Source organism: Bubalus kerabau, chromosome 3 (assembly GCF_029407905.1).
Source record: "Bubalus kerabau isolate K-KA32 ecotype Philippines breed swamp buffalo chromosome 3, PCC_UOA_SB_1v2, whole genome shotgun sequence".
NCBI lineage: Eukaryota > Metazoa > Chordata > Mammalia > Artiodactyla > Bovidae > Bubalus > Bubalus kerabau.
The window spans coordinates 8,306,441-9,377,620 of record NC_073626.1 but is presented as its reverse complement, the minus strand read 5'-3'; the positions used below and the strand labels follow the sequence as shown (position 1 = coordinate 9,377,620).

Below are 1,071,180 nucleotides of genomic sequence, written 5' to 3'. Positions count from 1 at the left end.
AGAGAAGCCTGGTGGGCTACAGTCCATGGGGTCACAGAGTCGAACAGGACTGAGCAACTAAGCACACACCCATTATACAACAGCAAATGATTCATCATTCTCTGAACTGCCGCTGCTGCTGCTAAGTCACTTCAGTAGTGTCCGACTCTGCAACCCCATAAACGGCAGCCCACCAGGCTTCTCTGTCCATGGGATTCTCCAGGGAAGAGTACTGGAGTGGGGTGCCATTGCCTTCTCCGCATTCTCTGAACAAACCAAGCTACTTCATGCTTACCTTGCAGTTGGACATGCTCTTGTACACAGTCCTCACTTGGAACTCCTATTTATAACTGAAAAACCCGCACCCAGGCTGACTTCCTCTCAAAGCCTTTCAAGCACCTTAATGTCCACCCCATCCCCACCCTGCTGCTGCTGCTAAGTCGCTTCAGTCGTGTCCGACTCTGTGCGACCCCAGCAGGCTCCCCTGTCCCTGGGATTCTCCAGGCAAGAACACTGGAGTGGGTTGCCATTTCCTTCTCCAATGCATGAAAGTGAAAAGTGAAAGTGAAGTTGCTCAGTCATGTTCGAGTCCTAGCGACCCCATGGACTGCAGCCTACCAGTCTCCCTCCTGCTACTGCTACTGCTAAGTTGCTCAGTCATGTCTGACTCTTTGCGAGCCCATGGACCACAGCCTACCAGGCTCTTCCGTCCATGGGATTTTCCAGGCGAGAGTACTGGAGTGGGTGCCAGGGCCTTCTCCCAGGCTCCTCCCTACTCATCTCTAATTGCACTCTCCTGTGAATCTTTTTCTGTGACTGTAGCTTCCGTGATGTGTAACAGTTTCTGTGCCAGTGGTCCCAACCAAGTTCTTATGAACTCCTTGAAGGAAGGTCCAGGCCTCTTCTTAATCACTGTATTTCTAATGTCTATCATAGACTAGATGTTTGATAAATAGTAAATTGAATAATCCCTCAATGATTAAATGATCAAATATTAAATGAATAATCCCTACATAAATTTTGCAGTATTTTCAATTTGCTTTTCCTTTTCTCTTGGAAGCATCTCCTAGCTTAAAAACAAGAAGACCAAAACATGAACAAAAAGTATGAAACGGAACCAAAAAAAGCTACAGGAACCAATGGCTTAGTAGGAAGAGGTTTACAAAGGATAGTTCTGAAATATCTGGGCCTTGGTCAGATAGAAATTACAAATTAAAAATATAGTCAGGCTTCCTCCACCAGTGTACTGGCTTCCACCACTGCTAACACCAGGGCAGTGTATATAGAATGCTCTTTTGAAAAGCTCAACAACAAACCTATTAGAAGGGAATGATGGTATATTATGTACAAAGAAGTGTTAACTGTTAGTTGCTCAGTCGTGTCCAACTCTTTGTGACCCCATGGACTGTAGCCCACCAGGCTCCTCTGTCCATGGGATTCTCCAGGCAAGAATGCTGGAGTGGGTTGCCATTCCCTTCTCCAGGGAATCTCCCCAACATAGGGATTGAACCCAGGTTTCTTGTGTCTCCTGCATTGCAAGCAGATGGCAACCCACGCCAGTACTCTTACCTGGAAAATCCCATGGACAGAGGAGCCTGGTAGGCTACAGTCCATGGGGTTGCAAAGGGTGAGACACGACTGAGCAACTTCACTTCACTTCACTTCTCTACCATCTGAGTCACCAGAGAAGCCCCATTTTACATACCAAAACTACATTATAAGTATTATGAGTCCCCTCCTACCCATGCAAAGGATCCTTGGCATTTATTAAAAGGTGTGACTTGCAAATGCAGCACAAACCTTTATGTCACCATGTGGCTTCTCCGAAAGCCAAGAGTGTGAGAATAAATACACTTTTGTAAGGGCCGGAAGTGATGTCACCCAGCTGCATAATCCCTGGGGAGCCCACCTGGTCTAAGGGAGTTAGATCTGTCGGACCTACCCACGCTGGGTACTGACAGCCACTCCCCACATCGGTCTCTGGTGCTTGCTGACAGCGGGCATCCCTGGGTCTGCGTTAGGTGGGGGGAGTTGAAGGGGGAGCTGTGTTCTCCCTACTTTACACAAAAGGTACTCTGAGCATAGACTTTGTAAGTCCCATGGGAAAAACTCCCTTCCAGGTTCCGTGTCTGGGGAAGCTTGGCGGACCCCGCAGGGTGTGTGTTTGTAACAGTGAGATGTGCTTCCGTGTATATGATGCTGAGAAGCAGCCCACCATCGTCTCTCCCTTTCCCCTTGGCTGTGCTCCGTTTTAGGCAGCTTTAGCCCACCGTCGTCTCTCCCTTTCCCCTCGGCTCTGCTCTGTTTTAGGCAGCTTTGTTTGATGCAGCTATATTAGCGTCATTCTTTTTTCTCTTCCTGATTTTCTACCTTGCTGCTCATTTTCTCTTCCATCCTTGCATGAGTTCTTATTGTAAGCTATCCCCGCCCCAAACTTGAGGTAAAGCAGTCAAACAGATAAACACTGAAAAGAAAATGTCCTAAACAAAGACAACTCTTGGGCTAACATTTTTGTACAATAAATTACCTGCATAGAGAGTGATTTTATTTTCCACCAAACCTTGCGCAACAATCAGAAATACCCACATTATACCCCTCTATTTCTGTCTTTGCCCAAATAGCAGAAACACAATCAGGAGAATCACTTTGTTTTAGACAATCTAATCACAAAGTTACCCAGTAACCAACCAAATGCATCAGACTTATGTTCAGGATCAAACAAAATAACAGGAACTGACTTCAGAAGTCCTGTGACTTCTCCTTCTAAACACGGTTACTACTGTTGCTTCCAAGTCCCCATCAACCATCAGCAGTTTGGATTCCAGCCCAGCAATCAAAAGATATTTTCAGACTTTCCAGTATTTGGCTCACCATCCACAAGACTGCCTCCCCTGCTGGTGGCTTGGTACTTAGATGCGCTGAGATTTCTTCTTCCCCAGGATGGCTATGAAACAGTTTCAGTTTCATGAGGAGCGAGGGCTTCGGGAAGAGTCGTCCCACACGGCCCCTGGAAATGAAACCTGAAACAGAAGGACGAACACAGCAAAGTTAAGAGCAAAATGAGCATTCTGCTTCAGCAAGTCAACTTTCTTAGTTACAGCCAGAATAAAATCCAGATTCTCACAGGAGTCTTAGGCATTTTGGAGCCCAGTTCTTTCATCGAGTTTCTGACAACGCCAAATGCAGACACTTCAGTATGGGTTGGCACCCTCATTCCCAAGGGAATTTTGGAAAGCAATTGCTTAGAATTTCAGTTCAGTTCCATCACTCTGTTGTGTCTGACCCTTTGCGACCCAATGGACTGCAACACTCCAGACTTCCCTGTCCTTTACTATCTCCCAGAGCTTGCTAAAATTCACGTCCATCAAGTCAGTGATGTTATTCAACTATCTCATCCTCTGTCGTCCCCTTCTCCTCCTGCCCTCAATCTTTCCCAGCATCAGGGTCTTTTCCAGTGAATCAGTTCTTTGCAACAGGTGGCCAAAGTATTGGAGTTTCAGCTTCAACATCAGTCCTTCCAATGAATATACAGGACTGATTTCCTTTAGGATGGACTGGTTGGATCTCCTTGCAGTCCAAGGGATTCTCAAGAGTCTTCTCCAACACCACACTTCAAAAGCATCAATTCTTCAGCACTCAGCTTTCTTTATATTCCAACTCTCACATCCATACATGACTACTGGAAAAACCATAGCTTTGACTAGACGGACCTTTGTTGGCTATGTAATGTCCCTGCTTTTTAATATGCTGTCTAGGTTGGTCATAACTTTCCTTCCAAGGAGTAAATGTCTTTTAATTTCATGGGTGCAGTCACCATCTGCAGTGATTTTGGAGCCCACAAAAATAAAGTCTGCCACTGTTTCCACTGTTTCCCCATCTATTTCCCATGAAGCAATGGGACTGGATGCCATGATCTTAGTTTTCTGAATGTTGCGTTTAGAATTTAGGTGCCTATAAATGAGAATTTTATTTTAAGGAGGAAGGAGAGACATGATTGTATTTTGTGACTGTTTTGCCAAACCCATAATTGTAAGTTTTATAAACTCTTATACAACTACATAAAAGCACCTTCACTGGTACTAAGGACAAGAGAAAATGAACCTCATACACCATGCAGACCATAAGGATTTTAACTGAGTCAGCTGGCTCATGCCAATCACTGAAATTCACAACTAGCCCTGACTTGTAGTTAAAAAGTAGGAAAAAGAGAAAGATTAAAGAAAGAAGAGGGAGAGAAAAGAGGAAAAACCAATGATTTCTGCTTCCTTCAAGGGAAAACACTTATGACAGGAGGAAACAAAGAAACCAACTAATTCTACTGTGTTATTAATAAATGAAAACCAGCTGAGCACGATTTAAAATTAAAAAAAAAAGCATCTGGTCATATTACTTATTCTTGATACAACACAGATCAAGAATGTTCCCTCTATGCCATGAATGGATGGCCCTGAGCAACTGGCATTTCTGATCCTTCTGCCTCCCCTCCCGCAGTCCCACCCCATCCCCACCACCCCCAGCACGAGGAAGGCTGCCCACTAGAAAGCTCCTCCCAGCACAGTCCCTTGAGGACTTACCAGGAAACACAGCTAGGCAGAGAGCACTCAGGGACTTCCCTCGACTTGCACCTGTTCTTTTGTGCGCCCCTATCCACATTCATCCTCCTCCCATTTACCAAAGCAAGCTGCACCTGACCTCACCCATCCCAAATCTTACATGGTGCCTCTTATCCCAGAATGTGAAAACTTAACCGGCTGCCAAACCAAGGGATGTTTGGAACACTGCTGTGGATCTGAGAAAACAAATGGTTTCTAAAGACTGGGTGATATATACAAACAGGGCCACTTCATTCTTGCTTCCAGTAAAACTGAAAGAGGGTCTTACAGAATTGCCAAACAGATCACTAAAGTCGATTCAGGAGGACTCTGGACATTTCAGCATATAAGATGGAAGGTGGTCCAAAATCTGAGTGGCCAGAACAAAATTCTTTCATGCCTGGGGTTTATGTGGCCCAGGTTTCTGAGTATTTTATGTATGGTATTGTTGTTGTTCATTGCCAAGTCGTGTCCAACTCGGCGACCCCATGGACTGCAGCCTGCCAGGCTTCCCTGTCCTTCACCATCTCCCAGAGCCTGCTCAAACTCATGTCCTTTGAGTCAGTGATGCCATCCAACCATCTGGTCCTCTGTTGTCCCCTTCTCCTCCTGCCTTCAATCTTTCCCAGCATCAGGGTCTTTTCCAATGAGTCAGCTGTTTGCATCAGGTGGCCGAAGGACTGGAGTTTCAGCTTTAGCATTAGTCCTTCCAATGAATATTCAGGACTGATTTCCTTTAACATGGACTAGTTTGATCCCCTGGCAGTCCAAGGGACTCTCAAGAGTCTTCTCCACACCACAGTTTGAAAGCATCAATTCTTTGGTGCTCTGCCTTCTTTATGGTCCAACTCTCACATCTGTACATGACTACTTAGTTTTTGCTTTTCTCTATAAAAAGAAAAAACTAAGAATTACAGTTGACATTGAAAAGGTAAGTGTTTAGCTTGGAAAATCTGGGCTGCCACCCCTCAGACCGGAAATAGAGACACAGATACTCAAAACACAATTCCCCCCGCCCCACTCCAGGACAAGCTGAACAGGGTCACAGCAGCTCCCTTCTTTGAGCGACCACTGCTTTGATGCTCACTAAAGAAGTCTGTCCTCTCAAATCACACACTATCAGACACTTCACTGTTGGAAATGACGGCAGGAAAGAATGAAAGACTCCCATGCCTGCAGGACCTCAATCACTTGGCCACAGAGAAGCAGCCTGACTTCCAGCCCAGGTGCGGAACTCCAGGCGAGGGGTGTCCGGGCCCAGTGTTTCACGTCCACCTCCAAGGTCACAGGACCCTGCAATCACATTGCAGCCAGAGTGGATCTAACCCCTCTCCACACACACACACATGCACACACACAGTCCTGCTAGCTGCTGAGTTGATCAAAAACGGCTTCACTGAAATTTCACCTAAACTCAACCCTCCTTCCACATCCTACAGTAACTCCATCTTTTCCTCTGTTTGGAACACGCAGCAGGGCTCTCTGGGGTCCCCTGCGCTGCGGTGAGTCAGGAAATTTGATCTTCATAGGATACAGGTTTGTTTCCCGTGACCACAGGCCTATTAGGACTGCAGCATCATGAACTCTAACGGTGCGCAGTACTCAGATGGATGTGTGTGTCTCTGTTAGTCACTCAGTCGTGTCCAGCTCTTTGCGACCCCGTGGACTGTAATGGTGCGCAGTACTCAGATGGATGTGTGTATGTCTCTGTTAGTCACTCAGTCGTGTCCAGCTCTTTGCGACCCCGTGGACTGTAAGTCGCCGGGCTCCTCTGTCCACGAGATTTCCCAGGCAGGGATACTGGAGTGGGCCGCCATTCCTTTCTCCAGGGGATCTTCGCAACCCGGGAATCGAACCCAGGTCTCCTGCATTACCAGGCAGATTCTTTACTGTCTGAGCCACCAGGGAACCCAGTGGACACTTGAACTAATTAAAAAACCTCATGCTCCATGCATCTACTAAGAGATGCACTTCCCATAGTTTGACTTTTATGGAATTATTAACCGACAACTACAGACGATAAATTACTGCAGTGATAATTCCATCTAGAGGAGCTTTTCCGTGGAACAATTTCTAAGTTTTAAGGACACTGAGAATAAATAATTCGTATACTTTGAAGCAGAAGTATAAAAGGATAGTCAACAAAATATTTTCAAGCATAAAAATACATTAGTAAAAATTTCTGTGGTAGAAATAGGATGGATGGGGATACAAGTTCAAAGAGAAAAAGAAAAAAATGTGAAGGTTCTCACTGTGAAAAACCCGCTTACACATTTGTTTTGTAAATAATGATGGTGGGTGTCAAGTTGCTGCGTCATTCAGATTCGACAGGATACAATTAAAACCAGGACAACAGCAGCTTTACTTTTAAATGTCGGTGTTCTATTTCTAGGGCTTCCTTGGTGGCTTAGTGGTAAAGAATCCACCTGCTAATGCAGGAGACTCAGGATAGACCTTTGGGCCAGGAAGATCCCCTGGAGGACGTAGCAACCCACTCCAGTGTTCCTGCCTGGAGAATCCCATGGACAGAGGAACCTAGTGGGCTACAGTCCATGGGGTCGCAGGAGTCAGACACGACTGAGCAACTAAACCACCACCACCAGGAGGATTAAGAGTATGATTTATGCAACAAAGGTGACCCCCAATATGCAGATTCCTACTCAAAGGCCTTTGGCTCTATCAAAAAAAAAAAAAGTAAATGAATGCCCATTTATGCTTTAAATGAAAATGAGATGCTTATGTGTCCTTTTTTTACTCTTCTTGCTTTAAGTGACTTTTTTGGTTAAGGGACAACTGGGGCCCCACTGCATGGACTAACAGGGTCCTACCAGCTACCTGATGATCTAGGCAGGCAGAGCACTGGCCTTCCCTATCAAATGCGGCCAACCGTAAATTACAAGTAACCTCTGCACCCTCCTGAGGAGTACAAACATAAACAAGAAACCATCCATGAAGCTGTTTTCTAGCTAAGAGTTCCTGAGAGTTCTAAACTCCGCCTGCAGGGCGCTGTCTCTGGGGACACGTCCCCCGCACACAGGTTACGTGCCCTCCACACACACTACTGACCACTTCCACCTCCTGGAGCCCCCCTCCCCGCCCCTCTCCACACACACTGGCTCCTTGCTGTCCCTTGGGCCTCCCGGGCTGTCTGCTACCTCGGGGCCTTTGCCCAGGTGGTCCTGGCACCTGGCAGGCTCTTGGCCCAGAGATCTCCTCAGTGAACTGCTCCTCCTCCTCTAGTGTTGTCAGACCTCTTCTCTCTGAAGCCCCCCACCACCCCATGGATCCCGCACCCGCCTGCTCCCCCTGCCCGCTTCTACCTCTGCTTTTTCCCACAGCCCGATCCCACCTCTCATGGGCCACACAATTTGCATTTATTATCTTATCGTTCACTGTTTGCCCTTTGCGGCTAGGAGGCCATCTTCACGTGGTAGGATTTTTATTTTGTTTACTAATATATCCTATCCCAAGCACTCAGAACAGTATCAGTAGTAAAGAATCTTCCTGCCAATGCAGGAGACACAGGTTCAATCCCTGGGTGGGGAAGATCCCTTGGAGAAGGAAATGGCAACCCACTCTAGTATTCTTGCCTGGAAAATTTCATAAACAGAGGAGCCTGAGCCTGGTGGGCGACAGTCCATGGGGTTGCAAAAGAGTTGGACACATCTGAGTCACTAAACAACAACAAAGTCTAGGACATAGTAGGTGCTAAATAAACACTTGTGGACTTGGACTAAATTCCAAAGTTTAGAGAAATGGAAAGCTGCACGACTGGGGGTTGCACGGCGTGGGGAGCCCACTGTCTTTGGAAGGCCTTGCACACCAGTCCCTTGGGTGCACTAATCCCATTTCTGCTTCAACAAATATACAGATCCTTGCATGCCAAAGACCCCTGGGGTTGAGAAACAGTCAAAACCCTGATGCCTAAATCCCCAAATACCTAGTCTAATGGTTTCTCAGAAAATCATCCAAGATAACCATCTGGGACAGGGGAAATGACAAAAAACAAAACAGGAACTAATTAACACCTTGAAAATATTAACACATTTCGATGGGAGGCAAATACCATGACTCTGTTTCTAAATTAGAATTGGGGCAAAGAATCCAAACAACTTGTGCAAGGTCGAAGGAGTCTTGCAAAATCCAAATTGAAAATGTAGGCAGAAATAAATAAATACATAAAATGTAGGCATCATTTCCTGCAACCTATTTAGGTAACAAAGAAATCAGGTGAAAAGGCAGTATTATTTCAATTTTCATTTTTGCTACTAACCTAGAGCTTGGGCTGGCAAAATGTTTTCTATAAAGAGTCAGAGACTTACTATTTCATCTTTGCAGGCCAGACAGTCTCTGCTGCAACTCATTACTTCCATTGTTTAAGTGCAAAAGCAGCCACAGACAATATAGGAACATGTGGCTGTGGCTGGGTGCCAATAAAACTTTATTTACAAAAATGTAGTGGGTGAGTTCGGAGAAGGCAAAGGCACCCCACTCCAGTACTCTTGCCTGGAAAATCCCATGGACAGAGGAGCCTGGTCAGCCACAGTCCACGACGTTGCAAAGAGTCGGACATGACTGAGCGACTTCACTTTCACTTTTCACTTTCATGCATTGGAGAAGGAAATGGCAACCCACTCCAGCGTTCTTGCCTGGAGAATCGCAGGGACGGCGGAGCCTGGTGGGCTGCCATCTGTGGGGTCGCACAGAGTTGGACACAACTGAAGCGACTTAGCAGCAGCAGTGGGTGAATTTGGCCTACAGGCAGTAATTTGCTGACCTCTGACCTAGGCTAGAGCTCAGCCAACATCCGTTACATGTGAGATGTGAGAAATTTCGGCCTTTGTTAAGACGCATGTTTAAACCAGCTTCTCAGTCACTCTGGGTTTGGTTCCCTGTTTGAAAACCCAAGTAGGATGAGAAGATGACCACCCACGCCTCTTCTAAATGTCAGCTTTGATGACGCCCAGATAAAAAGCATCGCTAGCTTCACTGGTCAGTTACACTCATCTGGGAAAATTCCCAGACGTGGTGGTACAGAGGGTCTTGGCTTCCGAAAAGGTCCACTGAGCATCTGTTGTGGGTCCTGCGGTTGGTGCTGTTCAGATCTGATCAAAGTCTCAGACCAGAAAGAGGCCTGTTTATTTGAACAGAGACACTGCAGGTTTTCAGGATGGGAAGCTGAAGAATTTTTGTTGAAGACGAGTAGCAGCTGAAGCAGGTTTGTGGTTTTGGGAGGCCCAACTTATGAAGTGATATCTTTACACTCCAAGAATTTCGTCTGAACTTGCAGGGAAAACTGCCAAGTTCATTATCCTTTCACGTGAAGAGTACACAATGGATGCATATCAGAATCACCCAGGAAGCGTATAAAAGAGGGGGCCCAGGCTATACCTCACACCAGTTACATCAGAATCTCCTGAGTGGTAGGTACCCAGTCATCAGATTTTAGAAAAAAAATTTTTTTAAGATTTTTTTTATGTGGATCATTCTTAAAGTCTTCATTGAATTTGTTACAATATTGCTTCTGTTATGTTCTGGTTTTATGGCCAAGAGGCATGTGTGATCTTAGCTCCCTGACCAGGGGTGGAACCCACACCCGCTGCACTGGAAGGCCAACTCTTAACCTCTGGACCACCAGGGAAGTTCCCAGTCATCAGATTTTTAAAAATACGTAGTTGAGGTAAAAGTCACTGACTTAAGTAATGACAAGATGCTTCAGTAACATTTTACATTTTACTTATTCATATTGATGTATTAGTTCATAGTCTACCTTATTCTGGAAAGGAAATTAGACTATTAAGAATATATAAACTACATTAAAAGGGAAGACAGAAAAGCAGGGGTGGAAAAAAAGCAAGCAAAACAAAGGAGATGTAAACTAGAGCCTAGACTGAGACAACATGTGAATATCCTACGATAATCTATACTTCCCACACAGATTTGCGGGGGCAGGATCAATATCATTAAATGGCCACAGGTACAAACATTCTTGGCAATAAGACCAGAGAGGATTTGCCCAGGGAGCCCCACGGAGAATGGTGGGTGACGGAGTTGTGTGTGGGTGTCTCCCTGGCTTGCGTGCTGAGTCTTCAGCTGACCGACATCTAAATGCCATTACTAAACTTAGCTTCAACGCATGAATAAAAGTAAAGTCTAAAGCATCAAAGAAGAACTTTCAAAATGTGAAAAACAAAAGCCCTTTGGCAAACTCCCTGTAAAAAGACATTACCTCAGTCTACAGTTAATGTGCTTTCTTCCATCAATCTACAACTAACATGTTGTTTTATTCCATCAAAGCAACTGCAGACCAAATAAGAAAACACAAACTCTGTGTTACAAAACCAGGACAGCAGGTAAAAATCTGCTTGGATGACCACGTCTAAACCTGCTCAGCGCTGTCCACCTCCCACCCTGGTAACCCCGTACCTGAATCTTTCGGTGGCCGGGGTGGTTTCCATGTTGAATTCGGCCACCGGCACGCCGCGGGCTGACACTTGGGGGGCAAACATGGCCGCGGGATAGACCACGGAGGAAGTCCCCACCTACCGAGCAACGAGACAGAAGCGGACAAGTGACCACACGGTGGAGAAGCAGCGTCTTTGCAGAAAACCTTACAGAAACTCAGACCAGTTTGTGGCTGCTGGTGTGAGGGAAGGTAAGCTGGGCGGGATAAATGGAGAATGTCTGGGGGACAAGAGGACAAGAGGGGTGGGGGAGGCTCCCCTTTGGCTGATCCCTAGAATTTAGGAAGGATTTTTTTCATGTTTAGTCACCAAGTCATGTCTGATTCTTTGCAACCCCATGGACTGTAGCCCTCCTGTCTCCTCTGTCCATGGAATTTCCCAGCAAGAACACTGGAGTGGGTTGCCATTTCCTTCTCCAGGGGATCTTCCCAACTCAGGGATCAAACCCACATCTCCTGCCTTGGCAGGCAGGTTCTTTACCACCAGTTACCTGGTATGAAAAACAGAGCTGAGCTCGTGGCAAGAGTGGCAAAGAAATGATCTGATCATCACCCAAATTAGTTTTAGTTGTTTCTGCTCTTTGAAAAGATCAGGGAAGGCCGTGACTTACCACTAGACACAGGTCACAGAGGGCCAGCTCTTTGTCCACCTCCTCCAGGATGGCAGGGTCCAGGTTTTCTCCAAACCACACCACGTGAGGTCGCAGCAGGCCCCCACATCCTGCCTCTTCACACCTGTAAGAGTGTCATCCTTAACTCACTCCCAAGACCTACTCTTGGGAAGGCCTGCCTAGGTGGATCGGGGGAAATCATAAAGTCTCTATTGTGTCTGGATGCACTGGGGTGATTTGTTGGTGAATGTGTCTCAGCCAACCTTGAGAGAGATAGCTTTCTCTTTCCCAGTTACTTCCTTCCACTCAGGCACAGCCGTGCTCACGGTTAGCTGGACCCAGGAGGACTACTGGACTCAGACTTGCCTTCAACACACAAACCACTTGCTAATGTCATCAATGACCTCCCTCATCTTCTCTCAAATTCACCTCTCTCTTGCCTTGTCGGTAGCCAAGTTCTCCTGTGTCAATTTCCCAAAATCTCTCATCTTTCACTAGCTACTACCCTAGGTCATCTCTAGTTAACCTATTTATTTACGTTCTAAAATAATCTCCCTCAAACTCCATTTTCATCATATTAATTGCCTAATCAAGTTTATTTTAGATCAAAACTTTAGAATTTAGTCATGAAAACTTACTCTTTTAGGTCAAAACTCTGATTTTAGTAATGAAAATCCTTATTAAGAAAAATTCAAAAGGTTAAGTAAACCAGGGAAATGTTAGCATAATTGCTCCTTAGGGAGTAATAATGTACTTTCACACATTCAGTGCTCTGAGTAGCTCTGCAGCAAAACAAGACGCTTCAAACTTGGTTCACTCTAGTGGTTCCATATTTATCTGGGCATGTGGCATCTTTTTTCTCCGAGTAGTGCCTATCAACATCACGTGGATCTACTGCCTTATGAAACACTTTGGGAAAGGCCTTTTTAAGGTCAAGTTTTGAAAAACTGACATAAAAATCTTTCCAGGGTTTTTTGCTATTGCTAATCTGCACAAATTTTGCTCGGTCCCATAACTTTACCTCTGTGAGACCTCCTACGGCCTCCATAGCCCTGGATTAGTAACACTGACGAGGAGGAGAAGGGGAGGAGGACAGTAGCTGAGGCTTCCTGACCAGTTAGGCCCGGGATGCCAGCCACTATGCTCCACACACGCCGGGGGAATGTCTACAACACAGCAGCTTCTGAAACGTTCCAGACCTCAAATGATCCCACCACAACACAGAGGAGAAAGGGACAGGCTACTTCTCTTAAGCCTGGTTTGGTTCACCCTTTGTCCTTTCACCCTTGACCTCATGGGTCAGGGCTGGTTTCTGCATTGGCATGTTTTCAGAGGCATCTCACCAAGTGAACTTAGATTTTGACTCGTACTAATTTTCTTTCTTTTTTTTTTTTCCAAACTGGAGCACCAAACACAGATCAAAGTCTTTTTACTCACCGGGGCAGTTTCTCCACTGGGATTCCGGCATCTTGAGTTTGGGGGTCTGGAGCCCTGAAGTAAATAATATGAGAAAAGGAAGAATGTCACTGGTGTCATCAAAGAACATAGAAATAAAATAACCCAGTAAGATTGTCTCTTTGCCTGGCCATGTATGGCACAAAACTCCTGATGAATACACACTGGCTTATAAGAGGATGAGGAGGGTAGACACAAACAATTGATTATCAGTGGTTGTACCTCAAGAGAAGGAAGATGTATGGGAGAGGGGGGTGTAATACTGTTGTGCTAAGGAGAGTTTCATGATTTGCATCATATATGTCACTGCAATTTCAATCACCTGCAATGATATTAGATTAATAAGTTACTTGTATAACTTATACCAATGGCTAGGTAGAATTTTTCTCAATATTTTGAGTCTACTCTTAATTTTTCCCCCAATTGTAATATTTACAATAGTAAATGTTCATCATAGACATGTTGGAAAGTTCAGAAAGATATAAAAAAGAAATCAAAATTGCCATACTACTACTGTCCCTGTTAATATGTTGTTGATTTTCTTCTGGACGTTTATCTACATACAGATACATCAACATGGTGAGGGTGGATGTGTGTTTAAATACAAAGTTGGGATCATAATGTATAGAGTTAGAGCCTGTTATTTTCACTTATTTTAACCTGTGAGCAAAATATTTCCCTTACAATACAGCTGTACTGTCTCTAGCTTTATGTCTCATAAATATCCATGGGAGTCATAGATAAATGTTCAATTTCTTCATGTTTATAGTCAACTGAAGAGACAAAACAACACATATTCCAGAGTGCAGTATAATTACCCTTTTCCTGATAAGGCTGGACAAATTGGACTCTTATAGTTCTCAGCCACAACTCCACAAGAGGTACATCGAGTTTTAAATAAGCTACCTGAAAAACACAAGTTGAACAAGACCGAAATTCAGTATAATCGGGAACAACTGACTCCACGTCTAAAAGAGTACAAAATGATTTAGTTTCTACACATCACTTTAACAAATGCACCCATCCCAGCTTTCATGGGAAACATCAAGGCATGTAGTGAGATGGAAAAAGCCAGAACACATGCCCTCCTGGACTTCGTAATCTGGAGCAGGGGCAGGAAATAAGTTACTGCATGACCAAGGAGCTCTCTGATCACCCCAGTGTTCAGGTGGAATTCAAATGTGCACCAGGGCAGAAGAAGCCAACCTAAACCTACGGGCAGGATTTACTGAGAACATGCCTGATAGAGGCTCAGTAGCTTGGGATATGTTTTACAAAATCTTAATTTTGACTTAGTAAAGCTTGAATCTTTTCTACAAAAGCAGCTCAATAAATAATCAACTAATAAATGAAGAAAATAATCATTAAAACTAGCAAAGACTTACTGAGCTTCACCCATAAAAGGTGACCTCAGTTCACCGCATGGTCACCGTGTGCCCAGTGTTGAGCAGGTCACACAGCCGGGGACACATGCTGGTCCATTCTCTCCAGGGCTCCTTCTTTGAGAAACCACCCCCTCCTCCGTCCCACGCCAAGCTGATGGAGCTGTCAGTCACGTTCCCCAAATACAAGCTGGGGCACAAGTTCCAGACTGGTCTAATTGTGGCATCCTGTCCTCCAGCAGGAGTGTTTGGTCTAAAAGGATAATGATGGTCAGGCCATCCAGAGATTTATTTTCTGAGGAGATGGTTAAACTGGAGGAAGGGAGCGTGGAGCCCCACTGGGTCACTGCTTCTGGAAATTCTGCGATTTGAAATGCATTTCTTTGGACTGATTTTTTGTAGAGTATTAAATGGCTTCTATGGATGGCTCAGCAGTAAAGAATTTACCTGCAGTGCAGGAGATGCAGCTTCAGTCCCTGGGTCAGGATGATCCCCTAGAGAGGGAAATGTCAACCCATTCCAGTATTCTTGCCTGGGAGAGCCCACAGCCAGAGGAGCCTGGCGGGCTACAGTCCAAACGGTAGCAAAGAGTTGGACACAACTAAGCGGCTCAACACAGCATCACAGACTATCAAATGCCCTTGGGAAGAAATTCTGGCATACCCATTTATGCTCTTGTGTGAACAAATTTATTTGATTTTCAGTGAGAAGAGGGAAGAGGCAGGTGTCAGTGAAAGCAGAGAAGGGAAACCAGAGGGACCCCAGACAAGCTCCTCGGTGTCACAGACCTGGTGGGCTCCCAAGAGGGAAGGTCACTAAGCTGGCAGCCCCCTTAAGGCTCCAGGGTGGAGGAGGAACACAGCCAGAGCAGACAGTGCCCATGGTGCGGGGTGGGGCAGGGACAGTAAATGGATCTCCCAGGGATGCCAGGCCTTCGCAGCCTGAATCCTGCTAGAGCCCCAGCCGTTCAATGGCCCAAACCTCCCGCTTCCCAGCGCCCAGTGGGGGCCATCTGGGAGCACAGGGCCCCCTCAACAGGACCCCCAGGGAGGGGAAAGCACGCAGGGATGCAGACCTGCATGGCCAGGTGGTCTGCACACCAGACCCCAGGGTCCTGGCACCATGCTGCTCTGACTCGGTGGACCCAGCTGGGCCCCAGCAGAACGTGTGTTTTCAAGTCTGGTTTCCCCTTCCCATGGAAGACTGAGGGCCTCTCACCATGGATTTCCAGAAGGTTCTTGGTGCCAGCCTTGCGGTGCAGCTCGTCGATGTTCTGGGTGATGACCACCACCTGTCGGCCCTGCCTGTGCAGCCGGGCCTGGCACTCAGCGATGGCCAGGTGCCCGGCGTTGGGCTCCTTGCTCTGCACCACCTCCCGCCGGTAGTGGTAGAACTCCCACACCTGGGACGGGTTCCGGGCGAAGGCCTGCGGGGTGGCCAGGTCCTGGGGGGCAGGCAGGAAGCGGGGGTCAGGGGGGAAAGAAGGGCTGATGCTCCGGAAGCCGGGCCATGGGGGCACTGGACTTGGGTGGGAGGACACTCCCGGGTGCCCTTGGCTGTGGGCAGGCAGGCACACAGTTCCGGGGGGGTGTCAAGGGAACACACCCATGTAGGTTCACATGGGCGGGGCCCAGGGCTCCTGAGGGGCCCTGGAGAAATTAGGTTTAATTTCCCCAGCAAAATCGTAACCTGTCCCATCTTCCACTCAGGTGAGCTACGAACATAGAGCAACACATGGGAAGGTAACTTAGGCTGGAAGCCACGTTTTCCTGGAGCTCCACGTGACATGACAGCGATCTCATTTATCCAGGAAGAAAAGTAAAATGCAAAACACTCAACTGAGCTATAATGGCCATAGTGGGAAAACTCGGTTTTTATAACTACAATTATAGGCACGCACATACAACTACACATTAAAAAAATAGTGTATACATTATAGTAATAGGATATATAAAATATACATTTTTAAAAGTACGATTCCTCCAAACTTCCCTGATGGTACAGTGGATAAGAATCCACCTGCCAATGCAAGGGACATGGGTTTGATCCCTGATGAGGGAACAAAGATCCCGCCTGTGCACAGCGCAGCCAAGATAAATAAATAAAAATAAATACTTGACAAAATAAAGTAAAAAAAAAAAAAAAAGAAATGTTATACACCTTGACTGCGGTGGCGGTTGTACCACTATATATACATCTGTCAAAACTCACTGAAATCGCTTAAAATTGGTGATTTTTATTGCATGTATATCTCAATAAAAATTGAATTTTAAAAACCCCATGCCCCCAGAGAACTTATATTCTAATGACTTTTGTACAAAGTTTTGAGCATCAAGGCCTAAGCCTTTAACAACTCAAGACTGGTTTTCATTTGGAAAGTCCACAGGAACTCTTAAAAAATGTGTAATTCTTAATTTCAACACGAATAGAGAAGTAATGAATTATGCTAACCAAAGTGTCCCGGTTCCACTTTGGTTACTAGAGGAAATCCAATTGTTATCTGAATAAGGATAATCAATACACGCCGAGAAAGAAAGAAAAGAGGTGGCTTTGCTGAGGTTTTAACCCTATGGACTTTGTGTCTATGCCAAAAAGAACAGGATAAAAGGGTCACAGTAAATTTCAAAACGTTCCCCTCTGATAGAGATTCTGAGTCAAACTGTTAAACGGCTTCATTCAGGAAGAGCCTTTCAGAGTTCTGGAAACATTACCAACCTGGGCTTTCCATTTTCTCCAGTAACCTCCTGCTCCTCTGAACGTTGGAACCCCACTCTCAGCACTGATGCCAGCCCCGGAAATGACGACTATGTGCTTGGCTTTTGCAAAACACTTCCGGAAGTCAGCCATATCTAAACAGAGGAAAATCTTGGTCAATCCAGTGTTTCATTTGGACATTTACGTCCCAGTTCAAATGCCTATATTTTGAAACTTGACCTTGCGTGAAATTATACTTTTAAGATAACCAAATAAAAATCTTCCCATGCAATGAAGATGGCCCTGTGCACCTAATGTGTGAGAGTACGGTGTCTGCAGAAAGGGGCGGGGGTATGGGGTGAACAGCCTGAGCTCTGAGCCCCACGCTGCCCACTCCCCACCCCCCACCATCTCCCACGAGTGGGATCCTATGTGAACCGCTGACCCTCTGCTGTCTGGGTCTCCTTAGCTGTTTCACGTGCACAAGCGTGCTTTCCTGAGAGAGTGGTGCTGCTGTGAGGATTAAAAAAGGCTTCCCAGGTGGTGCAGAGGTAGAGAACCTGCCTGCCATGCAGGAGACGCAAGAGGCGTGGGTTCAATCCCTGGGTTGGGAAGATCCCCTGGAGAAGGAAATGGCAGCCTGCTCCAGTCTTCTTGGCTGGGAAATCCCATGGACAGAGGAGCCTGGCGGGCTACAGTCCATGGGGTCGCAGAGTTGAAACTCACTGAGCGCGCGCGCACGCGCACACACACACACACACACACACACACACACACACATACACACACAATGAGTGGGAATGTATCTTCCTTCTTAAAAGTAAAAGCAAGCTTGTGTGGTGTGAGGGCTGACCTCAGGCCCACTGGACCCCAAAAGCTGTCCCTTCCTCCCCAAATTCACTTCCCTTGGAGGATCCTGCTAATTCCAGCTTCCCTCAGCATCACTACCAGGGTGAGGATGAGAGCCCCTCCCCATGAACAAATGCTCCGTCCCACTCTGGACACACTCTGCTTTACAGCTCAAGGGAGACTTGGTCTTTTTAACAAGACGGCCCCGGAGACCTGGGGTAACAGAAGGAGACTGAACGCACAGAATGACACGGCAGCAGGGAGTCGTGGTCACAGCCTGAAGCTTGCGCCCCAGGACACAAGGGCTGGCCCTCCATCTCCAGGCATCCTCCTGCCCAAGCTCAGACCCACAGGGGCGGCAGCTAGCCTTCCATGAGGGCTCCCTGTGTCCAGGCTCTGTGCCAAGCACTTGGGCATCACAAGGTGGCCTGAGCCAAATATCATCATCCCAGGATAAGGATGAAGAGCCAGATTGGGAACTGCCATTGTCTCTCCTGGCAGCGGAGACTGGGTCCTGGCACAGCCTGTGGCTCCCGCTGTCCTGGGCACTGCAGCTCTGCAGCCCTTGTGCGCGGGATAAGGAAAGGTTGTGTCCCAACCAGCCAGGCCTGAGTGGTTCACAGGCTGTGGGAGTCCCCCTCCACTCCCTGCGCCAGGAGAAGCCAGTGTGGACCAGCATTGCCTCTGGCTGGCCCAGACCACCCAGTCAGGGTCTGCCAGGCACAGGCCATCTTCCGGGTGCAGCCAATCCGTGCTAAGGCACTGAAGGTTTGAACAAGACCAGAAGCAGGTTACTCGGTTGATGGAGCGGGCTCTCTGGTCTCCCCGGGAGACAGTGGCGACCAAGGCTAACTAACTCCTGGACGAATCAAGAGCCCCTCAGACATGAAACCAGTGATGGAGAAAAGGAAGAGAGTGGGCTGCAGAGGGAGGTCATGTCACCGTGTATGAAAGACCTACTTGAACTTGGACGAGCCATTGTTAGGCAAATCTTGATTTGTGTGGAGATTGGAGACTTCAGTCCACAATACAGCTGGGAAAACAATCGGTTCCGGATGATCCAGAGAGGTGGCATCAGGTTTTCTGTGTTGCACTAACAATTGAGATGGACTTTAGAAAAATCACAAAACAAACAGAAACAATCAGAAAACACTCATATTTCTACAAATACACACACACACACACACACACACACACACACACATGGGCTTCCCAGGTGGCACTAGTGGTAAAGAACAGGCCGGCCAATTCAGGAGCTATAAAGAGGTGTGGGTTTGATCCCTGGGTCCGGAAGATCCCTAGAGGAGGGCACAGCAACCCACTCTAGTATTCTTGCCTGGAGAATCCCCATGGACAGAGGAGCCTGGTGGGCTGCAGTCCAGTGGGTCACAAAGAGTCAGCCACAACTGAAGCGACTTAGCATGTGTAAAAACATACACATATATATAAAAGAATAGCCTTAACAAAAATCTTCAGTAGCAATCTTCATGGTGTTCACACAAACACCATCTAAACCGGCTATTTACAAAGTGTACTCTTAAGTGTTTTGGATCATGGAAAAAGGAAGAGAGTTCCAGAAAAACATCTATTTCTGCTTTATTGACTATGCCAAAGCCTTTGACTCTGTGGATCACAATAAACTGTGGAAAATTCTGAAAGAGATGGGAATACCAAACCACCTGACCTGCCTCTTGAGAAACCTATATGCAGGTCAGGAAGCAACAGTTAGAACTGGACATGGAACAACAGACTGGTTCCAAATAGGAAAAGGAGCACGTCAAGGCTGTATATTGTCACCCTGCTTATTTAACTTCTATGCAGAGTACATCATGAGAAACACTGGGCTGGAAGAACCACAAGCTGGAATCAAGATTTCTGGGAGAAATATCAATAACCTCAGATATGCAGATGACACCACCCTTATGGCAGAAAGTGAACAGGAGCTAAAAAGCCTCTTGATGAAAGTGAAAGAGGAGAGTGAAAAAGTTGGCTTAAAGCTCAACATTCAGAAAACGAGATCATGGCATCTGGTCCCATCGCTTCATGGGAAATAGATGGGGAAACAGTGGAAACAGTGTCAGAGTTTATATTTTGGGGCTCCAAAATCACTGCAGATGGTGATTGCAGCCATGAAATTAAAAGACACTTACTCCTTGGAAGGAAAATTATGACCAACCTAGATAGCATATTCAAAAGCAGAGATATTACTTTGCGAACAAAGGTCCATCTAGTCAAGGCTATGGTTTTTCCAGTGGTCATGTATGGATGTGAGAGTTGGACTGTGAAGAAAGGTGAGCGCCGAAGAATTGATGCTTTTGAACTGTGGTGTTGGAGAAGACTCTTGAGAGTCCCTTGGACTGCAAGGAGATCCAACCAGTCCATTGTAAAGGAGATCAGTCCTGGGTGTTCTTTGGAAGGACTGATGCTAAAGCTGAAACTCCAATCCTTTGGCCACCTCATGCGAAGAGTTGACTCATTGGAAAAGACTCTGATGCTGGGAGGGATTGGGGGCAGGAGGAGAAGGGGACGACAGAGGATGAGATGGCTGGATGGCATCACTGACTCGATGGACGTGAGTTTGGGTGAACTCTGGGAGTTGGTGATGGACAGGGAGGCTTGGCGTGCTGCAATTTATGGGGTCGCAAAGAGTCGGACATGACTGAGCGACTGAACTGACTGACTGACTGACTGACTGACTCTCAAGTGCTCTGAGGTGCCTGGAACAGTGGTTTACAAAGTATGGTTCCCAGACCAGCATCATCCCAAGATCTCATCAGAAATGTAAAGTCATAGGCTCCACTCCAGACCCACTGAAACAGGAACTCTTCAGGCAGGGCCCCCATCTGTCTCCAGGTGATTTTGATGAACACTCAAGTTTGAGAACCACAGCCTTAGAGGTTTAGGAAGGAATTAGATGGGAGAATTCATTTGAAAAACAGGTTCTGATACTTTTAAAAAGATAGGAGAGCCATTGGCTTGACTTTGAGTCAAAATACAGTTTCTATGAGAATATAAATTCTAACTGAGAACTGAATGAGGCCAGAAAGGTATGTACCATAACAACAAATGGGATTAAGATGAGATCATGTCAAAGAAATCTGTGAGTCTTAAAGCACACTGACTAAATCTTTATCTATCCCTGAGGAGTTAGACAGGGATAATGGAGAAAGATAAAGACACAGAGAAAGGCAATATTCAGATCCATGACATCAAAAGGGTAACTGACATATCTGACTTTTACCTAGTGGAAGAACCCAAATTGTTGGAAGAATTCAGGATTAAAGGTCTGTAAGTATAGGAAAGGGAGAAGGCAATGGCACCCCACTCCAGTACTCTTGCCTGGAAAATCCCATGGATGGAGGAGCCTGGTGGGCTGCCGTCTATGAGGTCGCACAGAGTCGGACACGACTGAAGTGACTTAGCAGTAGCAGGTATAGGAAAAATAGAAAAATAACACATTTCCCAATATTTTACAATCCCTTTGGAGGACAACTTATCAAAAGTACAAATGCACTTTCCCTTTGACCTAGCAATCCTGTCTGGACATTTTTACAACAGTGAGACTTGCACACATCCAACATGACATATCTACAGGGTTGTTCTTTAGACTACTGTGATTAATAGGAAGAGACTAGAACAACCTACGTGACCATCTGCAGGGGATGAGTTCAATAAACAAGGACACATTCACAATGCACAGCATGGTTGCTGTAAAAAAAGAATGCATGTATGATTCTGCCTCTATGACATTCTAGAGTGCAAAGAGTACTTATTTGCATGTGTTTAAAAAAAAAAGGAAGAATTCCCAAGACATTAGTAACAAGAATGAGGATGAGAATCAGGATGTATGGAGACGAGAGCGGAAGCAAGGATTTTCAGTAGATGTGTTTCTGTGCTATGTGCATTGTCAGTGGTCTCCGGTGAAAGTCTAGGAACACACCTGCAGCTGAGCAAGTGCGAGGAGGGAGGAGCTCACGGTGAGGAGCTGCAGGCATATTGGTGACTTATTGGTGACGTTGGTGGTGGTGGCTTAGTTGATAAGTAGTGTGTCTCTTGCAACCCCATGGACTGTAGCCCGCCAGGCCCCCCTCTCTCCATGGGACTTCCTGGCAAGAATACTAGAGTGGGTTGCCATTTCCTCCTCCAGGGGATCTTTCCAACGTAGGGATTGAACCCGAATCTCCTGCATTGCAGGCAGATTCTTTACCAGGGAGTCACCAGGGAAGCCCATCTTGATGAAGTTAGGACTCAGAAAAGGATTTGGGCTTGTTTTGGGTCAGGCTAGGGAGAGTCATGGAAGGAGGCTCTGATCTATGCAGGATGTTGTCTGGGAAAAGTTTCCTTTTATTGGATATTTCAATGAACATGATCTAAAGAGGAGGGAGTGAAGTAAAGCTTGAGCTGGGATTGGTCAAGAGGCAACAGGCCCTCCTATTAGCCAGGATAGGAGGGTGTTTTGTCATTTTTGTGGTTTAGAGAAAGTTCGTATTTATATCTGGTTTCAGACCTAATTATGAAGTCTTATTTCTGTCCTGATTTATCATGATTACAGTGTAGCCTTGTTTGATGTTGATGTCTTGTGAAATTATTTACGTTCAAAAGACCTATCAGATAGTAGCAAGTCAAAAGCTAGAAGCAAAACAAAGGCCTATCAATTTATGAATGGATAAACAAACTGTGATTCATCCATAACAGATATAGCTCATCACTGGATGTATTTCATCCAGGGAAATACTATCCAGTCTTGTAGTTAAAAACTACAAATTTAGTTTAACTAAAAGTATAAGTTTTAGTTCTATAGTTAAAACTTAAAAAGGTACTAAAACGCTGGAGTATTTCAAACTGCTGCTGATTGCCAACTGGAAATTAGATAAAATTCTAAATTGTAATATTAAATAAAAAACATTTACAAGACAAAAAAATCACGAGTTTTTTTAATGAATGTGAGAATTGTTTTGCTAAATTTTCCATTCATTTACAAGATATTCTCCAAGTCTCTCAGTAAATGTGAAAACAAAGGAGAGGTTTAAAAAAAAAAAACGTAAAAAAATTTTTTTAAAAAATAAACACTGTTTCAGAACAGTGCCACCTGAAATTTATCTCCACGGTTTGCAAATGCTCAGAACAGAAGTCTATTTTCAATATGCTTTGTTGCTGCTGTTTAGTTGCTCAGTTGTGTCTGACTCTTTGCAACCCCGTGTATAGCCAGCCAGACTCCTCTGTCCATGGAATTCTCCAGCCAAGTACTGGAATGGGCTGCCATTTCCTTCTCCAAGCGATCTTCCCGACCCAGGGATACAGCCAGCGTCTCCCGCATTGGCAGGCAGATTCTTTACCACTGTGCCACCTGAGAAACATTTTCAAGATGCTGCTGCAAAGTATTCATCAGAAGAATCCTGTGTCAATATTTATGTGCTTTTCTGGGGGATCAGAGTGGGCAGTTCTAGCTGCCACAAACTCACAACCCAATTCAAACGCCAAAGCAAATACCCGGAGGGTAAGAAGGCCCCCACTGTGCCAGTCAGAGGAGGAAGACATCAGTTTATCTGGTCCAAAAGCCCTCAGGGTGAAAACTGCCCTGGGTAAAGCCTCCAATTATCCTGTCCCAATTTGACTTTCAGGTGGCAAGTAAGGCCTCAGGGAAGACAATAAACTCATTCATCGCAGTCATTGGGAGCTTTCTGAGTGCAGAATAGGTTTCCAAACACTGATATTAGTCTCGGTGAATGGCAATCCTCACTTAACCAGGCTTTTTTCGGAAACCTGAAACTCACCTACCCAATTAGAAAATCAGAAAAATGTCTCTATGTTCCCTGTTGAGAAAGGGGGCACCCCACCAATTCTTAAAAATACAGTAATACAATAAATGTAAGGTTATATGAGGAATTCGAGAGAAAAAGCATTTACAAAACATTAATTTAAAGTACATCGCGAGAGAACTACAAAAACTCCCACGGGTGTTCAATAAATACTTTTTGAACACCTATGAGCCAAAGAAATGCAAAGTATCAGGTCCAGCTATCAACACTTGGAGACTCACTTCCTCTCGCCAGTCCACCGCTCGCTCTTATCTAGGTCACCATCCCGCTCCACCTTGCTAAACCCAGCGGTCCACCTGGATCAGGTCCAGCCTCTGACCCCTTGATCACCTCTCGGGGAACCACTCGCTGCTCCCGGTTTTCCTCCTACCTCGCTGGATCGCCCACCCTCCCGGGGCTTCACCACTGCATCCCGCCTCGGATGTCCAACACAAGGCTCCCAGCTCACAGTCGAGCTTCAACTCTTGAACGTTCCCCAAAAGCCTTAGGTCGCCATCCTCCTTGGCCCCCACTTCTCCCTTCGGCTCACGTCTCACACCCACACAACCCGATAAACCCCAGCAACTGTGTCCCAACCCGGCCGCGCCTCCCACGCCCATCACCCGGTCCAGGCCGCCCCATGTGCCACCCGGCCTCTACTCAACGGGGACACCCTGCCCCGAGTGCCCCGGGCCACCCCCTCCTTCACGGCGGCCTACCAGGCCCACCCGCCCCGGGCGCCTGACTTTCCAACCTCGTTTCTGGTCCCCTCCCTCGCCTCTCCGGCCGCAGCTAAGACCCCCGCGCTGTGCCGGGAAGACCCCCGACCTCCGGCCTCCGCACGCGTGTCTGCCGGCGGGGTGGGGGGCTGCCAGCTGGATCCACCCGAAGAAAAGGGGTCCGCACCCCTTCCCTTCCTCGCCCTCCCCCTCCCCCCTCGCCCTCCCAGTTCCCCATCCCACCTCCCCTTTCCCCTTCTCCCCTTCCCCTTGACCCCTTCGCCTCCCCCAACCCTGACGGACCCCGGAACCGGCCGAAGCAATTGATCCGCGCATGCGCGCCGCGGTGGGCCGCACCCACCACCCCTCGCCCGCCCCGGGAGCCCCCCTCCACGGCGCCCACCCGGCCCCGCTGTGCTCGACCGCGACCCTCGGAGTCCATGGAGGCGGCGGAGAGCAAGGCCCGGCCCCGGCGCCCACGCACCTGTAGGAGGCGGGGACCGCGGCGGATCCCCGGCGCGGGGGCTGGACAACGAGCCTGGGGGCGGAGCGGCTCGAACCACCTGCTCGGGGCTGCAGCGGCCCCTACCGGAGGCCCACACCTGATCTGGCTCCCGAGCCCTGGAGGCCCTTCCCTGGGCCTGCTCTTTGCACAAGATTGTTTCTTTGCATTTCTTTCTTGGAGGGGGGCGGGGCGGCGGGGGAAGGGACGGGCTGTTGCTTAGTCTTTGTGAGCTTCCCAGACGTGTCGTGAAAGACGTATGAGCTGCTTTCTTCTTTGAGACTGCAGCTGGACCGCACTACTTGGCCACAGAGCATATGAAATATTGGGGCGGCTTTCCCCGAAACGCTATTTCCAATGAAGGTTAGCAGGGGTTCCCAGGCCTGCCCACCAATGACGAGCGCTGATGCTGAGATCCTTTCCCTGCGTCGGAAGGGACCAGTTTCCAGGCCTCGAGTACTCTGTGATCTCCGTTGCTCCCCGGGTCTAATCGCCCTTAAAAGCAGTCGTCTTTCTTTGTCTTTGATTCTGTCTTACCGCCAGAACTAATTTTCCGAGAATAGAATTGTTTCTGGACTGGCCAGAATCCTAAAGGGAGGTGGTCTGAGAACTTGGGTGCATAGAATGTGATGTTAGCATTTGTTTTTCCAACTCTGACCTCAACCACCCCCCTCAGTTTGACTGGAAGTCCTGCCCGCTTTGGGACTCCTCTTGCTCCGGCAGGTTATATCAGTCTCCGGGGGCCCTATGGGGTCCAAGAAAATTGGAGAAGGGTCTTATGTCTGGCTGCTACTTTTTCTGTAACATGTATATGGCACTTTGTACCAGACACCTCTAAGTCTTAACCAGTTAAAATCTTCCCCACCCAATAAAAGATATACAGTTATTCCCACTTTATAAATAGGGAAACTGAGGCACAAGGCGGTCAAGTAACTAGTCAAGATAGGCTGTTGAATAGCGCAGCTGGGGTTTGAGCCTAAATGCTTTGGCTCCAGCCACAAGGGTCTGCGCCACACTCTGTACTGCCTCTCATTGACGTGTTAACCTGCTTTTTGTGGTTTTGATGTTAGTCATCAGGTGTCAATCCTTGTCTTCATTCAGACACTGTGGGGAGGGAGGGCACACTGTTGGGGAAGCCCTGTGCCTGTCACTGCAACCTTCCATGGCACCACCCACAGGTTGGATCCCTTCTGGGACATCACATTCTATCAAGGCCCAGGGGTCACCATCCACAGCTACCCACTACATATCCCTTAAAAACCACATACCTTCTTCCAGGCTTAGAAAAGCTGACTCTTCTGCCAATATCAGGCTGCTTTCTCTTCTTGAAACATCAACCACTATCCTTTCCATCCTTAGAGCAACTCAAGCTTAATTTCTTGATGGTCTTGTCCTTCCAAACCAAAGGCCCTCTTTCCAGAATATTCATTTTTCGTTCCCTCAGTAGTAATGTTGCAGGGAAAAGTTATTTCTTACTCCATGCTGAGACTGTTTCTTTGATTTGCTTTTCGTTGCTTTTGTAATTGTAATTATACATAATGGCCTGCCTCAGAGAATCCTGCCCCTCTGCTACTGCTAAGTCACTTCAGTCATGTCCGACTCTGTGCGACCCCAGGGACGGCAGCCCACCAGACTCCCCCATCCCTGGGATTCTCCAGGCAAGAACAACTGGAGTGGGTTGCCATTTCCTTCTCCAATGCATGAAAGTGAAAAGTGAAAGTGAAGTCTCTCAGGCGTGTCTGACCCTCAGGGACCCCATGGACTGCAGCCCACCAGGCTCCTCCATCCATGGGATTTACTGTAAACTAAAGTGCCTTTGTTTGGAACCCTGTCCACCTGTAGACTGCAGGATGGAAGAAATTAACACATCCCCTGCCTGAGGTTTGCCATTCTAGGAGATATTTGCTAGATAAATGGCCTTTTTACTTTGTTCATGCCTCTCCCCTCATCTCTGATCCATAAAAATACCTGGCATCCAGACCGCATAAAGATGATCATTTTGAAACATTAGTCTACCATCTTCTTGGTCAGCTGAATAAAGTGGTAATTCCTTGCCTCAACACCTCCTCTCCAATCCATTGGCCTGTCGTGCAGCAGGCAGAGCAACCCTGGACCTGGTAACAGTAACTCCTTTCTCACCCTTCCAGTCTCAGCTCAGTCGTCACTTCCTCAAGGGGCCTTCTCTGACCCCATCTCCCCCTGCCTCCACTAGGTAGATTCCTTGTCCTGATGCAGGCTCGTAAAGCACCATAGCAGTTATCCCAATGAAGACTTCAAATGTATTTCTGTTCATTTGATTAAACTTTATCTGCCCACCGTGCTGTGAGTTTCCCTGAAGATGACCCTTTTGTCTTTGTGTGCTCACAGTGGAATTTCCAGTGATATTTCCCTCACGGTGCCTGATAGGAGATGCTCTATTTATGAATTCATTCAATATGTATTCAATAAAAGAATGAGCAACCTCACAGGAAAAGCAGCCCAGAAGTGAGAGGATAACAGCTTGGCTATCTTTACCAAAATGAAGGTAAAGCAAATAAATTTTCTTCCACGCTGCTTATGGGTCCCTAGCAGGACAAAACAATTAAAAAAATACAGAAACAAAAATGTTTATTAATAACTCACCCTATCTACAGAGGGTCTCCTGGCATAACCAGGTAAGAGATGTAAGAGTTTAGGAGCACATATACTGGGAGTTGGTACTGCCTCCTTCCTTTAGTGAAATGCAGACAGGCCAAGCTTTACCTCTGGAAAGACAGTCTCCCCCACCCTGACTTTTCCCATCCTCTTGGGGCCACTTGCTTTGCTGGCTGTCATGCTGCCCCTCGGGGTTGGACTGTCCTCTTTAAGCCTCTGATACAAATATAAACTTGGACATAAACCCCTAGGCTTGATGTCTTTCATTGATTGATTGATTTTGACATACTAGGAGAAGGCTAAAACTTTCTAAGGGAGAATAAGAAGAAAATAAGGATCAAGATCATAAAACTGCAAGAGACACAACACAATCCAGAAATGTGCAAAAGCCCAGCCCCACTCGGTTCTATTCTATTTCCCAGCTCCAACTTGTGTCCACGAGACCATGCCAAGGTAACATCATCGCCACATGGCCACGCCCAACAACTTGTTGGGTCCTTCTTGAAGGAAGGCAAGAGACCAAGGCCCTCTCTGCACAGCCCCTCAGGTTCTTTGGGTTCCAGTATGAGTTCTGAGTGGGTAGCCAACACCAAGTGTGATCCTGTCCTAAGAGGGATCCATGCACACAGCACTGTGGCTTGTGGCTTTTACCCCCTGCAGCCGGTCGGTGCGTCTGCACAGGATGTGAATGCATATATTACAGCAACCAAGCACACAACTCAGGCTGAAGAAGTAACATTGACAGGAGGAGCTGAACTGAGTGGTGGTGGACAAGAAATGGGGTGGCAGGTGTTTTCAGGCTCTGCAGTAAGGAACACAAGGTAATGAGACCAAGGCTGCATCAGATAGTTTGGAGCAATGAGAAGAACAGTCTTTCAGGGCTGGAAGGTGGGCTGTGGAGGAGCTCATACCTGTATTCATAACACCCGAGAGTCTCGCCCTTTCTTTTGATGTTTAAAACATCCAACGTATTGTTGGTTTTTTGGTGGGTGCAATAATTTTTATCTTTCTTAAAAAATTGAAAGAGTGACCACACTCATGCAAAGAGAATTTCCCCATTGTGTCTTTTCCTTTCCACCTTTATCTTAAGATATAACTCTCCTTTATGCCTCCATCCATCCTCAATTAGATGTCTGAATTCTCCATACTCATGAGTGCTTACTGCCGAATGGAAGGCTGTTTACACTTGTTGAGTAGGGGGAGGAGAGAGTTGAGTGGAGAAGGTCCATGCTTGAGGACCCGTCTCTTCTGAGACCTCTCCACATTGCTACTTAGCCTTCTGATTCATTCTTTGTATCACTTCTTCAGTTTTCAAAGTCTGGTGTAGGTGCCTCTGCCTGCCATGCCTCCGTCCTGTAGTCGTCCTTTGGGAAACCAAGTAGCTTTGCATTTTCGCCTTCTAGAGCAAAAGCAAACTCTACCTTGCACCAAAGCCTCTAAGGCAGGAGGATTCCCCCAACATTGGAATGGGGAACAGACGCTGAGTGGCCAGAAAGAATGACATGTCCGCTGTGACAGTGGGTACCATCTCTTTCAAGTGTTGTCTTAAACTGGCCTCTTTTGGTCTAGAGATTCGTCACATCCCAGTACAGGAAATTCTCCACATTTACTTCACAAGGGTTTCAGTTCAGTTCAGTCACTCAGTCGTGTCCGACTCTTTGCGACCCCACGAATCGCAGCACGCCAGGCCTCCCTGTCCATCACCAATTCCCGGAGTTCACTCAGACTCACATCCATCGAGTCAGTGATGCCATCCAGCCATCTCATCCTCTGCCGTCCCCTTCTCCTCCTGTCCCCAATCCCTCCCAGCATCAGAGTCTTTTCCAATGAGTCAACTCTTCGCATGAGGTGGCCAAAGTACTGGAGTTTCAGATTTAGCATCACAAGTGTTTACTACACGTCAAAACACTAAGATGCTTGACAAGATATTCACTTGTCTGCCCATCTCTTCTTCCACATGCTCCACTACAGTTTCTAGACAAACCTTTGTATGCTCCAAACCTGTTAGCATTTTCTGTTCTGACGTGTTTGAGAATAAAGGCTCTGCGTTCTACCTAAACAACCAAAAGCAATGAGGAGGCCCCAGACTGTGTGGCACAGAAAAAAGTCTTTGGGTCACGCCAGATCATTACAGAACAGCCACAGGGAAATATGTAGAAACAAAGTTTACAAGTGTCCATTACTTTGATCTAATTTCCCTTTGGCAAAAACTTTGTGGTGGAAAAGGGCTATCTTCTTTTGTTTAAATGTCACAGAACACCAAAATGGCACCTAAGTGGTTCATTTCCACTCTGGCAACTGGCTCTCGTGCTTAGCTTATGCTATCCGTGTATTACTGCGGAAGGGATTTTTATAGTCTTTTATACGTCCTAAGTGCTCTCCAATCATTAATAAGTTATTCCTTCCTGAATCTTCAGGTCAATGTTAACATCTTCCGTTTTAAGAGCAGCCACCTGGGTGTAGAGAGTAAGTGCCTGGCCCAAGGTCAGGGGGTGAGGCACTGTCAAACCTGGGACTGTGTAATTTAATAGAAAAAGAATCCAACACTATATCATTCATCAGAAGAAGGCTACACTTAACCCAGGCCACTCTAACAGTCAAAAGAGAGATAAATTAAGTGCTGAGCTGGTTTGTTTCAAAGCTTGCTTAGGGGAGTACCAGCCAGGGAAGGGTCACTTTGCTGTGATAGGACTTCTAAATCAATCCAGTTCAGCGCCTTGACCGCAGACACTAAAACTGTCACTTGTGATGGCTCTCCCCGTGTTTTTAGGTATTCACAGTCATGTTCTAAAAATGACCTTCTGAGGGATTGATGGAAGAGCTGATTTAGATCCAAGGTCACTAAAATTGATAATAAAAGAGGGAATTTTAGCTTTATGTAGTAGTCATTTCTTAAAGGCTATGGGTAGCTGATATTCTATTTATTTTTTCTTACTAGTAGGGTCAATTTAAAATATATTTGGCAAGAATACTGTACTGTTTTGTAGGACTTTTCAGCAAGGGAAGGTTAAAAGCACTAAAAGGAATGCTCAGGCGTTGCCAGGCAAAATCGATAGCTGCTTCTTCTGGGCTTCAGAATCAGAGAATTGCCTGTCTTCCAATTTTCCCTTCTTACATTCCTCTGAAAGGCCGAAGGAAAGCTCTAGAAGCAAATTCAAACTCAGTTTCCTTGACTTTTCAGAGATCCCTATAATTAAGCAATTGTGATTTAGTGAGAGAATCTAAGAAAACGGATTCATTCTTCAGTCTCAGTAGAAAAAGCTTCTGCCTGAACTAACTTCTTTGTTCACTCTTGCCTCTGTCCTCGCAGGTACCTATGGATTGTCTCAGCTCTTCACTGTGAGTTATTTGTGAAGCAGCATGAAGCAGTTTTTCTGGAGAAAGCAAGTATGTGGCTATTTGATCCCGAGAAGGTGGAAACAGAGTCTGATAAGTGAATCACGGGGACCAGGGGGCTGGAAGAGGGTAGTCAGGCAGACTCGGGTCACATGTCCTCCCATGGCCCAGAGAGGTAGATCAGCCCATCTGAGTCACATGTAGTAAATAAGAATGGAGGAGGGTGACCACCAGCAGAAAATTAAAACGCTATTAGAAATCAAAGGAGAATTAGATGCTCGGCAGACAAAAACAACAGGTGGCACTACAGAAATTCATTTTATATATGAGGAAAATAAGGCTCAGAATGTTTAAGAAACTTAGTTAAGGCCATGTAGGTAGTGGTTCATCCAGGCTTCAAACAGCTTTGGAATCAGACATGTTGGTTATGTGGTCTTGGTTAAGTTACTTAATTTTCTCTGAGCCTTGGTTTTTTCTTCTCTAAAGTGGAAATAATAATACATGTTTCATAAAATTAAATAACACATAAAGAATTTGTCAGGGCACTTTGTACACAGAAGGCTGGTGGTAATAATACTAGTTACAATGTTATTACAATATTATAATTTTGGCCTATCTTCAGAGCCCATAACAATCACAAAATATGAGTAAAGTTTGACAAGAGTCATTAGTGAACTTAGAAATGTATAAATACTAATGTTTTAGGATTCCAAGACTTTAAAAATAAAGGTTAGAAGTTTAATTAATTCTGATTGCATTCTTTCTCCTGTTTTCTTGTGACCATCTTCTGGTGAAAATATTGCATATCTTTTTCCTGATTTCACTTTGAAACCTTTTAAAAACTAGGATCTTACTGCTGTGTTTATAAGCAGCCATAACCCCAGAGTGAAGGCATCAACCTCTTTTTGGCTTCTGTTGGGGATTCCTTTCACCTGTGACCAAGATTTCTGCACAGTTTCTAAGCTCGTTCAGTCTGCCTAGGTGGCTCAGTGGTAAAGAATCTGCTTGCCAATGTTGGAAATGTGGGTTGGATCCCTGGGTCTGGAAGATTCCCTAGAGATGGAAATGGCAACCCACTCCAGTATTCTTGCCGGGGAAATTCCATGGACAGAGGAGCCTGGTGGGCTACGGTCCATGGGGTCACGAAGAGTTGGACATGACTGAGCGACTAAACAACAACAAGGTTTTGAAACATTAGAAAGAGAAACTTCTGATGATTTAAAATTCAAACCACATACCATCCGTTTTGAAGTAAAACATTGGATGTCAGTCAAGACACATCTTTTTTCCAATCTGTAGCTCTTTTATTGCAAAATAGTAGTGATAACCTCCACCATCTGACTGTGCTGTGCTGTGCTTAGTTGCTCAGTCGTGTCTGACTCTTTGTGACTGTAAGAAGTGTAGCCAAGCTTCCCTGTCCATGAGGATTCTCCAGGCAGGAATACTGGAGCGGGTTGCCATGCCTTCCTCCAGGGGATCTTCCCAATGCAGTGGTCAAACCCAGGTCTCCCACATTGCGGGTGGGTTCTTTACCATCTGAGCCACAAGGGAAGCCCATCTGACTACTCAAATATAAAGTGACACAGAGACAAAGCTTATGACATGATCATTTTTATTAGTATGATTTTTTTTCTTGAGGATATTTTAAGGACGGGGAATGCATGCCAGTCTCAGAATATATTTTAATCATTTTGAGAGTTACATAGAGTCATTAGGACACTCTTTACTATATCATCTTGCATCCATGACAAATATTTTCACTGCTTATGACAATGTTATTGTTGAAACTGGCTAAAATTCAATTTAATGCCAGCTTGTGAGCCAGACATCCTGGAATGTGAAGTCAAGTGGGCCTTAGGAAGCATCACTATGAACAAAGCTAGTGGAGGTGATGGAATTCCAGTTGAGCTATTTCAAATCCTAAAAGATCATGCTGTGAAAGTGCTGCACTCAATATGCCAGCACATTTGGAAAACTCAGCAGTGGCCACAGGACTGGAAAAGGTCAGTTTTCATTCCAATCCCATAGAAAGGCAAGGCCAGAGAATGCTCAAACTACCACACAATTGCACTTATCTCACATGCTAGTAAAGTAATGCTCAAAATTCTCCAAGTCAGGCTTCAGCAATACATGAACCGTGAACTTCCAGATGTTCAAGCTGGTTTTAGAAAAGGCAGAGGAACCAGAGATCAAATTGCCAACATCTGTTAGATCATGGAAAAAGCAAGAGAGTTCCAGAAAAACATCTACTTCTGCTTTATTGACTGCCAAAGCCTTTGACTGTGTAAATCACCACAAACTGTGGAAAATTCTTCAAGAGGTGGGAATACCAGACCACCTGACCTGCCTCTTGAGAAATCTGTATGCAGGTTAGGAAGCAACAGTTAGAACTGGACATGGAACAACAGACTAGTTCCAAATAGGAAAAGGAGTACGTCAAGGCTGTATATTGTCACCCTGCTTATTTAACTTCTATGCAGAGTACATCATGAGAAACACTGGGCTGGATGAAGCACAAGCTGGAATCAAGATTGCCGGAAGAAATATCAATAACCTCAGATATGCAGATGACACTACCCTTATGGCAGAAAGTGAAGAAGAACTAACGAGCCTCTTGAGGAAAGTGAAAGAGGAGAGTGAAAAAGTTGGCTTAAAGCTCAACATTCAGAAAATGAAGGTCATGGCATCTGATCCTAACACTTCATGGCAAATAGATTGGGAAACACTGGAAACAGTGGCTGACTTTGTTTTTCTGGGCTCTAAAATCACTGCAGATGGTGATTGCAGCCATGAAATTAAAAGACACTTACTGCTTGGAAGGAAAGATATGACCAACCTAGATAGCATATTCAAAAGCAGAGACATTACTTTGCCAACAAAGGTTCGTCTAGTCAGGGCTATGGTTTTTCTAGTGGTCATGTACGGATGTGAGAGTTGGACTGTGAAGAAAGCTGAGTCCCGAAGAATTGATGCTTTTGAACTGTGGTGTTGGAGAAGACTCTTCAGAGTCCCTTGGACTGCAAGGAGATCCAACCTGTCCACCCTAAAGGAGATCAATCCTGTGTGTTCCTTGGAAGGACTGATGTTGAAGCTGAAACTCCAATACTTTGGTCACCTGATGCAAAGAGCTGACTCATTTGAAAAGACCCTGATGCTGGGAAAGATTGAGGGCAGGAGGAGAAGGGGACGACAGAGGATGAGATGGCTGGATGGCATCACCAACTCGATGGACATGAGTTTGAGTGAACTCTGGGAGCTGGTGATAGACAGGGAGGCCTGGTATGCTGCCATCCATGGGGTCTCAAAGAGTCGGACACGACTGAGCGACTGAAGTGAATTGTGAGCCACAGTTAATGATTGTTCATGCCCAGCTTTCTTGGACTCGAGGGCTCAGCTCTGTCCCCAGGCAGCCCTGTTCCTTCTGGCCTTACATCTTTGACTTAGCCTGCAACTATGCCAGGGCGGAAAAGGTGCTTAAGGACCCACCACATCGCTGGGTGAGCCAAACTGCCAGTGAAAGTGCTAGCGGCTCTCAGCCCACCCCTGAGAGCTGTGGGGCAGGGGCGACCCAAGGACACAGACTTTTCTGTCTCAGCTTGGAGACTATGCTTCAAGAGGGCCGGGAGCTCCCAGAAGGAAGAGACGCAGAGATGCTACAAGGGGTTAAAAAAAAAAAAGTTATTAGCTCATTTAACTTGGACAAAGGAAGCCTGAGAACAGTTCTGATTCGTGATGTTAAATATCAGCTTTAACCCAGAAATATTTACCAAGAGCCCACCGCACAAGTGGGCTGGTGCTACTCACGAGGAATCCTTGCCTGAAACAATGTCCCGCTTGTTCTGTCTCCACTGAGGATGGAACAAAGGAAACGGACTGCGTGGAAGAAGAGTTTCAAAGTAGCTGTAATGGAGACTTTTTGACATCACATAATGCTGCTGCTGCTGCTAAGTCGCTTCAATCGTGTCCGACTCTGTGACCCCGTAGACGGGAGCCCACCGGGCTCCCCCATCCCTGAGATTCTCCAGGCAAGAACACTGGAGTGGGTTGCCATTTCCTTCTCCAATGCATGAAAGTGAAAAGTGAAAGTGAAGTCGCTCAGGCGTGTCTGACCCTCAGGGACCCCATGGACTGCAGCCTTCCAGGCTCCTCCATCCATGGAATTTTCCAGGCAAGAGTACTGGAGTGGGGTGCCATTGCCTTCTCTGGACATCACATAATGAGCGTCCATTAAACCCAAGCTGGCTTGCCAGGGGGATGGCAAAGCCCAAAGCATGCCTGGGGCTGGCTTGCACGAATCAGTTCTGGCTGGTTTGAGATGCGAAGTTTACAGCAATCAATTGTCCAAGTAAGGCTAGGGTTGAGATAGGATGGTGTTGTTTTCTCTCTGTGTTATTTTGAAACTTCATTTTTATAAATACTACCGAGAAACCTCTCAGAAGAGTTAAAAACAGGTTACTTGGAAAAAAGAGAAGTGAGTAGCTAAACTTTACATGAAGGATGTTACAATGGAAAACACCCAGAGGTTTAAATAAACATTTTCAAGTGTTATGAAAAAGGTATTCAAATGTTAAAGGAAATAGCAATCTGAGGACAATACTGAGACTATGACCAATGACAAAATATTTGCGGTCTAATTGTTCATTGCAATTGGTTAGAAAAACATTACAACCCCAATAGATAATTGGATTAAAAATTCATTAAAAAGGTTTATATCTGGCCAACAAATGAATGAAAAAAAAATTTTGACCTGATTCCTTATAAAGCAAAATTCAATATAAATAATGTACTATAAGTCAACTATAAAAATGTACAATGTACTATAAAAAATCAACTATTTTTTCAATAATAATTTCCATTGCTGATGAGAAATTAAGTAGCCCATTTGGACATCAAGGTGACTCTTATAGGCAAGAGCTCCTTTCAAAACATTTTTAGTAGTTTTATTTCCATTTTTGGAAGTCTATCCTTAAAAACATCTAAATCCAAAAATAGCTTTGCTCAAAGATATTCATTGCCTTATCCATAGTCACAAATAAAAGAAGTTCAACATTACCCATAACCACAAGAAACTGGACATAACCCAAATGTCCAATGGTAGGTGAATGTTTCGTAAACTGGGATATAGCAACTCATAATACTGGACAACAATGGAAAAGAAATTTTAAGTAGAGTTTTAATATGAAAAAGATCATGCTCAATGTTAAGTGGAAACAGTAGGATATACCTTGTTTGGCTGCTTGCTATGTGGTGAGTAACAGACTCAGTTTCTCATCCATAAAAGAGTAAGTAACAACAGTTATCTTCTTTATCAGGTTTTTGACTGTTAAGTGGAATTATGTACATAAAGTACTTAGCCAAGTGACTAGCAAATAGTAAATGCTCCATAAATTATAGTTTTTATTTTTTGAACACAAGATATAACCTTGGGTTTAAAGAGTCATCATCACAAGATTTTAAGCCAAAATCTAAGGTTAGAATGAAACCTGGAAAGAAATAGGTAAAAAGCAAGGGTTATCTCTGTAAGTATTCAATTATGGGTCAAATATAATTCAATTATTATTTTCTCTCCTTTTTACTTTTTTTGTATTTTGGAGTTCCTCCCCTTGGATATTGCTCCTACTTTTATAATGGATTAAAAAGCCAGTTTTTTAAAAAACTAATAATTTAGTAATGGAATATTACTCAGTCATAAAAAAGAATGTAATATTGCCATTAGCGGCAACATGGATGGACCTAGAGAATATTATACTAGGTGAAGCAAATCAGACAAAGACAAATATTATACACTATCACATGTATGTGGAATCTAAAAATAATACAAATGAATCTCTATACAAGACAGAAACAGGCTCACAGATATAGAAAACAAACTTCTGGTTACCAAAGGGGAAAGGGACAGGGGTGGGATAGACTGGGAGTATAGGATTAGCAGACACAAGTGAAGTGAAGTCAAGTCACTCAGTCATGTCCGACTCTTTGCAACCCCATGGACTGTAGCCTACAAGGCTCCTCTGTCCATGGGATTTTCCAGGCAAGAGTACAGGAGTGGGTTTCCATTTCCTTCTTCAGAGACACAGACACAAACTACCATATATAAAATAGATCAGCAACAAGGATTTACTGTGTAGCACAGGGAACTATATTCAACATCTTATAATATACAATGGAAAATATTCTAAAATATATATGTATATACCATGTATAACTGAATCTCTTTTGCTGGACACCTAAAGCGAATGCAATATTGTTAATCAACTATACTTCAAATAAATAAATAATTTAGTTTGTAATACTTTCCAGAAAGAAATACAGTAAGTCACTAAAACTCGGAGAGAATTTACAGACATTAAATTTGGCTTTACTGGACCAAAACTGCATGAATGGCCAATGAGAACATCAGGTTGCCATTGCCTCCCACCCAGCCCTGACTCCTCAGTCTCCCCATTTTTTTGTTGAGACCATGCTAGGCCACATCTGAAGCTAACCGGGTATCTATAAAACTGTCTACCCGGCTCCTCTTCTTATGTTTTGTTTCTTGCATTCTTTTCTCCAGCAATCAGAGAACTGCAAAGACAGATTTTCCATAAAGAGCCAAGTTTTTATACAACCAAAAGCCTGATTCATCTTGCTTGACTTAATGAATACCCGAATGGAGTTTTATTTTTAAATTCTCAAAAAACCCTGTTCTCTCTCCTTGAGTCAGCAATTAGTGGCTTAAAAAAAAAAAAAAAAAGTTTTTTCTATTCCTTAGGTTAAAAGTTAATCAAAGAACCTTCCAGCAGTTTTTTCCCTAGGGACATGGAAGTATGTAATTTGGATGGCTAAGTGTGCGTGTTCATTCTTTGGTAAATACACCAGCACGTGTGACACGTGGGTCCCTGGGGAGAGAAGGGAATGAGGGCTGGTTGTTGCAGAAGGAACGATGACCCCTGAATGCTAATGCTCTGGTATTCATTTCAGGGACAACTGTGAATAGGACTTGGGATAAATATCCTCAGATAACCTCCCGCAAATTTATACACATCTCATAACCAGAACTTCCCCAACCCGTGTGCTTCCTTCCTCTCCTGCTCTTTTAAAAGCTGTTTGATTAACAGCCACGTCACACCATCCCCACCTTCTGCTGCCAGCTCCCTCCCATCCCCATCCCTGGGCCCTGCAAAGAAAGAGTCTCTTCATGAGACGTGCAGCTGCATGGCTCCCAGGCAGGAAGGTGCAAGTCTGGCCTGAATGAGATGGATCGGGGCCCTCGGCACCCCCACCCCCAGCTCCTCAGGGCTGCTTTGTGAGGCTGGCCCTGCACTGGGGCTTTCCCAAAAAGGGGCTCAAGGCACAGCCAGGCCCTCACACATCCCTGAACTGAACATAAATGCTGTCTTATCTTGGCCGGTGTGTCCTTGGTCTGCTTGTGCGCTATAGAAGAAAGCGAAGAGGAAAGAATGCTTGCGTCTCTGCTGTGAACGTGGGTAATTGGGTAATGGGTCATGCTGAGATGTTAAAAATAAATGAATGTGCTCCCACTCCGGGCACAAGATGTCAGGCAGGAGTCTTGAGCTTTATTTTCTGGGGAAGCTGAAAGGAAAAGGTTTGCCCTAGAGCAGGATTTCTCAGCCTTGGCACCACGGACTCTTTGGACCAGATAATTCTTTGTGGTGGGAGACTTTCCCGGGCATGTAGGATGTTTAACAGCATCCCTGGCCTCTACCCATCCCAGTTGTCACAACCAAAAACGTCTCTAGACATTGCCAGCACCATCCCCTGGGTGCCACCAGGTTACCAGATAAAATAGAATGCCCAGTGAAATGTGAATTTCAGATAAATAATGCAGTATTTGGAACTGACTTATACTGACAAATTATTTGTTGTTTATCCCGAAGTTCACATTTGACTGGGCACCCTGTGTGTTTTATTCACTAAATCTGGCAACCCTCCCTGGGGAACAAAAATCAAGCCCAGTTGAAAACCACTGCCTTGAAGATACCAGCCACTGGAGGCATGATCTTGAGGCTTGGGGTTTTCATCAGGAACTGATTACTTGATCAATCTGGGCGCCTGAGAAGGAAATAGAAATCAATTACCACAGCACTCTGTTTACTATGTCAGAGGATAGGGGAGAATTCCACTCTTTCTTTTCAAGAAGTAGCATTAAAAACATCCCTACTTTCTTGCAAAATTAATTTCTCAGTAGAAGCAGGTTCCCAAAGAAACATGCACACAACTCACAGATTCTTGGGATTAACTGGTTCTCTCCCCTGCTTAGGTTGACAACAAGACTTTCTCTGCCCTCTTTCAACACTCAGCTGTCGATGTCATTGGCAACATCAACACAATGTTTTCTTAAACATAATTTTTGCCTGGATAACTGCCCTAAGGACCACAGTTTTGCTTGGATTTTTTTGTGTGTTTATTTTTGCTTTGCCAGTGAGTAGGTGTGGGGCCAGGGCCACCCACAGCCTTGCCTCTGGTGAGCGCTTCTGAAAAGTGCTGTGATGGATGATGTTCCGGATATCCTGTAGGAACATAATCACTCCAGGCTGGCATTCCTAGGGAACAAATATCACTCCCAGTTGAAAACCACTGCCTTGAAGATACCAGCAACTGGAGGCATAGTCTTGAGGCTTGGAGTTTTCATCGTGGAACTGATTACTTGATCAATCTGAGAGCCTGAGAAAGGAATAGAAATTAATTACCATGGCAATCTGTTTACTATCCTAGGGGGTAGGGGAGAATTCCACTCTTTTTTTCAAGAAGTAACGTTAAAGGCATCCCTACTTTCTTTACACAAGAGCCATACCATTCCTTGGGTAGTCTGTCCATCTACCCAAGGCACCAAGATTCTCTCCAATTGGAACCGAGTAGAAGAAACTGGGGAAAGACTGTCATTTATTTTAAAATTAACCTAACGAATTTGAATTTTAGGCTTAACTTGAAAGGGCAAAAATATTTGATTAATTCCTTTGAACTTGAATTTTAAAATTTTAGATTTCAACTTTGAGATTTTAACCTTCAGACTTCAGATCCATGGTGGACATTATGATAGGAGGAATGTGTTATTGGCATGTTTTTATCATTATGATACCGTTTGAGCTCATGATGGAACCTCTAATAGATGACATTGAATGACCGGACTGATGACTTAGGATGGGAACTAGACCAGGGAAAGGAGTTTTTAGCTTTCCAGAATCTTGGAGTTAATTGGAGAGGGGAACAGGAAATGAATCTAAGTTTTATGAGATTCTAGGTTCAAAATCTAGGTTTTTTGATACTTATATAATATGTGACTCTTTTTAGAAAAAGAACAAAATTGTGAATATGAAATTATACGTGAAAGTATATATGTATTTAGAATGAGAAAAGAAATCATAAAAAAATTATAATTTTAAAAAGCTTACAGGTACCTCAAATATCACAAATCCAGAAATCAACATTATTTTTAATCAGTTGCTTGATCCTATATATATATATAATTTTTTTTTTTTTGCTACCTACTCTTTGTTTTCTCCACAATGTTTTCTAATATTTTGTGTAGCAAGAACAGAAAAGTAATCCAGTCTTTCTTCTGGCATGGTTAATTAAATTTTCCTCAGTTGCACATTTTTCCTCAGCAGTGAAGCATCATTTGGAGATGTAGAGCTTGACCTTGAATTATATCTAAAAAGGAGAATGCTTTCTGCAGGAACTCGGTTTCCCAAAGAAAAAGGCAAAGGGATGACTTCTAGAGTCACCGATCTGATGAGTGACTGCTCCTCCCCTGAGGATGAATGGGTGAGGGGAGAAATGGAAAAATCCCTCCTCTTAGAACCAGAAAAAATGGCAGTGTAATGAACATTGTCCCCTACCTGCCTCAGCTTTTTATTCCTGTAACCTGGAGGGCTTAACCATTCAGTCTATGATCACAAAGAGTGGGGTTGGCCCCCTTCAAGGAGAAGACCCAACTGATCAGGGAAGACCCACTCCCACCTTCCTTCCAAACCAATCCCTCCTCTTCTGTAGCTCCTCTGAGCAATGCTAGTGAGCAGCCTTGATTTTGTCCTCAGAATAGTTTCCAAGTGGCTCAGAAGGGCAGAGGTGGACTGACCTTGAAGCTAACAAGATCTAAGCTCCAGGGTCCATAAGCTGTGCAGGTCTCTCTGGGGTCTCACATATTCTGTGGCGCCTGCAGTGGGATCTTTATTTGCCTTCTCAAAAACTAACAAAAATCTGGGCTTTGCATTACCCAAGGCATCTTTTTGCTTTGGGGAAATTGGAAGATGTTACAGAATTAATAGAAAGACAATGCTTCTGACATGCCAAGTAGGATTATGCTTCGAGATTTCAGCCCTGGGAAGCAGGCTAGGGTCTTAACGGTTGACTTTCTCAGGGCCTTTATCCACCACCCTCTCCCCTCATCCTATGTCTTCTTCCTGCTAAATTCCTAGTGCTTTCCTAGGTCCTGAGGTACCGGCTGGCACTCAGAGTGCAATTGCACATCAAAGGATACTATCAAGAGAAGGAAAAGACCACCCACAGAACGGGAGGAAATATTTGCAAATCATGTATCTGATAAGGGATGGACGTCAGAAGAATGTGTATAAATAATGTTCACAACACAAAAGCAAAAGCAAAAAGCGTGCAAATAACTCAGTTAAAAAACGGGCCAAGAGGGAATTCCTTGGCGGTCCAGGACCTTCCAATAAGGGAGTTTGGGTTCAGCTCCTGGTCAGGAGCTGAGATCCCACCTGCCTCAGAACCAAAAAACCAAAACATAAAACAGAAGCAGTGTTGTAACAAATTCAATACGGATTTTTAAAAAAATGGTTCACATCAAAAAATCTCTAAAAAAAAAAAATAGGCAAAAGACTCAAAAAGACCCTAAAGAAGATACAGAAATGGCCAATGAGCAATGAAAAGATGCTCAACATCATTAGCCATTAGGGAAACACAAATCAAAACTACAGTGAGACGTTACACCCATTGTGGTGACTATTACCAAAAAGCAAAATAACAAATCTTAGTACGGCGTGGCGCTATCAGAGCACTCACACAGTGCTGGTGGGAATGTGAAATGGTGCAGCCACTGGGGAAAACAAGTTTGCAGGTCTTCAAAGAGTTAAACACAGAATAATCACAGGACCCAGCAATTCCACTTCTGGGTAGATACCAAGAAAAAAAAAATGGAAAGAAGGGACTCAAATAGATATTATTATATCAATGTTCATTGGAGCATCATTCACAATATCCGAAAGATCAAAGCAAGTCAAGTGTTCATCCACAGAGGAATCAATAAATAGCACAGTGGTGTAAACATACCACGGAATAGTATTCATCCATAATTAGGAAATTCTGGCACATGCTACAGTTTGGATGAACCTTGAATATGTTATACTCAGCGAAACAAACCAGAAACACAAAGGACAAATACTGCCTGAATCCATCAATAGGAGTTATCCAGAACAGAGAAATTCCTAGAGACAGAAAGCCGAATACAGGTAATAAGGAGCTGAGGAAGAGGGCAACGGGAACTTGTTCCATGGATGTGGAGTTTCTGTCTGGTGATGATAAAGTTCTGGAGATGGACAGCAGTGATGATTTGACAACAATGTGAATGTACTTAATGCCAGAGACCTACCCACTTAAAATGGTTCAGTTCAGTTCAGTTCAGTCGCTCAGTCGTCTCCGACTCTTTGTGACCCCATGAATTGCAGTATGCCAGGCCTCCCTGTCCATCACCAACTCCCGGAGTTCACTCAGACTCACATCCTTCGAGTCAGTGATGCCATCCAGCCATCTCATCCTCTGTCGTCCCCTTCTCCTCCTGCCCCCAATCCCTCCCAGCATCAGAGTCTTTTCCAATGAGTCAACTCTTCACATGAGGTGGCCAAAGTACTGGAGTTTCAGCTTTAGCATCATTCCTTCCAAAGAAATCCCAGGACTGATCTCCTTCAGAATGGACCGGTTGGATCTCCTTGCAGTCCAAGGGACTCTCAAGAGTTTTCTCCAACACCACAGTTCAAAAGCATCAATTCTTCGGTGCTCGGCCTTCTTCACAGTCCAACTCTCACATCCATACATGACCACAGGAAAAACCATAGCCTTGACTAGACGGACCTTTGTTGGCAAAGTAATGTCTCTGCTTTTGAATATGCTATCTAGGTTGGTCATAACTTTCCTTCCAAGGAGTAAGTGTCTTTTAATTTCATGGCTGCAATCACCATCTGCAGTGATTTTGGAGCCCCAAAATATAAACTCTGACACTGTTTCCACTGTTTTCCCATCTATTTGCCATGAAGTGATGGGACCAGAAGCCATGATCTTCGTTTTCTGAATTTTGAGCTTTATGCCAACTTTTTCACTCTCCTCTTTCACTTTCATCAAGAGGCTTTTTAGTTCCTCTTCACTTTCTGCTATAAGGGTAGTGTCATCTGCATATCTGAGGTTATTGATATTTCTCTTGGCCATCTTGATTCCAGCTTGTACTTCTTCCAGCCCAGCGTTTCTCATGATGTACTCTGCATAGAAGTTAAATAAGCAGGGTGACAATATACAGTCTTGACGTACTCCTTTTCCTATTTGGAACCAGTCTGTTGTTCCATGTCCAGTTCTAACTGTTGCTTCCTGACCTGCATACAGATTTCTCAAGAGGCAGGTCAGGTGGCCTGGTATTCCCATCTCTTTCAGAATTTTCCACAGTTTATTGTGATCTACACAGTCAAAGGCTTCGGCATAGTCAATAAAGCAGAAATAGATGTTTTCTTGAACTCTCTTGCTTTTTCCATGATCCAGCGGATGTTGGCAATTTGATCTCTGGTTCCTCTGCCTTTTCTAAAACCCGCTTGAATGGTTAGTGGTAAATTTTATGTTATGTATGCATGCTAAGTCATTTCAGTCATGTCCGACTCTTTGCAACCCCATGAATTATAGCCCGTCAGGCTTCTCTGTCCAGGGGATTCTCCAGGCAAGAATACTGGAGTGGATAGCCATGCCCTCCTCCAGGGGATCTTCCCGGCCCAGGAATCAAACCAGCATCTCTTACGTCTCCCGAATTAGCAAGCAAGTTATTTACCCCTGAGCCATCTGGGAAGCCCATGTTATGTATATTATACCACAATTTAAAAATGAAAAATAAAAGATTCCGGAAGCCACCTGGAAACAAAAATCCAATCCTGTTGGTTCTATTTACACCTCTCTCAAGTAGATACCAGAGAAGGCAATGGCACCCCACACCAGTACTTTTGCCTGGAAAATCCTATGGACGGAGAAGCCTGGTAGGCTGCAGTCCATGGGGTCGCTAAGAGTCGGATACGACTGAGCAACTTGACTTTCACTTTTCACTTTCATGCATTGGAGAAGGAAATGGCAACCCACTCCAGTGTTCTTGCCTAGAGAATCCCAGGGACGGGGGAGCCTGGTGGGCTGCCGTCTATGGGGTCGCACAGAGTCGGACACGACTGAAGTGACTTAGCAGTAGCAGCAAGTAGATGTGCTTTTTCCTTCCTTAAGGCTGCTGGGAAAGTCCAGCTCCCCCTCGTGTTTACCTAGATTATTGTAGTAGCCTCCTTGTCTGTCGCCAGATGTTTATTCTTACTCTTTCTAATCTGCTCTCCAAGGAGCAGCCACTTCTCGTTTGTTGTTCAGTCGCTAAGTTGTGTCCGACTCTTTTGCAGCCCCATGGACTGTAGTCTGCCAGGCACCACTGTCCTTGGGATTTCCCAGGCAAGAATACTGAAGCGGGTTGCCAGAGGGGCCTTCAAAAGTATAAACCCAACTGGGTCAGCCCCCTGCCTACTAAGCCAGCACACGGGGGAAGGTTGGAGGATTTCAAGCAAAGGGGTACCATAACCACCTTTATACTGTTAAAAAACATTGGCTTCTGTGGCGGGGAAGCTGGATTTGTAAGAATTCAAGAGAAGAGGTTCTCAAACTTCAGGGTCACCAGCTGAAGGGCTTGTTAATACCCAGATAGCTGGGTCCCAGGGTTCTGATTCAGTAGGTCTGGTGTGGGGCATCCCAGGCTAGGGTGAGGAATCTGCATCTCTAATAAGCTCCCAGGTGATGCTCTGATCAAGTTGCTTCTGGTTGATTTCAAACCAGGGAACATACTTTGGTAGCCCCTGGCCTGGAGTGAACAAAGCAGGAGAACAAAGCTCTCTGTGGCCTGGCCCTTCTCTCCCTCAAAGAGACTGCTTATGGAAATTCTTCTATTTTCTTAGATGCCTCGTGTTCAGGACTTCATTCTCACAGTCCCATCTGCCTGGAACATTCTTCCTTTTCTTCCCTTTCCTTTCTCTCTGAACTCCCACTTTCTGCCTGGTTAACCATCATCCATCTTTCAAGAATCTGCTTATATAATGTGCTTTCTTTTTTTTTAAAGCAACTTTGAACTCTAATTCACATATTATCTAGTTCACTCACTTCACACACACAGTTCATCAGTTTTTAGTATAGTCACAGATATGTGCAACTATTACCACAGTCAATTTAATTTATTTAAGTAATTATTTTTTAACAGTAGAAGCATCCGTTTTACTGTATGACAATTACAAAATACAAAATAAAAGAATAAAAAACAAAAATTATTATCATAAAAGTCAGAATAATGACACTTCTGAGAAAGTATGAGACAGTGATCATAATGGATGCAAAGGAGTCCCTAAAGTCCTGATAATATTTCTTTCTTACTGAACTATAGTTGATTTACAATATGGCGTTAGTTTCAGATATATAGTACAGTGATTCAGTTATATATATACCTGAAATACATACAACCTATAAGGGAAAATGTTATAGCCTATTACCTATAGGTTATAAGTTATGACTTGTAAGGGAAAAAGATCTTCCCTGATAGCTCAGTTGGTAAAGAGTCTGCCTGCAATGCAGGAGATCCCCTGGAGAAGGGAAAGGCTACCCATTCCAGTATTCTGGCCTGGAGAATTCCATGGACTAGAGTCCATGGGGTCACAAAGAGTCAGACACGACTGAATGACTTTCTCTTTCACTATAAGGGAAAAGAATCAGAAAAAGAAATACATATTTATAAATATAAATATATATATAATAAAAATAAATATATATTTTTCTTTTTCAGATTCTTTTCCCTTATAGATTATAACAAAATATTGAGTATAGTTCCCTGTGCTATAGAATAGGTCCTTGTTTGTTATCTATTTTTATATATAGCAGTGTGTATATGTGAATCCCAAACTCCTAATTTATCCCTACCTCCTTCCTCTTTGGCAATCATAAGCATTTTTCTATGTCTGCGAGTCAGTTTTAGACTAAATAGAAATCTTGTACTCTTTAGCCACCTCCCTATCTCCCCTTCTTGCCCTCTAACCCCCAGTAGATCCAGGGAGGGGGGTCTGGTAATTTGCATTTCCCCTGGGTGATTCTGTTACACAGCAAGTTGAGATTCTCTATTTAAAATAGTCTGTGAAGGCAAGAACCACACTTGTCTTCCCAGTATTGTGTCCCTGCCCCCAGAAGGGCAGGGCAATGGTACTGTGCATGGATTAACAATCAATGAATTTTGTTGAATAAAGAAGTGATGCAATTTGACCAAGGTCACATAACCAGGAGATGAAATCTTAGAACCGTTGCGTTTTTGCCTTGTCTGGTTTATCGTGTGAGGTTGGTAAGACTATCCCAGTCCATTCAACAAGCATCTGTTGAGGAATTACTACCTACTCAGCATTTTTCAAAATTTGGCCAAATGTTCTAGCTTTGGTAATAATCTGTGAGGCATCCATGGATAGCTCTTAAAGATAATTAGAAGCACTTGGAGTCCAAAAAGAATTGGGGAAAACTGGACTTTATTAAACACCAGGGGGAGCTTTGTTAAGAAAGTACGGAATAGCAGACCACATTGAAGGGCAAGTCACCCCAGCATAAGGCACTTATTATTTTTAAGAATAAATTTGTTCAAAGTTGCCCATACTGAATTTTTTAATAGACAACCTTTTCCCCCACTAGACTTTATTATCAGGATATTTTCATTTCCTAGGCATAATAAAAATCACTTAAGATTGAAACAAGTTTTTAAAGAACACATTTATGGAAAAACAATTTTATAATTTCCTGAAATAATAAAATTCAGTTAATCACAAAACAAATGCATGGTAGCTAGGGCTACTTCCATTTTGCAGAATAGTTTCAAGTTCTAAAAGGGAAAAAGTGAAAGATGAAACAAACACACTGTTCTTCCAGAATTCTGAGTGGTTGTGTGGAGTTCAAGAATGTCTATGTCAAGAATTATTAGAACGGTGATGCTTTTCTGATAAATCTTTGAGAATGTTGGAAGTCTAATCTAAAAAAATATTAGGCACAGTAGAAGGAAACCACTCCTGTGAGTTTTATTAGCTTACTTTAGGGAAGGCGAAGGTTATCATTCTAGAGGAAATTGAGTTATGTGGAAGGGAGAACACACTTTTCATGGCCAAGTTCATCATCCACTCATAGAGCCTCATTACTAAGGAAAAGCCTTCCTCAGTCATCCAACTTGAATTCGACAACACTACTTTAGTAGAAGTTCACATTCTTCTGCTTTATTGGAAGTAGATCTAATTCTGGGAAAGTGCCAATACTTTGCAGATGTCCAACAAGCAGCAAATGAATATATGGAATCAGCCACAAGTTTTCTCTTGAACTTTCCAAGAGCTGTAACCATGTTCAAAGGTTCAAAACCGTGTTCAAAACCTACCTGTTTTGCATGAATTGGTTGCTACTAAAGCAAGAAATGGACATGAGTCTGGGTGACCTCCAGGAGTTGGTGATGGATAGGGAGGCCTAGAGTGCTGCGATTCATGGGGTTGCAAAGAGTCAGACACGACTGAGCGACTGATCTGATCTGATCTGAAAGCAAGAAAGATAATACAAAGCGAACACAAATTTAAAGCTACAAACGATGGACTTTCAGATCTAAGCCCAGTGTCCAGCCAGTCATTCTGGAAATATTACACTATTCGATAAGAAAGGTTATTCTTGAAAAATTTAACTGTAAGTTGTTAATTAAAACAGAGACTGAATGAATGGATGGATGGACTAAAGTGATTTTAGGCAGATTACTTAGCCCACCCATGCCTGTTCTCTGATTCTGAGCATGCAGATAGTAATAATACTTACCTTGCAAAGTTTCTGAGAGAGTTATGCATGCCCAGAGCTTTGCAGACATGTGGCAAATATTCACTGTTCAACAAACGTTCGTTATTATGTACATACACTTATTTCCTTTGATGTTCCTCTCCACAATCCTTTATCTGCAACTCCCCCACATGTCTGAAAACCCCAAATTTAGTGGTACAACCATGCCTGATGATGAAAGGCTGATCTGAGGCTTCTAGACCCATTTAGTGAAAATATTAATATGTTTTGCTGCTGCTACTATAATGTACATAAGTTTCTAAAATCTCGAAACTTCTCAATTCAAAGCTGCTTAGTCCCTCGAGGTTTCAAGTAAGTGACTATGAGCCTCAAACATGATGCTAACACAATTCAGAGAAAAACCAACCAACCTCTGATTCACAACCTGGCTTTGAATCCAGGATTGGTCATAACTTTGCATCCTCAGGACAGCTACTTGACTTCTTAAATCCTCAGTGGTTGGTGGATGGATAATTCCTTTTATTGCACAAGATGTGAAACTCCTCAAATTCCTGCACCTCCCCACTCCACCATGTATCTTTCTCTTTATTCATCCTCATGAACAACCCATTTTTAGAGACTGCTGCATGCCTGAGTTGTTCAAGGCCATCCTCCCCCTACACGCCTCACCAACTGAACCACAGGTGGATGGCATATGAGCCAAATGAGAAAGTTCTATGGAATTTCAAGAATTAAGAGAATGGTTCAGATGAAGGATCTGGGTTGATTTGTCAGTGTTTTTTTTTTTTTTTCTATTTGTCCTTCTCTGACCTTCTGCCATTAGCAATTGATGAGTTAACTTCCCAAAGGGCTGCTGAGCTACAGCATAATGCATAAGGGCATAAATGGTATAAATGCATAAAAGTATAAATGTCTAACAGTTTAAGGTGGTGCTGGTTTTAATTCACATATAAATTAGAAGGAGGAAAAAAAGTTTCACCTCCTATCATTATTAGCTACAGAAATCAGAAATAGAAAGTTGGAGGATGTGCAGGAGGCAAGATTCAAGATGGGTTCATTGCCAATCAACCAACCAACCAACAAGTTTGCCTGAGCTCCGTGTGTTCCACAGAAGCCAGTTCCCATCAGAGTTACAAGTGAGAGTTTAGTAGTGAGCTCCGGTATGTGCGAACAGAGGAGAGGGACATCTAATCCAGGTGGGGGTCCAGGGCTAGAAAAGTAGGCAAGAAGCCTTTCCAATAGAGGTCACCGTGAGCTGGGTCCCAAGGTTAAGTGGCAATGAACCACATGAGGGCCTGGGGCATACAAGACAGACATTCTCAGTTAAACACGAAACAACTAGATTGGGAGGGAGGGATGGCTTCTTCCAGGGATTGCAGAGCCTGAAATTCAAACCTTGGTTCCATTACTTCTTGACACAGGACCTTGAGAGGGGTAGGCGGGATCACGGCTCCCTAAAGACATCCCTGCTTAATATCTGTGTCCTGTGACTATGTTATCTTACCCGGCAAAAGGGACTTTGCAGATGTGATTAAGTTAAGGATCTTGAGACAGGAGATTATCCGGGATTATCCCGGGGTGCCCAATGTAATCACAAGGGTCCTTAGAAGGGGGAGCAGGAAATCAGAAAAGAGAGAAGGAAAGGTGATGATGGAAACACAGGTCAAGCAATAAGGTCAGGAAGCAAGGAACACCAGCAGCCTCTAAAAGGCAGAAGAGGTGAGAAAAAGCAGCACCTCTGGAAAAAACGCTCTGCTCCTGATGTCTTGATTTTAAAACTGATTTTGGACTTCTGTCCTCTAGAAGGGAGGGCAATGAATTTGTGTAGTTTAAACCACTAGGTTTGTGGTAGTGTATTACACAAACCAGTGTTTGATTAGCTCACCTATACCCTTAAGTTAAATAACATAACAGAAAGTGCTTAGAACACTGCCTTGCATGTGACAAATATTCAATGATTTTTTATCACACTAAAAGTTATTTTATTCAGTGTGAAATAAGGAGATACAGGAGCATTTTAACCAATAAAATGACATAAGCAGGTTCCTATTGTGCGTGCATGATCAGTTGCTTTAGACTCTTTGCAACCCCATGGACTATTGCCCATCAGGCTCCTCTGCCCATGGGATTCCCTAGACAAGAACAGTGGAGTGGGTTACTGTGCCTTTCTCCAGAGGATCTTCCTGACACAGGGATGGAACTCATGACTCCTCCAACTCCTGCATTGCAGGCTGATTCTTTACCGCTGAGCCACCATTGGGGAAGCCCAAGATTTGCATTGTAGGCAGATCCAATGGGACAATGTGAAGAATGGGTTCATGGAGTAGGTGGAGGAGAGGGAAGGTCAGTGGCTGGAGGTCCAGTTAGGAGGATACAACCATAACCCCAGCCAGTGCAAATAAGGTAATATCTAAGGCAGCCTTTCCTCACCCCTCTATCTTGTTACCCCATTTAATTCTGAAATGCTCTTTATATATTGTAATCAACACAGCTGGCTCCCAACCCAGAATTTGCTCCCCTACTCTTCCTTCCTGAAAAGAACCCGAATTTTGTTCCAATAGATCCTCCCACACATCCCTTTGGGGCAGAGACTCCCTCCTCTTTGATCTAAAGTTAATTCCATTCCTCTCTGCTAGTCTTGGTTCTGGAATAGGCTGGTGACCCAATTATAGCCAATGAGATATGAAGGAAGTTTAGAGGGTGGTGGTTCTAGTGAAGGGTCTCTCTCTCTCTGGAGTGTCACAGGAGAAGAGCCCTCTACTCCCTCTGGCTTTGGTAAAATCTGGATGTGATGCTTGGGGTTGCTAAAGTCATCTTGCTTCTGGCTTTAGGATAAAGCGAAACAAGGTGCTGGAGCAGAAAGATGGAAAAATCGCAGGTCCTTGATGACACTTTTGAACTGCCGATCCTAAGTCCCTGGAGACTTCTCCAGAACGGAAATTAAGCCAGTTTCTTATACCCAATAGACAAAAACAGTTTGACACACAGTCTGAGATGACTGTTTATATATTGATTACTGTCTCACCTGATAAGATGGCAAGCTTCTTAATGATGAAGTCCTTATGCCTGCAATCCCCTCCACTACCTCGATTGTGCTGGGCACATCATAGGTATACAATAAATATGTTTTATTTGACTTTTCAGTCAGACCCGGTGATTGTTGGACTATGAGATATTGGGGAAAGCAGTCCAAGATGACTTCTTGGTTTCAGGCCCATGTGACCAGGCCAAAAGCCCTGCCATGAATAGAGCAATACTGGAAATGGAGCAGCCCAGACTTCTGACACCACTGGGCATCTTTCTAGGGACTTTTTTGGCCTCTACCTCCACCACATCCCTGGCTGTTACCATGGATGCTTTGTGAAAACAGTAAGGGAAAATAGGTAGGACCCCCAAGACCAAAACAAAGAGACACGGCTTGGCTATTTACAGTCCCTTGTCCCTCCTTTCGCCACACCTGTACTTGGGACTTGAGTATGTTTCCGAATGGGTCTCGTCCTGACCTGCCATTTTGTAGAACCATCCTCCACTGGAGAGACGCTCTTATCAAAACTCATCAGGTTTCTGATCTTCCAGGTGCCATGGGAAAATCTAACAGGGGTAAGAAAACCTCCTTTTCCCACAATTTAAATAAAATCCATCTTCATCATCAAAAAAAGAGATACAATACAAAAACTCCCCTTCCAACCTGCCCTTTCCCATCACCACACAAAGGTTTCAAAGCAGTTGCCACTCAAGCTTTGAGATTCTGAAATCTCCAAAACAGCTGGACCAGGTACTGGGAGGGCCTTAGGGTCTGGCCCCAAGCACTCCCTCTAAAGTGGGTATTTTGAATTCAGGCCTTGGAGGTTGCTTTCTGCTTTGACGCTTGTTTCTCTCTCCGTTTTCCTGGTTATCAGGAGAAAGTGCCTCCTCTCCTCTTTCCCGGGTAACACTTAGAGCACTTCCCACCTTCCCCTCCCTCCCCTCCTTCTCACCAGGAATCCTTAGCAGACGCATGTGCCTTGCCCTGTCGCCTCTGTCCACAGAGGCAACCAGGGCCTGATGTCCCACGACGATGTAAACACAGCCAGTCTGGGAACTGATCTAGTCTCTGTTGCTTCCTTTCTCTTGAATTAAATTAAAAAAAAAAAAAAAAGTGAGAGAGAAACCAAGGGTTAAGAGACATGCGCAGAAAAGAAAAACAGCTCTTAAATGCTGCTTCGCTCATCCTTGAGAAGGTGGGGGAGACCGGGAAGAACGCTCCTTTGTTTAGGGGAAGCTAGGCTGGAAGACTCTGCTGAATGAACCCCGCGGGCCTGTCCTCGACAGAAGAAACACAGGCGATGGTGATGCTCCCTTTAATATTTGGTCCCCTTAAATAGGTGCGAGTTTTTGGCTGGGTTAAAGAGGCAGCCAACAGTCCCGGGGTGGGCGGGGGCCAGACGAGAGTGGGCGGGGCCAGGATGAGACGAATGGGCGGGGTCAGGACTAGACGAGTGGGTGACTGGCTGATGCTCCTCACCTGCGTCCCCCGCCCCTTCGTCTTCTGCCCTCCTCTGCCGTGTGGTTGGGGGCATCTACAGGGCAGCCTCACCGAGGCCCCTCTGTCCCGGGGATTCCTGAATTTTCTGCTAAGGGGAGACACCAGCAGGAGATGGAAGGGACCAGGCCGTCCCATGGGTGGCCGCAGCCCCCTCCCTGGCCCAGCGCTCCCTGCCTTCTGTTGACCCGGTCCCTCCACCATCAGCCTGCCAGTCCTAGAGGTGGTGACCGCTTCCGGCATTTGTTGTTTCCGGGGCCTCATCGCCCCACGCTGCTTCCTTTCATCCGCCTGCCCTTCTGTAAATAGTCCCTCCATTACATTTTTTTCAGCTGAACACTCTGGATTGTGCCATCTGTTTCCTGCCAGGTCCTGGCTGATACTGTCAATAAACCTTCTCTCCCTTAGGCTTAAAATAAGTAGGTGTCGCCTGTGTACCCAGAGTCAGTAGCTAACACCTGTAGCAACTGACTGCTTGTGGGCTGAATATTTGGCTGTGCACCCCCTGTCTGGCTCTGCCTTTCCTATACTTCCTATTTGGGTCATTATCTGCTGATTAGGTAAAATTGTAGGTAGCTATAGGATAATGTGGTATGGTGTTTGACCTTGGGCAATGATGCAACTCTTTGTGCCTCAGTTTCCCTCATTCCTAAAAATGGGTATAATAATAGCATTGTCTTATAGGGTTTTCATGAGAGTTAACTAAATTTAAGTGAGTATGGCACATACGATAGGGCACAGCACAGAGTAAGTGCTCAATAATTGGGAACTATTTTTATTACCTTATTAGAGAAAGGATTTTACTTGGAATTAAATCATGAGGTTTGAATTCCAGTTCTGTCACTAAGTGGGTGACTTTGAAATGACCACTTAAACTCCTCAAGTTCAAGTTTTGAGTTCAGAGCATGGGATTCACAAGAATTGCCTCACTCGATGGGAAAGGTTTTCGTAAATTTGAAAGAACTACACAGATATGAGGTAGCCTCACCACACGGTGGTAGAGGATTCCCTCTGTTATATGTGGGTCTTTGCTCTGATCCATGGGTTACCGTCTTTCTAGGAGTGTCTCTCCAGAGAAAAATGTGTATTTGTTCCCCATCCAGTACTTGTGGGAACATAGTTTTATCCAGGGCTTCCTGCTGCTGCTGCTGCTGCTGCTAAGTCGCTTCAGTCGTGTCCAACTCTGTGTGACCCCATAGACAGCAGCCCACCCGTCCCTGGGGTTCTCCAGGCAAGAACACTGGAGTGGGTTGCCATTTCCTTCTCCAATGCATGAAAGTGAAAAGTGAAAGTGAAGTCGCTCAGTCGTGTCCGACTCTTCGAGACCCCATGGACTGCAGCCTACCAGGCTCCTCCGTCCATGTGATTTTCCAGGCAGGAGTACTGGAGTGGGGTGCCATTGCCTTCTCCGTCAGGGCTTCCTAGGAGGCCCTAATGATAAAGAACCCACCTGCCAATGCAGGAGACCTAAGAGATGTGGGTTCGATCCCCACGTTGGGAAGATCCCCTGGAGGAGGGCTGGCAACACACTCCAGTATTCTTGCCTGGAGAATCCCATGGACAAAAGAGCCTGGTTGGCTATAGTCCATGGGGTTGCAAAGAGTCGGACATGAGTTATATCTAAGGAAGAGAAGAGAAAGGCAGGGTGATGGTTATGGAGGGAATCTGTAAGGGGTATGGTGGGGTGTGTGTGTGTGTGTGTGTGTGTGTGCGCATGTACTCTTGTGGTACTTTTTCTGTTTTTCGAGGAGCCATATTCTTCAGGAGCCCAAGGCCAGCTCTCCTTGGCTAAGACTGAGGATGTGTCTGGAAACCTGAGTGACTAGGAAGGAAAAGACCCAGAAAAGACATGAAATATTTGGCCATCAGGAGAGAGAGGGTGCAGTCTGGCTGGAATGGATCAGGCTACAGGGACCACTGCTGGTTCCCCAAGGGTCCAGCCCAGTGGAACCCTGAGACCCCATGGGAGCCTCAGGTGGTCACATGACACTGGAGTCTACACTTCCTCTTCTCTGGGCCTGTCTCTACCAACCAGTCCTGATTTTGGACTCTGCTTAGCAGATAGACCCTGGTGCTGGGAAAGACTGAAGGCAGGAGGAGGGGATGACAGAGGATGAGAGGGTTGGATGGCATCACCAACTCTATGGACATGAGTTTGAGTAAACTCCAGGAGTTGGTGATGGACAGGGAGGCCTGGCATGCTGCAGACTCTGGGGTTGCAAAGAGCTGGACATGACTGAGCGACTGAACTGAACTAGCAGATAGATCCTCCCCTCTTCTCCTCAGAGTGGTGCTTTCTTGGTCTCAGGCATTTCTGGTACAAAAGTGCAGAATGATAATGCTGTTACTTCGTCTGAGGTTGTCCCCCGACTGTGGGCCTGGACCACCTCCATGTAATATGTCCGGTGCTACTTGCTCTCGGTAGTTTCTGGAAAATCCTAGTAGCTCAGCGTCAGCAGAGCCTGCATGGCTCCCCTGTGACCTTGCCACTGCCTGTGGTTTTGCCTGAGGCCCGGCAAACTGCAGAGCTCACAGCCGGCCCTGCTGCCCTGACGCAAACGCTCCCCTGGCCGCAACCCAAAGGCTATTTCTGAGGCTCTCCCGGCATCTGTGTCCTGAGGGCTCATGTGCCAGCCATTGAAGGACCCGCATTTCTCCGTCTCCAGGCTCTGCTTCCCTCTCCCGTTGTCCTCTTTTTCTGGCAAATGCGCTCGTCTGTGACTTTGACTTGGTCGCCCTGCTGTGATGGGTGTTTCTCTGCCCGGACCTGGATATTTGTTGATGCTGTCAGACTGACCCACTCCTCCTTTGCAGAGGGTTTTGTTTTTGTTTATTCAGTTGGCAGAGACTCCCGCAGGCACTGGTGTCCTGTCTCCTCGCTTGTCACGCAGCCCTGTGAGTCTACAGTGTTTGGGCTTCTCTGGTCAGGCCTGGGAGACCCATGGTGCCCACGCCCCTCCCAGCAGCCCAGGTAGACTCACCTGGGACCTTGCGACATCTCAGGGGAAGCTTGACTTTCGCCTTGCCCAGCCCACACCTCTCAGCACAGATAAGGACAGTCAGAGGTCTGGAATTCAGGATTGAAACATCACATCAGGGCACCAGGTTGAAAAGGCTCTCGTTATCTGTCCAGATTTCCCACCAAACAACTTCCCTAAAAACGTGATTTCTACTTTCACTTAGAAATCATTTTGCTGAGTCCCGTCCCTTAAGCCTGCTTGGATCCCATTGATGAATTATTCAGGGAACAGAACAGATGGGAATTTCTTCCTTTCTGTCCACTTCAACAGGTTCTCTGACCTAGTTCTGCCTATACTGAAAAAAATATAATGAATTTTTTTGTTTGCATTTTCCAATATACAGTATGAGGTTTCTGAAAATGCCTATTCTTAAAGTATATTTATTATTAGGTGAAAAGGCTCCTGTTATTCTTCAAAAAAAAAAAAAGATCAAAGATCCTAAATACTTTGTTCTGGCGCTTTAAAAAAAAAAAAAACAGATGAAGCCACTTAGCATTCCTTAGCTGAAACAGATATATAGTCAGAGGAAGCAGGTTGCAAATATTTGCATTTATACACAATTTTAGTAGGAAGTATGTGGCTCAGCTGGTAAAGAATCTGCCAGCAATGCAGGAGAGCTGGGTTAGAACCCTAGGTTGGGAAGATCCCCTGGAGAAAGGGAAAGGCTACCCACTCCAGTATTCTGGCCTGGAGAATTCCATGGGTTGTATAGTCCATGGGGTCACAAAGAGTTGGACATGACTGAGCGACTTTAACTTCATTTTATTCTAAACTTTTCCAAAGTGTGAGAACTACAGAAGCATAACAACGATATTGAATACATTTCAAATTTGTAACAGGGATTTACATGATAATGTGGTACATTATCTAGATCATTAGAAGGCAAATCTGAAAAACCTTCTTCAGCTACTGGGCTTTTTCAGTTGCAGGAAACCCTGAATGACATGCTCTGCTGGAGACAGAGAATTTTTTTTGACAGCGTTCTACCCACCATGTGATATGATGATCATTTTAATGAACTCCATGTCCTTGAGTCATATCTTAATGAGAACTTGCTGGCTAAATACGAAAAAGGAAGCTACAGATTAGAGCTGGACAGAAGTACTTAAAGAATTTCATTATTAAAACATTCATCTTCCAAAGAATAAAGAGGGTGTGTGAATTCTTCCAGTCACTATTGGGTTGGGACTCAGTAGCCTCATGAATATTTCTTTTAAGTGGCTCGTGATAGAAAATTTCAGATAATAATATAATGAAATTCCACTTCTCCAGCACCTAGTTTCGACAGTTATCAACATTTTGCCAATCATATTTCATCTATCCTCCCTGGATTATTTTTTTAATTAAAAAAATTGCTTTCGAGTATTTTAAAGTAAACTCGTTAATATAAATGCTTGCATGATGATTAATTTTATGTGTCAGCTTAGATGGGTCACTGTATTAGTCTGCTAAGGCTACCATAAGAAAATACCAGAGTGGCTCAAACAGCAAAATTTATTCTCACAGTTGTGGAGGCTGAGTCCAAGATCAAGGTGCCAGCAACAGAGGTTTGATGCTGAGGCCTCTTTTCTTGGCTTGCAGGCAGCAACCATCCTCCTGTGTGCTCACGTGACCTCTCCTCTGTGTGCACTTCATAAGGCCTGTAATCCTATTGATCCAGGCTCCACCCTTAATTTAACCGTAATTACCTTCTACAGTCCCTATCTCCAAATCCAGTTATGTTGGGGGTTAGAGTTTCAACATATGAATTTGGAAGGTGGAGGATGGAGGACACAGTTCAGCTCCTAACAGCCACTGTACTCAGCACTTTGGTCAGATATTATTCCAGATGTTTCTGTGAATGTATTTTTCTAGACACAAATAGTATTTAAGTCTGCAGACTCAAAGTAAAGCAGATTGCCCTCCATAATGTAGACAGGCCTCATCCAATCAACTGAAGGCTTTAATAGAACAAAAACTGAATTAGAGCTCTTTGTTAAGCCCTGTGTTCTCATTTGGGGCTCAGACTATATGCTCATGTCTTAATAGAATATGGTGCATTGAATGGTCAGCTGGATTATTTGACAGTAGGCTTTGTTCCAATTCTCCTCACCCATTAAGCTTATGGGCATTTGCCTTCCTCTGTGGACCACTTTATAGGGAAGGGAGTACATTGACCAATAGACATGAATATTTCAATTCTCCAGGCAGTTGCATTACTGACAAAATTATATATAGGGATTTTGATTTATACATCTGTTTTCCATAACTTTGGTCAATGTGAGTCAATCCCCAGAATCTGATTGGCTGAATAAAATGAAAGAAACTGAATTGCTTGATATTCTCAGGTCAAACTCTGGATTAACAACTCCACCAAGATCCTGTCATTGAGGGAAGCCCTGCCTGCAAAGCCTGCCTACCTTTTTTCGAAGTAGCAAGTTATTTTTGTCCTCTTGGGAAGAGAACCTTTCACCATCAAGAACACTGAATGGAACATTAGCCTTGTTTTCTTTGATTCTAATCACTTTAACTTTTCCCCCTCAAAGGGCTCCGCTGTGTGTACTGTGCCTTGTGTTCTTCAACCTCATCGCCCCATGGTTCCACCTCAGAGACCCTGCCCTGCTGTTTCTTCAGTCTGGAGCCATCTACCACCTCAACACACCCGAACATAATTACCTTTTATTCATTTTTCAGATCTCAGCTCAATTATCACCTTCTCGGGGAAATCGTCCCCAGTCCTTAGACTAGGTGATATCCTTCTGTTATATGCTCTTATGGCACACAACACCTTTCTTCCCTAACACCTGTCACTGTTTGTAATTAAACACTTATTTGTATAATTATTAGATTAGTGTTGAGAGATAAGGACCACTTCTGTTGTGCTTACCTTTGCGTCTTCTGTGCCCATCACCGGCCCAGCACAACAGTAGGTGCTGATTACCGACATCAGTGACTAAATGAATGACTGATGTCTCCCCAGGAGAGGACAATGAACCCAACACTCTAGGAATCCAACACACTTGGGCGCATATGATGGGTAACCTGCTTCACCCAGACTCCTTTCCTCACCTGCAGCTCAGCATTCCTCAAACCTGGACCAAGGCCAGACATCTACTAACATCCTCAGATTCACCAGTTGGCTTAACCATGGAGTGTAACTCTTCATCCTGGGTTAGTCAGGGGCTGTAGGCTGGTGTGGAGTGTGTTCTCAGGGGTACCCCTCCTCATGCAGTCTTGTATTCACGCCATATTGGTCCTGGTTTCTGACCAACTTCCCTCCTTAAACTCCAGTTTTCTTCTGTGATGAGTTCAGTTCATTTCAGTTGCTCAGTCGTGTCCTACTCTTTGTGACCCCATGGACTGCAGCACGCCAGGCCTCCCTGTCCATCACCAACTCCCAGAGTTGTCCATTGAGTCAGTGATGCCATCCAGCCATCTCATCCTCTGTCATCCCCTCCTTCTCCTGCCTTCAACTCTTCCCAGCATCAGGGTCTTTTCAAAAAAAGCACTCTGTGATGAGTGCTCTGCCCCAAATGCCAGCCCCCTTGATGCTCTGCTTAGCGTCCATAGTTCTGTCCCTCTAGGAGACTGGCCCACTGTCACGGGACTGGCCCATTGTCAAATCTGTCATGTACTGGCTCTGTGACCTTGAACATGCCATATCAGCTCTCTGAGCCTTAGTATCCTTAATGAAAATATGGGCCAACAGCCTGGTCTTCTACAGTGCTAGAGGAAATAATTAGAAGAATACAGATAGCAATGCTTCCTCACCGAAAGTAAAGAAGAGAACCTTGCAAGTCTGGATTTGGGGAGAGCACCTGTAAAAAGGAGACACTTGAGGTGAGATGGGAAGGACAAATAGGAGTTTCTGAAAGATATAAGGTAGCAATGATGACAGATTAATTCATTTCAATGAATATTTTGGGGAGCAATTGCTATTTCTCCAGAATTGGGTTATTAGTTTGGAGAATGCAAAAAAGGCATAATATGCTCCTGACTTTGTGTTGCTGACGATTATGTTATGGTGACCACATATTCACACAGACCAGGGACTCTCAACCACAGTATTTTGTCCCTTAAGGAGAAAAATCTGGAGACATTTTTGCTTGTCATGCCTGGAGGAAAGAGATGTGCTTATTGGATCTACTGGGTAGAGGTCAAGGGTGCTGACAGACACCCTATACTGAGTTCACATCCTCGCAAAGGCTCTTAAACAATGGGCCATAAGGCTGGTTCGGGACACCTGGGGGTGGCTTCAAGGCTGAGGTGTGAGATGAATCTTGAAAAATAAGTTGGATTTTAAGAAGTGGAAACGTCTGTAGCCTCCACTTTGGCACCTAGTGATGTTTATCATTGTGTTTTGGATAATAGCTTTGGTGGGGTCAAACCAGGCACTCAACGCTATGAAGGTTTGTGGCAATGACTGATCTGGCAGTATAGGCTGGTTAACAGCACCCTTGACCTTACTGATCTTGGCAAGAAATTGCTTAAGGAACCTAAGGGGCACTGGCGAGTCCATTCTCTTACAGTCCTGCCAGAGAGTGAATTCCAAAAGCCCTGGGAAGAAAGACAGCTCTACTCTGAATAATCAAGTTGGCAGGGGACAGCCCAGTGGGCCTTGTAGTGTCCTTTGAAAAACTTCTTTGGTTTCCAACTTCATTTGTCTGTTTCTGCATGTCTTCCATATCAGGGAGAACAAAAACTCCAAACTCAGAAACTTTTTTTTAATCTTCAAATCTGCCCCACTTCTTGGTGGGGCTATGGCTGTATTGAAAATGTTTGCTTATTTGCTTAAGTTCATGGATGTGATATTGGTTTTGTATGGGGATCCTAGTATCTATTGGTTTTGCTTATTTGTGGGATTTTCCAGGCAATGATACTGGAATGGGTTGCCATTTCCTACTCCAGGGGATCTTCCCAACTGAGAGATGGAACCCAGGTCTCCCGTGTCTCCTGCCTTGCTGGCAGGTTCTTTACCCACGGAGCATTCAGGGAAGCCTGTTTTATTGAAAACCCCAGGTCAATATCAGGTCAGAAGCTGGCCAGCCCAGCTGTGGGTGATTTTGAGTGAGCAGCTGGAATTACTTTTCAGATATTTTGGCAACAGGGAAATCCCAAATGTATTTTGCCCCAAGCACTTTTACACTTATTTAAAAAAAAAACATTTGTAGTGTAGAAATAAATTTAATCTCTGAACACTTAATTACTTTAAACTTGACTCATTCAAATAGTGTTTATGCTTAAAAAGATGTTTTGTTCCAAGAAACCTGTAAGACATTAAAAATCCTACCCACTCTACTGTTGCCAGAAATAGAAAAAGCGTGACTGCCAAGATTAAATGAAACTTTACAACCACTTCGTAAAACTGTTTGGCATTATTTCACAAAATTGAACATTCATATAACCTATGACCCAGCAATTTATTCTTAGGTGTATACCTAACAGAAATCCCTGAAGTATATGCATTAAAAAGACATGTACCAGAGTGTTCAGATGAGCACAATTTCTAACAACTCCAAACTGTAAGCAGACCCAAATATCCATGAATAGTACCGTGAGCAGATAAATGGTTGTATAGTCATTTAATGGAATATTACACAGCAATCAAATGAATGAACTACACCCTGGGTAACTCTCCAAGACAACATATTCAATAAAGGAAGTCATACCAAAAAATACACACTATATTATTCCATTTATATAAAAAATTTTAAAACTAGCAAAACTAATCTTTGTTAGAGGTGAACTGTGGTTAGCTTTGGGGGGTGGGGGAGTGGTGATGGTGATAGAGAGGGTTAGCAGGGCCTTTCTGGGGTGCTGGTAACATTCTACTTATCAACCTGGCAGGTGTTACATAGACAAGAGTACCTTGGCTATGTTGAGGTACCCAAGAGTACCTCAGAGTACCTTGGGTAATGCACTACCCACTTTTGAGTAATGAACTTTTTAATAAGTTTTTTTTAAGTAAAAAATGCATTCTAAATCTCATAACTTTTAATATCTTACGAACACAATCTAAATCTAAGAAAATATATTCTTTTCCCCCAAATCTTATTCCCATTGCTTTACCTAATTAGAAGGGTAGTCTCCATTATAAGTAACTAAAGAGCTTCTTGATGAAAGTGAAAGAGGAGAGTGAAAAAGCTGGCCTAAAACTCAACATTCAAAAAACTAAGATCGTGGCATCCGGTCCCATCACTTCATGGCAAATAGATGGGGAAATAATGGAAACAGTGAGAGACTTTATTTTGGGAGGCTCCAAAATCACTGCAGATGGTGACCGTAGCCATGAAATTAAAAGACGCTTGCTCCTTGGAAGAAAAGTTATGACCAACCTAGACAGCATATTAAAAAGCAGAGACATTACTTTGCCAACAAAGGTCTGTCTAGTCAAAGCTATGGTTTTTGCAGTAGTCATATATAGATGTGAGAGTTGGACTATAAAGAAAGCTGAGCACCGAAGAATTGATGCTTTTGAACTGTGGTGTTGCAAAAGACTCTGGAGAGTCCCTTGGACTGAAAGGAGATCCAACCAGTCCATCTTAAAGGAAATCAGTCCTGACTATTCGTTGGAAGGACTGATACTGAAGCTGAAACTCCAATACTTTGGCCAGCTGATGCAAAGAATTGACTCATTGGAAAAGACCCTGTTGCTGGGAAAGATTGAAGGCAGGAGAAGGAGACAACAGAGGATGAGATGGTTAGATGGCATCACTGACTTGATGGGCATGAGTTTGAGCAGGCGCTGGGAGTTGGTGAAGGACAGGGAAGCCTGGCGTGGTGTAGTCCATGAGGTTGCAAAGAGTCGAACATGGCTGAGTGACTGAACTGAACTGAACTCCATTATAAAGTACATAACTTGTATATTTGAATCATTTGGAATACCTAGAACGGATATCAGTATAACATTTTAGGTTAGAATGAAAATAATCAGTTGGTCTTCTAATTATACAGTAGATAAAGAATCCCATAGGTCTCTTTACAGATAAACCACAGTTTTCTTATAATTCACTAAAAATTTCCATGTCTCTATTAGCTAAAGGAGAAGGCGATGGCACCCCACTCCAGTACTCTTGCCTGGAAAATCCCATGGACAGAGGAGCCTGGTAGGCTGCAGTCCATGGGGTCGCGAAGAGTCGGACACGACTGAGCGACTTCACTTTCTTTTCACTTTTATGCATTGGAGAAGGAAATGGCAAGCTACTCCAGTGTTCTTGCCTGGAGAATCCCAGGGACGGGGTGGGCCTCGTGGGCTGCCGTCTCTGGGGTCGCACAGAGTCGGACACGACTAAAGCGACTTAGCAGCAGCAGCAGCATTAGCTAAAAAGAAAAAAAGGAAAAATGTTTCACTTAAAGAGAGCTCAGCTCTTTTCTAGTGCAATATAGCTTTCTGAATCTTGAAACAATTTTGACATGGGATTGGAACTCAAGCATAGGAACAGAAAACTTTCAAGTATGCAAATGAGCAGGTCAGGAAGCAACAGTTAGAACTGGCATGGAACAACAGACTGGTTCCAAATAGGAAAAGGAGTACATCAAGGCTGTATATTATCACCCTGCTTATTTCACTTATATGCAGAGCACATCATGAGAAACGCTGGACTGGAAGAAGCACAAGCTGGAATCAAGATTGCTGGGAGAAATATCCATAACCTCAGATATGCAGATGACACCACCCTTATGGCAGAAAGTGAAGAGGAACTCAAAAGCCTCTTGATGAAAGTGAAAGTGGAGAGTGAAAAAGTTGGCTTAAAGCTCAACATTCAGAAAACGAAGATCATGGCTTCCGGTCCCATCACTTCATGGCAAATAGATGGGGAAACAGTGGAAACAGTGTCAGACTTTATGTTTTTGGGCTCCAAAATCACTGCAGATGGTGACTGCAGCCATGAAATTAAAAGACGCTTACTCCTTGGAAGGAAAGTTATGACCAACCTAGATAGCATATTCAAAAGCAGAGACATTACTTTGCAAACAAAGGTTCATCTAGTCAAGGCTATGGTTTTTCCAGTGGTCATGTATGGATTTGAGAGTTGGACTGTGAAGAAGGCTGAGTGCCGAAGAACTGATGCTTTTGAACTGTGGTGTTGGAGAAGACTCTTGAGAGTCCCTTGGACTGCAAGGAGATCCAACCAGTCCATTCTAAAGGAGATCAGCCCTGGGATTTCTTTGGAGGGAATGATGCTGAAGCTGACACTCCAGTACTTTGGCCACCTCATGCGAAGAGTTGACTCATTGGAAAAGACTCTGATGCTGGGAGGGATTGGGGGCAGGAGGAGAAGGGGACGACAGAGGATGAGATGGCTGGATGGCATCACTGACTCGATGGACGTAAGTGTGAGTGAACTCCGGGAGTTGGTGATGGACAGGGAGGCCTGGTGTGCTGCAATTCATGGGGTCGCAAAGAGTCAGACACGACTGAGAGACTGAACTGAGCTAAACTGAGCTACATGCTCCTGCTTAGAACTGTTTGAGTTCTTTTTGAAAAAAATTATTTTATTAAAGTATGGTTGATTTACAATGTTGTGTTAGTTTATTTGAGTTCTTGAAGGATTAAAACTACCCAAGTGTTCTTTTCAAAGCTCTATAGCATATCATGAATGTTAATGGGATTGGCATGGCATCCATTATGGGCATATTTGGATATTAGGTTTTCATGCAATGGATGTAACATTGTTCTCAGAGAAAAATGTGGTTGCCGAGTTTTGGAGGCAGTTTTCAAGGAGTGTTCTACTTTACAAAACCTACCCACAGGTATTATAAAGACCACGCTATAGTTAAAGGGAGTCACAGGGAATAAAAGAAAAGGCAGCCTCTGCCTTCTAGATCGGAGAAGGCAATGGCACCCCACTCCAGTACTCGTGCCTGGAAAATCCCATGGACAGAGGAGCCTGGTAGGCTGCAGTCCATGGGGTCTCGAAGAGTCGGACACGACTGAGCGACTTCACTTTCTTTTCACTTTTATGCATTAGAGAAGGAAATGGCAACCCACTCCAGTGTTCTGGCCTGGAGAATCCCAGGGATGGAGGTGCCTGGTGGGCTGCCGTCTATGGGGTCGCACAGAGTTGGACACGACTGAAGTGACTTAGCAGCAGCAGCAGCAGCCTTCTAGATCCTTCTAGATCCAGACTTGGACTGGTCTGTAGTTACACCCAAGTCTACTTACTTGTGTGGGCATTAAAAAAAAAAATTCTATTGGACCAGTTACTTTTCAGTTTCTCTTCTTTTCCCCTATGGCACAAGTACTTCTCCAACGGCCCAGGGCAGTACCTGACAGGCATTAACGGGCTCTTGGAATGAATGGGTACAAGATGACGAATACTATGCAAACTAGAGTGGGACCGTGGTCACTAACACATTCCTCACTTTTCAGAGGAGGCATCAGTGCGCCCTTGCTGATGGTGACAGGTGGAGAAGACTGCAGGTCCTTCTCCATCTTGTCCCCTCTTTCTTCCCCTCTGGCTGGTAAGATAGGGCTGCTCTTTGCTGCTCTGTGTTACAGAGCTTTGGGTAGGGAAGCTGATCTGAGAATTAGAGGCCATAACAGCAGCCTTCTTAAATCTTGTCACCGCACTGCCCACTTGTCCATGGTATAGCTGGCTTTTAAAATCTCTTACCTCCTCTTTCCATTCCCTAGGGCTCTACCTGAGCCTCTATTTCCAAAGCATGACGTTTAAGTTTCCTGAGAGGGAAACTTGTTGCCATCAGAGTCCCACGCTTGGGCTTCCCTGGTGGGCCAGTGGTTAAGAGTCTGCCTTTCGGAGGGACAACTTGGATTCTATTTGGAGGCTTCTTTGGGCTTGCCGGGTAGACATCACAAGCAACGCTCACCCTCCCAAGATGAAGAAATTTATGGACAAGATGTTATCATTGAAATTAAATGGTGGCAGACGTCCAAGGGATATTGTGGGGACTTGACCCTTTTATGAATCTTATGACGTATGAATGTGTGGAGATGGCAACTCATGGGCAACAGAACAGTAGTGGAATGGTGAATACGAGGAAATAGTATCATCATGTTAGAAGCCTTGGGACGAGTATGAACCATGACTGTGTTCCCCAGAGAAATCAGCTGCTTCCATGTGTCCCCTCTTCACATTTTACTATGAGAAAAATTGGGTCGTGTACATTTTCTTACTGAACTTTTTGTTAAATAAACTTTTGAAATAGAAAAAAAAAAAAAAGAAAGGGAATCTGTCTTGCAATGCAGGGGATATGGGTTCAATCCCTGGTCTGGAAAGATCCCACATGCCTCGGAGCAACTAAGCCCATGTGCCACAACTACTAAGCCCATGAGTTGCAAGTACTGAAACCTGAACGCCTAGGCCCCGTGCTCCGCAACAAGAGAAGCTGGCGCGCCACAGCTAGAGAGCAGCTCCTGCTCTCTGCAAGTGGAGAAAACCCTTGTGCAGAGCAGTGAAGACCCAGTGCAGCCGTAACAAGAAAAAGTCCCACACTCATATTGCTACTGAGAGTCCTAAATAAACACTGGGGTTTCTATTTGACAGCTTATCTATCTCCATTCTTGTGTGTGTTTTCTCCCCAGTGTTGGACAGGTCCTAAGAGGCTTCAGCAGCTCCTCTGAACTATTCTGCTGCTGCTGCTGCTAAGCTACTTCAGTCGTGTCCGACTCTGTGCGACCCCATAGACGGCAGCCCACAAGGCTCCCCCGTCCCTGGGATTCTCCAGGCAAGAACACTGGAGTGGGTTGCCATTTCCTTCTCCAATGCATGAAAGTGAAAAGCGAAAGTGAAGTCACTCAGTCGTGTCCGACTCTTAGCGACCCCATGGACTGCAGCCCACCAGGCTCCTCCGTCCATGGGATTTTCCAGGCAAGAGTACTGGAGTGGGCTGCCACTGCTGGTTCTCTTTACAACATTCAACAAAAATGTGACCTCATTTATGTTTCTGCAGTGTAAGCAAGAAGAGGCAGGTTACCTCCTCAGCACTCAGCCCAGGCAAGAGTCCTTTGCAAGTGGAAAATAACTGAAAATAAGAGTTATCCACAGAAGGAAGAACAGGTGAACGCCAACTCATTAACAATGAAACTGGCGCCGCTACTTCTGGAGCCTCTTGAGTAACAGGGTAATGCCACCACTGGGTAGACCCTTGCCTCCAGCCTAGGTGCCCAGCAGTCACTGGTTGACGAATCCTGCAGAGGTGGGTCGTGGTAACTTACACTGATGCCACCTTCGAGTCCTGGAGCATCCCATGACTTCATGAATGCAGGTCTCATTTCATAAAGGGGCCAGAATCTGGTTAACAGTTCTGGGTATCATCACAGAATATTTGAAATTAAAATATGTGGCTCCCAAGAAAAGAGGAAATTCTGTTCATATAAGGTGAAATAGGACCTGAGGACCACCCATATATATATGGCTTCCCTGGTGGCTTCTCTGGTGGCTCAGACGGAAAAGAATTTGCCTGCGGTTCAGAAAACTTGGGTTCTATTCCTAGGTGGGGAAGATCCCCTGCAGAAGGAAATGGCAACCCACTCCAATATTCTTACCTGGAGAATTCCATGGACAGAGGAGTCTGGTGGGCTACAGTCCATGGGGTCGCAAAGAATCAGACACGACTGAGTAAATAACACGTTTACATTCATATACATATTAATGGTATTCTTGGATTGATCCCTTGATTATTAGGTAGTGTCCTTCCTTGTCTCTTGTAATAGTCTTTATTTTAAAGTCTATTTTGTCTGACATGAGTATTGCTACTCTAGCTTTCTTGTGATTTCCAAAACAAGAGGATTGGTTTGTGCTTATGATATACTAGATATTAAATAATTCTGTTGTCATCCCTGGGTGAGTGAATGGCCTTGGTTTCTCTCTACTCCCGTTGTGCTTGAGTTGCATGACATGTCCTTTCTGCCATGATTGTCCCAGGCCACACTTTGTCCCTCTGTCTCTCTACCCAAGAACAAGCCTTGGGTCTCCCAGCCCTTCAGGCCATGTACCTACAGGGCCAGAGTCTACATTATGGTATCTCTGTCCAGATATGCATTGTTCAAGGGCTTGATTTTGGGGTTCTATGCTCACTCACTAAGTCGTATTCAACTCTTTGTGACCCCATGGACTGTAGCCCACAAGGGTTATCTGCTCATGAGATTTTCCTGGCAAGTATACTGGAGTGGGTTGCCATTTCCTTCTCCATGTTGCCTGTAGTTCAGCTGGTAAAGAATCCACCTGCAATGCAGGTTCGATTCCTGGGTTGGGAAGATACCCTAGAGAAGGGATGGGTTACCTACTCCAGTATTTTTGGGCTTCCCTACTCCAGTAGAATTGCCCGGCAAATTCCATGGACAGAGAAGCCTGGCAGGCTACATACAGTCCATGGGGTCACAAAGAGTCAGATACCACTGAGAAACTTTCTCTTTCTTTGATTAACAAATAGGAGAGAGAGGGACGTCCCTGGTGCTCCAGTGGTTAAGACTCCAGACTTCCATAAGCAGGGGGCGTGAGTTCGATCCCTGGTCAGGGAACTAAGATCCCACATGTTGCATGATGCAACCAAAAAGTAAAAAATTAAAAAAAAAAAAATAGGAAAGACTTATTTAAAATGGAGCATATATTGTTTTATGTGCTAACCCTTTAAACTAGAAACTGTTCCTAAAATTTGAGTTGCAAAGGCTACATCATTCTTTTCCCAATAGTATTTGCTTTCTGCCAGACTGTTACAAGGGTTATTTTTCTGGTGTGCTAATCTGCATATGTAAGCAGTGTGTTAATGATTTGGGATGATAAATAGTTTTCCTATGAACTTATTGATCTGTCTGGATAAAAGCACACTGCATTCTTTCTGTTTATTTATGGAGCAATTACACCACCTGCCCCCCATGCCTTCTCATGTTGACCGAGAGAGCAGAAAGTTACACAGAAGGGCATTATTCCAGAGAAATCATGGGTGTGAAGAAGCAAAGGGCCCTGAAGGTTTTTACACATCAAGAAGAAAAGTTCTGTATTTTTCCCTTAACCTTGTGATGCCTAGGCCCCTGGGCATTACTTGAAAGCCATTCCTACCCTTTAAAGCCATTTCCACCCTCCAAGAGACAGAGATTTGTTGATGGTGCTTTAAAGGGTGCCTGAGCTTCTCTTGCCTTGTTGAGAGACAAAAATAAGAAATCTGTTGTTTAATCACCTGAGTCAACTATGCTTTTTGGTATTTCAGAGCACTTGTAACTAATTAGACACGTTTAGTCACTTTCACTCACTTTTCAGGCTTCTTCCCTCAATGAGTTCACTTACTCAGAGTTGGACCTGGAGATGAAAGAAATTTCTGAGCGTGTGACCAGACCTGTTAGGTCATTGAAATGTTTACATTTTTTTCTTTTCTTTGTATTTTCCTTTTTTTCTTACATTTAAAATAGACAGTAAAAAGTAGCAGATTTCTTTTAACTTCATAGGTGATGTTTTCTTAAAAATATGTAGTTGAATGCACAACAATCTGAATGTATTTAATTCCATTGAATTGTATACTTAATGATGGAAATGGAAAATTTTATGTGCATTTTACCCCAATGAAGATGAAAAATATATATATTTGTAGTGCTACTATATATGCAATATTGTTTTGGCTTTTAAACATAACATTGTGCTATAATCATTTTTCCATGCCACTATATGATATAAGAACATTTTACTATCTATGTGGTTAATCTATTCACTCAACAAAAATTTCTTATGTATCAGTGAGGTACCAAGTACTGTTTTAGGTCATGAAAATATAGCAATAGATGAGACCACCAAGAGCCCTGGGCCCAAAGAGTTTATATTCCAGGCAGGAGAGTCACATAGTGGTCAAGAAAGCAAACTCCAGAAGACTGTGTAGTGGATGCATGGAATTAAGCACAGCAGTGTTGGAAAGCGGGCTTTCCCAAAGGCTCGGTGGTAAAGAATTCACCTGCAATTCAGGAGACACAGATGAGATGCGGGTTTGATCCAATTCAGGAATATCTCCTGGAGGAGGAAATGGCATCCCACTCCAGTATTCTCCCTGGGAAATCCCATGGACAGAGGAGCCTGGGGGGCTACAGTCCATGAGGCCGCAGAGTCAGATGCAACTGAACAAGGCCGTTCTTTTCTTTCTCTGATTACTTAACAGATCAGAGGTGTCAAGAGTGGGAGGTTTGGGCCTTCCTGGTGCTATTGTTAGTCACTAAGTAGTGTCTGACTCTTTGGCGACCCCACAGACTGTAGCCCGCCAGGCTCCTCTTTCCATGGGATTTCCCAGGCAAGAATACTGGAGTGGGTTGCCATTTCCTTCTCCAGAGGATCTTCCCAACCCCGGGATCAAACCTGCATCTCCTGCTTTGTAGGTGGATTCTTTACCACTGAGGCACCTGGACCAGGTGGCTCAGCGGTAAAGAATCAACCTGCCATTTCAGGAGACATGGGTTCGATCCCTGATCCAGGAGAATCCCGCAGGCCTCAGGGCAACTGGATTGGTGCACCACAACTATTGAACCTGCGTTCTAGAGGCCGGGAACCACCACTAATGAGCCCCTGAACCCTAGAGCCCGAGCTCTGCAATAAGAGAAGCCACGGCAGTGAGAAGCCCATGCAACTAACAAGGAGCTCCCGCTTGCTGAAACTAGAGAAAAGCCCTGGCAGCAATGAAGACCCAGCACGGCCAAAGGGAAATATAAATAAATAAAAAAATTATTTCTTAAAGAAGAGGGGGAGAGTCAGTCCTGTTAGGAGGGGACTGTGGGCTTCCTGGGGTGGACAGTCCTGTCCCTGCCCTGCTCCCCAGGAGCAGCAGCGCCATGGGGCACCTCACTCCTGGGCTGGATGGCAGCACTAACAAAGCCCTTCTCGGGGATCACTGGCTCTCTTTTAGGGGAACAGAAGAAAGACATCACCATCCTCTGTAGAGGCCCAAGGGCCCCATTGTCGGGGGCAAAATAGAGACTGTTTTATTTAACCGTAGTTACAGCCCACCCAGGCTTAGAGGTTCCAATGCTATGATTTGTAGAATCAGGGGGTTTTAGTCAAATGCTCGCCTTTATGACCACACTCAGGCAAATTACTTTTTTATGTAGTGGTTTCTTTATTTGTAATAATGGGGATAATTTTACTTATCTGAAAAAGCTCTGAGGAGTAAATGCATACAGCATGCTTAGTTTATGCCTCATATATAACAAACACCCAATAAACGGTAGCTATTAACAGTAACAGTAGGACTTCCCTGGTGGTCCAGTGACTAAGATTCTCTGCTTCCAAAGCAGGAGGCCTGGATTTGATCCCTGGTCAGGGCACTAGATCCCATATGCTACAGCTAAGACCTGGCACAGCCAAATGAATAAAAATAAATATTTAAAACAATAACAATTCTCCCTCCCCTGAACTGAAAGTATAATGGTGACTAGGCATTTTAAGAGTTTACTAATGAAGATAAGTTTGGGAAAAACTTTCACCATGACACATATTAGAACTGTTTAGAATTGCTCTAGAATCGTTGGCAGTCATAACTATGCTAGTTTTTCAACTTGGCAAAGCTCTATTTCCACCAAGTGCAAAAGGATTTCATTCCACAAATACTAAGATTCATAAGGATATTGAGTATTTATGGATAACTCAGCTAAAAATAACCAAAGCCTGTTTCTACTTTGTATCAAAGAAATTAACAGATTTAAATAGCAAGGCTTTCTCTTTTTCATCAAAGTATTTCCAAAATTGTGGAAGTGAATAAACCAAATTATTTACAGGAGCTTTGTAAGGGTAGAGAGATTAAGGTGGATGTCATCCTGTTTTCTGAAATTTCTGTAATGTGTGTAAGTGATTTTTATAATGAAAACTATTTAAACTTATCATTAAAACTAAACTAATATGATAAAAATTCCATTTCATAATCATGTGAGGGCTATGAATAAAAAATAAATCCTTTCTATTTTTATTTCTAAAAGAAGGTTTAGGATGCTCTGTTTGGAGTCACATGACAATCACGTGAAATGGGCCTCAAATCTTCACCCAAATGCAAACAGTAGAGGCTGGCAGGTAATCCACAGATTGAGGGGAAAGAAAATTCTAGGTCTATTTTCAGAACTATATTAAAATGTCAGGTTGTGCTGGGATTCAGGATCGAAGTGAGAGAGGATTTTGCGAGCAGATATGGAATAGCCAGAAGATGTTTTGGAGGGTATCATGGGTATAAGCACGGAGGTTCAAAGGTCAAAGGTCTGTGTTATCAGAAGCTCAGAATCGATGTGTGACCCTCCCAGCTCAGTACTGATCAAGCCTGCCGAGCTGGTGAGAAACAAACGTCCACCCAGCCTCTCCACTCTCCCAGGACAGGAAGTTGCCCCAACTGCTTCTCACGTACTTCTGCATCCAGTTAGCAAGGACGCCCCGGAGATTTCATTCCCTAAGGAAACGGCAACCCACTCCAGTATTCTTGTGTGGGAAATCCCATGGACAGAGGAACCAGGCAGGCTACAGTCCATGGGGTCACAAAGGAGTCAGACACGACTTAGTGACTAAACAACAATGGCTCAAAGTGCCTGTTTTATCACAGGCACCCGTGGCCGCATCTCCAGCCCCCTGCCTGCTGCCTTCAGTTAATCCCTTCCTTCACTCGCTGATGACTGCAGTGGTCTCCTTGCAGGGCTGTGATGAGTACAATCTACCCTCCACTACAGAGCCTTGAGCAACGGTTCTCAAATGCAATGTGACTGAGCACTGTCTGCTCGAAGTCTTTCAGTACTTCCGCATCACATCTTGGCCTCCTCCACACACCCTCCCATGTTGAGTTAGCTTGTTTTCCACCTCCCTCTGTCTGGAATCTCCTCCCCTCTTTCTTCTAGCTAACTCCAGCAAGTCTTTCAAAGCCTGGGTCCAGCCCACTCCCCTCTCTGCAAGTCTTCCAAGGCTTCCCAATCTGATTTCAAAGCCTTTCTCTGCTCCCAAGTGATCCTCTGCAGGCCCTACCTTGGCCCGGGTGGTTATATTGCCATGTAATTCATGTTCCCAATCAACAGGCCACCAGGGGCAGGAGCATCATGGTCCTCAGCCTTACTTCCCCAGGGCCTGAACCATTCTTGCACATGGCACTTGGCACAGTTCTAAAGGGTTTATAAATACGAATTTACACAATCCTCATAATAGTACATGGTTATTAGAAGAACCATGAGTAAACATTTGTCCAACAAATATATATTGTCCAGCAGAAGCCAGATACAAATTTTAGGCACTGGGGGATTCAGCAATGAACAAGACACACAAGCTTCTAATCTCAGTGAGTTTAATAGTCTATTGAGACAAATGGATGATAAACAGATAAACAGGGATCTAATACAATGCGAGGTGGTGAGAGGAGCTATAAAGTAAAATACAGCCAGACAAAGGGATGAAACGTGACAGAGGTCATCTTAGATAGGATGGTCAGGCAAGGCGACTGAGGAGGGGACATCTGAGACGAGGCCTGGGTAAAGTCAGTGAGTGGGCCATACGGATATGTGGCGGAGTGGGGGGTGTGCGTGGGCAGAGGCATGGTGAATTCAAAGGCCTCGGGGAAGAGGACAGGCTGTCTGTGGAGAGCACAGTGGGGCAGCAAGTGTGCTAGGGTGTCGGGTGTGGGGCAGAAACTGGCAGGAGACAAATGGGGCAGGGGGGTTGGTAGGTGAGTCCGGTAGAGCTTTTCAGGTCATCCTGAGGCCATGCGAGATGTTGAGGCCATGGGAGATGTTAAGCCTGGTGGGAAATGATCTGACTCATCTTTTAAAAGATCACTCTGGCTGCTAAGCGAAGCATAAAATGAGGAGCAAGAGTAGAAACAGGTAGAGCATTGAGGAGGCAGATGGCGTGGTCCAGGTAGTGATGATGAGGAGGAATCAGGTTTCCCATGATGGCAGAGGTGTGGTCAGACTCTGGAAGTGCTGTGCAAGAAGGGCAGACATGTGCTGATGCTTGGCTGTAGAGCGTATAAGAGAGGAGTCCTGAATGGTTCCAAGGCTTTTGGCCAACTGGTGGGCTGGCAGCGCCATTTGTCGAGATGGGGATAATTGAAGGAGCAATAGTTTGGGAGGTGGGTTGGAAACGAAGCCTTCTGTTTTAGACCGTAAGCTTGAGTTGCCGCCAGGATTCAGTTTTATCTTCTGTGAAATGGGGGTCGTGTTTATTTTACATGTTTCTTATGAGAATCAAATGTGATCATTTTCTTTTCATTTCATGTAGATGGAAGGTTTATTTTTATTCACATGGCAGCTAGGGATAGACTTCCCTTTAAAAGAACAGAATCACAACTCTTTTTTATTGGCTAGATATTGCTGCTCATGTACAAGCATCTCTCACATCACATCAAGGAACGATGTTGATAAAAGACCCACTCTCCACATTCATTTAACATTTATGTAGCACTAAGGACTTTATAAAACTAGCTCATATAATCCTCCCAAATCCTTAGCAGTCTATACCATGATTACTCCCATTTTACAGAATCTGGCCCAGAGAGGTGAATTCCTTTGCTTCATAGCTAATTAATAGCCCAGCCAAGTGCCAACCCCAGGTGCTCCAGTTCTGTTTCCAGCCCCAATGCCAAGCCCCATGTCCCCTGTTCCCTATAAGTGGTTCTATCTTTGATGAGTGACCTGGCCTCTGGGTACTGAGCTGCCAGGTCACTCAGTCTGTCTCCTGTCTAACCTCAATGCCTGCCTCCGTGGGCTGCCCCCCCACCTCCCCGGCATGCCTGCCTCTGTTCTTGGAAAACCTCTGCTCTCAAGAAGCCTGACAGTATTGATGGCCACACCGCTTTCTTCTCAGCCGCCCCAGCCCTGAGGCCTGCATGCATTTCTTCTAATGCCCTGAGGTCAGCCTCCTCCCTGCATTGTTACAAGCTTTTTTTTTTTTTTTTTTGGTATCCTGCTCTCTCCACTGCGCCCCGCCTCACTGCCAATTGTTACAAGCTGTTTTTAAAGCTTCCGAGTATTATGCTTTTCACTCATGCTTTCAGGCGGACCTTGTGCCACGTTGAGTGCTGAAGACGAAATTGACAGGATGCCCGACCTTTCCAGAGACTTTGAACTAGAGGCCAGGTCCCATGCCTTTCAGCTTGAGTCAACCCTCCTAGGACCAGGTGGGCGCAAAGCGGGCATTCAGTGAGCATTCATTCATTCATTTACCAAATGTTTATGGAGCGCTTACTACGAGCCAGGCAGGCCGAGTGAGGGGTGTCGAAGACAGGGCAGGAAACCATACACGCGCAGGGTCCCCACCGCTCGTGGGACGCGGGATCAGCCTCGGCCTGCCCGCCACGGCTATTCCACAAGGGCTCGGGGAGGCAGCTGAGGGTTGAGGTGGGGGGACAAGCGAGTGGAGGGCCCGGAAAGTGATGGTGAAAGAGCCAAAGCGCGAGGCGAGAGGCTGACGAGTCTTCTGGCCGAGCGACCCCCTCTTGTCTCCAAACCCAGAAGCGACATACACGTGCCGCAGCTGTTTCGGGGACCCCTTTCTCCACGGCGGGCCGCTGGCCCCCCTGGGAAGCAGAACTTTTCAAGACGAGACTGTCTGGGAGGCAGGTGGCTGGACCTTGCGTGCGCGGCCCGGAGAGGGTGGTGCACGATCAGAGGCCCTCTTGGAGAGGGGAACGCCCCCGGCTCGCCGCCCAAGCTCCGGAGCCGGGATTCCAACTCCAGGCCTGTGGTTTACCTGTTGTGCAACTTTGCGCGAGTCCCTGATTCTTTCCAGGACTCAGTTACATCATCGGTTTTATGGGTTTCCCTATAACTTTAGGGTTGGTGTGGGGATTAAGGGAGCATGCAAGGAGAGCTTGTCCAGCATCGTTCCCGGAGCGGAGGTGGTAATGACTCGCTGCTCACACCTGGCCACCTCCCCTGGCCTCCCCCCGAGGCCCCGGCGCCCTCTGCTCTCTTCCAAGGCACCGACGACTAGCCTGATGGGGCGCGCCCTGCCTCGATACACTTATTTTGGCTTGTTCGGGGCGGGGTTTGGGAACAGGCGAGGATAGGATGAAGGAGGTGGCGGAGGGTGAAGAAAGGGGAGATGAACGAAGCTGGAGGCGAGCGAGGCGGGGCCGGGGAGGAGCCGCGCGTGTGCTGGCCGGGGCGCAGCGCGCACCCCGGGCCCCGGCGGCGCGGGGGCGGGGGCGGCGCGCGGCGGCCAATGGCGAGCGGCGCTGTAGCGGGGGCGGGGCAGGCACCCCCAGGGCCCCGCCTCCCCCGGCCGCTGACAGCCAAACTCACCAACTCCGCCCTCGCGCCCGCGGGAGCCGGGAGCCCGGAGCCCGGCCTCGGCGGCCCGGCGAGCGAACATGGCAGCAGCATGAGAAGGCTGGCGCCGGGTAGTGGCCGCCGCCGCTCTGCCGTTCCGCATCAGCGCCCGGCGCCCTCCGAGCCTCCTACTTAGCCGGCCTCCCGGTGGCCGCCGGTTTATTTCCTTTGGAGCGGCGGGCAGCGAGGACTGGGACCCCTATCCCCCCGCATCCTGGCCGGTCGGGTTGAGGCTTGTGCGTGCGACTCGCCGGCTGCGGTAAACGACGCGCGCGGGGGAGAGAGCCGGTCCCGGCTGTGGCGGCGCGGGCGCGCGGGGATGAGCCGGCCATGGAGCGGCCTCGGCGAGGCGCACGCAACCGGCCCGCGCTGCCGAGGGGGAGCTGCCTGAGCCCGGGTTCCGCGGGGCTTCGGGGCCTTGGGCGCCCCGGCGGGGTGCCTGCCGCCGCCTCTGGGAAGGACCGGAGCCTCGCGTGGCGGACACTGCAGCGGTCAGCGTGCTGAGACGCCCGAGCCCGCTGCTCCTGCAGCTCGGTGCGTTCTTGGGCACCCGGGCGCCCTGCCCAGTGCACGGTGGCTGGCGCACCGCGGCGAGCCGGGTGCCAGACTGTCTAGAGGGGTGTGTGTGTGTGTTTGTGTGTGGTGTGTGCGCGCGCGTGTTTGAGCGGAGATCCCGAGCTAACGCCGAACCAGGCGGATCGGAGCAGCCATGCTTCCCGGGGTAGGCGTGTTCGGCACTAGCCTCACGGCCCGTGTCATCATCCCGCTGCTGAAAGACGAGGGCTTCGCGGTGAAGGCGCTGTGGGGCCGCACGCAGGAGGAAGCGGAGGAGCTGGCCAAGGAGATGAGCGTCCCCTTCTACACCAGCCGCATTGACGAAGTGCTGCTGCATCAGGACGTGGACTTGGTGTGCATCAACCTTCCGCCGCCCCTCACCAGGCAGATCGCCGTCAAGACTCTGGGTGAGCGACCCGTTCCCACCTCCTCCCAGCCCCTTCTCGCCTTCCCTCCCCCGCTGCTTTTCTCCCCCTCGCCCCCTCTTCATCCCGGAAGCTTACATGGCACCTACGGCGCCCCCGGGGACCCGAGATCCCACATCCCACTCGGAGCTTTCGCCTCCGTCATCCCTGGCCTTCCCCACACCTACGCTTCCCTCCTCCCTTCTGGCACCACTCGGGCGCGCTTTCCCACGTGCGTGGCGCTGAGGCTGGAGGAGGCGCGGGTTCCGGGGAAGTCGATCAGGCGGAGGAAATGCTTAGGACTGGGGATGAGCCGCTCGCAGGAAGACAAAACTAAGTCGCCAGCTGTGTGTGTAGCGCCCGAGTGTGTGTGTGTGTGCGTGCGCGCCTGCGAGAGGCGGGTGCGCGCCCAGGAACGGCTGAATAAAGGGCCGCACACGTGTCTCGGGTTTTCCTGCGGGCAATAGATTACCTGATTGTCAGCAGCTGTGGCGCCCTGCTAGGATAGTTTGTTTCTTTCTGCGGCGTTGTTAGTTTAGAGGGAGATTAGAGATGTGACAATCAGAGAATTATTTCCTCTTTGCGAGTATGGTGGGAGTGGTGGGATGGGGGTGGGGCGCGTATCTTTTAGGAAGTCTGGGAGTTACTTGATAAAACCAAAAAGACTTAACTTTCAGGTGCTGCTGCCCAATAACTGACTTCTGCGCTGTTTTGGAGTAGGATCTTAGTAATTTAGGGCTTCCCAGCTGGCTCAGTGGTAAAGAATCCACCTACCTATGCAGGAGACTTGGGTTCCATGGAGGAGGAAATGGCACCCCACTCCAGTATTCTTGCCTGGAAAATCCTTTGGACAGAGGACCCTGGTAGGATGCAGTCAGTTCGGTTCAGTCGCTCAGTCGTGTCCTGCTCTTTGCGACCCCATGGACTGCAGCACGCCAGGCCTCCCTGTCCATCACCAACTCTCCGAGCTTGCTCAAATTCACGTCCATCCAGTCGGTGATGCCATCCGACCATCTCATCCTCTGTTGTCCCCTTCTTCTCCCACCTTCAATCTTTCCCAGCATCAGGGTCTTTTCTAGTGAGTCAGTTCTTCGCATCAGGTGGCCAAATCCACTGGATGGCAAAAGAGTCGGACAGGACTTAGCGACTCAACAGTAACAGCTTAGTAATTTAGGGATGAATGAATGCAGTAGTTCCAGAGGCTGCCAGTGTCACGTGGGAACATGCAATGGTCCCTCCTTAATTCCTGGCAAGAGTCGTTCCAGGACCTGGTGACAGGCATGTTGGGGATGAGTTTAACAGCCATCACCGCCGGTTTCCCCTACCTAATCCAGGCAGACTGGACCATCTCCGAGCAGAGTATCAGAGTCCCTGCCATGCCCAGAGGAAGCAGTGCATGTTTTGTTGTCTATCAGCAGTTCTTATATGCACCTGGATGGTTGCTCACTCCTTTGTTGTTCAGTCGTGTCCGACTCTGTGCTCGCTCCTTAGGGCCTAAGAAAATGTCATTGCCCTCCCTTAAAAGTTGGAATTTTTGTTGGCCAGGAAAAGAGACGCAGCTTAGGGCTCAGGACGCCACGTTAGGGAAGAGTTGGAGGAGAAGCCCTGGGAAGGAGCGGAGACAGCATCCAGAGACCAGTGGGAATTTATGCAATCTTGGAAAGAATGTTTTATTTTTAAAAACAGGCATGGACTTAGGGTTGGTGACATGTACATATATTTTAATTCTATCCTTCCAGAACTATAATCAGATGTAGAACACGCTCTCCCTAGAAAACCACTTTTATCAGGCCATTCTTTTGTTGACTCAGATGGGACATCTGATAGGATATCTAAGGAGGCTGTCCACGGCTGTCAGTTTTCACATAAATTTTATTAAGCTTCTGACTTTTGTTGCCTGGTTTCTTTGGTTTTGAATGTAATGTCATAGGGTTCTGGCCAATATTTCTTTTCTGTTTGATCTAATATATATGTTGGGTAGCTAGCCTCTGTGCTCATGATGGAGCTGTGCATATTCAATAGATGATAACTGTCTTATAGCATAAATCTATAGGGCAATGCATATAAAACAGATCCGTCTTGAGCCCTGTCTCTGCTCAAGGGCTTATGACTGATCACATCAGAAAGACCTTGTTGTAACACTGTTCCCCTGCCCCCCCACCCCATGGCAGCTCAGCCCTGAAGGTCAGGCCCACAGAGCAACTGCAGAGCATGGCTCCTGGAGGGCAGCAGTTTGGGGAACAGGGATGTTCCGGTTTTCTGGCTTTGAGAAAAGTGGCACAGATGATACATTTCTGGATACTTCTTCTGTTCTTATTTTTAAAAATCCCTGTGATTTTTTTTTTCCTCAACAAGACAGAGATGGGTTACCTTTTCAGAACGAAGTGTCAGAGGCAAAAGAAATAGACTTGGTTTAATCATGCCTAAGGAATAGGGGTTTGTTCATATTTTCATGGTAAGTCTTGGCCATTTAAATTATTTAAAATTCCTGATTTCACAGGTAATCAGACCACCGGCTTTTGATTGTAGGCAATGTGGAGGCTCTGGATTTAGAGATGACTGGACTTGGGCTCATTCGAGGCTTCATCTTCACCGGAAAATCGCTAGACCTGACTCTTCTTTCCATTGTACCTGCGCATGCCCGATGGGCTGGTCATCTCGGCTTGCTGTGCTGTCACAGTTGGAGGCTGAACGCAAGCAGCACAGGAAGTGACAAACCCCAAACAGTTATGGGGCCGGCCTGGCCATTGAGGGTTTGCAGATATTAGTGTTTGCCTGGAATTGAAACAAGCCAAGCTTGGTTGGTCCTGGCCTCCTCTTGTCCTTCTTTGAGTTGCTTGCCCAGCAATGGCAAGAGATCTGTGCCCTCCATCCATACTGGTCAGAGGTGAGGGGCGGTGGCCAGGATGGAGACGCAAAACTTGTGATCGATTGAACCACAGCATCCTCCACTGATTTCCAAAAATTGGCCTGAAATCCCTACCTTAGTGAACTTAGCATTTCTCTGTTGGAGACATTTTTCTACAATGTATAATTTCTACAGTGTCTGGGGCACAGCGTCTGGGGCTGCCTCTTGTCACATGCCTACTATGTGCAATGGGGTAGGTGCGGTCTATGACATGTTTTGTTTCATGACGAAAATAATCCTCTAGGATGACTATTGGCCCTATTTTACAGACGAGGGTGGAGTCGAATTTTTCAAGGACATACAGCTAGAGATGTGAACCTACCGCTGTGCTTCCCCCACCTCCCTGGAAATAGTCATGCCTTCCTCTCCCATCCCCTGAATTTGCTCCTTTGCCTCACTTCCTGAGTGGCACCTTGTACCTCCATCAGGTGAGATGGTTGGCGTTATCCTTTATTTGTGTCTACCCCTCTGACGGAATCAGTTCCTAAATCTGGTTGATGCCGACTCCCCACTGTTCTCATGTCTGTTGCCTCGTCTACGTCATTGCTTCCCCCACAGAAGGAACTAGGCCCTTATCTCATCTGAATTAGGCTCCAGTCTGCCCACCTCCAGCCCTGCCTCTGTCCACCTTCCACACTGCTGCTGGAATTACCTTGAAGAGTTGCAAACCTGCTCATGTTACTGCTCCCCGCTTTCATCACTTCTAGGAAAAGCCCCAGCTTCTTGGCACAGCAGGCAAGACCTCGCCTCTGTCCAGCCTCATGTCCTGCTGGTGGTTCTGGAACCCCACGCCCTGCAACTAAACCAAACTGCAGGTGTTTCCTGGAAAGACCCTTTTTTGTTCCTGCATCCACACCTCTGTCAGGAACTCCCTTCTGCCTCGTGTATGTGATGGATGCCTGTTTTACCCTTCCAGGTTCAGCCCCAGTGGTACCTCCTCCTGAAATCCTGCGCCTTCCTCAATCTTGACCCAACCCCCAGTCCCCGAGTCTCAGCACCGTGTACCTCCATCTTTTCTTGCACTCACATTAAAGCATCTGTGTAAAAAGTAGATTTAATTCAGTTATTTTACGTAGGTTATATATTCAGATGGTACAAATTTCAAAAGCTCTAACACATTCAAAATAGTACACAATGAGGAGGAAGTGTCCCCTAGTCCCTGTCAACTGGTGGTAATCATGGTTATAAGTTTTTATGTCCCTTTTGAAGATTTTAAAAGTCTGTACTAGACTTCCCAGGTGGCTCAGTGGTAAAGAATCCACCTGCCAATGTAGAAGACACCAGTTCAGTCCCTGGGTGGGGAAGATCCCCTGGAGTAGGAAATGGCACCCCACTCCAGTATTCTTGCCTGGAAAATTCCAGGGACAGAGGAGCCTAGTGGGCCACAGTCCATGGAGTCGCAAAGAGTCAGACACGACTGAGCAACTGAGTGTGCACACACACATACAGGTGTATATGGAAAACTCAGAAGGTAAAAGTCCTGTTCTTCCTGCTTTTGGCTGCATGGCATTTCACTGTATGGATAAGCCAGAATTTATTTAAGCAGTTCCCCGTGACTCAACATTTCGGTTGTTTCCTACCTTTTGCTTATACAAATTTGTAATGAATAATCTAGCGCATAACGGCATTTTGCTTGCAGGCCAGTGTGCTCAAAGGATAAATCCATGGATTCTTTGTCAAAGGTGGTGATAATCTCTTTTATGTGTTTGCTTATTCTTCTATTTGCTACTTGTCTCCGCAGTTAGAATGTTAGTTCTTTGAGGTGGTAGGGCCTTTGTTTGCTTGACTCACCGGGTTGCCTTATCTCCCCTAGACAGTGCCAGGCACTGAGTCACATCATAGGCACGCTATAAATATTTCTTGATTGCCAAATGAATGCCTTTCATCGAATGAATGAATGCTCTGCTTATCAACAGGATGTGTCAGTAAATACAGAACATTTTTGTCCGGTGTGCAGTAGCCTGGTACCTTGCAAACATTAATTTGTGGTTGGGGATCTTGTCAAAATGCAGATTCCAGGGTGGGACCCAGATGCAAAATTTCCATCCAGCTCTCAGGTGGCACGGATGCTGGAGCAGCCAGACACAGAGGTGTGACGGTTCTCTGCCTTTGGGAAAACAAGGCGTCCCCCACCATGAGTTGTTAAGCTGGCAGGGGAGCTGTGTTAAAATACCGGTTGCCTTTATGTGTCACAAGACAACATCTGTTCTCATGGTCCCTGCCCCGATTTTTAGAGAAAACAGTGCAGGCTTCCTTGGGGAGGTCTCCCCCTGGGATGGATGCTGCTTTGAATAAGGCTGTAGGGTTTCATTGAGCCTTGAACTTGCTTCACTCTGATCTTGCCCCAACTTGTTTGGCATCATTAGCTGTGGACTGGGAGCACTGTGTCCTTTTCTGCCCTACTTCACAGTGTCAGCAAATTGCTCAAGGTTGAGGAGGGCTGCGGGGACAGGCCTGAGACAGCGGGGAGGAAACAGGGCCCCCTCGGTCACCGTTGCCACACGAGCAGAGATACGGCTGCAGATAACCACACGGTGTACTTGGAGTTGATAGTAACCGTTCTGAAACTCCAGCAAACCCTGCATTTCCTGTTCTTCCTTCAAGGTCTGTTCTCCGTCTATTCCTGTCTGAAGACTGTAGTAAAGGCAATTGCATTTTTCTCTGAGTGTCTGCCCCTGAGCACAGAGAGAAATTATTTCGGTCTATTGATTTGGTGTAGAGTTGAGAAAGCTCTGGGGCTTTATGTAAATGAAAGAAATGACTCTATTTACTGTTAGGAAAAGTCAAGCATCACCAGCCTCATTTCATCTAACTGAAATTAGGTTCAGGTGAATAATTGTTGATGGTATCTGGCTTTGCAAATGTACAGTTCTGCAGAAGTTTATTTTGGAGTGGGGAGAAGCCAAATGAAGAAGTTGGACATTTTGATACCTGAAACTGGGAAAGAACAACAACAACAAAAAAAAGTGAAAGTAAATAACGTGTTTTAAAGGTTTCACTGAGAAAGACATAGGCAATTAGTTCTCTGTTTTGATTCAAGGACATCCTGATCCATCAAAGAGCCTTATGATTTAAGATGTGGTGATACATAAAAGTAACCAATGTTGGGAAAGGTTGGCAGGTTACAACTGTGTGGCTTTGGCAGAGGTAACATCCTTTGTGAGCCTCAGTTTTTTCATCAATAAAATGGAGTTAAGGATACTATCATATACAGTTTAAATGTGGGAGGCAAGATAAAGACCTAGTCCATGCTCACTGCCCTCCCCCCCCCCCACACCCTGCTTTGTCTGCATCAGCTCAGTAAATGTTGGTTCTACCTCTCCCCAGTGTGGTCAGTAATTTAAACAGTCCCAAGTGGTATTTCTGGAGATACTTTCCCCTTCATTTTCTGATGAGATGACTCCTTCCTGCTAGATTCAGAAAGTAGAGTTTGAAGTTTCCTTATTTTAAAAAGGGAATGTGCGTAAACTAGGCTTCTGATGGCGTCCGTGCTGAAAATCCAGTCCTGGCTTCATAGATACGCGGTCTCCAAAGTGCTGATGGTGTGTTTCCAGGTGCTCACCATCCTCCGGGAAGATTTAGCATCACTTGTGGGAAGGATGCAGGGCACCTCATGGAGCTCGGGGCAGGGATGTTGCTGGGTCTCCGTAGGTACCTGGAACCCACGAACTCCCGGAATTTCACCATTTTGAGTTCTGCTTTTCTCCGCGCGTCGCCTCTATCAAGCATCTCTCTCTCAGGCAGCCTCCTCTGCCTCCTGCGCCCGTGTGGTGGGCGGAACACTGTCCACATGCAGCTCCCAAACAGAAAAATTACTTGTCTCGCCGCCTGGAAAGGGCAGTCCTCCCTGCCCCCAGGTGTTCCTGTTCCTGCCTGATGCTTTCTCATGACCCAGCCTTTTTGGAGGTTCTCTCACAATGTGGGAGATACATCACAAAATGCTGCAGGGACCAGTCTATTGCAGGGCAGAGGTGGAGGGATTAAGAGTGGTCATTCTGAGCCAGTCCACACTGCACACAGGTGCTGATTATAAGAACACAGACTTGGTTAAAGATTTTACAGCTGCGGATATTTCTTGATGATAGAGGTTCTTTATCTACTTTGTGAAATTACACGTTTGGCATTTTGGCACTGTTGCAAGGACCATGGTAAAACAGTAGAGAGAAAAACGTATACGGGGATCACATGATGCCAACCTTGTCATTATTACTACATTTAGGAATGCACATGGGTTTTAAGTAGGTAACGGGAGAGTAGATGAACATGACCATCTCCATGGAGTTTTATGTGGGTTTGCAGGTCTTTACGGAGCACCTGTTGCATGGTGTGTATCAGCAGAGGACCACCAGGAGGCAGAGACCCTTTGAGTTCAAGTATTAGCTTAAGGCCTCGAAGGAGTCAGGAAAGACTGAGGCCCCCGAGAAAGGAGCATTTCTGCTTTCAGACCGCTTTCCTACTGGAAATGGCAACATCAGCTCTTCTCCAGTTTCCAGCCTGCTGGCCTGTCCTATAAATTTTAGAACTTGCCAGTCCTCTTCATGGCATGAGCCAATTCCTTAAAATTAAACCTCGCTCTCTATTTATCCATATTCTATTGATCCTGTTTCTCTGGAGAATCCTGACAAGTACAGATTTCGTCTGGACCAAGGCCACCTGGCCAGGGGAGCTGGGCAAGGAGACGCCTGGCAGACCTGGCCAGGACTGTGGGTCTACAAAGACGAGGAGAAGCCGCTCTGGGGGACTCAGCTGATAGGTGTGGGCCCCTGGGGGCTACTCAGGTGATGCTAGTGGTAAAGAACCTGTTTGCTAATGCAGGGGACATAAAGGATGCAGGTTTGATCCCTGGGTCGGGAAGATTCCCTGGAGGACGGCATGGCAACCCACTCCAGTATTCTTGCCTGGAGAGTCCCAGGGACAGAGGAGCCTGGCGGGCTACAGTCCATAGGGTCACAAAGAGCTGGACACGACTGAAGAGACTCAGCACACACGCATTCACTGAGCCTTGCTCGGAAGCTGGAAGATGTTGGGTGGGTGTGGGGGAGTTCCTTTGTGTTTCGGGCTCAACCCAAAGAGAGTGCTGTGAAAAGACTTTCCTGCACTCCCACCTGGGAGTCTCATGGACCCCTCTCCCTGACAGCCCTCGACCTGTCAGCAGGGCTGTGGGGGAACTGGTCTCTCAGGTTTGGGCAAGTCTGGGATGCCTTGGGGTTTAGACTTTATTTAAAAAAATGTTTATTTATTTGGCTGCACTAGGTCTTGGTTGCATCATGCAGGATCCAGTTCCCCAGCCAGAGATCAAACCCAGGGCTCCCTGCATTGGGAGTGTGGAATCTTAGCCACTGGATCACCAGGAAAGCCTCTAGACTTTCCCTGAGAATTGTTAATGAGTATGAAAAATTGTGGAAAAGTAACTTTACATTAAATGATACGAATTGTTTTTTAAATTTCCAATTCCTGACTAGAATAGCCCTTAGGGTACTGAGATGCTCATATTAGTTAGCTTTAATATCCATAAACTGAAACTATCCAGTTTTGAAGCCCCAAATTAAGTTGGTTTGCAGCTTTAGCATTATTTAAAAAAAAAAGCAAAACAGCTTTACTGAGACATGCTTTATATTTAATCATAAATTCACCGTTGTAAGTGATTTTTAGTAAACATAGGTGCTTGTGAAACTATCACCACCAAAAGCTTCAAACACTTCCAACATCCCCCACATTTCCTCATGCTTGTTTTTGGCCAATCCCCCTTTCCCATCCCTAGCACCAGGCAACCACTGATCTGCTAACAGTTTGCCTTTCCTAGGAATTGCATATAAATGGAATCATATAAATGTAGTCTTTTAAGCCTGGCTTCTTTCACCTTGCATGTTTTTGGTATTCATCATTCTGTTGCATGTATCAGGAGTTCATTGTTTTTTCTAATTGCCGAATGATATTTTATTTTATACATAGAAAACATTTTGTTTTATCCATTCATCATTTGATGGGTATTTGTATTGGTTCTAGTTTTTAGCTATTATAAATAATGCTGCAATGAACATTTGCATACGAGTCTTTTACAGACCCATGTTTTCATTTCTTTTGACTAGATATCTAGGAGTGAAATTGATGGGTTACCTGGTGGCTCAGACAGTAAAGAATCTGCCTGCAATGCAGTAGACGTGGGTTCCACTCCTGGGTCAGAAATATGCCCCGGAGAAGGGAATGGCAACCCCCTCCAGTGTTCTTGCCCGGCAAATCCCATGGACAGAGGAACCTGAAGGGCTGCAGTCCATGGGGTCTCAAAGAGTCAGACACCACTGAGTGACCAGGCATGCATGCTTAGTACGTATATTTAACTTAAGAAACTGCCAAAGTATTTTCCAAAGTAGCTGCACTGTTTTATATTCCTACCAGCTATGTGGGAGAATTCTAATTTCCGTACATCATCACCAACACTTGATATTGTCAGTCTTTCCACTTGTTGCTGTTACAGTCAGTGCATAACGGTATCTCGTGATTTTTGATTTGCATTTTCCTAATGACTAATAATGTCTGGCACCTTTTCATGTGCTTATTAGTCAGTCATATATCTTCTTTGGTGAAATGTCTATTCAGATCTCTTGACCATTTTTAAATTGGGTTGTTTGTCATCTTATTATTGAGGTGGAAGCAATGGTTTTATGATTTTCTTGTTAACTTAGGGGTAGGTTTTGGGTTTTAAATGCTACTCTTTATTTTTGATTTTGAAACTAGATACAGCTGAACTAATTCTGCAACCCAAGTGAAATGAGCTTTGCCAAATATTCATTGAAATGGTTCATTATTTAAAACAGAGAGACAATCATGTGAGCAGATGCTGATGACGAGGGCTCCTGAGTTTCCCGGGGCCCTGATGGTACTCTAAACATCCTTTAAGGACCCTTCCCAATTCAAAGATTTTTTTTTTTTTTTTTGAGAGGTGCCCCAGGACCTTTCAATCATTTATTTTGCCCAGTGTCTGGAGAGAGAGTCCTTCCCCCTTCCCCATTTCTATTTAATAAATGCCTTTGAATGCCTGTAGGTGTGGTGAGCAATACTCTAGATAATAAGATACAATCTTTGTTCTTGAGAGAAGATAAGCTTTCGCAAGGACACAGAAATGCAACGAAGTATGTGATTAAGTACAGAACGAATCGTTACCCTGCAGCAGCAGGAAGTGTTTGCTTCAGGCCCTTGAGTAACCCCAAAATATCAGCACGGGATTAACGGCTGGCCACCTGGGTAGCTTGCCAGTGCCAGTCTATAAAGGGTGCTAGAAGAAAGGGGAAAAGCGGAGGAAGTGTTTGAAGAGGATTCTCTTCATAGAAAGTGTGGTGTGGGTGGAATGGGAGATGCAACAGTGAGACTTGGGAGGGACTTCCTCTCATCGGCGATGAAGTCCTGCTGTCTTCTAGAAGCGCTGGCCCCAGTTCACTGATGAGCTTTTGTTTGGCTGAGGGAGGAGCTTGAGTTTGAGGTTAGAGATCAAATGCACGGGGTGGTGAGAATAGACCACACTGGTCCCCAGTGCCCTTCCCCTTGGGCAGCCTGGGTCCCCAAGGAGGTGGCCTTGCAGATAATGGATGCTGCCTGAGAGCTGAGAACTGCAGATTATTCCTGAGGGTGAGATGGTTTGGAAGAACCTTTGGAGGAGGTGGGGCTTATACTGGACCAAGAAGAGGGTGTTAATTGCTCAGTTGTGTCTGACTCTTTGTGACCCCAAGGACTGTAGCCTGCCAGGCTTCTCTGTCTACGGGATTTCCCAGGCAAGAATGCTGGAGTGGGTTGCCATGCCCTCCTCCTTGGGTTCTTCCTGACCCAGGGATCAAACTGGGCCTCCTGCATTGCAGGCACATTCATTACCGTCTGATGTAAATAACTAAAAGGAAGTTGTAGAACGCTCCATGATGTAAAATCCTCTTCAAGGAACCTCTTCACTTGGCTCTGTAGCAGCACTCAAGCCTCTTCGCTTGGCTCTGTAGCAGCACTCTGGGAAAAATTGTTTCTTAAGTTAAATATACGAACTATGCATCTGAATCAATTGCCTCGGAGAAAGAGTGGTTTAAAAATGTCCAGAATTTAAAAAATTTTCTTACCTAGAATTAAATATACATATAGTCAGCAAGTCTTCCCCATGCACTGTCCGCAGTAAGTGCCTCTTGCCCTCGGATCCCAAATAGTGACAGTCAGGGATGATACAGCTCTGGGGGAGGCAGAGGAAGCAGCTTGGGGGGGCGTTGGGAAAAACCCCATTGAGAGAGACCCAAGGGGTCTTAAGGGGTGTGAAGCCCCCTTAAGGGGTGTGAAGCAGCTGGAAACCTTGTGAGGCCGGGTGCTCTCAGTGTGATGGGACTCTCTCTGTGATGGAGTGGGGCGGGGCCTTGCCGTGAGCGGGGGAGTGTCAGCAGAGGGGAAGATGGAGCTGGCTGAGCTTATCTTCTGGTTTTGTGCTTGTGTCGGATGGTGATGTCTTTCTTCTTCACTTTTTTTTTTTAGCTCTAACTTGCTTTAGTTTTTATTTTTTTTAATATATATAATTGGTATATAATTGCTGTTACAATGTTCTGTTAATTTTCTGCTGTACAACCATGTGAATCAGCTGTATGTACACGTCTATCCCTTCCCTCTTGACCTTCCCATCCCACCCATGCCGGTGATCACAGCACCAGGCTGAGCTCCCTGCACTGTATAGCAGCTTTGCACTAGCTGTGTGTTACACACATGGCAGGTAGTATAGATGTCAGTGTTCTTTCTGCCCCTTATGGTTAAGAGCTTCCCTGGTGGCTCAGATGGTAAACCATCTGCCTACAATGCAGGAGACCCGGCTTCAATCCCTGGCTCGGGAAGATCCCCTGGAGAAGGCAATGGCACCACACTCCAGTACTCTTGTCTGGAAAATCCCATGGATGGAGGAGCCTGGTGGGCTACAGTCCATGGGGCTGCAAAAGAGTCGGACATGACTGAGCGACTTCACTTTCTTTCTTTATGGCCCAAGGGGCGAGGCAGGCCTGGGGCTGTGAGTCACTGGGTGAGAAGGGATGAGTGATCTCCTTGGAGAAGGACACTTCAGTGCCTGAGAGGTGGACAGGTGTCACAGGCTGTCACCTGTCAGCCTTAGGAGGTGAGAACCTCCTATGACGACCTACAGAATGACCAGGCGGCAACTGCAGAGGAGCCGGCTGTCATGGGAGTTGATTTTGCGGAGCAGCCCCAGTGGTGGGATGCACCGTTAATTCTTGACTGGGGACCCAGGAGGTCCTTGCTCAGTGGGTGCACTGTCTGGCTAGGCTCTTAAAAGATGCCCAAATGTGAAACACTGTATATTCATTGCTCCGTTTCAAAAGGAAAAATTCTTTCCTTTTCCAAGTTTCTAAAAAAAATCGTTGAATCTGGTGTCATCCTGTAGAAATTAAAGTGAGGTATCGGAATGCTTTTGTCATCAGTGGAAAAGTTGACTAGTTTTTTAAGAGGCTGCCTGTCCTTCTGTGTGGGATTGAGTCTTGGCTTTTACTACATTTTACGTGGCTGGGGCTCCTGCACTTTTCTGAGCCTCCGTTTCTTTATCTGTAAAACAGAGATGATAAACATACCTAACTCAGAAGGTCGTAGACTTAAACAGGGATTTGTTTACAGTGGGTGCTCAAAAAGCATGGGAATCCTGCTTAATCAGGACTTAGGATGGTGAGTTAGTGTCCGTTCGTTCTTCCCTTGAGCCAGTCTTTATTGAGCACCAGCTGTATATCAGATGGGGCTTCCCTGCTGGCTTCAGATGGTAAAGAATCAGCCTGCAATGCAGAAGGCTCAGGTTTGATCCCTGGGTTGGGAAGATCCTCTGGAGAAGGGAATGGCTACTGGCTCCAGTATTCTTGCCTGGAGAATCCCAGAGCTTGGTGGGCTCAGTCTATGGCGTTGCAGAGAGTCAGACATGACTGAGCGACTAACACTGTATACCAGGCACTCTCCAGATCTTTGCATTACTGTAGTCCCTAATTATACATGGCTCTTTAACTTTGTATAAATTAAAACTAAATAAAATAAAGAATCCGGGTCCTCAGTTGCTGCAGCCACGTTTCAAGTGCTCAAAGGCCACCAGTGGCGGGATGCACCGCTGGAGGCTACTGTATTGGACAGTGCAGCGTAGAACATTTCCATCATTGTAGAAACTTCTGTTGGACTGGGAAATTTGGCTGTGAGCAAAGCAGTCATTTATTCTTGATCTGAACAGGGGTTTTTGAGAAATCCAAACTTTTGCATGTGTTTCCTTTTCTCCCAGGAATGAGGTGCTAATGATTAGTGGATGTTTAATGATGTGTAGGTACCACCTCCTCTATTTGTTAGTAAGGACCCTGTTATTAATAAGAAGTACTGGGGTAAGTCTCCTAAAATCTTCTTTAGAGGTCAGAAATGGGCAACCAGAAGTAAGTGACATAACTCCCAGCCTTGGGGGTCCTCTCAGGGACTTTGGGTGGCAGGTGTCCCCAGAGGAGGCTGAGTGACACCAGGGCAGGAATGCAGGTTCCCCTCACAGGAGACGCTTCCTGAAGCCTCTCAGCAACCCTCTGAGGTTTTTCTCGCCTTTGGCCAATGAAGAGCCCAAAGCAGAAAGAAGCAAAGGGACTTGGGAGTTTGCATCTAGTGGTTGGGGAAAGGGCAAGATTGATGGCCCTCGATCTCATGAGAACCCTGCGGGCCGGCCTGGGACTGGGTTGGGGAGCATCCTGCCTTCCCCCTCCACAGCCTCTGCTCTGCAGCTCTGGTGGGGACGTGGTTTCTGACTGTTCCTCCTCTCCCTGCTCCCTCTGTCCTATCTCCATGCAAGGGCAAAGGCTACACAAACGCTCAAGCAGATACGCCTCCACGAATAGGTAATTGCTATTTCGGTAATTTTTATTGCTTTCTTCCCCTTTCAAGTCCCATTAACTTTGTGAAAGCAATACCCATCTGTGTGAGCGTTCCTTAGGGAACCGGGACTGTGAAATTCCAACTAATTGGAGCTTGGAGGCAGCAGTGGGTGGCTTTGTGATGTCTCTTGACTCAAGTCAAGGGCGGCATCAGGATTTCAGATGACTTGTCGTTTAAATTTGTCATTGGCAGTGCCTCTCTTCTCCTACCTGACTATGAATAATCAAAAGTGGGTGGTAGGAAATTAGATTGTTTCCCTGCCCTTTTCCAGAGGCACTAGAGGAGAAAACAGGAGCTGTAAACATTTTGGGGGAAAATCCCCCCATGCCACACAGTCCTGTTTGTCTGAACTGTTCTCCTTCCAGCATCACCCACATGGGACGTTTGTTTACACGCACAGTGCAGTCTCAGAGAAGCCTGGGGAGAGGTTGAGAGCCCCTGGGGACATGGCCTGTCTGACTTCGTTGCACAGCCGCTCGCATCCACGGCGCAGAGGCAGCCCAGCTTTCCCCGGGAGGCCGAGGTAGCACAAGTGCCGCGCTTGTCTGTGGACCTGAGATGTAGGCGCAAGAGCCAGCCCCCGTGCAGTGGGCTGCCGTCCACAGCCTGCCCGCGTGCGAGTTCCATGGGGGATGTGTACCTGCCATCTGCTCTTCTCCTTTCCAGCCCCCATGACCCAGGATGATACCGAGAGATGCGCTCGACCCTGACAGGTCCTGCGGGGGCCAGGGGACTTGCAGCGGCCACACCCTCCCACAGGGGTGCCGCACGTGGGCATACACCAGCTTTCAAACTAGTTTATGCTGTATTCACTATCCATCTATTGGATGCCTAGAATGTGTACGGCCTTGTTCTAGGTCATGGAGGGCGTTGAGAAGAGGCCGAAGACATGTGAGATATGCTCGCTGTTCTGAAAAGAACATATAAGGACTTTTCTAAGAACGTCTAGACTCTATCTAGAACCTACCCTCCCCTTCTGGAACGAGAGGAGGAACTGACATTTTCTTTTATTGAAATTTAAAATGTTTTGTATTTTTTTTTAATTATGATAAAGTATGATAACAGATTTGCAGGAGACTTGGAAAATACAGGACAAAGTTACGTATGAGGAGCTAACATGTTCTCAAGTACTTTGGACCAGGTCCAGGGCACAAGCGTCACTTCATTCCCACCTTAAAACCAGGCTTTCCGGTCGGGCATGTAATGTCTCCGTCTTACAAGTGAGAAGTTGCACGGGAGAGAGCTTGAATATCATGCCTCGTTGACTTACCTAGGACTCATTTTTTTCCCCACACTTATCATCTAAAATAAGGAACTGACTTATAATTGATGTCAGGTCATAGTTTAATTGGCAGCAGCTTTTCTTTCTTGGTAATAATTAAAATCACCATTGGTCTTCACGGCAGTGTCTTCGAGTCCATGAAACAGGCTATTTTGTCAGGTTTCACCCAGCAGAGGAGAAGTGGAATCGCAATTCAGCGTGGGAGCGCCTGACTCCAAAGCTGGCGTATCTACCAACACAATATGCTGCCAAATCCACGTGCCGTATGCGCACAGGCCATAGGGCTTTCACGGACGAAGGATGAAAAGGGGGAAACGGTGACTAAATTGGAGCGCACGTCATCTGATTCCATCACTGGGGGGACAATAGCTGGGGAGCTGCAGGTGTTAAGCAGGATGCGGAGACCCTGAGAAATGCTGGTCTCATTGTCTTCCCTTCTCTCCTGGTTATTTTTTATTGTTTAAAGAGGACAGAAATAAATGCAAACTCTGGCGTAGACAAGATGCAAACAGGAGTGTGTGGTCCTCCGTCGGTTCCGCGTGCTCTGGGCTGAGGGCCATGTTTGCACCTGCATGGATCCCCTGGGGGTGTGACTAGGGCTCACAGTGGCCTCTGCTGTCCTCGAGAAGTCTGATAGGAGACTCGGGCCAGCTCCATCGCCTGCACGGCGGGATTCTGGGAAGCCCCCAAGTGCAGGCCTGTGTGTGTTTACCGTCGACACAGTGCCCTCTGGTCAGCACACTCAGGTATGAAACGAGGGCTGTCCGAGTCCACGGCTGACCTGGATTCAGCGCCAAGGACTCGGGGGCGGAGGGAGAAACCGACACTGCAGCTGCCACAGTTTGCAAGGCCTGGGCTTGGACTGCAAGGCCCCTGCCTGTTTAAACAATTCTGATGTCATGATGAGCGTAGACCAGGTCATTCTCCTGAGCAGCTGATGTGAAAAGCAGGGAGACAGGTGGGTGATTTGTTGTCTCCTGGGAGGCCGTGTGGAATGGTGGATGGAGACACTGATAGTCTTGGAGGGACCGATCCACTAACACCCAAGGGAAACTGAGTCTCAGAGGAGTTGAGCGGCTGGTTGCTAGTCTCACGGCTAATCGTTGACAGCTGAGTCAGGATGGAACTGGAGTCCCTAGAGGCTGTTCGTTTTACCTTATCAGACATTTAATCACTCCGCGCCTGTGTTTCTCCAACAATGAAAAAAAAATGGGAGATTGACTTCTGGTAAGCTCCCCGAAGGAAATAACTTCAAATAATAACTCTGCACGCACAATAGGGTTCAGAGAAGCCTTATTTGTGTCATGAAACACTAGGAACAAACATAAATGTCCCAAAGTAGGAGAGCAGTTAGGTAAATATAGTTGATTAAATACTAAATAGCCTTTGGAATTATGTATGGGAAGACTATAGCAGCATGGGGAATTTTTTTGATATAACCATAGGTAAAAGGATATGAAAATAATTGTATATGATGATGATAGCCTTGCTTAAAATACACACTGGCCCAGAAAATTAAAGCCTGGTAGGTAATCAGCCAAAATCCTAAGGATGGTTATTATGGGCCCATGGGATTGTGGATTTTTATTTCTTCTTTAAATTTTCAGTTTTTCAATGGTCTTAATAGAAAAAAATACATTGATTTTTTTTTTTTTCTCGCCCCAGAGGAAAGAGACCATAACACGGGGAAGATGTTTGGCTGAATTGACTCTCTAGTTCTTATATTCTGTGATCCTTAAAATCTGGGACAGTTGTCCCCAGGCATGTGCAGACGTTTGTGATGTGTAAAAACTAGTCCAGCATTGCCCAAAGGGGAGAGATGGTCTTCCAGGAAGTGGAAGTGGATTGTTGAGGGCCTAAGAGCTCTACTGTTGTTCAGGAAGGTAATCGGAAGTGACTGTGAATCTGGGGAGAAGCCACAGGCTCTCGGTTGTAGGGTGATTTCTTTGTAATTCTAACCTTGTGCAGCCAAAGCCCAAACACTGCGGGAAAGAGCTGGGGCAGCTCCGTCGTTTTCGTCTTCCTGCTGACCTGGCCCCGGAGTGGGAAGTGAAGCTCCTGTTGGCTTCAGCCTTCCAGAGAAACATAGAGGTGGTGCAGTGGAAATATTTCCAGTTTTCACTTCCCCTTTTCTTTGCAGAAGTCATGCCTTTTAGGCAAACCTGAGCTGGTGTAGCTGGTGCACAGCTTCAGAACCTTTGTTCTGGGAGCTTCATCAGGGTCTGTGGGAATCCCTTCCTGGGCTGTGGTTGGAGACGTGAGCAACCAGAGGGTGTTGGCCTGGGGGCCTGGACAGGTGATTCTTATCCCGACAGCACAACTAATTAGCTGTGACCTTAGGCAAGTGACGTCACCTCTCTAGACCTTTCATTACCTTCATGGTAAAATAAGACGCTGGAGTCAGTTTATTAAATTCCCACCTGCAACACTTGCGTTCTGACAACTCACTTTAAAAGCTTGGCCCTGACCGGACAAAGTGATCTGTATCTGTGTTAGTTGCTCAGTCATGTCCAACTCTTTGTGACCCCATGGACTGCAGCCCTTCAGGTTCCTCTGTCCATGGGATTTCCCAGGCAAGAATACTGGAGTGGGTTACCATTTCCTTCTCCAGGGGATCTTTCTGACCCAAGGTTCGAACCTGGGTCTCCTGCATTGCAGGCAGATTCTTTACCATCTGAGCCACCAGGGAAGCCCAGTGACTTCCTTGTGGAAGTGATCTGGGTCTGGTAGATATTTTTAAGTGCTGTTTTTATTCCTACTGTGGTCATGTGGTTGGTTACCCTGACCTGTTGTTGTTTTGTAATCTGTTAGACAAACACAGCTCTCTTTTTTACCAGGAAGATAAAGTCTCCCCTTTATCTGCAAAGGAGGAAATGTGTTCTGGGGGGCAAAGTGGCCTGACTGGTGTGGCTTAGTGGGAAGGCTATTTGCCTAGGTTTGTGTGTGTGCACGCGTGCGTGCCTGCCTGCCTGCCTGCCCGCCCGCCTGCCCACATGCATTGTGCCGTTAATGGTGTGGTTTTTTTTTTTTCCTTTAATACCACTGCTGAGAGCTCATCTGCAGGGGTGGCTGCCACTACCAACTGTCAAGCTAGTAATGCAGTGGGGTTTGGTATGATTTCTGAGCACAAATTTATCGATACAGTGGGTGTTTGGGGTTAGCTTTGTCTGCAGGTGCCTCATTAAGCAGATTGTCCTCCATGGCACTAAGAAAAGATGTAGTTTTGTGCAAGAAGAACTCTTGCATTGTCAGCAACAGATCAAAGACATATTCCATACTCCATCAAGCAGATTCATGTCTCTTCTCCAAAGACATATTCACTCCAGGTCAGAACTTGTTCGGGGGACAGCTTATAGGAGGTGGTGACGGAGAACGTCACCCTGTCACACGTGAGCAGTCGTCTGGATGCAGCCACTTTTCACAGGAGGGTCTTCCCGGGTTGGCGCCCGCTGCATATTAGGCACCCTTCCTAAAACATAAAGCATATGATGGGAGTGACCGGGCGGAAAACCTGGTGTAACTGATCATAACCCTGGCAGGGGAGTTAGTGGGCTTTACCTGTTAGCGTAAAGGTAAATGCAGAGAGGGTTTGAAAGGAAAAGAACTCTGTTTACTCCTCCCATCTTTTCTCCCTGTTATCTCCTACCTTCAGATGAAAAATCTGTGCCATGGTAACACTAAGCAGCACAATAATATCAGCTTGTGCCTTCCACAGGAATTACATAAGCAAATAAGCAGGGGCCAGGAGAAGATCAAGGCACCAGTAGAGGCGGGATCTGTGTCTACATAGGACGTTTTTGGGTCACCCTAGCCCACGGTGGCTCCTGTCTTTTCCAGCACTAATTTTACACCTGGTTTCAGTGTTTGACAGTCATTAAAAATGGGAAGGGTTCCTAAGATCCAGCCTAGACTGAGTGGTTCTTTGTGTTCACAGAACCTGTTCCTACTGGTTTGCTTTATAGAGGAGACGCTTGGTGTCATGACAGTGTTGTGTGTTGGATGACCTAGGTTTCGTTTAAAATTTGCTGAGAGTGCCTATGGATTTTTTCCCCTCTCTCCTTAACATTTTTAGGGACACAGGAAACTTTGGTGGGGTCCGACATTAACTCACTTTGTAGCTTGACCTTCTCTTCACTGGTCTCATTTTCTCTTATAAAATGAGGGGTTCATTTACAATGGTTCTCAAGCTTAGCCACACGGTAAGAACCCTTGGGAAGATTTTCAGCATCCTGATACCCAGCCTGCATCCCAGACCAATTACATCAGAATCTCTGAGGGTGGCAACTGAGTGTTGATATTTTCACAAGCTCCTTGGAGTTCAGGAGCTTTGTTCAGAAACAGTGCTTCTCAAACTTTAATGTGATATGAACCACCTGAGTATCTTTTCAAACTTTCAGATTCCAGTTCCCTAGGTCTGGGATGGGGATTATGCATTTCTTTTTCGTTTTTTTAAACTTTTCAAATTTGTTTATATTTATTTTTGGCTGTGCTGGATCTTCATTGCTGTGCTTGGGCTTTCTCTAGTTGCTGTGACTGGGGGCTACTTTTCAATGCAGGCTTCTTATTGAGGTGGCTTCTCTTGTTGCAGAGCACAGGCTCTAGGCTCATAGGCTTCAGGATTTGTGAGTCATAGGCTCTAGAACACTGTCTCAGTTCAATTCAGTTGCTCATTCGTGTCTGACTCTTTGCGACCCCATGGACTGCAGCACACCAGGCCAACTCCTGGAGTTTACTCAAATTCATGTCCATTGAGTCAATGATGCCATCCAGCCATCTCATCCTCTGTCGTCCCCTCCTCCTCCTGCCTTCAATCTTTCCCACCATCAGGGTATTTGAAATGAGTCAGTTCTTCGCATCAGGTGGCCAAAGTATTGGAGCTTCAGCTTCAACATCAGTCCTTCCAATGAACATTCAGGACTGATCTCCTTTAGGATGGACTGATTGGATCTCCTTGCCGTCCAAGGGACTCTCAAGAGTCTTCTCCAACACCACAGTTCAAAGGCAAGAGCGCTGGCTCAGTCACGTGCTTAGTTGCCCCTCAGCATGTGGAATCTTTCTGGATCAGAAATCGAACCCGTGTCCCCTGCATTAGCGGGTGTATTCTTATCCAGGGGACCACCAGGGAAACCTGGGAGTCTGCATTTCTAACAAGTTTCCAGAGGACGCTGATGCTGCCAGTTCGTGGACCAAACTTTGAATAACAAAATTCAGAACCTAAATCTTAATCATGGTACAAGGCACAAGAATTATGTTTGCAAAAATGTGGCACAAGGAATAGACTACAGAAACGAGCAAAGAAGCAGCAATCGTCTTGGCAGAAGAAATCGGGAGTTGCTGCACAGAGGAGGTGGCATTTGAGAGAAGAGAATGCCTTGAACCGTGAGGAGGCTTTCTTGGGATAGAATATGAGTGTATGTTGGTCTGAGAAACTTGTTTCTCTAGAGAAGCAAACAATAGGATGTGTGTTTGTGTGTATATGTGCAGTTGCCGCTTGAACATCATGGGGTTTAAGGATAAAACCTCTCCACAGAGTCAAAAAAATCTGCATATAACTTATAGTCGGCCCTCCATATCCACGGTTCCTCTGTATCTACAGTTTTGTCTGCATGGATTCAGCCAACAGTGGATTGTGTGGTACTGTAGTAGTGAGTATTGGGGAAAAAACACAAAAACTGCCTGTAAGTGGACTCACACAGTTCAAACCTGTAATGATCAGGGGTCAACTGTATGTGTGTATGTATTTATGTATGTGTGTATGTTCACATATGTATATATGAATGAGAGAGATTGATTTTAAGAAATTATCTTCTGCAGTTGTGGACACTGGCGAGTCTGAAACCTGCAGGGCTGGAGAGCAGGCTGGAGACCCAGAGAAGAGCCAATGTTGCAGTTCAAGTCTGAAGGCCACCTGCTGGCAGAATTCCCTCTTTTTAAGGGGAGATCAGTCTTTTTCTAGTAAAGGTCTTCAACTGATTAGAAAAGGCCCACCCACATTATGGAGAATATTGTGCTTTCCTCAGAGTCTGCTGATTTAAAATGTTAATCTCATCTAAAAAATACCTTCTCAGAAACGTTTAGAATAATGTTTGTTCAGATAACGGGGTGTCGTTTCCTAGCCAAGTTGATGCATAAAGTTCCCAGTAAGGGAAAGTGAGTCACCCAGTCGTGTCTGACTCTTGGTGGCCCATGGACTGTAGCCCTCCAGGCTCCTCTGTCCATGGGATTCTCCAGGCCAGAATAATGGAGTGGGTTGCCATTTCCATTCTCCAGAGGATCTTCCCAACCCAGGGATTGAACCCAGGTCTCCTACATTGTGGGCAGATTCTTTAACATCTGAGCCACCAGGGAAGTCCAATGAGGGAAAGGGTGTTCCAGTTTCTTTTGGCCTCTGGGGACAATAGAACTAACAGCTGAAGCAGGAAGAGTGCGTGGTCCAAGGCAGCAAGGGTGATTTCTGGGCATTTCTTCATCTTTACTCTGTTCGGCTCTAGATATAGCAGAGCCAGACTTCACAAGCCACAGAATCAGTGTTGGCCAGGCTGTGGGTCTGTCTGCCCAGCCTCCCCTCTGCCTCTGCCCGTGTGTGGGTCCTGGAGCCCAGACAAGTGTCTCGGTCCTTCCAGTTGCCTGGCTCTGTGCCCAGGGGTAATGAATTAACAGGGAAGAGCACACAGGGGAAACCAGGTGTGCAAGAAAACCCACGTATGACGCTATGGTGCAGACACTCGGCCTCACTCCCTCGTGATTTGAGTCATCCTGGAAGAAGGGAAGGTGAGCGGGGGCAAAGGCACACACACACACAGAGTATCTATAGGCCAGGAGCACGCTCTGGTGCAGAGGGTCTAAGTTTTTCTGACCCTGACAACAGAAAGAAATATGTTGTACATCATGGCCAAGTAGATACATAACTATGTTGTTCAGTTGCTCAGTCGTGTCCAACTCTTTGCGACCCCATGGACTGCAGCATGCCAGGCTTCCCTGTCCATCATCATCTCCTGGAGTTTACTCAAACTCATGTCCATCGAGTCAGTGATGCCATCCAACCATCTCGTCCTCTGTTGTCCCCTTAGATATGTAACTATAAATATATAGATATAGAGAACATGCATGTATGTGTCTCAACAAAGTGGAATCAAGTTGAAACAGTTTTATCCCATGACGCTTCCCCTTATGTCACTGGCACATGATATTTTCTATTCTCTGCTGTTTCATGAAGAAGAAAAGCTGGTCTGTCCCACTGACCCAGTTTTACAGCGCTCCATAGAGGCACCTGCAGTAAAAGTGAGACCGAAACCCGGGTGGAATGGAAAGAGCTTAGGGAGTCTTGTGACCCAAAGGGATGCCGTCCAGTAGAATTTCTGTGCTAATGGAAACATTACGTGCTGTCCCATGTGGCAGATGCTGGCCCCATGTAGCTTTTGAGCACGTCAGATGCAGCCAGTGCAAATGAGACACTGAATTTTACATTTTATTCCACTTTAATTAATTGAAATGAGAGTCTTCTCATGTAGCTGGTGGCTCTGGTGGTGGACAGCACAGATCTGGGGGACTGCCCTGCCCCTGCCTCTCACTAGCTCTGTAGCAGTGAGTCCTCATGATCACCGCGACCCCAGGACACCCACCCCCACAGGCTGGCCACCTGCACCTTTCTGGAGTCTGGTGGTTAGGAGAGGCCGGCTTGATGGGGGCACATGGTTAATTAAGTGCCCGGGGCGGTGTTACAGATAACATGCTTTGCATTTTTAAATGGTCCTTAAGAGACCTTTCCCTTCTTCCCTTTCAGTTGCTTGATTGCTCACCTGTGTGACTTGTTGGTTTGAAAAGAGAGATGCTTTCTGCTTAATGAAATCTTAGCCCATCTTCACCGACTTAGTGGCATTTGCGACCTGAACACAAGGTGCTTTTCTTTCATTGTTTGCTTGCTTGACTTTCTTCTTCCCAAACAGGTGTAATAGCCAAAGGAAGAGGCCAGTGGGAATTGGGAGGCAGAGGTTAACCAGAGGTTAACTGGGTTCTTTTGCTGTTGTTGTTGTATGTAGTTTGCAAAGCTGGTGATGACATTTGAGGTTTGGTGGACAGATTTTGTTTAAATTCTAGCAGTTAGAATTGGAAAACATCCATTACTCCACTAACCTCAGGGCTCTGATGGAAAAGATTAGGGGACCCAGGAAAGGATAGGGGAAGGGTGACTTCATCCTCACTCTCCAAAAAGTTCTGGTAATAAGAATCAACCTTGACTGAGCTGGGGTTTGACAGGATACATATGTCAGCTTATTTTACTTCACAGAAACCAGTTTCTTCTCAAGCAGGGCCTCACAGTTGACCAGACTGATGGTGAGTTGGGTGAGAAGCTGATGCCTGTTGCTTACTGTTGAACCCAGAAGTGAGCTGAGATGCTCTGCCAATTCATTTTGGCTCCAATGGGAGGGGTACAAAGAGGGATAGAAATTTAAGTGCTAGTTGCTCAGTCGTGTCTGACTCTCTGTGACCCTTTGGACTGTAGCCTGCCAGGCTCCTCTGGCCACGGGATTTCCTAGGCAAGAATCCTGGAGTGGATTGCCATTTTTTTCCTCCAGGAGATCTTACTGACTCAGGGATTGAACCCAGGTCTTCTGCATTGCAGGCCGATTCTTTACTGTGTGAGTCACCATGAGTATAGAAATTCTAGGAAGAGCCTTAACTAAGACATTCAAAAACTGGGGACAAAATAACCAGCCCCCGAGTTGGAATTATTGTAAATGGCCCAGGCCCCTAAGAGCTTTTATCTTATTTACTTGTTGATAAATAATATAAATAATGTTTGCATTTTTAAATGGTCCTTAAGAGACCATTTATACAGAGACTCTCTGTATAAATAATGTTAAGAGTTAGTCGCTCAGTTATGTCCAACTCTTTGCGATCCCGTGGACTATTGCCCACAAGGCTCCTCTGTCCATGGAATCCTCCAGGCAAGAATACTGGAGTGGATTGCCATGCCCTCCTCCAGGGGATCTTCCTGACCCTGGGATTGAACCTGGGTCTCCCCTGCTGCACGCAGATTCTTTACCATCTGAGCCACCAGGGTGTAGATAATGAGAGGAGTTTTAAACGGGTCCAATGATAGCAGTGAAGATGAACGATGTCAGAAGCCACTGCACAGAAATGCAGCCCTTTTTGTTAAAAGTACGTTTGTCATATGCCAGGCATCTCACTTAATTCTTAGCACTGCGTTTTGAAGAAATGACGGTTTTCATTTATAGATGGAGAAACAGAGGGGTTAAGTCACTTGCCCGATGTTACACAGCTAGGAATCGGCAGTCAGCACCTGGATCTGCTGTTGGGGCTTTAAGCTTCAGGCCCGACAGGCTGAAGGTGGCCCTGCTGTGTCCCAGAATTTTGGTGACTCATTGGTACACATGGATGCCCCGATGGTGTACAAGAGACGTCCTGGATGACCATCACTCCTGGAGCTGGGAAGACCGGTCCTCTGCTCGCTGGCTGTCTTGGTAGAGACAGCCCGGCTCCCATGTGTTTCTGAGAATAGCCGATTCTGGGGCGAGGTGGGGGTGATGGACTTCTCTCTAAAGTCAGAGAGAGGGAACGCATGGTGAAGAAGAGCGTGCACCCCATGCATACCAGATACGGTGGCGGGAGAGAGCCGCTGGCCCTCGCGGATTCAGCTGACAGGAAGCAACTGCCGAAGGAGGGCTGGCAGTTCGAGGGCAGAGTGGTACTGCCCTGCCCTGGAGGGTGGAAGGTGTGAGCTGACAGGGGATGGAAAAACAAGAGGGGGAGGCGGCCCTGGGTTGCTCACCGACCATGGCTGCGTTGGAGGAATCGCAGCTGTGGTGGCTGACTCAGGAGACCCAGGGCGCTTTCCACAGCCTCGTGGCGAGGGTCTGTGCAGGGCCATGCCTGTGACGGCAGGTGCTTCCTGCCCCCTCGGAACCGGGGTGTCCTCCCCCCTCCCCAGCGGCTCTGGCTTGGTGACACAAAGAGATACCAGCCTTTGGGGCGGGGGGCGGGGGGCGAAGGGGGCTGCCTGTCGTCATCATCATGGGAGCGGCACTGAAGGAGCCTTCCATGTACCTACAAGCTACTCAGCCAGCGGCTGCAAAGGAGACTCCGAGTGTGATGAGATGGAGCCCCTGCTTCCAAAGAACCAAGTTGGGAGATGAAAAATAGACTCTCTACAAAAACAAAGGGCTTCCCTCATAGCTCAGTCGGTTGAGTCTGCCGGCAATGCAGGAGACCTGGGTTGGATTCCTGGGTGGGGAAGATCCCCTGGAGAAGGAAATGGCAACCCACTCCAGTATTTTTGCCCCGGAAATCCCATGGACAGAGGAGCCTGGTGGGCTACAGTCCATGGGGTCGCAAGAGTCGGACACAACTGAGTGATTAAACCACTAAAACCATCACATACAAAAACAGGACAGAAAAAAAAAGAACAAGACTGAAACTCAGAGACAAAATTTGAACTTGCCCTTTGGCCCCTAACACGGCTCTTCTGAGTTGCCTCTCAGCTTCAAGCATGACAGGTTTAAGGGGACTCGCTGTGCCCGATGGAATTTGTGACTCCTGGTGTACCCCTGATGTCCCTGGAACCCGTAGATGTGGGTGGCATCAGTGTCCCCCATCCAGAGAGGCGGGAAATGAAACCTAAGGCAGATTCTGGGTGAATTCCCAGGACTGATAGAATTCCCATTTTCTTTCCAAAAACTCTTCATTCAACACTGGTCATCTGTGGCCTCTGGGGAGGCCCACTGGAATTGCTGAAGTTCAGCTCAGCAATAACTCAACAAAGGTTTATTTTGAATCTATTGGAAGCAAGGGAGTGGGGTCCCTGTCCTCCAAGAGCTTGCAGTCTCTTGGCTTCCAGGACGGGGTAGGCTGCTGGGAAGGAGAGAAGCCACCCCCATTTCAACCACTCACCTCAGTCCGAGCTCCAGGAATCTCCTCTGGAGCCTCTGCTGTTGCCTGGATAGAAAATGCTCCTTGCTTTTGACTGAAGGCCATTGCTAAAGGAGCCCCGCAAAAGCTCCAAGCTCACTTTTCTAGCGACAGCCACTTCCAAAGAACACACGTTGTAGAGTCCAGTTTAGAACTACGTTGAGGATGTCTTGCTGACCTTGAATTACAGCCAGCTGCAAGCATTTGAGATGGTTGCTGACAGTGGGAAATACCTGCTCTCCATCAATAATCAATAATGCTCCTGGCATAAGGGAAGTATCAAGTGTAGCGTCATCCAGGCTCTAGTCCCAGCTCCAGCATTCCCTGGGCTTGTGCCTTTTTCTTTTTCTGTGTTAGTTTTTCAGAGTGTTTCTGTGGATCTGTTGGGGGTGCACGAAGGACTTGTTAAAAGTGGAGACCCTTGGGACTTCCCTGGTGGTTCAGTGGTTAAGAATCTGCCTGCAAATGCAGTTGGAGTTCAGTTGCTCAGTTGTGTTGGACTCTTTGTGACCCCGTGGACTGCTGCACACCACGCTTCCCTGTCCTTCACCATCTCCCGGAGCTTGCTCAAACTCATGTCCATTGAGTCAGTGATGCCATCCAACCATCTCCTCCTCTGTCGTCCCCTTCTCCTGCCTTCAGTCTTTCCCAGCATCAGGGTCTTTTCCAATGAGTTGACTCTTCTCCTCAGGTGGCCAAAGTATTGGAACTTCAGCTTCAGCATCAGTCCTTCCAATGAATATTCAGGACTGATTTCTTTAAGCATTGTCTGGTTGGATCTCCTTGAAGTCCAAGGAACTCTCAAGAGTCTTCTCCAACACCACAGTTCAAAAGCATCAATTCTTTGGCTCTCAGCCTTCTTTATAGTCCAACCCTCACATCTATATGTGACTATTGGATAAAGCATAGCTTTGACTATACGGACCAATGTGCCAATACAGGGCACACATGTTTGATCCCTAGTCTGGGAAGATCCCATATGCCAAGGAGCCACTAAACCCGAGAGTCCCATGGTGGCTGTCTGAAAATGTCTCCAGAAGGCTGACCAGGCAGATGTTACACGGTGACCATCTGGGGGAGCAGGTGAGGCTGCCTGGGAGAGTCAGCATCCCTTCCCCGTGAGAGCAGGTTCCAGCAGACGGGTGGACAGACGCAGATGTGCAGAAAGGCCACGGGGCAGTTTGACCTCCTGTGCTCCTCCTGATCGAATGTGGTGCTTTGTGTGGGTGTCTGTGCTGAACGCCGGAGAAGGCAATGGCAACCCACTCCAGTACTCTCGCCTGGACAATCCCAGGGACGGCGGAGCCTGGTGGGCTGCCATCTATGGGGTCACACAGAGTCGGACTCGACTGAAGTGACGTAGCAGCAGCAGCTGTGGTGAACGCAGCTGAGACCTTTCCGCACAGGCTTCCCTGCTTCCGGCAGGAGGCGAGGGGGCCCAGGCAGGGCCTTGACGACGGGCCGTTAGCGGGACCTCTGGTTTGTCTTGTTAGGGCTGAAGGAGACCTCTTTGTCTTCAGTTTCAGAAATTTCCCGTCAATCTGTGGGGCAGTATTATGAGGGTTTTCTCTTGACAAATAACCTGTGTTATCATCTCTGGCATTTCTACAACCATTTTCAGTCCAGAGACAAGGTTGCTTTCCCTACCTGTGGCAGCCTCCCTGCCTGGGACGATTCTCCATGGCTTCTGTGAGCTGGGGCCACAGGAAACAAAACCCTGATGGGCGTCTGGAATTACCACGGTGATGTAGCGATAGGGACCTCTGAGAGAACCAACCCTCAGCGTAAAACTCAGTCTGGATGGAGGCAGAAACCTGACCACCATCTCGGGGTGTACTTGCTCATTGCCAAGCTTCCAGAATCCCTAAGGATGCTGGCAGGGGCAGGGGCCTGGGCGGAAGGCAGGCTGGGGTGGGTGTGTGTGTGTGCAGGACCCCAGTGTGATGGGTGCACATGCCCAGAGATGCCGATCAGGGAGCCTCAGATGACTAAACCCTAAACTCCACTGGGAGCCGCAGTATCGGATGGTATAAAATCTCACCCCAGTGCATGGATACTCTACTCGAGGTTTCACGTCGGGGTAGCAGATAGGAGTGGCAACCAGAGGATGAAGCCAGGTTCTGGGGTCTCCCCATCTCCCTCTTCCCCCAACTCTACTCTGGTGTCCCATGTGGGGGCCACCTCTGTCTCTGCCAGGCAACCCCCAGAGGGACCAGGAGGTGTTGGCATCTGTCCCCAACTGTCATTTGTCACCTCTGAATCACCACAGGCCGAGCTCCGTGGGAGGTGGAGAGTGAGGCAGTGTCTTATGCAGTGGCGAGGGAAGAGCTGCTTTGTGGCGGGGGGTGGGTGCGTGGGTGTGTACAACTACATGTGCTCATGGACGGGGTGGGTGTGGGTGAAGGGGTGAGTGTGCTATTGCTCATTCTGGGGAGCGACTGGGTAGCACAGAAATGTCTTTTCTTGGTTTGATTTTAGAAGAAGTAGTCACTGAGCGGCCAGGAAATAGGATTTAGGGACATGCCTGTGAACAAGAAACCCCACGAGCATCCTGTATCTGTCGCTCTCTGGTCCAGCATGCGTGCATCGTGGTGTCAGTAACTGTTACTGCAGGACAGTCTCTGAGAACGAGACGTCAGCCTTGCTGGCTCCAGCCTCGTTTTATTAGCTTGATGGGCTTCTATTAGCTTCCCGGACCTGCCCTACCAAGGCTCAGCTGGGCGGTGTAAACAACAGAACGTAATTTTCTCACAGGCCTTAGAGGCTGGAAGGCTGAGATCAAAGGTGCCGGCAGGGCTGGTTGCTTCCAGGGGCCCCGGGGAGCACCATTCCAGCTTTGTCCCCCAGCTTCTGGTGGGTTGCTGGCCATCTTTGTCATTCCTTGGCTTGGCGAGCATCCACCCATCTCCGCGTTCATGTTCAGCGGTGTTCTCCCTGCATGTGAGTCTGTGTCTAAATGTCCCCCTTTTGATCAGGACGCCAGTCATGTTGGACTAGGGCCCCATTCAGTTACCCCATTTTAACCTGATGGTCTGTGAAGACCTCCCTTCCCAATAAAGTCACCTTCATAGGTACAGGGTTGGGACTGTGTCTTTTGTGGGTGGGGGTGGACACAGGTCAGCCCATAACAGGGGCAAAAGGGGTTTTGTGCTCACCTTACAGGCGAGGCCATGGGAATGTGTGTTATAGAATTTGATAGCCTGTGATTGACAGCTGCCACTTGGTAGCTGTGTGTTCCTGAGCAAGTTATTGGAGTTATTGGCTTGCTTCCTTTTAGTAAATTGGGCGACTTAAAAAAAAAAATGGTTGATGGATCAGATAAGTTAATACACGTAAGGTTCTTTAAACAAGACTTGGCACATTTAGCTTTCACTAAATATAAGTTGCTTCTGCTATTACCTCTGCTATTCACTTGCTTGTTTTAAAGTTGCAAGCCTTTTGTGTTTTTGAAGATGTTTTCAAAAGGGTGAATTGAAAACGTTACAGATGTTAGCACCTGAATTTCTAGGTTCTCACATCTTCAGATGATGAAGTAATTGTCCCCTCCGGGGAATTTGCAAGCATCCATTGTGTTTTGAATACTGAAAAAAAGCTGTCTTTGAAACTAGGTTTATTCACTTAACAAACATTTATTCAAGCCTTGCTATGCGCAGAACAATTTGCTACGTGCTAAGGTGGGTAAAAACACGACTAAGATGCTATCTCTGGGTTTTAAGGAGCTTGTAGCCAGTGAGAGAGAGACGGAGCAAGGTAGTCAGGCGGGTGGAGGCCTTCTGCAGAGCACTGTGCCTGGATTAACCAGGTTATCCTCCCAGTGAGCTGATGAGGTGGATTCAGGGCTACGGTCCCTAATCCTCAATTCTGGGGAAAAAAACAAAACCAAAAACTCAACTCCAAAAATCGAATGTTTTCTTCTGTTGGTGTAAACTCTCTTGATTACAGTACCTGAGCTGAACGAGTGTGAAGCAATTCATTTATTTTCTCACATCATGTGCATATTTGCATGTTTCGCTGCAGGAAAGCATGGGGGTGATATGTAACTTCCAGCAAACACATCATATTACCTTTTTAAAATCTGGGAATCGGGGACCGCAGATTTTGGGAAAGGACTGGTGGGCCTGTACAGTCAGACATTTTACAGACAAGGAATGCAGAGGGTTGGTTAACTGTGTGGTCAGGTCTGAAAACTCCGAAGGGATGCAGTCTGTCTTCAGCCTGGCTCCAGCACCCTGAGCTGCGGACCAGGCCCGGGGAGGTGCTGAGGGTAGATGTCTCACCCGACGGGCCCAGCCATCCCTGCCCCTGGGTCTCCAGACGCCTTTCATCTGGACCGTTCCCACAGCCTTCCTTTATCATAGTGAAGGAGCGAAGTCTGGTCAGCTACCTGCATTCCTTAAGCCTGTGTTTCTTGCAGGTCCCAGAAACCAGCTCCAGGAGTGGATATAACGGGGCTGGGGTGGCAGAGCTGTGATTTGGGGATACGGTGTCTGCGGAGCCCCAGACGGAGGGGCCGTGGCTCAGCCTTGGGAAGGATTCCAGCCAGGGCCCTAGGGTCTCTGTCTCATTTCCCATCAGAGCTTCTTTTTTGACTGTTGCTTTTCCTGTTTCCCAGTCTGCACATTAGAAAGCAGCTGCCACCACCCAAACCTGCCTTTGCTGTTGTGGTTTAGTCACTCCGTTGTGTCAGACTCTTTTTTTGACTTCATGAACTGTAGCCCACCGGGCTCCTTGGTCCATGGAATTTCCCAGGCAAGCATACTGGAGTGGATTGCCATTTCCTTCTTCAGGGGATCGTCCTGACCCAGGAATCTAACCCATGTCTCCTGCATCTCCTGCATTGCAGGCAGATTCTTTACCACTGAGCCACCATGCAAGTCCAAACCTGCCTTTCTATTACCTCCTCGATTTAAGAGAGTAGCCAGGCAGAGCTAGGGTCTCCTTAGTCTTCCTCACATTCCCATGTGTCTGCTTCTCTTCTGTGAGTGAGAATGAAGAATTGAGGTTTTAAGAAAACAGCATATAGGTGCCCTCCTTCCAGGTGGGTTTGATCTGGGATGATTATCAATGACCTTGGGGGACCACCCCCTAACCTTGCTCCTTACTGCTCCAGTCTGGTGTTGCTGGTCCCGTTGCTAATTCACATTTCAGCTGCTTTGGGATGACAGTCCATTTGCTTGGGGCCAAGGGACGCTGCTTGGCCTTTGGCTGCCCTTGACCCCCAAGCTCCTGGCCTCAAGCCGAGGAACCCCTGGAGCTGTCAAACCACTGCCTGCCTGATAGCTGCTCGGAAGGCTCCACTGATGAAATCTCAGGACACTTGCAGGCGGGCCTCATGTGGATGGGGATGCACTGGGCTCGATGAGCTGCATGCCCCGTGTTCACCAGGACTGAGCTGCTAAGCAGCCCTCCCCAGGCCCCGTCACACAGCCAGGCCGCTCCCTGGGCCCAGCCCTCCACGTTGCTCATCTGTTTCTCATTTCTTCAGCCTGTGGGTCATGGCTGAAGGCCATGGATCAGGGCCTGCTCAGTGTCAGAGGCCGGGAGAGTCTGGCAGAAGAAGACAGGCTTTCAGAGGCAGGCTTATTCTGCGCACTTACCCTCCCTAAGGGTCCCTTTCCTCATCTGTATCCTGAGGGAAATGAAGCAGTGTTCTTTCAGGGCCCTTCTGGTTCTGAGAAATTTTGTGATGTCCATCAAGGACTCTGGCCAGAGCCGCCAAGGCTGCACAAAGAGTGACCATCACAGCTGATGGAGGGGAAGGCCTGTGTGTGGAAGCAGCCAGCCTGCTGGTGTGAACCACACTGACATCAAGGCGGGTGGGAACCTTAATAAGGAGGATACTGGGTTGCTGGGGTCTGGGATGCACGTCCCTTGGGCCGAGTCTTGGTTTACTCGCTGCACAGGCCTGAGTCTGCTCCACTGAGAAGGGCTGGGTTGGGAGATTGACCCTTGGCCGGCATCTGGGAGCTTGACTGGTAAACAGTTCCCTGTGCTGTTATAAAACCTTCCCTAAGAAGTAATCAGAGCCCACTGCCTGTTTGTGCAAACAGTGTAGTTTATACTGAACACCAGCTTGTTCCTGGAAGTCTGAGATGTTGGCACGTGCCAGGCAGAGGGTGCCTATGTGACCGGTCTCCAATAAAACCCTGGACACCGAGTCTCTGCTGGGTTTTCCTGCCTGTGGTCACAGTTGGCTGCTGGAGGAATCAAGGGCATCCCGTGTGGCTCCACTGGGAGAGGACTCTCGGAGGCTTGAGCCTGGTGTCCCCCAGACGTCACTCCACGTGCCTTTGCTTTTTGCTGGTTTTGCTTAGTACTCTTTCCCCGCAGCTGTGGGTATAACTATATGCTGAGTTCTGGGGATCTTCTACCAGTTCACCTCCTTCCAAGCCTGGGAGTGGCCTTGAGGAGTCCCGCACTCGTAGACTTTAAAGTGATTGAAAGCCAGTGAAGGCAAGCCCCACACGGCAGTGTCGTCCCCAGTGTTAACTCATGGCATCTAGGTTCCGGGTTCCTCTGCTTGCCCTAAGAGGAGCTTCAGGTAAGTTAAAATCACTGAACATTGCCTCCCTAGCACTGATGTCCCCACCATCCACATGGAGAATCTGGTCGTCGCCCTGTCCATGGAGAGGCCAGAGCACTTGTAGTCCAGGTGTAAAAAATCAGCTTGACTTTCCAGAATAAAGAGGGAATTTTCTGAAACAATTTGGCTGGCATGCCTGCTCATCAGGGCAACTCTGGCAGCAAGATTCTTTATCAAATAAGGTTATAGTTTCTCTGGAGCCAAGTCAGGAAAGCCAGTTAGTCTGATATAAGTGAGAAAAAATTTATGGATGGGGGAAAGATCATTGGAGAGGAAATGCAAGGTCTTAACCTTAACATATTTAGACTGTTTATGTGAACTTTGAATAGAAGCCACATGGCTTTTCCTGAATGCTGTAGGAAAGCATTCTGTTGAGAATAGAGTTCTCTTCTGGGGAGGTCACGTCTTACGCTCTTTGTGGCAAGAACCGTAAGTGGAGGAGAGTATGAACGCTTGTGTTTGGCTGTCATATCTTTCACGGGCCGTGAGAACCCAAGTCACAGATTTGTTTGTCTAAGCGTCTGTGTTTTCTGCTTGCAGTTGGCCTGGGTTGCCCGGGTGGTTGGGTATTTGGCTCCCTAAGGGCAGAAGATCACTCTACCACGTTTCATGTTCCAGCATTTAAAATTAGCCCCTGTGTCCAGAGCCCTTTTGGCTCTGTCTCTAGAGGCAGAGTTGGAAGTCAGCAGCTGCAGGCACAGAGCTGTCTCAGGAGGGACTCCAGGCCTCCAGCCCCTAGAGGGCAGTTACTAGAAGCATGGCCATCAGAGGCTGTTCTGAGAGCCTGTAAATCCCCTGACAGTTCAGTGGGGTGAGATGCTGCCTTTACCTACATGTGGCCTAAGCGTGTTTCTCCTTATCCTTCAAGAGCCGCTGCCAGGCCCTGAATCCTGCAAAAGGCTGCCGCAAATAACATGCGAGGAGTAGGCAGACCTTCTGCTCCTCATGGCTTTGGTGAGGAAGTCTGAGTGTTGCTATGGGATTTGGAAACTTTTGTTTTCTTTTCAGAATTGTTCACAAGATCCCTCTTTGGTAGAAGACCAATAAGAACACCCTTTCCTTGGGGCTAAAATGGCAGAAAAGAAGGGAACCCGCTGGCCAGTGCTTTTACCGAGCATCTCCTTTGAGTGGACAACTGGCTGCGTCACGTGCCTGCTGGGCTGGGCGACGGGCTCCCGGGAGACCAGTCTTCTCCTCTGCCTTCTAGGGCTTCCCTTTGGGCTGAGTGAGGGGGCAGCCTTTACCTGAGTGCAACGATTGGGCACTTGCAAAGCAAAAGTATCAATTAATAGAAAATACCTGTGTATGTGAACGCGTTCCCCTGAGTAGGATGGCTTGTAGCCAGAGTCAGGGGTGGCCAATTAGAAAAGTTGTTAAGAAAGACGTTTTTGAAGGAACCATTAAAACACACTTTTATTCAGAGGCATCTCCTCTTTCCTGCTAGGCCAGCTTCCTTTCCTGCCTCTGTTCAGTTCAGTTCAGGCACTCAGTTGTGTCCGACTCTTTGTGACCCCATGGACCGCAGCACGCCAGGCCTCCCTGTCCATCACCAACTCCCGGAGTTTACCCAAACTCATGTCCATTGAGTCAGTGATGCAATCCAACCCACTGTCGTCCCCTTCTCCCACCTTCAATCTTTCCCAGCATCAGGGTCTTTTCACATGAGTCAGTTCTTCGCATCAGGTGGCCAAAGTATTGGAATTTCAGCTTCAACATCAGTCCTTTCAATGGCTGTTCAGGACTGATTTCCTTTAGGATGTACTGGTTGAATCTCTTTGCAGTCCAAGGGACTCTCAAGAGTCTTCTCCAACACCACAGTTCAAATGCATCAATCCTTCGGCACCACAAGCCCCTTGGGCTCACACTCTTGAGACTTGGAAGTCACCCTAGGTATCTCTCTCCCTTATCCCCCCATATCCTACCAGTCACCCCAGAGTTTACTCTTCTGTGTGCTTCATTCATTGCTGCCAGTGCTGCTCCAGTTCAGGCCCTCAGCATCACTTCCCTGACTTTTTATTTAGAATTAATTTCAAGCTTACAGAAGAGCTACAGGAATAAGAAATAGTGCAAAGAACACTATTGATCTTTTACCCCAATTCATCTGCTGTTAACACTGATCACTTGTGTGTTCTTGCTTGTGCTCTTTGTCTACACACACACCCACGCCTCTTTTTCTCTTTTTAATCGTTTAAGGGTAAGTTGCATACATCATGGCCCTAACTTCCTAAATATTTCAGTATGTATTTCCTGAGAACTGGAGTGTTCTCTTCTGTAGCCACCACACATGGATCAACTTTGGTGACTTTAATCATTGATACAGTGCTTTCATCTGCCTCCCGTATTCCAGTTCTGCCAGGGGATCTGGTCATGTCTCCTGTTTCCCCCACTAAACTGGATCCAGCTGAGGGTCAGGCACTGCGTTTAGTTGTTATGTCTCTTTAGCCAATGTCAGTTGCAATGTCTGGAACATGGTCAAGCCTTTCTTGGCCTTTTGTGATATGGCATTTTAGAAGAATATGGTTTCTTCATCTTTAAAAAGAATGTCTCTTGTGTGGGGTTTGACTGGGTCTTCTCGTTGTTAAATTCAGGTTACACATTCTCAGTGGAATCACATCAGCAGATCTCTGTCCAGCATTGGTGGTCTTAGTTTTGATCACCAGGTAAATGTGAACCCTGTGCGTTTCTTTGAATAAGGCCGCCATACTCGCCTGGGTCCCTGGAGTGGTGCTGTGTTAAGCAATCGGACCTCACTCTGGTGTCCAGCCCGAGAGGCTTAGGAGGGGCAAGGATGGACGTGCAGACCATGCGACTCAGCCAGACGGACTGTGTCATGTGTGGCCTAAGGCTGCTGGTCTCTTAAAGATGAGACATGTCGTCGTTACATTGGTGCATCCTCTGGGCTGCAGCATTAGAGTGTTTCCTACTGAGTACATCTCTTGATTCTGCCGGAATAAGGGAGAAATGTTACCTTTCTTTGGAAAGCAAACTTGTTAGGGATAACAGAGATGGCAGACCCAGCGGTCATTCCTGATGGTTCTGTAGGCAGAGGAGCTTCAGACTGTGGTTTTGAGAGGATCGAACCCAGGCACTGCCAGGGAACATGATCTGCTTGTCTTGGCCTTTGAGAAAAATGTCAAAGGAGAGTTTTGTTTTCCTAAATCGTTTGAATTCTATGGCTATTCTGGCAGGGCAGGTGGGTTTGGAGCTTGGCCATCTTAAATTCAGGGCCTGGTACAAGTGCAGAGCATTACCATAGGGATCAAACAGGGGGTTGTGACCGGGCAGTCTTGAGATCTCATTGAGACGCATATTAGCTCCTTGAAATTCACATATGAATAAAGTGGTGTTCCATGAACCTCAGGAGATCTGGCCCTTTAGAGGGATGGAGTGACAAGAGCTTGGATGGCTGCCGGCTGTCTCTTCCACCAGAATTCTGCTTCCCTCCCCAGTCTCCCTCCATTTCGCCTTCTGCCAGAGGCTGAACGGCTTCTCTGCTGTGTTTAGTCCCCTCGCCGTGTGCAGAAGACAGGATGTCAGCACACTGCTGGTGAGATAAATGGGCTATTCCAGGAGGACTGTTGTTTGTGTTATTAACTTAGTGACCTTTGGGGGAGGGCCTCACTCAATAATTAGAGATTGCTTTCTATAGTGGAGCTGAGAAGATTCAAAGGTAAAGTCTTTGCCTAAAGTGTGAAATTGAAGAGAACTCTGAAACATTTGCCCCTTGGTCCTTGGAAACATGTGCGTCTGTGATGAGGGCTGAATTTCGTTTGAAAGACACCCATCGTTTACAGTGATCTCAGATTTGCTGTTTTCCAAGAAGCTTTTCACCAGAAGCCTCACTGGTTCAGAAAGAGGAGGTGGAAGCCTGTAGGATGTGGCGGCAACAGGCATGTCGGGTGGACACAGGAGGAGAGCAGACACCCACGCTGGTGCCCACGGACCGGCGGGGCTGGAGGGAGTCTCGGAGTGCTTCAGGAAACTTGGGCTTTGGGTTCTTAGGTAGCTTGAGGTCACAGCGGGTGGAAACCCACAATAGTTGGTGAGATAAACCTCCTGGCTTCTCAGCCCTGTGGAGTCCATGACACCATGGGCTTGGCTGGCTCCCCATGAACAGGGTGCAGCATATGAACCCAGGAACGGGCAGTACTGGTCTGGGCTACATCCCCAACTCACCTCCTCATCCAAGGAGCTGACATCAAATGTGTTTCTCTTCAACACTGAATGCACATTGCTGTCCTCACTCTGGAGGAGGAGGGCTTAACGCTAAACGCTTACCATGCAATGAAATAATATCAACACTGGCTGTCGTGGATCATGGAAGGACTTCCCTGTGATGGTCTGATTACTTTCTGAATAGCTGATGCAATCATCAGTGCATCAGGCCATATTCCACTCTTTATTCCTGTCTGTCTGAAAATCCAGAAGATTGCCGTGGTCCCCGTCGTCATATGGGGAAGATCTGTAGAGAGGAGAAGAGGAGAGAATGTTTTGAGAACAGGACGGACGGATGCTGGGACCGGTTTGGCAAAACTGAAGCTTCGTTAGAAGATGACATCAGCGCTTATTTTAAAGTATTTAAAGGGCTTTGCATTTTTTTAAAAAACGAAGTAGAGTTGTATGGGTAATAACCCAAGGACTGTTGACATAGAAAGCTGTTCTCTAATTTAATAGGAAACAGATCTGGTTTTGATTTTGGAAAACATTTGTTGGTAGAATTGCTTCCAGAAGACCAAGCCAGTCCGGGGATGGGAAGAAGTCTGAGCTCTTGGATTTCTAGAAATGAAGAGAGCTGCCCAGGGAGAGCTCTGAGAGCAGATGTCTGAAGACTGATTGATTCCAGTCTAGGAGGGAGGCATGGTTCACAGGGAACCCATGTTAATCCTTCAGTTGGAAGGCCCAAAGCTGGATGGAAGACCTGGGCAGCCTGGATGGGAAGAGTCGATCTTGTTTAGATTTCTTGTGACGATTATTATTGTTATACATAATGGTCTTCATTTCACCATGGGGGCTTCCCTGGTGACTCAGATGGTAAAGAATCTGCAATGCAGGAGACCCGGGTTCAATCCCTGGGTCAGGAAGATCCCCTGGAGAAGGAAATGGCTACCCACACCAGTATTCTTGCCTGGAGAATTACATGGACAGTGGAGCCTGATGGGCTACAGTCCATGGGGTCGCAAAGAGCTGGACACGACTGAGTGACAGACTCTTTCACCGTGGACAGTCATATAGGAAAACAGGCTCTAGAATCAGAGAGAATGGGGTTTGGATCCTTCCTCCTCCATTTACTTGCCCTGGTGCTGTGGTTCTCAGTCTTGACTGCATGTTAGAATTGCCTGGGTAGCTCTTAAAACTCTGGATACCCAAGGTACATCCTAGATCATAAATGGGCATGGAACACAGGCACAGATTTTTTTTTTTCAAGTATTCTTCTTCTCCCTGTCGTGGGTAGCCTTGCTGAGAACCATGGCTCAAATAAGACCATGGAGAAGTTTAGAGCTAAGTAGCTTTGTTTCCTTGCCTATGAAGTGGGGCTAACATTATCTAACATATATGGCTCCTGGGAAGATAAAGAGAGATAACACAGCCCCAGTGCCCAACATATCATTGGAGCTCAGTAAAGGACAACTTGTATCACTAGCTCAGCCATTCTGCTTGCCAAGAGTACTCTTGAGATGCCGATGTGACATTTCTCGAATCCATAGAGGAAGGCTCAGAATGACAGGTCTTGCATTTATTTGAGACAGGCAGGCGTCCTCTGAGCTGGCAGAGGTCTCTGGGGAGGGTTGAGCACTGGAGCCCCCTGGATTAGGTGTGCACAGGACAGCCGTACTTCCGTGGTCTGACTTGCTCAGACCTGCAGGCACACCAGCTCCATTTGAAATCACAGAAACCCATATTCTTCTTTTATTTCCCGTTGTTTATTTTCCCTCTTCTCTGCCTCGGCATCGCGATGACTGCTTAAAAACCAATCCTATGATGTGTTTGACCAGCGTCAGTCTCCAGAAGGCCAAATATGAGGCGAACATCTTAACCTCTTTAAGCGTCAGCTTCCTTAAGTGTGTCAGTCAGGCTGTGACTGTTAAACAGAGTTAAGCTCATACAAGGTTATAGTGCAATGACTGGAAGTAACTTTTTGAAAAAGTTGGAAATCGAGACTCCTTAGGGTGGATGTTCTGATGGGAGGGAGGGGTCCTCTTTGGAGAGGCGAAGGTGGCGGTGGTGGAGTTTGTAGCTATCCTGGAAGGTGATGAACTTAATACACAGGATAACTCTTTTCTGTTCTGCTCTTTGAAGAAAGATGCTCTGTACCAACCCACTCAGTCCATTTCATGACACACTATTGTGTTGTGCTCGGGTCTGGTTCTTCCAGAAAGTTCTGGGCAGAGAGCTGTTTTTAAGAAGCCCAGTGTCTGAGTTAGGGGCCCAGGGAAGCACCTGATTACATGTCTCGCCAAGCTTTTTGTATCAGCAGTACCTGAGTGACTCCAAGATCTTGGCCAGCAGGAAACACCCGCCTTTCTGCTTGCTAGGACCATGAACTCTATCCCTTGTAGTGTCTGAAACCTTCCTCATTTGCATCCCAGAGGCAGTTGGGCAGTTTTTGAAACATCAGCAAGCTAGCTGAATGTCCTGGTTGATGGTATGCGAAGGGACCAGCTCCTGAATGCAGCCACCCTTTCGTGTCGGGGCCGTGCAGCCCTTTGGGAGTGCAGCGCCTGCCATGGAGGGATCAGCTTTTCCCTACAGCCTTTTTGTCACTTCGCGGCCTAGGCCAGTGACTGGGAGGCGGGTTGTGGCCGGCCAGGGCCTCTCATTTTGCATGGAGATGCCCCTGCTTTTGTTTCTTTCCTGGAATGAACAGACCCTCCCTCCGCCTCAGTGCCTCCTGGGTCTTTCCTCCGTGTTTCATTTGTGAAGCACCCGTGAGCACTTCTTTGTAAGGTCACATCTGGGCTCATGTTCTTAGGATCTTGTCTGGGTTTCTACCGAGCTGGCATCCCACACTCTTTACCAACCCACTCGGTCCATTTCATGATGCCCTATAGTGTTGTGCTCGGGTCTCATTCTTCCAGAAAGTTCTGGGCAGAGAGCTGTTTCTAAGAAGCCCAGTGTCTGAGTGAGGGGCCTAGGGCAGCACCTGACTACATTTCTCACCAAGCTTTTTGTATCGGCAGTACCCGAGTGACTCCACCAGGGACCCTGGTGCTCATTAGAATGATTGTCTCCACATTTGGGATGATCGAGAAGATGGATGTCTTAATGTGGTGCTTGTGAGCCAGGTCAGGGAAAAAGCAGAGACGTGGACCTTGTGTATTAAGTAAATAATTGGAGAGTCCTCTGCTCCTGATGCTGGATGGCAGGGACCCTTTCAGCTCAGAGCTGTTGGAAGAGGCAGGCATAGACAGTGCAGATAATGGAGAGCAGGGCCCCTTTCCCTGCCCCAGGAGGAGGCCGGGGGATTCCCTCAGAGAAAGTTCTAGGTGCTTCTGTTGGCTATATAGAGAGAATTCTGCTGGTTAATCAGCTTCTTGATTTAAACACTTGAGTCTTTTTTTCCTTTTCCTTGAAGTGGTCTCACACGTACCGGGTGTGAAAGGCGGGGGAAAGAAGAAGCAGGCGCTGTCTCCCTGGGTGCCGGAGATCAGAAGGTGACAGGAACATGACAGTGTCAAGTTCACGTTTCCACCACTGGCCGCGGGCTCCCGCGGCACCTCCTCCCCCTCTGCTTTCGCATGCTCCCCACTTCCTCCCCAGCCCCCGGCTTTCACACCGCTCACTGATGAGTGTCACCCCGGACCGGGGCTCACCTTCTAGCCCAGGAAGCACTGAAACCAGAGCCAGGACGTTCAGCCAGGCTTGGGAGCTGGGGAAGGGACAAGCCGTCTACAGAGGCAGGGTGGGCTGGTTGCCTTCTAGCACTAAGAAGAAAAGGGAGTTCAGCGCTAAAACTTGGCTGGTAGCAAGGGCAGCCTGTTTCCACCTGGGTTTCCCGCCTGTTTGGTGCCCCCAGGATTCCCCGCCCTGTGCGTGTAAATGTCGATCGTGCTGCTGTAGGTTCGTGTGCTCCCAGACCTCTGCGCTCGGCCCGGCCGGAAGCTGTCACCAGCTTTCCACTGGGGACTGGTCATTGTTCTCTCTGGGCAGAGCTGAGCTCCAAGTGTCGTGGTCCTTTCCCAGGCTTGGGGGCTGCAGCGTCCTGAGGCTCATCTGGTGTCCAGAGATGGAGTGGTGCCCATCAAGGCCCCCAGCATCCCCAAGGTGCCTAGTCCAAGGGCTCCTGGCCCAGCAGGTGGTGGCACCTGCCTTCCTTTATTATCAAACGTGATGTGACATCTGTGAAATGCAAGTAGCTCATGCATGTGTCAACTGAGTGTCCCAAGGACATCAGAGGAGTTTGCTAAGGAACAGTACTTTTTGTGTCTGTTGGCGTATCGCTGATTAACGATGTTGTGATAGTTTCAGGTGAGCAGCGAAGGGACTGAGCCGTACGTATACATGTACCCATTCTCCCCCAGACTCCCCTCCCATCCAGGCTGCCCCGTAACACTGAGCAGAGTTCCACGAGCTGTACAGTAGGTCCTGTTGGTTATCCATTTTAAACATAGCAGCGTGTACTTGTCCATCCGAAACTCCCTACCTGTCCTTTCCCCTGTTTTTCCCCCGGCAACCACAAGTTCCTTCTCTAAGTCTGTCTCTTTCTGGAGAAACAGTACTTTTAAAAATCGCATTTTTAATCTTAATTCAGTCTGGTCTGTTCATCCCTTGAGCCTTGCAGTTTGTAATTTGGATTTTTTGCAGTTATCAGGTTTTCTGCATAAATGGCCAAAGCCGCCTCCTTCTACTTCCCAGGCCTGTTTTCTCTTCCAAGGCTTGAGGTTGTGGGAGACCCATGGCCTGGGTCCTGGGCGGCCCCCCAGAGTGTAATGTCAGGAGGATGAAGGCAAACTGGAGAAACTCCCTGTGCTGTGAACCCCTGCAGTGTGAGTGTGTTCTTTGGGTTCCCACATCACAGGACGTCAGGGCCCTTTCCAGCTTGCTGTGGTTTCAAACCCTGCTTTTCCAGGGTCTGCTCATCACCACAACTGCACAAAGTAAATATTCTCGTCCTGCTTTGCAGGGGAGAAACCTGAGGCCCAGAGAGGGTAAATAACCTGCCCTGAGACACGGAATAAAAAGAAATTGTTGAACTTAAACCCCAGCCCCTGGCACCAGTCTCCCCAAGAGACTCAGCCGCCATCCCCAGAGCAGGAGAAAGATCCAGAAAACTTGTTGCCTTCAGTGGAGGGCTCTCGGTCCCCCACTCAAGCTTACTTCCAGTCCCGTCAGGCTTGTCAGGTGGGGAGTGGTCCCTCCTGGGTCTGCCGTGCCCATCCACCCGGAGCTTTGGGGGCTCTCTCCTGCCTGCTCTGGGCTCTGGCTGTGACCTGCCCTCTTGCATGCCTGCAGGACATGAGCTGAATGTTCATTTAGCATCAAGAGGGGCAGTACGCAGCTTCCCATGCTCTAAAGGGGCAGACGGTGCCCCCGCGATCCTTGGCTGCTTCAGGAAGCCGGAGGAAAGGTGGCAGTCATTTTACTGGGAGCTGGCGGGTCTGTGTCTTGCCCCTAGTTGGAGCTTCCATGCCACCTGTCACGCAGAGAACACAGTAGGAGCTGGGGAGGAGAGATCCAGGGTCTGTGGGACCCTGAGCCCCGTCTGTGGCTGTTTCTGTGGCTTCCTGGTGGTCGTATCTCCTGTCTTGTAGGAGCAGGCAGGCCAGCCTGAGGCTTGCCTCTGTGTCGACTTCTTGGTCCGGAACCCTCATGCAGGAGGCAGGTGGGTGGGAGCCAGCCCGACTCAGCTGCCCCCCTCATCAGATGGCGCCCCTCAGACTCGGTGCCTATGCCCACAGCTGTGTGAGTGCGGTGGCCCAGACCCTTTTCCTCATTTCTGGGAAGGCGTGGTGAACACGGAGGTCTTTTTTATTTCAATTTCTAGAAGAGCCACACGGAGCCTCTTCCTGGTTGGCTTTCTGTTGGTAGGGGCCAGGGCGGGTGTGCTCAGGTCGGGTGTACTGGTCAGGAGGATGCATGGCGTGGAGATCTGCAAGCTTTCAGACCCAAATGAGGACTGCAGCCTAGTTTCTCTCTCTTGGAGCAGCCCCACAGGCTCACAATCTTCAGATGGTTTTTATGCATTTTGATTTTTCCCCCCAGATATTTTAAAATTGTGGTAAAATATGCATAATGTAAAAATTACCATCTTTACCGATTTAAGTGTACTGTTCAGTGGTATTCACTACATTCATAATGTTGTACAACCATTACCACCAGCCATCTCCAGAACTCTTTCATCTTGTAAACCTAAAGCTCAGTTCAGTTCAGTCACTCAGTCATGTCCAACCCTTTGCAACCCCGTGGACTGCAGCACGCCAGGCTTTCCTGTCCATCACCAACTCCCGCAGCTTGCTCAAAGTCATATTCATTGAGTTGGTGATGCCATCCAACCATCTCATCCTCTGTCGTCCCCTTCTCCTCCCACCTTCAATCTTTCCCAGCATCAGGGTCTTTTCCAGTGAGTCAGTTCTTCACATCAGGTGGCCAAAGTGTTGGAATTTCAGCTTCAGCATCAGTCCTTCCAATGAATATTCAGGGCTGATTTCCTTTAGGATGGACTGTTTTGATCTCCTTGCAGTTCAAGGGACTCTCAAGAGTCTTCTCCAACACCATAGTTGAAAAACATCAATTCTTTGGTGCTCAGCTTTCTTTATAGTCCAGCTCTCACATGTGTACATGAAAACCATAGAAACTGCTAGAAAAACCATAGCTTTGACTACACAGACCTTTGTTAACCAAGTAATGTCTCTTTTAATATGCTGTCTAGGTTATTAAACTAAAGGTCTGCCCCTAGTAAACAGTAACTCTCCATTTCCCTCTCTCTCCAGCCCCTGGCAACTACCAGTCTACTTTTTCTCTGGTTTTGCCTACTTTGAGCACCTCACATAAGTGGAGTTATATAACACTTGTGCTTTTGTGACAGGCTTACTTCACTTAGCAGGATGCCCTCCAGGCGCCTCCATGAGGGCAACTCATGCTTAGCATGTGTCAGAATTCCATCTCTTTTTCAGACTAAATAATATTTCAGTGTGTGTATGTGTGTATATCGCATTTTTTAATCTATTCAGCTGTTGATAGGTATGTAGCTTGCTTGTACGTGCGAAATCAGTCTGTACAAGGCACTTCAGTCGTGTCCGACTCTTTGCGACCCTATAGACCACAGCCCGCCAGGCTCCTCTGTCCATGGGATTCTCCAGGCAAGAATACTGGAGTGGGTTGCCATTTCCTTCTCCTGAAGAGCAACAGGTTGCTTGTACCTCTTATGAATAATGCTGCAGTGAAAGTCAATGCGCAAATACCTCTTCAAGACCTGGTTTTCCATAAATTTGACTGTATACCCAGAAGTGGGTCAGATGAGCTTCTGAGCCATTTTCTGCTCCTCTGAATCCTATATTACCTCAGGTCTGGTGGAACATGAGCCGTAGAGTCATGGCCAACGGTCTGGCCCCTGACACCAGACTGCCTGCATTTTAATCTTGGCCCTGTCTCTTATGAGTTTTGGGGCTTTTGGCAAGTGACTTAATCTTTCCAACCTCACTTTTCCCATCTGTAACATGATGACAATGCTAATATGTAACTCAGAGGGTTGTGAAGAGGATTGAATGTGTTAATAGGTATCAAGTCCCAAGAATGCTGCTTGGCCTGTGGTAAGTTATTTAAGTTTTAGAGCTGCTACATTATTGTTATTATGCTTGTTATTAATATTATAATCTTCATACGGGTGTGCTCACAGGTAGTTCCCTAGATTGGATGGTTACATCTAAAACATTTAAAAAAGAAAAACTTTGTAAAACTTCAAAATGCTGCACATATATAAAAGGAAGACATTTTTCTAATGCTCTCTGAATTAATCAGAGGTGATCACAATTTTCCAGCAGCTCAGTGTGTAAAGAATCCACTTGCAATGCAGGAGACCCAGGTTTGATCCCTGGGTCGGGAAATACCCGACCTAAGAAATGTCAACCCACTCCAGTATTCTTGCCTGGAAAATCCCATGGACAGAGGAGCCTGGTGGGCTACAGTCCATGGGGTTGCAAAAGAGTCGAGCATGACTTAGGGACTAAAAACAAAAAAGGATCACATTTCTTCTTTGTATTTCCTTCTATACATTTTCAAGACTGCTTTCAGCAGACCTGCTGTGAGGGGAATGGTGGCCCCTTAGACACCACTTTTTTGTGAGAATCACATTTGTTCCCATGCATGTGCTTCATCTAGGAGAATCTATATTTTAAACGGCATTAGATGTAGGGCAAATAGCCAGTTAAAGCAAGTTGTATGTAAACTAGTTCCTTGGGTAAAATCTCCAGTCATACTCGTTCACACAGATCGCCCTGTGAGCTGACTGTCCGGAACTGTCAAATCAGGGAACAGTCTTCCCACCAGAGCACCTCCTGTTTCCACCAAGAAGAAAATTCTTGCTAAGAACCCTTGGCCTCTGGTTCTCTGAAGCTTTCAGGAAAGCCTTTTGTTTAAACAAAGGAACCAGCCCACTGGTATCTGGGTGAACACCTGCTTCCTTCTGAGATGGAAATGATCTGAATCGAAAGGAAGGTGGCTTTCTTTTCTCTTTCTGTGTTCACATCCACCTGGAGCAGCGCGTGACTTCCTTGTGGAAGGTCGCGGTGTAGATCTGGACGTGTTGCTGCTTTTTGGGGAGCGTCTGCTTCTGTCCAGGGGAGCCATTTAAACTAAGTTCTGAGCCAGTAGGGAAGTGAGAGGATGAAGGGGGGTGTTTATTGGGTGGCTTCTGGGGTTGGAGCTGGGGAGGACATGGGGACTCTGTGATGTATCTTGGGGACACTGAGCATCACTTGCTAAACCTCAGCACCCTCCTCTGTGTTGGGGGGCGGTCTCTCCTGTCCCTTCTAGCTATGACATTCTCTGCTGTCTTTTACTCTTCAGAGCATCTCACCGGGTGGCATGAGTTCCATGGACCTCTGGTTCCACCTGGGCTTTTCACAGCATCACAAACCATAAAGATGAACTTAATGTTCTTTTTGTTGTCATTTCAACCTAAGGATTGAATCGCAGCCTTAAGTGCAGGAGGGCATGGTTAGTGAAAGTGGAGACTGTGCATGTGTGTCTGTGCACATTGTGCGTTCAGCTGTGTGCTTGTGTGTATGTTTGCCGGTGTGTGATTGGCATGTTGGTGAGTAGGTCTCTGTGTATGTGTGCACATGTTCCTGTGTGTATGTGCAGAGGCGACGGAGGAGGGTCCCAGCCAATCCCTAGTTTTCTGAAAGCCTATTGATTTGTGCCTTTCCTTCCTTGGGCAAGAATACTGGAGTAGGTAGCCATTCCCTTCTCCAGGGCGATCTTCCCAATCCAGGCATTGAACCCAGATCTCCCACATTGCAGGTGGACTATTTACCATCTGAACCACTAGGGAAGCCCATTTCTCCTCAAGGAAAGTATGCCTTATAATTTCAGATTTTGCCCCCTGATATTTCCCAGAGGAAGAAACCTGTCATTGATTGTCTCACTGCAGGTTGCTATGTCTGATTGGTTGACAGCCCTGGAGAAAGGCTATACTTACCCAGCAGACCTTCTGGACTCTCAGTGGAGACCCTCTGCAGACAGGAAGGGCTTCTGACCCAGTAACCTAAATAGTCACTCCTGTGATTTTCATCTCAGTGAAGGCACACATGCGTTAGATGCTAAAAATGCCGATTGAATTGTGGAATGATTTTTTTTTTTTTTATCTGCCTCTCAGAGGGAAGGCTAACAAAGACTGATAAGGCAGCAGCACAGGTAGAAGGGACAGAGCTTGTGGGTGGACAGCCTTTTGTGCACTTGCAAATCCAGGGATGGGGGAGGTAGGAGAAGATAGACGGGGCATCTCTGAAAACACAGATGCATAGACTGTCTCCTGCTGAAGGGTAATTGTCTAGTTTTCTTTTCCTTGGATTTTTATAGGCATGTGACTGCACCAATATGGGGAGGGAAAAGAAAGCTTAAAGTATTTATCCTACAGTGTACCACACTTTATTTACTCACAATAAGATGTTATATATATATATATATATATATATATATTCCTTATGGAGCACTTCCTGTGTGCCAGGCACTGGGCTAAGAACTTTTGTTTTTATAATTTTTGAAAAATGTTTCTTTTATATTAGTTAATGGGTGTTTTTATGTGTATTTGGTCATGTCCAACTCTTTAGACCCTATGGACTGTGGCCTGCTCGGCAACTCTGTCCATGGGATTCTTCAGGCAAGAATACTGGAGTGGGTTGCCATTCCCTTCTCCAGGGGATCTTCCCAACCCAGGGATTAAACCCATGTCTCCTTTGGTCAATGCAGGAGCATTCTCTACCAGGGAGTCACCTGGAAAGCCCTATTTTGAATTAGAGTATCATTGATCTACAATGTTGTGTTAGTTTCAGGAGTATAGCAGAGTGATTCAGTTAGACATAGATCGTATCTATTCTTTTTCACAAGCTTTCCCCATTTGAGTCATTACAGAATATTGAGCAGAGTTCGCTGTTGGGCTAAGAATTTTATGTGAGTTATCAGTCCTAGGTTGTTTCCAGCTTTTTTCTATTATAAATTGTACTTAGATGAATATCTAAGCAAAGAGCTTTTTGCCTGGTTTGTACATCCTGTTTGAGTGAATTCTTCTAAACGCAATTACTGGGCATGGAATTTAAAAAAACTACTCTTAAAACATACTGCTGTGTTGCTGTAGTGCCGTGTCACACTTCCACGTGGAGGAGGGTGGCCCCGTGCCTGCTTCCTCCTGAAGACTTGGAAAGTCAGCCCCTTTGTTGAAGGAGAGGTATGTCAGCCTGCTGTGTAAACTCCTAAAAGTTCAGATACCTGACCAAGTTTATTCCAGAGACTTAGAGCGGGCAGCTCTTTAACTCCATTTCTATGTGATACAAATCAGTGGCACGCGCTTCTCTGGTGGCCCAGTGGTTAAGAAGCTGCCTGCCAGTACAGGAGATGCGGGTTCAGTCCCTGGGTTGTGAAGATTCCCTGGAGAAGGAAATGCAACCTACTCCAGTATGCTTGCCTGGGAAAATCCCATGGACCGAGGTGTCTAGCGGGCTACAGTCCATGGGGTCACAAAGAGGGGACACCACTGAGTGACTGAGCACAGCCACGTTGGAACGAGAAAACACACACACCCTTGCTCTCACGGAGTTGGAATGTTGAGCCCCGGAGGCCCTGCCCCTCCGGGAAGTCAAGGTCCGATCTCACCCCCTTGGCCTCTCCCCCAGGCCTTGCAGCCGTGTTCCCTGTGGCTTGGTTGTGACCCTTCAGACGCAGGGCTGTGTGGACAGACGGAAGGGTCTTTATTCGGAAACAGGTCTATGAACCCAGAGGATCCAACTGGCCTTGGGTTCTCCAGTAAAAAATGGTCTTTTCTTCATCCAGACCTAGTTTTTTTTTTTTTTTTTAAAGATATGGATTCAGTTCCATGCAGGCCAATAAGTCTTCTGCATGCTGGTTGTTGTCACTGGAGACGAGACAGCGGACAGACCAAGTCCTGCCCACTTGGAGCTGAGAGCTGCCAGTGGGGGAGGAGGAACCCCGAAGGGCTGAATGCAGCCCCTCAGCTGGGATGGGTGCCTTGTCTGAGATCAGAGCGGGGAGGGGTCAGTGATGGGGCCGTGGGGATGCGGGTGGGGCTGGCTGCCTTGGGCCCTCTGACCCTCGAGTGGAGATCTGCAGGAAGCCAGACTGGCGACTGCCTGGGTACCTTCACAGGTTGGATGCCGCGGGTGGGGCACAGCCAGCACAGAGGGGTGGGAGCCAGTTTCAGATGCTCCGTGACAGGGGAGCCCAGGGGGGCAACAAGGGAGTGAGCAGTGGGGAGAGTCAGAGGAGGGGGGTCGGCTCTGGGGGAGGGAGGTACCGTGGACGCCCGGGAAGCCATGGCAAGGACTCAGATTCCGTGTTAGACGCCCTGCAAAGCCGCCGGAGGGTCAGGATGGTGACATGACCTGGTGCCCTGCTTCACGCCCTGGGTTAGCCGAGGGCAGGGGCGGAAGCAAGGAGAACGACCGCTCCTGCCACGGTCCTGGGGGCAGAGGATGGTGGCAGAGTGGGACGTGAGGAGTGGTCCCAGGCAGCACACCAAGGAGCGAGTTCAGACGTCACTTGCCTTCACTCCATCCCTCGGAGTAGACCTCCGGAAGCTTTCCCTCCCCGCCCCGGGGAAGAGCAGGAACTTCTAAAACTATCTGTTCCCTCTTTGGAATCATCATCTCCAAGCCTCAGCCACATCCCTTGCCTTTTGGAAGGATACCTTTCTCTCAAATTGTCACGAATCTTTCTTTCCAAGTTCTTTCTTCAACAGGAAATGCAGGAGAAGTCCAACATAGCAGCCCAGGCTTGAGTCTGAACCATCTGTCTGTTTCCCCCCATGCCAAGCCTTCTGCTGGATGGGAACTTAAGAAAACACCCCACAAAACCAGGAACCACCTGCCAGAGCTCCGTAACTATACAGTCCAGCCAGGAAACACACAACAGACAATCGTTGGGACGCATTTTGAATGCCCCGTGAGCTTCAGCACCTGTTGGGCTTCCTCCTAGGGCTCTGCATTATTGATGAGCTTAGTAGAAAGCGCTGAGAAACAGTTCCCGGTATTCAGGAAGATAATCATAGAACAGGGCTCAGGAAACCTTGCTGTTCTTTCCAGCTCTGCCAGATGTATGCCTTTCGAGCATCATCCTTGCCGGGTCTGCTCCTTCATCTTGAATAGGAGTCCTGGACAGCTTGGTTTCTAAGATACCTTTCGGCTTTAACATCTTTTGATTCCAAGGAAGCTTTGAATAAGAAACAAGAAGTGGTGGTGACTGATGAACCCAGTATTGTGGACTTTAGGAGAGAGAGTCCTTCCAGTGGTGGTATGGGTTTGAATTTAGGCAAACTTCTCTGTGCCACTTTTTAGGGCATCCACATTAATAATTTTCAAGATGTCAGGGGCTGCCTGACTTGGCTTATTCTGTTAAAGGAAGGATGAGCAAACTGAAGACAAGGGTTAAAAAAAAATTAAATTTCTTCTGTGCGAGGGGAATCATCCACATGGCTGCATATTCCACAGAAAGACCTAATTTGATCAGCTTTGTGTCAGTCAGACTCTGTGTCTGGGTTGGACTTCTGCATCTCAGAAGAGAAATTAATGAGACAGGGATAATTATCCACCAAGAAGTGACAGTTTCCTGCAGTTCCAGCCTTCATTTTTTTTAATTTTCTGTCCATTTCCCTATTTTCTTATTTATAGTCTTGCCTGTCTCCTGCAGTGGCTTTGGTGTAGATTTTAGAGTAGGTGAGTGGCTGGCTTCTAAAAATGACAGCCTTAGTCCAGGTCTGTGGCTGCCAGATCAGGGAAGCCCGATTGATGCCTTTCTCTCTCCTTGCCTACAAGTCAGACCATCCTGCCAGGCTCGAGAGGATGGGGGACCAAGGCATTTGTAGGAAGTCCCTTTCTCTTCTCCCCTTTTTTTCATTTCCTCATTGTGCCTGCTGCTTACTGTTGTGAAATTAACCTGTATGTTGACAAGTGTGGTCCACCTCTTCCCGAACGCATCCTTAATAAAATGAGTGTGTGTGTGCTCCACTGAGGATGGGTTATACTCTTTCAACTTAATCATCTCCCAGCAGGCTCCCAAACCAGACACATGTTATTGTTTCAACAATGATGTGGTGATGGATGGCATTATTCAAGCTGTGCTGGAAAGAACTCCATGTCCCAGGATTTCTTTACCTGCTGCATTTATGAGAAGCCGTCCCTGGGCTGACGGCTTTGCTGCTGTCTTGAGCTGACCTTGTCCTGGGTCTTTGTCTGACGGGCTGAGTAACGCTGTCTGTATCAGTGGCATCGCTGCATTGGTAACAGTGCTCGTACTTTGTGCCTCTAGGTTTGTCTCCTGGCTTTGTTCTTGGTTGTTGTTGATCAGTCATTAAATCATGTCCAACTCTTTGTGACCCCACGAAATGCAGCATGCCAGGCTCCCCTGTCCTTCGCTATCTCCCAGAGTTTGCTCAAATTCACATCCATTGAGTTGGTGATGCTATCTAACCATCTCATCCTCTGCTGCCCCCTTCTTCCTTTGCCTTCAATCTTTCCCAGCATCAGGGCCTTTTCTAATGAATTGGCTCTTTTCATGAGGTGGCCAAAGTATTGGAGCTTCAGCATCAGTCCTTTCAATGAATATTCAGGGGTTGATTTCCTTTAGAATTGATTGGTTTGATCTCCTTGCAGTCCAAGGCACTCTCAAGAGTCTTCTCTAGCACTACAGTTCGAAAGCATCAATCCTTTGGCACTCAGCCTTCTTTGTGGTCCAATTCTCACATCCATACATGACTACTGAAAAAACAATAGCTTTGACTACATGGACCTTGGTAGACTTGCCCTTGGAGCTGCCTTAAATCAGTTGGACTACTGGGCAGTTGTCAGGTTGTTTTGGAGACTATTTCTAGTCTCGGCCATCGGCAGTAGGAATACCCAGCATGGAGTCCTAGAGTACGCTGGAGTGCAGGGTGACCTAGCCATGCTTCTTATTGAACACATTATCCTTCAGAGTGTCATGTCTATAGTTGGTGCTTTATAAACAAGTTGACTAATTGAGTTAATCTTGTCCTTTGGTGAAATGACAATCGTGGAGATGATAATTACGATCGGGTAAGTAGTTGCAGAACTACTGCAGCGGCCGTGTCTGAGCTGGTTTCTCCCCTGGGCCCCATTCATCCTACCAGTGAAGCCTGACCGCTCTGGACTCCCACGTACATCTCCAGCCTGTCCACCTTTCTGTCCCCTAGTACCCATCATTGCCGTATTGCTTAGATAATGCACGTAAAACTCTTACTGCAAAGCCTGGCACATGTGGAGTACTCAATAATAGATAGATAGAAATGTTTGCTGTGAATAATTGAAGAAAGTATAATACAGCTATTAAAACCTTTCAGAGCCTTCCCATCGCCCTTAGGATCAGGACCAAACCTCCTCCTGAGGCCGACAGGTCTATCTGCTGCCCGCTCTCCCCCTTCACTTAGGGACCCTTTTCCTCCGTGATGACTTAACTTACTGGCCAGGTTGACCTTCTGTCATGCTTTGGACCCGCCAGGCTTCCACACGCCCCAGGACCACCCTGTGTGCTGTCCGTCCTCTCTCTCTTTTTCTCATCCTTAAGATTTTAGCTTAAATGTCACTTCAGCGAGGGCTTCCCTGGCCTTGCTACTGACAGTACGTCCCCTCTCATTACTCTCTGTCACAAACTGCGTTTGACTACTTCCCAGACCTTCCACGACCTGAAATGCCATCTCTTTCTGTTTACTTGTTTCTCGACTGACTCCCCAGCGAGACCCTAAGTTCCAGGAGGAAGGACAGGCACATGTTTGCCTGGCACATGGTTGATGCTAGACACACAGGGTCAGTGTTTGTCGAATGAATGAATGAATAGAAAACTGAACACTGAGCCTAATAAACGTACAGATAACGACGCGAATGATGGGGTAGGCGAGCAGCCTTCATGTGCCAGACGCTAAACTGCGTGCTTTGCGTTCATCATCTCGTTTAGCCCTTTCTGTGGTCCCAAACAGAGCTTTCTTTGCCTGCTGAGGAAGTGAACTGTCAAAGTCAACTTTCTCAGATAGTGAAGCCAAACCACGCAGGTTCTGGTCTGTTACTTAAAGCCACATCCTCCCTACTCCATTGTGGTCCCAGATGTGGGCAGATGCCCCACCTCGAGGGAAGATGAGGATGGGAAGGTGTCCCAGGTCTGCATCTGCCTGCAGGGCTGGACCACCCCTGGTGGCATCCAGGTGCGGAGAGCTTTGTGTAGTGTTCTGAGCTTGGGTGGCCAACACAAGGTGGGTGGAGGGGGTGGCCTGACTCCACCATGCTGCCTTCATGTCCAGAGAGAGAACGCCCTCCCACAGGGGGGATGTCAGGGATGAAGGTTCTCAGTGGGTGGAAGGGCAGGGCAGACAGGCTGCAAAGAAGGTCATGTTTCCCGTAAGCAGGCATGTGCTAGAGCGATCTCGTGAGGAGACACGTGTGTTCAGGTTCTGGGAAGAGTGGAAGAGGGTTGGAGGATCAACTCTTAACAGGACATGAGAAGGGAGGGTGTCTGGGTCCAGCCCCTGAGGCGTATTTTAAGTGTCCTTCCCAAGAAGGGCCACAGCACGGGGGAACAACCTAAATCCAGGCCATGAAGAGCGAGTCCTTGTAGTAGACAGGTGGGCTCCTTCCCTGCCGCTGGGTGTCCTGGGACATCATCCCAGTGCCCTTTCCCTTCAAGGCTGAGTCTGTTTCCTGCTTGGACACTGCAGCCGCTGGTCACCCGCGGGCACAGCAGGCGGCCTTCTGCTTCTAACCACGTGAGCTGGGGTGACAGTGGCCGACACGCTGAGTTACGGCCTTTTCCGGCTAACACCATATTCGTGGCATTCTAGGGCCTCTCCCTCCCTTGCCTTTTTATTAAAAAAAATGAAATGTAGTTAATTTACAATATTATGTTAGTTTCAGGTGTACGGCAAAGTGATTCAGTTATACATATATATTTATTCTTCTCCACTGTAGGTTATAGTAAGAGACTGAATATAGTTCCCTGTGCTATTCAGTAGGTCCTTGTTGTTTATTTGATACCTACTGGCGTGTATCTGTTAATCCCAAGCTCCCGGTTTATCCCTACCCGACTCCCTTTCCCCTCTGGTAACCCTGGTTTATCTTCTTGACTTGGTTTTCTATGTCTGTGAGTCTGTATCTGTTACATAAATAACCTCCCTCCCTTGTCTTGTTTAAAAATAAAATTCCTTGCTCTTACTGAATCTGCCTCCCACCTCAGACTGAATATCCTGATTGCTGGCATCAGCCGCGGGGCACCGTGTACAAGTCCAGGCCCATGGTCTTGACAGCTGACGTGTATCAGGCACTTCCTGCGTGCCAGGCCCTCTCCACGACCACCAGTGACGTGGATGCTGTTTATCCGTCTCCACGGACAGCTGGGGTTGTGGAGGCCCCAGGGATCCTGTGAGAAGGGCCTGAGGTCACGCACATAGCGAGTGGTGATTCTGGGGTTTCCTCTCAGACTCGCTTTCCCCGACCCCGTGCTGGGAAGGGTGTCTGGCCAGAGACAGCCGTGATCACCCTGGGCTGCCAAACACCCCTCCCACCCCGTTTCAGAGCAGCAGCTCGGCTGGTTGGCCTGTCCTGTCTCTGCTGGCTAGCTGTGTTTAGCTGGGTGGATATGCGGCGGGGCTGGCTGACTCGGGTGCTCTCCAAATTCTTAAGCACTGATGCCTGTGTCACGCGATCTGGGCCTCCATCCTGTGTGACCGCACTGCCATCTCCAGTCATTCCCAAATATGCACATGCCTTCTTCCCGTCCACAGGGCAAGATGCTAATGAACAGGGCCATGCTTTGTCTTTCTCTGCTGGTCTCCCCAGAGCCCCTGGCATATTAGGGCGTGCTTAGAAATGCTTCGGTGCCAGTTAGCCTGACCAGGGGACAGAGAAGACTCCTCTTAGGTGGAAGGCTTCTACAGGTAGACAAAAGTTGCATCGGACTGGTATTAACAAGTCCAGTGGTATTAACAAGTTTTGGGACTGGTATTAACAAGTCCTTCTCTGTTTGTAGAACAAATGTGGTTTGCTTTGGCAACTGTTAAGCAGAGGAAAACATCACCTGTAGAGCCCAGAACCTGATTTCTGGGATGTTTTAGGGGCTGATCCATCTCATGCCTTTTCTTTTTTTAATTAAAAAAAAAAAAAAAACTTATTTGGCCACACTGGGTCTTAGTTGTGGCATGTGAGATCTCATTCCCTGACTAGGGATGGAACCCTGGGCCCCTGCATTGGGAGCATGGAGTCTTAGCCACTGGACCACCAGGGAAGTCCCTCTTATACCTTTGCTACTGGCCTCTTTGTAGTCAGCATCTTTGTGCTGCATAATTCCCAAAGGCACTTCTGTTCTCAGTAATCTGTTCGAAAGACAGAGCCAAACTGAACTCTGAGATTGAACCTGGTTTGCTCAGCGGAGTCTTGGGGGCTGATCCTCCAGTTTGTTTGTTCGCTTCTGCAGTGGGTTGGTTCACCCACGTGGTTGTTTGAGGGGAGCGCAGGCTGTTGGACGGGCAGGGCGGTGGGAGCTGGTGTGGCCTTGATGGGAGGGGACAGTTGCATGCTTCAGAGCGGTGTTTTCCTTCCCACCCCCAGTTTGGCCAAAGAATGCTCAGACATTCTTTTCAGGTTGCCTCACCCTTGGCTTACTTTGGATAACGAGAGTAAAGAGCTGAATTCCGGCCATGTGGGAGCTCCTAGCGCTTCTGGACTCAATGCCTCTGTGGGTACTTCCATTAGAAAAGATTTTGATCATTTGTCTTGGACCAGACCTCTTCTTTTGATTATCCTTGGCTGACGAATGCATGGTTGTCACTCTTCATTGTCCTGGCAGATTCTGGCCAGGCTCATGTACCTTGATGGAAGGAGAGTGGAGACCACTGACAGCTAAACAGTCCCCAGCAAGCGGTGACCTACGCCCCCCGCCGCCTGTCCCCGGGAAGATTTGTGAGCCTGAACGTTTGCCTCTGGTTCCCTTCTCCAGCTGCCCAAGGGAGTGTGAAAGGGTCAGGGCACCGCAGGCAAACGCCCCACCAAACCATGTGGCTGGAAACCTATGAGAGAGGGAGAGCGTGCCAGGAGACAGCAGAACGTAGTCTCGGGGGCAGACTTTGGGGGGACGTGATGGCCAAGGCTAACGTGATGACAGAGCCTGGGGCGGGGCGGGGGGCCATCAGCCTGGGTGCGCTCGGTGCTCTGGTACAACTTCTTGCCCAGTTCAGATTTCCCTGGGCTTCTTGTGCCTACGGTGGCTGCCACTGAGGCTGCCAGGACTGACCAGTGCCCAGCAAACAGTGTGCTTGTCGTCATAGCAACTGTGTCACATCCCTCAGATGCTACACTCTCTGAGGCAGACAGGATCCCAAGGGCTTCTCAGATGCGGATTTGGTGGCGGCCTTGCTCGGAGGAGCCCCCTTCACCTCTTCACTGTTGCAACTTTCATGCTTCAAAGAAAGGAGGCAGACGTACTCAGATGTTGCGGGGCTCTGGGCTGTGTGAGCCCAGAAGAGGGGGTAGGATGAGGGGAGTGGAAAGCAGACACGTTCTCATTGATTGTGCATCCAAAGGCTGATTCTCTCACCCAAGGACTGGCACCACTGGGATAAGACTAATAAGAGGTGGGGAGGGGCCGAATGTTAAAAAGGCTTTATATCTGATATCACCAATCAGATGCAATGCTGGCTCTGCTCCCACGTGGGTTCACACGGGCTGAACATCAGTCTGCTAAAATAATGGTCAACCCTTGTGTGTCTTAGTTTGCCGGGGTCACCATGACAGAGTGCTGTAGATGGAGTTGCTTCAGCAACATTTATTTCCTCACGGTCTGACGGCTATAAATCTGAGATCAAGGTGTTGGCATGGTTGGTTTCTTCTGAGGCCTCTGCCCTTGGCTTGTAGACAGCCACCTTCTCCCTGTGTCTTCATGTGGACTTCCTTCTTTACACGTCTGTGTCCTAATCGCTCCATCTTTTAAGGGCACCAGCCATGCTGGGTTAGGGCCCACCCTTGTGACTAATTACCTCTTGAAAGACCCTGTCTTCAAGTGCAGTCACATTCTGAGTCCTGGGGGTGAGGACGTCCACATCTGAATTTGCAGGGACACAGTTTGACCCATAACACGCATTACGGGCTCCGTGATATTAGTGGTCTTTGTGGCCCTTCCTGGGTCCTGGAACTGTGCTCAGGACTCCTTGAGGACCTTCTCCTCTCATCCCTGCAATAGCTCTAAGGTAGCTATGAGTATTCGCCCCATTTTACAGAGGAGGAAACAAGGGCATGAAGAACTAGAGAACGCGGCAGAGCCAGAACTGGGCATCCTGGTTCTAAAGTCCGTATGCTGAGCATCTCTGTGCAGCCTCGGAAACAAAGGCTTAGCCCAGCTCTCTGACCAGAGGCTGTCGGGGGAAGTCTCACTTTAATTTGTTGGGAGAAGAAAACACCGAGATGCTCTTTCACCCGCAAGCGTGGTTCCTCCCGCAGCCTGGGAGGACAACCCTTTGTGCATGGGGCCATCTGCCGACCTTTCTGTGTGGCAGGAGGTCAGGGGAGAACCGGCAGCCGGGGTGTCTGTGCATCCTCAGCCCGTGGAGGACGAGGCGGGCCGACGGCCAGAGGCCAGCCCGGAGCTGCTGTTTTCACAGCTGACTTCTCTGGTCCTAGGCGTCCCTTTGCCTGGAACCTTCCCTCTGTTGCTCCTTGTTCCTTCTGGCAGGGCTGGGAGGCAAGGCCAGCGGCTGAGAGGGCTACAGGTGAGCTTGGCTGTTGGGAGGGTCCTAGCTGTGCCTGGTGAGAGCTTGAGGCCTTACTGTGCCAGAGGGTACGAGGCCCTGGTTACTTTGAAAGCATTTCCGCTGTCACCTTCAAGTCAAGGTGCTTTGAAGAAAGATGAGCGCTTAGTTGCCCAGACAGAGGGTGATGGGTGGGGTTGGGGGGTAGGTAAGGTTTTGGTTCTCAGTGTCAGGGCAGCCAGACATGTCTTTTCTTCCCACCGTTCTCTTCCTCCTTCGCTCTTTCTCTCCTTTTTCACCCAGACTGGTCAGACCTCCTCCAGTCTCTCCCGGGAGCCCCTGACACCAATCCTGAGCTTTCACACTATTCCCCACTTTCCTCCTGCCAGCATCCTCGGTGACCAGCACCCTCCCCTCCAGCTTCCTTGTTACTGTCAGAGTTTACCAGCACTGCGTACATGCTCCCTTCTTCAGAGGTCAGCTAATCCACCCAAATGCAGGGTGAACCACCCTGGGTATTAGAGCCTAGCCCTGGGGAACTGAATCCAGAGCGCGCCTCCCTTATCTCGACCGAAGGGATGTCTCCAGAATGTCAGGGCAAAGAGTTCAGACCTCTTAGGCCCTGGGATTTTACTTCCCTGAGTTACCTACCTTTTTAAAGAAGTCCCTGATGGCTCAGTGGGTAAAGAATCCGCCTGCAATGCAGGAGACACAGTTTCGATCCCTGGGTCAGGAAGATCCCCTGGAGGAGGAAATGGCAACTCACTCCAGCATTGTTGTGTGGAGAATCCCTTGGATAGAGGATCCTGGCAGACTGTAGTCCAAAGGGTCACAAAGAGTCGGACATGACTGAGTGACTAACCACACACCTGCCTTTCTGATGTCACTTGCCTCAGTTGGCCTTGGACACCCATCCTGCCTTCAGAATCCTGCCAGGCTCAAAACGTGAATCTTTTCAGGAACTCGGCAGGTTCTGTTTCATTTCAGTTTCTTTCTTATCTGTCGAGTTCCAGTACTGGAATCCTCTTTACTAAAGCTGCTGTATGGTAAACTCACTCTTAAGCTACTTCTTACCTAAAAATCTACCCCTCTTCCTACATAAAAACACTGGATAGCGGTCACGTAACTTAGTGATGGGTGTTTGATGGGACTCAGAGTTTCATTTTCCTCTTAGGGTTTTTCTGGGTTGTTGACAAAAACAAATTAATAAATATGTGCCATTGCTCCAAAAGGCTTTAGAAAAGCCCCTGATGCTGGGAAAGATTGAAGGCAAGAGGCAATAAAGTCATCCCCAGATGTCTCAGCCCAACGGAGGTGGACACTGAAGACGCTGAAGGTGAAGAGCCCGAGGTCTGTGCCGGCCTCATGCTGTCTGCCGTTGATGACATCTCTCGTTTGCTTGTGGCAGGATTTCATTCCGACCCACTGTCCTACTTCCCTTAATTTCCTGAGTTACTCTTCTGAGCTCCTTCTCGTGGCCGCCTTCTCTTTCCTCCCTGCCAGGTTCACATGGGCAGATTCTCACAGGCAAATATAAACCTTTACTGGAAGAAAAAGTAACAGTAGACAAAATACCTTCTCGTCACAATTAACAGTGGTTTTTCTTCTTTTTTTTATGTAAGCGAAATGTGCCCCTTATCAAACTTCTGCTTCAAACCAGAAGGAGAAACCAGAGGAAGCTGGCTTCGCTGCCCGAGATAAGGTGCTTGCTGTGTTGTGCAGCAGAAAATGTAATTAGGCACAAGCAGATGATGGGCCCTGCCTGCCTCCAGCCCAAGGAGGAAAGGCAGTTAACCTCCGCCTGCCTAACTGGGGCCCAAGGTCATGTTCAATTGTGTTCTGACCGGGCAGCTATTTCCCCAGCTGGAGAGTGAAACTGTCAGTTCAGAAACATTCTCTACCTGGAGACAAATGCTCCTGGGGGGCGCTTGGCGGCTCTCCCTTCTGTGGTGTCGGGTAGCGAAGGGCACGCTTCTCGCATACCTTTGCTGGATCACAGTTTATCTGGGATCGAAGCCAAGCACTCCATCCTTTGGGAGCTGACCCAAGAAGAGAGCTTCTGTGAACTTCTGCTCTCTGGTTGGGCAATCTTGGAGAGTCGGTTGGGAGGGTGTGAGGAGGGAGGGAGTCGAGTCAGAGTCACCCTATCTATTTCATCACCAGCCACGTTAGACAAAGGGTTTGTGTCTGCAGGTCTCTCCTGGTGGAGCTCAGTGACTCAGGAAAAGCTGTCTGACAAATCCTGTTGCAATAGCTTATCCTCTGAACCCCATTGGTTTCATCATAATTTTCCTCCAAATTAATGTCCCCCCAGTTTTCCTTTTGCTACATAGAGCCTCCTGGCTACACTGAAGGTATTTATACAAAACCCAACTTCTGCTTTGAGGAGGTTTTGATGCTAAGATAAGTCATCTGAACTTGGCCATCTTGGACAGTATTCTCAGCCATTGCAACACGGTGTTGCAAAGATACTCCAAAGAGAGGAGACAAACGGCTTTGTTTTTAATATGATTCTTTATTCAAGTGTTTAAGTCAGTCTGGCCAAGAAGTGCTGCTCTGTGTCCAGCCTGGAGTAAGCAGCGTATAGAGGGGGGTGGAGACAAAAGTAAGTGAGGGAAAAAGATGTATCTCTGCATCCTAGGAGCCTGTAATCTTGTCAGGGATGTGGGATTCTTCAGCAGTAAGAGAGGTAGGAAGAGCCAGAGGCTGGCTTCTCAGAATGAGAGCCAAATAGTGGCTGTATGAGGGTTCTCTGGAGAATCAGAACTGATTGGAGATAGATTTATATCTGTGTCTATACCCATCTATATCTCATAGTATGGTTTAAGTAGACAACGCCTTGTCTGTTTCCCCATTGACAGGATCACTTATTACACACCACTTTTATCTCCAGCTTCTGGAGATAAAAGCCGTGTCTCAGCCCATGGGTCTCAGCACATATTATAGGTGTAGCACAGACCCCTGGTTATTCCTTCCCTCCCCCAAGTCAGTTCTCTCCTTCTTCTCTAGTCACAGAACCATAAACTTTTAGCCGGACCCATGGTTGCCAAGAGTTAAAAAAGAGATGGCTCATAGGAGATTAGGATACACAATTACAGAGGCTGAGTCCCAAAGCTGCAGTCAGTAAGCTGGAAACCCAGCAGAGCCAATGATGTAGTTCCAGTCCAAGTCCAGTGTAAGTTCTAGTCTGAAAGCCAACAGGCTTGAGACTCAAGAAAAGCTGATATGTGAGTCCAAAGGCAGGGAATGACTGAGGTCTCAGCCCGGAGAGTCAGGCAGGAGGAGATCCCTCTTACCCAGCATTCAGACTGAGGACTTCAGTTCATTAGGTGAGGCCCACGCACATTAGGGAGGACAATCTACTTTGCCCAGTCCAGTTTAGAGGTTAATCTCATCCAGAAACACCCTCCCAGATACCTCAGAATAAACTTTGACCTCATGTCTGGGTGCTCTGTGGCCCAGTCAAGTTGACACATAAAATAACCATTGCTGTGGGGTTCTCTGTTTTAGGGGTATTGTCCTTTCTTTTCTTCAACAAATCTAAGCATGTAATTTTAGCTGCTGCTGCTGCTGCTGCTGCTGCTAAGCCATTTCAGTCCTGTCCGACTCTGTGCGACCCCATAGATGGCAGCCCACCGGGCTCCCCCGTCCCTGGGATTCTCCAGGCAAGAGTACTGGAGTCGGGTGACATTGCCTTCTCTGGTAATTTTAGCTACCATAACCCAGTTTTCCAAAATAACAGTTTGTTCTTACACAGCAGCCCCTCTGAAAGAGGTCTGATGTTCCACACTGCCTCTGTCTTTTTGCACCACCATCCCTGGGAGTTGTCTTTGGCTTCGTGGCCCAAGATGGCCTCACCTCTGTCAGTATTCACACAGGAAGGGGCGAGATGGAGAATTGCACCATGGGAAATTTACACTTTACTTCTACTCATATCCTGTTGGCTGGAACTTAGTCACATGGCCAAGTTCCAATTTAGTGCAAGGGATACTGGGAAACAGTTTTTATTCTTGGCAACAGAGGAGCCTGGCAGGCTACAGTCCATAGGGTCACAAAGAGTTGGACATGACTAAGCACTGCACACGGGTTTTGCTGAGACCCCTGCTTGGGGCTGGAGATAGACGGGTGAGTGAGATACAGTCCTGCCAGTGGTCAGTGGGGAGATGGAGCATGTTGTGTATTAAGTCCTACCACAGGGGTAGACCCAGGCAACCCAGCTAGAACATGGCAGTCGAAGAATGCTTCCTAGTGAGCTGCTGCATGTCATTTTAAAGGGCAATTGTGTTAGGCCTGATGGGTTGAGAGTCCATTTTCTTAAACCCCAATTTCAGATGGATGTGTATTTTTCCCTTCTTTGCCAGTCAGAAGTCTGAATTCAGAAGGTGAGGTTCAGATCTTGGCATGTCATGTCAAATGAGGGGATCAGAAATATTCCTGGAAGTGTGAATCAAAAAGAAGTAGGATTCCTTCCTTTTTCCATCTGTCTCTGTCTCCTTGCTGCCTCCCCTGACCCCCCGCATTGGTTTAGTCTGGGATGAGGGAGTTCTGCAGTCCCAGAAGGAATGCGGGGGTCCTCTCTGTGCAAGGGGGGCTCCTGCTGGCTTTGTGCAAGATGCCCTGTAAAGGGTTTCAAGGTGGGGGCTGGGGTAGGAGTGGTGGGAGTGAGAATTCTTACATAATGTGGTAAACAAACAGAAAGTGGACGTTTTGTTTTCCGTTAGCCAGGGAGGCATTTGTTTCCACTAGAAATGGGAGCAGACGTGAAAGCAATTAGTGTTAGTGGCTTTACTGTGATGTCCCTGGAGCCAGCACAATCCTGGGGCCAGATGTCTGTGTTTTCCTGATTCCTTGTTCAGAGAACATTCGTGAGTTATTTCCGCCCCTGCCCAGCCCACCTCCTGCCAAAAAGACCCAAAATATCACAGTTGGGAGAACATAATATTCCTTGAAGAGCAGAGGCAGAAGGGCTGCTTTTGGAGCTAGAGAAGGTACCTCAGAAGCTGGGGAGGGGAGGTAAGAATCAGTAGGAAGATCCTCACCCCCGGGCTGTTCAGGCCACTGCTGAGTGGGGCCCCAAGCTTGAAGCAGAGATGGATAATAGGAGTGGTGATCGCTCAGCCTCACCTATTCTTCTTTGCTTTTCTTTCGACCCTGTCCCGTCCACCCCCGACATGCATGGAGTTGTTGTTTGTTTAGTTGCTAAGTCATCTGTGACTCTTCAGTGACCCCGTGGACTATAGCCCACCAGGCTCCTCTGTCCATGGGATTTCCCAGGCAAGAATACTGGGGTGGGTTACCATTTCCCTTTCCAGGGGATCTTCCCAACCCAGGGATTGAACCCTGAGTTGGCAGGTGGATTTTTTGCCACTGGGTCACCTGGGAGTAAGGAGGATGGAAGTAGAAACCATAGCAGAAAAGAAAGCTCTGAATATCCTCTCTTCCCCTGTGCACTGGAATCATATGATCTCAGGTTCACTTCATCTCAAACTTCAACATGACCCTTGTCACCACCGTGACCACCAAAGACCCCGAATCTGCCACTTAAATAGTTTCTAATGTTGATGTTCTTTTCCTGTATAACCCCACTTCTTCCTTTAAGGTCTCACAGTGCATGGTTTGTCATTGGTTTTTCCAATTCGCAAGCCACTGACCATGTGTGGCTGCTGAGCACTTGAAATGAAGCCATTCCACATGAAGATGTACTATAAATGTAAAATACATACCAGATTTCAGGCACTTCATTTGGAAGAAGAATATAAAACATGTTTCTTTTAAACTTTTTTCATGAGACTATTAGAAAATTTATAATTCCACAAGTGGCTTGCACTTATAACTTGTGTGATACTTCCATTGGGACAGGGCTGGTCTGTGTTATCTTTTAAAATATTTTAGAAACATATTTTTAAGTTATTGAAAGTATTAGAACTTTAAAGTCTTCCAAAACTTTAAAAGATGAGGCTCTCCAGACATTTGTAAGAAGAAAGTTGGACAGTCACCAAAAATTTCTCTGCATTTGAGATGGAGCATAGAAACTTAATCACCCTGAAGGACCAGACAGTGATGTAAACAAGTGAGATATGCCTGAGGTTGTGCAATAAAGGAGGGCTTCCCAGTGGCGCAGTGGTAAAGACTCTCCCTGCCAATGCAGAGACGCAAGAGATATGGGTTCGATCCCTGGGTCGGGAAGATCCCCTGGAGAAGGAAATGGCACAACTCACTCCAGTATTCTTGCCTGGGAAATCCCATGGACAGAGGAGCCTGGTGGGCTACAGTCCATGGGGTTGCAAAGAGTCAGACACAGCTGAGCGTGCGCACACACATGCATTAAGGAATGGTGGGGCTTGTGGTTCACTGGGATGAGGTACCTCATGTGAAAACATCCAGACTCAAAAATTTTAAGTGCTGGTTGCTCCATAGGCAATGTCTTCAGGTAGAATTTGACTCAGAGGACTCCAGGATGCTATTCTTGGGGCCTTTGAAACAAACTGTTTTACACTACAGATTCCATCAAAATTACCCATTGTGGAGAATTCAAACCAAGTTTTGTAAATTGGAATTTCTTTTTTAAATCTTGAAGTGGCCTTTTACATTTTGCACCCAAGTCCACACGTACACTCAGTAGGTTACATGTTCTTGTACCAAGAACATGGCTGACAGTGAACTCACATGGCCTGAGTTCATGTTTTGGGAGATGCCAGTGTTGCCTCATATAGTTTTTTTTAACAACCCCATGAGGCTGATTGTATCTTCATTTTCAGTGAAATTCAGCCAAATTAAGCCATCTGCTTGGCCATAACAAGGAAGTGACAGAACCGAGGTTTAAGTCCATGGAGTTTGAATGCCATGGTCATATCCTGCTAACATAAGGGTTAGTTTTAGCTTTTATACTTAGGGCTTTGATTCATTTTGAGTTAATTTTTGCATGAGGTTAAAGTCCAACTTCATTCTTTTGGATAAGTATATCTAGTTTCAACATCACTTGTTGAAAAGACTGTTCTTTCCCCATTGAATGGTTTTGGCACCATTGTTGAAAACCAGTTAACCATAAGTGTGAGGGTTTATTTCTGAATTCTCAATTCCATTTCATTGATCTGTTTGTCTGTCTTCATGACAGTACCACACCATCATCATTACAATAGTCTTAAGTTTAAAATCAGTGTATATCTTCCAACTCTTTTTTTAAGATTGTTTTTGCTCTTCTGGGTGTATTTTCATATGAATTTTAGGATCGGCTTATAAATTTGTAAAAAAAAAAAAAGAGGGAGATTTTGATACAAATTGTGTTGAACCTGTACATCCGTTTGGGTAGTATTACATCTCAGTAATAATAGGTCTTCTGATCCATGAACATAGGATATCTTTCTAATTACATAAGTAATTTCTAATTTCTTTTAGTGGTTTTTTGTTTGTTTGTTTTCAGAGTACAAGTTTTACATTTCTTAAATGTATTTCTAAGTATTTTATCCTTTTTGATAATATTATTAAGACTTGTTTTCCTAATATAATATTCAGATCGTTCATTTTTCAGTAAAATTTTAACTATTTAAGTAGCATCCAAAGTACTGATATGACCGTCTACCTATAAATACCTAAGTTAGCATTCTGTTAGTTCCCTCCTTCCCTCACTTTCCAGTTAGCCACCAGGCCACTATTGGACTGATAATAATTAACAAGAATTGCTTGCTCTCATTTACTACACAACCCAGATTGACATTTCTTTGATTCTGTCCAGAACGTCTCCTCGTGGCTGGCCTTTTCAAATCAGGATTCAAACAAGTCCTCCCCTTAAGACTGGCAATCGTGTCTTTCAAGTTTCCTTCATTTTCTAATGGCTCCCCTTTTCTCTTTTTCTGGAATTGAGGATTTAAGTCTATCTAATTCACACAGTGAGTCTCTGACCTTATACAAAGCTAACATCTACAGTCAGATTGTTGTTGTTTAGTCACTTAGTCACGTCTGACTCTTTGTGACCCCATGGACTGTAGCCCACCAGGCTCCTCAGTCCATGGGAATTTCCCAGGCAAGAATACTGGAGCGGGTTACCATTTCCTTCTCTGGGGAATCTTCTCCACACAGGGATCAAACCTGCATCTCCTGCATTGGCAGGTAGATTCTTTTCCACTGAGCCACCAGGGAAGCCTAACATCTTCAGTCAAATAATCCTCATTAAATGGAACCAGAACCCTCCTGCTTCATTGCAGATAAAGAAATTTGAAACAGAATTATTTCCTCTGGCAGTAGGTCCATGGGTCTTCACAAGTGTGCGATGTTGTTGTTGGCTCTCCAAGCACCTGTTGAGAAATAATCCCTACTGAAGATACTGGACATACCACCATTGTTTCCTACCCCTCCCCCCATACTTGAGCAACAAAGACTAACTGTTCTAGGGGGTGATACAGAAGGCTTTCGCTCATCTCACTTTACTTATTAGGATAGAGAGTTAGATTCCCCTGCCCTGGGAAAGAGTTTCTTGCTCAGGGCCTCTTGTGTTCCCACTTTTCCTCCCTGGCCTCCAGTTACCAAATGTGGTTTTCTCTCTGTTCTTCCAAGTTTCTTGCCTTTTCTCATCATTTAAAATATTGGTCTAGAAGGGATTTCCCTGGTGGTCCAGTGGTTAAGAATCTGTCTTCTGATGCAGGGAAGGTGGGTTCAATCCCTGGTCCTCACGTGCTCCGTGGCGTGGCCAAAAAGTAAAAATTAAAATATTGATCTGGGAGTAAGACACAAGTCTGCATTTAGGGTCAAAGCAGGGCTCATAAGTGGAAAAATCCCTTAAGAGTATGGCATGTGGCTAAAAAAACAAAATCCTGCTTTTGTGTTTTTCCATTGGCAGCACTCCATTCTGACCAAATGTGTGTGCTTTTAATCATTGTATGTTGGTGGATTACTCCTGACTCATACCATTCCTGTGGGGGAGCCATTAAAATATTCCCCCATCCAGAGTAGTCAGGCACCAGTCCATCAGCACAGAAGCCACCTTGGAGTTTGGCTGTGGAGCTGCCAAGCCTTCCACTTGCTGGACCTTCGGAAGGTGGGAAAGGGTGTGGTTGGGGAGATACTCAGAAGGTGGGAAAGGCTACGGATGGGGAGATACTCAGAAATCTCAAGGCAGAGGCTAAATTTGCGTGACTATGTGCTCAGTCATGTCCGACTCTTTGAGACCCCATGGACTGAAGCCCGCCAGGCTCCTCTGTCCAGGGAATTATCCAGGCAAGAATACTGGAGTGGGTTGCCTGGGGATCTTTCTGACCCAAAGGTCAAACCCTTGTCTCCTGTGTCTCCTGCATTGGTAGGTGGATTCTTTACCACCACACTACTTGGGAAACCAACTGATAAATACATGTTTTAATTTTTTCCACCTCTAATTGGCTGTGTACTGGCAAAATATTGGCCCCGGCATCATGGCCACTTCTGTGTCCTAGCTTGCACTGTGTCTGTTGTAGAGCCTCCATTTTCTATCACGTCTTCACACTCTCTGCAGTAGATTAGGAGACCAGAGGTCTCTCCTCTGCATGAAAATCTGCATTCTCACGGTTTCATAGATGATAATGCCTTTAGGGTGAAACTCAGCTTCTTAGTGATAACTTGATTTTCTGTGTAGAGGATTTTAGAAGAAAGAGAAATGATGCCTTGGCCTACCCAACAGGGAAAATGCCGAAGACATCACACACACATCCTTCTCTTTGTCCCTCTCTGTTTCTCTCTTTACTTAATGGATGTGTGCTTTACATACAATAAAATGCATTCATCTTCAGTGTGTAGTTTGAGTTTTAATAAATGTATGTGCTTATGTAACACCACCCCAGTCTCAGAATATAGAATATTTCCATCACTCCAGAAAGCTTCAAGTGACCTTGGAGTCCATTTTCCACACTTCAGCCCCAGCCTAGTACCCATTGCTGTGCTTTCTGTCATGCCAGCTTACTTTGCCGATTGAACAGTCTCAGATAAATAGTCCTAGAGTGTGGACCCTTTTCCATCTAGCTTCTTCCACTCAGCCTAGTGTGTCTGACATTTCTCCATCTTTCTCCATGTCTCGGGAGCTCATTTGTTTTTTTTGCTGAGTGGATTCCATTTTATGGGTGTACCGCAATTTCTTTATCCATTCAGCCACTAATGGACATTGAGTCGTTTCCAGTTTGGGGCTTTTGTAAATAAAATTGCTATGAACGTTCATGTTCAGGTCTTTTGTGTTGCTAGATGGTTTTATTTCTCTTCGGTACATTCCTGGGACTGGAGTTGCTGGGCTTTAGGATTGATGTATGTTTTACATTCTTAAAAAATCTGCTTGCTTTCCAAAGTGCCTGTGTAGACCTTTTCTTTCAAATGCCTGGCATTATTACTCACTGGCTCATGCTTTGCGCTAGAAGAAATAAAGAGAATGAGCAGAGTCGACTAATGTCTGCCGCCTTTTTGTCAATGGAGAGATTTTTTAAAAAGACTCTGAGTCTCTGAATGCCCCTTGATGGTTCTTGTTCTGGGGCGCTGGTCTGAACTCTGGCTCCTCTGAACCCTGGCTGGCAGGAAAGTGAGAAGTTTCCATTAACTGAGAAGCTGAAGAGGGCTAATGTTTTATATAGATATATATGTGTATGTATATTTATATATATATGTATATATAAATGCATACATATATATAATGTATATTATATATAACACATAATATGTAATATTTAATATTATGTGTTATATATACTGTATATATTGGCGTTGGAGAAGACTCTTGAGAGTCCCTTGGACTGCAAGGAGATCCAACCAGTCCATTCTAAAGGAGATCAGCCCTGGGATTTCTTTGGAAGGAATGACGCTAAAGCTGAAACTCCAGTACTTTGGCCACCTCATGTGAAGAGTTAACTCATTGGAAAAGTGATGCTGGGAGGGATTGGGGGCAAGAGGAGAAGGGGACGACAGAGGATGAGATGGCTGGATGGCATCACTGACTCGATGGACATGAGTCTGAGTGAACTCCAGGAGTTGGTGATGGACAGGGAGGCCTGGCGTGCTGCGATTCATGGGGTCGCAAAGAGTCGGACACGACTGAACGACTGATCTGATCTGATATATACTATGTATAATAAATGTTATATCACATAATTTATAACAATATAGTAGCTAGCATAATACAGCTAGTGGCTGCCTACGCCAGGAGTCAAACACAGCTGTGAAGACTCTAGCGCTGGCAGGTTTTCCTAAACCCAGCTTCTCGGACTTTCTTTTGACATGTTTAAGAAAAGGGAATGCATCCTTAAGGAGACAGAGGGAGTATCTGGGGACATGGTTTCTAGGGAGACATTTCTTCTTCTAAAAATTAATACAAAATGTGTATTTGTTTCCACATGTCTGTGTTTATTTTGATATAAAATATACTTAATATAAAAATGTTCATACCCCACCTCCCCCCACAAACGGTGCAGTCAGAACGCTCCAGGTAGAGGCACATGGGCCAGTGTGTCCTGGCACGTCCCCTGCGGGAGCCGCATCTTCTCGCAATGCGTCCCGCTCAGGCTGAGTTGTGCTTTGGCCAAGTGTGTTTCCTGTTCCCCACCTGCTCTCCTGGTCTGCCTTGTGGCTTCTGACGGGGCGGATGGAGGTGAACGTTTGCCCTGCCAGGTGCTGTCAAGGCCCGCAGTCTCTCCCGGGTCCCCTCTGGGTTTTATCATCTGTTCTGCCTCCCAGCCTGCAAGCTATGGCAGGGGCTGCCCCGAGATGATGGAGGGCCTGGGAAGTGAGGAAGTGAAAGCAGGCAGTGGCAGGGCGGGTGAATTTCTCACAACGGGCTGGCTATCCTCCGGTGGAGAGCAGAGGGGCCTGAAGCCGGACGCCCCTCTTTCCCTTCGAGGCCGGCTTCTGCGGGGCCCACAGTCCCCAGTCACTGCTGGCTTCTCCCCTGGAGAATTATTCCTGGTCCGTGCCCTGAGCTGGTGACGTGATGGTTGCAGGCACCCTGGTCCTTGTCTCAGCGCTTTTCTCAGCGGGCCTCTCTGTGCTCTGAAGGTGGGTCTCCCAGTGGATCACTGCACACCTGTGATCACTGCCCGTCCAGAGCATTTCCCCTCCTCCTGGGAGGTAACTGTCCCTCCCTCTGACATGAAACATCGGGCGTGTGCTTCCTAAGGCTGCTGTAACAAAGAGTTCCAGGGACTCAAAACAATACAGAGTTACTCTCAGAAGTGAGACATCTGAATTCAAGGTGCTGACAGGGCTGCATTCCTTCTAGAAGCTTCAGGGAGAATCCTTTTTTCCAGCTTCTAAATGCTGCCTTGGTCGTATTCTTTGGTAATGACTTTCTCACATCCCTCTGACCTCTTGATTCTGTGACATGTCTCCTACCATGCATTCTGATCTCTTTCCTCCTATGGATAAGGACCCTATAATGACATGAGGCCCACCTGGATAATCCAAGCTAGTTTCCCATCTCTAGATTCTTACCATTGTCCCGTCTGTCAAGTCCCTTTTGCCATCCTATAAGAGAATGGTCATAGATGCTGGGGATTCAGATGTTGACCTTCAACCTATCACAACAGGAGACAGCATCTTTGGTACTAATTCCTGGGAAAGGCTATGTGTCCTGTAGGAGACCATGCTCCTGGTACACCCTGCAGACTTGCAGTGTGGCATGCACTTTGAGAGGAGTGTTTGAAAGCAGGTGGCCACTCAGACCGGAGTTGACATCCTGACCTGTGACCTCTTGCAGGTGAAATAGACTATCTCTGAGCCTCCACTTGCTCATCTGTAAAATGGAGGCAGTCACCTAACTTTGCAGGGAAAAGTAAAGATAAACATCTTTACTGTGGCCAGCAAACAGTAGGTGCTCAATAAAAGATGCCTAAAATCATTTGGAGAATTTCTAGTGAACTGCCTAGAACAGGGACCGATGCTGCTCCTCAGCTTGGTTTCCATGTTGAGGAGTTTCATAGGTATGTCCGTCTGTGGTTGTGAAAAACGTACCAAACATATAAATGCTGTTCCCCAGGCTCCCGAATTCTAAATCCACTTCTGCACGTTTGAAGCAGGCAGGCGATGGTGACACCCTAGGATGACCTTCCTGCGTTCCCCTTACTCACCCTAGGGTCAGCAGCTGGCACATTTAGTCCCAGAGTCAGATTTTTCTAGAATAAATGAACCCCAAGCTTGACCTGGAATTGTCCCACCGCACCCCCGCCCCACCACCACCCCATGCCCAGATCCCAAGGGATAACGCAAGCCGGAGAGGGCCCACCCCAGGGAAGGTCCCCAGCTTCCCTGCTTGTGACTGTGCCCTTGCTCAGCTGGGAGTGGCGCTGGCTGGTATTTACACCCAGAAGTTTCTTTTGGGGGAGCACAGCCTAGGGACCTCAGGATGGCTCCCCGCCGCGGTGGTGGCTTCTGGGTTCTTTGTCGCTCATTCATGAGTGAAGACCGGCAGCCGGGCACTTTCCACGACTTATCTTTATTTGCTCCTCGGGGTATTACTGCCTGCATTTTACTGATGAGGAAGCTAAACTCCTGGGAGGCTGATGCTCTTATCTGAGTTTGCACAGCCACTAAAGGGCAGGCCTGGCATCTGCCCAATGCCTAAGCCCGTCAAGCCTGTAACACCGCTTGCAACCTGAATTTCTGGATAACTCCTGAATCTCTTCTATTACAGGGAAGGAAAAACAAAATTCCTCTATCAGAGGCCAGGCCATGATATGTGAGTTTTATCAAGTGATTTATAGGCTCCTTATCGCATGCCCCGTGCCTCTTGGCAGAGGGCCATGCCCAAGGCCACGGCTGTGCCAACTGCTGGGTGAGTCCCTATTGAATCTCTCCTGACCCTCCTTCTGGAGCTTAGGCCCCCACCTCCATCCAAAGGATATTGAAAGGGTTATTTTTTTTTTTCCTTTTCAAACAAAAATCCTGATTTTATCTAGTCCTCTTAAAATTTGTGATGCACTTAAAATTCAAAGAGAACAAAAGCCAATACTCTGAGAAGCCGCCCTCCCATTTCCTGCCCACAGGCCCCCAGTGTTACTGGTCAGGGTTCCCTTCCAGAGATATTTTACATAAATACAAGCAAATATATATAGTTATCTATGTCTTTCTATATAGATGATATTATACCAGGCATATTTTTCTGCATCTTGTCCTTTTTGTATAACTTTCCATATCCTGCATGAAGAGCTGTCTCATTTTTATGTGAAATATAAAATTTACATAAAAATTGTGAAAAAGATCATGTTTAATGATAAAGTAAGTCTTTTAAAAATAGGCTACATGTTTATCAGTTAGCCAGCTAGCAAAATACCTATATATTATTCCTTTAAGAAACTGGCCAAGGAAATTCATGTACTATTTTGTAGAGTCCAAATTAATTGAGTAAGTAATGATGCCCACAACACGAAAAGGTTGTTTTGAATCAATTTTTTAAAAAAATTTGAAATTCAAGCAGCACAACTTGGTGCTTATTATTAAAAAGAAATGCTTTAGTAAGTTTTAGTGTCATTAGATTCCAGAGAAACAAGAGAGGGAGAAGATGGTGTTTGGGGGAGCCCCATTCTCCACCTGGATGGAGAGCTGTGATGCAGCTGTGTTCCCGCAGGGCTGCACAGGACTGGTCCATGGGGGCCTTTCCACAAGGAAAGGGTTGCTGAGCCAGGGAGTATGGGCACAGAAAGCCCGTGTTGCTTCTTTTCTTGACTGAAAAGCTCTCTGACTTCTGTTCCTATTGGTGGCTCAGACGGTAAGAATCTGCTTGCAATGTAGGAGACCTAGGTTCGATCCCTGGGTCAGGAAGATCCCTTGGAGAAGGAAATGGCAACCCACTCCAGTATTCTGGCCTGGAGAATCCCATGGACAGAGGAGCCTGGCAGGCTACAGTCCACAGGATCACAAAGAGTCAGACATGACTGAATGACGAACATGCTCACCATTTTATCTACTCACCCCCTCCCCAGTATGAAATGAGTCAATTATCTGAGAAAACCTGGGGCAAAGCGCACTGACCAATGTCCACGCAAACATTAATGGCTCATAGAAGTACTGAATCAGAGAAACCTTTTGCTGATGGAGAGGGTGATTGCAGCTTCTACTTATTGTGTGCGGTGCCTGGGTAACAGGGTGCTTAATGTTTTAAAACCATCAAAACAGATCCACACGGCAGCACACGGGATGAGGGGTGGTGACCGGCACACTGAACCTCTGCCAGGACAGTGGGCAGTGAGATCTAGGCTGGAGGTGAGGATGGAACACAGGGTTGAAACTGTTTTGTGTTTTTAACAAGCACTTCTTGCCCCTAGAATCCTTTTCTCTTGCTCAGCTCGGACATGAGGCTGAAGCCCCATCCCTCATTTTGTGGATGAGGAAGGAAATGCACAGGGGCTGGGGCTGGGGTCTGGGAACAGGATCCACATGAAGTCTCCACCCACTCCTGTCCCCCACCTCGTACCCACAGACACTGACTACTCACCCCTGACAGCAAGGTGTGTGTGGAAGGGGTCGCTGCCTGTGAAAGCCATCGGGCAGAGCAGCAGCAGGTGTTCGGCGAGAAGGGCTTTCTGGGGCTGGCACACTGGTGGGGGAGTGCGTGATAGCCCCCAAGCGTGGCTTCTGCCAGGTGAATGATGCTTCTGCTGGCTCTGGGTGGCAGGCGACAGCCCCGTGTCCCCCAAGGAGTACGAGGCTCCTCTGCAGTCTGGCTGGGGCCACTGCAAATCAGGTCTCCAGACAGTGGCCCTGGAACTGCTAATTCTCTCCAGCACAAAAACAATGCAAGTTTGTTTGTCTGAGCTTAAAAATGGGAATTGGGGTGAGATGGAGGTTCCCTGGACATCAACGTAATGACCTTTTTGGGCCTGGGAATAAAAGGAGGACAGAGGTCCATAAACACAAAGCTCTTGTTTGAAAAAATTAAAGGATAATTGCGCAAACTCACTACCCTAAGGTAACTGATAAGAGTAGAGGCTTATAAACTGCTGTTTGATGGAAATGGGGCATGAAAAAAAATCTAAAGGAGACGTCAGCTGCACAGATAGGGCAGAGATGACTAAGGAGGGAATAGTTCATGACTTTATTCTTGCATATTATTGTTTATTGTTATATTTGTTATTTATTATCATTCTGCTCTATGAGTGCTTTAACTTCACAGAGACCATTCTTCAGGCTTTAAGCCTTTGAAGAGCTGAGTGGCTCTTGTTTTAGACACGGTTCTTTCCCTGCCCCTCACCTATATGACTCTGCTTAATACAATTCTTCCCTCTTCTCTCACTCACCCCCAACAGAAATTGACCTGCTTTCAAAAGTCACTCGCCTATTCAATGAGCTAACAGGACAGTTCACAAGTTCTACTCAGAAGCCCCTTGATGACTATTTAAACTTAATACACCTAAAGGAAAGAAAAATTCTGTTATTTCCTTTTCCAGCCTGGCAGGAATGCATGATTGGAGACTTCTCTGAGCCCCATCCCGCTATCTTCCTGTCTCTAGTGCCAAGCAGGACTTAGCCACCCTTCCTTGTTGCAGAGTGATCGGTCTTAACAGAAGGTCCCCACCATCACCACTTGCCAGTTTTGTTGTTGTTCAGTCACTAAGTTGTGTCCAGCTCTTTGTGACCCTATGGACTGCAGCATGCCAGGCTTCCCTGTTCTTCACTATTTCCTGGTTTTGCTCAAACTCATGTCCATTGAGTCGGTGATACCATCCAACCATCTTCCTTCTCTGTCTCCTCCTTCTCCCGCCCTCAGTCTTTCCCAACATCAGGGTCTTTTCCAGTGAGTCAGCTCTTTGCATCAGGTGGCCAAAGTATTGGAGCTTCAGCTTCAACATCTGCCCTTCTAATGAATATTCAGGATTGATTTCCTTTAGGATTGACTGGTCTGATCTCCTTGCAGTCCAAGTTTTAAAGACCATTTAAAGAGAGTTCCATGCGCTCCAAGGGGGCATTTTTAGCTTGCTGATGTCATCCACAGTTAGTTAGGACCAGAATCCTGTGGGAGTGAGTGCCTGGGTGGGTCCTCTCCTGCTGGGCCTCTCTGGAGATGCTGGCACGGGCCTGAGATGAGAATGTCAGCCTCACCATGGGCCCACGCCTCCTCTGCTCTACCCCCACCCCCGCCTGTGAAGCGGCTGCAGCTGTTGCTAAGCAACCAGTTTATCTGTGCTGTCCTGGTCAGCAGATACAGAAGCAACTCCTGCTAGAGAGTTCCATCTGGGAGACACCCAGGCGCGGGAACGTGAACTCTGCTAATGCCCACCACCTCTGACCCTCCCCTCTGTGCTGAGAGCCCCTCCTTCCTAGAGGTGTGAGTTTGCCTTTGGAGACTGGAAAAAAAAAATGATCTAGATCATTGATGTGCTAATAGATTCAGCTTAATCTCAGAAGTTTAAAGTGATTTATACCTAAAGTTTATATCTTCATGTGTCTTCAAAACCCTTAAGAGGCAATTGATTGTATTACTCTGCATCAGAGAGTTCAGAAAATTGTGTTTATTCTCTAAGATCAAGAAGGTGCCATGCACGACTCTGCCCGCCCCAGCTGGTGGGACCAGCTTGAAATATCCATAGCCCCCATTTCACTGTGCTTCGCTGGACCTCTGTGGACCTTTAAGGGCTTCTTCAGGTCAAGTCCAGATTCTTCAGATTCAAACTTTTATGAGGATCAGGTACTAAAAAGTATATACAACAAGCCACTTCTATGCCAAGGAGAAACCAAAGTAGTGATAAGATGGCTTCTGCCTTTAAAGAACTTTTTTTTTTTTTTTCCTTTTTCAAACTTTAGACTTCTTATTTTGTATTTGGGTATAGGCGATTAATAATGTAGTGGTCATTTCAGGTGAACAGCAAAGGGACTCAGCCATGCATATGCGTGTATCCATTCTCCCCCAAGCCCCCCTCCCATCCAGGCTGCCACGTAATACTGAGCAGAGGTCCATGTGCTATCCAGTAGGTCCTTATTGGTTTTCCATTTTGAATATAGCAGAGAACTTCTAATCATGGGTTGAGGAGGGACTATACAGAATGCTCTAGAACAAAAGTTCCCCAACAACATTCTCCATTCATGGTGCCCTTAATGTGTCAGTAATTTTTTCATGGTGCTCCTAGATCTGGCAATTCCATTTAGTAAGTCCAAATAATAAGACAGATTTGTCCCAGATACTTGAAAAAAATGGCACCTAAATTGAAGGAATAAAAATATTTGCACTTCATTCTTAAATGATCAGATTCAGTTACACTGAGATGTGAGTGCATCAGGTACCACAGAGCTTCTCAAACCACAGAAGCAGCTAGAACACTGCACCCTCGTTTCCCAGTCTGCCCTGAGTTTTGGCTGATGTTTTTGATTGTTTGTTTGGCTTTTATCACCGCGACTGCTGAAAGCCAAGCTTCACAGAGGTGGGATGCCATCGAAAGGCAGATAGTGTAAATCAGGATTCAAACTGTGAACCTTCTGAGGAGTAGCTCCCGCAGCGTCCAACAGATGTCAAGTACCGTTATTATGTTTTCCTCAAAAATTAAAAATACACTGCCATGCCCCTGCAAGTTCAGTCTGGGACCGCTGGATACCTTGGGTCCCGAGACATTCAGGCTGGGAACTATGGTTCTAAAGCACAGACAGTAGTCGTGGAAACTGCAAGACCAGGCAGAGCCTGGGCACTTCCTCCCATTGCTTCCTCAGGAAGGCCCTCAATAAGTGTTCTTGGGTTAAATGAATAATTACATGAAAATCCATGACGACAACTGGATTCCTCTGCAGTCGTGTTTTACTGCCTATGAAGTTGGCTTTAGAGTTATAATGTACTTTTGTTTTTCCTTTTTTTTTCAGTTTATGAATTTTTTAATGTATTTTTTAATTGAAGGATCATTGCTTTACAATATTATGCTGGTTTCTGCCATGCATCAACATGAATCAGCCATAGGTATACATATGTCCCCTCCTTCTTGAAACTCCCTCCCGCTTCCCACCCCATCCCACCCTCTAGATTGTCAGAGAGCCCAGTTTGAGTCCTGAGTCATGCAGCCAGTTCCTGCTGGTTGTTTAATATGTGGTAGTGTGCGTGTTTCTGTGCTACTCGCTCCATTTGTCCCACCCTCCCCTCCCCCCCGCCCCCACCTGCCCCAGGCCCACAAGTCTGCTCTCTGTGTCTGTATCTCCTCTGCTGCCCTGAGAACAGGTTCATCAGTACCATCTTTCTAAATTCCATGTATATGCGCTGCTGCTGCTGCTAAGTCGCTTCAGTCGTGTCCGACTCTGCGTGACCCCATAGACAGCAGCCCACCAGGCTCCCCCATCCCTGGGATTCTCCAGGCAAGAACACTGGAGTGGGTTGCCATTTCCTTCTCCAATGCATGAAAGTGAAAAGTGAAAGTGAAGTTGCTCAGTCATGTCCGACTCTTCGCGACCCCATGGACTGCAGCCCACCAGGCTCCTCCGTCCATGGGGTTTTCCAGGCAAGAGTGCTGGAGTGGGGGTGCCACTGCCCTCTCCGTGCATATGCGCTAATATACGATATTTGTTTTTCACCTTCTGACTTACTTCACTCTGTATGTTAGGCTCTAGGTTCATCCACCTCATTAGAACTGACTCAACTGCATTCCTTCTTATGGCTGAGTAATATTCCAGTGTATGTATGTACCACAGCTTCTTTATCCATTCATCTGTCGATGGACATCTAAGTTGCTTCCATGTCCTAGCTATTGTAAATAGTGCTTCAATGAACATTGGGCTACACATGTCTTTTTCTGTTATACAGGGTATATGCCCTGTAAGTAATGGGATTGTTGGGTCATATGGTAGTTTTATTCCTAGTTTTTAAGGAATCTCCATACTGTCTTCCACAGTGGCTATATCAATTTACATTCCCACCAACAGTGCGAGAGGGTTCCCTTTTCTTTGCATCCTCTCCCAGCATTTATTGTTTGTAGATTTTTTGGTGATGGCCTTTCTGACAGGTGTGAGGTGATATCTCATGCAATGTACTTTTTCAAGATGAGTCACAGGCACGAGGAGGGAGCCAGAATATGGTTTGAATCCTGGCTTTACCACTTACTGGGGTGTGAATTTGGGCATCGACTCTTGAGGGTTTGGCTTTGTGGTTCGTGACACGGTGATGACAGTCACTCTCCAGGGCGTTGGGAGGAACTGACGAGCACAGCTCCACCTCACCAGGTGCTTTGTACCTTGTAATCCTTTCAATCAGTACGTGTAGTTGTTTCTATAGTCCTTCTTCCTGGGGTGGACAAGCAGACTTCAGTGTGATCAAGCATGACAAGCTTTTCTCAGGGTGAGGTGGGTGAGACTTGACTTGGAGGAGGGAAGGGAACAACCCACAGCTGTCTGCTCTCTAGAGGTCTTAACGACACCCTGCCCCACTGTGGAACAGAGCGAACCAAGCTTGGGTCTCTGTCCCTATTCTCTGTCTGCATCTGGCACATCTTTAGAGCTTCTGCTGTGTCTTAGCATCTGGGCACCCCCCCGCAGTCCAGTACAAGTCTGCTGAGTGGCCAGGTGTTCAGGAGCCCCAGGCTAGGCTTATTCCAGCTCTGTGCCCTGCAGAACCCTCTCTGGGGGTCAGTGAGAGTCCCTTCCACTCAGGAGCATCCACAGGATTATGGAGAGCCTTCAGAGCCTTTATCACCTGTACCCCCGCCTCCTTCAGGGTCTCACAGTAGAAGAGAGAGTATTAAGACTTGACTCAGCCCACTCTTTCTTCTGTAAAGTGGGGTTTCCACCTGACATCATCAGGCAGCCCACGAAACTTCTAGCTTATCAGGCTTTCAACTAGCATTGCTCAGGCAGACACAGACCCAGACGCACCCATTTGGAAGTTGCTGCCAACTAGGTTTTTGCCTTTAAAAGAGTCTGCATTGTTTACAAGTTGTTGCCAAAACAAAACAACAAGACCTCCAAAACTCTAAGACTCACCCTAGCCAGCACCTGGGCCTTTCGGCCATGGTTGGCTAAACCTGCTGAAACCTTCATGGGCTCAGTGCAGGGGGTTGTCGACTGGTCCAGAGATGAAAAATCGAACACTATCTCTTTAAGAGAAAAGGCTGGGGCAGGGAGGATGTGGCTGGCATCTGGGTTGCTCCAGGGTGGCCTGGATCTCTGTGCCCAATTAAAGGTGTTGTAAACTTTCCCCTGCCACCCTCACCCTCTCCAAGTCTTGCCCATTTCTAAGGTTCTGAGCTCTGTGGACAAGACCCTTATCCTAGTGATGATGGGAGCACAGATGCGTCCAAACATCAGCAGCAACCAAGGGTGAGGGGTGGTTCTCGGGAAAGAGGGGTTCTGATCCCCAGCCTAGATCACCGCTGAGCTTCAGTTATTTACAGGAGCAGCTGCTAAGGTGCTCAGCTGAATGTCTCACACTGGCTTTGCCTTTCCGTTTGCCTGTCCTTGCCTCCCTGGGCCTCACACATAGCCAGTAATGCCAGGGGTGTGCCCAGTGTCAAGTGAATCAGCACCCCAGCCGGTGCCTGTCGGCTCTGCCCTTTGTTTTCATTCACGAGAGCGCCCAGCATCCAGCCCCGGGATTCCAGGCAGAGAACGATGCAGCAGATTTGTTTTTTCAGGGGACACTTTTCTACTGCATCTCAGCAGTAACTTCATTCTTGAATTAGGTTTATTTCTTCCTGCAGACTTTCCTAAGTACTATTCATTTCCTATTCTCATCAGTCCTATCGAACTGGAAGGGCCAGATGATTGTTGTTGTTCAGTCACCAAGTCGTGTCCGACTCTTTATGACCCCATGGTCTGCAGCACGCCAGGCCTCCCCATCCCTCACCATCTCCCAAAGTTTGCCCAAGTTCATGGCCATTGAATTGGTGATGCCGTCCAACCATCTCATCATCTGTCACCCTCTTCTCCGTCTGCCTTCAACGGGGCCAGATATCTGCCGCATTTCAAGATGGTTTGCACATGGCATCAGGGGCAAAGCCAGACTTAGGACCCATTTTGACTTCAAGTCTTGGCACCTTACCCACCCCCTTTGCTGCCCTGTACTTATCTCCCTGCCCACCCCATCTCTTTGAATTTTTGTTGCTTTCAGAGCTGACATGGGCAGCTTTTATCTGGATGCGTTATTAAATTCAGCTGACATTTATGAGCACTTTTCATGTGTCAGGATAGTACCTATATGTCATTTCACACTTAAGGCAGCCTTGTGAAAAAGGCGTTATTATTCCAATTTCATAATAAGGGAACTGAGCTCACTCAGTGTCAGATGGCTTGGGTCACACCGTTCCAAATGCCAGAATCTGAACTTCAGTCTGCATCCCCTGACCCCCATTCCACTTCCTCACTCCAATAAATCACGTGGGATCTTGGGCTGCTTTATTTATAGACTCTCAGTGCTTCCTCTGCGCTGAAATCAATCTCAGAAAGAAGTCCAGAAAGCTTGTAAACCTGTTGTACTAGAGAAGCATGTTAACTGCCAACCACAGAAACTGCCTGGCTGATTTTATCAGAATGGAATTTTTCAAAAGGACGTTAATGCATCACAGAAATGTTCACGAGCTGGGGAGACAGCCTTGGAAAACAAGAAGAACAAAGACAGACTTTGGCAGCTGGAGTCGGGCCAGAGGACACAGAGGAGCCCCACCAATGTGGATGGACCTGGTTGCTCGCATTGATGCTGGCCCTGGGCTGCAGGGGCCATCATTGGTGTCACTGTCACTGCTTTGGAAGTTGAAGTTGCTGTCCCTCCTGCTGGCCTGGACTCTCCACACTTCAGCTTCTTTGGGTACCAGGCCCAGGTAGTGTCCCTGGCTGGCCAAACGCAAGTGTGCCTGTGCTTTTGCTGCAAAGGCTGCTGGGAAACAACCCCCGGCTTGGCTTCCATAATGGGAAGATGCTCTGCTTCCTGCCAAGACGCCCAAAGTGGGAAATTCCCACGTGGAGCAGGCTGATGTGGGTGCATGACAGCCCCTGAACGTCACAAATCTGTACCACTCCGCCCTAAACGCACACAAACACCCTAGTTCATTCTAGATTACTTCTCTGTTTCTAATCCTCACTACCCTCCCCACCTCTTGTCACAGACTTGGTCTAAGACCTGGAGAGTGCTTTGGGAAGTGGTTTGTTAATGATTATGCTGACCTGCTAGTTCTCAGCCCTGGCTCTGGATTGCCTTCTGGCTGTGGGAGGGGTTTCTTATCATCGTCTGGTCCCATGAGTAGAAACAGGAGCTCTTGAATTAAAGATGGCCGACTTGTTCCCTCTGCTTCTGGCTGAAGAGTGAGATCCATTGTTTCAGGGTATTGAGCTGCTTTCCTTTCCTGGGCAGCTTTCTGGCTATATTTATTGTTTATTTCTGGAGGTGTTTATTCCTCCAAGGATCTGTGTTCCTGGGCTTCACAGCATGGCGGGAGTGTGGCCCCACAGTGGTTTGGCTACTGCCTCTGTGTTTCTCAGGGCTGAAGTGTGTGGCAAGGCCCATTGCTGCCCAGTCCCTTCTGCCAAGATGTCAGGTGCCTGCGTGCAGAAGGCTGAGGCCCTTGAGGGCTTCCTTTGTTCAGTGTGGGAACCCAGTCACCACGTGGCCTGTTCCCTCAGCCTCTCTCCTCCTGATCATATTCCTTCAGTTGCTCTGCAAGTTCACTGCTGTCGACTAAAAAAAAATAAATAAATGTCCAACTCGAGAGTTGTGAGTTAAGCTTTGGGGCAAAATGAGGACTGCAGCCTGGGAGGCAGCATCTCAGAGAGCTCCGAGAGCCTGCTCCAAAGCGGCAGTGGGGGAAAGTCAATATATAAGGTTTTGGAGAAGGGGGAGTTCAATACCCTGAAGCACTCATTTTACAAAAGGGTTTCTGTCAGTCATGAGGGTCTGATGTCACCATGAAGGGATTTAGCGCTTCTCTAGACATGAGGAGATGCAAGGATTGAGATCACACATCCAACTATCTGAAGACCTGTGCTCTCAGATTCCCTGGAGCACCAGTGCTCCCCTCCACCCTGGACTCCCTCAGGGCTTGTCGAAGGTCAACAGCGATAGCAGCTGTTCAATCTCCGTAAAGGCAGATGGCAAATGCCTTTGTTGTTCAGTCGTTGGCAATGCTCTTGGTAAGTGCCACTTTGTAGTTGACACTGCCCAGGTGTATCTACCTGTCCAGGACGACAGTGGCTGTGGTCCCCCCAGGCGGAACCTCCAACCTGCCCCCTCCAAGCAGTAACTGGCTTCTGCCATCCCCCCATTGCCTTCCCTGATGGCTTCTCAGCTCTGTGCTGTGCTCTAGCTGGGCCCAGAGGGCTTGGGCTTCTTTTCTCAACCCACCTGGTGCTCTGAAGTTCAGTCCTATAAAGCTGCTCCCACCCTCCCATTAGTAGCAATTCCCAACATGGAAAATAGAAGACATAGAGCCTTGGGATCACAGAACTGAATTTGCAGGCAGACCAGCCGCCTTTCTATGGTCTTGGGCAATCCCTTTTAGCCTCGGTCCTCTATTCTGGACAAATGGGGATAATGATGCCCGTGTGATGCTTAACTGAGCTGACGGGAAGCCTGAGCACCTGGTGAGTTCATAACTGTTACAGCTCTCCTTTCCTTCCTTGTGCTTTTTCTGGCCCCCCAGAGGCCAAGTCTGCCACCTTCCTGGCACTGTTCCTATTACCGCTGTCTACAGGGAGCCCTGAATTGAGGACACCATCTCCGTGGTAATGAGCAGACTAATAATAGATTGTAAAAAGCCTAGAGTAGCTCACCAAGTCCTATTTGATGGAGTAAAAACTACTGCAAGAGCATAAAAGCAAAGGGAGGTCTGGAAGGAATGTGGGCACGTGTCTGAAGCCCTTTGCTTGGAAAATACTTGAGAATCTTTCTCGACTTGGGTCTTTCTCGGGCTCGCAGGCAAATGAAGGACCTGGGATGGGGACATTTGAGTATGACCTTTGCCCTGATCCGGGTGGACCTAATCTCATCATAGGAGTCCTTTAAGGACAGAGTTCCCTCTAGCTGGTGGCAGAAGGGGAAGCCAGAGAGATTCCAAGCGTGGGAAGAATTTCCTTCCACGTGATACTGTTCCTGGCCTGAAGATGGTGCCTCTAGAGGCTGCAAGGAAAGCAGCAGCGACCTCAGGCATGCAGCCCCAAGGAACTGAATTTGGCAGACAGTCTGAGCTGGGAAGCCTGTTCTTTCCAGGAGCAGCCTTGTGAAACCCTAAGTAGAGACCCAGCTGCGCCCGCCTGGACTTCTGATCTAGAAAACTGTGAGACAGTAAGTGGGTGCTGCTTTCCGCTGCCACGTGTGTGGTCGTTTTTAGGGCAGCAATAGAAAGCTAACATAGCCACGCTGTAGGGATTGGTAGGGACTGTGGCCTATTGCACGTGCATGACCACTGTTCAGCTCCAACTGCTTGTTGGTGTGCAGGAGACTCTGGGGGAAGAAATCCAGTGTTTCTGGATCTTTCTATCTTTAAAATAGTGTGAAGTATACTGTTTTTTTAAAGTAAAAAAACATCTGCTGGGTGAATATACCTATGATCCCTTCACTAAAGCATAACTCCTCTTAGATGGAAAACGTTTGCTACTTTTTTTTTCCTTTGAGAAGTTGCCTAGTTTAAAGTCTTGTCTTCCGTTCATATACATATTACATATACAGTGAGGACAGTATTTCTCTGAAGAGTGTTGACTTGCTGTCGACAATTAGGGATTGAGGTTTTGTTGGGGACTCGGGGGGAGGTGGCTTTGGGAGCTAACAGGCATGTCCCACGCTTTTGGGTGTGTGGAGAGAACTCCTGCTATAATTAGGAGGAGGAAGTACAGATTTCTTTATTTCTCTGCAGCTATCCTGATCGCCATTCTAAGCCCCATCTTTAGGGAGGAAGGTAGGAAGTAGAATGATAGTGAATCTGGTCATCTCACCCAACCTGATCACTTATATTTTCTTTTAAGTACCTTGGTCTCTTTACATGAGTCTGGTGGCCCAGTAGTTCAGCACTCTGCCCTTTGCTCGCCACTAACTGCAGAATGTGACTGCTTCTATGGTGAAAGTGAGGCTTAGGTAACTGGCTGTATTCCCTGGATCCAGATGGTGCCTCTGACTCCTGGCTTGTCCACGTGTGTGGTGGTGGTGGTGGTATAGGCCACCCCCCAGAATAATAACCACTGATGTGCGGTACATGTCATTTGGCTCTTTGGGACCAACACAGCAGGACCCATGGTCCTGGCCGTTTCCCTTTGTCCCCAGGTCCTGACCATTGCAGCCACTGCATCCAGCCCCAGACCTCTGTCCCCCCAGGGACCCTTTTACCACCTCCCTGCCCCCCTCACTTGGGTGTCTGCATGTGCCACCTCTAGGCAGGGAGGTTGGGAAACTTGCCTCTAGCCTAGAAGGTCTCTGGCTCCCACCTACCTACCTGCTGTTTCTAAACCTCTCCTCTTGGTCCCCTTGGGCTAGAAGTGGTGAGCTTTTCTTTTCTCTCCTGGGGATGTCCAGGCTGGAAGGAGCTAGAAGGAGCTGGCTAGAAACTTCCCAAGATTATCTCCTCAACCTGTATTAGCCATAGTATTGGTGTACATGTTCATGCTCAGTCCTGACTGAGACCGAACTGATTGTGTCTGACTCTTTGTGACCCCATGGACTGTAGCCTACCAGGCTCCTCTGTACAGGGATTTCCCAGGCAAGAATACTGGAGTGGGTTGCCATTTCCTTCTCCAAGGGATCTTCCCAACCTAGGGATTGAACCCCCATCTCCGGAGTCTCCTGCATTCTCAGACGGATTCTTTGCCACTGCACCACCTGGGAAGAGATGTGTGCAACTGACCAATGAAAGTGAAAGTCACTCGGTCATGTGCGACTCTGTGTGACCCCATGGACTATACAGTCCATGGAATTCTCCAGGCCAGAATACTGGAGCAGATAGCCATTCCCTTCTCCAGGGGATCTTCCCAACCCAGGGATTGAACCCACGTCTCCCACACTGCAGGCGGATTCTTTACCATGTGAGCCACCAAGGAAGCCCAAGAATACTGGAGTGGGTAGCCTAGTCCCTTCTCCAGTGGATCTTCCCAACCCAGGAATCAAACAGGGGTCTTCTGCATTGCAGGCGGATTCTTGACCAGCTGAGCTCCCAGGGGCCAATAAGGAAACCCCCAATTAGAAGTGTGTCAGGAGTGCTCTCCCTGTTGTGGATATTATAGGAGCTATAATTAGAATATACCATTGTATGCAAAACCATCTGGGAAAATCTAACCCCTGACGGGTTCCTGTGCAAGAGGAAGACTGACGACAAGCCAGAATAGTGGGGGAAAGTCCGTAAGAGGTTGGTGGAATGTGGGCTGGTCTGCAAGGGAAGGTTTTGTACAGAACAGCACTTGAACATCTAATTCAGTTCAGTATCAAGTCCCGTCCATATTAACCCACACTGACCTCCTTTCCTTGGCTTCCCCCCACTCTTTCAGAGCCCACTGACAGCATCCTTGACAAAAGGAGCTGAAGACGCATCACCCTGACCCATTTCCATCTCAGGTTTGAAATTAGAAGTTGCTGTGGGAGACTTTGCATCGTCACCCAGCTGGGCATTGGGCGCCCCTGGCACCCCCACCACTGTTTCCCAGTTTCTGGTGCTCCCCGCAGCCAGTTGCACCACCTCCTGGGAGCCCCCTCTGTGGTGCCCTGGGCATTGCCCCTCTGTGACAGGCACATTGGGCCAGCCAGAATGGGAGCACGTGTCTGGGGATCAGATCCCAGCTGTTCTCACCATTGAGTAGCGGTGCCGCAGGCAAGTAGCTTCCCCTTGCAGAGGCTCGGTTTTCGCATCCGTGAGGTGGGGACAATGTGCGTTTCTGCCTCGTGGGGTTGTGTCCATGAAAAAAAAAGGAAGGGTGTGTAAAATACGTAGCCTCTTCTGGCACAGAGCCAGTGTTCCGTGAATGGTGGAGGTTGCTGTTTTAAATTCTGTTGGGAGTATTGAGAATGCATCAGATTAGGGCTGTGAGTCAGGAAGTCGTTTGTCAGGAACTGTCATGGGGATTGAAGATGAAGGATTTAACCTCTCCAAGGAGGTTCTGCTCCCAATTTATATGGAGGAAGGCCCAGAGGGCAGAGTGGGGTTTAGATAGGTCATTTCTGCTGATATGCATTCTCAACGGAAAGAAAACGTGTGTGTGGGGTGAGGGGGAAGGAGATATGGCCATAGGATGGGAATAAGGAAGGAAGGGACTGAGCTGGACTAAGTGGAGTGTCCCAGTCAGAGGGTGGACCTGACCAAAGGCCCGTGTCTCTGGGTACAAGGAAGGTAGGATTTCAAGTAGCCCTGTCTGTTCAGATACCTAGTTCGGTTGAAACCAGAGATTTATCCTGATCTTTAAAAACTTTTTTCTTCACTATAAATGTTAGCTCTGCTTGATTTCCTTTGAATTAGAGACCCTTTTAAGACTCCACTGACCCTCTTATTCAGAAAATTTAACATCAGGATACACACAATTTTTTGTAAGTAGTCCAATTTTTGTGGTTTCTCAGACCCAGGTTAAACATATTTTATTTTTTTTAACAGTGAAAATCTTGTTTAATTCAAATTGCATCTCAAAAGAATTTTTTTTAAAAAACACTCTTATTTTAGACCATTTTCTAAATGAGACCCGAAGCTGCGGAACAAACAGGTGAACTCTTACATATGCTTCAGAACCCTGCCCAAATGTCCCCTCTCCAGCAGAGGTTTGTGTCATATCCAAGTCAGTTAGGTAGCCCCTCCTTCTGCTCTCATTGTTCATCCCTCTATTAGACCCTAGACTCTATTAGATCCCATAATCACTCATTTCCTGGTTTGTTTCTTCTTCTAAACTGTGAGCTCCTTTTCATCTTTTTTACTCTTTTTTTTGTGTGTGCCTAACACAGAAATATTAATGGAATGGAATATAAAGGAAGAGAATGAGTTCCCCATTGGAAATGCAGGGAAAGCCCTCTCTTATCTTGTGTGAAGGGGAGAGAGAACTAGGAAGCCATATCCTATGGGACTTCTCGTGGGGGCTCTGCCAGCCTGTAGGACCAGCATCCACTCTGTCTTTCAGAAGATTAGGGGCTGTCAACAGAAGTGGAATCACCAGGAAGAACTGGTGGAAAAGGAGCACTGGCCTCAAAGATCAGATAAGATAAGGGAGTGTGTGATTGGAAATGTGCTGGGAGAGAGGGTTGTTTTGAAGTTCCAGGCTGATTGTGCTAAAGAAGGGCTCTAAGTGGCCGGGTGGCAGCGATTCTCGGGGCATCCAGGGATAACCTACCTGATCCAGGGCAGGAGAGCACAGCTGCTCTGTGGACAGAAGAAAGCATGTGTCTTTCCCCAGAAGTGTCAATGGGGAACCCCTTACCCCACTCCTGGGGGCAGGGTCCCTGGGATGGAGTATCAGCTCCCATAAAAACTCTGGTCTCTGGTCTATGGGTTCACAGCCATAGTGTGGAGACCCTGGGCTTGGAGGGTGTGATGGCACAGCTGCCTGAATTCTACTTTAGGGTCCGTTGGTTGGAAACTCCTTCCCTGTGGCACTGAGTCTTCCCAGGGCGTGGATGTTTAGGATCAGTTACACAGCACACCTGGGGGCTTCCCAGGTGGCACTAGTGGTAAAGAATCCACCTTTGGATTCCATGCAAGGCAGGAGACGCAGGAGACTCGGGCTCGGTCCCTGATTCTGGAAGATTCCTTGGAGGAGGGCATGGCAACCCACTCCAGTATTCTTGTCTGGAGAATCCCATGGATAGGGAAGACTGGCCAGTTACAGTCCATAGGGTTGCAAAGAGTTGGCACGACTGAAGCGACTTAGCACACACGCACACAGCACACTCTCAGCAGAAAAACTCTCCGTCTCCCCACGAAGGACTTCAGGATGGTGGTAAAACTCCCGCAATGATTTCATGTAAAGGCTCCTAACAAAGAGCAGGCGTACTGCCTTGCACATGGTACCTTCACCTTCCAGAAATTTACCATCATCTCATTTTCTCCCCAGCTTTAGCTCCGTGACTTGGGTGAGAAGGCATTAATCTCACCACTTTAAGCACTGGGAGCTCTTGCTTTATTTGCTGACAAGGGGACCTTGAACTTGATAAAGTAAGTTGGTTCCAATCCAGAGGCTTCCAAAAGACCCAACTTAAGATCTTTGTCCTCATGGAAAGGGGCAGATGGTTTTCGTGGAGGTGGGTTAGGAAGACTTTCCCACAACATCCGGGCCGGTTGCTGTGTGTTTTCTGCCACCCACCAGAGTCACGTTGTACCCCCTGACAAATACAGCAAGGTTCTTAGACAGCTGCTTTTGGTCACAGGGCCCCATGTGGAGTGGGCTGAGCATGGGGCCCTGGTATTGCTGGAGGGAACAGCAGGGTGACCACCGACTGCCATCGTCATGAGTGTCAAGAAAGCTCCCGCTGTTCCTCTACATCACTTTGAGCACAAATGTTGTTGTTCAGTCGTGTCTGACTCTGTGACCTCATGGACTGCAGCCCACCAGGCTTCCCTGTCCTTCACCATCTCCTGGAGCTTGTTCAAACTCATGTCCATCGAGTCAGTGATGCCATCCAACCATCTCATCCTCTGTGACCCCCTTCTCCTGCCCTCACTCTTTCCCAGCATCAGGGTCTTTTTCAATGAGTTGGCTCATCACATCAGGTGGCCAAAGTATTGGAGCTTCAGCTTCAGCATCAGTCCTTCCAGTGAGTATTCAGGGTTGAAACTCTTCCGCTGCTCGGCAAATGTCTGGGGTTTGGCCAAGTACACAGTGGTTTTCCTTGGGCACTTGGGATTGTCCCCAGTCCATTTCACACCGCCTGTTTATTCGGAGTGGAATCAGGTCCATGTGTTTCAAGTCCCTTTGTTTGATTCTCTGCTGCATGATTTTTTTTTTATGTTTGTTTTTGTTGTGGTAAAGCTCAATATAAAACATATTATTTTAACCATATTTAACTGTACAGTTCATATTTAACTAAGTACATTCACATTATTGCACAACTCTCCTCATTATTCTCTCAAATTTTCCACTTTCTAAACCGAAACTCTGTCTCCAGTAAACACTGAGTCTTCATTCCCTCTCCCCACCCCTGGGGCCTCTGTCTGCTGCGTGATTTTTCCTAAGATTGTTTGAGGCCCTAAAGTTTTGGATGTTTTGCTTTAGAAGGACGCATCTCACCATAAGACAATAGGAACCCCAAACCTAAAGGAAGTGTGTGTGTGTGTGTGTGTGTGTGTGTTGCTCTCAGAGACGTGTGGATGCAGGGCTGTGGGGCCAGCCCTGCCGTCCTTCTGGTAAAGCTGTGTGCCCTGGAGTGCCAGGGCACAGGCTGTCCTCTTGAGGTTTACAAAGTGGAGACCAGGTGGGTGCTTTTCCTGTTAGGAGTCAGCCATGGCTGCCTTGGCGGCGGGCAGCCTTTGAGGGCAGGCAGCCCTCTGCCTTTCCCTGACCTCCTCAGTTCCTGTCTCCCTGGGAGAATCTACTTACTTTCACAGCAAAGGAAGGTCAGAGCCTTGGGCTTAGGGAGGTGCCTCTACTTATTATTTCCTTTCTAACACAAAATGGGGAAGGCTTTTCTCTCAAGAGCCCACCCCAGCACTTTCTCTGGGAGTGGCAAGAAAGTGAGGTGCTAAGTCATGAAAATCAGGAAGGCACCAGGGACCTACGGTATTTCCGGAGAACCAGACCCGAAGCCCAGGCTGACAAGGGTGATTTGGAGGGCAGGGACCTGTCTGCTTTCTTTGGGAAAAATCCCTACACAGTCAGTGGCATCTGACACACCAGACTGTGGGCTGTGCCACCCCTCTGCATAGATAACGCAGGCTCCCTTCACATGGCACATGATTCTGGGGGTGAGAGGAATGCTCTGCGCCACATGGATGCACACACACACACTACACAAACACACAAAGTATATGATGACTGCAAGTCCACGGTTAGAATGGTATTCTTTCAGCCTGTGTCCTCAATTCTTGTTAAACTGTTAAGGACATTGGAGTTTCAGGTTCTGGGCATTTTGGAAGGGCAGACTTTGATGGGGAAGAAAAGAAGGCCAAGAAAGCCTAAGGACTTTGAAGGCGGGGTCCCAGAGTGGACTTTTTAAAAGCCCCACCAAGAAGTAGAGTTGAGGAAAGATTGTGTAAAAGAGAAAAAATAAACTGTGCTTTATAGATATGTGAGGGGTCTGCTAGCTCTGAGTTAGGGGTTCCCTTGAAGTTGGAAGCAATATCTTGTTTTTTTAAACAATACATTAATCCAGAAAAGAGCGGATATATGTATACATATAGCTGATGCCCTTTGTACAATAGAAACTAACACAACTCTGTAAAGCAACTATAGTCCAATAAAAAGAGCCCAGTACATTATAAGGGTTTCCACAGGGCTTCCTGGGTAGCTTAGCTGGTAAAAAATCTGCCTGCAATGCAGGTTCAATCTCTGGGTCAGGATGATTCCCTGGAGAAGGGACTAGGCTACCCACTCCAGTATTCTTGGGCTTCCCTGGTGGCTCAGATGGTAAAGAATCCACCTGCAATGCAGGAGATCAGGGTTCAGTCCCTGGGTCGGAAAGATCCCCTGGAGGAGAGTGTGGCAACCCACTCCAATATTCTTGCCTGGAGAATCCCATGGGCAAAAGAGCCTGGTGGGCTATAGTCCATGGGGTCGCAAAGAGTCAGACACGACTAAGCAACTAAGCACAGCACAGGAGTTATCTTATAACTTACGATGGAGATACCTATCCTGCAGAACCCTAGGGGGCCATCCATGAGCTAGGGATGTGGGTACAGTTTTGTGAATTGATCTTATTGAGAAAGTACATAGCCATCACCAGGATCATGAAGTCTTGGGAAAATGGACAGGAAGACCTGGCAACGAAGCCTGAGCCTCCACAGCATCACAAGTTCAGGGTCGGTGGGGCTTCTCCCAGCTCTCTGGGCACAACCGGGGCAGGTCCGAGAGCTCTGGGACCTTGGCTTTGAAGGGCCCTTCTGCCATCACATGAAGTCTTTATGACTCCTTTGGCCCTAAAAAAACCTAATGTTTCTCTGACCATAAAAATACAAACTTAGAAAATGGTAGTGAAGAAAATAAAGATCAGTCTTGATGTATTAATTAATTAACCACCGTAAACATTTTGATGTATTCTCTTTTTTTTTTTGTCCTTTTAAGAGAGAGTTGAGATCATAGTATGTCTATGAATAGAGCCCTTTCACTTAACATGACCTCATAATCATCTTGCTTGTCATTAAAAAGTCTTTATGAGCATCGCTTTCAATGGTTGCACAATCTTCCATTATGCGGCTGTATTACAGCCTACTTACACATTCTTCTATCATTGGGCACTTGCATTGTTGTTAGCTTTTCACTTTAATAAATAATGCAGCGAGAGTCATCTTTGGGCAAGAAGCTGTTATCGCATTTTAGAAGATTTCTTTATGACAGATTCCTAGAAGTCTCTTCTGATTTTTGAAGATACAGTATTGTGTGCCAAGACGTTGCCAAGACCTATCTGTAAAGTGCGGACGTTGAAAAGGACGGTAGGCAGAGACATGGGGCCAGGCAGCAATGCTCACTGGTTTCCGGCACACATGTGCATGCCGCTCAAGTGCTGTGGGCATCGTGGAGACCTAAGAAATTAGAATGCCCAACCTTGTTCCTTGAGGAAGCTGCTGTCTCTTGTGGGACCACAATATACTTAAACAGGCAAAGGAAGAGATGCCTGTGTCTCAGAATCTTGGGAGACCCATGCATGCATTTTTCTGGAAAGGGAGTCAATAGCCTTCATCAGTATCTTTTCATCTACAGAGCCTCAAAGAATTACACATGAGTTGATTGCTTCGGGTATGTGGAGGGGAGTGGATTATTTTTCTCAATTTATGTTTTCTTTTACTATTTTATCTTATCATTCTTATAGTAGAAAAATCAGGTAAACTTCTTTTTTCATGTGTCATTAATATGACTGGTAGCTGAGAAGATGGCCATCGGGGATCCTGGTTTTGCAGACCATGAGGTAGGGTATAGGAGCGGCCACAGCCTGTACCCAACAGGTGTGAGGCAGATTTGGGCAACGTTTTGTCACCTGTACCTGTGTGGCCTACTAATCTGTTTACATAGAAATCGGCTCCTGCCAGCAGGAGTCCAGTGCCGATAGGATCATATTATCAGAACACGATGTCACACAAGTGCACAGGACTTTTGGTAACACAACCCAGTGTTTCCTTATCCCTCTGCTGGAGCCTCAGTCTTCACCTGGTTGCTCAGAGTTCAAGAAGCTTCTTACTGCTCATTCACAGTCATCAGGAAAGCCAGTCCAACTCGGCTAATGTAGAGGAGGCCAGGAGGTGGGGTTGGTGTATGGGCTCCATGCCTTTCACTCGGGGCCAGAATTTGATGTACACTTGGAGACTGACAGCCACCGATTGTATTTATTTTCTCCAACCTGTGCCGGGCACTTCCATTGCTCCGCTTGCTCTTCCAGTGGGAAAATGAGAGCCCCACGTGCCTATAGCCTTGCCCAGGCATTTCCACTGGACAGACACAGTCGTAGGTCTTCCACAGGACCCTCTTACCTCAGCTGGGGGGCAGTGTTCATGGATTTTGTCAAGTCAGGTTCCCATGGTCAAGACAACCGGATCTCATCGCGCCATCTCCCTTGTGGCCTGTCCCTTGTCTGTGGCTGGAGTGCTCCATAGTGGGGGTCTCTGTGCAGAACATGACTGCACAGCAGAGACCTCATAGGAGGCAAGGTGCCTTGTCTCAGAAGCTTCCCAATCTGGCTTGCTAACAAATCTGTATAATTTTTTAAATTATTACTTTGTTTTTTTGAGTCCCAGATGACTGTTTCTCCAGGTTCAGCTGAGTTTTTCTTCCCTGACCCTTGACTTTATCTTGGAGTAAATCCTCTTCTCCCTTCACTCTCCTAGCCTTTGATCCTTTGTCTTCTCTTGACCCAGAACAGCTTATGGATCTTACATACTCAGTATAGTCATGGTGCATGCACGCTAAGTCACTATAAGCATAATTCTTACTTGGTCTCAACTCCATTGTCAGAGGCGCCAACACCCCCAGTCTCCAGGGCTGAGTCACCGCCCATGTCTCAGATATAAGGAATATCCGCTCTTCCCATAAGGAACTGGAAAACATTAAACAAGCACATCTGTGACTGCTGCCAGCCCTAACCCATAATGCAAAATAAACAAGAAAACACACAAAACATAATCCTTTGTTGGTGGTTGTAGGGGAGACAGGTAAAAACTTAGACTTTTGAAGTATGCGATTAAGAAATTCTTCCTCATACTTTATCAGATTTACATTGGCCATGATTTCATCTTTATTCCAGTTCTGTCCAGATAAAAATACTATTCTCTTCACTACACATATTTTTAATAAAAATTATATTTTACAAATAAAAATATGTAAAACATTTCACATGTAAGATAACTTTTGACAAAATATATTTGATATGTAAAACCCATATTGTGTACTTTAATAGAACATTTTATATTTAAATATTTTAATTTTACAAATAAAACTATATATGAAATGTTACAGATTAATATAAATAAAATATTAAGTGAAACACCTGATATTGGCAAACATTTAAAAATATTTGTAAAATATAGGCTAGTTAAATGTATGAAAATAAATCTTAATATTTAAATCACTGTGATAGTTTAATACTAAAGTAATTTGACTTGAACATTTAAAGTAATGCTGAAATATATAGAATGTTATTTTTGTATAAATAAAAGGTGTAATAAGATGTTTTAAAATTGTAATAAGAGTAGTTAGTCATACAGAGAGGTCAACCCCTAGGGGGTTGGGATGGAGTGGGAGGTGGGAGGGAGGTTCAAGAGGGAGGGGACATATGTATACCTATGGCTGATTCATGTTGATATATGGCAGAAACCAACACAACTGCTGTAAAGCAATTCTCCGCCAATTAAAAATAATAAAAATTTTAAAAGATAAAATTTTTTAAAAGGATAATAGTAGTTGAGCTGGTAAAGAATCTGCCTGCAATGCAGGAGACCCCAGTTGGATTCCTGGGTGGGGAAGATCCCCAGTGATAGGCTACCCACTCCAGTATTCTTGGGCTTCCCTGGTGGCCCAGATGGTAAAGAATCCGCCTGCAATGCGGGAGACCTGGGCCCGATCCCTGGGTCAGGAAGATTCCCCTGGAGGAGAGGATGGCAACCCACTCCAGTATATTTGCCTGGAGAATTCCATGGATAGGGGAGCCTGGCGGGCTACAGTCCATAGGGTCGCAAAGAGCCAGACACGACTGGGCAACTAAGTGTGCACACACAATAGCAACTACCAAAAAAAAAAAAAAATAGTCCCATTGGCTTCCTGGTTCATGAACGGGGACTGGAGGTGGGGGGCGGGGTGGGGGGGGGGCGGCCACAGCGCCCCTGTCTGCCGCTCGGCGCCAGCGTCCTGATGTGCTGTTTGTCCTCCGCTTGCAGGCATCGGCAAGAACGTCATCTGCGACCGCGCGGCCACTCCGCTGGACGCCTTCCGCATGATGTCGGCCGCCCACTACTACCCGAAGCTCATGAGCGTCATGGGCAACGTGCTGCGCTTCCTGCCGGCCTTCGTGCGCATGAAGCAGCTCATCGAGGAGGGCTACGTGGGCGAGCTGCTGGTGTGCGAGGTGCAGGTGCACAGCGGCAGCCTGCTGGGCAAGAAGTACAACTGGAGCTGCGACGACCTGATGGGCGGCGGCGGGCTGCACTCGGTGGGCACCTACATCATCGACCTGCTGACCTTCCTCACCGGCCAGAAGGCCGTCAAGGTCCACGGGCTGCTCAAGACCTTTGTGAAGCAGACCGACCACATTAAGGGCATCCGCCAGATCACCAGCGACGACTTCTGCACCTTCCAGATGGTGCTGGAGGGTGGGGTGTGCTGTACCGTCACCCTCAACTTCAACGTGCCAGGCGAGTTCAAGCAGGACGTGACCGTGGTGGGCTCGGCCGGGCGCCTCCTGGCCGTGGGCACGGACCTGTACGGCCAGCGCAACAGCGCCCCGGAGCAGGAGCTGCTGGTGCAGGACGCCACGCCGGTCAGCAACTCCTTGCTGCCGGAGAAGGCCTTCAGCGACATCCCCTCGCCCTACCTGCGCGGCACCATCAAGATGATGCAGGCCGTGCGCCAAGCCTTCCAGGACCAGGACGATCGGCGCACGTGGGACGGCCGGCCGCTCACGATGGCTGCCACCTTCGACGACTGCCTGTATGCCCTGTGCGTGGTGGACACCATCAAACGGTCCAGCCAGACGGGCGAGTGGCAGAACATCGCGGTGATGACCGAGGAGCCCGAGCTGAGCCCCGCCTACCTGATCAGCGAGGCCATGCGGCGCAGCAGGATGTCCCTGTACTGCTAGCCCGGACTGGGGGAACCGGACTGGGGACCCGGCGTGACCCAGGCCTCCAGCCAGAGGATGGGGGTGGGGAACAGGCTGGGGGGTGGGGGTGGGGGGAAGGGAGAGGTAGCCTCGAGGAGTCTGGGGGCCGGGAAGTGGAAAGGGGCAGTGTGTGGGAATGGGGTCCGGGAGGCCGAGCCCCTTCCCGGATGAGGGGCCCCAGTCGAGACTGAGTTGGGAGGCTGCCTCTCCCTGCCCTTCAACTGTGAGCAGCCGGGAGGGATGGCTGGCCTCTGCACCACATCCATCGGGCCACCAGCCCCTGGCCCCCCCCCCCAACCCCGTCTTGGCCTTCTTTGCAAGCCAAATGCCCCTGTGCAATCAGGGCCCCTGAATCCAACAGGCGAGCGCAGCGGCAGGAGAAGGTGCATTGTTAGGTGGCCACGCCAGCCCCTTGGTCTGGGGAGAGGTGGGGATCGGTGGCTAAAGAGAAAGTTCTGATTCCAGGAAGCCACTTACAGGGTCTGCGGGGGATAAAGTACTTGGTAGCAAAGTATACAGCTTTCTTGAAGGTTGGGCCCCTGAAGCTGGAGGGAGGAGGTGTCTTCCTAATTGACTTATTGCCCTTTTCTTGGCCTGAGGCCAGGTCAAGGAGTGCCAGGAAGGGCCAGCCGAGAATCGCTTCCCTGGAGCCAAAAGGTGAGGGCAAGGGCACCGAAATAGACAAGGCGGAGAAGAAAATTTCCCTTTGGATGTGTCAGGATTAAAAGCCCACAAGGAGCCACCTTGTAACTATTTCCAGTGCAGTATTGACCGAGGAGACAGCAGGACGGAGGTGTAGGTCTGACCACAGGCTCCTGGGCTGTTGTCCAGGCCCCGGGGCAGCCGTGAACCCCAGGCTCGCAGGGGCAAGTCTCCAGCAGAAGGGAAAGTGAAACAGCCTTGCACCTGTCTCTCCTAGCAAGCTGGGGAAGGGCTCCTAGGAGAGTCCCCCGCTTTGTGGATTTTAAAAGGGAAGCCTTCAGGTTCACACAGATATAATCGTCTTCCCTTTGGGGGAGAAAAATGTCAGGGCTCTTTTCCTTAGTTTGGACCTTTGTTCTTATGCATCAAATAAGTGAAAACTTTTGACTAGGTATTAAAACAAAAGGACAATAAGGAACATTATCGTCAGTATTTCTAAATGGGGTTTAGAAGCCTTTGAGGTGTATACTTTGCTTAGGCTTGAGAAAGCTAATGTAGGAGAAAACATCTCCCTCCCCTGGTCTCCTATCCCTCTTATCTTAACGCCCTCTGCTTACTGAGCTTTTACAGGAGATGGCAAACTGCAGGCTTGGAGCAGGCGGTGCCAGAGGGAACAACCAGAGACAGACAGACAGACAGACACGTTTATAAATGCTCTCTACCGCCACTGTCACTAAAATCCCTCTTGGGAATTCAAACCTGGTCTTGAAAGAAAACTTAAGTCAAATACATTTTGAAAATGAGGACTTATCCTATTGTTTCCTTTTCTTAATTCTTCACCACACATAGGATGTTTGTTGAGGTTAACCGTTGAGAGGGTTACTTGTAAGTCTACGGAGTCTGTTCACAGTCACAGAAACCCTCTGTTGTCTTTGGCACACAAGTAACATTTGGAGTCTTTTCAGATGCGCTGCAGTGGAACTGAAAGGGAATTTAAGGGGCTGAGAGTGCACCCCAGGCTCTGAGCAGGCAAAGTCTCAAAATGAACTAACTGTCTGATCAGTTGCCCCTCCATCCTCATATCCTATGCATCCCAGGCTGACCCTGGGTGCAGTGGCACCAGGTCCAAACATTCCCTGGGAATGTTGGTATTCTCTAGCACAGAGGAGTAGGAATCATCTTCCTAGAAAGAATTTCCCTGCTTCCCGGGCCTTCCTGCCATGTGGGAAGGTTAGTCGGCTACAACTCTCCATCACATGATTTGTTCCTTCTCCATTGACAGAATCAGCATGCCAGCTTTTGTAGCTAACAGCTCAAAACTAGAAGTTCGGTAGCATGGAAGTCTTTCAGTGAGAGTTTGAGTGGAAAGCCATGCCATGGACTTTTGGGGTTCAGATTCTCCTAAATTCCTCTCTGGATAAATAGCTTTTGTAGAAGCTGAGTAGAAAGAATTTTTTTTTTTCTAGCTGGCCCAAAGGGTTTGGATCGAGGATGAAAAGCAAGGAAACCAGTGACCCTATGGGTCTCGTTTTTCTAAGTCATTTATAATCTAAGTAGGGCTGTTCCTGGGGGTTCAGTTTTATTTCTGTACTTTAAATACTTGGAAGTTCTTTTCCCCCCAAAGATCTCTGAGCTCTGTGATGAATATTTAGTGTCTAAAACAAAAATTCTCATTTGAGGCTGGGGTATATGGAAGAATATATATTCTTAAAAAGCATCATGAAAAATAGTACGTGTACCCAAATTTTTATCTACTGAAATGCATGTAATAGGTAGATGCAGGAACAGGTGGAAGAAAAGGCCTAGATGGTTCATTTTGTTAATAGAAAAGCTACAGTAAAGGGCTTCGTTAGTGCTCCTTTGACCCCAGTCCTGTCACTTGCAAAGACTTTATTAGGAGCCACAATATAAAGTTGAAATCTCCAGCTCTCAACAACATTCTCTAGGACTTTGTCCCAGCCCAGCACCCCCAGTAGTACCCTCAGGGGACTGGGTACCCTTGGCTGGATTGGAGCTTAGATGAAGCTTCTGGAGTCATCCAGCCCCTCTCTCTGCCTTGTTGAATGTGTTTCAAGGGTCCAGCATCATGGAGGCTCCGTTTCAGGGTCATCATAGTCCCCACTCGCCTGGTTTGTCCCCATCATTGTTTTGGGGGGCCTCTGATAACTGGATGTTTGGCTTGTGCCACTGCTGGCCTCAGAAGATGTTCCAGATTCTGAGAGGGTGTAAGGGGTGCTCACCTGGTGCCCACGACTGTTTGCGATTGCTTTGTGCTTATTTGGAAGGTTTGGGTTCTCTGAGTTTTCTCCTGGAAAGTTGGTGACCCCTGTCAACTCCCCCTATGACTCCTCTTCACCCCCCTGGGAGCTGTGTGGCAGGGGAACACAGGGCCTCCTCAGCCCATCTTGGGCCTCTCAGGGCAGTCTTGGCCAACTCCAGCTGAAGCATAAGTTCTCCAGGCCCTTTTTCCCTCTGCAGAGAGCCATCTCAGTCCACCCTGTGTGCCCACATTTCCTGATCATCTGCTGTGTTTAGGGTATTTTAAGTGTGGTGGTTTAGTCACTCAGTCGTATCTAACTTTTGCAACCCCACACACTGTAGCCTACCAGGTTCCTCTGTCCATGGGATTTTCCAAGCAAGAATACTGGAGTGGGTTGCCATTCCTTTCTCCAGGGGATCTTCCCGGCCCAGGGATTGAACCGGGGTCGCCTGCATTGCAGGTGGATTCTTTGCCAACTGAGCCAAGTACATCCTCTTACTTAATCCATAAAACCACCCTATAGTTTTGGGGATTGTTAGTCCCATTTTACACATGAGAAAATTGAGGCTGAGAGGATGAATCACCTGCCCAGGGTCACAAAACTGTGAAGTACAAGGGGGGGTCGCCTGAATCCAAAAACCTTCCTTCTCCTCCAAACGTCATGGCCTCCCACGAAGGAAGGTGTGCACCTCTGCAGTTCTTTGCCGGGCAAGAAAGCACTCTTTGTTGAACGCTGCTGGGGTCTGTGGGCCACAGTGATTCGACACTCTGCCCTGCGTGGGGCTCCCCTCTGCGGCTGTCAACACCTCCCCGTGGAGCCGGGTGTCACATTTGCTGTTCTGCCAGAAGTTTCCTTGTAGAGCTGCAAATAGAAGAGTTGATTTTTCTTCCTCTTCCAAACTGGAAATATCACTCAGCTTCTTTTAAAATTAACTTCCTAAGTTGATTCTGATGGCAGGCGATGCAGCCAACCTCAGAGCTGGAGATTTTTGAGAAGTTGTTAGCTGATTGTTACAACGGTGTGCTCTCGCTGGTCCTGATAACATAGGAAAATGTCTCTTCTCGGGGAGCGGGGCGTTGACAGTGCATCTGACTTGGATGTTAGCTGTGCGTGGCATTTGTACCTTTAGACTCTCTTAATTCTTGATCTTGTCTCATAGCCGCAGCTGTTGAATTGGACCTGTGGTCAAAGATGAGGTTTCTAATTGCATCGCTTTTATCCTGGTGGGTATGGCGGAATGGGGGAAATTCAGCATGGGTAAGGGTACCCTGGGGAGAAAGTAACTCCAGCTGCAGCTGAAGGGACTTCAGAGCCAATATATTCAGTAGTTCCTTTTGCATCCCCAAGAGGTTGTTGTCATTCAGTTGCTAAGTCATGTCCAACTCTTTGCAACCCCATGGACTGCAGCACACCAGGCATCCCTGTCCTTAGCTATCTCCCTAAGTTTGCTCAAACTCATGTCCATTGAGTTGATGATGCCATCCAATCATTTTGTCCTCAGGTCACCCACTTCTCCTTCTGCCCTCAGTCTTTCCCAGGATCAGGGTCTTATCCAATGAGTCAGCTCTTCACATCAGGTGGCTATAGTGTTGGAGCTTCAGCACCAGTCCTTCCAATGAATATTCAGGGTAGATTTCCTTTAGGATCAACTGGTTGATCTCCTTGCTGTCCAAGGGACTCCCAAGAGTCTTCTCTAGCACCCCCAGAGGCTAAGTAATGTAAAAAAAAAAAAAGGAACTGAATATGCCACTTCTCAGCCAGGACTGGGACCCCAGTTTTCTGACTCAGAGTCCCATCCTGCCTCCCGCAGCATTTCAGAGCTCTCAGGTGGGGAGAGGGAGGCCCACAACGGTGACGTGACTTGCCCGAGGTCCCAGGGCTCGTTGGTAGAAGAGTTGCAGTGAGAACTGGGGCCTTCAGCTGCCTGTATTCCCTGGGCTCTTAACCTGAATTCACTTAAAAAAATTATGTCTCAAATGTAGTCCGAAGACTAGCTGTTTAGAATTTCCCATTGTGACTGTAATGTGAACAATGGTCTAGAGTTTGTATTGTGTCTGGCGAGGATGGGGAATGTACATTCAGATGGTCACCTCTGAGATTGCCTGAGGCCCTCTCTCCTAGGCCCCGCCCCATGGGTCCAGATCTAGGCCTTGACCAGCTTAGGACTCCTCTTCCACCACCGTCTCTCCGTTTTCAGGCTTCCAAAGCCTGCACGTCACGGGCCAGAGACCACGACCCTGGAGAGTTTCTTTTTTTGAAATCAACTCTCAGAGCCCCGCACTTCAGTTCCCTTCTGGGGACAGCGAGACAGGTAATGTGACAGTGCTTCTCTGCAGCCCCCAGGCGCCTGCCCAGCCTGCCGCAGCCCCGGCAGAGAAGTGTGCAGGGCCGCGCCCCAGGTTTGAGGGGACAACCCTGAACTGGCCTTTGGGACTTCTCCCAAGAGGCGTGCAAACCTTCAGTGCTGCTCTCAGAGGCGACGGGCTCCGTGGTGTCGTCAGTTTGGAGGTGAAGTCAGTAAGCACCGCGGACCTGAGTGACCACACCAGTTTTAGCAGCAGAAGGCGGTGGCCTTCTGACTGTCTCTCTGCTACATCGCTGTTCCTATTTGCTGGAGCCCTTGAGAGGGCCACCCGAGCGTCTGGCTCTCAGTCAGGCTGCTACAGCCCTGCACTACTGAATACTCTTGAATCCGTTGCCCTCGTCTGTCCACGGCAATAGTGAGTAGAGGGATGACCAGACCATGTCACGTGTAGGGGCTCCGTGCTTGGCGTGGCAGCCAGGCTTGCCGGGGTGGTGTGAACAGGGTCCCCAGAGCAACCCTGGTGTCCGCGGTCTTTCCCCATCTGGGTCTCTGCTGTCCCCTGCAGCCATCACAAGGGCTATGTTGTTGTTGGCGGAGCCCTGAGGTTTCTCCCCATAAACCCGATGACTGCTTGGTAATTCTTGTCCGCGGCTGGGAAACAAAACCCAAGCTGGCGACCTAACCCGTTCCTTTGCTGCCCTTTTCTCTGTCCGGCGTCCAGCCGTGTTTAGTATTCTGGCTCTGTGCCTTGCCCAGGGGAGGCAGAAGTTTCTAGTGATTATGGCTTTCTGTTTGTTGCCTGGTGCTTTTACTGTGTTTTATTTTTTAACCAAAATTGCATCTGTTTGGTTGTCAGTGTTGAGTATGTATTTATTGTGTTTTACAAACATGAGTATATATATGTATGTATATGTATAAAAAACTTATCTATGAAAAGTCAAGGCATGTAAACTAGATATTTTAAAGAGCTATTTATCAAGGGGAAAAAAGATGTGTGTTATAAAGTAAACAGAGTCTATATTTTATATATAATGTAGATAGCAAAACATAGCTTATAAATTATAGAAGGTTTGGGTTTTCTTTTTTTATTATTAAAGCAAAAAAAAAAAAAAAAAAAGACAATGAATGCAACTGTTCTTAGTGTTTTACAAGCTGAACTGCTGTGGGTGGTGGCCTTCCCTCCCAGGCCCTCGGGTTGAACAGTCTGTGCTCTGAGCCTGATGCCTGTGTTATGTCTGCGATGCTCTGGGGGCCACGGCTTACCATCACCCCACCAGCTGGCATGTGCCACTTCAAATGTGGCTTCCTGCTGTCCTCCCCAATTGACGTTGGTGGGATAAAGGAATGGAAGTAGCAAATAAAGATTGAAGAGAAGATGTAACTCCAGCTGCTTTACTGTTTATTAGACCCGGGTCCTCTAGCTGATGAGCTAGGTTCCTGGTCGAATTGTGGGATGTGAAGCAAGAATGGGGGTGGGAATCACTGGGGTGTGGGGGTGTGTCTAGGTGGGGAGGCGGGGATCTGTTCTGGTGTCAGGACCCATGACGCTGAGCAGTGGAATCCACTCTGCTTTTTTGATGGTAGATGTATTGGAAGCTAGAACTGGAGCTAAATCCTGGTTCTAATTTTGAAAATGTGGACATGGAAGGGAAATAACCTGCCTAAAGCCACTCAGAGTGTGTGTGTGTGTGTGAGAAAGCCCAAACCAGGCAAACAAGATGACAACAGAGACCTTAGACTGGGGAGCAAATTTTAGGATTCTCTGGTATACCAAGATCTTAACACCTCCCACCAAGCTCTATAAGACACATTCAAACAGGCTCCGTTGACTCTTTACAAGAGCATCTTTGCTTTGTTCTTAGCAGCATTTAAGGGCCACCATTGTGGACTGAGGTCAGCCAAATCTGAGATTTGTGTGGATGAGGTCTCTCGTGGATAGGCTGGTCTTTCCACCCTCTACTGTCTTAGAGACACAGGTAATTCTTCCGGTCCATGCTTTCCCTTCATGTAAAAACAGGAAATAGGAAGAAATATACAGAAGCCGAGATCTCATTGTTCATTTCTTCATGAGCAGGTCATGATGTTAATGCATTCGGAACACAGCCCATCCATTAAGACAAAAAGGTGCCGCAAATGCCTGTGTTCACATGGATCCTGACGATACACGTGTAACATCTCATACTTCGGACAGTGCAGTAAGTCTGAGATCGGTTCTGAAGAAGGCAGTGAGAAGGGCTTCTTTATCAAAGTTGCAAGTGCCATGTGCCCAACTGTAAAATATTGTGCCGTGGGGTCCAGTTCTCCAGTTCTTCTAGCCACGTGACCTGGGAACCAGCCCCTGGTGAAAGACTCCACGCTCCTGAGCATTTATGTACGTTTTCAATCCAACAGCAGGTTGTTCCTTCACAGGTTTGGAATTTCTTTGTGATGCTGGTTTCTCTCAATATAAGCTTATTTCTTGTTACAGAAACGGGATTCTGCTGTGTCCTACTGAATCACAGGATGTGATCACAGTGCTTTCATAGTCTCTGGACTGTGGTTTAAAAAGAACAGTTGCAATTACATTGCAAGTCATTCAGGTTGTAGCTGATGGATCAAACAAAGAGCACTCTGTGTCCCCGTGTGCCTGTTGGCCTCCCCTCCCCCGCTGCCCCCCTCCTCCACACACTTTCTGTTTTTACCTCCTGCTTCTTTTGTGTATTTTTAGTGCCTGTTGTGACAAGTTTGTGTGATACAACCTGAAACACAGAATGGCTGCTACAATTGTTATGAGAATAAAATGCACATCTACCAAGTATGCAGAAGTTTGTATAGAAATGAAAAAATAACAATTCCAGCTCACTCTAAGTTGTAGGCTCCCATTTTATCATCCTGTGTGCATGCTAAGTCACTTCAGTTGTGTCCGACTCTGTGCAACCCTATGGACTACAGCCCTCCAGGCTCCTCTGTCCATGGGGATTCTCCAGGCAAGAATACTGGAGTGGGTTGCCATGCCCTCCTCCAGGGGATCCTTCTGACCCAGGGATTGAACCCACATCCCTTATGTCTCCTGCATTGGCAGGCGTGTTCTCTACCAGTAGCACCACCTGGGAAGCCCTTTATCAGCCCACACTTAACCTTAATCTTGCCTAAGCAGAAAAGATCCCTCTGCCTAGATAGATATTCCTAGCCATTGCCTACATGCTCTGGTCAGTAGCAGCGCCCCCTGCTGGAAGGTTGGCCAGGAAATGCAGGACTAGAAATGGAACCAGACACCACCTCATAGAGTTTGAGCCATGTCATGACCTATTAAGACAGCGTGACAGCTTACTTGAACCAAAACTTCGACAAAGAAGCTGATGCGAAACATTCAGAATTCTTTGGCTTGTTCATTCAAGCTCAGGTCTCCTTTTGAAGCCTATCTCTGAGTCTCCAGCTGCTGGTGAATTCCTGAGAGGTGACTTGCACTACGACAGCCTTTGCAGGTTTGCTGTGGTCCAAGCACAGCTCTCAGGATGAACTCACATCTAAGCTGGTGGTTGGACTTCCTCCAGAAACACCCCAATGAAGGGAGCACCTTTCTCTCCTAAAGTTACACAGATTGTGATCACCTGAGGTCCAACCAGACTCTCCCTTTTAGCCACAAGGGAGGATGAAGGACTAACTTTAGGAGCGACTTCTTGGGCAGTTACACATTCATTCCTTTCTTGATTGATGGTGTGTACACGGATGGGGCTCAATCTCAGAATTACTGTCTGGGGTGTACACGTTTGGAAGTCCCATTGTCTCTGACCCATTCATCATTGGCCATCAGCGCCTTGGAAGAAGAATGCCCTGGGGAGGAAGAACCCTAAGAGGGCTGTGAGCAGCTGCAGTGGATGTGGAGATGATGTCTACAAGCCCACGAGGCCCCAGGGAGTCCCCAGTCTGGCAATTTGCCCCCTAAAGTCACTACCTCCCTTTTAGAGTGCACTGAGAGGTCTAAATCAGGCAGAAGCCAGACCAAAGCTGTTTGAAGCTGCCTGGGGAATGGTGACTCACTCCAGACTCTTCAAAACCAGAGACCAAGCAGGCATAATAGCTGGTGAAACTACAGGCAGGGAAGCAAGGTCAGAGGCCCTGCTGTCTTTCCAGACCTTCTGAGGCAGCTTGTCGGGGACGCAGTGGCTAACAGGCGAGCCTGGAGCACTGGTCCATTTAATGGTGCTGAACTCAGGGATCTGCCTTGGCACTCAGGTTCTGCCATGAAGCAGAAGGAAGCCAGCCTGGGACAAGCAGGTCTGCGTAGGCTGTGAGATGCTAAAAAGCCTGGATCACTGAGGAAGCAAGGGGGTGGGGAGGTATGGGGAAAAAAGAGAAGGAACTGGGGTTATGGGATTGGCTGGGCAGCAGGGGGAATACAGGGCAGAAGCAAGAGTGGATACTGATGCCAAGGGTAAAAAGAGAGGAAGAGGGAAGAACCGGAGACAGGTCAGAGGCATGCATTTGAGATATGGAAAGTTCTGGAGATAAGTAAAGGGTACATGAGATATCTGAAACGTGGTTGCTCTGTGGCTGACAGGCCTGATCTGTGCTCTGAGAACAGCTTGGATGAGGAGGAGGACAGCAGATGAGAAAGCATGAGGGCGGAATTCTTACAGAACTTGGCAGCGTCCGGCTGATTCACTTCTGGAGCTGTGCACGGCGATCCAACAGTCAGCATTTGCTGGAACAATTTCCATACCCGCCTCTGTTAAGTGAGCACCAGACCCCAAATTCACCCTGCATCCCTTCCTCTGCTCATGTTGCTTCTCCTGTTTGCAATCCCCACACCCCCCGCCTCAAACCTGAAGTTGTCAAGGATTCACTAGTTGCCATTTCACCCTGTCCTTTGACACATTCAGGAATCTTCCAGATAGCCTTTTTTTCTGAACACACAGAATCTCACATCCCTCTTCAGCTTTCAGAGACCCTGCGCACCAGGCCATCGCTACAACCTGCTTTCTCCTCTCCCGCTGGAGCTTTTCTGACGACAGTCTCCCGAGGGAGCAGGCTTGGTCCAGCAGGACTGATAGCCGTCAGCTGCACCCAGCCCTGGCCTCTGCTGTTGTGAGCCCCACCTCAGTCCTCGGATCTGTCCCGGGTCTCGTCATGTGGACATCCAGGCAAAGACTGATTCCTTTCCCTCCTCCGGCTGTGTCTCAGCCCTTCCCAGCCTGCTCTCATTCCCCAGCTGGACTCTCTCTCTGTCCACTGAGCTCTCCCTTCATCCTTCAGTTGGGCCAGAGTCTTTGAACTTGGATAGAAAGAAAAAAAACCCAAACCAAATCAGCAAAATGCATCTTTATCTTCACTAACTCTAACTGAAACTTGGCATCTTCTTCAATTGTGGCATCAAATTCCAGTCGGATGAGCAGTGTCTGTGACTTTACCCCCACTAAGAATCACATATATCTTCAGATCTCATCATTGGATTTTGCAGATATTTTGAAATACCATGTATACTTGTCACTTCTCTAAAACTATGGAAATCATTAGACTATCACCAGATCTTTTAATTTATTAATAATACTTCAATAAAAAGCCCATACATTGGCCTATCACAAGTTTTAAAAATTGGGGGGATAACTATGACAATGTAATTTGTTACTTTGTAGCCATAGGTACCTTATTTTATACATTCAAAAACATTATTCCGGGGGTTAAACACATTATCCCAAAAAGGGATCCATCGGCTTCACCAGATTGCCAAAGATATGCAAGACACGAAAATGCTGAGAACTCCTGCATGTGGCAGAAATAGCCTTGGCATGACCCTTATTCTTAACTATAAATTTTTTCCATGGTTATTGAATATGATTTAAACAACACACAATTAATTGAAAAGAGATGCCTGAAATCTGAAGACCCCTTCTGGGTGTCCAAACCCTTGTCTTTAGGAAGTTCTTGCTTCAAAGCCCTGTTTCCCAAACAAAGCAGAGCATCAGAACCAGAAGGGTGCCCTGCACCAAAAACCACCTGAACTGATCTGGGGGCAGAAGAGATTTTTAAAAATGTGAATGACACAGGCATCTATTAAACAGCCCACTCTGTTCAAGGAGGTATTATACAATGAAAGTTAAAATCTGTTTCATCCCAGGCCCTCATTCCACTTTTTAGAGGTAACCCCCATTCACAGGGCTCCCCCAGTAGCTCAGTGGTAAAGAATCTGCCTGCCAATGCAGGGGACATGGGTTTGATCCCTGGGTCTGGAAGCTCCCCTGGAGAAGGAAATGGCAACCCTTGCCAGTAATCTTGCCTGGAGGATCCCATGGACAGAGGAGCCTGGCAGGCTACAGTCCACAGGTCTGCAGAAGAGTTAGTCACAACTTAGCAAGTAAACAACAACAACCCATTCACAATTTATACCTTTCCCTGAAATTATCCCAATACACACACCAATATTATGTGTGCTGTACACACGGTGGCATCTTGTTCTTTTTTTCTTAATGTATTTTTGACCTCTTTCCACAGTAGCCTGTATCATTGACTTCATTCTTTTTCATGGCTTTGTCGAAAAAATCTACATGAAAAATTCTAACTAAAAAATTTTAAGGCTCTGAAGACAGATGGTAATGGTTACATAATCATGCGAATTTCTGAGAACCACTGACCCACCCACTTAAAGATGGTACATTTTGTGTTTTGTTGGGGCTTCCCTGGTGGCTCAGTGGTAAAGTGTCCACCTGCCAATGCAAGGGACATGGGTTCAATCCCTGGGTCAGGAAGGTCGTGTGGAGGAGGAAATGGCTACCCGCTTCAGTATTCTTGCCTGAAAAAATCTCATGGAGAGAGGAGCCTGGGGTCCATGGGCTCACAAAGAGTCAGACATGCCTGAGTGACTGGGTACGGCATGTATATTTAACCACAATATATAAAAAGGTTAAGCTCTGCAGGTAATGTAGCCGCAGCCCCCCAGTTCCTCCCCAACCTCCCCTCAGGTCAGCTAGCTCGACATCTTGGAAACGCCTCCTCTTTTTTGCCTCTTTGCTGCCATCCAGAGTCCCCTTGTCCCTATTTCTTTTCAGAAACAAAAGCTCCCTTTTCCACAGGTGCCTGTTACCAGAGTGAAAGTGGATGAAAGTTTCTCTCCTAATCCTGTCAGAAGTCAGCAGACAGCTGGCATGGCCACGGACAGTCCAGGCTCTGGTGGGGACCGAATCCTTTTCAGCTCTGGAATGCCTTTCATCCTCCGTGTTGAAAGCTTTGCGGAAATGAGGCCAGGGCTTGTGAAACAATTCAAGCCTGGTCGCAAACAACCCCCAGAGTCTACGCTAATGCTTCCTCGTATTTTTTTTTCAGTGGCGTTTTGACATCCTTCACCCAGCTAAAGGGTTCGGAAAAAGCCTTTTCACGAGGAGCCTATTCAGATAAGTTCAGTTCAGTACAGTCACTCAGTCGTGTCCGACTCTTTGCGATCCCATGGACTGCAGCACACCAGGCTTCCCTGTCCTTCACCAACTCCCGGAGCTTGCTCAAATTCATGTCCATTGAGTCAGTGATGCCATCCAACCAACTCATCCTCTGTCGTCCCCTTCTCCTCTTGCCTTCAATCTTTCCCAGCATCAGGGTCTTTTCCAACGAGCCGGTTCTTCGCATCAGGTGGCCAAAGTATCAGAGTTTCAGCTTTAGCATCAGTCCTTCCAGTGAATATTCAGGACTGATTTCCTTTAGGATGGACTGGTTGGATCTTCTTCCAGTCCAAGGGACTCTGAAGAGTCTTCTCCAACACCACAGTTCAAAAGCATCAATTCTTCGGCACTCAGCTTTCTTTATAGTCCAACTCTCACATCCATACATGACTAATGCAAAAACCAGAGCCTTGACTAGATGGACCTTTGTTGGCAAAGTAATGTCTCTGCTTTTTAATATGCTGTCTAGGTTGGTCGTAGCTTTTCTTCCAAGGAGCAAGCGTCTTTTAATTTCATGGCTACAGTCACCATCTGCAGTGATTTTGGAGGCTCCCAAAATAATCTCTGTTTCATTGTTTCCCCATCTATTTGCCATGAAGTGATGGGACTGGATGCCATGATCTTAGTTTTACATGCCCTGAAATTCAGCACCATGTGGGGGATCTGTAGGGTTTAAGGCATTCCCATTGATCCGTGGACGCTGGAGCAGTTAAGATCAGAGGGAACAAGAGCTGGCCCAGAGCACAGCTTCATGGACCTGTCATTCCAGGCAGGTTCTCCCAGAGGGTCCGTCCATAGGTGTGACATCAAGTCCGTGGGAAGTGTTGCCTTGGCTACAGATGGGCGTAGGGTACCAAGGTACACAACTTATTTTAGTCACCTGGAGGAGTTACTGAGGCACCAAATTCTTGTCTCTCCCTGTGAAGGGATCCCTTAAACTCCCATTTTTATTGTAAAAGCCTCCGTGCCTCCTTCCCACATTCAGGTGGCCTGGCTCTGGGAGTTTGACCCAGCCTCATCAGTAGGTCCTACTGTGAGGTGACCCTAGTGAAGAGGAGGGTTTTCCCACTGCTCTGTCCCTCCCTGGAGGGCTTAACCGAGTTGCTGCAGACACCAGCATTTCAACATTTTGGAGAAGGAGGTTTTGGTTTGGTGAGGCATGGCCCTGAACATGTAAGTTCATTGGAGATGCTTTTCAATTTTCAACTCCCTACGTCATTACTAACACCTGCTTCTCTGGAAGGTCTCATTGGGCGTCACTCGACCCGACCACCCCCCAATGCCCTCAGCACTGCCTGTCCATCCGTTCATGAACTCTGTTCCATGTGCCCCCTCTATCAGACTTTTACCAGCTCACACGTCCTTTCTATGAGCCACTGTGGCCTCGCCTGGTCCGGGCAGAGATCATCTTCAAGACAGAGGATCCATGGAGCTGCAGAGGTCTGGCTGGAAGGCTGGCCCCATCCATGGTGTTTTCATCTCACTGATGCCTTTCCTCTGAGATCAGATGGTTCTCAGACCTCATTCTGTGACTGAGGTCCTGGCCATTACCCTACAAGGTGAAGTAAAGGAGTCAGGGCAAGCCCTACCGGAGGTCAAAAGACATCCTCCTGGCAAGCTGGGGTTTTTGAGATAAAGCCCTTGCTCCCGGTTGCTGGCTTGCCTGGGTGCCTGATAATAGACCATTTCTATCCATTTTAGGACTATCTCCTGAAAATTAAATAGTTCTAGGATGAGTTTCAAGAGACTTAATTTGCAGCTAAGGAAAGAAATATAAACAGCATTCGATTCTGCTTTGTATGTTCTGGGTTGCTAGTTGGCAGCATTTTTCTGCAGGACTCCTGAGAGATGATACCACCACGATGGGAGCTCTGTGATCATTTTTGTTGGGATTTTAAATCAGAACCACCCTGTCCGTGTCCTGTGCTCCCTGAGCCCACTCTAGGGGGTACAACAGACTCTCTCAGGCTGGGGAGAGTTTGCAAAGTTACCTGTAGGGCAGTGGTTCTCAAAGTGTATTCCCTGACTCAGCAGCATCACAGGGTGGGAGGGGAGCTTGTTAAAAACACAACTCCTCAGTCCCATCCCAAACCCTAGAAACACTGGGCCCGAGCCCAGCAAGCCCTCCAGGCCAGTGTGGGGGCATGCTCACTGCATTGCAGTCCTTGGTGACTCTTTGTTTTCCATTATCTCCATTAAGAATCATGGTTCTGGACAATGGGTCTCAGCCCTGGCTGCATCTTAGAATTACCTCCTGCCCTGCCCAACCCATCATCCCGAGGTTCTGATTTAACTCACCTGCCGGAGGACCCAATCACAGCTCTTCGAGTGATTCTAATGGCCAGCTGGGCCTCAAGAACCATTCCTGCTGTTCTCCTTGTAGATTTCAGCAGCCTTGTGGGTGACCACCTGTTTATTCCTCACGCCCTCCTCCCAGCACAGAAGGTATTTATTCCTTGTAATTCATTGTGATCACTCATCAGCCAAAGAGACAACAGGAGGTAAGACAGAGCATTGCCAGAAGGGGACGCTTGGATTTCTAAGCCCTACTCCACCTCACTTGCTGCTGGACTTCAGTAAAGTTAAATCATTTTGTCTTTCTAGGGCTCAGTTCCCTCGTCTCTCAAACTAGATTCAAAATTCCTTCCTTTCTTCAAGTCAGAGAGCTAGCTGATAGTCTCTTAAAGTCTTTCCCAGCTCCTCCTCCCCAAATTATCTTAGATTCTAAGAGCTTTTAAAAGGTTGGAATGGCTCTTCAGCATAGAATTGCTAATATTAATGTTTTGATTTTACTTCCTCCAGGATGACCCAACTCCAGATTGTGAGCTAGTCAATTTTGTGTTTTTGTAGTATTCACAAATATGAGTCAAGTCTAAAAGAACCTGTTACTCAAACAGGTGCCAAAAAGGAAGCACTACAGTGATTTGCATTCTTTCTTTGCCCTGTAGTGCTCCAGTGGGCACTCAGAAGTCCATCTGGAGGGCAGTCCACTTGCAGGTTCAGCCCAGTGCCCCCACGTTCATGGATCTCTGATTCTTTTCACTTCTCCTCAGCTGCTCACCTTTCCTCCTGACTCCTTCTCTCAACCTCCACTTTTTTTTCCTGACTCTGCACAAATGGTACAACAACCAGCCTGCGATGAATCTTCACTGGGCTCGTCCACCCCACCATGCTGATGTAAAAACTCCTGTACAAAAGAACAAACAGCAGAGTGAGCCAGGGAGAGAGTGTTTCCTGAGTCAGTTGCTTATTTATTTACTTATTTTGGTATGCTCACTTTCTTCTTCCCAGAAAACAAGGTGTTTTCTCTCTCCCTCTCACCCTCCATCCTGAACAGTGAGTGATGAGATTAGGAGGCTGAAGGAAGATGGGGAAATTGTTGCCAGGTGATACCAGTATATCAGCAGTACTATGTAAACAGTGGCAGAGCTGCACAAAACGGCCCTGGAGAAAGCCATCCGTGAGGGGGTGTCTGGTGCCGCTGCCTGCCAGGTGCTGGCATTGGCTGTCATCCACTGCAGGAACCGAGCTCTGTAGATGGCATGCACAGGGCAAGTGACCGTTCAGAAATGCTCACCGAAATCAGGAGAAGAAACCCTTTTGTGTTGTTGCAGCGTCCTGCCAGTGCTCTCTGCTAAGGACGCTCAGTATCATGCCAGAGAGCAAAATAAAAATGTTTACAGGGCTCAGCTCCATTGTCACAGAGCAGGCACTGAAAGGTGGATTTGGAGCTGAGAGGAGCTTCACTGACATCTCCAGACTTGTGACCAATCATCTACGTCACATTGCCGCTTGGATGTCTGAGAGACATCTCAGAATCACTAGGTCCAAAGTTGACCGGTGTCCAGATCCTCCTCCTAAGCCTCTACCTGCCCTCTTCCCCATTCTTGCCGGTGCTCAGGCTCAAACCTCCAAGTCATTGCTGACTCTCACTTCTTGCAAATAATATGACATGGATGGGTGTCTCTCTCTGCAAGTCCGGGCAAGTACTCCTGAGTCAAGGCAGAGCTGAGCATTTCCCCCCTTGATTTCCTTAAAGAAGGAAGACGTCTGCCAGTGAACAAAGGACATTGCGTTTTCTCCCTCTTCCCCTCTAACACACTCCATGGCTCCATTTAAAAGTGTTATGTCTGCCTTAACAAGCTCTTGTTTGTCTCTGTTTTTGTTTTCCTCTGAGAAATGCCACTTCTCCTAGAACTCTTCTCCCCCACATTCCTAGATAGCAACTTTTTGATGCTGAAGCTTGAAAGAGGCCAAGGGCTCTTCTTTCACCTGAAAAATCAAGTATTTTTCATGATAGGTGACTAGGAATAAATCAGTGTGAAACCTGGTTATTTCATGGATGTCTGGATCTTTTGCTGTATCAAATGTACGTGTGAAAGATGCTTCAGCAATACCTAAGGACAGGTGTTGAACAAAAAGATTCCACACGCCATGTTTCTTTATAATTGTGTGTTTTTCCTGGGTCATTATCAGAAGTGGGGAGGATGCTGTTCTTCATTAATAAGACTTAATAATAAAAGTTTTATTGAGCTTTTTCCTCCCCCCTTCTCTCCATCTTCATTATTCTCCTCCCTCCTCTACTTCTACCTCCTCCTTCTTCATTATATTTTAATCATGACCATCAGGGGCGCTGTTGGAGCATTTACCGGGATAACGCCTCCATGTTTTAACCCTTGTGCTGTGTGTTCATATCCCCGGGTAAAAGGAACAGATCTAAAATCCTACAGACTTTCATGCCTGTGTTATGAACTCCACTGCTCTCATGCCGTCTTTTGGCAAAGAACCATTTTTTAAAAAATTCCTATCTGTTGTGGACTTATGTCTTCTCAAATGCAATAAATATGAGTTATTAGATAATGAAATAAATATGAAATATAAAATTGAAATTAAAAAGACATAAATACAAGCCCTCAATTTTTATTATTAGATTCAATAGGCATAAAATGACTCTCTCCAACTGGTGTCAGTGTCTGAGGGTATGCTCTAAATTTCTGTACTTACTGGGTTGCAGACCATCACACAGTCCACAGACCAGCACTAGAAGATCAAAAACACCTGCAAGTTCCTCACCTTACCCTAAATCTAAACAGCTGACAAAAGCTATGCACCAAAGAGTGCACACACACACACACCCACAGGTTAACACAATGTAGGTTAAGTGTGTGGACTCTAGAGCCAGATAGCAACCATTTACAAGTTGCATCCACTTGAATTTATTTCCTATAAGATATGGAAGGTAATAACAACACCAATTGCTTCCTTTTTTAAAGATACTAGTTATTGGACATAGGATGCATACAGCTCTGAGAACATGAGGCACTCGATGCATTTAGCTATGATTCTTTTTACTTGAAGGAGTAAAGAGGTCTTTGTTGTCTTGCTCAACCTTTCCATCAACACAAAGATAGATCTGTGGTCTACCTGACAAGCGGGGGTCCATCTTGCCTTCCCCAGCCCCTGGAAAGCTAGACCTTGGTGGAAACCCAGCAGAATCCCAATAGCTGCTTAGGCATGAAGTTCCCCTCAGCTGAGTGAAAAGTATCCCAACCGCCTGCACTTGCTGCCCTCTGCTGTTTCTACTGAGAATTGCACTGAGCAGAGTTTTCACTGCAGAAGACGAGCAACACCTCACCCCGAGTGGGGGGGAGTTGTTCTTCTGTACCTCGTGCAGGATTTGATTGAATGTCCTAAAGTTTGTTCTTCATGGTGCCTTTAACCTCATAGCTTTGCATTTTCATATGGCATGCAGCCCACTCCAGTATTCTTGCCTGGAGAATCCCATGGACAGAGGAGCCTGGCGGGCTATAGTCCTTGGGGTTTCAAAGAGTTGGACAAGACTGAAGCGACTTAGCACGCACGCATAGAGTCTATAACTGCTTCTGGACTTTCCATCAAATGCAGACTTGTGTTGCCTCAAGCTCTGCCGATTTTTAAGCAAGTGTGACCAGTTGGCCAACCTGCTCCTGGCTGACTCCCTCATTTTGCTTCTTCATGCCCCTGCATCCCAGGTTCGCTCTCGAGGCCCAGGCTAGCTGTGGCCTCTCCGATCCTCTCAGCTGCTCTGCACCTCCAGAGAGAGGCCCTCCTGCCTCCAACTCTCTCCCTCTCCAGGTCTCTGACACCCATGGTTACCAAGTCTTTCTCATCTGGTCACCACTCCACCAGCCACACTTGGTCCCAGCTCTTGGACCGTCTCCATCTGACCCTTCCTGCCCTCAAGCCGTATCTCTTGTGACACCCACACAGCTACCTCAGGTGTTGAGTCCTGCCCCCAAGGCTACCTCTGAAGCTGACTTCTGAAGCTGACCCTTTGTACCCGCTGCCAAAGACCCCTGATCATTACAAACTTCCTGACCCCCAATTAGGCAAAGATGCCCACTCCCGCAAACATTCTATAGTGCCCGAACCAAACAATCACCTAACGCCAACCTTCCAGCAGGAATTTTCTTTGTCTTGAGGCTTTAAAACTTGGCTATTAACCCACGAAATCTGTCGACCCTCCTTGGTCCGTCGGGAGATCGGCTCAGTGTGCTCGCAGTGCCCACGTTCTCTCTGCTCTTTGTTCTTAATAAACTCACTCCCTTCTGAAATGCTCTGTATCTGGAAATTCTTTTCCAACCTGCGTTGGGACTGACTCAACGTTAGGCCAGCTCCCATTCTCCACAGACACACTGTCATTTCCTTTGTGGTTAGCGGGTACTGTTTTGTCAAAAATACCCTCATTTCTACAAAAATACTACTCAGCTCAAATGTCCTTCCACCCACGGTGTCTTTACCTACCGCGGCACGCAGCAGTGCTCAGTGCTTCGGCCTTTCTCCCATGCTACTCAGGCTGCCCTTATCAGACCATGGTTACTTGGGTAAATTTCTTCTTAAACTAGTTTTCTAACAAAACTTTTTGTTGAAATTTGGAGACTTAATCAAGAAAGTGATAAGATTAAAAATAATTTTGGGCCCTTTGCCTCCAACTGAGACACAGAACAAGGAGAACAGGTTTATCTCCCAGCCACGATCTTTTCTGACCATAGTGGTATGGAACTAGAAATCAATAACAAGAAGAAAACAGAAAAAAAAAAAGCGCACAGTTATATGGAAATTAAGCAACACACTCCTTAATAATCAATGAGTCAAAGAAGAACTCAAAAGGGAAATCAAGGAATATCTTGAAACACATGAAGATAAAAACAGCATACCAAAACCTATGAGATTCAGCAAAAGTAGTTCTAGTAAAGAAGTTTACACTGATGAAGGTCTACACTGAGAAAAAGAAAGATCTTAAATAAACAACCTAGTTTTACACCTAAGGGACTAGTGGGAAAAAAACACACACACACACACACACACCAAAAAACCAGACCAAATCCAAAGTTAACAGAAGAAAGGAAATAATAGAGATAAGAATAGAAATTAATGAAATGCTATGCTATGCTAAGTCACTTCAGTTGTGTCCGACCCTGTGTGACCCCATAGATGGCAGCCACCAGGCTCCCCTGTCCCTGGGATTCTCCAGGCAAGAACACTGGAGTGGGTTGCCATTTCCTTCTCCAATTAATGAAATAGAGACCAGAAAAACAGTAGAAAAGATCAATAAAACTAAGATCTATGTTTTTTTAAAGATAAAACTGCCAAAACTTTAGCTAGAATAACAGTAAAAGAGAAAAGACACAAATATTATAAAATCAGAAATGAAAGAGAATATTATGAACAATTATATGGCAACAAATTGGACAGCGTAGAAGAAATGAATTCCTAGAGGTATACAACCTACCAACCTACTGAAGCATAAAGAAAAAGAAAATCTGACTTTATGTGCCATCTTGACACAAAAGGGCCAAAGATTTACGCAAAATATAAAAGAAGGCAAAGGCCAAATAATCACCAGTGGTTAATAGATTCATTATTTGTTAAATGAACCCATAGCAATATCTGACCTCTGACCAGGGATTTCCATATACCAGGACAGTACTGGAAGTCTATAATCACATCTATGTAATAATATGCTACATTTTGACAGGTAAAGTAATATCCCCTCCCTCTAACAGAACAGTTCTGTATAGTTATATATCCAAAAAAAGGGTCATGAAACCACACCACCAGTGCCAAATGATGCAAGAATAAGATAGGCAAAAAAGAACAAAAAAAATAAAGTAGGCTTTGTGTGTGTGTTAGTTGCTCAGTCGTGTCCGACTCTGCGAGCCCATGGACTGTACCCACCAGGCTCCTCTGTCCATGGAATTCTCCAGGCAAGAATACTGGGGTGGGTTGCCATTTCCTACTCCAGGGGATCTTCCTGACCCAGGGATTGAACTCAGGTCTCCCGCATTGGCAGGTGGATTCTTTACTGTCTGAGCCACCAGTGAGGGAAAAGTAGACTTTATTAGAGGAAAATTTTACAAGTAGAAAATAGTGCAGCGTATGCAATTCTATTCCACAGTTTAGGTGAGGCTTAGAGGTGAACAGGCACTGTGGCCAAGATTGGAATCAAGCGAAGCGGGTGGGTGTGGGGAGCCGTGCCCTTAATTTTTCGCAGATTTATAGTGATGGGGTTGGGGTGAAGCACAGATCTGCTCTGACGCTAAGGGGAGCCCCCTGGTCAGATAGGGGAGCCTCCGGCCCCTTTAGCTGGTGTCTGCCTATGTGATTAGCTAACTCAGAACTGCTGAACAAATTCTCCACCCAATAGCCAAAATGAAGGCGAAAATGAGCCTCCAGAACCATCCAGATTTGTCCCTCTTCAGATGTTTTGGAGATGTAATTTGATTTGTCAATTACCTGAATTCATATGTTCCCCAATCATGCTTTAATGGACTTTTTTTTTTTTTACTATCTTAATGTTGGTTACTGCTCAAAATGAAGACAGTTGTCTTAGAGCTATAACCTCACTGGGTGTCCATTGCCTTAGCTCTTAAAAAAAAGGAGGGGCAGGTGGTTGAGGTTGATGGTAACTGATAATTACTGCCCTACCACAGGTGAATTTAAAATGATGTGATGCCGTTCCTGAACACTTTCTGCTGCTTCCATACCCTGAAGTCTTAACTCTCGGGCCCATCATATTGAATGGAACAGGCTGACCTCCAAGTCCCTTTTGATCTTGAAGCTGGATTGTTCTGTGCAATTATTTTCATTGTTTTAGTAAGAACAGTTAACCACCAGAGGGCAGTCAGGTTACAAGGCAGTAAGGGGTGAGGCTGGCAAGGGATACATTTAAATGAAGTGCACCTGTGACTTTTAAAATTCTTCCAATCCCACAAAATCTTACTGCGTTGCTTGTGAAGATTAAGATCAGTGCGGCAGAAGAAAGGAAGAGTGGAGGTGAGTGTGGGGAGCTTGAGATTCTGGTAATGGGTTTGCCATTTTGGGGTAGGGTGGTTGGCATGGGACTTTGGAGGGGACGTTTGATCAAAATTGAGGTGAGGGAACAGGCTGCTGTGGCTCTCTGGGGACACAGCATTTGCCCAAGGAAGAACGAATGCGAGAAGGTCCTGACACAGTAGGGCCCCCAGTATTCAATAGGGTAAGAGGAGGCAGATGCAGAGAAGACTGGTCTTTGCTCTGAGCCAAATGCGGACTAGCACAGGATACTGAGCAGAGGACGGTTGCTTTTAAAGGGTCACTCTGGCTGCCGGGTGAGAATAGCCTCCAAAAGACTTCGTTCCTATGTATGTGTATATGGTCAGTTGCTCAGTCATGTCTGACTGAGGCCCCATGGACTGTAGCCCACCAGGCTCCTGTGTCCATGAAATTTTCCAAGCAATTAGACGGGAGTGGGTTGCCGTTTCCTATTCTAGGGGATCTTCCCAACCTAGGGACTGAACCCGCGTCTCCTGCAGCTCCTGCCTCAGCAGGCGGATTCTTTACCACTAGCGCCACCTGGGAAACCCATACATTCCGCTTATCAGCAAACAGCACAGCAAATAGACTGTTCAAGGCTGCCAGGTTCTGTCACCATTTAACTAATAGCAGATGATTCCCAGGCACCGTGCCAAGCATCTTACACACCTTCTTATTTCATCCTTTCAATACCTCTATGATGTCATCACCACTGTCAGCTCAATTTTAAAGGTAAGAAAAAGAAGATTGTACAAGTTAGTGACAGGTCCAAGGTTCAGACGAAGTACACGGAATTCTTAAAAGCTAAGACTTGAAGGAGCAAAGCTCCTTCTACTTGCTAATGTGAAGAAGCACTGCCTAAGCAAGGCTTAGGACCCCAGAGCTGAAGAACTGAAGATGGTGATGGTGGAGGGTGGAGCATCAATGTTTGCATTCAATCATCACACGCTTCTTTAAAGTTCTGTGTAGCCCTTACACTACAAGCTGGCTGACCCTGTAACTGGACTGACTTTTGCGTTGATGATTTCTAAGATGCCCTCTAGAGCTTCTAATCTAATATTTTATCTAATCTTCCCTCCTAGCTGTAAGTAAAGAATCTTCCTGCAATGCAGGAGACCTGGGTTTGATTCCTGGGTCAGGAAGATTGCCTGGAGAAGGGAATGGCAACCCACTCCAGTATTCTTGCCTAGAGAATCCCATGGACAGAGGAGGCTGGTGGGCTACAGTCCATGGGGTTGCAAAGAGTCAGGCATGACTTAGCGACCAAACCACCTCTAGAGGTTGGCCCCTGTGTGTTCTGCTGTGTACATATTTGGGCTCTTAGGGAAGCAGCTCCCTTCATGGGACTGACTCCTCTTTAGTAGTAATGAAGTCGCTCAGTCGTGTCCAACTCTTTGCGACCCCATGGACTGTAGCCTACCAGGCTCCTCAGTCCATGGAATTTTCCAGGCAAGAGTACTGGAGTGGGTTGCCATTTCCTTCTCCAGGGGATCTTCCCAATCCAGGGATCGAACCCAGGTCTCCTGCATTGCAGGCAGACGCTTTACTGTCTGAGCCACCAGGGAAGCCTGACTCCTCTTTAGGTGGACTGAAATCATGGGTCAAATCTGTTTCACCTGTCTTCACTTTTCAAGGTCGTTTTAAGGCCTGTGCCTCCTCTGAGCATCACGTGGCCCAAATGATGACCTATTGGGGCCGGGCAGGCATGTGGTCCTTCGTGCATGCGCAAGACTGCCAGTGCGCGGCTGTTAGAGGTTCCGCTCTGCCAGCCGTCAGTATTGCGGTGGTCCCTGGGGCAGCGGTCACCCTGAGTCTCAGTCTACAGGACCAGTCCCCTGTTTAGGGGTCCTGAGGAGTCTGAGGGCCGGCTGGGTGCTGGGCACCTGGCTCCCTCAGAGATGACGGCTGGGCAGGGCCTGGGGACCTCGTCATGGGGGCACAATCAGCTGAAAGCTTCCCCCTTAGCTAAGCCTGGGGACTGGCAGGAGGACCCAGACTGGGTGCTAGACCAATGCTCCCAGGCAGGGTACACAACCGCGCTGGGACCCCCTCCTGTTAGCCAGGACCTGGACTTCAGAGGGCGAAAGTGGAGACTTGGGACCTTGAACAAGAAAAATGCAGGGTAATGATGCTGCTTTACTTACGGGTCTTGTTACCTTTAAAAGTGTTATACCTTTAGATAAAAAGTTGTAGGACAGGATAACTTTTGTTACCTACCTGATAGAGGTTTACAGGAACATCAAGACCTGACCTGCTTGGACAACTGCAGGAACAAAGGATCCTACATTAAGAAGTTTTCCACAACGAGCCGCGTCCCTCCCTCACCTTCCCTCTAAAAGCGCTTTTTAAGGTATGAGCCACCTGTCTCTTTGCATGCCCCTGCAATAAACCTTTCTCTGCTTCAAACACTACGATTTCTATATTGTCTGGCCTCACTGTGTACTGTTGGGCACACGGACTTGTGTTCTAACAGTAAGATGTTTGCCCGAGTTGTTTTGTAGGAACTTGGAGTCAGCTGTGTCTACTTTAAGCTGAGCTGGTTAAGACTGGATGGGACCACCGACCCTCCAACTGGGAATGTGTGAGTGTCTGCCCTGTGATCTTTTGAACGTGCAAAGGCTTATAGCTTAATTATACCTGGGCAGAATAACCGCCCCACACCTTTTCCCAATCACCTTTCCCTACTTTCCCCACGTCTCAGTCCACCTTGCCTCTTTATTTTTTAGCCCCCAGGCACCCCAAGCCTCTTGCTTTCAGGGAAGCAGTTTGAAACTGGTGCTCCCTCTCCCAGCTGCACACCTTGGTGTCTCAGCGTTTGGCTTGCTGAGTATTGAACAAAACAAACCTGGCTCAGTAACAGTTCCTCTCAAACCCAAACAGTTAAAAAACCCACTCAGCGGGTGCTGCTTACAGGGGTGTCCCGTAAACCAGTGCTGGACTGTGACAAGGTAAGCAGAGAAAGTGTTTATGAACTTTAATAGCTATATTAAAGAGTAATTTTGTCTGTGGAGTCTAAAACGTTGGCGTTAGTTTACCTCGTTTATTACCTTCATTTTTCATATAATTCACTTTTATAGTGTTTTATCTGAGAGCCAGAATATACAGACCGTGGTCCACCATATATAAAAGCAGAAGGAACCCACATCTGCCTAGAAAAACCAGCCCCTTAACTACAACAAACCTAGGAAGTCAGCCTAACTGGTAGCTTTCCTTACAAGCCAGGAAGCTTAACAATAACTACTGTTAACAACTGACCTGGGCTTGATTAATAACTTACAGCTTCCCTAATCTGTATCCTTGCTTTCAATTTAGTACTAAACAGGGAAAGCTGGTCGGTAAAGAATCTGCCTGCAGTACAGGAGACCCGGGTTTGATCCCTGGGTTGGGGAGAGCCCCTGGAGAAGGAAATGGCAACCCACTCCAGTATCCTTGCCTGGAAAATCTCATGGACAGAGGAGCCTGGTGGGCTGCAGTCCATGGGGTCGCAAAGAGTTGAGCACGACTGAGCGACTAACACTTATTTAGGGAAAGCCAGGCATGGCTAACGGGGGATCACACAGGAGGCCCGGCTTCTCATCTACTTGCAGCTCCCCCGTGCCTACAGCTTCCGACGAGAGCACACCTGGAGCCTTCCCCTTTTCCCACTATCAGCCTTTCCCCTCCTGCCTTTGTGTTTCTGCCAAAAGAGAAGCAGCAGTGGGGACGACTCTCTTGTACAGCAAATTCTCAGGAAGCTGCTTTGCACGTCTCATTTGGTGGGCCATTTTATTTCCAGATACAGGGAAGAAGGAAGTGACAACAAGGCAGGGGTCTGCCGCTGCAGACACATTAAGGAGCACCATCCTGGGGCTCTGCGATCACCTCCAGCGCAGGGTTGGAAAGAAGCATCCCCGGCACGCACCGACTGGCACAGCGGGAGGAAGGTAGACGCCAGATTCTCCGGACTAGAAATGAGTTGGGGGAGCAGGGGGGTGCCGGGGCGGGGAACGGTGTAGCGGGCGAGGGGCTTGAGCTATTAGTCGGACTTGCACCTGCTCTTTCCCGGGTCTAGGGCGCAGGCTACTGCCCTAAGGCGTAGGAGGAGCGGCGCGGTGCTCTCGGCGCATGCGCGCCCTCGGCACCGCCCCCTGACGCCGAGGTAACGTCACGTCCGGCGCGGCGGCGGCGATCTCGGCTCACGCGCACTCTCGGCACCGCCCCCTGACGTAGAGGTGACGTCACGCGCGGCGGCGGCGGCGGCGGCTGCGGGGGTTGGGGGTTTTGTCTCGCAGACGCAGGAGTTCCTGACGTCTCCCTCCGCTCGGCCCATCGGGGCCGGCCCCCTCAGGTCGCCGCTTGCCTGCCGGCCACTCAGCGGCCAGGCTTGGGTTCCGCGGCCTCCCCGGACCTCTTAAGTCTCAACCCGGGTGTGGTTTTCTACTCCTAGAGGTGAAGCATGTTAGGGAGAGTGGGACCCGGGGTCTTGGCCTAGGGTGTGTTTCTTTCATCTCCTGTCAGGTGGGCGCTCCTGGGCGGGAAGGAAACTTAAAAATTATTTCGTCCCGGAGGACGCGTTCGCTGTTGCATTGCAGTCGGAGGATGGGGGTCCTTAAATGGCAGGCACCGGATCGCCTTGCAGCTGTTTGGATGCTGCTTTTAAATAAATCCCACCTCGTATAGCGTTTTAATGCTTTGGAATTCTGCTCTTAAAAAACATTCATTTGATAATAAAAGCTCAGAACCATTTAGACTTCCTCAACTTGCGCGCATGCCAAGTTGCTTCAGCCTTGTCCGATTCTGTGCGACCTTGTGGCGTGTCGCCTGCCAGGTGATTCTCCAGGCAAGAACACTGGAGTGGGTTGCTGTTTCCCTCTGCAGGGGAGCTTCCCGACCCAGGGATCGAACCTTCGTCGCTTATATCTGCATTGGCAGGCGGGTTGGTTGGTTTGTTTAGTTTTTTTGAATAACCACTAGCGCCTCCTGGGAAGCCCAATTTAAACGAATTCTATTTTTTACTGTGCCCCAGGCGACTCAGTGGGTATCTTGTCAGTAAGGAAGAACTTGGCTGTCTAGCAATTCAACGCTCCCCTGGCCACATCTCAAAATTTCTAAAAACCTGAGGGTTATATTCTTTGCGCCAGTGCTTTAAGCATTTGGGTCGTGCAGTGTTACACGTTTTGAAAACTGTTACATCCACTCGGTTCTTAAAACACAAACCTAATTTGACCATTTCTTGATGACTTCAATCTACTGAAGGTTATTGTGGAAAAACCTGGAGACCCCTGGACTTTTTTAGTTCTAATGTCAGAATTTAAGTTATTTTGTCTCTAACTGTGGAATCGCGTGTCAACCAGGCTACATTCCTGCCCCTCTTCTGGTTTATAATTTGATGCTTAATCTGTTGTGGGTTTTGAATTTTGACAGTTACATTTGATAGAATTGTGTTTAAAAGAAAAGTGAGTAAGGAACTTAGGTTTTTCCTTTTTTTTTTTTTTTTTTACTCTTTTTATAACTTAAATTCTTGTTTTACAAAACACCCATTTTAGAAAACACAGCTAAGCCAAAGAAAATTAAAATCATCTGGAATCCTGCTGCCTGAAGATAACCACTGTTAACATTTCAGAATAGTTTAATTTTTTTAAGTACATACTATTTTTAAAACATAAACCAATTGTGTATATTTGGTAGTACACTTTGTGTGACATTTTGTCTGTCTTCCTATTTCACTTTTTTCTTTGAACATGTTTAATGGCTGCAGAATATACCGTTGTGCTAGGTTCTCTCCTAAGTCATGTAGGAATGCTAAGGCATGAACCTTGTGCCATCTATTTGAGCAGCTCGGGGGACTTCTGTTTCATATCTTGGTTTTGGGCCAAGATGCATAGGTGAGGTCATATTAGGGTTGTGTAAACAGGAAGGTTTAATATTGGGTCCTATGCAAGGGCAGACCATTTATCATAGTGTATCAGATTCATGGAAGAGTTGGAGAAAATCATGGAATTTTTCTCAATTCTTATTTTTTGTTTCTAGGCTCACTTTTTTTTACTCCCTATTCTGTCTCTCCAAGAATGAAACATGACTGAGGACTCCCAGAGAAACTTTCGTTCAGTATATTATGAAAAAGTGGGTTTTCGTGGAGTTGAAGAGAAGAAATCATTAGAAATTCTCCTAAAAGATGACCGTCTAGGTGAGTTTTATAAGTTAAACCTATTGGTTCTCAGTCATCCCAGATGTTCTGAAGTATTCACTTAAAAGATGTCCAAGGACTTGAGTCCCTCGCCTTTTGTTGGCTTCCCCGGTGGCTTGCATGGTAGTCCAGTGCTTAAGATTTTGCCTTCCAATGCACCGGTTGTGGGTTTGATCTGTAGTTTGCAGGGGTTAGGATTCCATGTGCCTTGTGGCCAAAAAACCAAAACGTTTAAAAAAAAAAAAAAACAGAAGCAATATTGTACCAAATTTAAGAAAGACTTAAAAAGTTAAAATTTCCAAAGGTATGTTACCTGCTGTATGTGTGTGTGTATATATATATATATATATATGTATATTTATTTTAGTAATAGAATGATAGGAGAATGGTATATTTTGGGAGGAGCTAAGGACTTTTCAAGTTTATACTTGACTGAGTCGGAGTCAGACCTTTTTGAAAGTCCTCTTAAGTTAGTAATATTTTTTCTCTTATTAGACCCATATATTTTCTTAATTTTTATAGGCGTCATCCTAGCTTCTGGGTAAATTTGTAGCAACCCTTGCCGTAATTTTCTTTTATGGAAATACTGAGACTGCATGATGGATTAACATTTTTATTTCTACTAAGCCAATCATAATAAGGTCTTTAATGTGTCTAATTAAAGTAGGATAAACTGAACCATAGTTAAAAATAGTAGTTTAAATGCATAGTGTTTTTAAAGTTTCAAAAACATTTCCCACCTGATCTTTGATCCTCACTATTCAGTCTGTGCTTTTTAAGTATTACAATTCTCACTTGACAAGTAGGGGAATTGAGGTCCAAGATGTGGTTGAATGTGGTTAATTGGTGAATATGGGAGTTTGCAGGCTGGCTGTGCTCCTTGCCAGTGATGTTAACTCAGTCCTGTCCCTTAATCTGGTCTGAGCTTCAGTTTCTGCATCTTTAAAACAATAACTGCCCAACAAGCTTGCGGTGTGCATAAATGAAGTAAGTTCTATAAATAGTAAATACCACTGAGGTTATGGTGAATGTAGTAATAAGTATGCAAAATACATCTCCTCCGCTGTGAAACACTGATTGTTTTTGAATAGCTAGTTGGAACACCTGGGCTGGAAATCAGTCTAGTGTTGCCTTTTCTGGATTTGCTGACTATTCAGCAACCTTCCTCCGAAGAGATGTCTTTACTCTAATTTCAGTTTTAAAAGATAAAATGCGTTTTTACGTATCATGATCAGCATGAAAAGCATCTAATTTTTTTTTTTTTTCCTTCCTCCAGATATCGAGAAACTTTGTACTTTCAGTCAGAGGTTCCCTCTCCCATCCATGTACCGTGCGTTGGTCTGGAAGGTGTTACTCGGTATGATTCCCAAGAGTTGGGAACTTTTATCTTCAAAAATGTCGAATTGATGGGGTCATTGGTATCTTATCAGTCAGAAAAAGAATTTTTTTAGGATGTTTACTGGGCACTAACCTCAGAGCCTGAATCCCCACTCACTCTGGAAACTCTGGAAGAAGGTGACTTCAGCACAGAGCCCTGAGCGTCACTCTGAGAGCATCAGGGCAGCAGTTCCCAGCCTTTTTGGGACCAGGGACTAGTTTCATGGTTCTTTCCACAGACTGGGGTAGGAGGCTGGCCTCTTGATGATTCGGGTACGTTACTTTTATTGTGCGCTTTATTTCTAATCCGATGCCGCCGCTGATCTGACAGGAGGTATGGGTCCACGGCCTGGAGGTTGGGGACCCCTGATATAGGGGCGTTAGAAGAGACAGGCAGACTTGTTTCCTTGAAACAAGTTATGGAAAGAGCACTGAGCTGGGAGAAAGGAGAACTAGTCTGAGCTTTACTGTCAACTGGGTCACCTTGAAGACACCAGTAGGCCTCTCTCTCTCTCTCTTTTTTTTTTTTGCATCTGTAAATAAGAATGTTGAGTTAATTAACTCTTAGGGTTGAGCTCTTGATTTGTTATTCTGTGACTTCCAGCTGCAGAGGTATCACTTCCTAATGAGTGCTATCAGAGTCAAAAAAGGAAGTGTTTGCTTTGAGAGTGTTTACTTTGTTGAAGCACAAATAACTTCCAATGAGGATGGCTGAGAGAGAAGGAAAAAATGACCTTGCTCAGTTTCTTGTGAAAGAAAAAGTATATTAGGTGCCTGAAGTGACTGGCAGCATCCCTTCTGAGCCAAGGATCCTTTTTTTTTCCTGTTATCTCTGAGACTGTTAACACCAAAAATACCCATCTATTACCACCCTCCTTTTCTTTCTTCAAAAAAAAAAATCCTGAAATTCCCTTGTGAGGCAAGTATTAATATTCCAATTTTACCGATGGGGGAAAAAGACTGAGGCTAAATAATTTTCCTGAGGCTTTTGTAGCCTGTAAATGGCAGAGCTCAGGTTTGTAGAAGCCTTTTGAAGTTAGGCTGGATTATAGACCTTGTTTTCTTTCCACAATGTACTGTATTTTCAGGACTTGAAAAATCCTTAGAACCAAGTCTGATTATGTAATGAGGAGGCAGTGAGGGAATGCATGCCATGCTAGAGACCACTGACTGCACGGTGCCTTTTCTGTTGTGTATCTTGGCCGTCTTTATACACTTAATTTCTAATAGGTCACTGTGCAGTTAAAATATAGAGAATTTGTGAAAAAGATCGCAGTTTTTCCCAGAGCATTTCTTAAATCTTAGTGTTTCTAGTATCCAGCGAAATAAATGCCTTCTAAGTACTCTTGCCTGGAAAAATCCCATGGACGGAGGAGCCTGGTAGGCTGCAGTCCATGGGGTTGCTAAGAGTTGGACACGACTGAGCGACTTCACTTTCACTTTTCACTTTCATGCATCGGAGAAGGAAATGGCAACCCACCCCAGTGTTCTTGCCTGGAGAGTCCCAGGGATGGTGGAGCCTGATGGGCTGCCGTCTGTGGGGCCTCACAGAGTCGGACACGACTGAAGCGACTTAGCAGCAGCAGCAGCAAGGGTGCCTTTTAGGTGGCAGTGCCTGTAGTGTTTATTTCTGCTGGGAAATAGTGTGTCTTATTAACCAATAATGCCTGTGGATTCATGTGAGATGGACAGTAATACTTTGCAACTGAGCGCCAAGGCCTGTTGGGCTGCTCATCAACTCTTTTTTCCTGGCTTGCTTTATTAGGTCAGTTCAGTTCAGTCACTCAGTTGTGTCCGACTCTTTGCAACCCCATGGACTGCAGCACGCCAGGCCTCCCTGTCCATCACCAACTCCCGGAGTTTACTCAAACTCATGTCCATTGAGTCGGTGATGCCATCCAAGCATCTCATCCTCTGTCGTCCCCTTCTTCTCCTGCCTTCAATCTTTCCCAGCATCAGGGTCTTTTCCAGTGAGTCAGCTCTTCGAATCAGGTGGCCAAAATACTGGAGTTTCAGCTTTAACATCAATCCTTCCAGTGAACACTCAGGACTGATCTCCTTTAGGATGGACTGGTTGGATCTCCTTGCAGTCCAAGGGACTCTCAAGAGGTTAAGTCTTCCTTATTCTTTAGTTATGGTGCATAGGTTTAGTTGCCCTGTGGCTTGTGGGATCTTAGTTCACTGACCAGGGATCAAACCCGCATTCCCTGCATTGGAAAGCGATTCTTAACCTCTGGACCACCAGGGATGTCCCATCTTCTTTGTTCCTGAGGTTAATGCACTGGAGATTTAGAGCTGCCATGCTGTGTTGGAGTTCTGGTTCTAACATTAAACTGGCACCAAGCTCATCCAAATTGTGTTTCCCAGAATGTTCTTTAGAATACTGGATCTGTAGCTGTTTGCAGCAAAAAGAGCTCCATGATCAAATATACTAGCTAACACTTACAATAGCTTAGTATGTGCTATGTACTGTGAGTGTTTTATGTATATTAATTTGTTTATTCATCATGACAACTGTGTGACATGGGTGTTACTCTTCCCATTCTTCGGGTGGAAAAAGTGAGGCACAGGAAGAGCAAGTAAGTTGCTGAGGCTCACCCAGCCAGTTCACTCGAGATTCACACCTGGGAACTTTGACTCTGGAGTTTGTGCTGCAAAACAGTTTCTTTAGGTTTAGTGAAGCCAGAATAAATAAAGATGTTTTTCTTTAGAGCAAAACTTAAAGCCTTAAATTCATTGTTGCCGCTTCACAAATCGGTTCAACTCTGGTACCCTTTTTATCATGGAGACCTCAAGGGCCCATGTTCTGTGGAGAACATTTGGGGAAATGCGTAACCATCCCATTTCCTGCCTCTGGCAGAGGAGGAGACAAGTGCCGGGAGAGACGTCTGAGAGAGTCTGGGTGTCCTAGTTGACTGAAGGCCCTTCCGCTGCTCTTTCCTCCATGTTTTCTCCATGCCTTTGTTTGTTCTTGCCCCAAAGTCTAAATGTATTAATGAATATAGAATGGCATTGAAATGTAAGGTCATTTCATCAGTGAAAATTGGAGGTTTTTGTTCTCGTAAAGGTAGGGTATTTTGTGACCAAGTTTTAGTTGTTGGCAAAGGAAAGGATTTGACCAGTTGGTGGTGGTTCTGAGATGAAGGGGGCTTGTTGTCAGCCAGGGCTGCCTTGAAACACCACAGACTGAGTGGCTTAAACAACAGTTTACATTCTCACAGTTGTGGAGGCTGGGAAGTCCAAGACCAAGGTGCTGGCTGATTTTGTTCCTGGTGAAGTGTCATCCCCTGGCTTGCAGGTGGCCATCTTCTTGCTATGTCTTTGCATGGCAGAGAGAAACAGCTCAGTTCAGTCACTCAGTCCTGTCCAACTCTTTGCAACCCCATGAACTGCAGCATGCCAGGCCTCCCTGTCCATCACCGACTCCTGGAGCTTACTCAAACGCATGTCCATGGAGTCAGTGATGCCATCCAACCATCTCATCCTCTGTGGTCCCCTTCTCCTCCTGCCTTCAGTCTTTCCCAGCATCAGGGTCTTTTCCAATGAGTCAACTCTTCGTGTGAGGTGGCCAAAGTATTGGAGTTTCAGCTTTAGCATCAGTCCTTCCAAAGAACACCCAGGACTGATCTCCTTTAGGATGGACTGGCTGGATCTCCTTGCAGTCCAAGGGACTCGCAAGAGTCTTCTCCAACACCACAGTTCAAAACCATCAATTCTTTGGCACTCAGCTTTCTTTATTGTCCAACTCTCACATCCATACATGACTGCTAGAAAAACCGTAGGTTTGACTAGATGGATCTTGTTGGCAGAATAATGTCTCTGCTTTTTGACAGAGAGCATGCTAATTCCTGTGTTCTTCATTTTCCTGTAAGGACACCAGCCCTATTGTATTAGGGCCTCACCTTGTGACCCCATTTAACCTTAATCATGTCCTAAAGGCCCTGCCTTTGGGGATGAGGGCTTCAGCATATGAACTGTGGGTGGAGGGGGACAATTAGCGGACAAGCACAGAAACTGGAGATAGGCTTCTAGGAGCTAAGGGTGGCCCCAGGATGACAATCGTAAACTTGAATTAAACTATACTAGTTATAGTAATGATTTATCTTGAATTTATGTGGCATATTTATTCAAAGGCTTTATGATGTCATTTCATGCAAAGATGGGCACAATAAAAGGCAGAAATGGTATGGACCTAACAGAAGCAGAAGATATAAGAAGAGGTAGCAAGAATACACAGAAGAACTATCCAAAAAAGATGTTCATGACCCAGATAACCATGATGGTGTGATCACTGACCTAGAGCCAGACATCCTCGGATGCGAAGTCAAGTGGGCCTTAGGAACCATCACTGCAAACAAAGCTAATGGAGGTGATGAAATTCCAGTTGAACTATTTCAAATCCTGAAAGATGATGCTGTGAAAGTACTGCACTTAATATGTCATCAAATTTGGAAAACTCAGCAGTGGCCACAGGATTGGAAAAAGTCAGTTTTAATTCCAATCCCAAAGAATGCTCAAACTACCACACAACGGCACTCATCTCACACGCTAGCAAAGTAATGCTCAAAATTCTCCAAGCCAGGCTTCAACAATATGTGAACCGAGAACTTCCAGATGTTTCAGCTGGATTTAGAAAAGGCAGAGAAACCCAGAGATCAAATTGCCAACATCCGTTAGATCATCGAAAAAGCAAGAGAGTTCCAGAAAAACATCTACTTCTGCTTTATTGACTATGCCAAAGCCTTTGACTGTGTGGATCACAACAAACTGTGGACAATTCTTCAAGAGATGGGAATACCAGACCACCTGCCCTGCCTCCTGAGAAATCTGTATGTAGATCAAGAAGGAACAGTTAGAACTGGACATGGAACAATAGACTGGTTCCAAATAGGAAAAGGAGTATGTCAAGGCTGTGTATTGTCACCCTGCTTATTTAATTTATATGCAGAGTACATCATGAGAAATACTGGGCTGGATGAAGCACAAGCTGGAATCAAGATTGCCGGTAGAAATACCAAGAACCTCAGATATACGGATGACACCACCCTTATGGCAGAAAGTGAAGAAGAACTAAAGAGCTTCTAGATGAAAGTGAAAGAGGTGAGTGAAAAAGTTGGCTTAAAACTCAGCATTCAGAAAACCAAGATCATGGCATCTGGTCCCATCACTTCATGGGAAATAGATGGGGAAACGATGGAAACAGTGAGACTTTATTTTTGGAGGCTCCAAAATCACTGCAGATAGTTACTGCAGCCATGAAATTAAAAGATGCTTGCTCCTTGGAAGAAAAGTTATGACCAACATAGACAACATATTAAAAAGCAGAGACGTTACTTTGTCAACAAAGGTCCGTCTAGTCAAGGCTATGGTTTTTCCAATGGTCATGTATGGATGTGAGAGTTGGACTATAAAGCTGAGCGCCGAAGAATTGATGCTTTTGAACTGTGGTGTTGGAGAAGACTCTTGAGAGTCCTTTGAACTGCAAGAAGATGAAACCAGTCAGTCCTAAAGAAAATCAGTCCTAAATATTCATTGGAAGGACTGATGCTGAAACTGAAACGCCAATACTTTGACCACCTGATGCAAAGAACTGACTGATTGGAAAAGGCCCTGTTGCTGGGAAAGATTGAAGGTGGGAGGAGAAGGGGACGACAGAGGATGAGATGGTTGAGTGGCATCACCAACTTGATGGACATGAGTTTGAGTAAGCTCTGGGAGTTGGTGATGGACAGGGAAGCCTGGCATTCTGCAGTCCGTGGGGTCGCATAGAGTCAGACTCAACTGAGTGACTGAACTGAATTGATGTCATTTCGTTTCTCATTGATTATCAGTGATGCAGTTGCCATCCAGATATTGATTATATTGATAGTTAAAATTTATTTTATAGAATAAATTTCTAAAACAATGTGTATAGTAACTAAATACTTGTGACTTCTACTCTAATTGTGGCAGGCAGCATCTCACAGGATTCTTTCATAGAGGAGGGGTTCAGATTGGTGCCTCTGTATTTTACTATCTTTATCCCCCCCCCACCCGGGTCTCTATAGGAATCTTGCCTCCGCACCATGAGTCCCACGCCCAGGTGATGATGTATCGCAAGGAGCAGTACTCTGATGTCCTTCACGCCTTGAAAGTCATCCGCTTCATCAGTGATGCCACCCCTCAGATTGAAGTCTATCTCTACATGCACCGGTTAGAGTCTGGGAAGTTGCCTCGAAGTCCCTCGTTTCCACTGGTCAGTGGTGCTTTTGTTTGACCCTTGGCTTGACTCTCGACTGCTCCGTTGGCCAGCCTTCGATCACGTCATGTTTTGCCTTTGAACCTTTCAGTGGCTCTTCTTTGTAGAATAAAAGCATAGCCCTGTACAATCTGACCCAGTATCCCTAATTTTTTAAAATTTTATTTTGAAGAAGTAATTTCAAATTTACAGAAAAGTTGCAAGATTACTACCAATAATTCCCATTTAACCTTTATCACAGTTCCCTAGTCATTAACATTTTACCACATTTGCTTTGTCATTTTTCCTATATATGTATACCTGTTTTCCCCCCAAAGTATTTGAGAATAAGATGTAAATGCGGCATCCCATTATTTCAGATTCTTGCAGTATATGCTTGCTAAAGATGAGAACACTTCCCTTGGTGACCGTAGTTCTGTCATCAACACCAAGAAGTTGACATTGATACAGTACTAACATCTAATCTTCACTCTATTTCCGCTTGACCAGTTGTCCCAATAATGCTCTTTATCATAAACAATAAAAGTCATGGTTCAGAACTTATCAGACTTTCAGCCACTAGTTTTACCATTTGTTGATGATTTTTAAAAAATTTCCTTATGTTTGAACTCTTCAATTCAAAATCATTTTAGATGTAGAGAAAACTTACATAAAGAAAGAGTAGTGTTCCCATTTACCTTCACCTAGCATCCTCAAATGTTAGGTCTCAGTTGTACTCTGGTTATTGTCAAAACCAGAAAGCTAACATTCATACGATGCTGTGAACTAATCTGTAGCTGTTTTGGAAATTTTGCTGACTCTCACACCAGTGTCCTTTTTCTGGCCCTCGATCCAATCCGGGATCCTGCATTACACTTATTCTTAGCTGCCTTTAGCCTGGATCAGTCCCTCAGTCTTCGTCTGTCTTTCATGACGTTGACAGTTTTGAAGAGTACTGGCCAGTAGTGTTTCTCATTTATTTCCTCCTGATGGAAGTCTAGTTGTGAATTTTTGGAAGGAAAACCACAGAAGTTGTGATACTGCTTTTGCTGCTTTGATCACTGGGTTAAGGCAATGTCTGGGAGGCTTCTCCTACATGGTTGCTTTTTTTCTCTTTGTAATTAATAAGTAACTTGTCAGGAGGTACTTTGAGGCTGTGTAAATATCAATCCTTAAATAGTTTTCACTCTGCTGATTGCCAAATGGTGACCTTCTGACTCCTTCATTCCTTCTGCATTTATTAGATGGCTTTTTGATAAGGAAGAGTTTTTCCTTCTCTTTTATCCATATGAATTTATAGATTTCTCTTTTATTCAGTGGCCTATGTCATTACTGCCACTATTTTGATGTTAAAGTTGTCCCAGATTGGGCTAGTGGGAGCCACTTCAGGCTGACTTCTGTGTCGTCTGGACAAGTTCCCATCATTTTGAGCACTTCCTCACTTTCTGGAACAAAAAGATACTCTAGGTTCATCTTACACTATTCCCCAAACCTGGAATAATCATCCTTTTATCTTTTTATTTTAATTTTTAAAAACTGTCATTAGAAACCAAGAACAGGGGGCTAGATGTGCTCATTGTGCTTGATGTGTCATTGCTTGCAGGCTCCCTCAGCAGACAGAGCTGGGAAATACACACACGCATGCTTATCACTGTATTAAACCTGTTAATGCTAATTAATGCTAGTTAATTAATGTTAGTTAATGCTAATACTGCCAGTAATCACAAGTTTATTCTCGCTGTCACCCTTTCTATACTTGCTGCTTCCTTCTCTGGCAGTTACAACGAAGCTAACGGAAACCTCTTATTTGTATTTATTTCTTTGCTCATTCCTCTGTCTGTAACCAACATGGTCAGCCACATCTTTGGCCCTAGCCTGCAGGCCCCAGAGGCCTTGTGGTCATTGACTGCCTCTTGGCCTCAGTTTCACAGGCTTGATCTTTGACAGACTGCTCGCTCTAGTTACTAGAATTGCTTATTGTTTATAAAGGGAAGAGAAGGGGAAAGTGGAGGAGGGCAGGCAAAGTAATGACTACAGCTCTTGGGTTTTGGCTGCAATTCACATAGGCATTTTAACTTTTGGCTGAAACAGAGTGAATTGTTATGAATAGGGATTTGTCTGCAAACTATGCTATTCTATATTTTTTCATGGTGGTTGTAGATTTCAACCTGCTAACAGCAGTGTGAAGCTTTGACTTATTCTTTCTCTCTTTAAAACATTTATTTTTATTTATTTGGCTATGCTGAGTCTTGGTTGTGGCATGTAGGATCTAGTTCCCCAACCAGGGATTGAACCCGGGCCCCTTGCATCAGAAGGAAGGAGTCTTAGCCAGTGGACTACCAGGGAAGTCCCTTTTTCTTTAATTTTTTGAGATTGCTGTGGGTCCCATGGACAGATCTTAGGTTTTTCACTTTTATAAAGTTTATCAAGAAAGAACATCCCAGGAAATAGTTGGAACCCTTGAGTGTCTTTAGATTTTATTTCTCATTGACAAAATGCAGTTAGTTGATGGTACTACACAAGTTCCCGAACTATGAAGTTAGGTTAGATTATCCATTAGCTCGAGGTCTAAATGTTTCCATTGGCCTTGGGCAGACACGCTGTCCCAAGTATTCATTTTGGGCGCGTGTCTCCTTGGCTTCCAAGCCCCAGTCAGCTGTATTTTTCTTATCTTTTAATAAGAGTGCGTAGCAGTGTTGTACCCACGGCTGGGAACATAGAAGCCAACTTCAGCTGAAGGGCGCTGGTCCTCCCAGCTGCGTCTCAGAGAAGCTGGGCGCAGCATTGAGCTGCTGGATTGAGGAGCACAGAGCCCAGGGCCAGGCGGGAGTCCACGAAAGGAGCCTTTCTGCTGCTCTTGACATGTGGAAAGTTAGTGGAAAGGAGGCCTAAAATGCAATTCTTCTATTAAAACAGGAAGTTTGATTTAACTTGGGACTTCTTAGAGGAGTAGAAAGAAACTTTTTCAATGTTAAAATCCTTTAGCTGTTAAATCCTAGATGAAAACGTAAAGCTTTTGGTATAAGGAGCAGTGATTGAAAACAGATTTTCCAAGTGGATTCCAGTTTTTATGAGACTTCTTTCGAAATTTTCTTGAAGGTTTACTTTCATGTTCTGAGTGTTGACAAAAGGCTTGAGAAATGCCATTCTTCTGATTCCTAAAATTCTGATTCTCGGAGCAGTTTTAGCTTTATAAGTGCTTAAAGATAGAGCAAAAATGTAAAGATCTGTATGAATGTTTTGAAATAAAGAAAATGCTTATTAGTCCTTTTGGGGTCATTTTTGCAAATTACCGTATTGACAATAATTGTCTCTAATTATTATTTGTGCTGTTTTATCACATCTGTTTGAAAGGAATTCTCTTCCAGCACTGAGAATACTTTTGGGTGGAGAGTCGTCCTTTGCTTCAGGTTTACATTGACTCTTTGGGCTTAATGTTAGAAGCTGGGAAATCTGTGAATGTTCAGCCTGAAGCCTGAGTGTTCAGAAGCAACACTGCCTCAGATTCCCTGGTTACTCTTCATCTCCCCTCAGTTGTCTTTTTAGTGATGGACTGGGTGCTTTTTGGTCCCACTTTGACTTATTTTGGCTCCTTCAGAATTTAGGGAGTAAGGCTTCATTTTTATTAAAGAATCCTCTGTTTTTCTCTCTTGCCTCCTTGAGTTGTTATTAATTTTTCAGGAGCCAGAAGATGAAGTATTTCTTGCCATCGCGAAGGCCATGGAAGAGATGGTGGAAGATAGTGTCGACTGTTACTGGATCACGCGATGCTTCGTGAACCAGCTGAATAGCAAGTACCGGGACACTCTGCCCCAGCTGGTGAGGGGTGACGTTATGGCTCTTGTGGGCTGGGGCTGAGCAGTGGTGGTGGGGGCCTCAGGAAATGCCTTTACCTCCTGGTGGCGCTACAGTTACGAGCGGACCCTCTGGTGGGGGTCAGCAGTAAGAGGCCAGGTAGTGAAGATCTCCAGCTTGTTGGGCCAGGCGGTCTCTGTGTGCCTGCTGCAGTCACACAGCTTTCCAGGCGGCTCAGTGGTAAAGAATCCACCTGCTGATGCAGGAGATGCAAGAGGCTCTGGTTCAGTCTCTGGCTTGGGAAGATCCCCTGGAGAAAGTGGTGGTCAACCCACTTCAGTAATTTTCCCTGGAAAATCCCGTGGACAGAGAAGCCTGGAGGGCTACATACAGTCCATGGGGTCACAGAGTCAGACACGACTGAGTGACCGAGTGTATACACACACACTGTTGTCACACAAAATAGTAACACATAAATGCTTGGTCATGGCTGGATTTGGCCACTGCAGGCTGTAGCTTGCCCACTCCAGCTCTATAGTATTCTCGATCTGATCTAGAATTATCACTCAGTACTAAGATTTAAGTTTGGCTGTATATAATGGGAAGCCCAAACAGTAGACGCTTTACTGTCTTCTCTCATGTAAGCAGAAGTCCGGGGCAAGGCAGCCCAGGGCTGGGCCGTCCCCGTCCTCCTGCTCTAGTGCTCCTAGGGGCGACCGTCCTCTCGGGATCATGTGATGGTGCTGGAGAGACAGCCCTACATCTGTGCTCGGGACAGGAAGGGAAGGTAGAGGAGGAAAAGTGCCAAGCCCGGCCAGCCTGCCTCCCTTTACAGACTTCCGTTCTGCATGACCGTTAGTGAGGAGGATGTCCCCACGTTGCCCTGGTCTGCAGGGGAGCCTGGGGAATGTGGTTGGTTGCTTTTGAGCCGGGCATGCTGTGGTCTCACATTGGAACAGGGACTCTGTTCCTGAGGAAGGAGAAGGGAGTGGACGTGAGCTGGGCAGCCGGTGGTCTGCCGCACTGACTGGGCAATCGGGAGAACCAGCACTTAGGTCATCCTCGTATCGGGTCCTTTGCCGTTCTCTCTCCTCAGCTTCCCCTCCCCACCTCCGCTGCCATTTCTCTTTTTATAAAAACGAGTCTTTTTTTCTTAAGTCATTTAACTGTCTCATTTAGAAATTCTGCTGAAAGCAGTAACCATGGTCCAGGGTGCAGGGTCAGGTGCGGGGCACAGGCTGGCTGTGCCCTGGGGAGCCCCGCAAACCCTGCGGCGGGCCAGACCCTTCAGCCCTCAGCTTCCCTGAGCCCTGAACAGGAGTGCTTTTTATGTGTTTCCATTAGGTAAAGTTCGATTCTTAGATTTTAAAACTTAACTTCACTTAATCTCAATAAAGCATGGCATTGGAGCATATGTGGATGGAATGTTAGCTGCCTAATTCAGTCAGGAGGTCCAAACTTGTACCGTGGTTTCATCAGCCTTTCTTAACATTGGAGTGAATGCAATCGCATAGTGATGGATTGTTTAAAAAATTCATTATTTTTAAGAACACAAGTAACAGATACATTCTGGGAGGATTAAATGATCCAAATGAATCCACAGTCGTCAGCCCGCCCGCATGCTTCCCCGTCCCCCACGTTCTAAGGTGCAAGCTCTGTCACCAGCTTGGTGTGTGTTCGTCTGGTCTTCATGCTGTGCCTGGACTTGCTCTAGTTGTGGCGAGCAGAGGCTCCTCTCTAGCTGTGGTGCTGGGGCGTCTCATCGTGGTGGCTTCTCTTGTTGTGGAGCGCAGGCTTCCGTGGTCGTGGCGCTTGGGCCCCATAGTGCTGGCTCAGCGGTTTTGTCACGAGCTCGGTTGCTCTGTGGCATGTGGAATCTTCGAGCACCAGGGATTGAACCTGTGTCCCCTGCCTTGGTGAGTGGATTCTTAGCCACTGAACCATCCAGAAGTCCCTTGTCTAAATCATTTTATGTGCATTAGAGTGGATGGGGGTGTGAGTGCATACCCGTGGACACGTGTGTGTGTGTGTGTGTGTGTGTGTATATGTCTTATACATATTTTTACATATATAATTTTTTTAATGTATTATACTGTTCATACGGCCCTATGATTCTGATTAAAACTTCACGTGGTGAAGTTTTTCCACGTCACTACACATGGGTGGTTTTCAACCCTGACTTCCTGTTAGTACCACCTGAGAGTTCTCAACAGTGACCAGAGCAGTGAAATCAGAGTCTCCCAGGGTGGGGCCTCAGAATTCTAATTTTTTAAAACTCAGTGATTCTGAAATGAGGTTAGGGTTGAGAGTCACTCATTTAGAACCACTTAAAAAATTCTCATGGGGTGGCAAAGAGTCAGACACAACTGAGCGACTGAACTGAACTGAAAAAGTTCTCATAGTCTTTATTGTTAAGAATTTGCCCTAATTTAGTGTAATGGTTCCATGATGACAGCCCTCTCCGTGTACGTGACATGTTCCCGTGTGTGTGTGTGTGTGTGCTTCTCTAGGGTGGGTTACCTATATGTTAAATGCTCTAACGCAACAGACATATTTAAATGTGTTAGCTACCAGGTTACTCACCCAGAAGTTGGACCAATTTTGCTTCCCCCACCAGTTTGAGATTTCCTGTTTTCCACCCTTTTGCCAATAATAGTATCAATCTCTTAAAATTTTGCCGACCTGATACTGAAATGGTAGCCTGTTTTAATTTTCATTGCCTTAATTTTGAGTGAGGCTAAGCAGCTCTGGAGATATGTTTATTGGGCATGTTTGTCTACCTTTCTATTTTGTTTGCATCTTTCCTTTTTGGGGAAGAATTATTGCTATATGCTGAATGTTTATGTAAATTAAATATTTTCTCTGCAAATATTTCTCGCTGTTGTATAGATATGAAGGTAATACTATTGGTCTTATCAGTATTTCTTTTTTTTCTCTTGTATCTTAGTTAGAAAGGCCTTTCTAACTCCAAGATTTTTGTTTTAGAAAGCTTCTAGCTTTTAAAAATTTTTGAACATTTAAAATTTTAGTACTTTAGCTGGTGAGGGGCTGAATCTTTGTGACTGGTATGAGATGCAGACATGACTCTGTTCCTTTTGTGGTGAACTGTGACGCAGTTTCAGCCAGCAAGCACCCCACTGCTCCCTTCCCCCTCCCTGCTCTGGTTAAGCTCTAACAGTTTCACACAGTGATGTTAATCAGTTCAGTTGCTCAGTCGTGTCTGACCCTCTGCGACCCCATGAACTGCAGCACTCCAGGCTTCCCTGTCCTTCACCATCTCCCAGAGTTTGCTTAAACTCATGTCCATTGAGTCAGTGATGCCATCCAACCATCTCCTCCTCTGTCGTCCCCTTCTCCTCCTGCCCTCAATCTTTCCCAGCATCAGGGTCTTTTCCAGTGAGTTGACTCTTCACATCAGGTGACCAAAGTATTGGACGTTCTGATGAATATTCAGGGTAGATTTCCTTTAGGACTGACTGGTTTGATCTCCTTGCAGTCCACGGGACTCTCAAGAGTCTTCCCCAACACCACAGTTCTGTATCACTCTCTAAAAACGTATTGATATATCATATGTCAATAATGTTTGTGTAAGAAAAGATGTATTGGTGATATCTCCAATCAATAATGGGTAAAGAAAAGAATTTTAGAACCAGCAAGATACTCAGTGTCCTTATGTCCCCTAAACCTTAATTTCATCATCATCAAAGGATTTTTCACAGGTACATTATTGTGTCTAGGACATAGTTTTTAATAGTTGCAAAAGTTCTTTTTAAAAGTTCAGAACGTATTAATATAAGAAAAGCTACATATCCTTTGTGTTGCTATTTCATGTAGCCATCAAGTGACTTAAAAAAACTTTTAATATTTTTTAAAAATTTATTTATTTGGCTGTGCAGGGTCTTTAGTTGTGGGGTAATGGGGTCTTTTAGAACTTTTTAGGAGATATTTTCATACCATTTTTTTTCCTGTCCTTATTTAGGTGGTTATATCCTTTTTCTCCTTAGTTTGTTAACGTTATTGCATTGTTGCTATACATAAATTTTCTTTCATTTCTTTTTTAAAAAATTGTTTGGCTGTGCCAGGCGTTGTGACATGTGTGATTCTAGTTCCCTGACCAGGGATTGAACCCTGGCCCCTTGCATTGGAAGTGCAGTCTTAGCTGCTGGACCATCATGGAAGTCCCAACTTAAATGCTTAAAGTCAGGTTTTTTAAAAAAAATCCTTTAGTTAAACCTTGTTAAATCTAGCTTAAAATTTTTGTTGCTGTAGTTGTATACTAGATCTCTTCTGCCCAGCTTTTTGTTAGTTTCTGAAATCTTGTCTGTCATCTTTTCACATTTTTGTGGTTTTTACCAAGTTTTTATCGCAAAGCATATGTTGTTTCATAATCCTAGGGAAATGTGCATGTGCTGCACAGTGATAGACTTTTGACATCCAAAGAATATTTCTGGCGATGACGCCTTTATGTTGTAGTGTTCTGATTTATAGGAGAGGAGAGCTTTTCTCTCCATCAAGCTTCTGGAAGGTCTTTTTGATGAGGCCCCTGATTGCCAATGAAAGTGGAGGCCAGCTTCAGTGGTGTGACGTGGGAAGCCTCTGTTAATCTCTCTTCAGATCAGACTGTCTTTAAGCCATCTCAGTCTTAACTGTGTTCAGTCATTAAAGCGTTTTTTTTTTTTTTTTCTTGCCATTGACACAATTTTTAAAAGCTGTCCTAAAGAGAGGGTTTTTTTTTCCTCAACACTATTAGCAGCCTCCTTCTAAGTTTAGTATAAATTCCTCAGTTAAATCTCTTTTGTCAGATTTTGCCTTTTGTTGAGGTGTGCTTTTTTGTCTTTTTTTTAAAAGATCTATTCATTTATGGCTGCGCCGGGTCTTGTTCCTGCACGCAGCTTTCACTAGCCGCAGTAAGCGGGGCCCGCTCTCCGCTGCGCTGTGCAGGTTCCACATTGTGGCGGCTTCTCTGGTTGCGGAGCACGGGCTCTAGGGTGCGTGGACTTCAGTAGTCACAGCACTCCGGCTCAGTCGTTGTGGTGCATGGGCTTAGTTGCCCCGTGGCATGTGGAATCTCCCCAGACCAGGGATCGAACCGTGTCCCCCGCATTAGCAAGTGAATTCTTTACCACTGAGCAACCAGGGAAGGCCACTTTATTTTCTTAAAGTAAGAACTGAAGGTCATGGAAATATTGGAAATAACCTAAATGTTTTACAGTAAAGTATAAAATCGGCTGCTTCCCAGGTGGCGCTAGTGGTAAAGAACCTGCCTGCCCATATGTGAGAAACATGAATTCAGTCCCTGGGCCGAGAAAATCCCCTGGAGGGAGGGCATGGCAACCCACTCCAGTATTCTTGCCTGGAAAATCCCATGGACAGAGGAGCCTGGTGGGCTACAGTCCATGGGGTCACAAGGAGTCAGACACAACTGAAGCAACTTAGCATACACACAAAAATATCACATCTACCATTTGCTGTGTCCTCAAAATTTCATGTAAATGTCATCTTCCACTAAAAGAAAAAAGCACACATGGATATGTATTTATACTCACCCTGTTAGATTTAGCACTAGCATCTGATACACATTTCTCTTCACCCTGCTTTTTTTTTTTAACCTGATACATGCTGGGGTTTCTTATGCCATGAGCAGTGTATAGGGACCTTCCTTATTCCTGTTCATGGCTGCATACCACTCCATCCTAGTTTCTTCAGCCCTTCCTTTAGTGTTGGCTGTTGGAGCTGTTTTCAGTCTTCTGCTGTTATACGGTGTTACAGGTGAAAAGCTTTGTGCATGTATCCTTTAGTGTATTTGGGGGATAGACTCTCTAGAAACAAATTGATGAGATCACATGTTACTAAGTAACACGTTACTTAGTAGGTCTTTTCCGATTCCCCTCTGCAGCACTCATACCACCCTTTGCATCCTCGTGACCGACAGCTGAGTACCTGTTTCCCTGTAGCCTCGCTGACCTGATGTGTTCTTGCCAGCCTGATAGGTGAGAAGAGATGCCTCAGGATAGTGTTAGGTTGCGTTTGTTTTGTTCTAGCCAGCTTGAGCATCTTTTTGTATGGGTTAGAGCCATTTGCATTTTCTTTTGTAGAGTTTTTGGATTTTTTCTTTTTTAGAAGCTCTTTATGTAGGGCTGTTGACCCTTTAAGCAGGATCAGATATTACTCTGTGGTCCTTTTTGCCTAGCCAAGTCGTGTCCCTGCTCATCGTGGGCCAGCTCAATCGTCAGCTCTCCTGGGAAGCTGGTTCTGGGTTAAGATTTCTGCCTGGATGTTCCCAGCGTCTCGTGCTCATTCCCATTGTAGCTTTATTGCAGTGTGTTGTCGTCAGCCCTTTGCAGGTCTGTCCCAACCAGGTTGGAAGCTCCTTGAAGGCAGGGATGCTGTCTTTACCTTTTACTCCCTTTCCTGTATGGAGCACAGTGTCTGGCTGCAGTGGACATTGTAAGGGTCATGAATTGCCTCTTTGGTGGAAGTAGAGGTGCAGATATTAGGTTGGCTGAAAAGTTTGGGTTTTTCCATAAGCCTGAACGAGCTTTTTGGCCAACCCAGTATTTAGTTAAAAACAACAAAATATTTGCATTTGCATGGGTGATACATTGATCTGGTTGTGTCCTTCTGGATGGAGAGTGCAGGCTTGAGGGCTTGACCTGTAGGGTCCATGCTTTGCCAGAGGACCCTGTAAGTACAGCAGTCCCATCTGGGAGCCAGCTCTGGTAGCTCCCAGTCTTCCAGTGTGGGCTGCTGTGGAACCTTCCGTGGGAGAGGCCTCCAAATGGGACCCCGGAGCTTTGTTCCCCTGTGTTCTTGCTGTCTGCCTGGAGTTCTCGTGCACATCTTGTTAGGGACAGCGCTTCTCCTCCGGACGCTCCTGTTGGCTGACCCTCCCTGCCAAGTGCAGTGTGCTCCATGGGGTCAGCGGGGGTGTGACCGGTGACTGCTGGGCCCTGTTCACCTCCTCTTTCCCTAGTTCCCTCTCTGCACCTAGTCCCGCCCTGTGTCTTTGGTCTTAGCCTGCTCCTTTCTGTGAACCTATAATCTGCCCTGGAGTAGCCAGCACGTGGACCTTTCTTGGCTCCCCAGATCAACTGAATTTTGCTCTGGACTTTTGTCTTAGGTTGTTGAATCTGCTTAGCGCAATTAGGACTAACCAGCGTGACTGAAGCAACTTAGCAGCAGCAGTAGCGTGACTTAACTGTTCCATTTAGCCAGAGACTGCCCCAGAAAAACTGTTCCATCCTGGACAGTTGGTTACTCTGGTTAGTGCTGACCTGGGAGACGGCAGCATCACCAGTGGCTTGAATGAATCTGAAGCTTTGTTTCCTACACTTCTTGCTTTCAGCACGTATACTTTTTCGTCATAGCCTGTAAGATATGGTAACATTAAGTCACAGGAAGTGAGTAATCTCTTCCCCTTTGATTATTAGCCAAAGGCTTTTGAACAATACTTGAATCTGGAAGATAGCCGACTGCTGAGTCACCTGAAGGCCTGCTGTGCAGTGTCCACACTTCCCTACGAGTTGTGGTTCAAGAAATGCTTTGCCGGGTGCTTGCCCGAGTCCAGCTTACAGAGGCAAGTGTTTCTTTCAAATATGACTGAATGCACAGAGTCAGAAAAGTCCCACTTTTGTTGTGTGGTTTTTTTTAATGTGATCATCTCAGAATATAAATTTGCTTTAGAACTATGTAGTCATCTGATGCTAACTTCTCCAGGAGCTGACATAGCAACTGGTGATTCTGCTTATTATATATACAATTAGAAGTGTTAGAAATATTGAGTATTAAAATAAATATAAAAAATGTTAGGATATACGGTTAGAGAAATTGAAGGCCCTCTGTTAGATGCTGTTGAATATTCACATCTGAAGTAGTCTCCAGGAGTATATATGGATGTGGACTTTTCCAGAAATGGAACAGATCCTGGAGAAAAATGTTTATTTCTTAGACCTTTTATGACATCATTAAACTAGCTGAAGGCTAGACTGGAGATTCAGACTCAGCTCTTCCATAATTTCAGATGTGTTACGGGTATTTTGGAGTCCTGTCCTGCTCCCTCCAGGACTTAACACTTGAGGAAGAAGGCACTACACACAGAGTATTATGGGACAGTGCTTAGTAAGCATAGTGAGAATGATACTGTAAGAGCTATTGAGGTTATCAGAACAATGATTTTAGAGTATATTTAATCTAGAGTATATTTAATAGCTCCTTAATTAAGGAATTTACTGGGAAATGAAACTGAATTTCGTATTTCATTCCCCTTTTTGTTCTTGTTCCTTAGTCTGTAATGGTTATCTTAGCATTACAGAATGTTAGTAAACTTGAAGCTTTGGTTTTTAGGAACTTCCTGCCCTAAAATGTCAATTTTGAGAGATTAATTGGAGGACGTCTTCCTGGAGGACCATGTCCTCATTAGCTCTTGTCTGAAGCTCATGCAGTCAGCCATCTGTCTCCACAGTTGCACATCTCTGGAGTCGGCCGATCCCAGATCCTGGGCTGTGTTGACACTTGTGGCTGGTCGAATCCTTGGTTATGGAATCTGTGGCTGCAGGGGGCTGACTGCACCACCTCACTTTATATGAGGGACTTGAGCCTCCCTGGATCTTGGTATGCACAGCAAGTGAGCCCATGAACCACTTCCCTGGGGATATTGAGGGATGATGGTACCTAAAAGAAAATGTAATTTGATTTAATTTTGAAACTTGAGCTGTTTAGGTGTAAACATCAACTTCCGACTTGTAATTTGATTACATCTTTCTTTCATAGGATTTGGGATAAAGTTGTAAGTGGATCCTGTAAGATACTAGTTTTTGTAGCTGTGGAAATTCTTTTAACCTTTAAAATAAAAGTAATGGCGCTGAACAGTGCAGAGAAGATAACGAAGTTTCTGGAAAACGTAAGTGTACTTTGCTTCACTTGAACTTTGAATCTAGAAAGGAATTCAGTTTACCAAGCCAGATTTTTCTATGGCATTAAATTATTTCAGAGACAATATAGTATATTTTTACATTGTAAGAAATGATTTTCCCCAGTATAAGTTTCAGCTTGGTCTGTGGATTATAGTCCACATCCTTTGGGGGTCACTGGTCTGAGCAGCAGGTCTGTCTCCATGAGTGTGTGTACCTGGGACCAGAGCGGCTACTAGGAGGCCGTCAGGAAACGAGGAGGTGAGATCTGTCACTTTAGGGCGAGCGAGGGATCCCTGTTAGTGGAAAAGGAACGTTTTTGTGGATTTTGCTCATAAGCCCTTTCATTTCTGTTCCTATATCTGGTGGAGTCCCAGCTGAATTTGTTAATGTGCTGAAGTGTAAACTTGAGCATGTTGAAAAAGGTCTGAATGAACCTGTTTTTCCCTATCTTTGTATCTCAGAATACCCTTAACCAGGCAAGAAGAGGTCAAAATAGACTTAGGCTTGACTGAATTTCCCTGGACCCCAAGTCTATTTTAATCAGTCAGTGTTAACAGCGGAACAGCGGCCTGGTAGATAAGTGCCCAGTGAGTGTGCGTCGGATCAGAGAGCCCTCTCGTTGTAATGAATAGTGGCACACACTGCCAGGGCCCCTGCTAAATACTTTTTTGTGAATTGCCTCCTGTAACCCTGTAAAGAGCCCTGTGAAGTGGGGCTATCATTTGCCCCATCTCAGATCTGGGGATCTGAACCCGGGGAGCTTAGGTAGCCTGCCCAGGGCTCCACAGGGAGTGGGCAGGGCAGGATCCGAACCCAGGTGGGTGACACCGCTCTCCTCACTGTGGCCGCGGTGCCACGTGGCCCATCTGGCAGCAGCCGCCTACGTGATCGCTTTCTGAAAAGCAGCAAAAACTCCGGTGGACACGAGTTTTATGCCACAGTGAATGAGAGAGAGGCTGAAGTCAGAATCATGCCTTTCAGAGCCTGGTCTGCTTGTTCACAGATCCCCCAGGACAGCTCGGACGCGATCGTGAGCAAGGCCATCGACTTATGGCACAAACACTGCGGGACCCCGGTCCACTCTGCCTGAACATTCCCGACGTTGTGGACAGCAGCCAGGCCTGCTCAGCGCCTTTTTTTCCCCCCTTGGGACGTGACCTACTGAATTGATAATGGGGTTCTTGCTTTGGTGCTCGAAGTGTAATTGTTTTTCCAGTAAAATTGCTTAAGATAATGTCACTGTGGAGTCACTGTGTTGTGGAATGGCATCTTCTGGTTACACAGAAATACAGGGCTCAACTCTGAATCGCATTTAGAAAAACATTTATGGAGGTGTAGTCAACTTACAATGTTGTGTTCATTTCTGCCGTATAGCAAAGTGATTCGGTTGTATATACATATGTATCCTTTCTCGTAATCTTTCCTTTATGATTTATCACACGATATTGAAGATAGTGCTACGCAATAGGACCTTCTTGTTCTGGATAGTAGTTTAAAAGGGTTGTTGGAAATAGCTCCCAGCTTGGAAAGCAGTTGAGTCAGGGTGGGTGGGTGCGCCAGTGAGCTGTGTGTAACCAGGCCTGCCCTGCCGCGCTTTAATTAGTACCAAGCTAGTTACTTGCTAAGGTCCATTTCTAGAACAAAGAACAACTTCCTTTTGTTGATGACTTTTGTTGTTGATGCAGTACCTGTCGAAATCTAAGCTGACTTTCTAAATCTTTTGAAATCTAAATCCACTTTCTGATACTTTTGCTAGATTGGTTTAAATAAAGGCCTTATTATGTTTTTTCCCCTCTTTGTGCCAGTTGGAATGAAATATTACTGAACATAAATGTGTCTGCATTTACCTGCTGAGAGAGGACTTGTTGATGCTTTGCTGAAACCATGCTTTCTCCTGATGGGTCATTAGATGTGGGGTGGGCGTCAGAGGACTCTGCCACCCCCGCAGGCACGGTGGAAAGGGCAGGTTCCGGTATATAGCTGGGTGGGCGTCAGAGAGGACTCTGCCATCCCCACAGGCACGGTGGAAAGGGCAGGCTCTGGTTAATAGCTTAACGCCTCCCCCACAGCCATGGTGTCCCCTGATGGTAACTTGTTGGTTGGACAGTTGCAGGCTTTGAGACGAGGCCCTTTGTCTGAGACTGACTCACTCAGCTGCCAGACCTGCAGGTACCCGAGTGGTGAGCTGCGTTCTCCACCCCCACAAGGAGGAGATGATGAAACTATGGGGCCATCACTCTGAGAGTTGAGTCCCTGCCTGACGTGTTCAGAGTGCACCAGAGTTGTTAAAACTGGGTGGCGGTTGTGACAGTAACATGTCCACGAGTATTTAATTTCTTTTCTTTTGAAGTTTTTATTTAGTATTGGGGTATAGCCAGTTAGTATTATGTTGTGACCATTGCAGGTGAACAGCAAAGGGCCCCAGCCATACATACACGTGTATCGACTCCCCGCAACCTCTCTCCCCTCCAGGCTGCCATGTAACGCTGAGCAGAGTTCCCTGTGCTCTACACTAGGTCCTTGTTGGTCATCCCGTTCACATATAGCAGTGTGTGCATGTCCATCCCAAATACCATACCTATCCCTTCCTCCGTCCTTACTCGCCTGGCAACCGTAAGTTCGTTTTATAAGTCCATGAGTCTCAAGAGTATTTAATTTTCTAAAAACACTCATAAGAAAACTTCTTACAGCAAAGTCTGCTTACAGCTAATACTTTACATTTATCCAGTGATCGCCTCTGCCCCTGAAGAACTTTGACTCCAGTAGGGGACGTGAGCAAAAGTGCGTGAGAAGGAGTTCCCGCCACCGTCGTCTGCTGTCCAGTGAGTGAACGTGGGGCTTGAGTGAAACCCACGGAAAAGTCATAGACACTTCACTTCTGTCTCATTCATGAGCCACGTACCATTACGAACCATATACGTTTGTACAACTTTTCGGTATAATAAAGATTATAAATAAAGTCCAGTGATATCAGTGAGTCCCGGCTCCAGAGAGGAGGAGGAGCAGTCTCCCCACAGGAGGGTGGTCAAGGTAAGTGCTCCTGCCGCCTCCCGCCGCCGCGCTGGGAGAAGGGGGCACAGGCCCCGCAGAGCAGGGGGGCGGCAGGGAAGAGGGTGCCTGGGGCTCCTGGGGAGGAGGGGTCTCCAGGGGCTGGGGTTCCTCTGCAAATTCTGGTGAGGGTCTCAACAAGTGGAAAGGGAAGACAACGGCCCTACTGCTAAGGGGTCAAAATTAAATGCTCTGCAAGTATATTCTGTCTAACCCTGTTTGGTAAAGCCTTGCCTGCTATATAGGGTGTCGTTCTGGGCTGTGGGGTTTTGTTTTTTTGAGTCAATCGGATTATCAGGAGTTTTCCTTACTAGAAAGCAAAACGGCTCCCTCTGGAAACAGCAGAGTTTAAGGCCGACTAGGGGGACACAGAGTCGGTGAGGATCCAACTTCCTTTTAATATCAGAATTTTATATTACTGAGAGCTCAGTATTTTGAAAATGTTTCTGTCTGCTGCGTCCTGTGAGCATCACAGCCCCCAATGAAAACACCCATTGAAAATATCCCTCTATTCCCTTTTTTCAAGACGTTTTGTCGAGATCGTGCAGAAACCTGGGGTTTTGGTTGTGACTAATACGTGGGGTTTTCCCTCTGCCTTGGAAAACCGGGATTTAACGTTATTACACTGAGTTCCTGCTTGGTCCCTCCTACAGTGTCGCCTGAACACCTGGAGGTATCCTCCAGGTCTGAGGAGGGGAACCACTGGGGTGGGTGTGTGTGGCTTTTGCCTGATGACAAGGGGAACTGACGGATGGTACCTATGCGGGCTTGTGTGTGTGTGTGTCTGAGACCACTTCAGGAAATGAGGTCAGGGTTCATGAGAATAAAGGGCTTTTTTTTGTTGTTGTTAACGGAAAGTTTGCCTGCAAACTGTCATAAACCCTCGAATCACATGGTGTGTAGAAGGAGCTCTGAGGCCTGCGTCCTTTTTCGCTCCAGGTGTGAGAAGCTGGCCTGGTCTTGAGTTGCTGAGTGTCCACTCTCGACTCTGGCCGGCCCAGTCATGTGGTCAGCAGGTCCCCCTGGGACTGTGGTTCGGTCCCCCCTCCTCCCCCCGGAAAGTGTGGGACGTGGAAGGACATTCATGCAGGCCGGAGGGTAACGATGGAGCCTACATGCCCAGGACTAGGTCCCAAGTGGCAGCCTCTGCGGGTGGGTGGGCACCACGAGGTCTGGGCAGGAGCGGGGAGGGGTGCCTCGGGGAGGGGCGGGGGGCGTGACAGCCCGCCAGAGGTCCCAGAGAAGTAATTTTTATCATCAGCTGGGTGTTCTGGAACTAGAAGGGCCAAAAGCCCCTTTTTTCTGCCTTGATGGGGAAGAGGGCGTTTATTGCAGCAGGACCTGGTGACTTTCCCTCCGGTGGATGGAACAAAGCCCTGTTCCTGCTTTAGAACCAGTGCCAAGTGAAACCGCCCTTGGCTGCTGGCCGGAGGCCAGCTGGAGGGGGTTGGTGAAGGCAGGGGCCAGGAGGGCAGAGGGGAGGAACTGTCCGGGAGGCCTGCAGGCCAGGGTGGGGCCGCGTCTCCGCCCCTTCCTCAGCAGACCCTCCCTTTCCTCTCTGGTCTGCCAGCCTTTCCTTCTGGAGGTTGTAGAGTGAGTGGACAGTTCGTCACTAGCTGAGGTGACAATTCCTCACTCCTGGGAGCTGGCCTTATTGCAGGGCCACCACCTGGGGTGGGGGTGGAAAATGTGTTTGAGAGGACATGGAAAAAAATCCTTCGAGAAGCTTGTCCTGACCAAAGAGAACTCCCAGTAGAATATCAGTGTTCTAGACCTCAAAATCACCCCTACAACGTAGGGATCACTTGGGAGTTTACCAGGAACTTATACACACATGCTCGGGCCTGCTGGAGCTCACGCTGACCTCTGACCTCCCGTTTGGACTCTTTGGTCATCTCTCCCATCACCCTTCTTTCCCTGGAGTGTTAACAAGGAGCAGCCGGGTGTTGCTGGAAAATGTTAGCACCTCTGCCTTAACCCCCTGCTGCCCTCTGGATTTAATGCCGAGAGGCTTGTGAGGGTGGCAGTGAGGAGGAGAGCTTTGGGTGGTTTGCTTCCCACTGTCAGAAGACAGCATCCTCACCTTCCATCTCTAACCCCCTTGTGTTCTGTGTGGTTCACTGGTTCTGTTTGTTCTCATTCGATCGTGAAGTCCATTTGAGCACCCTCCCAATTATGGCCCAAATACGAGCACCTTCCCAATTAGTGGCCCAGCTTAATTGCTGAGGAAGCCGTATCTGCTCCACTGGAGCTCGTAAGCCCACGGGAAAGACAAACATGGAACAATACATGTTTTGTCTTCTTTGTCTTGAGGCCCTCTCACTCCTGAGCTGCCACACAGGGTGGAGGTGGCCTGGGTTCGCCCAGAAGGTCCTGAGAAGTTACTCTGCGATGCATGGTTCTTCATTCCCTCCTCTTATCCGTAGACGAGGTAATGAGCCTTGGCAGGGATGGGTGTTGGGGAGGCTCTGAACCTCTGTCCCCAACTCATCAGTTCTGTGACCCAAGGAGACCACTCAGTCAGTGTCTGTATCCCCATCACCAAGCAGGAAAGTACTAGAATGGCTGAAGGCCTCACCTTGCTTGTGAGCATCAGATGAGTTTAATGTGAAAGCACTTCAAGAGGCACAGAGCTTTTTGACATTTTGAACAGCCTGGTTTATGACAGCGTGGCTCAGGTTCCGCTTCCGTCTGCATCAGCTCTGTGCTTCCAGGCCTGTCTCCGCTCTGCCCGCTCTGAAACGCGTCTTCTCGTCCGTGTCCTGGCTGCAGGTGTCTTTTCCTGCCTCTGAGCTTCTGTAGTCTTTCACGCGTGGTTGTTCAGAAGTCTTTGGTTAGGTCTCGAACTTAGATTCTGCTCCATGTGGTTTCTCTCTAAAAAGCTGGCTTCTTGCTTGCAAAAGGGCTGTGTTCCCTTCTGCCCATGTCTGCTTCACCTAGTAGAGTTCCTCACGGGTGTTTTCTCCCTGAGACCACGCTGTGTCCCCTCCCTCGAGTCCCCAGCAGCAGCAGGGCGTGCTGCTGTCCTTGTGGTCAGGAACAGTCTCCCCACTGCAGGGCTGCATCCTCCCATGTCTGTGATCCAGCTCAAGCACCCCCTCCCCCAGGAAGCCCTCCTGGCTCTCTGCCCCTTGGCTTCTGCCCCAGGCTTGTTTCCTTCCATGGTACCCTGTGCCCTTTTCAGCACATTTAATACATTGATTTATTATAACCTGTGTATATCCCACACTTAGCTTCCCTAGTGGCTCAGTTGGTAAAGAATACGTCTGTAATACAGGAGACTGCCTGCAGGAGACCCGGGTTCAATCCCTGTGTCAGGAAGATCCCCTGGAGATGGAAATGGCACCATACTCCAGTATTCTTGCCTGGAGAATCCCCGGACAGAGGAGCCTGCTGGGCTACAGTCTATGGGGTCGCAAGAGTCGGACAGGACTGAGCAGCTAAACCACTGCCACATATCCCACACTAGCCCGTGAGCCCCTGGAGGGTACGGATTGTGTCTTTTCTTTTCCTTTGGTGCCAAGCACATCTCAGCCTGCCTGGCCTTCCCCTGAGTGACCAGGTGAATACATGAATGCCTGGCTCCTCTGCTGACAAGTGACAGAATCTTGGTTCTGGAGCTAGCTCACTTAAGGGGACTTGATCACAAGGCACAGGGGTGAGGCCCAGAACCTGCTGGAGTGGGGCAGGGACCTGGGACGGGACTCCAGCACACACTGGCTATGTGTGTGCTCACTTCTCTCTCCGCAGTTGAGATTACTCTGGTGGAAGATGCCTCCCCCTGCGGTCCTAAGTGTGTGGTACCGTCCAGCCTTGGAGACAGGATCTTGGCCCTAGTTCATAAATCCCTGGGAAAGGGCCTGTCTCTGTCTTGGTTCTGGTGCTGGCTGTGGATCAGTCCTTTGTCACCAAGGAGACAGACTCATAGCCACCAGGAGCCTCGGATGTCCATGGCAGTGCAGGGCTTGTGAGTGAGGGACGCTGCCCAGGGCCACTGTGACAGGGAGACACTCCTTGGCAAGTCTGCTGACCGGGCTGTGTGCCCTGCAGTGGTGCCAGGAGTGTACAGGCACCTTCCACTGTGAGCTGAGTCTGAGCGGTCTTCCTTCACTTCTTACTGCTGGGTTCTGCCAACCAGTCTGAGGGTGGCATGGTCAGCCCTCCCAGATGAGGTGGGTAGATTGGTAATAACCCCACAGGCAGCTTTGGGAAATAATGTCTGGCATGGCCAGGTGTTTCCTTGGGAACATCTATTAAGTCTAATTCCGGAGGTCTGCAGGAAGTCGGCTTTGCCTGCCTCCTTCCCCTGCACCTGAGTCCAGTTGGGGTGGGTGGTGAGCGTGGCTGGCAGCAACTGTGTTTATTTGCCTCTGATTGCTCAGGAGGAGGTATGTGGTTCTTTGGAGCATCTAGCATCTGGGTCTCTGGACCCAGATGGGCTCTGGCCAGACCTGGCGGCCCTTGGATGAACCTGATAAAGTCAGGGTTGGTGGCTGCTAAGGCCGACTGACTTCAGGATCGGGGTCGGGGGAGGGGTATCGTGCTTAGACTTGAGGAATGCCAGCTGGAGGAAAGCCTGCCGGTCATCCGGTCGACTCCCATCCCTGATACGCAGATAAGAAAAGTGAGGTTCTGGGTGGTGACGGGGTGGTGGGGTGGGGAGGGGCGCATGTTATGCAAGGTCACCACTGGTAGCTGAGCAGCCTTTAAAAAGAAAGATCCCAGGCATCCGGGCTCCATCTCTGTCTAGAGTGTGCTCCACTGATGCAAGCTTCTCCCTCCTCCTAAACTCTGCCCCTGCCTGTCCTCTTAACACCCCTTCGGTGCCTTCCGGGTGGGCACCACGGGGCAGTCTCCTCCCATGCAACATGGTAGAGACAGCGGCCACCTTACAGAACTGTTCAGAGCAGTAAGTGCAGAAGGACGCACAGGCCCTCGCCTAGTGTCTGCACAGTAAGTGCTTACTAAATGATAGACGTTACTGCGTCACGACCATTAATAGTTAAAACGTGAGCTCTCGTTGGAGCGAGGTGACACTGTGACTCACAGTCTCACTAAACACTCAGCATCTTAGAGGCTATGCTTCCTGGGAAATGTTCTAGGAGATCAGAGGGCCCATTGCAAGATCTTTAAGTCATATGTTTGAGTGTGGCTTCTTAAACGTGCACGGGAACCCTCTGGGGCCCCTGTTAAAATCCCGATTCTGCTTTAGTAGCTCCGGGGTGGGGCTTGGGTCATGTGTTTCTAATATGCTCCATGATGATACTGGTCCTTGGGGACCAGAGCTTGAGTAGTAAGGACCCCAGGGAGTGTAGATTTCAGGTTGCAGCTAGTCCGAGGCCTAACCCTGCTCACTGAAGAAAGAAGCCACAGGCATGCTACCTGCCTGTGCCATTTCATCATTTTAGTCTGACTTCATTTCTAGGTGATGGGGATATTGCCAAAAGTTTATAAAGCACACGATCAAAATCTCAATATAATTAATTCATCAAAACCTGAATCTCAGTACTGAGATGCAGATTTCCTCTGAATAGTTCCCTCTCCTTGCTGGGTCAGAAGTGGTTTCACTCTAACCTTACCACAAATCAGTACCAAGAATAGCTCTGTGGCAGCCAACCAACCATATCCATCCTCCCCTTCCTTACTAACCAAACCTTAATTTCATTTGAGGCAGGAGTATATTAGTAACACTTCATTTCCCAGTCTCTTGGGCAGAGAGGAATGCACAATAAGATAGACAAAGTCATTAGTTAGGACTTACATAAAAGGTTTTTATTTAAAGCGGATTTAAAAGGTAACCTGTCTCAGCTGGCAGGTTACCTTTTCTTTTACTTCTGCCTGGAATACATAAATAATGACTGGCACTCCAGCAGCTATCTTGGAACATGAGGCAACCTCAAGGATGGAAGTCACATGGTGAGGATGATGGTGCAAAAAAAATAGAGCTGTGCCACATCTCTGGTGCCACAAGCCCTTTCCTGCTTTACTCCAGACTTCCTTTATGTTAAAAAACCAACCAAACAAAAAAACCCAGTTGTTTCTATGACTATTCGGCAGGTTTCTTATTGTGTGAAGGCTGCTGAACCCAATGTTAACCGACCCCACCAGAGCAGGTGCAGTTTAGCAGAGCAGTGCTGAGTTGCTTCAGTCATGTTCAACCCTTTGCTACCCCATGGACTGTAGCCCACCAGGCTCCTCTGTCCATGGGTATTCTCCAGGCAAGAATACTGGAGTGGGTTGCCATGCTCTCCTCTAGGGGATCTTCCTGACCCAGAGATCAAGCCCACATCTCTTATGTCTCCTGCATTGGCAGGCAGGTTTCTTTACCACTAGCGCCACCTGGGAAGTCCTTCGCAGGGCAGACATGTGTTTAAATCTGTCTACAGCTCTCATCCTGAGCACCCTTCATGGGATTCCCTAGTCATGTAGAGGCAAGGGAACTGGATTGAGGGTTAGAAACCCGGGGTGCTCAGCTTAGCTTTGCCATTTCCTAGTGGTTTGATCCTGTTCCTTCAACCTCAGTCCCCACACCTGTAAAATGGGATGACGGATTAGAGAGTCCAACTTAGTGCGAGGTGTGGAACTCATTCTGCTGGTGTTAGGGTAGAATGGGGCTCAAGGATGATGGGGAGGTTGCAGAGATGCTGGTGTGAGCAGCAAGAGGCCATGGGGGGTGAAGCTTGGAGACAGGCACCGATGCCCATTTCAGTGCTCCCATTAGAGGTGCCCCGAGGGTAGCAGAGCACCGCGGCTGCTTCTGGAACCAGAAGGGCTTGGACTCAGGGCTCGAGCAGCATCAGCGAGAGTCTGGTTTTGTTCACAGGAAGGGCGACAGCAGAAGTAGCTTTCAGCTGGGCCTTGAGAAGCCTGCCTCAGCCTTCCTCTGCCAGCTCATGACCCCTGAGCTGAGGCCTGCGAGGTGGCCCGGCAGCATCTCTGTGCCCCCACTGCTTTGCAGTTGAAACCCGGATGACTGCACCCCAGCTCCTAGCTTGGAGCAGCCGGATGGGCTGGGGGGTCAGCGGTCAGTGTGCGTTCTCTCTCCTGCTGCCTGGAACCTACAGGGAGGTGTTTCCAGCCACAGCACAGCTGTCCACTCCGCTTTCATCCGAATTGGAGCCCCTCTTTGCTGTGGATTTCTCTCAACCATCTTCCAGACCTGAAGCCAGCACTCTGTCTTCCCCATCCCGGTTCCCTAGTTCAGCACCTGCTCCGTGTCCACTCAGCGGGGCCAGCTGGTCCCGGGAGGGCACAGACCAGGTCCTGACAGTGAACGGAAACTATCAAAAGGCATCTTTTCTCCCAGCACGGAGAGCAGAGGTGCAAATAGGAGTGCTCAGGGGGAACCTCTCACTTCTGGGCCCTGGGGGCAGGGGGGTCCACTCCTCTGACCAGCTGCTGCTGCTGCTGCTAAGTCGCTTCAGTCATGTCCGACTCTGTGCAACCCCATAGACGGCAGCCCACCAGGCTCCCCTGTCCCTGGGATTCTCCAGGCAAGAACACTGCAGTGGGTTGCCATTTCCTTCTCCAATGCATGAAAAGTGAAAGTGAAGTCGCTCAGTCGTATCTGACTCTTAGCGACCCCAGGCACTGTAGCCTACCAGGCTCCTCCGTCCATGGGATTTTCCAGGCAAGAGTACTGGAGTGGGATGCCATGGTCTGAAATGCCTGCATTTCCTCACTGTGGCCTGTTCCTAGATTTTTTAATTTGATATGATTGAAATAAGGTCTGTCTGGGCGGATATGGTACTCATGGGTCAGTTCCCTTGATCTGGGATGAGAAAGGTAACCAGCACAGTATGTACTTAAAATCCCCTGCCCCTTTGTAAAACAATGTAATTGTAACTAAAGTGTTTAAGGGGACAGGGCTGTGTGCATGTGGGCATAGAAGGCAAGCAGGACAGGAAGGTATGGGACTCACAGCCAGTGTCCCCCATCCTAGCCCCAAGTCCCTTCTTCGGAAGCAGCTCAGACGTGAGTGTGGTGGTGCATGCATTTTCTGATGAAAGGGACACCACGGGGGTGAGTCCTGCCTGGCGTGGGGCTGTGATAACCAGGTTTGGGGGGGAGAACTGAGGAAGACCCAAGACATTTAACCTGTGATGAGGGGTATTTTTCCTCTGTTGCCCTGGCTGGGAGGGTCTGGAGCAGAGAGGTGAGGCGGGAGCTGGTGGAGGTGACAGGAAGCATGTAAATGCTGGCTTGGAACGGTGTCCCTGCCACCCAGCATCAAGGCAGCACATAGTGTGTGAACGAGGCCAGCCCCCAAGGCCTTTTTATCCTCTTTGTGTTGTGCGGGGAGTTTCTGAGATAATTAGCTCATGTGTAAAACATTTTTATTTGTGTAGCTGAAGAGACGGGCTTTCCCTCTCCTGGGTGGAGACGGCTGAATCACAGACCCTGTAAGGATGTACCCTCTTGGGGACCTGTGAGATGCCTGCTGGACAAGGTGTCAGTGACGACCATCCTGCTCCAGGCTGGTAGTATAAACAAACAGAAGGGAGTTTTCTCCCTCCCTTCCCTCATTTGGTCTTTGCTGTTTTTTTAATTTAACAACAACAGCAATGACATGGTATCACCATGTGGGAAACAGAACCTCTGAGATCATGAGATGCAAAGTCTATTTGGAGAAAAGCAACGGGCATGTGGAAGTCCAGCTCAGAGCAGCACGCGTCTTAGCTGGTTGTCACAGCCTGGGAGGAGAGTCGGTAAAATTCTGCTTTTGGGGTTTACTCTCCCTTTCTCTGCAAACAGGATTCAGGTGTTCGGTGTTAACCTGCGGTGTTGCCCCACGAATGGATGATCATGGCTTCCTATTATGAAATGAGAGCATTTTTTGATCAGTGGCACGTAAAGAGCTGAACCGTTTTCTTTAAAATCAAAACTGGCACACAGGAGAGGGCCTGGCTGCCCACCCATGAGTGATTTAAGGGTCCGATGTGTTCTTCCTCTGTGGAGCAGGCGGCACGCTGATCTTGTCCTGCCTTCCCCGCAGCTCAAGGTGGACCCGTGCTGTGCAGGTGCAGGGGCCTCATTCGATGTCAATTCCCTTGCAGGAAGTCATAAACGCTGGCTGACTGTCTCACCGGGGGAGGTCCCCACTGGTGGGCACGCAGGCAGTGCACAGCAGCAGGGAGGGAGGGGCCGCGTTAAGGAAACAGTGTCTCCCTACCTGGCGGCTGGGAGGCAGTTGCGTATCTTTCCTGGCCTGTGATGTCACCTGTGTCAGGGAACTGGGGTGATGGGATGGAAGCTGAGGAAGTGTGAACTCAGCAAAGTGGAGGCGAGGCGGTGTGTGCATTGGCCCAGCAGGGAGGGCGGGTGATGCTTTCGAGTCAAACACACTCGGCTTTGGAAGCCGCGAGGCATCGTGAGGATTAAATAAAACCGTATGTGAACAGGGAGCTGAGCTCGGTGATCTGTGACGACCTAGAGGGGAGGGATGGGGGTGGGAGGGAGGGGATATGCGTGTACCTATGGCTGATCCACACTGTTGTACAGCAGAAACTAACACAAGTTGTAAAGGAGTTATATCCCAATAAGATGATAACACACAAAATTGTGCATGAAAATTGTGCAATGTGGTGGAGCCAGAGGTGTAGTGAGTGTATTTGGGAGCTGAGGGAGGCGGCGGCAATCAGGAATCAAGCGCCCAGACAGTTGGAAACGAGGTACCACAGGGCACAACTCGTGCTGCACACGGCTTGTTGTTCTGTTGGTGCTTATGCGTGAGTCGTCTGGCTCCTCGTTATGGTTCTGCAGTCACCAAAGTGAGACCTCTCTTGGACTTCATTCAGGGAAGCTTCAGTCCACATCAACACCTGCCTCAAAGGTGAGTCACACAACCCATGGGGGTCAGCTCCCAGACCCCTAAGCAGAAGAACTGGCCACGCTGACTCCGAGGATGGTGGGCTGGAGATCAGGACTTTATTGCTAAGACAGCAGGCCCCTGCAGACGTCAGACAGGAGAGTGGTGCCCAGAAGCTCGTGTTTGGCCAGGGGGCTGGCATCAGGACTGCAGACCATGGCTGTGCACGCCCCGGCAGGTGAGGCCCTTAATCACAGAGCAGTGGAATAGCTTCTGGAACTAGTCAGCAGGTGTTCACGGTCCGCTGGAAGGTAATGCCATTCACTGAGAAAGGAAGGAACACAGGAGGACGTGGCCTGGGGCAGGGAGGGATGGGGTTTAGAAAGCAGGCAAACAGGAGTCTGGGACAAATGGAGTTAGAGGTGTTCTGAGATAGATGCCAAAAACAAGACCCGGAGCTGACTGTGGCTCACATCATGAACTCCTTATTACCAAATTCAGACTTAAATTGAAGAAAGTAGGGAAAACCACTAGACCACTCAGGTATGACCTAAATCAAATTCCTTATGATTATACAGTGGAAGTGACAAATAGATTTAAGGGCCTAGATCTGATAGATTGCCTGATTAACTATGGAATGAGGTTCGTGACATTGTACAGGAGACAGGGATCAAGACCATCCCCATGGAAAAGAAATGCAAAAAAGCAAAATGGCTGTCTGGGGAGGCCTTACAAATAGCTGTGAAAAGAAGAGAAGCAAAAAGCAGAGGAGAAAAGGAAAGATATAAGCATCTGAATGCAGAGTTCCAAAGAATAGCAAGAAGAGATAAGAAAGCCTTCCTCAGCGATCAATGCAAAGAAATAGAGGAAAACAATAGAATGGGAAAGACTAGAGATCTCTTCAAGAAAATTAGAACATTTCATGCAAAGATGGGCTCGATAAAGGACAGAAATGGTATGGACCTAACAGAAGCAGAAGATATTAAGAAGAGGTGGCAAGAATACACAGAAGAACTGGACAAAAAAGATCTTCATGGCCCAGATAATCATGATGGTGTGATCACTGACCTAGAGCCAGACATCCTGGAATGTGAAGTCAAGTGGGCCTTGGAAAGCATCACTATGAACAAAGCTAGTGGAGGTGATGGAATTTCAGTTGAGCTATTTCAAATCCTGAAAGATGATGCTGTGAAAGTGCTGCACTCACTATGCCAACAAATTTGGAAAACTCAGCAGTGGCCACAGGACTGGAAAAGGTCAGTTTTCATTCCAATCCCAAAGAAAGGCAATGCCAAAGAATGCTCAAACTACCACACAATTGCACTCATCTCATATGCTAGTAAAGTAATGCTCAAAATTCTCCAAGCCAGGCTTCAGCAATACGTGAACCGTGAACTTCCTGATGTTCAAGCTGGTTTTAGAAAAGGCAGAGGAACCAGAGATCAAATTGCCAACATCTGCTGGATCATGGAAAAAGCAAGAGAGTTCCAGAAAAACGTCTATTTCTGCTTTATCAGCTATGCCAAAGCCTTTGTGTGGATCACAGTAAACTGGAAAATTCTGAAAGAGATGGGAATACTAGACAACCTGACCTGCCTCTTGAGAAATCTGTATGCAAGTCAGGAAGCAACAGTTAGAACTGGACATAGAACAACAGACTGGTTCTGAATAGGAAAAGGAGTACGTCAAGGCTGTATATTGTCACCCTGCTTATTTAACTTCTATGCAGAGTACATCATGAGAAATGCTGGACTGGAAGAAACAGAAGCTGGAATCAAGATTGCCAGGAGAAATATCGGTAACCTCAGATATGCAGATGACACCACCCTTATGGCAGAAAGTGAAGAGGAACTCAAAAGCCTCTTGATGAAAGTGAAAGTGGAGAGTGAAAAGTTGGCTTAAAGCTCAACATTCAGAAATGAAGATCATGGCATCTGGTCCCATCACTTCATGGGAAATAGATGGGGAAACAGTGGAAACAGTGACAGACTTTATTTTTTTTGGGCTCTAAAATCACTGCGGATGGTGACTGCAGCCATGAAATTAAAAGACGCTTCCTCCTTGGAAGGAAAGTTATGACCAACCTAGATAGTATATTCAAAAGCAGAGACGTTACTTTGCCAACAAAGGTCTGTCTAGTCAAGGCTATGGTTTTTCCTGTGGTCATGTATGGATGTGAGAGTTGGACTGTGAAGAAGGCTGAGTGCTGAAGAATCGATGCCTTTGAACTGTGGTGTTGGAGAAGACTCTTGAGAGTCCCTTGGACTGCAAGGAGATCCAACCAGTCCATTCTGAAGGAGATTGGCCTTGGGTGTTCTTTGGAAGGAATGATGCTAAAGCTGAAACTCCAGTACTTCAGCCACCTCATGCAAAGAGTTGACTCATTGGAAAAGACTCTGATGCTGGGAGGGATTGGGGGCAGGAGGAGAAGGGGACGACAGAGGATGAGATGGCTGGATGGCATCACTGACTCAATGGACGTGAGTTTGAGTGAACTCCGGGGGTTGGTGATGGACAGGGAGGCCTGGCGTGCTGCAATTCATAGGGTCACAAAGAGCTGGACATGACTGAGCGACTGAACTGAACTGAGACAGATGCAAGCAGTGAAAGTGAAAGTCACTCGGTTGTGTCCAACTCTCTGTGACCTCATGGACTATACAGTCCATGGAATTCTCTAGGCCAGAATACTGGAGTGGAGTAGCCTTTCCCTTCTCCAGGGGATCTTCCCAACTTGCAGGTGGGTTCTTTACCAGCTGAGCCACAAGGGAAGCCCCATGTCAAGATTAGAGCTAGCATTTAAAGTTTTTGGTGCTCTGTGCTAAGTTGCTTCAGTCCTGTCTGACTCTGGGCAGCCCTATGGACTAGAGCCTGCCAGGTCCCTCTGTCCATGGCATTCTCCAGGCGAGTATACTGGAGTAGGTTGCTCTGCCCTCTTCCGGGGGACCTTCCTGGGTCTTTTACGTCTACCTGCCTTGGCAGAAACGTCTACCAGTTTCTTTACCACTGGTGTCCCCTGGGAAGCCCCTTGAAGTTTTTTTATGGAATATCAATTCATTGGAAGATTATATAAGATGAAAAAATTAAACTGTTCACGTAAGAAGGCTCACTGGAAAAGTAGAATGTAAGTGTAAGCACATTGGAATTAATAGTTTTGAAAAATAGAGATGGTAGAATTTGGTAGACAATGAACCCCCCTACTATACTACAAAGCTACAGTCATCAAGACAATGTGGTACTGGCACAGAAACAGATACAGACCAATGGAACAAGACAGAGAACCCAGAGATAAACCCATGCACCTATGGGTACCTTATTTTTGACAAAGGAGGCAAGAATATACAACAGGGCAGAGACAGCCTCTTCAATAAGTGGTGCTGGGAAAACTGGACAGCTACGTGCAAAGGAATGAAATTAGATCACTCATAATGCCATACGAAAAGATAAACTCAAAATGGATTAAAGACCTAAATGTAAGACCAGAAACTATTAAACTCTTAGAGGAGAACGTAGGCAGAACACTTGACAACATAAAGCAAGATCTTCTATGACCCACCTCCTAGAGTAATGGAAATAAAAACAAAAATAAACAAGTGGGACCTAATTAAAAGCTTTTGCACAGCAAAGGAAACTACAAACAAGGTGAAAAGACAGCCCTCAGAATGGGAGAAAATAATAGCAAGGGAAACAACTGACAAAGGATTAATTTCCAAATCATACAAGCAGCTTATACAACTTGATACCAGAAAAATAAACAACCCAATCAAAAAGTGGGAAAGGGACCTGAAGAGACATTTCTCCAGGGAAGACATACAGATGGCTAACAAGCACATGTAAAGATACTCAACATCACTCGTTATCAGAGAAATGCAAATCAAAACTACAATGAGATACCACCTCACACCAGTAAGAATGCTGCTGCTGCTGCTAAGTCACTTTAGTCGCGTCCGACTCTGTGCGACCCCCCAGACGGCCTCCTACCGGGCCCCTCTGTCCCTGGGATTCTCCAGGCAAGAACACTGGAGTGGGTTGCCATTTCCTTCTCCAATGCATGAAAGTGAAAAGTGAAAGTGAAGTCACTCAGTCGTGTCCAACTCTTAGCGACCCCATGGACTGCAGCCTACCAGGCTCTGCCATCCATGGGATTTTCCAGGCAAGAGTACTGGAGTGGGGTGCCATTGCCTTCTCCAGTAAGAATGGCCATCATCAAAAAGTCTACAAACAGTGCTGGAGAGGGTGTGGAGAAAAGGGAACACTCTTGCATTGCTGGTGGGAATATAAACTGATACAGCCACTATGGAACACGGTATGGAGACTCCTTAAAAAGCTAGGAATAGAACCACCATATGACCCAGCATTCCCACTCCTAGGCGTATACCCCGAGGAAATCAAACCTGAAAAGGACACGTGTACCCCAGTGTTCACTGCAGCAGTATTTACAATAGCCAGGACATGGAAGCAACCTAGATGTCCATCAGCAGATGAATATACAAAGAAGCTGTGGTGCATATATATGATGGAATACTAGTCAGCCATAAAAAGGAACACATCTGAATCTGTTCTAATGAGGTGGACGAAACTAGTGCCCATTATAAAGAATGAAGTAAGTCAGAAAGAGAAATATAAATACCGTATGCTGCTAAGTCGCTTCAGTCGTGTCCGACTCTGTGCGACCCCATAGATGGCAGCCCACCAGGCTCCCCCGTCCCTGGGATTCTCCAGGCAAGAACACTGGAGTAGGTTGCCATTTCCTTCTCCAACGCATGAAAGTGAAAAGTGAAAGGGAAGTTGCTCAGTCATGTCTGACTCTTAGCAACCCCATGGACTGCAGCCTATCAGGCTCCTCCATCCATGGGATTTTCCAGGCAAGAGTACTGGAGTAGGGTGCCATTGCCTTCTCCGAAATATCATATACTGACACATATATATATGGAATCTGAGAGATGGGGCTGATGAATTTATTTTCAGGGCAGCAATGGAGAAACAGAGAGAGCAGACCTATGGACAAGGTGGGAGGAGAGGAGAGAGAAGGGGAGATGTATGAAGAGAGTAATATAGAAATTTACAATACCATGTGTGAAACAGATAAGCAATGGGAATTTGCTGTATGACTCAGGGAACTCAAACAGGGGCTCTGTGACAGGCGGGGTGGGGAGGGAGGTGGGAAGGAGGGGACATGGGTGTACCTGCGGCTGATTCTTGTTGATGTATGACAGAAAACCACAAAATTCTGTAAAGCAATTATCCTTCAATTAAAAAAAAATCTGATGGGAAATTACAGATAATTGTTTTTTGGTAGGTTTGCTTAGTGTTAGAAATTTTACCTTATTTTGTAAGGAAGTCATAAACCACAGTTGCTAAATATAAAATCGTTTGAAATTTAAAATCTAAAGACTTTTTTCTTTTTATAGTCAAGAGACTCATGTCTTTGAAGATGGATTAACTTTTGGTACCTCTCAACCTCCCAGTCGCTCCTCTTCTCTCACCCCACTGGTAACTGCTGCTGCTAAGTCACTTTAGTCGTGTCCGACTCTGTGTGATCCCATAGATGGCAGCCCACCTAGTGTGCTTACTCACTTCTGTTAGCCTGTTCTCTATATCTGAGCCTGTTTGTGTTTTGTTATATATATATATATATATTTAAGATTTTACATTAAATCATAACATATATTTGTCTCTTATTTTATGTTACCTTTTGGGTCCATCCATCCATGTTGTTACAAATGGCAAAACTTCACTCTTTTTTATGGCTAAGTAATAGACTGAGGAGCCTGCTGGGCTGCAGTCCATGGAGTCGCTAAGCGTTGGACACGACTGAGCGACTTCACTTTCACTTTTCACTTTCATGCATTGGAGAAGGAAACGGCAACCCACTCCAGTGTTCTTGCCTGGAGAATCCCAGGGATGGGGGAGCCTGGTGGGCTGCCGTCTATGGGGTCACACAGAGTTGGACACGACTGAAGCGACTTAGCAGCAGCAGCAGCAGTAGTCTATTATATATGTATACATATATAAATATACATATATAATATAAGTATACATGTGTATATAAATATACACACATGTATGTATATACAAATATACATATATATACACATACATATACACACACATATTTACATATTATCTTTACCCATTCATGTATTGATGGGTATTTACATCGCTTCCATATCTTTGCTATTGTTAATGATGCTGCTGTGAACATTGATTGGGTTACATGGATCTTTTCAAATTGGCATTTTCATTTTCTTCATATAATTATTTCATATAATTTCATATATGATTTCAATTATTTTATATGATATCAATTATTCCATTTCAATCATAGAATAATTCCATTTCAATCATATAATTATTCAATCATATAATAATAATTATTCCATTTCAATCATATAATAATTTCATTTCAATCATATAATAATTTCAATTATTTCATATAATTCCCTACCTGGGAGTGGAATTGCTGTATCATATGGTAGTTACATTTTTAATTTTTTGAAGAACCTCCACACCACAACACAAAGTTATGGCATTTTTCCACAGTGGCTGCTGCTGCTGCTAAGTCGCTTCAGTTGTGTCCGACTCTGTGCGACCCCATAGATGGCAGCCCACCAGGCTCTCCTGTCCCTGGGATTCTCCAGGCAAGAACACCGGAGTTGGTACACCAATTTAAATTCCCACCAACCATGGACTAGGGTTCCCTTTCCTCTACATGCATGCCAACATTTGTTATTTGTGGCCTTTTTGATGATAGCCATTCTGATGTGTGTGAGGGGATATCTCATTGTGTTTTTTATTTGCATTTCTCTGAGGATTAGCAATGCTGAGCATCTTTTCTTGTGCCTGTTGGGCATTTGTATGTCTTATTTAGAAAAATGCCTATTCAGCTTGTTTGCTCATCTTTTACTCAGGTTGTTGCATTGATACTGAGCTGTATGGACTGTGTACATATTTTGGATATTAACCCTGTACCAGTCATATCATTTGCAAATGCCCTCTCCCATTCCTTGCTTAGGTTGCCTTTTGCTTTATCAGCGGTTTCCTTTGTTGTGTGAAAGCTTTTAAGCTTAATTGGGTCCCAGTGCTTTATCTTTGCTTTTGTTTCCTTTGCCGTAGGAGATAGATCCAAAAAATAATGCCCATTTTATATTAAAGAGTGTCATGCCTATGTTTTCTGCTAGTTTTACGGTTTCTGGTCTTACATTTAGGTTTTTTAATCGATTTTGAGTTTATTTTTGGAGGTAGTGTGAGAAAATGTTTTCATTTCATTCTTTTACATGCGGCCATCCTGTTTTCCCAGCACCGTTTACTGAAAGGACTGTCTTTTCCTTGTTGTATATTCTTGCCTCTTTTGTCAGAGATTGACCATAACGCATGGGTTTATTTCTGGGCTCTTTTCTGTGTCTGTTTTTGTGTCAGTCCCATGCTGTTTGGATTACTGTAGCTTTGTAGTATATCCTGAGATCAGGGAGTGTGGTACCTCAAGCTCTGTTGTTCTCTCTCAAGATTTCTTGGATTATTCAGGCTCTTTAATATTTTCATTCAAATTTCAGATTTTTTTCCAGTTCTGTGAAAACTGTCTTTGGTATTTTGATAATGATTGTATTTGATCTGTAGATTACCTTGGGTACTTTAATTATTTTAACAATGTACTTCCAGTCCATGAACACAGGATAATCTTTCCATCTGTTTGTGTTTTCAGTTTCTTTTTTCAGTGTTTTATGATTTTCCAAGTACATGGGTTTTACTTCCTTAGATCAGTTTATTACTAGGTATTTTATTCTTTTGGATGCAATGGTAGATTGGATTGTTGTCTCAATTTCTCTTTGATAGGTTGTTGTTAGTGTATATAAATTCAGAAGATTTCTGTATATTAATCTTGTACCTTGTAGCTTTACTGAATTCATTGATGAGTTGTAGTCATTTTTTGTTTTGGTGGCATCTTTAGGATTTTCTAACTATAGTGTCCTGTCATCTGCAAAACAGTTTTAGTGCTTCCTTTCCAATTTGGATTTCTTTTATCTTTATTGTCTGATTGCTTGGCTAGGACTTTCAATACTATGTTGAATAAAAATAGTCAGAGTGGGCATTCTTGTCTTATTACTGATCTTAGAGGAAATGCTTTCAGCTTTTTACTGTTGAGTATGATGTCAGCTGTGGATTTGTCATGTATATCCTTTATTATGTTGAGGTATGTTCCCTTTATACACACTTTGAGAGTTTTTAATAATAAATGGATGAAGAAGTAAATGGTGAATTTTATGCATCTATTGAGATCATATGATTTTTATTCAGTTTCTTGATTTTAGAATGAACAGTTTCCTGGTTGATTATAGGATCATCTATTGAGGTGATGATGTGGTTTTTATTCAGTTTTCTAAATTATTTTAGGATGTTGAACCATTCCTGCATTCTTGGGATTCTTGCAAATCCCACTTGATCATGATGTATGATCCTTTTAAGGTGTTATTGAATTAGTTTGCTAATATTTTGTTGAGAATTTTTTGCATCTGTGTTCATCAGTGATACTGGCCTTCATCAGGATACTGGCCTGTACTTTTCTTTTTTGTATGTGATATTTCTGGCTTTCATATTGGGATGATGCTGGCCTAATAGAATGAGTTCAGAAGCATTCTTTCCTCTGCAATATTTTGGAAAATTTGAGAAGAATAGGTGTTAATTTTTCTCTAGGTATTTGTAGAGTTATCTGTTCCTGGACTTTTGTTCACTGGGAGTTTATTACTCAATTTCATTTCTAATAATTGTTCTGTTCCTATTTTCTATTTCTTGTTCATTATTAGAGTGTGTATTTCTAGGAATTTGTCCATTTCTTCTAGGTTGTTTTATTGTCATGTAGTTGCTTGTAGTAATCTCTAATGAGCATTTGCATTTTTGTCATATAGGTTGTAACTAATCCTTTTTCATTTCCGATTGTATAAGTTTGGCTAAAGGTTTAGCCATTTTATCTTTTCAAAGAACCAGCTGTTAGTTTCATTGGTCTTGTCTGTTGTTTTTAGTCTCTATTGATTTCTGCTCTGATCTTTGATTTTTTCCCCTTCTACCAGCTTTGGGTTTTCTTTGTTCTTTTTCTGGTTCCTTTGTGTGTAAGGCTAGGTTGTTTGAGATTTTTGTTTCTTAAGGTAGAGGTGTATCACTATAAACTTCCCTCTTATAACTGCTTTTGCTGTATCCCATAGATTTTGGATTGCTATATTTTATGTTTTGATTTGTCTTGGTAATTTTATTTGATTTTTTTCAGTGATCCATTGTTTGGTAGCGTATTGTTTTAGACTCCACATATTTGTGGTTTTTTTTGCATTTTTTTTCTTGTAGTTGATTTATTTCATAACATTATGGTCAGAAAAAAATGTTTGATATGAATTTCATTTTTCTTAAATTTATTGAAACTTATTTTGTGGCCAAGCATGTCATCTATCCTGGAAAATGGTCCATGTGCATTTGAAAAAAATGTGTATTCTGCTGCCTTTGGATGGCATCTATAAAGTCTTACCTGTTTTAATGTGTCATTTAAGGCCAGTGTTTCCTTATTTTCTTCTAAAAATTTTTTTATTGGAATATAATTGCTTTACAATGTTGAGTTTCTGCTGTACAATGAAGTGAATCACTATATGTATACATGTATCCCCTCCCCCTTGGACCTCCCTCCCACCCTTCACCCTATCCCACCTATGCAGCTCATCACAGAACACCGAGCTGAACTTCCTCTGCTTTATAGCAGCTTCCACTATCTGACACGTGGTAGTGTATATATGTCAATCCTAATCTCCCAGTTCCTCCCACTCTCCCTTTCCCCTCCTGTCCACATTGTTCTCTATGTCTGCATTGGTATTCCTGCCTTGGAAACAGGCTCATCTGTACAGTTTTAGTAGATTCCACATATATACATTAATGTACAATATTTGTTATTCTCTTTGACTTACCTCACTCTGTATGACAGACTCTGGCTCCACCCACATCTCTACAAATGACCGTTTCATTTCTCTTAGTGGCTGAGTATTATTCCATTCTGCATCTGTGCCACATCTTCTTGATCCATTCCTCTGTGGATGGACATTTAGGTTGTTTCTGTGTCCTGGCTACTGTCAACAGTGCAGCAGTGAGTATTGGGGTCCATGTGTCCTTTTGAATTACGGTTTTCTCAGGGTATATGCCCAGAAGTGGGATTGCTGGGTCATATGGTAGTACTGTTTTTGTGCCAATACCATACTGTCTTGATTACTGTACCTTTGTAGTATGGTTTGAAGTTGGGGGTGCCTGATTACTCCAGATTACTGCTCTGATTTTTATGATTTCTTTCCTTCTACTAACTTTGGGTGGGTATGTATTGTATTTATTGCTATTCTTTTAATCATTTTGAGGCATTTTTGTAGTTCTTTGTTCCTTCTTTTCCCTTGTGATTTGATGATTATCTTTAGAGTTATGTTTGGATTCCTTTCTCTTCTGTGTGTATCTGTTACAGAGTTTTGGTTTTTGGTTACCATGTGGTTTATATATAGCAATCTATATGTATGTAATTAAGTTGCTGATCTCTTAATTTCAAATACAGTTTAACAACCCGGCATTTTTACTCCCCTCTCCCACATTTGCTGTTTTTTGCATCATGTTTTACAACTTTTGTGTCCCCTTAACTACTTATTGTAAATATAGATGATTTTACTACACTTCTTTTAATCTTCCTACTAGTTTTATATGCGGTTGATTCACTGCCTTTACTATAAGTCACTGCCTTTACCAATGAGTTTTTCCTTTCTTAATTTTCATGTTTTTAGGTGTGGCTTTTTCGTTTTTGCTTAGAGAAGTCCTTTAACATTTCATGTAAGGTTGGTAGGGTGGTGCTGAACTCTAATCTTTTCTGTGTAACTTTTGATCTCTCCATCAAATCTGAATAAAAGCCTTGCTGGGTAGAGTATTCTTGGTTATAGATTTTTTTCCCTTTCATCACTTAAAAAATATTATGCCACTCTCTTCTGGCATGCAGAGTTTTTGCTGAAAATTTAGCCGATAGCCACATGGGAATTCCCTTGTACATAACCTGTTTAATTCCTCTCCTTTTATATTCTCTAATTTTTGCTGTTTTAATTACAACATATCTTGATATGATCCTCTTTGGTTCCGTTTGGAACTCTTTGTGCTTTTTGAAGGTAAGAGGCGTTTCCTTTCCAGGTTAGGGAAGTTTTTAGTTATTATGTCTTCAAATATGTTCTCTGCCTGCCCCGCCCCCTTCCTTCTGTCATACAAATGTTAGCTTATTACTGACTGGGGGGATTTTTGCAGAAACTAATGGCTGTGGCCGGTGAGTTTTATTTTGGCTGGCCTCAAATTCTGTCGTCTCAGTGATGTTTTGTGGGTTGTTACATTTGACAGTTACACCTGGCACAGCTGGAAAGTCTTCTCCAGCACTGTGAGTTTTTTACTTTCTATATCAGAATCAATCAACTTTTTTGAAGCCCACCAGGCTCCTCTGTCCGTGGGATTTCCCAGGTAAGAATACTTGTGTGGGTTGCTATTTCCTTCTCCAGGGGTTCTTCCCAACACAGGGATTGAACCCACGTTAACTGCTTGGCAGGTGGATTCTTTGCCACTGAGCCACCTGGGAAGACCCTCTGGGGGTATGGGTCTTGACTAAACCAGACTCTGTCCCTCCTAACCATCTTGTGCTTCTTTCTTTATATTTTAGTTGTAGAAGATCTTTTCCTTTCGATTCCAGTCTTTCTCACCAATAGTGGCTCTGTAAAGAGCTATAATTTTTGGTGTGCCCATGGGAGGTGGTCAGGGTCTTCCTATTCCACCATTTGGCCAAGTCCTCAAGAGCTAACGTTTAGTAAGGCCTAACTCTTATGTCAGACACTGTGCTGAGCACTTTACACATTTTATTTAATCCTATCAGGCTTATAAAATAGGTGCCATCATTCCCATTTTAGAGATGAGAAAGCTGAGGCACAGTGAGATTAAGTAACTTGTCCGACGTTGCTCAACTGGTGAGTGCTGGAAGAGCCAGGGCTTCCGCCCAGGGCATCAGTTTGACCCCCACTGCTGCTTTGTGACACCTGGACCACCTGGGTCAGGAGCTCAGGGGGATCTGGGTTTTAACTGTAGCTATGGAGTCATCTGAGGCTGGGATAGCACTGAGGCCTGGGGAGCCAGCCAGGGAGCATTCCGGGTGTCAAACTTGTCCTTGGGTGAATAATCAGGAGTAAGTGCCTGCATCACTGAGGTGCCCTTGAACTTGGGGTGCTGTAGGGGACAACAGACTGTATCTGAGCATCACGGCTCAAAGCTCCAAGGCCCCTCCAGGGTCCTTGGCCCAGAGGAAGGGGGAAGCGGGACAGTGTAATATGGTTGAGAGCAACTTTAGGATGAGCCCCCATGAAGACACCTGAGCACGCAGGTCTCAGTGCCAAGCAGCCCCCCAGGAGCCCAGCTCCAGGCAGGGAGGCATGGCAGGTGTGGTGTCCAAGCTGTTCCCCAAGAGCCTTCCCCAGCAGGACTTATGCAGAGCTCACTGGTCCCCTCTAAGGACTAAGCGCTGTAAAAATTCAGGTAACCCGAATCTTAGCTGATGTCCTTAAGGACACTACAGGACCTGTAGAGTTCAGTGTCCCCACTTTCCACATGAGGATATCGAGGCCCAGAGAAATTAAGTGACTCGGCCAAAACTGTTCAGTTAGAGGTAATGGTGGGTGTTGGGGGCCAGAGTGAGGCACTCGGCCCGTTGCAAGGGTCATGAGGAAGGAGGCACGACATACGCAAAGGCGGGATCGAGCCTCAGGAGTCCCCCTGGAAATCCTCGAGCATCTACCCCCATAACCAGAGCCTGCCTACTTTACTACTTTGTGCTCTCACCTACACCTCTGACTTTACGGGGGGCTGTCCCCCACCACCTCTTTCGGAGAAGGAGTTAACTTAGAGCTCCAGTTAATAAAAAACTCCTGGGCGTGACAAGAGTGTTTTAACCTACAAACTCCTCTGAAGGTTCTCTAGCCTGCCTGACAGGCTTGTCCGGCCACATGTGATTGCTCACAGCCTCCCAACCGTGAGAGGCACGAGATGCTTTAAACCTTCTAAAAACAGGTTCCTTAGAAAAGTGAGAAAACCATTAGTATAAGTATAGTGGGCTGATTAGAAATTGTATTGGTGAAGGGTTTTTCATTTGTTGAGCCAATGTTTGTTGCTAAGTCTCCACATCCCCTGCCCTTACACACATTAATGAATATATAGAAGAAATAAGTATTAACCTTTGATATAAATCACGTTGACCTTAGGCTAAGTAAATTCTTTCCTTAACTAAAACCCACTACACCCTCACCCTATAGGAATGTAACTTTATTTGGGTGGCGTCTGTTTTGAGAATAATCACCCCTGGAAAAATAAGTGTCCTGGTTGACTGACCGCTGTCACAAGGAGAGGGTCATAAATTGTCAGCAGGCCCCCTGGCCAGAAGATGATGTAACACCCCTAAGACCTCTGTATACATTTGTATGAAGCACCTGACTTTGGTAAAAGTTGGGACTGCTGACCCCACGTGACTTTTGCATAACATCTCAGTGTATAAAAGTAGACCACGGAAAATAAAGAATTGGGATCAGTTCCTTGAAAGACTGGTCTCCCCATGTCTCTCTCTCTCTCAAATTCTGGTTGAGTCTCCATCTGGAGCACGGAACCCGCCATGCTTACTAATTATGCCTGGGCTTCTAAGATCCGACCAGGGAGGCCTCAGTGTCTCCTCTCCTTCGGGAGAACGGAAGGACGCCTGCAGCCTACGTAAGTGGTGCAAACTTCTTGTCTTTAAGTTTTATTGGTCTTCCGCGTAAACCAAGCTACTCAGCCTCTTTTCTCCACTGAATTTTCCTACTGAGCTATCCTCATTCTATTACTCTTTACATCTCTAATTAATATCTAATTGAAGCTATTGTATCCTGATCCGCGCCAACGCCGTCCCCGCTTTGAACTCCCTGGATCAGCCAGGGCTGGACCCCGGCAGGTGCGGCCATAATTTCTGTCCTATGATGACCAGAGGGTGGACACAGCAGGCCCTCTACCTATTGAGAATGTGTAGTCACGACCTTCTTTACTTCGTAAAGGGCCCTCTTCCTTCTGTCCTACAGGCCAAAGCTTGTTGGAGCTTTTCTTACTCTAGTCCTTTTGCTCCCCTAGGTAACTACCACCAAGTTCTGACTTGTTAAGATCAGAGAATTCTGGAGTGAGGAAAACAACAGAATGACAGAGAAGCTCTTGGCCTGCAGTCCTTTCTGTAGACCACTCAGCACCGCTGTCTGCCAGGGCCTTGGCGTTCCTCTTCCCACACAGGTGAGGGCTTGTCCAGACCCCTGCCATGATCCCGCTGACCTCCAGCAGGGCCTTGCCACTGCTGCTCAGCATAGAAACGAGCAGTGCCCCTGTTCCCCTGGCCCACTGAGGATGGAGGCTCCCAGGCAAAGGGAAGCTGGCTCCCTCTGGATGGATCTCTGAAGCCCTTGAAGTTGCTCAGAAGTGTGATGCCTAGGCCAGCGGCATCAGCATCTGCACTAGGAAAGGACACCCCAGTGATCCCTGGCAGTGGCACAGGGGGACGGCACCGTGCCAGGTCGTCTTCCCCAAACCACCTTCCTTTGTTAGCAGACCAAGGGCGCCTTTGGCGGTGTCAGCACCTAAAACGCAGCCGGCAAGCCCTGCAGCCCTTTGTGCTCCCCCAAAGCCTCCAGAAAGACACACTGGGACCAAAAGCTTAAGCGATAAAAGGCCTTGGCTTTTTTTACAGGATAAACACTCAGGCTGCTCAAGAAAGGAGATAGATGTATATACTCTCAAGAGCAAAGTCACCTGGGGCTTTTGCTTGGGGACAGTACTTTATCATTCCCAGATTACTAAAGGACAGAAAACTGGAAATACATTTAGATATTCTTTAAAAGATGTTTAGAAGAAAAAAAAAAAACTTTTGTGTGCTAGAACTTACCTAGAAAGTTCATTTATGTACGTGCAGCATTCCTTCCCTTCCCCAGCAGTACCAGCTACATGAGGTGGTTCTGTGTTTTCATAACTCTTGCTCTTTTGCTGATGAGCTGACCTACCACTCCCCCCAACCAATCTAATAAATTTTCGGTGGTTCCTGCTGGTTGTCAGTAAAAACACACAGGAGTCAAGGAAATGTTTTTTTTTTTTTTTTGGTTTGTTTTTAAAGAAACTGCATACATCATCAGAGACAAACAATAATTTAAATACCATGCAGTTTCTGTCTGTACAAAACCTAGGCCATAGAGCTCCAGTTTAATTTGTATTCTATTTACATTGTCTTCCTCATACAGCCGTCGTCTGTTAAAGCAGAACACGGGAGTGTGCTCCGGTACAAAGACAGACTATGTACAGACACCCGGGAAGCAACCAGAGGAAAGCAACCATGTGGGGGATCAACAGACAAATGGGAGGAAAAAGTCGTCTAAGGTGACCTTCGCCCACTGACTCTGCACAGGGGGGCCTGAAGTTCCATTCACCGAAGCACACAGCACAGGCTTCACTCGCCAAGTATAAATACACGTTCATAGGCAGGAGAAAAATAAGCTCGGAGGTTTTCATCACATCCACCGTCACATCGTTTGGTTTCTCTAACCTGACATAAAGGCTAAAGTTTTACAGAGCTTTGAGGGCCTTTGGGGAGGAATAGGTCAGCGATTTCCAAGAAGCAGGTAGGCCCATGGCAGTCTCCTCAGTCCTGGATAGGGTGGGGACCTCGGGCAGTGTTTGATTGATCAGAGGGAAACGTTTTGATTTGAGAAATCTCAGGTTGTTCTTGTGCTAATGCAAATGACACAAAGCTCAAACGGTAGCTTTTTCAGAAAAAGAGGCGCACTATAAACCAGCCAGCCTACCTTTTTCCCACCCCACCCCCACCATATCAAATTGTCATTTTGGAAAGAAACACATTTTTTTTCAGTTGTTTTCACAATGTGGCAAAAAGGAAATTTGGATAGATTTCTGTAAACACCTCAAGATTTCAAGAAAGGAAAGACAGCAGAAGGTCCATCCTGTGACCTACAGAGGTTGCTGAGCCGCTTCCAATGGGCTCGGGAGAGCCTAGCTTGGGGCAGTGACACGGGAGGGGCACCCTTCAATTTGTAGGGAGTTACTTCCGGAAAAAGCTACTCTGCAGGAGAAGCAGAAACTGTGTTCCGTTTCTTCCACATGCAAAGTGGCTGCAACAATGGGGCACTTTGGGTGGGAACCCGGAACCCCTGGCAGGCGGGCTGCAGGGAACTGGACTGAGGCATCATGTTCCCAAGAAACTGAAAGGCCTGGAACCCAGGCCAGCAGAGAAGCCCCTGGCCTGTGTGGGAGGCGTCCAGGCAGGGGAATGAGGTCCCTTAGGACTCGCTCTTGGGCCAGGAGAAGGCTGACCATCACAACACTAGAAGCCCAGGCTCAGACCCTGGCCAAGGTGGGCACCTCCAGGAAAACATGCCCACGTAGAGGAGTTACACGGAAGAGCCCCGTATCCTTCACCACACCATCTGCACATTCAAACGTCAGTAAGTCTTTTGGGAAGACACTGTTTACAGCCACGCTAAAATCCTGGCCACGTTTTCCCTGAACAATGCCTCTACCCACAGCGGTTAACTATCCGGATTCAACATTCAAAGAAGAGAGGAAGGGGGTGACGCGTCTTCCCAGGGCTGGGCGCCAGGCGCTGCAAGGAAAGCGTGTGCCAGCTTGGTACCGGCCGGCGGGCACCGCCTGGAACACCGCCGGAGCTCCCCTGCCAGGTGCATGGTGACACCGCCCCAGGGAGCCATGAGTGCCAGCGGAGAAGGAGCCTGCCCTCACCCATGGTGATGGCGGGGCAGCCCCAGGGTAATGTGATCCCATGCGGCTTGGGGTGGGAACTGGTTACCTCTTTTTTTTTTTTTTTTTTTTTTGGTGAAGGCTAAGCTGGCATCCTCCAAAAGCCTGGGCCTGTTTGGTAGGGCTTGAGCCATCACCGGGAGAGCTGGTGGACCAACCAAGATCACAGCAGGAGGCCAGGTGGAGCTTCACAGCCATAGCCCGGAGGGGAAGGAAACCGGAAGTAGCTCAGGTGGCCCCGTGCGGAGAGCGGTAGGGGTCTGGAGAGGTCCCCCCCGGCCACACCCTGTCACCGCTCTCCTGTGATCACAGGTGAGGAGGATGGACAGAGATCCGACCTCTGTCACCCTCACCAGCCTCCAGAGGGAGAGGAGGGATGCTCCCTGGAGAAGCAGGTACCTCCCGGTGGGCGGGGCCGGTGCCTGCCCCCACCCTGGGGCTTCTGCACGGACACCTACGGGCGCGGCCAGCCTGGAAGGGCCTCGGGTGGTTGTGGAGGACCTGCTGGGGGAAGCCAGCCGTTCAGGAATGGATCCTGGCCTGGTCCTCAACTCAGAGGCCATTAAGGGCCCGGCCACCCGGTCCCCAGCCCTGGGGTACACGCAGAGAGAATGAACATCAGCCAGGCGGCTGGTCACCCCAGCCTGGGTACCTTCCACAGCGGCCTTACGCTCGCACACGTGATGCCACTGAGACAGCAGAGGCTGCTGGCATGCGTAAGATCCCCCGAGACTCTGGGCTCGTCTAACGACAGCCTTCCCCTGCGACACCAGAGCTTCCTGGAGGGCAGCCGGCTTGGCCCGAGGGGACAGGACAGGCACTCGTGCCAGCCTTCCACACCTGGAGCGCACGCACTCTGAGGCCAGCCCAGTGACCACAGGCTCCCCGGGGAAGGGCTCTCCCCGTAGTTCACCGCGTGGGTGGTGCGGCCTCCTTCAGCAGCCTCCTCCTGATCGGGCGCCACCCCTGGGCCGCCTGCTTCTGCACAGTCGTCCCACGACAGATCCACCGGCTCGGTATTCTCTGGACTCAGGTGACAGACACTTGGGCGGTACAGGCTCGAGGGAGCCTCAGCGAACGTGGTACCTGCCGGCCAGAGGCCCAGGGCCGCTCTGAGCACGGGCAAGTCTTCGGTGCCCCCGGCCCGGGACGGGGCACGGTCCCTTATCCTGGGCAGCGCTGGCAGCTGAGCCGTAACCATCACGTTTTTGCAAACAGAATCCTGTGTTTCCTTTTCTTTTTCTTCTTTTTAAAAAAAGGCAGTTCATAAGATTTACATCATAATGGGGAAGTGAATAAATACCAGCACTTATGGTTCTTATAAATTTATGTTTTGAAGACAGCATAGCACTCAAGAGGAATTCGACTGTTAAGGTCGGTGAAACCTAGGAATACAAAACAACTCAGTCAAGACCCAGCGGCTGCCCATGGTGTTGGACCTGACAAGGCCAAGCTCTCCAGCCTCCATCCTTGTTTGTGATAGCCACAGGGAGGCTTAAATCTCCAACCAAAGGCAAATAAATCTCCACAGGACCCCTGGAGAACTTGAGGCCCATCCAGTGCACCCCTGGTTTTGGAGAAGTTTAATCTGGAGCTCCCAAGGGGGGCCGCAGCCCAGGTAAGGACTCAGCAGCAAGGCGGGGACCCCCAAGCTCCTGTCCTGGAGTCAGGCACTCAACGTTCAACCAAGGAGAGAGGCAGGAGGAAGGAGCTGACGGCCTGTCGCTAACCAGCCCCATGACCTTGTGTAAGCCCCTCCAATCTCTGTCTGCTTCAGTTTCACCAAGAAGCACCACACAGGACTGTCTGGGAAAAGGACACCGAACCGCAGGCGTGACCCCCACATCGGAGTACCACGAGGATCTGGTACCCTGGCCAGGTTTGGTCTCTGCTGTAATCAGCAACGACCTTTCCTCCTCAGCTTATGTTTTCATAAATACCCACTCCATCGTGGTCCGGCACTCAGCGGATCTTTAGGCTGCAGGCTCTGAGAAGCCTACATTCAGCCCAGACCTTGCACACACTCCTCTATTTTCAGTAACCACGGTGGAACCTGGATCCATCCATGTGGATCTTTCTTTTATCTTCCCCCCTCACCACACCCACCACTGCACAGCACTTGTCCTCCAGAAGTGGCGAGGATAGTTCAGTCCAGGGGTAAATATTATAATTTGAAGCGGGAAAGAAAAAAAAAAAGAAACCTCTTGACACTAACCTTGTTAAATGCCTACTCAATTCGTGAACTTCCATTTCAGTGCTTTTAAATTCATTCAGCTCCTTCCGAATGGCAGCCTAGAAGAAAGAGAAGCCCGTGGGTGTGCGGAGGAAGCAGACAGCTCACCTTCTATTTTATTCCTGAAAATGTCAGGAAACCTCTTCAACAAAGTCAGACAGGTGCGTAAAGTAGATTCTCGCCACTGGGAGAAACAGAGTCACCCTGAGATACTCTTTAAAAAGTGGAAGTGTTAGTTACTCGGTTGTGTCCAACTCTTTACACCCCTGTGGACTGTAGCCCACCAGGTTCCTCCTCGGTCCATGGGATTTTCCAGGTAGGAATACTGGAGTGGGTAACCATTCCCTTCTCCAGGGGATCTGCCTGACTTGGGGATCGAACCCGGGTCTCCTGCATTGCAGGCAGATTCTTTACCATCTGAGCCACCAGGGAAGCCTCTTTAGAACCTACAATCCCCTCCCCTCCAAATCTAAGATGCAAACAGTTTGATTTGGGGTTCTGCCTGGAGCTGTTCATCCGGGCAGCGAGAGGGCCCGTCCACCTGGCCCACATCCTGGGGTCCCTGGTGCACACTGAAAGGTCAGCCCCTGGTCTTGCTGCGGTGGATCTAAGCTCAGAATGCACAGTGACACCTCAGGATGGGTCCTTCCAGAGCTGGTGGGTCAGAATCCCCCAACCAAATTAAGGGAAGGAGAGCGGCCCGTCCCCGGAGCCTGCCCACCAGGCCATCTGCCTCCAGTGCCCACCCAGGCACCCCAGCTCTGCTCCCGGGCTCTGCGCAGGCTCTCAGCAGCGTGCTAGAGACCCAGCGCCTGGCTGCGAGGCCCGGGCATCCCTCCCCACCCCTCTTACTTTGTCGGCAGCGGTGAGGCGGGTCCAGGGCTTGTCGGCCCTGCGGTCATAGTCCTGAGCGTCGGCCACCTCCACGTAGTCGCTGAAGCGGATAAGGATCTTCCGTTCCCGAAGCTCCTCCACTGTGGGCCTCTGGCTGAGCTGCGGGAGAGAGAGACACAGATGCGGTCAACCAGCCACATTTTAGATCACTTGGTCCACCTGTGAGTGTACAGGTGAGAACCCGAGGGTCAGAGGCGCAGCTGATGCATCACACACCAGTGAGGGCAGGGTCCCGGGGACCCAGGGCTCCTGATTCCTGGACCTGGGGCTTCTCCAGACTCTGTGAAGGAGTTGACTGTCTCGTGAGCCGCCTCCAGGACTATTCAGACAAGCGGCCAGGCTGCTGAACAACACTGCAGCATGTCTCTCTGTGTGGGTGTGGTGGGTCTTCCCACATGTACCTGCCTTTCCCATCAGGCGAACCGAAACCTTACACAACAGGTTTGTATTATTTCTGGATTCGTGAACTGACCTGGTGTGTCAAATTTAGTGCTCTCTGCAAGATGGGTTTGTAATCTTTGTGTTTTAGACACAAAAAAGTACGTGCAAACTCTGGGGTGTGCAGGAATTAGGAGTATGTTGATTTATGCGATCATGGAGACCCTGCCCCTCACTAGCTCAGATGAAAGGTGCGCCCACAAAGGCAGAGCGAGGCCGTGCTGATGCCCAGGAAGACTTGGGACGGGTTCTCTAGAGAAGTCTGCGGTGAAGGAATGAAGCAACTGAGGCATTTCACCACCTCCCGTGTCACCTGCTGGCATCCTCCCTTTGTACTTTCACAACTCGAGGCCGACGTTTCTATTATCTCTTCCTGTCACTAGGTTTATTTCTTCTGGAGCAAACACAGTTGCTCTCTCTTTAGGATGCTGTCAATTCATGTTCAGCCAATGTTATTTAAAAGCAATTTTTCTCTAAGCCTTAGACTGTGTTTAATTCTATTAATAGAAGATGCAGTCAAATAGAATCTTAGCACAAAGGCCTATAAAACAAACACATGCAAGCAAATCCAAACCACCTCTGGCTGTTCTGACTCTATCTTATGCAGCTGCCATACACCTTAGGCTGGTGCCAGAATGTTCCAGCTTGCTACCAACTGGCCTACAATGGAAGAACATAATTAGATGACTGCCTGGCTGGCACCGAACAGAAAGAATGGTGACACTGACTGCCAGGCTCCAGATGGGACCCAAGCAGCCTGCTGCTACCCCTCAGCCAAGGGAGGAGAGCCCTGGGCATCACAGATGTGTGGGTGCGACTGGTCCCCGGTCTGGACACTGCAGCTCCCCCTCCGAGTGGCTCCTGTCTCTCCTGGTTTCCCAGGCATTTTGGTGTCGGCGGTGGCCTCTTGCAGGAAACCCAGAGGTTTCCCGGGCTCGATGGTCAGGGTTTGCTGTCAGCAAAAATGGGGGTCTATCCTGACTCAGAAATGAGTGCAGGGAGCTTCGTGGTGTCATTATAATACTAAGGGACATTTACCATAATATGCTCAGTTGTGTCCGACTCTTTGCAACCCCATGGACTGTAGCCCACCAGGCTCCTCTGACCATGGGATTCTCCGGGCAGAATACTGGAGTGGGTAGCCATGCCCTCCTCCAGGGGATCTCCCCGACCTAGAGATCTAACCGGGTCTCCTGCGTTGGCAGGCGGATTCTTTACCATCTGAGCCTTGAGTACTTCATTATCAAGGTAAATGCCTGTCTGCATTATAAAGACTCCTACTCACAGCCCCAGTTTGTTTCTAACCAGTAAGGTTTACCCTGGGGTGGCAGACAAACAGTACCGTTTGTTCAGTGTGCCATGCAAGCATGGAATTTCTAATTTAAATTTCTGGAAATCATGGGCTGGATTTTGCTCATAGCCTGTCTATGGTAGAGTCTGGAGTGAACAGAAATCTAGAGATTGGCTCTGAAGGTAAGGGACTCTTTTTCATGCCTGAATCTGATGGGGATGAGGAACTGGGCCCAGGTGCTACCAGGGAATGAGCGAGGAGGGCCCTGGGTTTTCCTGCTGGGAGAGTCTAACCAACCACCGGGATTCCGGCATGAGCAAGGGCTCACAAGCCTAGCCATGTGGGCTGAGGAGAGGCGCTTTTGGCTCACGACTGGCTCTCACCTTCCAGGTAAAGTGAACCCAGGTTACCTGCCTGGATGCTAAGGAAACAGTCTCTGCAGCCAGAGTTGGTTTTCCGGGAATGACGGGCTGCAGAGGTTGGCAGAATTATGTTTCCATCTACGGCAGCAAAAGTGTCAGTTGCAAACGCTCAACAAAAGGGTACACGTCAAGACCCGAATCCCACTACTAATACAACCTGACTGAGGTAAAGTTCTTCCCTGCCTGCCTTCCAGCCAGCCTCCCTCCCTTCTTCTCATCCATCCATCAGGCTAGCTAGCAATTTTTTGGAAGTGGGAAACAGGCACCTACTAAAAGATGAAGCAATGATTTTTTAGGTTCGTTTCAATTTGGCCGAAGAAAATGCCTGGTCTGTGGCGATCAGCATCCGCTACTGTGTTTTCTATTTCTCAGGTCTTGATGGAAGGATATGGAGGCAATGCTGGGGCTGAGGGAAGGTACGCCGGCCTGACCCTGCCCCCCGACCTCGGGCATCTGGTCTTGCTGCGATAAAGGCTCCTGAGGAGCAGAATGTGTCCAGGGCCAGGAGGTGGTACAGATTCCCTACCAGTTGCCAGGCCCCACACCTCTGTTCACAGAGCCAGATGTGAAAGCTACTTTTGGTCTCTCCCTTATAAAAAGCAGCCTAGCCCTTCCTTCAAGCTCATTATCTCTAATTCCCCGAGCCAGTCCCAGGGGATGGCAGATGCTGAAATTACAAGGCACTTTTCCTGGGAGAAGAGAGAGGTAACTGGGAGGAGGAAGAGGCATTTATCTTGAAGACTTGCAAGAACTATGGGTATTTGGGGACCCCACCCGCTCGTTCTCCCAGGGGAGATGGGTGTGGGAGGAAACCCTCTTCTCTCACCCCTTCCTGCCAAATTATGCAGTTAGTCAAGTTTTCCCCTGCAAGATCGTATACTTTTTTTTTTTTTCCAAAGAGAATTAACTTCATGTCCAAGTTTTTCCGTATTACTAGCTTTTAGCAAGAAACCCTCAAGTTTAGGAGAATTGGGGGTGGGTACCAGCCGTCAACTCCCATGAACGTTGCAAAAATCTGATTAAACGTTTGTTTCTGAAGGTCTAGACCTTTCTGTATCAGAAACATGGGGTCATTACCAGTCTCCTTTTGATACCCTCATCATTTCAAGGACCCACTTAGAACAATCTAATACACCTCCCCTGGTCCCCTTTGCTGCTCAGTCTCAGGAAACAGGGTGCCCTGCGTCCAAAGGCTAGGTGATCTTAAGGATGTAAGAACCAGACCTGGACCAGGGTGAGGGCACTTGGGTGAAGTGAGGGCCCGAGCTCTTGTTGTGGTTTCCCACCAGGGGACACCAGCTCGTCACCGGCTCTCAGGCCCTTGCTTATCTTACTCCTTTTAACTGGGATGGCCTTTGGCTTGTCACCAGATGTTTGGGGTGCTCTAAGGGGGAGAAAGCGTTGAGAAACAAATCATCACCTTAGTAACTGGTATGGTATTTCAGGATCTCTGAATTTCTTCTGTTGCATAAAATGTCCATGGAGAAAAACCATTAATAAAAACTTTAAAAATTAATTTTGATGTGCCTCTGAACTGTCTTTAAGCTTTGAGTATCTTTCTCTCAAGATGGTCACTGTAGGAGAGTGATTAAAAACACTCTAGTCAGACAGAATAAAGTGTTTTCTGTGCCATCAATTATTAAATTTCTCAACATCCCCCAAGAATAGCCTCAAATAAAGAGCTTCGTATCAAAGAGGTTACTCCAAATTAGATCTGCCTGTGGGTCTACACTGCATTGCCAAGCCATCTATTTTGGGGGTTTTTATGGAAAAATATATGAAAATTCTATCTTCCTGAATTTTATCTAAGTGCTTTTCAAACATCTCCATTAGTTTATCAATATATTTGACATTTTCCTAATTAATTGGATTTAGCATAATAAATAGTTCTTGGGTAGTAGGTCAGGAGCAGAATCAGGGGAGACAAGGAAAACGTGCATTTTCCAGGGTCATAGCAAATAACTGATACATTTTGAACTATTGATGTTGATAGTGAATTTCCAATTAAGAAATGGGATTACAGTGAATTTTTACCACAGAATATTTACTGTAACTGCAAATATAATACACCTGCCATCAAGTTGCTTGGAGGGGTAGGCCGCCGTCACAAAACGAAGCAACCTAGGATGTCACCAGCCACCAGGACCGAGGGTTGTGAAGCTGTGACCACTGGCCCCTGGAGAGTCGAGAGAGCCATGTGTCCTGACACCCGAGGAATGGAACCACTGACGTCACCTCCAACAGGCCAGGCAGCGGGCAAGGCCCACACCCGAGGGGCGGGCAGCCTCCTGTTCCAGCCCCGTTGGCACAGAGAACCCTCTCACCTTTCGAGTTAACCTCCTCTTGATCTCTCTCTTCTCCTCTTGTTCCTCTTGTTCATTCCGAGCTGAAAGAAACGAAGAAGCTTTAGGTTTTGGCTGCAGTGTCCCACAAGCATGTACTCTCTGAACCTCGGCAGGTTCTAGGCCAAGCAGCCCACAGTCTCAGGAGGAGAGTTCCCCGTCTGGACTGCAGCCACCCTTCTACTCCTGGGGACACTCTCCAAGTGCCCGCACTGCTTCAAACAGGTGAGCAGGTCGACCTTACTTTGCTTTCTTCATGTCACTCGGGATTCCGTCCGAGTCTGCAGGCAGAGATGCTGGATCAGGAGGTGGGTCCTGAAAGAGCGGGTGCTGCTCACAGTGACAGGCGCGTCCTCGGGGCGGGGAGGCGCCCTTCTCTGCACAAGACCTGGGCCTCGCTCAGCTCTGCCTCAGGCCTCACAGTGACCTAAGGGGTCTCATTGTGAGGTGGTCCGGGGCACCCAGTGCCCCGCCTGGAAGGAACAGAGGCCAGACCCCCACAGAAACAACACGAGGCGCGGCTGACGCCAAACACAGAGGCTGGATCTGCAAAACGCTCACTTTTCGCAAGCACTGATTCCATCAATTCTTTAACCCTTCCAAGAAGTCCACAGAGCACGTGGGAGGCCACAGTGTGGGGTACAACGGCCTGCATTTCGACTTTTAAGGAGCGTCTTAGAGCAGACTTGAGAGCTTAAACGTTCTCAGCGTAATATGGGGGGTGACTTAGCATTAGGTGTGTGCAGGTAAGAGGGTCTGGGGAAAGGAGCAGAGACGTGGCAGACAGAGAATGTGGGCACATCTAAGTAACCGGATGATGTGGGTACCTCACTTTCCTCCCAGGCCTTGGGATGGAAGGCCAGATCGCAGCCCAGTACTGTCTGACTCGAGGAAAACCATGAACGTCAGCCTGGGCCCAGTGCCCCTGCGTCTCGTCTACTGAATTGAGGATGACTTCAGACAGAGGCCACCACGGCGACTTGACTCTGGCACCATCTGCATCGGGAGGGCCCGTTTGAAAGCACTGATGTAAACGATGTTTCCATGACTCCACTGACTTATCATATCAGGACGCACTTGTCAGTCAGTGGTCTCAGTAGAGCCCAGATCTTTAAAAGTGTGACCCCCTAGTGCCTAGAAGTGGGGTTCCCCCGCCCCTCCTTGCCAGCAACCGCAACCCTCAGCCAATTCACACTGCAAGGGGCAACGCCTCCCACCAGGAGGAAGAAGGATGAGTCAGAGCATGACTCAGGCCCTCGTGCGACACCCCCCAGGGACACGGTGTGGCCACGCTGACCACCTGTGAGGATCAGGATCGTGAACGGGGCAGCGCCAGAAACGCCCACATCCGGCCCTTGGCTGAGGTCCCCAGGGGTCCCCGTGGTCCCAAACCCCACACCAGAGCGCCTTCCTTTGAATTGAAAGGTCCTCCCTCCCCTTCCAGAGTTCCTTTGAAAAATGTGAATTTCTTCAGGATTAAAAACCCATTCAACTAGTCAGCCATTACCACCTTTGTATGAACGAATCTCTCCAAGATAAACTGGGAGGCAGCCAGTTAGACCCAGAAGAAGGGTGTCCCCACCCCCACCACCGACAGTGCATTTGTGGATGGGAAGGAGGACAGACGGAACGGTCTAGAGTGGATGGTGAGTGCCCAGGAGGCAGCTGGAGGGCACTGGGTTAAAATGGACAGACTCACAGCGTATTAGATCCCGCAGCGGCCCAGGAGACCACCTAGGCTACTGCTCTTTGGCTTGGAAGTTGACAGACAGGCCCAAGGGAACTGAGGGGCGGGCTGCACACTCCAGGGCTAATATGTTAGACACACGGTCCAGCTCTTTCTCTTGCTCAAACACACCGCCTCTTCCCAATCCGATTTTGCTTGGGGGCCAGCCCTTACTGGTTACTTGCCTCGGACTCCACTTGGGGGCCTCCTCATCCTACAGGCCCCCTCCTGGGCCATGAAAGTCAGCACCCTGCCCTCTCATCTCCTACATGTGTTCCTGAGGTCCCTCTGGTGGGTGGGGGCCCCAACCTATCACCAGTGGCATCTAGACCTTTAGTTCAAAGCCATTTACAAACTCAGGGTCATGAATTCTCAGGCAGTGGGTACCAAGACAACCCCATTAGGCAAGTGGAAAAAGGGAGACCAGGAAAAGCCCTCGCGGTCATCACTGCCGCGGCCACCAGACCGCTCACTGTGTGCTCAGACGGGCCTGATGTCTCACTGGCTGCCCCCAGTGCAGCTAGTACCACCCACAGGGCCGGGCAGGCGGGGGCTCTCAAAGCTCCAGCACCACCCCTCCACCCCAGGCCGCCCACGCTGGTGGCCCACCTCCTGCAACCTTAGAGACATGCTGCCTCCTGTGACTGAAAGCCCAGATGATAATTCTCAGAATACACCATTTGAGGGTACCTTCTGATGCCACAAAACATTTTTTGTTTCACAATCACAATAGATTTTAAAAAAGAAAAAACCCTATTTCAGAAAACAAAGTTTCAGAACGTGGGAGAAAGCAAAGAACCAGCAGGAAAAATAAATCTCCTTTCCAAAAAGTTTTGAAAGTGCAAAATGATGACCCTGTTTGAATTTGGCCAATGGTCCTTCAGTTTGCAGCTATTCAAACAGGACACGACGGAAGAGGCCAGAGAATGAAAGGGAACCATGGGAGCAGCTGGGTGCTCTTTGCTCCCCTGAACCTGAGCCCACAGGCTTACGCAACACAAGCAACCACCTCTAGGACCCCAGCATCTTTCTGGAGGGTGAGAAGAAAGCAACTTGAGGACCTGCTCATCGTCTATCAGGGATCTGGGCAGATGAGACTTGGGAGCTGGTGCCTCTAGGGAGCCAGGTGAGCTGGGGACTCCCTGCCTTCTCTTTCCAAAACCTCTGCCCCCGCCGACAGAAGCACGCATCTTCTGAAACCTGAACAAGTCCCCAGAAGGGTTCAGCTTCTTCACAAGTAAGAGTTGGGTTAGGGACCGAGGTACAGTGTAACCCGCCAAAGCACAGTCCTTCGGCTGACCACCGAGGCGTGTGAGGCGGGTGGCGGGGCAGAGGAAGGAGCAAGCATGCTCACTGGATCTCTGAGTTTAGAAATCAGTGGCCACCTGTTTGTTCTTCCCTCTGATGCGGACGATTTTTAGCGGGTCAGGTATCAAGTGGGGACAGAAAGGGAGACACAGAAGCCAAAAGTTTCCCCAACCAGGGAAGTCATCTGAAAGAGTTCTCAATCTGTTTCAGCTCAAAGTAAACTCTGGAGAAACTCTGAAAGGCACCCCTGTGTTAGGAAGAACATAATCATATACGCAACCTCCTAGAGATCTGGGGAATAGATTAGGTGCCCTGAGGCCCGAGGAAGGTCAGGGCTCAAGGTGCCACCCTGGAGGGGTGAGGGAGTGGCCATAGCCGAGAGCAAGGGGCAGGATGTGGGCTCAGGTACAGCGCGCAGAGGGGATGCTCTGGGCCACACCCCACACCCCAACAACACAGCCTTCCCAGGGGAAACTCAACAGCCAGCCACACGACACTGACCAAGTCACAGGACCACAATGAGGAAGGCAAGAAAAGTAAAATCAAGAACATTTTTGTTTGGTTGTGGTGGAAATACCCAGTCACTCATGCAGAGGCCTCACGTGACTCGTGTGTGTGTGTGTGTGTGTGTGTGTGTGTGTGGTGTGTGTGTGCGCTTTGTAAAACTGCATAGCATATATTTCTCTTCTGGAGAGAGAAAGGGATGGGTGTGTGGGGAGAAAGGGTCTGAATTAAACTAAAAACATCTGTTGACCATCTAGAGGGCAGTGCTGATGAGAGTATCCTGCAATGAAGCAGAGAGGTTTTATTTTTCAACTATTGAATATCTCCCCCCCTAAATTGAGGAATGCTGGTTTGTGTCTGTGAGATGATTTCTTTTAGCATTTTTAAAACAAATATTTTAAGCACCACATAGATTTTCTCTACATACTCAAATTATCTCTGTGTCCTAAACCAAACAAGAAGCTCGTTCATTTTTTTTCTGTCCACAGATAAGAGTGACAGTGAGACTTTCTAGAAAGAGAGCTTCAGCAGCTACTCCAGCAGCTGGCTCTGGGAGGCCCAAGACGAGGCCAGAAAGGATTTCCACTGGGAAATGCTTTCTTAGACTTTCAACTGACTGCTCAGAGGGAGGGGGGATTTTATCAGCAGCAGCCAGCTGCAGCAGAAAGTCATATCCTCTGGTTCTAGTTTTCAAACGGCTATCTGCCCTATTCTAGCCATCAGTATCATATTTGCAGTTTTTAAGCCAATTTGGCTTTAAAGGCAACCCCAGCTCTCATTTAACAAGAAGTTATCTTGCTTGAACTTTCCAGCTTCTCTGACTCTGCAGCCCACTCAAGGGCAGGCTTTTTCTTGGAGACCCTGAGCTCCTCATGAACCAAGTGGATTCGAAGTTGCTTTCTCTGTGAGGAGGCTGTCTCGGGGGGTCTAACACACAGGGGTGAAGCCTCCAGTACCAGTGAGAGTCTCGATCCTTTCCACACAAACACATGGGAGAAGTCCAGTGGCTTGCTGTGATATACCATAACCAAAGCGATCATGAAACCTCAGCGTTTGCCACGGGCTCTGTCACTTACGTTTCAAAATGTTCCTCTGCTCCAGCTCCTCCGCAGTCGGCCTCTGGCTCAGTCGCCTGCGGAAAAAATCCAGGAAAAGTTTTTGGACCATGTCATAGCCTCCCTGGGTCATTAATCTCCCCGGCCGTCGCAGATGCAGGAGGCAGAGGCAGAGGCTGGGGTGCCTGTTCCATCCTGCGCTCTCAGAGACTGACGCTCACCACCAACGTCGCCTCAGTTCCTCAATTTCAAGCCCAGGAAAGCCACTCGATGTGATGTCACGTGGAGCTGACCCTCCTCCCTCCAGCGGCCCCTCCCCTGCCCTGCTCCCCCGGCCTCCAGGCCCGTGAACTCTCATCACAGAAGTCTCATTCTTTCGCTGGGGCCTCCTAACTTTGAGATCATGGCCTCTGCCTTTCTCCCCTGACCCTGAGGCTAGAGCTTGCCTCTTGCCATGTCTGTGCAGACTCAAAGTACAAAGAGGCTCATGGCCCCGGGGAGTCGGGAGAGAGCAAGTCTGTCTGCAGAGAACAATAGCTGGTCTTCTGGTCCCCACCCATCGCCACCAGAGCCTCATTAGACACGGGATGACAAATGAAGAGGAAAAGGGATGACACTTGGTGCCGGCATGTAATTTAGCCATAGCAAGTGAGGCATCACAGCCAGGATGTGAACTGGCTATGATGCAACAGCAGGGGGCGGGGTCGAGCAACAGGCGGGTACCACGCAGGACAGAGACTGGGAAGGACACCAGCGAGCAGACACTACATGTTGTTAGAGATGCTTTAGTGGATCTGACTCCAGAGGCAAGGGACACAAAAGCAAAACCAAGCGGGACTACCTCATCCTAGAAAGCTTCTGCACAGCCAAGGAAATCATCATCAAAACAAAAAGGCAACCTACTGAGAGGGAGAAGATAATTGCAGATCATATACCCGATAGGGGGTTAAAATCCAAAATATATCAAGATCTCATACACATCAACAACCAAAAAAACCAAACAACTTGATGAAAAAATGAGCAGAGGAGCTGAACAGATATTTTTCAAAGAAAACACAGGGATGGCCAGCAGGTGCATGAAAAGATGCTCAAATCAGTGGCTACCAGGGAAAGGCAAACGAGAACCACAGGGAGGTAACACCTCACACACGTCCGGATGGCTATCATCGGAGAGACCACACAAAGCACATGCTGGCAACCGTGTGGAGGAAAGGGGTGGTGGCACCCTGTTGGTGGGAATGTAAACCGGGGCAGCCGTTATGCCAAACAGTACGGAGATTCCTCAAAAAGTCAAGAATGGAACTACCATACGACCCAGCTGTTCCACTCATGGGTCTCTGAAGAACACGAAAACACAAACTCAAAAAGATATCTGAGCCCCTATGGTCTCTGCATTATTATTTACAGTAGCTAAGATATGGAGCCAACCTCAGCGTCCACTGATGGGCGACTGGATAAAGAAGATGTGGCGCATACACAGTGGAATATCATCCAACCATAAAAAGTATGAGACCCTGCATTCATGACATCATGAAGGCAGTATTCTAAGTGAAATGAGTCACACACACACTGTATGATTTCACTCCTATGTGGAATCTAAAAGACTCCCAAACAAATGAACACACACAGTAAAACAAAAACAAACAGATACAGAGATCAGAATAATGGTTACCGGGGGGAGGGGACTGGGGACGGGTAGAATGGGGAAAGGGGGTCAACTGCACTGTGACGGGTGGTCACTAGACTTGTGGTGGTGGTCGCTCTGCACTATATACAGATGTTGAATTATAATGCCGTTTGCCTGAAACTTACATTAAAAAAAAAAAAGAAAGAGGAGGACTACATGTCCAGATGAAGTTCCAGGAAAGATCACACAATGGGCTTCAGCATCACAGATATGTTGGTATTTTTGAGACTCTTGGAAACTATTTAACAACCCTGCAATTAATTATTCAGTTTTCTGCTTCCCTCATCAGGATGAGGTGTGTGTGAGATGAGAGCACTGTGGAAGGAGTCTGAGGCCCCCTGAGTCCTTCCAGTAGAACTAAGGGGTAGAAAACAGCGCTGTTCTAGCAGCAGAGGTCATAGTCCCTCCCGAAACATCAGCAACCGGCGTCTAGAGTTGGCAAGATGTTTACACCACGGGGGCTTCCCTGGTGGCTCAGGCAGTAAAGAATCCACCTGCAATGGAGGAGCCCTAGGTTCGATCCCTAGGTGGGGAAGAACCCCTGGAGAAGGGCATGGCAACCCACTCCAGTATTCTTGCCTGGAGAATTCCAGGGACAGAGGAGCCTGGCAGGCTACGCTCCATGGGGTCGCAAAGAGTCAGACATGACTGAGCGACTAACATTTTCACTTACATCTTGAACACTAAGAGCGACACAGATTCAAAATAAAGTCCATGGAGTTGCCAAGTATAACTGTTTTAAACCCAGTGCTCACTGACAGCTGATTCTATGATGCTCCAATATTATTGCCATATAGGCTGCACACAGGGAATGGGCCTCAATGCCAAAGAAAGGAGTTTTGATCGGATATCTGTCTTCAAGGTGCTTGGGAGGACCTTGGAGACAGCTGGAAATGGTTAATCCCAAAGAGTTCTCAAGTTTATAAGAACATTTTCGCATCTATTCTTCATTTTCTAAAACATCCCATGAAGGTATTATTTATCTGCACTGATAAGGGCCAGCTCCTCGAGGTTCTAAATTTGGACTCAACAGTCTTCCCGTCCTTTCTAAAACAGCATTCTCCAACTGCGGGGGGGAAGCTGAGATTACACAAGTGAGCACGTCGGTGTCATAGGGCTGGGATGTAACTCCTGACTCCACTTAGAATGAGCTTCTTAGAGGCTCTCCCTCACTTTTCTGTTTATCTCTCTGCCAAATACTAGTTTCTTTTGTAGGTACGCACAGCCATCTTTGTGGGACCGTTTTGGAAAACCAAGGTTTCACAGGAAGCTAGGATTTGGGGATAGTATGTTCTGAAGAAGCCCTTCCAGATTCAAGGTGGAGCTTGCACCTTAAAAGTGGGGGTCAGTGTTTTAGAATCTTACGCCCAGAAGTGTCTGCAGAAGGTTTGCTCACTGGCTTGTGCTACGCAGCCCATGGATCCCATGACCAGACGCCTTGCCTGGTTCTTTGCTGGCCATTCTGCTTTTGTTTTTCTTATGCATCATGTTTGGACGGGACGAAACAATGAGTGACTGAACTCTAACCAGAGAAAATTCTGCTATTAACTAGGCAGCCTTATCGTTAAATACACATGATTTCAAATGAGGCCCTCTATTTATATTTCATTTCTCTTGAAAGGGTCTGAGAATAATATCCAGGCTAATCACACACAGCTATAAAATGCAGCTAAGTCCTCCCAAAGGGCATGTGCTATAATCAGTTGTTTTGACTTTGAAAATGAGATTTGGTAGGAGAATGATATTGTGGCTTAATGACAAAGTGCTAAACAGCTCAGGAGTTAGGGGACCAGGGTTCTACTCCTGGCTCCGCACTGAACCCACCTGGACAAGGTAATGGACCCATTCAACTCTGTGTTTCTCCCTCTACAAACAATAGGAGTAACCGAATAAGCTAATGCTGACTTAACGCCTAAAATGTACAGGCAGGCTCTAAGAAGCACGCATACTAATTCATTTAATCTTCAGGTCAGCCCCTTGAGATAGCACCACCAGCATTTCCACTGTACAAAGCAGGAAACCGAGGCAGAGAGAGCTGCATAGCTTGCCCTGGCTGGGTGAGGGGATGAACGTTTCAGATTTGCAATATATCACACTGTTTGTTGTATAGAGAATGGGTTGGGAGATGCAAGAGGCAGTCTGAGTAGGAGCCCTGGAGGCTACTGCACGCCTGGTATTGGATGATGGGCACTTGGGCTAGGCTATGGAGGTGGATGTGCAAGCTCTTTAGGAGTCGAGTTGACAGACCACAGAGACACAGCGTCTGTGGACACTGGGGAAGAAGGAGGTATACTGCCTAGCTCTCAAGTTCCGTAACTTACACGGCTCGATGGATGGTTATGCCATTCACTGAGAAGGTGGGGAACACTGGAAGGAAACCGGGGCATTTGAGGATGGGGGGAAGGATGGAAGGGGACCATGAATCTGAGCTGAGACCTGTTGAGTCAGAATGATTGAGCAGCATCACAGTGGACGTGTCCACTAGGCAGCTGGGTCTACTGAGCTCGGCGGAGAGGAGAGGGTCAGGCCAGCGGCAGAAATTTCTGGCTAGTCTGCATAATAGATACTCTCTGAAGCCAGGGGAATGGGGAGAGCATAGCATGAGAAGAGGAGAGGGCCTGGGTTGAAGCCTTACGGAATTCCAATAATTTAATGCTCAGATGAAGGAAGACAAGCCTGCCAGGGAGTCTGAGGAGGGGCAATGCACAGACGCAGGATGCAAACTAGAAGCCTGGCACCGTGGAAGCAGAGGGAGGAGACGGGCATGGCCAACCGAGTGGCTGGCACGCCGAGAGGTCAGACGAGGCCGGAAGAGCCTGCCCTCGGGGCGGAGCCCCAGGGAAGCCACGAGCAAGCTCACCCAGAGCTCTTTCGGGGGCGGTGGGGACGGGAGCCAGGCTGCAGTGGGTGAGAAGAGCGGTGAGGAAATGGACCCAAGAGGCACGGGCGACTCTGCCACGAAGCCGGCTCTGAAGGGACCAGAGCTGGGAGGGGAAGCAGGCTCAGAGGAGGTTTATAGTTTCTAGTGACTAGAGACTGCCTGTGTTTAATGGAAAGAATCCAGGTTAAGAGGGAGTGGTGTTGACAGTGAGAAGCTAAGCATGTAAGGAGGGAGAAGGCTCTATGGACAGCGCAGGAGTCCGGGAAGGCAGGAAGGGCTGGGGTTTTAGGGGCAGAAAAGACCTTATCTTTCAGGTGGAGGAGGGACAGCTCTCCACTGTGGCAGCAGGATGTGGGAAGGAGTGGGACGTACGGAGGTTTGTATGTTTCGTATCAGAATTAAGGGCATTGCCAATTGACAGCTTTGACTTACGCTTTCAAGTTGGACTATAATAAGGATGACTCACAAGAGTTTAAAACATTACTTTTCCTTGAAAGGTTTGTCTTTGAACAGAGCCAAACTCACAAAGCAAAGGGATAAAGTCCTAGCTTCAGAATTCATCATCGGAATTTTAGGGGAGTCCCCCGGGCAGCCCACCATCTTTACCAAGTAAAGCACCCATCTGCTTGGTTCCTCTTAAGACCAAGCTTGTGTAGAAGTGTTGGTTAGTAGCAGAGCACAATTACTGTGCTAATGAAGAGGTCAATTTTATGAATAATCCCGAGGAGCTAATTTCAAGAAAAGCAGAGATGCCCTCTGAATGCACTGAGTCTCTTACACTAACCTCACCTTGAGAGTAGATTAAAGTAATTTTATCTGATTTTAGACTAATATTAAACTAAAATTCCTCCTGATATCTAGACATGACCCTTCATATGCTAGATGACACAGAAAAACTCCCATTTGGGAAGTTAAACTTTTATACAAAATGAATTATCCAAAAGTCAAACTTTAATGTCCTTTTCAGTGATCTATTTAATCAGCTCTATTATATAGGTGACCCTGGTTTATACAACATCTCTGAGCAGCGACATTGTTTCCACACCTCAGATGATTTCCTCTTTGCCATGGACCACAGCTTAGAGATCGCCACTTACCGTGAACTGAAAAATCACCAAAAGAAAGTGAAAGTGACTCAGTTGTGTCCGACTCTTTGCGACCCCATGGACTATACAGTCCATGGAATTCTCCAGGCCAGAATACTGGAGTGGGTAGCCTTTCCCTTCTCCAGGGGATCTTCCCAATTCAGGGATCGAACCCAGGTCTCTCGCATTGCAAGCAGATTCTTTACCAGCTGAGCCACAAGAGAAACCCACTTGAAAAACCACTGATTCCCATTTAAATGTCGCTTGCCATCCATTGCCATGTATGAGCCCTCTATTTTCCTTAAAAATATAAGAATGGATATTATTATTTTTTTATCAGTCTGAACAATTCCATCTTTATCACCAACCACAAGAGAAGAGCAAGCAAACTAACATTTTTCTGAGAAATAAACACACCCATCCCCAAACAAACGGCATTCGGTGTTGGCCTTGGAAGGAGGACACTGCCAGCAAAGTGGCGAGATGCTTTAATACATGCAGAGCAGCATGACAGCGTTCCCCAGAGCAGTGACACGGGCCTTGGAGGTTTGGCCGGTCTGACGCCATCGAGGGTTTGTTCTGCGTCCCAGAGCTAATGAGTTTTCCACAGGCTTTGGAACGGCAAGGTCACAGCTTTCATTAGTCTTTATAACCGCTTATTGTTCTGTGGGCCCTGATTTTAAAGCCTGGATTTCAAAAACTGTATCTGCATTTCAGGGCTGGTGGGGAGCTGAACTGACTTTGGTTTCTTTGCTGCATCTCAGCAGCGGAGGGAGGCAGCTGCCTTTTCAGACAGATGGAAAGAGAAAAGGGCAGAGGTGCTTGTGGAGAAGGACAGAAAGCAGGGCCCTCTTTCCTGAGGCAGGAAGGAAGAGATGGGGTTTCCCAACAGAGGCCCAAGATGGGACACAGGACAAGTGGAGACAGGCGTGGTGGGGCCAGGGGCAGGGGAGAAGCTCTGAATCCTGTCCCCTCGGAATCTATGTCTCTCGAAATCTTTCTCTAGCACTTGTCAGCGCCATGTGGGCTGGGGCATTTCTGTCTGGGGCCTGGTCATCACTCCGTCCCCAGTTCCTAGGCGAGGACGGAGAACATATTAGGTGCTCATGTAGTCATTATTAAACCCAGATTCGCCCACACATGCTCCTGATGACGTCGTCAACACTCACGGCTTCACTTAGCATCCACACGCCACTGACTCCAGACCCGACGTCCCTAACCAGGTTTCTGAGCTCCAGATCACCTTTTCAATTGCCATTTTAGATTCCTACAGGCCGTCAAAAGTAACAGGTCCCCAAAGAATTAATTTATCTTCCTCTTCTGGGCAGGTAGTTTTGCCAGCTGGATAAATTATTTTGTCCACCAATAAAATCCCCCCTCCCGCCACAGTGAGCTACCCAGGAAACTAGCAACTATCCCCTCTCTGCACTTCACCCTTGGTGGCCACTCAAGCCCCAAGTCCAAACCATCCCTCATCCCATCCCAGCACCGGCCCCTCCAGAAAGCAGGCCACCAGCATCCGTCTCATGCCGCCAGCCTGTCGAGAATGGCCTTTGTGAGGGGTAAATCTGATCACCCCACTCCCCGCGTGAAAGCTAGGCACGCCTTCCTGGAGTCTAAAGGAAGGACTCAGAACACGCAACGTCCCATAACGTTCTTTGTGATCTTGCCACTTGTGGAGAATCTCCCCCATCCTGTCCTTTAGACGTAACCGCCTCCTCTTGGCTCCTTCCAGATTTGCATGCCTTTCCTTATGTTTGAACATTCTTTCTCTTCCTCTTTGTCTGGCTAACTGGCAGTAATCCCCAAGACTGCAGCTTAAACCTCAAATGTCTCTTCCTCTGTTCACCAGCCTTTCGGTTAAGGTGCTTCCACGGCGTGTGACAATAGTCTTGTGTCTCCTGCTGTACCCTGGTACTGTGATTCTTCCATTTATGCCCACCTTGTCTCCTGCAGGCCAGGGCTGAAGCCTTGGGAGGCGGGACCACGTGCCCCACTCACCAGCTGGACTGCGTCATGAGAGTATAACCTCGAAGGGGCACAGAAGCCCCCACTCAGAAGGGTCCTGTGCTAGACAAGACAGATATAAGAATACAGACTTCTTCATCCACTCATTCATTCACAAAATACTGTGGGTCCTGATTCCCCCAATGCTCTGCTTTGGTGGGCCTCAATATACAACATACACAACGCTTGGTTACTCTTCAAAGCGAGGTGATGGATGCAAAGCTGGAGGTCGGCCCAGGATGCCTCTGCTCGTGCCTGCTCTGATGAGACACCTGCGTGACTCCAGGACCCACAGGGGTCTGTGCAGCTCACGCTCTTTTCCTGTTCCCCCCAAAGGGCCCCCGTCATCTGCGGCACATCAGCACCTCCCGGGGGGAGGCTGAAGGGCCTGGCTGACACAGAAGCTGAGAGGCAGGTGCCAAGCACCCCCGACCTCCTCTCTCTTCCTTCTCCAGGACCACAGCTATTTTCCTACCTCTCGGGGCCCCCTCTGAGCTCCTATTTCTGGAAAAAATCACAACTTGAGTTCAGATGAGATTTCATGCTGTTTAGAAACCTGGAGATGGAAACACAAAAACTCCCCAGGGAATCTCAAACGTTCAAGTGGAGGGGATTTCAGTCACCTGATTCTGCCAAGCCTTTTCTAATTCCCCCTTTGTTAAAAGTCTCATTTCCATAATGTTTCCTGATCTGTGACGCTACAATTTAAATGTATAGCTTCATTTTAAACCAATAGCTCTGTTGAATTAAAGACTAGTAAAGAATGTAGGTATTCTTATTAAATTATAAGTGCTTTCCTAAGGCTTGACAGTATTTCACAAAATACATACAGCTTCCACATCTACCTATCTTTTTCGATCTATCATATATATATATATATATATATATTTATTTATTTATTTATTTATTTATTTAGAGAGAAGAGAGAGGTGATGTGACAAAAACATGCTCCCCAACCCTGTCTTTTTTCTCCCAGCAGCATGGTAGATTTCAGGAATGTCTAACCACTTTGGATTTGCCTTTTTGCACTTTTTGAAAATCTATTTGCTAATTCAGAAAGAATCAGAAAAGACGGAGTTCTAATCATATATATGCATGTTCAGTCGCTCAGTCGTGTTCAACTCTGCCACTCCATGGACTGTAGCCCACCAGGCTCCTCTCTCTGTCCATGGGATTTCCCAGGCAAGAATACTGGAGTAGGTTGCCATTTCCTACTCCAGGGGATCTTCCCGACCCAGGGGCTGAACCCATGTCTCCTGTCTCCTGCACTGGCAGGCGGGCTCTCTACCACTGCACCACTTGGGAAGCCCAAGTTCTAATCAAGGAATGGGTTTATTTTTCTAGGAATGGATCTACCAAATGGGAAAGGCAAAGAGGAAAGAGAACGCAAAAACGGAATGCGATATGGTTGCTTCAACAGGCTTGACCTTGACCATACAGGAAATGAATATCAATGCTTTTCCTCATTTCTAGGCCTGATCTACACAATGGATTGGGAGATAGATCACTTGTAAGAAGAGACTATATATATCCCATCTAGTATGTTCCCCAAAACAGACCATGAGTTCATAGCACATGTCGACCATAGCATCCTCAGCTCCCAGCCTGGGGGACAGCAGGCCTGTCTTTTCTCTCGCTCTCGTGTGTGTGTTACACACACATACACATGTCCTGTTTTTTTTTATTTCCTTGCATTCTGTCCACATCAGATATTCAGCATACACACACATCACCCACACATGCCCCTTCACTTGGACGTGTGAGAGCGGAGGGAAATCACAGGATCACAGCGGCACCAGCCCACAGGCAGGGAGGTCCTCAACACCAGCAGGCCCCGGGGGAAACCTGGATGGAATCCACCAGCAGCTTTGCCCATGACTGCAGGTCTGTCACCGGAAGTGCCAGCAAAACCAGCTCCTGGGGCACAGAAGCGGCTCCCACGTCCATCCCAAGGGAACTGGCTGATGACGACCCTTCCCCTCAGGGAGGCATGATTTTCTCCTCCCAGCAGAGCCAGACCATGGCCAGCAGCCTGACCATCATGTCTTTAAAGAGAGCTAGCTGTACTTTCTGAGCTTGTCTGGAAGCAGAATTCTATACACGGCGGACAGAAACACTCACTCAGAGCCCTGAAAGCCATCCTTCCCAGCCAGACCAGTGTCCCCAGAGAAGCAGGTGGAAGGCTCTCAACCAGAGCCAACCACAGTACCCTCTCCAGAAGACAGACATTCCTGACGTTGTGTGTCTGTGTGTGTGCGTGTAGAATACAGATGTCTTTTCTTCATGCAGTAAGCGTTGTGTTTACATACGTCCTGCACATCCACAGTTCTGAAATCGGCTGGGACCATGGCCACAATATCCCTTCACACCTGCATGATGCTCGGTTCGGGTACCACCCTGTCACCTGTCCTGAGGCTAGCGATGGGTGAGGCCGGTCCGGCAGCCCAGGAGTCTGTGCTACTAGTTGACTTTCACTGGGGTCCCTCTCACTAGCCCCCAGCTCCTCCTGTGGGGCTTGGAGTTTAGCTACAACAGCGGAAACAAGAAGACACTCATCAGCCCTGTTGACACTGATGTCCAAACTAGGCCGGCCTGGCAGGGCATGTGGCCTTCCTTTCTTGAGGCCAACACCCATCTTCTGCTATAAAATGATTCCCTCTGAACCCTGTGTGGGGCCAGCCCTTCCACGCTGGCCACCAGTGGAGCGACATTGCTTTCGATGCTACCTGGGTGTCCTGGAAGTAGCTTTTCTCCTTGTTCCAGTAGAAAGTAGAACTTAAAAGAACGGACTTCATCCCTGGTATAATTTCTAGCATAATATGGTGCTTCAGGGGCTTCCCTTGTGGCTCAGCAGGTAAAGAATCCACCTGCAATGTGGGAGACCTGGGTTGGGAAGATCCCCTGGAGAAGGGAAAGGCTGCTCCACTCCAGTATTCTGGCCTGGAGAATTCCATAGACTGTATAGTCCATGCGGTCACAAAGAGTCGGACACAACTGACCGACTTTCACTTTCATGGTGCTTCAGACTTGGACAAGGTTGTATGAATTTACAGCTTCTTCATGGGAAACACCTGAGCATTCTGAGTGATGCTGTTGACTGTGGGGTGAGAATCAGATTTCACAGGCTGTGGCCCCAAATGGCTACTATGTGTGATTGAAAACTGTCAAGAGGGAGCACAACACGACAGAAATGAGATGGAATGACGCTCCGAGGACGCGGCAGGCTCCACCGCACTCAGCTCCCATGAACCTCAAGGAAGCACCTACCAGGTCACTCAAGACGGCGTGCCCAGGGCTTCCCTCGGATGCGACATTGCCTGGGCTGTGAGGGGTGGAATATGCAGATGGCAGACTCATTGGTTCAACCAAATTTGGGGAGGGCAGCTCTGCAGAGTCTCATTTTAATGAACCTGGCTCAACATCTTTCAAGAGGGAGCCTAATAAGTTATAACATGAAGATAAGCATCCCCCATGGCTCAGTGGTAAAGAATCCACCTGCCAATGCAGGAGACATGGGTCTGCTCCCTGGCCCAGGAAGATCCCCTGGAGAAGGAAATGGTAACTCCCTCTAGTATTCTTGCCTGGGAAATCCCATGAACAGAGTAGCCTGGTGGGCTACAGTCCACAGGGTCAAAAAGAGTAGGACACGACTCCAGAGACTAAACAACAACCACACAAGGAATCACCACTATCCAAAGCAGGGCTGCGCTCACTGCGGGCAGAATTCTCTCCAACATCCCGATTACCTGTCAGCACCCCGTGTTTATCCGTCTGCCTACTTTTTTTCCCCAAAGGCACTAACAAGGCTGCCCGTTTTGAAGAACTATTGTTTTAATGGTTCACTGGGCATAGAACATAAAATTTTCATGATCACACTTCCTAAAATAGAAGCGCATTCACTTGTATTTCAAAGGAATTGCCTTCAGAATCAGAGGGAAAAGTGATTTTCCAGGGTTTGGGTCTTTGGATGGTGATTTTTCCTGTTTATATTCTGTCAAAAATTACCATTTAGTTATTAGCATATATGCAATTTTCAAGGCTATTATAAAAAATCTTTGCATTCGAAACCAAGAAGAGGGAAATGGATATAATGAAGATAAATAAAATGAATTACTCTTATTAGCATTTTGCATGAGAGGGTTTTTTTTTTTTTTGCCAGTAAACAAAGACGGTGCGGGGACCCATGAAAAACTGGTATACTGCAAACATCTCAGTTGTAATCCGCTTCTGCTATTTAAATATTCAGGATTACGTGCCAGCACTAATAGGAGAGCTGCAGAAAAGTCACTGACAGCCAAACCGGAGGCCAGATTTGGTGGATGAGGCAGAAAGAGGGCTACACACCATGGAAATTATTCTGGAGACCAGAAATGCCAACTTCACCACTGAAGCAAAGAACAAAAAAATCTTCTTAAGTATAAATGACTAGAGCTTCATTTATCATCTGAATGCCAGAATCGCTAGAATAGACCAACCCCAAACTAAGGCATCAGATAGAGAGTCTTCTCAAGTGCCTGCTCAGCCTTCAAAGTTACTAATGAGACTTTCCCAGCTGTGAGTAACTATAAAGACAGGGACCTCTCTCTCACATGGGCACTTTATTTAAATGTTCCTTTAGCAACATGGGACAGACCAGGAAACGATGCCTGTGAAAGAAACCACCCGTGAGATAATTCAAGGATTCCTTACTCATGGGCTTTCTGATTTCTGAAGATGTTTCTTAAAGATTTAATCCAAAACTTTTGAGTCATTTCTCTTTCAGACAGGAATTGAGAAAATCAGTTAAGGCCTATGACTTGTTCTACTTTCCAACAAATAACTGGCTTGTTTCTTCCAGTGAGAAGTGAATTCATTTCTCCTCTTCCTGATGGTATTAATTTTAGCACTGGCTGGGGTCAGAGGTCTTGGTTTCAGATCCCAGTATAACCAGATAACTATGTGAACTTGGCTAGCAGCTTAATTTCTTCTCAGTTTCTGTAACTGTAAAATGAAGGATGTTAGAGGTGGTGATATGTGAATGTCCATGGCAGCTCTAAAGTGCTATAATTCTATATTTCTTCACATCCAGAAAATACAGTTGTGAAAGGAGTGAAGAAACTCACAAACAGGCTCCTTGTGATACAGGTACAAAGCCCATTGTGGGAAAAAAATGAGTCTTGTTCTGCTTATTGGACTAGGAGAAGTGATGGGTGTATTGACGATGCCGTCTTCCCTGGCTATGGAGATGCTGGAGCCATGGATTCTAGAAGCACGTGACGAATATATGGATAGAAGCTACCTGACCCATGTTAGGCTTTACTCCAGTGAAACATACACTTTTAATGGCTTAAACCACTGGAATTCAGGCTTTGTCTGTTAGGGCAGCTAGCATTACTTATTCTGAATAATAAGTCTAGCATAATACGGCATTCAACTTCACAATGAGAGAGAAGGGACTAGCATTCATTATCTACCACAGTGTGGAGAATTACTCATTTAGTGCTCCTAGATAACGGTGAGTGGAAAGTCAGTCTTACAGGGAGAGAAACTAAGGCTCGCCAGGAACCTGACTAGTTAAAAGATGGATGGAGCTGTCCCTCTCAGGCCTGGCTTCACAGTCTTTGATTGCTCTCTACTGCACCACTGCTTCCCAGACTGTGGTGTGCACCAGAACCAAGCTTGTTAAAAAGCAGATTTCTGGGCCCCATCCTCTGATTCAGAGTCTGGGTGGAACCTGAAAACCTGAATTTTACCAGGTGATGCTGGTGAGCCAGGGACCATGCTGTGGGAACCACGCACACTGCTTCTCACACTGCATCAGGTACCAGTGTCTTGAGAGCCAAACCTCAATGTCAAGTGTTTCAGGTCTTCCTACTCATTTCAGGGAAGCCCCAAGAATCCTGGAGTGGGTTGCCATTTCCTTCTCCAGGGGATCTTCCTGCCCAGGGATTGAACCTGAGTCTCCTGCATTGGCAGGCAGATTCTTTACCATCTGAGCCACCAAGGAAGCCCACTTATTATGGACAGAGCTAATGAAATGCAAGACAAAGCCCAGTTCAATCCAAGATGGAAGAACATCTCCTATTCCTTCTTCTTTCCATGGTTTATCTCTCCCGTGAGCACGTTTGCTCCAATGAGCCTGAGCCACTGGTTCAGGACTCCACCTTACCACACAATCCCCAATCACAGGCACCCACTGCTACACAAAAACCAAACTAAACTAAATGTTGCTCTCACCATGTTGGCTTAAAATAGAAGGTTCTGGATTTGGAAGGTGTGTTTCTCTTTACTGCTCACTATCTCTAAAGTTCACAGCTCCGTTTCCTCACCTACAAGAACAGAGTCCCAACTGCAGCCACGTTGGCAGGGTTGGGGAGAAGGTGGTCAGATGAAGTGCAGCTGGGAGAGCATTTTCTCAACAGCAAAGGCTCCAAAGTCTTAGACGATGTTATGTCAGGACCATCACCCCGAGGGGTCGTCTCTAAACATACATATCTCTTTCTTAGCCAAATATTCTGAGAAACAGGGTCTTTCTATCTGACACTGGCTAAGATGAACGACAAACAAGAATCATCATTGCAGATGACCCCAGTCACGAGCAGGAGGAAAACTCATGGAGAAGTAAAAGCCCTTCCTTTATCTAACTCTTCCGGGTGAAGAGAAACCTCTTAAAATGTGACCGTCAGCAGCCTATTTGAAATATCAACAAAATGCAAATGACACCACTCTAATGGCAGAAAGCGAAAAGGAACTAAAGAGCTTCTTGATAAAGGTGAAAGAGGAGAGTGAAAAAAGCTGGTTTAAAACTCAACATTCAAAAAACTAAGATCATGGCACCTGGTCTTATCACTTCATGGCAAATAGATGGAGAAAATGTGGAAACAGTGTCAGATTTAATTTTCTTGGGCTTCAAAATCAATGTGGATGGTGACTGCAGCCATGAAATTAAGACTCTTGCTCCTTGGAAGAATAGCTATGACAAACCTAGACAGTATATTAAAAAGCAGAGACATCACTTTGCTGACAAAGGTCCATACTATAGACAAAGCTACGGTTTTTCTGGTAGTCATGTATGGGTGTGAGAGCTGGACCATAAAGGCGGTTGAGTGTCAAAGAATTGATGCTTTTGAACTGTGGTGCTGGAGAAGACTCTTGAGAGTCCCTTGGACTGAGAGGAGATCAAACCAGTCAATCCTAAAGGAAATCAACCCTGAATATTCATTGGAAGGACTGATGCTGAAGCTGAAGCTCCAATCCTTTGGCCACCTGATGCAAAGAACTGACTCAATGGAAAAGACCCTGATGCTGGGAAAAATTGAGGGCAAGAGGAGAAGGGGATGACAGAAGATGGGATGGTTGGATGACATCACCAACTCAATGGACATGAATTTGAACAAACTCAGGGAAGTAATGAAGGACAGAGAAGCCTGGCGTGCTGCAGTTCCTGGGGTCGCGGAGTCGGACACGACTGAGCGACTGAACAACAACAAAGCAGGACGACTACTACTACTGAGTCCTACTCAGGACTCACGCATTCTCTGCTTGGTCTGCAGCTGAAGACAGCTGTATTCTTCCTGCCCCTCTATGCCCTGAATTTGAAAAGCCGCTAGAATAATCAGCCATTTAAAAAACATATTAAAAAAAAACAACAACCAGGGACTTCCCTGGTGGTGCAGTGGTTAAGACTCTGAGCTTCCAATGCAATGACTCACACCTTCCAATGTGCAGGTTCAAGCCCTGGTCGGGGAACTAAGATCCCACGTGGTGCATGGTGTGGCCAACACCACCCCCCACCCCCCCCACCACCCCCACAAAAAAAACAACAAAACAAACACAAAAACCCAAGACTCCCCATCCTCCAACGATGGCCACTTTAAAAAAAAAAAAAAAAACCCTCTGCAAGTTTTAAACACTGATTTGGATTCTATTTCTGCTGGACAAAAAGCAGCTCCTTGGTCCTACACACTTGCTGTATTGCTGGAAACTGCACAGGTGACCAGGGCAGCTGCGAGTCCTAAGTGCAGAGCACTGGAAGGGCCCTACAGACGTGGCTTTGTTCCTTGACATCCAGTGTGGAGCCTGCAAACTGACTCCTCCCCTACACACACACACACAGGCACACACAGGCACACTGTCAGGGCTCATCTCTGGCAACAGGATGGCAAGAACTCAGTCTTCACTGCATGTCTTAACAGCTGGAGGCTGAGACAAGAGGGCAAGGCTGCAGATGTCTCTGCAAGGCTCTGAGACACGTTCAGCAGCTGTGGGTCCCTGTGAGACCAGCTGGGACCTGCGACCCTGTAACCGAGCGCTTGCACTTACACCTGGACAAACATCTCCTCCAGCAACAGCATACAAAGAAACTATCAGGGACTAAAAGTAACTGCACGCATGCTCAGTTGGGGCAACTGTGAACAAGATGCAAAAGGGTCACAAATCAACCTCCATCTCAGAGGCGCTGGGAGCCCAAGCAGGATCCTGGGCGTGATCCCTGCACACAGGACCATCATGAGGGTAAGTAAACCACCTACATCATTCCTCTCGTCCAACCTACCCTCATCCCATTTAAGCAACCAGCTCGGCCCCACTTTGGCACCTGTTACTTGTTTTCGCTCCCGTGGGTGCAGCATGAGTCCCAGTAAAGCCTTGCCTGAGCCTCTCATCTGGCCTCTTAATCAGCTTCTATTGATTACAGAATTCAAGGACCCAAGTTGGCAATATTTATAATAGGTGTGGCTTCCCTGGTGGCTCAACTGGTAAAGAATGTGCCTGCAATGCGGGAGACCTGGGTTTGATCCCTGGGTTGGGAAGATCCCCTGGCAAAGGGAATGGCTACCCACTCCAGCATTCTGGCCTGGAGAATTCCATGGTCTATGGGGTTGCAAAGAGTCAGACAAGACAGAGTGACTTTCACTTTTCATGATGGGTGTGGCTCACGCCTCAATGCCACAACCTCTACCCACATGGTCCTGAAGTTTTATTCCACCTCCTCTCAACACACCTCACTTAAATCTTTCTCAGGACAATGTTTGAACCATTCATTGAAACAAACATAAAACCAATGTGTAGCTTCCCTTAACTTTCCATCGCCCGGTTGTGCTGTAGCCTTGACTCAACTCAGCACCTTTCAGAAGATGTCAGCCTTTCTGAAGGGCTTTTAGAGAAGATTTTCTACTTTGCACAGTGAGTTAATGGGAGGTGTCAAATGATCTGAAAGCAGCTGAGCTGCTCAAAGATTCCATGAGTTTGTTATGCAAATGCTGCAGGATTCAATAACTCCATTCCCATCATGTTTTGCCCAGATTTAGCTTATTCCAATTACTCAGTTGCAGCTTGGTGGCTGGTATCTAATTTCAGTTTTGTTTACAGGAGGGCTCAGAATCCACAGAAAAAGCCCACCAACCTGAGCCATTCCCACCCATGCATTGCAGATGTGAAGGCGAGCGGATATCCATGCCCTCTTCCCGCTCCCCTGTGGTCCCCTCTCCACTCTGTCCCTCATCACAGCCCAAGTGGTGAAGAGGAGGATGAGACTGCTGCTGCAAGGCTGCAAGGCCAGATGCATGAGGAAGCTCCTTCAAAACTTCACTCAAGTCTATTTTCCTCCCCTCTTTCTATCAAGTGATTCACAGGGATGTGTGTTTAGGGCACCCTCAAGTCAGCCAAAGTTGAACTGAATTCCTAGAGCCTTTGATTGTTATTCCTATTTTTAGAAAGTGTTTTTTTTTTTTTTTTTTTGCAGCAATTACCTGGTCTGGGAAGGTACCAGCTTACACTCGGCATCAGCCCTTAGGTCTGGGGGAGATGCCATTTTCCACCTTGGAACTAGACTCCTAATGCTGATTTTCCCAAACCGTAAACAGTATGCAAGCTCCAGTCAGAAGGCAGGATTTAATACTGCTTTTATTGCCTGTGCTACGAGTATGAAAAATGGATTTCAAGTTTCTCCCTTGAACATTATATGACGATTTAAAGCCGCACATAATCCTCTGTATATATTATTTTATATTCTGCCTGTAGTGTGAACTACTTAGGAGCATAAAATACAGATTTAGAATACTCTCTCTTTCTAGCATATTAAATTCTACATAAGAGAAAATAACACATTAGGTTTCATGGGAATGATCAGGACATTATTCCCCACCTCCCCTATCTCATTCCCCACGCCCCTGTCAGTGAAAATACAACAGCTTTTTAAGAGAGAGCAAGGATTTCGCTGGTGGTCCAGTGGCTAAGACTCCATGCTCCCAGTGCATCGGGCCTGGGTTCAATCCCTGCTTCAGGGAACCAGACCCCACATGCCACAACTAAAGATTCTGCAACGGAGATCAAAGATTCTGCACACTGCAACCAAGACCTGGGGCAGCCAAATAAATAAATAAAAGGAAATAGTAAAAAAAAAATTAAAAAAGAGAGAGAAAGAGAGAGATGACAATGGTAAGTACCAAGCAGGAGGCAAGAGGGAGAATTCTGGTAATTTTCAGAGGGGGCTCCTACATCTGATGCCCCGTGATGCATGGTACTGGATCTCAGGCCGTAGGCACAGATTCAAACTGTCAACAATGACCAGTGCTTTACCCTTAAATCCTTCTGATTCTGAGACTCATACACATTAAGGAAAAAAAGCAGCTACAGCTATTTCAACCAATTTCTTCATTCATCTTAACGTATTCTTCCACAGTCAATGACAAATATTCTGAAAACCAACTGACTACAAAGTCCTGAAAGAGAGAGAGCTGGGTCAAAAGGTTTTTTAGGGATACAGTATATTTCTTTAATGATTAATCCTCATAACCCCATTCAAATTAATTGAGATCCTAGAAGATGCTAATTCCCAGTTGCTACAGATTTGGAACAATGAACTAGTTCATAACTGGGAAAGGAGTACGTCAAGGTTGTATATTGCCACCCTGTTTATTTAACTTATATGCAGAGTACATCATGTGAAATGCCGGGCAGGATGAAGCACAAGCTGGAATCAAGATTGCTGGGAGAAATATCAATAACCTCAGATATGCAGATGACACCACCTCAATGGCAGAAAGGAAGAGGAACTAAAGAGCCTCTTGATGAGGGTGAAAGAAGAGAGTGAAAAAGTCTGGTTTAAAACTCAACATTCAAAAAGCTAAGATCACAGCATCCAGTCCTATCACTTCAAGGCAAAGAGATGGGCAAAAAATGGAAACAGACTATTTTCTTGGGCTCAAAAATCACTGTGGACAGTGTGGACTGCAGCTATGAAATTAAAAGACACTTGCTCCTTGGAAGAAAAGCTATGACAAAGCTAGACAGCATATTAAAAAGAAGTGAAAGTGAAAGTCACTCAGTCGAGTCTGACACTTTGCAACCTCATGGTCTATACAGTCCATGGAACTCTCCAGGCTAGAATACCGGAGTGGGTAGCCTTTCCCTTCTCCAGGGGATCTTCCCAACCCAGGGATTGAAGCCAGGTCTCCCACATTGTAGGCAGATTCTTTACCCAGCTGAGCCACAAGGGAAGCCCAAGAATACTGGAGTGGGTAGCCTATCCCTTCTCCAGCAGATCCTTCCGACGAATCGGGGTCTCCTGCATTGCAGGTGGATTCTTTACCAACTGAGCTATCAGGGAAGCCCATTAAAAAGCAGAGACATCACTTTACTGACAAAGGTCCGTCTAGTCAAAGCTATGGCTTTTTCCAGTAGTTATGTACGGATGTCAGATTTGGATCATAAAGAAGGCTGAGCACCAAAGAATTGATGCTTTTGAACTGTGGTGCTGCAGAAGATTCTTGAGAGTCCCTTGTACTGCAAGACCAAACCAGTCAATCCTAAAAGAGGTGAGTGAAAGTCGCTCAGTTGCATCCAACTCTTTGTGACCCCATGGACTAGACAGTCCATGACATTCTCCAGGCCAGAATACTGGAGTAGATAGCCTTTCCCTTCTCCAGGGGATCTTTCCAATCAAGGGATTACATCCAGGTCTCCTGCATTGCAGGTGGATTCTTTACCACTGAGCTATGAGGTAAGCCCATCCTCAAAGAAATCAGTCCTAAATCTTCATTGAAAGAACTGATGCTGAAGCTGAAGCACCAGTAGATTGGCCACCTGATTCGAAGAGCTAACTCATTGGAAAAGACTCTGATGCTGGGAAAGATTGAAGGCAGGAGAAGAAAGGAACAACAGAGGATGAGATGGTTGGATGGCATCTCTGATTCAATGGACATGAGTCTGTGCAAACTCTAGGACATAGCAAAGGACAGGGAGGCCTGGCATGCTGCAGTCATGGGGTTGGCAAGAGTTGGACATGACTGAGTGACTGAACAACACAGACACACACACACGTCCACATTTATCACACACTGAAGAATTCAATCTCATGTCATCAAAGTGTATAGTGCATGCCCATAGCATTTAGGACTATCCTGTAGACAGTAAAAACTATGATTTCCAGGTCAGAAATTAAATCCAGGGGCACAGGCTGAGACATGATACTGGGGCTAAATTTAATCCATGCTCAGTCTGTACAATGTTAAAAAAATTTGAAATTTTCATTTAAAAAAAAATTCAGATGTTTTTTCATAATATCAGATAAATGGTTCTTCATTTCTCCACAACAACCAGGGGCTGAAGCTGAAGAGTGGCAACCCCTTTTGATAAAGGGTGGACTTTTCATCTCACCCCAGTTTCCAGCACACCCTGATAATATTAGAACTGCCTGCTTTCCTTATGTTCAATACCTGCCTGGCTCTGGGCATGCATTTGAGTTTCTGGCCCCTTTTCTAGGTAGACACACTTGATGCTTCCCCAACTGGTATGGTTTGAATTGCATTTCCCCAAGATACAAATGCTGAGGTCCTGGGACTTCTCTAGTAGTCCAGTGGTTAAGATTCCACCCTGTAGTGCAGGGGACTCGGGTTCAATCCCTAGTCAGGGAACTAAGAGCCCACATGCTGTGTAGCAATTAAGTCCACAGGCTACAACTACAGAGCCCAAGCACTCTGGAGCCCAACTGTGCTGCAACTGCTGAACTACCGAGCCTACACACCACAACCAGAGACCGCAGGCTGCAGCTGGAGAGTCTGTGTGATGCAAGGAAAGATCCAGCACGAGGCAATGAAGATCCTGCATGCTGCGGCTGAGACCCAACACGGCCAGATAAATACACTGAAAACACAGCGTTGAGGTCCAGGTCCAATCTCCAACACCTCAGAGTGTGAGCTTATTTGGAGTCAGGGTCTTTTAAGAGGTAATCAAGTTAAAACAAGTTGATGAGGGTTAGGTCTGAATCTAAGATGACTGGTTTCCTTCTAAAAAGGCGAAATGTGGACAGACACACACAGCAAGGGAGAATGCTGATGGAAGATGAAGGCAGAGATCAGGATGATACATCTATAAGCCAAGGAAGGCTAAAGACTGTCTGTGAACCACCAGAACCAGGGAGGGGTCTGGAACAGATTCTCCCCCACAGCCCTTAGAAGGAACCAACCCTGCTGACACTCTGATTTCAGACATGTAGGCTCCAGACCGTGAGACCATACAGTTCTGATGGGTAAGCCACTCAGCCAGTGGTACTTTGTTACGGCGGCCCTAGAAAGTAAATACTCTCAGTGGCTGAAATAAAGTCAGTATCTCCTTTAATCATTGGGAAGAAGCATAGGTGAGTGGCCTGAATCACCAGCTACTCTGGTCTAGGAAAAGCACATCACAGGGAGAAACATCCTTTCCAAACCCAAGCAAGGTTTCCAAGGCTTCCCTAAAGGGATATTCCCTAACGGTGATATTTTAAGGGTGAAGAGATGTTTTAGGGGAACAAGTGTCAGAGAGGCAGATTGCTCAAATCTTCATTTATTCTTGAGGTTAATTTCGTGCCTACGTATACTGCAAGGCACCTCCCATTTTATTCTTCTTTCCAGGCTTTTTCTCCCCGTATATGATCCAAAGCTTGCAGAGGTGCTGGAGGGGACTGAGGAAGTGATCTCAGTTGGACAGCAATGGGCAGGTGGGTCTGAAAAGCTGGCTGTTCCCCAGAGGAGGCCCTGAGTAACTATGAACAGATCCTGTTTCAGAGTCTGAGCTCCTTTCTCTTAAAATCAGTAGTCCTTATACGAGGTACCTAGAACAGTCAAATTCACAGAGTCAGAAAGTACACTGGTAGACGCCCGGGGCAAGAGGGGAGGGGAGAATGGGGTATTCGTTTTTAAGGGGATCAGAGTTTCAGTTTAGGAGGGTGAAAAAGTCAGGAGATGGATGATGGAGAGAGTTATACAACAATGTGAATGTACTTAGTGCCAGTTAAATATGGTTAAAATAATATGTTATATACAAAGTGACTTGTACCATAATAAAAAAATTTTTTAAAAATAAGTAGTCTTGGTGACTTATGGAATGATTCACTTTCTAAAGTATGTTTCTGAAGCAAAACAATGACTCCTTCAGGCATCAAACTTCTATGTGGTCCCTCAAAATCCCGTTCCAATGGGCCCGAGAACCACCTTCTAGGTGGCAGACGAGGGGAAGTTTACTTCAGTCAATCAACGCTCCAAGCTGGGAAGTGAAGCAGGGCCAGATCAGCTGTCCTCTGGCTGATCAAGAGGTCACCCTCACTATGAACACGGAGAAGCATGGCTCCACGTCTCATTTTTTAAATTATGACTTTTTTTGGGGGGTGTGGAGTGAGGTAAGATGGATTTCAAATAAATAAAATGGAAGTATGTGGGCTGACTACTAATCTTAGGGGAGTAAAAAGCTTGGTAAATGAAGGGAACTAAAGGTGGACTGGATAGCCAAGATCACGCAGGCTGACCACGTCCTAGGGTTCAGGTTGAAGTGCCTAGACCAAGAGAGAAAGCAGTGGCACCGTGCATCTGGGGGCTCTGGAGGGGAGAGGGAGTGTCCTGAGGTCTCTACATTTCCACGGACTAGAGGTTCCTGGAGAAAAAAAGACCTGCTCATGTGGCTGTGAGACGGGACCCTCAGACCTGCGGATTTGAACCTTTTCAGTTCAGTTTAGTTCAGTCGCTCAGTCGTGTCCAACTCCCCATGAATCACAGCACGCCAGGCCTCCCTGTCCATCACCAACTCCCGGAGTTCACTCAAACTCACGTCCATCGAGTCGGTGACGCCATCCAGCCATCTCATCCTCTGTTGTCCCCTTTTCCTCCTGCCCCCAATCCCTCCCAGCATCAGAGACTTTTCCAATGAGTCAACTCTTTGCATGAGGTGGCCAAAGTACTGGAGTTTCAGCTTTAGCATCATTCCTTCTAGAGAAATCCTACAGCTGATCTCCTTCAGAATGGTCTGGTTGGATCTCCTTGCAGTCCAAGGACTCTCAAGAGTCTTCTCCAACACCACAGTTCAAAAGCATCAATTCTTCGGTGCTCAGCTTTCTTCACAGTCCAACTCTTACATCCATACATGACCACTGGAAAAACCATAGCCTTGACTAGACGGACCTTTGTTGGCAAAGTAATGTCTCTGAACCTTTTGGAGAACTCAATTTAATTTTTAAAGCACATACCCCCACATATGCTATTTCTTTATCTATAAGTTATGTATAAGTACTCCTGCATGATATATACGGAGAAGGCAATGGCACCCGACTCCAGTACTCTTGCCTGGAAAATCCCACGGACAGAGGAGCCTGGTAGGCTGTAGTCCATGGGGTCGCGAAGAGTCTGACACGACTGAGCGACTTCACTTTCCCTTTTCACTTTCATGCATTGGAGAAGGAAATGGCAACCCACTCCAGTGTTCTTGCCTGGAGAATCCCAGGGACAGGGGAGCCTGGTGGGCTGCCGTCTATGGGGTCGCACAGAGTCGGACACGACTGAAGTGACTTAGCAGCAGCATGGTATATATGTATAATACAGACACAACTGACTCAAAAGAAGAATGATGTAAAATAAATTTAGGTTCCAGCTCTATTTCATCTACCACATACCCCAGTGGATGGCCATGTTGTCCCCCTGGTTCTCTGCACCTGGCTCAAGTCTGTATACATAAGGCAGAGCAACACACACCCAGCTGACTGTGTTCACCTCTGAAGTGCAGCCCACACCTCTCAAATAACGGTTAGTTGAGATAGTTATTCATTATCAAAGCATTCAAATGACTGAGGTTTAGGAGAGTCTGCCCAATAGCATCAATGAGAAAACATTTTTAGAAGAACAGTATTTTTGCATTTTTAGGTAGAAACTCACATACAGATGTGAGAGTTGGACCATAAAGAAGGCTGAGTGCCAAAGAATTGATGCTTTTGAATTGTGGTGCTGGAGAAGACTCTAGAGAATCCCTTCAACTGCAAGGAGATCAAACCAGTCAATCCAAAGGAAATCATTCCTGAATATTCATTGGAAGGACTGAAGCTCCAGTGCTGTGGTCACCAGATGTGAAGAGACAACTCACTGGAAAAGACCCTGATGCTGGGAAAGACTGAGGGCAGGAGGAGAAGGGGACGACAGAGGATGAGATGGTTGGATGGCATCACCGACTCAATGGACATGAATTTGAGCAAGCTCTGGGAGACAGTGAAGGACTGGGCAGCCTGGCGGGCTGCAGTCCACCGGGTTGCAAAGAGTCACACATGACTTAGTGACTACACAACAGCCTTAACATTGGATATCATGTTATTTGTTTCTGCCCCCTTCTCCCAATTTGGGATTATTCTTAGAGTGCCACCTTATATTTTTATGCTATTAAAACTGTCAGGATAAAATTATGTTTTAAATCGTGCTCACTCCATGAGGACCGCAAACATGGCCACAGGCTTTTCAAAGAGAGTGAGATTTCGAGTGCACCTCAAACAGTCCAAGGGACCCCTGACCTACCTGGTGAGCTTGGTGCCAATCTGCTGCCGCAGCTCCAGTCGCTCCTCGTCTGTCTGCCGGGGAAGGATGTTCTTTTCTTCCAGCTCTCGCTTGGAGGGCCTGTTGCTGAGCTTGATGGCTAAGGAGTCCTTCCTGCACACCTTCATGGCCAGGGAGCCTGCAGGAGGGCAGAGATGAGTTAATAAAGCCATCGCCAACCTGGGCTCCGGGCTCCCCCAGAGTCAGCTGTGGCCCACAGGGTGCAAGACAGGGAGACGGATATAACAGCCCAACTCCTGAGGGTGGTCAAGACCTCAGTCAAAGGAGGAAAGTGACTGTATGTCACTTTCATGGTTTCTGCCATCAGCATGTCCTGTCTACCTCCCAGTGTGCTGAGCATGTGAGGAGCACATGGGCAACCTGTGACGGGATCTCTGCTTCCCCAGGAACTCCCCACCTGGTGGGAACATCACAAAGGAGGGTAGGACAGACTGTGGAGCATAAAACAGACCACGAAGAACGGAGGACGAGGGGCTGGCACGTGCAGGATAAATGAGACCTACAGGCAGCCGGCTGGAGTGCACCTGCCTGTATGAAGGCTCAGAGGTGATGTGTGATAAGCCAGGGAATCACAGGAGACAAGAGATCAGCTACAGCGGGGCTGGGGGTGCGGAACAAGGTAAGGCTGGGCAACGTGGGTCAGTGTGGGGTCGGAGGGAGAACAAATTCATGGAAAGGCAATATTCAGGCACTGCTTTTCAACACAGGAGGTTCTGAGCACCTTCCATCTGGAATAAATCCATGCTTCTCAGCCAGGAGAGATTTTTGCCCCCCAGGGGACATTTGGCCAAGTCTAGAGACATTTTTGGCTGTCAAACTGGGGTCTGGTGGAGAGGCTGCTACTGGCATCCAGTGGGTAGAGGCTATTCAACATCCTACGATGCACAGGGCAGCTGCCATGACAATCAGTCATCTGGCCCAAGACGTCACGAGTGCTGAGGTTGGGAAACCCTGGTATAAATGCTCCATCATCTGGGCAGAAAGTGATGGGCAGAGGCTGGACAACATGGGCCTTTGGCTGCCCCTCCATGGTTCTTTCCTCAATAGCAGGACTATTTCTAGTGCTCAAGTTTATTTTGCTACCTGAAGCCCAGTATGTGAGGCAAGAGGAAAGGCCTGGGAAGCACCAAGTTTGGGGGATCCCTTTGGATTCTGCATAGTAAGTGCTTGTCTTCTTTTTTCTGCTGCTGGTTTTAGAACATGGGCTTTGGAGTAAGGCCCAGGCAGCTTCAGCTCTCAGCGCTGCCTCTTAGCAGATGTGAAGCTCTGGGCTGCTTCATTTCCTTCCCTGCCCCCCACCCTCATAAAATGGGGCAGGAATTTATGCCCCTGGGGGTTGTGAGATGTAGATAAGAATGAAATCTTAGCCTATTGTCAGGCACACAGTAAAAGTTTGCTATTATTTAAGTTCATGCATTAAAGGTTGATCAAATATCAGTCAATATTCATTCAATTGAAACATTCATTTTTTGTAACCAGAATGACAGATTTTGAACTATGCTTTCTTCATTTTTTCCCTTGTTTCTTAGCATACTGAAAGACCTCAAAGAAGAAATTTAAATTCAGGCCTTCTGAAGTGGTTGAGGTATGCTTAAAAATGAATTTGTTCCATATACAACAGTTAGTGCTTTAGTGTATTCTGTATACTGGAATTGAATTTTAAAGTGCTTCCTTCTCTTCACCTTTTTTTTTTTTTTTGGATGGGGGTTTCCCTGGTGGCTCAGATGGCAAAGATGGCAAAGAATCCGCCTGCAATGCAGGAGGCCTGGGTTCCATCTCTGGGTTGAGAAGATCTCCTGGAGGAGGGCATGGCCCACTCCAGTATTCTTGCCTGGGGAATCCCCATGGACAGAGGAGCCTGGTGGGCCACAGTCCATGGGTCGCAAAGAGTCCGACACGACCGAGCAACTAAGCACAGAACCGCACATGGCATCCCACAGGAAGCAATCAGAGAAAGAACGAACATCTAAAGAGGTAAGAGATGGCAGCATGATGCTGCAGTTTCTAGAGTTCTGATGTTGTTCAGAAGATCGTCACCCTTTCATTTTACTCATGAAGAAATAATAACACTGGACCGCAGATTTGAATCCACAGAGGTGGGCAGCTCCTCGCTCCCGCCACGCCCCCACCATGCCCCCATCACCCGCCACGCCCCCGCCCCGGCCATGCCCCCCTGCGTCCGTCCCGCCCCGCCCCCAGCGCCCGCCACGCCCCGCCCCGGCCATGCCCCCCTGCGTCCGTCCCGCCCCGCCCCCAGCGCCCGCCACGCCCCGCCCCGGCCATGCCCCCCTGCGTCCGTCCCGCCCCGCCCCCTGCGCCCGTCCCGCCCCGCCCCCAGCGCCCGCCACGCCCCGCCCCGGCCATGCCCCCCTGCGTCCGTCCCGCCCCGCCCCCAGCGCCCGCCACGCCCCGCCCCGGCCATGCCCCCCTGCGTCCGTCCCGCCCCGCCCCCTGCGCCCGTCCCGCCCCGCCCCCAGCGCCCGCCACGCCCCGCCCCGGCCATGCCCCCCTGCGTCCGTCCCGCCCCGCCCCCAGCGCCCGCCACGCCCCGCCCCGGCCATGCCCCCCTGCGTCCGTCCCGCCCCGCCCCCAGCGCCCGCCACGCCCCGCCCCGCCCCCTGCGCCCGTCCCGCCCCGCCCCCAGCGCCCGCCACGCCCCCGCCCCGGCCATGCCCCCCTGCGTCCGTCCCGCCCCGCCCCCAGCGCCCGCCACGCCCCGCCCCGCCCCCTGCGCCCGTCCCGCCCCGCCCCCAGCGCCCGCCACGCCCCCGCCCCGGCCATGCCCCCCTGCGTCCGTCCCGCCCCGCCCCCTGCGTCCGTCCCGCCCCGCCCCCTGCGTCCGTCCCGCCCCGCCCCCAGCGCCCGCCACGCCCCTAGAGTTTAGAAGTACCTACTGGTATACAATGAACTGTCGTCATCCTCATCCTCTTCCTCCTCCTCCTCCTCTTCTCTTGTGTACAGGCAAGAAGAGTCTTCGTAGTCTGACTCATGAGGCACATTTTCTTTATTGTCATCACATTCAATCACAACAGTTGGCACTTGTCTGATTTCCGGAAGGCCCAGAGGTCCTGCTTTCGTGACACTGTCACCCGAGTGCAAACCAGAGCTGTGGTAAGAAGTAGAACAGGGGACCCGCTGCTCAGAGCTGTTTAAAAAGAAAGAAAAGAGGACATTCCTTCCGGCTAAGGTGTCGTATAAATGCATGGGAACCTGTTAAAACCCTGGCCGTCCTGCACTCGGAAGCAAAAGGTCTACGGGGCAATCCGGGTCCCATTCCTCACCTACAGCTCGACGTGCCGGGACAGCAGAGTGACCTGGTGGTGGCGGCATCCGCTCTCTTCTGATGGTGGGCAGACTGTTCACTTTTCTGAGCCTCAGTTTCCTTGGATGAAACTGGGTAAATCCTATCTTTTCAGCAGGTCTGGTGCATGTGTGCCCCACCGGCAGGGCCTCAGAGGAGCCCCACACTTGTTATTTCTAGAAAGGGCCCTCCAAGTGGTTTCTGGACATTGTCCATATCAGTCTGTTCTCCAGGACAGCTTTTGGAAACTCAGATGTGGCTATCTCAACTGTTAGAACCCTGAGTGTCTTCCTAGTCTACAAAACCAGTGCTCCAAGACTGATACAGAAAAGTTGTCAAAAATCCACACTGCAGGCTATACCAGTCATAGCAAAGAACTAAATGAACTGAAACGTGGCTTCTTATTACATCTTGCCTCCACCTCTGATGGCCAAGGGTAGGAAGGGAAAGACCTTCTGGAATGGTGTGGTCACTTAGAAGACCTGCTCTAAATGAAAGGTCTCACTGCCAGAGGAGAGGGAAAACCATTAGCCTGGAAGCAGCAGTTTAAACACAGCCTGACGTGCAATACCTCGTATCATCTGCCCCAGCCTCGTCCCCCTACCTGTCCCCACACAAGTCACCTCGTTCACATGCAACAATGCACTGCACACTCCTGGCCTGGGGTATGCTCCTATCTCACCTTCACCTTGCTAATTTCTGTCGACCTTTCAATACTCGTCTTGGGCAACACTTTGCACAGGTTCTCGGGAGATTCCACAATTTTGAGAACTGGGAACATCCATTTGCTTACTATTTGGGGAGGAGTTGCCCCTGCCAGCCAAGTGCTAGATACCTCCAGGGGCAGGGACTGTGCCCTCTTCACATCTGCAGCAGGTGCCTGGCACCGTGGCTGACAGTAAATGGGCACTCAGTCCATGCTGATTGTCTTTGCTGGGCTGGAATCCCTGACATTTAGGTGCATTTAAAATGGGTGATGAGTCATACTCAAAAGTATTAGTGAAGAGATCAGTCTTCAATTTTCAGGGAGTATTTTTAGTGTACTGCAGAGCTATACATGCCCCTGACCTGACTGGCACTTTTGGTAACGGCTTAACGACCGAGTCAAATATGTGGAAGAACTGAGGTAGAAAAGCAAAAAGCGAACATTTATTGAATGTGTCACCCCCTGTGCTGCAAACTTCCATATCCAGTATCTCATCACATTGTTAATAACAACCCTGCAGGAGAGGTGTCAGATATCCTCATTTTAATAAGCAGGAAATGGAGGCTCTGAGAGGGTAATTAACAAGCCCATGATGGCACAGGTGGTCAAGGAGCCAGTTAGAATTTGAACTTGCTCTGTTTCAATATGCTGTATCCAAACACTGAATTGTGATACTTGTAAGATTGTGTATTTTGGTTAAACACAAACCCTACTAACCATGCACACATATGCATTCAAGGTGGAGAAAACATCATGCTTTGTCAACAACACATGTACCAAGCAGGCATCGTGACTCTGTAAATGTTTTAGATGTTACTAACCAGGGTAAGTAATAGTGTCCCCGCTCCTTCACGGTCAGGTCACAGGGCATTGAGTTTAAAGGATACGTCTTAAACGCTGGGTTTAGAATGGTCAGGATGGGGAAAGGACTCGAATGTTTACCTACTGTCACAACGACCTTTGCACCAGAATGGCAGTGTTGAGAAGCTGTAATAGAGCCTCAAATCTTCACTATCCATTCCCCACCGCCTTCCCACCCGCCATGGTTGTGCAGCATGTGAGATCTTAGTTCCCTGACCAGGAATCAAACCCATGCCCCCTGCACTGGAAGCATGAAGTCTCAACCCCTGGACCACCAGGGAAGTACCAACTGTTCAGTTCTTTACAGAAAAAGTTTCCTGACCCCTGATCCAAATGAATATTTCTAACCTCTATCATAAGGGGACGACAGAGGATGAGATGGTTGGATAGCATCACTGACTCGATGTACATGAGTCTGAGCAAGCTCTGGGAGTTGGTGATGGACAGGGAAGCCTGGCGTGCTGCAGTCTGTGGGGTCACAAAGAGTCGGACATGACTGAGTGACTGAACTGAACTGATCATCCCTCACCCCTTAACTTTTCTGTGTGAGCTATATTTGAAGTCCACAAGTTTTATGTTGACTTCCCTCGTGGCTCAGACCCCGATGCTGGGAAAGACTGAAGACAGGAGGAGAAGGGGACGACAAAGGATGAGACGGTTGGATGGCATCACTGACTCAATGCACATGAATTTGAGCAAGCTCTGGGAGTTGGTGATGGACAGGGAAGCCTGGCATGCTACAGTCCATGGAGTCGCAAAGAGTCGGATAAGACTGAGCGACTGAACTGAACTGATGCTGAAGCTTCAATACTTTGGCCACCTGATGCGAAAAGCCAACTCACTGCAAAAGACAGTGATGCTGGGAAAGACTGAAGGCAAAAGGAGAAGGGGACGGCAGAGGATGAGATGGTTGGATAACACTGCCAACTCAATCGATGTGAATTTGAGCAAACTCCGGGAGATAGTGGAGGACAGAGGAGCCTGGTGGGCTATAGTCCATGGGGTCGCAGAGAGTTGGATGCGGCATAGTGACTGAACAAAAACAATAATAACAACAATTAAAACTTTTAAAAAGCTTGTCTTAAACTCCATTAAGGTACCACCAATGATGTGTGCATATATATATATATACACACACACACACACACACACATACACATATATACACACACCATATTTTGATTAAATGTGTTGGGCTCGACCAGAGTCTCTCAACCTTGGCGTGGCTGACCTTTTGGACTGGGTCCTTCTTTGTGGTAGGGGGTTGTCCTGTGTGTTGTAGGATGTTGAGCAGCAAACCTGGTCTCTACCCACTAGATGCTAGTGGCATCTCCTCTGGTGGTGACAACCCCGAGTATCATCAGATATTGACCAATGTCCTCTGGGGGGCAAAGCTGCCCATTTGGGAACTACTGGCCTAGAGTATAGGGCTTCCCTGGTGGCTCAGACAGTAAACAATCTCCTGCAATGCAGGAGAGCCAGGTTTGACCCCTGCGTCTAGAGTATGCAGACAGCTCTGCGACCTGCTGCATCCTCAGAGTTGTACCACGTGAGTCTCCTCTAATGCAGCCTGGGTATTAGTGCTCAGGAATCTGCAGTATTCGCTGAAGGGTGAACTGCTCAGATCCCTTGACCTGCTGTGTATCAGGCTGGCACTCTGGGGGAGGTACCAGCCCATCTGACATCGTGACAGTTCCGCTGAGCGCATTATCTCTGTTCCTGCTGTGGTCCCAAAGCAGTTACCCTGTTAACACAGGCGCTCTGAACCCGTCTGAGGGAAGCAGCTTGGCTTGTTATGTGGCCCAGATGGGTGAGTTACAAAATGACACTCCAGCAGCCTGAAAGAGTCACCACACCTTCCAGAGTACCTGTCAACGTCCCCGAGGCAAAGCTGACTCATGTAAGCAGATCTATTCTAGACCACTCAGGTCAACACTCTTTGGGGATTAAGCACTGAGTTTGCTCAGAAGTCAAACGGATCTCATTTTGAAATAGAAATGTGTATTTTAAGTGCTGCTGCTGCTAAGTTTGCTTTAGTCGTATCCGACTCTGTGCAGCCCCATAGACAGCAACCCACCAGGCTCCCCCGTCCCTGGGATTCTCCAAGCGAGAATACTGGAGTGGGTTGCCATTTCCTTCTCCAATGCATGAAAGTGAAAAGTGAAAGTGAAGTCGCTCTGTTGTGTCCGACCCTCAGCGACCCCATGGACTACAGCCTACCAGGCTCCTCCGTCCATGGGATTTTCCAGGCAGGAGTACTGGAGTGGGGTGCCATTGCCTTCTCCATTTTAAGTGCTAATGAAAGGTAAATGAAAAACACTTTTAAAATGTGTGCAGTATACTTATTTTCTCTAAAAGAATCATAATGGAAGTGATTTATGAGCAAGCTGGTTTGGTCAGACATTATACAGATTTTGGGCTTCCCCAGTGGCACAGATGGTAAAGAATCTGCCTGCAATGGGGGAGACCTGGGTTCGAACTCTGGGTGGGGAAGATCTGCTAGAGAAGGAATTGGTTACCCACTCCAGTATTCTTGCCTGGAGAATTCCATGGACAGAGGAGCCTGGCAGGCTACAGTCCATGGAATCGCACAGAATTGGACACAACTGGGCGACTAACACTTTATAGCAACTTTGATATACACAGAATGCTTTGTTCTTGTGGAATTCTCTCGTTTAACCTGAATTTACATTCCATGGTGATAACATGGTAAAGTCAAAGTGAAGTCGCTCAGTCGTGTCTGACTCTCTGTGACCCCATGGACTATAGCCTACCAGGCTCCTCTGTCCATGGGATTTTCCAGGCAAGAGTACTGGAGTGGATTGCCATTTCCTTCTCCAGGGGATCTTCCCAACCTAGGGATCGAACCCGGGTCTCCCGCATTGTAGACAGACGCTTTACCGTCTGAGCCACCAGGGAAGTCAACATGGTAAACACAGTATCATTAAAGTAGGTGAACACACACACAAGAAAAAAATCATCCCTGGGTTGTGTTCACTGTTTCTCCTCCAGGTGGGCGATTAGAAACTAACACTGGAGGTGACCATGGAGCCCTTCACCCTGACCTCATAGCGGGAGTCTCCCTAACTCTCCCTGGACCACTGCCTGTAACGGTGATGAGAGCTGATGCTTTCAATGCTCACACGGCACCAGCATAAATCCATGTAAGCCTCATAGCCACCCTGTGAGATCAGAATTACTGTTACACTCTCATTTTAGAGAGGGAACGTGAGGCCGCCAGGCACGGTCACAGTGAGAGGGGTGCAGGCATTACTGAACTCAGGCAGTAGGGCTCGTAGAGCCTGGTCTTGTACTGATGTCACCTGGGCAGCAGCAGAGCCCTACAATGGCTTCAAGATTTACTTTTTCCAGAACTTTCTCTCCTTCTCACCACCACCCACACAACTCTTTGCTGCTGTCAGACAGGTCTGAACATGACATTCCTCAATTAAAAGACCTTTCAAGGGTCTCATTGTCAACTGGACAAACCTCACCCTCTTTGGAATGGACGAGGAGGTGCCTTGCCATCTGCACCCCTCATTCCTTCCAATCTGATTTGTTATTGTTATTTACCATGCACCCCAATTTCCAGCCACAGAGGCCTTTTGGCTTCTGAAGCATACCGTCCGGTTCTAAATGTTGCTTCTTGATCGGTATACAGATTTCTCAGGAGGCAGGTCAGGTGGTCTGGTATTCCCATCTCTTTAAGAATTTCCCACAGTTTATTGTGATCCACACAGTGAAAGGCATTGGCATAATCAATAAAGAAGAGATAGCTGTTTTTCTGGAATTCTCTTGCTTTTTCTATTTTGTCAGTTAGAACGGGACATGGAACAATGGACTGGTTCTAAATTGAGAAAGGAGTATGTCAAGGCTGAATATTATCACCCTGCTTATTTAACTTACATGTAGAGTACATCATGTGAAATGCTGGGCTGGATGAAGCACAAACTGGAATCAAGATTGCTGGGAGAAATATCAATAATCTCAGATATGCAGATGACACCACCCTAATGGCAGAAAGGAAGAGGAACTAAAGAGCCTCTTGATGAAAGTGAAAGAGACTGAAAAAGTTGGCTTAAAGCTCAACATTCAAAAAACTAAGATCATGTCACCTGATCCCATCATTTCATGGCAAATAGATGGAGAAACAATGGAAACAGTGACAGACTTTATTTTCTTGGGCTCCAAAATCACTGCAGATGGTGACTGCAGCCATGAAATTAAAAGACGCTCCTTGGAAGAAAAGCTATGACCAACCTAGACAGCATATTCAAAAGCAGAGACATTACTTTGCCAACAAACGCCCATCTAGTCAAAGCTATGGTTTTTCCAGTAGTCATGTATGGATGTGAGAGTTCGACCATAAAGAAAGCTGAGCGCCAAAGAACTGATGCTTTTGAACTGTGGTGTAGGAGAAGACTCTTGAGAGTCCCTTGGTCTACAAGGAGAGCCAACCAATCAATTCTAAAGGAAATCAGTCCTGACTATTCATTGGAAGGACTGATGCTGTAGTTGAAGCTCCAATACTTTGGCCACCTGATGTGAAGAACTGACTCATTGGAAAAGACCCAGAAAATGGGAAAGGTTGAAGGTAGGAGGAGAAGGGGACGACAGAGGATGAGACGATTGGATGGCATCATCGACTTGATGGACATGAGTTTGAGCAAGATCTGGGAACTGATGAAGGGCAGGGAGGCCTGGTGAGCTGCAGTCCATGGGGTCACAAAGAGTCAGATAAGATTGAGCAACTGAACTGAACTGAAGCACACTTTGAGCTCTCCTGCCATCACTCCACCTCAGAACGAGCCCCTCAGAGTTTGGTTTCAGCAGCCCACCCAACCTCAGGGAGAGCCTTGATGCCATTCTTTTGAGCAGCCTTTCCTGATTTTTCAGTGGAAACCAGCCCCTTCTGCATCCACAGCCTCTGTTCCCACCTCTTTTCTAGCACCTGTCGGGTTATATTATAATCAAATATCTAAGCATTTACTCCCTGCCCCCAATGACTACAAGCCTTTCAAAGACAGAGGCTGATTATCATTCTCTTCATGTCCTAGCCTCGTTTTTGTCCACATTTTAAGAACTGATGGAAAAGTCAATCAAATATTTGAAGTCTCTAGGAGTCACAGTAGTCAGAATACAGTTCCCATCATTTAATTCACTAAAATAATCATCCTCGACCCTTAGACAGTCTTCCTGTGTAGAGAAAGTGTCCTATGAACAGAGAATTACAGATGTGGAAATAGCGAACTAGGGTTCTTAAGAAGATAACACAAAGAGATAAGGCAGAGAGATCTGCGCAAAGAAGGCAGCCAGGGTACCCAGGACAATGTGAGCATAGAAGCACAGAGAGCTTATGGCCACCACATTTTCCCCAACTCTACACTCACAGGCTCTCAGGCCCCTTCAGTAAGATTGTCCAGAGTCAGGCTGCGTTGTATGGTGAGCTAGTCGGGCTAGAAGGTTTCTTCTCATGTGACATTCTACAATGAATTTATATTAACACCTAAGGGCCTACACTATTCTCCAGGGGAGAAAAAAAGAGATTCTGTGCCCTCATCTCAAAGGCTCCAAATGATGTAACTTTTCTGAGATGTGTTACGAGTAAGAAGAGATGCAGTGGGTTTCTCGGTGCCGCAGTGAGGATGCAGCTCCTGGAGGATGGAAGGGCATCACTATCGTAGGCGATGCTCACTCCCCCGCTTCGCACCTCCTCCAGTGTATGGATGTAGGTACACAGCACCTAACACATTCACTGGCGTATCACCTGCCTCCTCCAGAGAAAGGCAAGCCTGGGAGGATGTCCACTGTTTTGTCCTCACTTTCTCCCCAGACGATGGAAGTGCCTGAGTACTTTCCTTCATGAAACAACTGAATAAGCCAGAAGGAACAAGCAGAAGTTTACCTAAAATAGGAGGCCTGCTATTCACAAGAGACACACGAAAATAGGATTCAGGAAGCTTGAGAGTAAAACAGCAGTCCTAAGTCAGTAAAAAGCAGGCACTGCAAATTCTCTTCGCCTTCTCTCTGTCCCCATGACATGTCAGGGAAGTCCAAAGCTGTTTCTTCTCCCCTTGGTGCTGTCTCCATCCAAAACAACACTTAGCCAGTCTTCTTTTTGGAAAATCCAACTCTCCGTGTGGGCTCTACTAAAAGAAGTAGGGGGCTTCCCTGGTGGCTCAGTGGTAAAGCATCTGCCTGCAAATGCAGGAGATGTGGGTTCGATCCCTGGGTCAGAAGATCCCCTGGAGAAGGAAACAACAACCCAGTCCAGTAAGTATTCTTGCCTGGGAAACCCCACAGAGGAGCCTGGTGGGCTATAGTCCATGGGGTCGCAAAGAGTCAGACATGATTTAGTGACTGAACAACAACAAACCAAATAGGAGACATGTAAATTTAGAACACAGGGAGCTTCCCTGATGGTCCAGTGGCTAAAACTTCATACTCCCAATACAGGGGGCCTGAGTTCAATCCCTGGTCAGGGAACTAAATCCCACATGCCACAGCCAAGAGTTCTCATGATGCAAGTAAAGATCTCACATGGCGCAACGAAGACTGAAGACCTCGTGTGCCACAACCAAGACCTGCTGCAGCCAAATTAAAAAAAGACAAAGAACACAATGGCACCCCATCAGGCCCCCATCCCTCCTCACCACTTTTCCCTATCATTTAAACAGTCACATGTTTCCAAGAAATCCACAGACTTTGAAAACTGAGACTGTTTCACCTTTCCTGTTCATGACTGGGTGAGGGAGAGGCAGCTTATTTTTAATAATTCATTAAGAAATGCATGCCAAGACATCTGTGACAACCAGGGTCATTATGCAGTTAGCCCCCTTTCAAGGGAGCTTAATAACCATCACTGTATCTCCATCACATGATAATAGGGAGATGCATATACAGCACTGTGAATAATCCTGGGCATGGGATTACCCGTCATCAAGCACCTTTGATACTCTCCTAGGAAACCAGGGGCAGGTTTTGAAATTAAAAATCACTGACTATTTTAAATCCTTTATCTTCCCTGAGAATACCTGGGAATCATTTCACCACTATTTTTAAAGAAAAACGTGTCATAAAGGGACACTGCTTTCTGGCATCTGATTTCATATGCAACCATTGTTAAAATGCAAAAGGGAAAAAAAAAAAAGATGACATTAACCTCCTGAAAGGACAGAGAAAATTTATTCCCCTCCAACAGGATGCTGAAAATGACATTAAACTTCAACAGGAATGGCTTTTGTCATTCAGACCGCACAGACTCATAAAAGGGAGTTTTCAGAGAGAGTTTTCAGTAGGACGTTTCTTCTTGGAGCCCAAAAACGTGTGAGAAATTATGCTACAGATGGCAGTGCCTGAGGCTGGAAGATGACAGAAGTAACCACTAACACCCTCAGTTCAGTTCACTTCAGTTCAGTCGCTCAGTCGTGTCTGACTCTTCGTGACCCCATGAATCGCAGCATGCCAGGCCTCCCTGTCCATCACCAACTCCTGGAGTTCACTCAGACTCATGTCCATCGAGTCGGTGATGCCATCCAGCCATCTCATCCTCTGTCATCCCCTTCTCCTCCTGCCCCCAATCCCTCCCAGCATCAGAGTCTTTTCCAATGAGTCAACTCTTCGCATGAGGTGGCTAAAGTACTGGAGTTTCAGCTTTAGCATCATTCCTTCCAAAGAAATCCCGGGGCTGATCTCCTTCAGAATGGACTGGTTGGATCTCCTTGCAGTCCAAGGGACTCTCAAGAGTCTTCTCCAACACCACAGTTCAAAAGCATCAATTCTTTGGCGCTCAGCTTTCTTCACAGTTCAACTCACATCCATACATGACCACAGGAAAAACCATAGCCTTGACTAGACGGACCTTTGTTGGCAAAGTAATGTCTCTGCTTTTGAATATGCTATCTAGGTTGGTCATAACTTTCCTTCCAAGGAGGAAGCGTCTTTTAATTTCATGGCTGCAGTCACCATCTACAGTGATTTTCGAGCCCAAAAAATAACATCTGACACTGTTTCCACTGTTTCCCCATCTATTTCCCAGGAAGTGATGGGACCGGATGCCATGATCTTTGTTTTCTGAATGTTGAGCTTTAAGCCAACTTTTTCACTCTCCTCTTTTACTTTCATCAAGAGGCTTTTTAGTTCCTCTTCACTTTCTGCCATAAGGGTGGTGTCATCTGCTTTTCAGAGGTTATTGATATTTCTCCCAGCAATCTTGATTCCAGCTTGTGCTTCTTCCAGCCCAGCATTTCTAGAAAACAGTTTAATCAGCTTCCCTGGAGGAAAGCAAGCAGGCATTGTGGTGCTTATCACAGCTTTCTAAGATAAGCAACTCCACTGGAGATCTTGTGTTTCTGTGGGACTTTAGTCAGCAGGAAACGATGCCATTCTATATATAGAGCAGGAAACTGAGATTTCCTGAGTGGAGAATGTGTTTTCAGTCTTTTTTTCCAGTGGTGGTAATGAATGCAAATGAATGCATTTACATCCCTTGTTCTGTCCTTCTAGGGACCAATGACTCACATTTCTGAGATGGTGTCTGGGGTCAGGATGTGGTGAATAGAACCATATGACACACCCAGAGTCTGACTGAGAGCATTCTCCATCTCTCAGGGAGGAACCAGACAGCGGTGGTTCTTCCACATGACTTTGTCCCTAGACGTCAGCCCATGTCCCAGGTCATGCTTGTCTGGACATGGGGTCAGGAGGGCAGGACCTGGAGTGAGGACCACATTTGGGTCCCAGCTGAGCCACTCATTAGTACAGCATCTTGCTTTTTCAGTTCCTCATCAGGTAAATGGAGAAATGCTTCTACCAAACTCACAGGCTGCTGCAAGATCAGAGAGTAATGACTCGTAAACATCAATATTGGTAGTTGCTGTTTCAGCAAGGGATGTACTTAAAGCTCAGCAATTTATCATAAACCAATCATTATGGATATTATCCATTAGTTTATTAAAATACTTCCTTTAGCCTTTTCAATATCTTTGGCCTGCAGTCTTTCTAGATAAATGGTTTCCAAGAAGATCAAAGAATCGATACTTTTTCATCGGGCAAATGAGGGATTTCTACTGATGCACACATAGGAAAATTCAGTGGCAGATTCTCTTCTGAAAAATATACTTCCTTTTTTTAATCCCTTTAAGGCTTCGAAAGATGTTAATGAATCATCTAGTCTCATTTTAACCTTCCTCTGACCAGTTGGCTCACCAGCCTTGTAGGAAAGGATCTGTCTTGCTCAAAGTGACATTACCTTGCTCTGCAATCTCATCCTACCCCTGAAAATAGCAATTATACTGCAAGACATTATCTACATGCAGCCACTTACAGATGATAAATATATGCTGTAAAACTGAAGTACTGGCCTAAAGTAAGAGATTGATAACTCTGGCCTCAAAGGGTCAGAGACAAATGTCTCACCAGAATTGCAGAAGATTTTGAAGAGATGGTCATCAGTGTAAGAAAGAGATGCTTTCCCTGGAAACACATTTCATTTGAAAATATATGCCATTTGCTAAACGATGAGCAAAATACCAAACTGCTTCAAATAAATGCCACTTCACAAATCAGATAACATGGGTATTCAGAGGTTCATTTTTGCTTGGTATCACGGCATATCTGCTCACCATCACATGAACACTCTGACTTGCAGGTGGAAACACTGACAGAAACCAGTGCAGTAATTATGTCAGACTGATAAAGCTAGAAGAAACCCAAGGGCCCGTCTAGTTCAGGACCAAGAGTTACTCTTTTCCCATGACCCTGGAGGCCACATAAAGAAAAGTAATTGTCACATCGAAATGTTTTAATACTAAGATTATAAATGAACTGTGATCTTTGAAGAGTCTATAGATAATGATAGAATAATAGAATTAATGAAGATTGAAGGGATTTTTTTGGGGGGGGGTGGTTACTGATCTCAATTTCTTCTGTCCAATATTGAAACTGTCCCTTTTTCAATAATCTGGACAGGTAGTAATGTAATCCCTAGCTAATGTATGCAGTACTCAGTATTTTACTGAGTAATAATTTTACATTATTATTGTCCTCATTAATAAGAGTTCAAGATGGTTCTGGAAGCCTTTTTGGGTCTGGTTGGTCATCGTTGGTCTGGACTATCTATATTAACACAGATAAACAACTCCTCTGGGAAAACCATTCTATTTCTAAAAATACTCACATTAGGGTTAATTTCATGACATGGAATTAGAGGGTTGACGGGGACATCAACAGACGATCTCACCTGAAGGGTTTTCCTTTATGAAGCACACGAGTAAACCACTTGGGACAGCGGCCGGCCTGATCTTTTAAAAAGATCTCCTGTATTCTCTGCAAAGGTTCCTAGGCTCTCCTTAAGACAGATGACAATCTTCTGTCATTTCCTTCATTCTTGATGATTGGTCCTCTAAGAACCTGCCGAATAACTGTCAACTTCCTGCCTTTTCTTATTAAAAATCTCATCGCCCACCTTGGAGTATCACTCCTTCCTTTAATCTGCCTAGAATATTCATTTTCTCATTCCTTTCCCCTCTTCTCCCGGTTCTTTCAGTCTCTTAGATTTCAGTTTAAATGCAGCTCTCCAGAGAAGCCCACCTGCGGACCCCCTGCCCTGCTCCCCGGGACACCCCCAGCTCCTGCACCCTCGCAGGTACTGGCCGGCCAGTGTGTGCTCCCAGCAGACTCCAAGCCGCTGTGAGGGCAGCACCCTTTATGTTTTGTGCAGGGCTGTACCACCAGCAGGGCAGCAAGCTCTGAAGATTCTGAGGGTAAGGAACTCAGGAACACTGGAGGTGGAGAACGGAGGGAAAGAGACCCAGTGGTCAGCCTCCCTCCCACCTCCTGCAGGACCATGGTCACCAGGGTCACCAGGGTCTGGATGCTCAGCGGCTCCTGGCTCCCAGGGCAGGATGGGGAGCTCCGAGCAGAGCTGGGCGTAGCAACAGTCTGCCGTCCCTGACTCACTGGGCAGGCCCACCACGTGCCCCAGCAGCACCTCTCCATCCCTGCCAGGGCAGGGGGAACACTGGTGGGCAGCAGCAGTGGGAGCGGGGCCTCTCGTACCACATACACCTCCATCCCCCCCAGCTCCTCTGGGATGGGCTCAAGCTCTTTCCTTGCGGGGAGGAAAAGCAGCTGACAGTGAGGCTCCCAGCCAGGCTCACACCTCAGTCACTGTCGAAAAAAAGGACTAGGACAGAAGGGATGGACCGGGGAGGCAGCCACGCTGCTGTGGAAGGAGGCCCTGGGCCACCCTGTGGAGTCACCTTCAAAAACGATCTGACTCATCAGTGAAGAGAAAATAAACGAAGATGATCTAATGCTGGAAAACCAACCCAAAATTTCCAACAAGATTGGATCAATTTGCAATATGCCTTTTAGGGGCACTCAAGGTCGATTTTGTGTGTGGTAGAATTTTGCTTAACTTTCACCATCATTTATTTACAGACATTTACTGTATGCTGTGTAATAAGACAACTGATATGGACTGATCGTCATTTGTTCCTCATGAACAACCCTATCGAGGTTGGTGGTGGTATTAACCCTGTTCTAAAGATGAGGAATCAAAGGCAAAATGAAGTGTGATCTCTGAGACTGAAACCCTAGCGTTTAGATTCTGGAGCCCATGTACTTAGCCATGATGCAGGGACTGCCTCCAGCCTGGCCACGCCGCCCAGTGACTTCGATAAACACAGAAGATGGTCTCCAGTTCCCTCCCCCAAATCTCATGAGCCAGCACCACATCACTTTGCTTACAAAGATCCATCTAGTCAAAGCTCTGGTTTTTCCAGTAGTCATGTATGGATGTGAGAGCTGGACCATAAAGAAAGCGGAGTGCTAAAGAATGGATACTTTTGAACTGTGGCGTTGAACAAGACTCTTGAGAGTCCCTTAGACTGAAAGGAGATCAAACTAGTCCATCCTAAAGGAAATCAACCCTAAATATTCACTGGAAGGACTGATGCCGAAGCTGAAGCTCCAATACTTTGGCCACCTGATCCCAATGAGCGGCTCAGCAGAAAAGACTGTAGGAAAGGCTGAGGGCAGGAGGAAAAAGAGGCGACAGAGGGTGAGAGGATCAGATACCATCACTGACTCAATGGATATGAGTTTGGGCAAACTCTGGGAGATAGTGGAGAATGAGGAAGCCTGGCATGCTCAGTCCATGGGGTCACAAAGAGTTGGACATGACTTAGTGACTGAACAACCACCAAGCGCTATAACTAAAGTGACTTTAGTCTCATCAGGCATAGGTTAAGGTAATGGTTAAGAATCTTCATTCAAATCAAAACAGATTTAGAGTAATTTTGGGAGAACAAGAATAAGATAGAAAAGGGTCTAGAAACCATCTCAATACATGATTGATGAAATTTTTAGCCTGAAAGGGACAAACTACGGATAAAGGGAATATTATCTATCTTCAAAGATTTAAAAGTCTCTCATAGGAAAGGAAGATGAGAAATAAGACTGGGACAAGGGAATTATAAGAAGGAAGAAATCTGCAGTAATCAGACCTTCTGGACAATGGGGTGAGTTACGCTGGAATGCATCCTTCTTCTGATCTCATCCACCTGCAAAACCCCAATATCTCCCTCCTTCCCCACTTGCTCTCTGATTCATTTCAATAAAGAACTTGATCTGGTGTAGGTCCAACAGACCTATTCATTGGGCTACATGTGACTGAAATATTCTACAAAGACACAAGGAAATCAGGAATGTCTCGTAACTTATTGGTTAGCACTTTTAATGGAGACTTTTTAAATGGCATGCTTTAAGTGGAAATGTACCTAGCGACATCCTACTAGTATGCTGGGTGAGCATCTTTTTCAGGTGGTCAGATCTTTCCGGAAGAGATGCAAAAATGTTCTCGGGGTTACAGGAGATATGAGGAAATTGCATTCACTGCCAGTGGTCAGTTTTTTTTAAATTTTTGGATGTGAGGCATTTTTAAAGTCTTTATTGAATTTGTTACAATAGTGGTTCTGTGTTACATGTTTTAGTTTTTGACCCCAAGGCATGTGAGATCTTAACTCCCTGACCAGGAATCGAACCTGTACCTCCTGCACGCGAAGTCTCAACTACTGGATCACTTGTCTTCTTTACGAAAGCAGTTGGCAAATTGCTATGAAACTATCTACAAGTTTGGTCTCCATTTCTGTACAATTTCTGCAGATGGGCAGCAAGTTTGTGGACTACTCTTTTGAGTAGCTGGTATGGGGGAATCCAGCCTTCTTTAGCTTCTTTTCTGACTTAGTCTCCCTAAGTGGTGTGAGGGTTAAGATGATAATAAAGTATGTAATAGACTAAAAAATGCCATCCAAATTTTACAATATTATTGCCCTCATTAACAATAATAGCAGTAGTTGAGGGATTTCCCTGGTGGTCCAGTGGCTAAGACTCCACACTCCCAATGCAGGGGGCCCAGGTTCAATCCTTGGTCAGGGAGGTAGATTCCACTTGTCGCAACTAAAGATCCTGCAGGCTGCAACTAAGACCCAGTGCAGCAAAATAAATAAGTAAATACTTTAAAAATATGAGACACATTCATTAAAAAAAAAGAGAGAGAACAGTAGTTGAAAATGCTGGCAATGGGCCAAATATAATTTTTTTCCCCAGTGAGGGGTGATATTAATGTGAACCAATCAAGTCAGAATTCTCAGTGATAACAACTTCCCTGGGAGTCATTAATATCCCAAATGTAGACTACTTGGCTGAGACAGAGGTAGGGAAAAAGCCACTGAGAGGCAGGAAAAACAGAAAAGTGAAAGTCGCTCAGTTGTGTCCGACTCTTTGAGACCCCATGGACTATGGCTCCCCAGGCTTCTCTGTCCAGGGAATTCTCCAGGCAAGAATACCAGAGTGGGCTGCCAGTCCCGTCCCCTGGGGATCTTCCTGACCCAGGGACTGAACGGGGCTCTCCTGCACTGCAGGCAGACTCTTCACTGTCCAAGGTACCAGGGCAACTACAACAGAAAGCTCCCGACTGTGTCCATCTCGCCCCCAGCTCTCTGCCTGGCGATTGGCCGGGCTTTCGAGGCTGAGGCCCAGTTGCAGCCCATCTGCAGGACCTAGGTGACTAGCCTGGGGCAGGCACTCGGGGCCCCAGCCCAGACCAGCCTCACGCAAGAACGCAACACTTTCTTCTGGTCACGCCACAGAACAAAGTCAAGCAACACCTTGGAACCACACTGGGATACAGCCACCTCTTGGGCACAAGCAAGGTGGTATTTGAACACATTGCAGCTACTGCTAAGTCGCTTCAGTCGTGTCTGACTCTGGGCGACTCCATAGATACCAGACTCCCCCGTCCCTGGGATTCTCCAGGCAAGAACACTGGAGTGGGTTGCCATTTCCTTCTCCAATGCATCAAAGTGAAAAGTGAAACTGAAGTCGCTCAGTCATGTCCAACTCTTAGCGACCCCATGGACTGCAGCCTACCAGGCTCCTCCATCCATGGGATTTTCCAGGCAAGAGTACTGGAGTGGGGTGACATCGCTTCTCCGCACACACACGAGCAATTCAGATCCAGCAGGAGAGCTCTCCCTGGGTGGCGGAGGGTTAGGGTTGCTTCTACAGGCCTGAACTTGGATTCCCCCTGGAGGCAGAATCTGATGACAGAGGAGACTTCCGCGGTTGCAGGTACTTATTCAAGGCTCAAGCTCGTATAATCAGACTTCATCTGCCGCTTCCTCTATCAGTGAGAACAAGGTATAGCTCTTCCCTTTCTTTGCTTTTCTAGCATTGCTCTAGCCGTGATCATCTTTTCTTATTCTATATCTGCATTGCTTTTCATATCATAAAAGTAATATACACAAAATCAAAAATTAAGCAGTACAGAAAGAGATGAAATATAAAAGATTTTCTCCCATCTCCCCGCCCTTGGGGTTACCACACTAATAATGATGTGTATACATTTCCAAAAGATGTTAATGCCTACAGAAGCACAATATGTACTATCCATCCATCCATGCATCTATTCACCTATCCACTCACACACACACACACACACACACACACACACACACACACAACCTCTTGATAAATGTGATTGTTCTAGTCTGGCAACTGGCAAGATGGTTTTTTCCTCCAAACTTCTCTTGACATTCAGATTTTGGTCTGATTTCACTTTCAAGCCACCCTCCCCCTGACCTCCTGCCCTATGCTGGCAGGAGTGCCAGCCCTTGAGCTGGTCTTCCTACCCCTTGGCTGTGGTCAGATGCCCCAATCCCACTCGGCCACCCCAGAAAAGCCCTCCCCCTCCCACCCTCCCCCCTGCCTCCCTCACCTTTCCAGCCTCTGCATGGTCATGGCCAGGGTTTTGTTCAACTCCTCAATCATCCTGCAGCCCGAGGGGTGCAGGGGCAGGGAGCCGGTGGTGGAGGGGAGGTGCTGGCCCAGGCTGCCATATTGCAGCTGATGCTGGATCTGGGAGGGCAGGACGGTGTGGTGGTGCTGGGCCCCACCCTGTGGGCCACTCTTCTGGGCAGCGTAGGATGCCAGGGAGAGCTCTGGCCCCCCTACAGGCATACAGATCATGACTTTCTTTGGAGGTAGCGGAGGCGACAGCTTCACTGGCAAGCAAGGCAATTTCACGGGGGCACCAGGATCTGCAGCGGAAGGAAGGCGAGAGGCAGACGTGAGTTCAGGGGCATCAGGACAAACCTAGAACACCACGGGTGCCCACCTGGGCCCGTGGCCCTCGGGATGGGGCCCTGAGATGAAGTGCATCAACTGAAGAACCCGCAGGTGAGTGTCACTCAGCGCACTGTGTGAGTGGCACTCAACCACCGGCTCTCACTTCCTGCTCAAAGCACACTGGGACCCAGGTGGGGGGGCATGTGCCACCCCGCTGTCAGACTGAGGCTCACCAGCGGGAAGTGGGGACATGCTCTTCTGCGTATGGAAACCCAAGGATCTTCAAAGAGACCTTTTTTCAGGATATGTGCAATGCCGACAATTTTGGCACTGTACTGGGAAAACAGCCTCTTGGCTGGCACTTTCTAATAGGCATGGGATTAGAAGCCAGGCTGAGGTTCAAGTCCACTAAGAGCATGTCCCTCCAGAGGTGACTGTAATGCTACCAACCTTAATTCCTGCCGCTGGGGACAATCAGCCCATGCTTTTTAGGATTCAAGGTCACAGAGCATGGCCAAGAAGCCCTGCTGCTCTGCTAAGACATCCCCTGAGCCTCAGTTTTCCCACCCATAGAAAGAGAGTACTGTCCACCCTCTAGGTCCATTATGAGAAGTAAACAGATTCACGTCTACACCATCTCCACGTGAGGGCATGAGAGGGTTGAGTCATCCCAGAGGAAGGGGCAGCTCTGCTTAATCAATTACTCCAAAGGACACTTTTTAAGAATTTCACAAAACCCCCAAACAAGTTAGCAGAGGGCTGGAGTATAAAATACACCCAGTATAGCCCTTGATAGGTAATATCTACTTGCTTGCTTAGTCATGTCCGACTCTGCAACCCCATGGACTGTAGCCCACCAGGCTCCTCTGTCCATGGAATTTTCCAGGCAAGGATACTGGAATGGGTTGCCATGATAGGTAACACATGTTATCTTAATTCATCCTGAAAAAAATATATACTAGGCTTCTCCTATGGGTTGTTGTGAGAGTCAGACAAGATAATGTGGACATGCTTATAAACTGCAAAGCATGACATATATCTGAGTCCTATCATGAAAAGACTCATGGCCGCCCCTGTGAGAGTCCACCTGGCCTGATCCTTCCCAGCCTGGGAGGCAGAAGATAGAAGCTGAGAAAGCAACAGAGTGAGTGGTGTTTAATTATAAGTAGTTCAGTTCAGTTCAGTCGCTCAGTTGTGTCTGAGACTCCATGGACTGCAGCACACCAGGCGTCCCTGTCCATCACCATTATAAGTGACTTCCCGGACACCCACTGTAAGTAAGTGGGTGAAAAAACCTGGTGACGGTGAATCAGGTAGCAGAGCACAGAGGTTTCCAAGGCACCATCCTACAAGTTTTCCAAGTCTGTAACATGGCCCTGTGGGAAGGGAAATGGCAAGGTCCTCCAGCTTCCAGTATGCTATTCCAATGTGCACAGCCCTGCATTAGTACTGAGACACCGTGGGAAGGATGCAGAACCAGGAGTTAGAAAACCTGGATGCTCTGCTATTAACTGTGTGTGTGTGTGTGGGGGGGTAGTTGCTCAGTCATGTCTGACTCTTTTCGACCCCATAGACTGTAGCCCGCCAGGTTCCACTGTCCATGGGATTCTCCAGGCAAGAATACTGGAGTAGGTTGCCATGCCCTCCCCTCCAGGGGATCTTCCAGACCCAGGGATCGAACCCTGGTCTCCTGCACTGCAGGCAGATTCTTTACCATCTGAGCCACCAGGGAAGTGCTCTGCTATTGATTGGCTAAGAAATATATCTATACTTCTTGGGACCCAGGCACTTTTATATCTAAAAATCCAGGGGTTAAAAATGCCTCCTTTATCTTGACAGCATCTCCCTGAACACGACACTTTGCATCTCTCTGATGCATGATATTCATGGGTGATGATGGGAGGACACATAAGACCTCCTGCATTGGTAACGATAAATGGGGTACAGGCAAAGCTCTCTGCTTGCTGACTTAGAAATGGATGGGTCTTCTGCAGCCAGACTGATGGAGACGCAGTATATTCATAAATCTGTCTCCGCTGATGGAGTGGAAAGAGCAAAACCCAGTTCCAGAGAACAAGGAAAATAAACCCCAGCTATGTCACAGAGCTATAAAACCCAAGAGGACTGTATTTCCAAACCTGACACAGCTCTGGCTTATGACTTCAGACAAGAAAATGAAAACCCCAGATGACTCCTGTAGTGGAGCCGGCGTCAGAGCACTGTAGTCTATGCACAGAACGAGTCTGGGCTAAATGGATCCACCCTGAGCCTCTCCCCTCACCTTTTCAGTTTGCACCAGCTGTAGCACCTACAGAGGCATTCGTAACCGCTTCTGTATCAGACAGCGTCATCAATGATAGTAGCACTTAGCATCCTAATGAACAAAAGGGATGCAAGAATTTCTCAGTCATTTGCCACCTGGTTCCAGTGACTCAGAATCTCCGACCTCCTTTCGTGCATACAGGCATCCATTCAAAAACACGAAGAGCTTATAAGAAGCATATTTAAGTTGATAAGAAGTGTTCAGAGTCCACTATCACAAACCAAAAGGCAGAGCACCAAAGAACTGATGCTTTCGAATTGTGGTGCTGGAGAAGACTCTTGAGTCCCTTGGACTGCAAGGAGATCCAACCAGTCCATCCTAAAGGAAATCAGTCCTGAATATTCATTGGAAGGACTGAGGCTGAAGCTCCAATACTGTGGCCACCTGATGTGAAGAATTGACTCACCGGAAAAGACCCTGATGCTGGGAAAGATTGAGGAGAGAAGGAGAAGGGGGCGACAGAGGATGAGATGGTTGATGACATAGCTAATGATTCAATGAACATGAGTTTGAGCACACACCAGGAGATAGAGAGGGACAGGGAGGCCCGGCGTGCTGCAGTCCATGGGTTTGCAAATGGTCAGACATGACTGAGCACCTGAACAACATCACCAACTACTGAATCAGATTCCCTGGGCTGCAAGAACGGCTCCACTAATTCTTTTGGGCCACCTTAGGGATTGTAAGGTAGTCTGGCCCTTTTTTGGTCAAATGCCTGGAAAGGCCAAAATGTGTTGACTGACCCCTCATGGTGAGAGGGACAGAAGAGTAACAAGTGATGAGGTTTAAATGCCATCAGCCTGCATAGGTCTCCTGAACCAGCCTAGCAGATGGACAGCACAGTGGACACCTGACATGGTGAGGACCAAGTCCAGAACCTGCCAAAATCCTAAAAGAAGGGCCATTATCACATAGGCACCCCCAGCCCCTGACTTTGTTTCAGAGCCACTTTGCAAAGATACAATTTTGTTTTTAAGTGGATCCTTCCTGTCATCTCCCCAGGTGGCCTCACTGAGATGCTGGTGGCACTGGGCAGTGGAGGGGCTGCTCACTAGCCACCTGGGTCACTTGGCACATCGGCTCTCCTGCAGCTATACTCGATCTTGTAAAAGTCATGTTACACATCAGGAAAGTGCTCTCAAAGAGTCAGAACTGCAGATGTCTCTATAATCATGAGAACACACATTTGTTCCTAAGATCAGTATTTTGTTGGAAATGATTTTTAAGTCATGGATAAAAACACATCCTCTGGTTTATTTTGGCACCAATGCTGACTTGTGCTATTGCTCCCAGGGAGACCAGGCAACGAGAGGGCCAGGGAATTGCCATGTGGGTGGTTGAACCCGAGCTTTCCACATGACAGGTGTAAAGGAAGGAGAGAGGGTCCGGAGGTGGGCAGCAGAAAGGAGCCTGCATTGGATGTGCCCGCCAGGGAGGACTGCTGTTTGTGACCATCCAGGCAAAGGCTAGGAGGGAGTCAAATCAAAATCACAAAGTCCTGGAAGCAAACACACATATGCTGGTCTGGTCTCAGAACCCTGGAACCAGGGGCTCTCTCTGTGAGGTTCAAAGGCAGTAAATTTAGATCACAGACAACAAAAAACTACATAGACTATCTCCCTATTAAGAGGTAGTACAGCAGAAAGTAACCCCATTCCCTGACGGCTCAGATGGTAAAAAATCCGCTTGCAATGCAGGAGACACAGGTTCGATCCTTGGGGCAGGAAGATCCCCTGGAGAAAGGAATAGCAACCCAGTCCAGTATTCTCGTCTGGGAAATCCCATGTACAGAGGAGCCTGGTGCACCATAGTCCATGGGATCTCAAAGAGTCGGACATGACTGAACAACTGACTACACACTACACATCAGAAACTAACATAACATTGTGAATCAATTATACTCCCATTAAAAAATATGTATTTGTGGATGGAAGATAGGATATCTGGGGTTTGATTCAAAATAATCCCATGGGAGAAGACTGTCAGAGGGTTAAAAATGAAACAAGACTGGTCTAACCAAGGGGTACACAGAGGTTAACCATAATAATCTCTTTACCCATGTACATGTTTGGAAGTTTCCATTACAGAAAAATTTTTAATAAAGAAAAAATAAACACTGCTTGAAACATGAAAAAAAAAAGAGGTAGTATATTCAGGGTTGAACTAAGAAGTTCAAGCTAGATCCATGTTTTAAGAAGGAGAGATGGGGATGGCCACAGTTCATCTCTAACTCTCCATCCATCTGATGTACGATATTTATTCACCGTCGAAGGACATGCTCAGATTTCTTGCATTTATAGTGATCGCGGTGGCTGGTCTAACCATCTGCAGAGCATCCCCACTCCCCCATGCGATTCCCAGTGTACTTGCTGACACCTAAGGCTGGACCGCAGGTTTGCCTGATGGATGACTCTGATGTTTAACTGCTGCTCTCAAGAGGGGTGGCTTTTCTACCTATGCTATCACATTTCCTTTAAATACTACAGAACGCATGAGAATTAGATTTCATTTTCAGCAGCACTCAGAGATGGAGAACAATGTGCACCGATTCTCCTGAAGAAGAAAATAACCTGCTATGAACTCTTCGGCAAACGATCATCGAGCTCCTCCTTCAACACCTCTGCAATGGGCCGATGTGCCTCTCACAGCCTCCTGTCCTGCTGCTGAGGGGCAATGGCCAAGGACCCTCAGGGAACACAGCAGACCAAATGCCCACTCGGAAGGGAAACCTGCCGCTGGGACATTTGAACAATGTCCAAGAAGAAGATCCAAGGGCAGCAACTCTGTGTCCTCTTCATTTTCAGGGAGACACTGGATAGCCTCAGTCACATTCATCCATCCAGTTGTAAATCCACCCAACAGCAGCAGCATCCATTTTATCCAAGCAACGTCAAGGAGACAGGCTTGGATGAAATCAAGCAATTGCAGCTAACCGTCCTCAAAAGATGTCCACTTCTTCCTCCAAAAAGTTACATCCCTCACCACAGCTTTCAAGGTTCTCCAGTTTCCTTTCAACCCACTGCTGGCCTGATCTTTCTTGATTTCCCTAGCAGAATCGCACTTTCCGGCCAAGCTGAGCCATTTGCCATGTCATGAACACCCTATGCCTCGTATGCACGAGCCTCTCTGAACCCTGCTTCCTACTTCCTGGCAACGTCCCCTCCGATCCCTACTTGTCTTGTTCATCTCTAAGGCCTGTCTTCAATACATCCTTTTCTACCATGCTTTTCCTGACTCTTTCAAAAGGATTTGATCTCTTACTATTTGAATTTCTTTAGAACCATGTTTATACATCTTTAGATTAAACATTTTCTGTAGCTTACAACCATCTACAACTCTGAGAGCTGATTAGAGAACACTTTTTGTAAACTGTGTCAGGGTTGGAAGAGTATTTTGCTCATAGTGCAAAAAACACACAAAGTATAAGCACCATTCAGACTTAACAAAAGACAGAAATCCACGAGAGCCACAACGTGGATGAACCCTGAGGATAACACGCTAAATGGAAAAAGCCAGCCACAGAAAGACAAATTGGGCTTCCCTGGTAGCTCAGACGGTAAAGAATTTGCCTGCAAGGCAGGCGACCTGGGTTCGATCCCTGGGTGAGGAAGATCCCCTGGAGAAGGAAATGGCAACCCACTCCAGTATTCTTGCCTGGAGAATCCCATGGACAGAAGCGCCTAGTAGGCTACAGTCCATGGGGTTGCAAAGTATCGGACACAACTGAGCAACTAACCATAGTGAAACTCATATAAACAAGGAGTAAAAAGGTGGTTACCAGGGTTAAGGAGAGATAAAGGGGAGACTGTTTAATAGGCAGAATTTCAATTTCGAAAGATGAAGAAGTCCTGGAAATCCACTTCGCAATGTGATTATACATAACATTACTGACTGTACATTTTAAAATGGTTAAGGTGGTAAATTTTATATGCTTTCACCACAAAAAGAAAAGTGCCAAGTGAATTAAATCTGTACCCTAACAGCATTACCAAAAAACAAAAGGTACTCTGCTGCAATCTTTGCCTTGATCACAGAGGTCAGAGCAGAAAGCATCCTTTTAAACATGTTTCATCAAAAGACAGTCCTTAGATTCACTAAGAAAATAATTTCTGTATTTTGAGAAAAGACAACCAGGACCAGAATACTAGGGAGAAATGGGTATAAAGATTAAACTCAGGTAAATTTCCCATTTCTTCAAAGTATCAGTTATCCAGAGACGGTGAACCCTAACCTTCTTTAGGAGGCTTCTGAGTTACTATCCATTTTTTTCTGTTTAAAAGCACAGTTGAGGTCCAGGGTCCCGATGCTCTAATCATTCATTTTCTTGCACTTTCTGAATAGAAAGCCAGGAAGGAAGGCAGGGACAGACATGAAAGGAGCTGGATGATTTGGGAGAGTTGGAGAGGAAGCTGAAAGAGGAGAACAAGGAGGGTGGGATGGGATATTCTGGGGGAGAAACGGGGCCAGAGGGTCAGACAGCGACAGAGACATACGATGAACTGTCGGATCAGAGTGTGATTGTAGAAAACCCACGGTGGACACTCTCCTCAAAACGAGAGAGGCAGGCTCTAAATAGAAACACTGGTTCTACCTTGACAAGCCCTGGATAGAGGATTCTCATTAGACACCTGCTGGGGCTGAAAAAATACCACAGGGCCTGGATGCTGTCTGGCAGGGAAATCTGCAGCTACAAGTACTTCGTAACATTGAAACTAGCAATCAACCAGTTCTGGTTATACAGTTAAGTTTCCCTGTATTTCAGGCTCTAAAGACAGTGCTACAAAGTCACATTAGCAGAAGGACTTGTTTTTGAGGATCAGGAGGAGTTCCCTTTCTTTGCTGAATTGTGTGTTTCCAACGGTGGTCCAGTGCTTCCCACGCGATCGGCCCCATTCTTGATCCTCAGACTGTCTCGTTCTAGCACCTGCTTTGAAACCCAACTCGACTACTTTTTCTCTTTATAGTCAACTGCCTTTTAAAAGTTATTTTCAAAGGGCTGAATTTTTTTTTGTCTTTGAGTTATACAAAAAAAGCACATTTTCTAATTTGTTAAATAGATTAAAAAGCAAGGGAGCCAAAAAAGCCAACCAAAACAAACAAAACCCGAAGAAGACTAATGACTTCATTGTCACAAATGTTAAGAATAGGTATCTTAGTGGAGATAGCGTAAACTAACGGTGACAAGTGAGGACTCTGGAATAAAACGAAACAGAGTCTATCTAGCTATGTCACCATGACTAAGTTATTTAACTTCTCTGAATTTCATTTTCCTCCTCTATAAAAAAGAAAGAATAAAGATGCTAGTATTGTAAATTTTTCCAAAAATGGCACCTGCCATTATTACCTAAGTGTGATTGTCAGACTGTGAAGCTCAGCTAGCACATAAATTGATTATCCTTCATTGCAATGGCTCCTGTAGGGTACCTAATCGCAGGTACCTTATGCAGAAGGAATAGATTATTCAGGCAATGCTTAACATTTGATTTCTGGAGCCAGGATGGCTGAAGAGGTGACTGACAAAGAAAAGTAGGAGACAATATTTTTTGCTTCTACCCCTCTTTTTTCCTGGGGTCAGCCATCCTTCTAAGAAGGATACATTTGGAAAATTATTCATCTCAGATCATATTGGTTACGCAACGAGCTCTGCTGGGCACTGTGTCCTTCCAGAAAGGAAAGGAAGTTAATGCCCAGCAATTCCTGATCCTATATTACATCCTCTGCATGCATACTGATGTTGGAGATAAGCTGGATGAGGATAACAACAAGAGATGTTTGGGAGAGCGAGCGGGCTTCTATCTACTGGCTGAAGAACAGAGAAAATGCATGAGACAATCTCCAAGTTAATTATGGTTTTCTGGATTAAATGGAAGCAAATGCCAAAGCAGAGGAATTTCTGCATGTCTTTCCCTGCATGTATCCAGCTGTAGTCCAAGTCCAGGTTCATGCTTCCTCCAGCATCCACCGGATCATTAACCACTGTCACTTCCTATTAATCACGCATGGTGTCTTTCAAACTGTTGCCTGTTTCCTTTTAAAAATGTCAACAGAACAATAGATACTGAGAACACGCTAAAACTCCTAAGTCTCAATTTAGAGTTCTGCTAGAATTCTCAGTTTATTAATTCCTTCTGACACGGCCCAGATGTCTCTAGAGTAATTAGTAACAGAACAGGGTTAATGTGGCTGCTTCGTGGTGATGCAGATTCACTGTGACGGATGGTTCACTTACAAAAATGAAGCAAGTTCAGTCAAGTTTAATCCCGAAGGGGAAGCACCACACTTGCCCCCTGTACACATCTGTGCCTATCTCGTCATCATCGTATTTAAGTGGCTACCAGGTACAGTACGGTCAGAGATCATCAGCTTTCACATATTTTTTTTAATCCATTTGCCCTAAGCTCTATAGAAGTGAGATGTGCAGATAATGGGTAAAATTCACTCTCTTGGGGAAAGAACAAGGGGGAGCCAGAGAGACAAGGCTAACAGAGCAAGAGAGCCCTGTAAATGCCAGGCTTGTGGCTGAAGTTCTTAATTAGGCAAATAAATTATAGGGCAGTGTTTCTTTTTAAAAAAAAATACTGCCAATTCTTTTTATTTTTTTTTTTTAAGTCTTCTGGTGTGGGCCATGTTTAAAGTCTTTACTGAATTTGTTACAATATGACTTCTGTTTTTCATGTTTTGGTTTTTGGGCCAAGAGGCATGTGGGATCTTAGTTCCCTAACCAGGGATTGAACTCACACCCTGTGCCCTGGAAGGCAAAGTCTCAACCACTGGACCGCCAGAGAAGTCCCTGTTAATTCTTCTTTTAAAATGTCTTATCTACTCATCCATTCTCTCTCTTCCCACTGCCATCAGTTGATAATTTTAGCTTCTGTTTCAACAAATGGAGCGGCCTCTCAAAGTGTCTCCCTGCCTTAAATTGTTCGATTTAATTTAACTAATGCTTCTGGAGAATGAGGCATACAGGTGGCTTCACTGGCTTCTCGGTTTGGCTGTCAACCTCCTCTTCTTCTGGTTCATTTTACACAATGACCCAGGAATGTATTTTAAAGTCCAGTTTTCACCCTATCACTCACTCCCCAGCTCAAAATCCTCCAAAGGCCTCCACTGCCTAAAATCGAAATTTTAGGAGTAAACCCTCTCTCTCAACACAGCCCAAGAAGGCCCCTCCATCCCAGCTCCGCCTCCTTGTCACTGGCCTGAAGCAGGGCCACCTCTGAGCCTTTCCTCATTCTCTTTAAGTCCTTCATGCCTTAAGGGTGGGCTCAAGTTTCAGGCTCTCCAGGAGCCTTTTTAGCAGACTGTGCTAAACGGCAAGGATTACACCTGATGGTAGTTATTCTGGCATTCTACTTCTGGAAATTTAATGAGGATATATTCACAATTGTATATATATCATGTACATATATACTGAGCTGTCATATTTTGATACCTAGCACAGTATTCTGCCTACAGTTAGGTATGCTAAATAAATATGTACTATATACAGGAGTTTACTTTTTTCAATATTTAAGCTTTCTCAAGGGAAACTTGGCCTCTCAGTCTTAAAATGTACACAGACCTTAAAGGTACATAATTTAGTTCTAGAATCAGAATGAGCAATTCTCATACCAGGAATAAGTGAGGAAAAACTCAGAAATGCTTATAAAAATACATGCACATTGTGGAGATATTGAGTTTTTTATAATAAGGAAGATAGAAACCCCTTAAGGGGTCCCTCATTTAATTGGGATCCCCTACAATGTAGCTAACAAAATCACTTTGTGGAATATTTTAGTAACATGAGGACCAGTTCATAAGACATAAGTGAGGGCAAAGAAAAAGTAAACTAGTATTTCACTTTTTCTGTTAGATAAATGACAGACAGTGGTTATCTTTTCAGGGAGGCTTAAGAAGGCTCTTTTCCTTTGTGGTTTTCTCTGCATTTAAATTTGGGAACACTAAAGTGTTACTATTGTGTTGAGCAGTTTCTTTAATTGGAAACTTGCTCTTTTGAACCACAAACACTGACTTGGATAGGTATGTACTTTGATAGAGGAGCTTGACACAAACTTCTATTTGAATTGTAATCTAATAAGCCTCCTCATCATGTGAGAGACGTCCTGCGACCATGGAAACAACAGTGATTGACTTAGGAATCGGGAAACACAGGGTCTAATGTTGGCTTTACTGCAGAATTCCCACCAGCCCTGGAAAAGTCACTTCTTTCCTTGAACCCCAGTTTTTTAATGATAAAATAAATGGATATTCTTGCACCCTCCTTCCATCTTACAAAAATGTATAGGGATCAATTAGAAACTATTTATCAAAATAGCAAACATATAAAAAGGAAATCAGTCAGTATCATGTGGGATTATTGTCAAGGTTAGAGAAACATCCCTCTGAAATCTTGAAGCTCTGATTATACCACAACTGTAAATCACTAAGTGGTACCCGATTCACGTGCTAATGTACAGCAAAGTGCAATCCCCTAAATGCCCAATGGATGATTCACGTGCTAATGTACAGCAGTGCAATCCCCTAAATGCCCAATGGAATAACTGTAGGTGCGTGTGTTACCTAACAGTGAACAATGAATTTTAAAGTCACTTCAGGTTATTACAAAATATTGAACACAGTCCCCTGTGCTATTTATAGTAAATCCTTGATGCTTATCAAGCTTATCTATTTTCGGTAGAGGTTTGTATCTGTTAATCCCGCGGATAATCTGAAAAAATATATATAACTGAGTCATTTTGCCATACACCCGATTAAAACAGTATCATAAATCAACCACACTTCAATTAAAAAGCAGTCATTTTAGGACAACATTCCTCTTAAAAGTATTTTCCACAATATTTTGCAAATTACTATCGTTGCCTTTTTTTCCCCCCCAAAGAGAACAGCACAGGTATACAATTTAAAAGAAGAAATACACTGGGTTTCAGATGAAGTATTCAGAGACAAAAAATTGAATGCTTTAGCAAACTCACGATGAAGAGAACGGGTGCTCCTCTATCTCCACGAAGATTTGGATAGTGAATCTAACCCACCTAGACAGGCAAACACTCTTAGCCACATCAATGCCAACGGACATACTTACCGGTGCACACGACTGGAGGCTCTGAGCACGTGGCTGGCAGGTGTATACTGCATGCCTCGGAACACACACACACAAACCCAGGTCACAACAGCGTGTACCAAGACACACACAGAAACACCGAAGTGTCCCACAGGGCGACCTTGCCAAAGGTTCTCAGGTAAAAAGCAAGAAAGGATCCCGTGAAGGGAAGGCAGGGCAGCGGGTCCCCAGAAGGCGTGCTGACTCACCTGGTAAGTGGTTGCCAATCCTGGCAGTGGGTTTGGGAGGCAGGGCGGGGGGCTGCTTGAGGAGAGAGAGCTGCTTCACGGGGGTGTCCTCGTGGTCTCCGGGGGAAGCAGCAGGTTTTTTGGGGGGCAGGAACAGGACTGGTTTGGCTGAAGGATCTTGGGACAGGAGGGCTCCAGACTCACTGGCAGAGGGACTCTCTTCGGACACTGAGGGGACAACCACATGACACACGAGGACATTACACACACGCAGCGCGGGTGGGGCTGGTGGCAGCCGCGGGGGCACAGCGCAGGCCAGCGACACGGCAGAGCGTACAGTGCGCACTCCACGGGCGCACCAACACCGAGTCACGGACCATGGTGACAAGCAACAGATGGGGAGGCAGAGAGGAGCAAGGACCAGGAGCCCCTCTGAGCCTCCTTGGGGTGTGTTTGCCCTTTGCTCCCGGGTCTGAGGGCAGCCTAGGGGCTGACACTGGGCAAGCAACCCCCATATCCTGGGGAGGCTGCTCCTCCAGGTTCCGGGCCGTCCAAGCTGTGTCTTAGTGTTCAGGGGGCGCTCTGCAGTTTCAGGGGCACTGGCTCCTATTGGCTCCTATACACCTGGACAAGGTGAAGGATGCTCCAAATTAACATCCTTTTTGTTTTCTCTGCTCCTCTCTCCTACTCTCGCCAGAAGCATGGTTTTCTCGTTTGGATTCTGCCCATTCCTTATTGCTCCAGGCCTGCCTCTTCCTCTCCCCCTGGGGGTGGGGGGGCAGGACCCAGACCAGCTCCAGTTAAGAGCTGTCATGGGTGGTAGCAGAGGTCCTCCCATCAGACTGGTGACCTAGCCGAAGACTGAAGGAGACTCTACGACTTTCCAAGGGCGACAGATCTCAGGACAACAAATCAAATCTGTCTGATCCCAAGGAAGGGGAAGGCTGGAGAGAAATCTCAATTTACGGCTTTAGTTGGAACAATCTCTCCAGCTGGGAGTGGGGGAGGTTGGGAGGGAAATGCAACTCAGATGCGTACTCCCCTCTACCATCACTGCTCCAGTAAGAAAGCCTGTACAAGAGTGCTCCCCTGCCTCCTCCTTCCTCCCTAACCTGGGCAGCAGTGTTCCTGGCAGCATCAAAGCCTTGCACATCATCCGCAGGAGAACCAGGTTCTCCCCTGGCTCAAGGGACACCGGTGTTACCAGTGCGGACATTGATGGAGCAGCGACTCACAGGGTCCCAAAGTGAAGCAGGGCACCGACTCTCTGAACCGCCATCACTCCCGCCTCCCGCCTGAGCTCCGTGTTGCAGACTTTGCACACGGTGTAGACAGAGGAAGGACGTGGCCTCCCTCCCCAGACTCCAGACATTCCCAGAGGTCCCTCCCGGGAGGCTGGTCTCCTGATAGCAAGGGCCTCTTCTTACTGGCTGTCGGGAGCGCGCCACCATCTGGCTAAAGAGGACCACTCTGCAGTCCTTCTGAGGGACTGAATATTGGCGACTCTGGACCAAAGAGGGAGTGACGGTCAGATGGCATCACAAATCATCTGTCAGCAGGATACAACTTAACCGGTTAAGTTGTAGACAATTAATACATCAATTTTATACGGTAAATTGATACAGTTCGCTAAAGTGATGTAACAGTTCACTGTTATATTGGGATGAGGATTCAAAGGCATACCAGGGCTTTGTGACCAGGTGACTTAGACAGACATCCTACAGAAGCATGGGGCTCAGCGTCAGCAGGGGAACGAATGTTAGAAAACAAAACGATGACGTTTTAAATCATCTATATTATAAAACAAGATCTATCTTCTTTAAAGAGATTAAGGTTTTAAAAGTGTTTTTAAAGATTGTAGAAAAATAAATGGATATTTCCTCCATATTTTTACACTCAGCATGTACTGGGTTGGCTGAAAACCTTGTTCAAGTTTTCTGTAACGTTTTATGGAAAAACCCAAAGGAACTTTCATGACCAACCTGATACTAAACTGGTCACTTCCATCCTCATTTCCAGGAGATCCTTATGTTCAGGGGGCTTCAGAACAGAAGCCCAAGTCCATCCAGGCTGAAGGCCCGCCACACCGCATGCTGGGGACCAATTCAATGTCTGTCAGGGGGCATTACCTGTCCCATCCATGATGTCAGCAGGCTGGAGCACCTCATATGAGCAGGGATCCCTGGGCATCGGGACTGGCTCCATTTCGGACAGGGCAGGCAGAGACAGCTGGCTGGAGCTCAGGGACTGCCCGTTTTCCAGGGAGTCATCTTCATTTGATATGGAGAGCTCCCCATCTGTTGGAGCGAGAAAGAGACCGCAGAGTTAGATACGCCTGCCTTGCAGGAAAGAGTGACATTTATAGCCTGCTACCCGAGTCTGGATGCTTTTGAACAATCTTCATCAAGACCAGACACAAAGTCTGCACTTGTTATTTTGCTTTTAAGGCATCTAACCATCAGGGAAACTATTTCCAATGATCTTCAGTAATGTGCCTGTTTTCTCTCCATCTTTCTAATCATCGACAGATGAATGGATAAAAAAGATGTGCTGTGTGTGTGTATGTATGTATGTATGTGTATATACATATATATGGAATATTGTGAAAGTGAAAAGTCACTCAGTCATGTCTGACTCTTTGCAACTCCATGAACTGTAGCCTGCCAGACTCCTCTGTCCATGGAATTTTCCAGGCCAGAATACTGGAGTGGGTAATTGTTCCCTTCTCTAGGGTATCTTCCCAACCCAGGGATTGAACCCAGATCTCCTGCATTACAGACAGATTCTTTACTGTCTGAACCACCAGGAAGCCCATATGGAATATTACTCAGCCATAAAAAAGAATGCGGGAATGCCAGACACAGCAACGTGAACCTAGAAAAAAACCCTAGAAATCATCACACTAGTTCAGTGAGCCAGACTGGGAAAGACAAGTATCATATGATATTGCTTATGTGGAATTAAAAAGAAAAAGATATGAATGAACTTTTTTTTTTTTAATAAAACAGAGACTCACAGACATAGAATGCAAACTTATCGTTACCAAAGGAGAAAGGGAGCAGGGAGGAATACATTAGGAGGTTAGTATTAACATATACATTCTACTATATATAAAATATGTAAATAACAAAAAAGAACCTACAGTATAGCACAGGCAACTATATTTTTGCAGTAAACTATAAGGGAAAAGAATCTGAAAAAGAGTATACACACACACACACACATATATATGTATAACTGAGTATCTGTGCTATATACCTGAAACTTACACAATATTGTTAATCAACTATACTTTAATTAAAAATTTAAAAACATTTACAAAAGTTTTAACATTTTAAAAGTGCTAAAAAAATCATAATATACCATGTTTTATATTTGTTCTTTAAACAAAAATAAAAATCAAATTTTCTTCATAATTTTTGAAAACCTGGAAACACTGAGCAGGACTCAGAGATGGAAAACGAGGTCAGAATTCCTACTTCTGGGAGCCAAAGGCTTCAAGCGCTCAACAAGCATGGGGACCTGGGACGTCAAGGCATTAGGAAAGACTCACCCTGTCTTCTCGGCACCTCTGCCCACATCCAATGTCTCCAAGTAGACACGTTTAGGGGTCTCTGAGCTCCAGCTGCAAGGCTGCAGCAGCCCAGAGTCGCTGGGAGGTGCCAGGATTCTCCTGGGGCCCATCAGTGATTCTGCCGGGCAGGGTGTACACTTTGATCTTGTCAAAGCTCAGCAAGACAAGGAGCAGTCAGTTAACACCACGGTGGAGGATCAAAGTCTCCTACACAACGGCCGTTTGTCAAATCAAAACTCCCTGGGTGTGATTTCCTCCTAGCCCAGGGGAGTCCTAGATAGCTAGACATTAAAGTCAAATTAATTTTTAAAGAGGACTGAAAGCTGTTCCAGCCAGATGAATAAATATCCAGATGAAAGGCTCTAAGTTATGTTTGGGCAGAAACACAGAAACCAGCAAAGCAATTACCTGCCTTACAACGAGAAGATAGATGATTTACTTGAAGAAATACAACAGTGAAATGGCTCCATGGTTAATCATGGATAAACAAGCTTTTCCTTTTGCTGTGTTCCTCCCAAGGCTTTAATTTTCTACACAATGATGATACGGCAGCAAAAGATTCCTCTACCTACCCCCTTTCCTCCTCATTTAGAACTGGCCTGATGAAACACATGCTCAACAGAGCAATTTATAAACTGACAGGCTTTAGGTAGCATATGGTTCAAGGACTTAGGATATTTGACCTGAAATTTTATACACATAGAAAAAAAAAATATAATGTACACCAAAAAGTCATTTGAAGCAGATAATTTAAAGCACTAATTTTTGAAGACTGTGGGTTTATTTTTTCTTTCTTTTCACTTGGCCTTAAAAATTTTTTTTAATTGGGCTTTTGTTTGCTGTTGGTCATGCTGCTTAGCGTGTGCGATGTTAGTTCCCCAACCAGGGATGGAACCCATGCCGTGTGCAGTGGAAGTGCGGAGTCTTAGCCCCTAGATGGCCAGGAAAGCCCCTCACGTGGCCTTTTTATATGTCTCAAATGGAAGCAGTAGTCACTATAATCGTGATTAACAATATGGCTATGACGTCTCATTCCTAAGAGCAGAGCAGACTGCCAGGCCAAGGCTACTTGGGAAACACTCAGCTGAACTGAGAGTACCCAGGATGGGAAGAGCCGAGATTGTGAGCGTTAACGCAGCACCATCCCGTAATGGACAGTCCCGGGTCCTTTACTTCGTCTTGTTCAAACCGACAACATGGGAAGCACCTCTGCCTCGGGTTCCCAGGTGGTGGGATAATGATCGCACTGCCGTCAGGTTTACTGCATCTCTGGGAAACCATTCTGATTTTGGATGTTCTGGCACCCCACTCCAGTACTCTTACCTGGAAAATCCCATGGACGGAGGAGCCTGCTAGGCTGCAGTCCATGGGGTCGCGAAGAGTCGGACACGACTGAGCGACCTCACTTTCACCTTTCACTTTCATGCACTGGAGAGGGAAATGGCAACCCACTCCAGTGTCCTTGCCTGGAGAATCCCAGGGACGGGGGAGCCTGGTGGGCTGCCGTCTACGGGGTCGCACAGAGTCGGACACGACTGAAGCGACTTAGCAGCAGCAGCAGCAGTATAGTAAAAGTACTGGCTTAAAACAGCCAGAGGAGGAGGGGTTTCAGGGTTGTTGCCATATTTTGCTTCTTTGGGGCAAAGATGTGATGGAATGATCGCTACATATTTTAGCTACTTAGACTACTTAGGTCTAAGAACTGCAGATGCAACATTAAGGGGAAGAAAAGACACCACAGCAGGAGCGCTAGAGGTCTTGGTGGTTACGGGGAAGCAGTATTGCTCACTCCTCTTGGGACAAATCAACTCTCAAAAAATTTAGCTCCCTACGGATTAAAAAGTATCTTTGCTAAATCACAAAGGCCCAAATCATTTGGGAGAGGAAACAATCTGGTGAATTCCACCACTGCAACTCCTAAACACACATCTCATTAAAAAACGAAATTAGAAAAAAGGAGAAATATGACACGAATCATATTTCTACCCTAACAGAAAAGTTCTTTTTCCATACGTAGTTGTGTGTATCAAATTTTATTTCGTCTTGTTTTTTTAAAAATTTTATAAGCATTATAATTTGCATAGTTATCATCTTAATGATTATCTCTCTGTGGTTGGTCACAAAGGGATTTCAAATGTTTTATGCTGTACTCTTGCCTGGAAAATCCCATGGACGGAGGAGCCTGGTAGGCTGCAGTCCATGGGGTCGCTGGGAGTCGGACACGACTGAGCGACTTCACTTTATTCACTTTTCTCTTTCATGCATTGGAGAAGGAAATGGCAACCCACTCCAGTGTTCTTGCCTGGAGAATCCCAGGGACGGTGGGGCCTGGTGGGCTGCCGTCTGTGGGGTCGCACAGAGTCAGATACGACCGAAGCGATTTAGCAGCAGCAGCAGCAGCATGCTATTATGAAAACAGAAATCTCTGACAATTACCTTCTGGTATAAAACCTTCTCTGCAATTAGAATTCTCCCCCTTTAGAAAAGAGTCCGATAAAGACATTTATGTGTATTAATATTTTAATGTCTACTGACACAGACCTGGACATCGTTAAGTCATTTTTCTATAGGGTTTGTCAATTTACACAGCAGCAGATTTCTGGGCTTTTGGTCATTTCTTCAATATTAACATTGATAACCATGTTTTAGCTATCGACATACCTACTTACCTACATATATATGCACACATCTGGTAGAAATAAATTAAAACCATGCAATAAGTACACATTCATTATTGATATCACTTATGACTAAGATAGATGATGACAAAAATAAAATCTGATTTGGATTCATATAATATGGGGATTAAAAAGATGCTGCTGTTAAAGTAATTGTTATTTTTAAAATTCTTATGTTTTCAAATGTACACAAAAGGTAGAAGCATGAACGTAATGAACTCAATGTTCTCATCATCAAGCTATGAGGAATTAGCTGGGAATGCCTAATGCTTAGTAACTTCAAGTTTGATTCATCTAAAGACTAATTTATTGATGAATAGTTGATTCACAAGGTTGTATTAATTTCTACTGTAAAGCGATTCAGTTATTATATATAATATACATGGACATGTGCATATATACACATATATGCGTGGATATATACACACGTATGTGTATATACACACATATGTATATATACACATACACAGGTATATATACACACACATTCCTTTTTCATATTCTTTTCCATTATGGCTTAGCACAGAATACTGAATATAGTTCCCTGTGCTGTTATACAGTAGGACCCTGTTGTCTATACATCTTATACATAATAGCTTGTATCTCTGAAGACTGTTTAGGCTCTCCATGTCTTTTTACTATTTACCAGTTCTGTTATCAGCACATTACTGCTGCTGCTGCTAAGTCGCTTCACTCATGTCTGACTCTGTGCGACCCCAGAGACGGCAGTGCAGCAGGCTCCCCCGTCCCTGGGATTCTCCAGGCAAGAACACTGGAGTGGGGTGCCATTTCCTTCTCCAATGCATGAAAGTGAAAAGTGAAAATGAAGTCGCTCAGTCGTGTCCGACTCTGTGCGACTCCATGGACTGCAGCCCACCAGGCTCCTCCGTCCATGGGATTTTCCAGGCAAGAGTACTGGAGTGGGGCGCCATTGCCTTCTCCACAGCACATTACTAGCATTTTTAAAATAAGCATCATTAGAAAAAACTGTTTTCCCTCCCAGGAAGAATTTAACTCTCCTGAATAAAGTGAGTCTTATGGAATATTTCTACTTTCATCTATCAAGATCATCACAGTTTCTTAGGTATTTGCTCTTTTTGATACAATGGTAAGTGGAATTGCTTCCTGAATGTCTCCTTCTGATCTTTCATTGCACAGTCTCTTGTTACTATAACGAGCAAAAGCTCATTGAGTATTGGAAATCATTTTGATGTTTCACATACTGTAATTTTCAAAATGGTACAATTATCTCCAGGTATTAAGACATTTCCTACTAGAATTAGTAAAGTGTGGAAAGGAGGAAGGCAGAAGGCAGGAGGAGATGAGACAGGCTAAGGCAGTGGTTCTCAAACTTTCATGGGCATCACAATTTCCTGGCGGGCAGTTAAAACACAGATGACAGGGCCTCACTCCCAGAGTCTCTGACCCAGGAGGTTTGGCGTGGAACTGAGAACACGCGTGTCTAATAAATTCTTGGGTGATGCCAAAGCTGCTTTTGCTGGTCAGGGTTCCACACTTTGAGAACTACTGGACTGGAGGGAAGGAATTGGACAAGCAAGAGAACCCAGAATAGCAACAGTGCCTTTTCATGATGAGGTTTAGGGCAGGAAATGTCGTTCATGGGGCTAACACGGAACAGAGGCGGTTGGTTTAAATCTCAAAGAGAAAGCAGGAGGTTGCGTGGTCTAACCATGGATTATGAACTTGTCACGAAGGGCGATGGGACTGGAGAGAGCACCAGGGTGGGGAAGAAAAGTAAAAGATGAGCCAGGTGCAGACATGCCTAACGGGAGCATCCGGTCACAGAAGCGAAGAGAAAAGAATGCAGAAGAGAGTGCAAGTTGGAGTCACGACAAATGGTGAGACGTAGAAAGCAATGGATTGAGAGGGAGACCTGGCCAGTCACTGTCTTCTCTTCCTTGTGAGGCACAAGAATTGAAGATGCTGATAAGTCAGGCTTACATCAAGTTAAGGAGAGTGAAGGGAGAGGTGCTGCTGCTGCTGCTAAGTCGCTTCAGTCGTGTCCGACTCTGTGCGACCCCATAGATGGCAGCCCACCAGGCTCCCCCGTCCCTGGGATTCTCCAGGCAAGAACACTGGAGTGGGTTGCCATTTCCTTCTCCAATGCATCAAAGTGAAAAGTGAAAGTGAAGTAGCTCAGTCATGTCTGACTCTTAGCGACCCCATGGACTGCAGCCCACCAGGCTCCTCCGTCCATGGGATTTTCCAGGCAAGAGTACTGGAGTGGGGTGCCATTGCCTTCTCCCAAAGGAGAGGTGAAGAGTGAATGAATTCATTTGACTGACCAACACCTGCTGAGATCCTATCGTGAACAATGTGGGGTCACACCCACCGAGCCTCACAAACAGATCTGCTGTTGGCTCCTTAGGATACCTGGAGAAATGACTGTTAGGGCGGCTGCCTCCAAAGGCCTGGAGCTGAACCATATTCTGCCCTGCCCCTCCTGCCACAGGCCAGGCATTGTGCTAAATGCTGAGGAGGAAACAGACATCCCCTATGGAAAGAGTGAGGCAAGACGGGGTGCAGAAATGCAGACAGGGAGGAATTTGGTGTACACGAGCTGGGGTGAAAGATGAGGAAAAGAAGCGTGAGAAGTTAAGCCCTGAGAAACAGAAGAAAAATGAGAGGTGAAGGAAGGGAGTAGATATATGTTCGGAACAGATGGAGATTCACCTCTTGTCTTGCATAAAATTTTTCTTAATGTTCTAAGAGTACAATCTACTGGTTGGTCAAAAAGTTCATTTGGGTTTTCCCATAAGATGGTACGAGAAACTGGGATGAACTCTGTGGCTAACCCAATATATAAAAGCTGTGTTCCAGAGAGTTGGCTTGAAAGATGTTTTAAAAATATATATTTTTGTTCTAATATAGTTTATTTAGGAATGACATCTACCTATAACCAGAGGTCACCTATGCGACAATATTCAAAAAATTTTGTTGTTGTTGTTTTTTTTGCTTTAAGATACCCTCTGGTTTTAGGGTGATTGACATATATACATACTCACAGACATATTTATTTATTTAGGGTGCATAAGAAGGAAGCCAGAAATGTATTAACTTATTCATAAACTTTTAGGTTTTTAATTTGCAAAATAAAACACTGTACAACCAGTATAAGGGAGAAAAACCAACATGATGGGGAAATATGAACCACACATAGCTATAAAAGAATGGCTATTCCAAGTATGCGGAGTATTTGTACAAATAAATAAAAATTCAGTTCCAGGTGCTCCTTGTGAAATGCACAGCCTGGCTGGGAACGAAAGAAATGCAAGTGAAATGACCCTGAGGGTGACGTTGACCCCTAACCGTGTGCTTGAAGCAAAGTCAAGTGCAAAAGCAGGAACAAAGAATGAGAGGCACGGGTTGCTTACAATGCCCTCGAGAGGAAATACGCAGGCACGCTGCAAAGTGCTAAAGTGAGCTTGGTATGATATGAGTAGAGCTTGCTGCTGCTGCTGCTGCTAAGTCGCTTCAGTCTTGTCCGACTCTGCGCGACCCCATAGACGGCAGCCCACCAGGCTCCCCCGTCCCTGGGATTCTCAAGGCAAGAACACTGGAGAGGGTTGCCATTTCCTTCTCCAATGCAGGAAAGTGAGAAGTGAAAGGGAAGTCGCTCAGTCATGTCCAACTCTTCGCGACCCCAAGGACTGCAGCCCACCAGGCTTCTTGGTCCATGGGATTTTCCAAGCAAGAGTACTGGAGTGGGGTGCCATTGCCTTCTCTATGAGTAGAGCTTAATGGTCATTATTTTTTTTTTTCCCAATGGAGATGCTTACATGTACAAAAAAATATAACAAACACTGGCATGCTGCCTTGTTCAGTTAAATGAAAACCTAATAATTTTTGTTGGCAGGGGAAAACCCCCTCCTTACTCCTCAGGTTTCTTGAATAGCTATTTTCTCTGAGCCCAACTTTTTACCCCTTTTCCAGTTACCGCATTGCTAGGATGCAAATTCCGAATAAAAGACGTGCAATAGAGAACAATGAATGTCATGAAATCACGGTTACGTTGATGCTTCCAGTAGAAGGAAAAATGATTATGTATGTGAAGCACCCTGTGAGAATTTTAGACTCAAAACATTAGGAAGTGTTAGTTACGCTGCATCCCCGTCCGTAACGCAATGTGTAGAATTCGCACATGCAGACCTATGAAAATTCAAACGCGTTTTAATTTACTGGCAATCGCCAACAGCTATAATTAGAGCAAAAAGTGCAGCCACCTATGTTAAAGCAAACAATCATCTTTATGAAGACATGGAAGAAGAGCTCTACTGCAAGTATTTGATAATTGTTTTTTTCCTTTGAGACAGAGCTGCTGCTGTAGCTTTCGATACATGTCCTTTGACCAAAAAGGGCATCTCCGCTGAGTGGCTGATGGGGACCCCATAGAGCCGAAGGTGTTTTCCCAACAAGCGTCACTGGTGATGGGGAGCTATGAAACGAGGACTTCATCTGATGTCTTTTTTCTTTCTTGACATTGATACACTTTCTCCATTAGAGTAGAAAAAAAGTTCATCCACTAAGGGGGCACTGCTGCTGCTGCCGCCAAGTCGCTTCAGTCGTGTCCGACTCTGTGCGACCCCATAGATGGCAGCCCACCAGGCTCCCCCGTCCCTGGGATTCTCCAGGCAAGAACACTGGAGTGGGTTGCCATTTCCTCCAATGCACGGCAGTGAAAAGTGAAAGTGAAGTCGCTAGTCGTGTCCGACTTTTCGCGACTCCATGGACCCATGGAGGACCCACCAGGCTCCTCCATCCATGGGATTTTCCAGGCAAGAGGAGTGGAGTGGGGTGCCATTGCCTTGCCACTGTTTAGTAACCCACATAGGTGTCATTTCCACAACAATATAGACAGCTTTGAAAAGCTTCTATTAATCCCAGTAATCTTCTAAATCGCTGTCCTCAAAGCCACTGGCTGCTCTCATTGTCAGCCAAGTGATGTGCCAGCAACCGCAGCTCTAAGGATTTCACTGAAAGATGAAAAGCTCTCAATCTAAGCTGGAAATGGCTCCATGGTCATTAGGGTTTGCTTGAATTCAAGGAGTTGAAGTCATTAAACTAAATGGTGCTACAGATATCATCGTGTAGAATTTTAAACATATATCGAAAGCAATACATTTCTATTAACACTGCAGATTTACTCACAATACCTAATGTTTTTGAATCGCGGGCATTGAAAAAGACAAACTGAGAGTCTTACTCACAAAAACTAAAACTACACTGTGTGTGTGTGTCTCTCTCTCTCATGTCTGGTACATTTTCTTTTCCAGTGAAGAAAAGTCATTGTCAGTGGGTGATCGTGTGTCTAAAAGTATCTATATGCCACCAGAATTGTAAGCGGACATCGCAGGACTTTATAGGATCACTAAACCTATATTTTTGGAATCCACATGTCAGAGATTCTTCTAGTTTATCTTTCGTGTCTATCTGCGGCCAGAAGTCTCTGGATTATTCAGACTAGTTTATATGGAAGAACAAATGTGCAAGAGGCATGAGGTTTCTTTGCATCTGACACAGGCATCTCGGTAACTCACAGAATCCTTTCGACCCTAATAGCTTGAAACCTAAGCAAGATGGATTTCAATCTCAGAATCTAACTGATTCCGTGATACTGAGACTGGATGACTTTAAACACAGAATGGAATGGTACATGTTTTCCTGCTTGGAGAATCACCTTACTTTTTAAAAAAATAGCTGCTATTGTTCTGGATTTAATATTTCCTGTCTTGTACAGAGGACTTTGCCGAAAACCCTGCAGTGTGTGAGTTGCAGTGACTTCCTATCACAAAAGTGGCGTTGACTAAAACAAGCACGTAGCTTGTTTCAGTTGCACTTCCCTGTTGCTGTTCCCTGATGGATTTATCAGCGTTTTCTGCCTTTTACTGGACCGCACAGTCAGCAAACCACAGCTCACATGGCTTCTTGGTGGCTTCCTCATCGCAAACACCTCCTCGTATCAAACCGTGGTGTCTGTCTCCCAGAGGTGTTTCTTTCATCTGCCTGGGTACAGTTATGCCTCCTCAGCAGTCTTTATACCCGAGCCCATCGGTTCTTTACATCATCTATCCTGATGAGGTACGATGGCTCTGACCACTATTTCCAGATAATGACTCTTGACTCCAAGGTCTGCAGCAGAAAGAGGATTTACTATCTTGCTATTCCTAGGCATTCTGATATCAAAAATGCAACTGGGGCAGAGACCGAATATAAAATGAATAGGATGACACAGTTTCTCTCCTATGCTATTACACAAGAGTGGAACTCTCACAGAATCATATATTGCTGTGTGGTGGGCCCTTCACAGTTAATAGAGAATCCAAGATTTTTAAAAAAATCTTTAATGGCTAGAGAAGGAAAGTCATAGGGACTTGTCATTGCAAAATTTAAGCAGTTCTATTTCTCTAGCTGAGCTGCTCTCCAACATATGGTTATGGTTTAAGTTAGTTAAAACTAAATAAAACCTAAAATGCAGTTCCTCGGTCAGCCTAACCACATCGGAGGTGCTTGATGACCACACGTGGCTGATGGCTGCAATGCTGGCTGGCAAAGATGACGGAACGTTCCTGTTATCGCTGAAAATTCTACTGGACAGCCCCGCTCGAAATAGACTTAAAACTCACAATAACGGGCCTAGTGGAGTGAGGTGAAGTCGCTCAGTTGTGTCCGACTCTTTGCGACCCCATAGACTGTAGCCTTCCAGGCTCCTCCGTCCACGGGATTTTCCAGGCAAGCGTACTGGAGTGGTTGCCATTTCCTTCTCCAGAGGATCTTCCCGACCCAGGGATCGAACCCTGGTCTCCCGCATTGTAGGCAAATGCTTTACCATCTGAGCCACCAGGGAAGCCTAATGAATATGCAAAAATGAACCCATTACTGGAACTGGGAGATTCAGACAGATGGCTTTGCTAACCTGGTCCATATCACAACAAATGGCCAGTTCAGTGGATATTTGCTTTAAAGAAGCTGCAGTGGTAGGAAGGAAGAGGCACAGGGAAGAAAGATATCTCTGGGGCACGTGTGGATGGTGGGACCCAGACAGCAGCAAGACATAGGTCCAGAAGTGGGCATGGCCTGTGGAGGAGTCCTAAAGCCTCCTGAAAGAATCTCAGCTCTTCTGGGTGGAAGCAGACAGTCTAGATTTGGGTGAAGGGGAACCGGGAAAGGGAGACAGGCATCAAAGAACAGCAGAGAAGTCCAGGTCACATGTCTGGTGGAGACCCTCGCTGACATTTACTGAGCGCTTTCTCTGGGCAGAAAAGGCCGTAAAGCCCAAACTGGATTACGTCCCCTGATCCTCCAGCAACCCTCTGGGAGGACAAGCAAGGGCAGAATGGAGTTGAAGAGTACACATCCAGGGGGGGTTCCCAGAGCCTCCAGGAGGACCAGCTGCTTGGTAACAGACTATCTTCAAGCGAGCAGGCTGGAGGCTGGGAACGATGAGAGAGGATGGAAGGCAAGCATGGCTTTGCTGGCTGGAGCCAACTAGGATCCTGGGGGTTCACTGAAGCAGAAAGCAGAGTCTAGGGAGATAAGAAGCTGCCCTGTACCTTCTACAGACAGAAGATGAGGGAGCTGGGACCAGCACTTAGGGATCTGAGGAGAATGTGGTTGTTTTACAGATATCTGTGTGGCGTTTAAGGCTTCAATACACCTGCAACGCAGGAGACCCAGGTTTGATCCCTGAGTCGGGAAGATCCCCTAGAGAAGGGAATGGCTGCCCACTCGAGTACTGTTGCCTGAAGAATTCTATGAATTGCCTGGTGGGCTACAGTCCATAGGGTGGCAAAGAGTCAGATGCGACTAACACTTTCACCTAAGGCTTCAGTGCTCCACCGACCTAACTCTACATGAATCCTAGGCAAATGTATGAAGTCAGGAAAGCTTTTCTAAGTGTGACTAGCGTCCCTTCTATTAGCTGTTACCTTCCAGAGTTTGACTTGTCTCCTCATTACAAGTGCAGGTCAGCGGCTGAGACATGATCAGGCATCAAAAGTGGGCAGGGATGCTCGTCATGCCCAGGGTACTGTGCCCTGCCCTGGCTTCATTGGTGGGGTCTAAGATAGGCAGTTGGAAGGGCGGTATTGTGGTGGGTCTTCCAAGGATAACTTATACTAGGTAGCAGCCGGAAACATCTGTCAAAATTAGGGGAAAAGGTGAGTAGTTATCTCTTAAGAATTCTGGTCAATGAGAAATGAGAGGAATTCTGGAGAACCTCTGGGGCAAGGTTTTCTTGCTCTTAGAAAGCAACACCAAGAAGGGAAACAGGCTTGTCCCTCCCCTCTGGACGTTGCGCCTGCATGTAATGCTGGACCTGCTGCAGCCACCTTGTTAGCATGAGGGCTGAGAGCCTGAGGATGGCTTCCTTTTGCCAGGATACCGAGTTATTGAACTAACAAGTCCTGGTGCTGCGCCACCACTGGATTTTATGATGTGGAATTCATTCATTCACTCACTCACTCATTTATGCAATAAATAGTCAATGAGCACTGACAAACGCCAAGCATTGCTCAAAAGGCATGTGGGATAGTTTAGAGGATAAAACACAGGAAGATCTTTGGCCTAAATTTTCTTACTAGTTTAGCCTCCTTGAATTAAGTTTTTTGTTTTCTGAAACCTTAAGAAACTTATGGTTTAAGAACCATTAGTTCTTAAGAGCCATGTTAACTTACACCCTGATGACTGCACACTGGTTTCACAGGGAGCTAAAGAGCCTACAATTAATAGCGTAAAAATAAGCAAAAGGACATGCCTTATGTGATGTGTCTGTAATTGATGCTTTGGAATCATTTTTCTCCCTGATCTGAACCACTGTCTCTTGGCTGCCATAATGCTACACATTTCTGGCTTACTTCCTATGTTCCTGTCCACTTCTTAGTTCTTGAGTGCTTTCTTATTCCCAGATCATTTTGTTTTAACTTCCAGATCGCTCAGTGCTGCAGTACCGAGGGGTTTTCTATCAGGGACGCTTACTTTCTCATGCTACATCTTCTCGGAGAAATACCATCAATCCACATGTTTTCATGACCATGTATCCATGGACAATTCCAAACCTGCCATCTCCAACCCAGCTCTCCCTCTTGAGTTTCAAATCTGTACAGTGAGCACTCTGCTTAGACATCTGGATATCTCACACTCAGTGTGGTCAAACCATCATGATATTCCCTTCTCTATACTTGCTTCTCTTCCGCTCCCAGCTTAGCAGACAGGCACCTGCCCTTCATCCCTGTCCACCAAGCCTCCAAGCCAGAGTGCTGAGTGTTGGCCGTGCCTTCACTGCCCAAAGCTAAGCTGTCACGGGCCCTCCTGACTCCATCTCCTGTAATTCTCCATCCTCTCCTCCCCTCTCTCGCATTCTTACCACCCTCATTCCTGCCCACCTGCCATCACATCATCCAAATCCCAGCGACAGTCCACTAGCTGGACTCCCTGACTCATGCCTTGGTCTCCCTCCAAGTCCTTCTCCCCTGTAGGCACAGTGATGAGGCTGCATATCCGATCATGCAGAAAACCCTTCCAGAACTCCTTACTGCTCTTGGGACAAAGAACAAACAGCTAACATCATTTTCCTGCCTGTAAGCTCTGCCCCAACTCTCCCGATCATACAGACATGCTCTCTCTTGCATTATCCCCAACCTGTGCCTCCCCATGTGTGGGTCCCTCTACTTAGAACACTCCCCCAACCCATCCCACCTTCTCCATGACAATCCTCACCATCCTTCAGGTTGCCTCGAAGACACCATGCCTTCCAAGATGCTATCCCTGAGTCTCCAGGCCTGGATAATGCGTCCAAGACACCCCACCCCCGAAACATCTTGTACTTTCCTCGTTGCATCCATTAAGCACCTGAACTCATTCTGGGACTATAAGTTCTATCAGTTAGGGGAGCTCACTTGCCCCTCCTGGTATTCATGACACCCAGAATGATGCCTTCAACATAACAAGCATTCATTCAACAAACACACAAGAGATGAATCCACTTGCTGGGGAACGTCTGCTCACAGCTATAATAAAAACTACTTTATTAATTTTTTTTCACTTGGGATAGTGATTTCCCGAAAGAACAGTGATATCTGAAGGAGAATCTAGAGCACAATTTCTCTTCATTCTTTACCATTTAATCTGCTTTCCACTTACCCCACTGGGGCTATCCACTGCATTAGGTGCCAAGGTGCTACATAAATGATTTTATGTCACTGAGGCCAAAGTAAACATTCTTTTCATTTTCACACAGTTACTCCAAATCACAGCTTCCAGAAGATGCCATTTCTAGGTGAGACATCAGAAACAGCTAAAAATTGACAAAATACCAGTGCCTCGGAAAGGCTGTGAAAAGCACTCCTTCCCATAAACCTCACGGCTTTATAAGTCTATGCACCTGGGACGCCAGAGAGACAACAAGACTTAAAAGGCGCAAGCTGACGAATCCGTCTCCTCTGATACAGGAGAGAATTGTTATTTTTATTTTTAAAAGACAACGACCTTTTCATTTAAATACCAGGCTTTTTTGTCATGAATGTCTGAGAGTTGGGGGAAAAATATAGACTCCGCATAAAAGAGTCATCCATTTTAAGGAGGTTCTGTTTGTGTTGATAATTAAAAATAACACCTTCCAAAATGTTGCTCCAACTCGATGAAGGGAAAAAAAGCACCTCAATGCACTTTATTATGTGCCGTGAAATGTTATCGCTAATTCCCAGCACACAGGGGGAAAGGGAAGACTCTCATTGGCACATGGTCACTACTCCCCCTACACCGCATCCCAACCTTCTTTCTGCGCTGGTGGGATTATGTATCTCCTCCCCCAGGTCTTGGTGTGACTGTAGCGAGCGGTCGCCTAGTGACCAGGGACTGACTGCATCGGCCTCAACTCCATCCTTGCACACAGCCGCACATCCCAGCTCCCTGCTCCTGTTTGGGGACTGGATGCATGTAATATACGGGGATAAGAGTATGTCATTTCGTGGAGAGAGAGGGTCTTCTTTCCCCCTCCTCCCCTCCTGATCAGTGATACTAACTCACTGATTTCGTGAGTGAAACACACTCACCCATTACGAAGCATGTGACAGGACTGTGATAGAAGTGAGGTTTCATCGCAAAACCCAGGGTTGAAAAATACAGAACATTTGCCACTGTTATCCTGAATGTTCTTTATATACAGCAGCATGCTTATTTGTAGAGATCATCTGCAATAACCACTAGGAGCAGTATTTATCAGTATCCTCTGATAACCAGTAAGTAATATATTACAAAGTTTTGTGTGTGTTCCTATAAATTCCAAGTGCTTCCCAAGAGGCTCAGTGGTAATGAATCCGCCTGCCAATGCAGGAGATGCAGGTTCGATCTCTGGGGTTGGGAAGGTCTCCTGGAGAAGGAAATGGTGATCCATTCCAGAATTCTTGCTTGGGAAATCCCAGAGACAGAGGAGCCTGGTGGGCTATAGTCCATCGGGTTGCAAAGAGTTGGACATGACTTAGTACTAAATAACAACAACAACATAAATTCCAAACGAAGGACAGAAGGTCTTAGTAGAGTTTTTCAGAGTCTACATTCACTGGCTGTGAGCCCTTAGGCAAGGCTGTAACCTCACTGGGCCACAGCTGCTTCATTTCCACATTAGAAAAACAACAGAGGCCAGGCCAGGTGACCTCATGAGATCCTTGCTAAGTCTGAGAAAAATCAGCGCTATTTTACTAATGGCCAAACAACTCACTGTTTTCAGGATATTCTTCTCCGTAACATTTAGAAGGCACTATTTGTATGTAGAGTGTTTGGCATCCATATATATGAATCTAGGAGCTTCCTTGGTAGCTCAGATGATAAAGAATCAGCCTGCAATGCAGGAGACTTCAGTTGGATCCCTGGGTGGGGAAGATCCCCTGGAGGAGGGCATGGCAACCCAAACCAGTATTCTTGCCTACAGAATCCCATGGTCACAAAGAATCAGATAATCAGACACGACTGAGAGACTAACACTTTCTTTCTATATATGAATATACACCCAAGATAGTGTTTCCTATTTAAATAATTGGCAATAAAGTTTCATGTATCATCAGTTCAGTTCAGTCGTGTCCAACTCTTTGCAACCCCATGGACTGCAGTACTCCAGGGCTCCCTGTCCATCACCAACTCCTGGAGTTTACCCAAACTCAGGTCCACCGAGTCAGTGATACCATCCAACCATCTCATTCTCTGTCGTCCCCTTCTCCTCCCTCCTTCCATCTTTCCCAGCATCAGGGCCTTTTCAAATGAGTCAGTTCTTCGCATCAGGTGGCCAAGGTATTGGAGTTTCAGCTTCAACATCAGTCCTTCCAATGAATATCAAGGGGGATCAGAGCTCTAGGGCTCTGGATTTTGCCAACACAGGTGAACAGACCAAGTCACATATATATGCAGACAGTCTCAAGCTGGCATTTGTTGTTCTTTTCAGTAAACATGTACCGAGCACTGACTACGTCCCAGCACTGCTGCGGGCAGCAGGATGCCTATAAGGTCCATGAACAAATCAGACCGAGATCCTGTCCTGCCTGGTGGAGCTCACATTTCAGTGTGGAGAGACCGATGAGGAAAAGGCTAACACAATATATATGTAATTTATAGACTGCAGGTGATAACAGACAGAAGGAAAAAAAGAGAGAAAGAAAGAAAGAACACAGTGGCGCAAGCTCAGGGGACTATGGACCTATGGGAGGAGGCGACAATTTAAAATCCAGAGCTTCCAAGGAAGGTTCGTTGAGAAGGTGGCATCTGAGCCAAGAATTAAAAGAGCAGTGAACCACGTGGATGGATGTCTCGGGGAAGAGAGTGCTGGGAAGACAGCGCAGCCAATGCCAGTGCCAGGGGCTGGAAGCAGGCGAGATGTCACAAGAGGAAGTTATAAGGAGGTACCCCAGGAACTGAAGCAAACTTAGGGGCTGGAGGGCAGATCACAGAGGGTTTGGGAGGCTGCTAGAGAAACCTGGAACTTCTCTGAGTAGGGCATGACATGTTTGGATTTACAGAGAGAAGCAAATGCAGCCCAGAGGCTTTAATGAACATACCAAGACAACTTAAGGGCTCAAGAATTCGGTTACACGTTGTTTAGAGTTAGTAGTAGGACCAATGCTCCTGTTGCACGGCATTTAGGTCTCTGTGTAAAACATCACCTCCTCCAGAGGGCCTCCATGATTGCGTTTATATAAAATCATGCCCCACCCTGAGTTTATCTCCTTACACTACTGCTTTGTTTGCCTTCATAGTATTCATCACTCCTTGACAATGTATCATCAGTTCAGTTCAGTTCAGTCGCTCAGTCGTGTCCAACTCTTTGCAAACCCATGAATTGCAGCACTCCAGGCCTCCCTGTCCATCACCAACTCCTGGAGTTCACCCAGACTCACGTCCATTGAGTCGGTGATGCCATCCAGCCATCTCATCCTCTGTTGTCCCCTTCTCCTCCTGCCCCCAATCCCTCACAGCATCAGATTCTTTATCATATGCTTATTTAATTATTTCCTGATGCCTTTGGAAGAATGTAAACTAAGAAGGTGAGGGTTTTACTCTTTTGGTTATCACTATAGCTTGATACCTGACCACCTGGCTCAGAGTGGGGAGTCAGTACCAATTTTCTGAATGAATGAACGTTCTAGGAGTCTAGGAGAACCCTTAAGTTCTCATTCAAAAAAAAAAATAGATTACAAAATTGGCGAATAGTTAAAAATAAGCTGTCTACAAAATGACAGGTTATTTTCCATCATTAGTTGGTTTCACATTTTTATTCCTCAGATTGATAATGGTTCACTGCAATGTTTATGTTGCGCTTTTCACAAAATTGCTATATCCATATTGTGAGAAATGTGGGAAATGGAGGAAAAAGCATTTAACATTTTATGTTCCTTCTTCATCATGATTAAACAGTTTAAAATTTTCTTCATAGTTTTCAAAGTTTGCTGCATTTTTTATATGGCCTTGATAAATCCAGAAATCAAACACTTTTTTCATTTTTAAAGTTTCATCTAAACTTGCTTCTGAACTCTATACTTCCATGATTCGATAGGGAAACGAATAAAAAATATGAGCCATCCAGTAGCTCCTGCTCGTCACACCTGCATTCCATTAAATGAAGGATTCCTGAGCTAGTTTCTATAGATATTGAGAAAATCTCTGCTCTTCAATCCAAGCTCTCATTTTGCCTGACTTAAATTTAGTGACCAGTTTGGAATTTTAGACTTCCCCAGTGGCTCAGACGGTAAAGCATCTGCCTACAACGCGGGAGATGAAACCTGGGTTTGATCCCTGGGTTGGGAAGATCTCCTGGAGAAGGAAATGGCAACCCACTCCAGTATTCTTGCCTGGAAAATCCCATGGACGGAGGCTATAGTCCATGGGGTCGCAAAGAGTCGGACACGACTGAAGGACATTTACTTTATTTACTTTTACTTGGGATTTTAACCTGCTAAGAAAAATATACTCCAGTATTATATATGCAGTATAAAAAGAACACTCCAGTATTCTTGCCTGGAAAATCCTATGGACAGAGGAGCCTGGTGGGCTGCAGTCCATGGGGTCGCAATAGTCAGACACGATTTAGTGACTAAACCAAGCAAGAATAAGATAAGGAATTTCTAGGAGAACTGTCAGAATAATCCAAAGTGTTAGTTGCTCAGTTGTGTTCAATTCTTTGTGACCTCATGGATCCCCTGCTAGGCTCCTCTATCCATGGAATTCTCCAGGCAAGAATACTGGACTGGACTGCTATTCCCTTTTCCAGGAGATCTTCCTGATCCAGGGATAGACCTGGGTCTTCTGCATTGCAGGCGGATTCTTAACCATCTGAGCCACCAGGGAAGCCATAACAAAACCTCAGTAATTCTGAGTTCCCTCTGCCCAAACAGGTGCACTTCTCACAGTTTATCTTTACACTTTCTATAGACAAGTAAGGTGTTATTAAGCAAAATCAATAACAAAGAGTTGGAAGAGACAAGCTCAGCTACTAAAGACAAACCGCTTTCCGCATTAGCAATGCTGCTGCTGCTGCTAAGTCGCTTCAGTTGTGTCCAACTCTGTGCGACCCCATAGACAGCAGCCCACCAGGCTCCCCTGTCCCTGGGATTCTCCAGGCAAGAATACTGGAGTGGGTTGCCATCCAATATCATATCCAAAACAATGTAACTGCAGCGTGAACCCAGGCCGGCCCTGGCAGACGTGCTGGCAGTCACTTCAAACCACTGGGCAGCTGTCGGGGACTGAATCTCTGGTGGACAGCGCTTTGCTGCCAGATGACCAGACCCAGGTGCTAACACAGGAGGCAGTGCCAAATGAGGACTGACCAGCCAGGCGACGAGGAAGGACGGCTGAACATCTATGAAATTAATCTCTGAAACGAACAACTTGGAAAAGGATGAGAGGCTCTTGGCCCCTTGCTGTTCACTCAGGTTGTGGCAATCAAAGTTTGTCTGTCCTACTCCCTAGGCTCTCAGACACAGCCGCTGAGTGATGCTGTAGGAAAGGGAAGGCTGATGACAAGCAAACGACGTGTTTAGAGGCTAAGAGGACGAAAGGGGAAGGATGAGAAGGCAATGAATCAGACATCGAGGGCCTGGGTTCTCGGCTACCCACATGGTAAGACAGTCGTGAAGGGGGCTGAAGATTCCTGAACATAAAAGGGGACAACGATGTCCCTTCGTAACACTGAAGGGGGCCTGAGCTAGGAAGAGGCATGTCAAGGGTATCAAAAAATACAAAGGGTGATGACGATGAGATTATTACCAATAGAGGTTAACAATTTCTCAAGGATTTATGGAATGACAGCCGCCAGTGCACTCTGCACGTTGTTACAGATGGAACTGCATCCGTCCCCGCCGACGGTCCACATTTACATGTGAAGCCCAAACATCCAATGGGACTGTATTTGGAGATGAGGCTTTTAAGGAAGTAATGAGGTTAAATGAGGTCCGAAGAATGGGCCTTGGTCCAACAGGACTGATTTTCTTGTGAAAAGAGGAAGGCACGCCAGGACTGTGCACGCACAGAAGAAAGACCACGTGAGGTCACAGGGAGCTGGCAGCCATCTGCAAGCTGACAGTCGGGCACACCAGAAACCAGCCCTGCTGGCACCTGGATCCTGGACTTCCAGCCTCCAAAACCATGGGGAAACGCATTTCTCTTGTGTAAGTTACCCAGCCTCTGGTTATTTTGTTATGGCAGCTTTGACAATCTAATGCAGATATGTGATCTCATGTCATCCACATTATATTATCATCCACACTTTCAAATACAGAGACAGAAGCACCAGAGACGTTCAGCAAGTTGACTAAAGTTGCACAGCTCTTGGGAAGTGGAACTAGAACTGAATCCAAGCAATGATTTCAGGACTCACATTCCTAACAGCTGATGAAACACAATAAAAGGTCATGTGATTAATATCTACAGTGACAAAAAAAAAAGAAAAATAACACTTTTATCAGAAAAATCTACAGTAAATACAATTTACTTGGCAATTTTACTTCTCTCCTTCGCATTGTCCAAACAGTAAGTATTCTGGTGAGTAAGCCTGTCTCAAGCTTCTCTATCTGAGGCTCGGGAGGTCTGGCAGCAAGCCTATGAGGTCCATGTTCTCCTGGAGTTTACGTGCCAGTGAAGAAGGCCAGTCAACCACCGAACGGAAAAAAGCAGACACTGATAAGCGCAAAGACAAAAATGAAACCGGAAGTTGTGATGACAGATGGGGGCCAGACCGGTCCTTTTCTCCACAGCCAGTGACTGAACGTGTGCCATGAGATGACCTCAAACAGGCCTCAGCTCCTAATTCTGGGGCAGCTCCTAGTGTGGGCTGGCAGCCCCCAGACTCAATGCACCCCCCATTTCTTCCTCTATAAAGTGGGCCTTTTGCTCTAATGGTCTCAGTTCAGTTCAGTCGCTCAGTTGTGTCCGACTCTTTGCGACCCCATGGACTGCAGCATGCCAGGCCTCCATGTCCATCACCAACTCCTGGAGTTCACTCAGACTCATGTCCTTTGAGTCAGTGATGCCATCCAACCATCTCATCCTCTGTCGTCCCCTTCTCCTCCCGCCTTACATCTTTCCCAGCATCAGGGTCTTCTCTAATGGTCTATGGTTTCCTTGATTAAGTCAGGAAGTTATTCAGGCAATATTTACCCTAACTCAGTTATTAAGCAGGAGAAGGCAATGGCAACCCACTCCAGTACTCTCGCTTGGAAAATCCCATGGATGGAGGAGCCTGGTAGGCTGCAGTCCATGGGGTTGCTGAGAGTTGGACATGACTGAGCGACTTCACTTTCACTTTTCACTTTCATGCACTGGAGAAGGAAATGGCAAACTACTCCAGTGTTCTTGCCTGGAGAATCCCAGGGACGGGGGAGCCTGGTGGGCTGCTGTCTATGGGGTTGCACAGAGTCGGACACGACTGAAGCGACTTAGCAGCAGCAGCAGCAGTTATTAAGCATAATGGAAATTATAAAGACTATAATAAAATGTATTCTCTCCTTTAGAGGATTCCTGAAGTTTTCCAGGGAGAGACATAAAGGTTGCAGGAACAACGGAGGGAAGGATCACTGAACTGGATTGAACAGGCTTTATTGCTGACAATATTAGCCTTTGGATGCTGACTGTGGAATACCAGACCTGTAGTCAGACACTTCTCATCTTCACTGGGGAGGGAATGTGGAGAAAGGAGTTTGAGATGAAAGAGGGAAAGTTAAGATCAACAAAAGGGTGGGTTTGGGGGACCTTAAAGAAGGCTGTGCACTGAAGATTTGATGTTTTCAAATTGTGCTACTGGAGAAGACTCTTGAGAGTCCCTTGGACTGCAAGGAGATCAAACCAATCAATCCTAAAGGAAATCAACCCTGAATATTCATTGCAAAGACTGATGCTGAAGCTCCAATACTTTGGCCACCTGATGCAAAGAGCCAACTCATTGGAAAAGACCCTGATGTTGGGAAAGACTGAGGGCAAAACAAGAGGGTAACAGAGGATGAGATGGTTAGATAGCATCACCAACTCTACGGACATGAGTTTGAGCAAACTCCTGGAGATAGTGAAGGACAGGGAAGGCTGGAGTGCTGCAGTCCATGGGGTTGCAAAGAGTTGGACATGACTGAGCGACTGAACAATAACAAAGTAAGACATAGGATAAAAGTGACAAAGTTATGGATTCTTTTTCTCTGGAGAGCCTAATCAGCCAAAGAAACTATCTCTTGGCATGGCTTGCTCAGAGTAGAAGGCTAGCATGGCTCACCCAGGAGGTGCCAGAAGGCTATGATAATTAATGAAGAATTAGTCACTCAGTCAAGTCCAACTCTTTGCTACCCCATGGATGGTAGCCTGTCAGGCTTTTCTGTCCATGGAATTATCCAGGCAAATATACTAGAGTGGGTTGCCATTTCCTATGCCAGGGGATTGTCCTGACCCAGGGATTGAACCTGGGTCTTCTGCACTGCAGGCAGATTCTTTACCATCTGAGGCACCAACTAATCCAGGAAACATGAAATAATACAACTTCACACCCTACCAGTGAGCGGTGGTGCAGATTTCTTGTGTATTTAGTAAAATATACGTGGGAAGATCATGTGTGTGTTTGGGGGTGTGGGTATGATTGTTGATAGGGTACACTTGAACTCCTGGTTTGCCTGACTGAAAATATTCCAGAGGCCTTTCCAATATATTCATGATATATAACAACTTAGTTTTATTCAATAAACTTTACTAATTCAGATTCACTTTTAAAAACCCTTAGATTTAGCTAATAATAAAGACTGAACTTTAAAATGTGTTAAAAATAGACGGGGTTTTATTTCATTAGTTTTAGAACACTCTAAATTGACACAGATTTTTCACTCTAATTGTTGCCTAGGAGATCTTATTATTACATACAAGGCCCTTACGACTTGCAGCATTTCAGAGTGGCAAAGTATTCTAAAAATACTTTAAAAGTGCCGTCAGGATGCTCCATGACAGGGGTGAATGAGGTGAGTTGTACCAAAGGAATAAGGACCAACTCACTGAGGACAGCAGAATGAGAGAAAAACACCCAGGTTAGAAACACACCTGCCTTTTGGTGTCAGGACACCAACTCAGCACGCAGAAGACCTACGAAAATGTGTGAACTGTCAGAATTACAAGATCGCTGTGATGATTAGGGTGGATCTTTAAAGGAGAGCGTGTGATTTAATAATGTGGCCCAACAAACAACGCTGGCGTCTAACAGTAAGACCTGAAGAGTATGGACGACCGTAAAAAAGCTGGAATAAGAGTTTGTCATTTCTCCTAAAGGACTTCCCTGGTGGCTCAGAGGTAAAGAATCTACTTGCCAATGCGGGAGATGCAGGTTTGATTCCTGGGTGGGGAGGATACCCAGGAGAAGGAAACAGCAACCTACTCCAGTATTCTTGCCTAGGAAATCCCACAGAGGGACCTGCTGGGCATCAGTCCATGCAGTCGCAAAGAGTCAGACACGACTGAGCGACTAAGCACACAGCACAGAGACTAAACAACGTTTCTCGTAAAGCTTTAAGTGAAGGGTGATGAGGGGAAGGGTGGAGAGGAAGGAGAAGGGTTGGCGGGGGGCTGGTGATGACTAGTAAATATGCTATGTAAACCACTGTGTACCTCTGTCTCTAAAGGCAGTAGTTCAACCAGCAAAAGACACGTGATAAATCACTGGCGAACGCTTGTGGACGCATTCACAGAGCATTTGTAATCATTGTAAATATTATCGTTTGAAATCTCTTACGTGTGCATTTATATTTTATCATTTTCTCCACTTTGATTCTCCTAATGCTGGGAGATGGACTGCCCAAAAAAAGCTCTTCAGGATATTCTAGACGCTTGTGGATTTTTAACATTTGTCTTGGGAATCCCTGGTGCCTGAAAGAACTGAAGCAATTAAATTCACCCCAGCTGTGTGTGTTCAGACACCAACAGGCTCACCCCCAGTACTGACACCATTCCTGGGGCCCCATCACTTTTCTTAGCATCCCGTGGTTTGATTCCAAAGCTGAGAAAAAGGGAGGGTTCACCTTCGCGACAACACCAATCACTTCAGCGCTGTCAGCTCCATTCTCTGATCTCTCCAGAAGTGTCTGGACTTCTACACATTCAGACTCTGACAAAGCAATGCAGAGAACGAAATCCTACTCTGGGAAACACACACACACAGATTCCAAGCATGGCTTCTTTCTGGCCCGTGGAGCCGGGAGTGGTCCCCTTACCTTTATCATAGATTTCCTTCAAGACCCCTCGTTTTATCAGCTCCTCTCTGCTTTGCCTCATGGATATTTTCCTTTCCAGGGCTGCAAGCAAAACACAGAGAAGCAGGTGTGAGTTGGTAACAAAGACGATTTGAAAAAAAAAAAAAGCATATTTTAAGATGTGCTAAAATATAACGTACGGAAAGCGTCTGTAAATCATACTTGACTAATGTCAGCTAATGACACCAGTGAACAGCTACTATGATCGGCATCTTAACCTGCTTATTTCATTTCATCTTCAAGACAATCTAATTACCTATGGTGTAGGCATTTTCACTTTATTTAATTGTGATATATGGTTGAGGAAACTGTACCGCAGGGCAGCTCAACCACCTCTCAGAACCACACTGGGAAGAGGATCTAGGATTCGAAGCCAGAACTGCTAACTTCATCCTTGGCTTAACTTCTGCATCACATAGCATCTTCTAGAGTGTGACCTTTCCTCAGAAAGGGATTCCTCAAAAGGGATTCCTCTTTGAATTACCTAGTTCATACAGATCATGTCTTATTGTCTTATTGAAGATTTAGTCACTTCTCAACTATTAAAAAATGGTATGAAAACATCTCTTCTAAAGGTCCCTGGATTGGTACCCAGGTTCCTGAGGAGAGACTGAGGGGGTGGGGGGAGACCTCCGTAGGACACCCACCCATCTCTCTCGGCTCCCAGCGAGGAACGAAGGAATGGTTCAGTTCCCAAACGTCCCTCTACAAGGACCCAGCCACTCACCTGAGCCAGCTGCTCAGGCAGGTAGGGGCTGGAGGAGGGAAGAGGAAGCATTTCCTTGGATCAGTGGTGTGATGGAGGGCAAGTCAAGTGGGAACAGAGCCCGCGAGTGGGGAAGGGGGGCGCAGCACACAGGGCAGGCCGGTGGCTCCAGGCAGGACGGGGTGGGGGGCGGGGGGGATTGGCGGAGCCCATAGAGGAAACAAAGCTCTTCCAGCGCTGACATCCAGGAAGCACTGAGAGGAGGAGGTGAGAAGTGGTTGTGGTCCCTTTGGTCAGTTTGAGATTCTTTGCATGCTTTGGTTACACAGTCATCGGGAGCGGTGGGTTGGGGGGCAGTGGAAACATCATTTATAAAATATGAAAACAATTTCATGCAGATAAATTTAGGTACAGATAATTAAACACACACAAGTCTCAATCGAATTTAATGCAAAAAAATTATATGAGTAAGAAGTAGAAAGAAAGCAAGGAAACAAGAATTGTGATTGAACTCTGTTACCCACTAGCTGTCTGATCTTCACCAAGTCACTCTGCAGGTCTGGAAAGACACTGATGCCTCCCCTGCCGCCATTTAAGAGGTCCAGCCTGGGACCCGACAACTGTATGACAGTAAAAAGCCCTCTGGGTTATTCTCAAGCATATCAGGACTGAAAATCCCTGATTATCCATTTTGAAACTTATTATTTTAGAGATGTATTCTAACGCCCTCCCTTAGATTACAATGAATTCAGTGGTATGAGAAGGAAAAATAAATGTTAGCCCTGGCAGATAGCTTACTGAGAACATATTAATAAGAAGATGGATGTATATAAACCTACAGCCCCCAGAAGTGAGGGCAGGAAGTCTGTATGGAAGGACAAGGGTTAGAGGTGCGTGGGGAAACTATTGAGCAGTGTTCGCTTTGGGAGGTGAAGGAGTTTTATGTCCTGAACCAAAGGACAAGATATGGTGGGAAGAGGGCAGAAAGTGCTCTCGTGCAGAAAGGGGATACCCGGGGAAGGGGAAGAGAAGTGTGTGCCATTAGGTCAGAAAGTTCTGCCTGATTTTAAAAAACATTTGCTCAGCAGCACAGTAGGAAAGACTGAATAGGCAAGATGAAGTGGGGGTTTCAAGGTAAAAGTTTATTAGCCACCTTCTGGATGAATAAAGAAGTGTTACCCTGGCCTGAACCAAGTAAATGAACAGATTTCCCTTCAACAAAACAAGTTTCCCAGGGGCTTTTCAAAACCCTGGAGTAAAGTGGGTGAACCACAGCCACAGACGGAAAGGAAGGTTCTGCAGGCAGGCGGGCAGAGCCCTGGACACAGAGGTCTGAGAGCTCCAGCACCAGCAGAATATGGATGCTCTCAGGCCAACCGCTGTTATCTGGACTTCAGCTGTCTCTCCACACTCAGTCAACAACTGAGGACCAGCTGCCCACAGCGTAAGGGACTCCATCAGGGGCTGGGGATAATGGTAAGCAGAGCCCCTCCCTCCCAGAGATCACAGGCTAAGGTGCGATTCAGTCATCAAAGGAGATGCCACCTCATCCATGATTGCAAATTGAGATGGGCCTCAAAAGAAGACATGCTTCCATCAGAGCAGATGCTAAATAACCTCCTCCATGGGGGAGTTGGGGCTTCCCTGGTGGCTCAGCGGTAAAGAACCCGCCTGCCAATGCAGGAGACTCGGGTTCAATCCTGAGTTGAGAAGATCCCCTGGAGAAGGAAATGGCAACCCACTCCAGTATTCTTGCCTAGGAAATCCCATGGACAGAAGAGCCTGGCGGGTTACAGTCCATGGGGCTGCAAAAGAGTCGGACATGACTAAGTGCCTGAACAACAGCAACAACTGGCGAATAAGTGGAGGGTTTTCTGAGGAAGAGACCCCCGAGTTGGGTCTGGAAGCTGAATGTATGTTATCTTAGCTCAGGGCAGTCGGGGAGGAAGTGGAAAACACTCCAGACAGAGCAAGCTGGGGGGATCAGGGTGCCGTGGACAAGCAGAGAGGAAGCCGGTGTGACCGCACAGCCAACACCAGTTTGGAGGATGATGGTTTGAGATGCAGTCAGAGGGGCAGGGGGCGCTGGGCCACGCAGGGCTTTCCTGACCACGTTCTTCTAAGGGAAATGTGAAGAAACCGATCGGGTTTGAGTTATTTGACAGACCAATGTCTGCTTCAGCCTGGAGGATGGACTGGACGGAGGCCAGTTACTGGATGATTGCAGAAGCCTGGGCAGAAGATGAAGGCAGATACACAAGAACGCTGAAGATAAACATGGAGTTGTTAAGAAATGAAAAAAAATAGTGACCACAAGAGCAAAAACATCAGTTAAAAACAAAAATAGTAAATCTAAGCAGATGATGATTAAACTTTAGGCCACAGTGAACAAGAGGGCAGCATTAAAATACAAAGATTAGATATACAGCATATGTCTAAAGATATATGGCGAAGATATCTAAAGATATAAAGGTGAACGGGCTTCCCCAGTGGCTCAGTGGTAAAGATTCTGCCTGGAACACAGGAGATGCGGGTGTGATCCCTGGGTTGGGAAGATTCCCTGGAGGAGGAAATGGCAATCCACTCCAGTATTCCTGCCAGAAAATCTCACGGACAGAGGAGCCTGGTGGACTACAGTCCCCAGTGTTACAAAGAGTCAGATATGACTGAGCAAGTGAGCATGAGCACGGGCACATAAAGGTGAATTTCTAAAACCAATTATTTTAACCTCTAACACAAAAGAACCAAAAAGAAAAAGCAGGAAGCTGACTTCCCCCATCAAAATGAAAATACAGGTTGCTGATGCTGCTGCTTCTGCTAAGTCACTTCAGTCGTGTCCGACTCTGTGTGACCCCATAGACGGCAGCCCACAGGCTCCCCCGTCCCTGGGATTCTCCAGGCAAGAACACTGGAGTGGGTTGCCATTTCCTTCTCCAATGCATGAAAGTGAAAAGTGAAAGGGAAGTCGCTCAGTCGTGTCCGACTCTTAGCAACCCCATGGACTGCAGCCCACCAGGCTCCCCCGTCCCTGGGATTCTCCAGGCAGGAGTATGGAGTGGGGGGCCATCGCCCTAGGTGGCAACAATACAGTTCCTTGGGTCTTCAGAAAAGAATCCAATTTCTGGGCTGCAGTAATGCAGTAAATGCAAAACACTGTAAAAGGCTTTCAACATAGTCCTGTGGCAACTGAAACACCAAATAAAGTTGCATAAACAAGCAAATGTGCAAATGCTAAAGCAGCGACATCCAGTCTAAAATTCCACACCAACATATGAAACAGCCTGAAGAGGAAAAGGGGGGAAATGACTGATTGGCTTTTATAGACCAACAAAGAACGAGAAGAGTAGATCCAAACACCTTTTAAAAAGCTTCACATATCCCCTGTTTCTTGCCTGAAATGAGTGAGAGAAGGACTTCTCAGTTACTGTACCCAATACAGCTCCCAAAAACATATTAAAAGGTTAGCCCATCTAAGGAAGGCTCTCTAAGCTTGTCATTAAACAAAATATTAATGTAAAAGTCATCCAGGAAACCTTGAAGTGCATAGTTATCCTTGCATCTTTATCAACATCTATTGATCACATCTTTTTATTTTCCATTTCTTTGATCTGTTGATGTCTTGGGGCCACGCTGATCCTAGAGTTGGCCCCTTGCAGGGAGCCTGCCTTTCCTGTGCAAACTGACCAATCCAGAGCCCCACCCTCAACCACCTCCTTCACAGAGTTCTTACAGAAAATAGGCCACTCTTGCTCTGCCCTAATCACCACAGGGCTAGGTACCAGACAACCGGAGACACTCCTTAAGCCCCAGAGTCCACTACGATTCAAACCAGTTAGGTAAGCCCATTTATCCTGTCCTGCCCATTGCTTCTTGTGGAAACCACGAAAAAGGCTCTTGCCCACGTTTTCCTCCCATTCTTTCTGTCTCCTGAATAACCCGCTTTGGCCCTCCATGGCCTGGCACGCCCTTTCCCTTGCAAGCTGTGAGGATAACAAACTTTTCTCTTTTTTTATTTTTAAACTTTACACTATTGTATTGGTTTTGCCAAATATCGAAATGAATCCGCCACAGGTATACATGTGTTCCCCATCCTGAACCCACCTCCATCCTCCCTCCCCATACCATCCCTGTGTGTCATCCCAGCGCACCAGCCCCAAGCATCCAGTATCGTGCATCGAACCTGGACTGGCGACTCATTCCATATATGATATTATACGTATTTCAATGCCATTCTCCCAAATCATCCCACCCTCTCCCTCTCCCACAGAGTCCAAAAGACTGTTCTATACATCAGTGTCTCTTTTGCTGTCTCGTATACAGGGTTATTGTTACCGTCTTTCTAAATTCCATATATATGTGTTAGTATACTGTATTGGTGTTTTTCTTTCTGGCTTACTTCACTCTGTATAATACAAAAAACCTCGAATAGCCAAAGCTATCTTGAGAAAGAAGAATGGAACTGGAGGAATCAACCTACCTGACTTCAGGCTCTACTACAAAGCCACAGTCATCAAGACAGTATGGTACTGGCACAAAGACAGAAATATAGATCAATGGAACAAAATAGAAAGCCCAGAGATAAATGCATGCACATATGGACACCTTATCTTTGACAAAGGAGGCAAGAATATACAATGGATTAAAGACAATCTCTTTAACAAGTGGTGCTGGGAAAACTGGTCAACCACTTGTAAAAGAATGGAACTAGAGCACTTTCTAACACCATACACAAAAATAAACTCAAAATGGATTAAAGATCTAAACGTAAGACCAGAAACTATAAAACTCCTAGAGGAGAACATAGGCAAAACACTCTCCAACATACATCACAGCAGGATCCTCTATGACCCACCTCCCAGAATATTGGAAATAAAAGCAAAAATAAACAAACTCTTTTCAATGGCAATCGTCTCTTGATCTGTTGGCTTCACCATATCGGAATAATAAGAAAACCTACATTTAAAAACATACCTATCATTGCACTGGTTTGTAAACAAAGGTAAAAAACTAAGGTTATTATTTTCCACAGCTTTATGTTCCATTCTATTGCTTGGAAGTCTGTTTACAATTGAGTGAAAGATTTATAAATAGGAAATCTGGTGAAAGAAAGACTCTCAACAGTCAATTCCATGAAAGCCCAGAGACCAGCTCTGGGCACGGAAGGACAGCAGCTTTAATCGCTTTTGTAAACTTTTTTGAGCCAGTTACTGCAGTCTATGCCATGTTTACTAAAAGCCAGTTCCCCATCACCTCCAATTAATTTCTTCAGTTTCCCTATACATTCGGATTTGTGCTAAGCCAAGGAATCCTATGCTTCTTTGACATAGAAGAATTAAAACTGGCATCTTGGAAGGGCTTGTTCTTGCTTAGTGAATGCCTGGGCTGGATAAATTTGTTAAAAATAGCTTGAACATTCTCTTTTTATTTTCCGCATGTGCACACATGCATGCTTTTTTTTTTAATTTATGGAAATAGATGAAGCATTTTAACAGTAAATAATTTAAGAAATAGAAAACAAACTTATTTTTCATCGTCCCTCCTTCCAAACACCCAGCTCATCACCTCTCACCACTGCCTTTCTTTGGTAACGTCCTTCTCTCTTTCTGCCGTCTCTCTCTGCTCCTTTCCCACACACTCGCACACTATATAAATACAGTTTTTAAAACCACAAATGGGCTAATTTAGCTCACATTATTCCACAATTCTTTTTTTCCTCCTCTCATTTATGAATATGTTTTGGAAATCTTCCAGTTGGTACATACAGAAAACACCTCATTCTTTTTGAGTACCGCCTACCATTACATGGATCTAAGTGCCAAATTCAGACTTAAATTGAAGAAAGTAGGGAAAACCACTAGACCATTCAGGTATGACCTAAATTAAATCCCTTACGATTATACAGTGGAAGCGACAAATAGATTCAAGGGATTAGATATGATAGAGTGTCTGAAGAACTATGGATGGAGGTTTGTGACATTGTACAAGAGGCAGGGATCAAGATCATCCCCAAGGAAGAGAAATGTAAAAAGGCAAAATGGTTGTCTTAGGAGGCCTTACAAATAGCTGTGAATAGAAAGGAAGTGAAAAGCAAAGGAGGAAAGCAAAGATATACCCATTTGAATACAGAGTTCCAAAGAATAGCAAGGAGAGATAAGAAAGCCTTTCTCAGCGATCAATGCAAAGAAATAGAGGAAAACAATAGAATGGGAAAGTCTAGAGATCTCTTCAAGAAAATTAGAGATACCAAGGGAACATTTCACGCAAAGATGGGCACAATAAAGGACAGAAATGGTATGGACCTAACAGAAGCAGAAGATATTAAGAGGTGGCAAGAATACACAGAAGAACTATACAAAAAAGCTCTTCACGATCCAGATAATCGCGATGGTGTGATCACCAACCTAGAGCCAGACATCCTGGAATGTGAAGTCAAGTGGGCCTTAGGAAGCATCACTACCAACGAAGCTAGTGGAGGTGATGGAATTCCAGTTAAGCCATTTCAAATCCTAAAAGATGATGCTGTGAAAGTGCTGCACTCAATATGCCCGCAAATTTGGAAAACTCAGCAGTGGCCACAGGACTGGAAAAGGTCAGTTTTCAGTCCAATCCCAAAGAAAGGCAATGCCAAAGAATGCTCAAACTACTGCACAATTGCACTCATCTCACGGCAACCCACTCCAGTGTTTTTGCCTGGAGAATCCCAGGGACGGGGGAGCCTGGTGGGCTGCCATCTATGGGGTCACAGAGTCAGACACGACTGAAGCGACTTAGCAGCAGCAGTAGCAGCACATGCTAGCAATGTAATGCTCAAAATTCTCCAAGCCAGGCTTCAACAGTACATGAACTGTGAACTTCCAGATGTTCAAGCTGGTTTTAAAAAAGGCAGAGGAACCAGAGATTAAATTGCCAACATCCACTGGATCACAGAAAAAGCAAAAGAACTCCAGAAAAATATCTATTTCTGCTTTATTGACTATGCCAAAGCCTTTGACTGTGTGGACCACAACAAACTGGACAATTCTTAAAGAGATGGGAATACCAGAAGAATACTCGAGAAATCTGTATGCAGGTCAGGAAGCAACAGTGAGAACTGGACATGGAATAACAAACTGGTTCCAAATAGGGAAAGGAGCACATCAAGCCTGTATACTGTCACCCTGCTTATTTAACTTATATGCAGAGTATACCATGAGAAACACTGGGCTGAATGAAGCACAAGCTGGAATCAAGATTGCCAAGAGAAATACCAATAACCTCAGACATGCGGATGACACCACCTTTATGACAGAAAGCGAGGAACTAAAGAGCCTCTTGATGAAAGTGAAAGAGGAGAGTGAAAAAGTTGGCTTAAAACTCAACATTCAGAAAACTAAGATCATGGCATCTGGTCCCATCACTTTGTGGCAAATAAATGGGGAAACAGTGACAGACTTTATTTTTTGGTCTCCAAAATCACTGCAGAGGGTGACTATAGTCATGAAATCAAAAGACTCTTGCTCCTTTTGAAGAAAAGCTATGACCAACCTAGACAGCATATTGAAAAGCAGAGACTTTACTTTGCCAACAAAGGTCTGTCTAGTCAAAGCTATGGTTTTTCCAGTGGTCATGTATGGATGTGAGAGTTGGACTACAAAGAAAGCTGAGCGCCAGAGAATTGATGCTTTTGAACTAGGGTGTTGAAGCAGACTCTTGAGAATCCCTCAGACTGCAAGGAGATCCAACCAGTCCATCCTAAAGGAAATCAGTCCTGAATATTCATTGTAAAGACTGATGTTGAAGCTAAGACTTCAATACTTTGGCCACCTAGTGCAAAGAACTGACTCATTGGAAAAGACCCAGAAAATGGATAAGATTGAAGGCAAGAGGAGAAGGGGATGACAGAGGATGAGATGGTTGGATGGCATCACCAACTTGATGGACATGAGTTTGAGCAAGCTCCGGGAATTGGTGAAGTACAGGGAGGCCTGGCGTGCTGCAGTCCACGGGGTTGCAAAGAGTCGAACATGACTTAGTGACTGAACTGAAGTGGCAGAACTTATTTCACCATCTGAAACTGAAGAAGTTTAAGTTGCTTCACCTTTTGAGCCCATAAACATTGCCACTGTGATTATATCTGTTCAGGCACCCACATGAACAGGCATAAGAATTTTTCTAGTATGTATCACTAGACTTACTGGGCAGAGGGTGTTTTTGATGTGCTCCAGTACTGATGGAAGAAAGAAACTCTTATATTTCGTAAAATGAGGAAATGGGGGAAAAAGCAATATCAATTCTTTGTAGTCATCTGCTTCTTCTCAGAGTACCAGGGCAGGGAGCTATTCGTATAGTTCTCTAGGATAATTTATCTTTGTTGAATTCTCTGCGCAACTGCTTTAAATTACACTCTGTATGGGACAGAAATTTGAAGGGGAAAACACAATTGATAAATGATAAAATCTATAGTAGCTTACTGTGGAGCCTTATGCCTTCAGTGGTTAAAACAGTCAGTCTGCAAGTACTGGGTTGGCCAAAAAGTTCATTTGGGTTTTTCCATAAGATGGTGTGGGGAAACCTGACTGAACTTTTTGGTTAATCCAGTAAAATCTGCAGCCTTTATCCCTTTAAAATTTGACAATTTCAGTGAAAGTGAATTTAGGCTAGAGATCTACAAGTAACAAACAGAATGAGCCTCCGGAACCTGGAATCTACCTCTACTTCCCATATGACATCATAAAAAGGAGGATTATTAATATGATGCAACAACTACAGCCTAGAAAAACCCAACATGAAACAATCAACCCACACTTATATTATTTCAATCTTCTTTAAGATGAAGAGACTCTCCAAGTTAAGTGTATACAAACAATATATAAAAGAGGAGAAAGAGAAGCAAAGATTTGGAGGAACAGAATAAACCCAGAGGTCTTCCATTTTGAAAGATTAGAGAGCCAATGCCAGTTATCTCTTATTTCATAAGAAAATAAATGAGAAAAGCAACAACACTGTTGATCTAAGTGGAGTAGGAAATGGCAACCCACTCCAGTATTCTTGCCTGAAAAATTCCATGGTATACAGTGTGGTATACAGTCCATGGGTGGCAAGGAGTTGGATTCAACTGAGCACGCATGTCAATCTAAATGCCGTGTTGAAGAAAGAATTAAAAAAAATTTTGATCCTAAATGCTTAGTTTTAGACAGAATGGTATGATAAACACACTCAAGAAGTTCTGTTAATCTAGAAGCAATCTGTGTAAGCACCAAATTTTTACCAACTCAGATGATTTCAGGAGTCCTATGCATATCTAGTACTTTGGCCACCTCATGCGAAGAGTTGACTCATTGGAAAAGACTCTGATGCTGGGAGGGATTGGAGGCAAGAGGAGAAGGGGACGACAGAGGATGAGATGGCTGGATGGCATCATTGACTCGATGGACGTGAGTCTCTGTGAACTCCGGGAGTTGGTGATGGACAGGGAGGCCTGGTGTGCTTCAATTCATGGGGTCGAAAAGAGTCGGACATGTCTGAGTGACTGATCTGATCTGATGCATATCTAAACATTTTGCTAAGTGTAGAGTCACTAGGCAAGAAGGTTTTTCCATTGATTATCCATTGATTATCCAAAGAAAAGCTTACTGAACCTAATTCAAGATGAAAAACATCTTTTAAAATATTTCATAATTAACATCAAATGATCCTCAAAATCAGAGACTGAACAACAAGGTCTTACTGTAAAGCACACGGAAGTAAATTCAATACCCTGTGATAAACCACAGAAGAAAAGAACACAAAAAAGAAGGTGTGTGTATATATATAAAAATAAATGAATATATATATTATATATAGTATATATATATATATAAATGAATCACTTTGTTGTACAGCAGAAATCAACACAACATTGTAAATCAATTACACTTCAAAAAATTAAAAACAAAACAAAACAGAGGCACTATTGAAACTCTTTTCCCTCTAAAATCTAAAGCATGGGAAATTCTACCTAAAGGGTAGAAACTAACATTTCAGTGTCTTCATCACGTAAGCACAGCTCCATATTTCCCCCCATTGTTACAATATGAACTTCAGCGACAGTGCAAGGGGAGTGAGTACGTGAATGAAGTTCCTCGTTTCCAGTACGGCAACCCACCCACTGTACTTGGCCAACACTGGTAGCTAGCTTAGATAAACTCTTCACAGCCCGTGAGGCAGGAGATGAGATTGTTTGTTTACTGTTGCTTGTGATCACACCCAAGTCATAGTGTGTATAGTAACCCCCAGAGATGCTCTGTGGAAAGGGTTTGGGGACAGTAATTTTGCTAAATGCCATGTACCACTAGAGAACCATTGTATTCATTAGCAGGAGAGGACCTAAAGAAACCAGTTTAACCCAGTGTTTCTCTCAAATTCATTTGACAATATAACCCTTTCATAGAGGACCACAGGGACTTTTATTCTGAGGAAAATCTTTTGGGAAACACTGATCTAAATGTCAGGCTGGGACTTTCCTGGTGGTCCAGTGGTTAAGAATCCGCATTCCAAGGCAGCGGACGTGGGTTTGATCCCTAGTCAGGAAACTAAGGGGTTTCCCAGGTGGCTTAGTGGTAAAGATTTCGCCTGCCAATGCAGGAGCCATAGGTGCCGATCCCTGGGTCAGGAAGATCCTCTAGAGGAGGAAATAGCAACCCCCTCCAGTATTCTTGGTGGGATAATCCTGTAGACAGAGGAGCCTGGGCAGCTACAGTCCATGGGGTCACAAAGAGTCAGACACGACTGAGCATGCATGCAGGGAACTAAGATCCCACATGCCAAGAGGCAACTGAGCCTGTGTGCCATAACTAGAGAGTCTGAACCACAGCGAAGGATCACCCACGATACAATGAAGATCCTTCGTGCCACAGCTGGGACCCAATGCAGCCAAATAAATAAATATTAAAAAAAATAAAATAGATGCCAGGTTGCAGGAAGCGTATGTTGTAAAAAGGAGCCAGGGAGGTCAGCTCTTCCAACACAGCAGGGACACAGAGTGGCCAAGATCTTTTACAAAGACCTTTCTGATCAAAGTTTGAGTCAAACAGAACTGAAAACCCGAAGTCCTGCCATATTAAATGAGCAAGGCGTGACCAACCAGAAAGATCCGAACACAGCAGAGTGACCAGCCATCCACCTGTTTGTCCTGCAGTCCTGGTGGGAATTTCAGTTGGGAGACATCCGTATTCCAGCGGTCTCCCTGGATGGGCAGCCCACTATCCATCTCCCAAATAAGTAAAGACTAGACATAGCCTTGATCAGCTCAATACTACAGAGTATATGTCCAAAGTAACAGCTTGGCTTTGGATATAATTGGTTTTCTGACAGTAATGCAGACAGTATAATTTCCTCTGGAGTCAAGGAGCATGAAAGTTGGACATGTCATTAGCATAGACGAGGCGATTTATTCTCCTCTTACTGTGGGAGAAGTGCCTGCAGCCAGGCCCCACCAGAGCCTTATCTACTGATGAAGTGTGGGAGAAAAAGGATCACAGACTTGTTTTTAAACTGTAAGTTGTGTTTCTAACAGCACGTTTCTCATGGATCTTGATTTGGATCCTGGTTTGAACAAACTAGTTGTAAAAGTGTTTGGGGGAGCCAGTTGGGAAAATATAAATATTAGATGATATTGTGTTGTACTTAGTCGCTCAGTCGTGTCCGACTCTTTGTGACCCCCATGGACTGTAGCCCACCAGGCTCCTCTGTCCATGGGATTCTCCAGGCAAGAATACTGGAGTGGGTTGCCATGGCCTCCTCCAGGTGATCTCCCCAACCCCAGGGAGTGAACCCAGGTCTCCCCCATTGCAGGGGGATTCTTCACCATCTGAGCCACCAGGGAAGTTCTAGATGCTATTGGGGAATTACTATTAGTTTTGCTACCTACGATAATGGTCTTGGAGTGATACGGGACATTTTCCTGAGTTTTTAGTTTTGCTACCTACGATAATGGTCTTGGAGTGATACGGGACATTTTCCTGAGTTTTTAGAGATGAATGATTAGAGATGTCTGTCATTTATTTTGATTAAAAAAAAAACCATGAATATGGCCATATCTTAGTAACTCTTAGGTGATGGCTATATAACTACACAATTGTACAATGATATATGATTCTCTCATGTTTGAAAATTCTCAAAATAAAAAGTTAACACACAACAATGAACGAATCCTACAAGTAATGCTGAGTTAAAAGAGCAAGACAAATGAACATACATACTTTGATTCCATTTACTCAAATGCTGGAAAAACTAAATGTAAGGTTTAGAGATGTATGTCTCTAAACTTCAAAACTACAAAGAAAGGCATGATGAAAATACAGGACAGTGACCACCTTTGATGGGGAGGGAGACTGCAATCCGAAGGCACATTAAGGGATTCCCAGATGCTGTCTCTCTAGCTTTCTCTCTCTCTCTCTCTATATATATGTATATACACAAACACACACAGAGAGACTTGGCAGCAGTTATATGATGTTCGCTTTAAAACCATCTGTTAAACTATATATTGAGGTTTAATGAATTTTCTCAATGTATGTTTTATTTTCCAAAGCAAAAACATTCAAAGGACCTTCTTACTAACTCTGCTTCTCTTTTTACTGATTCAATAGTCTCTGAAGGGGAATAAAAACCCTAGCCACCATATAATGCAATTATACAGCTGGTCAGAAGACTAGAAAGAAAAGGTGATCATAAGACAATAAAAGCCACAAGTTCTTTCCTGGTCATTTCTTTAAATAGTTCAGATATCAACACAGAATGATTGCTCTTAATGCCTTCCAGTATCTGGATAGCAGGAGAGAGACCTTTAGTTTTGGGGGGAAGAAAACTGATAGAAAGTTTTAGAGCTGAGTAGTTTTGCAGAACTTAGAATTCAGATTTTTGAAAATAGGGTAGAGAGTTCCAGAAAAACATCTATTTCTGCTTTATTGACTATGCCAAAGCCTTTGACTGTGTGGATCACAATAAACTGTGGAAAATTCTGAAAGAGATGGGAATACCAGACCACCTGACCTGCCTCTTGAGAAACCTATATGCAGGTCAGGAAGCAACAGTTAGAATTGGACATGGAACAACAGTCTGGTTCCAAATAGGAAAAGGAGTACGTCAAGGCTGTATATTGTCACCTTGCTTATTTAACTTATATGCAGAGTACATCATGAGAAACGCTGGGCTAGAAGAAGCACAAGCTGGAGTCAAGATTGCCAGAAGAAATATCAATAACCTCAGATATGCAGATGACACCACCCTTATGGCAGAAAGTGAAGAGGAACTCAAAAGCCTCTTGATGAAAGTGAAAGTGGAGAGTGAAAAAGTTGGCATAAAGCTCAACATTCAGAAAACAAAGATCATGGCATCTGGTCCCATCACTTCCTGGGAAACAGATGGGGAAACAGTGGAAACAGTGTCAGACATTATCTTTTTGGGCTTCAAAATCACTGCAGATGGTGACTGCAGCCATGAAATTAAAAGACGCTTCCTCCTTGGAAGGAAAGTTATGACCAACCTAGATAGCATATTCAAAAGCAGAGACATTACTTTGCCAACAAAGGTCCGTCTAGTCAAGGCTATGGTTTTTCCAGTGGTCATGTATGGATGTGAGAGTTGGACTGTGAAGAAAGCTGAGCACCGAAGAATTGATGCTTTTGAACTGTGGTGTTAGAGAAGACTCCTGAGAGTCCCTTGGACTGCAAGGAGATCCAACCAGTCCATTCTGAAGGATATTAGCCCTGGGATTTCTTTGGAGGGAATGATACTAAGCTAAAACTCCAGTACTTTGGCCACCTCATGCGAAGAGTTGACTCATTGGAAAAGACTCTGATGCTGGGAGGGATTGGGGGCAGAATAAGGGGACAGAGGATGAGATGGCTGGATGGCATCACTGACTCAATGGACGTGAGTCTGAGTGAACTCTAGGAGTTGGTGTTGGACAGGGAGGCCTGGCGTGCTGCGATTCATGGGGTCGCAAAGAGTCAGACACGACTGAGTGACTGAACTTAACTGATTCTTGAGGTCCATCCTGGAAGCTACATGTAAGAAGCAATTTAGGGGAGTGTTGCAAGGCTCAGGCTCAAAGCTCTGGGGAGGGCGCTAAGGAAAGTTTGTTACAGTTTGCAGATTCCATGTGCTCTCTCTAGCTCTACTCCAATTTACAGAGAAAAAGTTCAGACCAAATTGTAACAGAATAACCATCAGTTTTGTCTTCTGAGATTTATAAGACACAGCAGAAATAATTCTTTCTCCGTTTTAAAACTAAGATCTGAAAAATAATGTATGTTAAGCCCTGTTTACAACCTTCACTTCATCCTTTCACCTATAGATCACCCACTATAAGGGATCTCTTTCATTAAATGTGGAAGAGGTGGCCCAACAGTGATCGAGAATGCAGTGGAATGAAAGTATTTATGTTAGAAATAAAGGTTTGATGCTTTAGGGTTTGTTTCTATTACTCAGAGGGAAATATGTCCCAACATCTAATTTTTTTTTGATTGTGTACAAAGCTACAATTCACATTTCCACCGGGTTCTCTGCTACCTCTAATACCTCCCTGGCCCTCCCAGGAATAAAAAGAAAATTCATTGATTTTGAGTTAGTTAAGTGAGTTTCTCTTTCAGATGTAGGGAGCATAATGCTGCACTATATTTCATTCCAGACACCTAATTATTATTGATCGCTTTATGATTGAAGAGTACTGCCCAACGCACTGAAGACGGAAATCTGAAATTCTGCCCAGAATAGTTTAATACCCCCAGCAACCACCTGTTACCTAAAAGATAAGAGGGCACTTGTTCAAAGGGCTGTGTGGTGCCAAGTTAATGGAAATAGGTTTGCCTACTTCCCTGCTTGTTTTTCCACTCATGGTCTGATCAACTCTGATGCAATGAAGTTTCCAGAAGGCAGTGCTGAGATGTAAATCTTCCTTCTCTAATACTTTCTAAGACAGAGACGACGGTGTTAGATTGAAGGCTTTTATTTGTTCTTATTATCTAGTCAGAACTAAAGTCAACATTTTTGAACAAAAATTTTGAAAATACTATGTATAGTTATGTCAAATGTCTATTCAGATGAATATTTTGCCTGAAAGGGATATTTTTATGAAGACTCGATTTCTCCTTTCCATTGCCATGGTAACACTCATACTGTATAATATTAGGAACTACTCATTTCCATGTAGTACTTCATTGTCAGTCTCAAAAGAACTCTAGAGACATCGGACCATTATCACTATTTTGCAGATAAAGAAGACGTTAAGCAACTTGCCCAAGGTGCAAAACTGCACTCGACCCCAAGCTGCACGGTTCCAGCGTGTGAAAGCTTAAGTGTGGTGTTACACTGCCCATCCCAGGCTCTCAAAGCCAGGATATGCCTGTCAACTTACCCAGACTATCCATAAACAAACAACTGTGTACAGACAGGCTACAGTGCATACATAAAAGAACAAAAGATGTAACATTTGCTCACTTCTGGACAAAACTTTGTCACTTGTAAGATCATTTCTCGAATCATCTTATTAAAGCTTAGCTGTGATTTAATTGTCATCAAATGAGGTTTCACAAAAGAAGACAAAAGCATCCTGTCTTGCACATAAAACTCAATAAACTATGATTGTTTTATAGGATCCCGTTGAACTTTAGGAAAAAGTTAAACCAGCCAAAGGAAATACAGGGTCACACAAAAATTTATCATTTCACTCTTTTCTTTGATATGAGTATGATAAACGATGTTCATGTTTAGGAAAGTCAGCATCTACTCAGTTACTTCTCATTGGTCACTTCTGATGGAGAGAACTATACAGGTAAGAAATGTGTGGATTTGCTATGTCCTTGAAAAACTGAGTTACATAAAGACTTTTATGCCAAAGCAAAACAGAAATGCTCATGAAGAAGAAATGCATAATAATCACATGTATTAAATAAACAAAACCTTGCAAATATAAGAGAAAGTTGAAGTAACTTAGGACTCTCCCTTCCTATTCTGCACACCAAACGTACTTTCTCATTTCCATTTCAATCTTGTCCTCTTGCAAGGTAAGTTGCTTCACCCAGAAACAAACTGGGTTTGGCTACCCTTTTTCCAAGCATTCACCAGCTAATGATAAAAACAATATGGCCAAATAGCCATGACCTTCAAATAGGAGAAGAGAATTATTCATCTGTATTAGGAGGGGGAAAAAAAAATCAACCTTCAGTACCTAGATACTATTCCCTTAAAAAAAAAAAAATACCAGACTATCTGAATAGCAGGTGTGTGAACTGAACATTTACCCAGCAGCAATTGGAAAAACTTTAAAACATAAACACTGCCAAAAGAAGAAATCTCAAAATAAATGCAATGAAGAAGAAAGGTCCAGAAGCATGGGGCCATTCAGAGTTTTCCCTGAGGCTCTGCTTCTTACAGACACTGTTAGTGCCCCCCCGTAATGACAAGCCAGTGAGATGTGACGAGCAGCACGGTACGCCCTTAAATGAATGCTCAGCCTTCTCCATTCATCTTTTGTGGTTCCAACTTCTGAGTTTTGTTTCTGATGGGTATTTTTGCACTCCTTTTGAAGCAACTGTTACATGAACAGTGAAAGCTGACAAACGAGCAACCTCTAATTCACCAATGAAAATAGCAGAATTCAATTTCCTTCTTTGCTTGGGACTGATTCTTTATGACATCATACGTGGATCTTTTTTCCCACATAACACTGTCTAGCAGTTTCTCATTTCTAGGGATTGACAGTCAATGATGAGCTGATTTGAGGAAATGTCTGGGCCAGGGCATCAATTTATTTTTTATTATTTATTTTTATTTTATTAATTGGCTGCCCCAGGTCTTAGTCGTGCCATGCAAACTCTTAGTTGCAGCATGAGGGATCTAGTTCCCTGACCAGGGATCAAACCCTGGCCCCCTGCATTAGAAGTGTGGAGTCTTAGCTCCTGGACCGCCAGGGAAGTCCCCTAATATTCAGATTTAATGATTGTTAGTTCCATCTTGGGCTTCCCAGGTGGTGCTAGTGGTGAAGAACCCGTCTGCCAGAGCCAGAGACGTAAGAGATGCCGGTTCGATCCCTGGGTCAGGAAGATCCCCTGGAGGAGGGTTCCAGTATTTTTTGCCTGGAGAATTCCATGGACAGAGGAGCCTGGTGGGCTACAGTCCATAGGGTTGCAAAAAGTTGGACACGACTGAAATGACTTAGGATGCACTTACGCAGCACCATCTCAGCTTGAGTGAGTGAGCGGATGAAGTGTTTGATCACCATGGTCCTGCCAGGAATCCAGCTGACCTCAACCGTGCTCACAGGCCAAGTAAATCATCACCCCCTTTTTCCTTCTTCCTCACAAACCCACAAAGTGGTTTCCCTGGCCTTGTCAGCAAGTTAATAGCAAATCTTGCTCAACGTTGTGTCTATACAATATTACACGAGTGAGCGCTGAAAACAGGTCAGTCAGCTTGATTTGATTTCTTTCCCTATTAAAACATCCTGTCACCTGACAGAGCTAACGCGATAAATTAACCGCTGTGAAAGCACGAAGACAGAGCCGGAACAGAAACAGTCTGGACTTTGTCACACTTCTGTCAGAACTCTTAGCTCAGGGACTCCATCAGCTTAGCCTTATTTAAATTGCGGTAACATACATGTTACATACAATCGACCATCATAACCACTTTCAAGGGTACAGTTCGGTAGTGTTAAGTATATTCACATGGCTGTGTAACCGATATTGTCATCTTGTGGAACCGAAACTCTGTACCCATTAAACAGTAACTCCCCTTTCTTCTCCCTGCTGCACAGCCCTTAGCAGCCACCATTCTACTTTCTGTATCTGTCAATCTGACTCCTCTGGGTACCTCGTATACATGAAATCAGACAATATGTCTTTTCTCTGTGACTGGTTTGTTTCACTTAGCAAGGTCCATCCATGTTGTAGCATCTGACAGGACTTCTTTCTTACAGCGGAAAAAATAATCCGTTTTATTTGTATATACAGTGCATTCTGTTTATCCATTCATCTGTCGACAGGCCCTTGGAGTTGCTTCCACTTCTTGGCTATGGTGAATAGCCCTGCCGTGAGCATGTGTGTGCAAATATCCTTTGAGATCTTGCTTTAGTTCTTGTGGGTGCATATCCAGAAGTGAATGCTGCGCCATGTATGTGGTGGTTCTGTTTACTATTTTTAGGAACCACCATACTGTTTTCCAGAGTCACTGCACCGTTTTACATCCCCACCCAAAGTGCACAGGGCTCCAATCTTTCCACATTCTCACCATTTTTGCTTTTTTAAATGTAGCCATCCGAAGGGGTGTGAGGAGATGAGCTTAGTTTGAAGAGGTCAAAACTCAGGGGCAGGAAAATTATAAGAATCTAGTATCTAATATCTGGCTATGAGCTTAAATGCTTTTAAAAGCTACCATTTATTCACCTCAGGGCACAGAAATATTACAAGCTAAAGGCCTCCTTTGACCCTCTGGGATTATAAGGCTTGATTTTGTTATAGAGGAAATGTAAGGATACATTTTATGGAAAGGATGAATAAGAAGGAAGGTTATATTTTTCAGAGACAGAGATAAAGGTTTCATTGTTATTGTCATCTTTATTTTCAAAATAGAAACTTATCCAGAAATTTCTTCACAATTCACGAAGGACAGTAACTTCACTGCAAATTCTTATCTCTCTCCACTGTGTGTGATGAAAGTCTTTATACAGAGTCAACATTTCCAGTTTATGAGGAAACCTGGCTACTTGGTATGCACTTATTCTCTTTCTTTGAAACTTCTATGGGCCTTGAAACAATGCTGTCCACTCAACCTGAGTTCCTCAAATAAAAATTTAGGAGGAAATACAATTGCATCCAAAGGTAGCAAGTATAGATTTTGTAAGGTTTTCAACTCTACGCCTCAAACAGATGGAGAATATATTTATAATGAAAAAAGAATCTGTGACTATGTAAAACAGGTATTGACCAACTTTTTCTGTAAAGGGCCACAGAGCCACTGTCTTTATGGAAACTATGATACTCAACTCTGTCACAGAGGCTCTAGACAGTATACAAATGAATAAGGCGGCTGTGTTCCAGTAAAGCTTTATCTACAAACACAGGACTGGAGATGGATTTTCCCTGTGGGTCATAGTTTGCTAACCCCTGCTCTAGAAGACACAAGAAAAGGAACTTTACAGTTCTCCTGTCCGTTGAAAGAGGAAGAACAAATCTTCAAGCACTGTGGCAAAAAAAAAAAAAAAAAAAGGACAAACAGCAAAAGAAACCTTGACAACATTTCTTTCAAAACTAAGTACAAAACTGTGGCTTTCCCATAAAAAATGTACCTCAGGGCTCCAATGTTACTTTCACACCTTTGATCCTTGATCTAAAGAAGCTTATCATACATGAGAATCGACATAACCTCAGATGTAGAAACCTGAAATCCTAAGTTGCTCAAAAGCTAGAGTTTAACTTTACAAAGAAGAAATGGTCCGATTCATCACAAGTCACTTAAATTCTTGCTGTCAGGAGAAGGAAATGCCATTTTCCTCATGAAATACGATTGGAGGCTCCCAGGTAACCACTGGAAGGGAATGTTGGACCATTCCTGCCGGCTTAACTGGAGCTGTAAGCTAACTCTTTTTTCAGAGATAGGTAGTGGGGAACAGCCCCCCATAAAGTCAGAGGTGTAGGTGAGAGCAGAAAGTAGGCAGGCTCTGGTTTTGGGGGTAGATGCTACAGAATTTCCAGGGAGACTCCTGAGGCTTGATCCCGCCTTTGCGTATGCCAAGCCTCCTTCCTCATGACCTTTGCCACGGGTGGAGTTCCTCACGCTGGTTCCCAGCAGTGATAGAATTCCAGTTGAGCTATTCCAGATCCTGAAAGATGATGCTGTGGAAAGTGCTGCACTCAATATGCAATATGCACTCAATATGCAATATGCCGGCTCCCGGCACATTCCCTCTCAGGTCCACCCATTTTCCCCTTGCGGTTGGCCCAAAGTGGTGACAAAGACTCTCTCCTTGACCGAACCCAAGTCTTAGTCTAGAGGTTTTCTCTGAACCTCTTGCTGACCTGGGCTCCACCTTGGCCTGTGTGTTAGTCACTCAGTCGTGTCCAGCTCTTTGTGACCCCTGTGGACTGTAGCCTGCCAGGCTCCTCTGTCCATGGGATTTCCCAGGCAAGAATACTGAGGTGGGTTGCCATTTCCTTCTCCAGGGGATCTTCCCCACCCAGTGATCGAACTGGGTACCTCTTATTGCAGGCGGATTCGTCACTGTCTGAGCCTCCAGGGAAGCCCCACCTTAGCCTGGAAGAACTGAATTTTCAACACAAACGATTTTGTCCACCCCGCCGCCCCCTCACACTAGGAGACTTGAAGAAACACACAGCTTCCAGCAGCTCAAGGCGTTGTCCTTGGGGTGATGACTCTAGGCCCCCAGAAGTGCCTGACTGAAGCTCAATGCTGCCAAACGAAGGGACTGCTTGTTCCAGGCAAAACCCGACACAGGCTCCTGGCTCCCTTTTCTTAGGGCATTTACTTTAGGAAACTGGCAGGAGTAGGTCTTTCTCTGTGCCTTTGAGACAGACACAGATGTACATGTGCCGCCTTCTACAACCCAGGAGCGTCTTTCTCAGGGATGTGGAAGCCAGGCCTTTGAAGCCTAATCATGAAACATGACAGAACCCCTGTCTCCGAGGCTCTGTGGGAGGCTGGGAGCCAAACTTCAATAACAGCCTGTGAATAGACACAGACGGCCTGCTCACAGCGCTGACCAGCTCCAGGGCCTTTAGCAAACCCCGTGTTTAAAGGCCTCCAGCCTTTTGTTTGCATGAAGCTGAGCTCAGGTCACACTGGGTGCTACCACTGCAATAGAAAGGACTAACATCTGTCTCACTGCCTGTAACTAATGTCCAGCTTTCTCTGTGGCTATGGCTACTGCTCCACATTGCCTTCAAGAGACACGGTTCCATCTTTAATGCTCAGGCCCCAAGAAGGACAGGCCTCCTCTTCTTTTTGTTAGCAGGTGGGAGACACAAGGGGCCCAACCAGCTTCACAGGTGAATCCAAGAGACGTATTTTCCTCTCCCGCCACCTGGAGCCTGCTCTCCCCGTTTCAGGTTTCTAGAGAGACCGGCCTCCTTGTCCAGGTGGATGACAACAGGAACAGACTCACCAGTCCCCGTCCCCACGTGCATGGACCACCTGTGCAATATAACCATATCTCAGTACAATATAGCATCGTAGAAGTCAAACCACAGGAATTACCAAATACAGAAACCAGACTTGCTTTATTTGTATTTTGGACAAATAAGAGGAGGGGGAAAGGAATATGGATGACTTAATCCCAACGATTTAAACCTACCAGCGAGACAACTTTTGCAAGTACCGCTGTATGCAGCACCTCTGAATTCAGATGGCTTGTGCTCAAATCTAGTTCACACGGTTATTCATTTATTCAGTCACCAAAAACTGAGTATCTTTATAGTTAAGGCACTGGACTAGCTTCAGATGGTAGGCGCATTCCATTAACTTTCCTCAGTACACCCTGAAAAATTAATTTTTGTCTTCTGTACTTTCTAAAGAAAAAACAAGAGTATATACACTGGGGTGCAGACACAGGCACCCCAATGCCAATGAAGCAGTATTTACAATAGCCAAGACATGAAAGCAACCTAAATGTCCATCAACAGATGAATGCATGAAGAAAATGTGGTACAAATACACAACAGAATATTGCTCAGCCATAAAAAAAAGAATGAAATAATGCCATTTGTAGCAACATGGATGGAACGAGAAGTATCATGTTAAGCGAAGTAAGCCAGAAGGAGAAAGACAAATACCATGTGACATCACTTAAATGTAGAATCTAAAAAATAATACAAAAGAACTTATTTACAAAACAGAAGCAGATTCACAGACATGGAAAACAGACTTATGGTTACCAAAGGGGAAAACTGGAAGGGGAGGGATAAATTAGGAATTTGGGATTAACATAGACACACTACTATATATAAAATAGATGATCAACAAGGATCTACTGTATAACACAGGGAAGTATACTCAATATTTAGTAATAACCTATTACTGGAAAAAATCTGAAAAAGAATATTTATATATATATATAAGAATACATATAAAACTGAATCATTTTGCTGCACAGCTTAAACTAACACAACATTGTAAATCAACTATACTTCAAAAAAAAAAGGCTCAGGGAACTCAAACTGGGGCTCTGTGACAACGTAGAGGGTTGGGATGGGGTGGGAGGTTCAAGAATGAGGGGACATATGTATACCTATGGCTGATTCATGTTGATGTATGGCAGACACCAACATAATATTGAAAAACAATTATTCCTCAATTAAAAATAAATTAAGAAAAAAGAAAAAAGAGAGCAGGACAAAACCAAGCCAAAATCTAACATCCCATACTTCCAGACTTTGCAAAGATTTCACATCTAGAATGCCAAAGAGTATCCACTGATTACCTTGGCAGCCTCAACTGCTAATTTTCTGTAGTGCTTCCAGAAGACAGTGATTCCCTTTTAATAAAATAGATTGTAATCACCATTACTGCATCATCAGCCATGATGTCATGGACACCTGTCAATATTACTACGCATGGGCTGTGGAGGGTAGTGGGAGGCCTCAGTGTCTGCAGAACGTGCAGGGCAGATGAGGGCACAGGTCTCTGGGCAGAGTTTTCAAGCTCAGGGCCGAGTGAGGGGGGAGACAGCAGGGGATGCTGTGCGTTCAGAGGAAGGACGAGTCACCGGGTAGGCGAGCCAGGTGGGACCCTGGCTGGGATCGGACGGGAAGGCAGAAGTCAGTTCTGTGAGAACCCGAGCTGGGAAGGTCCGCTTGTTAATCAGAACTAGAACAGAGATCTCAACCAGTTCGCCCACCAACTGATTGTAACCTCTTCTGAGTTAATGATTCAGAGAGGTTCTTTTCAGAAGGTTACCCACACGAACCTCTACTTTAATAGAAGAAATTGATGCATGTGATGAGGGGCCATTTGAATTTATTTTCTAGTTTCTAATTGAAGTATAGTTGATTTACACTGTTGTGTTAGTTTCAAGTGTACAGCAAAATGATACAGTTGTACATATCCATATCTACTTCTTCAGATTCCTTTCCCTTATAGATTATTACAAAATATTGAGTATAGTTCCCTGTGATACACAGTAGGACTTTGTCGGTTATCTATCTTATATTGAATTTCCTTCCTTAAAAGGGAGTCTAGTGTACTATCTTACTTATAGTGGTTCTTGGAAAGGATATTAGAAAGAAAGGAGATTAGGGAATTTCAAGAAACTCAAATTTTGAATGACATCTGAGTTTAAGCTTCTTTTTCTAAACTTCTTGCTTTTTAAAAGCTCCTTCCAATATTACTAAAACAACATGGGAAGGTTGTATGTTTGTATTTGAGGTTCAGTCACATAATTGAAATGAATCCCTAAAAAAAACAAAAACACAGGTCTACACAACAGATCTAACAAGCCGAGGAAGCTTTTAAACTATTTTATCATTTTAAAAGCAGAGTGCTACATGTTACCCAATTAAATGAAGTTAAAATTCCACAAACATTTGAATAGGCTTTTGAAATGGAGATATTAACTGCAAGGATTTTAAAATAAACCTTGTTCTTGACTTAACTGAGAGTTATAGGAATTAAATGTAGCATCTACACAGCTTGTAACTAATGTCATTTTTAGAGAAATGCAAGGTGAAATACATCTCACTGAATGGGCTCAATCTCAATGGAAGATTCACCCCAACCAGAAGGCAGATTCTGCTTGGCCTTCCGTGCCCAGAGACTTCACAGGATTCTATACTAACAGGAAGGACTGCCAAACCTCAACTGTCTGCTCTTCTTCAAGTCAATGAGCAATTTTTGAATATTTTATCTGTGGATTTCATTCATCTTTTTTTCCAATAATGTTTCTTGTTATGTTTTGATTTTAGCCGATCCTATGTTCCAGGCATACAGGCAGGCACTGGAAACAGGGTGGAGAATAAGGCATCTAACCTGGTCTTAAGAATCGTGGCTGATCCTGCTCTGCCCAGGTATTCTGATTTTGGAACCCCAGTGTTAGCAACTGAATCCTTTTCTCAGTTTCATCTTAGAACTCTGTTCTAAGGGACTAAGAGTCTGTTTCTTCCACTTTGGCTAAGTTGTTGTTTTTCCCGAGTATTTCTGCTTGGGATTGCAATCCTGAGTTTGAATCAACAGGCCTGTTCCTATCTAACTGTATTCAGATAACTTTCCATTACCTTTTCATTCTCCAAGTGATGTAAGCGCCTAATTTCTTATATCAAATCCCTTCCTGCACTGAACTCAACTGATGCCCCAATCCTGATGGGGAGGTAAGGAAGGGGTCTGACTTTGGGCTGGGGGTGAGACAGGTTCGTCTTTTGAATGAGTTAGGATATCCCAATGATATATCATGTATATCTTTTTGATATACATGATATACAAAATGATTTGACATACATTTGATATGTATGTCAAATGAAACATATGCAAACTGGAGAACTGACAAGAAATCTGAAGCAAAGGGACAACCAAACAAGTCTCAGTATAAAATCAAGGGAGAGAACGGGCTTCACGGGGAAATGAAATTGGACAAGAAACCACAAAAGAACAATGAGTGAGCCTTAGAGACAGACACAGTGATGCAGAGGAAAGAGACACATTCAGAGAAGTGCGAGGGAAAAAGCAAAGCTGCTGGAAAGTGGGCAGTAACAAATTTTAGGTATTTTGAAAGTTATATGTAAGAAGTAGTATTACTCTATTTCCCAGAGGTCCTCTATTTCATGTAAGGGTTGTGTAACTATTGTTTGAACAATACCTTAAGGATTTATAATCAAAGTAGAATTTTTACCGTCTTAAATATTCATGATAAAGTTACCCTCATTTCCTAATTTGCATAGCTGAGAGAAAAGCACTTTAACTTTACAAATAAGAAAATTACACCTTCAAAACTTATATGTATCTGCCTATGAATGGGCTTCCCTTGTGGCTCAGATGTTAAAAAATCTGCCTGCAATGCAGGAGACCTGGCTTCAATCCCTGGGTCGGAACGATCCCCTGGAGAAGGGAATGGCTACCCACTCCAGTCAATCCTAAAGGAAATCATTAGAACGATTCCTGAATATTCATTGGAAGGACTGATGCTGAAGCTGAAGCTCCAATACTTTGGCCACCTGATGTGAAGAGCTGACTTACAGGAAAAGACCCTGATGCTGGGAAAGACTGAGGGCAGGAGGAGTTGGGGGGCGATAGAGGATGAGATGGTTGGATGGTATTAGCGACTGAATGGACCTGAGTCTGGGCAAACTCTGGAAGATACTAAAGGACAGGGAAGACTCGTGTGCTGCAGTCCATGGGGTCACACTTAGGGGCTGAACAACAACCTGAAAGTGTTTTAATCACTAAGTTGTGTTAGACTTTGCACCCCCATGCACTGTAGCCTGCCAGGCTCCTCTGACCATGGCATTCTCCAGGCAAATACTGGAGTGGGTTGCTATTTATTTCTCTAGGGGATCTTCCCGACCTAGAGATTGAACCCGGGTTTCCCGCACTGCCGGCAGATTCTTCACCATCTGTGCCACTGAGTATTAGCCTACAACTGATTTATTCAGTTACAGAGAAAATTCAGAGTTGCATTCTCCTACCAAGACCCCCCCACAATAAGAAACTCACTTGAAGAGTAAAAAAGGTTAAAAAAAATCTAAGTCTCAGCTTACAAATTTGAGGTGGGAATTTTATAGAACTAGCTTAGAGCATACCAGGCTTTGGTCATTTAGAATACACCTAAAAGGTTATTTTCAAATGCACCTATCTAAAATCACAGGTTGGATGAATTTCCTAATGAGGTCATTAAACTATTTTCAAGTCTCATGTTGCCAGTTTATGAGAAGGTTCAGCTAAAATTTTAACTTGCCTCAATGGAATTGCAAAAGTTATACTGGGCTCATGGTTGGCTCAGCAAAAATATGCAAGAAGAAAAAGGCTTTCAGGTTGTGAGCTGAAGCTGAATCTTCCATACCTGTCAATTCCTTCCCAGTTTAAAAAAACCACTGGAATAGCAGGCGAGCCAATTAAATGAGTATGAATCTGAAACTCAGGTAATACTTGTTTCTTTATACTGATGTATTTTAACTTAGAGAACTTTCACCTTTACTAATGATTTGAAACAAATTCAACGAACTGCCCTCCTCTTGAGAACCCAGGCATTACTTTGAAAGAGTTGTTAGCATTTTAAGTCACCACAGCATTCACAAATCTAAATTGAAGTCAACTTTCCAGCCAGCAAGAAGCCAAAAAAGCAATGCAGCCAGCAGAAAGGATGGCACAAATCCATGCATTAAAACTCATGCAGTTAAATCATTCTGAGGGCTCCCCAAGCTCCGACTCCCAGCTAGTTTACTTTAATTTTAGTTACAATCTGAATGGGCTTGGTAGTCTGGTTTCTTAGACCATAGAAACATAAATCAGAAAGCAAGAAGCAGCCAGATAGAAGTAGCATTATAGAGAGATGGAGATGGGGGAGGGGATTTTAAAGCAAAAAAGACCAAATGGTTCTACACCGTTTAATAGCCCCTGTGAGCATCATTATTCAGGGCATGCATAGTAAGAAATGTTTTAATAAGGACCCTGAAGCATCCTGAAAGTATAAAATTAGGCTTACTGTACTCTGAGGAGAAATGGGAAAGCACATATTTCAAAGAGAAATTGATTTTTTAAATTCTTTAAGGCATTGAAGAGAGACTCTTTTGGTAAAATGACTAATACAGAACAATAATTTCCTAATGCTTAACGAAGTGTTACATTATTTCCATAATGATGTCAACTGACATAAATCACATGGAGACAGGGTTATGTACACAGCTCAATAAGGCTGTGGGCCTGTACTTGGCTAAAAATACTGAAAAAATTAATAATGTAATAAAGGCATACTGATGTTATTGTTTTCTAAGCACTTCAACAACCTTAATCTGTATTTCTGAAGTTCAGAAAACACACATTACACCTTCAAAGTGACAAAGCCATGACACGGTTCTAATTCTATAGTATAACGCTTATCAAGCCTGCTGCTGCTGCTAAGTCGCTTCAGTCGTGTCCGACTCTGTGCGACCCCATAGACGGCAGCCCACCAGGCTCCCCCGTCCCTAGGATTCTCCAGGCAAGAACACTGCAGTGGGGTGCCATTTCCTTCTCCAATGCATGAAAGTGAAAAGTGAAAGTGAAGTCGCTCAGTTGTGTCCGACTCTAGCAACCCCATGGACTGCAGCCTACCAGGCTCCTCCGTCCATGGGATTTTCCAGGCAAGAGTACTGGAGTGGGGTGCCATCGCCTTTCAAGCCTAGTTTGTTTAAATCTAGATTCCTAGAGGCCAGTGGGAATTAAAATTTCTGGGTGCTGTCACTAAAGCCATCTACCATTTAGAAAGTAAGAAGATACTTTGGGGGGATCCCACTGGTCTCTGATTCTGAGGAATATCTTCTTTGGTCAAACACAAAAGAATGCAAAAATGGCTCCAAATAAGCCATAATTTGTATAAGCCATTCAACCCAAAGACGGGACAAAGTCTAGCACAGGAAAAAAAAAAACAACCCTAAAACCATCGCCTTCAAGCATAACGAATCATCCACACAATACATCAGGGGTACATCTACATTTATATTCTCATACACATACGTTACTTTCAATTTTTTCTATAGGTTATAAACTAGCGTATGTATTTTCAAGTTGTATGCTGCTGCTGCTAAGTCGCTTCAGTCGTGTCCAACTCTGTGCGACCCCATAGATGGCAGCCCACCAGGCTCCCCTGTCCCTGGGATTCTCCAGCCAAGAACCCTGGAGTGGGTTGCCATTTCCTTCTCCAATGCATGAAAGTGAAAAGTGAAAGTGAAGTCGCTCAGTCGTGTCTGACTCTTCACGACCCCATGGACTGGCAGCCTACCAGGCTCCTCCATTCATGGGATTTTCCAGGCAAGAGTACTGGAGTGGGTCAAGTTGTATGAATATATGACAAATATCAAAGAACTAAGGAATCAAATATTTTTACAAATGGATGAGAAGTCAAGGACTTTCTAATCTTCTAAGAGACAGAAGCCGGAAGAGATTCCAGTGATATATGCACTCAACGCTCACAGTAAGTAACTAAATCCAAAAGCTGAACTCTCAGATACTTTCAGTCACATGGAGAATCAATGTCAGGAAGATCAGATGCATGTCATACACTAACCTCTCTTACTTTGCATTTTCATTCCTTGAGTCTTATTCCCTCAAAACAGCCAGATACACACTTCATATTGACCTTCTATCAAGGAGTCAGGTGGGAGAAATGGAAAAGGAAGGATTTCCCAACGGTTAACAGTTAAAATTTCTGCAGGTAGTCAATATCTGCCAAAATTTAAAAACTTCTGGTCAGACGATTCACAGCTATAGTCAACTTCTATATGATTCTTTAGAAATAGTGTCAATTGTTTGCACTGTATAAAACATTAAAAAGTATATACATCAATTTATACTTCAGCACCTACTAGAGAGATAAAAGGCAAATAAGAATATTGACACTTATCTCCAACAATTCAAACTCAAATCCACAAATACAGGTTGATACATAAAGTTTTAACATTTGGTAAGGAATACAGATTTTGGAGTTCAACAGACCTGAGTTCAAACTGCATTTCCACCGTTTACTAGCTGTGTGACCCTAGACAAGTTACTGGGCCTCTCTGAGCCTCAGTTTCCTTGTTGGTAGATCAGAAACGATGATGTGTGCCACATAACGTGGCTTTGATGTTTAATGAGCAGGGAGATACCAAACACACGCTGGACATTTAGCTTAGATACTACAGTGGGTTACACATTTTGGTTCTAGGGCTAAAAGGCTTATTCAAGGCCATTCCAATCTTTAGTGGGAACCAGGCTTCAGTCTCTTGGTATAATCCAGTCACCCATTCTCTTACCTTGAAATCTAACCAGCATTTAACACACTTAAAATTAGCAAGTAGTCTTTTATAGGCATCTGTGGTTATTTTCTTTCCTGCTCATTTGAAGAATTGAGTAGTTTCATTCCCTTTTCTTTCTCTCCCTTTGCCTTTTTTTTTTTTTAACCTCCCCCACCCTGCCCAAAACACTGATCTGGTACTTACTAGATTCAGGATACATTGATACTTATTATTACTTAAACATAAACACAATAATGTATCTTTACCATTTAGTAAATTGAGATAATTTCTAATTCACATACACATATAAACAGAACTCAGTCATAGCATTATGTTCCTTTTGTGTCTTTTTTTTCTTCCTGCATGGTTATATGGTGGTATGAATCTCGAGAAGGAGGTCTTACTTGAATAAGAAAAATGTTTCTTAAACATTATTAAATTCATAATATTAGACATTAACCAGACACAGATGCAGAATCTGGACATTTTCCACATGGAAATATCTTCACACGAAAAGCATTTATTTAACCTGGCCTATGTTCAATGCAGTATTTTTTAAAATACAAGAACTATGCCTCTAAATATTGGGATTTTTCTCTTTTAAATCCTTAGCCACAGACTCAAATTTTGATGAACTTTTAGGAATGATATATTTCTCCCTTTGTTGGATGGAGATAGTCCTATGAATCCATAGGACTAGCAATTACAAATGATTTTTCAGTGGGTTACTTCCATTGACAGATGGAGAGAGAAGATGAAGCCATAGGACTAGCCATTATAAATGATTTTTCAGTGGGTTTCTTCCATTGACAGTAACATTAAAAACGACTGAAAGGTGGATTTCCCTGGTGGTCCGGTCATGAAGAATCTGCCTGCCAATGCAGAGGACTCGGGTTCAATCCCTGGTCTGGGAAGATTCACATGCTACGAGGCAACTAAGCCTGTGCACCACAGCTGCTGAAGCCCACCTGCCTGGAGCCCGAGCTCCACAACGAGAGAGGCCCCTGCAAGGAGAAGCCGGGACACCACTGCAAGAGGCAGTCCCCGCTCGCTGCAAGCCAAGAAACCGCACACAGCAACAAAGACCCAGCACAGCAAAAATAAATAATAACAGTTTTAAAGAAAACTGCAAGGTAAACTGGAACACCTCAAAAAGCTGCCAGCCTTGAAAACAAGATAAAATCAAGGTATGAAGGTAATCATAACAGAAAGACCGCCACTGAGGTTACTAGTTACTAAGAATACAAATCAGAGCAGAGCAAGTACATAAGAATGTTCAAGAAGATTATGCCTAAAAGTACCTAAAACTACAACGGCAGCCGGAAGTAATTACAGTCAATGCCCACTATTTGCTAGGTTCTCTAACACTGGTAAGAATACCAGATTAACGAACACTCAACCATTTCTCCCAGGGGAAACACAGGGTTAGGTTCCTTCGAGCCTCGGGTCACAGTACTTTTGTCAAGGGATCAACACGTAATTTTGTTTCACACGTGTTTCTTTTTTTTTTTTTTTTCTTCCCCAGTTCTATGGATGTGTAATTGACAAATAAAATTTTAAGATATTTAAAGTACACAAAGCAGTTGATAACATATACAGATAGTGAGAAGATTTCTCCATTACATTAATTAACACATCTATCACCTCACATATTTATTTCATGTTGTTGACTCATTAACCTTGAACTCTGCCAACAGCACCATGACTCCTGCCTGAACAAAAGCTTATCAAACACATGCATTTCCTTCATATGGCACAGCACAACCTTCCTGCAGTAAGAAACACCAGACAGCGATTCAACACTGTGTGTGGGCATCATTTTAAACGGAGAAACCACCAACAAAAAAACCTGAAAACAGAAAAGACACGGCACTACGTAGACTGCAAAAGGGCACTGAGTCACCATATGAGAACCGAAACAAGAGGGCCGATGATTGCCTTGTTTCGTCTCAGCAACGAAGGTGCACTTTGTCAGCGAGCTCAAATTTTTCACTGCTCTTTAGATGTCTGCAGATGAGTCACAACGCTGATGTTGGGGTTACAAGTAAATGGTAGCGAGCAGGTGAATTCGGAGACATCAAATCTGTGAACAGTTCTTAACTCTATTCTTGTTACAAATGAAGCCACGGTAGATTGATAATCAAATTGCCCTAGTGCCTTAGGAATAAGATTTGGAAGGAATTGTGCCTTTTTTTTGTGTAAGACGAAGCCCAAATCTATACCCACATAAATATGAACACATGGCATCGGCAACCCAGATGTAGGATTACTTACTCATGGACGGTGTTACACTGATGCAAAAATATGGAAATCCAGCTGTGGAGGCCAGGGTTTGAACATACGGAATTAGAATAAGATCAGTGACCTACACAGTAAGTGTCTGTCTGGCAGAAAAGAAATTCCTCAGGAATTGTCTGGTGGGTATAAAACTTAATACCACTGCTTCAGTGAAAATTGAGGCCAGAACCTTTAGAAAAACAAAATCAAATTCTCAGTTTTCCTGGCTCATGCTGTCCATTATGGTAGCCCCTACCCACCCACCCCCAACCCCACACCCCCCGTAACTTTTTAAGTTCATAAAGTGAAGTGAAAGTCACTCAGTCGTGTCTGACTCTTTGTGACCCCATGTTCTATACAGTCCAAGGAATTCTCCAGGCCAGAATACCAGAGTGGGTAGCCTATCCCTTCTCCAGGGGATCTTCCCAACCCAGGGATTGAACCCAGGTCTCCTGCATTGCAGGCAGATTCTTTACCAGCTGAGCCACCAGGGAAGCCCAAGTTCATTAAAGTCAAACACAAATACAAACCCAGCTCCTCAGTCTTACCACCCACATCTCCAGTGCTCTGTGGCTGGGGTCACTGTACTGAATGGTGCACAGTGAGGGGAGTATCAGGTGAGGGGCTTCAGGTGGAGATCCCTCTGTTTAGTGGAGGATCCCAGACTGTCCATATCTGGGAGCTTTCCCAAGGCCTGAACACATTCCCTAGTTAAGAGTCCTCTAGTCTCCTTGGGAAACACAAGCCTTGGCTGCTGGCATGCCTAGCTCTCAGGGCAGGGGTGGGAGAAAAGATGGGCCTCATCACAGGTCAGCAAGCAGTCATACATTATTCATTATGGAGTCCCGTGACCCCAGTGGGCATGGCCCACGCGGCCATAACCACATTGGTTCAAGCTCCACAATGGCTGAGCTCCACTTCTTTTGCCAGGATTTGAAGCAGGGAGCAGTTGCTTCTCTGCATGGGGTGCATAAGGGGATCCAGAGATCCAACTGCTTCTTACATGATCTTTTAAAGCACCTACCTTTTCCAGCCCCACCTGCACCCCCAACCCTGTCTTTAGAGCTGCCTGAAGCCTCTGGCTCCTGAAACTTACTGGGTTTCTGTAGCATGTATTTTCTGGCCCATGGCTCCCAAAATGTGAAGAGTTAGTTTTCACCTTTCTCTGGTCTGTTCAATCTGTTCATCCACTTTTCAGCTTTGAAAGTGTTGTTGAATTTTATTTCTATTATTCTGCTGTTATTTTCTTTGTCCTAGCAGCTTCATATGTCTGTTGTCCCTTAATATCACTCACCGCTGTCTCAGGAGGGCGTGGTGACAGTCACGGATTCAGTCCACCATATTACCTGAACGCCCTTAAGGTGCGCTTCAAGATCTGGGTCTTGATGTGGACGAATATTTGTATCCCCTCCATCCCTCCGCAAGTTTGTCAATGTGATGGTTTTTGGAGGTGGGCCTCTGGAGGTAATGAGGAGTAGATGAGGTCATGTGGGCAGGGACGGTCCCCATGATGGAGTTAATGTCCTTACAAAAAGAGGCACCAGGAACTTTGTCGCGCTCTCTCCACCACGTGAGGACCCACCGAGAAGGTGGCCGTCTGCAAGCCAGGAAGACAGTCCTCCTCAGAACCCAACCATGCTGGTACCCGGATCTCAGACTTCCAGCATGCGGAACTGTGAGAAAATAAATTTCTGTCCGAGTCACCCAGTGTGTGACATTTTGTTACAGCAGCCGGAGCTGCCAAATACAAGATCCTGTCTTTAATCAAAAGGCCTCTCTAGACATACATGAGACAGTATTTGACTAAAAACTGAACTGCAGTAGTGGCCACGAGGCACAGAGGGAACTGGGGTCCCAGCGACAATAAACTAAACTGACCAAGAGACCGAGTCATAAAGAGCCTGCATGCTGGGCTCGCACGGACGTGTGCTTGAATGGCCTCAAGCGGTTTCGTTTCATAGAGAACACACAACTATTTCATTAAGAAAATACATGGTAACAGGCATTACAACTGCCTCTAATGAACTGAACCCCAGGGAATACTACTGGTCAGGGAATTCCATGGGATGGGGAGCCATGCTCTGATTCTTCCAAGTCGGCTGGAGAAACCCCTGCCCAGCCATGCACACCACCAGGTCCCAGTGGTAATGTGTCTGGTTAAAACTTGGGGAGAAGGAGACCTCACAGATGCTCACAAATGAGCTCTCTGTGGCTCAACACCCCCAGACCCTTTGGCGAAAACCCTGCTCAGCCTTTTAAATCCTGGGGCATTTCCTTGGGTTGTCTGAAGATGGGAGGACCGGTTCCCCTTCTTGAACCTGAGACAGGAAGCTTTCTTGCCCCTTTGAGACTTGGGCTGTCTGACCTTCAAGCACTGCCTTCATTGGCAAATCAGCAATTTACAACACTGCCCCTCAGGGCTGTCTGAGCCCCCCAGTCCCTGACCACATGTCACTGTGATGGCCTGAATACAAAGTGACCTCTACCCAGCGTGGGATGCAAGTAACGAAGAGGGTGTGATGAGGGCCAGCATTTCTAGCAACACAAACAGATGTCATTCATAACTATTTTCTTGATTTCGACTTGATATTCTTTTATCTGTTTTAGAGGAATGCCTAGGGATGCTGGAACTCTTGTCAAAACTTCAGCGATGAACAACGAAACACCCCACCTAGGTCCAACCAACCCTCCACAAACCAGCAAGGACAGACAGAGGTCGGCCAATGTGATATTTCCCCACCAGAGCTGGCTGTAGGATTTAAATTTAAGTGGCCTTCCAGTTCTCATTTTAAGAGACATGCACCCATTAAAAGCGCCTAAATGTTTCCTGCTTTGCACCTGGGGAGAGAGAGGCACAAGCTATTAAGCTTCTCTCTCCTTGTCTTTCACTTATTTTCTGGTGACAGCCCCCTCCAGGGCTCACTATTCTTCCAATCATGAGAATATGCAGATTTGGATTCTCCCAACATCTTTAGAATGTTCCCACTACTAAATCTGATCCCTTGGGAGCTCAGCTGTACTCTGGCCACTCAAGAAAAAGGCAGTAAAGCTCTGTTCTAAATCATTATCCACACCCGGGAGCTGGGGACAGGCTGAGTTGGCTTTAGGTGAAATTAAGTATCAAAACTACCTTTAGGTCCTTTTTTTCTCCTTCCAAGATCTGGGAGCCACCGTCATCGGGCAGCTTGCTAAGTTCTTTATCTTTAGGTCACTTTTTCAATGTTCATCCCATGAGTTTTTTCTTGAGAGGCCTAAACGTCACACCTCTGGCTTCTAAAGGAATCTGTTCATTAAACAAATGAAACAAACCAAAGCAAACTGCTGCTGTCTAATGAATACTTCTGGAACACTGGGTAACTCACAGGTTCATTTTCAAAAGGGCTCAAGGCATGACCTTCACTGATGGAGTTGCTCAGCCTGGTGGGGACATCATTAGGCTGAAAGGATAAACGGTCTTCTCCAGTGGCCTTAAATCATGCCATATTCTCTCTTAAGAATGGTTCCTAACAGCATCTTCTAATTCCTCTCAGTGTAATTCTCCTTAGAAACCAAAGAAAAAATAAGAGATTTTAAAGGCATTTTAAAGAGGAGAAATTAGTACCATGTAGCCCCATCTGGACTTCCCTGGTGGCTCAGGCGATAAAGCGCCTGCCTACAATGCCGGAGACCCGTGTTCAATCCCTGGGTTGGAAAGATCTCCTGGAGAAGGAAATGGCAACCCACTCAAGTATTCTTGCCTGGAAAATTCTATGGACAGAGGAGCCTGGTGGGCTACAGTCCATGGGGTCGCAGAGAGTCAGACACAACTGAGCGACTTCACTCACTCACTGAGCCCCATCTATGCATTCCCTGTGTTCAACAAGTGGCACTAAAATTCTTACCAGGTTGATAAACAAGTCAGCACATCTCTGGAGTAAAAGCCCCATACTTGAGTAGAGCAATAGTTTAACACTGTCAGGATGTCTTAACCTGTAAGTGCTATGTTGATGTACATGAGCGTACAAGTTGTTAAAGCTTGCCTGCTTTCTTCTGACAATTATAAAGTTCTTTTTAGATCAGGTGTGGAGGAAGCTCATCACACCTTCTCTTCATTAGTCTAATTAGAGACGGAACTGGAATATGTATTTGGGGGTTAAATCAGTCACAAGTCATGCAACTCTAATTAAAAGTAATTCATAAACACACAAGGCACCGAGACGCAAAAAACAAGTCCTTATGCACTGAAACTCTTCAAAGGGATTTTTAAGGCATCATTTTAATTGTCACTGGATTTTTCTTTTTCTTTACTATTTAGAAAATGCTGGCAAACACTTGGACGGGAGATGAGTTCTTACAGAAGAGGGCTGGCCCCAGGGCTCTGGAACAGGCTGCTCCTCTATCACACTGAAGCAAACACACGACCACACCATAGACACACGGCAGGCCGTACCACTGCCTATAACTTCTCTTACAACACTGCCTCTGTATATGGACACATATACACACAGACACAAATGCAGATACATTCATAGACGCCCATGGGCTTCCCAGGTTGCATTAGTGGTAAAAAACCCACCTGCCAATTAGGTAGATGGAAGGGACTCGAGTCCAATCCCGGAGTCGGGAAGATCCCCTGGAGGAGGGCACGGCAACCCACTCCAGTATTCTTGCCTGAGCATCCCATGGATAGAGGAGCTTGGTGGGCTACAGTCCATGGGGTTTCACAGAGTCAGACACGACTTATGTGACTGAGCATACATGCACACAGAGGCACATACACACATATAGGTGTGTGTGTGTGTTAGTCACTCAGTTGTGTCTAACTCTTTGTGACCCCATGGACTGCGGCCCACCAGGCTTCTCCATCCATGGGATTTTCCAGGCAAAAAGACTGGAGTGGGTTGCCATTTCCTTCTCCAATGCAGGCATGTAAATATACATATTTAAAGCCCAGAGTTGCCTTGAACTTCATGCTGCTGGATATAAATCTGAATCCACTAAGTTCCCCACCACCCGCTTCCCTCATCTGCTCACTGTGGAATCCTGTTTCTGTGATCTCCATCACTTTATCCATAGCCTCATTCCAGGCAGCTCTGATTACCATCGTTTTCACACCCTGTCTGGACAGAAAGAGACATCTGACGTGTCTTCCTGTTCCCAGTCTCACCCATTCTCACCCTCACACTGCTGCCAGAATTATCTTTTAAAAATCATGTCAGACCACATAAAATACACCTCGAGCCCCTTTTGAATCTCCCCACTGCTTACAGAATAAATCGACATGCATCAGACTGGCATATTAGGCCCTGTGCCATGGAACCTAAAGTTATAACTACAAACTGTTATACTATATGTGAGGAGGGCAACCCACTCCAGTATTCTTGCCTTGGAGAGTCCCCATGGACAGAGGAGCCTGTGGGCTACAGTTCAGGGGTCATAAAGAGTTGGACACGACTGAATGACTCAGCACAGCACATACTATAGGTGCATTACATGAAATTATAATTATTACATATCATATGATCAGTAAAGTAAGATCCATGATACATTAGAGTGCAGACTCTACAACAACTCTATGAAGGAGGTACTATTACGTCGATCTTACTGATGGGGAAACAAGCACAGAGAGGTTAAGTAACTTTCCGAAGGTCACCAGCTATGAAGTGACAGAGCCGGGAGCTGAGCCCAGGCCATCCAGCTCTGGAGTCCGGGCTCTAACCACCACTCTCTCCTGGCTCCCCACCCCCCAGGTCTTCCTCTCGGCGCCTCCACCCCTAAGCCAGTCATTCTCTCTGAGCACAAGGATCTTCTCTGTTGGCACTGCCTCCCTCACCTGGGAAAACATCCAGTGTGAGTAAAATTTCTTTGGCCAGGCTCCCCCAGACCTGAGTTAGCCTCATCCTCTCCCACTGAGAGCTCCCCAGCTCCTCTGAACCTTCTCTGCTTCTGTCCTGCATTGCCGTCCACTGCACAACTGTCTGAACACCCCACAACGATCCGTCCTTTAGTCTGGGGGGAGCTTGACTTATTCTTTATCACTTGGAAGACTGGCTCTTGACTACTGGTTACTAATTTCAATTATAAAAAGGGGAAGAAATGGGATGACCTCACAGGCCACAATGCTGGGTAAGTTTTCTCCCAAAGCAGCAAATGCAGACTTTAAAGTCATGTGGATAACAAGGGCTACATCAGTCCTGACAGAATGTGTCTTATCTTTCCTCCAGCCCTGACTGCCCCACAAATGACTGGATGGTGCCAGGGAGACAGGCCGGGCAGCATGTCCTGAGCTACCAAGGCCATCTGTGTCCTGCAGGGTTAAACAAGAGACGCACACAAGAAGGCCACGCCACCCTCCCACGTCCCTACCCCATGAGGACAGAAGCCAGCCAGCAGTCCCAACTCTGCGCTGAGCACACTTCACGTCGGCATTTTCCTATGAACCCCCTACATGAAGGAGCATCTCTTGTTTCTCAGAGGCATGGGTGCAGCATGCCCCAGTGGGGACACCTCATCACTCAGCTTTGCCGGGTTTCCCGTTCCCCTAGTTTGTGTAAATGGATTAATTTCCTTTCAGGAAAGGAGGCCAGAATAGAGGGAGGGAGGAAGAGGTTCTTTGAAAGCACTGGACTGTAGACCGAGAGAGGAGCCCTTTATTCTGTTTCTGCATTTACCCTTTATATGTGCGAACAATTCTTGAAAGATCTGTACAGCCCTGAGGTACTGCCGGGGGCAAGTGCTTCCCCCACGGGAACGGCAGAAAGAACCAAAACTAAACAGGAGCTAGGATTAGAGACGGGTCACGTGCCCTGGACCCCAAGCCGGTGTTAGCTGCGGACCGCGTGCACTGTCACTAAGCAACCTCCTCATCAAACGGAGGTGGGGTTTGACTTGGGTGCCTCCGTACAAGAAAGACCCTTCAGCACACTTTCCCACTTGGGGTTTCTGTCTCTGAGTCTAGATTCCTGAGATGACACGGGCAATAGTGAGAGGGGAAATGAAAAATACAGGTCAGCTTTTCAGGGAAATGTCAGTTCTGCTGGAAGCGTTCCCGTAGCTCAGGGTGTGGTATTTGAGGTCACCGGTGCTAAAACTCTAGCACACGCAGGCATCTGAGACTTCTCTGTGGGAAGCAGAGACAAGAACGCAGCCAACCATGTGCTCCAAGCTGTTGCTCCTGCCTTGATCCAGGGGACCAGAGGAGCCACCATGTGCATCAGACAGCATCAATTTCCTCTGATTTCAGGACCATTCACTTTAGCATAAGATACGCAGGACTCTCCAGGAGCCTTCCAGCGTTAGGAGAAAAGTGACAGATGATCGTGAAACTGCTCATCTTTATCACTGAAAAAGCTCAAGTCATTTCCAAAGTCAACCGGTGTTTTCCAACAGCATCTCAAGCTAAACCCAGTTTCCCAACCAGCAACCCATCTCTAATCCCATCAGGTTATCACAGACACACTGCAGGACACTGGGCTTTCACTGCAAGAGACGTTCTTCCTCCCACGCACAAGGCCCCATCTGCTGTCTTCTCCTATATGGATAATAAGCTGTGGAAGAATAAGGGATGTTGAAAAGAAGCACCTCACTTTGTTCCCAGTGAGTCAGAAAAAAAACAAAACAAAACAAAACAAAACAAAGAGAAAGCCTGAAAAGGGAAAGGAAGTTTCTTATAAACTCTCCAATAAGGGGAGAAGAACAATTTGTTCAGAGCCTATTTATGCTCTGTGTGTGTGTGTGTGTGCGCGCGCGTGCTTAGTCATGTTTGCCTCTTTGCAACCCTATGGGCTGTAGCCGGCCAGACTCCTCTGGCCATGGAATTTTCCAGGGAAGAATACTGGAGTGGGTTGCCATTTCCTTCTCCAGAGGATCTTCCCCACCCAGGGATGGAGCCTGCATCTCTTGCGTCTCCTGCATTGGCAGGCGGATTCGTTACCGCTGAGCCACCTGGGAAGCCCTATTTTGGGCCAGGTGCCTTTAGTTCACAGGTACCCTCACTACCACCATTATAAGTGCTCTAGCTCCCACTCTATGGACGGGGCATCTGAGGCTCAGCACTGCAGGAAAGGTGGCAGAAGACTGAGTCTCGAATGTGGCTGGCCAGAGGGGCAACCCTGGTGGTTCCAGCACCAGTGCGTGGGTTCTTTGCTCTGTACCACTGTCCTCTCTGAGAATGGGCCCTGCTGGGGCATGTATCTGAGCAATGGCCTCCTGGAGAAGTACAAAAAGCCACCAGGACTTGGGTAAAAAACCCAGGCAAGTGGCTTCATGGGTTGTTGCTTCCATGAGGCCAAATGCCTCAGTTCCGGCCTTCCAAAAGAATGGAAAGGAGCCGCAATGCTTGAGTGTAACTGATGGAGAACATGTAACTCTTCATCCACATTCAGGAAGCCTAGGTGCTTCTGGGCAATAAAAATGGACAGAACAGAACAATCTATCATATCTTCAGTTCATTTTTTATTTTCCATGTTAGAAAAGTTTAAAATACTTCTCTGAAGTTCTGATTCATAGAAACTGACTGAATATTGAATTTGATTCTGTCCAGCTTCTAGGGCCAGCACTGAGGGCTGCATCCTGATTTAAGGAAGAGGGTAATATGAGAGTCTACACACAATATCAATATTCAAAATTCTCCTCCCGTTCATAAAAAAATCAAGCACTGAGTGGAGAGGCTCTGGTGTGCACTAATTTATTTGAGACATCTGTTGAGTGCTTACCAGGTGCAAAGCTCTGTGTGAGCTGTTAAAAGGGTGAGGAGAAAAGGTAGGGAAAAAGAAAGTTGCTAAAAATGATTACAATACCCAAAGGGTGACAGAGGGTTAAAGTGCTAGAATCATCGATGAAAACAATCGAGAAGTGCTGTGATGTGTGTGGGCTAAGATTACAAGGTGAATTATGGAAAATTATGTTATATGTCAATTTCAAAGCCCACCCCGGTAGGATTTCAAATACATTTGCACATTCACACATACCCCATCCTCCCGACTAAAGACCACATTTTTGTTAAACTCACACACTAACTAGTCACCAAACAGATGCCAAATACAAGCTTGCTTGATTGCATCAAGCATGTCAGATGTGACTGGCATTCAAATTTTAGCCCTTTAAGAGCTAAGGATGTATTTTAATTTGATATTTAAACTGCCCTTTATTAACAGTCATCTGAGATTATTCAGATACCCATTTCACAAACACAGCCACGTGACATCAGTATGAAAGAAGAGATCATCTGAAAAAAATGATCAGACCTGACACAAGATGGAAAGGTTACTAACTGAAACCAAACCCCAGACCCATTCAATATGGCACCCTGCTCCGGAAGGGGGTCAAGTCTGGAGAAACTAGATTAAGGGGTCTCTTGTCTTTGCAACTACAATTAACTAGTAACTTTTAATTTAAAGGAAACCCAAGAGATGGAGAAGAGTGGCTGGTTTCTGCAGAAAAATGTCAGCTGCTCTGAAAGAACATGGTGACCAACTTCTTCCATGGGGCACTGGGGCCCTTTGCTCTTGTCCCAGTGGAGCTTTGAACACAAGCTACCTGCTCTCCTTGCTTGGTCCTGCAATAAACCTTTCTCTGCTCCAAACCCTGTCTCAGTTTGCTTGACTTCACTGCGCTTTGGGCACATGAACCGTATTCAGCAGTGTGACTTGGGACAAGTAATTTGATCTTTGTGCGCCTCGGTTTTCTTACTGGAAAACAGGTAAAATAATAGTGTCACCTAGTTCAGAGGGTGTTCCAAGGATGAAGTGAGATAATGCAAACAGCAGCCTTACCTGTTTCTTACTATTATTCTCTCCTCCACAGAAGCTATAATTTTTGTATCTAGTCATTAAACAAATGTTTAATATTTTAACCTTCTTTCAATTGCAAAAGGTCATGCAATTTTAATAAAAGGTACATACAGCATGAATGTACTGCATATTACGCAGAGCACATCTCTGTAACCACCACTTGGAAATAAGAAATAGAACCTTGTCAGCTCCACAGGAGATCCTCCATGGCTCTCCCCCAGCCCAAGTGCCTCTATGCTCCCTGAATATACATTTTCTAACTTACTACCATACTCTCTCAAGGTGGCCTTAACAGACTTAATGCACAGGAACTGCTCAATACATGTTGGTCACTTGTTTTTAAAGAAAATACAAGGTACGCTCAAGCAGTTTTCTGCTTCCTTCTATCTCATTCCAAAGTCGCACTATGTAATGCCTCTCGCCCAGCCTGTCTCAGGACATAGCCAGGCTGCATCTGTCATTCTGAATATGGCTTTCAGACTTCACAGCACGCCGGGTTTGTAAAACTGTATTAATTTAAAGCACATCCCTCCAATTTCGGTCTAGTTAAGTACTATCCTCAAGAGCAGCCACAAGGAAATGGAGTCTTAATGATTGCCTCTTGTTCATTGGATTTGTCCAGAACTTTTTCAGAAAAACCAGATAATTCCAGCAGCATTTTGAAAGTAAAAGGAGAAGAGATAATGTATCCAGAAGAAAGTCTGCCTGCAGTACACCAACCACACAGGGACCCATCTGATCACATACCCTGAGAGCTCCATGGTACACCAGCAGACCTTTTTCTATTTATCGGAAGCAGAAGAATAATCAGGACTTAGTGGAGAAATTACTGTGCCTCTGCTGCTCTGTCACCGCGCTTGGTGAGCCTTTCAGACGAAGTGGGTTCATAGCCTTGGGCCCAATTCTGAATTCAGCTGTAGCTGCAGAGTACAGTTGCATGTGAACTCGGGCCCAATGTCACCGAAACAATCCCTTCTCAAGGGTACACACTCATCTGCATCACCACACTCTCTGTCCCAAGCCATTTATGTTCAGCCCAAGTGCAAGGGCAGCTTGAAATGGGTGGACCTAAAGCAATGGGCACAGGAGCTCCCAGTGCCCACACTGGCAACCCAGTTCAGTTCATTTGCTGAGTTGTGTCCAACTATTTGCAACCCCACGAACTGCAACATACCAGGCCTCCCTGTCCTTTACCAGCTCCTGGAGTTTACCCAAACTCATGTCCATTGAGTCAGTGATGCCATCCAACCATCTCATCCTCTGTTGTCCCCTTCTCCCCCTGCCTTCAATCTTTCCTAGCATCAGGGTCTTTTCCACTGAGTCAGTTCTTCACATCAGGTGGCCACAGTACTGCAGTTTCAGCTTCAGCATCAGTCCTTCCAATGAATATTTGGGACAGATTTCCTTCAGGATGGACTTGTTGGATCTCCTTACAGTCCAAGGGACTCTCAAGAGTCGTCTCCAACACCACAGTTCAAAAGCATCAATTCTTCGGCGCTCAGCTTTCTTTCACAGTCCAACTCTCACATCCATACATGACTACTGGAAAAACCACAGCTTTGACTAGACGGACCTTTGTTGGCAAAGTAATGTCTCTGCTTTTTAATATGCTGTCTCGGTTGGTCATAGCTTTTCTTCCAAGGAGCAAGCATCTTTTAATTTCATGGCTGCAGTCACCATTTGCAGTGATTCTGGAGCCCCCAAAGAAATGAAGTCTGTCATTGTTTCCCCATCTATTTGCCATGAAGTGATGGGACCGGATATGGGACCGGATGCCTTAGTTTTCTGAATGTTGACTTTTAAGCCAACTTTTTCACTCTCCTCTTTCATCTTCATCAAGAGGCTCTTCAGTTCTTCTTCAGTTTCTGCCATAAGGGTAGTGTCATCTGCATATCTGAGGTTATTGATATTTCTCCTGGCAATCTTGATTCCAGCTTGTGATCCAGTAGCATTTCTCATGATGTACTCTGCATATAAGTTAAATAAGCAGGGTGACAACATACAGCCTCGACGTACTCCTTGGCACCCCAGTAACGTGCCTTAATATTGGCTTTTCTTCCTCTCTGACTTTGCCTCATTTCTGAGCCCACCTCCCAAATAGAATACCTGCACCCAAACCCCTGCCTCAGGTTCTGCCTTCAGGTTATCCCAAACTAATAAACGGGTGGAAAGGGAAAGGAGAAAAAGCTTCAAAGATATTCCTTTGTGGTGACGGAATCAAGTGCCATACAGATGGATACTTGGGCATGTGCGATGGGGTGGGGGAACTTTCTCAGTTCCACCTTTAACCAGCCTCACGGCCTTACAGGGGTCACTGTAGGTTAAGTCAAGTATTAGGACAACAAGATCTTCCACCAAACAGATCTCCGGCAGCACAAAAAAAAACAACTCCAGGTAAACCTGTCCAGTGTCATGAGAACATTTAACTACAAGGACTGACCAAGGAGCAAGCTTACATTAGAATCCCACACTGGCCCTAACCCAGGAGGCAAGCAAGCCTCCTTAGAAGTTCTGGCCAGAGGGTTAGACACATCAGTCTGAATTTCAACTTTATCTTTTAGTCATTGGGTAATCTTAAAAAAATTATTAAATCTCTTTAAGCTTCAGTTTTCTCATATGTAAAACAGGAATAGCATCTTCCTCACAGGACTAGCTGCAGAAGTTCCACGAGAATATACACAGGATTTACTTAGCCCGTGTCTGGGATACAGTAAGTGGTTAATACACGTTCCCAGTTATTATGGTGATGATGGTTTAGATTTATAACTTTTGGAGGAATTGAATTATAGCAGGGTTTCTCAACCTCAGCACTACTGACATTTTGAGGAACATCATTGCTTGTCAAGGGCTTGTGTTGTAGGATGTTTAGCAAGATTCCTGGCCTCTACCCATCAGATGCCAGAGGCATCAACGCCTACGGCCACCACCCTCTTGAACCGTGACAGCTAACAGTGTCTGCAGACGTTGCCAAGTGTCCCCTGGGGGCAAGAATGCCTCAGTTGAGAACCAGAGCTAGAGAAATTAGATTCTAATTCTAAGTCTGTTGATTGGACTTCCCTGATGGTCCACTGGTTGGGAATCCGCCCGCCAATGCAGGAGATAGGGGATCGATCCCTGATGTAGGGCGATTCCACGTGCGGCGGGCCAGCGAAGCCCATGCACCACAACGACTGAGCCTGCTTGTTGCAGCCACTGAAGCCCACGTGCCCTAGAGCCCGCGCTCTGCAACGAGAGGCCACCGCGATGGGAAGCCCGTGCACCGCAACTAGAGAGTAACCGCCACTCGCTGAACTAGAGGAAGTCCAGCGCAGCAATAAAGACCCAGCACAGCCAAAAGTACATTTAAAAAATAAACCTGTTGACTACTGATTATGAAATTTATCATGTAACAAAATGTCTTCTTGCTGTGTGTGGGTGTGTATATATATATATATATGTTTATTTCTTAACACTTTAGTATTCCGCTTTCCAAATACTGTACAAATGTCAATTTTTATTGAAATATAGCTGACATAAAACACTGTATAAGTAACAACATATAGATTTGATTATTCAGATTGCAATGTGACTGCCCTTGTAGCCTCAGCTAACAACACTATCGAGTCACATCATTTCATTTGTTCTTGAAGTTGTTGTTGTTTAGTCACTAAGTCATGTCTGACTCTGTGACCCTATGGACTGCAGCCCGCCAGGCTCCTCTGTCCATGGGATTCTCCAGGCAACAATACTGGAGTGGGTTGCCATGCCTTCCTCCAGGGGATCTTCCCAACCCAGGGGTCAAACCCGGGTCTCTTATGTCTCCCACACTGGCAGGCGGGTTCTTTACCACTAGTGCCCCCTGGGAACAACTAAGATCTAGTCTCTTGCATGTGCGTGAAGTCCTATCAGTTGTGTCCGACTCTTGGCAATCCCATGGTCCATACTCTTAGCAAGCTTAATGTTTATAATACATTTTAATACTTATAGTACCTTGATTCTCTCATCCTCTAATAGAATATCATTTCCAGGGGCAAGGGATTTAAGTAGATGCTCTAGATCAAGTCAGAAAGGAGCATCTGAGTCTGGAAAGACCGAGCAATTACTCTTATGTACATATCAATACCAGGAGCTTTAGGGATGAACACAGACCAGATGCTTTCCCCACTCCAGAGACTGCTATGAGATGTCTCAAGGGAGCAAGAGGTTTTGGAAAGAACTGTAGTCTTTCCTGTTCTTGAGCTAATCCACAAGAGTAGCTAGAACAGGTCCTGGAAGAGGGAAGAGAAACTGAAGCCATCTTAACTTCAGTTCCAATAGCTGATGGAACTATTGGGGCCTTCCTGGTGGCTTAGATGGTAAAGAATCTGCCCGCAATGCAGGAGACCCAGGTTTGATCCCTGGGTCCCAAAGACCTCCTGGAGAAGAGAATGGCAACCCACTCTGGTATTCTTGCCTGGAGAATCCCATGGACAGAGGAGCCTGGCGGGCTACTCATGGGGTCGCAAAGAGTCAGACATGACTGAGTGACTAACAGTTTCACTTTAATGGAACTAGAGGGCACAAAAGCCAAGCCTGGTGGTACCAGTTACCTCTGCCTGGGCTCAGCTACCTTCAGGATCAGACATTTGAGCTGTGTGTGGCTGTTAGTGAAATGTTTTTGTATATCTTTTTATTTCCATTCTGGATTTCCTTAATATTTTTGTTTTTCTAAAATTAACGGAGTTTTAAATTGCTTTTTATCTAACTGAAACCGGGGTACTTACAGCTTCTCGTGCTCAAAACTTTTATAATTTCTAGTAATTAGTCTAGAAACTTCATGTCTGTATGTGTGCTTACCTAAACTATTGTATAATCTGCAAGTAATGACAGTTTGCAGCCTTCTTATCCTCATAATTTTAATATAATATTCTTACTACAGTGACTGAGGCCACTGGCACTGATGAAATAGAAGACTGAACAGTGGGCACCCTTGCCTTTTTCCTGATTTTAAATGCTTTTTAACATTTCAGCAAAGGAGAAGCACATAATTGAATATGCAGAGAGTGGCTGTTTTCATTGTAAGACCTTCTCCACTATTTGATGCTTTAAAACATGTAAGAGAATGTAACTTGATGGCATTTAAATTAATAAATGGCCAATAGGTATTATGCAAATTCAAGCATAGTAATAATAAAATAATGAATGTCCAGATGAATGACTTTTCAATAATAAGATATCAATTTTTATTTAAATTGAAGATTTTTTTAAAAAATTTTAATACCCAGCACTAACAAGGTCATGGGGATATGCACAATCTCATATACGGGTGCTGGGTTTAAGCTAAAATAACCTTTCTGGATGGCAATTACATAATCCATGCAAAGAACCATGAAAATATCTACTTCTTTTGACATAATTTCATTTTATCCTATGGAAATAAAATATGTGCATTAAGTACCACAATTGGGGCCAATGTTCTTATGTAAATTATGGGGGATTCTTATGTAAATGATGGTATATCCACTAGAAAAACTGTTCTCCAGTCATTCAAAAGAGAATTTCTGAAAAGCATGGAAAATATTTCAAAATATAAAGGGAGAGAGAGAAAAAAATAGGATACAAAACTCTGCAGAAAGGGCAGAATTTCAGCTTTTAGTTAGACAAGACAGAAAAATCTAACTTGACCTTTGACAGTAAAAAAACAGAAATCTGCATGGAATTTATAAAATAAATGTTTCAGATAGTTAAAGCACACTGACTGGGATCTATGAGAAAAGGCAAAAAATCCCAATGAGATGAGCCCTGTGATCTCCCCCGGCTTCCTGTCTGGAAGCATTTTACATATGTGGTGCTGAGATGTGGTATCAAGTATTGCTCAGCAGTCCTGCTGAGTTGAAGAGACAGAAATTGAGGCAGCTGGAATACGGAATTAGAGTACCAGAGATGAAAGAGCTACAGAGTAGAGGTGCAGAAATTTTCTTGAGTTTTTAGCTGATATTCAAAGCTTTGAGCAAACTACAATTTCTGGGGAAAGAAAAATTACTAGAAAACCAGATTCATTTAAATTCTGATTATTAAGAATAGGGAAAATTCATTGAACACTGGCAGCATTCTGTATATACTACATATATATGTATGTATGCAGAAGGGCAAAACTAGCCCTGGAGGGGGAAAAAACACCCTAGAATCAACCAAAGCAAACTGTGAAAACAAGCCATGGAAAAACTGTGCAAAAACTGCGAGCTAGGACAAAATTCAATACTCTGTAATGGAGTAAAACAAAATCCAGAGTCTACAATGTGATAACACAATGCTCAGTATTCAATCAAAAATTACTGGGCAAAAGAAAAAGTGGGAAAAAGTAAAGTAAGGCCAGGAGAACAATCAACAGACACAGACCTAGAAATACTGGAGATAATGGGATTTACAGACAAGTGCCCAGGTGATACTACTTGTAAAGAAGCCACCTGTCAATGCAGGAGACACAAAAGACACAGGTTCAATTCCTGGGTTGAGAAGATCCTGCAGAGGAGGGCATAGCAACCCCCTCCAGGATTCCTGCCTGGAGAATCCCATGGATAGAGGAGCCTGGTGGGTTACAGTCCATAGGGTCATAAAGAGGCAGACATGCCTGAAGGACTGAGCACACGTGCACAAACTTAAAACAACTATTTTATTTACACCAAGAATTGAAAATTAACTATGAATATAAAAGAAACTGAGAAAAGAAAACTTGAGATCTAAAAAAGCACCAATAAAAACTTGTAAGTTAAAAATACTATATCTGAATGAAAAGTTTCACTGAGTGGCTTTAACATAAGATTGAACAAATGCAGAAGAAAACATTAGTAAACTTGAAGACACAGAAATATAAATTATCCAAACTGAAAAAAAGAAAAGAGATTAAAAAAAAACTTGAACAGAGATTAGAAGTCCTACAGAGCGATTTGAAATGTCCTAGTATACATAAGAATTCCAAAAGACAAAAATAAAGGAGAAGGCAGAGACAGTTTTTATAAAAATAGGGTTAAATTCTTCCACATTTGATTTTAAAAACTATAAAATATTAAAAAACTCAACAGCCCAAGCAGGGTAAAATAAGGTAACACCAATATAGATTACAATCAAATTATTGAAAATTAATTATCAGGATAAAGTCTTTTAAAAGTAGCCAACTAAGGAGATATATCAGATACAGGCAAACAAAAATAAGAATAACCTCTTAACTTCTTACCAGAAACAATGCCATCTAGAATTAGACAATGGATTAATACCTTTAAATTAAAAAAAAGAAAAATATTCTACAGAACTGAAGGTAAAATAAATTTTCAGATAAGTAAAAGCTGTATAAATTCATTGCATGCAGGCCTCCACTATAAAACATATTAAAGGAAATTCTTCAGGATGAAGGAAATTAATATCAGACAAAAATTTAGATTTACACAAAAGAACAGAATGGAAAAATGGAAAAGATTTCTTGTTCTCAGTTTTAAATTATTTAAAAGGTAAATACCTATGAAAAAGTAATAAAAATATATTGTGAGGTTTATAATATATATAAGCTTAAAATGTACTTCAACAATAGCATTGTTGGAGGATTGAGGTGAGAAATGACAATTTACTGTTTTAAGGTTCTTACATTACACATAAAGTGGCATAAAGGTAGTTTGTAAATATACTAAATCCCAGAGCAGTCAAAAATAATAAAACAAGGGAATATAGCTAGTCAGCAAAATTAATGTTAGAAACAAACTCAATCCAAAAAAAGGGCATAAAAATGGGACAGAGAACAGATGGGAAATAAACAGCAAGAATGGTAGATTAAATCCAACCATAATGATAATTCCACTAAAATAACATGCTAATTAAGAGGCAGAGACCCACTATACGCCATCAACTACAAACAAAACACACTTTAAACATAAAGACAAAGATTGGCCAAAAGTAAAAAAATGAAAGAAAGATATATTATTCAGACACAAATAGTAGGAAGCTGGAACAGCTACACTGCATCAGACAAATAACATCCATGACAAGGAAGAATGTCGGATATAAAGAATGCCATTACATTACAATATGAGTCAACTTTTGAAGATGACATATTTAACAATCCTAAACAGCAGAGTTCCAAACTACATTCATCAAAAGTTGACACTATGATAGACAAATCCATAATTTTTTTGAAAATTTCAAAACTCTGGTGGCCTTATTTGCTAGAATAGATTTACAAAACAAGCAAAATATGAACAACACCATCAACCAGCTTGACCTGTCATTTATAAGATGTTTTACCCCAGACTGCAAAATGCATTCTTTTCAAGGGTATGTGAAACATTCTGCAAGATATTCTATATATGGTACTATAAAGCAAGTCTCAGTAAATGTAAATCAGCTGAACTCCGACAGAATGTGTTCTGTGATCACAATGAAACTAAATTTTCAGTCAAAACAAAAAATATTTTAAAGTAGTTTTTATACAAAATTAATACCAATATATATATCTGATAGGCCCAAGGAAAAAATTATAAGGAAAACCAGGAAACATTAGAAACTGGGTAACGATGAAAATATAGCCTATCAATCTTGTGGGATGCAGCTGACACAGTGCTTAAAGGGAAAATAATAAAACTTAAAAAACTTAAATTATAGGAAAAAAATCAATGACATAAACTTCACATTTTAAAGGAACTGGGGGGGTAAAACTGAACTGAAAAAGTAGAGGAAAGGAAATAATAAAGACTGAAAATCAGTGAGAAAAAAATGAACAACAGACAAAAATCAAAACTAAAATCCAAATCTTTGAATAGACTGGTAAAATTGATAAGTCTCTAGTAAAACTGATTAAGAATAAAAGAGAATTTTATAAGTTATCAATATCAGGGATGAAAGAAAAATTAAGGGACATCAGTACAGATACTATAGACATTAAAATACCCAAAGAATATTGTGACCAATTTTAGGCCAATAAATTCAACAACTTACATGAAACAGATAAACTGCTTGAAAGACCAGTCATAACATATAAGAAGAAAGGAAAAAATGCAAACAGCCCTATATCTATTAAAGATTGAATTTGAAACGGAAATCTTTCCTACAAAAAAAACTCTGGTCCAAATAGCTTTACCGCTGAATTCTCTAAGACATTTAAAAAGGAAATTAATAGCAATTAAAAAAATTATAAAATAGAGAAGGAAACCTTTTTCAACTCATTTTATAAGATCAGCTCGACCCTGATAATAAAACCAGACAAAGACATTTCAGGAAAATTACAGGCTAACATCTCTCAGGAACATAAACATGAAGATCCTTAGTAAGTACAGGAGTATCTAAAAAGTACAAGACAGCATGACCAAGTGATATTTATCCTAGGAAATGTGAGGCTGCTCTAACATTCAAAAGCCTTTAAACTACAATCTATCATATTAACAGAACAAAGAATAAAAATCAAATAATTATCTCAAAAGATGAAAAAAAAAGTGACAAGAAGAAACATCCATTAATGATTTTTTTAAAAAGCTCACACAAAATTATGGATAGAAGGAAACTTCCCTAATAAAGGGCATTTTCTTGCCTGGAGAATCCCAGGGACGGGGAAGCCTGGTGTGCTGCCGTCTATGGGGTTGCACAGAGTTGGACACGACTGAAGCGACTTAACAGCAGGAATAACTTACAGCTAACATCACAGTTAATAAAGACTAAACATATCTCGTCTAGGATCAGAAACAGACAAGGATGTCCACTGTCACTATTTCTATTTAACACTGTATTGTATTATAAAATGTGCTTCAAAATATCCTAGGTAGCCAGTACCACAGAGGACAAAAAACTAAAAGGAGTACAGACTGGAAAGGAAGAAATAAACCTTATTTGCAGGTAATATGATTGTATATTTAGAATATCCCAAGGACAAGGTCAACGTGTAGAAATTATTTGCATTTCTGGCTTCCCTGGTGGCTCAGAGGTTAAAGCGTCTGCCTGCGATGTGGGAGACCTGAGTTCGATCCCTGGGTAGGGAAGATGCCCTGGAGAAGGAAATGGTAACCCACTCCAGTATTCTTGCCTGGAGAATCCCATAGACGGAGGAGCCTGGTGGGCTACAGTCCACGGGGTCACACAGAATCAGACATGACTGAGTGACTTCACTTTCACTTTCATACTAAAAATAAATGGTTGGGAAATGAAGTTTCAAAAACATGATTTGCAACAGCATCAACATTAAGTACTTGGGGTAACTTAACAAACTATTAAAAAAAAACTATAAATTAAGCTCCAATACTGTATGTATACAAGAATATTTAGTGGTATTGTCATTGTGTGAGCAGGACCCTGTGGGGCTCCTGGGCATGGAAGCCTTTCTGTGTCCCCTGTTTCTTGTCTGCAGGGAATAGACTTCAGCCTCCATGACGTTCCTGGAGTTCCAAAGAGCAGGTTCAAACAGCTGTTATCAAGGAAGAGAGGATGCAGAGACGAGGGAGGAGCAATGACAGCAAGGAGATCCAACCAGTCCATCCTAAAGGAAATCAACCCTGACTATTTGTTGGAAGAACTGATGCTGAAGCTGAAGCTCCAGTACTCTGGCCACCTGATGCAAAGAGCTGACTCATTGGAAAAGACCCTGATGCTGGGAAAGTCTGAAGGCAGGAGGAGACGGGGACAACAGAGCATGAGATGATTGGGTGGCATCTCCGACTCAATGCACATGAGTTTGAGATCCTGAAGGACAGGGCAGCCTGGCGTGCTGCAGTCCATGGGGATGCAGAGAGTCGGACATGACTGAGTGAATGAACAGCAACACGGGTGCCTGTGTGCTCAGTTGCTGAGTCACGTCCGACACTTTGCAGTCCCATGGACTGTAGCCCGCCAGGCTCCTCTGCTCGTGGGATTTCCCAGGCAAGAATACTGGAGTGGGTTGCCACTTCCTACTCCAGGGGATCTTCCTGATCCAGGGATCAAACACATGTCTCCTGCATTGGTAGGTGGGTTCTTCACCACTGCACCACCTGGGAAGCCCTAACCCTCATAGAACCGTAGTCCTAAGTGCTTTCCTGAGTTCTGTGAATCCTTCAAGAAAATTACTGAACTACAAAGGGGAACCCCTGGATTTGCAGGCACTCGGTAAAAAGTACAGGTGGTGGGTCCCACTTGCTGCTGGCCTCTGAAGTCAGGCCAACCGGGTGGACGGTGCCCTTAATTTGTGAGGTCAGAAGTAAGTTTGGGGGGTTAATTCAGACCCGAACTGGAGTACCCTCAGTTCGTATCAGAATAGTTCAAACAGAATGGAAGAATCAAACAATGTCTGTGGAACTGGGGTGTGTGTGTATCTCCGTTCCACAGCTGTTTACTAGAAGAGGCAGAATTCCTCCAAGTTTACCCACTGGGCTGTGTTCATGACCCTCGTGCATGCACGTGGCTGTGGTGGGGGCAGACAGGCTAGGCTAAGAGGAACAGATCACTTTAGGAATGGTCCAGCTGCTCTCCAAAATCGTACTTTAGTAACGACTTTAACCTTCTCATACAATAAAAACCTATTAATTTGAATCACTAATTTGAAATTTGTAGAATATGAGCAAGATTTTGCTGTGATTTATCTTCGCTTAGCCAACACTTTTTTTTACAATTAAAAAAAGGTAAGATACATCTTAGGGAGAATATTTAAGAAAAAAGTTATTTTTTGAAGCTGAAGTAATCTACTACAGTTATGCTAATTATAAATTAGCCTTTCCTGTAATAAAAAGATCCCCTAGACAACAATTAGAATGAAAAATTTGTATCAATTTAGAGCTTTCTAAAACTAGTGAAATAAAACCCAATCTATCTTTAATATATTTTAAAATTAAAATACAATCTTTATTTTTAGCCAAACCTTAGTGGTTTTTAAAAAATTAATCTGAATCAGTAAAGCTTATTGCATAAAACTAAGTTATCATATCATTAACATTTTGGAAAGGTCCCTGGAATATTTTTGTTCAAGCAAAACAGAAGTTCAAGTGTTTCCTACTCAATGATCACATCCACCATCGAAAGAAAACACACACATGATCTTCTTATGTATATGTCACTAAATACACAAAAAAATCTGCTTTAAGATACATTTTTATGAGAAAGACAAATGAATGCTATAGAATACAGGAGACTAAAAGAGAAATATCAACTCAATTCAACTTGATGGCCTAGACAAAATCCAGAAAAGAAAATCAAATTAATGGAGAAGTAGCTGAACTTCAATAAACTGTAGGTTGATTAATAACATGACACCAATGTTAATATCCTCTCCCTGACTGTGTACTATGGTTATATAGAAAGTGAGTGAAAGTATTATTCTCTTAGTTGTGTCTGACTCTCTGTGACCCTGTGGATTGTAGCCTGCCAGGCTCCTCTGTCCATGGAGTGGGTAAGCCATTCCCTTCTCTGGGGATCTTCCTGACCCAGAGATTGAACCTGGGTCTCCCACATTGCGGGCAGATTCTTTACTGTCCGAGCCACTAGGGAAGCTCCATGGTTATATAAGATCCCAACAGTAAGTAAAGTGATGAAGGATAAGATATAAGGAACTGCTGTGTGTGCTATTTTTGCAACTTTTCTAGAAGCCTAAAATTAGTTAAAAATTAAAAGTTCAAAGCAAAGAAGCATTTCCACCCCATATTAACATTTTTTACAGCTTAAAATGTTCAGTTGGTCTGGAATGAGAAAAATCCATTTTAGGAAGCTACTATAGGTCCTGGGGGTGTCAGAAAAATAACAGTAGTCCTATAAATTGTATCACTTGCTCTTTCTACCATGATTTATTATGAAAGTCATATAATCACCCTTCCAACTTAGTGAAAAGTATTTGTAAGTTCTCGCAACAATTAACCAACCACTGCTAGGGTTGTGCTTGCATCCCTCCAGTTTTTCCTTGGAGAAGAACTCAGACACTACCTCTAGTCTAAAGCTGGTATAGATCTCGGGTTCACAGTGGTCACATCTAAACTATAATATGCAGCTAATTAGGTCTACTGCTTAACACTAATACGTTTGCCAGAAAAGTAATAAAATTAACAGCATGGAACTTTTTCCCAACAGGGCAAAATAATTTACATAGAATGTTTCCAAGCCATATGTGTGATAAACCTTAATAGGCAGAGTTAAGTAGAAATTAATGTTTTTTTTTGTTGTTTTGATGGTATCAAAAATGAATTCCAACCACATTTGAGCCTGGGCAGACATAATATAGCACAGTATGGACTGGCCTGCTAAGTTAAGGTCATGAGCTCGTTTAGCGATACCCTTCTTGGATAGAGGTTGACTGGCCAAAAACTAGGCAGTGGGTGTCCGCCCATCTGTCACTTTAGAGATTGCTTTAAAAGGCACAATTTGCTTATGAGTCATGTATAATGAAACATCAATTACATTCTCTGGGTAGTATACACTGCTATTGTATCAGGATGCTGTGTGAATTTTTCAAAATAGGTTTTTGCTGCTAAATGCAAATATACATATGGAAACTTTATTTTTTCCCCTCCAACCCAATTCTGTACAAACTCAAGGTTGCACTCAGTCTATCCAGACATCTACAACGCATGTGGCAACAGCTTTGGTTGCTCTGCAATGTTCTTAAGCCAAAAAAAACGAAAAAGAAAACATACATACTTCTCCATGTAAACACGGTGAATGAATAGGCTATGCTGTTAAATACTAAAATTCTCCCTGCTTATCCATTTTAATTACAAAACTTACTGCAGAGATTACAATTTTTATTCAGTCCATTTTTGATCCTTTGAGAATAAGAAAATATTCCAAATTGCTGAACCATGGTTTTTCACACTGCAGATGACCCTCACCACCAAACCCAGAAACTCCCATACTCCAAGCCAAGGAGAGCAGTTTTAATGAATCACTGGAACAATTCAGTCAATGTTGAATTCTGATGATTAGTTTGAGGCTTAATTGTACTTGCTTTTTCCTCCAGCCCAATCAATAGCTCCTTGCATGGGGCTTGTTAGAGGCTGCTTGTTAAAGACTTGGCAACTGTTTCACCCCCAGGGAAAACAAAGGAAAGTGCTAGTCTGATTGCAGAGGTGCAGGTCTGGGTCAATGAGCAATACAAATGTTTCCCCAGCTAGCCCGAGTTTGACAAGCATCCTCTAGCTGGTGTGGAAAGCCTTTGCAAAGGCTCTCTGGGGTATCAAGGGAGTGGACATCCACCTCTCTGAAACATGGTGGTTATTAACCCATGGGCAGCAGGGAACCCCCTCCCCAAGAAAACTGAGCATTCTAAGCATCTGACTTTACCCAAGGAAGACCCTTCAAGGATAGGGTGGGCCTCCAGTGGGTTCAGAACTCTTTGTTGATTTTAAGCATCATCATTGAGCCTTACCATGGAGTTTGTGATTGGCATTCTTATTGCAAAAGTCAAGCGACATTTTTTTTTTTAATCTCTTCAGAGATATCTTGTGCTTTCCCAGCTACTCAGATTTCTGGCAATATACTTTCTGCATCTGGATATACAAGTAGTTTCCTAGAGATCACCAGGAAATAGCATTGTTATTCAATGAAGTGAAAGTGAACATGTAAGTCGCTCAGTCGTGTCTGACTTTTTGCGACCCCATGGACTATAGGCCAAGAGGCTCCTCTGTCCATGGGGATTCTCCAGGCAAGAAAACTGAAGTGGGTCTGCCATTTCTTTCTCCAGGGGATCTTCCTGACTCAGGGATCGAACCCGGGCTTCCTGCATGACAGGCAGATTCTTTACCATCTGAGCCACTGACAAACTCATCGCTATTCAATACACTGTTTTAAATTCCATGTCCCCCATATTCTGAGCACACAACTCTGTGAGTTATATAACTGGAGGTTCTCTTAAGTTTTCTCAGCTCTTCCTCTTCCTCTTTTTAACACAAATGGATTGCAAAGGTAGCCAAAAGAATGGATAGAGTGCAGTGGTATTGCCAGTGGCTTCAGTCGCCTCCCTTAGTGTGTGTGTGTGTGTGTGTGTGTGTGTGTGTGTGTGTCTGCGTGCGTGCATGCGTGCGTGTGTATGCGTGCACTAAGATGCTTCAGTCATGTCCAACTCTTTGCAACCCTGTGAAATGTAGCATGCCAGGCTCCTCTGTGCATGGGATTCTCCAGGCAAGAATACTGCAGTGGGTTGCCATGTCCTCCTCCAGAGGATCTTCCCGACCCAGGGATGGTACCCGCGTCTCTTATGTCTCCTGCATTGGCAGGCAGATTCTTTACCACGAGCTCCATCTGGGAAATCCTGCATTAGTGTAGCCTCCTTTTATTAATTTTATTTCTAGTCCCTCATCATCAGGATTTTATAGCACAATGTTCACTTGTTTAAATATAGTTGGTTATTAGATAGAGTAAAACTGACCCTGGTTGTGACATTAAATCAGCCACCCTTCCTAATGTACCATCTTCTGAAAGACTAAGAAATGACAGGAGACATTCACTGGGGCAGGTGCTAATTTTCAAATGTCTGTTTTATTTCTTTTCCCAATTGAAAAAAAAAACTATCATGATAAACTAAAAACTGAAAAATGTGTTTACGCATGAATAGCTTTTGTGGAAAGCTATTGCCATTTTACTGGGTCAATATACCTATGTTTGGATTTTAGCAGATAAGTTATCTTGCATGCCTATTTAGAAATCCTTAAACACTCTTCAGAGGCAGAAGGTAAAAGGGTTCGCATGTAATATATAAACAGATTATCTCTATCAGGAGTGATTTTTGATGAGAAGCAGGAACACTCATGACTATACCTCAGACACAGCATCATGGGAACAGGACTTGTTCCGTCACCAGCAGCTCCAAAGGCTGCAGTGTGAACCCCTGGGGTCTAGGTCACTTCCGTGGGGATGTTTCTATTCATCACTCACTGATTCATTCAACAGCTACCACTGGGCACCTATTACATGCCAGGAACATCTAGGACTGAAGAGACAGAGGGCCTATAGCTTGTAGTCTACTGGGGATGGCAACTGTTAGGTTATTAGAAGGGCAGACACGGCAGCAAACTGAGAAAGCTCCCTTGAAACAAAAAGCTCTGATGAAGAGTCGTGACGGGGTGCCTGATGCAAGCTGGAGGGTATCTGAGCGAGGCACACGAGACAAGACTAAAGGGATACCTCAGAGCTCACTCGGATGAAGACCAGGACGACGTGTGCCAAGGTGATGGCAGAGAAACCAAGAGCACAGGGTAGGCTGTGTGGCCGCCGTGATCGAGTGAAGGGGCGCAGAAGGCTTGCGGGCATGGCGAGCTCAAGCAGGGCCTTCTGGCCACACCAGGACTTGGGTCTCTATAAGTGTATTAGAAGCTACCAAGATGTATTAAAGAGGGAATCTGACCATATTTTTACTTGTATATCATCGCTGTAGTTAGAGGGCAGAGTTGTTGTTGTTCAGTCACTAAGTCTTATCCCATTCTTTGAGGACCCCATGAACTGCAGCATGTCAGGCTCTTCTGTCCTTCACCATCTCCTGGAGTTTGCTCAAACTCATGTCCATTGAGTTGGTGATGCCATCCAACCATCTCATCCTCTGTCAGCCCCTTCTCCTCCTGCCCTCAGTCTTTCCCAGCATGAGTCTTTTCCAGTGAACTGGCTCTTTACATCAGGTGACCCAAGTACTGGAGCTTCACCTTCAGGGTCAGTCTTTCTAATGAATATTCAGGCTTGATTTCCTTCAGGGTTGACTGGTTTGGTCTCCGTGACATCCGAGGGACTCTCAAGAGTCTTCTCCAACACAATTAGAAAGTATCAATTTCTCGGCGCTTAGCCTTCTTTATGGTCCAACTCTCACATCTGTATGTGACTACTGAAAAAAATCATGGCTTTGACTATATGGACCTGACTACTGAGTGCCAAAGTGTACGCAGAAATAGACCATAGGAGGCTATTGTGAAATTCCAGACAGAGAACACCGTGGTTGGCCTAGGAAGCAGGCACTGGAACTAGATAAAAGTGAACATGACCTTCAAATAAATAGGAGCCGAAATCAACCGGATTTACAGACTGACAACGTGAGAGCATTGTACGTATTAATTCCCATCAACCTGGATACAATTTTCTTAGAAACAAATCCATCTGTAATAGGTACAATGCTGCCCATTCTCTATGGAAAACATAAAAAGAAATCCAGTAGAACATTTGGAGATTTAGAAACAGCATTCCTTGGCTAGAATCCCAGCAGAGCTCAGGGGAACTCAAATTGACCCCATCTGCAACCTTGTGGATTGCAAGGAGTTAATACCTTTGTTCTGGAAAAATGGTGTGTATGCCTCACTTGTCTAAATTTGCATTGATAGGAAACACAGTTTCGAGGTATGAATGCTAATGACAATGCAGAGGCTGTCTTTTCTACTGCATAATATCACATTAGTTCTTCCCTGTGCATCTAAAACTTACGCTATCCTGCCTTTATCTGCCATCCCTGCTTTTTCCTTTGGAGCACAAATGCAAGAAAGGGTCTTTTCACTCTTCCAGAGGTCACCCGTGACATCAGGGAGAAACCACATGCCTCTTGAAACTATTCACAGAAGAGATCCAACCTCCTTGTTATGTTTCCTGGCACCTCTACGTCTGCACCCCTTCCCTAAAAGTAACATAAAATCTACACTTAATAAACAAATCTGTCACAACACTGACTTATACCCCAGATCAGAATATTTTAGGAACAAGTAAAAATGAACAAGCTGTACAAGCTTCAATTCTCTCGGTTTCGACACATCCTCATATCTTTGTACTTGTTCTTTTCCATGCAGTGATCATCTGGTTTTTTTTTTCTTTTACAATGTCCACAACCTCACAAGTCTAATTACTAACATTAATTTACACCCACAGTGTCATCATTTGATTTGTTTTCCCAAGAAACTTCCTAAACAGGATCTGCCTATGTTAAAGAGTAAAAATGATGATACATACGTAGGCAGCCTTCCCTCCTCAGGCTCTGCTTTCTAAGGGCTGTCTAACGATTTCTAATAACCTGTGTACTCGAAGGATCTGACACATCAATCTCCAGCCAGAAGAGGAATTTTTACTTTAGAGTCTTGTGAAGGAGCCCATCACTTATTTTCTCTTAGGCTAACAGCATTAATATCAGGGGAGTGGAAAAGACATGGCTATATTTATTTCTTTAACTTATCAATTGATTTCTATCCAGAAAAGCATGTTGGTAGAAAGAGAGGGAAATAAAAGTGTGGGTCAGAAACACTCTCATTTTAACCTCTGGAGGTAGCCTAATCCCCTGGCTGACTGCGGAGTGGCATAAAAAAAACTCAAATGTTCACATCATTTGTGGGGATGAGTTTTAAAACAGAGAGGGCACAAAGGAAAAGAATGTCACCTGCCTCTGTGATTATTTCAGACACTGGCTATCAGAAGGCACACGGTTCAAAGAAAGGACATGCAGATCAGAAGAGTTGGCCCTTCTATTTACCTTTTGAGTTTCAAAAACTGATTGTTCCTACCCACTCAATTTCTTGTACTTACATGACTTAACGCACAGACATGAAAGAAGATATGCCAATAGATAAAACCTAATTCTTCTTGATAAGTCATCCAGTTATGTTTTAAGTCTTTGATCTAACAGAAAGCTTCAATATGATCCGTTTGAACTGTTAACGTTTAGTATCAAGCATATTTCCAAGTTAAGTTCAAGGTCAGATCTTTTCCTCTACTCTTCACCTGCATCCTCCATGCACAGAAATCTTTGGATGACCTTCCCCCTTGGGGGTAGGTTTATTTATTTATTTATTAGTCTCTCTATTCCTGCATAGGAATGCCACAAAGTCAGGATATTCTGGAGACCCTGTACCTAGGATCTCCTGTTTATTCAATGACTAAAATAAACCAAAACCCAAAGAGGGCAGAGCCCATGCCTGATTTAACTTACACCCTGTAGACTTACCAGAGCATCACCCAAACTGAGCCAGAGTGTCGAGGGTGGTATTAGACCACTCATGCTGAAATACGATCAGTTCTTTGTTTGCTTATTTAAGGACTTCAACATATGAACTTGGAGGGACACAACATTCAGTCCACACGGAAAAGGGATGAAACAACGCTGCAGACCTCTGTGGTACATGATTATCATCAGATGCATATAACTTTATACTCTCATCTGTGTCAAAACTTCGCAGTTGATTTGTGTTCTCCAATACACGTATCAATTTGGTGCTTAATCTCTCTTATCTTTAGCCTTTTTTTTCTGGGCTCCTTACCTCATCCTGATCCCTTCTCTAAACCACAAAGCTACATTACCATTTAAAAAATATAATCATGGGAAAAAGTATGATGCAATTAACATGTTTTAATTTTAAAATTAAAAGCTTGCTCAGCTAACTTGAATCTAAAATAAAAACAGCAGACCCTGCTGGAAGAATGGCTCTTCAAAATCAGATTCCGCCTTGCCCCCAAGCCTATTTACTGGGGCATTTTAATTTCCATTCTGGTTTTCTGTCCATGGTTTGTCCTTGCCTCACAGAAGTGCTATTCATCAATGTAACATTAACAGAAGAACCTGACTGTTACAGACTACAGTCAGGATACTGACTGGAACACAGTCAGTGTTACAGACTGGAACACAGTTTAGCCACAACTGAATTAATCTGAGGCATAGAGACCCCTGTTTTCAGTCTGTTAGTTTAATGTCTTATTTCCACTAAGTTGGACAAATTAGCATTGAGGGTATAAAGTGAAGTCGCTCAGTTGTGTCCGACTCTTGTGACCCCATGGACTGTAGCCTACCAGGCTCCTCTGTCCATGGGATTTTCCAGGCAAGAATATTGGAGTGGGTTGCCATTTCCTTCTCCAGGGGATCTTCCTGACCCAGGGATCGAACCCAGGTCTCCTGGATTGCAGGCAGATGCTTTACCCTCTAAGCCAGAGTAAACTCTTCACCATTGAGGGTGTAACTGCTAATAACTAAACTGACCTAAAACATGCACGTAACTGTGATTTCCCTGTCATAGTGCTTGGTGTGCTGTGCTGGCTGGAAGGGCAATAACAGGGATGTGTGTGCGTGTTGGTCCCTCAGTCAGGTCCGACTCTTTGTGACCCCATGGACTCTAGCCACCAGGTTCCTCTGTCCATGGGATTCTCCAGGCAAGAATGCTGAAGTGGCTTGCCAGTTCCTTCTCCAGGGGATCTTCCCAACCCAGAGATCTAACCTGGGTATCCCACACTGCAGGCAGATTCTTTACCATCTGAGCCACCGAGATAAGGTGAATAAATGATTGTAATAATCGGGTATGGACCATTTCTAATAACTGGAAAGACAATTTGTTCACATAACTTTTAGCTTCACTGTCTATTTATGGACTTGGATACATTTGGTATTTTTCTGGCTAAATATACCTAGATACTAAACATTTCCTTAAGCTGTTGCAGAAAATATATAAACATAAGACCACATGGCTGGCTCAGAAAATACCTTGTCTTTGTAATTCATATGAATATACTATGAAGTAAGTGTAATACAAGTGAGCTGCTTTTGATTTACCTATTAATATATTTCACCCAGAGTTCCACAAAAATCTCACAACATTGTTCACCACTGTACCACCAGTTTCTAAATAACAAAGTAGATGCATATTGCTCAGTATCACCAAGCACTGTCAATCATAAAAAGGTAATCAAGCTCGGACAGACCCTGAGGGGTTCCCTAAGTTTATCACTCAGAGATACGAACAAGATCCTGGCTAAACCACCTTAGGCTAAAGGGTCTATTTTAAAGCTCAGCAGCTTTAAAAATAGGAGACTATTCCATAATTTCCTCTAGATTTCTATTTCTAAAGCCTTTTAAATATGGAAATGTTACTTCTCATGTGAGTCTTCAGGCTGCAGTTCACCATTTTCTCAATGAAGGCAGAAACCGTTGGCCGTATGCAGTGACCAAGCATCCAGCATCTCCACCGTGGTTTGCTAACCAGTAGCGTTCATTTGTTCACTCAGTCATTCCTTTCCTTTCTCTCTCTACAACTTTATTAAAGTACAGTTGGTTTACAATGCTGTGTTAGTTTCAGGTATACAGCTCCAGACTCTTTTCCACTACAGACGGTTAAAGATACTAGTTTCCCATGTGCTATACAGTAAATAGCACATTTTTATTTATTTGTATTTGTCGGAGAAGGCAACGGCACCCCACTCCAGTTCTCTTGCCTGGAAAATCCCATGGATGGAGGAGCCTTGATAGGCTGCAGTCCATGGGGTCGCTGAGTCAGATATGACAGCGACTTCACTTTCACTTTTCACTTTCATGCATTGGAGAAGGAAATGGCAACCCACTCCAGTGTTCTTGCCTGGAGAATCCCAGGGATGGCGGAGCCTTGTGGGCTGCCATCTATGGGGTCGCACAGAGTCGGACACGACTGACGTGACTTAGCAGCAGCAGCAGCATTTGTATTTATTACAGTAAATATGTGTTGTTTATTTTATACTGTGGTGTGTAATAATTCCATAATCCTAATTTATCCTTCTTCCTTCCCTTCCCCCTTTGGTAATCACAAGACATGGAAGTAATCTAAATGTCCATCAACAGATGAATGGAGAAAGTAATATTCTACTGCATGTGTACACACACACACACTGGAATACTACTCAGCCATAAAAAAGAATGAAATATGCCATCTGCACAACAAGGATGGACATAGAGATTATCATACTAAATGAAGTCAGTCAGGTAGAGAAAGACAAATATCTGTTATCACTAATATGTGGAATCTAAAAAAGTAATACAAATCAACTTATTTACAAAATAGACACAGACTCAAAGACATAGAGTTCCTTTTTGTTTCTTGCTCTACCAGGGGCTTCCTAGATCTCAGTTCAGTTTTTTCACACACCTCCCTACCCTCTCGAAGGTCTCATATAATTCTCCCCAGTAGACTGGAAGCTACTTAAGAGCAGGGACTGTATCTGCCTTGTTTACCTCTCTATTGCTAGCTCCTAACACAGGACCTAGCATATACCAAATTATTCAATAAATACTTGGTGTAAGAACAATCAATATAAAATGAAAAGAGATTCAAGCTATCTTCCTCCTCCTCTTCTCACTTGGCTAAAAATACACTCAGTGAAATACAGCTATAGCTTTGAAGAAGGAGCAATGGCTGGTCTGTGATGCCAAGTTGGATCCAGTATAGGATCCATGGGGGATGTTACTCTGGAGGGCTCTCTGAAGGGATAGGATGGATTTTAAAAGAAGTCAACAATGCAAAGCTATTTCCTTCCACTGTATTACTTGGTTTCTGGCATTTCAACCCATCTGATAGTCCACTGGTGCCCACTTCTGATTCTAAAAGACATAACCCATTCATCGCATGGGAATTTATTATTTCACAATTAGGAGAAACTTAAATTATGTAGATGCTGCAGAGCATATGGGTGCATTTTCCTCTGCCTTTCCCACATGAGTCCCTTCCACTGTGGCTATAATATACAAATTTTATTCACTAGCAACATAGTTTTTGCTAAAAGCCAAACTATTTGGAAAGCATTCAGAAACTATACTGATAGGCACTGAACACAGAGCTAGAAGGACAGGAATGAGAAATACACCATCTGGTCTCTGGAGAAAGACCTGGTTTTCTAATACGTGTTTAATGCTGACTACTGGCAAGTCAGTTCATTTCTCTGGCCTTGGTTTCCTCAGTTAATGAAAAGTCTGGATAAGAAGGTCTCTTCAAGTTCTTACATGTTATGATTATACCTAAAAAGATGGCAGTGCATTGAGTCAGAATTCTTCAGGAAACTAGTTGATGGATGCTTGTTGCAGGAAGCAGAGAACGCCTGTCCTAAGCCTGGTGCCCAAGAAGAACAACTCTGCTCCTCCCAGGTAAGCTGTCTGGGCCAAGGGAGTATGTCCACCTGAAACCTGCATCACCATTTAAACCACACTCTGGATACTGGGTACTTGGGAGCATTTATTTCCTTGTCCAGATGGCCAAGATCTTCTAGAGGATGGGTCTTGAACAGGTGTGCTGGTGGGTGTCCACACATGTGCCTCAGAGGCTCCTTGTGGTTGGGGGGATGGGCCTTAAGTAGGACGAGGAGTCAAACTCAGGGCCAAGGGGGAGGGCGGCTGCATTTGCAGTCTTATCCAGTCCTGGCAAATTTCAGTGGAGGGCCTACTGGAGGTCACTTTATGATTGAACAGTGACCGCGAAGGGAAAACAGATAGAAGGGATAAAGCAGCACCTTCCCTACCTGCTTGTGGAGAACCTAAAATAAATCACTCTGTTTTCTGGTCCTCTGAAGTTCTGTATAATCTGCTTAAAAATATAATTGGCACCGTGTTTTCACAAGACTCTCTGTTAGGCTCAAGCGATGCAGAGTTGAATGGTGTCACGCTGCCCTGGCTCTGCGAGCACATGAGGAAGTATTTTATTATCTATTGTGTTGTGTCCTCTGTCCTCCTGCAGACAAGGCAGTCATTTAAACGTTGAGTTGAGCTTAGAGGCCTTTTTCAGGATTACTGTGGGGACAATATTATGATATCCAAAAGGCTCAGAATCAAAGGTGGGCAAAGTTTGGGAGGAAAGACTGTTACACATAGAAAGTGGGGTCACAACAATGACTATTTGATCCATGTTTAGAAGACTCTGGAGAACAGACGTAGAGAGGAACTTTTCTAGATCTAAAAAGGCGAACTTGTTAAATAGGTGCTAGACAAAAGTAAGTAACATAGTGAAAGTGAAGTCGCTCAGTCACGTCCGACTCTTTGCGACCCTGTGGACAGCAGCCTACCAGGCTCCTCCATCCATAGGATTTTCCAGGCAAGAGTACTGGAGTGGGGTGCCATTTCCTTCTCCAGGGGATATTCCCAACCCAGGGATCGAACCCGGGTCTCCCACATTGTAGGCAGACGCTTTATTATCTGAGCCACCAGGGAAGTCATGAGTAACATAGTAATTACTTTATAAAGGTTTGGGGATAAAATCAAAGGAGTCAATATATCCACATACAGGGCACAGAACCTGGAAACAAGTTATTTGTAAAGTCAGAAGATTCAGGTCCTTTAGGGGTGAACTAGAGAAGCAACTACAGAAACCAGAATCACAGGTCCCAGTGGTTTTGAACCTTGCAAAGAATAGAATCTTTTTAAAAATTATCATTGTATTCTCTTACTACTTTTAGCTGGTATGTATGACCTCTATTGATTACATAGTGATATTATATGACCTCTATTAAATACACACCTTATTAATCTTATATTCAGCAATCTTGCCAAATCTTCCAATCAGTTCTGAGTTCTCTACAGAGTCTCTTGCACATAGATTCTCTGTAGAAATCATCATCTCATTTCTCTAGGTAGGACCCCAAGGCTAGGTTAAATAGAAGCAGTGAGAGTGAACAGTCTTCTCTTTCAGCCATTATCATAAAAAAGTTCTTTCGGTGTTTCACCATTAGCATGGTGTGTTCTGTAGGTGCGTTTACCAGGTTAAAGAAGTCAGCTTTTATTTGTAACATGCTACCTTTTTTCTTTCTTTAATATCATGAATAGATATTAAATTTCATCAAATGTTTTGCTTCTTCTTTTGAGATAATTATAAGATTTTCTTTTTAATATGGTCATATGACAAATTATATTAATACATGTTAACCAATGTATCTAATGTTAACCCATCCTGGGATAGATAAACCCTAGGATGTGATTTTTTCCCTCAATTACTGGATTTAGTTTGGTAATATTTATACCAAACTTTAGTCTGGTAATATTTATTCCAAATAAAGTAAATTTAGTTACTTTAGTTTGCAAGTAAAGGTGACCTACAAATTTTCCTTTCTTACTTACAATGTGTTCTTAGCTCTGTTCATGATTATACTATGAAATGATTGGGAGCTTTCTCTCCTTTCTGTGTTCTAGAATAATTTGCAGTTGTTTCTTGAGAGTTTGGTAGAATTTATGTAAATAACCATCTAGGTCTAAAGATCTTTTCTATATTTTAAAGAAAGGTAACTATAAACTACTATATGTAACCTTTGAATTGTAACAAATTCAATAAAGACTTTAAAAATGGTCTACATAAAAAAATCTTTAAAGAACAAATCATTCTGTATCCTCAGCAGTCAAAAGAAGGTTACTGCCATCTAACTTTCTTTTTTAACTTTTAATTTTGTATTGGGGTATAGCCAATTAACAAACAATATTGCGACAGTCTCAGGTGAACAGCAAAAGGCCTCAGCCATACACATACATGTGTTCATTCTCCCCCAGACTACTGCCTGAAATTTCTATCCAGAATATATAAAGCAATCTGAAAATTCAGTAATAGAAAAACAAACAGCACAAATGGTTAAAAGATTTGAACAAAGATATAAAAATGGTAAATAAGAAGATGCTTAACATCATTAATCAGGGAAATGCAAATCTAAACCACAGTGAGATGTCATTCATGCCTATTAGAATGGCTTAAGCAAGAGAAGGGCTTCCCTGGAGGTTCAGACCATAAAGTATCTGCCTGCAGTGTAGGAGACTCAGGTTTGATCCCTGGGTGGGGAAGATCCCCTGGAGAAGGAAATGGCAACCCACTCCAGTATTCTTGCTTGGAGAATCCCATGGATAGAGGAGCCTGTTGGGGCTACAGTCCATGGGGTACAAAGAGTTGGACAGGACTGAGCGACTACCAAACAAAAGAAGGGACAATACCAAGTGTCAGTGACAATGCAAAGCAACCAGAACTCATTACTTTGCAAATGGTTAAGGCAAAATGGCACAGCCCCTTTAGAAAACAGGGTGGCAGTATCATATGACATTAAACACACCCTTAGCATACGGTCCAGCAGCCTCACATCCAGTGATTAGAAACATGTTTATATGTAATTGTCAAAAACTAGTAAAACAAACCCAAAAGCCCTCCAATTGGTTCAGTGAATAAAGTGTGGCAAAACCATGTAATGGAATACTGCTAATAAGAAAAAAGAAACAAATCACTAGTACACAGCACAACAGAAATGAATCCAAATGCATTTTAAAAAAGCTACAAACTTTCTATTTATGTAACATTCTGGAAAGGACAAAACCATGAGGACAGAAAACAAATCAACCGTTACTGGGCCTGGGGTGGGAGAGAGAGTCGTCTAAAAAAGGGCAGGAGGAAAATTGTTAACAGCAATAAAGCTGCTCTATGTCTTCATTGTGATGGGGTTTATATTTCTATACACAGTTAACTGAACTCATTGACCTGTACATAAAAAAGGGTGAAACTTACTCTATGTAAACTATATCTCAATAAAAAAGTTTTAGAAAAGGATGATTTTTAAACCACTGATTTAATTTGGATACTGGTTATTTTGATAGTTTATTCAGATTTTCTATTTCTACTAGCTCCCATTTTGGTAATACATATTATCTTCTAGGAAGTCTCTTTAATTTAGGTTTAAAATTTTTGGTATGAAATAGTTAATTTTTTCTTCTGAATAAAAAGCTCTGTAGTTATGTTCTTTGTATTTCTGATATTTAAAAAAATGTGTGTCTTTATTTTTATACAATTACTTTTGTTAGATTTTTATCTATTTCAGAGGTCTTTTGTTTTTAGGTTTTATAGATCTTTTTACTGTTTCATTGTTTTCTGATTCATTAACTTTGGCTCTTTTCAACCTTTCTTCTTTTCTAAAGTTTGCAATTAAGGTTATATATTTCCCTTTACTGCTTTAGCAATGTTTCACATATATCTGTCATGCAATATATTTTCAGTCAATTCTAAATATCTGGGATTCCCTGGTGGCTAGGATGGTAAAGAATCTGCCTGCAATGCAGGAGACCTGGGTTCAATCCCTTGGTCGGGAGATCCCCTGGAGAAGGGAATATGGCTACCCACTCCAGTATTCTTGCCTGGGAAATCTCATGGACAGAGGAGCCTGGTGGGCTACAGTCCATGGGTTTGCAAAGAGTCGGACACAACTGAGCAACTAATACAAATATTTAATAGAGGATAATTTATTCTTTCATCTATAAAACAAAATTTTATTTAATCCAAAAAATATAAAACATCTAATCCATAAAATAATCCATGAAATATATTAAATTTCAATTTCTAAACTTAAGATGGGCTTTGGCCATCTTACAGCTTGTTAATAGTGTATTTTTGTCTTCTACATCCTTCTTTTTCGTTGGCCTAACCTATCAATTACTGATATACATTAATAAGTTTATTCATCTATCTTTGTGTTTGACCAACTTTTACTGTATATACTTTGCGACTATGAGGTTAGATATATATTTTGAATTGCTATATCTTCCTAATGAACAGTTCCTTTCATCAATACATAATGATCCAACTTTATACATGTTTCTTGACTTAAAATATTTTTGCCTGATATTAATGTATATAAATAAGCAGGGTGACAATATACAGCCTTGACGAACTCCTTTTCCTATTTGGAACCAGTCTGTTGTTCCATGTCCAGTTCTAACTGTTGCTTCCTGACCTGCATATAGGTTTCTCAAGAGGCAGGTCAGGTGGTCCGGTATGCCCATCTCTCGAAGAATTTTCCACAGTTTATTGTGATCCACACAGTCAAAGGCTTTGGCATAGTCAATAAAGCAGAAATACATGTTTTTCTGGAACTCGCTTGCTTTTTCCATGATCCAGCGGATGTTGGCAATTTGATCTCTGGTTCCTCTGCCTTTTCTAAAACCAGCTTGAACATCTAGAAGTTCACCGTTCACGTATTGCTGAAGCCTGGCTTGGAGAATTTTGAGCATTACTTTACTAGCGTGTGAGATGAGTGCAATTGTGCGGTAGTTTGAGCATTCTTTGGCATTGCCTTTCTTTGGGATTAGAATGAAAACTGACCTTTTCCAGTCCTGTGGCCACTGCTGAGTTTTCCAAATTTGCTGGCATACTGAGTGCAGCACTTTCACAGCATCATCTTCCAGGATTTGGAATAGCTCAACTGGAATTCCATCACCTCCACTAGCTTTGTTCGTAGTGATGCTTTCTAAGGCCCACTCAATAACCTCAGATATGCACATGACACCACCCTTATGACAGAAAGTAAAGAGGAACTAAAAAGCCTCTTGATGAAAGTGAAAGAGGAGAGTGAAAAAGTTGGCTTAAGGCTCAACATTCAGAAAACTAAGATCATGGCATCTGGTCCCATCACTTCATGGGAAATAGATGGGATAACAGTGGAAACAGTGTCTAACTTTATTTTTTTGGTCTCCAAAATCACTGCAGATGGTGATTGCAGCCATGAAATTAAAAGACGCTTACTCCTTGGGAAAAAAGTTATGACCAACCTAGATAGCATATTAAAAAGTAGAGATATTACTTTTTAACAAAGGTCCATCTAGTCAAGGCTATGGTTTTTCCACTGGTCATGTATGGATGTGAAAGTTGGACTGTGAAGAAAGCTGAGTGCTGAAGAATTGATGCTTTTGAACTATGGTGTTGGAGAAGGCTCTTGAGAGTCCCTTGGACTGCAAGGAGATCCAACCAGTCCATCCTAAAGGAGATCAGTCCTGGGTGTTCTTTGGAAGGACTGATGCTAAAGCTGAAACTCCAATCCTTTGGCCACCTCATGCGAAGAGTTGACTCACTGGAAAAGACCCTGATGCTGGGAAGGATTGGGGGCAGGAGGAGAAGGGGACGACAGAGGATGAGATGGCTGGATGGCATCACTGACTCGATGGACGTGAGTTTGGGTGAACTCCGGGAGTTGGTGATGGACAGGGAGGCCTGGCGTGCTGCAGATCATGGGGTTGCAAAGAGTCGGACACGACTGAGTGACTGAATTGAACTGAATGCATATAAGGGCTTCCTAGTGGCTCAGACAGTAAAGCGTCTGTCTGGAATGCAGGAGACCCGGGTTAAACATTCTTCTTAAAAAATAACTGATTGGTGTGTCTTTTTGTTTCCTTTTATTATAAACTCTTTCATATTCTTATGTTTGAGGTATGTTTCATAAAGAACTTATATCTTGATTTTGCTATATACTTTTTAGCAATCCCAATCTTTTAACTAGTATATATAGACCATTAACACAACTGAAGCGACTTAGCAGCAGCAGCAAGCATAGACCATTAATGTTTACTATAATCACTGATATTTGGGCTTATTTCTACTCTTATTTGTACTAATTATCATGATTTTTCATTTTTCCTTCTTTATAACCTTCTTTTAGACCATGAGGTTTCTTTTCTTTTTCATTTTCCCTCTAAACTACTTTAAGCTATGTATCTACTTCTATTCTTTTAATGGCTAGCCTTGAATATTTAATATGCTTACTTGACTTTGAAAGTTCAAAATAAATCCTTATCCTCGCCTTCCAAATAATATAGTGAGGTTAGACATCTTTACTCAGGTCTTATCATTCTGCTTTATATGCTGTTATCTAATATACAAGATACAGTAGACAGATTTTATTTTCTTGGGTTCCAAAATCACTGCCGATGGTGACTCTAGCCATAAAATTAAAAGACACTTGCTCCTTGGAAGGAAAGCTATGATAAACCTAGACAGTGTGTTAAAATACAGAGATATCACTTTGCCAACAAAGATCCAGAGAGTCAAAAGCTATGGTTTTTCCAGTAATCATGTACGGACGTTGAGAGCTGGACCATAAAGAAGTCTGAGCGCCAAAGTACAGATGTTTTCAAACTGTGGTGTTGGAGAAGACTCTTGAGAGTCCTTTGGACTGCAAGGAGATCAAACCATTCAATCCTAAAGGAAATCAAACCAAATACTGGAAGGACTGATCTGAAGCTGAAGCTCCAATACGTTGGCCACCTGATGCAAAGAACTGACTCATTGGAAATGACCCTGTTGCTGGGAAAGATTGAAGGCAAAGCGAGAATGGGGCAGCAGAGGATGAGATAACATCACTGACTCAATGGACGTGAATCTGAGCCAACTCCAGGAGACAGTGAAGGACAGGGAAGCCTGGCATGCTGTGGCCCATAGGTGTGCGAAGAGTCAAACACAACTCAGTGACTGAACAACACCAGCAACCTAGTATACTAGTTCTGCCTTTATCTAATTAACCCTCCAATGATTAATAATTTTTACTATTTTATAAACAATAGGCACTTAAAAGTGTTACCAATTTATTTGATCATTATTGCTTCCAACATTCTATTCTTTTACTTTCTTTTTCCTAAATTATATTTTTTTCATTTCTTTTGGGATTATCTGTTTGTGGTAAACTTTTTTAGATTTTTCTCGCTCAAAATATTTTAATTTCACTAGTTTACCCAAGTACAAAATTGCTGGTTAACAGTATTCCTCCTCAGGACTCTAAAGATACCATTGAAAACTTTATACTCTTAAGATACGATTTGCAATAGTCAGACATTTCCAGCATGTTGACATAAAGCAAATTGATGCTTTCTGAGAGCCATCGGTGACTGGTGGAGGAGAAGGAAAAAGTGGAGAGGATGGCAGATGAAGAGGGAGGGAGGGAGGGAAAGAAGGGCAACCTTAGGACAAACAGGGACAAGAGGCAGAATAATGTGGGGTGCATGACAGAGGGCTGTCGGCGGCATCCCCACAAGTCTGTGCCTGGGCCTAAAACAACTCTTTCTTGGCTCCTAAGGGTTCTTTTAAAATAACGTCTGCTGTGGCTCAAAAGACAAGGTGGTAAGAATGATCTTACCTGCAATTCTCTATGAATTGTTAGTTACTCTAGAAAAGAACTGCGAGTGAAGCGGGTCTTCAGGTGTCATCATTTCCCTGCATTCCCTGTAAGGGGAGCTACAGGGCCAAACCACGCTTCTTTTCGGCTTATTTACAGAAGTCTTCAGATAACATCATATACAGCCTTTTCCAGCAATTATAGCCTGAAACAGTGGCTGGGGAGGGCGTTGTGCAGGAGAGAAATTTTGCTAACAGAACGGGTAAATCCTCTGTTCATCATTTCTCCTGTTACTATATTTGACTGCAACAGAAAACTTCATAAACTTTGACATGTTGTTTCCGTATGTGCTGATTTAAAACCAAAAAACATGAGGGCTGGCAGGGGCCTCAGGGACCATCTATTCTGAACCCTTCACTTTATGAACTCTTTCATCCAGGAAAAAAAAATCTAATTCAGGAAGGAAAATGGGGATACACCAAGGACATCAAATGCTGGCACAGCTTCACTCAGAATAATCACTGCTATATATATATTTTTAATTTTCAACACTTTTGGGGTACATGAAAAGAGCGACACTCAGGACTTTCTGACCCAGCTATTTTAAATACTGCACGCTATACCTACCCTCTCCTCGGGGGGAGAAATAATCCATTGCTATTCAACACATTCTGATTTAATGTTGATGTAACAAATTGTCTGTACTCCCAGTGCTTGCTGTATTTTTCTAAAAATATTCTCATTTTTAGCTCAGCTTGAAAACTCCTCTGGTTTTCTATTAGTCCGGGAAGCAAGCCATCAGAAACTTTTTTCCTTTCATAAAAAGTTCTAACCTAAGAGGACATAAAATTTAAGTGGAGACAGTTCTAACATCACTGAGCTACCCAATCCCTAATCCTTCCTTAGCCTCTTTCTACCAGGTTTTCTGTTGATGTTTTCTCTCTCGTGACACATTGTTGATTCTCCTCAAGGACAATATAAGGGAATTTGTTTTCAGACAGCATTTCTGGCTCCTGATCAAAGGTTTATTCCCAAGATAATTACTTCTAGACATCAGATATAGGCAGTGCACGGTGACGAAAATAGTGGGGGGAAAAAAGCAGTTATCCTATTTCATTCACCGAGCATTTGAATTGTTAGTTCTTAGAGGACTACCTGTATATTCAGAAGGTTATCTCATTTTAGAGGACTTCGCAGAAAGAAGCCACAAGCACTAGACTTAGTTTCGCATCCTGAAAGGCTTATCCGTTTGGACCCTGAACACACCCCAGTTCCAACGAAGACCGTTGGTGAAATTTCCAATAAGGTTAATTTTACCAGTGTAGCAGGTTTGTGCTTACTAAGACTGCAGGCTTATTACAGAGGTCTCTGGCCCACTCTTGTCCCACAGAACCTTAAATTCTAGCATTTTATCTACCTTTTAAAAAGGTCCCTAAAGAAAAGTGTTCAGTCTTCTAAATCAGGAGGGAAGGCTGTGTGGGCTCCAGGGGGGAGGAGGGCAGGGAAGGTCAGGATTCTCTGTGCAACGTCAAGACAGCTGGCGATGGAGCTGTTCTAACAGGATGGTTTCCATGGGTCATGTTTCTTACATAAAGCTGGATGCCAGAGAATATTTTAGCCTTCCAACACATAGATTCTGTTCTTGGCTAGAGTAATGGTGACAGGGAGAGAAACTGGTGAAATGATTTTCTTTATACTCAGAGAGAAGAATGCCCAGCTGCTGTCAAAATGGGAGAAGGCTTAGATGTAACAGACGCCTGGATGTGGTCCAATCTAAGCCTCACATGTTGAAGACGAAGAGATAAGGTTCAGAGAGGTGAAGTCACTTGTCTATGGTCACACAGTTAGTAACAGTTGCTAATACAGGGCATTGCTACTCTTTTTTTAACTTTTTATTTTGTATTGGGTTATAGCTGATCGACAATATTGTGATAGTTTCACATGAACAGTAAAGAGACTCGGCTATACATATACATGTATCCATTTCCCTCTAAGCTCCCCTCCCATCCAAACTGCCATATAACATTGAGCAGAGTTCCCTGTGCTAATATACACTAGGTCCTTGTTGGCTATCCATTCAGCACTGTTACCCTTAACAATCAATGTTTTTAAAAAGAGCAAATTAGTGCACACCATAATACTGGGATATAGTGCAACTTTCCCAAGGACTAATGGGAACCCCATAATTAGAGTACAACCAGGTCCTGGGCATTTCACTTGTCAAAAGTCTCTGGAGGTATGTTGCTGAAACCTCCTGCTGGTGCAGAAGGAACTCGCCAAGCATTCGCTGGCTTGCAACCCTAGTGCTGTGTATCTGTGCGTCTCCCGCAGGGAGAGGAGTGAAAAATCAATGAGGAGCTCAGAAAAGCTCATTTTCAGGGCTACAGATATTGGAAGGGTAATGAAAATTGGAAGTGAAGGGAAAGGTTTAAGCTATCAGCCTCAAGCTCTGGCAAATCATACAAATGGAGAGTAAATGTAAATATACCAACAGAAAAATGGAAAACCACCAAAGAGTCATTTAGGGAAGGACTGGATTGGAATTACAAACACCCAGGGCAGAGCTCTTTGAGATTCATTCCTGGGTGTCCATCCATCTGAGATGCCCAAACTCATGGCCATTGGACATACAGGCACAGCCCTGGTCTCCTTGGGTCGGCATTTCATGAGGAAGGACCATGCGTGTTGATCCAAAGGTGTTTTTCCTCTGATCCTGCTTGGGCACAACAGCCTATAAGCCCGATGAGGATGAAGGTGAACTTGGGAAAACCAGGTACCTTAAAAACTGTTTGGAGGATTTTTTTTTTTCCTAACAATGTGATATAATTCATTTTCCAAAGAGAAAAAAATCTGAGTTAAAAGCTATATGTGATTTTGTTGACAAAGTTTGATGTCCAAAGCAGAACAAAATGGGCAGAAACCACTTCCTATTGGGACTGACTGTGGGGCTCTCTTTACACCTGAACACCCCAAGTCCTCCCAGCTGGGGCTCTGGTTCTCACCCGTCCTTTCTCTGGAGCAGTTTATTCCCAAGTGAGAATACTGCAGCTATCAGTCTTGTGCTCCTTACGATGAACTACTCTTCCTGGAGAAGGACTTGGAAGAAGGGCTGTCACTGCTCAGAAGGGCTTTAGAGCTGAGAAACCAGGAGGATGCTAGTTCATGGGAATAACTAACATTCTTCTGCTGAATAGAAATATTTGCAAGCCCAGTAAGGAGTCACCACGAGACCTCAGCTCTGACTGACATGGCCAAAAATAAAAAAAATTCATGCCAGTAATAACTTGCTCACAGACCTCCAGAAGAAGAGAAACCTGGTTATCCTTTGAGAGCAAGAAGGCCTTCATCTTATGCACTGTTGGTGTGGGTTTAATTGTTATTCCCGTCCCCTACTCCAACCAAATTCACATGTCGAAGTCCTAACTCAGTATCTCAGAATGTGACATTATTTGGAAATAAGTTCATTAAAGATGTAACGAGTTAGATTAGGATGAGGAGATGCTGGAGGCAGGATGGGCCTCTAATCCCATCTACCCAGAGTCCTTGTAAATAGAGGAAATTTGGACACACACACAGAGACAGCATCACGTGAGGATGAAGTCGAGAACAGGGTGATGTATCTGTAAGCCAAGGAATGACAAAGGTTGCCAGCAAACCACCAGGCCTAGAGGACAGGCAACGGGCCAGAGCCTCTTTCACGGCCTTGGAAGGAACCGACCTTGTTGGTTGTGTTGACACCTTGATCTCGGTCTTCCAACCCCTAGAACTGTAGGACCATAATTCTGTCCTTTAAACTCACTTTGTTGTGCAAGCCCTAGTAAACACACACCACTGCCTCGTGCAATTAGAACTGTGCTCTCTTTCGAGACACAACAGAACCCAGCCTGGGCTCCGCACAGTCCCTGGAGATGGCCCCTGCTTCCTTGTGTGACGGAGGCCTCGAGGAGTCTGTCGAAAACAGAACGCCCGGGACTTCCTTGGTGGTCCAGTGGCTAAGACTCTGTATTCTGAAAGCAGGGGACCCAGATTTGATCCCTGGTCAGGGAACTAGATGCCACATGCTGCAACTAAGACCCAGTGCAGCCAAATGAATAAATATTAAAAAAAAAAAAAAAAAGTAATTGTTAACAAAACAAAACAAAAAACAGAATGCCCCGTCTCTCATCTCCTAAACTGAACTCTTACCCATTCCTGTTAAAAAAACAAAAGAAAACAAACAACGTAGTCATGAGTCACCCAGGGTCAAAGCTTCAGTGCTGCCTGTGGTCGCTCCTCTCCCTCTCCCCCACATCCTGTCTCCCAAGTCTTGTCATTTCTACCTCCTCCGTGTCTCTCAAATCCCTCCTCTCCTTTTACCTCCTGATGCCACCAGCCCATGCAGGCTCCAATTATCTCTTGACTAGCCTGTTACTAACTGGCCAGCCCTCACCAGGCTCCCGACTGTCCTGATTGGTTATATCTGTAACTGCCAGGGAGTCACTCAAAGGCCAGCTGTGACTGTGTCACCTCCTTGCTCAAAAGTCTGCAAGGGAATAAAAGCTCAGCTCTGCAGTCTTGACTCTTTTCCACAATCTAATCTTAGCTACGTCCCAGCACCTGCCTATTAGAAGCCCATGCTCCAACTAAGTCAGACTTCCAGAATGCACTTCTGATTTTCCACTGCAGTGCCTCTGTTTAATCCCATTTGCTCTGTTTGGAATATTCTCTCCCTTCATTCCCTCTATCCAGAGTCTAGCCACTGTTGAAGGACTGTGGCTGCAGTGCCATGGTTACGTTTTCAGGCTCTGCAGGGTGAAGAGCCAGCTCGATCTTGGCCCCATACACACGGAGATACGACATCAGCAAGATACTCAACTTCCTCCTGCTTCCCTTTCCACAAATCCAAAATGAGGAATGTAATGCCTCGTGGGGCTACATCGAGAACTAAACAAGAAAGTGCACAAACCACATCTAGAATAGTAGCTAGCAGATTAAGCACCCACTGAAGTTCATCTAGGATTCACACTTTGGTGGGAGTTAACGGCAACAGCATTCTCCCCTGACCTCGCCAAGCATTCCACCTCTTCTGCTCCTGGGACACTGAAGTTTCTTTTATCGTTTCTTTCGGACCTGCCTCTCCACAACTTTGCAGCATTTCTTCCTGTATCTGGAAAATCTCTTCTCTCTTACAGAACTTCCACGCCAGTTCCAAAGTCCTTGAAGAATCTCTCTGTCTTCTTGGCTCCTCTGTGTTCATTATAATTTCTCCTCCTGTACCAGTGGGGCGAGGCCTGAGTCTCTAGGGGTAGGAACCAGATTTTTCCATCTTTCTGTCCAAGTCAGCACTTCACAGTAAGTACAAAATAAATGCGCACAAAACAAACACAAGACCAGATGTTGGGCGCCTTGAAGAGTGAACATCCCAGTGGGCTGTTCTCTATCATACTCTTCTCGTGTAGCTCTCAGTGCTTACATTTTTACATGTTACATAAGTGTTTGCTGCATACGTGCACACAGAGGTAAAGGGCTGAAATCACCCAAGTATTTCCCAATGGAAACTTCTGGTCATTTCCCCAAGCAGTAATTCTCAACTGGAACTAAATTAAGAGTCAAGGAACTACTTTTTTTGTGCTTCCAAACACTGTGTATATCTCATGATCACTAATCTGGCAGCCTTGGAATTACTGGTTGCCAATTCTCTTTCTTCCACAGGGTATGTTCAGCGTGGGCAGATTTTTGTCTTATTTAACTCTCAATTTTCTATGCCTGGCATTTAGGAGATCTTAGGTAAGTATTTGTTGAACAAAGGAATTTTCAGGAGAAACCTTAGCTACACAACAATGGGGCACCGTGAGCCATTGAGTGAAAGTGAAAGTCACTCAGTCATGTCCGACTCTTTGTGACCCCATGGACTATACAGTCTATGGAATTCTCCAGGCCAGAATACTGGAGGGGGTAGCCTTTCACTTCTCCAGGGGATCTTCCCAATCCAGGGATCAAACCCAGATCTCCCACATTGCAGGCAGATTGCTTACCAGCTGAGCCACAAGGGAAGCCCAAGAATACTGGAGTGGGTAGCCTACACCTTTTCCAGCAGATCTTCCTGACCCAGGAATCGAACCAGGGTCTCCTGCATTGTAGGCGGATTCTTTACCAATTGAGCTATCAGGGAGGCCTAAGCCATTAAGTAGCACTGGACAGTCAAAAAAGAAAAATGACCCCATCCTTGTTTTCTTAAATACTCTATTGCTAAGAAGCTATACCTGGTCAGATACTTCTGTGATTTCCGTGACACAATTTTGAAAAGAGTGAAACTCTTAAGATTTATTTTTCTTATCTCGCTGGCCCTGGACCTAGCTTAACTTACAGTATTTTGTTTTCTAAGCTTGAAGTAGGCAGTCAGAGAGCGGAAAGACCCTTTGGCATGTGACCTTGAGTTTATAAAGCTATGGGGCAGCCAGGAAGCTGAGGCTGGGAGCCTGCAGCATGAGATGATAGAAGACAGATGTGAATGTGTCCTAGCCCATCTGTTGCTGGGGACTCACAGCATGTCTGGAGGGGATAACTCTGTGGATTTCCCTTTCAGAGAGCAAAACCAGGCTTGATAAAGAGGAAGGAGGGGATTCCCACCTTATGTGGTGGCCTCAGTGCGGCAGATGAAGGCTGAACAAATTCTGCATCTGAAAAAGAGGTACTTGTTGGAACAGAGGCCAGAAATGACTTCAATCTCTTAACAAATAAAACTGTTTATAGGGACTGAACAAAAAGAATTTCAATTTGGTAACCATCAATGGTATCTATGGGTTCCCAGGGGCTCAGTGGTAGAAGAATCCGCCTGTCAATGTAGGACTTGGTAGGAATTTGGTAGGAATATATCCTTTGTAATTATTCTCTGTAAAAGTAACACATACCTGTGGCAATCAATCAAATGCAAAAAAAGGAATACAACGAAATGCCAAGCTCGCCTCCTTCATCTAGCCACAATATCCAGTTCTATTCCCCAAAGTCCATTACACTTCTGCTCCTTCCGTATTTTTGGCAGAAAAAATTTTTATTCAGAAACCAACCTGTCTACATATAATCTATCCCTTAACAATACTGTATTGAATACTGAAAATTTGCTCACAGTAAATTTTTGGCACTCTTATCACACAAACAAAAAAATGGTAACTATGTGAGACAAGTTAACTAGCCTGATTGAAATAATCACCTCATTACATGCGAATCATGTCGTACACCTTAAATATGTATAATTTTAAATCTTAAAAATAAAATCAAGATGAAATGTAGGGGCTTCCCAGGTGACGTTAGTAGTAAAGAAACTGCCTGCCAACGCAGGAGACGTAGACACAGGTTTGATCTCTGGGATCCGGAAGATCCCCGGAGGAGGAAATGGCAATCCACTTTCAGTATTCTTGCATGGGAAATCCCATGGACAGAGGCTCTGATGGCCCACGGTCCACAGAGTCGCAGAGTCAGACACAACGAAACAACTTAGCGAGCATGCAAGACAAAATCTAGAAGTAAAAAAACACAATAATCATGAATAAGATAATACACCTATTGTTTGCATCTCACATGGCTTTCTGTACTTACCTGTACATCCTAAGGTTCCCTTCATATCTCTTCAGAGATGTGTTTGTGTGTGTGTGTGGCGCATTGGCACGTTTTGTAAAAAGACCACGATTTATATAACCAGCCGTCCACTGCAGGCTTTTGTCTTATTTCCGGTTTTCTGATATTATAAACAATCTGTAACGAACAACCTTACATATCCATCTTACTGCAAGCATACATGTGGGTTAAGCCCTTGGAAAAGTACAATTCCTCCTGTGCCTGCCCCTCCTCAGATCTGTAACTCTGTAGCATCTTCTGTCTGCAGTGTTCTTCCTTGCTTCACCATCCTCTGGTAGGATGATGAATTGTAAGGTCTAGGGTAAGTGTGTTTAAAATGTTGACTACTGTTGCCAAACTGTCCTCTTAAAAGCTTGCACTGATTCATCCTTTCACCCACAGCGCATGGGAGTGTCTGTTTCATACTCTACTCTTGCATCAGCTGACTCAGCGTGGTTCTCAATTTCTTCTCTCTGCCAAAATTATAAGTGAAAAAATGGTAGCATCTCACTCATTTCAATGTGTGTTTCTTCAATTATGAATGAGAGTGATATGCTTTTATATTTATGGGACATTTATACTCTTCTTTGATTTGCGAGTGACTTCCTTTGCCTAGTTTGTTAAGTTGAAAATACAAACTGTGTTTGAAACCCTGATTAAACCCTTTAATGGTGACCCACTGCCTACAGGACAAAGTCTGGAATCCCTATTATAACACAGAAGAGCCTGTGTTCTGATCCCTCAGAAGCCGCCTCTCTCACGTACTTGCTTCTCTTGCCTAAAAATTGAAGATCTAGTAACACCCAGTTGCTTGTGGGTCCAAACCTGTATCATAGCTTCTTTGGTAAAGACTCCTGTGACTGGCTGAAGGAATTCCCCTTTTCATACAATTCACCTTAGATAAAGAACTATTACAAAACATCCAACTATTTCCTGGAGCATTTTTTTTTTCCTTATTAATCCCATTATCAGAGACCATTTGTAAATACTGTGTCTGTCACGGTTTCTGCTGTTTATACTGGTAATATCTAGATATCTTCCAGCCGGCTCTCACTAGATTCTCACCAAAGTTGCATCATTCTGATGGGAAGACACGCAAGGCATGCACTCCACACACGAGTGCAATGCAACATTCACACCAGGAGTGTAAAATTAACCACAAAAGAAACTGGTCCAAACGGAGGCCAAAGATCCCAACAGCTCACCCAAGGGCCACTCTGGACACACTGTCCCGTGCTGGAATATCCTAGATACACACCCTAGCCTACTCTTCCCTGCCTGATTTCTCCCTGACCACACTTAGAACTTAACACCCCTACACATCCTTGTATTCCAGCCCTGCTGAGGGCAAAGTCATTACCCTCCACACCACATTACAACCTTTCCAGAATGCAAGAGACAAAAAATATTTACCCACAACACATTGAGCCCCAGAACCAATTCTCTACCCTAAAGAAAAAAGTACAAAATACAGAAATGCTACACAAACAGATATCGGTGGCAGGGTTATTTGTAACGGCACACACTCAGGGAAATATCTTACAGTCATTAGGAAGCTGTCATAGCTATGAGCAAGAGTTCTATGATGACCCAACATTAAGTTTAAAAATTAAAATGAGAGTGAGATAAAAATTAACTCCATATTAGATTTTTTTTCTTTAACCTTCGCATTCTATTGTTTTTTGCTTTAAGATGTTGCCTGAAATACACATAACATTTTTTTCCATTCATATAGAGATTAAAAAGTTCAGCACAGAGAATAACATTTGTCTTGTTGGAAGTTTACAGGACCTATGTGGACAGCTGCAAGAACAAAGGATTCCCACACCAAGAAGTTTGGGACAACCAACCACAGCCCTCCCTCACCTTGCCTTTAAAAATGCTTTGCTGAAACCCTAAAAGAGTGTGAGGTCTAGGGGGGCATGAGCCACCCATTCTCCTTGAATGGCCCTGCAATAAACCTTCCTGTGCTCCAAAATCATATGTTTCGGTTTGTCTGGCCTCACTGTGCGTCGGGCACATGAAATTGAGTTCGGTAACATTCATATTTTGATTTCATCTTTGTGAAGTTACTTTGAATGAATGTGAGCAGATATATATGTAAATGAACATAACTGATAAGCATGTAGGATACAGGGTGAATTTTCAATTTTCAAACTTTAATGGAAATTTTTATTGAAAAAAAACTCTCAAGCTTATTTAGAATCTAGACACAAAATTATGACACTAATTTCCTTACATGGGGAGACAGTTTGTGATAATACCATAAGTCGACTCTTTTTAGAGATATTTATGTATCTTCCATTAGCATTCAACACACAAGAGCCCACTGGTCTTTACAGAACAACCAGCAACAGATGTGGCCATCAGGAAGGCCCGTTATCATGAGCACCTCTGTAAATACTGACCTGACCCAAATCTATCAAGTGAAGTTTTAGTCATTCATGCAGCAGGCAAGAAAGATCCTCATCGTAATGGCAACTTTTCTGTTAATAAATCTTTCCAGTTGTCCATGCATGAAATAAGAGTTTTGTGCCACAGTGGAGAAATTGTATAATTTTTTTTTCCCCACTTAGGAATACATTATTGTAAAATGATATTGTAAAACGCCAGTTCATAATCGCTTCATAGAATCTTCACAGAAACACCTGGAAATGTAATTAGCATGCTGTTCAAACTACTGCATTATACAAGCCCTTCCTGGAGGCTGGGAAGCATTCAAAGACCCTTTCCACGGGCGCCCTTGACAGCCAGGTGCAGGGGTAGCAGGCAGCTTCCTACAATTGCGGAGCCTCTCACGGCTCCCAAGAAGCCAGGCACTATAAACCCCAGACCAACGAACAGAGCAGCCTTTCCAAGGACACAGCAAGGCTGCTACGACCACAGAAGGGATATTCATTCTCTTTAGAAGCTCACACTGGGCTAACTGGAGGACAAAAATAGACGAAATGTTACAATAGTCTTCTTCTGTGCTGATAGGACATCTGCATCTGAACATCATCGGCTCTCTTCCCTGACTTCTACCCCACAAAGCCCTCTCAGAGCGCTGCTGACTAATAACTCACTGGGACTAGACAGGGAAGTCCTCTGTGGCATCTGAGGTTATCACCCACAGCCTCCTTCCCCAGGTCAGACTCAAGGCAGGTTCTTGGAACACACTGCTTCCTTTCATTCACAGGATTTCATGAATAGTTAATACATGTTATAGTCTTGCAATGCCCCCACCCCAACTCACCCCTGAGATAACAGAGAGAAGGAAGACCTTTAAAACTGACCTTCAGAAATGATTCAATTCATGCGTGGGCTCACCATCTATTTTCCCATTAAGGTTATTTGAAATTTGTTTTAGTCAAACGAGCCCCAAATCATAATTGATCCACTGCCTAATGTCATTCCTCTATTTCCTCTAACTGTACAAGGAAAACCAACCCCAGTACAAATCAACCAACACATAAGAAGTCATGTTCTTTTGAGACAAGTTAATATATATCATATAAGTATCATTCTCTGCTTAGGAATGCCAGCATTAATCACTGAATCACCAAGTCTTCTTTTTCATATTATTTTGTTTTCTTAATGGGTCCTGCTTCCTGAATTCAAGAGTGTTTAACACGTCTACCTAGATATACGCACATCTCAACCTTTTCACTCTTTTGACTGCTTCAAGTCACATGTAACAGTGATATTTCTGAGCAAAGAAAGCCTAGGTGACTTCGGCATTAGACGGACTTGCATTCAAACCCTTTCAGTTCAGTTCAGTCGCTCAGTCGTGTCTGACTCTTTGCAACCCCATGAATTGCAGCACGCCAGGCCTCCCTGTCCATCACCAACTTCCGGAGCTTACTCAAATTCATGTCCATCGAGTCAGTGATGCCATCCAACCATCTTATCCTCTGTTGTCCCCTTCTCCTCCCACCTTCAATCTTTCCCAGCATCAGGGTCTTTTCAAATTAGTCAGTTCTTCGCATCAGGTGGCCAAAGGATTGGAGTTTCAGCTTCAGCATCATCCCTTCCAAAGAATATTCAGGACTGACTTCCTTTAGGGTAGACTGGTTGGATCTCCTTGCAGTCCAAGAGACTCGCAAGAGTCTTCTCCAACACCCTTTAGGGCTTTACCATTAATCAGCCAAGTGACCAGGGGAAGTCACTGACCCTAGGCCTCATATTATCTTTATCTATAAAACAAGTATTAGCAGTAACTGCTCAGTAAGTGCTCAAACAGATATTAGGAGTAACTATTGAGGCTTTAAGAGCTGTATCACAGCTCGTTGAGTATTTGCCATGCAGTGGGCACTCAACTATTCTCTGCTACCACTGTTATTGCTAGTGCTAATACATTATTACTATGTTTATAGTGAATAAAAGTCCAAGGGGAAAAGGTTAAAGAATTCTGGGGAAACACAGAAGATGAATATCTACAGGCAGACCTCAGAGACATTGTGGGTTTGGTTCCACACTACCGCAATCAAGGGACTATCACAATAAAGCAAGCCACATGAATTTTTTTGGTTTCCAAATGCACATAAAAGTTATGTTTACACTATCTTGTGGTCTATTAAGTATCCGATACCATTCTGTCTAGGAAACAACCTACATACCTTAAAGATACTTTATTGCTAATAAAATGCTATCATCTGAGTCTTCAGCAAGTTGTAGCATAACATCGAAGATTCCTGATCACTATAACAGATAAAAAAAAGTTTGAAATACTGCACAAATGAGCAAAGTGTGACACAGAGATACAAAATGAGCAAATGCTATCAGAAAAATGGCTTCAATAAGACTTGCTCGATGCAGGGCTACCACAAACCTTCAATCTGCAGAAAATGCATCATCCTCAATGCACAATAAAGCAAAGCATGATGAAATGAGGCATATATTAAAGCGATGGTGCAGAAAGGAGACACGCATTGTAATTGGAACGGATAAGGAACTAACATACAGGCTGGATGCAAAGTGTCCCCAAACTGAATGGTGATTCATCGCATAGTCAAGGTACTTCTGGACTGGAAGCCTGTTAGGGAAGAAATGAGGCATCTGGTGCCCACGTACTTATTTGGGAGTAAAAGTGGGATGGTCCAGCTGAGGGCTGGCCTCATCAGGGTGGAGGATGGACCTGCCAATGGAAATGTGAGTCCATGGAGCCAGCAAATGTCTGAGAACGTAAGTGAACTTAAGAGGCATCAGAGCTTCAGAGGGGACAAATGAGAGCTTCCAGAGGAAAGGATGAGGAGGGAATAGAGCTGAGGAAGGGGAATAAAGAAAGAAGAATGTTCTGAGCACAGAGGGGAAGTGCTCGGGGCCAGTGGAGCACGCTGTCTGGTCCAGAGAGAGGCTGCAGCAGAGCGTGAGATGCCTGGAGGGGCTGGAGGTGGGAAAAGCGTCCTTGAGCCTGCTGGCCCAGGAGCTGACGACAGGCACAGTCCAGCACTGCGGGGAGAGGCGCTGAAGGACGAGAGAATCCGTGATTAGTGGAAAAAACTGGCCCTGGGACAAAATTTCCAATCAAGACATTCAGAAGCGCCGAAGAAAAGAGACACAGTTGAGGGCTGCAGACAGACACTGAACTCTGCAAAGATGCAGAGACTCCGTGACCACTGACGAATTCAACTGAAGTGGCAGACAATGAGGGCTGTGTGCGTGTTCTAAAGAGTTTCAGTCCCAGTGGCCCCTTCCACTCTCCCTTCAAGTTAACTGGCACGTCTGCTGTGTTTGCACGGCAGAACCGGTCTCAGGGCCTGTAGCTTCTGTCCAGGTGGCTTTGCACAGAGTCACTATGCTCCCCAACTTGCCTGGCACAGACCCACTTCATGCTTGCTGTCCTGGCTGAAGTAGTAATGACATCTCATTTTACTGTCAAAGGTGTCCAGGTTTGGAAAATAAAGTACACGGTCGGTATTCCTTCCTATGTCTTTGTCTACTTTTGAGTGTCTAGACTTGCCACAGAGATCTGATTTTCAGGAGATTACACCTTCATTGTTTTTCCCCCAAGAGTACCTCATTATAATCAGTATTTCTGCCTGTGATGTAGCAGAGGAGAAACCGGATGAAGCACTTCCTCGGGGGCCATTGTGTGTGTTCACTTAATTGTAAATTCACAGAGAAGAGGAAATACTTGAGTGAACTAACCTATGGGCACCTAGGAAAACGCGGGGTAAACTTCAGCTGTGTGGAACTGTACAAGGTGTCTGAAAGCAAACTCTTACACCCAGTACCCAGATAAACATTCCCTGGTGGTTCATCGGTAAAGAATCCTCCTGCCAATGCAGGGGATGAAAGAGATGTGGCTTCGATCACTAGGTGGGGAAGATATCCTGGAGAAGGAAATGGCAATCCACTCCAGTATTCTTGCCTGGGAAAACTCATGGACAGAGGAGCCTGGCAGGTTACAATCCATGGGGTCGCCGAAGTTCAGACACGACTGAACACACACACACACATGTCTAAGAGGAGCTCATCACAACTGTCGTCTGACACATACATCGTTCAAAAGCTGAAACTATGAAATAACTATTTCATTACTCTTGGATGTTTCTTTGCTTTCTAAAGCACTTCTAGGAAAAAAAAAATAATGGCAGATAAAACTTACAAAATACTTACTATGTTCAAGATATTAGCCTAAGAGCTTCCACAACTCCCTTTTTCAATCTTCACAGCTTTATGAAGTGTTGGGTTTATTCCTATTTTAGCTGAGGAAACTGAGGTCAGAGACTGCAAAGTACTTTGCTGAGACACCTAAGCAGAGAGGCTACAGGGTCCGTGCCTTAACCACTGGTTCACACCACCTCGTCACAGGGACCTTCTGATTACCTTGGAAGGCAGTGCCGGGCAGACGCCTTATCACAAATGCTGTAAAGCTTGTGTCCTTCCAGAATCAGTTCTGTAGATGTCCAGCCCTCAAACAAGCACTTGCTCCAGAAGCTGGGCTGTCAACGACTGCTTACCTAATCCAGGATCTTTTGTTTCTAAGTGCCCTATAGCAGAAAGATGCCATGTTCCAGGGCAAAAAGAAATGCGATGGTTTTGAATGGTATTTTCTTGGAGCCAGTTCATTTTTTTAGTCAATAAACAAACCATCTGCCATGTACATGACACTGAGCTAGATACTGTGCGATGCAAAGATGGGTAAGTTGTTAACCCCTGCCTCTAAGGGCATTCAAGAAAGAAATCATGATTTCCAGTGTCAGTGTTTACTGATGAGATTCTCTTCGTTCACATTTCAGCTTTCTAGAGATAAGTAGGAAAAGGAAAGGATCCTGTAACATCACTTTAGTGCAAATGAATGGTATGTTTTAGCATCTAAATTATGAGTTCCCATATTCATGGACCCAAAATGCAACATAAGTGACAAGACGCCAGGCTTAAGTTGCTACCCTGCCATTTCTAACTGAAAAATATTTAGCTGCTTTAAGCATCACTTTCTCCACCTGCCAAATGGGCCTAATAACACCATGCAGGTCTGTTGTGAGAGTAAAGTAATACGGCATGAAAAGGGTCGTGCATATTTCACATTCACAGAAAACCCAATAGATTATAACAATTTCCCCTGTTATCAACAAAACTGTTACAGCCCATTATACATGGAAAGAAGGGAATAAGCAGCACTTGCAGTTTTCTTACACCTTGACAATGGAGGTTGCTGGCTTGCAAAAACGGCACCCCATGAACCATGCTCCTGGTACTCACACTCTTGTTTGGTTTGCTTCAACAAAGAGTCTGGGCTGCTCCGGTGACTTGTTTTTAAGCAACAGAACCCTGCAAATGAGATACTGGGCCAACTCTGGACAAGAGTCTTAACTGGCCTGGCAGCTTTTACTTTTGCATTCTTGGGGGCCCTGAGTCATCCTGCTGGACAAACCATAGGAAGAGACCTCGTAGAATGGCTCTGAGAGGACCCAGAGAAGGAGGGAGGCCCCGGGATCCTCCAGTCCCATCTGTCTGCAAACATGTGAGAGGCCCTGGGGGAGACCGGCTGAAGAACCATCCAGCTGAGCCCAGTCACAGGATGTAATACAACTGAGTTTGTTGCTTTAAGTCACTAAGTTTTGGGGTGTTTCATTCCAAGCAACAGATAACCCAAGCAACAGTATTGCCCAGATAACCTGACCTATGAACTCTGATAAACTGAAAAGAAATCATGGAAGTCCTTCCAAGGCGGGGACCTTCTGGCTTATGCTTCAGTCACTGCCCTCACCTCTCCACTTTCAGACTATTAGAGGACCTCAACAATTCAGTTGGCCAACCACTGCACTTGGGTACCCAGTATGTCAGGTGCTCTACCTAATGCTGGGGATCAGAGGGGCAAAGGCAGGCAGGACTGCCATCATCAAGGACTTCACAGTCTTGACATGTAAGCAAAGCGCGCTGCATAAAGTTCACTTCAACAGGAAACAATGATTTCTATACAGTCTCCACTCCAGATGGGGGCTGATTTTCACAACCTTTAGCCTGTCCCTCCTAGAGTTGTCCTTTAAAGATAGGACCACTAAGTCTACTTTGCCTTCTAACCCCTAGATGTTCCCTCTCTGGGCCATCATGGGTATGCAGGAAAGAAGATTCTGTACCTGTCCATGCTCAGCCTTTGTTGTTGTTGTTGAAGAAAGTGAATTTTCCAGTCATACAAGGAGAACTGTGATCCAGCCAGGTGCTGAGAGCTACGCAACTTGATGATTTCTTATTAAAATCAGATGCTCAATAGTGCTCTGATTATTTGCATGTTTGTTTTTCCTCGTCAGGAGACTTGTCATCACTGAAAAATGTGTGGAGACACACTTAATCTGCCTCCACAGTCACTGCGCTGATGTTTCTGTTTCCCCTGGAATGCTAAAGCCACGTGAAGGCGAACTCTGCATCTTGACACAATCCAATCAATCTGAAAACACGCTTCCCTTAAGCTCATACCCCTTCTGGTGATTACTCTGTAGTTCTCCTTCTCCCTTCTAGCCAAACTCCTTAAAAGAAGTCTGCTTCCTCAATGCTCATTTACACCTTAACCATATGCTTTCTAAACTCCAAGCCATATGGATTTTCTGAAACTGTTCTTCCCAAAGACACCAGTGATGAGTTGTCACTGAACACAACAGGCACTTTTCAGCCCTGACTATCTCGTCAGGTCCTGGCAGACCGGAGCCCCCTCCTGTCTTGAGATCTGGACAAGGAAGCCAACGACCCCTCCTGGTTTTCCTCCTAACTCTAGCGGGCCTTGTCTACCTTCTCTGTAGACTCCTCTGTCTGTGTTCCTGACTTACAGGTCAGGGGACCTCAGGGGGCTCTGAAAGCCCCTCTTTGCTTGCCATGGAACATTCTCCTTTGGACTTTTCATTCCATGGCTTCAACGAATATCTAGGTCCCACAACTTGCAGATCAGTATTTCCAGCCAGACCTCTCTTGATTCCAGTCCTCTGTATTCAGTATCTTCCATCTATTTTTAATATCCCTCCAGCATGCCTCCAAATATATGCTCAATTTTCCCCATAAACCCGATGTAGTAAGTGGTACCCCCATCCACCTGACTGGCATGGTACTGCTCAAGAGAGAAACCAGAGCATGCTCTTTACTCTTTCCTTACTCTTCCCATCCAAGCTGTAATCAAGTCCTGCTCATTCTGTCTCCTAAATATCTCCAGCAACTGTCTTGGTTATCTTCATTTCTCGCTCACAGTATAATCAACCACCTGCTAACCAGTTTCCTTGTTACCAGAACCAGAGACACTTCATATTCCTTTGGTTGTGACAGCAATGAGGTATCTTGATTCTCTCACAAGCAAATCTTCTCTCATTACAAACACAAATACATAGAAGAAGCTACATTAACAGCATTGGGTACTCCTGCAAACTTTCCCCATCATATAGAAAAGGAGCTTTCAAAAAGGCGGGTCTTCCGACAGCTTCCTTAGGACAACGCATCAGGAAAAAGCCTGATGAGAACTCCATGATGTTCTCATGAGAACCTCTAAGAGCAGACCCTTGCCCACCTCTTCTTCCTCATCTCTCACATGCTCTGAACACCTCTCAGCCAACAGTCCTTTCCCAACCACCACCTCTCTGCAAGCTGTAGACAGCCAATCTCTCCTGTCCTCTTTTCCAGGCTTCCTTCCACTGGGAGAGAAGATTCCTTCACCCCCATTGCCTAACTCCTTAGCTAAATGCGCCTTTCTCTAGGATACCTTTCCTGGCAAGTTAAGAGTGCAGTTGGCTTTGTCTCCTTTGAGTTCCTGGAGCTCTTGTGTGTCTCCCATCACCTTCACTGGGCTGACCAAAAAGTTCATTTGGATTTTCCCATACCATTTAATGCAAAAACCGGAATGGACTTTTTGGCCAACCCAATGCTTTGTTGTAACTACTGACTTCATTATTTGGTTTTCCCTTAAGGCCATAACCTTTGAGAGACAGGGGGACTTGTCTGTCGTCACTGTGGCCTTTTTTAGGCACAGTGGCAGTGCTTGGTACATATACATAGGTGCAACATGCCAAGCTGGTATTATTTCTAGACTTGCTATGGTTTACAGAAGTCTGAAATTCTAACCTCTGGCCAGGTGGATAATATCACTTTGTCAGCTGGGAAAGCGTGGCTACAAGAGAACATTAAAGTTAGGGCACAAAGTCCTAAACCAGCTCTCTTCCAAGCACACATGTGTCTATTCATGATCACTGATGTTTTCAATCTATCAGTTTCAGCTCTCCACCTGAATGGGAAGAAAAAAAACTTCCAACTCAAGAGTGCCAGTGATGATCCAGAGGGTCTTCGTAGTGAACACAGCCAGTCTTGTGCTGGATCTGAGGCAATGATTCCACTTGTGAAAGGGATTTTCAGTTCTACACCAGAAAAGGATGTCACGGTAAGCCTGGAAGAAAAGTTTAGAGTTTCATTCTCTCTTCCAGGAATTGCAGGTGACCTAAGTCTTCCCTGGAGACTCAGATGGTAAAGAATCTGCCTACAACTCAGGAGACTGGGCTTCGATCCCTGGGTCAGGAAGATTCCCTGGAGAAGGGAATGGCAACCCACTCCAGTATTCTTGCCTGGAGAATTTCATGGACAGGGGAGCCTGGCAGGCTACAGTCCATGGGGTTGCAGAAGAGTCAGACACGACTGAGCAACTAACACTTTGCCTCAATCACAGAGCATGCTAGGGATCCCTAATAGACAGGAATCAGCAAAGTGGGGCTAGCAGGGGGGCCAACTGTCCTGGATATCAGTGACAGACTCTCCCTTCAGAGCCAGGAAGCCAACACACCAGGTCCAAAGGCAGAATCCAGTTTACACTGTCTTCACTATCTTCCCTGGTGGCTCAGAGGTTAAAGCGTCTGCCTACAATGCAGGAGACCTGGGTTCGATCCCTGGGTCGGGAAGATTCCCCTGGAGATGGAAATGGCAACCCACTCCAGTATTCTTGCCTGGAGAATCCCATGGACAGAGGAGCCTGGTGGGTTACAGTCCACGGGGTCGCAAAGAGTCGGTCATGACTGAGCAACTAACACTTTCCCTCAATCACACAGCATGCTGCTGCTGCTGCTAAGTCGCTTCAGTCGTGTCCGACTCTGTGCGACCCCAGAGACAGCAGCCCACCAGGCTCCTCTGTCCCTGGGATTCTCCAGGCAAGAACACTGGAATGGGTTGCCATTTCCTTCTCCAATGCATGAAAGTGAAGTCGCTCAGTTGTGTCTGACTCCTAGCGACCCCATGGACTGCAGCCTACCAGGCTCCTCCGTCCATGGGATTTTCCAGGCAAGAGTACTGGAGTGGGGTGCCATTACCTTCTCCGACACAGCATGCTAGGGATCACTAATAGACAGGAATCAGCAAGGTGGAGCTAGCAGAGAGGGCCAACTGTCCTGGATATCAGTGACAGACTCTCCCTTCAGAGCCAGGAAGCCAACACACCAGGTCCAAAGGCAGAATCCAGTGTACACTGTCTTCACTATCTAAGCGGTTTTATTTGAAGAAGAACAATTCTAGAGACATGGGTTACCCAGGAAGGGACTCCTTGAAGCTAGCGGTTGCTAAAGATATCAGTAACTCTGCATGAATGGATGGAAGAAAGAAAATAGGAAATTAAATCAGCACAAGATTTTGCGATAAGAGAGATACATAGGGTGTTTGCCCTACGTATGGGACAGGATCATTTCTCACATTCTAAATAACTTCCTGACCTATTCCTCCACCTCAGCCACCCACTTCCAAAGCTTTGGTCTGCATTTTGTCTCCATAACTTTGAAGATCGCAAGTTCAACAACGTGGTTCTGAACCCATGAGCTCCTGTCCTGCCAGCTTGCTTCTGGCAACCAATCCCATTGACTGTCTTAAAATTCTTTGACTTCTTTGGAACTTAAAGTCACTTTTTATTAGAATTATTTCGATATTTGGCAAAACTAATACAATATTGTAAAGTTTAAAAATAAAATAAAATTATAAAAAAAGAAAGAAAAAAAAAGAATTATTTCTTTTGTTTAAATTACACAAATTTCAAATATACAGAAAACTGTAGAGAATAACATTCACAAACCCACCACCCAGGATACACAGTAATACTGGACCTTTTTGCCTCATATTATTTAAAAGAAATAAAATGTTACAGTTTCTGTTGAAGTTATCAGGAATCCCTCCCATCCCCATTCACTGTCTTCAGGGCATAAATAATGCCATAAAAACTACAACGTATCTCACTCTGTACATCCTTCTACAATTTGCTTCCTTCACTCATCAGTGTCTTCAAGATTGATTTTTTAAAATTCCTTTCAACCCACTGGACCTCTCCTTTCCTATCCAATGTAAATTCCAGGAGCACATTGGGATGAATTGTATTCCCTCAAAAGATGTTCAAGATCTAACCTTCATCAATGAACCTTACTGGGAAATGTGGTCTTTGCACACGTACTAAGTTAAGGATCTCTGGATGTGGTCATCTGTCTTGGACAATCGAAAGCATCAGTTCTTCCATGCTCAGCCTTTTTATGGTCACACTTTCATATCCATACATGACTATAGGAAAAACCACAGCTTTTACTATGTGAACCTTTGTTGATGAAGTGATGTCTCTGCTTTTTAATATGCTGTCTAGGTTTGTCATAGCTTTTCTTCCATGCAGCAAGCATCTTTTAATTTTGTGGCTACAGTCGATGCTTTTGAACTGTGATGTTGGAGAAGACCCTTGACAGTCCCTTGGACTGTAAGGAGATCAAACCAATCAATACTAAAGGAAATCAACCCTGAATCCTCATTGGAAGGACTGATGCTGAAGATCCAACAATTTGGTCACCTGATGTGAAGAGCTGATTCATTGCAAAAGATCCTGATGCTGAGAAAAATTGAGGGCACGAGGAAAAAGGGAATGACAGAGGATAAGATGGCTGGATGGCATCACCGACTCAATGGACATGAGTTTGAGCAAGCTCCAGGAGATAGTGAAGGACAGGGAAACCTGGTGTGCTGCGGTCCATGGGGTCGCAAAGAGTTGGACATGACTGAGCGACTGAACAACAATCCTGGATATGGAATGGATTCTTCATGCAATGTCTCCTCTCTCCTCCTAAGAGAAAGGAGACTGAGATTTGAGACAGAGAAATCAGGTGGGATGAGGACCATGTGAAGACTGAGATTCGAGTCTGGCAGCTACAAGCCAGGAAACACTTAGGGCTGCCCAGTAGCCACCAGAAGCTACGAGAGGCATGGGATAATTCTCCCTCCAAGCTTCTGGGAAGAACCAACCTGCCAACACCTTGATATTGCACTTCTGGCTTCCAGAATTATGAGAGAAGAACTTTCTGCTCTTCTCAGCCTCCAAACTTGCAGTGATTTGTTACAGCAGCTGCAGGAAACTGACATAAATAATCCCCTTTGTCTATCTTGCCTTTTTATCCATCTGGCAGAACTCCAGCCATGGACAGACCCAGCTATCTGCTTTATCCATAGCTGTGCTCAGACAGCCATGCAGACTCATCACCATCGACCTGAAGTGGGCCTAACTCTGCACATCTTCCTCATCTCCTCCCTGGTAGGAGATGATTTTATTTATCACCTAGGAAGACTCAGGGTCACTTCCAACTTCCTTCCTGACCAGGAAACCAGGCCCTCTGATTCCCTTGCTTCACCGGAGGAGGCTGTTTAGCCCTTTGCAGATGCTAACTCTCCCATCGGTGCTCTATATCCCAACTACCCCTGTCATCTCAGCCCTCTTACCCTTTTGGTTTCATATTTTCTAACTCTTTCTACTGGATTCCTCACACTGGGTCCTCCTGCTTCTGTCCCCTTCAGCATAAACCGCCAGCAACAAATTAGAAGGCACACACACAGTCCCTTCCAAGCAAAATGCACACATACAAGCCCCTGAAGACACATTCGTGTCCTCCACCATCCATTCCGGTCTTGTCTCTCTTCTCCACTTGACAGCCAGACATTTTGAGAACTTAATTCTTCCTTATTTCCTGCTAAATTCTCACTCCACACTCATTTGGCACCTACTCCCAAAGAATCCACCTCTCACTAAGTTCATCAGTGAACTCTAGACGACCAGAATCACTGACGCCAACGGGCATTTTTCTGTACCTCTTTCACTTGACTTCTTCATGGCAATGAACACAGGTCATCATTCCCCACACCTTGAAACATTTCTTGTCTCTTGGCTCCTGTCTTCACATCCTTCTGGTTTTCCTCCTACATCTTTCTTCCTCCTTCACAGGTTCAGGCCACTCTGTCCAGTCACTAGCGATGACATTCTTCCTCTGTCTACAAGACAGTCTTCAGCCCAGTTTTCTTCCCTTTCCCTACTCACTCCCTCACCAAGCTCACATATGGTCATCGCTCTAATCAACACACGATCCCAAAGTAAATCCAGAGCAGACCTCTCCTCTGCCTTCTGTATATTCAACGCCAACACTGGGTATCACAAAGTTGACTCTAACAGAGACTTAAAATTAGAACCATTTCCCCTGCACTTCCCTGCTCTGCCTCCGCTCCTCCAAACCTGTCACTCTCCCAAAGGACTCATTTTTAAGGCCATGCCATATACCCTAGGATCAACATTCGAGGGTCAAATGTGACACTTCTCTCTTCTTCCGCCAACTGATCTGTTGCTAATTCCTGTCACTAGTTTCTTATGACATCTAAATCCACCCATTATTCTATCACCAAATATTAGTCCAACCTACCAGCACCTGCAGAGCGACCTCCTAACTGGTCTTCCTGCAGCCACGCCCACTCTTGTCTAATTTTTCCTACAGGATACAGGACCAGCGAGGCTCCGGTCTCTGGTAACCATTCCAGCCTCCGTCCATCGCATATGCCTTGCTTTCCAATCTCTAGCCACTGATTTTTGCTTTCCTAGCTTGCTCACTCCTGCTCTGTCCACCACAGGACCTTTGCACATGTCATTTCTGCTACCTGGAATGCTAATTTTATAAATTTTGACTTCTCCTTCAGATCCCAGCTCACATTTCTCTTTCTCAGGAAAGTCTCCTTGCTCCCTCAAGCTCCCCCTTCTCCACCATTCTTTTGAGTACCTTCCCTTCGCTGTCCTATCACAGGTGTGATCTTAACTGTAACTGTGACCTTAACCTTTACTCTTGCAATTTGATCGTCTGCCTCTTCAGCGACACCACGCATGCCAAACCCACAAGGTCTGGTTTCCGCTCACGCTCATACCCCACGGCCAGTGTCAGTATGTGGATGGCACTCAGGACAAGGTTTGTATTATTTTTTTTTGTTGTTGTTCAAGCCCTAGGGATGCAGGAAAGCTTTAGAAGCACAAAGGGAATTTTGGCACATGGTAGATTTCCAGGGCCAACTCCTGCAGCTTATGATTTTCTGTCAAGAGGAAACAAAAGCGTAATTTGGTGGCATCTTCACAGTTTATTCCTGCCAGTTCTGCTTTTCTATAAATACAGTCCTCATTTTCAAGGGATCTGGAGAAGATGGCTGCGGTTGACTACTCTGGGGGAGGCCCTCTCGATTTCGGAAGGGATGCTGTCACTTGTCTCTGCCCCTGGGGCAAGGGTGGGGTGTGTGCTGGACACCTGTTGCTGATTCTACAGAAGCTGGACCTGTCGGGCTGAGTGCATCACAGGACCTGGGCAGGGCACCTGAGGGCAGGCCGAAGGGCATGTCAGGATCATCTCCACGAGGACCCGTGATGTGGTGTTCTATCCATTCCTGTTTTATTCCTACCCTCGTGTAACCCCGGATGCTTCTGAGAGAAGCTCCCTGTCCTGTTGGGCTTTCCCCACCATCCAAAGTTCAGTGCTTTAGACCTTTTAAGGACATCAGCCTTCAGCTTGGAATACAAAGATGTTTGAGCAGCATGGAACGTGGAGCTAGGTCTTTGATAAACTCATGTAATTGTTGATGCCAAGACTGAGGAAAATGTTGAGCTCATCATTTTCCAATGTGGTTCTCTTATTGCTAATACGGCTTACAAAGCCATATTTCTGGATGCACCTTTGAAAATGCTGTATACACAGACACATGCATTCTGTAACTTGAGTTACAGGGAAACTACAGTATAGCTAATTCTGGCAAATTAGAAATGTAACTCACCGTGGAAATAACAATAGGCCAAGTATCCATTGTATTAATGTCCTTTGGTGTAATCAAGAAAGCACACAAATTTAAATGCAAATACATAATATAAATATAATATCTGGGCTTATTCTGTGTATTTAAAATTGTGGAAATTGTTTTACATTACACATATGTACACACACACACACACGACAAATATTTGCATAACAGTTAAAACTGATCAACCAATTAACAGTCCCACAATCAGTCAATTCTCTTGTACATTTAATACTTGACGCTTAGCCACGCATAGGAAAGTCTGTACTTCAAAGTACTATTTGATCATACACACAATTTATCATATTAAACATCCTTCAGTTGTCATTTTTTTCTCTGTGAAGCTAAGAACTAGCACAGGAAGTCTCTCCTTATTTACAAAAATCAGAAATAATATTTCTGAATCCAGTTAAGAACAAAATATACTACAGTGCATGCCACTGACTTAAACTAAAAACCAGATTAGCTGGTTACAGCATATAACCCATCCATTTACCACGGTTTACAGAGAGCCCACAGCCTAGCTTCCGTTTTCTCTAACTCAGGAGCTGACTGGCCTTTAAAATAAAGCCACACAGGGACTTCATTGGTAGTCCAGTGGCTAAGACGCCACGCTCCCAATTCAGTGGGGTGGGGGTCGATCCCTGGCCAGGGAACAAGATCTCACATGCCACAACTAAGATCCCATACACTGCAATGAAGACAGAAGGTGTCACGTGCCATGACCAAAACTTGGCACAGCCAAATAATAAATATATTTTTAAAAAATAAATAAAACACATGGAAATATTATATTCATCTGCCAAATGAATCAGTCTGGCCACTGAGGTCATGATAACTTGCTAAGAAGAGCTAATACTAAGAAAGATTAAAGTTGCAATTTTGCCTATCTCAGGTCTTAATTCTCTCTAAAGTTTTAAACGAAAAAATTTTCAGACTTTAATGGTTCATGAGTAGTCTGATGCCACTGGATTTGCATCCATCAAAGCACGGGTTCTCTGACACCTTAAAGAAGTCAGCACAACGGTTCAGGTGCCTTTTTGCACAAGAAGCATCGGAGCTTCGCCCCATGGTCTTGCCAAATGGACCAAGCCAAGCTCATGACTGTCCACAGGAAATGCATCCGCTACAGCATCGTTCAGGAGTTCATGCTGATACATGGCAATTATTTATTTATTTTTTTTTCATGGCAATTATTTAAATGTATTATATAGGATTGTTTCATTATAAGCTGTTTTCATAGCACAGTCAGGAGGACCACAAAGGAACCTGTGGAATCTTATTTTTTTCCAGTGCTTCCAGAACATTCCCTGTTTCTTTCCTGTTCACATCTGACCCCTCACTTTGCCTGAGAATATATTTCATTTAGATTTCTCTTCTCCAAGGCAATGCTCTAAGTGCCCTTTTCTGTTGCACTCTGGGGGGATATAGGAGAGTCATCCCTTTAGAGTTCTGCTTGCATGAAAATCTCTCAGAAGTGTTGAGAGATATGTAAATGACCTACACGCTTTATGACACCTCAACAAGCCTGTGTAATGATCAAAAGCCAGGGAGAACGCATTCAGGTGGAGAGACTGTCAGCGGGGTGACAGTTTAGAGACTCATGCAATTCACAGGTTCACTCTAATCTCAGGACTGAACAAGTGATGGCAACAGGACGTGGAGGCTCCGCCTCAGAAACAAGCAGCGCCTGGGGATGGCTACACGGAAACTGGTACAGATTTCCAGACTTGGCAACTTCCCTATCTCCTTTCTCTTTCATTCCTCAAAGCAACCAGCATGAAAATTCTCAGATCTGTAGACAAGGTACGAGAGGCAGATTGCCTATTTCACACTTTGGGAGTGAGCCACAGCGGGAAGAAGACCAAGAAAGCGAGAAGGTGATGATTCTGAGGAGGAGGGAGAACAGGACATGGGGTAAGAAGGAACTAAAAGCCCCAGAGTGGCCCTGGATGACCTGTATAGTTACGTATCAAAATCAGAATGAATCTGCATGGCTCCTCCATCATCTCATCTCAAACCCAACACAGTGAAACCAGAACTCTTAGCATCTTTCCCTACGCATTTCTCTCTGTAATACTCTTACTTATTAAAAAAAATACACACATAAAGTGCCACCAGGAACATCCTACTAATACTTAGTCATGTAAGGTACCATTCTCACCCCATCTCACAAATGAGAAAATTGGGGTGCAAGGTTCAATCAACCAAGGTCATGCAACTAACAAGTTTCAGAGCTGAACTTGAAGCTAGGTCATCTGACTCCAGAGCCAGGGCTCGTTAGACCCCAGCCACGCTGAGTGTCCCCAGATCCCCTGCTGTCGACTACGCTATGAACTAGACTTACCTTTGTCCTTTTACAATGATGCTTCACTTATTTAAGATTTTTCCTCCATAAAAAAAACCTATTCCTATCTGCCAACAACCATATACAACCTACTTCCTGCTCTGTGTCGATTTTTAACCAGAGAAGGGAAAATAAGGATGAAAAATAAGAAATGGATTGTCAACACTGGAATGAAAGCATTCAAGTATGGGCAAGGTGGAGTGCTAAGTTCAGATATTTATAGATCAAATCAAAGTGGTGGTTGTATAAACTGAAAAGCAACAACAAAAAACCCGAGACTCGTGAAAACACATAGGATCTAAAAGCCATTTTCAATCACACTGAAGAATTATTCCACACGAGAGCAATTCCAAGGCTTGATTTTTTTTTCCCTTTGGTTCAGGCAGCCAACTGTAATTAAATTCTACTAACAAACCTGCCGAGTTGAAGTCAACAGATGCCCAATGAAAAATCAAGGCAAACAAATAACCTTACCTGCAGACGTGTGTTTGAACTTTTCGCTTTTCTTCTTCCTCCATTTCCAAGGCTTGAAGATCCTCCCCAGGTTGGCAAACTTACTTCTCCTCCGGATGGGTGGGGTGTGGGTACCTGGGACGAGGGAGTCAGAACGCATGGCCGCCAGCCTCTCCACTTCCTCAGCTTGTTTTCCCGAGGAGGAGATGGAAAAAGGAGAAAGAAAAGTGTTAAAACGGGAGCCTCACAGATGGCCAACGTTTTCCATGGTTACAGATAACAGAAACCACATGACCGAACTTCCGTTTCTCTTTTTGCCTTTTGGAATGGGAGTCATACCAACATGTTCTAAAGGCTGGTGACAGTCAGCCAAAGCCTAGGGGATCTGGAGCACCCAAAACGGATTTGGCCAACCTTAACCTAGGCTCGAGAAGGAGGACGAGGAGGAGCAGAGCCCTCCTGACACAGAGACTCCCAACAAGGCGAGGACAGGCCGTGAGAAGAGTCAGATGACAGTTAGTGTAACTACTGGTCCAGCACTTTCTCAAGTAAGACTTGGCAGACGCTATCACTATAACACCGTCTGCTGAGAAAAGAGGGAGAAAACATTTACCAACCGTCCATTCCAATGCCAACACGTTCCACCACCCACAACGCTCTTTCCTAGGATGATGCTTCACCCAGACGGGCAGAAGCACTAGACTCTACTGAATGAGTGGCTCCACCTTAAAATCCAATTGACTGTTTTCAGAATCACACTTCAGTAGATCTTATCATTGCTTTAATTCCTCTAGGTCTTTTTGTTCCTGGTACTTTGCTTTAATAAAAAATTCTTAGAAACTGAGAGTTGAGAGTGACATTAGGTACCATCTAGACTCATCCCACGGAGAAGGCAATGGCAACCCACTCCAGTACTCTTGCCTGGAAAATCCCATGGACAGAGGAGCCTGGTGGGCTGCCGTCTATGGGGTCGCATAGAGTCGGACATGACTGAGCGACTTCACTTTCACTTTTCACTGTTCATGCTTGGAGAAGGCAACGGCAACCCACTCCAGTGTTCTTGCCTGGAGAATCCCAGGGACGGCGGAGCCTGGTGGGCTGCCGTCTATGGGGTCGCACAGAGTCGGACACGACTGAAGCGCCTTAGCAGCAGCAGCAGACTCATCCCAACAACTTGACATTTGAGGACATGAAGACCTTCAAACTCATAATGCCTCGGGGACCCTTTCTTAAGGGCCACAATCTCTCTGATCCCTTTTACCACTTGGGACAAAACTCTTTTCCAGTGTACTTGAGCATCCATAGATCTCAGGGAGGTAAAGAGAAAGTAACCTTGTAGGCAAAATCAAGGCAGGAGGGAGGGGCCTGCCTTTCCAGAAAGTCCAGTTACATCTAGAGCTGAGGCAAACGCAGAACCACTCTGCTGAGCCTCTAACATAATCCTTCAGAAAAACTCCTGGACTTCGCAACACAGGCTGATCTCTGAAGCTCGGTCTTACAGCCTGATGTTTTACCTGCTGTCATCCAGTATGGATTGAACTCAGGAGATTCAATTATTCAACAGAAAGAGAAAGAACAGCATTGAAACATACACACTGCCATGTGTGAAGCAGATACCCAGTGGGAATTGGCCGTATGAGGCAAGGAGCTCAAAGGGGACATACGTATGCCTATGGCGGATTCATGTTGATGTATGGCAGAAACCAATACAATATTGTAAAGCAATTATCCTCCAATTTAAATAAATTAAAAAAAAAACAGACCTATATATGGGACCTCAACCATGTGCCAGGCAGTGTTCAACAGTGACAGATGATGGCAGGTTGGTAAAGGCTGTGGGCAAGGCTGAAAGGAAGTAGATGAATTTTAGAGACATCTGGGAAGCCAAGTCAACAGGACCCAGGACTGACTGGGTGGTTGAGGGGGAGGAGGCAGATCATTCCTGATGCCCCATGGATCATGTCAGTGGAATGGCCCCCTCCATTCATGGAATCAGGGAACACTGTGGGGCCATCAGTTTGGGGGATGGTGGTGAGCACTCAACAACTTGAACACGTTGCATGGCGAAAGCACTTAACCCTTTGATTACAGGGTTCAGTGCATGGGGACCCTCTCTTCCATCACTGTCTTACGTGACCACTTAATAGTGAGCCAGACACTGATCTTTCCTGGAACAGATACACTGAAGAACTGGACATGGTTGGGCAGAGTCTAGAGGAGGAGACAGTGGCATCAGTGTAGAAAATTCCACTGTCAGAGGGAAACTGCCAAATTCAACAGAGGCAAAGAGGACAGAGGGGTGGACTCTTCTTTATCACTGGAGAAGACCCCAGGGTGTGCCATTTGGGGCTGGATTTTAGAGAAGGAACTGTTCTCCCTACATGGGGAAGAGGAGAAGTGGATCTCTGGAAGGAGAAAGAGACCCAAAAGGAACAGAGTAGGCTGAAAGAATACAGCATTGCCTGGGAGCTGTAAGAAACCCAGGAAACCAGCGGAGTCAGCTACGCTGGGTGAGACGGGGAGTCAGTGCTGAGAGGCGGGCATGGGTCCAGAGTCAGACTCCGCAAGCCTTTGGAAAACTGGGTGTTTGGGTTTCATCCTATTTGCAGAGGGAAATGGATGGGAATCTGAAAATGGGAATTGACATTACTATGTTCAACGAATACTTCCGGAATGCTCACTGCGTACCAGACACTTGGGCAATGTCAGTTAACAGAAGATAAAAATACCAACTGATGGAGCTTACACTGGGGGTAGGGTGGAGAGCAGACAACGCACAGCAAAACCAAGTAAACCGCACTGCATGCTGGGAGACAGCCGCTTGAGGGAGAAAAGAAAAGGTAAGTACGACAAGTAAATGACATCAAGAGTGTCTAGGTGGGGGAGGGACTCAGCCTTAAATAGTCTGATTGAGAAGACATACGACCAGGACACAATCAGATTTGTTTCCGAGAAATATTATAGTGACAGGCAAAGGCATCTTGAACTGGAGTGTGAACAGACAGGTGGTGGAGCGTAACAAAGGAGGCCTCCAGACACATCTGGAGGGTAGTGACAGAAGGGACACGGAGAAAAGACGTGATCCAGCAGAGAGAGAATCAGCACATCATGGTAATTTTCTAGATCCACATGGGGGAGGACAAGAAAGCAAGAACGAAGTTTTCGCGTCCCACGACCAGGGAGATAATGAAGACTTTACATGTTTTAATGAACTCTGACTAGAAAGGAAAGAAGCAGAAAAGAATGGCTGCTCAAGGACAAGGGCTTTGAAACCAAGTAATGAAGTCTTTTTTTTGTTTTTTTTCTTTAGGGGGTTGGATTTTATTTTATTTTATTATTATTATTATTTTTTTTTTGGATTTTATTTCTTAAGCTCATGGAGAATTAGTGAAGAAAGTTTGTCAGGAAGGGATGGAAGACAGGATCACATTACTAGGCTGAGCAGCAAGCGCCAGTGGACAGCAATAGACTGAAGATGCAGGGAAGAGATTGAGAAGTTTGTGAAACAGGGTTCTTAGGGAGAAGAGGTGGGATCAAAAGTACTTACAGAAATCAGTCATCAAAGACTTTACTCTGAGTTACGAACATCTGAACTGAGGTCTGTGATCACAAATGGCATGGATCAGATGTGAGCCTCAGGAAGATGAATCTGGCAGCAACGGATAAAGTGGATTACTGGGGACTGAAGAGACAAAGATAAAGATGGAGGAGACTTTAAGTAAGTCTGGGCTACAGAGAGGCTGAGCAGACTGGTTTTAAAAAAAAAAAACAACTGCAATGAGGAAATAGAAGCCGAATGGAGCAAGTAAACAGCCTCTGGAGCAATACTGATTTTGGAAATTATTCTCTTTAAAGGGTACCAGCTGCTTGAGTTGGTACCCTCTTGAGTGTGCTAAGTTGCTTCTATCGTGTCCAACTGTTTGCAACCCCCTGGACTGTAGCCCACCAGGCTTCTTGTCCATGGGATTCTCCAGGCAAGAATACTGGAGTGGGTTGCCATGCCCTCCCTCCTCCAAGGGATCTTCCCGACCCAGGGATCCAACCGGAGTCTCACGTCTCCTGCACTGCAGGTGGATTCTTTACCACTAGAACCGTCTGAATGCAGCTCAGCAATGCCCAACAGCTGGGAAGAGGCACACACTGACAACTGTGGGAACCCGCAGCAAGGAGGGTGAGAATCCAGGATGGAAAGCAGCTCCCGACAGTGTGGTGACCTCCTCCCACAAGGTCACTTTCTCTTTTGTAGCCATCACCTTTTAAAACTTCTTACCTTAGCTGATAATCTCAACGTGTCCCGACTTTCCACATATCTTCCTAACCTAGTCTCCTGCCTTCAAACTTACATGTTACACTGTTGCTAGATTACTTTTCTCAGAAATTTCCAATGGCTCCCCATAACTTAAGAGTAGAAAGTTCTAGTTTCCTGCTTTGCCCTTCAGGAATCTCCATCTGAGTTCCTGCCCAGAATGATCTTCCAGTACTCCTCTAAACAGACTTTGCAGCCCAAATGAAACGCTGCCTGGACCCAACAGACTTGGGGAGTGGGAGTCAAACCACTGAAATTATATGCAAAATTTCATGTCTGTTTGAGTATCTGCATTTGGCTTGGAGGAGTTCCCATTGTTTGAGTCTCCAAACAGTCTAAGACACAAAAGGTAAAAAATTTAAAGCATCCAGGGGCTTTCCTGGTGGCTCAGAAGTCCCTGGTCTGGGAAGATCCCACATGATTCAGAGCAACTAAGCCAATGCACCACGATTACTGAGCTTGTGCTCTAGAGCTCGGGAGCTCCAACTACTGAGCCCACATACCACAGTTACTAGAGCCCTGGAGTCTGTGCTCTGAAACAAGAGAAGACACTGCAAAGAGAAGCCCGCTCCCCGCAACTAGAGAAAAGCCCGCGCAGCGACTAGGACCCAGCACAATTCAGTTGCTCAGTCATGTCCGACTCTTTGTGACCCCATGATCTGCAGCACGCCAGGCCTCCCTGTCCATCACCAACTCCCAGAATTCACTCAGACTCACGTCCATCAAGTCAGTGATGCCATCTAGCCATCTCATCCTCTGTCGTCCCCTTCTCCTCCTGCCCCCAATCCCTCCTAGCATCAGAGTCTTTTCCAATGAGTCAACTCTTCGCATGAGGTGGCCAAAGTACTGGAGTTTCAGCTTTAGCATCATTATTTCCAAAGGAATCCCAGGGCTGATCTCCTTCAGAATGGACTGGTTGGATCTCCTGGCAGTCCAAGGGACTCTCAAGAGTCTTCTCCAACACCACAGTTCAAAGCACAGCCAAAGATAAATAAACAAAATTATTATTTTTTTTAATTAAAGCATCCAGGTTGAGGCCTTTATGAGTTTAGCCAACTTAAATCATCTTCTGCTAAGGAGTAAAGGGAGAGGGTATACACTGAAGCCAAAAAAAAAAAAACCAAAGCAAAAAAACCCAGATACGAGTTATTCAGGATTGCCACGGAGTTCGCTCTCATAGTTGGTGCTTTCTAATGGTCTGTTCAGCCAGTAAATATATGAGGGCACTGATCCCACTCATTCACACCATCTTGAGAGGTATGAAACTCAGCATCCCTACTCGACTCAGAAAAATGCACCGCGAGGACCAAAAAGCTCTTTCACAATCACAACTTCCAGAAATGAATAAAAATCATTCTGAAATTACCATGCTAAAATAATTATAAGAAATTAGGAGTGCCTTTGAAAAATTTAGAGTGGAAAAGAGCTGACAAAACATTACAAAGGCCTAATTATAACTCCATCATTAAATGAATCCTTATGAAGTATATTATTAAACCCAAGATGTTTAGTCCTTAAGTCTAGATTTTTTGAACAGATGGATTACTTTAACTGTTTATGTTCTAATCATCACACGACTTCTTCCCCCCATTCATCTGATGGAAGGGGCTAGCTCTCAACCTGTTTTGCCCCTAGACAATGACCTTGGAAGGCTTGAAAGTGAAGAAAGAGACCAACTCTGAACACAGTTTGAGGAGGAAGAAAAACAAGAAAACAGAACACGGCTCAGAATACAGTGGCCTCTGTCCAGCCAACCCCAGGGACAGGAGCAAACAGGATGGAGCCGAGTAGGTGAGAAAGGTCTGTTTACGAAAACAGCCTTCTTTTGAAGCACATCAAGAAAAGGCTGCTTTGCCCAAGCCCGATGCTCTCAAAGGTGGTTTCCTCTGCTGCTGAGAGAGGAGACAGCTGTCTGGAGAAAGTGCTCCACTGAGACACAAATCAGCTCGAATGTCAATGGCCAGAACTGAGAACACTGACCCCCGCAAGGCGGGAAGCTGGGCAGCTGAGCCCATTCAGAGGGAGGAGGGGAGGCCTGGATCTCTGGGGTCTTCCCTGCGCATCTATCAAAGACCCCCTCCTAATAGACCAGGTGGGCTGGGCTCCCTTTCAGGACATGACTGGGATGGACTGGCTTTATCAGACAGCGGGGCCTGTCTGAGGAGGTGGCTTTTCATTCTCTTTAGCAAAGCAGGAGACAAAACACTGATGGATGCATGATTTTAACACATTATTGACCAGGGGATTTTTGCAGAAGCTAATGCCTGTGGCTGGTGATTTGTTATGTAAGTGAATATTGATACAGTCCAGTCAAAAACGTTCAGGGTAACAAATACTTGAGCATTAACACCTCTCTGGTCAATAAGTTGTTAATTACCAAGAACCCAAAGAGCTGTGTCTGTGTGTGCTCTGGAGTCACACACCACCACCCCCACCAGCTCTCTGGGGTGGCCAGGCTGTTCCTGGTGGGCTCTTAGAGCCTGTGGTGGGTGGGGCACAGCAGGGCACTTCAGCGGGCATTCCCTTACGTTGGTTATTTCTTATGGTGGCTCAGCTTTCAAAAGGCTTATCCAAAGGAAACACCAGCTTTGGCATCCTGCTGGCCAGGAATGTGTTAGTCATTCAGGGTCCCCCTGAGAAGTCTGGACAGAAGGGAGCCACAGCGTCTGTGTTGTCTGATGTCTAGTCAACGGACGAGGCAGAAGGGCCTGGACATCTGGGGCCTCCACTCTAGATCTCTCCACGTGCCAAGTGCTCTTGGGATTTCTGAACAACTTGAGAGGCTCCCAGGTTGGACTCTTGCTTCTCAACCCAAAGCGAACCCCAGAAGAGAATGCTTATGTAGCAGGATCCGGGAACATTCACTTCCCCTTCCAATAAGATTGCGAGGGGTTCTGTTTTCATGACATCTCCCCAGCCTAGGAATGGGAGCCCAAGATGGGGGTGGAGAGCTGTCAGTCAAGTACACTGAGCTGCCCAGGGCACAAAACTGCCACCGTTCTGCCTCAGGCAGGATGACCTTTGCTTACAGCTGCAAAACAAGGTCACACAGGTCCCTGGCCAGTTAGGAAGTGCTCAACAACGATCGCTTTCCCCTTTTAAAAATGCAATTTCAGTTCCAAGAGATACCTTATCACAGGGACATGGAGAATGGTTATGAAGCACCAGGCATAAGAGGGCCGAGGTTTCCCTTTTTCACTCAACTATCATAGCACAGTCTCCTTTAGAGGCCAGATCTCTTTTGAAGAGTTTCTGTCTAACCTAGGACTGATCTGTGTTAACTACCAGGTGTGTTTAAAAAAAAAACAAGAGTGATGCATTTTTATTCTAAAAATCAGGACCCACTGCCTAGTTCCAGGAGGTGCTGAACAGGAGGGCTGGACATTAGAGGGGGCGGCCATGAGGGTGAATGGAGGCTCCAATGCCCAGAAAAGGTTTAGGGAACACACAGGAGCCTGTAAGGGCTGGGAGGCAAAGCAGAACTGCCACATTGCCCCCCGAGAGCCTAAAGGGTTCAGTGCAAACACAAATGTGATTCCTGAAAACACGCCGGTGTTAACATCGCTGAGGACAAAAATCTGTGGTGTTCATACCTCTTCTCGCTCTAGCCTTCCCTTGACCTTCACTGTCCTTACATGTTCTTCCACCCTCTATGTACCACCTGCCTCTTCCTCATCCCTCACCAGCAAGTCAAAAATGGATTCAACATTAGAATTAAGGTGCGAGCACTGATTCAGGCATGTGCTGTGTGTTTAGTCTCTCAGTCGTGTCTGACTCTTTGCAATCCCATGGACTGTAGCCCTGCTGGCTCCTCTGTCCATGGGGGTTCTCCAGGCAAGAATACTGGAATGGGTTGCCATGCCCTCCTCCCAGGCATCTTCCCAACCCTGGGATCGAACCCAGGTCTCCTGCACTGCAGGCGTATTCTTTACCATCTGAGCCACCAGGGAAGCCCATGAACACTGGAGTGGGGAGACTATTCCTTCTCCAGGGGATCTTCCTGATCCAGGAATTCATCTGGGGTCTCCTGCATTGCAGGCAGATTCTTAACCTGCTAAGCTACTAGGGATACTACTAAGCTTCACTGAACAAAGGCTTTCTCTGTCTTAATCCAAAGGCTGGTTAATCTGAGGGATGCAGGCTCCAGTGAGGAGGGGACGGAGCTCTGGAGCCCCTTGGCTACTTAGACACACAGGTGGCTGCCTTCTCTACCTGGGACTCCCCAAAGGAAAAGCCAATCACATGGCCACAAACTTCACCCCAATTCCAGATGCAACCATCACACACCGCTCAGCCACTGTGCCTCTGGAGAGATAGAAAAATGTTCATATTCAGAAAGCAGCTAATCAATAATCCTGTTACAGGAAGGGTATTCTTCCCAAGGGAAGAACCAATAGGGGGTGCGCCTTACAGTCCTGAGGGCTAGAAGCAGATAGAAAAAGTCAATTAGGCTGCATGTGCTGCTGCTGCTGCTAAGTCACTTCAGTCGTGTCCAACTCTGTGTGATCCCATAGATGGCAGCCCACCAGGCTCCCCCGTCCCTGGGATTCTCCAGGCAAGAACACTGGAGTGGGTTGCCATTTCCTTCTCCAATGCAGGAAAGTGGAAAGTGAAAGTGAAGTCATTCAGTCGTGTCTGACTCTTAGCGACCCCATGGACTGCAGCCTACCAGGATCCTCCATCCATGGGATTTTCCAGGCAAGAGTACTGGAGTGGGGTGCCATAGCCTTCTCCGAGGCTGCATGTACCCAGGCCAATAAAAAAAAAAAAGTGAAAGCCTGTTGCTAAACCGTGTCCAACTCCGTGTGATCCCATGGACTGCAGCCCACCAGGCTCCTTTGTTCATGGAATTTCCCAGGCCAGAATACTGGAGTGGGTTGCCACTTCCTTCAACCCAGAGTTTGAACCTAGATCTCTAGCTTGGGAGGTGGATTCTTTACCACTGAGCCAGCGCCAGGCACTGGCCAACTTCCTTTCTGGCTCCAGAGATTTCTGCCTGGCAGGGGGCTGTGCCACCCACTGGCGGGAGCTGGTCTTAAAGGGCTTTCCCAGGCTTGCCACTGTCTTCAGCACTCTGAACAACCACCCTTTACTGGCACCTTGGCAAAGGCACACCAGGACGCTATGACAACAGGAGGAAGAGAGAGGAGAATTGATGGATCTCGTGGGACCAAAGACGACCCAAGACATGTTTGTGTTAATCTGCTCTTGAAGCAGTAGTTGAAATCCAAGAGGAAAAGGAGACTATCCCTAAATCCTAGGCCCTAAATGTACTTTTGAAGATGAAAAGAGGGTAGCTTTACTGGTTCTGAACTTTAGAGGTCATTGTATAAGCAGCTATATGACTAACATGAACTCTGCAGACTCTGAACAGGATACGAGTTCCTTGTAACAGGAAGAGAGATTTTAATCAGGAGGTGCTTCCGTAAGTATTGATGTGAATGACGACCATGATGATGATGGTAATAGTATTATAACAGTGACCAGTTTTTAGACACAAACTCAGCCAGGCACTTAACCTAAGCACTCGATACATAACACCTTACACAATCTTCACATTAATCTTATGAGTTACTGTTATTATTCAGTCTCCACTTTACAGGTGGGAAAATTGAGAAACTGATGAATAGGAAGATGGATTCTCAGCAAAGAGAAAAAACCCAGGCTTTAAATGAAGATTTGTCTATTTTCAAGAATACCTTCCCACACTATGAAAATCTGGCTCTTCAAATCTCTATGTTAGTGACTAATATAATAGGGATTCAGTGATGGGGAGAAAACAAGCCTCTTTTTGAAAAGGCTACAAAACAGATGCCAGTATAAGTTAATCTATACAGCATATTAAAAAGCAGACATTACTTTGCCAACAAAGGTCCGTCGAGTCAAAGCTATGGTTTTTCCAGGAGTCATGAGGAGTGAGAGCTGCACCATAAAGAAAGCTGAGTGCTGAAGAATTGATGCTTTAGTCCCTTGGACTACAAGATCAAACCAGTCCATCCTAAAGGAAATCAGTCCTGAATACTCACTGGAAGGACTGATGCTGAAGCTGAAACTTCAATACTTTGGTCACCTGATCCCAAAGAACTGACTCACTGGGAAAGACCCTGATGCTGGGAAAGACTGAAGGCAGGAGAAGAAGGGGACGACAGAGGATGAGATAGCATCACTGACTCGACAGACATGAGTTTGAGCAAGTTCCAAGAGTTGGTGATGGACAGGGAAACCTGGAGTGCTGCAATCCATGGGGTCACAAAAAAGTCGGACACAACTGAGCGACTGAGCTGAGCAAAAGAAAAGTGGTGTCATTGGTCTTATCCTAAAATGTCATAAAACGTACACATATATAAAATGCACATGTATATAATATAAGCAAACATGCCCTGGAGGATACCCACCTAAAGTCATTAGGACACACAGAACCAGTAGGATGTTCTCCATGAAGCCCTTGTGCCCCAGGCTACAATTAGGAGCTCAGCAGGTGCCAGTGTGGCCTGAAATAGGCTCAGATCTGCTTTACTTAGAAAAGGCTATACACGTGTATGGTGGCAAGAATCTCAGTTTTGAAACCAGGAGGATGTGGGTTCAGATCTGGAATCTGCTGCCTACTAGCTGTAAGATAAGGGTTCTTTTTGGCTTCTGGGCAGGAGGTCTGGGTTTCCTGATTTTCCTCTGGAGAATCACCTCTCCTCCACTTCCAGTCCTGGCAACTCAGGAAAGTGCTATCTCACTCCTGAGGCCAGAGGCGGGCATGTGACCCAGCGCCAGCCAATCAGAACACTGCATTCTCCACCCACCCTCCTACCCATAGTCATTCATTCAGGGATGAGGAAGTTAGCCCTGCCAGGCAATGAGACTAAATTATGGATTTTGTTGGGGCTATTGATAGGCATGTGCTCTCAACTGGGATTGCCTATTAGGCCTTAAGCCTGGTCAAAGCAGGGACCATAAATTTTAAAACCTTCTCTCAGACTTGGTTAAAAAAAAAAAAAAAATTTCTAGGGCACAATGGTAATTCACATGCTTTGGAAGAAAACAATTCTATTAAGTCGAGTACTTTCTATTTTCAGAGTTCTGTGCTGAGAGGATATTCACATTCCAGGGCCACAGACAGTCAATGGACAAAGAACATTGCTAACAGACTAGACAGGAGGGGAATTTAAATTTATAGAGGTGTTTCTATTCATTGAGATAGTAGATGTTATCCACAAAATTCTTCCTGAGATAGTCGAAACAAAGTTCCTGTTTCATCTCCAAGGAATCTAACCTTCAACCACCAAAGAATATAACAACTACAAAAATTTATAACACATTCTATTGTTCCTTTAATCTACAAATTTGTGCTGGGAATGGAGCCTTTGCACTTAAATCTTAGAAGAACTCTCAAGTCTTTTGTTAATCCAAAGGGACAATCTAAATAATGTAAGTTCTGTGCTCATCCTAAAACCTCAGATCCTTGAGTCCCATGCTCTTGAATAACTACATAATGCCTCTCACAGCTTTAAATTAGACCTCAACGAAACCTGGTTTCTCCTGCAGGGGTCAGCAAACTCTTTCTGTAAAGCCAAATCATAAATATGTATGTTCAGTTGCTCAGTCTGTCACGACTCCTTGTGACCCCAGGGACTCCAGCCCGCCAGGGTCCTCTCTCTGTCCATGGGATTCTCCAGGCAGGAATACTGGAGTGGGTTGCCATGCCCTCCTCCAAGGGCTCTTCCCAACCCAGGGACTGAACCTACATCCTCTGTGTCTCCTGCACTGGCAGGAGGGTTCTTTACCACTGTCCCACCTGGGAAGCTCCAATATGGGCCATTCGCTTCTGCTGCAAATACTCAATTCTGCTGCTGCAGCATGAAAGCAGCCTCAAACAAATGTACACAAATGGACATGGCTGTGTTTCAAAGACTCTTATTTACCCAAACAGGCAGCCAGCCTTTGGGACCATGCCAACCCTTGCCCTATAGCATGGAGTTGCTGGTAATCTTTCTGCCATCTCGAAGGAAGAGCCCGCCTGAGAATTGGCTCAATTCTCAGCCAACAGAGAAGAAAATAAAAGGTTGAGGGTGGTATTGCTCAGGTTAGCCCCTGAATCATTTGAGGCCCTGGATCCAGCCATGCCTGAAACCATTCTAAACCCAGACCAATGAATTATATGAACCAATGAATTATCCTTTTCACTTAAGCCAGGGTGGGTTGGGTTCACTTTCACTGGCAACCACAAGAGTTCTAACAAATTAACTGTGTGATCACCAGCTTGCTCTCCTATAAAACAAGGACAATATTGACTTGCAAGGATTAATAGGTATGTACTTAAAAGTCAGGCAGACCACCTGGCCAATGAGGGTTCTTCTAGGGGTACAATTCCTTACATCTTCACCCTAGGATGTTCCTTAAGGAATTAGATGGTTTTTTTGTTTGTTTGTTTGTTTTTGTTGAGTTTTGGAGGCTCTGAACTATGCTGAAACACTCCAGGCTGATGTAAGAATCAACTGAAGTACCAGTGCAATTTTTTAAATCACTGGTTTGCATCTTACACCTGTTAAACCAGAATGTGAATGTACAATAAGCAGCCCAGGGATTTCTGATGCCAGAGTTCTGAGAATCACATGTGGAGAAACAGACTAGACACGGAATTCCTACAGAAACCTAGAATCCTACTCCCATCTCCCCAGTTAAATCTATAGCCTTCAGGAGGCTGGCTAAGGAGGACCATCCCTAGTGCAGAAAACTAAGTCATGCTTCAGTACTACCAGCCAGCCCCCAAATCCTCAAATCACTAGAATTTTTTGCTTGCATACTAAGTCATGTCCAATTCTTTCTGACCCTATAAACCACAGTCTGCCAAGCTCCTCTGTCCATGGGATTCTCCAGGCAAGAATACTTGAGTGGGTTGCCATGCTCTCCTCCAGGGGATCTTCCTAACCTAGGGGTGAAACTCATGTCTCTTATATCTCCTGCATTGGCAGGCAGCTTCTTTACTACCAGAACCACCTGGGAAGCCCAAGATGCTTAATGTTCATAGAGTGCTTTATTCTTTCCAAGTGCTTGTACCTCTGTCATCTCATTAGAATTTCAAAACCTCCTTTTTATGCAGGTAGGGCACCAAATTTCTTAACTTTGTTTCCCTACAATGATGATTAAAATCCTATTTTCTCAAATATCACAATTTAGCCTTTCTGAGACCTAAGAAGGTCCACAACAAACATTTTAATCCTTTATTTCCCAAGCTTAATTTAATCACAAATATCACTGTTTGGTGTTTCCTGGTGGATCATGATTTCGGTCTCATCAGAGACTAATGTTCACAAGAACAAAATTTGCAAAATGCCAAGGCAGTGTCTTTTAAATGTCCCCTTTTATTGTTGCATGAAGTTAAGACATTGAGGGGTCAACTGACTTGCCCAGAATGCACCAGCTCAGAGGAATGAAAGTGGTCCAGGGCTTCTGAGTCTAGAGATGGTCAATTGTCTTGTACATCTCTTATCTACTGGATGGCTCAAGAATGCTCAAGACCAGGATGTGTAGGTTGTTGATGTCTTTCCGTCCATTAATACTGTCAAGGTTCACACACTTCTCGACATTTTTCCTCCCTAGAGCTCATTCTAAGATTGCATAAGAATAGTCACTCAGTTATTACTGAATACAGGATGACAGACAGCCTTAGGAACCCTCACATTCCACTGAAAAGAACCATTTCTTGAGTCTACTTTCTCTTACGCTCAGATTTCTCATTCTCTTCCTCTGATGATGTTAGCTTCCTTATTTGCCTCCCATTAGTTCACAGACCAGCCTCTCAGTACCGTTTGTCATTTGGGCAGTGATTGTGTGAAACCTACACGTTCCTCTGGAAAACACACTTTTGCAAGAATGTTGCAAGAATGTTGCTAAAATATGTTTTCATTCCCTTTCCCTGTGTGTGTAATTCCATCAGTAGCTCTAACTTGGGCCTTGACCGTTACTCAGAAAGTAAGAAATTTTGCTTATATATTTTTTGAGACTTTCACAGGGAATTCTTACTTTCACTTGCTTCAGAAAACAGACAGTAAGCGCCGTTAGTCTTTTTTTCACAGGTAAATGTCCTATTTTGCTTGTCCTCAGTAACTTCTTTGGGGCTCTTTTATTCTTCTTCTCCAAGAAAGACGTTCCATTTTTAAAGAGATCTCAGCAAGAAAAGTCACTGGTTCATTTTCCCCCATAAGGTCAGAATTCACATTTAATTTAGTTTATTTTAAAATTCTTATTGTTTCATATGACTACATATATTGACCTCAGAGCCCTAGAATTTGGACTCTGAAACCACAGTCTAAGTGCCAGATGTCAGTTTGCTCTGGGACAATGGCAAGTTAATTAACCTCTCATAATTACATTTCCTTCATTGCAAAATGGGGATAATACCTACCTCTCTGGTTATACAATCGTTATATTGATACATATAATGAGTTTAACGTATTAAACTCTAGAATAATAACTGGCACTTACTGTGTGTTCATTACATACTTCTTAACTTCAAGTCTAGGGGTTTGAATGATTTCAAATGATTTGGTCTGCGACTCTCTGAATTCATTCGTGGCTCCATTTGAAACTCATCTGAAGGTGAGGAAAGGTGGAAGGCTGCTAGGTCTTAGCTGGAGGGTAGCAGAAAGCCGAGTTAATGACTATCAAACAGGACTCCTGATCCAGAACAAGGAAACTAACTGGACAGAGCCAGGTCTAAGGGGGAAGCCTCAAGTTCCTCAAGTTGAATCATTAGAATTTTGACCTAGACTATGTCAACCATTCTCTCCCCCACCCCCACTCTACTTGCAATAAGTGATTTTAATTGATAAGCTTCTTTTCAGTTTGCCTTTGAGGTTATATAATAAAACTTATCATCACTAAATTAACTCTAATGGTGCTAGTCTCTCTCCACTTTCCAAAGCTGTCTAGGCATTGAAGGATAAGCATCAGATCCGGGAAAGGAAAAAAGGGATGTCATAAGATACAGACCAAGCTCAGGCCTCTCTCCTGTCTGTCCCTTCTGGCACCTGAAGAAGCACCAAGGCCCGTGAGCATGTGAAGTTATGATGCATTAACTCAGCAAACATTCGTTACACATGCATCACACAACTCAAGTCGTGGGATGGGGATTTAAGGAACAAGAAGATGAAGTTCCTACTCATTAACACCCTAAAATGAAAAGTATCCCACAAAAGCAAACCCTATTCCATTTTTAGAGGAATCTGAAATTGATATGGACATATTAAAGCACATACAGAATCAGAGATAATAGAAATTCCTTGCTTTGTGTGACAGAATCATCTTAAAGGTCATTATTTCGTGCAAAAGTGTCATCTATTTCTGGACTCAAACTCAAAATATAAAAAGCAGAGCAACACTCACAGATAATTTCTGACCACCCTAGATTTTAACAGGAAAAAGGACTTACTTGCTTTTATCTGTACCTGAATCTCTGGGTACAAAAAGCTACAGTATCATAGCCCTGCTATTTTTGCATTCGGTTTCTTATATGATCATGGCAACTAGTATCTGAATGATAGAGCCATTCCCTTAAATGCATGAGGCACCTCGGGCGGAATTCTCATTATATTACAAATAAGTCAAAATAGGGAGGACCAGGCAGGTTAATGACATGAACTGCTGTCCCCACCGATCACTCTGATTTATCAGACAGCATTCCTGGATAGAATGTCCAAGCATTCCCTGGACAGTGCATGAATTCAGCAGATACCAGGCAACACTGATAAGACATTTTGCTGCAGAGCTAATCAAATATCAGTCTTGGATAGTCTGAAATTGATTCTGAAAGCAAAGGAAAGCTTTGCCATTGGAATGCAAGATGTGTAGAAAAATTCACACTTCCTGCTTCTGAAACTAACAAAGCAGCGGAAAATCTTAACTGGTTTCAAGATTTTCTCATCCAAAACACAAAAATCTACTGTGTGCAAGAGGAGTTAATGGTCATTCTCACAGCAACAATTTGAACAATGTTTTATCATTTATTAAGCACTTGCCTTTTATCACATCATATCCCTACAACAAGCCAACAAGAGGTAAAGTGAATATTTTATTGCCATTTCACAAAAGAGCAAATTGACAGTGGCAGAGATGGCTGGCTGCCTGGTTTCCCTTCCTCTTTAGTGAAAGTGTCTTGGGGTTTTGCCCAGCTGAAGACTGTTTCCTAGGCTCCTCTGAGGATTGGTGTCGCTACATTATCAAGCTTTGACTTGAGCTATAAGCTAAAGTCGGAGAAGGCAATGGCACCCCACTCCAGTACACTTGCCTGGAAAATCCCATGGATGGAGGAGCCTGATGGGCTGCAGTCCATGGGGTCGCTAGGAGTCGGACATGACTGAGCGACTTCACTTTCTCTTTTCACTTTCATGCATTGGAGAAGGAAATGGCAACCCACTGCAGTGTTCTTGCCTGGAGAATCCCAGGGACGGGGGAGCCTGGTAGGCTGCCGTCTATGGGGTCGCACAGAGTCGGACACGACTGAAGTGACTTAGCATAGCATAGCATAAGCTAAAGTGTTGCGAGCAACTTCTGGGAAATCTGCTTGAAGGGAAGGGATGTGCCATTTCTTTGGTCCACTTTTCTCTTCATCCAATTTCATGAAGCAAAGATGTGATGACTGGAGCTTGGCAGCCGCTATGAAGACAAAGGCCACCTCCTCATAGTAATGAAGGAGCAGTAAGCTAGGTGGCACCATGGGCCTTAAAATCTCTGCAGAGCCATCATACATAGTAGCTGTGAACTGATTGCCTCTGCGCTTTTCTGTAAGAGATACATAAGACCCGATCTTGTTTAGTCACTACCACACCCCACTCCAGTACCCTTGCCTGGAAAGTCCCATGGATGGAGGAGCCTGGTAGGCTGCAGTCCACGGGGTCGCTAAGAGTCAGACACAACTGAGCGACTTCACTTTCACTTTTCACTTTCATGCATTGGAGAAGGAAATGGCAACCCACACCAGTGTTCTTGCCTGGAGAATCCCAGGGACGGGGGAGCCTGGTGGGCTGCCGTCTATGGGGTCGCACAGAGTTGGACACGACTGAAGTGACTTAGCAGCAGCAGCATTGAGTTTGTGTGTTTTATGCAGCTGAATCTAATCCCAATACAAAGAATAGCTTGCAGATGTTTATACAAACTATAGTGTTAAGTGGCAGAACATCAAGTGCTTACATACATGTTCTCATTCCACACTCTCTGGTGGACCAATCTTAGAACCTTTTATAACTTGTTTCTTGATTTATAAAGGAACCAAATCCTTTCATGATTTTTAACACTAATACTCATTTTCCAAAGCCAAACTAGGGACTTCCCTGGCAGTCCAGTGGCTAAGACTCCATGCTCCCAATGCAGAGGGCATAGGTTCAATCCCTAGTCAGGGAACTATGATCCCACATGCCACCCAGTGTGGCCAAAAATAAATAAATGAATAAGAAATAAAAAGCCAAACTATAGGAAGATGTTCTTCCTCCCTGCCCCCTTTCCTCTCTCTTCTATTGTATTTTTGTGTCTCTCAGATTTTTTGATTTAAATCATTAGATTTCCCAGGGCTCAGCTCTCCCTAGACAATGTCACTTACTCTCGTGGCTTTAATTAGCATTGATAAGCTGAATATTTCTAAATTTATATTGCATCTGAGAAGGCTCTTCTAACAGACACCACATGTACTAGCTGTGTACCTCTGGCCAAGTTACTTAACTTCTCCGGGTCTCAGTTACCACATCTGTAAAATGGGGATAACGGCATCTACTTCACTGGGTTATTGGGAAAACTCAATTATTTTACACAAATAAAAGGTCGTGAATGGCTCCTGAAGCTACCCTCTATTGTTACTACTCTTCCTCTCCAAATAATATTTCACAGAACTTTATTTAAGATGAATGATTTTCATCCTTGGTCTGATCATTCTTCAGTAATGGCAATGCCAGTCACCTAACTGCTCAGGGAGAAATCCATGAGTCAGCCTTGACACCAATGCTTCCGTCACCTCCCCCAGATCTAATTCATCACCAAAACAGGTCAAAACTACCTCTTAAATTACGTCTCAACTCTCCCCACCTCTCTCCTCAGGTCAGCCCATTTTCCACATCACCAGTTTCTGTGTTCTAATTCCCGCCCATCACCATCAGAGGTCCTTCACACAGCAGCCTGGGAAGCGCTCATAAACATCAATTAAAGCATGACACGGCTTTGCTCTAACCCCCAGTGAGTCATCCTGCTCTCAGGACAAGGCCCCAGTGTCTTCACATCAGCTCAGAGGGACCGTCCGCCCAGCTCACTACTGGCTCCAATCCTGGTCATCTTTTGTTTTCTTCAAACACAAGAAACACACCATTTCTGCAGCAAGGCCTTTACACAGGCCATTGCCTCTGCCTGGATGGTTACCTGCTGCACTTCTGAATGCCAGTTTCCCCTTTAACAGGGAAGGTTGCACCCCTTTCTGCCCATCTTCCCTCCTAACAGAACCCAGATCATCAAGCTCACCTGTCTATTCCTCTTCCACAAGATCACAAGCTTCCTGGAGGCTGGCCCCGCTCCCAGCATTAGTGGCTGGATCTCTGATCAGTTATTAAAGCGTGGGTAGCCCACCCGTATCTGGCCATTGAGCTATGTAAGGGGTGCCGGTACAGGTGGTCAGGCTTCTAAGAACCGCTTCTTTTCTCCTAGAGCAAGACACCAGGAGGCGGTCCTGTTTCTACCTCTGATCATCGTGGGGTCAGAATGTAAGGCCTGAATGGTAATAAGCATCTCACAACCAGCCTGGGAATGGAGTCCTGAAGCAAAAGAGAGCAGGGGAGAGAACCTCAGGGCAATGGATTCGGGCTTGAGCCTGCCTCATTTAAGGATTTATGATGTTAGACAATAAATGATCTAATTATTTAAGGCCAAGATGTCCAGGGTCTTCCCTTATACTGCAGCCAGAAGCATCATAATTGACCTGTCCATACTAGAATCCTGGAGACCCGGGTTCAATCCCTGGATCTGGAAAAATCCCCTGGAGAAGGGAACAGCTACCCATTCCAGTATTCTTGCCTGGAGAATCCCATGGACAGAGGAGCCTGGCGGGCTACAGTTCCTGAGGCTGCAGCGAGTCCAACACAACTGAGCAACTAACATTTTCACTTTCACTTTTCCATACTAGATTGAGAGCAGGGACCATTTATGACACATAGGAAATGATCAATGAATATTTTTGAGTGCATAAATGAATGTTTCTCAGGAAAAGATAAGATAGGAAATATTATATATACCCAAACCAGAGTGTTTCCTGAAATGTTCAGAGTCAGGAAAAACAACTGTGGTTGAGACTCCTTCTTTCGTTACTTGTAGGCAGAGCCGTGGCTGGAGGCGCGGCTGTTGGTGCAGGAGACCGTCCACCTCTAGGATGTAAGAAAGAAGTGACCTGGTGAATTCTCACATTTTCAGCAACTGAGAGAAGAGAGGTTTTCTTGTCTCTTAGAAGAGTTGTTTAGTCCTTAAGTGTTCTCCCAAATCTTCCTGAACTGAGACTTGGTTTCAACTCAGTCACTGCTTTTCACAAAAGTTTGTCCCATAGGCCAAATATAAATAAGAGATTTGCTGACCTAGATTGAGTTTCATACATTTTTGAAGGGTGACATCACAAGCTAAACTCCGTTTCTCCATTTGCAACTCAACAGCATTACAAACACAGTAACTCAAACGGTCCAACCAAGAGGGATTAACTAAATTAAGGGATAATCATTGACCAAACAACTGTGTGGCCATTAAATACAATGATGGACATCTCTAACTATCAACATGAAAATTGCCATAGTTTCTTGTTCAGTGGAAAATAAATTGCCAAATATTTTATGTGGTATAATTCGATTTTTCTAAAAGAGAAGTTTTCTACTGAAAAATGGAAGTACAGTCTTTATAGACTAATAAAAATCAAAAAACACACTAGCTGGTTAATAATACATAGTTAAAACAAACTTTTGTCTTGGGGAAAATAATGTGAGTTTTTAATCTTAGCACTAAATTGACCACAAAAGCAAAGAGTAATTCAAATATATTCTAACTGTTATGCAAGGCTCAAAGCAAGCACTGCATGCATCCTTGGAAGGCTATAGGGGTGTATATGTAAATAGGAATTGCCTGAGACCTGGGGCAGATTCACTAAGCCGAAAGAAATCTGACACCATGAAGTCAATATTTTCACAGGCTTTCTAACATTATTTGCTATTTGTTGAACTATCCTTCAAGAAACATTGAGGGTAATTTCTTCATCTATTTCCTGTCTCTTTGCTTCCCAGAAAAGTAAATGTTTTTGCCATTCATACTGGCTCAAATGCAAATGTAACTGTTCCCTTTTATGCTTATTTAAAAATTCGATGCAGTTACAGAATTGAATGGATCTGAGAAAGTCAACTCAGGAGGACAAGCCAGGTGAAAACAATACTTATTTGCAAACGGAGAAGACTTAGGATATTTAAGTCTCACAAAGAAATCCTCTCTGTAACACTCAAGATACTCACAAGCACAACCCCAAAGCCAATAACAGGATTTTTTAAAAATATTATCAGGAGAACTCAGCTACATACCCACTGGGGGAAAAAACAGCTGTTTATTTTTAGCTCTTTCTCAGCAATAACTGAACTTGTAAGATAAAATATGAGGGGAAGTGGTTTAGAGGGGAAAAATTCTATTTTAAGGACTTTAACAAAAATTGGTTTCCCCATCAAACCACCTTTTATGAATTCAATTCACCAACATTTATCAAAAATCTGCACTCTCTGCAGCTTTGTGAATTAGACCAAGAGGAGTCTCTGCTCTTCAGACATACTTACAATACTGTAAAACGCACAGGGTCATCTAATGACTTAGACAAGACATGGAGAAAACAATTTTCAGGTTTTCTTGAAGATAGGATCATGCAGAAATGTCAGCAGAAACATTTCTTGGGAGCATTTTTGCTCTCATATTCAGTATAAGGTACACACAATTTTATTAAAAAACAAACTATTAATACCACTTTGTTGGACATGAGGCAGGCATGAGCTCTATCTTTATAGCACCAAGAAAGTTCTTTTCTCAACAATTCAAACAGGACAAGTTGAAGAAGAATAAAAGTCAGATTTATATGAATTAAGCTTCAAAACTTCTGACAGATTGAACCAATACCATATACAGGATTTTTCTGTCTGGTTCTGGGCTTGACCAACGGTGTTCAGTGCAGAATGTATCTCTTTAATAAGTGGTAAATATAGGTGGTGCCAGTAGTAAAGAAGGCAACGGCACCCCACTCCAGTACTCGTGCCTGGAAAATCCCATGGACGGAGGAGCCTGGTGGGCTGCAGCCCATGGGGTGGCTAAGAGTTGGACATGACTGAGCGACTTCACTTTCACTTTTCACTTTCATGCATTGGAGAAGGAAATGGCAACCCACTCCAGTGTTCTTGCCTGGAGAATCCCAGGGACGGGGGAGCCTGGTGGGCTGCCATCTCGGGTGGCACAGAGTTGGACACGACTGAAGCGACTTAGCAGCAGCAGTAGTAAAGAACACGCCTGCCAATGCAGGGGACACAAGAAATGCAAGCTTGGTCCCTGGATCAGGAAGATCCCCTGGAGGAGGGCATGGCAACCCACTCCACATTCTTGTCTAGAGAATCCTATGGACAGAGGCGGCTAGCGGCTGCAGTCCATGGGGTTGCAAAGAGTTGGACATGACTGAAGCGACTCAGCACAGCACAAACATAGATTAGGCCAGGAAAAATTTGACAAAATTATTCCCAAGCTATATAATGTCAGAAAAATTAATTCATGGGTAATTATTCTACAGTATTAGGTAAAAATAATGTATTCCTGAGTTCCTTTAACCTGATGCTGAAATCTGATATTGCATTAAACTAGTAGACTATTCCATAGGTCTCAGAATAGCAGTACAGAAAACTATATACATGTTCTATCATAAATATTTTCAAGCCATAATCTTAAAACTGACACCTTTCTCAACATCCCCCTATAACATCCTATTACAGGTTAAACAACCTCATAATCATGTAGAACTTGGTTTAAGATTAAGAAGTGCAAACAATGATTTCGTTTTTCTTGCCACCTTTGCTTGAGCAATGGTGAGTTAAAAAGAAAGCCGGTAGTTTTTGAAACTTATTTTAAAGACATGAGTAATGTCCACACAAGGTATGCACCCTAAAAATAAATGAACCTGCTTCAGGTGATATAACCAACGTGCCAGAAATTACCTGGAAAGGTATCTTGGTAGACAGGTAAAACAATCCTTTTCTCACACACTCCAAAAGACTGTCCCCTCCCAGCCGCACATGAAGCGGACTAAACCTTAGCTTTAAGGCTTTACCTCAAAAGCTAGCACCAACATGGGGTGGGGGAGAGACCAAAACATTGTACTGCTCTGCTTCTTTAAATGTCTAAATGAAATCTGTTACAATTAAACTAACGGTGGACTTCTATCACTCCAGGATACAGTAACATTCTATGTCCTTCACCTGTACAAAGTGCATGGATTTGCCAAAGCAGAAGACTAAATGTGAACAGGGAAACAATAAACCTGTTCAAACTTTGTGTGTGCTCAGTCGAGTCTGACTCTCTACGGCCCTGTGGACTGTAGCCCTCCAGGCTCCTCTGTCCATGGAATTTTCCAGGCAAGAATATTGGAATAACTGCCACTTCCCACTCCAGGGATTGTCCTGACCCAGATATCGAAGCCAAGGCTCTTGTGTCTTCTGCATTGCCAGTCTGATTCTTTACCACTAGGGCCACCTGGGAAGCCCCATTCCAACGTTAAGGGCCAAATGAGACAAACATCCGTAGGGACCATCACCGTATTTCCAAATTTAACATAATTTGCTGACGTGAGAATATTTGAAATTTAGGCTATCCTGAGAAATCAGGCCTGTATAGGAATACGTTATTACTGCCTCGGTATGTTGGCCTTGATGTCTCTAGGCGCTGTTTGACCATCAGTCTACACTCGTGGTTCTCAGCTGAGGGAGGGAGGGAGGGAGTTGGGGAAGACACTGGTAATATCTGGGAGCTTTCTGGTTGTGGCACTGGGGTGGGGCGGGGGGGTGCTACTGGCATCCAGTGGGTAGAGGCCAAGACGCTGCTAAACACCCTCCAATGCACAGGGTAAGCGCCCATAATGAAGAATTATGCGGCCCTAAGTATCAGTGGTGCCAAGGTGGAGAAGCCCTGTTCCCTATAATTCAGAACACATGACTCAGAAGGAGCCAGGCCTGTCAACAAGCTCTGCCTTCACCTCTTGTACGTATTACTGTTGGGTTATTGGCTCAGCACATCTGTGCCTGTTCACTGGGACTGCCCCCAATATGTAAAACAGACTGTGCTGCAGGACCAACAGACAGCCGTTTTGCTTGTTGTGACCTACCTTGTTTGGCTATAATATAAACAGATTGTTTGGAAAAGCAAATGCCTTGACTGGTTTTAAAGTTCCTAGTTTATGAACAATGGATTCCACTTTAGGAAATCATTGATTAACAGAGCCAAGCAATTAATTGGCTCCAAATGTAAAAAAAAAGAAGTCATTTACGTATGCAGAATGCTAAGATCTCCCCCATCAGAATTCCTATTTAACTGAGATTCAGCATGATTCCTAAGTAATTAGTGAGTTATTTTATATTCTTTTTCCTTCTTTTAATTTAAAATTTTATTTTAAAACCTTACATTTTCAACTTTTCTTCCTATTAGCTACAACATATCGAGTGCCACATCCCAGACACTGTGTAAATTATCACTACACGTGAAGTCTGTACTTACAACAATCATTGTAGGTAGAAACTGCAGATACCATTATTATTATTATTAAACTCCAGAAGTCTACAGACAGAAAAAGAGGGCTGCAAATAAAACATGTGACCATAGCACTCACAAGCATGAATTCATTTCTTACAATGCAGAGCAAAAAGAAAAAACCAGGAGGATATAAAGAATAGTATAATAATTGCAATAATGGACACTACGTATTGAGTGCTTGCTTACTGTATCTAGGTCAGTGCCAAATGCTTTACTTATACTATCTCATTGACCCTCCCTCCAGTCCTAAGTAGTGGATGCTACCGGAGTCACCATTTTAGAGACGTAGAAATTGAGGCTCAATCAGACCCTCAGGAAGTGGCCCAGCTGGGAACTGGGCCCAGTCACGCTTGAGAGTCTACACCAGGGGTTGGAAAACCATAACCCTTGGTTTAAGTCCGGGCTGCTGCCTGTCTTTGTCAATAAAATGCGACTTTTCGTTTATACATTGCCTATGACTTCACTTTCACTTTTCACTTCCATGCATTGGAGAAGGAAATGGCAACCCACTCCAGTGTTCTTGCCTGGAGAATCCCAGGGACGGGGGAGCCTGGTGGGCTGCCATCTGTGGGGTCACACAGAGTCAGACACGACTGAAGCAACTTAGCAGCAGCAGCAGCATGGCTGCTCTGGGACGACCACAGCAGAGGCGAGGGGTTGCAACAGAGATCGTATGATGAAAGCCTAAAATGTTTACTGCCTGGCCCTTTATGGGAAAAGTTTGCCAACACCATCTAAACTCTTCAACAGTAAGTCACATCAACTCAACATTTGTGCTCATACTCTGAGGCATGGAAGCCCTCTGCTTTCTACTGTCTACGTAAGAAGCTTCCCTTCCTTTCGATAGGACCTTCTAGATCTGTTTTTGTAGCCATCCTGAAGGCTCAAACTATGCTTTTCTTCGGGAAAAGAGTTTACTCGAATCATGGTAATGTTATGCCAAATGCAACTTATGAAATCTGATTTTCTCAGTCTGAAGTCATTAAAAAACAAAAACAAAACAAAATTATTGATCTTTTACTGGGAACACATTATGTGCCAGGAATACAAAAACATATAAAACAGCATCTTGCCCTCAAGGAGCTCAGAGATGCGGGGAAAGAGACAGCAGAGTGGCTTCCTGTGGACAAGGCTCTGGGCCCTGGGACTTCAAGGAGAGGGTCTCTCTTCCTGGGCCAACCAAGGTCTCAAAAGGAAAACATCTGAAAACCCATTTCTTTTAAAGAAAAAAGGTCTCCGTTATAATAAATAACAGAACTAGGTCTGATTTGCCTAATAAGTAGAACTATCGTTCAGACACAGTGTGACAGAGATAAACAGGATGTATAAGCTTAGCCTCTGCAGGTCACAGGTGAGAAAACCAAGAAGTACATAAATGTACCCAGTGATGAGAGGAGATGATGATGCCAAAAGGCCTAGCAGCTGAGTGTCAATAATGTGCTCCAGGAGCTGCAAAGCTGAGTACTTGGTGACTGGCACATATTTGCCATATTTGTGGCAAGATATCGAATCTTTCTAAGCCTCAGTTTCCTCATCTGGAAAATGGTGACTGCATTCAGAGGTCACCATGGGGAATGAGCTGATGTATGGAAAGTGCAGAGAGCAGAGCCTGGATCGTAGTGAGTATAACAGAAGTATGCACTACTATGAAAACTAAAAATGAGGCATGGAGAAGTGTCAGTCGCTCAGTTGTGCCCAACTCTTTGTGACCCCATGGACTGCAGCCTGCCAGGCTCCTCTGTTCATGGAATTCTCCAGGCAAGAATACTGGAGTGGGTTGCCATTTCCTCCTCCAGGGGATCTTCCTGACCCAGGGATTAAACCCATGTCTCTTGCATTGCCGGCATATTCTTTACCATCTGAGCCACCAAGAAAACCATGGAAATGAACGAAATGAACCAAAATCTTTAAATGGGCCCATATTCTACCCTGTTCCTAAGAGCCCAGCCTGACTTTCTTTTACACCCAATGCCCTTCTCTGTTGCAGAGAAGGCCATGGGAAGGGAGCACCGGTTTTCCAGGCTTTGTGTTGGACACTGTGGAGTAACTCTCTTCTTTATCCCTTCAGCCTTTATTTGCTACTGTCAAGAAACATCTCTGCACCCCTTTCTGCTCCAGTCCTATTGCGACTACCCTTGGCCAAGTACAGATCATCACAACTGTATTGTTCGATCCTGTTCAGCACCACCCCACCCCACCTGCAACCCATTTGCTCATGCCTGCTGCAGAGCTGCAGAGAAGGAAATGGCAACCCACTCCAGTGTTCTTGCCTGGAGAATTCCAGGGACAGAGGAGCCTGTTGGGCTCCTGTCTATGGGGTCGCACAGAATCGGACACGACTTGATGCGACTTAGCAGCAGCAACGTATATACTCACGCTTCCTTCCCCTCCTTGTTCCTGCTCTCTGAATCCTCCCACTTAGGATTTCTGCCTTCCTGACTTCTGCCAATCCACCAGCCCCCTTCACACAGATGCCCCTCCTGGGCTTTAGTCCACGCTGATCTCGAGCTTTGGTGACCCCACTCAGGCTTGGTACCCCTCACACCCTGGCCCTTCATCAGTGATTCCTTTTTATTAAGATTTTTTACATGTGGACCATTTTTAAAGTCTCTATTGAATTTGTTACAATATTGCTTTTTTTTTTTTTGCCTCTTAGGCATGTAAGGGTCCTAGGTCCCTGAACAGGGGAGCCCCCTGAATTACTGGAAGGCCACGTCTAAACCACTAGATCGCCAGAGAAGTCTCCTTAATCAGTGACTCTTAACCCAGGAGCAACTTTGCCCTCTTTCCCCCGGGGCTGGGGGGCAGACATTTGGCACTGTCTGGAAACATTTTTGGTTGTCACAAGTGGGAAGTGGGTGTATGAAGGCTGTGTTTAAATATTTTCTGTATTTGATGATGCTCTGCCATCCTGGGGCCTGGAGAGACCGCCCCTCCCAGAACTAGCTAATTCCTAGAGATAGTAAGCAACTTGCCTGCAAGAGCACTTTTCCGAGGCAAACCTAGTAATCAAAAGCTTATCCCCCAACCCTCTCCTGGATCTAACTCTCACACACCAAGTGAATATTTCCTCTGCCCTCAATCACCCCAGGGCCAGGTACTGAACAACTAGAGACCATGGTTATAACCATGAGCCAGTCAAAATCATTCAAACGAACCAATCCTAAACTCGCTCAAATTCACCTACCTTGATTCGCCCGTTCTTTTCCAGCAAAAAGCACGATAAAAACTCTGGGCTGTAGTATCTCTGGGTCCTGCCTCCTGGCCCTCCCTGTGCGTCCCCGGGGACACCCCGCATGGTGCGTGGCATGCTGCTTGCTTTCAGCAACTCTAATACTCCGTTCTCTCAAAGGCAGTTACCTTCTTGTCTGTCCTCCTACCAAATTAAAAGTCCCAGGTGCATCTGAAGATGTTAGTGATGGATGCTACTGGTACTTAGTGGACAGAGGCCAGCGTGTGTGTGCTCAGTCGTGTCCAACTCTTTGCAATCCCATGGACTGTAGCCGGCCGGGCTCCTCTGTCCATGGAATTCTCCAGGCAAGAATACTGGAGTGGGTTGCCATTTCCTTCTCTAGGGGAACTTCCCGACCCAGGGATTGAACCCACGCCTCCTGCTTGGCAGGCGGATTCTTTACCACTGAGCCACCTGGGAAGCCAGAACAGAGGTCAGGAATGCTGCTAAATATTCTACAGTGTACAGAATACCACTCCCCGCCGCCAACAAAGGCATATCCAGTCCAAAATGTCAGTAATCATGAGGCTGAACAACATGGACCTGAAATGTTCCACATATGGAGACCCAGATCTCTAGAAGCTCCAGCCCTGCCGCACAGTTCAACCTTCTAGCCTAACTTGGGAAACTGAAAAAGTACCTAATTGCTGGACTCACTGAAACGAAGGTATAATAACTTGCATTCATAGCTCTTTTAGTCAAAAATCACTGAATAATACATGTTCAGCAAAAGTGAAAGTATTTCTTTGCAGTTAACATGAAGCTTAATGCCAGTAGCTTCCGGTCAGAAAGAAAAATTCATGACCGAAACTCATTGTTCTGTAGGATTCTGTATCTTTCGCAAGAGGGAAGCAATCCATCAATGTAGCATTTCTATGGGAAAATTCTGAAGCCACACATGAATTCTTCTCTAGGACATTCATCACCTGTGATCCTCCCCACCCCCCAAGGAAAAAAAACAAAGCAAAACAAAACACTGTGTATGATGAAATCAATCTGGGTAAATAAGTATAAACACTCTGTTCTTGAAGTTTCTCTAAGCACGTGGGCACACCAAGGCTCAGAGATTAAACCAATCTACTTAACTTTGTTCAGCTCAGTTTTTTTCCAAATTAGCTTGGTCTTGAAATTTTTTACATACCATCTATTACCATCCCATGGAGCATGTGTTCTGTGGAACACATTCTGGAAAACATCTCATTAAAACTGACAACAATTCCTAACACTGAAGGTCAGGACTTGAGTGCTAAAGTTTCTCACGCTGTAATCAGAGCTGCTTTGAGAAGTTCAATAGCAGAGGCGCGTGAGGCAGCCTCCTTTACAGGCGGAGGTCTTTGGCAGGAAGTTCAGTGGTTCTGCGGGTCTCGGTTGGAAGGGCACAGACCCTGGAATCTGGATGGACCGTAATTTCCAAATGGCAAGGGAGACCTTGTCTTTTCTGCCTTATTACCGTCTAAAAAGGATGGACCTCAGTATGCGTGTGCGCCAGGCAGAAAATGTATTATTTTCCCACAAGCAATACAGGTAATTTAAACTTTTGTGTGTCAGAAAAAGTGAATAAAATGGACCCTGCATATCCATAAGGAAGGAAAGGGAGTAAATTAAGAGCCAAGGCGGAGGTACCAAGCACCCTGATTAACCCATCTACTTCCTGACTAGTCCATAATCCCCACTCTGACCGCTTTTTATCCCCAAGTCACAGGCATATTTGTGCACTTAAAAGTCTGTGATACCTACGGATTCAGCGGGACAGCAGAGGACTGCATTCTGAAGAGGCTCCTTCTCCCTAGGGGCCTTGGCCCACCCCTCTGGCCTGATGGGAGAGCCTTAGTCTTTTGGGGGGACCAGCCGTGGGTAAGGTGCTGGGTCTACGGATTCAGCGGGACAGCAGAGGACTGCATTCTGAAGAGGCTCCTTCTCCCTAGGGGCCTTGGCCCACCCCTCTGGCCTGACGGGAGAGCCTTAGTCTTTTGGGGGGACCAGCCGTGGGTAAGGTGCTGGGGTCTCTGGCCTAGCCTTCAGGAGCCTGCTCTTCTGAAAGCACACTGCTCTGTGACCTGCAAGTCTGCAGAGGGCCCGGCTGGGTGTGCGGGAGGCCACGCACAGCCGGAAGCAGATGGCAGAGTCATCTGTTCATGGAGCTCAGGGAAGCCCTCTGCTCTTTCACCTTGAGAGAACGTGACAATGGTTCTCCCCGTCCCGCAAGCTCCTCAGCCTGTCTGGCTCCGCATCCTTCCACCAACCATCACCACGGACCCCAGAGAGAATACAAGGAGAAAAGACAGACGCAGGCCCTTCATCCCTTTTGAATGTGGGAGCTGGCACCACAGACTGAAAACCACAACACCGCCCCCCACCCCTGCCGTGTTTTCTATTCTTGAAAAATTTCCAAAAGCCTTCTAAAGATTCTCAAGACCCTCTGGAAGAGCAAGCATGATCCACCTCTCCTTTCCCCGCTTTCACAAGGAGCGAAACCGAGGTCAAGACTGAATTTGTTTGAGGCCAGTTTGTATCGAGGCTACTGGCACCAGGACTTAGGAGCTGGGTTCCCAGAGGGTGCTTTGTTTTCCTAACCCTCCCCTGGAGGCTGCTAATTCCTGCTGTCTGGAAAACACTGCCAGGAATTGCACTCTTAGGATTCTGCAATAAAAATAAGCCGTGTTTGCTTTCTAAAAGCATAGTGGAAACACTCCCAGTTAAATCTCACAATAATTTATGGCTATGATATTTTCAAAGTAACTTTGTGTCATTTCATTCATGGTGAACTATGTACTTTGAGCGAGTCACACACTGACCCATCTACTTACGGTTTAAATGCTAAGTGTCATTCCTATTTGGTCCTCAACATTTGCTTATAAATCTAATGGTGAATTTCAACAAGTTTCCATCAACAGTGTTAGAGACAGATACGTGCTCAGTCGTGTCCAGCTGTCTGCGACTCCATGCACTGTAGCCTGCCAGGCTCCTCTGTCTATAGGATTTTTCAGGCAAGAATACTGGAATGAGATGCCATTTCCTCCTCCAGGGGATATTCCCAACCCAGGAATCAAACCCATGTCTCCTGAGCCTCCTGCATTGGCAGGAAGATTATTTACCACTGAGCCACCTGTTAGTTCAGTTCAGTTGCTCAGTCGTGTCCAACTCTTTGCAACCCCATGGTTTGCAGCACTCCAGGCCTCCTGGAGTTCACTCACACTCATGTCCATTGAGTTGGTGATGCCATCCAACCATCTCATCCTGTCCTCCCCTTCTCCTCCCGCCTTCCATCTTTCCCAGCATCAGAGTCTTTTCAAATGAGTCAGTTCTTCACATCAGGTGGCCAGAGTACTGGAGCTGCCTGTTAGAGAGGAAGCAAAAAGGACTGGCCACCTGGTCCAATTTCATTTTCAGCAGTTGTCTTTTTTACAGAGGTGACTATTAATGTCGACATGAAATTAAACATTCCTCTTGAAATAATCTGAAGCTAAAGAGTTTCTATTAGAACCCATTTATACATGATGCCATGCAAATCTTCACCAAATATATACATCTTCCCCCAAATTAACTCTACTTTAGGGTGGACCATACACATACACACACGAAAGAAACCGATACCTTATCTGGTTATACCTTATTTATGTCAGAAGCTGCTCTATTAGCTGTTTCATCATCTTTATAAGATAAAGTTGAGCATATATAATGTCCCCAGTTATGAGTTGATGTTTATATTCTAAAAATGCAGTAATCGCTCTACACTGTATCTCATCTAAACGGAGCAGAGAACAACTTTTAAACGGGAAAGCTTGGAGATCCCCTGGTGGTCCAGTTGTTGAGACCTTCCCTTTCAGTGCAGGGGGTGTGAGTTCCATCCCTGGTTGGGGACCTAAGATCCCACATGCCTCAGGGTCAAAAAACCAAAACATAAGACAGAAGCAATACTGTCGCAAATTCAATAAAGACTTAAAAAATGGTCACTATCAAAAAAATCTTAAAAAAAAAAAAGTCAACTGGAAAGCTTTAGGACTCTAGGACACTCTGAGAGGGTAGCCCTGCGCAAACCAGAGCCATCCCCCCTTTTATCTGGTTTATACATGAGGGTCTTCTAAGATACTCACAAGTTTCTTCTTCCAAAGGGTAACTCTCGTCCTTATGTCCCTGGTCTTTATTTTTAGCTCTTGAACACAGATGCTCCTTTTCCTACGTATTCCCTCTTCTGTATTCTTGGAAAACGCTGAAAAACTGACCGAGGCACACAGCCCAATGACTACAACACTCGCCAGTAACCCAAGTTACATCTGTCGTCTGACCACAAGACACTTGCATTCCTGTTCACGATTCCACCTCAAAGACAGGGAAGAAGGATGGGAGGGGTCCCGTGGCTCATTACTTCTGCTCCCACTGCAAAGGGCGCTGTCGGCTGCAAATATGAAAACCTGCTCCTCTGTCTTCCGTTTTACTTCAGGCGGTGGCGTTCTGACCACAGGCTGCTTCTAGGGCATGAATAATTCATACCATGGCTAACTGGAAATTGTAGCGTACTCTTCAATGTGGATACGCAAATAACAGGGCTCTGGGCCAGCAGAAAGGTTCACTGTGTATTCATCTGGGGGGACGATAAGCTTCTGTCTGGGGACTGTTTGGCTTCTTTAGGGACTCACGGATCAGTGACTCACTGAGATTTGGAGAGGGCGAGTCTTGAATATGTAGCAAATCCATCATAGCACCCATAGCCAAGATCAGCTTCTGGAAACAGCCTTTCATCATGGGGAGTAGCCGAGTTCATCAGACGAGTAAGTTTCCAAACATATAAACATTAACCACAGTATCTGCTGCATATGGCAGACAAACACTTGCCCATAAACAGACTTAAGTCTCTCAAGAAATAACCCCCAGTTCTGCTCTGTGGCCAGCTTGTCAGTGATGGACGGTCGTTAACTATGTGGCAGATTGCATTCCTCGCTCTGTGCCAGGGAATCCTGGTGCCAACTCTCACTGAGAGCACCTTCAGAATCTGGAGGTCTCACTACAGAGCAGCTCCCCAAAATTCCAGCCCAAACCAGGTATGGAGTGTGGTAGGCTGTGACACCCTTTTAAAAGTGGATTTCCTACCACTGGAAGGATTAAACCAGGCTTCACTTTTCCCTGTTCTTGCTTGCTCCTCTTTCTGCTCATAACCTTGGAGCAATACTACTGTTTAAGAAAGCCACCTCAAGGGCAGCTGGTGCGTCACTGAAGACTGAACTTGACATAACACAAAAACTGAGGTAAATGGGCAAGAGAGGTAGACGGTGACAGTCCTAAAAATGAAAACTGAAGAACGGAGCTTCATTCCCCTCCCAAGAGTCATCGCTGGGGTTACAGCTTGTTTAGAAGCTAATTATTTGATTTTATAATTACTTTTGTGGGTTGCAAAATAATTACCGTGGAGGCAAGTCTCCATGTGCCAAAATAGCAGAGGCGATTGTTCTCAAGTTCACACCGAAACAATAACAGCGTCAAGACAGCATGCTGTTAGGTGGGGATTAGAAATACATCCCCTTTGTCACATGCGCTTGCCTGAAGCCCACATAAAGGTCACGGTGGGGGTGGGGAGCGCAAAGATACTCCACAAACCCAATTCGGATGAGTTGTTTCTTTTTAGGTTGATTTTCATTTTAAACCTGTCCCTCTGCCTACACCAGGACATCACGGAGCCTTTGAAAAAGCGTAACACTGCAGTTCTGGTGAATGATATAGACAAGTGATTGAGTCCCTTTCAATCCTAAGATTAGACGTGTTGTTAAGATGGTCAATAGCAGTACTTCCTAATTACAGGAAGGGTGATGTATCAGGCGTCGGCAACATTCTTCTGATAAAGGCCAGAGCAAATATTTCAGGGTCTGCAGATCTCTGCTGCAGCTCCTCAACCCAGCAGCTGTGCGACAAAAGCCATGCACAATCACGCATGGATGAGCTCCAACAAAATTTTATTTATGGACACTGACATCTGAATTTAGTGTAAGTGTCTTACATCATGGAATAGTCTTTTTCTTCTGATTTCTGTCAGTTGTTGTAATTGTAAAGAAAAAAAAAACAAAACACTTCCTTCTCTGCTGTGAAAACAGAGGGCTCACAGACCACAGTTTACTAATCCCTGATGTAGTTGGGTTTCAGACAACTCAGCATCTTCAGGGAGGAGAAATAATGATCTCACAGGTGGAAGAAACCCAGGTCAGAGGTGACTCAAGAGCAGGTAGAGCACAGATATAATTATCTCTCTTAATAATCCTCCAGAGCGACTATCATCCAAAACACACATAACTTCCTCTTTTGCTTTTCAATGAATTGTTTGTTTTCCATGTTTTTTTTCTTCCTGAATTTTCCAGAAGCAATCACTTTCACATTTCATTAATCACTTTAAGAAGTGAAACTTCACTGGCTAGAACAGTAGCCTCGTGTGTGTGTGTGTGTGTGTGTGTGTGTGTGTGTGTGTGTGTGTTTCTGTTAGTCACTCAGTTATGCCTGACTCTTCGACCATATGGACTGTGGCCCACCAGGCTCCTCTGTCCATGGGATTTCCCAAGCAAGAATACTGGAGTGGGTTGCTATTCCCTTCTGCAGGGGATCTTCCCAACCCAGGGACTGAACCCGCATCTCCTCCATCGGTAGGTGGGTTCTTTACCACTGAGCCACCAGGGAAGCCCAGTCTCCTCTTAGAAGTTCACATCTCAGAAGGAGCCAACCAAGGCTGCAGAGATGGAAGCAGAGGGCTAGCCCAGGTACAGCAGCATCAGCAGGTGACGTGGAGGAAGACATGACCACTGCTGCTGTTTCCTCTTCCCTAAGATGGGCACAACAGGATTTCCAACCCTAAAATGTTCCCATGATTATAAGAAAATAACATGCGCAAACTTTAAAGTGTAAGATAATGTATGTAAGTGTCTAGGTTTTCTCAACTCACTGGCTTTAGCTGACTGAATCAACACTCTTCTTGACCACCGAATCTCACTTCCTCTCTTAGTAATCCTCCAGAGTGACTATAATCCAAAACACAGATAACAGCAACCATTGGAAAGATGTAGTGGAATAGGACTTTATCTTCACTGCTGTCAGAATGTACAAGGGTGCAGTCACTTTGAAAAAGAAACGGGCAGTTCCTCAAATGGCTAAATAAGGTGTTAACATATGATCCAGCAATTCTAGTCTCAGGCATATACTCAGAAGAAACGAAAACAGACGTCCACACCAAAACGTGTGTGTGATGTTCGAAGCAGAAGTATTGATCACAGCCAAAAAATGGAGAGAACACAAATCACCATCCACGGACTGGTGAATAAGCAAAACGTGTCATATCCATATAATAATTCGGTGATAAAAAGAAATGAAGTGCTTATGCATGTTCCAGCATGGATGAACATGAAAATGTTATGCTACGTGAAAGAAGTCAGTCAAAGAACTACATATTGCCTGATTCCATTCATATGAAATGTCCAGAATAGGGAAAGCTATAGAAACAAAAATAGGTTAGTAGTTGCCTAAGGCTAGGGGAGACAAAATGACTGGAGAGATTCACTGAGGGGAGCAGGCTTTCTCTTGGCGGTAATGAAGATGTCTCAACACTGCCTGTGGTGACCGAGAACCACCTTGTGAATCTGCTGCTGCTGCTGAGTCGCTCCAGTCGTGCCCGACTCTGTGCGACCCCACAGACGGCAGCCCACCAGGCTCCCCCGTCCCTGAGACTCTCCAGGCAAGAACACTGGAGTGGGTTGCCATTTCCTTCTCCAATGCATGAAAGTGAAAAGTGAAAGTGAAGTCGCTCAGTCGTGTCCGACTCCCAGCGACCCCAAGGACTGCAGCCCACCAGGCTCCTCCGCCTGTGGGATTTTCCAGGCAAGAGTACTGGAGTGGGTTGCCATTGCCTTTTCCAAAAAGCCATCAAATTGTACACTTTAAATGGGTGAACTTTATGGTGTGTGAATCATATCTCAATAAAGTAACTAATACTCCAATGACCTTTTTCACAGAAATGAAAAAAAAAAAAATCCTGAAACATGTATGGGACCACAAAAGACCCCAAATAGCCAAAGCAATCTTGAGAAAGAGGAGCAGAATTGAAGGGACACTTCCTGATTTAAAGTGTATTTCAAAGCTATGGTAATCAGAACAGTACAGTACTGTCACAAAACAGACACAGATCAGTGGGACAGAACAGACAGCCAAGAAATAAATGCATGCATATTTGGTCAGTTAGCTCACGACAAAGGAGCCAAGAGTATACGAGGAGGAAAGGGCAGTCTCTTCAATAAGTGGAAAACCGAACAGCTACATGCAAAAGAATGAAACTGAATCCCTGTTTTACGACCTACACAAAAATGAAATCTTCATGCCCCCTCTCTGCCATGTCTTAAAACTCTAAACACCTATTCATGCCCAAAAACATTCTTACCATTAATATCAACTACAGAAATGAATGTTGGGGACTAGCAAATAGGTTCTGAACCTTGCCCTCTCAATAAAGTCATATGTATATATTTTATCTATTGATCTTTTTAAAATCTCCTTTAGATATATGGGTATATTTTAAGCTATGCTGCTGCTGCTAAGTCGCTTCAGTTGTGTCCGACTCTGTGCGACCTCAGAGACGGCAGCCCACCAGGCTCCCCCGTCCCTGGGATTCTCCAGGCAAGGACACTGGAGTGGGTTGCCATTTCCTTCTACAATGCGTGAAAGTGAAAAGTGAAAGGGAAGCCGCTCAGTCGGTCCGACTCTTAGCGACCCCATGGACTGCAGCCAACCAGGCTCCTCCGCCCATGGGATTTTCCAGGCAAGAGTACTAGAGTGGGGTGCCATTGCCTTCTCCAATTTTAAGCTATAGATTTTTACAAATATTTTAAAAATATCTTCTAAGCTGAGTGAATATTTATAGCTGTCCGTGAGTCAGAAAGATATTAGAGCAGGAGAAATTAGCAAAACTACTTACAAGTTCAAAGTCATGCTGAAACGAAGGCAAACTGAATTGCTGGTACTTGAAACGTTTACGGGGCCTTTGTATGCATATACCAGAATAGCAGAGTCTTGGTCTTTTGACACATGCTGCTCAAGGTCCTGAAATGGCCATTCTTGGTTATGAGCGTCGGACCCAGGTCCCTTCTCGACCAGTCCCTGCTTAACCTCTGCCAGCAACACCCTCATAAAACGTATACAAATTTGCTTCAGTATAATGCAGGACTGGGGGAATACATGAGGAATCTATACAGATCATTATTCTCTTCTGTCCACACTTGTATGTGTGCAGTTTTTCATAATCGTTTTTAAAAAGGTAACTCCATCATGCTACCTCTGCTTAAAAATCCCTGTACTACCTTCGGTGTTGCTGACCTAAAACAAAGACTGCTGGTAACTTCTCCAGCAAAAAGATGGATTCAGTCAGGATCAGCAGAGAAATTCAACTGGAAGTCTACAACCCGTCAAAGTCCCAGAAAGGGGGCCACTTTTACAAAAGGGAAAAGGAAGTTGGGAGGACTTAGCCAACAAAGAGTCCATGGCTTTTCACTGGCTGAATCCCCGCCAGGAAAGAGTCTGTCTTCTCCCTGTTGGGCTCTGCAATCCTCCCAGGGTGTGACAACGCCCCAGTTTGGTCTCCCAACTCTATTTCATTGAGACTTCTGTTTATTAATAAATATTTTTACAGTGCTCCCTGGATGAAATCTGAACTCCTTCGTAAATTGTACGAAGATTTTCCGGCTTTCTCTCTTGCCCAAGTCAGGCCTGACACCCTCTACTTTCTGCCTCCAAAACAACACCTGCCCTTCACATACACTTTTAAAAACTTCTTTGCATCTGTCTGTCTACCTATTGGAGAAGGCAATGGCACCCCACTCCAGTACTCTTGCCTGGAAAATCCCACGGACGGAGGAGCCTGGTAGGCTGCAGTCCATGGGGTTGCTAAGAGTCGGACACGACTGAGCGACTTCACTTTCACTTTCCACTTTCATGCATTGGAGAAGGAAATGGCAGCCCACTCCAGTGTTCTTGCCTGGAGAATCGCAGGGACGGGGGAGCCTGGTGGGCTTCCATCTATGGGGTCACACAGAGTCGGACACGACTGAAGTGACTTAGCAGCAGCAGTCTACCTATCTCCCTGTGCTACATTATAAGGTCTTTGACCACAAAGACCATACTGTCTCACTGACTTTTATATTCCCAATGCTTAACCTGGCACATAAAAATGCTGCACAAATATATCACTGGGAAAAAATGAACTGCCCCAACATATGTTTCTGGACTACTGCATGTCATTTCTGCCACATTCCACTAATTCTACCTGTTGAACCTCTCCCTGTTTCTGAGTTAAGTTATGCATGCATGTGTGCTAAGTCACGTCAGTCGTGTCCAACCCTATGGACTGTATGTAGCCTGGCAGGCTCCTCTGTCCATGGGATTCTCCAGGCAAGAGTACTGGAGTGGATTGTGCTCTTCTGTAGTTTAAATCATTTGCACATTGTTTTCCTCACCGACATGCCCTTCCTTCTTTACCTGAGAAAACGCCTCCATTAGGTTCTTGTCCAAATATCACCTCCTCCAGGAAGCCCGCCTGCCTTACTTACACAGTTAATGGCTTCCTCCAACTTAGCCGTTTATTTTCCTGTTGCAATATTTGGTTATTGTACCTATTGGTATCTGAAAGGGTCTATCACTTCAACACACATATGCTGCTAATTTCATAACAAATGTTTAAGAGAATCAATCAGTAGTTCAGTTGGAGGAATTCAGTCCACCCTCTGTATCACAGATGTAAAACCCACAGGTGTGGAAAGCAGATTGCATTTTTTGCCCTAGGCCATTTTATACAAGGTACTTGAGCATCCCTGGATTGTGGTACCCATGGAGGGTACCTGAAACCAATCCCCTGCAGATACTGAAGGATGACTGTATATGATACTTTTAACAGGATTTTAACAGCCCACCTTTGTTAGAATTTCCCTGCTTTGTACACCCCTTCCTAACACCCCACTAAGTCCTTTTTCACTTCTCTTCACTACTGTCTCAGCACGTGCCTTTCTTTTCAAGATTCCAGCCTTTATATAACCTGCCCAAGTAAGAGGCTTTTCCAGGCCCTCCCGACTTTAAGGAGGCAGATTCCCATCTCTACCCCTTGCTTCAGGCCATCCCATAGCTCTCCCTTTGCCTCTGAGCGTCCTTCCATCCCATGTCAATAGAATTCTGCAATAACTACTTCATCCCGCTGTTCACGTTTCCTCTTCAAGATCTCACCTTGCCTATTTTTTTTTGATTACTCTACTGACCAAAAAGTGCTCAGTCATTGTAAATTTAGACATAGGCATGAGCCCTTTCATCTAGAACGAGCGGGTCATGATTGTTAAAACTCTAAAACCACCACAGCAGAATAATTTTGAAGTGCACAACGCTGAAGGGGGCTCTTCTCCAATCTCACTTTTCCTTGCTTTTATTAGAAAGATACGTTTTCACTGTTAAATACAGAGTAGAAATGATGCTTTCATCTTGGACCCAATCCAGGGATGTTTAATTACAGAAGAGACCAAGGAATGCACAATAGCAGGAGGAAAAATACAAGACAAAATTGAACTTGGCGGTAACAATACAGATGATAGTAATCACAGCTAATATTTTTCCAGCACCTTCTCTCGCCAGGCACCATGCTAAATGCTTCATACCAATTATCTCATTTAATCCTCACAACTCCATGCAGTAGATAGTATCATGGCATCCTAAAGTCACCCAGCTAGCAAGGGGAGGAGCCATTATTTGAAAACAGGCAATGAGGTTCCACGAGTCAGCTCTGGACCACTATTAGAAATTTCTTGCTTCATCAAGGGACAGGTACTGTTAGCAACCCCAACACCAAATGGTTGGATCTCAGGGGATTGCTCACCTCATCTTTATGCACCTCAGTTTCCTCATCTGCAAAAGGAAGGATTTGACCCACAGAAACTAGTAAAGCACTGCTTTCCAAAAGGCTGTCTTACGGAATGAAACTTACAGAGTAACTCAGAAGTATTAGGACAAATTGTTTTTGTTCTAAAAGTTCACACTAGAAGCTATTAGAAGACATGTTAAATATTTCTAATCCCCAAAATAAAGTTTGGAAATTCATCTAGTAAGTGACTGGATTAGTGATTTTATGTACAAATATTTGAAGAATGGAAATCATATTTAGTGAAGTGAAAACAACCTTGAAATATTGATCCATCACATGCAAAAGGCACGGAGTAGCAGTTACAATCAATGTCTTGTTTCCGAATCTACTATTTATCATTTGATTGCTTTGTAAATAGGCCACTATAAGACAGAAGTTTCAAAATATTTTTAAAAACTCTTCAAAATGTTTTATTTCTATTGAAATTATATCTTAATACACAATTATTAATGGCATAATTCTATAATTCCTCACTAACAAACTCAAAAGGAATTCAAAGGAGAAAAGAAAACATGTATGAAATTATATAGTATAGATCCTAGATTTCCCCCCAGAGTGTTTACCTATTTGTAAAATCAAATTCTCCTACTGACTTCCAATAAAAGTTCAGTGATAAGGTAGCTATGTCTCTTGGAGCTTTACAAAATACAAAACTTATAATATACTCATCTAAAAACTTCTCCCCCTCTATTCCTACTAATGGCAGCCTAAGTAGGAAAAGCAGGTAAAATTAAATATGCTAGGGAACTATACAATTCCTTTCAGCTCAGTATCTTAATAAACCTGGCTTATCGGGACTGTACATGTATATAACACAGGCACACACACATCACGGTACTTAATTTCCTACATTCGGTATAGGTGCCATTAAAAAAATAATCAACTTGAAGGCACAGTGGGAAGCACTCCAGTTTCAAAGACAGACAAGAAATTTGAATTTTTTCCTACCATTCACCCACTTTTGGCCTTTACACCAAAGTACTATGGTAGCTTGTTTCCACATCTGAAAAATGGCTTCAGTATTGAACCAAAACAGCAAGAATGAAAGAAACACAAAATACCTTGGGCCATTAAAGGTGAACTACATTCTACAATTTTTAAAGTCATTTTCTATTTAATAATAAAGTCAGCCAAACATCTTTAGTTCTAGTCAGTGGATACCAGGAGCTTAAAAAAAAAAAAAAAAGACAAACTCTTTTAAGTAAAAGGGCAAGTGCTGAAATGCAATTTCACTTTTTATATATGTTCACTGAGCCAGGGATCTTTTTTTCTTTTAAAGTTTATTCTCTATCAGCCAAATAGTTTTATAGATTGTCTTTAGACTGAGTTATAAAAATGTTTAAATATATCTTATATATGAGGAAGTTAAGATTGAGCCTCAGTAGGCAATATCTCTATAAAATTCTCCCTGTGTAAAATTTCAGGTAAGGACTTTCCACTTGGACCAGAACTTTCCTTGGTGGCTACTAAATGACCTCCGTGGCGCTGGAGGAGAAACCAAACACATATAGAGTGCTGGCCACAACACAGGCACACTCCACCATAAGAAATGTCCTCCTCTGTCAAGTCCTACCAAATCTGCTGGCCTCACTACAGTCTTTACTACACACTTCCGTTAAAATAGCTGGCTCTTCCTGGCATACACAAATAGATGACTCAAACTGAGAAACAGCTGCTGGAGAACTTCACTCGCAGAACCTCCACTCATGACGACGGATGATTCAAGGTCAGTCTCAGCAGAAAGTGAAATGTATCTGAACTTCTTTCCTTCACGGTGGGCAGCGCTGCTTTGGGTTCTGGCACTTAAAGGAGAAGGGTGAGGCTCCTGACCTCATTTTCTCAGTGACTAAAGAAGCACACCACACACACTGGAAGGCAGGATTAGCCGGGGGAGAACTTGGCAGAAATTAAGCACCCACACATGAGGCTCCCCCTGCACAAGAATCCTTCAAAATGAAAGGCTTTAGTCCCATCAGGTGACGTGTGAACATCCACAAAGACAGCTCCGTAACACATTCTGGAGCATTTGAGGTTGTGGAGATGACGCATATTGTAAGCAGAAGCATCGTGTTCATAATTACACACATGAACCCATATCCTTGAGTGTGGGTACAGACCTTTCCTTACTGCAGTAACATTCAGAGATCCCAATTGAAATCAATTCCCCAAGGTTGTGGAAGTAGCCCATTTGGGAAGCAATTCCGTCAACAGAATGACTCATTTAATAAATATTTTAGCCTGCATCTCATGCTCTATTATAGTAGACAGTAAAAGACCGGCTTTAGATCATCTCACTAATCCATTTATATATCCCATAGGTGTCATCAGCTTATAGAGTAACCAAAGGACCAAACACATGTCAGTGTGTGGATATCCTCCCGCAGACCTACCAGGAGTGCTGCCTCCTGTGCTGTGTGCCCGCCTTTCTCCAGCATGGTTTTCCTCCTGGATGCCTACTGCCATCCGGCACAGCCTCTCTTGCAGTTTCATCAAAGAAAAGTATAATTATGTTAGCAGGACTCGTAATTTTGAAAAGACGTTAGCCAAGCCAGTCACTTCATTACGCTGCACTTCAGAGGCCAGCAAGAAACCAGAGAAGGCCCTAAGTAATGAGTGTTCTTACAAAGGGAACAAGCGAACCCCGCTTGGGGTTGGTAGCAGAAATCTGCCTGCCCAAGCAGGTGTGTGCAGCACCAGGCGATGAGCTTCAGCCTGGCCAATAGCTAATGTTTTCCCTGCAAAACCCCGCTGCCTGAAACTTTTTCCAGACCCTCTGGAGTCAGCTCTGTGAGCTGCTTCCAACTGCCTGGGAGATGCTGGACCGTTACACAGGCGCGCCCACAACTGCAGAGCTTTCTGCCCGTGCAGGGCTGTCCCTCCTGCTTGGCTCCTTCTGCCCAGAGTCGCTGAGGCCCGGTACCCTTTCACCGCCCCGCTCGGATCGGTTTGGGGGCCGCTCTTTAGCTCGAACAGGCTCACCTGGAGGAAGCCGCTGCCGTCTCTTCCCCACCTCCCACATTTGGCCACTAGGCATCATTCCAGGAGGGACCACCAGCGGCACTCCAAAAACCACGGCCATGTTTTACTCCGAACGGACATCATTCCACAACTCCACAAGTCTCCAGGGCGCAGGGCGCTGGGGCCGAGGCCAAAGCACCTCTCCAGAGTCAACCCACCCGACGCCCACATCTGTAACGCTGCCCAGCAGAGCTCACATCCTATCATCACGCAAGGGTGAGAGAACCCTAAGAAGCCCAGAAAGCAGGGAGAGCAGGTGGAATCGTCTCTTGAAAGCTAATAATGTTGCCCCTGATGAACCCCCTAAAGCCCCACCTTCCCCCAGAGTTGCCCCTTTAACGGTTTCAAACCCCTTGTTTGGGGGGAGCGTTTCCATCAATGGTCTAAGCACGGATGCGGTCCGGATTTGGCTCTGGGCAGCGCTCCGCAAAGTGCCGGCTGGGCGGGCGTCACGCCCGGTTAGAAGGCGGATGTCCCCGCAGTTCTCCGGGTAGAGCCGCCCGCGGCGCCCCCAAACTGGGACCGGCAGGGCCGTCTCCTCTCCTCCCGCGTTCGCCGCCGCCCCGACGCGCCCCGACACTCACCGTCCCGGGCGTCCTCCCCACGACTGCAGTTGCTGCAAATGTGTTTGATCTCCTTGCCCAGTTGACAATGGATCACAAAGGACACGTTGTTGTTGTTGTTGGGGGCGGGCTCCTTCAGGGGCTTCATCCTCAGCAAATAAAAAGCTTTCCTTTTGGGTCTCTGGGCGTTCGCGCCTGGCACCGCGCCCTCCCTGCAGCGCGGCGAGCGGAGCGCAAACCTCCCCGGCTCCGCGGCGCGCGTGGGCTCCGCCATCCGGTCCCCGGGCGCCCCGGGCCGGGCGCCGCTCCGGCCCCCGCGCGCTGCCCTTCGCGCCCCGCCGCCTGGCCAGCATGCCCCCGCCACGCCCCGCAACCCGCGTCTCGACAGCCGCTCAACCGCGGCAGGGCGGATCAGAAGAAGGCGCCGAGGGGGTCTTGACCTTGCCGACCTCCCCGCCCGAGCCAATCGGGATCCCGAGGCCGAAGGAGGGTTTCCGGAAAGCACTCCCCCGTCCCACCTGGGATGCTGCGCCCCCGCCTCCCTCGGGGCCTCACGCGCTCATCCTCGCCGGGCAGCCCCACCCCTCCGCGCGTCTCAGCACCAGCCTCTGGAGCCTGCCGGGTTTTGCAGCTACCTTCACTCTCTCGAACTGCAGGGCAGAACGCCAACCTCCCCCGCCCCCCGTTTCCTCCAGCCTCTTGCTGCCTATTGAAAGCAAGATGGGCCACACCGAAGACCGCTGTGTTGGGAGCCCTCGAGGTGCACGCACCTCTCTGGGGCCAGAACACGTTACCATTCTCGGGCGGATCCGCCCCCACCAAGCCCTTGACTTTTCACTGGAGTCGACAACCTGTTACAACGAATTGATGTTTCCTCGTTCGATAGAAATTCCCCGACCTGAAGAAGGCCTTACACCCATGTCATCAAAACTTAAAGAGCGAAAAGGAACAGGAAAGGTTGCTTTTATCAATCCTCAGAAACAACAACTTGCAACTTTGGGGACAAGGGCTAATTTGGGTGAAGATTCTCCAGCTGAGTTAACACAGTTAATAAGGCTCAGCAAGGCAAATGACATCAACTTGAGATCTCTAAAGAAAAGAACAGTATCTTCAAGAAGGCAAATCCATGGCTCAAGAATAGTAACAGCTACAAGTTTATCCAGCCTTTGTTTGATCTACCTGTTTGTTGTTGCTGTTTTTTAAATGACATTATATGGATACCATAATCCTGACTCCAGGTATCATGAATCCTACCTCACCTTTTACAGAGCTAACGCTAAGAGAAGCCTCACAGCACAGTCACCTTGTGTGTTTATTTTAAAAAGAGCCTTTTGACCCCCAGCGGAGAGATCCTGGTTTAGTAGCTCAGTGAAAGGACCGGGAATCTGAACTTTTAACAAGCTCCCAGGTGATCTCGATACAAAGCCTAAGTGGGCAAATGTTTTTACAGCCAGGTGTGTCTGACTCCAAGCTTGTTTTTCCCTCCACGCCCCATTCCCTGTGAGCCCTTGTCCTCTTTTCTGGCCAGTGAAAACAGTATCAGCTAAAGGATTCGTTACCACCACCCATTGTTTCCAAGAACTTCTCCAAAGCGAATTTCATAATACCCTGTGTCTTGCGTGCATGCTCAGTCACTTCGGTCGTGTCCGACTCTTGGCGACCCTATGGACTGTAACTCACCAGGCTCCTCTGTCCATGGGATTCTCCCGGCAAGAATACTGGAGTGGGCTGCCATGCCCTCCTCCAAGGGATCTTCCCCAACCCAGGCAGGAATCAAACCCATGTGCTTCCTGTGGCTCCTGAACTGCAGGTGGGTTCTTTACCACTGGGCCACTGGGGAAGTCCTGCCCTGTTGTCTTACACCACCGCAAAAGACAGGTCACTGGGCAAATTCTCGACACATACAGCTCACCTCATGGGGAATAGGGTCCACCACCCACTGGGGATATTAAATTATTGTGTTATAAATATGCTTCTGATCACACCAGCTCTCCCACTCATTTATACTACTTCTCACATGCAAAGCGTTCTGTCCGAGTCAGCATATTCCGAGCCTCATTTGCATTCTGTACTTAGGAACACCAGGTGTCCAGCTGCCATGGTCTGCTCTAGAAGGAGATCTCAGGGAATCCTCAGTTGGAGTTCTGTTCTCTTTAATTATATCACAACCCAGGCTTCCCTAGTGCCCACTGAGGCTTTCAGGGACCCCTCCCTTCTCACCTGGATTACCAGTCAAGTCAGCTACAGGTAAATCCTAGTTTCTTTTCCTGTCATATTCACATCACGTGGTCCCTGGCTGACTAATAGCCTTATCTTGCTGCTGCTGCTAAGTCACTTCAGTCGTGTCCGACTCTGTGCGACCCCATAGACGGCAGCCCAACAGGCCCTGCCGTCCCTGGGATTCTCCAGGGAAGAATACTGGAGTGGGTTGCCATTTCCTTCTCCAATGCATGAAAGTGAAAAGTCAAAGTGAAGTCACTCAGTTGTGTCCAACTTTTAGCGACTTCATGAATTGCAGCCTACCAGGCTCCTCCGTCCATGGGATTTTCCAGGCAAGAGTACTGGAGTGGGGTGCCATTGCCTTCTCCGAGGTGGCCAAAGGCTTTTCAGGTGGCTCAAAGACTGAAGGCTGAAAGTGTTAGTCGCTCAGTCATGCCTGACTCTTTGCAACTCCATGGACTGTAGCCTACCAGGCTCCTCTGTCCATGGGATTTTCCAGGCAAAGACACTGGAGTGGGTTGCCATTTTCTTCTCCAGGGGATCTTCCCAACCCAAGGATTGAACCCAGGTCTCCTGCACTGCAGGCAGATTCTTTACCAACTGAGCTCCAAGGGAAGCCCTTCCCAGGTGGCACTAGTGGCAAAAAACAAGAACAAAAAACCCACCTGCCAATGCAGGAGACATAAGAGACATGGGTTTTATCCCTGGGTTGGGAAGATCCCCTGGAGGAGAGCATGGCAATCCCCTCCAGTATTCTTGCCTGGAGAATCCCACAGACAGAGGAGCCTGGGCTACAGTACATGAGGCTGCAAAGAGTCGGACACGACTGACGTGACTAAATATGCACAGAGGTGGCCAAGGAGCCATTTGCTCTGCTGGAGGAGTGTATGAAGGAATTTATTGCATTGTGTTATGGGTCAATATTTGTTATTCCCTTTTTCAAATACTAGATCCCTCTCCCAAACTGTGTCACCTCTCTAAGTATCTTCTGAGCAAAAAACACAGCTTTTTAAAAAAATAAATTTTAAAAATTGCAAGCCTTTTCCACCTTACTCTCTGCCCACAGATCAGAATAACAGAACTGCACAAACTCTACATGGTCTTATTAAAACAGTGAAGCCCACAGCAAACTTTTATTTGCCCACTGAATATGAAACCAGACCCAAGAGCTCAAGTGTCTCTGTCTTAATTGACCAAGTTATCAATACATTGTAGTAGAGAGAATACCGACATGACCGCCAGCTTAGTCTCAGGGTGATGCCCTGCAGCTGTGGGGGCTGTTTATTCAGGTTTAGTGTGTAGAGGCCTAAGGGGAACCTCAGACAGCTATTCCCTTGTTCAGTGGTTCCTTTTCCTAAACAGTCTACCCTGAGTTTGAGCTTCTAACTGTGCTGGCCAATAATGGTATCAACTAGCTGCACATGGCTATTTACACGTAAATAAATGAAATGAGATTAATTTTGGTGCCTCGGTTGCACTAGCCACACTTCAAGTGCCCGACAGTCACGTGCGCACGGTGGCTACTGTATGAACAGTGGTAGAGCACTTTCATCTGTGCTGAAAGTTCCACCAGACCTTACTCTTCTCAGCAGTTCCCCGATGGCTCAGTGGGTGAAGAATCCGCCTGTAATGCAGGGGCGATGAAGGAAACGCGGGTTCGATTCCTGGGTAGGGAAGATCCCCTGGAGGAGGGCATGGCAACCCACTCGAGTATTCCTGCAGAGAATCCCATGGACAGAGGAGCCTGGTGAGCTACATACAGTCCATGGGGTCGCAAAGAGTTGGACAGGACTGAAGAGACTGAGCACGCACTCCTCTTAGAAGATATATGAATATTTGTGTCTCAGGCTGAATATGGAAGCTGAGACGCACAGTCATTTATTGTTAGAAGGTGGGTAGAGAGGGGACTAGGATGGAATACACCTCGGTGCTGGCTGGAAGAAGATGCTGAGTGTGATGTCTGCTGGCACCCCCTTTCCTCTGGCCCCTGGCAGACAGCAGAACAGGTGTGCACACCCATCTGGCACTTTTCTAGATCCTGCTCTGTGCCCTGATTGCCACATCCATGAAGCCGCCTTCTGACACCCATTACTCTAATATCCCTACAGCTCTCGATGCCAGGACACGTCTTATACAGAGTCTGTGTTTGCCTCATCCCATAAGATGAACCTGTGTTTCATTATGATCCTTGTAATTATGGCTCAGCTCTGTTGCTGCCTTTGATAATCATCTCCCTGCATTGTCAATGAGAGAAAATGATCATGCTACAGCATTCTTGGAAAAATAGATAGTATTGTGGGACTTTATTTTCTTACCCACTTTTAAGAGGAAGGAAAGAACCACTGAAGGGAAAGATAGTCCTGAGCATTTCTATCACTTACATCAGGGTATCTCAACACAGATCCAGTGCAGCTTGAGTGAGATGTTCACCTAGATGATCTAAATGGGAAAGAAGAAATGCAGCCTGTCATGCTGTACCCCAGAATCTGCATTTGAACAGGACTGCCAGGTGATTTGGGGGCACTTTAATGTTTGAGGAGCAGCAGCCTGGGAAGAGTATTAACTGCCTACCAGTAGAGAACACACTTTGGTTTTGAAGAGAGCACCAGACAGGACCCTTGACCTTGCAGGGCTTAGAAGAGAAAGAAAAGTGAAAGTGTCAGTCGCTCAGTCCTGTCCGACTCTATGCGATCCCATGGACTGTAGCCCACAAGGCTCCTCTGTCCATGGGATTCTCCAGGGAAGAATACTGGAGTGCATTGCCATTCCCTTCTCCAGGGATCTTCCTGACACCAGGGATCGAACCTGGATCTCCTGCATTGCAGGCAGATTCTTTACTGTCTGAGCCACCTGGGAAGCCCTAAGAGAAGAGAGGATGCTCTCAAAACACAGGCAGCTGAAAACACCTGTGTAAACTTGTAATTCGGAGTAGCCATAGAGAAATATGCATTTGCTATCTGAGTGGGAGCCGTGTGTAAAGGTAGTTCTGCAGTGATGAACGTGGCAGAGATGGGCCTGACGAGAGAGAATTTCCCTGGGAAAGTTGATCTGCAGCCACTGGGGGCAGAGAGGGGGTGGGAGAGGTTGTGGCAGTGAGGAGAAAACAAGCTCATAGGCTAGAAGGAGTTCACGGTCAGCATGGGGATGGTCATCAGGCTGGTGGGAGAGTTACACCCAGCAAGGCAGGGCCTGAGGACTGAGCTTTCCAGGAGACATCACCAGAATGATGATATGACGCAACTGCAGACATTGAAATTCCATGGCGTCACTTGGAGCTGAGATTTTGTTCCGCTTTCTGCTTGTCTGTGCTCCATCCTACTTTGAACACTTAACAGCTCTTAGGCTCAAAGGAAGTCTGAATCAAAGTTAAGGGTAGAAATTTGGAAATGCTCATATAGTGCTTTAACTCTTATAAAAAAGAGAATCAAAATACAAAACAGTAACGTTGATACAAGGCAAAGCAGCAGAATCATTCAGAGAGAGGTGTACTTAGAAAAATCAGATCAGATCAGATCAGTCATGTCCGACTCTTTCAGTACTACACATATTTGATGTAAGAAAAGATTAAAATTTTTTTCTTCCTCAATTTTTTTTCTTTGATTTAAACTCAACCTATTTGTTAAATTTTCTTCCTTTCTTGTTCCTATCGTCCCTATAGTGGGTTGAATGGTGGCCCCCAGAAGATATGTCCATGTCAAGTTCCTGGAACCTGTGAATTGATGTTATTTGGAAAAAAGGTTCTTTGCAGATGTCATTAAGTTAAGGATCTCAGGCTAAGGATATCTTTTTGAATTACCTGGGTGAATCCTAAGTCCAATGGTAAGTGTCCTTATAAAAGACACACAGAGGAGAGACAGAACTCTTTTCCCAAACAACAACAGGACAAATGTCTGTTGTATGCAACTAACTTTCTGACAATTTATTACAGCGGCCCTAGAAATCTAATGCACTCCCTAATTGTTCACTCACATGTAAGAAGAGCCTCTATTATTTTTCTCACAGAACAGCATCTATTTTTTCTAAGTTTGATCTAAATGTGTACTATGTTAAAGTCAGAATTGTAGGCTAATCTACAAAGTACACATTTAAGAACAGCATTAGAAATTACTTCCAAATGGTTCACCAACCCAGAATTGTGCGGCACTACTTCCGTGTTTGCGTGTGTGTTGTTTTTGCTCATGTGTTTTGTTTTCATTTTGGCAGATGCTGGAATGGAAGCATGAAATGGAATGTGTCATTTCAGAGAGGGATACAGCTTCCAGGCTTTCTTATATTTAGCATGAAGCATTTATATTCTGAGCAAGAAGACGTGATCAGAGCTTGCTGTGGGAGGCTGTGGAAATTCTTTAGGCAATTCAGTCATGTATCAGCAGAGCTCACATGCAGCTCTTGTGCGCTGGCACAGCTGTATGGATTGTTTATGGCTGGCATCTGTTCTAATAGGCCTTTCTGACTCTTGCAACTCTAGTTATTAAATATTTTGAATGTCATTCCTGCAGATAAAGGTTAGAAACCAGCTGTACAATTGGCAAGCCTTGATTCTCCTCGTAGAAAGGCTTTCTACCACATGTTTTCCTTCAAAATGTGTTTTAGAACCCATAGCAAAAGTTATTTTGCCCCAAGCTTTTATCTTATTATTTCTTAATCCAACCTGACAGGTTTTTGGTAGAAGAGCCAGGGAGTGGTCATTGGACAGTAGGTTTGAAGAAACAATTTCACAGCTGTTTTTAGAACTAACGTTCTTAAAAATATAGTTGAGACATCTGAATGATGTGAGCACTTTTTGGTGTGTTTTTTGTTTTAATTTTAGCTAAGAATTTGCTTTTTTCTTCCTCCTAAAACTTTGACTAGAAAGCAATTTTACTTTTAGGTTATGCTTACTAAGGGTTTGTTCTGTGCAAATTGTAAAAACACTTGGCAGATAACAATGTGATGGGAAGGGGTGATTGGAAGCAGTTACACAAAACAGGTAGAGAAAGAGGTGACTGAGGGAAACCATCTGAGCAAACTCCTATAGTTTCTTGATAGCACTTTTGTTCTGGAATGTTTCTTTTCCTGCGTTACCATGAATGGGAAGAGGACTGGAGTGCTCCAGTTCTTTTGCCCAAATAACAGAATCTTCTCCATAACAGGCCATGCTTTGTGGCCCGTGAATATAATTTTTGTGACTGTGATTAAAGACTGCAGGAAGTTTTCTGCAAAGTCTTGTCTATGTCAAGCATCTTTAAAATCTCTATTGCCAATGGTCAAGGAAGGCTCTTGGTATAAATTTCAAAATTTGGGATTGAATATTCCTGCTTATATCCATGGTAAAAGAGAGGATAGATTTGGTAGAGGTTGTGGGTCATTAAAGATTAGTAAATGAGAGGTCTGTTGTTCCAAACTGTTTAGTTTCTTTACATTTTGCCTCAAATGACAAATCCCATTTAAATTGAGGTTTATAGCCTTATACACGTATCCTTTGGAGAAGGAAATGGCAACCCACTCCAGTATTCTTGCTTGGAAAGTCCCATGGACGGAGGAGCCTGGTAGGCTACAGTCCATGGGGTCGCAAAGAGTCAGACACGACTGAGCGACTTCACTTTCACTTCACACATATCCTTATGATTTCCTTTCTGAACCAGGTGAATCCTGGCAGATTTAGATATTTCTGGATATTTATTTTATAGTAATAAAAGCCCTAGAGAATAAAGACATTATAAATATAACATGGGTGTGTTTATATTTCAATGAAATAAAGTCCAGCAATAAAGAAATGACTGCCTAAATTATAGTAGGTATATAGTACAATGCCACTGAAGTAATGAGTTATATTTAAACAAGTTGACTTGGAAGGATTTCCACGATGCACTGTGAATAAGAAAATTAACATTCAGAGAACTGACATAATACTGTCTCATTTTTGTAAAACAGATATTGTAGGCATTAATATTGTTCTCCAAATATTTCTGATCTCCTATCTTCAGGTACGTGGTAGAGCTGCAGTCTGTACGTCTAGATCCCCTGAGGGTGGGTGGAACCAGGTGACCAACTCTGATCTATGTGTGATAAACTGAAGTTCAAGGTGATGGCTGCTGCTTCCCTTTGGGTTCTGGAGTGAGCCAAACCCACCTGCTGACACACCAGGCTCATGTAGTTTGTGAAATGAACTTGTGTTGGTTTAAGCCACCAAAATCTTGGGGTTGTTTTTTATTTTTACTGAAGATTAATCTAGCCTATCAAGACTAATACATCAATGACAAATGTGTGTGTAGCTGTGTGGGGATGCATTTGTATATTATAGATCACCTTATTTAATCATCACAGCAACTCCATAAGATGGAACTATTATTTCCATTTTATGCTTCAGGAAACAGAAGCACAATACAATTAAGTAAATTCCCCGGGTTACGCAATTAGCATTCTGCCAAGTAGAAATCAGATCCAAAGTATGTTTAATGGCCAAGCGCACCTCTCCTCCAACCATCCCACTGACATGCAGAGAACTGCTAGGCAGTTTTTCTTCAGAGGACCCTCAATACTATTTTAGGACAGAAGCATATGGCATCATGAAATCCAACCAAGAAAGGTTATGAGACTGTGGGCACAGGACACAGAAACCTTGCCTGCCGTGCAGAGCTTAGCTGCTGGTGGTAAAGAGAACAGGGGTAAAAATAGGATGCACAGAATCTTATCTATCATTTCTACTGGCACATTCGTGCCCTTTCAATCTTGAAAACAGACGGCAGCTGATACTCACTGTTATCCTTTTAGGGCAGGATGGTATTAACAGTGTAGTGAGCCCCTCCGGGCTGTTTAACAAAAGCTCACGATCAGCTTAATGATAATTGGCCCTTAGGACAGAGTCACAGTTGTGTTTCTACAGAGCAGGTACAGGAACAAGGTAACAGGATAACGTACCACTGGCAAGAAATGCAGGTTGGCCCTTTATCCAAGTGGGAGAGCTTCAGTGATACATGAAACATCACTGAGTGTGCGGGGGTAGCTGTGAGTAGCCAGCGATGGGGAGCTTGTAAGTGGGTATCACGGGTGTATAACTGTGTGACATGCAAATTACTTCTCCCACGGAAAAGAAGATGGCCTAATTCACTGAGGGAAGCATTACAATACGCACTAAGATTAGTGAAGTGAATGATCAAAGGGATATCTTTGCTTCTAACAAGCCAGTTTGTACTCATCTTCCCAGTACGCCAGGATCATGTTATCTCAGGAGTTCCAAAACAGTTTTTTTTTTTTTTTTTTTTAGTAGTAGAGAAGCCTGCTGAAGAGGAATTCTATTTATTTCTATACATTTTATATCAATAGAGCTTTTTCTTTTGTGATGCATATTTTATCCATACAAATTATTGTATAATAACAACAGTTTGTTGCCATCTTACATGTAAGAGGGAATTTATTTACAGGAATGAAAGGGGAAATTAAAAAACTAAGAAGAGTCTAAAGAAAGGATCATATTACAGTGTGCTATTGGAACTTACTGGAGGAGGGCATGGCAACCCATGCCAGCATTCTTGCCTGGAGAATCCCTGCGGACAGAGGAGCCTGGCGGGCTACAGTCCGTAGGGTTGCAAACAGTGGGACATGACTAAGTGACTAAGCTCAGCAGAGCACAGCATTGGGACTTAAGAATAGAATAGATGCACAGTATATATAGATAAAGATATGCTTTAAAACCCATTCACTCAGTGTCACAATGATTATTTTGCCAGGGAAGACAGTCCATTGCAGGCAGGGAGGCAGAGAGGGACATATCACTTGGTGAGCTTCCAGTGTGTTTAAGAAACTCTGCTGGGCTTTTTACTGATGGGTATATTAAATGTTTATAAATATGCATTTATTTGTAGAAACTCCAGTATTCTTGGCTGGAAAACTCCATGGACAGAGGAGCCTGGCAGGCTGTACAGTCCATGGGGTCGCCAAGAGTTCGACACGACTGAGCAACTGAGCACACAAATATATTAAATATTATCTATGAAAATTATAGGTCACATAAATTATATATATGTATTTTTAACTAAAAAATTAGCATTGAGTCCTGACAATAATTCTAAAAGTTGAGGTGTTCTGACCACCACCTGACAAGAAGGCAGAGAGAGAAAGAAGTGGCCCAAAGCTGTCGGATGTGGACCAGGAAGAGTCCAGACCTGAAATGAAGGCAGACTGCCCCATTCAGAGCCCAGTCACGCACCACGATTTCATGCTACTGTCCAGAAATTTGCACACAGGAGAGAGGCTATATTGAAGGTAAAAATATCTTTCCAAGCCAACCTTGGAAGAAATTCCTGGAGGACTGCTTAAAGGGTGAAGGGCAAACCTGTAACATTTACTAGGATCTACTGATTTACAAAGGAAGTAAATCTATCTTTCCATTTTATGGGTTAAAAAAGAATTGCTGAAATGAACATTCTTTCATTTTCCAATCTGTAAGTAATTTATTTTTAAGACCATGTAAAAATCATGCCTTTTTTTCCCTTTGAAACTCCACAGGTGAAAAAAACAGAATTAAACATACCTTGACAAAAATGATTAGTGTTAAGCAAACATGTGAGTTATGATAAAAAAAAATCAAGGAGATATTCAGAATCTATGAATATTAAGTCAGTATATTTTTATATTTTACTAAACCTAATGAATAGAAATTATTTAAAATGAATTTTGCAAAAATTTTAAGTACATGAATTCCTTTTTTTTCCCCCACTCCCTTTCTCTTCCTTTTCCAAAATTGACAATACGTCAAGGGAGCCCTGGAGCTCCCAAGTTAGTTTTCCCTGATTTCAAGAAAACAATGACAGGGACTTTTCTGGAGGTTCAGTGGCTAAGTCTCTGCACTCCCTATGCAGGGAGGCCTGGGTTTGATTCCTGGTCAGGGAACTGGATCCCACCTGCCACTGCTAAGAGTTCACATGCTGCGTGCCGTGTCCAGTCGCTCAGTCATGTCTGACTCTGTGACCCCATGGACTGTAGCCCACCAGGCTCTCTGTCCATTGGAATTCTCCAGGCAAGAATACTGGAGTGGGTTGCCATGCCCTTCTCCAGGGGATCTTCCCGCCCCAGGGATTGAACCCATGTCTCCTGTCTGCATTTCTTGCATTGGCAGGTGGACTCTTTACTACTGGAGTTCGCATGCCACAACTAAAAGAGTAAAGATCCCCCATGCTGCAACTATGACCCGGTACAGCCAAATCAATAAATACTTTTTAAAAAGAAAAATGGGCTTCCCTCATAGCTCAGTTGGTAAAGAATCCACCTGCATTGCAGGAGACCCTGGTTTGATTCCTGGGTCAGAAAGATCCCCTGGAAAAGGGATAGGCTACCCACTCCAGTATTCTTGGGCTTCCCTTGTGGCTCAAGCTGGTAAAGAATCTGCCCACAATACGGGAGACCTGAGTTTGATCCCTGGGTTGGGAAGATCCCCTGGAGAAGGGATAGGCTACCCACTCCAGTATTATGGCCTAGAGAATTCCATGGACTACACAGTGCAGCCAAATAAATAAATATTTTTCAAAAAGAAGAAGACAAGAAAATAACCATGTCTTCTCATACTTGTCCACCCTACCCCCCAAATCTGTCAATTCCTTAAAGGCAAAGAAGCCTTCTGCTCTTCTAAATCCTGACCTCAACTTTACCTTAAAAATAAAACACTCTTGCTTTGCTTGCAAGAGAATGGTAAAGACATTGCTCTATAGCCTGCTTGATGTTCTAAAATTCTCAGAAAAGCTCAAAGGTATCTAATGCATATGAATTGCAAACTTCAATCATACAGCTTTCCTGCTAATATATTCCTGAGCTTGTCATACAGAGCACACTAGCATATTTGTATATTAGCATCTGATAATTTTGTTTTAAATGGTGCATATTAAGTCAACCCGTGTTCTTCAGAACATTTTGCATACAGTTAGGGAACTATTACCCATCATTCATTTAGAGTGAACGCCCAAGGCAAGCACTGGCAACCCTAAGGTTAGTTTCAGTCTTTTTTTACTTAGTTTTTGACAGCTGCACATGATGAACCAATACCCAACATAGCTTCAGTCTTAGGGATCCTTTCCATCAGAGATAGGCTTTGTGATTTGTCTCACTGTGTTTTTAAGAATGAACATGAAACACACAAGGCTCACAGGAAATACTTTCTGCTCTAATTTCCCTTCAAGTTTTGATAATAAGGAGACATACAGATATTTCCACAAGTAATATTGGAATCAAAAGAGAGCTGAGCTTTTTTTTCCTACAAATAAATATTGGCAACTAACAAGGAAAGTTAATAGAAATGTATAGAATGCTTTGTAGTGAATGGGGGCATTCTGCTAAGCCAAGACAGAAACTGGATCGCTAACTAAAGCAGTGAGCATTTTTCCTTGACCTGAGACACTGTGTTGGTTTGCTAAAGATGAGCAGCGTGCTGCTGTGTCCACCAAAATGACCTTAGCTCAAAATTGTATCAAAGAGGAGAGAGATCGGTAACCCAGGAAGGAGTGGGTCCATTATCCACAAATGTATAGTTTTGGACGTTAGTTATAAATACAAGCGTAAATTTGATAATGTGAAGAGACAGCCCAGATTGCTGAGATCACTAACTGTTGGGGCAAAGAAGGAATGAGTCAATAAAATCTTCATCTCAAACCAAGATTCATGCTACTCTCCACATTAATCACCTGTCAGGGTCACCTGGGAAAGACCCTGATGCTGGGAAAGGTTGAAGGCAAGAGAAGGGGATGACAGAGGATGAGATGGTTGGATGGCATCACTGACTCAATGGATGTGAGTTTGACCAAGCTCCTAGAGATGATGAAGAACAGGGAAGCCTGGTGTGCTGCAGTCCATGGGGTCGCAAGGAGTTGGACACAACTGAGCAACTGAACAGGTGTCCCCTGGACCACTTCTTCCGTGATGGTAGTTTTATAAATTAGAGAAATTCTGCACAGACATTTTGATTTATATATGGCTCGGGCATGACATTAAGGATTAGAAAACAAAGATTTCAGACCAAAGTCTGAGAGAAGACCAGAAACAAGAGTGCACTTCCCGGAAGTGAGGATTTCCTATTTAATGGATTTCACTAGACTGCCAAATTTTTCTTGAGAGACAGAATCTGAATCAAGAAAAGGAAGTGATTGTCCTTTTATGGCAGAAATCGTATTTCAGAACATTACAGATAATCCTTGAGAAAGACCTGATGAAGTTTATCTGAGCTATTGTAAGCTGTAGTGCTGGGGAAGGGGTATGAATCATTGGGGTGTACAGTCATATTCTGAAATTCAATAGCCTGAACTCAAACCATTCTTGTTGCCAACTCATGCAAACTGCAGCTCCTTCCCAGGTCCCCTGCTCCTCACAGTGACCTGAACTGGAATCCTCTGTGTGATCTACGATCTTCATATTCTACATAGAGTGACCAAGGCTTACATTCTTTGTCTTAATTCTCTCATCTATGATAAAAAAAAAAAATCCCCAAAGTTGGGAGTAGAATGAAATGTACCCCACCTCATTCTTCAGCAAATGAATTAAAGAGACTTTTTATTAATTTTCATAATTAAGAACCCATCAAAATAATTTATTAAGCATGCAGCTTAGACAGTATATTAAAAAGTAGAGACATCACTTTGCTGACAAACGTCTGTATCGTCAAAGCTATGTTTTTCCAGTAGTTATGTATGGATGTGAGAGTTGGACCATAAAGAAAGCTGAAGGCTGAAGAATTGATGCATTTGAACTGTGATGCTGGAGAAGACTCTTGAGAGTCCCTTAGACTGTAAGGAGATCAAACCAGCCAATCCTAAAGGAAATCAACCCTGAATATTCATTGGAAGGACTGATGTTGAAGCTCCAATACTTTGGCCACCTGATGCAAGGAGCTGACTCATTGGAAAACACCCTGATGTTGGGAAAGACTGAGGGCAGGAAAGGGGGGGTGACAGAGGATGAGATGGTTAGATAGCATCACCAACTCAATGGATATGAGTCTGAGCAAACTCTGGGACATAGTGAAGGACTGGGAAGCCTGGTGTGCTGCAGTCTGTGGGGTCACAAAGAGTCGGACGTGACTTAGTGACTGAATAACAGCATTCAGCACACATCTATATATATCACAGTATGACTTTCATGAAATCTTCTACCAATGAACAACTTCTCTGGACACAGCCTTTCCCCAGATTCTTCCCTAAATCTGCCCTAGGAATAAGTTCTTCCAAAAAGCCAACTGAGTTAACTTGGGTTGCAAAGATGAAAACTTTCAGAGTGGTTTGTCCTCCAAGAGATCAATACATTCTTTGGTGGATAAAACGAAAGGATTGGACTAGTAGATGATTGCTAAGGTCATCGAAAAATGCGGTTCTTGTACTCTGCTACTGCTACTGCTAAGTCACTTGAGTCGTGTCCGACTCTGTGTGACCCCATAGACGTCAGCCCACCAGGTTCTCCTGCCCCTGGGATTCTCCAGGCAAGAACACTGGAGTGGGTTGCCATTTCCTTCTCCAATGCATGAAAGTGAAAAAGTGAAAGTGAAATCACTCAGTTGTGTCCGACTCTTAGTGACCCCATGGACTGCAGCCCACCAGGCTCCTCCGTCCATGGGATTTTCCAGGCAAAAGTACTGGAGTGGGGTGCCATTGCCTTCTCCGTCTTGTAGTCTGTTGCTGCTGCTGCTGCTAAGTCGCTCAGTCATGTCCGACTCTGTGTGACCCCAGAGACGGCAGCCCACCAGGCTCTGCCGTCCCTGGGATTCTCCAGGCAAGAACACTGGGGTGGGTTGCCATTAAATTGCAACAACCAGAAGAGTGTCTTGAGGAGGAAAGAAACATAAAGAACCGATTATGTTCTTGATATAGAAGTAAGAGCTTTTAGTGAACATTTAAGCTTTCTAAGATATCAAATCTCAGCTGACAGCTAAGACAGGTCTGATCTGTAGGCACATCTTCTGTCGCCTTGTGTATCTCCTGCCACTTCGTGGTCAGCTACTCCAGGGCACTCACAGCTTCTACAGTTCCATGCTGTCTCCTCCTGCTCCTGGACCTTGCCCTCCCCCTCCAAGGAGCCTCTTTCTCATTCTCCGCATCACAGCATTAACAATGCTCAGCACTCGGCCAGACAGAACTACCTGCTCATCGCTCAGTGCTTCCTCGGAAGCTACTGCTGATTGAATTCTCACTGTAATATCCAATAAATGTAAGTTCTTACTTGTGATGTAGTTCAAAGGTACAGAAAAAGATAGTGGATACTATACTGTCCAAGTGTGCATCATTCAGGGTTTAAAATGTTAACACTCTATCCCAGGTGTCTTAGTGCTTTAAAAAGACTATAAAGGGATAAAAATTAGAGATATTGCAAAGACCATCAATCTTCCTCCCCACTCCTTTTTCCCAGAGGCAACTACTATCCTGAAATTGATGTTTGTGTATCCCATCTATTTTTTATATTTTCACCATACATTTGCAAGTATTTTGCAATACTGATTTATGGGTTTCCAGGGTACATAAGGGGTTATCTCATTTTAAGAAGCATTTTGTAATATTCTATATTTAACTCAACATTATGTTTTAGGATTGTTGCATGTGGATTCATGTACATCTAGTCCATTCATATTTCCTGCTGGTATTCCAATGTTAAGATTATAGTTTATGAATCCCTCATGAAAGATTATTTAGCTGGTATCTAAACTTTTGGCAATTACAACAATTACAAACAATTGTTTGAATTACAAACAATTCTCCATTGGGCATCCTGATAAAGTTCTCTTTTGTGCTCTTGTGCAAGTTTCTCTAGGAAATATAACTACAATTGGAATAGCTGTGTCATAGGATATGCACATCCTTAGCTCAACTAGATATTAACAGGTAACTCTCAAGATGATTGTAACAATAACCATCTCACCAACAGTATATGAGAGCTTCCATTTCCACATCATTGTCACTTGGTATTACCAATCTTTTGTTTTTCAGTATGCTGGTTGTGATTTAATCACTATATCCTGACTACCTGCTATGTATTCAGATTTCTTCTTCTGCAAATTGCTTGCTCATATTTTTGTCCATTTTGATCAGTTGTTTATGTTTTTTTTCTGTTTTTGGAGTTTTAAAGAAATTATTTCCTATGAGGTTGTACAACTGTAACCTGTGTTCTCTTTAAAATTCATATTATTTGGGCTTTCTACTTGTCTTTGTACTTCTTGGTCTCTGATTGATAGATTTTTCTTTATTCTTCTCCCTTTCTTTGGTTTGGAAGTTGTATGCTTTATTTCTATTTTCTTTATAGCAACCATTAAATATTTAATATATTCTGGTTTTACCTATCAGGCCAATATATCTATCAGGTTGATATATCCAGATGGCTCAGCAGGTAAAGAATCTGCCTGTAATGCAGGAGACACAGGAGATGCGACTGCCATCCCTAGAAGATCTCCTGGAGTCGGAAGTGGCAACCCACTCCGATATTCTTGCCTGGGAAATCCCCTGGACAGAGGAGCCTGGCGGGCTCCAGTCCAAAAAGAATAGGACACAACTTAGCAACTAAATAACAGCAACAAACTGAAAAAATATCCAAAGGCTTGACTCTGATCACCCCTCTCCATCTTCCATGTTATTAAAGCCTTGCTTTTACCTTGTTTATAATCCCCCTTATTTAAAACACATTCAGACATTCCAGCATTTTTGTTTTTGTTTCACTTTTACAAACATACTGTCAACTTCACATCTGCTTCTTGAATTTCATTCTTTCTATCTTGGTTCAATTTCTTTCCTTCTGAATAATATGTGATTAGTTCATTTAGTAAAGGTCTGTGAATAGTACACTCAGGGTCTGTCTGAAAACATCTTTAGTTCAACATCAATCTTGTATAATTGAATTATAATTATCCAAGAAATGCATGTAAATAGCTTACATTTTTAATGGTGCTAAATGCAGTCATCTCATTTCCCTGGAAATAACCATTTTCAACTTTTGAAAGTGAAAGTCGCTTAGTCATGTCCAACTCTTTGCAACCCCATGGACTGTAGCCTGCCAGGCTCCCCTGTCCATGGGATTCTCCAGGCCAGAATACTGGAGTGGGTAGCCGTTCCCTTCTCCAGGGGATCTTCCCAACCCAGGGAGCAAACCCTGGTCTCCCACATCACTGGTGGATTCTTTACCATCTGAACCACTAGGGAAATTTTGGGGGAGAATTATCCCTTATGGTATTTACCTCCATGTTTTTAAATAGTGTGCTTATAATACTCTTTTAATTCACTATAATATTTTTTATTAATGACCTACTATGGTAGACATCAATTAAATACTAATGGTTTATCTCAAAGATACAAAACCAGGGTTCTAAGAGTGAGAACAGGGAGGAATAAGGCAAAGAAGGATGGGAAGTGGTGTTAAATAATGCATTACCACACTGGCTACTGCTTCCCAATAAGCCAAAGATAGTGCAGGTGGATCCCAGGTGAGTATGGAGAAATGGGGCTTTGGAACACTTCTTTGGGAAGAAGATGCCTGGTTCCCTCCTCTCCCAATTCCCATCTCTCAACTTTGCAAGAATTTTCTCATCTGTAAAATCGGGGCTAGTAATAGTACCTACCACAGAGAGTCATTATGAACCTTGGAAGAATTAAAAGATAGAAAGATGGAAGTCGCTCAGTTGTGTCCAACTCTTTGCGACCCCATGAAATAGTCCATGGAATTCTCCAGGCCGGAATACTGGAGTGGGTATCCGTTCCCTTCTTCAGGGGAATCTTCCCAACCCAGGGATTGAAGTCAGGTCTCCCACATTGCAGGCAGATTCTTTACCAGCTGAGTAACCGGGAAGAGAAGCAATATGAAGTGAGCCTGGTATACAGTAAGGACTTAATAACAATTAGGTATTATTGCTATTTTCCATGTCTCTTAATATCATATTTTTCTTATTCCTCTGGGCTTCCTTCTGAGTGATTTCCTCAGATCCTTCAGTTTTTTAATTTTCTCTCTGGCTGTGTCCACTCTGCTGTTTAATCCAAACACTCAGGGCTTACTGTCAGTGACTATATTGATCATTCACTTCTAGATGTTTTATTTCCTTTTCTAGTCTGTCTTCTGTTTGCTTGTTTTTCATAGGGGTCTCTTCTTCCATGATGGCTTCTATTATTTAATTTTCTTATTGTAAGCATCTATATGCAGAGTACAACATGAGAAATGCTGGACTGGAAGAAACACAAGCTGGAATCAAGATTGCTGGGAGAAATATCAATAACCTCAGATATGCAGATGACACCACCTTTATGGCAGAAAGTGAAGAGGAACTCAAAAGCCTCTTGATGAAAGTGAAAATGGAGAGTGAAAAAGTTGGCTTAAAGCTCAACATTCAGAAAACGAAGATCATGGCATCCGGTCCCATTACTTCATGGGAAATAGATGGGGAAACAGTGGAAACAGTGTCAGACTTTATTTTTCTGGGCTCCAAAATCACTGCAGATGGTGACTGCAGCCATGAAATTAAAAGATGCTTACTCCTTGGAAGGAAAGTTATGACAAACCTGGATAGCATATTCAAAAGCAGAGACATTACTTTGCCAACAAAGGTCCGTCTAGTCAAGGCTATGGTTTTTCCAGTGGTCATGTATGGATGTGAGAGTTGGACTGTGAAGAAAGCTGAGCACCGAAGAATTGATGCTTTTGAAGTGTGGTGTTGGAGAAGACTCCTGAGAGTCCATTGGACTGCAAGGAGATCCAACCAGTCCATTCTGAAGGAGATCAGCCCTGGGATTTCTTTGGAAGGAATGATGCTGAGGCTGAAACTCCAGTACTTTGGCCACCTGATGCAAAGAGTTGACTCACTGGAAAAGACTCTGATGCTGGGAGGCACTGGGGGCAAGAGGAGAAGGGGACGACAGAGGATGAGATGGCTGGATGGCATCACTGACTTGATGGACGTGAGTCTGAGTGAACTCTGGGAGTTGGTGATGGACAGGGAGGCCTGGCGTGCTGCGATTCATGGGGTCGCAAAGAGTCGGACACGACTGAGTGACTTATCTGATCTGATCTGATCTGATATTTTATAATAACCTTTAGATTTTTCTCTTATTTCTAGCTCTGCCTTTGTTGCATCTGCTGGTTTTCCTTACTGTGGTCTCTTTCTTCATGTGATTTGGAACTTGTCATTGTGAATTTATGCTCAACAGAATGGGTTTTCATTCCCTACAGAGTGGTTTTTCATTTGTTTCTATCAATATCTCAGTGATTCCAACAGTCCAGGGAAAAAATGTTACATTCACTTTTGGTGCTGGGTTTCCTGAACCCTATCAGCAGGATATTTTGAATCCCACATAAAGAGTGGCACAGGCTTGCCACCTGAATTTCTCCCAGGGTCCTTCCTCTCTCTACTCACATCCTAAGGATGTAATTTTCTCACTACCTCCCTGCCCTTACAGGCAGAGTTTCCTTGTCTTTGTTTCCCTATTCCCAGTTTAAGTGAGGCCAGACCCTTCACTTCCCTTCCCTTCAGCAGAGCCTTCCCTTCAGCAGAGTCTTAGCTCATTGCTTCAAGCAAAGCAAGGACACTTCTCATGTTCCTGAATTGGGCATTGAGACTCCAATCCTCAGCATCTAGGGTGTACATCCAGGTCAGACATCCCAGAGGAACATCAGTGTGGCCAACTGTGCTGCTAGAAGTTCCAGTTAATTCTCTACATCTTGTCTCCCTCACTGGTCAATAAGCATCTCTCAGGCAAGGACCACAGTTTATCTCCCAATCCCTTTGCTCTGCTCTGCTCTCTCAGCTTCTAGCATAGTTTTGGCACTTGGTAAACAGGAGCTTGGTAAATATGGGATGGGTAAATGAGTGAATGAATGAATGGCTGTAATTTAGGTCAGTTTAACAGCTACATAAACATTTCGTACAACTTGTCTCTTGAAGCACAAGGTAGACTATTTCCAACACACAGATAAGAGACGTATCTGAGAATTCGGAGGACTGGAGACACTTGGAAATGTATGTGGCACTTCTTTGTCCTGATGGGATCTTCAACTAGCTGTCTTCCTCACTGTTTGAAACATTACTGAAATTAAATAACTGAAACTGTATTAAAACCCAAGAATGGCACTCAGGCACTAGATATATCTTCTGGCTACCTAGTTACATAGTGCACTGAAATGAGGCAAGAAGCTTTTTGGCAATTTAATTAACATCTTTCCAGATCTTCAGTTTCTTTAAAATACCAGGATGCTTCATTTTTGAGCTGCTTACAGTGCAAGAGGAAGACACTCTGATTAGTCTTTCCATATCTATCATTGAGAGGTTGAGGCAGGGAATTGGAAAAGGGAGAAAGAGGGAAGAAAAGCCTTGTCCTTTATTAACGCAGAACATGTCTTTTTCTTGAATTTACATTTTGAATATGGTAAATAAAAATTCATGTGTTGTCAGCTAATTTTGGATGGCAAAAAAAATAGCAAAAGTAATTAGGATCAAAAGACCTTTAATGATAGCAACACACACACACACACACACAGGAACATATGTGTGTTCCTGTTTCTTTCATGAGAAAGACCATGCATTCTGCTGTGAAATTTGCAAGGTTTATCACGTTAGTGTCAATACTTGATGTTTTTATTATCTGAGATCCTGAGCAAGCTTTTAATGAAGTATGTGTAGAAAATATTGTTCTTGTGATTCCCTTCCCTTGGCTCCAATATGATAGTTTAATCTAATTAAACTAAGTTCATTTCCTTCTCAGGCTCACTCTAGAGTGCTGGCCACTTTTGATAATATGCCTTGTCATCCAAGTCTCAGATTATTCCTCTGAGGCCCAGCCAGCTCCATATGGCAACAAAATGCTGATGAAGTAGTTTGAATTCTTTCGTTATAGTTGTTTTTTTGTTTCTGTTTTTTAGAAGAAGAAAAAGATGTACAAACAGGACTGTGTCAGAGAATAAACCAAAGAGCCAAACAGAATATTCGTAATGAGATCAGAAGATTACTTTTCTGGATTGTTGGCCTCTTCAGAAAGTATTCTGTTGGGCAAATATTTTTGTCATAATGGAAAGAGCTGTTGTAATTACTGGGCGCTGACTTACTGGTCAGCTCTGTAAGTGGATGATTTTCCCGTGTGGGGCAGGCATGTGAAGACAAATGCTATTGTCTTGCAAACCATGGCCATCCCTAGAGCATGCAGGGTCCTTGTCTTAGAAACTATTGGAGTCACTCCAAATCAGCATGTCAGCACTGGTCTCATCTGATTCACAAAAGAAATAGCTGGCCAGGGGGAGTGATCTGCTAGATAGGCCACCCTCCTGGAACAAGGGACAAGCCACAGGGCCTACCACCCACCCATGAATGGGAGTTTTGAGCTCCTTGGGACATCTGGTCAACCTCACATGCCAGGCATATGGTGGGATGGAGTTTGAGGATTGGAAAATATACCAAAAAGGAAAAACAGGTATCTAGGGCCACATGGATTCTGGTCTAGGCTCAGGGCTCCCCACTCAGATAGCTGCTACCCCTCCAGTCCCAGTTACCTAATGAGGTCTTAGAAAACATCAATAAAAATGCTCCAAGGAGGGGATCATGGGATAGGGGACTGAGGGGATTCTCCTAGGATGGAGGACGTGAGTCAAGAACCAGGAATTTCATCTCTGTAAAAAGCCCACACTCCTAATATTCCATCTAGCTGTTCTCGCAGACACTGGCATGACCGGCAGCTCAGAGGTCATCTCCCAGCTGAGACTTTCCTGCCCAGGTAGAGAGTGATTCATTCTTTCCTCTGTGTTCCCACAGCATCTTCTTCATGCCTCAGCTATCAGTTGGCTCTGTGATATGTGGTTCTCTCTCCCTCTCCCCTTGTAGGCTTGGAGACTCTGTGGAGAATAATTACATATTGTGTTTCTTTATGTCTGCAGGGCCTGGACACCTGGATGAGCAGGGATGTTTGGAAAATGAAGGAATGAATGCCTTGCCCACCTGCCAGTCACCTCATGTAGCGTGTATTCCATGTGCTGATTGCGAATTATGTATAGACACAAAACTATGGCAGGCATTGTGATGCTATGTTAAATATTCATACTAAGTGATTAAAAACAGGAGCTTCCTTTTTAGTCTTTACTGCTGCAGAAGGCTGAGCCACAAGCACATTGTTCTAGGGTATCAATATTCCTCAGTGGGCTGTGGGGAAGCTCAAACATGTATATGGGAGCTTTCCATACTAGTCACACTGATGGTGTCTTGAATTTGAGCCCTGCTTTCACCTCCATTATCTCCGTGATCCTCACAAAACCCTGTGAGATGGGTAGGCTCTTTTATTTCACAGGAAAAGAAAGCAAGACAGACTGATTAACTGATGCATCTCTGGTCCCCAAAATTTCCGACATGACTGTCTTGACCAACTTAGATCTTTTCCCCCACTATGCATTTGCTGTCCTGATGCTGGCCAAATCATTTAACCTCTCATTAATCTTTTTAGACTTCTTATCTAAAAAGAGGGAAAATGTACTCTGTATAGTGGGGAGGTAAGATCAAGGAATTAAAGGGATGCTTAAATACTTCGTAGATATTATTTTGTATCTTAGTGGTGGTGGTGGTTGTTTAGTGCTAAGTTGTGTCCAACTCTTTGCAACCCTGTGGGCTGTAGCCCGCCAGGCTCCTCTGTCCATGGGGTTTTCCAGGCAAGAATACTAGAGTGAGGTGCCATGTCCTTTCAAAGGGATCTCCCCAACCCAGTGATTGAGCCATGTCTCCTGCTTCGCAGATGGATTCTTTCTGAGCCACCAGGGAAGCCTATCTTGGTGGTAGTTTTCTACAACTGTTTCATGGACATGAGATCCCAGGTGCCACAACTAAGATCTTCTGCTGCTAAGGTGCTTCAGTCGTGTCCAACTCTGTGCGACCCCATAGACGGCAGCCCACCAGGCTCCCCCGTCCCTGGGATTCTCCAGGCAAGAACAATGGAATGGGTTGCCATTTCCTTCTCCAATGCATGAAAGTGAAAAGTGAAAGTGAAGTCGCTCAGTCATGTCTGACTCTTAGTGACCCCATGGACTGTAGGCTACCAGGCTCCTCCGCCTATGGGATTTTCCAGGCAAGAGTACTGGAGTGGGGTGCCATTGCCTTCTCTGACCTGGTGCAGACAAATAAATAAGTATTTAAAAAAAAGAAAAAGACTAGACTTGGAGATATGCCCTGTTATCATATAGGTTTGCACTTTCCCATGGTCATAGGCTAAGTGACGCTTTGCACCCTGGGCCACCAAAGGGCCTCAGCAGGAGAAAGAGTGGCTGACCCGATCCAGCGCAATTGCTGAAAACATCCAGGACATTCAGGCTCACATTCTGGGGATGGGTGTTGCCCCTTTCATGTGACTGGGACACTATGACAATTTCTAGCGATCTTCAGGACTCGAGAATTCTGTTCTCCAGCAACAGCGCCGTGAGCCCTCTGCTCGCATTCAATCTCTAGCCAGTCTCCACCCATTCAATTGATTTTTAATTTTAAAACATGCTGTCTCTGCTGCTCTGTTCCTACTGCCGCCACTGTCATCATCCGCGTGGAGATTATCTGTGCTTCTCCCACCCCTTCTCCCTGAACACTGCTGCCGAATGAGCCTTATTTGTTCAAGGACTATTTTTATCCCATCCTTCTCCTACTCTAAAATCTCCCTTGGCTTACCCAATCAAGTCCAAACCCTGCCTTCTGGAACTAGAAGCTGTCTTAATCTGCCATGAGTTCACCTATATAGCCCAGATCTCATTATTTCCAAACAGAAACATTTGTCCTCATCACTTTGCTTTTGCTCACACTTCACCTTAGCCTAAAATGTCCTCTCCCCCGTTTTTTTTCCCTCTGTCTAAACATTACAAATCTTTTCAAGATGAGCTCTGATTCCCTGACTTTCCATAAAGCCCATCATTCTGGTCCGCAATGCTCTTCTCTTATCTATATCATACGTGGATATAACACACTTTGAAGTTGAATCAAATACTGTTCTGAATCATTCTCCGTTTGTTTCACTTTACTTCCCTAGTGGCTCAGACGTTAAGGAGTCTGCCTGTAATGCGGGAGACCTCAGTTCAATCCCTGGGTTGGGAAGATCCTCTGGAGAAGGAAATGACAACCCACTCTAGTATTCTTGCCTGGAAAATCCAGTGGATGGAGGAGCCTGGCGGGCTACAGTCCATGGGGTTTCCTTTGATAATTTGCTCTTCTTAAAAGGGCCTTTCTCATTTCTTATTTCCCTATAGAATAAAATCCAAATCTTTAGGAGTCTGGATCCTTCTTAACCCAGTTACAACAGATCACTGACTGTGATCCAATATTCCAAACCACATTCCCTTAAAAATCATATATACAGATCAATTTTTTTTTCCAAATGTGAAAACAGTACATTCTTATTATAGAAAATATGTAAAGGATGTGTATGTGCCTGCTAAACTACTTCAGTCGTGTCCAACTCTTTGCAACTCTGGACTATAGCCCACCAGGCTCCTCTCTCCATGGGATTCTCCAGGCAAGAATACTGGAATGGGTTGCTGTGCCATCTGCCAGGGGACCTTTCCAACCCAGGGACCGAACCTGCATCTCCTGCAGCTCCTGGCTTGCAGGCAGATTCTTTACTGCTGAACCACTGGGGAAGCCCTTGTAAAGAATAGTCTTAAATAAAGAAGTAGGAAAAATCAACCCCTCCAAACCAGCCCCGTTTAGCACTCCCTCTGAAAGATACAGTCCTGCTAGGTCCTCTCAAATGAGCGTGACTCAAGAACTGTCCAAATACCACCTCACCTGTGAAGCTTTCCTTAAGTCTTATCCTCACAGGCAAGACTAACCCTGCTTCCCCACCTCGATCTCCCACGGGTTTCTAACATACTGGCATTATGTTGTTCAACTCAAAGTGACTTGGCAGTTACTTGAACCCCATCTTTGGCCACCAGATATGAAGAACAGACTCACTGGAAAAGATCCTGATTCTGGGGAAGACTGAGGGCAGGAGGAGAAGAGGACGACAGAGGATGAGATGGTTGGATGGCATCACCAACTCAATGGACATGAGTTTGAGCAAACTCCAGGAGATAGTGAAGGACAGGGCAGCCTGGTGTGCTGCAATCCATGGGGTCGCAGAGTCAGACATGACTGAGTGACTGAACAATGACAAAATTGTTGGCATCCCTGGAATCCACTTTCCTGCATCTATTGGTCTCTTTTATCTTCCCAAATCTCAGTAAGCCTCTTTTCCTGATGGTCTTTGAAAAGAGATTAAATGTTGCTTATTAACTTTCAATATGATCGCTACTTTTGATTTTTTCATTCTCATAGACACTAACCAGGTTATACCCTTCATTTATAGAATATTAGCTAAAATTAGTTTCTAAATATGCTTGCATATCTCTATGGAGGTGATTAGCATATTGAAAGATACTTTTTTGGAACACTGGGAGGACAGATCAGAAGTGAGCAATGACATGTTTCTAAGGTTAGATCTATGAACTTACATTCAATCCTGACATGGCATGGTCCTAACATTTGCCCTCCTCTCTCCATTACCACTATCTATACCCTTTGGCCATTTCAATCCAACCTAGACCAAATTTTTAGGTATTAAATTATCTCATATCCCCAGCCTCTTTCAGTATCCGAAATGCCTGTCCATTTACCTAAAAGGCCAAAACTCTTGATGATATGGCTCCAAACTGTTTATGTTTTTAATCTAGAATTTAGACATATTTCCGTAGAAATTCTAGGTTCTACTTAACACTAGTCTCTTTTATGGGCTTCCCTGGTAGCTCAGAAGGTAAAGAATCTGCCTGCAATGTAAGAGACCAGTTCACCCCATGCACTTTCAAGGCTGTGGTTTTACTTTGGGATGTACCCACTGTCCCCTTCTTCTCCATGTATCCAAACTTTTCAAAACATCAAGACCCCATTGACATACCATCGCCTCCTTGAGTTAGGATGCTATGCTATGCTATGCTAAGTCACTTCAGTCGTGTCCGACTCTGTGCGACCCCATAGACGGCAGCCCACCAGGCTCCCCTGTCCCTGGGATTCTCCAGGCAAGAACACTGGAGTGGGCTGCCATTTCCTTCTCCAATGCATGAAAGTGAAAAGTGAAAGTGAAGTCACTCAGTCGTGTCCGACTCTTAGCGACCCCATGGATTGCAGCCTAACAGGCTCCTCTGTCCATGGGATTTTCCAAGCAAGAGTACTGGAGTGGGGTGCCATTGCCTTCTCCGTGAGTTAGGATAACTATACGCAAATGTTTCCCTTATTTAGCACTTCCTTCATCCTGCCTTGTGTGAGTTAGCTGGTGACATATTTGCCTCCCCTATTTGTTCATGATCTTTTTCAGAGCAGAAACCAGGCTTTCTTTCTCTCTGCTCAGTGCCTAAGTTGGTTCCTTGCTGTGAGCACTAAATAAATTTGTATTTATTTGAAACCTCAAACTTGGAATATTGTTGAGGAAAAAACCCAACGGACTGGAGATTCGGGGGCATGAATTTTGTTCTTAGCTTCAGTAGTAACTGTCTTCTGATTGTGGGATCTTGGGACACCATTTTTCTCAGCTGTAAAATCAAGAAATTGGTCTTCATGTTTCCCCAGAGGCTCATCGGGTAAGAAATCCACCTGCAATGCAGGAGACGTAGGAGACAATGGGTTCAATTCCTGGGTTGAGAAGATCCCCTGGAGGAGGAAATGGCAAGCCACTCAGTATTCTCACCTGGGAAATCCCATCGGCAGAGGAGCCTGGTGGGCTATAGTCCATGGGGTCACAAAGACTTGGACACAACTGAGTGAGCACGTGCACACACACACACACACACACACACACATCTTTAGGGGTCCTAACTTTAGTGATCAAAGAAGAAATTTGAAACTCCTCATTTACACTGAATTTAAGATCTTCACTTACACTGTTCCTGGGAATATACCCTTAATTTGCTGCAGAGAGGAAGGAAGAATGTCTTTTGAGAGTCATGAGTTGAGCCACTGGACAGATGAGAAAATAAAGGCTCTAACAGGTAAAATCTGGAGTTTGGGCCCAAACTGGTTGATTTCAATTCTACTGTTTTTTATGCAGGTAAACTCTCCCTTGAGACCAAACCTAAAAAAGGAACCTAGATAAATTAATATTTGAAATGAATAAATAACTGACAGGCCGTAGGAAAGTCATCATTCATGCCTCAGAGGAAAGAACTAAAAATAGATTTAAGCAGTGGTTGGAAAAAGTTGTGTTGGGGAATGAAATCTACTCATTCCAGGAAGGAGAATATAAGGTGTGTGGTTTGCAAAAGCAGCAACATATAGCAAGAAGAGGCCAGATTCCTGAGGGGAAGATGCACAAGGAAAAGGCTTAAGAATAAGGATGCTGGGGGAACCTAGACACACAATATAGAGAATAGATAACCAACAAAGACCTGCTATATAGCACAGGGAACTACACTCAATATTTTGCAATAGCCTACAAGAGAGAAGAATCTGAAAACAATAGATATATGTGTACGTATAACCGAATCACTTTTCTGTACACTGAAACGAACACGACATTGTAAATCAACTATATTTTAATTAAAACAAAAGAAAAAAATAAGAATAGGGATGTTTGGACCTGCCACTTAGATGAAATATGCCTTTTCAGTCACCTCAATTTCAAGTCAATATGCTATCATTTAACCTCATTTCAAAGACAATCAAGGAAAGAGGCTTATTGACATTTGGAAAGAGAGAGGAGAGGCCAATTAGACGTAGGAACATGAATGCCAAGGATGCCCACAATTTGATGGGGGTCAAATAACTGCCAGATTGTTCTGACCTGGACAGGGCCCTGGGAGTAAAACACACAGAACTAAAAACTATGTAGATAAACATATGTCAAGACAAGTTGAGGTCCACGATAGAGCTACCTGCTAACTGTCTATTTACATGTGGTTTACAAATAGCTGTGAAAAGAAGAGAAGCGAAAAGCAAGGAGAAAAGGAAAGATATAAACATCTGAATTCAGAGTTCCAAAGAATAGCAAGCAGAGATAAGAAAGCCTTCTTTAGCAATCAATGCAAAGAAATAGAGGAAAACAACAGAATGGGAAAGACTAGGGATCTCTTTAAGAAAATCAGAGATACCAAGGCAACATTTCATGCAAAGGTGGGCTTGATAAAGGACAGAAATGGTATGGACCTAATAGAAGCAGAAGATATTAAGAAGAGATGGCAAGAATACACAGAAAAACTGTACAAAAAAGATCTTCACAACCCAGATAATCATGATGGTGTGATCACTGACCTAGAGACAGACATCCTGGAATGTGAAGTCAAGTGGGCCTTGGAAAGCATCACTCTGAACAAAGCTAGTGGAGGTGATGGAATTTCAGTTGAGCTATTCCAAATCCTGAAAGATGATGCTGTGAGAGTGCTGCATTCAATATGCCAGCAAATTTGAAAAACTCAGCAGTGGCCACAGGACTGGAAAAGGTCAGTTTTCATTCCAATCCCAAAGAAAGGCAATGCCAAAGAATGTTCAAACTACCACACGATTGCACTCATCTCACACACTAGTAAAGTAATGCTCAAAATTCTCCAAGCCAGGCTTCAGCAATATGTGAACCGTGAACTTCCTGATGTTCAAGCTGGTTTTAGAAAAGGCAGAAGAACCAGAGATCAAATTGCCAACATCCGCTGGATCATGGAAAAAGCAAGAGAGTTCCAGAAAAACATCTATTTCTGCTTTATTGACTATGCCAAAGCCTTTGACTGTGTGGATCACAATAAACTGTGGAAAATTCTTCAAGAGATGGGAATACCAGACCACCTGATCTGCCTCTTGAGAAATCTGTATGCAGGTCAGGAAGCAACAGTTAGAACTGGACATGGAACAACAGACTGGTTCCAAATAGGAAAAGGATTTCGTCAAGGCTGTATATTGTCACCCTGTTTATCTAACTTACATGCAGAGTACATCATGAGAAACGCTGGACTGGAAGAAACAGAATCTGGAATCAAGATTGCCGGGAGAAATATCAATAACCTCAGATATGCAGATGACACCACCCTTATGGCAGAAAGTGAAGAGGAACTCAAAAGCCTCTTGATGAAAGTGAAAGTGGAGAGTGAAAAAGTTGGCTTAAAGCTCAACATTCAGAAAACGAAGATCATGGCATCTGGTCCCATCACTTCATGGGAAATAGATGGGGAAACAGTGGAAACAGTGTCAGACTTTATTTTTCTGGGCTCCAAAATCACTGCAGATGGTGACTGCAGCCATGAAATTAAAAGACGCTTCCTCCTTGGAAGGAAAGTTATGACCAACCTAGATAGCATATTCAAAAGCAGAGACATTACTTTGCCAACAAAGGTCCGTCTAGTCAAGGCTATGGTTTTTCCTGTGGTCATGTATGGATGTGGAGTTGGATTGTGAAGAAGGCTGAGCACCGAAGAACTGATGCTTTTGAACTGTGGTGTTGGAGAAGACTCTTGAGAGTCCCTTGGACTGCAAGAAGATCCAACCAGTCCATTCTGAAGGAGATCAGCCCTGGGATTTCTTTGGAAGGAATGATGCTAAAGCTGAAACTCCAGTACTTTGGCCACCTCATGCGAAGAGTTGACTCATTGGAAAAGACTCTGATGCTGGGAGGGATTGGGGGCAGGAGGAGAAGGGGACGACAGAGGATGAGATGGCTGGATGGCATCACTGACTCTATGGATGTGAGTCTGAGTGAACTCTGGGAGTTAGTGATGGACAGGGAGGCCTGGCGTGCTGCGATTCATGGGGTCTCAAAGAGTCGGACACGACTGAGTGACTGATCTGATCTGTACTCTGAAGTTCCCTCCTTCTGTAGTTCAGGAACTTTCTGGTTCAATCAGTTCACTGGTCATGAAATTCCCGAATGAGGACTGGAAGTGAACTTGGGTCAAGCGAGTTATCCAACAGCAAGATTCTAAACCGGAGAACTCCTAACCCTTTAATTGGGAGCATAATGTCTAGATGTTAAATAATATGTGAAGAGAAGCATCTATGCCTGGAGATGCTTTGAATAATTTTTCCTACATAACCAAAAGAGCAATCTTTCCAAGGTGAGTTTTTTCCAGATGGCTTAGATTCTGTCAGGAGAAAGAAGGGATACATAAATCATTTCTTTTAGTCTAGAGGTTTTCCTCCTCTTCAAGGGAAGAACCAGGAAGAGCCAAATCATGGAACAATAATAAGGCGTGGCTGAACAACTCGTCTTCGTCTGCTTTGCAAGGGAGGCCGAGGCGGGGAGTAGCCTTGATGGTACAGTCTTTAGAATCCTCATTCAGATTACTTTTTTTATGAGTACTTTATACAGTTAGAGTCACAAAACCTGCTTGAAAAATCACAGAGTTCTTGGCAATTCCAAAATTAGCCATGGAAAATGCCAAATATTGACACTATTTTCTAAATGTAGCTCTTATGCAGGCCCCACTGTTGCAGGTTGTGGCTGAGGACTCCCAGTGTGTAACCCTGCTGGGTCAGCATTCCCACCAGTAACCTCAGGGGAAGCTGGCCGGGTTTCCGTCAAAAAGAATGGAAGCACTTCCCCAGACATCTGTATAACCTGCCCACAGCTCAGAAAAACGGGAGGAGGAGTAGGTGGAGCTATGAATACTGATGCGCAAGTTTAATTTTAAAGAAACTGTGTAGGCAGATTCAGTCCTACATGGGAATTTCTGAAAAATTAAAATAAGACTAAGGAAAACTATTTTAAAGCATATAAATGACAGTAAGACGATCTCCTGGCCACCTTTATCTTTGGTCTGTACCATGTCTCTAGGAAACAGTGAAAAGAATTTGTGTAAGACTTAGGAGACGGGAGTCTCAAATAGACAGCTTTCACAGAAAGAGACTCACAGACTTAGAGAATGAACTTACGGTTGCTGCGGGGGAAGGATGGGTGGAAGGGATAGTTAGGGATTTGGGGATGGATATGAGAAGGAAATGGCAACCCACTCCAGTGTTCTTGCCTGGAGAATCCCAGGGACGGCAGAGCCTGGTGGGCTGCCGTCTATGGGGTCGCACAGAGTTGGACACGACTGAAGCGACTTAGCAGCAGCAGCATGTGTACTCTGCTGTATTTAAAATGAATAACCAACAAGGACCTCCTGTATAGCACAGGGAACTCGGCTCAATGTTATGTGGCAGCCTGGATAGGAGGGGAGTTTGGGGGAGAATGGATACATGCATATGAATGACTGAGTCCTTTCTCTGTTCATCTGAAACTATCACAACACTGTTAATCAGCTACACCCCAGTAGAAAATAAAAAGTTTAAAAAAATAGGCAATTTTCATCCATTCCAGTGGATGGGAAATCCCACGGACAGAGGACCCTGGTGGGCTGCAGCTGGTAGGGGCTCAAGAGTTGGACACAACCTAGCCACTAAACCACTAAACCACCACCACCACCTGCAGACAGGTGGTGGGTATTTTTTTTTTTCCAATCTGCCCACTTCATCCCATCCCCCTACCACCAGCACACCTAGAAGTCATTCTGTTTAGGACTCAGAAATGGCAAGTCCAAACTCATCACAGTTTCAGCCCCTAATGCCTAACTACACGCTCCGTCTAATGTTTCCAGCGCACAACTAGATATATACCAGGCACGGCATCATGCTCTCTGGTGGCAGAACCTGGAAAGGCTCATTCCCTCCCAGAGTGTACAATATTAAAATGATAAAGCAACCAGTAGAATAACCGCAGTGCAAAGAATGGCTATGATTAATTAGCATTGTAAGAAAGACCCGAACTGACTGTTACTAGAGGGAAAAGCCTCTGGCTTGGAGCACATAATCCACGGGGAAGGTCACACTTGGACCTGGGCCGGCAGCGTGGGAAGGAGGGCAAGGGGATTCTAAGTGTGGAGCAAAGAGTAAGTAAAAGCAGAGAGGTCGCCAGGCACAAGATATCCCCTTCTATCAGTTCACTCGCTCAGTCATGTCTGACTCTGTGACCCCACGGACTGCAACACGCCAGGCCTCCCTGTCCATCACCAACTCCCGGAGTTTACTCAAACTCATGTCCATCGAGTCAGTGATGCCATCCAGCCATCTCATCCTCTGTCGTCCCCTTCTCCCGCCTTCAATCTTTCCCAGCATCAGGCTCTTTTCCAATGAGTCAGTTCTTCACATCAGGCGGCCAAAATATTGGAGTTTCAGCTTCAACATCAGTCCTTCCAATGAATATTCAGGACTGATTTCCTTTAGGATGGACTTAGGTTTGATCTCCTGGCAGTCCAAGTTACCACCCGGCTATGGTCAGTACCTGGCTCTGCTGCCCGGGGTACCGGGGTTAGAGGGAGGGTGAGACGGAGGAGATGATGAACAGTCCGCTCAGCCTGCTCACCGTAAGGCCTCTGAGGGGAAGGACATGACAGAGCAAAGAAAGTGAAAGAGGAAAAATGATGGACCCTTCTAGTCTTTATCTCACTTGCGCATGCACACACACACAATTTATGTTTTTTTTCTATAAGCTTGTAGAGTCCCCAGTGTTTTCACACTGTAACAAGAAACTCTGTTACAACAAGGACTTCTCCCACCTTCCTTTTGTTGTGACACAAAGCAACTCTCCATCATCTGACCAGGATACCATAATCATATTACCATTTTACCAGCAGTCCACTGAACACTTCTTTCTATCTCGCCGCTCGCGGTTAAGGAATCAAGCTAACTGAAAATCATTTCACTCCTGGGCAAACAGAAAGGAACCACTTGGAAAGTTCTCCTCGGAAGGAGAAACAAGTCTGAAGTCAGTCATTTCCAGATCAGCTGTATTATTTAGCAAGGATTTGCTATATAGGATGGGCGAACTTTCACCCTTTGATTTGTCTTGGAGAGATTCAGAGTGTCTTACAGAACTGGCAGAATACACTAACATGAGTTGGTGGGCTTTTTTGGTGGGGGTCATTTACTTGAAAGGACAACTGGCCGTCTTGGACCTCCTCCATGCACAAACATAGAATGGGAATGTTTCTTCAAACAATGCCTTGTGTGAGGCTCCCAATGCTGCTTAACTTAAGTCACCACAACACAGCGTAAGCAAGGAATGCGTGCAGGTGTAGCCAGGCTGGATCCACTGCCGGTCTCTGGGCAGGCGGGTGGGCAGAGTCTCTCCCCACGTCCGAGGACCCACCGCCAGCTGCACAGCAGAGCTCAGGAGGGCCCCTGGACCCCGATGACTTCTCTCTCAAACACATGTGCACTCTGAGCTCCCAGGGGTAAGATCCACGAGCTGCTCTGGGTTCTTAGTTTGTGCCTAGCGCAGCATCGCCACCTTGAGAGAGAGGCACTTATTGGATTCAGAAACACATTTGATGATTATCAGAGTGATTAGAAGGAACCAGGGCAAAGGGAGAAACTCAGGGGCAAGGAGAATTGCTCAAGTAGCAAAAAAAAAAAAAAAAAAAAAAAAGGCTCAATCTCCGTCTTCGCCCACCTGCAGAAAAAGAAATACAGCATCCTTGGCCATGGCAGACCCCGGTCACCCAGGAACAAGGAGCTCCATGGCCGGGCTGGAGGTGGGGAGGGGAGATGGCCCTCTGTCTCACCGTTCAGGTGAGATATCTCCAGGCCACTGTCTACTTCAGCTTAACTCCTGTCCTTGAGCTTTGCAGGGGGTGAGATGGCGAAGCTCATGGGAGCATTCAGGTGTCCCAGAGCGAAGACCCGTGTGTGTAAAGGTGAGGGCAGGAGAGGCCACCTCTACTGGGGGGGAGGTCCTGGAGAGCCTCCACCAGCAGGTGATGTGGGAACAGGACAGGCAGGTATGGAAGAGAAGCTCCAGAACCCGACAGGCATGGAGGCAAGAGAGCCTGACCTGCTTCAGGAAGAGCGGACACTGCGGATGGCTGGAGAAAGTACAGGAGAGGCACGTGAGACGGGCTGGGACCTGGGACCCTTTGCTGCAGGGCCTGCATCTGGACAAACATCTCCTCCAGCAACCGAATGCAAGGAACCTACAAGGGACTAAAAATTATGGCACGCATGTGCAGTTGGGGCCCATTATGAATGCCAAGATACAAAAAGACTAAAAATCCAACTGTCACTTCTGGTGGGGTTTGGGGAGCAAAAGCAGGGTCCTGTGCATGATCCCTGGCACAGCACCACTGAGGGGGTGGGCAGACCAACTAAGCCACCCCTCCACCCCTACTGTCACCCCATTTAAGGGGCAAACTCACCCCCGTCTCAGGGAGCAAGCATGGGAAACTACTGTTGGCTTTTGCTCCCTGGTGTGGCAGCATGAGTCTCAATACAGCCTTGCCTGAATGCCTCATTTTGATCTCTTTCTTATCAATTTCTATTGTCTAAGAACCTGGGTCAGTAACACAAGGGCTGGCTCTTTTTGAGGGCCTCGGTGCCTTTAAGGAATTGTGGCTTGTCTTTAAGAAACTGGGGAGTCAGGGGAACTTCACAGGAGAGTGTGACACGATTTGATTTAGATTTTGTAGACTTACTCAGGCAGCCAGTGGGAGAAGGACCCCTGAGTGGATGCCAGGAGGGGACCAGGCAGGGCTGCTGGCATCAACCAGTAAGGCAGAATATGGACAGATTTCCTGGAGTAGAGGGGAACATCTTGGAGGATACCGGGACATATGGGCAGATATATCCTGAAGGTGATGATACGCTTAAATTAGGCACAGGCCCCTTCTGCAGCCCTGGGAAGGGACCCAGCAATGTGTTCACAGGGACATAGCATCTCCTCCATTTCCCAAGTCAAACATTTTAGCATTTTTTTCTAAGAAATACCCCTTCAAAACAAGAGGTATCATTCAGACACAGGGAGACTGAGGTTCAAAGATGTTGAGGACAATGACATTGGAGCAGGTCAGGGAAAGAGAAGCAGGATAGACGATACAGAAATATCATTTTTTTAAAACTAAATGTTGTATGGTATACAGTGGAGATCAAACAGAGACAAGGTCTAGAGAAGACGGTTTCGGTGAAACCAGCCCCTTCATCGATCTTAGCCGCATGCTCCTTCAATCTCTGTCCTTACGTAACCGTCAATTATTTTGTTCTCAGGGTTAAACAGATTCCACAGCACAAATCCTTGCAGACCTTATCTGACTAGAGATTTCAGTGTTTGAGGTTTATCACCATAAAGCCAAGGGCAACTTTATAACTTTCTTGGGGTGTGGGTGTGAAGCTATTAAATGTGGGGGTAAGGTAAAAGAAAGAAATCCTAGATAGCTGTCCTTTCAAGTTAAGCGTTTTGTTGTTTGAATGAACTTCGTGTGCATGTGTGTGTGTGTGTGTGTGTGTGTGTGTGTGTGTGCATGTAAGAGAGAGAAGGGGGGAGGCGGAGAGAGAGAGAGAGGCATGTGGTAGAATGGAAAGAACACTGGATGAAGTATCAGAATTTTGTTGTCCTTCAGTCCCTAAGTTGTATCCAATTCTTTGTGACCCCATGGACTGCAGCACGCCAGACTTCCCTGTCCATCACCACCTCCCAGAGTTTGCTCAAACTCATGTCCATCGAGTCGGCGATGCTCCAACCATCTCATCCTCTGTCACCCCCTTCTCTTCCTGCCCTCATCCTTGCCAGCATCAGGGTCTTTTCCAGAGCTGGCTCTTCACATCAGGTGGCCACAGTATTGCTGATGCAGCATCAGTCCTTCAGAATACTTGGGTCCATAGGCTCGGTAATCCTGACGATGAATCTCGGAACTTTCAAGGTCTTGGCTTCTTCTTGAGTCAAATGAGAGGTTTGAATTAGATGCTCTAGAAGGTCTGTTCTTATTCTAAGATTCTAAGTTTCATGCAAGTCAAATTTTATCTAATATTCACGCAAGGAGTTCCACTTTTTAACCAGATTGACTATTTCCTTAAAGGGTTACACCTATACTTGGCTTTATCAGAATACTCAATATGCCGCTTGCATACTGCCTCTCAAAGGAAATCTAACAGTCAGCAATCCTGCTCTCTTGTGCTGAAATACAAAATGACTGAAGCTTAGGGATGCTTGGCCAGCCTCCCTCTTCCATCACCTCCTCCCCTCATGATTGATTGCTCAGCCTCCTCTATATTTCATAGATGTTGGCAAGTCAGGTTCTCAGAAATAAAGTTCAGAAGGGGAAGAATGAATTAAATTCTCCTATTCCTCCCATCCCACATATTTCTAAGAGCATGTCTGAATGCTGCAGGTCTTTAGGAAGCAATGGATGATCCCAGAACCAACTGGCCCATTTTACATAGAACACTGGCTTCACACTAAAGGAAAGACCACAATACAGAAGGGAAGGCTCTTGGTCGCTGAACCTTTGATACTAAGTAAGTAAAAACGAGTTCCTTGTTAGTTACGTTGTCACAGTACTATAAGGCTTTAACGTGTTTTCCTTAAAAATGGGTAGGAGAGGAAATGTCACTGCAGATTTTCTATGTAAATAATATTAAAGCATCCATAATTTACTAACATACACCCTTTTCACTCTGGGTAGTATTCTGATGAGCTGTTCTTGAATGTTTCTGACTCTGTCACCCCAGGGACTGTAGCCCACCAGGCTCCTCTGTCCATGGAATTTTCCAGGCAAGAACACTAGAGCAGGTTGCTCCTTCCTTCTCCAGGGGATCTTCCTGACCCAGGGATCGAACCAGCATCTCGAGTCTCCTGTATTGGCAGGTGGATTCTTTACCACTGTGCCATCTGGGAAGCCCTCTTTAACGTTTAGCTCCAAATTTATTCTCTGGTCCATGCCCACCTTGAAGGACATAGCACGCACACACTGCTAAACATTACAGAAACAATGGCTTGGAATCTCTGAAATCTTCACGGCAAGTTTAAAAGGAACCAAAATATCAGACCGGTGCTTTCTCTTTTCCCAGTTGACCGTTTCTTTCCCATGCTACCCCACATCTCTCACACGCATTGTGACGTAGTCAGCACCCCACCCATATCCTATTTCCATAATAAGAAAGCTTTCTGGGCACTGGGAATGCCAGCAACTGTACACAGAGGATGTTTTTTCTGAATAAAGGAAAAAAGGAGCAAGAAGTGCTACAGAGACAAGACCTCAGACCGATGATGGAGACGGAGTCCATGAATATGCAGGTTCCACATCTCTCAACTGGAATAACTTGAAGCTGTGTTGCATACGGCTGGAGAAGGCAATGGCACCCCACTCCAGTACTCTTGCCTGGAAAATCCCATGGATGGAGGAGCCTGGGAGGCTTCAGTCCATGGGGTCGCTGAGGGTCGGACACGACTGAGCGACTTCACTTTCACTTTTCACTTTGATGCATTGGAGAAGGACATGGCAACCCACTCCAGTGTTCTTGCCTGGAGAATCCCAGGGACGGGGGAGCCTGGTGGGCTGCCGTCTATGGGGTCGCACAGAGTCGGACACGACTGAAGCGACTTAGCGGCAGCAGCAGCGTTGCATACGGCAATAACTGGCTTGACAGTAACTTTCATTGCCTTCCTTCTCTTTTCTGTCTTATTTCCCCACACCTCTACCAGTATTTCCTGAGCACACCTCTCAAACTACTGGTACTCAAAATCTTGTCTCTGGGTCAACTTCTTGGAGCCCCCAAACCACTATCTAACCCATGGCTCCCATAACTACTAAATGTTCTGAGCTTCTGAGATATTAGAACTGAAAGGCACCTCACATCCTATTAGACTACCCTGATAGGTTTGGCTTTCATAAAAACAAAAACAAAAAAACTGAGGTGATCCAAGGTCACCTAAGCAGTCAATGGCAAATGGCAAATACCTTGAGTGCCCCAGGATTCTATCAGAGAGTGAGGCTTAAACCTGGCTAAGGATTCAGGACAGTTTGGAACCAAAATACTACTTTTAGCAGAAGTCTGTCATGAGATTTGAATTGAAGAGTAGAAAAAGTCCATGGTGATATGCTGACTATAAGAGACTAAAAAATTAAGATAATATATTCTGTGAAGATGACAGGAGTTATAGAGAAAGGCATCATTATTAGTCAAAGAGAGATGAGAATATATAGGAAAATCTTTCTAAAGCGCTAAAGGAACAACCCTACCCTCTTCAACTCCCAAATTCCTACCATTCAATATTTTGAATTTACATTGAAAATATGATAAGATTTCCCACCTTTGGGAGAACAACCCCTCCAAGCTCTGGACCATTGGGTAATAGTAGATAAAGCCCCTTTTCTATACTCTGCTTTTGGTCAGTGGGGGGAAGGTTTTGCTCTTTATCTTCTGTTGTAATTTGGTCCTTGACTTTGACAATTTCAGATGTTGCTGTAGGAAGTAAAAACTAGAGCAACATAGATACACAAAACCTTTAAAAAACAAGACCCTGACCTTTTAAAAAAGTGCCTTATGAAGCACATAGTTGTCTTAAATGACACCGTAGAAGACAAAGCATGCCTCAGAAAAGTTTATGAGCAAGATAAATACTCTCCTACACGTGCGTTTGTTCTCATTTGTCCAAACATCCACATTCCTTTAAAGTGAAATCTCTCTGAGGGCTTGACATATTAAAGTAATACTGCAATTTATCGACTAATAATACAGCTTCAAAGGAAAGTAATATTCTTAATGGCACCTCATCAAGTCTATTATTTATTTTATTCCTCTAAAGTTTCAAGAGACAAATTGGAGACATACAATGAGTACTATTTGATTCAAGTCTTGATTTTGGTTGTTATGAATAAAGAGCAGCTTTTATGTTCAAGGTCAAAATATGGAAGGCTACCTTTATTCCAAGACTTCTTTCAAACATAGGCTTCTAGAGTGGGAGTATGGTAGGCAGAATAATGCCCCTCCCAACTAAATTCACATTCTAGTCCCCCAGCCTGTGGATATATTACCTTATACATAGAAGGGACTAGGGCTCTTGAGTTGAAGAGATTATCCTGGGTTATCCAGATGGGCAATGGAATCACAAGAGAGGGAAGCAAGAGGGTGAAGTCGGAGAGGAAGATGAGGTGCCGACAAGCAGAAGTTGCAGGGATCCTATTGCAACGAAAGAACCAGGGGCCAAGAACACTGGTCTCCAGAAGCCAGAAAACACAAGAGCCTGGATTCTCCCCAAGAGCTTCTAGAAGGAACCAAGCCTAACTTTAACCTATTGAGATTGATTTTGGTCCTCTGATCTCCAGAACTAGAAAAGTATAAATTTGTGTTTCTTTAAGCCACTAAATCTGTGGTGATTTGTTAAAACTGCAACAAGAGACTAATCCAAGGGGTGTGTGAAAGTATTAATGCTGGCCAGTCTACCGGGGGCTTCAATCCCAAGCATCCTAACTGTCCCCATCTCAGGGCAGCAGGGGAGAACAGAAAGAGCAAAGCCTCAGATCCGTCAGACAGCCCTTGAGTTCCGACCCTGGCTCTGCCACTTACTGTCTGTGTGCTTTGGGGAAGTTATTTCCCCTCTCTGAGCCATAACTGTTTCAGAGGTAAAGCAGTGGTTGTCTGCATTTCAGATCCGATCGAATTACATCTCTATAGCAACAGCAATAAATCATCCAGCTAGAGTAAAGGTATCAGTAGGTTGCCATGAGGTTTAAATGAAATGATGTGTCTAAAGTGTCTGTGCAGCGTTTATCGCCCAGCAGACGCTCAGCAGAGGCTAGTTTTCTTAACCTCACCCCATCTTGCACAGCAGCGGTGTGTATAATCCTGCAGGGAGCTTGCTAAAATGCAGGTGGTGCACGAATCTACACCATCAATACCTTCCTGCCTCACCTGGGAAAGCATCAAATCTTCTTAGCAGGGTTTGTAAGATGCCTTTTTAACGGCTTTATTGAGACATAATTTATATACCCTAAAATCCGTGCATTTTAAGCATACAATTCAGTGACTTTCAGTGTATTTACAGAGTTGTACAACCATCACCACAATCTAATTTTTTAACATTTTCAACATCCTAAAAAGCAAACAAGTGTCCCTGTACCATCGTTCCTTGTTCTCGCCCTGCCCTATACAACCACAACCTGTATTTCCTCAGATGGATTCCAAATGCAGTTCGCCCTTGCTTCAAGAAAATACAAAATTTTAACAAATAGACACCCGTGAGCTTACTGACCATCACGTCAAAATTCCACGTCAGCTTTTCTTTTCTCAAAAATGAAAACAGGGTCTACCTAAACAGTTTCCCTGAAGGGAACTGAGTTTTATTGGTCAGAAACTCCAGTATTACCGGAAAACTGAAATTTAAAGGGTACACTTTCAAATCATGATTTTTAAGGATGTACAAATTTAAATGCTCCCCTTCTCCTCCTCAATCCCCACTCCAAACCTCCAGTCTCGGTGGTGAGAAGACCCACTGTTATAGAGATGCATATCAGTTCAGTTCAGTTCAGTTCAGTAGCTCAGTCGTGTCCGACTCTTTTCGACCCCATGTATCACAGCACGCCAGGCCTTCCTGTCCATCACCAACTCCCGGAGTTCACTCAGACTCACGTCCATCAAGTCAGTGATGTCACCCAGCCATCTCATCCTCTGTCGTCCCCTTCTCCCCCTGCCCCCAATCCCTCCCAGCATCAGAGTCTTTTCCAATGAGTCAACTCTTCGCATGAGGTGGCCATGCAAATGGACCCAAAGTCTGGGGCAGGGTGACAGGTGGGGCGGGAATCGGCTCCCCTAGTCTATGGAAGCTGACTCCCAGCCCCCTTTCCCTTCCCTCCATACTGCCTGGGTGTCTTCAGTGATCTGAGTGCCAGATCCTTTCCATTTTGCTTACCCCAGGCTTCCCTGGTGGCTCAGATGGTAAAGAGTCTGCCCGCAGTGTGGGAGACTCAGGTTCGATCCCTGGGTTGGAAGATCCCCTGGAGAAGGAAATGGCAACCCACTCCAGGATTCTTGCCTGAAGAATTCTATGGATGGAGGAGCCTGGTGGGCTACAGTCCATGGGGTCATGAAGAGTCGGACACGACTGAGCGACTTCACTTCACTTCACTTCTTCCACCCAGGCTTCTAAGTGGTCTGGTGCATTGTTGCTGATGGGCGGCTAAAGCTGTCACCATGGGAGTGGGATCCTTGGGGATAAAGTTGGGCAGGAAGTTTCTCACCAGGACTGTAGGGTGTGTCATAAGTGATAGGGTGGCCAACCCTGCGTCTGTGACAGACTCTGAAATCTAAGTACTGACAGGAACACAGGTTAAGTGTGGTTGTGCAAAGAGGCCAAGAGATGAGTTTCAGGCCCCAGCTACTGGGAGCTGCAGGTGAGCACTGGAAATGCTATTGGAAATTAATGAACTCAGAAAAGAAACAAGTGAAAGTGAGACAGGCTGAGACCTACCTGAGACCCTTGGATGCAATGCTTCCAGGAGCAACAAAATACCAAGAAACTTTAAGGGACTAAAAAATAACTGCTTGCATGGGCAGTTGGGTGGAATTATGGACAAAAAGAGGAAAAACCCAACTGCCACTTCTGAAAAGCCATACAAAAGCAGGTAAGGAATGAGGTTGCCCTCCCTTCCAGAAGCAAGCAAGCAAGGGAAACTGTTACTTGTTCTCGAGCTCTCCTGATCAATTTCTGTTGATTGAGGAAGCCGAGAACCCTAGTCAGTAACAAAAGGTTTCCCAAAATACTTCCTCTCGCACTAGCTGGTTAGTGCTGCTCACCCAGGAACATGAGCGCATTGAGTTAACTCCAAGGGAAGAGCCCCTGGAGGAGGGCATGGCAACCCGCTCCAGGATTCTTGCCTGGAGAATCCCACGGACAGAGGAGCCCGGCGGGCTTCAGTCCATGAGGCCACAGAGAGTCGGACATGAGTGAAGCATCTGAGCGCACGCGCACACGGGCCAGGGTGGAGAGCACAGGGGCTCACGTCAGCGGATGCGCTGCACCAAAGAGCGTGAAGCATCTCTTCCTGCCTGTTGCAGCCACCTCCTTTCTGTTCCTTCTACTGATTGTTACCACACAGTTTCAATTCATGGAGATACGGTTAAGAAGACAAGTTTTGCAATGATCATTGTTTCCTTCATTCTTAGATTCATGCCCATGAACTACTCACAGCATATAAAGGGCAACATTTACACGGCATCCAAAATCTTCATGCTTTATAAGCCTGTCATCATAATACTGCTGGCCAAAAAACTGAGGTGGGAGAAGCATGGCTTTGGGGAGGATTAATTTGACTTCTAAAACAGGCTGGGCACTTAGGTTCCCTTCTTTTGGGTTTAACATATAAGTAGCTTGATACAGTTATTGGGCAAATTGCTTCTGTATCCATCTACCACAATAAACAAAGATATATCCATTTCTATCTTGCCATAGTTTTTTTTTATTTTTAATCATAAATAAGAGAACTTCAGAAGAAACAGCACCTGTTGGCTAATTACTGTGAGGAAGAGAAGTTCAGCATCAACTAGGCTACAACTGAAATAATTGTATCTGGCAGACAGTCTCCAACGTTTAAGTATACAAAATTTAATTACCCAACCACAGATAGCACATTCAGCTACTTACGGGCACACTTTGAAAGTGACTCATCCAAAAAGATCCACTGGGGTGCAGTTATAACCAGAATCAGATGTTCCACAGAAGTCAGATTATGTTTATTTTATGCTGGGAGACAAGTGGATGGTAACATCTGCTCTTGACATCTTTAAAGCAAAATTTTCTCTGTGTGTGTGTGTGTGTGTGTGTGTGTGTGTGCAGGGTTCTGAGTTCTCAAAGATATGTCTAAGTACTCAAGCATTTTTGTGGTGTATCAATGCTGGTTGTACCCCTAGTTATATGTTATATCTGTAGCTCACTTATAAGAGTAAATGAGGAAGCTAAACATTTTTTTAAATTGGAAAAAAAAAAACAACCTGTGTGGAAGAAAAGACAGTAAGAATGGAGAACCTCTGTGGCGGGGGCGGGGGGGAGGAGAGAATACAAGAGCAGTTGCTAAATTTTCAGAGCTAGATGCTAACTCTGTCTGTAGTCAACACAACAGGAATGTAAAGCATTTGGCTCTTTCTTTTATCAGCAACATAGAAACAGGCACTTCAGCCTCTTACTAGAGAAGTCAAGTATGAATTCACCGCAGTCTGATACTCACCAAAGACTCCAGCAAGGCATCTGACTTTGAGAGAGGTGGCCTAGAAATAGAACTCTGCTTTTCCAGGTGAGAGCATCTCAACGCTGGCTACAAATCTGAATCACCTGGGGTGCTTTAAAAACAACTATGCCTGAGTCCTAGCCAGCACGTCTGATTTAGAATTTTTCAAAGGCTTCCCTTGGTCGTGAACCACTACTCTAGAACCTTGCTTTTCAAGCATTAGCATCTTCTGGAGGACTGTTAGAAACGCAGTACCTTGAGCCCCACTCTAGACCTGCCCAATCAGTGTCGGCTCTTAGTAAGATTCCCAGGTGATTCTAATGTATGGTGAAGCTCGAGAACCCCTTCTAACAAGGAGGTTCTATGAGTTCTTCGTATTGTCAGCTCATCACAGAGTAGCACACCTCTCTGCTGAAATGCCTTCACTGAACCCAGCTTCTTGATTTGCCTGAAGATCAGTATAGTCAGTCTCCATTACACAATTCTCACTGAAGACGTTTTCCCCATGATACGCTCAATATACTTTAACCAATTGCATTTAACTATGCAATGAAAGTTCTCTTACATTTTAATGACAGAGAAAGCTCACATCACCAGATGCGTTTAGTTCCTACTTACATATCATTTTAAAGCCTGAAGACATTCTAATCCACGAAAATCTCTGAAAACTGTAGGTATTCTATATATGTTGGCTTGGTGGTACTCCTATTTTATAAACTAAATCTTGTGGAGGCCAATTACATAAACTACTTCATTTCTTCAGCCATGAACAATGGTCTACAGGAATTTATGTAGATAGTATCCTTGTTAAGTCCTTGAAACACATCCTCAAGTAACCATTACTGGATGCACCTGGAATGGGCTCCACTTTCACCTCTGCTTTAATCTCTCCTTTCTACTCAACACTCTTGGGCTCCAAAATCACTGCAGATGGTGACTGCAGTCATGAAATTAAAAGATACTTGCTCCTTGGAAGAAAAGCTAGGATAAACCTAGACATCATATTTAAAAGCAGAGACCCTACTTTGCCAACAAAGGTCTGTCTAGTCAAGGCTATGGTTTTTCCAGTAGTCATGTATGGATGTGAGAGTTGGACAATGAAGAAAGCTGAGTGCCAAAGAATTGATGCTTTTGAACTGTGGTGCTGGAAAAGACTCTTGAGAGTCCCTTGGACTGCAAGGAGATCCAACCAGTCCATCCTAAAGGAAACCAGTCCTGAATATTCATTGGAAGGACTGATGTTGAAGCTGAAACTTTGATACTTTGGCCACCTGATGTGAAGAACTGACTCATTGGAAAAGAGCCTGATGCTGGGAAAGATTGAAAGCAGGAAGAGAAGGGGATGACAGAGGATGAGACAGCTGGATGGCATCACCGACTCGATGGACATGAGTTTGAGTAAGCTCTGGGAGTTGATGATGGACAGGGAAGCCTGGCGTGCCGCAGTCCATGGGGTTGGAAAGAGTCAGACATGACTGAGCGACTGAACTGAATTGAACTTCCACTCAATGGTGAGCCAGTGGTGAGGACTGGGAAGAGTGTAATGGTTCTCCAAGTGGGGTCCCAAGACCAGCAGCATCAACTGGGCACTTGTAAGAAATACAAGTTGTCAGGTCACACACCCAGACAGACTGAATCAGAGACTCTAGGGCAGGAGCTCAGCAGGAAATCACTGAGACCCTCAGTAATTCTGACATATGGGTAGTCTGAGATCCACTGGGAGCAGTCAGTGTGAGGTGGGCTCAGAGAATCTTCATTTCTAACAATTTCCCACGTTAAACTGATTGGGAAACTTACTTTAAAAAACCACTGAGGAAGAGCAATGAGAGAAAAAAACCAGCATAAACATTATGTAAAGCCCCTCTAGGAGGCTTTAAAAAAAAATTCTTGAGAATTTTAGTTTTTTTTTTAAAAAACTTCAAAATGAAGAGAAAAAGTGTTTTCCTATTAGTACATACAATGGCTCCTTTGAAGCTGCTGTTTTCTAAGAAATTTGACCTTCGGTTTTTAAAGACGAAGATCCTAATATAATTTTGGTAGAGAAGTTACCTCCTGAATTATTTAGCAAATGGGCTTCCCTGGTGGCTCAGACAGTAAAGAATCTGCCTGCAATGTAGGAGACCCAGGTTCGATTCCTGGGTCAGGAAGATCCCCGGGAGAAGGGAATGGCAACCCACTCCAGTACTCTTGCCTGGAGAATCCCATGGACAGAGGAGCCTGGTGGGCTACAGTGTCTGGGATTGCAAAGAGTCGGACACGACTGAGCGCCTAACACACAAATGGCATACGGTGAAAAGAGCATGAAAGAGAAAGAGTTTGAGTGGAAATCATGGAAGCCTACAGTCCCCTTCCCTCTTCCCCTTGGGTTATCACCCCTGAAGGATTTCTTTATTTCTAGTGAGTGGAGACACCACACAGCACAGACTCCACAGAGGCAATATGGAGAGCTCTGCTCAGGCATCTGCTAGTTCTTGGCAAAACAGGGCTTCCTGTTTTCAAGATAATGTTTTAAAATGGCTCATAAAAGGTTTCTTGGACATAACCAGTCCCTGCAAAGCAATATTTTGATGATTAAACTATAAATAAATCAGAAACATATGGAGCTAATTTCCCTGGGGTTTGGCAAAACACTTTGGACTTTATTCCATCCAGAATATTTGAAGGATGGTTTCAAGTGTTCGTGGAATCAAACATGGCTTCATGTTTCCCCAGTTCCCTTTCACGCCCTGGCAGTTTAAGGACAGGACCAAGATTCCTTAAGGTTTCTTTGTCTTTGCCTTTGTTCCGAAATTACCAGATCTCAATACAAACACAGAATTTGCTCACCTAAGCGTCACAGTTGACTGCGTATATAGCACAGTTCTCCATTAGCATTGCAACTCGCTCTCTCTGGGTTTCAGAACAGTTCAGGAGGTTTGTTTCTAATTTACAAAGGAAGGGTTTCAGACTTGAGTTATTTCAAAGAATAGCAGCTCCTTTGTAGGTGAACTCTTTCCCACTTACCTACAGAGATTCAAGCTATCTGTTCTTACAACCTCCAGCCTTTGAACTCTGAGCACAAATGTTTTGATGGAGTTCACAGCCCTAGGGGGCATCTTCCGTGTGGCCAGAGAGAAAGCCCACCTTCTGGATATCTGAGGGTGCATTTTAGAAAGAGAGAATGAGCCCGAAGATTCTGACAGGAGTTTTTTTCCCTATTAGATGCTGTTAATATGTTTGCTTGTTTGTTTTTTAACATAATAAACAGCTCTGGCACTTTTTAAAAGAAAGATTCTGTTTTTGGAAACTATTCTATCTCCAGGCACAGTACTACTAGGAGTCCTGTGGAAAGAACGCTTAACACCTAAGTGTTAAGGGAAGGGTATAATTTCTTAATATCACAAGGACATAGGCAAGTGAGTCTTGGTGATACAGATTTGGGAAACTTAATGAGAGACTCTGTGTCTTTAAAAATGTTCAAAGGTATCTGATATCCAAGATGAAACGCAAAATAAGGAGTATGTCATTTTATGTCAGGTTAATCAAATCTAATACACAAACAGCATAATCATATTTCCCTATTAATGAGAACATCTGTAAATAAACCATAACACTATTAGTGTGAAATGAAAAGAGTGATTAGAAGAACAATTCTTCCTTTTTAAATGGAAGTATAATTGACTTACAATATTATATTAGCTTCAGATGTACAGCATAGTGATTCAATATTTTTATACATTGCAAAATAACCACCAGGATAAGTCTGGTTACCATCTGTCACCATGCAATGTCATGACAATATCATTGACTATATGCCCCATGACTTATTTGGTTTATAATTGAAAGGTTGTACATTTCATCTTCCTCACCTTTTTCACTCACCGCCCCACTGCTCTGGCAACCCCCAGTTTGTTCTCTGTATCTAGGAATCTGTTTCTGTTTTGTTGTGTCTGTTCATTTGTTTTTTAGATTCTACATGTAAGTGAAACCATGGGATATCTGTCTTTGTCTGACAGTTCACTCAGCATAGTACCCTCTAGACCTACCCATGTTGTTACAGATGGCAAGATTTGATTCTTTTTTATGCCTGAGTAATATTCAGAGAATAATTCTTAAGTAACATATATTACATTCTAGGAAACCTTGAAATGTTAAAACTTTTAAAATTAAACAGCACAATATAACATAAAGTGTTCAATTCCTGCACCTACCAAATAACTTGACCTCCTTGCAACATTAAAAACAAAGAAGAAGAAAGAAAGAAATCTAAAAGCTTGGAGAGAAGAAGAGCATTCTTGGGGGAGAGAAGAATTTGAGCAAAAAAACATGGAAAGTAGGAAACCACGCAGTGTAAAGATGGGATATTGGAAAAATTAAAATTAAAAAGAAGAAACTAGAGAACAAGATAGGTACTATTAACATTAATGGAGCTCTTTCTCCAAGATCTTAAACTACAAAACTTGTCTCTGTAATTACAACTTCCAGGGTCACTCTGCCTGGCTCTGAAACCTCTGCTCTGTTTTTTATAAGCAGGGTGTCCTCGGGCAAGTGACTTTCCTTCTTTGAGCCTCACTGTACTTATCTGTTAAATGGGCATAATAATCTCTGTCTTATAAGGCTGTTGTAAGGATTCAATGAGATCATTTAGCTAGACCCTCTTAACAGTATCTGGAAAATAGTGAGTGCTTCAAACATAACTGGCATGTCTGTTTTCAAGCCCGATCTTTAATTCCAGCTCGAGAGATAGAGAAAGATAGGGAAGCCTGGTATGCTGCAGTCCATGGGGTCACGAAGAGTCGGACGCAACTTAGCGACTAAACAACCACAATAATCACCACATTATTGTGAACTGGTTTTGTGCCGGCTACTACATAGCCTCGGACAAGGTCGTTATCTCTTCCAACCCCAGTTTGCATCTCTGTGGAAAAGTGATTCCCAGTGTCTTTCTGATGTGTATAGTAGATCTATGAAATCACTGTACATACCGAATTAGTGAAACGCTAAACTGCTGTTCCTAGGGGCGTACAGGGTTAGGTTCCTGAGAGGCTCCGGTTCCAATGTTTTCATCAACTGATCATTTATTCCTTGTCTTAGGTGTGTTTCTGTTTAAAGACCTCTTGTGTGTGTGCAAAGCCACTTCAGTCGTGTCTGACTCTTTGCGACCCTATGGACTACAGCACACCAGGCACCTCTGTCCATGGGATTATCCAAGCAAGAATACTAGAGTGGGTTGCCATTTCCTCCTCCAGGGGATCTTCCTGACCTAGAGATAGAACTGATGTCTCTTATGTGTCTCCTGCAATGGCAGGCAGGCTCTTTACCACTAGCACCACCTATATTGTTGATCCATTAACTTTGAACTTGTGGCCAACACCACTATGACACGTCTGAACAAGGCATATGTAACACACAGACTGTCTCCACAAAGCACATCACAGCCCTCGTGCACTTAGGAACACTAGACACACTTCAATACTACACATGGGGACTATTTTAAATAGCAAGATCCCCCAAAAAACCAACAAAAACAACAACAAAAAGCGTAGAGCATGAGCCTAAAGAGACCACAAAAATGACACTTGTTAACAGTATGAGCTGAAAAAAATGGCAGCTAAAGGGGCCGCTGTGAATGGGGAGGGGGTGCGGTGGGAGGGGGCATGCCCACCCTTATCTGTGTACATCTGTGGATCACCCACTCTTCCCTGACTTTCTGCTTCAAGCCTTTTCAGGCCTGAGAATTCAGAAAAGGCATCAGTTCCCATATGAGCTGGGCTCCATATCGCTTTCTCTGAAATCAAGGATCTGAAATTCAGAAAGAAGTAATGTGTACATATCACTTACAAATCATCTTCCTCTCTACTCACAAATTCTGTTTGTAGGATAAATAAAGGTGTGTGTGTATGCACATGTTTGTACACTTCAGGCAATCATGTCACTGAATATCATGGTTCCTACTGAATGGGACCTGAGAAAGTTGGAGACTGATTAGGGAAATAGTGAAAAGTACACATGACCAGCTGGGCATAGTAGAAACCCAGGTGGCGGGATAAAGCTTTGATTTCCTTAAAGAGACAGAACATTGAAAGGAAGTAGGATGCTGAGACCATGAAATGCCATAATACTTTTGACCTCAGAGGAGCATCCAACCCCAAACAATGTTAAATCCATCCTCCAAGAACAGCTGTCACTGTAGACATGTAGCCCTGCCAGCGACAATCCGCTAGTTCTTTACAGAACACTCAGGTGGAAGTGAACAACACAAGGTCCTCGTTCTCCCTCTTAGTTGAAATATGCCAGGGAGGGCCAGCTTCTCTTGACTCTTGGCTCCGGTCTACCAGGCTGTCTTCCAAGGCATGGTCCCCCTATGGCAATTAAGACATCATTTTCCTTTTGAGAGATGCCATCTTCTTTTATAAACCTGACAAATTCCTAGAACAAGAATATACCTTTTAATTGATAGGTGTTATGCAGATGATGATTGCAGCCATGAAATTAAAAGACGCTTACTCCTTGGAAGGAAAGTTATGACCAACCTAGATAGCACATTCAAAAGCAGAGACATTACTTTGCCAACAAAGGTCTGTCTAGTCAAGGCTATGGTTTTTCCAGTGGTCATGTATGGATGTGAGAGTTGGACAGTGAAGAAAGCTGAGCACTGAAGAATTGACGCTTTTGAACTGTGGTGTTGGAGAAGACTCTTGAGAGTCCCTTGGACTGCAAGGAGATCCAACCAGTCCATTCTAAAGCAGATTGGTCCTGGGTGTTCTTTGGAAGGAATGATGCTAAAGCTGAAACTCCAGTACTTTGGCCACCTCATGAGAAGAGTTGACTCATTGGAAAAAACTGATGCTGGGAGGGATTGGGGGCAGGAGGAGAAGGGGACGACAGAGGATGAGATGGCTGGATGGCATCACCGACTCAATGGACATGAGTTTGAGTGAACTCCTGGGAGTTGGTGATGGACAGGGAGGCCTGGCATGCTGCAATTCATGGGGTTGCAAAGAGTCGGACATGACTGAGTGACTGAACTGAACTGAACTGAACTGATGGGGATGAATTATGTTCCCCCCAAGTTAATATGTTGAAGCCCTAATCCCCAGTACCTCAGAATGTGACTGTATTTGGAGATGGGGCCTAGAAAGAGATAATCAAAACTAAATGAGGTGAGAAGTCATCTCTGGTGGTCCAGTAGTTAAAAATCTGCCTGCTAATGCCAGGTACACGGGTTCAATCCTTGGTCAGGGAACTAAGATCCCATACGCCTTGGGGCAACTAAGACTGTGTCCTTAATCTGAGTCATCAATCAATCAGGTCATATGGGTGGGGTCCAAATCCAATAGGATGCTGAGCGGGGGTTGGGGGGGGTGGCAGGGGGAGCTTCCCAGGTGGCTCAGATGGTAAAGCGTCTGCCTGCAATGCAGGAGACCTGGGTTCAATCCCTGGGTCGGGAAGATCCCCTGGAGAAGGAAATGGCAACCCACTCCAGTACTCTTGCCTGGAAAATTCCATGGACGGAGGAGCCTGGTAGGCTACAGCCCATAGGGTCGCAAAGAGTCGGACACGACTGAGCAACTTCACTTTCACTTTTTCACTTTCCTGATAAGAGGAAAAGACACATGGGTGTTCACAGAGAGGAAAGGCTGCGTAAGGACCCAGCGAGACAGTGACCATTTTCAAGCCAAGGAGCAAGGTCTCAGGAAAAAACAACTCTGCCAACATCTCGATGTTGGGCACTAGCCTCCAGGGCCATGAGAAAATAAATTTCTGTTGTTTAAGCCATCCCAGCTAGTGGTATTTTGTTACAGAAGCCCTAGCAGACAAATATAATGGTTACCGGTTATTCATTAGCTATGGATTATCTAAAGTGATTTTTCTTCTGCATTATTGAGAAGGAAACTCTGTTTCTTAGTAACACAGAAACTATATTAGGTGCTGCTCTATTCACATATTATTTTATTTAGTCCCATACAACCTCCTAGGAAAGTGCTTCAGTATCCCATTTTACAGAGGAAGAAACTAAACCTTAGAAAAGTCAAGAAACTGGCCCAGGCTCACTCATTGAACAGGTGACAGAAATGGAATGAGACCCAAGTCAATCTGAACACAAAAGTCTTATTCTTTTAACCAAAGCATCTATATTTCTTTGAGGACGAGATTTTCAAGAGCTTTCCAATTTTACATCTTCTGACCAGCTGTCCCATAAACTATTGAACTGTCCCAGAAGTGGACATCTGAACTGCAACTTGGCATCTGAACTGCATTTTCCAAACTGTCCTTATACTGAAAGCACTTTCTTACAAAAGTCCTTTGTAAGACTACAAGCCCTGGTTCTTGGTGTGGAAAATGTTGTTTGTTGTTTAGTCAGTCATGTCCGACTCTTTGTGATCCCATGGACTGTAGCCCACCAGCCTCCTCTGTCCATGGGATTTCTCAGGCAAGAATACTGGAGTGGGTTGCCATTTCCTTCGCCAAGGGATCTTCCACCCAGGGACTGAACTTGAGTCTCTTGCTTGGCAGGCAGATTCTAGCCTGTGAAAAAGTAGGCACTACAATTTAGGCAGATTACCAAATTTTAAAGAATTAGAGAAGAAGAAAAATGCACTCAAAACTGAAACTATTCAGAGCATGCTGTTCTCTTCTGTGATTTGGAAGGCGCTGATGGCTCTTGCAGTGTCTGGAGGTCATCCTTAGCAAATTCCACCCTCATTATTTTATTGAAGTGCAGAAATGCAGATTTCCAGCAAGTTTCAACCAAGAGAAATCTTGATAAAAAAGAACTCAGCGTGCTGACATTAATTATTTAAGTGGTGCTTTCTTGAGGGACTGCCATGGTTTGCAAAAGTGGCTCCATAAGTTGTTTTCTTCTATTGTGAATATTTATAATATTATGCTATCGATCATATTTCCAAAGTGGGCTTTAATTAGAAACCTCATTATGCTACGCCGTTTGGCTTTGTTGTCATTGTTCAGTCTTGTTTGTTGAGCATCAGAAGATGGGTGTCAGGGCCACAACAGAGAGAGGAGTCTAGAAATTCATCATCAACTAAGTCTTTTCGATTCCCAAATATGGTACATAATGTCAAAGATTTAAGAACCACTGGCTTGGGAAGGATGGTGTGGGATGAACTGAGAGAGGAACATTGAAACATACACATTACCATATGTAAAACAGCGTCAGTGGGAATTTGCTGTATGATGCAGGGAGCTCAAATCTAGTGCCCGGTGACAACTTAGAGGGGTGGGTGGGGTTGGAGGAGGTTGGGGTTCAAGAGGGAGGGGACATATGTATACTTATGGCTGATTCATGTTGATGTATGGCAGAAACCAACACAATATTGTAATTTCCTCCAATTAAAAATAAATTTAAAAAAGAAACCACTGGCTCAAGATCATTTTTATTCTAGTACCCGAATATCCTTTTGCAGTGATAATTGTATCAGTCAGGGCTGCCGTCTCTGGGGTCACACAGAGTCGGACACAACTGAAGTGACTTAGCAGCAGCAGCAAGGAGTTTTTATATGATACATTCAAATCATATAATCTGCCCCAAACTGGGAGTAGGATGGAGAACTGGGGAAGGACAACAGAAACTTGATAACATCTCTATAGGCATTATTCTAAGCACACTTTCCCTTTGGTTCTGACATCCCCATATTTGGCTTAGCGCATCTCCTGTGGTCAAACAAAATAGCAATTAGTGATGAACTCTTCCAAATTCACACCCTGCCTATTACTCAGGTTCTCTAGAAGTCATTGGGGTGTGGGGGGAGAAGATCTGTTGTAGCATTTCTTATTCATAACAAGTGAGCTGCTATCAGTTTGCTTATTGATTTTTATCTCTATGCTGCAAACCTCAAAATGCCACAGCCCGAACTGGGATCCCACCAAACCTGTTCCTATACTCATCATTTCATTTTCCCAGTCATCCTTCTTTTTGATCCTTGACAACCCTGCACCCACCTTCCTGGAATTAACTGCCGGTTCGATTTTTTTTTTCCTTTCCTGTCTCTTTAAATCAGAAACTTCCTGAGGTTCCTAAGAGCTGGCTACCTCCGCAGGCATCCAGGTCTCCCAGCAAGTCTCCATGGCAGTGAGATTTGCAAATGAATCCCCCCAGATCTGAGAAAACAGCAGCAGTTGTCTAATCAATCTCTGATTTCCAGGCATCTACCAGGGCACCAGTGGGTTTCAAGAGAGCCAATGAACCAAAGTCCAAGGATTGAAAAGCCCAATCAACTGATACTGGTAGCTCCAGAAAGGAGGAAGTCCCCAAACTGAACAAAATATAAAACCAATACTAAATCCAATTAACAAACACACAAATGGCAATTAAATTATTTATGATTCAAATGCCTACCTTGCAGATTTCCCAAGCTCTCTGCTCACACATGTATCTTCCTCTGCTCTCTGCCTCCCCAAAGGCTGTGCTTTCTCAGCCTGAACAACAGCCTTCTCAAGAGTCAGGCTCTGAAATACACATGCTACACACGCCCAGACAGCCTTTCGGTGCCAGGCAGCCCCTTCTCCATTCTTCCCAGCCCCAGGCCAGCTCATGCCAGCTCCCAGACAGGCAGACCAACTCCTCCATGGGATGGAACTGGGGCAGGGGAAAAGATCAGACAGGAGTTGGGGATGAATTTAACTCATCAAGGACCGGGTGGCCACCCATCCAGGCGGGAAGGGTCCATCTTCATCCCTTTCCTAACCTTAAAACCCTCACAGACGGTTTCTCCAGTCTCCTTCAGATCCCAGAACAAGTTATCAGACTCCTCCTGGCTGGTTTCCTGCTCGCACCCAGACCGCTCCCAGGAGGCAGCCCCCAGCCCGTCGCAGATAGCTTCTTACCTTCGCAAAGCCCCGGTTCTTAAAAGCCTGGCTGGCGGCTCCAAGGAGTCCTGCGTTTTCCTTGACATGGGGAGCCACCAGTTTCAGAAACAGGGCACATTTTGAAATGAAACAGAAAGTAACCCGGTGATCCAGACCGGAGCCCCCGACCTGCACTTGGCTTTGGCTCTCCGCAGCCTTGGGAGGCCTGGGACTCTGCCAGCTCGCCCAGCTGTTTCAGCTCAGAGAGAATTCAGAGGAAGCTGAAGCTTGGAAGTCTGGAACTCACAGCCTGGGCTCTGCTTTTTTGTTTTTTTCTTTTTTCAGAGTATTTGTTGAGCTTTTTAACATGCAGTTTGTCTCCTTCTGCAGGGAATTACTCAGTGAGCCTGTCACCTGACTCCCAGCAGCTCCATTATATAATTCAAACAGTGCCATTTGAGTTGTGATCAGAAATCCACACTCCTTCCTACCCCCACGACCTCCCTCTCCCTTCCTTGGAGCGGAGGGCAAGACACTCAAAACACCAAACAAAGACGATCACCCTTTCTTGCAACTTCAGCAGAGCCACTGCATTTCTGTAGTGTATTTTTTATTTCCCCTGAGGTTTGAGTTTTCTTGGGCAGTGTGCGTGCTAAGTCGCTTCAATTTCGTTCAACTCCTTGTGACCCCCTGGACTGTAGCCCGCCAGGCTCCTCTATCCATGGGATTATCCAGGCAAGAATACTGGAATGGGTTGCCATTTCCTTCTCCAGGTTTAGGACCTTCTGAATGTCAATGCTGAGTTAGGGGATTTCTCAAAATGTAACATCTTGAGATGTAGCTGTAACAGTATCCTTGATTTTCATTTAGGGTGGTGGTTTGTAGATTAGATGAATCAGTGAATGGATTTGCAAATGACAGAGCTCATCATCAGTTGAACAGCTTCATACAGATTTAATGACACCTGTGCAAATGAAATCCAAAACCTAGAATGTTTATTACTTTAGCCACAATATCTAAGTTCCTTGAAATCTCAAAGGGGTAGATTGAGTGGAGAGGTCTTTAGTGTCTTCAGCCAAAACCCTGTCCCGACCCTGATCATCAACATCCCTCCTCCAGCTACCTCAAAGAAGCATGACATCCAACTGAAAACTGCAAGCTTGATGTGCAAACACCACTTCATGGCCAAACCCCCAGCCTCTGCTATTAAGCGCGTGGAAATTCTTAAAGCCAGTCTATAGAAATATTTGGAGACAGCACTGTCCTGGGTGAAGGTAATAAAGATCGGTCCTAATTTCTCTTTCTTAGCATCAGTCATCTCTGTTCAGATGATGTGTATTGAGTGGCAAGTACGTTAAGACAGAATTGACCCAGGAATGAGAGATCTTTGTTAAACTTGGGGGGCATAAATGAGCATAACACTTCAAGTGTTCATTGCTCAGTCATGTCCGAGTCTTTGCAACCCTATGGACTGTACCCCGCCAGCCTCCTCTGTCCATGGGATTTTCCAGGTGAGTATACTGGAGTGGGATGCCATGCCCTTCTCCAACGGAGCTTCCCGACCCGATCAAACCTGGGTCTCCTGCATTGCACGCAAATTCTTTATCGTCTGAGTCACCAAATGATCAACATTAAAAAAATAATAAATACTCCAACCTGTTTGCTTTTTCCTTGTCAAAGCCAGATGAACTGTATACAGTGGTGGCTCTGGGCTCCTAGTCTCCCAGCCAGTGGAGACTTGTTGCTGAAGATGGGAAATGCTCCAAAAAGACTGTTAAAGTCTAGGGAACAAACGCTAACATTGGCCACCTCCTTTTGGCTTTTCTTGGTCTGACCTCTTTTCTTCCTTTTGCATTTCCTCACTCCTATCGGCCAAAGGAACCTCCCCTGCCCTTCTTGCCTGCCTGCAACAGTGTATTAATAGTTGATACCACGGCTATACTAAACTATGTGACATTAGACTGATTCTCTGCCCTAAGAATGGGACTTTCCCAGGTGGCACAGTGGTAAAAGAATCCACCTGCCAATGCAGGAGACAGAAGAGATGCAGGTTTGATCCCTGGGTTGGGAAGATACTCTGGAGAAGGAAATGGCAACCCACTCAACTCCAGTATTCCTGCCTGGGAAATCCCATGGACAAAGGAGCCTGGTGGGCTACAGTTCCCGGGGTCGCAAAGAGCTGGACACAACTGAGCATGCTCCTGCCCTAAGAATAGTTTGCAAAATTCTTTGTAACTACCCACATATCCCTCTGAAGTGGGCACGGGGTAATTATTCTTCTTATCCAGACCCAAAGAAAGCCAGTGACACAGATGGAAATTAGAAGTCAATTTTCCTACACTCAGAGCTCTGTTTTGCAAAGGAAGACCCAGATATACATTAAAAAACATAACTGTATAAACATGAATGACAGATTGATGTCTGTTTATATCTCTCCCTCCAGGTGTGGTAAATACAGAGTGTTGTGGCCATTGCTATGGTAACTACTTGTTTATTAATGAGAATAAGGCTACATAGTAAAATATTAGAAAACATCAGGTGGTGAGGAAGAAGCAATAATGCAAAATAAATACTTGGTCTCTGTACACTCCCTCAACACTGACACCACAAAACTCCAACTTCCTAGACCAGTGTTGTCCAACAGGAAAACAACGTGAGCCACATATGTAATTTTAAATTTTCTAGTTGTTGCATTTAAAAAGAAAAAAAAACTAGTGAAACTGATTTTGATAATATTATCAGCTTGACAAACATCAGCTGTCCAGCTGAGAGGCTCATTCTACCTCCTACTTCAAATCCAATATATTCAAAATATTATTTCAGCATGTAATATTATAAAATTATTAACAGAGCATTTATGTTCTTTACTTCAGACTAAGTCTCTGAAGTCTGATATGAATTGTACGTATTTTACACTCACATCACATCTCAATTAAGAGTAGTATCTACATCTCAAATGTTCAATAGCCACAGAGAGTCAGTGGTTAACCACATTAGATGGCCAAACTTCAGACGATATTTGGTCATTTTGGCTTGAAATTTGTTCTCTGAGTACACATTTGTCTGTCCCTACTTGGGACTTTTAGAAAAACGAACTGAATTCATTTGGCTCTAGCTTTATGGCATAATTCAAGTGGTGTTCTCTTGGGTGGAGCAAGAAAATATCAAATAAGCTTGAAACTGAAGTATTAAAGATTCAGCTTCTTTCATGCCACCAGAGGATCATGAAGATTAAAAAAAATAAATCTCAGGTTTATAAAAATTCCTTTCTTGGTTTGTCCCATTCGCCCAAATTACCAAGAACCATGCTTGACTACACTTTCTGTGTGCCCCTCTCTTTCTGCCCTCTCCTCTCAGCACCCCTAACAGACCGCTCAGTCATAACAAGCCTACCTGTCACCTCTTCTCGAGTCTGGGGACCTCTGCCTGGTCTCCCTGCCTCCACTCTCCACCCATTACATTCATGTTGTCTCCTGCCTTCAGCACGAGCATGCGTTGAAAGCAGACGTTAATCATGGAGCTTCTCGACTTAAAGCTTTTAATAGCAACCTGTTACCTTTTGAATAAAATCCATACTCCTTGTCCTTACACACTAGGCAATCATCAGCTGGCCTTTGGGGAACTTTCTGGCCCATCTCCTGGCTACCTGATCTTTGATTTTACATTCTTGATTATACCATCATCTCCATGACTTTGTTTAAAGTCTGTTCCCTCTGCCTGGAATGTCCTTCCTTAAAATACCCACCCCTCACCAAACAGCAAAATCCTTCCAACCTAGTTCCAATATTTACTGTAGCTTTTTTTTTGGTGGGGGGGAGGGTGCCCTATAGACATATAGGATCTTAGTTCCTCAACCAGGGGTCAAACCTGTGCCCACTGTGGTGGAAGTGTGGAGTCTTAACCACTGGACCACCAGGGAAGCCCCGATTGCAGCTTTTCTTGCTCTTGTAAGCTTAACAGCCAACTCATCTATGTTCTCAGGCCACTTTTATAAATAGATGTGCTATAACATTTATCATGTTCGATTATAATTATACGATAATGCTAGAAAAGGATTTCCCCAAGAAGGGGAACCACATACCATTTACTTTTGAGTTCACCTTAGGACATAACAGGATCTCAAGAAATGCCTGAGGAATTCCAATACTCTTTTCTTTCCAGCTCTCTTTCTTCTAATTGTTTAACCACTTGGTACAATTGGAACCAAGCCTCAATTTTTTAATAGCTATGGTATCTCAAATGCCATTTCATTCAACAGGTGTTTTAAGGTCATTCTTATAAACTCTGGTTATGACAAGTAGATATACAGGTATGCCTCTAAAGAATCAAGATTACATACTTGTTTGTTAACTCCTTTGTCAACAGGCTAATGTCTGTGTCTTTGGTTTTACAGTTTCAGTCTCTCCATCTCTTCAAAGCTTTCAGTTGTTAGCAGGTGGGGGAAACAAAACACCTGTGTTTTGTGCAGAATAAGAGTACAGTGGCTTTGAGTAAGGGCATAAGAAACACTGCCCCATCGATCACAGGATGTGGCATTCAGTTTTGTTGCTCAGAGAGTCATTTTTGGCTTTATGTCTGGCTCTTTAATGGTTTCCACACAATTAAATAAAGTTGTGGTTTAAAAAGTAGAGGAATCAACACCAAATGCTGCTAAGGACGTGGAGCCACCGGAACTCTCGTTCATTGCTCCTGGGACTGCGAAGTAGCACAGACACTTTGGAAGAGGGAGTTTAATGGTTGCTTTCAAAACTAAACATAGTCTTGCCTTCATCTCAGTTCAGTTCAGTTGCTCAGTTGTGTTCAACTCTTTGCGACCCCATGGAATGCAGCACACCAGGCTTCCCTGTCCGTCACCAACTCCCAGAGTTTACTCAAACTCATGTCTGTTGCGTTGGTGATGCCATCCAACCATCTCATCTTCTGTCATCCCCTTCTCCTCCTTCCTTCAATCTTTCCCAGCATCAGGGTCTTTTCCAATGAGTCAGTTCTTCGCATCAGGTGACCAAAGTATTGGAGTTTCAATGTCAGCATCAGTCCTTCCAATGAATATTCAGGACTGATTTCCCTTAGGATGGACTGGTTGGATCTTCTTGCAGTCCAGGGGACTCTCAAGTGTCTTCTCCAATACTGCAGTTCAAAAGCATCAGTTCTTTGGCACTCAGTTTTCTTTATAGTCCAACTCTCACATCCATACAGGACTACTGGAAAAACCATAGCTTTGACCAGACAGACCTTTGTTGACAAAGTAATGTCTCTGCTTTTTAATATGCTGTCTAGGTTGGTCATAGCTTTTCTTCCAAGGAGCAAGTAACTTGTAATTTCATGGCTGAAGTCACCATCTGCAGCGATTTTGGAGCCCAAGAAAATAAAGTCTGTCACTGTTTCCACTGTTTCCCCATCTAGTTGCCATGAAGTGATGGGACCGAATGCCATGATCTTAGTTTTCTGAATGTTGAGTCAAATGCTGCTAAGGACGTGGAGCCACCGGAACTCTCATTCATTGCTGCTGGGACTGCAAAGTGGCACAGACACTTTGGAAGACAGTTTGGTGGCTGCTTTCAAAACTAACATACTCTTGCCTTATAACCCAGCAATTACACTCCGAGGCATTTACCCAAATGGACTGAAACCAAATCCACACAAAAACCTGCACATGGATGCTTAGAGTAATTTTATTCATAATTTCCAGAACTTGAAAGCAACCAAGATGTCCTTTGGGAGGTGAATGAATAAACTGTGGTGCATCCAGGTAATGGAATATTGTGCCATGCTAAAAAAGAATGAGCTGTGAAGCCACAAAAAGACAGGGAAGACCCTTAAACGTCCATGACTAAGTGAAAGCAGTCAGTCCGAAAGACTCCACACGGCATGATTCCAGCTATATGGCTTTCTGGGAAAGGCACAAGAATGATGACAGTAAGATCAGTGGTTGCCAGCAGCTGGGAGGGATGAGTAAGTGGAGCGTGGGGAGATTTTTCAGGCAGTGAGACTGCTCCATATAATATGATAATGTAGGTCATTATACATTTGTCCCGACCCACAGAGCGGACAGCGCCAAGGATGAAACTTTATGTAAACTAGTGACTTTGGTGACAGAGATGTATCGACAGTGTAGTACTGTGTCAATGTGGAGTCACATAGTTGTAACACGTGTAGCAGTGTGGTTCCTGATGCCAATTGTAGGGGAGGCTGTGTGTGTGGGAGGCAGGGAGTATATGGGAATTCTCTACTTCCTGCTCGATTGTGCTGTGAGCTAAAACTGCTCTAAAATATAAATCTCTCTCTCTTTTTTTTTTTTTTTAAATTGGAGGGACTAGAGAGTGGCTTGCCCGTGGGTGCCCAGGGACTCTGCTCACTGGCTTCTGGCTTGATGTACAAGTTGTTTTCCTGCTAGGTTGTCAGTTGCCCAGATTTATTCATTGCTTTCTCCACTTTGTTACCAACACATCACTAAATAAACGGCATGTACTTAGGGACTAATAAATTCTCATTTAGATGAAATGAAGGGAAAACACACTTAAGGCTTCGAATAATAAATACATATTTCCACCCACAGACACAGCATAATGGCCTTAGTGTCAACAGAAAAACTCTCACTGAGACGGTTTCTGGAGGCTCTGGAGCCTGGGACAGTCTCAGGCTTGGAGGAGGGGTTTCCTTGGGAGGACTGCTGGGGCTAGAAGAGCCGCTGAGATGGGAAAATTTAACTCTCTCACTTTGACTCAAGCCTGGACGTGCTTTCTGTGCCCCCAGGGACCAGCCCTTGGTCACACAACCTGGCGGATTTACCAAGACGCTGCTCAGAGCAGGGCTAACACCATTGTGCAAAGCACTTGCCCCAGCGAGCCTGTCTCCTCATCTGTGAGGGGGGATGAGGATATTGGGGGTTATTGCGGGAGGCCATGTCTATAGTCACCCTGACGCGGGGTGATAGTCTCACCTGCTGGGCTGTGCTTATTCTTAGTATTACATATTATTGGATATCACACGATACTGGTAAAGCATTGGCGATGCCACGAGGGAGCTCAAATCATGACAGTGCCCATGTGAACCCCTCTTCTGCTATCTCACCACACTTTCTTTCTACTTCATTTGCTGTTGGCACATATGAAGATGGTGACTTTACTGGCTTTTATGACCTCTGTCTTCCTCCCTTCTTTGTTTCTTTTTTCTTCCTCTCCCACCTCTTCTCTTTCTTTCTCTTTTTCCCTTTATTATTTTTAAAGTGAGTTTATTTGGTCCCTTGCTATTCTTGGCCAGACAACTAAGACTCTTTGTATCGAGGTCTTCTTGCCAAAGCCACATTAGGCTCCCCAGGTTGCTAAACTTAGGCCAGCCTGTCTCTGCTCTCTTGGAAGGCCTGGGATGCCATAAATAAGAGAGGGAGCAGGTCAAAGGGTGCTTGTTCACAGCAAAGGGGGCTGCTTCACACAGAGCTTCCCAGAAGGAAGACAGAGCCTGACAGGAAGAAGAGCTCAGACCTCAGGCATCATCTATATAACAGAGCAGTTAATACCCCGCTCCCTGCCAAGTCACGGCGACTGCCGATCTCAGAAGCCATCATTCAAATTGCTTTTTGGCCAGTTCAGCATTAGCGTCCCCATGAGAGCTCTACTCTGGGAGAACAAGAGAAAAAGGCAGTTTCCCAGAGGAGAAGGCGGCTTCCTTTTCTTTCTATGAGACACATAGCCTTTATTTCTCTCCAAAGCACATGTGGAAGTTATGTGATGACCTGTGTCCAAGAAAGACACAAGAGGGGAGATGGGGAAACACAAATGGCCCAATAATGGGCAAGTGAGCAAAGTTTTGAAAGGCGGAGAATGCAGCGGAGACCAGCCCTGGGACTGAAATCTGGTCCTGCCCACTGCTCACTGGAGGCAAGTTAATTGGCCTCAGCTCTTCCTGCATGATATGCTAATAGTAATATTAAACTGGGGAGGGGGGAGTCTGGGGTGACTTTGTTAGCATCTGTCAGGTGGCCTGGTGTACAGCAGGTGGAGAATGACCTGGCCAGGTGAGTAGAGCCTCCATTCTTCATGCCCAGAGTGTAAAGAGACTCCAATGTCCCCTTTGCTAAAGTTCTTTGATGGAAGTTAAATGAAACCTCCAGCAAAGGGTAAAGACCAAGTGTCTTCCCACTTACAGCCCCACCCCCGGCCCCCCAGTCCTCCATGCTGCAGACATTTTCCCCAAAGATGGACACAAGTGTGTCTCCCATCCCCCATACTTGTTTAGAGCCTCGCCACTCCCCTGTCAAGTGGTGGGATCAAATTCCTCTCCCTCCGAACCTGGGTGAGCTTGGAACCTGCTTGCAGCCTCTGCAGCAGAAGTCATTCTGTGGACCCCAGAGGCTAGGTCATAAAAGGCAACGTATTAGCTGGAATCCTTGCTCTTGAAGCTGGCAGGTAAGCAGCTGACTGCACTGGGGCTGCCATGTTAACAAGGAGGCCTGACCTGGTCCATGTGGAAAGACCACAGAGAGAGTTCCCAGACACCACCCCCCACGTCCATGTCACTGTCTGTCTGCAACCTCAAGAGAGACTTGGAGCCAAAACCACTCATCTGAGCCCTTGCTCAACTGCTGATCTATGTCAGTGAAATGTAGATGATGAAACACGACAAAACCCAGTTGGAGGGCTTCCCCAGCAGTCCTGCAGTCAAGTCTCTACCCTTCCACTGCAGGTGGCATAAGTTCGATCCCTGGTCAGGGAACTAAGATCCCACATGCCTCATGGTGCAGCCAAACAAAAACAAAAAACCAACTGGAAGAGAATCATAGCCTCTGTTACCTTCTGCTAGAGCACCATAAATGGGGTTTAAGGCTCAGACCTGGGGAACCAAGGAGAACCAGGGTTTAAATCAACCCTACTGCTTCAGCTTGTGACCCTAACAAATCCACATGTCTAAAAAAGTGATAAATATAATGCATAGGTCATAGGATTATTATCAGGGTAAATGAGGTGGTTCATGTCGAGTACTTAGCATCGTGACTGGCAGAGAGCACACACATCTTAGACAGTCGTTTGTCGGCACCCTTATCACCACCACCAACTCTGTTTCAATCATTACGATGGGTTTTGCTTCCAAGACATCCTAGCTGGCTGGAATATACCCCCCTTTTCTTTAATCACACTTCCTTCTATTTAGACAAGTTTCCTTCAACCCATAATCTGTGTTTGTCAGCCTTCAGGCTAATGTCACAATCATGAGCAATTGTTTCAAAAAATCCAATCAGTCTTAGCTGCTTCATCCGGCTCACCCACAATCAGCCATCACTTTGCCCTCAACATGTTTGGCTGTCTTACTCATCATCACGTACGAAAGGCCAAATATTCTGCAGCAGAAAGTCTGCTTTGATTAAGGATACAGAACCATCTATCTAAGTCTGTTGGGCCATTCAACTCAGCTTTTCCTTTAGTGATGTGGAAGGGCTCCTCAAGTACCTACAATGAGCCAACAGAGGAGAAAATTAAGGCTCAAGAAGATTGGAAACAACATTATAGCTTCATTGTTCATTCACTAACCTGAGTATTCATTTCATCATTCAACAAATAGCTATTTAAAAAAAACCAAACAGCTATTAACAGCTTACTCTGTGCCAGCCTCTGGACATACAAACATGAACAGTCACACTACTTCTGATTTTTATTTTCTCCCAAATCATTAATTCATCACTCATTCAAAAGTAAACATTTTGTTTTTCCATGTGTTTTCCCCCTCCATAGTCTCTGCTGCTATGAAGCTTATAGTTTTGCCTGAAGGGCAGCCTAAAAACATGCAACATGCAACAACAGTAGCGTGTGCTAAGAGCTATGTGAGGGGAAACAGAAAGCTGTGCTTACTGATAGGACTTAGTTTGAGGGAAAGCTTAGGGAGGGCTTCCTGGAGGAAGTGGTTTTATATGGGGACTGAAGGAAAGGTGGGAATTAGCCAGATGGAAGGTGGGCAGAAAAGGAGAGTGATGTAGGCAGGGTCAACTGCTTATGTGGAAGTCCTGAAACCAGAGTGAGTGTGGAAATGACTGACGAACTAGAAAAAAAAACTCAACCCAATATCCACCAGGAAGTCTTCAATATGGCTTTGAAATCCACTCCCAGAATTTTCGTCTGTCCTCCAACTCTATCTGGCTTACAAAGTGCACGTTTAATAAATGCTTGGTGAATTGATATTTCCCTTATCATAATCCTTTTTTAAAATCTTTACTGAATTTGCTACAATATTGCTTCCATCTTATGTGACAGTTTTTTGGCTGTCAGGTATGTGGGATCTTAGTTCCCCAACCAGGGATTAAACCGGCACTCCCTGTGTTGGAAGGCGAAGTCTTAACCACTGGACCTCCAGGGAAGTCCCACCCTTACAGTAAACTGATAGAACTATTATTTTAGGGAGACAGATATTATTATTTTAGGGAGACACACACCCCAACACTTTTAATAAATTCAAAATATGGGAGTTATTATCAGTTCATATAGTTTTTAAAAGCTCATGTTTATAGATGTCGTTATCTTAATTCTACTCTACTTTTTAATTAAAAAATAATTTTCTTAATTAACTCCTTTTCTGTTTAATCCTCTTTAGTATGTTTTCCATTTCCAGGCAGCCTGCTTTTGTGCTTTTGTCACTGAGCAAATAGGTAAAACTGTAATTGGGCAGATTGAACTAGACGCTTAGAACTGAGTGTGTCTAAGAGCTCAGAAGTTGGCATCAGCCTGTCTTCTTAAAGCCACTACATTGGGACTTCTGCTCTCTATCGCTACCTTAATTCCTAGACACTGTGATGTCTACCTTTCTGTGGCTGCTCTCTGGTAATAAAAGAAGAGATATCCCCTTTGTCATCTATAGAACAGAGGGTAATATCCCTTAATTAACGAAAGGAAGTGGTGCAATGTACTGAGAACACTGCAATTGTTTCCAATTAATCCCACATGCAGTTTGGCAAAGTTAATAATCCATAAAATGACCTAGGATCTAAATGTGGAGAACAATCAGCTTTTATCAGTCATTTTTCTATATTTCCAGCACCAGCAAGAAAATTCCAAGGCCAGATGCATAGCAGGTCTACAGATTTACAATACCATATGTTCCTGAATATAATCTCAAATAGAAAAGAAACTTACACTTGCCATTCAGATCTTAAAAATTCCCCAATGTTTTGCAATCTCAATAAATTCACCACATATTGACAGATGCCAGCTCAATTACCAATGGAGCAGTTATTTGACTGTTTATATCATAGGCACCAAGGCAAACGAAAACATGAAGGTCATAGTCATGGAAGAGCGTGGTATTTTTCCATCTGATACTTTTCCATCTGATATTTCTAAAACCTTCTAGGACAGAGAAGGCATCACATGTACCTACGAACACCTAAAAAATGTCTCATGGAGCATCTTACCCCAGCTCCAGATCTTTTTTAAAGAAACTAGGGTAAAATACACATAACATCAAACTTACCATTTTAACCTCTTGAAGGTGAATACCTCAGTGCCTTTTAGTACATTCTTAAAGCTGTGCTACCATGACCTCTATTTCAGTACTGCTGAAATAGTTTAATCAACCAAAAGGAAACCCTGTACCTGATAATCACTCACTCCTCATTCCTCCCCCCCCACCCCACCTAGTCCCTGGCAAGTACCGATCTACCTTTTGTCTTTATGGACTTCTCCACTCTGGACATCCCATGTAAATAGAGCCATACACTGTGTGGCCACTTGCGTCTGGCTTCTTTCCCTTAGGATAAAGTTTTCAAGGTTCACCCATGCTGCAGCTTGTATTAGTGTCTTTTCTTTTTATGGGGGAGTAATACTCCATCACATGGCTATACTACATTTTGTTTATCCATTCGTCAGTTGATGAGTATCTGAAGCATTTCCAGAATTTGGCTGTTGTGAATAACATTCACAGCATTCAATAAGAATGCTGTTATTGAACATTCTCATACAAGTTTTTGTTTGAACACTTATTTTCCATTCTTTTGGGTCTCTACTTTGGAGTAGAACTGGGAAGTCATATAAAAATTCTGTGTGTAACGTACTGCCACCTTACCTGCTTCCTGAGAAATCTGGATGCAGGTCAAGAAGCGATAGTTAGAACTGGACATGGAACAACAGGCTGGTTCCAAATCAGGAAAGAAGTATGTCAAGGTTGTATATTGTCACCCTGCTTATTTAACTTATATGCAGAGTATATCATGAGAAATGCTGGACTGGATGAAGCACAAGCTGGAATCAAGATTGCCAGGAGAAATATCAATAACCTCAGATATGCAGATGACACCACCCTAATGGCAGAAAGCGAAGAAGAACTAAAGGGCCTCTTGATGAAAGTGAAAGAGGAGATTGAAAAAGCTGGCTTAAAACTCAACATTCAAAAAACTAAGATCATAGCATCCAGTCCCATCACTTCATGGTAAGTAGATGGGGAAACAATGGAAACAGTGACAAGACTTTATTTTCTTGGGCTCCAAAATCACTGCAGATGGTGATTGCAGCCATGAAATTAAAAGTCACTTGCTTCTTGGAAGAAAGTCTATGACCAACCTAGATAGCATATTAAAAAGCAGAGACGTTACTTTGACAGCAAAGGTCCGTCTAGTCAAGGCTAGGGTTTTTCCAGTGGTCGTGTATGGATGTGAGAGTTGGACCATAAAGAAAGCTGAGCGCAGCAGCGCTGATGCTTTTGAACTGTGCTGTTGGAGAAGACTCGTGAGAGTCCCTTGAACAGCAAGGAGATCAATTAGTCCATCCTAAAGGAAATCTGTCCTGAATATTCATTGGAAGGACTGATGCTGAAGCTGAAGCTCCAATACTTTGGCCATCTGATGTAAAGAACTGACTCATTGGAATAGACCCTGATGCTGGGAAAGATTGAAGACAGGAGGAAAAGGGGACGGGGGAAGATGAAATGGTTAGATGGCATCACTGACTCGATGGATATGAGCTTGAGAAAGCTCCGGGAGTTGGTGAAGGACAGTGAAGCCTGGGGCTGCAGTCCATGGGGTAACAGAGTCAGACACAACTGAGCGACCGAACTGAACTGAACTTACTGAGGAACCCATAATAATTTTTTTGTGAATACTATCAGAATTCTACAAAGGTTGAATCGGGTTGGAAGGGAAAATTCACCCCTGATGAAATGCCCTGATGGAAGTGCAACAGGGCATTGGAACATACATGCTTACATCACAATGGGTCAGGAAGACGTCTGTGGGTATCTCATCTCTGTACTGGCCCACAAGCTGCTTTTTTTTCAGTCAAGTTTTGTTGACAGGCCCTTGGGCACTGGAGTTGGTATGTCTCTTTCAGTGCCAGGCATGTATGACCTAAACTAGTTCCTTAAACTCTAAGAGTTTCATCATTTGTAAGTGGAAGTAGGTGTAATCTACAATAGGATTATGATAACTTTATTTCCCCCTCCCCCATTTCTCTGTTTTTTTAATAATATGTATCAAAAATATTGTATAAATATAATAATATAGTATTTAACATTTAGGGATTGATATAACCATTGACATGGTTATGATAACTTTAAATAAGGAGGTATATTTAAAAGACTTAGTATGGTGGTGGTTTAGTCGCTAAGTCATGTCCTACTCTTGTGACCCCATGGACTATATAGCCTCTGTCCATGGGATTCTCGAGGCAAGAATACTGGAGTGGAACGAAATACTGCCATTTCCTTCTCCAGGGGATCTTCTGAGCCAGGGCATGTGTAGCATGTGTATTTCAGAGCCTGACTCTTGGGAAGGCTGTTGTTCAGGCTGAGAAAGCACAGCCTTTGGGGAGGCAGAGAGCAGAGGAAGATACATGTGTGAGCAGAGAGCTTGGGGAATCTGCGAGGTAGGCATTTGAATCATAAATAATTTAATTGCCGTTTGTGTGTTTGTTAATTGGATTTAGTATTGGTTTTATATTTTGTTCAGTTTGGGGACTTCCTCCTTTCTGGAGCTGCCAGTATCAGTTGACTGGGTTTTTCAATCCTTGGACTTTGGTTCGTTGGCTCTCTTGGAACCCACTGGTGCCCTGGTAGATGCCTGGAAATCAGAGATTGATTAGACAACTGCTGCTGTTTTCTCAGATCTGGGGGGATTCATTTGCAAATCTCACTGCCATGGAGGCTTGCTGGGAGACCTGGATGCCTGCGGAGGTAGCCAGCTCTTAGGAACCTCAGGAAGTTTCTGATTTAAAGAGACAGGAAAGGAAAAAAAAAATCGAACCGGCAGTTAATTCCAGGAAGGTGGGTGCAGGGAAACGTTGTCAAGGATCAAAAAGAAGCATGACTGAGAAAATGAAAGGATGACTAAAGGAACAGGTTTGGTGGCAAGATACCTAAGGTATCTTGATTGCAACCTTATTACCAACAGTTCAAGTGTATATCACGAATATCAAGCAGAGAGACAGAAAGTGGTGAGAGAGCAGAAGCAGCATCCAGGTCTCTGGCAACTCTAAAACTCACCTCTCCTTCTGTTTAAGGTCGGAAGTGCATCATGAATTCTAAACTGAGTTCAGATAAGCCATCTCTAAAGCAATTTTATCTCTACTGAATATTTCATCATCCGAAATAGAAACTCTTCCTGCCTATTACTCTGTTATTTAAATTGTTACTAAAGAAAAGTCGGGTGTTCCCAGGCGGTGGTAGTGGTCAAGAACCCGCCTGCTAATACAAGAGATGCAGGTTCGATCTCTGGGTCAGGAAATTCCCCCAGAGGAGGGCACAGCAACCCACTCCAGTATTCTTGCCCATGGACAGAGGAGCCTGGCAGGCTACAGTCCATGGGATCACACAGAGTCAGATGTGACTGAAGCGACTTAGCACACACACACACAAAGTCACTCCAAAACATATATATTGAGGCTTCCAGGAGTTAGAATGCAAACCTCTTACAACTGTATTCTGTATGAGAAATTCATCTTTTATCACCAAAAGATGAAAAAGGCAGTTTTATGAAGCCCGAACAGTTCCATCCTACACTATGAGTTACTTACTTGTGGTAGGAGCACATGTACCCAGAATCACTCCTTAATTAGTCTCAGCATAAAACAGCACTTGTTACATGTGAGACTTGAGTTGATGCAGTGGGGTAAGCTTATGCCATCATGTGGCAGAGACAGCCAGGCTTCTCAGGCTTTATTTTTAAAGTTCCGGTAATTATAAATTTAAACCAACAGCAGAGGGGAAATGAATCATTGATTTGTCTCTCTTAAACAGTTTCTTTCCCATCAAAGTGTTTCCTTTTTTGTAGCATTTACCTAGCTTGCGAGGTGTTACTCTGTGTCCTGAGGACTTCAGCATCTGCACTTTGATCACAAATTGTATAGTAAATGTTCCAGGACAATATTGCCAGTCTAATTCATAATAAAATGGGAAAAGAAACCACACTCCTTTCATCCGGTACTTTGTTTATATAAAACTTGAACAGGGAACAAGCAGCAGTTTGGGGTAGAAGAAACAGTTCTGCACCCAAAGTCAGGACACCAACTCGGGCCACCCCGCCTCTCACTCCCTGGGCCTTGGGTTTCTTCCATGCTTTCTCTGGTTGCACACCGCTCTGAGATGCTGAAGCAGGACATAGATGGGCCCCAGGCTGAGCAGCTGGAGTTGTCTGCTATGGACAGATACTCCAAGATGAACCACATATTTCTCATTCTTGAAATCAAGGAGACCTTCTCAATATACATGTGCAGAAAGGCTCCTTGAAAATGGGGAGTGACGTCAAATGGGGAGTGACGTCCACCTGCTTGGGCTTCCCAGGTGGTGCTAGTGGGAAAGAACCCATCTGCCAATGCAGGAAACATAAGAGATGCGGGTTCAATCCCTGGGTTGGGAAGATCCCCTGGAGGAGGGCATGGCAACCCACTCCAGTATTCTTGCCTGGAGAATCCCACAGACAGAGGAGCCTGGTGGGCTACAGTCCGTAGGGTCACAAAGAGTCGGACATGACTGAGCACGCACACACACACAAGTCCATTAACAGGTGAATGGAGAGACAAATTGGGGTGTATCCAATACAACAAAACAGCACTCAGCAAGAACAGAGAACTGTCCGGACCTGTGACGTGGATGAATCCCAAACTAATTACGCTGAGTATAATTAGAAGCTAGACAAAAAAGAGTTCATACTGTAGGATTCCATTTGTACAAGACTGGAGCAAACGCAAGCTAATCTATAATGTCAGCAATCTGGTTGCTTGGAAATGGGAGTGTGGAGAGGGGTGGATGAGGGGGAGGTTAAAAGAAGGCACGAGGAAACTTAGGGCAGTGAGATTCACGTTCGTTATCTTGACCATATGATGGTTCTGTGCATATACACATATGCCAAAGATTCTCAAGTTGTATGCTTCAAATACGTGCAGTTTATTGTATACCAATTATAAACTCAATTCAGCTATTGCAAAAAAAAATAAACCCCTCAAAACCTCAGGGGGCCTGGAGTTGAAACCCAACTTCATGATCTACTAACTGTGTAACCCTGAGTGAGTTACTAACCTCATCTCTAGGAGGAGGGTGATAATCATTTCTACCTCACAAGGCTGCTGTGAGGATTAAATGAGTTAATCTTTGGAAGGTACTTAATACAAACTAGCTCTTAGTGTTGTTTTCTGAGAACCACCAAGAAAGGATTCTGTTTTATCTTTAGCATCTCATTCCCATAAGATTTGAATTCATTAGTCTACTTAAGGTATATTAAAGGCAGGCTCATTCATGCAAATTTTTCAGATCTCTATTCAGCACTCGTTGGGGAGCTTTTTCCAGACCACATTCTAATAAAAACACACCCCTTCCCCAGTCACTCCTGAGACCCTCCCCTGGATTTCTTCTCCTTCCTGACACTTATCATCGTCTGACTCTACCTGATACACTTCTTTGTTTATCTGTTTACTCTGTCTCCCTCCACTGGAACACAAGTTCCCTGAGACCAGGCACTTCTTTTGGGTTTTTGACACAAAAGTCACTCAATAATTATGTGTTGAGTGTTGAATAAGTGAATGAGTGCATTATCTCCAAGTGCCTTCGCAGATGATGGTAGCAGGGAGGTGGGAGCTGGCCCCGTCACCACGGCACTGGGGATACTTGCAGTGGGCACACAGGTCCATGTCCCCTGTGACCGGTGCAGCGGGTCTAACCCCCAGAGAGAGCTGGGTCCAGGGAAGGTCTGAACTTGGTCAGATCAGCGAGGTCCTCATCTCATGTCATTCCTGGCTCTGCAGGCATAAGAGACTGCAGAGACCGATGAGGGTATTTGAAAAAAATAAGATCAGGGCCTGGGACTGTTACTAAAATGATAAAGAATAGAAATCTAAAGCTTTAGAAAGTCACGAACATGTAGGCTTTGATGGGATCCATCCCTAGACTGTTTCTTGATTGTCAATAAGAAGACAAATTGGATTAAAATTGGGTCCAAGGTACAAAGTCACTCCCCTGCCTTCCAGGTGCCCTGTAAAGTGAAACCAACTGGGTTTCCCGAAGTGAAATCAGCTGGCTTCACTTTGGGAACTCAAGACCTGCCCAGACTGTCTTTCGTCCCCCTTCTTTAGAACTCCATGAACGCAAGTAATATAGCTAAGCCTCAGAGAAGTCAAGGGTTGACTGGCTTCCGTTTGCCTCTCTTGTCCTCCTGCTGCTGTGTGTCCTGAAAATGCTATTTCTGCAAGTTGGACACTTTCAGGGAGGTGTCAACATGGCATTAATATCAGTTCGTGTAGCATCTTCTAAAAAGACTCATCTAAACAACACTGAGGATGGTATGCTTGGACCTGCAATTGTGCTGCAGTCCATCCTCATGTGGGTACGTTTATTTGCTGCCTTTGTGTAAGTAGATCACGGAATGTATTCTGCTGTGAACTCTCTCCTTAGGAAATCTCCAAACAAGGCCTCATAAATAAGGAGCACACGTTTCAATGCATACAAAAGACTTCTTGAATTAGCATTTGTCATCTTTTATGTTTTAATTATCTCATTTGATCTCTTTATTGTTGCAATTACATTCTAATTTTGTGTGCAGACACTCAAGTGCCTTGGGCTAGATTAATCAATTAATATTATAATAATTATGATAGCAATAGAAATATAAGTGGATAGGTCACTCCAGTAGTTCCAGATCCACTTCTTGAACTCTGAATAAAGGGAATCTGGCTGTGAGAAATTTTTTCAGACTATTTTGAAGTCAAAAAAGCGAGATTTTTCCTTAAATTGTAAAGGCACAGTAGAGGTCTGGATTATTTTTCTGGTTTTGTTTTAGTTCTAAGCCAACACTTTTTTTTTTTTTTTTGGCTGCAAATATGCATAGTTCTTTAAGGAACAACACCACTGTCTCTTTGTCCTGTTTTCTACAACCCTGAGTCTGAATCACAAGGCAGAGGCTTTGACCAATGGCTCTCAAGGAACAGGGAGTTTGAGCAGGTGGTCAGACTTTGTGGTTGTTCAGTTGTGAAGTCATGACAGACTCTGCGACCCCACGGACTGCAGGATGCCAAGCTTCCTTTCCTTCACCATCTCCCAGAGTTTGCTCAAACTCATGCCCATTGAGGCGGTGATGCCATCCAACCATCTCATCCTTTGTCATCCCCTTCTCCTCCTAATACTGGGCTTCCCTGGTGGCTCAGAGGTTAAAGCATCTGCCTGCAATGCAGGAGATTTGGGTTCGGGAAGATCCCCTGGAGAAGGAAATGGCAACCCACTCCAGTATTCTTGCCTGGAGAATCCCAATTCCCATAGATGGAGGAGCCTGGTGGGCTATAGTCCATGGGGTCTCAAAGAGTCGGACATGACTGAGCGACTTCACTTTCTTTCTTTCTTTCTCCTCCTAAAGTCAGGAATTTAGGGTCTAGGAATAACTTATCACAACCATGGGGTGACCTTTCGGCTCAGGGTATAATTCTAAGAGATTTCCAGAAGCCCATTGCCTCTCATCAAGGCACACAGGCTGGCAGACACCATGAGTGCAGGGCCCAACACAGAACTGAGTTCATTCTTGCAGCTTTGCAGGAACCCTATGGTTAGATTCAAGCAAAAGGAGGAAGACAGGGTCCTACGATCTTTTTCCATCCCAAGAAAGATTTCATCCTCCAGATTACTGCTCCTCTGTCAAACTACCCCCAAACCAAACACACACATACAGAGTTACCACATCTACACATTTACATGCAAATACATACATGCCATAAATCAGATAAGAAATCAGTATCAGAGGCTCCTTTGCCTCTGTCTGAAATTCTACAAGATCAATATATAGCATGCTGTGCTTTTGGTTATTATTTGTTCTCTAAACCATGGATGCATTTTGTTCACACATTGGATTGAAGTCACAGGTAACATTTACTGAGTCTTTGCTATGGTCCACACAGTGACTCTTATCTCATTTAATCCTTGTAGCAACCCTGTGAGGAAGCTGCTGCAGATAGGGAAACTGGGGGACAAGAGGGGTAGGTAACCTGGTGAGGTACGGATGGGTTTTGTACATCTTGAGGGTCCCGCAAAGAGCAGTCCAGACACACACAAGGTGACCAGCAGGAGACCATTGACTATAGGAAGCCATGTAACTACAGATATAATCAAGTTAAAATGAGGTCATTAGAGTGGGTCCTAATCCAATCTGGTGTCCTAAAGGGAAGAGAAGAAAGCCAAAACAGGCATGTGCAGCGGAGAGAGAACTCGAGACCCACAGGGAGAAGGCCATGTGATCATGGAGTCAGAGATGGCAGTGATCCACCTACAAGCCAAGGAACACCAAGAGCAGCAATTTGCCACCGGCAGCTAGAAGAGGCAAGAAAATTTTCATCCTTAAATTCTTCAGTCAGAGAGCAAGGCCTTTCTGGCACCTTGATTTTGAACTTCAAGCCTCCAGAACTATGAGAATAAATTTCTGTGGTTTTAAGCCACCTAGTTTGTGGAAACCAATATATACACCAACCCATATTTTCACTTTTTATATAAGATCAAAGAGTAAAAGTGCTCTCTGACTTCTAAAATCTCCTTTACAGGGCTCATGCTGAGTAAAGAATTGCTCAGCTGCAGCTGGGGCCCCAGCAGGTGTGGGCTAATGTAGTTTATGTAGGAGCTCTCTTGAGGAGTCCATGGTTTCCAGGGAATGCAACTCTAGTTGAAGGATCCATTCAAGGTTTGGCACTGTTGATCCTGAAACTGAGCAGGAACCTGTGTGGCTCCTGGGCACAAAACCTTTCTGTATCCACATGTCTTGATTACAGGAAGTAGGCTTCATCCAGCCTCCCTTACCTTCCTGAGTTCCACTGAGCAAGTTCAATTAGCAGTTGTTAATTAGGAGCACCAAAGAATTTATGCTTTTGAACTGAAGTGTTGGAGAAGACTCTTGAGAGTCCCTTGGACTGCAAGGAGATCCAACCTAAAAGAAATCAGTCCTGAATCTTCATTGGAAGGACTGATGCTGAAGCTGAAGCTGCAATACCTTGGCCACCTGATGTGAAGAACCAACTCATTGGAAAGGACCCTGATGCTGGGAAAGATTGAAGGCAGGAGGAGAAGGGGAAAACAGAGGATGAGATGGTTGGATGGAATCACCGACTCGATGGACATGAGTTTGAGTAGGCTCTGGGAGTTGGTGATGGACAGGGAAGCCTGGTGTGTTGCGATTCATGGGGTCGCAGAGTCAGACATGACTGAGTGACTGAACTGAACTGAAATAGGGAAGGCAGGGGATGCAGAGACAAGGAGCAGTCCAGAAACAATAGTGCAGCCTTGGGGCAGGAGCCTCCCTCCCTTGAGGGATATACAGAACAATACCTTTGAGCTGTTTTACAGAAACCCCCATCACGTGGGTGAAATTAACCTTATCTATCCACAGCACATAAATCCCAGGACAGTTGGAACCAGGAGGTTGATGATGCTGACTCCTGATTACCTCACCACCAGCCAATCAGAAGAATGTCCATGAGCTCATCACATCTCTGAACCATCCCTCTCAAACTCCTCACTACACCTCTCCAGGTGGGGCACACAGTTCTGAGTGCATTAACTGGCTGAGGCTGTCTTTGTCTTGCAGAGCAATAAAGTTATTCTTTTCTATCAATACTTCACCCCAAACTCTGTCCCCAAGATTTAATTTGCTGTCTGAGTACAGAGGCTGGATTTGGCTTTAGTCCCCTCCTTGCTTCATACATGTTCTCCAAAAGGGAAAAGTCTGGACCTTGTGAGAACTTGAAGATATTAAGGTGTGAATCTTGATCAGGGGGAGAGAAGTTATCCCAAGGTGTAGTCAAGTATGGAAGATCCTAGCATGAACTTCATTTGTTGGCTCTTTCTGATTTGACTCAGGAGTTCCAGACATTGGCTTGTGCTGGTTCCTTAACAATCTTTACAGACCTTTAAGAAAAACAGCCCCTTGTGGAAAATAATTTTTTTTCATTCTGAGATTATGCCCTATTTTTATTTTTTTTTTAATTTATTTTTTATATTTTTGTCTTGTCATCTCTTAACTGATTTTTTTAAAATTTATTTTATTTTTAAACTTTACAATATTGTATTAGTTTTGTCAAATATCAAAATGAATCTGCCACAGGTATACATATGTTCCCCATCCTGAACCCTCCTCCCTCCTCCCTCCCCATACCATCCCTCTGGGTCGTCCCAGCGCACCAGACCCAAGCATCCAGTATTGTGCATTGAACCTGGACTGGCAACTCATTTCATACATGATATTATACATGTTTCAATGCCATTTTCTCAAATCTTCCCACCCTCTCCCTCTCCAACAGAGTCCATAAGACTGTTCTATACATCAGTGCCTCTTTTGCTGTCTCGTACACAGGGTTATTGTTACCATCTTTCTAAATTCCATATATATTCTGAGATTATGCCCTATTTTTAAAATATTAATGTGTCATTTGTTTTGTGAAGTGAAGGTGAATCTAAATAGTAAGGTTTTCTTTTTTCTTTTAATATCCTTCCTGAACAAAATTAAGTTGGCATTTCTATGTCAATCCCTGTTTTGGTTCTCAGACTTGAGCATGAATCAGAATTTTCTGGAAGAAAAGTTAGCACAGATTTCTGGGCCCCTATCCCCAGAATTCATGATTCATTAGTTCTAGGGGTCAGGCCTGGGATTGGCTTTTCTCAAAGTTTGCAGAGGACGCTGATACAGCTGGTATGGGGACCAGAGAAAGGGATTCCAAGAGGGGAAGATGCCTATTGTCTGAGTGATGTCTGAATGCCAGGGTAGTGGCCTGGGTCCCAGCTCACTGAATCTCTCAGTGATGAGAGGCTGTGGTCGCCATCGAAATGAGTGAGCAGCCCTCTCCTCTCTGTCCTTGGCACACCCCTGCCCACCTCTGCTGGCCTGCGCTTGGCAGGAAGTATACCAGGGCAAGCCAGGATGCACACTCCTACGTCTTGGTGCTTATGTGAATCCATCTGTGTGGGATTCTACTTTGTGAATATCACCCCTATTTAACAGAGTCTCTGGATGCTCACAGGAGCATTTCATTTCATTCATCCCTTTACTCATTCACCCATCAATCCAGCCTTTAAACATGTCCTCAGTGTTTACAATGTGCGTAGTTCTATGCTGTGTTGATTTAGATTCCACTTCCAGTCTTCTCCTGGATTTATCTGGGGTCTCTGGACATTTATACTAACTTGCTATGGTAGACATTGCTGAGCCCTTTCTTTAAGTAAGAGAATCCCCTGAGTTTAGTAGGACATATAGCCATTGTGCTCAACACCAAGTTTGCCAACCTTCCATGTAGCTAGGTTTGACCATGAGACTAAATTCAGGCCAAAAGAGGGATGAGTCAGAGTAATGTGTGTGGCTGTGAGGTTATCCTCTCTAATGAGAAAAGTGCTTGTCCAAACTTCCTCTCTCCTGCCCCACTGTCTGAAAAGTAACAGTGGCTAGAACAGCTCTGGAAGCCACAGATCGAAGACGGCAGAGCCACTCCCCCAGCCCTGGGCCACTCCTTCCTAGGCTGTTATGTTGTTGTTGTTGTTCAGTCGCTAGGTCGTGTACAACTCTTTGCAACCCCACAAATGCAGCACACCAGGCTTCCCTGTCCTTCACTATCTCCCTCGGCTTGCTCAAACTCATGTCCATTGAGTCGGTGATGCCATCCAACCATCTCATCCTCTGTCATCCCCTTCTCCTCCTGCCTTCAATCCTTCCCAGCATCAGGGTCTTTTCCAATGAGCTGGCTCTTCACATTAGGTGGCCAAAGTATTGGAGCTTCAGCTTCAGCATGAGTCCTTCCAATGAAGATTCAGGGTTGATTTGTTAAAAACAGATTTCTATCTTGCTTAAGCCATTGTGTTTCGGGACCTCTTCGTTATAGCAGCTTAGCCTTTACCTTAACTAATACAATGGTGTTCATGACTGTCTTTAGCATTTGTCTGGATTCAAGATTCAGCTCAAACTTCTAGAGTCATGATACTGATACATCCTTTCTAATACCTAGTACTGGCCTTAAATTGGTATTTGTTTCCACTCCTTCCCATCAGAGTCCCAGATTGAGTTTTTTGTGTCTCCTCTGCAGTGACTTACAACCTAGAGGACTTGTCTGAGGGAAAAATAAATGTTGAAGGACAGATGTGTCTGGCAATCCTGATACACAAAAGCTTCTATAAAAATCCAAGCAGACAATGATTACCAAGTACTTGAGTAACTGAGGCCCGATCATCAGCTCTCTTTCTTTTTGTATAATCCTATAGAAGCCCTCCAGACACACAAAGAAGCTCCATCTGAAGGGAGTGTTTGGAGTTTCACCCATTGATTAGAAAGTCTTTTATACTTGCAGCATTTTGGAGATAAAATATTTTATTTAAAAAACAAAAGGCTGTGCAAAAAAAAAAAAAAAATTAAAGGGCGGCAAGAGACATGCTGGTGACTCAAACGTCATTGTCCTCTGTATCAACATTTTAAAACAATGATCACTCAGCCAAGAAGTGTCATGAAGGCATCTGTAGAAAATTAAAATGATTACTGCTGACAAGCTTGAATGAAGGAGCAATCTCAGTAGAGGCTGATCCGTCAGAAACTATTCAAGAATATCATCTGGGGATCCTCGATATGTTTTCCTAAACTAAGACTAGTGAAGGAGTTGAAGAAGGCTCTGGCTGTGAATAAACAGTCCTCAAAAGAGGTGTGCTTGGCAGGTGTTTATGTGGTGTGACATGAGTCACCAGTCCTTCAGATGTGCCTGTCTCACACGGGAGAGTCACTGTGTTGCCTCGGTCTTTCTCGGATGAAGCCGCTGTCCTCCACTTCCTTCCAATACAGGGACAGGGCATCCTTTGCAGATAATATTTTGGGTCCATACGTCCTCTGGCTGGGAAATTTTATCAATACCACCCTCGCTACCAGTAAATCCACACTGAGTGTTATAGTGGATATTGGAAGGATTGGAAGATCAGGAGTCAGGGACCCCACAGCAGAGCCCAAGTGGGGTTTCAGGCATGGGCGACTTGCTAGGTGAATGCTCTCAGAAGAAAGATGGTGAGCAGGGGCTTGCCTGGTGGCTCAGATGGTAAAGAACCTGCCTGCAATGTGGGAGACCTGGGTTCGATCCCTGGGTCAGGAAGATCCCCTGGAGAAGGGAGTGACAAGCCACTCCAGTTCATGGACAGAGGAGCCTGGTGGGCTACGGTCCATGGGGGTCACAAAGAGTCAGACACCACTGAGTGACTGAGGGGCAGGTTAGGGCTGGGAAAGGGTTAAATGCAAGGCTATGACCTCAGCCAGAGGGCAGTGCCATCCTGACCCATGACCCAGGAAGCTCTGAAGCATGGATTGCTCTGCAGAGTTGGTCCCACTTTTAGGCCAGGGGGCCAGCCCTTTGTCCCCTGGGCTAGTCATTCATTCACTGGCTGCCAGCTGCTCTGGGTAGGACATGAGTGGAGGGTGAGTGGGCATAACCTCCCAGATGAAGCCTGTCTGCATGGTTTAGGGTGGGTCTCCAGAGCACTGCTTCTCACACTTTGCTACACATTGGACACTCCTGGAGATCTTTAAAAAAATAACCACTGTACTTCTTTCATAATCAGACCTCATGATTTAAAGCACTTCCGCCTGAAACTCCCTGATGTCCCCCTCTGTTCCTGCAAGCCTCACGCACCTTCCTTTGGGCAGCGGTTCTGCAGCCCTGCCTCAGACGGGGAAGACACGTCAACTCCGCTCTCTTCCAGCCCCTCCGCCTCTCCTTGTTACAGGATCCATCACCCTCTATGGAAGAGGTCTTTCTACCCATCCACCTTGCCCACTGGGCCGGGCTCTCCCTGAAGGATGTGGACAGTTTTAATGTGTCTCTCTCATGGCTCCTATCCCACTGCCTAGCACAGAGGACAGTGTTAGCATTTGTTACGTGAATGAATGGATGGGCACAACTGCAGCGCTTCAGATGGGTGGTACCGACACGAATGCTCCAGGGTCTCCGAGCCGGAAGTAATCCTTCAGGGATGGAGCAGGCTTTGAGGGAAAGGGGGAAATTAAACCAGGATTCTGAAGAAAAAAGAAAACCAAATCCCTGTAATTTCCTAGTTCTCCATCATTCTAGGACCCTGGGGGCTAATTTCGAGTCAGCTTTGGGGGTAGGTTGCAGGAAGGAAGGTGAAAGAACCAGGCATTTCAGTGCTGCTCTCTGCTGCCTGGCCGAAGCACTAACCATGGTTTTCAACACACGGAGAGAAAAGTGCTTTGGAAAGAGATCTTGTCCTTTCCCCATGGTCACCTGAAGACGATCACTCACCCATCAGTGGGCCTTCCTCTCAGGAGGCATCTGTCCTTCTCTTGCTCAACATATTAAAGAATTCTGGGTGAAACAGTGGTGTGTGTGGGCACGGAGCCATCCCCCCCAGCAATGATCAATGGCTCTGCGGTCCCTCCTCATCTGAGCCTGACAGAGGGGCTCTGAAGCGTCCACAGAGCCTGCAGGTGGCCAGGACTTGAATGAGAGCCAACATCCCTGCTGAGGTTCACGACTGGCGAGAGAGAGATGATGCTCAAGGCAGGGACAGAGCAAGAGACACCTGCCGGCAGCATCAGAGGTCTCACTCTCTTAACCGGGAGATTTGCTAACCTGCCGGGATCACGTTCCCTGGAGACGGCAGAGGCTGTGCAGAAAGGTTACATCTGCCTTCTTACAGGTGGGCTTCTGGATGTCGCTGGGTTTGCTTTTCATCACACTGCTCTCCACAAACACACTTTACATTCTCCAATGGTCCTGAGTCCCAGGCTTTGTCATCAGGGCATTTGGTGTGTGCATGCCAAGCTGTGATACAAGGTGATGTTAGTGGTAAAGAACCCACCTACCAATGCAGGAGACATAAGAGACATGGGTTTGATCCCTGGGTTGGGAAGATAGCCTGGAGGAGAAAATGGCAACCCCACTCCAGTATTCTTGCCTGGGAAATCCCATGGACAGAGGAGCCTGGCAGGCTACAGCCCATGGGGTTGCAAAGAGCTGGACCCTACTGAGCACAGAATGGCACATCCATGATACAGTATAAATGCATGCACCTGTTCTATCCACTGTGGCATTTAGGTCTAGAAGCAAGCCTGGACTCAAATCCTGGCTGTGTGACTAAGCAAACACTGAGTTTCTTTGAGTCCCAGTTTTATGGTCTCTATAATGGAAGTAATAATAGTATCTTCTTCATACTAAAAAGTGTGTTAACTAAGTGAGATTATCAAAGCGAAAACATTTAGAGTTGTTCCTACAACAGAAGAAGGGATTTAAAATGCCGATGAGTGGGACTTCCCTGGTGGTCCAGTGGCTAAGACTCTGTGCTGCCAGTGCAGGGGGCCTGGGTTCAATCCCTGGTCAGGGAACTAGATCCCACGTGCCACAACTGAAGATTCCGCATGCTGCAACTAAGAATTTGCATGTTATAACTAAAGAATGCCCGAATGCCACAACTAAGACCCGACACAGCCAAATAAATAAAAAAACTTTAAATGTTCATAGTATTTTTGTTATTGTTATGATTAACCTTACAAAATTGACAGCCTTTAAAAGTCTATGCAAGAGATTGGACTATGCATTGAGGACAAAAATCAAAGTCTTGAGACCTAGTTCTAAAGAACTCACAGTCTAAAGGGGCAGACATATTGCAGAGCACTAAACAGAAGTTCCTGTTTGACGCGGGGTCACCACTAGCCTATATTGCACCTTTATGTGAATTAGAAAAATGGATGCTCCTTCCTGCCAGGCGACTGGATTTTAGACCCTTGCCCTCTTGACCAGGTGCCCTTGCTCAATGAGCAACCTTAACAACTGTCCATAATGACTATGTATATATATATACACAGACTGGCTCCAAATAGGAAAAGAAGTACGTCAAGGCTATATATTGTCACCCTGCTTATTTAACTTCTATGCACAATACATCATGAGAAACACTGGGCTGGAAGAAGCACAAACTGGAATCAAGATTGCTGGGAGAAATATCAAGAACCTCAGATATGCAGATGACACCACCCTTATGGCAGAAAGTGCTGCTGCTGCTAAGTCACTTCAGTCGTGTCCGACTCTGTGTGACCCCATAGATGGCAGCCACCAGGCTCCTCCGTCTCAGGGATTCTCCAGGCAAGAACACTGGAGTGGGTTGCCATTTCCTTCTCCAGTGCATGAAAGTGAAAAGTGAAAGTGAAGTCTCTCAGTCATGTCTGACTGTTAGAGACCCCATGGACTGCAGCCTACCAGACTCCTACATCCATGGGATTTTCCAGGCAAAGTACTGGAATGGGGTGCCATTGCCTTCTCCGATGGCAGAAAGTGAAGAGGAACTAAAAAGCCTCTTGATGAAAGTGAAAGAGGAGAGTGAAAACGTTGGCTTAAAGCTCAACATTCAGAAAACAAAGATCTTGGCATCCGGTCCCATCACTTCATGGGAAATAGATGGGGAAACAGTGTCAGACTTTATTTTTTGGGGCTCCAAAATCACTGCAGATGGTGACTGCAGCCATGAAATTAAAAGACGCTTCCTCCTTGGAAGGAAAGTTATGACGAACCTGGATAGCATATTCAAAAGCAGAGACATTACTTTGCCAACAAAGGTCCATCTAGTCAAGGCTATGGTTTTTCCAGTGGTCATGTATGGATGTGAGAGTTGGACTGTGAAGAAAGCTGAGCGCCGAAGAATTGATGCTTTTGAACTGTGGTGTTGGAGAAGACTCTTGAGAGTCCCTTGGACTGCAAGGAGATCCAACCAGTCCATTCTAAAGGAGATCAGCCCTGGGTGTTCTTTGGAAGGAATGATGCTAAAGCTGAAACTCCAGTACTTTGGCCACCTCATGCGAAGAGATGACTCATTGGAAAAGACTCTGATGCTGGGAGGGATTGGGGGCAGGAGGAGAAGGGGACGACAGAGGATGAGATGGCTGGATGGCATCACCAACTCAATGGATGTGAGTTTGAGTGAACTCCAGGAGATGGTGATGGACAGGGAGGCCTGGCGTGCTGCGATTCATGGGGTCGCAAAGAGTCGGACACGACTGAGCGACTGAACTGAACTGCACTGATATATATATGAACTATATATATATAGTTGACATATATATATGAACTGCACTGATATATGATATATATATATATATATATATATATATATATATATATATAGGCTTTGCCAGCAGCATTAACAAAACTCTGATTATTAGATTTGGGGGTGGGAAAAATAAAATAAATTTTCACAGGCATGGTGGTATCTGAGCTGCATCTTAAACAATGAGTAGATTTAACAGGGCTTGCAAAATTTGCTAGAAAGAGCAGGGAAATAACAGCATAGAGGCATAGAGGACGTTGGTGACTTCCTAGGCTAGAAAGCCTCGTGGGACCAGAGTGTGAAGAGACTTGAATTCCACGAAAAAGAAAGGTTTGTCTTTTGTCTCTAAGCACTGTGAGCTCATGATCAGCTCCGTGTGAGCGCAGTGCCTGCTGGGTATTTGTGATATGGATTTGTGAACAGAGAGTAGAGAAGCCACTCTACAAATCCTGATAGGAGGAATGATGGCCCAAAGCAGGTTGTGATGGAGAAGTAACCAAAGCTGGAAATGCTGAAAAGGAAGAATCTTCAGGATTTGGTAAGCAAATTTCTTTGGTGATAATGAATATGAGTCTAGGGTGAGTCTAAGTCATCTAATCCAGAAGACTTGATGGATGCAGGACAGGGCAGGAAGCAGGGGGTGCATGGATTAGGGGCAGGCAAGGACTTGGGTCTGGAGGAGTATAAAGTTTGAGGCACCTGTAGTAAATCCAAATGCAGATAGCGATCTGGAAATTAGGTGAAGATCAGGGCATAGATTTGGAAGTCATCAGTTCATGGGGCAGAACTGAAGCAATGGGAATAAATGAGATTCAACAGGGACAGTATACAATGAAAAGAGAAGATGATCCAAGACAATATCTTGGAAACAGGAATAAAGGACTAGAAGGGAAGAAAAGAGACAAAGTTGGGGAGGAAGTGGATCCAAAATGGTAGAGAAGATCCAGGAGAGAGATCAGAGGGATGAAAGACATCAAAGTGAACTTGAAGCTGGTTCACTGGGACAACCCAGAGGGATGGGATGGGGAGGCAGGTGGGAGGTGGGTTCAGGACGAGGGGACACATGTACACCCGTGGCTGATTCATGTCAATGAATGGCAAAAACCACCACAATATTGTAAAGTAATTAGTTTCCACTTAAAATAATAATAAAAAAGACTAGAATTTTTTTTTTTTAAATGAAAGTGTTAGTCACTCAGTCATGTCCAACTCTTCACAACCCCATGGACTGTAGCCCACTAGACTCCTCTGTCAATGGGATTCTCCATGTAAGAATACTGGAGTGGATAGCCATACCCTTCTCCAAGGGATCTTACCAACCCAGGGATTGAACTCTGGTCTTCTCCATTGCAGATGGATTCCTTATCATCTAAGCCACCAGGGAAGCCCAGGGAAACTTTAATTCTAGAAGAAATTAGGCTGATAGGGTTAATAGCTGCAGAGTCCTAGCAGTATGGGGTCAGATAGCATTTAGAAATTCATGGGGACCCAACCAAAGATGCTTCAGGAATGAAGTAAGTCAGAAGCCACACTGCAGAGGGGATGACATGAACTTAAGAGAAGAAAGTGGAGGAAGCAATACAGATGGTCTTTTCAAAGATATTAGTGAAGAAAGGAAAAAGAGACAGGCGACAATAGCTAGAAGGAAGGTAAGGTTTCTTAGGATGTCTTTGAAGATAGAGACAGAGTGTCTCCTAGAAATGGATTATATATTTCTGCTCTGGGTGGCAGAGAAATGGGAGACCTTTTACTGGAAAGTGGAGAAACAGGTCGTTTTTTGGTTTACCTTTGGATTTCAAGTCTAGGCTTCTGTAATTCCCATGCAATTGCAAGACAGGATGCTATTTTCATGTGTTTTTCGAGTGGGAACAGTTGTCAGCCAACTCTAGGACTTTCAAAATCAACTATGAATTCTAAATTTTAAGGAGATTAGGGAAAATATACCAATATTTATTGAATATATGCTAAATCCTACTCCATGGGCTAGAATTTTTATGCACATTATCTAATATAGTCTTCAGAATCAAAATCTTCTATGGGGTAGGAATTTTCCTCTTAGAACAGGAGTTCATAACTTACAGATACATTTCATTAAACTTTCTGTGGACATGTATATGGTACTCAGAAGAATGCTCATAGCATTCACGAGATGACCAACAGGGTCCAGAAAACTAGAAACTGTTGACTTATCCCAGAGTATAACATAGTAATGAACATCATTTCTTCTTGTTTACATTGATATTCTTCTAGAGTAGCTACTATATCCTATACTCCCTTCGGTACCCTGCCTTCCACAGTCATGAGCAATCAATACACTCTCACTGCTTACTGATTAATTAATAGACTCTCATGTTTACTCAAATATATTTATAATCTGTAGGAAAAAGAGAAAAATTTCACTGTCAACCTACAGCGGATATCACAATTTAACTGTGGTATATCAATGGGTTAGTTGAGGCCTCAATTGAAGGGTAATAAAGTTGTTGGGAGCTATCTGTGTTTGAAATTTGCATCACAAATTTCCTATGAGATATTTGACTGTATATAAAATAAAAATGACATCTGCCATGCATCTGTATTAGTAGCTACCACTAAGAAACCATATGCCAAGATAAATAAGCAACTTAGATGATGGATCTGAAAGAGAATAAAACCCAGAGAAACAACTCATGCTGGCATAATGAGCTTCTCACAGATGACTTCATCATAAATGGTACATTTTGAAGGGTAATACAAGAAAGAAATGGCTTGAAAATGTCTATTTCCATTGTGATCATCAACTTGTAATATAAATACATAATAAAAAGCACTTTTGCATTTTAAATATGGGTCCAAATGAGTGTAAGCAACTGCTAAACATGATGACTTACTATAATTTAAGAATTTTCATTTCACTTTGTATCTCATTAAGAATTTATGGAAATTGGTGCATTGTCAAAAGCTTGGCAAATCAGTGTTAATGAGAAATTTAACAAGTTGAGTGTGGTTGTTTATAGAAACACACAATAAAACCAATAATGAAAACTTATATTTTTATTTGTATATGGCTTAAATAACCTAAGTATGAATGTACACAGGTTGGTATATATGTGTGTATACTCATATACACATCTGTATCTATCCAAATCCATAAAAATATGTGTATATATATGTTTATATACATACACATAATCTAGAACATATAGTTTCAATAATCTACATTATTGGTCAATTTAACCTGAAGGATAAATCTTTTATATATTCTAAAATACTTCCAAGAAAATAGAAACCATAATTTTTATTTGGTGATTATATCTTTCAAGATTGAATTAATAAATTAAAGAGGTGCTCCTTATTTAAGACATCTGGGGTGTAAAATTTCAGGAGGAACTCACTCTCCAATGGCAACTGACACAAACCTGAGAACTGGTGCCTCCTTAAATTTTGCACCTGAGGCACCTCATCTGCCCCTGCTTAGTCCTGGTTTGGACCTTGGACAAATCCTTCATTTCTCTAAGCCTCTTCTGTAAAATTAGCCAAACTCAAAATGCCAAACTCGATGTCAAACTCAAGGAGACACCAAGTATTAAGGAGTTTCTCCGCTTTAAGGAAAAAACACTGTTACCCCAAATTGGTAACAGTTAGTATTAGGGATACTATTTTCAGGTTCCTTGGACTTGAAAACATAATTCTTCCCTCCTTAGATTTCATAACACGTCCAACAGGAAATCAACCCTGAATATTCACTGGAAGGACCGATGTTAAAGCTGAAGCTCCAATACTTGGCCTCCTGATGTGACTCATTGGAAAAGATCCTGATGCTGGGAAAGACTGAGGGCAGAGAAAAAGGGGGAAACAAGAGATGGTTGGCTGGCATCACTACCTCAATGGACGTGAGTTTGAGCAAACTCCGGGAGACAATGGAGGCCAGGGAAGCCTGGCATGCTGTAGTCCATGGAGTCACAAAGAGCTGGGCGTGACTTAGCAATTGAACAACCCATATGTTTTAGGCACTGGCCAGTCAGGATCTAGGGAGCCTGCTCGCTGATGACACTGGAGCATGCTGTCTTATGCTCAGAATGACATCACAGAAAATTAATAAAATCTTAAAGTACAGTCAGACACCCTCTACATGCCAATGGAGTCATGATAGATAAGCTGTGACAGCTCTCATAAAACACGGCTAATTTTACGTACAATAGCAGAGCAGTGTCAACAAACACAATTATAAAAGCGCTGCCAAAATCTCACCCAACTCCTTTCACTAAGTGCAGGTGTAATTATGCATAAAACAAATAGTGTTTGCAATTTAATGTTACGGATTTGTGCGCGTGAGGACAATGGCTACGGCGTGAAAAGTCCTTCTGGGCTGTTCAGCAGGATGATGGGGCATTTTCAAACATCAACCCTGTGTTTCCTTAGCGCCGTCTGACAGTTCCTAGATGAGGAGAGGAGAGGATTCTTGGCTGGGTCAAAAAGACAGCCTTCCCACTGAGACCCTGAACAAGTGCTGTCTGGTGGAAGCCACTCTGGTTTCTGGTAGAAGCGATTTTCCTGGACTGACTTATAAAAGTGATCCACTGTGCAGTGCACCCATTTGGCTGGGGGTAACAGGGCACACAGCGAGAACATGGAAGGAAAGCTCTGAGCAGATGTGCTGTTCTCCTCTTGCACCTGATCCTATCACAATGGGTGATGCTAAGCTTCATGCCCCACAAGGCGAGATCATGTTTTTGTAGTTTTTTGCTTCCCCATCAAGCACAAAATTGAATTCTATTTTTAGTGCTGCCATCAGAATAGTGACGCCTGGATTGCCGGTCACCTCCGCGTCCCTGAGGTCTGGGTTCCTGAACACTGGCTCAGTGGGTGAGGGTCGGTGTTGAAATGAGGGGCAACTGTCTTTCATTTGTGGCTCTGTCCTTGGAGTTGACCAAAGGCAGCAAGTTCACAACGAGCATGGATGAGTCTGCCGTGGCTCAGTCCCTCCTTAGGGTCGATCTGAAGGGCTGTAGGTCTGAAGGTGGGCTCCAACCTATCCTGCGCGGTGGCATTGACCGAGAAAAACCCAGCCCTACCACCCATCTCCAGGAGACAAGTTCACTCAAGAGACTTATGAGCACTCTCATTCATAGGGAGGCTGATCTGAAAATAATACACTGGCATGCTACCTGAAGAACTATCCCTGGTCATGGATAAGGGGCTGATTAAACCAATGTGAGGGTTAAGGAGGGAATCCATGTACAGCACCACGTTCCCGGCACACATTTTTATAAACTGAAGTCTAGTTTATTTTCAGTGTTGCGCTAGTTTCCGGTTTCAGCAGAGGGATTCAGTCACACTCTCCAGGCAAGAATCCTGGAGCAGGTGGCCGTGCCCTCCTCCAGGGGGTCTGCCCGACCCAGGGATGGAACCCACGTCTCTTGCGTCTCTTGCCCTGGCAGGCGGGTTCTTTACCACTAGCACCACCTGGGAAGCCCCATACATATATACATATGTATTTATCTATATTCTTTTTAAAATTACTTTCCTTTATAGGTTGTTACAAGATAGTGAATATAGCTCCTATGCTGTATAGTAAACCCTTGCTGTTTATCCAGTTTGTATATGGTAGGGCGTATCTGTTAATCCCATACTCCCAATTTATCCCTCCCCTGTCCCTTACCCTTTGGAAACCATAAGTTTGTTTTCTATGTCGGTGCATCTGTTTCTGTTCTGTAAATAAGTTCATTGGTACTACATATTTTTTAGATTCCACATCTGAGTGATATTATATAATATTTATCTTTCCTGTCTGACTTCACTTAGTATGATAATCTCTAGGTCCATATATGTTGCTGCAAATGGCATTATTTTATTCTTTTTATGGCTGAGTAATATTCATTATACACACACACACACACACATATATATATATATACTCACACACACATCTTTATACATATATACCACATCTTTATCCATTCATCTATTGATTGACACTTAGGTTGCATCCATCCCTTGGCTATTGTAAGCCTCTGGCACCCTTATTATCAGTGGAAGTTAGAATTATAATCACAATTGTACGTACATTCTGCTGCTCATTGTCCCCTAAACTGAAAAAGGTAATAGAACTAAAACCACACCGTGGGGAAGTGTTGCCGCAGCCTCTAAAGCTGAGACGTTGAAAGTAAAAACCACGAGTCGCTTTATCACTTTGACAATTTATTCTACTCAAGAGCCCAGGAACAGACGTATCCAAGTCTCCTGAGATTTATGAGTTATTAATCATTTTGAGTTAATAATTGTAAACTGACTGACTGACCATCAACATTATACTTTTATTAAGGGTGCATAGACAGGAATGCCTAGCACTTTGATTTGGGCCTGTTATATCCCCCCCAAGATACATATCCTGACTCCATAAATGATATCGCTCTCCCAACTGCACAGACAGGGCGATGAACTTGTCATGCAGACTCTTGATGCTCTTCTCATCATCTATTCATTCCCCATTCATCATTCTACAAACATTTATTGAGTGGTCACTCTGCCCCAGTCACTGTGATAGGTGCCAGAGATAAAGAGCTGAATAAGAAACAGTCCCTGCCCTCTGGTTTGGAAACAGACGACAAAGGCTGACATGTAAATGGATAATTTAAAATACTGCCTGTGAAGAAATAAAAGGAGAGCAGAGGGAAATAAACAACTGGATGGCCCTGTTGTCTGGAAAGGTTTTTCTGAGAGTTGACATCTGAGCTGAAACTTAGAAGGATGAGTAGAAATTTTCCAGGGGAAGGAAGCAGGAGAGGAAATCCACACAGAGGTGGTGCCCTGTTTTGAAGGAGAGCTGGGGAGATTCAGGGCTTGGTATGGAAAACTCAGTCTGATGAGAGCGGAAACATGAGGCTGCCTGACATGAAGGCTGGGGATGACCTGATGACAAGAGAAGGAGTTTGGCAAAGGAGGGCCACGGGGGTAGTTTTTTTGGGGTGGGGTGGGGTGGGGTGGGGTTACTATTTTATTAACATTTAAAGTTCAAGAGTTCAAGTATATGTTAGCCTTATGTTCAGATTTTTTTTTTTTTTTATGTTCAGATTTTTTAAACGAAGATTAAAACAAAGCTTTAAGGGTGCGATGTATTGGACCAATGTATATTAGCCAGCTAGACAACCCAAGCGGTGGAGTAACTGTTTAGGAGCACACGTACACGGAACTGGAGGGAAAACCTGCCGTCAGTTCCTGGCTGTTGACAGAATCTCCCCTTGACTTCAGAGGTGACTTCAGAGTTGAGATGAACCCAGGAAGTCTGTCTGTGTACAAAACCCACTGAATTCAGGACCAACAGTAGCAGGATAGATTGGCCAAAGCCGATTCGGATTGTGGGGGCCCAGGGTTGGCTGGAGACTGGGAAATGTTGCAATCAGAAGTCCAGGATCAGTAGAGAGCAGCCATCTTCTGAAAATCACTGATTTCAAACAAGTTCCTGAGATGCTTTTCAGAAACAGGGCACAGAGGTAGTTTTTTTTTTTAAAGTTATTTGTTGCAGTTTTAGTAAACTGAGTAAAAAGTACAGCAAATCTTCATATCCCCACCCCAGCACTTTTTCCTGTTTTTAATATCTGGCATCAGCCAATTAGCTGCAGAAGGGATAGGCTACCCACTCCAGTATTCTTGGGCTTCCCTTGTGGCTCAGCTGGTAAAGAATCTGCCTGCCATGTAGGAGATCTGGGTTCAATCCCTGGGTTGGGAAGATCCCCTAGAGAAAGGAAAGGCTACCCACTCCAGTATTCTGGCCTAGAGAATTCCATGGGCTATACAGTCCATAGGGTCGCAAAGACTCGGACATGACTCAGCGACTTTCACTTCACTCTCTATCAGCCAATTAGGCACCAGAGGTTTGGAAGCAAGAGCGTAAGGATGCTTTTGTGATTTTAGGAAGACACCTTGTATCTGTGTGCTGATGGGACTGGAGATAGGATGTACCAGTGGTAGGAACACCAGTCACAAGGCCATGACCAAGGTCCATGTAGGGTGAGGAGAGGATGAATCCAGGCGGAAGTGTCAGGGGTAAGAAGGAGGATGGATTTTATCCTGGAGACTTTTACCTGCTAAGCAGCTAGCAAGATGTGCCACCTGAATGTGAAGGAGTGAGTGGGAGGGGGGAGTCCAGTTCAGGCAACCATTCCAGCCATCCATGCATTCCAGTCATCCATGCATCGCCTCTGTGCTCCAGGTTCACCTCCAGTACTGGCCGCGGCAGAAGGAACTGGCCTCTGTCTGCACTGCTCCTTTAGCATGTGAGTGGAGGGTGCCGGATCGACACTGCAGGAAGAAGGAAGCTACTCTTCCTGATGTGATACGCTGAGCTGTGCTTTTTCTTCCTCTTGTCACATGGCTGAGCCATGGTACAGAGATATGGGGACATGCAATGGCTCCCTGCCTGAGATACACGCCCGAGATATGCAGTCCCTGGCTTGATCTGGTATCATATTGCTGTGGTCCTCCCTATGCACGCATGACCATGCTCCGGGTCTCATGCTAGTCATGGTCTCCTGAATCTCTGTGATCTGCCATCAGATGGGGCACCCCCACACCCCAGAGGGTGGATTCCTGCTGCCCAGTGACTGTCAACAAGCTCTGCCATGGACACCTAGTCAACTTCTCCATCACCCAGTGGGCTGCAACCACACCTTCTCCAGTGAGATCTGAAACCCAACCTAGGGAGGAAGACCTACTTCCAAATGTGTCCTTCTGTGCATACTCCACCCGCCCCTCCCCACATGCCCCAGCCTTAAGTGCAATTCAGAGTCCTCTTTACATTTTATAATTGCTCAGAAGACCGCCTGCAATACAGCGGATGCAGGTTCGGTCCCTGGGTCGGGAAGATCCCCTGGAGAAGGAAATGGCAACTCACTCCAGTATTCTTACCTGGAGAATCCCATGGACAGAGGAGCCTGGTGGGCTACAGTCCATGGGGTCACAAGAGTCAGACACGACTTAGTGACTAAACTACCACCACCTCTACCCGAGTTTAATAATTCTTATATCAAGCTTCCTCCCTTCAGTTACTCTGAGGATTTGTCTCGTGACTGGAATCCACCAGTGGAGCCACTGAGCGGATGGTGGCCCTAAGGAGACCGAGGAAGAAGAACACCTTTTGGTAGTAAAGACAGTGAAGTCATATTTGCAGTTGCTGCATTTCAGGCGCTTGTGGGACTACCAGGTGGAAAAATCAAATGGCTGATTGGGACAGGAATCTGGAACTCAGGCAGATGTCTTGAGCACATATACAGTGGATGAAGTGAAATCATCCAAGACATGGAGAGTCTCAAAGGTCAGAAAGACCAAGAGTGGAATCCTTAATTTTCCCAACATCCAAGGAAGAGGCAGAGCCAAAGAAGACTGAGGACCGGTCCTAGAGGAGGGAGAAGAACTAGCAGAAGCCAAGGAAGAAGGCTGTGATAAGATAATTCAGACCACTTAACAGAACCAGCTCGTTTTCAGAGTTTGCTTGGAAGTTCAGGATGTTCTCAGGAACAGCATCCCCGAGAGGGTCACAATGTATAGCATGTAAACCTGTCGCCTCCGTGAACACCTCCCGCTTGCTAAGAGTGAAATGGCATCAAGAAATGCTGGTGTGTGGCTGCCTTTGCTTCACTGGGAACGCACCCACAGGCTCACAGGTCGCAGTGTCTCTGGACTCTAAACGTCATTCAGATCCCTTAGGGCCCGACACCCTGAAAGCCCCTCTGACACTGAGAAGGCAGAGGAAGGCGAAGCATTTTGCTCCTGCAGAGGTGGAGTTTAACAAGGACACCAGAAAGATAATTCCACCCCTTAGGAGTTTCCTTGGACTTGAGGGCATGCAGGCTGGATCTGGAGCCAGTTGGGGGCCCCTGGCATGATCTGAGAACTGTCTGATCGTTCAGACATTTCCTGGGGAGATGCAGCCTTAGATGGAAGCTGTTGGCATTTGATCAATCGCACCAAGTTCTAAGCTGCCTGGTGCCTAAGTGGCAAACGGCTCTTGGATTTGTAACAAGAGGGTCTTGGCACTTTGAATGCTAAAATTTGCATGCAGTTTTTGACATTTTATGTGCCCGTGGGACACAGTAAGAATTCATGGTCCATTCGCCTGGCAGCCTTGAGGCATACCTAAATCACCTGACAAGTCTCTGGATCTAGCGCTGGTCTGTATTTCATATGATCTCTTTCCATTGACAGCTAGGAAATCATCTTCTGTGCTCTTATGAGATGGGGCCATCTGATTTTTATGTTTTGGTCATATGTCTGCATCGGGTTTTTCTGTAGGATGTTCAGTACCTAACCTGATATGACAAACTGTGCTTCCCAGGGACTGGGTGGATAGATATGAAGCCTTTTGAAGTAGGATGGATCCATCCTATGAAACATATTTAAGATGACTCTAAATGCCATTTAAAAAAAACTGTCATTTCTTGACACACAAGGACTAAACTGAAACTATCTAGTAGAGAAAGCCAGTTATTGGGCTGGGGGAGGTTGAAGGTGTGGCCGAGATGAGCTGGGCATGGACACTGTCTTCTTCCCTAGAGTTTTCTTTCTTATATGGGCATTTCCTAACTTTATAGACACACGTAGAAACACACGTAGAAATTACAGCCGCTCTTGCTTGTGCTCCAAAATCACTGCAGCCATGAAATTAAAAGATGCTTGCTCCTTGGAAGGAAAGCTATGACAAGTCCAGACAGCATACTAAAAAGCAGAGACGTCATTTTACTAACAAAGGTCTGTATAGTCAAACCTACGGTTTTTCTGGTAGTCACATATAGATGTGAGAGTTGGATCATAAAGAAGGCTGAGTGCCAAAGAACTGATGCTTTTCAACTGTGGTGTTGAAGAAGACTCTTGAGAGTCCCTTGGATGGCAAGGAAATCAAACTACTCAATCCTAAAGGAAATCAACCCTGAATATTCATCTGAAGAGCTAAGGCTAAAGCCGAAACTTCAATACTTTGGCCACTTGATGCAAAGAACTGACTCATTGGAAAAGACCTTGATGCTGGGAAAGATTGAGGAAAGAAGGAGAAGAGGGGGAAAGAAGATAAGATGGTAGGACAGCATCACCAACTCAGTGGACATGAATTTGAGCAAACTCTGAGAGAGTGCAGGACAGAGGAGCCTGGCCTGGCGTGCTACAGTCCATGGGGTCGCAAAGAGTCAGACACAACTTAGTGACTGAACAACAACAACAACAAAAATTACAGCTGACAAAACCCTTTTCAAAACCAAACAACAGATTCTCTCTTTGGATAACACAATCTATGTATGTACCACAAATAATGAAATAAAATCACTCACAGGGAACCTCTGATTAGTTTTAGAAATGAGGTCCCCTAAAAGCCTACCCTTGTCAACTCTTGAGAGTAAATGCTTGTTGGGGAAACACAAGACTCATAAAATGTCTCTTTGCCCTCACCGTACGCTTTCCTTTGACCTTCCTCTCTCATCTGTTGGTGTTCAGGCCGTTGAGTTAATAGAGCTTTGAGGTGAGCATTTCACAGCTGGGGGTGGAGAAGGTGAGGTGCCTTGAATCCTGTTGAGGTTACTGTGTGAACATGTTTGCAAAAGGGACAAAAACAGTAATAAAGGTGTCCACTGAGAAATGGCAAAACACCAAAGGCTACTGTTTTTCAACTGGGATCCTGATGGGCTTCATGGATCTGTTTTTTAAACAACAACCTATTTGACCATCTCAGAGGCTCTGGCCCTTGCATTTGAACTAAAATCAAACCAACCCACCAACCAAAAAAACAATATAAAAGCAAATTTGTGTCATTTCCCAGAAAAATAACCACATTATTATTTAACATACACTGCCCTCTAGTAGATGATTCAGTATTGCAAGCATTTTACTCAGAATGTTTTTCCTTACCAGCTCTCTGGCATACATATTACATCTGTATTGTAGACCTCGAGCTGGTCTAGGAAGAAGTGCAGAAGAGCATCTGCCCTTTTAGCTAGCCTGGGCTCCCAAGTGCTCGGTACAAAGGCTGGACTGGGCTCTAATCCACGCAGAACTGAAGAGCAGATGGGCACATGCTAAGGATGCAGGCCAAGTGAGATTAAGCAGTTCCATTCTACAGAACTCACTGCCATGACCCGTGTAAGGGCAGCACAGCTTGCCAGGGCAGGGCTGGATGGATGCTGAAGAAAACTGGCATCTTAGGATGAAGGACTGGGAAGGATCACAAACAGTTGCTTGCTTTGTTAGAAGTGGGGGGCTTCACGGGGGTCCTGACAATGGGCATGCGTGAGTGGTGAGGTTAGATGCTACCGAGCCTAACTCCTGGGGAAATTTCACGTATGTTCTGGGGATGTCTGAGGGAGTGCCCCCAAGTCTCAGCAGGTCGACCAAGATGCCCTCTTGCTTTGGGCATTGGTCCATTTTCAAAGTGACTCTCATGAAGACTCCACATGGCCAATGCACTGAACAGTCACTGAACCTGGAGGCAATGCGTGGGTTATTGTACCTACATCGCACTATTACAGGTGAGCAAGGTTCATTTCAGTTACTGGTAATACTAATTTCTTCAATCTACTGATTCTGAAGATACTGCATCAGGCTCAATGCCATGCCCTTCATATTTTTCAATCCACTTCCATGTTCAATTAACATGATTACAAAAGTAAATTTAAAACTAATTATGCCTGCATATAATTCCATCACTTACAACTCAGCATTTGCAGATACTGGAAGCCATAGCTATTATGACAATAGTTCCTAACAGTCTGGAAATGTGACTTAATTGCCGTTTAAGTTGACACCGTGATATGAGTAGCGACACTGCTATCATTTCGGGATCATTACTCTGTGAGGAAGAACAGGGTGCAATCAAGTTATGGTGGAAGGGTCACGAGGTTGCGTCAATATCAAGACAGTAATGGAAGTTGGTGAGGAGACGGGAAACAGTATGGTGTGGAGCGGTTGAAACGGCTGCAGTCTAAGACATGAAAATCTTTCTGAAAATGCATTTTCCTGACATCCAGTTGGTACTGAGTCCCCAGGATTTTACCTGTGTGATAAGCTGGGCCCTGCCTTGCCTCTCCATCCCCATTGCCTGGGTACTGCCATCTACAGATCCTCCTGCCTTTCTCCCAGCCCTCCATCCCTTCTCTCTACACAACCATCTGTCACATTTTACTAAAGTGCAAATCTCACAGCATCATTTCTCTGCTAAAAGTCATTCAGCAGCTCTTTGTGACTTGAAAGATAAGAGATTCTCAGGTCGTCAAGCAAACCTATCAGGACCTTGGAGACGCTGCTTCCTTTGTATCGTGTAGCATGTCTTTCCTCCCTTTCCTACCACTCAGGTGCGGACTTGCAGCTGCATGAAAGCACTATCCTTAACCCCACCTGCCCCGACCTGGGACTGCATTTGCCTGTGCACCCTCTCTGTGGAGAGGCGTGTGTGCTGAGTCACTCAGTCATGTCCCACTCTTTGTGACCCCATGGACTGCAGCCCCCCAGGCTCCTCTGTCCATGGGATTACCAGGCAAGAATACTGGAGTGGGTTGCCATGCCCTGCTCCAGGGCATCTTCCCAACCCAGGGATTGAACCCATGTCTCTTATGTCTCCTGCATTAGCAGTTGGGTTCTTTACCACGAGCACCACCTGGGAAGCCACGTGGAAAGGCAGCCAGACTCTTTTCCCAGCCAACCTCCAGCCCATAGTCACCTGCCCAATTCTTATCTGCCTTTCAAGACTCAGTTCAAACTCATCTCCTTGCTGATGTCTTGCTTGACTCCTCCAGGAAGCGTTATCTCCTCCGTCTTACTATCACAAAGCATCCTGTTTTTAATCTCTGCAGTTGCACTTATCATATTTTTAATTCATTTAAATTATGCATTATGTCCTTCACTAAACTATACACTGTTAAATACAGTCACCAATCTTTATGCCAGAACTCAGCTCACTGCTTGATCTATAGGCAGTCTCTATAGGATGTTCAATTCTATTTTTGATAAATAAAAACTCTTGCCTAAAGAAGAGATGGTCGAGGACCTGATAACTCTCTTGCAGTATCTGAAGGGTTGTCTTATAAAGAAGGATTTGGGCTCATTCTACCTGGTCCTGTGTGTGAAGCTTGGTCAATGCATGGAAGATACCATGAGACAGACAGTGGATCAATATAAAGAAGAATATCCTGAATGTCACCTGCTCAAAGAGAGAATCAGCTATCTCTTGCGACAGGGAATGAATACCTGACAGCTAAGACATTTAGGCTAAACTGGAAATTTTGTAAAAAGTACTCAAGCACCAAGTGGATGAGCACACTTGCTGTGTTTTTATTTTTTGATATAACGATCAAAACACGGCATGGACGTTCCATTATCCAAGTTGTCTTTATCTCAAAGATAATAAAGCCATAAATGAAATTGTTGGGACCCAGATCTGTCTATGCCATTCACCTGAGATGCTTGATACTAATTACTGAATATTAAAGATATCAGTACTTGTTTTTACCAGGATATTCACTGACTACATGATGCCAATCCAGAAAGGTTTGTAACATACTTTAACATTTAAGATTTTGACTTTTTCAAAGGACATTTCTTGTTTACTGGGGGGTGGTCTACTGATTCTTGAAGATGGAAGTGAAAAGAAAGTTTTAACTCTCCTAACTTGATTCCAAAATAGCATCAAGATTGTGATTACAGTTTTTATTTTCAATTAATAGCCTGAATTCATTCAAATGTTATGAGTTCACGTGTATATTTTGAGAAATAATACTAATTTATACCATGAAGTTTCCAAAGACTTCATTACAGTTGTGAAAGATCCATTACTATGCAAGATTTCTTGTATTGCATCATTTTATGCTGCTTTTATTTTTTTCTGCAGCAGTATGAAATGGATAAAATCATTATGGTGAATCTGAGATGCTGGATCATAATGGTAGTACGAAGCTAATTGATCATTTTTCCTCTTTTTATAAACTCCAGTTTTATTGCAGCAGCCAAACCTTATCCAGTCCCAAATTAAGCTTCTTTATATTATTACAACCACATAAGAACAAATTTCTATTACCTAAATAAAGCCCCAGAGGAAACTTGACTCACACTAGTTGGAAAGTATCCTTTTAAAGATGCCTATGGCTGCTTGAAACCTGATGTGCCTGAAAATTCATTTTGCCTGCAAATTAGGCAAAGTCCTTCAAATTAAGCTCAGGACAAAGAAACTGGCTTTCTGAATGAAGTTTGTTGCATTATTGAACAGAACACTAATTGTGTCTTCCCGTTCTCTAGTCAATCTAGTAATATACCACCATACTAGAGAAACATCTCTCAAGAATCTGAATCTGCCAGATCACCAAGTGGGCACCAGCCAGATGGTGGCATTTGATGTTTACTTCACACCTCCTGACCTCTAGGAACACATGATTCCTTTGTGCCACCACTGATGAGTCTGACCACAGTCCAACCAGCAAGAGAGATGCCCATCTCAAGTTCAGGGCAAGTACTCAACAGAAATGTATGAAAGTGGCAGGATGTTAAGGCTTATTTTAGGGCTTCCCTGGTAGCTCAGCTGGTAAAGAATTGACCTGCAATCAGGAGACCCTTGTTTGATTCCTGGGTCAGGAAGATCCCCTGGAGAAGGGATAGGCTATCCATTCCAGTATTCTTGGGCTTCCCTGGTGGCTCACATGGTAAAGAATCTGCCTGCAATGCAGGAGACCTGGGTTTGATCCCTGGGTTGGGAAGATTCCCTGGAGGAGGGCATGGCAACCCACTCCAGTATTCTTGCCTGGAGAATTCCATGGACAGAGGAGCCTGGTGGGTTACAGTTCATGGGGTCACAAAGAGTCAGAGACGCCTGAGTGACTAAGCACAACAAGGCTTATTTTAGGAAAGGTTACTATGAAGATGTATCAGGATAGCTTGTGATTTTGGTAGGTATGTGAAGTGTTAAGTCTTTTTCACCTGTTTCTCAGTTTCTGTAAGGTTCTATGTGTCACTCATAAATCTATTTTCTCATGTAGTGATTTGCAGTTCTTTATACTTGCTTCTCCATCATACCACCATTAAAAAATATTTAGGCAACAAAGTCCAGATGCTATTTTAAGTTGTATAACAGAAAGGTTTCACTGGGTCAACTAGTTAACTAGGTGAAATCCATACATGAAGAATGGAATCAGATGTATATATTTTACATGTAGCTCAGTTGGTAAAGAATCTGTTTGCAATGCAGGAGACCTGGGTTTGATTCCTTGGTTGGGAAGATCCCCTGGAGAAGGAAATGGAAACCTGCTCCAGTATTCTTGCCTGGAGAATCTCACGGACAGAGGAGCCTGGCGGGCTATAGTCCATGAGATCACAAGAGTCCGACACGACTTAGTGACTAAACCACCACCACCACATATATTTTAAAGGTTACTCTCTGTCTAGCATCTATCACCTATCTATAGTCTAATCTCCTTAAAAATGATCTTTTAAGGCTAAAATTGGAAAAATAGTGTCCAATTGGTTCCATTATCATTTCTAAAGAAGAACACACCAGCAGAAGGGATATAGTAGATGTGAACCTTAAAAAAAAAAGAATTAAGAAAAGGAGAAATTGAGAGTTAAAGAAGGTTCCCTAACCAGATGGCTTAATGATCCAATGGATCTACAAAGAGGATAGAGAAGTATCAAACTGGTCTAGACTGACACTACTGCCCATCAAGATTATCCTGGGAGTAGGTCTTGCTAATGTTTCATGCCCTCCGAGTGACACTGAAATTAAAATTCGGCTTCTCCTAGAAATTTCCTCCGAGAGAAATCACTGACTATCCTTTCTCTTTGAAGGACCACTGCAGACAGCAGTACTGTTTCAAACATTAATTGAGGACTCACTTAACTCTGTACCAGTTTCCCAGGCTAGAAGTTCATTTTAGATTGACATTTTGAATGTGGATATTGACTTATCTACTTCAGTATGAAGAACGGGTTAAATAAGGAGGAAGGGCTGAGTCAGGATATCAGAAAATAGAACCATGGTCTGGATTAGAGATCATGAGAGTCTGTATACAGTAGAGGCAAAAAAGAGAGGATGAAACTGCAGGGTGGGGGGAGAAGGGTGGGGGCAAGTATTAAGAAGACAGAATTAGGAGGACTTGATCAACATGGATATACACATGAATCAGGGTTTCAAGAAGACTCTCAGGTTTCTTCTGTGAGTTTGGTATTACCCAGATTTGGAGATACTGATAATGCTTGAATGTATTGGGGGAAAACAAAATTTGTGGATCCTCAAAGCTGAAGACTATACTTGGACCAAATTTGACTTTCCCAAGGTAGTTCTATCACGTTAGACATGAATGATTTTTAAACCGCAATAATTATGTGTTAGCTGCTCAGTCATGTCCAACTCTTTTTGACCCCATGGACTGTAGCCCACAGGCCCCTGTCCGTGGAATTCTCCAGGCAAGAATACTGGAGTGGGTTGCCATTTCCTACTCTAGGGGATCTTCCTGACCCAGGGATTGAACCTGGGTCTCCTGTATTGCAGGCAGATTCTTCACTTTCTGAGCCACCAGGGAATACAGAAATACAAATATATTAACAACCTTTCATAGAAGTTTTATATAATGAAGAGCACAAAAATAAAACTGTTTATAAGTTTCAACTTTATCTCTTTCCTTCCCACAGGTAATTAGGTTTGGTTTATTTTTAATTTATAAAACCATAATTCTTTTTTTCTGATATATCAGTTCTATGAACTACTAAGAATGTTCTCATTAAATAAATAACCAAAGAGTTTGTCATGTTATAGAAAAAAGCCTATTGTTCACTGAAAACAAATGTGTCAGTAGCTGAAAGGATTTTCAAAAGGGAAGAAGTCCCACTAAGTGTAGGAAATTTTTTTATTGGATCTTTGTTTTTTACTTAGTGGAAATATTAACATTTTGGAGGCAGAACAAGAGAAACACTATAATACCATGGTCACCAGTAATGGTCATCTGTCAACTTGTCTTTCCCCAAGTCATTTCTCAAGGGAATTACCCTTTCCCCTTCATTCTGGTTCTGGCAGGCGGGTCCATCAACGATCCTATTTCATCACAGTGGTGGAGCCAAGGATAAGTCTGAAAACCTAATTTCCCTAGACACTGTGATTGGTTCAGAGTAGGCACATGACCTAACCAGGGCCAATCAGGGTTCTTTTTGGGACTTGGAAGTTTTCTGGAGAGAGTTTCTCTTTCAGAGACTATGAACTGTTTTTATCTAAGGGCTTTGGACCAGGCTTCCCTGGTGGCTCAGGCAGTGAAGAATGCACCTGCAATGTGGGAGACCCAGGTTCAGTCCCAGGGTCTGGCAGATCCCCTAGAGAAGGAAATGACAACTCATTCCAGTATTCTTGCCTGGGAAATCCCATGGACAGAGGAGCCTGGAGGGCTACAGTCCATGGGGTTGCAAAGAGTCGGACACGACTGAGTGACTAGCACACCAACAACTCTCCCTCTGTGTAGACATACATGGCTAGGGAATAAAAGAAACTGAGAGATGACGTGACCCAGACAGCCTTAATGATATCAATTCCGGGCCTGCATTCATCTTTGCCTGAACTATTACTGTCTCCTGGGCCAACAAATTCTCCCATTTTTTACAGTTTAGTTTGAATTTCAAAGCAAAGCATACTGGATACATGCGTACCCTGCACTGAATCGTGTTTTTCAGCTCTCGAAGCTTAACATACAGAGTATCCAAGGGAAGGAAAGGTCTTAGTTTATTACCAATAGCACTTCTAATTTACAGATCTGAAAGCATCGTCAAACACGGGAGGGAGTAAAAAGGACCCCTGAGTAACCTAACAATGTGATAAAAGGAAAAGAGAACGTGGAAACAGAATTTATGTGGATTTTAAGTTGAGTACCAATTCTGCAATGCTTTGATGTCCTTCCCAATTCCTAAGTTCAATGATTTATGGTCAAACACCACTGAGCATGGGAAGTAATAAATATTTTTTAAATCATTCTGACTAAATGGTTAAAACCAGAGCTGTTAATAGGCCAACTGTCTGGGAATTGATTTTATGCTCAGGACACAACTGACCTTTCCCCTCTTCTGTGTCATATACAATCAATGAATTCTTGGCACATAAACGCTGTCTTCATTTGTCTATCAGATAAACAAAAGTATGGGAATAGAGTAAGAACAAAAAACAGTTTGCAAAGTCACTCTACCTGTGTTCTAGGACTTTGAAAGTTAGAAACAATAGAGTATAATAAGAGTGCATAAGAGTGTTAGTCACTCAGTCGTGTCCGACTCCTTACAACCCCATGGACTGTAACCCGCCAGGTTCCTCTGTCCATGGGATCGCCCAGGCAAGAATACTGGAGTGGGTTGCCATTCCCTTCTCCAGGGGATCTTCCCAGCCAACAGATTGAACCTGGGTCTCCTGCATTGCAGGCAGATTCTTTACCATCTGAGCCACCTGGGAAGCCCCAGAAACAATATTAGGAATCATTTGTTCAACTTTTAAAAACTATGTCAGGATATTGTCACACATATTTCCTAGGAAATTGAGTTAATGGGATGTTGTTGGGTAGGGACTTTCTAAATCCTTATTTTTCTACTGCTATCCCAAATGTATAACAGGTGTCCACAGAATTACATGAAAAACTTTAAAACAAAGCAATATTAATCTGTGGTTGTGATATGAAAACAACCGACTCTCCTTCCCACCTGTGCCAACCAACATCCTGTCTTTGGACCTCTCCTACCCGTTCAGATGACTTCCATTCATCCCTATCGTCTCCTCTGGATATGCTCTCAGAGCCTCCCCTTCCCTAGTTCTGGGTCGGTGGTCCTTCCCCAGAGCTCACTGATGTGGGGACATTATCACACACAACTCTCACTGTCCTTGGCTTTCTCTGCTAGACTGGAAGCCACGTGAGCCAAAGATTGTGTCAGACTGAGTTCTGGATCCCAGAAGAACAGCACAGTTCCTGGTACATACATTCAATAAATTATGTGTTTGAATGAACACATGAACGCTGACTCTGGCTCTAAAATCATCACTGAAGTTCTTACTTAAAAGATATTCAACACGCTACGTGCAAATGGATCTCACCATGAAACTGTGCTTAAATGGCTGTTTACCACCAAACCTCTGACTTAACAGAGTGTGAGGACATTAGGTCTTGATCACCTGTTAATTCTGTAGTTATTAGTCCTGAATGGTCATTAGAATCCCCTGGGGAAACTTTAGAAACGTTAGAAACGTATAGATCCATTGTACTCATTTACACCAGGCTCCCTGGGGGTGAACGCTAGGCATCAGAATTTTTCAACAGGTGGCTAAGTGATGTTAACCTTTAGCCAAGGGTTGAGACATGCTGAATTAGCTAGTAGGTGGGAAGGCTCCCTACTATCCAATCTGCTTTCCTGTGACATTCCTGCTGTTTCTCTGGAGGTTACTGGGATCAGGGCCTAACAAAGGGCATGGACTGAGGGCTCACCATGTGCCAGGCACTTTCCATACATTATCTTCACCAAATCCCAACTGCTTCCATTTATATTAAGTAAATGAGGCTCAGGGGGTTACGGAGGAACAGAGCCTGAATTGGGATACCCTTTTCTCAGAAGCCAGACTATGTCCTTTATATAATAGTACATCATGCAGCTTGGATGGTATTCTGATTATGCTCGACAGAGAACTGGTCGCTGACCTCAGGTATATAATTGGTTCACCCTATAGGTAATGAGCTATTTATTCTTCCCTGGGTCAAAGAGGTGTCAGAAAAATGAAGATAGAAAGTTTGATGTTCAATGTGATTCTCATGCCAGCAAAACTACGCTGATGGACAGGTTCTTTAAAAGAAGCTAGCTGAAAAAGCACAGCACCAGCAAAATAAAACCCAAGCTATGGCTTTTCTTCTTGACTTGCTAATTCCTGTGTATGTTTTATTCATTCAACAAACATAAATGAAATGTGTTCTTTGTTGCAGATGCCGTAATACGTGCTGAGAATATAAAAAAAGAATAGCTTGATTATCTCCTCAGTCTTAAAATAAATGTAGGTATTCTATTACTCAACAAACTTTCCTTTTTTAAAAATACCTATCTGAAGGTTGAAAGCAAGATTTTATTCTTAAAAGTCTGAAGGCAGTTACCTCCTTCAAAAGATGTTAAATTATGAAAATATGTGGTATCATCAGGAAATGAGAAGAAAACAAAAATCCATAGATATGACAACTGAATTCTTGACCTATTTAGAACTGTTAAGGAATGCTAATAGGCTGAAATCTCTCTTCCTTCACTCCAGGCTTTTCACGCATTCTAAAACCCAGCTGGGGGGAAAATATCACAGTGGCCAAAGATTTTAAAACTCTTTTGTTTTATATGAACTTTGGGGCTAGCCGAATTTCTTTCCATTCATAAAATAATTAGAATTTTCATTTGTGGTTCAGAAAAACAGATGTGCTGAGTTAGAAGGGGGAAGCCACGTGCTCCCCTGGGGCCAAGGGAGCCGGTGCTTTAGAAAAAGGCATTGGGAAGCTTAGCGTACACAGTGTCCTTGTCCTTAAATAGCAAAAAGGAAGCAGAATCGACGGGAAGTAGGGAAGAGTCCAGTCCCATTACCTTGTGAGGAAGTGAAACTCTCAGCTTTGCACTTGACCTTGGAGAGGGGTAACCTTTCATCGTGCTGAGCCATTCGTAATGATGCTGCCCAAAGGAGGTACTGGCGACAAGAACGCTCACTTCTTGGCTACTGGCTCGTGGCACAGCCTCCGCCTTGACTCAGCTCTCCAGGCAGTGGTCGTGACTGCCCTGTTCTAAGCTCCGCCTGGTCCTGACTCACTGGAGCCTCATGGCGACCATGCAAGAAGTCTCCACTTTACATACAATGACCCCGAGGCACAGATGGGCAAAGGAATGTGCCCAAGAGCTGGGCGAGGATGGCAGGTGTTCTAGCTTCAGAGCCCACATACTCCACTCCAGCCTCCATCTCTTCCCACTAGGATCTCTGCTTCCTCTCGTGCATGGTCCCTTAGCCAACTTTGCCTCAAACTTGTGAACTGAGTGCATAGAAGCTGGGGCTCTTCAGAGCTGGTGGAAGAAAGTAGTCACAGAAGACCTACTCGGTCTGGAAAAACGGAGCCATGGTCCTTAGGAAGCTCAGGGTTCTCCAGGGCTGGGCTGCTGGGGACAGACCCACTGGGATGGGCAGTGGGTTTATTGGGCTCTCGTCAAAGCACAGAGGGTCCATTCTGTGTGGTGAGAAGACTCGGTGTTCCCCAGGAACACAGTGAGAATAGGTTGATTGGACTATGTATGTCTTGAGAGGAAGAAGCTGATGCTGGGCAGAGAAGGTTGGGGTCTAAGCTCCTTGGCCTGGGCAGGCATGTGGAGAAATAATCTGTAGAGAAATAAGAGGGGCCCTGGGACATTCGAGACATGGCTGGGTGATGGAGCCGACACTGGGTTCACTAGAGGGGACTTAGAGGGGTGGGGGCGGTGGGAAGCCGTCAAATGGGAGTGAGGACAAGTCCTGCAAGATGGGAAGAAGATCGTTAGTTAAACTGGCTTTTGTGTGAGGTTTCCCAGCCTCGGATCTACTGGCATTTGGGGTGGGGTGATTTTCTCTGTGTGTGGGGAATGTCCTGTGAAGTGTAGGGGATTTAACAGCATCCTGGGCTTCTCCCACCACCAAAAATGTCCCTGGATATTGCCAAATGTCCCCTGGGGGGAGTTCCATTCATGTCCCCCTCCCCACTTGTTGAAAACCACTTCCTTCCAGCCTAGACACTGGAGTGTAGTTTCCGGGGACTAGGTCCATCTGAGGTCCTGACAGTCTTTTTTCTCTCTTAGGCTGCGCAATAAGAAGCTTGATATAAAAATTCTTGAAACTTCATCTTGATTTTTTCCCCTCCCTTCAATCCTTCATTCTTCCTTCCTTTGCATTGGGCCACCTCCCCCATCTCATTTAACATATTATCATCTCTGGGGGAAGATTATAAGAGTAGATTCTTCTCCTTAGCCCTGGAGAGGGAAAGGGCAACCCACTCCAGGACTCTTGCCTGAAAAACCCCACAAACAGCCCTGCAGGCTACAGTCCACGAGGCACAAAGAGTCAGACATGATTGAGCGACTGAGCTTACTTGCCCTTAAGTCTCCTCGACTTTCTTCACTTCCTATGAAGACAAGGTGCAGGGCTCTAAACCGAAATTACCTATATTCATGTTCTTGGTCCTGATGTGTAGATATTATTGCAAAGTGAAAGTGAAAGTTGCTCAGTCGTGTCTGAATCTTTACGACCCCATGGACTATACAGTCCATGGAATTCTCCAGGCCAGAACACTGGAGTGGGTAGCCTTTCCCTTCTCCAGGGGATCTTCCCGACCCAGAGATTGAACCCAGGTCTCCCTCAGTGCAGGCGGATTCTTAACCAGTTGAGCCACAAGGGAAACCCAAAACTTCTCTTATAAACAGAAAACAGAACCTCCATTAGTTAGCTTCCCAGCTCGGAGTGTCGGGGTCTCCGAGAGCCCCTTCTTTGCCTCACTCCTGACTCAACAACCTTTCTGTCTTTATTCATGTGAAAAACGAAGTGAAGGGGAGACGCTGGCCTGGACTCCTGCTGCCCTTCCCTCTGCCTGGGAGAGGGCAAGCACTGCGCTTCCTCTGCTTCCAAGCGCAGGGCAGCCTTCCGATGGCCGCCTTAATCACCACGTCTCTTGTATTGCTCTTTGTAAAATAAGAGGAAAAAAAATAACAGTTTAAAAATAAAAGCAGGGGCTTCCTTGGCAGTCTAGTGGTTAAGACTCCGTGCTTTCACCGTGGGAAGTGCAGGTTTGACCCCTGCTCAGGGAATTAAGACCCAGCATGCCCCGTGGTGTGGCCAAAACAACAACAGAAAGATATGAATATATAAGTAAATAAAAATAGAAGATAATGCTTGTCTGAACAGTATAAGAAAAACACAGGAAAGCAGACTTACAGGTCAAGTTGGCAAGTAAAATGTTGAATTACAATGAAAAACACAGACAAGAGTTAGGAATGATTAACGAGAAGTAGACAAAGTAAGAACAAGGTGAAGAGGCCATTTTTGGAGTCAAACATGAAAAACTGGCCTTCAACTGAAAAAAATCGATAAAATAGTAATAATGTGAGTAACAGGAAATCTAAAGGATGAAAGTCTTGTAGGTGAAAAGATGAGAAGTCAAAATAAGGTTAAAATGATAAGTCACTAGATAAAGTGATCAGAAACAAACAAACAAAACAGAAGAAATAAAGAATGAGGGGAAAGGAGTGCCCCAAAACAATTAATAGAAAGTAGAACGAGGACTTCCTTGGTGGTCCAGTGGCTAAGGCTGCACTCCAATGCAGGGGCCTGGGTTCAATTCCCAGGCAGGGAACTAGATGCCACACGCCTCAACTCAGACTTCACATGACAACGAAGACCTGGCACAGCCGAATAAATACATATTTCAAAAATGAAAGTAAAAAAATGAACTAAGAGCAAAGAAAGGGGGAGGGATTAAAACAACACATTTTCAAAGGTCCAAGCAATTTAAGAGACTAGCAGTGAACTTTAAGAGAAAAAAAATCAAGTGGGTTGAAAACTTGAAGCCAGGCAGCATCAGGTGACCAGAAGGTGGTCCCGCTGAGTCTGTCAGAGATGCGGCGGCCAGATCAAATATTCCCCAGAGAGTTGCTAGATCGAGCAACCAGTCCTCTAAGAGGGCCAACCAAGGAGAGGCCCCCGACTTGATTTTTCAGCTGCCAAGGCAGAGGCCACTGTGATGAGAGGGTGAGGACTGTGTGCCCAGGGACAAGGGCTGTGTAGGGCCCCCTGGAAGCTCACACCTCTCAGCTGGAGGGACAGGTGAGCTCTGGGGTGCAGACCAGGGAGGGGGCTTCCTGCACAAAGAGCTCGCTGGATGCCACAGGGCAGCAAGGTCTCCTGACTAAGGGTGACATTGCACACTTTCCTCCCCCAGTTTTCAGCCACTCCTTCTCATCTAGAAAGTCAGAGTTGATGTGAACCTAGAACCATGCTTTTCGGTGGGTCCTAGCCGTTCCTTTGTTGTTTTCAGTCGCGCAGTCATGTCTGACTCTTGTGACTCCATGGATTGTAGCCCTCCAGGTTCCTCTGTCCATGCGATTTTCCAGGCAAGAATACTGGAGTGGGTTGCTATTTCCTTCTTCATGGGATCTTCCTGACCCAGGGAGTAAACACACGTCTCCTGCTTTGCAGGCGGATTCTTTACCACGGAGCCACCTGGGAAGCCCCAGGGAAGCCACCAATCAATCATTCCTTTTGGAGTCTTTTCCACACTTAAGCTATTCTCAGTCCATCCAGAAGAGGGCGCAGTCGTACACGCGTTTATCCCTAAGAAACACTAGCCCGCCTCCTTCCCCCACTTGGTTATCAACTGTAGTGTCAGAATTTTATGACGAGTTGCAAGTATCTACATAGAGAAACACCTTTAATTACAATCTCACCCACTTGGGCAAATTAAATGAAACATATTCGTTTGGCTATTTTAGCAGTTAATGGCATACAGACAAGATGAAAAACTACATTAGGGTAACAGGAGAAGGACTGATTTGTCATCTCTTTCATTTTTGTCTTTAAAATGATCGTTTCCATCAGGATTCCTCACACTATCCCAGCACTAGGAAAGTAAAATAATGCTGCATTTATTCGTATGATATTTATCCAGCATTTACTGTACATCAGTCAGAGGACAGACTTTGTGCGTGAATGAGATTAAGATTCTACCTTGGGACTTCCCTGGCAGTCCAGTGGTTAAGACTCTGCACTCCCAACGCAGGAGGTGGGGGGGCCGGGTTTGATCCCTGGTCAGGGAACTAGATCCCACGGGCTGTGACTAAGACCCAGCACAGCCAAAGAAATAAATAAATAACAATAAATATTCAAAAGTCAAGTGAAGGAAATTAAAAAAAAAGACTCTATGGAATTTACAGTCTTGTTGAAGTAAGAAGACGCAGAAAAAGAGCCCATTTCAGCTCAGTGTAATAGATGATGTGGTAGAATGGCGCATGCACACGCGGGGTGAACACAGCAGGTGAAGATCACAGCCTTGGGGAGGAGGGGAGGCTTCACTGGGGAGGCTACAGGTGAGGATATGTAGCCTGCAAGTAGGCAAAGCCTAGGATGGATGGGGAGCTCTGCTGGAGGAGGTGTTTCAGGTCCAGGAATAGCAAATGCAAAGGGCTTGAGACGAAACACAGCAGGCAAGCTCCTGAGTCCCCAGCAGGAGGCAGAAGAGACGCAGGTACGATCCCTGGGTCGGGAAGATCCCCTGGAGGAGGAAACAGCAACCCACTCCAGTATCCTTGCTGGAGAATCCCATGGACACTGGACCCTGGCGGGCTACAGTCCACGGGGTTACAGTCACACATGACTGATGTGACTTAGCCCGTGCACGCACATGAGATCCCAGAGAGCTCCTTCATCCCTTCCATCATGTGAAGTTGTTCTGAAAAGATGGCCATGCTGAGACCTGGGAGCAGGCTTCCACTAGATATGGAATCTGCCATCAGACTTGATCTTGAACTTCCCACCCTCCAAAGCTGTGAGAAATAAATTTCTGTTGTCTTATAAGCCATCCAACCTTAGTATTCTGTTATAGAGGGATGAATGGACTAAGATAGGAGCTAAAATGAAGAGAGGAGTTGTGTCTGAGACATTTAGGAAGTAGGCTTGACAGGAAGGGTGGTTTTGTCCTCAAGAATGATTGCCAGGTTTCTAGTGTGGCAAGTGGGATCTTGGGGTCGTCCACTCACAGAGACATGGGATGTGGAAGTGAGCAGGCAAGTCGAGTTTGGGACCTGCTGAGATCGTGGGGTCCAGCGGATACACGGCTGTGGGGCACAGGAAGATGATGAGGGCTGAAGGAGAGTTTGAAAGACATCAGCTCCCAGCTGGTATTTGGAGGTGTGGGGTGTAGTGGGGAATGGAGCCCCCAGGCAGAGACCCTGCAGAGAGAAGACAGAAGCATGGAGGACCAGTCATTGAGGAACCACACGATGCAGGGGGCATAAGGAGGCACAGGGGGCAACAGAGGAAAGTGGGAAGGAAGGTCCTCAGAGAATGGCCTGAAGTTCAGGAAAGTGCTGTTTCAAGGGGAGAGCGGTCCACAGCGCTCGATGCACTGGAAAGTCAAGCAGTAAAGACCCCACAGCGCCTGCTACATTTTGGAACAGGGACAGAAGGGGTGGTTTGGGTGGAGACGACTTAGAGGAATGATAAAGCCCGAAGCCAGATTGAGGGTGTAGCTGATGAAGGGTGTAAGTGATGAAGGATGTAAGGGGGGGAGGTGGGCACAAAAAATTAGGTGAAGTGTGTGTGGAGAAGGAAATGGCAACCCACTCCAGTGTTCTTGCCTGGAGAATCCCAGGGACGGGGGAGCCTGGTTGGCTGCCGTCTATGGGGTCGCACAGAGTCAGACACGACTGAAGTGACTTAGCAGCAGCTGCAGTGCGTGTGTGTGGGTGTGTGTCTGTCTTGGGTAGGGGTAGTTAGGCTGATAGCCCATGGCATTAGTAATAAGAGGATGGGGGGTTGAAGGGGGCTTTATATTTAGCATAGGAGGGACCGGGCAAGTTTAATGCAAATCTTCTAGAAGAAAGGAGTCAAAGGAGAGGTTGTGAAATATTTTCCGAGTCCACTGTGTAGCAAAGGGACATGGCTGGCATGACTTTCATTTATCATTCAGTTCAGTTAGAGGCTGTTCTCAGAAATGGCTCCTTTAAGAAGAATATACGTGATCATCTTGATTTGAGGACTTGTATCTGAATCCAGCTTTTCCACATCTGCTGCTCATCCAAGTGACTGGATTTAGGTGAAATTCACCGTGACAGCCCAGGGCTCAGGAAGGCATGGTGGGGCCTTACCGTTCAACGTCAAGAAGGCATCAATAGAACTTTCCGCTACTTCCCTTTGAATTCTACCCTTAGCCCCCAGACAGGCTCAAAACTGACCTTTCCAATTCTCTAGAGTGATCTTCCCATCACTCCCCCAAAACACAGGAGCGGTTAAAAGACAAGAAAGAACTGCAGAGATCAAAACCAACTGTGTAGCCACAAAAACATATACAGAGCTATCGGTTTGCTGGAGTTTTAAAAATCGAGACTTTTATTCCCTAAAGAAATACGGTTAGAACTGTTTTCAGCACTGAAGAATGTTTCTCCACTGTTTGCTTTTATTTTTAACTACAGTCTCCCAGGGAGAACAGACTACCTCCAATGCCTTTATCTCGTTTTGTCCCAGGGGACTCTGGCATTCTGTTGCCCTGTGAAGTGTTCATTGGACCTTGGGTGGAGCTGGGGGTGGGGTAGGTGACCTGGGCCTGCTCAGTTCAGAAAGGGATGCTCAGAAGTCTGGTACTTGTAAAATAAGAACAAATAGTAATCAGGCCAAGAGAATTGTGCAAGGAATATGTGGTCCCTATTTCTAAGGAATCAGAGAGGAGAAATTTCCTCATAAATCTACCAAACGGTTCTAAACCAATTACAACCTATGTGCCGCGTGCAGTTTCAGGGTAATTTCCTCTGCCTTGAGACTGCAGCCTGCGTTAATACTCATGTTGAGTTACATGGATGACGTCTGTGGATGGGTTTACTACATCACAGTGGAGAGATGCAGTCTACATCTTTACCTACACAAGGGTCATGACTGCGGCACGTGAAATCATTGTGGTATTGGAGGTTATCTAAGACATATGTACTCATCTTGCATCATTAATATTCTTTTAATTCCCTTAAATAGCTCTGAACGGCTCCAATTAACATGAGGATGTAGAACTTGCTGCCTTGTCTCTGAGGAATGATAAACATCACGCCAGGTGGTCTGGGTTCATCTTCAGACACACACTTACCGAGGGCTTCTTTTTATTAGGCCGTCTCCCCTCTCATGAAGTCTCCCTGACATGAACTCTGCGGGTAACTCCATTTAAAGTAGAGTTTTTCTCCACCCTGGCTGCACATTAGAATTACCTTGGAGTTTTGGAACATATATGAATAAGATCCACCTGAGACCAATTAAATCACCATCTCTGGGGACTGGGACCTGGGCATTCTGAGACTTGAAAATCAAGGATTAAAGTTGAGAAAAGGACGCTCTCATGTTGATGGGGAGAGCTGCATGAACACAGACTCTCCTGAACTTGTATTTTAACAAGGAAACAGTCACCACCATGATGGAGGCTGGTTGGCTGAAGGAACCTTTTATCACCATCAAGTAAAACTCAAAACTCCACTGCTCCTGCTTATTATGGTTGTGCTCATAATAAAAAGAAACATTATTAGATGAGAGTAAATAAATAGAAGGTAGGCCCAAAGTGGAAGGTTATACAGGTGTTAAAAGTAATTATACAAATTGCTTATTCACTTTCACTTATTTAACAACTACTTTTGAGACCCTGTTTTGTGTCAGATATTGTTCTAGGCTCTAGCTATTATAGTGAGCAAGAAAGAGGCATTAATAATTTTTAAAAAGGAGTATAAAAACAGCATTCATGTTGTGATTCTATTGTGGCATATAGGCATAAAAATACAGGAGATCTACATTAAAATGCTAATTGAGATAGCTATCTCCATGTCATGGGATTAAAGATGATTTTAATTTTCTTTCAGGTTTTGGATTTTTTTCTATGTTGGGGATTTATCTCTTATGTAATTTATGTATATCAGGTATATTCCATTCTGTTTCTCAGCCCACAAATCTAATGGGAGCACGTTAATGACTTGTCACACAGCAAGACTTGTTCTGTCAAGTCGACAACGTGGCTGGGCTGAGGTCAGTTGGAGTTTACAGAATTTTGATATCTCTTTAAACCCGATCATGCAAACCTGACTGCTGAGGTTTAAAGCATATTAAACAATAATTTCAATAATAATCATAGGCTTTCTGACTCTTTACCTTTATCAGCTTGCTTTTCTGTGCAAATGTCTGAGATACTAGAGGCTTAAAGTACCTGTAATCTGCAATATTAAAAGGAGCCACGAGATGGCGATAACATTTAAAAAGTAAAAACTAAAGGGTTTTTCAGTGGAAATTCTGCAAGTCAGGAGTGGGAGATGTGTTCCCAGGCAAATTGCCATCAACATGAGCTAATTGTCCCATGTACTACCTTTCTGTCTGGGGTCTTCCCTCCCTTGCTCCAAGCTGGGCAGAGGGCACAGCTGGCCTCAAGTAACTAGGAAGGTGGGTTCTTGAATCTTCTCTGCCTGGAGCAAGGGAGTTGCTTTGAGGAATCTGGAGGGTCTTGTGACCTGATTTGGAAAGGGGTTTTAGCCTCGAGTGAGCTGCCTGTGTAGAGAGGACCTCAGCTATTTTGTCCCCAAGGCTGGAGAAGGTGGAAAGATTTCTCTGATCAGCCTGAGGCTGGAAAAAAGAGGCTGACACTGGGTTGAAAGCTACCGGTGTTCTCATCACACAGGCTGCAGAGGCCCTGGGCACGGCAGGTCACAAGCAGGAGGGATGAGGGAGACCCCAAAACAGTTAAAAATATGTACATAACAATGAAGGGTTCCAAGGGCCATCTTGACATAACTACAACCTGTCCAGGGATCAGCAGACCAGTTTATGACATATCTCTCTACTTATATATCTTACGTATCTCTTAACTTTGGAGCCATTCTGTTGTTCATATCATCCTGGTAGCCATTCCTATGGAGAATCTGGAAAGGTAGGGAGAACCTAAAAGCAGCCGTTTTCTACAGCTGATGAATCCAAGTTTGTTGAAAGATAACAGCAAAGTCACTGTATATCCCTGAGATAGACATAGATAGAAATACAGGTGTAGCCTCATCCATCTAGCCAAATGGGCTTACTGACAGCCTGGGAGTTCAGAAAACCTTCCTTTCCTCCTCCTTGTCCCCTTACCGGTGGGAAGAGGACATTCCCACCCCACAGATTTTAACCTTGATGTTGCAACCTGCCTGGGACAATGAAATGTGGCTATGGCTCGCGCCTCGTGGAGGCACTTCAAGAGGCATTGCGTGTTTCTACTAGTCCTCTTTCTCTCTCTCAAAAGATCAGCAAAGCCCAGACACTTTCACCATGGGTTCTGCAATCAGAAGACACGGGGAACAGAGCTACAGCTTATAAGAGAGCCCACACGTAGCATGAGTGAGAAATAACCGTTTCAAGCCACTGAGATCTTGGCATTACTTGTTACTGCAGCCAGACTGACTAATACAAAGTCATTCTGGAGGAGTTCATTTTCTAGATAGCTAAAGGGTTTATTTCTTAGAGTGAAAACCTAATTAAAAACACACGTTTTATTCACAGCCTTCAAAAGGTGTCAAAGCGCTGAGTTAAAGAAAACTCCTTTTGTGAAAGCTTTGGGTTTTTAAACTAACTTTATGATTAATTATAATGTGCTAACCTAGATATAGTTGATTAAAATTTTGATTTCTGTTCAAAACTTTCTATTAAATGAGAGATTTCTTGAGATTAGGAGTAGGGTAAGAGCCATCTGTGTCTCTCTGGCATCTAATTTAATGCCTGGCACATACTGGACCCCATACATGTTAGTTAAAAGCACGAGCAAATGGATGAAAGAATAATAATAAAGAGCTGACATCACGCTTTCAGTGCTGGAGAACTGCTTCACTTTCAACTAGAAAGGACGGTGAGAATCCTTTCAACTAGCCGTACAGGACGATGAGAGTCGGTGACGTAGTGGAGGAGAGAGGGCGGGGGTGCTGAGCTTTGCTGGTGGGTTTTGGATTAACAGAAAGACTTGGGGCGAGGAAGAACACAGCATGTAACTGCAGTGCGCAGTTCTAAGGACTCAGCGGCTTCACTGTCTGCAGGCACTGGGCATTCTGGCATGGCAGTCTCTTCCTTCTTCCTGTTGGTGCATGGTCAAAGAGCCCAGAAGTCCAAGAGGAGAGGGACAGGTGGACATGAGCTTAGGGAGCCCAGAAGATGGCCTGATTTCCCAAACTTGGAAGGAAGGAACGATTAAACCACAGGAAAACCCTGGGGAAATGATTCACGAGACAAACCCCATAGGAGGAGAGGCAAAGAGACAAGGAAAACGCATCCCGGCCATTTATAAAGCCAGACTACAATTTTAAGCCTTCAAGTGAAACAAAAAGGCAAAGCCCCAAACACTCCCATCCCAGCTTACTAGGAAACCAATTTCCCAGATAATAGGAATCCTGTGATCAAAGGCAAACAGGCATTTCCCATCAAATGGGTCAAACTGCTTACATGAAACACCCAGATTCATAATTCTTCAGCATTCTGAGAGTCAGGAAGGGATTTGGACAGCTTGAAGGCAATCGTCCCCAAAATACTCCCCCAAACAGCACCAGATGAAATAGGCTACTTGAGAGCAGGATGAAAGCATTTCTTTAGCACAGGGCTGTGTGGTCCTGACACGAGGAGATTCCAAGGAACCTCCCTGAACTCCACAGGGACGTGTGGTTCTCTCGTGCCGTCTGTGGCACTAGCGGTCACCGCAGATTTGCATTGTCCCCAGGTGAGTTGAAGGATGCTCCTGTTCATCCCTCAGGAGCAATGCTTAGTTATCAAGGGAAACCCAGTGGCTCCTGTATCCACCACTTTTGTTAGAATATGTCAAATCATCCTGTAATTAATTATGTATGATTAGTCTTTTCTTGGGCTTCCCTGCTAGCTCAGCTGGGAAGAATCCACCTACAATGCGGGAGACCTGGGTTGGATCCCTGGGTCAGGAAGATCCCCCGGAGGAGGGCATGGCAACCCACTCCAGTATTCTTGCCTGGAGAAGCCCATGGACAGAGGAGCCTGGCGGGCTACAGTCCATGGGGTCGCTGAAAGTTGGACATGACTGAAGTGACTAAGCACAGCACAGCAGAGTCTTTTTTAAAAAAATGAAACCGAGTTACTAGAGAACAGGGATGTGTGTGTGTGTGTGTGTGTGTGTGTGTGTGTGTGTTGGTGGGTGTGTGTCTGTCTGTACTTGTGTAATGTGCAGTCTAATGTGTAGTGTGCACAGCGCCTGGAGATAAGAGGTACTCAGTGATGTTGAATGAATGAATGATACATTGGTGCCATTTTGAGGTATACGAATTTCCAAGAATTTAACAATCTAATTCTGTAACTTTCTGGAATGAGTCATGAGGCTCATCTCTGTGTGCATATGATCCCTTTAATGAGTGTTGTGCTAATTCACAAATGTATAAAAAGAAATGGAAATAAGATCCATAACGATTTCTATCTGCCTGGGCATAGCACTGTGCCAGGTCCCGGAAGGTAAAGATGTCTGGCATAGGTCCCTGCCTGGAAATGCTCACGATCAGCCATGAGAATATGTGCAGCTGAAAACAGAGACAGTGACCTTACAAGACAGGGCATGATGGGGCCAAAGGACGGGTACAAATGAAGAAATAAAGATGAGATTTAGGGGGAAAGCGAAGGGAGGAGGAGAAGATACGGAAGCAGAGAGGAAGAGTGGGACAGGCTCGCCATCAAGATGCCACAATCCACCAGGCCTAATGCCCCAGCTTCATCAACCTGAGCCAGGGCTGTCCTTGTGGTGGGGGAGGGGCAGCAGGAAATGGACCACCCTCCAGAGCAGGGAACTCGGAGAACTCAAATCCCTTGGGGTCTGGAGTTTGGGGCACTTTTTTTCTCTGTTGCGCACATTTTTTAAAAAAGATTCTGTACTTAAAAAAAAAAAAAGCCTGACATTCTTGTTTTGGTTTATCTGAGAATGCAGGCTCCTGAGCTGGCTCTCCCTCAGGCAGGGGCTGGAGTGGGTGTCCTCGGTCAGGCTCCGTCTCTGTAACTGATCTGGGTAACCTGGGAGGACCCCCGCGGCCTGCGGAGCTGGATCCCTGCCCCCGGGGCAGCAGCCTCCCGCAGGAGTCATTAATGCTCCCGCTGGTCCAGCGCCTCTCCAAGCAGGTGCTTTCAGAGTTCTTTGCAGGAGGCTGCTGGGGAGCCATCAATCACCTCTCAGAGGGCGCTCACAAAGCTGTCCTGGTACTCCTGGGATAAGAAATCGCTTCTAGGCTTTTCTGCACCAGCTCGCATCCACTTAGAACATAACGCTAAGGGCCTGACAGTGCCTTACGGCGTATTATTTTTCCACTGAACCTATGTAAAAACCTTTCAAGGAAGGTAAGAGACCGGAAACCATCCTGTTTTCCAGAACGGATGGCCACAGCTCCGGGAGCCTGAGGAGCTTGCATCCACCAGGAAATGCTGGCAAGAGTCCTGGTATTTTTCTTTCCTTTCTTTATTTTGATTATTTTCTTTTGTCTTGAATTGTTTTCTCACTCTGTTCCTGAAGCCTGATTTTGTTCCCTAATTTTAAGCAGGTGAAAATGTTGCTTTCCACACAGCAAAGGCTGTGGTTAGCATTTGCTTTTATGTATCTTCATATTTCTTTTCAGAGGTCTGACTCTATGGTAACGGGACCAATCTCCACAAGTCATAAACAGGTCACGACGTGGGTTTTGGTAGTCAGTTTCATGGACCTGCTCAGTCTGTCTGCCTCCCCCGTGGGGAGACATCCTCTTCTTATCGCTGTCCCTTTCTCTTAAGCATCTTCAGTCTGTCCCCTTTGATGCCTGATTCTCTCCTGTCTAGGAACTTCTGCTTTCTCTTACAGTTTTCTCCCACAAAGCTACTATCTATCTTTTCAACCCTGTTTCCCATTCAAGGATTCCCAGGGATTGGCAAGTAGCAGGACCTGCCTCCCTTCATCACACTTGTCTCCCCCCTACTCAGGTGTGTGCACCAGTCAGTGGGGCCCCAGCCCCCAGGAAATGCCTTGTTCTTACAATTCATTTTCTGTGACACCTCTGCAGCATTTGACCATGTTGAATTTTGTATCTAGTTGGTGGAGAGGGGGAACATACTGGGTCCTTGGTCTGCAGGACACTTCTGTATCTTGCTTCTTTTCCTCTCTCTCTGATGTTCGACTCTGTTCGGACCTCATCTCTGCCTCCCGCATCGCATCATGGATATTTCCAAGGGATTGGGTTGTAACCATCTGCTATTCCCTCTCTTCCCCCTCTGCCTTCACCCAACACTGTAGTTACATATACTCATTTACTCACATGTTTGTTGTTGCTGTTCAGTCACTCAGTTGTGTCCAAGTTTTTGTGACCCCATGGACTGCAGCAAGCCAGGCTTCCCTGTCCTTCACATCTCCCGGAGCTTGTTCAAACTCATGTCCATTGAGTCAGTGATGCCATCCAACCATTTCATCCTTTGTCATCCCCTTCTCCTCCTGCTTTCAATCTTTCCCAGCATCAGGGTCTTTTCCAATGAGTCGGTTCTTCACATCAAGTGGCCAAAATATTGGAGCTTCAGCTTCAGCATCTGTCCTTCCAATGAATACTCAGGATTGATTTCCTTTAGGATTGACTGGTTTGATATCCTTGCTGTCCAAAGGACTCTCAAGAGTCTTCTCCAACACCACAGTTCAAAAGCATCAATTCTTCAGCACTTAGTCTTCTTTATGGTCTAGCTGTCATATCCATATATGACTACTGGAAAAACCAGAGCTTTGACTATATGGAATTTGTCAGCAAAGTGAAGTCTCTCCTTTTTAATATGCTGTCTAGGTTTAACAGTGTTTAATATTGTTTACACTCACAATTACACAATTACACTCACATTTACACAATTGCACTCACATTTACACAATTGCACTCATCTCACATGCTAGCAAAGAAATGCTCAAAATTCTCCAAGCCAGGCTTCAACAGTAATGTGAACCATGAACTTCCAGACGTTCAAGCTGGATTTAGAAAAGGCAGAGAAACCAGAGATCAAATTGCCAACATTCATTGGATCATCAAAAAAGCAAGAGAGTTCCAAAAAAACCTCTACTTCTGTTTTATTGACTATGCTAAGCCTTTGACTGTGTGGATCACAACAAACTGTGGAAAATTCTTCAAGAGTTGGGAGCACCAGACCACTTGACCTGCTTCCTGAGAAATCTGTATGCAGGTCAAGAAGCAACAGTTAGAACTGGACATGGAACAACAGACTGGTTCCAAATTGAGAAAGGAGTACATCGAGGCTGTATATTGTCTCCCTGCTTATTTAACTTACATGCATAGCACATCATGAGAAATGCTTGACTGGATGAAGCACAAGCTGGAATCAAGATTGCTGGGAGAAATATCAATAACCTCAGGTATGCAGATGACACCACCCTTATGGCAGAAAGTGAAGAAGAACTAAAGAGCCTCTTGATGAAAGTGAAAGAGGAGAGTGAAAAAGTTGGCTTAAAGCTCAACATTCAGAAAACAAAGATCGTGGCATCTGGTCCCGTCACTTCATGGCAAATAGATGGGGAAACAGTGGAAACAGTGTCAGACTTTATTTTTGGGGGCTCCAAAATCACTGCAGATGGTGACTGCATCCATGAAAATAAAAGACGCTTGCTCCTTGGAAGAAAAGCTATGACCAACCTAGACAGCATATTAAAAAGCAGAGACATTACTTTGCCAACAAATGTCTGTCCAGTCAAAGCTATGGTTTTTCCAGTAGTCATGTATAGATGTGAGAGTTGGACTATAAAGAAAGCTGTGTGCCAAAGAATTGATGCTTTTGAACTGTGGTGTTGGAGAAGACTTTTGAGAGTCCCTTGGACTGCAAGGAGATCCAACCAGTCCATTCTAAAGGAGATCAGTCCTGAATATTCATTGGAAGAACTGATACTGAAGCTGAAACTCCAATACTGTGGCCACCTGATACGAAGAACTGACTCATTTGAAAAGACCCTGATGCTGGGAAAGATTGAAGTTGGGAGGAGAAGAGAACGACAGAGGATGAGATGGTTGGATGGCATCACCAACTCAATGGACATGAGTTTGAGTGAACTCCGGGAGTTGGTGATGGACAGGGAGGCCTGGCGTGCTGCAGTCCATAGGGTCACAAAGAGTCGGACACGACTGAATGACTGAACTGAACTGAATACTATTTACTAAGAATCCTGAGTCTCGTTGCCTCCCAGACTCCTCTCTAGGCCCTGGATGCAGTGGGGATGGGACTGAGCCGGCCCCTCCTGGGGCCGCAGACTGTGAACAAGTAAACAAACACATGGCAGCCGGCGAGAGTCCTGAGCTACGTAAAGCCCGTTACGGGGTAGAGAGAGAAGGGACTGCTCTCCCACCTTCAGGCCAGGGAGGGCTCCTCACATCTGAGCTGAGCCACGAGTGATAAAAGAGCTGTGGGCATCTCCAGGGGAAGGAGGTAGAGCAAGGACAGACGACATCTGTACAGATGAGCCCGAACCAGGGCCACGGTTCATTCCCTCCCTCCGCGCCTCCCGCTGCCTCTCGGCTGTCCCTGCTGTCACTGCACGTGCCGCTTGTCTGGGACCAAGTCAACTCTGCACAAGAACGGGCGCTCTCTCTCCTGATTCCTGTGTCTCTTCTTCTAGAGCCAGTCCGGCTGGTCGCTGAGGAGTCACCCAGCAGAGACCACCGCCCTCTCTCTAGTATTCAGTGTCAGTAAGCGTCCCCAGTGCCCTCTGCTTCCTCACCCTCCACCCGTCCATGCAGTCCCCTGACGTCAGGTTCCTTCCTACACAGCTCGGCCCGCGACCACAGGCAGACGAGTAAGCACCGTCTACCGTGAACTCAACAGTATTCCAGGCATGGGTGGGCACTTTGCACACACTGGCTCATACCACCCACAAGGCAGTCTGAACAGCTCTCTTTTACAGATGGAGAAACTGAGGCTTAATAGCCCCTAGATCACGGCCTTCTCTACGTCTTGTCTTTTCTTTTTTTAAAAAAATAATCCTCGTGGAAAAGACCACATTTCCTAGCTGACAAATAAAGGCCCCCAATTCCCTATTGAACCACAGCTCTCCCACTCTTCTCAACATGAAATCTCTGACCCTCCTAATCAATAAATCTATTTCTTTTTCTTCTGTCATGTTTTCTTGCCGTGCCTTCCGTGTCTGACATGCTTTGCCCTTCTCACTTTGCTTGTTCACATCTTTCCTCCTCTTCCCTCCTCTCCTCAGTGATACTTTCTCCACTCACTTAGGCCACAAAAAGGGGAACCAGTTTTATCAGTTGTTGATTGCACATAAATTTCCTCACAGTACCTGTGAGCAGACAGGTCAAGACAGAGCATGATGCGTGGAAATGTGAACTCTGCAGACAGTCTCGGGATTTGAATCCCAGATCTGTCCCTGAGGAGCCGCATGATCTCTGGGCTCCACTTCCTCATCTATAACCTAGAGCTGATGCTGACAGTCCCGCCTCAAAGGGTGAGATCAGGTTAAATCGGCGAATGCACAGAACCGTGTGGTTAGTCTGGCATAGAGCGCGTGCTCAGTGTTTGCATCCCAGACTAGCGTGGTATTTGGGGGATAATGTGGCCTCAATGAATATCTTTTCAATATTGATTCATTCAAATCAATAAATATATGCTTGTGTGTGTGTTTTGTTGCTTAGTCGTGTTCGCCTCTTTGCAGCCCCATAGACTGTAGCTCTCCAGGCTCCTCTGTCCATGGGATTTCCCAGGCAAGAAGTGGGTTGCCATGCCGTCCTCCAAGGGATCTTTCCAACCCAGGGGTTGTCCCAGCATCTCTTATGTCTCCTGCATTGGCAGATGGGTTCTTTACCCCTAGTGCCCCCTGGGGCAGTCTTCTAACTATTAGTACTATGAAAATGGAGAGAAGTATAAGAACAGAAGAATTGACGCAGGGGACCAGAGTCATCACCCACTATTCATGGATGAAGTGGGAGAGTAATGTGGGGATTGTGGGTTCTAATCCTGATGCTTTACCTCTGTGTCGCTTGGTTTTCCCATCTGAAAATTGGGGACAATAATAGTATCTGCTTCAGAGAGTTCCTGTGAGGACCTTGTGACAATGATAAGTGTAAAATACTTCGTGCTCACTGATCGCTGGTTCTCGGTATCACTGTGGTTGAGCCAGCCCTGCACACGTCTCTGACACAGAGGTTCTGAGGTCAGGGTCACAGGTCAGGCTTGAAGGAAGTCAGGAGGAAGGAAAGAATTAGAAGCTTCTGGAGGAACCCAGGGGGTTCTGGGAACCTGGGAAAAGTGAGGGGAGGATGCAGGAAGGAGCCTCCCCGTCACTTGACTCAGAGGCTTCCTTGCATGTCTTACATTCAAGTGTGCTGGGAAGCCTTGGACAAGGACGCTCCTCTCAACCCCGCCCTCCTGCTCAATTTCCACATTCAACTGGATGAAAGAGACTTGGGCTCTCTCCCCAGAGAACTTAACCCTCTCCAGGTCTCTCCTCTACCACCTGCCCACCGCCACGGCCTTGTTTCTGATCCATAGTTCAAGTTTCTTGTTCAGACGATCACTCCAGATCCCGACTCTCTATGGCCTCCAGCCACGCCTCTGTAATCCTCTCTGCACTTGAGTAAAGTTAACCTGCACAAAAACCATGACTGCAAGCAAGAACTGTATTAAAATACTGAAACCGTGAACCACCGCATGGCGTCTCCAGACTGTTATTAATAACAACCCCCCAGCTGTTGATGATGACTCATGTCATCTCAATGCTGTCGACACAAGAAGAGGCAGAGGTGAAATTTCAAGTGGATGAAAGACTGATTGCACGGAGCCATAAATTCCAAATGAGTCCATGGAAAACCGCGCATCTGAATCTGTCTCAAACCTCTTTAACCACCACCTCCTGTTTTAGACAGTGGTTCTAAAGGATAATATATAATACTTTCAGGACCCAGGGAAGTTAAAAGGGAGAGAAGACTGTGAAATGAAGCTGAGCAGTACCCGTGTGGTTTAAATATTTCAGAAGTGATTCAGTTCTCAGGGGTTCCCTCTAACATCCCCAGGGCAACCACGTTACCAGGCTGAATTCCAACTGCACTCGTACGTGTTGGCTCCCCACTCAGCCCCTGGTTACACACAGTATTCCACGTGTAAGTCAGCTCGAGTCCTTTCCCTGCAACATGGTAAGTTCCCCAAGGACGGGAGACTTACTTTCTTGTTCTGCCTCTCCTGTCCAGTGCCCTATGACCCTGGAAATAATTTCAATTTCCCTTCTATTTCTTAGATACAGGGGTTGAATTATCTCTATAAGCCCCTGGTAAATAGCAGTGCATGCTAAGTCACTTCAGTCATATCTGACTCTGTGCGACTCTATGGACTACAGCCTACTAGGCTCCTCTGTCCATGGGATTCTCCAGGCAAGAATACTGGAGTGGGTTGCCATGCCCTCCTCCAGGGGATCTTCCCAATCTAGGGACTGAACCTGAGTCTCTTATCTAACCTGCATTGGCAGGTGGGTTCCTTACCACTAGCACCACCTGGGAAGCCCATGGTAAATAGCAGAGGTCTTTCATAAATCTCTATAATGGTGATTTCCAATCTCAGCCCAGAAAACAGAAGAGCAACTGAACAACACTAGGGGATGTATTTAAAGGTCAAGTTGGACCAGGCTGCTCCTGTTACTGACCAGTCAAGCACAAGATAATAAATGGATGGTTTCTATTCGTTGGGGCAGCACAGAACATTGAAAAAAGCCCTTGACTTGGGATCAGAAGGCTGAGTTTGACCCTTGGCTCTGTGTGGCTCTGGGTGATCTTGGCTAAATCCACTAGATTCTGCTCTTAGAGCTAGAAGGGGCCTCAGCAGTCATGGTGCGGGTATTGAGGTGGTGAGTTGAGGTGACTTGCCAGACATAACTGACTTAGTGACAGAGTGGGGACTCTCACTCTTGGCTCTTGGCTCAGGGCTCTTGGAAAACCAAGAACCATTTGGAGTCTTGACAAGGGATAAATAATTTTTCCAGATAAATTGTAACATGCACTGAGTACACTAAAGTCCATGTGTAAATGTTTGTGGGAATTCAGTCCTTATGCTTCTGAGTCATTTGGTGTTAAATCATCTACATGCTATTCTTCTGAGAGCTATTGATGTCCAAAGTGCCCTTTAAGCTTGGTTCTTTACTTAAGTCTTTTTTTTTTCTTTCTTTTTTGATGAGAAAATAGGACGCTCTCTGCCAGGAATAAACACATTTGAATGCCAGATGATTTAAATTTTTCTTTCAGAATTAATATCTGCCAAATCTGAGTTAGTTCTAATGCTCTATTTTAAAACACGAGGAGGGTAGGGGTTGTTCCCAACTTCAACCATCAGAACATCAAGCTGAAATTAGTAAAGCATAACTCAAGTCATTCGAGTAAATGTTCTTATTTTAGTGTAATGTTTATAAGGATTTTGGAAAGGGGCATGCCTGGAGAATCCCCAAGGACAGAGGAGCCTGGTGGGCTACAGACAATGGGGTCGCAGAGAGTTGGACACGACTGAGTGACTAAGCACAACACAGGTAGATATAAGCATTGTAATTCTGCTTGTTATGGTTCAAAGTAGAGACCCACTGGATTTGCTTTTCTACTGGTTTACAAGAGATCCTTTTACTTTGATACTACATTTGGGGAAATGTTTGGGCACCATATTATTGCAGCCAAGAGAGGGATGTAGATGGGTGGTCCAGTGGGGATGAAGTGCATCTGTGGGGTGGGGGCTTATGTGACCCACAAATGAGATCTTTAGCCAAAAAGGAACAGAAGTGGAAAGAATGGATGCAGGCACAGGGTACTCCAGCGTAGCTTTGTTTTCAGCATGAAGAAAGACATGATTAATGACCACTGCTTTCTAAAACTCTTCTTCTAATAGTTTAAACTGTAGTTACTGAAACAGAGCTTTGCATCTCAGTGAACTGCAGTGAGTCAGTTGTATCCAGAACTGAGGCCAGCTCTGTCCATAGCCTCAACTCTCAGATGCTTTCTGATGGACTGTCCCTCCAGAAGAACAAGCCCTGAGAATCCTGAGCCTCTCTAGACCTTTGCTACTCAGAGTGTCTCCAATTGTCTAGCAATGTTGGCATCACCTGGAAGCTTCTTAGAAATTCAGAGTTTTAGGTCCACTAAATGTCCATCTAGTCAAGGCTATGGTTTTTCCTGTGGTCATGTATGGATGTGAGAGTTGGACTGCGAAGAAGGCTGAGCACCTAAGAATTGATGCTTTTGAACTGTGGTGTTGGAGAAGACTCTTGAGAGTCCCTTGGACTGCAAGGAGATCCAACCAGTCCTTTCTGAAGGAGATCAGCCCTGGGATTTCTTTGGAAGGAATGATGCTAAAGCTGAAACTCCAGTACTTTGGCCACCTCATGCAAAGAGTTGACTCATTGGAAAAGACTCTAATGCTGGGAGGGATTGAGGGCAGGAGGAAAAGGGGACGACAGAGGATGAGATGGCTGGATGGCATCACTGACTCGATGGACGTGAGTCTGAGTGAACTCCGGGAGTTGGTGATGGACAGGGAGGCCTGGCGTGCTGCAATTCATGGGGTGGCAAAGAGTTGGACACGACTGAGCGACTGAACTGAACTGAACTGAGCGCTATTGAATCATAATCTGCATTTAGACAAGATTGCCAAGTGATTTGGGCTTCTGTCATTGGAAAAGACCCTGATGCTGGGAAGGACAGAAGGCAAAAGGAGAAGAGGGTGGCAGAGGAAGAGATGGTTAGATAGCATCACTGACTCAATGGACATGAATTTGCACAAACTCCAGGAGATAGTGAAGGACAGACAGGGAATCCTGGCATGCCGCAGTCCATGGTGTTTTAGAGTTGGACACAATTTAGCAACTGAACAACAAAAAACAACCCAAGTGATTTATATGCACATTAAAGTTGGAGAAATACTATCCGGGAAAAGAGGTGGGGAAACTATTTCTGTAAAGGCCCAGATAGTAAACATTTCAGGCTTTGCACCCCGGAAGGTCTCTGATGCAAATGCTCAACTCTGTCATCACAGTACAAACAAACTGCAGTGGCTTTGTTCCATCCACGTTATTTACAACACCAGGTGGGGCTGGATTTGGCCTGGGGGACTGAGAGTCACAGGCATATGCTGTTACAAGCAAAACAGAAAAGCACGTCTCTTCCCCTCTGTCTGTTCTTACTCTCTGCCTATGCGGCCCCACTTCCCTCTCCCTAAATAACCCCCTCCTCTTCCCTTGATTCCATTCCCTTTCACTGACTGGGGAATTCCCACCCATGTTCAAGGCTCATGCCACACACTACCTGTTCTCTAGGCTTCTATTCTGTGCTTCCTCAGAATTAACTGGTCCTCCTTTATGTTTCAAAAACTCTTTACAGGAGCTTCTAATGCTGTGCTTGTACTTAACATAGAAGCGTTTTCCCCTTCCACTAGCTTCCAAGCTACTTAAATACTGTGTGCATCTATTGGTTTACTTGCCTTTCCTTCCCCCGAAATGTACTCTCTTTGAACAGGCACTGTGTTGTGTTTCTGTTTGCACATCTGGTGCCCACCACAGTGATACGTGTGCTCGGTCGTTAAGTCGTGTCTGACTCTTTGTGGCCCATGGACTGTAACATGCCAGGCTCCTCTGTCCAGGGAACTCTCCAGGCAAGAATACTGGACTGGGCTGCCATGCCTTCTCCCAGGGGATCTTACCCACCCAGGGATCAAACCTGAGTCTCCTGTGTTTCCTTCTTGGCCGGCAGACTCTTTACCACTAGCAGCACCTGGGAAGCCCACAGTGATATAATGTGTACCAAATAAATATGAACTACTTTCTTATCTCTGACCTACACTGGTCTTACTTTAAGAAATGTATTTAGAATTAAAGAGAAAAACTGACCTAGAAGAACTGCACAATCATGGGAGTGCCGAGCCCTGAAGATGCAAAGCCGTGTATCTTCACAGCCCACCTCGAGAAAGCTGTGGTCCTGCCCACCTCGAGGCTGATGGATTGCGATTTTTCCATCAGCCATTATGGGAAAATCCAAACGAACTTTTTGGCCAACCCAATACTTGGATCCAGCACATCTAAAGAACCACAGTGAAGAACAAGAATGATAAAGGACTTCAGAGGCATCTTCATAGCATCAGGGAAAGAAGTTGAACTAATAGAGTCATAGGATTGAAACAAATCAGGCTCACAATTCATTAGTGTATAATAGCGGCTTCTCCTTCGTAAGGATTAAAATACACCTTGTGTCCCCCTACTCTCTTCCTTGTATCAAGATCCTGGGAGAACTGAGTAACTAAGATGATCCATGGACATGAAATGAGAAAGAAAAGTGAAAAGGCAGGGGTGTGGGTGTGTGTGATATAACCTCTTTACAAAACTTTTTATCATGGAGGTGTTCAAACATCCAGTAAAAGTGGAATAAATAGTATAAAAAGCATGCCCATCATTCACTTACAACAATGCTTTCCAAACTTTTTTTCATCCCTCTACTTACCTGTGGCGGATTCATTTTGATATTTGGCAAAACTAATACAGTTATGTAAAGTTTAAAAATAAAATAAAATTTTAAAAATTTAAAAAAAAAAAATAAAAAAAATAAAAAGATTTAGGATCCTTAAATCCTAGCTACCATGTCACATATCACTAATATTAATACTACAGTGAGAACCTTTAACAGATAAGTTTTCTCTTATTAATAATGTACCCACAACACCCTTATGTATCTCCTAGCTCTGTCCAATGATAAAGCTTAGAAACAATGAAGATCCAGTGGTAACAAGCACCCCTAGCATCCAGATTGTGGTTTTTAAAATCACTTCCCACTTAAAACGGGGTGAGGGCTCCTTGGAGAGATGGATGACACTGGGCCCAAGATGGGAAATGTACAAACGAGCTATGAACATCTTATCGTGCCAGAAAGCAAGGATGCTATCAGACTACCGGAGCCAATTCAAAAAGCACACGAGCTAACCTGAAGGGCTTCCTACCGGCCAAACATGACACAGTTTGAGCCTCAAAAGGAATGATGACGGCAGTGAATTAAAACACGCTTGGTATGTTAAAACTCATGCGATCATAATGGTACAAAACCCACTGGTCACCAGCTCATTATTCTGACTACTTCCCTAGTAGCTCAGCTGGTGAAGAATCCACCTGCAATGCAGGGGACCGTGGTTTGATTCCTGGGTCAGGAAGATCTGCTGGAGAAGGGATAGGCTACCCACTTCAGTATTCTTGGGCTTGCCTGGTGGCTTAGTTGGTAAAGAATCTGCCTGCAATGAGGGAGATCTGGGTTTGATCCCTGGGTTGGGAAGATCCCCCTGAAGAAGGGAATGGCTACCCACTCCAGTGTTCTGGCCTGGAGAATTCCATGGACTATTCCATGGGGTTGCAAAGAGTCAGACATGACTGAGCAACTTTCACTTTCATAAATGAAAAATAATGAATCATATCACCTGCCTTTCATACATCCTGAAATTATATTTTGGAGTAACCAAATGTTTGATGAGGGAACAAGAATCATTAATGGCTGTTAAAATATTTAGATGTAAGTTTGATGAATAACTTCAGAATGGATGACAATACCTAATAATACCTGACAACATCAGGCTGACAGTACCTGAGCCGATTAATCAATCTTAACATCAGTAGAAGTGGGACAAGCAAGTATTCTATGACTACCCATGAAGTCCTCTTTGGCAAAGGACTGAGCCTAAATCTAATCGAGCCTGTTTACAGGAGATGCGGGGAACAAAGCAACATGTTAACTGATACTATGGGGCTGAAATGAACTAAATCTAGCATGTGGGGAATTCTACAGATGAAATGACCTGATTAGTTCCACAATGAATGCAATGATAAAGAGGGGATCTTATGGGTGCAATGGGACTTATACACCAAAGGCAATGAGAGATTTTTTTTTTTATCTTTTTCTTTGTTTGTTTTGGGTGTTTTTTTTTTTTTAAGAATAAATCAACAGCAAAAACAAAATTTGTAAGGCAGTTAGGACATTTAAACACAGTGAAGAGTTTGAGGCATTTTGCTGGGGGAGGCCCGAGGCATGAAAATGCTGGAGTCCGGTGGTGTCAGATCTATCGACTCACGGGCAGACGTGCACTGGAGCTGAGTGAACGCTGACCAATTCTTCATCTGTCCCCTTTCGCTTGAATCTGGCTTCCCACCCTCTGTCAGGACGCTGTTCTTCTTTGTCAGGCTTCAGCTTTGGCAGTGGCTGTCATGTGTCTTTGACTCCTCTCTGGAATGAGTCAATGTGGGTCTCTGCATTTCAACCACATATTTACTGACAGTCTCGGGTGACTTTTGGGACCTCTTCACAAACCTAAGTTCATTTCTTATGGATGATAATTACAGTTCTGTTCCTAAGATGGCAATTTTATTTCCTGAGTCTAAGAACTCCTTTTCCTCAGGTTCAGATATTAGCAGTGGGTTTGATAGTGAATTGGTAAAGAAAATCACTTCAATAAAGATCTTTAGAAGCTGATAAAAGCCACCTTCCAACTCTCCCATCATGAAATGAACACACGTTGCTCTTTACTTTCAGACAGAAAGGAATGTGTGTGTGAGGAGGTTGTAGAACCTCCTGAGGATGGGGTTCTGAAGCCTTGATGTACTCAGAAGGGGAGGCCTTGTGCTTCCCCATGCAAAGAAGGAGAAAGAGAAGGATGCATGTGTGTGTGTGTGTGAATTACAGAGGTACCTGCTGTAGACCCTCCAAGTAAAATTCCCAAGGAATCAGGCTCCAGTGTGTTTTCTGGATGATCATCACTTTAAACTTTCCAGAGGCTGACATTTTCTAATAAAAATCATTCTACCAATTCCCTCTCCAAAAAGGGGATTGATAAAACCCTATTGATGAAACATGTAATCATACAATAACGAATCTTCCATTTAGATGAATTGAATCAGGCTGAACGGCAACACGCTGAATAAAAAGGGGGAAAAAGAAAGTGCAAAGCATTCCAAACAAGATACATATTTCTCTGAAAGCAGTGTGTCAACGAATCTCTTTGAATTGATAGAGCAATGTGTTATTACACCTACACACGCTGCCACAGTCTCTGACATCTTATTGAAGAAAATGTGTATGTTTTCTTTGAGCCAATTAGGGATGCTGTTGATGCATGGGACGTGTCGGAGTTTTTGCTATGCCTCTCTTCAGCTACGGCGATCATTCAGCCAGCTAATTTGCTTTCCCCCTTTCATTCTATCCAACAAAATGTCCTGAGGGTCTGTTACTGGCACTGGCCAGATGCTCCAGGGGCGTATAAATTATCAGACTATAAAATAAGGTCATACATGGCCATGTCTTAGTCATCTTATAGTCCCAGCCCCTAGGACAATCCTTAGCACAGAGGAGGAGCTCAGGGACTTTTTGTTAAATGAATCTGAGGCATTGCGGCCATGTTCCCCTTTCCCACTTACCCACTCCAGTATTCTGGCCTAGAAAATTCCATGGACTGTATAGTCCATGGGATCGCAAAGAGTCGGACACGACTGAGCGACTTTCACTACTCCTACTACTTGTGTATGTGCGGAAGAGATACAAGAATGCATAAAATGAGAAAAATAGAATATACTAAATCCTCCAAGCAAATAAGTAAGAAGAGCCACAGAGAGAGAAGGTGAAAGGGGAAATTTTGATCCTAAAGAACTCATGCACATGGTAAAATTTCGAGAACAGAAGGTATGAAGGGCATTTTAACAGAGTAAACATTATTAACAAAGGCACCATAGCTGGCAGGAAGGAGGAGGACAGGTTTGCTATACAGCGAAGAGTCCAGTTTAGTTGTCCTGAAGGCATAGGGCTGAAACTCAGGTAGAGTTTCAGGGGATGGGAGTTAGGACCAACGGGTGGAATTGAGGTAGGACCATCACTGTGGTATAAGAGGAGGAGGTGGGGCTAAGCAAGAAGAGAGAGCAACAGGAGTGGGAGGTGGGCTGGGCTCTGGGGCAGAGGTGCAGGGGGCTGCAGACAGGGCTGGATTATCCGAGAAATGTGCAAAGGATGGAAATAGCGCTGGACCACCAGGGAGAGGTACAAGGGCTTGAGATGGGGCTGGGACATTAGGGGGAGGAGATAAGGTGTAGGGGGTGGGAAACAGGACTAGGTGATTAGGTAGAGGTCCTGAGAATATGAGACTGGCCTGGACTATTAGGCATATGGCTCAGGGCTGGGAAATAGGGCTGGGAAATTAGTAGTAGTAGTAGTGAAAGTCGCTCAGTTGTGTCTGACTCTTTGCAATCCCATGGACTATATAGTCCATGGAATTCTCTAGGCCAGAATACTGCAGTGGGTAGCCTTTTCCTTCTCTGTGGGATCTTCCCAAACCAGGGATCAAACCCAGGTCTCCCACATTGCAGGCAGATTCATTACCAACTGAGCCACAAGGGAAGCCCGCTGGGAAATTAGGTGGAGAGAGATAAGAGAAGGACCTGAAGGTCACAGTAAATTTGCTCCTCATTCTGGACGCCCTGGGAAAGTGCTGTCAGCTGCAGATCGGGACTAGATCATACCCTGTGAGTCTCTCTCCTGGCTCAGAGTGATGACAGCTGAACCCCAGTCACGGCTTCAGATCTAAAGGAGGTGGATGTGGATCTGAAGGAGATGTGGGTGGCGCTGGGAAGGGGCTTGCATGAAGAAGGGAGTAGGCTGGACCCTTCTATGACTATATCATGAATTCATGGCACCTGTTACTCGAGACCTGGATCTTAATAGGAGGCACATTCTAGGCTACTTTTACTTTAGAGAGGTTCTAGATAGTCTGTGGGCAGGATTGAGGTGCCTGGCCTTCAGTGAGGGGCCACTGAGAGATGCTTATTTCTCACTGCTCTAAATGGACGGGATGCCTGCCTGGGGTCTGGATCCTGGGCACGTCTTACACTGTCCTTGTGTTTCCATCCACCGTTTCTAACTCTCCGTGTGGTCCTCCGGGGACAGAGCAGGACATGTGCTTCTTGCTATTTTTAGGATGGTAAGAAAGAACGTGATAGCTTTCTTCTCTTTTTCCTTCCCTGCTTCTTTCTCTCCCTTTCAAGCTTTATTTCTATTCCGTGCATCCATTATCTGCCCTGGTGCTATGTTGGTGAAAACTGGTGAGAACGTCCTCACCCACATGTCTTGTTGACTACAGACTGCCCCCACTCCCTCAGGGTTTCATGGCTCCTCTTCTCCACCTCTCTACTGAGTTTGCCATCTCCAGAAATGTCTTTTCATACAGAATACAACTTCAGAATGTAGATTCTGTTAGCAGCATGAAAAAAAAAGAAAAAAAAAAGATGGTTATCATTCTTTGAAGAATTATAGAGATGAGGAAATGTTCCAGGGGTCCTCTCTTGCACATGGGCAGCATATAAACTTATTCCCACCAAATCTGTCATCTGAGATGGGAGCATTTGCTGCTGTGGCCTGTGTGAAAATGTTAGTCTGAAAACAAGAGGGCCTGGCATACAGACTCTGCCCTGCCTTCAATTCCACGTGAATCATGGGCCAGTTCTTCGTCCTCCTCCTTCTTCTTTAATTCCTCTAATAATCTAGCTAAATCAAGCAAGAAACAAAAGGAGTGGAAAAAACAAAACCAAACCCTGTATCTCTGTTTTTCCCTTTTTGCAATGCAGGTAACTATGACTCCAAAGCTCTTACTGTGGATAATGACTGTGAATTCAAGTTTTGTGAGGAGCTCCTCTGTGCCAGGCATTGGAAAAGGGCTGAGATAACTGGGTGTCTTGACGGATCTTGCTGAGGTTAAAATTCTAACTCCTCCATTTCCTAGTAGCTTGTTCAACAACACAGTAATTAACCTCTGGTACTGGTCAGTTGCCCTCTTTGTACCTCAGTGTCCTCATCTATGAAGTGGGGACAATGACCGAGCTGGAATCATTACTGTTCCCGTGAGGATAGGTGACTTAATGCATGTTAAGCACTTAGAATTGATGCTTTCGAATTGTGGTGCTGGAGAAGACTCTTGAGAGTCCCTTGGACTGCAAGGAGATCAAATTAGCCAATCCTGAAGGAAATCAACCCTGAATACTCTTTGGGAGGACGGATGCTGAAGTTGAAGCTTCAATACTTTGGCCACCTGATGTGAAGAACTGACTCATTGGAAAAGACCCTGATGCTGGGAAAGATTGAAGGCAAAAAAGGAGAAGGGGGTGGCAGAGGATAGGATGGTTGGATGGCATCACTAACTCAATGGACGTGAGTTTGAGCAAACTCCAGGAGATAGTGAAGGACAGTGGAGCCTGGCATGCTGCAGTCCATGGGATTGCAAAGATTCTGACACAACTTAGTGACTGAACAACAACAAGCACTTCGAAGACAGCATGGCAAAATGGAAGGCTCAGTAAGTATCTGCTAAATGACTTTTCATCTAATCCTCGAAAGAGCCTGACCTGTTAGGTATTGTTACTTCCGGTTTGCAATGAGCCTGGGGAGATTTGGCTTTCCTCTGGCCCCTGGAAGAAGCCAGCACCACAGACCCCAGCAGACATATGGGGTAGAGCATGCCCATATGAGTGGAGAGCTGCACACAGGATATGTGAACTACATTTGGATCTTGTCCTCCAGACTGAAGACCAGAGGGCCACCAGTACAAATGCCCAGACTGATGGCCAGAGGGAGCCCTGGACCAAACATGCTGCAAACTGCCCCCTCCTGGGGGTCTGGTTTTGATTTTGTTTTTCCACCAGTTAGTAGCTTAGTAGCCTTGCAGTTGCTCTGTTGGTAATATGTGAGTCCAGACAAGCCGTGAAATCATCCCTAGATTCTCCTCTCATTTCACGTATAAAAGCTGGTGGTTAAACTAGATTACTGTTGTTTGAGATGTGTCCATCTCTCTGTCTTTACAGACCCCATGGACTGTAGCCCACCAGGCTCCTCTGTCCATGAGATTCTGCGGGCAAGAATATTCAAGTAGGTTGCCATTTCAAGAACTCTCCCCCTATAGAACTCTCTCCCAGGGATCTTCCTGGCCCAGGGAGCGAACTAGATTACCTTCCTCCAGCCTGTTACTTACGTAAGTCAAGGTTAGTACTTCCTTCCAGTTTACATCCTGTCTACCCTGCCCAGAAGGGCTGTCCCCACAGAGGTCATCCGTCATCCCCAGAAGAGAGGACATTTGTGTCCAGGTCTCGTTTGCTCTCCTTTCTTCTCTCTCTTATATTTTTCTCTTTTTATCTCTACATCTCTTTCTTTCTCTCTATCACTCTCTGTATCTTTATTTTCCCTGTCTCTACCCCTTTTTTGTTCTCTCTCTGTGTATCTTTCTCTTTTGCTGTTTTCCCTCTCTGTATCTCCATGTTTCTCTTCTCTCTCTCTGTATCTCCTCCTGTGTCCCTCTCTCTTTTTCCTGATATCTCTATATCTGTATCCTATGTTCTCTCTCTCCGCTACCAGTCCCTAACCATTAGCTACACTCAAGATTCATTAAACACCACAGACAGTGGTGGGGGTGGTGGGGAGAGGAGAAACAATAGCCTTCTGCAAAGTGGGACTGAAGCCCAGGAACCCGTGAGGGACCATATGTTTCCTTTGAAAGCTCTATTTTAGCTCAACAGCAATGAAAAGCAGAAAGACTAGTTCGGTACCCACGACCACTTGACTCCCAAGCATACAAGGCTGCAGAAAACACCTCCATCTATTGTTGGTGGCTCGTGTCTGTCACCAAAGCTCAGAATCTCTTCTCAGCAAGGCAACTTGCAGAATGTTTTATTTGCAGAGGGAAGTTAGGTGCCCTGCGGGGGCTCCTTAGCCTCCGTGAACACAAATGGAACATTCCGAATGTGCCTCTTCAATTGCCCCAGCTCAACCTGCAGAAAAGTGGCAGGTGTGTGGGAGGTGAGAAGCTGAACAGGCTGAGCCTTTCAGGCAGCAATTCTTTCAGCAAGAAAGAATAGCAGTCCTGGGCTGTAGGGGGAGAATTCTTGAAACTTTTCCACTCTCTCTTGGGGAGAAAGGAACTGATGAGAGAACTTCAGAGTTGCAGGGAACCAATCCTTCACGGAGGATGAGGGTGAGAGAGAGTGGAAGAGGTTAAAATAGCCCAAGAGTGAACACTGAAACGCAAGCAAAATATTTTTCTAATTTCTTTCCTTCCTAGGAAAAGCTCAGGTTTTACAACACATGAAATCTGCTGGCCTGATACACCATTTGTTCTAGATGAGAAGAAGTGGAAGCTTTGAAGTCTGCGGTCACGAGCCCCACCCTCAGCTTGAATTACTCAGACATAGCAAGAGTATACACTCCTGGTGTATTTATCACAAGGTTTCTTCCCCCAAACAGTTGCTTAGGCTGAAACTTGCTGGGTACAGTGCCTATTCACAGATGACATAAAGCAGAATTGAAAGAGCTGTGTATCTCCTTCATTCAATCGGAAAGAGAGTAACTCAGAGCCCCCAACCCCGCCCTGCCTCAATTTTCCCGAGAGTGCCTTTCTTAGGGTGACGCTAGAGGAGAGAAGGGGCAAAAACTAAAGGACCGAAGGAAGGACCCGGAGTTCAAGTTCTCCCACTGAACTTCATTACTGGGTCATTTGCATTCCTTAGGCAATAGGATCATAAGGTTTTATAGCTGCAGGAAAACAAAATAGCAAACTTCCCATGCCCAAAATTGCTCCCCCGCAATTTAACCCTGCAAGGCTATTTGTGGGGACAACTTAACAAGGTCTCTGAAAGTGGAACCATCCTGGGAAATCAAGGAGTCAAAAACTTGAATTTTATATCTTTGCAAACTATGATATTTTAATTGTACTGATAATCAGAGAACGAGGACTCTGCTTTCACAATGCGCTTCACAACAGCTAAGACTACCAAGCAACAACTGCCTGCAGAACAGCATGCGGAGGTGCCCATTAGAGAGAGCAAAAACCCAGGGGGCTGAAAGTGAGAAAGACCCGGAGACGAGGAGCTGTCGATTCACACGTGGACCCATTAAGCAACTGCATGGTATTGCAACAATAGCATCACCCTGGAGTCCAGTCGGAAGGCAGCAGGCATGACCTTGCTGGTATTTGTCAAATCAGTTCATCGGTGCTGAAGGATATTGTCCTGCTGCCATGACACCATCGTCAAAGGGTTTCACCAGTCCACAGCAGCAATACTGGTATAATGGTGGGATCAGTCATCATTATCTTCCCTTTTCCCCACCCTCCCCAAGGTCACTGGCAAGCTTCTGTTAGTATGACCAACCGTCCTAGTCTGCCTGGGCTGAGGGGTTTCCTGGGATGGGTGCAGTCTGAAAAGCCTCCAGAACTGTAAGCAGCAAATGTCTGTTGTTTGATGCACTGATCTGTGTGCCAGCCCTGAGATGACGGACACACACGCAGCCTCCAGACCAGCTCAGGTTCGTCTGTTCTCTTCTATGGAGAACAGGATGTCCAGTTGTCTTGCAGATATGGCAGAACCAAAACTGCAAGTGGTAAGCGGGGTATGGCCGGAGGAGGGAAGCTTCAAGTAACACTCAGAATCCACAGTTCGTGCCCACGGAACCAGGAAAACTGGAGCAAGACCCTGAACGCTTTCAGAAACTAGGCTCTATTATCCAGAAGATCCAGGGCTGAAATCCACCATCCCATACCTCACTGGCCAGATTTAAAGCCCTCCATTCAAAACTTGCCCCGTGTATCTGCATTCCAGCCTGTCCTCCCTAACTCATAAATACATGACTGAATTCCAGATCCAAAAGACAGATTTGAGCCCTGCCTCCTGTTTCCTTGCCAGGCAACCTTGCCATAAAACTTCTTCTTTTCCTAAAAGCCAATGCAATAGGGTTGGCATCTAAGTGATTTGAATGCAAGCCCTTGCTGGGTAACCCATACGGTATAGGTTCCACATTCATAACTTCTCTACCTACACTGGATGTTAGTAAATGACGCTGACAGTGTTAAAACTTTAGACTTCATGAAGCCCTTTCATGGATTATTAAGAGTCTCCATTTAATGGTTAAAAAAATGGGGTTCTTAGAGCTGAATGACTTGATCAAGGACACAGATGATAAGGGGTAGCTCTAGGGTGGAACCCATGACTTTAGAAGCAAAGGTCACTGTTTCATCCACCACAAGAGCTGTTTCAGTTGCATATGGTAAAAAATATATATTAGTGTCTATTATATACTAGTATTGATATGATTGATATGTATATATATGTGTGTAGCATTTATGTAAAGTATAATTATATATACATTCATATATATTTACAAATGTGTATTTGTATGCACATATTACATATTTTGGAGAAGGCAATGGCACCCCACTCTAGTACTCTTGCCTGGAAAATCCCATGGATGGAGGAGCCTGGTGGGCTGCAGTCCATGGGGTCGCTAAGAGATGGACACGACTGAGCAACTTCACTGTCACTTTTCACTTTCATGCATTGGAGAAGGAAATGGCAACCCACTCCAGTGTTCTTGCCTGGAGAATCCCAGGGATGGGGGAACCTGTTGGGCTGCTGTCTATGGGGTCACATAGAGTCGGACATGACTGAAGCGACTTAGCATTACATATTTATTTCAAATTGATTTAATCAAAGTTAGCTATTATGGTATAGGGCCAGTTTTTGGCTCTGGTCAAAATGTGCATTTGAATTCTGGCTTGCCATGAAAGATGATGTTAGTTCTCATACTTATTATGTGTACATCGAAGAGGATGGTTAATTGTGGGTTTAAAGACAAGGTAAAGAAAACAACTGGGAAGGAAAGCTTTTATAAACTGCACTTTTATAACTGACTTAATAAAACAAGGGCTTCCCTGTGGCTCAGATGGTAAAAAGTCTGCCTGCAATGCAGGAGACCCGGGTTCGATCCCTGGGTCGGGAAGATCCCCTGGAGAAGGAAATGGCAACCCAGTCCAGTACTCTTGCCTGGAGAATTCCATGGACTGAGGAGCCTAGTGGGCTACCGTCTATGGAGTCGCAGAGTCATACACAACTGAGTGACTTCACTTTCACTTTTAATTATCAAAAAGGGCAACTGTATGTATGCTCTTTGCATACAGCACAGATCCCCTATTCTCTTTCAATGCTCTTATTCCATTCACAGCAAAATAGCTCATTTGTCTAGAACAGTGCAGTGAGGGGAACTCACTGGGTAAAATGCTTTCTCAGCTTCTCTGCTTTTTCATTTCATCTCCATGTATATTTTACTACAAGTGGCTAAAATGCTTCTTTCAACTTGAGGTTTGTGCATCAGCCGTTCTAGGCTCAGGAAGACTGGAAGTTGGCCTTATTATCATTGTTTTCCTGTGTTGGTTTAACAGGAGCCGTGAGCAGTCCAAATGAGATCCCCATCAGCAGGTCACAAAGCACGCTGCATTTCCTCTCCTGCACACAAGAGCTCGGTGACCATTTTTCAGCCTCTACATGAGGGACTCATCTCTAAAGAAGTCAGAGCCACAACATTTACTCAATGGGCAGGTTCCTGAAGCTCAAGAAGTTCAATGTGAGACAGACTGTGCCCACCAACTTTATTTTTAAACTCCTTGTTGCTATTTAGTCACTCAGTCATGTCTGGCTCTGTGACCCCATGGACTATAGCACACTAGACTTCCCTGTCCTTCACCATCTCCCGGAATTTGCTCAAACTCATGTTCATTGATTCGGTGATGCCATCCAACCATCTTATCCTCTGTTGTCCCCTTCTCCTGCCTTCAATCTTTCCCAGCATCAGGGTCTTTTCCAATGAGTCAGCTCTTCGCATCAGTTGGCCAAAGTACTGGAGCTTCAGCTTCAACATCAGTCCTTCCAATGAATATTCAGGGTTAATTTCCTTTTGTTTTGATGAGTTTGATCTCCTTGCTGTCCAAGGGACTCTCAAGAGTCTTCTTTAGCACCACCATTTGAAAGCATCGATTCTTTGGCACTCAGTCTTCTTTATGGTCCAACTCTCACATCTGTGCATGACTCCTGGAAAAACCATGGCTTTGACTTTACACGATCAAAAATGTTGATGTTTTGAAAATTCATTTCTAATAAGTTGGGGAGGTAGCTTTCAGTCACCAGAATGTCAAAAGTATGCGTCATGTTTGGGGAAGAGAGGCATGGCCCCCTGTGATGGGCTTCTGTGGGCCACATGTGCAGGGCAACTCTTTTTGTGAGTGACCTGGAACTATAAATGTACTTTATAATGCTACCTTCCTTGTCCAACAAAGCTGGTATCCTTTATGTAATGCATCAACATCTGATCTTGTAATTGTCAAGCAATCCTTATATCATAACCTTGGGAGAATGGTGCACTTAAGATACGATTCCTAGCTCACAGTCAAGAATTTTTATAGAAAACTCAATGGTGCCTTAGTGATTGTTGATATCTCCTAGCTCTCAAAGCTGGATCTAATAATACCAGCAACTTTTAAAAGGGTCTGTTGAGAATTACTATCTGTTGTCCTCATGTATTAGACTCTGTGTTAGCTAATAATGGTGAACACATTGGTTCTGGGCAAGGGTACAGAGAAATGGTTGATGGGAAACCATCCATAAACAAGAGGAGAGCTCAATCAGCATTTGTGGGACAAGCAGGCTACTTGGGTGATGCTCTAATTTAAAGCCCTGCTCCCTAAGAATGAACACTGCGCCCATGGTTCTTAAAGTGTGTTGGTTGCTGCTGTAAACCCTAGATTGCTATTGTCTCATTGCCCCTGGACTTCATGCCTACATAAAACCCACCATAGCATTGGATTCAGATACCATTTAGTATAACACTGCTACTGAATTCCTAAAGTATGCTTGAAATATACAAGCCATGGCAATGCCTCACCAATATATATCAAGCAAGAAGGAAAAGCTCCAAATCACAATATAAACTGTATGTGTGTGTGTGTATTCGGTTGTGTCCAACTCTTTGGGACCCCATGGACTGTAGCCTGCCAGGCTCCTCTGTCCATGGGATTCTCCAGGCAAGAATACTGGAGTGGGTTGCCATTTCTTTCTCCAATATAAACAGTGTAGATTCACCATATACAATACATATATTGGCTGTAGATACTATTCACTGATGTAAAGCAGGCATGGGACAGCTTTTTAATGGTTATATCTCAAGTGCTATATATTTCTGTAGGCAAAAAAGTAGGTGCAAGAGCCAAAAAAATAATAGCCAATAATTATGACAGTATTCTTGCCACCTCTTCTTAATATCTTCTGCTTCTGTTAGGTTCATACCATTTCTGTCCTTTATTGAGCCCATTTTTGCATGAAATGTTCCCTTGGTATCTCTAATTTTCTTGAAGAGATCTCTAGTCTTTCCCATTCTATTGTTTTCCTCTATTTCTTTGCATTGATTGCTGAGGAAGGCTTTCTTTTCTCTCCTTGCTATTTTTGGAACTCTGCATTCAAATGGGTATATCTTTCCTTTTCTCCTTTGCTTTTCACTTCCTTTCTTTTCACAGCTATTTGTAAGTCCTACTCAGACAGTCATTTTGCTTTTTTGCATTTCTTTTTCTTGGGGATGGTCTTGATTCCTGTCTCCTGTACAATGTCACAAACCTCCATCCATAGTTTATCAGGCACTCTGTCTATCAGATCTAGTCCCTTAACTCTATTTCTCACTTCTACGTATAGTCATAAGGGATTTGATTTAGGTCATACCTGAATGGTGTAGTGGTTTTCTCCACTGTCTTCAATTTCAGTCTGAATTGGCAATAAGGAGGTGATAATCCAAATAAGAATAAGAAGAGGTAGCAAGAATACACAGAACAACTGTACAAAAAAGATCTTCATGACCCAGATAATCATGATGGTGTGATCACTCACTTAGAGCCAGACACCCTGGAATGTGAAATCAAGTGGGCCTTAGAAAGAATCACTATGAACAAAGCTAGTGGAGGTGATGGAATTTCAGTTGAGCTATTTCAAATCCTGAAACACGATGTTATGAAAGTGCTGCACTCAATATGTTAGCAAATTTGGAAAACACAGCAGTGGCCACAGGATTGGAAAAGGTCAGTTTTCATTTCAATCCCAAAGAAAGGCAATGCAAAGAATGCTCAAACTATGGCACAATTGCACTCATCTCACATGCTAGTAAAGCAATGCTTAAAATTCTCCAAGCCAGGCTTCAGCAATACATGAACTTGCAGATGTTCAAGCTGGTTTTAGAAAAGGCAGAGGAACCAGAGATCAAATTGCCAACATCCGCTGGATCATCAAAAAAGAAAGAGAGTTCCAGAAAAACATCTATTTCTACTTTATTGACTATGCCAAAGCCTTTGACTGTGTGGATCCCAATAAACTGTGGAAAATTCTGAAAGAGAGGGGAATACCAGACCACCTGACCTGCCTCTTGAGCAACCTATATGCAGGTCAGGGAGCAACAGTTAGAACTGGACATAGAACAACAGACTGGATCCAAATAGGAAAAGGAATACATCAAGGCTGTATATTGTCACCTTGCTTATTTAACTTATATGCAGAGTACATCATGAGAAACACCGGGCTGGAGGAAGCACAAGCTGGAATCAAGATTGCCAGGAGAAATATCAATAACCTCACATATACAGATGACACCACCCTTATGGAAGAAAGTGAAGAACTAAAGAGCCTCTTGATGAAAGTGAAAGAGGAGAGTGAAAAAGTTGCCTTAAAGCTCAACATTCAGAAAATGAAGATCATGTCATCCAGTCCCATCACTTCATGGCAGATCGATGGGGAAACAGTGGAAACAGTGTCAGACTTTATTTTTCTGGGCTCCAAAATCACTGCCTATGGTGACTGCAGCCATGAAATTAAAAGATGCTTACTCCTTGGAAGGAAAGTTATGACCAACCTAGACAGTATATTAAAAAGCAGAGACATTACTTTGCCAACAAAGGTCCGTCTAGTCAAGGCTATGTTTTTTCTAGTGGTCCTGTAGGGATGTGAGAATTGGACTATAAAGAAAGCTGAGTGTTGAAGACTTGATGCTTTTGAACTGTGGTATTGGAGAAGACTCCTTAGAGTCTCTTGGACTGCAAGGAGATCCAACCAGTATATCCTAAAGGAGACCAGTCCTGGGTGTTCATTGGAAGGACTGATGCTGAAGTTGAGACTCCAATACTTTGGCCACCTCATGCAAAGAGCTGACTCATATTAAAAGACCCTGATGCTGGGAAAGATTGAGTGCAGGAGGAGAAGGGGAAGACAGAGGATGAGATGGTTGGATGGCATCACAGACTCAATGGACATGAGTTTGGGTAAACTCCAGGAGTTGGTGATGGACAGGGAGGCTTAGAGTGCTGCGGTTCATGGGGCCGCAAAGAGTCGGACACGACTGAGCAACTAAACTGAACTGAACTGTGAGAGTAGTGTCTAAAACCAGCAATTATTTTCCTCAGTGTTCCTGTCTCTTGCCACATCCTATTAAGTCATTCTTGTAAAGGTGTTTGCAGTTAATAAAGTTCTCGCAACATGTTTTAATTATTTCGTGGGACACTGTACACTTTGTCTGTAACACCATGGGTTTTAGAGTAGCCACCCCATAAAGTTGTCTGCAAAGCTGATTTGTTGTGTGATCTTGAATAAATTATTAAAATTTTCTATGCCTCGGTTCCCTCTTTTATAAAATTGGGAAAATACTATCTGCATTTTAACCCAGAAGAAACGAACGAACTACATAAAGACACTGAGTAAAAGGGTGCACATCTAGGACTTCCCTGTCAGTCCCGTGGTTAGGATGGTGTGCTTCCAGTGCAAGGGGTATGTGTTCGATCCCTGCTCAGGGAACTACGATCCCACATACCTTGCGCTGTGGCCAAACACTTTTTTAAAAAAGGATGCACGACAAGCACTTAGTTCATATCTTGATAGCTAGACTTGGATTTCCAAACCTAGCTGCATACTTAAGAGGCATAGAGGGGCTGTATTGTTATCATTATTATTGCCATGCTGACGGATAAGAAATTAAGGTGTCAGGTGCGATTATCCAATTCTTTAGGCAGTTACTGGTTTATGTGTAAAATAACACATAATTTTTGTGATTCATATACTTCAGCCTTCTCAGAGTACAAACAGCAGGTATCAGTTTCCCGGACTCTGATGGGAATAAGGACTGTGACCAGAGAGAATTTCTAAGCCTGTAATGGTAACAGTGACATGCAGACTGTTGGAGAATTTATCAGTATTGTTGTTGCCTTCTAAGGCCCTTTAGAAACTCCTCCCAGACTTCCTAAGCTCACTATGTGCCTCCCATGCCAACTTCTATAACCTCTGTTATTTTAACTCTCATATTGCAGGGTAATTGCATATCTGCATCTTCGCTCTACTGTATATGCATTGAGAAAAGCCTATATCTTTTCATCTTTGCCTCTCAAATGCCTAGAACAGCAGCTGCAGGGAAGAAGCACTCAGTACTTGTCTGTTGAATGACCGAAACGACCTGACCAAGATTACAGAGAATAAATGACAAATTCAGGACTTAAACCCGTATCTTGTGACTACAAATCCCTTATATTGTTTCCGTGGACTTTAGCTAAAGCAGGGTGATTGAGTCTCATGTCTTAAGAGTGGGAGATTCTACCTACTGCTCATAGAAATTAATCCCAGTAAAGGACAGAAAGATACAGCCTAGGCTTGACAATATTAAAACCCCCAAAGTACAAACTCATATTGTTAGCAGATTCAGTATGATTTTTTTTTTTATATCACCAGCTGAGTACTATTCTTGCCTAGGAAAATGCCAGTGTGTAAGAGTGTGTGTGTGTGTGCGCGCATGTGTGTGTGTGTATGTGTGTGTGCATGTATGTGTGTGCATGTGTGTGTGCATGTGTGTGTGCATGTGTGTGTGCATGCGCATGTGTGTGTGCGCATGTGTGTGTGCATGTGTGTGTGTGCATGTGTGTGTGCGTGTGCGTGCGTGTGCATGTGTGTGTACATGCTTGCACGCATGCACATGCGCAACTACACTAATCTGGCTCCAAGCGCTTTAAGTGTAATTTATAATTCTTTCTCTTATGATAACATTTGACCTAATTTTTGTCTAAGCAATAAATTGCCAACTAACAGTGGCCCTATAGGCAGGAAATAGCTAACAGAGCAAAGAAATACATTTTTTGAATAAAATCAGCCTGTCATCTTCCTCATACACAGAACTACTCATTGAGAATAGGAGACTGTTTCCAGGTTCTGTGTTTCAGAAACATACTTTGCTCAGTTGGCTCCTAGGTCTGTCTGAAAAACAATATTCCTCAAACAGGCGAATTCTCAGTTTCAACAGAGAATGAAAACGGCTCAGTTTTCATAGGCTGAGAAGGACTGTGAGGTTTCATTACTCCCACCGGGCCCTTTCCTGAGGTCCCACTGCTTAGGAGAGCAAGTTCTCTGGTTACTAGTGAAGATGAGACTGCTCACGGCCCTTGGGGCTTATTTCTCATATAAACACAGCATTCTGTTGAGAGCTTGTCCAACCGTGTGCCCTGCTCTTTCCTAGATGCTCCCATGAACTGGTCGAGGCAAACAGCCAAAGCAGGTGGAAGGTGGGGTCGATAGAATAAAAACCCAGCAGGAGACGGGATCTTGGTAGTCACAGGAACATCTCTTGCACATCTGGGCAATCGGAAAGGAAGACTTGCATTTGGTTGTGCGGGTTTCTTTTTAAGATAATTCAAGAATGAGTGAACTTTTGAATTAAACCTAAGTAAATGGCGACTTAATGAGTTGAAAATACTGAGCAGTTATACTCCCCTGGGGATCCAAGAAGATAGGGCAGTAGTTGAACTCAGATTAGCTGAGCTTTTCCACTAATAGCTTCGCATCAAACCCTCATCATTAGGGATATATATTACCTTTAGTCACACTCTTAATCCAGTTTAGCAGCTTTTGATTGTGACTATTCATTCCACGCTTTACTAAGTGCTGGTCTGTAAGGCTCTGGAATTCGGAGAAATCAAGAATCTACCGTAAACCACTCTGCCAGGAAGCAACCAAAGTGATAAATGTGTAACTTGTATCTTCATTATCATGTCACCTTTGTTCTCGTGTCACTTTCAGATTCCGAGCCAAACTTTAAAAAATTAGGTATTCAGGAAGCCCTTGGACAGATGCCATCCATCACACAGCGACGCTTGCACAGGTTCACAACAAAGCCCTCTATCACGATTCGATAGAAAGAAGGAAAATGATAACAGGGCACAAATAGCCTTTGAGACAAACAGGTCAACCCAAAATACATCCTACTAGCCTGACCTACAACCCTACATCTGCGGAAATGAAATTTAAAAAAAAAAAAAGAAGCATACACTCTTCCATGGCAAAACTTTAGGTAGATTTTGGAGGATCCTTGCATTTGATTGCTCTTTGGAGAAATGGGTTATTCTGATATTTATGGTCCTATTTTAAATGAATTGATTAAAGTAATATGTTGTTATATTCCCTCAAAACACTGCCATTATTTCAGAAAAAAAAAAAAGTTAAAACTCCTAAGACACTAAAGGTCTTCCATGGCATGACTCTAAGTTACTTTTGGGTTTCTACTATATCTTTATATTGGAGAAGGACCCTCTACAGTATTCTTGCCTGGGAAATTCCATGGAGAGAGGAGCTAGGCAGGCTACTGTCTCTGGGTTCACAACAAGTCGGACATGGCTTAATGACTAAACAACAACAATATATGTTTATATGCACCCAGTCTTATGGAGAAGTCAATGTACCTAGTTCCATACACATGCCCTATAAGCTGTGGTTCCTGATGTCATCCCAAGCTCGAATGTTCATGTACCAAACATCTGTCCACGGACATCATACTCATTCTGGAAAGTCTTAAACACTTTCTCTTATTTGAAACTAATCTCAACTTAGCATTAAAAAAAAGTCATCTTGGAGACTTCTCTGATGGTTCAGTGGCTAAGACTCCATCCTACCAATACAAGGGGCCCAGGGTTTGATTCCTGTCGGGGAATTAGATCCCACATGCCACAACTAAGAGTTCACATGCCTCATCTAAAGATCCCACTGCAGCAACAAAGATCAAAGATCCTGCGTGCTGCAACGAAGACCCGAGAAAACTAGGTAAATATAAAAAAAGAAGTCATCATGAGTCATTACTGGTGATACCCAATAGCAGTTAACAAGTAGATCTTATCTCCTACGGCAAATCTATCAACGTCTTTTGCCTGCCTAGATGTTGTGTTGGGGATTCTGAAACTGCCCACCAGTGGGAAAAAAACAAAGTTAATGGTTAATTAATAATGTCTGCAAGGGACACTGGAGCAGGGCAGCCATAGTCTTGCCATTTCTGCAAAAGACAAATCCTGAAAGATGATGCTGTGAAAGTGCTGCACTCAATATGCCAGCAAATTTGGAAAACTCAGCAGTGGCCACAGGACTGGAAAAGGTCAGTTTTCATTCCAATCCCAAAGAAAGGCAATGCAAAGAATGCTCAAACTACCGCACAATTGCACTCATCTCACATGCTAGTAAAGTAATGCTCAAAATTCTCCAAGTCAGACTTCAGCAATACATTAACCGTGAACTTGCAGATGTTCAAGCTGGTTTTAGAAAAGGCAGAGGAACCAGAGATCAAATTGCCAACATCCGCTGGATCATGGAAAAAGCAAGAGTTTCAGAGAAACATCTATTTCTGCTATATTGACTATGCCAAAGCCTTTGACTGTGTGGATCACAACAAACTGTGGAAAATTCTTCAAGAGTTGGGAATACCAGACCACCTGACCTGCCTCCTGAGAAATCTGTATGCAGGTCAAGAAGCAACAGTTAGAACTGGACATGGAACAACAGACTGGTTCCAAATCAAGAAAGGAGTACATCGAGGCTGTATGTTGTCTCCCTGCTTATTTAACTTACATGCAGAGTACATCATGAGAAATGCTGGACTGGATGAAGAACAAGCTGGAATCAAGATTGCCGGGAGAAATATCAATAACCTCAGGTATGCAGATGACACCATCCTTGTGGCAGAAAGTGAAGAGGAACTAAAAAGCCTCTTGTTGAAAGTGAAAGAGGAGGGTGAAAAAGTTGGCTTAAAGCTCAACATTCAGAAAACTAAGATCATGGCATCCGGTCCCACCACTTCATGGCAAATAGATGGGGAAACAGTGGAATCAGTGGCTGACTTTATTTTTCTGGGCTCCAGAATCACTGCAGGTGGTGACTGCAGCCATGAAATTAAAAGATGCTTGCTCCTTGGAAGAAAAGTTATGATCAACCTAAACAGTGTATTAAAAAGCAGAGACATTACTTTGCCATCAAATGTCTGTCTAGTCAAGGCTATGTTTTTTCCAGTAGTCATGTACAGATGTGAGAGTTGGACTGTAAAGAAAGCTGAGCATTGAAGAATTGATGCTTTTGAACTGTGGTGTTGGAGAAGACTCTTTAGAGTCCCTTGGACTGCAAGGAGATCCAACCAGACCCTCCTACAGGAGATCAGTCCTGAGTGTTCATTGGAAGGACTGATGCTAAAGCTGAAACTCCAATATTTTGGCCACTTGATGCGAAGAGCTGACTCATTTGAAAAGACTCTGATGCTGGGAAAGATTGAAGGCAGGAGGAGAAGGGGATGACAGAGGATGAGATGGTTGGATGGCATCATCAACTCAATGGACAGAGTTTGGGTAAACTCTGAGAGCTGGTGATGGACAGTGAGGCGTGGCGTGCTGCAGTCCATGGGGTCACAAAGAGTTGAACACAACTGAGTGACTGAACTTAACTGAACATTGTAGGCACCATCTGCAAAGTGATGTGAGTTGTAGTAAAGAAGCATATTCCCTGTCTTGGAAATCCTAGCCAGAACAGTCACTGATAATTGGGGGGCAGTCAGATTAAATGTGCTTTGAGACATAAAAAAAAAAAATCTCCATTTCCTTGGCATTTTAGTGGTTTTAGTGAATGTCTTTTGACTTATCCTTTAGCTATTAATCCAGAATCTTATTGCACTTTTTTTTACAAAGCATTTTTTTTTTGCTTCCTTTAAATTGGGTGGATTTCTTTCTCATGAGAGTTCATAAAAGTGTTTTCTGAGAGAAAGCAGAAAGCCATTTGAAAATAAGTTTGGAAGCAGAAATCTAGCTATTTTCCTCATTTCTGCTGAACTTCACAGGTTTGGTTTTCAGAGTGATCTGTTACACTGAATGTTTATAAGGATGTGGAAAAGAAAGCTATTAAACATCATTTAAAGTGAGATAATCCTCAGGCGTGTGGCAAACCAATTGTCTTAAGAGACCTTTTATTAAACTCCACCATCACTCTCCTTTCGAAATGAACTGCTATTAAATTTCCAAATCAATGTCTCTACCAGTTGCATTACATTTTTAATGGAAATGAATTGACACCTTGATTCAGTCCAATGGAGCCTGAACTAGCTTGGGGAAAGGAGATGGTAGAAGAAAAGAAAAACGAGACTGCTCTTATGTGTATTTGTGTAGTGGCTCAGCTGGTAAAGAATCCGCTGGCAATGCAGGAGACCTTGGTTCCATTTCTGGGTCGGGAAGATCCCCTGGAGTAGGGAATAGCTACCCACTCCAGTTTTCTGGCCTGAAGAATTCCATGGACTATATAGTCCATGGGGTCGCAAAGAGTCGAACATGACTGAGCGACTTTCACTTTCAAAATTTTATATGAGACAGTTAGATAGCATCACTGACTCAATGGACATGAATCTGAGCAAACTGTGGGAGGTGGTGAAGGACAGAGAAGCCTGGTGTGCTGCAGCCCATGGGGTCACAACGAGTTGGACACGACTTAGTGACTGAACAACAACAAAATCTTATGTATTTAAAACACATGTATGTACATCTATGTATAAGACCACACACAGAAAATGGACACAGCATTATCTTCATCAGTGAGAGATTACAGTTATAGATAAACATGTGAACACACAAGCCTGATATCTGTGTGAGTGGGTAGCTCTACACTGTTTATAACCAATATGTGCTATTGGTTTAGCTTAAAGTTGAAAGTGAAAGTGAAAGTCACCCAGTCGTGTCTGGCTCTTTGTGACCCCATGGACTATACAGTCCATGGAATTCTCCAGGCCAGAATACTGGAGTGGGTAACCTTTCCCTTCTCCAGGGTATCTTCCTAACCCAGGGACCGAACCCAGGTCTCCTGCATTGCAGGTGGATTCTGTACCAGCTGAGCCACAAGGAAAGCCCAGCTTAAAGTTATGAGTGGATTAATGAAAATACAGGTGTGCTGTAATAATTATTAAGGATAATTTATTGTACTTTTCTTCCTTTTGTATATAATGTATGTATAATAGCATCACCCAATGATTAGCTGTTATTCCCGGGAAGTGTTCTCCTATTCCCATTAGGATGAGGAGATATATCAAAGTTCAAATAAAAGGTAATATATAGAAAATAGTGAATACTATTTTCAAAACCTCAGATAAATGTTGTTATAGAGGAATATTGAAGAATGCAACTTTGTTCCTTTAAAACCTCACTTCAGTTATTTAAAATCAATTTTAGAAGGAAATATCTCCAAATATATTAGCTATTTCCCTGCCTTTGAAAACAGAATACACATCCTGAATATAAAATAGTGCCTTAAAAACAGTTTCTTACCGTGATAATCTGCCACTGAAACATCTTGGGACAGACTTCGTAATTTTTCCTCTTACACTACATGCTCTCAGATTGATGTTCTCATTGAGGTTTTATGCTTGTTTTCATCATTTTACTGTTTCTTTCTTGCCAGGCTAGTAAACCCTGGCCATTATCAATATCAATACTAACACTGATACCAATAACCAAGTCTGTTAGAACCGTACATAAAATAAAAGTAATATATCATGATGGAGTACTGAGAAGTACTTAATATGACTAAGATACATGAGCTTTGTGTCACCGAGTTTGGCTATTAAAAGCTCTTTATTCTTTTCTTGGTTTTTGACTCATCAATTTGTCATAGATAAGGTTGCTGTATGTTTGATTTCCAAACAGTTGAGGGGATATTATTTTTTCATAGCTCTTTACCTATATTTGTTAATATACACACATATATCTTTGTGACCCAGTGGACTGTAGCCCACCATGCTCCTCTGTCCATGGGATTTTCCAGGCAAGAGTACTGGAGTGGGTTGCCATTTCCTTTGCCAGAGGATCTTCCCGACCCAGGGATTGAACCCAGGTCTCCTGCATTGTAAGCAAGATGCTTTACTGTTTGAGCCACCTGGAAATCCTATACATGTATATAGCTGAAGTTAAAAATGACATCACTTAACGTGATTATACCAGAATTCTCTACAACTGTGCAGATTATGCAGCAACATAAAATGCTTATGATGGAACATTATCTTAAAAAAAGAAAGCCAGATGCTGAGTGGTATATAAACTATAACAGGAATTATCAAAAATTCTCTAAGGCTGTGTAAAAAAGGCCAAAGAGAAATAAGTGAAAAGAGGCATCCATTAGGTTAGGGTGATGGCATTATACTTTTCTATATTTCCAAAATTTCTGCAGGGTTGTATGTTCAGTCACTCAGTCATGTTTGCATCTTGTGACCCCATGGACTATAGCCTGCCAGGCTCCTCTGTCCATGAGATTCTCCAGACAAGAAGACTGGCATTAGCATTGCTAAATTAATTAAAGAAGGAGGTCATCAGCGTGAGGTGGTTCTCATACCTTAGCAGTCTAACTAAACAAATTAAACCTAAGCCCAAAGTGCATCACTGGGATGCTCAAAAAAAAACTCTTAAAATTTTTCAGAGGCTTCAGTTTATCTTTCAAGAATATCATTTCAAAAGTTAACAAGCAAAGGTATAACAGAAAAGCCCAGAAAGGGGCCCACAGTTCTGCCACACCCCCCTCACGGGACATTTGGTTTTCATCAGGAAGCAGCAGTTCATGCCTCGCAGCTCTGAATCTTGGACCCGAGGTCTACGCAAGGCTTTGTTAGAGAAAGCATCCTCCCATTAGGTTCATTTACCTAGCAACAGGGATCCCTACAATGTGAAAGGAAATTGGACTTATTAGAGAACAGAGTCCTTAGCACTCTTTTTTTTAATTTTAAATTTTGGCAGTTACTGAGGGATCTCTTTAGGGAGAAACCTATATGCAGGTCAGGAAGCAACAGTTAGAATTGGACATGGAACAACAGACTGGTTCCAAATAGGATAAGGAGTACGTCAAGGCTGTATATCGTCACCCTGCTTATTTAACTTCTATGCAGAGTACATCATGAGAAACGCTGGGCTGGAGGAAGCACAAGCTGGAATCAAGATTGCTGGGAGAAATATCAATAGCCTCAGATATGCAGATGACACCACCCTTATGGCAGAAAGTGAAGAGGAACTAAAAAGCCTCTTGATGAAAGTGAAAGAGGAGAGTGAAAAAGTTGGCTTAAAGCTCAACATTCAGAAAACTAACATCATGGCATCCAGTCCCATCACTTCATGGGAAATAGATGGGGAAACAGTGTCAGACTTTATTTTTTTGGGCTCAAAAATCACTGCAGATGGTGACTGCAGCCATGAAATTAAAAGACGCTTACTCCTTGGAAGGAAAGTTATGACCAACCTAGATAGCATATTCAAAAGCAGAGACATTACTTTGCCAACAAAGGTCTGTCTAGTCAAGGCTATGGTTTTTCCTGTGGTCATGTATGGATATGAGAGTTGGGCTGTGAAGAAAGCTGAGTGTTGAAGAATTGATGCTTTTGAACTGTGGCGTTAGAGAAGACTCTTGGACTGCAAGGAAGTCCAACCAGTCCATCCTAAAGGAGATCAGTCCTGGGTGTTCATTGGAAGGCATGATGCTAAAGCTGAAACTCCAATACTTTGGCCACCTGAAGCAAAGAGTTGACTCATTGGAAAAGACCCTGATGCTGAGAGGGATTGAGGGCAGGAGGAGAAGGGGACGACAGAGGATGAGATGGCTGGATGGCATCACCAACTCGATGGACGTGAGTCTGAGTGAACTCTGGGAGTTGGTGATGGACAGGGAGGCCTGGCGTGCTACAATTCATGGGGTTGCAAAGAGTAGGACTTGACTGAGTGACTGAACTGAACTGAACTGAACTGAGGGATCTTAGTTCTCCCACCAGCGATGGAACCCAGGCCACAGCTGTGTAAACACCAAGTCCTAACCACTAGATTGTCAGGGAATTCCCAACTATCACTATTTTTGAAGAATATTTGCAATATAATCCCAAGTGGAGTATTTCCTGGCACCAAATTAAAACTTTGCATTTCCATAACATTTAAGAATACGTTTTGCATTTAATATCTTAACCATTTAAGATCCCCATCTCAGTTTTGAACATTTATCAGTCCATTCCAACAGATCAGATCAGTTGCTCAGTCATGTCCGACTCTTTGCGACCCCATGAATCTCAGCACGCCAGGCCTCTCTGTCCCTCACCAACTCCCAGAGTTCACTCAGACTCATGTCCATCGAGTCAGTGATGCCATCCAGCCATCTCATCCTCCGTCGTCCCCTTCTCCTCCTGCCCCCAATCCCTCCCAGCATCAGAGTCTTTTCCAATGAGTCAACTCTTTGCATGAGGTGGCCAAAGTATTGGAGTTTCAGCTTTAGCATCATTCCTTCCAAAGAAATCCCAGGGCCGATCTCCTTTAGAATGGACTGGTTGGATCTTCTTGCAGTCCAAGGGACTCTCAAGAGTCTTCTCCAACACCACAGTTCAAAAGCATCAACTCTTCGGCACTCAGCTTTCTTCACAGTCCAACTCTCATATCCATACATGACCACAGGAAAAACCATAGCCTTGACTAGACAGTCCTTTGTTGGCAAAGTAATGTCTCTGCTTTTGAATATGCTATCTAGGTGGGTCATAACTTTCCTTCCAAGGAGTAGGCGTCTTTTAATTTCATGGCTGCAGTCACCATCTGTAGTGATTTTGGAGCCCAGAAAAATAAAGTCTGGCACTGTTTCCACTGTTTCCCCATCTATTTCCCATGAAGTGGTGGGACTGGATTCCATGATCTTCGTTTTCTGAATGTTGAGCTTTAAGCCAACTTTTTCACTCTCCACCTCCACTTTCATCAAGAGGTTTTTGAGTTCCTCTTCACTTTCTGCCATAAGGGTGGTGTCATCTGCATATCTGAGGTTATTGATATTTCTCCCAGCAATCTTGATTCCAGCTTGTGTTTCTTCCAGTCCAGCGTTTCTCATGATGTACTCTGCATATAAGTTAAATAAACAGGGTGACAATATACAGCCTTGACGAACTCCTTAGTCCATTCCCTTAGCATGCATTAATTAAGGTCTTACTGTGTGCCAGGCAGTACAGCACACACACTGAACAATACTCAAATAGCAACATGGGGCTAAATTCATCCTTCTGTATAAAAGTCTTCATTCCACAGTTTAGGCCTCAGTTTTGTTTTGTAAAAAATAGCTTCAATGTGGGCTTCGGTCCTCTCCTTTCCATAGTTCTCCCTTTTGCTATCTGCTAACAAGTTACATTTTGGAGAAGGCGATGGCACCCCACTCCAGTACTCTTGCCTGGAAAATCCCATGGATGGAGGAGCCTGGTGGGCTGCAGTCCATGGGGTCGCTAGAGTCAGACACAACTGAGCGATTCCGCTTTGACTTTTCACTTTCATGCATTGGAGAAAGAAATGGCAACCCACTCCAGTGTTCTTGCCTGGAGAATCCCAGGGACGGGGGAGCCTGGTGGGCTGCCGTCTCTGGGGTCACACAGAGTCAGATACGACTGAGGCAACTTAGCAGCAGCAGCAGCAGCAGTAGCAAGTTACATTTAAACTCTTCACCTGTGGACTTGATTTTGGAACACAGTAGAAGAGAGAGAGACAGACTTTCCACAGACAGATGAGGTCTGCTCACAATTAATTGCTTACTTTGTTGGATGAAATTTTAAGGACAATACAAGTGCTCTCTTAAAGAAGTCAAAGTGACTCTTACAGACTAAGAGAACTCTGCCTTCTGGTGAAGCAAATGGCCTATTAAAAGGAATAAGATAACGTTTATTGCAAGGATGCATGTGAACAATTCCATATCAGAGCCAAGAGAAAGAACTCAGTAAGTTGCAAAGATCTAGTATTCAGGCATGAGGAGAGCATGCTAAACAGATGCATTAACCTCAGCAATTATCTTCCTTTCAGAAGCATTTTTTTTTTGGTAAACAGTACACAAAAGCCATATATATGATAATAATCTCAGCACACTAGACCTTCTCCATGCTGAATAGAAATACTAATTCCCGAGGTGAAATAGCTGCTGGGCTGTGGATGACAATACTGCCATCTGATGCTACAAAGCCGCAGAAGTGATGCTCAGCATTAAGGGGGATTTGTCACACTGATAGCTTTGCACTCCACTCCATTTTCCCTGCAAAAGGATGAGCAAGCACCTGGCAGCAGAGACTCAACTGCAAAGGAGAGAGTGGGGAACAACCTAGAAAAGATCTGAGGGCATATGTGATGGGAAGAGCTATGCAGCATGGGAGCTGGTCAAGAAGAAAGGAGACTAAAATAACTTGGGGTATTTCTGCGCTTTCCCTCATAGAGATCATGCAAAGATGTATAAACACATCAAGCACAAACTGTAAATAAAAAACCACAGTTTTGAGAAAGACTCCCAGATGCAGCTGTATGTAAATATGCAAAAAACACACACACACGTCACACATACAACATTATGGTTTTATTTAATGTTTTTTTTCTTAAAAATCTTATCCTAGGAGAGAATTGAGACAAAACAGGTGTCCGCTTTTCTGTAACCGTTTGTGGTTGCCTGGCAGGGGAAGGGGCTCAAGTCTTGAGTGTAGTTACTTTTTTCCACCAATAGAGGGCTAACCATTTCCCCTCTGGTGCCTTAACTGTGGTCCCAATGCCCTCATCAAGCCACTTCCCCCCTGATTTTTCCAGGAGTACCTTCTGCTGCGTTTTTTTCCTCTCTTTCACATTGCTTCTTTCCTCAAGTATTTATTGAACCATCTCAGGCTCCAGAAGGCTGATATATAGTATTGCACATCGCTCTACATTGGGGTTTTGCATATATTAATAAATTCTATCATTTGTTGAACCTACTTATCAATGTATAAACTAAGGGGAAGGGGCTGGTCTATACGCTTCACCTCTGCCCTCAGTGTTTAGAACAACGTCTGGAACGACGTAAAGGGCACTAAGACCTGTTGCTTTTGTTGTTGTATCAGTCTCTTGGCAACCTCATGGACTGGAGCCCACCAGCGTTCCCTGTCCTTCATTATCTGCTCCAGAAATGATGAAGCAGCTGGGCCAAAGCAGAAACAACATTCAGCTGTGGCTGTGTCTGGTGGTGAAAGTAAGTCCAATGCTATAAAGAACAACATTCCTAACCTGGAATGTTAGGTCTGTGAATCGAGGCAAACTGGATGTGGTCAAGCAGCAGATGGTAAGATTGAACATCAACATTTTAGGAAGCAGTGAACGGGACAGGAATGGGCAAATTTAATTCAGGTGACCGTTATATCTACTACTGTGGACAAGAATCCCTTAGAAGAAATGGAGTAGCCCTCACAGTCAACGAAAGAATTGGAAATGCAGTACTTGAGTGCAACTTCAAAAACAACAAAATGATCTCGGTTTGTACACAAAGCAAACCATTCAACATCACAGTAATGCAAGCCTGTGCCCCAACCACTGACACCAAAGAGGCTAAAGTTGATCAGTTCTATGAAGACCTACGACATCTTTTAGAACTAACACCAAAAAAAAAAAAAAAAAAAGTCCTTTTCATCACAGGTGATTGGAATGCAAAAGTAGAATGTCAAGAGATACCTGGAATAACAGGCAGATTTTGCCCTGGAGCACAGAATGAAGCAGGGCAAAGGCTAGCAGAGTTTTGTCAAGAGAACACACTGGTCATAGCAAATACCCTCTACCAACAACCCAAGAGACAACTCTACACATGCACATCACCAGATGGTAAATAGCAAAATCAGATTGGTTATGTTCTTTGCAGCCAAAGAAGGAGAAACTCTATACAGTCAGTAAAAACAAGACCTGGAGCTGACTGTGGCTCAGTCATAAGCTCCTTATTGCAAAATTCAGGCTTAAATTGAAGAAAGCAGGGAAAACCAATAGGCCATTTTGGTATGATCTAAGTCAGATCCCTGATGATTATACAGTGGAGGTGACGAATAGGTTCAAGAGATTAGATCTGGTAGACAGAGTGCCTGAAGAACTATGGATGGAGATTCATAACACTGTACAGGAGGCAGTGACCAAAACCATCCCCAAGAAAAACAAATGGAAGAAGGAAAAGTGATTGAAGAGGCTTTACAAATAGCTGAGGAAAGAAGAGAAGTTAAGGAAGAAAGGAAAAGATACACCCAAGTGAATACAGAGTTCTAGAGTATAGCATGGAGAGATAAGAAGGTCTTCTTAAATGAACAATGCAAAGAAATAAAGGAAAACAATAGAATGGGAAAGACTAGAAATCTCTAAGAAAATTGGAGATACCAAAGGAACATTTAATGCAAGGATGGGCACTATAAAGGACAGAAATGTTAAGGACCTAACAGAAGCAAAAGAGATTAAGAAGAGGTGGCAAGAATACACAGAAGAAAGAGTTCTCAATGACCCGGATAACCATGATGGCGTGGTCATTCACCTAGAGCTAGATGTCCTGGAGTGTGAAGTCAAGCGGGTCTTAGGAAGTGTTACTACAAACAAAGCTAGTAGAGGTGATAGAATTCCAGCTGAGCTATTTAAAATCCTAAAAGACGATGCTGTTAAAGTGCTGCACTCAAAATGTCAGCAGATTTGGAAAACTCGAAGTGGCCCCAGGTCTGGAAAAGATCAGTTTTCATTCAGTCTCAAAGAAGGGCAATGCCAAAGAATGTTCATACTACCATACAATTGCGCTCATTTCACATGCTAGAAAGGTTATGTTCAAAATCCTTCAAGATAGGCTTTAGCAGTACGTGAACCAAGACCTATGCATTTGCCTATATGATTGTATGATCACTAATCCTCATAGATGCAGAGTTGATTTTTATAGTCAGATGTTTAATCTCATTTTACATCCAAGGAATCTGGAATTCAGAGACACCAACAACTTTGCACAGGGTCACACAGCTATTGAGGATAGAACTGATTTTCAGACATACATCTCTTTGACTTTGAAATATGTTTAATTTCTACTACAATATACTTATTCAAAGGAAGAAGGGGCTTTTATGACCATAGAATATTTTATACAAATATAAATATCGAGTTGCCCTCTTAATGAAGGACAAAGGGAACTTTGCCTATTGGTTGTCTTACAGCTATCATAGCCAGTATGGAACCTGTCACCTATATTACCTCCTCCACTCAGTGTCAGGTCTTTGTTAACCATCTTCTGAATGTCTGCAAATCTCAGATGCTCTGGTAGGACTGAAATCCTTAATTTTATTCTCATTGGCATTGGAAAGTAGTTGCGAATTTATGATGCATGGTTTAAGACATCACCTATAAGGAATCAATGGTTTCCCAGCAACTCCTCAGGCTTCAAAAGATGTAGGTGTTTCTAAATAAATCCCACTGAATGTGAGTCTATACGTGTGTGTGTGTGTGTGTGTGTGTGTGTGTGTGTAGGTAACTGCTGTCCTCCATTCTCCTTGCCCTGCTCTCCCCACCTGCTACCTACCCACCTTACAGCATCTTCACCAAATTCTATGGCTTTGCATTTGCGCTCCCTCTTTTCTTTTAGGCATCCCTAACATTGCCATTGGAACAGAAGCAGTGAAAATAAGATGAACCAAAAGACTAGCAAAATCAAACTTTGCTGTCCAAATTCCCAGAGCTAAAATTCCTAAGAGCTACAGAACAGACTTTTATTGTAATGTCTTCAAAGACTCAAACTAATTTTGCTCTTGGCGAGTAACAGGGAAGTTTTGAATATTCTTTTTGCTATAGGGGATTTTTAACAAAAGAAAGGGTGCCACCAGCTCCAACTTCAAGATATGTGGACCATCAAAACATCACCTTAAACTCTTTCTACATTTCAGTGACCAAAAGCCCCTGAAAACGTTTATTTGCGATCGCATATAAAGAGGAGCTGCTGCTGCTGCTAAGTCGCTTCGGTCATGTCTGACTCAGTGCGACCCCATAGACGGCAGCCCACCAGGCTCCCTCATCCCTGGGATTCTCCAGGCAAGAACACTGGAGTGGGCTGCCATTTCCTTCTCCAATGCATGGAAGTGAAAAGTGAAAGCGAAGTTGCTCAGTCGTGTCCGACTCTTCACGACCCCATGGACTGCAGCCTACCAGGCTCCTCCGTCCAGGGGATTTTCCAGGCAAGAGTACTGGAGCGGGTTGCCACTGCCTTCTCCGATATAAAGAGGAGAAGATACATCAAATTGTAACCCAGAAAACATATACAACTATGTGCTAGTTGTACACCTTATGGTACACTGTGAAAGTGAAAGTTGCTCAGTCCTGTCTGACTCTTTGCAAACCCATGAACTGTCGCCGGCCAGGCTCCTCTGTCCACGGAATTCTCCAGGCCAGAATACTGGAGTGGGTAGCCATCCAGGGCATCTTCTTAACCCAGGGATTGAACCCAGGTCTACACTGCAGGCAGATTCTTCACGGTCTGAGCCACCAGGAAAGCCCTATGGTACACTGAAGTTCCTTAAATTATCAGTAAGTACAGTACATTAATGTTGACTTTTGAAAAATTCAGAGAAATACCTTTACTGTTTAAATGCACTTATTAAAATGTGTTTTACTATTTAAAATTATCTCAAAGATTTAAAAGTAGATCCCTTCCATTTAACAGACCATCGTTAATTAATGACAATGAACCACTGTCAGCCTCAAATAGCCCCCTCCTGGCAACAGTGTCCTTACAAGAAAATGGGACACAGTTCTTATGATCTACTTCCCTCAATAACATGGGCAAAGCTGAAGCCTGTTTGTGTAGTATATAATACTAAGAAACGTGATGTTCATATGTCATGACATTATGCTTTAAATAATCAACTAAACCTGAATAAAGAAAATTGATTATCGGCTTATTTTCAGAAATTTTTCAATTACATGTAAGGGTAGAACACTGAACAAACAGCATTTTTCCTAGTCAAATATAGTTTTTCTTGCTGTTATTTTACATATGTGCTTTTATTTTTTATTTGTATATCTCTCTTGTTAAAGGGTAGAAAAGGAGTTGTCAGACACCATTGACTGAGCACACAGCCTACACACATGCTTATCACAGAATAAAACTTATTTCTAGTAGCATACAAATAACCACTCATGATTGCTTAGATGCCAGAAATATGAAGTAGACGGTCAATAATGGTGGTGGTGGTTTAGTCGCTAACTTGTGTCTGAGTCTTGTGACCTCATGGACTGTAGCCTGCTGGGCTCCTCTGTCTGTGGGATTTCTCAGGCAAGAATACTGGAGTGGGTTGCCCTTTCCTTCTCCAGGGGATCTTCCGGACCCAGGGATTGAGTCTGTATCTCCTGCATTGCAGGCAGATTCTTTACCTACTGAGCCACCAGGAAATAATAAGAGATTCTTAAGAGAACTTTTTTATTTTTAAAATAAAGGTTTAAGAAGCCCTCAGGCAACTGAAATAAGCTGCTTAATTAAGTGATAATATCAGGGAAAATAACAGAGTCTAATGACTCCCACAAGAGATTCACCAGGTACAGCCAGATAATTCCCAAAATGAATTTTGGTATAAAATTGAGCTGTTTACAGGACTCCTTCTTGGCCATTTCTATTTAATTCTTTAAATAGAGTACTTATTTTTAAAACCATCATTTTGAGTTTCCCTTTTTGGGAGTTGGATGGCTACAGTAAACAATGAAATGCTAAATCATCCCTCTTGGTTAACACGTCTTCCCAAGCATGATGGAAATTTGATTTTAATCTCGTCATCAGCAGATCAAAATTAATCTTATTAGCCTAGTCCTATAACAAAATTTTGATATCTGATGCTCTCATATATATCATGCTCTGCTTGTAAGGAAAGCGCGCAGAGATGTGAAACTGTGAAGTTGAGCCTGTTTTAATTTTAATGATAGTCTCCTAGAAGTTGGCAAGTTCAAAGTAAGTAGCCTCTCCTATCATTCTAGGAAAATATTGCAGGGGTGTGTTCTTGATCTTCAGTAGGATGACAGCGTGCAGCAAAGGAGAACATCAAGGAGGTAACACACTGGCCTCACGCAAAGTGGGGTCAGTGCCTCATCTGACAACATATGAGATGTCTGACCTTGACTGTGTCACGTAACTTCTCCAAATCTCAGTTTCCTTCTCTCACACCTCAAAGACTTGTAAGGATTAAATGACGCAACTACATTTAAGAGCTTAACACAGAGCCAACTATGCAAGCCAGTAAAACAACAAAGTTAGTTCTCATCATATTTCTCAGTATAATTCACTCTAGTGAAGCCAGGGTACCCTCACCTAAGTGTCACCTGTTGAAGGTCCTGTCTGAGCATGGCTGAGCGAAGGACCATGCCATCCACTCAGTAAGTTCAGTTGCAGAGCCTGCAGCATTATTTCCTTAGCAACTCAATGCAACAGCATTTATTAAATGCTTCCTGCATGCACAGTGCTCTTTTCATAGCATAGAGAACACCTCTGGAAAAATTTTTTTAAGGCCAAAAAAAAATGGTCACTGCCTTTGAAGATACATAAACTTGTGAGTGGAGGGTACAGACTTCTGTATTTTATTTTTTGGCAGAAATAGTGATATAGAAAATATAAGCAAGGGTATAGAAAACCCATGCCTATATTACTCATTGTGTGTGTGTGTGCTAAGTTGCATTAGTCGTGCCCAACTCCTTGTGACCCTTGGGGCCATAGCCAGCCAGGCTCCTCTTTCCATGTGGTTCTCCAGGAAAGAATACTGAAGTGGGAAGCCATGCCTTTCTCCAGGGGATCTTCTCAATGCAGGGATTGAACTCACATCTCTTATGTCTCCTGCATTGGCAGGCAGATTCTTTACCACTAGCACCACCTGGGAAGCCCATATGACTCATTAATATAGAGGATTTCTCTCAATTCTGCATTCTAAGGGAGTACAGAAAGTTCCCTTGCTGTTGATACACTATTGTTTCTCTCTGTGGCTGAGGAAGCAGGTCCAAGCAGCAGTGCGGAGACCTCTTTGCATGTTCAGCTGTCTGAAAGTCTGCTTCTGCAAGGCAGTCCCTGGACATAAGCTTTCCTGGCCCCTTTCTCATGCACAAAAGCTTCTTCTCTGTTAGGCTTAGATTGTGAGCATGATGGAGCAAGTTCATGGAATGAACAGCCAGTATTTAAAGAAAACAGATTAGACATGCCAAAATAATCGCTTGACTAAAATCAGTTCTTCTGCATTTTTAGATCAATTTCTATAAAGGTCTATACCATGCATTCATGAAGGAATTAACAACAAAAAGAACAGAACACAAGCGTTTAAAAATAATGTTTTAAGTTAGTGAGACAGAACCGGATCTCCGTGAAGTCTCCTACAGGACACCCACACAGAAACTGTGTGTGTGATTTCTCATCAATATATATACATAACTCCTCTACTTTGGGGCTGGGAGTAAACTCTGGTAACAAAAGTCTCAGGTAATGATCCCTTGTTCTTGCTTGGTAGTTGAACTGCACCTACATTCTTGCCAAAGCCCTTTAATGTTTCCTTTTGCACAGCCTGCCCTCACCACACCTGACTGAGGTGAACCGCCCAGGATACTGCCAGCTGGTCTTACTTCTTTCATTTCTGTTTCATGAGATGAGCATCATGTGACAGGGGTTGCTCAGTAGTAAGGAACCCACTTGCCAATGCAGGAGACACAAGAGGCGAGGATATAATCCCTGGGTCGGGAAGATCCCCTGGAGAAGGAAATGGTAACCCACTCCAGTATTCTTGCCTGGGAAGTCCTGTGGACAGAGGGGCCTGGCAGGCTTTTGTCAACTGTACCCGACTTTGGTTTCAGGTGGGGAGGCTGAGGCCAGGTCTAAGTGTAACCTGAGTACACACCCTTTGGGCCACTGGGACAAGGTAGAAGAGCCCATAGGACCCATGAAGTATCAGTCAGTTCAGTTCAGTCACTCAGTTGTGTTTGACTCTTTGTGACCCCATGGACTGCAGCATGCCAGGCTTCCCTATCTATTACCACCTCCCGGAGCTTACTCAAACTCATGTCCATGGAATCAGTGATGCCATCCAATCATCTCATCCTCTGTCATCCCCTTCTCCTCCCACCTTCAATCTTTCCCAGCATCAGGGTCTTTTCCAATGAGTCAGTTCTTCACATCAGGTGGCCAAAGTATTGGAGTTTCAGCTTCAGCATCAGTCCTTCCAATGAATATTCAGGACTGACTTCCTTTAGGATGGACTGGTTGGATCTCCTTGCAGTCCAAGAGACTCTCAAGAATCTTCTCCAACACCACAGTTCAAAAGCATCAATTCTTTGGCTCTCAGCTTGCTTTATTCATGAAGTATTGAGAGGGGCCAAAAAGGGCCCTGGTTACTCTGCTTGCTGACTCTTACTGAATCCTACTAAGGACTTCAGATGCAGTCCTGGCCCATTCCCTACTGGCTGACTCTGACAGAAGGGGTACCAGCTTGCTTGCAGATGCCAGGGGTCACATTCTCAGCAGCCAGGATGGGGTGAGAGTCAGAGCAAGGGTTGACATCATTCCTCAGTCACAGGCACAACTCTTATCCACTTTCAACAAGACAGTCCTATAACATTTTGAAGAGAATATTTGGGTCCACCTTCAATCTTCTTGATTGTATCTTAAAGCTCTTGGTTTTTCACAGCCAGTTCAGAGGTTCTGAGATTGGACTTTTCTATGGTTAGAATCCAGGCCCTGGCATTTCCTCGACACATGATCTTAATCTCTCTAAGGTTCCTTTTCTGCATTTGTGAAATAGGGTTCATGATAGTCCTTTCTCACAGGGTTGTATTAAGTTGCATATACAAGCAATTCAGATTAACTGGCATGTGATAAATACACAGGAAATGCTAGCCATCACTGTCAGCAGCAGCAGCCTCATAATCATTAAAATCCCTACCATCTTTGGATGACTCCAGTGCCCAGAGACTGCAAAGACCGGAGATGAAGGTAGGCCTCACCAAACATGGCCAAGCCACCCAGGACTGCTAATCCCTGCACTGATGCCATTCTGCCTTACGCTGGAGTTTGTGGTTACTTTTAACCACATTTAGGAGAATTAAATCCACAGCCGTTTCTAGGCTATTGAGTAGAATTATTTTTCTAGTGCCCATGTTTCATGAGCGCTTTTGTACTCATTGATTTAGACTTGCAATTATTTTCTGAACACACTCCAGCAAAATGGCATCAAAAGCATAAACAAACAGGAGAAAACAAAAGGCCTTTTGTTTTATGAAATTTTACTTAACTATTCATTTTACTGAATACAATTTCACTTGTTAGAAAACACTGATTTTAATATTTTCCATTGCAGGTTGTCTTTTTCTATCTCATTTCTATGAAATCCTAAAGTACTGTCTAGTTACTTAGACAAAGAAGGTTTTGATGAGCTGCCAGAAGTCATGGTCTCCTCACCTAAGAATCAAAAAAAGGAAGAAATGCTATGATAGGCAAGGAGGAATTGGGTATTGCACACTGTGGTAGGCAAACCCTGATTCATGCCTTCTTGTTTTCACACCCTGTGTGATCCCTTCCCCTGGAGTGTGGGCAGGAACTGTGACTTGTTTTTCCTCAATAGAACATAGCTGAGGTGACGGGATGTCATTTCTGTGATTGGGAAACAGGGAGATTCTCACCCTTGCTTGTTCGATAAAGTATATAAACTTTGTTGGGGTGGCCCACATGGCAAAGAACTGGGGGTGCCCTCTGGGAACTAGGAACTGAGGATCTGTCCGTCAATAGCTAGTAAAGATCTGAGCCTTTCAGTTGTACGACTACAAGGAACTGAGCTCTGCTAACAACCACATGAGCTTGGAAGTGGATCCTTCCATGGTCAAGCCTTCAGATGAGACTGTGGCCTTGGCCAACACAGCTTTTGCTGTGTTTGATTGCAGCTTTGTGAAACCTTGCAGCAGAGGACCCAGCTAAGCCAGGCCTGGACTCCTGACTACAGAAACTGTGAGATAATAAGTGTGTGGAGTTTTTTAAATTCAGTTTTATTGTTTATGGGAGTATCATTGATTTACAATGCTGTGTTAGTTTCAGATGTACAGCAAAGTGATTTAGTCATGGCTGACTCTATGCAACCCTATGAACTGTAGCCCTCCAGACTCCTCATCCATAGGATTCTCCAGCCAAGAACACTGGAGTGGGTTGCCAAGCCACTCAATTATACATATACATATATCCACTCTTTTTCAGATTCTTTTCTCATACAGGTTATTACAGAATATTGATTAGAGTTCCCTGTGCTATACAGTAGGTCCTTGTTGATTTTTAATTCACACTAAAAGTTGTATTACTTTGCCCACCTGAAGCAAAGAACTGACTCCTTAGAAAAGCCCCTGATGCTGGGAAAGATTGAAAGCAGGAGGAGAAGGGGATGACAGAAGATGAGATGGTTGGATGGCATCACCAACTCATGGACACGAGTTTGAGCAAGCTCTGGGAGTTGGTGATGGACAGGGAAGGCTGGCTTGCATGGGGTCACCAAGAGTCAGACACAATTTGGTCCATGGGGTCACAAAGAGCCAGACACAACTTGGTCCATGGGGTTACCAAGAGTCAGACACAACTGAGCGACTGAACTGAAAAGTTGTGTTACAGCTTAACTTGAAATTTTTCTTTTTAAAATTTCGTTAATTTCTATTTCTTTCTTTTTTTAAATTGGAGTACAATTGCTTTACAAGGTTGCTAGTTTCTATTGTAGAATACCATGAATCAGCTTGATTGGATTGGGATTGATGGGATTGATTGGATTGGATTGGATTTAATTTTTTATTTAAGTTGACTGATTTCATTTGGTTTGGTTTAGTTTGATTTGGTTTGATTTTATGTATTCAGTTTGATTTGACTGGATAGTAAATAGGCCTTTAGTGATGTGCTGGTGAGTTGTGGGGGAGGGGAGGCATTCTGTGGGCCTATGATGAGGACTCAGTCTTTAGAGAGCTCAAGCCTTTGGACTGTGAATTTCACAAGTTTCTGTGTTTTTCCCCTCCGCTTTCAGGTGAGACAGGATAGCTAGATTACACTGGCTTTGGGAACAGGCATACGTACCTCAGAGACATTATGGGTTTGGTTGCAGACCACTGCAATAGAGCAGATATTTTAATAAAATAGTCACATGAATTCTTTTGGCTTCTCAGTGCATATGAAAGTTATACACACATATCCCGTCCCTGTGTGTTCTTTTAAGCCACTAAGTTTGAGATAATATTGCTATGCAGCTCCAGGTGACTAAGACTGACATCTATTAGTGCCAGTCAGTGGATTGTTACTTTCACATATATAGCTTCACGGTACTCCCGATAATTCTGCAAAGATGGCTTATTCATAATTTTAGAGAGAGAAAATTGATGTTTAGGGATGTTAAATAACTTTCCTAGGGCTATTCAACTATACTGAGCTAGGGTTATAATTCATAGAGAGAAAGAGATTTGTGTGATTTGTTTGTCTTTTTTATTTTGATCAAAATGTGCTAAGTTAGGTAAGGGGTGTCTCTTACTTTTATTCTTCATAAGTAAAATGAAAAGGATTTTAAAATATCTGTTCCATTAGAACTAGTAGGACTGATGAGATAATGCTTTCAAGAAACTCCTTGCTCCTTGGAGTAAAACTTGTAAATGCAGTTAATATTTGAAATAACTTTAAAAATGCTAAATTACAAGTGAACTACTGAGGAAGTACTTGCTTTCTGAGAACATTTATTTCTACTTTGTAACTAAAAGATGGTGACTTAACAAGAATGTAATTTAGACTCTAGCAATATTACACAGAAAGTATTTCAACTATTATTTCTAGGAATGGACATGGAAGGTAAATGAGTCCTTTTCTGACACACACAGAACTTCTTTTTATCGTTCTTTATGGCATTTGCTCTGGAAAATTTGCAAAAATGATTGCTTATTTAGTACTCGAGGATACTTCTTTACCTTTCCATTCTCTAAATATTGTTGGAGACTTTCTACTCTTATATTTAGCCTAAAATCTTGCACATTGAGCTAACATTACTGGGTTCCAATAAAGGGACAGAGAAATAGATAAGAGCCGGACAACTAGGACTCAAAAGAAAAAAAGGTTTTGACTTTGCTTTTTAAAATTCACCAAACTGTGCTGCCGGAAGTATCCAGATAAATCATCTGGTCAATGGAGAAAAGTAAGATATGAATAGAATCATTCAGTAGAATGTAAATATAATATTTATCCTATCTGCCTTACAGGGTGTTGATATCATAACAAGAAGCTATGTTAAAGAATAAAAAAGTAAAGTGAAAATGTTAGTCACGTAGTCATGTATGACTCTTTGCGACCCCGTGGACTATAGCCCACCATGTCCATGGGATTCTCCAGGCAAGAATACGGGAGTGGGTAGCCAGTCCCTCCTCCACGGGACCTTCTCTGACCGAGGGAGGAACCCAGGTCTCCTGTACTGCAGGCAGATTCTTTTCTGTCTGAGCCACCAGGGAAGCCCATGGTAAAGAATAAACCACTATACAAAACATAGTGTGTTTTAAATATTCAATCTCTCCCCAATCATGTATCTTTAAAGTGGGGAATCTATAAAATTTTTATACCATTAGTTGGCTGGAAGAGATTTTTTTCATCTTCATAGCCTTTTGAAACTTTTGAATTTTGAATGATAAGAATGTCAGGTCTGTTCAAAAATAAGTAAATAGCATCCCAATGTTCACTGCAGCACCGTTTGTACAACAGCCAGGACATGGAAGCCACGTGCCACATAAACGTCCACCAGCAGAGGAATATACACGATGGAATATTATGTATTGTTTGTGTGCATGCTCAGCTGTTTATGGACTGTAGCCCATCAGGCTCCTCTGTCCATGGAATTTTCCAGGCAAGAATATAGGAGTGGGTTTCCATTTCCTCCTCCAAGGGAGCTTCCTGACCTAGGGATCCCATTCAAGTCTCTTGCATCTCCTGCATTGGCAGGAGAATTCTTTAGCACTGTGCAACCTGAATATTACTCAGCCATAAAATGGAACAAAACTGTGCCATTTGCAGAGAGATGGGTAGACCTAGAGACTGTCACACAGAGTGAAGTAATTCAAAAAGAGAAAAACAAATATCATATGTTGTTGTTGTTTAGTCACTAAGTCTTGTTTGACTCTTTGAAACCCCATGAACTGCAGCATGCTAGGCTTCCCTGTCCTTGACTATCTCTTGGAGTTTGCTCAAACTCATGTCCATTGAGTCAGTGATGTTATCTAACCATCTCATCTTCTGTGTATTGACACATATATGTGGAATCTAGAAAAATGGTACAGATGAACCTATTTGCAAAGCAGAAATAGGGACACAGACATAAAGAACAAATATATGGACACCAAGGAACCCAGGAAGGGAGATGGAGGTTAGATGAATTGAGAGATTGGGATTGACATATAGGCACTAACGGGCTTCCCTGGTGGCTCAGAGGTTAAAGCGTCTGCCTCCAATGCGGGAGACCTGGGTTCGATCCCTGGGTTGGGAAGATCCCCTGGAGAAGGAAATGGTAGCCCATTCCAGTATTCTTGCCTGGAGAATCCCATGGACAGAGAAGCCTGGTAGGCTACAGTCCACGGGGTCACAAACAGTCGGACATGACTGAGCAACTTACTTTCACTTTCATGTATAAAATAGATAATTAAGGAGAACTTACTGTACCGCAAAGGGAACTCTACTCAATGTTCCGTGGTGACAAAGAGGGGATATATGTATAGATATAACTGATTTACTTTGCTGTACAGCAGAAACTAACCTAACATTATAAAGCAAATAAACTCCAATAAAAAATAAGTAAGCAAAATGAAAGCCAATAAAAGTTTAAAAGAATGTTTCCTCCAGTTCCTTCCTTGAGGCTTGGCAGGCTGCAATAGTCACCTCCTAGATAGAGGGTAAGATAACCTAGCAGTGCAAACCTCCTCTACCTTATACTTGCCTGTCCCCAGAGTCTCATGCCTCTTGCTCTGACACCAGCATCTCCAGAACTATTTCATTTTCCTTTGGCCAGATTCCTTCGATCGGTTGAAAAGAAGAAACGTCTTCATCATTTGGCCTGACCTGCTCTACCCAGCCCGACTTCTCACTCCTCTAACAGGCGTACTCTTCCTTCCAGCACCCACTCCAATCAGGCTCTCCTCTGCCCACAGATTCTCTCCACTGAGTTTGCTCACCTACCCGCCCCACCCCCAACTCCCAGCTCTTCACATGTCCTCTAGACCCAAGCTTCATGTCATCCACAGAGCTTTTCCCCCTAACTCACCACTCCCTATTTCTGAATTCCCTTGATTGCTAGCTAGTAATGAGGCAACGGGAAATCATTTCACCTTTTTGAGGATCAAGATTTTTGGGAAGCTGGTATTTGAAGAAATGGAGATGCTTCCTCTGCTGATAGCCCATCATTCTGTACTAGGATGCTCTGAGTTGTCCTAGCAACCGATTAGAAACCAGTCACTGTCAGGAGCTTGATTCAATCTATTTGCTTCCAAGTGGAAAACTTTATGACTAGGACATTCTGACTCATTCTGTGGTCTTATGTATTATCCATTGTGCCAATGGCCCCTTAATTGTTCTGACTCATTCTGAAAACAATATTAAGATAACCATTTATTTTGACTTCTGATTTTATAATCTCATTTCCTCATGGCTCTGACCATCATATTCCTAAAGCAAGAATAAGCTCTGAACTATGTTAGTATTATGTTTTGCTTGAATTACTAATGTTTTTGTTTCCATCCATTATTCTAGTTATCTGGATTTAAGAGTGTACTGACAATGTTTTTTTACATCTGTGTGAATTCTCTGTCTGAATCAGATGCCATTTGCATCTGGTCTGTTCCTGGGTGCTTGAGAGGTATGCGTACATGCTGTCTCTCAGTCATGTCCAACTCTTGAGAACCCGTGGACTGTAGCCTGCCAGGCCCCTCTGTCCAGGCCCCTCTGCCTGGGTTTCCCAGTCAAGAATACTGGAGTGTGTTGCCATTTCCTTCTCCAGAGGATCTTCCTGACCCAGGCATGGAACCTGCATCTTTTCTGTCTCCTTGACTGGCAAGCGGATTCTTTACCACTGAGTCCCCTGGGAAGTCCCTAATTTGCAGATAGCTATATGTGATCTAAAGGTGTAAGTTACATTATAACACCTTATGACCTCTATTTTAACTTCTGGCTTAACACAATCCCATCTCTCCATGATTTTAAACCCACGTAACTCTGCCCAATCTGCAGAGGGTTCAATTTATAGAACCAGATGTCACTAGGTCAGGCCTCTTCCGGGAAGAAGGTTGAGATGTTTCTTCTAGTATCTATGGTTCTACTACACCAATCAATTCCCAGAGCTGTCTAAAATAAATTAATTCAGCCAAAGGGAGCATATTTTATTCTCTCAAGTGCTTAAAAAATACTAATAGAGCAACTGCTATGTGCTAGGCACTGTTCTAGTCATACATCAGTGGAAAACAAAAAAGCAAATACTTCATTTCTGGGTAGATGAGAATAAAAGAGGCAAACAAGTGGATACATACAAAAATATGATGCTAAAGCTGTGGTGGAACTAAAGCCAGATGACCAAGTGGACAGTGACTAGGGGATACAGTCAGGATGCGTGGATTAAGAAAGGCTCTTTGAGGAGAGTGAGCAGAATTCAGGCTGTGACCTGAGACACAAGATGGACCCAGGCATGTGATGTTCGGGGAAGATTATTCCAGATAGAAGAAGCCATTCCTGAAAAAGCTCTAAGCTGAGGATGAGCGCAGTGTGTTTGAGAAAAAAACAGAAAAAAAGCCAGAACAACCAGGCCAGGTGAAAAAGGGCAGGAGAACAGGAGGAGAGGGAGGCAGGGAGCCGGTCGCGTAGTATCTTTTAGGCAGTCTAAGGGGTTGGGACTTTATCTCAAGTTAGCAAGAGGTCATTAGAGGATCTTTACATAAAAGTGCTCACTCTAGTTAACATATAGTGAATAGATTGTGTGTAAAGTTGTGTCTCTGGGTGCGTGTATGTGCAAGAGTAGAGGCAGAAGATCAGTAAATAATTCAGAGGAGACAGGTGGTATTTTCAAACACAATGATAATGGTGAAGATGGAGAGAAGAAGACACATTGAGATGTTGTTATTCAAGTAAGAGAAGTTCCTAGAATAGGGATTAGCTGGTATATCAAAAGGCATCTTAGATGTGCCCAGCTTTAACACACATAAAAGGAAGCAGAAAACCAAAGAGCATGTGGAGGGTTACTTTACAGCAGCATTTTCAAGGTAGAAGAGATCTCAAGGCACTTAACAGATGAAAATACTTCGATCCTTATACATAGACAACTTCCTCAAGGACATACAATTAAGTGACTCCAGAACAAAGACTACATCTCTTCATAATCTCTCTTTCTCACCGTATACAGGCTCATTGCTAATTTGGAATTCTTCATTTGTATCACTATACAGAAGTTGATATTATAAAGCTGCAAGTTACTTAAAATCTCGGAAAGACCATTTATATATAAGCACCTCATATGTTCTAAGACCTTGATCAGTTGTGATCGAAAATAAGCCAAATTTCTTTGCTCGGAGAGAGAAAGTACTTTAGCATTTAGCATAGTCAGAGATCTGCCTATCTTTCTACATCCCTGAGTCTATTTCTGGTACTTCCGTGTGCCTGAAAACAAAAGAATTTTATTGGTCTAATAAAATGAATTTTGTGTATTCTCTTCAACTTTATAGAAGCATTTGAGAAGGATTAATATTAATTCTTCTTTACATGTATGGTAGAATTCACTGACTCAATGAACACGAGCTTGAGCAAGCTCCAGGAGTTGGTGACAGACAGGGAAGCCTGGCGTGCTGCAGTCCATCGGGTCACAAAGAGTTGGACACGACTGAGCGACTGAACTGAGAACTCACCAGTGAAACCATCTAGTTCTGGGCTTTTCTTTGTTCAGAAGTTTTAATTACTGATTCAATCTCCATCTCCTCATTCATTAATTTTAGATTTAATGAATCTGTTTAGGTTTTTTATTTCTTCATGATTCAGTCTTGGTAGGCTGCATATTTCTAGGAATGTACCCATTTCTTCTAGGTTTTCCAGTTTGCTAGGAGGATTACATGTAATTACTGTGAGAACATTAAATATTGATGGTTTTAGATCATATGGTGGTTGCCAATCTTATGTTAAAGGATACGATAGAACATAGAATAAATCCAGACCCTAAGAGATGAGAAACACTTCAAAGCACATGTGGAGCAGCCAATGTGAATTTAAACAAGGGGCAGACATCTGATCTATGTCTCTGTACCCAATTATGGATATAAAGTTAGTTTTGAGATGACAGACAAAAACTTCCTCCTATTTTAAGGATCTCATCACCAAAGTGCAAGCCATGTAAATATGTATGTGAACTTTCTGGATGATTCTCCTCATTTTGGTACCATGACACTCTCTATTCCCTAACAAACTTCATGTTTAAAAATTGCAAAGATTGCATTCCTAAGTGTTCACATAGTTTTAAAAAATGCACCATAACTTTATTTGCTCATTTATCGAGTTATTCGGTGGATATTTGCTGAGCACCTACTATGTGCAGTGTAATAGATTTTTAATCAGAATATATGGAAAAACATTTCAACTTTATTTCCTTTCTCTGGAGGAAACTCATATATAACAGTTCTTTTATATCTTCATAAGATGGCCTCCTGGCCACCTCTGTCTCCTTCCTCCCTCTTCTCTTCTCTGTATAACTCTGTGAACATCTCTGAGCGGTCCAGTTGTGGAGTGCACATAAGGAAGTGATTACTGGCTAGCCCACTCTCTCCACTATTGATTCCACCTCATCTCATTCGGGTCACCTCTAACTCCATCCTCCCTCTTCTCTTCTCCATTTAATGCTGTGAACCTCTCTGGGTGACCCTCATGGTGGAGAAACTTTTCATCTTTAACCTAGATGTTTTATCAATGGTGCTGTATAGAAGGAGAAGTTTTGAGACTACTGTAAAAATAAGACTGAAAACCGGAAGCAGGAGGCTTAAGTCCAAACCCTGACTCCAGGGAACTCCTGACTCCAGGGAACATTAATTGACAGGAGCTCATCAAACGCCTCCATACCTACACTGAAACCAAGCACCACACAAGGGCCAACAAGTTCCAGGGCAAGACATACCAAGCAAATTCTCCAGCAACACAGGAACACAGCCCTGAGCTCCAATATACAGGCTGCCCAAAGTCACACCAAAACCATAGACAACTCATAACTCATTACTGGACATGTCATTGCACTCCAGAGAGAAGAAATCCAGCTCCACCCAGCAGAACACTGACACAAGCTTCCCTAACCAGGAAACCTTGACAAGCCACCTGTACAAACCCACACACAGCGAGGAAATGCCACAATAAAGAGAACCCCACAAACTGCCAGAATACAGAAAGGATACCCCAAACTCAGCAATATAAACCAGATGAAGAGACAGAGGAATACCCAGCAAGTAAAGGAACAGGATAAATGCCCACCAAGCCAAACAAAAGAGGAAGAGATATGGAATCTACCTGATAAAGAATTCCGAATAATGATAGTGAAATTGATCCAAAATCTTGAAATCAAAATGGAATCACAGATAAATAATCTGGAGACAAGGATTGAGAAGATGCAAGAAAGGTTTAACAAGGACCTAAAAGAAATAAAAAACAGTCAATGTATAATGAATAATGCAATAAATGAGATCAAAAACACTCTGGAGGCAACAAATAGTAGAATAACAGAGGCAGAAGATAGGATTAGTGAATTAGAGGATAGAATGGTAGAAGTAAATGAGTCAGAGAGAAAAAAAGAAAAACGAATTAAAAGAAATGAGGACAATCTCAGAGACCTCCAGGACAATATTAAATGATACAACATTCGAATCATAGGAGTCCCAGAAGAAAAAGACAAAAAGAAAGACCATGAGAAAATACTTGAGGAGATAATAGTTGAAAAATTTAAACTTTTTAAACTGCTGTTTATGCCTTAGAAGAAATAAGTGATCAGTTAGTATATACTGCTACTAGGTGATAATATTTGGTGGCCTAAAATCCATGCGTTTCGTTTTTTAGTTTTTGTCCTTTCTCTTTGTGTGTCTCTATCTCTGTTTCTCCATCAATTCATTATTTTTATTTACATATTCAATACAGAAATGATCAATGTCAGCTTTAAATATGTTGATCCCCCAAAGCAGAAATTTAAAGAAGCAAGTATCTTACTATCAATACCTTTTTCACAGATTCTTTTTTTCTAAGACCAGTGAATTCTGTTTTAAGGACAATCTACAAACAGAATAAGATTCTAGGAAACCTGGTCAGGAATGTATCAAACTTAGAGTTTTTAGTTTATTTCCAGTTTTTAGATTCAGTCAGTTCTGAAGTAAATAAATGGTGTGTCTTAGATTGAATGAATTAAGGACACCTTTAATTTTCTTTTATAATCTTTTATTCATCTCACTCACACCAGTCATAAAACTAGAGCCCAAATCAAGATATCTTCTGGGCCATTGTAAAGAGTCTCTACACCTTAAACTCATTCTTCTATTACTTCATCCCCCAAGCCATTAACCCAGGCTTGCAGATTAATTTTTCTAAAGTATAGCACTAATATTATCACCCATCTACTCAAACACTTCCAAATTCATTCTCATTACCTCCTAAATCAGCACAAAACTCCTTGGTCTTGTACTTAAAGCTATAATGTAGTCCCAAATTCTTCTATTAAACCTGCTAAGAGTCTCTCAAAGCTATATTAGGCCAAAATTCAACTGCATGTAAATAGTTCTCTCTACTCCAAGGAAGGCACCACCAGAAGAGCTTTCTCTCCAATCCCTAAATTTGTGTTTTACCTTTTTTTTTTTTTTTTTTCCAGAAGGCCATCTCATACTCCTTTAAATCAGGCATCGTCTTGACTGGCCTCTGTAATGACTCCCCCTAGCTAAGGGCTGCCATGTAGGTCTTGCCTCTATTCCAAATTGCTTTTTAAAAGGACTTGCACCTTTTACAATAGAGCATTATTTTATCCCCCAAATGAAGTTTCTTTTGTTGCTCTTTTGCTCATTACAAAAGCAATGCATTTCCATTACAGTAAAACTGGAAAACAAAGATAAAGGAACACTGGGAAATAGAAATCACCCATAACCCTACTTTTCCAGAGATAGCTACAGTTGAATTCTCCTGTATTTCCTTCTCCTTTTGTAAGAATATTACTCTTTACAAAGTTCTCAAATGTAGATTTAAGGTAATACTAAGACACCAATGGTTACAAATAAAAGAAACAAAAATGAACAGGAATTCCAGCATAGAGTACCCATGATTATCTACTTCTCCTGGCTATTTTCTTATAAAAAGAACACATCCCCATAATTTTACATCTTTTTATGCAAACTAAATATACTTCAATCTCTAGGTTTTCTCAAGTGCAATGGTTTTGTGCTGAATACTTACAAATATGCTACAGAAAATGTACATCAGTTCTAATAACATGTAAGTAGGTAACTGCAAAAACTCAGTGGCAAATCTTAATGAGTAGGAGAATAGAGAAACATAATGTTCTACTTTAAGCTGAGAATTTCATGATGTTCTATAAATAAATCTTTGGGACTCACTGGCATCATATGTAGCAAAATCAGAATGGCAACTCTATTGCCTACCACTCAGTCAGCAGCGATTGGCTAAAAAGTAACGGAAGCCCACAGCTGGTTACTTCTTTGTATAGATAATTCTAGCTCTGATTAACCTGACAAGCACATTCCAAAATGAAGTTTTCTGCTGGAAAAAAGACATTAAACAATTGTTTGAAACCAAAATGACTGACGAGTACCAAAAACGTCTGATTATTACATCATAATAGATCCTAACTATTCTATTTATTGCAAGACCTGCTCCCTCACAGAAGACAGAAAATAGAGATCTTTTTACTTTGATATTGTCATACAGTGTGGATGGAAGGTTATATTAGAATCCACTTCTGCCTCTTTTATATCCTTGGTATGCTTGCTGAGGGCTAGTCTTCTCAGGAAGGGTGGACAGTTTTAAGCTGGCTTTTGCTTCCATGAAAATACTGTATTTTGGCAGCTTCAGGATTATTTCAGTCATAAAAATGAGGTTCTGTTAATTCCAGTAAATCGGATCTTCATCTATGAAGGTATTTATGTTGCGTTTCATGTGAACGAAAGTACCTTTACTGTCTGACTATTGACACTGACATGCAGTCATTTCCAATTAATTCCAACAGCAAGATTTTCCTCATGGATGCTCTCATTTCTGTGCACATATCTTAAATAATCAGAGCTAAGTTAGAACAAATGGAATCTTTGAGTTAGAGGGCCTTTGTGTAAGCTCTAGGAGGATCCACAAAAATCTCCAAAATCACAAATAAAATTTAATGTTAAGAATCTTGTGTGCTGTTCTTGAGAAGGGGTCTATAGCTTTCATCAATTTCTCAAGTCTGTAACCCCAAAATATCTAAGAACCTTTGCAATACATTAAATACAAGTGACTGAGTCTGCTTTCATGTTTATGTAGTAAAGTTACAGCACCTATTTGGATAGTACTTTCTAAAGTGATTAATCAAAAGATATAGGAAAAGTTTTTCAAGAAAAAATGTAGGAATTTTAGCCTATAACATTATTTCAAGATGTGGCAGTTTCCTACATAATTGATAGCTTAGTTGCCATCAGTTTTATGACCATAAAGAGTTAAGACAGATGACAAGTGGTGAAATGTAGGTGTCCCACAGAACTGCCTTTAAATAGGTGTTTATTAGAATATTATTGGGCTTCCCTGTTGGTTCAGTGGTAAAGAGTCTGCCTGCCAATGCAGGGGACGTGAGTTCCATCCCCTAGAGAGGGAGATGGCAACCCACTTCAGTATTCTTGCCTGGGAAATCCCATGGAAAGAGGAGCCTGGCAGGTTACAGTCCATGGGGTTGCAAAAGAGTCGGACAAGACTTAGTGACTCAGCACAGCACTTATATATTTACATATATAGTGAAATGATCGCCGCAGTAAGTCTAGTTAACCTCCATCACTATACATAATTACAATATTTTTTCTTGTAATGAGAATTTTTAAGAGCTACATTCTTAGCAACTTTCAAACATACAATACAGTACGGTGAACTACAGTCAGCATGACGTACATTGCATTCCCAGGCCATATTTATTTATAACTGGAAGGTTATACCCTTTGACTACCTTCACCCACCTCCCATCCCTACCACTGGTAACCACCAATCTGTTCTCTGTATCTATGAGGCTGGTTTTGTTTTGTTATTTTAGATTCCACAGCATGCCATTTTTAAGGTTGTTAAAATAATTAGTCCAAAGGAACTTCTTGATACTTATGTTACGATGTCATGGAGAAAGCTAGTCACTGCATCAGAGTGAGTTCATTTCAATGAAAAGCCCCAGGAGAAATTCCCACTTGACCTTTGTTTCAAGATTAATTTTCCTTAACTGAGTCACTATTTCCTTCATATTGATTTATGAACACTGAGAATTGTGCAAACCTGGAAGTTCTCTAGCACAGTATGTTTAAGATGTATTGCAGGTGATTTTGATTAGTAATATTAATGTAATTAAGTTTATAAATTATGTACTTAATAAATAAATTAGAGAAGATTTAATGATATCCTATATCACAGTCATGTAAAATTCCTATATATTTTCTTCTTGAGTGACAGAGAGAATAAATAACAAATAGCAAACCGGCTACCATGGGGTCCATCTTTCCTATAAGTGGGGCTTCCCGGCTGGCGCTAGTGGTAAAGAACATGGCTGTCAGTGCAGGAGACATAAGAGACGTGGGTTCGACCCCTGGGTCAGGAAGATCCCCTGGAGAAGGGCACGGCAACCCACCCCAGTATTCTTCCCTGGGAAATCCCATGGACATGAAGCCTGGCGGGCTACAGTCCACAGGGCTGCAAAGAGTTGACACAACTGAAGCGATTTACCTTGCTCTGTAAGTCAATGCAGAGAATACATTGGGAATGTTACTAAATCTGATCAATTTCCCATTTTTCTAGCCAAATACATAAAGTCACCAGCTGAGGTCACAGAGGTAGTAAGTGGGAATGGAGCCCAGATTCAAGCCCTGGTACCCTGGTTCCCGAGCTTGTGCTTTCATAATCACTATGGTATGTGATTTATTGAAATACACATGGACACATGTATATTAATGCTAATACTCTGAAATATCAAAACTCAAGTATATTAACAGACTGCCTTATTACATGACCAAGAAGGGATTCAGTGTGCAATGAAAATAGGGCCAGGAAACAGGACAGTGTCATCTATTTCCTGTCCAGCCTCCATGTCTGCATTCACTACCCCTCCAAACCTTCTGAATTCCACCCATAAAACCTTCTTCTTCCAGAGAAGTAGACTGAGAATGAAAAGTATTTTATATGGTTTATTTCTTCTTTAATAGTATGCAAATATATAATCCCATTAGGGATACCAGGCAGGCAGCAGAATTTTCCTTTCCCTGGAAGGAAAAATGAATAACTTTTGCTCAAGTTATATTCTGCGGGTTCACTTTTCACTTCCTTTTCCTTGGAAAGAAAATCTGACCAAGGTATTTCAGGAATGCATCAAATGAATAGTCATGCCCCAACAAAGCAGCAAATGACCCCAGTAGGTAATGGATTTAGCTTGTATTTGTCTGCAAAATAAGGAAAGAAAACAGATATGATGAATGAACATTAAGTAAAAGCTTCTAAAGTAGTGAGAAACGATTTTGATGTATTGTAATAGCAGTCAAAAGCCTTGTCAGAACCAAAATAGAGAATGAACCTTGAAGTTTCAGCTGAGAAAGAGATTTTATAAAACTCAATTACTGTAAGTCAATACAACACCGTGATCTGCAAATGAAAGTGGGTCAGCCTGCTTCCAGGAAGTCCACACACATCTCCAGTCTTTCAAAAACCAGTAGGACAGATTCGTCCAAATCCAGAGGTGCACTCACCATGCCCATAGTAACTAACAAAATACAGTTAACTCAATTTTTTTCCCCCCAGGTTACTCAAAAACTTCCATGCTTCTTATTGGTATTTGAACTAGTGGAACATTTCTTATATTTTATTATTTTTAAACTCATTGCTGACTTAAGGAATGGATGCTTTCAAAATTAACTTCTTGGGTTCACTGTGCTGATTTTGGGATTCCCAGGTGGTTCAGTGGTAGAAGTTTACCTGCCAACGCAGGAGACACAGGAGATGTGAATTCGATCCTGGGGTTGGGAAGATCACCTGGAGAAGGACATGGCAAGCCATTCCAGTATTCTTACTGAAAAAATCCCATGGACAAAGGAGCCTGGCAGGCTACAGTCCATGGGGTCACAGAGGCAGACATGACTGAGCATGCACACAACTTGCTAATTGTAATTAAGTTCACTTAAAATACCAAGTGCTTCACATGTGTCATCAACTCTTCTAAGCACTTTAAATGTTTGAACTTATTCCTCTCCCAAATCTTATGGAAAAGTGACATTATTCCTTCCATTTTGTAAAATGAACAATCTAAGCCTAGAAAACATAAATAACTTGCCCAAGGTCATATCAAAGTCAGTAGGTGACAGAACCTGTACAATTAGGTAGTGTCCTAATTGTGATCAGATATGAGGTGATCTGTATGCAGGTCAGGGAGCAACAGTTAGAACTGGACATGGAACAACAGACTGGTTCCAAATAGGAAAAGGAGTACATCAAGTCTGTATATTGTCACCCTGCTTATTTAACTTCTATGCAGAGTACATCATGAGAAATGCTGGGCTGGATGAAGCACAAGCTGGAATCAAGATTGCCGGGAGAAATATCAATAACCTCAGATATGCAGATGACACCACCCAGAAAGTGAATAAAGTGAAGAAAGAACTAAAGAGCCTCTTGATGAAAGTGAAAGATGAAAGTGAAAAAGTTGGCTTAAAGCTCAACATTCAGAAAACTAACATCATGGCGTCCGGTCCCATCACTTCATAGCAAATAGATGGGAAAACAGTGGAAACAGTGGCTGACTATTTTTGGGGGCTCCAAAATCACTGCAGATGGTGATTGCAGCCATGAAATTAAAAGATGCTTACTCCTTGGAAGGAAAGTTATGACCAACCTAGATAGCATATTCAAAAGCAGAGACATTACTTTGCCAACAAAGGTCCATCTAGTCAAGGCTATGGTTTTTCCAATAGTCATGTATGGATGTGAGAGTTGGACTATAAAGAAAGCTGAGCGCTGAAGAATTGATGCTTTGAACTGTAGTGTTAGAGAAGACTCCTGAGAGTCCCTTGGACTGCAAGAAGATCAGTCCTGAGTGTTCACTGGAAGGACTGATGCTGAAGCTGAAGCTCCAATACTTTGGCCACCTGATGCAAAGAGCCGACTCATTTGAAAAGAGTCAAACGAGTCTTTCCCTGATGCTGGGAAAGATTGAAGGCAGGAGGAGAAGGGGACAACAGAGGATAAGACGGTTGGATGGCATCACCAACTCAATGGACATGAGTTTGGGTAAACTCCAGGATTTGGTGATGGACAGGGAGGCCTGGTGTGCTGTAGTCCATGGGGTCGCTAAGAGTCGGACACGACTGAGTGACTGAACTGATAAGGCAATCAGATATAAGCCTATCTGATGGGACTCAGAGATGCCCATTATCATAATATTGTTCAGTAAATCCACTGCCAAGTCACCATGAGGTTTCTTTGTTGATGAGCCACTCCTATCCCTGACTGAAATGTTATTGTTAAAGAAGGACTTGAGGGAGGACTCAAGGGTGACATCAAGGCACTCCCCTCCCCACCCCACAATCGCTCTTGCAAATGTTCTCTGTGGATTCATGCTCATCTACCTCCTCAGAGGTAACAAATAAAGCAAACATCTTTTTCTCACTTAAACCTTGAAATAGTCTCTATTCTAGAATTAGAATGTGTGGTCTGGTCTATTATCCACACGCTGAACATTAGTTGAAGTCAAAGCTACGGGCCAGGGCTATTGCAGACAAGAAGCCTATCCTGGGGAACAGAGGCTTATCTATTTTTCTTTTCTGAGTTGAGTTTTTGGTGATGATAATCATTTTTTCATAGACAGTTTATACAGGTAGTTATCATATTGTAGCATTTCATTTCCTATTCTTAATTGAAAGAAGCACATAAGAATATATTTTTAAGTTTAAAAAAATAAAGAATTCAAATATTAAATGAAGTGTTTAGATCTTTGAATGGTAAAGAATCTAACTGCAATGCAGGAGACCCCAGTTCAATTCCTGGGTAGGGAAGATCCCCCAGAGAAGGGATAGGCTACCCAGTCCAGTATTCTTGGGCTTCCCTTGTGGCTCAGCTGGTAAAGAATCCACCTGCAATGAAGGAGACCTGGGTTCGATCCCTGGGTTGGGAAGACCCCCCGGAGATTGGAAAGGCTACCCATTCCAGTTTTCTGGCCTGGAGAATTCCATGGACCGAATAGTCAGTCGGACATGACTGAGTGACTTTCACTTTCACTTTGTAGATCTTTGATCTCAAATTAATTTCAATTTTCCCCTGCCAAAGTGGAAGCTGTTCCTTTGGAAATCTCTCTGGCAAGCAACCCTTCTGTAAGGGTATGGTACTCAAAGATTGAAGTGGAGGTAGGGGAAGGAATGGAGGAAAGGAAAAGCATACGTATGAGGATTAGAGGGGTATTGTATAAAATGTCTCTTTGTTCTGAAACAGATTTTTATTGTCTTTGGAAACATTAAGAATACTTGTTTGCTGATGACATCCTGACAGAGTGAACTTGATCCTGTGTGCCAAAAGGGTAGGGAGATGTAACGGGTAATTTACCCTCACAGGAAATACTCATCCCTGCCCCATCCCCTCAGCTATTTAGGTTCTCATTGCTTGCTTGCTTTCCCATCTCTGAAACAAGTACGGCCAACGTGTAGAGTGGTTACCCAAGAAACAAGCTGCTGCAAGTTTAGGCAGCAACTGAAAGCAAGTAATCCGTCATCTGGATAATTAGTCTCTAAATAAACCGAAAGTTCTGGCACTATGAAAATCCCAAGAATACACTGAAAATACCAAAAGGCAGTAATGGTGTGTGAAAAATCATCATCTTTAGACCACTACACGAGTATGTCTAAACTTCTCCTTCTCTGTCGATAAGAGAAATCACATTACCACCATATTTTAGGCATACACACATACATACACACAAGGACACACACACACACACACACACACACACACACGTGCTTGCCTCACTTCTTCTTTCTCTTCCTTCTTCAGTATAAATTATGAGTGTCTCCTGAGTCACTGTGGTTTTTGTTTTTGTATTTTCTCATGGCTAAACCCAGTGGGAACGCCCGAAGCCCTTTGACACTTTGGTAACACACCCTTCTGACTACCCTTGTTTGTTAACAGGATTGGGATGATTTTTAAAAACAGCAACAACAACAAATCAAACCCTCTTTGGGGGCTGTGGCTATGGCGATCTATAAAGACAAAAACAGGTTAATTGCTTCTGAAAAATTGTACAATAGAGTTGTGAGGCTAGAAAAAAGCTGTCAGGCATGATTTCCCTGGACAATGACACACAGAGATGTCTCTAAATCACGATGTAATATAACGCAAGGACCCAGGAACAAACGTGTCCTGTCTAAGAGTGCTCACTCTCCCCTGGGGAGCGAGCTTAATCAGGCTTTATCTCTCCTGGACAGGAAACCCAAGGCACACACCCACAGAGTTTAATTATATAAGTCTAGAAGACTAAAGAGAATGACTGAATTTACCTTAGAGAGAACTCCAGACTAAGAGAGGGATAAAATGTTTAAGCGATGACATCCATTCTTTGAAAAGAATGGTCTGATGAGACATCTCTCATAAGACAGTAAGTGTTTCATCTCTCTTTTGAATATAGCAAGTGCTATCAAGTATATTAAGAAGTTGACAGCTTCTTCATGTAAATGCCAATGTTCATGAATCTCTAAGTTAGAAACCATTTAGTTGCAATTCTGCATTGATATGGAGCCATTTAAGGTAGCATTGGTGGAAGGTTCTAGAATATAATAATATTTAGGTTGTTTACATTCCCAATAGGGCCCCCTCTCAGGGGTGAAGAGATGTGCTCGCTCAACTTTCTTTTGTCCTAGCCACACTGGAGAGATTCTTCCTCTTGGACATTGAGCACTGGCTCATGACAACTGATATACACAAGGAGAAGGGAGCTAACTTTATTCATGGAAACCTTACATTCTTGCGGAAAGGCTCTGTGTACTGTTAGGTAATAGAAGTAGGCTCAGCCAGAAAAGAGACAAAGGGACAAAAGAGACAAGAAGACAAATGAAGAAAAATAAATAAATGAAGGACAATTAAAGGAATTTCTCATTTATTACTTCCCCTAAAGACTGGTATCCTGTTTGGGATGTGAGCTGAAGTTTCTGGAATTTGAAGGCTGAGCGTGGAAGAATTGATGCTTTTGAACTGTGGTGTTGGAGAAGACTCTTGAGAGTCCCTTGGACTGCAAGGAGATCCAACCAGTCCATTCTGAAGGAGATCAGCCCTGGGATTTCTTCGGAAAGAATGATGCTAAAGCTGAAACTCCAGTACTTTGGCCACCTCATGTGAAGAGTTGACTCCTTGGAAAAGACTCTGATGCTGGGAGGGATTGGGGGCAGGAGGAGAAGGGGACGACAGAGGATGAGATGGCTGGATGGCATCACTGACTCGATGGACGTGAGTCTGAGTGAACTCCGGGAGTTGGTGATGGACAGGGAGGCCTGGAGTGCTGCAATTCATGGGGTCGCAAAGAGTCGGACACGACTGAGCGACTGATCTGATCTGATCTGATCTGGGAGAAGGTGAAGTTGAGTAGATTGTTTCTGCATCTCTGCCTCCTCCTTCCCACACAACTGCCAACCTACACTCAGCAAAAAGGAGAGAATTATTTTCTTTCTTTTCTAAATCACAAGGAGTTAAGAGCAATTTCACTAAACCTGGGAACAGATTAATTTGTCACATTCGCTGTTCAGTAGCAGTGACCTGGCTTTAGAGCGAATGATCAGAATAGGTACGTTCTCTCAAGGTGCAGGAAGATCCAAGTGGAGAAAATTCCAGAAAGTACATACAGTTTTCAATGGGTTTCCCTGGTGTCTTAGTGGTAAAGAATCTGCCTGCCAGTGCAGGAGATGCAGATTCAACCCATGGGTAAGGAAGCTCCCCTGGAGAAGGAAATAGCACCCACTCCAGTATTGTTGCCTGGGAAATCCCATGGACAGAGGAGCCTGGTGGGTTATAGTCCATGGGGTCGCAAAGAGTCAGACACGACTGAGTGACTAAGCAACAGCAACAACAAAACAGTTCTCAGTTGAGAAGGGACTCTTGGATAGTATGAGGGGAGAGGCAACCCTGGGGCATATGAATAGAGAAAAAAGAAATTCTGGTCACTAAGGAACGCTACTCTTTAAATCTCCCTTGAGAGGCTTTGGAGAGAAAAAGCAGTGTCTGTAGGTTGTTAAAATTTTTCTGACATTGCAAACAAAGCGTGGTGGCCCTCCTATTGCATGGGTGATGTGTCTGTGTTGAATTATAATTCAAAGCAAGGCAATTAGAACAGATTCCTTGAGCACGATTTTTAATTGTCTGCATGGGAGACTGTATCATTACAATGACAGTTGGTACCATGACGGATAAACAAAAAGTACTGAAGCTCAAAGTTAATCTTTTCATTTTGTCACAGAGGAATTTGCAACTATGCTCAATGCATGTTAAGTGTGTTGTGTTTTGAGACAACTTAATGGAGGGTATCTCACAAAGGGCCAAGGATTTGGGCTCTGGGTTACATAAAGCAGCCATGGCAACTCAGATCACTAACAGAAGGGGATTAGTATGCTCGGAAGTGGAACGATGCAAGTATATTTGTCTCAAGGGACACCCTTCAAGAGTTTGACTAATTCTGCACAAGATGGCTTTTTTTTTCACCATTTGTAGACCATCTGGGGGGTGACAGCTTCCTCTGGGAGGCAATACACAAAATGACAGAGTCAAAGACAGTCTTGAAGAGCTCAGTTGTGTCCGTCTCTTTGAGACCCCATGGACTAGCCTGCCAGGCTCCACTGTCCATGGGATTTCCCAGGCAAGAACACTGGACTGGGTTGCCATTTTCTTCTCCAGGGAATCATCCTGACCCAAGGATCAAACCCAGGTCTCCTGCACCTCCTGCGTGGGCAGGCAGATTCTTTACCACTGCGCCACTTGGGATGCCCATGGTGGTCAAAGATTCATTTATAGGTTGGGAAACTGAGGGGGAAGGGACTTAACCAAGTTCACACAAAACTATGCAAAGCCTGAATTGTACCAAAAAAACAAATCCAACAGCTCCCAATTCAGCCCCCTTTCCAGAATTGCATAAGGATGCAAAACTTCAGTTACACAAGATAAATAAGATGTGTAAGTTCTAGAGATCTACTGTTCAGACTGGTACCACAGCTATCCACACTGTAACTTTGAATAGTTACTAGTAGAGGAACTCTATAGTGGGAAGAAGAAAAACAAACATGAATCTGGTTCATGACCCCAAGGTTAAGAAGGCCACCCTTCAGCTCTCAGAACTTGTGTTTGGAACCCATATCCCAGAACAAATACAGACAGCACATATCTATAAAAAATAAAACCAAGTTTCACTGAAGTACAGTTTATAACTATTTAGCCATTTATTGAAAAACAAAATAATCAGGGCCCTCCTGTCTGTTTTCATCTCTGTGCACTGTTAATACCCAAACTCCACCAAGTTTTACATTTTTTAAATACACGTAATTATTTTTACTATTTCCTAGTTGACAAAGCTTCACAACCAATTAGAGAAATAAATCAGCCTAATGAATTAATGATTAAAATCCACCTCAGATACAGTGGCCTTTGTGAAGCTCGAGCATATTTAAAGCACCCCTTTTCCAATAGTTTAAAGGGAGTCGGACACAACTGAGCGACTTCGCTTTCACTTTTCACTTTCATACACTGGAGAAGGAAATGGCAACCCACTCCAGTGCTCTTGCCTGGAGAATCCCAGGGACAGAGGAGCCTAGTGGGCTGCCGTCTAGGGGGTCGCACAGAGTCGGACACAACTGAAGCGACTTAGCAGCAGCAGCAGTTCATTTATTCCATATTTCATCTCTTGGTATTAGGGTCCCAGACCACTTTCTTTCCATGGGTGAGGTCTTGGACTTGAATACCAAGAAGATAAGAATTATTTTAATATATTCTTACCATTAGTCAGAAGAATAATCATCATACTGTTGACTAGCCATGAAAAACAATGTTTGATAAACTTCATTGTTTTGTGAGGATGGAGGAAAAGTTCTAATCCATAGGTCTTTCCATCTGTATCTGATCTTATAAGAACAATTGAGGTATAAAGCTTATTTAAAGAATTTTATTCCTCCAGGAAAGACATCTGTCCTCATATCTACCATCTGATTTGTCTATATTACTTCCCTGGAAGTAAAGAGAAGTTTTTACAAATGAAGAAATTAAAATGTTCCATTGTATAAAAAATTGAATGTAAAGAAGATAAATCTCAGTTCCTGGAACAGTTTTGTTTTGAGTAGGGTTGACACACATGTTTTATGTCTCATGCCAACTTGGATTAATGGACAACGGCTGCCAGGAGTATTGTGTGGAGGAAAATTGGGGTTTCATCAAGGTTACTCAGGGCAAACTGCTGAGATTTGGGAGCGGTGCCTGCTTGGGTGTGGAATATATATTGTTCCTACACAGGGAGGGGGTTTTCCTTCTTTTCATGTGAAAGAATCTAATTATCAATGAAAGCTTTTATTTTCTTATTGCTAATGCAATCCCTGTTCATTGTGGAAAGTTAGAAAATACAGACAACTAAGACAGCAGAAATTGTCATTCCATCACCTAGAGGTATGACACAACACAGATAGATATCCTCTCCCCTTTTTCTGTCTACACATTATTTTCTAAAAAAGAGGTTGTGCTCATGTAGTTCTGCAGCCTCATGTTTTAGCCTTGATCATACCTCATGATAGCTCAGTTGGTAAAGAATCCACCTCCAATGCAGGAGACCATGGTTCAATTCCTGGGTTGGGAAGATCCCCTGGAGAAGGGAAAGGCTATCCACTCCAGTATTCTGGCCTGGGGAATTCCATGGACTGTATAGTCCATGGGGTCGCAGAGTCGGACACGACTGAGTGACTTTCACTTTCACTATACCTCATGAAAATCTTTCCATGTCATTTAAAATATCCTCCCTGTTTTCTATCGTATCAGTTAACCACTCTTATTGTATATTATGATGGTCTCTAATATTAATAATCCCAACTCCATGAAATTTATGTAGCTACATCTTTATTACATCAGGATAAATTTTCATGAATGGAATTACTATACTAAAGAGAGTGCAAATTGGTTTTGATATATATTGATGAATAGCCCTCCTGAAATGCTATAAAAATGTATTCTCCATCAACATTTTAAAAGCCGAAAGTATAGTTTAAATGTGCCCAAAGACTGGATAAGAATACTAAGATTTAAGAGACTGACAAAGAATTGTGTCATATAGCAATTAGCTGTCTAAAAACTGGTTTCTGTATACGTGGTTACAATGAATCATTTTAATGTCATGTTTGGAAATATGTGGGTAACAAAATACTTTTTTAAAAAACACAAAGATATAATGGAGGAGTTAGTTGCTTGTCATGAATCTTTGGACTCTTTAGGTAGGTCAGGACTTGGTACTGAGCTCCACTTTGAGATGTCTCAGAGAAAGTAACAAAAATTTCCTACAAATAGGAAAGGCAGAGCTCTGTATTGAGACCCCTGCTTTCAATATGACCTGGTATATAAATTAAAACCAAACTAAACCTACTAAAATTATGGAAACAATTCCGCAGCCTCAATGGAAAATTCAGTCACTGAAGATTATACTTGTAGACTATAAATCTCCTTAAAATAACTGAGGCTGAAGTGTAAATATCTACCATATTTACCCTTCCCAGAACAATTCAACAAACTCCACTGGGCATCCAAATTATGCCCAACACAGTGGATGTTCAAACATGTGGACTCTTCAAACATGGTCTCACCCATTAAAGCTTATCACAAGGCTACTGGGAGAACATTCCTTGGTGGCTCAGACCACCAAGATCTTTACCATCAGGTAAAGATCTGCCTGCAATGTGAGAGACCTGGATTCTATCCCTGAGTCGGGAAGATCCTCTGTAGAAGGGCATGGCAACCCACTCCGGTATTCTTGCCTGGAGAATTCCATGGACAGAGGAATCTGGTGGACTCCAGTCCGTGGGGTCTCAGAGAGTCAGACACAACCGAGCAACTAACACTTCACATAAATATTTGGGGACTCAGAGTAACAAGTACAAGAACAGATGTAAAATACAAGATACAGGGATGAATGGAAACATGCTAAAACCTGTGGATCGTTAGTGAAGACTTTATAAAGGACAGATGGTTTAAGACAGATTCCCGAGGAAGACTGTGCTGGTATGAGCTTTTTGATCAGAGTTTTTGCCTGTTCTTTGTAAGGATTTCACATGTCTCTGTTCTAGCCAGTCTGCTGACAAAGTAAAATATCTGAAATCACACAGATCAGTGGCATCTGGCTACACAGTATCCATTTTTTCTCAGCTCCTTGTGTTTCCCTGGGTTGACACAAAAGTTAACATGGAGAATCAAGCTCTCCAATGCACACCAGTATCTTTCTTGGTTTGAAATTCTCCAGAGAAACACTATTCTACCTCTTTCATGTTATCAGCCTGGGAGAAGAAAAGAAACTGGCATCAATAAATATTCTGATTTTTCTCTTCTAGTTTCTATCACACATACACAATCACTTTTAAAAGATACGGCTAAAAATCCAAATGTTAAAGTTCACTCATCCATTCATGGGCCACTCATTGGGTACCCACTCTGTGTGAAATTTTTTAAAAAGCCCATCTCTACAGGATAATTAAGCTTTGGAAAATCTATGACAGCACACATGAGCTACAACATCATCTTTTAGAATCAGACTCTTCATGTTTTGAGAAAAAAGAGATTTGTTTGCCAAAATACTGTAGCATAGAAGAAAAAAACAAGAATCTTTGTGTTTTTAACCACAACAGCTGCTTTGAAAAAAAAGTCATCATAAAAATAGTTAAGCAGGGGATGGTAATTACTCAACTTGTCATCTGATTGCTAGATTAAAAAACTCCAGATTTGTAATTGCAGTTATCATGCAAACAAATTCACAGTTCTGAAAATATGTCCCACTGGCTATGTTTTTTAAGGACAGTCACGTTGCTCAGGGAATTTGATGTGTGGGAAGTATTTGAATCATCCTAAAGATTGAATTTATAGTTATTACTTGTTCAAATGTATAATGCAGACCTGACTTACAGGATTTGTTGACTAAATAACACTCTATGAAAGTAAGATTTCTAGTATTAAAATATGGTGTGTGTGTGTATATATATATATACACACACATACACACACACATATATATACACACAACACACACCATTAAAAAAATCCTTTTGGCATGCTGCACAGCATGTGGGATCTTAGTTCTCCAACCAGGAAGCAAACCTGTGGTCCCTGCATTGGCAGCAGAAAGTCTTACCACTGGACCATGAGGAAAGTCCCCACAAGTCATATTTTTAAAAAGACTTATAAAAATCCAATTAGCATCATTTAAAATATTCCATTAGCCACATTTCTGCTATATAACAGAGCATATGTCTATATTCCATTATACAAACATTCAGAAGATGTGAGGTGATGTCTTCCAGGGGTCCTCAATGTTGAGGACCAGTTCTGAGCTTCGAGGATCCGTAAAAAGTGGACAGGAGGAGAGTGCAGTCAACGTCAAGCTGCATCTCAGAAAACTGCTCTCACTGGAGTGCTGAGATTAGCGTCTTGGATCTAAGGGTGCAGCTCTATTCAGTACCCACAGGACCCAGAGGGGAGTAACTCATGGATAAAAGGAGAGCTGAGGATGCTTGCGTAAACACTCGGCCACTGCCTTCTGGGGACAAGTTCGCGCTGCGGTGAGTGTTGACCTGAGCTATTCTGAGTCTGTGCCTGTGTGCTAAGTCACTTCAGTCGTGTCCGACTCTGTCTGACCCCACAGAATGTAGCCCACCAGGCTCCTCTGTCCATGGTATTCTTCAGGCAAGAATACTGGACAGGGTTGTCATGCCTTCCTCCAGGGAGTCTTCCCAACCCAGGGATTGAACCCACGTCTCTTACATCTCCTGCATTGGCAGGTGGGTTCTTTCCCACCAGTGCTGCCTGGGAAGCCATTCTCAGTCTTTGAATTTCTTTAAGTGAACTGCCAGCATGTCTAGAATTCAAAAGCGCTGCAAACACAAGAAGGGTGAGCACCACTGAAGCTAATCTTTTAAGGGGGTCACAGGAGGTTTATGTTGAAGGGTGGGTGAGTTTCATCAGTGCAGCCTGCAGAACCTGAACGAGGGTCTTGATCTCCCTTTGGTCAGGCATCTTCATTTGCTAGATGGTGATTTGTATCTCCTGTCTCAGAGCTTTTAAAAATTAAAGCGCTATTTCTAAAGTGCTGGATATAGAGTACATACTCTGTGACTTTTCTAATTTAGAACTCATTATCTTGAATTCTTTTTGATCAATCATTAGAAAAGCCAATTTGCCACTACTTTAACAGCCCGGTCAATCTCGAACAAAGAAACAAACCAAAGCAAAATTTTCAGCAACTTATGGCTTCATTTGAAATTATGGAGTGGTTATCATCACCTGTGTGACATTGTTAGATCCTACTACCTTCTGCCTTTTATTTTTCTATCCCCCCCAGTTCTTCTCCCCAACTGAGAAAACTGGGCCTGTATTAGCTTATGTTAAACATGCAGGCACAGTCATAGTGACTCAGCCTTATGAGTGAACAGCACTTTAAGTGAATCAGTAAATATTAACTGTACAAAATGGAATAGTAAGAGTTTGAATCACAGATGTAGACAATTGGATTAATTTAGATGTACTAGTTTTAATATTTAAATTTCATGCCTGTCAGGGAAATTTTCTGCCTCCAGACACCCCTCTGGATAAAACAACTGTTAAAACAGCAACAGTAGCTGTGGACTTCGTGTGGAATCAGGCACATTCTGAAAACACAACTTCTTGTCTCTGACTCAACTGTGCAGTGGAATTCTTTTTCCCCAGAGATCAAACAGTCCAAATGGTCTGAAGTCAATACCCCAGTAATAGACAGGCCTCTCATAATTGAATAAGCATGTGAGATTAAAGACTGGATTTATTTTATTAGAAAATTAAAGCTACCCTGCCAAATTTTAAGTGGTATTTCATTTCTCCTGATACTCTTCCAGATTCTGATGAATTATATCATTCACTAATTAGAAAAGGTTTATTCATTGCTTTCAATTCTATTTTTAAAAAACAGAAAACAAATGACAAAATAACTAGGCAAGGCAAAGTAGAAAACACACACAGAGACGCACACAGGCACACACACGAGCTCTCTCTATCCTTGAGCTCAGACTCTGCCAGAGGAGACCCAACAGGTGCACATGACTGAGAACAAGGAAAGGTGTGGAAAATGATACACTAGAGATACAAGAGGCAGTTGTGCAAGCAGGGCAGAGAATCAGAGACAACTTCATAGAAGAGTTCATATTTCAGCAATTTTTCGAAAGACAGAACATTTTAGCCAGGAGAGGAGGAAACGGCATTTCATGTTTTAAAAATGTTAGCAGACATCAGAATCACCTGGAGTGCTTATTAAAGCACAGATGGCTGGACCTTATCCTCAGAGTTTCTGACCCAGCAAGTGTGAGGTCGGCCTGAGAATCTGCATCTGCAACAGGTTCTCAGGGGGCTGCTGGAGCTGCTGGTGCTGACACAGCACTGGGGGACCACAGTGTAGGCAGAAGCACCACGATGGCTCGGGTGGAAAATACTCGGGGAATGGTGAGTTGTCTGTGTTAGCCGGTGTGCGGCATAGTACATGCAGATAGTTGAGGTCAGAAGGTTAAAGGCATTGGGACTTCCCTGGTGGTCCAGTGGCTAAGACTCCAAGCTCCCAATGCAGGGGGCCCAGGTTCGATCCCTGTTAGGGAAATAAAGATTCCTGCCCCAACTAAAAGTCCCCATATGCCTCAACTAGAGATTCTAAATGCTGCAACTAAAGATCTCACATGCCGCAGGTAAGAGCCAGCACAGCCAAATAAATATTGTTAAAAATCTTTAAAAAAAAAAAAAAAAAGTAGAAGGCATTGAATGCTCTGATGGCCCACTGAAGGTTTTTGAGCATGGGATAGGTATGGCCATCTTCCATTTCTTATAAAGGAAGAGAGAGCCATTCTTTATATATGGTAGGTTCTAGAAAGAGCCTATAGGAGAGATTAAAGGGAGAAAGAGGTGGACAGAGGCTTGAACTAGGAGCTGGAGACTGAAGGAAAAAGGAAAGGGGTATCAGAGACATGACAGAGCATCTCCTACCTGTTTGGCTACTGATATAATATGTGGCATGAAAGAAAAAAGGGGCATTAAGACTTCCTTCTAGACGTAGCGTCTGAATGACGGCAAGACAATGGAGCTCTTGTGAGACTAGAACAGGAGTGTCTACAATAGAGAGGACGGCAGACCTGGGTAAACAGCTGGAGAAGACCGAGCCCCACATAGCTTATAAAATGCAGACCGGGAACTCCAGAGATATATATTTGGGAGGCAGGTTCTAGATCCTTGAGACTGGACAAAATTGCGAATAAAGGAAATATACATGGGGAATAGGGCCAAATAAACAACCTGGAGATGTATTTAGAATCCCATGAAGAATCCCACGGACAGCGGAGCCTGGCAGGCTACAGTCCATGGGGTCGCAGAGTCGGACACGACTCAGCAACTTCACTTTCACTTTCAGATGTATTTAGAAGGAGGCAGGGATAGGAGACTGGGAAACTGGGATTTGGGAAGCAGGAGATGGAGAGGAACACAGCATTACAAAGCCAAGAAGTGGAACTGTAGTCAATAAATGCTGCTAATCTTCAGTTCAGTTCAGTCACTCAGTGGTGTCCGACTCTTTGCGACCCCATGGACTGCAGCATGCCAGGCTTCCCTGTCCATCACCACCTCCCGGAGCTCACTCAAACTCATGTCCATCTCGTTGGTGATTAGAGAGAAGCAAAGGAGAGGCCATTCACGTTGACAGTCAGTCACTGGTGTCTCTCAGAGAATGGTACCGTGGGTCAGAACCTGGGGACTGAGGTACAGACGGGAGGTGACCACGGGGCACTGCTGAGGGCTGCAGAGGGCTGTTTGAGAGAACGTGAGCCAGAATTTCAAGCAACACAAGCGTTTCATGCTTTCAGAAAAGTGAAAGTTTGAGGCCTTCTGACGTCAAGCAGATCAGATCACCTAAGAAGAGATTTATTCAGAAAAGAAGTTGAAGAGTTCGACACCCCCAAAAGCACTGTTAAATAACTTCCCTATAATGTGTTAATTGAATTCCACGTGTCATAATTTCAAGAGCACAGATGAGTCATTTTCTTCTTCAAGATAACATTTTCTGACTTAACAAGATAGCTTAATAGATTTACCCTCAAATTTACCCTAAAATGTTAAAAAAAAAAAAACCCAAACAATCCATGAATAACCAAAAGGAAAAATTCTTTTTCCATACATCAGCTGAGGATAAGAGGGGTGATACTGTGAACAGCATATGATGTAGTGATTGTTGTTACTGTCCAATACTTAAGCAGTAATTGCATAAATTAGGGTAATATTTTTGGATAAATGTTCTGTGAAGGTGGTGGGCCTGGTCAGAGTTAGTAGCACAGGTGCAAGGGAGGAAGGGAAGACATGGGAAGACAGGCCAACCCTGTAAATCCCACCGCACCCCTCCCAGCTCTGAGGTTCCACTCCTGGCTCCAGGTACCAGAGTTCCGTGATCAAATAATGGGACCCAACAAGCTCAACGGAGCACATATAAGACAGCGCAGCTTGTCAACAATTCACAATACAGAAGCTTTGAAAGGACAGCCTGATATTTAACATGTGTGCTCATCTTTAAAACATTATGGAATGTCTCTACCTCCCTAAAAAAAGCCACATATATAAGATATCTTCACATACTTTTTATTTTGTCACTTATCATCCAAGAGCAGAGAATGGATGTAACTGATTTTCTTTTTGAGAAGGGTGTCGGGGGTGGGGTGGGGAGGGGTGGGCAGGAAATTTGTGGTCACTTAAAAAATTTCTCCTCTCAGAATAGAGACATGAAAATCTCATGTGTGATGGGGCTTCTTACTGGGGAGGTCATCAAGTTTAGAGAAGTCGTCAATTCCTGTGTGGTCAAACATAAGATCTCATATTTCATTGATTTTACTATATGCAGTTAAAAAAAAACATTTTAACATTTGAGAAAGTAGGATCCATCTTATAATTGAGCTGATTAAGAAGCTTTGTGTCATGGTTTAATTGCTTTTTTTCCTTTCTATTTTTGGTGCACATAAAATAATGGTACATCCTACAGCTGATGGCATTGTAGATTGAGTGAAACAAAATAAATGTTTTCCAAATTTCCTGGAATCATCTGGATCAGGCAGGTCATCTCTAGTATTGCTCCTTTTTTGATGCTTGTGGGTACATTTCTTTAACAATTTTTTTTGCTTCTTGTTCAGCTTCTATTTTAGCCTAGTTATATATTCCATTTTCCAGCACATAAAAATGATTAATTTTGTGTGTGCTTTTGGTTCCTAAGACCGTTTTTTTTTTTCATTTATATTATCGCAAATTGCTAATGAGGACTACAAACTAATGAGCACTATAAACTAATGAGCACTGAAAATATTTATGTTTTTCAATAAATCAGTTGGCTGGAAATAGAAGAGTAGGGGTAGAAGTTTGCATCTACTCATTAATGTTGGCATTGTGTTTGTTGTTTAGTTGCTCAGTCATGTCTGACTCTTTTGAGACCCCATGGACTGTAGCCCACCGGGCTCCTTCTGTCCATGGGATTTTGCAGGCAAGAATATCAGAGTGGGTTGCCATTCCCTTCTCTAGAGGATCTTCCAGACCCAGGCATCGAACCCCTGTCTCCTTCATTGGCAGGTGGATTCTTTACCTCTGAGCCACCAGGGAATCCCATTAACTGGCTATATACATTTTACCATAATTACATAAAATAATGCATAACTCAATTTTCCCATGATTTTAAGGGTTGTATATATCCAAAGGGTTGCATGAGGTTAAAGTCATACCAGAACCTAGAAATGCTATTATCTCTACCCAGTTCCATCAAGTTGAATCCAGTGAGGCTACCGATATGGTATAAGCAACACTAAGCCAGGATATCAAAAGACTGGATTGACAGTTTATGAAGTCACTTCTTGGAAGCTAGTTCTTGATTTATATAAGTACAGATACTGGCTTAAGTGTTGCAAAAGAATCTTCTAGTCTAGCATTCTAGGATATTAGGAAAGAACTGAGGCAGACTTTCTACTTTGCTCAATAAGTGAAATTCATTTAGTTGTGTCCAACTCTTTGCGACCCCAAGGACAATACAGTCCGTGCAATTCTCCAGGCCAGGGTACTGGAGTGGGTAGCTGTTCCCTTCTCTAGAGAATCTTCACAACCCAGGGATCAAACCCAGATCTTGCACATTGCAGGTGGTTTCTTTACCAGCTGAGCCACAAGGGAAGCCCAAAAATACTGAAGTGGGTAGCCTATCCCTTCTTAAACAGATCTTCCCGACCCAGGGTCTCCTGCGTTGTAGGTAGATTCTTTACCAACTGAGCTATCAAGGACAATAAAGTTTTATTAAATAGTCCATTCACAGGAGGTTTTTCTTGTTTTTTTTTTTTTTTTCTCATTTCCCCAGTTTAATTTAGCCTTATTAATTCCAACTGAATCTCCAGATGATCTCTAAGATGCCTTACAGTTTTAAAACTCCAGGATTCTGCTAAGTGCTTCCTTCCTAAACTTCTACAGACTTCTTAGCTCCTATTTTGCTATTCATTCTTCCCTCTTCTGCCGTCCATGCCCTGGCACAGCTGCCAGCCAAGCAGGGTGGATACCCTGTTTTCTTTTATTTTTCTTTCTCACGTGTGAACCCCGTAAGTACTTTTGTGGCCTCACGCTGACCTCCTTCTCCTTTGCCTACATTCTCACACACGCCTGGGAAGGCGGAATCTGCCACCATCTAGTCCAAGAGGGTGTCGGCTCCAACCTGCACACACTTGTTGTTAGGTTCAGTATCTTGAATACAACATTCAAAGGCCCTAACGAATCCCAATACATAATTACTCTAGGTTATCTTCCCAGGAGTTTCACCTTATTTTTTAAAACGAATACACTCAAAACTGAATTGTGGTGGAAGCCACCCGAGGAAATGAACTACTCTAATTGACTTTTAAGCTTTAACTCAGTATTTTCTAGATCGAAAAGTACCTTTTGTTATGACTGCCCTAATGAGTTACAATATTAAAATTAGGAATCACTCTGTTGACATTAAGAGGAAAAAAAAAATGGCACACAATGAGACATAAAATCAATTTGTTCATCTTCAACCTAAGAAATGTTTGCACAAAATACCAAAAGGGTAAAGTCAGTCTCCCTGCACGTATTACCCACTAGACAGGGAAGCCATGGGGTTGCAAAGAGTCAGACACAACTTAGTGACTGAACAGCAACAACATCCTTCTTAGGTTGTAGCTTTTTGCTGAGATGTCCAGACTATGAGGTTTATCTCTTGCACACATTGAATGATGATCTCTGGATTTAAAAAATTGATGCCAGGAAATTATATCTCTTAAAACTCATTCCAAACAAAGAAAAGAATAGACAACCAGCCTGGAGATGGTAAAGTTAAGGAGTTTAATTTTTTCTTTCTCACTGCTTCTTTCTTCCTTCTCGATGGAGTAATGGAAAGAACATAGGGTTGGAGAAGAAACATAGGGTTGGGTCAGAAGACTATTGGGTCTATTGTTTATTTATTTTGCCATCAAGGTTTTCATAGATTACATGGAAATAAGAATATTTGAAAACTTGCACACAGTGTTGATGGAAACAGTAAAGGCAATATTGTATGTGGAAAATTTTGGTCAACTGCAAAATAGTATACCATGCTCTATAGCATTAGAACATAATAAGCTCTGAATTATTATTACTGTTATTACTAGAATCATCTTCAGCTACCTTTCTTCTATGCCTTTGACTATAAATGGCCACTTGGATAAAAGTCTGCCCACAAGCAATTCTATCAAAACCCCTTTCCTTTATTATTTTCAAGATCATATTAACATCAGGTTAACCTGATGACAAAAACATTGACACTAGATGGTCATAAGATCTAACTACACAGCTGTACAGCCTGGCCAGGACCATCAAGATAACTGACACATCAGAAATTTGTATCTTGTCCATTTCTAGTAAAAGCAAAATGGCTGTCTGGGGAGGCCTTACAAATAGCTGTGAAAAGAAGAGAAGTGAAAAGCAAAGGAGAAAAGGAAAGATACAAACATCTGAATGCAGAGTTCCAAAGAATAGCAAGAAGAGATAAGAAAGCCTTCTTCAGCAATCAATGCAAAGAAATAGAGGAAAACAACAGAATGGGAAAGACTAAAGATCTCTTCAAGAAAATCAGAGATACCAAAGGAACATTTCATGCAAAGATGGGCTCGATAGAGGACAGAAATGGTATGGACCTAACAGAAGCAGAAGATTTTAAGAAGAGATGGCAAGAATACACAGAAGAACTGTACAAAAAAGATCTTCACGACCCAGATAATCACGATGGTGTGATCACTCACCTAGAGCCAGACATCCTGGAATGTGAAGTCAAGTGGGCCTTAGAAAGCATCCCTACGAATAAAGCTAGTGGAGGTGATGGAATTCCAGTTGAGCTATTCCAAATCCTGAAAGATGATGCTGTGAAAGTGCTGCACTCAATATGCCAGCAAATTTGGAAAACTCAGCAGTGGCCACAGGACTGGAAAAGGTCAGTTTTCATTCCAATCCCAAAGAAAGGCAATGCCAAAGAATGCTCAAACTACTGCACAATTGCACTCATCTCACATGCTAGTAAAGTAATGCTCAAAATTCTCCAAGCCAGGCTTCAGCAATATGTGAACCGTGAACTTCCTGATGTTCAAGCTGGTTTTAGAAAAGGCAGAGGAACCAGAGATCAAATTGCCAACATCCGCTGGATCATCGAAAAAGCAAGAGAGTTCCAGAAAAGCATCTATTTCTGCTTTATTGACTATGCCAAAGCCTTTGACTGTGTGGATCACAATAAACTGTGGAAAATTCTGGAAGAGATGGGAATACCAGACCACCTGATCTGCCTCTTGAGAAATTTGTATTCAGGTCAGGAAGCAACAGTTAGAACTGGACATGGAACAACAGACTGGTTCCAAATAGGAAAAGGAGTTCGTCAAGGCTGTATATTGTCACCCTGCTTATTTAACTTCTATGCAGAGTACATCATGAGAAACGCTGGACTGGAAGAAACACAAGTTGGAATCAAGATTGCTGGGAGCAATATCAATAACCTCAGATATGCAGATGACACCACCCTTATGGCAGAAAGTGAAGAGGAACTCAAAAACCTCTTGATGAAAGTGGAGGTGGAGAGTGAAAAAGTTGGCTTAAAGCTCAACATTCAGAAAATGAAGATCATAGCATCCGGTCCCATCACTTCATGGGAAATAGATGGGGAACAGTGTCAGACTTTATTTTTCTGGGCTCCAAAATCACTACAGATGGTGACTGCAGCCATGAAATTAAAAGACGCTTACTCCTTGGAAGGAAAGTTATGACCCACCTAGATAGCATATTCAAAAGCAGAGACATTACTTTGCCAACAAAGTTCCATCTAGTCAAGGCTATGGTTTTTCCAGTGGTCATGTATGGATGTGAGAGTTGGACTGTGAGGAAGGCTGAGTGCTGAAGAATTGATGCTTTTGAACTATGGTGTTGGAGAAGACTCTTGAGAGTCCCTTGGACTGCAAGGATATCCAACCAGTCCATCTGAAGGAGATCAGCCCTGGGATTTCTTTGGAAGGAATGATGCTAAAGCTGAAACTCCAGTACTTTGGCCACCTCATGTGAAGAGTTGACTCATTGGAAAAGACTGATGCTGGGAGGGATTGGGGGCAGGGGGAGAAGGGGACGACGGAGGATGAGATGGCTGGATGGCATCACTGACTCGATGAACGTGAGTCTGAGTGAACTCTGGGAGTTGGTGATGGACAGGGAGGCCTGGCGTGCTGCGATTCATGGGTAGCAAAGAGTCGGACACGACTGAGCGACTGATCTGATCTGAGTAATGAATCTGAGTTACATGATGTAGGTGCTTCTTTATGGGTCTCTTTACCACTCCCAGAAGAAATACAGTCAGGTTTTTTCCCTTCCTGTGGAATCCCACAGAAGTATTAGGGCACGTAGGATTATGAAATGCCTTTTTTATTATGGGCTTCCCTGGTAGCTTCAGATGGTAGGAAATCTACCTGCAATGTGGGAGACCAGGGTTCAATCCCTGGGTTGGGAAGAATCTCCCCCTGAAGAAGGGAATGCAACCCACTCCAGCATTCTTCCCTGGAGAATTCCATGGACAGAGGAACATGGTAGGCTACAGTCCATGGGGTTGCAAAGAGTTGGACACAATTGAGGGACTAACACTTCCACTTTTTTTATACAGCAAGAAGACAACACAGTTATTTTTCACCCAGAAAAAAAATTATGAAAAAATCTAATGTTTTGTATATCCAGTAATTGGTTCTAGCTTTGAAGGCAGACAATTGTTCCATTTGCATCTGTCTTTTGATTTTGGTGGTATTACACAAGACATTACATGAAAAGATGTGAAGGTGTATTCTTTCCAGATGAGTGTCATCTATAGCGTAACTCCAGCTTAATACTTGGCCTCAGCTTTCATCACACTCCAACATTTGGAAAACATGCTTTCCATGCATCATGATGAAATACTGCACTGGTGGAGATCCTTTTATAAATCTTTTATGCAATTGACTTAATGAAGTGAATCACACGTACCAAACATGTTCCCAAGAAAGGTCAAATTTAAAAATGGATATTGTTTTTCCCAAAGTAACTATGGTAGAATATGACATTTAGAAGGTGTCACTCAGCCTTTTCACACAATTTGACATAATCTTAAATCAGTGAAATGCTCCAAGTTGCTACCTGGAGACCTTCACAAAGGAAAGAAAAGAGAACAATTTTAGAGCAGAAAGAAATTGAATAATTTTCTGAGTGGGACTGGCGGAATTTATTTTTGGAAAGAAGAACCAACCAGAATAAAAGAACAAAGAGATCAAAGACTGCCACTCTACAGATTCAGGAAAGGGTCATAATCTGTTGACATTTTGAGACCACGTGAAATTTGTTCTAAACACTGTGCATGATACATTTGCTAATCAGGTATCAAAAATTACAAGAGAAAGGTATCCTTTGAAAATTAGCCCAGCATTAAAAACATCTTCCTTAGTTTTACACTGATCTTTTAGGTGACCACCCAGAGTGTACAGGACAAGTCTCCACTCCATTAGTTAGATAGCAGGATATGTAATCTTTATGAAAAACTTAGAGATGTGAACAATCAGCGTGGTCACCTCAGCACTGGCTTTAAGTTGGTCATTTGCGATATAATGCTTTATGTACTTTAGAGTTAAGGAGTGATATGCTTGCCTGGTGGCTCAGTGGTAAAGAATCCACCTGCCAATACAAGGGATGAGGGTTTGATCCCTGGGTCAGGAAGATCCCCTGGAAAAGGAAATGGCAACCCACTCCGGTATTCTTGCCTGGGAAACCCCATGGACAGAGGAGCTTGGCGGGCTACCACCCATGGGGTCACAGAGTCAGACATGCTGTTCAGTCTCTCAGGTGTGTCCGACTCTTTGCGACCCCATGGGCTGCAGCATGCCAGGCTTCCCTGTCCTTTACCATCTCCCGGAGTCAGACATGACTTAGCAACTAAACACCACCACCAACAATCTGGAGGGTGACCCAAGCCTAGAATGCCAATATTCCAATTACTTTCCAATATTCAGTGACTTTGTTTTGACCACGCTGCTGGCATGTGGGATCTTGATTACCTGACCAGGATGGAACAATTTTAGATGAAAAGAATCTGGAAATTAGAATAGAAAGGTATGTTTCTCAAGTAGAATCTTCAACCTCATCTACTTCATTGTATCACTTGCATCCCTTATATATGACAGCTCTCCCTGATCCCCTCACTTGCTTTTTTCAAAAAACATCCACTGAAACCTCACAACGATTAAGTAAACTACGCATTTTAAATCTTTAGATTCCCAAGGAACAGATGTACATATATTGGAATTCTTCTAATTTAAAATATTCTTTATTGAATTAAGTTTACAGAATGGCCAAGAAGCATTTGGAAATCTTTAATGAATTTTAAAAACAATAATTTGTGTTTCTTCATAAATGTGAAGATTCATTTTTCTAAAATATAAGTTCTGGCTAAGAGAAGACAAGCTTTCTATCAAGAATTTTCCCTGAAGAAAATTCTCACTCTTTTACTGAGAGAAAAAAAAAAAAAATTCAACACAATGGGCTAATTTAGTTTGCCCTTTTGAAAATGGAGGAATAAAAATATATAAAATAAACTTCAGAAATCATGATGTAACTCTCCATACCAATCAACTGACCTCCCGTATTATTTACTTTATAGGGACACAGCGAAAAATTGACAAGCTATGTTGCTACCTCCCCTCTCATCACCCACATCAAGTATGAGGACCCATTAATCACACTTCCCACTTTTACATGGGCAATTTTGTTACAGTCCTGTGATTTCCAATTCATTTGTGAATCAAATTGTCCTGCCCCAAGAGTGCTAAATCACAGGCAGTTTGTGCTCAAAATGTCTTTATCCTTTTAACATGAGAATGTTTCCTGGAAAGGTTAACAAAACTGAAATGCAAGATAACAGTCATCATTAGCATCCCTAATTGACACAGCTAGTTACCTGGGAATGGAGATCAGCGCTAAGTAGTTCGTTCTGGGCTGTAAAGTAGTAGTCTCATTTGTTTACATTTTGATTGTTTTTTTAAAGATTTTTTTTTTTTAATGTGACCATTTTTAAAGTCTTTGTTGAGTTTGTTACAGCATTGCTTCTGTTTCATGTTTTGGTTTTTTGGCCAGGAGGCATATGGGATCCAAGCTCCCCAACCAGGGATTGAACCCGCACCCCCACACTGGAAGGCGAAATCTTAACCACTGGACCACCAGCCATGTCCTTACATCTTGACTATTAACTAGGGTTTCTCTGTTCTAAGTAAAATAATCCTTTACATTATTGTCTACTTTGTATTCTTGATCCTTGCTACGCAAAAGAGGAGTTTCAATATACAGTGGTACTAATATCTCGTAGCAGCTTGTTAGAAATGCAGAATCTCAGGCCCCACCTCAGACCGAGAAAGTTAGAATCTGCATTTAAACAAGATCTTCAGGTTATCTGTGTGCTTGTGAAAATTTGCGAAGCAAAAGTCTACCTAGAGCTTTTGTGACAGGCTCCTAAGTGATGGCCCTTCCTTCACAAGCCTCCTGCACAGTGATCTTTGTAAATTACAGGTCTGGTTACATAATTCTCCTGCTTAAACATGCCAAGCCCATTTCCATAGCCTGCTTACACTTCTGGTTCCTGCCTTCCTCACTTATCCTTCCTTTCTCTCTCCCCCACCATCCCTCTCCTTCACACCCAAACCCAATTACTCAAGGGTCCAGTAGGGTAGCCACCAGCCACATACGGCTATTGAGCATGAGTGTAAAATGAGAGGTGCTGTATGTAAAGTGGGAAATACACACTGATTTCAAAAGCTTAGTATGGGGAAAACAATGTAAAGTAGCACTTTAAACTTTTACATTGATGACGTGTTGATATGATACAACTATAGATATATATCTACATAAAATACAGCATCAAAATTAATTTCCACTGTTCCTTTTGCTTTTTAAAAATGTGGCTTCTAGAAAATTTAAAATGTCACTCATTTCTACTGAACAGCACTGCTCTATGCCCAACACACTCAGGCTTGTGACCTGCACGGACAACTCTCCTGATATGGAATTTCCTCCCTGACCCTGTCTGCCTGGAAAATGCCTTCCTGTTTAAATCCTCCTCTGAGTTCCCTGACACTTCATTTCAGGATAAATCAAGGAGGCACTCAGCACTTCTGCAGTAACTCACTGTAGCTGCTAAGTCACTTCAGTCATGTCCGACTCTGTGCGACCCCATAGACGGCAGCCCACCAGGCTCCCCTGTCCCTGGAATTCTCCAGGCAAGAACACTGGAGTGGGTTGCAATGCATGAAAGTGAAAAGTGAAAGGGAATTCATTTAGTCATGTCTGACTCTTCGTGACCCCATGGACTGCAGCCCACCAGGCTCCTCCATCCATGGGATTTTCCAGGCAAGAGTACTGGAGTGGGGTGCCATTGCCTTCTCCAACTCACTGTAGGGTTTTATCAAATTGTATAAAATCACTAACATCTCTTCACAGTGTGGTCTCTCTTACCAGACTGGTTGATCTCTGAATTAAAGGAGAGGGGTGTCTCATGTTTGAGGGCCTACTATGTGTGAAGGGAACTAGGCATTTTACAAAGTGTCATGTTCCATTTTGTCCTCACAAGTAGGCTAAGTGGAGTGAGGCTCAGAGAGCTTAAGTTATTTTTCTAAGGTCACACAGCTAGGATTCAAGCCCAAGGCTCTCAACTTCAAATTGCACCCTTTCCATCTTATATCTCTCTGTACCTCCAGGACTTAGGACAGTACCCAGCATTTTGTTGGTGGACAGAAAATACTTTTGGGATTAAGTTTATTTCTAGTTCACATGAATTCACACATCCTATCCTTACTCGATTCATAGAACCGTTCAACTTCTATGAACCACTCCTTTAGGATGCTAAAGGAGATCAGTCCTGGGTGTTCATCGGAAGGACTGATGCTGAAGCTGAAACTCCAATACTTTGGCCACCTCATGCAAAGAGTTGACTCATTGGAAAAGACCCTAATGCTGGGAAGGATTGGGGGCAGGAGGAGAAGGGGACAACAGAGGATGAGATGGCTGGATGGCATCACTGACTCGATGGACATGGGTTTCGGTGAACTCCGGGAGTTGGTGATGGACAGGGAGGCCTGGCGAGCTGTGATTCATGGGTCACAAAGAGTCGGACACGACTGAGTGACTGAACTAAACTGAACTGATCATTACTCAAATTACTAACAGCAATAGGTTAGTTTGGGAGGAAGCTTTGGGAAAATGATATTGACTATATAGGAAATTTGATGATTCGTTACAGAAAACAGAAATATATTTCTGAATATACCTTAGAAAAGCTGAGTATACCTGAGTATACCTTAGAAAAGCTGATTTACACTATTCATTTCTTTTTCCTTTGCCTTTGGAAAATAGAGTATTATGGTTGAAACACCACTAAGTTGGTAATCACATATCCTGGATTCTGATGTGGCTGCTAATTTAACTTTAAAGTTAGTTGTGTGTGTGTGTGTGTATGCACGCGCGTGTGTTCAGTTGTGTCCGATTCTTTGCAACCCCAAGGATTGCAGCCCGCCAGGCTCCTCTGTCCATGGGATTCTCCAGGCAAGAATACTGGAGTGGGTTGCCATTTCCTACTCCAGGGGATCTTCCTGACCCTGGTTTCGAATCCATGTCTCTTGTGTCTCCTGCATTTGCAGTCGGATTCTTTCCCACTGGTGCCCTCTGGGAAGTCCCTTAAGTTGTATACCACTAACTTAACTTTGAAAAGCCATCCACCTAATGGGTTTGGGTTCTTACATGATACAATCAGAGTTTGGAGCACTAGGTATCTTCCAGCCCAAAAGTTCATAAAAATTTTATTTTCCCTGTGAGTTTGTATTTTTCTTGAATCCTGAAGCATACAAATGACATTATATTGAATTTGCTTGTGTTCACCTGTTACACAAAAAGGATAAAGAAAAAGATACAAGAACCAAAAATTTGCAATATCTCATTGAGGTAAGCCTTGTCCCTTACCAAATAGCTTTCTTCAAAAAATACCAATGACAGAAAAAAAAAAAATAACAAATCTGAATAATGGAAAAATTGCAGGCAAAACCTTGAAGTTACAAGATTTTTTAACTCAACAAAACTCTAGAGTCAGTATTGGTGGGAAAGGATGCCAACTCTCACATAAGAGTTGCCAACTTGACATATGTTCAATTTTGATTATAAAACACTCATAAAACACTGATTAATAATCTCTTATCAGAGAACTTAAGAAATAGCACAACAGAGAATGAAGCACCCTGTGGGAATGATACCTGATAACTGTCCTTTCATTTATTTTTAATATGGGCAAGAGTCAGTTGATAATGACCTTGATCATGACCTCAGGGTAGAAACACAAGTTTAAAGATAAAATGACAAATCTCACAGATTTGTCTAGCAGCAAGAAAAGTCTAAAATCTAAGCAACATCTTTGACTAGGAGGGAGCTTGCCAAAAATAGCAAACATGTAGGTGTAAAGATAGAAAAGCTTCAGAATTCCTTTGATTACTCCTTGAGGAGGGGGGGAAGCTTTTTGAGATACAAATAAAGTAGGAATATCAAGCTTTGGGAATGCACAGCTCTATTTAACATCCCTAATTCTTGAATTCCATTTTAATGAAGTCTAAAAAGCCTCAGAGTCCAAAAGAATCCTCGCTTGAGTTACACATTCAGGATACTAAACAGAAATCGGAACAGTATGATTACAAGAGGCTAATTTCGAAGACACAAAAACATTGACATTTTCACAACCATAGATATAGCTTGAAATATATGGGCATAAGTGCCTGCAGCACTGTATTTACGTTTTCTTGGTAATAAAAACGATTCCATGGATTTATATTTTTTCAGGATGATGGCAGAATTCTTCATTCTTCTATTTCTAACCTTAACCTATGATGCAAATATATTCATACTTGTAGTTAAACGTGTAAATATACACATTTATATGTGTAAATATACACATTTATATATATATGTCTACCTCCACTTTCATATGCACATATACATTTACACATGTATATTATTTATCTTTTCGTGACACTTACCACCACCAGCACAATATGGAGCATATTCTGCTTTTCCTACTGTGATGTAACTCCCAGGAGAGAAGCAGGTTTTTTGGTCTTGGTCATCACTACACCCAGAACAGAAGGTGGACACAGAGGTCGTCAACAAACATCCACTGAAGGAATGAATACGGAACGCTGCTTATTTTGTGTGTGACGTTATGCTAGTTGTTCTACACAACAACTTTTGGTTTTAGACCTTGACATGTTATTACCTTCTTTTTAGAAGTGATAAAAAGAGGAAGGAACTTTCCCAAGCACATCCCACTGGCCAGTGCATTCAACCACTCAGCTCTTCTGCATCCTTCCTCGGCCCCTTTGCTAAGGCCACGTGCGTGCACCTTCCACATGAAAGGGTCCAGGACGGGACAAGGACTATGAAAGGAGAATGGGGTTAAGTCATCAGTGACTTTGGAGGGAAACCAGAAGAGACAGTCCTGCAGGCCAGGCACTTGGGGGGAGTTTGCCAATGGAAGGTGGGGAGGCGGAGAATGGCAGGCTCCTAGTGTCTCAGACAGTGCTGACAGGTCTAGAAAAACTGGAGGTAGGAACTGACCTTTATTTAGGTTCAGTAAGATGGAAGGTCTTGGTGGTCTTGGCAAAAGCAAAATCTAGGAGATGTGAAGGCAAGAATGTTCACCAAGTGACTCAGGAGGAAATGAGAACAGAGGAACCGGGGACTTAAGTATGAATGAAGACGAGCCAAGGAGCGATTGTTCGTATCATCCAGAGAACGTTGACAGAAAACTAACACAGCCATTCAGTTCCCGACTTCTTCCTTTCTACTCCAGACACTCACTTGTACACTTAAAATTGTGAACTTTACTGTATATAAATCATAACTCAGTAAGTCTGACCCCTCACAAAAACAAACCATATAAAGTATGAGACTTAACTATCCACATGGCATTTAAAATCTGAACATCTGCTCTGTTCTTACTAACGAAAGCAGAGATGCTCTTGCTGGTGAAAAATACTTAGCTCTAAGGCAGGCACAGCATTAGAGGGTGTATAATTGAATGTGGAAAATAAAATGATTTGAAAATTACATTACTCATTTTGTAAGGATTAAGAATAAAGTTCGATTGCAATATTTCTAAAAATCCAAAGAACTGTATAAAAATAATTGCTCTGTATGCATCAAAAATACTAAGATCAAGAAAGGCAAGGAAAAGCAGAAAAAAACCCCAAAACAAAACCCCTTCGGATTAAAGGAGACTATAGAGACAAGGAAACTAAAAATATCTGATTTGGCCACATTCGAATTTTCAGTATAGATTAGATAAAGAGTAGAGTATCAATGTTATATTTTCTGGATTTTGATAATTGCATTGTGATCATGTAAGTGAATTTTCTGGTTCTCAGGGGAAAAAAGTGGAAAAAAGAAATATTTTGTAAAAAATACTCTCCAGTTTCTATCTTTTCAAAGGCCAACTCATGTTGCCCTTTTTGTCCCTGAAGATGTGTTTCTGCATTTTTTCCTATGCCCTCAAAGCAGCATTTAATCAAATTCTACTTCACCATTGTTACTTTACTCTTTTCTCATATGTCTTATCTGTCTCCAAAATTATTAGCTCCTGAAAGGCTGAAGGAAGGTTTAAATAGTTTTGGTGTTCTTATAAATGAGTACTAGCATATTATCAACACAATGGGCACCTGTCAAGGCCTTGGCTGCTGTTCTCTGCCACATTAGTTTATATTCCCTGGTAAGTTAACCAATTCCTCACTTTATTAGCATTTTGCTAGGTAAGAATAATACGTACAGAATTAATATTGGTATCTCATTCCATGTCAAAATCAGAACAGTGTATCAGCATGAAGTAAAATTTCATAAATAATCAGAGCCTGATATATCCTTAGTGTCTTGATGGAATTCTCTCGTTATATTTTCTTCCTCTCCTTTGACCGTAAAGTTCTCACTAAAAATATGAAATTTCATACATCATTGCCAGGTCAATGAGGGGCCTCCCAGGTGGCTCAGTGGTAAAGAATTCGCCTGCCAATTGCAGGAGACACAGGAAACGCCGGTTTGATCTCTGCGTTGGAAAGATCCCCTGGAGAAGGAAATGGCAACCCCCTCCAGTATTCTTACTTGGAGAATCCCATGGACAGAGGAGCCTGGTGGGCTGCAGTCCATGGGGTCGCAGAGGCGGACACAACTGAGCACACGCACATGCATGCATGCAAACCTGCGTGTGCGCACACACACACACACACACAATCCCTAACACATGCATGCATGCACACCTGCACTCATGCGCGCGCGCGCGCACACACACACACACACACACACAATCCCTAACAGTAGCTCTGATAAGATAATAGTCCTCTCTTGCCCATCCTTTCTAGATTTTTCTTCTGAAAACAAGCAGGAGCTTCATTCCTGCAAAGTCCACATCTTGCTAAATGGTGCAAATTTTCAAAAGAATCACCGGTACTAATCAACCTACCTGACTTCAGGCCGTACTACAAAGCCACAGTTATCAAGACAGTATGGTACTGGCACAAAGACAGAAATATAGATCAATGGAACAAAATAGAAAGCCCAGAGATAAATCCACGCACATATGGACACCTTATCTTTGACAAAGGAGGCAAGAATATACAATGGATTAAAGACAATCTCTTTAACAAGTGGTGCTGGGAAAACTGGTCAACCACTTGTAAAAGAATGAAACTAGAATACTTTCTAACACCATACACAAAAATAAACTCAAAATGGATTAAAGATCTAAACGTAAGACCAGAAACTATAAAACTCCTAGAGGAGAACATAGGCAAAACACTCTCTGATATACATCACAGCAGGATCCTCTATGACCCACCTCCCAGAATATTGGAAATAAAAGCAAAAATAAACAAATGGGACCTAATTAACCTTAAAAGCTTCTGCACATCAAAGGAAACTATTAGCAAGGTGAAAAGACAGCCTTCAGAATGGGAGAAGATAATAGCAAATGAAGCAACTGACAAACAACTAATCTCGAGAATATACAAGCAACTCCTACAGCTCAACTCCAGAAAAATAAATGACCCAATCAAAAAATGGGCCAAAGAACTAAATAGACATTTCTCCAAAGAAGACATACAGATGGCTAACAAACACATGAAAAGATGCTCAACATCACTCATTATCAGAGAAATGCAAATCAAAACCACTATGAGGTACCATTTCACACCAGTCAGAATGGCTGCGATTCAAAAGTCTACAAGTAATAAATGCTGGAGAGGGTATGGAGAAAAGGGAACCCTCTTACACTGTTGGTGGGAATGCAAACTAGTACAGCCACTATGGAGAACAGTGTGGAGATTCCTTAAAAAACTGGAAATAGACCTGCCTTATGATCCAGCAATCCCACTGCTGGGCATACACACTGAGGAAACCAGAAGGGAAAGAGACATGTGTACCCCAATGTTCATCGCAGCACTGTTTATAATAGCCAGGACATGGAAGCAACCTAGATGCCCATCAGCAGATGAATGGATAAGAAAGCTGTGGTACATATACACAATGGAGTATTACTCAGCCATTAAAAAGAATACATTTGAATCAGTTCTAATGAGGTGGATGAAACTGGAGCCTATTATACAGAGTGAAGTAAGCCAAAAAGAAAAACACCAATACAGTATACTAACGCATATATATGGAATTTAGAAAGATGGTAACAATAACCCTGTGTACGAGACAGCAAAAGAGACACTGATGTATAGAACAGTCTTATGGACTCTGTTGGAGAGGGAGAGGGCGGGAAGATTTGGGAGAATGGCATTGAAACATGTAAAACATCATGTATGAAACGAGTTGCCAGTCCAGGTTCGATGCACGATACTGGATGCTTGGGGCTGGTGCACTGGGACGACCCAGAGGGATGGAATGGGGAGGGAGGAGGGAGGAGGGTTCAGGATGGGGAACACATGTATACCTGTGGCAGATTCATTTTGATATTTGGCAAAACTAATACAGTTATGTAAAGTTTAAAAATTAAAAAAAAAAAAAAAAAAAAAGAATTACCGGTACTTACACCAGTGGATGTAGCAGGGAAGGCGGGGAAGTAAGACTTGGCTGTAACACTGAGGAGTTTCTCTCGTTTGTTTTGTTTCATCTGCCGTTAATGGACCCAGATGCCCTCTTGAAACCCCAGGCTAGGCCAGGGCAGAGGTGGCAGTCGTGGGCTCTGAAGTTTGCTCCCTTATTCATCCTGAGGTTCCGGTCTAGAAAAGTCACTCTGGGTACAGAACTGCAATTGATGAAAGCCCTGGGACCCTCAAAAGGGACAACAACCCAGCCTTGTTCCTGCTGTGATATAGTATCTGACCCCAGCCTGATGGGCCATTGAGTCTGAGCAACATTTGCCGGCCTAGTGATAAATCACAAATAAACTGAGCTTTTGCTCACGGCCTTCTGAACCTTTGTGTAAAAGCAAGTTGTAATAAACTCCCCAAATACATCTCTGTTCTTTGCTTCAGTATTCTGGGAAACTATTTACTCAGGAAATAGTGTATCTTTTCCATCTTCATCTTAGATATTTAAGATTCATTCCACCTAAGACCTTTTTGCTTTTCACATTCAAGTCATGGGAGAATACTGGTGTCTTTTTCAAAGAAAGTCTTTTTTGGGACTTCCCTGGCAGTCCAGTGGTTAAGACTCAGCACTTTACTGCATGGAGCATGGATCTTTAGGGAACTAAAGATCCCGCATGCTGCACTGTGCAACCAAAAAAAGTCTTTTTCTACAAAGTTTAACTGCACTGAATTGAAGTAAAAATTACACTTTACAACTGCTTTTAATCTCATACCTGAATTCTAAACTATAATAATAGTAACAAATTCTAACTTAAAAATTCAAGGTCATTAGTAGAGTGAAACTGACAAATTGTTCCAGTCTTGCATCTAAAGTTGGCTGAACCCTTGATTCATGGCTTCCCAAGTGGCTCAGTGGTAAAGAATCTGCCTGCCAATGCAAGAGATGCAGGTTTGATTTCTGGGTTGGCAAGATCCCCTGGAGGAGGAAATGGCAACCCACTCCAGTATTCTTGCCTGGAAAATCCCATGGACAGAGGAGCCTGGTAGTCTCCAGTCCACAGGGTCACAAAAAGTCAGACACAACTTAGCAACTAAGCACCCAGGCAAGTACAAACCCTTGATTCAACCTTGTATTTTCTCATATCACAGTCTCCTCGGCTGTAAAATAAAAGCGTGATCTCTAAGCTCCCATTGATAAGGACTCTCCACCAAATTACCTCTTTTTCAGTAAACTGAAAAATCATCCTGATTTTCAATGGTTCAGTTCAATTCAGTTCAATCAGTCATGTCCGACTCCCCCAGACCCCATGAACCGCAGCACGCCAGGCTTCCCTGTCCATCACCAACTCCCAGAGCTTGCTCAAACTCATGTCCATTGAGTTGGTGATGCCATCCAACCGTCTCATAATGGAAATATTTTCCTTGGTAGTGGTACTTGCTCATAACAGCTGATTTCCTAACTTTTCTGAATTTATATAAAACTTATAATTTTCCTGCAGTTGTAAAGTTAGTGCGTAGAGTCTGTCCCACCCTGTTTCCCTAAACTCACTGCCATGGGTGATTTGACTTGACAGATTCAAAACATGTAATTTCATAGATGGAATATTTTTATACATGGCCATCATTTTGAGTGTGGCCTTTTTCTGTCACTGGGGCTTAGCTAAGTGCTTCTAAAGTAGGAGGAAAAAACAAACAAAATGACTACTTTTATCAAGACTGATGATGGTGGGCACCGACGGGCATGCTCTTCTGCTCAGGAACCGGCTGTCACTTTGAACTCAGCTCCAGAATAACAATTTCCAGACCAGTGACTTCCAGGATACTTCAGTATTCCACATACCGTGGCAGGGGAGTCTGACAGCGAACACTAGTCCCAACAAACCTGAAGCACGTGTGCACAACCACTAACAATTAACACTTTCCAGAAACAGGGAGTTCAGTTTTTCCCCTTTTTACTCTTCTTTGTGCTCAGTTGTTAAGTCGTATCCGACTCTTTGTGACCCCAAGGACTGCAGCCCACCAGGCACCTCTATCCATGGGATTTCCCAGGCAAGAATAGTGGAGTGGGTTGCCATTTCCTCCTCTAGAGGATCTTACCGACCCAGGGATTGAACTGTGTCTCCTGCACTGTAGGTGGATTCTTTACTGTTAAGCCACCGGTATTCTCCCTACTTGAATACTGATTTCCGAACCTTAGACCAGATCTTGTTGCAAACTCACACTCTGGACTGTTTCAAGCCTTATATTTGATGTTTTGAAATTAATTATTAACAAACACCAGAATTTATATTAAGAATTATTTTATTATTCAGGAGTCACTTTAACCTGTAACTTATATAATATTGTATATGATGACACCACCCTTATGGCAGAAAGTGAAGAGGAACTAAAAAGCCTCTTGATGAAAGTGAAAGAGGAGAGTGAAAAAGTTGGCTTAAAGCTCAACATTCAGAAAACTAAGATCATGGCATCTGGTCCCATCACTTCATGGGAAATAGATGGGGAAACAGTAGAAACAGTGTCAGACTTTATTTTTGGGGGGCTCCAAAATCACTGCAGATGGTGATTGCAGCCATGAAATTAAAAGACACTTACTCCTTGGAAGGAAAGTTATGACCAACCTAGATGGCATATTCAAAAACAGAGAGATTACCTTGCCAACAAAGGTCCATCTAGTTAAGGCTACGGTTTTTCCAATAGTCATGTATGGATGTGAGAGTTGGACTGGGAAGAAAGCTGAGGGCCAAAGAATTGATGCTTTTGAACTGTGGTGTTGGAGAAGACTCTTGAGAGTCCCTTGGACTGCAAGGAGATCCAACCAGTCCATTCTAAAGGAGATCAGTCCTGGGTGTTCTTTGGAAGGACTGATGCTGAAGCTGAAACTCCAGTACTTTGGCCACCTCATGCGAAGAGTTGACTCATTAGAAAAGACTCTGATGCTGGGAGGGATTGAGGGCAGGAGGAAAGGGGACGACAGAGGATGAGATGGCTGGATGGCATCACCGACTTGATGGATGTGAGTTTGAGTGAACTCTGGGAGTTGGTGATGGACAGGGAGGCCTGGCGTGCTGCGATTCATGGGGTCGCAAAGAGTCGGACATGACTGAGCGACTGAACTAAACTGAACTGATACGTCAGTTAAAGATATTAATAAAGTATATTTGTAGAACAAAAAGAGACACCTTAGAAAACTATATTTATAATGCTGGCAAACACACACACACACAAACACACACACACAAAATAGAAGCTCTTGGTTTTGGGTGACCATCAGCTTAAGGGTAGCATAAGAAGATCAGTCACATTCCTTAATGATAGAAGCTTGTGTTAAGACACTAAAGGCCATATGCTCAGAACATTATGACAAAGGTCCTATTTATTGGAAGAATATGTAGTCTCTCTCATCACCATGTTGATATGCTAATACTTTGAGTTCCCATAGGTAAAGGCAAAAATTGCATTAAGAAGAAAAGGTTTTAATTGCCCTTCAACTAGTGGTTTTGAAATCTCAAAACTACTATGCTGTTATGAGCACAACACAACCCTTGACTTTGGAAGGGCTGTTTTGTTAAGAAAGAACTACTTTCAGGAATGTGAGAATAGACATCAGCAATAGAATGAGTACAATCAGTGAAATATACCCCCACTACATGCAAAATATGTTTCATGAGAAACGCTGGGCTGGAAGTTGCACAAGCTGGAATCAAGATTGTTGGGAGAAATATCAATAACCTCAGATATGCAGATGACACCACCCTTATGGCAGAAAGTGAAGAGGAACTAAAAAGCCTCTTGATGAAAGTGAAAGAGGAGAGTGAAAAAGTTGGCTTAAAGCTCAACATTCAGAAAACCAAGATCATGGCATCTGGTCCCAACACTTCATGGGAAATAGATGGGGAAACAGTGGGAACAGTGTCAGATTTTATTTTTTGGGGCTCCAAAATCACTGCAGATGGTGATTGCAGCCATGAAATTAAAAGACGCTTACTCCTTGGGAGGAAAGTTATGACCAAGCTAGATAGCATATTAAAACGCAGAAACATTTTTTGCCAACAAAGGTCCATCTAGTCAAGGCTATGGTTTTTCCAGTGGTCATGTATGGATGTGAGAGTTGGACTGTGAAGAAAGCTGAGTGCCAAAGAATTGATGCCTTTGAATTGTGGTGTTGGAGAAGACTCTTGAGAGTCCCTTGAACTGCAAGGATGTCCAACCAGTCCATCCTAAAGGAGATTAGTCCTGGGTGTTCATTGGAAGGACTGATGCTGAAACTCCAATATTTTGGCCACCTCATGCAAAGAGTTGACTCATTGGAAAAGACCCTGATGCTGGGAGGGATTGGGGGCAGGAGGAGAAGGGGATGACAGAGGATGAGATGGCTGGATGGCATCACTGACTCGATTGACATGAGTTTGGGTAAACTCCAGGAGTTGGTGATGGACAGGGAGGCCTGGCGTGCTGCAATTCGTGGGGTCGCAAAGAGTCGGACACGACTGAGCAACTGAACTGAACTGATCCTGCACAGAATAGAAACTCAATGGATATTTGTTGAATGAATGAGTCAATAAATAAAGCCATGAAGAATGACTAGTGGATAAAAAACATAAACGAAAATGAAAAAAAAAAAAAAAAAAAATAATATGTTATGTAAAGATATGTACTCAGTTGTGTCCAACTCTTTGCATCCCCATGGACTGGAGCCCACCAGGCTCCTCTGTCCATGGAATTTTCCAGGCAAGAATGCTGGAGTGGGTTGCCATTTCCTTCTTCATGTATACCTATACATATAATATAAATGAATAAAACCATATTGGCAAATGTAAAAACAATTTACTCAGGAAAAAAAAAAGTGTATTAAGACCTAGGCAATCAGGTCTGCTTTAAGGACTTTTTCTCTTGACGTCCACATCCTGAAAAACTTCCAAGTGAGTTCTGCAGTGTCATAGAGTCTTGGCTCAATAGTAAATGTACCGTTGTTTCAAACACAAGGGAAGAAACCTGAATCTCCCCCCTTTTTCTGCTGCATACAGAGACCAGCCCAGCAGGTGTGCAGTGATCTCGTCAACCCTGTACTGCCACTCTATGTTGCTTCGAGAAAGCCAGGAATAAGACATAACTGTGATCAAAGGTTTTCTTCCTGAGCAAAACAGAGAAAAAACTACCCTTATATGTTAGTCTAATACACACACATATGTATTATGCTGCTTAACACCTCTCTATGGAATAGCAGTTGAGACAAAGGGAGGGGGTGGATCCTGCAGCCTCTGCTATTTAATGGCAACATACTCAGTTATACTTGGTGAGGTTCAGTACTTGTCTCTGTATCAGCTCTGGTTAAAATACATTTTTTTTTTCATGGGTATGTACTATATTTTTTCTTTGAACATAAACTCTAGGAGGAATTTTTGTTTTCTCTTTTTCTTTATAAATATATGAATGTGTGTATGTTTACATCATAATAATGGGTATTTGTATGTGTCATTTATGTGTGTGTATATATGTGTGTATATATGTACATGTCATCATGTATATGTGTATGTATATAAATATGTGTATATATAGCCTTGCGTATGTGTTTGTGTCCTATAAAAGATATCAAGCAAATACAACACTAATTGATCTCGTGTTGATTTTTCCTTTTTCTGATTTTCTAGGGTAATTGCCCATACAACTGCTATTTATTATTAGATTATTTTATTTATTTAACATGATATAGTAGAAAAAGGTGGACTAAAAGTCAGATAACCTGAATTTGAGTCCTATGTCTGGCTTTTGGGCTTGTCATTTAATCCTGTTGACTCTTTAATTTCTTCCTTGTGAGAAATGAGATAGTAATTTACAATGTTTGCATACAGTTAGAAATGCATGTAAAGCATTTGGCACGCAATAAATGTTCATTGTGATGCAACTGTGTTTCTATGATTGCCTTTCTCCACGATTTGCTCAAAAGCTCCTTGAGGATAAAAAATGCAATTCTGAAATCCACTATGGATTTGTTTACCAAAGCAGGAAGCACATGCTGGTACTCTATAAGTATGAGTGTATTACCCTGAACTACAAGGTAAGTGTAAAGATAAAGCACTGTCCCAAGAACACACTCAAAGTCCATTCCCACTCTCTATGACTTTGTTATCTCACACTTTCACCTTCTGAGCACGAGAGCAAATAAGTATGTCTTTAACAACGGCAGCCATGAAATTAAAAGATGCTTGCTGCTTGGAAGAAAAGCTATGACCAACCAAGACAGCATATTAAAAAGCAGAGACATTACTTTGCCAACAAAGGTCCATCTAGTCAAGGCTATGGTTTTTCCAGTAGTCATGTATGGATGTGAGAGTTGGACCATAAAGAAAGCTGAATGCTGAAGAATTGATGCTTTTGAACTGTGGTGCTGGAGAAGACTCTTGCGAGTCCCTTGGACTGCAAGGAGATCCAACCAGTCCATTCTAAAGGAGATCAGTCCTGAATATTCATTGGAAGGACTGATGCTGAAGCTGAAGCTCCAATACTTGGCCACCGGATGCGAAGAGCCAACTTGTTGGAAAAGAACTAGATGCTGGGAAAGATTAAAGGCAAGAAGAGAAGGGGACAACAGAGGATAAGATGGTTGGATGGCCTCACTGACTCGATGGACATGAGTTTGAGCAAGCTCTGGGAGTTGGTGATGAACAGGGAAGCGTGGTGTACTGCAGTCCATAGGGTTGCAAAGAGTTGGACATGACCGAGGGACTGAATTGAACTGAAGCACACTGAAAAATTATTGTTACTACATATAATTCTCATACTTTGAACCTACACTAATCAAAAGGTGGATTTGATCTCTGTAAATGTGAGGCATTGATCCACACACACTTTGATCAGTGTCTTCCTAATTACGTGCCAGGATGCACAACATGAAAAAAATCTGCATTTGGTATAACCTACCAGAGCAATGGATGCAAAGAGATAACAAGACAACACCGTGACCTGAAACCAGGCTTCCTGACATTAAAAAGTAATAATATCCAAGCAAAGCAACAGGCTTTAACAGCCTTTGCTTTTCAGTCCACAGCTCAGACATTCTCATAAGTCATGTAAACTCTGTGTTTCATCTACTTCACCTAAAACACGGCTTCCCCTGGTGGCTCAGATAGTAAAGAATCCGTCTGTAATGCAGGATTTGATCCCTGGGTCAGAAGATCCCCTGGAGAAGGGAATGGCAACCCACTCCAGTATTCTTGTCTGGAAAATTCCATGGACAGAGGAGCCTGGCTGGCTACAGTCGATGGGGTCACAAAGAGTTGGACACAACTGAGAGACAAACACTTTAAAACATGGCTACAGTAAGTATCAGAGAAGGCCCTGGCACCCCACTCCAGTACTCTTGCCTGGAAAATCCCATGGACGGAGGAGCCTGGTGGGCTGCAGTCCGTGGGGTCGCTAGGAGTCAGACACGACTGAGAGACTTCACTTTCACTTTTCACTTTCATGCATTGGAGAAGGAAATGGCAACCCACTCCAGTGTTCTTGCCTGGAGAATCCCAGGGATGGAGGAGCCTGGTGAGCTGCCGTCTATGGGGTTGCACAGAGTCGGACATGACTGAGGTGACTTAGCACAGTAAATATGGGGGAGCCACAGTTCATATGAAACATTGAGAGCTGATTTTTTGCAAATATTTACTATGACTTGACTCCAAAAATGAAACAAGTTGAGCACAAATATTTATTTTTCCCTCTCTATCTCCCAGTTGAGTTTCCAGCTGGCTATACATCTCATAAAAGAATAGACACTAAGATAATTACAATGTCTATTGAATAATTTTTCTTTTGGATAGCTACATGGCCCCTCATTTCCTGTCATCAGGGTGCCATCCAGAATCATTATTTTCTGTTTTCGGATACTCTGCCTGTCTAATTAATAGTACTTCTCTTTGTAAATTCTACTGCTGGCCACTCTCCAGCCTTGTGGAACATTCCCTAAGGCTACACACATCTCCTCTCAGTTCTAGTAAATTGTTATTACTGCTTTTCCTGTAATTATCCCATGTGCATCACAGTTCAAGAAAAGCAAAATATGCTAGATTTACAGATTCAGGTGGAAAAAATTTGTGTCTGTCAATATTTTTAGGAAAAACCTTAGCCATATCCTCAAATAGATGTCACAAATCCATATGCAAACACTAGAAACAGTCTTAGAAACTGGATTAGACACACATGCTGATTGTATTTCGTCCTTATGAATACAGTCATCCTATGGTTTGACACTTTACTGGACGGGTCAGTCATGGCACTTGCCGCATCTAATGTGCTTTCTGAGGACATCAGTTGCTTCCCTACCCTGCTGGGAAAAGCAGCCGTAGGCAGTAGCCTGTGCAGGAGTTCATGTTTGGTGCCATGTTTCAACCCTCCAGATCTAATGAATTGGACCAAGAAGAGGCGCGTGATGGCCAAATCCTAGGCTGACCAGAAACCTATGAGATGGAGTCAGTTTGCACTCCAGTATCTCAGAGTTTATCCATTTAAATTCATATATCTTTTTAGAGTTTTGGGGATCCCTTTCCAAAACTTTTGTTTAGATGTGTTTAGATGACTTTAAGATAGCTTCAACGGATGCATGCAAACTCCAGGAAGGCAGCAACATAAAAGTGCCTGCCTTGAGTGTGCAGGAGTGTGTGGTTGTTTATTTGCTTGACCCAAGCAAGTCACTATGCATGCAACTGAAAGTATTTGGAATATAGTCAAGGCTTTGACTCTAGGTAGAAGGCAGCTCCTAGTGCTCTGCAGTCTTGCAGGGATCTGAAAGATTTACCCTGTGATAAATGGCTATAATCCACTAAGTAAAATTGAGTCCACATAATTCAGCTGGGTCTGAAGCTCTGAGAAGAGAGGATTTACTATATAAACTCACAATCACATAACAGCAATTATCTGTTTCTATTTATCAGGCCCTGACGCTCATATATAAAGCTGCCACTGAAGGATGTTTAAGTACGTGCTCACACCACACAAAATGAAGTGGTTTCTCTCTCTCTCTCTCCTCTCTCTCCCAATCACCCCTCCCCCATTCAAAATGGAATGCTTCCACTGCTCTATCTTCTAGATATTGGGCTCTTATTAGGAATATGCCTATTAAATATGTTAAATATTTAAATAACAACGTTTTTTATTTTTTAATATTTAAAAAATACTTTCACAGTCAGCTTCTTGAAATCCTTAATCTTCCTAAACTTCCTGATTTCTACTTCCCGGTGTCATTGGAGGGTTCTCTGCCATACTTTTTTAATACATTTCTCTTTTCCCTCTTCACTGGGCTGGAGCAGGCTGGGAACACAAGTGGGCTTGCACATTGAGAACTGAGCTGTAAATCTCTCTTTAAAGCTCAGTGAGTAACAGTCAAGATAACAGTATTACATAATTCTCCATGAAGTATTCCTGTTTGAAATGCAGTGTCCCAGGTGGCTCAGTTGAAAAGAACCCACCTGCCAACGCAGGAGACATGGGTTCAATCCCTGGGCCAGGAAGATCCCCTGGAGAAGGAAATGACAACCCACTCCAGTATTCTTGCCAGGAAAATCCCACGGATAGAGGAGCCTGGCAGGCTACAGTCCATGAGGTTGCAAAGAGTTGGACATAGCTGAATGACTGAGCACAGCACATTTGTATAAAGAGGACTTTAAATTTCCCAGTGGCTCCTCAGGTAAGGAACCTGCCTGCAATCCAGGAGACACAGGAAACATGAGTTTGATCCCAGGGTCGGGAAGACCATCTAGAGGAGGGTGTAGAAACCCACTCCAGTATTCTTGCCTGGAGAATCCCATGGACAGAAGAGCCTAGTGGGCTATGGTCCATGGGGTTGCAAAGAGTTGAACACGACTGAAGTGACTGAGCACACACACACACATGTGTGTATGTATATACATAGAGAGAGAGTGCGTGTGCAAATGAGACAAAAATATATATATCTGTATTGCTTCTGGGAAACACTGTCATAGAAGATAGTAAAACATTAGTTTCTAGACCTGATTATATAGTAAATTCCAATGTGTGGAAGGGGGTTCCCCCACACCAACAAGCAATGCTTGGATACCAGCTGGGTGCTGGGTGTCCTACAATTTACTCCAGGGAGGAATATCAGATCCCATGAGCTAAGGGCTCAGACTTACAAGACTGTCCCTCCTCCCCTGTGTCCCACCAACTTCAGAGGGAGTTGTAAGGCCAGGTTGTCACCTGTGTGTCGGACTGACCGGCTACAGATTGGAGTTCAACAACCCCCTCTTTGGGTTCAATTAATTTGCTAGAGAGGGTCACAGAATTTAGAAGTATTTTACTTACTGGATTACCAGTTTATTATAAAAGGTGGTTACAGGGCTTCCCTGGTGGCTCAGGGGTAAAGAATCTGCCTGCCAGCGCAGGAGACAGGTTCGATCCCTGATCCAGGAAGATCACGCATGCTCGGAGTGACTAAGCTCATGCACCACAAATACTGAGCCTGTGTTCTAGAGCCAGGGAACTGCAACTCCTAAAGCCCGAGTACCCTAGAGCCTGTGCTCTGCAACAGGAGACTGCCCACTGCAACAAAGAGTAGCTCCCACTCACCGCAACCAGAGAACAGCCCGCACGGCAACAAAGCCCCCGCACAGCCAAAAATAGCCAAATAAAATTATAAAATAAAAAGGGATGTGATAAAGGATGCAGATGAACATTCAGATGAAGAGACTAAAGGGCAAGGTATGTGGGAAAGGGTATGGAGCTCCCAAGCTCCATCTGAGTTTGCCAGTCTTCCCAAAATCTCCACCCTCCCCAAGTCTCCTCCAACCTGGAAGCTCTCTGACCTCTTTCCTTTTGAATTTTTTTGTTTGTTTGTTTTTTGATAGGCAGAGTGAGTTTGTTAGCATAGGATGCTTGTGAGAGAAACAGGTGGGCTAACATGGAGTACAGCAGCCACAAAAACCAAAGGGGTTATCCTTTTGAGTTTTTATAGAGGCTTCATTGCCTGCTGCTGCAGCTAAGTCACTTCAGTCGTGTCCAACTCTGTGTGAGCCCATAGACAGCAGCCCACCAGGCTCCCCCATCCCTGGGATTCTCCAGGCAAGAACACTGGAGTGGGTTGCCATTTCCTTCTCCAAAGCAGGAAAGTGAAAAGTAAAAGTGAAGTCGCTCAGTCGTGTCCGACTCTTAGCGAACCCATGGACTGCAGCCCACCAGGCTCCTCCATCCATGGGATTTTCCAGGCAAGAGTACTGGAGTGGGGTGCCATTGCCTTCTCCGCTTCATTGCCTAGGCTTGATTGACTCAATTGTTGGCCACTGATGGATTCAACACGTCTCCAACCCTTCTCCCACCCTTCTCCCCTTCCCAGAAATGGGACTGAAAGTTCCAACCCTCTAAATGCATGGTTCTCTTGGCAACCAGCCCCCACCTTTAGGTTAAAGACTTTCCAGAAGTCACCTAATTAACATAACAGTATAACAAAAAATATATTTATTACTTTTATCATAGGAAATTTCAAGGGTTTTAGCAGCTATGAACCAGAAACCCTAAACAAAGACTAAATATATATATATGAGAAATATATTTTGGCCATCTGAATGGCTGAATATATATTTCTTATAAATCATAAGATAACAGGTATCAAGGAAATAGTCTCTTCAATAAATAAAAAGCAACCATGAAGGTGTGGGGGACTTAAAATTAGGGTTGGTCAATTATATCAAAGGGGAAAAAATGGGAAGAATGCAATGAAATTAGGGAAATTAGCAGAAATGAAAATCATGGTTAGAGGTGTCTTTATTTAAGATGAGGCTCTGTGCATGCTAAGTCGCTTCCATCACGTCCGACTCTTCGCGACACCATGGACTATAGAGCACCAGGCTCCCTTGTCCATGGGATTTCCCAGGCAAGAATACTGGAGTGGATTGCCACTTCCTTCTCCAGGGGATCTTCCAGACCCAGGGATCGAACCCATGTCTCTGGCATCTCCTGCATTAGCAGGTGGGTTCTTTACCACTAGCCCCACCTGGGAAGCTAGATGAGGTTACCAGGAATAATTTCCTGAGGGAAACTGCATGGATTATCTCCCAGGGCATTTGCTTTAATTAACTGAAGTAAATACAACATTACAAAGAAGGTTTAGCTTAGCTGATGAGTCAATCTGAGAGTCAGGATTTCTTTCTTTGGAAAAGAAAAAGAGGATTCTGGCTTCCTTAGGTTTCTAATATACTGGGTCTGCCATGTACAGTTTGCAGGTTGCTGGAGCATGAAGGCAGGGAGCCAGAGGGCAGATCCTGGTGAAATCCTGCCTGGCCCCTGGGGCTAAGGCCCTGCTTGAGGGTGTGTCGGCTGGGAGGGGCATCTAGTTCTAATTTGCACAAAGGAACAATATGGGTTAGTAGTGAACCTACAATACACTATGTGGAAAAATCAAATTGCATTTAAATGCTTTATAATATGACACTGAATTTCAAACATTTATGCTATTTTTACAGAGACTATCCTTTCACACAGTACAGGTTCAAAAAAAAAAACAAAACAGGCCCAAAGTGGAATCACTTCTGCTAAGCCCCACGTCAGCAAACCAAGACTTAACACCTAATCTAACTGCAATTTCAACTTCTCCCAGAAATGGAAGCTTTAACCAGACAGTCTTGAATTTTCTGGTCTGCACTAGTGAGGTAATCTTCCTGACTGACCCCCTTCTTGTCCCCCAAAGAAAGATGAGGGAATCTACTCTTTCCCTGCCCCTTTGTGGCGATAAAAGTCTCCATTTTTAAACAGCTTTTTAGAGCTCCCTTTGCTAGATGGGATGTGCCTGACTCACAAATTGTTGAATAAAGCCAATTAGATCTTCAAACTTACTCAGTGGAATTTTGTATTTTTAACACTATCTTCTAGGTAACTGGTTTCAGTCAGGTGTCTGTGCTCATGGGGAATGGGAATTAGGGAGCTCTTGGACATGTTTTTAAGATTCTGCAAATTTTCTGCAGGAACTGGTTTGATTTCATGGTGGCTCAGACAGTAAAGAATCTGCCTGCAAAACAGGAGACCGGTTTGATCCCTGGGTTGGGAAGATTCCCTGGAGAAGGAAATGGTGACCTACTCTAGTATTCTTGCCTGGAAAATCCCATGGCCAGAGGAGCCTGGCAGTCTACAGTCCATGAGATCACAAAGAGTCAGACACGACTGAACGATAATACTTTCACTTTAACACTTTGACTCAGGTGACAGTCTAAAAAATAATATTCTCTCTTTTGCAATAGGAACAAGTAATGACTTTGAGATGAACCCAATAAACCAATGGCTTATGTGTACCAAGTGAATCCAAAGAAGAAAAGGAGGTTTTACTTTGTTATATCAAAAAACTATCACCTGGCCCTTGCAATAACTGCTGCTGCTAAGTCGCTTCAGTCGTGTCCGACTCTGTGCAACCCCACAGACGGCAGCCCACCAGGATCCCCCATCCCTGGGATTCTCCAGGCAAGAATACTGGAGTGGGTTGCCATTTCCTTCTCCAATGCATGAAAGTGAAAAGTGAAAGGGAAGTCGCTCAGTCGTGTCCGACCCTCAGCGACCCCATGGATGCAGCCTACCAGGCTCCTCTATCCATGGGATTTCCCAGGCAAGAGTACTGGAGTGGGGTGCCATTGCCTTCTCCTTGCAATACCTAGGGATGCTGAAATCAAAATTCCCATTGCCATAAGAGTTGATACCATATTCACATTTTGAGTGGTAATTTAATTTCAGCCCAACAACATGTTTTGCCACATTAAATTAGTTTTGTTAATTTGCTTTTAATTGATTTTGTAACCTCTACTTGATTATTAATTTGTTTTGATTTTATGGTTAGACAAGGGCTCTGAGTGTAAGGAGTTTATAACCAGGTTTGCATTATGTACAGATTTAACATGGTATTATGTTGCACGTGTACATAATAAAAATAATTTAAGTCATTTTCAGGGGTCCAGTAATATTTTTTTCTTTTAAAATGATCTATACATTACTCAACCCAGAGAAACCCCTTTACACCTTCAATACTCCTCCCAATGGGAACACAGAGTTACGACAGACAGTCATCCCATCCATGTGTGTGTACCAGGCATTAACTGTAGTCTGAATAAATCTCAGAGATGTCCTTGTTATTATTCCTCAGATATGTGCAAATACCGCTGTTTTGAATGAAGTACAAAAAAGTTTGAGTATCACTCAATTCTTCATCATTTCCACTGATCAATGGATACTGAACACAAATCTTATGTACAGCTTTACAGTGGTGGCAGGGGAGACTTTGAAAATTTCTAACTTTAAAAGTGAGTGTTTCTATTAAAATGAAAATTATTATTTTGGGAGCCCATTGGCTATTTTGTGGAAAGAGCATGGGTCATAATTTTATTTTCCAATAAAGGTGATATTTTCCAACAGGCTGTATCATGTAAATGACCCATCCTGGTTTTCTTCCTTTTCTAAAGAATCTAGGAATCTTTGATATTATTCTACACTCCAACATCTTATTGCCTTAATCTATGAGTGAGCAGGAAGAAGGAGGTAAAGACCAATTTGCTGATATAACTAGGGCTTGACATTTCTTATGCTCTTAAGTTAGTGAAGACAGTGTGAATGATTAATGAAAATAAAAACAAACTTTAAAATAATATGTCCATTTTGTTAAAATAACTCTATTTAATGGTTGGGCAGGATTTTATTCACACGGTGTGAAAATGGAGCAGAAGAACTGATTTTAATATACACAAAGCATCTCTGATTTTCCCTAGACCCGGAGCTGACACCTGCCCAGTGGCAACTGCTGTTTGATGCTTTTCAGAGCTGAGTGCGGATCTTTCCGGGATGGGGGTGTGGACATGCCAGGACCACTGGGGGGGTCAGGGGACAAGATCCAGCACCTGCTTTATCAGAGGCTGCTGAAGGCAGCGATTCAGGTTTTTCAGAGTAAGCTTTTTCAGCTCAAGTAGAAAGATTGTTTTCTTATTTCAGACTAACTGAAATCTGTAAATGGTAATGAGGCATTTGTTAAGACAACAGAAGAAATTCTCACTTTTTCCTTCAATCTATAAGTAAACAGGAAAAGGAAAATAAAGACAGTGTTGGCTATATAACCAATATTGTCTTCTGTTGATGGGGATGTGTATAGCCAAAATAAGTAAACATTTATAGCCAAATTTGGAGAAAAGTACTCTTTTTTGGTTAAAATACTGCATATGCATTTTAAAGAAAAAGATCTTTAGGTAACAGCCCTTTTAAAAAACAGTTTGCATGCATCACTTGAGTGTTTTGACTAAGGTGACCTTTAAAATTTTTAGAGCCATTAGAACAGAGAATATGAATGTCTTTCTACCTTCTAGAATAATGCCTGGCATAGACTGAGCATGCAATAAATAACTGTTGAAGTAATTATTTTTAATTATTTATTTTTAATTGATTTAACATAAAAATTGATGAATGGTTTCTTGTCCCAAGAATCTATGAAAATAGTTGAAAATCTCTTGTCTTCTCTCAGATCTAGAGGTAGGTCAGCCTGGTGATACAGTATATTCTAGTCAAAACCATTGGCAGGAGAAAATCTTAGACTCTGAGATCTTAAAATACCAAGCTTCTAAAAAATTTGCTAGAGTAAGAGCAAAAGAAAACCACCTGCTCCTGAACTCCCACATGTACAAACTACATTCCATCCCACTTTGCATCTCACACGAACCTGCATATTTTCTCCAGCACAGAAGATTTAAAAAAATCCCACACATTGAATTTTATTTTAATTTGTCATTTGGCAATCACAAAAAAGCAACATATCCCAGAACTAGCCTTTATTATCATAATGCAAATTTATGCTGTGAGTGGTACTATGAAGTCACATTAGATCCCATGCAGTCACATTAATCATGCATGATTAATGAATTCACTGAACAGAAATAGATTTATGTCCTCATATTGTATTTGCTACATTACTAGTTACCTATGTGGCAACAGATGGCCAACACCAACTTCCTCTAAATAAATGGTGTGTTTTTTTTTTTAATTTAAAAAAAGACCACTAACTTGGAAAGATTTTGTGCATTCCAATGTTCACAGCAGCATTATTTACAATTACAAGATAAGGAAACAAGCTAAATGTCCATCAAAGGATGAATAAAGAAGGTATGGGGTGTGTGTGTGTGTGTGTGTGTGTGTGTGTGTATACACACATATAATGGAATATTACTCAGTTGTAAAAAAAAAAAGAACAAAATTTTGTCATAGCAACATGGACAGACCTGGAAGTAACATAAATCAGACAGAGAAAAAGCAATACTGTATGATATCACTTATTTGGGGCTTCCCTGGTGGCTCAGATGGTAAAGAATCCACCTGCAATGCAGGAGACCTGGCTTCGATCCCTGGGTCGGGAAGATCCCTGGGTCTGGAAGATCCCCTGGAGGAGGGCATGGCAACCCACTCCAGTATTCTTGCCTGGAGAATCCCCGTGGACAAAGGAAGCTGGCGGGCTACAGTCCATAGTGTCGCAAAGAGCCAGACACGACTGAGTGACTAAGCACACATCACTTGTATGTAGAATCTAAAAAATACAGCAAACTAGTGAGTATAATAAAAAAGTAGCAGACCCACTGATACAGAGGAAAAAACAGTGGTTACCAGTCGGGGTGGGGAACAATACAGAGGTGGGGAAGTAGGAGGTATAAACTACTGGATGTAAAACAGGCTTAGGGATATAAGGGATTAGTACAACACAGGGATTAGCCAATATTTTGTGATAACTGTAAATTTAAAATTTTAATTTATAATTATAATTAAACATTATATATTTAAATATAATATAAATATATAATTAAATATATTTAATTATAATTAAATATATTTATAATTTAAAAATTATATAAAATTAAATTTTTTTTTAAGTTTTAAAAATTAAGGTATTTATTGTAACTTTTCAAAATAGGAAGCATCATTTCATTAGGGGTGTTTTTTGGGAGCAGAACATTGATTTACCCTAGGGTTACAAACATTAGGAAACTGGTTTTTGAAAAGTTGAATAAGATGTGATATATGATAGTATGGGGGTTCCTGGGTAAATAATGTATCAAAAAGTTTAAGAGACTAGGTTTGTCCTGGAGAGGACACTGAATGAAATCCCTGAACACTTCTCTTGCTCATTGTTTTTTTTTTTTTTTTTTTTTTTTTACCACACCAGCGTGGCATCCTAACCACTGGACCACCAGGAAATTTTCTCTTGTTCATCTTTTTAACAGGCTACCTGGGCTAGTGAGGACCTTAGAGGCTCTTGCCTGGCACTCTCATCCCTTCAGCATGCCCTAAGGGAAAAGTCTCCTTGGAGAAAGTCATGGGTCCTTCAGTTGTAGACAGACTCTAACAGTGACTCAGGAACTTAGCAACACTGCCCTCACTGGGAAAAGACTTTGATTTTGACGTCAAGGCCAGCACCTCTCTATAGGAGCCTCCACTAAAACGGACTATATGTCTGTGTCTGCAGGTGAGATGTTGCATTTCAATATGCCACAGATACCTAACTGCTCAAAGAATTATCAGTTTGATTATATTCAAATCTCTGTGAAGTGTCAGGGAACTACAGACATGCCCCGGGGTCTCCAGGAGTTTACAGAGCAGTAGATAAGATAATAGAATAAAATAGGATAAGATCTGACAGTGCTTTGTTAAGTGTAGGGGGTTATGCTGACATTCATCATGAATGTTACATAAAAGGTAGCTAATAATACCAAATATATAGGTAAATATAAGACAGAGTATTTCCAGTACAAAAATATATATCCAACCTCATCTAGAAGAAATGATGCTGTCTCAAATATTAAATTTTATTAATTCTCTCACCTTCCAGTTGAATCTTTTTCTTTTTACCCACCACTGCTTTCTCTTGTCCTTTACTTCTATCTATACACTTTAATTTCCCAGAGTAATGAAAGTCTTGAGCAAAAATTCTGAGAGGAAAACGGTTTTTGTGTTTAGCATGCAATTATCCAATCAATGCAAAATGAATGGCAAGTATGTTCTAGCCTAGAAATGGAAAGAAGAAAAATGAACTCCCCAAACAAAAAGATAACTGACTCTCAGAATGGGATAAAATTAGATGTTTTAGTTAAAGTTTGCTATTTTTAAGTATTGTATGAGAAGTAGATATTCTGGCAAAGTGAAAAGTCCATGTGGTCTAAAGATTTTTTAAAATGTCAAGTTGATGCCTGAAGCAAATATTCATAGCTCAGATATTATGAGATCTGTGAAATCTGAGGTTTTATATTAGAATTGAGATAGGAGTTTAACTGACAGCCTTCTGGTTCTACCCCACATGGTTCTTAGGGCTAGTTTGAAATGTGCTGTTTTTCAAGTATCTGATTTAAACTAGGTAATAGAATTAATCCCTGGGTCGGGAAGATCCACTGGAGAAAGAAATGGTCCACTCCAGTATTCTTGCCTGGGAAACCCCTGTGCAGAGGAGCCTGGAGGCCCACAGTCCATGGGGTTGCAAAAGTGTAGGACACGACATACTGACTAAAGAACAACACAGAATTAATAAAATTGTATTCTTTGTTCCTCTAAAAAGGTGAAAAAATTGTGTAAGTCTGAAAAACACACTAGTGATTGAAATGAGCCTAAGTGGCACAAGTTATGTTAACCAGAAGTTAATTGGGGAAAGTAGAACTATTTTTCACAGCACTCAAGTATTAACTGATGCAGAGTATACAAATATATATACAAGGGTCAACTCCTAGATACAAAACACCATTAAGAAATCTTAGCATAAAACAGAATTTGGCTGAGATAACCAGTCTTTTTATTTGCAGATTTAAGCACCTTTTAATACTTACCCCCAGCTTCATTTCAGGAAAATGTAAACAGAAACCACCACACACGAAAGACTGCTGCTGCCGCTAAGTCGCTCAGTCATGTCCAACTCTTAGTGACCCCATGGGCTGCAGCCCACCAGGCTCCTCCGTCCATGGGATTTTCCAGGCAAGAGTACTGGAGTAAGGTGCCATTGCCTTCTCCAACATGAAAGACTATGTACTTTCAAAATCTACTAACAAGAGGCTTCCGCTGTATTCAATCAGTTCACCAGATATTAAAGCTCTTTTTATTACTTTGAAGTGAAGTGAAGTAAAGTGAAAGTCGCTCAGTCGTGTCCGACTCTTTGTGACCCTATGGACTATACAGTCCATGGAATTCTCCAGCCCAGAATACTGGAGTGGGTAGCCTTCTCCAGGGGATATTTCTAACCCAGGGATCAAACCCAGGTCTCCCACATTGCAGGTGGATTCTTTACCAACTGAGCTATCAGGGAAGCCCAGGGCAGATTTTCTTACCCAAAGGTCTCTTTTTTATCACAGCCATACTGTATCGTTATATAAATGTCTGGAAATCTTACTAGGTTTGGTACAAGTTTAAATTAAAAATGGGACTTGAAAATAGAGTCCATTTGCTATGATCTGTAATCAGTTTTAACACTTTTCTGAGCTTAAATGACACATCCGAGTACACATAGAGCTTTAAATACGTTGGGGGGGCATGCTTTACCCAATATAAACCAATATATACCTTTTAATTTAAGAGTAAAGGTAGGATGTTATTTTTGATCAACAAATAGTTACCCGGGAAGAGTTGATTTCACACTTAAGTCTAATTAGTATATTTACTTGGTATTTGAGAATGATGAGACCACCCTCAAGCACCATTTACTCCACTGAAAATAAGTCAAAACACTACAGAAGGAGAGCATATGGTCCAAGTACCATGGTAGAGAAAATGTTACTTAACAGACGAATGCAGGAGAAAGGCCAGTGAGTAGAGAAAACTGGGCACAAAATACTTGTTACACTTTCAAGTAAATCCAGATAAAAGAAGAGAAGGAATATAGCTATTGAATCACAATACTTTTAATAGGTTCATTATTGTTAGATTCACTTCACAAAATCTGCTTTCTCCCCTAATGAAATGTGTCTATACGCCTATTTGCAAATGTATTCAGAAATTAGACCTGAAGTTGATGCACACATAATTAATGTTGTTTGAATAATTCTGTGACAAAAATCAGCATGTGAACCTGCATATCGTGAATTAGCATCTGGACTATGCTCTGCGCTGTGGGAACACAGTTGCTTCTTTGGGGAGCTTGTAACCTAACCAGGGAAATCAGATTAGCTACACCTCTATGCATAAATGGAAAATGAAACCAAACCTCTCTGACATTCACCCCACTCTAGCTAGCTAGGGGACTTGTTCTCACCTTTCTTTATTGACTAATACCCTTGAATGATGAAATCAGTGTCCAGTGCCTCCAGATTTCTACCCTGTTCACTCTTACAGTAACTGGGCTTCTACCTCTTGATCAACAACCTCTGATAAAGGAAGCAAAGGAAAGAACCAGTCAGTCCTCCCTGGGTCACTCTGCTACTGCATGTGAACCTGTTGGCCATTGTATTTCCCTAGAAAACCCCTCTCCCCTGGCTTCCTCTTGATGCCCCTCTGCCTCGGTCCTCCGGTCCTCCTCAAATGCTAGTCTGGCTCCTATTTTCTCTGCGCCCCTTTGAAAATGGATGTTCCTTGGGGGTGTGTTGCCAAGTCTCTTCTGTCTCTAACTGCAGTTTCCCTAGCATAAGGCTCCCTTATGTTCTGCCAGGTCATACAGAAAAGGTATGTTCTGCCAGGTCAATACAGAAAAGGCTAGTAATGGAAGTAACTAAACTTATGGTGCTGATCAATTCACAATATATACCTGTATCAGATCATTGCGTTGTACACCTGAAACTAATACAATGGAGTTGTTGTTCAGTCGATAAGTTGTGTTCGACTCTTTGTGACCCCATGGACTACAGCACACCAGACTTCCCTGTCCACTATCTCCCAGAATTTGCTCAAATTCATGTGCACTGAGTCAGTGATGCCATTCAACCATCTCGTCCTCTGTCATCCCCTTCTTATTCTGCCCTCAATCTTTCCAAGCATCAGGGTCTTTTCCAGTGAGTCAGCTCTTTGCATTAGGTAGCCAAAGTATTGGAGCTTCAGCTTCAGTATCAGTCTTTCCAGTGAATATTCAGTCCAGAGTGGTGAGGGTACCCAGATTTTGGCACAACGCAATCACTGAGGAGACAATGAATAAGAATCTTTGACCTGGGAGTTCTTTTCCACCTATGACTTTAGTAAATATGAACACTTCTCTCTAGCTCCTGATCAGTGCATTCGCTTCTTAAGGGGTCATCCACTAGGGTGTCACACAGGCACCCTCCCCGCTCCCCCCATGTATGCAAAAGCCCCTTAGCCTGTCCCATGAGTGTCTGCCCAATGTCTGTTCCCTGAACTGGTGAACAGAACTTAGTAGGTCAAGGGAGAAACTTAAAAGGGTCTCCATTCCTCTTCCTATAGTTCTGTAGTCAACTGGTTACTAAGGTCTGGCTATTCTATCTTTTAAAATATCTTGATTGTAAAATTAGTGTTCCATCCCTGCTATTACTGCCCCAGCTCAGGCCTCTATCATATTCTGCCAAACTTTTAAGATAAACTAAGTACCTCCCAGCCTCCAGTATTCACCTTTGCCAGCCCATTGTCCTCACTGTGATTGAGTATCACAGGGAGCGCAGCATTCTCTGACCCTACCCAGGTTCCCCTCAGCAATTTCCTGCTCACACAACGTGCTCCCGTCCCATCTGTTTTCTTGTTCTTAGTGGTGTGAGCACACAATGTGCCTTCATGCCGCCACACTCATTCTTTCCTCTGTCTTCCTGGGGGACACTGCTCTTGAGCCCTATTCAAGCACCACCTTCTCCGTGAGCCCCGCTGGGTCCCAAGGCTCTGCCAGCTGAGATCCCTATTCCTGCTGACCGTTAGGGCACTTGTTACTTCACAGTCTCCTCCCACAGCTGCCTTCTCTCTAGTCTGTTGTCTGTAATAGCAGAGATACCCTGTTCAACACTGCAAATCATATATCGTCATTTAAAGATGGAACCTAAAAAGCAAATGCGCTTTGTAGAGATGGATTGCTCTGATTAGAAGCTCTTCAGTTCCTGAAACCTTTCCCCAGATGCCTTCAAGCTTTCATCCATGAAAAATCCTCCTCCTCCTCCGAGGATCAGCCCAAGTGATCTCCTCAATAAGGGTTCCCCAACTCTCCCAGGCAGGGCTGGTCTTCACTGTCTGTGTCTAAACTGTGACACTGCCCTTTGCATTGAAACCATCTGTTTACTACTCCTCTACCCAAGCAGACTTGAGCTCCTAAGAGCTAGGAGTTTGTTCCTAACTATCTTTTTGTTCCAAGTGTTCAGCCCAGGGTCCGGGGGTGGGGGATGCTAAACAGAGGTAGGGTGGAAAATAGCTGTATTAACACCTGGAACACTGGCTCCACTATCACCCCTCTGGGATAATTGTGAAACCAAGTTTAAGAGTCTCCACAGTGGGAGGACACACCAAGGAGGCTTTCCAAATGAAAGGGCAAGAGGACTAAGTCGTCACTGACTCATACCCTGCTTCCCACGTCTTGTGACATTTCAAATTGCATAATCATCTCAAGCAGTTAGAATTATAAGTGACTAAACACTGGTATATCACATTTTTTACCTGCCTACTGAGTTAAATACTTAGCCCCATAAATTGCTTAAGTTACCTAAAAGAGGCTTGAATCTTGAATCTCCTTAGTCACAGCCTGCGCAATGGCTTGGGGCAGGTTGCCTTAGCCGAGAGACTCAAACTAGGAGGTTAAAGAGGTTTTCCTCTGAGCCTCTAAGCAGATCTGTGCAGAACAGGGAGCAAAGCAAAAGCAGCAACTCACAGAGGGATCTCACAGCTGAGCCAGCTGGCTCTGTGTGCCTCTCCCAGCAGGTGCGGAGTCTCTCCCAGCAGGTGCAAAGCTTATTTGCATCCTGGGCTGACTGGGCCTGCAGTCCCTACTAATAATACCAGTGAACATCTGCCAAGTGCTTACTAGGTATCAGAAACTCTTTCAGAACTTTACTCCTATTGCCTTATCTAATCCTCACAACTGTAAAAATAGATGCTCTAATTATCATCTCTGATTTACTGAAAAGCAAGAAAGGCACAGACGGGTTCAGCAACTAACTCCAGTGTTAGTCATTCAGTCGTGCCCAGCTCTATATGACCCCAAGGACTGTAGCCTGCCAGGCTCCTCTCTGTCCATGGAATTTTCCAGGCAAGAATACTGGAGTGGGTACCCATTCCCTTCTGCAGGGGATCTTCTCAACCCAAGAATCGAACCCGGGTCTCCTGTATTGCAGGCAGATTCTTTACCATCTGAGCCACCAGGGAAGCCCCAACTAACTCAAGGTCCCATTCTTAGTAAGGGCTAGAATGGAAGGCACACTCAGGGAGTCCCACTCCACAGCCTGTGATCTAAGCCAATGACGCCAACCAAGACCAAGATGGGAACTCATTGCTTTCTCAAAGAGAAGGCGAAAAGAAAGTTTTTGGCCATCCATACAAATTCATCCTACCAAGATCTTAAACACGGAAAAATTCTCTCTTCTCAGGATATTTTTCCCAGAAGGGTTTGATGGTGATAGTTGTTCTTCCCAGGATCTGTTCCCTAAAAGGGGTCTGATAGCATTCTAAGTAATTTGTTCCTGTAGAAAGAAACTCTATTTTACCAAGTCACATAAAATGTCAAAAATAAGGTAATTACAGTTCCCACTTGATGTATATATTGTTCAAACCCACCAGGTCTCCCTCTTTATATCAAAGAAAAATGCTAAGCCCATTTATGTGATAATTTTTGTCCACATAACATTTACATTTTCTGCTTGATTTATGTATTCAGCTAGAATATGTTTAAGTAATTCAAATAGGATTTCTTAATGCTTTTTAAGTTTGTCTTATCATTTTTCCTGGAATCTTCCATCCTTTGGCCACTTTCCTAATTAATAACCTCTCGTTTCAAATCCCTTTATACATTTTCTTCTATATATCAGAATGGTCAGAAATGACCCAGAGAGCCTTAAAACACACCAAGAGAGCAAATGTTCTCATTTATTACCATATACTCGGAGAAGGTGATGGCACCCCACTCCAGTATTCTTGCCTGGAAAATCCCATGGATGGAGGAGCCTGGTGGGCTGCAGTCCATGGGGTCGCTAAGAGTCGGACACGATTGAGCAACTTAACTTCCACTTTTCACTTCCATGCATTGGAGAAGGAAATGGCAACCCACTCCAGTGTTCTTGTCTGGAAAATCCCAGGGACAGGGGAGCCTGGTGGGCTGCCGTCTATGGGGTCGCACAGAGTCGGACACGCCTGAAGTGACTTAGCAGCAGCAGCAGCAGCATTACCATGTACTGCCCTGATGCATAGATTCCAAGGTTCTGCTTTGGTTTCTTAGTGTATGTATGCATATTCCTTTATGACTGTCATTGAATCACACTGTAAAAAGAAGCGTGTAAAGGGGTTTCTCAAGTCCCTACCACAAGACAGGTGCTCCTCTGGGAGGTTCATTTCATTTACAGCTGCATTTACTATCCATTAACAACTATTACAAAAACAATAAAAAAGCTTTCTCTCCACTGCTTGAAAAATACATGTGAGCTGCAGAAACCAAAATACAATTTTAAAAGTGTCTCTTTGGAAAGCCTGCATGCGATGACTTAAAAAAAATTTTTTTGTTGTAGTTTAGAAATTGTGCTAAGGACAGTAAGGCTGGGAGAATTCTAAATAGCTGCTGCCTCTTGCTTCAAGATGCACCTTTCCAGTTGGCAAGGCTAGTATGAGGACATTATAACTGATTCACCACTAATTTAATTGAGATTAGATTCCCAATCTAATGTATTATAGTAACTGTGAAAATGCTGCATTGCTGACCACTTGATCTTACTATTAAGTGGACTGCAAAAAGAAATCCACTTTCTTCTTCGTAAGTGTCCAAATGACAAAGTGATAAAATATGTTCTTTGAAAAACTGTTAAATTGTATCATAAATATATCTATTTTAAAGATGAAAGCATATTTTCAGCAGACATATCTATAGCTCTCATCTTAGCCATATCGATTTTTCTATATTAAAATAACAGTGAAGCAACAATATAGTAATTTCACCTATCAACATGTTCCTAGAGCCCCTGAAGTAAATAAATATTTGAATGTTAAGTTGTCAGATTAAACTGAGCAAGCAAAACCAGCCTGATACTTTTCCTTTGATATTTTTAGCATTTAATAAAACATGCCTCAACCACTTATATATTATACCTAGATGGTACATGCCTCAACCACTTATATATTATACCTAGATGGTACTTAAAGTATGCCAATCAAATATTAGGCTTAACTCTGTGAACTGAACAGTGGTGTGCTTGTTTAGCATCTGTGTAAATGTTTAACAACCGGCTCTCTCAAGAAAGTTCCTTAGAGAGAACTTTTTCTTAATTAATGTCCTTAGTAATTTGTAGTAATGCTTGCTGATTTCCAATACTCCCTCCAGGGTTGATTTCAAAGTATAGATATGATGTCACTGAACATGGAGTTGAGAAGGGTGTCCCCCAGTTGGCTCTTACGACCCTATATGAGCTGGAACTAAGTTACTAGTTTTAAATGTCTAGATTTCAATGAATTTCCCTTTCTCTGTCTTTTTTTTCTCTCTCTGGGGACCACAGAGTTCTCTGGGACATAATTTTCCCAACTTCAAGATATATTAATTAAAAGAAACAATCTCTAAACTAAGCCCAACGCTAAACAGCAAGGATTCAGGTGCAAATAAGGGAGACACAGTTCCTCCTCTTAGGAAGCTTGGAGGCTGGTGGATGTCAATGTTCCTACAGATGGACCGAGCTGTTGATGAAACTGTTCAATCTATATTGAGCCTGTGATGAATGTTTGTCATATTGCTGTTTAACGAAACAAGTTACAATAAACCATAACCAGCCATCCATTCTTTTTCTAAAATTTTGTCCAGGTTTGAGAAGGGGGCTTTGTAAATCTAATAAAATATCTATCACTGTGATACAACATAGAGATTTTATGTTAATTAAACTGAGAGTGTTTCTTGCTTGAAATGTTTGAGAGGTGTTTACTGAGTACCTACTGTGCCAGGCACTTTGCTTTATATCCCTCTTTCATGTAGTTTTCACATAATTTCTCAGTCATTCTGAGAAATCAGTATTCCTGTTGTATAGGTGGAAATGGCAACCCACTCCAGGGTTCTTGCCTGGGAAGTTCATGGACAGGAGAGCCTGGCAGGCTGCAGTCTATGGGGCTGCAAAGAAGTGAAGTTCATAAACATAATAAATTTGCCCTAAAAATGCCCAGCAGAGTCCGAATTCATACCCAGGTCTGTCTGACACAAGTCCATGGTTATTCCTCTACACACAGTGTTTCCAGAGCTGTCAGAAGGGTCGTGACCTCTGACCTGACCAGAGATTTTCCCACAGGAGCCAATACTCCTCAGACGTTTTTCTCCTTCCACGTTTGATGATGTGTTACAAATCTGTAGGTCCTCAGGGAGATTTATCCCTGGGAAGATCAGAGCTCTGCCTTTTCCTTGCCACCATATTTCCTCATCTGCCCCTAACTATATGACCTCTAGACCTTCATCCCAGGGACACATTTTAACACTAGACAGAGCGAGGAATGTAATGGGTGAAATTATGTGAACCTACAGGCTTGAAACTGTTTTTCTCTGGGGAAGAAGATAATGAACCCCAGCAACAGATTTACGGAAACTGGGGCTTCATGGGAAAAAAAAAATGTATGTTTTTATGAACTCACATAAATAACACAATCGTTTTTCCTTTTGCACGGAAGAGCAAGCACGAGAGATGAAAGGAGTTATAATTTTAAAAAGACACTGGCATGCACTCAAGATTCACTGGTGTTAGTGGACTGGAGTTGAGGTTTCGAGAGATTGACAGAGAACAAAGTCCACTAAGAACCAGCAACTGGAAAGAGAATTACACCACCTTTAATATACAACAGTGCTGAGTGTTTTTGCCCAATTGCAGTGAACGCGCTACATATTTGATTCAAATCCCAGGGACAGAGGAGCCTGGTGGCCTACAGTCCATGGGTTCGCAGAGACTCAGACACAGGGGAGCAGCTGGCACTTTCACTTTTCAATAGCAGCCATAACCTGCTTCTCATTTTCCCCCAGTTTCGAATGATGCATCGTGGCTGCAGGAAACTTTTCATTTGACCGTTACATCTGTTTCTCTACTTGATCCCTTTCTAGCTTTTATTATAAGTGATTTCTTCTCAAAACCAGTATCACCACTTGAACTTGTCTGAGATAATAAAGTTAATATGAATCCTTACTGGTTTGAGTCTTGGTATAAAGTTAAAAGGCTTCCCAGGTGGCTCAGTGGTAAAGAATATGCCTGCCAATGCAGATGCTGCAGGAGACAAGGGTTTTTATCCCTAGCTCAGGAAGATACCATGGAGAAGGAAATGGCAACCCAGTATTCTGGGTAACTCCAGTATTCCTGCCTGGACAATCCCATGGACAGAGAAGCCTGGTAGGCTGCAGTCCATAGGGCCTCAAAGAGTTGGACATGACTGAGCGACTGAGCACACACACGTGAAGCTAAAAGGAATCACATCTTTCACAATTGGACTTTTTTCTCCCAACAATATATTTTTATCTATTATTAATTAATGATATATTTTTATGCATTGTATTCTTTTTTCCACTCTCTGGGCCTTGCCACCAAATATCTTAGCTATCAAAGTACTACGATGGTTGAATTTAAATGAAATAGCCAACTAATACTTTTGAATGAATCATGCACAATTTTTGCAAATAAGTCAGTGATACATTGAAAATGTATTCATATTTGTGTACAAAGTGCCTGCTTACAGTTTCTCTTTAGACAAATCACCTATGATAAATGAAGTTGACAACCCAGCACTAAGAGAGAACTAACAATGTGCCTGGTTGAGTGATTATACCAGCCTTTCCTGTGTTGGCTAAATTCAGTCATTGTTTCTTTCCACTTCAATATTTCCACTTCAGTGTCTTTAATAAGTGGAATCAAGGAGGAGAGAGAATGCAGATCCTAGCAGCTATAACTCTGCTGAATTGTTCCTGTAATTGGGTTTATGAAAGGACTCTGTAGATGATATATTTCTTTACGAGGTAACTTTACAGCAGAAATTGTTCATACAGATCATATTATATGAGCTGTAACCGAGAGGCCAATGAAGTGAGTTTAAGGCTGATTTGAGCTTACTTTGGCTTGACCTGGTATTATTTTTATGGATGGTTCTAGTTGGTCTGAGACTTAACACACACTTCTGTTTATGTGGTTTTGCCATTCACAAGACAAGCGGTGACATGGTTTGACTCAGACCTGGGGACGAGAAAAATAAGAGTATCTTTTCTATTTTGAAAAATGTAAGTGTTCTTAAGATACCCAAAAGGAATATGATCTGAACTATAGATTCAAGCATATGAATAAACTGAAAAACAAAGAAGAATTTTTGAATTAGCTAAACAAACCAAGCGTTAATTACAGTGACTGTTGACCATGCTGTCTCATGTTTGCCTCATAAAATAGGGAGGGTTTTGTGGTGAGAACTGAGTGGCACATGGGGTAATAAGGACCATTTTGGTTAAAACATCAGAATCCACACTCGTGATTTATTCCTGCATATTTAGAATGAACTACTTACATGAACAGATAAAAGAAAACTATTTTGCAACTTGAAGAAAAGATTTAGTCACTGGGAAGTTTTACAGAATTGTAACAATGTATCAAGCATTTAATTTGCTTAAATCTATTAGCTAAATATCTTTCATGTCAAAATACAGTAAAATACACTCATCAAAGTCACGTGGTATCATAAATTACATATAAAGGGAAATCTACGATTAACCAAACTTTGGTGTGCTCTGCATTACCCATCATAGCTCCAGACCCAGATATGAGCTGAAAAACTTTGCTTCTATATGAATAAAATCCATAGCTTAGACAAAGCCCCCAAGCAGCAAAAGTTGAAGACAAAAACAAATAAAAAAAGCCTTGTCACTCCTAATTTTGTTTCTGCCTGTTCTGTTTGCATCGAACAAAGTGAACTCGGAGAAATTGTTTCCAGAACAATCTGGGAAGTTTCCTAATATGTAGGGCAGCTCTGAGCCGTATGCCAAAACTGCTGGTAGAAGTCACTTTTCCTATTGAAAATTTGCTTCTTAGCTGATTACCATCAGCGTCATGACCAGATATAGCAAGGATGTTGCTGGAAAGCAGTGTGATGTGAGGTCTGTAGTGAACGCAGGGCAGCTGGCTCCACAGCTGTGCAAACTGTAATTGTATGGTTGGAGTGGGAGGTAATGAATTGCCCTCGACTTCCACAGATACGCTGGGGACATTTAACCCTCTCTCTCTGAGATGAGGGTTCTTCCTTGAAACCTCTGGTTCTGTTTTTTAAGGCCAAAACACAGAAGTAGGACATTTAGTTGGGAGAAGAGTGAGAACGTAAAGAAGAGGGGAGAGGAGATTGTGAAAGAAGAGCTATTTGAGAGTTGAAGGCTGAAGGCTGGGGCTTGCTGAATGGTAAAGAACCTCCCTGTCACGCAGAAGATACGAGTTCGATCCCTGGGTCAGGAAGATCCCTTGGAGGAAGGAATGGCAACCCACTCCATTATTCTGGCCTGGAAAATCCCATGAACAGAGAAGACTGGTGGGCTACAGACCACGGGGTCACAAAGAATCAGACATGACTTAGCAACTGAACAACTGCTGAAGGCTGAGTCTGCTGAATGCTCCGCCTGGCATTGGCTAGTACAGCTAGTGTGCAGTACAGTTACTTGTAGCTTGAATATGATAAGTACCTTCTCGAGGACTGCGGTCAAGTAGAACGTTGAAGTTAGCCTTGAACTACACTAAGACGTACTGCATTTCGGACTCTTCTGTTGACTATGATGGCTAGTCCGTTTCTTCTAAGGGATCCTTGCCCACAGTAGTAGATATAATGGTCATCTGAGTTAAATTCACCCATTCCAGTCCATTTTAGTTCACTGATTCCTAGAATGTCGACGTTCACTCTTGCCATCTCCTGTTTCATCACTTCCAATTTGCCTTGATTCATGGGCCTAACATTCCAGGTTCCTATGCAATATTGCTCTTTACGGCATCGGACCTTGCTTCTATCACCAGTCACATCCACTGGGTGTTGTTTTTGCTTTGGCTCTGTCTCTTCATTCTTTCTGGAGTTATTTCTCTACTGATCTCCAGTAGCATATTGGGCACCTACCAACCTGGGGAGTTCATCTTTCAGTGTCCTATCTTTTTGCCTTTTCATACTGTTCATGGGGTTCTCAAGGCAGAAACACTTAAGTGGTTTGCCATTCCCTTCTCCAGTGGACCACATTTTGTCTGAACTCTTCACCATGACACATCCGACTTGGGTGGCCCTACACAACATGGCTCATAGTTTCATTGAATTAGACAAGGCAGTTTTCTGTGATTGTGGTTTTCAGTCTGTCTGCCCTCTGATGGAAAAGGATAAGAGGCTTTTGAAAGCTTCCTGATGGCATAGACTGGGGATACTGGGTCTTGTTCTGATGGGTGGGGCCATGCTCAGTAAATCTTTAATCCAATTTTCTGTTGATGGGTGGAGCTGTGTTCCCTCCCTGCTATTTGAAGTGAAGTGAAGTGAAGTCACTCAGTCCTGTCTGACTCTTTGCAACCCCATGGACAGTAGCCAACCAGGTTCCTCCATCCATGGAATTTTCCAGGCAAGAACACTGGAGTAGGTTGCCATTTCCTGCTATTTACCTGGGGCCAAACTATGGTTGAGGTAATGAAGATAATGGTGACCTCCCTCAAAAGATCCCATCTGCTACAGTCCGTGCCCCCAACCCTGCAGCAGGCCACCACCGACCCATGGCTTCGCTGGAGACTCCCAGACACCTACAGGCAAGTCCGGGACAGTTTCCTGTGGGGTCATGGTTCCTTTCTCCTGGGTCCTGGTACACAAGGTTCTGTTGTGCTCTCCAAGAGTCTATTTCCTAGTCCTGTGTAAGTTCTGGCAGCTCTATGGTATGGGTTAATGGCAACCTCCTCCAAGACCCTGATGCTGGGAAAGGTTGAAGGCGGGAGGAGAAGGGGATGACAGAGGATAAAATGGTTGGATGGCATCACGGACTCAGTGGACATGAGTTCGAGTAAACTCTGGGGGTTGGTGATAGACAGGGAGGCCTGGTGTGCTGCAGTTCATGGGGTCACAAAGAGTCGGACACAACTGAGCTACTGAACTGAACCGAACCTTAAGAAATGAAAAACTCTTGCAATTCACAAACGCTTGTAAAAATTCAAGCGCTTTGTTTCTTATGAATGGATAATAATATCCTAGGGAGACCACATTTCATACAATAATGAGATTGACAGTGGAGGCATGAACATAATAGCCTCCGTTTATAAACAAGTAGATGCTGTATTCAGTTCCTCTAGACCAAGAGGCTGTAGTAGTTGAATATTTGGCCATGACAGAGGCAACATTTTAGATTAGAATTAGTCTATTTCTCGCATTTCTATTCCTGTGCTAGAGCTAGACATTTAAACTGTCCCATTCACCCAGACTTCATCTGCTTCTTGCCTTTTTATAGCATAGAGCTACCGGCAAGGCATTTTCACATTTGGTCCTCAAAGTAACAATGAAAATTAGACAGAGTGTTACCCCTGTCTTACAAGTCTTGACGATTCAGCTCATAAGTAGCAGACCAGATACTGAAACAAACAAATCAAACCCATCACAACACCCTTGTGTTGATTACTCAGATGAGAAGGTTTTCCTCTGACTCTCAAAAGTCAAGATTCTATGATTTTTGATGTACTCCACTGACCTACATGGGTGGCTTTTTCAAAATGAGTAGTTTTGTTTTCTCTCTCTCCCTCTCTGTCTCACTCCTTTTCCCCCATATATATCTTTCTCTGCTCTTCTTTTTTCTCTTTCCCTCACAACATCTCCTCCAAGTTCAGAGGATTCTTGGAAAGTCCAGTAGGTTTTTCCTAGGTGACCATTTCCATGTGGTCATTTGTAAAATACATTTCAAAGATGATCCATTCAACTCTACTCAGAGGATAGACTATTTTTAATGAAATTTCCTTAACTTTCAGAGTTTGAGGGTGACATTTTTTCTCATCTAGGGCAAGTCCCATTAATTCTGTAGTGTAACCAAGAAGGAATGAATGGACTAAAATTTAGTTAGGAAAATTTGTTCCTTATGTGAGACTTTCTGAATCTGTAGCTCATCTGGTCTTCTAAGATGTGGTACCTAAAGGGGCATCTGGTCTTTTACAATGTGGTACCTAGAGAGGCATCTTTTTTTTTTTTTTTTTGGTAGTATTTTAGAAGACTAGAACACAGGTAAGGCAGAACAGAGAAACGTATGGAATAAAGGAGCTCATTCTTCACTTTGTGCAGTGAATAATCACTATGCAGCAGGAATTATTCTGTTCTTCCACGTTTAATAAGTTAAATACTCTTTAAAACAAACCTCCCATGTGGTCAACATTGTTAGTCCCATTTCACAGGTGAGAAAATTGAGGCAGGGTGAGGTTAAATGTCTTGCTCAAGGCCACACAACTAGTAGGTAATAAGTAGGGATTTGAATCCCAAAATTCTAGTTCCAGAATATAGCCCAGTTGCTGCTGCTGCTGCTAAGTCGCTTCAGTCGTGTCCGACTCTGTGCAACCCCACAGACGGCAGCCCACCAAGCTCCCCCGTCCCTGGGATTCTCCAGGCAAGAACACTGGAGTGGGTTGCCATTTCCTTCTCCAATGCAGGAAAGTGAAAAGTGAAAGTGAAGTCACTCAGTCGTGTCCGACCTAGCAACCCCATGGACTGCAGCCCACCAGGCTCCTCCGTCCATGGGATTTTCCAGGCAAGAGTACTGGAGTGGGCTGCCATTGCCTTCTCCATATAGCCCCAGAGCCACTACTAAATATTTTTTGTCTCACTGCTTCTCTCTCTACCTTTGTTGAGCTCCATTGTGACTTTCGTAGTTCCTAGACATGAGTTTGAGAAACTCCAGGAGAAGGTGAAGAACAGGGAAGCCTGGTGTGCTGCAGTCCATATGGTCACAAAGAGCTGGACACAACTGAGTGACTGAATAACAAAAGCATGTTTGTCTTTGCAGGCTCCTTTTACCACAAAAAAATTTTAAACTATATTTTAATAAATATTACAAAATATTTATATGTATTGGTATAAAAAAGTGAAAGTGAAGTGTCTTAGTTGTGTCTGACTCTTTGCCACCCTATGGACTGTAGCCTACCAGGCTCCTCCGTCCATGGACTTTTCCAGGCAAGAGTACTGGAGTGGGTTGCCATTTCCTTCTCCAGGGGATTTTCCTGACCCAGGGATCAAACCCAGGTCTTCGGCATTGCAGGCAGACACTTTATCATCTGAGCTACCTGGGAATAAAGACATATGTAAAACAGCCTAGATTAAATTTACTTTTTCTTCTGAGTTTAAAAGAAATTAAAACATTTTCAAGGGCTTCTAAATGTATCTTGAGTCTTAGCTCTGTGTCTACAGTGTCCAAGAGCTAAGTTGGTACTGACCTTGGGAATTTTCTTGTTTACCTTGACATACCTCCAGGTAAGAGAATGAATTGCCCATACTCTTAGCAGGATAGTGGAAATACTAAAGAGGGATTTCCTTGCAAAAGCTTTTTCTGAGTTCAGAGATCACTCCTAGAAAACGATCAATCAAGGAATTTTTTAAAACTGAAGGTTATATTATACAATCATTTAGGTGGATTAAAAGGAGCATTTTCATAACAATAATAAGTTAGAATAAAAAGGCATGGGAAGGGATGAAACAGAAAACATCCATCAGAGTATGGGATGTTATATATGGGACTTATAAGGTACTTTGAAGAACATTTTGGAGCTTCCCTGGTGTCTCAGAGAGTAAAGAATCCATTTGCAATGCAGGAGATCTGGGATCAATCCCTGGATTGGGAAGATCCCCTGGAGAAGGGAACAGCTACCCACTCCCGTATTCTGGCCTGGAGAATTCCATGGACAGAGGAGCTTGGCAGGCTACAGTCCACGGGGTCACAAAGAGTAGGACATGACTGAGTGACTTTCACTTTCTTTCTTTAAGGACTTCCTTTTAAGGAATAAAAAATTATTCCAATTTTTGATATGTATATGAGGCGTTATGAAGTACACTTCTTATAGTGAATTCCAGCCAAACATTTTTTAAAATACTGAGCTAGGATGCATGCCTAGTTCCACTTCTTTCTTTCCCTTAGCCATATTCAGCTTTCAATGGAACCTCAAAGCAAAGCTGATAACATAAGCTTGCTCTCTTGTAATAAATCATGGCCATTAAAAATATAGATTTTGATGCCATATAAAACATGATCTGAATTCCAATTCTTCCTCTTATTCCTCATATTAGCTTCATTACCTTTGCTAAGTTATTTAAGCTCTTTGTGACTTAGTTCCTACATGGATAAAATAAGAAGAGCAATAATCATGCCAATCTCATAGGGTTATTATAAAAAGATAAGTGAGAAAATGCTGATAAAGTCCTCTGCAAGGGCTCTATGTACGTTGACAACTCAATTATTTATTTCTGGACTAGACCTTATTTGAACCTTAGGCTTGTATAACTGCTTATTGGATCCCTCCACTTGGATGTCTGGTTGACATCTCACACTTGCCAAGTCTGTCTCTGAATTCTCAATCACCACCCACCCACTTGCTACCCGCCACAACCATGCCCCTAAATGGTCCTTCTATCCTTCTGGTTGCTCAAGCCAAACCTTGAGGTACTCTTTGCTCCTCTCCTCTCACAGCCCACATTCAATCCACCATGGAAGCCTATAGGCTGTACCTTCAAATACATACAGAATCCGACTATTTCTCACTGCTTCTGCTGTACCATGCTGCTGAGACGGCACCATCTCTGGATTGCCGCAGAGCTTCCAAACCAGCTCCCTGTGTCCTCCTTGCCCCACTGCAGCCTATCCTTAACACAGCAGCCCCAGGGAACCTTCTAAAATCTATTTCAGATCATGTTACTCTTGTGCTCAAATCCCTGCCTTGTACCACATTTCAGCAAGAGAGGGCAGTGGCCCACAGGACCCTCTGTAATCTGCTCCCCATTCGTTCCCTCAGACCGCTTGATTCACTCCTCTGCAGCCACACTGGGCCCCTTGCCAGGTCCTAAACACACTTGATTTAGGGCTTTAACACTGGCTTTCCCTCCGCTCTCTCTGCCTTGTCTTCTACCCCATATTCACACTGCTCATGTTCCTCTTCTTCAGAGAACTTTGTTCGCATTTCCTCTTCTCAATGTTGCTTATCCTGCAATCCAGCCCTTTCTTTGCTCCCATGTGCCTAACACTCTTATTCTGCTGTATTAACTTTTGCCTTATCAGTTAACCTATGAAATACTATACAATGTATTTACCTATTGTACTGTTTATTGTCCATAACTCACTTTTATAAGTTAAAATTCATGAGGATAAGAAGTTTCTGTTTTAATCAATAATGTATCCCAAGGGTCTAAAATATTGTCTTAACTTCTAAATTAATACTTGTCAAATGAATGAATACTATATATTATTATTTCATCTCACCTTCCTCCATCCTCGCCCCCACCCCCCAACCTCTAAAACATGGCCCAGATGGAATAAGGGATAAATTCAAACATAGTAAAGTTTCTTTTATATTTTTAATTAAGCCATGATGGCATCTTAAACCAACTTGTTGTCCTCTGACTGATAAACATTCAGAAATAACGAGCTCTCTATGTCTCCGAGTGTGTGCTCAGTTGCTCAGTCCTGACCAACTCTTTTGTGACCCCATGGACTGTAGCGCACCAGGCTCCTCTGTCCATAGGATTTTTCAGGCAAGAATACTGGAGTGTGTTGCCATTTTCTATTCCAGAGGATCTTATCAACCCAGGGATTGAACCTGCCTCTCCACATCTGTGGTTGGTTGAATCCATCAGATGCAAAACCATGGATACAAAAGGTCAACTATATACTGAATCCTCACATCTACAATTACAGCCCAGGTATTTACTATTCAAAGATTATGTTACTGTGTTGTAAGTAGAAGGTATACAAATGTGAAAAGATCAATAGGAAACCTACAGGCTTTTACACAAGACTTGCCATCATAAATGTTAAATAACCACGAGCATGAAATTATTCCTGGTGCCCTCTGATAACTTGAATAGAAAATCATGTGAATGAATCCATCATCATTCAAAAGGCCATAAAACTGATTTTGTCTTTTATTTTAACCATCCTTCATTATATAAAAGACTTATAAATTAAAGCAATTAAAATGTCAAAATGGCCCCAACCCCCCACCAATCATATTCACTTTATCACTGACTAAAGTGGATGGGGAGAGTTATGAAACAAAATATAAAAATTCTAGAATTTTTCTTGTATCATGCAATGAGGAAAAACTGATATCTATTATTTGTTCCTTCAGGCCCTCTTCCACTGGCTATAATGTATGTCTCCTTTTTTGTCTTATTAAGTCAAAGAGGAAAAATAGCTCTATAACTTATCATCTCTCTCTACTTGAATTTTAGTTGTTTTACTTGTACAATAAATAATGATGATGAATTAAAGTTGCATATATTAAAGAATAATTTTATAAGTAACTTTAAAATATCTTTAATCAGTATGAAAAGGCATGCATAAAATCTGTCGGTGCACATATTCTGACCAATAGTTTATCTGCCCCTGTCAGCTTACATGCCTGTGAAGAAAAACAAAACAAAGTTCTTCATAGTTCATGGTCAAGTTTGATAACAATGCTGAGCAGTTAGGAATTCCAAAAGGGTACATTTCGCCTTGACTGAATCCTGCCATTTAGCTAGTCTGCATATATATTTCCCTTCCCTGGTAATTTAAAAGGATAAAGGGAAAATATAGATCTTATAGGTATACTCATCATTTTAATTACAAAACAACAGGCTACAAGACTTAAAATGCCAACTGGGAACTGGGTTAATATTTAGTTTGCTGACTGTCCATTTATTGTTAAGATTTCTCAAATTCTATATTCAATCATACAACAAATACTTATAGAGAATCAATTCTGTTAAGGATTCTAATCCCTGAATATTCAAATTAAAAATATTTTATTAATATGGTGCATGTAAATATGCCTTCTGGCAATTCTTAGTTATTACCAAAAAGTTATTTTAAATGTTTATAATATATACTATTATTTTAGTTAAACTTATTTTAATAACTTAGCTTTGATCAAATGTTTTAATTCATATTTAAAATTGTGCTCTTCTATATGTTTTATACCTTGGAGAAGGAAATAGCAACCTGCTCCAGTATTCTTGCTGGGAAAATACCATGGACAGAGGAGTCTGGTGGGCTACAGTCCATGGGGTTGCAAAGAGTCAGACATGACTTAGTGACTAAACCACTACCACCATATGTTTCATACCATAAATAAGACTATACATAAAATCAGTGGCATAGTATGTATTCATTAGTACAGACAGAGGTACTAGTTAGTACACACAATTTTTTAAGATAGGATGGGACTCCTGAGATTTAAGTCTCAGTTCAGTTCAGTCGCTCAGTCACGTCCAACTCTTTGCAACCCCATGGACTGTAGCACGCCAGGCTTCCCTGTCCATCACCAACTCCAGGAGCTTAAACTCATGTCCATTGAGTCGGTGATGCCATCCAACCACCTCATCCTCTGTTATCCCCTTCTCCTCCTGCTTTCAATCTTTCCCAGCATCAGGGGCTTTTCCAATGATCAGTTCTTTGCATCAGGTGGCCAAAGTATTGGAATTTTAGCTTCAGTATCAGTCCTTCCAATGAATATTTAGGACTGATTTCCTTTACGATTGGCTGGTTTGATCTCCTTGCAGTCCAAGGAGTCTAGCTTTAAGTCTAGTTTAGTCTAGATTTAGAGTTGAGTGAGTCAAACTCAGAAAGGTTAAATGACTTGCCTACAGTTTTAGAGGAAGAGAGGCAGTAGAATCAAGTTCTTCTGACTCTTGATTCTAATTTTTCATATAAAACACAACTCCATCACCTTCCATGAAATTTAAATAAATAGGCATATACAGATAAACCAAACAAGAAACTTAGAATTCAGTGCTAATAGCAAATACAATATTAAGATGTTAAAAAAAATTTTTTTAAACAATGCCCAGATCAAAAGATCTTAAGATAATTTAACCATGCAACTCATATTCTGTATATGAGTTATCTCATAAATGTATGAATTGCTGTTGAAACAATTATTTGGTAAGCAGCCAAGCTCAATATTTATGGCAAAGAGTTTCCCATTTCCTCTTGGCATTAATTACTCACTTTTCTGTGCTTTGTATATTTTATTTATGTTACCTGGAGTGGTCTTCATTAGTACCACCTTAATGCATGACATAGTGAGATTACCAGGTTAGCTAGTTTTCCCAATGACGCAGAAAGAGGGCAGACACTCAGAAAGCCCCACAATCGAGGCCACTGGTCAGTTATCTGGTTAGCCACTTGGATTCTGGCTGTGAAGTGAAGTAAGTGTTAGTCGATCAGTTATGTCTGACTCTTTGCAACTGCATGGACTGCAGACCGGGTTCCTCTGTCCATGGGATTCTCCAGGCAAGAATACTGGAGTGGGTAGCCATTACCTTCTCCAGGGGATCTCCCTGATCCAGGGATTAAACCCCGGTCTCCTTCATTGCAGGTGGATTCTTTACCATCTGACCCACAAGGGAAGCCCCTAATGAATGCTAGAAGCAATATTTTAAAGGAGATTTTGGGCCTACCAAATAAAAGTCAGGCCCATATGATCTGCTTTCAGTTTAGAATCAGTAAGAGAAATAATGTGAGGGATACATACATCGTCATTCTTCAGGGAAAGCTTGAAGGGGATGTCTACCAAGACCTTTACACTGGTGGAATAATCTTGGTTCAGCATGGCAATATTCACAATTTTGCCTAGAGATAGTCCTCATGGCTAAAGGATAATAGCACATTCTTGGATGCCACTTCTCAATATCAAAGACATTTATAATTCAGCTAAAGGATAAAGGTTCTTCCTCCTCAAGAAAGGTAGAAAAGGGATCTCAGCTTAAACTGTAACATACTGACCCATCCCCTCCTGTAGGTAGTCAGAAAAAGCTAAGTTTGATTGCAGTTTTCTTCTGGGCCTGAAATAATGGAGGAGATCAATGGAAGTCAAAAACGACTGTCCCTGGCTTTAGTTCCTAACATCAGAAACTAGAACAGATCTCAGCCTTCCAAAGAGGATAAGCATTCTGAGGTTGCCCATGCGATTAATTTAAAATCTCCTCCATACATACAAAGCAATTCTGCAATGTCAACAGAGGTTAAACGTACTTATGATTAGAGAAGTACTTATTTCCTAAAATACTGGCTTTGTGTTTTAAACAATCCTAAATCATCAGGATGACTAGCTTTCCTTCTTTTGACATCCTTTATAGAAGTTTTAGATGTGGTTAAATCTTTTATTTATCATAATATTTTCATTCATTTTGGTGTGTAATTATGGAGAACCTTTCCATTTCAGTATCTTCTATGTATCAAAGATTCTTTTATATATTGCTAATACAGAGATAAATAAATACAATAGAATAAACTGGCCCAAAGAAAAATATCTGCCAGATGAGCTGCAACTCTACATTGCATTCATTTCATTGCAGTGAATCAATGACTTCACAAGGCAGAGCAAGTTCTTACAAGCTAAATGTCAGTAATGTTCATTACTGAGTGAGAACACAATTAGAAATACTTGCTACTAATAGTGGGAACATACTCTTCTGTTACACGATGTCCTTTTAACACATTTTAATTTCTCAGGAAAAAACTTCTTCCAGGGTTTTAAATGAGGTCTAATGTGTCTGGGTTACTTTCAGCAAATACATTGGCTTAATTCTCTCTAACATACTATCTTCAGCAAACAAGCATCTATCAAGGTTTGTGTAATATACTAAATGCTAAATAGAAGTTAAAACCTACAAAAGGGGCTCTTTTAGAGAAATAAAGTCATGGTTCAGAAAAATTTTTGTTCTCTACACTCTCAATTTAGGCTGAATCTTGAAATTAGCATCTTCATAAAGTGCTGAAAGACCCACATTTTGGTGCTATTCTTTGACTGACTTGGGACTGTAGGTGAGGGATTATATCTTTCACTCATGCTGTGAAGTTATTTCTGAAATGATATTATTAAGTACCATCAGGGACAAGGTGTAGTTGAAGGAATGCTTAAGAATTTAATCAGTATTTAAAATGCCCCAGTCTACTTTATCTGGCAAGTGTACACATTAGTTTTAAGGGATTTGGTCCCCAAATGATTTCATGATATCCAAGTAAAATGAATATGTGTATATTTATTTCCTTGAGTGATTACTAAACCTCTCAAATATTAAATGTGGACTTATATAAAATGAGTAGGTGTAAGAAGGCGAATCCTAAAGATAAATAGTTTAAACCAATAAAGAATTTCTCTGGAAAGAATAAAGAGTAAGTGACTAGGGGTAGGAGAGGAGCAGGAAGAAAGGGCGGATGAAAGCTTCCTCACCTAATCGTTTATAAATTGTTGTTAAGAGACAAAATTCTCTCTATGCCTAGATTATGTAATTTATCCAAAGTGTGCAGGCTCTTCTGTTCAGCAGTGCTGATAATGATGCTAATAGTTTAATTGCAACTTGCTGCTCAAGGAGATAAACAAGGCTGTTTGCTTTTTAAGCCAGGGGTTACAATTACTTTTAAGGGAGGGGGAAAGGAGCATCTGAGAGTAGATCTTATTGTGTCAGGAAAGCAACCTCAAACCAGCTGGAAAACAAAGCCCTGGGAGTGAGCAGCCGCCACAAAATTAGAGCAAAACCTCCCGATCTAAGCAGTGGAGCAGTAGGCGGGAGGCGTAGTAAACAGGCGTTGCACGTAGGTGGGCAGGGATAGAAAAGTTTTTGGAGGCCAGTCAGTGAGCACTTTCCCTGGGATTCCATCACCAAAGGACTGAGCACCGCCACCCTCCACCCCCCTCAGCTGTCCAGCTCATTGTCAGGTGTCTGTCACACAGCCCTCAGCTTCAGCACCACCAAGAGGACAGCTCCCCAACCAAAGAACACAGCCCTCAGCAACTGCCCTCCCTCATTGACAAACATCCTTCCCACCACATTTCTTTCTTACTGTTGTCTTTCTTGACACTGTGCTTTTAAGGGTATTTCTAAAGGACATTTGGAAAGGACTGGGAGCTTGTTTGGCTTGTTTATTTCCAGATGAAAAGGAGACGAGTCCTCTCTGAAAAGTCCAATCTTTTCATTGGCCTCCAGAGCAATTTAACCAGAATAAAAGACTGCAAGTCACTGGCTTGAATCTGGTGGCAGAATGGTTCAGCCTAAGCCAGCACTAACAGAAACTTGAAACTCTTTTTTCAAGCTTTATTTTGTTTTGTTGTAAAAGCACCAGTAGTAGGTGAACAACCTTTATTAAGTGTCTCCTTAGCCCCTTTCCTTCTCTGCTAAGCCAAAGATGTTCAGGGAATATACTGGTTTGGTAAAAAAAAAAAAAAAAAAAAGGAGTGATCCTTAATATCGCTGGGTTGGAAACAACCTTGATCCTAAAAGGAACTCTTCTCAGTCCTTTCCAAGAACTCTCACAGTCATATTCTGAATCTAGAACATACAAGTGAAGGATTAATAGTTCCAATGGAGACCACAGGCTACTACTGTATGTCACAAAAACTATCAAAGCTTCCTCCAATGAAGTCGTCTTTCCCCCAGTCACAAATCCATAGGCAAACATTCCAGAAGTGACAAGAAAACAAAGGGTTAAAAAAAAAAACAAAACCCAAAATCACCAAAATAGGAAAAGTTACACTCCAAAGAAGTTGGCTACTTTGGCACACTCAGTTACCATCCCACCAGTCATAGGATATGGTTCTTTAGCAAATACATCTCATTTCTCTATGTAGAGCTTTCTCCTTCATTCAGACTTCTCAGTAGTGAGTAAAATAGTCATTATTTGAAGTTTCTCTTTGCTCCAGCATGCACATACACACATATACTTGGCTTGATTCAGTTCCATTTTCAAGGGTTTAGTTTCCCAAAGAAAAAGATGTCCTTTTCTTCTTAAACTTATTTTGAAGGAGGATTTTCAGGAAAATGCCCACTCTTTTTGCATTGGAGTTGCTAGAATAGTAAGGAATTCTAGAAAGGAAGAGACACAAACTTGGGGGGCGGGAGGCAGGGGGACTTAGCAGTCTTTTAGAAAAGTTAGTGGTGAACGACTTCCTCCTGGTGACAGGGACCCTGTACTAGGATCAGGAGGGGGCAGGGGCGGTCTGCCCCTGAATCTGGAGCAACAGCAGCATCAGTGGAGACAGCGGACACCGATGCGTCCTTTCAGGCAACCCTGACAGGTCTCAGCGGACACAGTTTGACTCCCTGAATCCCTCAGTCCTTTCTGTGGCTCCATTCTTCCTTCTTTCCTCCTTCCTCCCTTCCTTTTCCTTCCCATCCTTCCTGTATCTGCCTCTCTTCTCCTCCCCGATGCTTCTTTCCCTCCCTCCTCCGCCTCAGTTGCCCTTTTCAGTTAATCCCATCTGGGCCACCTTGGGTACCAGTCCCACTGACAGCTTCCCATCACCGCACGTGTATCCCACAGACCATCTTATTACTATCATCACGATGGTTGCTTGCCAACTGCTGGGTCCGGTTCCCAGCTGTTAAACCCCACCCCCTCCTCTCTCCTCACTCCAAAGCCGCAGCAGTGGTATCAACCCAGCAGAATCACCAGAGTCTGAATGTCACCAACAAGTTCCACCCGCGGTAGCAGCCCCACCAGCAAACCACACCGGCGGAGCCTTGCCAGCCCCCTCCGCCCACAGCCGGCGGCGCTGGGGCAGGCTGACCCCGCGCTCCAGGCTACGCCTACAATCATTGTTATCGGTGACAGCACTCTCTTCTCTTCAAGGAAGGGGGAAGCCCGGCGTGTGATTCCCCGGCGGATGCAGGGATCCACGCGCTACCCTCCCCCACCTCCGCAAAACACACACACACATACACACACACACACACACACACACCCCCCTCCTCACCCGGCACACAAAGAGAGCGAGTGCGCGCCGGGGACCAGCTGGGTAGGAAGTGGGGCGGGATGGGGGCGGGGGGCGGGGTGGGGTACCAAAGGAGGGGCTGGGGGCTGAGCCAGCCGGGGAGGAGGGAAGGAAGCGGGGTGGGGGAGAGAGCGGGGCACGCGCTCCGTCCTCACCTGCCCCCAGGTTAAAGGAGATCCTGGCCTCGGCGAGGTACGGCGTGTCGCTCTTGGAGCGGACTCTTCTGATGGGCCGCCGGTCTATATCGTCCTCCGAAGATGCCGCCATTAAGGTGGGAGGCAGGAGCAGGGTCGCCCGGCGAGCTGAGAGGGAGAAGGAGATGGAGAGAGAGAGGGAGAGAGGCGGAAAAGGGGAGGGGGGGAAGGAAGAGGCTCGCACACAGGGAAGGGGGAGGGGAGAGGGGGATGGGAGAGGGAGGGAAAGGGGACGGGGAGGAAGGGGGGGAAGAAAGGGGAAAAGGAAAAAAGAAAAAAGAAAAAAAAGGAGAGAAAAGAAAGAGAGCAAAAGAGAGAAAAGGGTGAAGGGAGAGAAAGAAAACCCGTTAAGGATTTATGGACTGGAGCAGAGATCATGCTCTCCCTGGCTGGCCCTCGCCCCCACCCCGCCCCCCCTCACCCCCAGCTCCTCTCCCAGCCCCAGGGCCAGCGGGTTGGTGCTGCAGACGGACGGCCACCCCGCCTCCTGCCTGCAGCCCCGGGTTGCAGCTCTTGGCCCAGAGAGGCGGATGCGAAAGGGAGGACTCCAAAGATGCCCAGTCAGCACTGTGTCCTCTCCCGCCAAATGCACTTACCCATGCTTCTCAAGTACACACGAGGGTCTCCTTAACCCCCAGGATCGTCTGGTCCAAGGATGCCCAACCAGACAGCCCAGCTTCAGCTTCCCTTGCATGCCATTATTAGTCCTGGGGTGCAAGCCTAGTCCCAGTTGGTCAGGGAAGAGAACAGGCTAGAGTACCCCTGTGCACCCTTTTCCCCAACTCTGGAGCTCAGATAGAGATGGAACCAGATGTGGAAGCATGTACAACTCTAGGGGCAGGTTGCCTGTAAAGTTTCTAGATTTGCTATTTTGAATGTAGACTAGTATGTGCTTAGGTGCTCAGTGGTGTCCAACTCTTTGCGACCCCATGGACTGCAGCCTGCCAGACTCCTCTGTCAATGGGATTCTCCAGGCAAAAATACTGGCGTGGGTTGCCATGCCCTCCTCCAGGGGATCTTCCCAACCCAGGGATCCAACCATGTCACCCACACTGCAGTTGAATTCTTTACCATCTGAGCCACCAGGGAAGACTAGGTATATTCACCAAGAATTGAGTGGCTTTTCTTTTTTTTTTTAATGTGGACCATTTTTAAAGTCTTTAATGAATTTGTTATAATATTGCTTCTGTTTTATGTTTTGGCTTTTTGGCTGCCTGGAATTTGGGATCTTAACTCTCCCACCAGGGATCAAATCTGCACCCTGTACCTTGGTAGGCAAAGTCTTAACCACTGGCTTGCCAGTGAAGTCCCCCAGTGGCTTTCTTAGCACTACTGATTTTTAGGATATGTTTATCTCTATGGAAGTACCCATTCATTTTCACCTTCAAGTTTTGATTTGGTGATTTACAGCATGCATAGTGGTCTTTGGATTGGACCTGTAGTCTCTGTAACTCTGTATCATTGTTTCTGAAGGACAGGCTGAAGATCAAGGGCACCTCACATTTCTTTGAATGTCTGCACTGCAACCTTCCCATGTTATATAGTAGGAACAGCTAGAAAGGTTTCTGGTATGTGTGTCAGAATGGTTTTGATGCTCCTACTGAACCTATTGATGGGCTCAATTCTTTGATGTTTGTCTTCTGGCAGCTTCAGTCACCTGGTCTTTTGTATCCAGATGTTGCCACATTTCTTTCTAACAGGAGCCCACCTGGAGTACACAGATAAATGTTACCTTCATTCCCTTCCTGCTACAAAGGAAATCTCAGTGTCAAGTCATGCCCTTCAGTCTCAGAGGATGAAGTGCCGCTTCAGCTCTGCAAAACTTCCCTCTCCACTTCAGCTGTCAGTTCTAACTCTCATCCTGTATCCTTGCGCCCACCCTAGACTCTTCAGTCTCTTCACATTGGTCTCTTACTTCACACATAGGTAGTAACTCTTCATCTGCTGTCTCCTTGATGCTTCTTCAGTCTCCACCATACGGTTTCTCTCCCCGTCTATTTAACCTTCCCATGGAACTCTTGGCCCCAGAGTCTCCATTTTTCACTCCTAATCCCCTCCTTGTATCCCTGCCTCTACTTTTTATTCCCACCACTCAGTCACCATTACTTTAAAGGTCATCAATAGCCTTACAACAGTTAGGTCCATTTCTTTCTTGAGTAATGTATCCTTCTTGAAATAATCCTTTCCTTTGGCCTCCCTGTACTAGACTACCTTCCTAATCACTGAATTTCTCATAGTTAGCCAACTTCCAGCATTTAATTTTAAATTACTTATCCTGGCTTTCAGGGCCCTTTACAACCTGATTCCCATCTGTCTTTCCTAACTCATCTCCCATTGTTTCCCTCCAGTCTGTTGTCCCCCCAAGTCTGACTCATTTCTTCATCTGCACCTTTCCTTGTGTTGTGCACCACAAATTTCTTCCCAATAAGCCTTCCATGTTCTCCCTCAGGAATGTGAGATGACTGGCCCACTAGTCTTTGGCATGAATCCAGTACAGAGTAAATGCTCAAAAGGAGAGAAGAGGGAAGCAAAGAGTAAAGGAGAGTTGTACAACTAATGGATCAATGAGTAGCTGAAATGGGGACAAAATCCATTTCTACCTGGTTTCAAATCCTGTACTTTAATCAGTATATTGATTTGCTAAGTGTATGTGTGTGTGTGTGTATATGTATATATATATATATATATATATATATATATATATATATAGGTTGACTGTCCACATTTTAAATTCATTTTTCTATGATATTTGTCTCCTTATTATGTCCCATTTGTCTCTGTTAAACATAGACTAAAAATGGATGCCTCCCATCCCAGGAGGCACAACAAGGGTGTTTGGCTCATGAAATGGACAATGAAGGTTAATGCTTTTAGATGACTAATCAGGTTGCAAACCAATATCATGATCACAACATTTAGGTTCAAGCTCTTGAGGAAGTGCAAAAGTAAGGAAACACACTATGTGAACTACACACTGTATAAACTATGCATGCATGCAGAGTTGCTTCAGTTGTGTCCAATTTTTTGCAACCCTATGGACTGTAGCCCATCAGGCTCCTCAGCCCATGGAATTCTCCAGGCAAGAATACTGGAGTGGGCTGCCATTTTCTACTCCAGGGGATCTTCTCAACCCATACCTCTCTTTGTATGAATGCAGTGCTATTATTATTATTATTTTGCCTGCGCCACATGGCATGAGAGGGGCCTTAGTTCCTTAACCAGGGATGGAACCTGTGCCCCCTGCAGTAGAAGCCCTGAATCTTAACCACTGGACCACCAGGGAAATCCCTAATGCAGAGCTGTTTGATTATTCAAAAAGTTTGGGATTCCCCATGCTCTCGACTTTTCATTGATCAGCGTTGCCTTTATCAAAAAACAATAAAGTCATCTTTAGCTTTCTAGTCTTTTCTAGTCTTAGCTGTCTCTGTTTCTTAGATATTACTTAATAATGGTTCTTGACATCAAGAAATACATCTTTGAATTTCTGCTTCTTATTCGTTCGATGTTTCAGAGGATTAGGAATGTAATATTGCTACTATCTTAAGTTTACTTTTCTTCACAAGAGTTTAAATGTACTTTTATATTATCTCTATCATGTGGACCAGTATTATTAAAATAATTCTAGATAGATATACTTTTTACAAAAGGGACATTAAAATGCTACATCCATCTGCATGCGCATGTTCTTCAATTATTTTATGACATTTTCATTTCTGACTATTTTCTTCCATTGTTTGGCTTCCAAAGTTTGCTGTCTTCTTTGTCTCATCTATGTTTTCCCATTATCTTTTTTTCACTTTGCCTCTTTTATTTCCTCCCATCTTTTGAGGGAGGAAATCCTTTTCACAAGTCCCTTACAAAGTCAATCCCAGCTCATGTATCTCTCTCTTATACTGTATGAAGGATTCACTCCTCTATGAGGGCTCATTCCAGTGTTTCCACAGTTTTCGTTCTCTGTGAATCCTTTCACAAACATGACTCTTGTCATAAAATATCTGACTGCCTAACGTCAGGGGAAGAGCCCTGGGGTGTGCACTGGGGGTGGTGGGTGTCGCTCCCAGTCTGGCCACTACTGCAGTGAGTACCACTGGGCATTCACTGTCACCTCAGCCACAGAAGTGCAAGCGTCGTCCGGCACAAAAACAGACACGTAGGTCGATGGAACAGAATAGAGCCCCAGAAATGGACCCACACTTACACAGTCAATTAATCTGTGACAAAAGAGGCAAGAGTATACAATGAGGGAAAGCCAGCCCCTTTAGGCAGTGCTGCTGGGAAAACTTGAGAGCACCTGCAAAAGAATCAAACTGGACTACTTTCTCATATTATCTACAATAATAAACTCAAGTGGATTAAAGGCTTAAATCTAAGACCTGAAACCATAAAACTCCCAGAATAAAACATAGGAGGTATGGCCTTTGACATCAGTCTCAGCAATATTTTTTTAGATATGTCTCCTCAGGCAAGGGAATGAAAGCAGAAATAAACAAATGGGATGGCACCGAACCAAAAAGCATTTGCACAGTGAAGGAAACTATCAACAAAATGAAAGGCAGGCTACTGAATGGGAAAAGACATTTGCAAATGATATGTTTGATAATGGTCCCAAATATACAAAAAGCTCATATATCTCAACATAAAAAATAATCAACTCAATTAAAAATAAGCAGAAGATGTAAACAGGTATTTTTCCAAAGTCATACAAATGGCCAATAGGCCCATGGAAAGATGCTTAGTATTACCAATCATTATGGCAATGCAAGTCCAAATCACAGTGGGATATCACTTCACGCCTGGCAGAGTGGTTTTTACTGGGGAGACAACAAATAGCAAGTTTTAGGAGAGGATATGGAACAGTGTGAAGGTTCTTCAGAAAACTGTAAATAGAACCAGCGCACAACACAGCAATTCCACTCCCGGGCATTTGTCTGAAGAAGACAAAAACATAGATTTGAGGAGATATGTCCAACCCTATGTTCACGGCAGCGTTGTTTACAGTGTCAAGAATATGGGAACAATCTGGGTGCCCATCAGTGGATGAATGGATGGAGAAAATGTGGTATATATATTTAGTGGAATTCCACCCAGTCATGAAAAAGAACAAGCCCTTCCCATCTGTGACAACGTGGACGGACCCTGGCAGGGATGAAGAAAGATAGAGACCGTGTGATCTCACTTACATGTGGAATCTAAAAAGCAGAAGAAATGAACAAACTTAAAAAAATGGAAGTGGAGATGTGGATGCTGAGAACAGAGAGGTCGTGGCTTGTGGAAAGGGATGGGGGGTGAGAGAGGTGGGTGAGGAGATTAAGAGGTAAAAACTTCCAGTCACAAAATAAATGAGTCAGAGTAAGAAATGTGCATTGCGGGGACTATAGTCAGTAACAGTGTAATACCTTCGTATGGTGACATACCGTGAACAGACTTATCCGTGGTAACCATTTTGAAATGTACAGAAACATGGAATCACTACGCTACACACCAGGAACTAACGGTGTTGTGAGAGTGAAGTCACTCAGTCGTGTCCGACTCTTTGCGACCCCTTGGACTGTAGCCTACCAGGCTCCTCCGTCCAGGGGATTTTCCAGGCAAGAGTCCTGGAGTGGGTTGCCATTTCCTTCTCCAACAGTATTGTAGGTTAACTATATTTCACAAATAAACAAATGAACTCATAGAAAAAGAGATCAGATTTGTGGTTACCAGCAGTGGGAGTGGGAGAGGGAATTGAATGGAGGTAGGCAGAAGACACATTTCAAGTCATAAGATAAAAAGTACTAGGGATGTAATAGACAACATGAGAAATATAATTAACATTGCTATAGCTCATATCTGAAAGTTGTAAAGAAGTAAAGTCTAAGAGTTCCCATCACAAGTAAAAAAATTCTTTTTAACATATATACTTTTGTACTCCTCTCTGGATAGAGCAATTGATCCTTCTGTCAATAAACAGATAGGTTAGGGACTTTAGAGATAGGATAGCAAATGATAATCAAATGAGGTCAACAGGTGAATCTGCATAAAAGTACATAAATATTCTTTGTACTATTTTATTTTTGCAAATTTTCCATAAGTTTTACATCATTTCTAATAAAAGTTTAAAAGTACTAGTAAAAATGTTTCCTTCTTTCTATTTGCAAGTTTCCAAGGATTAGAGATGACATCCCATCATTACTTTAATCTTTCTGAAAAATTATCATGTCAGCCATTCCCACAGGCTGCAGATGAATACAGTAATGATCTTAAGGGTAATCGATTCTACATTTATGCTAGAGGTGTTTGAATTTTTGTTAAAAAATTTATTCTAGAATAGCATTGTCAAACAGATTAAAGAATCGGGGCTGCATAGATTAAGTATACATGTTACACTATTTTGTGTATCTAACACAAGTTAGATATATAAGAACCTTTATACCTCGCAATTAAACCCAGTTAAAATCAGTGTGATGTCACTAAGTAGAGTGATGGTACTGAAAATCATTTATGTAGAAAATGCAAAATGCCAATAATGAAGATGAATGTTATTAACTACAATATCAAGCCAACAAGATTGCAGCAGTAACTTGCATAGGTTTTAAATAGGCTTAACACAAATGTACCAAAAAGGCTTTTGTGCTTTTTACTGAAGCTAAATTTAGTATGTAGCTGCTTAGATATTTTTTCTTTTCTGTACATATGTATGCTTTGCTAGATAACCAAGAATCTGAGGCGCTGTTATTGGCACATCTTAGAGCTCTCCGCTTAAACCTGTAATTAAAGGAGCTGTCCATTCTGCATAGTTCTGCTATTTATTCCGATTTCTATGTGGCTAATTTTGTGGGGCCCACAAAGGAGAGGGTACGGGTGCCTAGTTTTTCCCACTGCTTCCCAGCATTCTATCTCCTTGGTATTCAGTGTTGTGCAACTTTGAGCAGGGGTACACTATTCACATCACAGCCCATCTAAGTAGAATTATGGAACTGTGAAGGGCACAGCTTGTGTGGCCATACCCCAACGGTGCTACTGCTGCTGCTAAGTCGCTTCAGTCGTGTCCGACTCTGTGCGACCCCACAGACGGCAGCCCACCAGGCTCCCCCGTCCCTGGGATTCTCCAGGCAAGGACACTGGAGTGGGTTGCCATTTCCTTCTCCAATGCATGAAAGTGAAAAGTGAAAGTGAAGTTGCTCAGTCATGTCTGACTCTTAGCGACCCCATGGACTGCAGCCTACCAGGCTCCTCCATCCATGGGATTTTCCAGGCAAGAGAACTGGAGTGGGGTGCCATCGCCTTCTCCGACGGTGGTGGCTTCCCAAAGAGATGGTTCCATGTCCTGGCATTCAGACCAGCCCTGTTCCCTGTAGCCTCATGGGTCTCACATTGACTTTGCTCTGACTCTTCCTTTAGGGCTTCAGTACCTGGGTCTGATGTCTGGATAAAGATGAATACAATAGTATTTAATACTATTGAATAGCTACCATAACATTGCATAGTGGTTTCTCCCCTGGAAGGACTAATATTTTGGTTTATATAAAATTGTGCCTTGTTCTAAAACTACTTAAAAGATATCAGATCATATCAGTCGCTCAGTCGTGTCCGACTCTTTGCGACCCCATGAATCGAAGCACACCAGGCCTCCCTGTCCATCACCAACTCCCGGAGTTCACTCAGACTCACGTCCATCGAGTCAGTGATGCCATCCAGCCATCTCATCCTCTGTCATCCCCTTCTCCTCTTGCCCCCAGTCCCTCCCAGCATCAGTCTTTTCCAATGAGTCAACTCTTTGCATGAGGTGGCCAAAGTACTGGAGTTTCAGCTTTAGCATCATTCCTTCCAAAGAAATCCCAGGGCTGATCTCCTTCAAATGGACTGGTTGGATCTCCTTGCAGTCCAAGGGACTCTCAAGAGTCTTCTCCAACACCACAGTTCAAAAGCATCAATTCTTTGGCGCTCAGCCTTCTTTGCAGTCCAACTCTCACATCCATACATGACCACAGGAAAAACCATAGCCTTGACTATATGGACCTTTGTTGGCAAAGTAATGTCTCTGCTTTTGAATATGCTATCTAGGTGGGCCATAACTTTCCTTCCAAGGAGTAAGCGTCTTTTAATTTCATGGCTGCAGTCACCATCTGCAGTGATTTTGGAGCCCAGAAAAATAAAGTCTGACATTGTTTCCAGCGTTTCCCCATCTATTCCCCATGAAGTGATGGGACCGGATGCCATGATCTTCATTTTCTGAATGTTGAGCTTTAAGCCAACTTTTTCACTCTCCTCTTTCACTTTCATCAAGAGGCTTTTTAGTGCCTCTTCACTTTCTGCCATAAGGGTGGTGTCATCTGCATATCTGAGGTTATTGATATTGCTCCCAGCAATCTTGATTCCAGCTTGTGTTTCTTCCAGTCCAGCATTTCTCATGATGTACTCTGCATATAAGTTAAATAAGCAGGGTGACAATATACAGCCTTGACGAACTCCTTTTCCTATTTGGAACCAGTCTGTTGTTCCATGTCCAGTTCTAACTGTTGCTTCCTGACCTGCATACAGGTTTCTCAAGAGGCAGGTCAGGTGGTCTGATATTCCCATCTCTTTCAGAATTTTCCACAGTTTATTGTGATCCACACAGTCAAAGGCTTTGGCATAGTCAATAAAGCAGAAATAGATGTTTTTCTGGAACTCTCTTGCTTTTTCGATGATCCAGCGGAAGTTGGCAATTTGATCTCCGGTTCCTCTGCCTTTTCTAAAACCAGCTTGAACATCAGGAAGTTCATGGTTCATATATTGCTGAAGCCTGCCTTGGAGAATTTTGAGCATTACTTTACTAGCATGTGAGATGAGTGCAACTGTGCGGTAGTTTGAGCATTCTTTGGCATTGCCTTTCTTTGGGATTGGAATGAAAACTGACCTTTTCCAGTCCTGTGGCCACTGCTGAGTTTTCCAAATTTGCTGGCATATTGACAACAAAAGAGTCCGAAATGCAGTACTTGGATGCAATCTCAAAAACGACAGAATGATCTCTGTTCGTTTCCAAGGCAAACCATTCAATATCAGTAATCCAAGGCTATTCCCCACCCAGTAACGCTGAAGAAGCTGAAGTTGAATGGTTCTGTGAAGACCTACAAGACCTTTTAGAACTAACACCCAAAAAAGGTGTCCTTTTCATTATAGGTGACTGGAATGCAAAAGTAGGAAGTCAAGAAACACCTGGAGTAACAGGCAAATTTGGCCTTGGAACATGGAATGAAGCAGGGCAAAGACTAATAGAGTTTTGCCAAAAAAATGCACTGGTCATAACAAACACCCTCTTCCAACAACACAAGAGAAGACTCTATATATGGACATCACCAGATGGTCAACACCAAAATCAGATGGATTATATTCTTTTAAGCCAAAGATAGAGAAGCTCTATACAGTCAGCAAAAACAAGACCAGGAGCTGACTGTGGCTCAGACCATGAACTCCTTATTGCCAAATTCAGACTTAAATTGAAGAAAGTAGGGAAAACCATTCAGGTATGACCTAAATCAAATCTCTTATGATTACACAGTGTAAGTGAGAAATAGATTTAAGGGCTGATAGATAGAGTGGCTGATGAACTATGGAATGAGGTTCATGACATTGTACAGGAGACAGGGATCAAGACCATCCCCATGGAAAAGAAATGCAAAAAAGCAAAATGGCTGTCTGGGGAGGCCTTACAAATAGCTGTGAAAAGAAGAGAAGCGATAAACAAAGGAGAAAAGGAAAGATATAAACATCTGAATGCAGAGTTCCAAAGAATAGCAAGAAGAGATAAGAAAGCCTTCTTCAGCGATCAGTGCAAAGAAATAGAGGAAAACAACAGAATGGGAAAGACTAGAGATCCCTTCAAGAAAATCAGAGATACCAAAGGAACATTTCATGCAAAGATGGGCTCGATAAAGGACAGAAATGGTATGGACCTAACAGAAGCAGAAGATATTAAGAAGAGATGGCAAGAATACACAGAAGAACTCTACAAAAAAGATCTTCACGACCCAGATAATCATGATGGTGTGATCACGGACCTAGAGCCAGACATCCTGGAATGTGAAGTCAAGTGGACCTTAGAAAGCATCACTACGAACAAAGCTAGTGGAGGTGATGGAATTCCAGTTGAGCTATTCCAAATCCTGAAAGATGATGCTGTGAAAGTGCTTAAAAGATATAAGATATACTAAATAAAAACTGTTTGAGTATAGGAACCATGTCCTCTGTGTTTTGGAGAAGTTTTCTGCTTCCCTGAATACATGTATGTTGTGATAGCCAGCCTCCAGATGGCTCCTAGGGATCCCCAATGCTTGGCATTCACATCCATGCCCTCCCACACTCAATCAGTGCTGGTCTCTGTGACCATTAGAATGTGGTGGAAGCGATGGTGTATCAGGAAATGCATTGCGACTTCTGTCTTGCTTTCTTTTGGAGTCTTGGGAGAAGCCAGGTACAGTGTCACAGGGACAGCCAAAAAGCCAGCGAAGAGGCTCATGTGGCAAGAAACTGAGGCCTCCTGCCAAGTGCCATCTGCATGAGCCATCTTCAAAGCCCCAGAGAAGCCCTGGGACTGATGATGTCTGCAGCCCTGACCAGCATCCTGACTCCGAGCCACCTCAGACTCTGAGCCACAACAACCCAACTAAGACATTCTTGAGTTTCTGACCTACAGAAACTATGAGATAATAAATGTTTGCTGTTTTAAGTCACTACATTTTGGGGTAACTTGATATGCAGCACTAGATAAGTAATACACATGGGTCCTCAGTGGACTGAGAGCACCATTCATGAGTGCTTCGATGCCATCTGTGGCTACCAGAAATCCCAAACCTTAACCAGTTTGATGGATTAATTGGCAAATTGTAAGACAGAAGATTCAACCAGAAATTAGGAAAACAGTATCAAATGACAGTTCAAACTTTCCCACTGGAAAGCCTTTCTTTTCCTTCTCTTCAATCATCGCCTGTCTAAACTCTGCCCATCTTTTACGGCTCAAATGTTTTTATTTCCACCCCAAATCTAGCAGCAATGTGAGAATCTGGCATTTTCCACTCTATCTCTACCTGTGGCACTTTGTAATTTGCATGACTGTGTAAATAATGTGGATGCTATTTTCCTTCCAGATAGTATGAAATAAAAGTTAACTAGCTACACAGGCTTTGAGGTTTATACCCCAATTCCATACTTAATAGTTGAATGATTTCATGTAAGTCACTTGTCCCCTGTACATCTGTAAGATGGGCCTTACATAGTACCTACATCTTAGGGTTGCTATGAGGATTTAAACATGTAATCTATGTAAAGTCTTCAGCAAAAGAAATTCCCAATAAACATTCATTATATTAAAACTATTATTCCTAGCCAGCTCCAAGTAAAGCTTGTCACTGTGAAATTAAACCTTGGCATAATTCCCAAGCTGAATGCTTATTAGATCGTGGAAAAAAGTTAGTGAGCTCTCCAAGCTTTAGTTTCCTTATATGTAAACTAGAAATAAAATAAACTCTCTCACTGGGCCTTGGGAGGATAAAACATTATATAACAAATGTAAAACACCGAACACAGAGCCTGACAAATGGTAGGCGGGCAACAAATGTTCATTGCTTCCTTTCCTCTCAGTTTCTTAAAGTAGATACTGTGCAGGGTGGCTGGGGGCTGGCTGCTAAAACATGCTAGATGCAAAAAGGAAAATGTGTTTCAGGCCTGGTATGTTGAATTGAGTCGGACATAAACCTAAACAGCTTTGTGTTGTTGAACATGCCTGGTTAAGACATACAAGTCACTTTCCCCATCTTATTTAATAGCACAGGTAATGTTAAACCTTATTTATTTTTACGCTACTTTCACTTATTTATATTTCCTACATGGTCAGTTTTCAGTAGTTGCTGTAATTAATGACATAATCTGAGATCTCAAGATTCTAATATTTCTAATTCATGTTCAGTGAATGAAAGGGTGACATACACTTGGACATACCTTTGTGTGGAAACTACTGGCCTTGGTCACTTGCAAAGTGATCTTAGGGGCAAAGACAATGGGTCTGAGTTTCACTGGAGCCCCACGCACAGTAACAGGATGTAGATGTACAGGCGTCAGACTAGCCAGTAGGAGACCAGGTTCTAGCCCCAAATGTGCCACCATCTTGCTGTCTGTTTTAGATAAATTACTTTTTTCTGGAAGGGCAGGCTGTTGCAGGGGAAAGTGAGTCAGTGTTCACATTTGAATCCTCACTCTGCCTCTTCAGATTTGATAATTCCACTGAGCTTTAGTTTCTAAGAAATTGGGGGCAGTCATGTCTAACTCATAGCTTTGTGATTTTGAATGAAATAAACACATGTAGCTTCTAGTACACGGTAGGTATTTAATAAACAAATGCTTGCTTTTCTTTTCTTCTCTGACCCTCAGTTTCATCATCTGTAAAATGGGCCAGTTGAATTAAGTTACTGCTGGTTCTAATGTTCTGTTACTGTAGGAACTACACTATTAAATGGCACTTGCTATTTGAATGCAATGAAGTGCTTTATCTAGCTATAATAAGAACAAAAGCATATTGTCGTGGTGTGGAGAAGGGAAAACCCAAAAATTCCTAAATGTATGTGTCTAAGAAGGTCTGCCCAGTACAGATTCAGTAATTATTTAATTTGCGTTCTGTTGTGTCTACAGATGGGCAGATGATAGCAATCAAATCATAGGGTATTAGTCAGAGACTCTGTATAGTAAACAGTAGCAGAACAGATCCAGTAACATCAAGCCAGTTGGCAAAGTCCCCCTTTGGGCAAAAACAATGTGTGGCTGGTTGACCTTTTCCTCTTTTTTTCCCCCAAATCATGTCCTGATTATTTCCTAAGTTAGTTAGAATCAACCACCCCAAGACATAAATTATTTACTTATTTTAAATTAAGATAGAGAAAATGAAAGGTAATCAATTCAAGGAGCTTGATTTAGGTTGAAAAAATATGTGTGTGCATGAGTCTGTGTGCCCATGTATATAAAAAGAGTGTAAGAACATTCAGTCTTATACAGGTTATAAAGAGGACTTATTTTTATTAGTAGATGATGGGCTAATTGAGTTTTTTGTGTGTGTTTTGTTGTTCACCTAACTTTTCTGTAATTATTATATGCTACGGGTTGCAGTCCATAGGGTGGCAAAGAGTCAGACATGACTGAAGTGACTCAGCATGCAAGCACCTTGGTAGTAGAGGGAAAATGAGTTCTAAGTACAACAAGAAGCTTAGGAGACTTAGGGGACTTAGGCGGGCTCCCCAGGTGGTACTACTGGTGAAGAATCCGCCTGCCAATGCGGGAGACCTAAGAGGTGTAGTTTCCATCCCTGGGTGGGGAAGATCCCCTGGAAAAGTGAATGGCACCCCACTTTAGTATTCTTGCCTGGGAAATCCCATGGACAGAGGAGCCCGGAGGCCCATAGTCCATGGGGCCACGAAGGGTCGGACACGACTGAAGCGACTTAGCATATGGGGACTTAGGCAGATTTCCTCCCTCTCCTCCACCCATCCCTGCAATTCAACCTAAAGGTCAGAGGACCTCACCATCCCCTTGTGACAATTCCCCAAGTAAATAAGGCAAAAATTCACTTTAAGAAACTGAACCTAAGGGTGTAGGTTCACAGAATGTTGCCACATTTGTATCTTGGAACACTGATGCATTCTACCATTTGAAATCCATGAACATCTTTGCATCTTTGTACCACTGCTCCTGGAGTCTTCCCAACTGCTGCCGTGGACACCAGTATCCTACAGGATGTAGTAGGAAGAGTCACAAGGCTCAGGATTATCATTCTAGCTCCATTCCTAGTAGCTGTGTGGGTTTGGGAAGTGACTTGATGATTGGAAACATGGGTTACTTCACCAGTAACATGGGGATAATAACAAGTATGTCACAAGTTTCCTATTCCAGGAGTAACTGAGACCATAAATACCAAGTCCCTGGCACTGAAAATGTGGGTCTTCTTTTCACTGTCATTTCCTCTTGTAAGTTCTGGGTACACGTGTGTCCAGATTACTGAGGAAGCATAGGATATGGGGCTAGTGTAAAAAATCAGCTGTCTGGGATGATGTGTGAAGTGGGATCTTGCTTTCCAAAGACAAGGATTAAGCTGGACTAAGCCAAGTAATATTTTCTCCACTTGTGACCTATCAAATTTAGTCATCAAATAATGCATAATCAACTAAATGGAACAGAAGATCTTACTGTGTAGGTTCAAAAGAAAAGTAAGGTCTGTTTTTAACTAACTGTAGCTGAATCTCTTTTTTTTCTTCCTTTGCAACATTCTGTGACAGCCTATATTTCTCTAAAATGATTGAGCTGCATTGAGACATTTTTTTTAACAAACTTGTTTTCTTTAGATGCTCTCATACATGTTAACTCGGAATTTTCTTCTTATAAAAACACAAGCCTGAATTTGAATAATATTTCTAACTTCAGACATTTGGTTCATGTAAATATTTCAGATGGACTATTAATTTTAAGTACTAGGGAGAAAATATTGTATTTACAGGGAAAACTTCTAATTTAGAAAATAAATGTTTCCTTTAAATAACCTCCCAATCCTTCAAATAATATGAAAGGAAAATTAAAGGCCTAAAAGAACTACACATTCTGAGGCAGTTGTAAAACATGTTAGTGAAATTATTTTAGGAATTACCTAGGTACATAAAATGTTTTAGATGGTTTTCCAAACTTTATAGAACCACCCTGGAATCCCTCCCTCTCCATCTTTACACTCTTCCCTTATCTTCTTTCTTAGTGAACAGCTTCATTATCCATCCAATGAGATGACAGTTAATCTGCCTTTGCATGCTTAGGAATTCCAAACCTGATATTGAATCCCTTAGGATATCTAATGCAGAGGAGATCTGTTGTCAGATCTGTTTTTATCTTTTCTTGGACACTAACTTAGAATCACATCTTTCTCCCCACGCATGCGCGCACACGCGCGCACACACACACACACGCGCACACACACAGCCCTCTCATTTGGATACCCTCATCTGTGCTAACAAAACTCCCAGTGTTCAGATTCTCTTAGCATTTATCTTTCGGGACTGAAATCATTGCTTTATCTGCCTCTGTATTAGACAGCTAACTACATGAGGCCAGGGGATGTGTCTGTTGAGCTTGAATCCCCAGCTATAGTTAGTGTTCCCAAAACAGTGAATTTTGGATAAATATAATCGAATTTTTATTGCATTTCATTCATTTACCTCTCTAGGCTCCATTTTCCTTATTTATGAAAGTAAAGAATTAGACTAGTCAAATTCTATACCCCATAATGTTTGTATTAAAAGCATCTGAGAGCTGCCAAAACAAAACAAAACCACCCCTTAAAATAGGAAAACTCATATTATCTCACTTGACTCTCAAAGATTCTGATCTGTATACTTGGGCAAGGGCTGTAGAATTTGCTTCTGAAATGTAACAAGGTTTGGAATCTGGAAGCTCTTTGAGCTCTAGACATCATTCAAATGGTCTGTGCTTGCTATAGAAGAGATGCTAAATTTCTGAATCTGTTGTTTAAGGTCTCTGTCTTTGAACTCTACTTTGTTTTCCACTCTCAGGTATCACCTTCACCTTGCATCTTCTGATCCAGTTGCGCTGAATTGCTTACAGGAAGACCTGTCCCTGCTGGCTTTTTGTGCAAGGAATGCACCGCTGTTGTGCTGACTGAAGCATGAAGTTCAGGTACAAACTCTTCCAAAAACATTTCTCTGATACTTTCTCTTCCCTTTTAGACCCTTTATTTTGCTTCTATAAAGGTATTTTTTATTGTACTATATTGTCTTTGAGTTTCTTGAAGACACAGAACAGTTATTCAACTAGTGCTCTTTCCTTATTGTGGCAAATTATTCCTTAAACAAGTATTCACTGAGAATCTGTTATCTAAATTTACATCATTTTATACTCATACTAATAATATTGCAAGCATTGTTAATATCTTGCAAATGGGGAAACAAAGGCTTATAGAGGTTCAGTCACTTGAATAACCAGCCTCATGGCTGTTTACTAGTTGGAATTGAATTAGCTTCCAGGACTTTCTGATGTCACTTTCTTCACATTACCATGTTTTCTTAAGGGAACAAAAAATGAAGAGAAATATGATTTGAAGCAGATTCTCTCAAATCTATTTCCTTATTCCTAAGTAAATGCCGACTCATTTTTTTAAGAGGTGACCTTGGTTCATAACATTATATAAGTTTTGTGGCTGCAATATTATATTTCCACTTCTTTATACACTCTAGCATGTTCACCACGAAAAGTTTGGTTTCCATTTATCACCATACAGTCAACACGCTTTATGCATTTCAGCCTCCCTAAAATTGATTCATTCAGATCACCTCTTAGAAGCCACATTTGGATAAACTAGAGTTTCCTGTAAACTCAGAGGAAATCAGTACAGTTTAGCCAATGTTGTTTTTCTTTTTTAATTAATTTATTTTAATTGGAGGCTAATTACTTTTTACGATACTGTGGTGCTTTTTGCCATACTTTGATATTAATCAGCCATGGGTGTACATGTGTGCTCCATCCCGAAACCCCCTCCCACCTTCCTTCCTATCTCATCCCTCTAGCCAATGTTTTAAGAGAGTTTGCAGGAAGAAAATTCTCAGTAGTAAAATCATAAAGAGGATTCCTTTGGGATTTGTTAGCAACTTAATTTAAAAATTGAAGTTTTATGCTTTTCTTGTTCTTGTGTTTTAAGGCTGTTCCACCCTGCCAAGGGGGCTTCCCTGGTGGCTCATATGGTAAAGAAACTGCCTGCAATGCAGGCGACCCTGGGTCAGGAATATCCCCTGGAGAAGGGAATAGCTACTCACTCGTCTTCTTGTCTGGAGAATTACATGGACAGAGGAGCCTGGTGAGCTACAGTTCTCGGTGTTGCAAAGAGCCAGACACAACCGAGCGACTAATACTTTTACTTCTTTCATCTCAGGTTCACTTTGCCAAGGGCTTGGAAATTTGAATTAGGAATAAATGGTGGTAGAGAAGATCAGAGATGGCGTGAAGGTTTTTCTTGGGGAGCTTGAGGCCCTGCCACTTTCCTCTAAGGCTTGACAAGACGAAAAGATAATTAACATAAGAGCTAATATTTATTAAATGCATATTAGGTACTTGACATTTTGCTTAGTGTTTTATATTTATTTGTTGAGGGTTTCCAAATGTTAGTCATTTCTATATCACTTGCATGGATTTTGCAAGCTCTAAGTGTCATCTACACTATTATTTATTTAATGTTTTTCCTTCAGTGGATTTTACTCATTTTTTCCCCCCTTTTGTTCTAAGCCATGGCTCAGTGATGTCAGTAACGTTTGACTCTTGCAACCCCACGGACTGTAGCCCACCAGGCTCCTCTGTCCATGGAATCTTTCAGGCAAGAACACTGGTGTGGGTTGCCATGCCCTCCTCCAGGGGATCTTCCCGACTTAGGGATCGAACATTCACCTCCTCTATCTCTGGCATTGCAGGCAGATTCTTTATTGCTGAGACACCTGGGAAGCCCTTTATTCTAAGCAGTGGTCCATAAATATGAAGTCTGTTACATATTTCTATATTCAATTAGTTTTCAATTTACATCTTTTCTAAAACAATAAAATGAATTTTAAAAAGTGCAAATGTTACCTGAAAAGCATATTGGACCATAGTTTGGGAAACACTTTGTTTCATTTAAACCCTCAAAAGAACCCTTTGCGTTGAGAACTTATTATCATTTGCATTCAAAAGGGAAAAGTGAGGCAAAAAGAGTAAATAACTTGCCTAATATTATAAGCTGAAAAGTGAAAATCACAGTCTGAACTCAGATCTGTGTTATTCCACAACCCAAGCCCTAAAATATTATGACATTCTTCTCCAGCCTTGGGAAAGATTTCAGTCATACCTCCAATTTTGCATATGCCATGACTGTAATTTTGTAAAACTATGAATGTGCTTGAAATCGAAAGTAAAATAAAAAATTAAAATAGATGTGTAGGGTTGATTTTCCTTTCCATTTCCCCCCAAACACCTTAATATTTTACCCTTGCTTTGATTTTGGGTTTCCCAGGTGGTGCTGGTGGCAAAGAACCCACCTGCAGGTGCAGGAGATGCACGAGACGTGGGCCTGATCTTCCTGTGGGAAGATCCCCTGGAGGAGGAAGTGGTAACCCATTCTAGGATTCTTGCCTGGAGAATCCCATGAACAGAGGAGCCTGACAGGCTACAGTCCACAGGGTCACAAAGAGTTGGACACGACTGAGCGTCTGAGTACGTTTTGCTTTTATGATTGAAAAAAGGTACAGAGATCTCTAAGACAATCTCTCTGATCAGTCCTAACATTTCAGAGGTCCGATTTAATACCAATATTCATCCAGCAGGAGTAGTAGTTGCTCAGTCGTGTCGGACTATTTGTGACCCCATGGACTGTAGCCCACCAGGCTCCTCAATCCGTGTATAATTGTGTGGGTCTGATTGTTTATTAAAATATTCTCAAAAATATTAAAAATGGTATTTATTGTCCATGAGCTGATTTTGATGCTTTAGGCTCTCTGTCCTTGCTTCTGCTGGCTCAGTTAGAGAGGGTGGTACTGAAAGTTTTTAGGAACAGATTTGTTTGAGTAATGAGGAGTGAGAATTTTTTCCAAGCACCTGTGAATTGTTTATGCTAATTGGGTCATAACTGATGCTGCCTGTGTGTGGGCTGCGTCTGTAGTCCACTCTATATGCTGTATGTGAAAGCAGGCGTTATTAATCGAGCAGAGTTGTTTTATTTTATTTTCGTATGATTTTATTCCTCTCTGTGTCTCATCCTCTCATCTTTTCTCTCTTGCCTCTTATCCTTATGCCCTACTTACGAGCCCTGAATCACAGTATGTGACAAAGCAGGCGCTTGCTGGGGACAAAGGCACAGAAAGCGATGGAAAGCCATGTGCATGTAAACGGATGGCACCAAGAAGGCTACTTTGTGTGCAGAGAAATGTCCTGTTCAAGGGCACATCCAGAAACGGAAGCTTGGGCTTCATGGTCATCTATATATGCACAGAATTGGCAGGCTGGCTATCTCCACAATATCTTCCTTCTCGATCTGCGTTCACCCTCTCCTTCATAATGTTCCCTGCATTAAACACAAGTTTGGAGAGCCTGAATGCGAGCAATTAGAGGTCTAAAATGGAGTGTGTGGGAGGTTAAGAGGGAAGGCTTGGTAGTTAGCTTGTCACCCATGAGTGAAGCACAGCGGGCTGCTTCCTGGCTAGAGCTACAGAGAGAAAAAAAACAACCAGAAAAATGCCCCAAAGTGAGTATTTGTTGAGGGCAATGACTTCAGCATCATAAAAACAAGGCTGGAAACTACATAAGAAAAGTGTCACCTGAAGCACCTCTCAGAGACAAGGGTCTGAAAAGTAGTCTGATGACATGTTAATTACTTGGTTAAGGACATCACCATGAAGACACAGAAAAGATGCAGCCCGTTTTGCTGTGCTGGTCCTAGCAGAGCTCTGAGGGGCAGATGGGCGAATGGAAACAGTTAAATCCAACTGGCAACTGTGCCCTCATCGAGGACACATTTGCTTTAGAATCACTGTTTTTGCCTCAGTCCTTAAAGAGCGAATTATGAGCTACGTGTAAGAAAGTTTCAGGGGACAGACGTGGAGAAGGAAGATAACCTGCTCAGGTGTGTGGCTCCCATGTAGGGCTTAGGTGGATATCCACGGCCACCTTCCAGGAGTGTGAACGGTAGCCAGCTTGAGGATTAAGCATTCCCAGGTATAAGGACTTGCCTAGGTAGTAAAGGTCTGAAGAAGGAAGGAGAAAGGAATCTCAACTAAAGGACAGCCCAGAGCTAGTTTCTGGAACGTGTTCAGAGCAGCTTTTGACTTGATCTCAAGTAAGTTCATCAGAGTAAATGTTGAGGGGCTCAAGCCTTCCAGAATTCTACTTTTTAGGCAAAATAAAAACTCAGCCTTCACAGACTATTGTATATTAAAAAGTCCTTCTAAGAAGGGTACTATTCAGAAACCCCTGGAAATCGATTTTAAAAGGTTAATTCTTTTCAATAGTGTACCAACTCCCTCCTGCTGTATTTGCTTTTTGCTTTTGCTTTTTTTCCCCCTGCTCTATAGAAGGTACATCAGAGTTGATGACTTTCTTCCATTTCCTGCTTCTCTATGTATTAGAAAATTAATTTTGCCTGTCCCTCCCCTCAGCCTTAAGCAGAGTCTCTATTTCCAACTAAAGATTTTAATTATTTAAAGGTCTTAGGGAGTTTTTATTTTCTCTATCATGAATTGTCAAAAGTCCTTTCCTTGAATCCCAAGTTTCTCTTTGTAATGCAGATTTAAGCATTTTCATTCCTTTAGTTCCACCGAGACCTTTAGTAAATCTTAATACTTCCACTGTATATCAAGGATGGTACTAGGCATCCAGAATATGGTATTTAAGATCACCACCATCTATGTAGGTAACAGGCACCTAATAACAAAACAAGAGCTTCAGTAACTAATCAATAATAACAATGTACCAAGCACTTCATAAGCACACCTCCTTCATTCTCAGAACCCCTATGAATGTGGATCTAGTATTATATGCATTTTGATTAGGACCCTGAGGCTTAGAGAAGTAAAGCCATCTACATGAACTCGTGCATCTAGTAAGTGGTGGAAGCAGAATAATATAATATGCTAGTGGCTAGAATACAAGCTAATCAGAATATTATGGGAGAAAGTCCTGGAAATGTCAGGCAAGACATCACAGAGGAGGCGACGTTGGAGCTGGGTCATAAACACCAGGAAAGAAAATAGCAGGCACTGGGGAATTCCCTGGCTGTCCAGTGGTTAGGACTCTTATGCTTTCTCTGCCAAGGGTGCATGTTCAATCCCTGGTCAGGGAACTAAGATCCCACAAAAAAAAAGAGAAAGAAAGAAAGAAAAGAAAATAGCATGAACACTTTGTGTGCAAATGACTGTTGTTAACAATTTGCAAACAACTGAGTGCAACCAAATGTCTTTTGTCTCTTGGGGCCACGTGAAGAAGTCCCAGGGGTTTAGACTTTAGGTTTACAGTACATTAAACTCAAAGCTAAAGACTGAAAAAGACTTCCCTCATAGCTCAGTTGGTAAAGAATCCACCTGCAATGCAGGAGACCTGGGTTTAATCCTTGGGTCGGAAGATCCCCTGAAGAAGGGAATGGCAACCCACTCCAGTATCCTTGCCTGGAGAATCCCATGGACAGAGGAGCCTGGCGGGCTACAGTCCATGGGGTCGCTCAGAGTTGGACACGACTGAGCGACTAAACCACCAAAGACTGAAAAACCAGCTGTTCTGGCAGATTTCACAGGGTGGAGAAAAGAGGAGCTGAAAGCTAGTTGGGGTGGGGGACAGGGCAGGAAATGGTGGAGAGAGAGGGTTTTAGACGAGTTTCTGACTTAGCTGCTCACTGGGGCATTCATCAGTTGTCAAAACTGGCATTTTCCTTTGTCGAACAAGACAATGTAGATGACAGAAAAGACGCATTAGGATGAAGTAACAACTACAGCACCTGGTTCCAGTGCCAAGAGTGATTTAAAATGATAAAAGAGGGGGAAATTGTGAGCAGGAGTCATAAATTTGATCGTCTAGTAACATTAGACAAATGGCTGCCTTTTGATGTATTTTCCCTTTTGAATGTCATTTAAACACCCAAAGATATTGATGGTCTTGGAGGAAGGAACCTGAACACAGTAGAGAGGGCATGATTGGTGTGGTAAAAAGAGACCTACTGCTCCATCCAGGAGGTCTTTGGTCTCCTCCACCTTCTCAGGATGAGCTCTGTGATCTGGGCATGTGGCTGAACCACTCAGCTTCCCCATCTTCAGAGGTGTGATTGGGTCACAAACGTTAAGTTTACTGCCTGTGGGGTTGTTGGAGTCAGATATCCTTGAATTCAGCTTCTGACTACACTATGATTTACATGTATGAACGTCAAAGTGTTAGTTGCTTAGTCAGGTCCAACTCTTTTCGACACTATGGACTGTAGCCCCCCAGGCTCCTCTGTCCTTGGCATTCTCCAGGCAAGAATACTGAAGTGGGTTTTTTTGGGGGGATTCACAGATACAATGAATATGCAGAGTGCAGCACTGACGTGTAGTCCGGTCTTTAAAAAAAAAAGCCCACTTGCACCTTTCCAATGGTTTGGATTTCTTTAAAGGGAAAGACATAGATAAAGATACTCAGGCAAGAATAGCTGCATGATTGTGCTGAAACCTCCTTTCCTGTAAAATGGGAGGTCAAAAGTTCATAGCCCCGGTTGCACATTTGAATCACCCGGCATAATTTGATAGATTCCCAAATGTGGGACTCACACCAAGGATTCTGACTTAATTGGTTTTGTCCCAGGACTCCAGCCTTGAGGCCACAGAAGCTTACCAGGTGTTTCTAATGTGCTCCAGGTTCAATCATTGCCTCTCACACTTTAGCATAAATTGCCTCACTATCTTGTTAACTTTAGATTCCGATTCTCTAGGTCTAGGATGTCTGAAATTCTGGCATTCTTAACAAGTTCCCTGATGACACAGAGGCTGCTAGTCTGGAGCTGAGCTGAGTGATTAATGCTTTATAACGCTAGTTCTCAACCTTCAGGGTCCACCAGAATAACCCAGCGGCTTGTGTAAAATGTGGCACCGGGACCTGGGTCGGGCCCTTACCAATTCTGGATTACTTGGTTTAGGGCAAGGGTAGAGAAAAATCACTGAACTATAGTGTTCATTTCAACCTAAAATCCTGTGATGCCAATTTTGTGATTTTATGATTTCCCTCCCAGCTTAGGTTAAAAAAAAGTATGACTCTGAAGCTGAGTGTGTGGGAGATCATTGTCAGAAGCATGAAAGACGGATGATCGCAAGTTACGTGATGTCAAGACGTGGCTGGTCTTTATATCATGTGCATCTTCAGCCTCCACAATTCTCCCTTTGCATTAATGGGGACTTTTGCAGGACTCCCTGTGTGAGCCGTATTTACTGTTGAAGAAGCATCACAGGTGAACCGGGAGGGCATCCTTCACTGGCGGGAGATGAACAGGATGACTCTGGACTTTTTTTCTGCTCCTTGTTAACACATCATGCTTTCTACAGCAGAATCCGTCAGGAGAAGCGGGCTCATCTTCCCTACCTCGAGATCAAACCAAGGGAAAATGGAGATGGGGGGAAATAACAAGCCTGCTTTATTCAGCAGAGCAGAGGACTGGGTTTTTAAAAACTCTCTGGGAATTTCAGCAGAATCTGTCCCAGAACAGATCTTAGATCACTTTTTTCTTTTTCTTATCTTTCTGGATTCCTCTTGCTTTTAGTAGCTCAAAATATCCTCTACCCAGGGACAGACTTTTTGCCACTTTCCAAGAGAAAGTGAAAAACAACCATGATGGGGTCACAAACATTGCAATTCTCACTGTTGCTTTGGATAACCATTCTTCATGTAATTAATATAGATGGGCTGTTTCCCCCAAAAGTTTATGAATTTGTACCCCAACTGATGCAAGGAAAGTAATGTGTGGAAAATGAAATTATTTTCTTGGTTTCCCCTTTAAAATACTTACACCTGTCCTTGATCAGTCTATTGACAAGCCTGCATTGCCTCAAGAATGCACAACCCAGTAAAAGGCAATAATCATACATCAGTTTAGCCAACCAAATCCTAGGTCATCCACATTCCAGGTACTTAATACAGTATTTCCATGTGGGCCTTCTTTATAGAAGAGGGTATCCAGTGGGGGCTCCTCGACCTCACTAACATTGCCCTGAGGCTGGGCTGGGCTGGGCTGGCCGTGGAGAAAGCTGCTGTGTGTTGCATTGTAGCAGCAGCGAAAGGCCCTGGTTGCTCCACACGCCTTTCTCAAGAGCCAGCCACCGTCCTGCCCTCCTTCCCCTGGTCCTGCGGGCCTTGCCACTGGCTTTAGACATCCGCTCTACCACCTGTGCATTTGGTTCAGAAAGGGAAGGTGTAAGCCACGGTCCTCAGCCCTCTGCACATTCATTGGAGTCCCTTCATCGGGCTGAGGGCCTTGTGGTCCAGGGAGGTGGTGTCTGTGCTGAGTGGAAGGAAGCTGCTGTGAGGGAGCTGGGAAAATGCAGTGACAAGTCACAGTGGCAGCAAGTCACTCCCCAGCCAGGAGACCCTGGGGGTGACTAGTCCTAGGTGATGGGGCTCTGGGGAAGCTGTTGGGAGAGGGGTTCTCAGTTTTAAAGTGAGAGGAAGGATAGAAGTTTGTCTTGGTACTCCGTTTTTCAGTTTTGCCCCAAAATTTACTTAAAATTGACTTTTTGTGTGTGTGCTAAAAAAATAGGAGGTTCAGTCTTATCAGGTAGCACTTTTGTTTGTAAGGCAGTGGCTTCCTTTCAAATCTCAGAGAAGGGACAGCCTTTTGCAAAGATGTTTATTTTATGGCTTTGCTCATGTATGGTGTTTCCCATGTGGCAGTTGAAAGCATTTTCAAATCTTACCTCATTAGTGCTCTTAACAACTCATGACTTGGGCCTATGCATGACTGAAGGGCTGAACAACAACACTGTTCCCATTTTTCAGGGGAGGACATTGAAAGTCAAAGAGGTTAGTTTTCCCAGGTTGACTGTGGCAGACCCAGGGTTTGAACCTCGGCAGTCAGGGTCTGGTTGTAACCACTGTGTCATCCTGCCTCTAATGGTGAGGAAAGTGACCCCGTTCTGGGGTGGAAGGAGAAAAATCAGACAGAATGGACTGGTTCTTAAATGTTGGTCCTCAGAATAGTGGGATATCTGGGTAATCATCATTGGACCTCTTACTTAAAATGCAAACTCCTAGGTCTAATACTCGGATTTCTGATTCAAGAAGTCAGGGGGTTTATGAAAAACCCACCTGGATGTTGTTTAGGGAGCCCCCACTCTTACTACAGATCCACGACTCCTTCATTGGAACATCATTCTGATTATCCCCAAATGAACGTCCTATCAGGGAGCCGAGGCAGCTTACGCTACCACCTCCCATGCACTTTGCAGCCTTTCCAGCTCTGGTGTCTAAAGCACAGTCACCGATGGTGACAGTTCTGACCACTCCACCCCCGGCTCCATCTGCCCACAACCACCAGGCTGCCTTGAGTCCTCTGAGCCTCCCACACCCTGACTGCTTTCCTTCCGTCAATGCCTGGAGCCCACGGCTCTTAAAGGCTTAAACCGTGGCTCCTGCAAGGCAAAATGGGCATTTTTAGTATCTGTGATTCGCTCCCTTTCTCTGCTCTGTTAACAGAAGTGCAGCTCAGGTGCATGACCCCCAAGCACCAGCATTATTCTCCTGTTCAAATGGAGTGGACAGATGCAGCAGTGTTTCAACACAGAACCGGAGATGGCATGGAGCCCTGCCTCAGCGCCCCCGTTTCTTCTGGCCTCCGTCTGCATCTGCTCCTAGCAGCTTCTTCCAGACCCAAAAGGCACTGGAGGATCTGGCCAGTGTCTCAGGCTTCTGCTAACTCAGTAACATTCTCATGTCTCTTTCAGTGGCTGAGAGGAGCGATGCTGACTACACGCACCCACAGGGATGAGAAGAATTAGCTGTTGCTGATGTGCATACTGACCCAAGCCCATCAACCAGATAATTACCAGTCTCTGTTGCCTTTAAGACTGGATCCTATCCAGGAAAATGGAAGCAGAGAAGGAGGAGGCTTGCAAGCCACTGAAGTTGCCATGAAAATTTGGCGTGAGAGCCAGGCAAAACCAAATCAGAAGAGACAACTGGGAAACCCAAGGCAGAAGTCAGCAGGGCCCTGTGTGAAGCGCCCATTAGCACGTAGCAGTGAAAGATGCCAGCTTTGTCAAAACAGCATCTATCCTTTTTAGTTCTCCCTCGTGATTTCCAAGAATTCAACTACTTCTCTATTTAAGGACATGGACATTTCCTTTCTCTCTGTGTTACTTGTACCATTTGGGATATGCCCATGCTCAGGTTTCCTGACTACTTTAAATAGTCCACGGAAAAGGGAAAATAGGCTTTAAAAAACTCTCCTGCCTGTCGGGAAAGCCCATGTAATACCCCAGCCTCATTCTGTACTTCAGTGTGCACACACAAGTTTCTAAGTGCACTGTGTAACAGAAGAACAAGCAAACTGGAGCCTAATTGACCATCTTAAAATCTATAATTTAAATGTATACATCAGCCACACTTCACAACAGGCAAGTTCCTTTGTGCTCCCCAAGGACACTGCTGATTCCTCGAGTCTGTGATTGAATTCATCTAAAATAGATAAGGCTGCTGTTTGTAGGAGTTCAAAGCCTCTCTCAGGAGCCTCTCATCCAGCTGGATTTCAGACAGAGAGGTCAGGGTGCCCTGGGTCTTCTCCAGTTCAGAGGCTGAAAACTCCACCTTTTCCTGGGGCTAAAAGCATCCTTGAAGTCTTTCAATCTTACACTTTGGTTGCAACGAGGTGGGGGCATCATTTTCTAACATAGCTTTCCAAGGGGTATTTGCACAAAAGCTGGGTAGGTTGCTTTTGAACCAAATCAAGAAGTTTAGGTTAATTCATTTTGCTGTATGCCTGCCTCCATGCCAGAAACAGCTCGGTAGGGGTTACCAATTGAGAAATCCCAGTTGTTGAATTCCTGCAGCAGAGCTTACACTGCTACAGGCCACAGGGCATTGTTAATATAAAACCAACATGCAAATGAGAGGAGTTTCCTGTCTTTAATTACCTTGAGCTCCTTGGCTGTAGAAGAATCTCTGAGCCGACTCAACATCCAAGAGTCTAGGAGCAGACTCCACATCCAGAAAATAATCCATTTTGGGATAATCCATGCTTGATGTTCCAGAAACAAGAGTTTTAAGGCAAAATAGTCACTTGTATTGCCTATGGGAGAGAAAAAAAAAAATCCACAATACTTTAGACTGTCAAATATGATTTGGGGATAAGAAATATCCCATTAAATATACCATTATTTGACTGACATTTCCAGTTTTAAATCCATCTGTCAACAGAGCTTTCCTACTGTATAAGAAAATGAAGCATTTCACCAACATTTATTAAAAGTAATATATTCTACTCAGAAAATACAGGTGATCCAGGCTAAAGAGAGATAACATACCAGTTTTTCTTTGCTGTGTATTAACTGGAAAATAAGCTTTTAAATTTTCATACTGTTTTCAAAAAGTCTGATAAATGACATCATTAAGAATCAGCTGTTCTGAACATTGATCCTTAATTGATTCGGGGAGTTACAATCCCCCTTGAGCAGTGAGCACTAACCTGGGAACCAGAGCTTCCACTTAGAGATGCCTTGCATTTATGACACATGCTAACATGTTTGCTGTAAAAATGCCTCGCGTTCCTTCCTTGTAGTGATTTCCTCCAGCACATTTTATAAAGTGCTAAGGACCATCACCTGCTTGCCTCTGACACAGGCTGCTTGTGAGAAAGAAATCTGGTTTGCCAAGCACCAGCAATTATTTCCGAATTGCAATGATCCCCATAATATTACCATGCCTGTCAGGAAGCTAATATATTTCATTAAAAAAAAAAAAAAACAAACAGCCTGTTAGGTTCTTTCTAGCATATGTAGTCTTTCTCAAATACTTGCACAAATGTAGTATCTATTTCTGCAGGATGTTTTTGGAAAGAAGTAACAAGACCAAGTCATTAAAATCAAACTCAGAAGGATAATCTAATTCGTTTTTCTTTCTAACAGTGCATATTTTAAGAAGCCAAGTCTGCTAGAAGGAAACTTTTAAAAATATCCAAAAGCTACCCCAACAGCAAATCATACTTACTGCAAAAAAAAAGAGGAAAAAAATAAAATCAAGGGTTAACTGCCGGCAGTAAGAGCAATTTCAGTCATTGTCTTTGATCTCACTAAATATTCCGGTGAAAGTAAACAATTTTGATTGTTTGATGAGCTCGGCGATGAATAACATATACCCGTCTGCTGGACTTCTTTATCAGATAAAATGGCCAGAGCATGTTACCTTAGCAACGGAAGGTGACGCCAGCCCCGGCCTCTTTGTATCCTCCACTGCGAAGGAAGAAAATCACCAGCTTCCCGTGTAAAACTTTGGCAGAAAACCATCACCATCCAAATCTACATGTCACCATCACACGGGTCCAATACCCCATCTCTCCCTCCCCATCTCCACCCCCGGCCACCCCCGGCCACCGCCACTCATCCTCAGGCAGAGAGCTGTCATATCATTTAAAAAATGGTTTTGGTTTAATTATTTTTAGAGCTTCAAGCTCCAGTTTTATTTGCAATTACAACAGGAATACAGGTTAAACAGTTAATATGGTAGAAAAGTTGTCGGGGTACCAGTCCTTACCCTAATGCTGGCTGAGGGTGGTGGGGACAGGCCATCTTAGCTGGCATCTGTTAAACATTCCCCTGTTATAATTAATACACGGATCAGTCACCAGCATCTAGGCTGAAAATAACTCTCTCTTCCTTCTTCGCATCAGTCACTGCAAGAGGCTTGAAAAGCTGTCTGAAATTTCCTAGGTTTTGCAAGCTGCATTGTAATGTAAATCTTTTGGGAGATTTCCCCCCTCCAAAAGGTAAATGAAACCCCGAAAGATAAATGAAAGGAAGAGGCTTGAAGTTAGCAGATACTCACCAGCACTTGTTGGCCCCTTTCGACAGGACACAGCTGAGCATAAAACGAAGCTGTGCAACGCTGCTGAGCCCAGAAGCCCAAATGAACAGCTTCTAATTTTCCCTTCAATCTCAATTCAAGAGCACCGAGCAGAGGCAAGTGACGGATCTGCCCGTTTTATATTGTGATGAAATGCAACCCCTAAGACGAGATCTGAGGGGAGCTGCTCTTTAGAACACATTAGACTGCTAATTTAAGAAAACTGAAAGGTTTTTTTTACTGTCTTTTATGTGTTCTCTCTGCTACCCCCTCAGTTTAATTTGCATTTAAAATTGCGCTCACTCGCGTCTCCTCGGTTCTCCAAGGTGTGGAGTACTTTCTAATCAGGACAGGCTGCTTGGGTAGGGTTTGGTGCAACGTCACTTTTATTCTGAGCTCCAGAACAAGGTGGGTAATTATAATTGCGGGCTGTTTTCTGGGGTAAAATAGAGAGTGAATGCTTGATTTCACCCCCCTCCCTCTTTCCTGGCCTTTCTTCCTCTTCCACTTCTGATTGTTTGGTCAGATTTCCCACTGGCATCATGTCAGTTTGCCTAAATGCAATCTTTTCTGTCTGAATGTAACAAAATAAACCTAACAGCAAAAAGAAACTTTGTTTTGATACCTGAGCTTATTCTGGTGATACAGCCTCCCTACCAAACCTCAGTAAGGATTTTTAGGCACAACACTTTGAGATCTGTTCATCAAAGCCATAATGGTAGTCAAATACAAGATCTCTAGTGGGTTTTCCATGACCCTCTTGTACCCTTTGTTGACAAGCAGAATTAGCAATAAGTGTGATGTGGTATGTACATATTGGATTGAGAAAAGAGAAGCTGCATTTAAGAAGTTACTTCAGGTTTAATAAAATGGGTATTCCCACAAATTTAAAACAAATCAAACAAGAAAAGAAGCCTTTGGAGGATGACCACCAGATTCCCTTCTCCCATACCCACAGTTCCATGGGCTACTCCTAAGACAAACCTGAACCTCTCCTTCGGTATGTCTTATGGGTTTTCCCACTCAATGAGAGCAAGTCAGACACCAACCTGGTGCTGCAGAGTTAAGTCTGATGATGAGAGAGGAAGCTGAAGCTACCAATCATACACCCTTACAGAGAAAGCAGACTTCGGACTCAGAATTCTCAGAGCTTTGCCCAGACCCAAAGACTGATTTCCCTTAGGTTATATTTCTGTTCAGCCCCCAGTGGAGGCATGCTGAACACTTGACATTTACAAGAGGAGAAAGCTGTCTTCTGGCTCCTTAGCTCCCAGTGAGATGTGGGCGACAGGTTCTGAACTCTATTGTGAGTCTACAGAAACTGTGATGACTCAGGGGTGAGAGTGTGTGTGTGTGTGTGTGTGCGCGCGCGCACGCACACAATCCACTGCTGGTGAGCACAAATGAATACGTGATTGAAAAGGAGATGATAAACTGGAAACTTGAAAAACAGAGTTGAACCCTGGGGGTTGGAGGATGGGTTTGGAATCAGTCGTTTCTAGAGAGTGGACCAAGAAAGGGAATTTGAAGTCTTACAAAATGGACATATAGTGTGAAAGGACCATGCTTTAAGAAAACTCTGAAAATTTTGACTTAAATGTATTTGGGAAGGGATGATTGATTATTCACTTGCAAAAGGGACTTCATTTTACTAGGTTGACTAGAGAACGACTGAGTTCTCTAACATGCCATGACCAGGTTCTGAAATAGGTTTTCAAAAAATGATTTTACTCTCTGGGGAGCATAGCTGCAGATCATGTGTAAGAATAGCTGTGCAAGGCATTATTTTTAAAGGTGGGGAAGTACTGTAATGTTCAAAAGTCAATGTCAAAATCCGATCGGCTCAGGTCTGTTTTATAACTTTCATCTGCTCAAAAGAAGCACTTACAATGGTCCATTGTTCTGAGACATAATAGAACCAGACAGAGAAGAAGGCAAGGTTAGAGCAAGTATTCAGAATAACTCTTATGTAGCACTGAATGATTCAACCTAAAACATCCTTGAGATGTCAACTCTAGAAGTTAACTCAGACAATACTAACAAATCTTGGTGAGCTAGAGATAAAAAATTATATTAAAAAAAAAAGCTAGAGTTGGGACTACCCTGGTGGTCCAGTGGTTAAGAAAATATGCTTCTAATGCTAGGAGCAGGGGTTGATTCTTCTTTGGGGAACTAAGATCCCACATACTGCTTGGTGTGGCCAAAAAAATTAAAAAATAAAAAACCAGAGTTACATCTTTTACACTGATGGCATTGCAATATGAAGTTTTAGCACTGTAAGGCTGAAATAAATAATATAGTGTTATTTAAAATACTGATTTGGCAGAGATGTTTATACTTCTCTATTGAGTAGGTGGTAAGAATAGGTGTGGACATGTTCTATACACAAAAGAAGTGTTTGATTAAAAAGGGAGGCGTATTTCAAGATGGAATCTGATCAGTAAAGGTATCAGCTGGTATCAATTTACCTCTGAGGTGTACTTATTTATACGATTGGATAGCATAAGATCCAAACAATCTAGGAGAGAAGTTCACATGATCTGCAGTTAGACAGTTTGTTCCTTTCATATCATCCAAATAATGTGCATCAGTGTCAGCCTGGGTTTACTCTGTTTGCTAAGAAATAAAGAAGTTTGTGTTATTGACAATTTTATAATTTTTCATTTTTGTTTAATTGCTTTACCATATTCCAGTTCAGTTCAGTTCAGTCGCTCAGTCGTGTCCGACTCTTCGCGACCCCATGAATCACAGCACACCAGGCCTCCCTGTCCATCACCAACTCCCGGAGTTCACTCAGACTCACGTCCATCGAGTCAGTGATGCCATCCAGCCATCTCATCCTCTGTCATCCCCTTCTCCTCCTGCCCCCAATCCCTCCCAGCATCAGTCTTTTCCAATGAGTCAACTCTTTGCATGAGGTGGCCAAGGTACTGGAGTTTCAGCTTCAGCATCATTCCTTCCAAAGAAATCCCAGGGCTGATCTCCTTCAGAATTGACTGATTGGATGTCCTTGCAGTCCAAGGGACTCTCAAGAGTCTTCTCCAACACCACAGTTCAAAAGCATCAATTCTTCTGCGCTCAGCCTTCTTCACAGTCCAACTCTCACATCCATACATGACCACAGGAAAAACCATAGCCCTCCAGAGATCTCCAGAAAACTCTGTTTTTATTTATGTTGGACTGCACGAAATTCTGCCTGCTACCTGCATGAAATCTTGGCAAAGTTTCTCTTTTCCCAACAGACCCAACTAACTTTAAAAATACTAGAAGCTGTCAAAGTGTGGGGATATTTTGGATCCCTTGGGGGTGCTAGTCTGAAGATCTTTGGTTAAGCACTAGCTCACTAAACAAAGGAAGCCTGTTCAGTCGCTTCAATCCTGGCTGACTCCTGCAATCTATGGACTGTTGTCCACCAGGCTCCTCTGTCCATGGGATTCTTCAGGCAAGAATCCTGAAGTGGGTTGCCTACAGGAAGGAGACATAGGAGACTAAGGGTCCAATTTCTGGGTCAGGAAGATCCCCTGGAGGAGGAAATGGCAGCACACTCCAGGATTCTTGCCTGGAGAATCCCATGGACAGAGGAGCCTGGCGGGCTACAGTCCATGAGGTCACAAAAGAGTTGGACACAAGTAAAGTGACTGAAGTACTTTAGTACTGAAGTACTCGTCACTAAATAAATATATGTAAGAAATAATATATTCACTTATCTTGCAGATAGTTGACCTGAGAATAATATATTCAATAGCAGTGTTTTCTCTTTGCTTGGCAAGTCACTCTCATCTCCTCATCCAACACTCAAAAGAAATCTTTCCTTCTCTCCTCAATAAAGCTTGTCATTAGATGGTAGGAGTACTGCAAACACTATCTGGGGCTTTGTTTTTATTCAGATCTCTCTGGGGAAGGAAGCACTTTCAGCCATCATCAAGTACTTTTATTGATACTTTAGTATAAATTAATTTCAAATCTTTTCTTGTGAGAAGGTTTTGATGATAGTTGGAAAGCTAAAGAAAACTGGGAGGGTTGGAAAAGCAGACTGAGGTGGGATAAAAAGTCTTACAGGGAGGAGGAGCCTAATTTTATTTCATATAGTCATGTAGTCATGTTTTGAGGGCTTACTTATATATAAGATGCCAGGTATTCGGCTGGAAAAAAGGAACATTAAATCTGTAAACATTTCAATTTGGACCAGGGCTTGAAACTGCCTTAAAGGACCAGAGGCAGACTCTAAAATCTTATTTCAAGAACATCAGGTGAAAGGAGTTTCCCCTTTGGCCCATCCTTGGCTAGCAAGAAAATTCTTCAAAACAAAATCCTGCAAGCTTCTGCTTCTGAAACTGCATTCAAGAGACAGACCCTAGGAGAGAGCCCACACTGGCCAACGTGGTGAAGGCTGGAGCCAAGAGGAGTGTAGGAGCCTTTGGTTCTACTAGCTGCCCGCTTCTGAAAATGTCCTTTCCCCTCTTTTAACACTTTGTACAAGGGTCAATTCACAGAGTGAAGAACAAGAGTTCAAAATGTCATCCTTCCCTCTGCCAACTGGATTCTAGTAAGCTGACCTTGCTTATAATGTGGAAATATCTTGGTTTGGCAGAAAGAATACTCATAAATTATGTCTCTATCTCAGTGTTTATCTAATTGACCTGGAAATAGGAAAAATGAAGAAATGCTGAGTTGGGGGATGAGGGGTTCTCAAGCAATGCTCTGCTGCGTATAATTCTCAAAATCCCTAAATATGAAGATGGGAAAATGGCCAACTAATGATGGAGAAATGAGCTGACAGTGGCAGCTCCTTTTTAAAAAAGCTCAAGTGTGATGATGTCTAATAATGATATTTGACTTCATTCCCTCTGGTGAGAAAATCACATTGCCCTCAATTCTTTGTGTGTGTGTACTTGTGCAGTTTGTTTCAGCTTTCCTGGAGGGAGCTGAAAAAATTAATCCCAATTTCAACTGCATTTTCCTAGTCCTCCTAAAAATCCAGATTGCTGCTGTTGTTTAGTCGCTAAGTCATGTCTGACTCTTTCTGACCCCATGGACTGCAACCCACCAGGTTCACTGTCCATGGAATTTTCCAGGCAAGAATACTGGAGGGGGTTGCCATTTGCTTCTCCAGGGGATCTTCCTCACCGAGGGATTGAACCTGTGTCTTACCAAGTGCCTGTTATAAACTGAAGTAAATTTTACTTATTGACATGAAGTATCTCCCTGATAAATTATCCAACGAAACAGTAAGCTGGAAAGTCATCGGGTATCGTAAGGTGCCATCAATACAAAACTGTGTATTTATATATGTAATAAGATTGCCCAGAAAGACAGAGCTTCAAAGTCGTGGTAGCAGTATCTCTAAATGCTTTCCTCTTTAGATATGTTTAAACTCCTTGAATTTTCTATAGGCGTCACATGGCATTATCTTAGAAGAAATAACAAACAAAAACAAAATGAATGAAGACAGGTCCAGCCACCTTCTTCCCCTGGGTATATCGCAACCTGAAAAATACCCCAAAAATGTTCAAGAAAGAAAGAATGATTTCTGAGGGCCATAGTCTTATAGACCTTACACAGAAGATATGACCCCTGAACTTCCAGAACACATTTAGGAAAATAGATTGGCTATAGCAGTGGGAACCCTCAGGCAGTGAATTGTATCAAAAGAGTATAAGTTATTTGTAGGCCTTTGTGAGATCATCTTTACAACCCCACATTACTGTGCACAGTGAAGTCTGACAATAGATACATTAGGGAGATAAGCGTAGAGGTAGATACAGAGATTAGAAAGAGACAGAGATGGAGACAAGGATAGGGCTTAGAGCTATATGGAAGAAAACGACCAAAATCAATTCAGGCTTAGTGGTGACTTTGAACTACCTTTGTCCTGTTCCCAAATGTGAAGGTCAAAAAACCAGTTTTAGTCAGAGGAAATTTGGTAACAGTTTCATTCCTTTCAGGTCTTGAATACACTCATAAATTCTACAGCCAGGTCTGTGTGCTTAAATATTAGTACTAAAGGTTTTCCTTATGCATGGGGCATTTGATGTATATCTTTGTATAAAAATATTATTCATGATAGTCTCTGGGCTAATTTGAGAGTTAAATTTCTTTAGTCTCTGTATCACCTGAAGTCACTGAGGAGCATCATAGTTTCAGTATCAAGTTTCCAAGTCAGCATTCACTGCTGCTCCTAGTGAACAGAGGACAATAGAAACTCACCTGCTCCGTGATGCTCTTAAAAGAGGCATGATGGAGGGTAGGGGCTTGCTTCTGAAACAAAGAGAATCTTATTGGTATTCACTGAGTTATAATTTCTCACAGGCATTAATAATATATGGGGAAATGTCATATTCAGCCTCACAACACTCATTGCTGCATGATAAACACCAAAGAAATGTTATACAGGAGATGATGCAGTGAAAGAGCAGTGAAAGGATTGGCTTGGAAATCCAGGTTTTGCTGCTTCCAAGCTGCAAGCTCACCTCTTTAGTCCTCAGGTTCCAGCTCTGTAGAACCTGGAATAAAAATAAGAATCAAAGGAGAAAATCTATGTAGACAACACAGTACCTAACACACAAGAAGTATTTAGCTTAGGTATTATTTTTAAATCTGTTTAACAGCTTACAAATGCAAGGAATTATGGGAGTAAGATACTCCACCCTGACTGCATCTGTTGCACACATCAGTTGAAATATTACCTCTGTCATTTTGATTGCAAGTAAGCTCCTGATCCTATGAGATCCCATGGTATTTTGTCTAGATTTCCAACTTGCATTACAGTTATTTGTGTATATGTGACGATTGTTTTTTTAAATCAATCAATAAATTTATTTAAAAGAATATGTTAACTGGCTGTTCATTGGAAGGACTGATGCTAAAGCTGAAACTCCAGTACTTTGGCCACCTCATGCGAAGAGTTGACTCATTGGAAAAGACCCTGATGCTGGGAGGGATTGGGAGCAGGAGGAGAAGGGGACGACAGAGGATGAGATGGCTGGATGGCATCACCAACTCGATGGACATGAGTTTGGGTGAACTCCGGGAGTTGGTGATGGACAGGGAGGCCTGGCGTGCTGCGATTCATGGGGTCACAAAGAGTCGGACACGACTGAACGACTGAACGACTGAACTGAACTGCACTGAAGTGGCATTACCAACAGTTTTAGAGTGGTTAGCTCTAGAACCAGGAATGAAACACTGTTAGCCATTATGTGTGTCTGTGTATTTTCTCTTCACATTTCTTAAATCACAAATAAAAACATACAAGATACTACAGTGAGAATACAATTAGAGTTTCTCTCAAATAAATTAAAAGAGTGCACGGTCTGGGGAAAACTGAAGTCCCGCCTACTGGCTTACAAAGGGGGCGTGTTATAAAACTGGCGTCCAAGCTTAGCAGTTGGCCAGTGTCTCCACCCACCCCACTTCACTGCCCTCTTTGATGGTGTTCTTCCCCAGAGCCCTGAGCTTCTCACCCACCCTATTAGTTATTAGGGTTAATGTCTAAAATGGTTTAGATTAATGTCGAAAATAGTATGTACCCCCCCCCCCAGAGTATTAGCTATTATAATTATTTTCCCTCACAGAGAGCTGATGGCTCTTCGTGAGCTCTTTAATGCGTGTTCTTTTTCTGGACAGTCATGCAAAGTAGGGAGCCTTGAAGACCCATGTCAAGACAGCATTTATTATTCTTTTTACCCCTCTGCTTTCCTTAGAGAAGTTTGCAGCAGGAATTACAAACTAGGATAGAACTTTGTCTACTGGTTTTCATAAGCTCGTCTTCGCTTTCCTCAGCCAAATGAAGCGTGGATGCCGGGCGCAGGTCATACACTTTGTCCACTAGGTACTTCAGAGCCCAGCAAACGCTTCTGTTCTTCCAGGAATGGGTCACAGTTGTCGTCTGATCCAAGCGTTCAGTCACTCTGTGTTTATTCACAACTGTTTATCAGCAGATAATTATTAATCATTCACTGCATGCCAGGCATTGCATGAGTTGCTGGGGGTACAGTAGTAGACTAGACCAACTTCTCAAGGAGATTACAAGTTAGCTGAACTTAAATTCTCCCAGCTTTTCTCGTATTAAAGTGTGTACTGAAATGATCATGTTCGTAATTGAACAGGTGTGTCCAGAGGCAGCATCAGGGGCCCAACATGGTATGCCAGTTGGGAAGCTTTATGTAAGATGCTCAACTTAAATAAAAGATTATTGGGGTATAGTTGAGTTACAGTGTTGTGTTAGTTTCTGCTGTACAGCAAAGTGAACCAGTTATGCATATACATATGTCCCCCTTTTTAAAAAGATTATTTTCCCGTACAGGTCATTACGGAGTATTGAATAGAGTTCCCTGTATTATACAGTAGATTCCTATTAGTTAACTATTTTATATATAGTAGTATGTATATTGGGCTTCCCTGGAGGCTCAGCAGTAAAGAATTTGCCTGCAATGCAGGAGACACAGGAGACATGGGCTTGATCCCTGGGTCAGGATGATTGCTTGGAGGAGCAAATGGCAACCCACTCCTGTATTCTTCCCAGGAAATTCCCATGGACAGAGGAGCCTGGTGGGCTACAGTCCAAAGTGTCACGAAGAGTCGGACATGACTGACGACTGAGCGCCCAGTTTCAATCCCAATCTTGCAATTTGTCTCCCCCACTGTATCCCTTGGTAACCAGGTTTGTTTTCTATGTCTGTCTGTTTCTGTTTTGTAAATAAGTTCATTTGTAACCTTTTTATTTATGTTCCACATACATGTAATATCATATGATATTTGTCTGTGTCTGACTTACTTCACTCACTGTGACAATCCATGTTGCTGCAAATGGTATTATTTTGTTCTTTTTTTTATAATCTTTCCTTGTATACATGTACCACATCTTCTTTATCCATTCCTATGATGATGGACTTTTAGGTTGCTTCCATGTCCTGGCTGTTGTAAACAGTGCTGCAATGAACGTTGGGGGGCATCTGTCTTTTTCAGTTATGATTTTCTCCAGGTCAACTTTTAATGTATTTAATTTCTCCATAGTTTTTTGACTTAGGTGAATAGTACAATACAGTGTCTCATTGGAGGTAGGGGGAAGGGAGGAGTAGATACTTAAACTTGGTGCAGTGTTGAAAGCTGAATCTGCAGGTTGGTACTTGCTGTCAGAACTTTGAATTAGCAAAGAAAAGCATTAGAGGGCTAACTGGTAGAGGAAACATAAGTGGCAGGGATGGGGGTGCCTCTTGTTGTAAACAATCTCTAAAATGGTTTCAAGACTCACTAGTTTTAAACCAATTATTTGGTTTTTAAATATTCTCCCACCACAGTTTAATGATAATTAACTTGGTTGAGTTACACCTGTTACAGACTCTTAATATATTTCACAAATCCCTTCTGGAGAAGAAAATATCAAAACTACATTGTGTTTCCCTGGTTTGGAAGTTGTGGGGCCCAAGACAATGGAGAAGTCCATGTTCTTTAGTTGTTTGGGCCTTGAAAGTGACATTTTTTTTTTCAGGTTACTGTAACCTCCTTTGGCAGAGTAAACATTTGGTTGCATTTTTAAAAGAGCCCTGATTTACAAAGCTGGTAGCGGTGAACAGCAAGAATCCAGTCACATTTTTTAACGTAGCTCCAGAGGAACTATGGTTTAAAATCGAAAGTCTTCTCATTCCTATGGCAACCACCAGAAGTGTTCAGCTAATGCTACGTGCTGTGTACATTAAGCCACGCACTGTGCACCTCCCCCACCTTCTGCTGCCTCCTCCCCCTGCGAATTCATCCTGAACTTCACTAAACTGTCTACCTTGAAAAAGGCTCTTTTCCAGACTCAGAGCTGCTTTCCAACATGCAAGCAATCAAGCCCATGAAATCTAAAAGGGAAGACTCCTCCCAGAGGAAACCTTTACAAACCCAGAGGGGAAATGTACCCCAAAATAGAGACACCGTCTGCTTGCCTGATTTGACAGGTTTGAGAGCTCCTTGTTTGAAAGCCAGACGTGAATCTGTGAAGAGATTCCCTTGAGTTACAACCCTTTTTTGGGAGCAGCTACCATGAAGATAACATATGTGGTGAGACAGAGCCAAAACGCACCCACTGGGCAGCCGCACAGTTCTGGGAGTGTTTCTAACACGTTCTCAGGAAGCTGGAGCGGTTAGTCACGGGGACGGAGGAAGAGCCCCTCTGTGGCGCCTGTCTCATGGAGCAGGGGCCTGACACCATTACTGCCTGCTCTCCAAGGAGGACTCCAGGGGTTCTGCTCTCCTGAAGGGCTTGTTCTTCTAAAGAGTGAGAACCCAAAGCTGGGGATTCAAAGATGCAAAGGTCAAGTAAAGGCAGGCTGAATCTTGGCTGAGTGGTTTTAAAATTTGAAGAGAAAAAAAAAACATTTTTAGGCGGAAATGGCCTGGGATGTCTTGCATACAGTCTTAGAGTCTAAGATATGGACCAAATATGGACGAGTCATTCACTTCTATTCCTTGGGGAAGGTTCAGAGGGACATTCTGGATCAGAATGAAGCATGAGGCCCCGATTGGCTTCCCTCTAAAGGCCATCGTTGTCCCTCTGCCCCCCATGTTTCCTCATTTAGGATGCTTGCTTAGTGGGGAGTTGGGTTAAGGCTCTGTGGGGCACTCAGATGTTGATACCGGATCGGCTGCTCTGAGATGTCAGATGTGGTGCTTATCAGCTCCAGGCTGTTCTTCCCCTCACTTGAAGATGGAGATGCTCAACTATTTAGTCTCTAAGTCGCAAGTATCATATTGCTTAAAAAGTGTAGTATTTCCAGAGCTAAAGTCAATAGAACTGGGGTCTGATTAAAGCTGACTTTTTTGTTTGGTAAAGAGGAACCAAGATATTTAGAAGTGGGGACATAACGGTGAGTCTTGCTCCTCAAAGTGTGTCTTTACATGAGCAGCATCAGCAGTACCTGAGCCTCCGGGAAGTGTAGAATCTTGGCCTCCACTCTAGAGCAACCGTTTCAGAATCTCCGTTTTAACAAGATCGTCCTTTGGGGCTGTTGAGAACCACTGCCACAGAGTACTTAAGAGGCTGTGTTTCTAGTGATAAATAGGATGACAGCAAGGTGAACTGTTTCCAGTTCCATGATCCACCCTCTTCTCACCTCTGTTTCTTAGTCCCACTTAACAGATGAGAAAACCAAGATGCAAAGAGATTATGTAACTTGCCTTTTTTGTTGTTGTTGCTCAGTCACTCAGTCGTGTCTGACTCTTTGCAACCCCATGGACTGCAGCATGCCAGGCTTCCCTGTCCTTCACCATCTCCTAGAGTTTGCTCAAACTCACGTCCATCGAGTCAGTGATGCCATCCAGCTATCTCGTCCTCTGTGGTCCCCTTCTCCTGCCTTCAATCTTTCCTACCATCAGAGTCTTTTCCAACTTGCCTACAGTCACACAATAAATAAGCTATTAAGTGATGAAACCAAGACAAATTTAAGGTACACTTGCCTGTATAGCCAGTCAGCTAAGAGGGGGATGGAGTGTCCACTAGACCTTCTTCAATGGTCTACCTTAAATATCCCTTGTTTATTAACAGACTCTCCTGGTATAGAAACCCTTTGTCAGATCTTACTCATCTTCCAACTTGACAATAGCATTTTTCAGTTTAAAAATCATCACAAATGATTTTTATGACAGCAACACCCAGAAATCAGAGGTGAGATTATTACTTAATTTTACAGAAGGGATCAGACTCAAAGCCTAGAGAACTAAACTGACTTGTTTGAGCTAATAAGTCACAGAGCCCATGGACATTTGGGTGCCGTGCCCAGTGTTACAGTATTGCCTTCAGATTGTGCTTGATTTAGAATATTTACTGTCTTGCTTACTTGCTTATCTGTGTTTGTGCTAACTTCAAAGATGAGAACAATAGATAGTGCCTTCTTGGTGATGTTCTTTTAAAATTAAATATCAATTGTGATATACATAAAATAGGGCTTCCCTGGTTGGCCCAGACCAGGTTAAGAATCTGACTGCAATGTAGGAGACCTGGGTTTGATCCCTGGGTCAGGAAGATCCCCTGGAAAGGGGAATGGATACTTACTCCAGTATTCCTGCCTGGAGAATCCCAGGGACAGAGGAGCCTGGCGGGCTACAGCCCATGTGTCACAAAGAGACGGACATGACTGAGCAACTAACACACACACACATTGTAAAACATGAAATTCATGGAATAAGTGCTGGCTTTCCTTTCAAAAATTCCAGCACTCTTAAATGGGATGTTAATGTGAATTAATCTATTGAGTATTCACTCATTAAATATTGAACTATCATTAGGTTAAACAATATGAAATTGATGATATTGAACCTCTTTAGATCTGTGAAAGCATCAGGCATTGGTGAGTTACCTTGAGAAATGATTAAAAGATCATTGCATTCAAAGAATTCATAGCCTATTGAAGTGAACTGACTCAAAAATGTGATTAATATGATTGTTCCATGGTACAGACAGGTACATGGTACTTTGGGGGCAAACAGAATGGAGGGATTAACTTTGCTTCAGGAGGAATTTTACTGACTGCTACTCATCAGTAGGGGTACATGTTTTGACAGAATAATCTACATATTCTTTTCTGGGCTCTCAAATTCATTTTGAAGGTGACACCTGATGCAAAGAGAGCTGACTCATTGGAAAAGACCCTGATGCTGGGAAACATTGAGGGCAAGAGAAGGGGGCAACAGGGGATGAGATGGTTGGATGGTTATCACCGACTCAGTGAACATGAGTTTGAGTAAACTCGGAGATAGTGAAGGACAGGGAAGCCCGGCGTGCTGCTGTCCATAGGTCACAAAAAGTCAGACACAACTTAACGACTGAACAATAACAGAATTCATTTTGAAGATGGTATCATCAACAACCTTATGCAGAATGATAGAGGAGAATTACCTAGGAATGTTTTCATCATTTTCTCATCAAAAACTTTATTCTTCTGTCCTTTTAAAAAAAATTCATTTGGAAGTCCTTCAGTTTTCAGCAAGGAGACTGTCATCTAATGGTTCATGAAGAACCAAGCAATGATGTGCTGTGGCGATCAGCTCTGTAGAGGCACACCCAGATCCAAGGTGCAGAGGCCTCTTCTAATTACCTGGGATTATTATAATAACTCCCAGATTATATTTCTTGGGAGATAACTATAGCCTTTCTTTATGCCCCTATTTTAGCCATGCACAGGGTTTTACCTTTGTTGGTGCCAACAGGTCTTTTAATCCTTGCAAAGAACTTCCCTCTTGTAAAATTACATGAAGAAAAATAAGCTGCAGAGAATATATCCTAAACATTGAAAAGTTTTAAACACCTACTCACCTTTTAAAAAAAAGAAGGCAATTACACAGCAAACCTGCTGATGTCACTTTTCATGAATGTTGACGCATTTAGGTTGTCAATTCTATTTCTGTTCACTTAACCATAGCCTCCAATTTCCACTTATAGAATTTAGCTTGGAAATTGGGCTTTGTTCAAACTGTGATGGCTGAAAAGCCATGGAAAGCATGATACACTAAAAATACTCTTGAAACCACCTCACCTTTTTTGGACAGATCTTGAGCTGCTTTTATGATGATAAGCATGGCACTTTTATCTGTGGCTAATTGTGGAATGAAGGCTACAGAGACAAGCAACTATATTACTTAAAAAAAAAACACCCCACCATTTGTGCATTAGAATTCATCCTAATGTACAAGTATTTATTTTTTTCTATTTGCCAAATTGACATCTCTTAACTCTTTTGCTCTCTAGGGCAGCTAAGCAATCAGTTCAAGTTTAAACAAATGTTTATTGAATGAAGCAAATAAAAACTGAATTCTTTGAGTCAAAGAAGGCAACATTAATGACCATTTAATGTTACCCTTTCATTTTACAATTTCTGTAGTTGATTCAAGGATTTGTGTTTAACTAACAAACTAGAGAGTTCTTAGTGCAGAGGTAGGTAGGGGACTCTAGGTCCATTAAAAAAAAAAAAAGCTTCCTAAAACAATAATGGCAATTCAAAATTTAAAGGGATTTAGCAGAGACATGGAAGAGGAAATTTGACCAACTAACCTTGGCCTTTCTCTCTCAGAGTCACTCAGCTATGTCCGACTCTTTACAACCAGAGGGATTGTAGCCCAGCCAGGCTCCTCTGTTTATAGAGTTCTCCTGACATGAATACTTTTGTGACCCCATGAATTATTGCCCACCAGGCTCCTCTGTTCATGGAGTTCTCCAGTGAGAATACTGGACTGGGTTGCCACTCTCTTCCCCAGGTTATCTTCCTGACACAGGAATCGAATCCAGGTATCCTACAATGCAGGCAGATTCATTACCATTCTGAGCCACAAGGGAAGCTCATCTTGGGCTTTAGAGAGTGTTTAAGAGCAGGTGATGTTTGACCTAAGTTAACAACTGAGCAGGAATTAAGTGGGGAGATAAAGAGAAAAGGGTTGTAAGGCAGAGGGGGAAGCCTGAGAAGGGCCTGGGAACAAGGACGAGCCTAGCGAATTTCAGGAAGAATAAGAGCGAGTGAGATTCCACCAGAGGACAGGTTCAGGTCTCAGTAGAGAAGGACGAAGAGAGGCAAGCAGAAGCTGCACCCTGAAGGATGGTCTTCATTCTCCAGCCCAGAGGCAGGGAATCCTGCTAAGAGGCAGTTGACAAAGTCCAGGCAAACCCTGATGAGGACTTGACTTAGAGAATTCAGTTGGAATCACTTTGAAATTCAAGTCTGAAATTCAAGAGTAGGCATTTAAAACGGAAAGAAGAAATCTGGTTCTAAAGGGAGAGGTCACAGCTATAGATATGGATTCTCACTCAGCATCTTTGGAAGATGAAGCAGTGAGAATGAGGGGTTCACTTAGGAGATGAAGTGTTGCACAGCCCAGGCCTTGAATCCCCCAACACTGGTTGGAAATGTAGAATCAGGCCCCACCCCAGACCGACTGCATTAGAATCTGCATTTCACTTTGATTCACATATGAGATCCACGCATGTAAAGTTTAAGATTCTGTTTCGTAAGTTAGTTGACCAAGATCCTGCCATTGCACAGATCATGGATCATTTTTAGAAGATAATTGGGCAGATCTGGACAAACCTAACCCCAGTATTCCCTAAATTGCACAAACAGTAGTTTAAACCCTGGCTGCACATTAAAGGAAACCTCATGACTTAGAAATATACTGAAGCTCAGACTTCTCCCCTAGAGATTCTGATTTGTTCTGGGGTGAGGCCCAGGTATTAGTAGTTTAAAACTCCCCAGGTGGTTCTAACGTATAACTAGGGAAAAGCATACTCATGCTAAGAAGTCTTAAAGGGAAGCAAAAATCTAAATTCAATCAATAGGATTTTTTAAAATAATGAGATATAATGCTAGGAATGTATTATTAATAGAAGCCTTAGTTGCTCTGCAGTGGGTGGTATGAAGGTAATTTCTGGAAGGTATGACTGATGACATAAAAGATAGCATATTCTTTAAGAAATCTTTTGAGTTCTTATCAAGCTCTTGCAAGAGTTGACTTAGAAAACTTACACACTTTTTTAAAGTTACTAGAGACAGAATAAAAACTTGTTAAAGTAGTTTGGGAGACAGGGAAGGAGTAAGAAATCATGAGGAGGGGTATTTTTCTCTTACTGGTAAAGAGCTGTATGCCTCAATTTGCTAAACCTTGAAATGATGGCATTTTGTAAGACTGAAAGACTTCATGTAGGTGTAAGTAGAATGTCAAGGATGAGTCAAAGATTAATACCTAAATTATAGAGTATGATGCGAATTTTATGCCTCTGCCTTGGAAATCAAGTTGGGGGAGAAGGAAGTATTGACTGATTTTGAAAGTACTACTTCTCTTGGGTTATAATTTAATCAGATGGATCATACTCAATTCTGAGAATGGAGAAAGACTTAAGCATGTATTTTTAAATAGTTCTGCAAGTTCTGTCAAGCATATAGCTTATCCACTGGCAGGATAGCTCCAACTGTGCAAAAAGATTTCAAAAGTTTGGAAGTTCCTTATCTCAGAATGCATTGCTCACTAATCAGGATAAGATTTTTCCAAATGCCCAAATCATGCTTTGATTATAGTGGTAATCTCAAAAGTGACCTACCAGTATGATGATTCCTTATGAAATGCTTTATAGAATATCTGCAATTTTTTGTTAAGAACTGCTTGTTAAATCCTTCAAATTACCCTGGGTACCTTTGGATGGTATGAAAGAATTTCAAGAACACTCTCTCTGTCCTTAAGGAGCTTAAACATTCAATAAAAACTATCAAGAGTTGTGCATCTAGGGAAAATAGTTTATTTTCAAGGTACAATAAAATTGCACTTAAAAGCTGAGAATCTGTTAAGTCATAAAGTACAAGGTTCTGAAAACTGAGTGACAGCAATAATACTGGGAATGCAAAATAGCTCCAGATGGTGCAATATTTTAAAGAAATCATTATATCAGCTTAAGGACACAGAATACCGGCTTGAGAAGTTATATTATCCTATAATTCTCTTTAACTTAGAACATAGGCATAATTACCTGCTCACTCCAATTCTTGTAATAGGGTAGATACAATCATTGTTGTTTTTCTCACCTGAATCATTTAATTTTGCAAATATCTAAAGGGAGCCAATTCTGAAATATCAACCCTGCACCCTCTCTGTTCCCTGGTATTTTGTGAGGGTGAATGCTGCTGCTAAGTCGCCTCAGTCGTGTCCGACTCTGTGTGATCCCATAGACGGCAGCCCACCAGGCTCCCCTGTCCCTGGGTTTCTCCAGGCAAGAACACTGGAGTGGGTTGCCATTTCCTTCTCCAATGCATGAAAGTGAAAAGTGAAAGTGAAGTTGCTCAGTCATGTCCGATTCTTAGTGATCCCATGGACTGCAGCCCACCAGGCTCCTACTTCCATGTGATTTTCCAGGAAAGAGTACTGGAGTGGGGTGCCATTGCCTTCTCCATTGTGAGGGTGAGTAGGAGTGAATTTATTTACTTTAGAAGTGAATAGGCTATTGCAAACGGAAGAGAGTTAAATGTATAATAGACATATATTCTATCATATGATATGTATGATAGACTAAAATTGCATGATCACTCTGTGCTCCACTTTCAAATAAATCCATTTCATTTCATTCTCAGAAAAATCCTTTTGGGTGATTTACAGGTCAGACTTGACAGGTTAAAAAAAAAATGAAGCTCAGAGAGATAAAATTACTTGCCTAAAACCACTCAGGGGAGACTTTTAAAACCTGAATTCCATAAAGGAGATAACATTTGCTCCCTGGGTTGTAGAACATTGCTACATGATTGAAATGCAAAAAAGTGAATCAGCTTTCAAAGGAACCCAAGTGTGGTTCAGGGTTCTCATCTTAGCAACTCTCCTTGGGTCTTCCATCTCAAGTTTTAAGAGTCATGATGGCGGTCCCTGATTCAGATTTTGGCTTGGCCATTTATTGGTTCTGTGACTTTGGGCAAGTCAAATAATATTTCTTATTTAACCTCTTTTTACTTCCTTATGAAAAGAATTAATGATATTAATAGCGTCAACCTCAAATGTATGTTGTGAGAATTAAGTGAGCAATATACAGGAAGTGCTTAGAACAGTACCAGGCATGCGGCAAATGATAAATATTAGTTGTTTTTATCTTCATGATTCTCAAATTTTGATCTCCAAACCAACTAGCTCTCCTAAGCTGTACACTCATATATCTTCCTGGTGCTGCTAGGGAGGGCGTTTTCCTGGATAGTCACAGACCTCTCAAACTCATCATGTCCAAAATAGAACTCACCTTTGACTTAATACAAAGAGGTTGTCACAATGAGTAGTGAATAAGCACTGAATAAATTTTAGTGGTTATCATTATGTATTCCCAAGCTATTCTCTCCCCTGTATTCTTTTTGTAAAGGGCACATCATCATCCAGGGAATCTCATCCAGAAAGTTGAGAGGAATCCTAAATTCCTGAATTATCTCTTTTATACTTTCTGTTCCCAATGCCACATCTTTTTTGCTTATTTGAACAGGTTTCTAATGATCTCTGGGAATTAAAGCATCTCTCCCTCAACATAAATTCTTAAAATTCAAACAGCAGGCCATTCACTTGCTTGAAATCCATCACTAATATGTATCCAATCTTCAGGGTGTGTCTGTCACTCCTTTCTCACCATGGTTAACAAAGCCACCTGCTGCTCCAGCCTCACTTCTCAAATGTACCAGATGTTGTAGCCACATGGTCTTCTTCTGAAATTTTCTGTAGATTCTCTTTCCTGAGGGCCATTGCAAATGTTTTTCAACTCAGAATAGGCTTTCCTCCTCATCATGGTGAAGAAATATTTTCATCCAAAAGGTTGAGAAACAATGATTATTTGAATACATTTTTTAAAATTCAAGAATATGAAATCAAATTCAATATAATGACTTTTGGAGGAGCTAAAGATTTGCCAATAGTGGGTGTACATAATTCACATAGGAGACGCTTTGCAAATAGAGTAGAAATTGTTATTACTAACAGCTTTCTAAGTAGAAACTAGTATAATCCTTTGGATGATAAGAAAACAATAATCAGACAAAGTCTCTTTGTCAAAGAATTATGAACCCTGAAACAAACCCAAACCTTAAGCATTAAACTGATGTCACTACCATGGAAAGGACAAAACATTCATGCATAACTGAAATGTCAGTCTCTCCTTTTCACCTAGGTGTCTTGCAAAACCTGATATTAGTTTTTACACTGGTTTCACTGGCATTGATTCAAACTACATGAATGTCTATGAGCACCCTCCTAGAAAATTACCCCTAGTCTCTAGAGAGGGACCACTTGGATTTGATCTGAAAGAGACTATTAGGGAAAATGACAATTGACACATCAACAGGAGAAAAAGAAAAATTGTTTTTAAAAAAATCCAGAAAAGGGTGATTATACCAAAAATTTTGAGGAAGAGAAGAAGCAAAGTTCTAAGCATTCCAGTAAGTGGTTGAGTAAAATATTTTGCATGCACAAATTCAGTAACAGGTCATCTGTGCTGGGTCAGTCTGTCTTTTCATACACAGCTTCTGAGTGTAAACCTAAGTCATTCAAAATGTGCTTCCTTTCAGAGTCTTCTGTCTTAAACAACCCCCAATTAAGAAGTCATCTGAAACCTTCAAAACAAAGATTTGGGCCTTGCTTAGGACAGTGATCTTTGGCGAGTCCTTTCTTCAGGATGCAGTTCACACTTGCTAGTATGGCATGCAGGACCTCTAGATTATTTCCTTTTAAAGTTTTCCTATGTCATTGCATCTCCACAAACATCACCCTGTACTCAGAGCAATATCTCTGGTTTCTAGAGCCATATTGTTCTTCCTGCCTGCCTGCCTTTGTATGTGCTTTTCTTCTGCCCAGAGTACTCTTCTCTCCTCAAATCTCTTTCATCCTTACACACTCTTATGATTCTTAAAGACTGAGTTAACCTCCTGCTGTGTTTCGATCTCTGATCCCCCACATAGTAATAGTCCATGTTTCCATCGTGCATAGACTCTACTGTAATGATGAAGATGATGATGGTGATGTTAGCAAGTATTTCGTCCTAAACTGTGGGCTTTTTGCGATGAGGACTTTCATTCTTTTCTTTATTCTCAATTTCTAATTCAAGATCTCAGCCATAAAACTGTCTATAGAATAAATGAATAAAGAAAGCATCATGGTATTTGCTGCATATTTGCCTTTTAGATGGCCTATATTAAGAATGGCCTTTAAGATATATGGTAGGCTTTCAAGTGTTATTCACTTACGATGGTCATCAATCCAAATACATGTCTGATAGCATGGTTATAGCATGTCTGATGCATTATCTTGTCTGTCGTGTGCAATTTATGCTTGGTCCCAATGTTTGGCTAAAGCTCCTGTCATCATGGCGCAAGCTTTCCTGTGGTTTGCACCTTTCTTTTCCATCTCTCCATCAGCACTGAACACAATGGTATAAAGATGCCTTCTCCTCCACAGCCAGGCTCTGCACAACCTCTGGGGAGCCAAGGTTCAGCTGTGTGGGGTCACTTGTCAAACTTTTAGGGTAATTTCCACAGAAGATTGGAAATAAAAGGGACTCATGGACTGCCACCCAAGACAGGATCCCCAGATTCTGCTGACCTAATATAACTTATATAATCAGATGAGCTAGAAAAATATTGATGATAAGTTTGTTATTAGAACTATATGGAAACAAAATCTTATAGCAAGAAGAATACATACAAAAAGGAAAATAGCTTTGCTGCAGTGATGCAGTAGTTATTTACAGATGACTGTGAAACAGCATATTTGTTTTTTAAGCTGGTTAACCTTTAACAGAAAGTAAGAAAGATGTTCACAGTTGTAGCATCACACAATACACTAGAGCTTCCAAGAGGGGAGATGCAGCCTTCTTCCCTCCGGGCCTTACGAAGCACTCTTCCCTCTTACCTCCCCATCTGAAGCCTAAGCAATCTTTGTAGCCATTTAAGCAAGCAAACAAAAAAAAGGAGTGAAAAGTTTCCCTGAGGGCAAGGTAATGAGAGATGCAATCATTCTGATCTAATTTTTCAGACATTTTAAGTCTTCCCTGGTGGGTCAGATGGTAAAGAATTTGCCTGCAATGTGGGAGATCTGGGTTCGATCCTTGGGTTGGGAAGATCCCCTAGAGAAGGAAATGACAACCCACTGCAGTATTCTTCCCATGGACAGAGGAGTCCGGCAGGCTACAGTCCACGGGACCGCAATAGTCGGACGTGACTTAGCAACTAACCACTGCTGCTGCTGCTAAGTCGCTTCAGTCGTGTCCGACTCTGTGTGACCCCACAGCCCACCAGGCTCCCCCGTCCCTGGGATTCGCCAGGCAAGAACACTGGAGTGGGTTGCCATTTCCTTCTCCAATCCATGAAAGTGAAAAGGGAAAATGAAGTTGCTCAGTTGTGTCTGACTATTCGTGACCCCATGCACTGCAGCTTACCAGGTTCCTCTGCCCATGGGATTTTCCAGGCAAGACCATTATAAAGATAAAAGACCATTATAAAGATAATAGATCTGGAGGCCAAATTTATGTTTATTTTTAAGTCTTTATAGTGCATCTTGCTATTGATCAAATCTTTGCTCTAACAAGCTGAAGAGAAATAATGGTGAAAATTTTGAGCCATAAGAAGGAAGAAAAACACACTTTTCAGTGAAAGTATATCACATCTGTCCTGGCTACTGGTCTCTTTGGGGCATTTTAGTAGAATATCACATAAGTAATGCTGTTCTGTACTTACAGTGATGGGTTTATAACTTGAACGTTTCACTATTTGTTGTAAAATTTCATCTTTCTGCAAATAGGTTTTAGATTTGAGCAATGACTAAGGCAAATGGATACATGAACAATTTGCAGGTAGATCACACTTTATGTCTTAGTTTAAAAATCACCAAAAGGCTCTTTCTATGAAAAGTGTCTTTAGTGGCAATCAGAAGCACAAACTGGACTGGCATCCTAGCTTAGGTGCTGATTGATGGTAAGTTACTGTCTTACTACCTTCTGAACCACTTTCTCTTCAGTTACAGGGAGAATGAGGTTCTCCAGCATTATTTGTTCTCTCCTCTACCCCCACCCCAACCTCTGTCCCGTGTACTCAAGAGTGGGCTTGTGCCATGGACTTACTTAGACTCAAATCATCCTTTGTACACCCAAAGATTCATTAAAACCTTCTGCTAAGTAGTGGTCCCTCTGCTCCAGGCTCATCATGCTTGCTCCTTCCTTTAATTTTTAAAAGTGGAAGAGAGTAATATAAACATTTATTTCCTAGCTAATAAGATTATTAAAAACCAATCCTTTCCTTCTTCCACTCAACCAACACAGGAAAATGGATGTCAGAACCCTCTTTTCCCTGTTCCCTCCTCTTACAGTGGATGAAGTGCCCCTCCTCTAATCTAGGCTTTTCTCTCTCAATCCTGTCCCCTTTCATCTCCCCAGTGACTTCAATCTGTCAATCATCCTTCTTCTCTGGTCTAGCTTCTCTGATATACTTTCAAATTTATAGAAATGTGGTAGGAACAGTATGCAATGGTTTACATTTTGCCCCATCTGCTCCTCTCTCTCTTTTCATAAGGAGTCTCAATTCATCAGGAATCATTTCAATTACACTGGAGCAATACCATACTTCTTTTCTCCTAAATACTGCAGGGTATATTTCCTCAGACATTCTCTGATTTAACCACAGTTTGATGATCAAAATCATGAAGTCTAACACTGAGAACACCACCATTACTTAATCCATGACCCATATTCACATTCCATCAGTTTTCCTAATAAAATTCTTTATCAGTTCAGTCCAGTTCAGTCGCTCAGTCATGTCCGACTCTTTGCAACCCCAGGAATCACAGCATGCCAGGCCTCCCTGTCCATCACCAACTCCCGGAGTTCACTCAGACTCACGTCCATCGAGTCAGTGATGCCATCCAGCCATCTCATCCTCATCCTCTGTCATCCCCTTCTCCTCCTGCCCCCAATCCCTCCCAGCATCAGTCTTTTCCAATGAGTCAACTCTTTGCATGAGGTGGCCAAGGTACTGGAGTTTCAGCTTTAGCATCATTCCTTCCAAAGAAATCCCAGGGCTGATCTCCTTCAGAATGGACTGGTTGGATCTCCTTGCAGTCCAAGGGACTCTCAAGAGTCTTCTCCAACACCACAGTTCAAAGGCATCAATTCTTCAGCGCTCAGCCTTCTTCACAGTCCAACTCTCACATCCATACATGACCACAGGAAAAACCATAGCCTTGACTAGACGAACCTTTGTTGGCAAAGTAATATCTCTGCTTTTGAATACACTATCTAGGTTGGTCATAACTTTCCTTCCAAGGAATAAGTGTCTTTTAATTTCATGGCTGCAGTCACCATCTGCAGTGATTTTGGAGCCCAGAAAAATAAAGTCTGACACTGTTTCCACTGTTTCCCCATCTATTTCCCAAATCCTTTATAGCTATATTCTTTTCCTGGTCTAGGATCCAATCTCAGATGACTTTCACATTTAGTTGTCATACCTCTTTAGTCTCCTTAACCTGGAACAGTTCCTCACCCATTTTTATTTTTCTTGAGCTTGACAGTTTCATAAAATAAGCATCAGTTTTTAGAATGTCCTTTAATCTGAATTTGTCAGTTATTTCCATATTATTTGAAATCAGTTTATCAGGAGGTCCATGATATTGGTTGGTCCCAATATTGGTAGTATTAACTTGGCTAAAGTGGTATTTGCCATATTTCTCCACTGTAAAGGTATTACTTGTTCTTTTGTAATTTATAAGTTATCTGTGGGGAGACAGTTTGAGAGCACGCTATATTTGACTCATGAATTTTAGCATCCAGTTATTTCCATTCCATAGAAAATTGCCTATTTTCTCACTCTTATTTTCCATCCATGTGGACTTATGGATTTTACTTTTAAAAATGGTTTACTATTTCTATCATGATTTATTTTAATGCTCAAATTTTCAAGACTTGGTCACTGGCAGTCTCTTTCTTATATCTTTAACCCTTTCTGCTTACCATTTTCCACCAGCATTTAAACCTACTTAACTCTTTTTTTTTTTGTTGTTGTTGATCATGTATCTTTTTTTTTTAATTTTATTTTTAAACTTTACATAACTGTATTAGATTTGCCAAATATCAAAATGAATCCGCCACAAAACCTACTTAACTCTTTCTAGACATACTTCTCTCTCTTTTACCATGTCTGTGTTTGCTTTCCCCATTTCTTTCTCATTCACTCTTCACCCTACTACAGTCTATCATTCCACTGAAACTTAAGGAAAAAATGACTAAGTTGAGAAAATTTAGAAATACTCATTTTCAATAACACCTCTTCTCCTCTCTCTCTCTCCACCCCTTTCTGCTTTTTTGGCCATGCCATGCAGCATGTGGGATCTTAGTTCATTTCCCAGGGATCAAATCTGTACCCCTTGCAGCAGAAGCTCCGAGTCTTAACCACTGGACTTGGCAACTAAGCAACAGTAACAAATATAAACAGTAATTTAGACAGTGTTATGGATCATTGTGGACTGCCTGGTGGTTCAGATGGTAAAGAATCTGTCTGCAATCCCTGGGTCGGTAAGATCCCTGGGGAATGAAATGGCAACCCATTCCAGTATTCTTGCCTGGAAAAATCCATGGACAAAGGAGCCTGGTGGGCTACAGTCCATGGGGTTGCAAACAGTTGGACACTACTGAGCAAATAACATTCTTACTGCACCTTTTTAGTGTTCTGAGCTCCTTTTTCTACCAGTCCCTTAAGTGTTGGAGTTTCTCATAGCCCTTTGCTCTTCTAACTTTATGGATTCTCTAGGTCCCTGTAGAAGTTTGTATACAATTTTAGTATATGTGCTGCTGAAGCAAGCACAGGAGCTTGTATACAGTCTCACATCTTTCATTACCACCTGCTGCTGCTGCTAAGTCACTTCAGTCGTGTCTGACTCTGTGCAACCCCGTAGACGGCAGCCCACTAGGCTCCCCCTGTCCCTGGGATTCTCCAGGCAAGAACACTGGAGTGGGTTGCCATTGCCTTCTCCAATGCATGAAAGTGAAAAGTGAAAGTGAAGCCGCTCAGTCATGTCTGACTCCTATCGACCCTATGGACTGCAGCCTACCAGGTTCCTCCGTCCATGGGATTTTCCAGGCAAGAGTACTGGAGTGGGGTGCCATTGCCTTCTCCTCATTACCACCTAGATTCTGCTTACTCCAAATTTTGTATTTCCAACAATGACCTGCTTCTTGAGCCTCAGATGTATGTATATCCACTTTCCAGGTGGATAGACCCTTGGGGCATCTTCCAGGCCCTTCACATTCAAAATATTCAGAATGAAGCTGAATCTTGCTTCTGTACATTGACACCAAATTAAATCTCAGAGACAGAATTTTGTGTAAAGTAGAAAAGAACAGCTTTATTGCTTTGTCAGGCAAAGGGGCCACAGCTGGCTGGTGGCGGTTTGGTTGTTAAGTTGTATCTGACTCTTGTTACTCCATGGACTGTGGCCTGCCAGGCTTCTCTGTCCATGGAATTCTCCAGGCAAGAATACTGGAGTAGGTTGCCATTTCCTTCTCCAGAGGATCTTCCTGACCCAGGAATCGAACCCAGATCTCCTGCATTGCAGGCAGATTCTTTACCCACTGAGCTATGAGGGAAGCTATGCCCTCAAAACTGTGTCCCAACCTGGAGGGAGTTGTGAGGAGCTCTATAGTAATGTTTCAAAGAGGACATGATCAGCTAGTGGACATTATTCTGACTGGCTGGTGGTGAGGTAAGTGGAAGTCAGGATCACCAACCATCCTACTGTTAACTTCTCCCACCTGGAGGGGGTTTCAGTAGCTACAAAACAACTCAAAGAGATTGTTATTGTATTCCTTGAGGAGGAGCCAGGGCACTGCCCCAAAGCTGCTCTATTGTTTCTTTTGACTGCTCCTATCTATTCTCCACATCCCTTCCCTTCCCTAGTTAGCAGCTGTTTGAACCTCTGGTTGGAACTCAGGAAAGACCCTGGAAGCTGAATGAAGCCTATTTCCCGTAATCAAGAAATGGGGGACACAAAGGTTTTTGTGTCCAGGAGCCCCACAGGGTCCTGCTTGTTATCAAGAATAAAATTAATCATCCCACTGCATAAACAACTTCCTTCCCCTTGTACCCTGGTCAATAACAAGTACCATACTTATCGGTTTGCTCAAGCCATAAGTCTCATGTTTCTTCTTTCTTATCTAAAGCAAACTAGTCCTTATCCCCTAAGTATTTATCAAGTTTTCAATTTCTCTCGGTTCCATTTTCTATCCTAAAACAGACCATCATCATCTATTTCCTTTTTTGCTCAGTTGCTTCAGTCGTGTATGACTTTTTGCAACCCTATGGACTGTAGCCTGCCAGGATCCACTGCCTGGGAATTTCCTGGGAAGAATACAGGAGTGGGTTGCCATGATCTTCCTGACCCAGGAATTGAACCTATATCTCCTGTGTCTCCTGCATTGCAGGCAGATTCTTTACACAGATGGCCTTCCCAGAAAGCCATCTGTTTCCTAGAATACTGCACTATCTTCCCCAAGCCATTCCCCTGATCTCTGGAATTGCTCTCTACACACATGTATTGGAATTGTGATAGGTAAGATAGAAGCATTTGTTCCTGTTTCTCCCTTTCCTTCCTTTTATTCTCTGAGACTGAGGACTAAATCCGGGTTGGAAGGAAGTTTGAAACACAGGTGGAGCTGCAGTTTTATGAAATTATGTCACCAGAGGAGCATATCTTTAAGTTAAAGTAAGTCAGCTTAACTTTAAAAAAAAATTGTTTTCAGAAGCTGTGGAGAAAAAAATTTACAAATGGGCTATATTATATATTGACCTCATTTGCTTTTAGGACAATAATTAAATCTGTTTTAAGTACATTAATTGTTGACTAATAGATCAACAGTGGTAGACTTGAACAGCTGGGTGACATTCAGGTCACTGTTACCAAGCCCAAGCTTGTTCTGCTTGCCACACAACACACCAATAAACCTTAAGTTGTTGGAAGAAGGAATAACGACTTTATAATCAGAAAGCTAGCAGGTTGAAAAGATGACAAACTAGCTTCTCAAAAAACCTTCTCTCCTTCAGAATTTGGGCTTTTATATACAAGGAGGGGGAGGGGTCCACTGTGGCACCAACCAAAGGCTGAGCAGGACGGTTAACGGTCGCTGGTGGACCGTTGCTCACTAACGGTTGCTTGCTTGGGGGAGGGTCCCCGGGAGTGGCCCCCTGTGGTACCAATCGATGGCGGAGCGGCAGCTCCTGCCTGCATCGCCCCTATTACACCCTGAGTAGAAAGGTGCGACAAGGCTTCCCAGGTGGCGCAGTGGTAAAGGGTCTGCCGGCCAATGCGAGAGGCAGACAAGACTTGGGTTTGATCCCTGGGTTGGGAAGATCCCCTGGAGGAGGAAATGGCAACCCACCCCAGTATTCTTGTCTGGAGAAGCCCATGGACAGAGGAGCCTGGTGGGCTACAGTCCATGGGGTAGAGAAGAGTAGGTCGAGAAGACTTCAGGTCAGAAGTGATTGAACGAAGACGCACACGCACACACACGCTGAAAGGTAACACCAGAGAGCTGTGGAATCTGAAGAGGTACTGGGTGCTCTAGCAACTTCATCCTCTAGCTCTTCTTTTCTGCCAGTTTACTGCCGTATTTTAAGTTTTTTTTTTTTTTTTTAAGGCAAAGTTACAATTAGCTAACTATTCTCCATCATTAATTCATTAACCATGTTCATGAGATTTGACTATCATAAATCAGGGACTTTCTTCTCAAATTGTCCTCTGTATTTCTTTTGTCAACTTAAAAAAAAAAAAGTGCACAGCATGAGATTTAGGTTTTATTTGGGGCAAAACTGAAGACCATATCCTGGGAGACAGTATTTCAGAATAGCTCTGAGAACATGCTCCAAGGAGGTAGTGGGGGGGAGGTTAATAATATCTGGTTTTGGTGAAGGGGGAATACATGCAATCAAGCACATATTTTTGCAGAAGGATTCTGCTAGTCATGAGGAGCAGACGTCACCATGAAGGAATTTAGTGCTTTTCTAGAGATAAGGAGATGTAAGAATTGGACTCATAAAATCAGCTCCTGATAATGTCTAACTATATGAAGACCTATCCTTCAAGTTTTTCCAAAGCCCGGAGTGCCTCATTTCTGCTCTCCACCCACCCTGAACTCTCTTCAGGGGATGTTGAAGGTCAGCAATTGCAGAAGCTCATGAGTTAATCCTTGTAGAGGGAGATGGCAGGTGCCCTTGTGAAAGTGAAAGTCGCTCAGTCATGTCCGACTCTTTGTGACCCCATGGTCTGTCCATGGAATTCTCCAGCCCAGAATACTGCAGCTGGTTGCCATTCCCTTCTCCAGGGGATTTTCCTGACTCGGGAATCAAACTGGGGTCTCCTTCATTGCAGGCAGATTCTTTACCATCTGAGCTACCAGGGAAACCTGGCAAATACCCTTGGTAAGTACCAAGTTGAAGTTGACACGTTCCCACTCTTTGCCCTTCTTCCATGAATACCACCTTCCTTCCATTTCTGCCTCTTCCTTCTCTTGGTTTCAATTTCTCCTCTTCTTTCCTCTTACCTCAGCTCTCTTTCACCTCACATTCTTCACTATGCATTGGATTGGCCACAAAATTCATTTGGGTTTTTCTGTCAGCTCTTAAGGAAAAACTTGAATGAACTTTATAGGCAACCCAATATTTCTTGATTTTTTTTTCAATTTATCTCCAGAGTACTAGATTTTCTCATATTTAAAAAATGTTCAGGGCTTCCCTGGTGGCTCAGTGCTGAAGAGTCTGCCTGCCAGTGCAGAAGACACAGGTTCAACCCCTCATCTGGAAAGATCCCACATCGAGCCTGTGCTCTAGAGCCTGGAAGCCACAACCACTGAAGTCTGGAAGCCTGGACCCTGTGCTCCACAACAGGAGAAACCACCACGAGAAGCCTGCACATCACCACTAGAGAGTGGCCCCTGCTCACTGCAACTAGAGAAAGAAGTCCATGCACCAAGACCCCACACAGCCAAAAAATAAACTTTTAGAAATTATAAAAAACTTTCACCATTCACAGCCCTTTTGTTCTTATTGCCTATCATATCTTTCCTAATCCCCACTCCTATTCCTTCCCCTGCCTCATATTACACTCAAGTTGTTCTCACTAAAATCCCAATAGAAGTGGAATTCATGGCTTAACTGCTTTATGGTCCACTTTAACTCTTCCGCACTTCCACTCCATTTGGGGGTGTTTTCCTAGGGTTGCTGGTATGACTATTGCTGCTTCCTCTGACGGGACACTCAACAGACGGGCCCATCACCTTCCAGCACTCTGGCCGCCCTCTTACGTTTGTGTGCCAGGAAGGGAAGAAGGCCTTCAAGACAGGGCTACGCTTCCACGTTTTACAGTTGAAGGGGAAATCACAGTCCTCTTAAACCTCGGTGGAGGACGATACTCTACTCTATTTGCCTTGTTCATCCTTCCTCTGCACAGTGTTTCCAGCCTCTTTTAAACCACCCTGTGGACGCAGTGCCTGAATTCACCATTGAGCAGAGACCTCCCCCTCTTTCCTAGACTGGACACTGGGGGACCAAGGTCCTGTCACTTCTGGAACTGTGGGTTGGCATGGCCTCCTGGCACTTAGTCATCCGATCTGGGCTTCCCACAGTTGGAAGACAGCAGGGATTAGGGTGGAAGTTGGGGAGGTGTGTGTGTGTGAGGGAATGATCATGATTTAATTGCTGCCTGGAACACCCTCACTGGTGGTGGGATTGCTCTGAGTCTCTACACAGCTTGATCTTGTGCCAGGAGATCCCACTGGGCACCATGCTGCTCTTTGCTGTACCAGCAAAGAATACCAGAGGGGTTGATATTTCTTCTCCTTCTTAACCCACTAGGACCTGAGCCAAGAAAGTGGGGGAAAAAAAAAAACAAATTTAGAAACATTTTTTTTTCTCCCTGGGGACATTCATTTCACATATAAATTTTTCTGCATTTCTTAATCAAGTGGCATATGATGTCCATTTAGAGTTGCCCCTTGCTCAGTTTGCAATCTCATGCAATTCCTGACAGAGGAGAACAAGTCTACAAACCAGATGGAGAAATAGAAGAATGCTGTCCTGAAGCCAGGGGGTGTGCTGAGCATCAGGGGAATAAAGTTTGGGACTTCCCTGGTGGTGCAGGGGTTAAGCTTCCATGCTTCCAATACAGGGGGCATGAACTTGATCTCTGATCAGGGAACTAAGATTCCTACATGCTATACGTGGCCAGGAAAAACAAATAAACACAAAAGAAAATAAATTTCAACATAGGAGCAAAACACTGAGAAGCTGCCTGTGCTTTGTAATTTTGTCAGGACTCCCAGAAAGACAGCAAGAGGGGTCCCGGCTGGACTGTCCCACACTGTCCTTAAGAGTTCACCCTACACTGTCCTGGCATCCAAGAAGGGAAAACAATTTTTTTAATCACCAAATTCCTCAAATAGCATCTTCGCCTTTGTTTCAGGATTTTAAAATCCTGGGTTTCAAGGTCAATAGATTAATAGTCCCAACTAATGTGCTGCAAATCTGCAATTAAAAAAAAAAATTATCCGTCTCCTGTGACTGGTGTCTACTAGCCTATCACTTCGTATCCTTCCCTGGCTTTTTCACTGGAGATCCAAATGTTTATTTTGAATGCTGCTCAGAAAAAGAGGGCAGAAGTGAAGATGACTCTTACTGTCAAACATCAGTTGGTGTGAGAGCATCTGTAAAACTCTCTCAAAACAGAAAGTGAAGAAAAAGTACAGGAGTGTGAGGCGTCCAAATGTATCTTAAGTGTTATATTGATAGAAAAAGGGATGTTTGCTTCTGTTAATTTCTTGTCAAACACACTTCTCTCTCCTCCCTTTTACTCTAGCTTCTTAATTCATGTTTATACGGTATATCTGGGAACATAATCTGAGTTCTTTGCAAGTTCCAAAATATTTGTTGTCCTTATACAGGAAAGACAGCTTGGGTGGGTCTGTAATTCTTGGGTCATGCTCTGAGGTAGGCGGAAAGTATGCAAAGCCATTAAACATAGCAGGATATGCAGAGACCAGGATATAAACCTAAAAGCCTTTTTATATGGCCTGGGTTTTCTGTAACTGCCTCTTTGCCTGGGTTTCATGGACAACTCTCTACGGGAGATGTCTTAGTAGAGAACCAAAGGCCACTGGCCCAGTGATCTGCTTCATAGCAATGCTGACTGCAGAAATCAGAGTGGACACATGGCTGGCCGCTGTATTTTAATCAACCTTGTGAGGCACTTGCTTAACCATCCACATCGGTCGGCCAGCTTGATCCATCTTAAGAACACCTGCTACTGGCCGGGTCTCATTATCTGAGGGAAGGTGAAGGTCAGGGATCACGGGATGGCTCTGATGGGGCTGCAGACAGCTGGCAGACAGGACATTGCCAACTCTGTGAAGGTGGTTTTACATCAGCTCCCAAGACTGGTCCTGCTCAATCATCCACGTGCTCTCCACCCCCACCAGCCCAGCTCCTTGGAAGAACTGACTTTACCCTTGCAGGCAGTGCTCAGTTTTCTGAAGGTTTGCTTCTAGCCTTCTTCCCCACACACTGACGCACTGTCACATTCAGTGACTGTTTTCCATTTTTCTGATCGGCTATATCATATACGCCCTCATTTTAAACCTCATACATTCCTGAATGTTTTACCTGGGGGTCCTGTATGGTTTTGTTGTTCAGTCTCTAAGTCGTGTCTGACTCATTCTTTCATGACCCCATGGACTGTAGCCCGCCAGATTCCTCTGTCCGTGGAATTTTCCAGGCAAGAACACTGGAGTGGATTGCCATTTCCTTCTCCAGGGCATCTTTCTGACTCAGGGATCGAACCCACATGCCCTGCATTATAGGTGGACCCAGACCTGCCCAGCACAGAATGTTCAGGCACTTAACTCTTGATGTACCTGAGCTCCACCCAGGTATTGGCTCCATTACAGTTAAACTCCGCTGGTCCCACACTGACATCATCTTCTTTGGCACCCTGTATTTTCCCTAGGTTGACAGTATCTCCTAGGCAACAAAACGTGGGAGCCTCCTTAATTGCTCCATCCTCTAAGTCTCCCACAGAAAATAAATCTCTAAACCCCATCAATTTTTCACTTTATAACTGTTTCTCATGCCATCACATTTTGTCACCTGACCAGCCCTATCCTAAAACAGATACACTCTGGCAGGGAATATCGTACCAGCCCCACGATCACTTTGCCAGTCTTGGGCATTCTTCCCTCGCAAATTCATCTTTTGCAAAGCCAGTGGGGTGATCTATCCAAAATATTAAGCTGACCGTGTCATTCCACACCTCGGAGTCTTTTGCTGGGTTCCCAGGACCTGCAGGTGAATCCAGAGCTCCTTAAGGTGGAACAGGTGCCCCACTGCATCCGGCCCCATGCTCCCTCCAGCATCTGCTTCTGTATCTCGTACTGAAATGACACTGGTGTTTCTGAACTCACAGACCACGCCTCACTTTCCCAGGTTTGCTCACGCTATTCATCTGCCTGCACGGTTTTCTTCCTTATTCTCCTCATCCTTTAAGAGAGGCTTCAAGTCCTACCTCCTTGGGAAGTCTACACAAATTCACCCTCGCTGCTGCTCACATCCACTCTGGTAGGTGACGGGATCTCTTGCATGTGTGCCTGCTAAGTTGCTTCAGTCGTGTCTGATTCTCTGCAACCCTGTGGACTGTGGCCCTCCAGGCTCCTCTATCCATGGGATTCTCCAGGCAAGAATGCTGCAGTGGGTCACTCTGCCCTCCTGCAGAGGATCTTCCCAACCCAGAATCAGAGCCTCTTATGTGTCCTGCATTGGGAGGCAAGTTCTTTACCACTAGCGCCACCTGGGAAGCCCCATGAGATTTCTGGGGTTCCCATAACTTGTTATCTCCCCTCTACTTAAACTGACAATAAGGCTTTGGGCCATTTACGTCTCTCCTCCACTAGGCTTTGCGTTCCCTGAGGTCAGATTCTGTTACTTTCATCTTTGCACAACCAAGCACAGTGCCTAAGGGAGCATGCTCTCCGCTGATGGTTGAACGACCAGCTTACTCAGTATCGCTAGCTTTTAGTTTTTTTGGGTAAATCAAGATGTAGGAAAGAATAGGAAAGACAGAAAAGAAGAATTTCACTGAAACTGTCTCATTCTGCCTGACCCACAGCAAGCCAAAATGCTGAGACCCCAAGGCTTACAACAAAGAGCTCGATTCCTAAGGCAGCTAAACTAGAAGACTTAGATTATTACTTACCCCATTCTCATTACTTAGGAGACCATTCCTCCAATCCACTTCATGGAAGGTAAGGGGCTGGGGGTATTTACAGATGAATAATAATAGGAGCCGAGCAGTCTCAGACGTGGACAGCTTGGGGAATGTGGGGACTGTGGGGAAGTGTGATGGCAAAAAGGTATGGTCATCCTAGTTCTATGCAGGCATAATTGGGCCACGGGCCTCTCCACGTTCTTAGGGTGCAGTTTTGGGCCCTCTGATGGAGAAAATCTGACCTTCATGCGTGCCCGGTTGGAGAGTCTGTGATCCTATCCAGTCCGAACTGGCTCAGCCTGAACTAGATGCAGCTGACTCCAAGTTCTTAGAAAACACTTGGGGAAAACATGCCATTTGAAGGGCATGCGAGTCTTAAAAAAAAAAAAAAAAAAAAAAAAAAAAAAACGACCTTGATTACTCAGGTGAAATGCATTTGACTAATTATTACCCACGGTTTCAAGAACGCATCATTTATATTTGCTACACCTGACTATAAGTGTAATTGCTTAAGAGAAACACAAGTGAGGGGGTAACACAAGATTGAAAGCAGGAGGAAAGGGGACGACCGAGGATGAGCTGGTTGGATGGCATCACCGACTGGATGGACATGAGCTTGAGGAAGCTCTGGGAGTAGGTGATGGACAGGGAAGCCTGGCATGTTGCAGTCCATGGGGTCGCAACGAGTCAGACACGACTGAGTGGCTGAACTGAACACAAGGCGGGTATTGAAGGTAGCAGGGATGGGAGATGGGCAGGGGAGAGGTCAGGATAAAGCTCTAGGAGGACCTAACATTTAAGCGGGGGCTTGAGGAAAGGGAGCAAGAGGTCTGGCTAGTAAAAATGGGCTCTGGAGCACCATCTAATGGTGCTCTTTTGTTTATAATAAAACAAGCAGCGTTACAAACATAGTTAAAACAACAACAAAACCCACTGAGTCCTTGCTTATTCCAGCAGTGGTCATGTATCAGCCAGTGAAGTACTGGGTTCTTATCTAGGGCAGGCAATTTAGAGAGGGAATTACCATGAAAGGAGAGTGAAAAATGGTAGGAAAGTGCCCTAGGAAGAGAGTCACACTCTTAGATGGAAGGCTGTCCCTACCAGTCATTACTCGGTAGGGAACAAGCTCGCTCACTTCAGGCCATAAGCCAGTCCTGCTTGCTCTCTGGATGGTGTCAGTGACTCAGCACTTTGCAATAAGCAAGGAGCCACACACCCATCAGAAGTACAAAATGAGATTCTCTCCAGGGAACCTATGCAGTCCTCTCACAGCCCATGGACCCTGAGGCCATCAGCTCCCCTGGCTTAGTTCTGTTAAGAAGTTTTCCAAAAGCAGAAGTCTTTGGAAAAGAAGGGAAATCTTATTCCAAGCAAGGAATATCAGGGGGCTTGAAACTGAAAGAAGGTAGGTAACAAGCCAATAGTGGAGCGTAAGAATAATGGGAGATGCAACTGAAACCTTATGTTAAGTGAACTGGTATGATATTTGAACTCTGGGTTTTTCCTCCGATGCTATGTGTGGGTAAAAGCTGTCTGGGTAAAAGGCCAGAACTGGGTGCTGAAGTCTCACTGCAGTTGAGTCAGATAAGGACATGGCTATCACCACCAATAAAGCAATCTATGCCACAGGTTGGGCACCTGCTGGCCCAGCGCTGCGACCGGTGCCCCTCTGCGCGTTAGCGGTGGTCCCTGCAAAGGCAAAGCAACTGCTGCCACCGCCAGAGGCGCCCTGTGTGGACATCTTTTCATCTTTAGCTCCTCATTCCTGCTTGAGTGGGTGCCTTTGATGGTTCAAGCTTTGGGTGTGTGACAGGCTTTCTGCCAAGGGAGCCTGGCAAAACAAACATTGCCCGTTCTCAGCTTTTACTTTGCCTCTCAGAGAGCTTATCTGGTGGGGGTTTCCCCAAGCACAGATGGAACTAGGCAGCTTAAATTTTTTTTTTAAAGACAAATTCCAACATACTATTATTTGAATCAAACTTTTCAGTTGTAATTTTTCATTTCCTTACTAAAGTAAGATTAGAATTGAAAGTAATACATATCAATTACACACTAACTCAATAATATTACAAGCTAATTTTAGTTTTACAGTCAAGGCAATTGCTAACCTCAGAATAGATTTTTTTTTCCTACAAATTTTCACTTAAAAATCAGTTTGGAGCTCGTATGTTCCCCAAAGAAATATTTTTTTTCACATATAGTTTTCTGGGCCAGGAAACAGACTTCAGTTTAACTCCATATGTATCAAGGGTAACAGAATGAGGGAGGGATGTAACAATGAACTTACATGTCCATTGTTTTTTCAAATGCACATTTCCTTCTCTTTTTTGCAGTAGCTTCTGAATGCATTTTATGCAATATGATTGGGGCTGCTGCTGCTGCTAAGTCGCTTCAGTCATGTCCAACTCTGTGCGACCCCGGGCAAGAACACTGGAGTGGGTTGCCATTTCCTTCTCCAATGCATGAAAGTAAAAAGTGAAAGGGAAGTCACTCAGTTGTGTCCGACTCCTAGCAACCCTACCAGGCTCCTCCATCCATGGGATTTTCCAGGCAAGAGTACTGGAGTGGGGTGCCATTGCCTTCTCCGTGATTGGGGCTAGAATCCTCAAATTCATTGCATGTTACAAGATACTTGTCTTTATACAGAAAGACAGCTTAGCAGGGTCTACAATTCTTAAGTCATACTTTTTTCCTTTGAGGACTTTAGCGCAGAACTCCGTGTTCTAACTCTGTAGCAAAGTTTGAGACCAGTCTAATTCTTTTTCTCTTAACATTTTTACTTGCATGTTAAAAGATTCTTTATCTTTGAGGTCCAGTAATATTACCAATTGTTTATCCAGTGTTGGCTACATCAACTTTCTTCCTTCACCCTCAAATTACCTTCCACATTTTCCTCCTCTTCTTCAGAAGGAAAAGTGAAGCTAAGTTGTGGGTATCCAGCCCTGTCCCCTTCACCTACTCTTGGACCTTGTCCGTTTAGTTACGCTCACCTGACTTGTCCATATCCTCTTCTCTGTGGGGGCCCCTTTCTCCTGAGTCATCAGGCTGTCTTCTCCACATCATTAAAAATGACATTTTCTCTGACCCGATAAACCTGCAAGCTTCTGCCTTTTCCCCTCCCTTTGCATCACCACCAAACTCATTAGAAGAAAAATGTACCATTGTTATCTAAATAATGAGACCTTGCAACTCATTTATCCAATCCATAAATGACGAACATATGAAGAAGGAAAAAACCCAATATGTTGCAGAGGAAGGACTGTTTTGCTTCAGAAGCATCCTTCAGCATTTACATTTGTAAAATCTGTTGGAGAACATGGAAGGTAACTCAAAAAATAACCAGTTAAATTAAGGCCGCCAAACACCTTACGTTCTACTTTTACACCTTTCTCCCCTGCATGACTGAAAATTTCTTCATTAAACTGGAGCTTCCTTAAAGTTCAGGATTCCCCAAGCTCCTAACACGCTGCTCGCTCTACTTGTGTAGGATTTTGTGTCTGAATCGTCACAGATATTTATTCAAAATTCAGACCTACCCCAGAATTCTCTGTGGCCAATCCACTTCAATTAGCTTGAAGTCAGCTGACCTACTAGGTGAAGAATAAACAATGAGCATACGAGGATGGAAAAAAGCAATATATTGCGGAGGAAATCCCTGCTTTGCTACACAAACATCGTCCGGTAATTACATTGGTAAAATCTGTTGGGGAATGTGGAAGATAAATGAAAAAATAAGCAGTTATTTATTTGGAGTTATCCGACTCCATTCTACCCCATCTCCACTTGCTTTTCCACTTTCCTCCTCCAGGGCAAGTCAACCCCAGCGGTTGTCACCTTGTTCCAGGCAGGTGACTCCCAGAATCCCATCTCTGACCTTTCACACAACACCTTCTCTATTTTTTGGCCTGATATCCTTATATGGGGGTCCTAAATTTCAATATGTCAAAATTTCAACCTCAAACTCATACAAGACCAGTTTCTACCTTCCTGCTTTTTTTTTATATACTTTTAAGTCAAATATAGTTGAATTACCATGTGTTAATTACTGCTGTACAGGAAAGTGACTCAATTATACATACATATATATCTCTACCTATATATGTATATATTATTTTTCTTTCTTTGGGGGCTTCCCAGGTGGCGCAGTGGTAAACAAACCCACCTGCCAATGCAGGAGATGGAGATGCAGGTTCAACCCCTGGCTCAGGAAGGTTCCCTGGAATAGGAAATGGCAACCCACTCCAATATTCTTGCCTGGAAAATACCATGGACAGAGGAGCCTGGTGGGCTACAGTCCATGGGGTCGCAAAGAGTCAGACACAACTGAGCATGCAGGGCACTACATCTTTATCCATTCATCTGTTGTCTATCTCCCTCTTGACTCCTCTATTTTCATGACCATTTTTACTAGCCTCATGATTATGCAAGCCCCTGCCTTCTTCCAATGTGTCTCTTAATACAGTCACTTGCCAGGTTATTATCTTCCACTTTTGTAATAGCCCTCAAATCACTTTCCTCCCTCCTATTCTCCTAGACATCATGAGGCTTTAGGTCCTTATTTCTCCTTGGCTTAGATATTAAAGCAGCATCTCCTGCCAATCCATCTTCCCAACATTGCATATACATTGCTGTCAGAATAATCTTCTCAAAAACACTGTGGCTCTCTATTGCCACCAAATGAAAAAGAAAAAAAAAGCAGAAAACAAAAGCAACAACAAAATGAAAGCTTTCTCTGGTTTTTAAGGGATATTGCAATATATTCTTTTATTGTTCTATCTATCATGCACTCCAAACCAAACTATATTCAGTGTTCCTGCTCCTCCCCTGAGCAAGGGTCTGTGTCAGGAATGCATTCTATGGAGTGTTTAGAGAGAAAATGCTCTTCAGTGCTCAAGACTAACATCACCTTATCAAAACCTTTCTTGATCTCCTCAGCTGGATGTGTGAGCTTTTCCTTTGAGCTGTCTTAGAACATTATTAGGACTCTTCTTGTGACATTATTCTGTTCAAAATATATTCTGGTAATGAAAGGAACTGTGATGTCTCCCACAGGGGGCTGCTATTACTGAACCCAGGAGTCACATCTGATATATGCCTACATTGGCCATGATACTTCTCCCTGAGTACACATATGTGTCTGTTAGAACCAAAGTGAGAAAACACACATCTCTCTTCAAACCATTGTTTTTAAAGAAACAAAAATACTACATACTCAAGGTCATTTTTAAAAAGATTGTTACCTAGTATTTTAAAGAGATTGTTCCAGTTTCCTTTGAGAGTTACACTTGGACTATTTAAGGATATTTTTTGTTTGTTTCTGTCTTCTCTGTGTGAATTGTGAAATCAAAGACAGGTGGAATGGAGGAAGCCAAAGCGAGCTAACTCAGCCAACACTGGCAGCTGTCTGTCACTGGAGCTTGTTGCCTTGAAAGAGGAAGTTGTTTTTCCGCATTGCACCAGAAAAATAGCAATGCAAACACACTCGATGGGAGGGCTATCCCAGACATAGGAAATTACTAGAGGGAATATTTTTCCTTTGCATCCTTTCCTGATGGTCCTAAGAATAATGAGATCATTTGAAAAGAGAATGAAAGAGAAATTTCTGTAATTATTTGAAAATAAAATATTTTAGAAATGTCTATTCAGTTGCTGACAACAAGGGTAGTAATGAAATTCATTAATATTCAGGTATCCCAAACACAAGACATACTTCTCAGATTTCCAGAGAACAAACCTCAGCTTTCATTTTAGTAAGGTTAGAGTACAATTTGGACAAACCCACATTTTCCCAATAAATACAATAAAGCTCCAAATGCCCCTCTTTGTTGTTGAGTTGTTAAGTGTTCAGCTGTGACCCTGTGGACTGTAGCACATCAGGGTTCCCTGTCCTTCGTTATCTCCCAGAGTTTGCTCAAATGCCATGTCCATTGAGTCAGTGATGCCATCCAACCATCTCATCCTCTGTCAACCGCTTCTCCTCCTGCCTTCAATCTTTCCCAGCATCAGGGTCTTTTCCAATGAGTTGGCTCTTCACATCAGGTGGCCAAAATATTGGATCTTCAGCTTTAATATCAGTCCTTCCAATGAATATTCAGGGTTTATTTGCTTTAGGGTTGTCTCTATAGAATATAATTTTGTAAACAATCTTTCAGATTGTTTCTCAAGTAGATGTAGGCTATTTGTACACTTAGACATGGGCTTCTAACATAAATTGGATTAAAACTCCATTTAAAAGAATTTACTTTTTTTTTGACACAAAACTTTAGTTTTATAACATGTAGGACATTTTTGAACATTTCAACTTTCTGAAAAAATTGAAAGAATTTTGCAACAAATGCTGATCTGCATCAACTCTACCATTACCTGTTACTATACTCGCTTTATCACCTATCCATTCTTCTGAAAAATGGATCCTTGGAAGAAAAGCTGTGACAAACTGAGCATATTAAAAAGCAGAGACATTATTTTGCCAACAAAGGTCCATATAGTCAAAGCTATGCTTCTTCCAGTATTCATGTATGGATGTGAGAGTTGGACCATAAAGAAGGCTGAATGCCAAAGAATTGATGCTTTTGAACTGTGGTGTTGGATAAGACTCTTGAGAGTCCCTTCGACTGCCAGGAGATCCAACCAGTCCATCCTAAAGGAAATCAATCCTGAATATTCATTGGAAGGACTGATGCTGAAGCTCCAATACTTTGGTCACCTGATGTGAAAAGCTGATTCATTAGAAAAGACCCTGATACTGGGAAAGATTGAAGACAGAAGGGACGACAGAGGATGAGATGGTTGGATGGCATCACTGACTCAGTGGACATGTGTTTGAACAAGCTCCAGGAAATGGTGAAGGACAAGGAAGCCTGATGTGCTACAGTCCATGGGGTCGCAAAGAGTCGGATACAACGGAGCAACTGAACAACAATCCATTCTTCTAACCTTCTAGAATACCCATCCCCCCATAGAAAGCTCCTTCTTGCCTTTTCTTGTGCATCCCACCCCCTCTCCACAAAGGCAGACTTTCGAGTTTCACCCACTTTAGATTTAAAATTCACATTTAAATGTCTCTTAAGTACTTCTTGACTGCTTACATCATTTTGAAGTAGTTAGAAATTCACATGAGCCCTTTGATTTTAAAGTTAATCTGTGTAATGAATATTCTGCTTTCTAGACAAAAAAAATTCAGAACCCACATTTCATGAAGAATCATGTCTTTAGATAGAACATGTCTGGGTGGCATTTAGCATCATCATTTTGGGTGAGTTCATCTCTTTAGGGGTCAGGTCTTCATTTGTTCAATGGAGTTACAAATACCAACTCTACACTCACCTCAGAACTGTTGTGAAGGTGAGAAGCAGCAGCAGTTAAAATTTCCATAGAGATGTACAGTATTCATACCTGTGTAATCAGACGAGTTGTACTTTGCAGGTGCAGCCTTGGAGAGCTATGCTTTTCTAAATAAGCATTGCGAGCCTTATTTCTGGGAAATTTTGGTAGAATCCCATCATTGGCCCAGTGTGCTATAGTTCCATTTTTCTCATTAAAGACATTCAAATTCTCACACTGACAAAGCATGTCACTATTTTCGGCAGTGGCCTTTAATAATAATATGCTTATTTTTAGTGCAGTCTATTCATTCAAATTGATTTTATTTTTTATTGTTAGATGGGGATTCAAGAATAAAAGAACGTTAAGGCTTTTCCCCTATATCCTAGTTACAGGCCATTTTTGAATTCTTGCTTCAATGCCAACAAAAAGAACTGACAGCTGATCTTTGTGATTCAAAGCAATTTCCACCCTGCTAAATTATTCTGGGTGTCAAGCACATGAAGCATCTCAGATAAAAGTTGTTAGAAAATGAGTAATATAGTCATTTTTTGTAAATATCTAAATAAGTAGCTTTGATTAATTTTTTATTTCTCAAGTGAATATTCTGTTGGTGGTCCATATCTATGTATAATTATGAATTCTACAGCAGTGATTTCAATCTTGAGATCTTCAACATGAAAGTTAAATTAACCCAGATGAAAACTTAATGAATTTTACTGTTTGAAGATCATAGAGTTCATTAGGATGGAGAAAACTGAAAACAACTGAAATACCCAGCCATGGAGAAGGATGGAGTAATTTATGGCGTATCACACAATAGGATATGCTATTGCCAGCACATTCAGAGTTGCCAACCTATGTGTAATTTTCTTACAAGTTAGTGTAGAAAAAGATAGAGAATATGCATCGTAATATTAACACCGGTTAGGGCAGGATCATGGTATTATAGTGTATTAAGATAGTTGATGATCAAATTTCTTTCTTAAACTGGAAGCAGTGACAGACTTTATTTTTTTGGGCTCCAAAATCACTGCAGATGGTGACTGCAGCTATGAAATTAAAGAATGCTTGCTCTTTGGAAGAAAAGTTATGACCAACCTAGACAGCATATTGAAAAGCAGAAACATTACTTTGCTAACAAAGGTCTGTTTAGTCAAAGCTATGCTTTCCTCCAGTAGTCATGTATGGATGTGAGAGTTGGATTATAAAGAAAGCTGAGTGCTGAAGAATTGATGCTTTTGAACTGTGATGTTGGAGAAGACTCTTGAGAGTCCCTTGGACTGCAAGGAGATCCAACCAGTCCATCCCAAAGGAATCAGTTGTGAATATTCATTGGAAGGACCGATGCTGAAGCTCTAATACTTGGGCCACCTGATGTGAAGAACTGACTCATTTGAAAAGTCCCTGATGCTGGGAAAGATTGAAGGCAGGAGGAGAAGGGGACAACAGAGGATGAGATGATTGGATGGCATCACCAACTCAATGGACATGAGTTTGAGTAAACTCTGGGAGTTGGTGATGTGTCTGGCGGGCTGCAGTCCATGGGGTCGAGAAGAGTCGGACACGACTGAGAGACTGAACTGAACTGAACTGAAGATATTTGATGATCAAATTTCTTTCTTAAACTACTTTATTTCTCTCAAGTTAACTACAATGCTTGCAATAAACTGTGCTTTGTACAAGAAATATTCCGGTATTTTTTTCCTTAAACTATGAGCTCTTATTTAAAAACACAAACATTATAGACATGCATAACTTAGAAAATCGGAGAAGGCGATGGCACCCCACTCCAGTACTCTTGCCTGGAAAATCCCATGGACAGAGAAGCCTGGTAGGCTGCAGTCCATGAGGTCACGAAGAGTCGGACACGACTGAAGCGACTTAGCAGCAGCAACTTAGAAAATAAAAAAATCTTATAATCTGGTATTTCAGAGACAATGGCTATGTTTTTCATACACACACACACACACACACACACACACACATCACATCACATAAAGGTTAAGAGTATGGAATTAGTCATACCTGAGTTTGATTCCAACTATGCTGTGTGGTCTTAGGAAAATTATGTAATCACTTTAGGCCTTATTTTTTTCATGTGCGAAATAAAGATAATGATAGTAAGACATTTCATAAACTGCCTAACATTATTTATTTAACAAATATTAGTTTGCATATACATATATACATTTTTGCTTTGGCTCCATCCCTTCATTCTTTCTGGAGCTATTTCTCCACTGATCTCCAGTAGCATATTGGGCACCTACTGACCTGGGGAGTTTCTCTTTCAGTATCCTATCATTTTGCCTTTTCATACTGTTTATGGAGTTCTCAAGGCAAGAATACTGAAGTGGTTTGCCATTCCCTTCTCCAGTGGACCACATTCTGTCAGATCTCTCCACCATGACCTGCCCATCTTGGGTTGCCCCACGGGCTTGGCTTAGTTGCATTGAGTTAGACAAGGTTGTGGTCCTAGTGTGATTAGATTGACTAGTTTTCTGTGAGTATGGTTTCAGTGTGTTTGCCCTCTGATGCCCTCTTGCAACATCTACTGTCTTACTTGGGTTTCTCTTACCTTGGGCATGGGACATCTCTTCATGGCTGCTCCAGCAAACTATGCCAAAGCCTTTGACTGTGTGGATCACAATAAACTGTGGAAAATTCTGAAAGAGATGGGAATACCAGACCACCTGACCTGCCTCTTGAGAAATTTGTATGCAGGTCAGGAAGCAACAGTTAGAACTGGACATGGAACAACAGACTGGTTCCAAATAGGAAAAGGAGTATGTCAAGGCTGTATATTGTTGCCCTGTTTATTTAACTTATATGCAGAGTACATCATGAGAAATGCTGGACTGGAAGAAACACAAGCTGGAATCAAGATTGCCGGGAGAAATATCAATAACCTCAGATATGCAGATGACACCACCCTTATGGCAGAAAGTGAAGAGCAACTCAAAAGCCTCTTGATGAAAGTGAAAGTGGAGAGTGAAAAAGTTGGCTTAAAGCTCAACATTCAGAAAACGAAGATCATGGCATCCGGTCCCATCCCTTCATGGGAAATAGATGGGGGAAGAGTGGAAACAGTGTCAGACTTTATTTTTCTGGGCTCCAAAATCACTGCAGATGGTGACTGCAGCCATGAAATTAAAAGACGCTTACTCCTTGGAAGGAAAGTTATGACCAAGCTAGATAGCATATTCAAAAGCAGAGACATTACTTTGCCAACAAAGGTTTGTCTAGTCAAGGCTATGGTTTTTCCTGTGGTCGTGTATGGATGTGAGAGTTGGACTGCGAAGAAGGCTGAGTGCCAAAGAATTGATGCTTTTGAACTGTGGTGTTGGAGAAGACTCTTGAGAGTCCCTTGGACTGCAAGGAGATCCAACCAGTCCATTCTGAAGGAGATCAGCCCTGGGATTTCTTTGGAAGGAATGATGCTAAAGCTGAAACTCCAGTACTTTGGCCACCTCATGTGAAGAGTTGACTCACTGGAAAAGACTGATGCTGGGAGGGATTGGGGGCAGGGGGAGAAGGGGACGCCAGAGGATGAGATGGCTGGATGGCATCACTGACTCGATGGACGTGAGTCTGAGTGAACTCCGGGAGTTGGTGATGGACAGGGAGGCCTGGTGTGCTGCGATTCATGGGGTCGCAAAGTGTCGGATACGACTGAGCGACTGATCTGATCTGATCTGATATACATTTTTAAAATAGAGATGGAATATTTCACATACTGTTTTTTTAAAATCTTCTTCTCCTATACAATATATCTTGGACAATCAGTTCAGCTCAGTTGCTCAGTCGTGTCTGACTCTTTGTGACCTCATGGACTGCAGCACACCAGGCTTCCCCGTCCACCATCTCCCAGAGCTTGCTCAAACTCATGTCCACTGATTCCATTACACCACCCAACCATCTCATCCTCTGTCATCCCCTTCTCCTCCTGACCTCAATCTTTCCCCGCCAGCATCAGGTTCTTGCTCAATGAGTCTGCTCTTCGAATCAGGTGGCCAAAGTATTGGAACTTCAGCTACAGGTAGAGGAGAAATAAAAGAAAATCAAATAGAAAAGCAAGATCAGGTCAGGGAGGAAGAAGAATGGTGAACAGGAATCAAAAGACTTAATGTAAATGCTGGATTTACCTTTAACTAGCATTGGCCTTGGGCTGATTTGTCACATTCTGTCTCAATTTTCTTTCAGCTTTAAGATCCTGTAATTTATTCTTTATTAGGTTAAAAACCTAGGATTCATGTATTTATGAATACTTGTTGAGATGTTATTTTCAAATGTGCCTGGCACTTCTTGGAAATCCCCACCCTGAAGTGGTAACACAGAACTTTCAAGTAAGGTGGTCTTTAGACATCCTAACTAGAGCTGGCTGTTTGCATCTCTGAATTGGAACTTCGTATGTTCTGGAGGATGGATTTGTCCAGGGCATGGTTTGCAGCAAGGAGTTTGGATTAGTTCTAAGTCAACTCCTTCTCAGCCCCTCATTTCTCCTCTGAATGTGGATCTTTTCTGTTTAACCTTCTGTGATTCTCTAAACCTCCATTCGGTTTCACATTTAATCAATCAGCAGAGAAAATCAGGAACATAGCATTCTCCAGGTCAGTGATTTGCAAGCTTTAATGCATCTAAAAATCACCTGAGATCTTAGTAACAGCAGGTCTGAAGTGGGACCCATACCTCTGCATTTCTAATAAGCTTCAGGTAAGAACTAGGCTGCTGTCTCACAAACCACTTTAAGTAACAAGGAGCTAAGTCAGTCTAGAAAGGAAGTGAGAACAAGGTGTTCCTTAAGCAGAATAGCCTACCGGGGCATTCTCGCCAAAACTGGTAAAATTCAACTAAGTGAGCAGTAACAGGTCAAAAATATAATCAGTTCCTTTCTTGTCCTTCACCTTGCCCTGGAGCATTTTTCCCTCTCCCAGGCAAAATGACTCAATACTCAAAGGCTCCTGCAGTCTTAAATCTCAAGGTGGGTAATCAAGAATGAGGTTTTAAGCAATCAGCAGTAGAGAGAAAAAATAGAGGAAAAAACGAAACACCCACACATTGAGAACAGAGAAATCAAGAAATCACTCTGAGGGACCAAAAAAAACAAAATGTATCCTTTGCTTCTACAGTTCCCAAACTTTAATTTTTAAATTTCTCCCCAATTTTAGTTAAATTAATAACATGCTTATCATTAATAATTTGACCAGCAATGAAAATGATAACATAAAAATTACCTAAAATCCTTATTTTTACATATAACTACTGCTAATATATTGGAAAGCATACTTCTATGTCAGTCTGACTGTACACACACACACCCTATTTAATTTTACATAATTAAATGTATTACAAATTGTCTATTTTTACAAAATAAATTTACCTATTACTGTCTTACTGCTAGTACTTTATTGAATAAATTTGAAGTATAACATTGGGTAAATTTAAGCTGAACACATATTACTTTGATATTTATATATTATAATAATTACTGATGTAGCAATACTTATCACATTACATAATTATAGTACAATATTATTATCTATATTCATTAGAGTGTGCATTAGACCTCTACAGCTTATTCACCACACATTAAAAGTCAGTTTGTACCCCTAAATACCATCACTTTTACTACTGTCCCCCCTCCACTCGCCATCCCCTAGTACCATGTTACTCTGTTTTTTATAAATTTAACTTTTTGATATTCCACATGTAAGTGATGTCATACAGTACTTGTCTTTCTCTGTCTGAATTATCTTGTTTAGCATAATGTGCACAAGCTTCATCTGTGATGTGGCAAATGGGAGAATATCTTCCTTTCTCAAGGCTGAATGATATTCCTTTGTATACACATTCCACATCGTTTTTATCCATTGATTCACTGATAGATTTGGGTTGTTTCATATTTTGCCTATTGTGAATAATATTGTGATAAGCATAGATGTGTATATATCTCATCGAAATCCTGTTTCCATTTGCTTTGGGTATATAGAAGTGGAATTGCTGAGGAATCTTCACATTGTTTTCCATAGTGATTGGGCCAACTTACATCTCCACTGACAATGTATAAGGGTGTCTGTTTGATCACATCTTCGACAAGGACCTGTTGTCTCTTTCTTCTTGATAATAGTCATCCTAATAGTCAGCAATAATACTTTAAATCAGTTCAGTTCAGTTCAGTCGCTCAGTCATGTACGACTCTTTGTGACCCCATGGACTGCAGCATGCCAGGCTTCCCTGTCCATCACCAACTCCTGGAGCTTGCTGAAACTTGCGTCCATTGAGTTGGTGATGCTATCCAAACATCTCACACTCTGTTGTCTCCTTCTCCTGCCTTCAATCTTTCTTTAAATAGCTGTTTTAAATAGTTGTTTAGTACTTTAAATAGCTGTTTTAAAATTCCTAGTATTGATGCAAGCGGAGAAGACAATGGCAACCCACTCCAGTACTCTTGCCTGGAAAATCCCATGGATGGAGGAGCCTGGTAGGCTGCAGTCCATGGAGTCGTGAAGAGTCAGACACGACTGAGTGATTTCACTTTCACTTTCCACTTGCATGCATTGGAGAAGGAAATGGCAACCCACTCCAGTATTCTTGCCTGGAGAATCCCAGGGACAGGGGAGCCTGGTGGGCTGCCGTCTATGGGGTCGCACAGAGTTGGACACGACTGAAGCGACTTAGCAGTAGCAGCAGCACTGATGCAAGAGAAGCATGTTTTTCTTTTTTTAAATTAGGATATACTTTAAAAGAATATTTTATTAATGTTATAACCTTACTAATTACATATGTTCAAACAATATCGGTCATCACAGAGCAGAGAGCAAGCTATCACTCCAAATTTGACTGTCTGGAGTACCTTCTTTAATATTAGGTGAGTAGCATTCCTGAACATTTTTCTATGTGTATATGCACAGTTTAAAACATAGCCAAATAAAAAAATAATTTTTATAAAAATGAGATTATGATATGTATACTATTTTAATTAGAACATTCCAAGTTGAATTATAATATAATAGGGGTGAAACAAACTGAAGTCAAAGTTATGGAACCAATTCTATAGACTCTAATTTCACAACCCATTGCAATATTCTTGCCTAGGAAATCCCATGGAAGAGGAGCCTGGTGGGATACAGTCCATGGGGTCAAAAAAGAGTTGGACATAACTTATTGACTAAACAACAATCCAGTATCTACTACTTAAGTTTCTATAGGAACCTGGGCAAGTTACGTAGTATTTCTGTGTCTCAAATTTCTGATCTGTAAAACAGGACTTTTGGTCCCGAAATCACATGACATTATCAGGATAAAAAGATAATATAAATAAAACATTCTGAATGGTTCCTAGAATATAGTGATTCATAAATATCAGTTATTTTTATATTAGCTCAACTACATAGATTTATTTTATGAAAAACTGGTTAATGAATATCAGAGATAGTAATCATGTTTTTGGGTTAGGTTCCATTAAAAAAAAATTTCATAGCTTTTTCCTATGAAATGTGGAGAAATGTATCATTTTTTTTCCTTCCTTCCAATCACATTCTGACCTCCATTTTATTATAGTTATTTAGCTAATAGTTTTAACATCTGGATTCTGTTCTACATGCATAACTCTAATAGTTGTCTCTCTTTCTGAGAACTTTATTTTGACTCATCTTCTGATTGCATGAACTTCACTTTGGAGTAATTGCTTTTAGCAAAGTCGTATAGGTCCACTGTCCCCTTATGAAAGTGGCAGTGTTAGCTGCTCAGTCGTTTCCAACTCTTGCGACCCCATGGACTATAACCCGCCAGGTTCCTCTGTCCATGGGATTCTCCAGGCAAGAATACTGGAGTGGGTAGCCATTCCCTTTTCCAGGGGATCTTGCTGACCCAGGGATCAAACCTGGGTCTCCTGCTTTGTAGGTGGATTCTCTACTGTCTGAAAGAATGCCTGTCTCTTAGTTTAATTCTTCAGCAAAAAGGTAGGCTGAGTAGTATATTCTTCAGTAATACTTATCCTCTGATTTTTTTTTTTAATTTTTATTTATTTATTTAGGCTGTGCTGGGTCCTCGTTGCTTTGCTCGGGCTTTCTCTAGTTGTGGCAAGTGGGGGTTCCTGTTCCTCGTGGTGTTCAGGCTTCTCATTGTGGTGACTTCTCTTGTTGCGGAGCACAGGCTTTAGGGTGCACGGGCTTCAGCAGTTGGGGCGTGTGTGGTCAGTAGTGGCGGCTCGCAGGCTCTAGAGCACAGGTACAGGAGTTGGGGTGCACAGGCTTAGTTGCCATGCAGCATGTGGGATCTTCCCGGATCAGGGATTGACCCCGTGTCCCCTGTACTGGCAGGCAGATTCTTATCTACTGTGCCACCAGGGAAGTCCTCTGATTTTTAGAAATGTTTTTATATCATCCTCTGGAATTTAATAGCAGTGAAGCCAACAGCTTCCATCTTCCTAGACAGTTTTTATGTTTTAAACATACACACTTTTTCTCAAATCCATTGTTACTGGGTGTTCCTATTACATGCAGACAAAACTGTCCTATACAAGGTTAAATCACTTTTTCTATCCACCAGCATTTTATGAGCGCCCATTTCCCCACACTATTGCTGACACCGAATATTGTCCGTCTTCTAAACATTTTTTCAATCTAGAGGACAAAATTGGTATCTCATTGTTTTAAATTTTATTTTTAATTGTTGATGAGGTTGACCCACTTTGCATACACTCATATCATTTTTTGGTTTTGACTTAATGATTGATATCTATTCAAATTCTAGGAGATAGTGAAGGACAGGGAAGCCTAGCATGCTGAGGTCCATGGGGTTGCAAAGAGTTGGCCATGACTGAGCAACTAAACAGCAACAACCATCAATTACATATTTTCTATTGGGTTGTCTTTAGGGCCTAGCAAACACTAGGATTTTCAGGAGCAGTCTACATTGGTTCTTTTTCTCTTTTTGTGTTTCTTAAGGCTGTAGCAAGCATATGGTAATTTTGGTGTTCATTAACACCTTTACCAGCCAGTAGATTGAAGGAAGAAGAGAAGATGAACTCCAGTCCATCCATCTGTGGTCTTGTTGCACGAATCTCACCACCCTCGCATGCATTGCTAAAGAACTTTTTGAATTCATAGTGCAAAGTAGAATTGCTTCTCAAATGGTTCTGAAAAATGGTTCTTATGCAATCCAAGTGTAATGCTCAAGTGAAAAGAGTAGAGACCAAAAGTAAGATAACGTATCCCTCTCACTGAGTAAACACAGTGCATGTGTGTGCTTGTTACAGCTACAAGCGTGTTTAAAAACAATACATACTTAAAAAATACGTACTAGAAAGCACTGCTTTCTAATGCTATGTGCAGTGGGTAATACATTTGATGCTAATGAATGTATACAGGCTTTGTTATTCAGTTGGTAAGTCATGTCTGACTCTTTGTGACCCCATGGACTGTAGCACACCAGGCTCCTCTGTCCTCCACCATCCCCCCGGAGTCTGATCAAATTCATGACCACGGAGTGAGTGATGCTATCTAACCACCTCATCCTCTGCCTCCCCCTTCTGTTTTTGTCCTCAATCTTTCCCAGCATCAGGGTCTTTTCCAATGAGTTGGCTCTTGGTATCAGGTGGCCAAAGTATTGGAGCTTCAGCTTCAGCATCAGTCTTTCCAATGAATATTCAGAATAGATTTCCTTTAGGATTGACTGGTTTGATCTCCTTATAGTCCAAGGGACTCTCAAGAGTCTTCTCCGGCACCACAGTTTGAAAGCAATGATTCTTTGGCACTTAGCCTTCTTTATGGACCAACTCTCACAAAGTAATAAATATGGTTCTTTGTATTCTAAAGTTCCTATTTATAGTCTAACTTCCTTATTCATGGCCTCTTTCCCCTCCAGCCTTAGCTGCTGCTGCTGCTGCTAAGTCACTTCAGTCGTGTCCAACTCTGTGCGACCCCATAGACGGCAGCCCACCAGGCTCCCCTGTCCCTGGGATAGAATCCCAGCCTTAGCTAGACCTAGTTAATTCAATTTTCAGAGCAAAGAGATACACCTCTTTTCTTCAAGCTGTTATATCTTTTTATTTTTATTATGTTGAACCAGGGGAGGATGGGGAAGGCACTCAGTACTTCAGAGTCTGTGAGGCTGTCTTTTCATTTATAGAGAAAACAAAAAAAGTGAAGTTTTATTCTTTTTTAATTTTGGTATTTAAATTTGTGATGAAGATGGCTATTCATAGGCTATTTTGGCTTTAGAAACTGTGAATTTTTCTATTATGTAAGTTTTTCAAGTATCTACTGAGTTCTTGCAAGGTTTCTATAGAATCATAGCACTGCAGAGCTGGAAGGGATTTTTACAGTCCCTCTAGAAAAATTCATTACCCATTGTAAGAATCCTTTATGTGTACATACTTCAGTCAACTTTATGGACTGTAGCCTGCCAGGCTCCTCAGTCCATGGGAATCTCCAGGCATGAATACTAGAATGGGTTGCCGTTTCCTTCTCCGGGGATCTTCCTGACCCAGAGATTGAACCCTTGTCTCTTGCATTTCCTGTATTGGCAGGTGGGTTCTTTACCACTAGCACCACCTGGGAAACCCTACAAATCCTTCATAGAACATCACTATTAGGTGATGATCTGACTTTGGCTTGAACACCTGCAGTGGTGGGAGCTCATTTTAGCTAAAAGCAGATGGTTTTACCATCTCACACTGGTCAGAATGGCTGCTATCAAAAAGTCTACAAACAATAAATGCTGGAGAGGGTGTGGAGAAAAGGGAACCCTCTTACACTGTTGGAAAGCAAACTAGTATAGCCACTATGGGGAACAGTGTGGAGATTCCTTAAAAAACTGAAAATGGAACTGCCATATGACCCAGCAATCCCACTGCTGGGCATACACACTGAGGAGACCAGAATAGAAAGAGACTTTTGTATCCCAGTGTTCATCAGAGAACTTTTTACAATAGCTAGGATGTGGAAGCAACCTAGATGTCCAACAGCAGATGAATGGATAAGAAAGTTGTGGCACATATACTCAATGAATATTACTCAGTTAATAAATAGAACACATTTGAATCAGTTCTAATGAGGTGGATGAAACTGGAGCCTATTATACAGGGTGAAGTAAGTCAGAAAGAAAAGCACCGATACGGTATATTAATGCATGTATACAGAATTTAGAAAGATGGTAATGATGACCCTACATGTGAGACAGCAAAAGAGACACAGATATAAAGAACAGACTTCTGGACTCTGTAGGAGAGGGCAAGGGTGGGATGATTTGACAGAATAACATTGAAACATGTATATTATCATATGTGAAATAAATGACCAGTCCGAATTTGATGCATGAAACAGGGGACTCAAAGCCCGTGCACTGGGACAACCCAGAAGGATGGGATGGGGAGGGAGTTGGGAAGGGGTTTTAGGATGGGGGACACATGTATACCTGTGGCTGATTCATGTCAATGTATGGCAAAAACCACCACAATATTGTAAAGTAATTACCCTGAGAAACACTGGGCTGGAGGAAGCATAGGCTAGAGTAACGATTGCCAGGAGAAATATCAATAACCTCAGATATACAGATGACACCACCCTTATGGCAGAAAGTGAAGAAGAACTAAAGAGTCTCTTGATGAAGGTGAAAGAGGAGAATGAAAAAATTGGCTTAAAGCTCAATATTCAGAAAACTAAGACCATGGCATACAGTCCCATCACGTCATGGCAAATAGATGGAGAAACAGTGGAAACAGTGGCTGACTTTATTTTTCTGGGCTCCAAAATCACTGCAGATAGTGACTGCAACCATAAAATTAAAAGATACTTATTCCTTGGAAGGAAAGTTATGACCAACCTGGACAGCATATTTAAAAGCAGAGACATTACTTTGTCAACAAAGGTCTGTCTAGTCAAGGCTATGGTTTTTCCAGTGGTCATGTATAGATGTGAGAGTTGGGCTGTGAAGACAGCTGAGCGCCGAATGATGCTTTTGAACTGTGGTGTTGGAGAAGACTCTTGAGAATCCCTTGGACTGCAAGGAGATCCAACCAGTCCATCCTAAAGGAGATCAGTCCTGGGTGTTCATTGGAAGGACTGATGTTGAAGCTGAAACTCCAATACTTTGGCTACCTCATGCGAAGAGCTGACTCATCTGAAAAGACCCTGATGCTGGGAAAGATTGAGGGCAGGAGGAGAAGGGGATGACAGAGGATGAGATGGTTGGATGGCATCACCGACTCAATGCACATGGGTTTGAGTGAACTCTGGGAGTTGGTGACGGACAGGGAGGCCTGGCGTGCTTCAGTCCATGGGGTCGCGAAGAGTCAGACATGACTGAGCGACTGAACTGAACTGAATAAAATAAATAATTAAAAAAATAAAAGCAGATGATTTTATAAAATGAACAAATGTACATTATAGCAATTTATTTTTCCTTCCAGTAATATTCCTTGTTGGATCCTAATATTACCCTCTGGAGCAACTAATCTGTTCACTCTTTCAACATGTTGCTGTTGTTCAGTTGCTAAGATGTGTCCAACTCTTTGTGGCCTCATGGACTCTAGCCCACCAAGCTCCTCTGTCCACGGGATTTCTCAAGTACAGATACTGGAGTGGGTTGCTGTGCCATCCTCCAGGGGATCTTCCTGACCCAGGGATCGAACCTGTGACTCCTACATTGCAGGCATATTCTTTACTGCTGAGCCACCGGGGAAGCCCCCTGCCAACATGACAGATGGTCAAAATTTTGAAGCTCATTATTGCATATCCATTCAGTCTTTCATTTCCAAGGTTAATTACTACAAGCTTGTTCTGTCAGTCCTCATGAGCTCTGGCTTCCAGATTGCGCTATTCTGGCAATGATACTTTATATGCACTTCTTTTATTAATGTCATCTTACAGAGAACTATCCTATTCTGAGACCCATGCCCCCAGACACAACCTAAAGAGCACAAAATCTTGAAATACTAAGACCTTGTCTAGAATCCTGGTGGTTAGAGATGGAAGATAGAAGTAGCTGTAGAGAATGATTAATGACCTAATGTTTCAAAGGAAGACATTGCGATCCAGAGAAATTATACTCCTTGTCAAAGGGTCATCAAATAGTTAAGCAGCAGAATCAAAGTGACGATCCGGATGACTGGAAATGCAAAATTAAGCCTAGAGATCCCAATGGTAAGTGCATTCTTTTGTTTTTAAATTGAAGTATGGTTGCTCGGGGCTTCCCAGGTGGCAGTAGTAGTAAATAGCCTGCCTGCCAATGCAGGAGACTTTAGAAATGCTGGTTCGATACCTGGGTTGGGAAGATTCCCTGGAGAAGGGAATGGCTACCCACTCCAGTATTCTTGCCTGGAGAATCCCATGGACAGAGGAGCCTGGCGGGCTAGAGTCCAAAGGGTTGCAAAGAGTTGGACACGACTGAGGCAACTTTGCACAGCACATAGATGATTTACAATGTTTTGTTAGTTTGAGGTGTTACAGCAAAGTAATTCAAATATTTCTGTACATACATATGTATATTCTTTTTTGAATTTTTTTCTTTTATAGGTTGTGCTTCTGTAAATTCTGCTCAAGTTCCGTGTCCTTTTTTCTTTTTCTTTTAATATTTTTAATAGACACATACCAGCTCTTTATCACTTAACATCACTTTGGGGAAATCATATTTGTTGTAAATATTTTTCTCAAAAAAATTTTCTGATATTTTGGATATTCAAACATTTAAATTTTGTGTAGTCATACTTTTCAGTGTTTCCATTTGAATTCTGTTTTTCAGCAACCAAACCATAGAGGAGTCAGAAATGTTCTTATATTAAACACAGGTAGACAGGAGAAGCTTTCACCTGCCTTAGGTGAAAATATTTGCCGTGACTAATATTTTAGTCACCTTTTGAATACGATATGAGTGATAGTTTTTAAAAAGAGAAATGTGGAAAAGAAAAGATGTTAAATGGTATTTTGGCATAAACCACTCCTTATAAACAAGGAATACAGATAAGGAGGTGGGAGGCTAAGGTTGGAGCATACCTGTTTAAGATCAGATGCTTGAAAACTCACCTGAATGGGTCCTAGGGAACTATCACCAGTGTATATGGACCTCGTCATCAGAGTGATATTTGGATATTGCTAACATTACGCCTTCCAAGAAGCTAATATAAGAAGAATAACAGTGAACCTGAATTTCAGAGATTATTGAGCAAACCATGACCTAAGTTTGAGCAAGCAGCCCATGATGTGTTGTTCAGGAATTGAAGATGATATATTAATGGTGCCGAGCGCGTTAGAGTGAATGTGACCACAGAGATCTTTCTAATCTGTGTGTGAGCACCGCCTACTGGCCACGGTTGGACAGCTGGACCCTGGAAGAGGATGAAGGCGTCAGTCCACACTCAGAATAGCATAGTCTTTAAAGTTGTAGGGCTTTCTGCAGATCACAGTGATGCCTCACTGATGTAAGAGATTTTCTCTTTGAAAGTGTCTTGAAATACAAGGTTTTAGGAATCATTTTTGTAAAGTGGAGCAAGTGTAGAGAAAAGTTATTCTCATGAACTGTTTGCAGGAGCATAGATTGGTTTTATCTTTAGGAAGTACACTTTAGTAATGTATATCAAAGATGGAACTCTCAAATTCTATTGTTAGGAATTTATCCTAAATAAGTGATCAGAAAATTGAATAGAGATATATTGGTCTTCTTCGGAGCATTCAGAAGTAAAAATGATGAGGGGAAAAACCAAACTACACCCCATCTCTGTGAAGAGATCAGTTATAATATCTATGGAACACTATGCAGCCATAAAAAGGATGTATGTGTTTTTACATGTATTAATATAAAAAGATACCTATGATTTTTCACTAGGTGACCAACGCTAATCTTTAACAGCCCCTAATGTGCTGCAGACTTGGAGTCAGGCCACCTCATTTCACATGCTGACTCTGCCACCTCTTAGCATTTGGCTTTGGGAAAGCTGAGGTTTGTTTTTTCTTGTTATTGTTGTTTTCAAAATTTCTTCATCTCTAAATTGGAAATAATAACAGTACTTACCTTTTGAATGGCTTTTAGAGTTAGAAGCTTTTAGAGTTAAAATTCTGAAGCACACTGCACCTAAGATAAAGTCAGTTATTCTCATTGTACTTTTGTGTTCATATATAAAGTTCATGTTTACATGTCTAACTATAAACAGAAGCCCAGAAGGATATACCAACATAATGGTAAAACGTACTTCACAATGTTAGGATTAAATGTAACTTTTCTACATTTTCTTTTTACCTTTTTATACCTTTTAATTTTTACTTTGAATATGAATTACATATAAAATAATCAAAGCTATTTCTATACCAAAAAAGAAAAGTAACCTTCTTTTACTGCAAGAACAGTAGGATATTGTTAACAGCATGCTTGTTTACCTGAAAATGATCCAGTTGGAAATTCCATATTGTATTTAGGATATCATATCATAATAGGCTTGGTCAATGGCCTTTGTGTTTACTGAAAATCTTACTTTTTTACTGAAATTCTTATTTTTCTAGCATGAAGTAGCCATAACAATTGGGGAAACAAATTGAGTTCTCCAAAGGAATACTTTCCTTGTAATCTGTATGTTTTATAACAAGAGTAAAACATGTATTGTTGATGTGCATATGATTATTATAACAATGAAACCCAATTGAACGCTATTTATACATATTCTTCTGTCATCTGCCATTCACGGAGAGGAAAAGATAAAGGAAGAGAAGGAAAGAGGTCATACATGCTTAAATGACTTGATTAAAAACATTTTTTTTTTATTGTGGTAAAAGTCACATAATATAAAACATGCTATTTTAACCATATTTAATTGTACAGTTTAGTGGTGCTAAGTACACTCATATTGCTGTGATTATACTTAAAACTCTCATCCTTATCCATCTCCCCAATTTTTCACTTTTCTAAATGAAGCTCTGTTCCCATTAAACACTAAGTCTCCATTCCCTCACCCCTCACCCCTGGCCCCTGGCACCTACTAGTGTATTTTTCTGACTCTGTGAAGTTGACCATTCTAGGTACCTCATAGCAATGAAATCAAACAGTATTTGTCTGCACCTAACGCATATTGAAATTTAAATGACTGATTTTTATCCTCAGTGTTATCTCATTTGGATTTTGATGTCAGAGTGTTGACATAAGAAATTATTTTAACATGAAGTTCCCAAGGTTTCATCTGTGTTTCTCTAAAATGTCCTATTTCACAATACTCACTTAGCAAATCTTACTGTCTGCACATTCCTCACACTCAAACTTGGCAGCAAGAAGCAATTTCTTCCAAGATTACCCTTTGTAAAAACTCTGTGCTTTTACAACCCGCAGGACAATCCATTCATAAAATTATTAACCATCTTAAGGATCAGTATCACAATTGGGTTTCTATGATTATTAAAGTTCACGGTGGAACATGAACTTACCCATTTGACCGTATGCAAGAATTCATTTTGTTTCCCATCAAGCAAATTATCCTGACTATCCAGGTTAGGTGGCAAAATGACTGTCTAAGTCATCTAATAGTCTCCTTCCCTGAGCCCCTTTAAATAATTAATAGGAGCTTGCATGGCCACTGGGAACTACAGATTTGGTATAAGATCTGAAGAATTTATGTGAGAGGTGGTGAAATAGACCCAGACTGATGAGAGCTATAAAGAGTGATCCACACCACTCCTCCCATAAAAGGGCAATGTTCCCAGGTGTGAGTAGAAGAGATCCTGACAAACACTGGCTAGCCTCCAAAAAACTCAGAGAAGCAAGGCTTGGAGACAAGCACGATCTATTTGGCAGGATTTGCATCCCACCAGTTAAGCGCCATTGTAAGATGTCAAATGGACATCATCAGCTCATGTGTCAGCTCCATTTATACTGACTGCCCCTTTGAGAAAAGCTTAGAGCTGTTATTGGGATGAGCAGTAGGTTTGGCAGATAAAATACAGGAGACACAATTAAAACTGAATTTCAGATAAACAATGAATGGTGTTTTAGTATAAGTCAGTTCCAAATTTACTCAGGACATAGTAATATTGCAAAATTATGTGTTCTTTGTTCAAATTTAACTGGGCATCTTCTATTATTTTATTTCCGTATCTGGAAACCATATGGAGTAGCAAAGAACACACTAATCATTGGTTTTGTCTGCCATGATTATTGAAAACTAAGCACTCGTAAGGAGATGCAGGGTTTCCTACTGTGTAGTATCTATCCATAACACATGGAGAAATGACATGGACAAAAGCGATGGCTGGGGCTGTTGTGATGTGCACATTTTGCACCCCCGCTCCCCAGCCAGTACTCAGGACAGCTCAACCAACAGTGTAAATTTATTCGAAAAACCTTACTTACTCTCCTTGTTTACCAGAACCCAAAGAATTATTAACAAGGACACATAACATCTCTCACAAGCCCATCTTCATATTGGCCTGACTATAACTCACATGGGCAGCAATAAGGTGCTTCTGGACAATTTGTATATCACATATCCTGGCAAAGATAAAACATTCATTTTAGGTTAAGCCATATAAAACTGCCATGTTCATACATTTCAAAATGGTTAGAATCAGGGTCCAGTGGCTAAGACTCCGTGCTCCAGACGCGAGAGGCCTGGGTTAGGTCCCTGGTCAGAGAACTGGATTCCACACGTGTTCACGCATGCACAGTCAAATAAATGTCAAATAATAAAGACCTGGCAGTGTCAAATAAATAAATCGTTGTTTTTTTTTTTTAAAATGGCTAGAATCCTAGCCATTTTAAATGTGAACAGCTCTGAAGAATCAAAGTGAATGCTTCCCTCTGAAACAGACTTGCCTCAGGAGACAGTAGGGGAAAAAAGTTCAATGGTTCCTACTGTGCTTTGTGAGCCTCAAGATAATTTGCATTATGAATTCAAAATAAGTAGTCATGAAGTTCTAAAATCAGAGTGGTATATATAGAGATGTAAAACACAAGTGTTTAATAAAAACCATGATGTCTACAATGAATAGTAGATTGGATATGGAAAAAATAAGCTTTCTGAACTGGAAAAGAAACTCAAGAATTTTTCCTGAAATTAGATATTAAGACTATTCCTGGAAGTATAGAGATAAAAATGGAAGGGAGGAGGAAAAGGAAAAGGGGAGCAAGGCAAAGCATAATTAGGATGCTTCTGCTCTCACATCGATGCAGAACTGAATTTCTGAGGAGAGGCTGCTGCTGCTGAACCCGAAGGGGTGATCAAAGAAGAGAAAAGAACATTTTCCAGAACGCTGGAGCCTGCAGATGAGAAGAACTCACCACGTACCGATGATAAACAATGCAGACCCCTACTGGTATTTTATGCACAAAGGTGATGAAAGACGCACTTGAGTCCCTGTCAGCCTAGCCAACTGAGCAAGAAATCAACATAGAGAATTGGAAAATGTGCAAGAAACAAGAAATGGCAATATCCGCACGCACTGAAACTATCTAATCCTAGAGATACCTCTACCTTACAGAAGTACGTGCATACAAGGTAATAAAAAAGGTCAGAAGTTCCTAACAGGGGAACTATATATTATTAAAACATTAATAATTAAATAACTTATTGAATAACAATTGCATAAAAGTAAGGCTGGGTCTAAAATTCCAGATTATATCAAGGATAGGAGGAGGTAACTTTCATATTTTTCATCTCAACTAGGAGTAATTGAAAGTTTTTTTTCCTTTTCAATGTTAACTTTACAGTGTAGAGAAAAAAAATTAAATGCGGTCACTAAGAAAACACAAATGAGCAATATAAAGATAAAGTACAAGAGAGAGAGAGACAGAAACAGTCCATTTGGTAAAAGACTAAAACAGAAAAAGAAATAGCGATGGGGAAACAGGCTAGAAGGGTAAATGGTTTTAATGCCTTGTTAAGTCTCTCAAATTAGAGGGGAAATAAAATCCAGAATCAAATTATGTGGAGCATTGAAGCCATAGATTTAAAGTAGTAGGATATGGCTAAGTCAAAAATAAAAGTAATGGACAATAATTTGGGGGGGTAAATGTCCATCTAGTCAAGGCTATGGTTTTTCCTGTGGTCATGTATGGATGTGAGAGTTGGACTGTGAAGAAGGCTGAGCGCCAAAGAATTGATGCTTTTGAACTGTGGTGTTGGAGAAGACTCTTGAGAGTCCCTTGGACTGCAAGGAGATCCAACCAGTCCATTCTGAAGGAGATCAGCCCTGGGATTTCTTTGGAAGGAATGATGATAAAGCTGAAACTCCAGTACTTTGGCCACCTCATGCAAAGAGTTGACTCATTGGAAAAGACTCTGATGCTGGGAGGGATTGGGGGCAGGAGGAGAAGGGGACGCCAGAGGATGAGATGGCTGGATGGCATCAGTGACCCGATGGACGTGAGTCTGAGTGAACTCCGGGAGTTGGTGATGGACAGGGAGGCCTGGTGTGCTGCGATTCATGGGGTCGCAAAGAGTCGGACACGACTGAACGACTGATCTGATCTGATGCACATATGGAGCTTCCCAGGTGACTCACTGGTAAAGAATCAGCCTGCCAATGCAAGAGATGCAGGTGGGAAAGATCGCCTGAAGTAGAAAATGGCAACCCACTCCAGGATTCTTGCCTGAAGAATCTCATGGAGAGGAGCCTGGCGGGCTATAGTTCATAGAGTTGCTAAGAGTCGGGCATAACTGAGCGCATGCGCACACACACACATACACCCCCACACACTCTTGCACATATAGATACATATATTAGGAAAGATACAAGCCAGGTATTATTAGTGGTTATCTCAGGGTGTAGATTAATGTGAGCTTTTCTTCTGCAACATTTCTTCTTTATATTTATTGATATTTGCTGATTTTTTCCACAGTGACATGTTCTCTTTTATCATTCAAAACAATTATGGTTACCTCTACTTAAAAAATTAATGAATTTAAAGAATTAGAATAAGCCAATCTCAACATTGCCACATTTGTAAGGTGTTACTTTCTTTAATATATAAGTTAAATTTTCAAATCAGAGAGAAAAAAAGATGAATGGTTGTTTTAAAATTTGGGTAAATGGATAGTTTAAAGCAGAAATGCAAATGTTCAATGATTTTGTGTATTATGATTTTGGTTTTTAAACACACGCATGTCGTGGTGGTATAGTCACTAAGTCATGTACGACCTCTTGCGACCCCATGGACTGCAGCCCTCCAGGCTCCTCTGTCCATGGGGATTCTCCAAGCAGGAATACTGGAGGGGGTTGCCATTTCCTTCTCTAGGGGAACTTCCTATTCCAGGAATTGAACCTGGGTCTCCTACATTACAGATGGATTCTTTACCGACGGAGCTACGAGGGAACATGCATATATATGCATTGCTAAAAGCCTTGAAAGGAATGTTTTAAGATGTTCACAATGGTTCTGTTAATTAGCCTCTGTATATCTATCTGTGTTCTCTAGAAATGAGCATGTATTATCTGTATAATCATAAAATACTGTGAAAGAAAATAATCCCTCAAAGGAAAAGAGAAAAAAAATAAGAGCAATGTGTCCTACAACTGAAAGTAAGTTTGTGGAATTTGAACAAACTTGCTCAAAGCTAGAGAAAGATTAGATCTGGGATTGCTCCCATTCCTTTAGGATGTTCATCCGCCTTTCCCAACCCAGCCAAAGCCTCCATGAATGCCAGCTGGGCAGGAGCCTGGCTTCGTCTACCAGTTGAACAATTAGCAGTAGAAGTGAGATTAGAGGCCTGATGTGCTCTGAAACTTAAGCAGAATAGATCAGATCGTATTATTTGGAAGAATCTCTAGGAAGGCACATTCAATTTCTGAGGCCTTCCTGAGAGGTACTCTTCTTGGAGCTTTAAAATGATCATGCATTTTGCATCTCTTTTTAAAATCTTTTAATAATGTCTCTATTCAGAGACACCCTGGAGAAGAAAGTGGCAACCCACTCCAGTATTCTTGCCTGGAGAATTCTGTAGACAGAGGAGCCTGGCAGACTACAGTCCATGGGGTCGCAAAGGGTTGGACACAACTAAGCAGCTAACACATTCAGAGACAAGATTATCATCGGCATCTCTCCCTACGGCTGACTGAAGTTCTCAGGTGTCTATACACCAATGAGAATGCAGTAGCAATTGAAAGGAAAATCGTTCCTATCAAACCATGGCACTGGGTCTATCTTTTAGGAGAGGCAGACCCTGCGTGACCCTTCTCTGCATGTACATGCCTTTCACCATGGGAAGCGGCAGGCCCTATATCCAATCCCACTACCAGGAATTCCAGGTTCAGATGAAGACATTTTTCTGTTTTTATAAATAGCTAATTGAGAGCCTCAAATCTAGAGCTGTATATCTGTCTCTCCCCCAAAAGATTCACCAGCACAGATGGCAAATAAGCCAAAGATAGATGTATCTGAGTCCTAAAGAAAGAAATGAGATTTCTCGAGCTACTTCCATTTCTGCAGCAGGCATTACTAGAACCAGTTCTGTATTCCCTGCAAGCTCCTACAGAGCCTGGAGGTAGAGGAGGACATGAGCAAAAGTCATGCACAGATTCTTTAAAATGGACACTGCTTTTTTCTAGGTCTCTGTAAAAATCTTAATACACAACATGGATAATTAGGTAATCAAATTTGGACACTCTATCCTAGGCAGTTCTCAGTTTAGAGCACAGATGTCCAGATGTGCCTCCGACCAGAACAGGAGGCCAGTCGTCTGTCAGCAGCCAGACGGGACAGCCAGAAGGGCAGAAAGACAACACCCCAGGTTTCGGAGAAGGTCGGGAAACATTTCCACAAGAGCAACAGTTGGGTAAAAAACAGAAGCAGGCGTAACTCAGCGTTTAAGGAGCACTTTGTAATTCATAATATTTCACAGATATATTTCAGCTCCACCAGTACTTGTGAAGAAGGCTGAACTGGAAGTCTTCATTTCCAATCTGCAGATATGAAAATTTACTTGGAGAGGTTAAGTGACTTGCCCAATGTCACACAGTTAGTATATGTTGGAACTTCAACTTCTTTCTGTTACCTGAGAGTCATCATTCCTTTGCTAATTTTTGGTCTCTCTCCAGCTGGAAGATACTGAAATTGCTCATTAGGATTTCATCACTTTAGCTGGAGACTGCTGCTGCTTAAATACCTCTACAGACGCCTATATGATTGCACAGGGACATGATATCAAATAACAGAAGAATAAGACCTTTTGGGGGCTTTAGCTTAGATATCCTACCACGATTATAAAGATTTCTTTTCAGATTTGTGTTTTGTCTTTACAGTTCTTAGTTTCTTTGCAATCTCAATTTATAAAGCCATGCTTGTTTTAAATATGAATACAAATTCATAATTACATTCAAGAAGATGTACCGTATTTTATCCCAAGACTGCATACTCTGGCAGACCAAATATGCCCATAGGATTGAAGGTACCCACACATGAGAAGCTCAGGCATTGTTTTCTTGTTAAAATTCAGCTATCACTTTATGGGGACTACACTCAGATAAAAGGAGGTTGGGATTAATACACCAATTTCAGTAGTTATTTCTAAAGCAGACTTGGATGGGTTAAATCAGGTAGGTGTACAGACACAGTTTTCTCTGTAAGACTGGACAGAAGATGGGAGGTGGGATGGAGGATGCTAAGAAACAGATTGGGTAACTGGACTCATGATTTTCTCTAAAGCCAACCCTGAGTACAAGTCCCTGGTAAGCATGACTCAAGAGAAAAAGGTGTTCAAACACCTTGATCCATGTAAAAATAACTTTACCTACAAGTTACAGAAAGATGAAAAAATGAAATCACATCCTCAAGCATTTAAAAGAAATTATAGTATTAAGATACATAAAACCTGTGCAGCCTTATCTGTGGCAACCCACTCCAGTACTCTTGCCTGGAAAATCCCATGGACGGAGGAGCCTGGTGGGCTGCAGTCCACGGGGTCGCTAAGAGTTGGACACAACTGAGTGACTTCACTCTCACTTTTCACTTTCCTGCATTGGAGAAGGAAATGGCAACCCACTCCAGTGTTCTTGCCTGGAGAATCCCAGGGATGGGGGAGCCTCGTGGGCTGCTGTCTATGGGGTCACACAGAGTTGGACACGACTGAAGTGACTTAGCAGCAGTAGCAGCCTTATCTGTAGTAACAGGTGTAAGAGACAGGCATATATTAATTCATAATTTATACTATAACTGTTCCCTTGACTGAAACTGATTGTTGCTAGCATATTTGAAATAATCATGACAACCAAGACAAATAAAAATCAGACTACTTAGACTTTTATTGTATAAAGTATATATTTTTAAAAAAAATTACAGTCTCAGTATTACTTTGTTGTTATTTAGTTGCTCAGTTGTGTCCAACTCTCTGAGACCACATGAACTGTAGCACTCCAGGCTTCCCTGTCTTTCACCATCTCCCAGAGCTTGCTCAAACTCACGTCCACTGAGCTGGTGATGCCATCCACCAATCTCATCCTCTGTCATCCCCTTCTTCTCTTGCCTTCAATCTTTCCCAGCATCAGGGTCTTGTCCAATGAGTTGGATCTTTGCTTCGGATGGCCAAAGTATTGGAGCTTCAACATCAGCATCAGTCCTTCCAATGAATATTCAGGATTGATTTCCTTTATGATTGACTGGTTTGATCTCTGTGCAGTCCAAGGGACTCTCAAGAGTCTTCTCCAACACCACAGTTCAAAAGCACCAGTTCTTCAGCATTCAGCCTTCTTTATGGTCCAACTCTCACATCCATACATGACTACTGGAAAAACCAGAACTTTGACTAGATGGACCTTTGTTGGCAAAGTAATGTCTCTGCTTTTTAATATGCTGTCTAGTTTTGTCATAGATTTTCTTCCAAGGAGTAAGCGTCTTTTAATTTCATGGCTGCAGTCACCATCTGCAGTAATTTTGGAGCCCAAGAAAATAAAGTCTGACACTGTTTCTACTGTTTCCCTATCTATTTGCCATGAAGTAATGGGACCAGATGCCATGATCTTAGTTTTTTGAATGTTGAATTTTAAGTCAGCTTTTTCACTCTCCTCTTTCACCTTCATCAAGAGGCTCTCTAGTTCCTCTTCACTTTCTGCCATAAGGGTGGTGTCATCTGAGGTTATTGATATTTCTCCTGGCCATCTTGATTCCAGCTTGTGCTTCATCCAGCCCAGCATTTCACATGATGTACTCTGCTTAGAAGTTAAATAAGCAGTATACAGTATCACTTAGAAGCCTACAAGAAGCTACTGTAGTTAGCCCTAGGGTTCTCTTTTTCTTGTTGATACCATAGGATTAGAGCAATAAAACATTATTTTGTCATTATGCATGGATTTTATATTTGGGTTTTAAAAGTACCAAAAATCTCATCCTTTGGAAGGTGAACATATCTTTTTCTGACAACAGTGATCTAGGGCAAAAAATAGCGCCACCATATTGTAACAAAATACTGCCCCTTTTACTCTTCACAAGTCGTCTCCTCTCCTCTCTCATAACTCCCACCGACGTGGGAATCCTCAGAGCAGTGATCACCCCTCAAACTCAGTGTTCTGATGACCCACCCTAAGACTTGTCTGGTCTGCGAAGAGTGAGGCAGGACACAGACTCCACAGAGTCAGAACACAGCGGGCATCCTCCCATCTCCTCATTTCCTACTCTCTTGCTGCCCATGACAAAAGCGGCACCTGTGCCATAGATGCCGACTCAAGACCCTGCTGGGCTGTTGATTCCTGTCCAAGGTGTCCACCCTGAACCCTGAAACTGCCTTTTCTCAAGAAAGTTGATGCCTGACAGCAGAGGCCACTGATGGCCACCCTCAGCTACATGAATGAAGTGATAGCAGTAACAATAATAATAACAGAGATAACTAGCGTGTATAAAGCATGGGCTGTACTGGGCACTGTTATGCCCGCTTTATATTATCAACTGTTTAGTCTTTGTGATAACCCAGTATGGTGGTCCTCGTGTTTCTTGTTTCTCTGGCATCATTGGTTCCAATACTGCTGATAACTTTCTCCTTCATTTTGGAGGGAAATTTTGCAGCAATTGCTCTCTTGGGTTTTGTTATCTTCATTTCAGTCCCTCTGTTCTAAGGGAATGGAGTTCGAAGATAATTTTATCCCTCTTAGACTCAGAATTTTCTCTCCACTTCTCATGAATCAAAGTTGTCTGCCTGGAATTTAAGAGTGGAATATCCCCTCCAGGGTTTTTCACAGATCCTGAACCCCAGTACTCCTGCTACATAGTAATAAGGAAGGAAAACTGTAGTACTAGCTGGAGAAGGTGTTGGTGCTTATTCAAGAACAAGGAACCTCCTATAATTCCCCATCTTGAGACTCATCACGCTTTTATAGTAATTACTTGCTTAGTGTATACTTTACTGTTGGACTGAAAGTACTGCCACATGAATGAAAGAATAGTAATAACATAATAACAGAGATAACTAGCATTTATACAGCATGGGCTGTACTGGATACTGTTATGCCTACTTTATATTAACAACTTGTTTTGTCTTTGTAATAACTCAATGTTGCCCATTGCAAATGAGGAAACTGAGGCACAGAGCGATTCAATTAGTAAGTGCTACAGCCAGAGCCAGAGTCTCAGTTTAATCAAATGAAAATAAGTTGTTAGCTGAAACCTTAACCTTCCCAGGGTAAAAGTCACATTATTTCTTGATTTCTTATCATTCTAAAGAACAACATAGTAAAAATGTCCACACATAGAGGTCAATTAATTTAAAAATTGCTTAAAAAATATGAATTCTTTCATTCAAACCCTAGCTGATTGGGACTTTTTGTTCATTATTGTTTTATTGCATTAAATGTGATATATTTAATTTTCATAAATGTGTATATATGTAAATTTCTGAATCCTTCTTTGGGTAGATGCAATCCAAATCCATTGCAATTGACCTCATGCTGCTAACATCTTCCTATTATGGTCACGATGGCCACTATTACAGATTGTCTTATACCGCATGCTTACAGAGAATGGTGTATATTTATGCTATAGAATCACTTCCACATTTTCCCAAATCAATTCAACATTCATTTGTTGAGAGTTCACTGGGCCCAAGAATTACTGTCAGGCACCTCTTTGTGCGAGGTGCATTTGTATGCCATGCAGGCTGGCTGGCTGCAATTTAAGCTGAATCCTCCCAGAGTCTGCAGGCTGTGTTGCTATTGTCAGGATGCAAAAGGCAAGCTCATTCTCAAATTATTTCTTGGACCATTTGTCTCGAGTAGATAAAGGTTAAAATGTTCTTACATCTCAGTTGGAAAGCCTCTTTTTCTTTGATTTCCTCAGATGTGGAATAGTTTTCTACCAGTCCCCACCTCCTGTCCCCCTGCTGGGGTTCTGAACTCCGTCAGATAATATTTGTAAAGCACTTTGTGCTCAGAAGAAAGGCCACACTTAGAACGGTAAGCATTATCCACCTGACTGCGCCCAGGGCAAATGTTGTCATCGGCCAAGCTTTCTTCTGCCCTCATACGCCATGGACCAAAGGCATACGTAATAATGAGAAACTCACTTTTCAAGCTCAAGCACAAAGGAATAAAGCAACCGTTGTGCCCAATGGAGCCTTGGAAGGCATGTGAAATAAAGCAGAAAGCAGAGGTTAGTTTTGCAAATTGTTAGAAAAAATCATCAGACCACAATATTCATGATAGGCAGTAAATCGCATTGGCCTTATCCAGGCTGACAAAGTATGCTTCTAACTCTTCACATGTTGCCTTTGCAAACAGTTTCCCTTTCTCTGCTCTGTTGAACTGGAGATTAAAAGAATCAATAAGATAACTGTTCAACCTCTCTTTGGATTTTAATGAATGACAATCACAAGACCATCATAACGCTACATCATTAACCACTTTTGAGAGTTCAACACATTATTATCATGAACGATATTTTTATTATCGTTCATCGCATACGTTCCTGAGAAACAGACGTGAATAAAACAATGAGTGACTTCATTTATTAAATAAATAGACATCAACTGAGCAATTTAATGACTTCAATTATTTTCATAGCCGAGCAATATTATCTGTAGCATGAGAAATGGGTTTTCATTTGGCCATTAGTACAACTTTAAAACTATGTGCGGTGCTTTCTGTGGTGTCTGGCACATAGAACATGTTCCAAAACGCTAACTTCTTTGGTTTCTTCTAAAAAATTGGAATCTTTGTCATGAGCTCTCTGAGCAGACTTTCTTTTAAATCATTCTACCTCCAGCATTCAGCACAATTTCTGGCAAGAGGTAGATGATCCATAATATTTGCAGACTGAGTGAGCCTGTCACAGAGTGGTCAATGGACATTCAAGTGGTTTCTTAGTGCAGCTTACAGTGAGAGCCTAACCAGTAAGGGAAAGCACAGGAAAGCAAAATATATGGGATTTCTTTTAGTTCTGAGCCATCTTGTTATTATTTTTCAGTTATTATTATTATTTTTTGTTATTTTTCAGTTATTATTTTATGGCTGTGGTTGCTAATGGATATTTCATCTCTTTTTAATGTTGATGAAATAAATCTAAATTTTCTTTAAAATGAGTACCAACAAAGGCATATTGTAACAGCTTTATTGAAATATAATTCATATTCCATACCATTCACACATTTATAGTGCACAATTCCATGTCTTTTAGTGTATTTAAAGCATTCTATAGCCATCACCAAAGTCAGTTGTGAAACCTTGTCATCACTCCAAAAAAGACATCACAGGCCTCTCAGCCATCACTGCAGGGCTATCTCCCCTAGCTCTGTGTACCCACGATTCTGCTTTCTGTACCTATAGATTTGACTCTTCTAGACATTTCATATACATGGAATTTATTCTGTGCCTGACTCCTTCTATTAATACTGAGCGTAATATTTCCAAAGTTTATCCTTGTGGTAGCATGTGCTGGTACCTCATTTCTTTTTATTGCTGAATAATATTCCATTGCATGAATATGCCACATTAAAAAAAAATCCATTCATCAGCTGATGGGCAGTTGGATTGTTTCCACTTTTTGGTTATTAAAATAGACAATGCCGCTGTGAACATTAGTGTATGAGTGTTGTGTGGACATACTTTATTTTCTCACCCAGGAGTGGAAGGCATACTTATAAATACGAAGAAGGTGAAACAAGTGAAACAAATGCCACATCCATTCATTTACTAGAGGAGATGGGAGAATTTTAGGCAGAGGAGAAGCTGCATTGACTAGGAGTCGGCAGGAGCCCAGGCACTAACTCTAATGAGGCACGTGACTCACTAATGAGGCACGTGACTCACTAATGAGGCACGTGACCGGAAGGAAAGACATCACCTCCGCTTTCTCGTGCGTAGGTGGTTGGGCCCTTACCCTTATCTCAAACGTCAGCTTGCATTGCAGGGATTCAAAAAATCTAATGTAACAGTGGCCTGGACTTAGATTTAGTTGAAATTTAAGGCAAAATCCAAAAGTACTAGGTCAAGAAAAATGAAAAAAAAAATAGTGAATATGAAGAATGTAACAGATAAAAATACTCCCTCCTTGCCTTTAGGAATAAATAAAGGTTTTATAAGAAAGAAGGAAGAAAGTATATTCTGATCATCTTAATAAGGGCTACCCAAGTGGTTTAGTGCTAAAGAATTCACCTGCAATGCAGGAGACACAGGTTCAATCCCTGGGTCAGGAAGATCCTCCAGAATAGGAAATGGCAATCCATTCCAGTGTTCTTGCCTGGGAAATCCCATGGACATGGGAACCTGGCAGGCTACAGTCCATGGGGTCACAAAGAGTTGAACATGACTGAGTGATAGCATGCACGCATGCATCTTTATAAAGCAGTGATAAATGACTAGAGAATTAAGTAAATATTGATGCATAAAAATAAAAGTCTTGCTTGTTAAACAGCACTATAAGAAATGCAGATAAAAATTGTATTTGCAAACCTACCTTTTTTTAATCTAACAAAACTCTTTCTTTAATTACAAAGAAAAAAGAACACTTTATGAAAACAATTGAATATATAATAACTATCTCTAAGAAGGGGCTATTCAAGAAGTGTCTTACGATTTTATGAGGAAATGTCGAAAATTTAAAAACATCCACGTGTAATATTTCCTTTGTTCACATTATGTAGAGACTATATCCCAGATCCCAGCAAAAGATGGCAAACAAATGGGCTATTCATGCCTTTCTTACTCTTTGCTCTTAATTAAAAGCTGTCTTCACCCAGGGGTTTCCCCTCACCCTTTCTATTCTTCAATTTCACTTAATATTTTTTAACTTATTAAAATGTGGATAAGCAGAAATATAATGGAACCTGTATTTATTAGATGAGAATATAGAAAAGTGGTTAGACAGATTTCTGTTTAAAAAAATTATGCTTAGTCAATGGCATAAATTAACATCCTCATGCCTACAGCATATGCCTTTTTCTTCCCATGTGCTCAGAAATAGGCCATCTTTGGAAGGTATGGGGGTGCTTTTCTTTCCCATATAGGTTCCAGGCATTGCCTAAGTGACTTGCCTATCAGTCTAGTAAGAAGAGAGTGAGATGGTCTCACTGGCATATTTATCCAAGCCTTAATGTTTCCCTGTCTTTAACACTCATACACACACACACGCGCGCGCACACACACACACACCCCCTCTGGGTAAAAAGAAGTGGCAGATGGGGAACGTGAAGAAGAGGGTTGAAGAGGGTGAAGGTAATTCCACCCCACTGCCTGTGTGCTCACCCCAGGTCGGCTCAGTCTTGATTTTCGCAGTTCACGAGTCTCACCTTCTTTGCTTTCGCTTTTCCCTCTCCCATCACCCAGCGGCCTCCGTGGGTCATTGCCTCAAGCTGTCTGGTCACTTGAGACAGTCAAGTTAAGGTAGATGGGAAGTGGGGCTGGGAAAGCTGATCCAAATCCAGAGTGCTTTAAGCATAATTTTTGGGACTACTTTTTTTCATTTTTTAACACCAAAACATATGGCATTAGTTTTCTGAGAAACCAGGCATTTGGAAAGAATGATTTTGATATGAGGTTTTTAGCCTATCCAGAATAAATTTCAGTCTTTTTCAAGCTTTCTTTCTATTCAAAACACATATTTTTTTAAAAACTGAAAAAAGTGAAAAATATTCATGTTAATCAACAGTGGGATGGATAGATAATGGTATATTTTTATAACTGAAAGCTATTGTAATGAAAATGTGACATTGAGTCAAAGAATTCAGACACAAATAATACATACTGATGATTATACTTAAATAAAATAAAAAAAAAAACTTGTAATGCATACTTAGATGGTTAAGCTATAATGAAAAACCAGGAAAGTGATTGCCCTAAATCCCAGGATGATGGTTTCCTTTGCAGAGGAGAAAGTGGACAGTGATTGGAAAGTGGTATGAAGGTGCTTTCTAGGGTTTTAAAATCTTCTCTATTTTGACTAAGGAGGTAGTAACATAAGTATTTGTTGTGATAATTCCTTGAAGGTATAAGGAAGTTATAATTCCTTGGGGGTATAAGATAAGAAAGAAAACAAAACATGCATTCACTACTATTTGGAATAGGGTGTGTGTGTGTGTGCACGCGTGTGCTCACATGCTCTCACTCAGTTGTGTCCGACTCCTTGTGACACCATGGACTGTAGCCCACCAGGCTCCTCTGTCCATGGGATCTTCCAGACAAGAATACTGGAGTGGGTTGTCATTTCCTTCTCCAGGGGATCTTCCTGATCCAGGGATCTAACCTGCGTCTCCTGCATTGCAGGCAGATTCTCTACCACTGAGCCACCAGGGAAGCCCATTTTATATGTTACAGGTACACAAATAATTCACAATTTTGAAAAGTTATATTCCACTTATTATTATTAGAAAATGTTGGCTGTATTCGCTGTGTGTGGTATAATATATCCTTATTTTATACCCAATCCTTATTTTATCCTAATCCTAATTTTATCCTTATTTTATACCTAATAGTTGGTACCCTTGAAAGAGAAGTTGAGATTGCCTTTGAAAATTGGTAGGTTTTCAAAATAAGGTGATAGAGAACAAAAGAGACTTTTAGCTAATGGAACAGAATGAGGAAAAGCCTGAAATAGGAAAACTTCAGTTATCTCTTGGGTCAAAGTGATAGTGTAGCTTATGTGGAACATAGGTTAGGAAGCAATAGGAGATAAGATTGAATACCTATACAAAGAGTTTGGAGTTTATTCTGAGACCAAGGTTCTCACACGGTAAGGTGTACCAGAATCCCCAGTAGGGCTGTTAAAACAGATTCTTGGGCCCAAGCTCCTGAGTGTTAGATTCAGTAGGTCTGGGGTAGGGCCTGAGGACCTGCATCTCTAGCAAGGTCTCAGGTAGTGTTGAGCTGCTGGTTCAGGGACTGAATCCGAGAGGATAATGGGAAGATGGAACTAGACCCAGCGTGAGCAAATGAGGGTAAACAAGGGGATGGTAACAAATGTGCAAAGGATGAAACCGACAGAAGACCCTTCATGGGGGTGAGATGAACGCGAGCTAACCGAGAAAATTGATGTACAGTGTGGGATACTGTTTCTGGCTCACTTTCTCTCTGGCTATTTCCTCCATCCCTTCCCTACTTCTCTCTGTGTTTCTATTTCTCTCATATTTATTGGTTAAATCATAGTCGCCTTTCTAAGTCCTCTAGCTGAACTACCTTATGAAAGGTGATTGCATGTCTTCGGGCTTCAATTTTCTTGACTTTAAAATGTGGGAGTTGAATTAAACCCATGCTTTCCATTCCTTTTATTTTTTAAAAGAAACAGAATAAGTTGGACTGTTTGTTTAAATTGGCTTAGGCCTTCTCTGTATGTGTTTAAGATGTAAAGGGCTTCCAGGAGCAGAGTTTGGAAACCACTGTGGTTTTCAGGCCTTGCATAAATATAATTTCTGAATTATACTTATGAACTGATAGAATTCTTACCTAAAAAAAGACTATAAGTCAGAGATTCTGGGTGCTCAGATAAAAGCTTCAGAAAAAACTGGCCTAGTGTATTAATTATAAAATAAACAGATTGCAGCATTTCCTAAAATAGATATTGCTTTGGTGTTATTTATACCTATGGAGAGTTAGAAAGAAAGGGGGGAATATTTAGGTCAGAGCCACACTGATAGTTAATTTCCAAAAGGTTAAGTAACTGATCATCAGTTCATCTCTACTTGATCAGAAAATTAGTCTAAACTAGGTTTTATATTTTTTAAATGGAGATTTAGGTTAACTTTTAGATTTACTTTGAAAACAACTTTCTGCACCGTGTCTTTGGAAATGAGAGGCTTTTTAAAAGCCTTCATTTATTTTTTAACTGAAGGATAATTGCTTCACAATATTGTGTTGAGAGCTTCTTAATACTTACTTGTATGTTTTAATTAGCAATTGAATATTTGACTCTTTTTACCAGTGTCTTGATCTTTGGTTTTTGTTCTGCCATCATAGCTTGATATAATTTAGCTCTTTGTCTTCAAAAAGAAATACTGAAAAATTAGTGTAATATTTGTTACTTAATTTTTGATTAATAGAAAGCACTGGTCTCCTGGGCACACTGACGGCAGTTATCGTAGTAAATGCCCAGGAAAGCAGTTACCGAACACAAGTTAATTGCCTCTAACACCAAAGCTGAGTTTGGGTGCCAATCGTCTCTTTTAGAACTGTAGCTCTTTTCATGATAGAAAAGTACTTTAGCAATAACAAGTTTCAACAGAAGCAGTGGATGCGTGGGAGGAAATTGAAAACAGGGAGAGGAATAACATTTTATTGTGGGTGGTTTTTTCCCTTTCCCCCTACATGATGTCAGTTCTGTACGAACTTAATGGCAGCACATTACCTTTCCTTTGCGGGTTTTCATATCTTTTAAAACCCACCTGCTTGCTAATGTCAGTGCTCCTTTTTTTAAAAAAGAACACTTGTGAAGACTTTGTGATGCTTACTTGAAAATGTTCAAGTTCGCTAAGTTCATATGGGGGCAACTGAAACTTGATCCTAGACTTTGGCCGAAGAGATCATCTCAAACTGGGTACATCTTGCATCATGAGAGAATTCTTAGAAATGTAGGATTATTATCCTTTTCAAAAGAGCCCAGTGATGACAATTATTAGCCACAAAGGGGATTTGAAGGAGCAGTTCTTTACTTAAAACTATTCATGTTGTAAAGAAGAAGCTGAGTGTTGAGTAACTTTTAGGGGTCACTTACAGTCACACAACTAATTAATGACAGAAGTAGAACACTAACCTTCTAACCAGAATTCTCTGTCATCCTACGCCAAAAGCAGCTGAACGATGGGGCACATGCTTACCCTTTTAACATGCGCTCATGCTGATAAGACACAGATCACCGAGAAAAGATGGGGAAGGACTCTGTTGCGTATGGCACAGTGTTTCATAAATATGACATTTACCCAGTTTTGTTTCCTTTGTCTAAGTGTCACCCATTTTCCAGTATCTGTCAGACTTAATTGCTCTCTAATGCCTTCAGGTAGTTGCGTTCTGCGTTTTGTTCAGAGTTGATAGTTACTGTCCCTGCGTGGAATGGGCTGGTAGGAGCAACGTGGCTGTTACCAAAAGTGGAACCCTCTCAGTCCCTGAGGTTTTTTATGTACACTCGTTACCGTTTATCTGAAACAAGATATAGAGAACTTCCGACTACACAGAGCTTTTCTTTCTGTCAATTCTGTTCAGTTCAGTCGCTCCATTGTGTCTGACTCTCTGCAACCCCATGGACTGCAGCACACAAGACCTCCCTGTCCATCACCAACTCCAGGAGTTTACTCAAACTCATGTGCGTTGAGTTGGTGATGCTATCCAACCATCTCATCCTCTGTCGTCCCCTTCTCCTCCTGCTCTCAACCTTTCCCTGCATCAGGGTCTTTTCAAATGAGTCAGCTCTTCACATGAGGTGGCCAAAGGACTGGAGTTTCAGCTTCAACATCAGTCCTTCCAATGAACACTCAAGACTGATCTCCTTTAGGATGGAGTGGTTGGATCTCCTTGCAGTCCAAGGGACTCTCAAGAGTCTTTTCCAACACCATAGTTCAAAAGCATCAATTCTTCGGAGCTCAGCTTTCTTTATAGTCCAACTCTCACATCCATACACAGCTACTGGAAAAACCATAGCCTTGATTAGACAGACCTTTGTCTCTGCTCTTTAATATGCTATCTAGGTTGGTCATAACTTTCCTTTCAAGGAGTAAGTGTCTTTTAATTTCAGGGTTGCAGTCACCATCTGCAGTGACTTTGGAGCCCCCCAAAATAAAGACAGCCACGGTTTCCACTGTTTCCCCATCTATTTCCTATGAAGTGATGGGACCAGATGCCATGATCTTCGTTTTTTGAATGTTGAGCTTTAAGCCAACTTTTTCACTCTCCTCTTTCACTTTCATCAAGAGGCTCTTTAGTTCCTCTTCACTTTCTGCCATAAGGGTGGTGTCATCTGCATATCTGAAGTTATTGATATTTCTCCCGGAAATCTTGATTCCAGCTTGTGCTTCATCCAGCGTTTCTCATGGTGTACTCTGCATATAAGTTAAATAAGCAGGGTGACAATATACAGCCTTGACATACTCCTTTTCCTATTTGGAACCAGTCTGTTGTTCCATGTCCAGTTCTAACTGTTGCTTCCTGACCTGCATACAGGTTTCTCAAGAGGCAGGTCAGGTGGTCTGGTATTCCCATCTCTTTCAGAATTTTCCACAGTTTATTGTGATCCACACAGTCAAAGGCTTTGGTATAGTCAACAAAGCAGAAATAGATGTTTTTCTGGAACTCTCTTGCTTTTTTGATTCTTTCTTTGCAAGTTCACCTCTCCTCTCCAGCATTATCTCCTTTCTGGAGCCCTTGAGTAGTTATGTCTGAGTATGAATCTCTTATACATGGAGACACAGCACCCGTAGTTGTTCCTGCCCAGCTTCATTCAGTAAGACACTGAGGTCCATCCAGGCTGCTGTGTACATCAGCAGCTCTTTTCTTTTTGTGCTAATTACTGTTCTGTTATATGGGTGTGCCACAGTCTGTGTGTCCATTTCCTTGTTAAGGAGCACTTGGGTTGTTTTCAGGTTTTGGCTCTTATGACTAAAACTTCTATGATTATTCTTATACAAGTCAGTCTTTATCTGGGCATAGTTTTCATTTCTCTTATGTAAGTACATAGGATAAGAGTTGCTGTTTGTCAAAGTACCACTTATTAAACACTCCATCAGCACTTGATGAGCAGTCCAGAGGCTCTGCAACCTTGCCAGCACCTCGTGTTATCGGAGTTTAATTTTAGCTATTCTAATGAGTGTGAAATGAGGCTCTATTGATTCTAAACTACATCTTACTGATGGCTAATGATGATGGAAATTTTTTCATGTGCTTATGGTCTACTTGTATATCTTCTTGGAAAAGATGTCTATTCAAAACTTTTACCAGTATTCATTGCGTTTTTAAAATTAGTTATTTGTAGTCATTTAAAAATATATTTTGTATATGTGCCCTTGGTCAGATGTGTTTTACAAGCACTTTTCCCTCAGTCTGTGGTGTGTCTATTTATTTTCTTAATGGAGTTTTCAAGTAATAAAATATTTTAAATTTTAATAAAAAGTCCAATTTATCAGTTTTTTTCTTTCATGGTAATGCTTTTTAAATTCTATTAAAAAATTTGCCTAAGATTCATTTCTAATCATACCATTGAAGATTGGTAGGCTTTAAAATATTTTTTTCCTTCCTTGAAGCTTTGAAACTTTACATGTTGTCTTTTTAACCAGTGAAGATGTTTTTTGAGATAACATAGAATATGTTTTTTTTGCAGATTTTTAGGGTTTTGGGTGAGATAACTGAAAAATTAAATGATGTTTATGCAGTGACTTGCATGAAAAGGTATTTAATAGATGCTACTTACACTCCCAATAGCAAACCTCATCCAGTGGATTTAACATTTTTGACTTATCGCTGCACAACTGCGTGTTGATGTACTTAGACTAATCCAGGAGCACTGATGTGTGCAGCTCTCGTGCCAAGGCCTGCAGGGCTTAGCACCGAATCTTACAGACACACCAACTCTGCCAAAACATACGCAGAGGTACCTCACATTTGCTCTTGCTTAAAAGATAACAACACTTTTGCATCAATGACATTAGTGTCAAAATAAAATAGCAGTCCCTAACTTTATATTCTTACTGAATAATTAGCCTCTTAACCCAATAAAGTAGCCAAACAACGTCCAATTAAAAGTACTTTATGGGATAAGCCGTGGGAAAAAAAAGTACCTTCTGGTATAGTTAGGGAGTTGGGGATGGACATGTACACACTGCTGTATTTAAAATGAATAACCGAGGACCTACCGTATGGTGCCTGAAACTCTGCTCGATGTCATGCGGCAGCTTGGATGGGAGGGAGGTTTGGGGGATGGTTACATATGTGTGTATGGAGGAGTCCCTCTGCTGTTCACCTGCAACTCCCGTACACTGCCAGTTGGCTGCATCCCAACACAAAACGAAAAGTTTAAAGTTTGAAGAAAAGTACCTCATGTAGATTGAATAATAGATGAAATTCTAAATGTGCCAAATTGGGATATGCCCAGTGGGTGATGCAAATTCGCATTTGCCAAGACTGTACTGTAGTTCACAAGGTTGATTTCAAGCACGATTCTTGCAGACTGACTTCGTCCCCATGAGCTCTGCTTTCTACAGTGCCTATGTGACTCACATGTGCGCACGCGCACACACACACACACACTCTCCACCAGGGCCATTTGGAAATGTACCTGAGATGCGATGCACTACAGCAGAGTCACTCTGGTTTAGGACAGTGTCGACCTTCGCAAAGCCTCAGTCCCATGGTTTCCTGGCCTCACTGTGCCAGCTGGATTTGAAAGAAGCATTTTGCTCTTGAAGTATTTGATTCATTATAATTCTCAGTCTTTTTCTACTTGTGTTTTCAGCAAAATCTTCTCCTAGTCTTTCTTCTGTAGTCTCATAACATTCTCAGTAATGGTTAAAAATGTAGTCTCAGTACTTCTTGCAAATTATCTCTAGATTCCCATGCAGTAATGCTAGGTATAGATTCTTATACCCATTTTACAATTAAGAGTTTAGATTCAATATTCTATAATAACCTAAATGGGAAAAGAATTTGAAAAAGGATGGATATGTGTATTTGTATAACTGAATCACCTTGCTGTACCCCTGAAACTATTAATAATACAATGTTGTTAATCGGCTGTGTGTATGTGCACTCATTTGCTAAATCGTGTCTGACTCTTGCGACTCCACGGACTGTAGCCTGCCAGGCTCTTCTGTCCAGGGGATTTTCCAGGCAAGAATACTGGAGTGGGTTGCATTTCCTCCTCCAGAGTAAAATAAAAATTTAAAAAGGAACTTACCAAAGCTACCCAGCTGTTAAGTGGCTGTTTGGGAATACACACTTTAGTTTGTCTGTCTGCAAAGCATATGTCTTTCCCACTGCACACCATGCTATTTCCCGGGTTCAAGGGCAACATAACATTTACTACAGTGGAAGGAAATTCCAGAGTTTAAACTATTGTCAAGATAAGTCACTTATGTAGTCTTATATTAGTCAACTTGACAAGTTGTAAACAACTTCATAGATACTTCCTGTTGTCTCTCTATGGTAAACTTTGACATACACATTTGTAATTTGTCTTTCGGGACAATACCATGTCTCTTCTCCAAGGAGAGATTTAGATATGTCACTAAGTCCTTTCCAGTGAAACAATGAAGAAAGTCACTTTTAGTTTGATTTATGCAGGGTTGGATTGAAAATATTGGGCAAAGGGCTGGCTTTTCTTTGTTTAGGCTATCTTTGGTTGAGCACGTAGGGACAGAAATTTAAAAATACACAGACACACACATACATAAAAACCCAGAAATGGCTAGAAGAAACAAGAATGTCTTCTAGTTTGGTTTCTTTTCTCAAGTTGATTATTTGTGACTAGCAGCCTACAGATGAAGAATTTTAATGATCAGAACCTAGAAGTATGCACTGTGCTATTCTGAGCCCGTTTCATTAAAATACAAGCTTGCTGGAGGTACGAAGAAAAAGTTTTTGTTGTTTAAGATAGCATACAATATTGATCATCTCTTCAAAGGCACTCAAAATTACCATTTAACTCAGGGAATTTTATATCCTGATACCAGGAGATATGGTGATGCTTTTCTCTTTTATTTTATTTTAATTTTTTACAAATAAAACACAACAACACACACTGTCCATGTGTCCTTTCTTTCTGCGCCCTGGCAGGAAATTAGCTAACGTTCTTGGAATGTGCAGTCTTTCACTGCTCAAGGTTTTTGTTTTCCATCCTTTTACAGAAAGGATTGTTCTTAACATCCTACCAGGGGCACATCAATAGAGTCACCAACACAACTGGTGGATATTTTCTGTTATGTTGGCGGAACAGTGTGCCCCAAAATTCTCCGGCTTCTTCGTGTAATACTGCAGGTGTCAATATCTACGTTTTAAACATGAAATAGATATTTCATTATCATCAGGCTTGTTATGAATACCAACAACTGGTAACTCAAGTTCTGCCCCAGGAAACTATATTTCGGGGTGACTTTCTCACACAAAGTGTTTTTCTTTGCTTAATATTTAAATCAAGATTCTTGTTCCTGGCGTTAGTACCTCTGTAATATATATTTGCATTATTGTTTATCATTTAAGTATTTAAAGAATCCACCTGCAATGCAGGATACCCTGTTTCTATCACTAGGTTGGGAAGATCCCCTGGAGAAGGGATAGGCTACCCACTCCAGTTTTCTTGGGCTTGCCTGCTGGCTCAGATGGTAAAGAATCTGCCTGCAATGTGGGAGACCTGGGTTCAATCCCTGGGTTGGGAAGATCCCCTGGAGAAGGGAAAGGCTACCCACTCCAGTATTCTTGCCTGGAGAATTCCATGGACAGAGGAGCTTGCCAGGTTACAGTCCATGGTGTCACAAAGAATTAGATATGACTGAGTGACTTTCACTTTTCACATCATAGGTTTAGCAAGCTATCCTTATTGAGAATGTCATCAGATACCTAGGGACACAAAAGAGCCTGTAGATCAGAATAAATTCTTCATCCAAAATCCAGTCTTGCTTCAGCTAGCCCAATACTTAATGATCCTTCCCTTTCCTAGCCAAACTTGGTGAGGCGGTTAAATAAAAATATTCAAAATCATAAAAATAAACATAAACTTTATGTTTGTTCTGTTCACAGATCATCTGTGCTACACTCCAGCATTTTAAGTCTATATCCATGTAGGAAATGGGTGAGGAAGATGGGCAGTCAACTGGGAAATTTAATGACTAGAAATAAAACGTATAACTGTAGGTTTAAAAATAATTCAGTGGTTGTTCTGCTACCAGGAGAATGATTCTGGGACATATATTTCTTTCTTTTTAAAAAAATAATAAAGCGTTCCCTCACTTTTCCCCTTCACTCTTCAGAGATAGCCCCCATTACCAGATCAACCTGTATTTGAATTCTGTTTTTAGGGAAGAATCATTCTGCTGCATGTCTGTCCTGTTGATATGAGGATGATTAAAAGCTTGGCAACTGGACACACATGGCAAGGACAAATTGATGAGGGCTCCGATGGAGAACATGTGTTGAAATGCATTCTCTTCTTGGTGGAGTCATAAGATGCTCCTTCGTCCTTTGCCTAAACCAGTGGGGCATATATTTCTTGTGGAAAATAAAGAGGAGAAGTAAATATGTGTATTTATTTCTGATCTGTGTATAAATGGATATGTATACGAACTGTGACAGAATCAGGAGAGAGGGGGCTTCCCTGGTGGCTCAGTGATAAAGAATCCTCCTGCCATGCGGAAGGCCAGGGTGTGATCCCTGGGTTGGGAAGATCCCCTGGAGAAGGAAATGGCAACCCACTCTAGTATTCTAGCCTGGAGAATCCCATGGACAGAGGAGCCTGGTGGGCTACTGTCCATGGGGTTGCAAAGAGTCAGACATGACTGAAATGATTAAGCAGCAGCAGCAGCAGCAGCAGGAGAGATGAAAGGGCCAGATGAGAAGGGAGACAGGTGTTAGTATGACCAAAGCAGTGAAGCTGAATTTTTTCTTTCTCTTTCTTGTTGCCTTAGCTCGTTCTTGGCTCTGAGTTGCTGAGGCCCTTGTTTCGTGAGTTCTAATATTGTGATATTTCAGTAGAGTGTGGCATATGACAAACACGTCTTGGCTTGTGACTAGATGGATTGCTGAAGAGGACTTCTGATGAGGGGCTTTCCCGCATTCTGAGAAAGTCAGCACTGCCCATCAGCACGGCCAAGGTTCTCAAGGACACTGGCCTCGGCTCATGGGATCTAAAGTAGAGGCTGGTGCTTCCAACCCATCCTTAGTCAGAGCAGGCAATTCTGTCCTCCCACCTTTTTTTTTTTTTTTACTGATAATACATTCCTTCCCCTTCAAACACTTCATCTGCAGATTTTGAGAACTTCTGCCCACTTTAACTTCCATCAATCAGATGTTACATAACAGCACCGTGTTCTCTTCCCAAAATGAAATCTATTCTTCAGAACAGCTATAAGTGGATCAGGCTCAGAAAGAAAGTGGATGTTAAATGCGATTTGTCATATCCTAGGAACAACTAGACTTTCCAAAGGAATAATTGTTGCTGGATGTAAATGGAAGATTGAAGTGGAGGAAGTCTACAATTTCGTAGACAAAAGAAAGAGAAATTGCCCTTCTTCTGGGAACTCATATTCAAAAGGATCCTTAAAAATGGAAGACCTCATGAGAAAATGCAAATCCCTGCGAAATTCTACCAGATCTTTTGTAGTTCTGTTAATTAAACTCATGTGGTAGGGCTGAGGCTATGAGAATTCTCATAATTAACTTCAAGCGCTTTGAACTTCGGATGCTTGAAAATGTGTAAGGTGGTTTTCTAAGTTAATTTGAAAATGGAACTGTCCCCCTCCTCCACCCCTCAATTCCTATTGTGAGATATGTATTAATGAGAGTTGAATCTTAAATGATGGCATTATTGCGTCATCCCAGATGGCGCTAGTGGTAAAGAACCCATCTGCCAATGCCGAAGATAGAAGAGACACAGGTTCAATCTGTGGGTTGAGAAGATCCCCTGGAGGAAGAAAATTGCAACCCACTCCAGGATTCTTGCCTGGGAAATCCCACGGAAGAGGAGCCTGGCGGGAGACAGTCTATGGGGACAGTCTATGGGGTCACAAAGGGTCAGACACAGCTGAAGCAACTCAGCATGCCTGTGGGAATCATTATCATGTGACCCATGCATGTTGGTTTTTGCGAGGTGTGCCGTCTGGTAAGTAGTGTCCAGTTTGTTCTTTGGTCACCAACTGTGATTGAATAGAAGACAGTTTTTACTGGACACTAGGTGGCAGCAAACTGTTGAGCTAAACAATTAGCCAAAGGACAAGGATGCTCAAACCTCTTCACGGTTTTCAAAGGTAGGTGATGCAAATGGCTATGGATGAAACTGAATGGTATGGAAGAACAAGCTTGCTTGCAAGTTTCAAAGGCGTAACTCTCACTGTTGTCTCTCCCAGTATTTTCTGAAGCTTCTTGAAGCGTCATCAACTTACCTTCACACTATATGTGTGTATGCAAGGGTTAGTGTGTTAAGTGTTAGTCACTGAGTTGTGCCCTGCTCTGGGTGACCCCATGGACTGTAGCGCACAAGGCTCCTCTGTCCCTGGGATTCTCCAGGCAAGAACACTGGAGTGGGTAGCCATTCCCTTCTCCAGGGGTCACACTATTTAGGGCAAAATTATACACCCAAAAGACTAACCCTAATGAAGGCCACATTCAGTTTCATTATTTCTCTGGAGTCAAAAATAGATATCCATGAAATTAAAAGATGCTTGTTCCTTGGAAGAAAAGCTATGACCAACCTAGACAGCATATTATAAAGCAGAGACATTACTTTGCCAACAAGAGTCCGTCTAATCAAAGCTGTGGTTTTCCTAGTAGTCATGTGGATGTGAGAGTTGGACTATAAAGAAAGCTGAGTGCCAAAAAATTGTTGCTTTTGAACTGTGGTGCTGGAGAAGACTCTTGAGAGTCCCTTGGACTGCAAGGAGATCCAACCAGTCCATCCTAAAGGAAATCAGTCCTGAATATTCATTGGAAGGACTGACGCTGAAGCTGAAGCTCCAATATTTTGGCCACATGATGCAAAGATCTAACTCATTGGACAAGGCCCCGATGCTGGGAAATATTGAAAACAGGAGGAGAAGGAGATGACAGAGGATGAGATGGTTGGATTGCATCGCCGACTCGATGGACATGAGTTTGAGCAACTTCAGGAGTTGGTGATGAACAGGGAAGCCTGGAATGCTACAGTCCATGGGGTTGCAAAGAGTTGGACATGACTGAGCAACTGAACTGAACTGAACTGTAATATCTTAGCTTCTGTCTGTCATGAGAAGTTGTCTTTAAATCTGTGTCACCAGTTAATCTCTTTTAGTTGTTTTAAGTGGTAATATTTAAATAATTACTAGAAATATAGAAAAAAAATGTCAGCCCAATGCTTAGTACAAATGCTTAAAAAAATAAATATAACCTGTTCAACTGTGTACAAATCACCACTCAATGATGGCTAAAAATATTAATTGCCTGTGAAAGATGATTAGATTGTCAATAGAGTTTTAAATATAAAACAAATAAAAATTGAATCAATAAAATTTGACAATGAGAAATCAGACTCTACAGAAGTAGATAACATTCTAATTATCAACTTGTGTTTTTGTAATATTTTTGTATTATTTCTTTGTAAATTGTCCCATTCTATTTTATATGCTCATAATTGGCTTCTAGTGGTCCATTCTGTACTCCAAGAATAAGAATGGACATGCTGCTGCTGCTAAGTCGCTTCAGTCATGTCCAACTCTGTGCGACCCCATAGACGGCAGCCCATCAGGCTTCTCTGTCCATGGGATTCTCCAGGCAAGAACACTGGAGTGGGTTGCCATTTCCTTCTCCAATGCATGAAAGTGAAAAGTCAAAGTGAAGTTGCTCAGTAGTATCCGACTCTTCGAGACCCCATGGACTGCAGCCTACCAGGCTCCTCCGTCCATGGGATTTTCCAGGCAAGAGTACTGGAGTGGGGTGCCATTGCCTTCTCCAAAGAATGGACATAAATGATGCTAAATATAAACCCTAAAAAGAAACAAAATTCTCAATGATGGAACCCAATGTTTCAGGAAAATTCCAGTGACATTGTATTTATAGTGATTCCTCTATGTACTATTACCAAAGCAAGTTGTTATAAAAAGAAATTTGAAGTTTTCTGAATTGATTTTGAGGCTTTTAGATTGAATTAGGCTTGAAGAATTTCTAAATTTCTGCCAAGTATCAGTAGTTCTTTGTGGTAAGGTCATTAGCTTGTCAGCTAGACACCATTAAAAGTCTTCACAAGAAGAGAAACAAGAGATAATTATACTTTGCACGGGAAGCTAGATGTATTCTCTAGTTTCATATAGTCGTGAAATAAAAACGATCAAAGGATGGATGTTGTATCAGAGTGCTAACATTCTCTTTGGAAATCTTACTTCTTTAGACTAGACTTATATTGCCAATCTTCTACAAGACAAAATGGGATCTGACAAAATATTTTTCTGACTTGTGAACTTAGTTATATGAAAATTTATGTAAAGGCATAAAAATTATCATTTGACTTGCTTATTTAATGCCTTGCTTTCTAGAAAGCGGTAAGTTTGAGAGTCGAATTACCCAGAAAATGAGTGAGATATGGCTGCTGAATTAAACAAAGCAAATCTTAAATGACTGCTTTAGACAATTTTGAAGTCTGAAATTTGCTTTAACATTGATTTTTTTTAATCATAGGAGAGTACTTTTCTCTTTCAATACTGGGATCTACTCTTGGCTAATATCTTCCAGCCCATGAGTGAGAATTCTTTTGTATCTTAAGAGATATACATGCCTTATTCTGCTTTAGTGTAAGAGGGTCTGTTTCTTCTGCTATCAGAAAAGGAAAGGTTATCTATAAAGCCAGAAAACACTAAATAGTGGAAATTCTTTGTACTCACATCTACTTTAGTATTCTTCTTTTAGGACATTTGTCCCTCCTCAAATCCCCAACCAAATAAGACGCTCCTTGAGGGCAGGGACCTCGCTGTCCTTCATCTCGTCATGTCCCTTTCTGTTTAGCACAGAGTCTGACACTCAGACCATTTTAATTAAATGTGAGTGAATGACTCCCATGGCTCAGTGGTAACAGACAGAAACCCAGTTGGAAGTGAGAGTGTGCTGGTATTCATAAGGGATTATTGAAATCATCAGGAGGGTAAGTTCCTATTGGGCTTCCCAGATGGCTCAGGGATAGAGGATCCACCTGAGGTGCAAGACACATGGGTCCAATATCTGGGTTGGGAAGATCAGCAGGAATAGGGAATGGCAACCTGCTCCAATACGCTTGCCTGCAGAATCCCATGGAGAGAGAAGCCTGGCAGGCTACAGTCCAGGGGTCACAAGCAGAATCGGATATGACTTGGCGATTGAACAACAACAAAAACAACGAAGTTCCCAGTAATCAATCAGTCGATTCAACTGAACTCTACATTTTTTCCCATTTAGTCAACTTCTTTATTTTGAGTTTACAAGCAAAATGGTAAGATGGTGCTAGTCGTGGCCTTGAATTAGTTTTTGTTTTTTTTTTCCCCCAGGATGGAAAATTTGATGCCACTAGAGGTCACTCCAGTCATTAGCAACAGAATGATTAGCGTGGTCTTTGTCTACGGGTAAGGCAGCTCTTGTAAAGCCCTTAACATTTACCGTCAGCAGGAGTTGAGTAAAAATTAAACACTTACAAATGGTCAGGGCAAACATAATGATTTGTTCTGTCTCTCTTCCCCATCACGGTTTACCTTCCTCTGTATCATTTCTTTTGGCTCCAGCTGGAGACTGGCTAGCCAATAATAACCAGGTTGTTTATTGCGTGCATATTACGTGTCAGGCAATGTTTTAAGCACGCTGCAGCACTTAACAGCAATCCCAGGAGGTCCTTACTGTTACTGTCACCAATTTACAGAAGGTAAGATCGGGACTGAGAGATGTCATTTATCTCATGAGAGGCAGAGCTGGGATTCAAACAAATGCCCATACATTTAACAATAATCAGATGCCATTGGCAGCGGCGGAGTATGTCTGCCTCTCCTTTCCACTTAAACAACAGGTTTCAATGTCAGAACAGGAGAAAAGCTTCGGAATACATATATGTGGCAGCAGAAATATATTGACAGCATAGCAGCATATATTCTGACAATATATTCAGCATATATTCTAGCATTCTTCAAATTATTCTATAGGTCAGGCAAATAACTAGTGTGAGGAGGTATTGTGTGTGTGTGTGTGTGCACGCGCGCTTGGGAGGGAAGTTGATTTAGGGGACAGCATGAGAAACAAATCTTTCAAGTTAATGGTAGGATTTGCTGTTCAACATAGTAGAAAAGACCAGCCCAGCAGATCCATGAGTTTATCATTTCAGAGTGATTTATCAAAAAGAAAAATAGGGCTTTCCCTGGTGGTCCAGTGGCTAAGAGTCCACACTTCCAATGCAGGGGTTCAATTCCTGATTGGGGGAACTAAGATCCAGCATGCTGCACTAAGATCTGATGCAGTTAAATAGGTAAATAAATAATGTTTTAGAAAGGAAAAAGAAAACAGGTTTTTTCCAATCTGCCATTGAAGGAAATATCCCTGGTTCTGAGCTGCAGCTGGGACTGTATCAAAAGCTAAAGAAAGTACCTTTTCAGAATATCTTTGACAATTTGGAGTGAGACCTGGGACTCTGATTTATGCCCTGTCCTACACAAAAGAGTACCCTGTAGGCTAAACAAGGCATTTAATCGTCAAGAATGATGATATCTATGTGTTTATATAATACCTGTCCCCATGGCATACCCAACTCAATAGATGAAGACATGGAGACAGAGGGAGTTTAAAGACACTTTCCTCAGCTCCCAAAGCAAATGAACACAGAGTGTAGAATCCCCAGTCCTTGAATTTCCACTCAATTCTTGGGTTAATGGGACCCTGTTTTATGCTCGTTCGCACTGAGCTTGGAAATCTTCCTTGTTGAATTTTCTTACAGGATCCCTTTTTACCCAAGGTGACAAAGGCTTCCAGTTTACCCTAACCAGGCAGATATCTTAACCTCATAATGCAATCTTCAGGAAACCCCCCTCTGCTTTCACTCGGAGCCCCATAAAAATCAGTAATCAGGAACGCTCCTCATTTAGGCAGTTGCTGCAGTTGGCACCTGTACTGGCGTGTGCCTTTGGAATGGAAAGTCAGGATGGTTTCAAAGTTCCATATACAATAACAGGAAAAAAATTAAACAAAGGAACATTTTAAGCAGCAGTCCCCACCTCTGAGCTGTTTCTTTCCTATCTCAGCCAAAGCGCTGCATACTTAAATTCCCCTGAGAGTAGACAAGACTATAAAACCGACATTTGAGGTTTTCTTTGCCCCACAGCTGAGGAAATACAAATTGTTATAAACTTTCTCTTCTAGCATAACTTGCTGCCTTCCAAAACACTCTATAATGGCAAGTAGAGACAGTTGAAAAGGAGGAAAAAACTGAGCTCCAATCTATTTATCTCACACCCTTTAGTATGAGAAGTGATGTTTTCTGAAAATATTTTAAAACAGCATTTGCATTTCTGGTCAGCCATCACATTTTAGCTTTAACACATAAGGGACAGTAAAAGTAGCAGGTTAAAAACTATTTCTAACTTCATGGATGGAGAAGTAGGATTTAAGGAGGAAGAAGCCTGGTAATACATTGTGTCGTGAAGGACTGTAGCCCACCAGATTCCTCTGTCCATGGAATTTTCCAGACAAGAATACTGGAGTGGGTGGCCATTTCCTCCTCCAGGGAATCTTTCCGACCCTGGAGTCAATCCCAAGTCTCTTGCATTGCAAGCTGATTATGGCAATCTATTAGATGAGTGGTTTATTTGTTGTTAAAACTCCAGAGCCTTTCTCTAAAAAATCACTACTCTTATTATGAAAGTACCATGACTGGAGCTTACTGTGGTCAAACAGTCACTGTTTATGATAGAAATTTCTCTGGAGAGGAAATTGTAAGGACCTGAACTTAGCTGCATGACAACTTCTCCAGGCATTGGTTTCTTCATTTGTAAAACCTAGGTAATAATACCATATTAATTGTCCCTTTCTCATAAAACATTTCATCTCATAGCTATTTTGTCAGGATGAAGTGAGCATTTTAAAGTAATATAAGATGCAAATTTTTAATTATATCCTTCAATGAAAGCCTTTAAAAATTCTCTATTTGTATATACCATTTGGAAATACGTATTCGAATGCAGAAGAAGAGATCATGTTACATTATTTGCCTTAAGTTCCCCACAAGTATCATACCAGTTGAATTATAACTGCCAGTACATTCTTCGGTTTGCCACAGCAAAAGCCACACTCTTAACTTTGATTGCTTTCTCTCTTTCATCACCCAAGTTCATGCCAATAGGAAATCCTGTGGGCACTCCTTACAAAAGGTACCCAGAGTCCAACCACTGCTCACTGCTTCCATTGCTACCTGCTTAAGGCACTACCTGCATTATTGCACCTTTTAAACCACAAGCCTATAGAAAAGTCACAAGTGCATTGCAAAGACTTTTGTTCCCTGGTGCTATTTGAGAATCTGTTGCTGACCTCATGCCTGACAACCCTAGAATAATTTAGTGTATCTTTTCTACAAACAATACATTTTCCTATGTAACCACAATATAACCATCCAAACCAGGAGATGACCCTCAGTACATTACTGCCACCATTGGTTCTAAATGCCTCTACATGGGCAGATTCTCTACTGACTGATCTGCGAGGGAAGCCCCTCTACAGGGGCATGCCCTCAAAAATCTATCCTCAACAACAGACAGAGGGATACCTTTAAGATGGAAGTCTGATCACGTTCCTCTTCTGCTTGAAGTTCCCCAGTCCCTCCCCATCACCCTCAAAGAAACAGATCTTTTCAATGGGTTGGTTACAAGGCTCTGTGCATCTGGCTTCCTGCTAACTCCATGACCTTCTTCTGCCCGCTGGCCTCCCTGGCCTTTTGCTGTTCCTTGAATGCACAGTTGGGCTCCCACCTCATGTCCTTCACAACCTGAGCCCTCTGCCTGGATGTTCTTCCTCCAAGCATCCTCATGTTCACACCTCATCTCTTCCACCTTCTCAAGCGTTTTTCCAAATGCCACTCCCTCTGTGAGGTCTTCTCTGAGCATCCTCTTCGAAATAGGAATCCACCTCTCACCTTTCTTCCCTCCTTATTTATTTTCACTACCAGCCTACTGCCTTCTCATCTTCTAATATACCCTTTACTTCCTTCTTTTGTTTGCTTGCTTTTCTCTCCCTGCCATCAACTGTCAGCTCTTAAAAGGAAGACATTTTTTTCTCTGTGCTCTCTGCTCATCCTTGTACTTAGAATAGTGCTCCCCTCATAGTAGGTATTCAATCACTGTTTGCTGAATGAATGAATAACACAGGACCGGTGCAAATACCCTGACCTCACACTGGTGTGGCTTCTCCTAAGAACCAAAGCAACCACTGTTTCACTTACCACACTTAATCCACAGTCTCTTTATGAGGCAGATGTTTTTTACCCTGTGTTATTGGAGAATATGAAGGCCAGGTGGCTGTCTTCCTCTAAGTCACATAAGCAGTTATAGAGGAACTCCGATGAGAGACCTAAGCTCCTTCCAACTTTCTCCACATCCTTCATTCCACCATCTCCCCAAAAGAACAGGGTAATTTTTCAAGTTGAGCTGGTACCTTTTTGTGTGCATCACATTCTTTTCCCATGAAAGCTACAGCTTCCACACTATATTATAAAACAAGCACTTAAAGGAATTTTATCCATAATTAATCCAGGAAATTTAAATTCTTTATAAACCAGTGTTATTTGCACAGGCACGTGTCTTACTATACTTTTCTTAACTGCTGCTGCTGCTGCTAAGTTGCTTCAGTTGTGTCCGACTCTGTGCGACCCCTTAGACGGCAGCCCACCAGGCTCCCCCGTCCCTGGGATTCTCCAGGCAAGAACACTGGAGTGGGTTGCCGTTTCCTTCTCCAATGCATGAAAGTGAAAAGTGAAAGGGAAGTCGCTCAGTCGTGTCCGACTCTTCGCGACCCCATGGACTGCAGCCTACCAGGCTCCTCCGTCCATGGGATTTTCCAGTCAAGAGTACTGGAGTGGGTTGCCACTGCCTTCTCCCTTTCTTAACTGATACATAGTAAATGCTCAGTTGGGTTTTCCAATGCCTGCAATTAGAGCAAAATAGATCTCCCTGGGTTTGTAGCTATATCTTCATTTCAATTTCCATTTTAGGAAAGAGAAAGTTCTTTAGATCTCATAAGAACCTTCATATTTGGATTGATCTTCAGAAAGATCTTTTGATTGAACAAGTCCATGAAGTGCAATAAATTCATTATTATTTTGTATGCCACAATAAATCACCTCTCAGGAAGCCAACCACTCAGGTAACTGTGGCCCTTTTTAAAATGTTGCAGTTTATGGGACAGCCCTAAAGATATTCTGTTTATCCAGCTTTGAGAATGATAGTAAGACTGAACACTGTGAAGACGTCCAGGAATGGTGCCTATCATGAGGTAAAAGAGATGCTGTTTTTTCCTGCTGCAATTCCCAGGGCAGCTTTTAGAAAACAAAGGCATCAGCTGTGTGGATTCTGTGGTGAAGCAACGGTGAAAGAAATTATTCACAGAGTGGTGGTGGGACAGACAGAGACTTTCAGAATTTATCAGATTTCTCTTTCCCTTCCTGCAGGATGATAACAGTTCTTACTACATGGTATAGAGGACGGCTCACTGGCTCTAAGTGTTCTAGGTCATGGTTTTTCCAGTTGTGGCATGAACTATGCATGCCATGCAGGGTTAGGACCTTAATTTCCCCGGAGGAATCATATGACAATGAAACAATCTGGTAAGGGCTGTAGGTAGTGGAATGAGTTAAGTATTGTAGAGAAGGAACTGTAATTAACTTGTCTGGAGTTAAGTTTTTATAGGGTGAGAATCTGGAGGAATATCAGGAAATGTTTTAGAGAGGATGTATTTTTTTTTTTTTGTATTTTGCAGAGCAAGTATAATTTTTCCAGGTTGAGAAATTCAAGACAGATATTCTAGGTTCAAATTTAAGCAGAAGTAAAGGCATGAGGTGTGAAAATCATGGCATAGTTGAAAAACTTCACCAAGTTTTTGGAAGATAAAAAGGGGAAGAGACATTAGAAAAATAGATTGGGACAGATCTCAAAAGATTTTCTGTGTGACAAGGAGAACTTTCAAAGGGAACAAAATAAGATTTATCACTTAGAAAGATCACTCTGGCAAAGTGTGGAAGAAGAATTAGAGGGTCGTCAGAATAGAGACAAAGAGATGCATTAAGAGGTTTTCATTCTAACTCAGGTGAGAAACAAGACTGGCATACACTGAACAGTGACAATAAGTTGGATGTTGAGAGGTTAGAATTGATAAATACCAGGAAGGAAGATCTAACAGGGACTTCACTGGTGGTCCAGGGGATAAGACTTCTCTTCCAAGGCAGGGGACAAGGATTTGATCCCTGGTCAGGGAGCTAAGATTCTGCGTGCCTCCAGGCCAAAAACTCAAAACATAAAACAGAAGCAATATTGTAACAAATTCAATAAAAACTGAAAAAGAAAGATCTAACAACTTTCTGTTGCTTGAGCATGGGAATTCAGAGACAATAAACCCTAAAAGTAAATAAAATTACTTGGAAAGCTAATGGAATTAGAAACAAGTCAAGAGCTGAACTCCAGAGTCTACAAACTTTTAAAGGGGCAAAGAATGATCATACATCTAGAAGAAATATTTAGATGGAGAAGAGAACTAGTAAGGAATTAATATTTTAGAAGAAAGAGCATTGCAAGAGGGAAGAGATGATTGCATTTTGAGAAGAGTTCATTGACTCATCAATGAGGAGATTAATAAAACAGTTTAAGAACAAGTAGAGGCTGCTGTCCACAGGGTCGCAAAGAGTTGGACATGACTGAGCGACTGAACTGAACTGAGAGGAACAACAGACTGGAATTGCTTTTAAAATGTGTGTGTGTGTGTGTGTGTGTGTGTGTGTTTGCTTTCTAAGAGGGAGAAGAGCTGAACTTTTTTCATGCTAAACTAGGGTGAGGGGGGAAGATGGAGATACATGAGAAAATAGTATCTGTCATATGTTCCAGATGAGGTCTTAGTGGTTTACAGAAAGCTTTGGAGAGATTAATACCTTTTTATATAAGACAACATGACAGGGTGGAAGTGGGAAGGAATTGATAGTAATAGACAGAAACTGAAGAATTTCCTGAATGATGGCCTTATTTCTTCAGAAAAAGCAGACTAGGTCATGTCCTGACAATCAGTAGCTATGGCGCAGTGTTGAAGGCTCCAGGAGACCAAAAGCAAGGAGCTACTCTGAGGAAGCGTCAAAGAACTGCAAGCAGTACTTGAGCATCTATTGGACTGGACTGACCACAAATAACCGTATTTGGCTACACGCTACTGCTGCTCTTGTGAATTCTTATTTACTCCTCAAAGCTCAGTTTTGATGTAATTTCCTCTGGGATATCATTTGTGTTAAAGGCCATCCATAGGTCTTGTTCATTTGAAACCCTAGATTTCAGTTCAGTGCTTGGAACATAATAGGTGTTTAATAAGGCTTTGTTAGGTGAATGGGTATTGTATGGCCTTGCATGAGCTCATGCCTAGAATGACCTGAGCCAGTTCAGATCAAAGTTATTTATATTTTTTAAAATTAGTACTTACTGGTGCACAATTGCTTTACAATGTTGTGTTGGTTTCTACTGTACAGCAAAGCGAATTGGTTGGGTGTATACCTATATCCCCTCTTTTTTTGGATTCCCTTCCCATTTACATCACCACGGAATACTGAGTAGGGTTCCTTGGGCTGCACAATGGGTTCTGATTAATTATCTATTTTATACATAGTATTAATAGATCAGATGTCAGATCAAAGTTTTCGATCAGTGAAATTAATCTTCATGTTCTCATCTTCCCACTTCTCTACTATCATCTTCTGCCTCCTGACATCTTTGCCTCTCTTCCTCCTCTACCTCTCACACTCATCAGTAGCTGTCTACTCTTCTGGAAAAGTCACCCTTGCTCTCAGGTGACTATATACTCATTTCTACCAAGACACCACTTCAAAATTAATCCAGATGTCAACAACACTTAAAATGAAGAGTCCTCCCAAGTGCATTTGCTTTAAAAAGGGGAAACAGTGACTGTTGTCTAGAGAAGCAAATAAGCTGGAATATTAAAGAGAAAACCCAGTCCCAACGCGTGGAAGCCTTCTCTCTGGGTGACTCCTCTTTGGCCTCTCTGCTAATAGGCTCAGCTAGTTTCTTCAGAGGAAAGTCACCATCACCACCTTTTCCATTCTGGGAACGAGCCAACCTCACCCATCATTTGGAAAAGGAATGGAAAAGATAGACACTTGGCACACTGCCTTAATACAGATCGAACAAGTATGCATATCGTGGACATCCATCCTGTAAAACACAGATTGTACACCTCTCTTCCCTGATCCAAGTTAAACTCTGTCATTACCTTTTATCTTACTGAAAAGTTTCCACTTCCCAAGTTATTAATAATTACTATGACATTTATTAGAGTCTGTGTGACAGGGAGAAATTCTTATAGGTTTCCCTGTTTTTCTCCTTGATGTTCATAAGTTTGAATACTGGTAAATATTCTTTTTTCATGAAATAGCAAGGGGTAGCCTAGGAGAAGGAAATGGCAACCCACTCCAGTGTTCTTGCCTGGAGAATCCCAGGGACGGGGAGGCCTGGTGGGCTGCTGTCTCAGGGGTCGCACAGAGTCGGACACGACTGAAGTGACTTAGCAGCAGCAGCAGCAGCAGCAGCATCCTAATATACGGAGAAGGTGATGGCACCCCACTCCAGTACTCTTGCCTGGAAAATCCCATGGACGGAGGAGCCTGGTGGAATGCAGTCCATGGGGTCGCGAAGTCCATGGGGTTGCTAAGAGTCAGACATGACTGAGCGACTTCACTTTCACTTTTCAGTTTCATGCGTTGGAGAAGGAAATGGAAACCTACTCCAGTGTTCTTGCCTGGAGAATCCCAGGGACAGCAGAGCCTGGTGGGCTGCCATCTATGGGGTCGCACAGAGTCGGACACAACTGAAGTGACTTAGCAGCAGCAGCCTTATCTATGACTTCATGATTCTCATCTCTTTCTGAGCTGGGATTAAAAGGAAGAACGGAATTCCTTATGAAGAAAAATGACAGCCGTAAAACCAAGAAAAATGAAGACATCATTGATACTGTTCAGAGAGCCATTAGAGTTGGCAAGAATTTGCTTGAACTTGGGTGGTATGAGTCTTTTTGCTGCCAAAGATGTTTCTTGGATATAAAAGCAGAATTTTAGAATATTTGAGTGATCCTCCTATGCCCAGAGTTTAAAATACCTGGAGCTAGTAAATCAATTCTCCCTTTTATAGCGAAACCATAATTTCATTGCAGTTATTCATTTTGACTCCCATGAATAAATTAACAAATACCATTCTTTTTTTTCTCGCCTAGGACTGTCTGATTCCAAAGTTGGGAAACTGGGCATTTCTTCCTATTTATTATCTTGAGTAAAGTTAGATTGCTTCTCTCCTAGTGACTCCCACATTCATGCTTCTCCTAGGATGTTGAGATATACCCAAGGTTGGGTTTGCCTGAGCAACACTGAAACCAGATCATTTGAATCCTATTTTTCCCCAAGCATTTCCTACCTGGTCCCATTCCTTACCTCCTCATCCACAAATCCACAAATAAACTGCACCTGCAGACCCCAGTCAGAGCTTACCCATACCAATTCAGGCACTGTTGGGAAAGAAAAAGTGCAAGAAGAAAAATGAAACAACCACCTCAATAACTTGTAGTTTTCCAGTTTCTGTGGGATCTTCTTCCTCTGTTTTATCTCTCTGTCCTTTCCCTGTTTTTCTATAAGCTATTATTTACTACAGGGTTATATGCAAATTGAGATTTTTGAAAGAAAAAGATAAACAAAAGCTTTGTCACTTGGTCCTGTTAGGACAGGGTTTGCGAAACAATGACTTAAGAGCTGAGACCACGTAGGAGAAAGAGCCTCTAGGGACCACTTTGCAGAATTGCAACATGCTGGGGATGGTCTGGGTTTCGCCTTCTGTGGTCATCACACCTAAAAATAGTTTTCTTTTGTTAATAAAATTGGAGAATGTTGACAAATTCAGTTGAAAGTGTCAAAAGAGGAAGGCTCATGAATTAGAGCATTCCATTTACTACCAAAGCCACAGGAATGCATGTTGGGAAATAGCAAGAACTAAGGTCTGTGATGAGAAATAGTAAGCCCTAAGGTCTGTGATGAAAAAGGAAGCTTCCAACTTCCTCTCCACAGATAAGGCAGAGGGCTCCACATGGACCCCTCTTAATGTCCAAATCAACCCTGATAATCCAGCTCCCAGGTCTCTTTATTTTACTCATAAAAGGGAACTGATGTGAAAGAAATCCCAGGTACATACTTTAGAAGCTCAGAACAGAAGAAAAATCGGTCAACGAAATAATTGCTGCCCACACTCTATTTCTTTTTTGATCTAAACGAACACACAAATCATTCTCCTCCTCCTCCTTTTTCACTTCTCTTCCATCCCCTTCCTCCTTCCTTCTCCCCCTGCTCCTTCGTCTGTTTCTGTCTGTCTCTCTCTGATGGTTTAACTTTTTCCTCCATTCCAAGCCCCAGAGTCTTCCATTTCACAATGTCTTTCTGGATGAGCCCTCCAACTCTCACAGCATCATGAGATCTTTTCCTTTATGTATAGAGTGACCATATATTTTATTGTCAAATTGGGACACTTCTGGGAGCAAAAGGGGGTGCCATGACTAGTTACTGTGGAACAGAAGACATGGCTGAGGCTCTAGCAGGCCCAGTGGGGCGCAGTCACCCTACTTTCAGGGGTCTATTTAGGTGATATGCTGTTTTACATTTGCTGACAGGCTGCTTTTGGAATCTTTCTCAAGTTGCTTCTTGCGGGCCGATTGGTCGCAAACTTGGTGGCTCGTCTTCTGCTAGTATTCCTTTCCTTTCTCACTGAACTCATAGTATCACAGCCAAGGCATGTCATTTGTCCAGGTCAGGGGAAAGCATTTAAAACATCTCTCCTGAAAGATGTGTATGCAGAAAGGCTGAAATCTGAAAAAACGGATAGGTGTACATAAAAAGAAATCTCTCACACACTGGCCTGCTTGATTCTGGTACTGCTCTTTTTAGGGGGGGTCCTCTGAAATTGGAGGATTCTCGCTGCTCTTCTGTGTATCTAGATAGAACTTCAGATAACGTAAGTCGATTGAAGCTGCATTGTGGTGGTGCTGCTGCTGCTGCTAAGTCGCTCCAGTCGTGTCCGACTCTGTGCGACCCCATAGACGGCAGCCCACCAGGCTCCCCCGTCCCTGGGATTCTCCAGGCAAGAATACTGGAGTGGCTTGCCATTTCCTTCTCCAATGCATGAAAGTGAAAAGTCAAAGTGAAGTCGCTCAGTCATGTCCGACTCTTAGCAACCCTATGGACTGCAGCCTACAAGGCTCCTCCATCCATGGGATTTTCCAGGCAAGAGTGCGGGAGCGGGGTGCCATCGCCTTCTCCAGTGGTGGCGCTAGTGATGAAGAATCCATCTGCTCATGCTAAAGCAGGAGATACAAGACATGCAGATACGATCCCTGGGTTGGGAAGATCCCTGGGAGGAGGAAATGGCAACCCACTCCAGCATTCTTGCCAGGAGAATTCCATAGACAGAGGACTCAGTCCATGGGGTTGCAGTTAGTCAGACATGACTGAGCACATGTGAAATATACAGCATGCACAAAAGGGGTATAAAAGTTTTAGGTTCAGTTTAAAGAATAACAAAAGGAGTGGCCATGTACCTATCAACTATAGCATGAAATAAAATACCACCAGTATTTGAAAACTACCCCCTTCATCCAGTATATCTCAGGGATCGTGTCTTCCCCCATCCCCTTCGACTGCGCTCTTTGCTTTCCTGTTTATTATTTCCAGCTTCGTTTTATAGTTTTACACATGTGTATGCATCCCTAAACAAAATCTCTCTTGTTTGGTGTCAGATGGTACTTTCATGTCATAAGGAAAGAAAACACTATCATTCTTCCTAGTATGGGGACAAACTGTACTTTTTAGGGGGAAAAACTGAAATATGATGTGCTTTCCAAATACTTAACCGAGGAGAATGTCAACACATGTGGAAGGGAAGACGTTCAGGGAGAAACCCCAGCACTTGCCTTCCCCTTCCCAGGCTGCCTTTGTGTTCCATTTCCTTCTATTTTGTGATTAAAATCCAGCCTTCCATTATTCAGAATTTGCATGAACAACTAATGTCACCAGGGAAGTGGTGACTGTTGTGGGATTTCCAACCCGTGGCAATCGTGCAGGCGGGGCAGGACTTGGAGAACTCACCCGCCAAGTGAAGCATGTGGACAATGGTGCCCGCTAAATTTCTGTCCTCTTACCCCCAAGACCTCCCTGGGCAGCTAATGGCCTCTGTCAGTCTGTATCATCTCATCATACCAAAACTTTAAACTCATCATTTGCATTGATTAACTTTAAGACAGGGCTTTTAACCATTTCCTACTGTAATGGTCCCGTGGCTAAGAATAAGGTATCTGGGGAGTCTTTGGACATGAACAAGCTGAAGTAAGCATAGATTTACTTACTTTTATTGTGAATAGTATCTCATATACACAGAAGTGTCTCAAATACATCTGTATGATAGAGGATATCAATAAAGTGAATTTCTGCCTGCATACCACTCAGCTTTAAAAATAGAGCATAACCTATAGCTTAAATCTTTCTACAGAGGCCTCAAAAATTGCTTCTGCAACATTTTATCCTAAATCTGCTGCTTCTTTTCACAGTTTTGCCTGCATATGTGCATAGTCACTAATTGTGTCTGACTCTTTGCAACCCCCTAGATTATAGCCCACCAGGCTCCTCTGTCCATGGGATTTCCCAGGCAAGAATACTAGAGTGGGTTGCCATGTCCTTTAACAGAGAATCTTCCCAACCAGGGATCAAACCTGTGTCTCCTGCATTGGCAGATGGATTCTTTACCCCTGCGCCATTCCTAAGCAAACTATAGTTTGATTTTACTTTGGGGGGAGTTTATATAAATAAGCTATTATATTTTCCTAGAGTTTAATCCTTTTGCTCAAAACTATGTTTTAAGAATTCATCCACAATAATGCTGTGTCTGTAGCTCATGATTTTTGCTCTTTGTACTGTTTCATTACATAGATTTATTTACTCTGCTTTTGACAGACAATTGAATTTATCCATTCTGCTTTATTCATTCTAATTTTGATCGACACAGTTTTTTTTTTTTTTCTAGTTTGGGACTACTGCAAAGAGCACTGATATGATTATGGGAACTTGTCTTCTGGTGTACATGTGTATGAGTCTCTGAACTCGAATTCCACCTAGAAATGAAATTACAGTCATAAGCCATAGTATTCAAATTTCTAGGCAATTCCAAAGGGTTTCCCAAAGTAGTGGTACACATTTAAATCCCGACCGGATGTGGATGAGAGTTCTCATTGCTCAACATCCTCTTTTAACATGCTATTTCCCCATTTTCCCCCCAATCTGATGCATTGTGATCTTATCTTCTTATTTCAGTGATTACTGAAGAAACTGAGCATCCTCTCATTTATTATTATAAGCTTTATGTGTTTCCTTTTCTTTGTAATTTCTTTTTGGGTCTTTTGTCTATTTTTCTATTGGGTTGTTTCTCTTTTTCTTATTGATTGGAGCTCTTAAATATCGAAGTTGGTGTAGTGATAAGCAATAATTTTAGCTATTAATATATAGTTTATTTTTATAAATTATATGAAAGGTAATTATCTTTCCTTACTCCATATCTAATTATTTTACTCTTTTTGGTGGGCTCATTTGACAAAGAACAGTTCTTAATTTTTTTTTCTTTTTTTTTTTTAATTTTATTTTTAAACTTTACAATATTGTATTAGCTCCGCCAAACATCGAAATGAATCCGCCACAGGTACACCCGTGCCCCCCATCCTGAAACCCCCTCTCTCCCCCCTCCTCACACCCTCCCCCTGGGTCGTCCCAGTGCACCAGCCCCAAGCATCCAGTATTGTGTATCGAACCTGGACTGGCGACTCGTTTCATACATGATATTATACATGTTTCAATGCCATTCTCCCAAATCTTCCCACCCTCTCCCTCTCCCACAGAGTCCATAAGACTGATCTATACATCAGTGTCTCTTTTGCTGTCTTGTACACAGGGTTATTGTTACCATCTTTCTAAATTCCATATATATGCGTTAGTATACTGTATTGGTGTTTTTCTTTCTGGCTTACTTCACTCTGTATAATAGGCTCCAGTTTCATCCACCTCATTAGAACTGATTCAAATGTATTCTTTTTAATGGCTGAGTAATACTCCATTGTGTATATGTACTACAGCTTTCTTATCCATTCATCTGCTGATGGGCATCTAGGTTGCTTCCATGTCCTGGCTATTATAAACAGTGCTGTGATGAACATTGGGGTACACGTGTCTCTTTCCCTTCTGGTTTCCTCAGTGTGTATGCCCAGCAGTGGGATTGCTAGATCATAAGGCAGTTCTATTTCCAATTTTTTAAGGAATCTCCACACTAAGAACAGTTCTTAATTTTAAAGTCACTAAATTCTTCAACCTTTTTCTTTAGAGTTTGTGCATTTTGAGTTTAGTTTCTAGATAACTCTTATAGTCTCTTCTTGGAACCTGCATAGTTCTGACTCCCACATTTATCTACTTATTCCTTTTTCAATTTGAGTTTTGTAGATAGTGTAAAGAGGGGGTGAATTTCAATTTATAAAATTTGAATGTAGCAGATATTGAACAGTTCACCTTTTCCTCACTTATTTCAAATACAATCTCTGTCATAAATCTAGTGTCCAAATCCAAGTGACTGTATTTCTAAATTCTCTGTTCTATCCTTTTGTCTATTTATCAATTAATGTGCAGTATCACACTAATCACATGATTAGTATCATGTCAATTATTATAGTAAAATAAGTCTTGATATCTAATAAGACAAGTTCCTTCTTACTTTGTTTCCTTTGGAGTATATTGGCTATCTATTACCTTTTTATTCTTTTGTATGAATTTTGAAATCAGCTTGCCATATTTCATGAATAACATTTCGAAACTGGTATTCTATTTACCGCTTAGATCTACGTGAGTAGAATTGACAACTTTATGATATGACTCTTCTTATCCAAGATATAGTGTATTTTTCCATTCGTCGAGTTCTTTAATGAACTTAAAAAGCTTTCTAATTATGCATGCCTTGTATAACTTTTGTTAGATTTATTCCCATGTGTTTATGCACTTTATACACCTTGTTGCTTTTGCAAGACACATTTTAAATTAAATTTTGTTTCCAAACTTTTTCAATATCTAAAAACGCAGTGGATTTTGTTTACCAATTGATTCGTTGCTAATTTTTAGAATAAATGTAAATAATGCATCTTTTGATATTTTGGGTTTCTCTGTTGATAATATCATCTATAAATAATGAGAGATTGGCTCCTGTCTTTGAAATTCTTGAAATATTTATTTGTTTTCATTTTACTCCGATGATTGGGACTTCCACTACAATGTGGAAAAAATGTGAGGATAGTGCTCATTCCTGTCTTATTCATGATTAAAAAAAAATATTTTCAAGCTTATACTATTTTGAATGATGTTTGCGCTAGAGGTTTATAGGTCTTCTTTATCAAGTTGAAAACATTCTATTTTTACTTTGCCGAAAGTTTTATCATGAATGGTTATTGAATTTTACTGCATCATTTTGCTATCATGGGTATAATTATGTGGTTTGTCTCCTTTCACTTGGTAATGTAGTGAATTACAACAGTTCTGACCTGTAATTTTCCTATTTTATTTTGCCCTTAGCTAAATTTTATATCGAGGCTGTGTAGTCTTGTGAAATATTTTGGAAATTATTCCATCTTTTTCTATTCCCTAGAAAAGTGGGTGTGAGAAATTTTTGATAGAATTCACAGGTAAAATAATCTTGCATGTTATTTCTTTTGTACTACAGATTTAATTACATTTTTTAATTTGTAGGGAATTTCTATTTCATCTTGAGTCATTTTTATACATTATGTTTCTTAAAACTTTATATATTTCATCAATTTATAAACTTATTGGCCTAAAGTTGTTTGTAGTATTTTCTTATTTCTTTTTCCATGTCTGTGGGAAAAGTATTTATTTCCCCCTTTTAATGCTATCTGTTTGCATATTCTCTTCTTATGTTTCTTAATAAATCTGTCTTTTTAACAACTTTTATCTTTTTGAGTATTTATATGAAATTTTACCTTCTGTTTCTATACTTATTTTGTTTATCTGTTTTTCTCCTTTCTTTGGGTTTATTCTGTTTCTTTTCTAATTTCTAAGAATGAATAGTGAACTCATTTAATTTTAAGCCTTCTTTAAAAAAAAATCCTTTTCCTCTTTTCTAATGTAAGAATTGTAGACTATATTTTTCCTTGTAAAAACTTTTTTGCACTCCACATATTTTGTATTAGTTTATATAATGTATAGTGTTTTTGTTAACTGCATAAATACTGAATAAATAGAGCAATTACCTGACATTTTATTTACATGATCTGACAATGTGTTGAGAGCATTTCGGGCACAGAACACGGCTTTCATAATTTCTGATGTATATGTTTGTCTTAACCAAGATAAATAAGATAACCTACCCCAAATAAATCACTCCATAATTTCCTTCCTCTTTTAAGTATGCATATCTTAACAGGGTGAAAAATAAAATTACACAGTTAAAAGCAGAAAATGTTTCTACAAACGGCCAGTGGTCTTTTGCATTTTTGCCACCTAAAACATAGAAAACTGAAGGTTTTCTTCCCCATTGGGCACCACTACCCTTGCCTTCAGGCTCTTCAAGGAGTCATATTCTTAGAGCCCAAGAGCTTGATTTGTTATCTTGTCCCTTTAAAATTTGTTTTAGTACTTAAGCCTTCATGGCTCTGTACCTTCAGCAAGTCTCAGTTTCCTTATTTGTGAAATAAACATCATAATATCAGACCCGGTATTTTTCTGAGGATTTAATGAATGTGGAAGCACATTTTAAAAAGTGCTAAGCAAGTGTAAGTCACTATTTCTCTTCCTATGGCAGGATGAATCTTCAAATTTTTATCCCTCAGTTCTTTACTCATCTGTGCCTTTTCCTACTTCTCTAGGAAGCCTTCAAGCTCTCTATAGAATCTTCTGTTCTAGAAGCCACATGTTACAGAGCTTATCTTTAAAGATGTGAAATCCCTTAGAGGCCATATATTCAAAGCTCCTCCATTTGCAGATGAAAAAACAAAGGCGTTTTAGTCCAGGGAATGCTTATCCCAGTGCCTGTAAACAGCAGAGGTGAAATTCCCTAGTGACTCGTGCCAGAACCAAAACCAGAATGAAGATCTCAAGACTTCTGGTCTTGTGTTTCCTATTATATTCTCACCTGATGAGTGCCACTTCTCATTTTTATTTAGTTTTGAGTGTTTCCACCAGTAATTAGCCACCACTTAAGAGGCAGTTATGCTCTCCCCACAATATCTGATAATGGCCCTCTAGGAACTACTTGAAAAAAATCAGTTTTACCAAAAGACTTAAAGATAGCTGTGTGATTTTTGCCCAAAGCATACTCATTTATTTAAAGATGAATCTCAAGCTGCCTATTTAAAAATAAAGTGAAATTTATTTCAACAAAGTACAACTCTCCATTGGGAAACCAGATATCTAAAACGAGTATCGCCATCCATAACATGGGGCTGGATGAGAAGTGCCTCAGTGCGGTCCATTTGTTTTCCTACCCTGGATGAAACAAGCCCTGTGGCAAGTCACTTAACATACACACTTCAAGGCCTCATTAACTGGCTTCGCAGGTAGGAGATGCAGGACATGCAGGTTCAGATCCCTGGGTCTGGAAGATCCTTGGGGGAGGAAATGGCAGCCCACTCCAGTATTCTTGCCTGGAAAATCCCATAGACAGAGGAGCCTGGCAGGCTACAGTCCATGGGGGTTGCAGAGACGGACAAAACTTAGTGACTTAGCAAACACTCAGGCTTCATTGCGTTTATACTGATTGATTTGACAGAGACAATCACCCACCGAGGTTCACTCGGTCCTTGTGTGTAAGAACATCAGTGCTCTCATGTTTCCCCTTAAGGTGCCATGACATTGGTGCACAGCATGTGACTCGCTCCAGAACGTTCATTGAGCCTGGAGAGCAGTGGGTGCTCCTAGTTGAAAGGATGCAGTCCAGACAATGTGATAGCGACAGCATCCTTAACAACAGGGGCTATGGATTATCACGTGTTCAACGGGCTTCAGCATCCTTCACCAAGAGGGAGCTAGAGGCGGTCTGGTCAGTCTTGTCTAGTTGGGCGGCTGCAGTGAGATGTGGTGGGGTTGTGAGTGAGGGTGACCAGCCACAAGGCTGCCTCTGCACTGGGCGTCCTGAGCAGCGTGGGCGGCCTCTGTCCCCTCCTGCAGCCCTGAGCCCAGCAGCACCAGGAATCTCTATTCGCTGCAGAGAAATCAAAGAATTCCAGAGCGAGGCCCTGGAATGCCTGGCTGCCTCCCAGCTCTCTCACGAAGAAGTAAATCCCATTGTTGTCTCCCTCTCCTTTCCGCACTCTGGGAATCGGCATTAGCGTAGCCCAGCACCTTTCTCCCTCCAAGGAGACAGCTCAGCTGTATCAGGAAGCACAGCAAATCTTATAACATCAACTCAGAGCGCTGCCCACATTCATCTTCCACCCTCGCACCCGTCTCTCCCATGGCGGCGGGGGTGGGGGTGGGGTGGGGGGCTGTGGGCTTCGTGACTTTCTCCACGCGCTGGCCTGCCGCTTGGTCCCTGCTGTCGGGGACTCTTTGAACCGAGCCCAAGCCCGTGTCCGAGAAGGGCTTGTGATGGATCCCCAGTGCCGTCCTGAGCAGACCGGGATATCGCACCTCTAACTGGAGGGCCTGGTAAACAATACAGCGTGTACTCGGCTTCATAAACACTCGGCGTTGTTACAAAGGGCCTTGCAAACTCTGTGTGATAGGACTTGACCTTAAAAGCTATAGACAATCTCGCGGAGCACAGACGGTTTCATAAAGTACAATCACTTCCTGGAATTCTTGGGCCAGTGCAGTCGGAGCCGTGCAAATCCTGTTTTGCTTGCATTGCTTCCTGCATGTGAATATCATCAGTCTAGCAGGACCGTAACCATGGCACTTGTAAATAGCCGAGGGGCGACTTCTGATAACGGGCGTACAGTTTTAAGAAGTTTTTTTTTTTTTTTTAAGACAAGCCTGAATCGTACCTCACAAATGCCATATGGCAACAACAAAGTTGACAAATTGCCATTTCAAAAATGTATGGGTTCATATACCTGTGGCGGATTCATTTTGATACTTGGCAAATCTAATACAGTTATGTAAAGTTTAAAAATAAAATAAAATTTAAAAAAAAAAAAAAAAAAAAAAAATGTATGGGTTCAGACCCAGATATGTGTTTAAATCACCAAAGGAAGCAAACTAGATTCCCATAGTATTGAGAGTATATCATGGGTTGTTTTCATCTGTTATAATATGTGCTAAATCACTTCAGTTGTGTCCGACTCTTTGTGACCCTATGGACCATAGCCAGCAGGCTCCTCTGTCCATGGGATTCTCCAGGCAAAAATACTGGAGTGGGTTGCCATTTCCTCCTCCAGGGGATCTTCCCGACCCAGGGACTGAACCCACGCCTTTTAATGTCTCTTGCATTGGCAGGTGGGTTCTTTACACTAGAGCCAGCTGGGAAGCCCTTTGTTACAAGGTAAATTTATATAAATCCTTACATGGTGAGCAGAGATGGACACTGACCAGAATCATAACTGATCCTTTCCACAGTACGGTTCCTTTTTCTAGTGAACCGGTTTGTAAATTTTAACTGTTTGGCTCTTAGTTTCTCAAATCAGTACTAAGAAGGAAAAACATTGATGCTACCCCTTGAAATGCTCATTTTGAAACTCTGACTCTTCAGAAACTTGACACCACTGCTGGGCAGTTCTGCTCCGACTTTTTTTGGTATCGACGTGTGTGTGTGTGTGCACGTGCACACTCATGCTCAGCCGTCCGACTCTTTGTGACCCACAGGCTGTAGCCCGCCAGGCTCCTCTGTCCGTGGGATTTTCCAGGGAAGAATACTGGAGTGGGGTGCCATTTCGTTTTCCAGGGGATCTTTCCCACCCAGGGATGGAACCCATGTCTCTTGTGTCTTCTGCATTGGCAGGCGGATTCTTTACCATTGCACCACTTGTGAAGCCCGCTTTTACACCATCTCAATCCACGGAGACGGTATAAAAGTAGAGAGAGACCAAAGCAGGCTACTTTAACCTCCACAGAAAATCCAAAGTTATATTTGCTGTAAATGCCTCAGTATTTAAAATGGGGACCTGCTGAACCAATCTTGATTCTTTAGCCTTTGTTACATGATTGAAATGTTTATTGAGCTACCATTGTTAAGTTAAATTTTTAACAGATACAAAACATGATGGGTATTGGACAAATGTTGACAAAAGTGTTTAAGTTTCCAACAAAGATTTCCAACAAAGAGAGAAATAAAGAGAAGAGGAGCTTGTAAGACTCTCAGTTATGTTTTCATAGATGCTGTTTGATTTTTTTAATACCTAAAATTCTAAATTATTTCTAAAATAAGTCATGGATGTAATAATGTACAGCATGGGGACTATAGTTGAGAATATGGTATTGTACAATACAGTTGAAAGTTGCTAAGAGAGCAGATCTTAAAAGGTTTCATCACAAGAAGAAAAAAGCTTTAGTAAGGATGTGTAGTGATGGATGTTAATTAAATTTACCATGGGGATGATTTCATAAAATATATAAATATCATTATGTTGTGCATTTGAAACTAATGTAATGCTGTATGTCGATTAACCTCATGGAGGAGCAACAAAAATTTTAATTATTTCTATTTCTAAATTTCAAATTAAAATCAGTAATAGCTGACCAATATTTTCACATAAGTATTAAGGATTGTTGGACGTCTTTAGATAAAAATAAAATCTTTATTTTTCTTATGCATTATACATAGTAAGTGCTAAAAATCTTAGGATGGTAATTAACAAAATACTTCCATTTTAATCCTTCATCTTAAAAAAAATTAGCACCAGGATTTTCAATGTGTTGATTTGCTCAAGATGTATCTTAGAATAATGATCTGCTTTCATACCCTCAGTTTCTCTGAAGTTATTCTGGACTTCTGGTGTTATCTTATAAAATCTTTCATAAGTTGCTTCTATAAAGTAAACAAGACTCAGAAAGCTCTTGTCTAAAGCCACACAGCTCACAAGCAGCAGAGTCAGGATTTGAGTCCAGGTGTTCATGGCTTCAAAACAATTTTATTTAACCCAACAATGCAACTGTACTGACGACAGTCATCAGACAAAAATATTCTGAAGAATTTGGAGAAATAGGAAAGAGCCAGACAAAACTGATGCACGTGGGGGAAGAGGCTGTGAGTTCGGAACAGGAAATGCATGGGATGCTTTCGTCATGAAGCAATACAATTTCAGCTTGACTTTCCTTCTTCATTGTCCTTCCTCATTGTCTAGCTTATAATGTGGTCATGGTTATGTCCAGTGGCTACATTCCTGAATATGTATTCGGTTTCCTCATGGGAGGCAAGTCATTCCTGATTGATTTAGATGGAGAAATAAATGCCAAAGCTTCTCCAAACGTCAGTACCATGGAGACAAGAACCCATTTTTATTCATTTATTTCTTAAACTTTTTATTTTGGAGCATAGCCAATTAACAATGCTATGATACTTAAGAAAAGGGTGTTAGTTTTAGGTGATATATTGTGATATATTACAATAACTATATTGTAATCATTTTAGGTAGACAGCAAAGGGACTCAGCTGTACATAAACACCTATCCATTCTCCCCCAAACTCCCCTCCCATCCAGGCTGCCACATAATATTGAGCAGAGTTCCCTGTGCTACATAGTAGGACCTCGTTGGTTATCCATTTTAAATATAGCAGGGTGTACACGTCAATCCCAAACTCCCCTAAACTATCCTTCGCCCTCTTCTCCCCACCCACCAGGCAACCATAAGTTCATTCTCTAAGCTTGTGAGTCTGTTTCAGAACCTTTTAAAATGGATGTATCTAACGGTGTCACGTACATGAGCTGGTGATCTGATGCTAGTTCTCAATGGATCTGACTTCTCTTTATGCTATTAGAAGCTCCCCCTGCCTTACCGGCCAGGTAAAGAATACTTTCCCAGCAGCCAGAGGGCTGGGACACCGTGTCTTGGTACATCCTGTTGGTAAAATCCACTCAATGGAGTCTTGTTACCATGTTGCCTGCCGCCCAATAATGGCATACCAAATTTGGTCCTCTGATAAGCATGAGTAACTTCCTCTATGGCCAAAGGGAGGTACATAACATGACTTTGGAGCCAGGCTTGGCTTTATATATTGTATTTACTTTGCAGAATTCATTTACGGGCATAGGCAGGGAGACAAAACACCTCCTTTTCATGAGGGTCCCAGAGGGAGAGCAGGCGCACAATGTCGCTTCATACCACGCAAACAATACAGCACAGAAGACTCCTTCTAGCATAATAAACAGCCCACAGTCTACAGTCTCCGTGTTTTTGGTATTGACAATGCTTTTTAAAGTTAGATCAAAAAGGTACTTGGGCTTTTTTTTTTTTTTTTTAAACTTGGTGTCTGTCTGAACAGGGCAAAAATTCTGCCCAACTGTTGGATGAAACAGACCTGAAAAATCTGATGATCAAAAGGAGTTGTACTTCCAGCATTTTGAGGGCAATTCTCCTTGAGAGCTATGAGGTAGAAAGAAATTTTAGGTTTTCATTGTATCCATTGGGTTATACGACATCACTTTTCTTTTGGCGATTTCACTATGCTTGGTAAGAATAGAGACCAATTCAACAAAGAAATGAAAGTTTTCAGAGTATCCCTGGAGAGATCTCAGATTTGCAGTCTCAATTAACTATTAACTCATAATAAACTATACATAATACTTTTAATAGGATTTTTAAGATTTTTTTTGAAAGATGAGAAGTGATTGGCTCTTCTCTTTGAAAAGAAAACAAGCATCAAGAGGAAATGAAAGCCAGATATGAGAGAAATATCAAAATGTTTTTAAAAGTCAGTCTGTCTCACTTTTTTTTGTCTGTCCCTGTTTATGAAATTTTTTGAAAATCTATGATAGAAAAATTTCCCTAAAATTTAAATATCATTGAATTCAGAAATAGGAACAAGGGCATTCCCAGTCCTAAGGGTTCATCTACAATTGTCAATGTGTAGACATGTGTCTTTCTATTTAGAAAAAAAAAAAAAAAGAAACATTCTTAAAACAGGATCTATTTATACTTATTAAAAATTCATTTACCAAAAGTATGCGCTATTACTCCTAGAGTAGTAATGAGTAAGGGAAAGTAATTTGGGTCTGGTACAGTCAACATGGAGATCACTGTCTGGAAAAAAAAGTTAGGGCATAAGCACATGCATGCTGCTGCTGCTGCTAAGTCACTTCAGTCGTGTCCGACTCTGTGCGACCCCATAGACGGCAGCCCACCAGGCTCCCCTGTCCCTGGGATTCTCCAGGCAAGAACACTGGAGTGGGTTGCCATTTCCTTCTCCAATGTGTGAAAGTGAAAAGTGAAAGTGAAGTCGCTCAGTCGACTCTTAGCAACCCCATGGACTGCAGCCTACCAGGCTCCTCCGTCCATGGGATTTTCCAGGTAAGAGTACTGGAGTGGGGTGCCATTGCCTTCTCCGAAGCACATGCATGACCTGGACACAAATCCAAAGAGATAAATTCCAAATGACATATATGAAGTGCTAAGGGAGGTCCCATTTAAATATTAATAGACCTAAATGAGGCTACCAACACACAGTTTCCTCAGATGTCAAAGTGTTTCAATCCATCAGTATCTCTTGCACAGAATTCCCATGATACTTGCTTTAGTAAGTTCAGTTCAGTTCAGTTCAGTCACTCAGTCGTATCTGACTCTTTGCGACCCCACGATCTGCAGCAGGCCAGGCCTCCCTATTCATCACCAACTCCAGGAGTTTACTCAAACTCATGTCCAGTGAGTCGGTGATGCCATCCAACCATCTCATCCTCTGTCATCCCCTTCTCCTCCTGCCTTCAATCTTTTCTTGCATCAGGGTCTTTTCCAATGAGTCAGCTCTTTGCATAAGGTGGCCAAAGTATTGGAGTTTCAGCTTCAACATCAGTCCTTCCAATGAACATTCAGGACTGATTTCCTTTAGGATGAACTGGTTGGATCTCCTTGCAGTCCGAGGGACTCTCAAGAGTCTTCTCCAATACCACAGTTCAAAAGCATCAATTCTTTGGCACTCAGCTTTCTTTATAGTCCAACTCTCACATCCTGCTTGCAAAAACAACCAAGATTCATTTTAAATATGGCTTCTTTCCTCATTCATAATTGGCAATGTGGAGCTTTTTACATAGACTGCTTCTGAGAAATCCATTTTGCCCCAGTTCAAGGAAGATGGAGTCCATGTTGTAGGCAAATCGTGTCTGGATAAGCTCGATGAGTTTTCATGCAAATACATTGTTCCCAAAAGGCTCATAATAGGAAATCTCTTATTTCAGCTGCCAGAAATACTTCATTGATATCATGGTTGTTAAAGAACCATTTGGACAGCTGTGATCCTGACCCATAAAGGTCACTAATATCCAAGTACCTTGCAAGAGTCGTTTCCAGTCATCCTTATGATCAGCCAGAGCATCATCGCAGTTCCCCGAGATGGATGACTGAAGTTCAGAGGCAGATCCAGGCCTTCTGAAGAAAGCTAACCTCAGCACGGTGTTTCTCCTAAGGTAGGTGGGGAAGAAGCATTATCTGGTTTTCCCACAACATCGATCAACTCAACCCACACAAAAACAAAAACTTTCCACTGTTTACAATCTGTGGCATATTTTATCAATGTGTCTGCCCTCAGTAATTTTTTCCAAGGGGTAGGGAAAAAACACAAAGAGAGTTTCTTTCTTCTTTCTTTCCTTCTTCCTTCCCTCCTTCCCCTCTCTCTTTCTTCCTTTTACAATTTTTCTGAAGGCAAAGGCAAACAGTCTGTGAAAATCATAGTTGGGCCTTGTTAACATCATTTCACTGCAGAAATAGAGACTGTGTTACCTTTCAAGGTGAGGAGCAGTCAGCACGAAGAAGCTGCTCCACCACCTGTCTTCTAAGAGGTTTCATCCCCTCGGGGGCAAGATCTTTCTTAGAAAGTCAAAGCATGAGATGGCAATCTCTACAGATGTTAGAATTTGGGGGAAAAAACAATAGTAGTTGGACCTCAAAACATATGTGTAAATTTTAATTCTGAGATTTTGAAGAAGAAAGGGAATGTTTCCAAATTTTCAACATTTATTGCTCCCCAAATGGTAATTATAGAATAAGTGATGATTTATCAGTGCTAAGATTAGAGTCACCCCAAGCAAGTGCAAAAAATTAGATGGAGATTCATAAGACAGATGTTCTTTGAGATAATTCCTACCAATGACCACAGATTTGGGCTTAATCCAAAGGGCAGTCATAAACAGACTCGGAATTAGATAACTGAAACTGGGGACAATGGAAGGATTATGAATATTCTGGCGTATCATCTTTTATCTGAAAGGCTTTAGATAGTACTAATTTTTTCTTTAAGAACAATAGATAATAATGGTGACTCACTTGATTCTCTTGGTCACTTCAAATAAATGTAGCAGTCAAAAATAGCTCTTGTAATTTCATGGTGACCAAGTCTATTCTATATGCTTTCATTAATGCAATTGCTATTTGCAGGCTAACAAATTGTACCCAGCTCCCCTGGGCTTTGTTTTTCTTTGAACAACATTCAGAACAAGAAAAAACAAATATCACTGCCGAGTGATGGACTGGATTTAGTCTGGGCTGATTCAGGCCTGGGCAATGGCTCTAAAATTCTTGCCTTTGAGTCTGAACTTGTGAGTCACTGAAAATCAGCATTGCTAGGATGCTATATGCTGGCAAACTCAAAGCCATTCTACGACCCAGAGCAAGAAAATATTATGCTCTAGGTTGCCTGGGAAATGAGTACACTTCAAAATGCCTAGACATATACCTAAAAAGGGGAGGGGTCTTCAAGCTTCTTAATACCGCCAACTCTTCTGCTGCTATTTTTAAACATTTAATGGAAGTTGTGTTTTATATTTTCAACTTTTTATTTTGCACTAGTTGCTAAGTCACTTCAGTCGTGTCCGACTCTGTGCGACCCCAGAGACGGCAGCCCACCAGGCTCCCCCATCCCCGGGATTCTCCAGGCAAGAACACTGGAGTGGGTTGCCATTTCCTTCTCCAATGCATGAAAGGGAAAAGTGAAAGTGAAGTCGCTCAGTCGTGACTCTTCGCGACCCCATGGTCTGCAGCCTACCAGGCTCCTCCGTCCATGGGATTTTCCAGGCAAGAGTACTGGACTGGGGTGCCATTGCCTTCTCCATTTTGCACTAGAGTATAGCCAAATAACATTGTTTGATAGTTTCAGGGGGACAGCAAAGGGACCCAGCCATACGAATACTTGTATCCATTCTCTCCCAAACTCCCCTCCTATCCAGGCTACCACCCTGAGCAGAGTTCCCTGCACTCTACAATAGGTCCAAACTGGTCACCCATTTAAAATGTAGAAGTGTGTGCATTTATTGCTGGTGAGAAATGAAAATTGATGGATATTTCTGTTTTTTTTTTTTTAAATCAAATTGACAGCTGATTTTTAGTTTAATAGCAATAGAGTGAGAATTGCCATGAAGATAAAATATTGGACTCAAAGTATAGTTTAGGTAATTAATTTGAATTCTCTTGACTTCATTTTTTAAAATCGGAGGTAATTTTGTCATTTTTACTTAACAGACATCTTAGAAGTTTGTGGTATATGGTATAAGTTACACTTGAATAACCTTACCTACACCATCAAAACCTTGCATGTACATATTTCAGAAATATTCAAGAGTTTGGTGTCAACTGTATGTGGTTTTTTTTGTTTGTTTGTTTAGCAGCAGTTCTTACCAAGAAACATATCAAGCATGAATTTTACTTCTAAAAAGTTCAATTCCTTGTTCAGTCAATGAATCATTAGATTAAGTCACCTATATGAGGCAGATATGCTCAGAAATTACTTACTCCACAGGGTCCTGGAGAAGGAAGCATAACATAGGTTTGCCTTGAAAAAAGGATGCACCTCAATTTGTCAGCCTAGCATCCTGCACAAATTTTACACTAAATGAATGTGCACATGGATAAGGTTTCATTCTTTCTCTGTTGAATCGGTTTCTCCTGTACTGTGCTTAGTCGCTCAGCTGTGTCTGAGCCCGCCAGGCTCCTCTCTCCATGGGGATTCTCCAGGCAAGAATACTGGAGTGAATTGTCATGCCCTCCTCCAGGGGACCTTCCCAACCCAGGGATTGAACCCAGGTCTCCCACGTTGCAGGCAGATTCTGTACCATCTGAGCCACCAGGGAAGCCCAGCATTAAAAACCAACCCTGAATATCCAGGACGACCTAACAGCCTATGTTATTCAGTGCCACCTCTCATTATAGAATACACAGTATTTTGTGACCTTAGGGAGATTACAGAGCTATTTTTTTGTCCTCCTTCTTATCTTCTTCCTTCCTTTAGTTTTTTTTTTGGTGGGGGGAATGGCGGTGGGGGCAGTTAACTGAATGGTGATATAAAGATGGGGCAATTTTAAGACATTTTCAGATCCTTTTTCTCTTAGTATCTGAGGCAAAGAAGCAGCCCTGTTTTTGTCTAAAGAGTGTGGGTTAGCAGCTCCAATCTGCCCCAGGGCAAGGTATGAAGGACGAGAGACTGGCAGCTGCAGAGAGCACTTGGACTCACCCAGGAGGGGCAAAATGCTCCTGTGAATTCCTTCAGATCACTGAAGCTGCCTGTCAGATTGAATCTGAGTGCTCTGGCTCATCAATCAGAGCCTCAGGGCAGCCCCTGTTGCCAGAGTCCTGCGTCACCCAGAGCCACAGCACCAGGGAAGCCGGGCCCCCGACTGTGAAGAGTGTTGGTGGGTCTCAGTCCCCAAAAGTCGAGCATGCCCTGCGGTGGACAGCCTCCTGGAAGGGGAGACTCTGGGAGGTAACGGGCATTCAATAAAGAGAAAGGAAAGAGGCAGCTGAGAAAGGAGGAGGAGAGGGGTGTGAGCAGAGGAGATTAAAAAAAATAGCTGGACATTTTGTCTTAGGAATGAAACCCATTCTCATGCCAGCCCTCTAAGACTTTTTTTTTTCCAAACTTTAAACTTTTTATTTTGTATTGGGGTAGAGAAGGAAATGGCAACCCACTCCAGTATTCCTGCCTGGAGAATCCCATGAACAGAGGACCCTGGTGGGCTACAGTCCATGGGGTCACAAAGAGTCAGACATGGCTTAGGGACAAGCAGCAGCATCACTGATCAACAATGTTGTGGCAGCTTCAGGTGAGCAGCGAAAGGGCTCAGCCACACGTATACATGCATCCATTCTCCTCCAAACCCTGGTCCCAACCAGGCTGACACATAACACTGAGCAAAGTTCCGTGTGCTATGCAATAGGTCCTTGTTGATTATCTGTTTTACATACAGCAGTGTGTACATGACCTTCCCAAACTCTCTGACGGTCCCTTTCCCCCGGCAACCATAAGTTTGTTTTCTAAGTCTGTGTGTCTCTTCCTGTTTTGTAAGTTCATTTGTATCCTCTCTTTTTAGATTCCACATATAAGGGATGTCATGTGACATTTCTCCTTCTCTGTCTGGCCAGTCCCCTAAGATTCATTCATTTAAGTATCACGGTACTTCTGCCGCCAAAGCAGAGCTTCTGCAAACAGTTATATAATGTATGTCTTGATCTGGGGGTCTGCATTGGAAGGCAGGGGGTGTATTACCCAGAGTAATTCTCCCCATGACTTGCCCATGAAAGTGCTTGTTCTTAAAAGTTGCATCTTGAACAAGTGCTCATGAGGATTAAAGAAATACGTTTATGTCTCCTGAGGACCGGGCCAACAAAGGTTCGTCTAGTCAAGGCTATGATTTTTCCTGTGGTCATGTATGGATGTGAGAGTTGGACTGTGAAGAAAGCTGAGCGCCGAAGAATTGATGCTTTTGAACTGTGGTGTTGGAGAAGACTCTTGAGAGTCCCTTGGACTGCAAGGAAATCAAACCACTCCATCCTTAAGGAAATCAGTCCTGAATATTCATTGGAGCGACTGATGCTGAAGCTGAAACTCCAGTACTTTGGCCACCTCAGGCGAAGAGTTGACTCATTGGAAGACCTTGATGCTGGGAGGGATTGGGGGCAGGAGGAGAAGGGGACGCCAGAGGATGAGATGGCTGGATGGCATCACCGACTCGATGGACATGAGTTTGGGTAAACTCTGGGAGTTGGTGATGGACAGAGAGGCCTGGCATGCTGGGGTTCATGGGGTCGCAAAGAGTTGGACACGACTGAACGACTGAACTGAACTGAGGACTGGGATGGCCATTCCCATGGGAAAGGAGAGCAGCACACACAAGCTTGTTTTTAAAAAGAACTTAATAATTTTAAGGGCTTCCCTGGAGGTCCAGTGGTTAAGAATCTGCCTTGGAATCCAGGGGATGCAGGTTCAATCCCTGGGTGGGGAACTAAGATCCCACATGTTGTAATGTAACAATTAGAGGAGCATCACGAAGAAGACCCAGCACAGCTAAATGAGTAATTAAAGTTCATTTGTTTAAAAGAAAATACAGTATTTATAACAGAAGGTAATGAATGATATTTATTTTAAAAAATAGAACTTAATAATTTTAAAAAGGGTAAAGATCTCAGTCAAGGTTAGTCATCTAAATTGTGGGAGCCTGAAACCAACACCAACAACATAATGTTGATAATGATTTATCTGCATAATGCTGATAACAATCCACACTTATATCTACACATTCACGTAGTATACATTATGAACATATATACATATACACATGTGTATATATATATGCACATGTAGTATATATAGATATACTGCTGCTGCTAAGTCACTTCAGTCGTGTCTGACTCTGTGCGACCCCATAGACAGCAGCCCACCAGGCTTCCCCGTCCCTGGGATTCTCCAGGCAAGAACACTGGAGTGGGTTGCCATTTCCTTCTCCAATGCATGAAAGGGAAAAGTGAAAGTGAAGTCGCTCAGTCGTGTCTGACTCTGTGCGACCCCATGGACTGCTGCCTACCAGGTTCCTCCGTCCATGGGATTCTATACACATACATGCATATATATGCACATACATATATAATACACATAATCTACTTACTTAACCAGAATCATGACATTTTTCTTCTTATTAAAATCTTTGAGATAGATGAAAAATTGAGTAATATATTATTAAGAGCTCCAGGTCTGGTAACTTCTTGAAACTAGTGTGTAAAAATATGTAATCAGGCATGTTTTTTCAATCACACATGCCTTCTATCCCCATTTAATAATAAAAATAGATCAAGACTAAATTCTATTAGCAAATCATGGTTATTTATTTTCATTTGTGTGTTACATGTACTAGTCAGAAGAATAATAAGATTTCAGGAGATTTGGTAGAATATTCTTCAAAATTTTTGAAATCACCAATTCAGTTAGAGAATTCCACAAGCATGAGTTCTTACACGAACCTGAAAGTACAAAGATTAATGACCTAAGCATTTCAGTTTTAGCTTTAAGTCTAAAAGTGGAAAGAGACCCACCCATAATTAATGAAGTAATGGTGACTTAGAGAAAAGAACTACATCAGTTTTAAAAACATAACTCAGGATTCACCTATTCAAGAAAACTTGGTATACGAAATCCAAATGTTAAAAAACAAAACAAAACATCAGAGCTTGATGTTTCACCAATCAGATTCCTTAACTTTATAAATAGTTTCAACATGGGATTAAAATAAATATTAACTGATCTCACTCATTTACTTAGAAAATGATTCAATTTTCAGAAATGATCTACTCTCAAACTCAAGGAATATCACAACTCTGTGGTACAAGTTCTATCCAGAAATGCTGAAAATTCAGTTTTCCGAAAGATGCAATATAATCAGTCTTTGAAGTTATCCTAGAATAGAAGATAGCAAAACTTTCAAAATTTAAAGATGGAAGCCAATTTCTAACCCCTTTTATATAACGAATATAGAATTAGGGCAGGGAAGAATTATATCAGCTTTTTTAATAGAAGAGGCAAGAGGGAATAATTTGAATCTTATTTTAATTCTGTGCCATCTATGTGCTGATGACCACCATTTAAATATTTTTGGCCATTTTTTTTCTGAGTTTGACCTTGTATATACAAAGGCCAACTTTCATTTATCTCCACTTGGATGTCTCATAGGAATTTCACATGTAATATCCCCAAATTATTGAATTCTTACTTATCCAGAATGCTGCAAATGCTTCCTAAATAGTATTCTTATTTTTAATTTAATTCTCTCATTTTCTGTTTTCCAGGTAGCAACCAGAGAGATCTCAAAAATCCTTGAGTAACTTCATATTTTACTTGACAGAAGCCTTATCACCTTCCACGCTCAGTCCCTTCAGCCATGTCTGACTTTTTGTGACCCTCTGGACTATAGCCAGCTCTGCTCCTCTGTCCATGGGATTCTCCAGACAAGAATAATAGAATGGGTTGCCATGCCCTCTTCCAGGGGATCTTCCTAACCCAAGGATTGAACCTGTGTTCCCTGTGTCTCCCAATTGCATGCAGATTCTTTACCCACTGAGACACCTAGGTAACCCTTATCACCTTAAAATGACTTATATACAGGGTGACCATCTGTCTTGGTTTGCCAAACACAATTCTGTTCATATCAGTTGGCTATGTTTTTGTAAAGACCATTCACTTCATTCCAAAGTGTCCCTGTTTGGATGATAAGTTTTGACGACTTTAAGGTCCTGCATGATTTGGCATCTGCCCCCTCTTCAACTTTAAGTCAGACTATCCTGGCCCTTGCTCATGCTACTCCAGCCACATGAATCATCATCTATCAGCCCCTCAAATACGGCAAGGGCCTCACTAACTCCAGGGCTTCCCAGGTGGCGCTAGTGGTAAAGAACCCACCTGCCAATGCAGGAGACATAGGAGATATGAGTTCAATCCCTGGGTTGGGAAGATACTCTGGAGAACGAAATGACAACCCACTCCTTTATTCTTGCCTGGAGAGTCCCATGGACAGAGGAGCCTGGTGGGCTACAGTCCATGGGGTCGTGAAAGAGTCAGACAAGACTGAAGCGACTTAGCATGTTTTTACTAACTCAAGGTCTACACACTTCACTTTTTCTTTTCATTTTTTCAGTTTCAGCTTAAATACCATACTTGAAGGGACTCCTTCCCTGATTATCCAACCTATCAAAAGAAGATTGTCCCCTCCTAAACACCTCTGACCTCTGTTCTTTTCCCCTAGTAACACACATGAATATTTACAAGTATACTTTTATCTGCATATTTTTTCAGTCTTTTTCAGTACAACAGAGTTTTCTTTATAGAAAAGTTTCTCCAAATGGGAAGAGAACATGTCTGTTTTCTTTCATCTTTGAAAACTGTATCTAGTCCAATGCCTGAGACACATTGAGCTCTCAGTATTTGTTTTAATGGATGATTGGGTGAATAAGTACAAGAAATGGATGATCTGTGATCATCACTTAGGAGAAGTTAAGACTAATTCAACTTTGAGGGCAATGGGAACAAAACCATACACATAAAATGAAAGCTTCTTAAAAATTAGTCATAGACTTACCTTTGATTTGTGAACAATTACCAATTATCTTGAAGCACCGAGGTAGGGACTGAGGTTCAGTTCAGTTCAGTTCAGTTGCTCAGTCGTGTCCGACTCTGCAACCCCATGAATCACAGCACACCAGGCCTCCCTGTCCATCACCAACTCCTGGAGTTCACTCAAACTCATGTCCATCGAGTTGGTGATGCCATCCAGCTATCTCATCCTCTGTCGTCCCCTTCTCCTCCTGCCCCCAATCCCTCCCAGCATCAGAGTCTTTTCCAATGAGTCAACTCTTCGCATGAGGTGGCCAAAGTATTGGAGTTTCAGCTTTAGCATCATTCCTTCCAAGGAAATCCCAGGGCTGATCTCCTTCAGAATGGACTGGTTGGATCTCCTTGCAGCCCAAGGGACTCACAAGAGTCTTCTCCAACACCACAGTTCAAAAGCATCAATTCTTCGGCGCTCAGCTTTCTTCACAGTCCAACTCTCACATGACCACTGGAAAAACCATAGCCTTGACTAGACGGACCTTTGTTGGCAAAGTAATGTCTCTGCTTACAACAGTGAATAAAATATAGTATCTTCTTCAGGAGTTGACAAGCCTTTTGAAGAGATAAACACAACAAGTTAGTTCAGCACAATTTGGAGCACAGAAAAGAAATAACCTAATACTGACTAGAATTTGAGGAATCCTTTCTCAAGGAGGTGGCTCCAGAATTGATCGGGTCAGATGTAGATCAAATGTAACACTATTATTTTTAAAATAAATCATGAATGAATAGATGCTTTAAATACGTGAGGGAACATCTGTGTGGTAAGGAGATAGCATTATAACCTTTAGATGGAAAGTTTACAAAGTTTCTGGTCTCAGGACCACTTTACACTGTTAAAACTGATTGTGGGTCCCTAACAACTTTAGATTATACAGGGTACTTCAGTCTGTATCTTCTATTAGAAATTACAGCTCAGGCATCTAAACTATTCACCCATTCACTTAAGAAAAACAATAAATGTATTATATGTCAACACAGATAACCTATTTTTATGAAAAACAGCTGTATGTTTCAAAACAAGAATCAAATTCGCTAAGAATGTGGCGTTGCTTTACATTTTTGCAGGTCTTTTCTCTGGCTTAAGAGAAGACAGCTGGGTTCTCACAGATGTTTCTGCATTCCATCTGCTGGATTAGGTTGATTTTTTGAAGTGTATGAAGAAATTCCAGCCTTACAGAGATAAATCTTTGAAAAGGTGAGGACTTCACAAACCACCTGAAAGAGAACTGGTTCTGAGACTATAGCCTCCCTTTGGATTTTGGCTGGTAAGCGTGAAACAAAGAAGTGACTTGACCTGATTTGTGTTTTAGATAAATTAGTTTAGAAGCTGTGTGGCCAATAAACTTGAATGAGTGAGGCCAGGTATTCGGAGACTAGTCCATGGAGAAGTGTAATGGACATGAAAGGGTCAAGTCGCTCTCAGTTGTAAGTGAGGGAAAGAAGAGGCTGAGCACATGGAGGTGGAGCACAGATTTCTTTGGGGAATGACAGAGATTTTAATGTTGCCACCAGCTGACTAAAGATGGTGTTTGGAAGATGAAATCTTTGTGAGGTGGAGGAAGGAGTGAAAGGGAGGAATAAGGAGACAGGGATTGACACATATTCATTGACTGATCCTATGGATAAAACAGCTACCTATGAAAACTTATGGGATAGCACAGGAAAGTCTACTTGATACCCTGTGGTGGCCTGAATGGGAAGGAAGTCCAAAAGGGAGCGGGTGTAGGTGCAAGGTTAACCGATTCATTTCATTGTGAGCAGAAACGAACACAACATTGCGAGGCAACTATACTCCAATAAAAACTAATTTACAAAAGTACTTTGTGAATGTGCTGAGTGTAAGGTTGTGTGGAGCATCCAGATAAAGGTGTTGGGAAGACATTGTATCATGTGAGTCTGAAATACAGGCGAAATGCTCCTGGTGGAGACAGGCAACTGCAAATGGTCAGTTAATAAGTGGAGGCTAAGTATTAGAGGATGGAGTGATTTTTCTAGGAAAAAAAAAAAAAAACAGATTGGGAGGAGTGAGCAAGAACGGACACCAGGAAATTAGCAAGGTTAAGGCAATGGCACCCCACTCCAGTACTCTTGCCTGGAAAATCCCATGGATGGAGGAGCCTGGTAGGCTGCAGTCCATGGGGTCGCTAGAGTCAGACACGACTGAGTGACTTCACTTTCACTTTTCACTCTCATGCATTGGAGAAGGAAATGGCAACCCAGTCCAGTGTTCTTGCCTGGAGAATCCCAGAGACGGGAAGCCTGGTGGGCTGCCACCTATGGGGTCACACAGAGTCGGACACAACTAAAGCGACGCAGCAGCAGCAGGGTTGGTTGGGCATAGAGAATCTCACACAGTGTCCAAGAATGAGAATCGTCAGGCAGGTGTGGTGTAACTAAAACCGTGAGAGTGGAAAGTTCATGAAAGCCCTGACAATAGGTCAACTACAGTGGAAAGATTGAGATAATAACAGAGACATGGTTATTGGTGTTCTGAGGACAGAGTTAGTGAAGTGGGTTGGAGAACAATGTCATTTTAGGTCTCAGCTGTTTGAAGAGCAAATTGGGGTGCAAGTAGAATGAGCTTACATATAGAAGAATGTAACCTTTCTTAAGACTTTGGTTGAGAATAAAATGAAGAACAATGCTATCAGAGAGCCAAGAGAGTCCATCTGATTAGTATAGAAGAGATTGTATTTGCTTATGGGATGAGGCAATGAAGCTAGTTGAGGCAAATGTTGCAGACATGTGCCATTAATCATTATAGAATATTCAGGAGGATAAAGGAAAATATATTATCAAGAGATCAAGGAGAATATCTTTCCATTTCTCACTTTCTCTAAGACATGACAGAATATGGTTGTTTCAGAGAAAATACAAAGTCGTGAGGACTAAGAAATTCAGCAATAAGTGATTTGTGTAGTTACCAACGGTTAATAACTTTTCTACATTTACTAACATGGGATGAGAAACAAGAAATATATACTCCACCCCAAAAAGGATGGACAAGACCAGTGAATAGAATAGAGAAGAAAAGATAAAGATAGGATAGATTAGAAACTCTTTCCGTGCCCCACTGATTACAAGGCACTTCTTAGAAAAGAGAAGTTAGCCGTGATACAAGGTAGTGCTAGTGGTAAAGAATCTGCCTGCCAATTCAGGAGATGCAAGAGATGCAGGTTCGACCCCTGGGTTGGGAAGATCCCCTGGAGGAGGAAATGGCAACCCACTCCAATATTCTTGCCTGGGAAATTCCAATGACAGAGAAGCCTGGCAGCCTGCAGTCCATGGAGCCACAAAGAGTTGGACATGACTGAGCACAAAATGGCACAGCCGTAATACAACGCACCTATGTAGAGTCAGCTGCATACAGTTCTCATGACAGAAAGCAAGTGTGATTTTTCTCAACGAATCCTTTCATTGTCCTCAAAAAGAACTGAGTTTAAACAAAAAACTTTTTAGGGAATTTTTCTATATTGTGTTCCTTGGAACATTAGTGTTGTTTGAAATGTTAATAAATCATTAAAAATAAAAGAGGGTGGTGGTCTTCAGGCAAATCCATTTGGAAAACATCTAGTTAAAGCCAAGCAGATTTCTTAACAGAAAGACTTCTCAGAATCATTACTATAGTTACATGCATTGGGAATTATTCAAGTGAGGGATACAGTAGACACCATTTCCCAAATGTAATCATTGTTTTCATTGAACTATTGTTTTCATTGAACACTTACTGACTTCTTGCCAGAAACTGGTGTGTTTGGGAAACACTGCTCTAAGGTATTGTTAAAGTCAGTAGTGTCTACCTGATTAATTGGGGTCATGATTCTTGCGTCTAGAATAGTTAAATTGATAAGATACCCTTTTTAAACTTTTTATTTTATATTCAAGCATAGCCAGTTAACAATGTTGTGATAATTTCAGATGGACAGCAGAGGGACTTAGCCATACAAAGATTTGGAGAAGGAAATGGCAACCCACTCCAGTATTCTTGCCTGGAGAATCCCATGGACAGAGGAGCCTGGCAGGCCATGGTCCATGGGGTCGCAGAGAGTCAGACACGACTGAAGCGATTAAGCACGCATGCAGACATGTACACACTGCTGTATTTAAAACGGATCATTGACAAGGATCTACTGTATGGCACAGGGAACTCCGCTCAGTGTTATGTAGAATGGATACCCCCTTTTTTTTAAAAAGCCATTAACACAGCCCTGTGATTTCTAGATTTGGTGTTATTGATGTTCTGGTTTTGATTTTATAACACCTACCCACTTCTGAAAAATAGTCCATGGGCAGAGTGGACTCAAAACAATGTTTTGATTGATGGCTTTCTATTTTAGAGTTTTAAAGTAATTTTGCTTTTGACATCCAATGGGGAGAGAAACCAGAAGAAGGCATCATCAGTGTTTGTGGCCCAGGAAAACATGCGTCCACGAAGATCCACGGACAGACCGACGATTGCATTGCTCGTCCAATGAGTGTTTTGTTATTTGATTCCAATAAGAACCAGATGAATTTGTGGAAAATGCTGCATCTTGATTTTTCTTAAGCTCATGATAGCCCTTTATAAGAAGAATATCACAGGGCTTTTGTTCATTCAGAATGTTTTGGAATTCCAATTCAGTCTAGATGCTGTGGAAATTGCCGAGTAAAAGGCATGGTCCCGGCTTGCATAAGGTTACAGCTGGCTTCAGTAGATGAGAGAATAAATGAAAAAAGTAAAATAATATAAGAATTAAAATATGTTGCACTTTAAATATAAAGAATCATAGGAGAGCATATGATTAGTTGAAATCAAAAGATAGTAGACAAGGAGACAAGGTAGTATGTAAGTGCATATATGTGCATGAATTGAATTATCATCCACACATATATGTCTTCCGAGGAACACGTGATACTCAGTATGACACTCAGCTTCTACTGTTCTAGGATGCTAAAGAGAGTGTTGAAACACATTCTTTTTCCACAAGTCAAGTAACGGCTGAGAGCACAGCAGTACACCCCAACCTCCACCTCCATTGACTTGCATCTCAAAAAGTTTAGGTTCAGGTCTGGACTACTAATGGAGAGGCTCCATCCTGCAACCTGGATCTCAAGAATCTGATCTGACACCCAAACCAGACATCTGGTAAGAGCCAGGCATTCCTGACATGATTGCTTGATGAATCATTTTCAGAACTCTCAGATTTGTGAAGGGCATTGCTTTATTTTCATTCTCATTTTTTTTTCCAGCTAGAAAAGCTTCCTGGCATTGCTCTTCCTGTAAAAACATGATTAATATTCAGACCTAGATTAGATCCGAATTTCTATAGAGGGCAATGAACAGGCTGTTTTGTTCTTTCTCTCCAGCTGAGAACTCAGGGAAAAAACGTCATTTAATGATTCTTAGTGGCTTTGTCCACTGTGTTACAGACTTCACAGGGATGTGCCCTATGCTTTCAATGCAAACTCGCACTCTAAATCCCTTATGAAATGAGCCAGTAAGAATATATATTACAGAAATTTGGGGCTAGTGAGAGTTGAAAGATTGTAGTTTTCAACCAGTAGCACAATTTGATAGCTCTTCACCCTACACAAGCTGCTAGCGTTTATTAAAATGTATAAAAATTTGTGATGGAGAGTTTATAATTGGGCTAAAATTCCTAGATATATTAGAATTATATATGCAGGGTATTGAGGCATATTCAGGACATGATGGGTCTAGACAAAAGTGAAAAACTAAAAGGAACTGATATACAAAAGAATACTGTTCACTGATGTATATGTCAGGCATCTACTTTCAATAAAATATTATCTATTGTGATTTTAGTAGCAAATCTCATTCCCTCCTGAGAAATCTGTATGCAGGTCAAGAAACAACAGTTAGAACTGGACATGGAACAACAGACTGGTTCCAAATAGGAAAAGGAGTACTACGTCAAGGCTGTATATTGTCACCCTGCTTATTTAATTTATATGCAGAGTACATCATGAGAAATGCTGGACTGGATGAAGCACAAGCTGGAATCAAGATTGCTGGGAGAAATATCAATAACCTCAGATATGCATATGACACCACCCATATGGCAGAAAGTGAAGAAGAACTAAAGAGTCTCTTGATGAAAGTGAAAGAGGAGAGTGAAAAAGGTGGCTTAAAACTCAACATTCAGAAAACTAAGATCATGGCATCCAGTCCCATCACTTCATGGCAAATAGATGGAGAAACAATGGAAACAGTGAGAGATTTTATTTTTGGGGGCTCCAAAACCACTGCAGATGGTGACTGCAGCCATGAAATTAAAAGAGGCTTGCTTCTTGGAATAAAAGCTATGGCCAACCTAGAGAGCATATTAAAAAGCAGAGACATTACTTAGCCAACAAAGGTCTGTCTAATCAAAGCTATGGTTTTTCCAGTAGTCATGTATGGATGTGAGAGTTGGACTATAAAGAAAGCTGAATGCTGAAGAATTGATGCTTTTGAACTGTGGTGTTGGATAAGACTCTTGAGAATCCCTTGGACTGTAAGGAGATCCAACCAGTCCATCCTAAAGGAAATCAGTCGTGAATATTCACTGGAAGGACTGATGCTGAAGCTGAAACTCCAATACTTTGGTTACCTGATGAGAAGAACTGATTTCTTGGAAAAGACTCTGACGCTGGGAAAGATTGAAGGCAGGAGGAGAAGGGATGACAGAGGAGGAGATGGTTGGATGGCATCACTGACTCTATGGACATGAACTTGAGTAATCTCTGGGAGTTGGTGATGGACAGGGAAGCCTGGTATGCTGAAGTCCATGGGGTCACAAAGAGTTGGACACGACTGAGCGACTGAACTGAACTGAACTCATCATTCCCTGACCACAGTGAAGCTATATCCTATAGATATATAGCACTTTATTGTGATTCATATTTTATTTCTTGGGTTTCTTTTCATATACTCTTGCCTGGAAAATTCCATGGACAGAGGAGGCTGGTGAGCTAGAGTCCAGGAGGTGGCAAACAGTCAGACATGACTGAGCCTACATGCACACACAATCAGGATAGGTTGCCCACCAGCTACACAGCTGCCTTCTTGATTATTAGCTTGTCAAAAACCAGATCCATTTTACCATTACTGGAAGGAAGATGATATGGGACTGGGGGTTAGGAAAATTCAATTGCAGAACATTAGCTGCTTCTAATATTAAGTACCCTGCTTTAAACAATGAAATCACACAATGGTTTCTTGATTTTTAAGGTTGTCCATTAGGTACTGACAATTTTTTTCTCTGGAAATAAAGATTTAACATTTGTACATGCTTCCCTACCTTTTTATTTTACTTTGCCAACAAAGGTCTGCATAATCAAAGCTATGGTTTTTCCAATAGTCATGTATGGATGTTGAACCATAAAGAAGGCTGAGAGCTGAAGAATTGATGCTTTTGAACTGTGGTGTTGGAGAAGTCTCTTGAGAGTCCTTTGGGCTGCAAAGAGATCAAACCAGTCCATCCTAAAGGAAATCAGTCCTGAATATTCATTGGAAGGACTGATGCTGAAGCTCCAATACTTTGGCCACCTGGTGCGAAGAGCCAACTCATTAGAAAGCAACCTGATGCTGGGAAAAATTGAAGGCAGGAGGAAAAGGGGACAATAGAGGACAAGACGGTTGGGTGGTATCACCAACTCAATGGACATGAGTTTGAGCAAGCTCCAGGAGATGGTGATGGACTGGGAAGCCTGGTGTGCTGCAGTCCATGGGGTCCCAAAGAGTTGGACACAACTGAGCAACTGAACAATAACCACCCTTTTAATATGTTGTCTAGGTTTGTCATAGCTTTTCTTCTACAGTATATTAATTCCTGCCCTCTTCCTACTTATCAGTAACTGAACTATGTAGAGTATTATGAATGTACTTTTGTTTTTTGTATATCTGATCATTTTTACTGGAGTTCATTATTGTTTTACTTTTTGGTTATCTATGCAGGTAATACAAATTCATCGCCAAACACACCCATTAAAAGAGTAAAACCCCTTTTCATGTACTCAGATAATCAGTTGAGCCTCTCAGTTCCATCTTTTTCTTTGAGTCAGTGCTTTTGAAACCTCCTTCTTCTTGCTTCATTCTGGACAGATTGCCCTCCAGGTCTGCTGCAAAACCGTGTACTTGGAATATTCTTCCTTTGTGATAAGAATATCTTTCCTTTATCTTATATGTTGGGATCCCTGTTTCCTAGATCCCACATCTTCCTCCCTCCTTGGATACCTGCTTCTTTAGTAATTCCTCTAATGAGTTTCTATGAATCACTCTAGAAAGTTCAGCCTAGAATAGAACCTGGCATACTATAGCCTGTAGACCAAATTCATGGCCTGTTTTGTATAATCCATGAGCTAAAAATGTTTTTGTTTTTTTTTGCATACAAAAAATGTGGCTAAAAATTCAAACAAAAAACCAACAAAGAATAGTACATGGCAGAGATGACATATGAACCATAGAGTCTAAAATATTTACTATCCTATCCTTTGTAAGTGTGGGTGGGCATCATTTGATTCACTGATGGCCCAGATGTATCAACGATACAGAGAAAGGGTGAATTTGCTCTCTCTATTGGAGCAGAGACTTCCATCTTCTTTTGCCCTGGGACACGAACATGCCTTAGTTTTCAAGCCTTAAGACTCAAACTGAGACTTTCGCCATCAGCTCCTTTGGTTTCCGGGACTTTGGACTTGGACTGAATGATGTCACCAACTCTTCTGGTTCTCCAGTTTGCAGACAGCAGTTTGGAAACTTCTCATCTTTCATAATTGTGTAAGCCAATTCCTGTAATAAATATCCTATTGGGTCTGTTTCTCAAGAACCCTGACAGATACGTAAAGTTATTCACTGCCTTTGCCATGTTACCTAACATTATAGAACCTTGTCCTCTGTAATCCCAAACTACTCCTCCTTGCTTATATGCCATTTACCCTCATCACATTATATTTTTGTTCTTTCTTGTGTATTTTAACAAAATTAGAAATTATTATTGTTATTTCATGCAAGATCACTGCTTGTGTAAGTTGCTCATACACTTTATCATAAATTTCTTTACTCGTCCTTTCTCTCTTCCATATATGATTGCTTCCTCTTGCCTAGAATTTTCTCGATATTTTATTAAATATTATTAACGGAAAACACTCTTGGTTTAGTTTTGCCTACAAATATCATTACTAGATAGTTTTTCTGGGTATACAGTTTTAGATCAATAATTGTATTTGCATAGCACTTCAATACCATTCAAGCTGTTTAGGCCTCTATCATTGCCAATAAGATATTAGTTGTTTATTTGTCAATATTGTGTTTTCTCTTAGACAAAATTTCAGATTATTACTTAGTCTCCAGTGTTTGTCAGTTTTACTATGGTGAGTATAATTGCAGATGTTTTTTTTTATCTTACATAGGAATCTTTGGACTAAGCTGGAAGTGCAAAATTGGGTAGCAAACATACATATGTGCCAGAATGTGGTTATGAATTCTTCAGGGAGATTTTTTTTTCCCTTCTGTCCAATGCCAAGTTCAGAACACACACATTTCCTCAATGTCTCCTTTTATATGGGAATGAATATGCCTTGATATGTCAGGTTCCAGTACTTACTCGCTGACTATTGGCTACTTCATTTATGTATAAAAGTCATCTTTTTCTTCAATGTTGGTACGTGCACTCCAGTACCAGAAATGGTTGTTTTGTTGTTAGTAGCAAGCTCCTTGAAAATTAGAGCACAAGACCTTTGAAAGCTGATCTGAGGCACATGTAGCTCAGGAAAGGATTAGCTTTGCCAGACGACATTCAGTCACATCCTTCCCCATGGAAATGACCTTCCTTTTTTTCGTTGGGTGTTTTATGAAACATGAAACAACCGGGTCACAAGGACAGTTCTAGAGAGCGTTGTCATCAGTTTGAGCTATCGCTATTGAAACAGCTTCCAACCACCAACATCTTCGAGGTGAGACGTGTGAGGACAGTGGGCCAGGCTTTCCTTTTTTCCTGCTGGTATTTGTTTTTGCCTCTGATGGTATTCCCTGCTCAGTAATATATGCTTTGACTTTATGACCTGTCTTCCTGCAATAATTCTTTGGTGGAAAAATCCAGTAATACAGCCAAGAGTTAGTTCTTCCTCTGGCCCCACGTGCCTGGCCCAGAGATCACAGTTTTTTGGGTTAACAGACACATCAAGCTGGGTTACTGTGTTAGTCATGCAGGACGTTCTTCCCCAATGCTGGGTTGGTGGGGCATCATTCTGTTTCCAAGTTCAAGAATTTGGTTAATTTATGCATAGTGGAGGATGAATATAACCTGACATGAATTACAACCAAAGAGCTGGTATACCAACTTCTACATTTTTGCAGTACAAGGCAAGGTAGTGGTGCTGTGCAAAAGCAAAAGCAGAATTGAAGAAACCAAGAAGATTTATTCTTTCAAGGGGTAGAGAAATCTTTTGGCTAAAATTATCACAGAGACTCTAACAGAGATAATCAAATATTGCGAAGGCACGATACTGGATGCTTGGGGCTGGGGCACTGGGACGACCCAGAGGGATGGAATGGGGAGGGAGGAGGGAGGAGGGTTCAGGATGGGGAACACATGTATACCTGTGGTGGATTCATTTTGATATTTGGCAAAACTAATACAATTATGTAAAGTTTAAAAATAAAATAAAATAAAAAAAAATCTCTCTTGCTTGTTTGCTTTACTTGGGACTTTTGATGTAGTATATAGAATGATATAAGGCATTAGACTGTGTCAAGAAGATCCATGGGCATGTTCCTATTTGGTTTTGTATTATCTATGAGTCTTCAGCATATGTCTTGGTTCCTGCATATATAATATTATCAATTTTAGAGTATTTAAGAATTAAGTTTGACCTTCATGCACTGACACCTTTATGGGAATCTAAAATGTAAAGTGGTGCAACTATTATTAAAAACAATATAATAGTTCTTTAAAAATGAAAAATGAAACTGCCATATGATCCGGTACTCTTACTTCTGGGTGTACATCCAGAATAATTGAAAGCAAGGTCTTGAAGAGACAGATGTATACCCATATTATAGTATCACTATTCACAATAGCTCAGAATGGAAGTAACCCAGCACTTACCAACGAATGAACAGAAACACAATGTGAAGGACTTCCCTGGTGATCCAGCATCAGTATTAGTCATGTGTCAGCCAAGCTTAGGCAGGACTAGGACATTCGACATTCCAGCAGAGGTTAAAATGTTCTTTCTTGTTTCCAGTTCATCTTCCGTCTTTGGATTTAACGAGATGGGGAGCAAGTTTTCAGTATGAAAGTTCTTAGGTTTTCCCTAACCTCCAGAGCTTGAAAGAGAGCACGTGCTTTAGAGGACTTTGGGAAGTCTGGCTCCTAACTCACTGCTCTTAGTGGCTCCTAACTCACTGCTCTTAGTAACTCCTAAAATATCCCATAGCAATTGGCTGCTATGCCTATCCCATGGTTGTCCCAGAAACGTTAACTCTTGCACAATAGATGTGTTCCTGAAAAGCTGCATGTAATCTAAACCACATTTACATGCTAGACCAAAATTTAAAGGAATCTTATGGTGAATCCGTCATTACTGCAAAGAATTGGCCTCTCCTGCAATGTATATATTTTGAAAACAGATTTTCTGATATGAGAATTTACATATAGTGAGATTTACCTGCCTATGGCTTATGGTACTTTAACCTTCCTTTTACTAAATGATAAGGTAAAAAAGTTCCCTCAGTCTGGGGAATGACAATACTTTTTATAAATAGTAAAGGGAGGGCTTCCCAGGTGGTGCTAGTGGTAAAGAATCTGCCTGCCAATGTAGGTGATGCAGGAGACTAGGATTCCATCTCTGAGTCGGGAAAATTCCCTGGAGGAAGAAAGGGCAACCCACGCCAGTATTCTTGCCTGAAAAATTCCACGGAGAGAGATCCTGGCCTTCTCAGTCCATGGTGTTGCAAAGAGTTGGACATGACTGAGCACTCACAGTGGTGAAACCAAAGAATCAAAACACCAAAAATTTAGTAAGATGATGCTTTTTCCTTAACAAAAGGCTGAATCTGGTGATCACAATACAGCATCTGTGAAGGGCTCATTTAGCCATACTTTTTTTGTGTTTGAAAACAGAATTAAGTCAAACCACATCACTGCATACTAGAAATTTTTGAAAACACAGTGGAACATTCCAAGATAAAATATTAGGTCATTTCAGGGCTTGACATGGGGTGCAGTGAGCTACATTGGTCCTCAGATGATTCTTTTTTTGAGAGCTAAAATATATGTTTGAGTAGGAAGAACATGAGAAACTGTATCAGGAATCCATAGATCAGTCATTCAATAAGTACTGTGTGCCTACTGTATGCTTGACACTGTGTTAAATCTGGAGATAATGGTAGAAAAAAACAGACAAATATCCTGCCTGCATGGAGCCCACAATCTTGACTGTAAACCTTGCTCTGATCTCCTAAGAGAAGTGAAGTGAAAGTCGCTCAGTGGTGTCCAACCCTTTGCAACCCCATGGACTATATAGTCCATGGAATTCTCCAGGCCAGAGTACTGGAGTGGGTAGCCTTTCCCTTCTCCAGGGGATCTTCCTAACCCAGGGATTGAACCCAGGTCTCCCACATTGCAGGTGGATTCTTTACCAGCTGAGCCGCAAGGGAACTGATCTAAACTAGGGGAGGGTGATTTTGATCTAGTCATTGATCTGTCTGGTCCTTGGTTTGCTCGTTTGTAAAATGAAGTTGTTAGATTAGATGACCTTTCTCTGTCTTTTACAGCTCAAGATTCTTTGTCTTTGATTATTTAATCACAGACTCTTTCTTTGATAATGCAAAAGATCTAGAAGGTCCAGAGCTTCTAGTTTTAGGGTACCAGACAACTTGCAAGGGGAAGACTGAGAAATTGATGGTAGCACTACATTTCTAAAGGCAAGACAGTGTTTAATTGTGGTTGAGTGATTAATATAATATTAATATAATAAATAATATCTTATTATTTAAGATAATACACAAACGGAACACAAACCAAGGCTGGAGTCCCCATCTTCTTAGCACTGCTGTCTCTTTCTACCCTCCTTTTCTTTATTCCCATTTAGTACATGAAACAACTAAATTTGAGAAGATTAACACTAGCAAAGTCAGAGCTACTTTGGAGCAGGAGAAAAATGAACTCGTTCAGCTCCATTTGGGGGATAGGGTGGGAAGAAATGGGGGTGTGCTCCAACTTCATAGTCCATTAGCGTAAAGAGAGGGAAAGCCAACACACCCCGACTCTGTGTGATCTCAAGAACCGTTCCAACCCAGGACAAGAGCAGGAGGTCTAGGAAATTTCAAACAGGGACAGCACTTTTCCTTCCTGATGTCCACAGTAACATCAAGCTAAAGAGACCGGAAAGAATCTTCTGAACCTAGACGCCCTTTATGTTGGTAGTCATAATGCCGTCCAATTTTATCCTAGTTGGAGGAGAACTTCTCTGGTTTTTTAAAGACTGCAGGAAGGTGATAATGAGGATGGTAATTATATCCTTAACCATTTATTTTTGGTGTTGGGAAAGGCTCCCTGTTTCAAATCTCCTCCTCTTTTGTTGATTCCCATTCTGTAATTCCCTTCTATTTTCTCCTTCTGCCATTTGCTTTACTGCCTGAAGAAAAAGGAACCCACCATACCCTTCCTCTCTAGTTAAGCATTGGACATGGTTCTTTGGAAAAAGTACCACAGCTGTGCATTGTTAACCTAGAGACAGCATGGAATTCATTGTAAACTCCAAATGATTTTCTCCTATCCTGTGATTTTTCTCTTTGTGTGCGTTGCCTGGAACACGTCCGTAAATTCTTCACTAAATTCCTCTCCCACATTGAATAAAGTCATCCTGAATTTTAATTTTCTCTGGGTCAGCCTAGGGTCATCTATTAACTTAATGAACTCAAATATGTTCTTGGTGCCATCCCTGAGTTGTTGCTGAAAATATGAAACCCCTACAGACCTAGGACCTACCCAATAGATATCACTCCTTCACATTATCACATTTCCTTCCTGGACTCATTTGCACTTTATAGCTCTCTTGTTTAGGAATTACATTGCTAGTCCCTAAGGCTCTGGACATCTGTTTTCTTAACATTAATTTCATGTTCCTTTCCTTGTCCCCCAGGTCCTTCTTGCAAAGTATACGCCTTGACACCAGGGAGCACAGTCCTTAGGATGGGTGTGATGGTTTGAAAACGCTTATTTTTAATTCTTTCAAAGGTTTTGTGCAAACTTCTTTAAATCTGTGCAAATATCACTGGTTTGCAGAGATTCGCTTGGGACTTGTTATGGAGCCTGCTAACGGTTTCTGCATAGAAAAAGAACATTACGTTATGTTTGTGTCTCTTAAAATCCAAAAGGATGAATCAGCTCTACATAATATTTAATAAAAACAGCAACTCACTAAAGAGTGGTTACTTCTAGGCAATACTGTCTGGAAAATCATTTTGCCTTTTGCCAATTGAAACAAAATGCTTTGTTTTAGACAGTGGCTCCATTCTGTCCCTTTGGTCAAAGCTTAGCAAGCTGACAAGTATCAGACAGGGTCAAAAGACAACAGTAAATTATCTAGTTCCCAGTTGGGCAGATGGTGCTTTGAATGACTTGAATGGGCTCCCTAACCTGTGAATACCTGCTGCCCATTTTGATAGCAATGGAGAGATTTCTGATGAATTCCTCTCAATTTCATGCCAGATTTAGAACTCAAATAGAAGTCCTACATTTACTTCAGCTGGTACTTCTTTAAAGGTTGTTCGAAACCAGTTTATAGGAAACTTGCATGCAGACTTGAAGGTATGGGAACCGAGGCACAAAGAAACTAAACAATGATTTAAGTACATCCAATGAGTTATCAGGTAACCTAGGAAATAATGGGCTTCCCTGGTGGCTCAGATGGTAAAGAATCTGCCTGCAGTGTAAGAGACCCAGGTTCATGCCCTGGGTCGGGAAGATCCCCTGGAGAAGAGAATGGCTATCTGTTCCAATATTCTTGCCTGGAGAATCCCATGGACAGAAGAGCTTGGCCAACTATAGTCCATGGGGTCACAAAGAGTCGGACACGACTGATTGACTAACACTAGGAAATAAATACGGAGAAGGCAATGGCACCCCAGTCCAGTACTCTTGCCTGGAAAATCCCATGGACAGAGGAGCCTGGTAGGCTGCAGTCCATGGGGTCGCTAGGAGTCGGACACGACTGAGCGACTTCACTTTCACTCTTCACTTTCATGCATTGGAGAAGGAAATGGCAACCCACTCCAGTGTTCTTGCCTGGAGAATCCCAGGGACAGGGGAGCCTGGTGGGCTGCCGTCTCTGGGGTCGCACAGAGTCGGACACGACTGAAGCGACTTAGCAGTAGAAGCAGCAGGAAATAAATACAAGTTTCTTGCCTCATAATCCACGGTTTACCATATCACTGACTTAGGGTGTCAGTGAGAGAGGTATATCAGGGTTCAGATCCCAACTATCACTTGAAGATAACGTGACCTTAGATAACACATTTCTCTGAATTTCTGTTTCCTTATCAATTAAATTGTAATTAACCCTCCCTCAGAGAGTTGGCATGGAGACCAACAAAGAAATGATGTACCTTGAGGACAGTGTGTGGAACACAGCTGGGTGCACAAAAATGGTAGCGATTCCATCAGTACTCTTTTTTACATATTTTTTCAGTGATTTCCTTTAAAAATTAAATATATAAATAAAGAAACTCCAAGCATCACTAATTTATAGGTGTCTAATGCTACATACCGGAGAAGGCAATGGCACCCCACTCCAGTACTCTTGCCTGGAAAATCCCATGGACGGAGGAGCCTGGTGGGCTGCAGTCCATGGGGTCGCTAGAGTTGGACACGACTGAGCGACTTCACTTTCACTTTTCACTTTCATGCATTGGAGAAGGAAATGGCAACCCACTCCAGTGTTCTTGCCTGGAGAATCCCAGGGACGGGGGAGCCTGGTGGGCTGCCGTCTATGGGGTTGCACAGAGTCGGACACGACTGAAGCGACTTAGCAGCAGCAATGCTACATACACCAAAGAGACGGGGGCTATTGAGCTGGGGACCTTGCAGTGAGAAACGGAGACCTTGATCTTAGACCCAAATGCGAGCCTAATTCAGAGTAGATGTGAGAAAGCAAAGCCTCCATTGTCTCCCTCTTTCTCTGTCTTTGTCTTTTTGTCTTTTCCCTCATATTCTCATATCCTAAGTTTCCAGTCACTACTCACTGCTGATATTATATTGTCATACTTAGTTTTCTTGATTTTTTTCTCCCATCATATATATTCATTATATATGCTTTTCATGTCTGAACTCTTTTCCAGTTTTTGTTCATTCTCTGTAAATATATTAAGCCATAAATGGTGAGATCATGATACTGGGATTCCATATCCTAGAAAAACATTTCACACTTTCTTGATATAAAGAATCATCTTATTAGCAATTTGTATTCCTGGGCTCTAATCCATATTGAATGAGTCAATCTGAAGTGAGGGATAGGTGAGCAAGTGTGAGAATTTATACTTAAAAAAAAATGCCCCCAAATAATCCTTCTGATCTAATAAACTTGTGGCCAGGTGACTTTACACAGTTTCCTGGACCCAGGCAGCCATCACTAACATCATGAGCCAGAAAGAGCTGGGTGAGAAAGTGTGTTCTTTAATGCATACCCTATGGTTTTTTGTTTGGAGGAATCATCTTATTTTTTGTACAGTATGTTATGAAAGCTTTACAATATACACCTGGTAATACTCAAAAGAATTTATTTTTTACACTTGAAATTTTTTTAGATTCGTATTAAAGAAGGTGCATTTAAACCATAAAAGCCAACCAAGTATTTTTCTTACATTCTGATTGGTCCTTTACTTGTTGCTATAGTTGTTCAATTTAAGACGGTTTTTCCAATTGCTGGCTTCCATCTTGGTCTCTGTCTCCTTTAGGGAAGACACAAGTTAAAACGCGGTGGGTCCCAGTACAATTTACGACTTCATTGTCCTTTAGCTTTGTGACTAAAAATCCACTGGATAATGATGATTTTCATAAAGAGACACTATCTCCTTAGAGGTGTATTCAAAGATCTTTTGAGAACTTATCCATCACCTTTTTTTTCAGGCACATAAAAGATCCTGAATATTTTGTAAAGTTAGTTTCCTTGCTTCATGACAGATCCAAAATTTTCACACCCAACTTTGAGGGGGAAAAATGATAACTCCAATTTAAATCAGTTAGAGTGGATTTTGAGAGACAGCCTGCACTATGTGAAACCTGTTTTCACCCTAAATAAGCACCTTCAATGGTTGACTAAAGCTCATCTTGTCAGTGAGAGGTACTGAACCTCAAAAAGGAAGCCCGCATTCAGCTGCTTTTGACGACGGATAATTAAGAAGAGTGCATTAAAGGCCATTGTTGGTAAATTGATAAGGGTCAGTGCAGAGAAGCAGCCGCACATGGAAGCAAGCCAGCCTGTTTAGCCAACATGAGCTATGTTAACCAAATACTGTTCTGCTGGGAGAGCCAGAACAATAGAGGCGCCCGCCCCGTGGGGCCGACCACACACACCTGGGATGCCCTGTCGGCAGCTCAAGGAGATTCCATTCACACGTGTCACCCAAGAAAGAGCTTTAACTTCTGAACATTTCTAGAAGTCAGCGCATGCCATTTACTCCAGCGGGAATGGCAGTCAGCCATACTGGAGAATATTAAACAGTTCTTTCCAGTCTCAACAGTGCCTTATTGTCTCAGCATAAAAACATTCGTTTAAATATTAAACAGTGAAATCTCGCCTGGTCATTAAAACCCGTAAGGAAAAAGAACACGACGGAAACTGGTTAATATAATAATCTTAGACTTTGGCCAAGTGAGTGGCTAGAATGTCATTTGTCTTGGTGGCATGTCACCCACCCAGAGGAAGCTCTGGGCATCACAATCCCAGTTTCATTCTCAGACAATGTTTACAACACTCTTGTGATACGTGCCTTTCTTCGCATAAAACGTGCAGATGCTGAGCACAATTATTTTCAGTTTTCTCAAAGGCTGCCTTAAGGAACAGTGAGACAGGATTCTTAATTTCCTTTTTTTTTGAACAACATTGTGATCTCTAATGCAATTAATTATTTAGCAAATTGCTACCAACTTAATTCTTTTTTAACTAATTTTTATTGGAGTTTAGGGCTCCCCTGGTCGCTCAGATGGTAAAGAATCTGCCTACAGTGCAGGAGACCAGGGTTCAGTCTTTCAGTTGGGAATATACCCTGGACAAAGAAATGGCAACTCACTCCAGTATTCTTGCCTGGAGAATTCTATGGACAAAGGAGCCTGGCAGACTACAGTCCATGGGGTGGCAGAGTCAGACACGACTGAACAGCTAACACACACAGTTGCTTAACAATGTTGTGTTAGTTTCTACTGTACAGCAAAATGAACCGGCTACACATACATGTGTGTCCCCTCTTTTCTGGATTTTCTTCCCCTTCAGGTCATCACAGAGGATCGAGTAGCCTCCAGTGTTATACAGTAGGCTCTCATTAGTTGGGATTCTTAATTTCTATTGACCAGGCACAGTGTTTGATCTGGGAAAGAGAGAATAAAAGTGCTTCTTAAATCATATGTAACTCAGTCAAAAGTTATCAGGATGATTTTAATGGAAAATTCAATTCCATTCCAAAGTATTAGTGGATATCCACAACGAGCTTATCTTCTGCTTAACAGGGAGTAGGGAAGGGAAGGTACGGAAGAAGTGTTCTCTAACACACATGCCACATATTATCTGACCAGAGGAGATGACGCCTTGGTTAATGTGTCATCCTAATCCTAATGAGTTTTTCCTGAAATGGCTTTACTAACATGGCTTTCCTGTACTCATCCCTGCACATTCCTGAGTCTTTCAACCGCTTCTGTCAAATACAATGTTGGAAAGAAAGATGCCAGGCTGTGCTTTTCAATCAATGACCTACCCAGATTTCTGACTCTTTCCCCCAGATTTGTGGTACTCTCTGTAGAATGAGATACTGTCACCAGTTTCCTGGTAAAAACTTGATGGTTTCTTTAAACACCTCAAAAGTAGTCATTCAGTGGATAGTATATAGAGGGGATGGTTATTTTGTTAAAAGCCTTGATAGTTTTGCATTGGAATGTGATTGTTTGGATTTAATATGAACATATTTTTCTAGCGAGCTGTCAAATTACATTTGATAATAGACTGTCTGCAGTGGTGTGAATTTATTTTGTGATGTAAATGAGGTTTGATGCCCCAGTCTCCTTCATTTAAGCAGTGATTTACGGAGTACCTGCCATGTGACAGGCACAGTCCCAGGAATGAACTCTGACAAAAACCAGAGGTCTCAGGAGAGTGTGGCATCATGGAAACCAAAGGAAGAAGGAATGTCAAAGAGGATAGAGCAAGTATCAGTACACCAGATGCGGCTGCTAGTAAGTCATGGAGTGTGAGGATTAAGAGTTGAATATGGACTTAATGACAAGGTTATTGCTGTTCCTTTGAGAACAACTTTAGTAGGACAAGCAGTTGGAGTGGCAGTTGGGAGGGTGAAGACCTGATGTGAAAAAATTTAAAAGGGAACAGAAAAGAGAAATTGAAGAAAGTTCTGAAGGCATTTTACTTTAAGGAGACATTAAGAAGCAGGGCCGTAAAGAGAAGGTTTAGTCAAGAAAACAGATTTTTTTGTGTGTGTGATAAAGTTTAAAAATAAAATAAAATTAAAAAAAAAAAGAAAACAGATTTGTGTGTGTGTGTTTTTGTTTTGTTTGTTTTAAGATGAGAGAAAATAAAAGCATGTTTGTAAGCTGATGGAAATTAATCAGTAGAAAAAGAAAGATGGTGCAGGAGAGGAACAATTGACGCTTATTCCTTGTATGATTGCTTGCAGATTCAGATGGAGAAAAATGCAAAAGTGATCTAATAAACTAAGAAGGAGAGATACAGTGCTTATCATAAAACCATAGCAAGCAACTGAAGTTGTACAAACAGAGGATTGTAAAGCAAAATTAAAACGTAAACCATGTTTTATTATGAATAAATCTGAGTCCACAACCAGTATGTAGCTTTCAACTGCGACAAACGGAGCTATGCTCTAGAGATTGTATGGAACACAATAGATTACAATACAGTACAATATTCTCACAAGATTTTATTTATCCAGGATGTTTGGGGAATGGGATGTTTTGGCTAAGAGAATTGTACTAAGTTTACCCAAAGTGGATTTGAATGGTGTGAAAGATACTTAATTCTAACACTTCACCAAATAGACTTGAATCTTTTATGATTTAGATGATACCTTAAGAAGTTGCAGTGGGTCTCAGGGTTAATATTATGAACACCTTGATATATTGAGTGTGTATAATACAGAGGCAGACAGATTAATTTACACTAACACTTTTATACTAATCTGTAAAAGGCCAGATAGTAGATAATTTCAGCTTTGCAGGACACGGGGTCTCCATCATTATAGCTTGAATGTAACTGTAGACAATACACAAAGGAATGACTGTATTCTGATAAAATTTTATATACAAAGGCAGATAAAGACTGGACTTGGACCATGGGCTGTAGTTTTCCAACCCCTGCTCTGGAAGATGACAAAAAAAATTCCTTAATGTTCAGTTCAGTTCAGTTCAGTTGCTCAGTCATGTCTGACTCTTTGTGGCCCCATGAATCGCAGGATGCCAGGCCTCTCTGTCCATCACCAACTCCTGGAGTTTACTCAAACTTATGTGCATCGAGTTGGTGATGCCATCCAGCCATCTCATCCTCTGTCGTCCCCTTCTCCTCCTGCCCCCAATCCCTCCCAGCATCAGAGTCTTTTCCAATGAGTCAACTCTTCGCATGAGGTGGCCAAAGTATTGGAGTTTCAGCCTCAGCATCAGTCATTCCAATGAACACCCAGGACTGATCTCCTTTAGGATGGACTGGTTGAATCTCCTTGCAGTCCAAGGGACTCTTGAGAAGACTCTCAAGAGTCTTCTCCAACACCCCAGCTCAAAAGCGTCAATTCTTTGGCACTCAGCTTTCTTCACAGTCCAACTCTCACATCCATACATGACCACTGGAAAAACCATAGCCTTGACTAGACAGACCTTTGTTGGCAAAGTAATGTCTCTGCTTTTCAGTATGCTATCTAGGTTGGTCATAACTTTCCTTTCAAGGAGTAAGCATCTTTTAATTTCATGGCTGTAATCACCATCTGCAGTGATTCTGGAGCCCCCCAAAATAAAGTCTGACCCTGTTTCCACTGTTTCCCCATCTATTTCCCATGAAATGATGGGACCAGATGCCATGATCTTTGTTTTTTGAATGTTGAGCTTTAAGCCAACTTTTTCACTCTCCTCTTTCACTTTCATCAAGAGGCTTTTTAGTGCCTCTTCACTTTCTGCCATAAGGGTGGTGTCATCTGCATATCTGAAGTTATTGATATTTCTCCCAGCAATATTGATTCCAGCTTGTGCTTCTTCCAGCCCAGCATTTCTCATGATGTACTCTGCATAGAACTTAAATAAGCAGGGTGACAATATACAGCCTTGATGTACTCCTCTTTCTATTTGGAACCAGTCTGTTGTTCCATGTCCAGTTCTAACTGTTGCTTCCTGACCTGCATACAGGTTTCTCAAGAGTTCTAACTGTTTTGCTTCCTGACCTGCATACAGGTTTCTCAAGAGGCAGGTCAAGTGGTCTGGTATTCCCATCTCTTTCAGAATTTTCCACAGTTTACTGTGATCCACACAGTCAAAGGCTTTGGCATAGTCAATAAAGCAGAAATAGATGTTTTTCTGGAACTCTCTTGCTTTTTTGATGATCCAGTGGATGTTGGCAATTTGATCTCTAGTTCCTCTGCCTTTTCTAAAACCAGCTTGAACATCTGCAAGTTCATGGTTCATGTATTGCTGAAGCCTATGTTATATTATGGTTAAAGCTTCACATCCTTGGGGAGCCTTTGGCGTCACACCTATCTGGAAGTTGTACATCTGACGTAAGTAAACCCCTGACATGAAAGAGTGAGTAAGTGAAAGTGTTAGTCACTCAGTAGTGTCCAACTCTTTGCAACTCCATGGACTATAGCCCACCAGGCTCCTCTGTTCATGGAATTCTTAAGAATACTGGAGAGGGTAGCCATTCCTTTCTCCAGGAGATCTTCCTGACCCAGGGATTGAACCTGGGTCTCCCACTTTGTAGACGGATTTCTTTTACTGTCTGAGACGCCAAGGAAGAGTATTATAGGTTTTAGGGCCAGTGAAAGGTGATTTGGGATGATCTCAAGCAAGTTGCTTAATCTCTTTAGGTCTTAGGTTTCTCATCTGTAAAATGGGGATTAAGATCTCTTTCATGAGGTGTTTTGAAGAGTTTGAGGGTTTTTTTTGGTCATTGTTGAATGTTTATTTTACCTACATCACCTTGTTTTCCTGGATGCTGGCTCTTTGCCATTCATGTTGAACATGAAATTTTTCTCTTAGAATTTTTCTAATGTCGGTTACTTGGATGCCACAGAGGTGGAGGTTTATTGCAGATCTCTTAGAAAAGATATATCACTCCAACTTCCATCTCCCCAAACCTCTTCATTTTATCTTGATCATCTAGATCTAATGAAAAATTTTAGTCTTAGTGTGGAAGTTTCTCACAGTTAGTGACAATGTCTCTGAAAGAGTTTGGTCAGCTTGAGTTCTTGGGTTCACCTGCATGGCAAACTATTAAAATCAAAATCCACATTCAGGGTCTTCCTTTGGGCCACTGTGTTGAGATGTGGCAACTTGAGATGGAGCCAAGGGGTAGGGGAGCCTGTTTGTAAAAGTGACACTGGTAAGTTGTGTGAATTATGCTGTCTTCTTTGCACTTGGATCTGTCTGGACATAAAACACTAGACAAATGAATGTTCACATTCTCATGGCTTCTAGAGTATCTGGAGATTGGGTGAGCCACATGTTGCCCAGCTGGAGAGGACCTGACACATCTTGGTCTAACTTAACCCTACCAAGCGCTGGAGGCCATGGGAATCAGTCCCAATAGGGAAAACCCAACTTCCCTTTCATTTCTATGTCAGGTACCCACCCCATTCAGCACTGGGAGTCCCTGCCACTTAGGGAACAAACGGGTAATCCCCTTGAACTCACTGGGCCCATAATGAGTCATATCTAGAAAACAGTTACTTTAAGCCAGGATACAATTTATAAGATGCTATAGAAAATGCTATTTTTTTCTCCATGTTACACATAAGGGAACTGAAGTACAGAGACATTCATTATCTTACCATGTTAAGGAACACTTTGATTACCTCCTGTTTATGATCACACCTAGTGGGTCAGTTGCTTCCTCTTGAATTCTGTTGTGCTTGAGATTTCATTATAACTGACTGTTACCTTGGGTTTAGTATAGTGTCTGGCGCTTGTTAAGGGTTCTGTCAACTTTTGATGAGTACATGTAAGAATTGTTTAGTCGCTAAGTCATGTCTGACACTTTTTTGACCCCATGGACTCTAGCCCACCAGGCTCCTCTGTCCATGGGATTTCCCAGGCAAGACTACTAAAGTAGGTTGCCATTTCCTTCACCAGGGGAATCTTCCCAACTCAGGGATCCCTCTCCAGCTGGGCAACATGTGGCTCACCCAATCTCCAGATACTCTAGAAGCCATGAGAATGTGAACATTCATTTATCTAGTGTTTTATGTCCAGACAGATCCAAGTGCAAAGAAGACAGCATAATTCACACAACTTACCAGTGTCACTTTTACAAACAGGCTCCCCTACCCCTTGGCTCCATCTCAAGTTGCCACATCTCAACACAGTGGCCCAAAGGAAGACCCTGAATGTGCATTGGCAAGCAGATTCTTTACCACTGGGCCACCTGTGAAGCTCCATATATAAGAATAAATGTCATCAATGATATTAAGTAAAAGTACCCATGCAAGAAGAGGTGGCTGAGATCATATTTAAAATAAAGAAGACTACTTAAACTCATCAAGATGCGTACATTAAGTGTACAGATTTTTGGCATGCTCACCATACCTCAATAAAAATAAAGAGGAGCCATTTCCCCAAGGAGACTCATTGGTAAACAGTACATTTTATTTCAGTTGTGTTCAGCACTTCACAATCCCACCCATGGCAAAACTCTATTACAAAATAAACAAACTCAGAAAATGGCAAAAAATAGCAAGAAGAGAGGCTAGTAGGGACAGAGGGAAGAAATCACCCCAAGCCTTTTTGTGTTGTTCTTTCCTCTTTAATTCACTCATTTTTTCCAAGTTATTTCTCCTTCTAAGCAAATGAACAAAGAGGCTCATCGCATTTCCCTCCTGTTGTTACTTATCTATATGGGTGGTAAGTCCATTGGATAGAGGTCCTGTCTACACTCTACAAACCTTTCAAAAATATTTACATTATAAGTGGAGGCCAATCCCTGTTCACAAGCCTGACCCACCAGAGGAAAAAATGCAGAGTCTGTAAGAACCAACCAGCCTCCTCCACATGTGCTCAGGTTAGACTTTTCATCCTGATGCCAGACCACAAAGGACAGAGCGCCCAGAAGCTTCCTGGAAATTGGGCAGCACTGAGATGACCTTGAGTGTTGCCTTGGAGACCGTTGCAATGTGTTGGAATCAGCTGTGGGGCTGCTCTCTGCTGGGGGTTGACCTTGCCAAAGGGAAGGGCAAGGTCAAAAGGCTCAAAAGAAACATTTCTGTGTGGCATATTAATTTGGGAAAATATGTTTACACATTAAGCCTCTTTTTTTTTTGGTGTTTCCATTTTCCAACTAAATGATCTCTTCTAAGTTACAGCACAGTTACTTCTGCTCTCGAGAAGTTTTATATTATGCCAGATGGGAAGGGCAGCTGTGACTGAAAACAATATTTCCATGTCTGTGAGTTAGGCATTAGAGATATGATCAGATGTCAAGGAGAGAACTTAGCTTGCCTTCCATGCCAAGCCAAGACGGATGTTTTCTATCCTTTCCTTCTACACCATGAAAAGAAGACTGGGGACGTCCTTGGTGGTCCAGTGGTTAAGACTTCATCTTCCAATGCAGGGGATGCAGGTTCGATCCCTGGTCAGGGAGTGCTAAGATCCCACATGCCAAAAAAAACAAAACATAAAAGAGAAACAATATTTTAACAAATTCAGTAAAGAACTTCAAAAACTGTCCACATCAAGAAAAAAAAAAGAAAACCAAACTGAATCTCAGCACAGTCATACTGCTGTTGGATCTAACATTCTATTTCCTGTTCCCCTGCCTCAAATGAAACCTTGGAAATCGCAGTCTCGCTAGTTGTGAGTGGATACTTGGATGCTTATTATTTATTCTTAAACATCATTCTTACTCTAAGAGGAGCACTTTGCCTCCCAGTCATTGCAGATGGAATTCCTGAAGGGGACATTCTTCCACTCTTCTCTTCCTACAGGCGTAAACATTCAGCATTTTAAACTTGAAACATACAATGTTATCTACTCCTGGTGTCTTATGTAACTTTTCAGGAATGTTGCAAGACTTTCCGGGCTTCAGTGAGGTTGGGATGGGGAAAGGAGAGAAAGGGGGAAGGTAGGGGGGAGAAAAAAAAAATCAAATGTTTCCATACATCATGGCACTGGCTGTTTGTGACAAGAAGTTATTGCAATTAAGATACAAGCCGGATGTGTGGGCTAAACACTCAGCTGATATCACAGGCATTTATTGATAATGAAGACTTGGAGGAAGGGAACTGGAAAATTGCTGTCTTTAGTGGTTTCCGAGGCAAGAGGACAAACCATATGGATTAATCAAAAAATTACTTCACCTTATCTAGGAGAAGAGAAAACTGTTTATTTTACTGCAAAAGGAATGTTTCTGTCAAGTTTGAAGTGTCAATCTTCTAGGTTTGGGCTTTACATTGTACAGTTCACTGCATAAGCACATTGTCCAGCTTTAAACAATTTGGAGTTGCTGAATGACCTGGCAAACAGTCCCAGCTATAAGCAACAGGAGAAAAACATTCCAGTGAGCTTACATCCAGAAAGTCTTGGCTACCTGGGCCACTTTAACCCAACTAAACCTGAATTTACCTATCAGGAGAATAGGTAAATATTCCCCGAGACTTAACTCAAGCAAAATGGGTTTCACTTGAAATCATGCTACTTTCATGCAAGACATTGTCAGGGAAAAGCCTAAAGAAAAATGTTCCAGAATGTCCTTTGGAAATGCAGTGCTAAGTTAATGGAATAATTAGTAAAAATCAGAACCCTTAGGAGACTAATTTAAAAGTGAAATATAAGAATAGAGTATCTTAGATAGACGCTCAGCAGAGAGTAAAAAAATATCTGGAAATATTAACATCATGTACAGAAAAACATAACACAGAGTTGAGAAAGAGCGTGAAACTTTCCAGAGGGCTAAACTTCAAGATCTTTTATAAAAAATACTAAATGGTGCATGTGAAATGGACTTTCATAATTAAACCATATCTTCTTTGCCTTCCTAAAGAAGGCACTTTGGAAATTTCCACATTTCAGATTTTCCTTGGCTGAGCATGTCGGTCTGTTCAGTATATCATCATTTATGGCATGAATAAGAAAATCAGGTTACTTATCACCAATAAAACAAAAATTGGATGAAGATGGTTCCTTCAAGGGTGCTGACGTTTATGAAAAATGTTGGCCTTCTGGGTTATTGAATTATTCCACACATGGTTTCATGATTAGAAGAACGGGGCAATATCTCATTGGGATTTTTATCAAACTCTAAATAGCCCAAATCTAGTATGCATCAGCTCAAATACTCTTTAGAAATCACTCAAGTAGCTTGTTTGGGTTAGAACAAATCCAAAGTTACAGACAGAATTTCAGAAAGACCTTCCAAACTAACTGAAGATCAGGGAATTTAGATGAGTGGTCCCAGCTCTAAAGATTTATAAAATTTTAATATCAATTCTGGGGCTTCTCTGGTAGTAAAGAACCTGCCTGCAATATAGGAGGCCTGGGTTCAATCCCTGGGTCAGGAAGATACCCTGGAAAAGGAAATGGCAACCCACTCCTGTATTCTTGCCTAGAGATTTCCATGGACAGTGGAATGTCAATTCTACTTGCAGTAAAGCCTATGTTAAATTTACCCGAGTCAGAAAAGTATGATGCCAGCTTAGAATATGAAATACATATCTATCAGAAATAAATAGTTAAGCTCTCTAGGTGTCTGGAGAACTCACAGGAAGGTACTCAGGAGAGAGGACCTGTTAATGCCACCTGCTCTTTGTGAAGGATGGATTGTTCTCCTCCAGCATTGCTTTCCCTCTTTCCATCAACAAGTTCTCATCAGGTAACCAGATATGGTATTCTATATCTGACAAACAATCAGCAAACAGGTTTGTGCAATAGACGCATATGAAGAAAATAACTTTCTTGGATATAAAGAGATTCATGTGTGTTGTAGACCAATCAAAAGACCCGATAAGTGGGACACAGAATCTTAATGCAGCTGCATTCTGTGAGGCCCTCTGTTTCCCTGGCAACAGCAGCTCTGCAGATACCAACCTTAGGTTCCCTTTAACGTTACAGAGAAGAACACATAAGCGACCACAGAGGGGCTTTTATCTGAGTGTTTACAAAAATCTTCCTATAGTTGCCCTCTTTCAGGGGAAGAAAGAGAACAAGATTGATAACATTTCCTAGATATGGAACACATAATGACAGAGTTTAGAGGCTATTATCCCACTGTGTCTCTTCTCGTATTCCTAGAGTGTCTTCAGAGAGTTCTTATGGAAGTTTCCAAAATTAAATTACCATTAAATGGGCTAACCCACTAGTGAAACCCATGCCACTGGCCATTTACACATGTGTATGTGGTAAAGAATCTGTCTGAAAATGCAGGAGATGAAGGAGATGTGGGTTCAATCCCTGGATCAGGAAGATCCCCTGGAGGAGGAAATGGCAATCCAATCCAGTATTCTTGCCTGGAGAATCCCACAGACAAAGGAGCCTGGTGGGCTACAGTCCATGGGGTCACAAAGAGTCGGACATGACTGACCATCCATGAATGTATGCAGACTGGCCCAGAGATAGAATATACGGACTTCTTGGGTGGAGTTAGTGGAAAAGACTCCTCCTGCCAATACAGGAGACATGAGACGTGGGTTCGATCTCTGAGTCAGAAAGATCCTCTGGAGGAGGGTATGGCAGCCCATTCCAGTGTTCTAGCCTGGAAAATCCTGTGGACAGAGAAGCCTGGTAGGCTACACTCTGTGGGGTCAAAAGAGTGTCAGACGTGACAGAGACTGAACACAGGACATGCTCTTCAAGAAATAGAGGGCAGGGAAGATTCTGCAGCTGTCCAATCAGTGTGCTACTTCCTCTTTTATACTTAACACAATTTCCAGAAAAGAAGCTAATGTCATTAATGTGCTCTCCTTCAATTCTTCCCACTCAACCTCACCTTACTGGGCAAATGCCACTACTCAGAATCACACCAGTTTCATGTGCTTTGAGGAGAAGGCAATGGCACCCCACTCCAGTACTCTTGCCTGGAAAATCCCATGGATGGAGGAGCCTGTTGGGCTGCAGTCCATGGGATCGCTAAGAGTTGGACATGACTGAGTGACTTAGCAGCAGCAGCAGCAGCATGTGCTTTGCTTGCCTTCTTAACCCCTAGTCTGGGGTAATCTGTCCTCTTGCCTTTCGTTTATTCTCTGCAGAATAAATTACACCTGTGGTTATTTGTTTACTTTTTTTGTGGCTCACAGAATAGCAGAATAGGAAGTAGCCTTAGATACTATCTACTCCAATATTGTAACCTAACTATGCTATAACTCCTTTACCATCAATCACTCTGGGTAGACATAGAACTGTAGCATGTTCCTACCAATGACAGGGAGACCATTTCTACGTTTAGCAATTTTAATTTTAAGAGAGGTCTTCCGTGTATCTAAGCTCGATCCTCTGAAACTACTCTTTCTTTCAGAGCAGATTTTTAAAAATTAATTTTTATTGGCGTATAGTCGATTTACAATGTTGTGTTATTTTCTGCTATACAGCGCAGTGAATCAATTATACACATATCCATTCTTTTTTAGATTCTTTTCCCATATAGGCTATTGTAAAGTACTGAATAGAGTTCTCTGTGCTATGCGGTAGATTTTTATTAGTTATCTATAACAGTGTATATATGTCAGTCTCAGTCTCCCAATTTATCCCTCCCTCCTCACTTCCCCCTTGGTAATCTTGTTTTCTACATCTGTGACTTTATTTGTGTTTTGTAGATAGGTTCATTTGTACAATACTTTTAGTATTACATGTAAGTGATATCATATGGTGTTTGTCTTTGTATGACTTACTTCACTCAACATGACAATCTCTAGGTTCATCTGTGGAAAGTCAAAGTGTTAGTCACTCGGTAGTGGGACTAACTGCTGGATCCCATGGACTGTAGCCTGCCAGGCTCCTCTGTCCATGGGATTTCCCAGGCAAGAATACTGGAGTGGGTTGACATTTCCTTCTGCAGGGGATCTTTCTGACCCAGGACTGAACCTGTGTCTCCTGCATTGGCAGCTGAATTCTTTACCACTGAGCCAGCTGGGAAGCCCTGTCTACAGTGAGTAGCATTCAAATGTTTACATTATTTAACATGCCTTGAAAGAGGGCGTAATGGATCAACATCTTGTTTTTTCTCCATATGAAATACATCAGGAGGAAAAACAAAGGTTGATGTCTACAAAGCGTGAAATCCTTAGTAACAAACATTTTATACTAAGAATATATGGACCTCTGATGTGGAGATACAGTTAAGAACTAAAAGGTCAAATGTATAAGAATGAGCTGACTCCCTAAAGTAGAGCAGAAAAACTAGAAACCTCAGCAAATATCCAAGATTGGAATCAGAGTGATTCTACTCCATTTCTGTGTAGTCTGGGCTTGAAGCCAAACTCAAAACAATTGTAATCTCAGAAAGTCCCACCCTGAAAGAAAGGTCGAATTTTCCTCTGGAGAATGACTAAGTCTGAAGATGTGGGAGGATTGACAGGCCATTTAAAAATAGATCTTGTTGGTTTGGTCACCCCATCTTTATAGGCATCAATGGTCTTTGTAATTCCAATGAAAATTCCACATAGTAGCCAAACTGGACAATGTATTGTCCAAAAAAAGCTTCCAGAAATGAATTGTGGGTATGCAATCTCTCCCACATCTTATGGGAAAGTTTAACAACGTTACCTTTGCATCTTTACCTGAGTCACTGACTCAAGCAGAGAGGCCCCCCAGCAAGGACATGCATGCACAGGGATACACACAGGAAGACACACATGTCTATTCATGTCCAAAACAGAAGACAGCATGATGGAAAACAATGCCTTCCAGGGATGCCTGTTTTTTATTTTGATTTTTTATTTTGATTTTGTATTTATTTTATTTATTTGCATTTATTATTATTTTCATTTCTGGTTATAGTTTATGAGAATTTTTTTTTTCATTTAAGCATTTGTTATGCAGAATTGCATAGGGGGCTTCCCAGGTGGTGTTAGTGGTAAAGAACCTGCCTGCCTGCAGGTTAGATCCCTGGATTGGGAGGATCCCCTGGAGTAGGAAGTGGCAACCCATTTCAGTATTTTTGCGGGGAAAATTTCTTGGACAGAGGAGCCTGGTAGGCATATAGTTCTTGGGACTGCAAAGAGTCGGACATGGCTGAGCAATTGAGCACATGGAGAATTGCTATTTACCAAAGATAAAAGAAAAAAATGGAAACATTCATTAAAAAAAAATCTTTATGATGACCTTAGATTGGAGGATTTATTTTTGATGATTTTTAAGAATAGACATTGCACCTATCTTGGTTTGGTTTCTAAGAAACCAAATCTACAAAATCATGAGAAAGAAGTCAGAAGAACAGTTAAGTGGGTATTCTTACTTTGTGAAATTGTGGTTATTTATTTAGTAGTTAACATCTGTCTTACAATTTTCCCAGGATGGTTGTTAATATGAAATCAGATGACATATGAAAAGCACCTTTGCAAATTAAAAGTGCTATAAAAATGTGCTATTATGGAAGCTTCCCTTTAACAGGCTATTAATTTGACATGGTATAAAAGTGAAGTTTACTACAAAACAGAAATTTGAATAGCAATCTTTGAAACCCATTTCCAGAATGATCATGAGACCAGACTTTCAAAATCCTTTCAGGTGGAAATGTATTAAAGAAAAAATACATTTTCTATTATAACATAAAAATACATGTTCAGTTATGTTCTTCTTTCCCATCTTTATTTCACGGGCAAAGTTAGAATATCTCTGAAGGTTTACCAGTACAAAAGTCACAAATGGATAGCCACTAAAATTGAATTGATAAAGACCAATCTCTCTTAGAGTGATAGTATTAGTGTGGATTTCCAACCTATTCCCCTCTCCATTTGTCATTCATTCATTCAGAAATATTTTTATTTCATAGAATTGACTTCCTTGTAAGTCCTCAAGCAATCAACATTAAATATTATCTCCTTTCACTTAGGAAAGAGGAAATACAGTGTCCTCTGCCAACAGATAGTTACACAAATACCTGTGGCGGATTCATTTTGATATTTGGCAAATCTAATACAGTTATGTAAAGTTTAAAAATAAAATAAAATTTAAAAAAAAAAAAAAAAATTCAACTTAAAAAAAAATCAACAAGGCATTGGTAACAGGGGGAAAAATGGATCTCTAGATGTTTTGAGAATGTAATGGGATTCAGTGAAGGAAACATTTTTTTCCTGTGTCATTTTTTACTTTTTAAAGCTATTTTAAAGAAAAATTGAACTTAAAGAACAGAGAATTTCAATAACCTCCCTCTCACCTGTACTCATTTCCCCCTATTATTCACATTTTTGATTATTGTGGTGCATTTGTTATAACTGATGACAATGTTGACACATTCTTATTAAGTCCACTGTTTACATTAGCGTCACTCTTTGTGTTTATTGTTGACAAATGTATAATGACACATACCCACCATTACAATATGATGCAGAATAGATTCACTGATGCCCAAATTTTCTCCATGTTCCAACTTTTCATCCTTCTTTCCCCACTAACCCCAGGCAACCACATCTTTATATCATCGCCATAGTTTTTATTTTCCATAATGTCATAGAGTTGGAATTGTGTAGTATGTAGCCTTTTTAGACTGACTTTTTCACTTAGGAATATGCATTTAAATTTCCACTGTGTCTATCCAGGGTTTGATAACATTAATTTTCATCACTGAACAATATTGCATTATATGGATATAACATGGTTTATTTTTCCATTTGCCATCTTGGCTATTTCCAATTTTTAGCAATTATGAATAAAGTTACTATAGACATTTGTGTACAGGTTTTTATGTGGACATAAGTTTTCAATTCATTTGAGTAAACACTTAGGAGTAAGATTGTTGAATCATATGATAAGACTGTGTTTAGATTTGTGAGATACTGTCTAACTGTCTTCTAAAGTGGCTGTATGGGGAAAATATTTTTAAACTATTTTTGGAAGCAGCAAAATAATGTACATCACACGATAGGAACTCATTTATCATTAATATATTATACGATATTAGAAATAAATTATAAAATAGAAAAGAGCTTGATTTTTTCCTTATATTAAAGGAAAGCCTAGTACTATTCACATATGAAAAAGAGACAAATATATATTATCTTAATTTGTTACATAATCTTCAATTTAACCAATAGTTTCCATTGCATTTCTAGTCCTAGAATGGTGCCTGACACAAAGCTAGCAAACGATAAGTGACTGTATTTGCAATACACATATATTATTAAAATATATGTATATAAATATATTATCCTATGTCCTTCCTGAATCTCAAAGTCCTTTAGCCTCAAATAAAAGGCTCCCAAAGAGCCCCCTTCCATTGTCATGACATCAGCACTGTCTCTGCCAGAAAGCCAGGAGAATGCTGCGTGTACAGGTGATGCACGCTATGCTGTTCATCTGTGGTTTGGCTGGATCCGGATGCTTGACCTCAGGTAACATCACTCATGGGACTGATTCCGTTGTTGCTGTAGGGATCAGTCTTTTGAGTTGTCACAGTGGGTAGCAGCCTCCGCTGCTTTCCAAACTCAACTACTGTACTATCCGCTCTATAACCCCCCCCCCTTCCACACTTTTTGGGAGTAGAACTTCCTTTCTTTCTCCATTTCTTCCATCTTGACTTCTTTCTTAGTCAGTTGAATGGAGCTTAGTAAGATGCTGCTGCTGCTAGAAATAAATAAGACACTGCTGTGTCATAGAGAAGGATAAACACATAGCTAGAAAAGTGCAAGACCATGTGTGAAGTGAGATATGTGACCAAAATACATTCAGATCACACATGAAGGTGGGGCAAGATGGAGTTGAGCCTGGGGCTGTGGAAGGTAAGAGTGAGTAAAAAGTGAGTCCTCCTGATTAGCGTATCCTGCAGCAGTAGTTAAAAGTAGCCGAAAGATGTAGTGATGTGAAGTGAAGAACATTTTAGAATGTTCTCACATGGCCGTCCCAAAGAGTGAGCACAGATGGAGCCCACTGAGGCTGGCAGGATGTCTGCTGGTGACCCTCATACCTTGAGATGTGCAACTGTCCACGTGTGAGGGTAACTTACTCTCTAACTTTCTAAATAGCTATTTAGCTATTCTGAATAGCTCAGAACACTGGATTGTGGCAATCAATGGCTGGAAATCTAAACTAAAAAGAAATAGTCTTGGTTCTTCAAATGGAACAATCAAATCAGTGCTTTAGATTCCTGGACCAGCACAAATAACATCACTAGGACCTCGTTATAAATGCAAATAGGTGGGCTCCACCCCGGATTTTCTGGATCTGAGACTCGGAGGTAGGGCCCAGCAACGTATGTTTGAACAAGTTCCCCAGGGACTTCTGACACCTGCTAAAAGTTTTGGAATTGCTGCCTTAGACAACTGTAGTTGTCCATGTGGGGAAGACTGAAATATTAATCAAGGCTTTATTTATAACGTTAATAAACCAGATTCTAGCTAAAGAAGAAACATATGTAAATCTATGCACGCACACTTTCAGGATTTTAACTCAACTGGTGCTAAGTAATATATTGATAGTTAAACTAAACTAATGCTAAGGCTTCACTTTGTTGAGATAAAGCAAATCCTCTGGACCTATGCAAGAGTATAAAAAGCATAATAAAGGTGACTGTTCTGTAAAAATTTACAGTGCTTTATTTACCCATGCTGACACGTCAGTTGTAAATGTTTATAGCTCTTTAGAGACCGCATGAGAAAGTACACCGTTCTGCGTGACATAACAGTCATCAAGGCTTGAGAAATGCTGGCTGGCAGGGGCTAGGGACTCACTGCAATAAAGGCAGTTGGGGCGGGGGTGGGGGAGGCTCGGGGCCAGGCCGTATTGATAAATATTTACAAGCAAATCACTGAAGAATGAGAGGGGGTCTATTATAGTCGAAAGGCGACAGGTCACTTTTGAATAGTGGCATCTGAAACTGGAAACAAATTTGTTGCTGAAATACAAATTGGAGGAAATTGCTTTTGTGGGAAAACATTTCCTCTCCTCAGTGGGTTTCTCTTTTGTGTTCTGCCTGTTCTACTCGTGGAATTTCAGAGGCAACTGGAATCTCCTGATAGGGGACTGGCTACTGTTCAAGCTCCACACTGTGGCCTTAAGAGAGGTGCTTTGCCCCCCGGGTCTGCTTTTTCCCATTAGAGATGGTTACTTTACCACCCAACTCTCTCTCAAGATCTTCAGTAAGAGATCTGTAAGATTTAGTAAGAGAGCTCTCTCTCTTAAAATCTGTTGTAAGATCTTAAGTTGATTGTTTCTAAACACAGAGCATTAGAAAAAAGTTCAGCCTGATGAGTTCACGACAGTCCTCCCAATCTTCTCCTTCTCCCCTCGTGATGAGCTCAAAATTCTGAGGATTTTAAATCCTGTCTCTGAGGTTGGTGAGGTCAGGAATATTTTTCATCACGTAAGAGACTTTGTGTCTCTGAAAAGTATGAACAACAGCAAACAAAGACAGCTGTCCTTTTCTTGAAATAATATGAACACAGGTTGGTATCTTGCATGGGGACTTCTGAAAAAATACCCACTGAGTTCAGCTCCTTGGAAGTTATCATTCGAGGTCACTGGAGCAGAGCTTGGAGTGACATCTCAGGGTGAGGAGGAATGGAAAGGTGGGAGACCATTGTCTTCACCTTGTATGCAGGGCGGTGACTGTCTGCAGGGGTAGACCATCCACCATTGCAGTCAATGCCCTGAGGGATCTCAGCACACACACATGGAAAGTTGGGGTCTTTGGGGAGGTTCAAGACAACAGAGTTTACTGCCCAGGCCTGACAATGACATGCCATGTTGTTAGGAGATGGCAAGAGCCAGGGGCCCATCCTGTACGAACATGGAGGTTGCAACCCCTTGGAGACTGTCCATCAGCTGTGGGTTGGAGAAGTGGGAAGGAGATTGATTTCCCCACCCTAGTCCAGGCTCACATTTTCACTTTGTCCTGGTTTCCAAAAGTTATGCAACCCACATGCACAGGACTAGTAAGTGACAGATTAGACTTTGAATCCAAGTCTGTCTTATTCCAAGTATTAGTCACTCAGTCGTGTCTGACTCTTTGTGACTCCATGGACTCTAGCCCACCAGGCTCCTCTGTCTGTGGTATTTCCCAGGCAAGAATACTGGTGTGGGTAGACATTTCTTTCTCCAGGGGATCTTCCCAACCCACGAATTGAACCCAGGTCTCCTGCATTGCAGGCAGACTTTTTACCATCTGAGCCACCAGGGAAGCCCTGCCTTACTCCAAAGCTCCTGCTTTTAACAACAGTTATATTTAAGGCATTGTATTGGATTCTAGAAAGTATACAGGTAAGAACAAATTGCAGTTCCTTACATTAGAGAGCTTAAAATGATGAACAAATTACAACCTCTGCCAATCACATAAAATATAGGTGGAAGAGGTAAAAGTAAGTAAAAAGCAATACAGTGTAACAAAGGCAAGTAAATTTCCATGCTGTGTGACAAATACCCAGACAGAAATAAGCATCGGGTACTGTGGAAGAATAGATGTGGGGGCATCTAAGCTTTTGGAAGTCAGGGAAGGCTTCTTGGCGCTACTCTAACTGATAAAATGGATAAAACTAACTAGTATAAGGGGTAACAGAAACAAGGACTGGTGACATAGAGTGTGTTTGGGGAACACAAGTAGTTCAGCGTGTCTCCAGCTTGGAAATGAGATCTGGGTTTTGAGGAAAGGATGGTAAAAAAAGCTGGACACAGCATGAATGGCCCTAGAGAGTGCCATACTGCGTGAAGTGAGTCACACAGAGAAGGAGAAATGTTTTTTGACATCCCTTACATGTGTAATCTAAAAAGAAATGATACAAATACACTTACAAAGCAGAAAGAGACTCACAGACTTAGAAAATGAATTTATGGTTACTGGAGTGGGGGGCAGGAAGGGATAGTCAGGGAGCTGGGGATGGACATGTTCACACTGCTATATTTAAAATGGATAACCAAAAAGGACTTATTTGTACAGCACATGGAACTCTGCTCAGTGTCCTGGCAGCCTGGATAAGAGGGGAGTTGTGGGGAGAATGGATACATGCATATGCATGGCTGAGTCCCATCGTGTCTGCTTGAAACTGCTACATTGTTAATTGGCGATAGCTCAGTGAAAATAGAAGGTTTAATGTTTGGAAACAAAAGAACAGCTGGACAAGTGGCAATCACTGTTTGAAACAGAGGAAAGAGAATCACTGAGACATTTTAAGGAGGAAAATGATACAATAAGGTTTACACCTGGAGGAAATCATTCTGATAATCAGCATAGCAAACTGAATTCAGCTTCTATTTATCTGCCAGTCTCCAAATCCATGAACCAGCCAGAAAGATGATAGAAGGAGAATAGATCGATAATAACATTAGGAAACAAAGAACAGTATCACTTGTAGACCTGAGAGTTTGAGAAATTCATAGACAGTAGAAAGTGTCAGGAAAACGTACTTTCCTAGAGAAGCTGGAGCAGCTTTGGGGAACTCCTGAGTCAAAGGACCCAGGGAGACAGCCTCACAGAGCTCACCTAAGAGCTGTGATCAAGGCCTCTGAGACTTGGTCCCCGACCTGGTCCTTTCTCATTTGGGCAGCAGGTGAACAGTCATGGCGTGTTCGCCATGCTAAACCAGTGGAGGCGGTCCCTGCAGGCAGGAAGATGGAGACCTTGACCTCTCAAAGGGGCAGGACTCTTTCTCTTCCTGGCTTACTTCACTTAGCAAAACGCCTCCAGATTCATCCACACTGTCACAAAGGATTTCTTTCTTTTTTATGGCTGCATAATGTTCCTCTGTGTGTGTGTGTGTGTGTGTGTGTGTGTGTGTGTGTGTGTGTGTTTATGGCTGAATAATATTTCACTGTACACACACACACACACACACACACACACGTATACATAGATACATACTACATTTTCTTTATCTGCTCATTCATTAAAGACAGATTGTTTCCATAGCTAGGTTTTATGAAAAATCCCACAATGAACATAGGGGTGCAGATATTTCTTCAAGATTCTGACTTCAGGTATATATTCAACAGTGGGATTGCTAGGTCTTATGGTAGTTCAGTTTTTAATTTTTTTTTGAGGAAACACCATACTGCTTTTCATAATGACTGTAGTTAATTATATGATGTAGAGTACTTGAAGGTTGTTAAGATTACATCTTAAGCATTCTCATCACACACAAAAACAGTGTTACAAAAAAGTAATAAAGTAAATAAATTTAAAAAAATTATGATGTTAACTATTGAGGTGATGGCTATGTTAATTATTTTGATCTTTGTAATCATTTTACAATGTACATGTATCAAATCATCACACCATACATTTTCAGTTCAGTTCAGTCGCTCAGTCGTGTCCGACTCTTTGAGACCCCATGAAGCACGCCAGGCCTCCCTGTCCATCATCAACTCCCGGAGTTTACCAAAACTCATGTCCATTGAGTGGATGATGCCATCCAGCCATCTCATCCTCTGTTGTCTCCTTCTCCTCCTGACCCTAATCCCTCCCAGCATCAGGGTCTTTTCCAATGAGTCAGCTCTTCCCATGAGGTGGCCAAAGTATTGGAGTTTCAGCTTCAGCATCAGTCCTTCCAATGAACACCCAGGACTGATCTCCTTTAGGATGGACTGGTTGGACATCCTTGCAGTCCAAGGGACTCTCAAGAGTCTTCTCCAACACCACAGTTCCAAAGCATCAATTCTTCTGGGCTCAGCTTTCTTCACAGTCCAACTCTCACATGCATACCTGACCACAGGAAAAACCATAGCCTTGACTAGATGGACCTTTGTTGGGAAAGTAATGTCTCTGATTTTTAGTATGCTATCTAGGTTGGTCATAACTTTCCTTACAAGGAGTAAGCATTTTTTAATTTCATGGCTGCAATCACCATCTGCAGTGATTCTGGAGCCCCCCAAAATAAAGTCTGACCCTGTTTCCACTGTTTTCCCATCTATTTCCCATGAAGTGATAGGACCAGATGGCATGATTTTCATTTTCTGAATGTTGAGTTTTAAGCCAAATTTTTCACTCTCCTCTTTCACTTTCATCAAGAGGCTTTTTAGTTCTTCTTCACTTTCTGCCATAAGGGTGGTGTCATCTACATATCTGAGGTTATTGAGATTTCTCCCGGCAATCTTGATTCCAGCTTGTGCTTCTTCCAGCCCACCGTTTCTCATGATGTACTCTGCATAGAAGTTAAATAAGCAGGGTGACAATATACAGCCTTGACGTACTCCTTTTCCTATTTGGAACCAGTCTGTTGTTCCATGTCCAGTTCTAACTGTTGCTTCCTGACCTGCATATAGGTTTCTCAAGAGGCAGGTCAGGTGGTCTTGTATTCCTATCTCTTTCAGAATTTACCACAGTTTATTGTGATCCACACAGTCAAGGGCTTTGACATAGTCAATAAAGCAGAAATAGATGTTTTTCTGGAACTCTCTTGCTTTTTCGATGATCCAGTGGACGTTGGCAATTTGATCTCTGGTTCCTCTGCCTTTTCTAAAACCAGCTTGAACATCTGCAAGTTCACGGTTCACGTATTGCTGAAGCCTGGCTTGGAGAATTTTAAACATTACTTTACTAGCGTGTGAGATGAGTGCAATTGTGCGGTAGTTTGCGCATTCTTTGGCATTGCCTTTCTTACCATACATTTTAAATATATACAATTTTATTTGTGAATTATTCCTCAAGAAAAGATAGGGTTCTTCAACACATTTTTGTAGTTAACATTATTCTTCCCCCTTTTCCCTTTCTTAATTTCTTTTTCCTTCATTTATTTTTTCAGCACACTTTAACCGTGATGCACTTTTTGCCATCGTCCTGTCCTCACCAAAATCAGCTGCTGATAGCTCAAAAGGAGCCAAGCAGGGACTCTCAAACACGAAGCATAAAACATTAAGCTATTTGGAAAGAAACAATAAAGATCTAAGATTTAAAAATAGACTAAATATTAAAACATAAACTTAAAAACTTTCCCAAACAGCAAAAATGACTAATTAGAAAATGTTTTGAAAGAAAAAAATTCCATGTGTAATAACAAAAACAAAACCAGAAGACTGAGTAATATATCCAAGAAGTGTCCAAGAAACCATATAAAACAAAAACATAAAAATGTAGGAAGGGGTATTTAAAAAGACCTAAATAAAATCAAATCGTGTTTGAAAAAGTGAACAATTTTAAATTAGAAGCCAATACATAATGTTTGTCTCCCAGAAAAGCCCTGAATATAAGATAACTTTTAGTTACTTTGTCTTTTATTAGCAATGTTTGGGCACTTTCATTTTATCTTTTTTAAATGCTATTTTTAAAGCAACAACAGAGATAAGAAAATATCCTTTACTCTTGCAAATATTTTTAGCATGGTCTTGTTCAGTTACTAAGTCTGACTCTTTGCCACCCCATGAACTGTAGCCCACAATGCTCCTCTGCCCAAGGGATTTTCCAGGCAAGAATACTGGAATTTCCTTCTCCAGGGAACCTTTCCAAACCAAGACTCGAACCCACCTCTTCTGCATTTGCAGGCAGATTCTCTACCACTGAACCACCTGGGAAGCCCTACAGAATCTTAAAATGGACAAAAAAAGTATGTATTGTCCAAATACAGAAATAGAGATACTGTCAATAATATAGCATGTTTAATATCTCTGAAATTACTAGTTAAAACAATAAATGTCACAGTTTACCATCATAATTCAAAGCATTTAAAAGATAAATGGGCTTCTCAGGTGGTGCTAGTGGTAAAGAACATGCCTGCCAATGCAGGAGACATGAGATGTGGGTTCCATCCCTGGGTCAGGAAGATCCCCTAGAGAGGCAGGGCATAGCAACCCATTCCAGTATTCTTGTCTGGAGAATCTCATGGGCAAAGGAGCCTAATGGGCTACAGTCCTTAGGGTTGCAAAAAGTCTCACACAACTGAAGTGACTTAGCACGCACACATGCAAAATATAAACAAAATTGGTTGCAGAAACAGGCAGTTTTGATGAAATTTCTAACAGGTAAAGAATTTTTATAATATTGTTGTTCAGTCGCTCAGTCATGTCCAACTCTATACAACCCCATGGACTGCAGCACACCAGGCTTCCCTGTCTTTCACTATCTCCAGGAGTTTGCTCAAACTCATGTCTGCTGAATCGATGATGTCATCTAACCATCTCACCCTCTGTTGCCCCCTTCTCCTTCTGCCCTTAATCTTTCCCAGCATTAGGGTCTATTCCAGTGAGTCAGCTCTTTGCATCAGGTGATCAAAGTATTGGAGTTTTAGCTTCAGCATCAGTCCTTCCAATGAATATTCAGGGTTGATTTCCTTTAGGATTGACTGGTTGGATCTCCTTGCAGTCTGAGGGACTCTCAAGAATCTCCTATCAAATGAGAGGATTCATACTCTTTCCTCAGCATTCTACATTTAGGCAGTCTACTCTATAGGAAAAGGTCAGCTACACAAATGCAGCATTTTTAAATTTTAATTTAAAATTTTATCTATTTATTTTTCTGGCTATGCCACACACTTGTGAGATCTTAGTTCCCCAACCAGAGATTGAACCTGGGCCTATGCAGTGAAAACATGGAGTCCTAAACACTGGACTACCAAGGAATTCCCACTGCAGCATTTTTTAAAATAGCAAAGAACTATAAAAAGGTTTAATGTCTATTGATAAGTGAATCACAGTCTATTCCTTCTACGAAATATTTTACAATAGTTAAATAAGATAAGGTAGACTTTACATACCTAAATGGAAAATTCTCCAGAACACATTTTTAGGGGGAAAACAAAGCTGCAGGATAATACACGTGGTATAATCATGTTTTTGTGAGCAATAACAAAGGAAGAGATGTATGGAGGTGTGTGTGTCTGTGTGCATTAGGAGACTAGAGGGAAACTAGAAATTTAGTCTAGAGAAAATGTAGGAAAGTGACATTGGAAGGAGGGCAGGAAGGAGATGTTTGGATAATTTGATACCTGAATTTTCTACATTAAAATATAAATTTATATATTTATACCTAATATTGGGTTGGCCAAAAGTTTCGTTTGAGTTTTTCCATAACATCTTAAAGAAAAACTCAAATGAACCTTTTGGCCAACCCAGTATATAATACCTAATTGTAAAACTAAACGTTTTTAATGAAGAATCATGGTCAAGGCATTTGTATGGATTGGGGGTTGCAGTGGGGTGATATGGGTAAGCAAAACCAGAAGCAAGGAGACCATTTAGAAAAGTAGCTCAAAGCTGAATTGAGAGAGAGTTTCCCCTAGGCTGGGAAGGTTGGTTGGGGAAGGTCATTTCTCAAAACAGACAAATTCTAAAGTCAGGACGAAGGTAATATTGAAAGGCAGAGGCAGCTGAGGATGAGATGGTTAGATAGCATCACAGACTCTATGGACGTGAATTTGAAAAAACGCCAGGCTATATCCGAGAACAGAAGAGCCTGGCATGCTGCAGTCCATGGGGTCACAAAGAGTCAGACATGACTTAGCGACTGAAGAGCAACAACAATATTGAAAGGACTTGGTGATTATTGTATCCAGGTGGACTCGGGGTCGTTTGATTCCAGCTTTCTTGAACCTCCCTCTGTGCCACCTGACAACCTCACACATTCCCCATCCTAGGTTCCCTCCCCAGGGGTAATACTATTAATGGTTTATTATGAACCTCTGCAGACTTTCACTTTAATTTCTCCGCATTTTAACACAAACACACACCATTTTATTCCCTTCTTTCTTCCCTCCTTATTTTTCCTTCCTCTCTTCCTCTATTTTCTTTATTTCTTTATTTTCTCTCTCTTTTTTCTTAATGAGGTTTATACTTCATGTGTTATCCTGCAAACTGATTTTTCACTTAACAAGATGTGTTGGAAAATGCTATCTATCTAACCATCCATCCATCCATTTATGCTTTGAGTTCAGAGAAGAAGGCCAAAACAAGCACCGCCGCCACCACCTATGAATACTTGCTGCCATGGATCCAGCAAGGACCCTTGCCTTGGAATTTACTGTGAAGCGAGAAAGGGAGGAGCAGCTAAAACTCACAAATATGATTTAGTGGCCACACCAAGAAGCCTGTGTGAAAGAGTTGTGGGAAATTTTGAATGTGGTTTATCATTTGTTGTCAGGGGATTATTTTCACTGTCAGAAAATGCAAAACACTTAACAACTGTGTCCCCACACCACACAATCTTCTAAGCTGTCTGCAGAAGTACTTTATTTCCCATTTACTCAACTAGAGAATTATTACACAGGATTTTCCAGTGTTAGTTCAGCTTCCCTTGATGATGGTAGGAAGAAGACACATTTGATTCTCTCTGGGAGTGTTCATTTGCTCTAAGGGCGATCTATTTTAATTTTAAGGAAATCACAGTACTTCATTGATCTCACACCATTTGTGGAGTAAGTTATTTTTTCATCTCATTGCATCATATACTTTTGATCTCCAAAATGATAACAATCTTTATATTTTATGTTTGAGTATAGTTTATCTTTCTTTGACTGTCTCTGCATTTATAATTTGAATGTTATTAAGGGTAATATGATGTCATATACCCTTCTGATTTCTTTCCATTTATGATGTTTAAATCTTCTAAATTTTTGTGCTTGCCTTTTTCAGTCTTTCCTACATATTTCTAGTTTCTGATCAAGTTAATGAGAAATTATAATTTCCAATTTGTTTGAATTTCATGTTAATGAGTTGTCAATACCCTGAGCAGTTAACCAAATGAGAGCACAAAAAATGAGATCTTATGAGAATTATTTGGGTGCTGTTCAAAGTCTCTTGTATCCCCAAATCCTGAAATGAGGAGCTATAAGCAGGACAGTTGATGATAAGAAGGAGTTGATCACTGAATACTGGAGTTGGCTGTATTTACCAATATTGATGTAGTATGTACAAGTTTCATGCCTAATATACATTGATAATGATAAGAAAGTGAAAGTTACTCAGTCATGCCCGACTCTTTATGATCTGTTTATACAGTCCATGGAATTCTCCTGGCCAGAACACTGGAGTGAGTAGCCTTTCCCTTCTCCAGGGGATCTTCCCAACCCAGGGATCAAACCCAGGTCTCCCACATTAGAGGTGGATTCTTGATCAGCTGAGCCACAAGGGAAGCCCAAGAATACTGGAGTGGGTAGCCTATCCCTTACTCCAGCAGATCTTCCTGACCCAGGAATCAAACTGTGTCTCCTGCATTGCAGGCAGATTCTTTACCAACTGAGCTATCAGGGAAGCCCCAATAATGATAAAGTAAAGTTATATTTCCTAAGGAAGATACTTCTAAATATTCTCTCATGAATTGGTTGGGGAAAAGGGCATATGAATTATGCAAAGACTGAAAAATAAAATCATTATGTAGATTTTGAGTTGAGAAGCCCTACCATATCTTCTTTTTCCTTGTATGTCATATCTTTTTATAAAATCTTCTTACCAATGAAATTGATACGCACTAGAATCTAATGAAGTGTTAAGTATTATATCATTGAGAAAACAATACTATTAAAGCATATTTAATCCAATGCCTTTGATGATGGTTATAATAAATATATTTATATTTTTCATAAGTAACTTTAAACATCCTTTGATGATTAAATCCACTAATAATAGGTAAAGTTGGTTACCAAGGTAACAAAGAAGCTTAAAATCTAGATGGGGTTGAATGGGTTTGGGGGAACTAATATTGAACATCTGCTCTAATCTAGGCATCACAAATTTATATAATTTATCCAATTTAGCCCTCATGGCTGCCTTGGATGGTCGGAACCACTAGCCTCATTTGTATTTATGAAGAAACTAAGGTTAGAGAATTGAAATACCATCCCCAAGATTACATAGCTATGATGAGAGGTCAGCCCTAGGCTTACATCACTTGAGAAACTAAAGTCATCCTTTTCTTAGCATCCTAGAAAATTATTAGGAATAAATTCTATATCAAAGATATTTTAGCATCTTAGTTATCAGGAGAGCATTTCTCAAAGTAAATTCTAATCTAGTCAAGTTAATTCTATTTCACACAAAAACATGTACTTTTTGTAGATAATGTGGAAATAAAGTCTTGAGGGGAGGGAAAGGAAGACAGTTATCTGCCTTGAAATGTTGATGAAGCCAGTATTTTATAGCCCTAAAAAAAATGTGTATCTAGCTACTTCAATTAATTTAGTTGCTTCATGTTATACAATCCCTCCATTAAGCTCTATCTTAGTACACTTAAGAGACTCAATCTGGAAGTCACATAGTTGCTTTTAAAATTAGAGTGTAGGATTCCTCCACAAGGGTTTAGGGAAGACTGGGTGTGTGACATTCTTTACCGAGGTGTCCTTCCCTTCTCCCTAATCTTTTCATCCTGCCCCTGTGGTAACATGTGAAATGATTAAATACTATCTGTGCTCTCAATACCATAAATCTTCAGATAAATAGCACTGAGCTTAGCAAAGACAAATAGCAGCATTCTTGAGTAGTTTTTTAGTAATGGTCCTACTGTTGCTAAACCATTTGCTTGTAATTCTTTTTGCTCAAAGGCATAATTTAATTGAAATACAGAGTCAATGAGTGAACTTAGTGAATGCATCTTTAACTGGAAGAATTGTGGTCCTATAACCAGCTTCCTGCGTCCCATTGGCAAGAATTTTACAGTCTTTTGTAACTCACTCAGTGTTCTTGCTAGGGCCTTATTTCATTGCTGTAGGAATCAAGGGCTCTTAAGGAACAATGGCTCACTATTTGAAGGACATAAAAAGGCAACTTTGTGACATCTTTACGATGAAATGTGAATGTCTCTTGTAGACTGTAAGCTATACAATTAGATTTACTCCAAGGAAAGCAACTTTACACTGTTTCCAATTTATCATTTATGACCTCTAATAATATTCTTTCTTAAAAGGATGTGTCCTTGAATCCTTGAATAGTCACCATCTGTATTTCAAAAACACATATAGGTGGAATCTAGAATAATGGCACAGATAAAACTATTAGCAGGATAGAAATAGAGACGCAGACGTGGACAACAGATGTGTGGACACACTTGGGGTGGGGGGTGGCGCCTGGGATGAACCGGGAGACTGAGATGGACACACACACCCAACTCAGTTCAGTCCAGTTGCTCAGTCGTGTCTGACTCTTTGCGACCCCAAGGACCACAGCACACCAGGCCTCCCTGTCCATCACCAACTCCCGGAGTTTACTCAGACTCAGGTCCATTGAGTCAGTGATGCCATCCAGTCATTTCATCCTCTGTAGTCCCCTTCTCCTCCCACCTTGAATCTTTCCCAGCATCAGGGTCTTTTCAAATGAGTCAGCTCTTTGCATCAGGTGGCCAAAGTAATGGAATTTCAGCTTCAACATAAGTCCTTCCAATGAACACTCAGGACCGATCTCCTTTAGGATGGATTGGTTGGATCTCCTTGCAGTCCAAGGGACTCTCAAGAGTCTTCTCCAACACCACAGTTCCAAAGCATCAATTCTTCTGGGCTCAGCTTTCTTCTCAGTCCAACTCTCACATGCATACCTGACCACAGGAAAAACCATAGCCTTGACTAGACAGACCTTTGTTGGCAAAGTAATGTCTCTGCTTTTGAATATGCTGTCTAGGTTGGTCATAACTTTCCTTCCAAGGAGTATGAGTCTTTTAGTTTCATGGCCGCAGTCACCATCTGCAGTGATTTTGGAGACCCCCCAAATAAAGTCAGCCACTGTTTCCACTGTTTCCCCATCTATTTGCCATGAAGTGATGGGACTGGATGCCACGATCTTAATTTTCTGAATGTTGAGCTTTAAGCCAACTTTTTCACTCTCCTCTTTCATTTTCATCAAGAGGCTCTTTATATACATACTGCTGCTGCTGCTAAGTCATTTCAATCGTGTCTGACTCTGTGCAACCCCATAGACGGCAGCTCACCAGGCTCCTCCATCCCTGGGATTCTCCAGGCAAGGACACTGGAGTGGGTTGCCATTTCCTTCTCCAATGCGTGAAAGTGAAGTCGCTCAGTCGTGTCTGACTCTTAGTGACCCCATGGACTGCAGCCTACCAGGCTCCTCTGCCCATGGGATTTTCCAGGCAAGAGTACTGGAGTGGGGTGCCACTGCCTTCTCCGTATATACATACTACCGTGTGTAAGACAGATAGCTACTGGGAAGCTGCTGTGTAGCACAGGGGGCTCAGTTCCATGGTGACCTAGAGGGGTGAGGTGGGCTGGGTGGGTGGGAGGAAGGTACAGGAAAGAGGGGGTATATGTACACATGTAGCAGGATCATATTCTGCTGATTCACTTTGTTGTACAGCAGAAACTAACACAGTATTATGTAGCAACTCTACCACAGTCAAAAATTTAAAAAATAAAAACAAATAAAAACTCTAATGTAAACAATTTGGGTTTAAAAATATAATAAAGCTCCATGGATGTTCATTATTGTGTATAACTATAAATGTCCACTGAGGCCTCCTGAGCAAGAAGTTCATGGCAGAATACAGGGAAGAAGTTGGGTTTTAGGAGCTTTCTTTTTTTTTTTTTTCTCCTAAGTGTGTGTGAATATGCTTTAATAGTCCATCATCCTGGCGGGCAGAGCTTATAACGTTCATGACATCCCCGAGTGACCTCAGCTCACACAGATATTATACATTCCACAAGCAGCTAGGAAGTGGCAGTCCCATTGATAAGCTTCCCCAGTTCACAGAAATCGAGCCATAACATTCCCATTAACTTTGTTTGGAGCAATGATTAATGATAAAGGGTAGAGACAAATCCAAGTTAATATAGATAGGGAACTGTTATTTTCCTCATCCTCCGAAATTTGGCTATCATTGGATAAACATTCCTCTGTGGAAGCTTTTCTTTTTCCCTCAGGCTGGCATGCCAGCAATGCGGTGGCCACTCTATAGAAGGATAAATCGGGAGTTTGGGATTAACATGGACACCACTATACATAAAATAATCAACAAGGACCTAATGTAGAGCAGAGGGAACTGTACTCAATATTCTGTAATAACTTATTTGGGAAAGGAATCTGAAAGAGAATGGATATATGTGTTTGTACAACAGAATCACTTCACTGTATACCGGAAATTAATGCCGCTTCATGGCCTTCCCAGGTGGCTCTAGTGGAAAAGAACCTGCCTGCACAGGAGACCTAAGAGATGTAGGTTTGATCCCTGGGTCGGGAAGATCCTCTGGAGGAGGGCATGGCAACCCACTTCAGTTTTCATGCCTGGAGCATCCCATGGACAGAGTCCATGGGGTCACAAAGAGTCGAACGTGATTTGAAGCGACTTAGCCCACAGATAGTGTAATGTTATAAATCCACTCTACTCCAATATGAGATAAAAATTTAATTAAACATTTTAAAAAGAATGATAAATAATAGTATGATATAGAATCTATCTTCGCCTGACTTGATGCTCTCAACCCTCCAAAACAGTCTCTCCTCTGCAAAATGATCACCTCAATTTCCCCAATATCCACCTTCAATTTCAAATACTTTGAACTCACACAGTTTCTTAGCTTCCCTAGAATAAAAATACAAAGAGGATGGTAGGAATTTATAACAGTTCCCACATGGTGATATCCTAAAATTGCCTCCAAGGGAGCAGACCAGCCCAATGACTGGCCAGAAGTGCCCCAGAGAAATCACCTACCAGGGACCCCCAGCCTGACTTTCAGCCATGAGAACTCTGACATCAGGTTTTATTAATGCAGTGACAGCAGGCAGATTTGGACAAACCAAGGCAGAATATCATCCATATGTTTTCAGTGTGTTAATTTGCAGTGAGAAATAATCTGTCATAGACCTGAAATACTCATGCTGGCATCTTTACTGAAATTACTCCCTGAAGTCAGACCTACATGGGGAGACAAATCACAATCAGCATTCTCTTGGACTCAGAACATGAGGCGCTCAAAGCACTGTGGGTTAAAATATATCAAGCTCTCAATAAGGTGGTGGGGGAGAGTCTGAGCTTAGTAAGGATGTCAGTATTTAATGATACACTTATTGAGAAGACTCCCTAGTTTTGCTGAGGCATAAAACTTGAATTACATTTAATTGGGCAATTGCTTTCTGGTTATAGCACATAGAATGTTGTCAAGACTCAGTTTCAACTAAAAGATAATTCCCGTGCAAATAGAAAGGTTTTCAAATTGTCCACAGTTAGATAGGAAAAAAAAATAAAAATATAAATCAAATCTACGAGGCTCTGACAAATCAGAAGTTCACTCCAAAAGGTAGGTCAAGCCAGTTGACTGAGCGCTGCCCTCAGAAGAGCAGAGCATCGAGTGTAATTCCCTACTTTATAGCCTCCTGACTCTGCATAAAGGAGAGACAATATCATCGGATCTCCGTTCCCCTGTTGACTGGAGAGACCAAGTCCTAGAAATGCAACATGTCAATGCAAATAAATATAATAATAAATAAAAATCATGGTTTTCATGCTCTATTGCTTCTTTCCCCACGTACCCTCACCATTATGGGATTTGATGGGTACATGTGTGCTCAGTTGCTCAGTCGTCTCCAACTCTTGCGACCCCATGGACTGCAGCCCACCAGACTCCTCTGTCCATGGGATCTTCCAGGCAAGGATCCTGGGTTGGGTTGCCACTTCCTTCTCTGGGGGATCTTCCTGACCCAGTAAATGAAATTGAGTCTTCCATGTCTCCTGCATTGGCAGGTGGGTTCTTTACCACTGAGCCACCTGGGAAGCCCCACAGGATCTGATAGATGGTCTCAATAGGTATATTCATCTTGCCAACTAATATAGGGAAATAACAGAAAATGTTTAGCCTAAAGGGCACTACCCCCAGAAGGTAATGACCTAGAGGTAAACTTTAGCATTGCTCTTGCACTTTACATCATGTGTAACTCATGTTAAAAATAAAAAAGCTTGCTCCCTGAAGATGTTGTGTAGAACAAGTAACTGCAGGCAGTCCAATCGTGGGTACTTCTTTCTAAGGTAAGATCAGGCACATGAAGTGTCAGAAGCTGGAAATGGGTTTTATGTTCATTCTCTCCACATGCTTATTCACATATATGGAAAATTCTCCTTAGCCACTGCCAAAAGACTTTTCTAAAATGTTTAGTAATGCCTGGTTGCTTAGAGACATTTTATTTCAAAATAAATACTTCTGCCTTGTCCAAAATGTATACACAGTGCACTCAACATCGATTTTTGGCATCCTACAAACCTCCAAGCTTGACATTGCAAGGCCTGCTTCAAATGCATTTTGGCAAAACCACATCTTAATTATTTTTGAAAGAGTGACATGTGAGTAATGCACATTCTGTCTAAAAAATACCCTAAGAATATAAAGACTTTTCTCCTGACACTATTCTAGGACTGCTAGTTTGAACTGGAGGAGGTGTGTAAGAACTCTGAACCATACACAGCAATGAACCACCCTTCAGGGTCTCACTCCCCCTGTTGCTTACAGGACTTGTCCAACACGTATACACACCACACTCATGTGCCAAAGGAGGAAAATTTCCTGTTCTTTCTTGTAATCAGCATTGCCACTGATAATAACCTGGGATTATTGTACCCCTCTGTCACTGTATGAAAAGGTGCCCGAGGAGCCCTGCATAGAACTGACAAGTCTTTGTGTCTTGACAACCAGAAACAGATTTTAAAATAAACACAGAATGTCTGAAGAGAAGCCATATAAGTCAGTCTGGGGATGGGACAGTGTCTGGGAACATTTATCATGGTTTGGACACAAGAAAATACCAATTTGAATATTTCTACCAATTCCTCTTTTGGTTCATCTATGGAAGGACAGTGTGGGGCATTAAAACAGCAGTTATGCAAAGCAAACTGAGCTGGATGGACTCACAGTTCAGTCTTTAAGTCACCCCTGCCACTCCTGTTTATCTCACATATGATGCCGGATGAAAAGCAGAGAGACTGTTTACAACTTATCTCAGCTGAGATAATTTGTCTTGACACCAAATGCAATTTTACAATTGTGATGCTTCTCAGGCATCTCCTCTGGGTTTTTTCATCACTTTTGCCCATCCCTTTTTGGAAATCTTTTTTGGGGATTGAGACTAAAGATCTCATTAGCTTCAAACATGATTTCTCTGTTTGCTGCAGACTTTTTTCTTCTTTCACTTCCAATGAAATATAAATTTCAAGGATAGCAAAAATCTGAGTACTCTGTGTTCATCTCTGAGCCCCGTGGTCTCATGTTGTTAGACTTCAAAATAGCCTAAAAAATTACATAATATGAAATCTCTGGCTGATTCAGAAACCAAATAAGCTTATCTCCCAAACAGAAAAGGCACATCAATTTGTCATCACGGATGGTTGCCTGACTCTCTGGGATTTCTACCTTCAAGGCTCATGCCTGGTTAACTAACAGTGGAGACCTATAATTTATCTGATGCTCAATTTTTCTTTTCTCATCTTCTGTTCTGAAAGTTTCCCAGTTTTCTTTTTGACAAAAAGAGAATAGTTTTAGAGTTCAAGCTTGTATCAATGTGTTTCTAATTTACTGATTTTAATTTGATTCTCTCTTTTTTAACCTCTGTAACTTAAGCATGCTATTTCTATGTTTTAAACAATAGCCTTCCTTTTATTTGCCTGCTTACATCACAAATGTCAGAAAGAAAAAGTCACTGGTAACACCAAGCCATGGCTAAACAGAGTTCATGTAACCAGTTTGTTTTACATTCACAAAATGCAAACTTATTTCAAATTTACTTTCCACTTGAGTTTGAGTGTTCAACAATTCTGGAAGTATTGCTGTGTTATGGTCTTGTTGTCTCTGTATGAAATAATTATAATCAAATTAGGTGATGGGGGAATACTTGAAGTGAGGTGGTGATATGATCAGCCTCCTGAATCGGGTTGAACAGAATTAGGATACCTGCTCTTGTATTTATTCTCTACATGACCTTGTGCAAGTCACTGAACTCCAAGCCTCAGCTTCCTCCTCTGATCAATGGATAAAATCATGTGTTCTGTATCTGTTAAAGAGCATTGGCAGGAATCATCATCTTCACATAGTGACACTGTGTGTTAATGTAAAAGGATAAAGGCATCTTTTGGATAATGCTTGATGAAACTCAAATACACGATTAAGGTCAAATTAAAGTTGAACAGCCTTCTTTATTGCAGAACTTCTTGCTATGTTGATACAATAACATGAATCTCCAGAGGAGGTGTGGAGAACACAGCATTATCCTGACTTAGGGCTTCCCTGGTGACCTAGACAGTAAAGAATCCACCTGCAGTGCAGGAGACATGGGTTTGATCCTTGGGTTGGGAAGATCCCGTGGAGAAGGAAATGGCAACCCACTCCAGTATTCTTACCTCTTACAGACAGAGGAGCCCGGTAGGCTACAGTCCACGGGCTCATAAAGAGTCAGACACAGCTGAACGACAAACACTATTACTTTTCATCCTGACTTATTTGGAGACCCACAGGGTCTATATTCAGAAGAGTGTATCCCCCTTCCTAATGTGGCTGTGGCTGTGATAATGAAAGTGAAGTGAAGTGAAGTCGCTCGGTCATGTCCCACTCTTTTCGACCCCATGGACTGTAGCCCACCAGGCTCCTCCATCCATGGAATTTTCTAGGCAAGAGTACTGGAGTGGGTTGCCATTTCCTTCTCCAGGGGATCTTCCCAACCCAGGGATCAAACCTGGGTCTCCCGCATTGTGGGCAGACGCTTTACTGTCTGAGCCACCAGGGAATAATAATGAACCATAACAATGTACATCAAACGTTTAGCTCAGCATCTCCTGCGTAATAAGGGCTAACAATTAACTGACCACAGCCGTCTGTGTTGCTATGTTGAATTGTCATGACAGCAATCCTCAGAGGTAGGAGGTATCCCACTCTTCTCTAGAACCTAGAGATATTGACCAACTGCCCAGGGTTATATGCCAGGAAATTGACAAACGTGGGGTTTTTTGACACCAAAGATTCTGTCTGATCACACTATAATACACACCGTTTCCCTGGCTCCTCTGTCTCTTTAGCTGGCCCTGTGACCAATGCTGTGCCATCATTTGAGCTTTGGCCAGGGTTGGCATCAAAGTCAAGGTCCCGAGGAAGAGCATTGTGTTTTTTTAGACTTTATCCAGAAATGTTATTAGACAACTCCAGGCCCCGCATTCACTCAGCCATCTTTTACCCTTCAACAAATACATATTAAGTGCTTACTGGATACCAAGTGCTCTAGGTAATGTGGATACACACAGCAGAGAATAAAGACAAAACTCCTGAGCTCATGGAGCTTATACTCTACTGTGAGCAGACCCAAACATGTAATAAGTAAAATACACAAAATCATGGTAATAGGTTCTATGTAGAAAAAGGAAGTGGGGAAAAGGTACAGAGTGCTTTTTGGGGGGGTGGGGGAGTGGTGGTGGTTGCCATTCTACGTAGGATTGTAACAGGGAAGCCCAGGTGAGACTTGTGCAAAGATCTGCAGGGACAGAGCGGGGGCCGTGATATTATTTAGAGGCGGAACTCAGGGCTGAGGGAACCATCAGTTGAAAGATTCTGAGGTGGGAGCAAGCACAGTGTGTTCAGTTCAGTTCAGTTCAGTCACTCAGTTGTGTCCAACTCTTTGAGACCCCATGGACCGCAGCACGCCAGGCCTCCCTGTCCATCACCAACTCCCGAAGTTTGCTCAAACTCATCTCTGTGGAGTTGGTGATGCTATCCAACCATCTCATCTCTATTGCCCCATTCTCCTCCTGCCTTCAATCAATCTGTTCCAGCATCAGGGTCTTTTCAAATGAGTCAGCTCTTCACATCAGGTGGCCTAAGTATTGGAGTTTCAGCTTCAACATCAGTCCTTCCAATGAACACTTAAGGAGCTGCAAATTTCTCTCCCTAATTCGATTTCAAAGTGATGCAAAAACATGTGGTCAGGCAGATACTGTTCAGCCCAGCTCATAAACCTACCTTTTGCTTGAAAGTGAAAGAACCACGCCATTACATTTATTCTTTACCTAGAGGAGAGATCTTGCTTAGAAACATAAGTTTTACAGCTAATGAAAAAAATTCTAAATGCAAAACAATTGTGATTTTTTTTTAATGTGGCTGTATTTCAGGGTTTCTGGTATGCTCAAATACCACAGAATTCTCCAAAGTTCACAGTGATTAATATCACTTATGAAAGTATTTGCAAACTGTTATGTAAATGTTCAATATAAGGGATTATTTTTATTCTTAAAGAATGAACTCTAAAAAATTGCCTGCAATGTTACTGTGGCTATAAATTCGAATATTTTTAAAGTCCTAGCATTTATTAGTAAAGATGTCATTCTCCATTTTGTCTTACAAATTTATCTCAATAGTTTGTCTTTAACACATGGTCTCTTTCAGTTCAGTTCAGCTCAGTTCAGTCGCTCAGTCATGTCTGACTGTTTGCCGCCCCATGAACCGCAGCACGCCAGACCTCCCTGTCCATCACCAACTCCCGGAGTCCACCCAAACCCATGTCCATTGAGTCAGTGATGCCATCCAGCCATCTCATCCTCTGTCGTCCCCTTCTCCTCCTGCCTTCAATCTTTCCCAGCATCAGGGTCTTTTCAAATGAGTCAGCTCTTCGTATCAGGTGGCCAAAGTATTTACCATAGTATAAATTTTCATAGGACAATGTTCCAATTAAAGAAAACTAAGTACATTCTCTTGTTTACTTTCATAAACTTCTGTTGGGGTATAAATTGGTACAACTTTCTATTAAACAGTTTGGCAATATGCATCAAGAATTCTCAAAAAATGTATTTCTTTGACCTCGTAATTTCACTACTAAGGATCTTGAGAATATCATAAGTCTAATAAGGAGAGACACATTTGCAAGGGCATTTTACCCAGAATTTTAAAAAAACTGCAAACAACCTTGATGGGCCAATTATGATATATTCATATAAAATGGATCCATTTGTGAAAATAATCTTTGCATAGTATTTTAATAGCATAGGAACTTGCTTATAACAAAGTTAAGAGGAATAAAAACAGGATGCAAAATTGTGGCTAAATGTTGTCTGATGTAGGTAAAACATAAAAGGCAAATACAGCTAAATGTTAGCAGTGGCTGAACCTGAGTTTGGGGATTTGAGGGCATTACTTTGCATCTTTGCAGTTCCCTAATGTTTATAACAATAATGCATTCAGTGATTTCACCCTCTGGTATTCAGGCTCAGTAACATTTCACAACTGTTGACATAACCACATATTAAAAATTCTTTTCTCTGTGCATGGTCAACAATGGATGACATCAGTGATGTCTTAGCAAACAAGGAAACTTCTAGTCACTTGTCATGATTAAAAAGATGAAAACCATCCGCAGAAAAGAACCTTCTCCTTACAACCTAAAGAATCCCTCAATACACTTATTTTGATACCAATATGTGCTATGAAGATGTGTTTTGAGACTTTTGTGTTTCAAATGACTTACTGGCTTTCCGACCTAACTCTCCTGTCTCTTTCAAAGCTACTAAAGAAGATCAACTTTAAAATGAAACATATGCACTCTCTCTGTTTGCTGTTACAACATAACTTGAGAAAGTTTGGGGAAGTATATTGAAATAAGTCAGCTAGCTCTTGTAATTGAACTATAAAATATGTGATAAGCAAATATGCCTTGGATTAAACTTAGAAAGGGATCTCCTTGCATGTTCAAAGGAAAGATCCCATAGAAGGCTACTGGCTGCTCTTTTATCTTCTAGTCTTTGAGAGCATATGAACTGCAGTATCTCAGTGTCTGCTGGAAATTACCTCCAACTGCCTGTAGCCTGGCCCTTGCCTTGTTTCAAATTCATTCTCTAGAATGTTCTTAGAGAGAAGTGTCTCCACATGACCAAGGCTGAATGGCTACACTCTTAGCAATAATGTCTCTTCTGTTAACTTGTCATTTTTTTTACCATTTTCTGGAATAATGACAGATTGCCTCTCTTGCCAGAAATAGAAGCAACAATGTAAGTCACTCAGTCAAGACCATGCAATAGACAGTAATTTATATGTCTTTAACAGTATGTGCTACATGCCTTCAAAAAAAATCTACTATTCAGTTCTTATCTGGCAGACTACAGAAATAGGAGTTTCGTTTCCTGTTATTGCAGTACTTGTGGAGTTGGAGAAATGCTCTTGATTTCCTTTCATAAAGTTTTCTTTCTGAAACAATCAGGATTGTAGTAAACACTGACCCAGAAAAGAGGGTTCATTTCATGGATTTCCAGTAATACTCTGAGTATTGTTTTTGTCATACAAGATATGAAATTTTAATTATTAATGTCACAGGGATGTTTCATTTGTTCCTAGTATTTTCATCGAATATTTCCCATATCCCGAGCACTGGTGTGTTCTTGGAAAAACGGGTGGGCAATGCCACACTTTCTGAGCCCACTGCCTCCATGATGAAGTTAATCAGTTTAGAAAAGACTTAACTAAGACGTAACTTGCCTTCCACTGTGAAGTAATCCTGAGGTACAGCTTCCTACAATCTGAAGGTGCTGAAGAGTTTTAGGCTTTCCCTACTAAGCACGAGCATTGTGTTTATTCTTGATGGGGTTACACCCACCTGATCATTGTTTGTTTTCCTTGGCACTCAGAGTTTTCCCTTTTAGTCTCTTAAGTCTCTCAAAAAGTTATAGGAATCCTACTGGAAAGCTTGAGCCACCTCTTGGTTTTAGTCTTAACATCCTTGATGTCTCTTAGTAGACCTGGCAGGTTTCCACGGTTCTATGAGATTTCAGATCTGTTAACCAGCTGCAAAGGCTGAAACTCCCTCATGATCTACCTGATCTGGTTTGAAGTTTTATCATCCCCAATTGCATTTCTCCCTCTGCTTGTGCTTTTTTAAAAAAAAAATTATATATTTATGTTTTGGCTGTGCTGGGGTCTCCATCGCTTCCCGTGGGCTTTCTCGAGTTGCGGAGAGTGGGGGCAGCTCTCTAGTTGTGGTGTGAGGGCTTCTCACTGTGGTGGCTTCTCTTGCTGCAGAGCCTGGGCCTAGGATGCACAGGCTTTAGTCGCTGTGGTTTGTGGACTCGGTAGCTGTGGATCCCGGACTCCAGAGCACAGGCTCAGTGGTGGTGGCACAAGGGTTTAGTTTCATGTGGGATCTTCCAGGACCAGGGATCAAACCCGTGCCTCCTGCATTGGCAGGCAGATTCTTCCCCACTGAACCACCAGAGAAACCCTCTGCTTGTACTTAATGTTGAGATTTTTATGAGTACTTTGCCAAAGCTTTGCCACTCTGCTTTCAGCTAATTTCTCTTTTCCTTTTTACATTCCTTACAATTTCACCATCTTATACAAATATCCCCTCAGCCAAGGGACCACATCTTTTCTAACACGATGTTTGGTGTGTGTTTTCTTTGATGGCAGTAGAGCTCAGGTAACAGGAAAATATTAAAGATAATACTCATTTTACTGGGGGGGAAAAATCCATGAGATTTCTTCCCTCCAAATCATACATTTACAATGTAGAACCTCCCTTTTGCTGCTAATGTTCCAATCGTCATATCAGAATTAGTGCCATCCACTGGTTTGAAATTCAAGCCAGTCACATCTGTCTTGCTACTGCTGCTGTTCCCCTAACCCTTGTTTTCTAGAGCTCCAGTCCTGACTTTCTTTCTGGGGTGCAGTGGAGGGTGGGGGGTGGGGTGGATAATCAAATTCCCATCTTGATAACCAGTCTGTTAATCCTAGGGTTTCTGAGAATAGGGTCTTGCCTAGACTTCATGGATCCTGACAGGAAATAGCCATGTCCTTTTCATGGTCTCAAGCCCCAGACCCAACCACACAAATGGGTCCCAGGGGCCAGCCTGGGATCCTTGCCTGAATGGCACCCTCTTTTGCTACAGGGCTCCACCTGCTGGTCTGCACTGCTTCCTGTCACCTGTGGCCATCCCTGCCCACTTTCCATGTGGGCCCATCCATGGACACGTCCAGCCATCAGGTTCGGATTCTCCTCTCGGAGTGCCAGCTGAGTCTGGATTTCTGAAAGCCCTGCCGTGGCTGTGGGAGTCACTCTCAGAGTGTGGTGGTGGTTCAGTCACTAAGTGGTATCCGATTCTTGTGACCCCAAAGACCGTAGTCTGCCAGGCTCCTCTGTCCATGGGATTTTCCAGGCAAGAATACTGGAGTGGGTTGCCATTTCCTTCTCCAGGGGATCTTCCCCACCCAGGGATCGAACCTGGGTCTCCTGCACTGCAGGCAGATTCCGGAGCTACCAGGGAAGATAGTGCTACCAGGAAGAAAGAGCTACCAGGGAAGTCCAAAGTACATGATTTATCTTTGTGGTATGAAGGTAAGCCTGGCCCTAAAACTCTCCCACTGATGAACTACTGCCCCCAGATTCGCACCATTAAAGTCTTTGGGGGTAACACATGCATGCTCAGTCACGTTGGACTTTTTGCAACTCCATGGACTACAGCTTGCCAGGCTCCTCTGTCCATGGGATTTTTCAGGCGACGATACTGGAATGGGTCGCCATTTTGTTCTCCAGGGGAATCTTCCCAATCAGGGGATCGAACTGGTGTCGTCTGAGTCTCATGCATTGGCAGGGTGTGTTCTTTACCACTGAGCCACCTGGGAAGCTGAGATCCTCAGATATTAATCTTTAGAAATGGCTGTTTTGGGATGAAGTATTAAATGAGCTCTGATTAATTCAGGCCATTAGAATGAGTTTTCAATAAAAAAGTGTAATTTTTAAAATTTAAAGAATTTTCTTTGAATATAAAACTAAAACCTTTCCAATATTTTATCTTAAAATATCCTTTTTGTAAAATTTTGGTGATACTGGTATTTTGAAAGGTTCTTAACTGATCAAAATAAAATGCTTAAAAACCCTAAACCAGCCTTTATTTGTTCTCTTCTCTTTTCTCTTCTCTCCCCTTCTCCCCTCCACTTCCTTCATCACTCACACCTTCCACTCCCCTCTCCTCTCTCAAGCGTCTGCTCTTTCACTTGCCAGTCTATAAAACCTCAAAGTCTGAAAGCCACAAGATTAAGGGATATCTTTTTTGAAACATCATTAGTGTCTTGTCTGTTAACAAATAATGCTCAGATTAGCTCATATTAGTCATCAGTTCTCCTGAAGCTCTTTAGAGTTTAAAGCATAGTGTAGACCATTTTGGAAAGGAGAGAGGGGAAGACGCTTCATGTCATTACTCAGGCGCAGGACATCAGGGCCAGACGGCTAGGGATGCATATGCGTTTTGGTGGACAGTGGGTAGAAAGGGAAAGAAAACAGGACCACAGAAAAAAGAGATAGAGCCCCCAAATGCAATGTACCTGAGTTCACAATCCTATCCAGGACCAGACCAACTGGAAAAGTATGATGAAATTACTCGAAATTGAGTGTGTTCAAAATCCAATCCATAGCTCCTCTTTCCAATTCACATTATGACTCATGCCAGCCACATTCAGGACTGTCAACTTCTTCGTTTTAGAGAAGCTAATGTCTCCTTCAGTGAAGTCCCTATGAGAGTCTTCCCATGTACAGTGAATGCCCATTTCTCTGTATCTCTAATACCCCCATAGGAAATCACCGACCCCCCCACCCTGATCTTTAATGGTACTTTTCAGTCCAAGTGATTTAGGGGAGCCCCAAATCTCTATCTTTGCCCAACTACCCACTAGCCTTAGAACTGGACACTTGACTCAGTTCTGACCACACAGAAGCAATCAATCTTGCCGGCCACAAAGATGGATGGGTGTGTGATCCAATCCAAGCTCATCTGAGTCCTCCCTTGAGCCTTCCGGAGCTCTTGAATGAGATGGTATCCCTTTCTCTGAGATCACGAGTTCAGAGGTCTGTGTAGACTCAGGCTTGCTGGGGACCGGTCTGTGACCGTACACGTAGACCAGGGTGGTGCGCTGGTGAGGACAGCCTTCAAATCCAGAGTTCAGTCATGTCTAGACATCTAGGAAATTCTTTTTCTCTTATTAAGCCAGATTGAGTTAGGCTTCTGCCCCTTGTTACCAAAGGCCACAGAGGAATGTCCAGTTTTGGTATGAGGGCCTTTCCTCTGAGAGAAAGGGAAGTATGCCTGACATCTTTGGGATCTCGGGGAAGACGGTCGATTCAGATTCTTTCATCTGTTTCTTCAGCACACTCACCTCCTTAGAGTCCCATGAAGAGAGAGACTAGGAAGCAGAGTGGAGAGAAACAGGTCTCTCCCTAGGGACACCTTCCGTTTTCACTGGTGTCTGGTTTAATCATAATGGAGAATCGTATCAAGGCCAGTAACTCGGAGGACCTGTTAGAAAGCTGGCCATGTACAAAGCTCATGACAAAGACTAGACAGGGACTGTTACTGTTTTCTTCTGCTCCTCTCTAGATTATTTATACTTCACTGAGGGCTGAGAGGCTATACTCTCCTTGCTAATTTCCAAATCCCGTACTGGAATGTACCCAGCCTGCTGTTGGAGATTTCCCTGGGAAGGCCGAGGAGCCATCGTCAGAGACAAGATCCTGTTCTAATAGAATTCAGAGTTGGAACAGTTCTCTTCCCACTGACAGTTGTCTCTCAGTAAATAGGCAGGACAGCTCCAGACTGCAGACGCCTTGGTGGCTTGAAACTTGGAACGCATGTTACTGCTGTTTGACTGAAACATTCCGGTGAATCTTTATGGGCTCTACCATCCCCAGAAAGAATAAGTCTTAACCACAATAAAATGTATCCTCACATCAAAAATTTCTCAAATGCTTTACCCAAGATCAAAAGTGAAAACAGGGCTTCCCTGCTGACTCAGTGGTAAAGAATCTGCCTGCCAATGCAGGAGACGTGGGTTCAATCCTTGGTCCAGGAAGATCCCACATGCCACAGAGCATGTGAACCTGAGAACCACAACAGCTGAGCCTGTGCAGCAGAGCCTGGGAGCCGCAACTACTGATGCCTATACATGCCTAGAGCCTGTGCTCCTCAACAAGAAAATCCACTGCAATGAGAAGCCAGAGCATCACAACTGGAGAGGAACCCCCACTTTCTGCAACTAGAGAAAAGCCTGCACAGCAACAAAGACCCAGCACAAAAATAAATAATAAAAAAAAAATTTTTAAGTGAAAACAAAAAAACATCCCTGAAGTAAAAGGTGAATCATATGGCCTAACATGAGGATATTGTTTCTTGGTGTCCACCTCCAACATATGGTAATTTTCAATGACTAACAAATGAAATGACTAAGAAGGAGATGGAAAATTGTTTACTCCTGGTAGCAGGGGACAGAGCTCTGTTTACTAAAATTCTTTAAAAAGGACATCAGGCTGTTTTCGCAATGAGAAAAACTTCACTTGGAAAGGAAAGCAGCTATAATTCTAAAATCTAGAACGTAAACACAAATGCACAATCAAAACAGAACATTAAAATAAAATGTATAAATGGCTTCCCAAAGAGAACCTAGCCTTCTACTCATTCATGCAAGAAAATCTTTGCTTGAATCTGACATTATTTAGCGACCTGCTAACAAGGTGGTGATGGGAAGAGGAAGAAGTTGGAGGGGAAGATAAAAATGAGGAAAAACTTCAGAACTCTTAGTATTATTGACTATGGAGAGCATTTTTGTTAATACAAGATAATATATTTATCTAGAAATTAAAAGCTTGAAAGTGTAATCCTCAAAATATTACCTTGATTCACTCTGCTGCTAATAATGCCTAGAAAACATTTCAATGATAGAAATAAATTAGAAGTAATAATAACAGATCTGGACTGATTTGGACTCAGGTTTGTTTGTTTATTTGGCTATACAATATTTTTTCTATTTAAAAGTTTCAGGTGTACAGCATTATAATTCAGCATCTGTATATACAACAAAGTAACCATTCCCACAAGTCTAGTTACCATCCACACAATAACATTGACTCCCTTCACCCATTTAGTTCACCCCTCAACCCTCCCCTTGTGGTAACCACCAATCTTTTCTCTATATCTATGAATTTGCTTTTGTTTTATATTAATTCTTCTTATGTTTCACACATGAGTGAAATCGTAATGGTATTTGTCTTTGTCTGACTTATTTCACTAAACATTATACCTTCAATATCCATTCATGTTGTTGCAAATGGCAGGATTTCATCATTTTTATGGTTGAATAATATTCCCTGGCATATAGACCACATCTTCTTTATCCACTGATGAATGTTTAGGTTGTTTCTATATCTTGGCTCTTTTTAATGATATTACAACGAACATAGGGCTGCACATGTCTTTTCAAATTAGTGTTTTCAAGTTCTTTGGACAAATACCCGAAAGAGAATTGCAGGGTCATATCTTATTTCTCAGAGAAGGCAATGGCACCCCACTCCAGTACTCTTGCCTGGAAAATCCCATGGACGGAGAAGCCTGGTGGGCTGCAGTCCATGGGGTTGCGAAGAGTCGGACACGACTGAGCGACTTTACTTTCACTTTTCACTTTCATGCATTGGAGAAGGAAATGGCAATTCTTGCCTGGAGAATCCCAGGGACTGGGGAGCCTGGTAGGCTGCCCTCTATGGGGTCGCACAGAGTTGGACACGACTGAAGTGACTGAGCAGCATCGTATTTCTAAATTTTCTGACTCATCTCCATACTGTTTTCCATAACAGCTGTACCAATTTACAGTTTCACCAATAGTGTTTTAGGGGTTCCTTTTCTCCACTTCCTCTCTAATACTTACTATTTCTTGTCTTTTCGATCATAGCCATTTTAACAAGTGTGAGGTGATATCTCATTGTAGTTTTGATCTACATTTCCCTAATAATTAGTGATGTTGAACATCTTTTCATGTGCCTGTTGGCCATTTGTATGTCTTCTTTGGAAAAATAGCTATTCAGATTCTGCCAATTTTTGATCCAGTTGCTTACTTTTTTTGTTGCTATTGAGTTGTGTGCATTCTTTATTTATTCTTGATATTAACCCGTATCAGGGATATATTCGCAAATATCTTCTCCTATTCCATAGGTTACCTTTTGGTTTTGATGATGGTTTCTTTCACTGAAACCAGAAAGAAAAAAAACAAACAACTGGGTCTCCCAGGGCTCCAACTTGAATTGCATCTTTGGTAAATAGCACCATTACTGAAATCTAACATCTGGGCCTTGAAAAGTCCAAATCTTCATACTGAATGTCTGACTTCAGTACATACCTATTTTCATTTCACAGGCTTCAACTTTAACATTATAGACAGTATCTCACACTTATCTCTCTGCCAATCTTCTTTTTCCAAACTAATTATTTTTTTCCAAGCCCTTTTCATGAGCAGCTTATTTTCTGCTGAAGCTCCTTAAAAAGACAGGGTTGTGTCTTCTCATCATGGAACCACAACACTGTGATAGGAGAAAACAGAAAATTCAGTCATTGTGTTTCCCTTGTCAGATTTCTTCCTGTGTTACATTTGTTAAAACTCTGGGAGTCAGTAACCATTCCCTTTCCCAACAAATGGCCCCTTTAAAATACAACAAAACAAAGCTATAATTCAAGCTAAGACAGTTACAGAGATGAAAATGAGAAAGCATGTTTGAGGATTGATATAAAGAATTACTCTATTTCTTAAGCTCTCAGAGGAGAGATGTATGTAGGTTCCTCCTTGTTTATTTCTTTGCCACAGAATTTTCAATGTCTGTACAAAGTCTAGAAATATTTTTCTTCCATTCTCAATCATCTTGCGCTTCTGATTCTTCAAAATCTGTTGCCCCTGACTGCTCTGTAGACATCAGAATTGTGCCCCTGGCTATGCGAGTGTATCTACATAAACCAAATTCAAGATTGAGATTAGAGGAAAAGGAAAGACTGAAGATTCCTCCAGCACTGTCGACAGAGTTTGAGGGAAGGAGGTGGTTGGTGTGTGTAGGTAGATGTAGTCTTCTTTATCTTTAATCATGCATTTTCATGGCTATCACACTGTCGGGAAAGAGAATCTGTTGATGTTGCCTTTGACGGTAGGAGAAATGGAAATACAGGAAGATAAAGTTATTTGGCTCAGTTTCATAAAGCAAATTTACCATGGCATGCTTCTCAGCTAAACTTGTTTTCAAAGTCCCCATACTCTTTTTTTTTTTTTTTTTTTAACCTGCATCAATAGAAAATGATCATATGTTCCTTTTGGCTTGGGAAATGTAGTGGAATTTGATGAGGAAGAAAGCTGACATAATTGTGCATGGTTATCAAGCTTCCAAAGTAAATGAAACCCTGCAAGTAAATAAAAAGTTAACTCAGAACAAATTTAAAAGGGTTTGGGTTTTATAACTTCACTGACCAGCTTGGACGGTCACCTGAGTGCCTAAAGAACTGCTTACTTTTCGGAATATTTTCATACTTGTAAAAATTGATAATGTATCACTGTTGGGTCTAATTTTCTTTTCTGTTCTAATAGGAAAGGTCAGTCCCCTCCTCCTTATTAAATTTGAAAAATAAATAACCACAGCAGTATCTCAACAGACATAATGTGTTAGCTGCTGTTGCTGCTGCTAAGTCCCTTCAGTCGTGTCCGACTCTGTGTGATCCCATAGACAGCAGCCCACCAGGCTCCCCCATCCCTGGGATTCTCCAGGCAAGAACACTGGAGTGGGTTGCCATTTCCTTCTCCAATGCATGAAAGTGTAATGTGAAAGTGAAGTCGCTCAGTTTTGTCAGACTCCTAGCAACCCCATGGACTGCAGCCTACCAGGCTCCTCCGCCATGGGATTTTCCAGGCAAGAACACTGGAGTGGATTGCCATTTTCTTCTCCAATGCATGAAAGTGAAACGTGAAAGTGAAGTCGCTTAGTCGTGTCTGACTCTTCACGACCCCATGGACTGCAGCCCACCAGGCTCCTGCGTCCATGAGATTTTCCAGGCAAGAGCACTTGGCACTAAAGAATGTGAAATTACTGAGCAACACACCATGGTGGGGAGGGGAAGACCAGTTTGTTTTGTTTGATAAACTAACTTCTACTCTATCTGCTGAAAAGATGGTTATGACAGTTGTGTATCTTGGTCATGAGCACAGACCTAAAACTTTATCAGGATGAAATAAAACTACTTAAAGTTGTAGTTGATGAAATAACTTTTACCTGAGTAGGGCGATTGCTTCAAAGAAAAAGTCAAATGTTTGAACTTCCCATCCTTTTGTTATTAGGGAAGAAGGAAACATTTCACAGAGAGAAATTGCTCTGTTGAACATTGAAAGAATTTAAAACAAAAATATCCGTATTGACAGAATTATGGATACAGAATTATAGATTAGAAAATATTTACCCCTTTTTTTCATAGTTTAAGGGAAAAAATCATTTTTCCAATATCAGTGATTCAAATGCATTAAACATAAGATAGGAAAAGTTATTTCTATGCCCTTCAAAAGCTAAGAATATATTTTTTTAAATGCAGCCTAGGATAGTGGCTGCCAGGGCCTGGAGAGTGCGGGAAATAGGGAGATTTGGGGCAAAAAAAATGCAACAAAAAGTTGTAGTTATGCAAAATCAGTAAGTTCTGGAGACCTAAGATGCAGGTTTAACCCTTGAGTTGGGAAGATTCCCTAGAGAATGGCATGGCAACCTACTTCAGTATTCTTGCCTGAAGAATTCCATGGACAGGGCACCTGGCGGGTAACAGTCCATGGACTCGTGAAAAGTTGGACATGACTGAGCAACTAACACTTCCACTTTCACTCTTGATTTCCTACTTTTGTATTCTAATCCCCTGTAACAAAAAGGGCATCTTTCTGTTGGTGTTAGTTCTAGACGTTCTTGTAGGTATTCACAGAACCGTTTAACTTCAGCTTCTTCGGCATTAATGGTTGGGGCATAGACTTGTATTACTGTGATGTTGACTGTCATTAACAATACTCTATTATATTCTTGAATGGGTTGCCATTTCCTTCTCTGGGGGATCTTCCCGACTGAGGGACTGAACCCATATCTCTTACATCTCCTGCATTGGCAGGTGGGTTCTTTACCACTACTGACACCTGGGGAGCCCCTGAAATTTGCTGAGCGATCATAAATGTTCTCACCCCCCCCCACACACACACACAAATGGTAACTATGTGAGGTGATGGATATGTTAGTTAGCTTGATTGCAATGTCTACATATCACAATATCTACATATAGCAAAACATGACATTGTCCACATTAAATAGATATAAATTTGTTTGTCAGTTTGAAAAAGCTGAAAAAATTTAAAAATAATAAAAAATAAGATGCAACTTAACCTTTTATGATGAATGAGACTGAGTAAGGAAATGTTAAGGCAGAACTTCGAAACAAATTATCCCTGAATTTCTAATGTATAGATGACTCATCTGTAATGAAAGTTAATTACTATTATTAATTATAATTATGACTTTGAGGCAGTGTTTTGAGAATCTTCCAGGGCTTTCTGATTCTGACAGCACCTGTCAGAGGGAAGTACTGGGGAGGAACTTGTCTCCAAGGCAGAAAGAATTTCTGGGATTTGTCAGAGGTCACACAGTCCCAGAGGAAACTGGAAGGTCATCCATAATTTCTCTCCAAGCCACCCTCAACTCATCTGTGGACGTAGATTTGGTCGCGGAGGAGAGGTGAGGTCAGCGGACTAGAGCTGCAATAGGATTCCTACAGATACCAGACCTACGACCCAGAATGCAGTTTTCTGCCAAAAATATCAGCTTGTAGATGCATTATCTCAAAGGAGAGCTGATGTCTGCGGGTGACCTGTGGCTTGAAGATGAAACTGGAAAGTTGAACTATTGCATTAAGAAAAAGAACCTAAGAACTCATGTGGGTTTCCCTGACGAGGAAGCTCCCTGATTTCAGTCCCAATCCATAAAACACAAGGGAAGCCTGAATATGTTTTTTTTTTTCCCCAGTCTGACATGATTGATTATTATGAAGTTCAGGTTCTGTGAATTAAAGGACAACCAACTGTAGTGTTGATGGTGGGCTTGGTCCACCACCAATCATTGTGCTCCCAATAAAATGCTCTTATCAAAATACTGTTGCATTTAAAGCATTTTCACCAAAATAAAACTGTGCCTTTCTCAGTCTCCCATAAAGACAAAGAGACTTAAAGTTACAACAGGCCAAACCAAAAGACAAGCCTGAGACTCTACCTCTTTCCATCTTAGCCCAGGAAAAAGGTAAGAAATATCACATGCCCAGGCTCATGGCAGAGTAGTGATGTAATAATAACAACAAAAGCAATAACAGCAAAAATATCTATCATTTAGTATCAATACTGAGACCAGAATGGAAGCTTTCTTGTAAGCCTCATGAGTAGAGCCTCATTTGTACAGAGGTGGAAGGTGTGTAGCTTTCCTAAGCTACAAAATTACAAAGCTCAGAACATGACCCACCCAGGTCTTCTGCACCTAATTTGATCCCCTTCCTCTTTTCATCCCGTAGACTGATACTGGAAACAAACCTTTAGAGAGAAGAGGAATCTTTGTGATGCTTGTCTGGATATGAAAGGTTGGGAAATATACTGCTGATGCTTGGACAGCAAGAGTTTGAACTGCATGGGTTCAAAACTCCACTTACATGTGGATTTTTTTCAATAAATATATTAGAACATTTTTTGGAGATTTGCAACAATCTGAAAAAAACACAGATGAATGGAATAGCCTAGGAATATAAAAAAATTAAGATAAAGTTGGATATTACATGAATACATAAAATATCTGTACTAGACACTAGTATAGTCTAACTTACTTGTTCCTTTGAGACACATTCTGAAGATATCTGCTAAAATAATTTTCAACAAATGTAATTCATGTCTTATCAGATTCTTACTCCAAGGACAACCCTGGCCTCCTACTCCCCATAAGAATAAAGCCAAGGTCTAGGTCATGCAGCTGTCTCTTTCCCTGCCTTTTCCCCAGTTCTCACTTCCCTCTATGATCTGAATGCTTTTTCCAACAAAGCTTCCTTCAAAAGCCACTCTCATGAAGCTCTAGTCCAATGACTAATATGGAGCAAAATGTTAATAATTAGACTTTAATTCTCACTATCCCTTCCTACCCCTAATCAGTTAACATGCTAATGATTAGCAGAGCTTCTCCATGAAACACCATCCTCAATAAAACTATGACTTGCTCTCTTTCATTGTCTTCAAAATTCAAACATTTCCATCAGTTCTTACTTCAATTAGAGTAAAATGTTTACCGCTTGCCAGGGTTTTGGAGCCCTCCATGGTTTTAATGGGCTTCCCTGATGGCTCAGAAGTTAAAGAATCTGCCTGCAGTGCAGGAGATGCAGGTTCAACCCTTGAGTTGGGAAGACTCCCTAGAGAAGGGCATGGCAACCCACTTCAGTATTCTTGCCTGAAGAATTCCATGGACGGGGGCACCTGGCGGGTAACAGTCCATGGACTTGTGAAAAGTTGGACATGACTGAGCAACTAACACTTCCACTTTCACTCCTGCTTTCCTACTTTTGTATTCTAATCCCCTATAACGAAAAGGACATCTTTCTGTTGGCGTTAGTTCTAGACGTTCTTGTAGGTATTCACAGAACCGTTTAACTTCAGCTTCTTCGGCATTAATGGTTGGGGCATAGACTTGTATTACTGTGATGTTGAAGGGTTTGCTTTGGAAACAAACCCTGATCATTCTGTCATAGAATGGATTACATAGGTCAAGGGCAATACCAAATGGCAATCCATTGGAGTTTTATTCTGATGAAAAGATTAAAAGGATGTGGTATTAGAATACTACTTAGAATGGATTTGGTATTTTGAAGCACTGAAAGCATTCCTTTTGCAGCACTGTTTATTCTGTCCACTTTGCCAGATATTTTCTTCTAAGGGGAAGTAAAATTGCCTGCAGTGGACTCCTTGTCCAAATAACGCCAAGTGTCAATGAGGGAGGAAGAGAACAGTGAGGTTTCTTTAGGTCAGGAAGAGTAGAAAGAACTTCTTCTGTTGGGTGAAGCATTCACCCATTGTGATAGAATTTGTAGTAACCCTGATTGATTTTCATAGTCAAGACAAATTCCTTCTGCCTCCAGCAGCTAGTCAAATTACATTAATATTTTTAAAGTTCATGGCTCTAAAGAATTAACCTACAACAGGAACAACCAAAGGTGTTTTCTCCAATGTGCAAAGGGCTCCAATTTTGCAAACTGTTACTCTTCTTGTCCCTAATACAGATACTGCATTTTCTACCTCTTTGCTCTTATCTGAGATGTGGTGGTGGTGGTGGTGATTTAGTCACTCAATCGTGTCTGACTGTTGTGACCCCATGAACTGTAGCCCATCCGGCTCCTCTGTCCATGGGATTCTCCATGCAAGAATACTGGAGTGGGTTGCCATTTCCTTCTCCAGGGGATCTTCCTGACCTGTATCTGTCTTTTATGCATTTCCAGTCTTCACTCAACTTTCAAAGAGTAAATTGATTTCACCTTCTTCCATGACCACCCCAGGTTCAGGGGTCTCGCCTTCTACAAGTTTTACAGCCCTCATTCTTTTGAATATTCACTCAAATATTCAAATATTCACTCAAATATTTACTCACCCCCCTGGTTGTATTTCTGTGTGTATTCCATGAACCTCCCTCTAAATATCTGTAAGCTCCTTCAGGAAGCAGAACTCCTTTGCTTTCTTTTTCTGGAATCACTAATTACTTATTAGAATTTTTTTCTGTGGGCTAGAGTCATATTTTTAAAAGATAGCAAAGTCCCACTGGTGACCCCAAGGACCTGGCAGTCTGTTTTAGAGATGGATAAATTGAGGCTCAGTATGTGGACTATGATCATGCAAAATTCAATAGAAGAGTCTTGAGTGTGCAAACATTGCCCTTCTCATCTTTATCTTAACTTTCCACCCTCCGCATGACCCTCATGACAGTTTGAGTCACAGTTTTTCTGCCTCTAAATGTCTTTAGTCTCTGGTCTCTGCATTAGTTTGCTAAATCCGCTGTAACTAATTACGGCAAATGGAATGGCTAAAACAACAGAACCGTATATTCTCAGTTCTGGAGGCTAGAAGTCCAAGATCAAGGTGCTGGCAGGGTTGCCTTCTTCTGAGGCCTCTCTCCTCAGTTTGTAAACAATGGCCTTCTCTCTCTGTTTTCTCATCCCCTGTCTTTAAGTGTCTTGTGTCTGACTTTCCTCCTCTTACAAGGACACTTGGGCTTCCCTTGTGGCTCAGCAGGTAAAGAATCCGCCTGCAATGCGGAAGACCTGGGTTCGATCCCTGGGTTGGGAAGATCCCCTGGAGAAGGGAAAGGCTACCCAGTCCAGTATTCTGGCCTGGAGAATTCCATGGACTGGATAGTCCATGGGGTCATAAAGAGTCAGACACGACTGAGCGACTTTCACTATAAGAACACCAGTCGTATTGGATTAGATTAGCTCCCCCTACCCCACCCCAAAAGCCTCATTTTAACTTAATTTCTTCTGGGAAGATACTGTCTCCTAATGTGGTCACATTCTGGGATACTGAGCTTCCCTGGTGGCTCAGATGGTAAAGAATCTGCCTGCCATGCAGGAGACCAAAGTTCAGTCCCAGGGTCAGGAAGATCCCCTGGAAAAGGGAATGGCTTCCCACCCTAGTATTCTTGACTGGAGAATCCCAGGGAAGGAGGAGCCTGGTGGGCTCTAGTCCTTGGGGTCAACAAAGAGTCGGACACGACTGAGTGACTAACATTAGATACTAACCCAGAGCTGCAGTGCATAAATTGAGGGGTGGGGCTGGGAACCACTGTGCTCATAATAGTCCCCTTTCTTCTTTTCTTTTTGCTTCCACTTTGTGGTGGAGGCTTCCTACAGCTATTAAAATTAATCTGAACTACACACACTAGGCCCTCTCCTTTGAAGTCAGATCAGTATCAATACTCAATACTCTGTTATAACCTATGTGTGATGAGACTCTAAAAAGGAGTGGATATATGTGTCTACATAACTGATTCACTTTGCTGTACAGCAGAAAATAACATTGGAAATCAACTATATGCCAATAAAAAGTAATTAGGAAAAGCCAACCTGTGAAAGTTCTGCCCGTGTAATTGTCCTATGTCTCTTCTGTCTTGCTAAAGCCCCTTTAAACATTTATATTGACTAAAAATTTGTTTAAATCATTCGAGCCTAGAACCTAATGTACTTTCACAGAGAAACCAGTATTTTTGCAAGATTTGAATGAACCATTTTTAGCAAAAAAAAAAAAAAAAGAGAGAGAGAGAGAAATAAACAGAAAAAAAGAGTTAACTTTCTCAACAAATTGAATTTTTAAAAAAAGAGAGAGAAATAAAATGGGTTCTTCACAATCTATTAGAAACAGCAGTGCCATGACAGCTTTGTAAAGTTCTCTGACATTTTTCATTTCTACTGAGGCTCCACCCACTCTCTTATTCAGAGTTCTCAATGCCAAGGAGCTACACCACGGCAATTCCCAATACTGGGTCTGGCCCCAAAGGAGATCAAGTTACACTTGGTTTTTCTTCATAGCTAAGTTTTTGGTGAGGCATCAGGCAATTGCCAAGACATGTCAGAAAATATCTGTCTGGTTACCTAAGCCTACACTTGATCAGGCAGTGAAATAGAACATCTAGAGTAGCTACGTGGAATTAAAAATAAGACATACCCTGGAGACAGCCCTTTCTACTCAAGAGCTTTCTGATGAAATGATGCAACAAATAGATTTCACCCAAAGGTGACGGAGGGTAAAATCTGTGGATCAAAATAGGTGGAACGCATGACTCTGAGTCTTAAATATTAGACCTTTGAGCAATTAAGTTGCATTTAGTTATATTTTTCACCCCCTATAACCTCAAAGGACATTATTGTAACTGGGTGCATTTTACTTTCCATCTTAATTATCCTTCCTTGCTTAGTGCATGGAGCTGTCTTGTTCTATCCAGAAGGCCACCACGATAGTTGGGCAGGCAGTTTTTGACACGTGGAACACGTAAAATAATTTTACTTTGATGGGTACTCTTAGTAATGGGTCAAACAAAAAATATTTCCTCTGAAATCTTATCTGTAAGTGACATCAATTATTTTTTTTCAAATCGTATTTCCAAGAAGAATGAATTACACCAGTTTCACAGCTGACTTTTCATCCTAAAAGATCACTAGTAAAATATTCTTGAAACTATGAATAGTTATTTTTGGAGGTAATAGAGGGAAGCAGGGAGATGACACACACTCTGAAAATCCCTTCTGCACGTTGGCTTTCATCTTCTTATGATGAATATTCCCTAAGCAAGTAACCTGCCAGCAGAAGACCACTCCAGGCATTCTCAAGCTTGAGAAAGTGATGCAAAACAGGAGAGGACTAGCTGTTGACCTTTTTTTCAGGTTCCTGATCATTGTATAAACACAAGGAGGCTTGGGATCCAACATCAGATAACAGAAAAGGGTGGAGATCGCAAGCCTGCATATTAAGAAGGTGAAACCTTTCTTTGCTGGATGATATCCTGCTTGGGAGAAGTTCGCTTCATGGCAGAGTTTGTAGTTACAAGCAAGGGACGTCACTGGGGGTCCAGCGGTTAAGACTTCACCTTCCAATGCAGAAGGTTTGGGTTTGATCTCTGGGAGGGGACCTAAGATTCCATAGGCCACACGGCCAAAAAACCAAAACATGAAAGAGAAGCAATTCTGTAACAAGTTCAATAAAGACTAAAAATGGTGCACATCAAAAAAAATTAAAATAGTTAGGAGTGACCAGTATTAACTGAGCCTCTCCTTTGTTACTTGTGTTGCTCATATAGCCATCAACCAGTTCCCCTTTGTCTTCCTGAGCCAGCAGGAGAGAGGCGGTAAACAGAGGTGTGTGTGGTCCTGGGGAGAGTCCCTTCCGGTTAAATCCAGGGCTTCGTGTGGGAGCCATATTCCACTTAAGCAATGTCATTAGGGCTTCCCAAGTGGGTAAGTGGTAAAGAATCTGCCTGCCTATGCAGAAGACGTGAGTTCTATCCCTGGGTCGGGAAGATCCCCTGGAGGAGGAAATGGCAACCCACACCAGTACTCTTGCCTGGAGAATCCCATGGACACAGGAGCCTGGCGGGCTACAGTCTACAGGGTCGCAGAGAGTCAGATATGACTGAGCACAGCACAGCAGTGATGTTACCTAACCTCCATTAGAATGCTTCCTTCTACTCCTATTTATCAGTGCTCCGAGGTCCTATTTACAACCCTCTGCAGTTGTTTCATGACCAAAATCTTCTAATGAGGGGAGAGAGAGGAAAAAATGGCATTCACATAATTCACTGCACGTTTCAGGACTGAACGGGACTCTCTTTCTACCCAGCCTGCTTCTCTGAATTGCCTTAAGAACTGTCTCACCAACACTCTCTTCATCCATGTGGGAGAGGCTCCAAAAAACCAGATCAGGAAAATAGCCTCCAACATGTGGCTACAAATAAGGTAACGCTGAGGCACAGGCGTATTTACTGGCTCATTGCGCCGACTTACCACGGAGGCCCTCACCCACCAAGCCCCTAAGCCCCTCCCAGTTATCTCTGGGATTCCCCTGGTGCTTCTCGTCTGTTCTCAGCCACTGAGGGACCTCTTCTGTTTGTCCACACAGGCCTGGGCGATGTCTCCACCTACCTCTGCATTCGGATCCACCGCCAGGGTATAAATCCCGAGCTTCTCCTGGCTGCGGGCCTGTGGGCACCCAAACCGTGGTGTTTGTGTCCCGCCTGTAAACAAGGAGAGGCCTCTCCTTACTCTGTGCTATGTGCCGTGCTCAGTCACTTCGTCGTGTCCAGCTCTTTTTGACCCTGTGGACTATAGCCCACTCCATGGACTGTAGGCCATTAGGCTCCTCTGTCCATGAGATTCTTCAGGCAAGCATACTGAAGTGGGTTGCCCTGCCTCCTCCAGGGACTCTTCCAGACCCAGGGATAGAACCTGCATCTCTTATGTCTCCTGCCTTGGCAGGTGGGTTTTTTACCACGGGGGCCACCTGGGAAGCCCCCTCCTCATTCTGTTTCTGCCCTAACATGTGCTGTCCTTTGCCACCGAGGGGCTTCCCTTGTAGCTCAGCTGGTAAAGGATCCCCTGCAGTGCAGGAGACCTGGGTTCAATCCCTGGGTTGGGAAGATCCCCTGGAGAAGGGAAAGGCTACCCACTCCAGTATTCTGGCCTGGAGAATTCCATGGACTACAGCCCACGGGGCCACAAAGAGTCAGACAACTGAGCAACTTTTACTTTGTCGCTGAGGCCTCGAAGCACTTCTACAAGAGCATCCGTTTCTCTCAATTCCCCTTTCAGTTTCTGTATTCAGTTCCTCTTTTTTTAAATAATAAATAAATAAATAAAATTCAGTTCCTTTTGTGAGAAAGGGCTTACCTACTCCTCAGGCCCCAGGCTCCTGCCACCAGCTTTTCCCTCACCTCTAACTCTAGGCTTTTTTGTGCAAATCTCCTCAAACATCCTTCCTTTCCATGCAAATCAATATGCAAACAGACCTGGAGGCTTCTTCTCCACCAGCAGTTCGACATTGCTGGTGGTAATCATTTGAGTACAGCATCCCTGGAACCTGAAATGGTGTTTGGTAATTAATTCTTGTGTCTTGTACAATCACCACCACAGAGCTGGGAATGGCAGTCAAACAGGAGACCTAGAAAATGCCTGTTGACTGATGGTGGGTCACAGTCACTCAGTCGTGTCTGACGCTTTGCGACCCCATGGACTATAGCCTGCCAGGCTCCTCTGTCCATGGATTTCTCCAGCAAGGATACTGGAGTGGGTTGCCAACCCCTTATCCAGGGGAACTTCCTGACCCAAGGATCAAACCCAGGTATCCTTCATCACAGGTGGATTCTTTACCATCTGAGCCTCCAGGGAAGCCGTTGACTGATTATGTTTGTCAATTAATGCCTCTCTTGCTATGAATGGCCAGCTGTGGAAGCTAGAGGCCAGATCTCAGTTATAAAACTCTACACACCTAACTTAAATGCTGATGGAACAAAATGTATCAGGTCATTTCACTGTTTCTGGAGAACAGAGTGAACTTGCCTGAATCAATGTGACACAGAAGAGCTCTCAGTCACTGATATGAATCCTGGGTTGCTGGCTGGTGTATAACATCTTAGCTAGTGTTTCTCCCCCAGTCCAAGTCATCTGAGTCATTGCGGTTGTACTGGGTATGGCATCCCGATTTGGAGATGCCTGCTTGCCTCTTCATGTACAGGCAAGCAGTCACTAGTCTCATCTCCCTCAGAAAAAGCATTTCAGTTGGGCGTTGGGACTAAATATGAGCCAGAGGGAGCCTTCTGATAGCAGTTACATGGGCTTCAGCTGTCTGAGGACTTTGGGAGCAGCTAATTGTCAATGAGTCAGGAGGTTGCCAGGGCAACCAGCAAACTGCTCTTTCTGGTAAGCTCTACCTCAAGTCCAAGAGGGGTTATGAAAGAGTTGCAGCTTAGAGAAGGAAGGTTTTCCCCTTTCCCTGATGTTTATAGAAAAGCTTTATGATGTTAAAGCTTTTCTACTCATCCAAGGAGAGAAATCTGAGATAGCTAAAGAGTTCTACTCTGAATTATTTGGAAATAAGAGAAATGGAAGCAGAACATATTAAACAAGATGATACAGGATAGGAAAAAGTTAGGCCAAAGACAAAAAGAAACATTCCGTTCATGTGGAGCCTTTAGGAACACATGGCCATGAATTCATAGGAGTGAAAAGAATTTATTTGAAAGCTTTTTGTAGCTACTTAGTTCAATCTAGGAGATGACTACAATTCTGTTGAATAAGTGTAATACAGTAAAGAATATTAGAATAAAGTATGAAGAGATCTCTTGAGTCTCCATCTGATTGTGTAAACAGAATGCTAAGAGGAAATCCAACTTTCCCAGTAGTCAGCAAAGAACGTCATCCAGTGACAGGCGTCAAAAGAATCAGTGCTCTGTGTGGCTTTTGAACACTTTGTTTTGTTTGTCAGTGTATGGAAAGATGCAAAACATATGTGAGAGTGAGGTTTCTTTTAAAAAATGTTTTAGAACTATGCTGCTTAAGATTGTTGAATATTAAGTTACAGTCTTTTATGGCATTTAACAAGCCAGGAAGTCTGTCTTATTGCTAAGGTGTTAACTAAACATGCAGGGTATTTATTTACTGTCACAGACAACACACACACTCAGAGATGATTCTCTGAGTTATTAATGGGCCATGACTTCTTTTGCTTCTCCTTCTTCATCCCACGTTTGACCATTTAGATCTCAGCAGCCCCCTTCCTGAGGCAGAGGCCGATGGGCAAGTCTGCACAGACAGGTATGAGAGGCAGGTAGCATCTTCCGCAGATGTAGCTTCCATTGAAAACGTCCCCTGAAGGAGGTGCTGGCTTTTCTGTCAATTGTGTGTCTTCCTCACTTCTATTCTCTGGTTTGATAATTTCACCTCTGTGCTCCTTAGTCAGTTGAAGCAAGAGATACAACCTAAAAGAGTTCGAGAGTAATTTATAAAGCACATGCTATATACCAGACACTATTGCTGGTCCTGGGGATACACTAATGAACAACACAGCTTAGATATCACTTATTAAATTATCTTAATTTATTACCTATTTAGCCATACAATTAAAGGTATGCATGCATGCATGCTAAGTCGCTTCAGTCGGGTCCGACTCTGTGCAACTCCATAGACAGCAGCCCACCAGGCTCCTCTGTCCACAGGATTCTCCAGGCAAGAACACTGGAGTGGGTTGCCATTTCCTTCTCCAATGCATGAAAGTGAAAAGTCAAAGTGAAGTCGCTCAGTCGTGTCCGACTCTTAGCGACCCCATGGACTGCAGCCCACCAGGCTCCTCCATCCATGGGATTTTCCAGGCATTAAAAGTATACACATGTATAAAAATGAGTGTATATTCAGCAAATTGCAAGGCAGAAAAAATTCACAAAGGTTAGGATGATAGAAAAAAATTAGAAAGGACAAGATTGATAGATCTGACTATATAAAAAATGTAAAATTCTCTTCGTACAAAAATTAATCAAAATTCAGCCATATTTCAAATTCAGTTATTCAATAAATAAGTGGTGAATTTCATTATTTTATAAAGACTTCACATAAATTTTATAAGAAATATCAATGAAAATTCAATGAAAACATGCAAAGAATATGAACAACACTTTAAAAGATAGAACTATTACCAGTTCACAAATGTGGGAAACCACTTCCTTTCACTATAAAGAGAGGAATTGAAAAAAGAAAGGAATTAAATATTTTTCACCTATAAAATTAAGTCTTTTATGGTAATACTGACAAATACTAGCAAGGATACATAAGAAAGAACAGTTTAACTTTTGTCGTTGTTGTTAGTTATGCAGCTTATTATTGTCTATATTCCAGCTGTAATTGCTCCTTGGCAAAGGCTTTTGCTTTTGCATTAAATGGAATTCAAAGTGGCTGTTTTTGTACCCAAGAATTTTGGCCGTGCATGGCAAAATCAGCACAGTGTAATGAAGGGCACCTGGAGCTCCTGGAAGGCCTTTTACTGCCTTTCGCTTATTTTTGAATAGGCTTATTTCCTCTTCACAGAAATGTACACGCACATGGAAGAGATCCTGAAGATAATGCATTCCTGAAGATAAAAGAAAACGATATATTCACAATCCACATTTTGTGTTTCTGAAGATTTCTATTTCATGTTCGGCTGGAGACCGAAGAAAGAAGAGCCTTTAACCTGTCACTGATGGTTAGCAATTTCTAGGTAGGGGGATCCCAATCTCGATGTCTGTAAGCGCTCTGCTACCAGTGCCTAGGGGCTACCAGTGCCTGGGGGCTCCTCAGTCTGCACATGCGTGACTTTCCTGCTCACCCAGCCTCCTCCTGGTCTGGAGAGTGATGCCTTGGAAGATCACATGGCATGTTCCAAGCAGGATGTGTCCTGAGAGTCCCATTGGAAATACCACCTCCTAGCCCCTGCCAAAAGACTTTTGCCCGTATAAGATCTGCTATATGTTTCTCATTTGCACATAAGAATGATTTTTTAAGAGTGGTTTTGAAACGTCATTTGAAATATCTGCTTTATTCTGATGAAAGTTGTTAAGAGCTTTGCTGGATACCATTTAGTGAGAGGCAAGTTGACTTTGGCCAAGAGTTAGGATTGGACTGGTTGGGAAGTGGTATTTCCTGGAAACTTCTACAATGATCCATTTGGTCTTCATAATAAACAAGAGAGACCAATTTACTTACCTAAGAAGATTGTACAGTGCTGTATAAAATATACATTCAGCATATGGAGAACAATTCTTTTACTAGGAAACAAAAATACCTACCAGATGTAAAGTTCCATCATTTCCCTTTCGGATTTCTCTTTCCATCTGCCATCAAACTTGGATGGCCAATGATCTTTGCATTTTCAGCCAGGGAAACAATTTCTGTACATGATGTGAATGTGTTGTCCCTTGAGGGAAATTTATATGTTGAGCAGTTATTCCTAGAGAGAAAAGGCAAAGCTGCTTCTGGACGGTCAGTGTGAGCATCAGGTGTACCATTTCTAGCCATGGGACTTACACTGAGTCATTTAACTGCTCTGAACCATGCACTTTCAGTTGTAAATTGGGAAGAATCATCTCTGCCTTACAGAGTTACTATAAAGGTTAGAGACAGCACATAAAAAGCACCGTTGTGGGTATTCCAGACATTCTTATTGCTTTCCTTATCATTAAATGTGACTGAAACCAAAAGAATATCTCTTATGGGAAATGGCACAGTATCATGATATGTGTATGAGGGAGATTCTTTGAAGCAGGTAACATCTCAAGTTTCTTCCAATTCTGCTGCACAAAGGGGTTTGTTGGCAGGAATCTGAGATCTACAGTCCCTATTTTTTCAGGTGTAGGACCCTGGATAAGTCACTTACTCTCTTTGAGCCTCAATTTTCTTGCCTGCAACAACAGAAACCAGTGTTACAAAAGTGCTTTGTAAACCATGAAATAGAATGATGACCATGAGCGGGAGAAGATTATGGCAAGTTTATTAAGAATTAACATCTAGTGTCAGGGATCACCTGTGTCCTTCTAGTTCCTGAAGCATCTAACATAGTGAATTTGCACACACGAGATGAAATTATTACTGAAGATGTCCTCCGGCATCTCTGAGTGAGCCTTATTTTTAGATCCTTGGATTTTATCAGTCAGTCAGTTGTCCCTGCCTGAAGGGAATGCTCCATCTTATTCTTTTGCTGACTGTGTATAACTTTTTTTTAGATAAAGAGAATACTGTACATATTTCAAATTCACATACTTTCACTGTTTTAGCTGTAAGGCATTTGGCTAATGTTTTGCAGCACTGTTTATGGTGTGTAAGCAACTTCACTTGCTCTTATCTTTTGAGTTTCCATGACTAACACTAGGTATGTGTTAAAACTTTGCATTTTTCATCAAAACTGGTGCTGCCAGCATTTAATACCAGGCCAGTTCTGTTCACAGAAGTGTCTGTATCTGCAGAGCGCAAAACTAATTCAGCTGGCATGGACACTGGAAAAGCAAACACTATACCTTTCCACTAAGTTGAATTTTATATTTCAAATCATCTTTATTTTACTGCAACCTGAGACTTTTGTCTACTCTAGTTGAATTGCCCACAGAAAATACTCCTTTAAAAAGTAGCCCTGAGCATTTAAGTTCTGGTTTCTCGGCTCACCTTAAGCCTAGTGTAAGCCTAAGGTGCTCGCAGAGAATTGGGAAGTTAATTCAAGTGGAAAAAAGAATTTGAAGATGGAACAGATAAAGTGGGTGAAAAAGTACCATGAAGAACTTGGCGTATCTAGTTAAGACAGTAAATTCTTGAAGATTATTTACTTCCCAGTAAGAAACAGCCGTATTCTTTTATTCTCTTTTCTTATTGACATAAATTTCCAAGAAACTCTAATGTGGTTTTTGCATGCTTTTCTCTAATATTGCATGTTTGTGAAATTTTTGGCTCTCATTTGAGAGAACAATATTAATACTTTCAGTTTCTAAAAATCACCCCTATGAAGTTGTGCCTCATAGTGTTATACACTATAGTGAAAGCAAGCTAAAAGAAAATACATAATGGTATTTTGGTGAGGCAGGATGTTGCCTCCTCATTTAAAATATGTTTACAAAGAATAAATGATTACATCAGAAAACATTTATATTGAATAAAAATAGATGGATGGGAAAGGAGTAGTATAAAATCATCTGAATTTTCTATATATAAGTGTGTGTATATATACACACAGTGAGAGTGCACATTCTACATATGTGTATACATTTGTGTATATATGTTTATGTATAATAGGAATACATATATAGAAAAAAGTTTAGAGGAAAATCAGTACAAATAACATTATAGTTGTTTTTGCTGAGCTGTATTAGATCTGTGTTTATCTACACATTTCTAGATGGTTAAGGCAATGGCACCCCACTCCAGTACTTCTGCCTAGAAAATCCCATGGACAGAGGAGCCTGGTAGGCTGCAGTCCATGGGGTCGCTAAGAGCCGGACATGACTGAGCGACTTCACTTTCACTTTTCACTTTCATGCATTGGAGAAGGAAATGGCAACCCACTCCAGCGTTCTTGCCTGGAGAATCCCGGGTACGGGGGAGCCTGGTGGGCTGCCGTCTCTGGGGTCGCACACGACTGAAGCGACTTAGCAGCAGCAGCAAGCCTATACAGAGATTGTAAATGTGTTATTTTATTCATTTATATGTGCCTGCATTTATTCTGCTTTACTGTGAAAAGGATTCAAAGTGGCTAGTTTTAGGTCACTAAAATAATCTAAAATTGAGCAAACTGAGCACCAAAAAACTAAAATGTTTCACAAACTAAAAAAAAAATTTCAGAGTTTCAATGACCACCATCTAAATCCCCTCCTTCAGCACACACACACACACAGAGCACACACACACACGTGCGTGCAATGCACATACGCACACGTGTGCACACACATGCACACACACATGCACATGTACACACAGCATACACAATCACATGTACTTTCAAGGAACAAGCAATCCTCCATTCTACCACTGATAGATGGAGAATGAATATAAGTTCAAATATGAATTACAGAAACATTTTTGTGGTCTATGATGACCTAAATGGAAAGGAAATCCAAAAAAGAGGAGATACATATGTATATATAGCTGGGTTTCCCTGGTGGCTCAGCAGAAAAGAATCCACCTGCAAAACAGGAGGATGTGGGTTCTATCCCTGGGTTGGGAAGATCCCCTGGAGAAAGAAATGGCAACCCATTCCAGTATTCTTGCCTGGGAAATCCCATGGACAGAGGAACCTGGGTGGGCTACCGTCCATAGGGTTGCAAGTGTCGGACACAACTTGGCAACTAAACCACCAAGCACAGCTGATTCACTCTGCTGTGTGGTAGAAAGTAACACAATGTCGTAAAGCAGCTATACTTCCATAAACAAGTAAAAAAAAATTTAAATAAAAAAAACAAGATAACAACAAAACAAAGAAACCCTAAAATGTATTTTATTATTTTCATGTATATAAAGAAATGCAGGCAAATTTAGCAAAATATTTCCAGGTAGATGTTTTATTCTTGTTGAAAGAAAATCAGACCAGTTTAGCAGGATTTATTCGCTTTCAAACAACGGCTGTGTCTTCAAAATTCTTCCTTTAAGTAAATTCACTATTTCTTTATCTTACTCTTAAAGTCTATTTAGCAAACCTATTCATGGAGTGAAAAGTTAAACTCCAGCGAGACCTGAATTTTCATAATCGCCAAATAACTGAAATTCAACACAGAGACCCACACAGAAAATGTTATACAAAGAAGCAGACAACGTAATCACCGCTATGACTGAGAAGAAAGAAAGCACGCATGGCATACAAAGTACTGGGGTGACAATTTGAATTACAAAATTGTACTACAGATTGAAAAAGCAAATGGCAAAACAAACAACCAGGCACCACTCTTCTCAGCATGAGGAACACTAGGCTCTGAGCTAGAAGCGGAAAACACACAGCAGAGAGAGATTATCTGCAACGTATTAAGACTAAGATGTCTTCATTGACTCCTGCACTGAAATGACAGATGAGAACACAGCCTGTGTACAAACGATGAAATGTCCTTGATCCCTGTCTCGCAAAACAATCACCTCACTAGAACTGCCAGGTTGACAGACAAGGTCTTGGACTTCCCTAGTGAAAGAAAACTTTCCCAACCCACAGCTGAGGAAAAGAAAACCATAGATTCTAGTCCCTCTAAATACTCACAGAAAACTATGGAAAACTTAAACAAGAGCAGAGACTAATTAATTAATGAAATCCAAAGGTATCCAGGAATATGTCAGTATGATTCTTTGCAACCCCACGGTCTTTCCAAGAGATTTTCCAGGCAAGAATACTGGAGTGGGTTGCCATTCCCCTCTCCAGGGGATCTTCCTGACCCAGGGATCGAACCTGGGTCTTCTGCATTGCAGGCAGATTCTTTACCATTGGAGCCACCAGGGAAGCCCATGATTAAGCAATAGTATTGGAAATAGCAAAATCATATATTAGGAAATGCAACGGGTCCTCCTGACAGTACTCTACCATGGAGACCCTTGTGTGTGTTCGTCACTCAGTCATGTCTGACTCTTTGTGCCCCCGTGGGCTGTAGCCTGCCAGGCTCCTCTGTTCATGGGATTCTTCAGGCAAGAATACTAGAGTGGGTTGCCATTCTCTTCTCCAGTGGATTCTTCATACCCAGGGATCAGACCCAGGTCTCCTGCATTGCAGGCAAATTCTTTACGATCTGAGCCACCAGGCTAGGTCTGTGTATAATATACCACCGTTTATCACTTTGGATTCTGACCCATGCTCTTGTTTAACATATGAGTGCATGAGTGCAGTGGCAAATTGATTGGAGATTGATTAATCATTCATCTCGCCGACCATTCAGTGGAAATGAATTTACTTATACATTTTTGACAATTCTAATTGCATACTTTTAATTGTACAAGGTGATGAGTTGATATACATTAGGGAAAGATTACCAAGATCAATATAATTAACACATCCATCATCTCACATACCTAGTTTTGTGTGTGTGTGTGTATTTGATGAGAATGCTTAAGATCTATTCTCAGCAACTTTCCTTTTCTTTTTTGGCCTTGCAGCATGCAGAATCTTCCCCAACTAGGGGTCGAACCTGTGCCTCCTGCATTGGGAGTGCAGAGTCTTAACCCCTGGACCACTAGGAAAGTCCCAACTCTCAGAAACTTTCAGGGTTTCATTCCTGGTCAGGGAAGCAGATACCACATGTTGAAACTAAGAACCTGGTACAGCCAAATAAATAAATAAATGTGCTGTGCTGTGCTTAGACACTCAGTTGTGTGGATTTGTTGTGTCTTCATGGACTGCAGCCTCCAGGCTCCTCTGTCCATGGGGATTCTCAGGGAAGAATACTGGAGTGGGTAGCCTATCCCTTCTCCAGGGGACCTTCCCCACCCAGGGATCAAAATGGAGTCTCCTGCATTGCAGGCAGATTCTTTACCAGCTAAGCTGCCAGGAGAGCCCAAATTTTTAAATTTTAATTTTAATTAAAAAAACAACTTTCAGGTTTACAGTATCATGTTAACTATAGTCACCATACTGTACATTAGATCCTCAGAACTTATTCTTATAACTGGAAATGTGTGCCCTTTGACCCGTATCACTCCATGTCCCCATCCCCCAGTCTTTATCTTTCTGGCTTATTTCATTGAGCATGTGAATGTAGTGTCCTCCATTTTATGGTAAGTGGCAAGATTCCTTTTCTTTTACTGAATAATATTCCACCGTGTGGGTGTGTGTTCATGTTTTCTTTATCATTTAGGTAATTTCCATATCTTGGCTATTGTGAATAATGTTGTAATGAACATGCGTGTGCAGATATCTTGTCTGACTCTTTGTGACTCTGTACAGTCCATGTAATTCTCCAGGCAAGAATGCTGGAGTGGGTTGCCATTCCCTTCTCCAGGGGCTCTTCCCTACCCAGGGATCAAACGCAGGTCAATTATCCATTCCCATTATAATGGCTTTCCAAACTAGACTGAATTAAAACTTATCAAAATAAGGATCTATGCATGAGTCTTGTCCCACAGCAGGCAAGAAAGAGTGCAAGAGTTCTGCTGCAGACCCGACTAGCAGACCAGGTTCCATGGAAGAGTCTGTGTATCCGGCTTTGGAGAAGCATTTGAAAAATCGGGAGCAGGAAAAGACTCGAGTGAGAACCTATGCTTCCCTGGAGAGTAAGTCTTCATGCTGTCTGACCATCAACAAGTGATTTATTTCTGCTCAGACCACAGGACAAGACAAATAGCCCTTCTGGCTTACTGAGAGCAGTCAAAGGAGCCACAGAAAAGACCACAGAGATCTGAACATCAGTACGTGGCTGCCAAGTACCCGAGGTCAAGCTGCTTAGTACAGACTCTGCTCGGGCAGCTTGTGGAGCCAGGGTCTGCTCAGTGGGGCTGGGGACTAGAAAAAAAAAAAAAAGACAGACTAAAAGTAATGAGGATGGACCTGGAGAGAATTAGGAATTTGATGAGTGAAGTCATAAGCTGTGTTCCAGGGTGGAATTCCTCAGAGGCTGTTAAGTTAGGAACCTCCCTTTTCAGGGCCAAAAAAATAAGAGTAGCTTCAGTGAGGACTGGAATGCTGGCTGTGGCAGAATCAGGACTAACACGGAACAACACAGCGCTCACGGAATGGCACCAGGTAACAACATAGCACTGTTCCTGGGGAGGAGAGTGCGTGACGATGCTGAAAGCATCACATTTCCAGCCTGTTCAGAGGGTGCAGAGAGCTTCGACATCAAGACGGTAAGAACTAGACAAGTACCCCAGAGGTTCAGTTCAGTTCAGCCATGTTTGATTCTTTGTGACCCCATGAACTGCAGCACACCAGGCTTCCCTGTCCTTCACCAACTCCTGGAGCTTGCTCAAACTCATGTTCATCGAGTTGGTGATGCCATCCAACCATCTCATCCTCTGTCGTCCCCTTCTCCTCCTGCCTTCAATCTTTCCCAGCATCAGGGTCTTTTCAAATGAATCAGTTCTTTTCATCAGGTAGCCAAGGTATTGGAGCTTCAGCTTCAGCATCAGTCCTTCCAATGAATATTCAGGACTGATTTTCTTTAGGATTGACTGGCTGGATCTCCTCACAGTCCAAAGGACTCTCAAGAGCCTTCTCCAACACCACAGTTCAAAGCATCAATTCTTCGCACCTCAGTTTTCTTTATGGTCCAACTCTCACATCTATCCATACATGACTACTGGAAAAACCATAGGTTTGATTAAACGGACCTTTGTTGGCAAAGTAATGTCTCTGCTTTTTGAATATGCTGTCTAGGTTTGTCATAGCTTTTCTTCCAAGGAGTAAACTTCTTTTAATTTCATGGCTTCTGTCATCATCTGCAGCGATTTTGGAGCCCAAGAAAATGAAGTAGAGGTATGGAGGCAAAATCAAAGCTCTGTCATCAAAGAAACACATTAGCGACTCCAACATCTTGGTGCGCTTGCCAGAAGGACTCCCTTCCTTAGTGAGAAGAGATGGTATGTGGGAAGGAGAAAAGGAAGGAACAGGGGGGAATATGACATGAAAGCCACATGTAAGTAGCTGGCATTATATACAATGACTATAACCCAGCGCTGTAAGAGGAAAGGTTCCTGAGTTGAGAACACCCTGTGCGGTCCAGCAGTTAGAGCACTGATGCTTCCTGGCAGGTTGCCATGGAAGCGACACCTGATAGGAGGATGGACCCGTGGAGCCCAAGCAGATGCTACCACCAATCTGGGATTTCCAGTTCCACAAACCAGAAATCTGCAAATCCCGTTCCAGAGCTGCTGTCCCCTAAAATTACACCCAGTGCTCACCCTCTCAGGATCTCACCTTCTTCTTTATGAAAAATGCAAGTCCAGGGTAATGATGAGACTCACACAAGCAATGGGGTTTCATTAAGAGGAAAAGTAAAGCATACAACCTTTATAATCAGGTTAGTATTTAAAGAAAACCTCTTGAAATGGGTCAACTGATCTATTACAATCCAGGGAGGCCAAAGACATTTTATTTGCTACGGGTCCGATTTGGTCCAATGCTTCACGTGCAGAGATTCTAATGTTAGAATCTCCTTACTTTTAACTAATTTACTCGGAAGATTGAAATACTATATTATTTTTCATTTCTAATGCACGATTCACATTGGCTCCTCATTACATCTAATCACGCAACGAATTAAGTAAGGAAAAGAGTCTCCAAGCACGGACAACAGCTGATGGGAGAGATAATGGAGTAAGAGACCAGAAAGGCAGCTTCGGTGAGGGTAGGAGTTTTAGTATTTTCCAAATCTGTCAGCCTCACAATAACGATTGAGTCATGACTTCACTTCAATTACTTCACAAAAGAAAGAAAATCATACGTGACAGTTGACCACGAACACCCTAGAGCTGCTAAATCTGCAAAAAGAAAGGGCAGGGATTGTACACTTTATCCGTAATGTGAAGAGCACCCTGTTGTTTGAAAGGCAGGTGTGAGGTGTGTTCTGTGTGTGTGTGTGTGTGTGTGTGTGTGTGTGTGTGTGAGAGAGAGAGAGAGAGAAAAAGAGAGAGACAGACAGACAGGGAAAGAGAGAGAGAGAAGACATGGAAAGAGAGAAGAGAGAAGAGACAAAAGGGATAAACAGAGAACGGATAGAACCAAGAGAGGGACGCAGAAGTAAAAACAGTCAATTCTAGTGACATCGAAACACTCTGATGGTCCCTAATGGTTGCTATGTCATCCTGCTAATTCAGGGGAAATGTTGGTAATGGTAACAATGATAATTATTATTACATGAACAGACAAATGGCTGGACGTTGGATAAATAGAAGTCTGAGATGGTAGGTGTTTGCCTCTCTGGCAAGGTGAATAAAGTGCTGAAGGAATTCGGGTGTCCACAGTCTGCAAACTATGGAGCAGTTAGTCTTCCTTTTGGAAGAATGAATATCTGGTTCAGGCAAGCTCAGTAACACAAGCAAGAGTTCCCATTTCTGTGACAATGCCTGCTACCAACTCATGGCTCGATAAATACCTTCTACCATGAATCCCTAAACTATAGGGAGGCTTCAGCCTGATTCTTCCCAATCTGGTGGGAGGGCTCTTAGCCCAGTGACAGGCTTGATGCTTACTCACTTGCCCTGTTCTTTCTTTAGCATCCAGCTTAAAATCACCCAAGGGCAGACTTGCTCTTCCCAAGCCAGGAATGACAGAGCTCATGTTAGTTAGGTGAAGTGAAATGTGTCAAGGGCCTTATTCAGGCTCCAGGAAAATCCCTGAAGATTTTAAGAGCAAAATATCCTTCCAGGTCAGGAATGTGCACTGGGACCAGTGGAGGGCGGTGGGGGCGGGGGCGGGGGGAGTTTTCCTCTTGATCTCTAAGTTCTCCCAAGGCTTTTGTTTCTGTTCCAGGCATCTGACAGCCAGCTCCTATGGTGAAAATAGACAAATATTCACTCCTTCAATGGATGTACTTTCCTTCCATTTACTGCTTGACTGTTTTGTTTTTGTTTTGCCAATTTCAGACTCAATTGACTCAACTGAAAAATAAAGGAATCCATATGACAGCACTGAATATTCAATTACAGGAAAAGTAATGAGCTTAAAATACTTGATTACTAATTTGATGTTGGGCAATGTGTCTTTTCCCCACTCTTCAAGTGTACAACCTTGTGTCACACAGATATAAACTGCCTCATGCTCAGTTGTAGACATGGATGAAAGTTAGGACCATGATGAACACCACAGTAGACAGGAGGATTCTAATTTAGGGACATCTTAGAAATGATGACAAGCTGCTGCTGCTGCTGCTAAGTCACTTCAGTTGTGTCCGACTCTGTGCGACCCCATAGATGACAGCCAATCAGGCTCCCCCATCCCTGGGATTCTCCAGGCAGGAACACTGGAGTGGGTGATGACAAGCTAACCTGAAGGAAAGGCAGCTATAACGCTCTTCGAAAGGAAGGAATTTCTTTGCCTAGAAATAATGGGAAAAGTCACAAAGAAGGGTGAGATCTGACATGGTGAAAAATTTGAAAAAATAAAACCCATAACAAAATCAATAAACAAACAGTAGACTGTAAAATGTGTAATAGCATGACAAGGAGCTAATATCAATATCCTTAATACATAAAATATGCTTAAAATAAATTTTAATAAGTAACTGAGAAGGCAGAGGCATGTGTGTATGTGTGTGTTTGTGTGCGTTTGTAACTATCATTGGTTGGTAACATGGAATTCAAAATGCTGCTGCTGCTGCTAAGTCGCTTCAGTCGTGTCCGACTCTGTGCGATTTTACATATTGACAGGCTTTTAGTATTTTCATTTTCCCACTCTGTAGATTTCCTTTCACACCTTCACCCCTCCAGTCATATCACCTACACCCCTGTTCCTGCCTCACTCTCATGAATGGCTTTGCCTCACACATTACAGAGGAAATTCAATGAACCCCCATTAGCAAATTCTAACATATTTGTTTTCCAGAAAGGAATTTAAATATTTTCTCCTTTAGGTTTCAATGACTCCTAACCTCAGCTATGCTTTATTTTTTATTTTTAAATCAATTTTTATTGAAGTATAGTTGCTTTACAAAGTTGTTTTAGTTTCTCTTAAACAACAAAAATGAATCAACTATGCTCTAGAATCTTCCTTCATATTGGATTTTAAGAGCTGATAAAGCACCTAAAAAAGCACCATGTTGCCTCTTCCTAGTCTATCAGTTAGAAACATGCTTTAATTTATTAATATGTATTGAATAATAATATGAGCTGCCAACTGTAGATGATATATGCACATTAATTTTTATACACCGGATCTCAATTCTCATGATAGTTTTCATTATGCACCCAGGGCGGTTTTCAAAAGCCAGCAAAAAATATAGTTTATCTATGTAGAGACACCAGCAATTTACTTTTTCATATTAATGAAATTCATATAAGTATCATTAGTGATGAGTAAATTATACCAGCATTCCTTCGTGGTGCCATAGCTAAGATCTAATGTTCCACTGGGACTTTCTGTGCTTTATAGAGGGTCATTTATCTGTTTTTTTCAGGGACTATATATGTAAGCTGAGGGTTCATCTTGTCTCTGAAAATAGAAAATGAAGCATTGCTGCATTTCAGTTTTATTCCCTTTAGAGATGGTAATCCCCCACTGGAAAACAGTGTGTGTTTGGTTTGGAGCAATTAAAACTGATTTCTGAGTTCCAAGTTTAAGAGAATGAACAATTTTTTAAGCCTATAGTCATTTGAATTGGTGGAAGTAACTGACATTGTGTTAAAAGATATAATTTTTCAGGTATAACTGGCTAAAATAAATGAACACAGCCAAGTTAGAAATAAATGAACAAATTCTTTTGAGAAGATTGAATTACAAACCCATGAAGTAGATCAGAAGTAGGGATACTTTTCTTTAAATGAACCTCCCTTTTGTGAGGTTTCTTACTCACTTGTGCCTTGACTCTCCAGGAGACCACACAGGTGGAACCAATACAAGATGGGTGGCAAGGTTACACAAATCAGCCAGGTCACCATACAGGTCGCATCCTTCAGCCAGAAGGAATTCACGCCCCTGCTATCTTGTTAGAATGCTCTGATACAAGAAATTCCTTCTTCATAGTGAGGCAGAGCTTCCACCCGGGACCTTCTAGATATTCCCTCAAAGTCTCTGAAATAATGGTACCTACTCTCTTAGCTCAAGCTGCTGGGAAAAAATACCATAGACTGGGTGGTTTAAACAACAGAATTCTATTTTCTCACAATTCTGGAATTTAAGACATCCAAGGTCAAGGCACCAGCAGATTGAGTTCTCAGTGAGGACTTTCTTCCTGGCTTACAGACGGCCACCTTCTCACCATGTCCTCACGTGACCTTTCCTTGGCGGGCACTTGGGAAAGAGGGCTCACGTGTCTTCCTCTTTCTGTTTATTGTTTAGTTGCTCAGTCATCTTCAGTCTTTTGTGACCCCATGGACGTACACCAGGCTGCTCTGTCCATGAGATTTCCCAGGCAAGAATACTGGAGTGGGTTGCCATTTCCTTCTCCAGGGGATCTTCCCAACCCAGGGATCAAACCCACATCTCCTGAATACCCTGCATTGGCAGGCAGATTCTTTACTGTTGTGCCACCAGGGAAGCCCTTCTTTCTCTTTTTATAAGGGCACTAATCCCATGACGAGAGCGCCACACTCATGACCTCATCTAACCCAGTTACCAAAAAGGTGTACTTCCCCAGTGGTCCAGTGGTTGAGAACTCATCCCTGGTTGGGAAATTAAAATTCCATGGACAGCTAACCCTGCACACCACAACTATTGAGCCCTCCTACTCGAGAATCCACGCTCTGCAACGTGACAAAGCAGCGAATCTCAATAGAGTGTCCATGCAGTGCAGTGAAGAGCCAGCACAGCCAAAATAAATAAACCCAATTACCTCCTGAAGGTCCCACCGCCCAGTACCATCACATTGAGGGCTAGGGCTTCAACTTATGAATTTGAGGGGACATAAACATTTAGTCCCAGAGAAGGTAATGGCACCCCACTCCAGTACTCTTGCCTGGAAAATCCCATGGACGGAGGAGCCTGTGGGCTGCAGTCCATGGGGTTGCTATGAGTCGGGCACGACTGAGCAACTTCACTTTCACTTTTCACTTTCCTGCATTGGAGAAGGAAATGGCAACCCACTCCAGTGTTCTTGCCTGAAGAATCCCAGGGATGGAGGAGCCTGGTGGGCTGCTGTCTATGGGGTCGCACAGAGTCGGACACAACTGAAGCGACTTAGCAGCAGGAGGAGCAGCAGCAGCAAACATTTAGTCCATAAACCTATCATCTGCCAGATAATTTTCATACCAGTCTGTTAATCCCCTTAGGGCATAGGATTATTCTTATTTTATATACATTGTAAATTATTATTCTCCCTTTATATATCATGAAATTAAAATTCTGATAAGGTAAAAGATTATTCAGTTCCACACAGCTAGAAAATGATGTGACAAATCCAGTTCTGATTGCTAAACTAAATGTTCTAAATTAAATTAAAACTTTACCATTCCAGTTTCTCTTCTCTAAATGCACTTCATGTGGTCAACGTCCCCTTAAAACATCCTACCAGGAATTGAGCACACAACTCCAAGAAAGCTCTGACTAAGATCTGGATGGGACCAAAATGTATCTTGTTACAAATATTATACCTCTTTTAATAGAAGATAAATGTGACTGGCTAAGAGGGCATCAGAGGATGAGATGGCGGGATGGTATCACTGACGTAATGGACGTGAACTTGGGCAAAATTTGGGAGATGCTGAGGGACAGAGAGGTCTGGTGTGTTGCAGTCCTTGGGTTTGCAAAGAGTCGGACATGACTGGGCATCTGAAAAACACCAACAAAATGTGAATGAGTTGTGCAGCAGGCAGTATGCAGCTGTCCATAAGCATATTACATGATTTTGCCAAATGCCTTGCTAAAATTTGATATCCAAATTTTATAAGAATCTTCTAGGTATCTACACTAAGCTTATTGGCTAACTCTATCATTATCAAGGCTTCCCTGCTGGTTCAGTGGTAAAGAATCCATCTGTCAATGCAGGAGATTCAGGAGATGTGGGTTTGATCCCTGGGTCAGGGAGATCCCCTGGAGAAGGAAATGGCAACCCACTCCAATATTCTTGCCTGGGAAATCCCATGGACAGAGGAGCCTAGTGGGCTATAGCCTATGGGATCACAAGAGTCAGATATAACTTAGCGACTAAAACAACATTATCAAACAAAGTTAAGTTCGTTTTTCATTTTTTTGGTAGTTAGGCAAGATTCATTTTATTATCTGTCTCATCTCAGAACTCAAACTGTGTCACTATACACAAATCGTTGCCCCCCTGGGAAGAGTCATCTTTCTAACACTAGAAATAGTATACATTCTGCTGCTCATCTTCATAAACAGGAGTGATCAAACAGGGGGAGATGTAGGTGACAAAAACATTTCAACAGTTGAGTCAACAACGCAAAGGTTTTTGAGCAGAAAAAAAAATGTCACGGTGTTTTGTTTTAGAAAGATGACTGATAAAAACAAAAATTACTGCTTTTAAGTTGTCATGAGCCTTTGGCTTAATCCAAAAGCTACAATCCTACGTCAAAAGAGTAACTTCATACTCAAAGAAGAACCATAAGGATCATTTTCTCAAATAAGTCATTTGTTCACTGGAAAACTATTTTGGCAAGAAAACAGAAATTATTGCACTTATTCACAGAGGCCTGAAGAAAAGTCCTAACTAGTGGACTAACATCTCACAAGTTAAAACCAGCATCTGCAAGATACTCCCTATTTCAATTAGTGACAGTGAAATTAATCTTGAGGTAAAGTTCATGGGTTCAATGTAGATATTTGCAAATTATCAAAACAAAATAAATGAATCCTACAGGAGTTCTCACTGTGTATCAGATTCTAATAAATCAGTGCCTTGACATGAGAGCTACTCCAGTGAAGTCAATCTGTCTATATAATGTAATTACACCAAAAAAAAAAAAAAAAGAAAGAAAAAATATATTGTACTTACGTGCCAGTCCCAAAATTCACTCCAGAAAAATCGATCTCACAAAGTTAACCCCAGGGACATCTTGTGCATTCACGTGACATAGACAATGTGCTTTGAAATCTACAAGGGGATGACAATGGGATAAAGATCAGTCCCTTAAAAAGAGAATGAAAACAATCCAAGAATTAGATGTCATGTTGCCAATCGTGCAAATGACTCCTTCGGAGTTAACGTGCCGCCTGTCAGCATCATTGACCCAGAGTGCATTGTCTGAAAACTCAGTCTGGCTGTTCCGTTCTGAAGGAACAGGAAGCTCTTCAGCAGTTTGCCCTATAGGGTATCTTGATAACATCGGCACACAGAACATCGAGCACACGCCTCCCGGTCACATACACACACCCCAGATGAAAAGGTGACGAAGGCAGGCATTCTTCTGTGTTCTCATCAACAACAAAGAGACATGCATAAGCAGCAGCAGCAGAAGGATAACTCTGGCCACGGGATTTTACAGGGCAGTGGGAGAAAGCAGCCTGTTTTCACTACAGTCAGAAGAAACCAAGTCACGAGGAGCCTTGACAAGTTGCAAAGCCCGGTCTATCCACCATGCCGCCCTCTCTCCCTGGCTGCTTCTTCACAATTCTTTCCTCTAGTGAAAAAAGAAAGGCCATAAAATAGACATTTTGAGGGTAATTCCCATTCTTTCTCTAATAAAATAGTAAGGAGACACTGCTAATGTTCAGAGAAATACATAAGAAGTGAAGATCTAAAAAAGAAAAGCATAAAATAAAAACCTCTATAAATTACCTACAGATCACCACTAACTTTGAATAATATGGGGCGTCTGTTGTATTCCCTTAAGTGAAAGACATCCTTGCCCTGCTGCCTGAACTGAAGCAGAAACAGAGCAGTATCGTGGGAGGCAGACTCTTTGTGTTCCTTAAACTACAGATGCATTATACAACCTCTGATTCTGTTTTCACATGAAATTCCCCATGCTTGTGTTCAAATGTTCCTCTTGTTTCAATGATGTCAGTTAAGCCAGTATTAGCTTATCTTATGGAGAAGGCAAGGGCAACCCACTCTAGTACTCTTGTCTGGAAAATCACATGGACGGAGGAGCCTGCTAGGCTGCAGTCCATGTGTTCGCAAAGAGTTGGACATGACTGAGCGACTTCACTTTCACTTTTAACTTTCCTGCATTGGAGAAGGAAATGGCAACCCACTCCAGTGTTCTTGCCTGGAGAATCTCAGGGATGGGGGAGCCTGGTGGGCTGCCGTCTATGGGGTCGTACAGAGTCGGACACGACTGAAGCAACTCAGCAGCAGCAGCAGCTTATCTTGATTACATCTGCAAAGACCCTATTTCCAAATAAGGTTATGTTCACAGGTTCTAGAGGTTAGGACTTCAATATGCTCTTTGGAGGGTGGACACAATTCAACCCATATCAATATTCATTTAAATCACTCAAAAGCCAGTTAGCAGTATTGATATAACTCTTCGCAAGCTTACCAGAGTACGTATTTTTGTATCAGGACCATGGACAGTAGCTCATGTTCCTTCCACCACCTCCCCTATCCCACCCCAATATTAATTGTACATATACCTATGGAGAGAAATGCCTTGCACTAAGCAAACTTTATCAAGGGACTATTATATTGCTCATTTAACTACTTCTCAACTTGTATTCTGTAAATCAATTTATCTCACTGTAACTTTGCCTGGTATGGTGTAAAGATTATAGTCGTGGAGAACAGTTTGTTGGCTTATAAAGGCTGCTACTATCTTTCTTTAATCTTTAAAGTTCTATCTTCACTGTAAAATGAACCTAAATGCTCAGCTTAGTGAATGATGATATGATAGGGGAAAATGGAACTTACGATGTAAACTTATTCAGAACATAGTTGTTCCAGAAAAATCATGAAATTATCATATGACACCTAAGCTATAAAACTTAAATTTATGTTGCTTTTCTAGGATGAAGTGTGTTAAAGCAATGCGTAAAGAAATATAAAGGGATCAGAATCAATATCATATTAAAGCAGAATGGGAGGATGGGAATAGGAAGGGAAAAGGAAGTGGGTACAGTGTCCATATCAAAGGGGGCTAGGTCTCTTCTGAGGAGCCTAGACTTTGGAGAAACCTTTAGGCAGAAGGGTGATCTGGTTAAATTTGCATTTTACTGAGATAATCTGTTGATTGTGAAAAGGATGAATACGAGGTTGGTAAGATGAGAGGCAGACAGAGACATGTAATTAGGACAATGATTACAAAAACAGGAGAATGAAGTGGATTAAAAAAAAAATGTTTAGAAGATGGAACCCGTGAGGCCTAGTTACTTAGGTACCAGAGCTTCCAATATGACTTGAGTGACTTAAAATAGGAATTGGCTTTGCTGGGGGAGAGGAGGGCAGCAAATGTTCTTCTGATAAGTTAAATTTGAATTGCTGTTTGGAATTCGAAGTCTGTATCCCCGTAGGCTGGGCTCCAAATGTATTGCCTCTTTCCTAAATCCCTCATATCAGTGCTTCACACTGTTCTTTCACTGTTCCATTATGAACTCTGTGAAGGTTATCTGCCCAGGTCCAACCGTGGATTACTTAGAGCCTGAGAAAGTGCTTGCTTGCAAACCATTTCTGGTGCCAGCCCCCATCCCTAACTGCTTTAGATAGAAGGGTTGAAGAATTCATTTTTAACACTGGTGGATTCTCATTGTTTTCATTAAGAGGAACTTGCAGATCTAGGACAAGGACTTTCTTCTAAGGGCTGCAGACAAAGAGGAAGGCTGAGGGCACTGGGCTTCCTACACTTACCAAGTTACTGTTACTGACGGCATTTAAATGCATGTTTCCTTGACACTCTATATGCATGTTGTGATCGCAGGTTGTTTGGTTTCCTCTGAATGTTGGAGATGAGGGTGCCCCTGACAGAGTAGCGCAGGGTCTGGTGCCTCTCTAAGGAGGACGTAACAGCTTAAAATGGCAACCTACGCATTATGAGATTTACATTTGACAGCCGTGTGTTATCCTGGAAATGCCCACCCAGGCAGACACCTAACGCTCAGATACAAACAATCAAGGTTGCCATGACGAGACAGATGGCTGTGTAGGTGGAGATCAGGCTTCCTGGTGATTCACATTCCCACCCTCTCATCTCCACGTATTGGTGGGGAGAATGGAAATTATAAGTAGAGACCATCTCTATTTTTAGATCTTCCCATTCTAAGAGCGAAAGCAAAAAAAGGGTCTTTCATGCATTTTACTATTAGAAGATATGAAGGAAACCATCTGGTTTTATACCTTTATTTTAAATATGGAGAATCTGAACCAAAAAAACAGAATGAAGTTCAAGGTAGAAACAAGGTTCTAATCAGAATCCAATTCCTTTGGTTTATAGAACATATCTCCTTCCACTTTACCCGATTATTGATACTTCTTATGACTTCTATCCTCTCATAGTTGGATACAGGGCAATATTAGTCAGGAGGACCTCATCTGGTTATTTTAATAAGCAATTACATGCTATATTAAGGAAGATCATTGCAATGAATCCTTAGTTTAGGGAATTCCTCAATGACTTAAGTTTTTATTATTAAAATCCAGTTTTCCAGATAACTAAAGCTATGCCTCATTTTAACACTTTAACATTTTCCTTTTGGATCATTTTAATATGTAAATCTAGATTCAATTTAATTGTAATACATATTTTCATGTCTTCTTGTTGGATTTAAAACATTATTCCCTGTAAAACACTTAGTTTATGAACCATTTACCCATATATGGCTTTTTTTTTTACCACTGGTATTGCACAAATAATTTTACTCTCAAGATAACTAGAAAACAAATATTAAGAGTTTAAGTGGCTTGTCCCAAGTGATATTGTTAGGACTTAAACTCCCAACTGTCATTCTTTGAGAAAGTCCTGCTTCTATATGATGGACACTTTGGTTTTTTTCCCTGAGAGAATCAGTTATAACTGATAATTGATATGTGTACATTTTAAGTTGCTTCAGTTCAGTTCAGTTCAGTTCAGTCACTCAGTCGTGTCCAACTCTTTGCAACCCCAAGAATAGCAGCATGCCAGGCCTCCCTGTCCATCACCAACTCCCGGAGTTTATCCAAACTCATGTTCATCGAGTTGGTGATGCCATCCAGCCATCCCATCCTCTGTCGTCCCCTTCTCCTCCTGCCCCCAATCCCTCCCAGCATCAGGGTCTTTTCCAATGAGTCAACTCTTCTCATGAGGTGGCCAAAGTATTGGAGTTTATCAGTCCTTAATATCAGCCTAATTATCAGTCCTTCCAATGAACTCCCAGGACTGGTTTCCTTTAGGGTGGACTGGTTGGATCTCCTTGCAGTCCAAGGGATTCTCAAGAGTCTGATCCAATACCACAGTTCAAAAGCATCAATTCTTTGGTGCTCAGCTTTCTTCACAGTCCAACTCTCACATCCATACGTGACCACTGGAAAAACCATAGCCTTGACTAGATGGACCTTTGTTGGCAAAGTAATATTTCTGCTTTTGAATATGCTATCTAGGTTGGTCATAACTTTCCTTCCAAGGAGTAAGCATCTTTTAATTTCATGGCTGCAGTCACCATCTGCAGTGATTTTGGAGCCCAAAAAAAAATAAAGTCTGACACTGTTTCCACTGCTTCCCCATCTATTTCCCATGAAATGATGGGACCAGATGCCATGATCTTCGTTTTCTGAATGTTGAACTTTTTCACTCTCCTCTTTCACTTTCATCAAGAGGCTTTTTAGTTCCTCTTCACTTTCTGCCATAAGGGTGGTGTCATCTGCATATCTGAGGTTATTGAGATTTCTCCCAGCAATCTTGATTCCAGCTTGTGCTTCTTCCAGCCCAGCATTTCTCATGATGTACTCTGCATGTAAGTTAAATAAGCAGGGTGACAATATACAGCCTTGATGTACTCCTTTTCCTATTTGGAACCAGTCTGTTGTTCCATGTCCAATTCTAACTGTTGCTTCCTGACCTGCCTACAGATTTCTCAGGAGGCAGGTCAGGTGGTCTGGTATTCCCATCACTTTCAGAATTTGCCACAGTTTATTGTGATCCACACAGTCAAAGGCTTTGGCATAGTCAATAAAGCAGAAATAGATGTTTTTCTGGAACTCTCTTGCTTTTTCCATGATCCAGTGAATGTTGGCAATTTGATCTCTGGTTCCTCTGCCTTTCCTAAAACCAGCTTGAATATCTGGAAGTTCACGTATTGCTGAATCCTGGCTTGGAGAATTTTGAGCATTACTTTACTAGTGTGTGAAATGAGTGCAATTGTGCGGTATTTTAAGCATTCTTTGGCATTGCCCTTCTTTGGGATTGGAATGAAAACTGACCTTTTCCAGTCCTGTGGCCACTGCTGAGTTTTCCAAATTTGCTGGCATATTGAGTGCAGCACTTTCACAGCATCATCTTTCAGGATTTGAAATAGCTCACCTGGAATTCCATCACGTCCACTAGCTTTGTTTGTATTGATGCTTCCTAAGGCCCACTTGACTTCACATTCCAGGATGTCTGGCTCTAGGTGAGTGATCAAACTATCGTGATTATCTGGGTCATGAAGATCTTTTTTGTACAGTTCTTCTGTATATTCTTGCCACCTCTTCTTAATATCTTCTGCTTCTGTTAGGTCCATACCATTTGTGTCCTTTATTGTGCCTATCTTTGCATGAAATGTTCCTTTGCTATCTCTAATTTTCTTGAAGAGATCTCTAGTCTTTCCCATTCTGTTGTTTTCCTCTGTTTCTTTGCATTGATCACTGAGGAAGGCTTTCTTATCTCTCCTTGCTATTCTTTGGAACTCTGCATTCAGATGCTTATATCTTTCCTTTGCTCCTTTGCTTTTCGCTTCTCTTCTTTTCTTTTTTTTTTTTTAAATTTTATTTTATTTTTAAACTTTACATAACTGTATTAGTTTTGACAAATATCAAAATGAATCCGCCACAGGTATACATGTGTTCCCCATCCTGAACCCTCCTCCCCATTCCATCCCTCTGGGTCGTCCCAGTGCACCAGCCCCAAGCATCCAGTATCGTGCATCGAACCTGGACTGGCAACTCATTTCATACATGATATTTTACATGTTTCAATGCCATTCTCCCAAATCTTCCCACCCTCTCCCTCTCCCACAGAGTCCATAAGACTGTTCTATACATCAGTGTCTCTTTTGCTGTCTCGTACACAGGGTAATTGTTACCATCTTTCTAAATTCCATATATATGCGTTAGTATACTGTATTGGTGTTTTTCTTTCTGGCTTACTTCACTCTGTATAATAGGCTCCAGTTTCATCCACTTCATTAGAACTGATTCAAATGTATTCTTTTTAATGGCTGAATAATACTCCATTGTGTATATGTACCACAGCTTTCTTATCCATTCATCTGCTGATGGACATCTAGGTTGCTTCCATGTCCTGGCTATTATAAACAGTGCTGCGATGAACATTGGGGTACTTGTGTCTCTTTCCCTTCTGGTTTCCTCAGTGTGTATGCCCAGCAGTGGGATTGCTGGATCATAAGGCAGGTCTATTTCCAGTTTTTTAAGGAATCTCCACACTGTTCTCCATAGTGGCTGTACTAGTTTGCATTCCCACCAACAGTGTAAGAGGGTTCCCTTTTCTCCACACCCTCTCCAGCATTTATTACTTGTAGACTTTTGGATCGCAGCCATTCTGACTGGTGTGAAATGGTACCTCATAGTGGTTTTGATTTGCATTTCTCTGATAATGAGTGATGTTGAGCATCTTTTCATGTGTTTGTTAGCCATCTGTATGTCTTCTTTGGAGAAATGTCTATTTAGTTCTTTGGCCCATTTTTTGATTGGGTCATTTATTTTTCTGGAGTTGAGCTGTAGGAGTTGCTTGTATATTCTCGAGATTAGTTGTTTGTCAGTTGCTTCATTTGCTATTATCTTCTCCCATTCTGAAGGCTGTCTTTTCACCTTGCTAATAGTTTCCTTTGATGTGCAGAAGCTTTTAAGGTTAATTAGGTCCCATTTGTTTATTTTTGCTTTTATTTCCAATATTCTGGGAGGTGGGTCATAGAGGATCCTGCTGTGATGTATGTCAGAGAGTGTTTTGCCTATGTTCTCCTCTAGGAGTTTTATAGTTTCTGGTCTTACATTGAGATCTTTAATCCATTTTGAGTTTATTTTTGTGTATGGTGTTAGAAAGTGTTCTAGTTTCATTCTTTTACAAGTGGTTGACCAGTTTTCCCAGCACCACTTGTTAAAGAGATTGTCTTTAATCCATTGTATATTCCTGCCTCCTTTGTCAAAGATAAGGTGTCCATATGTGCGTGGATTTATCTCTGGGCTTTCTATTTTGTTCCATTGATCTATATTTCTGTCTTTGTGCCAGTACCATACTGTCTTGATAACTGTGGCTTTGTAGTAGAGCCTGAAGTCAGGTAGGTTGATTCCTCCAGTTCCATTCTTCTTTCTCAAGATCGCTTTGGCTATTCGAGGTTTTTTGTTTTTCCATACAAATTGTGAAATTATTTGTTCTAGCTCTGTGAAGAATGCTGTTGGTAGCTTGATAGGGATTGCATTGAATCTATAGATTGCTTTGGGTAGTATACGCATTTTCACTATATTGATTCTTCCAATCCATGAACATGGTATATTTCTCCATCTGTTAGTGTCCTCTTTGATTTCTTTCACCAGTGTTTTATAGTTTTCTATATATAGGTCTTTAGATTCCTTAGGTAGATATATTCCTAAGTATTTTATTCTTTCCGTTGCAATGGTGAATGGAATTGTTTCCTTAATTTCTCTTTCTGTTTTCTCATTATTAGTGTATAGGAATGCAAGGGATTTCTGTGTGTTGATTTTATATCCTGCAACTTTACTATAGTCATTGATTAGTTCTAGTAATTTTCTGGTGGAGTCTTTAGGGTTTTCTATGTAGAGGATCATGTCATCTGCAAACAGTGAGAGCTTTACTTCTTCTTTTCCAATTTGGATTCATTTCTTTTTCTGTTCTGATTGCTGTGGCCAAAACTTCCAAAACTATGTTGAATAGTAATGGTGGAAGTGGGCACCCTTGTCTTGTTCCTGACTTTAGAGGAAATGCTTTCAATTTTTCACCATTGAGGATAATGTTTGCTGTGGGTTTGTCATATATAGTTTTGATTATGTTGAGGTATGTTCCTTCTATTCCTGCTTTCTGGAGAGTTTTGATCATAAATGGATGTTGAATTTTGTCAAAGGCTTTCTCCGCTTCTCTTCTTTTCACAGCTATTTGTAGGGCCTCCTCAGACAGCCATTTTGCATTTTTGCATTTCTTTTCCATGGGGATGGTCTTGATCCCTGTCTCCTGTACAATGTCATGAACCTCCGTCCATAATTCATCAGGCACTCTGTCTATCAGATCTAGTCCCTTAAATCTATTTCTCATTTCCACAGTATAATCATAAGGGATTTGATTTAGGTCATACCTGAATGGTCTAGTGGTTTTCCCTACTTTCTTCAAATAAGTCTGAATTTGGCAATAAGGAGCTCATGATGTGAGCCACAGTCAGCTCCTGGTCTTGTTTTTGCTGACTGTATAGAGCTTCTCCATCTTTGGCTGCAAAGAATATAATCAATCTGATTTCGGTGTTGGTGTTGACCATCTGGTGATGTCCATGTGTAGAATCTTCTCTTGTGTTTTTGGAAGAGAGTGTTTGCTATGACCAGTGCATTCTCTTGGCAAAACTCTATTAGCCTTTGCCCTGCTTCATTCCATATTCCAAGGCCAAATTTGCCTGTTACTCCAGGTATTTCTTGACTTCCTACTTTTGCATTCCAGTCCCCTATAATGAAAAGCACATCTGTTTTGGGTGTTAGTCTAAAAGGTCTTTTAGGTCCTCATAGAACCATTCAACTTCAGCCTCTTCAGCATTACTGGTTGGAGCATAGACTTGGATCACTGTGATATTGAATGGTTTGCCTTGGAAATGAACAGAGATCATTCTGTCGTTTTTGAGATTGCATCCAAGCACTGCATTTCAGACTCTTTTGTTGACCATGATTGCTACTCCATTTCTTCTAAGGAATTCCTGCCCGCAGTAGTAGATATAATGGTCATCTGAGTTAAATTCACCCATTCCAGTCCATTTTTGTTCGCTGATTCCCTGAATCATTCACATTCACTCTTGCCATCTCCTGTTTGACCACTTCCTATTTGCTTTGATTCATGGACCTAACATTCCAGGTTCCTATGCAATATTGCTCTTTACAGCATTGGACCTTGCTTCTATCACCAGTCACATCCACAGCTGGGTATTGTTTTTGCTTTGGCTCCATTCCTTCATTCTTTCTGGAGTTATTTCTCCACTGATCTCCAGTAGCATATTGGGCACGTACCAACCTGGGGTGTTCATCTTTCAGCATTCTATCATTTTGCCTTTTCATACTGTTCATGGGGTTCTCAAGGCAAGAATATTGAAGTGGTTTGCCATTCCCTTCTCCAGTGGACCACATCCTGTCAGACCTCTCCACCATGACCCATCCATCTTGGGTGGCCCCACCCAAGACACCCCACAACTGAGTTGCCTCAGTTGTGTCCAATTCTGCAACCCCTTGGACTATAGCCTGCCAGGCTTCTCTGAACATGGGATTCTCCAAGCAACAATAGTGGAGTGGGTTGCTCTGTCCCTCTCCAGGGAATTTCCCTGACCCAGGATCAAACCCACATCTCTATGTCTTCTGCATTGGCAGGCATATCTTTACCACTAGCGCCACCTAGGATGCCCTGATAATTGATATAACTTGATAAAATTCTGCAGTATATCAAGATGATCCAGGACTTGCTCAGAGATATAAGGATATTTACACCAGACTTTTGTGCTTTTTGATATACTTATATGCACTTTTAAAATAAATTTGCTATCTTCTTACCTTAGGGTATGGCTTATGCAATTAAGTAAGCATTGATTGCTTATCCAAGCAATCAATTGTAAAGAATCTTCTTGCCAATGCAAGAGATGTGGGTTCAATCTCCCCACTTCACAGCTGCTGTGAATAATGTTATGGGCTGAATTATAGCGCCTAAAATTTATATATTGAAGTCCTAACCCATAGTACCTCAGAACATGATTATATTTGAACATAAGGTCTTTAAAGAGGTGATTAAATTAAATGAGGTCCTAAGGGTGAGCGCTAATCCATTATGACTGGTGTTCTTATAAAAAGAGGAAATTTACCCAGGCATGCACACACACACCCTGAGGAAAGACCATGTATGGACAAAGAAAAAAGACAGCCATCTGCAAGCCGAAGGAAAAATTCTCAGAATGAATGAAATCAGCTCTGATCTTGGACTTTACAGCTTCCAGAATCAGGCAAATACATTTCTTTCGCTTAATTCATCTTTTGTTTAATCAGTCGGTAGTACTTGTTATGGCAGCCCTAGCTCACTAATATGAACAAGAAACAGAAAATCGGTAATTTTTAGAATAAACTACAAACAACTAGATCTTGAAGGGGGGCTTGTCACTGAGTGGTGCTCTTGAGTTTAGTGCATGAACATGGTGATATCGATTTTTAGCTGGAGGTTACACACTTGTTTTGTGAATTCAAGCTATTTCTTGAGTGGGGGGGAGTTACAGGAGACGTGACTATCAAATAGGTGCATTCATAGTTCCCCAAACAAGGAGTTATAAAGTGTATACCAAGTGGTTCTTTTTTTTAAAAACTCTCCATTTAATTTTCAGAGACATATAGAACAAAATGCAATTATTGGAGGACAATTGCTCTATAATATTGTGTTGGCCTCTGCCATACATCAACATGAATCAGCCACAGGTTTACATAAGTCCTGTTGCTCCTAAATACCCTCCCATTTCCCACCCCTCGAGGTTGTCGCAGAGCACTGGGCTGAGCTCCTTGCGTTGTACAGCGAATGCCCACTGGTTATGTTTTACATATGGTCATGTATACGTTTCCATGCTGCTCTCAATTCATCCCGCCCTCTTCTTCCCCCAGCGTGTCCACAAGTCTGTTCCCTATGTCTGTGTCTCCACTGCTGCCCTGCAAATAATTCATTGGTGCCATCTTTCTAGATTCCATACACACGCATTCATATACAATATTTGTCTTTCTCTTTCTGACTTACTTCACTTTGTAGAATAGGCTCTAGGTTCATCCACCTCATTAGGACTGACTCAAAAGCACTCTTTTTCTTTTTAATAGCTGAGTAGTATTCCATTGTCCAAATAGTTCTTTAAATAAAAAATATTTTTTAGCTTAATTAGACTGTTGTTTTGATATGATCTCCTGGTCCCTTTAAAACACAGTTTAATATCCCAAACCTTAACCTTCTCACACTCTTTCAAGAACATAGAGGTGGTAGATATAGCACCTGCATAGATTTTATTTTTTCTTTCCATCTCCCAGACTTCACAGGTAGTTGCAAGCATCACCCTCTCACGATTCCTGATGCCTGAGGTTCCAGTGATTGTAGAAATGAAATCTTCGGAAGTTCAGAAATGCTGACTGAAGTTCACTTGCCAGGGAGCTCGCACTTCCTTTCCGCCCCAGGACTGCTTCAGTATTTTGGATGGAAATCAGAGCCGTTTATGCAGCAAGGGAAGAACAAATGCAGTAAGTGTATTTCTGTAGTAGTAACGTCGACCATTAAATAGACCGTAGCAGACAGGAAAGTCTATATGGATTTCAAAAATAGCACCCATCTGTCGGTGAGCTGCTAAAAAAAAAAAAAATGGATGTTAGACCTTGGAACATAGCCCTGGAAGCAAAATCTGACTTAAATTCTGGAAAAGTTATAGAGGAGCTCCACAGAGAATTACAAAAACATGTACCTTTTGCATTCCAAGAATAATAACCGGGACAGAGAGACACTCAGTGCCAAGTTTCACATTTAAAACAAGCAGCAAGCATAGAGTTGAGAGTTGAACTTTGGCCCTTCCCAGGTGGAATGCTGGTAAAACATCGTTTCTAGGTTCAAAGGGCAGCGCTTACAAAGGCATCTTGACAAGACAAGCCAGGCACGCAACCATCTGTTTGGGACAAATAAATTAGGCATAAATGAATAAAGGAAATAGTTTATATGTCTCTATCTCTATATCTATCTACCTCAGCATATTGATATACATGCACATGCATTGTGGAATATGAAAATCAAGGGTAAAACCCTAAGAAAACATATTGACTAGGTTTGACTAAGTCAAAGGCATTCTTTGGGGGGAAATAGATAACCCTGTGATGTTTTATCAGAAATGAATTGCCATCATATTCCTATTCCTGGCAATTTAGAAAAAGGATTTCATTTAATGTCTGTTTTGTAAAGGACATGTGGCAAAAAAAATAGTGTTCAAGATGTGGGTCCAAGTAATTTGCAAATCCAAACTTCCTTCAATTTTGTTATCTCTCACCTCCATATACAGAAAAAGGAAGCACCGTATCTATTTTATGAAGTGTAAAGATGGCTGAGGATAAAATATCAGAATTTGCATGTTTATGCCTAATTATTCAAAGCTTTTTGCTGTGGCAGACATCCAGGTAAAAATTATTTGGCTGTTTTACCGTGCAATGGAAAACTAGGATGAAGTATTAATATCATTTTCTAATGGAATAACATGTCAGGTTGAGAGAATACCTTTAAAATCAAATTCACAAAAGAAATTCTCATGTCTCCCACGTGGGCACAACATGTATGAGAAGTTACAGCAAAGTAGAGCATAATGCATACAGTTCTTGCTTTTGAAAACTTCACAGATAGGTATGAACATTCTGTACAGGAGTACATAATAGAAAAGGGATAATGATCAGGCTTAAGATGTAAGACAATCAGGTATTATGGTCTGAATATCTAAACTCTCTCATCACAGGCAGTCTGGACTATTGGGACTTTGTACATCTTGGTAAAAATCCAATTATGATATTTATCAGCTGAGAGACATACAGACCATATTTATTCTGTTCACTATAGTGTCTTCCGCTCTTGGCACATATCCTGGCACTGGAAAGATTCACAATAAATATCATTGGAATGAATGGAAATAGATCCTGGGACATAAAATATATAGCCGAATTACTGATACCATTGGTTAGAAAATGTGGACTGAAAAAGTAGAATAGCTCATGAGATGCTACCTCTGTTGGGAGACAATTTTCCATAGGTCTCTCACATGAGAACAGAGGCCTTCATTCTAACTCTCTCTTCAAGAATCCACACAACAAAAGAGAAAGAAGTAGTATTTCCCTCCACAGAAAAAGGCAAATATACTTACTGCTCATGATAAAAGTTTTGGTTTTCTTAAGCTCAGGGTTGGCCTAAAACACAACCCCCTGCTTATGTAGGTATCATCAGGCCCTGTTTATTGCCCTATAAGAACTGAGGTGTGGAGGGCTTCTTTGGTGGTCCAGCGGTTAAGGATCTGCCTGCTAATGCAGGGAGCACTGGTTCAATCCCTGGTCTGGGAAGATAACACGTGCCGTGGAGCAACTAAGACCGTGCGCCACAGCCACGGAGCCTGTGTGCTGCACCTGCTGAAGCGACTACTGCAGCCTGAGCGCCCAGAAGCCACAGAAACGAGAAGCCCACGCGCCACAGCGAGAGAGTAGCCCTCAGCTGCTGCAACCGGAGAAAGCCCGGGCGCATCAACAAAGGCCCAGTGCAGCCAATCAAAATTTTTTGTTTAATTTAAAAAAGAATTGGTGTGTGGGGAATGAGCACTAAAAGGATGATACCCCAGGAGCAGCAAATTAACCTTTGTCTGACTCAGAAGTCTCAGATCTCCGGTCAGCATCCATGAAACAAAGGCAGACTACCTACCTAGTTAACCTGCAAGTAGGTAAAATCTCAAACTCTTCACAGTTTTGACAGTTTCTTATGCAAAGAAGATAATGAAGTTTCCTATTCACAGGAAGAGAATTTCACTTCCTTCTAGGAAACAATGACAATAAGAAAAAACTCTGAAAAAAAGAGGAAAAAAAAAACCTGGATAAACTATAATAACAGAAATTTCCTTGTGGTCCTGAGGGAGCTAAAGGTTCAAGGCAACCTGACGTCTAAGTAGAAACAGACCCTCCAAAGAGACAGAATATGGACATTGGCTAAGAAACTTATGGCTGAAAAAATTTCCAACATACAAAAAGTTATCAAACCACAAATCCAGGAATCTCAAAGAACCTTAAGCAAAATAGCCACTGAGCATCCTACACACACACACATACCTAAATACATCAGCTGCAAACTTCTGGAAGCCAAGGCAAGCAGCAAGCCAGAGAAAAAGATGCATTCCAAACAGAGGAACAAGGACAAGAAACACCAAACACTTCTTGTCAGAAACAGGGCAAACCCAAGATGTGGAGTAAGATCTCTGAATGCTCGAAAGAAAAAAACAAACAACTGTCAATCTAGAATTCTTTACCAAGTGAAAATGTCTTTCAAAAATGAAGGCAAAGTGAAGATTTTTCAAGCAAGCAAAAACAGAGAATTCATTTTCAGCAAACCTGGAAAATAAGACATGTTAAAAAATGCTATTCAATAACCTATATGGGAAGAGAATCTGAAAAACAACGTATGTATGTATGTATATAGGCTTCCCAGGTGGTGCTAGTGGTAAAGAACCTGCCTGCCAATGAAGGGGATATAAGGACACAGGTTCGATCCCTGGATCGAGAAGATCCCCTGGAGGAGGGCATGGCAACCCACTCCAGTATTCTTACCTGGAGAATGCCATGGACAGAGGAGTCTGGTGGGCTACAGTCCATGGGGTCACAAAGAGTCAGACATGACTGAAGCAACTTAGCATGTACATACATACACTCATTTTGCTTAGACCTGAAACTAACAAAATGTTGTAAATCAATTATGCTTTGATAAAATTTTTAAAAAGAATGTTATTCAAGTAAAATAAATATGATAGCAGACAGAAATTTAGGTTAAAATAGAGACTTTAAGATTTCCAGGAACTGTTAAAATGGAAGCTAATGTCAGCCCGTCTAATCTAATTGCCATCTATAGAACATCCTCTCCAACAACAGAAGAATGTAAATTATTTTCAAAGACATAAATATAGATCATATTATAAGCTATAAAGCACATTTAAAGGACAAGAAGGCATACTGAATATGTTTTTTTTACACAATGGAATTAAACTAGAAATTAAAAATAGAAAAATTCCCAATTGTTTGAAAGTTAAACAACACCAGTAGGTAGCTAATGGGTCAATGAACAATTTATAAGGGAAAATAGAAAATATTTTGAATTGAATGAGCATGACAACACAATATATTAAAATATAGGTATTACAACTAAAGCAGTGCTTAAGGGGAATTTGAGGTGCATTCCATCCCTATTGGAGAAGGCAATGGCACCCCACTCCAGTACTCTTACCTGGAAAATCCCATGGACGGAGGAGCCTGGTAGGCTGCAGTCCCTGGGGTAGCTGCAAGTCGGACATGACTGAGCAGCTTCACTTTCACTTTTCACTTTCCTGCATTGGAGAAGGCAATGGCAACCCATTCCAGTGTTCTAGCCTGGAGAATCCCAGGGACAGGGGAGCCTGGTGGGCTGTCGCCTATAGGGTTGCACAGAGTCGGACACTACTGAAGCGACTTAGCAGCAGCAGCAGCAGCTATCCCTATTAGAAAACAAGAAAGGTTTTTAAATCAATAATCTAAGCTTTCATCAAATAACAATGAAGTCAGAGTATTTTAAGGCATTTTAACTTTTAATTGTTAAGTCTTTATAGAGGTATAACTTACAAATATAGCATACCAATATTAAATATACATACAGCTCAACAAAACTTTTATGTAAGTACTCACCCATGTAAATGCTGCCAACATCAAGAGATACTTGATGTATCTCCCCACCTAGATACTGACAGACACAGAAATGTAATCAATACAAAGTCAGAGCATTCAAACATCAATTTGAAAAGATTTATACAGTCATTGCACCATGTGTCTTAATTCTTCAGTTTTATTAGGTAGTACTGAAACATTTTCTTCAAAGTAAACAGACTACTTGAAATTATATGGAGTCATTTGTTATCAAAGACTCAGCTTCCAAAACATTGACCATTTCAAGAAATATCCTCATTTAGGCAATACAAAATTTGTCCTAAGAAACTTTGGAGCTAGTGAAACCTGGGTTCAAATAACATCCCTGACTGAGTAATATTCCATTGTATATATGTAACATATCTTCTTTATCCATTTTTCTGTTGCTGGACATTTAGGTTGCTTCCATGTCCTGGCTATTGTAAATGTGTTGCTATGAACATTGAGGTACATGTGTCTTTTGGAGCTATGTTTTTCTCTGTGTATATGCCCAGGAGTGGAGTTGTTGGATCAAATGGTAGTTCTGGGCTTCCCTGGTGGCTCAGATGGTAAAGAATCTGCCTGCCAATGCAGAAGAACTGGGTTCGATCCCTGGGTCAGGAAGATCCCCTGGAGAAGGGAATGGCAAACCACTTCAGTAGTCTTGCCCAGAGAACCCCATGGTGGATCTTTAAGGAACCTCTATATTGCTTTCCATAGTGGCTGGACAGTAGACACTAACACAATATTATAAAGCAACTATACTCCAAGAAAAATAATTAAAAAAATAACATCCCTGACGTTTAATTGCTAGGTCTCTTACCAAGCCTCCGATGGTCTTCCACCTACCTAGTAGACTTGCTATGAAAATAGAATGAGACAGCAGATACAAAATGCTCAGGGAGTGTTCCACACATACAGCTGTTACCAGCATTAATATAAACCCTATTTTTATGGAGTTATTGATCCACCAGTGTTATTTTTGTTGCTTCTCCATCTAGCAGATACTTACTGATCATATGCGTGCATGCTCAGTTGTGTCTGACTCTTCTGCCATCCCATGGACTATAGCCCACTAGACTCCTCTATCCATGGAGTTCTCCAGACAAGAATACTGGAATGGGTTGCCATTTCCTTCTCCAGGGGATCTTCCTGACCCAGAGATCGAGTTGGCGTCGCCTGCACTGGCAGGTAGATTCTTTACCACTGACCCACTGGAGAAGCCCAGTACTGATCGTGAGTCTGTGCTTGGGTGTCAGGTATGACAAGGCATGGGTGTCACCATGCCTTGGTCATCATGCCACCAAATCAAGGCATAGGTGTCAGGAATCTAAGACTTGATCAGGCTGAATAACATGGCCTTGGAAGCAGGGGATGAAGCCTTTCTGTTCAAGTTTCTTAGTGTATGCATCAAAATGTCCTCAGATGGCCTTGGGCTCTTTGAAATGACTGTAGAATCTCATTATGGAACAAATCTCCAAAGCATGTCAAGAACAGCCTCCTTTATCCCTGCTGGGCGATGCGAGCCCGGCCCAGGGTACCACTGTCAACACTGAAGCAGTGGTTGAGGAAGGGGTTTCTGTAATGTGTTCGGACAGAAAGACTGAGTTACTGCTGGCCACCTACACCTTATAATAGGATTACTTATAATACATTAAAATGGAAATAAATAATGAGGCAAGTTAAGGCTCTTCTAGGAATGCATCTCTCTCTGTCTCTTTTTTTTCAGCCAGGCCATGCAGCATGTGGGGTCTTAGTTCCCTAACCAGGGATCGAACCCATACCCCCTGCATTGGAAGCACAGAGTTTTAACCACTGGACTACCAGGAAAGTCTCTGAATGTATCTCATTTCAAACTAATAAAATCTATGTAAACTCAGATCAAATTTGCCAGTTGAGGAAAAAGCAGGCTGTTTCTAGGGATTGTTTAAAATATATTTTATGTATTATTCCAAGTGAGACTTGCTCTTGCTAGATCTTGTTTTCTTCTACACCCACTCTGAGTGCTTCCTCCAAAAAGGAAGCAGTTGCAAGTTGTGAACATAGCAACCAGATTTCACATCCTCTGCATTTATCTACATCAGACTTACTCAGAGGAACATGGTGCTGGTAATGGCTTGACGGGTGCATTTTCGACGTGGCCTCAAGGGGCCCAGTTGGCTGGAGGGGGTTGTGATGTTTATACAGAGGAGGAGAGATACCCATGACTTCACGGTGTTCATCTAACACAACAGTCAGCATGGCAATGGTCCCTTTTCCACACTGCAAGTTAAATTGAAAACATAAACCTGGTGGGCTGTTATTTGCAAAATTCTGTTCTACATGCTCAAGGAATATGAAGACATATTTGTGCTCAAGAAGCCCAAACAGTTTAGCTGAGTAGACTGAACAGGTAAACATAAAAAACTTAACTAACAAGGCAGAGCAGTTCATAGCAAACCCTAGATTCGCAATCAAGACAATAGAAGTTGTAGATATCTTCAAAAGGAAAGAGAACTCTGAGTTGTAAAAAGATATCCCCCAAATATCAAGGCCAGAGTTGGACTTTATAGATGGGATGACAGAGAGGGTTAAGATGAGAATTCAGAAGGAAGTAGCAGTTTTAATTCAGGCAAAGGTTAGCAATGAACTAGCCTGATTTATGTCCACTCTTCACATACATTCCATAAACTTGCATAGCTTCCAGGTGCTTTGCATATATTCCATTTGTTTGCACACATTCCAAGCTCATTTTTAACATTCCATTCACAAGACTTCATTTAATTGATACATTTTATTTACATCCAGACTCATTCCAATAGGGACTTGAAGTAGCTAATATTTATTTTATATGAATAACAACACTAGACAGAATTGTTACTCTCTAGTTCCTAAAGATGAAGAAAGGGTAAGTTACTTGTTCCAGGTCACACAGAGCTGGAACTGGAAACTAGACTTTAAGGTGAACTGGGTCTGTGAAAGACCGTCTTCTCTTTTTTTGCACTCCTCTCATCTCTGCATACTAAGCTTCAAATGGAAGCTAAAGAACAGATCAAGTTTGCCCTCCCTAGGTCACACCAGACTGGAGGATCTTGAAAGACAAGTAGAACACTTCTTCTTGTAAATGAAAGGAAATAGCTACCATCATAGACCCTCAGCAGGAGGGACATGATTAAAGTGTTTAAGAAGATGGTGAGGATGAACTGGAAAGCTGTAAAAAAGAGTAATTGGCAGGCAGATGGAAGACTCAGAGAGGGCTATGAAAAGGCTGGTAGTAATAATAATGCCCAGTGCTGATAACAGTGTAAAGGTGACAGGACTACTCTAAGTGTTTACATGTGTCAACTCGTTTAATTCTCTAACAAGTCTGTAAGACAGATATATCTCTACCTGCCTGATGAGGTAAAGGAGACACAGAGAGATGGTGTGAGTTAGTCAAAGGCACATAGTAAAGAGCAGAGCTCAAATCGAAAGATAGGTGGCCCACCTCCAGAGTCTGTACTGTCATCTCCATTGTGTGCTAACACACAATACTGGCGAGTAAAGGCCTGGCCAAAGTGGCAGCAATGGAAAAAAAAAAAAGAGAGAGAGACATGAGAGGCATTGCAAAAAGGACATATGCAGTTGGTTGTATAAATAATAGTAGTTGAGAGAAAGAATGAAAACTTAAAGATAGTGCTGTGGTTCAGCACATTTCCCAATGACAAAAATGCTAAGTCCAGAAAAGGAGCCAGGATTGTGAACAAAGATGGTGAGGTCCATTTCAGAATATGTCCAGGGTCACAGTGGTGAAGTATGACATCCAAGTGGAGCTATTCAGAAGGCTGTTGGAAACAATTAAGCTCAGAATACCAGTGGGGATAGTGGAGGGAGAAGCATGGTCAGACGTGGTCACAGATTTGGGGATTGTAAGGCTGTGGATGTTTGACTGAGATCCCACAGAGAAAGCATAAATCAGAACAACTGAAGACCAAGGTTTAAAATATGGAAAGAGCCCATAGGGAAAGATGCAGAACCAGGGAAAGAAAAAAAAAAAAATGACCAAAATTAACTTCGTACAGACAGGAGAGAGCTTCACAACAGAGGATGTCACCAACAGTCAGATGTCAGAAATGGCAAAGAGGATGAGAGGGTGGCAAGCACACCAAGTGTATTATGTCTGCGTTACTAAAGGCTTCGGAATAATAGCTCCAGAAAGGTAGAATCTGAAATCATGTATTAGGGGGATTATAGCAGTGAAGGGGCCAAGAATTAAACAGAGAAATTGTCATAATAATAATGAGGGATTGAGACTCAGAGAATGAACTTGTGGTTGCCGGGGGAAGGATGGGGGAAAGGATAGTTAGGGAGTTTGGAATGCACATGTACACACTCAGTTCAGTTCAGTCGCTCAGTCGTGTCCGACTCTTTGCAACCCCATGAATCACAGCACACCAGGCCTCCCTGTCCATCACCAACTCCCGGAGTTCACTCAAACTCATGTCCATCGAGTTGGTGATGCCATCCAGCCATCTCCTCCTCTGTCATCCCCTTCTCCTCCTGCCCCCAATCCCTCCCAGCATCAGAATCTTTTCCAATGAGTCAACTCTTCGCATGAGGTGGCCAAAGTACTGGAGTTTCAGCTTTAGCATCATTCCTTCCAAAGAAATCCCAGGGCTGATCTCCTTCAGAATGGACTGGTTGGATCTCCTTGCAGTCCAAGGGACTCTCTGCTATATTTAAAATGGATAACCAACAAGGACCTACTGTAGAGCACAGGGAACTCTGCTCGATATTGTGTGGCAGCCTGGATGGGAGGGCTTTGGGGAGAACGGATGAATGTGTAGGTATGACTGAGTCCCTTTGCTGTTCACCTGAAACTACCACAGCATTGTTGATCAGCTGTGTGTTTGTGTGTGTGTGTTAGTCACTTCGTTGTGTCCAACTCTTTGCGACCCCATGGACTGTAGCCCGCCAGTCTCCTCTGTCTATGAAATTCTCCAGGCAAGAATAGTGGAGGGGGTTGTCAGTTCCTGCTCCAAATCAGCTATATCTCAATACAAAATGAAAAAAAATTAATTGTTAAAAAGATAATGAGTAATTGTTCTCTTGTGCATCACAATGTAAAATAACAGAGTACTTGGCCATCATGTCAGGTGGAAAGAAGCATAAATGTGAGGACTTTCTGAGGATACAAGGTTACTAGATAATTCTAAAGGTAAAAGGTAACCCACTACCACCATCAATTAACTCAAACTGAATCTACGTTCATGCTGTTACATTCGGCTGGGGGTGAGATTGATGCCAACACGGAGCACTATCCAAAGCAGCGGGGATGGGTGACTTCAAGCTCAAGGATGTAGCTATTGCATTTTCCCGTCTCACTCCTGGGCTCCCTACAGAATGAACCCATTTTCCTCCATGACCCCAGCTACTACCTGTAATCATCCAGCTCTCAAATCCCCTCTCCCCTGGTCCAGGTACCTGTTCTCACGTGCTTATCAGGCACCTCAAACTGGAGGCACCTCTGGCACTTTGCCGGGGTCCAGCCCCGGTGGATCCAGGGAATTCAAAGCAGGGATGGCGTTGGCGAGGATCAGGAAACAATTGCTTAATTAAACATTAATTAAGGATATAAAGAGTGGTTAAATAAGGATAGCTCAGTGAGGAAATTCAGTGGAGAAAAGAGGCTGAAATAAGGATAGCTCAGTGAGGAAATTCAGTGGAGAAAAGAGGCTGAATAATTCAGCCAGAAGGTGAGAGAAAGAACGACATGGAGAGACCAAGTTTTGGTGAACAAGGCCCGCACTTTATTTTCCAAAGTAGTTTTTATACCTTAAGTTATGCATAGAGGATAATGGGGGAAGGGGTAGAGTCAGGCAGTAAGCCAGGCTTTCTTCCTGCAAACTTATCATATGCAAAAGTTTAGGTGATTTGCATCATCTACTGGCCCAGAGGCCTGTTAACATTTTAAGAAACTTATTTTTCTCTATAGGTGATTATTCTAAAGTCAGGCACCACCCTCCAAAAGCATTAGATAAAGTTGCATTCCTATAGGGCAAAGGTGTGGTGGACTGTAACAAGAAAAAGAATTAACTCAAGGGTCCAAGGTTACAAACATTAAAGCTACTACTTACATCAATTATATTAATCAATACACTGCCAGGGACACAGCAGGTAAAGGATATGGAGACTTAGCAGCAAACATTGGCCCAACAAGTGAAAAACCCTTCACCAATACAATTTCTAATCAATCTTTTAACTGCTCAAAGGAATCTGTATTCAGACAGTTTAGAACATCTCATGCCTCTCACAGTTGGGAGGCTCTGAGCAATCACATGTGGCTGGAAAAACCTATTCAGGCAGGCTAGAGGACTTCCAAAGGAGTTTGTAGGTTGAAACACTGTCACACCCAGGAACTTTATTAACTGGAGCTGTAAGTTAACTCTTTTTTTTTTTCAGAGAGAGGTAGTGGGGGACAGCCCCCCATAAAGTCAGAGGTGTAGGTGAGAGCACAAAGCAGAAAGTAGGCAGACTCTGGTTTTGGGGGTAGATGCTCGAGAATTTCCAGGGGGACTCCTGAGGCTCGATCCTGCCTTTGTGTATGCTGAGCCTCCTTCCTCATGACCTTTGTCATGGGTGGAGCTCCTGCTCCCGGCATCTCCTCGTTTTTTATTTCTTAAAACAGCCAGATGCAACTCATCATTCAGACGCGAGCTTCTGAATGTTCTGCTGAAGAATTCTGACAATACAAGGAAGAATTCGGGATCGAGCCTCCTTCCTCATGACCTTTGTCATGGGTGGAGCTCCTGCTCCCGGCAGCACTTCAAATTCGAAATGTCCAGAACTGAACTAACCATTTTACCTCTAAATCTGCGCCCCATGTCATTTCTCCCATCAAATGGAATGACAGTCAGCAGTGCCCCAGGCAGAAAGCTTCCTCTCCCCTACAGTGATCACCACATCCTGAGCCTGCTTCTGCCATTTGTCCCCATGGCCTCTGCTTTGGTCCTGGCATTGCTCATGCCCTGCCCATGTCTATTCAGCCTCTAGGCACACCCTGATTGAGCACTTACTATGCCAGGCACTCTGCTATGACTTAAGAGATACAGGGAAGAAAAAAACCTCTGCTATGACTTAAGAGATACAGGGAAGAAAAAAACCAAAGCTCCTGACTTCATGGAGTTTAACATTCTAATAAGGAGACAGGCACTAAACAAAATAATATAAAATATTAAGTAGGACTTCCCTGGTGGTGGTTGAGAACCTGCCAGTGCAGGAGACATGGGTTTAATCCCTGGTCAAGAAAAGATTCTACAGGCTGTGGGGCAGCTAAGCCTGTGTGCCACACCTACCAAGCCTGTGGTCTACAGCCCATGGGCTGCAGCTACTGAGCTCATGTGATGCAACTGCTGAAGTGTACACACCCTTGAGCCCGTGCTCTGCACCAAGCGAAGTCACTGAAATGAGAAGCCCTCTCGGCACAACTCGGCACAACTCGGCAAAACTAGAGAAAGGCCATGGGCAACAGTGAAGACCAGTGCAGCCATGAAGCGAAGGGAAGTGTAAGTTGCTCAGTCATGTCCGACTCTTTGCAACCCCATGGACCATACAGTCCATGGAATTCTCCAGGCCAGAATACTGGAGTGGGTAGCCATTTCCTTCTCCAGGGGATTTTCCTAACCCAGGGATTGAACCCAGTTCTCCTGCATTGCAGGCAGATCCTTTACCAGCTGAGCCACAAGGGGGGCCCAAGAATACTGGAGTCGGGTAGCCTATTCCTTCTCCAGGGGATCTTCCCGACCCAGGAATTGAACCAGGGTCTCTTGCATTGCAGGCAGATTCTTTACCAGCTGAGCTATCAGGCAAGCCCAGTGTAGCCATAAATAAGATTTTTAAATATATATATGTATTATATATTTTATATTATAAAATATTATATATATATATGTGCTTAAGAGACAAAACAGGGGGTGGTAAGAGGGAAAAATAATGGCCAGGGGAAATTGTGAAGCCTGAATAAAATAGAGAGACATGTTACTGACTGGTGGTAAAGCATTATAACCAAAAGGTAAGCAACATGGATGTCCTGAGGCAGGGAACCAATGGGTGAGTTCAGACCAACAAGAAGGTCAGTGTGGACAGAGGAGACAGGGAGGAGAGGAAGGTCAGAAAGAATCTGGAAGGCAGCCAGGGACTTTGCTGTGGATAGCCTTGGGCCATGATGGGGAATTAGAGCATGAAGGAAAACCATCAGAATATCCTAAGAAAAATCAATCATAAATGTAGAGTTTTAAAGGGCAACTCCAGATGATGAGTGTAAAACAGACTCCAGAAAGGCAGGGAGCATGGGATAATCAGTTAGGAAGCTATTCTAATAGTCAAGGCAAAAGATACGGAGCTTTTGACTAAAGGTAAAGGTTGTAAGAAGTGCTCTGATTCTGGCTGTTTGGAAAGCGGATTAGTAGGATGCGCAGATGGAGTGGATGGAGAGTGGGAGAGGAAGAAGGTTCTAGACTAATTCCTAGGTTCAGTCTGAGCTTCTAGGTGAAGTGGGTGCTCTTTACTGAGAAGGGCGTTTAGGAGGATGAAGACAAGGAACCCATGGTTAGGTGTGGTGGCGGTGAAGACGCTGAGACCCCCGCAGGTGTCATTTCAGTGGAGCGGGAGGAAAGCCTGGCTGGGATTGAATAAACAGAGCCCAGACATCTCTTCCTCTGGAAAGTTCTGCCAACATCAGAAACGTCACTTTTCCCTGCACCAGGCACACAAGGAGTGCACACACCTGACATACCTATACACATTTATATCATGCCCACTCATTCCATACCTATACACTTCATTCACACACACAGCTCATAACACAAACCCAACCACACTCACATACATGGAAAGCACATACATGCTTATGTATATATCATATGCAACCACACCATGCATGCGCACACACACACACACACACATTTCACTCCCTATGAACTAGACCCTCTTCTATCACGCTACCTGAGCTCTTGGGGTTTTTTTTTTTTTTTTTGCCTTGTGGTTGTTCTTCAGTTGCTAAGTCGTGTCTGACTTTGCAACCCCATAAACTGCAGCACGCCAGGCTTTCCTGTCCTTCACCATCTCCTGGAGTTTGCTCAGACTCATGTCCATTGAGTCAGTGATGCCATCCAAGCATTTTTGCCTAAAGTCACTTAATTTACTATTGGTCGCCCACCCTCAAGGTGGCTGTGGTCTCTTGCTCTAGGAAGCTCCATTCACACAAACTGGAGTGGTACCTTTGGGACCCAGCGGTGCAAGTCTCTGCCTCCGTATGCCCATCTGCAAATTGAAGAGAGAGCCGCGTGTTATTCATTGATATGCTCACCTCCTGGCCAATGTGGGAACCTAGGAGATGTTTGTAAATGATTCTTAAAGAAAAGATTATTAGACAGACGTGCCACAGTCCATATTCCTCCCTCTACCCCCTCAGTTCAGTTCAGTTCAGTTCAGTCGCTCAGTCATGTCCGACTCTTTGCAACCCCATGCATCGCAGCACGCCAGGCCTCCCTGTCCATCACCAACTCCCAGAGTTCACTCAGACTCACGTCTACCCCCTCAACATTCTCTAAATGTGGATCCTAAAGTGCAAACAATAATATCATATTGATGAAAAGTGAAAGTCGCTCAATGGTCTCCGACTTTTTGCGGCCCCATGGACCATACAGTCCATGGAATTCTCCAGGCCAGAATACTAGAGTGGGTAGCCTTTCGCTTCTCCAGGGGATCTTCCCAACCCAGGGATTGAACCCAAATCTCCTGTATTGCAGGCAGATCATATTGATGTATACACTGCTATATTTAAAATAAAATGCTTTTCCATAAAAACCAATAATATAAAATTCATCAAGCAAAAATATTCACAGCACCTTTTTTTTTTTTTTTTTTTTTTTTTTTGCCTATTATAGGCACCAAAAAACATGCTTTCACATCGTTCATTCATTGACTTTACAAGTTGGAGCAGTACTTGAGGATCAATAAGATTTTAGAAATTCAGTTATAAATTTCAATCCAAATCTAACCAGAGAGGACAAATAATTCAGTGAAATATCCACCAGTGCTCAAAGCGGATGCATTCAAATGTATTCACTATAAATCCAGCATTAGTAGACCAACCTACACTTTAAAAAATATATTTATTTATTTATTATCTGTTTTTGGCTATGTTGGGCCTTACGTGCCCAGGGGCAGGTGGGATCTTAGTTCCCTGACTAGGGATTGGACCAGCGTTTTCTGCACTGAGAGGTGGATTCTCAACCACTGGACCACCAGGGAAGTCCTCACCCTATGCTTTTGAATAATAAAAAAGTGGGGTTGGGGGAGTGCATTTTTGGTCACTGAAATTCTACAGGCACTTCATTTCCGGTATAAAAGAGATGGCAAGAACATATACTCTGGCAAAGAATGACTTAAGAGCACCCATAATAGATGTGACTATGTGATAGACGGCAGTCCCCAGTTAGTCTTCTGAGGTCTCAACATGCACACACATCTCCAGAGGCTCTTGTTAAAATTCAGATTTCTGTTCAGTAGGTCTGGAGTGGAGCCTGAGATTCTGCATTTTTAACAAATTCCAAGGTGATATTGATGATGCTGGTCTACGGGCCACAAGACTTCACAGAAAAAGCTCTAAGTAAAGTTCGTTCTTACTCCCTATCTACACTGAATTGCCATGTTTATTACACACAGAATCTGCTTTAACAAACTGGTGTTAGTTTTTACACATGACATCACTTTAAAACCACCAACCTGAAGGGGGTGTGTGTGCAAGGGACAGATTTCACCAAGTTAGCACAAATGAGGCAAAGAGATCTCCTCTAAGGAAGCTCATTTGTTAGGGAAAAGTGACTCCAATTCCTCCAGAGTCAGAGGCACTGTCTTTGTAAAAGTTGTCCCTGGCCAGGACCGATTAATCACATTTCATGCCTAACACTATAAGCATTTTTTCCTTAATAAGTGAACTTGGCAATGAAGACAGCATCCTCAGTGTGATTTCCAGAGCTCCTTGGCTTAAGCCAAGCTAAAGTCAGCTCTGATGTGTTGTTACATTCCCTACTGAATTAAAATAGAATTTAACAAGGGATGGGTAGAGATCGACTCGGGCAGAAACATGAAGCAAAGAAAGAATCTGAACCGTAAGTAAGAACCGTAAGACCTATTAGTCCATGATGGCAGAATTACAGAGTCAAGTAGCAGTAGTGGTTGAGAAAGAAGTGAAGGGAAATGACAGTAACTCTGTACCATAGAGATATTAACAATACCTACCTTACTGAGCTGCTCTGAGAATCAAGCTGGATGAAGTTATTGAAAAATGCATCAACCATTTTAAAGAACTAGACTGATGTTTACACGTTTGGTAAGATCATTATCATTTACAAATTCTTCTTTTATATTCAGGGTACTTCAAGGCATAAAGCTTGATCATAGATATGCAATTGGGCTTCCCAGGTGGCTCAGTGGTGAAGACTCCACCTGCCAATGCAGGAGATGAGGTTCGATTCCTAGGTTGGGAAGATCATCTGGAGAAGAAAATGGCAACCTGCTCCAGTTTCTTGCCTGGGAAATCCCATGGACAGAGGAGGTTGGTGGGCTACAGTCCATGGGGTTGCAAAAAGTTGGATACACTTAACACATACATGCATGGCTCCTATAAACTTCATTCTAGCTCCTCCTGGAATACCTACCTGCATAGCTGCCTGCAGCGGGGCTGGTGTTTGGGAAGTGGTAGAAGCTACTATCGGAGAAGGCAATGGCACCCTACTCTAGTACTTTTGCCTAGAAAATCCCATGGACGGGGGAGCCTGGTAGGCTGCAGTCCATGGGGTCGCTAGAGTCGGACTCGACTGAGCGACTTCACTTTCACTTCTCACTTTCCTGCATTGGAGAAGGAAATGGCAACCCACTCCAGTGTTCTTGCCTGGAGAATTCCAGGGACGGGGGAGCCTGGTGGGCTGCCGTCTTTGGGGTCGCACAGAGTCAGACACGACTGAAGCGACTTAGCAGCAGCAGCAGCAGCAGCAGCAGCAGCAGCTACTATGCTAAGAGCTAAAATTGACTGACATTAACCACAATTTACCATCTAAGTCTTCCTCTGGAAGTTCCGAGCCTTCAGTAGACTCCACAGTTCCAAAACAGTTACATCAGACTGATTCTGCCAGTACAGCTATTGTCTAGCTGGGGAGAGAATGTCCTCGCAGAACTCCAGGAATAACGATTCTTACAACCACAGAGTCCGAATCTCCAAGTTCCCACATATATTTCTTGGCAAGTGAAAGCCTTACTTTATGGAAAAGGGGACTGAGAAACAAATTGAATTAAGGTTAGCCATCGAGAGAAAATATTCAAAATCTTCCCTTAAAACGTCTAATTTTTCTTCCTCATTAATAAAAAAAGTTGCTATACATTCTTCAAGAGATAACTGCAGTTTACATTAATCACAGGCATTTTAAGAGCCTGGCCCTGAGATAAAATATCTGCACAGGTAAAATAAAAAGAAAATATGCTTGCATTTTTATCAAATAGTAAATCATTATGGGGAATGGTTTTCATAACATTCACTTTAAAACTTGATCACTATACTAGAAGTGTTTTGATCCAACTGGGTATATTAAGTAGATAGAGTGGGTATGAACCTTGTTATAGAGAACAGACCCAAGCCACCAATAAGAGTTATTAAAGTATGTCTTTCTCCACTGTAAAGTTCAATTTGATCTTCTCTTTATATGTCAAATTAGGGACTACTTGTACAAAATAGGATGATTTTGATTATGTCATTAAAAAAAGAGAATCTTTATTGTGTGAAAAATTATACCTGTTTTCACCAGGACTTGGTGGCAGTCAGTGTGCTCAAAGTGTCTTAGATCTGGCTATTCAGCCTCTGCTGACATTCAGTCCTCGTCATCTCCCCAAGCACTGGGTAGCTTGAACATCTGTCATTGCTATGGGTTAATCTTTTGTTTTTGTGATTTATTGTTTGGTAGTAAAATTTTATAAACTCTCATAATTGTAAGTTCTTCAAGGATAAGAATTATGACTTCCACTTCCTGTACAAAAGTCCCACAATACCAAATAACAATCAACATAAAAGATGGTGTTGACCAAATTACTCACCTGGGGATGAAATTAGATACCAGGTTACTGCATCTATGAAAATAATATTTATTTCAGCTTCTTGATAATAGTTCATTACAACTTTCTTGTGCTTTATTTCTTCCTCTTTCTGATGACTTAAATCAAGCATCTATAATTAAAATGTTAGTAAAAGAAAAAGAAAGCATTCCAAGTAACAGAGCATGCAGCATTATGTAGATAAACATATTGGAATAACCGACTAGAATTTATTTAGTTTTTATTAGGTGATTTGCATCATTTTAACACAGCTTTGGCTCAGTCTGATTAATATGATCGGTTCCCCTTTCCCTTCATTCTAAGGAAGAGAGGTTATAAAACAGAGACACCTAACTAGTTTTCTTAAGGGACATATGAGAAAACAGTTATTGAAGTCCTAATGGCCCATTTGGCTTGCTTTCAAGTCCATACAGTCTCCTTTTACGTTCTTACATTTTTCTTATTTCCACAAATCAGTTGCTGAACTCATCATGGGTTATATGGAAGCTAATGTTGTCATAGTTTTGTGCTCATGTTTGCAAGTCAGTTTTGAGATCCTTGATAAAAGGTACCATCACAAGCTCAAAATATTTTTCTTTCATTACTAGGCAACACAAATAAAAATTGTTTCAGAGCCACAAAAATGATAACATAAATGAGGTATTAATAAGCTCCACAATAGGGGGAAAAAGAATCGATGGAAGGGCAAATCTGTGGCCTTCAGGTTTCACTGAGAGTCTCACATTCAATTTCAAAAGGGATTTGCATATTAAAAACAAGCAGGAAGTCACATTTTTGGCAAATGTGAAGAAATTCAAATCCCAAACAGTGGTCAAAATTCTGCATTCACAAAAGCTGAGTGGGCTCTCAACTTGGCAAACATATGATTTCAGCCCCTTTCAAAGAGAGAAAAAAAATGCTTTAAAAGGCTAAAAAGCAAAAGCATCTTGGACATTAAATAGTTTTTTTCCCCAAAATAAAGACTCTGATGAGTTATGTGTGAAGGAATCAGAAACACATGGATAAAGCTTTACTTAAAACAAACATAGGTTTAAGCGTGGAGAGAAAGCCATAAGCAAAGTCTGCTAAGAGCTTCTTTCAATCACAAATATTTGCAAACAGGGTTGACTTTTCCAGCACATCACAGATTTTCTATGTCTAGTGTGATGGCATCATTCACTGGAAATTGCCATTTACCTCGTATTTTTCTGGCCCCAATATGGCTGCCATTCGCTCTCTATTGCTCATCTTCCCCAAATTGCAATTGTCTAGGCCACACAAATGCAGCCTCACACAGAGCAGGCAGGCAGCCCCATGCTTTTGAATTTGAGGAATGTTCTGTGCCTGAACAATACCTAGAAACTTTACCAGGTGCATCTTAATAAGCACTGTTTCCAGAATGGCCATCTCAGGATGCTTTCTGATCCTTCTCCAGCCACTTTGGCTAAATTGGTTTCATGTGCCATTCACTCTAGATTTGTGGCAGGCTGGTTTTTCTCTGGCCGTGGGTGACATTTTCCTGGCCCGGCAATCACATGCCTAGGAGGTTTCTACTCTTGCATGAAGGCAAATTCCGGCCAAAGGAGTCTGGCTGACATGCTGGAGGCTCAAATCCTCCAGACACACAGGGTGTAGATGGGGAACAACTGGCGCCATGCTGCGCGTTCCCACCCATCTGCAGCGTTTCCAGCACATGAGGGTGAGTCAAAGGTCTTCCCTCTGTTTTCAACAAGTGAAACTGGGTCTCCAGCATCTAAATGCTGTTGTTGGAGCTCAGCTCATGGAGAAAATGGGAAAAACTGGAATATAATAATCTAAGTTACATAATTAAAGCCGTGGGTCTCTAACTTGACTGTGTATTAATATAGCCTAGGAAGCTTAAAAAAAAAAAATTCTCATGTCTGGGTCCCATGAACCACAGATTCAGATAGAATTGGCACAGTATGTAACCTGAAGGTCTAGATTCTTTAAAGTTCTCCAGATGATTCTTAGATATGCAGCCAAGGTAAAGAATCTCTCAACTAGGGCTTCAGGGTTGATGATCATGGTGAAGCTAAGTATTGGTGTAGAAGCATGGTACTCAAACCTGGCTGTATATTAGAATCCCCTGTAGTGGTTTCGGGCTTCCCAGGTGGCACTGGGACAAAAACTAAGATCATGGCATCTGGTCCTATCACTTCATAGCAAATAGATGGGGAAACAATGGAGACAGTGATAGACTTTATTTTCTTGGGCTTCAAAATCACTGCAGATGGTGACTGCAGCCATGAAATTAAAAGATGCTTGCTCATTGGAAGCCAAACTATGACCAACCTAGACAGCATATTAAAAAGCAGAGACATTACTTTGCCAACAAAGATCCATCTAGTCAAAGCTATGGTTTTTCCAGTAGTCATGTATGGATGTGAGAGTTGGACCATAAAGAAAACTGAGCGCCGAAGAACTGATGCTTTTGAACTGTGGTGTTGGAGAAGTTCAGAGTCCCTTGGACCTTAAGCAGATCTAACCAGTCCATCCTAAAGGAAATCAGTCCTTAATATTCATTGGAAGAACTGATGCTGAAGCTGAAACTCCAATACTTTGGCTACCTGATGCGAAGAACTGACTCATGTGAAAAGACCCTGATGCTGGGAAAGATTGACAATGGGAGGAGAAGGGGACGAAAAAGGATGAGATGGTTGGATGGCATCTCTGACTCAATGGACATGAGTCAGTAAACTCCAGCAGTTGGTGATGGACAGAGAAGCCTGATGTGCTGCAGTGCATGGGGTCGCAAAGAGTTGGACACGACTGAGCGACTGAGCTGACTGAACTGAGGTGGCACCAGTGGTAAAGAACCTGCCTGCCAATGCAGGAGACATAAGAGACCCGGGTTCAATCCCTGGATTGGGAAGGTCCCCTGGAGGAGGGCACAGCAACCCACTCTAGTATTCTTGCCTGGAGAATCCCATGGACAGAGGAGCCTGGTGGGCTGCAGTCCATAGGGTTGCAAAGAGTTGGACACAACTGAAGCAACTTAGCAAGTGGTGATTTTTAAACTATAATACTAATGGGCACTCCTGAAATTTCTGTTTAGTTATATAACATTTACTATGGTCTAAGCTCTGTTGTGGACTTCCCAGGTGGTATAGTGGTAAAGAATCTGCCTGCCAATGCAGGTGACGCAAGAGATGCAGGTTTGATTCCTGAGCTAGGAAGATTACTTGGAGAAGGAAATGGCAGTCCCCTCCCATGGGCAGAAATTCCCATGGACAGAGGAACTGTAGTCCGTGGGGTCAGGAAGAGCTGGATACGACTGAGCAACTGAGCACACAGGCACGCACACACACACACACACACACACACACAAGCTCTCTTCTAAATGTGAGGTATACACACACACAACGTATTATGGTCTACTTAAGTGTTTTCTTAGCTGTTGGTCTGAGCTCTATTCTAAGTGGATACACGTATATCTTTGCAAAAAGCCTATGAGCTAGGTGCTGACAGTATCTACCTCCAAAATGGCCCCCAATGATCTTTACTTCCTGACAGAAGGGTGTAGTCTCCTTCCAAACTGAATCAGGGATGGTCTGTGTGACCCACAGAATACTGTATGAGGGGTGGTGTACGCCCTTAAGGCTAGGTCATAAAATGCACGGCAAGTTCCACCTTGGTCTTTTGGGTCGTTTTCTTTGGAGGAAGTCAGGTAGCAAGCCGTGTGGACTCTCTAGCAGTTCATAGAGTTCTCTACTTTGTGGAGAAAAGCTGAAGCTCCCTGCCAACAATAAGCACCATTTTGTGATTTCATGTGAGCAAACCACCTTGGAAGTAGATCTTCCAGCCCTAACCAAGCCATCACAAGACTGTTGCCTAAATCCTGGCTTAGAGAAACGCTGAGCTGAAACTACCCAACCAAGCTTTTTCTGCATTCCCACCCAGAAAAACTGTGAGAGATCTTAAGGCATGAGTGCTTTGGGTGACTCAGGCAGCACTGATATGAGACCATTATTATTCCTATTTTATAGTTGAAGAAACTGAGTCATGGAGAAGTGAAGTAACTTACTTAAGAGTACACAGCTAGAGAGAATATATTTGGAAACTAAATTAGGTAGTTCATCCCCAAAACCTATGCTCTTGAAAATGATGCAAGGAAGTCACCCATGCATGTGTTAGGTAATACCTGTAGGAGAAGAAGTGAAAATGGCAATGAGAAGCCAAAAAAGTTGACTCATGTGAATACCTGACATGTTTTATATGCTTTATCCACTGTTTCAAAAGTATTAGACCATCGAAATCCTATCCTTCTGATAGTCACCCTACACTTTCCATTATTTCTTTCAGCACATGGCTTTGAAGGAGCTCTCAGAGCACCATCCACTCCAGCCCTTTGAACTTATGACCAGTACTCCAAAATACAGACTGTGGAGTCTATGTTCAGATGGATCAACAAATATTTCCTCATATCTAAATTCTTTTCCACTTTAAGTTAAATCTTCATTTACGTTTTTGCAATCTTTGAGAACTAAGCTGTGGTTTATATTTTAAAGAGGTCTTTTCCATGTGGTTGAGGGGAAGTCCACATGTTTAAGAGGCAGAAAGCCTTCAGCTCAGTCTTTGTTGTGTGGCTTTGGGCAAGCTACTGGGTGCTCGGGTGTCACTCTTAGGGATGCTGATTCAACTGTCCTGGGAGGAAGCCTAGGTATGAGTTTTTTTCAAGCTCCCCACTCCAGGATTCTTGCCTGGGAAATCCCATGGACAGAGGAGCCTGGTGAGCTACAGTCCATGGGGCTGCAAAAAAGCTGGACATGACTTAGTGACTAACCAAGAGCATAGAATGTACAGGGCTTCCCAGGTGGTTCAGGTGGTAAAGATTCTGCCTGCAAAGCAGGAGACCTGGGTTTGATCCCTGGGTTGGGAAGATGCCCTGGAGAAGGGCATGGCAACCCACTCCAGTATTCTTGCCTGGGAAATCCCATGGACAGAGGAGTCTTATGGGTTACAGTCCATGGGGTTGCAAAGAGTTGGACACAACTTGGCAGCTAAACAAAAACACAGGCTGTACAACACCACGTGTACAACACCATGTGTACATCACCACATGTATAGTACCACGTGTACAACACCACGTGTATAAACTGTGGGCTTCAGATGATAACAGCACATCAATGTAATGATGAACTGTAACAGACGTACCACTCCAGTGAGGATGGTTGGTGATGGGGGAAGTCGTTACAGTAGGTGATGAGGACGAGAGGCACGTGGGAAATCCCTGTGCCCTCTGCTCAGTTTGGCTGGGAACTTAAAACAGCTCTAAAAATATTAAGTTTACTTGAGGAAAAGAGTAGATGGATTAGAAAGCAGATTTAAAATTGCTTGAAGTTTAAAGATGAAACATTAGACTTAAATAGAACATCAGCCATCTGATGAGCTTCTTGGGATTATACTCCCTGATCATGAATAAATAATTTACTTTTCTCTCCATTAGAAGTGACTTCTTGGAGATATAAATTTTAGATTCCAGCTTATTTGCATTTGGGCTTCAGGAGACATGTATTCATGTCCTAGGGGATGTCATTAAAAACTACCATAAATTGGGAAATCTATTCTCTCACAGTTCTTGGGGATTTTTTTAAGATTTTTATTTATGTCAATCATTTTCAAAGCCTTTATTGAATTTGTGACAATATTGTTTCTGTTTTATGTTTTGGGTTTTTGGCCTTGAGGCATGTGGGATCCTACCTCCCTGATCAGGGATCAAACACACACCCTCCACATTGCAAGGCAAAGTCTTAACCACTGGCTGCCAGGGAAGTCCCTCTCTCAGTTCTTGAGGCTTGAAGTCGACAACCAGTGTGTCAACCGAGTCATGCTCTGAGGGGAGGATCTATCCTTGCCTCCTCCATCTTCCTTAGCCTCAGGCTTTCCTCGGCTGGTGGCTAGATAGTTCCCTCTTCACATGGCTGTCTTATTACAATACTGGTCATATTGAATTAGGAGCACGTTATACTCCAATATTGGAGAAGGCGATGGCAACCCACTCCAGTACTCTTGCCTGGAAAATCCCATGGACGGAGGGGCCTGGTGGGCTGCAGTCCATGGGGTCGCTAGGAGTCGGACACGACTGAGCAACTTCACTTTCATTTTTCACTTTCATGCAATGGAGAAGGAAATGGCAACCCACTCCAGTGTTCTTGCCTGGAGAATCCCAGGGACGGGGGAGCCTGGTGGGCCGCCGTCTATGGGGTTGCACAGAGTCGGACACGACTGAAGTGACTTGGCAGCAGCAGCAGCATACTCCAACATGACTTCCACTTAATTACAGCTGCCCCAATCCTAATTCCAAATAACGTCACATTCTGAGAAACTAAGGGTTAAGACTGCAGGAGTGTCAGGGGCGGGGGACAATTCAGCCCATCATGAGAAGAAAAATACAGAACACAACATATGCTCATGGATCTTGGTTGACTGAAGAGACGTGGGACTAGGTGTCTGTCCAGAGATGCCCTCAGTTGTTTCCAGTCTGGACAGTAGTTAGCCCAGCTATTAAAAGTCATCCAATTCCTTTCATAAGAGCATGATATCAGTAGTTGTAAGCTAACATCGCTAGTATCTAGGCTAATATCACTTTGGATTTTTGGCATCTTTGAAGCCTCACTTAATTAAACAAGAGAGTGGGACCACACACCCACTTTAACTGCAAATCAAACAAAGAAAATCCCTACCCTGATGCTATCTATTTAAAAACACGAGTGACTGACACACATCGCTAGTGTCTCTGTCATGTTGCAAACTTTCTTTCTGTACTACACAACCTCCTAGCAAGCCTAAAAGCTTTCATACAGACGAAGCCACTTTTGTAAATTAATATCTGATTTAAAAAGAAAGCTTTTAAATATACAAGTCCTACTCTAGTCCCCTTCCAGAGAATAGAGTCGCTTTGAACTTGTTCCTAATCTGAAGGACCCATCAGGCCAGCACAAAATGGGTATTATTTTTGGCTACTGTGGTGTGGATGTTTATCCATCCCATACAAAGTTAAAATGACCTGCATATACTTTTGAGAATGCCAAGAATGATTGTCTGGCTGAATGAGAATGAGGGCAATGTTTCAGAAAACACATTGAGACCCAATAAGTTTTAAAAGCTCCTTTCTTCAGATATGAGTAGAGGCTTCTAGATAAACAGTCTTACTGAATCTTCTCAAGATACTATTGTGCCAAAATAATCAACAGATATTTAGGAACTAGGAAGAAAGGAGATGTAAAAAATGATTTAAGAAGAAGAAAAGAAGGAAGAGGAAAAGGAGGGAGAGGTTGAGGAGACAAAATATAAACAGCATATAATAGGTATAGACTCACAGGGGTTCAGAAATAGTTATGAGACAAACTTTAAAATAGTCATGCTTACTATGTTCAAGTGATTAAAAGACAAGATTGAGAATTTCAGCAGAGAAGTGGAAAGTGCTGTTGATTATAAAATATTCTTTTGCAAAGTATTGCAAAATATTATTTACTATAAAGCCAACTAGTATGATTGGAGATAAAATACATTCTCTGCCTTTAAGCTGTGTCATGCAAATAGAAAATATCACAAGAGGAAGAATAAATGAACCTCTTTCTTTCACCATATGCGAATTTTTCCCCACCCTTGAATTCTCCCAAACCATGTCAAATGTTTGCTTCATAATTAGATTATAATTAGTTTATTAAAATGTAGGTTTTTCTTGTAGTTTCTGTCAAGCTTTTTGTTTTGTTTTTATTGGCAAAAGAAATGTAAACCACCTTTATTACTGATACATGAATGAGATGGCCCAATTTCTTAATTACATCATTCTGTTAAATGTATAATATTTTCATTTTGAAAACTGCTTTCTCTGAAGAACAGCTACTCATGTTCAGACTTGGACTTAGTGTTTTCTTTGCTGCGTGGTTACCACCCAGTAATTCTACCATGTACTGACTTAGCTCCTTTCTCTTTTCAACTCTGTGTCCTTTTTTATATTCTTCTCTCGTTTTGCTACTTTATTCTCATTACAACAGTGGTATCTGGGAGATAAACTTCCTATCTGTGCATTTCTGAAAATGCAGAATGCATACATCCATAATCATCTCATTATTTATTCTTATTACATACTATTCTGATTTTGGTTTTGCTTCCCCCCACCCCCATTTATACACTTAATGTGAAGACTGATAATATTACAATTTTTTCCTCTTAGATTATTTTTTTCCTTCATCTTCTCTTTTTTCCATTTTTGGAATTTTTATCAAACAGATGTTAGATATATTAAATTCATTTTTCAAATCTTCTAATTTATTTTATTTCACATTTAATTGTTATTGAAGAACAATTGATTTGCAATGTTATGTTAATTACCGCTGTGCAGCAAAGTGATTCGGTTATGCATATATAAATACATTCTTTTTTGTATTCCTTTTAATTATGGTTTATCACAGGATATTGATTATAGCTCCCTGCTATAGTTCCAGCCACGTTGTTTGCCATTCTATATATAACAGCTCGCATCTGCTAATCCCAACCTCCCAATCATCCCTCTGTTTCAAAGAGAAAAACATTTGGAAGTTGGCTTGCTAACAATGGCATCTTAAAGGATCAATAGTCAGAAAACAGGTGCCTCCAGACTGCCTTGATAATGTTAAGTTACAAATTTGAAAAAAATGTTTTAAAAGTCTAGTTTCACTTTAGGATCTAATTTTCACACTGATTTTAAGGTAAAATTATTTCCAGATACATTAAGATATATTTATGACAGTTCTATGGGTACAGTTTCCTTAATCATATAAATAATCTCCCCATCTACCCTCCTAGACAAAGTTTAGAGGTCAAGGGTTTTTCTTAATGGACACAAATGGACATGATGATTCACAAAATCTAGGTAAATTATTTTAATTTTGGCCAGTAAGACCCATTTCTCATCCTTTTAAAAGACTTATGATCCCAACTGTTTGATTATAATTATCAAAAATTTGACTGAAAATACTGAAGCTTATTAAGAGTACTTAGTTAAAGGAGGGAGCTAATAGCAGTGGATTTCAAAGAACAGAAACTGGTCCACTCTTGCCTTAGTTATAAAACATCCCACCGTCCTGTCCCAGGTACTACTTCATTAGTTGCTAAATAGGTGTCTCTAGAGTTAGTCTTGTACCTTCCCATCCATTCCCTTCTTAAGTCACTAGAGTAATTCTTTCTACTTGAAAACCTGAATTCTTTCTGTGAAGGAGGAGAATCACAAATCAGATACTGAACAAAGTGTAAACCTTTGTGTTAGACTAGTAGTTCTCAGACTCTAGCATGCATCGGGGTCATGGGCAGGGCTTTTTAAAACACATATAGGTATCCTTCTATCCCCCAACCTCAAATTCCTGATTCATTGGTCTGGGATAGAGCCAAGAATTTGCATTTCTAATACGTCCTCAGGTGATTCTGGTGTTATTGATAAGGGATTGCATCCTAAGAACCAGGGCATTAGCATTCTACCAATGTGACAGATTGGAGAGTAGCTGAATTTGAAACATTGCCCCTGAGTTCCCAGTTGTTGTCATTGTTCAGTCACTAAGTCGTGTCTGACTCTTTGTGACCCCATGTTCTGCAGCACACCAGGCCTCCCTGTCCCTCAATGTTGCCCGGAGTTTGTCCAAGTTGATGTCCCTTGAGTTGGTGATGCTCAAGGGTGATCCAACCATCTCATCCTGAGTTCCCAGACAGGGTAATAAAATCCTAGTAGGCCATTGGATAGACAGGTTAGGAGCTAGAGCACAGGTCTTGGATTCATTTTGATATTTGGCAAAACTAATACAATTATGTAAAGTTTAAAAATAAAATAAAATTTAAAAAAAAATAAAAAAGCAAAGCAAAATGCTAGCTGTCAGATTCCTAGTTATTGAATGGTTCTTTTCCTCCTTAAAGCTTTTAGAATTAAGCTAGCAAACAATCCACAGCAGTCACCACAAGTTTAAGGAAATTTTGGGTTAAATATAAGACGACACCACTGAGAATGAGAAAATTTTATCTCCCTACTTCCTTCCGTAACGGGATTGAAAGAAAATATCCTCTTACACTAGGAATGAAAGGCCTTATCCAGCTGGGGCTTCTCCAGCTTTCTTCAGGATTGTATAGGAGTCAGCCATCCATCTTATCTTTATAGATTCTTCTGTCTAAATGTCAAGGCCATCATCTGGCCACATCTTAGCTACTGATTCACTATTGATCTGCTTGTGTCTGCTGTCCTCCACTCTACTCCAGGTAGGGAGGGTTTTTTGTTTGCTTGCTTCCTTTGAATGTTGCTTTCTATTTCTTTATTTGATTAAGTGATTGTTTCTCACTGGCCATGAACAGATTGGCCCCTTTTCCACGTTTGTTGCCATCAAGCTCTTCCAGAATGGAATCCACCTCAAAGATCACATCTTTGATACTTTCTCCCGAACATTCCCCCATGGTTCTGATTCCCATTTGTGTATCTCCTACCCTAAGTGTTATGATTCCGAATCACTCAAGTTCCATCTTTTGCTTTTCCATCACTAGTAGGCGTCTTCTTCCTCTACCAAGATGGAAAGCTCTTTGAGGGTCTGGAAAAAACTTACTTCCTAATATACAAAAAGAGTAATTTAATTAGCACTAGGCTGAGTACATGCTCTACAAATAATTGTAAACTTTAAAAATTTTCCCCAAGTGGGTGAAGCTGGGTGCTTCTTGTGCATTAATTTTGCTTCCTTCTGCCTCCTTCAAAATGTAAAGACAAAAAAAAGTGATTGAAACTCAACTACCTAGAGAACAAATTAAGTGGGAAGATTATCTTTTCAATTCTAATAAAATGTTTAAAATAATTAATATGCCGAGCAAAAACCATTATTCTGTCATGAAACTAGTTTATAATATTTGGTTTCTAAACAATACTTTTTATTATTAAAAATGTTTGCAAGAAAAAGAAATCTTGTACCAAAAATGTATATAAGTATCATAGAGAAGCTATTTTACTTTCAAAATAAGAGAGTAAGTACAATTTTGCTCATCTATTTGATTTTAACAGAATGTTAGTCATGTTCTGTCACTGAATCTGGATTATTTAAGAGTCACTGGAATTTTATGCTAATAGAAAATATGCCACATATGGTGAACAGAAAATGGAGGAACTTTATGTTTACCAAATGTTACAAAATGCAGAAATGCAGTCCAATCCCTTAAACCCTGCTTATTGTTCACATTGTATTAGAAGGAATCACACTAGCTATTCTCAACAATTTCAAAATGTCGCAATCATCATCCCTTTGATGATACAGACCTAGAGTTTCTAAGGCATTCATTTGCCTCCAGCTGTTTCTTCTTATTAGGTGACTGTTAGGTTGAAAATACTTAAGCTTAAATTGAGTGAGTTATACCAAGATGTTGAAACATTACTATGATTCTTGAAGATATGTGTTGTCAATAAACAATTCTGTCCTTTCCCCATCAAGTTCATCTTTCTGAATTCTGCTGCTGCTAAGTCGCTTCAGTCGTGCCCGACTCTGTGCGACCCCATAGACGGCAGCCCAACAGGCTCCGCCGTTCCTGGGATTCACCAGGCAAGAACACTGGAGTGGGTTGCCATTGCCTTCTCTTTTCTGAATTCTAGCTGTTCTGTAAATCTACTTCTGGGTTGTCTTCTGTGTTTTTATCTATTTTTGTGACCTTCTGAGAGACATAGGAAACAATAAAGAACTTACTATTCTAGGCTGATTTCTGATTAACCACAAATATATAATTAAATGGAAGCAGTGAAAACACACAGGTCAAAAACTTCTTCAATAGGACACTTCAAACCCCACTTATGTAATGAAAGCTTTCTTTAACCTCACAGCCTGGGGTGTTCTCTACTAGACCTTAAGCCCCACATTTCCAGCAAAGAGTTTTGGGCAGTATTTTGATATTGAAAAACTAATTTTCTATCTTCCTGTGACTTGCTTCTTTTTATATATATATAAATTTATTCATTTTAATTGGAGGCTAATTACTTTACAATATTGTATTGGTTTTGCCATACATTGACATGAATCCGCCACAGGTGTACATGTGTTCCCCATCCTGAACCCCCCTCCCAAATCCCTCCCCATCCCATCCCTCTGGGTCATCCTAGTGCACCAGCCCCGAGCACCCTGTCCCATGCATTGAACCTGGACTGGCGATTCATTTCACATATGATAATATACATGTTTCAATGTCATTCTCCCAAATCGTCCCACCCTCACCCTTTCCCACAGAATCCAAAAGACTGTTCTATACATCTGTGTCTTTTTTGCTGTATCACATACAGGGTCATCGTTACCATCTTTCTAAATTCCATATATATGCATTAGTATACTGTAGTGGTGGAGAAGGCAATGGAACCCCACTCCAGTACTCTTGCCTGGAAAACCCCATGGACGGAGGAGCCTGGTAGGCTGCAGACCATGGGGTCGCAAAGAGTCGGACACGACAGAGTGACTTCACTTTCACTTTTCCCTTTCATGCACTGGAGAAGGAAATGGCAACCCACTCCAGTGTTCTTGCCTGGAGAATCCCAGGGACGGGGGAGCCTGCTGGGCCACCGTCTCTGGGGTCACACAGAGTCGGACACGACTGAAGCGACTTAGCAGTAGCAGCATACTGTAGTGGTGTTTTTCTTTCTGGCTTACTTCATTCTGTATAATAGGCTCCAGTTCCATCCACCTCATTAGAACTGATTCAAATGTATTCTTTTTAATGGCTGAGTAATACTCCATTGTGTATATGTACCACTGCTTTCTTATCCATTCGTCTGCTGATGGACATCTAGGTTGCTTCCATGTCCTGGCTATTGTAAACAGTGCTGCGATGAACACTGGGGTACACGTGTCTCTTTCAATTCTGGTTTCCTCAGTCTGTATGCCCAGCAGTGGGATTGCTGGGTCATATGGCGGTTCTATTTCATATTTCAATTCATTGACGGCATGGGAGATGCCTTTAGTTTCCTACTATAATAAAATGCTTAGTATAGTACTTGATACATTGTACTCACATAATATAAAGTTGTGGGGGGTTTTTTGTAAGATTTTATTTATGTGGACCATTTTTAAAGTTTTTATTGAATTTGTTACAACATTGTTTCTGCTTCATGTTTTGGGTTTTTGGCCATGAGGTATGTAGGATCTTAGCTTCCTTACCAGGGAACAAACCTGCACTTTCTGCATCAGAAAATAGAGTCTTAACACTGGACTGCCAGGGAAGTCATTATACACACGTAATTAATACAGTTGAGTAGAGGGTTAAAAAGAAGAGTTTTGTTTCAGCCAATAGACATGCCTACAGATGGATATGTAACTTGAAATTTATTTAATTTAATTACATGTTAAATAAAGAAGAGTTGCTCTTATTTAAAGAAGTAATAGAAAAATTGATCTTAAGAGTTGGTGTTTAAAAGCCATATAGTGTAGTTTCCAAGCCACATAAACATACACCTCAAGAATGTTCTTATAAATGGGCATTGAGTCTCTTGAAAATCTCCAGTGAAGGAAAAAAAGCTATGACACCAGACTCTGAAACATTTCTAATATTTCATAAAGCAAAGTATCATTTTTAACCAACCTTTTAGAAAAGAATGAGGCTTCCCTTGTGGCCCAGCTGGTGAAGAATCCGCCTGCAATGCGGGAGACCTGGGTTCGATCCCTGGGTTGGGAAGATCCCCTGGTGAAGGGAAAGGCTACCCATTTCAGTGTTCTGGCCTGGAGAATTCCATGGACTGTATAGTCCATGGGGTCACAAAGAGTCGGACAAAACTGAGCTACTTTCACTTAGAAAAGAATCTAATGGACTTCTCTGGAGGTCCAGTGATTTAAGACTTCACATTCTAATGTAGGGCGTATAGGTTCAATCCCTGGTTGGGGGGCTAGAATGCCAAATGCCTCATGGCCAAGAAACTAAAGCACAAAACAGAAGCAATATTGTAGCAACTTCAATCAAGACTTTTAAAAAATGGTCCACATCAAAAAAATCATTAAAAAAATAGAAAAGAATTTGAATTTCTAACACCTTTATTTAAATCCACCCCTTCTTGAATCACAGGCAACATTGTACTTGCTCACGTGATTCTCAGTCAAATAGATTTCCCTTAAACACTGAGATAGTTCAAGTCTTTTTGAGCAGCCAGAGATTTATAGCCGCCAGTCAGTCGTGTGAGAATTAGCCAGCTCTAAGACAATATCTACAACAGCCCACTAAGTGCTCGTGGCCTCCAGAAATGAAGGAACAATGTCCTCTCTTGGCAAGGAGTCTTGAGGAGCTCCGTGGAGCCACAGGTAGAATGCAAATCTGGAAAATTGTGCTGCCAACATGCTTCAGCTGGAGAAAAATCTGTCGTTAGATGCTTATCAGACATCCTTTTATTGTCTGCGTAACAATGGAGAGCAGTTCCACAAGCAGTCATTTTGCATGCCCTTCTCAGCAGAACAGAGGTTGCCAAATAATAAAAAGAAGAATACAGTAATGCACAGTGGGAGGGTCCCCAGCAGGAAGGCGATGGGGAGGTACCAGGGTCAGGATGAAACTGGGAGGGGTGGGCGGGATCAGTGATAAAGATGCTATCTATTCTGCACCCACCTTACTTCCTCTCTGCATCCTCAATCACTTGAAGTAAGATCCATTTTAAATGTGCTGCATCGAGGACAATGATTCAGCCCGAAAGGCTTTTTTTTCATTGGTATTATTGTTTGGGCTAACAATTTGCTTACAGGAATCTTGCTCCAACCGTAGCTATTTTTTATGACAGCTTGTCAGGAAAGCTTAAAGAGGAAAAGTGGAGCCTGAGGAGGGTAAAAAGGAAAAATCTCTCAACCTGAGATGAGTTTTGGTTTTGATACCTGTGTGCTGCTAATGCTTCAAGACCTCTCTTCCCATTTCATCACGATGCTGTCAGTGACTGGATTCCCTCGCAGCTCATTTATAACAAGATGCTCTCAAGGCTTCTCGTGCGGTTCCCTGGGGGTCCTCAGGTCATTCTGACCGGCCAGCCAGCTTCAAATCGCATCCTACCAAGCCAAGGACAGGCTCAGGCACAATAATAATGCGCTTCGGTACGGTACCTCATTGCCAGCATCGTCTACATAGGCATTGCATGAATGTCCATCTTTCCTGCTCCACTGTCACCAAGAGAGTCACTTACTCTCAGTGGTCACAGGAATAGAAAGCACGTCACACCTGGCTACCAATTTAAGGATTCTTTTTAATCAATTGGGCAAATAGACAAATTATTTGTTTTTACTGTGTTTTATCAGAGGAAATTCTTCAGCTGTTTTCAAGTAATATTCTTTATGCACGCTAAGGGCTGGGCCCTGAAGTAAAAAGATTAATAAGTTGGTCTCATGCCCGAGTGGACTACTGTGCTTCCCTCAGAAAGAGGCAGCTTCACTGTCAGGGGGCGAGTGCTGAGAGGCTGGATTCCCACTGGGGGTTGCAGGAGAGACAGGTAGGCAGCCAGACTGTACTGCCTCAGGGGTGACTCCCTGCAGCTGACGGCCTCTCTTTCTCCATCCCCGTGGACACAGGATTAAGGACAAAGGGAACAGAAGTTCTAACAGGAGATACAGTAATTTTGTTTTTACTTAGTAAAACAGTATTTCATATCTTAGCCCTCATTTTTATTCATTTTTTTTAACATTAATTGTATATGGTATTTTTTTGTTTTGTTTTGCTTTACGATGTTGAGTTAGTTTCTGCTGTACAACAAAGTGAAGTAGCTCTATGTGTACATGTATCCCCTCTCTCCTGCGCCTCCCTCCCAGCCCTGCACCCCACGCCTCTAGGTCATTCACAGAGCACCACGCTGAGCTCCCTGTGCTATATAGTAACTTCCTGCCAGCTATCTATTTTATGTATGGTAGTGTATCCGCTGCTTATCATCCTGATCATAACTTCTCTCCTTCCTCTTGGGTCTCTTTCCTTGTGGATGGCTTGTTGCTTTCTTCTCTGCTCATCTGACTCTGAATCACAAGGGCTGAGATGAAATAAGACAGCAAAAGTACCATGTTCCATCCAGGTAACTTTGGGCAGCTCAGATTTATGCCTTAGGAGGTTTCCTTTCCTTTGAGGTGTACATTTCTGTCCTTTTTTCACCAAGGACAGTGTGCAGTGGCTTAGAGATATATTGTGGATGAGAAAGATGAGTGCAACCACGGCTAGAGTGGGACAGAGTCACAGAATTTGGAATATTGACCGGTTCCTGTTAGAAGCGTGACTTTCCACATCCCAGGTATTGTCACATCTACTGACGGTTTGTCCCAAAGGTGAGAATCGAAACAGCCATGTTGCAAATTCTGCTTCTAATGCTACTTAACAAGCACGTGGGACACGGTCCTTTGGGACCCTGTTGGTAAGTGGTTTGTTGATTTACTTCCATCTTCTTCAGGTGCAAGTGAGAACTGAAAGAGTGTCAGGGCTCCGGCGATGCTCAGGGGTGCTGCCAAGATGTCAGGAGTAGACATGAGAGTCCTTTTCCCTCCCCTGTCCTACTTGGCTAGTGTGAGTGGAAGAAGGGGGTGTGGAAGGGTGTTGGTAGCACTGGAAGTTGATGTCTCAAAGAGATATTGCAATGGATCGAATGTTTGTGTCCCTCCCAAAATGAATGTTCATTGGAAAAGACCCTGATCCTGGGAATGATTGAGGGCAGGAGGAGAAGAAGGTGACAGAGGATGAGATGGTTGGATGACATCACCGACTCAATGGACATGAGTTTGAGCAAACTCTGGGAAATAGTGAAGGACAGGGAAGCCCGGCGTGCTGCAGTCCATAGGATCACAAAGAGTTGGACATAACTCAGGGACTGAACGACAACAAAATTAATATGTTGAAAGCCTAATCCCAATCTGATGGTATTAATATTTGGAGGTAGGACCTTCGGGGTAATTAGATCATGAGGATGGAGTCACCATGAACGGGACTAACACACTTATAAGAAGAGGCCACAGGGCTGGCTAGCCTTCTTTCCGCTATGTGAGGATGCAACAAGGAGTGGGCAGTCAGCAACCAGGAATCAGGCTCTTCTGAGATCAGGATCTGCCAACACCTTGATCTTGGACCTCCCAACCTCTAGGACTATGAGAAATAAATCCTGTTGCTTAAAAGCCACTCAGTCTATGGTATTCTGTTAGAGCAGCCTGAGTAAGACAGAGACAGACAGGGAAATGGGAGTATCGATGTCAGACATCAAGTAGAGATCCACAAAGCCTGAGGCCCATGCTGTCCTGAGCTCCAGAAGGCACTGCCATACCTGGACTCTTTCTTGGATGCCATGTGATCCTGCCTCTTCTAATATTGTATGCATCTCTAGAATTAAACTATCATCTCATCCCTGACTAGTCTCAGTGACCAAAGGGGAGGCAATGGGCTAAGAGGATGAAATATACCTAGATGGTCCCACGTTGACTTTGGGGCCACACAGAAGACTCCAGAAATGACCAGGAACTGAGTCTAGCAGGAAAGACAGATTCATAAACACACAGTTGTAATATTAACGTGCGATCTGGACTAAGACACCCCTCAGCCGATGGAGCTGTGACTGAAATGTATGTTGCCTTCATAGGATTTTGTGGATTAACTTTATATTAGCTGATTGACTATGGCCTCAAGGTTTTTCATTCTTTTTCTCTTTCTTTTTCTTTCCTTTTTTGTTTTTAGTATTGCATGCTGGGGGTTTCCTTCCCTGGTGACTCAGGGTAAAGAATTTGCCTGCCGTCACAGGAGACACAAGAGACATGGGTTTGATCCTGGGGTCGGGAAGCTCCCCTGGAGGAGGGCATGACAATCCACTTCAGTATTCTTGCCGAGATAATCCTATGAACAGAGGAGCCTGGTGGGCTATCGTCCATGGGGTTGCAAAGAGTCAGACACAACTGAGCACACACACACACACACACACACATACACGTTGTGTTCTAAGAGAGAATTTGGTTCTTGGCTTGGGGCACTGGTTGACATAGGACACAAACCCAGATTAGTAGGTAGGGTACACGGTGAACCAAGCCAGACGTTAACTGTGTTAGAAGAGCAGACGAAGGAAGGAAATGCACTGGGTCCACGCTTTCTCTTCTGAACCAAGACAACCACGTAAGACCTAGGAGGGTTCCTAGAGATAAGCCCCTGTCCTGGGGTCCCTAAATGCCTGAAGTGACAAAAGATGGCCTGCTATTACTTCATTGTGCTTCACTGTTATCATTTCATCTTATAAATAAACAAAGGAAACCAGAAGCCTCACCTATGGACAGTATTCAAAGTTTAGCCCTAATCCTTTGCTCCTTAGGCCTCGGAGAGGAGCAGTTGTGGGGGCTCAGGAGTGATTTCCGTGCGCAAGCACTCTTCTAAATGTCTTTGTACAATACTTTTACCTGGAACTCTCCTGAAAGATGGTACCATTTTTATTACACCCATTTTATAGATGAGGAAAACTGAGGCATGGCTCTTTTAGGCCACTTGCCCAAGGACTTTCTTATAGCCAGGAGAATATAAGACATAGCAGGGGCACTTCTGCATTGGCCTAACTTCTTCCCTGGGGAATAAAAAAAAAAAAATCCGAATTCTTTGTTGGAAGTCCTCCGGCAGACAGTTGGCAGTAGCCATGGATGGTTTCCAGCTTGAATTTACACCTTTCAACCATTGCCCCTGCAGTGGATCTTATCTGAGGAAGGACCAACCGTGTGATTTCAGAGAATTTGGAAAATCCCCCCAGTCCCCAAAGTGTTGCTCCCTCTCTGCCAGGGGACACTACCTGCTCTGTGTCAGTTGAGGGAAGCATGAGAGTGACAATTCCATTCAGAAAGGTAGCGGTCAACCTCAGTCTAGATCAAATGTCAGGCAGCGATCGGCACACTTTCTAAAGCAAGCTTGTGGGCTAAGTCGCTTCAGTCGTGTACGACTCTGCGACCCCATGACCTGTAGTCCACAAGGCTCCTCTGCCCATGGGATTCTCTCAGCAAGGATACTGGAGTGGGTAGCCATGCCACCCTCCAGGGGATGTCCCCAACCCCGGGATTGAACCCATGTCTCTTGTGTCTCCTGCTTTGGCAGGAGGGTTCTTTACCACTAGCTCCATCTGAGAAGCCCAAAGCTAGTTTAGGTACAAAGAATTAAGAAGACTCAAGAAGCTCAGAGGGCTTTCCTGGTAGCTCAGACAGTAAAGCATCTGCCTACAATGAGGAAGACCAGGGTTCAATCCCTGGGTCGGAAAGATCCCCTGGAGAAGGAAATGGCAATCCACTCCAGTATTCTTGCCTGGAAAATCCCATGGACCGAGGAGCCTGTAGGCTACAGTCCATGGGGTCGCAAAGAGTTGGACATGACTAAATGATTTCACTTTTCAAGAAGCTCAAAACGGTGTAGAAAAGACAGCCCGGAGGGCAGGAGCCAGAAGTCCAAGGGTGCCAAGGCCTGACTCATCCTGACCACATGGCCTCAGAAGTTGCGGGGCCTCTGCAGAGGCAGGAGTGACCAGGGGCGTCCCCTTCTGGTAGTCCTATTTAGCCTCAGGGCCTGGCCCAGCCACACAGCTAGAGCCTCAGCCGATTGCAGTCTCAGCGCCTGTAAAGTCCTGAGGCTGCCAGATCACTGCTACCACTCCACCGTCCTCTGTCCCTGGAGGGCGCCATCTGAATTGTCAGGGCCAGATTACATCTGACAAGCCAAACCATTTTTAAGGGGAGGGGGTCATGCAAAGCCCTTTCAGATGTTGGAATTAATACCCTCCACCCCACTGCATAAATCACAGCTAATTCTCAAACACTCTGAAGGCCCAGGCATCACTGTGCCTGTTTACTGGTTAGGATTCCTAGGTTTTTCTTCTTGGGCCTAGTTAGGAATTATCTCACAAGCACTAATTCCCTGAAGATAGAGGCTATTAGAAAGATTCCAACATCTTCTCTTTGTTTTTAAAACTCTAAAGCTCCCCCTTTATTTCTTTGGCATACAGATGCAGAGCAACTGAAAAAGGCAATTAATTTCTCAGAGATGAGAGATGGCTGTTAAGAAACCAAGAAAATGAAAAATCACCAGGAAGAAAAAAGAATTAAAACATTGGCACGGAATATTCTCCACAACCAGTCTTCTATTTCTGTTACTACTCGTCCTTGAGCAGGAAGAGGGTGATAGTAACAGAGGAAAAAGGAAAAAAAAAAAAAAAAGAAGAAGAAGAAAAAAAAGGGAGAAAAACTTTCTAGATTTTTGGATATTCCAGAAAAAGCTCTTGATCCACCCTCTGGTCCCGGCAGAGGCCCTGGGTAAACCAGTTAACCAGATTCTTACTCATTTCCTCAGTTTATATTGATTAAGACTTCCCTAGAGATTTACCTGGTTGTTCAGTGGTTAAGACTTTGCCTTCCAATGCAGATGGTACCGGTTTGACCCCTGGTCAGGGAACTAAGATTCCACATCCCGTGTTTTTTTGGCCAAAAAGCCGAAACATAAAACAGAAGTAATATTGTAACAAATTGAATAAAGACTTTAAAAAATACGGTCTACATTAAATTTTTTTTTTAAAAAAAGAATCCCTTAAACCCACAGTGATCAAAAGGGTTGATCTGGGATAGGGGTGGCCCTCAGAGAGAACGCTGATTGTAAATTTGCTGTTTTTTGGTCACTAAGTCATGTCCGACTCTACTGCGAGCTGATGGGCTGTAGCCCGCCAGGCTTCTCTGTCCGTGAGATTTCTCAGGCAAGAATATTGGAGTGGTTACCATTTCCTCCTCCAGAAGATCTTTCCGACCCAGGGGTTGAATTTACGTTCCCTGTGGTTTCTGGATTGTAGACGGAGTCTTTGCCGCTGAGCCACCAGGGAAGCCCCGATTCTAAAGGAGTCCTTCCCTGAATGCTTACAGGCAGGTGACAAACAGGTGGCAGTACAGGCCATAGGTTTCCATTTTGCGTAGAGCCAATCCGCTAAGTTAATGATCAAAAGTTATACAAACTGCACAGTCGTAATCCAAGAATAGCCTATTACTGGATTTTACTGAAAATTCTGACCTCCCACCCACGAACACACACAAAATAGAGCCTCATGGCAGTGCTGCCCAGGCCCTGTGACAGGCGGACGTGCTGCTCTCTGAGATTCCACAGGTTCTGAGAAGGTGACTTTCACAACAGGGCCTCATCATTTTTGTTTTGGTTGGTTGGAGCTTCTAATGGCTATCAATCTTGCTCTTCAGTGATAAATTACTCTCGGTCCAGCGATATTATTATCCTAGCTTGATGTAATTTATTTGATTAACCCTGTAATGTGGAGTGATGCATTTTTGCATGAAGTTTATTTTTGCCCTACAATTTCCTAGTTGCTAAACTAAGACACATGTGTGTTCTGGTTCAAATATGACTCTCCCACACCCGTGTGCGAGAGCAAATGTAAGCCCCGAACTCGACTTGAATGGTATCACCTCCAGGCATTATGTGTCTTCTATGCATTTGTTCTAAGTCATTGGCAACTTACTAACAAGATAAATGTAATAACACTACTGGGTTAGTTTAGGTTTACTTGACGTGCTGTACAACTTTCAGTCATGCGTATAAGCTCATGCAATTTTCACATACAGTAAGTACTTCTGACATATTGCCAGCAATTATTTTACTGCGATGTATTTCATTTTGCTTCTCTCTAAATTGATACAACCGGTGGAAAGTGGAGAGGGTAGGTTATGGAGATTTTCCCTGCTTAACTGGCCTTTCATCTTAAGAATGTTTGAGACTTATTGCCTTCAGGTAGTCTAGAAGAAAACATTAAAAAAAAAAAAAAAGAATCTTGTGCTTGTTGAAGTTTACAATAACCCAAAGGACTGGAAACACTACATATAACAAATCTTCAGAGTATGGTCCTCTCTGTTTTCACCACTGCACCCCCTTGTAAGGTCTAGAGTGCCACCCTATGTCTTCGGCTTTCTGGGCCTACTTCAGAAGCACAATGAGGAAAGAAATCAGACTTTAAATAGTACTTCTGTCTCACGACAAAAGCAATGAATGTCCCTTTTTGAATTTTTCAAAAGTACAGTAAAATCCAAAGACAAAAGTACCAACAGCCCAAGGACTTCCCTGGCAGTCCGGTGGTTAAGACTGTGCATCCCCTGCAGAGGGCGTGGGTTTGATGCCTGGTTGGAGAAGTAAGATCCTGCATGCTTTGTGGTGTGGGCAAAAATAAAAAAAATAAATATATATATATCAATGGCCGAGTTGTTTTGCCACCCACCCTTAATATATTGGAATATTTAATATGTCTTCATTTTAAGCAAATATAGGTATAAATGTAGATTCTTATTACAAACTTAGAATCATTCTGTATAGTTTTCCTGAGCAGTGTATCAAGAACATTTTCCAGGTTTATTTTTTTTTTTTTCCTAAAACACCATTTTAATCATTCTAAAATAAACATATTTATTTCAGAAAAATATTTATATATATAAATATACTGCCATTTATTTAAACAGTTCCCCAGGTCCAGGATCGTGTTGTTATAAAAACAATATCGTGCCATCGTTGCAGCTAAATCTTTGCCCTTATCCAGATTTTCTTCATGATTAATTTCTACAACCCGGGATCACTGAGTTAAAAGTCATGAATATTCACTAACTTTTGAAACCTGTAGTCAAATACCTTCAGAAAAGGAACCAGTCCTTTTCTGTACTTTAGAGAGAAATATGGGATGTCAAGTGGCAGAAAGCCCAGTTTCCGGGCTCCCTTGGAAAGTTTGTCCTATGGCTGGGCTGCGGGAGAACTTGCCAGCCTGCTTTGTGAAGGCGACTCTAAATAGTCGTACCATGACCTTGAACTATGGAAGGACTGCCTTTGGTGCAGACCCATTGTTGGGAATCTAGAAGGCAGTGGGAAGGGTACCCAGCCTGGAGACAGGATGTCTGAGTTCAGGTTCTGAGCCACACATTAAACAGGTGACAAAACTGAGCAAATAATCTAATATCCTTTACCTGTAAACTGAAAGATTTATTCTAATTGATCTCTATAATGTCTTATAACTCAAAAAGTACAAAATTCTGTCATATGTTTATCAAATCATTGATCTCTTCACTATGGGAACTGTGAACTGTGGACTTGGTCTCTGGGAAAGTTCCAAGTCGGGGTCCTCTAAGATTGATGACCATAAGAGAGGGTACACCATGACCTTCAGGGGGATAAAAGATGTTTCATGTTTCATGAACATCACATGAATTTTATCACCTCCAATTGGTGATACTGAGAAATAACCAGATTTTGGAGCCTTATTAAAAAACAGCTGTGTAACCTGTATGGAATTCCTCCATTATGGGACACTCTGAAAGCTACTGCTTGTAAACACTTTATGCTACAGGATAATGACCTGAAGCACAGGTGGGAAGAGAAATCCCGTTCAGGCCAGTGAGTTGTCCCAAGGGGGCAGCCAACTTACTCACCCTGAACAGAGGCACCACATTCTTCAGTTTTTCAACTGGAAAACAGCCCAGAAATGGTACCGCCTCTTAGCTAGATTGGAGTGGAAGTCAGAAGGAGGTGAATGTGAATTGAGATCAACTTTTATTCTTTGCTATCTGTGCTAACTTATTATTCTCACCAAATACGTAGGCTCTAAAGACAAAGATGCAACCTGCCGAGAGTTGGAGAGGCAGGTAGACTTGTCATCTGTCACTTGGCTTATTCTGGATTTCAGCTTCCCAAATTAAGAAGAAGGGAAAACTGTTTAATTGTCTTTAACCATGAGAGCTATCATTTATTGTGAGCTTACTACATCCTAGAGCCTGGACTAATTACTTTCCAACATTAGCTGATACGGTGAAAACAACTCTATGTGCAAAGCCCAACTGCCCTAATTTTAAAGACAAGGCAACTGGGCAGAAAGATGCTAAATAATTTTCCCAAAGTCCTACATGTAGGGAATGGTGGACTTTGGATCCAGATGCAGGTCTGACTTCAAAGTCAATAATCAGTTTACAAAGATTTTAAATGGAAAATAAAAGGGATTTATAAGAGAGGAAAGTGCTACCAATTTCAAGGCAAAAGATATTGGAGTCTATAAATGAAACAATATATTCTAATCAGTTCTGTAATACTTATTATTCTGGTTTATCTGCATGAGTCTTATTGTGCTTCAGCCAGACATTAAATTTGTTTTATATTAAATAAAATTTTCCCATTAAATAAATATGAAAATAATTTTCATGTCAGTATATAATATTAAAAACATTTAACCCTTAAGGTAACGTGTGACCCCTTAGGTCAATATTCCTCAAAATGTTCAAGCTCTATGCACAGTTAGGAATAAATTTTATATTGTAATTTAGTATGTATTCCCACCCATACATATACAAAGCAAAATTTCATGAATAGGTATATCTTCTTACTATACAAAATATGCCTTGTTTTCTATGTTGTTTTATTTTATTTTTTACTGCTATTTGTGATGTAATAAACCTATTCATGATCTACCAGTGGGACCTGTAGTTTGACATACCTCCCTACACACTAAACATTCAGTTAATAGTGAACATTTGCTCAAGGGTGAGTGGCTGATTCTTTCATTATCTCCTCTGCCCTCCATTCCCTCCTTCTCTGATGCTCACCCTCCAAGAGAAGAATCCAATGCTTCATATCAAATATTTTAATTTTTCAAGACTCTCTTTCGCTTTCTACTCCAAGGGAAGTCTGCCCTCTAATGATACAAAAGCACTATTGATCTCAAAGACTCATCTAGAGAGTGAACAAAAAAAAGGAAATTCTGAATGTAAGATGGCTGAAAAGGACCTTAGGGTTCACTTAGTTGACACTTCTTGTTTGGAACTAAGAGAAACTGGGAGGCCCAGAGGCGTCTGCCCCATAGACCTAGGTGCAGTGGCTGCAGGTGAGAAAAGGTACATCTACATCCCAGTGTGGACGAGGAGGATGTTCTCTGGACCCCAGAACTGTCTGAGAGCCAGGAGCATCTAATGAGGAGAAGTAAGGACAGTTACACACCAAGGTCCATGCCTGATGGAAACCAAAATCTAATGCATACTTGAAGAAAGCTCTCTTTATTTGGACTTATGGGAGCAAAACAGGAGGATGCATTTTGATTTAATACTGAATCTTTTGATCAAAGCTTTTAATATATCTGATAATTCTTCTAAGGGACTCCAAGAAATAGTTTGCTTTGTTGCTGTGGAAACAATAGCAACAGAAGACTTCCTCTTCCCTTCACTGAGGAAGGGCCAAAGTGGAGGCAGCATGGAAGCAAGGGCCTAATTTTCCTCATCTTTCTAATTGCATCGTGTGCTTGTGCTTAGTCGCTCAGTTGTGTCTGACTCTTTGTGACCCTGTGGACTGTAGCCTGCCAGGCTCCTCTGTCCGTGGGATTTTCCAGGCAAGAATCCTGGAGTATATTGCCGTTTCCTCCTCCAGGAATCTTCCCACAGGGATTGAACCTGCATCTCCTGTTTCTCCTGCATTGCAGGGGGATTCTTTATCCACTGAACCATCGAGGGAATGTGTTGCTAAAGTACACGGTCCCTATTCTTTTGCCGGCTTCAGCCAGTCAGTTCAGTCGCTCAGTCATGTCTGACCCCATGGACTGTAGCATGCCAGGGTTCCCTGTCCATCACCAACTCCTGCAGCTTGCTCAAACTCACGTCCGTAGAGTCAGTGATGCCATCCAACCATCTCATCCTTTGTCGTCCCCTTCTCCTTCTGTCCTCAATCTTTCCCAGCAACAGGGTCTTTTCCAATAAGTCAGATCTTTGCATCAGGTGGTCAAAGTATTGGAGTTTCAGCTTCAGCATCAGAATATAATTTTTTTACTTGTCTGTAGTTCTTAAACAACTACATCACCTTGTTCGATGAACACAACCAGGTCCATCTTATTAATCATTATATTCCCAGTGCTCAAGCAGGCTTTTCTGGGAATGAATGAATGAATATTTAAGCAGGCCAATACTGTGCCATATGTATTTGGAAATGGTGGTGGTGGCTGAGCCTCTGAGTCATGTCTGACTCTTGTGACACCATGAACTGTAGCCCGTCAGGCTCCTCTGTCCATGGGATTTCCCAGGCAAGAATACTGGAGTGGGTTGCCATTTCCTACTCCAGGGGATCTTCCTGACCCAGGGATTGAACTCTTATCTCCTTCTTGGCAGGCAGATTCTTTACCTCTGAGCCATCAGGGAAGTCCTGTATTTGGAAATAGCCACCTGCTTATTTCCTACTCGTCCTTCACAATCCAACTTAAATATCATCTTTTGTATAAAAAGATCCTCAACTTGCTCAGAAAGAATCAGAAATTGTTCTTCTGGGCTGCTTTTCCACTTTGTATTAATATAAGCCATGCCTATAGCCACTAGATTATTCAGGCATCTTTGTTCTACCATTTAACATTGAGAAGAATAGAACAAAAGTATAATTTGATCTGACAACAAAGAAATGATGCAATAATACAGGTTGAGTGCAGAAGGGCAGAAGAAATGGCTTGGAGCTGTCATAAGCAAAAAAATCCAACAAAACAAGAAAATACAGTGTGTAAAGATTTTAAAAAAAAAGAATAATTGTCAAATATAAGCCATGCTAAGTCTGAATGCAGAATTCAGAAGTCACCCTATAAATCTAGAAAGCTAGCAATTCAGATCCAGCCGAGTTTCTAGAGTATTCAACCTGTTTTTCTCTGGAGTCACTGAGTTGCATGGTGTCTGAGAACAACTCTGAGGAGAATCTCTTTCATGTTTGTGTCGATGTATGTTTATGTGTACAGCGGGCAGTACCATTTAGGTGGGACAGCCAGGAACTATCCCCTCAAAAACATTTTCAAAAAAAAAATCATAAAAACTCTCCTGGGATCCACTCAGCTGTTCTTATTTGTGGTTGGAACAATGGACCTTCTCAAAACAGATTTTATCAGCTGCCCTTCTCACAGCAGGTATGGGGACATGTCTAAATTATTTAGGGGGAAGCGGGAGCTACCCAGTCCAATCCCGGTAGGACTGGCTAAACCGAGAAATAGTCCATTGTGAGCAACTACAGTAAAGCTCAGCTCCTTCAGCCCTGGCAGAGCAAGGACTTGCCCAGCCCCCTGCCAGACAGCGTCTTAGAAAGGCGAAAGGAATTCGGTATTATCAATGTGCTGGTTTATCAGATATGAATTCATTTGTTTTTCTCGAAATGACTTATCAGCCTGCGCAGAGCTGGCTGACCAACGTGTGAATTGTGCTCCAACCTCGGGCTTCTGAGTTCCTCAGAGCCCAAGAATGTTTTATCTCTCGGTTTGGTTCCCCTGTTTGTGTTTTTTTTAACTTCTTACCTATTGAGGTGCATTTCTGGGTCAGGATTCCTGTAAAGACACTAGGAAGTTAGTGCTGCTGCACAAAGTGCCCAGCGTAGGCTGTGGGGGGCCAGGGTTTCGGGTAGCAAGTCAGCTCTCGTGGGAAAAGAGCGGACAGCAGAAGTAAGATGGATTGCCTGGAGTTGGCTCCTGGGCTGAGCCTTGGGGTCCTTCTTTGTGGGACCAATACCCACCTCCCCCTCTCTGTGCACAATGGAAAATGTCTAACAGAAAAGACAGCAGCCTGTGTGCCAAACCAACACACCAGGAGAGAAAGAGAGCTTCCTTCAGCCTAATCCCATTACCTGCCTCACCTCACCTCTGGGGGTCCTGCATGTCCCACAGGGCTTGACATGGAGCAGTCTGACCAGGGCTTGTCCCTTCCAAACTCTTCGATGTCTGTCATCGGTTCACCTTGTTCTGTGTTTCCAAGACATCCTCTCACCTTACACCTTTCTGGGCCCCAAGGTCAATCTGTAGAAGTCGTCCCCATGACCTGCACACAGATGTGTGAGGGGAGGCTTCATTCAGAAAAGCCTGACTTGTTTCCAACCCCTTGAACAAGGGCTTCCCAGGTGGCGCCAGTGGTAAAGAACCCACCTGCCATGCAGGAGACATAAGGGACGCAGGTTCAATTCCTGAGTTGGGAAGGTCCCCTGGAGGAGGAAATGGCAACCCACTCCAGTATTCTTGCAGGGACAATCCCATGGACAGAGAGGAGCCTAGCAGGCTATGGTCCATGGGGTCACAAAGAGTCGGGCACAACTGAAGCAACTTAGCATGTGAGCACAATTTAAAGTTCCAGAAATCTCTCTACAGGTGAAATAAATGATAAGGGCTGCCAATTTAGATTGCTTACTAGAAACATTTAGCGGTTAGAGGAGAAATAGAAGTCCTTCATTTTTGTGGTTCTTGCTTTAGTCTACATCGTTGTAATTCTACATTCCTTTTTGTATTTCTAAGACTTACATTTACACAAACATGACACATCTCCTGTGAGGGAGACCTGAAATTGAACCTGAGAGGAGATTGTCAGAAATTGTTGTTACCCACAGAAATTCTTTCTTTCCAGCGTGGCCCCTGTGGTTTGCAGCAACAATGTTGGTGAGGGTCATAGAATTACAAGGACGCCTCTGAGGCCAAGGCTAGACGCGCACTATCTAAGCAAGTTTATTCAGCCTTTCTTATGAAAACTTCCCAAGGAAGTGACTCCACAGACCTCCATAATGAGGTCTTACTGGAGTGTGGTGTCTGAGAATGGCAGTGAAGCGAGGAATTCAGAGTCAAGGTCAGGACTAGCGAGTGGGACACCTGGGTAGGAGTGTCCTCCTGGTTTAATGCCAGCAGGAGCCAGGTGTGGGAACTCAGGTGGTCAAGGTCAAAGGCCTACAGCAGTTTCAAGAGGTCGGAACAGGAAAGAAAGGCAGGGATCTGAGGTCATCAGTCACAGATTATTGGGAGGACAGGGAGCTGAGGTTCAGGCAGGGGAAATGCTGAAAAGCTAAGAAGAAAGTCAGGTAAGACCACCTGCCAGTAGATAATGCCGATATAACTGATGCTTAGTCAAGGTCAAGCACAAACAGGGGTTGCCTCTATGGGCCTGGGTGTGCGACTCTGGTTAGCATGTTTAGGGGAGCTATTTCCCTGGAATTACCTGGTGAGGACGAGGACCCTAATTTTAGGCATTCTTACAAGCACCAAACCTCTCCAGAAATACAAAAACCACCTCACCTCCTTCAGCCTGTTTCCATTTCTCTAAACTACCGAAGTCATTAACACCAAATCCTGTCCTGATTAGATTTTTCTAGAATGGCTGCTATCCAAGTTCACGACACCCTCTTAGTCCATGAAGCTGTGAGACCAAAAAACTCAACAGGGAAGATACCAAGTTCTCTTAGCTGCAGCCAAGCTCCCCACCCCCACCTTAAAATTCGGAATCAATTTGTTTTCTTGAAGCTCATTTTTAAAACAAGCTACATTTCTAGGAAGGGCAAGGTGCTTCCTCTGCAAACCCAGCCAAACTTAAGTAGTCTCTTCTGACTTGGAGGTTGAAAAACCATCGGTGTAGATTCAGGAAAACGCATGGGCCTTTATAAACCATATTTTAAAAATATATTTTAACATGTGATAATTCTCTACACCGCCAAAAATTAAATTTGCTATTGATTTTTGCTACTTCCTAAAAAGGGGTAAAAATGAAGAAAAAAATTCTGCATGTGGCTTTCAGCCACTAAAATATAAAGAAATCTCAGTTATTTTATATATGTTTTGATCAAAGGAGAGATACGTGTTGTGTTAAAGAATTCAATGACTTTTTCCTGTGAGTTTTTAAAGTCCTTGAAAATAATTTAGAGGCTTTCTACATGACTCAGGATAAATGTGGAGACCTTGGAAAACACTGGTAATTAGTGCTGCCGGAGGCTGTCCAGGGGCCAGTGTGTCGGGCAGGATTTCTGGTCTCATAGGAAAACACTGGACAATTAGAAGTGAGATGAATTGCCTGAAGATGGCTCCCGAGGCTGAGTGTCTGGGGCCCTTCCTCCTGAAGCCATTGTCTCATTGTTTTTTGGCTGTCTCTGGGCACCAGCTTGAAGACAGGGCCGGGGCCAGCTGTCTTGTGCTAAACCAACATAGAATCAATCACTACACCCTAATTCTCACGTTCATTGGAGTATTTGTCACTCTTACGGCACTTCTTTCTATGTCTGTCCTTAACTTGTGTCTCTCACATCACTCCGTGATTCTGGAAGTATCTGGTAACTGGGTTAGTTCTATTACTGTAGAGTTCAATGTTGTCTACAGGATAAAACTGAAACCTCTTCCTTTGGCATTCTAGGCCTGCTTCCTCTGCTAAACTAATCTCACTGTGTATGTACCACACAAACTAATTGCTATCTGGAACACATCCAATATATCTCCATACCTGAGTCTTTACTCCTATCTCTACCCAGCTGCTGCTGCTGCTGCTGCTAAGTCGCTTCAGTCGTGTCCGACTCTGTGCAACCCCAGAGACGGCAGCCCACCAGGCTCCCCAGTCCCTGGGATTCCATCTTCTCCAGTTACTGAAATCCCACTCATTTCTCAATACATAGATCAAATCCAACTTCCACCAGGAAATCTATTCAGAAGTTCATGAGAACTTATCATCTATGTCCTACCTGCTGGGCATTTATTGTCCCATGTTAATGTTTTGACTAAATTGTATATTGTTTCCTCACCTACATATTAAGGTTCTTAGGGACAGAGACTAGGTCTGAATTTTTAAATCAACCTTTCATTTATCAGCTGAGCTATTCACCTATCTAAGAAGCTTTTACTGAGCATCTAATACGGGCAAGTAGCATGTTGTAAGGAAAGACAGATCCATTAGATATGGCCCTTAATTTCAAGGGTCTTCAAATGAATAAGAGAGCTCTTTCCATACAACAAAGTTAAAAACCTAACAAAGATTATTGATTGATTACCATTGAAAGAAGTTGTATTTCATGATTAACAAAGAATGTAGAAGTATCTTGCATCAGAATCATAGAGACAAGATCCCATTTTTGAAATTTAACACGTGCATGACATCATAAAAGATTAATTTCGGCCAACCCAACAAGATGATCAAAAGAGACTGTGTATCCTGTAACTAGTGTCTCTACCTGGGAAAAGTCAGAAATAAGTGAGGCCTGTTAGCAGGGCGTTGAGAACCTGACATACTTGTTCTGTAAGAGCTGCTGAAAGATGAGGTGCTTGGCAGGAACCTCTTCAGGGCAGAAGGAAAGCAACTGCTTGGCTCCTGTTTGCAGTATCTCAGTTGTGTCCTGGAAATGTGTGACCTCAGGAATGTCCTGTGAGATGATAACTGGGGCACAACCTCTGTCCTGAAGGCCTTCCTTGCTGATAAAACAGTGGTAAGAACAGGGCAGAGGAAATAACTTAGACGCACCATCGGCCCCATGGGTTCTGATTTCCTCCATTGCCTTGAGGCCAGAATTAGCTTGATTCCTAAGAGAAGAGAATATCGGTGCTGTCAGCTCCCTTAAAAATGAACATTTTCTGAGAAGATCGGTAATAACTCTGATTGTATTTCTGCAGATGGTCTTTACTTATGATAAAACCCTGCTTTTTGATCATCCCCCCAGTCCTCTCCCCTTCCAAAAGGTAGATTATTCCATACTGATACAAAGGAAAGGAAAGGAAAGTCGCTCAGTTGTGTCTGACTCTTTGCAACCCCAAGATTATTCCATAGGAATGAAATTGTTCCCAATGCTCACGGCTTTCTGAAGTCGATGTTACCCTAACACTGCATCTCTTCTCTACTGCTTTCCCTAACATGTCTTTTTCCCTCAGTGGGGTCACATTGCTTACTAGATTATCCCATGGCATCTCTACAATTTAATTTTTCCAAAAATCTGGTGTCCTGATGGTGCTTCAGGTATTTTCTTTCTAGTTCCTTTACTTGGGCAATAGAAAATCAATAAAATAATTCCTTTGAATTCCAATTCTGCATCCATGAACTTACCTTCTGTAAGGACTCTGAGTAGAAAATGCTTAGAGAGGATCTGAGCATTTTTTAAATAAATATTCTAAGAAACAAATATATTGAAAGAGAATTCTTCTAAATATATTTCTTGGAATTTTAAAAATACATAGGTCTCGCAAGTTAAATATTGTATTTGCTGAAAGCCCAATTTCTGGTGAAATCCTTTGTTCTCATCTCAAATATGATGTGTCAAAACAATAGTATTGATCCCTTCCAAGGAGTCCTAGTCCTTGAGTGAACCAAACCTCCCTTTCCATATATTATAAAACTATAATAGTTACATTGTATTATAGTTAAATAATCCCCTGGAGGAAGGCATGGCAACACACTCCAGTATTCTTGCCTGGGGAATCTCATGGACAGAGGAGCCTAGTGGGCTACAGTCCATAGGGTCACAAAGAGTCTGACATGGCTGAAGCTACTTAGGGCGCACACACTGTTAAATGATAGTTAAAATGTCATTGAACTAACTTTAAGGGCAACAAACTATATATGTATATATATATATATACACACGTATGTATGTATTTATTCAACAAACATTTATTAAGACTCAGTATGTGCCAGTGTCTAGGCATTTGAGATAAATTAAAAGTTCTGCCCTAATGGAATTTACTTTGCCCTAGAGGAGGATAGACATAAAACAGATAAATAAGATAGTATATTGGATGGTGATAAGTGTCTAGGAGATAAATAAAGCAAGAGAAAAGGATGGGAGCAAATCTGGTTGGTCGATGAAGGCCTCACTAAGAACGTGATAACTGAGAAAAGACCCAACTAGGTCAACGCATTAACGATGTGAAAATCCTGAAGCGACGAAAGCCCGAGGGAGGAGCTGCCTGCCACGAGTGAAGAGCAAGGGGCCAGGGAGGGTGCAGCAGAGTCCGTGAAGGTGAAGAGAACTCTGGTTGATGAGGTGAGAAGGGAGAGTGGTGGGATGTAATCGGCAGGGCTTTGATGGCCTTTGGGGGTGTCGAGCTGGGAAGGCAGCGGGAAGTGTGGAATAGAGGTCTCATGCTTGGCCTTGGTTGTTGTTCAGTCTCCCAGTCGTGTCCGACTCTTCATTTCATGGTATTGCAAGGTTGAGATGAAGTTGGCCTGACTGGCATTTCCCACTTAGAGAGGAAAAACAAAATGGAGATGCCATTGAAATTAGAAGACATTCTGAAGAGAAAAATCACGGGAAAGAAGACAAAGAAAATTCCTTTTTACTCATCGTACAACAATTTTTAAATGTTCCTAATATAAGTTTGTGTGAGAGCATCCTGCTATTTCTTCTTCATCTCAAAGACCCCACTTCTAACATCTCTTTTGGCCATTTATTCCTATCTATACAAAAAGTACTAAACAAATCCATCTATATATGCACAGTTCATTATTTTAAAATTTTACATTTATATCTACATCATTATGACTATAAAGTATAAATTTTAAAGGAATAAAATTAAAATCAAATATGTTCTTAAAGTAATTTTTATTTCTTATTGGTACTACTTTGTTATATTTTGTTCTCTATTAATTAATAGTACCAAATAGTTTTTCGTTGTTGTTTAGTCACTAAATCGGAGAAGGCGATGGCACCCCACTCCAGTACTCTTCCTGGAAAATCCCATGGACAGAGGAGCCTGGTAGGCTGCAGTCCATGGGGTCGTGAAGAGTCGGACACAACAGAGCGACTCCACTTTCACTTTTCACTTTCATGCATTGGAGGAGGAAATGGCAACCCACTCCAGTGTTCTTGCCTGGAGAATCCCAGGGATGGGGGAGCCTGGTGGGCTGCCATCTATGGGGTCGCACAGAGTCTGACACAACTGAAGCGACTTAGCAGCAGCAGTCACTAAATCTTGTCTGACTCTTTTGTGACCCCGTGGACTGTAGGCCTCCAGTCTCCTCTGTCCATGGGCTTTCTCCAGAAAGAATATTGGATTGTGTTGCCATTTCCTTCACTGGGGTGGGGGGGTGGGTAGTCTTCTTGACCCAGGGATGCAACCTGCATCGCCGGCATTGGCAGGTGGGTTCTTTACCACTGAGCCACCAGGGAAGCCCCTACCAAACAATTTTTAGCTTCCACTTAAAATATTATTAATAATGTTTGAATTTTTTAAAAACATCTTTCTAATTGCAATGGTTGATACAAGCTGAGGTTGAGAGCTGAAGTCCAGAAGCAGAGCTGGCCTAGAATGGAGGCCAGTCCTTAACATCCAGGCCTGGCTCCCAGTGGGGTGAGAGGCATGGTAAGGGGGGTGCTGTTAAGGCAGTGTGAGATGAGACACTCCAGTTACCTTTCAGACTGCTCTGTGCAAGAATGAACTTGACTAGAGAACTAAAAGGGACCATTAAAAAAACAAAACTGGGAACTGCAGTGCCAACTGCTGAGAGAACAGGGAGAAACTAAGAACTCAAAACAGCTTGGTGTCCCAGGAACAAAATATGAGGGTGTTACCCATCCAGTTCAGTGAGCTGAACAGAAAATGAACCGAAAAGCAGTGAGGGTCATGGCGACACGGCTGAGAGAGAATGCCAGGAGTGAGGGAGCCCTGGGGGAAGCTGAAGACCAGAGACCAACAGGAAGGGGCGGGGAAAGGTGGCCATCTTTAAAGGTGGATGGACACGGAAACCCCTCCGAGGAAAGTTGTCTAAGGAGCCTGGGCTTCCGGTGACCTGCTAGAGGCACGAAACTGTAGATTTCTGTTCTATGGCTGCTATTTATCAGCTGTTGTGGCTTAGGAAACTTCTTCAATAAGGGTTTTCTGTGAGAAAAGTTACTCTGGCTTTTCAGAAGAACTAGTAGAGAAACTTGATGAGTCTGTAAACTTCTCTCTCTTTCCTTCTTAATTCAAATGTAGGATGTAAGCAGATACCACCTTTAGCCTAGCCTAGATTTCAGAACTCTGGAGACAGTCTAGCATGGGGGTTAGAAGCATGCATGTATCTTGGGGCCAACAGACCCAAGTTCAAACTATTCACCAGACCTGAGATTGAGGCCAGGGTGATCTCGCTAATCTTCAGTTTTCTCAACAGTAGAATGGAAATTGTAATGGCATACAACTCTTAAAATAATTGGAAACTATAAATGATAAAATACCCTCAGTAAACCTAGGATATTAACCATGTGGAGCATACAAAACACCAGTAAATTGAAAGGAGGCAGCCCAGATAAGGAATAAATGTACAAATATGGCAAAACAGACTTTAAACAGTGCCAAGTAAGGACAGCCCCAGAAAGTTCACGATGCAGACTGAGTGAGCTAGGAACCTGGGAAGTCTAAGCTGCTGGTTCTCTATACACAGCAAAAGATCTACTGTACTCATTAAGCATCCATCTTAATCGCCTTCAGGGCAGACTCCTAAAATGCTCTTCCTCTTTTCAACACTTCAACTAAAGCAGTCACAAATAGGCTCTAGTATAAGGAGGAGGCATAGAGCACAAAATATGTTTGGGGAAGAACAGAATTCACCCACTGCCAGCCCCTGAACTAGTGCACGCTGAGCATGCCCACAGGTTTGTGCATATCTGTGCTCTTAAGTACATAACCTTCATGTGTGTGTGTGTGTGTGTGTGTGTGTGTGTGTTGGTGGGAGGTAAGCATATTTCAGAGAGCATCTTTAATAATATTGTTTTATAACCTGGAATAATCCAGGTAAACCTAATCCCTGGTGAAGGTAAAATAGGATTTTATAATCTCCACAGGAGAATCTTAGACTCCCTCTGATAGGTTAAAAATTAGTAACTAGGGGGCTTTCCTAGTGGTCCAGTGGTTAAGAATCTGCCTGCCAATGCAGGAGACATCTGCCAATGCAGATGCAATCCCCAGCCCGGGAAGATTCCACATGCTGCCCATGGGCCACAGCTACCAAAGCCCATGCACCTAGAACCTGTGCTCCACAATGAGAAGCCCACGCCCCACAACTACAGAGCAACTCCCACTTGCTGCAACTAGAGAAATCCTGCAAGCAGCAAAGAAGACCCAGGCAGCCATAAATAAATTAATTAATAAAAAATAAATGTAAATGATGGATCTTAAAACAAAATAATAACTCAGTGGATAAGAATAGCTGTGAACTTCCAGGGAACAGATGAAATACCAGCAAGTAGATGAATTCCTTATAATTTATGAATTCAAGACAGAAATCTGAGTTATTAATAGTTTCCATTAGAGTTCAATTTTCCACGGTTCTTTAAACTTTGAGGAATTTACGATGCTGGTTTCACAATGTTTCATTTCGCTGTTATTACCATCAATTTACATTTGTGTTTTGTTGTGAGTATGTTTATTTTCTGAGCCCCTACTTAGAGTGAAAATGGCGTTAATAATTTCCCAAAGACTTGTCCTCTCATGGAGCAGTGTGTGTGTGTGTGAAAGAAAGATGAGGTGCTGGCTGTTTTTTCAAGGCTCCAGTCTAACTCAGTGTGCATAGGTTATAATGAATATACAAAGCTGTATGCACTTTGTTAAAATGAATTTGAAGGGGATCAATGGAAAAACATTCCGAATTTTACTGGAGTCTTAAAAATACATATTAGTTTCCATTGTACAGGGAGCTCCTGCTTCTTACTATCTGCTTTTCTTGTGAATTCTCAAACCTGATAAAAATCAGAAGCTTGTGATTCTCAAGGGTCCCCCCAGGACAAATGGACAGATCCTGAAAGAAACCGAGAGAGGATTTTTATAAAAGTCAGAGTACATTTAAAATAATTAAAAATAGGATTTGGGGAGAACTAGACATGTAGAGAATAATTATTTTGCCCAATGGTAGAGACAGAGACCAAGACAAGACTTAAACATGTCATTGTGCTTGGTCCAATACTACAGATCATAAACATCTGCTTCTTGCAGAAAACATGAGATGAGCCCCTCACATGTTGCTACAGTTTACAATAGCTCCCTTCTTATTTATCATTTCTGAAAAAGGATTATGTTGACCAAAGTGAGAAGTAGGCAGTGCTACAAAAGTTAAAGAGAGGATTAAGATGATTTGAAACTTAGATGCCTAGAATTTTTATATTCTATACAAATTTAAATAAAAATAAGAGTCACCACACTTGGAGCTCCACGAAATACTGGTGCTGAGGATGAAGACGAAAGTAGTATTGTGTTGTTTCCGATTCCAGCATATGAACACTTGCAACATTATTGTCTCTACTTACAGTGGACACCATTAAAATTCTGACCTCAGCATCCAAGCCCCCAGGAGAAGGCATGGTTGAATATAGGCTTTTTTATGAAAATACAGGAATTTCCTAATTATGTTGGTTATTTTATCTCAATACCTGGGAAATGACCCTAACCTAAACAAATTGGTAAAAGGAGCCAACAAGCAACTGCTGTTGGCAGGAAAGTGATGCTGATTACAAAATTCAGACCTGGATTTTGGCAGTGAATTTGGACATGCCCACAAGGAAAGTAGGGCTTCCCTTGTGGCTCGGCTGGTAAAGAATCCGCCTGCAATGCAGGAGACCTGGGTTCGATCCCTGGGATGGGAAGATCCCCTGGAGAAGGCACAGGTTACCCACTCCAGTATCCTGGCCTGGAGAGTTCCATGGACTGTATAGTCCATGGGGTTGAAATGAGTCAGATATGGCTGAGCAACTTTCACTTTTCACAAGGAAACTGGGGAGGGGAAGGGAAAGAGACATTACCATTGGAGGTCTGGCTCCTGGAATGATTCAGGTGTCCCATCCCCAGGCCAGACCAGCTTGGTGAGCTGCACGAAGAGAAGGATGCCCCAGTCGTGGACAAAACTCCATCAGCTGGATGGCATGAAGCCACAGCCCTTGCTGCGGCCAGCTCAGCACTTCAGGAAAGGTTCTGCGACGTGCGGTGATGCTGAGAGTGGCAGAGCCAGGGTACATTGGTCTTCCTCCAGCTGCTTTGTTCAAACAGACTGGGGAGGCTTTCCAGATGTGCGGAAAGCTGGTTATGCTTCACACAGAGAACTCTTTACATCTTCCTAGCTCATTCATGAAGACCCCCTCAGAGAGAGGAGGAAGGCCCGGATCCTTCAACACTCTTATAAGACATGTATCCATGTCTTATATGGACACTATGTGTCTGTATCTTGTAAGCATCCCCAACAGCCTCCTTTGATGTCCGTCTGGCATGACGACGAGTTTAAGAGAGACAGAAAGCACTCCAAATGTTGGATCTGAAAGGACATTTGTCCTGAAAGACAAGAGAAGAATGGAGACCAAGGTGTCGGCCCACCTCTTCCACAGGGTCCTTTCCTAGAGGCACAGGGCAAATGTTGGTGGACAAAATGCCTAGGAGCTTTAGATGGAGGAGGAACAGGGAATCCCTGAAAGAGAAAGAAGCTGGCTGGCATGGAAAGAAGACAACGATGACATCAGTTTTGCATTTTGGAACCTCTCCCTCAGCAAGCAGAAATGTGTACGTCCTTTTGCAGAATTTGCATGAAAAAATGGCAACTGAACATGTGAAGACAGAAACCACCCATCTCAGCCCCACAATACCATCTCCATTTGGCAAGGGTCTGCATCAGGGTGCCTGCCCGGCTATGCTCAAGGCTCACAACCTGCTTTGCAAATCAGTGACTTTCCCAACGTCTTGTCAGCCAAGTGGAGTCCTACGTTCTCTTTGCTAGGCAACAAATCATCTCCAAACTTTTGCTAACCTTAAAGAGCTTACGGTTTACTTAAGAGTACAAACATGCACCCAAATCCGGCAGACTATCACAGGTGTTATGACAGAGAACCGTGGCTCTTTAACCCGGATTCTAATGTGAACTCCCGACTTCGATATTCAGCCTTCTACGTGAGATCTTCACTGAGACACTGAGTGTGCAGCTCAAGTTTACTATGCTCCTCATTCCCTCCCAGAGCTGCTCCTCCTGCTGGATTCCACATGGCAGGAAATAGCAACCCCAACCTCCCCAGTCGCTCAACCTAAAACTTTGAAATCATTTTTAATTTGCTCTCTCTCTCTCACCCTATCCACCTCCCTCACAGCTAACCTCTTAATAGATCTGTGGACTCTATTTTCAGAATGCATCCTAAATTCCAGCACTTCTCAGCACATCCTTTGCTGGAACCCAGGTAGACATCGCCATGATCTTTTTCTGGTTCCTGTGACACCCTGTATCTGGCTTCTTTGTTTCTACCTTAGCTCTCAGCACAGATCCACGGTGATCCGCTTAAAACATGTCAAATCACGTTAGTGTTACACTTGAAACCCTGACAGTTTCACCATCAGGTCCAGTTTTTCCCCATACAGTGGAGATAGAATACTAACATTCAGTGGATTAGGTAATACTCGGTTCATTAAAAGAGCCTCATAACCGTTTCATCTCCCACGATCAGGCATAAACTGGAATTGCTTTTTAAATGAAGATTTGTTGCCAGAAAAGGACACACGCATGTTCAGTCCCTTCAGTTGTGTCTGACTATGTGTGACCCCATGGCTTGTAGCCCACCAGGCTCCTCTGTCCATGGGATTCTCCAGGCTAGAATACTGAAGTGGGTTGCCATTTCCTCCCCCACAGGATCTGAAGTGAGGGAAAATCTCCAACGTACTTAAGGGAAAATATTTTACAAAATGTAACCTTGGGGCTTCCCTAGTGGTCCAGTGGTTAAGAATCCGCCTTGTAATGCAAGGGACACCTATTTGATCCCTGGTCATGGAAGATACCCGGAGAAGGCAATGGCACCCCACTCCAGTACTCTTGCCTGGAAAATCCCATGGACGGAGGACCCTGGTAGGCTACAGTCCATGGGTTCGCTAAGTGTTGGACACGACTGAGCGACTTCACTTTCACTTTTTATTTTCATGCATTGGAGAAGGAAATGGCAACCCACTCCAGTGTTCTTGCCTGGAGAATCCCAGGGACAGGGGAGCCTGGTGGGCTGCCGTCTATGGGATCGCATAGAGTCGGACATGACTGAAGTGACTTAGCAGCAGCAGCAGCAGCAGCATGGAAGATTCCACGTACCATGGAGGAACTAAGCCTGTGTACCACAAGTACTGAGCTCACCCTCTGCAACTACTGAAGCCCATGAGCCTAGAGCCCATGCTCTGCAATAAGAGAGGCCACCAGGATGAGAAGCCCACTCCCTGCAATTAAAGAGCAGATCCTACTCACCGAAACTAGAGAAAAACTGCATGTTCAGCAGCAAAGACCCACCACAGCCAATAAATAAATAAATAAACCTTAAAAAAAAGTCACCCTAGATTTCCAGACTGCAAACTAATACAGTGTTTGAGGTTTAAAAATAAAATAAAATTAAAAAAAAAAAGCAAGTGAAAAATGAAGATATTTTCTTTTGTAGGTAGATACAGTGACTAAGCGAGGATTGACCCTTGTTCATTAAACAAGGAAAGAAAAGAGTGAACACTAAAGGAAATAGTAAGCTCCAAAGGCAAAAGAGTGGCATAAAATCATGGCAAGTATAAGAAAATGCTCAATGGAAACATAAATAATGTTGGCAACACTTTTTTCTTTTGTATTTAAAATGCACCGAACCTAAGACATACATCAGGCCTCCCTGGTGGCTCAGATGGTAAAGAATCTGCCTGCAGGGCTGGAGACTCAGATTCAATGCCTGCAGTGTGGGAGACCCCAATTCAATTCAATTCCAGGGGTCAGGAAGATCCCCTGGAGAGGGCAATGGCTACCCACTCCCATATTCTTGCCTGGAGAATTCCATGGACAGTGGAGCCTAGCAAGCTATAGTCCATGTGGCCAAAAAGAGTTGGGCATGACTGAATGGCTAAACAATTGAGCATGCCTCAGAACCTTCTCTTCTTTAGGGAGGAGTGTAAGGATACTGAGTAATGATTTGTTTTGCCTTGTGTGGCCTTTTTTGCATACATGACAACGTTTATTTTATTCACAAAAATTGCATGTGTTTAAGATGTACAACGTGATTTGATACACATGCATAATGAAATAATTATCGAAGTAATTAACATTGGTATCTTTTTTGTATGTGATGAGAGCACCTGAGATCTACTCTCAGTAAATTTTCGGCATTCAATGCAATATTATTTACTATCGTCTCCAGGCTGTACATGATATCTCTAGACTTACTCCTCCTACATAAGTGCCACCTTCTACCCTTTGATCAACGTCCCTCCATTTCCCCTACTTCCCAGTCTCTGGTACCCACCATTCTACTCTCTGCTTCTATGTATTAAGTTTCTTTAGATTGCATATGCAGATGAGATAATGCAGCCTTTTGTCTTTCTGTGTCTGGTTAATTTCATTTAGCCTAACGTCTTCCAGATTCATCCATGTAGTTGCAAATGGCAGAATATCCATTTTGAAGGCTGACTAATATTCCACGGTGTAAATGTGGCACAGTTTCTTTAACCATTTATCTGTCATTGGACACAGACTATTTCCCAATCTTGGCTATTGTGAATAATGCTGCAATGCACATGAGGGCATGAGAGTGGAGATGTCTCTTTAAGATGCTAATTTCATTTCCTTTTGGTATATATCCAGAAGAGGGACTGCTGGACTATAACATAGTTCTATATTTGGCTTTCTGAGGAATCTCCATTGTTTTCCATAATTGCTACAACAATTTAAATTCCTACCAGCAGTGTACAAGGTTCCATTTTCCTTCACATACTCACCAGTACTTTTTTTTTTTTAACTTCATTAGAAGATTAAACTAAGCGTGTAGGTAAAATTTAAGAATGACCATTGACAGGATTAGATTATAAAAATTAAAATATCACTCCTTTATGTTGGTGAATAGTTATGGAGTGAAAAGCTACTTGGAGGTAGTTAGAAGGGTTCTTGTTGTAACAATTAACAATAAAAGCATTAATATAACAAAGATCAAAGTAAATTTAAAAATTAAAGGGAGAGAATTAAGTAGTAGAGGTGAAACTGTAATGACAGTTTGTAAATAAGAGAAAAACAAAACCAAAACTTAAAACAGATCAAACAGATAAAATGTCATAAGTAGGTAAAAATAATAATTAAAAGGGATACAGTACAGAGTTAGCTGAAAGACTCCAACTAGAGAGTTGTAAAAATTGCTATATATCTAATATTTATTGAGTGCTGTTTTGTCTCAATCACCATATAACAACTTTACATGTGATTACAAAGACATTGTCATTTTATTCTTCATCTCAAGGGGAAAGGGTTTAATATTCCAATATTTAGTATAATATCTGCTATAGGCTTTTTTCCTGTAGACATTTTTTTTAATCAGATTAAGGAAATTCTTTTTTTTTATTTCCTGTTTTTTAGAGTTTCTGTTAGATGCTTTTTTTCTTGTACATGTTATGAAATCATTGATTTTCTCAGTGCTAATATGGTGAAAAATCCAACTTAGTATGGTATATTATCCTTTACAATATCACTGAGTTTGTTTCACTAAATTTTCAAAGGAACATTACATATATGTTCCTGAGAGCAATTGGTCTATAATAATCCTTTCTTGTAATGTCCTGGTCAGGTTTTAAAACCAATGCTATGCCACGTCTTGAAGAGTGTAAGTGTTCCTTCTCTTGCTTTCCTATCTTTTAAAATGGGATATAATTTCATAGAGTGATATATACAGACATTGACTATTCTGTTTGATAGGTTTTGACAACTGTATGTACCCAAAACATGATATAAACATTGCATCAGTCTAGTAATTCCTCCCCATTTACTCCCACCCAGATGAAGGTTATTTTGTACCCTCAGCATTTGTTATTCTTTATTTCCTCTAACATTTCCATGTTTCCATCTGGAATCCCTTTTTGTTTTGGGTCTGAAGGATTGGACTTAATGCCCTTTAGTTTTTCCTTTGGTGCAGCCTGTTTTTCACTAATTATCCAACTGTTTGTCTGAAAACGTATGTATTTCACCTTCATTTTTGAAGAAAGTTTTTTTCTGCATGTTGTTAATTTTTTTTTCCTGAATTTAAATTGGCTATTGTTTTCCTTCAACGCTTGAAAAAATATTGTAGTTATTAAATCATGAGCAAACTGTTGCATCAGTAGACAAAGCAATAGAATATAATAGGAAATCTAGATATAAATGCAAAGAGGTAGCTACTGGTAGTACGTGATAAAATTAGTATTTTAAATTCATGAGGAAAAAATACAGGTCATTAAGTAATGATGTTGGAACAACTAGAGAAATTTGGAAAAAGAGTAACATTTCATCCATGCCTTTTACCTTATATCAAAATTAATTCCAGGCTTATCACAGATTTAAACATAAAAATCGAAAGACAATACTAAAAGAAAAGAGAAGATTTAAAATACATACTCCTTAGAGTTAAATTGAAGTTAAATTCAGACTTAAATTGAAGAAAGTAGGGAAAACCACTAGACCATTCAGGTATGACCTAAATCAAATCCCTTATGATTATACAGTGGAAGTGAGAAATAGATTTAAGGGACTAGATCTGATAGATAGAGTGCTTGATGAACTATGGATGGAGGTTTGTGACATTGTACAGGAGACAGGGATCAAGACCAGCCCCATGGAAAAGAAACGCAAAAAAGCAAAATGGCTGTCTGAGGAGGCCTTACAAATAGCTGTGAAAAGAAGAGAAGCCAAAAGCAAAGGAGGAAAAGAAAGATATAAGCATCTGAATGCAGAGTTCCAAAGAATAGCAAGAAGAGATAAGAAAGCCTTCCTCAGTGACCAAGGCAAAGAAATAGAGGAAAACAACAGAATGGGCAAGACTAGAGATCCCTTCAAGAAAATAAGAGATACCAAGGGAACATATCATGCAAAGATGGGCTCGATAAAGGACAGAAACGGTATGGACCTAACAGAAGCAGAAGATATTAAGAAGAGGTGGCAAGAATACACAGAAGAACTGTACAAAGAAGATCTTCATGACCCAGATAATCACAATGGTGTGATCACTCACCTAGAGCCAGACATCCTGGAATGTGAAGTCAAGTGGGCCTTAGAAAACATCACTATGAACAAAGCTAGAGGAGGTGATGGAATTCCAGTTGAGCTATTTCAAATCCTGAAAGATGATGCTGTGAAAGTGCTGCACTCAATATGCCAGCAAATTTGGAAAACTCAGCAGTGGCCACAGGACTGGAAAAGGTCAGTTTTCATTCCAGTCCCTAAGAAAGGCAGTGCCAAGGAATGCTCAAACTACCATACAATTGCACTCATTTCACATGCTAGTAAAGTAATGCTCAAAATTCTCCAAGCCAGGCTTCAGCAGTAAGTGAACCGTGAACTTCCAGATGTTCAAGCTGGTTTTAGAAAAGGCAGAGGAACCAGAGATCAAATTGCCAACATCTGCTGGATCATGGAAAAAGCAAGAGAGTTCCAGAAAAACATCTATTTCTGCTTTATTGACTATGCCAAAGCCTTTGACTGTGTGGATCACAATAAACTGTGGGAAATTCTGAAAGAGATGGGAATACCAGACCACCTGAACTGCCTCTTGAGAAACCTATATGCAGGTCAGGAAGCAGCAGTTAGAACTGGACATGGAACAACACTCTGGTTCCAAATAGGAAAAGGAGTACATCAAGGCTCTTTGCAACCCCAGGGACTATACAGTCCATGGAATTCTCCAGGCCAGAATACTGCAGTAGGCAGTCTTTCCCTTCTCCAGGGGATCTTCCCAACCTAGAGATCGAACCCAGGTCTCCCACATTTAGGGCTGATTCTTTACCAACTGAGCCACAAGGGAAGCCCAAAGAGGGCTAAGTATACATCAAAATCCATATTTAAATAGAAGCCATAAAAGAAAATATCAACAAACTTGAAAAGTTTTGCCTGGTAAATGATGATAAGTTAAAAGTCTCAAAATGCACTAAATTAAGAAATTCAGGGATTTCCCTGGAAGTCCAGTAGTTAAGGCTCCTCATGTCCAATGCAGGGAGTGTGTGGGTTTGATCCCAGGTCGGGGAACTAAGATCCCACATGTTTTGCAGTGTAACCAAAAAATAAAAATAAAAAAAGAAAGAGTATTGATATTACATGAAGTAAAGAGCTAATTCTCCTAACATAGACTTCCCTGGTGGTCCAGTGGTTAAGACTATGCTTCCAATGCAGGGGTCAGGGGTTTGATCCCTGGTCAGGGAGCTAAAATCCCACATGCCATAGAGCCAAGAAAAAAAATCCTATAAATGAATATGACAAAAATCAATAGTTAAATGAAAAAATATACAAATAATCAGTCACTGCAGATTCTTTTTTTTAATTTATTTAATTGGAGGCTAATTACTTTACAATATTGTATTGGTTTTGCCATACATCAACATTCTTAAACATAAGTTGTTTAGAGATTAGGTCATGTCCGACTCTTTGTGACCCCATGGACTGCAGCACACCAGGCTTCCCTGTCCCTCACCACCTCCCGGAGCTTGCTCAAACTCAGGTCCATTGAGTCAGTGATGCCATCCAACCATCTCATCCTCTGTTGCCACCTTCTCCTCCTGCCTTCAATCTTTCCCAGCATCAGGGTCTTTTCCAATGAGTTAGCTGAAAAGATGTTTATCTTCACTTGCAGTAACAGGAATGCAAATATAAACTTCACTGACATACCATTTTCAACTTTCTTGTTTACAAGGACCAATTTGTTTACTTACACATAAGCTGGTGAAAATGTCAAGAAATAAGCACTTTTATTGTTTTGGGGAGTATAAACTGGTACAACTTCCGTGGAGGGAATGACTAAGATCATTTTCTCATTCCACAGATATTTATTAGGAATATCTTTATGCTACTGGGACCACAGATGTTCTTAGAGATCTTATATTTAGCTAAGAAAATACTAATTAAGTAAGCAGCTATAATAAAGTAATACATTTAATGAGAGAGCCCTAACTGGGTGTCAGGAAGAGTATTCCAAGAGAAACAATGTTTAATTTAAGTTGAATCCTGAAAAGAGGATATTAGTTGAAAATACAGATTACTTCTCTACCCTTCTCTGCCTTGCTGTGTGTCAGACAGTCACATCTCCCATACTGTGGCTGCAATAAGAAGCCAGGTGGGAAGCCAAAACAGTTCAGTTCAGTTGCTCAGTCATGGCCGACACTTTGTGACCCATGGACTGCAGCATACCAGGCTTCCCTATCCATCACCAACTCCCAGAGCTTGCTTAAACTCATGTCCATAGAGTCGGTGATGCCATCCAACCATCTCATCCTCTGTCGTCCCCTTTTCCTCCTGCCTTCAATCTTTCCCAGCATCAGGGTCTTTTCCAAGAAGTCAGTTATTCACATCAGGTGGCCAAATTATTAGAGTTTCAGCTTCAGTATCAATCCTTCCAATGAATATTCAGGATTGATTTTCTTTAGGATTGACTAGTTTGATCTCCTTGGAGTCCAAGGGACTCTCAAGAGTCTTTTCCAGCACCACAGTTTAAAAGCATCAATTCTTCAGCACTCAGCTTTCTTTATAGTCCAACTCTCACAACCATACCTGACTATTGGAAAAACCATAGCTTTGACTAGATGGACCTTTGTCAGTAAAGTAATGTTTCTGCTTTTTAATATGCTGTCTAGGTTGGTCATAGCTTTTCTTCCAAGGAGCAAGCGTCTTTTAATTTCATGGCTACGGTCTCCATCTGCAGTGAATTTGAAGCCCCCAAAAATAAAGCCTTTCACTATTTCTACTGTTTCCCCATCTATATGACATGAAGTGATGAGACCAGATGCCATGATCTTAGTTTTCTGAATGTTGAGTTTTAAGCCACCTTTTTTACTCTCTTCTTTCACTTTCATCAAGAGGCTCTTCAGTTCTTTGTTTTCTGCCATAAGGGTGGTGTCATCTGCATATCTGAGGTTATTGATATTTCTCCTGGCAAATCTTGATTCCAGCTTGTGCTTTATCCAGCCCAGCATTTCTCATGATGTACTCTGCATATAAGTTAAATAAGCAGAGTGACAATATACAGCCTTGATGTACTCTTTTTCCAACTTGGAACCAGTCTGTTGTTCCATGTCCAGTTCTAACTGTTGCTTCCTGACCTGCATACAGATTTCTCAAAAGGCAGGTCAGGTGGTCTAGTATTCCCATCTTTTGAAAAATTTTCCACAATTTGTTGTGATTCACACAGTCAAAGGCTTTGGTGAAGTCAATAAAACAGAAATAGATGTGTTTCCAGAACTCTCTAGCTTTTTTGATGATACAGTGGATGCTAGCAATTTGATCTCTGGTTCCTCTGCCTTTTCTAAAACCAGCTTGAACATCTGGAAGTTCACGGTTCACGTATTGTTGAAGCCTGGCTGGAGAATTTGGAGCATTACTTTGCTAACGTGTAAGATGAGTGCAAGTGTATGGTAGTTTGAGCATTATTTGGCATTGCCTTTCTTTGGGATTGAAATGAAAACTGACCTTTTCCAGTCCTGTGGCCACTGCTGCATTTTCCAAATTTGCTGGCATATTGAGTGCAGCATTTTCACAGCATCATCTTTCAGGATTTGAAATAGCTCAACTGGAATTCCGTCACCTCCACTAGCTTTGTTCGTAGTGATGCTTCCTAAGGCCCACTTGACATTGCATTCCAGGATGTCTGGCTCTAGGTGAGAGATCACACCATCATAGTTATCTAGGTCATGAAGTTCTTTTTTATACAGTTCTGTTTATTCTTGCTACCTCTTCTTAATCTCTTCTGCTTCTGTTCGGTCCATACCATTTCTGTCCTTTATTGTGCCCATCTTTGCATGAAGTGTTCCTGTGGTATCTCTAATTTTCTTGAAGAGATCTCTAGTCTTTCCCATTCTATTATTTTCCTCTATTTCTTTGCACTGATCACTGAGGAAGGCTTTCTTATCTCTCCTTATTATTCTTTGGAACTCTACATCCAAATGGGTATATATTTCCTTTTCTCCTTTGCCTTCAGCTTCTCTTCTTTTCTCAGCTATTTGTCAGGCCTCCTCAGACAACCATTTTGCCTTTTTTCATTTCTTTTTCTTCAGGATGGTCTTGATCACTGCCTCTTGTATAATGTCATGAACCCATAGTTCTTCAGGAACTCTGTGTATCAGATCTAATCCCATGAATCTATTTGTCACTTCCACTGTATAATTGTAAGGGACTTGATTAAGGTCATACCTGAATGGTCTAGTGGTTTTCCTTACTTTCTTCAAGTCTGAATTTTGCAATAAGGAGTTCATGACCTGAGCCACAATCAGCTCCCGGGCTTGTTTTTGCTGACTGTATAGAGCTTCCCCATTTTTGGCTGCAAAGAACAGAATCTATCTGATTTTGGTATTGGCCATCTGATGATGTCCATGTATAGAGTCTTCTCTTGTGTTGTTGGAAGAGGATGTTTGCTATGACTAGCACATACTCTTGGCACAACTCTGTTAGCCTTTGCCCTGCTTCATTTGTACTCCAAGGCCAAATTTGCCTGTTACTCCAGGTATCACTTGAATTCCTACTTTTACATTCCAGTCCCCAGATGGCAAGGAGAGGGGGGAAAAAGCTTGATATTTGCCCCCACCTCCTTTTTCTTTCAATAAGTTTCTAAGCAAGAGCTGCCTCTCCTCCATAGCTCCAGGTCTCACAAGATGTCTCCTCTCTCAGCTTCTGCTCATATTTTAGCATCTGCCTGGTTTCTGAGATCAAAGAATAGCATCTTCTCCTTTGGTTGCCTCCAGGCATAAGGATGGTAACTGTTTCTTCTTCTTGGCAGCCTCTGACATGTGTCACCTCCTCTGCTTGCTTCCTCAGTTCTTCCATCATGTCTGTGACCAATTCCCTATATTAAATTTCTTTCTGTCTGAAACTTCAGTGGTTTTTCATTTCCCTGAGTGGACCTTGACTGGTATACAAGAGAAGGAGGACTACTGCTGCAGAGAGAATACACAACGCCATAAAAGTAAGTCTAGATAGAGGAATAGAAAAAAAGAAATAGGATGGGGGGAGGGGTGGGAAAAGAGAAGTGGTATGATTCCAAGTCAAGTTTTTCAGGTGGGATTTTCTTTTTTTTCAGGAGTATCACCCTAGGGGGTAGACGAGAAGACTGGGTCCAGTCTGCGGACTGCAGTGGTCATTTAGGCAAATGATGATGGTAACGTGAAAGGAGATGGTAGCAGTGGAGACCGGATGTGAACGGGCCTGAAGGACACAGTAAGCCCCCTATGTACGAAGCGTCAGGTTTCAAACTCTCAAAGATACACACGTGCATCTGCATGTCCGATCATGTGAGTTCATGTGTCTGGTGTACACTGTCGAGTGTGTGCATCCTCTGCCAGCCGCTGTGCTTTTGTGTGCCTTACTGAACAGTGCTGTGTATAGCACAGTCGTGCAGTGTCTTCATTTCAAGCCCAGGATGTCCAGAAGCAAGGGGAAAAGCAGCTGTGATGTAGCTGATACTAGCGTACTTTTTCAAGATATGGTACTGTTAGATTTAAAATGGCTTCTTTAGTTATTGTGTTTGTCTTCTATGTATAATTTGTGTGCAAAGTATTATAAACCTATTACAGCACAGTAGTATGTAGCCGATTGTGTTAGTTGGGAACTTTGTTGGATTTATAAACAAATTGATGCTGAAGCTCCAATACTTTAGCCACCTGATGAGAAGAGCCAACTCTTTGGAAAAGACCCTGATGCTGGGAAAGATTGAGGGCAGGAGAAGGGGGCGATGGAGGAGGAGGTGGCTGGATGGCAGCATCCGCACCATGGACGTGAGTTTGCGCAAACTCCAGGAGACGGTGAAGGACAGGGAAGCCTGGCGTGCCGCCATCCATGGGGTTGCTGAGAGCTGGACAGGACTGAGTGGCTGAACAGCAGTGAACACGTTGGACTTCTGAACATGCTGTCAGAATGGAACTCATTTGTATGTAGAGGACTTATTGTTTTTAGGAATAAGAATGAGTATGATTTGGTGCTTAATTGAATAGATGGAGAGAGAGAAAGGAATGCAAAACCACTCCCTTTTCCCTCCATTCTCTCATCTGATTATACAGACAGTGTTACAGAACAAGCATTTTTTTCAGCACTCTTATTTGGGGATTCCTCATTGAGTTATTCGAAACCTGCCCTAATAAATCAGGTGAAACATTAGGGTATTTCCACATGCATTTTCAAGTCTTTCATACCTGGGATCCTGCGAGAGGTTATCAACCTGATACCTGTTGGACACGTGAGGTAGGTTGGTGCTACCTTGCCAGAGATAAATGAAGCCTCTGTTTGGGCCATTAGTTTATTGAGGTTAGTCATACAAAGAGATCCTTGTACAATCCAGACATATCCATAATAAGGAAAATGCCAAAGTCACTACTACAAAGTTCAATTTAAAAAAATTTATTGCTGCCTGTCCTAACCAGCTTCTAATCATTTATTGAAATTATTCTGGGAAATTGGAGTAAGTAAAAAAAAATTTTTTTAATAAAAAAATAAACAAAAGTAGATAAGAGTGATTCACATTGCAGTTAAGAAAGGAAGGAAAGGGTCACTCTAAAGAGAATAGGCTATAAATCTTCATCAAGCTTCTAAAGTTTGAAAGGTGAAGGTTTGTTGTTTACAATTTGTCTCCCTTTCATAATGAACTGTTGGAAAGAAGTCGTTTGGAAGGGTGAAGGAAGGACAGGGAGGAGTGGTCAGAAACCACAGAAGTCCTGATTTTCCACTGTGAAGTAGCTAGAATTTTTCCCCATCCTGAAGGCTCTTGAGGGTCCTGCAGTCCACTTCCTGCAGTGCTAATGCAGTGGGATATTCAAGAATAACTCGAGTCATGCTGCCGGGAGTTCAAATCCCAACTCCACAGTCTGGGAGTAGCATCAAGCTACTACTACCACCAATGGGTCAATTTCCTTAACGTCTCTCTTCCTCAGCATCCTCGTCTATAACATGAGATATCAGTAGCAAGATTAGTAAATGATTCCATATCCAATGGCATCAAAAGGAATAAAATAATAGGAATAAACTTAATCAAGGAGGCAAGGACTTGTACCCTGAAAACTACAAAAAAAAAAAAGCTGAAAGAAATTAAAGACGAAAATAAATCAATGACATTCTGTGTTCAAGGCTTGGAAGACAATACTGTTACTATGTCAGTACTACCCGAAGTGACCTACAAACTATGCAATTTCTATTAAACTCCCTGTGACCTTTTTTTTTTTGCAGACTTAGAAAAATTCATCCTAAACTTCATATGGACTCTCAAGGAACCCCTGAATAACCAACCAAAACCATCTTGAAAGAAGAATGAAGTTGGGGATCTCATACTTCCCATATAAAGACAAACATTTGAAAGTGAAAGTACCAGTTTAGTCGTGTCCGACTCTTTGGGACCCCATGGAATGTAGTCCATGGGATTTTCCAGGCAAGAAGACTGGAGTGGTACTAACAATAGTGTGGTAGTCCATGGGGTCGCACAGAGTAGGACACGACTGAAGCGACTTAGCAGCAGCAGCATAGAGACAAACATTTAGAGCAACGCAATTGAGTTGAAAACCTGGAAATCAACCTTGGAAAACAGGGTCAAACGACTTTTGACAAGGATTCCAAGACCATTCAATGGAGAAAGGACTGTCTCTTCAACAACTGGTATTGGGAAAACTGGATGTCTGCACGCAAAAGAATGAAGCTGGACCCTTACCTTCATCCTAAACAAAAATTAACACAAAATGGATCAAAGACCTAAATGTAAGAGCTAAAACTATTAGAAGAATAGCAAGATTAAATGCATCTGAAGCCTGGAACCGAGCAAATGGTGCAATCTCTGCAAAAATCAAGCATGCACAGCCCCATCAGGCACAGAGATCGGTTTGCCCTATTGAGCCATGCAGTGCAGAGAAGGGCTTGTCAGAAACCAAACCAAAAAACTGAAAAAATAAAGTGGAGAAGGATAAAGACAAAGAGGCCACTAAAGTTACACACCCTAAGAACTGAATCAAATATTATAGTTCATGAAGAGTTGGAAGTCCCTCCAAACATTGGAATAAATTCCAGTGAAGGGACATTTGCTACCCCACAAGACAATCCAGGATCTCTTTTAAGCTCTAGTTCCTTCTCTATGTTTCTTCATAGTTATCTGCCTCTTTACAGCATCTACTACTTGGGAGAGTTCCACCCTCCCTCAAGACAACTTTAATATGTATTTGGAAATATTTATCATGAATCTTTGGGCAGACATCTCCCCAGTCTTAGCCAGGAGGCGGACTCAGCTCAAAGCAGATGAGGACTGTGCAACAAAGCTGCTGAAAAGAAAGTTAACACACAATGAACCTATTTTATTGAAGGTACAAGGAAAATAAGAGTCCTCCTGCACTCTGTATATCCCAGAAAATAGAGCTTTGTGTGAATAATTGATTGATAAATCAAAGAATGCCAGAAGGGCAACCAGCGTAAGAAGTACAGAACCAAAAAGAAAATAGTCATTTACATTCCAAGCAAAGAAAAAAATTAAGTTAGACAGGTCTTAATATCTTTGTTTTAAGTGTCCAAAGGATTGTTGTGGAGAAGGAGTCTTTCATTTTTAAAGTTACAAATTGAACCATAAAGGATATGAAATGGCCAGAAGAAGGATCGATCATATACGTTGTTTTAGACATGACAACTAAGATAAAATGTGCGGAAGTTAGAGTATTATAGACAGAGGCTCAAATTAAGGAAATTCTATTTTAAAATTAAAACCAAGAAAGAAAAATTTTCCCCGAAGCTCAAGCTCTCCATTCTTTGCAAGGCCTGTAGCTCTGTTCTCTAAATAGCCTGTGTCGGGTGAGACCATCCACGTAGTATCCAGCACTGAGATGCTAGGACCATTACTGTCTCACAAGGCGGCTTCTTCAGGTTTCAGAGCAATGTGAGACACTGCATCCTTTTTTTAAACTGAAGTAGAGTTGATTTACAATGTGCTAATTTCAGGGGTACAGCCAAGTGATTCAGTTATACATATATATCCTTTTTCAGATTCTTTTGCCATATTCTTACAAAATATGGAGTACAGTTTCCTGTGCTGTACAGTAGATCCTCGCTGGTTATCTACTTTATCCACAGTAGTGTTTAAAGTGAAAGTGAAGTTGCTCAGTTGTGTCTGACTCTTTGTGACTCCTATGGACTGCAGCCTGCCAGGCTCCTCCATCCATGGGATTTTCCAGGCAAGAATACTGGAGTGGGTTGCCATTTCCTTCTCCAGGGGATCTTCCCAACCCAGGGATCAAACCCGGGTCTCCTGTGTTACAGGCAGATTCTTAACCAGACGGCTCAGACGGTAAAGATTCTGCCTGCAATGTGGGAGACCTGGGTTCAATCCCTGGGTCGGGAAGATCCCCTGGAGAAGAGAAAGGGTACCCACTCCAGTATCCTGGCCTGGAGAATTCCATGGACTGCATAGTCCTTGGGGTTGCAAAGAGTCGGACATGACTGAACGATTTTCAATGTGTATAAGTTACTCCCAAATTCCTAATTTATCCCCTCACCCCCACCACCTTTCCCCTTCCGTACCCATATGTTTGTTTTCTATGCCTGTGAGTCTACTTCTGTTTGTAAATAAGGTCATTTGTATCATTGTATTCTGATGAAACTCTTGTTCCTCAAAGATTATCTTGGATCATATGCATTGTTTATACAAAGATTATCTTGGATCCCACAGGGAATGATTTTTTAAGCCCCTTCTCCTAGGATTCAGAAATAAATGGCTGAAGGACAAATAAAGAAACTTCCTTTGGCACACTTCTATTCTTATCAATTTGTATTTTTGCTGTTTAGATTTCTAGTCACTACTCACATAGAACAACTCAGCTCCAGACATCATTTCATGGTAAATATATGGGGAAACAATGGAAACAGTAACAGACTTTATTCTCTTGGGCTCCAAAATCACTGCAGATGGTGACTACAGTCATGAATTGCATAAAGGATGCTTGCTCCTTGGAAGACAAGCTATGACCAACCTAGACAGCACATTAAAAAAAGCAGAGACATTACCTTGGCAACAAAGGTCCATCTAGTCAAAGCTATGGTTTTTCCAGTAGTCATGTATGGATGTGAGAGATGGGCCGTAAAGAAAGCTGAGCACTGAAGAATTGATGCTTTCGAACTGTGGTGTTGGAAAAGACTCTTGAGAGTCCCCTGGACTGCAAGGAGATCCAACCAGTTAATCCTAAAGGAAATCAGTCCTGAATATTCATTGGAAGGACGGATGCTGAACCTGAAACTCCAATACTTTGGCCACCTGATGTGAAGAACTGTCTCACTGGAAAAGACCTTGATTCTGGGAAAGACTGAAGGTGGGAGGAGAAGGGGATGACAGAGGATGAGATGGTTGGATGGCATCACCAACTCGATGGACATGAGTTTGAGCAAGCTCCAGGAGTTGGTGATGGACAGGGAAGCCTGGCATGCTGCAGTCCATGGGGCTGGACAGAGGGCTGGACAAAGTCGGACATAACTGAACAACTGAACTGAACTGAGTCAGACATGAAACTTCCAGACCCTGGAAATGTGAGTGAGAGATGTACAATCTTTTTTACCAAAAGTTTCCTTTGCCACACGTGGATCAAATTAAATAATATTGTACTACTGATTCAAGCAATGTCACCAAATTCATAGATGGTCCATGTCCTGTCCCTAAATCACCCCAACACCTTCTGGCCACATCCCTGTTTACTGTTCTGAAATGTGGAATGTGGAAAAGGTGGCATCACTAACCCTCCTCAGTGCACACAGCCCATGGGCATTCTCAGCACCAGGGAGAAGCTCAAAGATAATCACCAATTTTTCTAGATGAAAACCTAAATAAGCACTTAGGACAAATGCAACACTTCATTACCCTCAGAATATATATGCCTGAAACAGACTGCTGATTCTGTCATGTCCCATTTAGAAAAATTAAGGAAAACATAATATGTAAGTCCATTGCTGTGAGTCTAGGCAGAGGGAAACCATGTTGCTGGGTAGACTGCAGTCTTGGGTGGAACCAGAGATGCTCTGGTCCTTTTCTCCTACCCCACCTTCCCAAGCCAAGGTTGCTCAGTGACTGTAGGCAACTGCTCCGCCTTTGCCTTAGTTTTTCTCAAGGATAACAGAGAAAATAATAGTCCTCTCCTCCTGTGGATGTCCCCTTGCAGTATTTGCTAACCAGTCAAATCTTTAGGTGATGGGTCCTTTAATTCCTCTGGTTAAAGCTAACTTATAGAACTGTAACATTTCCCCCCATTTTTGTGGTACAAGACTGAAATATTTACACCTTAACTCATCTGTGTTTTGTCCAGCCCTCTGTAACTCTGCAGGGCCTCAAGTTCAAATTATAGGAAATATTACTAATGCTGAAAACATGGGCTTGAGCAGAGTTTATGCCAAATGGTGATGCTACTGATTTCTTTTGGAAGCTCTCAACAGAAACAGGTTGGTTTTAAGAAAATAGTTGGAAGAAGTTAGATTGTACTCTTTGTAGATAGTGTTATTCCTTTACTCTGATTGGGTTACTGTTATAAGCATTTTAGCCATATCCTTTCTATTGTAACTGTCAGTAATACATTAAAAAGACATATGTGTTAGACCATCAAAAAAAAAAAAAAAAAGGAGAGAGAGACTGGATACATTTTCTATCTCTTCTCTTAATCCCACCAAATGGCTTTAGTTGGGCTCCCTGGAGTCCTTTACCTGGTGTACACACAGCCTTAGTATTACCTCCAACCTCTGCACCCACGAGAAATCAATACGCCTTTCTGTGTTTCCATGAATTAAACTGAAAACGAGGGTTTCAACAGGGTTCCTGGTGTGCTTGCCGTCTAAGTCTCAGATTTGGCAAAAGGCAACATGCTGCCGCCCTTAGTGAGCTGAGGCCTCTGATACGGTATCAGGTTCGTAAAGAACTAGCTCCAAGGTCACCTCAATTTCTGAGACATTTATGGCATTTCTCTGTTGATTATTTACCCTGGGCGCTATCTTAAGAGCTGCAATGACCTGCGGAGGTAATACTGGCAAACTGATGATTCAACCTTTTGTGGGAATAAGGTGCTCTAGGCGATGCGGTACATTTTCCGTGTTTTCACTCAAGCTCGGTTTTTAAGAAGGGATCTGAGGTTCTCAAGTGAGACCCTGCTTCTTCAGTCAAAGTAAAACATGCTCATAGATACACTCTACTCACTCATGGAAAACGCTGGGCAATTCTCACTTCTGCTTCTTGTCTCACTGGAAATAGAAAAAGGGATCTAACTGAGCAGGCTCCCCTGCTGTCATTCATTCAACAAGTATCCATCAGCTCCCTTCTCTGTGCTGAACACTGCGCTACAGGCTGAGTAGAGTCTATATAGAACAGATAGATGTGGTTCCTGGCTTCTTGACCCTTACATCACTCGGCGTGCATGTGCGCTAAGCTGTTTCAGTCGTGTCCAACTCTTTGCGACCCTAGGGACTGTAGCCCGCCACGCTCCTATGTCCATGGGATTTCCCAGTCATGAATACTGGAATGGGTTGCAAAAAAGATCCCCTCCTAGAGGGGATCTTTCCAACCCAGGGATCGAACCCACATCTGTTGCATCTGCTATGTTGGCAGGCCGGTTCTTCACCACTAGGGCTACCTGGGAAGCACCCCCACTACTGGGAGGGACTCTTCTGAAAACAGGAAAACAAATAAGTATTAACTGATAATTCTAAGAGGTAAGCAAGCAGAATATAGTGCTAGAGAATTATAGAGAAATAAGGTAAAGTTTACTCTGTGTTAGGTGGTCAGCAAAAACCTGAAGGAACTTTAATGCTTGGTACTCAAAGTGTGATCTGCAGACAAGCACAGTGACATTCCCTGGGAAATTTAGGAAAATGTAGACTCCTAGCCCCCAACCTCAGAGCCACTGAACCAAAAGCTGCATTTTTAACAATCAGGGTACTTGTTTTCATATTAAAGTTGAGGAGCATTGTCAAAGCACTGGTTCCAACCTTGACAGCACACTGGAATCTGCTGGAATCAATCACACTGGAATCATAACTTTAGAAAATTATGATGTCTGGGTCTCTCTTCCTCGGAGAAGAGTTTGGGATGAGCTGTAACATGGGCCTCAGGATTATTTTTAAGTTCCCCAGAAGATTCTGAAATGCAACAAAATTTGAGAATCAAATGACTCAATCAAATGTGCTTTAGCTCAGTGCCTGGCCCACTGTAGGTATTTGACAAATACTTGGGAATCAATGCTCGATTCTTTAGTTTTCTCAGAGATTCCCTCCAGAGCCTGCAGGCGAGCACAAATGTTACCCTCCTCTGACTTTGTACTTTAGAAGAGCCACTGTCCCCAGATACATGAAGCCAGACCCGCTAAACCAGTTGGAAAAATGAATTCAAGGACAAGTATCCCAGAGCCATCAAACTCTTCCCAATGCTGCATAACTATTCATTTGGGGCATTTTTTGGTGAAATCACAGGAGTCATAAGGGATCATCTCTCTAGTGGGGGAACACAGGTGAGGAAATGCAATCCTGGGTAGCACTGAGCATAATTTTTCCAATTCTCTGCACAAATGAGTGGGGAGAGCCCACACCAGAGAAAAACCTCTTCAGGCCAGTCTGGTAACATTCTTCGCTAATGATCTCGGAACAGAATGTCCCTACCCTGGCATTATCAGGGAAGACCTGAGGGAGGGGAGGTGTGAAGAGGGTACAGACTGTGATCAAACCAAAGATGTACAAGATACAGAGCTGTGGGGAAGCCCCTGGGTACATTCTGCACCTAAGGGAGGTAAGATGTACCCAGCCAGCAATGCGTATGTTGGTGAGCACAACAGAAGCCCCCATGTCAAGGACGATTTGGTGACCAGGGACACAATCAGCCTTCCATTCTCCCAGAATGGCCCAGACACCAGGGAGACTTGAAGCACACAGAGCAACCCCTGAACTTGCCACAGGAGGTTGCAAAAGGTTTTCTAGCAAATAAACTTAATTCATTTCCTCCCTGTGGGTGTCCTAGGCTTTCAAGATCTCTTTTGAATAATGCTCTTCCAGGCAAAGGACAGGCAGGCAAGTTGGGTAATAATATCATCTGACAGCGTGGAGGAAAGGGACAAGAAGGAAATTTCGGTGACACACATCTGTCTCTAAGGACTTCCTCAACCTCATGGGGGAAACAAAAGGTTTCAATTGCGAACGTACAATAAGCAAAATCCCGACATAGAGGAGATACACAAGCCCCAGAAATAGTTGGTTTAACCCTTTCAGGCTTTTCAACAAACTACTGAGTCAGCAGAATAAACACAGTTCCAGCTGGGGGCAGCCCACTGTAGCAGTATCCACTAGATAAGGTCCCCATGCTTTCGGGAATATGAAAATGCTTAAACTCTGGGTCTAAGCAGAGTTGAAAATGACATAGGCAAAGAAATATGTGAATACGTTACTTCCTCAGAGATAAATGTCTTTGAAAACAGGAATGTAGAAATCTAATGTGGGCAGAGTAATACCAAGGAAACGGCATATTCTTTGAGAGTAAATCATTTCCTGTAATGTAAATAATTCAGATCCAGTGAGCTTGGTTTGTGAGTTTCCTAATGAACTGGCATATCTAGTTCTTCCAGTGGCTGTGTGTACATGGTACCAAACCACAAGTTCAGCCTCACGGGCTACAGCTCTTGGCCCTTTCCACACCTGCACCCGCACCTGGGTAGCTAAGAGACCAAAAAAAAAAAAGAAAAGAAAAAAGAAAAAGAAAGAGAGAAACTCTAATATGCTGCCTGGGCCCACAGTGCAGTGCTGACCACCAACCCCCGGTTGGATCTCACCGCTGCCCGGCAGGCACTCTACACACTCACACCCCGTTTCCTCTCCATCATGTTTGCTGACTGTTCCCCACCTTCTCTCCCCTGAATCCTTCCTCTCTCTCCCTTATTCATCGCCCTAAGCTGAGACCTGCAAGGAGATCCAACCAGTCCATTCTGAAGGAGATCAGCCCTGGGATTTCTTTGGAAGGAATGATGCTAAAGCTGAAACTCCAGTACTTTGGCCACCTCATGTGAAGAGTTGACTCATTGGAAAAGACTCTGATGCTGGGAGGGATTGGGGGCAGGAGGAGAAGGGGCCGACAGAGGAGGAGATGGCTGGATGGCATCCCAGACTCGATAGACGTGAGTCTGAGTGAACTCCGGGAGTTGGTGATGGACAGGGAGGCCTGGCGTGCTGTGATTCATGGGGTGGCAAAGAGTCGGACACGACTGAGCGACTGAACTGAACTGAACTGAAGCTGATACCTACTTTGCTTCTTTTTCAAAGTTAATTTTTGTTGGCGTATAGTTGCTTTAGAGTGTTGTGTTAATGTCTACTGCATAGCAAAGTGAATCAGCTATATGTAGCCATATATCCCCTCTGTTTTGAATTTTCTTCCCATTTAGGTCACCACAGAGCGCTGAGTAGAGTTCCCTGTGCTATACAGCAGGTTCTCGCTGGTTATCTATTTTATACATAGTCTCAATTATCTATATATCAATCTCAGTCTCCCAGTCTCTCCCTCCCCCCTCAATGTCCATGTGTTTCTTCTCTATGTCTGGATCTATTTAATAAGATTGTCTGTATCGTTTTCCTATATTCCACACATATGCATTAATAATATGTATATTTTTCTCTTTCTGACTTCCTTCACTCTATACGACAATCCCCAGGTCCATCCACATCTTGACAATTGAGTCGAGATGTTTTGTTCCTTTTTATGGCTGAGTAACATTCCATCATATCTAAGTACCACATCTTCTTTATCCATTCCTTTGTGATGGACATGTAGGTGACTTTCGTGTCCCAGCTATTGCAAGTCGCTACTTCGCTCCTTGTTTCGGTTTTTTAAAAGTAGCGCTCAGGAAAGAAACTCCCGCTCTCCCACCATCCCTCTGCCCGACTGCTGGCATCTGTGGTCCTCCCTGCGTTCTGCTTTCTCTCCTTTCTGCCACTGGATAAGCTGCCATTGCTGCTGACCAAGGCCAACCACAGCACTTAAGCATGAGATTCCATCTTCTCATGTTGTTATCTCAAGGAGTGGGCCAACCCTTCCGCCTCCCTTATCCCCTTGTCTGGATGCCCATAGGATGCAAACATTCTGTAACAGCCTCCGTCTTCTTAACCTTCTATTGACACCCCATCCCTGAGTCTCCCTCCATGACCACTGAATTTCTCTGCTTCTCTTTAGAATAAACGTTTATTCTCTTTAGAATAAAAACCTCAAAGGATTTTCAAACGAGTTGTTCCTGCTGTATCTTCAGCACCTAGGACAGAATCTGGAACAGAGTAGGTGCAAAACTTTGTCAAATGAGGGAACAGACACAGGTATGGCTACAGCCATTTTACTCATTGCAGCACTAGGAACATATCATCAAGTCAAGTCAAGCTTACCTATCAAAATGGGTGTGCGTATGGAATAGAGAATTCCACAATACAAAGAATGCACTGTATGCTAAGCATTGTGCTACATAAATGACATTATGAGAAGACAGCAGCTGTTTTCTACTCTCCCTTCAAGAGAACTAAAGATCAGTAGAGAAGGTGGTACACAGATGCAAACCAAATAATATATTCAAGAAAAATACAGCAAATCTTACCTGGAGAGGGTTTAATAACAAAAGTATTTGTGGAGGCCCTGCTCTGTTGTGTTTTTAGCTAACATTTTTTAAAGATTTTTTTTTATGTGAACCATTTTTAAACACTTTATTGAATTTGTTACAATCTTGCTTCTCTTTTACGTTTTGGTTTTTTGGCTGCGAGGCATGTGAGATCTTAGCTCCCCAACCAGAGACTGAACCTGCAGCCCCTGCTCCTCTAGGCAATGGCTTCACTACTAGACCCCCTGGGAAATCCCCTAACATTTACTGAGTTCTTAAAATATGCCAGGAACAATGTGCCAATATGAGTGTTTCACATTTATTAACTCATTTAAAGCTTACAGGCTTCCCTTGTGGCTCAGCTGGTAAAGAATCCGCCTACAATGTGGGAGATCTGGGTTCCATCCCTGGGTTGGGAAGATCCCCTGGAGAAGGGAAAGGCTACCCACTCCAGTATTCTGGCCTGGAGAATTCCATGGACTGTATAGTCCATGGGGTCACAGAGTCAGACACAACTGAGTGACTTTCACTTTCACACTTTCACTTTCTTTAAAGCTTACAAGAGTGTTATGAGAAAAATACTACTTAAAATCCCATTTTACAGAAGACAAAACTGAGTCACAGAGAGTCAAGTAACTGACCCATGATAGCACAGCATAGAATTAGTGTAATTGGATAAATAATAAACCGGAAATGTTCAAACTAAAGAACAAGAAGAATTTAGACCTATCAATCATCGAAACAGACCTATTTGTTCATCAGCTACTTGGCACATGTACTACACAAAAACAGTCTCTAATAGAGTATCATACTTTTGTATATAGACTCTACCTTCCAGAAACATCACTAATGGGGTGGCAGGGGCTTAGATCACTGCTTCTCAGACCTTATTATGAATAGAGATCAACTGGGGATCTTGTTAACATACAAACTCTAGGGTGTTCCTAGTGGTGCAGTGGTTAAGAATCTGCCTGAAAATGTAGGGGACACAGATTCCATCCCTGGTCTGGGAAGATCCTGCAGGCTGCCGGGCAACTAAGCCCGTATACCACAACTACTGAAACCCGCTTGTCCGTTCCTAGCAACAAGAGAAGCCGCTGCAACGAGAAGCCGGAGCGCTGCAACCGGAGAAAAGCCTTTGAGCGACAACAAAGACCCAGCACAGCCAAAATAAATAAATAACTTTAAAAAAAATTTTTAAAAACATTACAGATTCTAATTTGGCAGATCTTGGTGGGTTCTGAAGCCCTGGCTTTCTCACAAACTGAAAGGAGAGTTGGATCTGCTGGTCTAGGCTTGGTATTTTAAGCAGCATGCACTTAGACAAATTAGTACCTACATGCAGTCTTTATTTAATCAGCCACCCTGTAGCTGACAAGTAGGGAAGTCACCTCCAATGAGGAAAGTATGAGCTATAGTGAAAGATAAGGTGCTTCTGCCTATTTTGACCATATATCAAGGGGAAAAGTCAAGACTTCTTGAAAAATCTCTTTTCAAGTGAACAGTTGTTGCCAATTTTTATGTCATTTATAGTTTCTTTAGAAAAAAATTACTCAGCGATGAAATTGGCTTAATCCCCAGACCTTTAACTTATCTATTGTTCCCACTAGACCAACAGCTAGCTCTTAAAATACCTTCTCAGTTTATCTTTAACCCAGAAGCATGGGGCTTTTCCTGGTCTTTGGCTGGCCCCTTGCTTCCCCAGCCTAAACAGAAGTCTACCCTGCTGTGGTCACCTTTCCTGCTGGCTGCTAAGGGAACTTTAGGGAAACAAAAGCACAGAGGCTCCGGCTCCCTGCATCCCCCATCCAGGAGGCCTTTATGCTTTGAGATTCCGCTGAGAGGCTTCTAAGGTGAAGTTGCCCCAGGAGCTGAGCGCCTCCCCTCATACTTCACAGGCACAGGGAGGTTAGAAGGTTAAGGTAGCCTGCCCTTCAAAGCGTTTCGCAAAGATTAACTAATCCAGACAACACCCAGCCTCTGGCAGAGCAGAGCAACAGGTGATCTACACTCACAAGGGGAAGCTAGCCCCAGGCAGTCAGGGGACTGGGATTTCTACAGACAGGAGGAAATTTCAAGCACAAATTGAACAGCATCCCAGAATTGTGTGTATATATATATAACCATACAAGTAGAATATATTACATATAGTAATATAATTACAAGAGTATATTTTATTTTACAGATTTATTCTATATGTATTTAATCCCATACAGGGGCTTCCCTGGTAGCTCAGTGGTAGAGAATCCACTTGCTAATGGAGGAAATGAAGGTTTGATCCCTTGTTTGGGAAGATCCCCTGGAGAAGGGAATGGCTACCCACTCCAATATTCTTACCTGGAAAATCCCATGGACAGAGGAGCCTGGTGGGCTACAGTCCATAGGGCTGCAAATAGTTAGACATGACTTAGCAACTAAACAACAACAATCATATATATACTTGTGTGTGTGTGTTTGCATGCATGCTCAGTCGTGAAGTCATGCCTGACTCTTTGCTACACCATGGACTATTGCCCACCAGGTTCCTAGTCCCTGGGATTCTCCAGGCAAGAATACTAAACTGGGTAGCCTTTCCCTTCTCCAGGTGATCTTCCTGACCCAGGGATCGAAACCAGATCTCTTGCATCGCAGGCAGATTCTTTACCATCTGAGCCACCAGGAAAGCCCATGTATGTGTATGTATATATATATATATATATATATATATATACAAACATACATATTAGTATAGGCTGAATGTTGTCACTCCAAGACTCATATTGAATTCCTAAACTCCAGTACCTTAGAATATGACTAATTAAAATAAATTGAGGTCAGTGGGATAGGCTCTAACTCAGTATGATCGGTGTTCTTACAAGATGTGGAAGCTAGGATACAGATGATACAAGAGGAAACACCATGTGAGAACAAAGGGAGAAGACCACCATCTGCAAGCCAAAGAGAGATTTTAGAAGAAACCAACCACGCTGACACCTTGATCTTGAATGTTAACCTTCAGGATTGTTTAAAAAAATACATTTTTGTCATCAGTTCAGTTCAGTTCAGTCACTCACTCGTGTCTGACTCTTTGCTACCCCATGGACTGCAGCACACCAGGCCTCCCTGTCCGTCACCAACTCCCAGGGTTTACTCAAACTCATGTCCATTGAGTTGTTGATGCCATCCAACCATCTCATTCTCTACTGGCCCCTTCTCCACCTGCCTTCAATCTTTCCCAGCATCAGGGTCTTTTCCAATGAGTCAGTTCTTTGCAACAGGTGGCCAAAGTATTGGAGTTTCAGCTTCAACATCAGTTCTTCCAATGAATATTCAGGACTGATTTCCTTTAGGATAGACTGGTTGGACCTTCTTGCAGTCCAAGGGACTCTCAAGAGTCTTCTCCAACACCACAGCTCAAAAGCATCAATTCTTCGGTGCTCAGCCTTCTTCACAGTCCAACTCTCACATCCATACATGATTACTGGAATAACCATAGCTTTGACTAGACAGACCTTTGTTGGCAAAGTAATGTTTCTGCTTTTTAATATGCTGTCTAGGTTGGTCATAACTTTTCTTCCAAGGAGCAAGCGTCTTTTAATTTCATGGCTGCAGTCACCATCTGCAGTGATTTTGGAGCCCAAAAAAATAAAGTCTGTCACTGTTTCCACTGATTCCCCATTTATTTGCCATGAAGTGATGAGACCAGATGCCATGATCTTAGTTTTCTGAATGCTGAGTTTTAAGCCAACTTTTTCACTCTCATCTTTTACTTTCATCAAGAGGCTCTTTAGTTCTTTTTCACTTTCTGCCATAAGGATGGTGTCATCTGCATATCTGAGGTTATTGATATTTCTCCTGGCAATCTTGATTGCAGTTTGTGCTTCTTCCAGCCCAGAGTCTCTCATGATGTACTCTGCATATAAGTTAAATAAGCAGGGTGCCAATACACAGCCTTGACATACTCCTTTTCCTATTTGGAACCAGTCTGTTGTTCCATGTCCAGTTCTAACTGTTGCTTCCTGACCTGCATACCAGATTTCTCAAGAGGCAGGTCAGGTGGTCTGGTATTCCCATCTCTTTCAGAATTTCCCACAGTTTGTTATGGTCCACACAGTCAAAGGCTTTGGCATAGTCAATAAATCAGAAGTAGGTATTTTTCCAGAACTCTCTACCTTTTTCGATGATCCAGCGGATGTTGGCAATTTGATCTCTGATTCCCCTGCCTTTTGTAAAACCAGCTTGAACATCTGGAAGTTCACGGTTCACGTATTGCTGAAGCCTGGCTTGGAGAATTTTGAGCATTACTTTATTAGTGTGTGAGATGAATGCAATTGTGCGGTAGTTTGAGCATTCTTTGGCATTGCCTTTCTTTGGGATTGGAATGAAAACTGACCTTTTCCAGTCCTGTGGCCACTGCTGTGTTTTCCTAATTTGCTGGCATACTTAGTGCACCACTTTCATAGCATCACCTTTCAGGATTTGGAATAGCTCAACTGGAATTCTATCACCTCCACTAGCTTTGTTCATAGTGATGCTTCCTAAGGTGCACTTAACTTCACATTCCAGGATGTCTGGCTCTAGGTTGGCGATCACACTATCATGATTATCTGGGTCGTAAAGTGCTTTTTTGTATAGTTCTTCTGTGTATTCTTGACACCTCTTCTTAATATCTTCTTCTTCTGTTAGGTCCATACCATTTCTGTCCTTTATCGAGCCCATCTTTGCATGAAGTGTTCCCTTGATATCTCTGATTTTCTTGAAGAGATCTCTAGACTTTCCCATTCTATTGTTTTCCTCTATTTCTTTGCATTGATCACTGAGGAAGACTTTTTTTTATCTCTCCTTGCTATTCTTTGGAACTCTGCATTCAAATGGGTATACCTTGCCTTTTCTCCTTTGCCTTTCACTTCTCTTCTATTCACAATTATTTGTAATGGAAGCCCCCTAATCACTTGTATTTTTGTCATGGCAGCCCGAGCAAACTGTCACACACGCACACACACACCCTTGTCCTTTATTGTCTAGTTACTCAGTCGTGTCCAACTCTTTTGCCACCCCATGGACTGTAGTCTGCCAGGCTCCTCTGGCCATGGGATTTCTCAGGCAAGAATATTGGGGTGGGCTGCCATTTCCCGCTCCGGGGGATCTTTCCCAAGGATCAAACCTGACAGTCCTGCATTGGCAGGCAGTTCTTTACCACTGAGCCACCTGGGAAGCACACACATGCACTGACCACAAAATCTGGAAAAAGAGACAAATATATTTCAAAAGATTTAGTGCCATCACATTACCATAAATGATAAAATAATGTTATCCAAGAATCAAGACTTTATGCCCACCCTCTACAGGTAGGAACCCTCACACATGTCTTGCCTTGTCCTTGGTCTAGGAGAGAGAATGGAGTTTCAAATAGAAAGCCAACTAATGAGGTGAGAAAGGACTCTGGGATGCTACCACATTGCTTTCTGCCAAATTGGGAATGGGAAGGAGTGTTCTCGGTCCTGAATGACAACTTCTTTGGAGTTATCTTTCCTCTGTTGGCCCTTGAGTTCTCTTCGACGTTATTCCGTTAAGTGGCCCAAATTCACACCTTCACTTTAACTAGATATGCTCCTTGCCTTGGACTTCTTTGTTCTTTGCCAACATCCTTCCTAAACTCTCTGCAGTGAAGCCTTGGGTTGGGGGAGACTTACTCTTTGGGGATGGTTAATCATTTCCAGGAATTTGTGAATACTTTGATCATCATTATGTACAGAAACTGAAACGTAAAAATGAAAACAAAACCCCAGAAACAAGAAGAAAGATGACAGAAAGGAGAATAACTCAGCTTGACCAATCCAGCTGTGGAAAATATATGACTTTAGAGGAAAAGAAAACACTTCTCCTTTTCTGTCATAGTAATGATTGTAAAAACAACGCTGTCACCATTTTGCTAAATGAGGAAGTCTAAAAATAAGTATTTTAGACTAAGTTACCAACTTACCATGAGATCTCAGGTCACTGAAAGTGAAATGAATGGAACTCAGATATTTAAAGAATATGTTATGTAAACCAGGGACTTTCTGTGGCTTTCATGTAATTTTCATCATAATCACATGAAGTAGATTTCGTTATCCTCAATTTGTACATAAAGAACTATGGGGAAATTAAATATAGACATTAGCAGTTGAATGACTCAACAGACATTAGCATTTTCTCTTGCTGCCCTTCATCATGGAATACGGAAAAGGTAGACATTTGTTTTCTCTCTTATTGTCTCTAGGGATGCCTGACTGTATGGCAAAGTTCTAGTTGATGCTATGTAAGCATATGCAGAAGATTACCAAATTGATAGTCTAGACTTCTAGTCTAAATCCAGATTTTTGTATACAACTTCCTGCTCAATATCCTTGTGTCAGAACCTCGGCCTGGCAGGTTCCATCTGTCCTGAGCTTCCTAGCTGCATCTGCCATCTGAGTAAATGCCAACTCTGTTTGCCCACGTGCACACACCTACCAATGTGGTCGTCCTTGTTTCCCTTTCTTTCACCCTGCATCCATATCCAATCCGCCTTCAGATCCAGTAGCTCTGTTGCTTCTCCTGGCCCCCACTGCTGCTGTCTGCTCCAAGTCACCAATATCTGTTGCTTAGAAACCTCCTTGCTGTTGTTCAGTTGCTAAGTTGTGTCTGCCTCTTTGCGACCCCATGGACTGTAGCGTGCCAGGCTCCTC

At 43.6% G+C, this 1,071,180-nt stretch overlaps 4 protein-coding genes, 5 long non-coding RNA genes and 1 pseudogene across 57 annotated transcripts; 7 read left to right on the top strand and 3 right to left on the bottom strand.

The window, feature by feature from the left end:
• Positions 1-2,474: 2,474 nt before the first annotated feature.
• On the bottom strand, positions 2,475-25,165 carry SIRT5 (sirtuin 5). Of its 4 annotated transcripts, none has more exons than XM_055570635.1 (9): positions 25,027-25,165; positions 18,986-19,135; positions 17,198-17,331; positions 15,701-15,926; positions 13,919-14,006; positions 13,083-13,136; positions 11,646-11,769; positions 10,998-11,113; positions 2,475-2,999 (listed from the first exon to the last, which is right to left on the bottom strand). In XM_055570635.1, exons 2-9 carry the CDS (start codon positions 19,098-19,100, stop codon positions 2,924-2,926), a joined length of 933 nt encoding a protein of 310 aa, XP_055426610.1. In that variant the 5' UTR covers positions 19,101-19,135; positions 25,027-25,165; the 3' UTR covers positions 2,475-2,923. The 4 variants fall into 4 exon arrangements, with proteins under 4 accessions (XP_055426610.1, XP_055426612.1, XP_055426611.1 ...); XM_055570637.1 differs by having other exon boundaries at positions 18,986-19,118; positions 25,027-25,134; XM_055570636.1 differs by having other exon boundaries at positions 24,946-25,068.
• A 13,350-nt stretch (positions 25,166-38,515) lies between these two features.
• LOC129645440 (uncharacterized) lies at positions 38,516-57,270 on the bottom strand. The gene is made up of 5 exons (XR_008711324.1): positions 57,137-57,270; positions 56,624-56,691; positions 55,594-55,679; positions 52,068-52,199; positions 38,516-39,678 (listed from the first exon to the last, which is right to left on the bottom strand). It is a non-coding gene; the product is annotated as an uncharacterized LOC129645440 (long non-coding RNA).
• Positions 57,271-65,288: 8,018 nt separating this feature from the next.
• Positions 65,289-66,193, top strand: LOC129645439 (small nuclear ribonucleoprotein G-like; annotated as a pseudogene).
• Positions 66,194-75,788: 9,595 nt separating this feature from the next.
• GFOD1 (Gfo/Idh/MocA-like oxidoreductase domain containing 1) lies at positions 75,789-171,126 on the top strand. Of its 2 annotated transcripts, none has more exons than XM_055570632.1 (2): positions 75,789-76,797; positions 170,152-171,126. In XM_055570632.1, exons 1-2 carry the CDS (start codon positions 76,545-76,547, stop codon positions 171,069-171,071), a joined length of 1,173 nt encoding a protein of 390 aa, XP_055426607.1. In that variant the 5' UTR covers positions 75,789-76,544; the 3' UTR covers positions 171,072-171,126. The 2 variants fall into 2 exon arrangements, with proteins under 2 accessions (XP_055426607.1, XP_055426608.1); XM_055570633.1 differs by lacking the exon at positions 75,789-76,797 and adding an exon at positions 105,232-110,352.
• Positions 171,127-192,716: 21,590 nt separating this feature from the next.
• Positions 192,717-221,303, top strand: TBC1D7 (TBC1 domain family member 7). Of its 18 annotated transcripts, none has more exons than XM_055570650.1 (12): positions 192,731-193,024; positions 195,267-195,392; positions 195,544-195,623; positions 195,769-195,990; positions 196,818-196,965; positions 199,089-199,208; positions 200,485-200,565; positions 206,633-206,820; positions 210,484-210,621; positions 218,028-218,173; positions 219,367-219,496; positions 220,513-221,303. In XM_055570650.1, exons 6-12 carry the CDS (start codon positions 199,097-199,099, stop codon positions 220,597-220,599), a joined length of 882 nt encoding a protein of 293 aa, XP_055426625.1. In that variant the 5' UTR covers positions 192,731-193,024; positions 195,267-195,392; positions 195,544-195,623; positions 195,769-195,990; positions 196,818-196,965; positions 199,089-199,096; the 3' UTR covers positions 220,600-221,303. The 18 variants fall into 18 exon arrangements, with proteins under 18 accessions (XP_055426630.1, XP_055426629.1, XP_055426625.1 ...); XM_055570643.1 differs by having other exon boundaries at positions 192,738-193,024; positions 195,277-195,392; positions 199,052-199,208; XM_055570642.1 differs by having other exon boundaries at positions 192,738-193,024; positions 195,923-195,990; positions 199,052-199,208.
• Positions 221,304-250,473: 29,170 nt separating this feature from the next.
• PHACTR1 (phosphatase and actin regulator 1) lies at positions 250,474-799,674 on the bottom strand. Of its 27 annotated transcripts, XM_055570606.1 has the most exons (17): positions 799,330-799,674; positions 773,055-773,087; positions 772,792-772,842; positions 764,661-764,815; positions 737,971-738,117; positions 443,706-443,870; positions 344,505-344,585; positions 320,151-320,318; positions 318,043-318,249; positions 306,061-306,382; positions 288,807-289,057; positions 285,874-286,030; positions 261,451-261,506; positions 256,819-256,880; positions 252,302-252,442; positions 251,432-251,508; positions 250,474-250,601 (listed from the first exon to the last, which is right to left on the bottom strand). In XM_055570606.1, exons 4-17 carry the CDS (start codon positions 764,761-764,763, stop codon positions 250,586-250,588), a joined length of 1,953 nt encoding a protein of 650 aa, XP_055426581.1. In that variant the 5' UTR covers positions 764,764-764,815; positions 772,792-772,842; positions 773,055-773,087; positions 799,330-799,674; the 3' UTR covers positions 250,474-250,585. The 27 variants fall into 27 exon arrangements, with proteins under 27 accessions (XP_055426581.1, XP_055426577.1, XP_055426579.1 ...); XM_055570602.1 differs by lacking the exons at positions 772,792-772,842; positions 773,055-773,087; positions 799,330-799,674 and adding an exon at positions 766,567-766,854; XM_055570604.1 differs by lacking the exons at positions 772,792-772,842; positions 773,055-773,087; positions 799,330-799,674 and adding an exon at positions 766,276-766,553.
• On the top strand, positions 488,216-493,962 carry LOC129645432 (uncharacterized). 2 transcript variants are annotated; one of them, XR_008711319.1, is made up of 3 exons: positions 488,216-488,348; positions 492,417-492,577; positions 492,962-493,962. It is a non-coding gene; the product is annotated as an uncharacterized LOC129645432 (long non-coding RNA). The 2 variants fall into 2 exon arrangements; XR_008711320.1 differs by lacking the exon at positions 488,216-488,348 and adding an exon at positions 488,668-488,785.
• LOC129645430 (uncharacterized) lies at positions 557,946-561,505 on the top strand. The gene is made up of 2 exons (XR_008711317.1): positions 557,946-558,233; positions 561,267-561,505. It is a non-coding gene; the product is annotated as an uncharacterized LOC129645430 (long non-coding RNA).
• Positions 730,628-764,202, top strand: LOC129645431 (uncharacterized). The gene is made up of 3 exons (XR_008711318.1): positions 730,628-730,760; positions 753,564-753,687; positions 763,473-764,202. It is a non-coding gene; the product is annotated as an uncharacterized LOC129645431 (long non-coding RNA).
• A 233,329-nt stretch (positions 799,675-1,033,003) lies between the features above and the next one.
• On the top strand, positions 1,033,004-1,037,467 carry LOC129647417 (uncharacterized). The gene is made up of 3 exons (XR_008712316.1): positions 1,033,004-1,033,071; positions 1,036,864-1,036,998; positions 1,037,203-1,037,467. It is a non-coding gene; the product is annotated as an uncharacterized LOC129647417 (long non-coding RNA).
• The last annotated feature ends 33,713 nt before the right edge of the window (positions 1,037,468-1,071,180 follow it).

What these genes read in the sequence shown, in the direction of transcription:
- SIRT5 (XM_055570634.1), bottom strand. Translation starts at nt 24,984, where the DNA reads ATGGACTCCGAGGGTCGCGGTCGAGCACAGCGGGGCCGG. An exon ending in GTCGAGCACAGCGGGGCCGG is followed by an intron (nt 19,119 to 24,945) that starts GTGGGCGCCGTG and finishes CTCAATTGTTAG; the next exon opens with TGCAACACAGAAAACCTGAT. An exon ending in GAACCTTCTGGAAATCCATG is followed by an intron (nt 14,007 to 15,700) that starts GTGAGAGGCCCT and finishes TGTGTTTTTCAG; the next exon opens with GTAGCTTATTTAAAACTCGA.
- TBC1D7 (XM_055570650.1), top strand. Translation starts at nt 199,097, where the DNA reads ATGACTGAGGACTCCCAGAGAAACTTTCGTTCAGTATATTATGAAAAA. An exon ending in CCTAAAAGATGACCGTCTAG is followed by an intron (nt 199,209 to 200,484) that starts GTGAGTTTTATA and finishes TCCTTCCTCCAG; the next exon opens with ATATCGAGAAACTTTGTACT. An exon ending in TAACGAAGTTTCTGGAAAAC is followed by an intron (nt 219,497 to 220,512) that starts GTAAGTGTACTT and finishes GCTTGTTCACAG; the next exon opens with ATCCCCCAGGACAGCTCGGA.
- PHACTR1 (XM_055570601.1), bottom strand. Translation starts at nt 486,812, where the DNA reads ATGGCGGAGCCCACGCGCGCCGCGGAGCCGGGGAGGTTTGCGCTCCGC. An exon ending in TGACATCATGGATGGGACAG is followed by an intron (nt 318,250 to 320,150) that starts GTAATGCCCCCT and finishes TTGTCCCCTCAG; the next exon opens with TGTCCGAAGAGAGTCCCTCT. An exon ending in ATTGGCACCAAGCTCACCAG is followed by an intron (nt 261,507 to 285,873) that starts GTAGGTCAGGGG and finishes TTTTTTCCGCAG; the next exon opens with GCGACTGAGCCAGAGGCCGA.
- GFOD1 (XM_055570632.1), top strand. Translation starts at nt 76,545, where the DNA reads ATGCTTCCCGGGGTAGGCGTGTTCGGCACTAGCCTCACGGCCCGTGTC. An exon ending in GATCGCCGTCAAGACTCTGG is followed by an intron (nt 76,798 to 170,151) that starts GTGAGCGACCCG and finishes CTCCGCTTGCAG; the next exon opens with GCATCGGCAAGAACGTCATC.